Source organism: Macaca fascicularis, chromosome 17 (assembly GCF_037993035.2).
Source record: "Macaca fascicularis isolate 582-1 chromosome 17, T2T-MFA8v1.1".
Lineage (NCBI taxonomy): Eukaryota > Metazoa > Chordata > Mammalia > Primates > Cercopithecidae > Macaca > Macaca fascicularis.
In genome coordinates, this window is record NC_088391.1 from 12484389 (window position 1) to 13439454 (window position 955066).

A 955066-nucleotide genomic window follows, 5' to 3' on the forward strand; every position below is an offset into this window, starting at 1 on the left:
AGACTCTGTCTTTAAAAAAAAAAAAAGTATTTTTCAGTTCTAGAATGTCCAGTTAATAATATTTTATAGATTTCAGTTCTCTGTTGAAAGTCTCTTTTTACTCATCTTTTCCTCTTTTCTCTTAATTTTATAGTCCAAATCTGTGCGAATTAACTACAACATCTCAGTCCTTTGTGGATCTCGTTCTTTTAACTGTTTTTTCTATTGAACATCAATAAAAATTTTCCTGGTCACATTTTTTCCTTCCTCTTATGGATCTTGTAACTTTTTTCTTATTTGAGGACATTGAATTAAAAGTACTAAAGGATTGAAGTTGATGTGATTTTTCTCCCAAGAGATTTTCCCTTTTTTCTTTTAGGCATTATAGAGATTGATCACCTCAAGAGTTGAGCCTGGGTTGCAACTTTAGTTAGATTCAATCTGGTTGTTTCAAATGTCTTAATGGTAAGATGTGCATTATGTGACAGACTAGCACAGCAAACCTGCAGGAGATTTCGTTCAAGCTATTCCGCCCAGCTTCTCAGCAGGAATGCTGTTTGACACAGGGTAGTCAAAGGCGGCTTCTTTGAGAAGGTGACATCTGAGCATGGATTTCAATTAAGTGAGGCAGCAAGCCTTATGAATATCTGAAAGAAGAGTATTCCAGGCATAGGGAAGAGTAAGTACAAAAGTCCTTAGTCAAGGATGAACTTTGTGCATCAAGGATTTCAAGAAGGCTGATGTTTCTGGAGTTGAATTGAACAAAAGATGAAGGGGTAGACCTGTGATGTCTCTTGGCAATTTTGTTCAAAGGTTGATGAGAATCCATTGTAGGCTTTGAGTAGGAGAGTGGCAGGATTTCTTTGTTTTAATTTTTAAAAATGCTACTCTGGCTATTGTTGAGAATGGCTAATAGAGTGTAAGAATAGAAGCCCCCCAGTTTTATTAAGTTATATTAGTAGTCTAGACAGTTTGTTCATTCATTTCACAATGAGAGTGATAGAAATTGTGAGAAGTACTTGGATTCGTGAGGTATTTTGAAGTTACAGTTAGTAGCCCTTGCTGACGGATATGGAAGTGTGAGGGAGATGAATCAAAGATGACTCCTAAGCTTTGAGCTAGAGAAACTGAGTGAGTGGTGTCATTTACTGATATGAGGGAAGCTGGGTGGGACATATTCTTCAGGATAAAATATTTGGTGTCAGGGTTCATCAGTTTCAGCATGTGATTTATTAGTATTTACATAGTCTTTGGGTGCTTTGGATATTTGGATTCCAGTCCTTTATGTGAATTTCTGTTTGAAGGTGGAAACAGCTTCTAAAAAAAAAATGTAGGCATTTTACATCATCTGGCATTTCTAAAATCTGAAACCATGTAACTATTAAGAATTTATTATAATACCTCCAATTCAGCATTTCTGAAACTAAATGAATAACCTTTCCTTCACAAATCTGATCGTCTTTGTATGTCTGAAAATGGAATTAGTGTCTAACTAGTAATGCAAATCTATAAATTTGCTTTAATTCCTGTCCCTTACACCTGTATACAGACTGTCATCAAGTCCTGTTGAGTTTACCTCCTGATTATTCCTTGAGTTTTTCTACTTTTTTCCACCAATCTCCTTTAAGTTCTCATCATTTCTTTGCCTCTTTGTTGGTCTCACATTTACTCTTGCCCCGCCTCAAATTCATTTTCATAATGTAGCCAGATTGTGAAGTACCATGATTTCATCTACCCTCCAGCAGCAGCAGCAGCAGCAGCAGCACAGTAGCAAATAATATAAACCTTTTATCCTTTCAATGGGATAAAATTTTAAGACACCACTGATTTTAGGATAATGTGCCTAAATTTATATACTTTTAATATAAATCACTTTTAGGATAATGTGCCCTACAAAGCTCTACATCATGGGTCACTCCTATTTAGCTAATTCTTCCATCATATTTTGTGTTTTATTTCATTGATTTCTTTTTCTAATTTTTATCTTTTGCCTGTACCAATATCTAATTCACTATACCGATAAGTTTTTATATTTGGTCCAAAAATTCTCCAAGTCTTAATTTTAAAAACGTCTTGGTCATTCCTTGGCTATTCTTGTTATTTTTGCTTATTCAGTATTGAGTCTTCCCACTGAGATAGATTTTTTTAAGGCCCTCCTTTCAATACAGTTTTTATTTTCTTCTTAGGAATAGGCTTTGCACCTTTTAAAATGTTTTATGGGTTGTATTATTATTACTTGCTATTTCCATTATTTTCTAATTGGTATAACTGCTATGCTTTTTTTTTTTTTTCTTCTTTTGAGACAGTCTTGCTTTGTGCAATAGAGCAATCTCAGCTCACTGCAACCTCTGCCTCCCAGGCTCAAGCAATTCTTGTGTGTCAGCCTCCCGAGTAGCTGGGACTACAGGCGTGTGCCACCACACCCAGCCAATGTTTTGTACTTTTAGCAGAGATGGGCTTTCACCATATTAGCCAGGCTGGTCTTGAACTTGTGGCCTCAAGCCGATCCACCCACCTTGGCCTCCCAAAGTGCTGGGATTACAGATGTGAGCCACTGAACCCAGCTGCTATTTTGTTTTTAGCTGCTTTGTTGAACTCTAATTCTAACAGCTTTTCAGTTAATTATCTTAGATTTGTTAGATAGATAATACAGTCTGCAAATGGTTTTGTCAGTATTGTTTCATGTTGTTCTGATATGTATACAAAATGTCTTTCTGGTCTAATTAGCATTGGTTGGTTCCTCCAGAGCATTGTTAAATAGAAAGCATTCTGCCTTTTCTAATTTAAGACAGTTTCTATTTCTAATCAGGTTATTAAAAAATAAAATCTGGAATATATGTTTAATTCCATGTTTGTATGGAAGTTTATGTTTTTAAAAATATAATTTAATGAATTATATTAATATACATCATATATAGAATAATCCTCACTTTGGTAGGACTAACTCAGCTTGGTCATGCTACTAGATTCAGTTTGCTAACATTTTACTTAGTATTCTCATGTCCGTCTGAGATTGCTTTATAATTTGTCATACTAGCATTATTCCAGTATTGATGTGAGGAGTTTTTGTTAGCCTTCTAGAATGAGTTGGAAAGTTGTTTGTGTTTTTCCATAAACGTTTATGTAGTGTAGGAGTTATTTGCTTCCTGAAATTTTCATAGAATTTTAAAAAGTTTTATTTGGTGCTTTCTAAAATTTTAAGTAAAAAAGTGTTTCAGACATGCAGGAAATAATACAGCAGACATTGATTATCTCATTAATAGATATTCATGATCTAATTTCCCAAGTTTAAAAGATACTAACGATGCTGTGTTTCAGTTTGCATTAACTTCTCCCCCTCAACACACACACACAGGCGCACACAGATGCACACCCTACCCACATCCTGTGAGTGAGGAATAAGATCTCAGAAACGTTTAGCAAGCTGTGTTTCTTGGGTTTGAAGGATATTCTATAATTGTGTGTGTCACAGACGCTGTGGAGTGATTGATTTGTCTCTGTCCCCTTGGTGGAGAAGATAAGCTCACTTATAACATATAAAAAAGCTGTGCACAAGCTGCAGTCCCTTTTTTGTTTTATCCTAATAATGTGTATCATTTTCATGCATGTGTTCATCTTCATTTTACTTATGTGCATTTAAAATAGCTAGGACTATTTCGTCTTTTTAGATTTTTTTGGAAAAAAGACATCATAGTTATCATTTTGAAACCTGTTTTTCACCCAACACCGTGTCTTTGAAATATAGCCATGTTGACATTCGTTGGTCTCCATTTCTTCACAGTATAACATCTTTTAAAATGGGATGCTTCCTAAATCAGTGGTGTCTTAAAATTGGCAGCATTTGCTTAATGACGGAATAATGCTGTACCTTATAATTGATGTTATCTTGGATTTGATTACATCCAGTAGTTAATTCCTCATAATTACTGTAAAGCATTCTGTTGTTGGAATATACGACAGTTAATCCATTTTTCTATCACAGTTAATCCTTTTTCTTATTGGTAGATAATCAGGTTGTTTGCACTTTCACTTTTATAAGCAGTTCGAAAGTAAACATCTTCCTGTCTCATAAACAATTATTCTGAATGGAAATGTTGAATTTAGTAAATACGGGCATTCTGCTTTCTAGGTATTGTCAAATCGCATTCCTAAGTAGTTATATTACTTTATGCTTCCGCCAACAATGTATAAGAGCTTCTGTTTGCTTTTCATTTTTAGTTTGGTATCAGTTTGAAACTGTATTTGTGTTGTGAGCTAAGGATCTTACTTTCTCTTTTTCAAATGGATAGCCGTTTGCCTCAGTACCATTAGTTATGGAATAGTTTATTCTTTCTACTTGACTTACAATGCTCTGTCTGCCGTATACTAAATGCAGGCAGTTAGAGGTTGAGATCTGTTTCTAGGCTTCCTTTTCTATTGCATTAGCTTATGTATGTAGTATATTTACTGTAGTTTCATAGTAAGGCATTTCTTTATTAATACTCTTCAAAATTGTCCTGGCTATTGTATTTTTATGCCTCTACAAGAATCTTTAGATCATGTTGCCAGATTCTGGGGAAAAAATCTTTAGGATTTTTATTAGAACTACTTTAAAAATACATATTTGGAGAAAATGGCCATCTTTATGATATTGAATCTTCCCATTTATGAATATGGCTGGTTAGTTGGTCAGTCTCTTTGTATCGATCTTGCTTTTTTTTCTATCAATAAAGTTTTACAATTTTCTTCATAACAGTCTTGCACATTGTAACTTTCTTTAAAAGTGGCTTTCTAATTGTTGGTGGTGGATAAGAACACTAGTTTAGTCTCCATATCATCTTACTAAAAACTGTGTGACTCCTTTGGTGCTTAGTAGATTTTTTTAGGAGCTGAAACTTTTATTGCCTTTTAGCTGCTTTTATGATTGGTTAAGCCAGATTGTTCCTTCTACCTGGCTCAATTTTGGTAATCATCTTTTCCTTGGAAATCATGCATTTCTAGGTTTGAAAATTTGTTAGGAAAAGTTTTAACACAGGCTGTTTTGTTTTGTCAACCTCTGCAGCATCTCTCTATATTTTGTTTTCTTGAGTCTAAGTTTTTTGTCAACATTTTTTCCTTTGTCATTGGAATCATTAAAAACTTCCAAGAAGCAGCTTTTAGTTTTATTGTTTGAGCATTTATTTCTATAATTTTTGCAGTGATCTTGGTTTCTTTTTTCAACTTCACTTGCACTTAGTAGTTCTTTTAGTCTCTTGGGTTGAATGCTTAGTTCACTTACATCTTGGTCTTTCTTGTTTTCTAATATATGCATTCCTCTTCTAAGTACTTCTTGATTATATCACATAGGTCTTGTTTGGTGGTGTTCCCCCTTTTGCTCATTACTAAATAATTTGCCATTTTAGTTTTGATTATTAAGCCTAGTGTTTTTTGTTTTTTTATTTGTTTTTGTTTTTTCCTCTCGAAGGAGGAAAAAAATTTGGGGAAAGGCTTGAAGGGAGGGGCGTATTTTTTATTTTATTATCCTTTTGTTATTCTGATATAGCTAAATTTATGGGCCAAGAATGTCACTTGTATAATTTTGTTGTCTGTATTACTGAGAGATTTTTCTGTGGTTTTATGTATGCCAAAAAGAAGGCTTATTCACAGTGCCTTGTATCAGTTTGTGTGTATCTGTATTTTAGATTGAGCTTGTTTATTTAGGTTACTTAAATTTTTATATCTTGTTTTTATTGTCTGTCAAACTTTCTGGTTTAGGTGAGATGGTTTTGTTAATGTCTCCCACAAAGATTATGAATATTTCTCCTTGTATTTGTATCAGTTTTTACTTTATATATTTCAAAGTTTTGATGTGAGGAGTCCTGTGACTGATACTTTATTCTTGATGCATTGTATCATGTCAGCAGTATTAAATACCTGTTTTCTTCTCTTTAATGCTTTTTGATTGAATTGTATAGTCTTAATCTTGCTGTGCTTTTTATTAGTATTTGATTCTCCTTTTTATCAACTTCCCTGTGTCATTTTGTGTTCCATCTGATTAAAAAACAGCATTTAGCTATTTTTATTATTTATTTTTTTCCTCCATTTTCTCTGTTCTTCTTCTGGAGGTCTTAGAGTTTTTGACATTTTAGAGCCAGCTGTCTTCCACATCTCAGCTTTACCCTGGCAACATTTTTTTCCAGCATGTGCTTCAGGCTATAGTTCTTTCTCAGGATATAGTTTTTTCCCCAGAATTTGTCAAGATTTCTACATTTCTTTTTCTCATCATTGCGGATTTATCTAGTATATGTCTGTGTTTTTATATTATCTCCCATCGTTTTATGAGGGAGGGTAGTTGCCAGTAATCATTGTTCTGTCTTGATCCTATGGTGTCCCTCCCTGATTCCAGCACTTAGGTTTTATTCTTACCTGTTTTTTGGGGGGCACAAGAGTTTCATAAACCTGTATTCAATCCATCATCTTTGAGTCTTCCTCAGCTGCTTCTTAAAAGGCTGTTATCTTATAGCGTGTCATTATGCTACTACTGTTCATCTCATAAGTTGGAGTCACTTCAGTTCCTCAGGGCTTCTGCTAGCCACCCCAGTTGGAGAGCGGCTCATTTTTTTGGAGCTATTATTGGAGCATATCAGTGACTATAACCCGTCCTTTTTTTAGGTCCTGTTCATGACTTCTGTATATCCCTTCCTTTTTACTGGCCCCTGTGACACTATTCTAACAGAGTTTTCTTCCTGCCTTTCTCTATCCCCCTTATTTTCACTGGTGGTTTTTCTTCACTTATTACTTAATTGGCATTGCAACTTAATGTAAGAGTCATCAGCTTTTTGTCTTGTTTTTAAAGATAAAAAATACTTGTACTGACTTTTATACAATAGTAGTTGTACTTCTATTATCCCTTGAGAAAATATATATGTATATAGATAACAGACATACTACTTTGGTAGAGCCATATCATTAATATACACTGATTTTAAAAGCACTTGCTTTTAATCATCACAACAACATATATATGCTTGGATAAGTATAAGGCAGATAAATGAAGTAAATCTTGCAAGGAAGCAATAACATTTCATAAATTTACCTATTCTCAAGGGTACTTTTTTTTTTTTTTTTTTGAAATGGACTCTTGCTCTATCACTGCTGGAGTGCTGTGGCGTGATCTCTGCTCACTGCAGCTTCCACCTTTTGCATTCAAGCGATTCTCGTGCCTCAGCCTCCGGAATAGCTGGGACTACAGGCGTGCACCACCATGCCCAGCTAATTTTTGTATATTTAGTAGAGATGGGGTTTCACCATTTTGGCCAGCTGGTCTCGAACTCCTGACCTCAAGTGATCTGCACACCTCGGCCTCCCAAAGTGCGGGGATTACAGGTTTGAGCCCCTGTGCCCGGCCTCAAGGGTACTTTTGACTATACCTAAACTTAGGCAGTAACTTCAGATTTGCCATGCTCTGTAAGTTTTTACTCCTCTCCACGTACATTTGAATGATACTACATTTATGGGGAAAATATTTGACACTTCATATTGGTGTAGATGTGTTTATTACTTGTGTTAACTCCAGGTGTAAAGGAAAGGGTCAATAGCCAATGGAGCCTTCATTCTACTGGCTCTGCAAACGTAATAGATGTGTGATCACAGGCAAGTCATTTTTATCTGTCTCCACTACGGTTTCCTCATCTGTCAAATAGGCAAAAAATAGCTCTTAAAAACTAAAGTGTCATCAATCAAATATGGTGTGTGTGAAAAATCTTTGTAAAGGATAAAGGACACTACAAATAATAGTTAAAATTGTTAGCCTTTAGTTATCAAAGCATATGTCATGAATTCAGTTCACGGGGATCCTTGCCCACTTGTGAATAAGAGGGTAAGAGTTGGTATTTAAAGAAAACAACTGCAGAGATATGATACAGATATGTAGCTATAGATACCTCACTGAGATTTATATGAGTCAGAGCTGGAGAATATCCAAGCCATGTTACCGTCTTCCAGTATCCACTTCTCATGGGCTCTCAAATACCGGACAGTTGCCCATTGCCTGCAGTTCATCTTGCCAACTGGTTTTGTTTTGATTCCTATCATTATGTCTCAGGCTGTAATCTCATCCAAACCTGATTCTGAGACCAAGTTCTGTGTCTTCTTGCCTTACCCTCTGCTTTTGACCTCTTAAACTAGAGCTTATTTTAAATGGCCCAACTTGATTACACTGTAGATAAAACTAAATACTGTGACTCTGAGAAAAAGTAAACTTTATTTGTGCTACAAATTATTGGCAGCTTCAACTCTGATGAGTAATTCCCAGTCTTTGTCCCTTGCTGACTTCTGGACTTTATGATCTCTAATGACTGGTTATTTGTTTTACTTATTTTTATTTTTTAGAGACAGAGTCTTGCTCTGTCACCAAGGCTTGAGTACAGTGGTAAGTGATCATACCTCACTGCGATGTCGAATGCCTAGGTTCAAGCGATCTTCCTGCCTCACCCTCCCGAGTAACTAGAACTGCAGGCGCGTACCACCATGCCCAACTAATTTTTTAAAATATTTTTCATAGAGACAGGGTCTCCCTGTGTTTCCCAGGCAGGTCTCAAACTCCTGGCTTTGAGCCATCCTCCTGCCTCGGCCTCCCAAAATGCGGGGATTACAGACATGAGCCACTGTGCCTGGACTAATTACTGATGATTTGGATTTCCTGTGACTTCATCTTCCTTTTTCTCTTCCCACCACAGCCCTTCTGCCCACCATCGTCATTGTGATATCTCATTTTTTCAATTACCTGGGATATAGAGTGTCAAGGAGTCCTGAGTTTTTCACTTTTTAAACAGAAGACATTTTACTTTCCATGCTGTTGCAACTGTTGAAAACAGGAGGATTTAAATAACTAGGAAACTTCAGTTAAGGGAAAGTTGGGGGAAAGCCTAAGTTTATACCATGAAGTAGGAAGAATATCCACCAGATATTTTTGGACTAAAACCAAAATCAATTGGGGTAGACTTTTCAAGCTCGAGAATGAATTCTCTGAAAGCGTCACCACTCTGAAAAACCCACTCGAAGATTCGCTGGTAGGTGTGACAAAGATGATTAAAGGGCTTCCACTGGGCCCAGGACACATTTTGGACACCCCTGCAGTAACTCAGTTCATTTATCCTAAGTGACAAGGGGTGTGGAATTGATAAATCTCATTGAAACACTGCACTTTCTGCATTCTAGCCTTCGAATATATCTTGAAGTGAGAAATCACCAAGGAAAATACAGCTGCACAACCCACTTGCAGGTGGAGACTGAATTCAGCTGAGAGAAACAACAGATGGGTCTCTAGAGAACACATGACAGGCTTCACTGTCAGCCATGCCTACCTCATGCTCTACGAGGCAAGGCAAAAACTAAGGATGGGATCTGCCCCCTACTCCTCAGAGAGGTGCCATCATGAAACTCAAGTTGAAGCTACCAACTGTTTCAGGTGGCCAATCTCTTACAACGCTATGGATTTTGTAAACAGAGGGCCTGGATAGTACCTGCCCTTCTCAGAAAGTGACTAATGGCAAAAAGGAACCAGCAGGAGAACTATGAATAGTTACCACAATCCAACATCTCTGCCTTCCTACTCACCTCTGTCCCCCTACAAAAGAAAAAAACAATAGCTATCAAAAGGATATCCCAGGAAAGACTTCAGACATTCTCCATACAAGCAAATAAATTAGAGAACTTGAATTCTGAGAAAGAGCTCAAATAACTCATGATGAGATAAAAATGAAAACTGTGCAAAAAGTTACATATCAAAGTGTATAAGGGGTCAAAATAAGGTAGATCTAATAGAGATGTTACATATGGTAATTTTGAAACAATACACCTTTTCAAGAAACTCTGAGTCGTGTATGGAAATTGGCTATCAAGCCAAAAGAATCTCAAATTACAAAATTAAAAATGAATTAAAATGAAATATCTAATTACCTGGAATTTTTAAAAAATATTCTCAGGTCAGGCTGGGCGCAGTGGCTCAAGCCTGTAATCCCAGCACTTTGGGAGGCCGAGACGGGCGGATCACGAGGTCAGGAGATCGAGACCATCCTGGCTAACACGGTGAAACCCCGTCTTTACTAAAAAATACAAAAAATTAGCCGGGCGAGGTGGCGGGCGCCTGTAGTCCCAGCTACGTGGGAGGCTGAGGCAGGAGAATGGCGTGAACCTGGGAGGCGGAGCTTGCAGTGAGCTGAGATCCGGCCACTGCACTCCAGCCTGGGTGACAGAGCGAGACTCTGTCTCAAAAAAAAAAAAAAAAAATTCTCAGGTCAAGGAAAAAAATGACAAATATTTATAAGGTGGCTCTAATAAAAATATGTACTAAAGGCAGAATATTGCTATACTATATATATAGCTGAGACTGGCTTTGCAGCCATACTCGGTTTCATCCTCAGTTTTGCTGCTTACCAGTTGTGTAACCTTGAGCAAGTTGTATAACCTCTCAGAGTCTCAGTTCTGATGGATTTAATAAATGTAAAGAAGTACATGGCACATAGTAAGTGATCAAAAAATATTAGCCATTGCTAGTATTTTCCAAGATGGCGAGTGTGGCTAAATGGAGTAAAGATGGGAGTTTTATATGAAGTCAGGGGCATGGAAGCACAGATGTAGGACCTTGTGGACTATTAGAAGGACTATAAGCAAAAGCCATAGGGCTTTTGAGTGAGATGGGAAGCCACCCGAGGTTTTGAAGAGAGGAGTCATATACTCTGACTTCCATTTTAAAACAATCCTCTGGCTAGTGTGAGAGGGGAGAGCTGAGGCAGAAAGACTAGTTAAGGAAGCGGTTGTGCTAATCTGGGTTATCTGTGACTGGAACGGCCTTGATGGATGAGATGGTAGTAATGGATGCAGTGAAAAGTGCTTGGGTTCTGGATATATACTGAAGGTAGAGCGAACAGAATTTGCTGATATATTGGGTATGAACTGTGAGAGAAAGTATCTGGCCCAAGCACTGGAGAGAGGAGTTACCATTAACTGAGGAATACTTGTTATTACCAAAAAACAAGGCTAAACCATAAGAAGAGAATAAATAGTCTTCCCAAAATATGGTTGGGCTCTGAATTCTCCAAGGAGTTATGAGCTGTACTTAACTCATAGCTGACCTCTGTGGGAGTCAGCCTGCACCCAGATCTGAGTGGGATTGGAGCCTAAGCTGACTCCTGGGGACTTCTGTTCACTTTGTTCATGGGACGATAGCCCCCAGCCTGTGGGAACCTTCGGATGATTGGACAGTGGACAGTCATGCACATCTGGCAGATGGTGCAGGAAGAAACTGCGAAGTGACGCTTTCTCCACTGATAGGAGTATGGGATGAGAACTCTCTCTTGTGAGATCACCATTCAAGTTGGGGAATACTGAGCCTTGCTTCTGGGGATCAGCTGGCTTCCAGCTTTCAAAGAGGGGCTAGGAGCTGTCTTTGGTGAATATGGAGAGGAGCAAACTGAGTAAAGGCAAATGTCGGAGGAAGGAATTTGTCAAATGAAATTATGTTCATTGTGTAATCTCACCTTTTTACTACCTCATTCAAACAATGATATATTTGATGTGATTGGATTTGTTTGGGCATATTGGTGGAGAAACTAGATTTCCTGTACAAATTGACACAAGGCAGAATTGGAGCCACAGAGACACTGGCATTACTGTGTTTGGTATTTAGTGAGTTGCGAAATCACAGGTGACTTTTGATAGAGCAGACTTGGAGCACTATTGGAGTGGGGGAAAAGAAGGCAGAAGCCAGACTGCAGTGGGGTGAGCAAATGTGAGTTCAGGAAGTGGAGATAGTGGAGGCTGATTTGGAGAAGTCTGGATGAGGAGGAACAAGGAGATGCCCTTTTTTTTTTTTTTTTTAAGGATAAACCAGAACATTTTTTCCCATTAAACATACATATATTGGGGTACCTGCCCACAGCCTTTTTAGTCCGCCCTGGCACGTTGCTTCTACTGAGTTGGATGATCTTGTCCTCCATCTGATGCTACCTCACAGGGAAGAGTTGGCTGTCCACAATGGCCTATCTATGCACTGTTGGACTTGTTTGGATTTTCCTGTATGAATTAGAAGACACAGACACAGTTTTCAGTGAGTCATGGACAGTAAATAAAAAATCCATGGGCTACTCTGGGCCATATGGAGAGGAAGTTGAGGGAAAGCCTGCTGCAGGACAAAGGTGGGCGAGCAGATGTGTGGAAAGAAGAAGAGAAGTCCCTAGAGATTCCGTGAGAGAGAGGTGGCCTCGATCTGAATCCACCCCTGCACCTTCTGAGCCCTGTGGCCTTGCAGTAACCACCTCCCCACTTCCTGTTGTTCAAACTGGTTTGAAGGGATTTCACTTTCTGCAGATGAAAGGACCCTGACTGGAGCAGTCTTCTTGGACCTCTTCATCTTCAGCCCCTTTTTGCTCAGATGTGTTGTACAGATAAATACCAGAGTGTGTGAAGGTGCTGTCTTCACCACGTTATTCTTTTCTCTTTTTAGAGACACGTACTTGCTCTGTTGCCCAGGCTGGAGTGCAGAGGCACGATCACAGCTCACTGCAGCCTTGTACTCCTGGGCTTGAGCAGTCCTCCCACCTCCGTCTCCCAAGTAGCTGGGACTACAGGTGTGTGCCACCATACCTGGCTAATTTTTCAGTATATTTTGTAGAGACTGCGTCTCACTATGTTGCTCAGGCTGTTCTCGAACTCCCAGAGTCAAGCAATCCTCCTGCCTCAGCTTCCCAAGTTGTTGGGATTACAGGTGTGAGCCACCCTGCCTGACCTCCATCAAGCTATTGTTCTCCCGCTCACAGCTGTCTACTACACAGTGAAGTGTAAAATCAACAAGCCTTTCACATCCTGCTTCATCCTACTTTCTAAACTTTTTCATCATATTTTCTGTTAACTTTACTTCTGCCAGACTGCCTGTCCCTGGCATTCAACATACTGTATATCTACACCCTTAGGCCTGGCTTACATCATTCTACTTGCCAGTGATCTAGGCCCTTTGTATTCAAAGTGTGGGTCAAGCAGGAGCACGGACATCACCTGGGAGCTTGTTAAGAATGCAGAATCTCAGGGCCCACCCCAGACCTCCTGAGAATCTGCTTTTCAATAAGATCCCTGGATAATTGAAATTCACCTTAAAACTTGAGAAGAATTGGTCTCTGCTGCCGGTGCAAATATCTCTTCTGCTTTAAGTCCTAGCCTAGGGGTTGTTTGTCCCATTATATTTTTTTTCTGACTGTATAGTGATAGTGGTTCGCCTCAACCTGAATTCCTATAGCACGAGAAACGAATAGTAATAGTTTGAGTACTTGCTGTGAACTGATCACTAGAGTAAGCTCTTTGTATGTGTCAATTACTCCTCACAACAATCCTGTGAGGTATGTTTATCACCATTTTATGGATAAAGGAACCAAGACTTGGAGAGTAACTTGCCATGTTCAAACAGCTCGGGTCAGAGCCAGAATTTGGATTTAGATCTTTCTGATTCTTGAGCCCACAAAGCATACATATCTTTATAGTATCAAGACTGAGAAAACCAGTCATACTAGAGCATATGACTCTGAATGAATACCTCAGAGTATTAACTGTAATGACTTGTCATTATCATCTTGCTAACTTACAGCTGTGAAATTATCTGTAGAGGAAATTAACAATCCATTAAAGAAACTGATTACTTTATGGCCAACCCATGCATAGCTTCTGCCACTTCTTAATTTTAGTGTTTTCACCATTTTGAGGTGGAACATCGTACAATTTGTCGTCTGTGCTTCTATAAAACAGAGACTTTTAAACGTTTAAAAAATACTACATAAAACTGCCACAGTGCGTTGCACATAATAAACATGTAACAAATATGTACTGAATTCATTTGATTCTCACAATTAATTGTCTCATAATCATCCCTGATTCAATCTCTAATAACACATCCAAAACTGAATTCCTGGGCTTTCCACCCATGCCTACCTCTAAACCCAGTCCAGCCTCAGCTTTCCCCAGCTCTGTCTGTAGCAATTTCATTCTTTTAGTTATTCATGCCCAAACCCTGAAGTCGACTCCGTTTCCCTCACACATCCTTTCTAGTCTGTCAGGAAATCCCATTGACTCTTCTTGCAAAATATATCCAGGATCTAATCACTTCCACTGCTACTTCCATCCAAGCCACTATTGTATCTTACCTGGTTTATCAGTTTGCTAGGGCTGCCATTAAAACTACTACAAACTGGGTATCTTAACAGAAATTTATTATCTCACAATTCTGGAAGCCAGAAATTCTGGAGACCAAAATTAAGGTGTTGGTAGGGTTGGTTCCTTCTGAGGGTTTATTCCAGGTTTTTCTCTGGCTTGTAGATGGCTGTTTCCTCCATGTGTCTGCTTATATCATCTTATGTATGTATCTGTTGTTTAAATTTCCCCATTTTATAAGGACATCAGTCATATTGGATTAGGCCCACCCTAATGACCTCGTCTTAAAACCTCTGTAAAGACTAAATACGTACAAAAAAGTCACATTCTGAGGTAGTGGGGGTTAAAACTTCAATATATCAATTTGAGTGGGTAGGGGCACATTCAGCCCATAACATCAGGACTGTTGCGGAAGCTTCTTACCTGGTTTCTCTGCTGCTTCTCTTGTCTCCCAGAGCCCATTCTCCACACAGCAGCCAGAGTTACCCTTTTAAAATGGAATTCAGGTCATATGTCTCTTTTGCTTAAAATTCCCCAATGCATCAACATTGGAGTGAAAGCCAAGGTCCTTACAATGGCCTCACAGGCCCTATGACCTCGTCCCTGTCACATATCTGACTTTATCACCTCCTGCTCTCCCCTCACAGGCTGTGCTTCAGCCCCCAGGCTTCCTTGCTGCCCCTCTAATGTACCAGGCAAGTTTCCTTCCATGTCATAGCACTTGTATGTTGTATTTCCTCTTCCTGGAATATTCGTCACCCAGGTATAGGTGAGTCTTGTTCTCATCTCCATCAAATCTACTCAGATGTTTCTGACTCAACACAGCCTTCCTGACTTCCTAATTTAAAATGTCATCCCCTGCCCCAACCCTCCTTACTACTCTCTTATGCTTTACTTTTCTGCATGGCACTCACCCCCTTCTGGTGTATTGTAATAGACGCTCACATTTTGCTTATTGTCTGCCCCTTCCGTTAGAATATGGCTCAGCGGGGCTTGCTCTCTGTTGCAATCCCAGGGTCCAGCACACTGTCAACTAGCAGACAGTCAATACATGGGCTAAATAAAAGAATCCTGTTTTAGAAATGTTGGAACTGGAGGACAGAGAAGTTAGGCATTTTTCCAGGTTACACAATAAGTTAGTGACAGAGCTTGGAGTAGAACCTTGGAGGCCTCTTGGTTCAAAGCTCTTTGTGTCATAACCAGACCATAAATATTTTCTTTGCTATAATGACATCAATATATATGCTAATTAAAGCTTAAAATACAGGTTTTAATTTTTATTTTAAAGTCTGTCTCCTGCTTGCAAGCTGTTTCTTTTATTCTTTGAAACGGTGTGTCGCTCTTGTTACCCAGCCTGGAGTGCAGTGGCATGATCTCGGCTCACCACAACCTCTGCCTCCTGAGTTCAAGTGATTCTCCTGCCTCAGCCTCCCGAGTAGCTGGGATTAGGCACGTGCCACCAGGCCAGGCTAATTTTTTGTGTTTTTAAAATAGAAATGGGGTTTCTCCATGTTGGTCAGGCTGGTCTCGAACTCCCGACCTCAGGTGATCCGCCTGCCTCGGCCTCCTAAAGTGCTGGGATTACAGGTATGAGCCACGCGCCTGGCCTGTTTCTATCTTAATAGCCAATTTAGATCATTGCATCATCACTCTAATTAGTCTAACCCTAACCCGCATTGCAAGTATCGTTAACAAGGCTCCCAAATACAAAGCCTTTCTCTGTTGACTCAGTGGCTGCATCTGGACTGTTAAGTGACACCAATAGTGTTCTTTTATTAAGATAATTATAATTTGTATAAAGTAATACATAAACATGATTGAAAAAATAAAACATGGAAAGTCCTGTAATGAAATGTCCCAAACTCTCAAGGATAGTATATTCTTGAATCCTTACCCCCACCCCAACCCCGCCCATGCTTTTCCCTGAACCTGGCTCTCTGGAGCTTTCTGTCTTTCTGTTCCAGGACCGATGCACAGCTCTCATTCTGTGACCTTCCTTCTTTTGGGTAGATTCTACTGTTTGTTTCCTAGATCTCACATCTTCCTCTTAGATTATTTCCTTATTTTGCTGGAGCTCATCCTCAAGGAAGTTCTTGAGAAAGGGTTATGGGAAGTAAATTTTGTGAGTACTTGAATGTTTGAAAATAAATTTATTCTACATTGATGCTTGATTGTCATTTGCCTGGGAGCACAGACCCCACCTCTCTAAGAAGTGCCAGTGGCAGTGGTGTGGCTCCCTGGAGGACTCAGTCGGCCACAGGTGAGTGACTGGAAATAGATGGGCTTGCCTCCTTCAGCTGCATGTCCCTCCTTCCCTGCCTGACCTCTGATTCCTCACTCCCTCTGTCCTGTGTGCTCTCCGTAGCCTTTGGAAATGTTGGCCTTTCTTTCTTTCTTTCTTTTTTTTTTTTTTTTTTAAGATGGAGTCTTGCTCTGTCACCCAGGCTGTAGTGCAGTGGCACGATCTCGGCTCACTGCAAGCTCTGCCTCCCGGGTTCACGCCATTCTCCTGCCTCAGCTTCCCAAGTAACTGGGACTACAGGCGCCCGCCACCACGCCCGGCTGATTTTTTGTATTTTTAGTGGAGATGGGGTTTCACCATGTTAGCCAAGATGGTCTCCATCTCCTGACCTCATGATCTGCCCACCTTGGCCTCCCAAAGTGCTAGGATTACAGGCGTGAGCCACTGCGCCTGGCCTGGAAATGACAGCCTTTCTGACCCCTGACTCTTGGCTTCTGTCCCATCCCAGTGGCAGCTGTCTTCCCTGTGGCTTTCTTTCTTGAACTTCACTGCTACCCTCAGTTCAGTTCATGCGTCACGGACACTTTAATACACTCAAAGATCTTAGGAAGGAAAAGTGTTGCTGCAATTACAATTTAATAAAAAGGAAAGTACAACAGAAGTAATTAATCCCTCTGCCTGTAAAGTTGTCTACAGGCAGACAACTTTCCCCTGCTACTGCTCAAAAAAAAATTTAAAGCTGGAGAATTCTAATACAAAGCGCAATGAACTTAAGTGGAAATGGTTTGCATTTGAAGAGATTTATTTAGTTGGCAGAAGGATTATTTCAAATAAGGGGCTTCCTCCATAGATTTATGTGTTTAGAGGTGAGTGCGTGAGTGAGTGAGTGGCAGAGCTGTTAAGAGCTCAAGGAGGTGGAGCCACAGCCAGCAGAAGACGAAATGAAAGGCAGATCACCCAAACATGGTATGATTGTGCATGGGAAAGTGTGAATGGGTTTGAGAACTGGTTAGAGAAGATATGAGGGATCTTCCATATAAGGGAAGATGTAAAGTAGCTGACTGTATGGAGGGAGAGAGGATATATTGGAAAAATGCTGTGCTGTGAGCCCCCCACTGCCCCTGCGTAATGTGCTGAGCGTCCTGCTGCCGGCCTATCTAGCAAGATCTGAGGGGTCAGGGGAGAGGAGCGGGGGGTGGGGTGGGCGTGAAGGTGGAGGGAGAGCAGCCGGTCTGGGCAGTGCCTGGGAAGCACTCCCCTCCCCTCTGCTGGCCTGGCTGGTCTACAGTCCAGGATCCTGGGCAGTGGATGTAGAATATGGGTAAGCGGAAGGCCTGGGGTCACTGAAAAGAGATTTTGTCCAAGAGGGTGGCCTAAGATGAGGACTGCTCAGAATTGTGGGGGATTCCAAAATTAAGAGGGAATTCTAGAGTGGGTGACTGAAGGAGAGCCACCCTGAAGGGGCGTGGGGGGTAGGTGGCTCAGCAGGAAGAAAAAAAAGCGTAAGAGGGAAAGAATCTGCCAGAAGCATCTGCCCAGCCCAGAGAGCTTGCCCACCACCAAGAAACAAGTAGGAGCTTGCTTTCCCTGATCTCTATTCCTTCCTTGTCGCACCCTCTGGATTTGCCATGTAGCCTTCAGAAATGGCTTTCAGCCATTGTGGACGTGGGCAGGAAGGGAGAAAAACAGCACATCTTCCCCGCAAAGCAGGCCACCCACCTGCCAGCCTTAGCTTGATAGAGGAGGGCAGAGGGAAGGGAGGTGAGTGAAGAATTCATTAATATATTGGACCAAACATTTCAAGTTTGAACTGAAGATGAATGGTTTCAAGTAACCATAGAGTTTTGTATATTTAGTAGTGGTGAGAAAGGGCGTGGGCTTGCTCTCATTCTGAGGTTATGAATAACTCCCCCTCCCCATTCTGAGGTTATGAATAACTCCCCCCGCCCCGCCACTGTCTAGGTTATAAGGCAGAGTGGAAAACAGAAGAAGAAGAAACATGGAGTTTGAGTGCACCTCAGTGATTATGCCACATCAATGTACTTGTAACAAGAGCTTTGGCAAGATTCTTTTATGGCTACACCCAAAGCCTTGGGCTCCTCCAGCCCCACTTCCCATAGTTCTCAGGAAAGACTCAATGAAGCTGGAGAGAAGCAGAGGGAAGGGCAGTCCAGTGCTCTGCGCGGTGGTGGGCCAGGGCCAACAGGGGAGAGGGCAGACTGATAGGGGCCATGTGGGTTAGAAAGAAAATATTCATTAGCACTTCCGGAAAGTTCTATGATGAATACACTACACAACACATTATTTTAGATCTCATTAAATGACATATGTTCTAGTTAGAAACCATAAAAATTTAGAACAACCTAAATGTATAGAACAGAGAATAGAACTGAGTAAATCGGAGTTTATTCATATGACAGATTAATTAAAAGGGAAATGGTTTGAGGCCAGGCAGGGTGACTCACGCCTGTAATCCCAGCACTTTGGGAGGCCAAGGTGGGCGGATCACCTGAGGTCAGGAGTTTGAGACCAGCCTGGCCAACATGGTGAAACCCCATCTCTATTAAAAATACAAAAATTAGCTGGGTGTGGTGGCGCATGCCTGTAATCTCAGCTACTCGGGAGGCTGAGGCAGGAGAATTGCTTGAACCCAGGAGGCAGAGATTGTGATGAGCCGAGATTGTGCCACTACACTCCAGCCTGGGTAACAGAGTGAGACTCTGTCTCAAAAAAAAAAAAAGAAAAAAGAAAAAAATGGTTTGTACTTGGCAGAAGGGTTTCAAATAGGGAACTTCCTTCATAGATGTATGTATGTGTTTAAAGATCAGTCAATGAGTAGTAGAGCTGTTTTGAGCTCAAGAACATGGAGCCACAGCTAGGAGAAGATTAAATGAAAAAAATTCTCAAAAAAGAAAAGAAAAAGGAAAATACCCCACCAAGATCTCAGTCACATTCCAAATCAAGATCCCTCACACATCTCGCTCGCTTTCTCATCTTCAACTTAGATGGCGCCAGAGATCCCAATCAAGATCCTATCTAGAAGGCAGAAATCTCCAGGAAGAACTCCACCAAGACGAATGCCTGCTCTACCCAGGCCTAGGAGAAATAGCTGTGCAGTGGGAGGACGAACGCATCCATCAGCATTCTTGTCCAGGAGTAGCTCATCATCCTGTCCTGTCATTTCTGGTCACCACCAAAGAAGGCTCCCAAAAGGACATCTAGTTTCTAGTTAAGGCGATTAACTAGTGAATACACTAAATGCCATTGAATTGCACACTAAATGGGTGAATTGTATGGTATAGGAATTATACATCAACAAAGCTGTATATATACTCTGTGTGTGTGTGTGTTTATATATACACACAACAGAAATTCTAAGGAACCAAGCAATCAATCTAAGAAAAATTGCCAAATAATGGAGAAAATAATATGGTTCATTTAAAAACACTTAAAAGGTAAGCTAGAAATATGCCATATTAATAGATAGGAAGAATCATGTAACAAAAAATGTCAGTTGTCCTCAAATTCAAAACAATTTGAATACAAATCTCATTTGTATTTTCAGGAAACTTGACAATTCTAAGATTTAGGTAGAAAAAATAGAAATAACCAAGACAATCTAGAAGAAGAAAAAGATGGGAATGATTCCCCTATCAAGACTTAGGATGAAACTTTGCTAATTAAGACAATATGTTGTAGTGCAGGGATAGAAAGTTGACTAATGGAACAGATTAATGAGCCTAGAAATGGACCTGTCAATCTTCGGAAATTTGATTTATGGTAGAGAGGACAATGCAGATCAGTGGTGGAGAAGGAACTGTTCAGTAAGTGGTGCTGGGGCAATTGTCTATCCACTTAGAAAAATATGAAATTGTATCTCTGTTTCACACTATATATCAATATAGATACCCAATGGATTAAGGGTTTAAGTGTGAAAATAAATATTTTAAAACTTTCAGCCTGGGCAAACACTGTGAGAGCGTGTCTCTCCACAAAAAAAAAAATTAAACAATTAGCCAGCTGGTGTGCGCCTGTAGTCACAGCTACATGGGAGGCTGGGGTGAGAGGGTTGCTTGAGCCCAGGAGGTCAGGGCTGCAGTGAGCTGTGATTGTGTCACTGCACTCCAGCCTGGGTGACAGAGCAAGATCCTGTCTCAAAAAAGAAAAGAAAAAATTTTTAGAAGAAAATGGAGGGCAATATCTTTATTACCTTGTCATAGACAAGGATTTCTTAACTAAGACATAAAGGAAAATATTAAATTTGACTACATTAATGTTGAAAATTTTCTGTTTATTAAAGGACATCATAAAGAAAGGGAAGAATCAAGCCCCAATCTGGGATACAACTGCAACACATATAACTGACAAAATATTAACATCCAGAGTTAGCAAGAACTTCTGTACAGCAAAGACAAGACAAGCCGGTATAAGAACAGGCAAAACACTTGCGCAGACTTTTCACAAAGAGGAAACACAGATGGTAAATAATCACGCTCAACCTCATCACTAATCAGGGAAATCTAGCTCTCAACTAGAAATCATTTTATACCCAGCAGATTGGAAAAATTAAGAAGTTTGCCAATCTGAGTTTCGGAAATGATGTAAATGAAAGAAACTCGCACGACCAGTAAGAATATAAATTGGTACATTGGAAAACAACTTGACATCATTTTGTAAAGCTGTACGTTTGTATATCCTATGACAGAACAGTTCGACTCCTAGTATATTCTCTAGAGAAGCTCTTGTACATGAGCGTCATGAAACGTAAAAGAATGTTTAGTACAACCCTGTTGATGAAATAGTGAAAATGAGTGAGCATGGATGAGTCTTAGTACCAGAATGTTGAGTGAGAAAAGCTAATCTCAGAAGACTACATACCTAATGAGACATTTTTATGAAGTTCAACAAGCAAAATGAAACCCTATGTTGTTTAGTGATACATATGTTATGAAACTATATATACAAGTGTATATGTATATGACTCTGTATCTGTATATATAAAAAGGTAAGGAAATGATAAAACCTAACATTCAAGAAAGAGGTTATATCTGGTGAGATCACAAGGTTGGGATATAAAAGGAGTACATAGATAGAAGCAACGGTAGTGTTTCTGTTCTGCTGCTTAAATTTCATGGCTTAATAATGGACACTTCATTTATTATTATGCTGTGTGACACATTACATATATTCTTCTTTATATATTAAATGCATTAGATAAGATACACATGACAAATGCTTGCTTTAATTCTGGACTCAGATATTACTGTGCACATCAGGTGGCTTTGGTGGGTAGAACGGGGAGGGCAGCCTACAAGAGCTCATCAGTACATGAGGGCCTGAGGCCCCTCCACCCAAAGAAGGAGCCAGCTCCTCCACCCCCACATCAGGGTCTAGGATTCCTAAAGCAAAGAGGCATTTTCAGTAAGGCTTGTAGTTTTTCTCTCACTTGATCTGCTCTTAGGCCATGTCTGTGTCCTAAAGAGAGAGAGGCCTGTAAGTAAACAGAAAAAGGTCCGTTATCAAAAACCTCACAAGTCTCTGGGGTAAAATCTGCCCTGATTTGGAACACCTGTAACTGAATAGCGTGTAAAAAGGAAAGGCAGCCATTTCTCCCTCTTTGCAGAGCTCCAAGTGCACTGTGAGGTGTCCGAGGTGAAAGTGATGGCCCAGGATGCCTTCTCAGGAGAGTGCAGGTCTGGGGAAGTGGCCCTCATGCCTCTTTCATGTGACAGTGCCCCTAGGACACTTTAGGTGCCAACAGGACTCTGCTGGGTAGAGGCTCAATGCCCAGGGAGTGTCATGTGAGACCAGATCCTGTGTATCCACAAGAGCAAGTAAGAGAATGTTAGCCAAAGCAGTCTGGAGCAAGAAAAACAAAACTAGCGGCATCACTTTCTGATTTTAAAGCTACACTAATCAAAACAGTGTGATACTGGCATAAAAAACAGACATGTAGACCATTGGAACAGAGTAGAGAGCCCTGAAATAAACTCACTTATATATGCCCAACTGATCTTTGACAAGGGTGCCAAGAACACACGATGGAGAAAGGACAGTCTCTTCAATAAATGGTGCTAGGAAAACCATATATTCACATGCAGAAGAATGAAATTGGGTCCTTATCTTGCAGCACATAAAAGTATCAATTCAAATGGATTAAAGATGTAAACATAAGACCTGAAACTAAACTACTAGAAGAAAACATACGAATAAACATTCTTGATATTGACCTGGGCAGTGATTTTTTGGATGTGACACCAAAAGCATGGGCAACACAGGCAAAAATAAGCAAGTGGGACAACATCAAACTAAAAAGCTTCTGCACAGGAAAGAGAATAACCAACAAAACAAAAAGGCAACCTAGGTAATGGGAGAAAATATTTGTAAACCATAGAGCTGATAAGGGGTCAATATTCAAAATATATAAGAAACTTAAAACTACTCAGTAGCAAAAACAAACAAACAAAACGAACAAACCAAATAACCCAACTAAAAAAATGGGTAAAGACCTGATTAGACATTTATCTGAAGAAGACATACAAATAGCCAACAGGTGTATTAAAAGGTTCTCAACATCACTATTCATCAGGGAATGCAAATCAAAACCACAATGAGCCAGCACCTTCCACCTGTTAGAATGCCTGTTATCAAAAGGACAAACAATAACAGGTGTTGGTGAGGATGTGTAGCAAAGGGAATACACACTGTTGGTCGGAATGTAAATTAGCACAGCCACTGTGGAAAACAGTATAAAGGTTTCTCAAAAAATTAAAAACAGACCCAGCATATAATCCAGCAATTCCACTTCTGGGCATATATTCAAAGGAGATGAAATCAGTGTGATTTCTCAAAGTGATATCTGTACTCCCATTGCAGCACTATTCACAACCATCAAGATATGGAAACAACCCAAGTGTCTGTTGATGGATGAATGGATAAAGAAAATGTGAGATATATACACACACACATATATATATATGCAATTAATACTCTATTGTGTGTGTATATATGTATATATTATTCATAATATATATGTGCATATATACACATCAGCCACAAAAGAGAAAGAAATCCTGCCATTTGCAACAACATGGATGAAGCTGGAGGACATCATGTTAAATGAAATAAGCCAGACCCAGAAAAAAAATACTGTATGATCTCACTTATATGTGGAATCTAGGAGGTCAAACTGAGAGAAGCAGAGAGTAGAATGATGGTTGCCAGGGGATGGGTGAGAGGGGAGTAGGGAGACGCTGGTCAAAGGGTACAGTTTCAGTTATGTGGGATGGATACCTTCGAAAGAGCTATTGTACAGCATGGTGACTACAGTTAATAATACTGTGTTATTATATATACTGAAATTTGCTAAGAGAGCAGAGATGAAGTGTCACCACACACACACGAGTAACAAGGTGAGGTGTGGATATGTTAGCTTGATGGTGGCAACCATTTCACAATATATACATATATCAAAATATCACATTGTACACTTCAAATGTATACATTTTTATTTGTCAAGTATACCTCAATAAAGCTGGAGAAAAAAATAATAAAAAAGAGAAAGACCCTTGGAAATGCCTTGAGGTACTTGGTGACGGTCAATCTTCTGACCTCGTCTGTATCCACAACCCAGGTTACATTTCTGTTTAAGAGAATGAGGTTGTATTTTTGTTTACTGGATTATACAGTGTCAGCATTGGTCATAACTTTCTCTCTCTCTCTCTCTCTCTCTCTCTCTGTATCTAGCTCTGCTTCCCTCTCTTCCCATCTCCCTCCATCCTTTAAGTAGGAATGTTGTGCTGGTCTTGGTTTCCACGCTCTCTCTCTCCCCTATGGCTCCCTCACTCTGCCTTGGCCTGAGCGAGCGTGAATCACTTCTGCTGGGGTGTGCTGAACTGCTTTTGTTCTCAGAGCTGTGATGTGAATGTGACTGCTTTAGTGTTTTAATTTTGCCCTTTCTCTGGTATTGTGCTTCTGAACTCAATATATTCTAAACAAATCTCTTAAGAATTTCTACACAATTGTTAGTGTTTTATGTGTAAATGCCAAGGTTAACAAACTGCTCTGAGAAATTTAATCATAAACTGAGTAAGCTTATTTGAAAATTGAAAGTGGTATTTTATTTGCTCCTAAATATATTTACACATAAAGAGAACATAATGTGATGCCAGACCCCAAGAGAGATTGAGCACATATTAATTGATGCTGATGGCAAGAGCTTAAGTGTATCATTTCATTCAAACTAGGCAGATCCAATTTAATTCAATAATGCAAATCTCTACACAGCTAATGGTTGACAAGCCTTAACAATAGTCACTTAGGTCAGACAATAATCTAAATATGAAAGTTTTGAAGCACTTCTTAGAGATCATTGCAATCAGTTGTCCTATAATGTAAGGATGTACTACTGTTCTTCAACAGGCAACATGGCCTTTCAGAGTTCAGTTTTCTTAGATCAGTTTGAAATGAGATTGTCAGATCAATACATTGAAACTCTGAAATGGTAATCTCACCATTCAAACGATTATAGCTGGCTGTTTAAAACTTGCATTTTGTAAGGTAAACTTTTTACCACGGGAAGTCTGGAGACATCCTTAGATTTTAGCAGAAAGCAACAGCTTGGTTAATTACATGAACTCTGTTGGGCTACTTATTAGAATCCTATTAGGTTTGTGTCAACATGATATAAACATTGATTGCTATCTAATCTCTGTGGATCTGGAGAATTAATGTTCTGATTACAAATAGTACATGTGTGGTAAGAACAACCCTGCTGTTAATAGGAATAATTGCTGTGAATATTTTTGATGGTAAAACTGGTTTTGAACCTTCAAGATCAGTTTTAAAGACCTCAACATGAAAGGATAGCAAAGAGAATACACATTTCTTTCTAGTTAGAGCTTTTGTTAGGTTTAGCTGCCTTGTGTTTACTTATCAGGTTTTTATTCTTTGCTCTATTGCTGAACAAAAAAAAAAGAAAGAAAGAAAGAAAGAAGAAAGAAAGAAAAAGAAGAAAAGGAAGGAAGGAAGGAGAAAGAAAAAAGAAAGAAGATCTGGAACCAAACCAATTCCCAGTGGTTTAGAAGTAGACTTGTTAGCATATTTGAATATAAAATTAGAATTCAAATTCAAAATATCAAGAAGATGAATTGTTGGCAAAACAAGTAAAAGTATGTTTATTGGGAACAAGATTATATTTCAGTGGCAAGCCTAAGGGAGTGAAAAGAGCCATGGATTAAGAGCGAAAAGATGCCATCCTGGCTAACACCGTGAAACCCCGTCTCGACTAAAAATACAAAAAACTAGCCGGGCGTGGTGGCGGGTGCCTGTGGTCCCAGCTACTCGGGAGGCTGAGGCAGGAGAATGGCGTGAACCCGGGAGGTGGAGCTTGCAGTGAGCTGAGATCGCGCCACTGCACTCCAGCCTGGGCAACAGAGCGAGACTCCGTCTCAACAACAACAACAACAACAACAACAACAACAACAACAACAAAGAGTGAAAAGATGTAGGTTCTAGCACTGGCTTGAGATCCTGAAAAATTCACTAAACCTTTCTTGGCCTCAGTTTCCTTATGTGTGAAATGGCTGAGACCTGGTAGTCTGTAATGTATCTTCCCAGCAAGAAAAAATATATTTCCCTGAAACAAAACTGAGAAGGGATTCATTACATACAAATACAGAAGAATTGCTAGGGTTCCTAGTGGTAGATGAGATGACCATGTCATATAAAAGAAGATTGTTCTTGTGCTGAGAGGCAGCCCTACGGCATCTCTCTTCATTAGACGCCCACTTGTGTCCCTCTGAATCACTCTCTGCTCTTCAACCCTGTGGATGAAAAACGACATAGGTCAATGTCTCCAACTGCTGCTGAGCACGTCTGCATTTCAGCGTCTTACCATTCATTGGGCACTCAGCATGCAGTCAACTATTTTGAGGAGTGCAATAGTTATACTATGTAGGAACCTCAGGCTTTGGGCTGTACCAAATGCTGTCATGCATTACAGAAGTGCAGCTTCATGTCACCCATGACCCCGGCACAGGTTGAAGTGCTATATGTTTCTGAACATGCCTCTCCAGAGCATGACTTCTCTCATCAGAACTTTTCCTCTAACCATGACCCTTGGGATCATTTGTTAGTTCACCTTTCCTCTTCCCTGTTCCCTGGAGATGCTGGGAATCTTTTCTACCTGGATCCAGGGGCTGTCTTTTGGGCCACAGTATTGTAACACCATATATGTACCCTGAAGCATGCTCTCCTTTTAAGTCTATATCTATATCCATATCTATCTTTTGTAAAATCTCCAAGAGCATGTATAAATGTCCAGGACACTTTATATTATTGGTACTGTTTACCTGGTTTGCATGCTCTGAGCACCAGAATCTTGAGGGTAATAGAATAGTTACTGGGGTCTTTAATAGAAAGTCTGGTTTGGTTGCAAGAAAAAGAAAACTCCCAACTCAATTGGCTTAAACGAAAAGAAGATGTACCACATGTAACAAGAAGTCTGACTCCAGTGTTGACTGACTCATGAGCTAAACACATCATTGAGAACCTGGGGTAGGTAAAGTAATAATCCAAGTTCAAACCTCTCAGCATCCTCGCTTGTCCTCATCGTTGCAAAATGGCTGCAGCAGCTCAGTCATCACATGTCATTGTGATCATGTCAGCAGAAGGAAGGGGATTTTCCTGTGTGTGTGTGTTTCTTGCTGTTAAAAAAAAAATACCCTTTTTGTATTGCCCTCCCCAACCACCAGATTTTTATTAGTATTTCAATGACCAGAGTTGTATGCCCATGCCCTCACCAGTTACTGGTAAGAGGAATAAAACTATCGTGACTCCTATTTATTTTTTATTTTTTAATTTTTTTTTATCGTGGCTCCTATTTAATTGCTGTCTTGTTTTATTTCACAAGTTTATTCATATAGGCATAATAAGAGGTGTTAAATAACACATAAATACCTTTTTTGGGGTATGGCTAACAAAGCTAGAGCCATATGATATTGAAGCTTTAGAATGAACTTTTTTTCTGGAGGCTTCGCACAGTCCCTAGAGGGGTAAATTTCTTATATGTGTGAGAAGAATTTTTATCATTGTTATTAGCACTATTTTCTCTGAGATACTCATATTTGTTAATATTTCTGGCCTGCTAGGAAGTGAATTTACTGTCTGTGAGGCCTAATGTCACAAGTCATCTAGTAGATGAATTTCCTAGGAAGACTTTGTAGATGTCTTTCCCACATGTAAAATATAGTCTTTGTTCTTTAATAGTGAGCTTATCATATCTAATTAAAAGGAACTGTTGGCATAGGCAATACCCAATTATATTCTGGTAAGAAAGGGAAATGATCATAAGTATTCCCTCCAGTGGTGAATAAGCTATATCAATTTCTTTAGTTATTTTAAAAAATTTAGGAAATAGAAAATTTCATTGTGAAAAATAAAGAAATTATAAAGTCCACTATCCACATTATTTAATCTTTGTTATTGTTTTGTTGACGAGGCCAATTTGCATGTACTACTCTACAAAATTGTTATTTTAAAATTGTCTTGATGACATATTAGCTTATAATTTATATCTCATGGGAGAAGATCGCTCATGGGATTTTTTTCTTTTGAATTTTGACAGTTCCTTTGGGACAAAATACCAGGTAAAGACTGCTTTATTCTAGTGTGTGAGTAGGTATAATCTGTTAAACTAAGGGTGAAGGATAGATTAAAAATAACTTTTTCTAATGTAGATTCAAATAAAATATTAATCATAATGCAAACAGTTCATTTAGTCCAATAAGTCCTAGGTAATTTTTGTTATGCTGAGCTTGAGCTTTTGATTTTTTAATAGCCGTTTAATACCATGAAGTTCAGCTTTTTAAAAATGTACAGTTCAGTGGATTTTAGTATATTCACCAAATGCTGCATTAATCACCACAGTTTTATTTCAAAACATTTTTATCACCTCTAGAAGAAACCTCTACTCACTTTTCCCTTCCCTCAGCCCGTGGCAAGTACTAATTTACTTTCTGTCTCTATGTATTTGCCTATTCCGAATATAGCACATAAACAGAATCATAAAATACATGTCTTTTTGTGCCTGTCTTCTCTCACTTAGCACAATACTTTTAAGATTCATCTGTATTGTATAGCCTTTATCAATACTTCCATTGTATGGATGTGCCACTGAATTAGTTTCCCATGGCTGCTATGACAAATTACCACAAAATCGGTTGCTTAAAACAACACACATTTATTGTTTTACAGTTCTGGAGGTAGAAGTCTGAAATCAATTTCTCTTGGCTGAGATCAAGGGTCAGTACGGCCATACTTCATCTACAGACTCGGGGAGAGTCCATTTCTTCACCTTTTTCAGCTCCTGGTGACTGCTGGCATTCCTTGGCTTACGGCTCCTTCCTCTGTCCTCCAAGCCAGCATGTAGCATTTTGCTTCAGTTGTCACATTGCCTTCTGTTCTGTAGTCAAATCCTCCTCTACCTCCGTCATATGGGGACCCTTTGGATTACATTGGGTCCACCTGGATAATTCAGAATCTGCTCCCTATTTTAAGGTCCTTAAGGTAGCCAGGCATGGTGGCTCATGCCTGTAATCCCAGAACTTTGGGAGGCTGTGGCAGGGGGGTCGCTTGAGCCCAGGAATTCAAGACCAGACTGGGAAACATCTCTACAAGGGAAAAAAAAAAAAATAGCCAGGTGTGGTGGCATGCAACTGTAGTCCCAGCAACTTGGGAGGCCAAGGTGGAAGGATTGCTTGAGCCCAAGAGGTTGAGGCTGCAGTGAGCCAAGATGGTGCCACTACACTCCAGCCTTGGGTGGCAGAATAAGACCTTGCCTGAAAAAAAATTCTTAACGTGATCACATTTGCAGAGTGCTTTTGCCATATAAGATAAGAACCACAGGGATTAGGGCCACTGGAGGCCACTATTCAGTCTATCAGAACCACGGTTTGTTTATCCATCATCAATTAACGAGCATGTGGTTTGTCTACATTGTTGCTGTTATGAAAAAGGCTGCTCTAAACATTCATTTACAAGCTTTGTGTGGACAAGTGTCTTCAGTTATCTTGGGTGTATACCTAAGAGTAGAAATGTTGTGTCACATGGAAACTTTATGTTTAACTTTTTGAGGAATTGCCAAACTATTTATTTATTTATCTATTTAGACAGAGTCTAGCTCTGTTGCCCAGGCTGGAGTGCACTGGCGCAATCTCGGCTCACTGCAACCTCCGGCTCCGGGTTCATGCCATTCTCCTGCCTCAGCCTCCCGAGTAGCTGGGACTACAGGCACCCGCCACCACGCCCGGCTAATTTTTTGTATTTTTTAGTAGAGACAGGGTTTCACCATGTTGGCCAGGATAGTCTCGGTCTCTTGACCTCGTGATCCACCCACCTCGGCCTCCCAAAATGCTGGCTGCACCATTTTCCATTTCCACTATCAATGTAAGAGGGTTTCAATTTTTCCACATCCTTACCAACATTTGTTATTGTCTGTCTTTTTGATTATAGCTATTTCAGTGGACATGAAGTGATGTCTCGGTGTGGCTTTGATTTGCATTTCCCTGATGACTAACGATGTTGAGCATCTTTTCATTGGCTCATTTATCTGTCTTTCAAGAAATATCTATTCAGGTCCTCTGCCTATTCTAAAATTAGGTTATTTTGTTGAGTTGTAACAGTTCTTTCTATATTCTAGTTAGAAGTCCCTTATTAGATATAGCATCTTCAGATATTTTCTACTGTTTTGTACATTGTGTTTTCAATTTCTTCATGTTGTCCTTTGAAGCACAAAAGTTGTTAGTTTTAATGAAATTTACCTATCATTTGTGCTTTTGGCATCCTATCTAGTACCATGGTGACCTACTATGGTTCAGACCAATGGGAACCACCCCTTTTGACACATATAGCTGTGTGGGTTATCTTAGAAAAGCAGGGCTAGAACAGGCGTGGTGGGTTACGCCTGTAATCCCAGCACTTTGGGAGGCTAGGGCCGTCAGATCATGAGGTCGAGAGATCAAGACCATCCTGGCCAACATGGTAAAACCCCATCTCTACTAAAAATACAAAAACTTAGCTGGGTGTGGTGGCGTGCACCTGTAGTCCCAGCTTCTCAGGAGGCTGAGGCAGGATGATTGCTTGAACCTGGAAGGTGGAGGTTGCAGTGAGCCAAGATCGTGCCACTGCACTCCAACCTGGAGACAGAGCGAGACTCTGTCTCAAAAAAACAAACAAACAAACAAAAACATGGCTGGCCATCACCAGGGTCCCCTGCAGGTCCCCCAGGTCAGGCAGTTCTTTATTGCAGTACTTGGATGGCTTTTAACCTCAGAACTCTATAAAATCACAGAAAAATTACTTCAATATGACAGAACCCAAACTAGGAAATAAGATCTCTTTGCAGTTTATGTTACACACACACAGGTACTCTCTCAACCATAATTAGACACAGCAAACCATAAATAAGACACAGCGGGGCTCGCATGTCACCTTCCGTCTCTCTCATGAGGGAGCTGGAGGGCGCCTTCGTCAGTGTGGCTGGGCATGGTTTCTGGTTGGATCCTGTCCAGCCTGCTCCTCTGCCAGCTCCCTGACTTGGGAGCAGTCCTGTTCTGTACTGATCTCACCCAGCAAGTTGCTTCCTCCTTTTGAGCCTTTGTTGTCATGTGTATTAAAGTCTTGGCCTCCACTTACTCTCAATCTGTGTTCACTGAATCAACTGCCCAGGGCTGTTGCTAGTGTCACATAACCTGGGAATGGCTTTACAAACAAAACAACACCCGTTCCTGGGACCTGTGGTTCGTTTCTAGTCTCTGACCTGCATTCAGCTGCCTCTCCATTGCATCCCTGCTTTAGCCACAGGAAGGGTGCTTTCTATTCAGCATCTTTTTTCTTTAATTCAACAAAAACAAAAACTTCCAAATTGGATCTTCTCTTGTAGGGAAACGCAATGTCTGTCATTCCTGGGGGCACCCCAGTGGGCATCTCTGCAGCTCCTGTACCTCGCGGTGCTCACTCATTGTGGTATGTCTACTGTGCACAGGTGGGACGAGGACCCCACAGGGCCTAAGAGTCACGTAGTAGGTCTTCAGCAAAGGCTGACTGAATGAGTACAGGTTCATGATGGAAACTGAGATCCTTAGAAATGGAGTAACTCTCTCTAGTGGCAGAGGACGAACTAAGTGGCCTTTTCTAAGTGAGTACTCATCAACCTTTGGGGGAACAGATAGCCAGTTTCATTACAATTCACTTTGCAATTGATTGGAAATACTGAATTTATTATTCAGTTTACTGATGAAATGGAAGCAACAGTCCCCTGCAGCGTGTGTGTGTGCACGTGTGTGTGTGTATGTGTGCGCGCGTATGTGTGTATGTGTGTGTGTGTGTGTGTGTGTGTCTACGTTTGCTGAAGGAGGTGGCAATGTATTTAATGGTAACTTTCAGTATCCAGAGCAGACATTTTCTGCTATTGGTTTTGATTTTCTTTTATGTTACTAGATACATTCTTAACAGGATCTTAATGTAGTTAAGTCAGCTTATAACGGCTACGGGAGAAAATAGGCTGCTAGACAGCACATTATAATTCCCCTTCTGAGAAAGGAATTACAGCAAAAGCTGGACCCAGTTGTAAGAACATTAAACTTATAAAAGCAGGAAATTGCTTCATAGGGTGTACATGAATTAACATCCTCTTTGTACTGGTGGTTTTTCCATATAGTACATCACTCAGGCTCAACAACACACAAGTATGCTTTTGTAGCAGCGAAGATTGCATTGCAAAGCTGTATCATCTACTGAAAAAAAAAAAAAGAAAAGAACAGAAAAAGAAATACCCAAAATAGTTTGGGCTGGTCCAGGAACAAAGGACGCTTTAAAGATCGCCTTTCTCCTGAACTCCTACCCTGCCCTCTGCCCTTTCTTGTGGACTGATGGCCTCTCGTGAGTTGGCAGGACTTACCTATCTTGATCTTCTGGTCCCATGTACGACTCGTGTTCTTACACCCAGAGGATCAGAGTCAGCCTAGACAGCCCAACACCATGCAGACAACCATGTCACGGACACTTCAACTCAACTGCAGTGTCGATTTGTTTGCATAGAGGAGCCAGCACTGTAAACGCCAAGCAACATCGCTCTGTGCAGCACAGTCAACCGTCTTCGAACTCACCAGAAAGTACCTGCGAGACTTGCGGACTTTTGAGCATATTGCATTGATCATGTTGAAAGGTAGAGGCAAAAAGAACCTGTTCCTGCCGGTGTAGCAGTTTTTATTCTTTTGATTTTGAATAAGAGTAACATTTTTTGGCCAGCACTTTGAAAATGGCCCTCTCTGAAGAATGGTTCTCTGGCATACTTATAAATGGGCGGTAATATTTTTACTTTGGAATGACCTGCAAGGAGCTCCATCTTCCAGAACAGGTGGAAAGGGCATTGGCTCTGGAATCAGAAAAAACAGGTTTAGCTGCAGGCTCTTGACACAGGTGGCCATACTAATCTCCGTACTGTTCCAGTTTTAGTTCGTGTACTGCCAAGGCAAGCACAGCCATAGCCTTTTAATGTGTTTCCTGGCTTTACTAATAAATCCACAGAAATGGGGAAGATTGAAAAGATTTAATATTTTTAAAATGCAGATCTGATTCTGTCACTGTCACCCCCACCCTGATTTCCTCAGTGGCGTCCCACTGCACTTGGAATAAATTCACACTCTTTGCCATGGCCTAACGGCCCTGCGCAACCTGGCACTTTCTACTCTCAGACCTCACTTGATACCTCCTTTCCCTGGCCCCCAGCTCCAGTTATAGTCTCTCTCTTTCCTAGAACACCCCAGGCTTGCTCTGCCTCGGGGCCATTGCACTTGTGATTCCCTTTGCTCGGAACTCTCTTTCCCTAGAGCTTCAGCTCTTCATTTGCCTGCCTCTCACCCTTCAGATATCAGCTCAGCTGGGTGCAGTGGCTCACACTGGAATCCCAGTGTCCCTGTGTGTTGGGAGGCCAAGGCAAGAGGATTGCTTGAGACCAGGAGTTTGAGACCAGCCTGGACAACATAAGGAGCACCCCCCTCACTACAAAATTATCTGGGTATGGTGGCGTGCACCTGTGGTCCTAGCTTCTTGGGAGGCTGAGATAGGAGGATCACTTGAGCCTGGGAGGTCGAGGCAGCAGTGAGCCACTGCACACCAGCCAGGGTGACAGAGCAAGACTCTCAGAAAAACAAACAAACAAACCAAAAAAACCAATCCCATTCCCTCACCAAAATTCAAATATCTAGCTCACATGAAAGTAGCACCTTTTCAGAGGTGATACTTTTTTTTTTTTTTAAGTCAACTTTTATTTTAGGTTCAGGGCATACATGTGCAGGTTTGTTACCTGTGTATATTGCATGATGCTGATGTTTGGGGTTCATAATTGACTCTATCCCCCAAGTAGTGAGCATAGTCCCCAATAATTAGTTTTACAACCACTGTCCTTCTTCTCCCTCCCCCTGTATTAGTCCCCAGTGTCAATTGTTGCCATCTTTCTGTCTGTGAGTACCCAATACTTAGCTCCTACTCATAAGTGAGAATATGTGGTATTTGTTTTTTTGCTCCTGCATTGATAATGGCCTCCAGCTGCATCCATGTTGCTGCAAAGGACATGAATTCATTCTTTTGATGGCTGCATAGTATTCCCTGGTGTATATGTACTTCATTTTCGTCATCCAGTCCACCGCTGATGGGCACCCAGGTTGATTCCGTGTCTTCGCTATTGTGAATAGTGCAGCAATGAACATAACAAGCGCATGTGTCTTTTTGGTAGAACAATTTATTTATTTTTGGATATATACCCAGTCATGGGCTTGGTCTAAGTTCCTTGAGAAATCTCTACACTGCTTTACACATTGGCTGAAGTAATTCATGTTCCCAGCAACAGTGTATTAGCATTCTCTTTTCTCCACAGCCTTACCAGCAGCTGTTGTTTTTTGACTTTTTAGTAATAGCCATTCTGACTGGTATGAGATGGTGTCTCTTTGTGGTTTTGATTTGCGTTTCTCAGAAGTCATTGTTGACCACCCTATTTAATGTGGGCCCACACCCCCAGTTGCAGTCACTCTCTACCATATTTTCCTTTTATTTACATCTTATCTCTTGTTACAATCAGAAGTTCTCTGAGCTATTTGTTTACATATTTGTTTTCTGTTTCCCTCCCCAAGAAGTAAACTCAGTGAGGCCAGGCATCTTGCCTGTCTTGCTTTCATGTCTTCAGTGCCTTGGGAAGTCTTGACATGTGGTCAGTGTTCAACAAATATTAGTTGAAAAATTAAATAGGAGGTGATATCAGGAAGATGGTGGAGTAGGCAATACTAGCCTTTGTCCTCCAACAAGAATTAGAGAGCTATCCTTGAACAAAAATAGCACCAGCAGGGCTCAAGAGTCCAATTAAAAACCTGCAGCAACATAGTGGAGCAAAAAATGGAGAATAACCACACAGAAAAGATTGCTGGGGAGATCAATATGCTGGAGACAGCTGGAGATTACGAGGGACAAAGAAGAAGGGCAGGGGCTATGGGTATCAGCTCCCCCGTGGGTGCCACTGTGGTCTCATGCTTTGTGCTCTGTGGAGGACACTGACAGCTTTCGCCACTGCGAACCTCAACAGCCCCTGCAGCAGCTGTGAATACCCTAAAGTTTTCCCAGCAGAGGGAAAGTGCTTGTTGCATAGATCCCAGCAGCCTGCTTTGAAGAGGACACCGACAGCTTTTGCCACTGAAGTAGCCCAACAGCCGTTGGTACAGTGGACCACCCCCTACTCCAAAAGAGGAAAAGAAACTGGTGTTGGACCATCCCCCCAAAGAAACTGGTGTTGCACCCTCCTGAACTGGGGCTGCTCCCCCACCAAACCCGATGCATGCCCTGGGTCCCACCCAGAGTTTTGGGCGCTTTATGTGTTCCTGTGCTTCAGACAACAGAACTGCTGTCATAGTGGGCTATAGACTGCATTCCAGACCCTGGAGCTCCTGTAGCCCATGCCCCGGACCCTGGCTCCCCAGCTGCTGTACTAACACCCACTCCTGGCACACCATCGCCAGCACTGCAGTGGAGAGGGAGGGCGGTGCCTGCATCCCAGGCACCAGGGCTGCTGCTGTCTCAAACCCAGGGGTCATGGGTCTTCCACAAGTACCTGAATTCCCAACGCCTGCTCTGTGGCTACCTCGCGGTTGCTGCACACCAGACAGTAGTGCCACTGCCACCATGAACACGCCTGAGAGCTGGATCTGGCTTCAAGAGGGATCTGTTACAACTTCACCTGTGGGAGAAGAAGAGATCAGGAAGACTCCAGCATCCTTCACCACCCCATAAGCCCTTGCTGTCTTTGTAGACCCTTGCAGCCTTGGCCACTGAGGACCCCCGCCTCTGTGCAGTTCTGTCAGCTGAGGCGAACATTAGTGAAGATTATAGGGAAGGTCCTGGCCAAAGGGATCTCCTGGCACAATAAAAGGCAATAGTTAGTTCTTGCCTATCAATAATTACTTTAAATGTGAAAGGATTAAATTCTCTAATCAGTAGACATAGGATTTAAAAAATAGGATCCAACAATATGCTGTCTACAAGAGTTTCATCTTAGCTTTAAGGATAGAAATAGGCTGAAAAAGATCTTCTCTGCAACTGGAAAGCAAGAGAGGGAAGAGGTAGTTATATCAGACAAAACAGACTTTTAGTCAATAACTGTAAGAGGAGACAAAAATGTCAATATGTAATGACAAAAGGTCAATTTATAAAGAAGACATAATAATTATAAACATATATACACCCAACACTGGAGCACCTAAATATATAAAGTGAATATTAAGAGATCTGCAGGGAGAAATGGAGAGCAATGAAATAATGGTAGATGACTTTAATACACCACTTTCAACAGTGGATAGATCATCTAGGCAGAATACTAATAAGGACACATTGGACTTGAACTACGCTTTAGACCAGGGGTGTCCAATCTTTTGGCTTTCCTGGGCCACATTGGAAAAAGAAGAATTGTGTTGGGCCACACATAAAATACACTAACACTAATGATAACTGATGAGTTAAAAAAAAAAATCACACAAAAAAATCTCATAATGTTTTAAGAAAGTTTGTGAATTTCTGTTGGGCCACATTCAGAGCCGTCCTGGGCTACATGTGGCCTGCAGGCTGTGGGTTGGACAAGCTTGCTTTAGAACAAATGTACTTAACAGATACATGTAGAACATGCCATTCAAAAACAGCAGAATACCCATTCTTCTCAAGCTCGCATGGAATTTTCCTAGTATAGATCATATGTTTTATCAAATATCTTTTCTGACCACAATGCTATAAAACTAAAAATCAACAACAGGAAGAAAATTTGAAAATTCACAAATACATGGAAAGTAAAAACACTTCTGAATAACCAATGGGTCAAAGAAGAAATCAAAAGGGAAATTAAAAAAAATTTTTGAAATAAATAAAAATGAAAATACAACACACCAAAACATATGAAATACAGCAAAACAGTTCTACAAAGGAAGTTTATAGTGACAAATGCCTACGTTACAAAAAAAGAAAAACCTCAAACAAACAATTTAACTTTACGTTTCAAGAAACTAGAAATAGAAGAGAAAAAGAAGCCCGAAGTCAGCAGAAGGAAGGAAATAATAAAGACCTGAATACAAATACATGAAATAGAGGCTAGAAAAACAATAAAAAAGATCAAGGAAACCAAGGGTGGGGCTTTTGAAAAGATGAAATTGACAAAACTTTAGCTAGACTAAGAAAGAAAGAGAAGACTCAAATAAATAAAATCAGAAATGGAAAAGGCGACATTACAACTGGCACCACAGAAATACAGAAGATTATAAGAGACTACTCTGAGCAATTATATGCCAACAAATTTGATAACCTAGAAGAAATGGATAGATTTCTTCAGGTATATTTCTATATGTACCCACATAGGTACATATAACATACAGAAATCTGAAGAAATAAAAAATCTGAACAGACCAATAACAAGTGATGAGATCAACTAGTAATAGACAGTAATAAAAAGACTCCATCAAAAAACTGTTAAACTAGTAAACAAATTCAGTAAAGTTGCAGGATACAAAAATCAACATATAAAAATCAGTGGTGTTTCTGTACACTAACAAGAAAGTATCCAACAAGGAAATTAAGAAAACAATCCCATTCATGATAACATTAAAACGAGTAAAATAATTAGGAGTAAATTTAATGAAAGAGGCAAAAGATCTGTACACTGAGAACTATAAAACATTGATGAAGGAAATTGAAGAAGATACAAATAAATGGAAAGATATCATGTTCATGGATTGAAATAATTAATATTGTTAAAATGGCCATACTACTGAAAGCTATCTACAGATTCAATGCAATTTCCATCAAAATTCCAATGACATTTTTCATAGGAATAGAAAAAAAATTCTTAAATTGATACAGAACCACAAAAAATCCCAAATAACCAAAACAAATTTGACAAAAAGAACAAAACTAGATTTTAAATTATATTATGAAGCTATAGTAATCAAGACAATATGCTACTGCTACACCCCCCAAAAAACCTCAGACATATAGACCAGTAGAACAGAGAGCCCAGAAACAAACCCATAAATATGCAGTAAAGTAATTATCAATAAAGGCACAAAGAATACACAATGAGGAGAGGATAATCTCTTCCATAAATTTTGGTGCTGGGAAAATGGAATATCCACATTCAAAAAGAATGAAATCAAACCTTTTTTTTTTTTTTTTTTTTTTTTTTTTTTGGAGACAGTCTCTCTCTGTCGCCAGGCTAGAGTGCAGTGGCACCTCTGCCTGGTGGGTTCAAGCGTTTCTCCTGCCTCAGCCTCCCGAGTTGCTGGAGCTACAGGCATGTACCACCACGCCCAGCTAATTTTTGTATTTTTAGTAGAAATGGGGTTTCACCATGTTGGCCAGGATGGTCTTGATCTCGTGACCTTGTGATCCGCCTGCCTCGGCCTCCCAAAGTGCTGGGATTACAGGTGTGAGCCGCTGAGCCCAGGCAAGCCCTTATCTTATACCACACCCAAAAATCAACTCAAAATGGAATAAGGATTTGAAGGTAAGAACTGAAACTGTAAAACTCCGGGAAGAAAACATATGGGAACAGTTCCTTGACAATAGTCTCAGTAATGAATTTTTTTGATTTGACACCAAAAGCGCAGGCAACAAAAGCAAAACTAAACAGATAGAACTACATTAAACTAAACAGATAGAACTACATTAAACTAAACAGAGAGAACTACATTAAACTACGAAGTCACAAAGGGCATATAAAGCACAGCAAAGGAAGCAATCAACAAAATGAAAAGCAGCCTATAGAATGGGAAAAATATTTGCAAACCATGTTTCCAATAAGGAATTAATATCTTAAGATCCATGAAGACTCATACAACTCAGCAGTAACAAAAGCCAGATCACCCAATAAAAAAATGTGCAAAGGACCCAAGTAGACATTTTTCCAAAGAAGACATATAAATAGCAAAGAGGTATATGTAAAGATGTCATTAATCATCAGGGAAATAGAAATCAAAACCACAACGACATGTCACTTCATACCTGTAGGGTGGCTATTACAAAAACGTTAAAAGTTAAGTGTTGGTGAGGACGTGGAAGAAAACGATCACTTATACACTGTTGGTGGGAACGTAAATTGGTGCAGCCATTATGAAAAACAGCATGGAGATATTGCAGAAACTTAAAAATAGAGCTACCCTGGCCAGGCGCTGTGGCTCACGCCTGTAATCCCAGCACTTTGGGAGGCCGGGGCAGGTGGATCAAAAGGTCACGAGTTCGAGGCCAGCCTGGCCAACATGGTGAAACCTCGTCTCTACTGAAAATACAAAAATTAGCTGGGTGTGGTAGTGGGTGCCTGTAATCCCAGCTACTCGGGAGGCTGAGGCAGGAGAATCGCTTGAACCCGGGAGGTGGAGGTTGCAGTGAGCTGAGATCATGCCACTGCACACCAGCCTGGGCAACAAGAGCAAGACTCCATTAAAAAAAAAAAAAAAAAAAAGAACTACTCTGTGATCCAACAATCTCAAGTCTGAGTATATATCCAAAGGAAATGAAATTACTATCTTGAAGAAATATCTGCACCCTCGTGTTCATCTCAGCATTATTCACAGAGGCCAAGATTTGGAAACAACATAAATATTAGTGGATGAATGGATAAAGAAAATGTAGTATGTGTGTGTGTATGTGTGTGTGTATATATGTATTTCATTTTATATATACACATACATTGTATATAAAATGAAATATTGTTCAGCCAACAAAAAGCTACCCTGACATTTGTGACAACATGAGGATGTTATGTTAAGTGAAATAAGTCAGACCCAGAAGACAAATATTGCAGGATTTCACTTACATGTGAAGTTTAGAAAAAAAAAAATTGAACTCATGGTAACAGAGACTAGAATGGTGGTTGCCGGGGCTGGGTGGTTACCAGGTAGGGTAGGGATAAAGGGTACAAACTTTGTGTCCTAAGAGGAATCAGCTCTGGATACCTGAACCACAGCACAATGACTATAGCTAACAACAGTGTATTGTACACTTGAAATTCTCTCAGGGAGTAACCTTGTGTTACCAGGCACACACAAAAAGGACACTATGTGAAGTGATGGATTTATTTTATTTTAGTTTATTTATTTTTTATTTTTTTTCTGAGACAGAGTTTTGCTCATGTTACCCAGGCTAGAGTGCAACGATGGCATGATCTCGGCTCACTGCAACTTCCGCCTCCCAGGTTCAAGCGATTCTGCTGCCTCAGTCTTCTGAGTAGCTGAGATGACAGGCGCCAGCCACCACGCCTAGCTAATTTTTGCGTTTTTAGTAGAGATAGGGTTTCACAATGTTGCTCAGGCTGGTCTGGAACTCCCGACCTCAAGTGATCCACCTGCCTCTGCTCCCAAAGTGCTGGGATTACAGGTGTGAGCCACCACACTCAGCCAGAAATGATGGATTTGACTGTGGCCATCATCTTACCATGTATACATATATCAGAACATCACATTGTACGCCGTAAATACACACAATGTTTCTCAATCATAATTCAATAAAGCTGGCAAAAAAGAATCAATTCAATTCTATCATCTCTCTTCTTTTTAAAATTTTCACTGACTCTCCTGCCCTCGTACACACATTTGTACAACTAGACACTTCCTAGCACATGTAGATACGTTTCTTAAGACTCTCATTCAATCCTCACTCATTGATTTACTACGTTATTCATTCATCCATTCACAAACCTATCTGCCTACTTCTTTCTTCTATGGGCTCCTTGAGGACAGAGTGAATGCGTTTTATCTTTGTGTTCCAAGCACATAGTGGGGATGTAATACATCTTTCTTTAATGAATGAATGAATGAATGAATGAATGTTTTCTCCAGAGAGCAGAAGTGAGCAGAGAGTTGGCAAGTGAATTGGGAGGAGAGAAAAATATTTTTAAAATATTTAAAAAATCTAATATGATGTTCTGTGGCATTACATGTGCTTCCTTGTATAATTACTGATTTGATCCTCACAAAATCCCACAAATGGGAGCAGATAATACTATTTCCCTCCAGAAATGAAGGGCCAGAGGCCTCGTGAGTTTGAGTCTGGACTGACAAAGTTAGCAGGTAGTGAATCTAAGACAAAAGCCAGGTTATTGGATTCCAAGGGCAGTGCCTTTTGCATCCATCTACGGTGTGTGTGTTTCTGATACAACGAAATGAGATGGATGTTCTCTTTTTTTTTTTTTTTTTGAGACAGAGTTTCACTCTTGTTGCCCAGGCTGGAGTACAATGGCGTGGTCTCAGCTCACTGCAACCTCCGCCTCCCAGGTTTAAGAGATTCTCCTGCCTCAGCCTCCCAAGTAGCTGGGATTACAGGCACCTGCCACCACACTGGCTAATTTTTGTATTTTTAGTAGAGACGGGGTTTTGCCACGTTGGCCAGGCTGGTCTCGAACTCCTGACCTCAGGTGATCCACTCACCTTGGCCTCCCAGAGTGCTGGGATTGAGGGTGTGAGCCACTGCGCCCGGCAGAGATGCATGTTTTTTTTGTGGCTGATGCACATTTGAAGGCGAATCCACAGAGGACAGCTGACATTGCTTTAGGCAAGTGCAGCATCACTGGAATAACAGCGTCACTGCAAAAGGGCTGGGGGGAAGACCCACTTAGGTGTACAAAGACATGGGATTTTTGGCTCATTTGTTTTGAATCAAGATTCTCAGCCAGGCGCGGTGACTCACGCCTGTAATCCCAGCACTTTGGGAGGCTGAGGTGGGCGGATCATGAGGTCAGGAGTTCAAGACCAGCCTGGCTAACATGGTGAAACCTCATCTCTACTAAAAACACAAAAATTAGCCAGGTGCGGTGGCGAATGCCTTTAATCCCAGCTACTCAGGAGGCTGAGGCAGGAGAATTGCTTGAACCCAGGAGGTGTGTTGCAGTGAGCTGAGATTGTGCCACTGCACCCCAGCCTGGGCAACAAGAGCAAAACTCCGTCTCAAAAAAAAAAAAAAAAGAATCTCAATTTCATTCCTTGACTAAAACAGGAGCTGAGAAACAAATGAAGCATGGGTCAGGATTGGGGGTAGTGTAGGGAAAAGAGTGGCAAGAGTGGGGCATGGTGGGCTAAATGAAGCCAGCAACCTTGAGGACTAGAGAAAGCTGGGTGCTACTTAAAGGGACAATGAAACTTTGGTGGCAGGAAAGTGGCCAGAGTGCCTTGTGCCAAGGTGAAGGATAAAGTGAATGCCCCAAGGCAGGCACTGGGAGCCGGTGTGCCAATACCAGACATTCTCCACATCCACAGCAGTGTCCTGATCTCGGGAAGCCTCTGCAGGGAGCCCTCAAAGCATGGCTGTATGTGTTTCCTATGGGCTCTTTTACTCTCTCTGTACCTCAAGCTTTGTCTTTGAACAAGCTGGACTATTGTCTACACTGGATCCTGAGAGCAAAATGCCGTGAAGTTGCAACTTCATTCTTTTCTTCCTTCATCCTTCGGGCAGGGCGCTCTCGCTGTGTCTTTGTGTCCTCTCTGGGTGGTGGAGGCACGGGGATGAGGACCGGCCAAGGAGTCTCCCTGGAGCCCTTGAGGGAGCTTGGAACATAGACAAGTTCCCCTGGCTGTTCGAGGCCATTTCACCTTCGCCAGCGGTTCGTCCCTGGGGGCTCGGCAGCAACCTTGCTCCGTGTTGGTTGCCTATTCCGAGCACTGGCCGCTGCTGTGGCTGGTAAAGGCGTTTTTGGAAGTCCATATTACACCCACCAGCTTCACCTGTCCCTAAAATTTTGAGCCCTAAAATTTTCCTCACTTCTTCAAACAACCCCCAAATGTTGCTGCTTTTCGTAATCGGGGATTTTTCCTAACTCTCCCTCTCCTTCTTTCTTTTGCAGCACAAAATGCCCATGGGAATCACACCCCTGACATCCGTCACCACCCTTTCAACAGTGGCCCTCAAACCTGTCTGGAAAACGATGACATCTGAACTATATCATTTATAAATCATTTATGTAATACCAAAGTGCTGGGATTACAGGCGTGAGTGGGGGCAATTTTAAATTAAGAAAATTCTATCAATGAACGTAGTCCCCCCTCCCCAAATGGAGATGGAGGAATGATGAAATCCTGACAATGGAGCCCCTCGGGCTGCTGTTGGGAGGAGGCAATATCTTAAGGAAGAAGTAGAAAGAGAGTGAGAATAACATGGATTGAGCACCTGCTATTGGCCAAGGCTGGGGCCTTACAGTTTTCACCCAGGAGTCATTGCAGGTGGGCCCAGAGGACTGCAGAGAGTCAGAAATGGAACCTCCATTTCTAACTAATAGGAACCTCCATTTTTATGCTCTAGAGGAGAGCTGAGAAGAAGCTGGAAAATATTGTAAGAGCTAACACTTATAATACTGCTTCTGTTACACCAAGCACTGTTTTAGGTGCTTACATATATTAATTTGTGGAATCCTTGCAACACCGTGCCAGTAGGTGTATTTGAATTATCTCCATTTTACAGACAGGAAAACTGAGGCACAAAGAGTTAGTTGCCCAAGGTTACCTAGTAAAGGTGGGATTTACACAAATTATGCTTTTTCACTGCTGCCTTACACCATCTTGCTGAGAACTTCTCCACATACCACCAGTATGCTGGTTCATTAAGTCGTGTGTTTGTGTGTGTGAGGGTATGAGTGTGTGTGTGCATATGAGTGTGTGAGCCAGGGGTGAGCTCTAAGTGCCGGTGGTGCTGAGACTGTTTTGCTCACTTCTTTGTCCTCAGCACCTAGCACAGTGCTCAGGAAATGTTTGTGGAATCGATGCAGGAATAAATACACTTAGATTTTTCTAAGTACAGGCTCCTGTAGCTCCTTTGTTAGGAGTTATTTTGTGGCTGTCATTATGGCCCAATTTTCTTTTTGCATTTGGGTGAAAAATGATTTTGGCATTTAAACAGCATGACTTCATTATTGATTTAAAAAAAAAAAATCTGTCCCTACTATCAAATTCCCCTCTTGGCATTTTGTTACTCTGGATATATTTAGAAGCATCTTTGTAGTGTTCTCCTTCTTTCTTTTGTATCTAGGATGCATTTTAACAAGGAGTATTCTATGTATGCAAAATTGTTGTCTTTTTATTTTTGTTTATCTCCTGCACTCCATAATCAAGGTTAAGAGTATGCCATTTTGATAACAAAGAACTTTCTTACTATCTTTTCGATTGACTGAATAGGCAAAGGAAACACCATAATTGTGTGAAATGGTCTGATTTAGAAACCAATTATAAGGAATGTAATTATCTACTAATGAAATATGCATGTAAGTCCTTGCTTTGCTGCTTCTAATGTCACTGTAGACAAATGTGTAGCCAGGAGAAAATTCACATAAAGTAAATTGAAAATCACCCATTTCTAGATTATGACTAAAAATCTCATGACACCTAACAACTCAGAATCAAAAAGAATACCTGTTTTTCACCTGCAAGTGTCTCACTGTGTGTATGTGTGTGTATGTGTATGTAATATGTATGTTTACATGTGTGTGCAAGTATGTGTTTGTGTGTATATGCGATATGTATATGTTTACATGTGTATTTGCATGTGACATGTATTGTGTACATGTATGTATATGTATGTGTATGTGTGGGTGGGTGAATGTGTATGTGTATGTATGTGTATGTGCGTATGTGAGTTTGTATGTGAGTGTGTGTGTGCGTATGTGTGTGTGGGGGTGAGTCTGTATGTGTATGTGTGTGTGTTTCGGGTGTGTATGTGGGTGTGTGGGTGTGTGTATGTGTGTGTGTATGTGTGTGTGTATGTGTCTGTGTGTATGGGAGTGGGTGGGTGAGCTTGTATGTGTGTATGTTACGTGTATGTATATGTGTGTGTTGGGGGGAGGTGAGTGGGGCAGTGGGGGCTCAGACAGGGTTTTTTCTGGTTAAACCTTAAGGTCCACAGCTCCCCCTTTCTGTCTACTGATAATTCTTGATGATTTAATCTATACGTTTCTCTGGGCTACAAAGCCGGAACTCTAAGGTCCTTTTTTAAATTATAAGAACGAAAATAGAAGAAAGCCCCTTTGGTTCTCTTAGGAAATGCATGATTGAGGAACGGCCCGTTGTCCTCGTCAGTTTTCGTAAGCCGTGCACAGCGAGACAAGGGCGCAGAGGCCTGGGAGCCGGCGCGCTCCGGCGGCCTGGGCTGTCGGCTCCGGGGGAAGCAGCAGACTGTGCTTCGGAGCGTTCGCCCTCTCCCTCCTCGGCAGAGCGCTTGTGAAACGTTTGCTACAGCTGGGGCAGGGGGGAGAAGGCAGGGTCAAGCTGCACAGCCCCAGGGCAGCGGCGCCATTCTCCGTGGCGCCAACAGACTGTGAGTGGGATGCTGAAATGTTTGGGTCGCATTTCCCACAGACGCTTGCCTCGCCCATGCCTGTGATATCAGACCACGTTCTCCTTATCCTAAGCCAACCAAGCTTGCCTTATTAAAATATCCTTCATGCCTTCTTGTCCCCACTGCAGTGCTCCAGTCTCTTCACTTCCTGAATTTTGTCAATTCTAAGACACGTTTTGGGTACATTTGAGCATCTTTGACATGGGGATGCCTCTTACAGTCAATGCTGGTCATAGTTTAATTGGTAGCGTGGGAAATAACATAATGGTATACTTTATAATCTGCGGTGCCCTAGGTTTGATGAACTATGACAGCATCTCTATGGGCTTTGCAAAACTGCCTCCCTTTCCAGCCTTGTCATATGCTACTGCTTCACACAAACCCTGTCCCGAAGGATGTTTTGTGCTGACTTATGTCCCTGGAACGCACTTTCTTCCCGGGCGATCTTTGCTCTAGTTTTTCTCTGCCTCTGACGCTTTCTATTATAGCTTCGTCTCTGCCTATGGAAATCCGTCTTCTTCAGGGCCAGCTCAAAGGCTTATCACCACCTGGAGCCTCCCCCGATGATCCCATCCGGAAATCATCCCTTCCTGCCCTCAAATCTTACAGGGATTTGCTCGTGCTTCCTCGTGGCATTTAGAGGCCTTTTAAAAACTAATAATCAAATTATTTCTCTTTCTTAATAAATTCTTATTCTTATCTTTCTTGGTATTTGGAAGCAAAGATACATTTTTATTCTCAAACAGTTGATTTTTCGTGGGCAATGTGGTAAGGAATGTTGGGCAAAACTCAACTCCAATTCAGATGAAATATCTGCAGTCAATTTTATGCAAAACCTTTCTATTTTTTTAAAACACTTTTTGAGGTATGATTGAGATATAAAAACCTGTACATACTTAATGTATACAATTGGATGAGTTTGGAGATGAGTACCATCAGCCTTCCAGATCTACAGTTTCTGCATCTGGGGATTTAACTAACTCGAATCAAAAATATTTGGAAAAAAATATACAAATAATACAAATAAAAACAATGCTGTATAGTAACTACATAGCATTTGGTATTATAAGCAATCTAGAGATGATTTAAAGAGTATAGGAGGATGTGCTTAGGTTATATGCAAATACTATATCATTTTATATCAGGGACTTGAGCATCTACAGGTTTTGGTATCTCTGGGGGTCTTGGAACCAATCCCCCCTCAGATATTGAGGGACGACTGAAACTGCCTTTGCAAAAATTATAACTAAGGAAATTATGACAGTGAAAGAGATCAGACCTAACTGACTCCGTCTTGTTCTAACCTTTAAGCTGTCCTTGTTCATTGCTGGGCATAGGCTGAATTGACTTTGGGAAGGAGTTCAGTTTATGGATTCCTTAACTGCTTTTGTTCTGAAACAAAATGGATAATACCCCCCCCTTTTTTTTTTTGAGGCACAGTCTTGCTCTGTCCCCCAGGCTGGAGTGCAGTGGTGTGATCTCGGCTCACTGCAAGCTCCGCCTCCCAGGTTCACACCATTCTCCTGGCTCAGCCTCACAAGTAGCTGGGACTATAGGCACTGGCCACCTGGCCAGGCTAATTTTTTTTTTTTTTGTATTTTTAGTAGAAACGGGGTTTCACTGTGGCCTCGATTTCCTGACCTTGTGATCTGCCCACCTTGGCCTCTCAAAGTGCTGGGATTACAGGCGTGAGCCACCACGCCTGGATAATCGCCTTTTCTTGAAAAGACCTCTTTCCGGCCTGGGGACCAGTTTGCCTTTGCAGGACTAACAAATCAGCTACAAGATTAGAAATTACAGTTTAGGAGTCATGCAGCCTCTGGTTCCAAGAGTCTGAACATCCCCAACTTGCTCCTGGGGATAACATCATTACTGTCAAACCTAAGAGCAATGCTTGAGATATTTTGCAGCCCCTGCACTGGATGGATTAGCTGACACCATCAAGACCAGTAATTTGGCTCAACCAAGTTCTGCGACCCCACTCAGGAACAGAAGACAGCAAGAAAACCTCACTTCGACCCCTCCCCGCCAAATTATTTTTTAAAACCCTACACGAGGCCCGGTGGCTCATGCCTGTAATCTCAGCACTTTGGGAGGCCGAAGTGGGTGGATCATTTGAGGTCAGGAGTTCAAGACCAGCCTGGCCAATATGACGAAACCCCATCTCTGCTAAAAACACAAAAGTTAGCCAAGTGTGGTGGTGCATGCCTGTAGTCTCAGCTACTCAGGGGGCTGAGACACAAGACTTGCTTGAACCTGGGAGGTGGAGGTTGCAGTGAGCTGTGATTGAGCCACTGCCCTGCAGCCTGGGTGACAGAGGGAGACTTTGTCTCAAGAAAACAAAAAACAAAAAAGAAAAAACTCTGGTCCCTCCCCAAATGCTCAGGGAGACTGAGTTGAGTAATAATAAAACTCTGGTCTCCCACACAGCCGGCTCTGTGTGAATTACTATTTCTTCATTGAAATTCCCCTGTCTTGATAAATTAGCTCTGTCTAGGCAGCGGGCAAGGTGAACCCATTGGGTGGTTACACATTTGGGGGCTTTCCTGGGATTGCCCTTGTGGTTACCTGACCATGGTTTGGTAGCCCCCCTCTGGCAATAGATCCAGAGGCCAGCCCAAGTGGCTGCCTAGTTCTCTTGGACTGGGGGCTGACTCTATTACCATCTCTACCCATGGCGCACTGCCGACCCAATGTATATGGATTTAATTGCAATGGAGAAATAGTCCTGGGGAAACATCCCATAACTGTAGCCCTATCACAGGGTGTGTCTGTCTGTAGCCCCATTGCAGGGTGTCTGTCTGTAGCTCCATTGCAGGTGTCTGTCTGTAGCCCCATGGTGGGGTGTCTGTCTGTAGCCCCATGGTGGGGTGTCTGTCTGTAGCCCCATTGCAGGTGTCTGTCTGTAGCCCCATGGTGGGGTGTCTGTCTGTAGCTCCATTGCAGGTGTCTGTCTGTAGCCCCATGGTGGGGTGTCTGTCTGTAGCCCCATGGTGGGGTGTCTGTCTGTAGCCCCATTGCAGGGTGTGTCTGTCTGTAGCCCCATTGCAGGGTGTCTGTCTGTAGCCCCATTGCAGGTGTCTGTCTGTAGCCCCATGGTGGGGTGTCTGTCTGTAGCCCCATTGCAGGGTGTCTGTCTGTAGCCCTATCACAGGGTGTGTCTGTCTGTAGCCCCATGGTGGGGTGTCTGTCTGTAGCCCCATTGCAGGGTGTCTATCTGTAGCCCTATCACAGGTGTGTCTGTCTGTAGCCCCATTGCAGGGTGTTTGTCTGTAGCCCCATGGTGGGGTGTCTGTCTGTAGCCCCATTGCAGGGTGTGTCTGTCTGTGGGCCCATGGTGGGGTGTCTGATTTGGTGAGTATTGTAGGTGCTGTCCACAGCCCCTTTCTTCTCCCGATGTTGGCCTCTCTGGAGGTGCTGTTTTTTCTTGGTAGCCTCTTGGGGTGTCTGTCTGCAGCCCCATCATGAGGTGTCTATTCGTAGTCCCATTACAGATGTCCATAGCTGTAGCCCTGTTACAGGTGTCTAATTGGATGGAGAATAGGGGACTTGTTTGGAGGAACCCTCTTGGTTTGAAACTGGGGCTGGAATCTGTGTCTTGAAGGCCTTCTGTTCCTTTTACTTGTGTGTGTGCGTGCGCGTGCGTGTACGTGCGTGCGCGTGCGTGCGTGTATGTGCGGAGGGGAACCTTGAAGGAATTGCTGACGAACGAACGCCCGGCAGGCCTAACTCAGGGTGACTGCTCTTCCATTGTGCCTATGGGAGGTTCTCTCTCCCCACTGTGAGTGGATTAAAGACAACGGGGACCAACAGGAGAAGGTTTGAGCCTTGCCAGGTCGATATTGGGTGCTGAACCAGGTGACGACTGTCTGGTTGACTTGTATTTTGCCTCGGCTGGGATGAAAAATGTTAATTCCGTTCCCCATGCAACCTGCTGGGCAGCATCTTGCAAAAATAAGAATCTCTTGCCTGTGGTTCCGTAAAACAGAAAAGGGTGATTTTCTTTTGTAAAGTGGCTTGACCCCCACAGCCATGGCACAGGGAGCTGGGTCATCAAAAGCCACTTCGTTCTTCTGGAAGCTGCAGAGAAAGGGAACCTGGAAACCTAGTATGCCAGCAAAAAGGGTAAGAATTTCTTACCGGACAAGTTTCTGGTATTTCTCTTTCTCTCTCTCTCTCTCAGCCTCTCTGTCTCTCTATGTGTGTGTGTGTGCTTGAGTGCGAACAGTAAACAACACTGTTTGTCTCCTCTGCAAATGCAGACTGGTCCCCAGGCAAGAAGGGAGCCTTTTTGGGAAAGGGTTATTATCAATTTTGTTTCAGAGTCAAACCATGAACTGAATTTCTTCCCAAAGTTAGTTCAGTCTATGCCCGGGAATGAACAAGGACAGCTTAAAGGTTAGAAGCAAGATGGAGTCCGTTAGGTCTGATCTCTTTCACTGTCATAATTTCCTCAGTTACAATTTTTGCAAAGGCAGTATACCATATATCTGTGAAACCATCGCCACAGCCAATGCTATAAACCTCCTTCAAAAGTTGCCTCTTACTCTATTGTTATTTTAATGTGAATCTTTCCATTTAAGGCTCAATTGGAAGATATGAAAATATAAGTAATTCAGAATATTTTACCCTAAATATCTTATTAATTTTTCTAAAAATTCCAGATATATTTTTTCAAGTTAAAAAATTTCGGGGAAAGTACAGAAATTAAAAGATTTTAGGCCAGGCGCAGTGACTCATGGCTGTAATCCCAGCACTTTGGGAGGCTGAGATGGGCAGATCACCTGAGGTCAGGAGTTTGAGACCAGCCTGGTCAACATGGTAAAACCCCTTCTCTACTAAAAATACAAAAATTAGCCGGGTGTGGTGGCAGGCACCTGTAATCCCAGCTACTGGGGAGTTCAAGTTCAATCACTTGAACCCGGGAGGTGGAGGTTGTGGTTGCCAAGATCACGCCATTGCACTCCAGCCTGGGTGACAAGAGTGAAACTCTGTCTAAAACAAAACAAAACAAAAAATGGTTTTAATCTGAATTTTTTGTTCTTCCTTCTCCAGTTCTAAGCCTTTCATTTTTGGCATTGATGGGGCTAGGGAACTAGCCCATATTCTGGGGGATTTGCCTTAAATGCCAGGATGAATGTTTGGGTTCAATTCTCCTTAGCTCTGAGAAGCCATGGAAGGTTTTGAAGTGAGGGAGGTGGCTGAGAGTGACACCAGTTGGGTGGTGACTGTATTTTTCCCTGTCATGGCCACAGGAAGATGAGCATGGCAGCAAGGTCCTCCACACCCAGTCAGCCCACAGTTAGCGCTTTGACTGTGTGTCAGAGAGAGAAGGAACGCACGTGTTTGTGCGGAATGCATAGCTGGCACTGGGCTTTCCATACTGTATGTAAAAATGAGTAAAGCTTTTGACATGCCCTAGGTTAAAAGTGTCAAATGTTGAGTCTGAATGAACCGAAGGATGGGAACACAGTAAAAGTAGATAAATAAGATAGAGACATGGGCTGGGCGTGGTGGCTCAAGCCTGTAATCCCAGCACTTTGGGAGGCCGAGGCGGGCGGATCACAAGGTCAGGAGATTGAGACCACAGTGAAACCCCGTCTCTACTAAAAATACAAAAAATTAGCCGGGCGCGGTGGCGGGCGCCTGTAGTCCTAGCTACTCAGGAGGCTGAGGCAGGAGAATGGCGTGAACCCAGGAGGCGGAGCTTGCAGTGAGCCGAGATCGCACCACTGCACTCCAGCCTGGGCAACAGCGTGAGACTCCGTCTCAAAAAAAAAAAAAAAAAAAGATAGAGACATGATTTTAAGAGACTAAATGAGGAGTTCAGTTAGGCTCCCCAAGGAAATCTGTACTGTCTTGTGAACCCCAAAATATCTGAGTCAGGTCTCAATCAATTTAGAAAGTTTATCCTCAGGAGGTCCTGACAACATGTACCCTTGGTGGTCGGGGTACAGCTTTGCTTTTATACATTTTAGGGAGACATGAGACATCAGTCAATACGTGTAAGATGTACATTGGTTCGATCCGATCTGGAAGTGTGGGACAACTCGAGGTTGGCAGGGAAGAGTTATTATCAGTAGAAAGGAATGTCTGGGTTATGGCAAGGGGTTGTGGAGACCAAGGTTTTATCATGCAGATGAAGCCTCTAGGTCGCAGGCTCTAGAGAAACTAGATCATAAATGTTTCCCATCAGACCTAAGGTCTGTGTTGATGTTAACGCTGGGGGGTATCTAATGAGGCATGTCCACCCCCCTCTTTCATCATGGCCTGAGCTAGATTTTCAGGTTAACTCTGGAATGCCCTTGGCCAGGAAGAGGGGTCCATTCAGCTAACTGGGCCCCTTAGAATTTTACTTTTGGTTTACAGTCTCAGCCTTAGATGAAAAACTTCTTAAAGTTGTTATCAGCGTGTCCGCCTCAGTGTGAATGAGTTTCAGTTTCCACAGAGTAGGTTTTAGAACAGCAGGGGTGAGGAGCTCTCTGCATCACTGGTGTAGGGAAAGGGTGGCTGGGGAGGAGGCTCCTTCCCCATGAGCCCAAAGCTGTCCTGGAGGAAGAGTCAGGGGCCAGGCCTGCTCCTATTTTCCTCTGGGCAAGGGCTGTGCTTGCCGGGTGACCTGCAGGTCCCTGAGAAGCTGAGTTCCATCTCCAGCACCTCCCTTGGAGGACATGCAGTGAATCAGCCACTGTCAGCCTCTGCTGGGTCTGAACGCGCTAATAAGGTGGCCTTTGCAGCACACGCCTTGCACGCACCTTCATCAGCCCTCTTTCCACAAGTCTTATTTATACCTGTGATGCAGCACATAAAGAAAGCTGGGTGAGTCACTAAGCGCTGTGGTGAGAAATGGACTTTCTGTCATTTCTCCTGGAGACACCGAGAGTTAATATTGCACGGGCGGTGAGGCAGCCGATGTCATCCGGCAAATAAGTATTCCAGTGTGTTCTCACTCCCCCATCACTCAAGATTCTTCCCTGCAGGAAACTCGCAGCCAAACAAAAGGGTTGTTTTCTTACTCCCTTAGGTGACAGCAATATTGAATCATTGCATTGATCTGTCTTCTTAGGGCTGGCTTTGTGTCTTTTAAGTGAGAAGGGGATACACAGTCTAACCGCACATTTTAAGAGCTTTGCCTTGTTTTTCAGAGCACTGCATGGCAATGGTAACAAGCATATACTGTCCACAGAAGGCCTTGTGGTCTCCCCACGGAACGGTTTATTGGCAATGCAATTTTCTTAATTCAGCTCCAAAGCAATTAAACATATTGAGCATCTGTTATGGGTAGTCACGGGGCGGGGCGGGGTGGGGGGAGTGCAATAATGAATAAGAAACCATGGTTCACTGTGAGTTTCATTCATTTCTTTATTCAACAAATCCCTGTTCTAGGCACTGGTGACACCACAGGGAATAAAATAGAAAATGTTCCCGCCTACAATGTTGTTTTAGTATAGCAGGGGCAGGAATCAGTCTCATAGCAGGTAGTGATACGTCACAGGAAGCAGGGTGGCCCAAAAGACTTCTCTGAAGAGGCGGCATTTGGGTACAATTTTGAACACATCAGTGAGTGAGTGTGGGTTACCTGGGGGAGGAAGCCCCTAAGTGAGGGCAGAGGCCCTGAGGTGGGAACCTGTCTGTTGTGTCTGAGGAACAATGAGGAGGCAGTGTCGCCAAGCTTAGGGAGCAAGGGGGGCTCTGCCGGCCGTGAAGGTCAGAGAGCCAGGCCAGAGGGTGCAAGGGTTAGGGGCCACTTCTGGACCTGGATTTTATGTCGTTTCATTTTAAATTTTGCATTTGGGTTTTTTATTCTTTTTTTAGCATATGGGACTTCGAAAAGTAAAGCATTTTACTGAAGCATAACCAACACACAAACATACAAAATCCTCAATGCATAGACACAGCACTTGTGTCTCTGTTATACTTGTGTAATCAGTACTCAGTGAGAAATCGAATTTCACCACTGCTCCCACCCTAGTGGCCTGTCTCAGTCACCCTCCCCTCCCCACGGAGAGCCACTACCTGATTTCTAGAAAGATAGACTGAGTCTGAACTTTATGTAAGTGGAATCATACAGTATGTACTCTTTTATATTTGGTTTCATTCATTCAGTGTTATGGTTGTGAGATTCTTTCATGTTGTGGGTTATAACTGTTCATTCTTGTTGCTATTTTCTATTGTATGAACATTCCGCAGTTTATTTGTCTATCCATTAGGGTTGTTTCCAATTTTGGGCTATTACAAACACAGCTGCTAGGAGCATTCATCTATGTGTCTTTTGGTTAATATATATATATGTGTGTTTCTGTCAAGTACAATAAACCTAGAAGTGGAATTGCTGGTTGGTGGGCCATATATGTGTTCAACTTAGTAAATATTGCCAAATATTTCCATAGCGCTTGTATCAGTTCACTCCCATAAACATTAAATAAAAGTTCCCGTTGCTCCATATTCTTGTCACCACTTGGAATAATTCGTATCGTTTTAGCCATTTTGATGTATATGTAGTGGTATCGCATTGTGATCTGAATTTGCATTTCCCTGATAACTCATGAAGTTAAGCACCTTTTCATATGTTTGTAGGCCATAATTAGGAAATCTACTTTTGTGAAGTACCTGTTCAAATCTTTTGCTCAGGTTTATTTCTGTTAATTGACTGTCTTTTAAAAAACAGTTTATAGGAATTCTTTGTGTATGCTGGACACAAGTCCTTGACTGGATATTCATATTTCAAGGAACTTCTCCCACTCTGTGGTTTGCATTTTCATCTCTTAACGATATCTTTTAGGGGAAACTTCTTTGATTTTAACATAGCACATAGGTTTTGATGATAGGCCTCATAAGTAAGTTACAGGGTAATACTGGCCTCATAAGTGAGTTGGGAAGTATTCCCTCATCTTCTATGTTTTTTTTTGTTTTTTTTTTTTGAGATGGAATCTTACTCTATTGCCCAGGCTGGAGTGCAGTGGCTCAATCTCGGTTCACTGCAACCTCCATCTCCCGGGTTCAAGCGATCCTCCCTCCACAGCCTCCTGAGCAGCTGAGACTAAAGGTGTGTACCACCACGCTTGGCTAATTTTTGTATTTTTTAGTAGAGACGGGGTTTAGCCATGTTGGCCAGGCTGGTCTCACACTCCTGACCTCAAGTGATCCACCTGCCTTAGCCTCTCAAAGTGCTGGGATTATAGGCGTGAGCCACTGCACTCTGCTCTGTTTTTTAAGAGTTTGTTAAGAATTGGTTTGAATTCTTCAAATGTTTGGTATAATTTCAGTGGTGAGGCCATCTAAGTTTGAGCTTTTTTTCTTTGTGTATAGTTTATTGATTACTAATTTAATCTATTCACTTCTTATAGATCTATTCAGATTTTGTATTTCTTTTCAAGTCAATTATAGTAGTTTGTGTCTTTCTAGGAATTTGTCCATTTTATCATCTAAGTTATCCAATTTATTGGCATACAATTATTTGTAGTATTCCTTTATAATCCTTTTTATTTCTGTAAGACTGCTAGTCTTACAGAAATAATGTAAGAAAATGTAAGAAAATAATGTAAGAAAGAATGTAAGAAAAATGTCCCCTCTTTTATTTCTGATTCTAGTAAATGGAGTCTTCTGTCTCTTTTTTTCTTGATCAATATAGCTAAAGGTTTATCAATTTATTTGATGTTTTTGAAGAACCAGGTTTTGGTTTCATTAATTTTGTCTTATTTTTCTATTATTTTCTTTCATTAATTTCTGCTCTGATCTTTATTATGTCCTTACTTTTGCTTGATTTTGGTATATTTCGTTTCTTTTTCTGTGTCTTTAGATAGAGGTTTAGGTTAGGTTATTGATTTTAGATTCTTTTTCTTTCTTAATATAGGCATTTAGAGTTAAAAATTTCCTCAAATCACTGCCTTCACTCCATCCCATGAGTTTTGGTATGTTGTGTCTTCATTTTCATTTAGCTCAAAATATTTTCTAATTTGTTTTGATTTCTTATTTGATCCTTTTTTAATTGAGAAGTGTATTATATTATTTCTACATATTTGTGAATTTCCTGAATTTCTTTCTGTTACTGATTTCTAATTTCATTGAATCATGGTCAGATAATATACCTTATATTATTTTTATTCATTTAAATGTATTAAGATTTAATTCATGGTCTAGTATACGGTGTATACAGGAGAATGTTCCTTGTGAACAATGTATATTCCATTGTTTTTGGGTATAGGATTCTATAGATGTCTGTTGGACCTAACTGATTTATAGTGTTGTCCAAATTTCTATCTCTTTTCTCATTTGTTTCCTAGTTGTTGTATCTAGGAAATAGATATAACACTATCTATTGAAAACGAGGTGTTGAACACTCCCACTATTATTGTTGAATTGTCTATTTTTTCTTTCATTTCTGACAGTTTTTGCTTCATATATTTTGGTGCTGTGATATTAGGTACGTATGTATTTATAATTGTTATATCTACCTGATGGATGAAACTTTTTATCGTTATAAAATATTCATGTCTGTTTTGTCTGATATTGGCATAGTCATTCTAGTTTTCTTGTGGTTTCTGTTTGTATGATATATCGTTTTCCATCTTTTTACTTTCAATCTATTTGTATATTTTAATCTAAAATATGTCTCAGGTACGTAGCTAACACATAGTAGGATTTTTAAAAATCCAATCTGACAATCTCTGCCTTTTGATTATATTGTTTAATTCATTCACATTTAATGTTTCTAGTTGGATTCACATCTGCCATTGTACTTTTTTTCTATGTGTCTCATGTCTTTTGTTCTTCAATTCCTTCTTTACTGCTTTCTTTTGCATTATTTAAATATTGTCCAGTGATATATTTAAGTTTCTTTAATTATGTTTTCACTATGTTTAAAAAATTTCTTTACAGTGGTATCTCTAACACTTACCATATTCACCTTGGTTTATCAGAATCTACTTCTGATTTACACTAGCCAATTCTAGTGAGATATAGAAGCATTACTTCTGTATAGATTTATTCTCTTCCCCTTCTTTTGTGGTACTATTATTATACATGTTACATTTATTCATGTTAGAAACCCAACAATACATTGCTATAAAAACTTTGTCATTTGTAATCATTTTTATACAGCTTTGCTTCCACCCACCTCCTTTTTTCTATCTTTGACAAATATGTTACACAGAAATACATTACATTATGGAGATTTAATGTAGATATCACATTTCTGTATGTTATGGGTTCAATAATATGAGGAGTCTTCACAAAGTTCATGGAAAATGAATATTATGAAAAACTCTATAGATTTCAAACCTTTTTTGTAGCAAAATAAACTTGTACTAATGTTTTATTAATGTCTGAATAGTATGTAGTTTGAGTTGATGTTGAAGATGGAGACCATGGTGCAGACTATCCACATCAATTTTTGGTGTCCTGATTAATGTACCAATTGAAGAGAACTAACAATAATACTACAAATAATGCCAACGCCACAGACCTCTCAATTGGTTCAGCTTACACAATTCTGAAGAATTGATGTTGAGCAAAGTTTCCCATTGGTGGGTGCCAAAACTGTTGTGCCCACATCAGCTGCAGACAACAGAGCTTTCGATGGAAATTTTAAGCAAGAGGTATCAAGATCCTGAAGCATTTCTTTGAAGAATTGTAATAGGAGATGGAACATGGCTTTGCCAGTACTATCCTGAAGACAAAGCACAATCAAAGCAATGGCTACCAAGAGTTGGAAGTGACCTAGTTAAAGTAAAAGCAGACCAATCAAGAGCAAAGGTCATGGCAACAGTTTTTTGAAATGCTCAAGATATTTTGCTTGTTGACTTTCTGAAGGGCTAAAGAACAATAACACCTGCTTGTTGTGAGAATGGTTTGAGAAAGCTAGCCAAAGTTTTAGCAGAAAAGTGCCCAGGAAGCTTCACCAGAGTCCTGCTCAACTACTATGAATGCTTTTGTTCATTCCTCTCATAACACAAGGGCAGTCTGGGGAGAGAGTTTTGATGGGAAGTCATAAGGCAGCTCCACCTTACAGTTCTGATTTGGCTTCTTCTGATTTCTTTTTGTTTCCTAATCTTAAAAAAAATCTTTAAAGGGCAACTATTTTTCTTCAGCTATAGTGTAAAAAAGTGGCTCCTAAGTGGGGACATGTTTAACTAACCAGGGACTACAGTTCTTTAGGGTTGGACTAAATGATTTGTGTCATCACTTACAAAGGTATCTTGAGCTCGATGGAGCATATGTTGAAAGGTAAAGTTTATACTTTTCATTTTTATCTTTTAATTACATTTTTCCACAAACTTTCTGAAGGTCCTTTGTATATTATATACATATTATTTTATACAATTGCTTTTAAAATCAGTGAAGAGAAGAAAGGAGAAAAAAATTGTTAAACTGTCTTTTATAATGGCATAATTATCTTCACTGTTGCTCTTTGTTATTTTCTTGCAGATTTGAATTACTGCCTCGGGTCACTTGCTTTCAGCCCAAATCTGTCCACTTTTTTTTTTTTTAAGTATCTTTCACTGGTTGATTCTCCTCTGCCCACCCAGAGTTCATGTTCTCTAGGATTTAGTCTTTGACTTTCTTCACTGCCTTTGAGCAAAAATTTGTTTTCTCATGGCTTCAATTTCCACGTAGTTGACAAGGACCAAATTTGTGTATTAATCTTCAGTCTTTATTTCTCTTTTGATCCCCATATCCATCAACTTACTATATAGCTCCTCCTACATATCCCTCCCCATAGGGTACCTAACACAAAATGTCAAACCAAATTCATTACCTTTCCTAATTTTAAAATTTATGCCATGGGATTCCCCCATCCATCCCAGACTACATATCTACACATATTCCTTTATTGCTTTTCTTCCTTGTCTTCCCTAGACCCAGTGCTCACTGTGTTCTTCACAACATCTCTGTGAGGCTCCTGTCCCTCCTTTCATACTCACCTCTCCATCTTGATTCTCTTCCTCTGCTTTTATAGCCATTTGTGTAAACTTTTACTACAGTGGCTCTCAACTGGGGACATTTGGCAATGTCTGAAGATTTTGGTTGTCACAACTGGCAAGGGGGTAGGGGAAAGTACTACTGGCATTTAGTGGGTAGAGGCCAATGATGCTACTAAACATCCTACAATGCATAGGGCAGCCCCCACAGCAAAGAATTATCCAACTCCAAATGTCAACAGTGGCAAGACTGAGAATTCCTGTTTTAATGCAAAAAGGAACAAGTTCAGATTTTGTAGCAGCTGAACAAATATAATTTGGGGGGCCTCTTTAAGCAAAAATATAAAATCACAAATAGAAAAGTGGCTAGATTTTTTTTTTTTTTTTTTTTTTTTTTTTTTTTTTTTTTTTTGAGATGGATTCTCACTCTGTCCCAGGCTGGAGTGCAGTAGTGTAATCTCAGCTCTCTGCAACCTCCGCCTCCCGGGTTCAAGCAATCCTCCTGCCTCAGCCTCCTGAGTAGCTGGGACTACAGGCACGTGACACCACACCTGGCTAATTTTTGTATTTTTAGTTGAGATGGGGTTTCACTATGTTGGCCATGCTGGTCTCAAACTCCTGACCTCAAGTGATCCACCCGCCTCGGCCTCCCAAAGTGCTGGGATTACAGGCATGAGCTTCAGCGCCCAGCTGAAAATTGACCAGATTCTTTGTTTGGGCTGCTATAACAAATGACCACAAACTGTGCGGCTTATAAACAAACAAACAAAAAAATTATCTCTCATAGTTCTGGAGGCTGGGGAGTCTGAGATGGAGGTGCTGGCAGCTTTGGTGTCTGGTGTTGGGGGTCTGCTTCCTGGTTCATAAATGGCTGTCTCTTCACCGTGTCCCCACAGGTGGAAGGGACAAGAGAGCTCTCTGGGGTCTCTTTTTATAAGGGTAATAATCCTATTTGTGAGGGCTCAGCCTTCATGATCTAACCACCTCCCAAAGTCCCCATCTCCAAGTACCATTACTTTGGGGATTAGATTTCACCATATGAATGTGACGTGTGGAGGACTGGGGTACAGACATTCACACATAGCAGCTAGGAATGCAAATGTTTATCTAGCATAAGAAAAGAAATCACAACAAACTACTGGAGTTTTAGATATCCAGGTCTCATTCTTTAGAGATATTTTTAGGGACATTTTCAGAAATGCCTCCTGTTTGCAACCTGACTTCCACTCCCCACATAGACCACCCCAGGAACCAGTCTAGTGCAAGTAAAGAGCCCAGTTGCTTAAGCTTCATTATCTTCAGGATAAATCTGCTTCTGACTGTATCATTTGTCATATTTGCATTGCAATTGTCTATAGCAGGAAGGGAAAGACTAGAAACCTAACACAATTTGCTTCCTCCTTCTAGAAGATGTTCATATGCATGAGTGCGTGTGTGTGTATGAGTGTGAGTGTGTATGTATGTAGGTGTTTATGTATCTGTGTATGTAAGTGCATGTGTAAATGAGTGTATGAAGATGTGTGAGTGTGCATGCACATGTGTGTCATGAGTCAAAGCATAAATGAGATAAATCTCAACTGCATCTTTCTGCTCAGAGGTGCTATTAAGAGAGGGAGGGGCCTGAGAATCTGATCCCATTAAAAGACTGTAATTTGCACTGCCAACACCTGGAGTCTTCTACTAGATGGCTCTTGGTTAGCAGTTAACCCAGTGAGCCTTCTCATTTATAAGGCAAGATCTGGAGAGGTACGTGGGCAGGGAAAGAACTTTTCATGACAAAGTCGGAGAGAATCAGGTTTCTCTGCCAGGGAGAGAGGGGAAGCTGGGTGCTCTGCTGGAATGACCCCAGCAGAGTGGTTTCTAGAGTGAGATCCAGGATGCAGGCCAGAGCGGTTTGTAAAAGTGACAAGGCCAGGTGAGCTATGGAGGAGGGAATTTGGAAGGTGCAGAAACTAAGAACCAAAGATGAGTAGGCGATGGGAGGGTGTTGAGCTCAGAAAGGCTGTTTTTATTAAAATATTACAAAATGTAACTTCCCAGTATTGGTGACATTGTGAACACCTAGGCAGCCTGATTTGTTCCTGTTACTGTCTCCCAACATGGGAAGTGAACTCTGGAAAAGAAAAGGGCCTTCATTTGAGCACATCTAAAACATCTGACATCCAGCACAGCAGGGGGCTTGGCTTTTGAATTAATCAATCAATGACTGAGGGATGAATAAGGATGGGAGAGAATCAAGAGAGAATAGAGAGACTAGGTGTGCTAGAGCAGGCCAAACAAGCCAGAGTAATCAAGGCCGGGATTAGACATGAAATCCACAAGATCAAATGCAGCTGGGCTGAGATGTGCAGCAGCCACGTTTTCCTGGGCAGAGAGGTGAGAGCCCTGCAGGGTCCAATCCAGCTGGGCTGTGAGGACGCAGAGGAGGATCTTTGTTCCGGCTGGGGACTCTATTTCCAGGCTTTTTTTTTTTTTTTTTAAGGCAGCCACTGACCACTTGCCTTGATTATAAGAAATATTGCTTGAGTGACTTTGCTTTGCTTGGACAACACTCAGTGAAGCGATGATGTATGACAACCAATGAGAGCAGTTGTAAACCCATCCCCGGGCCAGCAAGATAATATTGCTGTGTTCTCCAGAAGGTTCCTCTCCAGAGTTTACTATCCTTCTTGTGGCTATAGTTGAATAAACTTACATTTGACTTAAAGGAAGGTGTTTATCTAAGCTGTCTTCCTTTTAGGAAAAATAATGGATACAATGATGTGCAAATCCACTGAGCACCTCGGATGTCAGAACCAGAGGGTCACGTGCCCCTGAGATTTTTTTTTTTTTTTTGAGACGGAGTCTCACTCTGTCACCCAGGCTGGAGTGCAGTGGCGCGATCTCGGCTCACTGCAAGCTCCGCCTCCCGGGTTCACGCCATTCTCCCGCCTCAGCCTCCGAGTAGCTGGGACTACTGGCGCCCGCCACCGCGCCCGGCTAGTTTTTTGTATTTTTAGTAGAGACGGGGTTTCACCATGTTAGCCAGGATGGTCTCGATCTCCTGACCTCGTGATCCACCCGCCTCGGCCTCCCAAAGTGCTGGGATTACAGGCTTGAGCCACCGCGCCCGGCCTGCCCCTGAGATTGAGTGGACTATTGGGGGATGGGAAAAGTGGGGGTGGGGTGAAAGCCGGCAGTTATGTTCAGATAGCACAGCCCTGGAAATGGATCTTAATTCATTTCACATGCAATTCCAGTGTGCTACAGCAGCTGAGCCCTGTCTGCATTTGCTTGTTTATTTAGCAAAGGGAAATGTCCCTAGCCTAGCAGACTGCACGAACTGTTTGCCTAGAGACAGTCACAATAATTGAGCCAACCTGGAAGGCAGGAAATAGGGCTCTAAGAGTAGGTTTTGGTTTCTTTATTTAAAGAGGTATTTAAAAAAATGGCTATGCAATTTTCCATCTCCCCAAAGTGAACCATTTTTTAAGACTTTCTCTGTTTTGTAGCTCTTATTTTCTCAGTGTCACATAAAAGGCCCTCAAATAAATATTGCTTCAATACATTTGGTTTGTTTCCAGTGTTTGCCTTTTTTTGTTTTGAGACGGAGTCTCACCCTGTTCCCCAGGCTAGGGTACAGTGGTGCCATCTTGGCTCACTGCAACCTCTACCTCCTGGGTTCAAGCCATTCTCCTGCCTTGGCCTCCTGAGTAGCTGAGACTACAAGTGTGTTCTATAATGCCTGGTTAATTTTTATATTTTTAGTAGAGATGGCATTTCTCCATGTTGGCCAGCCTGGTCTTGAACTCCCAGCCTCAACTGATCCACCGCCTTGGTCTCCTTAAATGCTGGGATTATAGGCATGAGCCATCAGGCTTGGCCAAAGTTTTTGTCTTTTTAAGCAATGATGCATTCAGCCCATGGGTACCTGCAAGGTGTGCATGCATCTGATTACTTCCTTGGGATAAATTCATTTATTCCTACAAATAAATGAGAGCACCTTAGGGTGTGTATAAATCACTTGGTGGGGTGGGTCTTATTTCAACACAGGATCTGATTCCACAGGTCTGGGATGGGGCCTGAAAGTCTGCCTTTTTAACAAGCTTCGTAGGCATGCCAGTGCTGCTGGTCTGGAGACCACACTTCGAGATCCACCCCCTTTCACAGTCCCACCTTCCCCCACTGCCTCTTCTACCCTGTAGGGTGCTCTCCTCACCACTCACACATGTGCCTCATTGATGCCGACATTTAGGTCTCTGCTCACCTGGGTGTGGTCGCTCATGCCTGTCGTCAGCATTTTGAGAGGCTGTGGCAATAGGATTGCTTGAGGCCAGGAGTTTGAGACCAACCTGGGAAACATAGCAAGACCTCATCTCTGCAAAAACATTTAAAAATAAAAAAAATAGCCAGGTGTGGTGGTGGGCACCTGTAGTCCCAGATACTAAAGAGACTGAGGCAGGAGAATTGCTTGAACTCAGAAGTTTAAGGCTGCAGTGAGCTATGATTTTGCCACTGCAATCCAGCCTGGATGATAGAGTGAGACCCTATCTTTAAAAATAAAAAAAATAGATGTTTGTTCATGTTGAAATCTCACCTGAGGGGATACAAATCCTATACTTTCTTGGAAGCCCAGCTCAAGCTCCATCACCTGTGCTCAGTGGCAGAGCTCACTGGAGCACCTGCTGTGTGCAGGCTCTGTGCTGAGGGTCTGAAATTCAGTGATGAGCAAAACGGATGTATCCCAGTCCAGCAGGAAGAGAGAGAAAGTAGCAAATACACAAAGCAAATCAACACTGCAAACTGTGTCAAAGTCTCTGGGGGAAAAGACTCAATAGAAGATCAGAAAAGGCACCTTGAGGAAGCAGGCAGTGAAAGCAACCCCTGAGGAGGATAAGAGTTAACTAGATGAAGAGATGGGAAAAGCATGCCAGGCAAAGGGAACAGCACATGCGAAGACTCTGAAGCATAAGTGAGTGAGTCTCTCACTTCTCTCCATCTCCTCTGATTCCCCACAAACAATCAACTCTGTGCGGCAACACTTAGCAATTAGCCTCATGTCTTTCTCTCTCTGACATTTCATGGATTAGCCTTGTCTTCCCAATTAAACTGGAAGCTGCAACCATATCTCATCATTATTTTTTCTTTAGGGCCCTGAAGCACAATGAGAAGGACGGAGTGGATTAAAATAAAAAGGCATCAGCTGCTTGGCCTGAGGCCCAATGGTGCATGTCCCCTGGAGCTCCCAGTGTGGGTCTTAATTCGGTGATGGGGTTGAAGAGCCACTGCGTGTGGGCGCCAGCCAGCTGCAGGCGGACGTCCAAATACACAGAACAGACCATTTCTACCTTCACGAGTGAGCTACCCCACTGGGGTGCAGGTGGGGAACCTTCAGTTTTGGCCCACGTGATTCTGTGAGGCCCTCCTGTGCAGCAGGCTTGTTCCCACTCACGGAACAGTGTGTATCAAGCAGATATGACCTTGCTGACAATCTGACTCTTTTTGTAATTCCATCGCCGAACTGTTGATTCACAGTTTCCTTGCAGCCTTTTGCTGAGTGTGACTTAAATCGTCTGTGACATTGATTCAATGACAGGAGGCTCACGGCTCAGGGGGAAATGTGCTGTGGCATCAGAGTGGGCAGAAAATGTCCACCTCCTCCTGTTTGTGCAAACATTTCAGATCCAAATTCAAGGTGCTCTCACCTTTGGCTCTGCCTGACTCATGAACTAATTAGTCATATTTGCAGCGAACCAAGCAGCGCTGTAGGAACGACCTGATTTATTTCCTCTTTCAAGAATTTGTTAGCAGCCTGAGCCAGAAATATCTGTGGAGCACTTACCATAGACACACATCTGGGAGGGCTGAGATTTAAAAATGAAGGGGAAAGTGGGCAGGGGTGATTTTTTTGTCATTAAACTTAACTTCTCAGGTATGGACAGGCAGGTCTCCGGGGAACAAGAGACACATGTTACCTTCTGTTCCACGGCAAGAGTGACCTCAGCTCTGCTGTATTCCATGCTTCTGGCTTTTCACAGGCAAACTAGAGCTCAGTGGGGTGCCCTACGGGGAGACCATGAGGCAGGAGCAGAAGCAGAAGCCTTCTAGAAGAGCCTAGCATATTGGAGACCAGGAGAAAGCAGGAGAATAACATTTTATAGCATTGTATTCTGTGCATATTTCACCATGCAAATAAGAGTGTGACAATTAGGTGAGGGCAATAGGGAAGGATAAGACCACATTTATGTTGTCAGTAGTGTTTGGAGAGAGGAACACCAGGACACTAAGAAGAAACAGGTCCTCAGGGCTTCATAACTCCAGCTCCATAGGCAGATCAGGCTTTGATTAAGGACTGTACTCCTGGAATAAGTACAATCTTCCTTCATCTTCTTCTGCCTCTTCACTTCACCGAGTTTTTATTTATTTATTTTTTGAGATGGAGTCTCGCTCTGTTGCCAGGCTGGAGTGCAGTGGAGCGATCGCGGCTCACTGAAACCTCCGCCTTCTGGATTCAAGCAATTCTCCTGCCTCAGCCTCCCGAGCGCAGCTGGGACTACAGGCACGTGCCACCACGTCCAGCTAATTTTTGTATTTTTAGTACAGATGGGGTTTCACCATGTTGGTCAGATGCTCTCTATCTCTTGACCTTGTGATCTGCCTGCCTTGGCCTCCCAAAATGCTGGGATTACAGGTGTGAGTCACTGGGCCTGGCCACTGTTATTCTTAATTCTGGTGCTGCTCAGTGCTTGGACACCAGGACGGAGTTTGCCAGGCAAGTGTCCTTGTGTAATGTGCGCATAATGTAATCATTGCTTAACTTGCAGGGTTTACTTTGACAAATGATTTGCTCTCCATAGTGCCTCTTTCGCCTGATTTTTATTTATTTTTATTTTCTATTTATTTATTTTTATTTTACTTTAAGTTCTAGGGTACATGTGCACAACGTGCAAGTTTGTTACCTGTGTATACATGTGCCATGTTGGTGTGCTGCACCCATTAACTCATCATTTACATTAGGTATTTCTCCTAATGTATCCCTCCCCCCTCCCCCTACCCCACGACAGGCCCCAGTGTGTGCTGTTCCCCTTCCTGTGTCCAAGTGTCCACATTGTTCAATTCCCACCTATGAGTGAGAACATGCGGTATTTGGTTTTCTGTCCTTGCGATAGTTTGCTCAGAATGATGGTTTCCAACTTCATGCATGTCCCTACAAAAGACATGAACTCATCCTTTTTTATGGCTGCATAGTATTCCATGGTGTATATGTGCCACATTTCCTTAATCCAATCTATCACTGATGGACATTTGGGTTGGTTTCAAGTATTTGCTATTGTGAATAGTGCCCCAATAAACATACGTGTGCATGTGTCTTTATAGCAGCGTGATTTATAATCCTTTGGGTATATACCCAGTAATAGGATCTCTGAGTCAAATGGTATTTCTAGTTCTAGATCCTTGAGGAATCACCACACTGTCTTTCACAATGGTTGAACTAGTTTACAGTCCCACCAACAGTGTAAAAGTCTTCCTATTTCTCCACATCCTCTCCAGCACCTGCTTATGCCTGCTTTTTTTAAAAAAAACTTCTGGTAGCTCTTCCAGTTAAAAGACTATAGTCTTGTCTGTGACGGGGTGTGTGTGTGCGCATGCACGTGCAAAGGAGGGAGCGGGAGAGATTAACGTTGAGTCCATTTGTTTAGAACGTTTTGGACTTGACTATCACCAGAACTAACAGCCTACTCTTCAAAAGGAGCCTAATTCTTTATTTATTTATTTATTTATTTATTTATTTATTTGAGATGGAGTCTCTCTGTCACCCAGGCTGGAGTGCAATGACGCGATCTTGGCTCACTGCAACCTCTGCCTCACCGGTTCAAACGATTCTCGTGCCTCAGCCACCTGAGTAGCTGGGATTACAGGCACCCAGCACCAAGTCGGCTAACTTTTTTTGTGTTTTTAGTAGAGACAGGGTTTCACCATGTTGGCCAGGCTGGTTTTAAACTCCTGACCTCAGCTGATCCACCTGCCTTGGCCTCCCAAAATGCTGGGATTACAGGCGTGAGCCACCACGTCTGGCCCCTAATTCTTTTACAAACCAAACAGGAGCAGTCTCTGTCCCTTTGCAGTGCCAACAGTAGCAGAGGCTGTTTATAAAACGTGGGCACTCTGGGCACCATTTGAGCCGCGGAGCTTCTAACTCTGAGATAACTTGGTGATAAAGGGTTAGCACATCAAGGGAAATGGGTGTTCCAGTTTCTGTTCCCATCTTTGACCATTTTTCCTAACAACCTGTTTTTAATTCACTGTATTCTCTAAAACCTACCAAAAAGACTGCAGGATTCTGCTTGTAGCAGAATTCTAGAGTCCCAACTACCAGTAAGTAAAGAAAAAACAGCAGCTGGAACACAAAGCACAGGGAAGACCAGTTTTCAGATGCGAGTGAGTCTGGCTGGGGTTAGAAACTCTGTTACAGCAGGGCTGAGTGGCCTATAGGCCGGCTGCACACAGCTTACTCCGCAGTCTGGGGAGAAATGACAGGAAAGTGAGAAAGCCAAGTCTGTGGTGTCATTCCTCAAACTGGCCCAGATATGCACTTTGTGTGTAGGTACGTGTGGCAGAAAAATGATGACGATTTCTTCCTGGGCATTCCTCTAATTAATAAAGCAGATACAGGCTGGGCGCAGTGGTTCAAGCCTGTAATTCCAGCACTTTGGGAGGCTGAGGCGGGTGGATCACTTGAGATCAGGAGTTTCAGACCAGCCTGGCCAATGTGGTGAAAGCTCGTCTCTACCAAAAATATAAAAAATTACCTGGGTGTGGTGGTGGATGCCTGTAATCCCAGCTACTCGGGAGGTTGAGGCAGGAGAATTGCTTGAACCCAGGAGGTGGCGGTTGCAGTGAGCTGAGATCGTGCCACTGCACTACAGCCTGGGCAACAGAGTGAGATTCCGTCTAAAAAAAAAAAGCAGATACGTCTAAGATGTTCAGCCCTAAATTGGTCCTTACACAAAACTCTTGCTCTACTCAGCTGTGAGACCCTGCTCACCCCAGAGTTTGCTTTCTAGGAACCTTCCAGATCCCCTAGATTTGAATTTCAAAGAGCTTTCTCAAGGGCCTAGAAGTCTATCAGTGAGCCTAGAAATATTTAAAACAGGATGGAACATGAAGATGATTTGTCTCATCTGTGAAAACAATTTCTGAAATATCTCTGGTGGGTCAGGGTCATGGCCAAGGTGGGAAAAGCAATGGCTGCCCAAAACACAGGCTTAGACGATCCCATAGGAGCACATGCTCATCAAACCCTTGATTCAGAGTCTTGGGAGGAAGATGTGCAGAGGTGGAAGAAGCCTGGGACCCAGGGAACAGTGTGGAAAGCAGGACCAGGAGAAGAGTGGGGAGAGGAGAGACAGTGACTCATGGGGTCACCTCCACTGTTGTCTCCAGACCTTTTGCTACTGAGCACCTTGAATGTCCTGGGCGATGTGCTGGTTCCGTGGGGTCCAACGATGCTGTGACTCAGCCCCTCCCACCTGCTTCTCAGAGTCTAGTGGAGGAGTGGAGTGAGGACTGCAACTCTTTTGAGTGCATGGAACACTGTATTATGATAGAGGTTTCATAAGCGCTCTGGGAACCCGCAGGAAGGAGAGAGTCATTGTATCTCGGGCCAGAGGGAAAGCCTTCGTGGAGAAGGAAGCTGAGTTCTTGCAGGAGACTGTTACCTAAGCCTGGGTTCTCCTCTCGGATGAAAAGCCGGGGGAGACCGGGAGGAACAGAATTCTTTTTGGAATACTACAGGGACTTGAAATAAACTCAGGATACTATTGGCATATGGAGACTGTCACCAACTATAAATAGAGACCAGAAAATGTATTCCGAATGTAGAGGAAATCTATAATCTTTGGCAGCATCGAGGCATGTTCCACTCAAGCTGGAGCACTTGGCAGGATCCATTGACCGATCGCTTTCCTTCCACAGGGAGGCTGATAAGCTGCGGAGCCTGGGAGTCTGACATGGTGCTCAGTACTCAGTGCTTGATGCTGAGTATTCAGTGCTCGGGGCTCAGTGTTCAGCACTCCATAGTCATATGGAGGACAGAAGACACTCTGGGACGTTAATGGTTTAATGGAATTCATAGGCTTCTCAATAGCTTTAAGTATATATGACAATTATAACTTCCACTCTTCTTGTAGGGAAATCCAAAGAAAACAATTCTTTGGGCTGTAAGTGCTTTCGGCATTTTTCAGAAAAAGCAATCCTGGAATGAAAGAAGCAGATGACGGTTCTGATCCTACTTCCTCTCTGGCCTCAGTTTCCTCATCTGTACCAAGAGGAGGTGGGACCAATGAGGCACAGATATTCCTTTCTGCGGTGACATTTTCTCAGTCTGAGCTCTATGCAACCCAGCAGCTGTTTGCAATTACTTAGCCAGGCAGGGTATGTTCTCTCCCCGCCATACTTCCGCATCTGCCAAACTGAGTTCTTTTTTGGGGTAACATCTGCTTTTATTTCCCATGCGAAGTTGTCTCAGTCGACCACAGAAATGATTACATACTTATTCTGAAGCAATCAGTTCATCCCAAACCTTTTCAACAGGATAGCAAATTTCCCTGGGAAAGGTGACATCTCAGGAACAGAGTTACTCTGGGGTACCATAAATCAGGGAGCTTACCAGTGAGTGTCCTTGACTTTGGTGGGGGTGTGGAGGAAAGGCGGAGATGACCCTGCCATTTGAGCCATGCTAGACCTGAAAATCAGCCTCCTTTTCCTCCCCACTCTTCTCTCCTTTAGAGCTGAGCCGTGGGAGTGGGGTGTGGGAGGTGACTCAGACGGAGAGCCAACTCTAATATAAAGTTTATGGTCGCGTAGGCAAAAGGAGCAAGAGATTTTATTACAGCCAAGAGTAACAAAATTAAATACATTCTATTTCCTTTGATATGTACCTAAAATTCATAAAGTAAGAAAGTAGTAAAATGAATAAACAGTATGCTTGCAACGATATCACGTCTTTTTGAGCTCTTTTACATAACGTGACTAGGGAGGTAGGGTCCAGGGGTGGTGTAGGATGATAGGAGATGCATAATAATTACGGGGAAGTGACTAAGGGTCTGTATAGCAGAAGACAGTACTGGAAAGATAGACTAGCTGTTAGATCTTGGATGACCTTGAATGACAGGCTGAGGCTTTGTAGTCATTCTTATGGTAATTCATCGCAGGGCTTTGAACACTCGGTTGAGTCGGATTTCATGTCTTTCTTATCTCAGGCTGTCCACTGTGAGGGAGAGGGAGCACAATGTATCATCTACCCCGGGGGTGTAGTGTTCTGAGCTCTGAATACTACCTTCTTTTCCCCCATATGATGGTTTGGCATAAACGTTTTCCAGGGAACGGGAGTTTTCCTGTGTCTGGGGGTATTGTTAAACTTTTTAAAGGCAATCATTATGGAACTGATTTGTATTTATTTGGTTAACTAATGTATGAAACACCTGCTGTGGGTCAGATACTATGTTAGCTTCAGGGATACGACAAGTAAATTATGGTCCCAGACCTCAAGTACCTTACAGTGAGGAGAGAACCACTAAGAGATCATTATATTATAATATAGTAAGTGAGATAGGAAAACCACCAGGATTTGTGGGATGATAGAGGTTCAAAGGAAAGGCTTCTTAGAGAAGATGAAATAGGCCCTGTGGGTTAAAGGATAGCTAAGAATTCAGTAAACAGGTCAAGAGGGGTACAAGTGCTTTTCAGACCGGGAGATCAGTTTGGCGTGTATGGTTTGGTGTTATTAGAACGGAGTGCTTCAGAGAGAGCAAAGCCAAAGACAGATTGTCACACTTGGGAACTGAAAGGAACGGGAAGAAGTGGAGGCAGGGAGTGAACAGGCCTGTTTCAATAAACATGCTGGTTCTACAACTACGTAGAGCTAGAAAATCTCAAATCCTTCTGCAAATACCCAGAAATTCTGGAAAAAATATAGCAAATAATCCTTGTTTTTTGAATGACTAGCTAGCTTTTTGTGAAAGAGAAGAAATCTCTTGGTTTTAGAAACAGAGAAGACTGAAAACCAGAATGGTAAGCTCTTGTTTATTACCTGGGTTAGGAAAGCGGAGGGCAAAGAAGGCCGTCAGTCTCTGTAGTCCAGGAACTTGGATTTTAATGTCCATTTGGCGACAGGACTTGAGGCCATGAGCTGATGAAAAAGAGCTTCAAATGAGCCAAACCCTTCCTTTAATCCAGATGCTTAAATGGCTACACCCTCAGCAAAAGGTTTGAGTAGGAAAATCTGTGCACTGGCACAGAAAGATAAAGGAAGCTAGTTTGTCTTTGAGTAGAGAAAAAGAGACCCTGCTTCCCCCACATCCATAACCACAAGACCACGTTTCATCCAAGTTTTGGGTAGTGAATTGACACTACCCATGTAGTCTAAACCAAACTACCACTACCCAGCAGCCAAACCAATTTTTTTTTTCCATAAAATCTGGTCCTAGATTGGAGATATAGCTAGGACTCTGCAGGAATGAATGCAAAAATGTCCTGGAGGGAACTTGTGCATGCAGGAAAGAGCTGCTGTGTATAATTTTAAATATTATCTAAATATTTTAAATATTAAATTAATTAATTAATAACATTTAAAAAATTCAAACATGACCAGGTTACTCTATTGCTCAAAATGCTTTCTTGACTCTGTGTGTGATTCACCAGCAAACAGTAGGACTCTGTTTCTCCACTTCGGTAACAGATTGTTCTGCATTGTCTTCCCAACGTTAAGAGCAAACCAGTGCATTTATATTTGTTGTTTTATAGTTACACAAAGTGCTATTACTCAGGTTCTCTCTTTTTACAGATTTATTTCTGGAATTGCACAAATATTTACTAAACACTTTCCCATCAGTGCCTTGATTCCACATTCATTCCAACTGCTTCTCTTTCTTTACAGAGAAACTTGAAAGTTTCTTAAAAGCCAAACTTTTTCAAAGAAAGACTTACACTGAAATCTCCATTTTCTTACCTGTTATTCATGAGCCAGTCCTCTTTAATCAACCTGAACAGCTCTCATTAAGATCACCGCATCATTAAATCCAACAGAACTTCTTTATTTTCATCTTACTGGCTTTCAATAGCGTTCAACCCAGTTGACACCCCCACTTCTTCAACAACCTCTTCCCTGGGCTTCCATGAAATCATTCTCTCTCCTCTCATATGTAATTCATTATCCAGCCTGTTAACTTGCTTTCTTGGTTGTCTCTTAATTCTTTTACTACACTTCAAGCTACCTTACCTCTTGCATGGATTACTACAGTGGCTTCCTAATTGATTTCTCCTCTTTCCTCATTCACTCAAATTAGTTCTCCACCCTCCAGACAGAATAATATTTAAAAAATTCAAATGTGATCAGGTTACGCTAGTGCTCAAAAGTATGTAATGGTTCACGATTGCTCTTAATATAATGATCGAATGTCCTAAAATGGCTTAGGAGACCCCACAAGCTCTGTTGCCTAGGACTCCAGCCTCATTTTTACATACCACTCTTTGCTTCTTGCATGGCAGCACACTGGTCTTTTTCCCCAGTCTTTCAAATTCACCATTTTTCTCTTGCAAGTGCATTAGCGTTTGCATATGCATCACTTCTTGACCATCTACTTGGTCAAGGCCTACCCATCTTTAATTTTTTTTTTTTTTTTTAAAGAGATGGAGTCTTGCCATGTCGCCCAGGCTGTTTTCAAACTCCTGGGCTTACATAATACTCTCTTCCCAGCCTCCTGAGTAGCTGGGACTGCAGGCACATGTCACCTACTGATCTTTTAGCTTTTACCTCAGAGTTTACTTCCTAGAAGAGGACCAGCTAATGATATATGAATAATTGAATTAATTCTAAGGAATGATAGAATTAGTCAAAGACCATTCTGCAACTGCTGATATAGTAGTCATTGATTCAACCCATGGATCCTCAATGGATGCTGAAACCATTGCGGGGGAAAGGTTATTGAGAAACATATATATATATTGGGGGAAACATATATATATATATAAACATATATAACATATATATATATGGGGAAAGGTTACTGAGAAAAAAAAATATATATATATCCCTGTTTGTAAGTTTTCAAAATAAAAAATTACGGAAAAATAGGGAAGGCAAGAAGGGTTTCTGTGGTATAGGATTATAGTTGGAGTCATAATTATGAATTCATATATATACACACACACATATATACAACGCTATACATTGTCTGCAGGTATCTCCCCACAGACCATCTCATATTACCAGAGAAAGATATGTTGCTACATGGAGAGGCTTGGTAGACACCAACTTAACCAAGTGATTTCATTTAGCCTTCCTAATAGAGACAGCCTGATATGGTGTGCCTCCCATTGAGATGAATAAGAAGGACATAACTTCACCAATGAAGTCCTCTTGCCAAAAATGTTTAACCTGAATTGAATAATAATGAAATATTAGGTAAATCTAGGATATGAGATTTTTTTACAAGATAACTGGCTGAACTCTTCAAAAGAGTCAATGTTATGAAAAATAAAGTAACAACAACAAAAAAGACGGGAGACTAAAGACTCAAGTGATTAAAAGAGATTAAAATGATTTAACCCAATGCAAATGTGCACTCGCATTGGATTATAAAACAAACAAACAAAATCCAAGGAGATACAAAATATTTAGGACAATCGGAAATTTGAACATGAACTCTATATCCTCATATAAGTATATGAGTATCTCAGATATGAGTATAACAAATAAAAATATTTAGGAAAATTGGGGAGATTTGAATATGAACTTTATAGTAGATGATATTATAGAATGATTGCTGATTTTCTCAGGGATGTTAGTGGAATAGAGGTTATGTAGGAGAGTGCGTTTGTTCTTATTAAATACATGCTGAAGTGTTAAGGGTAAACCGTCATGGGATCTACAACTTATTTTCAAATATTTCAGCCAAAAGAAAAAAAATTCTCTCTTTTAGCAAACCAAACATAGGAAAATAGTTGATGAATCTAGGTGAATAGTATATCCTATATTCTTCCTGTTCATTGTACTATTTTTTCGACTTCTCTGTAGGCTTGTAATTTTTAAAATAAAAAGTTAGGGAAACATAGGGAAGGCTAGAAGGATTTTTGTGGTGTAGGATTAGAGTTAGAGACACAATTATAAACTCATGTTTAGCTTAATATAGGTACAAATGGATACATATAGAAATAGTTATAGTTGTGTGTATAAGCAAGGGTTATTATGAACACACGCATCCCCCGCTTGCTGTGTCATCTGGGAAGACCTAGAAACAATGACACCCCAGTAGCAATGAGCATAGCTAGCCTCCGGTCTTGGTTCGTTCCTTCCTTCCTTCCTTCCTTCCTTCCTTCCTTCCTTCCTTCCTTCCTTCCTTCCTCCCTCCCTCCCTCCCTCCCTCCCTCCCTCCCTCCCTCCCTCCCTTCTTCCCTTCCTCCCTTCCTCCCTTCCTCCCTTCCCTCCTTCCCTCCTTCCCTCCTTCCCTCCCTCCCTTCCTTCTTTCTTTCTTTTTCTTCCCCCTTTTCCAAATGTCATCATTTAATTGAAATCTAAAACAACTTCAACATTTTTCCTCTTTTGGTTATAAAATCTTTCATGGAGTTTGAAGTTATTATTCATTTTCATATCTTTCTAAGTGACCTACGCATACTTTTATGTACAAAACCATCTATTTTAATTGACTACATTAAGATCTGAAACTTCCAGACTAGTATAGGAGGTTCATTTTCATAGTTTCACTGTTCTTTCCAACTAAATAAGTAGCTTCTAAAATTATCAAAAAGATGTTTATTCTTCTCATCAAGGGAAAAAAACAAGTAAAATAAATTTCATAGTCAATTAGGCAGTTATGCTAAAGGACAGTAATGTATGTGTAGCTGAATCCATAGTATGAACAGAAGGAACGATGCAGTGAAGGACTGCAGTCCAGGTCTTGGTTTCCACTAGCATTCACCAGTAAAAGAACCAGGGTTCTTTGGAGAAACAGTTGATTCTGTGACTGGGGTAGAAAGTAAAGAAAAAAAAAAGGAATTTCCCAATGGTGGGTGGGTGAAGGTGTCAAGGTACTACAGGAGGTGACTGAAAGAGTTCCCAATAACCAAAGCTGGGACAACTTGAGCAACAAAATCAATGTATAACCCAAAGCATAAAATAGATATCCATGAGTCCATAGTGAATAAATATTTATATAGTTAAATGCTGACGAGAGAGAACAGATATATCTCCCGTGCAGACAACTTCCAAGTAATTTGTGTAGCTATTTCACCCTCAAGAAGGTGGAGTGTAACTCCTCACACTCTTTAAGTTTTTAAGTGTGGGATTCCCAGAGTGACCTCCTTCCAAAAAATACAGTTTGGAAAGGTGGGGAAAGAGTAACTTTACAGTGAAGGAGGCTGATGGACACTACCTCAACCAGCTGATGAGGTCAACATCAACAGTCATGACTCATGTTGCCATTACATGGCCTCAATATGATGTAGTAGAGCATGAACTTTAGCTAGTTAATGATGTATCAATATGTTTTATTGATTATAATAAATGTATAAGTTAATGGTAGCAATAGAGATACTGGGTGTGGGGTGTATGGGAACCCTCTATTATGATCTTTGTATCTTTTAAAATAAATCTAAAACTATTCTAAAATAAAAGTTATTTTAAAATGTCAAAAAAAAAAAAAAAAAAAAAAAAAAACAGGCTGGGGGCAGATAGGAAGATGCTTACTTCTCCAGGGAAGCCTTTCCTGACTCCTGAGGGAGTCAGATTCTCATTAGGTGCTCTTGTGGCACTGGGCTTTTTCCTTTATGAACCAGCAGGCACATTTACATCCTTCTAGAACATAAGCTCTGAGGGCAGAGGTTTGGTTTTCTTCTCCACTGTGTCTTCAGTGACTGGAATCGTGCCCGGCACAGGGTAGATTCTGGGTAATATCTGTTGGGTAAATGTGTGAGAGCACATGGGTTTTTTATTAATGACTCTCTAATAGTCTGTAAGCTTCAGGAGGCAGGGGCTTGGCTTTGTTCACCCTCAGGGCCTGGCCAGAGTTGGTGCTCAGGAGTGCGAGATGCATGAATAAGTGAACACCAGGTGTGTGTTGGGCACGTGGATATGATAAGCAAGACTCAACCTGGTCTACGCTTGGCTTTGTAGGACAGAATTGGCCAAGCTGGAAAGCTGGGAAAGCCATTGTTCATAGGGGAGGAGATCTTCCTCTTGCGTGATGTCTACACAGGCTTACACACTCTCCCTGGCCAAGGAGTGAGGGGACTAGCTGTTTCTCCTCTGGGCTGGGGAAGTGGTTGGTGTAGACCGCTCAGGCCCGTCAGACCTGCAGGAAATAACAATGAGTGAGAGGCCAGTTGGACGCCATGGTCAGGGCAGCCAAGACGAGGAGCAGTCATGGCCAGTGAGGAGTTACAGGCCACATCAGGGCAGGGCCCACATTTGTCTCTGTCATGGTTGTAACCTCAGGTCTAGCACAGTATCTGGTGTGGTAAATGCTTATTATGGGCATGTCTCCCCCTAAATTCACATATGGAAGCCTCAACCCTCAGTACCTCAGAATGTAACTGTATTTGGAGATAGGGCCTTAAAGAGGTGATGAAGTTAAAATGAGGCTCTTAGTGGGGTCCTTGATCCAGTCTGACTGGTTTCCTGATGAAGAGATTTGGACACACAGAGACACCATAGGTGCATGCCCAGAGGAAAGCCCAGGTGAATGGTAGCCAGAGGAGGCCGCCACAAGCTAAGGGGCGGAGTCTCAGAAGAAAGCAATCCTGCTGCAGCTTGCTCTTGGACTTCCAGCCTCCAGAGCCATCAGAAAATACATTCCTATTGTTGAAGCCGCCCAGTCTGTGGTATTTGCTCACGGCAGCCTGAGCTGAGGAAGGCAGTGCCCTGTAGACACCAAGGAAGTGACCCAATGCTGAGGCTGTGGACCTGTGCCCCGGAGGTCGAGGGCAGCCTTCCTAAAGTACTTCTTCTTGCACTTTGAATGGCTGCAGACCACCTGGGGCTCTTGTTAGAAGTGGGATTTCTGGTTTTCAAGGTCTGGGATGGTACCTGAGCTGTTGGATGTCTAATGAAGTCCCAGGGGAAGCATCAGGTCTGTGGGCCACAATTTGAGCAGCAGTGTTTGGGAGCACTAGCTTAGGAGTCCTGGAGTCTCGAGGTTTGTCTTTGAATTGGACCATCTTTGGTGACTTTAGAAGAAAATGGTGGAACTTATTCAAATTCAATTCAGCAATTACTTTGAGCAATTTTTCACATCAGACTCTGTGCCAGCCTGTGTGCCCCTCCAGAACACGGGGAGGGGTGGCAAGACAAGGGTCTGCCCACACCCCAGGCTGTCTTTTGTCGAGGAGAGCCAATTTTATTCCGCTGCAGGTATAAAGGATGAGGTTTGCCCATCAGTCATGCAGAGCTGCTAGGGAGACAACTTTTTCATCAAAGCTTAAGAAAAACTAGATGAGATTTTGAAAAGAGTGGGAGGCAGCTGGGAGTTATTTGTTGATGTCGGTGACCTTGGTAATTCCAAATGAGATTCTCTTTCATTTTTGTGCCCTTGGGTCGGGCTCCTTCTGCCGAGGCATCATTCTCCTCCCGTACCTTGCCTGTGAGGGTGCCGTGCTGACCGTCAGGGGTCAAAGTCAAGCGTGTCCCCCCCACGGCCATTTTAATACACCTTTCTCTCTGCAGAAGCAATCAAGACTCCTTGAGGAACAATGGCATGAACAGTTTCTAGCGTTCACGTGAATCAATAACCCAGTCTTCATGTGACTCATTTTCCAAAGCTCCAGGAAAACAATTTGTGATGAAAATTAGGCTGGGCGCAGTGGCTCACGCCTGTAATCCAAGCACTTTGGGAGGCCGAGGTGGGCGGATCACCTTAGGTCAGGAGTTCGAGACCAGCCTGGCCAACATGGCAAAACCCCGTCTCTACTAAAAATACAAAAATTAGCTGGGCATGCTACTGCATACCTGTAATCCAGCTACTAGGGAGGCTGAGGCAGGAGAATCGCTTGAACCTGGGAGGTGGAGGTTGCGGTGAGCCAAATTGTGCCATTGCACTCCAGCCTGGGCGGCAGAGCGACACTCTGTCTCAGAAAAAAGAAAGAAAGAAAGAAAGAAAATTAGGCCTGAGCCATTGCTGAGAATTACAAGACAGTGGCATTTTTGTTATTTTTCACTAATAAATCTATAATAACTTTTAAAAAAAGCCCAAGTGACTTGGTTGTCCCATGAAGGCAGACACTGGGCTCCTCTGGATTGCCCTAGTGAGCTGGGTCAGGCTGGCAGAGCAGAGCTTTGAAAGGTGTGGGCCAGGCCTGGGGAGAGGCCTGCAGCAGATTCTGCAGGAAGGGGGCCCTCTCTGTGGGACGTCTTGGGTAGAAGCTAGGATTTCTGTAAGGAGTTATTTATAGAGGGCGCTGGGCCCATTGAGTTTTTGTTTGTGTTTTTCAATAGAAAGGACCCACAACCACAGTATCTGCTCTTTAGAGTAGAGCCAGCCCTTGGCCCCTAGGAGGGTGCCCCTGGCACTGTGGGCCTGGGAGCAGAAATGCCCTTCAGCGACTCTGCTCTAAACACAGCCTGCAGCTTCTTCCCAGGGCACAGGGAGAATCCCGAGACCCACCCCTTGCTTGTCACTGCCCCTCAGCGGGATTCTGATCAGAGAAGGGTCATTAGAACAAATTCGGGGTTCTGAGACCTGGCCTTCCTCATTTAAAAAAGCCTGACAGCTTTCACCCTTTTTCCCGGCTCATAGTGACATGCCAATTTAGGTGTCAGGCAGGTGCAGTTTCATCCAGAGACTGGGTTCAGCATGTAAGGTTCTGCCCAAATTATACCTCAGCGACTCGTGGAAAGGGCAAATCAATCACTAGAAACACCAACTGAGAGCAACTAATTTAACTGTATATTTAATGTATAATCTGGACATTACCAAATAGACTCTCACTGCTGCGGCTCCTCTGCCTTTTTGTCGTTGCTGTTATGATCACTATTATTATTATCATGCCTCCTCTTCCTGGCTTATCAAATGAAAGCTGTCTCTCCTACCAGCCAAGGCTAGTTACTCCACCTGTGGTTCAGACCGCCCTGCCCTCATCCATCATCTCCTGGAGCGTGATCCTCTCCTGTATCTTCAGCTCCTTCCTCCTAGACAGGCTGCCTCGTCTCTTTGTCATCGCTAAACCGAGTTCTTTCCTCGCTTTTTAGTGGTTGAAAAGAAAGAACATCCGATTCGGAAAATAAGGCAAGCAGGATTTATTCTCTGGCTAGAGAAGGAGGAGTGAGCACTCGCTCCCAAGACACCTCCCCCTCCCGGAGCTGTGGGGAGCTGGGGAATTTTAAGGAGTTTTGTACGTGCGGGGAGGAACTTTAGACGCGCAGGCGCAGATCATGAGCATGATTCTCCTTAGGGCGCATTTTCAGGAAATGGCGGCCATGTTCTTCTGGACGTGGGGGTTTTAATATGATAATGACCTGTTAATGATCTGAAGGTCACAGGAGTCGCTGGTTCTGGGTTGCTCTGGTTTTGAGCAGTCCTTCTCTTCCTCTGAGAATGGTGAAGGGTCCTGAAGCTCCTCGTCCATCTGGAGTCTTTGTAAATGAGCATAGCTAAAGATTAAGGGACTAAAACAGACTGTTTAAGAAACAATACTGAGCCTTCTCAGCTACCTACTGCTTAAGAAAATAATGAGCTTTTTCAGCTGTGTTGCCTTCTCAGCTATTTCTCCAGGACTGCCCTGATAACATCTGGAAAAGCCTCTGTGCTGGTGACAGTCAGGGACAGGAAGGCTGAGTTTCTGGTGCCTGGTGGTTAATGGTGACCTTGATGGTGGTTTCCTCAGCAGGCTAATTCTGCAGAATGGTTTGGGTATTGTTCTAGAAGCAGCCTTGAGTCTATTTCTCCAACTCATCTTCCAGCAGATTCCATTATTTCAGTGAATGAACACTTGCCTTTATCGGAGACTTCTGCCCCTCATCATATAATCAGGCACACCTCTCAACTGTCCTGAACATTTCCTCAGTCGTATACCTCCTTCCAACTAGCCTTCATTGCAGTCAAGCATCTTAAAAGCTTCAGTTCTTGTTTCTGCTACCTTATCCTCTACCTGATTTACCCATCCTGCAACAGTTGAGATCTTGCCTTCACCAATCTATGGAAATCACTGTCACTGACCACTTTGTCACTGACCACTTTGTCATCAAATTCAGTAGGGGCTTCTGGGATTTCCCAGTTCTTGTCATACTGGACTCTCATGGCATAGAGAGAATAGCATAGATTTCCTCCTTCCTTCCAGCATTCCACTTTGCTGTGTCCATCAGAAGGCAGTGCAAGCTGTAGAAACCTACTTCTATAGTTACTCTTCTTCAGAAATACCATCTAGTAGTTTTGCCTCTCCACTGGATAAGTGAAACCACCTCCTAAAACCTTTTCACCTGAATGACCACCTCACTTTCTAGGTGGCTTTCTTGCCTCAAGTTGTCTGTCATAGATATACAGGGAACCATGTGCTTGCAAAGCCACTGGGAGAGCTGCAGGACCAGAAGTAGGGCTACCACTGCCAGGATAGAGCTTCAGAGTTACCACTGCAGGTGCAATCAGAGCAAGAAAATTGCTGCTGTCATCACTGCCACCTTCACAGACACCCAGGCCTGCAAAGCCAGTACCTAGACAGGAGAATCTGGCCTCTGCCACACTGGCATATATTAGAGCTTGTCTGTTGGCCAGCTTCAGGCCTGAAAGAAGGCCTTTGTCTCCCATCCACCTGCCAGGTATATCTTATTGGTAGAACCTAAGTTACATAGAATCTAGCTGCAAGGGAGTCTGAAAGTACAGCTTTTAGTCTTTCAGCCTCTGTAATACAGAATAACATAGCATGGAGTGAGATGCTAAGGGCCAGTTGATTAAACCCAGTATTACTTTGGTTCTGTGATTCCTTTCTCTTTCTTGGATCACCTCTTAACAATTTGATTATTCCTTCTCTGCCTACTTTATGTACTCTTATTCCTCAGCTTATTTCTTAAACTCAGTGTTGGCCAGGGATCTCCCTGCATATCACTTTCCTTTTCATCCCACTTATTCTCCTGATTGAATTATCATAGTTATGCCTATAATCCCAGAGCTTTGTGCATATTGGCAACTCCCAATGCACATCTCCAGCTCTTACACTATCGTGGGCTTCTGACCTGCACTCCTGTCTACTGGGCATATCCACATGGTGATCGCACAGAAACCTCAGACTCCACATGTTCGAAACCAAACTTACTAGCTTCTCCAAGCCTGTCTGCTTTGTGTTTGCTCCCTTGATTAGTGACATATGCCCAGTCATCCAAGTTAGAAGCCTAGTGTCAACCTTGCCTCCTCTCTTTTACCCCCTACTTCCAAGTCAGTTACCAGGTTAGTTGGTTTGGCTTCTTTTGTACCTCTCATATCCTTCGTTCCTCTCTGACTCCATTATCACTGTTCTCATACAGCACTTTTTCCTCTCTGCTGCATAAGTGAAACCACCTCCTAAAACTTTTTCACCTGAATGACCACCTCATCTTTTAGGTGGTTCTCTTGCCTCAAGTCTATCACCCTCCCCTTCCATCCGTCTTGCTCATTCACATCATTGTGGTCTTTCTAATGGGAAAATCTAAATAGGCATATTAATCTCCTATGGAAAACCTCTTCCATTTCCCTACACTTGTGGAATTAAGTCTAAATTTCTTAACAGAGTGTTATGGGTTAAATTGTGCCCCCAAAAAGATAAGCTGAAGACCTAATGCCCAGTATCTGCAAATGAGACCTTATTTAGAAATAGTCTTTGCAGATTTAATCAAATGAAAACAAGGTCATAGAGGATTAGAGTGGGCTTTAGTCCAACAATTGTTGTCCTGATAAGAAAAGGGAGGCTGGGCATGGTGGTTCATATCTGTAATCCCAGCACTTTGAGAGGCTGAGGTGAGAGGATCACTTTAGCTCAGGAGTTTGGGACTAGTTGGGCAATGTAGTGAGACCCAGTCTCTATAAAAAATAAATCAGAGGCATATACCTGTAATTCCAGTTCCATGGGAGGCTGAGGTGGGAGAATTACTTGAGCCCAGGAGTTTGAGGCTGCAGTGAGCTATGATCGCACCACTGCACTCCAGTCTGAGCAACAGAGTGAGCTACTGTCTCTGAGAAACAAACAGTAACAAACAAAGAGAAATTTGGACAGAGACAGACATACAGGAAAGAAGGCAACGTGGAGACAAAGGGAGAGATTGGAGTGGTACGTCTACAAGCCAAGGAAGGCCAAGAATCGCTGACAATCATCAGAAACTAAGAAGAGGCAAGGAAGGAATCACTCCTGGAGCCCTCCAAGAAATTATGATCCTGCCGACACTTTGATCTTGAATTTCTAGCTTCCAGACTGTGAGACAACACATTTCTGTTACTTAAGCCACTCTGTTTATGGTACTTCATCGCAGCAACCCTAGAAGATCAATACACATGGCTTCATTATCTTCATCTACCTGCTTATCTCATCTCTTGCCTTCCTCTCAAGTAAATCAGTCAAAGGAAAGCCTCTCCCTGCTTCCAGCCTCTGGATCCTCTCCTTTGCCTCTGAGCTTTTGCTCTGGAAAGGGTCCCTGCTTTGCGTGCAGACTCCTGCTCTCACCTTCCGAGGTAACGTCTATCCCATCCTCTGCAGGCTTCCATCATTCACACAGATTAACCATTCTCTCCTTGTGAGCTCTTGGCATGCACCAGCAGCATAATATGGATAACACTGGGTGATAATTATGTTTGTAGATTTGTTTCCCGCCCTAGGCCAGGAGCTCTTTGAGGGCAGCAATAAGCAGATCTTTCCATCTTTCATATTCAGGGTAGAACCTGGAAGTTAGTTGGTGACCACTTGCTGAGTGATGGTCCTTTGATCCCAGGTCACTGGATCATATTTCTGAGAGGGTGCCTTCTAGAGTTGGTGAAATGTGATACTAAGTGTACAGGTGGGTACTGGCAAAATGTGAAGTGGAACAGTTAGCAATCCTTGTTCTTGAAGGGGACTGGTGGGTCCCCAAGCAAGTGCCTGCTGTTCTTCCAGCACTCCTGCATTCCAGAGTGTGCTCTGTGCCAGAGGCTCAGGACTGGCCATGCGGGGCATTATGCAGAGTGTGGATATATAGTATTTATATTTTATGGACTGTCACTGAGAAAATGGATTTTCCACTCAGACTGCAATCTGGTATTTCTGGGCCGTAGGAGAGGAGAGTGAATGTCAGGTTGCTGGATGGTTCCTTTTAGCCTGCACAAGCAGCACTGTGTCAAGTTCAAGTTCATGTGCAGATCATTTGAGCTCCACTGGAAATTGGGTGTAAGTGAAGGGGTGAGTCTTGACATCTTGCCTTGCCTAAGCAGGCTACTATCAGAACAATTGGTAATGCCTTCCTGAGAATTCTCCATTTTTCTATTCTGTCTCCTCTCTGGTCAATTCTGTCTGCTGCTGTTATATTTCAATCATGTCACTCTCTGTCCCCAAATTGTGAAAAACTCCACATGTCACACAGGATAAAGTTCAAGCCTCCACATACTCTTCACGTCTCTCTTCTCTCTGGCCTCAGTCTGTTACCGGGCTCACTGGTGGCTCCCCTCCCTTCTCTCCTGTTCTTTGTGGTAGGCCTTCCACTTAAATGCAGCTGTTGAATTGCTGTTCATTCTTCAAGGTTGAATGAGATGGTACTTCTTCCCTGAAGTCTTTTTGGTTTCCTGATAGAAGCCATTGCTTCCACTTTAGGACTCAGAGAATTTTGTTGATATAGTCTATCCTGCTGTACACTGGTTTCTTTTATGTGAATTTCTTCAAGTGTTACTGGAAGTAGGAAGTAATTTCAGTGTAACTGAGAAATTGTGATAGTTCCCTGTGACTTTTCTCAGTATGTTAATGTTTTCCAGAAATGAAGAGCATGCCTTCTCATAATTAGAGAGCAATATATGAAGACATTAAGGAAACAGTCAAAAATCTATAGAAGTGCCTTGATTTAGTGCAACTAGTGGCTAGTTTGGTGTATTAGTCTGTTCTAATGCTGCCAATAAAGACATGCCCAATGCTGGGTAATTTATAAAGGAAAGAGGCTTAATTGACTCACAGTTCAGCATGGCTGAGGAGGCCTCAGGAAACTTACAATCATGGTAGAAGGGGAAGCAAACATGTCCTTCTTCACATAGTGGCAGGGGATAGAAAAATCAGTGCCCAGCGAAGGAGAAAGTCCCTTACAAAACCATTAAATCTTGTGAGAACTAACTCACTATCATGAGAACAGAATGGGGGAACTGCCCATTCAGTTATCTCCATCTGATCAGTCCCAGGATGTGTGGGGATTATGGGAACTACAATTCAAGATGAGATTTGGGTGGAGACACAGCCAAACCTTATCATTTGGTGACCTCAGTCACCACTATTCTTTCTACCTTTAGGTGTTCAGTGAAGCTGTGTTGATGAAGAAGTTGCAAAGACATTTACCCATGTGTTAAGACAATGGGTTGTTAAAGAAAGCCACAGTCCAGATCAGATGTTTAACTATAAAAAACAAGATTTCTGTAAGAAGCAAATGGCATCCAGAATCTACATCTTGAAGGAGATCATGGTATCCCAGGGTTGAACACTGCACAGGATTAACTGGCTAATTCTGGGCGCAAATGCTGGGAGGGTCTTAACTATGCTCCTAATTTTGTTAGAATGTTTACTCTTTTTGTAAGTGGTGTAGATGCAAAGTTATATACTTCTTGAATGATTTTCACCCAACCCTCTCCCCCCAGGGTCTGTTATTTCTAGTGTGTACTTGTGCAGAACCCCAGGTTTTTCAGAAGCACAGATATGGTGTAATAGTGGAGACTGCTGTAACGTACATCTGTCATACATCTTTTTGTTGCTTGTCTACTGATGTCTCACTTTTTCAATCATAAAAGCAGAAACCAGGCCTTATTTTTTAAAATATATTTTCCACAATGGTGAAGGGGATATTTTCATAGCTTTTGACAGTTGTAATGGTTAGTACTGAGTGTCAACTTGATTGGATTGAAGGATACAAAGTATTGATCCTGGGTGTGTCTGGGTGGGTGTTGCCAAAAGAGATTAACATTAGAGTCAGTGGACTGGGGAAGGCAGATACACCCTTATTCTGGTGGGCATAATCTAATCAGCCACCGGCGAATATAAAGCAGGAAGAAAAATGTGAAAATGTGAGACTGGCGTAGCCTCCCAGCCTACATCTTTCTCCCATGTTGGATGCTTCCTGCCCTCGAACATTGGACTCCAAGTTCTTCAGTTTTGAGACTTAGACTGGCTCTCCTTCTCCTCAGCTTGCAGACAGCCTACTGTGGGACCGTGTAAGTTAATAATAAACTCCCCTATATATATACCTTATTAGTTCTGTCCCTCTAGATAACCCTGATACAACAGGTGTCTAGGTGAAGACACATCATGTTCTCTTTGAAATTGATTGAGCTGATTTCTTGTCTAACTTGGTGTTCTCAACAGAGCAGCCATATTTTCAATATAAGAGTAAATGTTCAGGCAAGGGGGTTCTTCCTGATAATTTTGCATAGGGGTTGACTCAACCTTGAAGATATATTAGGATCTCCTAGAGGGCTTTTAAAATGTGATTAGTATTGGGGCCATGCCCCTAGAGATTCTGATTTAATTTGTCCGGAGTAAGACCCATGAATGAGGGCTTTAGGAAACTCCTTATATTAGTCTAACGTGCAGTAGGATTGAAAACCACTGGTGTAGACCATATGTGCTATAGAAAGAATAATAGGCCAGGCATGGTTGCTCATGTCTGCAATCCCAACACTTTGGGAGTCTGAGGCAGATGAAGTGCTTGAGGCCAGAAGATGGAGACAAGCCTGTGCAACATAGTGAGACCCCCATCTCTAAAACAAAACAAAACAAAACAAAACAAGAAAACACTCCAGCGTGGTAGTTAATGCCTGTACACCCAGCTACTCAGGGGGCTGAGGCAGGAGAATGCCTCGAGGAGCCCAGGAGTTTGAGGCTGCAGTATGCCATGATCACACCACTGTACTCCAGCCAAGGTGATAGAGTAAGACTCTGTCTCTGAAAAAAAAAAAAAAAAAAGAAAGAAAGAATAATACATTAATTCAGCCCTGACCAAGATGGTTTGGCTTTGGGATGCAAGGAGGAGTCCTATCACCACAAGGGGGTGATGGTTCTTTTGCTGCAGAGATCACAACTGAAGGCCCTCGTACCCTTCTCAAAGACCTTCAGCCTCTGGCTCTGCTGGACTTGTGGTCACAGCTTCACTAAGGCTAACAATCCAGCTGCCTTCACTTTATTGACCCTTCTAGAATTCTCTCTCACTTCCCTTTGTACTTTCCTACTCCTCCTCTGGGATTCCAATTTTATTTCATTCATCTTTCTCCGTGTACTTTTAGGGTTCCCATCTGAGTTCGCTTCCTGCTCATCATCTCTCAACTTTGGATCTTTTACATTCCAGCCATTACCCTCGCTTTAACAGTTTAACTATCAGCCAAAAATGCTTTGGGAATTCCCCATGGAAGCTCTCTGATATTTCTATTCGTCCCACAGGAAGCTGTTGCTGCTTTAAAATAACTTATTTATATCTGACCCTTTATAGTAAACTGTTTCTCTTTAAAAATAAATTCTAATTACCTAAGGGAAAATTCGTGAAGACCTGAGCATGAAGAATAAAGACAGATCTTCACATTCTTCTAAAAGGAAGTGTAAACACCACTACTTCATCAGGGCCTTACCAAGAAATTTGATATAGTGGTAAATCCAAGGCTTTGGCCATCAGAGAGATCTAGAGTTAAATTATGACTCTACCACTTATTAGTTGTGTGATCTGGGACAAGTTATTTGTGATTTATGATAACCAATTTTCTCATCTGTAAAGTAAGTATGATAATATCCATTTCATCATACTGTAAATATTTAAAAATTAAATACATGCAAAACAGGAGATTTGATTTTCTTGTCACACAGAGTAATTTGTATGAGACTTATTCTTCACCATAAACAGTGATAAAACTAGACAAAATATACAAGGCAATTACCTCCAGGCACTGGACAAAGGTAAAGAGTGATCCCTGAGAGTAGGGGAATACATGTGGTGAGCCCTACATTCATCCTAGTTCTCTAACTGGGAGCACTTTCCATACTATGCTTCAGGGAGGTAGAACCCAAGCACAGCAGCAGTCTTTCTGACCAGGGTGGCAGATACTGGAATTGGTTTTTAAAGCAGCTGAAATTGGTGACTAGGGTACCAACAAAGGGAAGTGTGTAGGGTGGAAACTTTGAAATTCTGTGTGGAATTCACTATAGGTCTGTGGCTAAGAGCTGGTATATAACACACATAGCAAGACTCCACAAGTCAAATTGAGAGCTACTGTATATCTGAGAGAGAGAGAGAGAGAGAGAGAGATACTCAATGTGCTACAGTGTTGGGAGGCATGGAAACTCTAGCTAAGCCAGAGAGGGGAGGCAATACTGAGTGTCTCAGGCAATAAGTGGAGACTCAAGAGAGGCCACACATTGATTAAGAACCATACCCTAACGTAAGATTATGACTTAGGACTAAGGGTAAAACCAAGCTAGACCTATCCTGTTATAGACTAAACATTTGTGTTCCCTCTCCCACCCAAATTCATATGTTGAAATCCTACCCCCAGTGTGATCGTATTAGGAGGTGGGGACTTTAGGAGGTAATTAACTCATAAAGGTAGGGCCCACATGAATGGGAGTAGTGCCTTATAGAAAGAAACATGAGAAAGAGAATCTCTATCTTGGCCATGTGAGTGTACAAATAAGATGGCTGTCTGAAAACCAGAAAGAGTGCCCTCATCAGTCACTGGACCTGCTGGTGCCCTGGTTTTGCATATCGCATCCTCCAGAACCATGAGAAATAAATGTTTGCTATTGAAGCCACTCAGACTATGGTGATTTTTTACAGCAGCCTGAATTGCCTAAGGTACAACTTAACAGAATTAAACTGAACCTGACAAGATAAAAGAAGCCAACAGTTATTTAACTTCATACCAGAAAAAAATTCACCACCTTTTAACAGAAAATGACATAATACAGATTCCATATAATATTCTATTACAGTGTCTAGTTTACAATAAAAATTACTGAACATGTGAATAAACAGGAAGATGTAACCCATAGTCAAGAAATGAAAATAGTTCATTTAAACATATTGTTGAGATAACATAGATGTTGAAATGAACAGACAAGGACTTTAAAGCAGCTATTATAGCTCTCTTCAAGGATTAAAGGAAAAGATAGTTGTAATAACTGAACAGATGGAGAATCTTTGTAGAGGAATGGAAACCAAAAGAAAGATCTTATAGTATTATAAGAAAAATATCTGAAATAAAAATTAACTGTGTGGGATCAATAGCTGACTGGAGACTGCAGAATAAAGTGTTGGTATATTTAAAGATGTATCCATAAAAATTATTTAATCTTAAGAACATAAAGAAAAGGGATTGAAAGGAAGACACAGAGTCTCAGTGAATCAGGAGATAATATTAAGTGATCTAACATGCATGTAATGGGGGCTCCAGGAGTAGAAAAGAGAGAAAATGGGTAAGAAAAAAATATTTGAGGAATATTTGAAGAATTAATGGCTGAAAAGTTCTAAAATTTAGTGAAAAACTCAACCTATAGATCCAAGAAGCTTAGTAGACCCCAATTGGGATTTTTTTTTTTAAAACCATGCCAAATTTAAGTATGTTAGAGTATAACTGAAATTAAAAAAAACTGTCAGCATGGACTTTTATACCTAATGACAATATTTTAAAAATATTATGTGAAAAGCAGTTCAAGTAAAAGCTGAGAGAATTCATCTCCAGCATACGTGCATAAGAAATGTTACAGGAAGGTTTGCAGACTGAAGTAAAGTGCAATCAGAGAGGAATTTGGATTTATGGGAAGGAATGAAGAAAACCTAAACTGGAAATTACATGTGGGAATATGAAGACTATTTTTTTCTCTTAAATTTTTAAAAAGACAACTCAGCGTTTAAAACAAAAAGGATATTATATTATGCAGTTTATAAAATATGTAGAAGTAAAACATATAAAAATAATAGCACAAAGAATGGGAGTATATGGGGACTGTCTTCCTACTTGTAAGTTGTAAATTTTTACATTTCCATGTGAAATGGTAAAATTTTAACTCTAAACTGAGCTAAATTAAGGATGAATATTATAATCTCCAGAGCAATCAAAAGGTGTATCTAAAAAAAAGAGGAATTAAAATGAAATACTAAAAATAGGCAATTAACCTATGATAAAATATGAAAGAAAGATCAGAGGAACAAAAACCACACAGCCAAAGAAGAAACAAAGAGCAAGATCATGGACTCAAAACCAACCCTATCAATAATTATATTAAATGTAAATAGCCAGTCATTTCAGTTAAGGAAAGATATTGTCAGACTATATTAAAAATAAGGTTCAAATATATGCTATCTACAAAAGATGCACTTTAAATATAAAGACACAGAGATTGAATGTAAAGGGATGGAAAAAGATATACCACACAATGGTAAGCATAAAATTAAAATTAGAGTGGATTTGAAGGTAAGAAGTATCATCAGAGATGAAGAGACATTGCATAATGATAAATATATATTCATTCAGAAATAGGAATGAAAGAGGCAATATTATCTCAGATCCTATAGACATTAAAGAATATTAAGGGAAATGTTATGAAACTCTATGCAATAAACATGATAACTTAAAAAGAACTGGACAAATTCCATGAGAAACACAATTTATCAGAAATGTAGAGGCCAGGTGTGGGGGCTCATGCCTGTAATTCTAGCATTTTGGGAGGCTGAGGCAGGTGGATCACGAGGTCAGGAGTTCGAGAGCAGCCTGGCCAACATGGTGAAACCCCATCTCTAATAAAATACAAAAATTAGCTCAGTGTGATGGTGGGCGCCTGTAATCTCAGCTACTCAGGAGGCTTAGGCAGGAGTATCACTTGAACCTGGGAGGCAGAGGTTGCAGTGAGCCAAGATCGCGCCATTGCACTCTGGCCTGGGCAACAGAGCAAGACATTCTATTGAAAAAAAAAAAAAAAGACATTCTAAAGACATGCATGTCTCCTGTGAGAATAGTGAATTCCACATCTCCCTGAACTTTCTGGGCCTGTAGAAGTAGCCCACTCAACCGTGATAAAGGCTAGCACCTTTCTTGCTTAAACATAGTGAAGAGGCCTCTGCTTTGCAATACAACATATACTTCTCTCAGGATCTATTTCCATCTCCTCTCCAGGCTGTCAGATGAATAATGGGTTCAAGTGTCAAGCCAATCTGGCTACATAAGAATTGGTTCTGTTTAGGGAGGAAAGGCACTCACTGAAGGAGCCACAGGTTCTCCACATTTACTGGCAGGAGCTGAGAAAGTCTATGTGGCACTAGATTCTGAGGAATGGTTCAAGGGTAGCAGAACACACCCTTGGAAAGGGAAAATTTATTGGTATGTTAGCATTCTCTAGGGATAAGGACTTAACACCCTGACATGGTACTAGTATGGCTCGTGGTGGAAGCTTGGAAAAAGCGATGGCGCAAACAAAGTGAAGTAGAAATGTCAGAATTGCTGTGGCAGACCGTGGAAGAAGTCCTAAAAGGTGTAGAAAAGTGGGCAGGATACAGTTAAGACTAAAAGGTGTAGAAAAGTGGGCAGGATACAGTTAACATGCTACACAAGGGTGAAAAACCCACCAGCCAATCCCAGAGGACACCATGTTTACCAAAGAGACAGGTAATGCATGGGTGAGGGCCACCGCCCAGGCTGATGGTAGGCAACTCTATTAAATAACTGGTCTCCTTGATGGTAATGTGGATAAGACCCTGAATAACAGAGGCCAGATGGCACTACGTTCTTAATGAGCATCAAAGTTGAAAGCTGCCTTGTGGGCATGAGATGCTGAGCTATAGAGATGAGTAATGGAACATGGTGTCCTATGGGCAAGAGAGATGGGCTGCCAACAAGGGTATTGTTCAACTGAAGCAAGTTAAAGAAATCAAGGATAAATTACCATGAGGCTAAAGGCAGCTGCCCCAATAAATTAGCGTAATCCCTTGCCCTATTTCCTCATTGGAACCAGTTTTCAGGCCTAGAGCCCACTGACTGAAGGAGACACTGGGTCTCCAGGAGGAGGAAGAACCCTGCCACACCACAGCAAGTATATATGATGAGTCTCTCGCTCCTTCCCCCAGGGACCTATGGCCATTTACTTGGGTAATTGTACACCATGGAAAGGTGAATAACCAGCTGTTTCAAGGACTGTTGGACACAGGTTTTGAGTCACTGGTACCTGCAACTGAAGCATCATTGTGGACACCCTGTGAGACTGGGGACCCATGGAGGCCGGATAGTGGCTCAGATTTGTTTCACGGCTCTCTTATCAAACCCAAGCTCCCTCCTGGTGGTCACTTCTCTGGTTTCTGGACACATATTTGAATGTGTGTCCACATTCAAACATGGTAGTATGGTAGTATGTCAACTACCACATACTTGGTCATTTAAAGAATTCCCACACTTGAGCCCAGAACTATGCTATAAAAGCTAATATAGGCCAGGCATGGTGGCTCACGCCTGTAATCCCAGCACTTTGGGAGGCTGAGGAGGGTGGATCACCTGAGGTCAGGAGTTCGAGACCAGCCAGGGCAACATGGTAAAACTTGTCTCTACTAAAAATACAAAAATTAGCCAAGCATGGTGGCAGGCACCTGTAGTGCCACCTACTCAGGAGGCTGAGGCAGGAGAATTGCTTGAACCAGGGAGGCAGAGGTTGCAGGGAGCTGAGATCGCACCATTGCACTCCAGCCTGGATGACAAGAGCAAAACTCCGTCTCAAAGCAAAAGCTAATATAGTGGGGAAGACCCAGTGGAAACTACTGAATCTTCACTCTGTCCCCAAAGATAGTAAAACAAAAATCATATTGTATCCAGGGTTGAATGGTAGAGATAGTGCCACTCTTAAAGATCTAAGGGCAGGGCCTCGTGGCTCACACCTGTAATCCCAGCATGTTGGGAGACCGAGGTGAGAGGATCACTTGAGGCCAGGAGATTGAATCCAGCCTAGGCAACATGGTGAACTACAAAAAAAGTTAAAAAATTAGCTGGGCATGGTGGCAGGTTACCTGTAGTACCAGCTACTCAGGAGACTAAGGTAGAAGATCACTTGAGTCCAGGAGTTCAAGGCTGCAGCAAGCTATGATCACATCACTGTACTCCAGCCTGGGCAGCAGAGTGAGACCCTGTCTCTAAAACAAGTACATAAATAAATTAGTTAAAAAAAAAAAAAAAAAACTAAAGGATGCACAAGTCATTATCCCCTCATGTGTACATGTTGCTCACTTGACTGTCTCCTACAATCCCATATGGATCCCAGGAGTGGGCTCCCACCAATTCAACTAGGTCGAAGCCCTAATTACAGCTACTGGGCTAGATGTAGTATCATTACCATGGTAGATGAACATGGCCTCTGGCTCATGGCATATGGCCATTCGTCTAGCAAATGTGTTGTCTTCTCTCCCTTTCAGGAGAGAATACCAGAAGCAGTTTGCATTAATGTGTGACAAACAACAGTATGGATTTACAGTCTTTCTCTAGGTTTTATGCTAACTCATGCCCTCTGTCATAATATAGTCCCATGGGACCCAGCTGTCTGGACATTCTAGAAAACATTATATTGGTCTAGTATGCTGAGGAATTATGTTAATTGAACTGACGAGCAAGAAGTGGCAAGTATGTAGGAGGCCTTGATAAGACACATGCATTCCAGAGGGTAAAAGATAAACCCAGTAAGGTTTCAGAGGCCACCTTGACAATGAAATGTTAGTGGTCTGAGGTCCATCCAGTGGTCTGAGGCATGCCGGGATATTCCTCCAAAATAAAGAACGAATTATTTCTTCTTGTACCTTCCACTAGCAGAAAGGAAGCACGATGCCTGACTGGCCTTTTGGGTGTGTGGAGAAAGCATAGTCCGCACTTGGGCGTAATGCTCAGACCCATTGACTGAAGGATGTGGAAAGCTTCTGGCTTTGAGTGGGATCCACAGGAGAAAGGGCTCTGGGGCCTGGATTTGGCAGACTTTGCCCAATTTGATAGTAATTGGATAAGGACAGTGGCAAGAGGCCATGGCCTGAGAAGGCATGGTGACTAGGACTCAGATCTCTTAGGAAGGAAGTTCTGGCTCACTCCACCAGGCAAGTCACTAGAACAGCAGACATGCTAGTCTAGGGTGAGGGAAAGGTAGAATGGGTGGTAGAGGAAGGAAATCATGAATGTCACTTGTGGTCTGAGACCACCTGCAGCAGCTGGGGCTGTAGTTTGTCCTGTTAGCATTCAGAATCCTGAAGGAGCTATTCCCAGAGTGGGTAAACTTACTATACAAATCAAGTGAATACAAGCAGTACAAGGGCTGCACTATAGTGGAGTCTGTGCTGGTCACCCAGATGCCCCCTCTGGGATGGAAGGGCTTATTTTCCTAGCTGCTAGGGGTGCTGGCTGCTGGCTGACCCCTACCCTGGGTGAAGTGAAGCCCACAGTTAATCTTGGGTCAAGGTGATGTTTCAAAGGCTAGACCATGTGGCCTCAATTGGTGACATCTGTGAAAGACCCTCCCAGTTTCAGAGCTCTCTGTGGTGTCTGCTGAGGCCTCTCTTGCAATTGTTTTATGGTTCAACTTCTTTCCTTGCCCAGGTCTGCTCTCTAATTCCCTGATAGGTGTTGTTTCCAAGATCATGCCCCAATATGCTTCCTGTACATGAGGGGTTTTCTCAAATATTTTCCCTGGGAGCAGACCCACAACACTAGGAAATCCAGTATGTCATAGCCCCATCCACCTTCCCCTGGCCATCAGATTTGAAGCATTTGGAAGTCCATTGATTGATAGAGTTCAAGCCCATGTCACAACTGGTCCAGAGTCTACTGACCCACCTGTGGTCATTTCGCTGGTCTTTAGGTATATAATGTAAATAGATATATTAGTAGATAGAAGCCTCAAATTGGTTATTCTACTTGTGATTCTCTGACCCATAGGAAAGGCCACGTGGAGGTCTCTGAGATGGCCCTCACCCTTTCCCGCATCTCCAGCTAAGATAATAAGTCAAAAACAAAATCTGATTTTGGTGGGATGGCAGAAATTAGTATCCCCCACAGCCCCAACCCCTGCCCCAGAGATTTGCAGGGATGGTTGTCTTGACTTTATCCCCATGCAAGTCATCTGCCTGACAATGGGCTACTGTGAATTTAATCAAGTGGTAGCTCCAAATTATAGTTGTGTATATATTGTATCTTTACTTGAACAAATTAGCCCAGTCTGTGTCACTTAATATGTAGCTTAATATGTAGCTATCAATCTGGCAAATGCGTGCTTTTCAATTCCTATCAAGAGGAAGGATCTGAAGCAGTTTGCATTTACTTGTAATGGACAGCAGGATACATTCCTTATCATGTCTCAGACCTATGCTTTTGCTATTGTCTGAATATTTGTACCAACTTGAAATCCATATATTGAAATCCTAACCCCCAAGGTGATGATATAAGGAGGTGGGGCCTTTGGGAGGTGATTATGTCATGAGGGCAGGTCTTCATGATTGAAATTAGTACCTTTCTGGAAGAGACCCCAGAGAACTAGCTAGCCCCTTCCACCAGGTGAGGATGCAATGAGAATGTGCTGTCTATGAGGGATGAACCCTAACCAGACACCAAATCTACTGGTGTTTCGATCTTGGACATGTTGATTTCAATCTGGAGGAGCAGGCGGCAAATACTTTGGATGCCCTGTTAGGACACCTATATATCAGAAAATAGGAAATAACTCTCACAAATCCAAGGGCCTCTCAGATTAGTGAAATTATAGTGATCCAGTTGCCTGGGGCAAACTGATGCTCTATGATGTAGCTGTGGCATACCAGAATGTTTTATGGTGTCTTTGACAAATATCACTGGGAGGGCTGCAGGGCAGAATCCTAGGGTTCTAGAGCAAGACCTTGCCATCTGTATCACGGAACTATTCAGCACTCGAGGAGCAGTTTTTGGCTTGCTACTGGGCCTTGGTATAGACTGAACAACTGACCATGCGACAGCAGGTGGCTGGAGTCTTCCATCATGTCTTGGGTATTTTTAGACTTACCACATCAGACAGGTGCAGCAGCAACCCATCAAACCATGGAAATACTACCTTTGGGACCTGGGCATCTCTGGAAAACACAAGTTATAAGAATAAATGGTCCATATCTGTGTACACCTATCTCTTTTGCACCAGTGTCTGCACTATGGTCTCATTGGTGCTTCCCTAAGACCAGCTGATGAAGGAGGAAAAGTCTTGGACCTTGTTCACGAGTGGGTCAGCTCAGTGAATCTTGGACCTTGTTCACGGGTGGGTCAGCTCAATGAATTGGTACAATTGATATGTTGCTACATTATAGCTCTGCTCAGTGATGGCTCTGAAAGACAGTGGTATGGGAAATTCTCCCAGTGGGCAGAGCTTAGAATAACATGCCTGGCAATCAATTTTGTGTGGAGGGAGAAGTCTGAGGTAAGGAAACACTCAGATTAATAAGCAGCATTGAATGACTTAGCTGTTCAGCCAGAGGCTTAGGATAGGCAAGATTGGAAGCTCAGAAACAAAATGTCTAAAAAAGACATGTGTGATACATCTAGGGGAGTGTGAGGACCTTTCTATTCTCATCAGTGCCAACGAGAAGCATCCTCTGCACAGGAGGCACAGAACAACCAAAGGAATAGGACGATGCATTCAGTGGAAATCAGTGCAGACCCTTTCCTTGGTCACCCTAGCTCTTGCGTAATGAGGCTGTGGACATTTTAGTAATGGAGGTGGAGACAGAGGCTATGCATGGGCCCAAGAACATGGGATTCATTGCAAGGCTGATCTAGCTTCTATCCTTGCTGACCGTTTGAACTGTCAGCAGCCAAGACTGGTGCTGACAGTCAGCAAGGATAATAGCTAGATTCCTTGATATGGAATCACCTGCTAGGAGACCAACCGGCTACCTGGTTGCAGGTTGATTACGTTAGGACTCTTCCATCCTGGAAGGCATGCTGAGTCATCCTACTGGGATGATTTCAAACTCTAGGTATGGGTTTCCTTTCCTGCCTTCAGTGTTTCAGCTAGCATGATTTTATAAAAGTTCTCAGTCTTTTTGATTTGTCATCATGGGATCCCACACTATACCACCTCAGACTAAATGACCTACTTTACAGTGAAGGAATGTGACAATGGACACATGACTTTGCCCTCCACTGGTGCTACTGTATTCCACATCATTCAGAAGTTGCTGGCCTGATAGAATGTTGGGATGGCTTCTTAAACATGCAGATTACTTGTTAACTTGGAGATGATACCCAGAGAGGATGGGATACCATTCTTCAAGATGGCATAAATATTTTAAACCAGTAACTAGTATACATTTTTCTCATAGGTAGAATACACAGGTCTGGGAACCTGGTGTTGAAGCAGGACCCCGTGACCTTGCCTTAAAAAAAAAAAGTGGCACAAGTGGATCTGAGTGGTACAAGGGCTGGACTGTGACAGCCTCTCTTAGTGCCCTGCTCACATATCTGGGATCCTAGCATTTCATTGCATTCTGGATGACTTTCAACTCCCAGTATCTACTTCATTGCACTGGAGAACTTTTCCTGCAAGTGCAGAAAGCTGCTCTGCCTGCTTGCCCAGCAAGCTGGAAACACTGGGGAGTTAACAGCTCTCTGGAAGCAGCCCTCAGCCAAAGGCAGACAGAAGTGAATACCCCAGGTCCTTCATCAGTCGAGCAGGATAGCTTTGAGGCATGCAATTTGCAGTTTCTTAGAGTTTTCCTGTGAGATTACTCTGTAGCTGCCCATTGTTTCAGCTGGTTTAATATGCACACTTTATTTGCTGCTTTTTCCTCTCTCTATCACTTTTCTACTTCTCTGCAATTTTTGCTTGTGACTTCCAAACAAAATACTTACGCTCAAATCCTTGTCTCAGAGTCTGTGTCTGGGAGAATCTAGCTGAGATAGTTTCCTACAATGTTTCTACCTTTATTCTCCACTTGCGCGGGTTTCTTACTCATATGTGCCATTCTGTTTTATCATATGTCATCTTTTGAATTATGTTTCCCAGGCAATAGACCCCTACAGTTCATTTCCTTCACTGAAGGCAGTCTAGTCCAGAACAAGTAGACAAATATCACCTGGGGCTAACTGAAAAATGGAACTCAAGTATCTAAGGCAGTTTAACAAAAGCCACATGCAATTAGTAGTAGAACTGGGCATAGATATGCCTTTTCAAAGACAACAGAGCTGGCATAAGTTTCACCAGGTTGGGAATACAAATAATAACCTTAGGCCGCCCTCTTGCCCGCAAGATCTTAACATCCCTCAAAGATGATACCAATTATTTCTGAGTGATTGAGTCCAAGTTGGCATTCCAGAATTTGGGTTCTTTCTCTCCCTTTCTGGCTCCCTTTCTAGTCAACATCCACGGCTCTGGAACTGGCTGGTGTGTTCTTGGTGATAATGCCAGTGACTTTGCCTAGGGGATTGTCTCTCAAGGCTGTGGCTCCTTTGGTTCATGACACAGTCCAGGAAGCTGTTGAGCGTCCCTGTCAGCCGTCATGATGACGTCTCTGGTGAGAACACCCATGTCCTCACCAGGGGTCTCTCTCTGAAGCTCTCAGAGCTGCCATTCCTGGGGTCCAGGAATAGTCCAACCAGACCCGCAGAGCGTGGCCCCCTTCCAGACTTCTGAAGCTGCACGATTGGTGCTTGAGTTTTCATTTCACTCCTCAAGAGTATCTCCTTTAGCTTCTGAGCCTCATCCCCAATTCCCTGACAGCCACCGATTAAGCAAAGCATGCATATCACCCCAAGAACAAACAGCAATTTTCCTGCATAAAAATGACTGAACCCATTCTTAAAATATAAAATGAAGTAAAATTTCCCCAAAGGCAACTCAATGTATGGAGTAGAAAGTGTACTTTACATGCAGACAATATTTTTTTGTGAGCACAAAGAGCTTTTCAGTCTCAAGAACCACAGCTGTGTCTCAAAAGCCTCTTCTCCAATTATGGTCCTGGCTTGATATTTACATACCCAAATGGCCCATTTGAGCGGTTTTCCAGAAACAAAGCGTCCTCCAATGTCTTCCTCTCTTTCCAACCCAAATTACTTAGAAATGGCAATGCTTCGCCTCCAGCTTCCCTTCCACTCCACACAGATTTCCTTCATTTCTATAATTTTTTTCAGTGATTTTAGGGCCAAGTTTTAAGAGACCAGCAGTATGTTCAAGGGATCATCTCAGGCAAATGTCTTAAAAATGGACCGTTTCCCCTGCAGTGAGGGAGGGAGGTGGAAAGTCCTGTAGCCTTCCTGGACAGACGAGACCATGGATGCTGACCAACCCAGAGCCATAGGCCTGGGCCATTCTCCAGTACATTCATGCAACTAAAGTCAGCTTTTAAGCACAGCCTCATGTCAGAGACACTGTCCAGGCTGATGACAAATGGTCTTTCTGACTCTAAGTGCAAGACCATTCTCTGATGCCTTTTAGAAAAGATGCTGGAATTTTGAGGATGGCAGGGCCACTTCCATGAGTGTCCCTGTGGGGACCAGCTCTGGACAGCAATTGCCAACCACCCCAGTAGGAAAGTGACCATTACAAACTTTCTGCAGGTGAGACAGACCTGCTAATCATTACAGAATGGCTGAACCATGTGCGGATGGCTAGGAAAAAGCAGTCATTTTCAATGTGAGTTTTAAAGCCTTCACCAAGTCCCTTGCCAACCCAGCTAATAGAAGGGAGGCTTGGGAAAGCTTACTCATCCTGCTTAGACCAACTTTGTTCTGCCTCCTACTCAGTCATAAATTGCTGCACAGGCTGTGCTGGCTAAATTGACATTAAGAGTTATTAAAGGAATGAGTCTACAGTTCAGGAAATGTACATTCATGGTAGGCTTCTGCAGTCTTAGGAAGAGCCAGGGCAGGGCAGGGGAAGCTGAGAGTTGCAGGGGTGGGGACTCACAGCTTGGAAAGCTGGAAGAAATCCTGGTGCTCCTGGAGGCCCGGTGTCTCCCATGAAGGAGACACAGCCATAAAGGAACCCGATGGTGACTCATGCAGCCTTGTATGTGATACTGACTGATGGTCTGTGGGTTTATGTCTGGTTTCCACACACAGGTTTGTGTATGCATGTCTTCCTCCAAAAATCATCATTTTAATTTTTTGGCGGCCTGGTGGTATTCACCTTGGAGGGTGGGTGGAGGTTCCTCCTGTCTGTATATTGGCAGCTGTAGCTTCCTGTCTACCATGGCCCATGGGTCTCCCTACACCCAGAAGCAACACTTGTTCCTCTGTGTGGCTTGGTTAACATGGATCACACCCAATCTGCTGTTTCTCTTGCACCTGCTACTTTAACTCTTGTGGTGTCACCTATGCGTTTGTGTATAACTCGTTTTCCCTACCAGATTGTGACCTCCTGGAGTATGGAAAATATCTGGTCTTCTCACTGTGCTATGGAGACAGTAGGTGTTCCACAAAATTAGTTTGCATGAGTAATTATGGAGCTGCTTCTGGGGCTGGCATCTGGAGGAAGACAATTACCTGTTACTTTAATTTTCTGTACAGGGAGAGCAGATATACTTGTTAGAATTTATTGTAAAACAAGATGAAGCTTGTCTATGACTTAAGGAGCCAAGATGTGGTGCCCAGGTTTTGTTAAAAGGTTTACTTTGGCACTTTTCCAGATAACTGTGTTTGCCAGATGAGTGACCACTGGATAGTAGTAGTGAAGGTTTAATGACATCTTTGCTGTATGCCAGAGAACTTTCTGCAGGTTGTATGTGCATTAACATGTTTAATTCTCACAACAGTTTGAGCTAAGTTCCCCATCACACCTATTTTACAGATGAAGAAACTGAGATAGGCCAGGCATGGTGGCTCACGCCTGTAATCCCAGCACTTTGGGAGGCCGAGGCAGGTAGATCACGAGGTCAGGAGTTTGAGACCATCCTGGCCAACATGGTGAAACCCTGTCTCTACTAAAAATACAAAAATTAGCTGAGTGTGGTGGTGCGTGCTTGTAATTCCAGCTACTTGGGAGGCTGAGGCATGAGAATCGCTTGAAGCCGGGAGATGTGGGTTGCAGTGAGCTGATATTGCACCACTGAACTCCAGCCTGGCGACAGAGCAAGACTCCGTCTCAAAAAAAAAAAAAAAAAAAAAAAGAAAGAAAAGAAAAGAAAAGGAAAAGAAAAAAGAAACTGGGATATGTAGAGATTAAGTACCCCACCCAAGATCACATAACCAGAAAATTATGGAGCTGGGATTTAAGCTCAGGCATTCTGACTTGAGAAACTGTGCTCTTAACCAGTATGCTATAGGACCTCTCAAAAAACTTTAAACACACTGACCCACCCACCCATCCATCCTCTTATCCATCAAATGTTTAAGCCCCTTTGAAATAAATAGCTTATATATAATGACTGTATCTTTAAATCTGCTACTCCACACCTCTTCTCAATGCCTTTCTTAGCTCTCAGACTTGGTAGAGGGCATCCACAGCGAATAAAACCTCTGGCTAGGCTTTTGGAAGCAATAAAGAACACTGGAAAGGATGACAGTAAGTTGGAGTCCGCTAAGTTTATCCTGGAGAAATCAAGAGAAGGACTTGCTGGAAATTATATGATTTGGGATACATTTGAAAATTCTAGGAATGATTTTCTCTGGCAGCATTCACACTGGGTAATGTCTGGGAGGAGTCTTTCTATGTTTTCTTTATTATGTTCCATATGTTGGTTTGTATTTTTCTATTTCATTCTTCCAAAAGTTATAAAGGATATTTTTGCCCATTAGTTCTTTATTAATAGAGTATCTGCCTCCTCTACTATGATTTGAATAGTGTACCTTTGGTCTAACTGAACCATCCAGGGCTGCTTAAAATGGGAAAAGGGGAGATCTGGGTCTGGTACAGTGCTAATCTCACCGGGACGGTTTCCTCACTTGTAAAGTAGTGGAAATAAATGAGATGCCCTCTAAGTTCTGTCTCAGTTCTGAGTCTGGTCCTGAGTATTTTTAGCCACATTTCTGGAAGGCTCACCTTCCTACACATTTTTCTTAACGTGCATATCGGAACTTTTCGTCCTTGGCACTGGGTTTTTGGCATAACAACATCTTCAGTCCATCCTTCCTATCTTGGAAAATAACATTCAGGAAAAGGGGTGATTTAATTTTTCATTTTAGACCAGTTGAAGGTTCTTCTGGTCTTACAAGTCTTCTCTTTATTCCTTTCCCTAACTATTGAGTGGGCAGATTGTCCCAGTCAGCATATAACCTTTAAATGCAGAGGACTCACCCGCAGCTGCTTCCAGAGGCTGCTTGCAGGCATCACTTTGTAGATGAACAAGTCTTTTAATAGGAATAAAATGCTGGTGCTGCCTGCTGGTCTGTTGGCACATGTCCCGGAATTCTGCTAATGTTGCTTTCATATTCAGGATTTGGATTTTTTTGTCCTCATTACCTTAACACCTCTTTGCTATTAAAAAAAAAATTCAATGTCAGTCAAAGATGAAAACAACCAGAGTCAAGGCAGTAACAGCTTAGTGATTCCAGTAATAATGTGCTAACATCTGCTGGATACTTACTATTTGTCAGGCACTGTTTTAAGTGCTTTGTGTTCATCAGCTTGTTTGATTTTCTATGAGGTAGACATGATTATTCTTTTACAGTTCCTCAACAAAGGCACAGAGAAGTTAAGTAACTTGATTACGGTCACACAGCTAATGGTAGTTTTCTGAACTTTGGCTCTTAATACTGGAGATGGGGTGGGGGTAGGCATGATCCTGCTAAAGAATAAAATGCATCTCAATAGACTTGGAAGACTGTATTTGGTGGAAGATTTGCCCAACTGTATTCTAATAGCTTTAAATCAGCACTTACTGGGGAGAAAAGGAAAATATTTCTAATCCTGGATGCTACAGAATGGTGGGTATATATAATATTTTCACTGCAAAAATATTTATGCAGTATCTGCTATATATCAGGAATGCTGCTAGGTGATTTAGAAGACTAAAAAGAGAGGAGTTACGTGTGCTTCCAGAAAAAAGAAAAAAAAGCCAAATGATTGGAAAAAACATTTCTGGTTTCTGATGATTTTATACAAATGCACAGAGTATGGAAAATAATAAAACCTTGCAGATTTAGAAACACCTAGACAATGGCCCAGCACGGTTGGTCACGCCTGTAATCCCAGCACTTTGGGAAACCAAGGAGGCGGATCACTTGTGGTCACAAGTTAAAAACCAGCCTGGCCAACATGGCAAAACCCTGTCTCTACTAAAAATACAAAAATTGCCGGGCGTGGTGGCGGGCATCTGTAATTCCAGCTGCTCAGGAGGCTGAGACGTGAAAATTCCTTGACCCTGGGAGGTGGAGGTTGCAGTGAGTCGAGACTGTGCCATTGCACTCCAGCCTGGGTGACAAAGTGAGACTGTCTCAAAAAAAATCCAAACTAACCAACAAACAAAAAAACACCCAGACAAATATCATCTTTCCTATATGACCAAGATGGAATGGGGTAGGACTGACAAATAGAATGGATGGGCTCCAAAGAAACAGATCTGGTAGGAGGCAAGTGACATTTGTCAGACCAGGAGATGTGACACACTGGAGAGAGAAAAAAGCTGGACATGTTGGTCAAGGACATTAGCTGTCAGGAAACCATCTTTCACAGAATACAGAATGGGAGCCTATGGCCAGAGATGTCAGAAGGAAGAGCTGTCGATTGAAGGAAGGCTTTAATAAATTAAATAAAGGCAATCAGACCCTAAGAACCCACAACCAAGAGACTGGTGGACAGGTAAAGACATGGTGGGATGGCCCAGGGAGCTCAGTTCATTTCGAATATCTTGACTGGGTTTTATAAAGGCCAAGTTGGGTGACAGAAGCTAATATGAATGCCCATCAGCTAAAACCCAGAAAGACCTGAATGAAAATGGATAGCAAACACCACATTCTAACTGTAATTGTAACAAGAAGAAAATGAAGGAAAAGTGGTTTCCATTGCTTTCAGCAGGTGATAAAATAGAAACATTACAGTCTAACTAACTGGTAGAATCCTTGCTTGTTATTGAAAAAATTAATTTTAAAAAATTTATAATTGACACAATAATAACATATTTATGGGGTACAGTGTGATGTTTCAATGCATGTGTAATTGTATACATCAAATCAGGGTAATTACCATATGCACACTTTAAACATTATCATTTCTTTGTAGTGGTAGCATTCAAAATCTCTTTTAGCTATCTTGAAAGAATCCTGGCTCTTTGATTAACTGAAGCAGGATTGACCAATGGATTCACTGAAAAACAGAGGGAGAGCTTAAAACATTCTTGGCCCTACCTTATTCAACATTTAAACTTTTAATTTTAAAGACAAAATATAAAATATGCATTAAAGAGGAAAGAATAGCCCTAATATTAATTACATTTTAATATTATATCATATTAGTTATGTTATATGAATATAATAATCACAAATGTAATCAATGATATCAGTTGTTACATTATGCATAGAGTAATATGCATACTCTATGCATATTAATAGTATAATAAGTTTCCATCTACCCAACACCCAGATTCTAGACTTAGCATGATTGTGCTATACTTGCTTCATTTGTCCATCACGTGTTCTCTGTTGAGGTATTTTAGAGCAAATCTCAGAAAGCATGTTATATCATCACCATATAATTCAGCAGAAATTCATGAAAACAAAACATTTTAAAAAATAACACAATGATTGCATGAAAAGTAACAGTAATTCCTGGTACCTTCTGACATCTTGATTGTCTCAAAATGGCTTTTTAGTGTTGATTATTTAAACTGGGATCTAAATAAGATCCTCTTATTATATTTGGTAATTGGATCTACTCTCTTTAACCCAAGAGCAGTTTCCCTGTTTCCCCTGCTGCATATGTTTTCTTTTTTTTCTTTTTTTCTTTTTTTTAAATTCCAGTTACTTGTTTAAGAAACCAAGATAGTTTTCCCATGGAATGCCCATATTCTAGAATTGTTTGTTTGCTTTCTTGTGGTGTCATTTAAGTTGTCCATCACATTTCCTGGAAGTGCCAGGGAGGTTGATTAGATTCAGATTTTTTTTAATTTTTAGCAGTAAAGCTTTGTAGGTGGGACTTCACATTTCGTATTACAGCACACAGGAGGCACATGATGTATGCCTGTTCCAACTTTAGTGTTGCTAGTGTTAAGGGTGACAGTCAGTCTTTCCAGTATAAATTCCCCCTTTGATAGGGTGACTATAGCAGTTTTCATGGATCTGTCCCAGTTTGTGCCTATTCTGCTGGTGGCCTGCTCAGTGTAATCATTTGTTCTAGATTTTTAATTTTTAAACAAACTTATTATTAATAATTGCACTAACCTCAACCAAGATGATTTCCACTTCATATTTCCAGCTTCCACCACACCCTCATCTAGAAGTGTGGGATACACATACGCACTGAGCAGAATTCTTACTTTATCATGTGGTTAATGTGGAAGGCAACCAGTGATAACCCACTTCCAGATGGAATGTTCTCTTTCAAGGACCATGCAGGGTGTTTGTTGATAAAAAAAGGTGTGCTAAGATACAACTAGCTGGAGATGGCTAACTCCATCCAATTTCAGATGGTGGTGGAAGATAGATTCAATGTTACTGCCCTCATCAGACACTTGGTTGACCACACAGTTGGACAATGGCCTGTGCTGTGGCCACCAGGCTGCTGGTCACCGTGGTCATTGAGAAATGTGGGATTATAAGATAGGTGTACAGTAAATGTGTATAGAAGTAGAGGCTATGCTATTCTGCCATGGAGAATAGGAAAAGTAGCCTGAATACTCTGGCATTATCATTTATTTTATGGTTAAATGACTACAGCTATTTATTTATTAAGATAGGGTCTTGCTCTGTCACCCAGGCTGGAATACAGTGGTGCAATTATATCTCATTGCAACCTCTGCCTCCCAGGCTCAAGCAGTCCTCCTCCCTCACCCTCCTGAGTAGCTGGGACTACAGGCATGCACCATCATACTTGGCTAATTTTTTGTAGAGACAGGATCTCCCTGTCTTGCCCAGGCTCTCCCTATCTTGTCCAGCTTGTCTCTAGCTCTTGGACTTGAGCAATCTGCCTGCTTTGGCCTCCCAAAGTGTTAGGATTACAGACACGAGCCACCGTGCCTGGCTTATTTATTTGTTTTTGATGAACTCATTGGTAGCAAAAACCTACAAAAATGGTGATCTATGTTTAATGAAAACTTAAGTAATACATTTTTTTACTTCTTAAAAAAGTTGATAATGAATGTGTAACTTGCCACCAATGTTTGTCAATATTTACCACCCATCAGCGGACCCATGATATTACTGACTGTTACTGGTGGAGGGTCTTGACTAGGAGTTGTATGGGTTTTTGGTGTGTTCATCAAAGAATTGGACAAAATGCACAAACCAGGCAATGGAAGGCAAAAGCATAGATTTATTGAAGTGAAAGTACACTCCACAGAGCAGGAGCTGGCTGGAGCAAGAGGCTCAAGAGCCCTAGTTGCAAATTTTCTGGGGTTTAAGTAGCCTTTAGAGATTTCCTCTTGGTTACTCCCTGTTTAAAAGAAAACTTGGCCTGCCACCAGTTGGAGGCTGAAGTGAAGGCTTGGCCCGGGACCAATAGAGGCTGAAGTGAAGTTATACTCTATGCAAATGAAGACTTGGCCCATGACCAATTGGAGGTTGAAGTGAAGTTACCCCCTCTACAAACAAAGACTGGGCTGATGACCAATCAAAGGCTGAAGTGCTCCCTGTCTCCAGATCCTATTCTGCCTCACTGACCACATAAGAAGCAGAAGACAAAAATCTCATGAAGAAACTTCAGCATGTGCTTCAAAAATTGGTGATTATTTTAATAAGACTGTGCCTAAAGATGACAATTTAGCACCTGCAGTTGCAGAAGGTGCTTTTACACATTACTTGGTTAATCATTACTTTTCATTTAGATCAAATAACTAGTCTTCTAAACTAATCTTGCTCATTTGAAATTCCAAATTTTCTTTTCTTTTTTTTTTTTTTTTTTTTTTTGAGACGGAGTCTCGCTCTGCTGCCCAGGCTGGAGTGCAGTGGCCGGATCTCAGCTCACTGCAAGCTCCGCCTCCCGGGTTCACGCCATTCTCCTGCCTCAGCCTCCTGAGTAGCTGGGACTACAGGCGCCGCCACCTCGCCCAGCTAGTTTTTTGTATTTTTAAAGTAGAGACGGGGTTTCACCGTGTCAGCCAGGATGGTCTCGATCTCCTGACCTCGTGATCCGTCCGTCTCGGCCTCCCAAAGTGCTGGGATTACAGGCTTGAGCCACCGCGCCCGGCCTGAAATTCCAAATTTTCTCATTCATTTATAGAAAGTGAAATGATAGCTATTTATATTTTCATGACATTAGCAGAACTTTGTAAACAGGTAAATGAAGATTGATTCAGATCATTGTCCTTAGAGTCTTCAAATTGAAGTTAGTTAATCCCAATAATGTTTGTGTTTTTCATCTGCTTCATGGAATCAAAATAAAGCTTTTGGAAGTTCACTCTTTGAAGGGAACATTATTGTAATAAAGTTATTGTAAATAAAGTTTGATATTAGAGATATTTATAGTTTTAAAGTTAGTTGTATTTATGGTGATAATGACAAAAACAAAATTTGGTAGGAACAAGTATTGTGGTCAAAGAATGTTTTTACTAAAATAAGAGCCTGTGAGGCATAAGTCTGTTACACACACATGATTATAATTTTATTCAAACAAGCTAAAACATTTTACTAACCAAAACAGAAGCTGTCATTATCAAAATTTACAAATACTTGCACTTTATCACGGTTGCAGTATTTGAGCTACAACATTTTCTTTTGTATCTTTTTTTGTAAAAAGATGATGCTTTCTCTCTTCACTGCCAGCTATGGGCCAGAGTTGAGTTATGCTTGAGGCTTTGAAGAATGACTTTGTAAACTAACCTTTGTGTTCCACAAGGGCATTGAATTTTCTATTTATGTTTCTGATAAATTTGGGTTATAGTTTGTTTAAAATCAACTGGAAGTTTTTAATTATCGTATTCAAAGGATGACACATGAAAATCTTCAGCTTTTAAAGTTTTTGGTGAATTGTAATTATTGAGAGAAAAGCTTGCCTGGGAAGGCATTAGAATTCACCTTTATAAAAAGTGAGAGAAAAACAGAACAAAGTAAACAATGAGAATTCAAACTATATTTAAAATTTGATTTTGAGTTACTATAATTGCACCTTGGACTATATTGAATTGCAGGAAGAACTTTTTGATGAAGTTTTTACTTTAACTGTAAATCTATATTCTGTATTGAAAGAAGGTCTTTGATTTGCAACTCCTACCTTTGGTGAAACCTTGAAAATAATCATAGAGACAATGTATTTAATGAGTTTTACCTTGTAGAAATAGTTGTTGAAAAATAGAGGCAAATAACAAGTCTTTAAAAAATACTAGGGTTGAAATATTTACACACTTAAAAATGGACAACGCATTCCTTTTTTTTTTTTTTTTTTTTTTTTTTTTTTTTTTCTGTTGTCTGTTGCCCACGCTGGAGTGCAGTGGTGCCATCTTGGCTCAGTGCAACCTTTGGCTCCCTGGTTCAAGCGATTCTCCTGCCTCAGCCTCCCAAGTAGCTGGGATTACAAGCATATGCCTGGCTGACAAAACATTCTTTACATCTAAGAACAGGGTGTCAGTGGAAGTGCTGAGAGGGGAGGTAAATTCACATTTTTAATGTATCTCATGTGAGGACAAAATATTATCCTTTCCCCAAGGCACTGACTGTTTTTTCCAGGGGATCCTGCCATACTGGGGACTCAGTGTTAGCCTCTGAGTTTGGGGGGTTGGGTACCCTGGAGTCGTGGTGGCCAGATCAGACATGGTGAAGGAAGATCATGCTGTTGAGCGTGCACAGCCTCCACGGAGCAGGCCCTGGAGTGGCTGACTGACAGGCTTTGAATGGGCTTTCTTTTCCACCTGGCTACTAGGACACTCCTTTGTCAGGAGTGTCTCTGGCCAATATATACATAAGCCATAAACATCTTTGGGTTCCATGCTCATTTTAAAAGAACCACCTATGTGTCTCTATCCCAGACGTCCTTGTCACTAATTTTTCAATTCTTTCCAAGTCTGTGAGCAAGCAGCCAAGCCATTAGCTGTTGCCTGCGAGTCATTACAGATTTGTATCCCAGGCCATTTCTCCTTCTGCATGAAGAGGAAGACTAGATGTACCACTTGAAGTTCTGCCCACCAGGATAATTTGCCTTCATCACTGCCTTTCAGGGCCATCTTTAAAAGTGTAGTGCTAAAGGCATCCACATCTGGCTCACGCCTGCACACCATGAGGATTCATTTGTAGACAAGGCCTGTTGTTTATCTTTTCCTGCTAACTGGATATAGGGCACTCGCCCTGAGGTCACTGGTGTGGGTAAGGGTGAGGTGGTGGAGCAGTGGCTGCTGGAGTCGGGGCAGTGAGAGGCAGCTGTTGGTGCAGTTTGTGCATGCTTTCTGGATCTTCTATATACCACTTCCAATTTGTCATGGAATGTTGCTGTACATGTCTGACTTGGTGGTTTGGTGAATTTAATTCATACTGGACAGTTGGGTTGCACTGTCAAGTTGGTATCCCCTGGTGAAGCGTAAAGCCTCTATCAGGTCCCAGTAGCCAGACATCAGCTGCTTTTAGTATGGAGAATAGTTGTCAGCAGAGGAGAGCATTTGGGGCTTGTCAGCCACCCCAGTGGAGCTCCGCAGACACTCTCCATACCATTGGGTCTGTTGGTAATAAGGTTTAAGTGGCAGGGCAGCTTGCACCACAGTATCAACCTGCTGAAGAATCCTCTTTTGATTTCTGCTAAACTCTAAACTGTCAGCCTTATGGTTTTCCTGGCAAATGAACCGTAATCACACATACTCATACTTGCCATATATTGCTTCCCCAAACAAAAGAGGGCCACCAAGCATCGTGCCTTCTTTGTGGAAGTTAGTGCAAAGTGCAGCAACCTGGCTCTTACTTTAGAGGGAAGTCCTGCCACACCGCACTCCACTGGACCCCTAGAAACTTCACTATTACAGGCCCACGTGAAGTTCCACAGGGATTATCTCCTGACCTCTGGCATGCACATGTCTCCTTAGGCATCTAGGATCCTTAATATGATCTGATCATAAGACCAATTAGTATAATGTTGACAATATAATGGACCAGCATGATGCTCTGTGAGGTATCAAGTTCATCACACTCTCTCCAAGCTGTGTAGATATAAAAGCTGATTTAGTCCTGAGGATCAGGGGTCAGGTAATAGTAAATGTTGGCCCTGACAGTAAAGATGCTACAAATTAAACTGCAGCTTTGATTGTCATTATCATCATCAGATTTTGTTTTTGATAATCTGTGGTCATTCTTTATAACCCAACTGACCTTTGTTTTAGGCAAAACTGTGATAAATTAGGGATGTGATGGGAACCACCATTGCTTTGTCTCTCGGGGTTTTGATGGTGGCACTAATCTCTCAGTCCCTCCAGATATGTATTTTGCCTTTGCTTTTCTACCTTGGCTGAGAGTGAGCACTGGGGAGAGGAGGATAGTTGCTGGGGTTTCCACTTGATTCTTCCTACTGTAATTTAGCCTTCACTCAACAGGTTAGGAAATGAGTGTAGAGATTTTGCTAGTTACTCTGTTATACCTATTTCTGCTGCACAATACATCTGGATTTGGGGATGGAGCTACCAGATAGGTCCACAGCCCCATTGGTCCTACAGTTACATGGATCTGGGTCACAGTTGTTTCCAACACTGACTTTCATTAGGCCCTGCTCTAACAGGTGCCCTACACTGGGATTTTAGATTTCTGTGTAGCCAATGTGTATATAACCAGTGAAATCTAAATAAGGTTTATGGATCGTACCAATGTTGATTTCTTGACTACACTATCGTACTACAGTGGTGTAAGATTTCAGCATTGGGAGCAGGGGAGTTGTGGGCAGAGCTTCCCTGTAGGTTTCTCTGTAATCTTGTGAATCTACAATTATTTAAAAGAAAAGAAAAGGTTAACAGGTGTAAAAGTGTTTATTTTGCTAGGCTGTTGAGAGGATTAGAGTAAAATGCATGTAGTATTATAATGTCTAGCACAGAGTAGGTTTTTAATCCATTATATTCACACAAACACAGACACACACACACCTCTGAATGCTTGACATTCCCAGCCTCCTACCAGCGAGGCACGAGCTTTGAGTTGTTTGTGCATTGGCTGTATTGTACATGCCTCACACTGTATTCTTATTTTCCCTTTTGAACCAGGGCACCACTGGTAAAGCAGCTGTCTGAGATAATGCCTACATCGTTGGTCTCTGGCCCAGGGAGCTCCCTGGCTACTCTGGGGTGTGCTAGTAGCCACAGACTCACTCCACAGTACCTGGGCTGAGTGAGATCCAGCTGGTCAGCCTCACCCATGGTGGTGAGGGTGGTGGTAGAGGTGACAGTGGAAAGAGTCAGGTTTAGAAATAGAGGCTCCTGAGATGAGGATGCTGAGAAGAAGGCCAGGGGGCGATTGGAAACTCCACCCTGGCCGCACCTCACGGAACTGTGGCTCTGGCCACTCATGGGCAGTTCTGCTGCAAAAGATGGGCCGCTGCTCATCTTCCTACTGACGCTTGTTGAAGAGCTTGGGCACAATGTCTAAATATGTAATTAAAGTTAATCTTGTTACCATTACCTTATTCATTACAGTGATTTTCTGGTGGCTTTTATGGATCATTGTAAAACTGGTTTTGAATGAAATATGTCTCCTCACTTTTTCCGTCTTAATTTTTAAGACTGCCTATGTTCTTTGGTTGCTAAGTAACATGCCTATAATGTGTTATCACAGTGGCTCTATCTGAATAATTTCAGTAATCGCTTAGGAGATTGCTTTAATAGTATATCATCTTACATGGGAAGAAATGACTAATTCTAGGCTGTTTGGAGAAAACTAACTGAAGCATTTCCTCAAAGACAGGAGGTTTGTCAGCCAAGGAACTTAAAGACAGAGCACATAACCTCTAACTCAGGGCAGTTCTTTTTCAGAAGTTTCCCCCCTGCCTCAGTGTCTCCAGATAGAACACACCTGCTCCAGGGACTTCGAAAGTTTTAAAGAACCAAAGGACCCAGAAGAGGAGATTTTAAACAAGGAATATTTGAGAATATTAAGGAACATTTTGTTGTCATGACTGGGAAAATTGCATTTATTACAACCCCATAAATACAGATGTGAAATGCAGAAGTAAGGCAGTGTTGGTCTTGTGAAAGCTGGGCAGAAACACGAGCAGAATTAACTATGGAGCTATCATTACGGTTAACCCATGGGAGCCCCTGGATCTGAGAGCAATCAGCGACACTGCAGATGCAGCTCTCTGAAGCTGAGTTTTCTTCTTCCTCCTAGATGAGCATCCTGGAAGAGGAAGCCAGGAGCTCAGAAATGTGTTCATCTCAGCTGGAGACCAACAGGACTAAGACTGTGAATTTGAGCCCCAAACGGAGGCAAAGTGAGTGTTGTTCTCATGTCCAGACCCTACTCCAACCCTGACCATGTCATGGAAGTCTACAGTCTGGTTCGGGTGTACAAATGGCACGAGACACATTCAGATTTCTCTTATTCTGCAGAAATGTCTCCCTCAGTCTTCTCTTCTCACTTCTTGACTGGCTGTTTTCCCTACTTTAGCACCAAACTTTCACTGTCTCCACGGTCTCACCTCTCATTCTCTTTTCATCCAGTTGTCATCTGGATCACCACCCTCCTTCCCAACTAATGACTAAACTGCTCTTCTTAACGTCAATCTGATGTCCCTAATGCCAGCTTCCCCCGCCTACCTTCAACCCTCCACCTGATGGGTATCTCTGCTGCACCTGCTGTGGGGCACTGGCCTGCCCCTGCTTCTTCTCTCTTGGTCTTTCTGCAACTCCATTTCCTACTTCTCCTCCTATTTCTCTCCATGTTTCTTCTTGGTCTCCTTTGCTGCCTCCTCTTTGTCTTTCTACTCTGTGATTATTGGTGTTCTGAAGGATTCATTCCTTAGCCCTTCCTCTCTTTGCCTCTGTCCTGGTCACTCTTCCCTGACAAATCCAGAACCATCTTATTTGTGGTACTTTGTGCCACATGCCATACAGAGATGAATAAAACATGATTCCTGACCTCACAGCACACACTAGATCTACAGGGAAAGACAGGCAATGAAATAAGGAAAAGTAATAAAATGTTAGTGATTCCATGGTACAAGTTTGGATGATATGATGGGGGCAAAAATTCATTCTACATGAAGACAAAGAACAGGCAGAACAATGCCCTACTAGAGAACTTACCGTGTAGCATAATAGAAGTGAAGGGTTTTCAGGTCTAAGGCATGCATAATAATGCACACAGAAAATGAATAAACACAAGTGTGTGTGTGTGTGTGTGTGTGCATTTCTGGGCGGAGGATGGAGTGTGCAAGGAGGGCTTGGGGTAGCTGAGGCAGAATGGAGGAGACATCTAAGTGTCTTGGGGCAGTGCTATTTCCCAATTACATAAAAATATTTCTTTATTTTAATATCCTGTACAGCCATACAGGAACATTGCTGCCTTCCTCCTTGGACTGGGAATTCCATGAGGACAGACTACATCTTAATCATTTCTGTGATCCTAGCTCTTAGTATAGTACTCTGTTTATAGTGAGTGACTGATGTTTTGTGAACTAAATAGAGTGCAATTAACGGCTTAGTAAAACCCTTCACCTCTATTCAGAAAAGCAACTCAACTCACAAGAGTACATTGGCAAATGAGTCATGTAGAATAGGTTTGGCTGTGATAACAAATAATCCCAAATCTTAGTGGTTTATTACACAGAGGCTTATTTCCCACACATATGACTTGTCCATCGCAAGACATCTGGGGGCTCTGCTACATATCTCCTCTCTCAGGGACCCAGGCTGATGAAATAACCACCATCTGAAACAGGTGGTCAACACTGCAGAGGAAAAAAAGAGAATGTGACAAATTGTGCGCTAACTCTTAAAGCATATGCTGGAAAATGAAATGTCACTTTGCTTACATTTCATTGACCAAAGCAAGCCTTATTTGATGCCACATTTTCTTTTATGAAAGACAGTCTTCATAGGTGCAACATGATTGCTAGCTGTGGGCCCCATGCTTTGCTAGGATCTGTCGGGGAAACAGGGATAAGGGAGTGCCCCTGCTCTTTGGAGGATCACACTATAGTGAGGAAGATGGGTATATAAACAGATGTACTGTAATAGGTCTTACAGGGGGAATGAGCTTTTAATGGACTGTAAAAAGATTTCTCTCTCTCTTTCTTTCCCCTTCCTTCCTTCCTTCCTTCCTTCCTTCCTTCCTTCCTTCCTTCCTTCCTTCCTTCCTTCCTTCCTTCCCCTCCTTCTGATTCTTCTTCTTTTTCTTCCTTCTCCTTCCCCTCCTCCTCCTCCTCCTCCTCCTCCTCCTCCTCCTTCTTCTTCGAGGCTGATCAGAGCTGATTGCCACCTCTAGGTTAACTCCTGGGCTCAAGTCATCTTCCCGCATCAGCCTCTTGAGTAGCTAGGATCACAGGTGGATGCCACCATGCCTAGTTAATTTTAAAATATTTTATTATTATTTAGAGAGGATCTTGTTATGTAGGCCAGGCTGGTCTTGAACTCCTGGGCTCAAGTGATCCTCCCTCCTTCGCCTCCCCAAGTGCTAGGATTACAGATGTGAGTAGCCACACCCTGCCAAAGAGGGAGTTTCTGCCATAAACTCCACGGGGGTTCAATTTCATGCCAGCTTACCAGCCCCTCATATGGATAGCATACAGGCTTGAGATCTGTGAACCTCTATATCCAACATATATTTTTACATTTGTACTATCAAGCATTGTTGGGACTATCTGTTATGTCTCAGTGTCTCCTCTCACCCTCCAGCTAGAGAACAAGGACACCAGGACAAACAGACACAATTCCATTAGGTAGCACTGGTCTCTGTCACCTCAGTGCCTAGCAGTGGTGGTAGAAGGTGGTACTTAATATGAGGACGTACTTGGCACATAATGAATGAATGAGCAGATGAATGAATGAATAAATGAATGGCCATTCTTATATTAAGTACCATTCTTGTAGCTTCTCATTTCTTGTTCTTCCAGGAGTCTTCACTCAGTTCCTGGGTACACACCTCTCAGTTTGGACATAGATTTCATTGCCTGTTTTCTCGCTTTTCCTCTGCCTTTGTTCTTAGCACATGGCTTCTGACAAATGGCATTACGGTGACCCTTGTCATTGCAGCTTCTGTTTGTCTTCCAGGGTTTCTCCACCTCTCACACTCTCTCGCCCCCTCTGAATTGAGGCCTGATTCACGCTGCAGTGTTCATTCTAAGGAGCAAGAAGCAGCTGGAAAATCCACACTGTTTTCTATGTTTGCTGTGGGTACTGAGTGGAATAGCACTCCCCCAAAATTCATGCCTAGCCAGGATCTCAGAATGTGACCTGATTTGGGGATTTGAAATCAGAATGTCAAAGAGACATCTGCGCTCCCATGCTTTTTGCAGCCCTCTTCACAATAGCCAAGACGTGAAATCAATCTAAGTGTCCGTCAATGGATGAATGGATAAAGAAAATATGGTGTATAGACATAGTAGAATGATAGTCTTAAAGAAGAGGGAAATTCTGTCACTTGTCACAACATAGATGGACTTGGAGGACCTTATGCTAAATGAAATAAACCAGGTAGAGAACAACAAATGCTGCATGTTCTTACTTATTTATGGAATCTAAAACGGTTGAGCTTATAGAAGCAGAGGGTAGAATGGTGGTTCCCAGAGACTGCAGGTTGTTCAGGAGAGTGTGGAGATGCTGATCAAAGGCTACAAAGTTTTGGCTAGAGAGGAGGAATAAGTTTAAGAGGTATATTGGTCTGCGTGGTGGCTCACGCCTATAATCCCAGTACTTTGGAAGGCCGAGGTGGGCGGATCACGAGGTCAGGAGATCGAGACCATCCTGGCTAACACAGTGAAACCCCGTCTCTACTAAAAATGCAAAAAATTAGCCAGGCGTGGCGGCGGGCGCCTGTAGTCCCAGCTACTCGGGAGGCTGAGGCAGGAGAATGGCATGAACCCGGGAGGCGGAGCTTGCAGTGAGCCGAGATCACACCACTGCACTCCAGCCTGGGCGACAGAGCGAGACTCCATCTCAAAAAAAAAAGGTCTATTGCACAGCATTGTGGCTGTAGTTAATAATAATGTATATTTCAAACTTGCTAAAAGTAAATTTCAAATGTTCTCACTACAAAAAATGAATATCTGAGGTTATGAATATGTGAACTGCTTGACTTAATCATTCCACATTGTATACCAGTATTATAACATCATATTGTACTCCATTAGTATATTATAAAATTATAATTTGTCAATTTACAAGGACTAAAAAAGAAATGTGACCTTATTTGGAAATGGGGTCTTTGTAGGTCAGATGTAATGAGTTAAGACAAAGTCATACTACAGGAGGATAGACTGTAATTCAATGACTGGTGTCCTTATAGGAAGATAAAACAGGAACACAGACACACAGACAGACAGACACACACACACACACCCCACCCCATCACCACCAGCAACCATCAGAAGTAGGAAGGGGAATGGAAGCTGTCCTTAGAGCCATTAGGGAGAGCCTGGCCTCTGGAATGTGAGAGGGCACATTTCTGTGGTTTTAAGCCACTCAGTTTGTGGTAATTTGTTAAAGCAGGCCCAGGAGGCGAAGCCATGTTGCTCTTGTCTGGTTTTGCACTGGTAAATGAAGAAGCAGCTTCTTTTCCCCATCGGTCTTCCCAGTCCCGGCACCTGGGCAGGTGCTCCAGCCTCTGAGCTTTTGCAAACTGAGAGGGCGAGGCAAGCGGCTTTGCGGTAGTCTTCCCAAAGGTCCTCAATCCAAACACCCATTCCCTGTGGGCTCTGCTTCCTCATAATGGCCAAGTTGTCTTCGTGGTGCTCAGGTATGATCGGATGAGAGCTAAAGGAAAGGCAAGGAAGAAATCTCCCTAGGTCTTTAGAGGTGGAGGCCAAGAAGGAAGGGTCAAATGGGAACTCTGTCTTCCAGCCTTGCTCTCTGGGGCCCTGAGAAGGTGGTTAGTGAAATGGTCAAGGAAGTCATAATAAATGTCCTTGTCCTACAAGTTCTGTCATTCTCACGGCTCAGGTCTTCTTTCTTGTTCTCTACCACCCCCACCCCTCTCCCAGCTACCACAACTCCCCAAATGTAGAATTAGTTCACTCCTATAAACTAATGCCAGTGGCTCATAGGAGGATGAGTGGCAGGAGTAATGCCAATAGCTAATACTTATTATGAAGTACTTACTATGTATCATGCAGCCTATTTAGTGATTTACAAATAGTAACCCCTTTTATCCTCACAACACCCCTATGGGGTAGGTGATATTATTATCCACACTTTATAGACGAGGAAACCAAGACCCAGAGAAGTCACACAACTTGCCCAAGATCACGCAGCTAGCAAGTGGCAGAGGAAGGATTTGAACCTGGCTAGTCAGACTACAAAGCCCCTGTAACCTGATGACTACTATTCATTCCAATTCAACAGACCTTCGACTGTGGCCATAAACATTTCTAAGATATGACTATTTTTAATCTACAAAATGGCAATTTCATATAGTTCAAACCACACATACCAAGAATCCTGAGCTAAATTCTGTACGTAACAAGCACAACAAGATGGCTGGGATAATGTAATTCATTTTCTTCTTTTTCTTAGCATAGCACCTTCAAACATTAGGTATCATACGATGAGAATTGATTGTGGAGTAGGACAAACTTTGATTCAGATCTGGGCTCTGTTACTTACTGACCATGTGATTTTATGTACAAGTTATTTCTCTTCTTTGAACTTCAGTTGAACTTCTTCTCTGTTATCTATAAAATATGGGATATTACTTCTTACATCACAAGGTGGCTGTAAGGATAAAATGAAATAATGTGTTCAAAAGTATCTAGAGCACAATACATATTATGGATAGGAAAGGGAGACACACTGCACCCAACATCCAGTAACTTACAGTCAGGAGGAAGGAACAAAGTTATTTGTAAATAATTCTTACACGATGCACAGCTGGCCAACCGGAAGATGGCCCACCAGAAATTAAATTTGGGTTCTTCTCTCACTTGACAGAAGTTGCCAGCTGCTTCTGGTGTGTGCGTCAGTGGACAAATGCACGGAAACAGACCTCCCGGGAAGAACTGATGGAGGTGCTAGTGGAGGGTGAGTGGTCCCCTCATCCCAGGAGAAGTGTGTAAAATAAGCCTTTATTTCCTGAGTGACTGAGGCAAAACCACCTCAGCTCTAGGTATAACCGGTAGCCTAAGGAGTCCAGGGTTTCCTGGGAGGGAAAGCAGTGATATTCCAATCAGAAACATTAGTAAACCGAGGGTAGCACTGCAATTCAATTGATGTATATCAAGAAAGGCAGGGTCAGCAGGCTAGAGAGGAAAAACGATGGCAGTCTGGTGGGTCCAAAACATTTCTCCTTAAATTATGCTATAATACTATATAAACAAAAATTGCTACAAGTAAGATTTGCCCTCAAAATTATCCTCAGAAAAGAGTCACTTATAAGAAAAGTTTCTTATATTTCAGGGCATATACTCAATTACGTAATTGTGAACAACAACCTTTTCTCCTCTTTGTTGAAAAGAGCATTAGCCTGATATAACCTCCATTAATTCTAGTTTTAGGCACATATGAGTCATCTGATGGAATGAGAGCTGGAGGGAGATTAAATAAAATTTACCAATTGATCCAGGGAGGAATGGCTTCATAATAGCATGTCTTCAGTATTGTTTCAAGTAAGCCTTTGAAAGATCACTTAGAGGCCCGGCACAGTGGCTCACGCCCGTAATTTCAGCACTTTGGGAGGCCGAGGCAGGCAGATCACTTGAGGTCAGGAGTTTGAGACTAGCCTGGCCAACATGGCAAAACCCTGCCTCTATCAAAAATACAAAAATTAGTTGGGCTTGGTGGCGTACACTTGTAGTCCCAGCTACTTGGGAGGCTGAGGCAGGAGAATTGCTTAAACCTGAGAGGTGGAGGCTGCAGTGAGCCCAAATCACACCACTGCCCTCCAGCCTGGGTGACAGAGCAGGACTCTATCTCAAAAAAAAAAAAAAAAAATTACTTAGTAGAGTGATACAGAATGTGGTTCCACCGTGAAAATCAAGAATATCAAGATTATGCATTGTGTTACTCTATGATCAAGATTATGCATTGTGTTACTCTATGATCAAGATTATGCATTGTGTTACTCTTTTTTCATGGTTGTTGTAACAAATTACTTCAAATGCAATGGCTTAAAACAACTCTGACTTATTAGCCCCCCAGTTCTGGAGCTTAGAAGTCCAAAAAGCGTCTCACTGGGCTAAAATCAAGGTGTCCAGAGGGCGGTGTTCCCTCTGAAGTTTCTATGGAAGAATCCCTTATCTTGCCTTTTCCAGCTCCTGCAGGCTGCACGCCTGACTCACGGCTGTCTCTTCCATCTTGAGAGTAGGTTGGGTCATTCTCGTATCACATTACTGTGACCTACCCTTCTGCAGTCTCTTCCACATTTAAGAACCCCTGTGATTATATTAGATGTTCCTGGATGATCCAGGATAATCTCCATATTTTAGGGTCAGCTGATTAGCAATCTTAATTCCGTCTGCCACCTTAATTCCCCTATGCTATGTAACCTAACATATTCACAGGTTCTGGGGATTAGCACGTGGACATCTTTGGGGGTTCATTATTTTTCCTACCACGTGCACCTATAAGATTAAAAAAATAAAAATGAAAGGACCTCTCCTAACATAATGAGAATGGCTAGTTGAGGTCTGGGATAAATACCCTCTGACAATGCAATGTGTCAAGCAACACATATTACCAGGAAGTTAATCTACTTGGAAAATTCTTAGATGACTCAAAAGTCATTTGTTAGAAATTGACTCTGATGATCAAGAAATATAAAAATTTGGATAAAATTGTTGCATAAATGAGAGCTGAGAAAAAGCAATATTTAAAAAACAGTATGAGTAGTTCATTAAATATGTTAAGCAGATATTTGACTATTTTTGCTATACCCCTAAGGGTTATATATTTGAGTTAGTCAAAACACTTATTTTTTAGGTATTTTTATTTAAAAGCAGGATCCTCTGGTATTGGGATCACCTTATATTTGAGCATATGATAAACATTTATTTATTATAAAATTAATATAAGATCTAAATAAAAATTCAAATGGTCAGGGGGTACATAGCTCCTTCTTGTCTTTCAGGCATCAGCTCAAAACCTCTTCTTCAGTGAGACTTTTCCTATGCCCATGTACTCTCTATCAAATAATGTCAGCTCAGGCTGCCATAACAAAATACCACAGCCTTATGGCTTACCCAACAGGAACTTATTTTCTAACAGTTCTGGAGGCTGCAAAGTCCAAGATCAAGGTGCTGGCTAACTGGGATCCTTGGTGAAGGTTCTCGTCCTGGCTTGTAGATGACTGCCTTTTTGTGGTGTCCTTAAAAGCCAGAGAAAAAGAGCAAGCTCTTTGTGTCTCTTCTTATAAGGGCACTAATCCCATCACAAGGGCCCTCATCTAACTCTGATCACCTCCCAAAGGCCCAGTCTCCAAATATCATCACAGTGGGGATTAGGGCTTCAACATAGAACCTTGGGGGGCTACAGTTCAGTCTCTTGGGCTTGGTGCACTGTTCCAGTTCTCATAAACTTATTACTTAAACTATTACTGAATATGTAGTATTACATAAACTTATTACTAGTTGAAATTAGCATCTATTTAATTGCTTGCTAATGGCACACATCCCACTATTAGAACATAAACTCCACCAGAGAAGACCATGTCAGTCTTTCTCAATAGCCCCGGTCTTTGAGCCTCTATGAGCTGTCCCAGAATGGCACCAGCCCTTGAAACAAACTAGTGATTGATTTTACTGACCTATTTGCCAAGAAGACTATCTCACAATGTCTTGACTACTTATAGACTTTGCCGTGCTTTCTCCACAACAGAGTAGAAGGAATTATACCAGGATTGATTAGATGTGGAGAGGACCCAATGATGGATACATTCAAGGACCAGCAGTGCTCTTCAGAGCTGCGTTGCTCAACTTTACAAAGTGAAGACATTTATGTGGCTTATGCCTCAAGGCACTGCTCATCTGGCCAGTCAAGTGAAAAATGAATGGTGAGGATCTTTCCCTGGCTGCAAGCCCGTATGTTGATGATGAAACAAAGGCTCCGAGAGGATGAGTGACGAGCTTGAGATCTCAGCTCTAGGGACAGAAGGAATTGGGGTTAGAATCCAGGTTCCCTGGCTCCCACTGAAGAGCATCCTCATGACAGCCCCACTGCCTCTTCCCGTTTTAGTTGAAAAGCCATCTAAAGCCAGCCTCTGCTCAGATGCAGGCTCCAGTAGTTTGGTGTCAAAGGCCATCCTTTGCCATTTGCCCAGAGGGAAATGGAACAGAAAAAAGTTCCAAATGTGTTCCCTAGTGTGCTGTGTCTACTCATCGCCTGCGTGGCTTGGCAGAGGCAGCCTGTGTTTGGGGCTGAGAAGACCTTGTTCCCTTTAGTAGTTGTGAACATGAGGTTATGGCAAGAAAAACCTAACCAAGGAAGGAGGAGAGGAGTGACTAGAACTAGGATCATCAATCCAGCTGGTTCATAGGGTTCATTGGGAATCCACCCTCACTCTGAAGGTCTTCTTCAATCAATTTCCACCATTTCTGTTGAAAACACAGACACACTACTAATGTATTCATTAGAGAATACACTTTATAAAATTGGCAAGTAAGCAAATGGTGAGCAGGCTGCATTCAGTATCAATTTGTTTTCAGAGAGTAAAGCAGGCGAAAGACAACTTCCTCATGAGCGCTCTTCTCACTTGAAATGCACACTGAGAAAGGAATGAAGCGCGGATTTAATCCAAGGCTTGGGTCATGTGTCGGGGCTCTGGGACGGCAGCACTGCCAAAGTGCCTTCAGATAAACAGAGACTGTGTCTGAAAAGCCTCCGTGGCCTTTTGCAGTCAGGCACAGTCATGTAAGATTCCTGAGGCCTCTGGCAGGCTCCATGGTGGAAACACCAGCAGGATTGGCTCAAGCCTGAGTCTGGGAAGAGCCGGGCATTGAGGTCACACTCCTCCTACTGTCCCTGCACATGTGGGGAGGCAGAGCTCCCCTGCTGGGTGAGAACACTGCTCCTGGCTGCAGGGGCCATGGAGCACCCCACTTAGTGCTGACAGCACCCTACATCCCACATCCACTCACTCTCCACCAAGGACTTCCACGGCCACCCCACTGTGTACAGAGATATAAGAAAAAAATGGTGATACCAGTTGGAATGGTGATCATTAAAAAGTCAGGAAACAGGTTCTGGAGAGGATGTGGAGAAATAGGAACACTTTTACACTGTTGGTGGGACTGTAAACTAGTTCAACCATTGTGGAAGACAGTGTGGCAATTCCTCAAGGATCTAGAACTAGAAATACCATTTGACCCAGCCATCCCATTACTGGGGATATACCCAAAGGATTATAAATCATGCTGCTATAAAGATACATGCACACGTATGTTTATTGCGGCACTATTCACAATAGCAAAGACTTGGAACCAACCCAAATGTCCATCAATGATAGACTGGATTAAGAAAATGTGGCACATATACACCATGGAATACTATGCAGCCATAAAAAAGGATGAGTTCATGTCCTTTGTAGAGACATGGATGAAGCTGGAAACCATCATTCTAAGCAAACTGTCACAAGAACAGAAAACCAAATACCGCATGTTCTCACTCATAGGTGGGAATTGAACAATGAGAACACTTGGACACAGGGTGGGGAACATCACACACCTTTGCCTGTCATGGGTTGGGGGATTATGGAAGGGATAGCATTAGGAGAAATACCTAATGTAAATAATGAGTTAATGGATGCAGCAAACCAACATGGCACATGTATACATATGTAACAAACCTGTACGTTGTACACATGTACCCTAGAACTTAAAGTATAATTAAAAGAAAAGAAAAGAAAAGAAAAAAAGGTGATAGAGGTGGTGGAGGAGAGTAGAGAAGGAAGCAAAAGGAAAGCACAGTGAGTGCGTTTGGGGAGGGAGATTGGGAGTGAATGCAAAAAAGTGGAGCACATGGCATTGGTTGCTTAGTGAGCCAGATTGCATCATTGGCCCCACATCGTTACTTTTCTTTTTGTTTTCTTTGAGAGACAGAGTCTCACTGTGTCACCCAAGCTAGAGTGTAGAGATGATCATAGCTCACTGCAGCCTCCACTTCCTGGGCTCAGGCGATCCTCCCACTTCAGCCTCCTGAGTAGCCTGGACTAGGAGAGTACACCACCACATCCAGATACTTTTCCTATTTTTTGTAGAGACAGGGTTTCACCGTGTAGCTCAGGCTAGTCTCAAACTTCTGGGCTCAAGCAATCCTTCTGCCTTGGGCTCCCAAAGTGTTGGGAATACAGGCATGAGCCACTATGCGGGGCCACATCCTCACTTTTCCTTGGACCCACACTCTGTGCCAGGTGACTTTGCAGCTCCTTCCACTACTAGGTTTCTCCAGCCCTGACTTCAGGTTTGGCCATATGACTAGCTTTGGCTGATAGAATGAGACAGCAGGTGACAGTGTCCTGGTCATCAGTCTAGACGGTAGGAGGCCCTGCATGATCCTGCTTGCATTCCTGTGTCTGGGCCTTTGCTATGAGAAGAGCATTCCTCAGTAGCCTGCTGGTCCAGAAGGAGGAGGGACTCGTGGAGCAGAGCCTAGCTCCGTGTGGACGTCCTGGTGATCTATAGTTTCTGAACAAACTCAACTGAGAGCAGCAGAACCATCTGATGAGCTCAGTGGGATCAGCTGACCTCTATGTCCCAGAGAAACAATAAATGGGTGCTGTTTTAAACCACTGAATTTTGGAGGTTTGTTGCATGTTGATAGTGTGAGAGTTGCAGATAGTAGGATGAAATCACTTTTGTCAGACTCAGGCAAAATAGAGCTGGGAAGGCCAGACGGAGAGGAGGCTCATGCTTATGTGTCCGGGGTAAGAACTACTTCCAGGGACTTTCTAAAAACCTCTGGAGTCCTTCATGCATCTCCTGCTTTGATAAGGTTCATCATCAGACCTTCTTTAGAACTGCGCTAATTCACATAACATGTTCTTGAAAGAACAGTTGCCTGGTGATGACATCTCCACCAACGAACTGACAAGAACTCTGGCTTCAAACCTCTGGAACCGATGAACTCTGTTTCCAAGCAGCTTGAGTAAATCTGTTGTTTGCTAATAAAAGTCCCCTTACCCTTCCCTCACTGAATGCATTGGTGGCTTGCCATTTCATGCATTCCAGATTATAATCTTATTTCTATTCCTGAGTTAACCCAGCATATTTAGAGATAATTTTTTCTGGTGTCTTTTTTGTGTAGTTAACTGATATACTTGCCTAACAGCCATACACCTTTCGTCCTTGTTACATAATCCTGCTCTTTTAATGATGGCAGTGTTACCATTTGCCACATAATTTCTCTTTTAGGCTTTTTTTTTTTTTTTTCCAGCTAGGGATGACCACAGGATCTAGTTTTGGCCAAGCAGACGTAAAAGGAAATCTTATTTCTGGAAAAGATTTTCCAGAATTTTTTTTTGTATAGTTAACTGATATACTTGCCTAACAGCCACACACCTTTCTTCCTTGTGACATAATCCTGTTTTTTTAATGATGGCAACGTTACCATTTGCCGGATAATTTCTCTCTCGGGCTTTCTTGCAGCTAGGGATGACCACAGGATCTGGTTTTGGCCAAGGAGACATAAAAGGAAATCTTATTTCTGGAAAAGATTTTCCTCCCTGGTCCAATAGCAAAGTCCTTTTCTGTCTGTCCCTTTCTTTTCTGCTTGGGCATTGGCGTGACTACATAATGCCTGGAACTGCGGAAGCCATCCGGTCACCATGAAGTCACAGGCTCAAGGATGAAGGATTTGCACACTGCGGGTGCCCAGACAGAAGGATGAGAAAAGCCTGGGTTCTTGATCACATCGCTGAGCAGCAGACAAACCCTGGGGCCACCTACATCCAGCCTCTCATGTGGGAAACAGGAATTATCTTTATGGTTTTAACCACTGTCTGTTAGATTTTCTGTTGTGGCAGAAAAAGGAATTCTTCAGTGGCAAGGGACATGATGAAGGTGGAGGAGAGAGTGTGGGTGATAAGTTAGGATGTGTGTCATAGGGCAGTGAAATGAACGTTGTACTAAGAATTAGGAGACCTTTTCCTATTTAGTAGAGTGACCCTGAGTAATTCGCACAACTCTCTTGGCTGCAACGTCCTCTTCTGAGAGAAGAAGGCATGTACCTGGATGATCTCTAAGGTTTTTACAGTTCTAACATTGATTCTGAACCTACTACAGCAAGGGCTCCGGGTGCCATAGCTGGGCAAACATTCACAGAGGATTTTGGAGAACTATTAATTATGTTCAAGGAAAAGATTGAGAATAGTGGTTTTACAGCAAATGCTTAGCTCTGGGCTTGCAGATAATGAGTTTCTTTTTCATTTTTGACTTTGTGCCTCATGTAAGTGTTACCTGCTCTAGGGTACTTCCATGAGAGTGCTCATTAGAGGCTTCATTTACAAAAAACGATTTGCATGCAAGGGGCAAATGCTTCCTCTTCAGCAGCAGGTGTTGTGGGATGGAGAGAAACATGCTGGCTAATGCCTTGTCATTCAAATTCACAGAAATTTCTGGTATCCTGGGCAGGTTGAATACCATTCTAGGGAGAGAACGAAGGGAACACATCTGAATAAATTAGTCTATTTAGTTTTTGGTTCTGCAGAATAGAGCCTTGGCAGGATCCCAGAGAAGCATCAGCAGGGGGAAAAATCACGTTATTTTCTGTTCTAGCCAACAGCATTTTCCTGCCCGGACTGTGCAAAATGAACTTGCTTAGCTTTGCAGCCTTCTCCAGCTGCTGTTGTTTCTCTCTGGCCTTCTGGTCACATAAGGCCCTGGCTCAGTTAGGTTTATTCCATGCTATCATTTTTCTCCCACACCATTTTTCTTTCATCTCTCTTTGCACTTCACCACAATGATATTCATTAAGCTCTTTTTCTTCCCTTTCCTCCTACCTTCTATTCTCTCTTCTTTATCATCCCCCGCCCCTTCTCCATCATCTGCTATGTTGTGAAAGCATTCTTTGACATTTCCACATCAATATTCCTAAAATCTACCAAGAATTCTGGGGAACACAATTGCTCAGAGGGGATCACAATTGTCTAATGTAGTCATACAAAAGTATTTTTTACCAGCTACTATTTGCTGTTCAAAGAGAAGTCCAAAGCTAGGATCCTGGCATGTTGCATAAAAGTAGAGTTTGGAAGAAGGGCTAATTCTAGAGTAGAACCAGGGCAGGGCAGTGGAGACCCCTTGAACATGTGAACTGCATTCATTCGTAGACACGTTTTACATTTGCCAAAGATGACTGCAAAATTCTCGAACACTGAGCTTAAGACTATAAAGGGAGACAAATCACCAAATGCACCCCTTGTCATAGATGGAGCTTTTTTTTTTTTTTTTTTTGAGACAGAGTTTCACTCTTGTTGTCCAGGCTGGAGTGCAATGGCATGATCTTGGCTCACTGCAACCTCCGCCTCCTGGGTTCAAGCAATTCTCGTGCCTCAGCCTCCCAAGTAGCTGGGATTACAGGCACGCGCCACCATGCCTGGCTATTTTTGTATTTTTAGTAGAGACAGGGTTTCACAATGTTGGCCAGGCTGGTCTCAAACTCCTGACCTCAGGGGATCCACCTGCCTTGGCTTCCCAAAGTGTTGATTACAGACATGAGCCACTGCACCCGGCCCCAGATGGAGCTTTCATAGAGGAGGAGCAGATGGAGTTGTCAAAGCAAAAATGTCCACTTTCAGCCACATTTGCCCTAGCAGGTATCAAAATCAACGTTGTGTCTCTGCCTAACCAATTCTAAGCAACTGAAATGGACCCAAACACCAAACCCCTATGCGCCCAACCAAAGACTCTTTCTTGACCAGTGAATGACTGGATTTGTTTGAGTTAATTGGGTTCAGGCCTATGGATTCACTGGGGCCACCTGCAGTGCTGGTGTTCAAACCTTAATCTGTGAGCCGTCACTTTCTAGACTGAAAAATCTCTAACTTTCTCCCTCTCTGCTAACTATTCAGTGTATTTCTTTGCTAGTGTGTGCTTCCTTGCCTGGAAAGTTAATAAACTTGGTTTGGTGGTTTTTATTTATTTTATACCTCTGGTGGCCTAAGTTTTATTATTTTTCAGAATGCAGGCTGTCAGGGAGCCAACTATCACTTAATATCTGGCAGTGACACAGAAAAAATTCTGAGCATTAAGACCAACTGAAAGAAACTCCCAAACCAAACCAAACCAAACCAAGCCAAACCAAACCAAACCAAACCAAACCAAACCAAACCAACCAAACCAAACCAAACCAAACAAAAAATATAAACCAGTAACAGCAGCAGCAACAACATAATAAGAACAAATCTCACTCATCAGACCACCTTGCTGGGAAATGCTACCCAGAATAATTTCCTGACTCAAGCCGTTTAAACTTGGAGTTGATTTCAACTGGACTAAGCCAATTTCAATAGTGGTCTAGATTTGAATACTGCTTCTAGATGTTTGTGTGACCTCCTTGTTTGGTATAGCATTCAAAGTCTAGTAGACTGGTAAGGAACCAAGGCCATAGGGCCAGGTGCTGTGGCTCCTGCCTGTAATCCCAGCACTTTGGGAGGCCCAAGTTCAGGAGTTTGTGACCAGCCTGCCCAACATGGTGGAACCCCGTCTCTACTAAAAATACAAAAAATTAGCCGGGCATGGTGGCAGGTGCCTGTAATCCCAGCTACTTGGGAGGCTGAGGCAGGAGAACCACTTGAACTCAGGAGGTGGAGGTTGCAATGAGCCAAGATCACACCACTGTACTCCAGCCTGGGAGACAAGAGCAAAACTCTGTCTCAACAAACAAACAAACCCCCAAGAAAACAAAACAAAAAAAATGAACCAAGGCCATAAGGTTAACAAAAATCACTTGTCTGTTACTTTTGAATTATTCACCATGTGTGCAGCACAATCTGGTGAATTTAGGTGGAAGCTGTGCATGTTTGACTTTTGTTCTGTGAAACATGGATTTGCTCAGAAGAATCCTTCCAAAATTTTAGTTCATTTTGTTTTGTGGTATTATTAAAGGAACCCAGGAGATTTTCAGTTCTAACTGGTGCTTCTACAGCACAACTTTCAAACCCTGGGTATTTTCTGAATCCTGTACATAGTTCCTCACTGAAGGAAACATCTGGCACTTTCCCCATAAGTGTACTTTCCTCTTACAACAAGATGCTGTTATGATGTGCTTTCCCCCTCATGGCAAATTACTAATGTGCTTCATATTTGAGAAGAGAGTTTGCTGAAAATGTAGCAGAATTTATTTGATGTACATCTTGCGGTAGCCTTAAAATATTACAACCCAATCTTGTTTCTGCCTCTGGCTGTTCCGATCTTTAAAAGATTTTGGTTTTTAAGACCAAGTACATGATGCTTTGCATGTCCTGAATAAGATTGTGATCCAATGTCTTTGATGGTGGCCTTCCCTCTTATTGCTATCTTCAAGTAAAGTTTATTCAGTGCCTACTGTTCGGGGCTTTATCTTGGGAATACACGAAATAATGTTTGAGTATCTTGCCTCTGCCTTCTGGGAGTTCAGCTTAAGCCATCTTCCTTCTTCCCTCCCTCAAACATTTGTTAACAGGCAGAAAAATGAACATAAGAGGAATTCTTCAATAATTTAAGAGACAGGCCAGAACAAAGGCTCCTCCAAAGAATGAATGTTTAATGGCATGTTTCCAGAATGTAGGCTGCAGGAGAATGTGCACCCGGGGTGGGAGTAGATCAAAGGAAGGAGGTTAAATTATGGTTTATTTCTGATCCTTTTGTAGAATTCTTTCTGCAAGACATAGTTTCTTGGAGGATGTATCAGTTATCAATCGCTGTATAACAAGCCACCCTAAAACTGAGTGGCTTAAAAAGCACAATGATTTATTATCTCTAATGATCCTGAGGGCTGGTAATCTGGCTGGTTCTGTTACTTGTCTTGCCTGGACTCACTTACTTGGCTGTCGTCACCTGGGAGTTTGGGGCTGAGGGTCTAAGATGGTATCACTTACTGTCAGCAGATGGTGCTGACTGTGGGATGGGGTATCTCTGTTCTTTTTTACACAGTCTGTTATCTTCCAACAGACCAGAACGGACTTCTTCACAGCATGGTGGTCTCAGGATCCTAAGACCTAACCTCCAGAACTTGCACGATGCTACTTCTGCTACATTCTATTGGTCCAAGTGGGTTTCAAGGACCTTCCAGATTCAAGAGGTGCAAAAATAGACTCCATCTTTTAATGGAAGAACCAAAGGGACATAGACCCAGAAAGCCATGATTCACTGTCATTATTATAACAATGTGTCACAACAGAACTGGGGTCAGATGAAAGGGCATGAGGGGAGGGCTAGAAGATGCGGGGAGAATAATCTAAGAATTGAAGACGAAGACTTTCTTTAGAATCTTTGTTCCTGTCTGTAATTATAGGATTCTCATGTGTCAGCAAAGCGTAGGTTGTCCCCAGTTATTTGTTGCTGGGGAAACAGGCTCAAAGGGATGTGTTAGTGAAGGAAAAGTAATCAATGCTAGCAATTTTATTAATGTTTGGCACTTAGGGGAAAATATGTAAAATGGAAAAGCAGAACAAATAAGAATACCAAAGAGATATGGGGAGGTTATGTACCCAGATGTAAGTACACTAAAACAGAAGATTTTATCAGGAAATTATATATACATTCTATGCTATATGTATGTATTTTAGCATGCACATGAAATTCTTCTGTAAGATAAAGTCAACTTAGGGTTGAAACTTTTAAAGGTGGTTTTCCTTTTTATAGCCCTGCAATTTAGGCAGGCCATCACAGGGCAAAAGACATGCGGGTCCTTTTATTCAAGTCTCTCAGAGTCACAATCATGAATTTCTTATACATAGTCAGGAAACATGTAACTCTTTATTAAAGGAATTTCACCTAAAATCCATTATAAACTCATTTTTTTAAAACATGAATTTTAGAAAAAATTCTCATAGCACATTTTATCCCTTTCTCATCAATCTTTAACTTTTCCTTATTCATTTTCTCTGAATCTAAAATCAACAGTTTTTCCAAGTAGTTTCTGTCTTAGCAGTTACTATCATTCGTCTGTCGATGCCACAAGAACACTTCAGACTTTCTTCCGAGGTTAGTGTACTTAATTAAAGAAACGGCTTTAGTTTTCTTTCCAGCATGCCATGTCTCTATTTTCTTTATCATGGAGAAGTGAAAAAATGTCAGATAAAAGAGGAAAGAGTCACAGAGATCATAGTTGTGTTTTTATCCACTGCTAGTTGACCCTTGAATTTATTTTTGCAGAACTTCCTCTTTTCCTCCTTTTAGTTGACTTCTCTAACCAGAGCTAGTCTGAGTCTGAATGAAACACAGGCAGCTTACACTTTCTCCATCCGTCATAATCAATAACCACGCCCTTATAAGCTGTGGTAACTTCAGGCTTCTATGGCAACTTTCATGGTGGACCTACAAGAATTTTTAACAGTTTGAAAACCAATCTTAAAGGTTTGAAAGGGTGACTCACACCACTTTTATTACATAAATGCCTTCTTTATTCCTTGAGACAGGACAACTCAAGTAAATAAGGAAATAAACAAGAAAACAAAAATCACTCATTTGGAGATGATTACTCTTAAGTATATGTCTTAACTATGCCCCATGCTGAGACATCTTTTTGAGAAGTGTTCTAGTAAGTTCTAAATGAGCTTACCTAATTCTCTTCCCTCGACAGCCCTCAAATAACACAAACAACGGCCCTCTTCACTCACCAACTCAAGCAATGGTGCGTCTCCACCTGGTGTTGTGGCATGGCGGGTCTCTGTGGCAAGGGCTTTGTCTCCGTACTCTCTGTGAAGGTGTTGAAGATGATCCTGAGGTCCCAGTTCTCTGGAAGGAGTCTTGGGGGTAGTTAGCCTCTGCTGAATCTCGGTATAGCAGTGCAAGGTCAAAACCCCAAATGCACTCAATCTTGAGTTATTGAAGTTGGATGAGAAGTGAAGTCATTATTGGGCACAACATCTGGTGTTTCAGTCCCAAGGCCACAAGCAGAATGTTACAACCTCTGACACGTAATGATTTTGCATTTCATATAGCAGCTTAAGTTTTTCACAGCCTGAACTCAATTAATTTTCACCGCCCACTGTGGAGGTGGAGAGGGAAGTGCCATATATTTTTGCAGTAGATGTGATAGCCTGTCATTGATCACTCATTTGATTAACACCAAAACTTGGCCTGTACTTCAGGAGGACAAAGAAGCCTCCTCAGTGTCTGGTCTGTGGATCAGGTGCCTCAGGTCCTCTGCTCTCAACTATCAATCTTTTCAGCTGGCCATTCGGAAGGCATTACAGGGCAAACCATACGTAGTTGAGACCAATGGCCTGTGCCCATGGGCCTGTCTGTTGATGGGCAGAAAGGACAGCTCTAGATAACAAGCATGTGAACGACACCCCCTGGTGTTGGTGAGGATGGATCTACCGGCACAGACATAAACTACTGTCAGGGCTGTAACAGGAGCAACCTTTCCTACCGACAGTGCTCAGGCAACAGAGTATCAGTGTGGTAATATATCATTATTCTAATTGGCTGTTTGGGCTTCATTGTATGGATATGCTATAATTTATTTAATCAATGTTTAAGTTGTTTCCAATTTTTCACCATTACAAAAATGTTTAATGACCATCCTTGTATATCTTTCTCTGTCACCTTGACCCATTATGGCCTTGGGGGGAAAAAAAAATCCCATGAATGAAATTGTTGATTCAAACTTTAAAATACTAATACATAGGGTCAAGTGACCATCTAAAAAGTTGTGTGCTAAAATTATAAATCAATTACCTATGCTTTATTTTAGTATTTTAATTAAAATGTACATTTTTATGTCTAGATATTTGCTCCTTCTGAAATTTATTTAGGTAGAAATCAAGGTCAACCTCTAAAACAGGCTTTTTCTTGGAAAAATGGAAACTAGTAATTTACCCCATGAATCGTATTTTTAAAAATTAAATTCTACTTCAATAGTAAGAGGTGATAGAAGATGCTATTGTATTTCCTTTTTTGCTTCTTTGTTAAAGAATCAGGATTGAGGCCAGCTGTGCGTGTAGTAGAAAGAGTCAGCAGAATCTCTTTCTATTCCTTCCCTAATCATACCCCTTGAGAAAACTAGTTGCTGTTCCTTTCTTGTTTCTTGATCTTTTCCCAGACCTCTGCAATATTACTTTTTTCTCTCTGGCTTCTTATTGCCTGTCTTCATTCATTCTTACTCCTTGTCTACCACCCATTGCCAGGAGACGGTCCTGTGTCCCAAGAGCCTACCCTGGTTCCCGATGTTTAGTAGCCTTCCCCGCACAACATAGCCCAGTGGCCCGAGCTCTCACACGCTGCTCTGCCTTTGCTTGGGTTGTTCTCATTGCCTGGCATGTATTTCCCTCATTTTTCTACTTAAAAAACTTACTGCCCATGACTGGCTCAACTGTCCCGTCCTTGGAGAATATTCATTGACCACTCTCTGCCTCCCCCAGGAAGAACTGAATCTTCCCAAGGCTGTTCCCATAATACTATGAGCAGACTGCAGTGCAGGAGATCAGAATATGCCAGTCTTGAAGATGCCACTTTGGCTCAAGAATTATTTTGAGCTGAAGGTGATTGAGAAGCAACAAATGGAGGAAAAGCTTTCTATCCTCCCTTTTTCTATCTGAAGGCAGAATATAAATTTCCCTTGCTGGTGTTGTTCCCCTTTCCTTTTCCCATATCCAGAGTTGAAAAATAACAATTATCACTAGAGACAAAAAGGGCACCAGGTTGGGTCTGCACAAACAAATGTTAATGAAATAACTCTTATCATTCATTAATTTTTCCCGTATATTTACCGTTCCACAATTTACCACCCCTAGAAGTCCCAATCCCTTTTTGCTTGCTTTGTCATTTCTCCACAAATTTATTGCCTTTTGTTAAGATGGTATATAAACTCCACATTCTAACATTCCATTGAGTTACTCATCGCTGTTCTCCAATGAGTACATCTATTGCATATATAGATAAATTCTGTTTTTTCCTCATGTTAATCTTTTATCAGCTTGATGTGTGAGTCCCAGCCACTCAGTCAAAGAGGATAGATCGGGAGCTTCTTTCCTCCCTTATAGCAGGTACTGAGCTTACCTCAAAGTCATTGTGACTTCATGTCTCTTTCTTTTATTAGACTATGCACTTTTGCATTTTTAGTATTTAACGCAATACTTGGTGCAGAGTAGGTGCCCAGCCCATGGTTGCTGAATAAATGAATGAATGATTCACAGTGAGGCAAAATTCATAATTTTGCCAGAAGTTTGTCATCCTGACTATAAAGAGTCACATGCATGTCACCTCCCCACCCAGTTACCACTCTGACTATCCTTCCAAGTCTACATAGAAGATGGCTCCAGAATTTTAAAACTGACAAAATTCCTGTTCTTGATTCTATTTCTGACTCACTCTATCCCTTTACATTATTCACTTCCTGTCTACAATGGTGTTTGTTGGCTTCCAAAGCAAGGTGACCCTTGAGGGACGATAACAACTAAGGGCTTACAGATGATTTCAGAATACCATGAACTGTGAAAATGTAAATGCTGTTATGAATCAATAAAGTGGGTGAGGGAATCGAAACTGCTCAGCCCTCCCTTGAATTGCTAACTGCTTTATCTGCCAAATTAAAAAAGCACTAAAACCATCCCAAGGGGAGAGTCTTGGTATTCACTCTTCCTCAGGAGTAATTTTTTAGTAAGAATAACAAATAATACAAGAAGCCAGAATTCCAGACAGGCGGGTTGGGTGGGGGTGTGGGGGTGGGAGGTTAGGGGGCTTGGGGCTGTCTCTCTTGCTCTAATTCCCACTTTTGGTGTGTTTATTTAAGCATGTGTTTGCAAAGAGAATGATGCATAAATTATTAGTACCCAAAGGCAGTTCCTGTGAAGGGAAGAGGCTTGATAAATGTTGCAGCAACTTTTTTTCCATGGGGTGCTGAGGGGTCCTGAAGGGATCAAGAGCTGTTGTGGATGTTTCTCCCTTTATGTCCCCTGCTATGAGAAGAGGTTTCCTGGATATGCCCTAAGGGTTTGGGAAGCCCTCTCGTTTTCTCCTCTAGTCAAGCCACGGTCGACATCAGGTGCTGCTGGACCCCTGGCCTACCCACAATGGGTAGCTTATGATGGGAAATAATTAGCTGATTCAGTCCATGGCTGGAGGAGGGAGGCCATGCTAAACACGAACTAGTCTGGCGTGAGAACATGTGGCTTCCCAGCAGTCAGGCCTCAGTTACTACCAAGTCTAAACAAGGACAAGCAGTCTCTCAGGGAATGAAGGTCTCCTTTTAGAGGATGATTGGCTTTAGGACTAAAAGTGAAGACCCAGGTGTGCTGGCTTGTCTCATGTGCTTTGTAACCACGGCCTGCATGCCACCCTATATTATCGGATGCAGACGGTGGCTATGTCCTGAACTCCACTTCCCCACTTCCCGTCGAGGTGCCAGGGGTCCTCTTTTGACTTAGGAGTGTCCTGAGGGCCCTGTGGGGATGAGGAAGGGCCCATGGGGGTGGCAGCCACGGTGGTGCTCAGGGGCCTGGCGCTCATTTTGCAGATGTCACTGGGAGAGGGAAGAACAATTCCACCTGTGTGAAGACTGAATGGCTGCAGGTTTCGGACTCTGGTCATGTGCAGTTTTCAAGGAAGAGGTTTGCATCCCACCCTGGGGAGGGCCAGCCTTACCCTCAGGCTGAGCCCAATGCCCCTTTCCAATGCCAAAAATAAGACCAAAAAGCTGTGCTCTGACATTTTTAAAAAGCTCAAATATTCATATACAGCCACATGCATATATAAAATATGAAAACATAGTGTATAATTGTTTACAATAATCATGGGTGTGTTAGTGTGTATTTTGTATGCATATGTGTAATATATGTGTGTGTACATTCTCATATTCTGAAGATAATACATACAGCCCCTTCTCTAATCACATTTTTTCCTGGAAAACTTGGGAATCATCCCCTTTGTTTCTAGTTTCAAAGACTCAAATAGGAAGGAAGAAATTCTTTTCAAGTTAAAGCAACACACATGAGGTTAAAACTGGAAAAGGCCCATTGAGATTTTTATTCAATTTATGCCTCATTTTAAAAACATGAGAAGTATTTTGGAAAGCACTTAGAATCTATTGGGTCGGGAGACCCTGAGTGGGCACTGGCTTGTCTGTTTGGGACGTGTTTACTGATGTATGAAGTGGATTGGGGAGTGGGGACAATCAGATCCTAATGGACTCCAGGAGGCTCCCTGACCCTTTTGTATCCATTCCAGGGTCAAAGGCTGATATATTTGTAGATTTCATTTTTGTGACTAGATCCCGGAACATACTGTTGAGTTAAACCACCCCTGCCCTGGAAAGGTATTACACACTTTAAAGAAACAGCAACCGAAATAACAAACTGAAGCTTGATGAAGCACTACAGAAAGACTGAAATCAATCCCTTTCAGAACATTGAGGGACCTCTGTGATTGGCAGCCTGGCCACACTGCCAGTTTGTTTACATTCTGTGTTCTATGGGTATGACCGCAGAAGGTTGACCCTAAAATGTAATCTGTTCTCCTATTTTAGAGGGCAACTCTTTGCTATGACAAAATAAGGATGGGCCTCTTAGCTTCTCGGATATTCCATCCAAGATGACAATGGTTTCCTTGTTGATAAACCTTAGGCCTGAGCTCCTCAGCTAAGTATTTCACAGGACAAGTATGATGGTTGGCCATGGCTATTTTTTCATAAACACATCACATTTTGAATAACCTTGTGAACAAATATGTTAGGAGTTGTGTACAATTATGGTGGTTGTGGACTCTGTCTTAGAGTCAGTAGACAGTGATCAGCTACGGACTGGGCTGAGGGTCACAATAGAGGCCCCTGGTAATGGATATTTCTATAGAACTTTTTCGTAAGTACTGATGGGTTAGCTGGATCATCTTCTGATAAGTCAGATTAAAAAATTATTTTTTAAGAGACAAGATCTTTCTCTGTCACCCAGGCTGCAGTGCAGTGTTGCTATCACGGCTCACTGCAGCGTCGGCCTCCTGGGCTGAAGCGATTCGCCCTCTTCAGCTTCTTGGGTAGCTAAGACTACAAGTGAATACCACCACACTTGGCTTATTTTTAATTTGTTTTGTAGAGATGGGATCTTACTATGTTGTTCAGGCTGTTCTTGAACTCCTGGCCTCAATTAATCCTCCAGTCTCAGCCTTCCAAAGTGCTGGGATTACAGGTCTGAGCCACTGCGCCCAGCCTCAGGTCACAAGTTCTAGTGAGGTAAGATGGATGTATTCTCATGTCTCTCTTTTAAAGTTTATAGTTTAATGATTTAAAAAGACACATACACATGCACAAGTGTATCAGGGATGGCAAATAGGTGTCTCTTTCATGGAAATGCCAGTTGAGTGCTGAATACCACCCTGAGTTCCGTATTGAGAAGAATTACGAACCTGTGGGAAGGTCCTATGGGAAAAAATTGTAACAGTTGATTAGAGACATCCCCTAAGGGAATGAACATTCTTGGGGGTTGAGGGCGATTTTCTCTGCAAATATGAGGGCTTTTCTTATAGGGGGATGCTGAAGTAGTGTGGAAGAATGAAATGTCACATTGACGTGGGTTTCCAACCTGTCAGGTGCATTCTTATTTGATTCCACTTGTTAAAATAACTGCAGGGCTCATTCAATACATAGTAACAGCTTCCTCAAAACATAAAAAGTTCAACTAGAATTTGTGTAGTAAGTACAAAACAAACAACTGAAGACAGGAAAAGGGAAAGAAAAATAGTGAGTTCATTTTAAGCTAGTTATATAAACAACAATTAACATTAAGTTAAATTCCTATGTTATCCCTAAACTTACATTCGCCATGTTTCCTGATTTCCCACTATGAACTCAAACATTGTTTCACAAACTTTGACCTCCATAAACACAGGAAGCATACATTTTAATAGGGTAAAGATGGGCTTTGTAGTAAAATAATTTTGTAAAACGGCCCTTATCTCTTTGCATTTGATAGCAGGGAAGGAACCTGTGACTTATGAAGGAGGAAAGAGAAGAGTCAAATTTATGTGACTTGAGCCCTTTGCCTCAATCTGATTAGTTAGCAAATCATTTTTTCAAATTGTTTAGTTCACTAAGCCATTAATTCAGCTTCCTTATCAGCACAGAGCAAGGCATTTTATAGCATAGCACCGGAATAAACAAAAGCACTTTAGCTCCAAGTGATTTGCTTCATCGTTTCACTAAAGCTGACTCTGTTGAAATTGTGTCTGATTTCATATTTTCCTCTCTTAAAGAAGGGCTTATGTTATTTTATTTGCCCATAAGTTAAAAAAGAAAAACAAAAATGATGTTTTCAGACACTGATTGCATCTTTTAGATATTGCATTCAGCTACTAGTCACAGATACCCAACGAGAGTCGCTTAAGCAAATTAGAAGCATATTTTTTTCTGCCGTATGAGAAGGATCGATGATGGCATGAGCCCAGTGGCGCTGTGCAGTGCCAAGGACCCAGGCTTCTTGAGACTTCTTGCTCTTCATCTTTGGTCGCTGGCTTTAATCCTCAAACTCACCTCATGGTGCAATGGAAGGAGCTTCAGCAGCCATCATGTCTCCATTCCAGGGAGAAAGCAGGAGGAAGAGGGGCTGGTCTTCTTTTAAAAAAACTTTCCATAAGTTACACCCCACCACTGGCCATGTTCCAGACAACTCTCATTGGCCTCTTGTTGACCTCACCCACCTCTGTGGCCCTTGGCCACTCAGTCACTCCTGCATGGACTCTGATCTGGCCCGACAGCACCTTGCCTCCTGCCTGCGTCCTGCATATCTTGTTCCAAGGCTTCCCCATTGCTGCTGAGACCTGAGGAGCCACAGAGTCCACGTGATACCCATGCAAGCATGATCCAGAAATGCAGATGAGTTATTGCTTCACAGGCGGAGCTTTGGCCAAGGGGAGTTGAGAGCAGTCAGCGTGAATCAGATAAGCTCTTCTCCCCTCCAGTCCCCACTTCCAGTAGTTCATTTGCCTTTTGGGACAGGGCCCCGTGAAATTAAGTAGTCAGTTACACTGTCTATCTTGGTAACATATCCTCATATAGGCTCCCTCTCCACCCCTGCCTTACTTCCCCTGTCCCTCATCTCTGCTTTCCTGGGATTGCATTCCCTAACAAATTAGTGGCACATACAGTTTTATGTCAGGTTCTGTTTTCTTGGGAACCCAGGCTGAGGCAGGGCAGAGCTTGGTGAGATGGCCATATTCCATTGCTAAGGGGGCCGAACAATGTAGTATTTTAGCTGGTAGTATTGACATCTCTAACAGGATCAGATTTATGTTGCTAAGGAAGGGTGGTAGAAGCCTCTGCTATGTTGACACACGGTATACAGAAAAGTAAACCCAGTGATGGCAGACAGTAAGCAGGAGCAGGGCTACATCAAGGACTGTGTCTACAACTGGCTCAGTCTCAACTGCAGTCCAAGTCGACATTGAAAAATTCCATCGGCTGCATTTTTGCTAAGCTGGAGATGCTGGTGCCTTTGGGAATGCAGCACAGGGACAAAATCAAAGTGAGACAAATTGCACCAGCTGAGATTGTTTTTTCCTCTTGAGTCTAGAAGAGTCCCACTATCTAGATGCAGCCTGCAGCTACAGTCCCCAATGGCATGGTGTAATTCAAGCTAAGCTGCTTCTAGAGAAGATGGTCTTAGGAGATCTTGGCTTCTGTGCCAATAAAGTGACTCAGGAGGCTGCTCAGCTGCCCCCAGAGGTCTATTATTTTTTATCAGGACTGTGGAAAGTGGGAGTTAGTATGTGCCAGTGGAAGTGAAGTAAGGTGGGGAGACTAGATGAAAATAGAAGTTCAAGATTTAAAAAGATTTAAGAAGCCTTACTCTCATGGGGCAGGGCCATTGGCACCAAGAAAGCAGCTGGTTAAGATGCAAGTGAGTTGGGCATGGTGGCTCACGCTGTAATCCCAGCACTTTGAGGGGCTGAGGCAGGAGGATGACCTGAGTCCAGGAATTCAACACCAGCCAGGCCAGGATAGCAAGACCAAGTCTCCAAAATAATAATAATTTTTAAAAAATTAGCTGGGCATGATGGTATGTACCTGTAGTCCCACCTATTTGGGAGGCTGAGGCAGGAAGATCACTTGAACCCAGGAGTTCGAGGCTGTACTGAGCTATCATGGTACCACTGCACTCCAGCTTGGGTGACAGAGTGAGACCCTGTCTCTAAAAGAAAAAAAATTAAACTGAAGAAACCAAAATAGTTGAAGTTGGAGAAACAAAATGGGGTTACCCAGAGACCTTTAAGGATGGAAGATGAGAACAAGGCCTAAGGAGTTTGATCTGTGTGGACGTTTTTCTTGGTTGCGCATACAGGGGCTGGCACCTTAGGCTTGATTCTTTTGGGTTCAGTTCTTTTCTTCTTTCTAATTTTGGACATTACTTGCAAAACACAAAATATCTGGAAACCTTCACACCTTAAACATATTATTGATCAGTGAAAACCTAAATAGGGATTAGTTGGTAAATCCTGACAGCATAGGACCCTTGGTTGTGGGGTGTGGGGACGTGGGGCTGGAATGTGGAAGAGAGCACCTGGGGCCTGAAGCAGACAAAAGGACACAGTCACCAGTAAAGAGCTGGCTGAAGTCCATAGCATTTGATTTCCTTCCGTAAGCAGCTCATCAAAGCTCCAGAATGTTAGAAATACCAGGAAGAGTACAAACAGTGCCAATGATATCACAAAATCACAGTGCAACCCAGATTGTCTTAATAAATGAGCAAAGCTAGGATAAACTTCACATCCTAATTTTATGAGGTGTTTCTCAAAGTGCAGAGAGAAAGGACGAAACCAGATAGGATGCTTTAGGCTGCAAGTATCAGAAAATCCAGACACAGTGCTCTTAAATAATATAGCCAGTTGCAGAGTTGGTTATTCAGAAGTTCAGCAGCATCTTCAGATGCCCAGTATTTTCTTTCTGTCCTTCTGTGTGGTTCTGCCATCCTCAGCATGCCAGCTGGGATCTCCTCTTGGTCCCAAGGTGGCTGCCATTGACCCAGACATGGAGCAGGAATGCACAAATGTTTGGTTCTCCAAGTATTTCTTCTCAAGTTCTGATTGCATCAGCAAGAAAACTTCTCCAGAATCCCTTCAGCCAACTTCCTGTCATGTCTCATTGGACAGAACTGCCCCTGCCCAAGCCTTACCCTGGAAGGGAAAAGGAGCTACCACAATTGGCTTAAACTTATCTTGATACACCGCTTAGGGCTGGAGCTGGGGCCCATTTTTCCCTAAAGCACTTAGCCATGTGGAGGAGGCTGGACACCTGGTGGAAATCTTAATCTTTCTGAGACTCAGTTCATCTGTGAGACTGAACTAATAGTTGTGTGTACTTCACAGACTGGTTGTGTTGAATAAATAAGATAATGGGTGCGAAGTGTGAACCACACAGCAAACGCTCAGCTAGTGGTTGCTATGATTACAGGAGTTTCAGCTCTAGAATGTGAATCACTCCTGTCACAGAAAAAAGATCACAGCAAGGGGAGAATCACAGTTGCAGTGCCTGTGGCACTTAGAGAAAACGTTCTTTCTGTTTGATGCTGACGCACTAGTCCTCACGCTTGTGTCTAAACAGTAGTCTTTCTATCTCCCCACAAGAATTCAGGGACATTTCATGATGCTGGCATTACAATTGTCTTGTCAGCTTTTGCTGCGACAGATGAGACACAGGCTGCAGAATTTGGACAGTAAGTTAATGGAAGATTAAGCACATACATTCCCTGTGTACTGCTCAAGGGAAAACAAATATTCTTTGAGGTTTCCATCTCTGGGGTCTCAATAAGCTGCCTGGCAGATAAGGACTGCATTCCTTACATTCTGACTGCATTCAAGGCAGGCCCTCAGGCTATAGGCCTGAGGCTCCCCAAGGCCTGTCCTGTTACCACTCTGGCTTCCCCAAACCGGGGGACAGACAGTGAAACAGGCATATGCATCAGACACACCGACCTGCATTTGAACACTGGCTCAGCCTACCAGCTGTGTGATTGTGTGCAAGTCAATGAACATCTCTGCAGCTCAGCTTATTATATTTTATTTTTTCATCTGGAAAGTAGGTTTAATACCTATCTTGTAAAGCTGTGAGGTTACAGATAATGCATGTGAAGTAGCTATCATCTAACATACATTCAATAAGTGATAGCCACTATTATTACTAATTGGGTACATTTTTGTGAATATACACATATTTTATTTATTTTTAACACCTTTATTATATTTGTTATGTTATATGAGGTATAATTTACATACAGTAAAATTTGTTTATTTTAAGTGTACGGTCTAAGAAGCTTTGGCTAATGTATATCCATGTAACCACCATCATAATCGACATATGGAACATTTCTATCACCCTAACATTGTAGGCAACCCTGACCTCCCTCTCTGGCCTCAGACAATCACTGATTTGCTTTCTGTCACAGGTTTTTTGCCTTTTATTGAGTTACGTAAAAATAGACTCATATTGTGTACAGCCTTTTGTGTCTGGCTTATTTCCCTTTGCATAATGTTTTTGAGATTTATTTAGTATCATATGTATATTAGTAGTTTGTTCCTTTATATTTCTGAATAGAATTTCATTTGCCAGTTGATAGACATTTGAATTGTTTTCAGCTTGGAGCTATAATTAATAGTGATGCTATAAACATTCACGTACAGTGTGTGCACATATGCTTTTATTTCTCTTGGGTAAATACCTTGAAATGGAATTTCTAGGTCATATGGTATGTTTAATTTTACAGGAAGCTATCAGCTGTCTGCCAAAGTGGCTGTAGCATTTTGCTCTTCCAGCAACAGTGCATGAAATTTACAGTTGCTTTAAATCCTCCCCAGTACTTGATATTGCCATTTATTTTAATTTTAGCTATTCTAATGTGTGACTGGAGGTGTCTTATGGTTTAAATTTTCACATCTGATAGCTAGTGATGCTGAGCATCTTTTCATGTACTCATTGGACATTAGTCTGACTTGTTTTTGTGAAGTCTCTATTCAATCTTTAGTTCAATTTTTAATTGAGTTGTTCATCTACTTATTGTCATGTTGTAGAATTCTTGAGATATTCCGAGTTCGAATGCTTTACTGATATGTTTTACAAAAATGTCCTCCCATTTTGTGACTTGCATTTTCATTTTCTTAATGATACCATTTAATAAGCCCAAGTGTTTTATTTTGGTGAAGTCCAGAGTATTCAGTTTTTCTTCTATGGTTTGTATTTTTGTGTGCATGTTATATCTAAGTAATCATTGCCCACCTTAAGGTAACAAAGCTTGCCTGGCCCGGATGTGGTGGCTCATGCCTATAATTCCAGCACTTTGGGAGGCCGAGTTGGAAGGATCGCTTGAGGCCAGGAGTTCAAGATAAACCTGGACAACACAGCAAGCCTCTGTCTCTAGAAAAAGTAAAAATATTAGCTGATGTGGTGGCATGCACCTGTAGTCCTACTTTGGAGTATGAGGCAGGAGGATTGCTTGACCCTAGGAGTTCGAGGCTAGAGTGACATATTGCACTACTGCGTTCCATCCAGGGCAACAGAGTGAGTCCCTGTCTCTAAAATAAACAAGTTAAAAATTAACAACAACAACAAAACAAAAACAAAGATTATCTCCTACTTTAGCTTTTATGTTTAGGTTTACAATCCAGTTCAAATTAATTTTTATGCATGGTGTGAGGTAAGAGTCAAGGTGCATTTTTTCCCCATATGGATATCCAATTTTTTGGCATCACAGATTAAAAAGACTACCCTTTCCCTATTGAGTTACCCTAGCATCTTTGTAAAGAAATTGATCATGTAAGTGTGGATCTATTTCTGGACTCTATTTTTGTCCCATTGATTCATATGTCTACCTTTATGCCAATACCACATTGTCCTGATTAAAGTAGCTTTATAGAAAGTTTGAGATCAGTACTTTCCTTTGTTCCTTTTCAAAATATTCTGGTTATTCTAGAATACATTTTAGAATCTCAAATACATTTTAGAATCAACTTGTGACTTTCTATAAATAAGTCTGCTGGGATTTTGATTAGGGTTACATTGAATCTATAGGTCAATTTGAGGAGAAATAGCTTCTTAACAAGACTGAATTTTCTAGACAACAGAGATGGTGTATTTATCCATTTATTTATGTCTTCTTTAATTTGTCTCAGTAATATTTCATAGTTATTAATGTAAAGATATTGCATATGTTTGATCCAATTCGTTCCTAAGAGCTTTTTTTGTTATTATAAATGAATCTTAAAATTTTTTTTTCTAGTTGTTTCTGGTATATAGAAATGTAATTGATTTTTTTTTCTTTGAGACAGAGACTCACTCTGTCACCCAGGCTAGAGTGCCGTGGCATCATCTTGGCTCACTGTAGCCTTAACCTCTCAGGCTCAAGCTATCCTCTCACCTCAGCCCCTCAAGTTGGTATGACTACAGGTGTGTGCTACCACGCCCGGCTAATTTTTGTATTTTTTGTAGAGACGGAGTTTCACCATATTGCCCAGGCTGGTCTTGAACTCCCGAGCTCAAGGGATCCACCCGCCTCCCAAAGTACTGGAATTCCAGGTGTGAGCCACAGTGTCTGACCAGAAATGTATTGATTTTTGCATAGTCACCTGATTCCTGTGACCTTACTAAATTCACTTATTAGTTCTGGTAGCATTTTTTATGTTCTTTGGGATCTTATACATACATATTAATAATAGGTTATTTAAGAATATAGACAGATGAATTTCTTCCTTTCCAAACTACATGCCTTTATTTCCCTTTCTTGCCAATTGCATTGACTAGGATGTTGAGTAAAATGCGGCATAGAAGCAGGGGGAGCAAAAATCCTTGCCTGGTTACTGATCTTAAGTAGAAAACATACAGTGTTTCACCGTTAAGTATGATATCAGTTGTAGGATCTTTACAAATTCTGTTTATCAAATTAGAGAACTTTCCCTCTCTTTCTAGTTTGATTAGAATTTTTTATCATGAATGACTGTTCAATTTTGTTAAATACAATTTTTTGCATCTATTGAGATGATCGTAGCTTTTCCTACTTTACTGTATTAGTATGATGAATTACATTGATTTTCAAATGTTAAATCAACCATTCCTGACATAAAAATCAAATTTAATGTATTATTCTTTGCATATGTTGCAGAATTTGATTTGCTAACATATTTTAAGAATTTTTGTATCAATATTTATGAGTGATACTGTTTTCTTTTGATAGTTTTGAATGTTTTTGGTATTGGAACACTGGGTTTATAAAATAAGTTGGGAAGTGTTGTGAGCTAAATAATAGCCCCAAAGATTTATGGATGCCCCAAGTCCCCATAATCTCTAAATATTACTTTTATTGATAAAACATTTTGCAGATATGATTAAGTTAATGTTCTTGATATAAGATTATCTTGAATTATCAAGGTTGTCTGTAAACACAATCACAAGTGTCTTTGTAAATTGGAGGCAGAGGGAGATTTCACACAGACAGCAGAGGAGAAGGCACACAGAAGAGAAGGCAATGTGATCAAGGAGGCATAGTTTGTATTAATGAGACCAGAAGCAGAGGAATGCCAGCAACCACCAGCAGCTGGAAGAGGCAAGAGAAGACTTCTTCCCCAGACTTGTTAGAGGGAACGTGGCTCTGCCCACATCTTGATTTTGGCCCAGTGATGTTGATTTTGGACTTCAGAACTTCAGAACTGTGAGGGAATACATTTCCATTTTTTTAAGCCACCCAGTTTGTGGTATTTTATTACAGCAGCCTCAGAAAACTGATAGACAAAGTATTCCTTTCTCTGAAAGGGATATTCTGAAAGGGTTTGTGTAAGATTGGCATTATTTCTTTTTTAAAATATTTCTTAGAATTCATTTGTGAGGCACTCTGGGCATGCATTTTTTAATGCAAAAGTTTTAGAATGACAATTTCAAGTTTTAAAAATTAATATAGGGCTAGTCAGGTTTTCCATTTTGTCCTGAGTCAGTTTTGGTTATTTGTGTCTTCCAAAGACTTTGTCCATTTCATTGGTATAGTTGTGTTTATTGGCATAAAGTAGTTCATGATAATTTGCCTGTTCTCTTTTTAATGTCCATAGGATCTGTGGTAATGTCCTCTCCTTCATTCCTGATGTTGGTTATTTGTGTGTTTTCTCTTTTGTTCTTAATCAGTATAGCTAGATATGTATCACTTTTATTGATCTTTTTAAAGAGCTACTTTTAGTTTCATTAATTTTCTCTATCATTTGTCTAATTTTTATTTTACTTATTTTTGATCCTTTTGCTTTTACTTATTTTGAACTTAATTGGTTTCTTTTGTAGCTTCTTGAAGGAAAATCATAATTGATTTTAAGTCTTTTTTCATTTCTAATATAAGAATTTGAAACTATATATTTTCCTCTCACCATTGCTTTAGCTAACTAACATAAATTTTAATTTATAGCATTTTCATTGTCATTTAGTTAGAAATACCTTCTGAGTTGTTTTGTCATTTCTTTCTCTGACCCATGGATTATTTAAAAATGTAATAATTTCCAAATATCTGGGAATTAAAAAATTTTCTGTTATTGCACTCTAATTTTATTCTGTTGTGGGTCAATAAACGTGTGCTGTATGAATTCATTTTTAAAGATTTTATTGTGATTTACTTTTTGGCTTGGTATATAGTTTATCTTGATGAAAGCTGCATGTGCACTTGACAATCCTACTGTTGTTAGGTAGAATGTCAATACATGCCAATTTGATCAAGTTGGTTAGTAGTTTTATTCAAGTTTTCTATAGTTTTACTGATTTACTGTCTACTTGTTCTATCTATTACTGAAAGAGGACTGTGAGACTCTTAAACTGTTGTCTATTTCAGTTTCATTAGCTTTTGCTTTATATATTGTGGAGTTCTGTTATTAGGTGTATATAAAGTTATAATTGTTATATCTTAAAATTTTCCTGTCTCTAGAAAGCTTTCTTGTGTTAAAGTCTATTTTGTCTGATAATAATAGAGCCTCTTCATCTTTCTTATTCTTACTGTTTACATGCTATGTCTTTTTCATTATTTTACTTACTTTCTTTTTTTTCTTTTATACTTTAAGTTCTGTGATACATGTGCAGAATGTGGAGGTTTGTTATATAGGTACACAAGTGCCATGGTGGTTTGCTCCACTCATCAACCCGTCATCTACATTAGGTATTTCTCCTAATGTTATTTCTCCTGTAGCCCCCCACCCCCCAGCAGGCCTCAGTGTGTGATGTTCCCTTCCCTATGACCATGTGTTCTCATTGTTCAACTCCCACTTATGAATGAGAACATGTGGTGTTTGGCTTTCTGTTCCTGTGTTAGTTTGCTGAGAATGATAGTTTCCAGCTTAATCCATGTCCTTGCAAAGTATATAAGTTCATCCTTTTTTATGGCTGCATAGTATTCCATGGTGTATATGTGCCACACTTTCTTTATCCAGTCTATCATTGATGGGCTTTTGGGTTGTGTCCAAGTCTTTGCTATAGTGAACAGTGCCACAACCAACATATGTGTGCAAGGGTCTTTAAGAAGAAGTACTTATAATTCTTTGGGTATATACCCAGTAATGGGATTGCTGGGTCAAATGGTATTTCTGGTTCTGGATCCTGGAGGAATCGCCACACTGTCTTCCACAATGGTTGAACTAATTTACCTCTCATCAATGGTGTAAAAGCATTCCTATTTGTCCACATCCTCTCCAGCATCTGTTGTTTTCTGACTTTTTAATGATCACCATTCTAACTGGCATGAGATGGTATCTCACTGTGGTTTCAATTTGCATTCCTCTAATGACCAGTGATGATGAGCTTTTTAAAATATATTTGTTGACCGCATAAATGTTTTCTTTTGAGAAATGTCTGTTCATATCCCTTGCCCACTTTTTGATGGGGTTGTTTGTTTTTTTCTTGTAAATTTGTTTAAGTTCCTTGTAGATTCTGGATATTAGCACTTTGTCAGATGGATAGATTGCAAAATTTTTCTCCCATTCTGTAGGTGGCCTGTCACTCTGATGATAGTTTCTTTTGCTATGCAGAAGCTCTTTAGTTTAATTAGATCCCATTTGTCAATTTTGGCTTTCGTTGCCATTGTTTTTGGTGTTTTAGTCATGAAGTCTTTGCCCATCCCTATGTCCTGAATGGTATTGCCTATGTTTTCTTCTAGGGTTTTTATGGTTTTAAGTCTTACATTTAAGTCTTTAATCCATCTTGAGTTAATTTTTGTATAAGGTGTAAGGAAGGGGTCCAGTTTCAGTTTTCTGTGTATGTGTAGCCAGTTTTCCCAACACCATTTATTACATAGGGAATCCTTTCTCCATTGCTTGTTTTTGTCAGGTTTGTCAAATACCAGATGGTTGTAGATGTGTGGCATTATTTCTGAGGCCTCCGTTCTGTCCATTGGTCTACATACCTGTTTTGGTACCAGTACCATGCAGTTTTGGTTACTGTAGCCTTGCAGTATAGTTTGAAGTCAGATAGCATGATGACTCCAGCTTTGTTCTTTTTGCTTAGAATTGTCTTGGCTATACAGTCTCTTTTTGGTTCCATATGAAATTTAAAGTAGTTTTTTTTTCTAATTCTGTGAAGAAAGTCAATGGTAGCTTGACGGGGATAACATTGGCTCTATAAATTACTTTGGACAGTGTGGTCATTTTCACAATATTGATTCTTCCTATCAATGAGTATGGAATGTTTTTCTAGTTGTTTGTGTCCTCTCTTATTTCCTTATATGTGAACTTACTGTTAAAAGCTGAGGTATTTGCCAAGAGAAAATTTGAGAAGGTAATTAGAACAAGGAGGGGCCATGTGATAGGACATCATGCATGCAGACTTACAAAAGGCAGAGGAGGTTCAGAGAGGTGGTGGCTATTGGAGAATGAGAGAGAGGAATGTTGTCACTGAAAGTATGACAGATCCAAGGTTCAACTCATGAGTTAAAGCTCATAAAAGACATGTGGCTTTTGAAAGATAAAGAGAATTGGGGGTAGGAGGGTGGGTAAGATTAGGAAACTTAGTTGAGGCACTTTTTAACTAAAAAATCTACAAAAATTGTGCTAATACGAAAAATGTATATTTTACTGCAACTTTGACTATTTTATACCTAAGGGTAAGCTGAGTTAGAGAAAATCTAACAGTGAAAATGTTTAGAGACATTTATAGAAAGAAATAGAATGAAATGAAATAAATATCCAAAAAAGAATGACTGGAACTGGAATGTTGCCATAACTAAGAAACTATTAACTCCACTTTATAGATGAGGAAAGGACTTTACATTTTTACATAATCTATAAGTTTAGGGTGAATCAACACATTCTTGTTGTGTGATAAAAATTTTTTTTTTCTCCCTGTAAAACAGTAGCAAGTGAAATGTGCTCTGGGTTTATTATGTTTGTTCCTAAGGAAAGTCTTAAGTATTGCACTCATTCTGCTACTCAAAAAGCACCTTTAATTACCTGGCAGATGTGTCAGTGGCAAAGGAAAATGTGAAGTCCTGAGCAGCTCATTAGATGAGCCCTAAGATAGAATTGGTTACATTTAATTTCAAAGTTCTCTCACATTTCTCTGTAAAGGGCTTGTTGCAATACAGAATTATGAACCGGGAGGTTGTCTTATCTTGGGAAAATCTAATATTTCATCTTGTCCTTTAATGTGCTTGCCAAGGTATTTAAAGAGCTGAGTAAAAATTAGGGTGACTGGGATTAGAATGATGAAAAATGCTTTAAGCACTGTAAACCACTGGGTGTAAATTCAGGAAGATAAGGTTAAGAAGCCCAGGTATGCTGCCACATGGTAATGTCAAGGTTGAAATGTACATGGTGACATTCCACAGTGCAGTGACTGACAACTGAGTGCAATTAGCTACCTCGTGTAGCCAGATCTTGCAAGACCCATCAGTGGCACTGTTGGGGGTCATATCAGCACCGATAGATCAGCTCGTGCCCTCACCTACTGACAGCACCTCCTGCCTTGGCAAAGTTCCCTCAAGGCTGGTTTCAGTGTTCCTAGGGTTTCATGTGTGTACTCCTGAGTGATAACTCCCCTAATAGCTTTGCCATGTCTCCCTTCTCTTCCATGTTGGAGCCTGAGTAAGAGGTGTGGGGAAGGGTGAAAATATCTCCATCTAGTTCGTCTTTGGCTCTGTGAGCCGTGGGAAATGCAGGCTGCTTGTGTTCTTGATGATAGAGGCTGCAAGGAAGCCTCTCTCCTCTGCTCTTTGTAGCCTTGCTGTTCCCTGGGATGCAGTTCATGAAGATGGACATGGAATAGTCCATAGGACAAACACTGCCAGACTCAAAATAGCTGTTCTCCTCTGGTTCTGGGGTCTGATTGCCTGGCCAAGTGGATGATTCTGTTGTCTTGGTTCCTTAAGGGGGATTTTCTACAGTTAGGCTTTCTGTTCTGTGAAGGCAGAGGTCATACTGGTCTTGTTTAGCTCTATATCACTGCAGAGTGTGCAAACAATAAACACTTGTTATCTCTCTGCCTGGGACTCTCAAGTCTTTTGGAAAATAGGTTCTCCTGGGGCTGGCCCCACAAGTTTGTTGGGATTGGCTATGTTCCATCTTGGGCTGAAACTGGAACCCCTCACTGAATTTAAAATGTCTCACAATATATCTTCTGGTAGTTACTTTATGCTTAATTGTTTTATTGCTAGAGAACTTCAAAATTGTGATAACCTTTATTGCCCAGGCTGTTATCATTTCAACTCATGTTTTTCCTGACCTCCACTGGTTAGTTTTTTGTTTAAATGTAGACTAACATGAGCAGGTCAACATTTTAATCATGATGAAAAAATTGCCCCTTGCCTTGCCACTAACAAATCATATGACCTTGGGCTAGGGTTGCTAGAGAAAACACTGACCACCCATTCAGTGTGAATTTCTGGTAAGTAATGAATAATTTTTGGTATAATTATGTCCCGTGCCATTGGTGGTGGAGCATAGTGCCAGACTTATGCTAAAAATTCTTTTTGGTTTGAAATTCAAATTCAGTGGGTTTTCCTGTTTTACTTTTTTTTTTTTTCCTGGACAAATCATTTTTCTTTTCTGTGTTTCTGCTTCTTCATCTACCAAATGAAGTATCAACCTTGTGTACCTTGTTAATCTAAAGCTCAAATGACATTAAGTACATTAATATTTGTTCGTAAGAATTTCCAATAAAAATGTGAGACATTGTTAGTCATACAATAATGTTTATTGGGTATCTGTACTTGCTCTGGCCGATGTTAGCCACATTTGCTCTAGTGAATTAAAAACAAGTAGAAGACAGGTTTTGCTTTTAGGAGCTTTGTAGATAGCTAAGAAGATAAGCTCTATGGCCTTTCAGATGCTACAGAAGATAAGCAAACACAATGTAAGGTAGTAAGAACTGTAGTGTAATGCTAGGTGAGACTGGACAGGCAACACTCGAGGAGAATTCTGAGGACTGAGTCCTGAGTTGGACCTGAAGGACTTAATGGATCCTGGACTCCTTGCTGGGAATCCTCAGCAATCCTGTGTGTGCTCCTCTGTAGAATGACAGAAACAGGGAACATTATAAAGTCTAGAAGCAAGGCTGAAAAACAGTGAGGAAATTTGCCTCTGGAGCATAATTTCACATCCATCTTCCAAGTTCCAAAGTGAGTTAATTTGTTCCCATTTTTATTTTCAGCTTGGAAAACAAGCTAACATAATGTTCTTTACAAATGAGAAAATCCTCCAGTCCCCCGTGTAATCCATCTCTTAAGTAAGGACTCAGAATGGAAGATTATGCTGTTTTTTTTATTCATTAATTCATTCTTCATTTAATAAATGTGTATTGAGCACCCACTATGTACCACACAGGTGCTAGGTCTATAGGGTTTTAAAAATTATTATTTCAATAGGTTTTGGGGGAACAGGTGGTGTTTGGTTACATGAATAAGTTCTTCAGTGATGATTTCTGAGATTTTGGTGCACCCATCACCAAAGCAGAACCCAATGTGCAGTCTTTTTCTTTTATCCCTCTCCCCCTCCCATCTTTTCTCCCAAGTCCTCAAAGTCCATTTTATCACTCTTATGCCTTTACATCCTCATAGCTTAGCTCCCACTTACAAGTGAGAACATACGGTGTTTGGTTTTCCATTCCTGAGTTACTTCATTTAGAATAATGGTCTCCAATTCCATCAAGGTTGCTGCAATGCTATTATTTCATTCCTTTTTTATGGCTAAAAGTATTCCATTATATATATATATATATATATATATATGTATCTTTTTCATATAATGACTTCAAATATAATCAGCTATCAAGTGATAGTTGTACTTTTAGTTCTTTAGGGAATCTCCACGCTGTTTTCCATAGTGGTTATACTAGTTTACATTTCCACCAGCAGTGTAAAAGTGTTCTGTATAGGGTATTTAAAGATAAAAATGGGACAACTTCATTGAGGACCTCACTTCATAAGCTTTTATAAATGGATCTTGAGGTCTTGTGTAGAGATTCTAGTAGGACAGCTAAGCTTTGAGTGTGCCCTTGACCTGGAAACCCTCTTTCTTTCTCTGGGAGGAATTACCTTTCCCAGTGAACTTGATATTTGGGTAGGATCACATGATCTAACCAGTTGATCAACTCTGGCCTTTAAGAAAGTGCAGTTCACTCCAGCCTGGGCAACAGATGGAGATGCCGTCTCTTAAAAAAAAAAAAAAAAAAAAAAAAAAAAGGTGACTGATGTTATAGTCAGATAACCATCATTTTTGAAAAACAAAACAAAGTCTGATGCAGAAGACAGGCATGTCATAAACATAGCTAATACTGTAGGATAAAGGGATTGTGCAGATGCGATAGAAGCAGAGGAGAGAGTGCTGTGAGGGATTTCGGGTTGGCTTCTCAGAGTAGGTGGCCCTGGGCTTTAAAAGAGCAGGGAGCTCACTAGGGTGTGAACGTGGGAAAACATTCCTGGCAGGATGAACATCTTGTGCCTCTGAATAGCATTTCTCGTATTCTGCCTCATGGCTTTCTGCCTTCTTTCCACAGTTCCACCACCAAACTGTGAGCTCTTCCAGGCCCAACAGTGCTGTGTCTTAATTGTTTTTGCATCCTCATCATCTAGCATAGTGTCATTCAAGTTGCAATTTTCACTCAATGGACTAAAATTGCATTGATAACCTTTTTGAATAGAATTCATAGTGGCAAGGTGGTATATGCAGAATATGTTCTATTTGTTATTAACAGGCATTGTGAAATCAAAGATTTTGGTTCAGACATTGGCTGGCTGCTCACTGGGTTGTATAGTCTTCAGCAAGATACCCTCCCTGAAACTTTTCTTTAGAAGAAAAATGAGAAAAATAATATCTACTTTGTATGTTGAAGACTGAATGAAATTGTGTGTAAAATGTGACTGGCATAATTGCTGGCATCTTATTTAATATTAATTTCCCATACCCTCCCATAATATACTCCTTAAGCTGACTTAGAATTTAGTTGTTACATTTATTGTTGGGAAAACTTAAGGACCTGAAATATAGCCCACTACAGAATAAAAATTCTGCTCGTGGGAAATGTAACTATGTTTACAGCTTCTTACACATTGTTATGTACCCACATATTGCAAATAAATCATGTTTAGACGATTCCCCTGGCAGGGATGCTTTGGTTGGCGGATGGTTATGCATGCATCCCAGATGTGTTCTGCTGAGGCCGCATCTGGAAATCAGGAGGACATTTGCAAGACATCATGAACATCTGAAATGTCAAATTTAAAAAGTATTGAATATACATTTTGATGCAGAATCATTATAGATAAAGAATAATAATTCATGAGAAGTGTTTAAGAAAATGATTTTGGGGAAAGAAAACTATTCCCTCTACAAACCTCTGTGAATCAGGAAGAGCTGGTCATTATTTGATTTAGGGACATGGGCAGGGATTAGAGGTGTCTCAGGGCACCTACATTCCTCAGCAGCAGGGTTTGAGTCTCTGCTTTGTTAGATGAAGCAGTTTCAGTGGAAACTGGTTTCTAAACATTTTCAACAGTTCAAAACTGGTGTGCTTCCAAATATAGACCCCACCTTGTGAAAGGTGGGCTATTTTGGGGAATGCTCAATTTCTGGAAGACTAACTGAAGACTTAGTTTAAGCATTTGGATAATATTAGAGGATGTAAAAGGCCCTTGCCTATCTACCAAATCCAGTATCACTTTTGAGAAGGGGAATCATTCTATATCCAGGTTCCCAATCTTCTATGTTCTCCAGTTGCCTGTTCTCTACCAGGGATGAAGCGACGAAGCTGAGATTCAGGAGGGCTGTGTTTGATAGACAGTGTTGTCTACTTTCTATCCTGGTTCAGCAGGATGCAAGAGTAAACCTCAGATTGGGTTGAAAGATAGGGGAATGTCTTTATTATCTCTCATGAGTGCAATGCCCAGGGTTTAAGTGGCTTGATCTGTGGAGACAGTTAACATTCCTGGGAAACACCTTCTAAGTAAGGAGGCGGTTAGGGGTGTAGGTCCTATGAAACTGAAGACAGCCTTGCCCCTCTGAAGAATATCACAGCCTAACTCCCAACTTCTCCAGCTGCATCTCCTAGCACATCCTCTGTCTCTCAACACATCCAATATGCCAGCCGCATTGAGCTGATAACGATGGTATCATGACTCCAGGAGGATTTCACAGAGTTGCAGAAGGGAAGGATGCTCCAAACACTGTTTATCCCTGCACATGCTATTCATTTTGCTTGGAATACACTTCACCCCATTATTGACTGGAAGGCTCCTATTCATCCTTCAAGACCTTCAGCAAATGTCACCTGTTCTGTAAAATTTCCTTCAGCACCCCAAGACAGTTAGTCAATTCTTTGGGCTCTTATGGCACATCTGCTATCTCAATTATAGCACCTTTTGCACTATTTTGCAAGTCACCTGCTTATGTATCTGCTTCCTGCTGCATACATTGTTAGCTGCCTATTAAAAACCTTTCCCTTTCTCCACCCCCTTTTTCTTTTTTTTTCAGATTGGACAGAGATGTTATTAGATTATTTGAAACCAGTAAGCTTCTAGCAGCTGTTGAGGGGCTCTGTGTGCATGTTAGGGCAGGCCTTTATTGCTCAGCTAGGCAGTTTATACTTCTGTCTTAGATTTCACTTCCTGGTTATGCAAAACCCCAGAGTCAAACAGAAGTGTGAGAGCTTAGGTCCTTCTTAGGTCTCAGAACACAGCCCTTGGCATATGCACAGCATTACACATGCACATGACCTTCCAGGAATCTATCAGAGTTTTTTAAAGCCTCCTGTGGGCATCTAATTCTCCAGTTTTTCCTGTTAAGCTTTTTGCTTAGCCTGCTGGTTGCTCTCCTAAGATCCATTGCCTCAAGAAGCCAAGATATTTAACAGTTTCCTCTAATTGTTTTAAACAACTTCCCAGGGAAAACGCTATTCTGTGCTAGGTGAGCTCTGAGTGAGATAAAAAAAGACAGCCTTAGGCGTGGTCTTCCAGGGAACCACCGGACAGATCAAACAATGATAGTTTTCTGGCAATGATGGTTTGAAGTAGCTCCATCCAACCCCATTTTGTCCCCTCCCTTGGCTGCCAGGCTGCTGCTTTTCAAGACTAATGCACCTTCTTTCTTACCAATGGAATCTTGATGTTGTTCAGGTAACCAGCTTCAAGGAAGGCTGGGCCTTCATTTCAGCTCCTGGGGGATGTATCTTGATGAGCCCCAGCCAGTCATGGCAATTCTGGTTTGCCTGCCGGTAACTGATTTCAGGTTGAGAGTGTGAGGCATTTCTGGCTGATTATGAGTTGCCTGGGAATCTGGGACAAGGCAGATTGCGATTGTGTAAGTCTAGGGTGGGCCTGAGTGTCTGGATGTCTCCCCAGGGGAGGCAGAACCAGATGCTTCCCATGTGAAGTCCACACTTTCAGGAAGCTAGATGATTTCTAGGTTAAGTCTCCCCTTCCTTTTAAAAAAAAAAAAAGATACAAGAGGCCGGGCATGGTGGCTCACACCTGTAATCCCAGCACTTTGGGAGGCTGAGGTGGGCGGATCACAAGGTCAGGAAATTGAGACCATCCTGAGCAACATGGTGAAACCCTGTTTCTACCAAAAATACAAAAAATTAGCCAGCTGTGGTGGTGCACACATGTAATCCCAGCTACTTGGAAGGCTGAGGCAGGAGAATCGCTTGAACCTGGGAGACGGAGGTTGCAGTGAGCTAAGATCATGCTGTTGCACTCCAGCCCAGGAGACAGTGCGAGACTCCATCTCAAAAAAAAAAAAAAAAAAAAAAAAAGGTATACAAGAGAAGAACAGGTCCTTTAAATGTCTCTGATGTTGGCTCTGTGAAGTGTATTACCTGGAGTTGCAGCATTTTGTGGCCACTTAGGAAGTAGCCAACATGCTGGGATGGCAGAATGGAAGGATGCAGAAAGCCCCGGCCAAGAGCTGATGCTGTTAAATTGTTGAATGCAGCAACCCTGGAACTGCCAATCTTCAGTACATTTTACTGCGTGAGATGATTAATGTCCTTATGGTTTCAATCATTTTGATGTGAGTCTTCTGTTGCTTGCAGCCAGAAGTATCTGAAGCATCCCTTGTGGGATGTGGACTCTTTAAACTCAGGCATCCTGTATTGCTAATCTCGGAGTTCCCAGCACCAAGTACAGAGAACCTGGCACACAGTAGATGCTCCATACATGTTTACTGAATGAATGAATGATTAGAGGCCTCGTGGGGTCAAGGAGCTTGTCATTAATAGCTTGGTCCACAGGCCCTGAATTAATAGCGCAAGCCCTAAGATTTACCTATCTGGATTTGAGGACTGTTGAATGTCGAATCCCACTTCTACAACATATTCCATGTGAGATTTGGGTGATATTGATTAGCCTAAGTCCTGTGAAATGTTAAATGTTGTTTGTATTCCATCTCCCAGAAAGCCCGACACCTCCTTTAGGTGGATTTAGGTTAGTGTTTTTCAAACTGTGGATTGTAACCCCGTGGTGCCTTGCGAAACTAATTTAATGGGTTGCAACCAGCGTTTTAAATCAACAGAATGGACCAGGAAAGAAAGTATCAGAGTGCATCCTATGTATTAAGGATAAGGCATTGTTTTATGAAATGTTTCTTTCCATTAGGTATGTGTATTTATCTACTGAGTCATGATGTAAAATATATTTCTTACTCTGGGTAATGGTCATAAATGTTGGAAAAACACCAGCCTGGACCAAAGGGCCAGTGTCCCTCTGAGGAATTATGCAAGTGCCACAATCCCACAGGGGGGCTCATAGCCACTCCTCCCATTCCTTCCCTCTGCAGTCTCTAAGCCCCATGCTGAGTTGCTCGGAGGAGGAACTGTCCCTTTTTTGAACTTTGCTGACTCTCTGAGGAAACAGCACTTTGCGGTCTCTTCTTTCACTCTTCATTCAACTGTTTCCTATATTTGGCACTGAGGCTTTTGAGAGGCTGTCTGTATCCCCGTGAGTGGATCAGCCTCTTGCCGGCTGGCTGGCTCCAGGCCAGACCACACAGATCACAACCAGGGACTGCTTGGCCCCTGGGCCCAGCTGTCTGTGCTCTGCCCCAGCAGAGACCTTGGCCAGAGCCAGCATTTGGGGATCAAGGGGCTTTAACTAGTTAGTGGCCTGCAATTCTGAGGCACATCTTGCTTTGCCTGCTTCTGGTTTGGGGCTAGATCTTGCTTTGTTTGCTTCTAGTTTTAGGCTAGATCTTGCTTTGCCTGCTTCCGGTAGTCCTGAGGAAGAGACACATCTAAGGACATTGAAGGTCCAGAGTTTGAGACATCACTCTGTAGACTGTTGTGGAGACCCAACAGCCATGCTTACCCTTTAGGGAGAGGATATAGAAACCCAGCCCCCATCTCTTTCCTTCCCTATATATCCCAAGTCTTACTTAAAATCCCATTCTCCCCTGGGTCTGCAAATCAGCAGATGTTGGAGGTGCTGGGGAGGGGCATTCATACCTCTCCTTCTTCCTATACAGTTTCCGTCTGCATACAAACCATGTTTCAGCCAAAGCCAATCTTCTGCAATTTCCCACCTCTGGGCACTTTCCTAGGCTGTGTTCTTCATCTGAAATTGCTGCTCCTCATCCAGCTTCTACATGTGGAAATCCCATCCATTTGCCAAGGTAGAGCTCCCATGCCACCATGCTTCAAAAACTCCTCACATCTTCCTTGCTGGGTTTAACTGTGCTTCCCTCTGGCTCCCCAAGAGTTTTGTTTGTGCTCATATCACATTCTGCCTCACACTGTGGTTATTCAGGTTCCTGTCTGGGCTCCTCTGTGTGATTCTGAGCTCCTTGCAACTGTATTTTCTTCATCTTTTCTTAGCAAACTGCTAGGAACATAGCAGGTACTATACACATTGTAGGAGTGATGTACTGTTATTTCAGGGTTAAATATGGTCAGTGACATATACGATCCATTAATTTTCAAAAAGCATGCTAAGACCATTCAATGAGGGAAAGGATGGTCTTTTCAGCAAATGGTGTTGGGAAAATGAATCTCCACATGCAAAATAATGAAGCTGGATCCTTACATTATAACATGTACAAAATTACCTCAAAATAAATCCAAGGTCTAAACATAAGAGCTGAAACTGTAGAAAATATAGGAGGGAAAAAGCTTCATGACATTGAATTTGGTGATGGTTTTTTGGATATGACACCAAAGACACAGGCAGAAAAAGAGAAAACAGATAAATTGGACTTCACCAAAATCAAAACCTTTGTACATCAAAGAACACTACCAAGAGAGTAAAACGACAACCCACAGAAGAGGAGAAAATATTTCCAAATCATGTATCTGATAAGGAGTTAATATATGGGATACATAAGGAACTCCTACAACTCAAACAAAAATACAAACAACCCACTTCAAAAATGGGGAAAGGACTTGAATAGACGTTTCTCCAAAGAAGATAAACAAATGGCCAAGTAATCACATCTGTTCACAATCTGTTCAAAATCACTAATCAGGCCGGATGCGGTCGCTCACACCTGTAATCTCAGCACTTTGGGAGGCTGAGGCCGGTGGATCACCTGAGGTCAGGAGTTCAAGACCAGCCTGGCCAACATGGTGAAACCGTGTTTCTACTGAAAACACAAAAATTAGCATGGTGGCAGGTGCCTGTAGTCCCAGCTACTTGGGAGGCTGAGGCTGGAGAATAGCTTGAACCCTGGAGGTGGAGGTTGCAGGAGCCGAGATCGTGCACTCCAGCGTGGGCGACGAGCAAAACTCCATCCTGGGGAAAAAAAAAAAGTCACTAATCATCAGAGAAATTCAAATCAAAACCTCAGTGTGATGCCACCTCATACCCATTAGGATGGCTGGTATATAAAAAACCCAGAAATAACAAGTATTGTTGGGAATATGGAGAAATTAGAACCCTTGTGCACTGTTGGTGATAATGTAAAATGGTACAGCTGCTATTTTTAATTTTTCAAAGAAGCTCTATACTGTTTTCCATAGAAAAATTAAAAATAAAATTCTCATATGATCCAGCAATTCCACTTTTGGGTATAAAAAGAATTGAACACAGGATCTCAAGGAGTTATTTGTACACCTATATTCATAGCAGCATTATTCACAGGAGCCAAAAAAAAAAAAAAAGCAACAATCCAAGTGTCCATCAACAGATGAAATGGATAAACAAATATGGTCTATACATGCAACAGAACATTATTTGGTCTTAAAAAGAATACAATTCTGACTCATGATGAACCTTGAAGACATTGTGTTAAGTGAAATTAGCTGGACAAAAGGACAAATACTGTCTGATCCCACTGATATGAGATACTTAGAACAGGCAAATCTATAGGGAAAGAAAGTAGAACAGAAGTCAGCAGAGGCTAGGGGAGGGGAGAATGGGCAGTTACTTAATGTGTACAGAGTTTCAGTTCCACATGATGAAAAAGCTCTGGAAATGGATACTAGTGATGGGTACACAACAATGTGAATGTGCTTAATGCCACTGAATTGTATTCTTAAAAAGGATTAAAATGGTAAATTTATGTTATGTATGTTTCACTACCATAAAGCAAAGCAAAACAAAAAGCTCAGTGAATTGCTAGCCTAGATGAGTAGGGAGGATGGTCTCTCTTCTCCCGAATGGAGAGTGATCATGGCATTCCCAAGTGCTCAGGACCCTGGGGGACCGTGAGAGGCCTAAAACCTGCCCCACTTCCATCTCCACCCTCAAAGTCTCCAGCGTCTCCGCAGAGGTGCAGTAGGTTGCTAAGTCCCCTAGTTGTTCTCTAAGCTTGTGGTTCTAGAGGGTCCTGGGGCTCCCAAACTTCTCAGATATCACAGTCAGGGGAGAGACCAGTGCTCCATAATGTCTGCTTTTGGCAGACATTGATAGCCAGTCAAAGGAGGAGTCTGGAACCTCTGTTAGTTTGAACATGAGATTGTGGGCTACTTGGGCCGATGTGAGGAGCTCCGGGGTACTACCGTATTGGAGGAGACAGTGCGTCAAGGCAAGAGCTTCCCACGGGGTGTCTGCTATTCCCCGAGGCCTGTGTCCCAGGAAAAGTAGGCTGATGGGGACAGCCTGAGAAATGGTGGAAGGGCCAGCTCTCCTGAGAGCAGCCCGGAGCCCATGGTCTGTGAGCTGCTGGCCCTTCTTGAGCAAAGACCTGGCTCTGGATCCCAGTCCTTGAACCAGTTAGAGGATCTCAAGTATTGAAAAAACAACTACCTTTCCCTTTGAAATAGGAATTTAGTTTAGCCTAAATGCAATGAGTTTCTGGTTGCTGTTCTTGTTTTTAGCCCATGGCTTCTTGTTGAGCAGTGGTTTCCTACATTGCCTTCACCTAGCTCTCTTATTCTTAACTTGGGCTCCCCTCTTCACCCCTGTCCTGGGCACAATGCAACTTCATACAGATTCCTTTATCTTTCAAAAGTCCTTCCAAGATCTCAAGACCCTCTTCCATGGGTTGTGCCCTAATGTGATGGCTGTCACACACCTACGGTGTCAGGCTGACCATTTGGGAGTGTGTTAAAACCAGAGACTTTGGGAGGCCAAGGCGGGTAGATCACCTGAGGTCAAGAGTTTGAGACCAGCCTGACCAACACAGTGAAACCCTGTCTCTACTAAAAATACAAAAATTAGCTGGGCTTGTGGCAGGCATCTGTAGACCAGCTACTCGAGAGGCTGAGGCAGGAAAATTGCTTGAACCCAGAAGGTGGACGTTGCAGTGAGCAGAGATAATGCCATTGCACTCCAGCCTGGGTGACAGAGCATGACTCCATCTCAACAACAACAACAACAACAACAATAACAGAGATTTCTAGGCCCCATCACCCCTCATCCTGGGGTAGGACCCAGAGTACTATATATATATATATATATATATATATATATATATATATATATAAACAGCCCTAGTGAAGTAAAAGTCACATGGGAGCTCTCTTTTTAATAGCATCTCTGGCGATTCTGATGAGAAACCAGGTTTGGGGGCCACTGGCTTAAGGGGGAAGTCAACCAGACCAGGCATAGTTTCAGGGGATACGGAGGGAACAAGTTCAACCACAAAACAACCCCATGCTCATTAAGTCTACATTCTATACAGGGATATGATAGTCTATTTAGTAGATAAACAAGCTCATTTCAGGTGCTGAAAGGTGCTATAGATAAAACAGGGCCATGTGAAGTTGACTGACTAGGGAGAATGCTTTAGCTGGAATCCAGGAAGATTCTCTGAGCAAGTAGAGAGCTGAATGATCAGAAGAAACAGCCATGGGAGGGGACAGGAAGAGGGTTCCAGGCAGAGGGAATTTCCGATGCTAAGGCCCTGGAGGAGAGTGAAGCTGGCAGGTTCGACGAATGAAAGCTGGCCAGGTGGCTGGAGCTTAGTGTGTGGGTGGGAGCTGGAGGCAGGTGAATTACAGAGGAGGCAGCAGGCTGGTCATGCAGGCCCTCTAGGTCTAGGTTGGGGTAAGACAGTTTGAATTTTATGATAACTGTAATTATCATGTTAAGCAGAGAAGTGACATGATCTTATTTATAAAGATCATGTGGCTGGTATGTGAAGATAGACTAGGGGCACGTGGAGCCAGGGGCTGTTGCAGAAATCCAGTTGCAAGATAATGAAGATTGGGTTAGGATCATGCCCTTGGAGATGGGGAGAAATGGGATCTTTTATCATCTTTGGGATCTACTTTACAGATAGAGCTGATGAGCCTATTAATGGATCGGATATTGAGCATGAGGAAAAGAGAGGAATCAGGGATGATGCCTAGGTTTTTGGACTGATCAGCTAGAGAGTGGTGCCATTTCTCAAGATAGATAAGGCTTGGGGTGGGGAGAAATGGCAGATGTAGGGGAGAAAATGAATATGTTTTAGTCATATTCATTTTGAGATGCTTATTGGACTTCCTAAGGCAATATGTTAAGTAGGCAGTTGGGTGTAAAGTCATATTCATTTTGAGATGCTTATTGGACTTCCTAAGGCAATATGTTAAGTAGGCAGTTGGATCTGATGGAGGAGTTCAGGGCTGGAGACACATACTTAGGAGTCAACGGAGTGTATGATCACTTGTGGGAAGAATATGGATTGAGATGAAGACCAAGACCAGAAAGCTGGGGTCAGTGGGACATTTAGAGGTTTGGCGTAGGAGGGTGTGATAACACAGGAGATGGAGAAGGATATGTGGGAGGTGGGAGAGAAGCAGATGAATGTGCAGCCTAGAGAAGGTGGCATTCAAGAAAGAGACAGTGGTTGACCTTGCTGAATGCCACTGAGAGAGCAAGTAAGAATGGACAGTGAATTGAATGATGGCTTTAGCAAGATGTAGGCCTTAATGGGTCTTAATAAGAGTTGTTTTAGTGGTAAGGACAAAAGCATAACAGGAATAGAATGAAAGGAGAGTCCTTGTTCTAGTTCTTGGAGGACAGCTCCTTTTCCCCACTCCAAGAGCTTGACTTGCAAAACCGAAACTGTGTACCCGTTAAACAACAATTCTCCATTCCCTCCTCCCCTAGCCCTTGGCAACCACCATCCTACTTTCTGTTTCTATGACTTTGTCTACTCCAGATACTTCATATCAGGGGAATCATATGGTATTTATGTTTTTGTGGTTGCCTTATTTCACTTAGCATAGTATCCTCAGAGTTCATCCATGTTGTAGCATGTGTCAGGATTTGCTTCCTTTATAAGGCTGAATATATTTATTAGACTTTTAATGTATGCTTTATGTTCTGTTTCCCTCTCTGCTACCCCACAGTTATAAACAGATAGTTGTACCTTTCGTTATTTCTCCTTATCTCAGGGATTTCTGCAGGACTAAAAAGAAGAACCAGTTGAAAACAATTGCTTCTGCCTTTTTTTAAAAAAAATTTAAGCCACTGAAGACATAACTCAAGATTGGTGGAGGGAAGGCATAGTGGGGACAGAAAGGATAGATGACACCTCCAGGACAGGAGGGGACACATGAGAGGGTGGAGGAGTGGTATGGTCCTCAGAGGAAATGGCTCGTGGGTGCTCAAGGCTTATGGGCTCCATGACGCAGATTCTCTCCCTCTCCTGTTGCATGAAAAAGCATGAGCTTCAAGGGATCACATGAGCTGAGATCAGAGAATACAGTAGCAGCGCTATGGACTGGAGGTAAAGGACCCTTTCTCCATTTCACAGGCATTTCCTAAGCCTCTTGCATCTAAGACTGTCATGAGTGATACTGAATTTTCTTCCAAACCATTGGGATGAGGCCTCAATTCAGAATTAGCTGCTCTAAATAGAGTACTATGTCCTTTACACCTGAGTTTGTGGAGTAAAATTCATTCCCACTATGCTCTGCAGTTTCCTTCTAAAGCATTGTAATCAACTTCCATGCATCATAGCATAGAGGTTTATAGAACAGTAGGATAATGGATGTGAAAACACTTCGAAAGGTTATAAACACCAAATAAATGGAAGGGGAGAAATAGCAATGCCGCACTCAGAATGAAAATCACCATCCCATTAACCCAGAAAGCTCCAATACACCAGAGACTTGGCTAAACTAGAGAAAGTCACTCCTTTTAATAGTGTATGATCAACAATATTAGCTTGAATATGTTAACATCTTTTGTCATCAGAAGTTCCAGGAGAGTCAGAACCAGTATGAGATGAGCGCAGCTAAATATTAAATATTATTAGTAGATTGCCACTTTTTTGTTACAGTTTATGTTAAACAGAGAGGAAATGAGGAAAGAAAGGAGGAAGAAACATTTTTTTTTCTCTACCTCCTTCCTGAAATTCTACCTTGCATCCTAATAACGTAAATACTGCTGGAAAGGGTAGGCTAGGGTAAGAGTAAGCTATTATCAGTCATTCGTATTTACACTTGGCTCTTTCACAGGAGCTGAGCAGATTTGCTGGAAAGTGTGGTAAACCTGTGAGCAGTTAGAGAAAGCTCCCTGCTAGGGAAAAACACTTTCCCTCTCCCTCAAATTATTTAGGGCGATAAGAATAAACTTGAGTGACTTTGGCATTTGGTCCAGGGCACTCCAATCAGTACCAGACCAATCCGCCTTTGACGCAGATGGTAATTTGATAATTTCTACAAGAAATGGTTCAGATTCCTGCCCTACACTCCGCGGTTCAGACTTCAATCTCGATGTAGTTTAATCTTTAAAGGAGCATTTGTTTTTTGCCACAAGGCATTCTTTAAGTAGACAGCCAGGCTCACTTGGGCACAGGCAAACCTGCACGTCGCAGCACCCAATCCAAATGGAAAAAAAGTCCAGAGGAAACATTAATCAGGTGTGAATCTTACAGATGAGAAAATTGTGAGGGGCAGTAAGATAGCAGAGGAAAAGCATCTGTCTGGTGTTTGTTGGATCACCAAGCCCAGGAGGATGGGTTGCCTAGCAACTCCCAGTCACTTCAGACCAGTGCTAGGCAACAAGATGCAATCTGTCAGCCACATCTGATCGGTGTTTTCTCCTGGCTTTTAGAAGACATGTAGGTATTTCAGAAGCATCTAATTATCTTGATTTCATTCACTTCACTGTCTGCATCGGGTATCTGGTCTCCCCCCATCCCTCCCTCCCTGTAATGTTCAAATGCGCTTCTCACACAGGAAGGAAACTAAACCTTGGAGGGAAATTTCATCCATTTCAGGGAAGAGGAATATGAAAATGTGTCATTTTTGTTACATTAGGCATTTCCCACTTTTCATTAAGTCAGCTCTCTAGGATCATTTTTTCAGGGTTCCTTACAGACAAATTGTTAGAGGCACAAAGAGAAATCACCTGACAAATGCCTAGGAAACCAGGACCTATATTTCATGCTGATGGTGGCCCTTCTACTGCCTTCTTGCTTCCCCATGGGAGGAGAGATGAGCACGTGGTGAAAAGGGCTCATTTGATTTCTGTGGTCCAGCAATCAATGGTGTTTATTGAGCCCATTGAGCACTTTCTGTGCATTCACCGTTTTTTTTTTTTTTCTTTTTAAATTCTCACAGTAACCCTATTGCTAGTTCAATTTCACAATTGAGGAAAATGTCTCAGGAAGCCCAAGTCTCTAAGACACACAGTTCATTAATGGCTGTAGGTGTCCTTTGGTGTCTTTCCAAAAGTATATGTGACATGGTCTGGGCTCATGGTCTGTGCTAGTTGGGAAACTGGTAACGATTTTGAATTATTGGATTTTTTTAGAAATTCAAGACAATATGGAATTTAGGGGGATTCAGAATAGGGGAAGTCTATAGTTGTCATCTTGCAAGGAATGAGCCTGTAACAAGGCTTAAAGAAATTGAGGAGAGGATTCCATGCTCCCCTGAATATTCTTTCAGTAAAACCACTAAAAAGCAGTGGCATCTTTTGGGTCTTCAGGCCAGTCTTTAACTTTCAGAGGGCAGTGCAAAAAGTGGAAACAAAAGTGAACCTAGACCGTACTCTGCCCCTGGTTTTGGTTGAACTTCAGACTGATAGTTTTACAAACCCCTATACGCACGGGTCTCCAGGCACCCCACCACTTCATATGGGTCCTGGCTGCCATGTAAACATCCACCTATTCAGAGACTGGGTTGAAAATGAGATAAATATTAATCTTTCTTGGCATGGCAGTGCGTAATTTTCCAAGTAGGAACTAGAAAACAAATGGAAAGTCAAGTTGCCCAGAGAACAGAAAAGGGCGGGGGTGGGGGGAATGAATCAAGAGGATTGGTTCAAGGTCAAAGTGAATAAGGCAATAACTTACCAGCATGTGAGCTATCTCTTTATTTTTAGAAGAGCTCTTTCTAAGGTTTATCACTTTTGGAAAGAAGTTTTAGGATATTATTGTATTTGAATGTTGTAATGCCTAGGTATCATCCCCTACACACACATACACACATACACACACACACACACACACACACACACACACACACACACACACCCCATGGCTTTGTTAAGCTATTGAGTCTCAGATCACTTGTAAAGAGTTTTAAGTAGGGCAATGATTCTTAAACTTTAATGAACATATAAATCATCGTGCCAGAAAGCAGATCCTCAGGTGGGGTGAAGCTCAAGATTCTGTCTTCCTAACAGACTTCTGATTCAGAAATCATATTTTGAGCAGCAAGGCTTTAGAGGCTGACTGATTAGAATCAGAAATTGGGTTAGAGGACCCCACAGGTCCTTCCACTTTTTAAGATATTATTCGTGATTAGAGTGTTGTTTAAACTCATACCATCAAAGGTAGCAAAAATTGGCAGACTCACTGAATCTCAGCATTGGAGATCACTCTATTCTCTGGAAAACTCCCTGCTGATGTAACCTATTCTTTTTCCCCAGCAGCAGTGAGGTTTGAAGTGATGCTTGACACCACGGTATAGAACCTCTTGGAATCCTTGCCACAATTCTTGGAAGTAACTGTTATTACTTTTATTTTCAAAGTGAGGAAATGGATAGGAATGGCCATGAAGCATGAGCATGAACTGAAGAGAGGTAAACAATGATTAACAGCAATGTCTGCTGGGCTGCTCCAGGGATCTTTATTGCATTTTATCTAACAGCCTCATTAATGGTCTAGAAGAGGTAGATGCTAACAGAACTTTAATTAAATTCATGGTGGATATTAAATTGGAAGTGATTGTGAGTCTCAGGAAAGGCAGAAAGGCAACTTCAGAGTACATGATGAGTAGAAGATAAAATGAAATCCAGCATTAATAGGTGAAGAGAAATGCCTTCTGCACATGGCTTGCATGGAAATGATAAGAGTTTCAGAGATTGGCTTACTGTGTGCCAGACATTGTCCTGGGTGCTTTGGAGACATTGACTTTTTTGTTCCTTCCAATAACATGATGGGGTGGACGCTATTGTAATTCTAACTTTAGGCACATAAGGAGATTGAGTCTGGGAGAGGTGAAGGGGCTGACAAGGTACGCTGGTGGCAAGTGGTCTAGACATTTAACAAAATAAATCCTCCCGTGTCTTTTGGTCTTACAGTTATTTTCCCATACAGTTACAAAAGAGTCGTAAAACTATGCTTTAAAAATGTTTCTGGTTATTTAGTTTAAGTGGAAATGAGTATTCTTTGTGTATTGGCCTCAGGACAACCTATTTCAAGAAATGCTTTTTGAAAGAGATGTTTATAGCATCCATTTCATGACTGCCGTGACTTGGGCACCCAGAAAGGGGCCCTGGCTGTCAGAAAGCAGCACACACTGTGGGGGTAGAGACTTGATCTGTTGGTTTACTCTACATCTCCAGTTTCTAGAAAAGTGCCCCGCACATGGTAGACATTCAAGAAAGAATTATTAAATGTGTGTCAATTAGTCCACGTTGGTTTAGCATCAATAGCTTTAACCTGGTGTTCAGAAAGCATTAGGTAGTGGGTTTAATGGCAGAGGCAAAGGCTGTGGGTGTTGGGTGGTGACACATTTCTGCTCCAGGGACTTAGAAGTTTGACCTTGGCCCTACTGCTATTTCTAATGTGTAGCCTGGGCAAGGAATTCATCAAGGTTTTCTTGCCCCTAAGAAGGAATCATGGTTGTGCCCTTCCTTGCCTTCACAGGTTGGGAGAATCAAATAAGAAGAAGGTTGAGAAGGCATGCTGTCAACTGAAAGCCACAATAATAATGTTTGTTATTATCATACAATTAGAACCTCGCACTGTGTTTATCAAATTTGATATCCCTAGGCTAATATTTAGGAAACAATTAAGCTAGTTTAACCAGTCGAATAAATTCACTGTAACACTAACCCAGTCCAAGAGAGTATGGCTCATCACTTCAGAGCAGATGGCAACAGACTACATTTTCTTTGCTGGGTGAACTTCAGAATCTTTGGAGACTAGGCCCATGAATGTTGCTATGAAAAACTCCTCCATATGATTGTGATGCCAGGTTTCAGAATAATGACAAGGTGAAGAGAAAACTTGCTTCCTAAGGAGAAAGGGGAGGGCTGGGAGAACAAATGGCTGGAAGGCAAGTAAGTGGTCAAAGGATGTCAAAGGGTGGGGAGTGCTGGGCAACCTTGACTTTGGGCAGGAAAGAGGTAATAGGAAACAGTTTCAAAGTCAGTATCACAGGCTGTGCCTCGCGTGGGTAATGCAGGGGCTCCCATCACCCAGCTCAGGGTGGAGTGCTCAGTGTCTGTACCAGGAGAGGGAGCAGAGTCAGTATTTGCTAGTTCTGGTAATTGACGATCATTTCGCAAACAGGTATTTCTAATGTTGGCTTTCATGCCAATGACTGAGCTCCCTCCTTCACGCAGAGTTGCAATAGTTTCTCCTTTCTTCGTACCTTTTGACCCATGCATTTTGCCATGTCCAGCAGTGGGTGTAAATTGCAGTCATTCATTGATTCAACAATTATTGGTTGAATGCTCGCTCTTTGCTGGCCTCTATGAGAGGCCCTGAGAACTCTATTCCCAGGAAACAAAACGGACAAGTCCATGCCCTCTTAGAGACCATGATGAAATGGGGAGACAGACATGAATGAAATAAATAAATGCACACAAAAGTTTTAAAAACCCCAAAACCCTGTGCATACCATGAAGGAAATGTGCGGGGCTGATGAGAGCTTACAGTAGAAAGGTGTGCTGCAGTGAAGGTGTCCAGAATGGTGTTCCTGAAGGAGTGGCGGTTGTGCTGGTACCCAAGGGTGGTGGAAGCTGACTAGGTGAGGGGAGTGGAGGCAGGAGTAATTCACAGTGCTCGGGGGTGAGGGATCTGTCATAGGAAGACAGGCGTGGCTGGAGGACAGAGATGGTGGCCTGACAGGTGTCTGGGTTGGGGCCTCTGTCTTAAGGGAAATGGGAGACCTGGAATTTTCTAAGGAAGAGTCGTAGTGCACATAGGAGGTATATGAGGAAGAAAGATATATGTGTGTGTGTGTGTGTGTGTGTGTGTAGAGAGAGAGAGAGAGAGAGAGAGAGAGAGTATATGAGGAAGAAAGAGACAGAAAGAGTGAGAGAGAGAGTCTGTACTAGTTTGCTCTGGCTGCCATAATAAAATACTATAGACTGGGTGGCTTAAAAGTGAGGAGCCTGGAAGTCCAAGATCCAGGTATTGGCACTGTGGGCTCTCCCAAGGCCTCTCTCCTTGGCTGTTTTCTCTCTGCCTGGCGCTCTCTCGATGTGGTTCCTGTGTGCATGCACCCCCCGAGCGTCTCTTTTTGTAAGACATCTATCAGACTGGATTAAGGCCCACCCTAATGCCCTTATTTTAATTTAACCACCTCTTTCAAGGCCTTAATTTTCAAATGCACTCATACTCTGAGGTACTAGACTACAACATACACATTTTTCTTTTTTTGGTGGGGTTGGGGGTGCGGGGGGACACAGTTTGGCCCACATTAGGGGTGTAGGCAGATTTATGTTTTTTTTTCTTTTTTAAAAATTTGTTATTTGCATAGGTTATTGGGGAACAGGTGGTGTTTGGTTACATAAATAAGTTCTTTAGTGGAGATTTGTGAGATTTTGGTGCACCCATCACACGAGCAGTATATACTACATCCAGTTTGTAGTCTTTTATCCCTCACTCCCTTCCCACCCTTTACCCCTGAGTCCCCAAAGTCTGGCTTCTCTGGCCCCGAGTGGAGAACGAATGGAAGCAAGCATCTAGCTGAAGCTCCCACAGTGGCCTGGGCTCAGTTCATGCCACGTGCTCTGGAATATGCTCTATTCAGGCAGTGTTTCGACCCTACATCCTGTCTCCTACGATAACTATTCCCTTTACGTGCAGAACATTCTAGTGCTGTGAAAATCTGGACACTGCTTTACAAGCTATGCTTTATTTATTTATTTATTTATTTATTTTTACTTTCAGTTGGAAGTTTTTTATTATTCTTATTATTCTTATTATTTTTTTATTTTATTTTTTTTTTTTTTGAGGCGGAGTTTCGCTCTGTCTCCCAGGCTGGAGTGCAGTGGCCGGATGTCAGCTCACTGCAAGCTCCGCCTCCCGGGTTTACGCCATTCTCCTGCCTCAGCCTCCCGAGTAGCTGGGACTACAGGCGCCCGCCACCTCGCCCGGCTAGTTTTTTTTGTATTTTTTTTAGTAGAGACGGGGTTTCACCATGTTAGCCAGGATGGTCTCGATCTCCTGACCTCGTGATCCGCCCGTCTTTTTTATTATTATACTTTAAGTTCTAGGGCACATGTGCACAATGTGCAGGTTTGTTACATATGTATACATGTGCCATGTTGGTGTGCTGCACTCATTAACTCATTATTTACATTAGATATATCTCCTAATGCTATCCCTCTCCCCTCCCCCCACCCCACGACAGACCCTGCTGTGTAATGTTCCCCTTCCTGTGTCCAAGTGTTCTCATTGTTCAATTCTCACCTATGAGTGAGAACACGTGGTGTTTGGTTTTCTGTTCTTGTAATAGTTTGCTCAGAATGATGGTTTCCAGCTTCATCCATGTCCCTACAAAGGACATGAATTCATCCTTTTCTATGGCTGCATAGTATTCCATAGTGTATATGTGCCACATTTTCTTTATCCAGTCTGTCATTGATGGACATTTGGGCTGGTTCCAAGTCTTTGCTATTGTGAATAGTGCATATGTGTGCATGTATCTTTATAGCAGCACGATTTATAATCCTTTGGGTATATACCCAATAAGGGTATATGGGATGGCTGGGTCAAATGTATTTCTAGTTATAGATCCTTGAGGAATTGCCACACTGTCTTCCATAATGGTTTAACTAGTTTACAGTCCCAAAAACAGTGTAAAAGTGTTCCTGTTTCTCCACATCCTCTCCAGCACCTGTTGTTTCCTGATTTTTTAATGATTGCCATTCTAACTGGTGTGATATGGTATCTCATTGTGGTTTTGATTTGCATTTCTCTGATGGCCAGTGATGATGAGCATTTTTTCATGTGTCTGTTGGCTGCATAAATGCCTTCTTTTGAGAAGTGTCTGTTCATATCCTTTGCCCACTTTTTGATGGGGTTGTTTGTTTTTTTCTTGTAAATTTGAGTTCTTTGTAGGTTCTGGATATCAGCCCTTTGTCAGATGAGTAGATTGCAAACATTTTCTCCCATTCTGTAGGTTGCCTGTTCACTTGGATGGTAGTTTCTTTTGCTGTGCAGAAACCCTTTAGTTTAATTAGTTCCCATTTGTCAATTTTGGCTTTTGTTGCCGTTGCTTTTGGTGTTTTAGACATGAAGTCCTTGTGCATGCCTATGTCCTTAATGGTATTGCCTAGGTTTTATTCTAGGGCTTTTACGGTATTACATCTAACATTTAAGTCTCTAATCCTTCTTGAATTAATTTTTGTATCAGGTGTAAGGAAGGGATCCAGTTTCAGCTTTCTACATATGGCTAGCCAGTTTTCCCAGTACCTTTTATTAAATAGGGAATCCTTTCCCCATTTCTTGTGTTTGTCAGGTTTGTCAAAGATCAGATGGTTGTAGATGTGTGGTATTATTTCTGAGGGCTCTGTTCTCTTCCATTGGTCTATATCTCTGTTTTGGTACCAGTACCATACTGTTTTGGTTACTGTAGCCTTGTAGTATAGTTTGAAGTCAGGTAGTATGATGCCTCCAGCTTTGTTCTTTTGGCTTAAGACTGTCTTGGCAATGCAAGCTCTTTTTTGGTTCCATATGAACTTTAAAGTAGTTGTTTCCAATTCTGTGAAGAAAGTCATTGGTAGCTTAATAGGGATGGCATTGAATCTATAAATTACCTTGGGCAGTATGGCCGTTTTCATGATATTGATTCTTCCTATCCATGAGCATGGAATATTCTTCCATTTGTTTGTGTCCTCATTTATTTCATTAAGCAGTGGTTTGTAGTTCTCCTTGAAGAGGTCCTTCACATCCCTTGTAAGTTGAATTCCTAGGTATTTTATTCTATTTGAAGCAATTGTGAATGGGGGGTTCACTCATGGTTTGGCTCTCTGTTTGCCTGTTATTGGTGTATAGGAATGCTTGTGATTTTTGCACATTGATTTTGTATCCTGAGATTTTGCTGAAGTTGCCTATCACCTTAAGGAGATTTTGGGCTGTGATGATGGGGTTTTGTAAATATACAATCATGTCATCTGCAAACAGGGACAATTTGACTTCCTCTTTTCCTAATTTAATACCCTTTGTTTCTTTCTTCTCCCTGATTGCCCTGGCCAGAACTTCCAACACTATGTTGAATAGGAGTGGTGAGAGAGGGCATCCTTGTCTTGTGCCAGTTTTCAAAGGAATTGTTTCCAGTTTTTGCCCATTCAGTATGATATTGGCTGTGGATTTGTCATAAATAGCTCTTATTATTTTGAGATATGTTCCATCAATACTGAATTTATTGAGAGTTTTTAGCATGAAGGGCTGTTGAATTTTGTCAAATGCCTTTTCTGCATCTATTGAGATAATCATGTGGTTTTTGTCTTTGGTTCTGTTTATATGCTGGATTACTTTTATTGATTTGCGTATGTTGAACCAGCCTTGCATCCCAGGGATGAAGCCCACTTGATCGTGGTGGATAAGCTTTTTGATGTGCTGCTGGATTCGGTTTGCCAGTATTTTATTGAGGATTTTTGCATCAATGTTCCTCAGGGTTATTGGTCTAAAATTCTCTTTTTTGTGTGTGTGTTTCTGCCAGGCTTTGGTATCAGGATGATGCTGGCTTCATAAAATGAGTTAGGGAGGATTCCCTCTTTTTCTATTGATTGGAATAATTTTAGAAGGAATGGTACCAGCTCCTCCTTGTACCTCTGGTAGAATTCAGCTGTGAATCCGTCTGGTCCTGGACTTTTTTAGCTGGTAGGCTATTAATTATTGCCTCAATTTCAGAGCCTGTTTTTGGTCTATTCAGGGATTCTTCCTGGTTTAGTCTTGGGAGAGTGTAAGTGTCCAGGAATTTATCCATTTCTTCTAGGTTTTCTTTTTTTTTTTTTTTTTTTGAGATGGAGTCTCACCCTGCCACCCAGGCTGGAGTGCAGTGGCCGGATCTCAGCTCACTGCAAGCTCCGCCTCCTGGGTTCATGCCATTCTCCTGCCTCAGCCTCCCGAGTACCTGGGACTACAGGCGCCCGCCACTGCGCCCGGCTAGTTTTTTGTATTTTTTAGCAGAGACAGGGTTTCACCGTGTTAGCCAGGATGGTCTCGATCTCCTGACCTCGTGATCCGCCCGTCTCGGCCTCCCAAAGTGCTGGGATTACAGGCTTGAGCCACTGCGCCCGGCCTTCTTCTAGGTTTTCTAGTTTATTTGCGTAGAGGTGTTTATGGTATTCTCTGATGGTAGTTTGTATTTCTGTGAGCTTGGTGGTGATATCTCCTTTATCATTTTTTATTGCTTCTATTTGATTCTTCTCTCTTTTCTTCTTTGTTAGTCTTGCTAGCAGTCTGTCAATTTTGTTGATCTTTTCAAAAAACCAGCTCTTGGATTCACTGATTTTTTTGAAGGGTTTTCTGTGTCTCTATCTCCTTCAGTTCTGCTCAGATCTTAGTTATTTCTTACCTTCTGCTAGCTTTTCTGTTTGCTCTTGCTTCTCTGGTTCTTTTAATTGTGATGTTAGGGTGTCAATTTTAGATCTTTCCTGCTTTCTCTTGTGGGCATTTAGTGCGCAAATTTCCCTCTACACACTGCTTTAAATGTGTCCCAGAGATTCTGGTATGTTGTATCTTTGTTCTCATTGGTTTCAAAGAACATCTTTATTTCTGCCTTCACTTCGTTATGTACCCAGTGGTCATTCAGGAGCAGGTTGTTCAGTTTCCATGTAGTTGGGTGGTTTTGAGTGAGTTTCTTAATACTGAGTTCTAATTTGATTGCACTGTGGTCTGAGAGACAGTTTGTTATAATTTCTGTTCTTTTACATTTGCTGAGAAGTGCTTTACTTCCAACTATGTGGTCAATTTTGCAGTAAGTGCGATGTGGTGCTGAGAAGAATGTATATTCTGTTGATTTGGGGTGGAGAGTTCTGTAGACGTCTATTAGGTCTGCTTGGTGCAGAGTTGAGTTCAATTCCTGGATATCCTTGTTATCTTTCTGTCTCATTGATCTGTCTAATGTTGACAGTGGGGTGTTAAAGTCTCCCATTATTATTGTATGGGAGTCTAAGTCTCTTTGTAAGTCTATAAAGACTTGCTTTATGAATCTGGGTGCTCCTGTATTGGGTGCATATATATTTAGGATAGTTAGTTCTTCTTATTGAATTGATCCCTTTACCATTATGTAATGGCCTTCTTTGTCTCTTTTTATCTTTGTTGGTTTAAAGTCTATTTTATCAGAGACTAGGATCGCAACCCCTGCCTTTTTTGTTTTCCATTTGCTTCATAGATCTTCTTGCATCCCTTTATTTTGAGCCTATGTGTGTCTCTGCACATGAGATGGGTCTCCTGAATATAGCACACTGATGGGTCTTGACTCTTTATCCAATTTGCCAGTCTGTGTCTTTTAATTGAAGCTTTTAGCCCATTTACATTTAAGGTTAATATTGTTATGTGTGAATTTGGTCCTGTCATTATGATATTAGCTGGTTATTTTGCTCATTAGTTGATGCAGTTTCTTCCTAGCATTGATGGTCTTTACATTTTGGCATGTTTTTCCAGTGGCTGGTACCAGTTGTTCCTTTCCATGTTTGGTGCTTCCTTCAGGTAGGGCAGGCCTGGTGGTGACAAAATCTCTCAGCATTTGCTTGTCTGTAAAGGATTTTATTTCTCCTTCACTTATGAAACTTAGTTTGGCTGGATATGAAATTCTGGGTTAAAAATTATTTTCTTTAAGAATGTTGAATATTGGCCCCCACTCTCTTCTGGCTTGTAGAGTTTCTGCCGAGAGATCTGCTGTTAGTCTGATGGGCTTCCCTTTGTGGGTAACCCAACCTTTGTCTCTGGCTGCCCTTAACATTTTTTCCTTCATTTCAACTTTGGTGAATCTGACAATTATGTGTCTTGGAGTTGCTCTTCTTGAGGAGTATCTTTCTGGTGTTCTCTGTATTTCCTGAATTTGAATGTTGGCCTGCCTTGCTAGGTTGGGGAAGTTCACCTGGATAATATTGTGCAGAGTGTTTTCCAACTTAGTTCCATTCTCCCTGTCACTTTCAGGTACACCAATCAGATGTAGATTTGGTCTTTTCACATAGTCCCATGTTTCTTGGAGGCTTTGTTCATTTCTTTTTACTCCTTTTTCTCTATACTTCTCTTCTCGCTTTATTTCACTCATTTGATCTTCAATCACTGATACCCTTTCTTCCAGTTGATCGAATCAGTTACTGAAGCTTGTGCATTTGCCATGTAGTTCTCGTGCCATGGTTTTCAGCTCTATGAGGTCATTTAAGGACTTCTCTGCATTGGTTATTCTAGTTAGTCATTCGTCTAATCTTTTTTCAAGGTTTTAGCTTCTTTGAGATGGGTTTGAACTTCCTCCTTTAGCTGGGAGAAGTTTGATCATCTGAAGGCTTCTTCTCTCAACTCGTCAAAGTCATTCTCCATCCAGCTTTGTTCTGTTGCTGGTGAGGAGCTGCATTCCTTTGGACGGGGAGAGGCACTCAGATTTTTAGAATTTTCAGCTTTTCTGCTCTGTTTTTTTCCCCATCTTTGTGGTTTTATGTACCGTTCATCTTTGATGATGGTGATATACAGATGGGGTTTTGGTGTGGATGTCCTTTCTGTTTGTTTGTTTTCCTTCTAACAGTCAGGACCCTCAGCTGCAGGTCTGTTGGAGTTTGCTGGAGGTTCACTCCAGACCCTGTTTGCCTGGGTATCAGCCGTGGAGGCTGCAGAAGAGTGAATATTGCTGAACAGCAAATGTTGCTGCCTGATCGTTCCTCTGGAAGCTTCATCTCAGAGGTGTGCCCAGGCGTGTGAGGTGTCAGTCTGCTCTTACTAGGGGGTGCCTCCCAGTTAGGCTACTTGGGGGTCAGGGACCCACTTGAGGAGGCAGTCTGTTCGTTCTCAGATCTCAAACTCCATGCTGGGAGAACCACTACTCTCTTCAAAGCTGTCAGACAGGGACATTTAAATCTGCAGAGGCTTCTGCTGCCTTTTGTTTGTCTATGCCCTGTCCCCAGAGGTGGAGTCTACAGAGGCAGGCAGGCCTCCTTGAGCTGTGGTGGGCTCCCCCCAGTTCAAGCTTCCAGGCGGCTTTGTTTACCTACTCAAGCTCAGCAATAGTGGGCACCCCTCCCCCAGTCTTGCTGCCACCTTGCAGTTAGATCTCAGACTGCCGTGCTAGCAATGAGGGAGACTCCGTGGGCATGGGACCCTCTTGAGCCAGGCGCGGGATATAATCTCCTGGTGTGCCATTTGCTAAGACCCTTGGTAAAGCACAGTATTAGGGTGGGAGTGACCCGATTTTCCAGGTGCTGTGTGTCACAGTTTCCCTTGGCTAGGAAAGGGAATTCCCTTACCCCTTGCGCTTCCCATGTGAGGCGATGCCTCACCCTGCTTTGGCTGTCGTTCAGTGGGCTGCACCCGCTGTCCTGCACCCACTGTCCTACACGCCCCAGTGAGATGAACCCAGTAGCTCAGTTGGAAATGCAGAAATCACCAATCTTCTGTGTCACTCATGCTGGGAGCTGAAGCCTGGAGCTGTTCCTATTTGGCCACCTTGGAACCACCCTCTGGAGGTCATTTTTAATATTTAAGTACAAAAAGTGAGCACCGGCTTTGTTATTATTATTATTATTATTTACACACACAGGTCTAATACACAAAATGTGCAGAGGAAATGAGCTCCTGTTCCTATCCTTCACAGCCCTCACCCTGTGGCTAAAGCTGCAGCCAGCCTCCCTCCTGTCCAACATACATAAGGACTCACAGTGGCTGCTTTAAGCTACTATTATAATGCATTTTGTGTGTTTCATAGTGTATACATGCTCTTTTCTCTCTCTCTGTCTTTTTAAAGCAGTTGTTAATGGTCAGGGGTACCACCATTCCAAGAGCATCAGTTGCTACCTCACAATCAGATAGTGAGGAAATCTTCCAGTTAGGAGCAATTGATTGAAAGGAGTTGGGGGGTGGGGAGGTGGTGGCAAGGGCTGGAATAACCACTGCATGGCTGCACTCTGGCATCAGAATGAGGACAGAAGTAAGTCAGGAGAACGTGGAGGGCCCAGTTGCGAGTTAAGGTCTCTTTGTGAGACAATGTGAGGAGAATTCTCTCCACCAGGTTTAGATAAATCCATGTACCAAAGTTAAAAAAAATCAAAATAATCAGGAATTCAACCACTATTGAATTTAAAATTCTTCCACCAAGACAGCTCAAATATAGCAGTCACCATCTAGATCTTTCCAGGAAGTGAAGGAGGGCCCCTGGCATTCCTCTGGACAGCTGTGTGGACCTGGAGACATATCCGCTGCGGCTGCTGCTGCGGTTGCCCCATTTGCAACTTCTGTGTCTCAAAGATGACAGCAAGAACCAGAATCATGAAGAAAGGGGTTCCAATCCACAAGACTGCCCTGGAAAATGAGTACATTTTTTGAGCCATGTAGAGGGGAGAAATGGAAAGTGGCTCTGCCCTCGGAGCGGACTAGCCCCTCCAGAACATCTCCCTCAGGCCCCACAGCCTCTCCAACAGGGTCTCATCTGGCTCCTTGTGGTCACCCTCATCCAACTCCTCCTCAGTCTTTTGGGAGCAATTTATCCACAGACAGGGGTTCCCCAGCGCTGGTGTGGGAGCTATGGTGTGGGCTGTGACAAGCTAGACTTTAAAATATAAGCAAATTGGCCCGGGGCTGTGGCTTACGCCTGTAATCCCAACACTTTGGGAGGCCGAGGTGGGCGGATCACCTGAGGTCAGGAGTTTGAGACTAGCCTCTCCAACACCACAAAACCCCATTTCTACTAAAAATACAAAAATAAACTACTTGGGAGGCTGAGGCAGGAGAATCTCTTGAACCCGGGAGGCAGAGGTTGCAGTGAGCCGAGATCATGCCACTGCACTCCAGCCTGGGCGACAAGAGCAAAATTCCATCTCAAAATTAAATAAATAAATAAATAAGGAATTTTTTTGCTAGAAAATTTTGCATTGGAACAGTACTTCCAAATTTGAGTTTTCAAATAAACAACAAAAGAACCCAAAACAAATAAAAAGCCAGTCACCTAAAGGCAACAGGGAACCCTTTTCATAACTTAATTCTGAAAACACCCAATAAATAAAATAATTTTATTTTATTGCATTTTTGTTTTGCTGAAGCACCACTTAAAATAAAATAAGCGAACACCTATTAGCTGTCCTTTAAAATGTTCTTCTCTGACTTGTCAGTATGTTTTAGAGAATGAAAAATGAGAGAAAGTTATATTACTTAGCCATTGAAAGTTCATTTAATATTTCTAGTTCTTGACAGTATAAGAAAAATGAGGAGAGCAAATCAGAGTAAATAAAAATCATCTACCCATTCAAATATTCAGCATGATCAACAATTCATTGTAAGGAAATGCTTTTTATTGTTGTTGTTTTATGAGACGGAGTCTTGCTCTGTCTCCCAGGCTGGAGTGCAGTGGCGTGATCTCAGCTCACTGCAAGCTCCGCCTCTCGGGTTCATGCCATTCTCCTGCCTCAACCTCCTGAGCAGCCGGGACTACAGGCGCCCGCCACCACGCCGGCTGATTTTTGTAGTTTTAGTAGAGACGGGGTTTCATCGTGTTAGCCAGGATGGTCTCCATCTCCTGACCTCGTGATCCGCCTGCCTCGGCCTCCCAAAGCGCTGGGATTACAGGCGTGAGTCACCGCGCCTGGCCAGGAAATGCTTTCTAAAGCTTTAACAGATGGCACTATTGAAGATCCTCATTCAGACAATAAGCTGTGGCCTACAATGGGAGGAAAGAGGGGTATCGGAATCATTGGTAGTCATTCAGTGTGTATTTTGTACCCGCTGTGCACAATAACATTTCTCAAATATGGTTGGTGGACCATCTTGCATTCGAATCACCTGGGAAATGTGTTACACATGCACATTCTAGGGCCCGATTCTAGACCAAATCCAAATACCTGGGCAAGTGATTCAGAAATCAGCAGCTACAACCCATCTCAAATCACCGCAGGTGATTTTTAAATCCAGCTATGTTTGAGGACCACTGTCATTGACAAATGTGTTCTGTTACATGAGGGGAAAAGGGAAATCACTTCCATGTGTCTGCCCGGAAGGATTTATGATTGGCTTAGGAAGCTTACATGGAAATATGAAACTATAAGGAAACACATCACAGCCTAGAATTGCTGACTTCAAGAGACCACCGTGGTGATTTAGCTTAATCCTTTCATTTTAAAAGTGAGCAACGTACACCAAGAAGGCTGACTCAGGTTACACACTTAGGGTGAGTGCGGGGGTTTGAATCCAGCCTCTATTTCAGCATTTGGTCTCCTCTATGGTGACACATAAGCCACTACCCTTGCATTGCTTCAAATCCATCCAGGTGCAGTTCATAGTTCTTACAATGAGGACCAGTCCAGCTTTCTACTGAAGAAGCTTGACTTTTGTTTTTAAGAGATCACATTATCTTCTGTCTTTTTCAAGTTTGAAATAAAACCATGCAAGCATTCTGCAAAGCATGGACCTGGGAAAAGCTCATCATCTGTGGTGTTTGTTGACTAGAACATCAACTAGGAAAAAAGAAAAAAAAAAACAACTAAGGTCATCCAGTTTGGGCATGTGATCTGCTGAGCTTCACTGGTTCCTGGAATTCTAAAGTAGTCTCCTGTAATTAATTTTTAACTTATCTAGGTCTGTTTGTTAAAATAAAATTTTCTTCTTGAGGAGGAAAAGAAATGAAGAGATAGGAGATTATTTTATCCTGAAAGGTTGAGGGAGTTTAATGTCATTAGGAATGCAAAGTATTTTATGTAACTTAGAGCCAGAGAAGAAACAAGTTCACTAGCTCATGAGGGATTTGGGCGCTAAAGAATGAAACACTTCCAGAAGCTGAGGGTTGTGACACATCAGAAACTGCTGCCAAGAGAAGAGCATTACCATCTCCTCATCCAGGGCATTTTGGAAGATAAATGGGCTATCGACTGTCTTGCAATTCTCTTGGGTTTTCTTGTCCAGGACTATGGTTTCCACCATCCCCTATGTTAGAAAGTCCTTCAGATCCTAATCCTCAGTCTTTACCATGCTGATGATCCTACTCTTGCCTCCTGGTCTCTTGGCATAAGGAGTCCCCAGTGCCTGGGTGGCAGCTGTCAGAGGAAGTTCAGTGGGAGTCTTGCTGTGTGCAGCAGTAGAAGTATCCCCCTTTGAGAGTCAGAAACTGTGACCCTACAGAGCTCAAAAGTGCAGGGCCTGGAGGCAAACTACCACGTGATGTTTTTAAATTTCCAATTGCCTTGTAGATATCTTCACTTGGATATCCCCCATCATTTCAGCCTTAGCTGGTCCAAAATCCAAAATCAAGCCCATCTTTTCTCCCAATCCACTTTTCTCCTTTTAATTGGACCATCATGGTTAAAAGCATTGCTCATCCATGACACCACCAACACTGGAAGTTCCTGAATCATCTTCCACAATGTCCTCTCTGCTCACATCTTATTTGTTAACAATCCTTTTAAACTTATCAATATGAATATCTTTCAAACAGAATGCCCAGTGGATGTTAGTGTTAGTTAAAGTCTTCTGGAGTTAGTATCACAGGCGCCTGAATGCTGCCTTTACTCGTCTGGGCTAGGCTGAAGTGTGCAGAGTAGTGCAGGTTGGCTCAGCTTGCAGCTGGCCCACCTGGGGCTGGGGGTACCATTGCAGGTTGGGTTCCCCCTGGGAAGCAGATCCTGAAATGGAGATGTGTGTGCAGGAAAAGGATTCAGGAGCATTCTTAGGATGGATGTCTGTGGGGAAAGGCAAGGAAGCAGGATCAGGAAGAGGGAGAATTGGGGCAGCAATGAAGTCACAAGATCTCAGCCCACCTCACAGGGAGCACTAATGTTGGGATGGCCTTTCTGAGTTGTCCCCCAGGTGGATGTGTCATTGAACGCAGGCTTCCCTGGGTCTGATCTTGGGTGAGGCAGCTCTCTTTAGCCAAAGTCATTCTTGAAGATGGTGACAGCTAAGAGCTATTATCAGACAATCTTCCTAACAGCTGGGTGAATGAATCCTTCATCCTCAGGCAGGGGCCCTTGGTAGGCAGCACAGTCTCCACCACAGCTCACATTTTGCCCCTCTTGGAGCCTTTTCCTCCATCTGGGTCCTGGAAAGAAGTCCTTCAGCTCTCTAGTGCATCTCTTCTCCTGGGGAAAACTTAGAACAGGAATGTTGGTGGAGGGAGCCACAGTCGCCACTGCTGTAGTTTGACTTGAGGCTACAACTGCCTCATCATCTCCCTCCTCTATTTCTCATTCTGGATTCCCCCCTGCTTGTGCTTACTCAGTGGAGAGACCCAGACACTCATCCCTAAGCTATGCAAGCACTTGTTTGCATTCACTTCTAAGGCCATGGCTGTTGCACTTGTCCATGTACTGTACGATTGACCAGGACTGGGGAGACCCAGTAGATTCACCTGGGTACCAAACATATTTCTTCTTGCTCCTATTTGTAACAGCAACTCGACTTCCTCCTGATGATCAAGGTCTATTGTTTCTGTCAGAATGGAGATCTTCTTCTTGTCTGCTGGTCCCTTGGCATAAGGAGCCTGAGTGCCCAGTGGCAGCCATAGCTGAAAGTTCAGTGGGCTTCCTGCTGTGTCCATCAGCAGTTGTGTCCCCCTTTGACAGCCAGAAACTATTAACTATGGAGCTTAGAGGTACAGGGACCAGAGGCAAAACTTTTCTGCAAGATGATAAGTTGGGCCATTCCTGCTCCCACCTGTTGTTTCCTGGACCCACGTGCTATATGCTGCTCATTGGCTTAGCATGCAAACTGTGTGTTGCAGGGTGCACCCTGTCCGTGCAGGGCATCACATCCTCATTGGCTCCTCATTTGTGCTTTGGAAGATATTTCTGTCCATCTGTTAAGCCAGCAGCTTCAGGGCCGGAGGGATGTGAGATACCAGTGGGTCTCATGGTCATGGGGCTGCTATCTCACCTCCTGTGCTAGAAAGCAAGGCTCTTGATGCTATGTGGGTGCAACGTTACATGGGATGTAAGAATGTGGATCAAACACTCTGGAGTCTTCAGGTAGTAGTGCCGGCTAGGGCGCTGCAAGCAAGAAAGGCAAATCCATATCAGAATGTCGTCAGTTCTACTGAAATGAATTGCCACCACTTCCAGCATAAAAGGGGCCCCATATGGCCATTTTGCTACCAAGCGCCTCATTGGTTTCCTTGAGGGAAGTTGCCGTTTTGGAGCCTGGTGTTGATTTGTGTTGATTTGGGTTTCCTTCAGCACGGGCAGTAGCCACATCCGTCTTGGTGAGAGGGAGGCCGTGCTGTTGAGGCCATGCCTGACCTCTATCCCTGCCCTTTGGCTACCTCATTCATGTGACTATTGGGTTAGCACAATAAATAAATACTTACAACTTTCCTCAGTTTAAATTTCAAATATGGTAAATATTTATAAATATAATTCACATGGTCAAAAACTCTTGAGTCCACATTTTTTTTTAAGAGTAAAAAGGGGTCCTGAGACTAAAATATTAGAGAAGCACTGTCCTAGGCCAGTCACTGTGCTTCTGGTTGGTCAGAACTACCGGGCGTTGTGTCCATCCCTCACCGTGGGCTGGGGATGGGGAAAGGGCAGGCCTCTTTGAAACTCTATAGCCTATGAACAGGGGACAAGTGGCTCACAAAAGAAAACCCAGGAGCTACTGTCAGCAAAGCGGGGATCCATACTACAACAAAAAGACAAAGAAACCAAAAAATCAAACAACAGGTGTCTACCACATTAAGGGGCTTAGTTTCATTGTTTCTTGAACCCCCAGGGCTTGGTATCATGTAGAATAAATACTATTTGTTTAATAACTGAATGAATGACTGACTGAATGAATGAATGAATGAATGAACACATAAACAAAGGCTGGGAGATGACTCAGATAACTGCTTGAGTTCCTTCTAACCCCATATTCTGAAGGGCGTACATGCATGTGTGTGTGTGTGTGTGTGTGTGTGTGTGTGTGTGTGTGTGTGTGTCTGTGTGTGGACATTAAATAGGTAGGTAATCATGACTACAGGGTTGGCATTTTTGAAGCCCCCACGGCCAAAGGGTCAGACCAGAGCCCAACCAGGAATCTAGAACAACCTGGCCAGTGGAGGCGGCAGGAGTGGCCACAGTTCACACCCCCCTGCCCTAGGAGGATACTGGGAAACCAGGTGGAGCTCTGAAGAGGTGGCCCACAAGTTCAGAGGTAAGAGGCAATTGATTATGCTATTTAGAAATGACATGGCAAGTTCACGGACAGTGAGCTACCAGTATGCATGTTTGGAAGCAGTTGTCATTTGGAAGTGACCAGGTATGCCGTCTGTGTATCTGAATATGAGAGATACCCATTTAAGGATGAATTTAGAGAGACTCAGAAAAGAGTGCAACTAATAGAGCTATGCAGGTCTGGGTGGCTGCCAAACAGCTATGGGGGACTGGGGGAGTGACAGAAGTACTTTTAACAAATAATTATGGCTGGGTGCAGGGGCTCACGCCTGTAATCCCAGCACTTTGGGAGACTGAGGTGGGAGGATCACCTGAGGTCAGGAGTTTGAGACCAGCCTGGCCAATGTGCTGAAACCCCGTCTCTACTAAAAATACAAAAATTAGACAGGCGTGGTGGTGCGCGCCTGTAGTCCCAGCTACTACTAGGGAGGCTGAAGCAGGAGAATTGCTTGAACTTGAGAGGCGGAGGTTGTAGTGAGCCAAGATTGCACCACTGTACTCCAGCCTCGGCGACAGAGCAAGACACCCTCTCAAAAAACAAACAAATCTAGCACTGTGGGTGCCCAGGACAGAGAGACTGCTGAAGAGAGTCAGAGCATTCTGCTGGGCCAGGAAGGCTGACATGGGATTGCTGCTCACATCCCAGACAGGGTGCCCCATGCTGCCTGGCTTGCTGGTGCTGCTGCTGAAACTCCCAGCAGGCCCAGCACAACCTGCGCTCATATCCTCCTTCTTTCTGTGAGAGAAGATCGCATGACTTTGGGGTTTCCAGGTATCTAAAGTTGAAGTGTGTGAAATTGAGTATCGCTAGCAGCCCAACAAGATGTGAAATTCTAGTAGGGATTTCCCTGCCCAATAGAGATGGACCAACTCCGCTCACGTGTAGGGATGGCCCATGTTATAGCTGAACCCAGGAGAGGGCAGGAGGCGAGGTGTCCTGGGCTGCTGTGTGATGGAATGTGATGTCTGCATTCTGCACGGCTTCCCAATCTGGGGAGGAGCGGAGCTGGATAACTGGCAGGTGCAGCAAGGTGAAGATGAGATTTCTCACCTTGATCTGTCCTCAGAGAACAAGCGTTTATCAGTTGAGATGATGAGGGCATACATACAGATACACGGGCTCACAAAGGGAAACTATCCAGGAGACGAGCACCTCGGTGAGAGGGATAACTGCTTGGGAGACAAGGTCTTTACACTAGAATTTAGATTAGAAATATTTCCTCTATATGCTGAAGTTATCTGCCCAGGGAAAGAACGTCTTTCTTTAGAACGAGTGGACAGCTTTTTGCTTGGGGGTGGGGAGGGTACATCTGCTTATTTTAAAAGGTAGTAAAAGTTCACAATCTATAGCACAGATGTTTAGGGATGAGGAAAGTGGATACCAATGGAACAGAATTACATGAACACAAGGCTGATGGCAGGAGTGGCACAGCAACAGGACACGGAAGGAGACAGAGACTGAGCAAAAAAAATCAGATGTAGGCTGTCAGGCGTGCACTCGTTAGCTGTACCAGGATGGAACAGACATCAGGGTGTGGAGAGGGTAATGGGTTAAGTAATCGAAACAGGGCTGTGTGGCATGTGAAGAAATAAATGAGCAGCAATTGATGACAGAGACAATAGTTGATATGGCCAATGGCCTCCTCTGGACGGATGAGTCTTTTGTGACCTCACATTTGATTCCTCCTCGTGAATGCGTGTGAGAGTGCTCTGTGAACAGCTTTTTACAGTCACTGGGAAGCAAAAGAGAGCTGCCAGGGCCCCTGGGGTGTTGCTGGTTGGGGCCTTACTCTATTTGTGGGCATTTTCAGCCCACAAGCACTCATTCTGCCATTAAAATCTAGTTAAGGGAGTGCAGACACAGGTAAGAAGATAACTGCAATATAAGGCAGGAAGTGGTAGATGCCAAATGAGAGGTCTAAGTGATGGATTCTGACGGATTCCGTGGTGGGAAGAGACCATTGTGGGCAATTCAGCTCAACACAGGAATCCAAAATTGGCTTCCAGATGCAGAGGGAAATTGCACAAAAAGATACCTCAGAAGACAGATCTGGTTGCATATTAAAACATGAATGAAGGGAGGAGAGACTAGAAATTGAGAGGTGCTTGCAAAATGCCTGACAGAAGGCGGAGAGGGCCTGTCTTCTAGTGGTAACTGTGGGGTTGCAAACTAGGAAACAGATGGAAGAGTCCACAGAACTTGGTGGCTGATGGCATATGGAGATCAGGAAAGAAGGAGGAATCAAAGATGACTGTAAGCCTAGGAGACAGAGAGGGAAATATGTTTCTTGGCAGGAATAGATGCTGGCTTTGAAAATAAAGCAATGAACTTGAGATGTGGCAAGTTCAAGATGACAGGAGGTATTCCATGAGGAACATCTGGCAGGCATTTGGTGGTGGGTTCTGGTGACATTTCAGAGCTGAGTGGTTGACTTGGGAGTCCTCAACACAGCAGCCATTGTCATTGGAAATTGAGAGCTGATGTGTTCCCTGTGGGAGGTGGTGTGTAGAGAGACATGGCTAGGAACATTCGAGGGGCATGCATAAAGCAAGTCTCAAATCAAGAAATAAAGACAAAGAAGGCACACAAAAAGAGCGAGGCAGAGAAATGGAATAGTATGTTACAAAAAACCAAGGCAGGAGAGTTTCAAGCAGGAATGGGTGGGCAATGTAGTGAATTGCTACAAATAGAGTCAAGAGAACCAGGACAAAATAGTTCTTAACTTTCCAGGTGCAGCATTTACTCTATTTTTCATTTATGTGTTATTTTTAGAGCAGTTGTGGGTTCACAGTAAAATTGAGAGGAAGGCATAGAGATATCTCATGTACCTGCACACCTGCCCCACACCTGCACAGCCTTCACATTATCAACATTCCCCCCACCATCATTCATCCCAACTGATGAACTTACATTGGCACATCATCACCCAAAGTCCATAGTTTACATTTGGATCCACTCTTGTACATTGTATGTTTTTTTGTTTCGTTTTGTTTTGTTTTTTGACAGGGTCTTTGTTGCCCAGGCTGGAGTGCAGTGGTGCGATCGCAGCTCACTGTAACCTCAAACTCCTGGGTTCAAGAGATCTTCCTCTCTCAGCCTCCTGAGAGTAGGTAGGACTGCAGGCATGCGCCACCATGCCTGGAAAATGTTTTAAAAATGTTTTGTAGAGATAGGGTCTTGCTGTGTTGCCCAGGCTGGCCTTGAACTCCTGGCATTAAGCAATCCTCCTGCTGAGGATTACAGGTGTGAGCCACTGTGCCCGGCCATTTTATGGTTTTTTGACAAATGCATAATGACATACATTCACCATTATAGTATCATACACCGTAATTTCCCTGCCTTCCAGATCCTCTGTGCTTTACCTATTTATCCACCACTCCCCGTTAATCCTTGGAAACCAATGTTTTTTTTTTTTGTTTTGTTTTTTGTTTTTTTACTGTATTCATAGTTTTGCCTTTCCCGGAATGTCATATGGTTGGAATATGTAGCCTTTTCAGACTGGCTTCTTTCATTTAGTAATATGTATGAAATTTAAGGTTTCTCCATGTATTTTCTTGGCTTGATAGTTCATTTCTTTTTAGTACTGAATAATATCCCATTGTCTGAATGGACCACAGCTTATGTATCCATTCACTGGCTGAAAGACATGCTGGTTGCCTTCCAAGAATATTATGAATAAAGCTGCTATAAATATCCATGTGCAGGTTAAAATTTTCTTATTGAGGTAAAATGCACATAACGTAAAATTTACCATTTTAACCATTTTTAAGTATACAGTTCAGTGGTATTAAATACATTCTTGTTGTGCAAAGATCACTGCCATCAGTCTCCAGAACGCTTTTCATTTTGTAAAACTGAAACTCTGTATCTATTAAACAATAATTCCCCATTCCCTACTCCTAGTCCCTGGAAACTACCATTCTTCCTCCCCCCCCCTTCTTCTCCTCCTCCTCCTCCTCCTCCTCCTCCTCCTCCTTCTCCTCCTTCTCCTTCTCCTTCTTCTCCTCTCTTTAGCATGACTTATTCCTTGACAAGAGACTCTGCTTTCAATCCTTTGGATGTATTTACCTACAACTGAAATGGCTGGATCACATGGTATTCCATGTGCAGGTTTTTGTGTGGACACAAGTTTTGAACTCATTTGGAAAAATACCACTGAGCACAACTGCTCGATCATGTGTTGAGTATATTTTGCAGTAAGCAACTGCCCAACTGTGTTCTGAAGTGGCTGTACCATTTTGCAGTGCCACCAATGAACGAGAGTTGTTGTTGTCCCACGTCCTCACCGGCATTTGTTGTTGTCAGTGGTTTGGATTTTCACCATTTTAACAGTTGTGTAGTGTATCTTGTTGTTTTAATTTGCAATTCCCTAATGGCATAAGATGTTGAGCATCTTTTCAAATGATTATTTGCCATCTGTACAGCTTTGGTGAGATGTCTGTTCAGATCTTTTGCCCATTTTTAAGTTAGATTGTTTTGTTATTGTCAGAATTTTAAGAGTTCTTATATTTTGGATGATGGTTCTTTATCATATAAGCCTTTTGCAAATATTTTCTCTTAGTCTATCACTTGTCTTCTCATTCTTTTGACAGTGTCTTTCACAGGACAGAAGATCTTAATTTTAATGAAGTCCAGATCATTTGTTATTTCTTTCATAGAACATACCTTTGGTGTTGTATCTGAAGAGTTATTGCCATATTCGAAGCCATCTACATTTTCTCCTATGTTATCTTCAGACGTTTTATAGTTTTAAATTTTACATTTATGTCTGTGATCCATTTTGAGTTAATTATGGTGAAGAGTATAAGGTCTGTGTCTAGATTTATTTTTGCATGTGGATGTCCAGTTATTCCAGTACTATTACTCGAAAAGACTATGTTTACTCCATTGTATGGCCTTTACTCCTTTGTGAAAGATTGGTTAACTCTCTTTGTGTAAGTATATTTCTGGGATCTCTATTCTTTTCAATGAATATATTTGTCTGTTCTTTTGCCAACACAACACTTTCTTGATTACCGTCATGATTACGTTACAGAAAGTACTAAAGTCAGGTAGTGTCAGTCCTCTGAATTTGTTCTACTGTTTTAATATTGTGTTGGCTATTCTGGGTCTTTTTCTTTTCCATATAAACTTTAGAATTAATTTGTCAATATCCACAAAATAACTTGCTGGGATATTGATTGGTATTACATTGAATCTATAGATCAATTTGGGAAAAAACTGACATCTTGACGATATGGTGCCTTCTTATCCATCCATATGGAATATTTCTCCATTTATTTAGTTGTTTGATTTCTTTCATTAGCATTTTGTAAGTTTTCTCATATAGATCTTGAACATATTTAGATTTATACCTAAGTATTTCAGTATATATTTTATTTTTGTGGGTGCTGATGTAAACGGTATTGCACTTTAAATATCAAATTCTACTATTTTATTGTATTTTAATTTCAATTTCCACTTTGTAGGAAAGCAATTGACTTGTATAATAACCTTGTATCCTGCAACCTTGCTGTAAGTGTTTATTATTTTGTATTATTTCAGATTTTCTACATAGGTAATCATGTCATCTGTGAACAAAGATAGTTTTATTTCTTCCTTTACAAGCAGTATACCTTTTATTTGCTTAGTATGGTGTTGAAAAGGAATGATGAGAAGAGACATTCTTGCCTTGCTTCTGATTTTAGCACTAGTTTGTCATAATTGAGTATGAGGTTGACTGCAGGTTTTTTTGTGAATGCCCTTAATCAGGTTGAGAGAGTTCCCCTGTATTCCTAGTTTTCTTAGAGTTTTAATCATGAGTGGATGTTGGATTTTTTCAAATGCTTTTTCTGCATCTATTGATATAAAGTATGAAATATATATGTATACGTACTTATTACTATAACAATATTTTACTGATATAACAACCATATGATTCGTCTTTTTTAGCTTGTTGATTTGGTGGATTACATTAATTTTCAAATGTTGAACCAGTCTTGCATACTTGGAATAAATCCCATTTGGTCATGATGTATAATTTTTTTAATGCATTGTTGGAATTCAATTTGCCAGTAATTTGTTGAGGATTTCTGCATCTATGTTCATGAGAGATAATAGTCTGTAGTTTTCTTTCCTTATAATGTCTTTGTCTGGTTTCGGTATTGGGGTAATTCCGGCTTCACAGAATGAGTTAGAAAGTACTGCGTGTGCTTTTGTATTCTGAAAGACATTGCAGAGAACTGAAATACTTTTTTCCTTAAATGTTTGATAGAATTTATCAGTGAGCCTATCTGGGCCTGGAGCTGCCTATTTTAGAAGATTATTAATTACTGATTCAATTTCTTTAGTAGATATTGGTTTATCCAGATTGTCTATTTCTTCTTGTGTGAATTTTGATGAATTGTCTTTTAGGAATTGGTTCATTTCATCTAGGTTACCAAATTTGTGGGCATAGAGCTGTTCATAATATTCCTTTTCTATCCTTTTAATGTCCATGGAGTCTGTAATGATGCTCCTATTTCATTTCTGATGGTAGTAATTTGTATCCTCTTTCTCTTTTTTTTAAATTAGTCTGGCCAAAGCCTTATCCATTTTACAGATCTTTTCAAAGAATCAGCTTTTGGTTTTGTTTATTTTCTCTATTGATTTTCTGTTTTCAATTTCATTGATTTCTGCTTTAGTTTTATTATTATTTTTCCTTGTGCTTGCTTTAGATTTCATTTGCTCTTCTTTTTTTTTGTTTCTTGTGGTGGCAGCTTATATTATTGATGTCAGATATTTCTTCTTCATTTTTTTTTAATTTCTTCTTTTTTAATGTATGTGTTCAATGCTATAAATTTCTTACTGGGCACTACTTTTCCTCCATCTTATACATTTTGAAAAGTTGTATTTTTATTTGAATTTAGTTCAAATATTTTAGGCTGGGTATGGTGGCTCACGCCTGTAATCCAGCATTTGGGAGGCTGGGGTGGGCGGATCACTTGAAGCCAGGAGTTCAAGACCAGCCTGGCCAACATGGTGAAACCCCAAATCTACTAAAAACACAAAAAATTAGCCGGCTGTGGTGGCTTGCACCTGTAGTCCCAGCTATTTGGGAGGCTGAGGCATGAGAATCACTTGAACCCAGGAGGTGGAGATTGCAGTGAGCAGAGATCATACCACCGTGCTCCAGCCTGGGCAACAGAGTGAGACTATGTCCACAAACATATATATATATAAATAAATGAATAAACAAAATATTTTAAACCTAATCTTGAGATTTCTTCTTTAATTCATGTGTTTTTAAGAAGTGTGTTATTTACTGTCCAAGTATTTGGAGATTTACTAGCTATCTTTTATTGATTTCTAGTTTGATTTTCACTGTGGTCTGAGAACACACATTATATCATTTCTAATTTTTAAATTTGTTAAAGTGTTCTTTATGGCCTAGAATGTGGTCATATAGATTTTCCTTGACATGAGAATCTGTTGTTTAGTGTAACCACTTTCACACATTATCTTAGCTAGATCTTCTGGATAACTTGTTTCGGCTTCTACACCAGCACTTGCTGATCCACCTTCCACTTTTTTCCATGCTTTTAATTTTTTTTTCAGAAAAGGTTCTTGAAGAAAGTGAAAAGTGCTACTCCACTGAACACACACAAATAAGGAAGTACAACAGCCGTATTGCTGATATGGAGAAAGTTTGAGTGGTCTGCGTAGAGGATGAAACCAGCCACGACATTCCCCTAAGCCAAGACCTAATCTAGAGCAAGGTCCCAACTCTTCAGTTCTGTGAAGGTTGAGAGAAGGGGAGAAGCTGCAGAAGAAAAGTTGGAAGCTAGCAGAGGTTGGTTCATGAGGCTTTGGGAAGTAAACCATCTCCATAACATAAAAGTGCAAGGTTGTCTGGGTGTGGTGGCTTGTGCCTGTAATCCCAGCTTGTGCCTGTAATCCCAGGGTCTGAGGTGGGAGGATCACTTGAGCCAGCAGTTTGAGACCAGCTTAGGCAACATAATGAGACCCTATCTCTAAATTTTTTTTTTTAGTTAGCCAGAAATGTTGGTGCACACCTGTAGTCCCAGTTACTCAGGAGGCTAAGGCAGGAGGATAGCTTTGAGCCTAGGAGCGATGGCGATGAGCAGGTGGAAATTAGTAAGTTCTGGAAGAAGACTACAGATTCCCCACCCATTTGTCTGGGTGGTGTTCCCTGCCCTAAACCCTGGGCAGAAGACACAAAAGAAAGAAAGGAACAGTGGAAGGAAGATAAAGCAAAGGTCTTAAGAAATGCTGACAGCAAAAAATGGTGTCTTACCAAATGGCCTGTTCACAGTGAGCTAGGACTAATAAGAGAAGCATTTTTTTAAACCAACATTTTTTTCCTTATTGTAACAAAATCGGTTACATAGGAACATTGAGAGGTTATTTCTCTGTATAGGAAACTTTGGATAATATCTACCAGTGCTCAAAGTCAGGCATTACACTTTTAAAATTTGGGTATGTAAGTATTATTCTACAGGTTGCTGTCAAAGGACAAAATGATCACAAATTTAGAGATTTCAACTGGCTTCACTGCAATTCTACAATCAGGCAATACTTCATCCCATAAAATAGAATGAGTTCTGATGAGCTGAGCAGAGATTGACTTTATTGACAGAGGAGAGCTGAAGAAAGCAGAAGCAAAGAACAAAGAATAAAAGAATATTAGTCCTTTCAAAGTGATTTTTCTTGGAAGGCAGGGAACAGAGACACAGAAGAATAGAAAAGTAACTGATTAGTTAACCTCAGGCTACTTCAGGCTACCTTTTTTGTATAAGGATTAAAGCAGAGAAACTTCATAATCATGCTGATTGAAGCTGTAAACTGGTCTGTTTGGGATATTCTCTCTGTCTCTCTCTTTCTCTGTCTTGCTCTCACATTCGCTTCCTCAGAAGGTCAGGAAGATCAGTTAGTTTGGGTTTGGTGACATGGAACTTTCGCCAAGGTGACTTCATTTTGATGGAGTCTAGTCTACTGGGGCCTAGTGCTGGAGTTTAGCCTGAAACAGTGGCCTCCTGCAATTTTTATTTAGCATTGCAAATATAGATAATGCAGACTGTTTGGTATATTCTGATGCATGGACAGTAATTTAAGCTTTAGGTTTACGAAATAATCATGATATTTTATGGAAATAGAGGAATGGTATCACATGTTGCAGTTTTTCCCAAATGGGAGTCAGAGTTCTCCAGGAAAGGGGTCGGAGACTGCCCTTCTGAGCAGGACAAAGCTTCGCGCCCAGCTCCCCGCAAGAGCCCTCCCAGCGCATTCTCAGTGTCTGAGCCTTCTTCCCATGGTCTCAGGCAGCTGCCGCTTGCTCTTCCTGATAGCCGGTCCGTAGCCATCTTTCCAGGGAGCTTTGGGGGAGGGATAACGGTGGTGAGAAAGGCATGTCAGCATTGTATGCCAGACGAGGCGGACTCTCTGTGGCTACCATGAGCCTCTCGAGGAGAAATTAAGTGGCCACAGCTGGGAGAAGGGTTTGGTCACATACTCCCACCTTGTTAACTACCACGAGGTTTGTTAACTGCCGTAAGACTTTCTTCCTACTGTTAGGCAGAAACTCCTTTTTTTCTCTCTCTCTCTCTTTTTTTTGAGATGGAATCTGGCTCTGTCGCCCAGGCTGGAGTGCAGTGGGACGATCTCAGTTCGCTGCAACCTCTGCCTTCTGGGTTCAAGCGATTTCCTGCTTCAGCCTCCCGAGTAGTTGGAATTACAGGTGTGCCACCACACCTGGCTAATTTTTTGTATTTTTGGGGTTTCACCATGTTGGCCAGGCTGGTCTCGAACTGCTGGCCTCAAGTGATCTGCCGGCCTCAGCCTCCGAAAGTGTTGGGATTACAGGCGTGAGCCACTGGGCCTGGTCCCTACAGCTAGGCGGAAACCCCTTCTAGGAAAACATTGCCTAACTGACACCCCTACCTTAGGCGTCCTGCCAGCAGCACCGATTGGGCAGGAGAACGCTCTTACAAATATTCTTTCCTGTAAGCAGCTATAGACCCTAAGCTGGTTCCAGCCAGCTTACAGACTGCGTCAAGGGTCTTTGCATACTGTAGTTCACCTTCTGACATAAATGAGCAGAATTCCTCCTCATTTTAATATTAAAAGCCTGCCCCCAAGTGAACATGAAATATATGATACATACATGTTAACTCACTGTGCATGCTTTACTTTCTCCATAAATATTCATAGGCATTTCCCAAACCTGATAAATATGCATGTAAGACAGACCCTGGAAGGCTGAAATGCCACTGTTTTCTTCTCTTTGGAGAAGTGTTTTTGATTTTCCTGGAAGCTACGTTTCCCTAATCTGCAGGCTGTGACTCAGAAAATACATTTTTTTCTTTTTTCCTTCCTCCATTGATCTCATGGTCATTTGTTAACAGGTAGATGTAGTGGCTGAGAGTGTGAGCTCCTGTTCTCCTAGTTAAAATGAACCATTCCCCTTTGTTCTTTTCTTGTGTTTTGTGATCTTGATTACACTATTTACGGTCTGTATTTCCCTATCTCCTTAGGTGGTGAGGTTTCGGAGTGCAAAGTTCTGTCTAATTGGTCTTTCCATCTCCTACAGGCTCAGCACATACCTATTATAGATTGGGTGCTCCACAAGCATTTGATGGAATTGAATCAAATGAAATAATGATGCTAAAAAGAAATGAGTGTTCAATGTGTGAGGCAGCACTGAATAATGGTTAAGAACTTAGGCTTTCCGGTAAGACCAGCGCAGTCTCCAGAATTTCCACACTGCATGGGTTTAGGAGGGGCTGTCTATGTGGGAGGGAGAACAAAGGCATTTGTCGTAAAGCTTCATTTGCATAGAAATCCTTTGTTTTGACTAAATCCAACAGCCTCCTGAAAGTAATTCTTAACACTATCTTTGCTACAGACGGCTAAGGATTAAAATAACCTCTCCAGGCCGGGCGCGGTGGCTCAAGCCTGTAATCCCAGCACTTTGGGAGGCCGAGGCGGGCGGATCACGAGGTCAGGAGATCGAGACCATCCTGGCTAACATGATGAAACCCCGTCTCTACTAAAAATACAAAAAACTAGCCGGGCGTGGTGGCGGGCGCCTGTAGTCCCAGCTACTCGGAGGCTGAGGCGGGAGAATGGCGTAAACCCGGGAGGTGGAGCTTGCAGTGAGCCGATATCGCGCCACTGCACTCCAGCCTGGGCGACAGAGCGAGACTCCGTCTCAAAAAAAAAAAAAAAAAAAAAAAAAAAAAAAAAAAAAAAAAAACCTCTCCAACTTAAGTTTCCACATACGCAAAATAGATAATAGTAAAGTAATAATACGGACCCCATTCAGGTGTTGTGAGGATCACTGGGATAGTGTGTGTTAAGTATTCTTTGGTCTACCACACTAAGTATTCAATAAAAAACTATTGTTATTATTACTGTGATATTTTAAGTTGGTTGTATTCATAACATGTTAGAATGTTAGAAGGGAACTCAGAAACAGCAAAAACACAGGCTTTGGAGTCCACAGACCTAAGTGGGAATCCTGTCTCCACCCCTTCCTAGCAGGGTGACTCTGGGTACATTGCTCATCCAGTAACACCTTGGTATGTGAGAACCACCTGGACTTGCTAAAATCGTATTCCAGGGCCCCACCCTAGATATTCTGATTGAGCTGTTTTATGGTGAGGCCCAGAGAACTGCATTTTACGAGTTTTCCAGGTGATTCGGATTCATGAACTCTATGAACCATAGTTTGTGAAATGTTGACTTAATCTCTTGAAGTCTCAGAGTTTTATTTTTTCCCCCCATAAAATGGAGCAGCGATACCTGCTTCATGGTTTTGGATGGAAAATACCTGGCCCCAAATCTGGCTTATTGCAGGGAATCTGGCTTCCTGTGCTTAGAAGCTTTGGCTGTCTTCCTTCTAGATATGGTCTCTTCAACTATTTCATTCAACCATGTGCAGCCAGCGTCACAGAAGAGACCAAAGTCTGTGTTAGAAGTTGATAGAATTCAGGCAGCAAGTCAAAGACCAGCAAATATTAAAGAGTAAAAAGTGTTTGTGAAATAGATCAGATGTATTTTGCATAATATACCTCCGTAATAGAATGGGTTCCCCCTGCCCCCTGCAAATCAGCCATGTATGGAAATAAAATAATTCCACTCTGATGAGCACATTTCCCTGCTTTCAAATGCCAGAAACCATGTGAACAGTGAACAAGGAAGGCCTGTACCGTCACCATCACCATACAACAGTTTCATAATGAACTCTACAAATTTGACTTCTTGCCTGCCTCTGATTCTTTAATGGAATATTAGGAGAAAATTAACAGAGTCTGATGACCTCAGAGGACTTTTGAGGGGAAGGCTAAGTCCATGCTGGACTGAGTCAGCTACGTAGAAAATGAAACTTCAGTTTGCCCACACCCTGCTGCTTTTAAGATTCTTATTTGCTACATGTGTGCTTGATCCACCCATCCCTCTTAGCTGATGTTTGCTGCTGCTGTTGCTACAGAATGGGAGCTTTGAAGACCTGCTTCCTATAATAAGCTAGATGAGCTCATTTGTTAATGTTTTTCCTTCCTGTTATACTTTTCAGTATGTTAGGCTGCTATTTAACATTGAATTGTCACAATCTGTGGCATTATATAATGATATAATTTCTTTGCTGTGTAATTGGTAAAGAACTTTGTGATGATTCTGATGGGAGGTAGATAAAAACTATCAAGAAACATAAGGCTGTGAGTATATAAATGCAAAAATAGCCAATTCCATCAACTCTTCCCAGAATGAGTCGGGCAAAAAACATTAAGTTTCCTTTTTGGCTTTTTTTCTTCTGTGCAAGGAAAATATTTTAAACTGAATTTTCTCCCTTTTCATCCATTGTTTGTGGACACAGGATATAGACCAGCAGGGGAGAAGCCAAAAAATCTGCTGAAAGCTGGTTCTGTTTAACAGATTAGATTCAAATTTGTTTTTAAGAAGAACGAATTTGTAATATTTTATTCAGGCACAGCAAAGGCAATATAATCAGAGTGAAATCTGCCTTGAAGAAAGAATTTTTGTAATTATAAACTCCCAAATAAAGATTTGAAACAGAATCTGATTTGCCTATTGATGGGTAGCTTTTCTTAGTTTTAATTTATCTGTACGCTCACTCATTCATTCAACAAACACTGGCTGCTGCCCTCTGCGCTAGACACTGGGAAAAGGGAGGTAAAATAATTTGTGCCCTCCGAAAGGAGTGCTCCGATACTCCTCTTAGTAGCTCCCATGAAATCCCCAGTGTGCTCCATCAAAACACGTTTTCTATTTGATTGAAACTACTTATTCAACAAACGTTTATTTATTTATTTTTTATTTCAGTAGCTTTAGGGGTACAAGTGATTTTTAATTACATGGATGAATTGCATAGTGGTGAAGTCTGAAAGTTTAGTGCACCCATCACAGGAGTAGTGTATATTGCATCCAATATGTAGCTTTTTATCCCTCTCTGCTCTGAGTCTCAATGCCCATTATACTACTCTGTATGCCTTTGCATACCCAGAGCTTAGCTCCCACGTATAAGTGAGAACATACAGTGTTCCAACAAATATTTGTCAAGCAATTCCTCTGTGTGAAGCACAGGACTACATGGTCCCCGCCTACCCCGTAGGGCTGTTGTGGGATTAAGGAATAAGGATCAAAGTGCTTGACACCACACCTGGGCCTAGAAGGTATTTAAGAGGTGTCTGATGAATGACTGCATAGCCAGTAGGAAACTGTTGCTAGGAAGAGATTGCTAGTGACCCTGTGATCGTGAACTTCAGTAGGAGGAGGTGGTGGAGAAGGACCAAAGCTTCCAGCATCTTCTGGCAGCAGTAATTCTGCACCTTTCCTGTAGTCACACTTTTTGAACTTCTGGTCTACCTACTTTTGCTTAGGTTTCTCTTTTTGGCCTCAGCCACTTTGTGACTCCCTTCTTTCCTTCATCCCTCCCTCCTTTCTCTTTCTTTCTATCATTTTCATTCTGCACAGACTGTGTTCATAAAACTTGAGCAATATTTTATCCCACCAAATGTGTTCAAGGTGATAGAAGATTTGGCTGCTCAGGGGGACCCATCAGGAGTGCCAAATCATTGACCTGTATGAGCCAGGACAGTGGGCCAGGCTCAGTCCGTACAGGTTGGGCCAACCTGAGGATGATAAGAATGGCGTCTTTATTATAATTTGAAGTATATAGGTACACACACATGCCTTGCTGTACATTTCTACACATAAATCTTATTCAAAGGAGGTTTTGATATTTCAAATTATGGAACAAAAATGCTGATTCTTCTGATAGGAATCCCAGAATATAGAATGAGTGAATGGAATATGTGGAGTGAAAGAAATGACAGGTTACTGATTCTTAGAAGAAAAATACATTGCTCAGCACTCATTAGGATATTTTAATTATATAGGATTATGGATGAAAGATATGATATATCTTCTGCAACTTAACAAAACTGTAAAAAGGAAAGGGCCTTGTTTATTGTTTTTTAAAGAATTAATCCTTAAGCACATCTTTTGTCCTTGGCCTGAGGGCAGTGTCTCTCACAGGTCTGAGGACCATGTTGGCTTTTGCTCTCCATAAACCCTCACGGCCTCATCCAGTGCCTGGTGCCCAAAAAGTAACCAATATCCATCTGTGGATGTAAAATACTCAGGAGTGTAGAAGTTACTTTGAAATACGGCATTCTGTAGCTCAAATTCTCTAAATAGAATTCTTGACCAAATGATAAAATAAAAAGTCAAAAGAACACATAGATAGCAAACCAGAACATGCATTAAGACATAACTTCCCAAATGAGATTTTAAACCATTAATATGAATGACAATAGTATATTTTGGTTTTAAGTAATAATTGTTTGAGGAATTCAGAATTGACAGGGTGACACTCCTAGGGGCTCAGGGCTGGCTGCTATTATGATGATCTAGAACAAGCTCATCCAACTCATGGTCCGTGAGCTGCCTGCAGCCCAGGATGGCTTCCAATGCGATCCAACACAAATTCATAACTGTTTTTAAACATTATGAGATTTTTTTTGTTTGTTTGTTTGAGACGGAATCTCACTCTGTTGCCTAGGCTGGAGTGCAGTGGCATGATCTCAGCTTACTGCAACCTCCGCCTCCCAGGTTCAGGCGATCCTCCTGCCTCAGCCTCCCAAGTAGCTGGGATTACAGGCACCCACCACCACGCTCAGCTAATTTTTGTATTTTTAGTAGAGATGGGGTTTTCCACATTAACCAGGCTAGTCTTGAAATCCTGACCTCAGGTGATCCACCTGCCTCAGCCTCCCAAAGTGCTGAGATTACAGGCATGAGCCACCATGCCCAGCCAGCATTATGAGATTTTCTTATGATTTCTTTTTTTTTTAGCTCATCTGCTATCATTAGTGTTAGTGTATTTTATGTATGGCCCAACAAAATTCTTCTTCCATTGTGGCCCAGGGATGCCAAAAGATTGGACACCCCTGGTCTAGACATTCACTGTAATAAGTGGATTCGGCCTTTTGACTGGGAAATTGGAAAAAATAATTTGTAAGGGAGCTATGAGAAAAACAAAATAAAACAATATAAACCCTGACTTCGGCTTACTGAGAACAATTTTCTATTCTTAGCATCAGCAAATTAAATTATCATACTCAAGCCATTTGAGTAATCCCTGGATATATGGAATCCAAATAGGTGAACTCAGCAGCGTTAGTTTACGAAGGAACTCGAATCACTATCTAGGTCTGATTGATTAGATGACAATCAAATCTTAAATCAGATCAAATTATGCATGAATGAAAAAGAAGTTGATTGAATAGCTCACCTAAAGGCATAGTCACATTCTAGGGACCAGAAATAAATTTAATTAAGCCTAAAGGAAATCAGAATATGAAAAAATTTTCTTTTGAATTTTTTTTTTTTTTTTTGAGCCGGAGTCTCACTCTATTGCCCAGGCTGGAGTGCAGTGGCATGATCTCGGCTCACTGCAACCTCTGTCTCCCAAGTTCAAGCAATTCTCCTGCCTCAACCTCCTGAGTAGCTGGGACTACAGGCACCCACCACCATGCTCAACTAATTTTTGTATTTTTAGTAAAGACAAGGTTTCACCATGTCGGCCAGGCTGGTCTCGAACTCCTGACCTTAGCTGAAATGGAAAATAAAAATCTCGGTCAGTGATTTATTGGATTCCATCCATAAACTGTTGATAAAAGCTAACATGAATTTTGTCTGATTGGGTTTTCTTTCTACCTACTACATAGCATTTTTCATAATATTATGCTATAATATTATTTTTCATAATATTATGCTATTAATAGAGGATTCCTAACCAGTAGTTTCTTGTGTTGAGGATCCTGACTTCAGATAGCAGGGAAGTTTGTCTTAGGGAACTGCTCTGTAAACCATTAATATGAATGACAATAGCATATTTTGGTTTTAGGTAATAATCATTTGAGGAATTCAGGGAAGTGTATCTGTAGGCAGGCGGCTGAATTAGACACAACTGAAAGATGTGGTTCTCGAATTTGCTATGGCTAATTACAATAGTTTTTGGAACACAAGGACAATTATTTCTTGGCGTCTGGTGCTTGCATCGTTGTGTAAACAGGCCACCTAGAGACCAACCAAATCTTTTCTTTGCATCTATTGAAGCATGCATGCATGCACATGGCTATTGTCTCTGGTGCCAGTGGACCCAAACACAAGAATATTCCTCCTGAATCTTGCCAAGATTTTTAATGGAACTACAGTACTTACAAAATAAGACTATATAAGGCAGCTGTGCCTTATGTTGTGTTAACTTTTAAAAATTTAGTGTCAATCTCTAGTGTTTTCCTTTGGGGCTAGTTACTGTTGAAATGTATAGTACTCATGGACAGAGGTAAATGTGTCCAGGGCATCTTTCTCTAGAGGGTACAACTCTGGACTGTCAAACTTGAGTCCAGAGTCTTGAGTGCAACAGTCATCACGATTGACCTGTCCTCATCTCTTCCCCTAACCGTGCTGGGAGAGTCTCTGCTTGAGATTTCACGAGGACAACAATAGAATTCATTGAGGATCATTAAAATCATGTTATAGATTAGAATGAACACTATACGGTTGTTTTACAGATAACTCTAGTATGCTTATGTGAAATATAGTCCCTCAATGTGGGGGCCTTATAGAGCCCAGTTTCAAAATTTTTAGATTTTTAACTTTTGGGGGATAATAGAGCTAGCAGCTTCTCTGTGTGGGCAAGAATGGGGGTTCCCTTGGAGAGTATCTTTTTAAAAAATTCTACTAAAATAGACATAAAATAAAAGTTATCATTTTAACCATTGTTGAATGCACAATTTAGTGGCGTTAAGTGCATTCATCATGTTGTGCCACCATCACCACCATCCATTCCCAGAACTTTCATCATTCCAAATCAAAGCTCTGTACTTATTAAATGCTAATGTCCCATTTCCTATCCTCTGCCCCCAGGCCCTGGTAACCACCATTCTATTTTCTGCCTTTATGAATTTGACTACTCTAGGTACTTCATGTAATAGAATTATATAATATTTACCCTTTTGTGTCTCATTTATTTCACATAGCATAATGTCCTCAAGGTTCAGCTTCATCCATGTTACAACATGTGTCAAAATTCCCTTCTCTTTAAGGCAGGAATAACAGTTGCATAGTGAGTATATGCCAAATCCTGTGTTCCATTAATCCATTGATGGACACTTGGATCGCTTCTGCCTCTTGGCTATTGTGAATATAATGCTGCTGGAAACATGGGTGGACAAGTATCTCTTTGAGACCCTGCTTTCAATTCCTTTGTGTATATACCTAGAAGTGGAATGACTGGATCATAGGTAATTCTATGTTTAATTTTTTGAGGATGTGCCGTACTGTTTCTACAGTGCCTGTGGCATTGTATATTTGGAGCATATCTTTTTTTTTTTTTTTTTTTTTGAGATGGAGCTTTGCTCTGTCACCCAGGCTGGCGTGCAGTGGCACAGTCTCAGCTCACTGCAACCTCCTCCTCCTGGGTTCAAGTGATTCTCGTGCCTCAGCCTCCCAAGTAACTGGGATTATAGGAGTGCGCCACCACACCCGGTTAATTTTTTGTATTTTTAAGACAGGGTTTCACCCTGTTGATCAGGCTGCTCTTGAACTCCTGACCTCAGATGATCCGCCTGCCTTGGCCTCCCAAAGTGCTGGGATTATAGGCATGAGTGACTGCGCCCAGCCTGTAGTATATCTTTTGTGATGCAACCTCTTTTTTGTTATAAAACTGTGAGGCAAGCAGGCCTTCTGCCCTGGGGAGAAGTCACTGGACATTTCATTGATCTCAGCAGTGCCTTTTCTCTGGTTTTCAGTCCAGGGATGAATTGCCATGGGAAGTTCAGGCTTCGTCAACGTGAAGGGGTCTATATCTCAGTCCCTGTCAAGTTGGTAACACATCAGTGCATTGCTATTTGTGTTATCCATTGGTGTTTTCACAAACAGTTTGTCGCCCCACTGGAGAGAAGGGGGAACATCACGACACTGCCTGCTCTACCCCATGAAACCCCCTCTGCGGCCATGGAGCCCCAGAGAGTAACTGTTAGATGTTCCTGCCTCTCTTCCTGTGGGTATAAAAGAGCTGGCATAATAAACATAAACATAATAAACAATTTCTTAATAGAAAATAGTACGCCAACATCAATTCCATTTCAGCGGAAGAAATGCTTTGCCACTCATGACAGCAATGCTTTGGCTATGGAAAATAATAGGATGCCTCACACTGTATTCAGAATCCTGTTAAAACAAAGGATGCCACTGTGGAGAAAACATTAGGGAAGGGATTTCTATTCATATGTAGATCTTCTTTTAAAATTGAGAGCCATTTTATCTCTCTTAAATGAAGTTTCCCATCACCCACCAACCCTTGCACAGCCCCTGGAGTCCCATAATGTAGTTTTCTACATGAGTGATTAGTTTCTTTGTCTATGCAGATTTTGGGGAATTGTCATTTTCTGCCTAAGAAATAAAAGAAAATTTGACTCAGAAGATTAAAAACACATTCTTGCCTCTTTAATTACAAAGATTAAAAGCACTGGGCCTCATCCGAACAATAAACTTAGAGTATAAAATACATGTTTGTTCTGATGGTTAGTGAGGTTGAGAGAGCACATTTCATCTGCCCCAAACCTCACTGAAGAGAGCCTTGCAGGGGCTGGGCACTGACACCCACACATGCCACATGCCCTGTGTTGTCTACTGCGTGTGCAGGGACAATGACGCTTAACTCCAGAGCCAGCCACTCATAAACGTCAAGAGGCACTTGGCTTGAGCTATTTAAGGGATACAAATATAGAACAGTAAACCTATTTTTTGGTGTTTGTGTTTGTGTTTCATTGTCCTCAGATGAACAAGAAAACACTTCTTTTCCACAGGTCTTGGCAAATGAAATGATCAAGAAGGAAAATGTGTCCCCCATGTGATCAAAAGCAGAGGAAACTGCTAGCTAACTTTAAGATGCTATATAGCGTAACAACACTAAAAATAGTTCTTTATCAGTCCAATTGCCCTGGATCATTGAGGATCTCTGTATAGTTATTGAATTATCTAGGTTCTGGAGACGGTTAATTTTATGTGTCGCCTTAGAGGGTACTTTTGAATGAGATTATCATTTAATTCAGTGACCTTTAGGTCCAGCAGATTGCCCTCCATAGTGGGGGTGGGCCTCATTCAACCAGCTACAGTCCTGAATAGAACAAGACCTGCCTCTCCCAGAGAGAGGGACTTCTCCAGCAGGCTGCCTTTGGACTCCATGTGCACCGCAGCTCTCCTGGGTCTCCAGTGCTGCTGCCCACACTGCAGATGGTGGGCTTGTCAGCTCCCACAATTACATGAGCCAGTTCCTTGTAATAAATTTCTCTCTCTCTGGCTTACTCTGTGTGTGTGTGTGTGTGTGTGTGTGTGTGTGTTGTGTGTTTCTGTTAATGTGTGTGTTATGTGTGTGTGCATGTGTGTGTGTGTTTCTGTGTGTGTTTGTGTGTGGTGTGTGTGTATCTGTGTGTTGTGTGTGTATGTGTGTGTCTGTGTGTGTTGTGTATGTGTGTGTTTGTGTGTGTTGTATATGTGTGTACGGTATGTGTATCTGTGTGTTGTGTGTGTTTCTGTGAGTGTGTGTTGTGTGTGTGTATGTGTGTGTTTGTGTGTACGGTGTGTGTATCTGTATGTGTTATGTGTGTTTCTGTGAGTGTGTGTTGTGTGTGTGCGTATGTGTGTGTCTGTGTGCGTTTCTGTGTGTGTGTGTGCTGTGTGTGTATGGGTGTGTATGCACACACATATACATCCTCTTGGTTCTGTTTCTCTGGAGACTTGTGACTAATAGAGCTCCTTTCCTAGATTTACATTTCCTTTCTTTGCTGAATTCATACATTTTGTAAGGTGAACTCAGATTACTGTTTTGCTTTCTTTTTTCTTTAGTGGGAAATTAAGACAATTTATTCTATATAGCTATTAAAAAATAGATGTCATCTTCTATTTCAGTTGGGCTTCCAGCAAGAAAGGGAATTCTACTCAAAAGAGTTTAACCCAAAAGTGACTATTTACAGAAGTGTAGGCAGAGTGAAGGGAATTCACCAGGCAAGATCCTCAAGGAACTAGCACCAACAGGAAGCTGTTACCACCTGGAGGCCTGAAGCAGCGAGGAGAAAAAACCATTTGATCAGCGCCCAGGAGGGCTGGAGTCCTGGAGGGACCACCCGGCAGGGGCTGTCACTGAAGAAGGAGGTAACCATAGTCAGCATATGCCTGAAACAAGGAGCAGTGGGAGAAACAGCCTGATCGTGTTCTCATCCCATGCTCTGACCTCCCATTGGCTGAACCCAACCAGATGTCATGGCCAAGAGCGGGAAGTTGCCGGGCAGAGAGGCCAGCCTCCTGGGCACACAGTAGGCCAGAAGGACTGGATCTGTGTATGATAACACAATAGCCGGTACTCATGAGAGAAGCCCCAGAGATTTTGCTAGGCACTAAGAATAGTCACCCTTCACCTCCAATGAACCTCCCCAGCTTTGAAGACTGTGTGGACACAGAGCCTGGATGACACTTGCTGCCCTGCCCATGTGACTGACACGGCTTCCTCTTGCTCCATCACCACTGCCAAGCAGCAGACGAACAGCGCCAGACTGACCACGACCTCTTAGGCCATCACAGCCCTGTGACTACTGGACATCTTTTTATCTGTCATTTTATTTCTAGGTGGTGACACATATAGCCATGTGGAAGCTGAATGAAAACCTCTCTGAAGTGATTTTGAAGGATGCAAAAATTGATAAAAATCAGTCAACTTTTCGTAAAGCTTTTAGGAAGAATGCATGTAAGTAAAAATTCCAGTATTCTAGTCAAACAATGAAGCTCACTTTATTTGTCAAAAGAGTCTCCCACAGTAGCCATCTAGTGTTTTTAGAATGATTTGTATCAGGGTGGCCCACTAGGTCTACAACTGGATGACCTGGAAAACCAGTTTTATAAGAACAGAACAGATACGAGAGGCAGGAAGAAGAAAAGGTGGTGAGGCCACAGGGTGAGGGAAGTGAGGGGCCTTGGCCCACATTTAAGGAGGCGCTCGCTTTCAGGGTTGTGCAAGTGTAGAGCTGACACTGAGAGTCCGTGCCTCCTTAAATTTTGCACCCTAGGTGCGGATACCTCCCCTGCCTCTCCCTGATCCTGCCCCTGCTGATTTGTCCTCTTTTAAAGAAAGCACCACCCAGCACTGTACACCAGTGCATCCTTTCTCAATCCTGGAAGGTTGCCCTTTTAGAGAGGCTTCGATGTGATTTCACTCACCGATGTAAAATAAACTCTTAAAAAGAAATGAGTTTTCTAGAACAGCCACGGGTGATGAGATGGGATAGACAGGCATCCGGCCTGTTGGCAGAGCATGGGGGAAGAGCTAGAAAAGGCGTCCAAAACTTGAGTCTGATCCTGAGGCACCAGGCATTTAACTGCGAACAAAGCAAGCAGCCAGGGCGAGCAAGTGCAAGGGAGCGAAATCCTGATTCTTTACAAAGAAACACCACTATTAGAAATGCTTCCATTCACGCATTCTTTTGGGTAAAAGCATCTCATTTTCTAAAAAAAGACACTCCTTACGTTGCAGAAGGGTGGATGGCACAGTTAAACTGTTAACTTTATCTGATGAGTTAGTTGTTGAGGTCATTTTCTGTAAAAGAGGAGGTGGGAACTGATGAAGCTACACTTCATGGTCTTCACAATATTTTTTCCCTAAGTCAAGCCCTGAATTCCAGTGGCCCCAACTATGAGCTTGTGGATTGAGGGCGAGATAGATCTGGTTGGCCTAGCTCATTGCTTAACGTAGGATTCCATTTGTAGAGCTCAGAGAGCCTGAAGAAACCGTGAAGGAATATTGAGATGAAACAATGCTGAATGTATCTATTCAGTCTCATGGTTATTCCCAGTCACATAGTACAAATAATGTACTGGAAAGATGTTTGCAAAGACATTCTAAGACAGTTGCTAAATGTTGGCTTTCTGACTTCAGTCTTTTGATCCATTCTTACAGATTTTTAAGTAGTTGGTCTTGCACACGTGATGGTTAGATGGATTGCTCCTTCACTTACACAGAAATACGTGGTCCTCACAGTTGGGCAACAGATGGCTGAAGTTGACAAAACCACTAAGAAAATATAATCAATGTGTTAAAACAAAGTTCACTGCTAACGTTGAACGCTTTCTTTCATGTTTTGATTCATAAGGTAACAGTGCTCTAATCTGGAAAAAGAAAACACTGAAAATCATTTAAAAAGCACTAATGCCCCATTTAGCTGTTCAGAGCAGTTTCTGTTTTTGGATTAAAAGGAGGTAAGTCATGCTTACTTCTGAGGAAGTGGTTACACGTGCAACCTTGAGGAAAAAAAAGTCACCAATGTGAATGGCATCGCACCACATCACTGTGAAGAAAATATAATTGTTTTAATAAAGTCTTGTGGTTAAAAATTTGTTAGACAAAATGGTATTAATGAAGAGTGTGGAAAAGAATTGAGAAGTAACTATGTTTTACATGAAAATTATTCAGTTACTTAGGCAAGCAAATCTCTCAACTTCCATATGACATTCTCCAAATGTAAAGGGAAAATTTACATTCGTATGTCTGCTGACATTATATATGTGTGCGTGTGTGTGTGTGTCTGTGTCTGTCTGTGTATATAAGGAAGCAGCATGGAGAAGAAAACAGTTCTGGGTAAATGAAATGATTAATACAAAATTATATATATATATACACATACATATCAGATACCACTTCCCTGCTGAATTACAATGTCTCAGGAATTATAGAAATAGGAAATCTAGGTAGAAAATCTAGGTACAAAATAATTTCCTGACATTGACATCACTGCCAATTCATTTGCTTATTTACATTTAATTAACTGAAGTAAGTCTTTGAAAAAAGTTTTTTAAAAAGCCCTTTGTTCTGTGCCCACATCCATTTGAGTCTGCAGTGGGATGGTCAGGAGGCCCCGGGTGAGATGACCCTGCTGCGGTTCACAGAAGCACACACGCATGTCTGTCATCATCTCTGTTCGATAGCTTCCCCGGCTCCCCTATGACTGCAAGTGTTTCTGTCATGATAGAGAAGGTGCAGAGCAGGGCATGTTACGACCTGGGAGTCCTGACTGCGAGGCACGGGGCAGCACTAGCAATGCCTGCGGGAAGAGCTGCCTCTAGGTACCTCAGGCCTGCGTGGCGGGCTGTGTTTTCAGAAATTGAATTGTGACAGCATTTACCTGGGAATTCCAAGGGAGGAAAGGATCACGTCACCTCTGAGTTCCTTAACATGAAAGTGACTCTCACCGTCCAGAGTAAGGAAATAGAAGGCCACCATAAAGTGACACAGAAGTGTGACAATGAGGGAGAGGAAAGCAATGAAAATAATTCCAGAGAAACCGAAATTCTTCCGTACGGCATCCAGTCTTTCTAAAAGTGTAAAGATCCTGTAATTTCAGTGTCATCTGTAAATAACCCTCAGGTTCTCAAAGATCATACACGAGTCAGTGTCGTGAACCATGGTCCATGTTTCTCTTATTTTTGCTTGTCTTCTAATAATAGTATTAAGTAACTCTGAAACATCTTTACTGAGAAGGAGAGCACAGTGACCTTAATTTGAATCATTTAGGTATATCATAAGGCAGCTATGCTATTTAGGTTATATGAGATAATTTCCTATGATACAGCAATGATAACAGTGACATGCATTGAATGCTTAATCTATGTCAGACAGTCTTATGTGCACCAATTATGTTAACTAGTTTAATTAAAGAGAAGGAACAAGCATCACAGAAAATACAAGTTTTACTGTTGGCAAAGTTTATGTTTATCTTATTAGATTTAATAATTCCAGAGGCCGGGCATGGTGGCTTACACCTGTAATCCCAGCACTTTGGGAGGCGAAGGTGGGCGGATCACGAGGTCAGAAGTTTGAGATCATCCTGGTTAACATGGTAAAACCCCGTCTCTACCAAAATACAAAAATTAGCCTGGCGTGGTGGCCGGTGCCTGTAGTCCCAGCTACTCGGGAGGCTGAGACAGGAAAATGGCGTGAACCCGGGAGGCGGAGCTTGCAGTGAGCCAAGATTGTGCCGCTGCACTCCAGCCTGGGTGACAGAGTGAGACTCCATTTCAAAAAAAAAAAAAAAAAATTCCAGATAAAATAATAAAGTAAACATAAACTATTTGTAGTCCCATAGATCACAGGTGACACAAAGGAGTAAGATATTTGTAATGTCTAAACCTGACCAGAGATTAATATCTGGAATATACTAAGAAGCTTGCTGTCGCATATCAACAACAACAAGATACCCCACCAGAAAAATGGTCAATGTAAAGGAGAGGCAGTTTACAGAAAACACTCTGTGTGAATAAACATATGAAGAGATGCTCAAAAGCATTATTAATAAGAGCAGTGCAATTCAGTGATGAAATATCCCTTCGTACCCATTAACTTGGTCATAGTCAGAGAGCTGGCTGATGCCTCCTGTTGGAAAGGGTGTGAGGTTTGGCACCCTTTTGCCTGCTGGTGAGAGAGTAGACTGGGACAGACAGCTGGGAGGTAGTGACACCACTCAGTCCAGCTAAGTGGAGCCATTCCACCCTAGGGTGCTCCTTGGGATATTCTCACTATAGGCTTATAAGGGAACATGTGCAAGGGTGTTGGCTGCAAGCTATCGGTGGCAACAGGTTGTGGAGGCAATCTGATGTCCACCATCGGGTTGGGTAGAAGGTGAGGGGTGAGCAACCATGGAAAACCAAGCCATGGTTAGAAGTAATAGATTCAATTTCCATATAGCAACATGGATCGACCTTAAAATTATAGTGCTGCCTCAAAAGCAGTAAGAAGCAGTTTGAGATATGTATCGTATTTCCATTTATATAAATTAAAAATAAATCTACACAAAACAACAAATGCACATTTCAAAGGAATTCATGCCCAGAATTTTTTAAAGCACACTGGAATGTGTGATGAGGGGAGGGGAAAGGGACTGGTTGCAAGGATAAAAAGGAATAAACAAGTAGGTAAAACAAAAGGGAAAAATACCTGTGGCGTCTCAACTCAATTCCATTCAATAAACATTTCTTAAGGCTCCACTATTTCCAGACACTTTATTTGAATATGTTCTTTCTGGTGGTATATGAGTCCAATTTGATTTATAAACACAAGATAATGACACTTTATAACTTTAGATAGAAAATTGCATGTGCCACAAGAACAGAGAGAAAAATAAAAATTAATTGCTGGAGAAAAGTATTTTCTAAGTGCTTAGATGATAGGATAAACTGATATATAATAAATGAGATTCTATCTTCAATGTAGCTTTTATCTCATGGGATGCTGGAAACCATTAAAAACCAAGAAATATAATTAAAAATAAGCTGTAACATAAAATAATGTGATGGATTTGGAGAAGATTAAATGTTATTTATTTGTACAGTTAACCTTCTATGGAAAATAAAACTTTAGAGGTATCCTTAGATATTTCTGTTTATTAGTCCCTAGTTACTATGAACTCCACACGTTCTAATAAAACTAATTATTAGGCCCTCCCCTGCCCAAATCACTCATTAAACAAATATTTATTAAACCCCTACCATGTGCCAGATACTGGGCCTTAATGACGATTTTACACCATAGCTTCCAAATTCATATCTTTACCTGGGACTTCTTTGAATTCCAAACTCATAGCACAGTTATTACTGTTTGACTGTCTCAAAGGTATCACAAACCCAACACCTTCAAAACCAAATTCATGATTCATCCCCTATAACTACTGTTCTTCTTTCCGTTGTTTTCTCTGACAATTCATTCATCTACTTGGCACAAGTCAGACACTAAGTGGTCATCTTTGGCGTCTCTCTCTGCCACTTCTATTAGCCAGTCACTTCCCAAACTCTTGTTGGTTTTTTTTTTTATATATATATTTCTTACATTTATCACTTTCTCCTATCTTCAGCCACCATCCCACTTGGAGCTACTGTCATTATCTCTTCTTTCTTTCTCTCTCTTTTTTTTTTTTTTTTTGAGACAGTCTTGCTCTGTCGCCCAGACTGGAGTGCAGTGGCATGATCTCGGCTCACTGCAACCTCCACCTCCCAGGCTCAAGTGAGCCTCATGCCTCAGCCTCCTGAGTAGCTGGGATTACAGGTGCGTGCCACCATGCCTGGCTGATTCTTTTGTATTTTTAGTAGAGATGGAGTTTCACCATGATGGTCAGGCCGGTATTGAACTTCTGACCTCAAGCAATTCACCTGCCTCGGGCTCTGAAAGTGCTGGAATAATAGGCATGAGCCACTGTGCCCCACCATCTATTTCTTTCTTTTTTTTTTTTTTTTGAGACAGAATCTCGCTCTGTTGCCCAGGCTGGGGTGCAGTGGCCGGATCTCAGCTCACTGCAAGCTCCGCCTCCCGGGTTTAGGCCATTCTCCTGCCTCAGCCTCCCGAGTAGCTGGGACTACAGGCGCCCACCACCTCGCCCGGCTAGTTTTTTGTATTTTTTTAGTAGAGACGGGGTTTCACCGTGTTAGCTAGGATGGTCTCGATCTCCTGACCTCGTGATCCGCCCGTCTCGGCCTCCCAAAGTGCTGGGATTACAGGCTTGAGCCACCGCGCCCGGCCGTTCTTGACAGGACTGTCTGGTTTGCCCAGCTCTCCTCCTCATTCTCTATACTGAAATCAACTCTGTTCATGCCATTCCTTGTTCCTCTTCCCCCCATTAAAAATCAATGTCTCTTAAGTTGAAGAAAAATATCTTTAAGGTGACCAGTGATGCATCCATGGTGTGCTCCTCCCCATCTTCCTAGCATAATCTCGTGCCACTCTCTCTCTTATTCTCTTTGCCCTTCCACACTGGCCTGTGAGTCTCCTGTATGTATCATACTGCCTCCTGCCACAGGATCTTTGCATATGCTATTTTCCTAGCATCATCAGGATGCTCTCTCTCTCTCCTGCCTTTTTTCCTCTCTCTTTTTTTTTTTTTTTTTGTATTGTTAATCCATTTGCTCATAAATATTTACTGAGGACCTACTACATGCCAGGCACTGATGTAGGTGCTAGAGATTCAGTGATGAAATAAACTCTCTTCATTCTTGAAGGTTTCACTTGATCTTAGACTCTGGTGGATTAACTCGGATTCAGCTCAACATTCCAGTTTCGGGGGAGTTCGATCCCCCAAACTAGATCAGATGTCCTTGTTCCAAGTTCTCAGACCCCATGTGCTCCTTCCTAGTACTTATCACAGCTTGAACTTACTCATTTACTTGAGGGTTGATCTGAATGTCTGACTCACCCTTGGTTGGTAGGATTCGCTAGGGCACAGGCACTTCTGGGTTTCCTCATCACAGTATCCTCGGGCCTGTCACGGTGCCAGGTGCATAGATGTTTGATACAGTAAATATTTACGGATTGAATGAAATGTAAATAGAAAAATGGCCACTGCCCTGAGGCTATCCAGGGAAGATGACGGATGGATACACAAATGGCACGTCAGAGGAATGATGCTCAGAAGTGCTGTGTGCACGAAAGCTGGAACAACACGTAAGGTCCCTGGTTTCTTTCTTTGTTTTTTGAAACAGGAAGACAAGTACATTTATATGCCGAGAGTGAACAACCAGTGGAGAGACAAAACAGATACAAGAGGGAAAGACGGTGCTGGGGGCAGCTTCCCTGGAGAGAGGGCGAGGAAGAGGTCTAGGGCCCTGTGGAGGGACAGCTGTGTGGCTGGCAATGGGCAAGGAGCTCTGCCTGGTGGCTTTGATGCCTTTGTGGAGTCTCAGGCTAGATCTTTACTGCCCAGTATGGTAGCTGCTCACCATATGTGACTACTGAGCACAAATGTGGCCAGTTGGCAGGAGACGTGCTCTAGGTGCAAAATGCACATCATGTTTTAAAGACTTGTACAAAGATGTCATATGTCGCATTAATAATTGTATGTATTAGTTACTTGTTGAAGTGATGATGCAATCTGTTTTCATTTTTCCAGGCAGTGAATTATGTTCTATCAAGTTACCATGAACACTGAATTAGTGAATACTTACCCATCACTCCAAGAGGAAATACAAGGCTAGGTTCCTACAGCAAGCCTCTGTCACAACATTTTCATCAACTGATCAATATGTAACCTTGTTTTTCATGTTTCTGTTTAAAGACCCTTATTTAATCTATCTTGTTGATTTATTAACATTGAACTTACAACCAACAGTACTATAACTCATGCCAGAATGAAGCTTCTCCAACACATGTATTTTCTCCACAAGGTACATCACAGCCTTCTTGTGCTTACGAACCTTCACAGCTTAGGAATCCCGGACAGCACTTCAGCACTATGCTCAGAGACTAAAAAGGAGCACAAAAATGTGGAAAACATGGCACTACCTAGACTCTAAAAAGGACGCTTGCTTACAGCATGAGAGTTGAAACAAGAAGCAGAGTGCCGCCTTGCTGGACCTCGGCTGGGAGCATGCACGTTGGGTGACTCAAGCTTTTCACCACTGTGCATGTCAGCAAATGAACACAAAAATGATGCAGATATTGATTTTGGGGTTACAAATTCATTGAGTGGATGAATTTGCAAATACAGAATCAGTGGACAATGAATATTGACTGTACCTTGGGTTAAATAGAACATATTATAAGAAGTAATTTCATCTGTTTCTTTTTACATTTTAAAAATTAAGTTACTAGTAAATTTAAAGTTATATATGTGGCTCACTTTCTACTCCTACTGGACTGCCCTGGTCTAGATTATTATTGAGAGAGAGAATCAGAAATGGGTCAGACAGTCTTAAAGGGAATGAGGAGGGTAGTACTCCCTTAGACCGGAACACGCAAGTGCTTGCTTGGACCTGGCAACACTTCAATGCCCTTTGAAGCAACTTCCTAAAAAATGTCTAAGGCCACCCTTCTGGTGCCTGGGAACAGCCGAGGCTGCAGTGTTCTCTGGGTGGGGCTCGTTGAGACCTGATTGGACTCTTGCAGGTTCCATGGTTCTCCCCTTTGGGGCACTCTCCAAAACTCAATCCCATTCCGCACACAAGGGATTTGCCAGATGACCAAGGAACTCGGAGACTCACACCCGTGGGGCTATACTGGGGTACTACAGGAGAGCAGCCCCTCAGGTGAATCTCCTCTGCTGTCTGCCATGATATTTTTTTCTTGTATCATGTGGGATTGGGCCACCAGAATGATGCTAATTTGAGGTGACTCACTCACATTGGACCCAGGATCATGACTCCTCACAAGTACTGATTGGACGAGAAATGAGTACAAATAAATAAGTGCCTTTTCTCTACCCATTGTTCTAAGTCTTCACTGATAAATCACTATACCTCACGTGAGCCCATGCATTTTATAATACATGAAAAATCACATTGTTTATATAGACAGGCTCCCTGAAAAAAAAATTGTTGTCTGCTAGGCAGCCTTGGGGGAAGATGTGGAACAGCCATGGTGGGGGATAGAGGTGACTGGTCTGATAAGCACAAAAGGGCTGCAAGCAAGGTGGATGGGTTAGAGACAGAAACTGGGGCTCTGGCTGGATGTACAGAACTTTAGAACATTCAAGAATTAGGGAAGTCAGGGAAAACGTATTCTTATCCTACAAACTATCCTCTAAACTTCAAGTCAATTAATAACTGACTCCCAAGTCTAGCTCATTGACCTGGGCCAAGGTCATTCCAGCTTTGTTCCTAGAATCCTTCTGGATACTTCTGGAGTGAGAAGAGGCTGGGGTCTGTGCTCTGCCCATTCCTTCAGGTGTATTTCAGTGGTTCAGGAATTAATAGATAAGGTTCCTTTTGAGAAAAAAGAGTCTTTACCTAAAATCAAGTCTGAAAGGCATTGCCCTTGATCCCGTAAATAAAAATTGAGGAGGCTGAGGAGAGAAGGATTCCCAGGAGGGCTAGGGCTGGAGGTAGCAGTGGAGTTGTGTTGAGCTCAGCAAGATGCCTCTTCTGGGGCATGCTGGCCCAGATTTAGAATGATCTCTGAATTAGGTGACTATCTCAAGTGTTTCCTACATGGGAAAGCACTTTAGGTTTAAAGTGTTCTAGATTCTCACTCACATTAAATTCTTGGAGATTCCCTCTTAATGTTGCTAGATGAATATTTTGTAGATGTGAGACTGCTGTATGCAGGAGATGGTATTTATATCAGATTTGATGAGCAAAAAAGAAAATTAAAATATGAAATTATCTGTTTTCCTTAGATGGCTACTTTAAAATGCAGATCAATATGTTCTTCCAATTTCTCGAGATTATTTCTTCTCTTGGACACATCTGTTCTTTCTTGCCTCATTCCTTTTTTGTTTTGCAATATAACACAATTTAAGGCAATGCACTTGGAATCTAAGCTGCTAGAATTTTTGTACATAAAGAGTAATCATCTTCATAGTTTTTATTCTATTTTTGGGTGTTTGTAGAAAAATATTTTTATTAAAATGAGTTTTAAATTTCTTTATATTTTTATTTCAGTAAGTGGCTTTCCATAACAATTGCCCAAATAGTGAATGTGACAGAGTATATACTGTAAAAAATGTTTTATTTCTTATCAGGTTTAAAGTAAGTATCTCTATTGTCTTATCAGGTACAATTATGTTCTTTCTTATACTACAGGAAATTCCTCTCTCTACTGCACATAATTTTATGTACATGCATCTTTGGAAACTGTCATTCTATACCTTTTAAAGCAAACTCACTTATCCTTGCTGAATTATTATTATTTAATATATACATCACAGCCTTGATTTCTTGGTGCCTGTTTTCTAGGGAGACATAAAACAAATGTGACTCATACTCACCTTATTTGAACACATTATCTTTAAAAGTCACATTAAAATTAGTTTTGCCCCTTTTTTCATGAACTATGATTATTCTAAAATTCAACTTGCCTCCTCTTGCCTTTGATGCTTCAGCCACTCCTGTTGATAGAATGCTCCCACCAAATGCAGTAAGAATAAGTTGCTCATTAATGCACACAACACTATCAGTTTTTTTTCCATACTGATACTCTATATTCTCTTTGTAACACGGTCTGATGTCTGATTGAGTTTCTGGTCAACTTTCTCTATTCAGCAGACATTTTCATTAGGCTGCCTGTGATGATTCCTATGGCTTTCCCTAAGAGGTTTTGGTTAATTCCAAAGCTATTGGTATACATAAATGGCTTACATTTTTTTTTTTTTTACCCTGAAATAAACTTTCTTGACTTTGTGAATCTTGAATCTCATCAGGCAACATGCCAGTCAAGAGTCAGTTTCAATTTGTGTTCTCCACTCTTAATGATCTAAAACAACGATGCGGCTCTGGCAGATTCTGGTACTTCCTAGAACTTACCTGAGATGTCTGGCAGCATTTTATGTGTATCAACTTTGCAGTGCAATGACCACCACCTTCACCCTATGATTTTTTTCATTCTGTTCTCTGACTTCTTCTGCAGCTGTTCACAACAGCAGCTTCTTGGCTATCTTGCAAACTTGTTGCAGATGTTTTCACTTCCTTTTTTTTTTTTGAGATGATAAAACAAATAATCTAGAAAATTTGGAAAATATCAAAAGAACGAAGAAAAAATTAAAATAACTAATAATCTTACCACACGGAGAAAAGTACTTTGGTTTCAGGGATGGAGCCCACTGAGGGCGGACATTGGCATCTCCCTGCTGGGCATTAGCAGTCCTTCACATGCCTTCACCAGCAGTGGGCAAGGTCTGGGAAGCAGGAACAGGGGAACATGCCTGGAACACTGGAAGCCGTGCAGTGACTACACCCAAGAGATGTGAGCACATGTGCAGATCCCTTTTGGAAGGACTCTTAAAGGGGAGTCGCAGATTCTGCATCTGCAGGTTGGAAGCAAGAACAGAAACTTTGGCATAGAAATGCCAGTGTGACAGCACAACTGTAGACTGGTAACATCTGCAATGTTCCAGTTACATATTTCTTCATCTCTTTCATATGTTCTTTATTAAAATTTGGATGTATTTTATGTATGCTACTTTGTAACCTTTTCTTTTTCAATTAATAGTAATATTCTCTCATACTACTTGGTACCTTATTTTAAAAGGCTTAAGTTTATAAAGAAATTTTCAGAAAAAGGGAGTCCATCCTGTCAGTAGCCTCTCTGGACATAAATGACTTTGCATCACTAAAATTTGGTATACAGGGAAGATAAAACAGGAAGAGGAGAGGATATCTGCATACCTCTTTATCTGAAAGTAATTGACATTCATAATGAATGAACACACAGCGACTGAGTTCCCATTCCTTAGACAGTGATGTAGGAAATGCAAAACATTTAACAACAGATTTTGCCTTAAGAAACTACAAATCTAGTTTGGGATACAAGATTAGAATTTATAAAAAATTAAATAATGCAAGAGTTAAGTTGTACTAAATAGTAGCATAAAAATATTTCCATGGAAAATGCATGCTAATGAGTACTGCAGGCAGGAGTGAGTCACGAAATAATCACTGCTGGAAAGAACCTTTGGAATCATGTTGCCCAAACTTCTCATTTGCACCCCTAGGTTGGCACACATGACATTTGATTATTGTTTGCTGTCTCTCCTCCCCCATCCATGACCACCAGTACCCCCAACCCCTTGAGGGTAAGGGCTTGGCCTGGGCATTGCCGCAGGTCGGGGAAAAACTCATTTTAAGCACTCAGTAAAGTGTGTGGAAGTCACTATTTATCAATTCAACTAATGTCGTCAGGAAAGTCCTATGATACTTTGAAGGTGTTTTCAGCTTGGATAACTGTGGGGATAGAAGTCACAAGAATGGACCTAGGGAAGCCAGAGGATAAACTGGTTTTGGAGTAAAATCATGACTGGCATCTTTATTAGTTCCCGGGGCCACCATAACAAAGTACCACAAATCGGGTGGCTGAAACAACAGAAGTTTATGCTCTCACAGTTCTAGAGGCTGGAATTCTGAAATCAAGGTGTCAGCAGGGCCTGCTCCCTCTGAGGTTCGGGGTAGACTCCTTTGTTGCCTTTGCCTGGCATCCGATGGCTCTTGGAAATCATTGGCGGTCCTCGGCTTGCAGCTGCACGGCTCCAATCTCTGCTTCCATCATCACATGGTCTTTTTCTCTGTGTGTCTGTCTCTTCTTCTCTCCTTTTAAGGACAGCAGTCATATTGGATGAAGGGCCTAACTACTCCAGTATGACCTCATCTTAACAAATTACAACTGCAATGATCCTGTTTCCAAATAATGGTCACATTCTGAGGTACTAAGGGTTAGGACTTCAACCTATCGTTTGGAGAACAAAATCCGATCCATTACTATATTTTATCTTTCATCGTCTTTAAATCTCCCAACAATAGAGTATCCTGTTGAATTTTCCCTTCAGCCCTGTAAGGTTGCTATTACTATCTCCATTTTGCAGTTGAGACTCAGAGAGGTTGAGTAACTTTCTAGGGTTACACAGGTAGTTAAGCGATCGAGCCAGGAAGCAAAGCAGTCCACCAAGCACACGAGATCCTCATAACACACACTGGTCCATTTATTCAGTAGCTACCATGTCTCAGGCACCCTACAAGGGGTAGGAAAGGAAACAGAAAAATTCCTGCCTTCATGGAATATACATTCCCGTGAGGAAGACCATCACTAAACAAGATGAGTCGATTTGTGGCATGTGGACATTGATAAGTGCAATGGATAAAAATAAGGCAGGAAAGAGCAACAGAAAGTATTGGAGTGAGAGATTGCAATTTTAGGTTGGGAATGCCGCTCCCTCTCCCCTGAGAAGGTTAGGAACAGATTGCCTGAGGGCAAAGGCAGAGCGGGAAGACCAGTGAGGAGGGACAGCACTGCAGTGACCAGCAGAGAGGGCGTGGTGGCTTGGACCAGGGTATTGGCAGGGGAGGTGGTGATAAGTGCTTGGATTCTGGATATTTTTTGAATGTAGAGTCAAAAAGATTTCATGAGTGATTGCATATGTGGTCTGAGAAGTAAAAAGGCAAGGATGACTGGGAGACTTTTGGCCTAAGCTACTGGAAGAAGGGAATGGCTACCATCTGGGTTGGAGATAAAATGGGTTTTGAAGGAACTCTCAGGAGCTCAGTTGGGGACATGTAAAAATGGAGATGGGAGAGAGGAATCAAGCACATCCATCCATGTGGCCAGGCTGCGTTCTGTTACTTCAGAGAGGCTCATAGAGGTGAAACTATCGGCAGTGGAGAAGGTTGCCTAGCTGCCCTTGGGAGGCTAAGTTGGTGTTGAAGAAGAAGATGGGGTTGTCATTTGCCTCACTGGTAGAGCTTATACTTTGGGCTTCACTTTATTTGTCTCCGTCTAACACCTTTCTCAGTTGCCAGACACGTAACAGGTATTTCATAAATATTTGCTGAATGAATGATGGGTTTTACAGAAAGAGAACTAAAAGATGTAACATAGGGAGACCCCATTTCCACAAAAATGAAAACAAAAATAAAATGCAAAAAATTAGCCTGGTGTGGTGGCATACACCTGTAGTTCCAGCTACCCAGGAGGCTGAGGCAGGAGAATATCTTGAGCTGAGGAATTCAAGGTTATAGTGAACTAGGACTGGGCTGCTGCACTCAGCCTGGGCAACTAAGCAAGACCGAGTCTCTAAAAATAATAATAATGATAATGATAATTGGCCAGGTGTGGTGGCAAGTTCCTGTGGTCCCAGTTACTCCATACCACTACAGCCCAGGTGACAGCTTTGGCTGCATTTAGAACTGCTCACATAGTTGTGTTAACAGTCAGTAGCAAACTTTATAATTTTAAATTATCATATAGTTTTTCATGCTGGGCACACCTCACACTCATCCAATTTAGCAAATATTTATTAAGACTAATTAGTTTCTTTTTTCATATACATTTTATTTCTGCTATGTTCATTTAGGTATTTAAAGTCACTTTCAAAAACCTGTTAATTTACTAATTAGATTCCAAGTGGGATCCATATCAGAGACTAGAAAATCTAGGCTAAAAAATTCTGGCAATAAGTGTGAGTCATCTGGATTTGACATAGTGGAGAAAATGTAGGTATATGGAAATGTCATGTTGGAAAATGAGCATGTTGGGTAGTTTCTTTTAAAGCAAAGTTGCCAAACACAGGGGTGGTAATTATATAGTAACAAACATCTGGAAAAAAAGTTGAGCCAAATATGAAAATTTTACAAATAACCGGTTTTAATATAAGGTAGGCAAAATCAATTAAAAGACTCTGAGGGCCGTTTGGAATCAAATTGTGAAACAGTGATGGCGAATCTAAGTGGAGGTGTTTATAGAAAACCTTTGTCATCAAAATCCAGGCCATTAACTAACTTTTTATATTTTTTTGGTAAATTTTTGAGGGCTTTTAGTAATTATTAAGTGCATCTTAAAATAAATTATTTAGCTTTTTAAAAGTGTGCACTCAATTCTCTAATCAATCCACTTTGTTCCCTCAGTTCTGATTTGATTTCCTTATAACCAGGCAGAGTGAATGACTAGCCTGTGTGGTCACTATGACCCTCAGCGAGGGCAGGTAGACACTCTGGCCTGTAATCCTGAACATGACCCTCTCTTACTTTTGTTTCCACAATTTTCCTTTCCCCACCACTTTCTTCTGGGGGAAATTCTGCATCTAGACACTTTCCCTGGGTCATAAACTTACGTACTTTCAGGACTGGCTTCTCACAAGTGAAGCTTCTGGAACAGGGCCATCCCGTTCTTCTATTGCCCACTAGCTTTTCATTCCCTCTGTCTCTGTTGCAGTGCATGTTATATTAGTACAGGCTCGCTTGTGTTTTGTTCTTGTCTTTCTTTAGAGAGAGGGTCTTGCTCTGTCGCCTGGGATGGAGGGTAGTGGCGTGGAGTACCTGGGACCACAAATGCCGTCACGCCTGGCCAATTATTATTATTATTATTATCATTTTAGAGACAGGGTCTTGCTTTGTTGCCCAGGCTGGAGTGTAGCAGCCCAATTATAGCTCACTGTAACATCAAACTCCTGGGCTCAAACAATTCTCCTACCTCAGCCTCCCAGGTAGCTGAGACTACAGGTGCATGCCATCGTGCCAGGCTAATTTTTAAATATTATTTTGGTTTTTATTGTTGTTAGAAATGGGGTCTCCCTTTGTTACTCAGGCTGGTCTCGAACTCCTGGCTTCATGTGATCTTCCCACCCTGGCCTCCCAAAGTGTTGGGATTCCAGGTGTGAGCCACCATGCATGGCCTGCTTGTGTTTTCTGTCTTGCTGAGGACATACTTTGTTCCCTCAATCAGATGATAAGCTGTCCGTGCTTTTGATTTGTGAACATCTTTTCTAGTCCTCACAGAGCACAGTGGAGCACTGTAAGGAGCTCCCTTGCTGGACAATATGGGATGTTACCACCAGCTTGGCCGTCCCTGTGGCAAATGGAGAGAAAGGAGAAGCCCATCAGGGTCTATTGGCCAAGCTTTGTCTGAGGGGGCTTTTGTAGCTAAAGCAACAGTTCAGCTAATGGAAGCGGTCCCCCTTCCTCATGATGTACATGACCCAGGAAAGGCTGCAGCTGACAAAAAGACCAAGAACAATAGGATCTAGTAGCTGCTGTGGAGAAAGTCTGCTCAGCAATGCAGTGGAGAAAGTCTGCTCAGTGCAATGCCCTGCTCTCAATTCCCGCCAGTATTCAACTCTGGAGGAAATACAATATTAAGTTTCTTGAGATATTCCTCATTTTTATCAAGTTTCTGAAAAATAATTTTAAGAAGCCGTTGGAATCTTTTTTTGTTTTGTTTTAAGATTTTACACTCTTGAAAATGAACAGAACTTTTAAGGAAGGAAGGGTTTAGCGTGCCCTATCTTCCAGGTTCCTCTCAGAGGGGGCCCAGCAGCTTATCGGTGTAGGTCTAGCACCAACCCTTGGCCCCAGCATGGGCACAGCTGGCACGTTTGGTCAGCGGTGGACTGATGCTCAGCAGTCCATTCATTGCCTTGCAACTCTTCTCCAATCACTGCCCTAACTTCGTAAGAAAGTTGTGAACCCTGGGAGAGACAAAACTCAGACCCAGAATGAAAGGCCATTGCTTTGCCCCAGACCCCACACTTAACTGAATTTTTTAGTGGATGCATAATAAATGCACATAATTGCAGGGTATGTGTGATAATTGAATACATTCATATAATTTGTAAAGATCAAATCAGTGTACTTGGGATATTTGTCTGTCCTTCCTTCCTTCCTTCCTTCCTTCCTTCCTTCCTTCCTTCCTTTCCTCCCTCCCTCCCTCCCTCCTTTCTTTCTCTTTCTTTCTCTTTCTTTCTTTTCTTTTCTTTCTTTCATGGAATTTCGCTCCTGTCGCCTAAGCTGGTGTGCAATGGCGCAATCTCGGCTCACTGCAACCTCCGCCTCCTGGGTTCAAGAAATTCTCCTGCCTCAGCCTCTTGAGTAGCTGGGATTACAGGCATGCACCACCATGCCTGACAGGTTTTTTTGTATTTTTTGGTAGAGATGGGTTTTCACCATGTTGACCAGGCTGGTCTTGACCATCTAACCTCAGGTGATCTGCTGGGATTACAGGCATGAGCCACCATGCCTGGCCAAGTATTTGTCTGTTCTTTATACTAGAACCATTTGAATTCTTTTCTTCTAGCTATTTTGAAATGTGCAATAGGTTATTGTAGACTATAGTCACCCTACTGATCTAACAGTAGGTCTTATTTCTTCTGGGGAACCATGTATTTGTACCCATCAATCAACTTCCCATCTCCCCTCCTGTACCAAAAGGCCATTGTTTTATCAGCAGCTCACAATACTGTATTCTTCGCTTATTATGTGCTATCCTCTTAATTCCATTAGGACTTTCTTTGAACATGTAATTTTATACCACTCATTGACAACTATCCATATCTTTATACACTTCCTTAAAATCTGGTGTCTCACAAGTAGTGATGGTCTACTTGCAGAAATATGGTGAGACATTTACAGGTAGGACTTGGGTAGTCATCAGGATCTTTGGTTGTGTTGGCACAGAGATTTGTTCTGGTTTCCCAAGTCATTCATTCTATAAATATTTAGGTGCCTATTATGTGCCAAGCACCACCGGCGAAGAAACAGGACTCAGCACTGAGCATTTCAGTGTCTCTCATGGAACCTAGATTCTGTCAGGATGAGACAGACAACACACAAAGAAACAAATGAATGTACACTGAGTCCTCAACATTGTTGAAAGGTTCTTGGAAACCGCTACTTTAAGAGAAATGATGACATAAATCGAAACCAATTTTACCACAGGCTAATTGATATAAGCAAGAATTAAGTTTCTGTGGCACATTTCTGATCACAAATTTCTAAATAAATGTCAGAACACTTCTATATTACACATTGAAATGAATGTGAGCCTTACATATATTTAAGGAAGATTAACAAATACAAATAGGATATTTACCCCACTTGAAATGAATCAGTGAGTGATGGCGGTTGGAGTGGTGATAGATTAAATCAAGGAATAAATGTTTGCAAACTGAAAATTATGAGAAGCACCTTGTGCCACCACACAGTTCAAAAGTGGTCACAGATCTGGTGGGCTCACGGAGCACCTTTGTACTGTACCATTTATTCTTGTGCATTTTATGATTGCTGGAGACCTTGCAAATTTTTATTTGACAATAAGTTTCAATTTATTCACTTATTTTCCAAACTGTTTATTCCATTTCGGAGTTGCCAATGACCAAAGCCTTTCCTGGCAGCTCAGGGTGCAAGACAGGACCCAGCTCTGGACAGGATGCCATCCCATTCATTGCAGGGCACACTCACTTACACGGACCATTTAGCCACAGTTATTAATCTCATGTAACATCTTAGAGATGTGGGAGGAACCCAGAGTACCCAAAGAAAATGCATGTAGACATGGAGAACATGGAAACTCCATGCAAACAGTGGCCCTGGCTGAGAATCCATGTTTTTGTTTTTCTCATCAACATTATTACAAAATGACATTGAAAGAAATGACATTACTTGAAGACATGCTGTATAATATAATGGCAGGTATAACACAAGATAAAGAAAACCAAGTCACCGCAAGTGGGTAGATAGTGATGAGGTGAGGGATGCTATTTGAGGTTTTGTGGCCAGGGAAGGACTCTTTTTGTGGTGACACTTAAGATTTGAATGTAGTGAAGAAACAATCTGTGTAGATATTTACAGATGAGCATTTTTGGGCAGAGGGTTAGCGATTACAAATGACCTTGCCTGGGTCAAGGGCATGCCTGATCTGCTTCAGGAAGATTCTGGGGGTTCATATGGCATGAAAGAGGAACGACAGGAGATTAAGAGGATGGCAAGGTCTAGATCTTATCGGATATTGGAGGTCCCATCAAGGATTCAGAATTTCTCTATGATGGAAAGCCATTGGGGGATACTGAACAGGAAAATAATGAATTTGACATTTTGAAAGGATCATTCTGGGTGGTGCTTGAGGAATCAAGGATCCAGAACGGAAGTAGAGAGGTCAATGAGGTGGTTGCGTAGTCTAGAACATAGCTAAGGGCAGCTGGAAGGAGGGTGATGTGGTGAGTGTGGTGAGCGCCATCAGATTTGGGAATGCATTGTGAAAGCAGAGCCAACAGGATTTGCAGATGGATTGGAGGATTAGGGATGCAAAGGGGAGAAAATCACTGATGATTTCAGGGATTTTGGCTTCAAATATGTTTTTCATAAAGAAGGAGAGAGCTGTAAGCTATGTTAAATGCTACTGGCAGATTAATTAAATTGAAGACTCAGAATTAACCACTGGATTTAGTACATACAGATTCATGATCTCCACAGTGGTGACTTTAGGGTGTTGACTAAAAGCATGATTGGGATGGTTTCAAGAGAGAATGAGGTTGCCTCTTTGGGAGATAGCCCGATTAGATAAAGGAGGAACTCATGGGGGAAAGTGAAGCCATTGGTAGTCTTTCTGTTCTTAGTTTGAGTGATAGGGTCTCATGCATTCATTGGATTAGTATGTGTTACATCTTATATATATAATTAACATACTGTTGACCCTTGAACAACATGGGTCTATTAACATGCAAATTTTTTTCTGCCTCTACCACCCCGAGACAGTGAGACCCAACCTCCTTTTCCTCCTCCTCCTCAGCCTACTCAATGTGAAGATGACAAGGATGAAGAGCTTTATGATGATCCACTTCTACTTCATGAATAGTCAATCTATTTCCTCTTCCTTATGGTTTTTAAAAATAACATTTTTTTTCTCTAGCTTACTTTACCGTAAAAATGCAGTATTTAATACATATGACATACCAAATACATGTTAATCCACCACTGTTTATAGTATCGGTAAGGCTTCTGGTCAACAGCAGGCTATTAGTAATTCAATTTTTAAGGAGTTAAAAATTAAATGTGGACTTTTGACTGCACACAGGGTTGGTGCCCCTAGTCCCTACATTGTTCAAGGGTCAATTGTATTCCTTTCCACAAATCAAATTTTGCATATAAAGGTATTTTAAATTTAATAGAGAAAAAGAACAGAAAGAGGACATAGATCATTTTGTCAGGGAGATTCACTGCTAAGAGAGTGGCAGCTGGAGGTGATGTAGGGGATGTGATGTCACTCCCACATAGCACCCCCCAAGTTCGTATGTGTGTATACTGATGGAAATGATCTTCCAGCAGAGCGGGAAAGAATGATGATGGAACAGAGAGGTCATTTCAAGAGGAGAGCTCTTGATTATCAAAAGGGAATGGGATGGAGAATCTAGCAATAAGAGGGTTGACCCTAGATAGGGGCAGGGCAGTTTCTTAAGATGAAAGGCAGACTACAGAAACACTGCTGCATGAAGGCGGGTAGATTTATGGTGGGAGGTTGTGGAATTTATTTTCCAACACTTTTGTCTTCTCAATGAAGTGTGCAGCCAGGTCAGCATCTGAGAGCAGGGATGGGAGAGGAAGGACTGAAGTTTGAGAAAAGAGAAGGTGTGATTAGGAAGTGGGAGAGAGGACACAGGAATGTGCAGGGTGGCTTGGGTTGTGCTGATGGCCCATCTGTGACTTGTGGTAATGAATTTAAGTGAGACCATCAGCATAGTGGTGTTGTCTCTAGCCCTATCCAGATGTTCCGGGGTAGAAGAGGAGTAGGTAGAGTTGAATTGAACCAGGACTGGGGTTTTGCCAGGCTAGTATTTGGAAGGCAGAGGGGTAAGTTCACTGAGAATAAATGCAAGACAGCGATTGTAATGGTAGATAAAGGAATCTAAGCTTTTAAAGGATGGAATGGGGCCATGAGCAGGGTTGGGATGATGGACAGTGGCAAAGTAGTAGGGGTTATCAGTCCTAGCGAGGTTGGAGAAGTGTTTCCAGGAAGTGCTAGAGGGAATACAATGGAAAAGTGGCAGCTGGTGATTAGACAGTAGAATGCTGGAAGCTGAGATTCTAGAAGCAATGCAGTTACTGATGATGACAAAGTCCAGGTATGACATGGGAGTGTGGAAAAAGCAGACTGGAGGCCAGGATCATTAGAGATGAATTGAGGGGCCAGATTGCTGGAGACAGAGTTTGCATGAATATTGAGATCATCACACGAGTGACAGAAGTAGTCGGAGAGGTAAGGGCCATGCCAGGTGCTAGAGTTTTCAGTGACTGAGGAAGAGTTTATGTGGTTGTAAGAGCGGGGAGCAGCAGATGCTACCATTCTTTAAAATCCTGGGGGTTGCTGGGAAGATGGAGAAATCACTGCCTGGAAGAGGCAATGAGAAACAAGGAGGACTCTTGCCTGACCTCTGCTTTCCTATTTTTTTATTTTTTACTTTCAAGACACAGTCTCACTCTATTACCCAGGCTGAAGTGCAGGGGCACAATCTCGCTCACTGCAGCCTCTGCCTCCCTGGTTCAAGCAACTCTCCTGCCTCAGCCTCCTGAGTAGCTGGGATTACAGACATGTGCCACCATGCCTGGCTAATTTTTGTATTTTTAATGGAGATGGGGTTTTGCCATGTTAGCCAGGCTGGTCTTGAACTCGTGGCCTCAAGTGTTCGGCCCACTTTGGCCTCCCAAAGTGTAGGGATTACAGGTGTGAGCCAGCACACCCGGCCCTGACCTCTGCTTTCCTTTAGTGTTCCTTGTACATTTTCCTTTTCATTTCTCTGCTTGAGTGCCTACTTTCACATTTTGCTATTATGCTTTGAGATATGTTTATTCTTTGAAACTCTACTTCTGCCCTTGGAGAAGTGACTAAATGAGTCATATATGAGTAAAAGTGTTCTCCTTATCCTAATTCTCCATTCATGACCTAGGAAGTGGCCTTCTGCTGCTGGGGAAGATTTCTCAGTGGAGCTGGGAGTGAAGATGTCTGAGAAGTTGCTTCTCTCCTCACTCTTGGGACAGCAGATTGGGCCAGATGGAACAGGGGCCTCAATGCTGAGATAAAGAGCTTGGACTCTCGCCTTTATGTAAGGAAGTTCTTTAAGGCCTTTTCAAGCAGGATCGCAAACAAGGTTTCAGAGGTTCACCAGAAGACTGGAGTGGGGCAAGAATGAAGGCAGGAAAGCCATGTGGGAGGCTCTGGCAATAGTTAGAGAGCTTGAACCCGAGAGTAGAGGTGTGCAAGGAAGGAAGGGACAAATATAAGAGGTGTCACACGAAAAGAACCAGCATGATCTGATCATTGCATATGGCGGGACGGGAGCAGAGGAATGAAAGATGACGCCCTGGTGTTAGGCTTGGAGATGGGAGAATATTAGCACCACCGTAAGAAAGAGGGAGATGAACAGGAAAGCTAAATTTGAAGGCAAATTTAGTAATTTTTAAATATTTTAATAAATTTAAATATTTTTAATACTTTCAAATAATTTATTAAAGATTTTAATTTTGAATAATTTTTAATATTTTAAATATCAATATGAAAATATTCACTTTATTAATATTTTAATATTTTTCATTTTTGAAAAAATATTCTTTATTCATAAAAGCAACACACAGTCATTGTGTTCTTGCATTAGAAAATATAGGGAAATAAGACAAAAAATCATTAGAGGTAAAATCTTGGTATCTGTATTTCTAACTATGTATGGGGGGGGTGTGTGTGTGTACTAAAGCATAAATTGGATAACTTTTTTACTTAAAATTGCATGATCTGCTTTTTTTAAAAAACACTTACTATGTTGTAAATCTTCTTTGTCATTCATAGTCTACTACCATGCCATTTTGAACAACCACAGAGTAGTTTATCGTGTTCATAATTTGATATACTGACCTTCCCTCGTTGGAGATTTAGGTTGTTTTGGTTCTTTTTCTCCATTCAATTATTTTGCAATTGCTAGTTTTGTAGCTAAATGTTCACATTCATGATTTTTTCTGTTTTTTAAATTGAACTTTTGATTTTGAGGTAATTATAGATATACACACAGTTGTAAGAGATGAAAGAAAGATCTCTGGTTCCCTCTGCCCAGTTCGTCCTGACGGTAATATCTTGCACGATTGTTGTACATCGCAACCCAGATGCTGACATTGGAACAGTCAAGACACGGCATTTCCACATGATTATTTCTTTAGGTTAATTAGAAATGAAACTGTGATTTAATATTTTAAGATTTTCAACCCATATTGCCTAGTTGCTCTTGAGATACGCTGCACCAGGTGTCCTCCCAGGAATGTCCCTGGGGAGGCTGCTGACTCCACCACACCCATCCTCCCCCTTTCCTCAGGTGATAGCACCTGCAAACGGATCTGCCACCCCAAGGAAAGGGGAGCTGGGCCCTGAGCTGGCCCTCACTTCTCCGTTAATTTCCCAGCCTCTCTCATGGCCTTGTGTGACCACGTGACTTTGTGTTGGCTCACCGGGTGCGTGGGAGGGGATGTGTGCTGCTTCTAGGTCCTTCTCTTACGGAGATTACTCTGGCCATTCTCTTTCCCCTGGTTGCTGCCTGAGAAATGACCACAGCTGGAGGGGCCTTGGAAACATGCTGGGGGTGGCAGAACAACCACAAACCTTGGGTTGCCCTTCCCTGAACCACTGTGTGAGTGAGAAATAAACTTTGACATTATTTAGGTCCCTGGATTGTTGCTGCTATTAACATAAGCAGCGTAAGAGTATCTTTTCCTTTAAACTTTGACTGACACTTTGCCGATTTGAGGCCTGCTGGGGACTAAATGTTTGTGTGTCCCCTCCTCACTCTGCTGCCGCCTTCCAAATTCATGTGTTGAAACCCTAATCCCCGATATGATGTTATTTGGAGGTGGGGCATTTGGGAGGTAATGAGGTCTGAGGGTGGAACCTCATAATGGGATTGATGCCCTAATCAGAGGACACAGGAAAGAGCCATTTCTCTCTCTCTCTCTGTGTCTCTCTCTGTCATGTGAAGACACAGGAGAAGCCAGCGATCTGTAAGATCAAAAATGTTCTCTTTTATGTTTTTTGAATGGCAAAAAAAGATATCTTATTTTATTTACATGTTTAATGGTTGTGGAAGTACCCTGAACTTTTTCAGTGGGACATTAACAATCAGCTCTATGTTACACTTTCTGGCTTAACCCTACGCTCCTAATTGAACTCGGGAGTCATCCTTTACTCCTCTTTCTCACCCCCACATCTAATCTATCACAAACTCCTTTGGTTCTACTTTCCAAATAATCCAGAATTGAGCCCCTTCTCACCACTTCCATGGCTACTGCCCTGTTCCCCACCCCCACCTCCCATCTTTACAACACAGTGGACAAAGGAATCCTTTAGAAAGGACCTGAGCTCTTGTAGTGAGCTGAGACTGCACTGCTGCACTCTAGCCTGGGTGACAGAGTGAGACTCTGTCTCAAAAAAAAAAAAAAAAAAAAAAAGGGAAAAAAAAAAAAGAAAAGAAAAAAGAAAGGACTTGAGCTCAGGGTGCTCCTCTGTGCAGCCCTCCAGTGGCTTCCCATTGCACCCAGTGAGAGCCCACGTTCTCTTCTAGCCTCCACAGCCTCCTGGTCCATCCTCGAGGTGTCAGGCAACTCTGAATGGAGGCCCCGTGCATTTGCTGCCCTTCTGTCTAGTGTATGTCTTCATGGTTCACTCTCTCACCTCCTTAAGGTCTCTGCTGAAATGCTCTCTTCTCAATGAAGCTCATGCTGGCCGCCCTGGTTAAAAGTGCACCTGCTCCCTCTTAGCCCTCAATAGTCCTCTCTGTCCTGGCTCCATTTTCCCCTATAGCACATATCACCTCCAACATACTAAATATTAAATAAATGAGTTAATATGCCCATTGTTTATTTTTGTCTCCTTTTCACTAGAATGTAAATGACATGAGGGTAGGAACTTTGTTTATTTCGTTCACTGCTCTATGCCAAATGTTCAGTACTATGCCTGGCACACAGCAGATGTAATGAGTTTCCTCTAAGCACTATAACATTTACCAGGAACTTAGTGTCCAAAACAACACGAATCTGTTATCTTACATCCTAGAGGTCAGAAACCTGAAACTCAGCTTCACTGGGCTAAAATCCCTGGGCATGGCTGTGTTTCTTCTTGAAGCTCTCAGGAAAAGTTGGTCGTCTTGCTTTTTCCACCTCTTGAGTCTGCCCGCATTCCTTGGCTGGTGGCTGCACATCACTGCGACCTCTGCTACCATGATCACGTCTTTGTCTCTAGCTCTGACTCTCCTGCCCCGTTCTTTCTAAGGACCCCTGTGATTACCCTGGACTCATTCAGATAATGAAGAACAATCTCCCTTTCTCCGGATCCTTAATTCAATCCATCTGCAAAGTCCCTTTCTACCTTTTGCCATATCCACAGATTCCAGAGGGTGGACATCTTTTGGGAGATAATAGGGCATTCGTCTGCCCACTACAATAGGTGATCAGTAAATATTTGTTGAATGAATGAATGAACAAACCCTTTGCTTCTACCCATTGGAATAGTAAATAAATTTGAGGCTTTGTCCTGATTGCTGCAAATTTAATTCTTGTTCAGGCCAGACTGTTTTCACACCCGGCATTCTAGCGGTTAATGTTCCCAGAGGATCTGGGTTGTACAGCACCCTCCACCCCAATCTGATGACACAGCTCCAGGTCAGCTCTTTTACACTGTTCCTTGTAACCTCTCCCTCCATGGGGCTTCCATCAGCTTGCTGTACAGCATGAGCTAATAACAGCTCCCACTGCACTCCCTATTTCTGCTTTTCAGGTGTCTCAAATTTCAAAACACCTTGCAGCCCTTGCCACTATATTACCCTCTTGGCACTGATTGTTAAAATCCACTAACACCATCTCCAGGGGCAACCTTCCCCAAGGGTGCTGTGCAGACCTCTAGATCCCTGCAGCCCTGGAGAGCAGGGCTGGGTGTCAGTACTTCAGGATTCCTAAGTTGGAGGAGGGGAATTGGAAGAATGGGTTTTATAAGAAGGTGCAGTTACAAACTCAATCATATCATAGTTGCTACAGCACCTAAGGGGAGATGACACACATTCATTTATGTATTCTTCCAATATACACTGAGCACTTTTCAGAGCGAGGGACTGACACGTGCTTCTTTCAAACCACATGAAATACCCCTCTGAGCTAGATGCTTGCTATGGCTCCTGGGGACAGAACTAAGACCTTCTAGTGGGTGGTACCATGAAGCAAATTCTATAGAAGGAATCATGTTTGATCTGTTGTAACTGTCCAACAATGGTATGGACTCTTTACCAGGCAGTGGTGTCCCCGTTATGGGAAATGTTCAGGCAGAGGGCTAAGGGCTTTAGAGAAGACTCCTACATGGGTGGGAGTTCCGATCATACGACTCCTAAGCTTTCTTCTAGGTCTGAAATGCTGTTTTCTATTAAGTTGGGGTACCAGGCTGGATAGAACCATATGGTCAGTATATTGGTCACTGTTAGACACAAACGAAAGAACCCACTCTGGCTGCCCTAGCAGAAAAGGGATTTGTTTATTAATTTATATTAGGTTTCTCGTAGAACTGTTGGGATGCTTTTCAAAACACAGTGGGGGCTGAGCTTCCAGGAACAGGAAGCCACTCCCTCTTGTTGCCTCCAAGTGCTGGATGCCATCGTTACCAAGAGGGACTGGATGTGCACTGGAAATGTTTACTGAAACCTGGCTTCTCTTTCCCCTTCCTTCCCTGGCTCTGTGACTTGCATCTACTCCTTAACTCTATTTTTTCTTTTTTGACATTGCCTTTATAAGACTATGGGCTCCAGTTTGGAATTTCCCTACATATTACACTAAATACTTCCTCTGGGAGACAGAGCTGGAAAAGAAAAGTTAGTGAGACCAGTGATTGTTTTCATGCAGATAGCATCAATCTTTGTTGACATCTGCCCCCTCTGGGACTACAAAACTGAGTTAATCCCAATGTGATTATTTGGCCCACATTTTTCTTTCTATTTCTTTTTTTTTTTTCTCCTTAGGGGTAAGGGACGAGGAGTTAGTATTTATAAAGTAAAAATTAAAGGAAGAGGAAGCAAAGTCTCCCCTCTATTTCCATGCCTCAGAGATAAGCTTTTGCTATATTTCAACTAGGAGATTTTTTTGGGGAAAAGCTAAATTTGTAACATAATTTATTGAATTTTTCCCCTATTGATAGACATTGGAGATTTCCCTGTTGTTTGTTATTACAAACAATGATACAGTGGGCATTTGTGCACAAATATCCTTAGACATTTGCTACGACTGTTGTAGAACAGTCCTTGAAGTAGAATTTCTGAAACATAATGCATGGGTATGTATATTTTCTCCAGATAATGATGAATTACTCTCCATCAAAGTTGTCAGGTTAACATTTTCACCACTATTATATAAAGGCACATTTTTTGGTACTCTAACACTAAGTGTTAAAAATTTTTCCATTTTTGGATAAAAAAATGTTATCTCTCTCTTTAAAATTTTTTCTTTTGTTCTTTATCAGTTGGGTAGTTCTTTTTTGCTTGTGTCTGTTGGACATTTTTGTTTTTTTCTTTGTGACTTGCCTGTTGGTATCTTTTGATGATTTTCACAGACTGTGGATTGTGTTTTATCTTTTAATTACAGGAACTCTTTATAGGTTTTACATACTAGCCCTTCACAAATATTTTCTTCCCTGTCTGTCACTTGTGTTTAATTCTATTAATAGTATCTTTAATTACAGTTAACATTGTCAGCCTTTTCCTTTATGTTATCTGGTTTTGCTTCATGCTGGGAGAGGCTTTCTTTACTGTAAGATTATAAAAATATTCTCCTGCATTTTTCTAGTATTTAATGCATTTAAACATTTTTGTTACTTATTAGAAATATGTTGTTAGTATGATGTGAATTTGGAATTTAACTTTCTTTTTTTCTGAAGGAATGACCATTTTCCCCAGTCTTAAAAGAAAAATCAGCCTTTCCCTACATTTTAGCTTATGCTAAATTACCATATGTATCTCGAGTTGTTTTTGTACATTCTAATATATTTTACTGCTTTTTCATTATTCTTATTTCAGGAATAGATTGCTTTGATATATCGGTATACTCTCCTCCTTCATTTTTCTTTCCACTATTTTCTGAACTACTGTTGCACAATTTTCATTTCTTTTATCACTAATGGTGCTGAATATTTTTCATATTTATACTTTGTCTGATTGTTCTCATGTTAATTCTTTGATGGTGTGCTTTGCCACCATCTAAATGTATAGACTTTGAGATGCAGCCTTGAAATTTACCAGCAGAGACACCAGGCAGGCACTGAAGGTGTGAGATGAGGTCGTGCCTGGAAAGATTTAAATGTATGCATCACTCTCACAGTTGAAACCAGGAGTAGTTGAGTTCTCAGAAGAAGGATGTCAGCAGAGAAATGAATGAAGGGCCAAGGTTTAGGAGATGAGGATAGCCGACAAGAGGCAGAAGAAACTCTTCACCAAGCCAGAATCAACAAGATCCACACGTTAGGAAGGAAATTATAAAGATTGAAACGCTGGGCCACATAGGAGGTTCTTGCTGAAAAAATAAGATCTTCAGCGTCTCTCTTTAGGGAGAGATGACAAAAATGGCACAGGCACAATATCAATACCATAGGGGTGAGGATTTGTAGGCAGCTCTGCTGATGCTTGGTCAGGGGTTCAGACCCTAACACCCAAGTTTTATTAGTCACATTTGCAAAGGGATGTGTTTTGTGCTATTTTCTATGCTAGTGATACAGTCCAACTAATTAATTCACACACTCTTCCAACCAGTGACCCTGATGACTCAGGACACCAATTTCAAGCCTGGGGTCAGCAAGAATGGCTATCTGTGAGAATGAGCTGAACAGATGCTAATTGGGCCATCCAAATTCTGAACCGTTGACCTTAGTCCTTAATCAACAAAAGAGACTGACCATATTCAAAGAAACAGCAAATTTACCTTTGTATTATATGAAAGAAAAGTACAGCTGTTCTGTTATCTGAGTTAGAAATAGGTCCCAAAATTGTGGGTTTTAAACGCCAGCACATAGACAACTTGAAATATTGCTTAAAGTATTTGAAATAAATATGGTTTATATAGACAGTTACTTCAACAAGGCATGCTGTGCAGCTTCAATCCTGCTGTTCAGTGATGCTTCAATACCCTTTTGTTGACTATTCAGGAAATTCACTATAGGCTCTTTTGCTTTCTTCATACTCACTCAGCTTGCTTACTTTCAGCAGTTGACTTAATCTTTTATTCTACGAGAAAATATAAACCATTAGTTTTAAGTTTCCTGTCATTTGCCTCAACCCCAGTCAGGCTCTCACCTCAAAATCTATTTGCCTATACCTTTATCTCTGCTGCTGAATCTGTCTGTGGCTCTTCCCACCTCTCTTCCTTTCTCCTTTTACGAAAATATAATCCTTTTGCACTTTGAACTAAGACTTATTGACATGTACTTCCTTTAACTTACACCCAAGTTAAAAAGTCAAACAATGTTGAAAGGTTAATTCAAAAATAATCACTCCTTTGGTTTTAACCCTTTCAACTCTTTTAGCTATTTTTTTTCATTCATTTGACATTTCACCTTCACGTTTTAAAATAGAATGCATGCATCATGTTCTCTTGAATCATTCATGCAACTGCCCAATAGAGTTATAATCAGAAGTGTCTATTACATTCATATTAAGCATAAGTATGTAGATTTCATTCACAGCTGAGCCAAGTAGTGTGTTATACTAACATTTCCTTTATCACACAACTTATTCTTCCCCTGGAGAAGTGCTTACCTACTTTTTTTAAAAAAAAAAACAACGTATTTTTGAGTCTGGTTCTGATGCTTGCATTGTCTCTTCACACTGAATTACTTCTTTTTTTTTTTTTTGGCCTTTTAGTATGCTTTGTAATTTTTGGCTAAAGGTTGGATATGATGTATCAGATAAAAAGAACAAAGTAGACAAGCCTAAAACTGTGAGGCTTTACGTTTATCTGGCTAGGAGTTAGGCTGTATTTGCTTATTATAGCTATGGAATCAGATGCTAAAACTGCCTTTAGGGTCCTTATTTTTGTCTCTCCTATTGTTTTTGGGCTTCCCTAGAGACTTCTTCTTAAATAGGATCTGAAGTTTTAGCTGTATTTCCCTGTTGTTATATAGAAGCCCTACTGATGTGGTGGTTGGGTGAGGAGTGATAAGGTGTGGGGAAATGGGAATCATTCTGTAGTCCTATGATTGGAACTCAGTCTTTTAGTGAGTCTGAATTTGACATTTCTCTTTCTCCGTATTGGAGACTTGGGTATTTACTTTGCCCAACTTCTATTTTTAAGGCCGCCATCTCTTCCTTTCTTGTCTTAGTATCTCAGATCTTGATTCTTTCTGGAGGGATATCAGGTAAATCATCTTGCTTCTCATTCATATGTTCCTCAGCTAACTCACTTACCAGCAATTCATATTCATTTCCTTTCCATATGCTAACCCCTCTCAGTTTCATTGAAAATAGATTTATCTGTTATTCTCCTCATTGTATTTGGGGAAATTTTTGAGAGACAAAGGGAATAGAAACATCTTGACTCCAGTAATTCAATGGCCCATGTCCCTGATGAGCCTATTCCCAGCATCTAGAGAGAAGCCTTGTATCAGGGCATGTTTAGTTAGTGTCCAAATCAGCATCAGGCTATGGAGGCAGAGGTATTACTTAGGAAGACATGGCAGGTGATGGCGAGTGCAGGATCCAAGCTCTTGGCTTCCTGCTCCACTTGGAACAGATGCAGCCACCCAGGAACAATCAGATTTCCCAGATTGCAGAAGCAACAAGAATTGAATCTAGTGGCTCCACAGTCTACTTTAGCTACAGGGAGCTCTGCAGAACTGTATCTTCCTGAGAACCTATTTGCAGTTGTCTTAATGTCTTTTTGGACCTCCTTTTTGTGACCTTTTTAGTAGCTTCTTGTCCACCATCCCTGATGCACTGGCTTATATTTCCTTCTGCACCATGACAGCATTCCAGCTGCATCCTCTTGTTTTTCTGGTCTTCTTACTGGTTCCAGGTTTAATATCTTGGGACACTAAAAGTTTACAATCAGCTACTTTAGATCACAGCTGGTGCTAGTTAGGCTATTTTGCTTCATCTTCCCCTTGAAACTCCCAATTCTCATTTTCCTTAACCTTTCCTTCTCAGCACAAAAGTATGTGCAGAGTTCCCCATCTTGAAAAAATTTTCTCTGAACTCTGCTAACCCCGCAAGTGACATTCTTTCTCACTCCTTCCACTGGCAAACTTCTCAGAAAAGTGTACATCTGTGGCCTTTGTTTTCTTGCCACCCACAGACTCTCATTAATGACTTACATTGTAATCTGGCTTCAGTCCCCATTACAACTAAAAATCTGTCTCCAAAGTCACCAAATGAACTAACTTCTAGGTCAGTTGTCTTTTCTCAACAAGTTTCATCATCTCCTCTTTTAAAAATACTCATCTCCTAAGTTTGAAAAACACTTCATCCTGTGACTTCTGGAACTCCTCTGTGGGCTCACTTTGTTTGGACTCCTTTCTTCCTCTACCCCACCCATCTAACTCAATGGAGACATATGCCAAGGCTCAGCCCTTGGCTTTTAGTTGTTTCTTTTTTAATACCCTCATCTTATCCGCTAGCCTCGTATCAATGTTTCTGGTCCAAATTCCCAGACTGTAACTGCCTCCTGGCTTCAATTCTATTGTTCTATTATACAGTTAATATTTTCACTTGTAATGAGTGACACTCAAATTCAACATATTTAACAGTGAATTTATCTGTTGCTCAAATTAGTTATACTTCTGAATGTACTTAAATATATATATATAGTCTTATTTTTATTTTTGATTAAGCTCAAAACATTAAAATCACCTTTTAGTCTTTCATCTGCTCTTCTCTCTCATGTTCAATTAGTCTTTTTTTGAATTGCCTTACATCTTTCCCTTCCTTTTCTTTACAATTTTCACCATGCTAGGTATAAGCCTTTCTTAACTTATATTATCCAGGTACTGTAGTTGCTTTCAAAGTAGTCTTTCAGGTTCTAGCATCTCCTCTTTTAATTAATCCTGCCTGTCACTGCCAAATCAATAGATTCGTTAATTAATATTGGCTCTGTCTTAAAACAAGTTGAGGCATACTACAATTTGACATTGTAACTTCACTACTTAAAAGCCCTCAGTGGCTCCTGAGTTGAGTTGGGCTCTTACAGGTTTGGACTTCAAATCTTGGAATGTAAATCACTTCCACATTTCTCTTGCTTGCAAATAAGAAGAATGAGGATACCAGTAGGTGGAAGTGGCTCCCTGATGCCTCCCTAGTCCTTCACAAAGGTGTGCCTGGTATTTGATAGTTCTGGAAATCTCTGTGGAATGAGGAATTTGCTAGATCAGAGAAGCTCAGAACTCCAGTGTTAATCCCTCTTAATCCTTTTGGGCTTATTAGAGGTATACTGGGAGAAGTGGGGAATGTTGGCAAGTAAGCTATTCCATAGTTACATAGTTTTGTGTTCTGCTTATTGTTGTAACATCAGTTCTTCCTGAAGTTTTTCAGTAGAGTAGGCTCAGGCCATGGCCTACCGTAGTTCCATGTAGGATGTCAAATATGGTGTTGTGACCACTTTCCCTTTCTGTGCTCAGAGCAGACATTACTAATCAATCACAGGCTCTTTTCCTAAGCCAGGTTGTGGCTTTAGAATCCTCAACATTTTGTTTTGGCCCTGAGGTAGAGCAATCCATTCCCTACCAATGGGTTCATTCATCCATTCCTTCATTCCACAAATACGTATAGAGCACCTACAGTGGATGGGTACCATCTCTTAGGTACTGGAGATCTCTCAAATAAAAGGCCATGTGTCCATTATTATGGAGTTTACGTTCTTATGGGGGATAAAGGAAATAAACAAGTAAATGAACAAGATAATTTGAGACAGTCATAAGCTCTATGAGAAAACTAAACAGGGTACTGTAGTTGAGAAGAACTAGGGTAACTAATTTGGACAGAGAGATCAGAGAAGGTTAAGGATATGCTTTTTGTCTGGGAGCAGACTGAGGAGAGACAAATGGTTCCACGAAGAGCATTCCAGAGATGGGGCAGGGCAAGTCAAAGGTGCCAAAGCTAGGAATAAGTTTGGCTTGTTCCAAGGACAACTAGGAGGCCAGTGTGGCTGTAGCAGAGTAACAAGCAGGGAGATAGGTAGAAGAGGAGGAAAAGCACAGCCAAGGAAAAGTCAATAGATTGGAGAGACAGCCTACAGAATTGCAAACCATACATCTGATAAGGGGTTTAATATCCAAAATATATAAGTAACTCAAACAACTCAATAGCAAGAAAGCAAAGAACCCAATTAAAGTATGGGCAAAGGATCTGAGTAGATATTTCCCAAAAGGAGAAATGGCCAAATCTGTGAAGACAATGCTCAACATCACTAGTCATCAGGGGAATGCATATTAAAACCACAATGAGATATCACCTCACCCTAATTACAATGGTTATTATATAAAAAAAAGAAAGATAACAGGTGTTGACAAGATAGAAAAAAAGAGAAAATCCTTGTATGCCATTGGTGGGAATGTAAATTAATTTAGCCATTACAAAAAACAATATAGAGGTTCATCCAAAAATTTAAAAATAGAACCACTATGGTAGGGCATGGTGGCTCATGCCTGTAATCCCAGCACTTTGGGAAGTCAAGGTGGACAGATTGCTTGAGCGCAGGAGTTTGAGATCAGCCCAGGCAACATGGCAAAACCTCATCTCTACAAAAAATAGAAAAAATAGCCAGGCATGGTGGTACATGCCTGTAGTCCCAGCTACTTGGGGAGACTGAGGTGGGAGGATTGCTAGAGCCCCAGGGACTTGAGACTGCAGTGATTCGAGATTGTGCCATTGCACTCCAGCCTGGGGGACAGAGTGTTATCATGTCTTTAAAAAAAAAAAAAAAAAAGAATCACCATATGACTCAGCATTCCTAATTCCTATTATGGGTATATATCCAAAGGAAATGAAATCAGTATGCCTAAGGAATATGTGCATTGCTGTGTTTACTGTATCACCATTCACAATAGCCAAGATAATGATTCAATCTAAGTATCCATGAACAAACAAATGGATAAAGAAAATGTGGCATATATCTACTATGGAATAGTCAGCCTTACAAAAAAAGGAAATTCTGTCACTTGTGATGACATAGATGAACCTGGAGGACATTATGTTAAGTGAAATAAGCCAGGCTGTTGCGGGAAGTCAGGGACCCTGAACAGAGGGACCGGCTGAAGCCATGGCAGAAGAACATAAATTGTGAAGATTTCATGGATTTTATTAGTTCCCCAAATTAATACTTTTATAATTTCTTACGCCTGTCTTCACTGCAATCTCTGAACATAAATTGTGAAGATTTCATGGACACTTATCACTTCCCCAATCAATACCCTTGTGATTTCCTCTGCCTGTCTTTACTTTAATCTCTTAATCCCATCATCTTCATAAGCTGAGGAGGATGTATGTCGCCTCAGGACCTTTTGATGATTGCGTTAACTGCACAAATTGTTTGTAGAGCATGTGTGCTTGAACAATATGAAATCTGGGCACCTTGAAAACGGAACAGGATAACAACAATGTTCAGGGAACAAGGGAGATAACCTTAAACTCTGACTGCCAGTGAGCCGGGCAGAACAGAGCCATATTTCTCTTCTTTCAAAAGCAAATAGGAGAAATATCGCTGAATTCTTTTTCTCAGCAAGGAACATCCCTGAGAAAGAGAATGGCCCCTGAGGGTAGGCCTCTGAAATGGCCCCTTTGGGGGCTGCTGTCTTTTACAGTCGAAGATGAAGGGATGAAATAAGCCCCCGTCTCCTGTAGCACTTCCAGGCTTATTAGGATGAGGAAATTCCCACCTGATAAATTTTGGTCAGACAGGTTGTCTGCTCTCAAACCCTGTCTCCTGATAAGATGTTATCAATGACAATGCGTGCCCAAAACTTCATTAGCAATTTTAATTTCGCCCTGTCCTGTGGCCCTGTGATCTCGCCCTGCCTCCATTTGCTTTGTGATAGTTTATTACCTTGTGAAGCATGTGATCTCTGTGACCCACACCCTATTCGTACACTCCTTCCCTTTTTGAAAATTTCTAATAAAAACTTGCTGGTTTTATGGCTCAGGGAGCATCATGGAACCTGCTGACATGTGATGTCTCCCCCAGACACCCAGCTTTAAAATTTCTCTCTTTTGTATTCTTTCCCTTTATTTCTCAGACCAGCTGCCACTTAGGGAAATAGAAAAGAACCCACGTTGAATGTCAGGGGTGGGGGTTTTCCCCGATACAGGCACAGAAAGACAAATACTGCATGATCTCAGTTATATGTGAAATCTGAAAAAGTTGAACTCACGGAAGCAGAGAAGAGAATGATGGTTGCCAAAAGATGAGATGTGGGAGTGGAGGGCTGGGGAGATATTGCTTGAAGGATGCAAAATTTCAATTAGATGGAGGAATAAGCCAAGAGATCTATAGTGCCACATGGTGACTGTAGTTAATAACAATATGTTGTATTTTTGAAAATCTCTAATAGAGTCGATTTTAAGTATTCTTTTTTTCTCTCTTTCTTTCTTTCTTTCTTTCTTTCTTTCTTTCTTTCTTTCTTTCTTTCTTTCTTTCTTTCTTCCTTCCTTCCTTCCTTCCTTCCTTCCTTCCTTCTTCCTTCTTCCTCCCCTCCCCTCCCCTCTCCCCCTCCCCTCTCCCCCTCCCTTCCCCTTCCCTTTCCCCCCTCCCCTCCCCTCTCCTGTCCTCTGCTCTCCTCTCCTTTCCTTTCCTTTCCTTTTTTTGAAACATAATCTTGCTCTGTTGCCCAAGCTGGAGTACAGTGGCATGATCTTGGCTCACTGCAACCTCTGCCTCCTGGGTTCAAGCGATTCTCCTGCCTCAGCCTCCTGGGTAGCTGGGATTACAGGTACCCACCACCATGTCGGTTAATTTTTGTATTTTTAGTAGAGACGGGGTTTCACCATGTTGGTCAGGCTGGTCTTGAACTCCTGACCTTAGGTGATCCGCCTGCCTTGGCCTCCGAAAGTACTGGGATTACAGGTGTGAGCCACTGCATGTGGCCAGATTTTAAGTCTTCTTACCACAAAAAAGATATGTATGTGAGGTAATACATATGTTTATTAGCTCGATTTAGCCACTCTACAAATGTGTACATATTTTAAAGCAACATGCTGTACATGAAAATATATATAATTTTTTGTCAGTTAAAAATTAATTAATTAGTTTTAAAAAGAGGAGGTCAGGGAATACTTGTGTATTTTGTTAACTGGACAAATGAAACTCTACTTTCATTTACTCATTAAACAAACACTTGTTTTGTGCTCAGCATGATTCTAGGTGCTGGGACTACCACATTTCAGTCCATTATTTCCTTGCACACAAAAACCGTTTCTTTTCACCACAAATACACTGTGAACATTTTTTTTTTCTTCAGTGTTTACATCTCTTGATTCTTTCCCTCCAGGTCTTTGTGTGAGTTTTACTCTTTAAACCCCAGATATTGTCATTTTTTTCTCTGTAAAACTTTTCCAAGCAACTCAAAGTAATTTCTTCTTCTGAATTTCTCTAACAATTATTCTATGGGTCATTTATTAACACAGCATAATCAAATAACTTATTTGTTTTCATCTTTCTTTATCTTTTCTTTAATTGGATGTTGTCTTTGAGCTCAGAGGTTGTCCTCTATGTTTTGAAGTCTCCACACAGCTCATTGTTACCTTGCCCATAGTTGTAGCTCTGCGAAATAAAACTCTGCCTGTAGAAGGTGAATGTCTGTGACCGGTGAGCTGAGAGCTTGTGGGATTGGTGTTCTGTTTGGGTGCATGTGAATCAGTGCATCTCCTTCTGTTCCACTGGTGTTAAAAGGCTCCCATAGTTGTGGGAACACGATAGGAAAGAGAACAGGTGTGAAGGCACGGGATGAAGGAATGTGGAGAATGGAGGAAAAGTTGATCAGATTGACCACTTTTAGTGTTGAAATCATCACCAAAATGAAAGCCAGTAAATAAATTTACAATGTCCTTTTCTTTGATGCATCAATAACTTCACCTTCATGTTCAAAGCACAGCAAGTAATTAATCTCTTATTTGCATTTGAAACCCAAGTTTCAGATGTTTGAAGGTGGTTGTAAAAAATAAAAACCAAAGTAAAGCCAAAATAAATAAAAAGCAGCACTAGGCCGGGCCTGGTGGCTCATGCCTGTAATCCTAGCATTTTGGGAGGCTGAGGCAGGTGGATCACAGGAGGTCAGGAGTTCGAGACCAGCCTGGCCAGCATGGTGAAACCCTGTCTCTACTAAAAATACAAAATTTAGCCAGGTGTGGTGGCACGCCCCTATAATCCCAGCTACCTGGGGGGACTGAGACAGGAGAATTGCTTGAACCCAGGAGGTGGAGGTTGCAGTGAGCAGAGATCACACCACTGCACTCCAGCCTGGGCGACAGAGTGAGACTCTGTCTCAAAAAAAAAAAAAAAAAAAAAAAAAAAAAAAAAAAGCAGCACTAACTGTTATTCACACTTGTGGAACCCAGAACTTAATAACCATGAACAGAACTCTAATAAACAGAAAGTTCTGGAAATAAAGTTTAATCATCATATAATCTTTATTGTTGGGTTAAATGAATAATCATCTGGGAACATGTCTTTGAATGCTTAAAGCTATGAGATGCATGTGCCTATGTGATAGACAAATTTCAGATGTGAAACGTTTAGTTGACTTGGTCCTGCTTTTTAATCACTGCTTTAAAATTAAAAAAAAATGCTGCTGGTCAAGTAAAAATAGCAATAGATAAAATCTGCCCTGAGCAAACAGACCATACATCAATAAATAAATACTTAGCTTAAGCGATTTTCCATGAGACCCATGAAGCATTTCTAATTGAAACTTAACAAGCTACAACCCAACAAACACTCCAATTTTCAGTTCTAGAAGGGAAATGTGAACTCCATGTAGATGTAGCTTTTAAAATCTAGCTGGAAGAGAGTGTGACAATGAAGTTGTGTGCTGTAATTTTTGAAAATTGCTGAAGTGTCATGGTTTGCTATTTCGTATTTATTGAAAAAATGTAAATGCCACATTTAACAAAATGGCAGTAAGTCTGTTTCAATCTGAAGGCTTAATCTTACTAATCATGATAATATATGCTAGCTGGAGTTGGGAATATTTCATAAAATACTGGAATACATTTGTGCTTATATTTCAGGGGAGTTAATAAAAGCACCTTCATCTGCAACATTTAAAATTTTATTGCCTTTAAATTTGTATGAAATAATGCGGGGAACATAGATCACTGGGAGAATGGATGCACCTCTGTAAGGATCTTAGTCATTCAACACACGTGTAGGGATGAGGAAACTGAGGCACGACTTACTGGATAGGAAGGTAGAGATATTAGCAAGAGCCTTCCCTTGTCTGGGCTTTCTTTCTATCTTTGAGTCACCTTTGCGCAGTTTTTCATTGCACTTCACAAGCCTCTGAGGCGGCAGGGCAGACAGGACACCCCTATTTTATAGACGAAGAAACTTAGGCTTACAGAGGTTTCCTGCCCAAAATCATAAAGGTGGAGCCTAGACCTTCTCAGTCTCCACCAACTGTATCTCGGTTATTCACAATCCTTTCTACCCACATCCAAATGGACACCGTGGCTCTGCAATTTCTGTCAAAAGGGCTCTTTGGCAACAGGAAAAACGTCATGGCTCCATTGTATTGTAGAGGATGGGAATGGGTGTTCCGGCTAAATCCCCCCTCCCCTTTCCCTCCACAGCTCAGATGGCAAATGTGGGACCCAGGGACCTCCCTCTCCAGCAGGGCTGTGCGCACAACTTTGCACAGATTACCTGCTAAGTCAGAGCCGAAAGCTAACACAGGTGCCAAAGGATAATAAAGGTGAATGAGATTTACTCAAAATTGGAAACTTGGTGTTTGGTTTTTCAGGAGAACAATCAACAACTGTGATTTGAAGTTCACCAGGGAATTCTGATAGATCTAATCAAAGACAGAGTGCTGGTTTGAAATGATTAAAAGGTAACAGTAAAAGGGAGAGTAAAACCCCAGTCCCAACGCAACCCATAAATCTACTTTGTCTTCCTCGAAAGAGGGGTGCGCGTGGGCTAGTCTCCCGGCGATCATCTCACCTAAGCGGGGAATCCCTTTCTCTCAGCACACGGTGAAGTTCCCCCTTGGCTGTCCCACCTGGCCGTCCCTCTAGGATTTCGGCCAGTCCCTAATTGGCTCCAGCAATGTCCAGCCGGAGCTTCTCTGGGCCTCCGAGTGGGAGAAAAGTGAGAGCAGGTGCTTCCCCAACCGCGCGCTCCTCCAGGGCCCGGCAGGATCCCGCGCCCAAGTCGGGGCTAGTTGGTCGGCGCCTTTTCTCCCAGACGAAGCCGCTCCAGGGCTGATCTCGGAGGACGCGCGGCCGGCAAAGAGAATGAACCTGAGCGTCCCCGAAACGTCCTGCGCGGCTCCCGGGAGATGGGAGAAACAGGTGCCTTTCTCCGACGTCCGCTAGCGACGCCTCTAGCACCTTGCCCACTGCCGCGCCCCTCCCGGGGACCTCTGGCCCTCCGCGCCCCCGCCCCCGGTGACAGGGCGGAGGCAGGCCCGGCTCAGGTAATTATTGCCAGCGGAGCCAGCCGGGGAGCGGGGGTGGGCGCGCCGGCGGGGGGCGGGCGGCGCGGCAGGGCGCGGGCATAAAGGGGCGCGGCGCGGGGCCCCGGCGCCTGGCTCCAGCGCAGCATGCCCGCCAGCGCCCCGCCGCGCCGCCTGCGGCCGTCGCCGCCGTCGCTGTCGCTGTCGCTGTTGCTGGTGCTGCTGGCACTGGGCGGCCGCCGCCTGCGCGCGGAGCCGGGCGACGGCGCGCAGACCTGGGCCCGTTTCGCGCGCCCTCCCGCCCCCGAGGCCGCGGGCCTCTTCCAGGGCACCTTCCCCGACGGCTTCCTCTGGGCCGTGGGCAGCGCCGCCTACCAGACCGAGGGCGGCTGGCAGCAGCACGGCAAGGGTGCGTCCATCTGGGACACGTTCACCCACCACCCCTTGGCACCCCCGGGAGACTCCCGGATCGCCAATGTGCCGTCGGGCGCGCCGTCGCCGCTGCAGCCCGCCACCGGGGACGTGGCCAGCGACAGCTACAACAACGTCTTCCGCGACACGGAGGCGCTGCGCGAGCTCGGGGTCACCCACTACCGCTTCTCCATCTCGTGGGCACGGGTGCTCCCCAATGGCAGCGCGGGCGTCCCCAACCGCGAGGGGCTCCGCTACTACCGGCGCCTGCTGGAGCGGCTGCGGGAGCTGGGCGTGCAGCCGGTGGTCACCCTGTACCACTGGGACCTGCCCCAGCGCCTGCAGGACGCCTACGGCGGCTGGGCCAACCGCGCCCTGGCCGACCACTTCAGGGATTACGCGGAGCTCTGCTTCCGCCACTTCGGCGGCCAGGTCAAGTACTGGATCACCATCGACAACCCCTACGTCGTGGCCTGGCACGGCTACGCCACCGGGCGCCTGGCCCCCGGCATCCGGGGCAGCCCGCGGCTTGGGTACCTGGTGGCGCACAACCTCCTCCTGGTGAGTGCGAGGGGCCAGGCGGAGGGCCACGCGGGGGAGACAGAGGGCCCCAGGTGGGGCCAGGGGGAAGTGTGGGAACTGAGATTCCCCCAGACGAGGCTTCACTTGGACACGTGTATGTGGTCACCAGGGGGAAACTGAGCAGCTCTGACTTCCGTTGGAAAGTGAGGAATTAGGAGATAAATCCCTCAGTGGGCACACGAGTGAGTGCCCCTTGGAGCCCATCTGTGGAAAGGAAGTGGGAATCGATTTCAGCAGTGAGGAAAGGAACTCCTTTCTCTGGGTGTAGAGGAATTCCTAGAGGTGATGGCGGGGTGGATTTGCTAGGGGAAACTACAGGAGAGAATGAGCAGGGTGGATGAAGGAAACACGTTTGTTCTTAAGCTGCACAAGAGAGAATTACTGTCTGTGGAGATGTCACGAGTTCAGTGTTAATCCAATAAGATCTGTCTTGCTTGTGGCACAAATTCACACTGTTGTGAAAATGTCAAAACACAGCTCCCCGAGAGTCAGCTTTAAACTGTGTTTGGAGGTCCCTTCTGCGGTAGGGTAGGGAACTCTGCTTCCACCAAACTTATTCACCAGGGGTGTGAAGACCACTTTATACAATCTCAAACAAAGCTAGTCATAGAAAAACAGAAACAACTGCAGGGTGATATAGATTGTTCTACCACACCTGTATTTCTACAGTGCTCTCTACAGTTGAAAGGGTTCCTCACTTATGACATTGTTAGCCTGATAAAATTAATTGTAACACCCCTGCGCAAAAGATTTTATTAATTTTGACAGCAAGAAATATTTATTATGCCATGGTAAAGTTGTCTCAAGTATTTCTTCCTCCTTTTTTCTCCTTAGTGTTCAAATTTAGGTACCATTGTTTTCTCCTTAGTGTTCAAATTTAGGTACCATTGTTTTCTCCTTAGTGTTCAAATTTAGGTGCCATTGTTTTGGGGATTCATTTATAATCATGTCAGTTGTTAGTACACTTTGTACAGAATTTTGTGTCACAATAAAATATTTTATGTACATATATAAACATTTTAATAAAAGTGTTTAAATGTACAGCTTTTGGTACCCAATTTTGATGTCTTGTGGGCCTACTGGAAGACCTATTTTTAAATTTAGAATTCAGCCACATATTCTGAACAAAGTCAGTATGAAAACCATTTCTAAACACTTTTAATTAAAGTCATAGATAATATGGGCAGAGCACTACTGGGATATTGAGGTAACTTAGTGCTCTGAGCTGCTGGTAATGTTGTAATAATGGCTAAATTAGATTTTATGTCAGTTCCACAAAACCTGTTTGCTGCTACTGGCCAGAAAAGAATGTTGGATTTGTTTGGAAACACATTGTGATTTTTGTGATTTCATACTTATGTATGTCTTTTCATAAGGGTACTTTAGAGCAGTGATTCTTACACTCTTTCAATCCTTTTATGGAACTGAAAAACCCTAAAGACCACCAGTGTATGGTTGGTGATAGAAAAACTATGGGAAGAATGGTCTCACTTTTTGAAGAAAACATAAGCAAGTTATCAGTTCATACTGGAAGCAAATAAATGGATCAGCTGGAGGATCTAATAGATCATGCCCGTAAAATCTTTACTTTAGATTTAAATCCTACAAGTTCTATTTTTAGAGTCCCTAGGATAAACTCGTGTATACAAAGTAGTCAGTTGTTATTATAGTGACTTATAGGATCATTTTATTATAAGATAAAGACTTGCATGCTCTCTGGAGCTCTGGTGTTTTAAATAATCAACATGTTTTAGATCTTTGTGCCTACTCGTGGTCCTCTGATTAACTTCTCAGTTATATTTTTCAACACTTAACACAAAAAACTTGCCAAACACTAACCATCCTTCCTAGAAATGCAGTGGACTTTGTATTTAGAGGAAATTAGTAACAGGTGAATGCTTGATTTTGCTGATGCTGCAAACAAACTGCTAGTTGGTGTAAAATATTAATTTTGCTTTCAAATTTCTTTCAGTTTGGTGTTTAGTCATTCCTGTATCTTATTTAGAATTGAGTTCCCATTGTCAAAGACAGTATCTTGAATGAATTTTGTTGTATGAGATACTTTCATTCTGTTTTCAATGACATTTCTTGGTGTGTATGTGGGGGTCGGGGGAAGGGAGGATAGAAACATTTGAGCTTACCTGAAAAAGATAAAACATATTCTGCCGATTTTGATAACAGGGCATTTTAGCTGGGACTGAGACATTGCTGCTGCACAGACTTAGGGGCCAGTTTTGTTCCGGAATCTGATGTTGGCGAAGGATAAAGACAGGCTAGCACCCTTCCCTCACTCCCTCTGTGTTTCCACTAATTTACAAATGGGCTAAGGAGATCCCGTGGGATGATGGGAAGCTTGACCCCCACCAGAGAGTCGAGAATCATTGATGGCCTGGAGGACATGAGGCAGAACAAACAAATGGCAGGACAAATAATGGAGGCCCTGCTCAGAATGGAGGTCTTGGTGTTCTTTGTGGGTTCCTCATACTGGAGTGAGCCTTGGCAAAAATGGGGTGTGTGTGTGTGTGTGAGAGAGAGAGCGAGGAGAGAGAGAAAGTGAGAGAGAGAGGTCTCCTACAGAGAGCTTGGAGCTCAGGCTGCTTTGCTCATTTGAGTGTAATCCAGGAGGACACACCTTTTCTCTTGGACTTGAAGACCAACTGCTCAGCCTTCACAGCTCTTGAAAGAAAGTTCTTAATGTCCCCCGAAATCAGCACTAGGGACTGAAGTTGGGGAGTTCAGCGCCAGCAGTGCCTCTGAGTCTTTGTTCTGTATATGGGTTCTAAGAGGATTAGAATCAAGTTGGAAATACACGTGTTTCCATTCTCCACCGTTGGCTCCCCTCACCGCCTGAGATTCTTGCAGACATTTGTGCAAGGAACCTGTGAAAAAGACAGCTTCTTTCACATAAGGAAGTAGGGCTAGGAGATATTAATCTGGGCACTGTTGAGCATTAGCGTCAGTGCACAGGTCTCCGCCCATCTGTCTGCAGCGTTTGTTGAAGCCTTCACTTCTTCTCTCTTGAACATTTCCTCAATTTGGCTTTCAGGCCCTGGCTCTCCCTTGCTTCTCCTCTCAGCGCCCTGACAATTCCCTTTTACTCTCCTTTGCTTGTTCTTCCTCACCTTGCCTATAAATAGTGGAGGGCCCAGGGCTCTGTCTAGATTCACTCTAGGCCATTGCTTTGAATACCGCCGCATCCTGATGACTGGATTTTGAGTCTCCACCCAGGTTTCCCTGACCGTCAGACTTGCATAGACAACTGCCTTCTCTACGTGGACATCTAATGGGCATGTCACATCGAACACATCCCATACCAAACTCCTGCTTCCCCTTCTCTGTTATGGTGACTTTACTCTGCCAGTTGTTGGACCCCGAATCTTAACTACTCCCCTTTTTCATATCTTGTTTCTAATCCATCAACAAATCCTGCAGCTCTACCTACCTTCAGAATGTGTCCAGAATCAAACCACTTCTCCCCTTGTCTATGACTATGATGGAGCTGCAAGACACCATCCAACCTTGCCTGGGTAATGGGAAGAGCCTCACTGCTGGGGTTCTTACTTCTGCCTTGCCCCCTGCAGTGTGCCATGATGGATACTCTACAGGGTGACATTATGGGTGGACAGGACAGAGTCCTTGCTTATTCAGATTCCACTTGTTCTTCCAGAGCCAGCTCACACGCTGCCTTGGGCCCCATGCCTGAATGCCATCTCTTGCTTCTATGGCATCCCACGCAGGACTTCACTTTGCTCGGATGCCTCCTCCTACACTCTTCCCTTTAATTAACCATTTGTCTCCCTTTTACCCCTTCGCTAGCTGGGGTAATCCTGTTCACTTCATCTGTATCTCTGAAAGTGGCATCTTGCCCTCCCTTGGTGCTCAGCAAGTGGCTTCTGGTTTACTGAATAGCCCAATTTCACCTTTATAAATTCATGGTACTAGAATTTTCTCTCCTTGTCAGTCTTTCTAGCCACTTTCCAATGGAACAGAGAATACCAAATCCTAATCCGATAAGAAAAAATAGGTAAACATAATGTGGCAGACTCTGATATCTGCAGTGAAAATGTAAGGTTCATCATCAAATGTATGATTCCATTGTGAAAATGTCCAGTTAAAAGCTATCTGTAGTCACCATGCAGTATTAAGAAGTTTTCAGAATAAGGCCAGGTGGTAAAGTCTCCTGGCCAGCTTCAGGAGTATATATTGGAAGGGGCTTTGTTAGCTGGTTGAATTTTTATTCCCCAACTAATTAGTGTGAACGATTTGTCTATATATGCTCAAGTCATATATACTATGCACTTTTGAGAAATACTTTAGAAGTTTTCCTTTCTTTAAAATGTATTTGGGGTTGGGCACAGTGGCTCACACCTGTAATCCCAGCACTTTGGGAGGGGGAGGGGGAGGGTGAGGCGGGTGGATCACCTGAGATCAGGAGTTCAAGACCAGCCTGGCCAACATGGTGAAACCCCGTCTCTACTAAAAGTACAAAAAATTCACCAGGCGTGGTGGCAGGTGCCTGTAATCCCAGCTACTTGGGAGGCTGAGGCAGGAGAATCATTTGAATATGGGAGGCAGAGGTTGCAGTGAGCTGAGATCGCACCATTGCACTCCATCCTGAACAAGAGCGAAACTCCATCTCAAAAAAATGTATTTTGTACATAACTAGAATAATCAACTAGATTGAAAGTTAATATAAATTTTAGAATACTACTGAATTCAATAGTGCATTTAGTCAGAAATAGTTAAAATATCTCCCAAACAGCTTGAATCACTCCTTTTTGAAACACATTGTTTTTTGAAGGTTATGGTCAAGTCCAAGAAAAAATTTAAAAATAGGAAAAGAATTAACAAAATCATTTCAAAATCATAGCAGTGTTTTAACAATGCCAGTTATTTTGAGTTGAAGAAAAGAAGGAAAACGTAAACTACTGAGCATTCAAATAATGTCAATGTGCACTTCTCAGGTGCAAAATGAATGAACACTCAACTGTGCCAGCTGAATATGTAGTAGTCATGGCTTTTGTACATAGAAGCCTTCTGAATTATCTTATATTCTCAAAAATATCATTGCTCTAAACTAGAATTTTATTATAATTAATTTGTGCAAAAGTTATCTTTCAATGAATATTTTCTTTTTAAGGCATAAAGGAAATTTTAGCTGTAGGAGGAGAATAGAATACATGCTTACTGGGAGGACAAGTAATAATAGGTGATTAAAAACACACAGCTTATTGAATTGTCCGAGATCCACGTTTTCTCCAGAAATGCAAAGTTATACTTGAAGTCTATATTTAAACAGATAAGCAGAATGTGACTTTTGTATGCTCTATTTTGCTATATTCTGAGTACGAAGATAACCTGAAGGATGCCTTTTTCCCCGCTTTATCTTGGGGTAAACTCTTACTTACCCTTCAGAGACTTGACTCAAATGTTTTCATTTTGCAATAACCACAGGTAGAATGGATCATTTACTCAGTTGTGGCTCTCTGAGAGCACAGACTACCTATCATATTTATTTTAAAATTTGTAGCGCTTATCTCAGTGCTTGGCACAGAGGAAAGAAATACAATTTTTAATAAAGGCATAAGTGGAGAGGTGAAATACATGTTTCTGGTTTCAACGTGTCCATTTTCTTTCTTGTAAATGGAATATTGCACTTGCAGTGTGCTCTCACACAGTATCTGGGAAGGAATTTTAAAGAGTGAGGAAGAACAGTGAAGATTTTGCTAGGCAGATATGTATGTGACCTTTGTTGATTTCCAGAGCACATATCCCAGTTTCATCCAGTGGACAGGGAAAGAGAGGAAGAGAGAAAAGGTGGCCTCTCAAGTGCCTGACCTGGAAGCTGCACCTATCACTGTCCCTTGAGCAGAACTCAGTCGCGTGGTCAAAAGGAGTCTGCAAATAATTGTCCCCTGAGGAGCTGTGTGCTCAGTGAATGATTCTATTATGTTGAAATCAGATGGGAACAGATCATTTAGGAGAACCAGCAGGCTCTACCACATTGCCTAACTCCCAGGCATATTGTGAGAATTAAAAGCACCTTATATATGTCAACATGTTTTGAAAAAATACAAAAAGCTCTACAAAAGTGAGTTATAAATTTATCAATAATAATAGCAAATACTTGAGAAATGGTCCTCTTGACCACTTCAGAGGGAATTAAACAAATGCATTAGACACGGTAGCCACACTTAACTACTTAATCTGCCTCTTCTTTGAAATTATTTCAATAGCATTTGACCAAAAACTATCAAATCGTTTTTGAAATAACCTATTTTACATGAAACATATTATCAAGTATCTTTCTGGATCTAGCTTGGTGGTTAAAGATACATACTAAAGTATATGACTGATATAACTTGATATATTGACTAAACCAAAGATGAATATTGATTGAATTTTTGTGGCCCCAATTTCAATAGATTTTTTATTAACATTTTTTGTTTGAAGTACAGATGTCACATCATCCATGAACCGGTATCATTATAGCTCGATAAAATACTCAAACTGAAAGCAGTGATGTACATTAATTTTAAAAATAATGGTTAAGCAAATGTTATTTCCATGTCTATAAGTGCACTTTTATTTGATAATTAGAATGTTAGAATCAGAAGGAATCTGGAAAATCCCAGGTTACACTTCTCCCCGGGACGAACTCCTTACAGTGGCTCTCCTGGGGTCAGTTAGCCTTTGCTTGACCCTTTGAAGCAGGAGGAACTCAGTTCTTCTCAAGTTGCCCACTTGATCTTGTCTTTCATATTGAACCTGCTGCTGCACAGGACTCCTCCCTGACTGTCTCTCTGCCTTCCTAAATTTCAAAGGTTAAAGCAAGTCACTTTTTGACAAGACATCGTTCACATATTTGAAAAGACCAGTGTGTTTCGTTCTTCCTAGATTTTTCTCCTTCATGCTAATGTCTGCTCCAAGAAGACTTGGAGGGGCCTGGACATTTAGTAACATTTCTTGAGAGCTTACCCCGTGGCAGGCAGGTGCGGTGTTGAATTCTGAGAATACAAAGGTAACCTTTGAACAGGTGCCTCTGTCTTCTGACGTTTGAGGATAAGGTGGATGAGAGGAGAGGGGAAAGTCGACATATCTCCCCAGTGAGGAGGGTTTAGGGTTATCTGTGGGACCTGCCTCTGTCTCGTCATCCATCACCATTGTCCTGCTGATGGGTGTAGAGGACTGAGGACGAGGGGTTGGAGTTCTCCCTGCGCCGGACCCTGTAGGGAGTCCAGAGTCCTGGCTCCCGAGGTGGGAGTATTTGTAGGGCTCTTTTCGTGAGGGTCTAGAGGACGGCTGCAAAGCTGCAGGGGAGGATGGGGGTATGGGAGGCAAGCCTGCTGCCTCTAAGCCCTGTCAGAGCCTCTTGGGGATGCTGCTCCTCCTCCCTGCCTGTCCTCTCTTCTCTTTGGATTTCTCATCATGTGGTCCTCTGTCCTCTGCCTTTTCTTCTATTCAGTGTCCCAAGTTCTTCCACAGTGACCTGTATCCCCTTGTTCCCCTCAGGCCTGTATGCCAGCCCTGCACAGGTGCGGGGACAGTGGTAGGGGCCTCTCACTTCGGGCTCAGCTACATTCTCCCTGAAATTGTCTGCGGTCAAACACAACTCATAGCGTGGACATTTCTCACCAAAAGTACACTGCTTGGGCTGCACGAGAGGTTCAGCTTCCTCCTATCTACCTAGCATGGGCTGTGAGGGGGCTGCTCACCTGGGCGGCCTTTTTACTCCTTCCTGGCCGGAGCTGCCATTTCCAAGTCTCTGCACTGTCAGAGGACAAAGGCTTCTCTCTGATTCTGCAGAGTTGCCCCTTTTGCTCTAGGAGAATGGCTGGGGTTTAGGGTGGTAGGTCTCAGGTTGCCACAAAAAGAGGGATGAGGTAAGACTCTTGCCCTCATGTCACAGATTAGTAGGGGAGAGGTAGTTGTCAAATAATTACAGTAAGAGAAATAAGTACCTGCTTAGGTACCTATTTCAAGAAAGGAGAGATAGGTTAGCATTTGGGGGAGGTAGTAAGGGAGCAGTCAGGGAAAGCAATACTTGTAAGATCAGAGGCTGGCAAACTTTTTCTCTAGAGGGCTAAGTTTTAGACTTTGCAGCTCCTACAGTGTCTGTTGCAACTAGTACACAGTTCTGTAGTTGTAGCATGAATGCAACCATGGGCAATGTGTTAATGAATGGGCACAGCTGTGTTTCAATAAAACTTTATTTATAAAAATAGGTAGTGGGCCCTGCTGCTGGGCTTGGCTTGCTGGGCACACAAAGTGAGAAGGGCATTGTGCCCTTCTAGGAAACATCCCTTGCAAAGTCAGTGCAGGTGAGACAGTGTGGCCATTCCCACCACAGCACAAGATCCTTTGGAATGCCTGAAGCGTCAGGTGGGAAAGGATGAGGAGCTGGAGAAGAAAGCCGGGGAATTTCCAAGGCCTCTCTTAACATTTGCTGTGCAGAACCAAGCAGTGCCCCAGGTGTTCAGAGGAGACTTCGGTGATTACATTTCTTGTTAGGCACTGAATTTTGTTCATGCCATCCAAGATTGCATTAACAATTTTGACTGTCCCCTTACCACGGACTCAAATGAGTTTGCAGCCAGCTAAAACCTCTCAGGTTTCCCCCCCCCCGCCCACCTTGTGAATTGCTGTGAAGCCAGACATCCCTGTCATCTTTTGTAGTTTATTTTCAAACTTTAAATCTTATTAAATTTCATCTTCAATGTGCAAAGATAAGAGGAAGTTTACCACAGATGGTGGTTTATTCTTTAAAACTGGAGGTCACCTAAATGTGTTAAGGTAATCAGAGGAATATTGGTACACTTAGGCAGTGGAATACTAACTGGTTATTAAAATGTTAAAGTATGGTTATTAAAAGGCAGCCCATGGTATGTCTCTGCTGTATGAATAAGTATGTAAAGATTACTGTATAGTTCATGGGCAGGACTGGGCTCTCTCTAGCCTCTGTCCTTCCGTCTCCCCCCAGTGCCTTCTCCCTTGCAGTGTTCCTTCCCTAGCTGCATCCTCAAGACTGGATCTGCCCAGCCAAGCCCCATTAACTCACAGAAGCAAGAGGAAAAAAATAAATTCTTATTAGTTCAATTCCCTAAATTGGGGGCGGCCTATTTCACAGCAATAGGTAACTGACATAGAAGGAAAGGAAATCATGAAATAATTCCAGAAAATTTCCTACAGCTGGAGGATATGCATTTTCATATTGAATGGGAAGAACTGGGGGAGTCAAACCTCTGTGTATTGCAGGGTCTTGCCTCCCAGGGACCTGGGCACCTCTTCAGTAAGTGAGTTATAGCTTGGAAAATTGGCTAAGTCGGGGAACTGTACAAGGGGTCATCACTTTTTATGTAGCCATGCTCTATGAACCATCTTTACAACTCCCTGGCTTCTGGCAGTTAAGCAGCACTCACTGGCCTCTATAACTTCAAGATCTGACCATCCCTGTGGGCAGCAACAAGCCCAGCTCTGTGACACCTCTGCTACCAGCAGACCTGGCCTGGAGAGCGGTGCCCGCACTGAATGTCTCGGTGAGATTGGCACCCCCATGAGCATATTCCTGGTGGTGCAGTGAATGCTCTGTCTCCCTACTTGGGACTTCTGGGAAACACTGTCCTCTGGTGGGTTGTTTGACCTCACATAATACACTGGTTCTTGCATGCCAGCTTCTCTCTGCTTCTTGATTCTTTTATCAGCTGTTAGGGCAACAATGTCAGGCATTTCCGCCTGCTCAGCATTGGGCATTCCTTTTTACAGGCTTCTCAGAGCCACCCTAGCAGCAGCAACTTTACCGTGTCTCCTGGGGTCCTTGCTGTATTGTGAAAACATACTTCTGGAGAAAGTGTTCCCTAGATAATGAATTCTTTCTTGTCCTGTGTTAAGTTCCAGTTCCTTGGTCAAGGACCCCAGTGCTGCTACTCAGGATGGACAGTGCATGCTCCATCTTGAAGCAATATTGGGATATAATATCTTTTCTCCTCTATGAGTCCCAGCTGTCTCCAGGTGGGTGAAGCTGGGACTTAATCGTAGTGAGTGCGCGGTCAGCTCCTGAGGGTGCACCTGTGGCTTTTTAGGGGGGAGAGGCCTCTTCAGCATAAGGAAGTGCCATCTCTTACCAGGGAAGGATGGGCCACCTCTGTAAGCTCCAGATATTCCAAGGTTTCCCCAACCAGGGCCTTGACCTTGGCATAACTGATCTGCCTTGGCTGAGCATTTAAACATCCCTAAATCTCTGCTAGTCTATCAGGTCCTAGGCCTGCTGCTAAGTTTCTCTACTCTTCCACTGCAGGAGAGAAGGCTCTGGTTCTTATATTGAGCCTTTAACTGTTTGTTATTGGCCCTCAGTTTCTCATTATCTCTCTGTAGAGTCTCAATACAATATACCAGAAAGTATCCAATTCCATCTCCTTGGAGGCAGGGAATGCCTAAATCATTGCATCTACAATGGCATTCTCCGCCAGGATATTTCCCCAGGTTACTGCGTTGAAATATTTAGCAATTGAGGCACCGTTTATGCAAAGGGACTATCTGCCCCTACACAACACTTAGAATGGCATTCTCTTTGCCTTCCACAAAGTGAATGAGCTGGTTCTCTAACCCCTCTTGTGTTAGTTTGAGTCCCAAAAGAAGTAAATATCAGGATAGGATTAGATGTACAAGAAATTTATTGAGGAAAGAATTGTAAAGGATAAAGGGGAAGGAGCTAGGGGAGGCAGTGAACCTTTGGATAATGATGTGTGTCCAACAACTATGAAGGAGAGTGGGCAGGAAGAAGGATGGGCTGAGAAGAGTTTCAGTTGGCACTGTGGGTCTCAGAACAACCCAGGCAGGCTGATGGGGACTCCTTGAACAAATGCTGCCCATTGGCGGAGTCCACGTCTTGCTGAAATGGGCCTGCATTAGTTCCCCTGCCATGTTTAGTCATCTAGGAGTAGCCGATGAGAAACATGATCTCAGGATCAACTGCAATGGTAGATCCAAAGGGGTAGCAACTCATGGCTTCAGTCAACTGTGCTCCTTCTAGCAGGAACACTGAGCAGTGCATTTCTAGCGCATCACAAAGACTAGTGAGGACTGCCCTTCAGGGAAGGGAATGAAAATTATTTCCAGCCTAGAATTTGATACTTATCTAAACTGCCAATCATTCATGAGAGTCAAAGTCCCAAAAAATAAATCTTCCATAAACCCTTTCTCGGGAAATTATTGGAGGGTAACCGCCACATACATGATGAAGACAAGGAGGAAGACATGGGACCTATGAAAGAGCAGGTCTAACCCAGGAAAAGGATGATGAACTGTAGACCCATGATGTCAGATGTGCAGCAGACTAAGATCAGCCAGTGCAGAACAGGGGAGATTCCAGAAGTGGGTCCCCCAAAAATACTGGAGGCTAATGTGACTTCCCTGGGGAAGTTTCTGCTGAGAGTCTATTGGAAATTGAGGGAAGAATTATCCACAGTCTCAAAGAAAACAGAGCAAATGAAAAAGCAATGCATCATGAACTTCAAAGAAAACAAAAGTAAGAAGGAAAACATAGTCTTATTTACTACATTACAATGTCCAGCTGTGAATGATATTCATGTTGGTGGAATAATGTCAATACCGAATGTCAGTTAAACCAAAAACTGTTGTATAACTAAATTGGCTGTGTAAGAGAGCTAAACCCTCATCTAGTATAATAGGAAGTCAGTGGATACTTTCGGAAGTGTGGATGTGTGGAGATGTAAATTCCAAAAGAAAAAGGTTTAAGGTCAAAAGTGGTTGCCTCTAGAGAGGAGAACTGGGGGAACTGGGGCAGTGTAGGACAGGGAACTGTGATTTTTCTTGTAAGTTGTAAGTTGTTTTGACATTTTAAACCATGAACATATATTACTTGTAGTTTTAATTTAAAAAAGACAAATATTTTTTCCATCACTTTAAATATTAATTTTGTTAGTTATAGCACATATTTATAGCATTCCAATCTGTAGAACTCTTTTGGATTCAAGTTCTGGAGGATTTCCAAAGTTTTAGATTAATGCCTTTGTGTGTTTTCATCCCTTTGATGATAACAAGTTAAAAAGAAATAGGGTTATGAATAAACCTTGTGGGATATTGTTAGTCACCTTCTCTCAAGTCAATCTGTCCCATGAATCAATGTTTCAAACATTGACCCATATCTGACACTTAATAAGCAACCAGTAAGTTTTTGTTGAACCAATGAATACTCTTAAAATATATTTTTTGAGTGGCAACAGTACTATCTTATTTGCACTCTACTTTCTTCTTGACCCTAAGAATGTCACAAAACTGTTTAGCAACTGTCAAAATTATTACGTACAGAGGTGACTATTGTGTTCCCAGATATGCTATGTCTTAGTTCATTTTGTATAGCTATAAGAGTAGTTGAGACTAGATAATTTATTTTTTTTAAAAAAGGAATTTATTTCCTCACGCTTCTGTTGGTTGGGAAGTCCAAGAGCAAGGCTCTGACATCTGGTGAGGGACTTCTTGCTGCCTTCTCTCATGGTGGAAGGTGAGAGGGCAAGAGAGAGACAAAAGGAGGCTGAACTCATCCTTTTATAAGGAACCCATTCCTGAGATACATAACCCACTTCTGTGATAACAGAATTAGTTCATTGATGAGGACAGAGACCTCATGGCCTAATTGGCCTAAAGTGAGATCTTTAAAAGATCTTTTAAAGATCTTTTAAAGATCTCACTTAATTCTATTACAATGGCAATTAAATTTCAACATGAGTTTTGGAGGGGCAAGCGTTCAAATCATAGCACTACATAATACAATAAAAATTATCTGAGGTAAGTTTGGTAAATTTATTCTAGGAATCCATGTTGCCTCCTAGTTATCTTCCCTTCCATAGTACTGATGCATTTTTGTTAACCATTACCTAATTTTGCTCGAGTCTATTATTTCTGAAATTCACAGTATCTTCCCTTTTAAAGTTGAGAAAATTTTCATTCTTCAAGCACCCGATTTCCTAAAATCTCTGGAAGTAACTGATGGCCGTTCCATGATCATAAGTGCAAATTATTTTGCTAGACCACACTTGGAGATGATGAATTTGGAATGGCATGCAGACTCCCCACATCAGGAGTCTTATCTCCTGCAATAATCAGGAACCCAGCCTTAAGAAGGAGCAGGTACAATAGAAGGGCAAGGGGCAAGAATCAAAACTGCTGGCGAAAGACATTTGAGGAAAGTTATCAACATGAAACAGAATAAAATAAACAGAAAAGCAAACTAGGGAAAATAAATTATGCAGGAAATTAAACACATACATAAACTGAAACAGGAACAATCAGAAAATTCTTTAACATCAATAACACAATAGTTGAAATAAAATATTTAGTAAAATGTTTGAAAAGTAAGGTAAAAGCAATGCCATAATAATAGTACAAGATGATAAAGAAATAGAAAATATTTTCAAAAGGGAAAAAGATTTAAAGGATATTCATAAAGATCCAACATCAGACTAATAGAAGTTCTGGAAAGAGAGAATAAGGAAATAGAGGTCAGGAAATTAGTAAAGACATAATACAATAAAATGCCCCAGAACTGAAGAACATGAGTTTTTAACTTTAAAGAGCCTACTGAGTTCCTATTTCAATGAATGTACAGACATGTAAGGATATTGAAAGCTCACCTTCAATGTCATGTTTCCTAAGAAGCTAATGGAAGATATGCACCAGCTAAATTGTAGTAAATACATAGGAAGAAATAGGATATAGAAAAAGTATGGTTTCAATCAATAAGAAATAAAGGAAACTCCTAGGATGAGAGCAGCTCTTGACAGCATCTAGTCCAGACTGGACTTGGAGGCTGGAAGGTTCTAGCAGGGAACGAAGAGCTCTGGGTGAAAAAGTAGACTCAACAGAATAGATACTATGGTAGAAAACATGATAGAGAATCATTAACACATTAAAAAATCACATATGGAATATTACACAAGCTTAATAATGAGGTCATTATTTATTCAAGGGAAAATTAAAAGCTGTTCAGAAAAGGGAAATGTTATAGTGTCCTACTTGACTCTAAAATGAACATTTATATAGGAACCTTCATGTAAATACTAACAATGATTTAAATAAGAACAGACATTTGGGAAAATAAGGGAAGAAAATGGGGCATGTAAAAGAGCTAACACCTCATTATCCTAATGAATTATTAAATTTCACAATAGCATAGTATTTAGAAATACGATGGGCATTACGAGAAGAAAGAGCTAAAAGGTTGCCAGTGGGGAGCAGGAGTCGGTGTTAGAGATGGGGTTGGGGGAGATGTTTACTGTTTTCATGATAAGCCTTTGGTACTATTTGATTTTGAACTATGTAAATGAATTTATTAATTTAAAGTAATTAAAAAACCCATACAACTGGATAATGCTTGATAATTTCTAGAGTGCTTTTTTTTGTATTTGGGGGCAGGTAAATTCATTGAGAGGCCGGAAGAGTTTAGCTGACTTTCCTGTGGGTAACAAGGGTCAGAGCTGGGGTCAAAACTCAGGTTTTCTGAACCCCTGTTCCCAGTGTACATTCCATGACTCCAGGCTGCCTCCTGCACTGCACAGGTTACATCTGGGGGTGTGCTAGCAGATGCCTAGACTATCCTCGTCCACATCAGCATCTGAAATAGAGAAGAATGTTACTCGTGACTTGCCACTAACGTCTTTAACCTTCATTAACATCGGAGAGGGTCATCATTAGATAATTACAAAAACACTAACCCAGATACATCTGTTCCCATTACTATTTCTGTGTAATACCCCCAGACTTAATGGCTTTAAATAACCATTTTATTTAGTTTACAAACGTATGGGTCAGGATTAGGGAAGGGCTCACCCACGCAGTTTTCCTCTGGTCCGCAGTCATCTGAAGCTTGAACGGGGTGGGGCATGCAAGACAGCTCACACATGTGATTGGCGGTTGAGGCTGGCTGTGGACCAGAGCATCTCTGTTGACCTCGCTTACACAAGTGGTCTCAGATTAGTAGCCTCTGTACATGGAAGCTAGCTTCCCTCCCGGCAAGCATCCCAAGAGAACTAGGAGGAAGTGGTATGGACTTCTTTTTCCTTTTTCTTCTTTGTTTTACTTCTTCTTGATATCAGGTAGCTTCATTTTTATCAGAGCAGTCACATGCCCACCGATTCAAGGGGGATGGTCCACAGATCCGCCAATGAGAGGAATGGCCAGGTTATATTGTAAAAGATCATGGAGCATGGGAGATATCCATCTATTTTCTGTAGAAAATACTTTTTGCCACAGTATCACTGGCTTTCCAGCTCACAGTGATCTGCCTGGAATGCCATTTTCCGACTCTCCAGGATCTATATCTTTCAATATAAGGTTTAGAAACCACCTCGTACAGGAAGACTTCCTTGATTTCCCCTCAGCAAGAAAGAATCTTTCCTTCCTCTGAATCGCCATTGCGTTAAAAAAAAAAATCCGTCTTCTGGCGTTTTCACTTTGAGAATTATACTGTAATTATTCCGTGTACCTATGATTTGACCCCTCAATTTGCCTACTGAGTAAATATTTGCTTAATGAAGTAATTATTACATGATAGCTCAAATAGCAGTCCTGAAAAAGTGCATTTCAATTCAGATCTCTCTTTGTTCTTCCTTCACAATTTTCATTTCCGAAAAATGAAAGAAACCAGAGGATCCCTTATGAGGAGTTACAGTATAACTTATGCGTGGCCGTTTCCTGTGTTTACTGCTACTCAGTGAGAAATATGGGAGATGGGAAAGTGAAAAACCATGTCATTTACAATTTGATTAAAAAGCTTTTTTTTTTCCTTTTCCTTTCACGTTTAAGCCTTGCCGTTTTAAAAATTTCCCTTTCGTCATAGGAGATCAAGCAGCAGTTAACGCTGCAGTTCCCTGTTCTGGAAACACTCTCGCAGGTGTTTCAACACATGTTGTCTCAACTCTGACTCCTGCCCCGCTGCCCCACGCCATCCAGCCACACTGAAGATCTTGCATTTGTACCTTGGGGCATTATTTTTTCTTACTCTTCTCCCTGCCTGGAAGGTTCTTCCCAACCTGCCCTACACCCATAGCCACAGAACTAACTCCCATTTTCTTTATATCTATGGTCACAAGCTCCTTTCTCAAAGGAGGCACAGCCCTAACCACCCCCATTTGGTGACTTCCTGTCTCCTGGAGGCCCCCGGAACTAGTCTTCTCTACTTCCTGCAACCCACTTTACGAGCAGCGGAGAAGACTACTTCTGGGGGCCTCCAGGAGACAGGAAGTCACCAAATTTACAGGTACTGTGCATGAAACTGTGTGATAATGAATTTATTGGGCTTGTTTTTTTAGCTTCTGAATAGAAGAACCAATAAGAGCATTTTTTTAAAAGATAAAAACAGACAAACACAAACCCTCTAGTATAAAAGCAATGTTTTTTTAAAAAGATAAACACACACCCTCAGATTGCCTTCTTTTGAAAAGGCAATCTGAGATTCCTTATGAAATCCCCAGACAGAAGCTGTTTCTTTGGATTTAATATGTTCTACACTGTAGAGCCAAGAGGCTTATAGAGTGTTAATTAACACCCCTTGACAAACATTTGTAAATGAATCTGGCTAAAGCTCAAGGAAACCAGGTTTTTCCGTGTGATAAAATATAATCTTTGGAGATTATTTATGATCACAAAGGGAGACTGCACAGATAATTTTCCTAGACTTGGAAATGAGGCAGGATTATTGGTGTCCATCTGGGCTGAGGCCTCAGGCAGACCTGCCTAGTTAATCCCATTCTCCTATCCTGATTCTCTGGGGGTGCAGAAGGCAGTGCACCTTTGTTCAGTTTGCTACTTACCATGGATTAAGGCATTTAAAATTCTGTAAGGGTAGTTTTTAACTTGTAGAAAACTGATAGCGATGGGAAGGATTCTTGCCTAATAGGGACACAAATGGATTTTGCTGTGTAGAGATGTAAATGAAAAGATGAAAATCACAACACATTTAATGAAAGGAAAATAAAGACTCTTGTGAGTGCCACCAAAAAAATAAAATAAAATATATCTCCTCTCCGTGGCACCCTAGGCCTCCCTTATCTCTATTTTCTCCATAGCACTTATTGCCTTAGAACATTCTTTATAATTTATATTTATTATGTTTGTTGTTGGCTATCGCTCCTCCTGCTAAAATGGAATCTCCGTGAGGGCAGAGGTTTTTCTTTGATTTGTTCCCTGTTGTACCCCAAAGTGCTAGAATCATGCCAGGCACACAATAGGTTCTCAATAAATACTTCTGGAATGAAAATCTCCCTCCACTTAGACCATTGACTTTCAAACTTTTTTGATCTTGACCTATAGTAAGAAAGGCATTTTCCATGTTGTATATACACCATTGAAACAAAATTTTCACGGAAAAAACTTACCATTATTACATGCAGTGCACTCTGATATTTCCTAATCTCTTCTATTTTGATTTTCAAAATTGCTGAGGCTGCTCATAGGTTGATTCCACAAGTGGAATTTATATTATGAAAAACTTTGACTTAAGACTATGTAGAACCTGCTACCACAAAAAGGCAAATGGAAAAGAAGGGGGAAAGAGCAGGCCGATGACTTTCTGCTGTCCACCACTCCATAAAGCATATTTCGTTTTGCTGTAATTGTATCCTGTTCAATGATGTAGAAATCCTCACACACTCACATGCCCCTTTTTCTTTGGGTGAAAAGTGTTCTCTACTGCAAGACGAATTGAGTTATTTCAAAAGCAAAGAGCTATAAATGAGCCTGTTAAAGAAAGTCTCAAGGAGAGTCTGTTGGCATCTGCTGTTGATAACTTAAAGCAGGAGAAGTAGATAAGGAGGCAGAGGTAGAATGTTTAGAAAATAAAAGTGACCATTATGGAAGAAAAATGCTTGTCTCAGTTTTGTTGATATTGGAGAGTAGCTGTTTCATGAGGGTATTGTGGAATTATTGGCAATTATACTAACAGATGTTTACTGAAAAGATCCTATTTGACTGATGAACCATGGGATACTTTTGCTGACCTTGTGGAAACATCACTTATCTGAGTTCCTTATCTTCTTGTCTCTTTTTCTCATCTGGCCTATGCCTCTCTACCTGGTTCTCATTTTGTCGCTATGAGAAAAACAGAGATACAAAAACCAGGAATTGGAACCCCTCTGTGTCTCAGTAATAATTCTGTGATTAATGGGTTAGATGAATTCTGGTCACAAGCTGGATATTTTGTTAACAACCTAGCATCAATGACTTGGAATGATTTTCACGGCAGCATGATTTAGTATTGAATAGAATGATTTAACTAATGTTGATTAGTTCTGTACAGATAAATTAAGCAAGAAGCTCAATCTCTGATGTATTGATGTATTTACCCAGGGTGAGTTATGGAATCTTTTTTATTTCATTTGAAGGAAGTTTTTATTTAAATACAAATAAATAAGCCCTTTATTGTCACCTACTTTGGAAAAATCTAGAGAAAACAATCTTAAGTAACAAAACTTCAAAATTACAACACGATTTTCAAAAACCACCTTGGCCTTTATCTTGCCTGGTTGTTAGAGTGTACCTTTAATAAGTGGATTCTTGTAGAATCTCCAGTTTTATTATATTTGTATTAAGGAACTCTATATTTATATTTGACCAACCCTAACTAAAACTGGCTTAAGGAAGAAAAGGAACTTTTATGACAAGGACGAAGAATTGAGGAAGAACTCCAGGGACTTTAGATTTTAACAATTGTATTTGACTTGAAAGTAACCATTTTGTCAAGGAGGGTTCTCTTTCTCCCTCACTAAGCACATGCACGCACACCACACACACATACACATACCACATACATACCACACACGTGCACATGAACCACACACACACCACACCACACCACACACACACACAGACATACACACATGCACTTATGCTTGGGTCAGTTTGGCTTTTTTCATCCCAGAGAGTCTCTTCCCGTGTCAGCAACTCCAAATTCACTTCCTCTCCAGATATAGGAGAGTCACATGCCTCTATTCCAGCAAAACAATCTCAGGGAAGGTATCTCATTGGCCTAGCTTGGGTCATTCAACTTGAAGTACAAGAAGAGAAAACAGTATTCTTTTATTTTTATAGATTTCATGTAAAATCAGTGGATAATGGTAAAAATTTCATGACAGCAGGTGTTTTACCTTATTTACGTTTAGTATCTCTAGAACCTAGTATGATAGTTCATAATGGATGCTTACTAAAACAATTATCAAATTGTACACTTAAAAATTAAAAGAGTGAAGTTAGGTTGTGTATGTTTTACCACAAACAAAATAAAGTAAACCTATTATTGATCTTACTGTCTATTTCTCAAAAGTAGCATACGTCATAATTTCATGTGATTTCTAAAGGCGATCTAATCTCAAACTTAGTTCTTTAGGACAGAGTAATAAAAGGTTTAGCAATCATATACAGCAGGAGACTTTTTTACCTTGAAGATTTAACAAAGGTTTGAAAGCAAAATGCTATGATACTGAATATACTAATGTTTGGGGGTTTGTGAAACGGTCTTAATGTAGGAATCATGTATCTTCTTTTAGATTGTGTCTCGGGGAACATTGGGGGTCAGTTTTTCTATCAGTGTTAGTATGTAGTAAGTCATGGCATACATCTAAGCTTGAGATTTTGCTCATTTCTGTATTCTTAGCATGTATATATCCAACATATAGTAGGTGTTGGATAATATTTGTTGAATAAATGACTAAATAAATGTCTTGGCATGAGAACTATGCCATCTACCAAATTAGTCACCTTTCAAAAACCAACAAAGATTTTTGAAACTGTAGATCCAGCCAGAAAGCAACAAATATCTTCACCTTTCCAGACTGACTCATTTTTTGGTCTAGCTGTGTACTACGCATGAGCCGTCAACTTTAATACTTTATTTTTTAATGCCTAGGTCTAGTCAGTTACAACGTGATATGGACTGATTGAATTAAAGACCCCAATGTTGTCCTCTCTTCATTGTATCCATGCCATTTGTCATGTAACTTTGCAGTGTCCTCTACTCTAGGTGTCCATTCAGCTTCTCCTTTGACTCTGGGCTTATCCGTGTGACTTGCTTTAGCCAACGATCATAATGCTGGCAAACATTGAGAAAGTGCTTATTAGTTTCTGCTTAGTCTGTTGCTTCCCTGCAATTGCTATGAGAAAATGCCCAAGTTAGTCCACTGGAGAATGAGACATGTGGGGCAGAACCCACCTGTCCCATTTGTCCCAGCCAGCGCCATCCTAGATCAGCCAGATGAGACCAGAGTGGAAGAAATGTTTAGTGGCGCCCAATCCAGCTCACGAATAATATTTCTTCATGAGCATGTGAGTAACGTGTAACTAATGCACCATGCTCTTCTTCTGTACTTCCAAACATTTCTCAGATTGCCCTGTTGTTTTGCTTTTCAGTAGTCACCACCTTTGTCCAGAACCTTAATTGTATCTGCATTTTGGCAGTATCATGCCAATTTTCCACATCCAGCTGTTCACATTTTAATGTATTCTGCAATGGATGATTTTGAGTATATGACTGATCATCACTGTCTCAGAAATTTATGCTAATCTATTATGACCTATTCTGTCAAATCCAAATAACTTTACATTCAAAACTTTTCATATTCTGGCCCTATACTGTCTATTGTAATCTTATGTTCTAAAAGCCACAAACTATTAATCCTGTAGCCTAATTAGGTTGATACCATCATTTTCACAACATCATTTTATCACTTGGGTAAATTCTTATATCTGTTCCTTTAATCATCGTTTCCATGCTTAGACACTCCATTGCCCTCCCTAAGCCCCGGCCAGATTCCACTATGGGGGATATTTTAAAGGCTCTTTTCCCCTAACCCATCTGCCCTGGAGGTGGCACAGGCTAAAAAAGACAGTCCAATTGTTTGGCTGAATTATTTGGATCTTACAGTTTTTTTGGGAGAGTTCCAGATGATTTGATGAAATGCAACATGGTCAAAAACATTTTGGTGGAGAATCATTTAATCAACTAGACCATTTGGTAAAAAATAAATCCCAGTTATTAGACTTCCCAATATTGATAATTTTGACATGCTAGGAATTTTTAAAACATTTCTAACAATTTTTTCAGAAATTGGAATGACTGAAAGGTATAACAATAGGAGATTAGGAATTCAATAAATCATCATGGAGAAGTGAATGACTGAATTAGTTGCAGCAATCTATGCCATCCATCCTGTGGGGGAAAAAATGAAAACATAGCTAAACAAGCAGAGCAGACATCATCAACTTAGAAAAACAATATAGTAAATAATTTGAACTAGAAAATTTTCCAAACTTGAAAATTCCAGTTTTAAAACATTTATGTTTTCTTATTTAAAAAGCAATACATATTTTGTTTTACGTAAAAGTCAGAAAATCAGAGAAGCAGAAGAACATAATAAATGCCCATAGTCCTACTCAATAGAGACTATAACTGCTCTTTCTGTACAAATGCTTTAAAATCCTGTCTTATGTATGTTTATTTATTTATTTATTTATTTATTTATTTATTTTTTTGAGACGGAGTCTCACTCTGTCGCCCAGGCTGGAGTGCAGTGGCGCCATCTCAGCTCACTGCAAGCTGCGCCTCCCGGGTTCATGCCATTCTCCTGCCTCAGTCTCCCAAGTAGCTGGGACTACAGGCGCCCGCCACCGTGCCCAGCTAATTTTTTTGTATTTTTAGTAGAGACAGGGGTTTCACCATGTTAGCCAGGATGGTCTCGATCTCCTGACATCATGATCCGCCCACCTTACCCTCCCAAACTGCTGAGATTACAGGTGTGAGCCACCGCGCCCAGCATGTATATTTGTTTTACATCTGTACGTATGATTCCAAAATTAGGTAATACTGTACATGGTCTATAGGTAACTATAATCTATCATTTAATAAGCTATATTTGTCAATGGTGATCATTTATTGCTCATAAAATTAATAAACTATAATTTATCAACACTGATCATTAGTTGCTAATAATTTATTTCATTTAGTGTGTTATTCCTGGGTTATTTTAACTAATCTCTATTTTTTTTTTTTTTGGACACATCAATAATTATTTTCTTTTTTTTTTTTAATTTATTTATTATTATTATACTTTAAGTTCTAGGGTACATGTGCATACCGTGCAGGTTTGTTACATATGTATACTTGTGCCATGTTGGTGTGCTGCACCCATCAACTCGTCATTTACATCAGGTATAACTCCCAATGCAATCCCTCCCCCCTCCCCCCTCCCCATGATAGGCCCTGGTGTGTGATGTTCCCCTTCCTGAGTCCAAGTGATCTCATTGTTCAGTTCCCACCTATGAGTGAGAACATGTGGTGTTTGGTTTTCTGTTCTTGTGATAGTTTGCTAAGAATGATGGTTTCCAGCTGCATCCATGTCCCTACAAAGGACACAAACTCATCCTTTTTTATGGCTGCATAGTATTCCATGGTGTATATGTGCCACATTTTCTTAATCCAATCTGTCACTGATGGACATTTGGGTTGATTCCAAGTCTTTGCTATTGTGAATAGTGCTGCAATAAACATACGTGTGCATGTGTCTTTATAGCAGCATAATTTATAATCCTTTGGGTATATACCCAGTAATGGGATGGCTGGGTCATATGGTACCATAAGGTACCATATGACCATAAGGATCTAGTTATGGTACCATAAGGATCTAGTTCTAGATTCTTGAGGAATCGCCATACTGTTTTCCATAATGGTTGAACTAGTTTACAATCCCACCAACAGTGTAAAAGCGTTCCTATTTCTCCACATCCTCTCCAGCACCTGTTGTTTCCTGACTTTTTAATGATCGCCATTCTAACTGGTGTGAGATGGTATCTCATTGTGGTTTTGATTTGCATTTCTCTGATGGCCAGTGATGATGAGCATTTTTTCATGTGTCTGTTGGCTGTATGAATGTCTTCTTTTGAGAAATGTCTGTTCATATCCTTTGCCCACTTTTTGATGGGGTTGTTTGTTTTTTTCTTGTAAATTTGTTTGAGTTCTTTGTAGGTTCTGGATATTAGCTCTTTGTCAGATGAGTAGATTGCAAAAATTTTCTCCCATTCTGTAGGTTGCCTGTTCACTCTGATGGTAGTTTCTTTTGCTGTGCAGAAGCTCTTTAGTTTAATGAGATCCCATTTGTCAATTTTGGCTTTTGCTGCTGTTGCTTTTGGTGTTTTAGACATGAAGTCTTTGCCCATGCCTATGTCCTGAATGGTACTACCTAGGTTTTCCTCTAGGATTTTTATGGTATTAGGTCTAACATGTAAGTCTCTAATCCATCTTGAATTAATTTTCGTATAAGGAGTAAGGAAAGGATCCAGTTTCAGCTTTCTACTTATGGCTAGCCAATTTTCCCAGCACCATTTATTAAATAGGGAATCCTTTCCCCATTGCTTGTTTCTCTCAGGTTTGTCAAAGATCAGATGGCTGTAGATGTGTGGTATTATTTCTGAGGACTCTGTTCTGTTCCATTGGTCTATATCTCTGTTTTGGTACCAGTACCATGCTGTTTTGGTTACTGTAGCCTTGTAGTATAGTTTGAAGTCAGGTAGCGTGATGCCTCCAGCTTTGTTCTTTTGACTTAGGATTGTCTTGGAGATGCGGGCTCTTTTTTGGTTCCATATGAACTTTAAAGCAGTTTTTTCCAATTCTGTGAAGAAACTCATTGGTAGCTTGATGGGGATGGCATTGAATCTATAAATTACCTTGGGCAGTATGGCCATTTTCACGATATTGATTCTTCCTATCCATGAGCATGGTATGTTCTTCCATTTGTTTGTGTCCTCTTTGATTTCACTGAGCAGTGGTTTGTAGTTCTCCTTGAAGAGGTCCTTTACATCCCTTGTAAGTTGGATTCCTATGTATTTGATTCTCTTTGAAGCAGTTGTGAATGGAAGTTCATTCCTGATTTGGCTCTCTGTTTGTCTGTTACAGGTGTATAAGAATGCTTGTGATTTTTGCACATTAATTTTGTATCCTGAGACTTTGCTGAAGTTGCTTATCAGCTTAAGGAGATTTTGGGCTGAGACAATGGGGTTTTCTAAATATACAATCATGTCATCTGCAAACAGGGACAATTTGACTTCTTCTTTTCCTAACTGAATACCCTTGATTTCTTTCTCTTGCCTAATTGCCCTAGCCAGAACTTCCAACACTATGTTGAATAGGAGTGGTGAGAGAGGGCATCCCTGTCTTGTGCCAGTTTTCAAAGGGAATTTTTCCAGTTTTTGCCCATTCAGTATGATATTGGCTGTGGGTTTGTCATAAATAGCTCTTATTATTTTGAAGTACGTTCCATCAATACCGAATTTATTGAGCATTTTTAGCATGAAGGGCTGTTGAATTGTGTCAAAAGCCTTTTCTGCATCTATTGAGATAATCATGTGGTTCTTGTCTTTGGTTCTGTTTATATGCTGGATTATGTTTATTGATTTGCGAATGTTGAACCAGCCTTGCATCCCAGGGATGAAGCCCACTTGATCATGGTGAATAAGCTTTTTGATGTGTTGCTGAATCCGGTTTGCCAGTATTTTATTGAGGATTTTTGCATCGATGTTCATCAGGGATATTGGTCTAAAATTCTCTTTCTTAGTTGTGTCTCTGCCAGGCTTTGGTATCAGGATGATGTTGGCCTCATAAAATGAGTTAGGGAGGATTCCCTCTTTTTCTATTGATTGGAATAGTTTCAGAAGGAATGGTACCAACTCCTCCTTGTACCTCTGGTAGAATTCAGCTGTGAATCCATCTGGTCCTGGACTTTTTTTGGTTGGTAGGCTATTAATTATTGCCTCAATTTCAGAGCCTGCTATTGGTCTATTCAGGGATTCAACTTCTTCCTGGTTTAGTCTTGGAAGAGTGTAAGTGTCCAGGAAATTATCCATTTCTTCTAGATTTTCCAGTTTATTTGCGTAGAGGTGTTTATAGTATTCTCTGATGGTAGTTTGTATTTCTGTGGGGTCGGTGGTGATATCCCCTTTATCATTTTTAATTGCGTCGATTTGATTCTTCTCTCTTTTCTTCTTCATTAGTCTTGCTAGTGGTCTGTCAATTTTGTTGATCTTTTCAAAAAACCAACTCCTGGATTCATTGATTTTTTGGAGGGTTTTTTGTGTCTCTATCTCCTTCAGTTCTGCTCTGATCTTAGTTATTTCTTACCTTCTGCTAGCTTTCGAATGTGTTTGCTCTTGCTTCTCTAGTTCTTTTAATTGCGATGTTAGAGTGTCAATTTTAGATCTTTCCTGCTTTCTCTTGTGGGCATTTAGTGCTATAAATTTCCCTCTACACACTGCTTTAAATGTGTCCCAGAGATTCTGGTATGTTGTATCTTTGTTCTCATTGGTTTCAAAGAACATCTTTATTTCTGCCTTCATTTCGTTATGTACCCAGTAGTCATTCAGGAGCAGGTTGTTCAGTTTCCATGTAGTTGAGCGGTTTTGATTGAGTTTCTTAGTCCTGAGTTCTAGTTTGATTGCACTGTGGTCTGAGAGACAGTTTGTTATAATTTCTGTTCTTGTACATTTGCTGAGGAGTGCTTTACTTCCAATTACGTGGTCAATTTTGGAGTAAGTACGATGTGGTGCTGAGAAGAATGTATATTCTGTTGATTTGGGGTGGAGAGTTCTATAGATGTCTATTAGGTCTGCTTGCTGCAGAGATGAGTTCAATTCCTGGATATCCTTGTTAACTTTCTGTCTCATTGATGTGTCTAATGTTGACAGTGGAGTGTTGAAGTCTCCCATTATTATTGTATGGGAGTCTAAGTCTCTTTGTAAGTCTCTAAGGACTTGCTTTATGAATCTGGGTGCTCCTGTATTGGGTGCATATATATTTAGGATAGTTAGCTCTTCCTGTTGAATTGATCCCTTTACCATTATGTAATGGCCTTCTTTGTCTCTTTTGATCTTTGATGGTTTAAAGTCTGTTTTATCAGAGACTAGTATTGCAACCCCTGCTTTTTTTTTGTTCTCCATTTGCTTGGTAAATCTTCCTCCATCCCTTTATTTTGAGCCTATGTATGTCTCTGCGTGTGAGATGGGTCTCCTGAATAGAGCAGACTGATGGGTCTTGACTCTTGATCCAGTTTGCCAGTCTGTGTCTTTTAATTGGAGCATTTAGTCCATTTACATTTAAGGTTAAGATTGTTATGTGTGAACTTGATCCTGCCATTATGATATTAACTGGTTATTTTGCTCGTTAGTTGATGCAGTTTCTTCCTAGCCTCGATGGTCTTTACATTTTGGCATGTTTTTGCAATGGCTGGTACCGGTTGTTCCTTTCCATGTTTAGTGCTTCCTTCAGGGTCTCTTGTGAGGCAGGCCTAGTGGTGACAAAATCTCTAAGCATTTGCTTATCTGTAAAGGATTTTATTTCTCCTTCACTTATGAAACTTAGTTTGGCTGGATATGAAATTCTGGGTTGAAAATTCTTTTCTTTAAGAATGTTGAATATTGGCCCCCACTCTCTTCTGGCTTGTAGAGTTTCTGCCAAGAGATCTGCTGTTAGTCTGATGGGCTTCCCTTTGTGGGTAACCCGACCTTTCTCTCTGGCTGCCCTTAAGATTTTTTCCTTCATTTCAACTTTGGTGAATCTGGCAATTATGTGTCTTGGAGTTGCTCTTCTCGAGGAGTATCTTTGTGGCGTTCTCTGTATTTCCTGGATTTGAATGTTGGCCTGCCCTACTAGGTTGGGGAAGTTCTCCTGGATGATATCCTGAAGAGTGTTTTCCAACTTGGTTCCATTTTCCCCCTCACTTTCAGGCACCCCAATCAGACGTAGATTTGGTCTTTTTACATAATCCCATACTTCTTGCAGGCTTTGTTCATTTCTTTTTCTTGTTTTTTCTTTTGGTTTCTCTTCTCGCTTCATTTCATTCATTTGATCCTCAATCGCTGATACTCTTTCTTCCAGTTGATCGAGTCGGTTACTGAAGCTTGTGCATTTGTCACGTATTTCTCGTGTCACGGTTTTCATCTCTTTCATTTCGTTTATGACCTTCTCTGCATTAATTACTCTAGCCATCAATTCTTCCACTTTTTTTTCAAGATTTTTAGTTTCTTTACGCTGGGTACGTAATTCCTCCTTTAGCTCTGAGAAATTTGATGGACTGAAGCCTTCTTCTCTCATCTCGTCAAAGTCATTCTCCGTCCAGCTTTGATCCGTTGCTGGCGATGAGCTGCGCTCCTTTGCCGGGGGAGATGCGCTCTTATTTTTTGAATTTCCAGCTTTTCTGCCCTGCTTTTTCCCCATCTTTGTGGTTTTATCTGCCTCTGGTCTTTGATGATGGTGATGTACTGATGGGGTTTTGGTGTAGGTGTCCTTCCTGTTTGATAGTTTTCCTTCTAACAGTCAGGACCCTCAGCTGTAGGTCTGTTGGAGATTGCTTGAGGTCCACTCCAGACCCTGTTTGCCTGGGTATCAGCAGCAGAGGCTCAGTTGAAAATGCAGAAATCACCGGTCTTCTGTGTCGCTCGCGCTGGGAGTTGGAGACTGGAGCTGTTCCTATTCGGCCATCTTGCTCCGCCCCAACTAATACTAATCTCTATTGTTAACCCTTTAGGTTGTTTCAACTAATTTAAGAATTACAACTGGCCCATAGTAGTTACTTAATAAATATTTGAGTGAAAGGATAAATGAATGAATAATTCTACATTATTGGATGTTCAAGTTGTTTCCATTCAACTTTATTGTCATGGGAGAGTATAAGACAATCTTGGTGAAGAGCCACCAACTTAGGAAGAACTGTGAAGAAGCATGGTATTTACTCCTGCTTGTGGGTGGGGCGCATTGGGAAGGGAATGCCTGATGCATCTGGGGAGCCAAACAAGACTTCACAGGGGAGATGGGAATTGAGCCAAATTTGGAGGAAGTGAGAATTTTCAGTTAATTATTGGGGAAGATAGTACTAAGAGTAAGTGGGGTTCATTAGGAACTACTTCTTAGAAGAGACAAGACCAAAACAGAAGGCAGAAAGGGATATGGATAATGAAGGAAAAGTAGAATGCAGCTTCAGGGTTAGTAGGTTGGCATCCAATGTAGGTACAGCCCTGGATGAGGAGTAATGAGAAACTGACCTGGCTGTAGCAAAACAACTGGGCTGGGAAGTGATGCTGTTTACATTTATATGAGATTCTATCGGTCTTCCTGTTACTTTGGAGAAGGCTGTAAGGCTTGGTACCCAGAGCTAGAAATGCAACTTATTTGATTTGCTAAGAAGTCCCAAGCAGGTAGGGGTGCCAAGCTGCTGCCTGTTCACATATATTTATCTAACTGGGTGTCAGGGAAGGCAAATATGAGCCCCCTTGCATAGGCTAAATCCTGAGCAACTTTTAAGGAACTGCACAAAAGGAACTTTTAAGGCTATTTTTTGTGGATAAAGTTGTAGACAGTTATTTTTGGGAAATTATTTATGTGTTCCATTAGGTGGTTGTTTTGTGGGAAGCTGTTTAAAATTCTGTCTTAAGGAACTGCAGCTTATCAACCATAGTGCCGATAGAAATAAGAGGAATAATTTGGTCTATGGACACAAACATCAGGCTAGTTGGCATGCTTATGTAAACACCACATAGTAGCAGTGACTTTTAAGGAAGTCCTCAGACATGTTATCCCAATACTCTTCTTGAAGTTGAGGTAATAGGGTGCCAGAAAGAAAAGGAAAATAAATATCTAGTGCATTCTAAAATTTTTTCAATCCTTTGACCTGTTTGAAAGCATGCACCTTTAATTCAGAACTAAAGTAACATCTGGAGGGCCCTTTTCTTGGGTAAGGAGAAGACATAAATGAGCTATTTGAATTATTTTCTGTTTATGGGCTGCATTTCATTTCTTCCACCATTGGTCTCAGTCCATTTAATTAAGTTTATTTGTAGGATTAAATTAATCCTTTAAGAATTATTCCATTTCAATTTTTAAAAAATCTAAGGAATGATAGATAACAAAAAGCAGTCCGTTCAGTATTACTCCTGAAACATATTTGGGTGATTGGTGATACCATCCATGTCTTCTCCAACTTCAGCTTCATATACTCAGCTGTGTACCACGCATCTTCATTGGAAGTCAGACCTGTGACCTAAACAGAACTGGATCCCTTCCCTTCCCCACCTCCTTATTTTTTGTTTTCTTTGAGTTCCTTGATTCCTTTTCCCCGCCTCACATGCCACATGTAACATCCAAGTCATCAACAAGTTCTACAGATTCTGCCTTCAATGATAGCCTAAATCTAGCCACTTGTTACTATCTCTTTTGGTCCAAACCACCATGATCTTTTGCCTGGACCATTGCAATAGCTGTCTAGCTGGTCTCCTTGCTCCCCTTTTGTCCTCCTAGATCCTATTCTTCATGTAGTAGCCACTGATTTTTGGAAACTTATTAATAATTAGCCAGACACAAAGAGTATATTTACATAGTTGTTTGATTCCATTTACATAAAATCCCAAAATCAGTCTAGGGTGATGGGAATCACAACAGTGATTCAGGGGCTTACTTTGTCACCCAGGCTGGAGCGCAGTGGCGTGATCACTGCAGCCTTGAACTCCTGGGCTCAAGGGATCCTCTTGCCTCAGCCTCCCAAGTAGCTGGGACTATATGCACTGCTCCTGGCCAAATGCAGCTGATTTTTGTATTGACATTATATTCTGCCAATTTGCTAAATTCACTTATTCATTTTAATAGTTTTTCTGTTTTTTTTTTTTAATCCCTTAGGATTTCTACATAGACAATCATGTTTTTAATGAACAACAAAGTTGTTTTTTTTTTTCCCCCTTTTCAATCAACATGCCTTTTTTGTTTTTATTTGCCTTACTGAGCTGGCTAGGACCTCCAGTACAATGTAAGTAGAAATGGTGAGAGTGTTTAAATGTACTCCTATGTATATTTGATTCTTTTGGAATTTATTATAAATGGAATTGTTTTCTTAATTTACTTTTTGGACTGTTCATTGCTGTTGTACAAAAATACAACTGACTTTTGTGTGTTGATCTTGTACCTTGCAGTTTTGCTGAAATTGTTTATTTTCTGCAATAGATTTTTGTGGATTCTTTAGGACTTTCCATATGTAGAATCATGTTATCTGTGAATAGGGATAGTTTTACTTCTTTTCTAACTTGGATAGTTTTTTTCCTTCATTTTTTCTTTTTTCTTTTTTTTCTTTCTTTCTTTTTTTTTTTTTTTTTTGAGACGCAGTATCGCTCTGTCGCCCAGGCTGGAGTGCAGTGGCATGATCTTGGCTCACTGCAAGCTCCGCCTCAGCTCAGGCCATTCTTCTGCCTCAGCCTCCCAAGTAGCTGGGACTACAGGCGTCCACCACCACGTCAGGCTAACTTTTTGTATGTTTTTTAGTAGATACGGGGTTTCACCATGTTAGCCAGGATGGTCTCAATCTCCTGACCTCGTGATCTGCCCGCCTTGGCCTCCCAAAGTGCTGGGATTACAGGCGTGAGCCACCGCGCCTGGCCAGTTTTGTCCTTCCTAAATGCTCTGGCAAGAACTTCTAGTACAATGTTACAGAGCAATGAAAGCAGGCATCTTCGTTTTGATCCTGATCTTAGGGGGAAAGCTCTCAGCTGTTCACTGTAATGTTGGCTGTAGATTTTCATAATTTTTGTTTGTTTGTTTTTTGTTTGAGACGGAGTTTCGCTCTTGTTGCCCAGGCTGGAGAGCAATGGCGCAATCTCGGCTCACCACAACCTCCACCTCCTAGGTTCAAGCGATTCTCCAGCCTCAGCTTCCTGAGTAGCTGGGATTACAGGTGCCCGCCACCACACTGGCTAATTTTGTATTTTTAGTAGAGACAGGGTTTCTCCATGTCGGTCAGGCGTGAGCCACCGCGCCTGGCCAATAAATGTTTTTCTTCATCATGTTAAGGAAGTTCCTTTCTAGTCCTAGTTCTCTGAGTGTTTTTATTATGAAAGACTTTCAGATTTTTGTGAAATACTTTTCCTGCATTAATTGAGATGATCATATGGGTTTTCTCCCCCTTTACTCTACTCTATTGATGTGATGCATTACAATGATTGATTTTTTTTGTTTACCCATCTTTGCATTCCTGGAATAAATACTAGTTGATTGTGCCATATAATTCTTAAAATATGCTGCTTGATTTGTTTTGTTAGTATTTGGTTGCATTCTTTTGCATCTATATTCATAAGGGATATTGATCTATGACTATTATTTTCTTGTGATGGCTTTATCTGGCTTTGGTATCAAAATAATGCTGGCCACATAGGCTAAGTTAGAAAATGTTTTTTCTTCTCCTATTGTTTGAAGAGGTTGAAAAGAGTCGTGTTAATTCTTTAAATATTTGGTACAATTCACTATTAAAGCCACTAGTCCTGAGCTTTTCTTAGTTTGAAAGTTTTTGATTACTGATTCAATCTCTTTTACACCTAGATTAGATTTTATATTTTTTCTTTAGCCGCTTTTGGTAATACGTGTGCTTCCAGGAATTTGTCCAGGTCATCTTTTTTATCTAATTTGTTGGTGTCCAAATGTTTATGAATTTTCTAGTTTTCCTTTTGTTACTGATTTCCAGTTTCATTTCACTGTGGTAAGAAACAACACTTTTTATGATCTCAATAGTTTAAAATTTATTAAGACTTATTTTCTGGCCTAACATATGATCTATCCTGGAAAATGTATCATGTGCACTTGAGAAAAAATGTACATTCTGCTTTTTTTAGGTGGGTGGCATGTTCTATTAATATATATGTCTGTTAGCTCTAGTTGAATTATAGTGATGTTTATAGCCTCCATTTTGTTATCAATAAAGCCATGTCAGCTTTTTAATGCTGTCTATTTGCCTAATATGTCTCTTTCCATTCTTTTTCTTTTGCACGATCACTTTATATTTATAGTATATTTCTTGCATGCAGAATGTAATTGAAGCTTACTTTTCTAAAATCTACTTTCTTTCTTTTTTTTTTTTTTTGAGATGGTGTCTCACTCTGTCACCCAGGCTGGAGTGCAGTGGCATGATCTCAGCTCACTGCAACCTCCACCTCCCGGGTTCAAGCAATTCTCCTGTCCTAGCCTCCCAAGTAGCTAGGATTAGACGTGCCTGCCACCATACCCAGCTAATTTTTGTATTTTTAGTAGAGACGGGTTTCACCATATTGGTCAGGCTGGTCTTGAACTCCTGACCTCGTGATCCACCTGCCTCGGCCTCCCAAAGTGCTGGATTACAGGCATGAGCCACCTCGCCCAGCCCCTAAAATCTTCTTTCATAGCATCTATCTTGTACTTGGAACATTTAGTCCATGTGTATTTGAATATTTATTGAGATGATTGGGTTTGTGTTTACAATCCTGCTGTTTGTTTTCTTTTTGTTCCATTTGTTTTTCATTCTTTATTTCTGCATCTTTTGGAAAAATCAGATATTTTGGTAATTCATTTTTCTTATTTTATTGGCTTTTTAGAGAAACCTTTTAATATTTTTGTGAGTTTTAGGGATTACATTATTTATTCTTATTATATGGTCCATTTAGAATTAATATTGTTAATCCCATTCAAAAATTTGTTTATTTGTTTTGCTTTTCAGTTCTAGAATTTTCATGTTTTCTTTGGTTGTTGTTCTCTGTTGTTATTCTCCATTTGTTCATTGTATCTATCTTTTCTTTGAAATCCTTGAAAATATTTATAGTAGCTATTTTAAAGTCCTCTGCTAATCCCAATATCTGGGACATCTTGGCTTCTGTTGATTTTGAATACTTCTTTATTTTCCCCTTAAGGGTTTCATTTTTCTGCTTTTTCACATATCTGGTAGATTTTTATTATGCTCTATATGCTATGAATGAGACATTATAGGGAGCCTGGTCAATACTGTCTCTTTTTAAAGGGTGTTGTGTTTAGTTCTGCCAAGAAGTTAAATTACCAGATTTACTTGATGTGGATTTAGTCTTTGTTAGAGCTGGTCTATTCCAGCTTTGTTCTTACTTTTCAGGTAATGACCTTCCTGAGTTTCAGCTGGATGCCTGAAGTGCTCAGCTGCATTTTTCTTCTCTGGCTATTCTGAAATGCAGTATTTTCCAGCCCTACCCAACCTTTGGTATTCATCTCCCAGGCCTGTGGCTGCTTCTCTTTACTGAGCCTCACAAAATCTTTCCTGTGCATGGACAGCCAAGGATCTTTGGGAAATCTCATGTAGACTTCTGGGTCCTTCCTCTGTGTAGATTTCTTCTCTCCAGGCTGTTGACCTGCTTCAGGGTCCTCATCATTGCTTTCTGCCTTTTGAGCTCAGCGATACTGCTGTGTATTGCGTGGGATTCATTTTCCTCAGCCATACCTAGAACACGACCCAAGGCAGAAAGCTGGAGTGGACCTGAGGTTCATCACCTGTTTCCTTCCACCCACCATTTAAAAGCAGCTTATTTGTGTGAAACTTTGTGTTGAGTTCTGTGAGGGATAGTAATAGGCAAGTAACAGGGAGCTTATAATTTAACCAAAGAGAAAATGTCTATATGTTCTGTGGAATTCAGAGTATTTTCCTTGACTTCCAAAATTATTTTCCTCAACTTCCAAAATTTAGGGCTACTAGCTAGTTGGTAAGAAGGAATTTCAGATACATTTTTCTTCTAGATTTTTTTTCAGACTCCATGTTTCAAAATCTAAATGGAAGGTAAGAAGGAAGCAAGAGGGCATCACATACCAGAGAGATTTATACCCCAAAGTGGATCATGAGCACATTAGGAGATAATACGGTATTATTCTCAGAGGCCTGCCATATAAAATTCCTTCTAATTTTTTTTTTTTAATGGTATGTGCCTGAAAGTTCTCTTTTATGGTTTTGGAAGCAAAATAAGAACCAGAGTAGCTTATGAGAGAGTTTTCCGGGTTCAGCCCAGAAAAATGTTGCTTCTGTCCTAGACCCTTTGATCTGGTTCTTAATGCCAGCCTTCATTCCTCTAGATCTGTTTAATGAATACTGGCTGTGTTGCAGAGACTTTGCTAGAATCTGAGGACAGAGAGATAAAAGACACAATGCCTTCAAAACACCTACAATGCAGACACTTAAATAAATGCAATAAAATATGGTTAAGGTCTTGGATAGAGGACAGTCATGGAAACACATAGAACAGACATTTAATCAGTGCTAGGGAGAGGGAAGATATCAAGGAATGCTTCCTGGAGGTGGCGACATCTAAGCCGAGTTTTAAAGTGGGGATGAGGGTGAAGGAACTGGGAATAGGTAAAACATACCTTAGAGAGCTGCACCTACAAAAACATGGAAGCCTAGAGAATCTTAGAACTTCAAGTGGGGTTCAGTGTGCCTGGGAGTTGGATTTCAGGCAGAGACCGTAGGGTAAGTTGGAGAACAGGTAGGCAGGGTTAGACGAAGCAGAGACTTTTAATAACCATCAAGCGGGCCTGCCATCCAACTGCTATGAGCCATTTTCCCTTTTTGAATTTATTTTTTTAATCTCTAGAGCAATACATGTTTATGTTAAGAAATGAAAAAAATACATAGATAGGTAAAATGAAGTGAATTATACCACCCACAATCCTGCCACAAAACAGGTTTTAACAAGTTATAAATCCCTCCAGATCAAAATGCTACTGAACTCTACTTGCTGTTTTATAACTTTTTTTTTTGTTCAGTTAGTATTTTAGAAACGTTTTTACATGTTAATAGATATTCTTTTGCATTATCCTGAATACTGGTATTTCTTTAGTCATACTATCATGTATTAAAACATTAATACATTGTAAATACATTTGAATATTAGACATTTCAATTGTTTTCAATGTTTGGCTATTAAAAATAGTATTTAGATGAATGTTCTTGGCCATATAGGTAATAACTTCACTGGGTCCTTGTCAATAACTTTATTAAATCTCAATCTTAAGACAACAAGCCTGTAAGATTAACATACCAGGAATAATTAGAAAGCATTGCAAGACCATATGTAACCATCTCCCTATTAATCATCCTTAGTTGTTGCAACATCCTCAATAGTGACCTTCCCACACTCCGCCTCATAATATTTAGTCTGTCAAATCTACCATCTGCAAAGGGAGTGAACTGGCTCGTCAAGAGGTGGTGAAGCTGGTTCAATTCAGTGTAACAGACAATGGGGGCCTCCGTGTGCCAGGGAGGGAGTGAGGGAACTCCACAGGGAGCTCAGTCTGGGGAGGGATGCGCCTCATTATCTGCAGTAAATGATGTGAGAGAAGTATGTGTGAGACGCTTGGTGCCCAGAAGAGGGGCATGCAGCACAGTGTGGGGGTCCATGGGGTTGCAGCGATTTCTTAGAGATGGTGCCATGCCGGGGCTGACCACCAAGTTGGGACTCTGTAAAGAGTAATCAAATAAGATTCAACAGGGTTTTGGCATGAGGTGAGCAGTTAATCCAAATGATATCTAAAATGCTTTCTAATGTTGCAAATTTATTCCCTTGTAAAATAATCAACTACTTAAAACTACAGACACTGTCACTTGCATTATGTCATTTAATCTTCACAATGTCCCTATAGGACAATAGATGTCATTCCCACTTGTACAGAGCAGTAAGTGAGGCTCACAGTAGTCGTAGCTAGAGGAGTAGGGAATCTAAACCTAAGTCTCTTCTACTCCAAACCCCAAGTTTTATCAGTATATCACATCACTACTATGGGCTGAATTCCTTAGCAGGGGTTGTTTCCTTTACCTGTAATATTCTTCCTTTTGGTTTGTTCATCCTCTAGAGAGAGAAGGGATGGAGATCCTTCTGTTGCAAACTCTGCATTAGGAGTTTTACATAAGTTGTCTCATTCAATCCTCACAACAGTCCTGTGAGGCACAGGAAAGTTATGTTTACCTGCCCAGATTAAGGAATGTGGCCAACTCAGGAATGACGAAGGCCAGGTGCGGTGGCTCATGCCTATAATCTCAGCACTTTGGGAGGCTGAGGTGGGAGGCTGAGGATCACTTGAGCCCAGGAGTTCAAGACCAGCCAAGGCAACACAGCAAGATCTCGTCTCTACCAAAAATAAAAAAATTAGCCAGGTGCCTGTCGTCCCAGTTACTTGGGAGGTTGAAGTGGGAGGATTGCTTGACTCTGGGAGGTAGAGGCTGCAGTGAGCTGTGATCACACCACTTCACTCCAGCTGGGGTGACAGAGTGAGACCCAGTCTTAAAACAAAACAAAACAAAAGAGGGACTGAGCAGGAACTTTATCTGCCATCAGAGACCATATGTCTTTCCCGATGGCCCAGGCCATTTATCATGTCCTTGCTAAACCTCCTCCTCTGAGCCTTGTTGAAGTCCTCAGGGTTAGAAGAGTGGTCTATAATTATAAAAATTCCATTGTATGACTTCAGCCCCTGCAAAACTGACCGAGATTAAAACATTCTTTGTTTGCTTTCACTCTTGCACTCTCTGTTCAGCACTTATTCTACAGCAAGGTGCCTGGTAGATTTAGGACATGACTGTTCATAGGCCTCAAATGGGGTCAAATTAGGAAAGTCCCTTGGTTTTTGGTCTCAAGAGGTTAATTGCTGATTACTAACCTGGACTGCTTGATGGATTTTATGTTTAACTGTTGTGTTTATTTGTTTGTTTGTTTCTGTTTTATGAGACAGTATCTTTCTCTGTCACCTGGGCTGGAGTCCAGTGGTGTGAACACAACTCACTTTAGCCTCAATATCCTGGGCTCAAGTGATCCTCCTGCCTCTGCCTCCCTAGTAGCTGGGACTACAGGCACACGCCACCATGCCTGGTTAAGTTTTTGATTTTTGGTAGAACTGGGGTCTCACTATTTGCACAGGCTAGTTGTGAACTCCTGGTATCAAGGGATTCTCCCAATGTGCTGGGATTTCGGCCTCCCAAAGTGCTGGGATTACAGGCATGAGCCATCATGCCCAGCCTCTGTTTAACTGTTAACATCATGAGGTTTCCTTTCAATGAGGAAGGGAGGCCTGGGGAGGTGTGATGGGGAAGATGGAGAAGCATAGGAGACATCACAAAGCTAGCAGAAGTGTGGCACGATTAAGACCCTGGTTTCTTAGATCACATAAGCAAGTGCCAGTATTCTTTTGATCAACATTTGATTCTCCGTTTCCTTCTTAGCATATAGATAGCTGCTTCAGGTCGTGAAAAAATACATTTAGTGAAATGAAACATAGCAGATATGTTCACCACGAAACTAAAAAGAAAAGTTAGCCATAAACTATCTTATTCCATTGAAATGTTAGGCTGAACCCCTAAGAATGTTGATGAGGCCATTCTTGGGTGCCTGTACTGAATTGAACCAAGAGAGGAATATTTAGGATATGTTGAAGAGGCTATTTGGCTCAATGAACAAAGGAGTTTCTGCAGGCCCAGGGAGTGGAATGAAAATTGGCATGATCATTCTGGAGAATATATGGAGTCAAACAGAGAATGAGAATGGAGTTTTCAAAGAGGATATGTTAGGGGAATAAAGGCTGATAAACAACACTTGTCTTTGTAGGAAAATAGGGAGAGTAAATCAAGGAATTCAAAGGGAAAGAGAAACTCACTTCAAGTAGGGGAGAAAAAACTCCTATAATTTTCACTCTTCTTTGTAGATAAAAAGGAAACAAATGAAAATAAGATATTAGAAGTCAGTAAGAATTTATGGGAGTATAAAGTTGGTTTTATGGATGCAAAGCCCTTTTCATTGCTGTACGAAACTCCTGGCTGCATGCAAACAATGGACATCTGATCTCCTTGCAGCTGTATTTTGCTGTTTTTTGCTCTTGGCTTGTACCTTGCACCCTGGGTCTGTGGGAAACCAGAACTGTCCCAGAGTTCTGGAGGGTAGGCCAAGGTTAGATACTGGAGTGGGTTCTTTAATTTATTGTACTGATTCTTCTTAGGGAAGAATGAAGATTGCTTGTTAGAATTTTAGCTATGAGAGATGACTCTGAAACAGTAAATTAACTCCAATGACCTGAGTCATTTTGAAAACTCCCAGTTTCAGGATAAAAAATATAATCCTATTTAGAAATTCCTGGTGTGATCACAGATGTAGCATTGGTTCTTTTCACAAAACCCGTAAATTAAAAAGTACATAATCCAAAGTCAATTAAATAGTAAGATATTATAACAAATTCTTTTATTTCATTAGCTTTTCAAAATGTGGATAACACACACTCAACCCAAGGAATTTACATTTTTCCACTGACTGCTAAAAATCAATGGAAATAACTCTAGTCCTGGTAGCACCTCACTGTGGGGTGACCTACCTTTGAAATAATTTATTGGTTCCAGCTGATTTTTACATTGTTAGTCATTAAGTTAGGCTTGATGAGAAACATATAATTTGAGTTGGGGATTCAAGTATTATATTGCATTTCTCTTCACAACTAGAGATAAATTCGTCATGGTTTTTCTTTTCATAGGCTCATGCCAAAGTCTGGCATCTCTACAATACTTCTTTCCGTCCCACTCAGGGAGGCCAGGTGTCCATCGCCCTAAGCTCTCACTGGATCAATCCTCGAAGAATGACCGACCATAGCATCAAAGAATGTCAAAAATCTCTGGACTTTGTACTAGGCTGGTTTGCCAAACCCATATTTATTGATGGTGACTATCCCGAGAGCATGAAGAATAACCTTTCGTCTCTTCTGCCTGATTTTACTGAATCTGAGAAAAAGTTCATCAAAGGAACTGCTGACTTTTTTGCTCTTTCCTTTGGTCCAACCTTGAGTTTTCAACTTTTGGACCCTCACATGAAATTCCGCCAATTAGAATCTCCCAGCCTGAGACAACTGCTTTCCTGGATTGACCTTGAATATAACCATCCTCAAATATTTATTGTGGAAAATGGCTGGTTTGTCTCAGGGACCACTAAGAGAGATGATGCCAAATATATGTATTACCTCAAAAAGTTCATCATGGAAACCTTAAAAGGTATGATTTTGGGTAAAGTTCTCATTTCCTGCCAAAGTCTTCTAGAAAAAAATCTCCAAGATTATCTAACATGAACTATGTGAATTTATATTTTTAAATCCTAATGGAGACATTCAATTTGGCAATAGTAGGAATGCATTCGTGTAACACCTTTCTCATTTGGGGTCTTGAGGAACTTGAAGTAATTTTTAAAAACCCATTTGTAAATGAGAAACTGGGTTATAATATTTGTAATTACTTAACTTTCAGAGTTACTAATCTAGATTTTTAGATTAAATTGAACATAAATCCCAGGATATCTAGCTCTCTGCACATGTTTTTCAGTTCTTGTTATTTTGGTTGAGTAAAACACTTTAAAGGAAAAGGAATGTCCATGTTTCCTAGAGAAAACAGTATAAATAGATCATGCTTTTAAAGCCTTCATTTATTTATTTATTGCATCAGACACAATGCTGGGTGTCTAGGATGGAAAGTGGTACAAGACATCTTTCCAGCCCTGTAGAACATCTATTATAAATAAGGAATTATTCTGTCGAGGTGCTCAGAAATCCAAAAAAACATATTGATAGGCCTATTTTGAGGGCATTTATTTGTAGAGTTATATAGGTTTGATTAGAGTCTTTTGTGAAGAAGAGAAATCATTGGCTTACCAAACAAGAAGCATTACACTTTATTTAAGTAGGAGAACGCTCAGATGCTCTTGAATCATGATGCAAGTGCCCAGCGAAGGGTCGTGTTGCTCTTGTCCCCTCTTCCCTTTGCAGCCATCAAGCTGGATGGGGTAGATGTCATCGGGTACACCGCGTGGTCCCTCATGGACGGTTTCGAGTGGCACAGAGGTTACAGCATCAGGCGTGGACTCTTCTATGTCGACTTTCTAAGCCAGGAAAAGACGTTGTTGCCAAAGTCTTCAGCCTTGTTCTACCAAAAGCTGATAGAGAAAAATGGCTTCCCTCCTTTACCTGAAAATCAGCCCCTAGAAGGGACATTTCCCTGTGACTTTGCTTGGGGAATTGTTGACAACTACATTCAAGTAAGTCAGCTGGCAAAACCTATCAGCAGTCTCACCAAGCCCTATCACTAGTAAGTAGTGCTTCCTTCCTAGGCTGATTGTCACGGCACATTGTCCGTTCTTAGAGCCAAAACCAATTCCTTATGAGCACACTAAGGATACAGTTTGGAATGTTGCACCCTGCTCTCCAGAAATCTTCCTATCTTCATCTTGTTTAAGTTAGATGCAAAGAGAAATAAATTTAAAACATATCAATATTTAAGATCCGATTAAGACAGTGAAAAGATAAAACACTCTCTTTTCACATTGTGGTTTTTGATCCTTTTTAAGGCAGTTGAGTTTTTTCACGAACAGGATCTAACACAAAACTCCAAAGCCTCCGAGTTTCAGTGGTGGGGCTGAGACAGAGGCAGGAACATGAGGCGGACTCCTCCAGAGGCACAACTGTGGGCTCCACAAATGTGCAGAGATACCCTAAGAAAGTAAACCCTAGATCCAGTGATTCACTGGTCAGAATGTCTTTTTTAGCAATAGTCTTTGAAATGATATGAAATTTCTTCAAAATGATCAACCAATATTTATTGAGCATCTTCTCAGTAGTAAGCCCTTAACATTCTTTTAAATTTCCCAAATTTTGAAGGGACTTGTTTTCCAGCATTTGATTGGATACTCTAGTAAGCACTTATTGGATGTCTAGTGTCTCCAAAGCCTTGTGTTAGTTGCTCGGGTCGCTTGGTTAAGCGGAATGCAGGTAGAGGGTACACTGAGATGCGTAAGGGCAACCTTTGCATTCAAAGGAGCAAAGGAATCTACTGAGAGAAAACAATGTATGCACAAATGATGCAATGGAGTGAAGCGGGCATGGTGGTAAGTAACAAGGGTGGGGCTGGGGGATTGCTGCTGATAGAGTCCAAGTGTGATAGAGTCTCAAGACAGGGACAGAGTTCAGTGTCCATAGACAAGCAGTTGGCTTTGACATGTTTGGGTTATAGTAGCCAATTCATTGGTTCTGCAAATCACAGCTTGAAAGGAAACGCTTGGAAGAATGTGAAATGGGTTGCTGTTTTCTTGTAAATATCAAATTGAAATCTTTTATTTATAAGGAAATAAATTAACACTATCCTTAATACATTTTTTGCTGGTTGGGATTATTCTTCTTTTTCAGACCATCCAGTTCATTTTACAGGCAGTCTCAGACTTAAACCCTCACCTTCCATTTAAAAGATGACTGGCTCACACCTGTAATCCCAGCACTTTGGGAGGCCGAGGCGGGTAGGTCACGAGGTCAGGAGATCGAGACCATCCTTGCTAGTATGGTGAAACTCCGTCTCTACTAAAAATACAAAAAATTAGCCAGTTGTGGTGGCGGGTGCCTGTAGTCCCAGCTACTTGGGAGGCTGAGGCAGGAGAATGGTGTGAACCCGGGAGGCGGAGCTTTCAGTGAGCCGAGATCGTACCACTGCACTCCGGCCTGGGTGACAGAGCCAGACTTCGTTGCTGGAAAAAAAAAAAAAAAAGACTGGATGTGTCATCTTTTATGCCAGGATATGTGAGCCCAGGAGAAAGGTTCTGAGCTCCCTCCTGTTGAGTGTGCAATTTTCTGCCCTGCTCCGACTCTCTCCTTCTCTCCAAGCCCCCTGCTATTTGAAATCTTATCCTAATTTCCCTCCTCAGAGTAGATTCCACTGTGGGGTTCAGAGAGGATCTGAGGTGGGAGAAGTGAGGTTGGTGAGGAAGAAGGGGGGAAGGAGAAAGGGAAGAAGACCTCCGCAGTCCTCCTTCCTCCCCCTCTTTACTGGGACTGGGGATAGATCGGATGGTCCCTGGTCCTTGTGCTATCTCTTGCCTGCTCTCTGCTGAGCATGGATCTCTGATAGCAGCCTGAGTCTGGCAGATTCAGTCCTTTGTAGGCGGCACAATCTCCCAGCCAGCATTGCTGTGCAGACCGTGGGAACGAATGCAGAACAAGAGTGGGGGTGTCGGAGGGAGCCCTACTTCTCCTGCTTTTTTCCTCATCCGGGGGCTGTGTGCTGGCTTTGGGAATTGGTAAGTAGTGAGAAAGTCTTAAGGGTACATCCTGTTTGCTTGAGGGATGAGAGAAACGCTGGTCAGAAGCAGTAAGTGTAGCAGTGAATAGCAAGGGAGATGGGAGATAATTCCTTTTCCTACTGCACTCTAGAAGCTATTGTTTTAGAATCTGACCTAAGGTCAGCCACTAATTGGCCCCAGTGGTCTCTCTCTCAGATCACACTGTCCTTTTTTCCTCATCAACTTGGGGACCGCACCCCTGCTGCTGGCAGAGTCTCCTCCTGTGCAGAACTCAACAAACACAAAATTAAGTCACTCTCAACCCCACAGCAGACGGACGCTTCTCTGGAAGCTCCCTGGTGGGGAAAGGCTGCAACTGCTGTTTTCTTCTTCTGGTTTTCATCTCAGGCTCTGTGTTCCATTGACAGGACCCTTCTCAAGCTAACTGGACTCAGGTTGACTATGTCAACCTAACTGACACAGTCAAAATAAGTTCTTTGTGTGCCAGTTCTGAGGTGTGTGTGTTTTCACTTACAAACAGTACTCTACAGCTTTAAGACATTATATTAAAATCCTGAGAAGTGATTTTTAAACCACTGAACTTCATCTTTTCCCTCCTGGCGAGTATTTGGAACTTTCAGTGTTTGAGGCATGCATTTCGCCTGAACGACTTGAAAAATAATGTCCTAAGAAGCACACAACCCTGACCTTAGGCTCATTCACGTGGATTGTCACTTTACTTGGACCTACTTTCTCGGCTGAGAGGTTTGTTTTCCCATAACCACGGATGCTCATAGTTAATATAAATATCGAACTCACTATGTACTGAGGACATAGAGCCTCTTTAACATTGGTCCCTGTGAGGAGAAAGTTTCTCCCATAACATACTAAATACATGTTTTAATAGCCATTCCTTCTGAAAGGTCCAACTTCACTATTTTATTTTTTAGTAAAACTTAAGTTAACAAATTAATGGAGGTTAGGTGGAATTTTGCCTCAAATGTCCTGTATTTTCTTTTTCTTTCTTTCTTTTTTTTTGAGACAGACTCTGTCGCCCAGGCTGGAGTGCAGTGGCGCGATCTCAGCTCACTGCAAGCTCCGCCTCCTGAAGTCACGCCATTCTCCTGCCTCAGCCTCCTGAGTAGCTGGGACTATAGGTGACCGCCACCACGCCCGGCTAATTTTTTGTATTTTTAGTAGAGACAGGGTTTCACCGTGTTAGCCAGGATGGTCTCGATCTCCTGATCTCGTGATCCACCTGCCTCGGCCTCCCAAAGTGTTGGGATTATAGGCGTGAGCCACCACGCCCGGCCTGTTCTGTATTTTCAAGAAACATTTTTTTTTCCTCCAGAAATGATACCGTAGACTTTCATATTTGTTTTCAGATGGACTGAATAAAAGCTGTTGTTTTGGAACAATCACGGTAAAAAAAAGTTATGAGTTTAGTCAACTCAGAGCTCTATAAAAATAATCCAAAAAATTCCTTCAAACTCTGAACACTTCAAAAGAGAGTGCAAATATTCTCTCCTTCAAAGCTGAGGAAACATGATTTGTGGGGTGCATCACAGTGGAAAAATACTTCTGACAGCATTCCCACAGCATTAGGGGAAGTTCATGCGTGAGTGTTCTGCAAGGGACGGTTCTCCAGAAAAGGCAGTTTCCCTTTGACATGCTGTTTTTAATGACTTTTCTTTGTAAACACATTTACCTCTCCAGAGAAATAGCAGTGCATTTGCAACAGGCCCGTAAAATGCAACAAAAACTCTGCTACGGTTTGTGACCCTTGCTTTTATACAGAGCATCAGACCAAGGAACCTGTTCTGACGGGATTATTTCAGAGGGGAACACGGGCTTAGGGTGCAGTTCTTCCAGATGGATTTTTCAGTTTGCGTTCCCTCCACAGCGGACACGTGAAGGAATGATTTTGTGATTTTGATTTGATAATTTGCCAACCTTTCCTAAATACGTATTTTTATTTGGGAGGATTTTATAACATATGATTGAGAACTATAATTGGCATCATTGTTACAGAAGAATAATTTAGAAAAATTTTTTAACTATGTTAAAAATTCCACTATGGGTGGATGACAATATTGTTCTTTCCTTCCACGTTCTCCCTCGGACTTTCTGTTCTTTCCTTCCTTTCTTCCTTTCTTCCTTCCTTCCTTCCCTCCCTCCCTCCCTCCCTCCTTCCTCCTTCCTTCCTTTCTCTTTCTTTTTTTTTTTTTGAGATGGAGTCTCGTTCTGTCACCCAGGCTGGAATGCAGTGGCATGATCCCAGCTCACTGCAACCTCTGCCTCCTGGGTTCAAGTGATTCTCCTGCCTCAACCTCCTGAGTAGCTGGGATTACAGGTGTGCACCACCATGCCCAGCTACTTTTTGTATTTTTTGTAGAGATGGGGTTTCACTGTGTTGGTCAGGCTGGTCTCAAACTCCTGACCTCGTGATCTGCCCGCCTCAGCCCTGCAAAGTGCTGGGATTACAGGCATGAGCCACCGCACCTGGCTTTCTCTTGGACTTTCTACCATCAGTCAGATTGAATTTATTAGATTCTGTCATTGACCCTAAACCCAACAAAAGGCAAGAGTTATGTTTATTTAGCACTTCCTCTCCCTATAGCAAACCTCAATTTAGAGTGTAATTTTAAGCACAATTTAATTATAAGTATCTTTTCATTTTCTTACTTTACTTACTCAGTTTTTTAAATTTGATTTTTTTTTTTTTTTTTTTTGAGAGAAGGTCTTGCTCCATCACTAAGGCTGGTATAGAGTGATGTGATCATGACTTACTGCGGTCCTGACCTCCCAGGCTTAGGTTATCCTCCCACCTCAACCTCCTGAGTAACTAGGACTGCAGGCCCGTGCCACCATGCCAGTCTAAGATGGGATTTTGACATGTTGCCCCAGCTGGTCTCCAACTCCTGGCCTCAAGTGATCCTCCCACCTCGGCTTCCCAAAGTGCTGGGATTATAGGCATGAGCCACTGCACCTGGCTAACTCACTCACATTTTAAACTTTTTCTTTTTTTCATCTAGTTTTTTTTTTTTATTTGAAAGTCTCATGCCATTAGTGATTTCTTATATTAAAAGAAAAACACCCAAAAATACTCTGCTTACATAATACCGACCAGCAGTGTGCAAGACTCATTAGCATTTGTCATCTGAAGTGACCAAATCCAGACTTTTGGGGGTAACATTAGAGAAACAGTTTAAGAGTTAGAACTGCGGGTAAAGCGAGTGTGCATATGAGAAAGTGGAATATTGTCTTCCTCAGGAGCTGACAATTGATGAAAACAGGTCACATTTTCAGCTAGAAAGGCTTCTATTTTTGCTGATATTCCTGGCTAGTTTTGCCAAAATAATTGCATTGAGTTACTTCCTCAGGACTGTCCAGGTGATGCTCATGTTGACTCTGCCCTCTGCAGGTAGATACCACTCTGTCTCAGTTCACCGACCTGAATGTTTACCTGTGGGATGTCCACCACAGTAAAAGGCTTATTAAAGTGGATGGGGTTGTGACCAAGAAGAGAAAATCCTACTGTGTTGATTTTGCCGCCATCCAGCCCCAGATCACTTTACTCCAGGAAATGCACGTTACGCATTTTCGCTTCTCCCTGGACTGGGCCCTGATTCTCCCTCTGGGTAACCAGTCCCAGGTAAACCACACCATCCTGCAGTACTATCGCTGCATGGTCAGCGAGCTTGTCCGTGTCAACATCACCCCAGTGGTGGCCCTGTGGCAGCCTGTGGCCCCGAACCAAGGACTGCCGCGCCTCCTGGCCAGGCAGGGTGCCTGGGAGAACCCCTACACTGCCCTGGCCTTTGCGGAGTATGCCCGACTGTGCTTTCAAGAGCTCGGCCATCACGTCAAGCTTTGGATAACGATGAATGAGCCGTATACAAGGAACATGACATACAGTGCCGGTCACAACCTCCTGAAGGCCCATGCCCTGGCTTGGCATGTGTATAATGAAAAGTTTAGGCATGCTCAGAATGGGAAAATATCCATAGCCTTGCAGGCCGATTGGATAGAACCTGCCTGCCCTTTCTCCCAAAAGGACAAAGAAGTGGCCGAGAGAGTTTTGGAATTTGACATTGGCTGGCTGGCTGAACCCATTTTCGGCTCTGGAGATTATCCATGGGTGATGAGGGACTGGCTGAACCAAAGAAACAATTTTCTTCTTCCTTATTTCACTGAAGATGAAAAGAAGCTAATCCAGGGTACCTTTGACTTTTTGGCTTTAAGCCATTATACCACCATCCTTGTAGACTCAGAAAAAGAAGATCCAATAAAATACAATGATTACCTAGAAGTGCAAGAAATGACTGACATCACGTGGCTCAACTCCCCCAGTCAGGTGGCAGTGGTGCCCTGGGGGTTGCGCAAAGTACTGAACTGGCTGAAGTTCAAGTACGGAGACCTCCCCATGTACATAATATCCAACGGAATCGACGATGGGCTGCATGCTGAGGATGACCAGCTGAGGGTGTATTATATGCAGAATTACATAAACGAAGCTCTCAAAGGTAAGGAGTCCCAGCTGAGGCAATCTCCTGAAGGTTATGTCACCAGAGGGCGTGACACTTGATTAAATCTCCAACGTCAACACACACTGTTACCCTTGGAATGGAGGGCTATCCATTTCGTGCCTCACTGAAACAGTCCAAGAGATATCTAGCATTTTCCCAAGGATAAAGGAGTGTAGCTAAAAGTGGAAGACCAGAAATCCCTAGCCCCTACTCTGGATCTATGCAAGCATAGATTCTCGTTTTCCATCTTGGGTGGCTCCACGGCAGTCTTAACTGGTTCATGTACATAAAGGAGTACATAAAGATTTAACCTTACAGGGCATGGTGGCTCACACCTGTAATCCCAGCATTTTGGGAGGCCAAGGCGGGAGGATTGCTTGAGCCTAGAAGTTTGAGACCAGCCTGGGCAACATAGTGAGACCTTGTCTCTACTAAAAATCACAAAAATTAGCTGGGTATGGTGGTATACGCCTGCAGTTCCAGCTACTCGAGACACTGAGGCAGGAGGATTACTTGAGCTTGGAGGTCCAGCTCCAGTGAGTCATGATCACACCACTGCACTTTGGCCTGGGAGACAGAGCAAGACATTATTTCAAAAAAAAAAAAAAAAAAAAAGGCAGGGCATGGTGGCTCACGCCTGTAATCCCAGCACTTTGGGAGGATGAGGCAGGCAGATCATCTGAAGTCAGGAGTTCAAGACCAGCCTGACCAACATGGTGAAACCCTGTCTCTATTAAAAATACAAAAATTAGCCAAGTGTAGTGGTGCACACCTGTAATCTCAGCTACTCAGGAGGCTGAGGCAGAAGAATCACTTGAACTCGGGAGGTGAAGGCTGCAGTGAGCCAAGATGGTGCCACTGCACTCCAGCCTGGTGACAGAGCAACACTTCATCTCAAAAAGAAAAAGTGATGTGCGCAACATAAGTAATAACTACTCTTCTGTCTTTTTGTTTTTCCAGCCCACATACTGGATGGTATCAATCTTTGCGGATACTTTGCTTATTCGTTTAATGATCGCACAGCTCCCAGGTTTGGCCTCTATCGCTTTGCTGCAGATCAGTTTGAGCCCAAGCCATCCATGAAACATTACAGGAAAATTATTGACAGCAATGGTTTCCCGGGCCCAGAAACTCTGGAAAAATTTTGTCCAGAAGAATTCACCGTGTGTACTGAGTGCAGTTTTTTCCACACCCGAAAGCCTTTAGTGGCTTTCATAGCTTTTCTATTTTTTGCTTTTATTGTTTCTCTCTCCCTTATATTTTACTACTCGAAGAAAGGCAGAAGACGTTACAAATAGTTCTGAACATTTTCCTATTCATTCGTTTTGAAATAATTATGCAGACACATCAGCTGTTAACCATTTGCACCTCTAAGTGTTGTGAAACTGTAAATTTCATACATCTGACTTCTAGAAAACGTTTTTGTAGCTTATGACAGAGGTTTTGAAATGGGCATAGGTGATCGTAAAATATTGAATAATGTGAATAGTGCCTGAATTTGTTCTCCTTTTTGGGTGATTAAAAACTGACAGGCACTATAATTTCTGTAACACACTAACAAAAGCATGAAAAACAGGGATGCAACATTTGTGCAGAAATTCGAATGACAAGATTAGGAATATTTTCATCGGCACCCACTTCTAAATTTAATGTTTTTCTGGAAGTAATAATTGCAAGAGTTCGAATAGAAAGTGACGTACCAAGTAACCATTTCTCAGCTGCCATAATAATGCCTAGTGGCTTCCCCTCTGTCAAATCTAGTTTCCTATGAAAAAGAAGATGGCAGATACAGGAGAGATGACAGAGGGCCCTAGGCTGGAATGTTCCTTTCGAAAGCAATGCTTCTATCAAATACTAGTATTAATTTATGTATCTGGTTAATGACAAACTTAGAGAGCAAATTATGGAAATGTATATTTTATATGATTTTTGAGGCCCTCTCTAAACCCTGGGTCCCTGAGGGATTTATCTCACTGGTACCTTGTTGGAGGCCTTGCACATAGGAAACTTTTGATAAGTATCTGCAGAAAAATAAACATGCATCCTGTGATATTGGGCTCTTCAGGACACATAAGGCAATTGTGAAATACAGTATACCGCAGTGACTTTAGGTGGAGGAAAGGAAGAAAAAGTGCTTATTATGTGCAACATTATGATTAATTTGATTATACACCATTTTTTAGTAGACCTTGGGATGAATGACATGACCTTTCCCTAGAGAATAAGGATGAAATAATCACTTATTCTATGAAGAGTGATACTACTTTCTATTCTTTAGCTGTACTGTAATTCATTGAATTGATAGTTTGACAGATGCTTAATAAGTTCAAAAGCAATCTGGTCTGAATAACACTGGATTTGTTTTTGTGATCTCTGAGGTCTATTTTGTGTTTTTGCTGTTACTTCTGTGAAAGTGGCTTTGAACTAGTTTCACTTTGAACTTTTACACTGAAACATGCTAGTGATATCTGGAAAGGGCTAATTAGGTCTCATCCTTTAATGCCCCTTAAATAAGTCTTGCTGATTTTCAGACAGGGAAGTCTGTGTATTACACTGGAGTTGTTTTATAGATAAGTCAATATTGTATCAGGCAAGATAAACCAATGTCATAACAGGCATCACTAACCTCACTGACACAGGGTCATAGTGTATAATAATATACTGTACTGTATCATATATCATCTTTAGAGGTGGTATTTTTTTCATGAACGATAAGCTTTTGGTGATATTCATTTTAAACTGGACTTATTAAAATTGGATGCTAGAGAATCAAGTTTATTTTATGTATATATTTTTCTGATTATAAGAGTAATATATGTTCATTGTAAAAACTTTTAAAACACAGAAACTATATGCAAAGAAAAACTAAAATTATCTATAATCTCAGAACCCAGAAATAGCCACTATTAACATTTCCTATGTATTTTATTTTACATAGATCATATTGTATATAGTTAGTATCTTTATTAATTTTTATTGTGAAACTTTCTTTTGTCATTATTAGTCTTCAAAAGCATGATTTTTAATAGTTGTTGAGTATCCCACCAGAGGAATGTATCACAACTTATTTAACCATTCCTGTTTGTTAGTTTCTTATTAATGTTGATGAATGTTGTTTAAAAATAATTGTGTTGCACATTTACTTTAATTTCCTTGACTGTAAAGAGAAGTAATTCTGCTGTTTGATAAAGTATTATATTAATAATAAATCTGCCTGCAACTTTTTGCCTTCTCATATGAGTGGTTGCTAGCTAATTATTTTTTTAATGAAAAAAACTTGAGTTGACTAAGCCACATAAGATGTGATGCGAGCAGTGGAGAAATGGATGTGACTGCAAGAGACCTGACCCAGGCGGCTGGAAGATGGTAGGGGCGGGAGGTTGACCCAGGCTAGGCCACGTGTGGAGCAGAGAGAATTTCAGAGATGAAACAGCGAAATACACAAGAGCTGAAAAGGACAAAACAGAAGCCAAAGCAGCGAGAGAAGCGACCTCTGAGAACCATCCAGCTACCTTCTAATACCCGTCTCATGCTGACTCTGAGTCGGGTACAACTTCGCAGGTGGCTCGGGGTGAACTAGAGGAGGGAGGGCACCTCTGGGATCAGCCCCGGGACCGCTAGGCGGCGGCGCTGGAGGCGGGGACTTCCTGGCCCCGCGGGGCGAAGTGCACTCCTTCCTCCACCGCGTCTCAGGGCGCCGCGTTCTTTCCACTCTAGTCTTCTTCTCTGACGCTTTCCTCTGATGAATTCTGGTGTACATATAATACAGAAACCATTCTCCAGAATGCCTACACCTCTTCTTCCATTGTGGACCAATTCTACAGGGGCGCTAAGAGGCCAACTTGTGGTTCCCCGAGGTGAACTGTTTCCCGCACACTTGTATTCGCCCTGCATTTGCAGCATTCCTTTGACTCCAGGTGGGCCTTTATGCCCCATTCATTTTGCCCTGGTTTGGAAGGACGGTTTTCCAGTTTCATTAGGGACACATCATTTTATCTTTGACTTCCACAGTCAGCAATTAGAATCCAGCTGGGTCCTCTTGGCTCATGCCTGTAATCCCCACACTTTAGGAGGCCAAGGCAGGAGGATCACTGGAGGCTAGAAATTTGAGACCAGCCTAGGCAACATACTGAGACCCGTCCCTACAAAAACTTCTAGAAATTAGGCAGGTGTGGCGATGTGCACCTGTAGTCCCAGCTACTCGGGAGGTTGAGGTGGGAGGATCGCTTGAACCCAGGAGGTCGAGGCTGCAGTGAACTATGTTCATGCCATTGCACTCCAACTTGGGCAACAGAATGAGACCTGTCTCTGAAATAATAACAAGAAGAATCTATTTAGAGCCTTGGAAGTTTTCCTTTAAATTATTTATAACAGTGCTGTTCAACAGATACAATACAAGCAAACCATGTATTTCATTTTAAATTTTCTAGTAGTCATATTAAAAAATAAAAAGGCATAGAAGAGATAAATTTTAATAATATATTTTATTCTTTCCAGTATATCCAAGATATTATATTTTCAACATGTAATTGATATAAACATTATTGAGATATTTTACAGTTTTTTTGTACTAAGTAATTTTGGTACTAAGTAATTAGATTGTTCTATAACATCTCCATTTAATATTTAATATTGAGCAATGCTGCTGGAAATTTGCACTTGGAAAGGAACATGTTAATTTGGAGGATGTTAGCCATCCTGGACAGGAGGACCTCGGTTCTAGAGGGGAAGGCAGAGACCACGTCTTGTCTGGTATATATTTTTTTACAGTGTTTGGCACAGTATCTCTTACATAATATTGTTCAACAAATGTTGATTAATTTAATACATGTAGGAATGAATGACGGAAAATAAGCAGAATTAGCTCACTGCCATCACCTGTGCCCAGAGACTGGTTTAATAGAGATCAACTGTCAGCCAGCAATGGCGATGTGTTAGATGACACACAGCTCCATCCTATATATTCAGAGGAAGAAATGATAACCTGTCTTACTAGGTAGAGAGGCAGTAAAACTTACTGCTGTCCTAAGTTATCGCCTCCAGACAAATCACTAAGTGAAAGGTTGTAACTTTTTGTCTTCCCTATTCACATGTCTTTCAACTAGTCAGTAATCTTTCTGTCTCAGGCTGAGTTCTTTATCTGTAAACAGAAACAGTATTTTAGAGGAACCCTTTATGTCATCTCCAAATACTGTTTCCTAGAATGTGTAGCTTTTCCCCTCAGACCCATTGCATTTTTCCATTTTTATAACCACTAAATATTGTTGGAGTTTTGTTGGTTGCAAGACATTTCCTGGAACGTTTTTGTTTCATATCTTTGTGGTTAAACACCCATTGTCTGATATGAAGGAGAAAGAGGTCAAGAAAACCCACAGGGAACCTTGAGCAAAGGGTGGAAATGCCACTAATAATGGCAACAGGACACCTACAATATGGTGAAATCTTGTTTTGCATGATTTCTGCACACCAGAAAAGACTTGGTGACTAATCCTCAAGTCCCACGAACTCTGACTTTTTTTTTTTTTTTTTTAACCTACTGGGTTAGAGAGGAAAACAATTTCAACATACATATTATGGAGATAAAAAAGGCAGAGAAAAAAAAAAGAACAAGACCAGGCTCAAAATGACCTTACAGTTGGGTAGTTTTGGGTAACGCAATCCTTGGTGAACCTCAGTTTCCTCATCTTTGAAATGGGAATGTCTATCTTAGCACAGTGCTGAACATAGAAAATATTCAATACTTTGCGTATCTACCCCAGACATTTATTTCTTTTCCTAGACTCATACAACTTACTCTTAATGTGCATGTGATTTCTTGTTAATCAGATAGTTAAAGCTCAATAATGTAAAACTAGGGACTATTACAGTCAAAATGATTCATCCTGAAGTCTTCTAGTTATTTTATTTGTGACTTTGAATATACATTTTCATAGAATACCCTTGGTAAAACTAAATTTAGAAAAATGAAGTCACACATTTACTTAATAATACCAAATTATCTTCTTGGATTCAAATTTTACAAATGTTGGATTGATAGAATTCTGAAGATAATTTGGCAGAAGATATTTCTGTATCAATATGTTGTGCCATCTGCTCTTTTGAAATAATCTAATGACACAGACAAAACATTAAAATGTGTATATTTGTTATTTGGTTGGTAAATAATTGAAGGCTCATTAACTAATTTTTATGAGATTCAAAAATCTCTGGTAGACTTTCTGATTTTAGTGTAATTTTTCAATATATTTATTTTATGGTAAAATGAATTAATGTTAAGTGACCTAATTTATTTTGTATACATTATCTTCAATAGAAACATTATCCCTTAATAAACTGCTGGAATAGACTGACCTTTTTTTCTGTTTAAAATCTCAATTGATCAGTTTGTAAAATTCAGTTTCCTTTCCATATCATACCAGTTGTTGTCTAATTATGGCCATGACCATAAATTTTGCCTAAGGCATTTCAGTTGGTTTTTCATGTGAATCAAAGCTTTGGATAATTTATATCCAAGATATTAGATGGCAAATTCTATAGTGTTCCAAGGTCACAGTATTGCGTTTAAGACATATTGGTTTTATAACCATATTTTTCCCCTTTAAATTATGAGTACTGTGAGTCTCTGGTAAGTAGTTCCAAGGCTTCAAAATATAACATTTCAGTCAACAGGGGGCAGTAGTGGTAAGCCAGAGAGGACGCAAGAGAGACATAATTAGAGGAAGATGGATGGGTCAGATAGAGATATTTTATTAGTAAAAGATGAGATTGAACCAACTTTTATTCCAAATTGGTACCATTTTAAATGTTCTTATTTTAACTGTGTCTGTTATGGGCCTAATCACCAAAATAAACACAGTGTGGGGTTACTATGACCATCAGGTTGACAGAATGAGCTGCAGTGTTGGCAACATGGCTGCAATTGGTTCACTCAGACAGAGGGGAGGAGATGAGGGAAACCAGAAATTAGGTAATGGGCTTGCAGCCCTGGGGAGAGCCCCAGCTGTGCTGTGTAAATGCGGATGACCAGGTCTTTTCCCCTCCCAGCCCACACTTTGGAAAGTGCCTATGGGAGAAGATGGCGGCAGCACCCATGGCTTGGCAAGGAATCACTCCCGAGTGATTCTGACACCCTGTTCTTGGAGAACCAGGGGGCTATGTAGAAGGGTGTAGTCAAGGGCAGATCCAGTGAATATAAGAAGGCGAGAAAGACCAGCGCACAGGCAGTTGAACTAGAAACAGGAAGGTCGGAATTGCAGGGCGTAGGAGTGAAGCATTTCCAGCTTGCGTCAAGAGGACTGTTGAAGGAGAAGCCAGCCGCTGGAGGGGAAGCTCGGGGAGCGTTCCTCCAGGATACGAGGAAGGTAGTGTACAAAGACGCTGAAAAGGCTGGGGATGGTTTCGGGGCTTGTGGGAGTGGGCCCAGTGGAGGAGGGGAGGAAAGCAAAGGACAGAGGAGAACTGTAGGCAAGGAATTAAAGTGTGTCCAGAAAGTCAGAACATGCCTGGGTTGAGAAAGTGGAATAGAAGGGCAAGGCGGGGATATGCCAGCTTCCAAGAACAACAACAGAGGCCCCGGGCCCAGGTTTTGGGAGGAGCAGGCTCTTATATTGTGGAGGAAGCCTTAAACCAGATAGAGATCCTCCATTTTCTAGTTCTACTTGCAAATTTGCTTTATAACCCAGAGCAAGTCACCTAACCCACTGGGCCTCATTGTTTTCTTGTCTATAAAAAGAGGGAGTTAATCAGGACCAGTGCTTTTCTACCTTGGTTACACATCAGAATCACCTGGGATTTAAAAAATTCCTCAGACTAATGAAACCAGTTTTTCTGGGGGGCGGTGGGGCTAGCTCCCAGGTGATTGCAGTGGGAAGCTGAAATTGAGAACCAGTGATCTAATCAGTGCGTCGCTGACTTTAACATACATATGAGTCACCTGGGGATCTTGGTCAAATGCCAATTCTGATTCTGGAGGTCTAGGATGGGCCCAAGGGTTTGCATTTCTAACAACCTCCCAAGAGTGCCCATGATGCTTCTGTTCTGTGGACCAGTTTGAGGAGCAAGGGGCTAAGGGCCTTCTGTGGTTGGTTGAGGGATATAATTTGTTCTAATAGGGGTAACAAGAGACACAGAGAGAAAAGAACTGTTAGTCTGTTGTTATTGAGATGGTATCATAGAAAGTGTCAGAATGCAGCAAGCGCCATGGATGACAAAGAGGTACTGATTTAAGGCTGACACAATTAAAACATTAAGACACGATATCCTAACAAACAAATTCTCACTTGAAATGCATAACCATTGTTTGAAACAGACCTATTTTTTCTTTAACTTTTATTTAGTATTTTAAGTTCCGGGGTACACATGCAGGATGTGCACGTTTGTTACATATGTAAATGTATGCCATGTTGATTTGCTGCACAGATCAACCCATCACCTAGGTATTAAGCCCAGCCTCCATTAGCTATTCTTCCTAATGCTCTCCCTCCTTGCCCCACCCCTGACAGGCCCCAGTGTGTGTTGCTCCCCTAATGTGTCCATGTGTTCTCATCATTCAGCTCCCACTTAGAAGTGAGAACGTGCAGTTGTTCGGTTTTCTGTGAAATAGACATTTTAGGTGCAGATGACTACAATTAAAAAATTTTAAAACAGACTTCAAAGTCCAAATGACCACACTTTTTAAAATTGGAAATAACTTTAATATAAAAAACACGAAAAAAGGACAAAATTATCTGCTTTTTTTTCTTATTTTAACATGTTGGAAGAGTAACTAAATCAAGAGCCTTATGCTGGAAACATCCTATATGCTCAAGCATCTTCTGGTGATGTGCATTCAATATGAGATAGCAAAAATAAAAAATAGCAGATCTGTATGATAATGCGCATAATATTATGTACATGTTTACTGATAACATAGATAAGATGTGAATTAGGAGACAAATGTTTTAAATTTATTGGAACTTTTATCATTAAAAATGTATTTTAAAATATATGTTGAATGAAGACAGAACGAAGCGTCTTGAAGGGAGATTGCGGGGTTGGGCAGGTTGAAGTCTGAAAAAAAATAATAGTTCTGGAACAAACTGTCTGAGCCTGTGATAGACCTGCTCTTTCTCACCTGGAGACATTCTGAGACCTAGGTTTAATTGCCATTTCTTTTCTGTGTTTGGTGCGTCCATTTGTCATGCACCCACCTTCCAGGGCTATTCGAAAGCTTCAGGGTGTTAATGTCGTAGGAGAAAGTAGTTTGTCAATGTAAAAGCATTGTCCAGATGTAAATTATTATCATCTGGCTCTCTCTCACACTGAATCCACTTCTGCGACCTCTAAAGAGATAGAGAAAAAAGAAGAATCAGTGAAATGTTATCATGCTTATGAAGCAAACTGTGGGACTCTTACCAACCCAATTGCAGTAGAAATGCAAAATAGACTCTCTATTGTCTGTTGTCTCTCCAGCCCTTGACAGCAAAGCACACATCTACACTGTGCCCAGCCAGGCCCATCGCTCACATCACAGGGTGGCCACTGCGTCTAGTTTTCTTCAGCATAGACCTAAAAGCCTGGATGACATCATCATCGCTGTTGTGATTTTTTTGTGAAAGTGAAGTGGAAATTGTACATGTTTGATGTACATACAGGTGACTTGCGCTGCTGTTTTTGAAGGCCTTTAAGGATATTGTGTTAACCAAGAAATTCATATTTCTGTTCAAAATATTTTGGAATATGAGTGACACAAGTGTTTTGTTTTTGCATACAGGTTACACAGTATCATAGTAAAACTACTTTGTAAACTGTGAATTGTTCAGTGCATTCCTGGTGGATGTCTCTTGTTGGATGTCTATTCAGCCTTCAGCCAGATAGATCTGAAAGGCAATATTCATTATCTTTCCCTTCTAATTGGCTCTTCATTTCTGTTTCCCTAATTTACCCCAGTAAACCCTTGGAGACATTCAGGCGTGAAATGCTATGGATTCTTTTCACTGTGGTATTTGCAGCATCCACCGTTCAGCTGGGTACTTGCTGCAATTGTCCTCTTTGCACTTTTTGCATAGACTTTTCCAATAATCCCTAACTGGTTTTCTGGTTTGAAAAAAATGACAAAATTATCTGCTTTTTTCTTATTTTTAACATGTTAGAAGAGTAACCGAATCAAGAGCCTTACAGCAAGCACCATTTTGATTAGGTCACTTGCTTCTTCCGTGAGTATCTTTGCATCCTCCTCCCAACTGGTATTTGTTCTCAGACCTCTCCTCTCATGTCCCCTGGCCTGGTCATCCCCAAACCTCACTCAACATTAGAATTAGCACCTACCACCTCCTATGGGACTTGTGTGATTGTTTAATCCCTTCCATTTGATTATAAAGTGCTCTGAGGCAACGACTTTATTTGCCTTGTTACTCCCCAGGACACATATTAACTGCCTAATAAACATTTCTTGTATGAATAAATGCCTAGTGAAAAGGGCATAGGAGTTTATTACAGGTGGTTCTTTAAAAGGAGTTAACTGTTTTTCCAGTTACCTGGGGCTCCATTGATCTCTATTATCTGGCATTTTGCCAATCACACTTCTCTTTAACAATATTCATGATGATAATTGGTGTTCATGGTGATTACCCCAGGGCTGTACAAAATCTTAAAAGGCCTTCTCAGTCATTTTTTTAAAAAGACCATATGAAGATGTTTGTTTCTCGTTAAAGGATTCATTATATGTATTATCATAGATTATCAATTTTCAAGGAATTAAAACACAATAAAAATCACAGTAATATCACATTGTACATGAATCTTCCTTTGATGATTAGTTCATTCGACAAATAATTAGCACACACTTAATATGTGCAAGTTAATAGAGTTATTAAGCAGGATATTCTACTCCAGTCAATTTATATATATTCAAAATGACTTTTTCATTGATTGTGCTAGATAATACTGGTTTACTGTAAATGGCATACAGTGTTACATTTAATCACTTTTTTCCAATATACATTAAGCAAAATTATGGCTCTTTAAAATAGTTTTTTTATAGAGCAATTACTAAGAAGTATACTTATTTCTTCATCAGTATAGAACTTATGAAGAAAAGTTCTATAAATCAAATCTGGTTCTTGGTTCTTTCTTCAAAGATACCTGAGAACGGTTGGCTTTCTGATCTATTGGTGCATTTAGTCCCTGCTTCTGGACCTTGAGTGACAGCATGGCCACAGCTCTTCTCCCCATGTCTGCTCAGTCTGGGACGGAGTCGATCTGGCAATGCAGATTCTGCCTAGGCACTCGAAGCAGCGGCTCTCAATCTTGACTGCACTTTGGAATCACTTGGGGAATTTTAAAAACCACTGATGGCAGGGATTCCAATTTAACTGGTCTGAGATGTGGCGCTGAATCTTTTTCATGTATCCAGTCTCACTGGAGCCTCTCCCAGGCGACCCTGACTCCTGGGAGCCCAGTAACACATCCTCTGTCCTCTGTCATCCTATAGCCCAGGGGAAGTAGTAGCTTTCTACTGTTTGCTACTCTTAGTGTTTCCTTATCATCCCTGGTTGGCTTCTCAGCAATTCCATTACCCACCGCATAACCAATTCTGTGTATAACATTCCCTCTGTGGTTTGAATCCCAACATGGTTTCTCTTTTCCTTGTTCAGCTTTTCATCAGATCTTAATACAGCTGGTGGAGAAGGCAATAAAAAGTGGGATAAGCACTCTATGGGGCGACCTTGGACAGCCAGGCCTCATCCTGGGTGGGGGACAGAACAGGCTTAGGCCCGTGGAGACAGGGGAATGGGTAGGACACCAGTTTCATGACCATTTCTAGAGGCCACTCCTTTAGAGCCAGAGACACCTGCAGATACTCTGTAACACAAATCTCATGGGAGAATTTAACCAAATATTACAACTTCAGCATTTTTGAGAATTTGATTTCCTTGTAACAGGTCACACATATATTTTATAAAGTCCGTCAGGAAGAAATTAATTTTTAACATGCCTTTCTATTGGCATCTAGAGTTGATGAATTAACCTGAATTAACCTTTTAGTCCATACTAGCAAAGCTGATGAAACTTCAATGTGAATTTCTTTTTAAATTCTAATTCCTTTTTACAGAACCTTGTTGTTGGCTTCTACTTCAAATCCATGACCAAATATTATGTAAGGTAGGTTTGAAAAGCCTCATCTCACTTAAAACAAAACAAAACACTCAAAAAATGTCTGCTCTTTATCTTGTGTGGGTAAGAGGAGGTGCTGTGTTCTGTATTACTTATCTGTGTTGTCTCACTGGAGCTCTGCTGACAACTGACAGGTAAACAAGAGGAAGCAATTCCAGTTATCAAATGAAAGCTGCACGTATTTGTTGGTGATATATACAGGGACACTCAGGGCCTTCTTTCACGTAAGCACAGGGTAGATGATACGCAGACCCAGAGCCTTTTCTTCACACACACACACACACACACACACACACACACACACACACACACACACACACACACACACACACCCTCAGCTGATTCTGCAGCAGCCTTCACCCAGCTGTACTATTTCTGCTGTTTTGCAGACCCCTTCAGAAAGCAATAGTAAACATGCTCTACATCTAATAGAAAGAGTTATGCAAGTCAAAGCTAGCATTTTTGTCTTCTTAGGAACATCACCGCTGTAAGCTAAGAGACTGAACCCCATTTATTTAGAACTGGAGTGTAACAAACACTTATCAAGCCTTATGTTTGAAGATATTCTATTATCTTCATTTTAAAGACAAGAAAACAGGTATACAGAGGTGAATAACATGCTGTTTTAGTCTGTGCTGCTATAACACAAGACCACAGACTGAGTAATTTAAGAACAGAAATGTATTTCTCCCAGTAATGGAGGCTGGAAGTCTAAGATCAAGGTGGCAGGATCTGATGAGGGCCTTCTTGCTGCATACTCACATGGTAGAAGGTAGAGGGCAAAGAAAGTGAACTAGCAGAATGCTATGTGAAGCCTCTTTTATAAAGACCTTAATCCCATTAATGAGGAAGAAGCTCTTATGGTCTAATCACCTATTAAAGGCCCCACTTCTTAATACTATCATATTGGCAACACCTGAATTTTGGAGGGGCTCTATTCAAACCACAGCTTATGCCAAAGGCTTCCAGTAGGAAAGGTGAAGTAGGAATAGGATTTGAATAGGCAGAATTGCTCCAGAATTTGCACTCTGAATTACACTATGAACTGCATTTATGGCCATGGTGATTTCAAGGGCTAGATAAGTCTGGTGTTTCTCTATGCCTGAGCTAATAACTCCTGGAGAAAATTAAGGACTCAGAAAGACCCAGCAACTAATTTAAGTCATTAGTGACTATTCAAAGCTCTGTTCACATTGGTTTCCTAGGAAAGACAGCCAACTTGTTTAGAAAGAGGAGAGACAATTGCTGGCTTAGAAAGCTGTACAAAGCCTTTATTGTTTCTAGGAGGAGAGACTGTAACCGAAGATTGATAAGACAAATTACTTACTAGCTTGGCAATACAAAGTGCATTAAACACTTCAATTCAAACCACTAGTGACTAGAGGCTGGGAAAGTGGAAATTACCATTGCTCTATGCCCGGGCTTCCAGACAGGGCTGGCTTCATGGCAGTGTCACCTGTGTAATTGCATGGCTTAATGTTCTTCTGTGACCGTCTTGACATTCTTAGTATGACTTCCTCTTTGGACTTGTGTTTTGTGATGATGTCTGTGGGCCAGTGTAGCCTGCGCATAGGCAGAGGGCATATGCCAGGCAGCAGTGCACACATGGATGAGTGTGGTGAGCAGCAGCCCAGGGCAGGTGGGCGGGGTGCATACACAGCGGTTGGCCGGGTCTCCTGTGCGCGCCTCGGGGAAGTCCAAGCTACAGTGGTTTCTGAGGGGGTGGCCAGCCCAGCATCTGTAACAGCAGTAGCAGCAGAGGTGGCAATGGTAGCTCCACAAGTTATAGGAAATTTCAGAGGCAACGTTAAAATAACATTATATAATATTGTATTGACCAGACACGGTGGCTCACACCTGTAATCCCAGCACTTTGGGAGCCAAGGCGGGCAGATCACTTGAGGCCAGAAGTTCAAGACCAGCCTGGCCAACATGGTGAAACCTCCTCTCTACTAAAAATACAAAAATTAGCCAGGCATGATGGCACATGTCTATAATCCCAGCTACTTAGAAGGGTGAGGCAGGAGAATCGTTTGAACCTGGGAGGTGGAGGTTGTGGTAAGCCGAGATCATACCACTGCACACCAGCCTGGGCAACAGAATGAGACCTTGGCCCAAAACAACAAAACAGAAAACAACAACAAAAAAGAACATTATATAACACAGTATAAATTCACATTTAAACTTAACTTCAGACTTACATAAAACTGATTCGGACAGAGATAAATCTTTTAGAAAAATTGTTCTGCAAGAATCTAGATGTAAAAAAATTTACATTTTGATGTAATGCATCAGAAAGTTATCCCAATGTACTATCCTGAAATAATCCCAGTAATGTTTTCACAACCAATAACATACTCTTAATAGCTCCAGTAACAGTTACATACCTAGGAAGATACTTCTTAAAATTAAAAGTTATCCAAAAATTGTTTGTAATCTTGCATTTGCAAAAGTGACTGATATTGCTTTTAATTATATGCATGTATTAAAAATAAAGTTGCTAAATGTATAGATGTTGACAATCTAATATATTTCTAGACAAGTAAGCTAGAAAAATCTCACAGTCAAATCAAGATACCACATTAATAGAATACAATCACTTATTACATAAGATTGTAACACCAAAATATTATTTTGCAAATATACATGTTTATATTGCTATTCATGTACCACTATTACTTTTTTTGGAACAAGAGTCTTTTCTTTTTTGAAATGGAGTCTCACTCTGTAGCTCAGGCTGGAGTACAATGGCACAATCTCGGCTCACTGCAACCCCTGCCTCCCAGGTTCAGGTGATTCTCCTGCCTCAGGCTCCCGAGTAGCTGGGGTTACAGGCGCCCACCACACCCGGCTAATTTTTGTATTTTTAGTAGAGGCAGGGTTTCGCCATATTGGCCAGGCTGGTCTTGAACTTCTGACCTCAGGTGATCCCCTCGCCTCAGCCTCCCAAAGTGCTCAGATTACAGGTGTGAGCCGCCGCACCCAGCCTGGAACAAGATATTTTTAAAGGAAAATTTCTTATATTTTATTACCTTTTATAGCACTTTCTTTCTGTTTTTTTTTTTTTTTTTTTTTTTTACAAGAGGTCTTCATTTTCTTTTTGCATTGGGTCCTGCAAATTGTTTATCCAGCCCTGCTCCCAGAAGGAAATTATATTACTAGAAGAAAGGAGACTGTGGTTCTCTAGCCAGAGTTCATCCTTCCTTCACCCTGATGAAGTACACAGGCATGCAACAGAGAAAACAGGCAGCTCAGGGTCAGGTTGAGCATGTGTCCTGAATCAGGCATCAGGCATTGCCTCCCGGCATCGGTCCAGGCCATGCCCAGGTTTAGGAACAATCTGAGCTTGTTTTTCGGTTGCCAAAGCAGCACATGAGGTGTTGGATGACATTGAAGATGAAGGAAAGCTGAGGAGTATTTTTTTTTCTTTTTCTCGGTCCTTACTCTTGTAAAAAGTACCGGTATGTTTTATGAGTGTTTTTCGTTCCATCTTCTTGTCTGTCTCCAGAATTGGAGCTGGTCTGTTAGGGAGAGGGAGGTGACAGCACAGGATCCGCCGTGCTGGAGGTGACCGCAGAGTTGCCTTTTATTACCATGACCTTTACAAACGACTCAAGTCTTCCATTCTTCACTTTCTCAAGATATGGCTGTGAAGCGCACAATGACAGCTGATGCGTTTATGTGACACTGCTTTGATTCATGCTAAGGAACCAGCAGTTTTACCTACCACTGCTTTTGTGTATTGAGGCAAATGTCAACACTGTGGAAAAGGCAAGTAACATGCTAGTATTATTATGAAGGTTGTTTTGATCTTCCAGATGCCCTGGAAGTGTCCCAGGGACCTCCAGGGATCTGCAGACCACATTTGAGAAGCACCATTCCATGGCATCATCTGAGGGATTCCCAGAGCGAGACCTGGGCCCCAGAGCTCAGGGGGGAAAAACAAATAGAACACACTAGGCAAACCTTTAAATGAATGGATTGAAACCTAAACACGTAAGAGTGCCAGTTACATTTTTAAAAGACTCTTCTGCACAAGTGTTGAGCTGAAAATGCTAGTAAATGAATTGAAGAAGAGTAGCAGTCACTGTGGAGACTTGCAATTACAGCCTAGAAGTTGAACTGGAGCTAATACTTAAAAACACAGAGCAGGCTGGGCGTGGTGGATCATGTCTGTAATCCCAGCACTTTAGGAGGCTGAGGTGGTCAGATCACAAGGTCAGGAGATCAAGACCATCCTGGCTAACATGGTGAAATCCCGTCTCTACTAAAGATACAAAAACAAAATTAGCCAGGCGTGGTGGCATATGCCTGTAGTCCCAGCTACTCAGGAGGCTGAGGCAGGAGAATCGCTTGAACCCAGGAGGTGGAGTTGCCCTGAGCTAAGATTGTGCCACTGCACTCCAGCCTGGGCTACAGAGCAAGGCTCCGTCTCAAAAAAAAAAAGAAAAAAAAAAAAAGAAAAAAAGCACAGAGCAAAAGTACAAGCAGGAGACCATCATGTGAGAAAATAATAGGGTTTTGGAGAATATCTCTTGGACAAACTAACATGTGAATAAAAGAAGATCCAGAGAGAAAAGCTACAGTTGGAGAAGAGGCAATTGTTAAACTCATAAAAGAAGAAAATGTCTGAGATTAAGAACAACCTGAATGTGCACATTGAAACTATTCAAGTTCCAAGCAGAAGGGATGAGAAAAAACAACAACAACAATAACAACAACAAAAACCCAGTCACTGAAGGTGATCTGGCAAATTCTTAAATTTCAAGAATAAAGAGAAAATATGATAAACTTCTAGACAGAAATAACCAGTGACTTAGAGAATCAGAGTGTCATTCAATGTTTCATGTGCAACACCTTACATGAAATGGGGGAGTGGCACCTGACTACTGAGAGAAAAGGACTGCAACCTGAGATCCTTAGACCCACTCAGGATGCCATTGGCCTTTTGGGGAGGAGGAAGGCATGTGTGTGCTGAGTTTCAGAGTAGGTTCTGAGTAGGTTGCCTATGCAGCTGGGTTAGAGGAAACTGCTAGAGGAAGACTGTAAGCAAACAGTACCACAGTACCACCCTCCTCCCAGTACCAGCAACCCCACCAACAAAGACAGGAGCACATGAGGCAGAAAATAAACAGTTGTCAGCAGTGCACATATAATTAAATCCAATGACAGTAGTAGACCCTAAATGAGAATTCTGAAACTAGAAAAGGCAATTCTCTTGTTTTCTTTTTTCTTTTTTTGTTTTTGAGACAGGGTCTCACTCCATCACCCAGGCAGGAGCGCAATGGTGCAATCACGGCTCATTGCAGCCTTAACTTCTTGGGCTCAAACTAACCTCCCGCCTCATTTTTTGTTGTTTCTTTTTTAGAGATGGGGGTCTCTCTATGTTGTCCCAATTCCTGAGCTGAAGTGATACTCCTGCCTCGACCTCCCAAAGTGCTGAGGTTACAAGAGTGAGCCACCACTGTGCCTGGCCAAGCAATTCTGGTAATCTGGAATGAAATACTAAGCTACTTTAGAAAAATGTAGAAGTTAGGGGTGAAGGAAGAATACAGTGAAATGAAGCAAAGTACTTACAGTATTTTATTCTGATCTGGATAAAGGTAGAGTGGAGCAGAATAGAGAAGTGAAAATATTCTAAAAGACTCACCTTATTGGGATAGATGAACTTGGTGAAGGAAATAAGTTACATATTGTTTAGTTAAATTATAAAACAGGAATATCTGCTTTCCTATGAGTTTCTAGAGAGACAGAAGACATTTATAGAATAGGAAATTATAGTAGAATAACAATATTTTCAAAAGGAAAATGTTAATAACAAGAAACTTTTGAAAACTAGTTAAAAAACAAAAGGAAGTAGAAGAGACAACAAAGTAAACCAAAGTGAACACAAAGTAAACATAAAATTAGAATAAAATAAGGTACCTAAATATGATGAGGTCATCAAAAACAAGGAGAGTCCAAGAAACTGTCAGAGCCAAGAAAAGCCCAAGAGATATGATGATTAAATGTTATGTGATATCCCTGATGGGATCCTGAAATGGAAAAGAAGCATTAGACAAAACTAAAGAAATCTATTGTTTTTAGCTTTAACGAAAAGTGGAGTTCTAAGGCTACATCAGGTCTGACAAAACTGTGGAATGCGATGTAATTGGGCTTCTGATTTAAGCTTGTAGTGGAGATTGATATAGTCTTATGAGCCAGGAAATTGTGTTTTCTTCCATGTCTCAGCTCAGCTTTTTCTTGCTTGTCTGTTTCAGCAGTCTTTGATGCGGTAGGCTGACTTTCCAACCACGTGGTGGAAAATTGTCAGTGACAGTTTCCAAATTTATATTTCCTCTGATTAACAGACCATTTGGTCGTTCGTTCATCAATCATTCATATAAGAAACATTTTTGCTTGCCTACTATGTGACAGGTACACTACCATGTTTACTATGTTTTGAGGTTAAGATAAACCTGACATTATTCCATCCTTGGAGTTTACTAGGTAATAGGAGAGAAAGACATTACTCTATTACTTAAACAGATAACTGTATTACTACGAATGAGACAAGTGCCACGAAGAAAAAGTTCTGTGCATGATACCACTGTTCCCCAGCCTAGTCTAGGATATTAAGGAGGATTTCCTGAAGGAAGTGGCATGAAATTGAGACCTAGGCATAAATAGGAGTTACCCAGCCAATAGGGACAGGAGTTACATACTCAACAGAGACAGATGTGGTAAATGCCATTATTCAAGAGTTTGGTGATGGGCCAAGGGAGACAGGGAGAAAGTTGACCTATTTATCCTGAGCCCATCCTGAATATCTAGTACAAAGTGGATTCAATATGTTTCTATTTATTTAATACAATTTATTCATTTGTGACTACTAAAGAACATGCAGTTTTTAAATGTCCATGTAATATTTACAAAAATAGTTGATTGTGTACTTGACCACATATGAAAACTTTAATCTCAACCAGATACCTTGGAAACATAGACAACATTGATATTTCCTAGGAAAATACAAATTATTAAAATCGAGTGAAGCAGTAGAAAAAATGAATAGACTGAACACTCAAGAAGAGACTAGGAAAGTGATTAAAATGTATTAGTGAAAAAGTTAACAGGATTGGATAATTTGATAGCTGAACACTATTTAACCTTAAAGAATAAGCAATTCTGATGTGATTTAAACTATTTAAGACTATAGAAGAAGATAGGCAAGTTCTCATTGTATTTGTAACGCCAAGCTTATTACTAAAACTCTATGAGGATTCTGCAAAAAAGATCAATGCCATCTATTAGATGCAAAAATACTCTAAATGTGATTTGAGCTTGAGTAATCTCAAAATGGATTAACAGACCAATACGCTATGGCCAAGTAGAGTTTACTGCAAAAATGCAAGGTTATATGGGTTTCAGGAAATCCAGCAATATAATTCATTAAATCAACATATTAGAGCAGAAAAATAAACGTATCAATCGATGCTAGAAAGTCATTTTGATAAAAATCCAGTACCTGTTCTTAACAACTTTATGAAAATATGTACATGAGGAGCCTTTTAAACTATGGGCCGGGCACAGTGCTCACGCTTGTAATCCCAGCGCTGTGGGAGGCCGGGGTGGGCGGATCACCTGAGGTCAGGAGTCTGAGACCAGCCTGGCCAACATGGTGAAATCCTGTCTCTACTAAAAATACAAACATTAGCCAGGCATGGTGGTGTGCGCCTGTAATCCCAGCTACTCGGGAGGATGGGGTGGGAGGATCACTTGAACCCAGGAGCCGAGATCGAGCCGTTGCATTCCAGCCAGGGCAACAGAGCATGACTCCATCTCAAAAACAAAAACAAAAAACTGTGACAAAAACTACAAAAATAAGCAAATGTTGTTTTAAACAACAAAACACTAAAATCATTTCAATTGTTATCAGGAATCAGATAAGAATGCTTGATCTTACCATTACTATTGTCTTAGAGGTTCTAGCAAATGCAGTGGGAAAAGGCAGTAAAATAATTTGTCAATGCCAGGTATGGAGGGGCATGCCTGCCTATAGTCCCTGCTACTCAGAAGGCTGAGGTGGGAGGATCCTGTGAGCCGAGAAGTTTGAGTCCCAACTGGGCAACACAGCAAGACCCCATCTCTAAAATAAAATTTTAAAAATAACGATTTATGTAAACATTGGAAAAGAAAGATTAAAACTCTATTTTTGTTGATAATATTATTATATTCCTGAAAAACCCAACAGACTTAAGAAAAACAGTATTTGAGTTGATGAGATAATTTGATAAAATGGGGACATATAAAATATACACATGTGATAATCAACAGCAAAAGTCATCTAACATGGAAATGGAAAAAATTAATTCACAGCTGCAATACAATGCAAAGAAATCCTGTGTGAAGAAAACTATAAAGTCCTAAGAATAAAACTCAAACAAATGGAACAGCATACTAAGTTCTAGAGGTAAACTAAGTTTTTAGATCTGTAGACTGAAAATAATTTAAATGTTAGATCTCCCCAAATTCATTATATACATCAATATGTATATAACATAGGTAATATTGAGATATGTTATTATGCAATATATTGCAATTCCAATTAGAATCACACCATTTGCAAATAATATTAAGTAATCTTAAAGTTTACATAGAAAATTAAATGCCCAGGAATAAAACGTGTGAAAAGAATAGTGAGTGCAGATATTAAAACACACTGCAAAGTCACTATAATCAAATATATAAGTCACTTATGGTTTTTGAAATAAACAAGTTAGAGTGATTGAATAGCAAATCTTCCAACTAGCTTCCAAAATATATGCAACTTTAATATATTATGAAGTTGCTATTTCCATTCAGACTGAGAAGGAAGGTGTTGACTCTCCATCCAGGAGAAAATAGAAATGAGCACTTTTCTCTCAGAATATAGACAAATAAATTCCAGGGAACTGAAGACTTCGGTGTAAAAATAAATAAATGAATAGATAAATGAATGAATGAATTTGCAGAAGAAAGTCTAGGAGTCTATACATACAATTTAGGGTTTGTAGAGACCTCTTAACCAAGACAAGAAACCAAAATCTGAAGGAGATTGAAACAAGGTCAGTGAGAAATTGTAGAGTTAAAAATCCATTTACATCACAGATGATAGATAAAAGTTAACATCTTTAAACACCAAGAGTTCTTGCTAATAAGCAACAAATAATAGAAAATAGACATAAATGGATAATTCACCCAAAAGTATATACAATGGCCATAAACATATAGATGTCAAAATTATTAGTGCTTAAGGGAATGCAAATTTGTGTCCCTTTATAGCTATGTAATTATATATGTAATTATAACGAAATATATATGTAATTAACAAAAAAATAATAGAATGACAGCACTATCCCTCCCTTTAAAGGTAAGAATGCAGAGAGGAAAAGGCGGTGTCATCCTTTGCAAATGAAATGTGAATTGTTAAAGCCATTTTTAAATTGTAGTATGACTATATATTCATTTTTAAAAATAAAAATTCACTACACTTGTGTGAACCAGTTTCACTCCTGGAAAGCTATTCTAAATAATAGAAATACATAATATAATTTCATAAGAATATATATATACAATGTTCATTATAGCATTATTCATACAATTAACATTCTGAAATAAGGTGAATCCTCATAAATGGGGGATGTTTTAATCCATCTTTATCATAAAATATTATGCAACCCTTAAAAACAATAAATCACCACAAAACTAGTTCAGTTGGTTAGGATTTCCTTGATGTATTACTGAGAAAAATGTAGGTGCAGAAAAATGTAAAATGCTGCATTTCTGTGAATAATATTAAACAATGACAAAACTATGTATATACATAGGTATTTGTATATGTATATTAGTGGGTGTATGTGTTTATCTACAACATTAGGTTGTCAACATGGAGTACTTAGTATGGTTAGAAGGAAGGAGGGAAGAAGGGAGGGAAAGAAGAATGGGAGGAAGGAAGAAAAGAGAAGAGTTAGAGTTATAGAGTTAAAGGAAAGAAGCAAGGAGGAAAAGGAAAGAAGGAAGAGAAGGAAGAAAAGGAGAGAGAAAGGAAGGAGGAAGGGAGGGAAGAAGGAAGGAAGGAAACAAAAGAAAGAAGAGGGAGGGAGGGAACGGGAATTATTTTAAAAACCAGCATGTATGCTAAGGTCCCCTTTTATGTTCTCTTTGTGGAATATAAAAACCAAAAAGAATGTTGGGCTGGCGCTAGGGGAGCTTTCAGCTCACTTTTTCATCAGGCCTGGCTTTCTACCTTTTTGTTCCTGTAGCTACTATCTCCTGCCAGCAATCATTTTCCACTGGGCACACTGGGAGAATTTTTTTCATCTTTCTAGCCTGTTAAATAAACACAGGAGCTCCATGTTCTTGAGGGCGCCGTTTGTCAGGTTGTGTTTGTGCCACAGAAACGAAGAGACTGCTGTACAGCCATTTTGCCAGGCAGTTTAATATATCTGCCAATTATTATACCAGCTTCATCATGTTGAAGTTCTTTAATGAATCAAAAAAGAGCAAATCTATACAATTGAACTTCTGAATTGCTATGTTTCCCTTAATTCCTGGAGTTTTAGCACATTAAGAAGGGAAGCAGGATCTGTGCCTGTAAAAGACTTTATGTGATCACTTGATACAGAGAATGCCAATAAAACCCTAAAACCAAACCTTCCAGACTTTTAGCAGCTCATGTAACTCACTTGGGAACTAATGAGAGGCTGCAGGGAGAGCTGCTACTTCTCCAGGCTACTTTACCTCCAGTCAACCCTCTTCCCCCGGTTTTCTCCCTCCTGTTGGGCCATTATCTGCTAGGATTCTTTGACAAAGTCTTAGGATCTTTGAAGACCATCTCTCCTCACCGATACATCACATGATTGGTTTAAATCCACTGTTACATTAACTAACCATTAAAGCAAGTGTAGCTTTTAAATGACCCTTGATAGAGACCTTTGAGTGCAAACTCAGTGCTCTCCAAGCTAATGGGAGGCTAGGAGAGGTCTTAGGGCTCATTCCTTTCTCTTCACGCGGAGTGCTGCAGTCTTTTCTTCAATAAATGCTGTCATATCTAACTCCCTCCTTGCTTGCCTTTACGCTGAGATGAACTTACTTTTGGTATTGGGAACAGAAAATGATTCACTGAATCACTTTGATACTCACCTAATGTGTAAGAGTGGAGGTTCCAGATGGAACGCTTTAGAAGAAACCTTTCATAATTTGTCCTCTAAAACAAAAACAGTCTTTTTGAGGTTTTGGGCTTCTCAGAAACTGCGCTTAGCATGCTGCTCAGAACAGCTCTGTTCCTGTAGAGATGGGTGATTATGGGAAAGTAATTTCTGGGAGAATGGCCACATGAAACAGTAACAGCAATAGACTCCCTGGTGAATTTGCCACTTTGTGTGAACCCCTTTTTCATCTAAATTTCAGAGATGTTAATGCACCAATAAGAATAACGGCTACCACAATTTTAATTTGCATGATGATGCTCTGAGCACAAGTTCTTTGCAAATAGCTGGATTTTGAGGTTGTGAAAATAGCTGGATTTTGAGCATCCGTGTTCACGAGTCCCTCTGCTGGAGCTTCGCGTGTGCCCTCGGATGTCTATTCTTGAGGACTCTGCCTTCCTTATGGGCTCCTTTTTCTGAGAAAGTCCAATCATGCAAATGTTCAATATGGTTGGAAAGAGACATTCTTTAAAACTACTTTTGGCCTGGCTAAGGTATTGCCTGATGACTCGGAGGGAGGCACTGGGGTGGAGGCGGGGCTGGAAGAATGCTTTCTGTGACCTGGAAGCCCCATCTATGGAGGCCCTGGTTTTGTTCATCTGTCTACCGTGCAATGCCCTCTGCCCCACCTATACCTGCTGCTCTGCTCTGAGATCCAGAAACAGTTTCCGAGCCTGCATGCACATTTTCTCTCTATGAGCCTCCCAGTGTGGGGGCAAAATCATAATCAGACAGTTGCCCAGTGAGCACAGAACAGAATTAAATGGGGCAAGGGTGAGACGCCTGTGGCCTCTGTATCCCCAGAATGCTGCACAGACAGGGAACCAGGTCTGGAAGCCCATGGCCCAGGCAGACCTCAGGTGGGCATTTCCAGCTTTCACCTCTTGTCCTTTCCTGCGGTTCCAAGACTGACCATCTGCCCCTGTGGCAGAACATTCTTTGTGGTTTTATGGAACCAACTTCCTGTCATTCTGAACTGGGAGTCATCCTGTCCTTTCGAGGTAACTGCACTTTTTTGCTCATTTCCCGTGTGTGCCTCTCAAAGGTTTACTGCCTTTGCATGCTTCAGTATGAGGGGTGCCCTAGTGTCCCTAGTGTCCCTGACCCCTACCCCAGTCAGCATGGGAATGCGTTCACTTCTCTTTTCTTCTCTTTGGTTAAGTCTATTGATGATCAGATCACATTGAAGGTGTGTTCATTTAGCACATTCTCTTCTGCATTCACAGGGGAATCTATAAAAACAAGATAGAGCACAAATAAGGATAAGCCCAGGACGAAGTGGGGAGCGAAATCATAATCAGACGGTTGCCCAGTGAGCACAGAACAGAATTAAATGAATTTCAGAAGAGGGTCTAGGAGGCAAGAGCAGGAAGATGCTCTCCATCTCCCCTCATTGCTTTATAAGAAACCACTTGCCAAATGGCCAGTGTCCCTTGGCAATTTATAAAGGTGATAATTAAACCATTGCAATTCTTCTGGTTTAAAATATATACCAGACAGCAAGAAGCCACAGCTTTCCCACATGCTCACAGCTTCCTCCAGGGGTGAGGGGATGGTCCTCGGCTGGGGTACCACAAAGCGGGTGGGAGCATCTGCCTGGGGCATGAGCAGGAAGGGTTCATTATTGCATCACCTGAGATCATTTAAAACCGTAAGAACACCAACTAAACTTTGAACCGCCTTTTATCATCACTATGAGCTGGCAATGCTAAATAATTTAGTGATAAATTATTCTTCCCCAGTAAAATAGTTTATTGTCCTAAGTTGTAATGAATTGCTGCAGTTGTGATAGAGTCACTGCTGACTTGTGATAGAATACATGTAAACTTCAAATTAGCATATTTTATTATCAATTATTTAACAACATTTCAAAAGACAACAAGGAGGTTAATTTAGAGAACCTCCTCTTCATAGTCCTTGACACAAGCAGACTCAGCGACATGGGTTTGTTTCAAGAGTAAGTAAGACTAAGTCAGAGTTTGGAATTATTCTGTGTTGCTGTGGGCATAATTCAATTCCAGTTTCCAATCCCTGTGATTTTTTAAAACTGTCAATTTGAAACAAACAGGGACAACATAGTGATTGTGTAAAGAGGAAGAACCAGAACTTGAGTTAATTGAATTCTATCATTTAATGTGATCACTTGGAACTTTTATTTTTGCTTAAAGTTTAGAACTGTGAAGGATATTGAGAAGGCACTTCACACCCACCGAAAGGCTCTAATCCAGAAGACTGACAATAACACGAGTTGGGGTGGATTTGGAGAAAGTTGAATCCTCACACATTGCTGGAGGGGGTGTAAAATAATGCAGCCACTTTGAAAAATAGTTTGGCGGTTCTTTAAAAAGTTAAGCAAAAATGTACCATATGGTCCAGCCATTCCACTCCTAGGTATCCACCCAAGAGAAATGAAAACCTACCCTTGGAATCACTCTCAGTTATTTCTGCCATATTCTATTGTTAAAGCAAGTCACTAAATAAAGCCCACACTTAAGGGAAGGAAAATTAAGCCCCACCTCTTGAAGAGAGGAGCATCAAATAATTTTTGGACACATTTTTAAAACACCACATCCTTTTAACCGTTTTTTTCTACATTTTTTTTTAGGAGGGGAGATTTTTATGGCTGGAAAGATGAGAATGCTATAATTAAGAAATAATTTTCCCTTCCTTTTATCTTCTATTGACATTATATCATGTCAAGTAGAAGCATATTCCTTCCTTCTGTTTATTCTTGCATAAATACGGCTTTTAAAAGTCTAATTTTATTATTTAAAAAGTGTTTTGCATCCTCAGAATGTCTCTGAAAAACCTCAATGCATTTTTGGGCTTCAGGCATCCTGATGTCACTCAGAGAGGCTATGCCCATCTTTTGCATTTGTACTTGGTATTCTGCCCAATTTTCAAGAAAGAAGACATAATTTAGTGCCATTAGATATTACTGTCAGGGACCCCAAAATGCTGAAATCTTGATCACCTCTTTTCAGTCCTTCCCACTAGGCTCTGAAGAATCTCTGTGCACGGGAACAATAGCAGAATGGAGTGAAAAGACATCTCTATTAATAGCTGCGCAAATGTCAGAGAACTGCAGTAAAGGGCAAGTAGTGTTTTACTCCCAGCTTGCCATGGGCCAGAGGGCTGGGATGGTAGATTCATCTGTACATGAGGCTTTACTCACTGGCCCAGCTGTGTGCCCACAGGAGCTATACTACGTGTGCCACCTGGCAATGCTGTGCTAACAATGTGCTGTGCAAACAATGCCATGAACCCCAGTGAATGACTTTAGCATTTCCTCTCTCCCAGTGGGGTGCTGGGGAGGGCAGAAGTTGCACGGCTGGAGAAGAAGTGGAAGATGTCCCCGCAAATGTGCCCCATCACCTTTTTAAGGCCAGTGCTCATCAGAAGTCATGCTGTGCAGGCTCCTGGCCCTTAGTGTTTTCTTCACGATGGAGATTCTTTGCAATTATATTCCTCATTTCACTCTCTAGAAGATTCATTCAGCCTAATTCTGCCCTGGGTCTTCCTGAGTTCCACTCTGGATGGTTTATCTCATTGTCCTGCCATAGAGGAGCCCTCCTCACTAAAGTCAGCAACAGAGCAAATATCACATTGCCTGGAGTTCAGTCCCAGTTGGGTGATGGTTTCAGGGAAATCTCTTATCCTTTCTGTGCCTCAATTTACTCTTTTAAAAAATACAAGTAGTATGGAGGTGTGAGGACTGATACATAAATTATATATAATATCAAATTATATGGGTATATATGTGTGTATATATGTGTGTACATACACATCTGTGTGCACATATACATCTGTGTGCCGAGACCAGCTGGGTCAGGGAGACCCTAACCCAGCAGCGCTAGAGGAATTAAAGACACACACACAGAAATATAGAGGTGTAAAGTGGGAAATCAGGGGTCTCACAGCCTTCAGAGCTGACAGCCCCGAACAGAGAATTACCCATGTATTTATTAACAGCAAGTCAGTCATTAGCATTGTTTCTATAGATATTAAATTAACTAAAAGTATCCCTTATGGGAAACGAAGGGATGGGCTGAATTAAAGGAGTAAATTGGGCTAGTTAATTGGAGCAGGAGCATGTCCTTAAGGCACAGATCGCTCATGCTGTTGTCTGTGGTTTATGAATGCCTTTAAGCGGTTTTCCGCCCTGGGCAGGCCGGGTGTTCCTTGCCCTCATTCCAGTAAATCCACAACCTTCCAGCGTGGGCGTTATGGCCATCATGAACATGTCACAGTGCTGCAGATTTTGTTTATGGCCAATTTTGGGGCCAGTTTATGGCCAGATTTTGGGGGGCTTATTCCCAACATGTGTGTACGTATGTGTCTATATATAGATATGAAAATTCCCTGGTATATAGCAGGTATTAGTTCTCATACTGCTAATAAAGACATAACCAAGACTGGGTAATTTATAAAGGAAAGAGGTTTAATTGACTCACAGTTCAGCAGGGTTAGGGAGGCCTCAGGAAACTTACAATCATAGTAAATCAAATGGTGGCAGGAAGGAGAAGAATGAAGAATGAAAAAAAGTGCAGAGAAAATGTGGGCAAAAGCCCTTCAGAAAACCATCAGATCTCCTGAGAACTCACTCCCTATCACGAGAACAGCACAGGGGAACCACCCCCATGATTCAGTCATCTCCCACGAGGTCCCTCCCCCAACACATGGGAATTACAATTGCAATTACAATTCAAGATGAGATTTGGGTGGGGACACAGAGCCAGACCATATCAGCATGGAATCGTTGCCGTCATTCACTTTTTCCCTAATGGAGATTTTGTTCCATGTATGGTAGTTAATGATCTGAGGCAAGAAGACGAAGAGCAGATAGCATTCAGGGCCTCAAAAGACTCCCCTAATGTGTACAAACATACTAGATCTGAAGTTCTGGTTCACCATGGTTCTCCTTCATTGAGCCAGAAATTTCCACTTGAAAAATTCATTGGTAAAGTGCCATGCCTTCTTGCTGCTGGTGGGATTTTCTTATTGTCCAGCAGTATGCAAGTATTCAGCCCTGGGTTTCTCAGAAGAGGGGTCTGAATTCTCTTGTTCTGGGGTCATGACCTTAACCTTGCCTGAGATTTATAGCCCCAGAGAGGCCCTCTGCCTGATTTACACAGCTCCTGATGTCACTTTGAGCAGTGTAGTTCCAATCTCGGCAGAACATCTTGACTATGGAATGTGGGAACACGACGAGCTGTTTGTTTTATACTCCCAAATCCTTGAACAAAAATTACAGAGTGTTTTTCTATCTTCTCAGAGGAAGAAGGCCCCTCTCCCATTCCCATTCAGTTCTACCAAGCAGCAGCTGTTGCTTTGTGTACTAGTGTTTAAAATCCCTTCATTTTATGCAGAAGTATCCTGCTTGATGCCTGCTTTGCAATAATCTGAACTCTGAACAATAATCTAGTTATGAGGACTAGAGGACTTTAAAATATGAGCTTTGAGATTTATAGGGAAGATCAGGACAGCCACAAGCCTTCTGAAAAGTGAACAATGCAGTCAAACAATGGCTGCATTTTATTTGAAATGCTGCATAGCTACTTTGATGTTTGCATTGGGTTGGCTTGTCTCTTTTGTGTTGTGTGCATACCCTAATGGGCTTATACTGGAATCCCTGAAAAGTGGCAGAACACTAAATAGAAATGTGCCCTCCTTTGCCATTTCCAATTTCTTTTGAGTTGAGCTTTCTGTTTTATGTGGTTCTAGAAGAGAAACACGGTTCTGGAGCCTGTGTTTCTTTTGTGTGCCACCCCAGGCTCAGCCTCACAGACAGAGGCTCCAGCAGGGCCCAATGATGGATGATGGTGTTTCCTGTCAGTGGCTGCTCTTTAGAGAACATGTTTAATTTCAGATGACTGGATAGTGTATTTCTCCAAGTAATTTTGAATTGCCCATCTTCAGGGAAGACAGGACTCTTTATCTGTGGCTTCTAACTACTCATTGTAGGATTGGTTGTTAGGCCTGTTTCTTTTTATTTTAAAATGTAGATGAGGTAGCAACAGAGAAATTGGAGGGCCACAAGGAAAACCAAGCAATAGCACAGAAATCCAGTTGTTCCATATTTTTGTCCAGTGCACCCTGGTTGGGTGCTTCCTCATACAACATCTTAAACTTGTGTCTGTTTAGAGATTTGCTCCCTTCTCCCTGGGCTCTCACCTCTGGCAGGTGATGTGGGCATTCTCTGAGGTCTTCCTTGGGCAGGAAGTTTCTGACAAAGCTGTGCATTACAGTATTCACTCAAAGTGGATACCACACACAATCTTGGGCATTTCTTCAGTAAATGCTTGATGGACTTGGAAATCTGAAACACAGAGGCATTGGGGATTTTTCCACAAGAAAAGGTGGGATTTGGGCAGCTTTAAGGGAATACGAGAAGAGGAACAAGGTGAAGGAAGGGTCATGTCAGCAAGGCTGCCAGGAAGAGCTCTTCTGAATTCAAGACAAATCTCTCCTCCCCAGACTGTCCTGGAAATGTGCAGCTCCCCACCCTCCCAGGAGAAGAAGGGACATGTGCAGGCAGAAACCCTGCTGCCCAGCCTGATCGTCTTAGAAGACAAGGTCAGGTCGACTCTCAGGTTTAGGCTTTTGTATGTGGTCTTATAATTTCAGGCTCTTCATTGTTCCAAAAATAGCTCCCACCTTCCTGCTGATGCCTGAAATCCATGTAACAGGAGACAAAGCCTCTGATTCCCAATAAAGAGATAAAGGCTTAATTATGCAAATATGTAGTGGAATAGTTCTGTCTGAAACTCATTCATATTAAAATGTCATCAGTCAGCGTTTCCGCAGGTGGGATGACTGATACACACAGAGACCGGCGGTGTTCTGGAACAGGGTGGTAATAAAAAGAAACTTGCTCCACCTTGCTGGGAGGATAAGGTCCCAGAAAGGGAAGGTGGTGAAGCCACAAGCACTACCCACTGTTGCAGGGCTGCTGGCGGCTGGCTTTCCAACTATGCCTGTAGGAAACCACGGGGTGGTGTTTCCTATGAGATAACTGGATTTAGGGAAATGAATCAATGCAAGTCCATTGTGTGATTATCTTCTGGAATCAGAGGGTCCAGCCACACCCTAGAGAAAAGTAGATGCAAGTAGCTCTTCTCCCAAGGTGAATTGATACATTTTTCCTGCCATCACATTCTATATTTCTCACCTTAAAAAGACGTGGGGGGACTCCGCCTTAGAATAAGGTGGGCTTGGGATCATTGGGGCCCTTGCTTCAAGGTGAAGATAGATGCTCACTCCTTCCCAGCGTGGAGGATGAGCTGATAGAAGGGATGGCAGGGCAGACTGGATAGGTAAGAGCCTCCAAGGCCAGGTTTGGGTGAATGGGCTTAAAGAGAGACCGCCTTTATTAGCAGATTTAAGTTATGCTGCACTTCTACTTCACCCTAGTGTGTTAGTTGAGTCTTATTACCAGTGACAGCCTAGTCTCAGGTGTGCTGTGGTGATTTAACACACCTACCTACTCAGACCAGCTCCACAGAGAGATGACAAGGGGAGAACCAGATCTCCTCTCAAAGCCTGGTGGGTGTTGAGATTGTAGAAGGGAGATATGGCCAGCAGGCAGGGAGATGACAAGGTCATTGGCTGCAGGGGCAGTGGTGATGGGGTAGGTGATGAGAACAACAAAGCTGATCCACAGGGCCTGCTCCTGGGTGCGTGAGAAATGCTCATCTTGAGAACTCTGAAGTATCTGGTGGCCATTGGGACATGCTAATTTCTGGAAATCAGGGCAACCAAGGACTTGCCCCGTTATCATTAGGCGCATTAACAATTAAATGGAGTGGCCTGGGACATGTGGCGTTCTCACATCTGTGCATCCCTTGCTGCCCCTGCTTTCTGACTGCCTAGGAAGATGTGGCAGTCCTTTGTCAGCAAGGACGGTTCTCAGAGGATGCATGTGTCTAAGTTGCTGAACTTCTTTTTCTTCACAAGACATAGGTGATCAGCAAATTGATTGATGGATAATTCCCACCAGTGTAGTTTTAGCAATTTGAGTGGAGTGGAAGGAAATGAAACCCCTGACAGGGTGTTGGTTTGAATGGGATCTCTGTAGATCTCTCTGTTTCCTCACCATCTTACCCAAAACTGCAAATCTCCCACTGCCCATCTCTTTCCTTTTGTTTTTGTTGTCCTATAGAACTTACCTCATCAATTATTTATTTAGTTTTTTTTTTTTTTTGGCTGCTTTCTCCACTAGATCATAAGCTCCATGAGGACAGGGGATTTTGTCTGTTTTATTCACTGATTTTATTCATCTTTTTATTCACTGAATGCCTAAGATAAGTATCTAGCACATAATGAGTGCTTCATACATATTTATTGAATGCATGAAGGAAGCAAATCTTCCTGTTTGTTGTAAACAGGTGTTCAGAATGTGCTAGTTTCAGAAACAATCACAGTTAACTTTTTAGAAGACCAGCTATTTGTTAGTCCCTTCTTGTGTTGCCATAAAGAAATAACTGAGGGTAATTTCTAAAGAAAACGAGTCAGATTGGCTCATGGTTCTTCAGGCTATACAGGAAGTATGGAGCTGACATCTGCTCAGCTTTTGGTGAGGGCCACAGGAAGTGTCCAATCATGGAAGAAAGTACAGGGTGAGCCGTGTATCACATGGCAAGAGTGGAAGCAAGGAGAGGGAGAAAGGCAGAAAGACGGGGAGGTGCCACACACTTGTAAACAACCAGATCTCATGTGAACTCAGAGTGAGGGCTCACTCGTTACTGTGAGGAGGGCACCAAGCCAAACACTTATCCCCAGGCCCTGCTTCCAACCCTGGGGATTACATTTCAACATGAGATTTGGAGGAGATGGACAAATATTTAAACCATATCAAGCTATTTCTCCATCTTCTGTACAATGGGGAGGGTCAAAGTAGTCAAAATCCAAAACAGAAGTGATTTTGTTAGCTTTAGAGTACTCTTCACAGTGTCCCTGGCTTACGGCTTCCTTTCTATGACTTCTATCATTTTAAAACAATTTTTTATTGGTGCATAAAAATTGTACCTATTTATGGGGTGTATGTGATTTTTGTTTTATTTTGTTTTGTTTTTGGGATGGAGTCTTGCTCTGTTGCTCAGCCTGGAGTGCAGTGGTGCAATCTTGGCTTACTGCAACTTCTGCCTCCTGGGTTCAAGCAATTCTCCTGTCTCAGGCTCCCGAGTAGCTGAGATTACAGGTGCCTGCCACCATACCCAGCTAATTTTTGTATTTTTAGTAGAGACAGGGTTTCACCGTATTGACCAGGCTGATCTCGAACTCCTGACCTCAAGTGATCTGCCCACCTCGGCCTCCCACACTGCTGGGATTACAGGCATGAACCACCACGCCCGGCCTATATGTGATATTTTAAAACCTGTATACAATGTGTAATGATCAAATAAGGATAATAAGCATATCCATCACCTCAAACATTTATCACTTCTTTGTGTTAGAGACATTCCAAATAATCTCTTCCAGCTATTTTGAAATATACTATAAAATCTTGTTAACTACAGTCACTCTACTGTGCAATTGAACACTAGAACTTATTCTATCTAACTGTGTTTTTTTTACCCATTAACCAATCTCTCCCTCCCTCCACACCCTTCCCAGCCTCTGGCAACCACCGTTCTACTCTCTGCCTCCATGAGATCCACTGTTGAGCTCCCACATATGAGTGAGGACATACGATATTTGACTTCCCATCATCAGGGAAATGCAAATCAAAACCACAATGAGATATCATCTCATCCAAGTGAAAATGGCTATTATCAAAAAGAAAATAACAAATGCTGTCAAGGATGCCGAGAAAGAGGAATGCTCATACACTGTTAGTAGGGGTGTAAATTAGTTCAGCAACCATCGCAAACAATATGAAGGTTCCTCAAAAAACTAAAAATATACCTACCATATGATCTATCAATAGTTGGGTATATATCCGAAGGAAATAAAATCAGCATATTGAGGAGACATCTGCACCCCCATGTTTATTTCAGCACTATTCACAATATTCAAAATATGGAATCAACCTAAGTGTCTGTCAGTGGATGACTAGATAAAGAAAATGTATATATAGGCAAAGAATCCTATTCAGGCACAAAAAGAATGAAATCCTGACATTTGCAACTTCTATCATTGTTATGTCCTGTTTAACAAACTGGTTCATTTTAACAAACACTTATGGAATGATGCAGCAGAAAGTGTCCTAACACATGAAGTTTCCAAGTTAATTAAGGCATGATCCATGCCCTTAAAAGGCTATAGCCTAGTGGCAGAGTTAGGCTATCAATGACCTATGACCTGCCAGATAGGGAGGTCAATGTAGTCACTGGGGACATGACGGAGTGGCTGGGCATCACTGGATCATTAAGTACATGGTCAGGAATGGCACCACTTAAGTGAATAAAGTGACATACCCCCAGCCTTGGGCACTGATCATTCCCTTGGGTTTCAGACCTTATATTAGTTAGGGTTCTCTAGAGAAACAGAACAAATAGGAGATGTATGTGGAGACTTATTATGAGGAATTAGCTGACATGATTATGGAGATGGAGAGGTCCAATGACCTGCTGTCACCAAGCTGGAGACCCAAGAAAGCTGGGGTTGTAATTTGGTGTGAGTCTGGAAGCCCGAAGAAAGCCAGTGATGTAGATCCCAGTCTGAGGCAGGAGAAGATGACATAAGACATCCAAGCTCAAGTAGTGAGTGAGAAAAAGTGGGCAAATTTCTCCTTCCTCTGCCTTTGTTTTATTAGGGCCCTCAGTGGTTTGCAAGTTGCCTAACCATAGTTTACAGTTGGCCCTTCAACAATGTGGAAGTTGGAGGCATCCACACCCCTGCACAGTTGAAGATTTGCATGTAGACTCCTCCAAAACTGAACTACTAACAGCCTACCATTGACTGGAAGCTTTACCAATAACATAGACAATCAACACCTATTTTGTATTATATGTATTACATACTGTATTCTTAAAGTAAGCTAGAGAAAAGAAAATGTTAAGAAAATCTTAAGGAAGAGAAAATATATCTAGTATCATTTAGTGGTAATGGATAGTCATAAAGGTCTTCATCCTCACCATCTTTACATTGAATAGACTGAGGAGGAGGAGGGGTTGGTCTTGCTGTCTCAGGGGTGGCAGAGGTGGAAGAAGGGTAGAAGGTGGAAGAGGAGGTAAGAGAGACTGGCACACTCAGTGTAACTTTATGAAAACACATAATTTCTATTTGATTTTTTTTTTTTTTTTTTTTTGCTTTTTTATGTCTCTAAAAATGTTTCTGTATGGTATCAATCCTTCTTCCACCGTTTGCTTTGGTTTTAGTGACCATTTCACAGAAGGGTCCATCTTGTAAAAGAAGTCAAAAGCAGTCTTAAACAAGCAGAACTCTCTGCTAGATTGTCCGTATGAATTTGTTTTCTGTTGCGGCTTCTATGTCTCCTTCCTCATCGGCTGCTTGGAAGCATTCATCTCCGTCAAGTCATCTTCTGTTAATTCCTTTCGGGTGGTGTCTGTTAGCTCTTGAACTAATCCAAGATTTTGAAACCCTTCACCCCCAACCTTTTTTTTTTTTTTTGCAATATTCTCAATCTCTTTCGTGATTTCCTTGATTGGCTCTGTCATAAATCCTGTGAAGTCATACACAACATCTGGACACAGTTTTCTCCAACAGGAATTTATTGAATTTATTGTTTTGAGCTTGATGTATTTCATGGCTTTTTCTGGAAAAACAAAGACATCTTAAATGGTGTAATACATCCAGATTTTCTTGATGTTCTCTCTAGAGGGATTTTCTTATATAGCATTGATGATCCTTTCCATATAGTACCAGGTTTAATGAGCCTTAAGGGTCCTTATGAGACCCTGATCTAGAGGCTGAATTAGAGACATTGTGTTTGGGGGCACATAGACAAAGTTTGATGCCTTCAGTGTTGAACTCATGTGGTTCTGGGTGGCTGGGGGCATTGTTTAATATCAAAAGAACTTTAAATGGCAATCCCTTACTGGCAAGTTACTTCTGACTTCAGGACAAAGCATTAGTGGTACCAATCCAGTAAAAGGGTTCTTCTTGACTAGGCCTTGTTTACAACCAAAATGTTGGCAGCTAATGTTTATCATTTCTCTTCAAGGCTTGAAGTTAGCAGCTTTATAGATATGGGGAATCCTGGTCATAAACCCAAGTGCATTTGTGAAAACAATAGGGTTAGCCTATCCCTTCCTGCATTAAATTCTGGTGCTTATTTGTCTTTCTTAATAATGTTAATAAATATCTTTGCATTATTTTTCTCCTTAATAGAGCACTTTCATCTGCATTAAAAACCTGTTCGGGCAGATATCCTTTCTTCTCAATGATTTTCTTAATGACATCTGGGAACTCATCTGCTGCAACTTGGTCAGCAGAAGCTGCTTATCTTGTTATCATGACATTTTCTAAGCCAAACTTTTTTCTAAAATTATCAAACCATCCTTTGCTGTCATTAAATTCTCCAGGTTTAGATCCTTTGCCTTCATTTTGTTTTAAGTTATCATATAATAACTTTGCTTTTCCTCAAATTATATTAAAGCCTCTAGGTATGTCTTTCTTGTAGCAATCCTGCACACACATAAAAGCTACATTTTCAGTACATGATTAAAAGATATTTCACTAAAAGTGCTAAGGTTTTCATGTCTGCTGGTATAGCTGCAGCCACAACTTCATGAATTCCTTTTTCTTTTTTTTTTCTTTTTACAATGGTCCTTTTGCTGGATTCATTTATCTTCAAATGATGGGTAACTGCAGCTGCAGATCTTAATTTATCCTCCCTAATAATAAATTCAACTTTTTCTTGTAATGTCATGACTTTTCTCTGCTTCTTAGAAGCACTTCCAGCATAACTAGTGGTACTTCCTATGGGTTCCCTGGTGTGAATCAAGGTTTACAATATTGCACAGTGAAAAACACTTAAGAACTGCAAGAGATTACTTTTTATTGTGATATGCAATTTACTGGAGAGACAAACTACTCACATGGAGATGATGAGCATCACATGGAACTTTAAGCAGTTACTTGCAACACTTGAGTTCACTGAAATAGCAACAAGAGGTGGCTATGAAATTATTATAGTAGGACAGTATGTACTACAGTTAATTTTATGCAGTTGTGATTTAATATTGCATCTTTACATTTCTGTCAACGGGGAATGACACCATGTAAGTCTGTGTTTGTGTGCATGTTTTGATAAATTTTAACCTTTAATAATGTATTGGTATATATTTTATGTTAGAAAATAACATACACTAGTATCTACACATATTTTATGCATTCATGAATACCTAACTTTTTAAATATTTCTAGCCTACATGGTTTATCTGTGAGTTTTTTCAAATTGTTACAAATCTTCAAAAATTTTTACGATATACTTGTTGAAAAAAATCCACATATAAGTGAACCCATACAGTTCAAACCTGTGCTGTTCAAGGATCAATTCTACTTTACTGACTCTGTCTACTCAAATGCTAATCTCATCTGGAAACACCCTCACAGATATACCCAGAAACCATGTATAATCTGGGCACCCTATAATCTACTAAAGTTGACACAAAATTAACCATTACAGACCTATATGCCCAGATGCTGCTGGGCATCTCCACCTGGACGGTTCATAGTCACCACAAGCATTGTGTGATCAGAGCTCATTTGGCCATCCTTTCTAACCTAGCTCTCTCCCTGCCCTGCTGCCCAACTGAATCTGCTTCTCCTCTTCTTTGTCCCTATATCAGTTAAATAATTTACCACAAAGTTTTTCCAAGCTAGAAGATCCAGAGTCATTTTGAGATCATTCCTTTTCCCCACCCTTTCAAAACAAGCTAGTATATAGATCTTATTAGTTCTATTATAGCTCTGAAATACGTTTTAAAAACTATCCACTTCTTTGCCCACAAGCATTTTTCACCTAGACTGTTACAACAGTCTTTTAAGTAGATTCATGGATCACTCTGCCCTTTATCATGCCAGTCCATCCTCAGCAAAACCACTAGTCAATTCAGGCTACCAACCCAAAGCATCTCCTTTGCACCTTCAGGGGCCCACGCTAGCCAGGAAAGGACAGACTTGTCTGGCCTATGGGAAGGATTTTAGTTCCATGTCTTGGCCATGCTGGAGTTTGGGCAGAGGCAAACTGACAGCTCAAACTTAGCTCATGCAGATTAAAGACTTCCTCTGGCAGTGAGGAGTGGTTCAGGCTTAGCACTCGCTCAGCAGTGGGATAAGCCTACCTCCTGTGACAAGCAGTGGGCATGTAGGTATGAGCCTGGCAACCCAACCTTTCCTGCTGATTTGGGGTTTGTCCATGGGGATCTTACCAGTAATCTTGTCTTATCAGCTCTTGGCATCTTAGGATCGTGTAACACCTAGACTGATCTGGTTCTCTCTGGGTCATGTGTGGCATCAAAGGTGTTATTTTGGGTTTAAAAGTATCTTGTCTGAGGTTAATCAGATGAATGCCAAGTTTTCCTAAATATTCTACATTAAATAGAGGAAAGGAGTGGGTTATAAAATGAAAAGAAAGGCAAGTTATCATGGATTAGTTTCAGCTCAGGAAGGGCAGGTGGTGAGACACCTCTAACATCTAATGTGGAAACAAAAGGGGTGAAGAACACTGGCAAAGACGGGTGTAACTTTACAAACCTGCTCCCATGCCTAGTAATGCTCCAAGTCTGTCTTAAGTCCAAGTCTGTTTTACTGTTAATACTCCAAGTCTGTTTTAATGGACTCCAAGTCCATTTTAAATCTCTTTCAGCAAAACCAGTGAGAGTTCACTTCTGTGCCTCTTGGCTCTAGTTTGCTCAACAGATAAAGTTCAAGCTCTTCCAGCTCAGGTGAGACATCCTGTCCTTTGACTCCCCTGGGCTCTTGTAGAATTCACAGAAACCTGCCACTGGGTGTTGTATATATAGACCCTTCTCATCATTTGTCGATTCTACATTTGTGAATTCATCTACTCACTAACATTTATTTGTAACCCTCGGATCAATACTTGCAGTGATTTCATGGTGATTTTTGGACATTTTCAGAGTGTGACAAATGGGAGTCACTGATGTGACGCACATTCCCAACTAAGGTCAGTGTGCTCACTCCCTTCTTGTTTCGGCTCATATACTATAAACATGCCCTTTGTATAGTCTATTAATTGCCTTTTTTTCCCAAATTTTTGTGCTTTTGGGTGGTAATTTCACTTTCAAATGGCCCCCAGATGTTGCAGTAAAGTGCTGTCTAATGTTCCTAAGTACAAGAAGACTGGGGGTATGCCTGATGGAGAAAATATGTGTGTTAGATGAGCTTCATTCATGCTTGGGTTATAGGGCTATTGGTGTGAGTTCAATGTTAATAAATCAACAATATAGTACATCCAGAAAAGGAAGTACATATACCAGTATGTACATGAGGCTGTTCTGGAAAATGCTGAAGTGACATTTGTAGTTCTTGAAGAAGCTATGGAAAAGATGGAAAAACAGCTAAATTTATGGATTTGTAAAATGACAACTGATTTTTAAAGTGTAGTAAAAAGAGTACTGTTGAGAAGTTGAAAGCCCAATAAATTTACAGTTATGTTACCCAGCACTGGGGAAATGTTAAATCCTTCTCTGCTAAGGTTTTATTATAAAGAAATAGTACAGATGACTAACTTGTAAGAAATATATATTAAATTAGGTGTCTTAAACAGAAACACAATAAAACAAGGTTATGTAGTGATGGGTTGATGAAAATGTTGTGACCTGAGGCTCACAGGAACCTAACCGTGTATTTCTCCTAGGAGCAATGGTTCAGTATTCACTAATTCAGTGTTCACAACAACTTTATAGAAAGGAACTACCACAAACAATGAAAATTGACTGTATATCACAGTTTCTGCTCCACATTATGTCTTCTTTGTATTAACACCTCTGCCTACTTGTGTTCCACTCCTATTCACTGGTGAATAAATGTGTGCTGAGTGAATAAAAGTCTTATGCAAGCAAGTTTTCTGCGAGGATACAATATTACTGGGAATTTTGAGCCTCAGCTGTGCATCAGAAATATATAAGCTAGGTGACATCTAGGAGGCTGATGAATGGGATTATTAGAATGAAAGTAAACACTGTCTTTAAGAAAACCTACAAAGGATATAGTCTGCCTATGGAATGTCAAAAATTGTACTTCATCAGTTGTTCAAACTTCATGACTTTGCAGCATTCCAATGTTGCAAGGTCAGGTGTTTATTCACTCCTTGTGCAGTCAGCACACATTGATTTTGCCTTTGTGTCAGAATGTGACACTCCATTTGGTTGGGGTCTGTTTTATGCCTTTACATTTATCTTCCTGAGAAGGAACCATATGGCCAGTTTTTCTGTAACCAAATATCAAAAGACACAGGTGGAACAGTTTTATGTCTAAGAATTTCATGAAGAGTGTTTGGAATAATGTAAAAAAATTTTTTCCTTTTCAAATTTTTTTTAGTTGACAAATAATAATTGTACATATTTGTGGGGTACATAGTCATTGCATGTTTTGATACATATATAGTGATGAGATCAGGGTAACTGGCAGGAATCACCTTTGAATTCATATGATCCATATTCTCAGGACATCTGTAGCCTGGGGCTGCTAGAACGGCCATCACATTCTTTTCTTTCATGTAGAAGAGAAAGAGCGCCATTGAATTCCCCTTTTGCCTACTGTGAAAGCAAAACTTGCAAGTGACAGGGGAAAGTACATGAGATAAGGAGAGAGCAGAGTTGGGACAACTTTTGTAGGGGCATACGGTCTCCTGGGCTTCTGTGGCTTTGGAAGCCTGTGCCTGAGAATGTTTGAGAGCCTCTGCTTTCTTAAGGGCTCTCTTTGCTGATACTTAGAAGTGAAGCTCAGATTTCAAGGGTAGAAGGGAAGAGATTCAGAGTCGTTTGTGGCTACTTTTCATGGTCTAGTAGTGCAGCTGTAAGTCATTTCATCAAATCTTGATTTCTCGTTCACTTAACAAAAATGTAGCTAAAGAGTTTACTAAACCTTTGATAAAAATATTATGAATGTGTTTTTATAACTTCCAGATTTAAGGACAATTAAATTTAAGAAAAAAAATCCCCACTCATCAATTTAATCCCTTAGACCCAGGTTAAGGCACCCAGCCTGATAATGAATGTCTGTTGACAACAACTTCCTTGTATTTGAAGACAGTAGTGACTAGACGGTACCAAGGAGTCAAGGTCATGGCAGGCTATCTTGGGAGAAATCTCCCTCATGAAGCAAGTTTTCCATGTAAAGATGAAGCATGAAAATCAACATCTATTTTATAGAAAATAGGAAATATTTAATATATATAAATTTATTTGCCTTGGCAATTATTTATTTACAATTGATGATTGATACCAACAATTGAGGTAAAAATATACATGAGGTATAAATATAATATTTAAATGCAATAGCGTACTTTATTTCCATTGGCAAGATAACAATGAATAAAATACTGTGGTATTTGACAAACAAGCTTGATGCATCGTTTTTTCTCTTTTTTCCCTTTTCCAAAAAAGATGCACCGTGTTGTTATGTAGCGGTGATATGATTACTATGTGCACAAAAACAAAAAAGTCAGATAATTCGAAGAGAGGGAGAGTCAGAAATACAATCACATTTGTTTTTATTCTGTTTTAGGGATCTTCTAGGTCCTCGTTTCTGAGTGTGATTTTAGGCCAGCAGCATACGCATCCCTGAGACTCCTGAGAAATGCAGAATCTCAGGCCCAGCCCAGATTACTTGGAGCAGAGTCTGCAGTTTCACAAGATCCCCAGGTAATTCATGTGTATGTGAAATCTGGACAAGCCCCCCTCTGGGCGATACAAAGCCACTCACCCTCGTGTGCCTATCATGTTTTGCAAACACGTAGGATCCCATCTCAGGAGCAGGACCAGTGTTTAGCTGGACTAAACTTCACTAGCGATCTTGCTGATGCACATAAAGTAATCTGGCATATATGGTTAAATTAAAGATATTATGGCAGAAGGGACTTTGTTTTGCTCACAAAGCATTGCCCAAAAGGAAAATTATGGATTTGCTGCTACCTTCTTAGGTAGACATGGGAATGAAACATTTCTAGGTCATAATTCAAACTGTATGATTTTCCTTGCACCATATCAAACTCATAGAAAGCTTTTTTATTCCTCTCAATAAAATAATTGCACATTGCTGATAACAGAAACATTATATAAATGCATATAATACAAAAAAACCTGAAAACACTCATTTGCTTTTCTTTTTTTCTCCAACACCATTGCTAAATCATATCAATCTCTATTATGAATGACTAAAGAAAATCTCTCTCCCTGAAATCAAACACACAATAAGTTATCTTTCTCTCCATTGCTGTTGAATTACAATAAAAAGCACATTCGATCCATTAGCAGTTGGCTAAAGGGAGTCAATTTGCTTAGTCTGTACAATAATAAATAAGGTTGGGTCAAATGCATAGGTAGGTTGGATTGGCTAGTGAAGAAACACAGAAGAATTAATAAACCTGACCATATTTTCTAAAACTAATCAAAGAACATAGTTTTGGTCTTATGTTAGTTAAAAACCCTGTCTTTCAGATTGTAAAAGGTTAATGAATTACATTTTAAGAGTATCCTACACATAGCAAAATATGAATTCCCTGAAGCTGTTATGATCTAGGGTTTGAACGGAATGGTCACCATCTCCCTTTGTGTGGTGTCTGAAGTTAAATTCAGTGCAATAAGGAAACACCAATTAACTGTGACCAAATAGGCCACTGGTCAAATAGAATGACATTTAACAACATTATGAAATGTATTTATAAAAACTTGAGACAACACAGGGGCTTCCTTTGGCTGTGAATAAGTAAAGGCTATGGTATTCATCTCGACTTGGGGTCTGTAGTGGTGGGCATGGGAGTGAGAGGTATAGCTTCTGTTTCAGTCACTCGCACGGACTCCAGTGGTCCGTATCTCATGGAAATTCCATCGTACTGGGCCCAGTGGCAACTCCTCATCTAGCCTTAAATTTGGTAATGACTTCTCACCCTCCGCTTTGCTTTAAGGAGGAGTAATTATTCTTTCCCTGCTTTATCCCAGAACTCCTCTCTCAGTTTTTGAATAACAGAAACAAAATGACACATAAGTCTCCTTTAACGTTCTTTTCCTTTGGTTAACTAATCTTTGGTTAGGCATCAGGGCATGTTCACACCTTGGTGTTAGCAGCAGGTTCTGCACAGCTTACAGGACAGTGGAGAGATGGGGCCCAGAGCCACTTGGAAAGAACTATGTGAGGAAGGGACTCACTGAGTCAGACACCGTCCTTTTCAAAACACACAATTCTATATAAAATTGGTATTTTACATATATACAGTAAAGATGGAGATATACACACATATGTACATATGCTATACATACATTTATTTACAGTTAAGTATATACGCTTCTTAGAAGCCTTTAAATAGCAAATTAGGCAATGCACAAGGAATAATCCATTTAATTTTAAGTAATATAGATAAATGTTCTCATTTTAAAATTATATTAGTAGGGATATAGCCATCTCCAGGAAGGCTAAGAAAGTTCTTGGAAATTCTTGCATCTCCAACATTCCAACTTCTTAACGTTTCCATTTTTAGGCATTAACCACGTCCATCAGTTCCTCTTTCTCTCGCTTTCTCACGTGCACACTCTCTGCCATACGCGTTACTTTAGTTTCCTCTTCCCTGAGTTTGATGTCACACTGGGGAAAACTCAGATTTTAGTTTCTGGGCCCTCAGCAATGAGGGGCTGGAAAGAGTTTCTAATCCTGGCAACTTCGGCCGCACACAGATGTCCAAAGCCTTTGCTGTACCATTCTGGGGAGTGACCTCTGTGGGGAAAGAAATCAGAAAGGAAGTGGGAAAGGTGTTTTTTTCAAATCACAGCAATTAGTCATGGTGGACAGGGCTGCCCTTGGGCCCCGATGACCAGTGCACCTGCACACAGTTCGGGCTGCTGTGTCAAGGGGCTCAGGACCTCATTCTGCCATCAGGGGCCTTGAAAACGTCCTGGCTGCTAAGTGTTCATGCTCTCATTTCAGTATTCATCACGTGCTTTCAAATGATACCAACACCTCAGGGTAAAATGAAAAGATTCAGATGAAATCCAGAATTTACTGTGAAAACTCCGTTTTGTCTCCCCATACCAAGAACTGGGTTTAGCACCATGAATGCCTTGGAGGGGTTGGATTTATTTTCTTCTCAAAGAACTACCAGAGGGAGCAGCAAAAGCGGGCAGGCATAAAAGAAATACACGGTCGGGCACGGTGGCTCATGTCTGTAGTCCCAGCACTTTGGGAGGCTGAGGTGGACAAATCACCTGAGGTTGGGAGTTCGAGACCAGCTTGGCCAACATGGTGAGGCCCTGTCTCTACAAAAACATATAAAAATTAGCTGAGTGTGGTGGTGGGCAGCTGTAGTCCCAGCTACTGGGGAGGCTGAAGAGGGAGGATCACGTGAGCCCGGGAGGTGGAGGTTGCAGTGAGCCCTGATGGTGCCACTGTACTCCAGCCTGGGCAACACAGCGAGAACTTGTCTCAAAACGAAACACAAGAGAAGGGAACTCTGATTTACTGAGTACCTACTATGTGTCAGGCTCTGTTGTTGGTGTGTGTTTCATGGGAGAAAGACAGAAATATAAGTGGGCATAAAACAGAAAATAAAAAAAGGCAAAGAGGTGCAGAATTTCAGGAAAGGGGGGAAGACAGAGGGGAGGCATACGTAGCCACCTAGGAAAGCACGCTAATGGCAATGAGGAAACAAATACCGTGAAATAAGAAATCAAGTTGACATCCCTGCTGGATGTACTGTACAAGCTGAGACTCCCAAGATCTGAGCCTGCCATGAGGGGAGTCAGCACTTACTTCAGGTCTATCCTGCAGATGTGAGTCAGTCTCGACTTGCCAGAGCCACACGGTTCTATCAAGTACTGCGAGTCCATCACCACTGCTCGCACGCCACCCAGGAGCTGGGCTTCCTCGTGCTCCACAGAGAGCGACACCAGGGTACACATTCCTTTGGGCAAATCAGTCTTCCAGGTCCTGTAGCAAAACAATCCACACATCAGAGTCATGATGGAGGGAGGAAGAAGAACCTGAACACAGAGCTAAGGTTTGTGTTTATATTTTTCTGCCAACAACCTGGGCTGAGACTCCAATGCTAGTGACTGACTTAGATTAAGCTAATGGCTTTCATAAGCTTGTGTAAAGTTTATACAGAGAATTTCAAAGCAAGGATCTCAGTCTGGGACTTTGAGGCCAGAAACGGTCTTGCAGCTTTCAGATCTGCATTTGGAACTGCCAGCTCTGCTTGGCCGTGGAGGCTCCTGCCCATTCTCATAGCGGTGGTTTTACAGTTTAGGAATTAGAATTCACCCATTCGATTCATTCGGCAGACATCAATTAAGCACCTAGATATGCCAGGCTCTGAGAAGACACCAAGCACATAAAGATAGACACAGTCCAGGAGGAAAAACTGACACTCTAACCAGAATTCTAAAAGCACCGAGGTAAATGCACTGATAAGGTTATGCATGGAGGGCTCTGGGATCACACGGAGGGGGCTACGGGAGGAATATGGAGAAGGCTTCCTGGAGGAGGGGATGCTCAAGGAGAAGTGAACTGGTACGCTTAGCTTGAAGGAAAGGAAACATATGTGGGCCTGCTTATTGTCTTCATATACTTGAGAGGCTCTTGAGTGGGAGAAGAAGTGAATATGGTTGATTTGACTCCAGCAGGCAGAGATAGGCACATTTCTGTGCAGGAGAGAAGCACTGTCTAACAATGTGCACTGTTCAGAAATGAAATGGGCTGCCCTGGGAGGCAGTGAGTTCCCTGTTCCTGGAGCTATTCAAGCAGAGGTGGCTACCCCTTGAAAAAAGGTTGTGAATGGGAGTCAGGAGCTATGCGAACATCTGTGTAACCACTTCTAACTTACCTTTCTGCCCCAGGGATCTATAGTAATAGATCGTATTATTAGAATTCCCATGATTTACTCCGCAAATTCTATTCCCTTACTAAGCTATCTCCTCCATGATTTCAGCCTGTCCTCCTACACCAGGAAGAGAAATGGTGATATGTGCTTGACAAGAACTTGGGAATAACCAAGCCCCACACAAACGCTCAGCGACTTCCATGCTGTGACTCCTCTTTTCACGAACGACGATGTGATAAATCGTGACGACTGAAAGTTGTAAAGGTTTGTCAGAATAAATGGGAGAATCTCCAGCATCTCTCAGCGGAAGCTCCCAAGGAGCTAGCAACGGGTGTGACGTGAGAGACAAATGCAGCAATCCTGAAAGGTGACCAGCCTCATACGTGCTAGACTAGACTGGAAGATGCTCTGAAGACAGGAGGCATCTCAGCCCTGTGCCTCCTCACCACACTCGTCACTTTCCACCTCCTTGTATCCTACACATAAGGAATTCCTGTTGTTAGGAACCAGATCTGGTTCATTGTTAGCCCGTGGAGGACTGTATCTCTTCTCCTTCAGGGCCTCACGGTCCACTCCACTTCTTCAAGTCTTGGATAAAAATCAGTGCAGCGAGACCCCGCCCTGACCATTCTAATTAAAATTCCATCCCTTACTATCTCCCTATCTCATACCTCCCAGGATAAGTCAGCCCATCTCCCTTTCTTATTTTTTATGGCCTTTCCCCAGTGAACTACAAACCCCAAGGGAGCAGGAGAGTGGCTTTCTGCATTCACCTGGCATACCCAGAGCCTATCACAGTGCCTGGCACGTGGTCGTGACGGAATGAAGCACTGATAAATAGCAGGCTGGTGGGGTTGCTGGATGGATGGAAGGAGGGAGGTTCCACACACAGACTCAGGCCCTCAGCCTCCTCTGGAGGGAGGGAGGAGGCACGCTATGGCATGGCCCCATTCCTGTGGCAGCCATCCTGAAACAGCTATTCAGCTTTCCCCTTGTGGAGTGAAAGCATGAAGTTGAATTCTACCAGATGACTCATGTCCTAATAACTTTGGTACTATGCCACCCTTATAAACTGCCAGCATTCTCCACCAGGATCCCAAGGAAGCAGAGATAAATCCATGTATTATTTGGGGAAAACTGACCTTTAAAAGTCAAGGTTCCAAGGGCCAATTCCAAAGTCATAAAGAGCTCATGTGAAAAGTAACCTTTAGTTTGCCATCAAAACTGGTTTCATAAAGTGTTTTAAATATACATTTGGGAGTTTCACAATAGGTTCTTTTTACATTGCTGATCTGTGACATGAGACAGAGTTTGCCAAGATTTTCAATAAAAAAGGATATATTGATCTAATTACCTTTTATTCAGGTTCTTTAGTACCCTCGATTTCTGTTCTGGCTGATGCAATGCTGCATCTCTACTGTGCAAACTTTCTATGATTGGTTGAGCATCCCCTTCCAAACTCCGAGAGCAGGGGTCTGGAACTCAACCCTTACCTCAATCAGAAGCAATATTTCCTTGGCAGACACAGAATCAGCAAGCCTTTTCTGGACCTCCAGGGCAATGCCAAGGTTTCTGAGCGTGGCAACTAGCTATGAGCATCTGAAGTTAAAAAGATGATGGGTTCTGAAGTCATGCCTACCCCAGCCGTGAGAGTTACACACTTTCCCAGGGGAGAAAAACAAAATCAGAAGAAAAGCCAGTCAGATCCATTTGCATAATTTGGCAGAAAGTGCAACTGGACAAACAGCAGCTTTTCTGGGCCGTCTGCTCTGAGGAAATGAATAATATTTATGGCCTAATAAACTGTGTGCTCCACGAGGAGAGGGGCAATCAGAGAGCCCAGGCAGAGCTGTAGACTGGGTGAAAAGACACAGGAAGTCAGGCATCAACACAGAAAACTCAGATGTCACTGAGGGAAACAAGAGCCGGCTTAGTGTTCCCCATGGAGGCTGGACTTCGGTGGGAGCCACCAGGAAGTGCTCACATCTACAGCTCGTGTCCTGCCTTTGGAACAGAACATCATAAACCCTAGAGTCAGGCTCACCTGAGAACCACGAAGTCTCTGGAAGGATGGGGGGCCATGCTGTTCAGCACGTACTGGTAGATCTCTGTTTGCCTATCTAGAGTCTCCACAACCTTCCACTGCACAAAGTCCTCGTCCCACAGGTGGCGCTCTCTCAGCACGCGGTTCAGGACCACCGAAGGGGGCGCTTCCACCTCCACAGAAGCCTTCCACAGCTTCAGGGGGTTCCCGTCGCCCACCTTGGGAAACACAACATCAGAAGCTGAAGAGGCTGTCTGGGAAATGGGTCCAACATTTTTTGTTTGGGCTTTTAGTTTTTCTGTCATACTTTGCTGGGTGTTCAAAAACCATCACTGATTCTGTAAATTGAGAGAGATGCTACATACCTCAGGTTTAACATTTTAGTCCTTAAGCTTAAAAGAATAATAATGATGATAAAAATAATCATCACCAGCACACCCGGTGGTTACTGTGTGCCAGGCACTATTCTAAGCCATTTGGTTTTAAAATCAGCCTTCCTCTGACAGTGGTCCTCTTACAATGCCCATTTTACAGACGGGAAAACGGAGGCACAGAGAGGTGTGTGACTTGCCCAACATCACACAGCTAAGGGGTAGAGCCAGGACCGGGATCCAGCTGTCTGGCTCCATGGTTTACTCTCTGATTATACGCAACAGATCTCTGGACTGAGTCTTTGAGTGGTTCATGTGCCTCAACTGTCCATGTGTGTGCCAAGCCCTGTGGACACAGCAGCTGTTTTCAGTGCAAAAACACATGTCTGATGGTTAGCTGTGGCTTTCTGGGGTGATCTTTTTCCATCCTCTGAGATTACCTTTTTGAAAGCAAGATCTGTATTGTCTGTGCTGGAGCACGTGACCCATCCCTTGAACTTCTCCTTGGCTTCTTTCTGGAGGCCCTGGATGAGATGATTCAGGTAAGTGTGGGAAGTTGCCCCGCTCTCCTCCAGCTGCGTCCCCAGTTCTTCCAGGGTGGGCACGTGGAGCTCAGCCTCCACATACGAGTTACGAGACTGGGCCACCAACTCGTGTGGAACCTAGACCAACGGATGCACGAAAGGGCAACACACTGAGCCAAAGAAACGCTGAGACTCAGAAAGCAAAGCCATTTCACCCACAACCCGGCTCTGAGCCACGGGCCGAGGGCCACACGGCCGGAGATGTTTTCCTAAGATCACTGCCAAGGACGGGAGGGGCCTTCCTAAAGTCAGGAAATACAAATATGTTTCTGAGGCTGTATTTATTATTCAAAACATTGCAATGACTTCCCCTTTATTCTTTCCATTTCCCTTTTATTTTACCTTTAATGTCTTTTTATTCAGTTCGGCAAAATGTGGGCTCAGACAGCTTTACCCACCGTGAATAAGACTTAAAACAGATAGACTTGTGAAGGGAAACATCAAACAGGACTTGGGAATAGCTTTACTTTTTTAGCACACTTTTCCCATTGACAAATGCCAATTCTATCACAAAAGTATGCCACAAGTCTGGTTCACTTACTTCTTTTACATATCTGTGGCTGTATTCATAAGCTGTCATTGGTTCTTAGCAACAAAGATCCCTCAGTATTACACACACACACACACAGATGTTTAACCTAATCAAGTCCCAAGGTAAAATCAAATAGCACATAATTGGCTGACTGGCCTTGAACCTGACAATGGCAGGTGATGCAACTGTTTGCATGAAAACCATCAGGTCTTCATACCAAGGGTATGAGTTCCTGATCAAAGCCTCAATTGTCTAGCTAGCTCCTCAGCTTTCTTGTAAGCAAACACCAGAGCTATAGCATATGCGATTGTCATTGTAAAATCAGGAACAAACAGATAGAAACCATCAATGTAGCAACAATCCCAAGTGTCTTATCTAGTTCCAAGAGCGACTAGGGAGGCGGAGGTTCGAGCCTTTTGCTCACCTCAAAAAGTCTGTCGCATTCCATGATCATGTGCGCGAGCCCCTGAGCTGCTGCCAGATTCTCGTTGAGGTCCTTTTGATCTGGCTTCCCGGTGGCGTATTTCTTCTGTATGACTCTGTAATTGAATGTGAGTATGCTAAGCAGATCCCACACCAAATAGCTTGTCACAATACCAAACTCATCCCTTTTGTTTTCTGTTTATACCCAGATGCTGTCCAGATCCCAGGCTTTTGTGTTTCCAAATAAAAACAATGATCACATATCTTAGATATTCTGAATCAGGCTAACAGTCTGACAGTTCACAAGGAAACATCTTGGAAAACTAAAAGGGCAGGAAGAACAGCGGGGGATGAAATTAATCTATTTTTCCAAAGTTTCAAGCCCCTTAACTGCAAGCTCCTGTGCTTTGGTCTTAAATATAGCCTTCTAAAGATTGTAAAATACTACTGTGTGTATATTTTTCTCCTCACTCACACAGACAACACAAAACTCAAGCTTTCTGCATCACAGCTGGCATTCTTCAATGCTAGCTCAATAATTCTATGAATCTGAGCCCCGTGAATTAGGGTGCCTCACAAGATTTTCTGATTATGAAAAGAGTGTTGACAAATCCTGAAGTTGAAATGTAGCATGGAGACATGTTTTATCTATCTGTAATCTATTATCTATCTTTCTCTATTATGTACCTATCAATCCTCTCTTTATCATCTATCATCTATTTATCATCTATCTATTTAGCTGTCATCTATTATCTAATTTATCAATCTATCGTCGATCTATCTACCTACCTATCTATAATCTGTCTCTCTATCAATATATCCATTCATATCTATCTATCCATCCATCCATCCATCCATCCATCCATCCATCCATCCATCCAGTCTTATAAACTGTGGGAATGCCTGCTTTGGGATTACTGTTGTTACTGAGGAAAAAACCCACCGTGGAGAGCTTTCTTTCTTCAATAAATTAAGATGAAAGAGGGAGGGGGCCAGACACACTGCCAGGTTCATGGGCGTCATCTGATTCTCTTCCACCAAGTTGACGACGTCATTCAGGAAACACAAGAGCGTCTGCAGGACCTCCCTGTTCTCGTCGGCCAGTAGCAGGATGGCAGCCTGCACGGCCTGCAGCCGCTGCTCTTTGGAGACATCTGAGGAAAAGTGGATGCCAGGTCATTGGAGGAGCAGACACAGAAAGAGCCAGCTGGGAGGCATTGTGTAAGCTCCACCTCCCTGGTGCGAACGTACACCCAGAGTCATCACCACCAACAACAACCAGAGCAGCAGGAAAGGCACAAAGAAGTCAGTAATTGCTGAGGCCTTGCAGCTCATGGGAGGCAGAGCTGAGTCCCAACCCTTGCAACTGAACTCTGGATCCCGCAGTCTCAATGGCCAAGCAGGGTTTAGAAAGGGGCACCACCATCCTGGCTTTCTGTATTCTGAGCAATGAACCCACTCACCTGCTTTCAGAGGGCTTCTGGGTGAAGTTGGTGATTAGGACTCTGTCAACCTGGCATCCCTCTTGCCCATCCTCCCTGACAAACAGTTTGGGAAGCCCCTTTCAGGATGCCCAGGGCTCCGTGGGACATGGTTTGAAAACCACTGGGTTAGGGAACAGGAGCCTTGCCTTGCCTTTCTCCACCCCTGCCAGCCAGGCCATGATGGCAGTGCTGCACGATTCACCGGGAGTGGTGTTGAGCTGCTGCGACCTCTGACCTCATTCCTAGAGGGTCAGCTTCTCGAAGGGAAGCCTGTACCTCTTCCTTTTTCCTACAAATCTCCCAGGCTTGCTTTGCAGGATGCCTGCTATTGACTTCATGTGGAGACCCAGCGTCACCTGTTCCATAATCTTGGGGTTTATGGAAATTGAGGCTGTGCTTGGAGAAGAAAAACCAGGCTGCCTAAGGTTATGGGGGATATCTGGCCCTTCTCAGTCCCATCATCCTTGAAGGTGGTCCTCATGGTGGTGGTTGCCGGTTATGCAGGCTTACCAGGGAATTGGTTCCAACAATATGAGGTGAACTAAGTGGAAAACCACACCAAATGAGTGATAGGTGCTGTCTTTTGCTGCTCCCATCCGTGGCTGTGTTTATTTAGTGATCAGTTTAGTCCTCTCACTGCGAAAGACACTGTCGTGAGCTTGCTTCTGTCGACACTGTTGTCTTTCTTAAAATGCCATGTTCTGGTACGGGGGCCTCCACACTAGGGTGTCTGCACTCTCCAGGGGTGGGGAGGTGTGCTCCTGACAGTCTCTTGAGGTGTGAGAAGAAATCATTAGCACTCCCATGTGTGTTTATCTTTTCTCTTACCCATTAAAAATACTGATCGGGGGTGCTTTATAATGTGCATAGTACATTATGGTATATCCAGTATATTTATATTACTAAACATAAATACACATTCAGATATTTGCTACTGGCAGGAGCGCATGATAAAAACAAACTCAGAGCTGGCTGTTCTAGAAGGGCTGAGGTGTGACCTTCTGTGGGGATCCTGGCTGGCCCCAGGCTTTGTGGTCCCAGGGGGCTATGGATGCTGGATTCGCCTACATTCCCATGCCAGAGGCGTGACGTCACATCCCAAGGCTGACCACACTCTGGCCCTGATTAGCAAATCCAAGTTCCTGGAAAAGCCTGAGCATGCCTTCAGCGGTCTGAAACCTGTCCCCACTCCTCCCAGCATGTCCGCTGTGTACTGGCATGAGATATACCTGGGGTTCACAGAGAAGAGCCATTTCGTTAAAATTATAGCAAACCAATTTTCTTACTCTCGCTTGGGGTGGAGCAGAAACAGATGGTACTAATGATCTCAAGCTTGTGAGAGGTGCTTGAGCCGCTGAATTGTTTTAAATATGCTGCTCCAGGTAAGGTGTCCAGTGTGTATACATTGTTTAACTTTACTAAGCTGCTTTTCCATGCCAACATTTTTTTCCCAGCCATCATTTTTGAAGAGTTGCCTGTCATCTCTATTTGTTTTCTCAGTTTCCTTTCTATTCACTTATTCTTTTATCCCTCCGAAAATACTTCCTGTCCATTATTGTTATTATTATTATTATTTACTAAAAATGCTTGAAATACCTAAATTCAGCATTTGTTTTGGATCCTATGCTCTTTCAGCTTTCTGTTACATACCACGTGGCTGACTCTCAGGGGATGATTCTAGGTTTGAATTTTTAAGTGTGGATAATTTGCAATCATATGGGAGATCCTGGCACCTCAAATTCAGAATCCTGTGGATTCTGAACCCTTCTGCTCTCCAATTTCCACTTCTTTCAATCATGAGGCCTTAAAGCCTTATGGTTGTCTTTGACTCCTCCATCCTTCTCCCTCCTCCAGATGGGTAGGACTCAAATATTTTCATTACCCATCGAACACTCCAATGTACTTCATCATTTGACAAAAGCCCAAGAAGTGGCATAGCTGAAAACAGAACTTCTCTGGAGGACTGGAGGAGGAACCGTTCCTCTCTGCCACAGTAGCAGTTTGGAAACTTTGACTCTAGAGTCTATGCATGGAATGTCTTCTCTTCAGTCTCACTGCTGGAAGTCCCTGCAGGCAATTCAGAACCTTGATTAGTATGCTGACTCCCTGAGCCTCCATGCTCGTCCAGTTCAGTGCCTCTTGTGCACCACTTCCAGATTCCTGGGTCAATCACACGGTGCTGATGGACTTTCTCCCTGTGGCAGATACAAGGCTGGCCACTTACTCAATTCCCATTCTTCTCTTCTTCCTCATTAAGAAAGCACATGTTCTGCTCAGGTGTGAGCTGCAATATACTCAGGGAAATGGGTCCCTCCCTCAGACCCAAACCTGCCCTAAACCAAAACTGGTATCCCAGGTCTTCTTTTTCAGTGTTTGGTTTAAGAAGTAAGCCACTTCTGCCTGAGGGGACCAAGAAAAATGCTAAGAGCTTCTGTAAGACGTATGTCCTTGATAAAAAGAGATACATGGCCAAGGAGAAGTGCAGTCACTCTCTTCTTGCCTTGGAATGTGATTTTGTGAAGACCTGATAAATATAAGTTGTGACAATTATACTGTGACCTTAAAGGGAAAGTCAAGAGAGGCTGACTTTAGCCCTGGCATCACTGAGCTGTGGGATACCCAACTCTGGAATTATGTGAGATAATAAAATGTACTTATTGTTTAAACGACTGTTCGTTGGATATCTGGTTCCGTCTTTACAGCTGAGAACATTGTAACTGTAAAGTAATATGAATTACTTTCTTTTTTATTCTTAAAGTTTGGAATGTCTAGAAAATAAGTCCCTCAACAACACCCGACAGTTCCCCGATGCTTAATGAATCAAGCATACACTCCTTGCCCTAATATTCAATGTCCTTCCTTTATGGCCCCAGTGTCGTTTTCAGTGTCATTTGGTGTCACTCTGTACATCTGCCATACATGCAAGCCAGATGAATACCCTGGGCTCTCTTGACATCAGTTTATGCTATCTGCAGAGCAGGTACCCAAAATGTGTTCCTCACATATGTCAGCCTTCAGTTGTCACTTCCTCCGTGAAGCCCTCATTCTTTATCTCTCTCTCCTTGGACTTTTCTGTAACCTTTCTATGGAACTTCTCCAACTTTGTAGTGTTGGAGTTATTTATGTTCATGCCTCATCTCCCTTATTGTAAGATCCTTAAGATCAGAGAGTGAGTCTCATCCATCCATATGCTCTGCCATGCTCAGCACGGTGCCCGGTACAGAAGCCACACTCTGTAAATGTTTGCTTAGCTAAAATAAAGCCTGCTTTGATCTGGCTGCTTGCTTGTGACTCAGAAAGGGCCAAAGACATTTATTTCTTTCAAGTAATGTGGCTTTAGCCTTAGACTAGTGTCAACTTTAGCCCAAGAACTGATTAAATGTAAAGATTCGTATCTGATACTTCCAAACCATAAGGGAGGCTTAATTGAAAAATGCAGTTCAACCTCTCACAGCAACAACATCAAGAACTCCCTGTTTGGGCTCTAGCAACTTGTGTCACTAATTTGACTTAACCTACTTACTTTGAAAAACTAATGTTTACTTAGTGGGTTGCCACCTTAATCTGTTTTCACAAGTGGTTCTGATTATAATCCTTCCTGAGTTTGCAGTATCATGGACTCCTTAAACACATTTTATACAGAATTCTCTATAGCACGGATATTCTTCAGATTGGATCAAGTCCATGTCAAGGTCCATTTCAGGCATATTTTGCTGAAAACTCAAAACTCAAAGTCCATGGGCCAAATGGCTTTTTTTCCCCCATGAATTGGGATCTGGGCCATCAAAATAATTCATAATGTTAACATTGTCATATCTAGCAAAGAGTCACAAGTTTAATTTCCTTCTTTTTTTTTCTTAGACGGAGTTTCGCTCTGTCACCCAGGCTGGAGTTCAGTGGCCCGATCTTCACTCACTGCAACCTCTGCCTCCCGGGTTCAAGCAATTCTCCTGCCTCAGCCTCCCAAATAGCTGGGATTTTAGGCACTGGCCACCATGCCTAGCTAATTTTTGTATTTTTAGTAGAGATGTGGTTTCACCATGTTGGCCAGGCTGGTCTTGAACTCCTGACCTCAGACAATCCAACCACCTCGACCTCCCAAAGTGCTAGGATTACAGGTGTGAGCCACCATGCCCAGCCCACGTGTTTATTTCTAATAACCCTATTGCAACCACTTATAGTAGGATATGCTGCTTAATCAATAATTGTTATTTTCAGGGATTATTTTAATTATACAGGCTTTGCTGACAACATCATTAAAAAAAATCCAAGTGAAAATACAAATAAGTTCATTTAAGCTTAATGAAAAGTGTGCTTACTTTTCACCAATGAAGATGCATTGTACTAAAATACATTTGTTTTTATTTGCTGTCATTTTAATTCATGTCACTTTGAATTTCCTATATCCCAAAGAAATGCTTACTTTTTTAAAAAATTGAAGAAGTTTTAATAAATACCTATATATAAAACAACTTCTATTGTGTCACTTTTCATTTTAAATTTTTGTAAATGTATTGGAAGTTTGTTTTAGATCGTACACAAAACTCTCTTGAGAAGGAATATTTTGATGTCAAAAAGGTATTTTCAAATGCATAAACAAATGGCCTGTGGATTTCCATACCAAACTTTGAGCAAAAGTTACTTCTGTAGAGGAGAACAGGATTACATTCATCTTTATGGATTGATGTGTTATTCGTATAATTAAAACTCAATCTATAGGGAATTATTTTCGTTACAGTGGAAGGATGCCCACGAGAACACCAATCTCATTATTTCCACTTACACTGATAGATGTGGAGGAAGGTCTCGCTGAGCTTGTTGGTGAAAAGAGGCTCAGGGAGGTCCCGGAAGAACTGTTTCACCATATCCGCCACGTCATAAGCAGACTGGTCTTCATAGTTGACGTTCTCAGGGAAGTTCTCATTCATTTGGCGTAGGGCATGGATTCGAGACTTCACTCCTGACTTGCGAAAAAGACCCACCTGAAACGAAGCCATAGGGATGTGTCAGCCAGGCCACACTTAGTTGTAAGGAGGAGGAGGAAGCATGGGATGGGAACTGGATGAGCTGGAATTGCCTCCCAATTAGTACATGCTGAACTGTTAGTATAGCTACTTTAGGCAGTAGCCGAACACTGTCTTCTTCTCCTATGAAATGAAGATGAGAATAAAACCCTACCGCACAGGATTACTGTGGAGAGTAAGTGAGGAAATAGATGTGCATGTGCTCTGCGACCTATTACATCTTATCACACTGCAGATGTTATTATTATTTTATTCATTTATTCAACAAGTAGTGATTAAGTAACCACTGTGTACAGGCATGCTTAGAGTTCCTAGGTGTCATTAGTGAGCAGAGCAGATAAAATTCCCTGCCCTCTAGGGTTTACATTGCCATGGGGGTTTTGAGAAAGTTTGGTCAATGGGAGGTTTGGTGAAAACTATGTGGGTGGTGGATGAAAGAATCCCAGATAAACAGTCATATCCAGTGCCCTGCAGGGGAGTTTTACGGGGAATATGTTCGTGAAACAGAATAATATCCTAAGTACATATTTTGATTTAAGGGATTTATTTACTTTTTCTTCTTTGGAATTCTTGGCACTTACTTTTCTACCTGTTTGTTTTTATGCTATAAGCTATGGCTCTAGTGAGAATGAGTCCTGCGTGGCTTTTTCTTCAAACCTCGAGATAATGTCATATCATGCCTTTTTCATCTTAGAGCCCAGGCTCCTCCCTTACTTGATAAATAAATGGAACATTCAGGCATCAAGGACAGAGTGGCCCTAATGAGAATGACTGAGGCAGAGCAGAGCCCGGCAAGAATGAAGACCCTGCAATGGTTGGGCAGGTTAAGCTCTAGGCCCTCTAGAGGAACTTCCTGTGCTGGACTTAGCCTGCATCCAAAAAGGAACTGAACTTTTCTGCGCGCCCTGGCTTATAGGGAAAAACATGTCTGCTATTTTTTAAATGCCTATAGGGAGTTGATTTGCTTCAACCCTCAATTTCCACAGCTGTCATTCCCCAGTGGCTCAAGGGTTGGCCCACTTGTGCAAAGCAAGGTAGAACCTTCCTGAGTTGCTCGTCAGGTAGACGGTGGACGCTAGTGTCAGTCACTGATCTGCCTCCCTATGCCTGCAGGAATGTCTAACATAGGCCATCTTACTGACCACGCTGTGTGCCAGGCCGGCCTCCACCCGAGTTTGGTATCTGACAAAGGCTGTCCTGATTGCTGCAACAAATGGAGAAGAGCCCTCATTTTTTTTAAAATTGTGGTAACAGCAAGGGAAGGATTCCAAGCCATTAGAGCATACTCAGGTTTTTGTATATGTCAGCTGAATGGATCACAGAGGAAATTATACACTGCTACTTTTTGTGGCCATAAAAACAGAATTCTTAGTAATATTTCTTTGCATTCCAAGGCTTATTGCTCTAATCCCACACATCAGGATATTCAGCCTGATAATATCATCACTTAAAATATGAACTACTTTCTTTTTTATTCTTAAAGTTTGGAATGTCTAGAAAATGCCCAATTTTGCCATACTTAGATGACTCGCCACAAAGAATCTAGACAATATTTATCTTCCTTCAACTGGCAATGACTCCAAATTTCATCAAAGGGCATGGAAAGAAAGCATGTACTGTCAAAAGAGAAAAAAATTCAAGATGTCAGGTGAGTGATTATTGGGGTGAGATCCATCTCCGACTTGTTTACATCTTCTGCTTTTCTGATTTTGGAAGGAGGCCCAGGACTGTGCACACCACAGGGCTGGTTGTGCTGCACGAGTTCTCAGAATTGAGATGCCCTGAAGGTAAATACTTCGGTGTGACTCACAAATATTTATCCTCATATGAGCGGGTATTATTCCATTTGAGAAGAATTCCTATTTTTTAACCGCAGAGAAATATTGATCAGGATCTATAAAAAGAAGAAAGCAGACAGTGTTTCTGTTTAAATTGTCGGGCACGTTCCTCTTTTGTCCACCATGTCTTGCGGGCTGTTTCTGGGCACACACTCTTGTGCGTGCACACACACATCCAGAGATGCTATCTTTGTATTGTTCGGTTTCCAAGTTTCTTTCTCGTTTCAGCAAATATTGTTATTTTAATTATTTTGGACATGTCTGGAGCTCTCCAGCTGCGGGCTCTGAACTGCTTGTTCTGACTGAGATCTTAGGATGTCCAGAGGGTTGTCAGGGATTTATTTGTGCTGCTTCAAATTCTGACAATAACCTTCCTGCCCTGCCCTTGTCTTCTAGGGCACACGGGAAATACAGACATATGTATATATTTTGGTTTCTGTGGATTTTTGTTGGAAGTACAGCAGGAAAATTTTCTTTCGTAAACCTAATAAAGAAAAGGTGGTCTCAAATCAGATTCCAGTTGTAGTAGCTGCAGATGGCAAAAGGGAAAGATGGAAAGAACCTCTCTTCAAAGCTAATGATGAACTGATGATTGAGCTAACCCCGGAACTATTCTATTTCCGGACTTTTTTTTTTTTTTTTTGAGATGGAGTCTGGCTCTGATACCCAGGCTGGAGTGTGGTGGTGCATTTAAGTGATTCTCCTGCCTCAGCCTGCTAAGTAGCTGGGATTACAGGTGCCCGCCATCACACCCAGCTAATTTTTGTATTTTTTAGTAGAGACAGGGTTTCACCACGTTGGCTAGGCTGGTCTCGAACTCCTGACCTCAAGTGATTCACCCACCTCGGCCTCCCAAAGTGCTGGCATCACAGGTGTGAGCCACCATGCCTGGCCTATTTCCTGACTTTTCATTTGTGTTTTGTGAGACCATGAATTTCCTGTCATTTAAGCCATTTTGGGATGGGGCTTCTAGTGGTCGCTGTGGAAAGCCGCTGGGCACAGTGAGTAGAAGATGGTCTTTCTAAGGCATAGAGAGATCCTGAGACCAGAGGAAGAGCTTCCCCTTTCCATCCTCATAGAAAAACACAGTGATGGCAACGAATGGTTTCCAATAATCATTTCTTCTTCAGAAAGTTTTGGCCGAGCACGGCGGCTCACGCCTGTAATCCCAGCACTTTGGGAGGCCGAGGTGGTTGGATTGTCTGAAGTCAGGAGTTTGAGACCAGCCTGGCCAACATGGTGAAACCCCGTCTCTACTAAAAATATAAACATTAGCTGGGTGTGGTGGTGGGTGCCTGTAATCCCAGCTACTCGGGAGGCTGAGGTGGGAGAATCTCCTGAACCTGGGAGGCAGAGGTTGCAGTGAGCTGAGATTGCGCCACTGCGCTCCAGCCTGGCAACAGAGCCAGACTCCATCTCAAAAAAAAAAAAAAAAAAAAAAAGTTTCCAAAGCAAGGATTTGATCTGAATTTTTCACAAGAGATAGTTTTCCACATAAAAAATGGAGAACCTAAGAAATTCTTTTTCTTTTTTTTTTTTTTGAGATAGAGTCTCACTCTATCTACCAAAGCTAGAGTGCAGTGGCATGATCTCAGCTCACCACAACCTCCATCTCCTGGGTTCAAAGTGATTCTCCTGCCACAGCCTCCCAAGTAGCTAGGATTATAGGTGTGCACCACACCCAGCTTTTTTTTTTTTTTTTTTTTTTTTGAGACGAAGTCTCGCTCTTGTCCCCCAGGCTGCAGTGTGATGGCGTGATCTCAGCTTACTGCAACCTCTGCTTCCCAGGTTCAAGCAATTCTCCTGCCTCAGTCCCCTGAGTAGCTGGGATTACAGGCACCCACCACCACACCTGGCTAATTTTTGTATTTTTAGTAGAGACAGATTTTTACCATGTTGGTCAGGCTGGTCTAGAACTCTTGACCTCAGGTGATTCACCCGCCTCGGCCTCCCAAAGTACTGGGATTACAGGTGTGAGCTGCCACGCCTGGCCTACTTATTGTATTTTTTAGCAGAGATGGTGTTTCACCATGTTGGCCAGGCTGGTCTCAAACTCCTGACCTCAGGTGATCTGCCCGCCTCAGCCTCCCAAAATGTTGGGATTATAAGTGTGAGCCACCGTGCCTTCCCTGTTGCTCATCCTTCTGACCAGAGTGGGTGGCAGGCAACAGCCCCAGCTCCCTCGGCTTCGTTATGAGGAAGATCCCAGGAGGGTATAATGTTTTTCCTTCACTTTTGTGTGTCACCCATAGGCAGGCAGCCTGAGCTGTCACACAGAGTCTCACACACTGAGTTTAACGCTCTGCTGTCTTGGTTTTGAAATTCTCAATGATTTATGAACAAGCGATCCCACATTTTCTCTTTTCACTGGTCCCACAAATGGTATAACAGGTCCTGCTGTCATCTACTGTTAAAGCTCAGCCCAGCCACCCTCTTGAGAAAGGGGAGAGTGGCCGTCAGCAATGCAGAGTTCATTGTATAAGCATCTCTCCTGCATGTGATCTCTCGCTCCTTTTGAAGATAAAAGCGGAGTGATGAGTGTCCCCTTGGTCTAGTTTTCCTGTCCTCTCTCTTTTGTTTTTCACCTAAAAACCTAGCTATGAGAAAGCAAGGACTCAGCTGGGCACGGTAGCTCACGCCTGTAATCCCAGCACTTAGTGGGGGCCTAGGCATGTGCATCACCTGAGGTCAGGAGTTCGAGACCAGCCTGGCCAACATGGTGAAACCCTATCTCTATTAAAAATACAAAAATTAGTTGGGTATGGTGGTGCGTGCCTGTAAATCCCAGCTACTAGGGAGGCTGAGGCAGGAGAATCACTTGAACCCGGGAGGTGGAGTTGCAGTGAGCTGAGATTGTGCTACTGCACTCCAGCCTGGGTGCCAGAGCGAGACTCTATCTCAAAAAAGAAAAAAAAAAAAAAAGTGAGGACTCAAGGGTAATTTCACTGGATAGCCCCAGAGCACTGCTTACTTTATCTGAGGCAGGCAACAGGCAAAGTGACAAACAGGCAGTGGGGCCAGGGACACTTGTACTGAGTACCAAGTCTTCCCAGCATGATTAGGCTTTTAAAACTTACTGCTCTATTAGGAGGAGAGGCTGAGCATGAGTGGTGCATTAGAATTCAAATTCCATCTGAATAATATTAAATCTCCCTCTTGGCATCCTGTTTATGCTAATCTTTTTCGGGACTTAATGATGTTTATCAGGACTTCCATTTCCTCTTCTTTAGAAATGTGCTCCGCTAATGAAGGAAGGTTGGTTTTCTTCAGAAAGAGAAAGATTCGTAAGAAGAGTATGCGGCAGATTCTTATTTTGAGCATTGCAGGTTCAGCCTCTCACTGCAGTGACTTCGTATTCATCAGGAATAGGTATAACTATCCTGTGCACAGTTGATTTAGGGCAGAAATAAAAGCTCAGACAACACAGCAAGGCTCCTCTCACACATTACTATGTCTGAATACAAATGGTTCATAATTGAAGGCTAAACTTCCTCATCTCACCCACAGCCAGCTGCAAGGGCAAACATGAACACTCTGTTGCATCATGTAGGAACTGCTGTGCACGCGGGAGTGTGGAAAGCGAAGGGCTGGCAATGTTTCAGGCTCTGTGGGGCAGGGTCACCTGCAATGAGTACTTATATGCGAGGAGAGTGCTTAGCACGGGGAGAAGCGGCCAACGCGCTGCAGGGAGCCTCCTCCCTGAGACTCAGGGCAATGCCCTGGGAGAGTATGGGGCGGTGCTTCCTATTAAAACGTGGCGTACAAGGGGGATATTTGTGGATGTTCCCATCTTCTGCAGCTTTGAGGCTGGGTTCTCCAGGCCTTGGGCAGACTGGAATCTTTTCAATTCCGCGGAGGTGCTGTTGGCAAAGCAAGAACATTTTGTTTGGTGTCGCTCTCCTTCCTTTTCACTCTTTCCCCTCGCTTTTCTGATTGATTCGCTTTTATTAGCTCTTGCTTGCTCTGAAATCTCCGGAACAGCCAGGTTTTGATTCCTTAGTTTCTCTATTTCTCCCCTTTTCCTTCCTATTACCACCTTCCTTTTTCACTGGAGCCAGAGGGGTGGTCTCTGCGTGCTTCCCACACCACATGACAAGGAAAGGGACGGACATGCCGCGGCTGGAAGCCCTGCCAGGACTGGGCGCATTATCAGGTGCTGACTGGTTGTGGTGAAAGTCCCTTCGATGTCCTACGGATTCTCCCATGTGACTGACGCAAGAGATGCGTGGCTCTATTCATTTTAATTACATTTTGACCCACTATCCATGTCTTGAAACGAGTCTTCTTCCTCCAAGGTTTTGCCGGCACCCTGTTTTTCATCTTGGCATTCTCCCAGATTTAAAACATGGACCTGAGATGGACACAGGGGTGGAAGAGGTTTTGGTGCCCTGTGCCTTTCTCTCTACTGATAAGACTTTTGCTTCCAAAGAGAGACTGGCCCCACTAACAGCAGTGATACTGGCACTACACATTATTCAGAAGCTACAGGGGGCAGGAATGGTTTATTGCCTACACTAAAGACTCAGCGCTGAATGGAATAGTGGAATTACATTTCATTTATTTATAGCCACTCTTGTTCAAGAAAAAATTTAAGGGGGCTTACAGTAATCTATAAAATATAATAAGATACAATTAAATTAAAGATAAAACATAAGAAAATTACAGCAAAAGGAAAATAAAGACAGAAAAGGGTGGATGAAACTAGGAATAAGATTGCTGCATAAAATTAATGCCAAAAATTACATAGATTTTACTATAGACAGAACACATATTTGGCTCCAGGCTTTCTAGCAGCCAATACAGTGAGGAAAACACACCCAATGAATGAGTGTGGTGTCCACAGTATTAAAAAACAGGCCAGTTGTCCAAAAGAAACACAATGCTTTCAGATGCTGCAGCCAGAGGAAAAAGTTTTTTCTCCCCTTCTCACAGAAAGCACATTACGTGACTTCACGACCAACATCGACTACAAAATCTTGACAGTGAATTCATTCATCAATGAGTTGTACAGGGTTACTCCTCAATGCTAGAGATGGCATCACCCCGAAGTCCACGGGGGAAAAGCCGTTATAATAAGCAGCCGCAGAGTGCAGTGGTTAGGAACTTGCACTCTGGAGTCAGACTTGCAAGCAAGTGTTGGTTCCACCATAATGAACCCGGGATAACACCATTCAAGGGTGGATGTGGGACTAAATGAGGCAATTAATGCAAAACACATAATAAAATTGCTTGAAACATGCCAGGCACTCAAGAGTGGTTATTTTTATTGAACTAGTGACACAGATAGGTTGCACTTCCTTTGGGCATTCCTGAACACTGTTTTCTCTTAACGGAGCTTTTGTTGATAAGCATTAGCTGGCCATGCTCTTGGAGCAAAATATTCTCTGTGTTTGGAAAAGGGCAAAGCCACAGTCTCTAAGAGCACCAAGAGGGAGGTGAGTTCGATACATACCCTTACAGAAAGTGAGATGCTTGGAAAAACATGTGTCTTAACAAAATACCATCTTGGGTCTATACCCACAAACCAACAACAAATGTACAATTGAGGCCACCAAGTTCTATGCCAAATGACAAGGTTGCAATGCTTTTAGCATTGGAATAGAGACCAGAGTGGGCTTTCCCAAATATTCACCAGAGCCCACCTCTTTAAAAACTTCTCTCAGTAAAACACCTTTAGGACATTAACTGTGAATAATGTGTATTCTTAGTAAAACCTCTAAGATTAAAAATAAATTAAAATGTATGCTTAAGTGACCAGATTAATTGGCTGACTCTATTGGGACGTGATTCACAAGTCAATTCATGTTGGGGCATCTGCCAAAGAAGAGGACCCTAGCAAAGGAGCTTGTCACCCTTATTGCTGGGGAATAAGAGGCAAGCTATTAAGGCCATTTCTCAAAACTAAACGGCCATCATCGCAACAACGACAGCAGCCATCCCACCCTCCACGATGACATCCAAATACGGAAAAATATTATGTGCAGATTTTCTAAATGAAAAGTGAGGAGGGACAAAGAGCATCACACATTCAGTTCAGTCAAAGACAACTTCAAATGAAGAAGTTAATTCTATTTTTCTGTAGTGAAAATTGATTTCTGGTTTACCACGAGACCGGCCTGATTCTAAGTGTGGTCTCAGTATTGGAGTCTCTACAAGCATCACTAGCCAGGATCTTTGAGTTCATGTAGCTGAGCTCATTCCTGCCCACTGAGCCCAAGGTCCAGGGTAAATCAGTAAAAAGTACAATCATCTTAGGTTGGTACAGATTCTCTGCATGGCAACAAAAAGTATGATGAACAGAGACTATTACAGAATAGCTGCCTGAAAATATACCCACTATTCAGGGTTGCAATTTACCAATTAACAACACAACTTTTATTTTGGACAGAATGTCTACAAAGCTAATGGGTGTTAATTTGGAGAAGCAAAGGCTTGTTTTGTAAACTACAGGACGGACTGCACTCTGGATTTAATCACAGTCCACCATTATGGTGGGCCCCAGTAGTCCCGGAGGCAGAAAATGATCTTTGAATATTTTGTTTAGCTTGAGCTTTGAATTAACTCTATAAAATGAGGGGATATTTGACTTAGTTGATACTTTTGTTCATATTTTACTTGCACATTTTTAAAATATGTAAATAAATCTGTCTTTCAGTTTTCCTGGTCATGATGCTGCTTCAAAGGAATAAAAAGAAGAATTAATACAAGGAGGCATGAAAAACCTAATTCTTTTTCAAAAATAATATAACAGGGATAAAAGAACACTGTGAAATCAATGGTGGCACTGAAATAATAGTTACAAAGGAAATGCAGTACATAGCTTAACTCCAGTTTTTAAGGATTGCACATTAGACATCACAGGAACAAACTATTAACATCAACTTTCCGCAGTCACTCCAGGTCATCATTTAAGTTGCCAATGAGGAAACATCCTCAAATAGGATGTGGCTTGTTCAAATTCAATATTACCACATAAAGGTCACAATGCCTTTTATTTTTGGAGAGGCATGTCTTGCCTGATACTGGGCAGATCTGACTCAGTCTGACATCCCATCAATCTAATCCCATGGTTGGGGGTGGTGGGGCAGGAGCAGGGGGGTTACAGCCCTACCTGATCGAGGCAGTTGTTGCGTAGATATCTCAGTGCTTGCTGAATACTTTGAGGCAGGGGCTGTCCCGTTCTTTGGACGTGGACTATGAGAGGAACGCCAAAGACAGCCTTGTCTTTGTAGTCGGGAACTTTCATCCTCTTCATGAACTTTGGAACTGACCTAGAATTTACAGAAACCAGGTCATGCAAGCCTCCTGGGGCACACTGTGGGGAGAGGCTCTGGAAGCAAGCATGAGGGAAGCCAAGCTTTTGTTGGAATACCCAACAGACGCCGGGCGAATTCAGCATTCTCTCTGCATTAATCACAGGACACAGCCGTGCTCTGTGTGGCCCTTGCCTGCATGCTATCTCTAACTACTAAACAGCATGAGTCACGTTCAGAATGTATTTGTAGCTCTGTTTTCAGGTCAAGTGGACAACTTTCCAATTTAATTGTGATAGACTCATCTCTCAAGTACTGCACACTTAAAAGTCCCCAACAAAACAAAACAAATTTAAAAATTACAAGAGGAAGAAGAAATATGGCTGGGGCTGGAGGAAAAGGAAGGGAGAAAAGAAGAACAATATTTCTTGGCTCTATCCTTACTTTTCTAGAGCCAGCTGCAGTTTTTAAAGGACATTTTAATACACAAGCATATATTGATTTGGCCATGAATTTATAACCTTCTAACATATTTTATAAACACACCATTGATTTTTTTAATATGCATATTATAAAACATAGAACAATTACTGATACATTTTGTATTTTTTCAAATCCACCAAATCATCTATAATAGGCCCACATTCAAGTTCTAACATATGCTTCTGTCAATTCCTTATTACAAGGTTTACTGCATATTCTTGTTTTTATTTGCCAATGAAATAAAAGCAGAAATGTATTTGAAGAATTAAATGCTCTTTGAATGAATCAAGGCTCTAAGTGGTGAGCTTTGCATCAGGCCAGAAGGTACAAGTGACAGCTGTTTCTGTGCAAACTGCCAGGATTATTTTATGGCAAGTTTATTTTTATTTCCTCTGTTCACAATTAATCACCCTTTACTTGTCTTTTTTTCCTTTCTTGGAGCCTGACTGCCTTCCCTGGAAACCAACTGAGAGCTACAAATAGAGCAACGTTTCCTGTGGGCTCTGTCACATGGAGGCTACGGCAGAGCTCATGCCTTACGTCCAGGAGATCATCAGTGAAGGCAATGAATGGGTTCTTCAGAATTCACAAAGTAAACGTAGAAGCTTTTGCAATCACCCACTTAGCTCTGGAGCCAAGGATCCCCTCCTAGGTGAATGTGCTACGCACCATGTCCAGCCGTGCTTGTTGGACATGGAGTGCTTCTCCATGATGGCCGTGAGGCGAAGCAGTGAGAAGCGCTGGAGCAGGCTCAGCTGGCTGGCCGTCTGGCTGCTGATGTGGGGCGATGCTGGGGCTGGCCGGGGCTGGTGAGACAGCTGGAAACTGTTCCATCGGAGTCGCCTTTACCAGAGAGACCATCACAGAAGCCAGTCACAAAGTGGACTTGGTAGCGGGAAACACGGGACATCACCAATGTACATGAAGCTAATCAAGATAGCGTCCGAGCGAAGAGAATCGCAATGCAAATGGAACAGAAGACACAAGCGTGCAGAACAAACACAGGACATGATTTGTCCAATTCGGATAAGTCTGGAAAAAGTCTTATTATCTGTTTTATTAGGGGGTTTAAACAAGTGATAGAGGAAATACTAGGTTTCTTATTCCAAATTTGTTCATGTTGAGAGCAGCTGAGACAGTGTGTGTGTGTGTGTCTGTGTGTGTGTGTGTGTGTGTGTGTGTGTGTGTGAAAGAGAAAGAGAGAGAAACAGAAAGAGAGGAAAGAGATGGAGACAGGGAGATATAGACAGAAGCAGAGACAGCAGACAGAGAGAGAGAAAAGACAGAGACAGACATAGATGGAGAGATGGAGAGATGAGACAGAAAAAGAGAGAGAGAGACAGAGGCAGAGGATGAGAGACAGACAGAGATAGAAAGATATAGACAGAGAGAGAGAGCAAGAGATAGAGAGACAGAGAGAGGGAAGACAGACGGTGCAATATAGACAGAGAGGACAGACAGGTAGAGCGATATAGACAAAAAGAGAAATAGAGAGAGATATATAGACAGGGAGCAAGAAACAGAGAGAGAGAGAGCGAGCGAGGGAAAGAGACAGAGAGAGAGAGAGCGAGAGAGCGAGCGAGGGAAAGAGACAGAGAGAGAGCGAGAGAGAGCGAGGGAAAGAGACAGAGAGAGAGAGAGCGAGAGAGAGCGAGGGAAAGAGACAGAGAGAGAGAGAGCGAGAGAGAGCGAGGGAAAGAGACAGAGAGAGAGAGAGCGAGAGAGAGCGAGAGAGAGCGAGGGAAAGAGACAGAGAGAGAGAGAGCGAGAGAGAGCGAGGGAAAGAGACAGAGAGAGAGAGAGCGAGAGAGAGCGAGGGAAAGAGACAGAGAGAGAGCGAGAGAGAGAGCGAGGGAAAGAGACAGAGAGAGAGCGAGAGAGAGCGAGGGAAAGAGACAGAGAGAGAGCGAGAGAGAGCGAGGGAAAGAGACAGAGAGAGAGAGCGAGGGAAAGAGACAGAGAGAGAGAGAGCGAGAGAGAGCGAGGGAAAGAGACAGAGAGAGAGCGAGGGAAAGAGACAGAGAGTGAGAGAGAGCGAGGGAAAGAGACAGAGAGAGAGAGAGCGAGGGAAAGAGACAGAGAGAGCGAGAGAGAGCGAGGGAAAGAGACAGAGAGAGAGAGAACGAGAGAGAGCGAGGGAAAGAGACAGAGAGCGAGAGAGAGCGAGGGAAAGAGACAGAGAGAGAGAGCGAGAGAGAGCGAGGGAAAGAGACAGAGAGCGAGAGAGAGCGAGGGAAAGAGAGAGAGAGAGAGCGAGAGAGAGCGAGGGAAAGAGACAGAGAGAGAGCGAGAGAGAGCGAGGGAAAGAGACAGAGAGAGAGAGAGCGAGAGAGAGCGAGGGAAAGAGACAGAGAGAGAGCGAGAGAGAGCGAGGGAAAGAGACAGAGAGAGAGAGAGCGAGAGAGAGCGAGGGAAAGAGACAGAGAGAGAGCGAGAGCGAGAGAGAGCGAGGGAAAGAGACAGAGAGTGAGAGAGAGCGAGGGAAAGAGACAGAGAGAGAGAGAGCGAGAGAGAGAGCGAGAGCGAGAGAGAGCGAGGGAAAGAGACAGAGAGAGAGCGAGGGAAAGAGACAGAGAGAGAGAGAGAGCGAGGGAAAGAGACAGAGAGAGAGAGAGCGAGGGAGAGAGACAGAGACAGAGAGAGCTGTCGAATGTCTAGGGCTGCAGAAAATTCTCTCCTTGTCTTCCATGTGTCTACACTCTAACTCTTGCTCAGTATTGAGATGGAGCCTGAAGATGAGAGGTAAAGATGGTGACACATCGCTGAGCCCCAAGATACACCCCTGTCTCAACCAGAAACCCAGCAGCACACACAGTGCTCTTGTTTCTACCAGTTTGGACCTCCCAGGGCCATTTTTCTAGGGTGCTTCTGAAACGGTCTTTGTAAGTCAGCTTTTACGTACTTTGTAATTGGCACTTTCAAGCAAAAACAGACTTACAGAGTACACATCTTAGACCTCAGAAATTCCTTATAGGAGCAAAAAAAGTGTAAAATTTGGGGAAGTGACATTTTGATGAATGCATCACAGGAAGGTCAGGGGAAGTCGGTGCCTAGGAACTAGGTCTTGGTTATCCAGGATTCCCTGCATGTGGTGCCCGGTATAATGCTTTGCATATAAGAAGCTCAAAATATTTTTGGATAAAACTAAGATCAAAATAAAAGATAAACACAAATAAATATGAGTTAACACGGATTCAATCACCATGACACCTGTGCAGAAGTCATACTTCTGTTCAAAGAATTCCTAATCACATACATCACTTAGAACATAGTCAGGCATTTAGTAAGTACTCTGCATACATTTGTTAAAGAAATAAACAGAACACAATTACTATGAAATGGACAAAAAATCATTTCACAAATGCATGCCACCTACCTGTTTGGCCTGGTCAGAGAGGCCCCCACACCAGAATCCCTCCTGTCTCTGACCCCGGGAGGCTCAGATTCATTAAGAGACGTTACATCTCTTTCCACATCACTGGGTGTCGTCCGACCTTCTGAGACAGAGTTACCTTCAAAATCTAAGGTGATCTGATTAGGAGACGGAAAGGGGGATAAGCCAGGCTCCCCAACCAACGTATCGTGAGTTTGCAGTTCAGGTAAGACATCTTTGGACCAGTCATCCACTACCTCCTGGAGCCCATTGACATGCTGCAGAATGTCATCCAAGTGAGGGAAAAGGTCATCTTTCTCCAAGTCCAAAAGATCTCCTGTGCTGGCATACAGATGAGAGCCAGGGACATTGTCATAGATACTGACTCGGCTGGCTCTGTGGCAGGACGCCATGAGCCGGGGCTCCCTGGCACCAGGGACCTGCTCTCCGCCCAGGGAGATGCTACCGGTCCTCCAGTTAACCCCATTGCTACTATCTGTGGGAGAAAGGCTTTCAATAGAAAGTGCCTTGGGGAATGTTCCTGGTTTGTGATCCTTGGGAATATGCACCACCAAATTCTCTTGGGAGTGAAACTCATGCATACGGCTTTGGTCCCCTGCATCCTGCAGTGCTGTCCCTGCCAGCACATCCAGGTCCTCCAAGTACATGCCCCCACGCTTGTTGGCCTCGTGGCACTTGCGTTCCTTCAGGCAGGGTGTGCTGACACCGCTGCTGCTGTGCTCCGATGGGCTGCTCTCGCCACTCGACCTGCCGGAGCATGGGAGCCCTCTTCTGCAGCCAGGTGGTGGAGAATTCTGGAGATCTCCATTTGCTATTTGGATGCACTGCATGGCCTTAAAGGACTCTGGCTCCTGCTGCAACATGGGCCCGCTGATCACCAGGCCACCTGTCCGCCCTGACCCCTTGTGCCTCCCGTGGGCTCCCTTCCCTCGGAGTGTTTCCATGCGTTTCAAAAATGATTTGGCCCTAGCCCTTGTGGGCTTCTCATTCTTGGGGTGGAAGGGGTGGTTGAGGACGTCTCTGGGGGACTGCGGGAGGCTGCTGCTGACCAGTGGGGCATCCAGCATGACCGGGCCGTCTGCACAGCACTGGCCCGGCTGGCTGCGGCTGTCACTGCCTCCGCTGCTTTCGCTGTGAATAGAACAGACCTCAGGCTCGCTCAGGTCTGTGAGGACGCTCTCACTGCTGGTCGTGTTCCTCATCCCCGTGCCTCCCGGTGACCCACTTCTGTCTCCTCGAGGGAGCAGCGTGTAGAGGTCGTCCACACGAGACCACCTGCGACTGGTTCTTTGGAAAGTCCATTTGTTGCTGATACAAAGATCTTCCTCATCGGAGTCGTCACCCTGCAGAACACCAAGGAAAATGCTCATTAGCAGACAGTGTGGCGGAGGCAGGAACTCTGGGTGCGCTGAGGGCAGCCCTGTGCGGTCCTCCACCTCCCTTCCCTCTGTACTCCCAGCACAGGGGTGAGCTTCTTGGGCACCTCTAAGCTGTCCTTCCACCACTTGCACTGTCTTGTACATACCCTTCCTCCCAGTGGCCAGAGGATTCTTCTCAACTTGCCAAGCTTTCTTCCTTCCCATTTTCAAAGAGGTTTTGAATGCTTCCTTCCTTCCTCTCTAAGAAGTTTTCCCTGACTGATTATAAAGAGGTATAATTACCTCAGACTAGACAGTCTAAATATAAAGCACCTGCAGTCTTTTTCACAAAGGAACTCAACTCTGCCATAAAAGGCACTTACTTCTTTCCAGAAACCTCTTCACTGAGCCCCAGGGACCGTATTTCCAGCTTGCCTCTTCTGAATCTCAACGTCAGTATATCTCAAAGCTAACACTCCTTATTTTAGTCCTCTGCACTTGATTCTTATCGTGTATTCCCTGGATAAGGTAACAGCAAAATGACCCACTGAATTTCTTTAAGTAGGGATGAGGGAGCCATTCTGGAGATCACTATTTGTGATCCAATCCGGCTGCTCTGCGTGAGCAGTCTTTTTCTGTTGAAGCAACTCTGAGTCAGAATGCCGTGGGCAGGACGCACACCTCTGTGGTGTGGCTGCAATGGGTCCCCGCAGCTTGGCACTGTCTTACACTCTGTGCCTCACACATTGACTCTAGGTGTCTGGTTTCAGCCTGAATTTGTAGTCCCTGAGAGAGGAGCATCTGCATTCCCTGAGGCCAGAGATGGCCTAGTTTAGCTCTGCATAGCCTTGGGCCCAGCACAGACCTTGAACTCAGGCTTACCACCTCCTTTTGAAATACACTGAATCATCGGATCCTGCTTCATCCTCACCAAGCACATCACCAAGACCTAATTCTGAACTGATTTTCAAATTTGTTCCCTCATGCGTAATTTCACTCTCATTCTCTCAGCGTAGGCCTTTGCCACCTCTCTCTGGATCTGTTACAGTAAAAATGTGGGAGAAGCCCGGTCTCCAGCATCTTTCCCATCTAAATAGCTTTCCACAGTGTAGTCCAAATTGAATCATATGATTTTTTTTTTTTAAGCTTAGAAGCCTTCTGCTTGAGAGCCTCCACTCTCAGTTGTTACAGGTAAAGTCATCAAGAGCCAGGCCCGCTGCAGCGAGCTGTGATGGCACCACTGCACCACAACATCAGCAACAAAGTGAGACCCTATCTCAAAAAAAAAAAAAAAAAAAGCAGGACCTGTGTTTCTCTGTTTCATTATTCATATAAACATATTTATTCATATGTATAGCCCCTCCAATGCCAAGGACATAATAATTGCTTATTTTTTTGTGAACTGAATTAAATTTATTTTATTCTACTTGGGTGTTCAGTTTTAAGACCTGGTTCCAAGTGTCAGAGCTAGGTGACTGTCCACAAGCTACTTTCCCTCTCTAAAGTAAGTTTCTGCTACTTATGAGATTGAAGTGGGTCTTGCCTCATAGGTTTGCTGAAGATTGCTGAAGGGATTAAAGAAGGTAGTGCATTCAGCAGTCCTTCACTGAGAGGTATTCACTTAAAGTAAGTTTCTGCCACTTATAATATGAGACTGAAGTGGGTCTTGCCTCATAGGTTTGCTGAAGGGATTAAGGAAGGTAGTGCATTCAGCAGTCCCTCACTGAGAGGTATTTGCTTATTTGTATCTTTCAATGTTAGTTCAACTGCTTGTCAATCTTTTTACGTATCTGGCGTCCACCTTAACTCCCTTTAACCTTGCAGTGTGTTGTTTTTAAGAAAACCTAAGCAGATGCACAGTTAATCATTGTGGGGATCTTCCTGTTTTTGTTTATTCCTTCAAAATCTAGTTTCTGTGTAGGTTTCACTAAATGGCAAACTTGAATATTCAAGTTTAAAGTGAAAGCAAGTACAAAGCCAAGGTACCGAAAAAAATTCTATGGCTTAGAAGTCAGGTGCGGTGGCTGATATGGTTTGGTCGTGTTCCCACCAAAATCTAATCTTGAGTTGTAGCTCCCATAATTCCCATGTGTTGATGTGTTGTGGGAGGGACTTGGTGGGAGATAATTGAATCGTGGGGGTGGTTTCCCCCATACTGCTCTTGTGGTGGTGAATAAGTTTCATGAGATCTGATGGTTTTATAAGGGGAAACCCCTTTTGCTCAGCTCTCATTCTCTAGTGTCTGCTGCCATGTAAGATGTACCGTTCGCCTTCCACCATGATTGTGAGGCCTGCCTGTGTGAACCTGTGAGTCCATTAAACCTCTTTTTACTTATAAATTGCCCAGTCTCAGGTATGTCTTCATCAGCAGTGTGAAAAATGGACTAATACAGTGGCTCACGCCTGTCATCTCAGCTACTTGGGAGGCTGAGGTGGAAGGGTCTTTTGAGTCCAGGAGTTTGAGTCCAGCCTGGGCAACATATCAAGACTCTGTCTCTTAAGAAAAGGAAACAAAAAGAAACAGAAAAGAATTCTACAGCATTGAGATCACAGTGAAAAATTAGCTTTGAGTTTTAAAAACTTGTATAAAGCTCTGATGAAAGAGTTGAGAAAGTTGTAATTGTACAAGTGGAAAAAGGGCAAGACTCCAGAATGATGACTCAAAATATATTTTCCTACTAGTACTTTCTACTCCCTCTATTCCTGTGATTGATATAATAAAAACTGGCATATGAGGGTCATTTATACACAAAGTACCATGATAGGCTGAATGTTGAACTTACTGGATTTCTGTACTGCATTTTAGGAAGCTAGTGAGAAGTTGATATTAAATAAGGACTGTGAAAAAGCCCTTTTAGGCTGGGCGCGGTGGCTCAAGCCTGTAATCCCAGCACTTTGGGAGGCCAAGACGGGCGGATCACGAGGTCGGGAGATCAAGACCATCCTGGCTAACACGGTGAAACCCCGTCTCTACTGAAAAAAAAAATACAAAAAAAGTAGCCAGGAGAGGTGGCTGGCGCCTGTAGTCCCAGCTACTCGGGAGGCTGAGGCAGGAGAATGGCCTGAACCCGGGAGGCGGAGCTTGCAGTGAGCTGAGATCCAGCCACTGCACTCCAGCCTGGGCGACAGAGCAAGACTCCATCTCAAAAAAAAAAAAAAAAAAAAAGAAATGAAAAGAAAAAGCCCTTTTAGCAGACAGTTTTTTAGAAGACAAAAAAAAAAAAAAAAAAAAGGATATGACTTTAAAGAAAATATAGATATTTTAAAACAGTAACTACAACATTTAGTGTTGGCCCCAACTACCTCTCTCAAATCTGGTTATGATGCCAGCACACCACATACTAGTTGGATAGGGACTCCTTTATTTAGGTTAAGAACACATGCCAAGCTGGGCACTGTGGCCTGGGAAGGGTAAGCCTGGCCCTGTTTGCTGGTCTCTAAGAGCTTATTATACTCACTTTGGCCAAAAGGAAAATATTTACAGCCCAACTAAGGCATGTGAAAAAGTGGCAAACTCCTGGGAAAAAGGCAAAACAGCTCAGGGAAATTTTGCAGCATTCAGGTTGTTTGAACCAAAGCAAACAAACAAAAACAAAAGCAATAGAAAACAAAATGCGACAAAGAAAAAAACGACCATTCTTCTTCAGCACCCTGTGCCCACAATGACCATGGTATGTCCCCAAGGGTATTGAAATGGCTGTGTCTGTGTCTTCCACTAATGATGGATATTTCAAACTATTTGATAGTGACACACAACAAAAAATGTATTTCCCATCACAACTCAGGGCACGCATACAGACTATATTAAAGCACAAAAAAAGTTATACTTAAGTAATTATCCTTGTTTGTTTGTATTCGGATACTTTTTAGTCTAGTTTAGTCTGTTTTATTTTTTTAAATGTTGTTTGTGATCCACCAAATTCACTTGACAACCTCCCAAGGGGCCATGATCTGCAGTATGAAAAACACACACTGCAGTAGAGTTTAAGGGTTTTTTTTTTAACACACTCAGGACCCAGCAGAGCATCAGGCACATTTCAGACTCTCCAATGGTATTTATGGAAGTATACTGATTGTTTAAAAGAGATTATCAGATTTCATCTGTTCGATAATTTTTTTGAGGTTAACAATGAATAGCTTGTGATTATTTAGAAACACAAAATGGAAATCTCTAGGAGTCAGATGTGTTTGTAAAGAAAAGGATACATCAAACTAACTTAATTCTCCTGTCTCAGAAACCATGGACGTACCAGGGACATGGAACATCAGAATTTCAGCAAGACAACTACAAAAAGGTTCTCATGTTGTGGACAATATGGCTCACTAGCTAGATGCTACACAGGGGTGTCCAATCTTTTGGCTTCCTTGGGCCATATTGGAAGAAGAATTGTCTTGGGCCACACATAAAACACACTAACACTAATGATAGCTGATGAGCTTAAACAAATGGCAAAAAAAAACACCTCATAATGTTTTAAGAAAGTTTATGAATTTGTGTTGGGGCACATCCAAAGCCGTCCTGGGCCGCAAATAGCCCACGAGCCATGGGTTGGATGAGCTTGCTACAGAGAGTTTTGTTAGTAACTGGTTGAGTAACTCCTCCACAGCGTGTGACTAAAAGACTGTAAATAACTGAAGGAAGCATGTCTCAAGGTTATGACCATTTTAAGAGTAACTTGAATGGGCCGGAACTCATGTTGTTAAACTGTAAAGATGGTATAAGGCTATTTGCTAAGGGTTCTTTGAGACTCAGTTTTCTGTTATAAAATGAAAACAATAATGATGCACGTCTAGCATGATTTGTCAACAGAACCAAATGGGACTATATGTGAAAACACCATATAAACCCTAAAGTGATAGATGAAATTAGTTATTATTGTTAGAGAATAGCAATATTGAGAAGTGTATAGAGCTTAACAAGTGAAGGATGACCTGTTAATAAGATATAATTTCATAAAAGTCAAATAAAATGACTCTAACTTCAAAAATCAACTACAGGATGTGCAGGATAAAAAGAACATAGTTCAACAGCCCTTCCTGTTATTAATAGACTTGAGAGCTCTGGCAGATGTAAGCTTAATGTGACTTAACCATGTAATATGGCTACTGAACAAAGACACCAACCCTAGGATGCATGACCAGAGCACAGATCCCAAGTTTCAAAAGGTCAGTGCCCACTGCATTCTGCACTGGTCACATATATCAGGAACAATGGGTTCTTTTTAAGCACCCCACATTTTAAGGGGTACGTTTCTAGAGAAGAGTAATCAGAATGGCCAAGGATCTAAGAACCACAATCTCCTGGGTTGGACAATTGAAAGAACTAATAGCTTGATTTAGAAATGAGGAACTCTAGACAGTGCTACTCAGAGTGTGGTCAGGGGGCTGCCGGTCCCCAAACTTGGTCTTTAATGAGGTAGACACAGAAATTTAGAGTAAGCATTAAAACCATTTGCCACTATTTGAACAGTCTGTGCTATCTGAGCTAACAATCAGTGGATTTGTCTTAGTAAACAGGGTAGAGACCAGTTTGGGTGTAGTAAAATTCAAACGGTGAGTCCTATGAGTGACAGCTGCATGCTACTGGTGTGTGGTTGATCCAATTTACAGTGCCAATTCAAGGTTAGTGTGCTTACCATAACCCAAAGTATATAATATACAGAATCCATTGTTTCACAGGTAATTTACATTTATAACTTTATAAGAATTGGCTAGAGATGAAGAACTGAAGATGAATTTTGGAAATACAGCATCACTTACATCATTTTGAATGAAAGCTGAATAGAATACCCTAAAGTTGTAAGTGAAAAGGAATACCCTAAACTTTTAACTTGCCTTAAAAAAACCTTTCTTCACTGGTTTCCCTACGATGACTGGTACCCAAACAAAAGAATTTTAGATATATATTATTACCCATGAGTAGCATTGTTATCAATCCCACTTAACTTAGACAACAAAGAAGAAACTTGCTGTCATATTAAAAATTTTATGGCCAGGCGCGGTGGCTCACGCCTGTCATCCCAGCACTTTGGAAGGCCGAGGTGAGCGGATCACCTGAGATCAGGAGTTTGAGACCAGCCTGACCAACATGGTGAAACCTGTCACTACTAAAAATACAGAAATTAGCCTGGTATGGTGGTGCATACCTGTAGTAACAGCTACTAGGGAGGCTGATGCAGGAGATCACTTGAACCCCGGAGGCAGAGGTTGCAGTGAGCTGAGTTCACACCACTGCACTCTAGCCTGGGTGATGGAGTGAGACTCTACCTCAAAAAAAAAATTATATATATCTTATACATTTGCAGTCAAAGTGTTTCTTCAAAGTGTGCATACAGACATTTAATTTGAGGGATTTCTGTTTTAAAGTAAACTTTTTGTTCGGTTATGACAGATGAACAACAAAAATGGTATAAGCACAATTGTGATTCTTTGTATTAATCACATATACGCACACTTTCAATAAAAATCTGAACAGTTTTTGTAATTCTTTTCTATTGATAGCAGCAGGAGGCAGTCAAATGCCTAGGCAAATAGGGGCAGCTTCCTGGTGAAACCCCATCTTTGACCTCAAGTCAAAGACAGTTTGAAGGCTGAAAGTCAAGCTACAAATCCACAGACTGGATTGAGAACCTTTCTTCCCATTTGGCATGCTTTCCTCTGATTGATCCTCACCCTTCATCTATTTTACATATACCTACCTTTCCCGAATTGGTTTTTTACACTGTCATGCCCACCTTTGATTGGTGTCTTTCTTTTAGCTTTTTTGCATACTCACAAACCAATCAGCAGGCACTCGCCCATTCTGAGCCTATAAAAGCCCAGACCCAGCCACACTAGGGGAGAAAACCACCTGACTTCGGGACCACTCTTGCATCCCCTCTCCACTGAGAGCTGCTGTGTCGCTCAATACAATTCTTCTCCACCCTCCTCACTCTTTAATTGTCAGCATAACCTCATTCTTCTTTGATGTGGGACAAGAACCTGAGACCCACTGAAAGTGGGGTCGAAAGCGGCTGTAAGCGGTAGCCTTCCTGTCGCTGGTGCCAAGAAGCAGCGGCAGGGCTGGGTCAGCCAGGGAGCCACAGGCCACAGAGCGGGGTGACAGGAACAAAGAAGTAGAGGCCCCTGCCAGGCACAGAAGTTTCTGGCTGGCGAAGTGGGGCTGAGAAAAATCCTGCATCATTATTTCTTGTTATATTTGTTTTGATTATATTTATCGGTATGCACCTTTGTATCAGTTGAGCCTAACAATAAAACATTAAGACTGTATTTTCTATAATTTGTTAAAACTGATATTTCTAATAATTCATTTGTATTGAATTTTACAAAAGTATCTTGGTCTGTGGCAGACTGGAAAAAATAAAATAAGAAAACCAGTCATTGACCACTGACAGTTGAGAAACTGTTCTAGATTGAGCAAGGGTCTGAAAACATTTTCTGCATAGGGCCATATCATAAATATTTTAGGTATACGTATGGGCCACAAGGTCTCTCTCTCTCACTTACTCAGCTCTGCCATTGTTGTGAAATGATGGGCATAGCTATTGATCCAATAAAACTTTATTTATGAAAGCAGGAGCAGCAGTGTGCTGATTCCTGTTCTGGAGGTCAGAGCTAAAGGGCTACTGAGTGAATGAGGAAATCCATATCTGTGCTTCACCAGGGAAAAAGGCTAGGATCAGATGGGCCAGTTTAGAAGGAATCAGCTCCTAGCTTATCATATGGAAGGCCTTTCTAGTCTGTAGAATAAAATAAATTGCCTTGCCATGTGAAGAGCTCATCATGTTGAGAAGCTTATAATAAACAGTGGCTCAGCAAATTGTGAGGGAGAGGGATGCTCTAAGAAGCAAATCGCAGTGAGTGAGTGGGAGGTTAGAAAATAAGACCAAAGATCCTTCCAACTCAAAGACCCTACAGTTTTAGGACATTCGCATGGAATTATCTGCAATTCAAGGCTGTTAATACTCTCCAGCCAAGTGAATGATGGACTTTCTCTCATCTGACTACTCTTTGGAGTTGCCAGGAGGTGTCTCATTTGGTAGGAGATGCAGGGGTGTGCAAGGGAGTGGGAAATATGGGGGTGGGGGCCGGGCCCCTTGTCAACAGCTGCAGTGCCTCTGAAATGGCGATGGCATCCAGGCCAGGAGGTGCTGGCTGCAAGGTGGCAATTAGTCATGTTTTCTGTGTTGCTTTCCACCTTTGGTCATGACTTCGGAGAGCCTTATTAAAACTATAACTTCAACCAGAACCTTCTCTGGAACCTACTCTTTCTCTCTTGAGACATATTCCTAGGTAAGAGGAAAGGTAAGAGTCCCATGTGGATACGTGTCCTTCTCTTTCCTCATTTAATAAACAGCCTAATTGGAGTCTTCAGTCTCTGGCTTTTACTTTGAATAGAAGCCGAATCACAGAAACACTTTAATCAGGGGATTTCAATGTCATCATGGAGCAAGCGCGAATTTTGTAGGTAATAATGGGGAAGAAACATTTTCCTGAGAAAAGCTACTTTGTGTGTGCCTTGGTGTTTTTAATTTAGATGAGTCTCCGCTGTTTGGCTTTTGTTTTTTTCTAAAAATGAGAACATTCTTCAGTGAAATTATATATTCCTCAGAGACAGATGCCAACCAGACATTCCAGAAAAAAGGGCTTTTTTAAAAAGATGGAGTTTGGCCATATCTTTACAATGGAAACAGGAACCCACATGAATCCACAGCTGCAAAACGCAACTCATCCATAGTCACATAGAAATTTAGATGTTAACTGGAGCTACGTGGCCGGGCCTGCCTGTTTGGAAGCAGGAATGGGCCGCTGGGAATGCCGCGGGAGTGGAGAGCCAGAGCCGCGGGCGGCAGAAGTGCTGGTGTCCTTTCTCCTGAAATGCTCTTGGGGCTGGGTTGTTAGTCTTCCAGTGAGGTGTGCAGCTAAAATCGAGAATACTCCTCCACCTGACTCTCACAGAGGCAGGGAAGGTCATCTCGAATCCTTAAAGGATCCCTTTTCTCTTCTGCAAAACAGTTAGAAACTGTATTGTGGGAGGGTAGGGGTGACGCCCTTTCTCCCGGTGCTTTGGAAGTGGCATTTCATGTATGAGAAAGGTGTATGGCTAACCAGGCATGAAAAAGCCTTCATCGTCATCACCTACTTGTGGACTTTTCGCTTTCTTCCTTGTGTCAGCCCACCAAAATCTACAAGATTAAACACAATTGCCATGAAGACAATAAATAAATTGTGGACTTTAGTACAGATGGCAAGAACCATGCCTCTTATAAAAACAATCCACACAGTGAACTGAATGTATTGCTGAGGAAACATGAGATCCTTGCAGGTCTCAGGCCAAGGGCTAGAGGCTCACCCAGGCTCCAGGTTGTCTCTGAATATCTCTGAAGGGTGAGGAGGGGCAGTCAGGTGCCAGATTACCTGGATTCAAGTCCTGCCTCTGCTACTTCTGTGTGGCTTTGGGCAAGCGCCAAGCCCTTCAGTTTCTGTATCTGTGACACGGACTTAAGGACAAGGAATAGTGCCTGGCGGGGAGGAAGCCCCGTGTCAGCTTTTGCTAACCCCACAAACTGCTGAGCCAGCACCTGCAACCCTTTCATAGGTCCGGCAGCCCCAAGGGAGAATGACTGTGACTCCAGACAGTTTAGCTACTTGGGGATGACTTTCTGCAGAATTATATAAGTCTGGGACTCTGCAGATTGGAGGTGGGGATTCTATTTCTGTTTCTTGGATGGCTTAACATGGGGACATACCTAGAGGAAATGCTGCTGTCTTATTTTTCTTCCAAATAAATAAATTCTGAAGTTGGCTGAAGCTCTTCACAGGGTGCTCGATTCTCAAGTTTCCTTTTCTATTTGTGATCATCTGGCCTAGTCTTAGCTCCTATTCATTTTTTTTTTTTTTTCACAGTAACATAAAGGATTAAATAAAGCCTATGGCTTGTGTAAGAGGAAGATCACAGAAACGGGTGTCACAATACAGCGTCTCCTGAGTGGCTGCTTCAATCTGGCCCCGGATTCTGGTCATTACTGAGATTCATAAGTAGGTGGAGACCACATGTCAGCATTATTTATTTGAAAATTCAGGCCATGACTCTCTAATTTACAATGTGAAAAGCAATATTTTATTCAAGTGCTTGCATTCTGAGGCCTATAGCTAAGTAGGGGCTTTAAGGGTGTGTGCCACCAGATCCAATATAAAGACGACATTAAGGTCAGAATACCAAAGTGACCAATTTACAGAGGAGCTTTTGTGAAGGTAACGCACAAAGAGCCAAACAAATGTTATTCAAGCCCATCTCGCCTGTGGGTTTTGAAAAGCTGGTGACAGGGTAAAAATCCAATCACTGCACTGTGTGGAAAACAACTCATGTCATTAGTTGTTGGCATTTTCTTTTGTGATGCAGTGCAGCTAATGGTCGGTATAGGCAGCTGTATAGACCAGCCATTTGAGGACCCACACTTTAGATACACAGGCATGGCTGTGTTCAGTTTAATAGGAACCATGTGTTCCAATCCAAACAACATCTGACCCTCATGCTTCAAATAGTATGTATGCTTCTCAAGGGGTCTATTCAGTCAGACAGCTGTTGGGAGGTTTATTCCCACATTTTTAATTTGTCTTTGGCCTGGACAAACTGCTCATATTTTAATATTTCTGTGGATATTGTTTTTCACTGTTTTACCTCCTTAGCTTAAATCTTTGGTTCCCAGCTCGAATCCCAAATTGTTTTTAAGGTGAGGTCCACCAAAATTCATTTGATTTTTTTTTTTTTTTTTGGTGTTATTTTAGAGCACAAATTCAGATTAAAGTTATTTTTAAAGATTAGGTTACTAAGGAGTAACTTAAAATCCTTCGGCTTTAATAATTTCTCTGTGTAGAGCAGGATAAAAACTTCTTTCTTTCTCTCTTTCTTTCTTTCTTAATTTTTTTTTTTTTTTTGAGGCGGAGTCTCTGTCTGTCGCCCAGGCTGGAGTGCAGTGGCATGATCTCAGCTCACTGCAACCTCCGCTTTGCAGGTTCCAGTGATTCTCCTGCCTCAGCCTCCCGAGTAGCAGGGACTACAAGCACGTGCCACTACACCCAGCTAATTTTTGTATTTTTAGTAGAGACGGTGTTTCACCTTGTTGGTCAGGCTGGTCTCGAACTCCTGACCTCAGATGATCCACCTGCCTTGGCCTCCCAAAGTGCTGGGATTACAGGTGTGAGCCACCACGACTGGCCAAGAACACTTTCTTTTAATTCAAAGATGTTTTCTCTGATCCTTCAAAATATACGGAGGCTTGAGTTGCTACACAGAGGAGATGTTAAATGAAAAAAGTAGTGAAGGATCTTAATTCTGAATTTCCTAAAAAGAATCAATTCAGTGAAAAAGAGAGGCTGTGCAGCACGGTGGCTAGAAGCCTTGGTTTTGGAGTCAGACATCCCCGAGGTAGAAACCCTGCTCCGCCGCTAGCTGCAAGACCATGGGCAATGACCCAGCCTGTTCAAGATTTACCTTCCTAATGTAGAAAACAGAGAAGCCCCATCTCGACGGATTAAATGAGATAATGTGTGGTAAGCACATAATCTAGCTCCTAGAAAACAGTACATATTCAATAGAGTACAGCTTTATTTCAAAACTCAAATCTCTAGTCTTATCCATAAAGAGGAAGCAGCACATGGCAAGTCTTGTGATGGGGAGGAAGCTTAGTGACTTTTCGAACTGAACCGAATTCTTTGTGGCTAGAGAAAAGTGCATGGTGGGGAGAACAATGAAAGATGAGCCAGGGCTCAGGATCTTGTCACACTGTCCCCAGGCCCCCTCATACATTACCAACTGACTCTGCCTGATAGTGGACGCATCTTGACATGTGCATGAAATAAAACACAACTGGAAAAAATGAGCCAGAAGTCACTGGCCATGGACCCCCAGATCCTTTCCGAACTTTTAATCTACTCTTTGCTGTGAAGCATTTGAGTCTAATAAGGGGTTGACATTTACAACAGACATTTCTGAAAGATCACCATAAAGCATTGGGATATTTTACATCTTTACGCAAACCCTCTAATAAAAAAAAGAAAGTAAAACGAAATGGTAAAACAAATAGATTTCGGCCTTAGTTTATAATAGACTTATTTAGGTGGTTATGATGAAATAGGATATGGAGAATACACATGGATGGTCAGGCATTTCAAAATTTTGCTTAGGTTGGTGTTGCTTTTTAGTTTTTGGAGACAGGGTCTCACTCTGTCACCCAGGCTGAAGTGCAGTGGCACGATCATGGCTCACTGCAGCCTCAACCTTCTGGGTTCAAGCAATGCCCCCAACTCAGCCTCTCGATAGCTGGGACTACAGGCACAAGCCACTGTGCCCAGCTAATTTATTATTATCTTTTTTTTGTAGACACAGGGGTCTCACTATGTTGCTCAGATTGGTCTCAAACTCCTGGTATTCACTGGCATAGCCACATTAAGGTGTGGGCACCTACCTTTTTCCTTTGGAAGTTCACATCAAGTTTCATTGAGGCACACTTGTTCAACGTATTTAGTCTTCTAAAATGAAAGAAAAATGTGATGATTACTTTCACTAACGAATTTAAATCTCTCCAATTTCATAAACCTCCTTTATTTCCAGTAAAGTTGAAATTGCAGGAACAACCAATTATGTCCCACGACAGTACTGCACCCACAGAAGATACGTTGTAAAATAGTTCCCATTTGTGCTGCAGCCTCCTGACCTGCGAGGACTCTACCACCAAGCCTACCAATGCCTGCCTTTTCTCTAATCTAAACCCAGCCCTTTTCTGGCTTCTCTTTCCACTGTTACTGGAATCCATGGCCAATCATTTTAGCCATACTTTCACTATCCCCTCAAATCGTTTGCCACCTTGACCTTGCATCAAGTCTATCCTGTTAACCTCCAAATATGGATCAACCCAACCATGTATCTTCTCTCCTGATCTCAGGTGGTTGGGTATAGGTGGAAAATATCTCACATACACATGCTACAGGCTAACTAGGCCGCTCCAAAACATGTATGTTGAAGCCCTCCATTCACATATGTGAATGCCCAACGTGATTGATTTGGAGTAAAGAAGTGATTAAGGGTACAGGAGGTCACCAGGGAGGAGCTCTGATCCCAGAGGATTAGTGTCCTTATAAGAAGAGATACCAGAGAGCTCCCTCTCTCTGTGTGCATGTGAGGACACAGTGAGAAGGCAGACATCTACAGGTCACAGGACCCTTACCAGGAGCCAAACCCTGCCAGTACCTTGATCTTGAACTTTTCAGCCTCCAGAACCGTGAGAAAATACATTTCTGTTGTTTAAGCCACTCGGTCAAGGTGTTCCATCATGGCAGCCTGTGCTAATACATACATTTTGATTTTCACCCTCAGCTGGACTCTAGAAGATGTTACCCAGGATTTCTTTCATTTTTTTCTCCTCTGGTTGTTCCCAATCTCAGACCACCAAAAAGACTCAGTCTCTCAACAGATGACATAGCCACCATTGCCAGTGAGAAAATATAAGCAATTAGATATATATTCTTTTAATAATTTTTTTCTTCTTTCCTTCCTTCCTTCCTTCCTTCCTTCCTTCCTTCCTTCCTTTCTTTTTCTTTCTTTCTTTTTTTCTTCCTTTCCTTTCTGCCTCCCCTTCCTTATCTTTTTTACACTTTCTTTCTGTCTCTCTACTTCTTTCTTTTTTAGAGTAGGATCTCACTCTGTTGCCCAGGTTGGAGTGCACTGGCATGATCATAGCTCACTGCAGCCTCAAACTCCTGGGCTCAAGGGAAACTCCTGCCTGAGCTTCCTGAGTAGCTAGGACTACAGGTGCCTGCTACCATGCCCTTCTAATTTATATATATATTGTTTTTTTTTTTTTTTGTAGAGACAGGGTCATGCTATGTTGCCTAGGCTGGTCTCAAACTCCTGGCCTCAAGTGATCCTCCTGCCTCAATCTCCCAAAGCACTTGGGATTATAGGCATGAGCCCCTGTGCCCAGCCTCTCTTTCTGACTTCTATCATCCATAGATTAGTTTTGCTTCTTCTTGGTCATTGTATAAGTAGAATCATATAGCATGTATTTTTTGAGTGGCTGTTTTTTCATTCAACACCATGTTTGTGAGATTGACTCATGTTTTGCATAAACCATTCAGCTTAGTTGCTGAGTAGTATTCCATGGTATGAAGATACACAATTGGGTTACCTATTCTCTTGTTGATGGACATTTGGGCTGTTCCAGTTGTTTCTTTGTTTTTTGTTTTTCTTTTTTCAGACGGAGTCTCACTCTGTTGCCCAGGCTGGAGTGCAGTGGTGTGATCTCAGCTCACTGCAACCTCTGCCTCCCAGGCTCAAGCAATTCTCCTGCCTCAGCCTCTTGAGTAGCTGGGACTACAGGTGCCCACCACCACACCAGCTAATTTTTGTATATTTAATAGAGATTGGGTTTCACCATGTTGGCCAGAATGGTCTAGATCTCCTGACCTCGTGATCCACCTGCCTCGGCCTCCCAAAGTGCTGGGATTACAGGCGTGAGCCACCGTGCCAGGCTTGTTTCCAGTTTTGACCAATGAATTTCTAACCATGAAATTCAATGGCTTCTTTCTAGCAAAGACCTATTAATAGCAATTGTCACTAATTACTACCCATCATTCCTTGAAATTCTTTTCATCCTTGACATTCAAGATTATGAATTATCTCATCTCTCTGGACACTAACTCCTTCCTGCCACCAACCAGTACTTGCCCCTTACCTATTAATTTTTTTTGTTAGAATTCAGACTGAGGTCCATCCTTTTTTACTCTCCATGGCCTTACTGAAGAATCTTAACATAAATTAGACTCAAATGATCCCAGTCCTCTGTCTCCAGCCCAGGCATCTCATCTGAGGCCCAGAGTCACATTTTGCATTCTTTTCAAAACCTGTTTCTCCTACTTACTGTCTTGTCTTGACTAAGAGCATCACCAATCCGCCACCCAAACTAGAAAATAACGTCATCTTGAGGCTCTACTCCTTCACAATCTATATTCATTGGTCATCAAATCCTGTCAATTATACCTCTATGATGTCTTTGAAGTCTTGCCTCTCCTTTGGCCCTAGTTCAGTCTCTTTTCGTTGTTTACTGAGAGTCAGGCATCAGCCTCCTACCTGGTTTCACTACCACTTCTAAAGCTTTACATTGAAGCCAATTCTATTTCTCAACTTTTTCTCACGTCGCTCACTGGCTGAAATATGTTTAATGACTCTCCTCATTTTCAACCATCTCCTATGTACCCTTTGACTACACATTCATTAGTGTCAGATACACCAGGCAATGCTGAGTTAGAAGCTGATCATCTCGTCTGAGACCATCTTTGGCAGGTTCTCAGCCTGTCTCTTTGGTCCATTCCACATGTGTTATCATGTCTACCTAAGAGCGGGTGTGAAGTGAAAAAAAAAAAAAAGGTTGATATTGCACATTTGGCGGCTCTGTAACAGGTTTGTTTAGGGAAGGATTGACTGTTACTTATAAAATGAACTTATCTAGTGAACTTGTTCTTCCATTATGGTTTGGAAGCACAAACAAAACACTCCATTCTGCTTTTCTGTGGAAAAGCTTTTGATCTATGACATACACAAAAGACATCAAAGGAATCATCTTCTATATACCACAGACTCGAATATGCTTTATACTTTCTAACACATGCAGGAAGTTTATTTATTACTTTCTAAAGCTGAAGACTCTAAGTAGATTTGACTTTGTAGTTCTGGGTCCTTTTATTGCCTCTAAACTCAGATGTTTGCCTGTACCTTTCAAATTCCTTCTCTACTTGGAGAAAGTAGTTGCAAAACATGTATTTCATAAAGGAATCATATACAGAACACCTAAAGAACTCTGAAACTCAGTAACAAGTCAAATAACCTGATTTTTCAAATGGGCAGAATATTCGAACAGATACTTCCAAGAGAAGATATACAAGTGACAAATATGCACATGAAAAGATGTTCAATATCATTAGTCATGAAAGAAATGCAAATTAAAATCATAACGAGACACCACTACACAACAGAATGCCTAAAGTAAAAACGCTGACAACATTAAGTATTAGCAAGGATTCAGAACTACTGAAACTTCCAAAGGGGTACAGTCTCTTTGGAAAACCGTTTGGCAGTCTCTTATAAAATTAGGTATATTTTTAGCACTTGATCTAGCAATTCCACTCTTAGCTACTTATGCAAGATAAAAGAAATCATATGTCCACAAAAAGATTTATACTTCATATATATATATATATATGTGTGTATATATATATATAGCTGTAAAAAGGCTTGTACTTGAATGTTCATAGCAGCTTTAATCATAAGATAGCCACAAAGTAGAAACGGTCCAAATGTCCACCAGCTGGTAAAGGTATATAAAAATTGTGGTATATCCATACAATGGAATACTCAACAATTCAAGCACTAACTATTGATATACGACACTACGCATGAATCTCAGAGTCAGTATGCTAAGTAAAAGAACCCGGACACAAAGAACACACACTACAGGATTCCACTCATCAAAAAAATTTCAGGCAAGACAAAACTGTGACAGAAAACAGACGAGTGGTTGCCATTGCCAGCACTGGGGGACTTTTTGAGGTCACAAAAATGCTGTGTCATGGCTGGGCATGGTGGCTCATGCCTGTCATCCCAGAACTTTGGGAGGCCGAGGTGGGCAGACTGCTTGAGCCCAGGAGTTCGAGACCAGCCTGGGCAACATGGAGAGGCCCTGTCTCTACAAAAAAATATATATAAAAATTAAGCCGGGCACGATGGCTCACACCTGTAATCCCGGCACTTTGGGGGGCCGAGGCGGGCAGATCACCTGAGGTCTGGAGTTTGAGACCAGCCTGACCAACATGGTGAAATCCCATCTCTACTAAAAATACAAAATTAGTCAGGTATGGTGGCACATGCCTGTAATCCCAGCTACTCAGGAGGCTGAGGCAGGAGAATTGCTTGAACCTGGGAGGCGGAGGTTGCAGTGAGCTGAGATTGCACCATTGCACTCCACCCTGGGCGACAGAGTGAAACTCCGTCTCAAAAAAAAAATAAAAAATAGCTGGGTGTGGTGGCACATGCCTGTAGTCCTAGCTACATGGGAGGCTGAGTAAGAGAATCACTTGAGCCTAGGAGATCAAGGCTGCAATGAGCTGAGACCGTGCCATTGCACTTAGCCTGGGTGACATAGTAGGACCCTGTAGCTGAAAAAAAAAAGTTTAATGTCATGATTGTGGTGATAGTTACATAACTATACATTTGAAAAAAATAATCAAATTATATACTTTGGTGATTTCTTGGAATACAAATTATATCTAAATAAAGCTGAATAAAAAATGCAAGTGAGTGACATCAGTGAAAAAGATTAAGTAAAAACCTCCAAACTACTGCTTCTTCATAAAATCAATAAGAGTACTGGCAAATATTGTCAAAATCAACTTTTTAAGAAAACTGTAAATTGAAATGGGCTTTCAATAAACTAAGTAACACTAAGTGTCTATTTAAGAAAAATGGTTAAACATATGTAAGGACAGTGAGCTTTGTGACATTCCAACCCACTCTATTCCTATGCCCTTTTCCCCAGCTGTTCAGGAGCTTTGAAAATCAACAGCATCACCATCAGAGTAGCTGTGAAAACTAGTAGCCTTGCAGCCACTGGAGAGGGAAGAACGTGTTTGAGCTTCTCCAAAACTCCATTACCAAAAAATTGTCATTATCTGAGGTGTCTGGGAATTCCCTGAAAACACCCATTCATAGGGCTTATCTTTATTTAACCTGACTCAAATCATCACTAAAACTAGCTTATACCCAGGGTGTTTGTCAAAGACAGTCTGTAGTAACTAGTGAACACGGCAGTTGCCTGAAATGATAATAACAGTTGAGCCAAACAAGTTGCTAACCAAAAAGTTGAAAAAGAATAGCTGGGAGAATGAGATGTCCATAGGGGACTCAGAAAAGTTCCAATGTATTCCTAGGAATCTAGAAGGTCAAGTACATGTGCAGAACTGTGTGTATACCCAGGAAAGACCTGATCTGGTCCTAATCTTCCACCTTTAGCTGACCTTGATGATCTGCACAAGCAGGAAATCAAGGCTAAAGCAGAGCTATCAATTCCCTGCTGGAGCATTGAAGTCATATTGTAACACGCACAAAAAGCCCCTCAGCAAAGACTGGGAGATGGATTTGTTGAAGGTATCTAAGAAAATCTCTGTCCAATCATTTGCTGATTACTAAATTAACTGAGTAGATACTTCAGTGGATACAATAAGGGATACAGACTTTAGAGAATTAATTCAGGATATTCATTAAACAGATAGCAATAATAACAACTCTGGGAAGAGAAGATCTGATTTCAAGAGGTACCATATCACCATATTTAAAATGTCCAGTTTTAAACAAACAAACAAATAAACAAAAAACCAAGACAGTGGATATCAGCGAATTATTCTAAAGTTTATATAAACGAGCAAAAGACTCAGAATCACCAACATAATAATGAAGGAGCAAAACTAGAAGACTGACAGTATCCAAATTCAAGACTTCCTGTGATGCCACAGTAATCACGATAGTGTGATATTGGTGAAAGAATGGACAAAGAGATAAATGGAACCGAATGAGGAACCCAAAACAGATTCACACAAATAGAGTCAACTTACATTTATAAAGGAGCCAAGGCAATACAATGGATAAAAGATAGTCCTTCAACAAATGGTGTTGCAACAAGTGGATATTCACATGCAAAAAAAATTAGTCTAGACACAGACCTTATACAGTCACAAAAACTAATTCAAAATGAATCATAGACCTAAGTGTAAACACAAAACTATACAACTCCAAAAAGATAACATAGGAGAAAATCTAGATGGCTTTGAATAAAGTGATGACCTTTTAGATTCAACACCACAGGCATGGTCCATGAAAGAAATAATTGATAAACCAGACTTCATTAAAATTCAATACTTCTGATCAGAGAAAGACACTTTCAAGATAAAGAGAAGACAAGCTATATATGGGAAGAGCATATTTGCAAAAGATATCTCTGATAAAGGACTGTTAGCTAAAATTACGAAGAACCCTTAAAACTCAACAATAAGGAAACAAACAGCCCAATTAATAAATGGGCAAAACATCTGAACAGAAACCTCGCTAAAGGAGATGAACATATGGCAAACAAGCCTTTAAAAGGGTGCTCAACATCACATGTCATTAGGGAATTGCAAGGTAAAACATCCATGAGATACTATCACATATCTAAGGTAAAAATCTAAAACACTGACAACACTAAATGCTGGTGGGAATGTGGAGCAACAGAAACTCTCATTCATTGCTGGTGGGAATGAAAAATGGTATGGCCACTTTGGAAGACAGTGGGCAGCTTCTTACTGCCAAACACACTTTTATCATATACTGGAGCAATTGCACTTCTAGGCATTTACTCAAATGAATGGAAAACTTACATCCACATGAAAGCCTGCACATAGGTGTTTACAGTAGCTTTTTCATAATCTTCAAAACTTGAAAACAACCGAGATGTCAGGTGAATGGATGAACTGTGGTCCATGTGGGCAACAGAATGTTATTCATCAGTAAAAAGATGTGAGCTGTCAAGCCATGAAAAGACATGGAAGAAACTTAAGTGCATCTTACTAAGTGAAAGAAGCCAATATGAGAAGGCTATATCCTTTACAGTTTCAACTATATGGCATTCTAGAAGAGGCAAAACTATGGAGATAGTGAAGAGCTCAGGGGTTGCCAGGGGTTGGAGAGAGGAGGAGTGGAAAGGTGGAACACAGAGGATTTTTAGGGCAATGCAGGTACTCGTTATGATACTACAACAGTGGACGCATTTGTCAAAAGCACAGAATATGTAACACTAACTGTGAACCCTAATGTATACTATGGAGAATTTGGGTGATAATGATATGTCAATGTAGGTTCATCAATTCTAGAAAATGTACCAGTCTGGCGGGGGATGTTGATAGTGAGTGGATGGGGGGCTGTGCGTGTGTGGGAACAGGCTATATATGAAAACTGTCTATAGTTTCTGCTCAGTTTTGTTGTGAACCTAAAACTTCTCTAAGAAACAAAGTCAATTTTTAAAAATGAAGTCTTTTTTTATTCATTTAAAACAATTTCATTTTTTGGACTTTGAAATTACTAATGTAAAATTATCTCTATGTCTTCTGTTCTTGGTCTACTTGCTCATTAGTTGCCATTCCTACTCACAAAGTCATCATCATTGAAGACATCTTAGACATTTTAGGTAGATTTCAAACAACCATCCAAATCTTCCTTCTGAATCCTGCCATAAGCCAAAGGGGAAAATAGTCTATGGTTGTCTGAAACTAGGTACATATTACCAGCATGGTATAGCATTGGCCTATGATTTAGCTTACACAAGGTAAAATAAACAATGGCTAGATTCGGTAAGAATACAAATTGGATGAAACATAACCCTGACAGATGTAAACACCTCTTTAAGATCTGGCTGCCTCAAGTAAAAGAATATGTCACAGTGGAAGCATTCATCACACTTTATCAAAACCACTGCAAAATTCTCGTGTGAGTGAAGCCAATCTGCATTTAGGACAAATATTTAGCCCGAGTATTTGCTTCCCTTTAACTTAATCATAAGTAATATAAAATCCTTCAGATAATCTGAGTTGGTCTAATACTGGTTGCTTGCAAAACTGTTCCTGCATGGATGAAAATTTCAATTATAGAACGTATTTGCAGCATGAATAGTGCGTCCTCCATTGGATTAGAGCCTTGATTGAAACAAGGACCATAATTTATTCTTCTTCTAATTCCCATAAATCCTAGAAGGAAGTTTTATACATGATAGGCTCGGTAGGCTTTTCTTTTTGAACTGAGCATGTTTTGTTTATATAGGTCCAATCAGTGATTGACTTTAAGTAGTTACAATAGACCTTGGATAGTCAGAATAGCAGAAGTATTCTCCACCACTGAGTATGACAGGCTATGAGTTGCATCTTATTTGCATTCTTAATGCCTGGTACAGGCCGTGGCTCAGAGCCAATGCATTCAGTAAATGTTTGCTAAGGAAACATTAGATCCTGGACAATGCTAGGGACCACTTGGACTGATGCTTTTATTTTCAGATGGGAAGATAAAGTCTCTGAGGGGAACATATGCTCAAGGCAGCCACCTATTAGTGAGCAGCCAAGCTAGAACTTCTTTCTGCCCAGTGATTTATCTGCTCCTGTCTACTTAAGAAAAATTTTAGGAGGGCCTGGGAAATGAGAGCTTATGTCATGTACCCAGAACAGGCTGTTCAATAAATGGTTATTTCTATCCCCTCTCTATTTTCTCCATGGGAAGAGAAAACCCATAGCACATGATGAAGCCTGTCCTCTTCATGTTTTGAGCAAACTGGATTCATGTGTTAACCTAAACACAGCACTTTGACCCTTTCAGAAGACAATAATACTGCTGCCACAACCTGTTAATTTTTACTGGTGTCTTCAGAATGCTTGAGAAGGGCTAGTATGTTAGCATATGGGAAATAGTCCGTAGGCTCATTTTAAGAGTGAAACTTGAGGTTCTAATGGGAAAGTCAACAAGAAGAGAAGAAGCCAAGATTCGTTCATCCGACAGTGTGCTGTGTACCAGAAATAGGTTAGGTGCTGGGAATACAGTATTTAAAAAGATATGGTCTCTGTCCTTGATAATCTCATGGTCCCATGTGGGATAGAAACATGATTAAAAAGAGAAGAAGCTACTCATTTTCTGAGAGCATAGGGACACCACCTCCCAGAGGAGGTAACATTGGAGCATACGTATGATAGATTAAGAGAAATTTGCTGCCTAGGCAAGGAGAATTACAGGCAAAAAAAAAAAAAGGCACAAAATAACAGGTTATAATCCAGGAATTGCAAATACATGAAAAGGGGTAATAGTCTGTTTTCATTGCTATTAAGGAATACCTGAGACTGGGTTAATTTATAAAGAAAAGACATTTAATTTGGGTCATGGTTCTGTAGGCTGTACAAGAAGCACGGTGTTGGCCTCTGCCTCTGGTGAAGCCTCAGGAATCTTACCATCACAGCAGAAGGTGAAGAGGGAGCATGCATACCACACGGTGAGAGCAGGGGGGAGAGATAGAAAAGGGAAGGTTCCAGGCTCTTTTAAATAACTAGATCTCACGTGAACTAACTGAGGGAGAATTCCACACCAGGAAGATGACACTAAATCTTTCATAAGGGATCTGCCTCCATGAGCCAACACCTCCCACCAGGCCCCAAATTCAACACTGGGAATTGTATTCCAATGTGAGATTTGGAGGGGACAGACATTCAAACCATTATCGAGGGATAAGCCTGGAGAAGCAGACAGGGGCTAGATCACAAAGGATTCAAATGAAGATGTTAGGAGCAATTCGGTGCAATGAGGAGCTACTGAAGGATTTAGACAGGAACGTAACATAGATTTGCATGTTAGAAATGTAACTGGCAGCAGGATGGAGAAGGAACTAAAGAGAAACAATTAGAAGATGGTTCTAATAGTCCAGGGGAGAGATGGCAGAGAGATGCAGAAAGGGAGTGAGAGTGGGATGTCTGGGTGAAGACGGAGACTCGGCCATTGGTTGATGTGGAAGCTGCAGAGAGGCAGAAACAGAAGATGACTCCCAGATTTCAGACTTTCCTGAACATGCCATTAAACATAGAAAACAAGGAAATAGGGAATTCGACAGGGAGTTAGAATATGGGGGAGATCGTGAGCTCATGTTCGGTTATGTTAAATTTTAGGGGCCCTGTCACATTCAGACCCACTTGGGAATGATCCATATAAGGATGACACACACAGAAGATACATAATAATTAAAGCCAATCATCCAGGGGAAATTCAGAACTCTGGAGAATTCCAGTGGTTAAGGCACAGGCCAAGGAAGGGAGCCAGGTTCAGGGAAGGCACAGTCAGAGATGTAGAAGTTGACAATAACTAGCTGAAGATGGTATCCTAGGAACCTGGAATTGAGATAGAATGGGAGTGGTGAGAGGCTCCTCCTTCACATATTTTTTTCATTTTTTTCTTCTTCTCTTCTCAAAACCCATGCTACTACTTTGCTGACACTATACCTGCTAACCCTGAGGCTTTAGTCGTACAAAAGAAAAAAAAAAAAAAAAAAAGGCCATTCTTCTGCACTCTTATAAAGTCTTACCCTGCCTTTTGCTTAAAGAATTCCAGGAACTGGCCTTAGGAAACCAAACACTGAACCAAGGTTGCAGTGTCCCACCTCAGAAAGGAATGCTGAACAACTAACGTACAGCCTTGTTGCCTCCAGCCAGACCTCAAGGTGGCCCATCACTCAAGATAACCATCATGATCGTGACCTACCCATCCCCTACCTATCATGGGCTTTGCCCAGCCCAGCCCACATACCTCCTCCGATGTCGATTCTCTGCCTAATAAAAAATCCCTCCCAGCTATTTTTGGGGAACTAACTGGAGGATCCTTGGGCCTCTGCTGTCTCCCTTGTGCTCAAGCACAAGCCTTGAAATAAAAGCCTAGCCTGGCCCTGTGTGAACTCCCATATTACGTGGGGAGCCGCAGAGCCGGTGGCCTGTAACAGAATGAGCTTTAAAAAAAGGAGACAGTAATTGGGTAGCTGAATCAAATCTTTAAGAAAGAGTAAGTGATAAAGCCTAGAAACGCTTTTTGGATTGAGCAGTTCATGAGGGCAGTATTAGGAAAGACACGGACATTCTTTTAAAATGTCTAGCTAAGAAGGAGGGTGATTTAGGTTATTTTGAGGAGAAAGTGAAGAATTTATCACCACATAGTCTTCTCTAACATGAAGATGCAATAAAGTAATTTAAGAACTGACAGGCTGTTTTTTTCCAGGTTCCAGTTCAATTTAACAAATGTTTCTTGAAGTCCTGCTCAGTTCAAGGCCATGTGACACTAAGCACCCACAATATACCACTGACTAAGATGCCCTCCCCACTATTGAGCACTTGGAAACTGGTAGAAAGTCCCTTGCATGGTCAGCAGACCATAATGGAAGTAAGGCGGTGGTCAGCAGAAAATCGAGCTGTGCATGGACTGCCTGAGCACACAGGAGAAATAGCCAGAGACGGATGCCCAGGGCCTGGGAGGACGGCCAGGAGTGCAGGAATGGAGGGACCAGGAAGAGGGACTGGAGAAACGTCAGGCAACTGTGTGCCGGGAGGGATGTTAAGTGGCCTATGTGCCCTGAGTATTGCAGGGTGGCTGGGAGGTGCCCAGACCCAGACCCGCAGGGACCTTTAACTCATGCTGAAACAGAAGCCTGGGGAGACACCCAGCGGCACTCTGCCTACAGATGTATAGGAAAACAATAGGACTCTCTCCTTCCTTGTAGTTTAGATTCCTATTTGACATCTAAACTGCCAGACTTCAGACTGGTCATGAAGTCTCTTGTGCTGATTTAATGACTAGTTTCCTGTGATACTTCTAATATTCCTGCCAAAGGCTGGGGAGAAATAACAACCAGGGGCATGTTGAGTTCATCTCTTACAGACAATTCTGATTAAAGCCTAGTAGCCTGAACTTCTCACCCAGGCTCCTATGTATGTCCTAGCCCTGCCTGTTGGGGAGTGTTACGGGCGGGGCCCTCCAAGGCTTTCAGGAACCTAAGTCACTGAGGATGTGTTCCTAACCCTGGGATCAAAGGCAAGTCAGGGAGCAGCTCCTCCTCCTCGGGCTGTAGCTGCAGGGCATGGGAAAGGTCTCCATGCTGGCGGACTTTTGGAAAACGCAGATTCTGGAGAGCAGAGGTGGATACGCCAATGCCAAAGAGATGATTCTGGTATGTAACTCCATGAGGGTAGGGCCGTTCAACAATCACAGGCCATCCACAGGGAGGGTGTCGGGCACAGTGGGGGCAGGGGGCAGGAAAAAGAAAGAGGACAGTCAGAAGTCAGAAGTCAGCAGGTGGTGTCACCGTGCCACCATGCAGCCAGGGAAGGCCACACCTCTGCTCAGCTTTTCCCTGTGATGTTCTGCCGAGTGGTCAGGCTGCAGCAGGAATACTGGCCTCTGTTCCAGCCCATAAACTCCAAAACAGCTGCCCCTGGACACTAGTTGAGGTGCAGGAGAAAAGCAGTTAAACACTAAGGGTTCTAGCAATACAAAGAAAATTAAGTATATGTATGTTGTCCAGGGATACGATATCTGTATGGAACTGTGTGAATTTCGTTTAGCTTGTGCAAGAAAATAAATGTAAATAGCTATGTGCTTTAATCATCAGGACTTCAAGGAAGAGCATAGGCTGTCTTGGCTATTCAATAAAAAATGATGGCCAAAGTGGCCCAGGGGAAAGAACTTTAAAAAAAAAAAAAAAAATCCAGGTTTTCTTGGACTTCTTTTGTTTGTGGAATTTCAGACCAATTTTATATTCACATGTGCCTGTACTGGAAAATTGAGCGGGGTGTCCTTAGCTTTTTATTATAACTGTTTATAACAATTGCATCGGATCCAGATAATTTTTCTAGTGAGAACTGGTCCGGGTTCAAGTGAGGGTCATGACTAGAGATTTCTGGAGAGGGTCAAGAACTGAAGGCTGGGCAAAGCAGTCTGGCGGGAACTGGGTGCTCAGGAGCCCACCCCTCACTGACCCTGAGGGGGTTTCTTTCCTTCCCCTTCCCCTGCCTGCCCGTAGAGAGGATTCCCCCGGCATCCACTCTTAGTCCTCCCCTGACTGGCCCAGCTGTCCCCGAGTGACCTCATGTACTCTCAGGGCCTTCCTCCTCACACGCTGGTGACTTCACGTCTCCATCCCCAGCTCCAGGCCAGGCATCCTACTGCTCACTGGACATTGGCACCTCATCCACCCAACACCTCAGCCCACCCTGTCTTCCCTCCTGACTTGCTCCTCCCTCATGGCTGTTCCCCACCTCAGGGAAGGGCATCTCTACCACCCAACTGCTCAAACCAGGAGGACTCTGCTCATCCTCAATTCTGAACACCTGTTATTCATAGGCTGTTATGAAAATTAAGTGAGATCAACATAAAGAGCTTAGCACACAACTTCATGCATAATGAACACTCACTAAATGTTAGCCATTAGCATCTGGCAAGGCAAGGCATTTTTTAAAACATTGCTAATGTTTTTAATAATGCAATACAAACACCTAAAATATATATAGACAAGTGAATAACAAGAATATAAAGTCTCTCTCTTCCCCTCAATCTCCTCCCTGATTTTGGACCTTCTCGCACATTCTTCCTAAAAGCTTAGGCATATAAAAGTCATCCTGAGTACCTGGTTGAAAAAGGTCACAAAAGAGGCCATTAAAAAATATACAAAATCATTTTTATACAAAGTAATATATACTAGCAAAATCCCCTATATTTGAACCTATTGTGTCTGTTCCTGACTATACCTCAAGTGTGTCTCCAAACTCTATAGACTAGTGAGGCAGGCAGCTAGCCAGGGAACAGATATGATTACTTGCAGGAAGCTAAAAGCAATACAAATAGGGCCAGACAGGTTAGTACAAGAACCCACTTCCTAGTGGAAAGGAATGGTTACAACACGCTGTACCAATACAGACAGACAGCAGCCATCCTGCTTTAGGCACAGATAAGAATGTAACAAAGAAGAAACTGGCCACAATGGGTTAAATCCAAGATATACATGCTACAATTAATTAGTATATATTTAAAAACACAAATTAGGCAAATGAACGACTGCCAACCCTTGGCTGCATTACACCCCCATTACCATAAAATTTCCACGGGGAAGGGCATCCCACTTCCATCACGTACCTAATGCTATGGCGGTTCCAGATTAACCATATTTAGTCAATAAAAGGGTGGCACTCCAATTCCGAAAACTGCCCATCAATTTCCTGGAAAACCCATTCCCTTAGTATAGAATATCCCATGCCTTCATTAAGCCTATTCATCTAGTGCGTCAGCCCTGGCCATGTTGGGCATGGCTCCTTGTTTTCAGCATGTACCCGTTCCTCCCTTGAGTATGTTCTTGCTTTTGCTCTGCAATAAATCTGCTACATTTTCACTTTGGTCTTGCTTTCAAATTATTTCGTGTGACAAAGACAAGAGCCTGAAATGGCTCCACTGGCAACACTAGGATTGCCGTGGGGTCCATGGTGTGGGGTGGGGAAGGGGGAAGATGCCTTTTCTGCGCATTTAGTTTTTTTAAAAAAACTAAAAGTTCAAACGAGCCCATCTAAATGTCACGTGTTCTTGTCTGGGTAATTCCTACTACCATTTATTAGCTGTGAGTGAGCACATTATTTTACCCCTCTGTTTCTCAGTTTCCTCCTCTGTAAAGGGGAAGTAATGTTAAGAGCCCATCTTTATAGACAAGAATGCTGAAGAACTTAAAATAAAAAGGAGCCTATCTTATAGTGCTACCATGAGAATTTAATGAGTAAATATTTGTAATATGCTTCAATGCAGTGCCTGGTATGTAATGAGCACTTTGTAAGCTTTTTAAATAAATAAAATAACTGTTTATTGGGATCTGTATTTATTTATAGACTCAAGATTTTAAAGATGGAAGTGACTATGGTGATCATGTAACCCCCATATCCTTTTCCCAGTGACTTGCCCAAGGGCTCAGTTAATTGTCACTTATTATTTATTATATGATATAATAATCTGAAATGTAATACTGTACATTATCTGTGATAAGGATTCTAAAAGGAAAATTATTTAAAATATATTATCAATATTCATACTTTAATATTATTTATGTTATTTAACATACCCAAATCAAGTATGGGCCTTTGTGTGTATAGATAAATTATAGATACCATTTTTGTCAACACGACCTTCCAATCCCCACCCCTGTCCCGTGTGAAAATCATTATTCATTATCCTTTTAAATACTAAGGGCAATGATAGGTATACTGTATAATCCTAACCAATTCCTTAGCTCTAGCAAACAAGGTGAATGCCCTTGTTTTGCATGTGCCATAATTAATTAGTATTTATTAAAAAACACAAATTATGCAAATGGATTACTGGCTTAACCTTAAATTAGAAATTCAGAGATGGCCAGGCATGGTGGCTCATGCCTGTAATCCTAACATTTTGTGAGGCTGAGGCGGACGAATCACTTCAGGTCACAAGTTCGAAACCAGCCTGGCCAACATGGTGAAACCCCATCTCTAATAAAAATACAAAAAATTTAGCCGGGTGTGGTGGTGGGTGCCTGTAATCCCAGATAGTTGGGAGGCTGAGGCAGTAGAATTGCTTGTACCTGTGAGGTGGAGGTTGCAGTGAGCTGAGATTGTACCACTGCACTCCAGCCTGGGTGACAGAGTGAGACTCTGTCTAAAAATAAACGAACAAAAAAAAAGAAATTCAGAGATCATCTTGAGCATCAAGGCTGTATGTCAGCTGCCTGAGCAAATACTGCAAACCAAAATGTGAATTTAACATAGTACTTCTCCTTTAAAATAGTTCATTCAGGAGCTTTGGTTTACTGCAATTTATACTAAAGGTTACAAACTCTGTAAACTATTTTAACACCTTGACTATCCCTACATTCTGATAAAGTTACTGTTTCAATGAGCTCACCTAGGTACTTAGATTTGCAAGTAGCTTCTCATGACTCACAGGAGAAAATGTTTTTCAGTTAAGAATTCAACAAAAAACATCAGAATACAATTACAATTGTGGTTGTCACAATAATAAAAAATGCACTTTCCTGACTTGCAGGGACAAACATTTATAGAGTGTCTACTATGCAGCCTTGCTGGAGCGACAGTGAGACATGGTTGTCATTCTGGAGGTCACACCTTCTGCAAAAGACAGCAAACCTGTCTCATTTCTGGGGCCTAAAATGAGGGCTAGAGAGAAAGAGATAGAGAGAGAGAGAGCAAGAGAAAGCTACACATTTACATATTCAGAGCCTCAGAGCCAGGCCTTGGTCCTCCCTGCCAGACACATCCTTAGTACAATATCTATTTCCAAACCAATCAAAAAGGTAACACTGTTTAAAAACTCTTCAAGAGCACATTGGGACCTAGGGCATTCACTGTCTACACAGGAGAGATGCTTGCAGAAAACCAAAGGTGAGTGAAATTCTTGTCATGGCTAACACTTGCGGGAGCTCTTTGACTCTCTCGTCTTCATCTGTCTACCTGGCAGAAGCTGCCTGCCCTCCGGCTGTGGTTCGGTTTATGATCTGCATTAGCTCAGCATTTCAAATACGTACATGAAACACAGAGCCCAAAAAGCTTTAAAAACAAAACAAGAGACCAGCTCCATCTCTGTGTCTTCGGTGCACAAGGAAGAAAACAAAGAAAATCACAACCCCTTACTGCTGTCTTGGCATCCATCATGACTTACCATGTGAGTGGCTGAGGGTCTAATTAACCACTCATCAATCTCAAAGTTTTAAAAGCGCTGCTATGCCCCTGGGACTGGAGATCTTCCTTCTGCCTGCTTTCTGCTATTTGCAAAGCTGGAAATCTGTGTCTTGGTGGATCTCAAGAGGAAGGGAAAGAAACTCCACACTTGTTTGTAGCCAAGCCACCTCCATCTGTCTACCTCCTCTGCTTCTTCCTTTGATCCACCCCGGGTATGACTACTCCTTTGGCCTCTGTTCTACCCACAGCTCCTACGCCCCGAGAATCTCAGTTCGCACACCTCCAGCCAAATGTTTTTCTTGCTTCATAATATTTTTGGAGACATAGCTGCCATAGGAATTATTCCAGTTATAACAACTTCCTGCCACTCTAACCATTTTTACACAAGCCGGGCCCTTATCAGGAGCGCTGTGGTGTCTAGCATTGCAGCCCTATTCCACGGTGATGTGGTAATGCCTTTGGGGGTATGTAAGCATGAATCCTGCTACGGGCTATATCATGACAGGTCATGTGCTCTACAAGAGAAGACTTCCTGATTTTTCTAGATGACACTAGTAGTATTATTCTGAAGTTTATATCTCTAAATGATTTCACATTAACTGTACTTGCTCATCCCTATGATATGTCTGAAAGACATTTTCTGTTGTTAAAGCATAGACTTTGATGAAAAGCCCATAATGTAGTCAAGCATCTCAGATCACATGCAGCAGTGAGTGGATAAGGATCCATCACCCACATGTTTGAGATTCAAAGCTTGACCCGCTAAGCCACCTATATCATCCTGTAAATAGAACTGCATAATCAGAGACAATCTTTGTCCTTGCAATCCTGATTTTAAAATATGTAATAGAATTTTCATTCTTGGTTTAAAATGTAATTTTTCGTTAACATTTTAGACATAAAATCTTCAGGAAACTACTACAAAGCTACTAGAACTCATGAGTGAGTTTTAGAAAGATTGCAGGATACGAAGACAATATACAAAAAATTGTATACTATCAATGGGCAACGAAGACAAACATTAAAACGCTATCATTTACATTAACACCATGAACATGAAATTCTTAGATACTATCAATGTGAACCACTCATATGCTTGAAACTACAAATCACTCTTGAAAAAATCAAAGGAGACCAAACAGAGACATATACTGTGTTTATTAACACAAAGACTAAATATTGTTGAAATATCAGTTCTCCACAAACTGATACAGAGATTCCACAAATCCAAATCAAAACCCTTTTAGGATTTTTAAAATAAATATCGATAAACTGTTTGTAAAAGTTATACAGAAAGTCAGAGGCACTAGAATAGCCAAAGCAGAAAAAGAAGAACAAAGTTAAAGAACTCAGACTATTGCATTCCAGGACTTAACCTAAGTAATCAAGGCAGTGTCACACTGATGAAAGAACAGACACATAGATAAATGGAGGCAGAATAGAGAGTCTAGAAATACACTTACACATACATGGTCAAAGGCAATTCAGTAAAGACAGTATAGTTTTTTCAATATTGATCTGAAATGATTGGACATTGATATGCAAAAAGTAAATCTTGGCTCATATCTTGTACTTTCTACAAAAATGAACTAAAAATGGGTCATAGACCTAAATATAAAACATAAACCTATGAAATTTCCAGAAGAAAACATAGGGTAAATAGTTGTGACCTTATGTTAGCTAAAGATTTCTTAGATATGACATTAAAAGCATAAATAAAAATAGGTAAAATTGGATTTCAGAAAAATGAAAAACTTTTGTTCTGTGAAAGACACTGTTAAGTAACTGAAAATGCAAGCTACGGCCTGGCAGAAAATATTTACAAAACACCTTTCTCACAAAGGACTTATATCTAGGACATATCCAAACTCTCAAAACTCAAATAATAAGAAAAACAATACAATTAAAAATGGTCAAAAGAGTTGAATACATATTTTATAAAAGAAGAGGTATGGATGGTAAATAAGCACATGTTCAATGTTATTAGTCATTAAGAAAGTACAAATGAGTTAATACCAGACACCTATTAAAATGTCTAAAAGCAAAACAAAAACTGACAATACGAAGCTGTGGAACAGTAAGGACTCTCATACACTGTCAGTGGGAATACAAGATGTATTTCATTTTGGAAAAATTTGGTGGTTCATTAAAAAGTTAAAATAAACTTATCATATAGACTCCATGATCCCATTCCTAGGATTTCACATCAAAGAAATGAAAACTTAAATGCTCATACAAAAACCTGAATATGAACATTTAGAGTAGGTTTATAATCACCCAAACTGGCAACAACCCAAATGTTCTTCAACCGGCAAATGGATAAACAAATGTAGGACATCCATACAATGGAAGACTATTCAGAAATAGAAAGCAATGAACTATTAAAACACATAGCAACATAAATGACTTTTTATTATGTTATAACAAGTGAAAAAAGCCATACTAAAAAGGCTACATGCTGTTTGATTTCATTTGTATGATATTTTGGCAAACTATAGGTACAAAAAACAAATCAGTCGTCGCCAGAATTTGGGAGTAGGAGTAGAAGCTGCTAACAAGAGGAATGGGGGAATTTTGGGAGTGATGAAAGTATTTTATATCTTTTTTTTTCTTTTTTCTTTTTTGAGACAGAGTCCTGCTCTATTACCTAGGCTGGAGTGCAATGGCACAACCTTGGCTCACTGCAACCTCTGCCTCTTGGGCTCAAGCAATCCTCCCATCCCAGCCTCCCAAGTAGCTGCAACTACAGATGTGTGCCACCATGCCCAGCTAATGTTTGTATTTTTGGTAGGGATGGTGTATCACCATGTTGCCCAGGCTGGTCTCAAACTCCTGGGCCCAAGAGATCCACCCACCTCAGCCTCCCACAGTGTTGGGATTACAGGCATGAGCCACAACACCGGGTCTGCTCTATATCTTGAGTGTGGTGGTGGTTATAACAACTTGGAGGCATTTGTCAAAGCTCAAAGACCTATTCACTGAAAATAGTCAATTTTACTTTATATATATATATATATTAGTCCATTTTCACACTGCTCATAAAGGCAAAGCCGAGACTGGGAAGAAAAAGAGGTTTAATTGGACCTACAGTTCCACACGGCTGGGGAGGCCTCAGGATCATGGTGGGAAGAAAAAGACCCTTCTTACATGGTGGTGACAAGAGAAAATGAGGAAGATGCAAAAGTGGAAACCCCTGACAAAACCATCAGATCTTGTGAGACTTATTCACTACCACAAGAACAGTATGGGGGAAACCACTCCCATGATTCAAATTATCTCCCACCAGCTCCCTCCTATAACACGTGGGAATTATGGGAATACAATTCAATTCAAAATGAGATTTGGGTGGGGACAGAGGGCCAAACCATATCATTTCACCTCTTGCCCCTCCAAATCTCATGTCCTCACATTTCAAAATCAATCATGCCTTCCCAACAGTCCCCCAAAGTCTTAAGTCATTTCAGCATTAACCCAAAAGTCAATAGTCCAAAGTCTCATATGACACAAGGCAAGTCTCTTCTGCCTATGAGCCTATAAAATCAAAAGCAAGCCAGTTACTTCCTAGATACAATGGGAGTACAGGTATTGGGTAAATACACCCATTTCAAATGGGAGAAATTGGTCAAAACAAAGGGGTTACAGGAACCATGCAAGTCCAAAATCCAGTGGGGTAGTCAAATTCTAAAGCTCCAAAATGATCTCCTTTGACTACATGTCTCACATCCAGGTCACACTGATGCAAGAAGTAGGCTCTCATAGTCTGAGACAGCTCCACCCCTATAGCTTTAGGGGTATAGCCCCCTTCCTGGCTGCTTTCATGGGCTGGCATTGAGTGTCTGACTTTTCCAGTTGCACAGTGCAAGCTGTCGGTGGATCTACTCTTCTGGGGTCTGGAGGATGGTGGCCCTCTTCTCACAGCTCCATTAGGCAGTGCCCCAGTAGGGACTCTTTGGGGGCTCTAACCCCACACTTCCCTTCTGTATTGCTCTAGCAGAGGTCTTCCAGGAGGGCCCCATCCCTGCAGCAAACTTTTGCCTGGACATCCAGGTGTTTCCATACATCTTCTGCAATCTAGGGGGAGGTTCCCAAACCTTAACTCTTGACTTCTGTGCACCCGCAGGCTCAACACCATGTGGAAGCTGCCAAGGTTTGGGGCTTGCACCCTCTGAAACCACAGGACAAGCTGTACCTTGGCCCCTTCCTTTTAGCAACAGCTGGAGCAGCCAAGACACAGGGCAGCAAGTTTCTAGGCTGCAAACAGATGAGGACCCTTGGCCTGGCCCGTGAAACCAGTTTCTCCTCCTAGGCTTCCAGGTCTATGATGGGAGGGGCTGCAGTGAAGACCTATGACATGTCCTGGAGACATTTTCCCCATTGTCTTAGGGATTGCCATTTGGCTCCTTGTTACTTATGCAAATATCTTCAGCCAGCTTGAATTTCTCCTCAAAAAATGTGTTTTTCTTTTCTACTGCATTGTCAGGCTGCAAATTTTCTGAACTTTTATGCTCTGTTTCCTTTTTAAAATGGAATGCCTTTAACAGCACCCAAGTCACCTCTTGAATGCTTTCTTTGCTGCTTAGAAATTTCTTCTGCCAGATACCCTAAATCATCTCTCTCAAGTTCAAAGTTCCACAAATCTCTAGGGCAGGGGCAAAATGCCACCAGTCTCTTTGCTAAAACATAACAAGAGTCACCTTTGCTCCTGTTCCCAACAAGTTCCTCGTCTCCATCTGAGACCACCTCAACCTGGACCTTATTGTTCATATAACTATCGGCATCTTTTTCAAAGTCATTCAACAAGTTTCTAGGAGATGCCAAACTTTCCCACATTTTCCTGTCTTCTTCTGAGCCTTCCATACTGTTCCAACCTCTGCCTGATACCCAGTTCCAAAGTTGCTTCCACATTTTCAGGTATCTTTTTAGAAACACCCCACTCCTAGTACCAAGTTACTGTATTAGTCCATTTTCACACTGCTGATAAAGACATAACTGAGACTGGGAAGAAAGAGGTTTAATTGGACTTACAGTTCCACATGGCTGGGTAGGTCTCAGAATCATGGCAGTAGGCAAAAGGCCCTTCTTACATGGTGGTGGTAAGAGAAAATGAGGAAGATGCAAAAGCAGAAAGACCTGATAAAACCATCAGATCGCGTGAAACATATTCACTACCATGAGAACAGTATGGTGGAAACTGCCCCCATGATTCAAAGTATCTCCCACGGGGTCCCTCCCATAACACGTGGGAATTATGGGAATACAATTCAAGATAAGATTTGGGTGGGGACACAGAGCCAAACCATATCAATATGTTATACCTCAGCTGGTCTCTGTGGCTCACACCTATAATCTCAGCACTTTGGGAGGCTGAGGTGAGTGGATCACTTGAGGCCAGGAGGAGTTTGAGTCCAGCCTGGCCAATGTGGTGACACCACGTCTCTACTAAAAATACAAAAATTAGCCAGGTGTGGTGGCATGTGCCTGTAGTCCCAGCTACTCCACAGGCTGTGGCAGGAACCATTTGAACCCAGGAGACCAAGTTTGCAGTGAACTGAGATTGCACTACTGCACTGCAGCCTGGGCGACACAGTAAGACTCTGTCTCAAAAAAAAAAAAAAAAAAAAAAAAAGTTATACCTCAACTTAATGAAAATATAAATTTCAAAAATTCAATAGGAAAAAGATAAGTAATATATAATTTTTCAAATATTAAAAGAAGCTAACTAGCAAAAAAATACATGGTTAAAACTGAGAGGGAAAACTCAGGACGAAGTGCTGGCTGCAAGGCTGAGTAGAGTGAATGCTTATGAGAAGGAATCTGCTCTTGCTCGGTGTGTACCTTAGACATGCAGAAGATGAAACACTGCTTTTCCAATTCATTACCTTTACAGAATCACAACCAGATCATCCATTCACTTCGTAAGCTCCCATAAATGGCATATTGAGTTTGTTTGTTTTCTCATCTAAATAGCTTGGTCCTGTCATTTATGATTTGAAGAGTTCTTTGCTCTTCCACCCCCGTAAGCAAACCCATAGTATTATTTTCTTGAACATTTAGAGATCATTTCTTAACACAAATCTATTTTCTCTTCATATAGAAAACAAAGAGTGACTGGTTTGTGACACAAAAATATATATGTATATATATGTCTGAAGATTCAGCAAGCCTAGGATTAGGTAATTTACACACTATTTAATGTGCGCTGATCTCTCCTGTCTTCATAAGTTTTGCTAACCATTACTTTCCCTTCAAACTACTACCTTACCTATGTCAAACGCAGAACATACTAGAAAGAGCACTAGATTTAGCATTAGGAGTACTGTTTTAAGGTCATTTTGGCCCTAAACTAGCTGTATGGCCTTGGTAAAATGACTCATCTCCCATAACTAATCCTTATCTTCAGCTCTGACCTCTCTTCAGGGCTTTAGTTATGAAACTTCAAATTCCTACAGACACATACCACCTCTCAGGCAGCATTTAATTCTTCAGGAATATAGATAGCTTCTCCTGGATCTTTTATTATTACCCAAATTATAATTGTTATTTGTTCAGGTACTCATACCTGAATTTCTTCAACTGAGTGTCTTCAACAAGATTATACGTTGTTTTAAGGGGAAGAAATTATCCATATATACATCTTTGTCTCCTTACACTATCGATCATAAAATAGTAGCTTAAATAGGCCAGTTTGTTGCTACAATTACTTGAGTTTACACATACCAGTTTGAGGAGATAATCACTTGACTTAGCAAAAAATACAGCCAAGTTTGACATATTCAGAGTTTTTCAGAGTCTTCCCTGACCACACATGCTGAGGCTGCTCATGCTGCTTCCCTCCACTGACCCATCCACGCCCCCCAATCATTGTCTACATCCCCATGTTGTTTTAGCTTATCCACGGCATTTACACTCTCTGAAATAACATTTCCCCCTCCTTCTTTCTTCCTCTCACTCTCTCTCTCTCCTTTCTCTGTCTTTTTCCTAATCTATTGTCCAAAGGCCACTACTAGGATTTAAGCTCCATGAAAACACAAACTGATCATGCTCATTAAAAGTAGTACATTTAGAACCTGCACCCAGGTCAGGCACACGGTAGGCACTCAATGAATACCTGCCGAATAGCTGAACTCGTCCTTTAGTATAGTGATGCCTGTTGTAGACTGAAGAGTGGAAAGAAACAAAAATACTTCACATGGTTTACCTGCAAAGAGGTTCTACAAGGTCCTTTTCAAGAAAATCATGATCATTCTTGACAGCCACAATGTTGATAGGAAATTGTGAATCTGTGAGAGAGAAAGAGAGGCAAAGAAGTTGATGTACTTTGTTTTATCCGAATGAGCACCAACATATTCAGACCTTCAAGGTCTGTAAAAGCCACTGATTTTAATAGCAGTGACTGCCCATCGTCATTGTTGGGAATGTTTAAGAGAGCAAACAATTGCTATCACTGTAAATGCTTTTAGGAGTACAATATAAGTGCAAAATATGAGGATAGTCAAGTGCTTGACCTTGGATGGGATTGAACACTAAGTGCCTGCATTTTTCTAGCTCATCCTTATCACAGTCATAGGCGGACGTGGCCTCAGAGAAGAGCTTTTGCACTTTCACCATCCACCTAACATGTAGGTTACTCGCATCTGTCTTGATGGTTTCATGAAATACTTAATTTGGCAGATTGTTTTTCCTTCAAAAAGGAAATTTCCAAAAATACCCAAAGTTCTATCATCTGAAATTTTTTTTTAGTAGCAAAATCTTTATCACTCTGGAGTATCAGCAAAATACTCAACTTGATTCTATCCAAAAAGAATAATTCGAACACTACTTCTCTCCAATAGACAATTCATGCCAGCTTTGAAGGTCACAGGCAATATTTAGAACATAGTGGTAATTCTGGGTACCTCGTTCATGGAGGTAGCAATCTGCAGCTCATTGGAATAGAGGGCATAGCCAAGTCTAACAATGCTGGGTCACTATCATTGTCTTGCCACTTTTTCCTTTATCTCATCTTATATTTTGCGCTGTCTACACCTTGCCAATCATGATAAATCTAAGGGTATCTAAATCTTAGCGTGAGTTGGAAACAGAAATAATTCCCCGTCTGGTGAAAAAAGTCATGTGAGTGACTTGCAGATGGTTCCAGAATGAAGCTGTCTTGCTCGGCTAGTGAGGGAGGGAGGGAGACACTTGTGATTTTTTTCACGGAAGGCTGCCTCTTGCCAGCTGTGCTCCTTCCTGGGGTCTGGTTTGAGGCTCCTCTCTCCTCCTGGGCTCTGGCACTCTCTTCCGTGGCCTGTCCCTTTGGGATCACGGTAGTGACAGCTGTGCCACTACAAGCCCTGGGCTCTTGCACTGTGCACTGTTCCTCACGGCCACCCCCTGTCCTGCCTGCACCTTTGTAATGAGCACTGTTAGAAATAAATCCTCTGCCAATGACCTTGAGCCTGCCATCTGCTCACTGTTGGGGTCCCGACTAGTTCACTACTAGATAAGGACAATCCGAGAAGTAGTTAAAGTTTTGGTTATAATTTTAGATATAAGGAACATGAGTATGTCTGTTAACTCAATTAAAGAATCAATGAAAAGGCTGGGCGGTGGCTCATGCCTGTAATCTCAGCACTTTGGGAGGCCAAGGTGGGCAAATCACTTGAGGTCAGCAGTTCGAGACCAGCCTGACCAACATGGTGAAACCCCATCTCTACTAAAAATACAAAAATTAGCCAGGCGTGGTGGTGCGTGCCTGTAATCTCAACTACTTGGGAGGCTGAACCAGGAAATTGCAGGAGGCAGAGGTTGCAGCAAGTGGAGATTGCACCACTGCACTCTAGCCTGGGTGGCAGAGGCAGATTCTATCTCAAAAAAAAAAAAAAAGAATCAATGAAAGGAAGTATAATGCTAGCAATAAAACACCTTACCTAAAACTCAGAAGAATAACATCTGATTCATGTTATATCTTCACATTTTTCGTATAAACAGAATTAAAGAGAAATCTCAGGACAGTTAATTTTGTGACTTCTAGGAAGTTTATCATCAGTGAATTCATTGTGATTTCAAGAAAAGTGAGAGTAGTAAAGGAAAAACAAGGAGAAAAAGAAGAAAGTGCAGAAAAGCTGCTGATGGCAGAATGCTGGAAAGAAAACACTGAGTTGGGGTTTGTGGTAAAGAGATGGGAATTAGTAGTGGGAAGCAGAAAGTAAAGTGGGCCTGAGAAGTGATACTCATTTCTAAATCGGTATCAGGATAACCCCTGGGCATAGCAAAAAGGCTGAGGGAAAAATAAAGCGAAACAAAATGGGCAAGAAAAAAATCTGGAAGTCAAAACACACCACAGGATACGTGTGGTTCATTTCAGATTTATTCTCTGTAGAAGAGCGAAGGGAAGGGCTGACGTACCCTCATATAACTGCGCGTATTGCGGGAACCCGGCAGCACGGAGCCAGTCACAGGCTTCTTTCGCCTCAATTTCTGAAAAACACAAGAGAGAGAAAATTGAGTCCCACAGCCGCACCCTAGTACTCTGTCTTCTTAATCATGGATACACTGGTGAGCTTTGTGCAAGTTATTACAAAGCAAAATTATTCCAGGTAAGTCTGCATAAGTAGGCTTACCCAGGAGTGGGTGGAAAATGAGCGAGTAATACAAAGGTCCTTGTTATGTGTCTACTAAGATAATCTTCCATGTAGATCCATAAGTACGTGGATAATGACAAAACCACAGATAACAGAACACAACAGTCTCAGGCAGGGAAAAATGTCTTATTTATACACCAGGGAACCAGGGCACTAGGAGAAAAGAGGACATTCTTCTTTACAATTCTTTTTTTTGTTTTTTAAATGGATTTTTTTTTTTTAGTTCCAAAGATTAGGCTAAAAATGTTTATTCAATATTCCTTTATTCTTTCACTCTTGGGATAATTTTAAGAAAGACTACAACTGGATTGCCTATGAAAATGTATTTTCTCATGAAAAAAGGTATTACAAAAATCCAATGTATTATTGTTTTAAAAATTTCACTAATAGCCTTAATTCCCCATGCATTATAACAAGATGTTCATTAATCAAGCACATTGGAATGATTTCAAGCTGCAGAGTGCAACATAGAAGAGGAAAGTTGATTATTTGGAATTGAGACTTCAGTTTGATGGGCCTTCCAGAACCTCTGAGGGCCAAGCCCGAGAGGTTGATATGTCCCTTGGGCGACCATTTTTGGTGTGGATGCACCAACAGCCCACCAGACCACCTGCCTGGGGAAGCTGCGGAGTGAGATGGGAGGAGTCTACAGTATGTGAACCAGGTCACTTTTTGACCTTGTGAATCCTGGATCATTTCCCAACCACAACTCTCCTAGACAAATATGAATCCAAGGGGAAAGAAGTTCATCTGTTGAAAGTCCAGTTTGTCCAAACAAAATTAAACAGCCTATTATCACAAGTCTTTACCAAGGCCCTTTCCTCCGCTGTTAGGATGGGTCCCTGTCAGGTCGTTGTATTTCCATTTACCATGATGTTAATTTTTCCCTGTAGCCAAAGCTGGAGTCTACAGGCTGTTCTTGGGATCACTGCACAGAAATGATCTACACTAACATCACCCTGGGCCTGCGATTGTACCTCAACATTGAAAGCTTGGTGTCTGTGCAGTAAGATGTTTGATGTGCCAGAGCTATTTGGTATATGTTAGGAAAATAGACCAAAGGCCAGATCTTAGTCAGGCATCACCAGGAAGAGCAAAACCCTACCGCCTAGTCCCACAGATCTGCTTAAATCTAGATTGAACTTTGTCATTAAATCCAGGGAAACAGAGCCTGTGGCAGTTCCTACCCCGGAATGCCTGCCTCTTTTGACATCCCCTAATCTACTGTTACTCCAGGGACTGACGATTTCAAAAGCTTGAGATTTGTCTCTGGTGTGAGGATTTTCCACTTAAGTGTGACCAGCATGTTCCTACCGTGTACCCATTCCTGCCATGGACACATGGTTCAGAAGCATCCAGGGAACCAAGCTGGAAAGAAAAGCTATTGAAAGCATTTCTATCAGAAAGGGAGTCTCTGAGATCCACAACTGCTGTTCAAAACAGAGCTCCACTGAATTGTGCTGCATGGGCTAACGTGGGCTTTCCTCTGGGAAGGTACAAAAGGCAATTATTGCATTGCTCAAAAGTTCTATTTAGTACCCAACTGAGAGTCTGTATGTGAAGGTTTCTACTTTGATAACCACACAAATATTTCAGAGGAAATAGGAAAACACACTTTCTATCTGTAACGTGTGGAAAATGTGGTGAGTTGCTACTGAGTCATGGATAAAGTGCTGCCTAATAGGTTTTCAAGCTTCAGATTTGCTTCCCGCTTCCATATAATACAGTGGGTAGTAACGAGAAAACACCTAATTTCTAGACATGCTCTAAACCTAATTATGAGTCAGCAAGTCTTGGAGAGAAGCACAGAATACTGTATTTTCTCTTGGCACTACATGAATCTTATGTCTTTTTATGTTTCATTATTACCTCTACTACAATCAAAATGTAGTGTTCATCAAGAGAGTCCCAGAGAGCCAGGCCATGAAGAACAAATGGGGAAGACCCGCAAGACAGGGGCTCTGCAGCCTAGAAAGCTCAAAGACAGGCAGTGGGAAGTGATCTATGAAAGAGTTTGCACCACTCCAGTCCAGGGAATGTGGTGAGCTCAGACCCTGAAGATGAAAAGGATAACTTGGAGAAGAAGTGGGCAGCCAGGAATCCTTCTAGAAAACTCCCTTTGGAACATCATGTGTTTTCACTAATTTGTGGGATCTAAAAATCAAAATAATTGAACCCATGGACATAGAGAGTAGAAGAATGGTTACCAGAGGCTGGGAAGGATAGTGGGGGCTGGGGGGAGGTGGGGATGGTTAATGGGTACAAAAAAAATTAGAAAGAATGAGTAAGACCTACTATATGATAGCATAACAGGGTGACTACAGTCAATAATAACTTATTTGTACCTTTTTAAACAACTAAAAGAGTATAATTGGATTGTTTATAACAAAAAAAACAAATGCCCAAGGGGATGAATACCCCATTCTCTATGACGTAATAAGTTCACATTGCATGCCAGTATCAAAATATCTCATGTACCCCATAAATATATACGTACACCTACTATGTCCCCACAAAAATTAAAAATTTTTAAATTTTAAAAACAACACTCCTTTTGGAACTTAAAATTCTGGTTGGACAGTGGGATGGGGCTGAAGCTAGCCAGGGAAATTTTATTTAAAAGGCTCCTCAGATAATAACTGCATTTGGTTTTTTATGACAGCAACATGGATAATGAACTGAAATCCTATCCAGATACAAACATGAATAACCAAATTTTAACCAGAACCCAGATAAATCAATCATTCAAATAAGCTGATTTTTTTTTTTTTTTTTTTTTTTTTTTTACTGGGCCGGCACTTAAGCTTTTAGGCCTCGGGGTCAAATGACAACAAAACTGCAGCGAGTAAATATCATAAATTAGAAGCAGCCCCGTGCCAGCCATGGTGGGTGGCTCCTCCTGTAGCATCACTTCCTATACCCAACTTCCCATTCTATTTGCCCAAATGTCTCAAACGCATACCCTCATTTCATATTCCCCCACCCTAGGTGGAGTCCCAACATCTTGAGACCTCAATTTAAGAACAAAGCCAACTCTCATTTACCAGCTAGTAACAAAACAAACAAAATAATCTGGCATAATTCACTGCTATCAAATCTGAGTTTGCCCATCCAATTGAGGTGGGGGGGATAAAAAAAAGTCTTACAATTTTCATTAATTCTCCATGGTCCCTACTAATACCAACCAGCCAAATACTAACGCTTTTTCCCCAGGCCCTTCCAGTGGCCAAATGACTGTGAGAATTAAAAAGGAATCATTATTGCCAGTGCCATCATTTCATAAAGATCTACCTAATGAGATTTCAATGACATTTGAGGAGAAAAGTGTGAAAATCTCTTTTTTTATGGTGTTCGTGCTAGCCAGCATAATATTATGTAAAAGCATGAAGGGCTATTAAAATCACATTTTGACAGTTTTATTTGTTAACAATTTGCTACCCTTACCTGCTCCTGTAGCAGCTCCAGGGCTGCAAGGCAAAGCATCAGCTCACTGCAACTCTCATGGAAAACCTGAGTGTGGAGTGAAACCAGAGAGTGGCCCTGGACACAAGGGCCCACCGATCTCTATGGAGGTTACTGTGCTACTTTGCTGGTGAAAATCCAATCCATTCAACTTGGTATTATGAAAGGATTTCAATGGAATTTTTCTAACAATTCTATGTAATAATTATTTCATTTTATTCTCTAGCAGGTATCTATTTTTGCCTGTCCAACATCCTTCTCTACATCTTCTGATAACGGAATCTCTTTCTGCAAGGAGCCTCTTCTATATGGTTTATGCAGGGCTGATGCCTCTTGCCTCCAATTACACACCCTAGTCCTGTCACCACCACCCACATAAGGTGACCTGATTCTTAAGAGCACCTCATCCCTGTTAGTCTAAGGACACTGAGGAGCTTTGGTACCTTAAACCAATAGTCATTGGTGGGGTGCTGAAATCAACTGGTTGAAAAGGGAGATATCCAGTGTTTCCACTGGTAGCCTGGTCTAGCAAACCTTTTCACTGGTTTACTCAGTAAGTTCAGTGGATGGTGTGGTGCTATGTGTGCTCTTCAGTCATATATCTGCAATTCCACTTAAGGCAAAGCCACTGGCTTTGCTTCAGTTGCCTTATACATGCTTAGAGCATGATGTGACCACTATCCTCAGACAGACCCAGCAGAGGGAAGCTCTCGCTAGCACCTGGGGGGCACCCACTGCCATGGGTATGAGAACAAAGGCACCGTGAAAACAAACCATGGCTGACGTGGGTTTTCACAACATATTATTATGCTTCTTAATTATACATGCTCAATGTTGAAAACGTACTAATAGAGAAAGTCACAATGAATGAAAAAAGTCAACTCTTGCTCCATTATGAACACCTAATTTTATATGTTATCTGTCAAAACAGTACTATGGTAATATCTTTGGTTGACTGCTTTTTTCACATAAGAATACATTGCGAATATTTTCTCATATAATGATATTATTTGTAAAAAATGGGAAATTTACTTTGTTTCGAGAATGATGCTTATTTTGTAAAGATTTGATTTTTGAATACTGCCAATTGCATTTCCCTGTAGGGAGATTATAACATCAAGGTAGTCAAGAGAAAATAGTTCAATAGGACCTCACCAATGTAGACGGATGGTGGAGAAGGCTGGAAGCCTATGGGAGTTAAAAGAGATTTACAAGCTGTTTATTTAACGTAGTCTCCTAGCTACAGACAGTCTATGGACAAGGCTCTGTAGGACTTCAGTCAAGTCAGGAAACATAGTGAGCACAGCAAATTTGCTGTCCAGGTTTGCAGGCCTCATCTCACGTTACAACCTCATTGTATTTTTAAGCTGGTGTGTCTAGCGTGCTTCTAGGGTGCTTGGGAACAGTGTGTTCTCTTAGCTAAGCATTTTAAGAATGTACACTTTGTTTTACGTTTTTCTCAGCATAGCAAATACTTTTTCCATAGCTCACTGACAGGTATTTGGTATCCTTTTTAAATGACCAAAAATTCAAATTAGGGCCAAATTAAAATTAATTATAATCAGAAAGGTAGCTGGCTAGAAAGAATCTACTTGGAAAGTTTATTTCTATTGTGGAAAGTTTTTGAAATCATTACATACGAGTACATGTATTTATGCTGTTCCTACAAATCTCCTTGAATTTCTATGGACAAACTGGCTCCAATTTAAGTAGGTGTTCTTTTTCAGATGCTCATTCAAAGTACTTAAGAGAAGTAGGGAAAAGAAAGAGTGTGATCGTCATGGGATTTAAGAAAGTAGGCTTGAGAAGAGTGTTTTGTCTTTTCCTTTAAATTGGCCTATTTGGTGGGCACCCTGTTTCTAAAAGACTACGGGTACCAGCATAGCAGGATGACTCAACCACCGCAAGATGCCAGCAGTGGCTGCAATTATCACTATTAAAGTATATCAAAGGTGTTAACATTTCAACGGGCTTGTGGTTGTTGGCTTAGAATAATTTATATGGCTAAGGTAGTTTCATTAGGAACTTTACTACTTCAGGAGAATGACTCCTTTGTCTTCAGACAGAATTTCTCTAGTGAAGTCCCTATTTATTGAAGGTGCATTTCTTTGGCAATACATTAAGCCAGTTTTGTTAAAATCAATGCCAGGGTATCCATCCCATCTATATATGGATACAAATGATGCAATCATTAATATTACATAGAACCATACACTACCACCATAATCCTGCCAGGAGGGCTTTATTAACCTTAATCACAGATACAGGAAGGAATGTCAGATTTTTTAGTAGTAACAGACTTGATTTACATCCCACGGCATGGCATCAGGATATATGTTTTTGCACTGCTAGAATTAAGTTATTTTGATATGTAAAAGACCTTAAATTATACCAAATATACTTTTTTTCCTAATATTCCTAACATTTTCTTTCCATGATTTTCTAAGTTACTAAGAGGAACTAAAATACAGGTTATTTGGAATGAATTTGAGATTATTAATCAATGAACATTCAAAATAGTGGATCAACTTATAAACACCCACTTTATCTATCCATAATTCGAGGCAATCTTTTCCTTGATGTGCAATAAAATATCTGACTGTCAGCAAGTATCTAACAATAGGAAGAGGAAACCTGAAAGACCTGTATAGAGTGGTGACACCTACCTACTCAGTCAAGACAGAGACTCTCAGCTCTGTTTACATGGACTTCTTTTCCAAACTCAAGAATGAGAGACATGTTGAGACATAAAATTCCTTCACCAATTCTACACATAAGCCTTGTTTCCTAGGCCTTGAAATATCTTCTGGAAGCTGGATTCGTAGTAAATCTAGTCACTTAATTCCTATTAGAGTAAAAGAAGATCGAGCAAATTCTCTACCTAAGTAGAGAATAAACCTAAGTAGGTTTATTCCTAGTCACACAAGGGTTATTTTTAATCAGTCTTTTTCAGCCTGGTTGGGGAAACCATAGATATTATGACATATGACATATATGTAAATCAAATACATGATACATATTTACTGTTTATTTTTAATTAGCCTTAAATGTATAATTAACACATATATAGTATATACTCACATGCACTTATGCATTTTTTTCTTTGTATGCTCACAGTGACCCCCTGCCCTTTCCAGCTGCCATGTGCAGTGCTCCCGCAACTAGGAGGCATACCCTTCCCACCTCACTGATGTCATGCTCGGCCATATGACCCACTTTGGCCAATTAAATGTGAACAGACATAACCTGTGCTAGTTTCAGAAAAACACCTCGAGAGCCATCCCCTAATCCAGCCGGCTTTCCTGCTCTTTTCCCTTTACCATGAGGCTAAGGGATATTCCTTCAGCCTAGGTGTTGGAATGACGACACTGGGGACAGAGACACAGCAGACCAGCTGCTGACATGTAATATAAGCAATAAATACATTTGTTTTATGCCACTACAACTTGAGGGGCAATTTGTTCAAGTGGCATAATCTAGCATAAGCTAATATAACACAGCTGCCAGCTATTCATTCTATAGATGAGGCATATGGAAGGCACTATGGACCTTTATCTCAACCTGAAACTGTTGCTGGATGTCTGTAGTCGTGGTGTAGAGATGAACACAGTCTCAGTAATCATTTCTGCACCGAATTCTGCTTCTTGGCCTACAGTGCATGATCTACATGAATTCCAAAAAATGTCATAAACAATCCTCACATGCATCCACGTGTGTGAATGTGTGCTCATATACACATTTGCACCACAGAAAATCAAAAGTTCAGTTGCAAGTGAATGAGGAAACTCATCAGAAATATATTTTCCATGCCTGTATTCCCCATAGTATTTAAAAAGCAAAAAAACGTTTACAATCCCCAAACCCCAGTCAATCTCAGAGAAAAAGAAAGCAGAAAATAGATGCTCTCCCAGCCAAATAGTTTCTGACCAGATTGTTTTGACTCAAGTTTTCCATGAAGCAGAGTAGTTCTTTATTCTCCTCTTTCATTTGGTACAGATTGTTCCAATCAGGCGCTTGTGGTATTTCTCAGGGAGGCTGCATGCATACATCCCCAGCTTTTTGAAGTTGTGGAGCCACTGCCTACCACTAAATCCCAAGAGATTCTTCAAGATGGAGTCAGTTAAGCAACTGAAATGCAAGCAGGGAACACAGAGTTGGCCAGACAATTAGAGAGAGCGTCATCACTTGCAAGCATTGGCCAAAACACCTCCATGTTGACCCACCAAGCCAGTAGAGTCTTCAGTAATCCTTCTTGGGGCAAGTGCATGAGATTCTGCAGATTGTCTCTCTCTCTAATTCAGTTTCTTCAGCTTCTGTAGGAAAGGTGGTGAACAAGAGTCCAGGTTGCCGTCTTGATATTGGCTCTCAGAGCAGAGCTCCATCTTCCACAAAGTTGGCCAAATGACCAGTATCAGAAGGGCCTGTGGGTACTCACTCTATGTCGTGCTGATGATTTCTTGTGTGGGGAAGAGCAATTGCTTTGGACACATCCCACCACCACTAGGAAGTCAGATTTCTTAGCTTTTGACAGGTACTCTTCCACCCTACATTGCTTTAAGATTTTTCTTTTTTAAATGTTAAAAAAATGCATGTTTTTAGGGATGCAAACTCCAGCTGTATCTGTTTTCAGACATTTCTGAACGTCTATGCTTGTAAGAGGTTATCTGCTGTTTGATTGGCTCAACTCTTTTTTAGCTCTTGGTACTCCAATTACCCAAGAAGATTTCACCATACCAGGGAAAAACTTGCCATGTAGGCGAAAGAAGGAGCACAGATTCTGTTAGGATAAAGTCACTCCAAGACTCCTGCGGGCCCTTTTCAATTCCTTTGCTCCTTTTGGGGTTGACATGGCAAGATAGATACAGCTTGGCCAAAGCTTCTGACTCCCTTTGCAAGGCTTTCTGCGTGTAACTTCTCAGCAACTGTCATTTCTGGATCAATCAAAACTAGTTTTTGCTTAATTTAATTCCAGGAAAAGATTACCACAGCTCAAGTATAATCCTATTATCTGAGTATACATGAAAACTTGATATTGTATGTATTTTCTTAAAAAATTCCTTGGCACTGGCTCAGAGTGTAAATAAAATATTTACTGGGATTTTTCAACATGTCTTTGCCAGTTTTCTGGAACCCTTTCTACTTGTCTGCTGAACGTAGGCAACGGCATTGGCGGTGTGAATGATTTTCTAAACATGCATCACTCATTCCAGGAATAAGGATTACATTCAAGAAATGAAATTGTTACTAGGTTTACAGCTATCAATTGATTCATTTTTCCCTATGCTCTTCAAGGCCAAAGATACTGCTGAGCTTAAAAGTTTGCTCTCTAAGGGATTTTTATTTGCAGTTCATTAATAGATACTGACAGCATATATTCCTTACAGAAGGAAATTTAAAATGAGTTCAGGTATTTGAAATAGCTTTACTTGATTTGGGATGGAAGAGACGAAGCTCTTCACTGAAGACTTAAGAAACTTAATTCCTATGCCGCAACTCCCTTTTCTCATCAGGCACAGTGATGCATCAATGACTTGTATCATGCTACAATCTAAACACACGGCATACTGAGATTAAAGTTAATTGAGGCATCCCATAAACATGCCACAAATGTCAAAAGGTTAAAAGAGTTACATCAACTATAAAAATGTTTTAAAGTTTAATATAATAGAAGTTTTAAAATTCCAGAATATTTAAAATTGTGTAGCAGATAACTTCAAATTTTAAAGAACTCTTTGGGCCTTCATAATTATCATCACAAAATCTTAATTGAGGATCTTCATATTTTGATGTTTTAACAAAGTTGGAAACAGCAGAAGTACATGCTGTGTAAAGATACATCTATTTCTAAATGGAGGTGCAGGTGGCTACCTTGTCTAATATGAATAGAATTTAATTCCCTGGCTAGCTTTGGGGAATATGACAACTTTTGCTAATACAGTCAGTATGACGGTCTTGGCTAATCTGCCTGACAAATACTCACTGAATTCAGGTATAAAAAAGATCATTTTCCGTAAGAACAGATTTGAATAAGAGATAAAAGCGGCTTAAAATTCCTACTTAAGTGAAATCTGATTGTAAGAGTAGCAAAATCTAAACCTAAGATTTGAAAAACTTACACACACCCACTCAAATCAAGGCTAATGCACTGATAGAACGAAAAAATGCGAACCAAATCAGCCATTTAAAAATGCTACCAATCCTTTCATGACTAAAGTACCAGCAAATGGGCTCTATTGTAAGATTTTGGTGATGCTCCTTACACAATTCTGGCATACTGCAAGGCTGGCAAATCTGTCAAAGTCAACTCAAGGACCAGCTGAGCTAGGGATATCACTGGATTTTAGCAGCATTCATGTCAAACCATATGTTAAGCAAGAAGGCTGTCAAATGAAGGTACTATGCTTATTATTTGAAAATCAAATAAATGATTTCAATTTTCTGTTACTAAGCAAAAATATAAGCAAAAAGAAAACGAAAGTAATGGAGGAAGGGAGGAAGGAGGAAGAAAGGGGGGAAGGGAGGAAGAAAGGAAAAATGGAAGGAAAAAATGAAGGAAGGAAGGAAGGAAGGAAGGAAGGAAGGAAGGAAGGAAGGAAGGAAAATATTGCCATAATTCTACCACCTAGAGATTGATCAATATTTTGTTGGAACATCTCTTGTTCTTTTATTATGAAGATGTGTTCATGTATCTAGGCTAAGTATACTATCTATTTTACATAATCTTTAAATAAAATTGGAATCTGCTTTTGCACTCGACAATGCATTTTGAACATCTTTTTATGTCAACAGATGTCCTTCTCAAACATTCTAGGTGGCTTGAATAACATTTCTACTGACATTACTTTAAAAAGCATCTTCTTTTATCAGTTCAGGCTTCCATAATCATGGGTTAAAAATAATAACTCCAGTTCTCTGGAGGCTTTCATTCTAAATAAAGAATTTCGCCAGAACGTGCATCCTGGTGAACGTATTTCAGGGACTACTTCTGGGTTGACATTTCTCATGTTATTTCACATTCTGGATTAAGACACATCTCATATGGTTTTGATTTATATTCTCAGCAGACTTCAAAAAGGAAATTCCAAATGGAAGTTTATTCATGTACCAGAACTATGTTTAAATGATGCTGCAGGGATATCTTAAACTAACAGGAGCCAGGAAATTCAAAACTAAGGTCCTGAACCATATTCCCACCTCTTCCTTCTTGAATGTCTTAGGTATCTGCAAAGTGGAGATTTTATGTAACAGCTGTTTCACTTGTCTTTGACGTTCTGCATATGGCTTTAGACAATTTCAAAGATACATTTTACTTTATGTAATAACTTGGTATTTCCTGGTTGCAGAAGTTTCAAGGTTGTACTCAAAAAAAAAAAAAACAAACTAGACCAAATAAAGAAAATCTCCACATCTTATTTTAATGACTAAATGAATATCTGGAGTCTATGTGACTCCCAAAATTCTTCAAATAATCAAAAGCAAAACATGATCCAAATTTGTAAAACTAGCAAATTTACCAAAAGAGCAACTCTTTAAGACAACACTATTTTTGTACAGGGTTCATATTATTGCTTTAAAGAGAGTTTACAATGAAGATACATTCTAATTTCATTTTGTTCTTAACCAATGGCATATCTATTTCTGGAATAAAGCTCAAGTTTCTACTCTTATTGAATACATATACTTAGTTTTACAGATGAACTTTTTAAAAAGAACCTGTCAATGTTTTTGGAAAATACTCCTTTATTTGAGGGTAAAATTGAACTAAATGGGTGCAAGAGGGGTAAACATGGCATCGGGCAGTTAGAAGTGAGTCCAAAATTCTGGATTCACCTCTCATTACCTGTGTGACCCTGGCCTGGGTAGGTTAACTCTAGCATGCCTCAGTTTCTTCATCTATAGAATGGGAATAAACAAGAGTACCTACCTCAGAGGGTTACTGTAAAGATTAAATGATTGCATTTCTGTAAAGTATCTGGAGACAGTATTTGCTACTATTACTAGGGCAGAGGTGCTTATGTTACTTTCCCATATTAGAAAATAGTGGTTCTGATGGATGGTCTCTGATTCTCTTTTCTCGGCTCTCTTCCTTTGGCATTCAGAAGTGGAAGGCATTTGTCTTTACTTATTTATTCAACAGACACCTGCTGGGTGCCCCTGTTGTGAAAGACTGCTGGTAGGTGCTGCAGGTGAATGCAAGGCTGGGGGCAGTGGGTCCTACCCTGTAGGTCTTTAAGCCAAGCAGGGATAGACAAAGACCCATCCAGGCACTACTACAACCAAAGAAAGCAAAAGCCGTGCAGAACAGGACACTATCCTCTGGGTCTCAGAGCAGGAGGGGCATTTTGGATAAGGTGACCAGGAAAAGTCTTGCAGTTGAGGTGAGATTCAGAAGAAGGCAGAAGAAGGTTAGCCACACGTTTCTGCCATAAACAACCCATATTCTCCCCGCAGATGAATCTGGAGCTGAGATTCATGTGAACTCACAGCCTTCTTGGAAGTAGATTCCCATGCTCCTCCCTCTGTGCCTGCAGGAGGGCCCTGGGGTCACATGCCACCCATCAACCTGCCTGGAGATTCTTCCCATGACAGGTATCTAACATGCAATTCATTTTCTGCAATGCACAGAATATTTCATGATACTCTTTCTGTTAAATGAAGCTGTATCTCAGGAAGCCATGCTTCACACAATGCAGTGGTCTTTAACAACACGTAATGAGAGTCATAAATGAGATGTGTCACTTTGGATATGTGACATTTGGACACATTCAGAAATATGACACCTTAGGATAATGGCAGTAAGAGCCTTCTCCTAAGAGGCTGTTACTTTTAGGATATAAACACCAGGCTGGGGAAGACAGTCTTGCCATTATGGTTCACAATGTGCTTACCAGTTAATAAGTAAAATATTAGCAATCACATGCCTGATATGTGGGGATCTCAAGGGCAAAGATGTGTTAAAACATAACCAAACACGCCAGGACCTTGGGAAAGAAATCTGTATCAGACATGTGGGCTTCATTAAGGGAAATGCCTTCAGAAGATTATTTTTCCATGTTATGAGAAAAAATCTGAACAAGTAAGTAAATTGTGAGCAAGGGATATGGGCTTCCTGTGGACTAATGACTGGGAGAAGTTGTGGGTTAATGTGGAGTCCAAGGTCATTGATCTCAAGAGGTCGTGAATCTCCCAGGTCGGCTTCCCAAGGTCATTCTCACTATGAAAAACATGCTAGGTGTGTATTCAGGGATCTGCTTTGTGAGGAGGTGACAGGGAAAGTAATTCAAATATCTTTCAAATACGTAAATACATTTACATTTAAAAACAAAGAAAATGTTGCTCTTATGCATATAATGATTATAATTAATGCTCCATGACTGCTTGAATTATCCCTAGTGCCAAACGGAAAATTTAGAAAGCCGTCCTTGAACCTTTTGTTTCTCCAAAATAAGGAACAAGTAAATGTCAACATATAATTTTTTTTTAAATTGAGATGAAGTCTATCTTGCTCAGTTTAATGCATAAACTGAAAGCTCTTTATCTGGGGTTTTTAGATATAACTGAGAGGCCTGGGAAACGCTTTGTATGCAAACATTGTTGTATGTTTTTTGTTTTTCCTGAGGTTACATATCTTTCATCAAATGTGTGTATTTATTCTACCTCTAAGGTGTTCTCCTTTAGTCCAAGAAGAAGATAGCACTATGCCCCTTGGAGGCCAAAAGAGTATCAGCTTTGTCCTGCTCTGTTCCCTGTGGGCTATCAATTTGTGACTTTGAAATTTGGAGACATAAATATTTTATCTCTCTGTCTTCCCCCACCCCCCCCACACACGTATATTCATGCACATGCATTCTGTAAATATGTCCTAGGTAAAGCTGCAAACATCCTTAAATAAATATGTGGATTTTGTATCCTTTTAAATTTTGACATTGCAGGTACACATTACCAGATTGGAAACCAGATTGCATCTTTACATCTCATGTTCTTAGCCTCGAGTCTTGCAAATGGCTATCATTTAGTACGTTGACTGAATGCATGAATGACTATAAGAGGAAAACATTTATAGATCTGAAGGCCAATAAACACCCAAAACATCTCTCAGATATTCAGGTTCCTCCAAACTCACCAGGATGTTGTACATATGGGAAAATGTATTGTGAAAGTCCTTGCAGACTGTAAGCCCCATATAAAAATAAGGTAACATTATTCTTCTAGTTCTGATTCTGCCTCTGAGGGACATGGCTATTCGTGGGCAGCGATGTCTGGGTATCTCGATATTGCTACTGTTTTCTGAAGGGTGGGGCATTTGACATTGTCCTGGCACTGACTGGGATTGTTGCTTCTGCTGGCTCCAATCTTTCCCTTTCTCTCTGGATGGAATCCTTAGGAGTTCCAAGTGCACAGAGTAATGGGAGATTTGGTCTTGGAAGAAGAGTAGTGAGAACAGATTTCCCTGTTTTCCCACAAAAGAATCGGTCTCCCTTTTTAAGATCATCTTAACCTGACTGAGGCATAGTCATATCTGAGAATAATTAATCACAACCATAGAAAAAGAATATCCCAGGACTTTCAAATATTTTGATCACAATCTTTAGTAAGAAATAAATTTCACATAGTTGTGAACATGCACACACCCACACATGTACACACATCATACACACACAGACTGAAGCAAAGTTTCACAAAACAATAGCTGCACTTTATGTATGCAAGGAGATCTGGCATTTTTCTGTTCTATGCTTTCCTATTCAGAATTACTAGTCATATCCACTGACTTCATCACCCGTCAGTTTAAAAACACTGTCTAGATAACACTCAGTTATATGAGATGCATCTGGTAAAATATATTAATGTAAAAATGGAACACAGTTCTACGAGTCTGACACTTGAGGGTCTTCTTAGATTCATCCTCTCTCTTCCAGTCCCCCCATATTCTCACCACACAACCCCAGGACCTGCTGAATTTGACTCAAATATATTTCTTAAACTTCTACCTTCCTCCCCACCTCTGTCTCCTGGCCTTGGTTTACCAGAAGTATCCAATCTTTTGGCTTCCGTGGACCACATTGGAACAAGAATTGTCTTGGGCCACACATAAAATACACTAACACTAATCATAGCTGATGAGCTAAAAAAAAAAAAAAAGAAAAAAAAAATTACATAAGAAATCTCAAAATGTTTTAAGAAAATTTACAAATTTGTATTGGGCCACTTTCAAAGCCATCCTGCGCCGCAAGCGGCCTGGGGCCATGGGCTGGATGAGCTTACACAAAGAAAATAAACAGATACTTCCAATGGATTTATTTCCTCCTATATGTAGTTGGAATATAACATGCCCATACTTCTTTCAATGCAACAAAGCTTTCCTTCAAATTTGAGGAAAGTCTATGCTCCAAGAAAATGTACTGTCCTGTAGCTTCTAAACACTCTTGGCCATGCTGCCTTGTTGAAGAGGCTCAGGTATAAATTTAAAAGAGAAATCTCATTTTCAGAGAGATGATCTATTTATTTTCAACAACAGCCTCCATGCATGCCGGAAAATGTGGGGTTCAGGTAAATTCTGACTTCACTCTAGACATTTATGGTGCTTGGTTTAGACCCTCATTTTGTCTAAACCAGGACTTTTGCAACGGAACCCAATAGCTCCCCCTGCTTCAGTTCTTGCCTTCCTTGAATCTCTAATGTGAAACTATGTTCATTCTCCTTCAAACTCCTTCATGTCTCCCTGTCACCTGCAGAATAAAGTGCCAGCCCATCACCATGGCCCACAGTGCCTCCTGGCCCGGCCTCTGTGTGCTTCTGGAGTTCATGAGAAGTCATGTGAAGCTGCCTGGAGATCCCCAGTCCCAGGCCGCTGTTGCATATTCCAGACTTGTGCTTACACTGTTTCCTCTCCATCTGTCACATTCCTCTCCCTTTTTACCTCCTGACTTGCTCACATTTATCTCTATCAAGATTTAGCGAAGACATCATCTCCTGTATCCCGGGTTAGCTCGGCTCTTCTCTGGACTTTCACACATTCATTATGGTCCTTAGATTATACTGAAATGTTCTTGTTACACATCTCTCTCCCCCATTAGACCACAGCTCTTCGAGGGTAGAGGTTGCCTTTTTTTTTTTTTTTATACTTTAAGTTCTAGGGTACATGTGCACAACGTGCAGGTTCGTTACATATGTATACATGTGCCATGTTGGTGTGCTGCACCCATTAACTCGTCATTTACATTAGGTTGCCTTATTTACTGTTTGTATCACTGGTGCCGAGCAGAGTGCTTGGGGCTCAGCATGTGCTTGAGACATGCTGAATTAAGGAGAAGCTGAGAGTGACTTTCTTGCTCTGCATAAATCTCAAGGCAGAGTGGACCGCAGAACGTTGGTTTATTCCCTGCAAAGGACTTGCACATTGCTGCTGGTCAAAGATCTTTTGCAAAGGAAACTTCTGCCCCCTGAAAAAGCTCTCCTGTTCTCTTTTTTCTCTCCTGGTCTGATGTAAAGAGGCCAAAGGGCACATGCCAGGCTTTCATAGCTTTCTGTTCCATTCTATTTGAGAAGCCTGATGCTACTGTTGCTGGGGCTGTGGTTGGACTGTGTGCCAGACCCCAGCCTTAATCAATAACAAGGAATCTCATGAAGCTTGGAGGTCTTCCAAATGTGGGTTTGGAATAGTGCTGGGAAGTCAGATTTCATGAGGGGAGTCATCTCCAATCTGGAGGAACTTGGGAGAAGGAGGGCAGTTCCGGTGATGAGCAAAGGATTAGGTCACCTTATGAGCAGGAATGAGGCCTGATGCAGTCAGGACCATGCAAAATCTCCCTGAATATGCCCTGGAGGAAACCCAGTTCCCCCAGGCTACCCCATTCACACCTCCAAGGGAATCATCCAGCCAGTCCAAGATGGCATTCCTGGGGAACAGGAGATGTGGGGGTGTTTTTAACTACAGTTCAGTAATGCCTCCCTTCCCATGAAATGTAACCACATTCAGCTATGATTATTCTGGTTCTCGGGAGCAGAGGAAATATGTGTGATGTAACGGGATGAGTTTTGGGGGTCACTGAACTAGTCAGGCCTGCCTATAAGGCCTTTCTCTCTACTTTTAACTTCTCCCTCCTGAAGGTGTAGCCTGTTGGACACCTCCTCCAACAAACCTTTCCTGAACCTTTTGATACTTATAGCCACCTCCACTGTATGATCTCTGGCCATCTTGAATTCTTACTTGTCCTGTTAGATATAACTGTGACTGCTGTCTCTTTTAGAGTTATAGCGTGAGCTCAGTGAATCTGAAAACAGCAGGGACAGTTCTGTGGTGGTTGGGGTTGCTGTGGCTGTTGTTAAGAAGGAAGATACAAACAAGTTTGTATATGGGCATGGCTGCTGCTGCTGCTGATGGTTGATGGCCATTGTTGATTTTCAGAGAAAGAAAACTAGGCAGATCTAGGGGAAAGAAATAGATGTCCCTAGTGAAGAAAGTAAAGGTGGGAACAGATAAGGGGAAAGAGACAGTAAGTTGGAATTTTAAAAAATCTTTCAGCGAGGAAGGTGGCCATGGGGAGCTGGCTGAGTGTGAGTTTATGCGTCCCTGAGCAAGTCTCATTGCATCTCAAAGCCTCAGTTTCCTCATTGCAAAATGTGCACAACATTATATATACTCTTCAGAGTCATTGTAAGGATGTGAGAAACTCCAGAACAAGGAAGAGCATTTAGTTTACTGCTGAAATCCTGGTCTCTGTCACCGGGATTTGAACTTGATGTTATGTTCACATTTTGTTAAACAAAATGAATTATGTAATTTGACACAGAGCAGGCACTTAAAAATTGGAGCTATTATTATGAACCGAAATGAATACTTTTCACAATTTCCACTGATGAACCCAATGGCAGAAGAAAATAAACAGATACTTCCAATGGATTTATTTATTACCTCTTATATGTAGTTGGAATATAACATGCCCATACTTCTTTCAATGCAACGAAGTTTTCCTTCAAATTTGAGGAAAATCTATGCTCCAAGAAAATGCACTGTTCTGCAGCTTCTAAACACTCTTGACCATGCTGCCTTGTTGAAGAGGCTCAGGTATAAATTTAAAAGAGAAATCTCATTTTCAGAGAGATGATCTATTTATTTTCAACAACGGCCTCCATGCATGCCGGAAAATGTGGGGTTCAGGTAAATTCTGACTCCACTCTAGACATTTATGGTGAACCCAGGTATCAGCCCTTAAAGAACTGAGACACACACACACAGGCCACCAGTGGCTGATGTTGGCTAAGCTTAAGATCACAGGATGAAGGAAGAATCTCTGCTCAGCAACATAAAGTGCTTGAAAATAAAGACTTTCTTGACTATATTTCTATGAAATAGCAGGACATCTTTTGTTCTGAAGGCAATTTACGCATTTTTTAGGAGTGCTACCAACATCATGCAAAGATAACTTCAGAGACAAAACCCAAGTCTGATCACTCTCTCCTTTGCTTACAGTTCTCCATGGTTCTCAAATCTCTCCAAAGAAAAATCCAAATTTCTGAGGACACTATGAAATTCTTGAGCTCAGCATGGGTCCCTGACATATACTTCTGTGTCTCAACTGCCCACATCCCTGATAGTAGTTGGCAATGGAGCTAAACAACTCCTAAAACCGACCTTCCAACCGACTTAGTTTCCTAAAACCGACCTTCCAACTCCCATCCTCTGTTCCCTATAGGCATTTTTCCCTCTGTCTAGAATGACATTCTTCTGCTTTACGTGACTAGCCAATTCTTTTCCTCTCTGCCTCTCTGATTCCCAGCTCCAGTTCTATCTTCTCCGCCGTGTCCTTCCAGACCACCTGACCACTGCGACTGAGGCCATGCAAGGCTAAGTAAAAAGTTCACAAAGGTCTATCTTTTGTACCCACATGCCCTTCTGATCCAGCACTTACCCCGGCGCTGGAATTTCTGGTTCACTCTGCCTTTCTGTTTCCCACCACAGACAGTGTCTTTGCATTCTCCGCACCAGCACAGCACCAAGCACCACAAAGGAGCTTGGTTAACGTTTGCATGGAGAACTGAGGACGGTTCCAGCATGAGGTTCAAAGAAATTCAGAGCACGGAGCAGATGATAGTCCTCTCTCATGTTTCCGGTTGCTAACAGTGGAGAGGAACCTCACTGCTCCCCAGTGACCTGCGAAGCCTCAGCTGAGATTCCAAGCCTCCACACTTCCTTTCCTCATTGTTTTCATTCCCATTAAAAAGGAACACCAAGGATTTGTATCACAGTCTCAAAATAAAGTCCTAGAGAAAAGGATTCTGTTTGGAACAGAAAGAACCACACACTTTCTAATGAATCAAACCCCTAAAGAAGACTAAAATGTAAGGTGGGGTATGTTCCACTCATTCACATTCTCAACAGAGTCTTTTAGTAGTGAACAGAACTCCCCTCTTATAAAGAAACAGTGCGATTTATATCATAATTCCAGTGGTTAATCTTTTGCTTGAAATTTCCAAATCTTTCCTTAGATGCCCTTTAAGACCATAAATACAGTTTTAAAACATTCCACAGTTGACTAAAAGTAGCAAAGATGATGATTCTAAGAGACTTCCTTCCTTTTCCTTGGTACAAAAACGACCCTCATTGTATAATGCAGGTACTAAGGTTCGTGACCTCTTTTAAGCTTTTTGGTACTTCTTTTCTCTGTGGAGTGCAGTTTTTATTTACATCCTAAAGAGTATATCATTAATTACTCACTTCATTATCTCACTTATGTCCTAACACAATAATGAAATCAGCAAATTTAGAGTATTTGAGATTAATAGTCTCAAAACAGCAAAAAAAAAAAAAAAAAAAAAAAAAAACCACCTCCAGTTTACTAAATTCCAGGTTTTTAAATTCTCTTTGGTATAATGGCTTCTATTAGCACACTAGACACCACCAAACTACCCATTAAATCTGCCAGAAAGTCCCACGTTCCTAGGCATGCCAAGAAAATAGGTGGGAAGTAGTTCATAGCAATGTTCTTAAATGCTTGTGTAGGAGAGTGGAGGAGTATCACTAATGCTGATGTCATTGTCATCTCTGAAATTCCAGCCCTGATCACCCTCCCATCTGGGCTACTTTTCTAATCTGGAATTCTCTCTCCCTTCTTTCTCTCACTACCCACACACCTGACCCTCAGGGAGTCATTGAGTCACTGCTTGTCCTCTAACCTTGTGGCTTAACTTCCGTTTCTGTTTAAGAGCCTTGACCTGGGGGATGTGAAGAGAATGACAGAGGGAGAGGGCTGCTGCGAAGGCAGGGAAAGAGAGGGAAGGGTCCTGCTCTATCAGGGTCAGACAAGGAGTTGCTGAGAACTGCCCACTTCTGATTTTTTTGAGATAATCATTGCTGTCACAGTCGTGATCTGAGCTGTGCATTAGTTAATACTTGATTTACCTCCAGAATCTGCTTATGGACTTTCTACTGCTTATTTGCAACTTCAGAAAGAGTGGAGAGTGAAAGAAATAAAAAGCAAATTCATCAATCTTACATTTATGAAAAGTCTGATTGGGCAAACCTGAGACCTGTTCAAAAGAAAGGGCTTGGATGGGCATGCATTTTACTGAGACTTCTATCTTTATTTGTCACTAACCATTCATTAATTAAATGTAGTGCACGAGTCTTAGCTTTCCAGGTCAGTTTTTAATAAAAGGATATTTTAACTATGGTAAAAAAAAAATTAAATGAAGCATCATTTTTTAAAATTATTTATTTATTTATTTATTTAGTTAGTTAGTTTGTGAGATAGTCTTGATCTGTCACCCAGGCTGGAGTGCAGTGGCATGATCTCAGCTCAGTGTAACCTCCACCTCCCAGGTTCAAGTGATTCTTGTGCCTCAGCCTCTCAAGTCGCTGGGATTACAGGCGTGTGCCACCACACCCGGCTAATTTTTGTATTTTTTAGTAGAGATGGGGTTTCGCTATGTTGGCCAGCCTGGTCTCAAACTCCTGACTTCAAGTGATCTGTCCACCTCGGCCCTCCCAAAGTGCTGGGATTATAGACACGAGCCACCGCGCCCAACCTAAACGAAGCATCTTTAAGTAACGTTGTGGCAAAACCCAGCTGACTATGGGATAGACCTTTGAGTGGACTCTGATTCTAGCTTTCCTGGTTGTTGGGCCATGGGAAAGAGCACTGGCCAAAGGCAGGTGGGTGAATCTGCCATGTGACCTGCCACCAGCTCTCCTCTAGCCACAGCAGATGTTCCAGTGCCCAGGTGACCTAGAAGCTTCATGTGGAGGTGACGGAACTTCAGTAGGCCTGGAAGTGAAGCAGTACTTCTGCCCCCAATGTGAGTAGGAAACAAACTTTTAGTTGGTTACCATGATAAACACTTTAGGGACAGGAACCTCAGCCTTCTTTAACCCCCAATGGCCACATATGCCTGGAAAAGAGTAGGTGTACGGCCAATATTTATGGGAATAGTGAATATTGAATGAGGCATACAAAAAAGAAATGAACACAGAGAGTTAATTCTGAGAAAAATTTCTGATTATGATCTGCTGCTACACATACACACCCACCCACACACACATATTCAACTTCACTCTAAATATCACTCACAAACTCTTTTGTCCTTTATGTCCATTTTTTGTTTTCATGGAAACCATCCAACTTTCAATACCACACTAAGATAGTGAAACAGCTTCTTTTGAAAAGGATTCCATTTTCTCCCTGAAATAACTATTTCAATTGACTGAATAGGTTTGTTTCACTGCTCGTCACTTTTAGAAAAGCAAATGCATTTAAAAAGCAGTTTGGGGTGATCTGGTCTTTAATGGCAGATCCTCTGAGCAGGTACTGACCAGGTGGGGACAATTTTCTGGCTCTGTGCTTTCTTCATAAAGAATCTGCCAGATTAGTTGATGAAAATGACAAATGAAAAGACACTTTGCCTTAGTAACAAAACCCACGGAATCCTTAGAATTTTGTAACTATTTTCTGGCTAACTTTGCTTTCTAGGCTTAAGCTGTGAAGTGACGTTTGGTGTTTCCTTTTTAAACTAATTGTTATTGTTTATTAGGGCAGACACTTAGTGTCTGTCAGGTATAAGTCAATGACTCTCATGCCTTGTATTTATGCTTTTCCTTTGTCATTTAGAAATGTTTTATTTTATTTCTTTTAATTGCTTAAAAGTAATATCATGAATAGCTTGATGCTTCACATAAAGCCATAAGGAAGAACTACAAAGATTTTTTTAATTACTTTAGTATTTTTTGAGAGGTGATAGAAAGGATGTTTATAATTTGGTTGGAATCTCCAAAGCGGCTGTATCTTTTAAAACTAGTATTTAATGGCTAGATATAACCAACTTCTAGTTATAAGAAAAAAGGAAAGGAGGAAATGAGAATGGCAGGAAGGAGGTCAGGAAAAAAGCAGGAGGGCAGGAAGAGAGAAAAGGAGGAAGGAGGGAAAGCAGGAGGAAAGGGAAGGGACTCTATGGTATGTCATCCTTTCAAAGTTCCTAAACAAATCCAGTCCTTCTGATGGCACTTTCATAGTCTAGCAGGAGCACTTCCGGACACTTCTAGCTGGTCATCCTGCTGCTGTATGTGAACCTCCCTTCCACAAAGAGGGAACCTGTTTGTGTGCCCTTCCTGTTCTATATGGGGGCCCTTGTTGTGGGACAGAGCCCAGTTCACAGCTATTTCTCTAATCAGAAACTTCAACACCTTTCTCAAGTTCATCTAAGTACAGTTTCCTGCTTGGCTCAGTTACTCTCCCATGTACAAAATGGTCCTCTATCCCCTGTCCTCCCCGTGTTCGTCCTCGCCTGGGTGATCCCAGTTTCTAGCAGGAGTTCAGCAGAAGTCACTGACTGAAATGTACCACCTGAAACAGCATCTTCCTTTCAACCGCAGCCCACCCTAAGCCATTTTATATACTATTGTAAAAATGATGATCCCAAACTTAACTCTAGATTTATGTGATTTTAAAATTTAGCTTCCTGATCCCCTTTGGGACAAAACAACCTTCTCATTACACTAGATACCCTAAAATCACCCAGGAAGTTCACATTAATTGATGACTAAATATTTGGCTAAAGGTCTATCATGGCTAGTGAATACCAATTTGGGCTTTATTTTATCCTAAATCTGGTTTAGTTAAAAACGTTTTAAGGACAGGCCGGGTGTGATGGCTCACGCCTGTAATCCCAGCACTTTGGAAGGCCAGTGAGACAGGGATCACTGGAGCCCAGGAGTTCAAGACCAGCCTGGGCAACACAATGAAACTCTGTCTCTACCAAAAAAAAAAAAGAAAAAAATTTAGCCCGGATGTGGCTTTAGTTACTCGGGAGGCTGAAGTGGGAGGATTGTTTGAGCCTGGGAGGTAGAAGATGCAGTAAGCTATGATCCCATCACTGTACTCCAGCCAGGGTCACAGAGCAAGACCCTGTCTCAAAAAAAATAATAAAATATATTTTAAGGATTTACTGAGACAGTCATGAAAACAAAACCCCAAGGGTTTTTAAGCATGTCGTTCTTAGCACCACCACCACGAGAGATGAAAAATAAATGATATACTATTGGAATACTGCACCCATTTCTTTTTCTTTTCCTTTTTTTCTTTCTTTCTTTCTTTTTTTTTTTTTTTTTGAGACCAAATCTCACTCTATTACCCAGGCTGGAGTGCAATGGCACAATCTTGGCTCACTGCAACCTCTGCCTCCCGGGTTCAAGCGATTCTCCTGCCTCAGCCTCCTGAGTAGCTGGGATGACAGGCACACACCACCACACCTGGCTAATTTTTGTATTTTAGTAGAGATGGAGTTTCATCATGTTGGCTAGGCTGGTCTCGAACTCCTGACCTTGTGATCCGCCGGCCTCGGCCTCCCAAAGTGCTGGGATTACAGGTGTAAGCCATGGTGCCCAGCCACTACACCCGTTTATTAAAGTACTCAATATAAATTACACAGTCTTAAAAATACCAGCATTCAAAAAAACCCCAAAATATCAGCATTCAAAAACATAAAAACAAAATACCAAGTATTACTACAATGCCTCATTATACTTGTTTCCAAAAAGGTGTTGGGATTTTGTAAACAATTCACAAGGTATGTTCATTTTAATAAGTTACGACATAAACAATTACTAAAGTAAGGTCATGTCAAAAACTATACACACGCTTTTCAGCTTTTTAAGTGTATTTTTCTTTGGGCAGCTTTTATGATCGGCCCACTATGGATTATTAGATGGTAAGTTAAGTAACTTCTGAATGCTTTTTATTTAATTTAAAAAAATCGATTTAATACTTGGTTGGTCACAGCCCCTACCTATTGTTATTACCGAAAGGTTTATTAACAATGTGGCTAGTTAGTTGTATAACCTTGGGCACAAAACTTTACCCTATCTGATTTTAATTTTCTCACCAGTAAAATGAGGGCTCTTTTAGAGTCTGGTAATGCTTTTAATGCTCTACAATCCTGTGATTTCTAAGATGAAACGTTGTGTTGAAGTCAGCGACATTAATGTCTCTTCGGAACAATGTCATAGGACTCCAGAGAAGGTCAACCACACACCAATGTCCTGGCTATGTGATTATAGACAAAAGCCACATCCATGCTAACTGAATCCAAACAAATCCACATGAACATTGTAGGAAAGTTCAGATTGCCCTCACACTTTGTTGCTAGGAAAGCATGGTGGATGAGCTCTAGTCCGAATGGTTTATAAATTTCATACTGTGGTCTCTGACACAGTTAGCTAAACATCTAAGACCACAGCCTCAGCAATGTCTTTGTCCCTGACATCAGCCTCAACGGATTATTCATTTTCAATTTTATTCTTAAATGTAACGTGGTGATTTCTCCCTGTTTTGTAATCCAATTCTAATAAAAATGAGAAGGCAGGCAGGATTCTGATACTGGGAGATAAATAAAGCTGCATTTTGCAAGGCAGTCAGTTATTGTAAGACAGTTATTAAAATGGCTGGAGAAATGGCTTCAGACTGCAGTCAGCCTCAAATCAGCCAGGCAATCTGGCCCTTGGTGCACATGGCCTTGGATAGCTTTCTCTGAAATCAGGTTACAGGAGTCTGTGAGCTGGAGTCTGTTTTTCGACAGTTCCCACAGCACTTGACCCGGTGTTAGGCACACAGTGGCATGGTAAAACTTGTTGGCAACTCATGAAATAGCTACTACTGAAAAGACAAAAAAAAAAAAAAAAATTTCTAGAGCTTTTTGCATTTTATAGTTTGGAGATAAACACTGGCTCTAATTGCAGTACTTACTAAACAGGGAATATGCTACTTAGAAGCTAAAACAGTACATCGACAATTTTCCTTCTTTTATTCCTTAATTAGTTAATCACAATCATCCACAGTTGTTATTGGAATTTGTTGAATTTGTGGAATTTGTGAGAATGTTGCAGGTTTTTAAATGCATATTCAGGAGTATTTGCCCTGATATAAGTTGTATGAGGAAAGTTTATAGGACCCATGAAAGCCATTCAATCCTTTTTCTAATTCTCATAGGCATATGCCATTCAAATATTCTGCTTAAAGGTATCTGCATTGTTATTGTTGATATTAGGTGTCAGGTGTGATGCTAAATGCTTTATGTGCAACGGCTCACTTGATCCTCACAAGAGCTTTTAAAAAGGTATTACCATTCCCAGTGGGGCACAGTGGCTCATGCCTGTAATCTCAGCACTTTGGGAGGCTGAGGTGGGCGGATCACCTGAGGTTGGGAGTTCAAGACCAGCCTGACTAAAATGGAGAAACCCCATCTCTACTAAAACTACAAAATTAGCTGGGTGTGGTGGCGCATGCCTGTCATCCCAGCTGCTTGGGAGGCTGAGGCAGGACAATCGCTTGAACCCAGGAGGCGGAGGTTGCAGTGAGCCAAGATTGTACCATTGAACTCCAGCCTGGGGGACAAGAGTGAAACTCTGTCTCAAAAAAAAAAAAAAAAAAAAAAAAAAGGTTTTACCATTCCCATCTTATGGAGGAAGAAACTAGGATCAGGGAGGTTCAATGAGGTGCCCAAGGTCACAGATGGGATGCTGTAACTCAAACCACGCCTTTTGCTCCAATTCTAGCCCCCATTCATAACTAAATGGGAATGAGGGGATAAGAAAATGGCAAAGCTTTTAAAACATCTTTTTAAAAGAAGGAGGGTATAAATCATAAACAAAAATGCAACTGAGGAAAGGACAAACAATTCCTCACATAATTTCTTCATTTATTTATTCATACTTTAATCAGCCACTAAACACACATGTTCACCACTGCACCATGTAGTATGAGGATAAAAAAGGAGCTCATCCATACAGCGGGGCTTAATGAAAATGAAAATTGTTAATGATTAGAAGGAGAAGGAAAAGTTGAACCATCAAACATCTTGACTCCTTGCAGAAGGTTCTAGGTGGGAACACTATTTCCAGTCAGAATGGTCTTTAAGAGCTTTTTAAGAGGTGAGAAACAGTAACAATGACAACATGACATAATGGTTTGTTGTTGGACAAACACCCAGACAGAGCACAGCTCGAGGCTCTTCACTGTATTATCTCTCACCCTCATGACACTCAGGGAGACATTACCGTTGCCATTTTGGAGATGAGCAACTGGACGCTTAGAACAAAACCAGCGACAAAACAGTCGGAAGGCGTGAACGCAACCAGCGACAGTGTCAGGATTCAAATCCAGACACAGAGAAGCCCAGTGCCTCCCACCTTTCCTCAAAGCCATGCTGCTCAGAGCTGCCTTGCTATAGTGTTTTTGTTGGCTGTGACATGGTATTTGCAGCAGGAAAACAAAACAAAACAAAAAAGATCTTAACTTGGAGGACAGGAGAAAGTGTAGAGATCAGTAAAATAAATGAGGAGGTGTATCCAGTCATCCGTACTATGAATTGAATTTAGCTCTCTATCAGCTAAGCGGCACACGGCTCCATGGTGATTATCAAGGCAGTCAGGATTTCAAGTGGCGCTGATAACTAAGTGTAATAGGATTATGCATTTTTTTTCTTTTAGAGCTGAAGCAAAAGAAGAAAAGGCCCTTTAAGCTGAGGTGTTCACGTTGTTTTTTTCCTGTTACAAACTAGTCTAGAATGATCCCAGAGACCTCAAGGAGTGTTAGAGCTTATTTCACTTACATAGGGAAAAAGAAAGACAGAGTATTTGCTAGGTAGATGCATACTCTTCTAGCCCTTCTTGCCTCAATCTGGACTTAGATTCAATGGACTAAACTTAGCAGAAAAGTCACGCGGAGAAGGCAATGAACACAGCCCATGCCTAATACCACATTTTCATTTGATGATATTTGAACCATAAATATACTTCACTTCAAAAACACCTTTAAAACTGTGTATTAAATGAATTTTGGTAAATAATTTAAGGAGAGATGATTAATATTCATTAGGAAACATTGTGCTATGAAATTCAGTTTACTAAGGGGACTAATGTTTTCATTAAAAAAGTTTTGACTGAATCTTAAAAAAAAAATCCCTGATTTACATATGTTGTAAATGTAGATTCTTTCATGGTAAGAATATTTTAAAAAGGTTAATCAGCATTTGTTTTTGACTTAAAAGTAAGTTTATACTTAAACATCATATTTTAAGGTATTTAGCACAGAATGAAATTGCTTTAATATAAACTAGATATAATTTGTCATGTTTTTTAATAGAAAACTTTTCAATGCTATAATGCTTTGCTTGTATTTGGCAGAATATAAAACAAATTCAAAATAGTGAAGAATTAAGACGAAAAGAAACATGATTCTCAACCCTCAGATATGGGCTTCTTTGGAGAAAGTGAAAATGGATTTTTAAAAAATCAGAAATGAACAACTCACTGTTTTATTGAAAGGAGATTATATATGCTGTTAGTCATTTTTTAAAATGACCACAGCTACCATAGAGATTTTGATTTACATTTTCCTGGGGCTGCAGCCCCCTCTTGTATAAACATATACACATACCAATATGTTATGTGAACAGCAATCTTCCAGTGACTTCAAGTAAAAACTTGTTTTTGTAAAAGAACTCATATTTTCCCATGCTACTTCACTTCTTGTGCAAGAACTTTTATGAGGTTCTAGTGAACTGTGTTTTATTTATTTTCCTTTGTTTTTTCCCTCTTACTGGAAGAAAACATTATCTGGATGTAATCATGTTCAATGAGAATACATTCTGACTCAGGAGATGATTTAAATCAATGACCAACAATTAAAATGCCTAATCTGCCACTATTTTGGATATGGCAATTTAATTTGACTAGGTCAACACATTCATTTATTTTAATGCAATATATTCCTTCCCCCACAGGAAGGAACGCTATTTCAGTAATCCCCTGTTATTGACATCTTTGCAGATTTAGCCACTCTGTCTGTAACTCAACGGACTAAAGTTGAAGTTTTGTAGCGGGAAAAATACAAAGTGAACATCTCTAGCCTACTTCATCAAAGTCCCCGGGGACCACATTTTTCTCTCAGGAGAGTATCCTGTAATTCACTGAATCATTGCTTGTGTTCTCACTATCAGTAAGCCTGTGTGGTGTTCCAGCCACCTGGAGCTGACGAATATTTTTCTATGTGAAGGATACCATAGCAACCAGATTTGCCGCATGGACAGAAAGCAGTCATAACGATGCTGCAATTTTAGCCAGGAAGCCGACACGTAGCACCCACGACAGTATTATCGTAAAGCGTGTCTTGAGATCTGAAAATTCATTATTTTCCAGGACTTAGTTCTTTAGACACGAGAACGGAAATTACCCCAAGCCCTAAGAGAAGGAAGGCAGTAGTTAAGATGGAAAAGATCATATGTTTCAAATCTGTCTCTCTTTCTTACAAGCAATGCCAACCTGGACAAGTTAATAAACCCTCTGAGCCTCAGTTTTTTCATCTGTAAAATGGAGACAATCATTCTCCCTCAAAGGGTGGCTGTGAGGATGAAATGAGGTGATCTGAACTGTGGTTGGCAGATGGGACACACATAACAACTAAAAGCTTTCTCCATTTGTTTAAGAAGGGAGGTAATAGACACTTAGAGGACACAAGAACAATGGTCTCCAAAATAGGGTTCAGATGATTAGATGAGAAATGTTATCTGTGTTTAAAATATTGAATTAAAATATTCTAAAATATTTTTGAAGAATTAGGCTGGGCATGATGGCTCACGCCTGTAATCCCAGCACTTTGGGAGGCTGAGGTGGGTGGATCACTTGAGGTCAGGAGTTCAAGAGCAGCCTGGCCAACATGGCGAAACCCCAACTCTACTAAGACAACAAAAATTAGCCGGGTGTGGTGACGCATGCCTGTAATCCCAGCTACTCAGGAGGCTGAGGCACAAGAATCCCTGAAACCTGGGAGACAAAGTGAGCTGAGGTTGTGCCACCACTCTCCAGCCCGGGCAATGAAGCGAGACTCCATCTCAAAAATCATAATAAATAAATAAATAAATAAAAACAAAATAAATATTTTTAAAGAAATAAATTGTCATGACAGTATGGAATGTCAGGATATGATAGGAGGTGCCCTCACTGGAGCTGCCAGTCTGCTGGTGGTTTCTGGGAGGGAGGATGGAGATTATACAGTAGAGAAGATTGACCCCAGCAATCTTACCTCCACGCTTCCTTTCAGTACTGCCCTACATCATGATGTGCAGCAGTCGACATGGACTCGATTGACAGACCATTGACAGACTATGACAGACTATGAGCTACACTGCTTATCTTTAGCCAAACTAATCCCCACAAAATGGAGAGGTAACTTAAAAAGATTCTTGCAGAGGAACCACAAAGAGAAAATATTAATTACCAGCAATGAGTAGCCAGCAAGAAAGAGACGAAGCTGAAATTTCCCTACTCCTATTACTGGCCCTGTTAACAGTCACATCTACAAGGCAACAATGATGAACATAGATTTAGACCAGACAAGAAGCCAACTGAACTAGTGTAAAATTGTCTGGAAGACAATTTGAAATAGAGATTTACATAATTATTAATGTTGGCCTTTATGACTTCAGATATTAATGATAGTAGAACTGCCTATAACTTATAAAATACATAAAGATATATTGGGAGTACTGCTCAAGATTTTGCTACTGATATGAGTGTATATTCAAAAAAGGCTGGGGTCACTGTGCTGGGGAAATGAATACAGAGTAGCCACACTGCCTGCTTCCCAGCCTTTTTCACACATGGCATACATGTTGTGTTTGTACTGCATGCTGGGATAAGCTACTAGGCTACGGGAAGCCCAAGCCTTTGGTCGCCCCAGGTCCTGCTCAGCCAGCCCAAGATTGAGGAGGTCAATATTTTCAGCACACCTATTACCAATTCAGAGCACACTCATCCCACGTGAGGTACCCTGTAAGCACACAGGTTGAAAACTCAGTTCTACAGACAGATTTAGGTGGGGTTAATTATTGAAGAATAGAGCTGTTGGTGCTGAGTTATCTCTATAGACAAAGGAAGAGAGTTGTGTGTGTGTGTGTGTGTGTGTGTGTGTGTGTGTATGTTTTTAATGGACCTTTTAAGAGTCAGCCCAATAAAACTTGTTTGTATCACAAGTGGGTTTATTGTCAGAGTTAAATATTTATGCTATCTCATTCTCTCAGACCTGATGAAAGAACAAACTTTATATATTTGTAAATATTCTCTTTCCTCTCCATCAGCGAGCCGATTCGACTTCGGTCCGCCTAGCATTCGACACAATGCTGCTGCTGACGCAGTAAGTGCTAATGTATGCTTGCCTGACGGATCAGCAAGCCACGATACAGCTGACACCCTGCTCATCAGTCCTTATATTTGTATCTAGTTAGATCCTTTTCCTGTTCCTCCCAGGAGCTAATCCAAAACGTTGCCACTGAATTCCAATCCCCAGCCCTAATCCCTGGCTGTTGACTCTTAGCTGACTTCCCCTCTTCCTTGATGAGGTCACCAAGACCATCTTACAAAAGCTGTTTCAGGCCGGGTGCGATGGCTCACGCCTGTAATCCCAGCACTTTGGGAGGTCGAGGTGGGCGGATCATGAGGTCAGGAGATCAAGACCTTCTAATATGGTGAAACCCTGTCTCTACTAAAAATACAAAAAAATTAGCCGGGCATGGTGGCACATGCCTGTAGTCCCAGCTACTTGGCAGGCTGAGGCAGGAGAATCCCTTGAACCCAGGAGGTGTAGGTTGTAGTGAGCTGAGATCACGCCACTGCACTCCAGCCTGGGCGACAGAGTGAGACTCCATCTCAAAACACAAAACAGAAGAAAAGCTGTTTCAACACCAAATATGTCAACCTAAGCCATCCAGGAAAAAAACCTAAGTCGTCTCTGACTTGTTCTTTATTAACCAAGCCCACAGTCACTAAGGGTGCTTCGTTTCTCTTCTTTTCCCTCTTCTGCCCACACCGCCTAACTTACCAGTCAACCTGTGAGCATCCCAGGCTCACCCAGCATCAGAGCCCTGGCCCTACCCATCTTTCTCCTCTGCTTGACACAGGCTTACTCCAGACATTTAGAGACCCTGCCTGAAGCCTCCTTCCTTCACGTCTTCCCTCAAGTTCCTTCTCCAAGAGGCCTTCCTTAATGACCTTGAATATATATTGCAAAATGTACAGAAATTAACCCTTCTCCTGCACCTCCACACCCCCTTTCCCTATTTTATTCCTTCTCTTTATCAGTTATCACTAAAATAAACATAGTCCATTTATTTATGCTATTCACTCTCTGTCTTCCCCACTAGAGCATAAGCTCCAAGAGTCAGGAAACTTTGTTTTCCTGTTTTGCTCATTCCTCTGTCTAGTCTAAAACCGGGCCTAGCACACAGTAGATGTCTAATGAATGTAGACTTAATAAATGGAGAGTTGGTTTACTGCAATGGACTTATAAATGGTGCTACTGCATCTTCTCTGATGCACTTTCTACCAAAATATTCATCCTAAATTACAAGTCGAAAATCGCCACCCGATTCCTCAAGGATCTAGAACTAGATGTACCATACGACCCAGCCATCCCATTACTGGGTATATACCCAAAGGATTATAAATTATGCTGCCATAAAGACACATGCACACGTATGTTTATTGCAGCACTATTCACAATAGCAAAGACTTGGAATCAACCCAAATGTCCATCAGTGACAGATTGGATTAAGAAAATGTGGCACATATACACCATGGAATACTATGCAGCCATTAAAAAGGATGAGTTTGCGTCCTTTGTAGGGACATGGATGCAGCTGGAAACCATCATTCTTAGCAAACTATCACAAGAACAGAAAACCAAACACCGCATGTTCTCACTCATAGGTGGGAACTGAACAATGAGATCACTTGGACTCAGGAAGGGGAACATCACACACCGGGGCCTATCATGGGGAGAGGGGAGGGGGGAGGGATTGCATTGGGAGTTATACCTGATGTAAATGATGAGTTGATGGGTGCAGCACACCAACATGGCACAAGTATACATATGTAACAAACCTGCACGTTATGCACATGTACCCTACAACTTAAAGTGTAATAATAATAAATAAATTAAAAAAAAAAAAAAGAAAATCGCCACCTTCCTCATAATTTGTCAGTAACTACATGTGATTTATTAAATAGCCTCTAAGACCCTTAAAAACTTCTAGCCCCCGTCTCCCTTTCCAGTCGCGTTTCCCAGTGCAGAAGATCTCTCCATCCATCCCTAAGGTATAGTCACGCTGAGGAACCCATTGAACACTTTAAAGTCTTTGTGTTTTCAAACATACGTCCTTTGATCTTGAGCATGTTTCCTACTTTACCTTCTAGTGAAATCTGTTGATGTTTCCAGGCCACGCTTCGTATCACGCATGAAGCTTTTCCATTCTTCGAATTGGATTTAAATATGTGCTCCGTAGTACATGGCCTTAAGCCTCTGGTTACAAAAAAAAAAAATCATCCTTCCTTGAATTGTGTTCATATCTGTCCCCAAGACACGACTCTAATATTCTTGAGAAGACATTATAGGCCTGTCTCCTTTTCATAGTTCCTTACACATAGTAGTTGCTCAATAAATGTTGGTTGACATTAAGTATACAGTGTGACTAGCTGTGCATTTTGGAGGAGGAGAATTGTAGAGAGATAAGCATTTAGGTCCTTTGTAGAAATAATACACCAACACCAAAGTGTGTGTCAGCACAACTGAAAAGAAACATAAAGCTCTAGTTTAAGCCAGCATGAAGCAGAAGACTTTATAAGAAACTCTAAAGATAAAGATAACTTCTTCTGCTCTGCTGGAATGCCTGGCACAGAGAGCTCACTTATTTTGGAGCTTGATCCTCAGCTAAAAATAAACAGCTTTTATTGAATCTGAGTTCCCGATATTGTTGTTTAACTATTTTGTGGTTTCATTCAGGTACTTGCAAGGCCGAAAGAACACTAATCAGGATACCTCAGTGTTACATAAGGGTTCTTTTCATGGAGTAATTTACGGTTAGTTTAAGAAATTGTATCTCATCTGCTTGCTGGGTTTCTCCTCCTTAGGCATGTCTCATAATGTATATATGGCCAGTCATCGGCTGGGCCCAGTACCAATGGCCCAGGATGCAGGATAATAAGCACGTGTGGGAAGAACAGCGGTTCTCAGGAGACTGTTTTAAATCACTGTTTTCTTCTGGGGAGTAGAGAACCAATAATTCCAAGAAGCTTTTATGGCGTAATCTTTGCTGAGGCAGTAGAGCATGTTTGAAATCGGGGCCCACGAGCAACAAATTCAGACAGGATCCTCTTGCCCTTTGCTGAGTGCAGAATAAACAGGTCTCTGGAGAGGCCCCGCAGAGGCTGAAGGTAACCGTACACACCCCTTTCTAGCCCTGTGGTCTGCTGAGAGAGCTCATGCCCTTCCCTGCCATCCCCCAGGAGCTCCTGGGGCTGGAGGATAATGAAGCTTTCTTCAGCCAGCAGCTTGCTCTCTCATTCACCTGTAGGTCCCCTAACCAGCCTGGCTCAGCTCAAGCTCAGGTAAACGACCTATTCATCCCTGTGCCACCCACCATCTGTATGTGGAAGCCCTTGGCAAGGCGGGAGCCACCGTGCCAGCCCCGTGAAGGCTGCTTCAGTCTTCCAAAGCGTCACCAGCAACGAGACCACTTCAAGGTGCTCTCCTGGTCACTGACACTTAAGTTCCCTGTAGTGAATTTCTCAGGACTCCACTTTCGCCTGCTCCCTCTACCCCTAACCTGCCGCCACTGACATTGCATGTGTGCTTGGCTGTTGCCCTACTGGGGGACTTACCTGTATATGTATTACTGTGTTTCTACTCACTTTGGAAGTTGGCGCTCCTTCACCTTTTAAACAGTGAACTCTCTGAAGCAGAGGACTTGCACCCACTTACTCAGTTGTTGCACATGGAACACAACCAAACAGGACCATTTAGAAACACGCTTAAAGAAGCAATGTGCTTCTCTGCACTTTGGGGATGAGATGGAAATGTTCCTACCCACTAGCGATCCTTAGCTCTGACCCCTGTACTGAGAGCTTCAGGGGGGGCCGCTATTAGTGGGGATGCACTTTAAGTATTAGTCCAAGAACTGGAAACAGAAACCCTCCCACACTGAGCCCAGACATGGTGATGGACGGTGTATCTCAGCGGCATGGCCCCATCAAATCCCGTGTTCCATTGACTACACGAACCCATTTTGGTCAGTGATTATTTCTGGTACTCCTGTGGTTTATCCCGATATAACACGCAGAAACTACTATGATAACATGGTTTTACCTCTGCCAGTTATTCCATGTAAAAAGAGATTAAATGAGAGATTACCAAAAAACTTCCGAATTCACATACTTTTCTTCATAGTCTTTGAACAAATAGACTCAAGTTTTCTTTTTAACTTATTTTTTTTTTTTTTTTTTTTTTTTGAGACGGAGTCTCGCTCTGTGGCACAGGCTGGAGTGCAGTGGCGCGATCTCAGCTCACTGCAAACTCCGCCTCCTCCTGGGTTCACGCCATTCTCCTGCCTCAGCCTCCCACGTAGCTGGGACTACAGGCGCCCACAACCACGCTCGGCTAAATTTTTTGTATTTTTAGTAGAGACGGGGTTTCACCGTGTTAGCCAGGATGGTCTCGATCTCCTGACCTCGTGATCTGCCCACCTCGGCCTCCCAAAGTGCTGGGATTACAGGCATGAGCTACCACTCTCAGCCTTTTTTTAACTGTTTTAAACCTCAGCTCAAGAGCAAAGTTAAACCAGTTTGAATCTCCAGCTCTCCATGCAGTCAATTTTTGAATGAAAATGGTTGAAGCAGGCCTTCTAGGCCCCTTCTGATGCTCAGATTATTCTGTCAAAGAATTTTCAAATTCTGACCTCAAAGGTTACCTTATTTTCAACATTTTTCTAAATTTAAAGAGAAGGGAGAGTAGTAAAATTGGAAGCATGGTAACAAGTTGCTCAACTTGATTGTTCCAAGTATATCCTTGATTCTGTGTAAAGAACCTAAAAACGGAGGCCTTATGGTCAACATAATTAGTACATAATCTGTCAAGCAACCTTTGGATTCTTAAGAATTTTAATTTGATTATAAAAGTAATACTGGTCACTTATTTGCCATTTTTCATATTATTTATAAATAATATCATGCTGAACATCTTTGTTCGGAAAGCTTTGTCTACATTTTTATGAAACCATTTCGTTAGGATAATTTCCTAGGAGAATTATTGGATCAGAGGATCTTGACAAATGCTGCCAAACTGCCTTTCAAAAAGATGGTCAGATTTTCTTTTTAAAACACTGCTAGTCACAAATATGCCAAGGCTCGCTCAGAATAGAGATAGTTAGATGATAGTTTTAATGTTTAGTTACCTAACTATGATTAGTAGGATTCAGATAGGACTAGTAGGTTAATAGTTAATCTGCTGGTGATTAGATGCAGGGTTTTGGGTTGTTGGAACCTCAGGTTCCCAGCTGAAAACAGTCTATATGCTGTTATGCCGTAAGGGACAATTTATTCCAGACACACAAATGGGTACCAGGGTTCTGTCCCAGAAAGTGTGTAATGACAGGACCCCACAAAGAAGTGATATGGAAAGACTGACTTCCTCATTCATTCAACAAACATTACTTGAACACCAACCAGACATGAGAAACTACAGCAAGCACCAGGGAGTCAAAGCAGCATGGCACCTGGCCTGTCTTTGAAGAGCCTAGGGAGGAAGGAACATGTGTAAATAAAGAAAGAAGTAGAACAAGATAAAGCCTTGATTAGAAGTTTGGAACCATGAATGAAGAAGGCTCTAGCTCTGTGGAGGACTGGTGGTGGGGAAGGTTTCAAAGGCAAGTGATATTTAAGGTAGCTTTGGAGGAGGAGGATGTTGGCAAGTGGTAGAGAAAATATTTAGTGGAGCGCAGGGACAGAACTGGGCAGAGTGTGGACGTGTGAAAACACGGGGTGTAATAGTGAAGTCATCTGGTGGGTGAGGCGGGAGGGACATGGGTGGCAAAATTCACTAGCTTCCTCTTTCTGGGAGGGACTCTGGGGGCTCCAAAGAAACACCTTTGAGGAAATCAAAAAAGATTAAGGGAGCCTTTGAATGATGGGCAGAACTTATTAAGAAAGGGAAGAAAGGAATATTCCAGGAACAAAGAAGTTGTCAAAGTTCAATTAGCGACTTTAAATGGCCTGAAAGTTTTCAAAGCATTTTCATGCGCATCATGTCATATGAACCTCCCAAACACCGCCTGCGGTAAGGCACACATTCTGATTCCCACGCTGCAGCAGAAGAGCACAGTTGAATGGCGTGGCTCCCAAGGCTGCCACGCTTCGAGATTCTAGGGGCTACCACGCACCTGTGTGCACAGAACAGGGTGTGTGGTGGCCCTTAGAATCTCTGCACTGGCAGCTGAGACTGCAGGTCTGGCTTCTGATGTCCCTTGCACTACACTAAGCTGAGATCATGTTCATCATGTAAAATGAAAAGGATTTAAAATGAAAACACATTAATCACTCCTATCTTTTAATATCTTACATGCTGCTATGCTATCACTTTTACTGGATTATTTTGAAAGATGAAGTGCATGTGTGTGTATATACATATGAAGATTAGCATATATTTATTTTTATGGTATATCTATGTATCTATAAAATGTGAGAAAATACTATGTACCTTAATCTGTACTATTATCCATTTTCTTTACATTAGGAAGTTTAAAAAATACATATATTCAATCATACTAAATCAAAGCAGCATCACACCAATTTTAGCCCGATTTTTAAAACTTCAACCTGTTTGAGGAAATGACCAGTCTTACACAATGCTGAGAATCTTGATGAGAAAATCAAATAACTATTCCACAAAGAGAAAACAATAGATGCAAATACCTTCAAGAGCAGCCTCCAAAAAACGAAAGTACTACTACATAAGATTATAGAATTTTGTTTTTAATTTTGTTTTAACTTTAAAAGGCTAAAGTTTTTAGCTTTTTCAGTGTAACGCAGAAGTTCTGTCTAAGAGAGTGGAGGCAATTTCATTAATGGCATACGTACCAAAAGCTAATAGTACAAGATGCATTATAAATGTCTTACTGACATTTGAAATATCTCTGGGAGACAAAAATGGCTATAATTATTCACTATATTTGTAAGCAGTGAAATGGATTTATCAAAAGGTTAATTATCTTCCTCAAGGTCACAAAATTAGGCAGCATAAGGGTAGTGTCTGAAATCCAAGGCTTCTGACTGTTACCTTGGTCTTTGAAATCAATTAAAAACGTCTCCAGAAGGTCTGACGTGGGTACTGTCAGAGGCTGGCAAAATTCTTTTACACGTTAGAAAAACAGGCCCGGATGCTACCTTGTCACATGTCAGCATGTGTCAGCACATGTGAGTTTAGCTCATGCAGAACATACTGGTTGGCATGGATGATGCCTTCACAGGCAGATATGAATCTACACATCAACAACAGTATGTCCCAGTATTGCACAAAGAGTAGCAGGCACACGTCTGTAAATGACTACATAGGTTGCACGGAGTGTACAAAGAACTCTGTCTACTGATATTTCCTTCCTCTCATTTTTCACATTCAGACTGTAGGAAACAGACTAAGCTAATGAAAAGACAGTACGACAAAACCTTCCACTTTCAGTTTCTGATTTCCCCAATAAGAAAAGACATAAATGTGGCATTTCTTATGAGACGCGTGGAAAGAACCCCGTAGAAACCATATGGTTGTCAGTAACGGCATAATCTCATTCAAAGGTGCTAAGAACACTAATGAGACCAGGATGTCAGGAAAAGCAGAAATAGATCAATATTTCTCTCCCATTTTTAGTTGTCCTCACCATTAGTCTCTGCACCAGCTCTATGTAAATGAAATCAATCAGCAAGGATTTCTGTAAAATGCATAAAACAGTTGTCCTCTAGGCTCTACCGGAAGATAAATGATTCCAGACGTTGGCCTGTGGCCATTTTCCCACACATGCTCCAGAGCTCTGACATCCATATTGGGCCATAACACTGAGTGGTTTCTACTTTGGCGAGTTTACAGCCAGCGCTTCCACTTCTGGTTTGGACTAGACAGCCTGCTAACGCAGATGCAAAATAAATCCCTTTCCGCCTGTGTAAATTGTAAGAGAACTGACTTTTTCCAATAAAGGAGCTCCTGTGAGCCCCCTGAGAACTTTCTGCTATCGCTCATAGAATCTGATTCTCAATCACTGCTTTAGATCCCCTTGGAATTAGACAAATCCTGGTCTAATAAAACATGCGACATATGACATCGAACGCAAACCACTTAGATGTAACATACAATTACGAACAGCCCAAGTCCAACTTTGAAAACGAAGCCGTTGGAAAATGTATAAAACATAAATAGCAGGATTGTTTCATATGGTAGCTTATGTTCTGAAAGAGGGGAACAGACTTTTTGAGAAAGATAAACTACAGAAGATCCAGAAGCAGCTTCCTTTAAAAATGATGTCAACACCAATAACATTATTTGGAAGGCTCGTAGGAAGTCCAGGTCATATTCATAGCTATTTAAGTAACGTAGCCCATGGAATTAAGCATCCTAATACAAAGTATTTACTGCCAACCTCGTCAATCTGAAGGGTGGGTCACTTTCTTAATAAACTGCCTTTGAGGAAAGATACAAATAATTTTGCCCATTGTTATAAATAGAGAGAGAAGGAAGGAAGGAAGGAAGGAAGGCCTTATCCATATCTGTAGTCTGAGATAAAACAATTCTCTCTGAGATTAAATAAACGTTAAATAAATCTAACTGTAACTTGCAAATGTTTCTAGAGTGAGTAGCCAAAATGACAGTCACTGCTTTTTAATTTTAAATCAAGTTCGTGTTAAGAGAATGTTGTAAATATCAAGTCCACTACAAAGAAAACTTTTTATATCAATGACAAAACTCACAATCTACATAGGAAGTAACTGTTGTCTTTCCCACCACCACGACCTCTTTTTCTATGGAACACAAACTTACTTTGTTTAAAATTGTCCTTAGGCTCTGCTGTACCTTTCAAACAAAACCCCTCTCTTCTTCAATTCATTTTCAGCTTTCTTGAAAACTGCTCCTCAGAAACTGACAGATGGTGCATCTGTCAGCGAATGTTTTCTCTTCGTTATCTCTGCCAGCTAATATTTCCTCTGAGCTTGGCTGTTGTCTGTGAGACTGGTCCACATCATTCTAGCCTGATCAATGGTGTGCCTGGTTTGAGGTTGGTTTTGGCCCCGCCTCCAGCTCTAAGAGAAAAAAATGAAAACTCACAGCTGGATTTCCTATAAATCCTCTTTTTAAAACTGGCTCTGCCGCTCTGGCACATACCAGAGGAAACGCTGCCAGTCTATCACAAACCAAGGGGGGTGCTCCTTCTCCTAGGCACCCCCACCGCTAGTGTCAGGTGCCTTCCTTATATAACACATCCCATTTTAAGTTAGCCTAAAACTTCACAGGAAGGGAGCAAGTGTTTTAAACCAAGCTTAGGTTTTTCCATGCCTAATAAGACTCGAAAGAAGATGCCTATGACTGAAACACACACACACACACACACACACACACACACACACACACACCCATGACTAAATAATTTTTAATCTGTTAAAATTGTGCAAACCAATTCCAAGGAGAAAACGGAAAAGGAGAAAATGTCAAAATAGGACATAACAAAATTAGCGCACATTTAATTTTGTAGCCTTAAAAAACTCAGGTCATCCTTCACATTTGGATGACATTACAGATGACATTACACCCTCAGCTGGCAACAGGATTTGCTGGTATTTACATTGCCAATGAACTTGGTGAATCAGGAGAATGCATGGGATGCATTTCAGGTTCCAGATGAGAGGCGATTGCTTCTCGGGGTTAACTGCTACCAAGTGGGGTTGAACAGGTGACTGTGGAACAATCAGTCTGCTCTGTAAGTGAGCACGACAAACAATGCACTGTAGACTTTCGTATTCTGCATGCTCAGTGGTAATCCCACCTTATCAGTGAGTGGACGCCACACGCTTACTATGAATAGAGAAAGTAAGTGTTCCTAAACTAAGACTAAATATTGGAATACTGTACTAGGATTCAGAGTCAGAGGATCTGCATTCAAGCCTGTTTTATTTCTCGACAGTGTCCACGAACATGAAAAGCACAGAGTATGCTCTGGAGACCCCACAGATGACAGCAGATCAGATGAAGATGATAAAGAACTTTGTTGTTATTATGCAACATTCGCATTGTTCTTTTCAACAACAGAGAGAATATTAAATAAATATATATGTTTAATCTGGCAGAGGATGATACCAAACTACCACTGCCTGCGATAAGGACAGCCAAAGATAAAAGGATTCCAGGAATAAGGTGCAGAGTATACAGTGCATGCTGAGGATAACGGTCACTCAGATTTTAAATGTTTGAGCTCCACAGTGAGGGAGAATACAAAGGAAGCATAGGGCAGAGTGGGGCTGAGTAGTAAAAGTTTGAGACCTTAGTTCTCCTTCCACTCTCACTCAATAGAACCCTAGAATTGGCATCTGCCATTAGTCAGCGAGCTCCTTAAAGGCAAGAACACACACAATTGGTGTCTGTCAAATAAGAGAACGAATGAGACCTTGAACTAGATAAGAGGTACTCACTCTAAGAGATGGAATATAGAGTATTGTGAGAAGCCTGAGTTTGAAGTTGTAAAATCTGATACTTCAAGGTTGAGAGTGCCTGCGTGTCTCAACCTTGTAGGGATTTGTAGGGAGAGAGGCTTTCTGAGTCACTGAAAAGGAACATGAGAGAGTTTGTTCAGGGTCCTCTGATTTCGTCCAGTTTTCTACACTCACCCCCCAATTCCACCCCTTTCCCACTTCCTCCATGAGAACGTCATTCGGTGACAATGAACTTGAGTCAAGAACCAGGATGTCTGTAAACATCCCTTTAATGAAAGCACATGGATTGTTAGGGTAAATTCTTCCCACATGGTGTTGCAAGTCCTTGCTTGCTGTAGCTGGTCAGAAGTCAGCTTTCCAATCCAGCAGGCCCTGCTTGATGCAGGCTGTGTGACAGGCATCTGTGACCTGCCTGCCCAGGAAACGCAGATGATATGGGCTGCTCCTGCTCCTGCCCTTCCTGCAACCTCACTGCCAATGAACTTGTGTGCTCTTGACTAAATATATTGGGAAATTCACTACTTTCATAATAGTTTCGTGTGTGTGATCTCTTCTCCCCAGGTTAAAGGATTATGCCAATTTTGGGTAAGAGAATTTGTCAACTGCAAAGATCTTATCTAATAAATCCTTTAAAAAAAAAAAAAACCTCCTAAAATGTGCAAGACATTCTGTGCTAGCCACTTCAGAGGATGCATGCTGCCAGCTGTCTCTGAGCAGGTGGTCTGCAAGGGGACATGATATGAAATTATAACCAAAAGCAGGATATGAGGACGGGGGAAGTGGAAGGAGTCTAGGTTGTGGAGTGGGAGTGGGAGAATCTAGAAAACAGGACGGGCTGGTAGCATGAGGGTATACAGGCAGAGACGAGGGAGGACCCTGGAGAGAGAAGGACACTTCCAAGTAGGGAGTGAGCTCTGAGGCACCCAAAGAAACAGGAGGCAAGGCAAGCTCGGGGACTCAGGAGCCTTCTGGTGCTGCTGAAGCACAGGCAACACGTGGGGGAAATCAAGCAAATGAGTCACCAAAGATGCGGCGGAACCATATATGGGATGGCCTTGGATGCTGGGAGAGGGTACAGGGAGTTCATACCAGCTCAGGCAGCAATTGTGAACCCTTGGGGGTTTTAGAGCACAGGTGTAACACAATCTGAGCAGTGAGATCTAGAAACCGTGTTATGGATGGATTCTAAAGGGAAGTGTAGGCAGATGGCTCCACTCAGGAGGCTATGGCAATGATTTCAGCAAGAGGTCATGAAGGCTGAAGTAGGAGGACAGGGTTAAAAACAGGAAGAGTGCTAGAGGCAACTAGAAAAACATGCGAGTCGAGGGAGGTATGTCTTAGGAAATCCCATCTTGAGGAATTTTTCCTAGAGGTATTTGCAGACAGGTGTACACACATATTCAAGTTCTAATTTCAGCATTTGTCATTGTAAAAGACTGCAGATTACCTCAGTGCTCACCAATAGGGAACTGACAAATAAATTATGCTACAGCCACATAGTGAAATATTTTTGCAGCCATTTAAAATACATACACAGCTACAAGACAACTGTTGTAGCATGTTGGTGATAGGCACCAGATTGCTAGTGGTCAGGAAGTGTGTCTAGAAGAGAAGTTTTAGACGGGGATTCAATTTCTGGAAAAGGAAGGAAAATATTGGGGAGTGGAATGAGCATGGGTGGGGACCTCAGGACTTGTGTGGTACCCACATATTGGCACCTGCGTTCCCCAGGACCAGGACAACCTAGAGCTGTGCAATGTACAACCTACTCAAATGTATATGGTCTCTCTGGCCACAACCACTGACTCAAAGGCGCCAGAAATCGCCCTCATCCACCCTTGATCAATTTCATAATCAAAAGCCCAGAACCTGTGTGCCTGAGCCTGTCAGCATTGGAAAGGAACAAACAGCAGCACTACCCTTATTGGGGACCTAAAAATGCCTTTAAGAATTATAGCAGATGGCAAAGCAAAAAGCATGATGTCTGAATCTTCTCTCTCTCTCTCTCTTTTTTCCCCCAAATTCCAGGGCCTAAGAAGCCAATTAACCATTCCAAGCAATATCTAGGTGTAAGTGCAGTACAAGTTCATAAACTGAGCACAGCAACAATCATTAGGACAGATCTGCTGGTCCTCAGTCATGCCATCCTTAAGTGAGGGACCGATATTTCAATCATCATTCCCTTTCTTTTCAATGACAGGACATCTTAAATGACCATATACAAGAGGCGGAGTCCAAGACCAACCGTAGTGGCTCATGCCTGTACTCCCAGCACTTTGGGAGGCCAAGCTGGGAGGATCACTTGAGCCCAGGAGTTCAAGACCAGCCTAGGCAACACAGAGACACCCTGTCTCTACAAAAAAAAATTAAAAATTAGCCAGGCGTGGCGGCATGCACCTGGAGTTTTAGCTATTGGGGAGGCTGAGGTGGGAGGATCACTTGAGCCTAGGAGGTGAAGGCTGCAGTGAGCTGTGATCATGCCACTGCACTCCAGCCCAGTGATAGAGCAAGATCCTGTCAAAAAAACAAAAAACAAAAAACAAAAACAAAAAGAACACAGAGTCCAGCTTCATGCACAGAGTGGGTGGGCAGCTTCAACAGCAAACGCCCACAGTGTTCTTTGAAGGGGCAAAGTAGGAAGGATCCTAGAGGCAATGAATATGGCTCCTTGGGGAGTTTGCTTTCTTTTTTGCAAAGAGCCAGGTCTGACTATGAAACATCAGCTCTGCAGAGACGAGAGCACACTGAGCACACTGAGGAAGCAGAACTTACTGCACATCAAGGGAGGAGCCCTTACAAAGTAACAGGTGCAGACAATTTGCAAATTCCCGCAAGAGTAAATGAAGAACACAGTATTTCACAGCCAGTGAGGGCAGTATGACTTCATGGGTAACAGTGGGCTCCCTTTAGAGTCCAATAAAAAAACTGCACTTAATGTCCCAAATGCCTGAATTCTAATCTTGGCTCTGATGGTACAAGCTGTGTGAGTGTGAACAAGTTGCTTGCAGTCTCTCATTGTCGAATAGGTAATAAGGGTACACATCTTAGGATTGTTGTACAGATTTAGTGCGTGAATGTACGTAAAATGCTTGCCACAGAGCTTAGCATAAGCATTCAATACATGCTATCATTCCTTAGTTAGAATGGAATAAAATACAGGTGATTTAAAATATAGGTGATTATGACTACACTTAAAAGATTGACTTTGATTAACCACAAATCAAGAAATTGAGAATTCTCTGTAAGAACTGCTAATTGTATTAATGCCTGCAATTTGAAATACTTGAGCAAATAGGGTGCGATATCGTGTGCATTATTTAACACTTAGGTTAAACTATCCCGCAGATGCTGCTAGCATCTAATCAACCATTCAAAATCTGGGAGACCAACAGTGTACCTGGCATTCTAAAGAGGGCACCTCCACATCAGAATCGGCCGTTTCAGGCCCTGTTGTTACCATTTCTCCACCAACAACCTCCAGTTAGCATTTGGAATGTCAGAAATGGGTTTCAATTGGTGGGAATTGTGACCGTTGACTAGTGTGCTTGGTGGAATTAAGGTATTTGAGAAATATGGACTGGCTAAAAGTATTTCAGTGTAAAAATCCAGGAAAACCTTTACCTGTTTCTCTGGTGATAACGCCCTAGTCTAAATCCCTAAGTGACCCCACGTCCAGCCATGAGCTCTGGAGGGCTCTGTTTGCCCCATGCTGCCTGCAGGGCAACAGAATCTACCCTTCCAATCCTGATGTTTGCCTCAAGCCTCAGGTGAACCTTTCAAGTAAGATACGACTGTGGTTGAAGCATCTGAAAGGCAAGTGAAGAGCTAAGGCTTCCTCAAGTCTGCGCGCGCACACACACACACACACACACACACACACACACACACACCTCTCTATCCATGGGTTCCAAATCTATAGATTCAACTGTGAATTGAAAATATGTATTTTAATATGTTTGCTTGTTAAACGACATTTGGAGATCAGACAGAATTTGAGCCTATATTTGGTAATCAATATGATTTTATTGTGAGGTTTTGCTTATCTTCTTTTGCCTTACAACTTTTTCTTTAGCTACCATTATTTGCCAAAAAGAAACTAAGAGTAGTGCATGGCTAATTTGATCCCTTTAGTTCACTAATAAAGACAATATGGGGCATGGAACCCAGAGGACATTTAAGAAAATCAGTTAAGAGTTCCAAAGTTTGTTTACGCAGAACGAGTATGTTTCTTTTGGTCATATATTTTGGTTTAGATCTTGGATACTAAGAAATTCACCAATTTCTTGACATAAAGGAATGAGAAAATAAAAACCCATTGGAAATGTACTATACATTATTTGCATTATGCTATGAATATCATTATAAATATGAAAATATAGTTATTGTATAGGACAGGATCATTCGTTTTTAGTAAATTACTTTTATATTCACAGAGTGAAATCAAGTGAAATCAAAGAATATCTAACACACTCTAGTAGCTAATAAAAAAACTTTAATATATTATTTAAAAAAATATTTTAAAATAAAATATATAAAACATGAAAGATATTAAAATAAAATTATTTAAAATATCTTCTTAAAGTATTTTAATGATATCAAATAATGCTCATTGAAAATATTTAAACAATGCAGAAGCATAGCCTCAAAAAGTAAAACCCCGTTTTTATTCCCAACTTCTAATTTCACTTGCCCCCTTGGAAGTAGTCACTATTAACAATTTGGTGTGTATCCTTCCAAACTTGTTATGCATATATAACACACTTGTTATATATGTGGGTTTTGATATCTGTGATATCAGACACCAAGGGGGATTGGTTTCAGGATCCCCACAGATATCAAAATCCACAGATTCTCAAGTCCCTGATACAAAGTGGGATAGTACTTGCATTTAACCTACATACATCCTCCTGTATACCTTAAATCATCACTAAATTACTTATAATACCTAGCACAACATGTAAATGCTATGTACCCAGTTGTTCTACTGTGTATTGTTGAGGGAATAATGACAAGGAAAAAAGTCTGTACGTGTTCAATATAGATACAATTTTTAAAATACGTATTTTCAATTCACGGTTGAATCTACAGATTTGGAACCCATGGATAGAGAGAGCTGACTCTGTGTGTGCGTGTGTGTGTGTGTGTATGTATGCCACATATTCATACACATATCTTATGTATGTAAAATATACACATATGTCTATATATACTTGTACATATATATCCATGTTATATACCCATAAGAATTGTTTTTCACTGAAACAGAATCATAATATATGTATTATTCTCAGACTTACTCTGTTCATTGAACAATATGTCTTGGAGATTTTCAAATAAACAAAAAAGAGAGGTAACAACAGATTAGCTCAGTGGAACCCCAGTGACTACTGTAGTCAAAAGTGTGGTTTCAGGGGACCAGACCAAGGAACCAGCACCACTCCAGAATAGTGTCAGAAGCATGCCTTTTTGGGTGGCTGTCCCCCTGTCCCCCTGAAACTCACAGATTTGTCCCTCTGTACCTCTCTAGTAGCTTTACATCCCAAGCAGTGTGGTAGAAAAGATGGGTGAGTGAACCCACACTAACTCATAAATGAAAACATTTATTAAGTAGAATTTAAGTCTCTTACTTCATGACCAACTGTTCTTTAGCATGTGCACAGATATCTAGAGCATGCCTGCCTTGTTTTCTACTCCCATTTTGAGCAGAAAATAAAGCCACTTTCTACTGTTGAATTATTCTTATTTACAGCAATAGAAATGTCAACCTTTCAGATTTGGACACTGAGTCGCTTGGGCACACGGGCACCTAGAGCCTACACGAGCAGCAACATGTATTAATCCTCAGGGGTCCTGCAGGCAGGTGCAGGCAGATGCAGATGTGCATGAGGAGGGCTCCGGGACTTTCCATTCTCTAGGGTCATGGAGCCTATTTCCAAGTCGCAACTTGCAGTTCTTAGGTTCTCAGGCTACTACATATGCCTCCAACTCAATTTCACTTGCAAGCCTTTCAGGTAATGTGGAGAACCAAACAAACTCATGTTTATAGTGTGTTTGAAAAACAATCTCTTCACAAATCTCTTTCCAGAATTTTACATTCCTAAACAGGTATGACAATCTGTCCTCTAATTTCTGCTATTATTAAACTGCCTTTCTTTTTCTGAGAAAAAAGTTACCTTTCCTTATAAAATGACACATTTTCACCTTTTTGTTTGCAAGTGTTGATTAAAAAGGAAAGTTTTGTCAAATTATCATGTGTTTAGATCAAGGCAATGTGCTTGCTAGTTGAGTTACTGACCCTGATTTTTTGAACTCCCTTTATCCAAAAAGATTCCATAAGAAGAATCAGACAGCACATCTGTGACATGAGGGCTCTGACAATGAACTGTAAGAGTAATGCCAGCTGGGTACATAAAATTCCAATGCTCAGAATTTCATTCCCCATCAGGTACAGTTTGAAAATGTCAGCAATGCCTTATCTCTGTGGACATTTCACTGCACATCCAGGATTCCTATTTCAATATTTGTAAAATTCTAAGAGTTATACACTCTGGCTTATATTACCCAAAAGGAGAGGGAGAGAAAGGGGTGGGAAAAATATATCTTGTAGGGAAAGAGTCAACCGTACATTGGGGAGTCGTACTGAAAACAGAGAAAACAAAATCATGTGGTACAAAATTAACTATGTTCACAAGAGAGGCTCAGAAGGACATAAGGGATAAATAATATCTCCATCACATCAGCATCTTTCCTACAAGTCTGATGTTCCAGAGAGTCTGCTCTTTGTTTCTGTTGCCAAGGAATGGCACCTACTCTGGCTCTCTCGAGGTAGAGAAAGTATGTGAAGTTCTGGCATTCAACAGCCGCAGACCAGGGAAAGTCAACAGTGAGGCAGAAAGCATAAACTACCTGCTGGGGCAAGCCAATTTCATGCATTGTGCTCATGGCAAGACGACAAGATTGGATTTGCCTCTTGCAACTGGCACTGCTGTTCTTCGGGATTGATTACCCTAATTCTGTGCTTATCTTGTTCTTTCACCCCAACTGTCTACTAACCCTTGACCTGTATATCAAACCCTGTACTTTAAATTTTCAATGGTGGTATCTTTAATCCTGGGCAGAGAAATCCAGAAATCCTTGGTATAATGCTTAGCACAGGGCCTGCTTTAATTAAGATGTTAATGGGCATCAAAAAGGAAGCTGCAGTTTGGTAAGCACAAAGCCCCAGGTCACGTGGCAAGCCAGGCTGATCGCTTTCTAAGCTGGATTTCTTACACTGTTTTGAAGATTACTTCACCTCCCCCGGCCTCACCCAAATCGTATATACACCAGAGTTTTCACTTTCATTCGGGGTTAGCACCACAAACGCCTGTGCGATGAAATATTTTAAAAATCTAGCATCTCTTTTAAAGTTCACTTTGGAATTTAAGGAGAAAGCAGACTTAAAGAGGATTCTGAAAGTGTAATGAACGTCATCTTTTTAAACCTCACAAACAAAAAGCACATTCTTCATTTTTTGGTTTTATATCCGACTGCTTTCTAACAATAACTTTAATTGATTGGGTTGAAATAACCTTAAAAACCAAACTTGGAGGCATACTTATCTAAAAGGTCTAGGAATCCTAAGCTCCTGAGACAGACTTCTCATCTTGCTGCAACGCGTGGGTGGCCGCAACATTCCTGGCAGCTATAAGGCATTTGCTAACGTATTTGACTTTTAAAGTTGTTAATCACACTTATCAACACAGCCAAGCAGCACTGGCCACAAAAGATTAGTTGCTCTACCATAATGCTCCCAGTAATCCAAAGGCAGGAACATCCGCGCCGAGTGATAAGTGCATCTGCCAGCTCCACAGCCCTTCAGTGACTTCAGAACTTATTAAAGACCTTAGCTTTTACTAAATCCCAGATTTTCTTTTCCATCATCTTACACACTCACACACACACACAGATACACACACACGTGCACATACATACACACGCACACACACACACATTCCCTGTAATGGTAGCTAAAACCAAATATTCCCAGTGCTGTGCAGTGTAGGAGTTTTTAAAACAACCAGGATGTGCTTCAAAACACCCAAGACATTCTGAGTTTCAAGGGCGCCATCACTGACAAGAGATTCAGATGCTACTGATCTCCTTTCACAGGTGCTCCTACAAAAAAAATGTGTACAAACAGCAGGAAAGGATTTGGTTTCCAGGGAAACAGAACCTTGTTTAAGTCCTTTGGAAGCATTAGGTTCTACTCTCGTTTTTCCCCTCAGACACCCAGACTGTTGCTCCTTGCAAAAGAATTTATTTAGAGAACAAGAAAATGCTTTGCCTAGCTTAGAGGTAAGTGCATCAGAAAATTCAGGAATAGAATAAGTATTGGAGCGGGGGGGATGGGCACCTCTCACTGAGCCTGCTAGTCTCTGACTGGTGGGATCTTGCTTTCACGTAAGGATTCTTCCTTAAAAGACCTGAGGTTTCATCTGCAGACATGTTTCTGCCTTGTTGGAGTCATGCTGAAGTCCCCATGCTTACAGCTTGGGCTCTGCTCTGCCCAGCTGGTCTTAACCCCACAAGGCTAACAAGTGCTTTACTTCTACAAAACAAAGCAAAAACAGTGAAGATCTATCTCCTACTTCAACCTCTGGCAACTCTCCAAACAGCATCCCCTCATAACCTATAAGCATTCTTTCACTTTGTAATATAGCAAATGACTTATTTTTTACACTAAAAACGTTTTTACTCTGTTCTTTTGATTATGATGTAGTTCAGAGTTTGGATCCAGGATGCTTGGACATAATAATGCTCATCATATTTAAGGTCACTTCTATCACCTGGAGATGTGGCTGCCTCATGGCTTAAATGTGATTTAAGTTACTGGAGTGGGGACTAGAACAAGCAGAGAAATCTCATTTTCTAGGTATCTTAAAAGGAAGGCAGAGTATCATTTCCCTAAAGTATTTGAGTACAGGCCATTCTAAAACCATAGCTAGAACAGGAAGTTTTTGTGATAAAAAATATGGTTGGTATCAGAGTGGAAGAAAATCTTCAAAATCTATACATCTGACAAAGGGCTAATATCCAGAATCTACAACAAACTCAAACAAATTAGCAAGAAAAAATAAACAATCCCACCAAAAAGTGGGCTATAGACATGAATAGACAATTCTCAAAAGAAGATATACAAATGGCCAACAAAGATATAAAAAGTGCTCAACATCACTAATGATCGGGGAATGCAAATCAAAACCACAACGTGATTCCACCTTACTCTTGCAAGAATAGCCAAATTAAAAAAAAAAAAAAGATGTTGGAGTGGATGCGATGAAAAGGGAACACTTCTACACTACCGGTGGGAATGTAAACTAGTACAACCACTATGGAAAACAGTGTGGAGAGTCCCTAAAGAACTAAAGTAGAACTACCATTTGATCCAGCTATCCCACTACTGGGTATCTACCCAGAGGAAAAGAAGTCATTATATGAAAAAAAATACTTGCATGCATGTTTATAGCAGCATAATTCACAATTGCAAAAATGTGGAATCAGCCCAAATGCCCATCAATCAATGAGTGGATAAACTGCGATATATATATATAATATACTCATCCATAAAAGGAATGAATTAATGGCATTCACAGCAACCTGGGTGGTACTGGAGACTATTATTCTAAGTGAATAACTCAGGAACGGAAAACCAAACATCATATATTCTTACTTATAAGTGGGAGCTAAGCTATGAGGATGCAAAGGCATAAGAATGACACAATGGACTTTGGGGACTCAGGGGAAAAGGGTGGGAAGGAGGCGAGGAATGAAAGACTGCAAATTGGGTTTAGTGTATACTGCTAGGTGATGGGTGCACCAAAATCTGACAAACCACCACTAAAGAACTTACTCATGTAACCAAACACTGCCTGTTCTCCAAAAACCTACGGCAATAAAAAATTTAAATAAATATATGGTTGGTAGTATTTGACCATATGTATAGGAGAGGCACCTGACCACCATAACTGAAGCATGCCCCGAGAATGACCCTATGGTCTCAGAAGAATGTGTGTTTGGAGTCCCAAGCTAAGGAATTTGAGAGTGGCCAACCTGGAGTTGCACTACTTATCCATGAGGGTCATTCAAATTCCTGGCCCATCCCTTGGAACACAGGCCATACAGGGAATCAAGGCCCTTGGTTGTGGGTTAAATGGAGGTTGCTAGGTGGAGGGTGCTAAGTAAAAATGCTATATAAACTGCATGCTTTTTATAAACAGTAGTGGTCTTCCTGTGTAGTCTGCTATCACTGGACTGCCCCAGATGTAAGTCCCCCCAATAAACCCTACGTCTCATTGGCTGGCTCCAGGTCTCTTCTTTGGCCTCTGGACATGGTACTATCCCTACTGGAGTCAACAGGGGTCTGGCATGACACCATACGACACCTATCAAAGCCCACAAGACATGAAATTTGAAAGACACTTCTACTCTTTCAGCTTATTGTTTTTGATGGCATGTGCCACCTAAGTACTGACATGTCACTTGGGGAGGAGTGAGGAGGCTGCCCCACCCTTGTGACTCCATGGTGTGAGCACTTCCTGCCTCCTGCCTCTCACCTCCACTGCTTGGCCTCTTCAAAACCCTCTCTATCAAACCTGCTCCTATCAAATATGCCTCTTGTCAGGCTGAGTGATGTCAGACTGAGAACATTTATTTTATGGGCAAGAAGCCAGAGTGGCTGCCGCGATGTATGACTGCACGTGTGGTGCAAGCACATACAGGAAGGGGGCCTCAGATCCTCTCAGGTCAAGGAGGACCGTGCGGCCTGGCCTTCTCCACTTAGTGCTGCATGAACTCACTGGGCTGGCATCAGAAAGTCCCTCCAAAACAAGAAGATTCCAGATAAAACCTCCAAGAGAGCGAGGGAGGAGAGTGATGCCCCTCCCGGGAAGAATGCACCAAGCTGAAATAAACACCTGCATGAGAAATATTGTAAAAGTTAAGCTTAAATTTGTTTTTAAATGCAGCTTTACTGAAAAAATTACAAGCCCAGGGTCTCTGCCGGGGCAAGGATAAACAAAGCACGGTTCTTTCCAACAGGAAGCCCTCTGTCTAGCAGGACAGGGAAATCAGGCAAGTGATTTATTTTAAAAGAGAAAGACAAGGGAAATTAATATTTACTGAGTGTCTACTTAATGGCAAAGCTTGGAGCAGACTATATTGCACACACACACACACACATTCACACACATCTCATTTTATTCCACTTTACAGAGGAGGAAACTAAAGCTCATAGATTTCAGTGGTGTCAAAAGCTACACAGAAGTAGCCAACTTTGTACTGTATGGCAGACATACCTGACAGCAACAGCTTAACTGGACCAACACCCTGAGAGTTACCCTATGGTCTAAGAGGAATGTGTGTTCAGAGTTCCAAGCTAAGGAATCCAGGAGTGGCCAACCAGAGATTCATTCTTTATCTATGAGGAACATCTGAGCCCATGGCCTGTCCCATGGAATGTGGGCTGTCCTGGGGAGTCAGGCCCTTTGTTTCGGGTTAAGTGAAGGTTTCCAGGTGAAGGATAAGTGAAAATGCTACATAAACTGCATGTTTTCCGAAGACGGTCTCAGTTCTCCTGTCCAGCCTGCCACCACTGGAGCGCTCTGTATGTAAGTTCCCCTCAATAAACCCTATGTCTCATTTGCTGTCTCTCCTTCAGCCTCTTGAACCTGGTGCCATCTCTACAGAAGTGAATAGGGGTCTGGTACGACAGTATTCAAATCTAGTTCTCACTCCAAAGCATGTAATTCCAAAGCCCACACTATTCCTACATCATAATGCCTATTTCACTTCATTTGTCTGACTCATAGGAACCCGTTCAACCTCTTTGTTAAATAAAACATTGTAAGAAATGCTGCCATACCTTAACACAGCAAGAGTACTATATAAATTCAACATGGCATTATTGTAACATATCTTTCATTCAGTTGTCTGTGAAGAACAGAGAGTAGTTTATATATTCGTGAAACTCAGCATTAAGATTTTGATATTAAAAAGACAGGGAAGGACACCTTGTGATAAATAGGAATTAGGTCACACCATTCTACGCTTGGTTATGCTGAACAACATGTCGCTGAAAAAAACCGAGAATACCTGTAATATTATTTCTTCTAAAGGAGAACCTACAGCTAAACCTAGAACTTGGATGACTCTACAAATAAGGGCCCTGGAAATCTACAGGGTATCTTCTCTTATTAATTTTAAAAATGTAACAATCGTGTTTACTATATCTATTGTGAAATACAATTACAGAGTACTATGTAAGATGCTAAGGGGTGGATAAATCTCAGAATAAATAAATAAAAGTAACTTTCCAAGGAGTGAGGGAGATGGTCACCATGCAGTATGCCACAGTTCCAGGGCATGACTGCAGAGTAGGGAAAAGTACTGCAAACACACCAGCCTTTCTTTGATGTGTGTCCCTTTCTTCCCTTTGAGTTGGGTTCCTGCTGATCCTGAGGGAACCCCTCTTCCTGCTCCTCTGCTTGGCCATCTCAACTCCTCCTTAGAGTTCCAGCTGACTCTCATCCTGCTCCCCAATGCAGGACATGATCTGTGGATCCCAGTGCAAAATGAAACAAGTATAAAAATAGGTCAGGTGCAGTGGCTCACACCTGTTATCTAACACTTTGGGATGCAGAGGCAGGAGGATCACTTGACGCCAGGAGTTTGAGTCCAGCACGGACAACATAGCAAGACCCCTGGGCATGGTGGTGCATGCCTGTAGTCCTAGCTACTTGGGAGGCTGAGGCAGGAGGATCTTGAGCTCAGGAGTTTGAGGTTGCAGTGAGCTATGATCATGCCACTGTACTCCACCATGGGTGACAAAACAAGATCCTGTCTCTAAAAACAAACAAACAAAAAAAAAAAAACAAAAAACAAAAAAAAAAAAAAAGAAAGAAGAAAAGAGAAGAAAAGTATACAAATAGACAACTGCAGTTTCCAGACTGAAATGCTGATGGGCAGAGGAACTGCTTTTCCATGAGATTCCCAAAGCACCTTATGAACAAGTTACAATCAGATGCCACTTCCTGCTTTAATTTTTTTCTTCCAAAGCACATTTCACCTTCACACTGGTTGCTCACTTTTTGGCTTTAATGCCTGTCTTTTCCCGGATTAAAAACTTGATGAGGCAGGGATGTTTTTCTGTTTTGAACATTGATATATCTTCAGTGGCTAGAACACTGCTGACACATAACAGGCATTCAAATGTAAAACACCTGAATCATACAACTGGTGAACACACGTGAAAACTAGCCGATACAGCAAACTGAATGGCTAGCAAACTTTACAAAATAATAAGTGAACGAATTTCCTCAGGGTCATGAAACACATTTATCTGAAATTCATGGAATAAAACTCTAATTATTTATTATTTTAGATTTTAGAGAATGAGTATCAGCTGGTTGTAGACAATGAATATTAGCTATAAGGGTAAAGATGATCCCTTATAAAAATGACTGCATTTAGGCCAGGCATGGTGGCTCACGCCTATAATCCCAGCACTTTGGGAGGCCAAGGCAGGCGAATCACGAGGTCAGGAGTTCGAGACCAGCCCAGCCAACACAGTGAAACCTCGTCTCTACTAAAAATACAAAAAATTAGCCGGGTGTGGTGGTGGGCGCCTGTAGTCCCAGCTACTTGGGAGGCTGAGGCAGAAGAATTGCTTGAACCCAGGAGGTGGAGGTTACAGTGAGTCGAGATTGTGTCACTGCACTCCAGCCTGGGCGACAGAGCAAGATTCCATCTCAACAAATAATAATAATAATATTAATAATAAATAAGGCTGCATTTAATATTTTTTATCTCTAGAAAACAGATGACTGAAAGTCATCCAGGTTCTGATTCTAATGGATTACACTATGTCATTAATTGTTCCTACAATTAAGAACAACAAAAGAATAGCTTCATATGAACAGAAAATGTTCGCCCTCTATGAAATGAATGAAGGGATACAAAGTTATAGAGAACTGCAAGAACAGAGGAGAGATTTATTGAAATCCTTGGAGCAGTTAGAGGAGTTCACAATAGTCGTCACATTCATTACAATAGTTAACTTTCCCCCATATCCATATAGATAAGCCCTGGAAGAGTATTCAATAGTAGATGGACTACTGAAATGAAAACACTTGTCATCAACTCAAAAAAAAATTGTGCTGAAATAAACGTAACAAAAATTTTACCAAGTTAACAATTTTTAAGTGTACATTTCAGTAGCATTAAGTATATTCACTTCCTTATGCAACCAATCTCCAGAACTTTTTCATCTTGCAAAACTGAAACTCTGTATCCACTGAACAACTCCCCTTTCCCCATTCCTCAGCCCCTGGCAACCACTGTTGGACTTTGTGTCTCTATGAGTTTGACTTCTCTAGGTGCCTCATGTGTTTGTCCATTTGTGATTGGCTTATTTCACTTAGTATAATGTCCTCAAGGTTCACTCATGTTGTAGCACGGTAAACATTTCCTTGCTTTTTAAGGCAGACTGATATCATCACAAACTTTAGCAACGTATGCGAACTGGACACTGACAGCAGCACAAAGGCGTCTGTCTCTCATTAACACACATCCCCCTCTTCCCTCTGAGTTGGGTTCCTACTGATCATCTGAGTGGATCCCTCCTCCTGTTCCTCTGTTCGGCCAACTCAGCAACCCCTTGGGTCTCCAGCTCACTCTCATCTCATTCCTCTCTGCAGGACTGGCTATAAAACTTGTGGATCCCAGTGCAAAATGAAAACACAGGCCTCCTGCCAAAAAATTATTGATAACTTCTGTCTCAAAGAGATATTTGTACACTTGCATTCATAGCAGCATTATTCATAACACCCAAAAGGTAGAAGCAACCCAAGTACCCATCAGATGCATGGATTAAAAAATGTGGTATACATATACAATGAAATACGATTCAGCTTTAAGAAACAAAGGCATGGCTGGGCGCGGTGGCTCACGCCTGTAATCCCAACACTTTGGGAGGCCAAGACGGGCGGATCACGAGGTCAGGAGATTGAGATCACCCTGGCTAACACGGTGAAACCCTGTCTCTACTAAAAATACAAAAAATTAGCTGAGCGTGGTGGCAGGTGCCTGTAGTCCCAGCTACTCGGGAGGCTGAGGCAGGAGAACGGCATGAACCTGGGAGGTGGGGCTTGCAGCGAGCCGAGATCATGCCACTGCACTCCAGCCTGGGTGACAGGGTGAGACTCCGTCTCAAAAAAAAAGAAAGAAAAAGAAAAAAAAAAAAGAAAGCAAGGGCATTAGGCTGGGCACGGTGGCTCCTGCCTGTAATCCCAGCACTTTGGGAGGCCGAGGCAGGCAGATCACAAGGTCAAGAGATCGAGACCATCCTGGCCAACATGGTGAAACCTGGTCTATACTAAAATTACAAATATAAGGTGGGCATGATGATGAACACCTGTAGTCCTAGCTACTCAGGAGGCTTAGGTGGGAGAATCACCTGAACCCAGGAGGCAGAGGTTGCAGTGAGCCAAGATTGCACCACTGCACTCCAGCCTGGCGACAGAGCAAGACTCCATCTCAAAAAACAAAAAACGAAAAACAAACAAAAAAAGCAAGGGAATTCTGACCTATGCTACGAGTGAAGCTTGAGGACATTAGGCTAAGTGAAAAAAAGCCAGTCACAAAAAGACACACACTGTATGAGGTACCTAGGGAAGTCAAACTCATTGAAACAGAAAGTCAGATGGTGGATGCCAGGGGCTGGGGAATGGAGATTGGAGAGTTGTTGTTTGATGGGCACAGAGTTTCAGTTTTGCAAGATGAAAAAAGTTCTGGAGATTGATTGCAAAAAATGTGAATAGATTTAATACTATTGCACTGTACACTTAAAAATGATGGAGACGGCAAACTTCATGTTATGTGTATTTTGCTACAATTTTATAAATTATTAATAATTTCAAGAAAGCAACAGCAGAACATTAAACCAAGCTCTGGGGCCTTCTGAATTCCAGAACCTGTGCAATCTACATAAGCATCCAATGTATAATATTAGCAGATAGAGAACATTTCCCAAAGCACCTTCTCTTGCCTTTTCCTACAACACACATCATGTCTACTTCTCCAGCGTTTCCATTTTTCTTTTTCTTCACAGTTCTCTATGTTAGAGATGAAGAAGAAATAAGATACCTATATTTTCTATCCACATAACATGTAAATGCAAGGTCCTAAAGATTCTCAGCCATTTGAAATGTTCAGCAACCAGCAAAATGTTCAAAATTCCTTTTTGTAACAAATAATGTCACAGAGAGAACAGAAGAAACATGTCCCTGTGACTAACTGCTGTAATTCTTATTTGTTCCCAGACTGACTTTTCCAATGACTGGATTAATTTCGTGTTGGATCACTGGCCTGTGAAGTGCTGATAAATTAAGTGATTGGTAAATACAATAACTTTCAAAGGAAAACAGGGGTTAGGAATCCATTTGCTACTTCAGGATCACTACAGAATTTCATTTCTGAAAACAGACCACCTATTAATTTAGTTAAGATCTGATAGTCAGCTGAACAATTTTGGTGGAAGTCATCCAACTTGTCTTAGATTACCCAGCCTGTGCTGGCAGGTCTGAGAGTCTGGAGAAAGATGTAAACGAGTTATCTGAGGACAACAGCTCAGGCAATACACAGCTATAGAGATGTCCCACTTTGGTCCTTCAAGAATGATGTTTTTATACTGCTATCATAAAACAAAACCGAAAGCAACCTGGAGACATTTTAGCTCATATGTAAGACACTTCTGGTTGTATAGGCGAAATACACTTAAAAAATATAATTATGGCCAGGCACGGTGGCTCATGCCTGTAATCCAAGCACTTTGGGAGGCTGAGGTGGGTGGATCACCTGAGGTCAGGAATTCAAGACCAGTCTGGCCAACATGGTGAAACCCCATCTCTACTAAAAATACAAAAATTATCCGAGTGAGGTGGTGGGTGCCTATAATCCCAGCTACTCGGGAGGCTGAGGCAGGACAATCGCTTGAACCTGGGAGGTGGAGGTTACAGTGAGTCGAGATCGTGTCACTGCACTCCAGCCCGGGCAAAAAGAGCGAAGCTTCATCTCAAATATATATATATATATATATATATATATATATATATATATCTACATATAGAAGTTAAAAGTTTGGCTCTGGAGCCACACTGCCTTGTGTTCAAATCCTGCCTCTGCCACTTTTGTAAGTATGCCCTGAGCAATTTACTTAGTTTCTCTGTGCCTCAGTTTATACATTTATAAAATGAGAATAATAATAACACCTATGTCATATGGTGGTTGCCAGAGCAAATGAGTTCACACATGTAAGCACTTAGAACACAACAGTGCCTAGTGCATATTAAACGGTCGCTAAATATTAACCATTATTCTCCCTAGCTTTAGGAATTCCCTAGATCACAGGTTTGCTGAGTGATGGACACAGCTGATTACAATAGGGGAGGACACCCAATCCAAGAGGCCCTAATATAGGCTTCATTGAGCCAATAGATTCCTACTCTGGGGAAACTGAATTGGCTGACTCAAAACAGTTTGAATCCTTGGTAGGGAGAAAAGAGAGCAGTTACACTTGATAATGTGCAGGGTGAGGAAGCAGCTTGACTAGTTAAGAGTAATCCACAATATATAGAGAGAAACAAAGGCAGGAAACACCATATAGCCATAGGTTGGAGATAATGCTCTCATCTTTTTAGGGTTTCATTTCAGTTGCCACAAACCCCAGCTGTATTTTCTTTCCTAGTCTTAGATTTGGGGAGTAGTCCTGTATCTTTACAGTAAACTCTGTATTAGTCAGGATAGGCTACGTTATGCTTCAGTAACAAATAGCTCCCAAGTCTCAGCAGCTTGACACAACACAAGGGTACTTATCCCTCTTCGTGGCCACTAAGGGTTGGCAGTGGGGCTCAGCCCATCTTACTCCCTCAAGGACACAGGTTGATGGAGATTTCATCTCAACAGTCTTACCACAGTTACAGGAGGAACATGGCAGTCACACACTGGCTTTTAAAGCTTCTACCTGGATGTGACTCATGTCACTTTTACTCACATTTCAGCAGCCAAAGCAAGTCACTTGACCATGCCTCTTATCAAAGAGGAAATATAATCTCATCACATGCCAAAAAGAGTTACATTAGAGGCAGTTCCAAGATGGCTGAATAGGAACAACTCCAGTCTACAGTTCCCAGAGTGAGCAACTCAGAAGACGGGTGATTTCTGCATTTCCAACTAACTGAGGTACTGGGTTCATCTCACTGGGGCTTGTTGGACAGTGGGTGCAGGGCAGTGGGTGCAGCACACTGAGTGTGAGCCGAAGTAAGGCGAGGCATTGCCTCACCCAGGAAGCACGAGGGATCAGGGAATTCCCTTTCCTAGCCAAGCAAAGCAGTGACAGATGGCACCTGGAACATCGGGTCACTCCCACCCTAAGACTGCACTTTTCCAATGGTCTTAGCAAATGGCACACCAGGAAATTATATCCCACGCCTGGCTCAGAGGGTACCACGCCCATGGAGCCTCGCTCATTGCTAGCACAGCAGTCTGAGATCGAACTGCAAGGCAGCAAGGCTGGGGGAGGGGCGCCCACCATTGCTGAGGCTTGTGTAGGTAAACAAAGCTGCCAGGAAGCTCAAACTGGGTGGAGTCCACTGCAGCTCAAGGAGGCCTGCCTGCCTCTGTAGACTCCACCTCTGGGACAGGGCATAGCTGAACAAAAGGCAGCAGAAACCTCTGCAGACTTAAATGTCCCTGTCTGACAGCTTTGAAGAGAGTAGTGGTTCTCCCAGCATGGACCTTGAGATCTGAGAATTGACAGACTGCCTCCTCAAGTGGGTCCCAGACCCCTAAGTAGCCTAACTGGGAGGCACCCCCCAGTAGGGGCAGACTAACACTTCACACGGCTGGGTACCCCTCTGAGGAAAAACTTCCAGAGGAACAATCAGGCAGCAACATTTTCTGTTCAGCAATATTCGCTGTTCTGCAGCCTCTGCTGCTAATACCCAGGAAAACAGGAGAAGTGGACATCCAGCAAACTCAAACAGACCTGCAGCTGAGGGTCCTGACTGTTAGAAGGAAAACTAACAAACAGAAAGGACATCCACACCAAAACCCCACCTGTGTGTCACCAACATCAAAGACCAAAGGTAGATAAAACCATAAAGATGGGGGAAAAACAGAGCAGAAAAACTGAAAATTCTAAAAATCAGAGTGCCCCTCCTCCTCCAAAGGAACGCAGCTCCTCAACAGCAACTAAACAAAGCTGAACGGAGAATGACTTTGATGAGTTGCGAGAAGAAGACTTCACACGATGAAAGTTCTCCGAGCTAAAGGAGAAAGTTTGAACCCATTGCAAAGAAGTTAAAAATTTTGAAAAAAGATTAGATGAATGGCTAACTAGAATAACCAATGCAGAGAAGTCCTTAAAGGACCTGATGGAGCTGAAAACCATGGCACAAGAACTACGTGATGAATGCACAAGCTTCAGTAGCCGATTCAATCATACTGGAAGAAAGGGTATCAGAGATGGAAGATCAAATGAATGAAATGAAGTGAGAAGAGAAGTTTAGAGATTAAAGAATAAAAAGAAACAAACAAAGTCTGCAAGAAATATGGTACTATGTGAAAAGATCAAATCTACGTCTGATTGGTGTACCTGAAAGTGATGGGGAGAATGGAACCAAGTTGGAAAACACTCTGCAGGATATTATCCAGGAGAACTTCCCCAACCTAGAAAGGCAGGCCAACATTCAAATTCAGGAAATACAGAGAAAGTCACAAAGATACTCCTTGAGAAGAGCAACTCCAAGACACATAATTGCCAGATTCACCAAGGTTGAAATGAAGGAAAAAATGTTAAGGGCAGCCAGAGAGAAAGGTTGGGTTACCCACAAAGGGAAGCCTATCAGACTAACAGCTGATCTCTCGGCAGAAACTGTACAAGCCAGAGGAGAGTGGGGGCCAATATTCAACATTCTTAAAGAAAAAATTTTTCAACCCAGAATTTCATATCCAGCCAAACTAAGCTTCATAAGTGAAGGAGAAATAAACTCCTTTACAGACAAGCAAATGCTGAAAGATTTTGTCACTACCAGGTCTGCCCTACAAGAGCTCCTGAAGGAAGCATTAAACATGGAAAGGAACAACCAGTACCAGCCACTGCAAAAACATGCCAAATTGTAAAGACCGTTGATGCTAGAAAGAAACTGCATCAACTAATGAGCAAAATAACCAGCTAACATCATAATGTCAGGATTAAATTCACACATAACAATATTAACCTTAAATGTAAATGGGCTAAATGCTCAATTAAAAGACACAGACTGGCAAATTGGATAAAGAGTCAAGACCCAGCAGTGTGCTGTATTCAGGAGACTCATCTCACATGCAGAGACACACATAGGCTCAAAATGAAGGAATGGAGGAAGGTCTACCAAGCAAATGGAAAACAAAAAAAGGCAGGGTTTGCAATCCTAGTCTCTGATAAAACAGACTTTTTTTTTTTTTTTTTTTTTGAGACGGAGTCTCGCTCTGTCACCCAGGCTGGAGTGCTGTGGCCGGATCTCAGCTCACTGCAAGCTCCGCCTCCCAGGTTCACGCCATTCTCCTGCCTCAGCCTCCTGAGTAGCTGGGACTACAGGCGCCCGCCACCTCACCCGGCTAGTTTTTTTGTATTTTTTAGTAGAGACAGGGTTTCACCGTGTTAGCCAGGATGGTCTCGATCTCCTGACCTCGTGATCCGCCCGTCTCAGCCTCCCAAAGTGCTGGGATTACAGGCTTGAGCCACCGTGCCCGGCCAAAACAGACTTTAAACCAACAAAGATCAAAAGAGACAAAGAAGGCCATTACATAATGGTAAAGAGATCAATTCAATAAGAAGAACTAACTATCCTAAATATATATGCACCCAATACAGGAGCACCCAGATTCATAAAGCAAGTCCTTAGAGACTTACAAAGAGACTGAGACTCCCACACAATAATAATGGGAGACCTTAACACCCCAATGTCAACATTAGACAGATCAATGAGACAGAAAGTTAACAAGGATATCCAGGAATTGAACTCAGCTCTGCGCCACGTGGACCTAATAGACATCTACAGAACTCTCCACCCCAAATCAACAGAATATACATTCTTCTCAGCACCACACCACAGTTATTCCAAAATTGACCACATAGTTGGAAGTAAAGCATTCTTCAGCAAATGTAAAAGAACACAAATTTTCACCAATTGTCTCTCAGACCACAGTGCAATCAAACTAGAACTCAGGATTAAGAGACTCACTCAAAACCGCTCAACTACATGGAAACTGAACAACCTGCTCCTGAATGACTCCTGGGTAAATAACGAAATGAAGGCAGAAATAAAGATGTTCTTTGAAACCAACGAGAACAAAGACACAACATACCAGAATCTCTGGGACACATTTAAAGCAGTATGTAAAGGGAAATTTATAATACTAAATGCCCAGAAGAGAAAGCAGGAAAGATCTAAAATTGACACCCTAACATCACAATTAAAAGAACTAGAGAAGCAAGAGCAAACACATTCAAAAGCTAGCAGAAAGCAAGAAATAACTAAGATCAGAACCGAACTGAAGGAGATAGAGATACAAAAAACCCTCCAAAAAAATCAATGAATCCAGGAGCTGGTTTTTTTTAAAAGATCAACAAAATTGATAGACCACTAGCAAGACTAATAAAGAAGAAAAGAGAGAAGAATCAAACACACACTATAAAAAATGATAAAGGGGATATCACCACTGATCCCACAGAAATACAAACTACCATCAGAGAATACTATAAACACCTCTACACAAATAAACTAGAAAATCTAGAAGAAATGAATAAATTCCTGGATACATACACCCTCCCAAGACTAATCCAGGAAGAAGTTGAATCTCTGAATATACCAATAACAGGCTCTGAAATTGAGGCAATAATTAATAGCCTATCAACCAAAAAAAGTACAGGACCAGATGGATTCACAGCTGAATTCTACCAGAGGTACGAGGAGCTGGTACCATTCCTTCTGAAACTATTCCAATCAATAGAAAAAGGGAATCCTCCCTAACTCATTTTATGAGGCCAGCATCATCCTGATACCAAAGCCTGGCAGAGACACAACAAAAAAAGAGAATTTTAGACCAATGTCCCTAATGAACTTCGATGCAAAAATCCTCAATAAAATACTGGCAAACTGAATCCAGCAACACATTAAAAAGCTTATCCACCATGATCAAGTGGGCTTCATCTCTGGGATGCAACGCTGGTTCAACATACACAAATCAATAAATGTAATCCAGCATATAAACAGAACCAAAGACAAAAACCACATGATTATCTCAATAGATGCAGAAAACGCCTTTGACAAAATTCAACAGCCCTTCATGCTAAAAAGTCTCAATAAATTCGGTATTGATGGGACGTATCTCAAAATAGCAAGAGCTATTTATGACAAACCCACAGCCAATATCATACTGAATGGGCAAAAACTGGAAGCATTCCCCTTGAAAACTGGCATATGACAGGGATGCCCTCGCTCACCACTCGTATGCCAACATAGTGTTGGAAGTTCTGGCCAGGGCAATCAGGCAAGAGAAAGAAATAAAAGGTATTCAGTTAGGCAAAGAGGAAATCAAACTGTCCCTGTTTGCAGATGACATGATTGTATATTTAGAAAACGCCATTGTCTCAGCCCCAAATCTCCTTAAGCTGATAGGCAACTTCAGCAAAGCTCAGAATACAAAATTAATGTGCAAAAATCACAAGCATTCTTATACACCAATAACAGACAGACAGAGAGCCAAATCATGAGTGAACTCCCATTCACAATTGCTTCAAAGAGAATAAAATACCTAGGAATCCAACCTACAAGGGTGTGAAGGACCTCTTCAAGGAGAACTACAAACCACTGCTCAAAGAAATAAAAGAGGACACAAACAAATGGAAGAACATTCTACGCTCATGGATAGGAAGAATCAATATCGTGAAAATGGCCATACTGCCCAAGGTAATTTATAGATTCAATGCCATCCCCGTCAAGCTACCAATGACTTTCTTCACAGAATTGGAAACAACTACTTTAAAGTTCATATGGAACCAAAAAAGAGCCCGCATTGCCAAGTCAATCCTAAGCCAAAAGAACAAAGCTGGAGGCATCAAGCTACCTGACTTCAAACTATACTACAAGGCTACAGTAACCAAAACAGCATGGTACTGGTACCAAAACAGAGATATAGACCAATGGAACAGAACAGAGTCCTCAGAAATAATACCACACATCTACAACTATCATATCGTTGACAAACCTGACAAAAACAAGAAATGGAGAAAGGATTCCCTATTTAATAAATGGTGCTGGGAAAACTGGCTAGCCATATGTAGAAAGCTGAAACGGGATCCTTTCCTTACACCTTATACAAAAATTAATTCAAGATGGATTAAAGACTTAAATGTTAGACCTAGAACCATAAAAACCCTAGAAGAAAACCTAGGCAATACCATTCAGGACATAGGCATGGGCAAGGACTTCACATATAAAACAACATAAGCAATGGCAACAAAACCAAAAATTGACAAATGGGATCTAATTAAACTAAAGAGCTTCTGCACAGCAAAAGAAACTACCATCAGAGTGAACAGGAAACCTACAGAATGGGAGAAAATTTTTGCAATCTACTCATCTGAAAAAGGGCTAATATCCAGAATCTACAAAGAACTCAAACAAATTTACAAGAAAAAAATGAAACAACCCCATCAAAAAGTGGGCAAAGGATATGAACAGACACTTCTCAAAAGAAGACATTTATGCAGCCAACAGACACATGAAAAAATGCTCATCATCACTGACCATCAAAGAAATGCAAATCAAAACCACAATGAGATACCATCTCACACCAGTTAGAATGGTGATCATTAAAAAGTCAGGAAACAACAGGTGCTGGAGAGGATGTAGAGAAATAGGAACACTTTTACACTGTTGGTGGGACTGTAAACTAGTTCAACCATTGTGGAAGACAGTGTGGTGACTCCTCAGGGATCTAGAACTAGAAATACCATTTGACCCAGCCATCCCATTACTGGGTATATACTCAAAGGATTATAAATCATGCTGCTGTAAAGACACATGCACATGTATGTTTATTGCGGCACTATTCACAATAGCAAAGACTTGGAACCAACCCAAATCTCCAACGACGATAGACTGGATTAAGAAAATGTGGCGCATATACACCATGGAATACTATGCAGCCATAAAAAAGGATGAATTTGTGTCCTTTGTAGCTGCATCCATGGATGCAGCTGGAAACCATCATTCTTAGCAAACTATCACAAGGACAAAAAACCAAACACCGCATGTTTTCACTCATAGTAGGAATTGAACAATGAGAACACTTGGACACAGGAAGGGGATCATCACACACCAGGTCCTATTGTGGGGGTTGGTGGGGAGGGATAGCATTAGGAGATATATCTAATGTAAATGACGGGTTAATGGGTGCAGCACACCAACATGGCACATGTATACATATGTAACAAACCTGCACGTTGTGCACATGTACCCTAGAACTTAAAGTATAATAAAAAAATATAAAAAAAGACAAAAAAAAGAGTTACATTAGAATATTTTGTCAATAGCTAATTGACTACTACATCCACCATTAATACTTCAGCCAGTTTGAATGGGTCTCTCTTCCTTCAGAAAACAACATCAGCAATATTGACTAGAACACATATGAGAAGTAAAACATCACCATCTTTGTACATTTTCCTCTCAAAACCATGCTTTTCTAAGCATAACCAAGTCTTCTCCACTGTGTAGATATGTGGCTTACCTGACCTTTGATTCAGCAGCTGGACAGTTGCCTACGTCATTCCATTCTTTTCAGGAACAAATGACAGTAAAGTCTGAATATTTCAGGAATGAGGTATGTCAGGATAACAGGGTTTTGTGTGTGTGTGTACCTACAAATTTAACATTAGAGTATCTGAACTTAAAAACACTAACTTTTTTGGATTACAATATTTTAAAAATAGATACATTTCTTTCTTTCTAAACAGAATAATACATATATAATTTAATATATTCTTAATCACTGAAGATCAACATTATGAATATCAGACACTATGCTGTGATGTCCTTGGTACCAAATAAAACATTCATTCATTCAACAAACATATACCAAATGCTATGCCAGAAACTGGGAAATACGTGGGAAATAGAGCCATTCCTGACCTCAGGCAGCTGTGCAGGGTCTTTGAGCCAGATTGGTTTTTTATGGTTATTTTCTTCTCCTCCATTGCTATCAACTAGTCAGGCACCATTTCTGTCTGCCATCTGTACATCTGCAGTCCTCCTCTTCCTTCTAACTTTTACTTTTTCATTCTCTAAAGTCCTGGAAATAAAGCTTGTTAGAACTATATGTAAAATAAGAGTAAATAAACCAAGTTGTAAAGATGTCAGGAACTGTCCTATGAATAAAACAGAAGAGCTTTGGTACATAATATTTATGCTGCTTGTTTTTAGGTCTTTTCTGTATAGCTCATGCTACCACAGAGCTGAATTTTGGGTAAGCGAAGTATCACTGTATCATAAATGTAGAGGTATTAAACACCTAGCTTTCTCATTTCCTTGGCACAATTATCTTTGATATATTTTTTATGTTTTATAAAATACTGCCTTGTGTTCTTTAAATCTTTTCCTTAATTAAAAAAACTCTTCATATTAATATGTGATTTTTCTTCTAGTGGTAACATTTAATTACAAATTTAGAAAACTACATAACTGGGCCAGGTGCGGTGGCTCAAGCCTGTAATCCCAGCACTTTGGGAGGCCGAGGCGGGTGGATCACAAGGTCAGGAAATCGAGACCATCCTGGCTAATGCGGTGAAACCCCGTCTCTACTAAAAAAAATACAAAAAACTAGCCGGGTGAGGTGGCAGGCGCCTGTAGTCCCAGCTACTCCGGAGGCTGAGGCAGGAGAATGGCGTGAACCCGGGAGGCGGAGCTTGCAGTGAGCTGAGATCTGGCCACTGCACTCCAGCCTGGGCGACAGAGTGAGACTCCGTCTCAAAAAAAAAATAAATAAAATAAAAAAGAAAACTACATAACTGAAGTAACACTTGCACAAAATGGGTTAAGCTCTGATATGGACTGAAGTGTGTCTCCCCACCAAATTCATATGCTAAAGCCTTAATCCTCAGTGTGAATGCATCCTTAAAGATGAGATCTTTTGGAGGGAATTAGGGTTAGCTGAGGGAGGGCCCTCATGATGGGGTTGATTAAGTCCTTATAAGAAGAGACACCAGAGAGCTTGCCCTCCCTCCACCATGTGAGGACACAGCAAGAAGGCAGCCGTCTGCAAGCCAGGGAGAGAGCCCTCACCAGAACCCAACCATGCTGGCATGCTGATATCAGATTTCCATCCTCCAGAACTGTGAGAAAACAAATACCTGCTGTTTAAACCATTCAGTCTATGACATTTTGTTATGGCAGCCTGAGCAAACTAATGCAAGCTCCAAGCAGCTTCTCGTTAGAGACAAACTTTATTTGTGCTCTTTCTTTTTTTTTTTTTTTTTTTTTGAGACGGAGTCTCACGCTGTTGCCCAGGCTGGAGTGCAGTGGCGCGATCTCGGCTCACTGCAAGCTCCGCCTCCCGGGTTCCCGCCATTCTCCTGCCTCAGCCTCCTGAGTAGCTGGGACTACAGGCTCCCGCCACCGCGCCCGGCTAATTTTTTGTATTTTTAGTAGAGACGGGGTTTCACTGTGGTCTCGATCTCCTGACCTTGTGATCCGCCCGCCTCGGCCTCCCAAAGTGCTGGGATTACAGGCTTGAGCCACCGCGCCCGGCCCTATTTGTGCTCTTTCATTCTTTTATAAATAAGTTGTTCTTTTGCCCCAACAAATTATTCCAATTCCTTCATTTTTGCCTCATAAAAGTATGGGAAGTCTTTAGTAAAAGTCTACTGCCAGCTATTGCCATAAGTGTTAGGATATTTGAAAAATAGCTTTCAAATGTAGTTTTTTTTTTTTTTAAGATGAATCTCATTTTGTTGCCCAGGTTGGAGTACAGTGGCACAATATCGGCTCACTGCAACCTCCACCTCCCAGGTTCAAGCGATTCTCCTGCCTCGGCCTCCCAAGTATCTGGGATTATAGGCACGCACCACCATGCCTGGCTAATTTTTTTATTTTTAGTAGAGAGAGGGTTTCACCATGTTGGTCAGGCTGGTCTTGAACTCTTGACCTCAGGTGATCTGCCCACCTTGACCTCCCAAAGTGCTGGGATTACAGGTGTGGGCCACCGTGCCCGGCCTCAAATCTAGTTCTATTATTCAGATAAGAACATTTCATAAGCAGGCAATTGGACAATATATGAAAATGTAATATTCAGGCTAGTCCAAGCAATGTTTAGGTAGAAGTCTAGTAACTTGATTCGTACTATAAAACATCTACCTTTCTCTTAAAACAGTACTTCTTAACTGTTTTTAAAAATTTTTAGGGATCTTAACAAATTTCTCTCCATTAAACATATGGCATATGTATATTCATTTGTTCTTATATAATTTCTGAAGTTTTGCAGAGAAGTCACCAGACTAAGAACCTCTGCCTCAAAGAAAACTAAGCAAAACCAAACTGAGTGTTTGCAGCAAATCAAGCTTCATTCCTAACCTTTAAATGGCCGTTAGAAAATGCCTCAGTCATCGGTTGCTTTGAATTGCTCTCATCTACAACCTGCAAGCTTTGCTCAGCCCTCTAATGTGAAGTAACATCAGATCTCTAGCCATAAAGCCATTCCCTTGAAAGTTCCATCTTTAGTCTTTTCTATCTTAGTTCAAGGTCTGCTGGCAGTGACGGACTCATCAGAATCTCGTTGTCCTCATAGATAGCTAAAACACGATCCCAGGTAGTTCAACCCTATGTGAATTTAAACGGATAGCTAAATTGTTTCAGAACTACTTTCCATGTCAATACCTTGAAAATACTTGTAAGTTAAATCCAAAAGGAGGCATGGAAGCTCCCTCTACAAAGAGTGAAGCTAGTCCAATTCTTAGGGAGAAGAGACAGCCATTACTCTATATTTAGAGCTAGGCATTCCGTTCCCCCAAATAACTCTCTCACCAGCCTAATTGCTTGAAGTTCCTGTTCTTGTTTAACACTAGGGCAAAACAGTTCATTTTAAATTTGAGATAAGGTTTATAGTCCAAATATCCTGAAAAAGGTAATTTAGGGTATTAGGACCACTTTAACTTGGACATGACTATGGAGGGAGAACAATAGGGAGGCAAGATGCTGGATGCAAACCTAGATACCAAAGACAAAATGAGGCAGACTTCCCTCACTCTCATTTTTTCCTAGGACAAGCAACATAAGGAGTATCAGTTAATTGAAAAAGTCTTTACGAGATGCCAGGAGCTGTGTTAGCTACTGAGGATAAAGCGATGATGAGAATATTGCGAAGCACACCACCATCCTAACAACATATGAGAAGCTCAAAGCCCATCAGCAGAAAGAGAGGCCCTTTACAAATGAACATAATGATAGATTGAATGTGCGATAGTAAAACAAAACAACGCAGAGCAGTTTTTAACGGTTGTGTGGTGGGGGAAAGGAGATGCAAATAAAACAGAACATTTGACTTGGATTTGTAAGGATATGAAGAATTTTGCCAGGTGGGGAAGTGGTGGAAGGGAGGAGTTATTTCAGGCAAAGGCAACATAAAAGCACGGCACAGAAGCATGAAGAGTACATGGAGTGCTCATGGAAAATCACTGACGGCTGGGAGGGAGCCCCAATGGATTCTGGTGGATTGCAGCCTCTGGCAAAGGCTGAGGTTGCCTCTGGACCACATTACTCCCTTATGTATTTCCTTATAGAGACATACTATTTTCAACTCTTTTGAGAAGAAACATTTAAACTGATTGTTTCTTATTTAAACTATGAATCTACTAAAATATCAGGCATTCTTCATAAAAATTATTGATAAAAATGAATTAAGAGTACAGTTCATTTACAATTTTTTTTTTTGGAAGTTGAAATTGAGCTCCTGTTATAAAACAGAGACTGCGTGGACTCCTTAGTCAAAGAAACTCAGTTCAGAGGACAACAGGCAACAGTGGACAACCTGGTCATATGCTGTAGTTCGTCAATCAAGAGTTTGATTTCACCAGTATCCCTATCTTCCTTGCTTCCACGCATACTATTTATCTTTAAATTAAATACTAAATGAATAACATGCTTGTGATTGCTAATTTGGACATGGGCCACACCAACAGTTCTACACGCTTGAAAACAAGATTTCTGCAGTTCCACTACATGTCCACTAGAGGCCTGTGAAGAGCTTTTTTCCCCCGTCACATAGAGTCTGATAACCAAAAAGGCCAGAATTAAAACAAGTAAGAAATATTGATTAGACACGAGTAAGACAAGGATCTAATTGGTATGTAACCTCACAGTAAGTATCATAATTGTGGATAAAACAATCAAAATGCAACACTGTTTCAAAACTCCAAGATACCAAATTGCAAAACTTACGAAACGACTCATATGTAACCACAAAAGCAAAGTTAAAAGAAGTAGGGTTTTGAAGACTTCAGCAACCATTCCAAAAGGCCATCAGACTCTGGCGGGCTTTGACTAGGTGGAAGACTGCACCAAGTGGTGAAGCAGCCTGAATAAAAATTGCCAGCAGCCTGTATGGGCTTCTAAGGAAAGGGGCTTCTAGATCTTCAAATGCATACTCAATCTGAAAGACAGGCAACCAACAGAGGGAAGCCTCCTTGGTGGGAAAATAAACAATGCAGTGATTTAAGGCAGATGGGCTGAGAAGGGACTTCCTAAATAGTGACTCCATGGAAGTAAACAGGGGAAAACGGGTGAGATACGGTCAGGACAGTGAGATGACACAGACCAAAACAGATCCTATGGTGAAGACTGTGGTAACTCTCAACTTAAGAGGACAGAGGGCAACTTAAAGCAAAACACTTAACATACTCAAGTTGCCAGGACAACTGCAAGACTGCGTGAGTACTGGAAAAATTACCAGAAGGACAAGATGCCCTGTAACACCCCTTTATCTCTTGTCGAACTCAAAACAGACTTTCATTCATTTCATGGCCTGCTTGAACAAACACAAACAAAAACGAAAAATATTAAAAGTCACATCACCCGTGCCAGGCATGGACACGCGAGTACACGTGTGCACACACACCACACGCACATACTACTTCTAGTCTATTTACAGAAACGGCCTGTTTTTCACTAGCTTTGGTTAATTAGCAATCAGGAGAGAGTTGTATGGGGTTGGAAGAAAGAACTCTTTGTTTGGAAAACCTGTGAAAATACTCCCTCAGAAGCTTGTAACTTTCCCTACGCATCACCCTGGCCCTGAGGACAAGCCCCTGTGCCAGACGCCTCAGTGAGGCACACAGAGCTCACATTCAAAGGCAGTTCTCTTTGTTGTCCCCCAAGAGTTAAACCTTAAATGGGTTTACGATTTGCAGGCTTTTTTGGAGAGTGGCTTAGTGGTGGTTGCCTGCTGCCAAAAATGGAGCAGAGACAAACCCTAGTGAATCCCACAGCTGTTGTGGCTGCTCCGTTGGACAGAAGAGCAGTTGCCTGAGGCATTTCAAAGACAAGCAAGAACACAGGGAGACTTTATGAGGCCTGGAAGTGAATTTGCAATTATTGGGAGCAGATGGTCAGTTCACATGGGGAAGAAGGAGATTGGAGCCATCGTTCTCCAGTGAAGACCATGGCAAATGGTAATTCACTGAGCCTTAGGTCCCCAGATAAATCCCGTATTGGAAAAGTATTCAGCTACAACATAAGATCATCATCTGCGGCTAGTTAGCTTTACTGTCACGCTCTTGACTTCTAAACCTAAACAGTCACAACTTGGACAGGAAAAAGCCGGTACATGCACATCTTACCTTGGTTAGAAAGAAGAAGAGGCGTGGCTGCTCTGGTAGAAATAGGGAGCATACTCATCCTGGTACCCTGGGTTTCCCGGAGGTGGCCTGCCTGAACACCACCTCCAACATTACTTTGCCCAGCCCTTTATTTCAGAAAAATCTTCATTTTAAACAAACATCCATGAATGCTGGGACACTGTTGAACGATTTTGAGAGTGGAGCTTTCATAATCTTCTTTTGTAAGCTATATCCACTTTTTTCCATCACCCTTTCCGGTCAAGGGCTGCTTTCTGATGCACAAGAATTCTCTTTTGCTGAAATCTCAGCCTATTTCCTGTTATCCTCATGTTGATTCATCTGAGAATCACATTATCTCTTCTAAGACACTGTTTACTTAGTCCATTATGACGCGTAAGGTCGGTCTTTACTCATTTTATGTTTGAATGATTAATTTGTTCAATGTACGCAAAGTACTCTTAAGTACCCCTGATGTGCAAAGTGCCAGTGAGGCACTGAGGAGGATGGAAGAACCACAACTGCAAGATGCTAAGAACCTGGTGAAAGAAGCGGAAACACTTGGGAAAGAACTGTAATACCTGCAAAGTGCCAAGATACGAGCATAGTCAGAATGTCGTGGGCACATAAAGAAGGGAGAAAATAATACTTATTTCCAACTGGAGAGACTGGGACACTAGCTTAGAAGGAGATAGAGTTTCAGTTGGGCCATATATAGGATGACCTACCATCCCAGTTTTAAAACTTCAAGTCCTGCATCTCAGGACACTCCTCAGTTGGCAGGCCTAGTGATAAAGGACAGTTATAACTTCGAATTTATCTCAAGGGTGAGACACAGTGAAGACAATGGGTTGGGAGTGGAGACGAGGGGTTGATCGGCCCTCAAGCTGCTGACTCGGCAGCCATTGGTGCATAAGGCCCTGGACAGGGTGAAGATTTTCAGGAAAGCAGGGCCAGGTTCTCACTGTGCCACACATTGCACAAGGCACCAGGGAGATGAGGCTCAGGCCTGGCACACGGGTGGTGGCTGAGTGGCTGTCTTTGTAGACAGGGTATGAGCTCTGGTGCTTTGTAATCCTGGGACTCCTCTAACACACATGAGGGCTTACTCAGGCCGGCCTCACTGCCCTGCAGGCTAGGGCATTAGAGAACCCTACATTATGAATGAGGGACCGGAGGAGGGGCAGATTTGGGGGAGTTGTGGTCTAGGCTGTGCGCATCATCTTGAGTTGAAGGGAACATAATAAAAACTTGTGGCATACCTTCACATTTACCACCTCCCTTTGGAGCTCTATTTAGACCTACATCTTAGAAAACTGACTGTTAAAGAATGGCCTTGGTCACATGGCCAGCAGGAGAAAGCTGGAGTGCAAACTGCAGACTCTCTTTCTGACTGCAGGCCCGGGGCATTCCCATAGCGTTTCCCGATGACTGAGGCTTACCTGAAACTTTAAAGATTTTAATAGCTTTATGATTCAGTGTCATTTTAGTATATAGTCATCCCTTAGTATCCACAGGGGATTGGTTCCATGCCCCCCTCACCTATACTAAAATCTGTAGATGCTCAAGTCCCTGATATAAAATGGCATAGTATTTGCATGTAACCCAGTACATCCCCCATATATTTTAAATCATCCTTAGATTACATATAATACCTACTGTAATGTAAATGCTATGTAAAAAGGCTGGGCATGGTGGCTCATGCCTGTAATCCAAGCACTTTGGGAGGCCAAGATGGGTGGATTGCCTGAGGTCAGGAGTTCGAGACCAGCCTGGCCAACATGGTAAAACCCCGTCTCTACTAAAAATACAAAAAGTAGCCAAGCATGGTGGCGTGTGCCTGTAATCCCAGCTACTCGAGGGGCTGAGGCAGGAGGATCACTTGAACCTGGGAGGTGGAGGTTGCAGTGAGCCAAGATCACACCACTGCACTCCAGCCTGGGTGACAGAGCAAGACTCTGTCTCCAAAACTAAATAAATACGCTATGTAAATGGTTCTTGTATTGCACTTTAAATTTTATATTTTTATTGTTGTACTGTTATTCTTTTATTTTTAAATTTTTTTTCAAATATTTTTATCTGGGATTTGTTGACTCACAAGTGGGGAAGAACCCTCAGATGCAGAGGGACTACTGTACTCTGTTTAGTCATCTAGATCACTGGTTAGTGTGTTAAATCTTATCTATTCCAGGACAGGTGAAAACACAATAACTCAATTTATAATCTCTCATCTCTTCTCTTTTCCTCCAGAATCTTGCAATCATGCTCCAAAAACTTTGACGATGTGTATCTGAAACCAGCTCAATTGTCCCAAAGAAATGATATTTGCAGGTTTTTCAATAAACATAGAAATTGACCCTTTGAATTAAAACTAGAAACTTACATTTGTCTGTTCTGAGTGCCTTCCTCAGGAAATCAACCCTCAGGCAGGGGAATGAAACTCACTCAATCACTACATCCAGACGATGAGACATAAGACCCCTCATCCATCATGATTGCTTCCTTGTTCTTCCTAGTTCCCTGTTTTCCTGCATAAACTTCCTAATTTTAGTCCATTGTTGAGATGGATTTGAGACTAAGTCTCCCATTCTGCTTTGCTGCAGCACCTGATTAAAGCCTTCTTCTCTGGCAATACTTGTCTCAGTGATTGACATTCTGTGCTGAGAGCAGCAAGACCTAGACCAAACCCCTGACATTTTAGTAACATATCAAGCACTGCTCAATGTGATAGCGTCAGGAGGCAGCCAAATGCCTCAGCATATAGGGGAGGTACCCAGTGAAACCCCACCTCCAAGCCAAAGAGAGTTTAAAGCCTGAAAGTCAAAGCTACAGGTTAAATCCTAGGATTGGATTGAGAGCTTGTCTTCCTGTTTGGTGTGCTTTCCTCTGATGGATCCCCACCCTTTATCTATTTTCCATATACCTACCCTTTCCTAATTGGGTTTCTATTCTGTCAGGCCCACATTTGAGTTGTATCTTCACTTTAACCTTTTTTGCATACTCACAAACCAGTCAGCATGCACACCCCATCCTGTGCTTATAAAGACCCCAGACTCAGTCATTAGAGGAGATGACAGCCTGACTGCAGGGAAGAGACAACCTGACTTCAGGGAAGATGACCTGCCCTTTCTGTCCCCTCTCCAGCTCCCCTCTCCACTGAGAGCCATTTTCATCACTTAATAAAATTCTCTGCCTTCACCATCCTTCAATTGTCCATGTGATCTCATTCGTCTTGGATGCTGGATGAGAGCTCAGGACCCACCAAGTGTGGGTACCCAGAAAGGCTGTCACAGCAGCCCTTTGCCCTTGCTGGTGGAGCAGCCACCCCACACGATGAGGCAAGGGGCCAACTGAGCTGTTGACACAAGTCTGCAGATGGCAGAACTAAAGGAGCACTGTAACACCCCCTCTGGGGCTTTGGGGTTGCAGTCATCCTTACCTGGGTGTTGCTGCATTCCCCTCAAGGTGACATGCCTGGTCTGGATGCAGGCCCTGCACAGAAGTTGCTCCTGTGTCAGCAGCCAGAGCAGCCAGTCGGATCCTGCACTTGCTTGCTCACGTGCTCCCTCCTGCAAGGGGTTGAGCATGGCAGACCGAATAGGTGGGGTGCCCCTTCTATGAGTCCATTGAAAGGGCCAAGAAGAATCCTGCATTAAATGCACCAGGCCCTCACTGTCCCAGGTACTGCAGATGAGCCAAAGATATGTATGACCGTATTTGTGAACATATGTGGCTTATAAGCATGTGTACAAATAGAAAAATATGCTAGGCTGGCTGTGTCTGAATAGACTCTCTTGAACCTCTTGGTTCCAGCCTCCAAAGAAGTAATGATTTCATCAAACAGATGCAGAACCTCCACCCCTTGAGATGGAGAACTACTGACTGCTACCCGCTTTTCTGGTCATAAGCTCAGTTTTCTGCCCCTTTGTCCTCAAGTGGCTTTGAATTTTGTTCTTTTGAGAAAATGCTCCTGAGGATACAGGAACAGAGTCCCAGCTATTTTCAAAGGTAAAAACCAGCCTTCCTCTCCCTGTACTCTGTGTCTTCACATTCATCATGTCATCTTCTCTCTTCCACTCATGGGCTCTCTCAAATGCTTCACTGATATTCCCCTCGCACAAGGCCACAACTGGCCATGGAGTTCTCATTAATAAAATGGTGCTACTTGATGTTCAGTCACCTTACATGATTTTTGTGAAAATTAACTATGAAGTTTGAGGGACTTTTCTTAATGATATGAAATGATAGTCCCGTTTCTTATAACTTTTTGTTGATGAAAGTAAAAATACTGTGATTTTAGCATTCTGTCTCCAACAAATCTACCTCTCTTTGGCCTGAGGCAAGTCACCTAATCTTATATATCAGTCTCCTGTGTGTAAAGCATGGAAAACAATTGTTACCTGGCTCACTGGGATTGCCAGGTTTAATGAGTTATGACTTTAAAAGGTTATAAAAATTGCTTTGTAAATTATTCATAACAATGATAGTATACAACTCCTTTTGATATCTTTATTCCTTCTCTGATTTCTTCCATATCTGGTTCTTCTGCTATAGAAATAAAAAGTCGTTAGTGCTGAATTTGTATATATTTATCTGCATTTCTTCCTTTTCAATATTTTAAGGATCTTACGTAATATCACAGAAAATGTAAAAATGTTCAGAGAACTCCTTCCTCTGGTCTCTTGAAGCCATTAGTACAGTGGTTTTCAAAGCGGCATCTTCAAACTAGCATCAGGAATGCCTGAGTTGCCAGTTCCCAAAAGCTGCACCAGGGCACTCTGGGGCACTGTCGCAAACTCACACAGGAGCCTTGGGATATTTTTTAAATTCTTGAGAGACTCACAAGCAACACGGGACATGTGTCAGACATTCAGCAAACTACTAGTCCAAAGTAGTTCACGCTTTCAACATGAGATTCTGTCAACAACATTCCTTTCCATGAGTCCATATCTAGCTGGATTTTTGGCAGATGCTGTGATAAAAAGCAGGTGCTATGTGAAAATCAATATGGAACAGAAAATAAGGCTGGCAATAGCCCATCTGATTCCCAGGTTCGAGAAACTGTGCAGTGTCCAGCCAGTGCAGACATCTCATTATTAAGTAATTGTGGTTATTATTAAAATATTATTTTTCTTTCAATTTAAGGGTGTTTTTAAAAACAGCTGCTAAGTTGTTAGGACACAAATACTTCTTCAGGTGTTTCAGTCTATGTACTTAATAAATGCAACTGTGAGGTATTTCTTTTGGCCTAGAAACAGAGTTATCAGAAAAGTCTGGTGGCCCTGTTGAAGGACACTGTGCAAAAACTACTGAGGCCTTGAGGACACCAGGAGCCAAGGAAGTCTGGAAACCTCTGACATGAGAACTTGCTCCAGATGCAAATTCTTGGGTCCACTCCAGACTTCCCGAATCAGAAACTCTCTGGGTGGGGCACAGTGATCTGTGCTTTGGCCAGGCCTCCAGGTGATTCTAATGCATGCGCATGTTTAAGAAACATTGCATTAGCAGCTCATGTCCTAAGAGCAGCAGGTGTGCTTGGGCGGGTAGATGTTCTGTTGTTAAATTAACATCAGGCTAATCTCACAGTTTGAATGAGAAAGTACATAAATGACCCAACTGGGGGCAAGAAAACCATCCCCAAATCAGTGTACATAAATACATAATGCATATATCTTGCTGTCTTAAAGCTCATTCCAGCCTCTTAAAATTATGAAAACGTACTGTTTTCATTACAAAGTGTGAGTAATTTGTGCTTTCTCTTTGGCATTTTGGGGAACCCGAAGTGCCTTTTGATTTTTTAAGACTGAATCACTCTATTATTGAATGCTTCAGACTGGTGAGAATGAATCATATCATTCCTTTCAGAAGACAGAATTTATGGCTGGCCAGTAAGGCATGATCCAAAATCTTTGGCAGGAATCTGATTTGTATTCTCTTCTGACTTGGTGGCAAGCAGGACTCTCCTCATACACCTTGTTAGTGTTTCTGTGGCGAGGAATAAGGAAGAATGAGGTGCAAGGAGGCCCCTGGGTTCAGTGGAAACGCATGGCTGTGTGAGTGTTAGAGATTTTGAGGAAAATCTCTTGTGCTGAATAGCAGACCTCAGTTTTTCATCCTGGTTAATCCCCTTAAGCCTTTGTACATATGCAGAGATTTCCAAACTTTGGAGTGCTAAATCAGAAGCTTTCAGCAACAATCTTCCTTGGCATCCCCTGTTTCCTTAGCAATATGGTGGTCTACAGCTGAGCATAAGGAAGCCAGTCAGGAAAGTGCATCTATGTAGATACAGGGGAAGAGCAATCTTTATTATCTTGAGTCCTCTGATACTGGAATGGTTTCAGTGCTTGACCTTGAGGTGACAGCAGGAATCAACTGGTCCTCAATCCCTTGAGGACAGTGAGGACAATGCATTACAACCACTCTGGCTCACAACAGCTACTCAATAGCTTTCCTCAATGTTTTTGCATTACTGAATGTTATTACTTTTAGAAATTAAATTACAGCCATCTTCTGAGATTGGTATAAATTCATTCCTTTCTCTTAAAAATTTCAGTCTCTTCTTCAGAGTTTGATACTTTTTGACCACTGATTCCTTCCTGAAATTCTTTCTTCCCTTGGATATATACCCTTATGGAATTGCTTTTGGTTTTCACTACTCAATTTTCTTCTTTCTTCCTTTTCTTATCTATACATGCTTTCCCCAAAGATCTACACATTAACCTTTTCTCTTTTCTTCTTAAACCAGTCCTCGACAATCTCATCCATGTCAAGGAATTCAGCTTTCTCCTAGTCATATCCTAATCTCTTTCTGCTCTCTGTACCTCTCCTGGAACTTCACTCTTGTCCTCTTTCAAAGTCCCAGTTCCAGATTTCTAAATTCTTAAAGGAGTCACCACTCTCAGCTAACTAGGAAAAAAAGTTAAATAATGAAGTCATGTTGTAATCCCTGTTTTTCTTTGGCCTCACTTTCAATTGGTTCCTAAATTCATAAAACATCTATAGATTGAGTCCTTGCCAGCAAGAAGGCATTGTGTTAGTACTGCAGATGTAAGACTTGGGCCCTGCCTTCAAGAACATAAACAAGCCTCAATTTGTAACATCTTATTCCTCCTTTTTGTTTCTGCCATTGACCTGTTTTGCAGTAGCCTCACTTCCCACACGAACTATTGCAATGAACTATTTTTCTGGTCTTCCTGCCTCCAGCATCTTGCTTCTCCAGTTAATCCTAACTTTGGTGCTAGAAAAGACATTTCTGGATCACAGCACTTACCAGTGTGATCCCTTGATTAAAAACTTCCCATCTCCCCCCTCACCACCATCCCCTACACCCATTTGACTACACTTGTCAAAAAATTTTAAGGAAAAGCTTGACACAATCTCTACTGATGCTCTTAGAAACACCATATTTCCTTTGAAACGATTTTTGCTTTTAAACTATACCAATTGGGTTGAAAAGAGTCTTTATGGCTTAGAATGAAATGAAACATTTTACCTGGTGACAAAAACCAAGAGTATGTTAGATTCAAAGAACTGTTTCATCACTGTCTACAGAAATGTTTCATTAGTGTCTTCATAAAAAGAGACAGACAAAATTATGTCTTTGAAGAACACATCTTATGTAAACCACACAGAGTAACTGATCAGCATCACTTATGAGTGAGGTAGTATTAAGCAGAAATATGTTTTGAGACTAGCTCTTCCACTGAGTAGTTATGGCTGACCTTGGATTACTTTCCAGCTCAAGATAATCTAAGACTCTCTTTTAGATAGCACTTTTACTTACTCATCCATTAATATAGCACCACATAAAGCCCTGAGAATTCAACATTGAACACAACAGACATAATCCTCACTCCCTTGGGATTTTTCTTTGTTGGTCCAACTCCCTGGCTAGTTTCAATGGCAAAGCCAGATTTCAAGACTAAAAATTTATTTAATAGTTAAAACCTAAAGATCTGCTTGTCCTAAGGCACTATAATGGACGAAGAAGGGCTGCCCAAGATATTGGAATAAGAATGGGGTCAAATAAAGTGAAAGATTTGGGGAAAATTAATATATATCCCCCAAAAGGTAAAATGAGTGATAAAAAAGTTTACATTAGAAAAACAGCATAGCCTTAAAAGTAGAACATCTATTTTATGTGTATGCTTAGTAAGAAACAGACTAGTGATTTTGAAATATCGGTTGGGGATCCCAGGGTGTAAATTTTTGCCATATGGAAGAAAGTTTCAGTTTCAGGAAGCAAGGAACAGTCGAAAATCTATGAGCTCTAGAGTGAGAAAACCTGACTTGATGGTCCAGTGCTGCCATTTAGTAGTTGTGGAACCTTGAGCAAGTCACTTATCATCCTTAGGCTTGGGTTGATTAATTTGTAGCAATAATAATAGCTAATGTGGAAGTGCATATAATGAGTCAAGTGCTTTATATACATTATCTCTATAATCCTATGATATCCCCATGAGGTAGCATTTTTTTTATTGTGGTAAGAAAACACAACATAAATATACCATCTTAACCATTTTTAAGGGATAAAAAATAACTTCTGAATGTGTTAAGAGGTAACATATTAGTGTTTTCTCTATGTACATTGCTGTGTAATGGGTCTCCAGGTCTTTTTCATCTTGCAAAACTGAAATTTTATACCAATTAAGCAACAACCTCCCCCATTTCCCCCTCACCCGAGCCACTGACAATCATCATTCTCCTTTCTGTGTCTATGAGTTTAACTTCTTTGGAATCCTCATAGAAGTGGAATCAAGCCGAATTGGTCTTTTTGTGATTAGCTTATTTCACTTAGCATAATGACCTCAAGGCTCACACACGTTGTAGCATATAACAAGATTTCCTTCTTTTTTAAGGCTAAATAATATTCTACTTTATATATGTACCACATTTCTTCATGTTTTCACTCATCATCAATGGACATTTAGGTTGCTTTTACCTCTAGGCTAGTGTGACTAACACAACAATGAACTTGGGGTGCAAATCTCTTTGAACTCTTGGCTTTAATCCTTTTAGAGATATACTAAGAAGTAGAATTGCTGGATCATATGACAATTCTATTTATAATCTTTTAGGAACCTCCATTCTGTTTTCCGTAGCAGCTGCACTGTTTTATATTCCCATCAACAATACACAAGTGTTCCAATTTCTCCACATCATTGCCAAGACTTCTTATTTTGTTGTTTGTTTGTTTTTGATAATTACCATCTCTAGGAGTATGAGGTAATATCTCATTGTGGTTTTCATTTGCATTTTCCTGATGATTAGTGATACCAAGCATCTTTTCATATGCTTCTTGGGCATTTGTGTATCTTCTTTGAAGAAATATCTATTCAAGTCTTTTGCCCATGTTTTTAAATCAGGCAATTTGTTTGTGGTGTTGTTGTTAAGTTGTAGAAGTTCTTATATATTCTAGATGTTAACCATTTATCTGATGTATGGTTTGCATATATTTTCTTCCATTGCATAGGTTGCTTTTTCACTCTTGACTGTTTCCTTTGCTGTGCAAAAGTTTTTAAGTTTGATGTAGTCCCATTTGTCTATTTTTGCTTTTGCTGCCTGTGTTTTTCATGTCATATCAAATAAATTTTTGCAAATCCAATATCATTCATTAAGCTTTTCTCCCATTTCCTTCTAGAAATGTTATAGTTTTCAAGTCTTACATTCAGATATTTTATCCATTCTGAGTTATTTTTATATGTGGCATAAGGCAAGGATCCAACTTTATTCATTGGTATGTAAATATTCAGTTTTCCCATTTATTGAGGAGACTGTCATTTTCTCATTATGTAGTCTTGATGAGTTCGTTGAAGATCATTTGACAGTTTACACGAGGGTTTGTTTCTTGGCTCTCTATACTGTTTCATAGGTCCATATGTCTATCTTTATGCCAGTAACATACTGTTTTGATTACTGAAACTTAGTAATATGTTTGAAATCAGGAAGTATGAAGCCTCCAACTTTGTTCTTCTTTTTAAAGATTGTTTTGGCTATTCAGGATCCATCGAGACCCATCAATTTTAGAATTTTTTTCTACTTCTGCAAAATAAAAAATCCCACTGGGATTTTGATAGGTATTGCATTGAATCTCTAGATCACTTTGAGTAGTATAAACATTTTAACAATATTGTCTTCTAATCCATGGTATGAGATGTCCTTCCATTTACTTGTATCTTTAATTTCTTTCAGCAATGTCTGCAGTTTTCAATGTACAAGTCTTTTGCCTCTTTGGTTAAGTTTATCCTTAAGTATTCTATCCTTAAGGAGCCTCAAGTTTATCCTTAGGTATCCTTATTTCCTTTTGATAGTATTATAAGTGGTATTGTTTTCTTAATTTCATTTTCAGATTGTTAATTGTTCATGTATAGCAATGCAACTGACGTTTGCATGTTGGTTTTGTATCATGCAGCTTTGCTGAATTTTCTCATTAGTTCTAACCATTTTTTGGTGGAGTCTTTATGGTTTTCCACATATAAGATCATGTCATCTGCAAACAGAGATACTTTCATTTATCACTTCCCAAGTTGGATGTCTTGTGTAGGGTGCCGTTATTAAGACTGTATTATAAATGAGTAAACTGTGTTTTGTCATATTTCTGAATTTGTTGTGAGGATTCCATGAGCTTATGGGTATGAAATTGTTTTGTAAACTATTTTAGGGCCATTGATTTCTACAATCAATTAAGTGTCAAAACAGACCTCTATTCATAGAAAGTAGATCTAAGTTAATTCTTAGCACTAATGGAGGTCAATAAAGATAGAAACAATGGCATGAGTAAAAGGAACCTAGTGAATGTTTAAAATCTAGCTAAGAAATAACTTGGGTATTCAACACAATAGAATAAAACCATAATCGTTATTAATGCAGTTTTTTATTAATAAAAACTGTATTTTTATTAATGTTAAACTACAACAAAAGCTATGATAAAACATTTTGAGTTCTGAATCAAAGGTATTTTTCTAGGCAATTTCAGTCATACGTATAAATGGAAAATAAAATTTAATTAAATAGTATGGAGTTAATAGTTTTATAGTTAAAACTATTTTCAAAACATCTTTACTATATATTGAGTCTGATATATTTGGAGGTTTAGCTGGTGTGTCTTTGTCTGTTTTTCTGTTCTTAGAGCTTCCTAGTAATTCCTCCAAGTTAGCAGGTATATATTACTTCTCACTGTACAACAAAAATAGTCCCAGTCTTTTCCAAACTGCTGGCTCCTGCAAGCATGTATTCAGCCTCAGAAAACACCTCTCCATCACAACTCTCCTTCCTGGATGATGTGGCTACAGGAATTCCTATTCCAATTCTATTGCTGTTTTGCCAAGGAAGGCCCCCTTATTCTATCCCTAGTGCCCACTCCATAGCACAATGTACCTCCTCTTCTTCCTCATGGTACTCTTTGGTAGATACAACCATACTCAGCTACCCCTCGATACCACAAACATTCATTCAACATTTATTGAGCACTTACATGTTCTACAGTTCTAAAATACAAAAGTAAATAGAAATGTTGGAGTGTGGAAGGGGGGATGGTAGGCATCAAAGAGAGGCATTTCAGAGTAAAGACTTTCCCAAAGGGAAGGCACAGATTCTTGCCAGTGTATGACCAATCCCATGACCTGTGAGGAGTGTAGCTCCTCAGGGTGAAGAGTACCTTTGTGTGTGTGGGAAGAGCTACACCACAGCCAAGAGTGAAGGGCCTCTCATGCCACCTTAAGGAGTTCAGATTTTAATCCTCTGGGTCATAGGGATTTTCAAGTATGGAATTATTTTTTTCTCGAAAACAATACCTGTAGCAAGTGTGAAGGATGAACCATAAAGGACAGAGAATCCGTGTAACTGACACACTTGTGACCGGCCAGGGATAATGGTGGCCTGGATTCAGCGGGGTGCTGTGAATATCGGTGGGCAAAAACAGGGTCCCTGGGGCCCTTACTGCTTCTCACAACATTTGTTTCCTTCACAGAACTTGGAGATTCTCATATTATCAGTGGAGTGCAAGTTCCTTGGAACCATGTCAGCCTTGTTTACCTGTTAAGCCCAGGTCTGGCACCTGTAAGGTATTTAAGCACTGGTTTAAAGGTGGAAAGCAGGAACCAATGGCTAAGAGTGAGATGAGAGTAAGGGAGTGTATGGTTCCCAGGTCCCTAACTTGGGCACTTATTTGGATGGGAATAGAGGTTGAGTATCCCTTACCTGAAATGCTTGGGACCAGAAATGTTTTCGGTTCTGGCTCTTTTTCATTTTTTAAAAATATTTGCATTATCCAAAACGCTCCAAAATCTGAAAGATTTTGAGTGCCAACATGATGCTCAAAGGAAATGCTCACTGGAGCATTTCAGAATTTGGAGTTTTGGATTAGGGATGGTCAACTTGTACCTTAATCTGGGAATGCCAATACCATGAAAGCTGCAAATCAGGATGGGGGAGGTGAAGGAGGAGAGTTAGTAAGTTCTCTGCGGATGAGGAATTAGTCTCAAGAGATAGCAAACTAAAGCTTGGATAGGATAGTAGTTTTTCCAAGGTCACATCACTGGGAAACAGTAGAGTGACACTGGAATCCAGATCCTCTGAATCTCAAAGTTATCAGTCACCCTCTTACCCCTTTCACCACTTGTCACCTCTCACCACTCACCCCACCAGTCCTCTAGCAGACTTTTTACATAGACTGCTGCTGTGATAATTCCTCACATCCCGTATCTCTTTGAAATTGAGCCTTGCTGCTCCTCTTATCAGGAAGAGCCCTCAAATCTGGGTTTGGCCATGCAACTTGTTTTGACCAACAAATCAAGCAGAAGTGATACGCAACTTATGAGCCCTAGGCTCATAAGTTGAAGAGGTCTTTCAGCTTTTATGCTCACCCTCTTGGAACTCTGAGACAAGAAGCCCAGGCTAGCCTCCTTGAGGATAAGGGACCACATGTAGAGAAAGGCCTAGCTGACAGCTGAAACCAACCATGAGGCATATAAGGGAGACACCATTAGGCCACAAAACTCCATCAAGTTGCCAATGAACTGTCACTGCACAAGAAAGGAGAGACCAGCAGAAGAACTCACCAGCTGAGCCCTGCCCAAATTGCCAACATACAGAACTGTGAACCAATAAATGATTGTTGTTTTCAGCCATTGAGTTTGGATTGGTTTGCCATATAGCAATAGATAACTGACACATCCCTACATCCAAATACAACACATTAAGCTGTCTCTGAAGTGAGGAAGAAAGAATCTCCTTATCACTGGCAAGGAGGAAAAAACTGTCAAATGTCAGGGACAGTCCCAGACATGTCAAATTATTAGAAACATAGGCTCCTTTGCTCTCAGAAATAAAAGAAAACTATTAAAACCACAGAGCTGAGTTTCACTGTGAGTTAAATAAGTCATTGTGGGCAACCAGGAAACTCACCATCCTTTACTATTGGTTCTATGGGAAAATGTTTCTCATTTGAATAAAATAATTTATAAACTCACTTGCTGGCAAACTGAGGATAATTTGTCCTAAGACATAACACTGCATTTTATAAAGTCAGAGTAAACAGAAAAAAGACAGCAAGGAGAAGACAGAACACAATCTTCATCTGCACTTACATCCTTGCAGGAATGTTTACGAAGGAAAAAATATCCTGTGAATGCAAAAGACTTGTGCTTTGGGAAGAGAACAACTTCTAGCTGTAATTGAATCATTTGGGGCCACATTTTGTGGGTACCCTAAGGTGATTATGCTCAAAATGGAGGCTTTCAGAATGTCATTTAGCAAAAGAAAACATGGCTGGATACCAGTAATAAACTAATGCCCTTGAGCTACTCATTTTTTATGGCAAACTAATTGAAACATACAAATTGTATAATGTTCCCTGCTTGTGAGAACGGGCAGGACTGAAATGCAGATGATTGATTCTGAAATGGAGCCACTAAGATAAGGTTTCTTCTTCAACAGAAAATATGTTACTGATCTAATTTCTGTGCAGCCAAGATAAGTGGAACTGCCATTCCGTCCTATTGGAAAGATCCTTTGTCTTCCATGAGCAAACAAAGCTGCACAGATACATTTTTGTTTCTAAAATAGATTTTCTTTTCTTTCATTCTCCCCCAAGCTTTTTTTTTTTAAGGTAATTTATAGAGAGTTGATTAAATTAACCAGTAAACTCAAGAGGCCAGATTCTACTTTTAAATGGATGCTCTTGGTTACTGTGAGCAGAAGAATGATATAGCCTAAGGAGAACAATTACATTTTATTCACTGTACAGTAAGGATATTTGAAGGGTGCAGGAAGGGATGGGGTGGGCCTGTTATCCAGAGAAACACTGTAATGAATAAGCTCAAGCTTAGCAAATTTTTAATTCATTTTTTAGTGTGTGGGTAGAAGGGCAACTGCACCGTGTTCATAGACATAAATCCTTTGTCTGTCTCTTGAAGCAAAGATAATAAATCCTAGGGTTACAAATTAAGACGTGTATCAAAGAGAGATAAGGAGAAGTGACTTAAGATGAGTAAGTGGCTGTGTTGCTTCACAGAAGAGGAAAGCGCTACCGTCATTAAGTCAGGGTTGGCTAGAACGTTACCTATTCATTCACTTTCTATGCACCTAAATTACCCCAGACATGCACACACATCTCTAGTCCATCTGAGCTTCTCATGGCTGTATCTTGGTCTAAGTCTCTGTGTAGGGGAACAGAAAAGCATCTCCTAAAACTAGCCATTTGTTTCAACAATCACAGCTACTTAAATTTAAGTTTTGTATTTCAATGGGTTTTATATCCCATCAACATCTTTTTAAAAGTTATATTAATTCTATTGAATAAATATTTGTTGAGCACTTTCTGTGCAAAACACTGGGCTAGGAAGGTCCAATAGAGGATCCAAAGATATAGAAGATAGCCTAAACTTTCACTCAGCTTATTAGACAAATAAAATAATAAAAATATTGATGTCCATAAAACAAAAAACAGAAAAACTAAGAGAGAGAGAGAGGAGAGAATAAAACGCTATGAGGTGGGATTTCAAAAGCAAAAAGAATTATCTGTTGGCAAGAGAATTAAGATTGCTTCTTGAAAGAAGACCTTGAAGGATGGATAAAATTTCAATAGACAATGACAATGGTGTGGTTATGGAGAGAGTTCTAGATTGGTCTAGTTTAAAGGAATGGCTGGGCTGGATGCGGTGGCTTATGCTTTGGGAGGCCGAGGTGGGTGGATCGCCTGAGGTCAGGAGTTTGAGACCAGCCTGGCCAACATGGTGAAATCTCATCTCTGCTAAAAACACAAAAATTAGCCAAGTGTGGTGACACATGCCTGTAGTCCCAGCTACTTGGGAGGCTGAGGTAGGAGAATGGCCTGAACAGAGGAGGCGGAGGTTGCAGTAAGCCAAGACTACACCACTGCACTCCAGCCTGGATGACAGAGTGAGACTCTGTATCTGATAGATAGATAGACAGATAGATAGATAGATAGATAGATAGATAGATAGATAGATAGACAGACAGACAGACAGACAGACAGACAGATAGATAGATAGATAGATAAATAAATAAAGGAATGGCTGGAAAAAGGTCCAGATAGATAGATAGATAGATAGATAGATAGATAGATAGATAGATAGATAGATAAATAAAGGAATGGCTAGAAAAAGGTCCAGAAGAGAAAGTGCAGCTTGGTTTGTCTGGAGCCAAGATACCAGGCAGCAGAGAGTCAGAATGGAGGGACACTCGGAGTGGGGACCTAGTACTCAATTCAGCAGGTGATAGGGGCAACATGATGAGCACTGAGCTCAGATGATGGTCAAGCAGACACAAATTCAACATGAGGTCTCCGCAACACCACCACCAGGACAACTGCTCCACATGACCAGTGTCCTCTCATTTTTTGGAGCTAGTCTTTTCATAACATGTTTCAGAGGGCCTAATATACATTATATTAGATATAATATATATTTCTATCATCTATTTTCACAATTTGCTGTATATGTAACAGACACCAAATATAATATCAAGTACAATATCAAATATATTACATATCTATTGCATATGCAGCTTTTCAATTTGCTATATAATAGATATCCCAGTTATATAGGTGTATGAATGGCCCTCACTAGTAAGTGCCGCAACCATGATTCACTCAGTCTACTGCTATCGCCCAAAAGGCACAATTCTCACTGGCTGAACTTCCCATCGCCCGAGGTGCTTACAGAATAACGGGTGCTGAGACCTCAATTCAGACCACTCTCAGTTGAGGTGCCCAGACACCCCAGGTTTTCATGACTGGCCAGGTGATTGTGACGTGCTAACAAGGTTGGGGACCACTGACAAAAAGGGTTTTTTCTTTTTTTTTCTTTTTTTTTTTTTTGAGACGGAGTCTTGCTCTGTCACCCAGGCTGGAGTGCAGTGGCCGGATCTCAGCTCACTGCAAGCTCCGCCTCCCGGGTTTATGCCATTCTCCTGCCTCAGCATCCCGAGTAGCTGGGACTACAGGCGCCCGCCACCTCGCCCGGCTATTTTTTTGTATTTTTTAGTAGAGACGGGGTTTCACCGTGTTAGCCGGGATCGTCTCTCGATCTCCTGACCTCGTGATCCGCCCATCTCGGCCTCCCAAAGTGCTGGGATTACAGGCTTGAGCCACCGCGCCCGGCCAAAAAGGGTTTTTTCATGTAGGTGATTTACATCATCTTCTGGGGGGTCCTTATATTATTGCACTTTAAGACCCAATGAGGCTAAAAATATTAATTTTGAATAAATGGGCATATAACATTTTAAACTTACATTTCTATTACGGTCTTGACTTTTGAATGAGTCAGGGCTATCATTAAGAAGAAGAAGAAGACTGGGCATGTTGGCTCATGCCTGTAATCCTAGCACTTTGGGGGGCCAAGACGGGAGGATTGCTTGAGTCCAGGAGTTCAAGACCAATCTGGGCAACATAGTGAGACCTCATTTCTACAAAAAAAAAAAAAAAAAAAAAAAAAAAATTAGCTGGGTGTGGTGGCAACCAGCTGTGGTGAGCTATAATCATGCCACTGCACACCAGCCTGGGTGACAGAACTTCTCTCTTAAAAAAAAAGAAGATAAAAAAGGAAGAATAAAGGAATGTAACTTAATAGATTTTTAATGACAAAGGAATGTTTAGTCACTACTTAAAACTGGAAGTCTGTGGCGATCCTGGGCACGTGAGAACATTAAGAGATTTGTGAGCTATAGCTTCTGGCATTATCTACCAGTTGGGGTCCAGACTTGAATGGTGGGTGGGGAAGGAGCAAAAGGGTCTCTGGCCTTAGGTATAGTGACCCCCACTCCACACTGGCCCCCTCATCCCTCTATGCCTCTTCCCTGTTTTTTGTCTTTCTTTTCTCCTTCATTTATCTTCTTTTTTTGGTATTCCTCCTATTTCTTTCCCCTTTTGTTTCCCACATTTTGATTTTTCTTCTTCCTCCACTTCTCCAATCACTTTGTTTCTTTCTCACCATTATCCGATCCCTTATTCAGTGTTTGGGTGTTCCCAAAACACCTGGATTATACAATATTTTAAATTATTAGTTGTATTTATTGAATGAGCTTGATGCTCCCCGGTCTTAGATTTTAGGGCAGCAAGTTAAACATATCATCTAGTTTTCTTTAAAACAATACATTTTAAATAAGTTACTTTTCACTAATAAGTTGGGAAATCATTTCTATTAAAGAAGAGAAAAGAAAACAAAACTCCTTGTCCCCTTGCCAGATATTTCTGATAAAGGGAGATAAATGAGTACTATATTTTAAAGGCAACCATTGCAAATGTGCTTCATGAAAAATAGGTGACATGCTACACGACATTGAAATGACTGCTAGCTTTGTACATTAAAATGAGAAAAAAGAACTTGGGAACACCATAACATCATTTTCTAAATAGTAGGAGGATTTCAAAGCAGCGAAATCAACAGACACACAGAGGTTATCACTGACCACAAACAGTTGTCAATAAATTCCAATCCCAAGAGGACACACTAACGCATGATGACTCAGTTGACCAAAAAGAAAACACAATAGCATCTATAAAAGGCCTTGACTTTACTTCTTCATTTTGTCACTTTTTCTTCTGTCTGTAATGGGTTTCTTAATATTCAGTCAGTCTACGTCTGTGATTTCTTAAGTATGAATCTAAAAAAGCATTTCTTCCAAGAATTCATCTTTAACTCCCAAGGTTTCCTTAGCCACCTACAATGCGCCAGGCTCTTTGGTCATGAATTTGCTGATATTATTTCTAATCACTGCAACAATCTTACAATGCAGATATTTGTATACCATTTTGCAATTAAGGAAACTAAGCCTCAGAGAATGTTAAGTAACCTGTCTGTATCAACTAATACAGGTATTGTTGGTATTCAAATCTGTATGTTTAATTCCAATGACAGTGTCCTTTCCACTTCATCAAACTGTCTCCCTTGCGTTTCTTCCTAATGACATCATACACCAATTATCTGTTATTTTATTTATTTAGTTAGTTAGTTAGAGACAGGGTCTTACTCTGTCACCCAGGCTAGAGTGCAGTGGCGCCATCTCAGCTCACTGCAACTAGACCTCCCAGGCTTAAACAATAGTCCCACCTCAGCCTCCTGGGTAGCTGGGACTACAGGCATTTGCCACCACGCTTGCCTAATTTTATTGATTTTTTATAGAGATCGGGTCTCACTATGTTGCTCAGGCTGGTCTTGGACTCCCGGGCTTAAGTGATCCTCCTATTTCAGCCTCCCAAGTGTTGGGATTACAGGCGTGAGCCACTGTGCCCAGCCCCCATCATAAACTAATTATGTTCTTTTTCAGCAGCTTTACCCACCCTTATTTTGTTTCCTCAATCAAACTAAAATAGGAACAACAACAAAAAATCTGGAGAATAATTCCCTGAAAATTCTGAGCAGTAGAGATTGCTAGGTATTGTTAAGGAAAGTCAGCTGCTTTGGGGGGCCAATTATCTCCTCCTAGTTCATATCTACCAAGCCAAAAGTTCCCTATAGGAAAGCTCATTAGGGGAGAGGAATGAATAAGAATTAAGTGTGTGTCTCTCACCTTCTACCAAGGGAAATATATAATTTGGAGAATTTTATTCTCTCAAAAACAGTATTCACTGTCTTGTAACCAATATCTCCCTTAAAACAAAAAAGCCCTGCAGAGAGTTGCAGATGTGACATGAAATTACAAGCACCCTCATTTTGGAACCCATGCTGGTACAGATATAGCCTAAGACTGCATCCTTTTTAAGGCATTATTTCATATTGCTGAGGCTTTAAACATCACCTGGAACCCTATGAAGTCATGTGGTCCCAGTTCTATATTTATATAATATGAAATGGCAGATTTACATTTATTCCTGTGTAATTTCAACCAGTGATTTTGCCCCATTGACCCATCATGTTGAAATCTTCAAATATTCTCAGTCTGTCTGTCAACCAATACACTTGCTATCTTCCTATGAAGCATCCCTTCCAGATGTGTTGCCCCGCCTCCCATGTTCCTTAGTCTCTATTTGAACACACATCTGTTCTTGTTGGCTAGACCATAAACTGTATGAGGACAAGACTTATGTCTGTCTTGTTCACTACTGGATCCCGGCATTTATCATAAGGCATGGCATGGTGTAGAAGCTCAATACACTTTGAATAAGTGAAAGCACAGATGGAGGGGGGAAATGGGAATAGGACAAGGAAGGGAAGGGAAGGGAAAGGAAGGGAAGGGAAGGGAAGGGAAGGGAAGGGAAGGGAAGGGAAGGGAAGGGAAGGGAAGGGAAGGGAAGGGAAGGGAAGGGAAGGGAAGGGAAGGGAAGGGAAGGGAAGGGAAGGGAAGGGAAGGGAAGGGAGACATTATAGGTAGAGGAAGGAGAGAGAACAAGATAAGATCAAGGAATAGCAACACATACAGTGTAGAATCTATGATGCTTGAGTTGTTACTTATTTAACTTCTCTGAGCCTCATGTTTTTATTTATAAAATATCATAACATCAACCTCACAGGATTGTTGTGAGCATGAGGGGAGATGCTGCTACACAAACATCTGGTCTACAGGAGGTAGGACCCACTGAGGTTGACAGGCCGCCTGGGATTCTTTCACTCTCAAGGCTGCCAGGATGATCAAATGACAAGATTCTGTGGCTCTGAGCCATTTCGGGCTGCTGAAGGAAGTATCTGGGCCTTACGCTCGCTGCATTGCCCCTCTTTCCAAATGAATCACTTCATTAAAATGAAAGGTTTACTAAAACAGTCTGCCAGGTTAGGATGATTCATCCACCCCAGCTGTGGCCGTCACCAGGAAACCATGTGCATTCAGTGCAGTTATCAAGCCTGAATAGCCACTAATTTGCAGAGCTTTTGGTCTCAGTGCCATTTATTTTTGTATTTTAAAAGAGGAAGTGCATAAGACATCATTATGTCCGTCCCACATAAGAGGCTGGTAGACTCTTAGTAAGTGGATGCACATGTTTGCATTTCCAAAAGCTTCTCTTTTCAGCACAAGAAAATACACATGTCGAATTGGCTGTTTGTGTAAAGTATGGGCATATCTATACGTTGGGTTAGTCCTTCCCTTGACGGTAAGCCGTAATGAAATACATTTTTAATGTTAGATGGAATTTTAAAAGTCTACTCTCTGCAAACCTCAGATTTACCACCCTATTTAGCTTGTCAAGTAAGGGTGCTACTTGCATTAAACGAGTCACATCTAATCCTGAACACAGTTTCAAAGTAAATTCCCTTCCTTTTCAAAACAGACAAACTAGCAAAACCTGACTTCTTCAGAGTTCTGGTAAAGCCTGAAAATCAAAACGATAAGCTTTATTCATCCTGAAAGGCTAGAGATATAAAAATAATCACATATTAAATTAGGTATTCCTATCATTACTACATTAAGTATTTCCTACATGATAAAGGGCCCTCTGGCACTCAAAAGGAAACATCATCATCTTCTAATTCAATTTATTCTGGTTATATATATGATGTATCCAAAATTGTGAGTAGCCTTTATAGCTCAGAGGCTGCCCTTTATTTGGAACTCCTTGCCTTTAATCCCTCTCCGGTTGCCACACTCCTACATCCTGCCTATTTTTAACAACGTGGAGAGGAGAACATGGTGAGGCTGGGATGGCCCAAGGGCCTCAAGAGGCTGCCCTGGGAGCAGTGGTAACAGAGTGCTAGACGTTCCATTTATAATACTGAAATAGCTGCACAACAGCCCTCTGTCATTTGTTTTTAACCACAGTGAGGGACAGAGAAGATTTTCACTCTATGGGCCGTATTCAGGTCCCTCCCTTCCGCATATTTTCAAATGGACTAAACAACCAGTTTCAGCTCTGAACAGTTCTCACTTTATAAATCTCGATCTTTAAGATCTACACATGCAGGGCTTCCAACATAATGTTGAAACTGTCAGAAGGAAACCAATTTTGTCACTATCAGTAGTATTGACCCAGCAGGTGTGTGTTTCACTTGAATTACGGAAGAATTGCTCGAAATCACACAATGGAAGACTGCATCCAGGAGAACGTTTGCTTAGACATTTTTCTAACTTTTCCCACATCAAATCATTTAGCAAGATTTGTATCTGAAAGTACTTTTCAAATAAAACTGGATTCGATGCAAGTTGCAGAAGTTTTACAGCGCCAGTAGGTGGGATGATGAGGGTTGTAAAGGATGAAAATGTGTTGCCTTTGCCTGAGAATGTTAGAGAGCTGGTGGGTTAAAGAAGACAGTGAGCACATCATTCATCAAGCGAGCTTCCCTAAGGTACCGACCCTGGGCCCACGTCACAAATGATCTGACCCAGTCCTTTTCCATGTTTTGATTATTTTAGGGACATATAAAAAGGTCACCACCAAACAATTTTCCCATGACACCTAGATCCTGGTATCATGTGGTATTTCCATGAACCAGAAAAGAGTCCTCCCTTCGTGCCTCCAGAACACCATGTGTGTTCTTTGCCTACCATCGTTGTAGTCCTGCTAAAAGGATAGTTTTTATGGTCTTAAGGCAATAACTATGGACAGCTGGACCTCCTAAAAGACTTCTTAGACCTTTGTAGAAAGACAGCTGCTGGTATTCCTCTTTCCAACATGGATTTATGGTGTGATGTTCACTACTCTTGCCCTTGAGCTCAAATTCTGGCAATTAAGAATAGATGTTAACACAGAGACCGTTTTAAAAACTATATTAAGCCAATGGACAGCGTAAACATGCCTGGAAAGAATATATGCAGTGCATGTTTCATCCAGGAAAAGCACAATTACCCCAAAGAACACAATTATCCATACAGAACTTAAGTTGAGCACTAAATGACGACTCCACCTACAACAAGGGCCACAGCATGTATTTATAAGATGAAGCATGCTGTTGGGCTCTAGCTGCAGCACTGCTGGCCAAGGGGGACCTCCTTGTGAAGGCCAAGGCTGCTGGTCAGTGACAAGGGCAGGGCTGCCTTCTCGGCCACCTCTGCTGACAGCTATACAGCTGTGTCTGCTTCATGTAGCCCCGGAGACCACGGTGACCCCCTTCAATGTATGAGGTTGATTCTACTGATTTATGTCAAGGGTGGCTCTGATTTATAAGCATATCATCAAAGCCTAAAATTGAACTTTCAAAATAGTATGATCTAAAGATGATGCTTAGACTGAATGGGATAAAAATAAAGGCCTCTCTTGAATGGAAACAAATTTGATGAGCAAGGAACAAAACATAAATGAAGGTTTTTCAACAGGCCTGCCACAGACCGTGGAGGAACACCCTCTCCAAGTGTGCTGTCAATTGGTGATCAAATTGTAAAATGCATTAGTGCTGCAATTGAATATACGCACTATTGGGATGCATAGTCTGTCACACACAGGGTGACCAGCCATCCCGCTTGGCCTGGAATGGTCCTTATTTTCACATTGAAAGTCTAATATCTCTGGAAACCACTGAATCTCAGACAAAGTGCGCTGGTTGGTCCCCAGCAGATGGGACACTAGGCTGATAGGGGAGTAGGTGGCAAAGCAGACTGAGGTCAGAGGCACAGCATGAGGTCAGGTCAGCGGCAAAGAGGATAATTTGTACACCTGACATGCTAGACACCTGAACAGAGTGGACATGCCAAGGGGTAGTCAGGACATTAGGTTTAACAGTGTTAGAGAGAGAACACATGCATGTGACACAGGTGAGCAGCTTTACAGGCGCTATGAGGCAGTGTCACTGTGCTGAGGTGTCATTACTGCTGATTTGTTGAGTATTGTTTTAGGTATCTCAATGCCTTCACAGCTGTTGCCTATATTCTAGTATTTGAAAGTATTCTGTTGATATGGACAGGAGGCAGGGAAACACTGGATACTAGCGGGTGATTATCCGACAAAGGCCCTACCATCAAGCCTGAAGACCCACAGCCCTAAGTGGAAACAGCATTTCTGTTTTCACGTCCTTTTGGCCTGCCATGCCCCCCATTCTCTACCCATATAAATCCCGAACCCCAGGCTCCACAGGCAGACGAGTAGGTGAGGAGACAAGCAGATGAACTGTGGAAGGACATGGCAGAGGAAGACAGAAGAGGAGGGATGTCTGAATGCTGAGATGAGTTTGGCTGGGGTGGTCAGAGAGGAGTTTGGCCGCTGGATGGCCAGGCTTCAGGGGAAGATCATGTTACTACTCCATCCCCCTTTGCCTCCCCATCCATCCCACCGAGAGCCACCTCCACCACTCAGTAGAACTCCCACATTCATCCTTCACGTCTGTGTGTGACTGGATTCTTCCAGGACGCTGGACAGGAGCTCAGGATACAGAAAGCTGTCACACTGGCTTCCGACCTTGTGAAAAGGCAGAGGGGCCACTGAGCTGGATAACACTCACACCATCTGCGGACAGCAGGGCTAGAAGGGCCCACTGTAACACATGCCCACTTGGGCTCCTATACCTTCCATCTATGTGCTCCCCCTCCCCTCAGAGGTTCGATCAGCCTCAGGGACCGAACAGGTGAGCCACACCCTTGTTGCCAGTCCTACGAGGGGGGACCAGGGAACTCTCCCATTTCACTGTGAATACAACAAAGTTGAAAGCCTCATACAGATGTGTAGGCTGATGTGTGTAGCATTCATACTCCTCAGAGGGACCCCAGTGTCACAACTCTTCTTGTTATGATAAGAGACGGATCAATCCTCACCTTTAGGATGCTGAGAGGGACTTTCACTATTATTATCAAAGCTAAGAAAAATATTTATCCAGCACCCTCCCTAAAGAGAACCACCCACAACTGGGCCAAACTCCATCCTCCAGGGCCTGCACACCCTGTTGCCATCAACCATACCCCTGTCCACCCTCCCCCAGCCTAGTAGATATGGCGGTGAATGGGAAGGGAGGGTGTTCATAGTATGGTGTGCCTTGATGGTAAGTTTTTTTACAGAGATGAGTTGTCTCTTCTTATTACAAAGGCCGCACCTTCTGAGGTTGCTAGAGACAGAAAAAAATCAGACTGAACCAAAGTGAGCCCCCAAATACCTGTTCCTCCCCAACACGTAAGGGTTGTGCATAAAGAGATCTCCATCCTTAACTTCCTTTCTGCCACACTCCCTCCAGGGCAGGGAGGGGAGGGCTCATGGCAAAGACACAAACCCTTGCTTGCAACTGTGCAGGGGAGAGACCTCCAGGAGTTCTATCTACTCCGAATTGAGGAGCTAACAGTAATTTCTGGCCCTTCTGTTTATGTTTCCCCAAACTGACACATATCATGATGGTCTACAGGTAGTATAGGACTCTTCATAAGCACCAGAGAAACAGCACATGTATGCAGGTCAATTTTTATACCAAGTATAAATAAAAACATAAATATACACACATAAGTTGATTACCTTCATCTGACCACTTTCCAAATGTGTTCATTAACTAAGCCTACTGAAATACTAAAGGAGCCAAGTATACACTCAGCAATAAAAAAAGGATTTACCTTCAAAATGAATTTTCAATTTTGGCTTCGTGGCATCCCAAATTCTGAACGTGCCTTGAACCTGTCACAAGCCCTGGGCTGTGACCACTCTGATGTGCAGATTTTTACAAGCATGGGACCTAAGAAACGATCCCAGGTCAATGATGTGCATTTCATTACTGCACCCTCACTGGTTCAGCCTTCCTGAGAGGGCTCCTGCTGGCCCTGGTGGCTAAGAGGCTGCTCCTCCAGCTCTACAGTCAGCAGTGTCGCCATTGTGTCCACCTCGCTTCCTCCCCTCCTGCAAATGATCGCCAGGTACCCAGGCCCCACACTTGTCACTTGTTCTATAATTCACTCCTGTTCCTTCAGAACCCGTCAGCACATTGACAGTTCAGCAGCTAGCAAACTATTCATCCCAAGTCCACAATGCAGCACATTTTCTTCTCTCTAAAATTTTTTTTTGAAACATCTGCTTTTGTTTCCATGGTAATCATAGAGGTATTTTTTTCTTAATAGAACTTTGAACTGCTTTTACATTCTGAATGGTTACTGCTTTGCATTTAACAAACCAGAATCAGTTCAAAATGACTGCAAAAACCCTTCCTAGTCAAGCTTAAACAAGACAAGCATGTTAACAAACAAGATGGCAGAAACAAAAATGTTGACTCATTGCTGCTAACCCCATCCGTAGGTGATGAGCAGGACTGATGAAGATTTCAATAAAGTATAATTTGTTTGCATATTAAATTTTTAAAGTTGAAAGTAAATAGACAAGTTTCTGTATTTGAACCACAATATTTGCAGTGGAAATAAAGAATAATTTAATCCTTATGCCAGATCTCAAAGGTAGTCCTTAGAGACTCACTACATACAGATACAAAAGTTCCAAAATAACACTAAGTTTCTTATCAAGAAGATAGGCAGAGCAAATGAAGCTCTAACCAAAATAGGAAAAGTTTCCAGACATAAAATTAACATATTCAGTTGTTAAACTTGTTGATTGGAAGTGATCATGACTATAAAATTAAAGAAGTTCAATCAAGGCCACTTGACATATAGAACTGGATAAAAGGCACAAAGTCTGACCTGCAGTTGTAGATCTGGGACCTATTTACTATCCATGTAAATTTGGTAATAAGACCGTGAATGGGAACTAAATCTTGGGAAACACAGAGCTGGGCAGAGGAATAAGAGCTGCTACCAAAGACATCAGTAGAAGAGTCAAGAGAAGCAGAGAAATGAGATACCAGCAAGGTCAAGGCAAGAAGACAAGTAGGAGGGGCAGGCAACTTTGAAAGACTTTTTCTCATTTCATCTCCCATGTACTGAATGCTAAGCATGGTATATAAACGTGTATCTATATCTATACCTGTATCTTTACTTATCTATCTAGGGAATATAGAAGGCATATGAAAGACACCACAGCAGCTGTCTTGGAGCCCTGGAGCCCAAAGACATTTGAGATGCATACACCTAAGGAGAGGTGAAGAAGGTGGCAGGCAGATTTGAAAAAAATGTGGATTACCATTAAAAAAGGATTTGTAAGCAATTTCAGAAATATAATCTATGAGCCTCAGGAATTATTTTACCCTTACTTTTTAAGAATTGGGATTATTATACTCATAATGAGAGTCATAAATTATGAACAAGAAGGAGGTTGGTTATTATATTTGTTTAGTATTACCAGCCTTTTCAATTCCACACAAGAGGGTAACAGAAACAAAGCCGTGAGGCTACCTTGCAGTTTGAACATTTCTGGGAATTTGCATTTAACAAGAAAAGATCATCACTGTAAATATATTTTCCAATTTGTAACAGCTGAGACTCATAAATGGAGATTATATGACACATAACAAGTGACAGGTTATCAGCATGTGTTGGCAAGAGCCCTTTGGCTATTAAAAGATAATTAAAACTCATGATAATCTTCCAGCTGCTTCATTTAGTCATTTTGTTTTATATGAATGTGATAAGGCTCTGATGCATTTTAAATGGACAGCTCCCCTTTATCAGCTTCTTGGGTTAAGCCAGTGAGTCCCCTCATTTGCAAATCTCCTTCTAGCTACACAATTTACACAAAGCATCTTCCTCTGGCTCTATCGTCAATGATTCTGGTTGCCATGGAGAATTGGGGGTCATCTTTTATCTGGCATAGTTAAAGCAAGCAATTGCCCACCCGCGTTATGTGATTGGAGTGAATGCTTCCATAACCATTTTCCTAAAAAAAAAAAAAAAAAGATGTGCTAGAGAGCAGTTGTTCTGTGTTCTCAATAGAGAGAGAGCGAAAAAGAACAGGTTTCAATTGGATTTCGATTCAACTTAGAAATAGTTTAACGGTTATGAAGACCAGAAACACACAAGACACCATGCAGTCATCAACACTGGAGATTAGGAAGAAACAAACAAACAAAAAGAATGGCCTTTTCAGTGTGTATTGTTTACACGCTCTCTAGCTGGAAGGCATGCGGATGGATTACAAAACATTTCAGGCTATTTCTAAATGCAGAGTAGTGGAATATTTCTGAGAACCACTCTTGCAATTATTTTCAATTAAATCTTTATGTGTAGTTTTTCTTACACAAGGACTAAATAGAGCCACACACCCTTTTATGGTCAGGCTGATTTGGAGAAGGATGACAGGGATCGGTGCAATGGAATTCTGCAATGCATGGTCAACTCTGGAGCCACAGTGACCTATCCAGGCCTTTGCTTCCAAACAGAAAACAAGGTTTCTCCTTAATTTGCTCTTCCTAGAACAGACCATGCTCTCTCACTCTGCTTGACTACAGCATGTGAGATATTTCTCCTCTAAGTGTCTTTCGTTCTCCGAGTATTGTGCCATATTGTTGGAAAACAATATCTTTCTGTTCTGTCTTTGCGGGGCTGTCTCCTTTAGAAGTCAGCAGGAACACTGCCTAATCTTGGAAGCCTTCACTAAACATTTAGTGTGGGTTTTGGAGCTCCCCTTGGATCCTGCACTGATGCCTACCCTTGTACTTCTGTCCCTTACTGTCATTACCTCTCTACCTCCCTCCCTTTCTCCCCTGCCCCCACTAGAATGGAAGCTCCTGGAGGGCGGGGCCCACATCTTGTCTTGCCCAGCATCTAACAGGTGCTGAATAAATGTTGAATGAATAAATGCAGGAATGGATGAGAAAAATTACCTTTTGAGAAACAAACTGGTAAGATTTTTATGGTCCTTGTTTTCATAGGGACTGACAGTATCTTCTTTCTGAGATTTTGGTAGAAATTAAAAATTAATAGAGAAGCATATATCAATAAGGAGGATATTGGGCAAGAATGTGCACAGGAATAAAAAGGACCTCTTCAAAATGGGACTCTCAGCAATGCCTCCACTCTTAAACTCCACACTGGCTTTGGTGTCAGTTCCCACGATCTGATGCAATCTCAACCCTGGGTAGGGGATGCTTCCTTTCTTTTGCCAGACTCCATCACATCTACATAGTTGCCATGCAAAGAGAGCGCTGAAAGTGGTCTGTGCATTCTTATTAGGTCTCAAAAGATCAAGGGCAAAGGAATCCTCTGTTTATGGTTCAGTTGGGCCTAGGAAATCGCCAAAAAGTGATAATACACTTGCTTGAGTTTAAAAATCATTACCAATATTCCAAATTTAACCTGAACTGAAAGCAAATTAAAGGCTTGATTTATATCTATTTATGCAGGCCCTTCCTAGGCAATGATGACCTTCCAGAATAATATGGTTTTGCTGTATCCCCACTCAAATTTCATCTTGAACTGTAGCTCCTATAATTCCCACGTGTCATGGAAGGGACCTGTCGGTGGAGGTAATTGAATCACGGGGTGGGTCTTCCCCCATACTGTTCTCATGGTAGTGAATAAGTCTTGCGGTAGTGAGTAAGTCTCACAAGACCTGATGGTTTTATAAATAAGAGTTCCCCTGCACAAGCTCTCTCTTGCCTGCTGCCATGTAAGACATGTCTTGCTTCCCCTTCCCCTTCCACCATGATTGTGAGGCCTCCCCAGCCATGTGGAACTGTGAGTTAATCAAACCTCTTTCCTTTATAAATTACCCAGTCTTGTGTACGTCTTTATTAGCAGCGAGAGACCGGACTAATACACAAATATCCCCGTCTCCAATCCCAGCTTCTCTAAAAGTTCATCGTAAATGCATCAGCTCTTTATCCCAGTAAATGCTACCCCAGCCTCACTAATTCTGGCTTTATTCTAAAGAACTTCCAAAGGCTTCTTAGCATTAGAAGGAAAGTCAACAGTTTTTGATCTTTGGTTTTAAGAAACACAGTTACTCTGTGGACCTATAGCACTTCCCAGCTTCGCACCTTTCTATCTTTAAAACAATAGCTTTCAGTCGTAAAGTCGTGGGCACACCACTCTGAAGTGTGCGGCAAGCAATGTGTTACTAACAATACTGCCGCACCCTGTTCACCAAACACTTAGAAATTAGGCAGTTCTAGGCCAGGTGCAATAGCTCACACCTGTAATCCTAGCACACTGGGAGGCCCAGGCGGGCAGATCACTTGAGGTCAGGAGTTCAAGACCAGCCTGGCCAACATGGAGAAACCTTGTCTCCACTAAAAATAGCCGGGCATGGTAATGAGTGCCTGTAATCCCAGTTACTCAGGATGCTAAGACAGGAGAATTGTTTGAACTCAGGAGGTGGAGGTTGCGGTAAGCCAAGATCGTGCCACTGCATTCTAGCCTGGGTGACAAAGTGAGATTCCATCTCAAAAAAAAAAAAAAAATATGACAGTTAAAATATCTCCTATAATTATCTCATAACAATCCTTTGAGGTGGGAAGTATTAGTCTAATTTCTACAAAGAACCTGAGGCAGCATGGGGTTAGATAACTGGGTCCATGGTCAAACATCTAGGCCTGGTAGAGCCTGGGTTTTAACCCAGGTCTTTCTAACTTTCCAGCCAGTGTTCTTCATGATTACATCACACTGCCTCCCACATAGTTAAAACATACAAACGATTTCAAATATACATTTGCCACAGATTCAAAACCTTATCATAGCACCTTTCACGCTTATTTGCGATGAAAGAGAATGGGGTAGATTTCCAGCTGGTGGTCTGGGAGATGTGCTCGCTGCAGCGCACAGTGGGCAGCCACTGCCAATGCTGCTTCAACAGCGGAGGCAGGTCTATCTCTGTTTCATCTTACTGCCCTCCACATTTTATGGAGAGGTCATCAAATCTGAAGCCCCAGGAAGTGTAAACATCCACTTTTGTCTGTTACTGTGAACAAAGGTTCAAAATTGTGACTTCAAAGCATGGCAGACACTTTCCTAAGACAGATCCTGGACACTGTCCAAGCTCAGGGCTCACTCAGCCCTTTGAACCCCTATTACCCAATCCATTCATTCAGATCCTTTCATGTATATGTTTTGTACATCAACTCATATCTAGATATTGGGACTTCTTTTGTCTACATTAGAAACCAAAATTTACCTTACCAAAACATTTACATAAAAGAATTCATAAGTTTGACTTTGAAACTCTCTGTAGTGTAATATCTTAATAAACAGGATTTTTTCCCTTGAAAACATAAGTGCTTCCTGAATAAATGGAAAATCAGAATGTTCAGGAAGTCTGATAACTTGAAGAAGAGTTAAGTCTTCTTCCTCTGAACTCCTAAGCCACGTCCTTCCCATCTTCATTAGAGGGCATTCCTGGTATAATTATTTAGATTCATGCCTGCCTTCTCTCCAAGTCCCTATAGGGCAATAACTATGATCTAGTCATCTCTCAATTTATAAGCTCCAAGACTCTGGTACACAGAAGGCATGTAAGAGACATTTGTTAAAAGATTGAACAAAGGAATGAATTCATTTGTATCTATCTAGGGATCCTGATTTTTATCTAGATCAATGGTTCTCAATTGGAGGGATTTTTGCTCCCCTGAGAACACAGGGCAATGTCTGGAGGCATGTTTGGTTTTCACAACTTGTGGGGTTGGGTCTCTTCTGGTATCCAGAGGTAAAAACTATGGATTCCTCTTAGCATCCGAGAACGCACAGGACAGCCCCCACAAAAAGAATTACCTGGCCCCCAAATGTCCATAGTAGGGAGACTAAGAACCCCAATTTAGACAGAGAGTATCTACAAAAGTTCCATACACAGACAAGAGATCTCAGAAATAAGCCAGCTCTCCTTTTAGAAAAAATGCAGTGGGCACCCACTCATATCATTTATAGAAACTATTTCACGGAAACATAAACCAAATTGGAGATCCCAGGTGGTCATTTTCATCTCACAGCTCATTTTTGTTCTCCCGGCCTAAGCCTCAACTAGATAACATCTTTGGACTTTCAGAGGTCAGCATTTATACGCTGACCCCATAGCCCAGAATAACCCAAAGAACGAGACTTTCATTCAATAACAGGGGCATTATTTTTTATTGCGGGTCATGGCTCATAATATGCAATTCAGCTAAAAGAGAAAGATACAAAACATTTGAGATGACTGGCAGGGGAAAACTCTAAAAATTCTCCAGCACAAAAGGGGATTAAAATGTCACAGGAAATTTTTTTCTTCAAAATGGAGGGACTTATGAATGCTTCTTTCTTTCCAGAACAGTTAAAACACTGTATGTGAGGGTTGCTTGGGTTCGGAAGGCAGGGCAGCCCGTTCCTTTTGTTCTGTTGCTCAACCCTAGAAGGCTTTCCCTGGCGAACTCGGGCCCACTAGCAGTGAGAAGTTAGGGGGAGGAAGATGCTTCTTCTAAGTGAGCAATCTGGATTGTATTCATCCTCCCTCTTAGAAGTGAAGAGAGACTGCCTTAAGCTGAGAAGCAAAACAGACTGAGCGGGCACAGCCAAGTCTTTCACTGGAGATAACATTTGCCTGACATTTTAACTGTCATCTATTACCTGAAGACTCATTTATCCAAGGCCGAATGAAGCCAGCTCTTGCACTGACGTGGAATTCAAAGTGATGAATGGGTCTATCAGAAAGGATGACTCTCAGTGAGACATTCTGCATCAGGTGGCATGAATCAGGTGTCAGTGGGAAGCTGGGTCCGGTCTGCCTGCCTGGGGCCTGCCTCTGCTAGAGGGTCCCTCCTGTGACTCTCCAGCCACCAGCGAGTGGGGGGACCTCGCACAGAGGTGGCAGCCCTGTGCTGCAGCTGCACTTTTCAGCCTGCCTGTTAGATATGATGGGGGCTCTAAGGGGATAATGAGTGTTTCTTTCCTGACAATCTGCAGATGATTTGAACTTTCTGGGGTTAAATTAATTTCCTATTTGGCATGTTTGCAGGAAGAGAAAACAATTATCTCCAAAATTACAAGTAATTAGCTGTTTGCTTATTGTTGTGGGATAAGATCTTACTTCCCTCCCACACCACACCCAGACCACACACACACACACACACACACACACAACACACACCCACACCCACACCCACACACACACTATGCTTTAGTTTTTCAGTTGTTATTTACAATTCTCAGTCTGGGAGGTTAGAGTCCACTTCCCACCCAGGCCTTACCGAAATCTTCACTCTGCTCAGGTAAGCCCTGCCCCTGCCTCCTAATGAGTAAAGAAAACTACAGGAGCACAATGTCCATCCCAGTGACTTCTGCTCATTAGATGGGTGCGGTGAACGCCCAGAATTCCAGGAAAGCAAGAAAACCCGCTCCCCACTCCAAGTCCTCGCTCTACAGGCAGGTGGCAAGGCCAGCTCAAGTACCACAGGAAATAAAGACATGAGACCGAGGATCTCAAGATGAGAGTCTACATTCTGGCTCATCACTTACTAGCTGTAGAATCTTAAGCAAGTCACTCAGCTTCTCTGAACCCCAGTTTCCTCATTTTATTAGAAGGACTATCAAACCCCCTGTAAAGTAGCATTTCTCAACAGTAGCACTATTTTGGGCCACATCATTCTTTGGTATGGGCAGGCATCCTGTACATTACAGGAAGTGAAGCAGCATCACTGGCCTCTGCCCACTAGATGCCAGCAGCACCCACCCCCTAGTTGTGATCATCGAAAGTATCTCCAGATATTACCAAATGTTCCCTGGAGGGCAAAAGTGCACCTGCTTGCAAGCCTCTGCTGTGAAGGAGCCCCCCTCTCCTTTAAATGTTTAATAAAACATCACCCAGAAACTTTCATTCTACCCCCAAGGATTCAGGAGCAGCAAAGCAAACAGCTATAAGTGAAATGAGAGAACTTCTGGTGGAAAACCAGGTTTGGGGTAAAACGGAGTACCAGCTGGCCTTACTGAGAGATCCTGGATTTTGTTTTAATCTTGGGAAGGGAGAAGGAGCATGTTCTTCTTTCCTGTTTCACAGGGTTGTGGGGGCTGAAATGAGCTAACGTATTTGAAACTGCACAGAATGATGCCTGCAACTATTCACACAGTCACAATCAAAGAATTAGTGCAATGCGGCTGGCATACATGGAATGTCACCCGGGCACTCTCTTCATGTTGGGGACAAAAGAACAACGCGTGATGATTCTAGTTGGAGCATTCAGTCAAATGAATCAGTTACGTGCCAGCCACATGCCAGAAACAATGACAGGAACCCAGCATCACCGAATGTGTCAAACATACATATTTTTATATCTGCAAATTCTTTGACACTCCTCCCATCGAATAATGGGTCTGCTCTTCTTGAATCTGAGCAGAACTTTATGGCTATGTTGACTCATAGAATACAGAAAAAGTGACAAGAGGCAACTTCCAAGGCTAGATCATAAAAAGTCACACACTTTGCCTGGCTCACTCTTGGGATGCAGTCTCCATGTGGGGAAGAAGGAAGCCTGGGCAACCACACGAACAAATGTAGATGCACCAGCTGCCAGTCTCACTGAGGTCCTGACCGAGAGGCAGCATCCACTGCCGGTCACGCAAGTGCCAGAGGCTTCGGATGTTCCCGGAACCCAGTCACTGAGCCAGGCATAGCCTGCAGGTCTTGCCAGCCCATGTCACAGTCATCAAAGAACAGAGACAAGCCATCTCCACTGTGTCTTTTCCAAACTCCTGACCCACAGAATCCATGAGCATAATAACATGGTTGTTGAATACCACTAAGTTTGGGGCAGTTTGTTACATAGCAACAGTCATGGAACACGCTTCCATGGAGTTCAACCACTAATTGTCCAAACAATGTGCTCCCTGGGGCATTTGGGTCCTGTTGGTTTAGCTTAGCTGGTAGTAATGTCAGAAACAGCCAGGGAATGAGTCTGCCATTGGCATGGAGAGGCGATCAGGGTCACGTATTTCATCAGCAGAGTCTAGAGGTCTTTCTTGACACACAGAAGGGTTGCAGAGGTTGTGCCCTCTTCCATGCCACCATGAACAGAAAGGCTTGATAGCAGGAAAGAGAGAATTGCATTTACATATAAATATGGGACAAGAACACTAAGTGGGAGCCTTCAAAGAAGAAGGCTCCTTTGAGAAGCTGGAAACTTCCAGAGCTGGTTACTCGGTCAGGAGCAGCCTGTTCTAGAGAACAACCTGGCATTGACTCAGAGGCTGGGCAGTGACCTCTAGTTCTTGCATATTGGGAGAAGTCACAGGAATGGCTGTGACCATGACCTGCCAAGTAGAGAGTCTCTGCTGACTCAACATAACCTCTGCCCATCTTGACTCCTAGAGACAACCTGTCCTGATGAAGAAAAATAGAAGCGGTCTGGATTTGAGGGAAATGGTGAAACACTGCTTTCCAAACGGGAGTTAAGAGACTAGAGTGTGCTGAGAGAACAGTAGAATGTGTGCAGGGGCGCTAATGAGCACAGAGATCATTCAGGATCATTCGTGCATTTTCAGAGTGAGCCAGTTCTCCAAGCTGGCTTCTTCCTCCTTGAAGCACACAAACTGTTTCCTGAAGCTTCCTTACTCATCTCATTTAATTTGGATTTAACCTGCAGCTAGATTCAGAATCTGAACTACAATTCAGGTAGAGAAGTTAAACTCTATATTAATAGCTCTTATAAAATACTCTAATATATGAGTATTTTTTATTCAGTATCAGTAGGGCAGCTGCCTGAGGCAAATACGTGCAATTTCCTACTTCATTAAATATTTAAACCTCTTTACTTCTGGAAGAGTTCACATTTGAAAATCTCCTTCTCGATAAGGTGCTGACTGACCACTTAGGAATTTGGTATAAACAATATGAACAGGTGTCCTATAGGGACATTTGTTTATTGAGTTTCTTTACAAATTAATCTTGGGGTTCACAACTACTTCAGACAACATGTACCAATTTAACTAGTGTTTTGGTTTATTTACATTTCTAAAATCAGGCACTCAATTATGTTGTATTTGGGCAAATTTTACTCTAAGAATTATAAAATATGAAATAGTTCAAGCTAACTATAATGTTAGCAGTTTAAAATTCAAATCCCCTTACCATCATGTTAAATTCATTCAATGTTAGTAGTTGATTATATTTATTCCTTTTCAATACATTTTTAGTCATGCCAAAGGCAGGAAGAAAATGTATGCAGTTCCAGTGAAATTTCTGTTGTAAGGTGACCCAGACTTTGCTGAGTAAGAGTTACTGATGACACAAATCACTGAAGAGGTGTCTTGAAGTAGAATAAAAATCTCAAGCAGAAGGTACAGTAATAAATTCAAATTAATGGGTTCTTATCATGGGGAGTGGGGAAAGAACATGAAGAGATATGTTAGGAATTGTAAACATAAAAGTTTTATAAGGCATATAAACATTTTCCATCCTGAAAAGTTATGGAGCTATCTCTTGTATTTATAATTTCGTTATCACCATAGTTAAGATCCTGATCCCTCATGGTATTTTTCTGAGTACTTACTGCAACTGCAGCAGCAGCAGAAGCAACAACCACTCCAAGGAGAAGCCTGGAGCTGTGGAAGAACACAGACAGCAACAGACAGCCTTGGGGTCACTTCCTGGCTCTGCTAGTTATTTGGGTTTAACTGGAACAAGTGACTTTAACTTCTCTGGGTTTCCATTTCTTAATCTTTAAAATGGCAACATCAATGGTACTTCCTCTTCTGAGGATTATATGACATAATTATTGATCATGTTTAGGGAGGGCCTGCACAAAATACATGCTCAACCACGATGACTACCTCTCTACATTCAGTCTGGCCACTTCAAACCCATGTTTATTTATTCATCTTTCTAGGCTGCTCTTTGTATCCTATTACTGGTCTACTTAAAAGCCTTCAGGAGCTTCCTATTACCTATCAAATAAATTTCAAATTCACTGCAGTCTGGCCTCAAACTTTTTTTCCAACCTTATCATCTGTATTTCCTATAACCGCCACATGTCACTGAATGTGGACTATATTCTTAATTGCTCAAGTCATACTCTTCAACTCATTCTGTTGCCCTGCTTAGGACAACTCTCTGTGATTTTTGCCTGGTGGAAACACAGCTTCTTCCCACGGCTCAGGCCCAGTGGTCTTCCCTCTTTACTTTACCACTCTGTTGCCTACACATACTTCTGAGTGCCCGTTTTGATAGCCTGTTAGTCACTAAGCCATATGTTCCCTTGATTTGTCAACATTTATGACAGTTCATATGTCTTATCACACTTACTTATAATCTCCTTGAAGGCAGTGATCATGTTTTATATAATTTTTGCATCATACGCAATCCCAGAAAAGATCTTGCACACAATTGGCTTTGAACAAATATTTGTTGAGATACTGACTAGGCTAGGTTCTCCAATAGAAGAGCTGATGCAGAAAAAGCGGTCTCTGTTTCTGAAATGTAGTCTCTCTTAAATATTTGTGATAAGTTACTGCTACGTTGCTAAAGTTGAATTCATGAGAAATTGACCACTATCTTATCGTAATCCTTCCAGGTGGAACACAAAGTTGAGCGCAGCAGTGTCAGCAGACAGCTAACGTCTCTGTAGAGGGTGGGTCCTGGTTTTTCAAGGACAGTACACTTTCACAGAAGGGAGAGGGTTCCATGTTCCCAGACTGGAACACACCTACTCAAATTCGAAGGAAGACACATAAAAGGGCAAAAACTGATGAAGTCATAACCTCATGATTACCCAGACAGCTAACAAGAAATCCTCGCTCAACCCACCAGTAATGACAGGCATGGACACTCTCTGACAAAGGGATAGAAGCTGAAGCAATGGAACAATAAACCCTAAACCAACAACAACAACAACCCAACAGCTATCGTGAGAACTGAAACCCTTCCACTGTGCCTCCACTCTCCCTACACAGACATCCATCCCCACACCGGACATTCCTTGGAGCCTGTTTAAGGTTCACCCATCAAACTCTGCTGTGATTGTATTTGAATGCGTTGTTATATCCCAAGGACCTAAGAGCACCTGACACAGAGTAGCTATTTTACGAACAATCTTGTGAGTGAGCGATTGAGTGAATGAATGACTAGGTTCCCCTGTACAGAAATAGAAACACAATAAATGCACTTCATTTTCTGTAAGCCAGTGGGGTTACAACAAATTCAAGATCCAATGGCGGGCGGATCACAAGGTCAGGAGATCGAGACCATCCTGGCTGACACGGTGAAACCCCGTCTCTACTAAAAAATACAAAAAACTAGCCGGGCGAGGTGGTGGGCGCCTGTAGTCCCAGCTACTGGGGAGGCTGAGGCAGGAGAATGGCGGGAACCCGGGAGGCGGAGCTTGCAGTGAGCTGAGATCCGGCCACTGCACTCCAGCCTGGGCGGCAGAGCGAGACTCCGTCTCAAAAAAAAAAAAAAAAAAAGATCCAATGTTTTGAGTTTGGCAAAACGTAGTTGGATCAGAAGACTTAAAAGGCTGTCTTTGACAAGAAGCCGAGGAGATTCTGGCCATGGAAGATACATTGTCTCTGCTACTGGGCCATCTCTTTCCTTCTCAGGAGCAGGCTGCGAACTAGAGGGTGGGGTGAAGGGTGCTGTCCCAGGCTTCTTCTGGGCTTATCTCACCACACCTTGTGAGAGGAGTTGGGACCACATATTATTAGTTCCCTGTTAGCTGTACTGCTAAGGCAAATGTCTGAAAGAGTCTATGCTTCATTTTGGGAAGTCGGACTTGAAATATTAAGAGTAGACAACTTCTGTCAACTTCATGCTAGAGACGAAGTTCAAACCGGCGGTTGGTCTCATTTGTTTAAGGACAAAACATATTATCTATCCTACCAAGAGTTCGATAGGTATCTGCTTTCACAGGTAAATACCCTGGCTCAGAAAACTCCCTGCTAAAATTGCACAGTTTCTGAGCTACCCTTGTCATACTTTTTCTTCCTCTGAGGATACTTTAAACACTCATTTCAGGTCCAGTAGGATTGTGGCTGTTCTTTAGCTTCAACTTTATGTATTTATCTAAGCTTGGGTATTTTCATCTTCCCCATAAGTAGTTCATCCATAGCAGAACTGGCTGTGTGGCTGACTGTTAATGTCCTTTTTTTGTTTTCCCTTTAGAGTAACACACATTGAGCCCTGAGTAAGAGCCGGGCTCTGTGATAAGCACTTTGCAGGCGTGAGAACACTTATTCTTAAATCAACTGTAGACAGAAGATGTTGTTGTTATTATTATTATTCCCATGTTAGATGAGGAAATAGGCTTATAGAGTTCATGGAACTTACTCAAGGTCACACAGCGCATCAGTGTGGAACTAAGATTTGAACCTAGGTCCAGCTAATGCCAAAGCCATGCTTTAGAGCAACGAACATGGCCTCTACGACTACAAGTTTCAGAAAATGTACAGCTTCTCAGAGCCCAACAAAAGAAACGTCTGAAAGATTCTTTCTCTAATAAATCAAGGATCTGAAGTCTTAATAACTCCACGTCAAACTATTAGCATCAATCACAAAACACGGTAATTTATTTAAGTAGTTGTTCACTGAGCAGAGCCAGCTATAAATGAGAAATGTGTTCTGCTAACCCAAAGGCTGCTGGGAAGTTTGGAGGCATGAGACGTTAGTCTTACCCTCTTGCGTAAGAAAGAAGTCAACGTAGAGTCTAAGTTTTTGTTGCAGCCAAAAATTTTGACAAGCCATTCCATGAGCTGGGTACTCCTCTGCCACATAAGTGCCTTCTCTCCTCATTCACATTCCCCTCGAGCTCCACTCAGGAGATTAAAAAAAAACGTCAGGATACCCAGACTTTCCAAATCATGACCAAATGGGTAGGGTGTTTACCAATTTTTGAAGACTGTCACATAAGTATCAGGTTAGTAACTACCCTTTTCCCTAAAAACTACTATAATCAGCGTACTCAAATACATAAAGCAAACAAAATAATGCTGATATCAAAACTATCAAACAAAACTCAAACACATTAAGGAATATGTTTATAAAGTGTGTGTTTCCGGCAACTTTCACCCTACTTTTCTAAGACTTTCCAGCTTATGCTGTGCTAGGTAGGATGTCAGGGGAGCACCTGGCATCCCTCATCAGGCAATGTGGGATGTGTAACATCAGGGTCCTTAAGTCTCTTCAGAGTCTGACAGCCCACTGAGACCACAATAAGTACTTGGAAGCCTCCAGCTAGCCACCCACACCAGGCTCTTCTGCCTAGGAATAGCCGGCCACACAAAATCATGGCCTTAGGCAGAAAGCCCAACTGACATTTGGAAATTCATAACTTTGAAAGCTGTGACTTACGACACTTGGACTTGTCAGAGTCCCTCAGTCTATGACACAGTATCTTTCACTTTAAAAGGTTTTATTCTCCTCCTGCTGATGGGAAATTATTAAAGGTGAAACAAAATTTATTAGCTGAGTAAAAATACAAAATATAATTCTTGACACCTCAGAATGAAGGTGAAAAATGAGAAGAAAGAAAAATGAGAGGGAAAACTAGAGTTTAAAATGACCCTAATTAATTATATACATTCGCTCACAGTGCATCAAATACATAAAAAGAAGATTTAAAGTGAAGCTGAGAATTAGTCAAGTAGATGTTGCCTGTTTGTGAACCGAATAAAAACAAAACAAGGCTGGACACAGTGGCTCACGCCTGTAATCCCAGCACTTTGGGAGGCCGAGGTGGGTGGATCATCTGAGGTCAGGAGTTTGAGATCAGCCTGCCCAACCTGGTGAAAACCCATCTCTACTAAAAATACAAAAATTAGCTGGGTATGGTGGCAGGTGCCTGTAATCCCAGCTACTTGGGAGGCTGAGGCAGGAGAATTGCTTGAACCTGGGAGGCAGAGGTTGCGGTGACCTGAGATCACGCCATTGCACTCTAGCCTGGGCAACAGAGCAAGACTCAGTGTCAAACAAAACAAAACAAAAAACCACAGAGTGGCACATTATTCCCATATCCTTGAGGAGTGATATGAATTATTATTCAAGGAAGAGAAGCAAATATGGTTATATTTTGATGCAACTGAGGACAGCAAAGAGCTGGGTCTGGCTTTATATGGCACCTGTAGGCAGGCAAGCTTAGTGACCCCTAACAGATGCCAGTGTCCCTCAGGCCCTCCAGAACTGAGCACCATGCTTTCCATTTGAATTGATTTCACATTGATTACTTTTTCCTCAATTATATTACAGAATAGCAGGAGCTAATATTATTCCCATTTCATAGATTCAAAAACTGAGACATGAGAGGTTAATAAAAATATCGACGATTACGTTAGGACAATCGTGCTCGAGAACCCAGGCCTCCTGTACCCAGATTTCCCGAGCTTGCCATACAAATTAGGTCTCTCCCTCTACTGGGAACACAAGTGTTCCACTTAAGGCTCATATTATTCCTTATTCCTTTGTTTTCAAGGTTCATTTTCTTTCCCTGTGGAAGTTTTATAGCTGCATGTAATTCATATGTCAGGTTGTCTTATCCATAGTTTAGTCTGCTTATAATGGAGAAGCAACACTATCTATAGTAAAAGTTGTCTCTGGAAACCCAATTAGTGAAGAAAACCTCAAATCACACGCAACCAAGGACCCCAAAATTAACCTTTTCTCCTTAAAAATTCCCTTCCCCGCACACTCCCACAAGCACAGTCAGTTCATCAATCTCTTTATGTAAATAGCAGTCAAGAAGCCAGGGAGGACGTCTGTTTGTTATTTTTGATCCTGTTTTGCTTCTGGCAAAATTTCACAAACACCAGGAGTTGGCAGAGCATGATACTTTTTTCTGACTGGCTACTGTTAGCTAGCAACAAGTGCAGAGTACAACTGCAACTATTCTGGTCTACAGGCCTCAGCTGTGACTGAGGACAGACTTGTAAAATCCAGAAGAAAAAAATCTCCACCCAAGACTTCTCTCTGAAAATGTGGACCCTCCTTTAATACACACTTTTCTTGCACTGGAGGACGGCTGAGTTCCAGATCCGCTGTCTAGAGAACAACACAGGTCTCACCCAATTCCCACCTCACTCCTTGTACTCCCTAGTGTCAGAAAAGTCCACTGTGAAGTCACAAGAGCCCCTGAGCTCTGTGGGCCCCGGGAGCCCTGGGAAAACTTGGGGGAGAATGGGCATCCTACCCCAGCACTTTCTAGGAAGAAGGGCAGCAGTTTGAAGGGTTGGAAGTAGAGAAAGGAGGTTGCAGGAAGAAGACTCCATACTTTCGGTGATGCCTATTCCTTAGGTAGAACTTAGGAACCTCAGGTAAGTTAGGCACCATGCTGGATCCTGCCCTTGGGAATCCTGATGCCTTGGACATTTACTTTGGAAGCAGAGTTCTTGATAAAGAGCAGCCAGCCCTCAAGAGGGGAGTGGGAGGGTAGTTAGTATGGGATGAGCACGCGGCTTTGCTGCTGGTGGCACACTGAGGTCCTCCGACAACATGAGGGGTTGGTGAGGAAGGGAGAACCAACCAGGTCTATAATGATGAAAAAAAAAAAAAAACCCATAAAACATACAAATTAAAAAAAACAAAAAAACACTTCTTGGTTCCAAGTAAACACTGCTACCTATAATTATGAAGAAGACAGGGTTGCACAGTTAAGAATAACGTGGGCTCCCAGATCGTCCAGACTTGAGTACAAAGCCCTGCTCCACCTCCCACTCACTGTGTGACTTTGGGAAAGTTTACTGAACTCCTGGAGAATGTGTTTACTCATCTGTTAGTTCTTACTATGTTTATTTTCCAGATGAGTAAACTTAACTCTCAGGTCTTTATGAAAATTAAATGAAATAATAATATAGGTAGTGCTGAAAATAGTTCTTGGTACATCATAGTAGGTCCTCAACAAAAGTAGCTACAGGTTTAGTAGACCTTATCTGAAATGCTTGGCACCAGAAGTGTTTCAGATTTGAGATTTCTAAAAATGTTGGAATATTTGCATTATACTGGTTAAGCATCCTTAATCACCAAATCCGAAATTCAAAATAATCCAATGGGCATTTCCTTTGAGTGTCATGTCAGTGCTCAAGAAGTTTCAGATTCTGAAGTGTTTCAGACTTTGAATTTTCTGATTAGGGATATTCAACCTGCATAAGTATATTGTTACTACTTTTTAAAATGTAAATATTTCAAAGGCCCAATATTGTGGTGAGAGATATAAAAGTCAAATGACCAATCCAGACCCAAACATTTCATCTAAGTACATCTTAAAGGTTAACAAACTCTGCTGACAACCTGCCTGTCCATGACAAACCCTGAGTCTTTTCACGGGTAATTCAGTGGAAATATTCTCCCATAGCCAGAGGCATGGCCTGGGCCTCTGGGTACAGCTGCACAGATTCAAGCAGCCTGAAGGAAAGGTGACTGACAGTTAATGATCTGAAAAGAACTTGTCTCAACTCAACGTCATTCCTGGCATTATCTAACAAAGCAATAAACCTCACAGAATGGAAGCTACAGTGTCCAGGGCCAGCTCTGCTAAGGTAACCAAACATAGAGAAGGAGGCAAAAGTGACAGAAGAAAACCACGGGAAACCAGCAGAAATCTAATGACTTTGGCAGAAATGCAATTATCAATTGGGAGGTGAGGAAGTAATTTTACTCTAAATGGGGGTTGGGGAGGAGGAAAAACTGGACTCTGAAACAATCGCTCTTTTACCAGTTAATGTTTTACAATTGCAGCTGCATGCTGCCAAGTTTCCTTATTGTATCAAGTCAGTCTCCACTTATTGATAGCGCCCTCTTGGATAAATGTGTTTTTCCATACAACAAAACTCGGTTCCAAAGGAATAATTCAGGAAAATGAAATCAGAAACATGTCAAAGTAGGAAAACTTGCCTATGCATTTTTCAGTTCTCTGAGAGATTTCAAAGGACAGAGATTCCTAATACACGACTATAATTTCATTGGACACATCTTCAAAATGACAATGCATGTGGAATTGCTCCACAAAGTGTTATGCAGTACACTGGTGAAGGAATTAATACGACAAATCGCTTTTCAGGGTTTCTGAGATACCATATGCAGACAACCAATATTTCATCCTACAAAACAAGGTTTTTGCAAGGCTCAAAATTAACATGTAACTTATGATGTACAAAACTGTACTAAAGGATGTTTCTATTCTTTCTGGAAGAATTTCTAAATAGAGGAAGACTTAAGAGTATACATATTCCATAAAATAAATAAAGGAAAAGAATCCACAATGTTTAACTGTTAAGATTTTAGTCCATTAAACTCTAAGAATAAATTTCAACAAATTGATAGTGATCAGATTTGTAGGCAGTCTTTCATAGCTGAAGAATTCAACAGATATGAAGCATATTCCTCAATCAAAAGGAATGAAATCCTTAGAGGAAATGGGCAATTAAAGTTTCTTGAATAATTTGTTTGAATTAGTACGAGAGCTTAGTTTTGAAGTTGTCAAGTGGGCATTAGAAAATTTACATGCATTGTACAGCACTTTTTCTCTATTTCTCTCCACAAAGACATGTAAAGCTGGAAAGGTTTACAAAATTAACAAAGATCTCAAAGTTAACCTCAGTTTAGAAAAATCACAAGAATTTGAGAGAGGAGTTCAGATTTTGTTAAAGATATATTCTTATTCTTTCATTCATTTTCTTTCAGCTTTTGATGAACGTTTTCTCAGTATCCTATGCTGAAAACAGGTAGATACTAATATCGATCTTCAAGGGAGGGCTGTTATGAGTGTTGAATAAGACAAAAACAAGGAAGCGACCAGCACAATGCTGGTAAGCAGAGGCATATCATAAACATCAGTCTCCCCCTTTTTTTTTTTTGATGTAACAAATAAAATTGGGAAATATTTGATTCATGTAATGGATGAACTGCATCTCCCTATAATTCATGTGTTGAAGTCCTTGCTTGCAATACCTTAGAGTGTGAGTATATTTGAAGATAGGGCCCTTATAGAGGTCATTAAGATAAAATTAGATCATATGGGTGGGCCCCAATCCAGTATGACTGGTGTCTTTACAAGAGGAGATGAAGACACAGACACACACGGAAGGAAGACCAGGTGAAGACTGCAAGAAGGCAGCTGTCAGCAAGTCCAGGAGAGAGGCCTCCAAAGGAACCAATCCTGCCAACACGTTGTTCTCAACTTCCAACCTCCAGAATTGTGAAGCATATTTTTGGGATTAAGTCACCCAGTCTCCGGTACTTTATTACTGCAGCCCCAGCAAACTAAGACAGTCATTCAAAGCATTAGCATGTTTTATAATTTTTAAGTTGCTTTCCATGACGAATGTAGCACTAGCCTTTGTGCAAATTGGCTTTCCAGAACCTCAGTTACAGACTGATCCATTCATCTCTCATATGGAAGAGAAAACGTAGATCTGGAAGACTTAGGTGACTTATCCAAGATCACCCCACCCTGGGTTTGGTGGCCTCCCGCTGCCATCACTGGAGGAACAAAAATAGATATCGGATTGCTTTGAAAAGATGGCTGTTAAACAGATATCTGAGTTCTAAGGAATACAGTTTTAAGCCCAAATGTCCCATCTATTAGCAATTAATGATGTTTGCCTCAGACTTCGTTCCCACTCCCTTAGCCCCACCAAGAACCTCCCAGCCCTTCAGTTTAATGTGAGGCACAGCCCCTTTCCTCCAGCACTCCTGCCCTCTCAGCTTAGCCTTTACCACCAAGTGATTCCGAGAGCTAGGAACACTTTCTGCCAAGAACTGTCTTTCACTGCTACAAGGTAAAGTTCAACGCGCTTTACTATTTATCTGTAGGACCTGAAGACTGGCCTAAACCCACCATTTCAGGCCAGTTCAGGGCAACTTGAGAGAGAGCAATTGCTATCCATAGGAAACCACAATTGGAAAAGGCAATGGTTTTCATTACGGTTTAAGAAAAAAAAAAACCTCTTTTGTTTCAAATTTTCTGGAAGACCTTGTTGAGGACACACACAAAAAATGTGGCATTATGTATGTCTGTCATAGTAAACATGATACAGAGTGTGTAACTTACTCAAACATAATTCACTCTTCAGTTGATGATTCAGCAGTTTGAAGGGTCATATGTACATGGATGTTTAATAATCATTTTGTCTTAAATTGAGCACTTAGTATGTGCCAGACACTGTGATCTGTGTTTGATTATAGTCTCTCGTTTAATCCTTTCAATAACTGAGATAGTTGCTCTTATTAATGCCATTTTACCCACAGGGGAACAAAAGCTAAGAAGCATTAAGTGACTCGTCCAAGGTCACTCTATGGGGATGATGTAGAGCTAGAGTTCAAATTCAAGTGTACACGACTCCAAAGCCCTCTAAATTAGAGTTATAGAAAGTTTGGAGTTTGGATTGATGGACAACATCCCTGAGACATTCTTGATTCCACAGGAATCAAAGCTATTTGTAATCACAGGGCTATTTGTAAAAGAGAAGAAAAGGTGTCTTGAAATTCAACCAACATGTTTCAATTATTTGCTCCTAAGAACGACAGAAGTTTCAACATTCTGCCAACAGAGTAACTCCTGGAAGACTGGCACAAAAGAAGGCACAAGGCAAATACCCACCTCTGTATACCCCGTGCTACTGTGTCACGTACTGCTCCAGGCAACGCCAATGGATTGGCCACCCTGGCCAATGATAACACATAAAAATTCCACTCAGTATGGGGACCAATAGATAATGAACACAGTCAGTGGAATTCCCTTGCAGGTCTCTTCAAGATATTCTTCAAGACTGATTTCCCTTCTTCTTGCCAAGATTTTTTCCTCCTTCTTCTAGGAAGTCAGTGATAAAAATATTTAAGCAGTTTTGTCTGCCTTAGACCTTCCACCTAAAAGTACAGCAAGTGGGATGGAATGCTAACATGAGGATCCAAATTTTCAGGGAAGGAGGTCAGTAGACTTTCCTATCTGAAAGAGACCAGTGGTAAAAATGAAGGTGGTTTGATGATTAAGAACCTGTTAAACATAATGCATGGGTTTACAGAAGTCCAGACAGTAAGGGCCTTGCGATGGACTTCATGCTCTATTTTGAGAAATGCATGTAGTGGGAAACGTGTTGTGTCCCTCAAAGCATCTGGAGAATATTCTTTAATTTTCTCAAATAAGAACTCCAGTCTATTTGAGTGAGAATGGTTGGAATATCATTACTGCAGGATTTGTCAATCATTCTTATTTCTTATAGTAATTTTAAATATTATACATAATTTCAGGGTAGTATAACTCTCAGAGGAAAATGTGATTTTATGACTATACATACTTTTTGAATCCAGTGTGTCATTTGGTGAATATAAATGTATAGGAAATGCTACCGTTTGCTCATAGAGATTGAATACTAATCAAACGTTCCCGCCATCCATATGTATGATTTTCAGAATGAAGCAGGAAGGGGAGAGTTGGAATGCAGGAAGAGAATGCCTACTTCAGCTCGAAATCCTGACATGTAAATTAGGTACTTGGTGACTGCCAAGTTCCTTTCCAATCTCTCTGCATTGTTTCGCCCTTGTGTTTTATCCAACTGTTAGGAGGCAAAGCAACACAAATCATTGGTATTTTAGTCAGCTCTGCCTCTGTCAGACCTTTAAAATTCTCAGGATTCCTATGCTGTGTGAGGGAAATCATTTGACAGTCTAGCCAGACACTAGATCTATTTCTATTGATTTTCTTTTGCTAACAGCATTAGCATTTTCTGTAATTTTGAAGTTATTTTCCAAGTTCTCCATTTAGATTATTATAGAACTTAACCTTCTGGAAAAAAAAAGAGAGAGAGAGAGAGAGAATTCATGTCTTTTCAAACGTTAGTATATAAATTTTCAGGGTACTCGGTCCTGCCCTAGACTGTACCAGTCCAGAATGACCACCATGGTCTTGTGTGAATTCACAGTGTGGTGGTTTGGGCTAGCCAGTATGGTAATTTCCTATGCATTCTCTTGGAGCTTTTGGATATTGTGTGAATTTCTCTCCAGAAGCATCATTCATAATGTGAATGCTAATGCGTATCTCTTTGCCAACAGGAGGAAAAACATCTTAAGAATATATTTGTGGACTTCCTGGAAATTGATAAGTTGCCGCTATAACTAAAGCAAGCAGATTTTACTAATTAGAATTATCTACATAATTTTACTTCATTCACTTCTTTTTGTCATACTAGGAGAGCTTTTATACAACCAAAGATATTTTTTGGACCATGAATTCAGCAATTCTCGGAGCCACTCATCAGTGCCTGAGCTTCAGTGAGTCCATATCCCATGTCACCTATGGCAAAGGAGAATGTGAGACTTCTGAAGAGTTTTTTGCTTCTTTCCTGTGGGGCATGATTCCACTTCCTAGCAGTAATGGAAAATCCTGAATTAGCTACAGTAATGTTAGAACCATTTGGACCTCACCAAGGACTTCAACTATATCATGGTAAGACAAAGCCAGAGCTAGAAGGCAGTAATTTCTTCCTTCTGGCTCAACAGTACCTATCTTGTAGAGTTATTTGAGGAATGGTTGTATTCTTGATGTTATAATTATTAACTCTGCCTGTATACTGACTCAGCTTTCTGTTCTGCCTACCCAAAACAGAATCTTTATGTGGTTGTTAATTTTCATAAAAAGATGGTCATCTTGCCTTTACTCAGTTGACTTTTAAAGTATTTGTGGCTGGCCTTTTTGGAAAACATAGAATACTTGCGATGTTACTCTCCAAAACACAACTTCAAAGTATCTACTGCCAAATCTATGCAAGAAGTATATTCAGAGAAAATTATCTGAAGGAAGCATAGGCCACGTACTCTCCTAGATCAGCATTTCCAAAATGTGTTCCCCAGGGAAAGCTGGTTTTGCAATATGTGACTTCCCAGTATCCTGTGAAAAGTGTTTTCAAGATGAAATATACCAGTTTAAACACAGTTAAACTACTTTGTGCCAGATTTTCCTGAGCCTTTCATAAGTCTGAATTTCCAGGGGAAAGGGAAAGTAGCGTTTCCCAAAATGACTTAACCACAGAAATGTTTTCTCCCTTGAATATCTGTCTAATGGGCCTAGTGTTCTGCGAAGCAGACTAATAGAAATTGCCTGTGGATAATCTCCATGCTATTTCTAGGTTAAGACAGAGAATCCGAAGACTGCATACCTGACCTCTTGTTTTTACCCACCCACCCACACCCAAATATTTCTATTTCTACTGGACTACAATTTATTGTGATGCCCCCACTTTCACTGCAGGATGTTATAAGAAACGAGACTCACTACTGAATTCACAGTAGGAGTGGTTGAAGGCACCATTCACTATAGCTTGCAGTGTTACCTTTATGAGATTTGTATAAGAAATTCCTCTCATAGGTCAAGTTCTTGGGAGAAAATTCTCCCAAAGAGCAATTTCCAGGAAAAGCTTGGCTAGTAAGTTCTTACCTTATGAACAGGGAAAAACTTCCCTTGGTTTTGTTTTCCTCTTTGCTTAGATCAGGGAAGCTCAAGCCAAATTTGCAGCTCATTTTTGCTAATTATTCAAAGCCTTACATTTTATATTTCCATGTAATATATCTTCCTAGTTTTACCTCATTAATTGGCCAACATTTCTCTTTTCATCAGATTTATCTTTTTGCAATCTTTAGTTATATATTCTTCTATAAATGACATCAAATCCTCTAGGTTATGAGGTGGAATGTAAATTAATATGTAGTATCTTTCCCCATACCAAAATCATATTTCAATTGCTCCTAGGGAGACAGCAAATACTTTTTATATGATCTTTAGTTCATTCAAATATCTAGCATGCAATTCATGGTCAGGTTCTCTTATCTTCTTGATCTTCTTGATTGCCTCACTACCCTGTTGTCATAGCTAATGAAACACAGAGCAAGTGTATATTCTTGTTAATGACATGTCTCTACTAAATCTCCATCTATTTATGTCCCTTTATATAAGAGTTTTGCCAAAACTCACTTATCATTTGTTCTCTTTTTAAATTTGTTTTGGGTCATCAATTGATACTGCTAAGACCACTAGTAGTGACTGTTTTTTCTAACTTGTGTTTCTATCTGTGTCCTTGATTAATTTGCTAATGAAATGAGGAATTCTGCATTATAAGAGCTGACCATTATCCAAAATTTCCTAAGAACTAATGCACTGATGATTGGGGAAGGTGGGAGAGAGAAAGACATTTAAAAAAATGAATCTTTATTCACTTAAGCTAAAGTTACAGAATCCAAATTTGGTAACTGCCTGCATCTGAGCAACAGAAGTTTCAACATTCTGCCAACAGAGGAACTCCTGGAAGACTGGCACAGAAGAAGGCACAAGGCAAATACCCATCTCTGTACACCCCGTGCTACTGTGTCATGTGCTGCTCCAGGCAACTCCAATGGATTGGCCACCCTGGCCAATGTATGAGTTATAAAGCAATGATGTGTAGCTATTGAACCTACAACTTGGTTAAAGTTAAACTCTCAAGTTTTATATGTTTACAAGCATATTGTCCTTTTGTTAATTTCCTCCCAGTACTCATTTCTTGACTTCTTACAGTTTTACTATGTAGTAATTTTTAAAATGTTATTCAAAGTTAGTTCATTTAATTCACTTAGCAGATTTTCCTGTAATTTTGGTTAAACAGTATCCTTTCTGTACAGGCCCTCCAAACACCAACACAGAGTAGAAAGAGGCTCTGATTCATGAAATGTGAATTTATGACAGTTGCCACTCTTTAAAAAAAAAACAGACAGAACTTGAGCAATACATGACTGATGCATTCTCAGGCTGCTTCCTGTGTTCCATCTGTCTTTCTGCCAGCGCATTCATCCTCCAGGTTTGAAAGCAGTCGGGTAAGAAAGTACTAAACATAGAGAAAGGGCAATTCCAAAAGAACAAATGATTGTTTAATTTAGGCTGACATTACCCAGTTGCTGGGGGTATAGGCCATGGGGATGGGCCATGTTCACCACTTAGGTTGGGCAAATTCCCAAGATGCCTTCTGACATAGTAATGAGGGGGAATACATCACTCATGCCCACTGGCATTCCCTGAGGAAATTTTTAAAAGGCAGTATATCCCATTCTAGTTGAGTTCAAATCAGGTGCTATATCTACTTAAAAATAGCCTCAGATAGAATGGCAACTCAAATGAGAGTCTAACTTTCACTAGTTTCCCAGTAGTGAAACTGTCTTTTTTTTTTTTTTTTTTTTTTGAGACGGAGTCTCGCTCTGTCGCCCAGGCTGGAGGGCAGTGGCCGGATCTCGGCTCACTGCAAGCTCCGCCTCCCGGGTTCACGCCATTCTCCTGCCTCAGCCTCCCGAGTAGCTGGGACTACAGGCGACCGCCACCATGCCCGGCTAGTTTTTTTGTATTTTTTAGTAGAGACGGGGTTTCACCGTGTTAGCCAGGATGGTCTCGATCTCCTGACCTCGTGATCCGCCCGTCTTGGCCTCCCAAAGTGCTGGGATTACAGGCTTGAGCCACCGCGCCCGGCCCAGTAGTGAAACTTTCTACTTTCCACATTTTCTATCAAGAAAAGAAAGCGGTTGTATTGTGAGGTAAGAGGCACACACACGGACTTTCTTCAGTCCCTGCAATCCTTGCTATAGGTCAGGCATCAAGATAACTCCACTTTACAGGCCTGGATTTTGGAGAAAGAAGGGTGTTTACAAGTTTCTGTATAAGTATAGTTATACCGACATTTAAATAGTCCACAAGACCGAACTTCCTAACATTCCTATTACATCGATATTAATGAAAGCATTACATAGGTTACAAGGAAGCATGTCCAGGTATATGCTGAATGATGTAATAAGGAAAATGTAAATAAGCATTGCCTTAGTCTTAAGGTAGCTCCTGCGATTGCAGAATCCTAGAATTGTAGAGATGATGGGGACTTCAGAGACTCTTTAATCCAAATCCTTTATTTAATGGAAGAAGGGAAAGAGGTCTAGAGAAGCTGTGACTTCTCTCAGATCACACAATAAATTAGTGGCGAAGGTAGAACAAAAACCTAATTTCTGCTTTACCATTTTCTTAAGAAATTGTAGAACAATTGTAAGCCACTGATACATTCCACATAATAAAGCCGCTCTGTTGCCTTTTTAGGTTCTAGTATGTTAGGTTTATGTTCCCCTGCTTTCTACAATCCTGTTCAAAGAGTTGCTGACTTAACCACAGAGAGAATTCCAGAACATGAGACACAGAATAAACATGAGCAATCATAGTCCATCCACTTCACTTTCTCATCGAAAACCAAAGGTCCAGTAAAGCTCTGGAACTCAACACTGTAAAGGAGCGAAGGAGCATCTATACAGAGCCTGGGTCCCTGTCTCCTTATCCTACTTCAGCGGACTTGACTGCAATCCGGATTATGCTGTTTCCTAAGCATTTAAAATAAAATAAAAAGTGTAATAGTGTGATAAGTTATTTCACAAAGCAAGTAATCACATTTATGTTTCTGCTTACATTTGGGTTTTCCAAATATGTGTGTGTGTGTGTGTGTGTGTGTGTGTAGACTTTAAACATGGTGCATCCGTCATGTTGCACTAAATCAAAACCACCAAATAATGACATAGAACCAATAAATCAAAACCATCAAATAATGACATAGAAATCCAATTCTCCCACCTCACACCCATTAAGAGGTCTACTAACAAAAAAACAGAAAGTGAAATGTAGTATATATATACAATGGAATATTATCCAGCCTTAAAAAGGAAGGCAATCCTGCCATGTGCTATAACATGGATGAACCTCAAAGACATTGTACAAAGTGAAATAAGCCAGTCACACAAAGTCAATCATTGTATGATTTCACTTACATGAGGTACTTAAAGTAGTCAGATTCATAGAGACAGAAAGTTGAATGGTGGTTGCCAAAGGCCGAGAGGAGGGAGGAATGAGGAATTCTTGTTTAACGGGTATGGAGTTTCAGTTTTGCAAGATGAAAAGAGTTCTGTAGATGGCTGGTGGTGATGGTTGGACATTACGAATTATGAACGTATTTAATACCACTGAACCATACATTTAAAAATGGTTAAGATGGCAAAATTAATGTATTGTGTATTTTACCAAAATAAAAAAAAAAATAGAAAAAAATCCAATCCTTCCTTTCCTTGGCCTAACACAGTCTTTCACCACCCCCAGCATCCTCTCTCATATCCACTCCCAAGCGCCAGTTAGTGAGGCAAATAAGGACCATTATTATTTCCATTCTCTCTCTCTACAACAATTTCCCTATTGATTCAAGCAAGAATGTGGGGTATGGATTATGGGCAGTATGACTTACGATAAACTTTCACTCTTCAAAACAACACTCTCTTTTAAACATCTCCTCTCTCTTGAAATGAATTTGTAACCCCAGAACTAAAAAACAGGCCAGAGAAATGATGCATGTATGTTTTGATGTGTAGCCGAAGATGAGCAAGTTGAGATTCATCCTGAGTTTGGGTAATGAATTCTGATTCTATGCATCATCAAAGATTCCTTTATTTCTCTTCCTTGTTTTTCCTCCCCATGAGTGTATCTGCTATTGAATCATGTGCACGCCATTCAATGATTATCTCACTATAATGAGGTCAGTGGGGAGCAACTTACTCGTTTCCACTGTTCCCAACAACCATGAGAAATTATAAGTAATGACGTCTTAAATAAAATTAACATAATGCTAAATCTTAAAGATCTAAAGCAGAATAATGCAAACAATTCTAGTGATGTGGCTGTCACTTTAAGATACTAACCTGTCAACTACAGAAAATAATGCTGCCATTAATTTATTTGCATGTGATTAATGGAATGATTAAAAGCTGTTAGTGGCACGGCACAATGGCTCACATCTGTAATCCCTGCACTTTGCGAGGCTGAGGTGGGAGGATCACTTGAGCCCAGGAGTTCGAGACCAGCCTGTGCAATATAGTGAGACCCTGTCTCTACAAAAAAAATTTAAAAAATTAGCCAGGCATGGTGTCACACACCTGTAAGTCTCAGCTACTGAAGAGGCTGAGATAGAAGGATCGCTTGAGCCCAGGAGGTCAAGGCTGCAGTGAACTATGATCGCACCACTGCACCCCAGCCTGGGTGACGGAGTAAGACTCTGTCTCAAAAACACAAAGAAAACAAAGCTGTTAGTAAAAATAACTTGACATCCTGTGTTATTGGGTAGTAACTGTTTAAAGAGAATAAAACATTTAGCACTTTGCTTGCACTAGAGAAATACAACCTGACACGAAATTTCATAATGAGTGACCAATTCTGATCCTATAATATAGTGTATTGCTGTATCCTGAGTAGAAAAGTCTAAAAAGTCTCTAGTATACTATATAATCCAAAACTCAATCATAGGTTCAGTACTTTAGCACTCATTATAAAAACTGAAAAATAGTCTAGCGTATTGCAGAGCATGAACTGTCAAGCTGTATTCAAGTACCAGTTCTTACTGGGTGACCTTGGATAAGATACTTGAACTCTGTGTGCCTCTGTTTTCTCATCTGTAAAATGGGCATAATAAAAAAAATTATCTATAATGATTTTGGTATGCTGTAACTGTTTAATCCACATTCTCTGCTATTACAGTAAACCAATCTTCTAATTCAGTAAACTCAATAAAATTGTTTTGCATTGCTTTCTCATTGTCTTACTAAAGAGCTGTATGATGTTAACACATAATGATTTCTGAATCACTAGACTGTTGGAAATCTTTGTTGCTTCCCTGTGATCTTTACTGTCAGTTTTAAGTGTTAGGCATTCATTGACTTCAAACACTCCATTGCCCAGTATAGAAAAGACGGAATCCTCAAATCATCTAATTAGACAAAAATGAAACATAAACTGAGGGTGCCCGTATGTCTGTGTGACAGGGCACGTTCAATGACAATGCATGTGTTCATAACTTCAAATCTTGAATGGAAAAATAACCCTCATTCCAAAAAGAACATAATATTTAAATAAAATCAAATATTGTAAATACATCTAAGGAGGTTTGCAAAGCAATTTCAGCTAGTTCTACGCAATATTTCTAATATGATACGCATGCTGAAGAACATTTATATCTTGTAGATGATAGAGCATCATTAAGCCTCGGTGTACATAAAGATGATGGCATTTGGAAAAGCACCATGATCAGAAATTTCTACAACCAAAGTGGAGCTGGTTTTTATTCTAAGCCCAAAGTATTTTTAAATCAAGCCACAGGGAAATAATTACTTTTGTTTCTATTCAATCAAGACCTGCACACAGAGTTTATGGAATGACATAATATCCTTCCTGAAATCAGACCAGCATGTAGGAAGGACCAGCATCCTTCACACATAACTAGTTCCTGAACCTTTACAAACAAATCCTAATTTCCAAGGAAACAATCTCATCAAATGCTGCCCACTAGAATACATATTGTTCTTTTTGGAAACATTACAATAAGATTTTCATGATTACAAACCCCAACTTCCTCTCTAATATTCAATATAATCTTAAACTCATTTATTTAAGTGGAAACTGTATTTTTATAATGGCTCTAAAAATTCCTGGTTAACTTATTTAGCACCAATATAATAATTTCTTTTTGTAGTCTAGAAGGAGGGTGATCATTAACTGATTGTAAACATATGTGTTAGGGGCTTCTCAGGAATGTTCATCTTTCTGCTTTCTACTGATACACCTTATAAGGAGCATGTTTAAAAAAAAAATTTTTTTTTAGACTGCTAAATTTTAGTAATGTCCAGACTTCTAGACTGGTATTTTGGGGGGCTGAGAATAAAAAGAATATCAAGCAGCCTATACTCAATATTCTCTTCTCTTTGCAATAGGAAGCTGGAGTTTTGCGTGCAGGTTACGGGATTTTGTTTTGAGATCAACAAACACCTTAATTCTTTACCAGAAAAACAATATTAACATGTCTGTGGCAACTGCTGACATAAACATACAAACAGGAAGAGAATGCGATTCTAGTGCTTAGCCTGATGGCCTTTAGAAGAGAATTCTTGCTTTCCTCCTCTTCACTAAGGATGTTCGAAATACTCCGGGCAGGGTGGACATTAGTCCCCCGCCCCTCTCAAATGAAATAAACAAGTGTCCACATTCTAAATGTGACACAGTGTGAGGAAACTGCAGAAAAGCTCCTAAGATACACACTGAGTAACAGTTCTCATCTGTTCTGTAGACACATGTAAGTTTTGGAATTTATGATTCACTGTCCCACCGTGAAGTCTTTTGGGCACTTTATGTTGAGCTATGTGGCAGCTAAGGACTGTCCTGTTTGCTGAAAACTGCAGCCTGAAGTTATTTTTCAAAGTTACGGGTAGTGTGGCATAGAAATCCATATGTTATAAAGTGAAAACAAAACCAAAAAACTGGGTTAGCATGAAATAGAGCCAACAGAAATCAGAATGAGCAACAGCCTTCCACTGCCGGCCACTCACCTTGTTGAATTTTAGTCACTAGCTGATGGCGTGCTAGAATCCGGCTCATCCTGTAAGGAGAGCGTCTTGTAGTCTGATCAAATCGCAAGTACATCTCCTGGCCCTCAGGTGTCATGGAATTTAGGTAGTAGCAGCCTGAGGCTGGGGTCCTGGGCACCTGACTGAACATCTCAGCAGATTTCCTATTGTCACCTCAGTCTGCCTGTGGCTGTTCCCGTCTGTCTCCAGTCTCAGTCAAAGAGCAAGGCACCCAGCCCAGGACAGCTCAACAGACCCAGCGATTTTTAAAAAGAAAAAGGAGTGCCAAAGCCACAACTCAGAATTCCAACCCCCGGGGCCCTCACGTGACCTCGGGAACCAATGAGAGGAAGAGGGGAAAATGGGAACGTTCGCAGTCAGCCCTAAGCCCCGAGCAGAGGCAGTTCCAGCCGCCAGGGTCCCTCACACAATGCTGAAAGCGAAATACACGTATTTGACGTGCCTCAGAGCTGACGAAGCACCCAAAAGCAGCCCTCACTAAAAGAGTTAAAAGAAAAAGAGAGAGGGACGGGCAAAACAGTAGAAGACAAACAAGTTCAGGGCTCAGGAAACTTTTCAGGCTGTCAAAAATTAGAGAAAGCTCCTTCGCTTTCTACAGGGCAGCTGCAGCCAGGTAAAAGATGGAACTGGTAAATCTCTTAAATTAAAAAAAAAAAAAAAAAAACCTACTTCAAACAAGGATCAACAGCTGAGCGTAAACCACCACGCTTCATTATCAAGAAACAACTCAAATAAAATCTTTCCCAGTGAAAAACAAACTTCAAGGGCTTTCACACCAGGAGTGAATATACCACAGATCCTGACCCTCACGTGATGGGAATTGGAGGCTCTTACAGATAAGACGCAGAGAGGCGAAGTACACACGTGTTAGGTATTAAGCATCCGTTCCTCTTTGATTTCTCTACTTCCCCAATTTTTAATCACCTACAGGTAAAATACTTAGAAAGTGCCTATCACATTTAAGACACTGAATCATTTAAGACAAGAATCACTGCAGAAGTTGCAAAGATACTTCAAAGATACTGTCATCAACCTGATAAGGATCCACTGAGAAGTTATACAAAAGCTTCTAACATGAGGCCATATATATGTCTCAAAAAGGACGCAAACACAATGCTAGGTGAGCAATATTATTTTTGACTGGGGCGATGATTGCAAGCCAGATGGAGAAAGAGACATTTGGATAGGCTTTTGAAAATGGGGAGAATTCTGATAGGCAGAGGCTGGGGAGGGCTTTGCAAGAGACTCTAGGTGCCCATGTATGCAGATCCAGAACCAGAGTGTATGGTTTAAGCAAACTGCTAGTAATTCAGTTTGGCCATATCTGAGTGTGTGTGTATATATATATATATACACACATATATATATGTCATTATGATTTTTCCCTGTTTTTCTTCTTTAACATTGTTTGATGTGAAGAGAAAAAGTCCACAGAAAACATGTTATCGAATTCTGAGCCTGGGGCCGAATGAATAAAGTTCTCTGATAAAAAAAAAAAAAAAAAAAAGTATATGACCAAGTTGCTTCGACATTGGCTGACTCAAACTGAAACATAGCCTGGCTGGGAATTTATAGTCTAATAATGAGAAATTATTTCTAAATTATTTCCAAATTAAAAGTTTAAGAGAATTTAAATTAGGGCTTCGATTCTTCTTACGCTGGCTCTCTGAGGCCCATAAGCCTTAACAACTTTCCCTGAGGGAATTGTTGCTAGCCTGATTCTGAGAAGCAGCTCCTCTTGTGTAATTGTCCCACTATGTAAATAAACAAGTTAAGAAAGATCTCTGGGGCCCAGCATGTGACAGTTGCCTCCTATGTCAGGTAGTTGGTAATTGTCAGCCTCTTTGGATGGTTGCACAACATTTGGTCTTCTGTATGCATATACAGGGCCCCTAAAGTTTTATTTCATGGTTCAAGTAGTATCTATAAATTCATGCACCTGCTTACCATGTTTTTGTCATTTTGTGTTTCTAGGGTACTATATTTAAAGCAAATATGTAACATTATTTTCTCATTAGCATGTCATTAGTACCTTGTTTTATGCTAATGTATTGCCATTGCTATGAAACTTATACTTTTTAAATAAATTCTTTTTTGTGATCACTTAGTCCCCATACCACTGGAGTGGACAGGTCTCTTGTATTAGAATCAAGAAATAGCTAATTCTCTCTCTGGCTTGTCCTTTACAGGCAACTGAAAGAGCTGGTCCTCTTCCCCAGTGAGTGCATGAAGTCCTGTGGAATCAAAGAGGGAGAGAGTGCCCAAATCACAAGCATCTTCCAAGACTGACACCATATCTCTTCCTCTCTAATTCCCTTAAAAATGAAGAAGACAGATGGCACTTGTGTTCAGTTTTCACCTACTTTTCTTCCCTCCTAATCTGGTCATCAATTGTGATCTTCAGTCAGACTATTTCAGGAATGAGATAAACAGATGGTTACTGGGAATCAAAGACAGCAAAAGAGAAGGGAAAGGAAAGAGGAGAGAAGGGAATAGCATTGAGCACCTACTATGTGCCGGGCCTGAAGCCTTCATGGCTTCACATTTTATGTTTTTTAACATTAATCTCCACAGCTGTCACTGGAGGTATCTGATTGGATGGAAAGGAGGCTAAAATTCACAGAAGTCACATAGCAAGCAAGTGCAGAGCCTGTGTGCATCTCCAAGCTGATGCTATTTTCACTTTTTCCACTATTGTGGGGAAAAGAGAGATCAGCCTGTTACTGTGTCTATATAGAAAGAAGTAGACATAAGAGACTCCATTTTGTTCTGTATTTGTGATGCTGTTAATCTGTGACCCTACCCCCAACCTTGTCCTTTGCAAGAGACATGTGTTGCGGTGACTCAAGGTTTAATGGATTTTGGGCTATGCAGGATGTGTCTTTGTTAAACAAATGCCTGAAGGTAGCTTGCTGGTTAAAAGTTATCACCATTCTCTTAATTTCAACTACCCAGAGACACGTACACGGCCAAAGGTCGCAGGGACCTCTGCCTAGGAAAGCTAGATATTGTCTAAGGTTTCTCCCCATGTGATAGACTAAAAGTATGCTGCTAAAAGGTTTATGGAGATGTTTGCATATGCATCTCAAGGCACAGCATTTTCCTTTGAACTTATTCATGTCACAGAGGTGTTTGTTCATATGTCTTACTGCCGATTTCCTCTTTTTTCTTTGATCCTATTGTCCTGCCACTCCCCTGTCTTTAAGATGGTAAAGATAATTATCAATAAATACTAAGGGAACTCAGAGACCGGGGCCGGCGTGGGTCCTCTGTAAGCTGAGCGCCGGTCCCCTGGGCCCCGCTTTTCTTTCTCTATACTTTGTCTCTGTGTCTTATTTCTTTTCTCAAGTCTCTCGTTCCACCTTACGAGAAACACCCACAGGTGTGGAGGGGCAGGCCACCCCTTCAACTATTACACACGAGAGACAGGGAAGGAAAAACACGGCACCGAAAAGGCACTGTGGAAGTTGGAAAGGGGAGAGCATGTTGGAGGAAGAGCCTGAAAATCATCCTAATCCTATTTAACTGCCTGCGATACTGGAATGCCTACATGGAAATAGGGGTATGGGGCGGCTAAAATCCTGTGATGATTGAGAGATGGTGTCTTCAAGTAAGAAGTACGGAGCCCAGACCCCTTAATCAACCAATAGGAGCCACAAGCCCTCTTAGGAGTAACCCATAGGTGAGGACTAGAGACTCACCCCAGCCCCCAACCCTCAAATGAATAAGCAGCTCAGCTTGACCCTCTTTGCCAATTCTTTCCAGGGTAGCTTGTTTATTCTCTGCATTCTGTCCGTCCTCAAGGCTAATGCTGCATATGTCTTGAGTTTCTCATAGCATTCACTGTCAATGAAAACACTCCAAATACAGTCAAAACTCTGAAATTTGACCTCTAAGCGAAACTTTTGGTATTTGGAATTTTCAAGTATTTTGATAGATGATCCCAGATTAGCACTCAATGGAATCTTGTATACACAGGGCAGAACGCTAAGGAGTGCTTTACAGAAGCCAGGAATGGCTCACTGTCTGCTGCCCTTTCTACTCCTTCACACACATTCCAGCCTCCTCGTCAGTCTGTTCAGAGGGAGCCAAGGTGGTTCTGCCAACTGGGAAAATGTTTGAGACACAAGTGGCAGGCGGAAAAATGCAGGGCTGATTTGGAAGGCTGCTTTCGAAATTACATGAACCCAAAGGTTGTGGGTTGATGTCAAAGCCTTCCTGTGGGCTCTGGAGGCCAGCGTTTGAGGATTTTCACCAATTGATTTCTGATGTGTGTGCCCAACTCTGTGCCAATTAACCTTCTCACTCTGCATGCACCCCATGTCCCATGCCCAGTGCAGACAAGCTGGTGACACTCACACTGGCAGCTGTGACCAGGACCCCGTGAAAGAGCTTGGCCCAGATCAGCTTTCCTAGCTCCAGACCATGGCTCTCATCTGGAGTCCAGATCCTGCCGCAAACACTTGTAGGTGGTAATAGATTTCCTTTACTTTGTCCCGCAGCCCTCCCTACTGTCTGGTGAATTCCCATCTATGGGCCTCCAGGAGCATGTGCTCTCCCTTTATGGCATTCCCTGGAGATGCAACCATCAGCTCCAACCCATATGACAGCAACCTGGTCTGTCCTGTCCTGAGACCATTACTACACCCACCCACTCCAGCCAAACCAGAATTCTTGCATTTTCTCAGTTGTTTCACAGATCTGGAATTGTGTGATTCCCTTCTCTTCCACCCATGAGGCTCAGTTAAAACCTATTGCCTCCAGAAACACTTTCATGACTAACACAAAGCTCTTTAGTCTTACCAGTCATGTTAATACCTGTAAACCACTGTTATGTGGCACATTAATTAGATTGGCTTGTTACATGTTCATATGGAATCCATTTGTTCGTTGCAACTACTACAGGCATAAAGTTTTAACATCTTGAATTTAGAAGGAATATTAAACATTTTCTAATCCAACCACTCAACTACCGCAGTAGTTGAGCTGATTATCTACCTGCATATACAGAGTGTATTATCTCACAGAGGGCCCCAAGCTATTGAAGAATGTTCTTCCTTTTAATTTCCATACACTAGCTCTGATTCTGCCATTTTGGAATCAGACAGGACAAATCTATGCTTTTTTCCACAAGACTGTCCTTCAGATGTTTGTCAAAAGCCCTTACAAGAATTTTTTTGGTGTAGTCTCACATTTTTTTCCATCTAACCACATGACTTTCATCCATTCATCCAGCTGACTGCTCTTTTTTGGATCTGCTCCAGTCTGTCAGTATCCCTTTAAAAATATGCGGGCATCTACTCTAAGCTTAGAGCTCTAGACTTGGCCCAGCACAACAGTATATGGTACATTGTGTGCCTATTCCCTGCATTCAGGGCATTGTACTTTTGCTGATGCAGTCTGAGATTATGGGAGGCTTTATTTTCTGTAATCTATATTACTCATTCATAAATTTAACATTGGATGCCTGAAAAAACAGCGTAAGTATAGTAGGTACAAATGTGAGTATGATGTGGTCTCTGCTCTCAAGGGACTGCGAGGGAAGACAGAAAAGAAACTTACCACTATACCACATGTTAAGTGAAGTGTGGGAGGCTGGAGGCCATCTCTATTGCCTCATGCTGTTTTTTATATATGATCTGTTTTAGATCATATATATGCACATATATTAGATCATATATATCCAAGTGCATACATTGCTGGGTGCTATTTTTGTATTTTTGTAAAATCTGCTGTTACGTGACTGTTCTCTATTCTTTACTTACCAAATGATCTTTGGAACTGAAGAATAGGTCTTTAAATTTATTGCCGTAGTTGAGTTTTGTTCAATTACTGACTTTCTCCTCCAGCTATTTGTTTTTGCCTTGTTATTTCTGGTAGCTAACAACCCCCCACCCCAAAATTATAAAAGTAAAAAATAAACAACTAATTGAATTTGGGGGAAAGGTAAAGTAAGGGCAGGAAAATAATAAAGCCAGGGGTAAAATCCATTCACAGATATGCAAGCCACGAAGTCTCGCACATTTGCTGGAAGTGGGTGAGAATGTGGCTTAAGATGCTTCTCTGACAAAGCAAAACGGAAACAAGACCAATTACAAAATTCAGCAGATCCGTGAGATGAAAAACAAAACAGTGGTCAAGATAAATACAGATCACTAGGTATGGTGACTCCAGGGAAGATTTTCCCAGGTCCTCAGAAAGAATCAGCACACCTGGAATCAGCACTTTGGGAGGCCAAGGTGGGTGGATCACTTGAGCTCAGGAGTTCGAGACCAGCCTGGGCAACAGGGCAAAAGCCCATCTCTAAAAAAAAAAATAAAATAAAATTACAAAAGTTAGCCAGGCATGCTTGTGAGGGTCTGTAGTCCCATATACTCAGAAGGCTGAGGTGGGAGAATCACTTGAGCCTGGGAGGTCAAGGCTGCAGTAAGCCATGAGTGTGCCACTGCATTCCAGCCTGGGCAACAAAGCAAGACCCTGTTTCAAAAAAAAAAAAAAAAAAAAAAATCAGCACCCTCAAAAATATTGGATAAGGTAGCAAAATGTAGCTCACGGTTTCTTAACTGTATCCTTCACTGTCAACAATAATATAACAAGCATTATTTAGGAAAAGTAATTTCTGTGAGGGTCTTTGAAAACCATGGTTCAAGTATTCTATTGTCTGTGATCTTTTAAACCATGTCACAGACCATATCAGCACTTTCCGGCTTAAAATATTGGAGAGTTTTCCATTGCACTGAGAACAAAAATCAAACTCCTTATTTGGCCCACCAGGTCCCGCACAATCCAGTCCCTGCCAACCCCTCCCCCATCAACTCCAGCTCCCTGCTAGCATCATCCACGTTGCCGCCTCAGTTGCCTTTCTGCACACGCTTCTCCTCAGCTGTAATGTTGCATGGAGCTTTCCTGTGGCTGACTCTTTCTCAGCCTCCAAGTATCAGCTTAACTGATGCATCCTCAGGCAAGCCATCCCTGCTGACTTCCTCTAAGTGAAGGCAGTATTGGTATCCCCTTAGAGGTTCCTATGGCCTCTCTCCCAATTTATAATTACATATGTATTTGCTCATGGACCTCTGTGTTGCTCATTCTTCCCAGTAGACTGCTTTGGGTGGTCTGTGTCTATTTCATTCACATTCTATACTTGATGCCTACTGTAAGGCCTGTCACAGAGTAGGAGGATATCAGTAGGATTGGTTGAACAAATGATTGAATCAGTAATTGAATAAATGATTATATGAATTTCCCCAAAGATAAAATTTAGACTGTCTAGAGGAATAGATGCATATTTTTTAAGGCAATCATTACAAGTATTATTCTTGTTGCTGATGATACAACTTGGATTGAGTAAGGATTGGACAGCAGATAATTCTAGGTTTTATTCTCTGCGAAGAGCTTAAATACTGTGATGGTTAATACTGAGCATCAATTTGATTAGATTGAAGGATACAAAGTATTGATCCTGGGTGTGTCTGCAAGGGTGTTGCCAAAGGAGATTAACATTTGGTTTAGTGAGCTGGAAGGCAGACCCACCCTTAATCTGGGTGTGCACCATCTAATCAGCTGCCAGCTCGGATAGAATATAAAGCAGGCAGAAAAATGTGAAAGGTGAGACTGGCCTAGCCTCCCATGCTGAATGCTTCCTGCCCTCAAACATTGGACTCCAAGTTCGTCAGTTTTGGGCCTCAGACTGGCTCTCTTTGCTCCTCAGCTTGCAGACATCCAATTATGGTACCCTGTGATCGAGTGAGTTAATACTTAATAAATTCCCCTTTATATCTACCTATCCTATTAATTCTTTCCCTCTAGAGAACCCTGACTAATGCGAATACATGTATTTCACTTTGTTGGCTAGTGACAAAAGTATATGCTTTGACCGTTAAACAGCGCAGTTTAAGGTCCCTTGTGAAAATTAGGGATCCTGGAAGGATGGGCAAACCTCTTGCTCCATAAAGACCGGCTAAAGGGCATAAGAAAATTTGAGTAATATCTACCTTATCTTTGTATCAGCTACAAATTGTATAGGCATGCTTGCCGTGCCTTTAACCAAACAGCACAGCAGCACTGAGCCAGCTACATTCAGCTGACCCTACAGATACCTCTTCTGAGAGACTTCAGTCCACTGGTCTGTGTTTTGTGGGAAGAACTATCAACTAGATGTAGTGCTCCAAGCTACCTTCTTTTCTAGCCCATATTATTCCATAGGGATACGATGGCAGAATCTTCTGAGTTGATCACCCACCAACTGTGTCTATGACCTTCCTCTGATGGGCCAGTCTTGCTACCTTACCAAAGTGGGAGACTGTGTTCATGTAGCTTCATTTGCTCTTCGTGGACTCAAACTGCATCTGGGTTATCAACCGTCTCTGTTTCTTCATGCTTATACATATCTCTTTAAAAATTCATTTTACTGGAGATTTTAACAAATTTACTATCTAGTATTTTCTAGAACCTACTTATTTTTGTCCTCAATGAAAATAAAAGCAATTGCTTATTTTTATTTTCAATGAATTGCTTAGATTACTAGAAGGGAATTTTTAGTCTTTTAGGTAGAATTTGTCTGCACTTACAGGCTTACCTTCACTTACTTTAGGTAGGATTCTACAACCTCCTCCCATCTTGAACAACAGTGAATGTATTTTCTTAATGTTGACTCAAATTATAATTTGAATATGAAATGAACACTTGCTCATTGAAGAAATCCGATGATGAATCCTTTGGATAATCTTCTGATCATCTGTTTTGTAAATATTTGGGATTACCCAGTGAGAGGCACACCATTATTACGATTGTCTGCTGACCTGTTGCCCTGTATTCTGTCTCCATTCTTATATACAATCCCTTTCTTCATGGTGTCAAGCAGCAGTTGGGAATTGAGTACAGCCCACGACTGTGGAGGAATAAAGGCACGGAAGGAATAATGCAATTGCAATTCTTAGATATGCCTTCTTGGATAAATGCAGCTCAGTATACCAAAAAAATATGATAGAATGCTTTCCTTCCGTATTCCTAATATAAGACTGTCAATCTGTACTTGAAAGTGGTGCAGAGAAGAGTAGCAACATTTTTAAAATCCTGTGAAGAGAAGAGCACTATAAATTTGAAAGAGTAGCAAAATATCCCTCAAGAGGTCTAGATTTAGGCGTCATGTAGCTCTGAAGTGACTGGAAGACACATTTTAGGGTAATGGCAGGACAGCAAGGGGAGGCTTCTCTTTTGAGTTAAGAGAAATAATTTAACCAAAAGTGATCCTGGGGTAATAAAAAGATTTTTTTTTCTGGCATCTCATTTGTCATCAACAGAGACAAAGTCACTAACTCATCTTACCATTTCTTTTACCCTTTCTTATTCAAATATTTCTAATGTATTCTTCATGCCAGGCACAGGGCTAGACTCTGATGGTACAGAGAAGAAGAAGACACTCTCTCTCTTCTCAACAATAATTTATCATGGCAAAACAGAAGGACAGTGACAATTACAGGACTGCGTCGCTGGTGCTACAAGAGAGGTGTGCAGAGGAGAGATGACTACGTCAGAACAGAATAGAGGCATTCTACATGGCAGAAAGGTGGTGCAGGTGCCTGGAGGGATGCATACCTGGGTGAGAAAGCTGGGAAGCTGATATGGGGGAAAAGATGCCCATGAAGAGAAAAAAAAAAATGCGTAAATACTTTCCTATGTGATACCCCTTCTTCAATTAATAAGATAGATTAGTATTCAAATCACCATGACAGGCTGGGCACAGTGGCTCACGCATGTAATACCAGCACTTTGGGATGCCAAGGTGGGCGGATCACCTGAGGTCAGGAAAGTCAGGAGTTCGAGACCAGCCGGGCATGGTGGTGCGTGCCTGTAATCTCAGCTACTCAGGAGGTTGAGGCACAAGAATCGCTTGAACCCAGGAGACAGAGTTTGCCGTGAGCTGAGATGGTGCCACTGCACTCCAGCCTGGGTGACAGAGTAAGACTTCATCTCAAAAAAAGAAAAAAAAACACCATGACATAGGGGATCTCAGGGACAGCATGCATGGTGATGGGTGTGTAATTCCACTGCGGGAATCATCACACAATGCATCCCTATCTCAAATTATCTTGCATACCTTGAAGATATACAATCTTTATCGGTCAATTAAATATTTTAAAATTTAAAAGTCATCATGATACAACACCTCACATAGTGACGTGTGTGTGTGTGTGTGTGTGTGTGTGTGTGTGTCTATGTGGTGACAGTTGAGATCTACTCCCTCATCAAATATTCAATAGTCTTATTAATTACAGTCACCATGCTGTACATTAAATCCCCAGAACTTATTTATCTTTTAATGGAAAGTTTATACCCTTTGACCCGCATCTCCCCATTCCATATCCCCTGTCACTGGGCCCAGCTTCTGGCAACCACCATTCTACTCTCTGCTTCTGTGAGTTCAACTTTTTTTTTTTTTTTTTGAGACGGAGTTTTGCTGTTGTCATCCAGGTTGGAGTGCAATGGCGTAATCTCGGCTCACTGCAACCTCCGCCTCCCAGGTTCAAGCGGTTCTCCTGCCTCAGTCTCCTGAGTATCTGGGATTACAGGAGCCCACCACCACGCCCAGCTAATTTTTGTATTTTTCGTAGAGATGGGGCTTCACCATGTTGGCCAGGCTGATCTCGAACTCCTGACCTCAGGTGATCCACCTGCCTCGGCCTCCCAAAGTGCTGGGATTACAGATGTGAGTCACTGCGCCTGGCCGAGTTCAACTTTTCAAAATTCCACATGTAAATGAGATCATGCGGCATTGGTCTTTCTGTGTCTGGCTGATTGCACTTAGCATAATGTCCTCCAGGTTCATTTATTTTTGTGTCTGTTTGGTACAGACGTTTCGGAGGCGTTCTTTCCCATTAGAGAATATGTGTGCATGCATGAAGATGCAGAGACTCCTGAGATTTTTCAACCATTTATCTTTACAGCGTGATGCTTATCACAGCACGCAGTGGCCTCTGGCCCATCTCCCAGAGCACCACCATAATCACTGTGTGTCTTCTGGTTCAGACCTCTTTAAACAGATCTGGTATAACGCAGATAGCCAGGCATGGTTACCTACTCCTTAATGGCCCCACCAAAATGACTCAACATTGATCAATCACAAGAGAATATTTACTGAGCACCAAAAATGTATTTGCTGCACAGAAAGATAGAACATATCAAAAGCTACTCACAATCTTCAATGACCTTAAAACCCTCTCTTTCCTTCCCTGACTTTGGGAGTCTCAAGGGCTGTCCTTGGCCTTGGCTTGTTTCTTAATATGGCTTGCCTTGGAAAAATCCATTCCCAGCACTCTGTTAATCAGCCAGTGCATTGTTGTATGTGAAAAAAATGTAAGACCAAAACTGTGTGGTATATACTATGATTATAATGTTTTGAAAATTTAAAAAAAAAAAGGCATATTTGAAAAAAAAAAAAAGCTTAGAAGAAACTGCACTAAAAAGACAATCATGACCATTTTTAGGATGGTGAAATGATGGGTGATAATTCTTGAATCTCAATTTTTTAAATATTCTGTTGTACGACTAGGGGATCAGGCCTAACCGATGATTTATGACAGGGGTATGGAGAAGAAACCTCCGTCTTAGCTTATTTCCAGTTGCCTCTATGTATTGCAGACGGAAGACAGAGAGACAAGAAAAATCTGCACAACGATGATAGATACGGTCTTACACGGCTTGAACTCCCCATTGTGTAACGCAGTTATGCAAAACTCCGGTGTTCAAAATAATTTCATCTAAGAAAGAGAAAACAAAAAAAAGTTTACTGATTCCTCTTTCAAAATGCCTCTCACATCCATTCCTTATTACATGATGTGTCCTGCACACAGGGACCTGCCCTCCTGCCTGGAGCACACTGACAGTTTTACAGTTTTACTTGGATCTCTGTGTCTAGTCTGGCCCCATCCCATCTACACTTTTTTTTTTTTTTTTTTTTTGAGACAGAGTCTCATTTTATCACCTAGGCTGGAGTGCAGTGGCACCATCTCAGCTCACTGCAACGTCTGCCTCCCAGGTTCAAGCAATTCTCCTGCCTTAGCCTCCCAAGTAGCTGGGACCACAGGCATATGCCACCATGCTCAGCTAATTTTTTTTTTTTTTTTTTTTTGGTATTTTTAATAGAGACAGGGTTTCACCATGTTGGTCAGGCTGGTCTAGAACTCCTGACCTCAAATGATCCGCCCACCTCGGCCTTCCAAAGTGCTGGGATTACAGACGTGAGCCACTGTGCCCAACCCCCATCTACACTTAATGCCACAGTTTAGCTTCTCAGGAGACCACTGCAGTCATACCACCCTCCTGCCACAAAACACCAAATAACGCACCACCTTTACCACTTACAATGTAAATCATTTAGCTTCTTAGGGGCTCTCTTTCCATATCTTAAAAAAATGGTTTATAAGTATATGAGCATATACACACATCTCATATGAATATATATAAACAGACCAAGTCTATATGATTATCAATTCTTTTTCCATTATTTGAGTCAACTAGATCAGAATCTAAGCCAAGCAAAAGCAAACGAGTTGAAAAAAGGATTTTGTATCCTATCTTGCATGTAACCTTTTGGAGAAAGATTGAATGGGCATGGCAAGAGCTGTCCACTGCACAGACCCAATCTCCAGATGTAGAAAACTCTCTTTATAGCTATTCCTGGTTTTAAAACCGGAGATAAATTCCATAGAACAGCCTTACAATATTTTCTTAAGAGCTGATATTTACTTCAGCTTTGCAAATACAGTCTTACACCACATAACAATGTTTTGTTTAATGACCGTGGTCCCATAAGGTTACAATAGCATATGTTTACTGTACTTTTTCTATGCTTAGATATGTTTAGATACATAAGTGCTTACCATTGTGTTACAATTGCCTGCAGAATTCAGTACAGTAACATGCTGTGCAGGTTTGTGCCTAGGAGCAATAGACCACCCCATGTAGCCTAGGTGTGTTGTAGGATTTGTGTGAGTACATTCTATAATGTTCACACAACAATGAAATCACCAAATAATGAATTTCTCAGAACATGTCCCCATCATTAAGCAATGCATGACTATACACATCGGCATATTAAAGCTCCAGTCTCACAACAATGAGCCAAATCTATTTAAATAACACAGTGGTGACGCTAGGAACCATTTGCCTAAAGCAGTCTAAACACTTTTTATCCAAACACTACCAAGGAAATTACCCAGAAGTGCTATTTCTACTAATGCACCTCAAATTCAAATTTTAAAAGGAACTCTTAAAGACATTATCCTTTTCTCAGGATGGAGGAAGAGGAAGTGACTTTAAAGGAAAACAGCAAAACAAAATGAAAGAAAACAAAACAAAATGTGGCCCGTAATTTCTCAAACCTGGGCCTGGGAGGTCCCTTGAGGTCCTGTGTGGTCAGAGTTGGGAAGTTATCCTGTGGTTTTGTTGAATTCTGCACAGAGGCACCCCATCTGCGCTGTCCTTTTACCATCGTGTCCTAAGGAGCTAGGTGAATGGGCCCAGGCATTTGGAATCACTTTCATTTAATCATGATTTCATGAACGCCTACTCTGTGCCAGGCAAAGTTCTTGGTGCTTGGAATGCATCAGTGCATAAAACAGACATCATCTCTGTCGTAATAAAGCTTAAGATTTAACCAAAGAACATAGTAACGTGAAAGTTATTAACTTGGGATGGATGGGTCACTGGAACCCTCCAACTGCGTGCAACATGTTGGGTGTATATTCACTTTTCTAGAGCACGAGGCTTTTAGATTTCATCACATCTTCAAAGGATGCTGGAACACTCAAAATATTTTTTAAATGGCTCTAAAGTATGGTTCAAGAACACCTAGAAATGTGGCTTTGGAGTCTAGTTAACTTTTATCCAAAGTCAGGCTCTGTTATTTATTTATTAACTACATAAGCTTGGACACATCAAATTAGTTCATTTTTCCGCACCTCAGTTTTCTGAGGCCTGCAGGTCCCTAATTGGTTTTGCTCCTCCTTCCTCTTACAGCCTCAAATTCACAGCCTCCTTCTTGGTCTCTGTATTCCAGGGACAGTGGTCTCTCTCTTCCAGAGGCTTTGAACATGCACTTCTCTCATGCTGAGCTAAAATGCTAACCGTCCCTGCAGTGGCATAATGAACACTGCTCAACACTTATTTCCTAAAGGATGCTTTCCATCTTCATCTTCAGCACCCTGTACATCTCCATCGTAGTCTCTGTCACACTTGCACTGTGATGTTTGGGGGACACGATTATTTGATTAATATCTATTTCCCTAGCTTGTACAATCCATGAAGGTAGGGACCATGTGTCTTTCTGCTCATCACAGCATTTAGTCCAGTGTCTGGTACAAAGGAATGGACAATAAACTTCGATAGAATGAAATGCTGGGGGAAAGACAGGTAGGAAGGATGGTATTTCCACTCGGCATGTGTGAATTGCACAAGGCGTCTATTACTCAGCACAGATGGAGCATGAGGACCGGCGTCCTGACGGTTACTTTATTCCTCTTCCCCCGTGCTGCCTCCTGTCTTCTCTCTCTTCTTCTGGATATGACTTTATGCTCTAATTAATGGCGTCTAATATGCCTTTTACTTCATTATGTTAAGTCTTTGTGTATAGAGGGGCTGACCTGTGAAGACTCAGAGCTGCTGATGTATAGCAAATGCCATTCCCAATCAAGTTCTTCTGCAGGAAATTTCCACCTTGAGTTTCTTTTTCTTAGAAAGCCTGGACTCGCCCATTTCTTCTTAAATTGTTCTCAGAATTCTAGCCCTTCCTTCATATACTTGTGCCTACGGGCAGGAAGCATGCTCAGAAAGGCTTCTCGTGTGATAATTGGAGTAGAATTAAAGGAGGCAGGACTGACACAAGCACAGAGGCAACATTAAGGCAAAGGAAAGTGATTGTACCCCCTGATGATAATTAAAGTCAGAGAAAAGATGAAACAAATTCACATCTACCAGGAGAAAGAATGCAAGAGTGAAATAATGATGACAACAGCAATACTACCTGATGCCGAATATCTTCCACGGCCTGGAACTGAGAAACTAAGAGACTCTAAAAGGAAGAACTGACAATAACATGTGTTAAATGTAAATAAATACAGAATTTGGGCTCATTCACCCTCATGACTAGAGTGCTGAAGTAATGATAGCTCACGTTTTTGAACACGTTATGTGGCAGGCACTATTCTAAGGGCTTTACATACATTTTTCTCACCTAATTACTTTCTTTCAAATTTTTACATTTAATTTAATTTTTTTTTTTTTTTTTTTTGAGACAAGGTCTCACTCTGTTGCTCAGACTGGAGTGCAGTGGTGTGATCATGGCTCACTGGAGCCTTGACCTCCCAGGGCTCAGGTGATCTTCCCACCTCAGCCTCCCCAGTAGCTAGGATCACAGGCATGTGCCACCCCCACCATACCCAGCTAATGTTTGTATTTTTGGCCATGTTGCCCACTCTGGTCTTGAACTTCTACATTCAAGCAATCCTCCCACCTCAGCCTCCCAAAATGTTGGAATTACAGGCATGAGTTGCTGTGCCTGGCTTTATCTCATCTAATTCTACAAGCAAACCGATGAGGTAGTTACTGTTTTTTCTTCAATGTACAGATGAGGAAACTAACCTCCTGTCTTCCTGCTCTAGTTGTTTGCATATATAGCTGTCAGATTAATCTCCTAAAGTATAGTTCTGATATATTGTCCCTTCTACAATATCATTCTGATATATTATTTTAGAATATCAAGAGCTTCCCCCACTGGTAAAAGGACAACGTCCAGATTCTTCAGTCTGGCATTAAAGGCCCATCATGGTAGCTTTTCCTGTTGTCACCTTAAAAACCTTTAAAATCATGCATGGTTGGAGGGAAAGTCCACCCTGCTCTCACAGCCTATGAGGCTCTCTCCTCACTCCTTCAGTTCCCACTCATTTTTCAAGACCTGACTCCGAAGCCCCCTTTTCTAGGACACCTTCCCAGGCCCCTCCTGTGTGTACCACCTCCTCTTTACAAGACTTATTTCTGGCATAGTCATTGGCCCTTCACTCTGCGTTGTTTTTTTGTCATCTCTTATTGCTCTTGTATGAAAAACTTCTTGAAACCCACAATATCCCATGCACATCTTTGAACCTCTTTCTTGATTCAGCCTAGTGTCTCCCTCAGAGAGGTGGTGTGGTATAGCAGAAGGACCAAAGCTTGGGCACCAGTGAGACTATGATTCAAAACCTGGCTCCTCTTAATGACTGGGTGACCCTAGACTTTATCCATCTTAGATTCAGTGTCTTCATCTGCAAAATAAATGGTAGTGACACACACCTTGCATCATACGGAGAGCCTCTGACATATAGTAGGGTTCAGTAAATTATCAGAAGTTTTGATTGACAGATGATGTAATAACTACTAACCAGGTTCCTCAAAGAGCCTGAAGTCACACAAGGCATATTCTGTTATATATATACTGGAATTTAAACACCATTATATTCTGGCACTTAAACAGGGGGAGATGAAGGGAGTATGCTGTACGCCAAAGACAATCGGGGAGATTATTGCTTCAAGCTGAAGTGCTAAAGGAATGAAAAGCACTGTGCACACTCAGTGAGAAGGTCTTATAGACACCTTCTGTAGTTGAACCATCATCCCAGTTGACGTCTGATGACAAGGTCTTCATACTAGAACCCTGGAAACCTTACCTAGGACGCTGGGGCAGCAGGACTCTTAGGAGACTTCAAATTCTATATTACTCAAGGTGAGGTCAAGCACCAGCAGTATGACATCACCAGGAGCTTGCTGGAGATGCAGAATCTCAGGCCCCACCCCAGACCTACTCAATCAGAGCCTACATTTTTAAAAGATTTGCAGATGACTTGGCACAATGAGAGGCAATTTTCTGATGTAGCTCATTTTTTCATCAACAAGGAAAAGGACTGTGTGGACTTTCTCATGTTGTGAAATCCACTGACTGCAGACACAGCACAGGCCGAAGGCCCTTACTGAGGTTTTAGATCTTGTTACTGAGCCATAGATGTCTACATGGTTAGCAAATGTTTTAGGAATTGCTCTGATAGTTTCTATTTTATTTACATTATATATTCAATATAATTTATTGTTAGAAGTAAAATTATTTTTCTTAAAGATTTTATTCATTTAGATGGCTTTTAGTTCCGAAAAGACACAAGGTCTATTTTCAGATACCAAAACACTTTAAACTCTTGTAGGAATGTGTTTTTGTGCTTTACATTAATTTCATATAATTAAATTTTGAAGCCCTTCCCTTCTAAATCTTGAAAAGAAACATCTGTCAACATTCCATGTAATAAAAACCCTTTAAAATACTGGATTTTCCCTGTGGACATAAAGATAAGACTTCTATGTAATTTTTAAACTCCACATCTCTGAATCAAAGAATTCCATAACTTTAATGTGTGAGTTTTAAAAATATATAAGTAAATGTCCTTCCAGACAGCTATACCTTCTGAAATACTGTCTAAGATCTACCCTAAATAATATAAAAATTGCTACATTTTATTTATAAGTGTATTGTACCCTCACAAGACATTGCCTTACCCACAAGTGAACCCCCTAAAACATTTTGTTTTACTTCTCTTTAACTCTTTATTTTCCATCATAGCTATTTGTTTACTTTTAGCATCTCCTCTATATAGGCTAAAAAGGAAACATTAACAACGTCATTCATCTGACAAAGATTTACTGATCATCTAGTATGTGTTTGAGGCTGAGAATGCAATGGTGAACAAAATCCATATAGTTAGTACCTGCTTCAGGGATCTTACACTGCAGTTAAATATTAAGAGTGTTGAACACAACTGGCTGAGGAAAGAGCCTGCAAGAGGTTGGAGGATTTCATTCATACAGTGAGAGCTATTAGCCCCAAGCTTTTTTTGTTATTGTTGTAGAGATGAGGTCTCACTATGTTGCCCAGGCTGGTCTTGAATACCTGGCTTCAAGTGATCTTCTTGCCCCAGCCTCCCAAAGTACTGGGATTATAGGCATGAGCCACAGCAGTCCCAAGCTTTTGATGTCAAATTAACCAAGACTGCCAGGTAGGTACATTTCTCCATTCCTTCATAATATGTTTAATGAGCACCTACTTTACCGCAGTCACTAAACACACAAATAATTAACAGATAAAGATTCAGAATGAGTTAAGCAGAAGTGTTCCATATAAGCCCGGAGATAAATCTTAGATTAGGGAGAGTCTCATATCTTTTACATCTCTGTGTCCTCCACAGTAACTAGCAGGACACTTTACACAGAATAAGCGTATACCTTCTGAATCAAGAAGGCAAAATTTACCTTGTAGAGTAGATAGCGAATCAGCAATAAATGTCCCCACTGATAAAACATATCCACGCTGACTACACGTTTTATCAATTAATTCCACAAGTATTTGTTCATTATTAGCAAGTACCTACTATGTGCTATCCACTATACTAAATACAGAGCATAAAGAAACAAAGGGCATAGATTCTTCTTCCATGGAGTAGACAAGAAATAATGGCAATTATGATACCCTCTGTAAGCCTTAAGACATATTAAAGCACAGGGCTTTATGGAAACCTGCAGACAGGCCTTGCCACCATGTGGAGGATTAGCAGTAAGGTATTTGGGGAGGCTTATGATCCAGTTTAAAAGCCGGCACACATTCTCTCTATGTGCATCTTGGAGGTAGATCCTATATCTACTAAAGTCTGAGATATGCATTAAAATCACAGATTTTATATTAATCTTTCTGTGCTTATACCCATCACTTCTTCCTTTGGGAAGCACACATAAAAATGATAATCTTCTAATCAATATTGTGAAAATGGCCATACTGCTTAAAGTAATTTATAGATTCAATGCTATTCCCATTAAACTACCATTGACATTCTTCACAGAATTATGAAAAAAACACTTTAAAATTTGTATGGACCCAAAAAAAGAGCATGTATAGTGAAGACAATCCTAAGCAGAAAGAACAAAGCTGGAGACATCAAGCTACCTGACTTCAAACTATACTACAAGGCTACAGTAACCAAAACAGCATGACAGTGGTACAAAAACAGATACATAGACCAATGGAACAGAATAAAAATCCCAGAAATAAGACTGCACATCTACAACCATCTGATCTTCAACAAAGCTGACAAAAACAAGCAATAGGGAAAGGATTCCTTATTTAATAAATGATACTGGGAAAACTGGCTAGCCATATGCAGAAAATTAAAACTGAACCCCTTCCTTACACCTTATACAAAAATTAACTCAATATGAATTAAACACTTAAATGTAAAATCCAAAACTATAAAAACTCTAGAAAAAAATCTAGGCAATTCAAGACATAGCCATGGACAAAGATTTCATGACAAAAACATCAAAAGCAATTGCGACAAAAGTGAAAATTAACAAATGGTATCTAATTAAACTAAAGAGCTTCTGCACAGCAAAATAAACTATCATCAAAGTGACCAGACAAACTACAGAATGGGAGAAAACTTTTGCAATCTATCCATCTGACAAAGATCTAATATCCAGAATCTACAAGGAACTTAAACAAATTTACAAGAAAAAAACAAACAACCCCATTAAAAAGTGAGCAAAGGGCTGGGTGTGGTGGCTTACACCTGTAATCCCAGCATTTTGGGAGGCTGAAGTGGGTGGATCACTTAAGGTCAGGAGTTCGAGACCAGCCTGGCCAACATGGTGAAACTCCACCTCTACAAAAATATAAAAATTAGCCAGGCGTGGTGGTACATGCCTGTCTGTAGTCCCAGCTACTTGGGAGGCTAAGGCAAGAGAATCACTCAAACCCAGGAGGTGGAGGTTGTAGTGTGCCAAGATTGTGCCACTGCACTCCAGCCTATGTGACAGAGTGAGACTCCTTCTCAAAAAAGAAAAAGAAAGAAAGGAAAAAAAAAGTGGGCAAAGGACATGAACAGACATTTCTCAAAAGAAGACATTTATGCTGCCAGCAAACATAAAAAAAAGCTCAACATCACTGATCCTTAAAGAAATGCAAATCAAAACCACAATGAGATACCATCTCATGCCACTCAGAATAGCAATCATTAAAAAGTCAAGAAACAACAGATTTTGGTGAGGCTGCAGAGAAAAAGAAATGCCTTTACACTGTTGGTGGGGATGCAAATTAGTTCAACCATTGTGAAAGACAGTGTGGCAATTCCTCAATGACCTAGAAGCAGAAATACCATTTGACCAAGCAATTCCATTACTAGGTATATATATATACACACACACCCAAAGGAGTATGAATCATTCTGTTATAAAGATACATGCACGTGTATGTTCACTGCAGCACTGTTCACAATAGCAAAGACATGGAATCAACCCAAATGCCCATCAGTGATACACTGGATAAAGAAAATGTGGTACATATGCACCATGGAATACTATGCAGCCATAAAAAGAAATGAGATCATGTCCTTTGTAGGGACATGGATGGAGCTCGAAGCCATTATCCTCAGCAAACTAATGCAGGAACAGGAAACCAAACACATGTTCTCACTTATAAGTGGGAGCTGGACGATGAGAACACATGGACACAGGAAGGGAAACAACACACACTGGGGCCTGTCAGGGTATAGGGGAAGGGAGAGCATCAGGATAAATAGCTAATGCATGTGGGGCTTAATACCTAGGTGATGGGTTCATAGGTGCAGCAAACCTCCATGATACACATTTACCTATATAACAAACCTGCATATCCTATACATGTATCCCAGAACTCAAAATAAAATAAAATTAACTTTAAAAAATAAATGAGAATCGTCTTGGTCACAGACTACTATTTATTGTTCATTTATAATTAAATATCTTAAACAATTACTGGTAAAAGAGCAATTGTGGTTTCCTTACTACTCAATTTTTATCAAAGGGATCATTATTTACAAAAGTTTCTGGGCAGAATTCCATTGTTTCATTCCATCATTGGATTTCTTGGCCTTCAACACAAAGGGGCTATATTTGGAGAGACAGGAGTCCTGCTCCACGTGGAGCTTTGTAGTAGCATTTGCTTCAGGACACCTGGCAAAACACTCCACTGGTAGTTTCTGGAAAAAGAACAATTAAATCACAGCCATCTCCTCTGAAAATGATCATCATCATGGTTTTAGAATGTCTGTTTCCCAATTAGCTGTTGCTTATTTCTTCCTTTGACTATTTCTTCTAACTAAAATGTTCTTTTACATATAAGTGGTATACAGAGAGTGCATGGCAAAAATAGAGCTGAAGACTGTGTTGAGGCCAGTATGCCTGAAACAGACACAAGTATAGGATTTATAGTATATATATAGATGTATTTTTTAAGTGTTGGAAAAGCATCTATCAATATGCGTATCTACATTTCTTCCATGAGCTAAACTTGAACCCCACTAATTACTTGTTTATTTTATTTTTCTAATTTCTTTTCCTTTTTCTTTATTTTATTTTATTTTTTATTTTGAGTTGGAGATTCCCTCTGGTGTGATCTCAGCTCACTGCAATGCTTACCTCCTGGGTTCAAGTGATTCTCCTGCCTCAGCCTCCAAAGTAGCTAGAATTACAGGTATCCGCCACCACGTTCAGCTAATTTTTGTACTTTTAGTAGAGATGGGGTTTCACCATGTTGGACAGGCTGGTCTCAAACTCCTGACCTCAGGTGATCTACCCACCTCAGCCTCCCAAAGTGCTGGGATTATAGGTGTGAGCCACTGCGCCCAGCCTATTTTCTAATTTCTAGTCAAACGTCTTGGCAAAGTGTGATTTGTCTCATGGGAATACCCATTTCCTTCCATAGCATACCTGATCATTGTATGCCCACAGTAAGTGCAAGCTATGAGCCTCTTCCAAGCTCTGAGGTCAGTAAGAGCCCCAATGAACCTGATGGGCACTTTGCCTCTTAGCAGGCTCTCTCATAAACTACACTATTCTGTGATTCTCTAACACACACAGCTTTCTGTGGACTTCATACTGACCTCAGACGAGCAATTCAGATTTAATGAGAAACACTGGATGTGTACAAGGCATGACACTAAATTCCAATAACTCAATACATTTTTTTGAATATAAAAGCTCTAGCCAGGTTTTGATAGGAAAAAACCTAACATGACAGCTCCAGCCCCGCCTCCTCCATGAGCCCTCCTGGGATGATACACCCACTCTTCCTTCTCTGAACTCGTAATGAGTTTGAAGTGAAATTAGAGAGTTGTGGATGCAAGCAATATATCCAGGGCCCAGGGAAAGCAGCAGAGCTGGAGGCAGGGAAGTTAGAGTCTTCACAATCAAGGTGATAATGAAAAGTGGGGTGGTGGGTCAGCTCTCAGCTGTATGCAAGGAGACACCTGACCAATTAATGTCTCAGGATGAGGGTCAAGACCAAGAGAAGGCAGGAGAGAGAAGCTGGTGCAATGATAACACTTTCAAAGCACAGAATGAGCCATTGAAGCAGAAGGTTTGCAAAGAGGAGAGAGCAGAGAGAACAGCCGTATTCAACTACTGTTTCATTCAAACACTGTACACTGAATGAGAACCCTATAAAGCACTGATAATCTGTAACAACTGCCCTGTGTTCAGGATTTCCTAGTCCCACTCAGGACATTTGCCACAGTTTTGTAGAATTTGCAATGTTTCTTAGACTGCACATAATATTAGAGCAGAAAACACAGCAGGAAATACTGATATTCTCCAGTGGGAATGAATGGATGGTACAGTGTCTTCTGAGTCCCTCCAACAGAGGGATTGGGGATGGGGAAAATACATATTCTTAAGCTCTGACTTACCTGTTCCTGTGTGTTCTTCCTTCATGTGGAATAACATTTCTTGATCTAGCTCTGTGAATGATCTATCTTTGATTCATTTTTTACAACTACTATGTAGGGTCTATTGACATCATGCTCTCCTGAGAGGAGAAAGTGGATGGATATAGAGAGAACAATGACTTGGCAAAGGCTTTCTTCTTCCCAGTGTGTGGACAGTTAGAATACAGGGCCACACTGAGTTCTTTTCAACTGCAAGTTAGACAGCAGCAGGCAGCTATTGTACACTTGGTTCTTGGGAGACCATGTTGCTGACACCCTCCTGGATGCACTGATGGCCCTAATTCCCCCTTTGCTAGCAAAGGTTCTGGTGGTTCTTCCAGCTATCAATGAGTTTAAGACAAGACTGCAGGAAAAGAAATAATTACGGGATTGCAAAAGGGAAACATATTTTACAAAATATTTTCGTAGGATTACAATAGAATATTTTGCACCCTCCAGCCTCCTTCTTTATAAGTGAAAGTTACACAACTCTAGGCTGTAATTCAGGAAAACTGCACAGACTGATAAATAGCAGTAATTATATCATTGAAGGCAACTGAGCAGGAAGGTTAATAAAATACTGTCGACTCTCTTGCGATATAAAACTTGCATTGCTGGTTCTTCTTTTATTATAAAAAAATAACAAACCACATGAATGTGAGCATTCATGAAATATCATTAATATTCTGAACTTTTTGAAAAGAGACTGCTTTCTTATTCACCTTGAATAAAATTCAATATGTATATTGAATTTTAATATATAATCTTTTCACCTTCTACTCATTGTGTATAATACTTCTCAGAGGCAGCAGGATGTAGTAGAAAGTAGTCATGCATCACTTAATGATGAGGACATGTTCTGAGAAATGTGTCCTTAGGCAATTTCATCATTGTGCAAGCATCACAGTTTGCAGACAAACCTGGATGGTAGAACCTACGACACACCCAGGCTATCTGGTATGGCCTAGTGCTCCTAGGCTACCAACCTGCACAGCCATGTTACTGTACTGAATACTGTAGGCAACTGTAACCCAATGGTAAGTATTTGCGTATCTAAGTCCATCTAGACATAGAAAAGGTAGAGTAAAAATACAGTATAAAAGATAGGCTGGGTGAGGTGGCTCACCCCTTTGATCCCAGCACTTTGGAAGGTCAGGGCAAGAGGATCACTTAAGCCCAGAAGTTTGAGACCAGCCTGGGCAACATAGTAAGACACCATTTCTTTAAAAAAAAAAAAAAAAAAAAAAAGCTGGGTGTGGTGGCATGCACCTGTGGTCCCAGCTACTCAGGAGACTGAGGTGGAATGATCTCTTGAGCCAGAGAGGTCAAGGCTGCTGTGAGTCATGATTACACCACTGCACTTCAGCCTGGGCAACAAAGTGAGACCCTGTCTCAAAAAAATAAAAATAGGCCTGGCGCGTGGCTCACGCCTGTAATCCCAGCACTTTGGGAGCCCGAAGTGGGCAGGTCACGAGGTCAGGAGATCGAGACCATCCTGGCCAACACAGTGAAACCCCATCACTACTAAAAAAAAATACAAAAAATTAGCTGGGTGTGGTGGCGGGCGCCTGTAGTCCCAGCTACTCGGGAGGCTGAGGCAGGAGAATGGCGTGAATCCAGGAGGTGGAGCTTGCAGTGAGCACCACTGCACTCCAGCTTGGGCGACAGAGCGAGACTCTGTCTCAAAATAAATAAATAAATAAATATAATTTAAAAAATAAAGATAAAAAAAGTACACCTATATAGGACAGATCCATTATAATCTTATGGAAATACTATCATATATGTGGTCCATTGTTGACCAAACATCATTTTATGGCACATGACATGGATTTTTAGGAAAGAACTGGGTTCAAATCCCAACTCACCAACTTCATCAGCTGTGCTCTTGGGCAGCCTACTTAATCTCTCTGAGCTTCTGTTTCTTTATTTGTACAATGCAGATAGAAGATGTTTACCTTATACCATGATTTTGAGTATAAATCAGATCATTAAAAGTGCTTTGTAAACTATACATTTTAGTAGTAATCTTATTTACATGTGTCATCACTTGTAGTCTGAAGTTATCCATCGCTGTTCATTGAGTCAGAAAAAGCATTTAGTGGACTTGTTTTAGGCTCTGGGATACAGAGATGAAAGCACAAAGGCTGAGATGTTCAAGAGCACATGGCTCAGAGGAGGCAGGCAGCCGTGAGAGGAGATAAGGCCAAGGGCAGGGCCAAGTCCTGTTCTGAACATAGGTGGGAAGCACCTTGGTAGGCAAGAGATGCTTTTCTTGCATGTGAATTATCGGGTAAGTTCTATGTTAAAGGGGAGAAAAAAAGTGTAATTCTTTCAATTCCTGAAAAACACTTAATGCTGTTTCTGTAAGAAAAAAAAAAAATAATGCTACAGGATTTGTCTCCTATTGGATATGCAGTTTGTGTCAGAACAAATGGTTGTTTTTTCTTAGAAAGTTGTGCTTGAAGCATTTCATGAAATATCCATGTTGTGTTTTACACAATATACATAAAAACTGCAATAACATGTAATCAACAAACATTTTTACTGTTTATCTTAGGGTTTCAATGGCTTTGACTATAAAACAAAGGGTTCCATATTTAAACCTATGCATTTATTAAAGAGAAACAAGTCATCGTGTCCTAGGGACAAAACGTTATGTTCCTGTTCCTCTTTTTTTCTTTTTCCTTTTCTCTGAATGGCAATCCTGGGTTCTAGATGCCACCTAGCTGGGGAAGATAGTCTTTCAAGTTGAAATTCCCTTGTCGGGGTGTTTTGCGTCTATATTCCTATCTAGAGAAACTAAGGCATGCCTTTCCTGCTCCTCCCCTTTTCTCCTGCCTTTTCTGCCCTCACCACCCCATCCTCTCATTTTGCATGACTCTGCATTTCCACATTTGTGCTTGACTTGGGATGCAGGTAAAAGTCAAAAGATGGTATCATTAAAACAAGGAGAAAAAGGAGACATTTGTTCATTCTCAATGTGTTTGGCATGAATACTTTCTAATATATGTTATACTTTTTGCTTTGTGGATTTGTTCCTTCTAAATGAGTCAGTGTAGATGGTGGTGGTAATTTATTTGAGTAGACATGTGGCAACACGGCTTTCCTCTGCAAATCAAAACAAACAGAAATTCTGCTGATTGAGTCTGCCAGGACCTGTTGTTGGACACAGAGACAAATTTTATTTCAGAACATCTTATTCAGATCAAAGCAACAACAACATTTGTAATAATAAACAACAAAAATTCCATGAAGCAGGGTCCATTTGTTGAGCCAGATTTTCCAGGGTTTTACTTGAAGTCTTTTCCTAAGTGATAACATTCTTGCTAGGTAATAACAATTCTAAGCCAACTGTGATGAGTTCCAAAACATTTAGACCCTAGTTAGTGGAACTGAAGTTCTGAATCCAAGCTCATAATTTGCTTTTAATCCCTTCAGAAAATGGCCAATTTTGCTATTGGATATGAAACACTGTAGATTGTCGGGGATGCACACAAATAGAAATTGTATAAGCATCCAGAAAAAGTAAATATTATTTAAATTTTTTAAAAATTTATCATGAGTGCATCGCTGTAGATACCTGCTTTTAGTAAACAGGGTGTTTGGAATGAAAAAAATGTGTTATCCAAGGGGAAATTTTTATTACAATGTAGCATGAATAAATGCTTGCTTTATTAATTAAAAATTAACAGGAACTCAATAAGCAGAAGCCAGCAATCCCACTGAATATTCCCATTTGTATGTCCTTCAGACACCCTGATTTGGGATCCATGGTCCTAGTTCTTTCTCTTCCAACTTGCTAATCTTTCATGCCTGAAAGTTCGCATATGATGCTGACCCTTCCCAGGGCATCTTCCCTTTTCTCCATTCTCTGGTGAATTTCTATTTAGATTTAAACATTCTCTTGAGAATCCTCTTTTCTGGAGAGCATTCCACAATCCACTTGTCTGAATTCCACCTTCTCTAATTTGTTGGCTCCCACAGAACCCCACGCTGATGTTTTTCAGCTGCATATAGCACAATTCCACTCCTTCACTCTATTGTATGAGTAATAAAACTGATATTGAGAGACTAGAAATGACCAAGATCATAATGATAATAAGTAGCAGAGCCAATACACTAATCCAAGTCTTCTCACTCTAGGGCAATCATTAAACTCTCCTTAGTTGACTGACTTCGTAGCTACCTGACCTTTTTTGAAACCTCTTACTTTTGCCTAGCAAAACAACTCATCATCGTCTTTTCCCACGCATTTACAGATACCACAATGCATTCCCTTAAAATACTCTCTGACCTTCTTTGGGCCAATCTCCATCTTTTCTATAATTATATTTTTGATATGATAGTTAGGTAGTTTCATCCTTTTCCATGTATCTCCATCACGCACGTGGCTGTGGTCATATGCCTTCTGTAACTGCCATCAGTAAGTCAGCCCTGCCATCAGTGCGTGAATCCTTAGAGTTAGATGTGGTGTAGTTAACTGTGACATTAGGAGGAATACCGGTAAGGACCGGCACCTGGAGAGAGACCCCTCTCCAAGGAATGAGATAAGAACAAATCTAAGTATGGTAGACGTCAGGCCAAGCCCAAGCTGAGGGATAAGAACTGGATAGGTACCCAAAGTCCAGCATAGATAGTGGCATCAGAGAAACTCCATAGCGGGCAAAACCCAGTGCTGGCTAACTCAAGGGCAACAGACAAAGCAGGCAAGAGTCAACAGTTACTCCTGGGCACCAATAGTGATTTGGAGCAGGACTACAGCCACGGTGGTAGGAATGTCATGGGCAGTGGAGAAATGCTTAGATGTGTTATCAAGATAAGGACTTTGGCATAAGGGATTATAGCAGAAGGCCAGTTATCTGAATCAAGACATGGAAGAAAAGCCAAAATAATTGCAACTGCGATTAAATACCATATTCTAGGCTCTTTGTTAAGTATTTTTGTTTATGCATATAGCAGACATTTCATAAATATTTGATAAGTGAATTAAACCAATGTCTCATTTAATTCTTATAACAATCAATAATACAACCGAGAACCTAATGAGATCAGTGTTATTATTTATCCCTATGCTACAGACAAAGAAAAGACCAGAAAACTAAGTGGTAGAGCCAGAATTCAAACCCATGTCTGTTAGAACACCACAGCTGGGTCCCTTCCCCAGTACTAGCTTGCATTGGTGCTTTATTCCACCTATTTAATACCTAGCAATCAAGTTCTTAAGACTGGAAGTGATGTATTTCCTAATCTCTGTACCTGTTAATATAATCTATGGAGAGTATATGTGGTTGACTAAGAATTATTTAGGTTATAGAATGAGACAAAGCCAAAACAAATGACACACAAACACTTTTTTTTTTTTTTTAAAGTTAGGAAGTGTGCACTTTTTCGTTGAAAGTTATAATGTATGTAAGATCTGGATGACGTGTGACCTCTGTAACATCCTTGGAGAGAAACAACAGAAAACACTTTCCAAAATATTTTGTCAAGGGACAGACAGATGTTCATCTTCAGTGATGTAAACTAAAATGAGTTTACTCTCATTAAAACAGAGTTCCCCTCAGATACCTGTCTTTGTAGAACAAATGTGAAGTAAAAACTACAGAAATTTGATTTAGCACATGAAAGCTCCTGGCAAAATCTCACTCTTCCACTTCATCAAATTCATCAAATCCTTCTACTGAAGAGAGAAAGATTAGCAGGAATATTCAGCATGCTCTGATCTGAGCATCTGGTCAATCTCCTTCAACAGAGGTTGGGATTCAAAATTAAAGAGCACAGCTGTGAATTTACTTACATATACCAGACCTTACATTTTTGTGCATATATAGAAACTTTCTTTAGGGACATTTGAATGGCTGCCTCCAGAGTGAGAAGACCCTTAAGATCCTTAATTGGCAGAGTTAGCACCCACTGACAGCAATGGTAAATAGAAACTCTTTGTGACACCTTCTTCATTGAGTGAACCCATATTTACAGACATCAGGTTTCATGTACCTTAAGACAGAAGATCCCAGACTTTAGGATTTTACCGATGAAAATAATTTCAAAAGAAAGTTCAAGAGTAACACTAGAGTTTAACTACCTTTTAATTTTGCTAGGTCAAAGCATTCAACATCACCACCGTCATTTCATTAAAACAAATGACATTTTAAACATCAAAAAGTGAAAAGGTCAAAATCTCACAATAAACAAAAATGTCTGTTGGAAATCCTACACAATATTTTTTTCCTGTGTAATCATGAGTTTTATCTGACTGCTATCCAGGAACCAGCATTTGGGGAGCAATTGTAAATTTATCTTTAAGGTGCACACAGGGGTTATTGTTTCGTCATGCATTCTACTTACCAAATGGTTCTTCCAGCTGGTAAGTGTGGCTGCTCTAAAACTCAGACCTATGGAAGCATTGAGTTCTGGTAATAAAATGGAAATTACTGTCGTGATGTACAATTTATCTTTTAAAGATTATATAAAGATCACATTTACTTTAGCATGGTTTATAAGGGTCTTCACACTCTACCTTCTGCCTTCCTCTCCAACCTCATCTTCTCTAATTCCCTTCAGGCAGCCTTCTGACACACCTGCTATCTCTCACACGTGGTTTCCCCTATCAGAAATATGCCTTCACCTCTTCTTTACCGAGAAAGCTTCCATTCAGCCTTCAAAACACAGAAATGACTCCTCCTGTTTTGTGAAGTATTCCCAGTCATCTGGTTACCAAGCCTATGGATTGGTCTATTATAAGCAATGTAGAAATAAGTACTCTTGGTTCTGATTGGTAAATAAATAAAATTAGTAATATAAGATTTCCACTTTGTAGTGTGACTGTCACATGCCAGAAGCTGTCCTAGGACGGGTTATTCGTTATCTCTAATCTTCACGGCAATGTTGTGTGATTGGTATTATAATCTCTATTTTATAAATGTGGGAAAATCAAGCAGCAAGTAGGTGATATTGCTGGGAGCTGAACTCAAAGCTTGTGCTCTTTCCAAGCTATTGTGCTGCCTCTGAATTAGATCTCCAATTATATGCTTTAATGATATTTCTTGAGCATCTACTACAGCACCTTGCTAGGACTTATCCACTGCATTCATTTCTTCATCTCCCTCTCTATCCTGAACTACCTCCATCAGGCCTTTGTTCCCACCACTCCTGTGCAACCACATTCATCAAGGGTGCCAGTGACATCTGTCTTGACAAACTCATGATAATTTCTTGGCCCTTTTCTTTCTTGACATCTCAGAAGTTTTTGACACTTGTGATCAGTCTCTCCTTCCTGAAATTTTGTCTTCAGTTGTCTTCTGGGACATCAGGCTTTCCTGATTTTCCTGCCACCTCAGTCTCCATTGAGACATTCTTCCCTTGCTGACCTCTGAGGTGGTGGTGCCTCAGGGCTCATTCCTTGTCCTCCTCTCTTCTCTGTATACACTCATTTACTAGGCAATCTCATCCATTCCTGACTTTAAACACTAAATATATCCTGATGATTCTAAAAATCCCATCTGTCATCTGAACTCCAGACTTGTATCTTAGTGGCTTGTGATCTCTGCCTGAATCTCTAATATGTCCTGAAGAGAACTCTGTGCCCACCCAACCCAACATGCTCTTCCCCAGGCTTCTCCAACTCGTTGAATAGCGTCTTCATTCACCCAGTTTCTTAAACTAAATCTTGAAGAGTCATCCAACAATGAAGCATCCTACAAACAACACCTGATGGTCTTCCCTTCCAATGCACTCCAATCAGACCATGTCTCATTACTTCCTGTTTCAAGCACTATTCTCTCACCTACTGACTACTGCATCATCCCTGCTTTCATTCTTGCCCTCTACTGTCAATTCTCTACATTCTCTTTGTCTGGAACACTTATTCCCCTCATCTAAGAGGCTAATTACCTCCTTTCATCTAGATCTCTCCTCAAATATCACCATCCTTGAGAAGTCTTCCTCAATATCTTATCTATAAAAACCCTACATTCACTTTCTATTTTGTAAAATCTGCTTGATTTTTCTTCTCATATACTTATCTCTACTTGACACTATATTATATATTTATTGATTTATTTGCTTATTGTCTGTGTCCCCAGTACAAAGTAAACTCTATGAGAGCAGGGACTTTGTCTATTTAATTTATTTTAGCATTTTATAAGCACTCAACAAGATCTTCCAGAATGGATGGATGGATGGATGGATGGATGGATAAATGAATGAATAAATTGGAGTGATTTTGTTAAATATTTTTATACATTATCCTATTCAATCCTCACAATAAACCAATTCCCAAGTAAAGAACTAACTTGCTCAATGTCATGCAATTAGTAAGTAATGGAGTCAAGATTTGGATCTACGTTGGTCAGACTCAAAAGGCTTTCAACCACATTGGCATCAATTAGAGGTTTACAATTAAGGCTAGTGTCCAGTCTTTTGGGAGGTAATATGATCTAGTCTTCTGCCTTCAGCAAGATATTTTATACCTTAAATGATCTTACTAAAAAGTAGTATCACCCTCAGTTTATAGATGAAACAACTGAGACATTTTTATGATCCACTCCATTTTAAAAGCAATACAACAAACTTACAATTGACTCACTCATTCTGACTCACAGAGAATAGGTATTTATTTTAATGTAAGAATGAATGTGTCAACAGGATACCAAGAAAATTCAGGGAAGAAAGAATAGTCTTTTCAGCAAATGGTTTTGGGGCAATTAGATATCCACATGCAAAAGAATGAAGTTAAAGCCCTACCTTACACCATATACACAAATTAACTCAAAATGAATCAAAGCCCTAAGTGTAAGAATGAATGTGTCAACAGGATACCAAGAAAATTCAGGGAAGAAAGAATAGTCTTTTCAGCAAATGGTTTTGGGGCAATTAGATATCCACATGCAAAAGAATGAAGTTAAAGCCCTACCTTACACCATATACACAAATTAACTCAAAATGAATCAAAGCCCTAAGTGTAAGAATGAATGTGTCAACAGGATACCAAGAAAATTCAATGAAGAAAGAATAGTCTTTTCAGCAAATGGTTTTGGGGCAATTAGATATCCACATGCAAAAGAATGAAGTTAAACCCCTACCTTATACCATATACACAAATTAACTCAAAATGAATCAAAGCCCTAAGTGTAAGAGTTAAAACTATAAAGCTCTTAGAAGACAACATTCATGACCTTAGATTAGATGTCATTTTTTAGAAATGACATGTAAAGCAATAAGCAATCAAAGAAAAAATAGATTAATTGGAATTCATTAAAATTAAAAACTTGAACTATAAAGAACACTATCAAGAAACCAAAGAGACAACCCACAGAATGGGAAAAAATACTTGCAAACCATGTATCTGATAAGAGTCTAATATCCAGAAATAAAAAGAACTCTTACAAATCAATGACGAATAGGCGAGAAAAATTAAGAAAGGTCAGAGGATTTGAATACACATCTTCCCAAAGAAGATATACGAATGCACATGAAAAGATGTTCAATATCATTAGTCATTAAGCGTATGCAAGTCAAAACCACGATGAGATACCATTTCACAACCACTAGGATAATTACAATAAAAAAGTTGGACAATAACAAGTGTTGATTAGGAGTAGAGAAATTTGAACCTGTTGCTGGCAGGAATGTAAAATGGTGCAACCACTTTGGAAAACAATTTGGCAGTTCCTCAAGAAGTTAGACATAGAGTTACCAATGACCAAGCAATCCCACTTATAGATTTATACCCAAGAAAATTAAAACATATGTTTATAGAAAAATTGTATGTGAATGCTCACAGCAGCATTATTAATCATAGCTAAAATGTGGAGACAACCCAAATGTCCATCTACTGATAAACAGATAAAATGTAGCATATCCATACAATGGAATATCATTCAGTAATAAAAAGGAATGAAGTACTGATGCATGTTACAGTATGGATGGACCTTGAAAACATGCTAAGTGAAAGATGCCAGACACAAAAGGCCACCTATTTTATGATTCTATGTACATGAAATGTGCAGCAGAGATGAATTCACAGAGACAAAAAGTTGCTAAGCGTTGGAGGGAGGGGAAATACAGTGTAATTGCTAACAGGCATGGGTTGCTTTTTGTGGTGATAAAAATATTCTGGAATTAGATAGTGGTGATGGTTGCACAAATTTGTGAATATACTAAAAACCACTGAAGTGTGCATTTTATGAGGGTGAATTTTATCTAAATTGTTTAAAAACAAATGTGATTTTAACAATAAGTTAAATTATCTCCTGTAAAGCTAGAGAAGTTACACAGTGGAATGGGACAAGCACTGAATCAAGAGACCTGCCACATTCCTGTTACCAAGATCTCTGTCTTAGTGTGGGTCAATCATTTATCCTGTCCAGCCCTTCGTGAGGACTTGCAAAATAAGGAGTTGGACTCGTATATGATCTCTAAGGCCCCTTTAGTTTCATAGCTCAGTATTTATAAGCCTGGACAAGAACTTAATACTTGGACAAAACCCTAAAAGGAATCAGATGCATATTTGTATACTCCTTGCTGTATTTTGGATACAGATGAGGCTCTATAGCGTGATATGGAACCATACCATCCAAGTTCAAGCCTTGCTTGGCTGCTTGCTAAATGCCTGCTCTTAGACAAGTTATTTCACCTCACTCCATCTCAACATCCTCCTGTAAAACTGGATAATAGGATTGCCTACTGTTGTAAACGTTAAGTGAGCTTGTATATTGAAAGCACTAATTATAGAGTACACTCATAAAGGATGAAAAGAAGGCAACAGTGATCACAGCCTTTGGCTACTGCTAGAATGAATGTCTAGATTGCAGACACTGTGTTTTGTCACTTTTGCAAATGTTATTTCTCCTGGTCCTTACAGAAAGCCTAAAGGCAGCTATTTTACAGGAGAACACAGAGTTGGAACTATGGAGTGACTTGAGCCAGGAGCTGAGGGCTGTCCAGCTCAAACTCCAGTGCTCTTTTCTTCCTTCCCAGAGACCACACTCCAGGATTCCAGGGGACTGTGTTGACATCCAGGCACTGCAGGGTCTCTAGGAGTAGGACGTGGAGGGATTAGCTAACTAGTATGAGAAAATGGCTTGGAAATTTGATGGGATTAGCTATGTAGTATGCATTATGTGGAGGGATTAGCTAGCTAGCTAACTAGCATGGAAAATGGCATTTGAAATTCTTCTGAAGATGACCCCTGTGTTTTCAGTCCTCCTCTCAGGTGTACTCAGATGATTTTTTCAGAACCTCGAATTTTCAAAATATGCTTAGATTATCTACTTTATGTATATTTCTCTAAATCACATTTCCACCCACAGATAGTTTTTAAATGAATAAAAAATTATTGGCCAGGTATGGTGTCTTGCACTGGTACTCCCAGCTACACTGGAGACTGACGGGGGAGGACTGCTTGAGGCCAGGAATCTGAGACCAGCCTGGGCAACACAGGGAGACCCCATTTCTAGAAAACAAAAGAAAATCAACTTCCCATATGTACCATTCTAAATGGAAAACTGTATTGACACATTTTCAGTAGAAGTTGTCACACCCTCCCTCCTCTATGCAAGTAAACACAAGCTCATTCTTTCACTATAAACATATCACTGAAGGTTAGCCATGAGTTCTGGATGTATATAAATAATTTCTAGATTTCAGAGACTATTAAAAGTCACACAGTCAACTTTATGGAGGTCATTCAATATTGTGTGTTTAAAATAACATTGAATGTATTGTATTTGCTAGAAATAACATTACTGTTGCTTAAAACTGACTGAATATTTCTGAGACAGATTTGTCGTCCCCTTTGTTCTTTTGTAGACAGCATTCCCTCTACCTAATAACCCTGATTTCTGTAATTTCTATTAATGAATAATAATAATAAATAGGCCAGGTGTGGTGGCTCACCTGAGGTAACCCCGAGGCCAGCAGATCGCCTGAGGTCAGGAGTTTGAGACCTGCCTGGCCAACATGGTGAAATCCCATTTCTACTGAAAATACAAAAATTAGCCGGACATGGTGGCGGGCACCTGTAATCCCAGCTACTCTGAGGCACGAGAATCGCTTGAACCTGGGAGATGGAGGTTGCAGTGAGCCGGGATCACACCACTGCACTCCAGCCTGAGCTACAGAGAGAGACTCTGTCTCAGAAAATAATAATAATAATAATGATAATAAAAGCCAACATTTTAAGCACTGACTCTGTGCAATCACTGTTCTCTTACATATATTATCTTATTTAATACTCATTCAAAAATGATTATTAGCTCCATTTTACAGATGAGATAACGGAAGTCGAGTGGTGAAGTATCTTGCCTAAAGCCACACAGCTAGGAGGTGGTAGCATCAAAGAACTTGGCTTTCCCGCTCTCTGGACCTCATTGCTGAACATCAATCCACATTGCTTATTTCTCTCTCCACCCAAGCCCAAATTCATCTCCTCTGAGAAGAGTTCTGTAAGTGATCCTTGCTCATAGGAGTTTGTTTTTTCTCTATTCTTTCAGAACTTATACACTCAGTTTGTAGAGCATTCGTTCACAATTTTTGGAAAATTTTGTTACTTTTTCAGTGTTATCAAGAATGCATAATCTGTGCATCAGGCTAAACTACTATTTAATACAAAGAAAAGTCTGCGTCCTCTAATTTTTTTGAATTCTTCTGCTATGACTTGTGAGTGAAACAATGTTCTGAATAAAGCAGTGTTCAGCAGATACTATCAATTCACAGCTCATTAATCACAGTGTTGAGATTCGCATATATGTAACTGCTAACAAGTATTATAGCTCATTTCCAAATCGATTCCATTTACCAATGTTATATACTATAACAACTCACCCTTGTATCTAATACCTTCACTTATATAACTTTTCAAATCTGATGATGACAATCAACAAGAATGGCTTGCATTTCCTCAGAATGTACACGATGTACAAATAAACAGCCCAAAGTCTTAGTAACATGAGCCTTCCAAACAATGTGATCAGTAAATCTTGTCCTACAGGCTCAAGGAGCTCTCCGTTTTCACTGTCGTTTGTACCGTTCTCCACGCAGTTTAGCTGAGAAGTTAAATCCAGCGTAAGTACATTAAAAAATGTATCTGATATTTTCATTTCCTAACAAATGAACCAGAAATTATATTTTGCAAGTAGGAAAGGCATGTTTTCTCCAAATGAAACTTGAAATCTTACATCTGCTCATAAAAATGTTGAACATCTGAAAATATGAACAAATGCTGGAGTTGCAGGAATGACCTAACAGCTGTCGCACGCGCAGATGTGACGTAAAAAGCTGCAGACGCATTATTCAGCTATTCAGAAATAGGATCTGGAAAGCCTTCTATTTTGGTACACAGTGAAAATTTATTTTTCTCTTGATAAGCCAAGGCTTCAGAAGTTAAAAAGAAGAGACTGCTATCTTTAAAAACCTAAGTCGGTATTTGCTACCATCATGCAATCTAGTTATCCTTTCTCCTAATTTAAACTAATATTCCAGTTTTTGAAAGATATACAACCTAAACAATGTCCCTGTGGATGCTGAATTAATTAAAATTGGCAGGGCATTATGAACAAGCAGTAGTACAATTTTCTTAGGAGAAATTTTTAAAAACATTTTTTTCTTCTTTTTTATAGACATCTAGACATGGAGATAGAGACCCAGGTAAGAACTGTAACAGAATAAGAGAAGAAATTTGATGTCCCAATATTTTTTCCTCTGCCCAGAAAATGAGTAGCACCAACCAGAGCCACCATGTTGGGCAGCACAGGATGTAATGTGATGAGGCCCCTACCAGGGTTGCGTCACACTGTGTTAACAGTGCCTGCCAGCCTCGCTCCCACTGATTCTCCGAACTCCAGCCGTATCAGATGCCTCCAATCCCTGCTCCGGCCCAAGTACTTGCCTGATTCTGAGCCTTTGCATATGCTGTTCCCACTGCCTTGTACGCCCTTCCTAACCCTTTCTCCCACGGAATTTACACTACCCTCCAGAACTCAGCTCAAACGCTATTCCTCAGGGAAGCATTCTCTAACCTACAGATGCTGTTAGCCTCCCTGCTGTACTCTGATTGCACCCTTCTCCCACTCAGCCTTTCCCACAACTGTAATTAAATAATTACATGGGCAATTTGTCGCACAAGTGTGATCTACCCCCTAGACGGCAGGCAAGTTTTATGAGAGTTGTTTTTCAGCTGAATTCCCAGCACCCAGCAAAGTGCCTTGCCCAGAAAAGACACTCAGTGTAATAGTACATATATGGTACTTACGCTCTCATTTTACTACCTTAAACAAACAAAGCACTATCTCTGATCTTCTGCTTTCCCATTTTCCTATACTTTAAACTTGCTTCTCTGGCGTTCAATTAACTTAATGCCAGAAGAAAATGGATTCTGGCAAAAAAAAAAAAAAAAAAAACAGCCAGAAATATGCATCAGACTCATCAAAGACCACTGGGCTCCACAAAATGGCTCAGGTAAGAAACGCCATCTTGCTCCTTGGTCCCATCTTATTTCTATTCTGGTGTTATTCCCTTTTGGTCTGGTTTCACAGTCTCTGCTAAGGGAAACAAACAAATGAAAAAAAAAAAAAAAAAAAACAACGAAAGACCTCATCAGGACCTTGCATTCCTCTTGGGGATTTCATAAGGCTATTTCCGCAGCCGATGATCACTCTGACTTTGGGCAGGGAGAGGTTAAGAAAAAAAGTGCAATATTCTGCAACAGCTGAAATAATTTTCTGCCAAAGCCCAGTTTTAAATTCAAAGTATGTTTTCTCTGTATGTAGAAGGGAGTAAAAGGTCTAAAGTTATAATGTGACATATAAATTTAGCACTCTAAGATGCAAAAACAGAGCAGATATTTTTATACACTACTCATAATAATAATTACTATTGACTCTAAAGTAAGCAAATCCATATTTGTTTTCAAGTTAAGTGTGTTACTTGAGAATATTCGAAAACATTTGCTAAGGGGTGTGAACGGTGCAGACTCTCATCAAAATCCATCTGTCTGAATCTATTAACTGGCATTTCCCCAGCTGAGGCATTCCTCAAGTCCTACATAACAAAAGCTCCTTATGCGAGGAGTGAGGGCTGATACTGAACTTAGAAACTGGATTTATTTTATCCAGAATTAAGAGTTCTAAATGGATTTTGCAAATGTGTATCTTTATGACCCAGCTCTATCACACAAAACCAACAGCGGATGTCAAATAGAAAATTAGAGCTTGAGCTTCAAAGTCAAGGTAGTTATGACTGCTTTTCTATTTTAAAAAACAATTTGAAAATATTCATGTAAATTTTTCAGGGTAAGGTGTGTTTAGTGTTTCATGTCTTTTATATCCCCCCATGGACTTCACTGCTTTCTGTTTTACACTCAATGTTAATGAAGAGATGCTATCTTCAATTTTTAGAATTTGTATGTTTTTGAAGGACTACAGTATTTAGATTATCCCAAATCACGAAAACTCTACTTTCATCATCTATAAAAAGACTGCGTGTTTTCTGAGCACATGGAAGGCCGTAACAAATGCCTGCAGATTGATTGTGATATGTTGGTCTTCTACATCCTTGTCAAGTTTATTCCTAACGTCTTCCTTTCTGAAAATGGGTGCTGCTCCTCCAGACTATACCGGAAATGTCATTTCTATTGCCCTGTGTTTACAAACCCTGGAATCTCTATTTTACTGCCACTCATCTTTTCTCTTTCATGTATATCAAAAGTACATATGCTATATTGGGCATGTGTGCATATATGTATATATATCTTTTGAGGAAGTAAACTGAAAAGCTTCAGAACCTACACATCAAAAAGTTTGCCACAGTTTGCTTGCGTATCACAGGCAGCTTATCATTTTCCCCCCAAAACCTCACTGGCACAACGGTGCTTTTAGTGTAGCCAACACTACTTCCTACTGATGCTGAGTAAGTGAAGGTTCAGTTTAACTCTTCTCTAGCCTTCATCAAATCCTAAAATGGCCGGTATGTGAGGCCTCAGTAGCTCCAAAAGGAAACAGGATGAGGGCCTTTCTCAGATACTCTGCTTCCTGTTATCAACCAACAGTTCTGCCCACCAATACCTCCTGATTATTCTATATACAGAGAGGAAAAAAAATGAATAAAGAAAATTCAAAATGAACATGAAGTACTGGTATAACCTAGGATTTTGAGTCCTTTTCTTCACAAAACCTTTTTATCTCAGGCACTTTAAAGAATTTTTAAAATCTCCTTCCCTTGGTCCTATTATAGGCTGAATAAAACGATCCAAATGTTTCACTCCAAAGGTGAAGAAGAGACTTTTTTTAAAAAAGAGTTAAAAAATGCATACACTGCATCCCCAAATCACCTTAGAAAGTCATCTTGAGTCCTGTGAAGCCCAACATTGTCTCTGTTACTAACAAGCAGAAAAGTGGCCGGGCGCGGTGGCTCACGCCTGTAATCCCAGCACTTTGGGACGCCAAGGCGGGAGGATCACGAGGTCAGGAGTTCGAAACCATCCTGGCTAACACGGTGAAACCCACAAAAAAATTAGCCTGGTGTGGTGGCAGGCGCCTGTAGTCCCAGCTACTGGGGAGGCTGAGGCAGGAGAATGGCGTGAACCCGGGAGGCGGAGCTTGCAGTGAGCTGAGATCCGGCCACTGCACTCCAGACTGGGCGACAGAGTGAGACTCCGTTTCAAAAAACAAAAAAGAAGCAGAAAAATGAAGCTGAAAGAATATATAATTCATAACCGGTAAAACGTGCAAAGGTGATCTCTCCCCATCTCCCTCTCTCTCTCTCCTCCAGAAACACAAGCACTGCACTTCAATGGAGTTACAAACCAGCGCTTCCTTTCAGAACAACTGTAAAAATCACAGGATGTCGAGAATCATTTTAAATAGGTAACACAAATAAACAGGAAATCCCCTCTTCCCCACCTGGCCTTCCTCACCCACTCCCTATGCTGGGAAAGCCCTAAAGAGATTTATCAGCCAGAGAGTTCTGCTAGAGCTGTTTTCACTTAGTTAAACACCACTTTTGTACACTAGAGTTTTACAAAGAGGCCATCAAGGTAAGAAGCTAAATTTGAAATGAAATTTTCTTTTAGTGTATGTCAATAAAGTAATGTAAACCAAACACAATATGTACAAAATTCCCCGTTTTAAACTATTGTCTTTGGTTTCTTCCTGTCCTCTGACACTGAGGGGGGAAAAAGGAAACTGCGTTCAGAGCATCTGCTGTGTGATATAACGGTGTTTTCAAAGTGGGGTTCACACAGCAACAGCCTCACAATTCCCTGAAATGGTTCTTTAAAATGCAGGTTCCTGGACCCCCATCTGTTCAATCTGATTTTCTGACAGGTGGACCCCAAATTATGTATACTGAAAAACACCTCAAAGTGATTCTTTTGTACTAAAACTTGGGAATTAATAAAATGACTGCTTCTAAATGCTTTCACGTAGGTTATCTTATTTATTAGGTGAAGAATATATCTCACCTCAGTTCTAGTAATCCATTCACACTCAAGTGGTGCTCTTATAATTTGTTCTAGATGTCTATCCCCCTTTAAGCAGAAATAACCATGCTGTTCTTCCATCTTGGACACTTCATGGTCACATGCCTGAGCCATGTGACTTTGTTCAAGTTCCTAAACCTGCATGAACTGTGGCTGTATGCTATGAGACATGAGCATAATACTGACCTTCTAGGACTGTTTTATGTATTAATTTCAATAACAAGTGTGCCTGGCACATGGTTAGCACTCAAAAAGTTGTAGGTATTTTAATTTTTCTTGATAAAAAAGGTGCACCAAAGAAATAGTTGTATATTTATTCACAATTAGTGCTTCAATCTTAGAACACCACACTAGAAATGTGATGAGAAACCAATGCTACCATTTAAAATATACATGTAATACCTACATATCTTCTGTCTCCATTAAATAAGTTCCCTTGAGAGACGATATTTATTTTTTAAATAGTGGCCAGCTTGAAATATTTCCCAAATGCTATTCTGAGTACACTTTAGAGGTATGTGATGATTATATTTGGTAATTTTTATTTTACATTTACATTTGCTTTTTTTTTTTTTTTTAATTTTTGGAAACAGGGCCTTTCTGTCACCCAGGCTGGAGTGCGGTGGCACAATCGTAGCTCACTGCAGCCTTGAACTCCTGGGTTGAAGCGATCTTTCTGCCTCAGCTTCCCAAGTAGCTGGGACTACAGGCACAGGCCACTACATCTGGCTAATTTCTTAATTTTTTTTTAGAGATGGGGTCTTGCTATGTTGTCAAGGTTGGTCTTGAACTCCCAGCCTCAAGGGATCCTCTGGCCTCCGCCTCCCATAGCACTGGGATTACAGGCATGAGCCATTGTGGTGGTCCCTTTGGTGGTTTTTATAATCAACATTTTTTAAATCACTGTAAGTAAATAAATATAATTTAAAAGGAGGTGAAATCTGTCCTTCCAAATACACGGTAAAGGTGCTACATTTATGCACTTTGAAAATGGATTTGCTCTTTAAAATAGTTAAGTTTTTCATGGTCAAACCCGATGAAAAGAAGGTGATTGATCTTCAGGGATCCAAAAGTGAAACCTGAACAAAGCGGAGACTTGTTTTCTTGCGCAGTTCAAGAGTTGACAGTTCCCAAGAAGAGCTTCAAGTGTTGCTGAGATAGGGTGGTAGGCCACTAATATCATTTGGATGTAAATATTTCAGTCTATGTATATTTTTAAAGTCTTATTTTGGCTTAATCATACCTAAAACATCATATGTCATTTGTGTTTTGTATACTGTCTCTCCATAGGGTTCTTGAATTAATATACTTGAGTGTGAAAATTGTTTTTCCAACAATAACGATTTCCATCTATGGCTTCTAGATTAAGCAGGATCCAGGTATAATGGTGATAGAGACTGTAATATGAAGTAGTTTATTCTAAACCAATCTGTTCAGAGGTTTGAGGGCTCTGGAAACAGATCATGTGGTTCTTAATGTTTACTTCGGATTACTCCTTAGCTTTGAGAACCCAGGCCAAGAATCACCTAACATTTTAGAGTCAAAATGTCCTTATTATAAAATTATAAAACATACTAGTATGTTAATAGTACTAACCCTATGGGCCACTAGAATGAAATAAAATAATGCATGGGAAGTGCTTAGCACAGACTCTGTGCTAAAACATAGCAAGGACTCCATCAGTGCTAACTATTGTCAGTTTTTCTAGACTCTCCATGATGGCAAGCAACAATTTCAACCAGAGTGGGGGAAATGCATTATTCTTTTTGAAAGATCGACCAAGAAAGGGAAAGAGGGATGGGGTCATGGGATACATGGGAGTTTCTCTCTAAGCAGCACAACCATCTCTCTAATTTAGCTCATAATTCCCTTGTGGTCTTATAAAGACAGTATTAATATTTCCCACATGCCAAGTAGGGGCCCTTGAGTCACAACAAGAGTTCTAATGGTGCCAGTGAGTTATCAGTGGAGGTAGGCATCAAATTCAGCATTGTTTTCAGCTGGGTTCTCGAACAGTTCACTGCCTTTCATATGCAGATGATCTGTTATGCAATAATTTAATTCAATGCTTTTCATAAAGAATGCCACAGAGGGCCTGCTTCATATGTGTTACTTTGTTGTTGCCCTGGTGACATTTGAAGAGCCCTCAGGCAACTACAGATATCCGAGGATTCCAGAGGGCAACTTCATATGAACAAAAACGCTAAGTGTTACGGTGCAGCTGTTCAATGCAGATTCTCAAGTTCTGCCCATGAATTAATACTTTTCTTCTGGCTTCTTATTTTCTTGCCTCTAGTCAGTATGTTAAATAAATTCAGCTTTCCATGAGAGGTTGAACTTATACATAATCAAATAACTCAAAAATTTTTAATGAAAATTTGTGAAACCTTTTAAACTATGTACCTAAAATCATTCTGTAAATATACTAAAGTCATGGAATTACAGGATTTTTTTGGTCTTTCAAATTCTTTATTTTGTGACAATTTAATTTTTATGACATATAAAAAAAGTATATATTTAAGGTATACAACTGGATGTTTTCATATACATTGTGAAATGACTATCACATTCCAACTAATTAACATATTCATTATCTGTATATAATTATCATTTTGGCACCCTTTGACCAACATCACTCCATTTTCCCCTCTTCCCTGCTCCAGGCAACCACCATCCTACTTTCTACTTCTATAGTTCGACTAGTTTAGATTCTACATACAAGACAGATCATGCAGTGTTTCTCTTTCTGCGTCTTGTCTACTATTTTGCTTAGCATAACTTCCTCTAGCTTCATCCAACTTGTCACAAATGGCACGATTTTCTTCTTTTTTAAACCTGAATAATATTCCATTGTGTATGTGTGTGAGTGTATAAAATCACTTTTTTTTGTTTTGAGACAGAGTCTGGCTCTGTCGCCCAGGCTATAGTGCAGTGATGCAATCTCGGCTCACTGCAACCTCCACCTCCTGCGTTCCAGTGATTCTCCTGCCTCAGCCTCCCGAGTAGCTGGGATTAGAGGTGCCTGCCACCATGCCCAGCTAAGTTTTGTATTTTTAGTGGAGACATGGTTTCACCATGTTGGTCAGGCTGGTCTTGAACTCCTAACCTCAAGTGATCCACCCCCCTCAGCCTCCCAAAGTGCTGGGATTACAGGCGTGAACCACCGCACTTGACCCAAATCACGTTTTCTTTATCTGTTCACTGCAGGACATTTAGGTTGTTTCCATATCTTGATTATTGTGCAAACTGCTGCAGTGAACATGGGAGTGCAGAGAGCTCTTTACTATCCTGTAGGACTGCTTGATTATATGTTCCATTTGTAATTTGGGGGAAACCTTCCTACTTTTTCCATAATGGCTGTATAAAATTATATTCCTAACAACAGTGAACAAGGGTTCTACTTTCTCCACATCTTTGCCAACATTTTTAATCTTTTATCTTCCTTATAATAGTCACCCTAAAAGGTATGAAGTGATATCTCATTACGGTTTTGACTTGCATTTACCTGATAATTACAGATGTCGAGCACCTTTTCATATGTTTATTGGCATTCTGAATTTCCTTTTTTGAGAAGTGTCTATCTTGGTCCTTTGCCCATTTTTTAATCCAGTTATTTGTATTTTGGGTATTGATCTGTATGAGTTCCTTATATAATTTGGATATTAAGAGTTTTAAGTAGTCATTAATAGTTGTGAACTCTTTGAAATCTTGCATAAAGCAGGTCACTAAGAAATGCTATGAACAAATAAATATAGGCATTGACGTCCATTTCAGATTTCTTTTCAAGAGGGTGCTTCTAAAGTAACTATTGCGCAAAAGTCCTCTGAAAAAATAGGTCAAGAAGTGATATTAGTTCCACTATGGAAATCATTGGCTCCAAAGTCTCTGTAATCACCACATGTACTTCTGACACTTACTTTAACTCTAAATTTGCAAATCCATGTTAAGGGCACCAAGGCTTGGAGCGAAGATGTCCCCAGAGACTGGCAGAATTTCCAGGAGCTCTGGTAGGTTCTGCTAATTCAACAAAAGCCATCTTTAAAAGCCATGGAGGACCTCATGCGCTTTGCAACATCCATGCAAGAAAAGAGGCTCTCATGATTATGCTATAAAGTTGTAGAGCAAAGTAATTTAGACAGAATGGATATAAAAATAAACAGGGCCTTGTGATTCTCATGATAGGGAAAAGAAAATGGATTCACATATTCTTATCATCCTGGAGTCAGAAAAGAATTTGCAGACTATCCAATAGAGCACCAAAGCATGAGGTATGCAAGCTCCTCATCTGGCTCTACCCCCGACCTTGTTAGTCTTCTCTTCACTGGCTCTTTTTCTTGCACCTGAGGTCCCAGCAACATCAAATAATTCCTCATGCCGCTCCGTGCATCTCTGCTTCTTTGCCTGTGCTCTGTACTTCCTTCTCCTTCCAGTGTAATTTCTCTCCTTTAAGGTTCAACTCAGAGACCTCCTCTGTGACAAGCCACTCTACCCTCTGATCTCTCCCTACATCTTCATTCTTGTTTTCTGTTTTTTTTGTTTTGTTTTAAGGCGGAGTTTTGCTCTTTGTTGCCCAGCCTGGAGTGCAATCTTGGCTCACTGCAATCCCTGCCTCCTGGGTTCAAGTGATTCTCCTGCCTCAACCTCCCAAGTAGCTGGGATTACAGGTATGCATCACCATGCCCGGCTGATTTCTTTTTTTTTTTTTTCAGTAGAGACAGGGTTTCGCCCTGTTGGTCAGGCTGGTCTCGAACTCCTGACCTTAGGTGATCCACCTGCCTCAGGCTCCCAAAGTGCTGGGATTACAGGCGGGAGCCACTGCACCTAGCCTCTTCATTCTTCTACTACCATACTTGTCCTAAGTTCCTTGAGTGTTAGTTAGAATTAGGGTCTTTTTCATCTTTTTTCTCAGTGCAGAGCACAGCAGAGTGTCTGACATGTGATGTTCACTCAATAAATGTTTTTCATGGATGAATGAATGTAGCTAATTTCTCCTATTTGCATAAAAAAAACCAAGGGCCAGCGGTTATTTGCTCCTTCCTCTTAATTATGTGATGGCCTTTATGTAATTAGCAACTAAGTATTTTTTGTATAATTGAGACATTAACTAAATTTGAATCATCAAGGAGACTGGTAAAAGGTCTTACTGCTTCCACTCTTGGCCTGTCTTGTCTTTTCCTTCCACATTTTACATCAAAAACCAGGTGAATTGCTCTCAGCAAATCATACCCCAAGGCATATCCAGACTCTCTCCCAGGCATAAGGCTGCAGAGGATCTGACTACCTGTCGACCCCATTCCCTAAACCTCTCCCTGTCGCTCACTGCATTCCAGCCCCACCTACCTCCTGCCTAGAACATTCTTTCTCCCAGATCTCTGAATGTCCCTGCTTCAACACCACTTCTCCAGAGAGCTCTTTTGCAATGAACTGAATGTCTGTGTCCCCCCAAATTTCATATGTTGAAGTCCCATCCCCCAATTTGATGGTATTGGGAGGTGGGGATTTTAGGAGGTAATTAGGTCATGAGAGCAGAGCTCTGGTGAACGGGATTAGTGCCCTTATAAAAGGGACCACAGAGAGATTTCTCACTCTCTTTCTGCCACGTGGGGATACAACCAGAAAACGGTAGTCTGCACCCTGGAAAACGGTCCTTTTTAGAATCCAACCATGCTGGCACTCTGATCTTGGACTTCCAGCCTCCAGAACTGTGAGAAATAAATGTCTGCGGTTTAAGCCACCAGTCCATGATATTCTGTCAGGGCAGCCCACACTACCTAAGACACTCTTTCTGTTCATTGTATCCAAAATAGCACCCCCTTTCATTCTCCAGCTTCTCTACATTTTTTGTTTTTTCTTCATAATACATTAATCACAGCACTTACATATAATTATTACTGTCTCCACCACTTGAATCGAAGCTCAGTAAGGCTGCGGATTTCGTCGGTTGTATTCAACACTGAATCCCCAGTACTGTGAGTGTTTAGCATAGTAGATCCTTAAGAAATATTTGCTGAATAAATTAAGTGAATGAGAACCTTGCAGTCTTTGTAAAAATCAAATCACATAATTTGGGAAATTACTCAAGAAATTCATTATTTTTTCTCAAGTTTTATAATAGTAATAATAATAATAATAATTTTAAGTGGCCAAAAGGGACATTTCCATTTTAAACACATGACAAATATATTTTTAAATTTCAACTATGCTGGCTGGGCGCGGTGGCTCATGCTTGTAATCCCAGCACTTTGGGAGGCCAAGACGGGCAGATCCCTTGAGCTCAGGAGTTCGAGATCAGCCTCGCCAACATGGTGAAACCCCGTCTCTACTAAAAATATAAAAATTAGCCGGGCTTGGTGACGGGCACCAAATCCCAGCTACTCAGGAGGCTGAGGCATGACAATAGCTTGAACCTGGGAAGCAGAGGTTGCAGTGAGCCAAGATCGTGCCACTGCACTCCAGCCTGGGCAATAGAGTGACACTCAGTCTCAAAAAATAAAATAAAAAATAAAAAATAAATTTCAACTATGCCTTCTCCATTTCCTTCCTCCCTCCTACATGCAATAACAACAGCAGTATTAGGTTCCTTTAGCTGTAAAATGAAAATTTCCAGTTGCACCTTAGAAGGATGCTGGAGGGTAGGAGTTTATCTGGCACAAATCTACAAAGCTGACAGGTGCACCAAACACCTGGGGGTGGGATCATGGCAGAACAGGTGTGGTTTGGGGTCATCAGAGGTAAACTGAGGAGGAACTCATTTAGGAGGGAGCAAGTCAATGCCTTTCATGTCCTTCAGTCTTTCCTTTAATCAGTCGCTGAGTCAGTTAGGCTGCCAAGAAACACTTATAAAACACAGGAAAGCCTTTGCTCTTGAAGGTAAGTAAAGTACCATATTTTCTCTTGAAAAGTTGGTACTCTAGAGACTAATTTCAGAAACAGACATCTTGCTCAGGAATGAGTGGCCAAGTATGATTTCACTTATAATTACAAGAGTCAGTGTGACTTGAAGTTGGGCTGTAATCTCAAACTTGTCACTAAGGAGATAGGTGACCTGCAACAGGTGAATTTAACCTCTCTGAAGTTCCACCAGCTCTTCTAAAATGAATGACTTGGACAAGACCATCTATAAGATGTCTGTGTGTTCTAATACTTCATGACTCAGAAAACAAAGAATAGGTAAAAATATTGGCTGGAATTCCGCTGTCATATTAAAAAGCTTGAAAAAAAATCGTATAATCTATCAACAACAATTCACTTTTTAGAAGTTTGCTAGGCACTGATTTCCAAGAGAAGTAAGAGACGGCATCCATTCTTGTATTTCCTCAACAATTAGGTTATTTTACTATGTGGATTACACAGCAGAGGGTGAAAGACTTTTTTAATGCAAGACAAAATTTCTCTATTCTAGTACAAAAGAAATCTTGCTGGTGAGACAAGGACCAGATTGAAATAGTCAGCAGAGTGGATGGAAAAGGGGGAAACTTGAAGCCAGATGAGACCCCAGTCTGCACCTTACTACCTGCACTGAACTTGGCATGAACTTGGCCAAGTTCCTTCACTTACCTCATCTTTAAAATAATGATCGGGACCTCAGTGTCATGGAAGGATGACATATGGAAAAACCCTGAACCGGGGCCTGACACAGAGTGGACCCTCACCAGGGCTGGTCCTCCTGCCCTCTCGCCCCCAAGACATAAAAGGAGAGACCCTCAAGAGGTGGCAGTGGGCATCACCAGAATGGAATTGGCAAGGAAATCATGACGGGCTTCAGCCAGCTCTTAAAAAATGGGCAGGATCTAGGTAGGCAGAGAGAGAGAGAGAGAGAAAGGTATCTGACCTGGAAGATATTCCATGGCACAAGGTGTGAGCCTGAAATAGTCATGAGAGTTTAGAGCCATTTCCAATAACTGGTGGGAGGACAGTGCCAGGCAGGTGGTGAACAAACACCTGGAAAGCTTGTTATGAAATAAATACACACACACACTCCTATACCCCCCACCTCCTAGCCACAGCGCACACACACACCGCACACTCACACATTTTAAAATACAACCTGTATTTTAAAAAGCTTTTCTGGTGGTTCCGATGCTCCCTGAGGTTTGGGTGTCACCGGCTGGGTGGAGGTAACAGCAGCTGACTGACCCGGACAGGGCAGAGCTCGCAGTGGGCTGGAGGAAAGTGACGGGAAAGGTCATCACTGGAGTAGGAGCCTGGACCCAAATCCCCCCTGCCACGCCCCTGCCATGGAGCCCTGGAAGCCACATGATGTTTCCTGTCCTCATTTGTCTCGTTAATGCAAAATAGAGATCACGGCACCAGCTTTGTCTCCTGCGAGGGACTTTTGTTACAATCTGTTGATTTTAAACCACTGTTATATTACATTCATAGACTAACACTTAGCTGTAAATCGCTACAGAAAAATTCAGGGTCACCATGAATCCCCACCATTATCGTGGAGACTCTGGGATGCCGGAACACCACAACCAGCTCCGTCTGTGACGCCCTGTGTGAGGCAACAGTGGGGCAGGACTCTGAAAATGGTTCCATGCTGTCACTACGACACCCATGAACTGAGCTGTGGTGCTTCCTAAGTGCTAGACTGTGATTAGGGTGGGGGTCCTGGAGTCATTGGGGTCTCATAAGTCATGAAAGTCAGGTCGCTCTCTCAAACCTACACAGCTACAAGTAGTGGGTACGTGCCTTGCATACGCCACTTAACCTCTCCTAGCCTTGAAGGTTTCGTCAACTTACTAAGTAAGGTACTTCTACTTACTAAGTAGGTTAGTAATAGTAAGCATAGTCACCACGTACCGTTTATGTAGTCTGTGCCATACACACAGCAAGCAACCAATGAGGTGTATGGAGGCTGAAATTCAGCCCCGGGTACATTCGCCGAGCCACACAACTATGGGGCTGTCCCAGAAGAGGCATCTTTTTCTAATTCATCATCCCAGAGAGGACCGATGTGAATTTTCTAAATCACAGCAAGGTGCTGTTTGTGCTAACAGTGACCCTGGCAGTACCTGCTGAGAAGCCTGGGCATTAAGTAAGAACATGCATGAAGTCCTTAGCACAGTGCCAGAAATACAATAGAGTCCAATACTGGGTAGCCGTTAATGTTAAAATATCATTCATCAATTCATTCAACAAGCATCCATCATGCATCTCCTGTATACCAGCTACATGCTAGGACAGCTGGCATGTCTGCAATGAATAAGACGTTACTTTCCCTGGAAGAACTTGTGGTTTAAGGGTAAACAGAGACACACATGTAAATCATTATATCCAAGTATGGATACAGGAGGGCTTCTCCAGAGTGATCGTATAGCTTAAATTACTGAATACTAATGACTGTGCTATTAAGGTTTAATTTATTTATACAAATTCAGCATTTCATATCTGGAAAGGAAAACTTATTATGACTCTTTGATAAAGCTGCTTACACATCTCATACTTCCTTGTGTTCAGATTAGACACAAAAAACAGGGTAATCAAGCCACTGTTACGGGATCACCACCTGTGTCCACTTGGATGCCAGGACCCTGCTGTCAAAGACAGGTCCACCTCTTACAACATGGCCTAAAATCGGCTGATTATAAACTGCCTGCTGGCCATGTTTGGTGGCTCACACCTATAATCCCAACATTTGGGGAAGCCGAGGTGGAAAGATTGCTTGAGCCGGAGAATTTGAGGTCAGCCTGGGCAACATGGTGAGACTGTGTCTGTACAAAAAAAAAAAAAAAAAAAAATAGCTGGGTGTTGTGGCATGTATCTGTAGTCCCAGATACTCAGGAGGCTGAGGTGGGAGGATGGCTTGAGCCACAGAAGTTGAGGCTGCAGTGAACCAAGATCGCACCACTGCACTCCAGCCTGGATGACAAAGTAAGACCCTGTATCAGGAAAAAAAAAAAAAAAAAAAATCTCCTTACTTGTGTTCCTATTCAGAACAACTCAAATGTATTATTGGATGAAGTAGCCTAAGAACAAGTGAAAACGCATGCATACACTCTGATTTTCAATTGCCCGGAAATATCAGGTTGGTGCAAAAGTAATTGCGGTTTTTGTCATTGAAAGTAATGGCAAAGACCGCAATTACTTTTGCACCAACATAATAGTTCATATTAAATAATAACTTTTAAACAAAAGAAATATATATATACATATATATTTTTTACTTTGTTAAATGGAGTTCTATGGATATCCTGTATTAGCAAAAAGGAGGATTTAACCTGTACAGTTTTGTAAGACTAGACCCAGTCAGCGTTAGTGTTCTTCCCAGAGACAAATGGGAATAATGACAAAATAAAATGTTAGCAGATATAAAATCCCTGATGATAAATGACAGGCTTTATTACTACCTCTCCTAATTTCCTTTTCTGAGTAAGTACCCTAGGTGAAACCTACACAAGAAATAGCTTTAATGATTTTAATAGAAGTGGTTTAATGAACTAATCTATTATGAGTGTTGTAAATATTTAATTAAGAAACAGCTTAATTAAGAAATTTTAAAAACAAAGATCTGCAAGTCTATCATATCAAGAGTTTTACCTTGTCCCAATTTCCTATTATTCCTCAGCACCACAATACTTTTTAAAAAACTAATTAAAATATTTGCTTCAATATATGTAATAAGGAAATACAATCACTATATCAATAACACTGCAAATATCAGGGGTCATATTATTGCCTTACTTTATAATGCTGTTGTCAGAATCAATAAACCATAAAATAAAACAAACACACTTTCTTTTTGGGGAGTTCGCCTTCCCCAAAAGCAAGGGGCACAGACGATGTGGATTGTAGACGGTAGATGCTCAAGGGACGACTTCCACGGACCCTTCAGTGATTTACACATGGCCATTATCTTACCTATATAACACCAAGTCACCAACAAAGGTGAATTCACAAAGTCATGGTTCTATAAGGAACTGGCTTTCCCTGAGTGCAGGACCAGCTACATCATTTGCAGGGTCCAGGATGAAATGAAAATGTGGGTCCTCCATTCAATAATTATTAAGAATTTCAAGATGGTAACAGCAGAACATTAAACCAAATGCGGGGCCCTTCTATGCATGGGGCCCTGTATGACTGCACAGGTCACATGTCCCTGCAGTCAGTCCTGCCAGAGTGTGGTGCAAAGACTGTTGAGATTTTAGAGGAGTTTGCAGGCTCTGGACTCCTGGCTTGTCCCCTCTTGTCCTTTCTTCAATTCTGGTAGATGTAGTTCCAATAGCAGAAGGTACCAGTTATAAGTTGCTGGTATCCAAAGCTTCATGGGAGTGACATTGGTGGGTTTCCTAGAGTACACTTAGGGGCTTCTGCCCTTTCTCTCAACTAGCAGACCAACACATGAAATCCAGATAGAAAAAGTGCTAAAGGACTTACGACATTAAGGCTCTTTTAGACTCATGGTCTGGTTTTATGGATTCATTGATCTTTTAAAGTTAAATGGGACCTTAGAGATTATCTAGTCTGATTTCTCTCATTTTAATTAGGTCTCCAGCAAATTCCATGTAGGCCAAAAGCATGCAGATGAATTCTCATTTGCATAGCTCTACAGCTGTTGGTGATTTTGATGATGAAATCATAGTTGACAGTCTTTCAGAAAGACAAAATGTTAGTATAATGAATGATTCATCTATAACACTAATGGATCGATATGAGATGCTGCCAGCCATGCTAACAATATATTTAGCATTTGATTTTTTTTTTTAAATCCCCATCAGAGCAAGGAGAGTGAGCTGCATGTCTTAGTACTTGGAAATCTCTGGATATGGGATCTAGAATGGGTTTATAAGATCCAGGAAATCAAGACCATCCTGTCTAACATGGTGAAAACCCGTCTGTACTAAAAATGCAGAAAATTAGCCAGGCATGGTGGCACCTGCCTGTAGTCCCAGCTACTCGGGAGGCTGAGGCAGGAGAATGGCTTGAACCCGGGAGGCGGAGGTTGCAGTGAACCGAGATTGCACCACTGCACTCCAGTCCGGGCCACAGAGTGAGACTCTACCTTAAAAACAAAACAAAACAAAACAAAACAAAAATACAGGAACAAAGCATATGAATCTAGAAGTGAAGGAAATGGGTGGTTTTGGGTGGGGGTTAAAGGATCTCCTTTATCAAGAATACATGTCTCTGCTCCTCTCTTCCCTACTTATATGTATGTTGTCTTCAATAATCCCTTACATAGGTTTTACTATGGGCCAGACGCTGTGCTACGTTCTTTGCAAATATTAACTCATTTAATCCTCATAAAAACCCTCTAAGGTAAGTACTATGCTAATCCTCCTCTTTAAAGATGAAGAAACTGAGAAACATTGAGATTAGTTATCTTGTCCAAGGGCCCACTGGTTTAACTGGTGGAGGCAGGATTCAAACTCATGTAGCTGTGACTCCAGTAGCTGCTCTTAACCACTAGATTGTGATGCTGTTCTTTTGTATATCTACTGCTTAGGAAATCTTTCCTTAGCACTAAAAGAAAGACAATGGCCGGGTGTGGTGGCTCATGCCTGTAATCCCAGCACTTTGGGAGGCCAAGGCAGGTGGATCACGAGGTCAGGAGTTCAAGACCAGTGAGACTCCATCTCAAAAAAAAAAAAAAAAAGAAAAAGGAAACTACAATTTATTTCCAAGACTATGAGGACAACACCTTGTGGCCAAGAAAGGTGCAATCCATCATTGTTTTCTAATTGGTTTTTAAGAGTTCTGTGATGAATACAACTTAACATCAGGTAAGGGAGGCAACCACTATCTTGCCATCTTTGTGGTGTCATTGTGACAACATGTATCCCCCCACAAAGGGGTAGATTAGCATAACTTTTTATGCTTTTTATGATATTCAAACATTCATACTTTCAGATTGTTCTTCTAATAAATATTAATTTTCAGTAGAAAAACACCTTTTTTTTTGAGATAGGTTATCACACTGTCACCCAAGTTGGAGTGCAGTGGCGCAATCTTGGCTCACTGCAGCCTTGACTTCCAGGGCTCAAGCAATCCTCCCATCTCAGCCTCTCAAGTAGGAGTAGCTAGACAGGCATGTGACACAATGCTCAGCTAATTTTCTTTATTTTTTGTAGAGACTGTGTCTCTCTCTGTTTCCCAGTCTGGAAAAACACTTTCAAAGACCCTTCAAGAAATTTGAAAATGTTTCCATTTTATCCAGATGCAGAGAGAATGAGAAGCATAAGACTTTCCAGTTTAATATCATTGCAAGTAAATGTATGAATTTTTATGGATTGCATAATTGTCTCTCTTGTTCATTGCATTTCCTATATAGGAAGGAGAAAGCAGTATTCAACAAACACAATATGCCATGATGCACTATAGATAATATAGCCTCTATTGTACAAGAAAACAGAAACATAAGATTCTGAACATTTTATTTTGGATAAAAATATTACTAAAGAAAGATACTGCCGGAGAATGTAAGATGTCTTGACACAGCAGATTTGCAAATAAAATATTGTGTAGTCATGGTATATTCTATACTGTTCTTGTGCAATTTCTGGAAGCTTGCTTCATTTCTGGTCAGATAGATGAGTTAAGTGATTTGGGCAGCATAGTGAAATTTATGTGCCTCGCCAAGATACAACCACGGTACTGAATTAATATCCTGCACTACCATCCCAACATGCTTTGACAAGGATGCTATCTCATGGCTCAATAAATACTTATGGACTAACTACAAACACGACAAAAATGTTTGTCCTTCAACTTAACTGTTTCAGGACTACACATTCAAGGACTCTGAAAAAAGCCCAGTAAAGTTGTAAGACTTTTAAAACTACTTTTATTTGCATTTTGCAAGCTCACTAAACTTGCAAAAGGACAGAATAGAAATATACTGTTGGATAAACACCTAGGAAACTTTATAAAGTCTTAAAGCAAAATTTTCTCCATAAGCTGCTTTGTTCAGCATAAGATGTAAAAAGCACAAAGGAAAAGTAGATACGAATTTCATTAAACATGCTCTATGTCTAAATGATCAAGTTGGTGCCTTACAAAAGACCATGTTCCGTGGTCCTCTCAAGAAATTTCAGTGAATGGCCTGGCACAGTGGCTCAAGCCTGTAATCTCAGCACTTTGGCAGGCCAAGGCGAGTGGATCACAAGGCCAGGAGATCAAGACCATCCTGGCTAACATGGTGAAATCCCGTCTCTACTAAAAATACAAAAAATTAGCCGGGTGTGGTGGCGGGTGCCTGTAGTCCCAGCTACTCGGGAGGCTGAGGCAGGAGAATCGCTTGAACTCGGGAGGCGGAGGTTGCAGTGAGCCAAGATTGTGCCATGCACTCCAGCCTGGATGACAGAGCGAGATTACATCTCAAAAAAAAGAAATTTCAGCAAACTAGCTGGGCTTGTGCCTCTTATTCAGAGCAACCACCAGCATTAATGAACATGGTCTTTCTTTATTCTAATTCAAGGAGGACACTGTATTGCCCCCCAGGGTGATCCAGCATATTGCAGATAGGTTAGGCCAAAGTTAAGTTACACTCTTTACAAATGCAAACTTCTTTTTTTTGAGATGGAAGCTCTGTGGCCCAGGCTGGAGTGCAGTGGTGCAATCTCTGCTCATGGCAACCTCCTCCTCCTGGGTTCAAGTGATTCCCGTGCCTCAGCCTCCCGAGTAGCTGGAATTACAGGCATGCACTCCACCACACCCAGCTAATTTTTGTATTTTCAGTAGCGACGAGGTTTCACCATGTTGGCCAGCCTGGTCTTAAACTCTTGACCTCAAGTGATCTGCCTGCCACGGCTTCCCTAAGTGCTGGGATTACAGGCATGAGCCACCGTGCTGGGCCAGATACAAATGTTTAAGACATTGGTTATCTATTTTCCTCTGAAAATTTTTACCTTAACCAGTGGTGTCTTGGGCAAAGCATAACCCTTAAAGGTCAGTAAGTGGATGCTATATTGGAAAAATCAATATACAGAACCTTTCCTACGAGCTAAGCTAAGCCTTGTTTGATCAGACTATTCCTGGATATCAGGACACTGGCCAAGTCCTGCCAAATGTAAAGCTCTTATCCCATTATATGTAGGCCCAACCAGTTATAATAACCAGAGAAGTGCTTATGCTAAAACCATTTTTTATTTAATAAATTGTGTTTTTTTTGTGTGTGCATATGCAGGCAACCTGAGAAGTGTTTCCTTAAAAAAAAGTTTGTTTGCTTTTTTACTTTGCAATATAATTTTTAAATTAAAAAGGCATTTGATTAGTGAGGTTTGTTTTTGAGAGACGGGGTATCTCTGTGTCACCCAGGCTGAAGGGCAGCGGCATGACATAGCTCACTGCATCTTTGAATTCCTGGACAAGCTATCTTCCTGCCTCAGCCTCCTGAGTAGCTGGGAGTACAGAGGCATGAACCACTACGCCCAGCAATGATTATTTTTGTTCATCAACAGTTCTAGGACCAAATGTGTAAATCTATCACAAAAGATTATTCAATATAGCAGTACTATTGTGATAGAAGAATGTTGAATTTAGAAATAATGTTGCTCTCTATTTTCCTGAAAATTTAGTACATGCATATGTACTAATAGTACATGTATATGGACACATTTATGTCCAAATATTGCACTCTAACCAAAGAGCCCCCCAGGACTTGGCCCTTGACCCCTTCCCCTTATCTGCAATCTCTTCCAAGTAGCTCCACCCAGTTCCAAAGTTTTATAAAGTAGTCATATGCCAATAATTCCCACATTATATCTCTGGCTCTGACTTTCCTACAAAGCCGATACTCATGCATCCAATTCTTTGACTTTTACTTTTGGATGTCTAGCAGGCATTCCAAAACTAATGGAGCCAACAGAGAACCTTTCAGTCCTTTTTCTCTCCCATGCAAATCCAGTTATCCTCATCTCGGCCAACATTGCTACACTCCACTTAGCTGCTCAGATCAAAAATCTGGCTGGGCTCGGTATCTCAAGCCTGTCATCCCAGCACCTTGGGAGGCGGAGGTGGGAACACTGCTTGAGCCCAGGAGTTTGAGACCAGACTGACCTGGGCAACATGGAGGAACCCCATCTCTACAAAGATGCAAAAATTAGCCAGGAGTGGTGACGCAAACCTGTCGTCCCAGTTACTCGGAAGGCTGATGTGGGAGGATGCTTGAGCCTCCAAGGTTGAGGCTGCGGTAAGCCATGATTCCACCACAGTACTCCAGACTGGGCAACAGAATGAGACCCTGTCTTAAAAAAAAAAGCTCCCTAGCTTCCAACAACCAACCTGTTATTGTCTCTATTTCAAGACATACTCCAAATCTGTTCCTTTCTCTCCATTTCTATCACTATCACCCTAGTCCCTGTCACTGTTTATCTCTCACCTAGACCATCACTGGTAGTAATTTATTCAGGTCTTGTCACTCCTTTGCTTAATGCCCTTTGTTCTTATCTCCTGTAGAACTAAATCAAAACTTCTTGCCCTAGCAACAAAGCCTAACCTTATCTTATAAATTGACCCTCTGTCTACACTTCTGACATCCACTCTTACCACCTATTTCTTTATTCTCCAGGCACCACTGATCTTTTTTTCTGTCCCTGTGAGATGACAAGTTCTTTCTGACCTCAATTAAGCAAAACTTTTCTTAGGGCTTAGAATATAACCCTGTATTAGCCCCAGAATTCTGCAAGTTATTATGTGGGAATTAAGGTAAGTCAGTGGTTCTCAACCTGGATTGCAGAGTGAAATCTTCTGCAGGGCTTTTAAAAATACGAATACCCAGACGCCATCTGAATTGAATCAGAATCTCTGGGAGGAGGCCAGAGAGTTAGTACTTCTGAAAGGCTCCTAATGAGTCTATGTGGCTAAAGTTGACAACCCTGATATAAGTGATGTGCTCTTCCTTTTTAATTTTAATTGTATATTTTCTTGACTTAGATGTTTTTTTGTTATTGTTAATATAAATAGCATCTAAACATAGTATCATCTCAAAAGATGTTTAAAAAACAAACAAACAAAAAATGCTGACAGAATAGAATGGTCAATTCTTCACAGAAAAGTGATGATAAAACGGATATAAAATACATGAAAAGAGTCGGCTAGTATCATCCTGTACTTTTGATATTATAGAACACATTTAGATTTTAATGAGGAAGTTTTTGTGGCTCATGTTTTATTCTTGATCTTGCTTTGCATTGAAGTCCCAATCTTGTGTTTATATCACTTCACAGGATGCTACTGTTGACTCTGAGAATGAATGAGCCTGTTTTAACATGACAAGAACTCACGGAAATTTGGTGGAATTAATGTTTCTAACAAAACTTGAACTTTTCACTGTTTTGAGTCAGAATATTTTTGGCAGCAATATAACTTCCTGTGTCTATGATAAATGATTTAAAATGAGACTATAAAAAAGATCAAAAGACTTAGACATCAATTAGCTCACAGGCTACCTAAATATTGTTATATGAGTATAATGGAATCAAACATATGGATTACGTTTCCATTAAAATAGAGTAGGGTTTTAAAGCAGACGAGCAGAAAGCTTTAGAAAAGTCATTTGAATGTTCTTAGACTTTAACAGCTAAAAAGTAATTCAGGCTGCTTACAAACACCACAAGCTAACGGGTATGCTTCTTCCTAAAGAATTGAATGATGCCATAAAAGTTTAGAATTGTCACCAGTAGTGGTTGATTAGGGAACTGGGGAAGCCAAAATAACCTGTCACTCTCCCACCTTGAAGAAACCTGCTGTGCTTGTAGGGTTTACAGCAGCATCTCATTCTTGTAGCTCTTCCAATGGTTGTGGGCAGAATGAACCACAGAGGGGCCCTGACAAGTTAGATGTATGGCTGTTCGTTTGTTTCAAAGCCCTATAAGCCCATTCACTAAAGAGTCCAATGGCATGATTAGGGGACAAGCCACTTTAGGTGCACAGGGCTATCCTCGTTACTCCAGGAGGAAAGAAAGAGTACTTTTCTAGTTCTTTTTGTTATTCTTTTGTAATTGAACTGCAAGTGACAGAGGGTCTTAGAAAGGATTTGGGGGTCCACAGCCCTCCACAAAGTCCAGGGAGGAGGCCATGTGGTACAGTAGGAAATAGGCACAGATGGCTTGTGACTTCTGATGACCTGAATTTGAATCCTGCTTTGAACACTAACAACTAAACAATTATGGATACTGAGATGACAGTGAGAAAAACTTGCTGGGCTCCATGAGGAGCATAATTTTAGAAAATTAAGAAGTATGCATTGACAACAGTTCCACAATCTAGTGGAAATTTAGCAACTGCCACAGAACTGGAAAATCCAGTAAGAGCTCCCAATGTAAGTTCTTCTTTAATAATAACTCCTTTTCGTATTTTTGCAATGAAATGAACATATTTGAACATCATTCATATCTTATCCTTCCATTGGTTTCATTATTTGTGTCACTGTGACCTACATTAAGAAATGATTTTTCCAGGCTATTTGTTCAAATGAAAAAAAAAAAAGTTTTGCTTTGGGGTTTCCTTGTTAGGAAGATTTCAGATTTGACCTGGCATTTGCTAAGGACAACCTTAAATGCTTTTGTACCTGTGGTACCCAGCCTCCAGGTTGGCCCCCAATCATCCCCACCTCCTGGTAGCCACTTCTTACGTAGTCAGTTCCCTCCCACATGATACGTCACTTCTGAGATCAGGTTACAAACACTGCAATTTCTGTCTTGAGTGCATGCTCTCTTCTCTCAGATCTCTGCCATATTGTGTATCAGGCACACAGGGCAAGAAATTGAAGCTTCCAGCCAACAGCCAGAGAGAACCAAGGCCTGCCAGCACCTAAGGTGAGCGAGCTTGGAAGCAGATCCACCAGCTTCAATCAAGCCTTCAGATGACTGTCACCCCAGCTGACAGATTGAAGGCCATATTATAAGAGACCCTGAGACAGAACCACCCAGCTAACCTCCCTAGGACCCCAGAAACTCTAGAATAGTAATTGTTTGTTTGTTTGTTTTTTTAAAGAAATGCATTTTTCAAATATGTATGATCCCCTCCGTCCTAAATATGGTCCCATGGCACAGAAACACATAGGCTTTAATATGCTTAAACAGCTCTACTTCTTTTTGTCTTTCTGTTCAGTTGACAAGACAGCTTTTTATGAAAAGAAATAAGAGTGAGTTAGAAAAAGGATTTCCTTCCTTGGGATGGAAAAAAGCAAAAGGAAGAATCAAATACCTTCAGAATGCCCTAGATAGCAAATACAGGTTTATTTATTTATCTTTTATTTTTATATGTTTTATTTATTTATTTTATATATTATTTTTTTGAGACAGAGTCTTGCTCTGTCACCTAGGCTGGGGTGCAGTGGTGCAATATCAGCTCACTGCAACCTCCGCCTCCCAGGTTCAAGCGATTCTCCTGCCTCAACCTCCTGGGACTGATGCATGCCACCACAGCAGGCTAATTTTGTTGTTGTTGTTGTTGTTGTTGTTTTGGTAGAGATAGGGTTTCACTATGTTGGCCAGGCTGTCTTGAACTTCTGACCTCAGGTGATCCACCTGCCTCAGCCTCCCAAAGTAGTAGGATAATAGGCATGAGCCACTGCACCTGGCTGCAAATACAAGTTAATTATGAAGCACTTTGAACACTGTTCCATTGACTAAGTATAGTAAGAAGAAAATTTTAGCCAAGTTAAAGAAGTTCCAGCACTAAACTTACTTGATAAAAAAAAGATATAAAAGCAAGACCAAAAAAAGCCAATAGCCTAATCTCATCTGTTGACAGAACAGATACCCTCTTGGGATATATTCATATACAGTTATACACCACACAACAACGTTTCAGTCAATGACGAACTGGACTACATGTACGACAGTGGTCCCATAAGCTAACAATGCCATGTTTTTAGTGTACCCTTTCTTTTTTCTGTTTTTGAGACAGAGTCTTGCTCTATTACCTAGGTTGGAGTACAGTGGCACAATCTTGGCTCACTGTAACCTCTGCCTCCTGGGTTCAAATGATTCTCATGCCTGTCTCCCATGTAGCTTGGATTACACATGTGTGCCACCACACCTGCCTGATTTTTTTGTTTGTTTATTTTAGTAGAGATGGGGTTTCACTATGTTGGCCAGGCTGGTCTCGAACTCTTGTCCTCCAGTGATCTGCCCACCTTGGCCTCCCAAAGTGCTGAGATTACAGGCATGCGCCACCATGCCTGACTACTGTACCCTTTCTTTTTAGATGTGTTTAGAGACAAAAATACTTGCCATTGTGTTACCATTGCCCACAGTATTTAGTATAGTAATATGCTCTACAGGTTTGTAATCTAGGAGAAATAGGCCACACCATATAGCCTAGGTGTGTAGCAGGCTATACCAACCAAGTTTGTGTAAATACATTCTATGATTTACACTTGATTCACTCAACCAATGAAATCACCTAACAATGCATTTCTTAGACTATATCTTCATCGTAAAGTGATACATGACTATGGTTGATTATTCTGGTATTGTGAACTGAACCATATAAAGAACACTTTTACAAATGAAGAACATTTTCACCTAGAATTGATGCCAACATTAATAACTTAAGTATTTCAGTGTCTCATGGCCAAAGTTCCATATTTTAGCCACCTTAGCAAGAAAACCCCAGAAAATCAATTTGCATCTAAAAGTGCCTTTACGGAGTTGGCCTGGTTTTGTGGCAGGCATCCCACCTTGTTTAGAGAAGCAGAAGCTAAAGTTGGCCTCACAGAGGATTGTTTGGTCCCAGCTGAATAACCTGCTGGCATCCACTGTGAGCAGAGTGGTAAGCAGATTATGGGTAAGCAGATATTAGTATTCTGATTAAACATTTTCAAACCTCATACCGCTATTTTAAAAAATAATTGCACTACTCTTGAGAGCACTCTTATATTTCCTATTCTGAAACCACTTTTAGCCCTCTATATATTCATGATCTTAAAGTCTCTATCTACAGTTTATTTCCAAGGATTAAAACTTTTTCCCGGCTGGGCGCGGTGGCTCATGCCTGTAATCCCAGCACTTTGGGAGGCCGAGGTGGGCAGATCATGAGGTCAGGAGATTGAGACCATCCTGACTAACATGGTGAAACCCCGTCTCTACTAAAAATACAAAAAATTAGCTGGGCGTAGTGGTGGGCGCCAGTAGTCCCAGCTACTCGGGAGGCTGAGGCAGGAGAATGGCGTGAACCCGGGAGGCAGAGCTTGCAGTGAGCCAAGATCACACCACTGCACTCCAGCCTGGGCGGCAGAGCAAGACTCTGTCTCAAAAAAAACCTTTTTCCCTTCACCACCTTAACTGCAATGTAAAATTCATGTGAATATGACTTTCTTGGACAATCTTAATAGTTCTAAGTCTTTACATGACACTCTCTTCCTTCCCAGATCGCTTCTTGAAAGAGACAGCTGCAGTCATCTTTGGTCTCAGGTTCTATAAAAACCCAGCACAGCCTTGGCAGGCCTCCTGGAATGACTTCTTGTTTCCTGAGGACCCACTGATTTAACAAACTTAACAAACGTAAATAACAGAAGCTATGAAAGAGACATTTGCAGTAAGCATTCTGAAGTTATGAAGCAACAAAAGTTTACTAGACCACAAAAATTTCTCTAAAACCATCCATCATGTAGAATATACAATTTAGCATGATAATAGGGAAAGTTATTAATTGTTATTAATTGAGGTCTACAGTGCATGTACAGGTTTTTAAACATCAACAGTCAAAACTGCTGGGTTACCACAATTTATTTCTGGGTCCAAACCAAAAAAGTCTGTTTATTTCTTGGGTGCACACTAAATGTGGCCACTGTGTTGGAGAGAAAATGTGGAATCAACATCGTATGCTTACAACATCAAGTGTTGGAATCATCCATAATCTCCACTTTTAATTTAGCTTGCTAGCGACCTTCTCTCAAGGTGCTATAGATTCTGGGCATCTTCCCCAGAATGCTTTCAGGTGGATGAGGGATGTGGGTGCATGAGTTTAAGGGCAGAATATCTAGCAAACCACTTGCTTTACAGTTCAAATAAGGAAAAAAGGGAGGAGTTCAAAGAAGGTTAGATCTCCCACTTCACCAGTGGCATCCTTTCCTTCTGCCTAGGCATCAGACCTTCTTCTCTAGAACTTTCTTCTGCCCCATGTGGTGGTCACTGCCCAGCTCAAGAGATAGCCCTGGAGAGGACACAGAGGCAACAAGGTCCAGAGACTTGCCTCGGGGTCACCTCAGGGGCCATTCCAATCATGCTTCCCCCAGTCCCTGAAGCATCTTCCAGCAGCTAACATGTTGGCGAAGGGGCCCTAAACCCTGCACTGCCCAGGAACTGTGCTGTGGAGTCTGGCCACTTTCTCTTATTGGGGCAGGCATGAGGCAGTGACTAAAGGGTCCTAAAGTTGCCAGTGAAAGCTCTGAGGTGGCTGGACCACCCACTGCATCCTTGGCCCTACAGAAAGAGGGTCCCATGGAGCATGCACAGAAGCAGCAAGGGGCAGTGTGACACTGGGGGAGGTACTAAGGATGGGGCGGCCTTCTGATCCAAGCAAGGATTCTTAAGGACCTCCTGGCTCAAAACAATCACTTCCTCTCTTGCTCTGATTCGTGGGCAATGGAGTCCCAAAGGGAGGCCCTTGCTTGCAACCTCAAAGGGAGGAAAGCCTGCTTTCACAGCTGGCAGGGCCTGCGGACAGCCAGCCAGCTACCTGCACCAACTACCGTCCACCTGTATCCCTTCACGTCTCCCCCTCTACCCCTGAGCAGCTGGTCTGCGGCGCTTTGGACGTGCTCCTTGCCTTGCATACACTCTCCCTCCCGCGCACTCAGTGGATGTGTCCCACGTGGAGAAGGCAAAGTTGGGAGGGGGCAGCCTTTGCGAAGGGCCACTTGGTCTGGGCACTTATTCACTGGGGTGGAATGGGATGGCAGCGGAGTAGGGGGCAGCCCCTCCAGGTAACCCCTGTCCCGCGGCCCGCCAGCATGGAGCACCAGGCCGGGCTGTCAGCGCGCGTCCGGCACGGAGCCCACACCCACCCACCGGGAGGTGCGGCGGGCGGGCGCTCGGGGCCCGGCCCAGGGAGGGTGGTGCCCGCAGCCCGCTCGCCCGGGCCTTGGGCTCTGAAACTCATGCCCGGGAGCCCAGGGCAGAGGAGGGCGGCGGGCCCGGGAGAGCTACGCGGTCAGCGCCTCCCCAGCCCCACTGGGTCCCGGCGTCTCCGGGGCACTGACCTGCCAGCCGCCTCTCCCGGACGTTCTTCCACAGCAGATCCCAGGCTCTGGCCGTGGAGTCCCGCAACTGCTCACTGATGGATCTCCTGAGCCGCGTTTGGCAAGGTTTCCGTTTGCTGGTCATGTTAGATCCCTCCTCATAACGACCGGCGGGCTCGGCACCGCCACTCCCGCGTGGCCCGCGACTCAGACTCCCGGCGACTGGGGAGGACGGACGCGGCACTCCCGCCGGGGTCCCGGGACCCAATGCGGGCGCGACATGGGTCAGTCCGGCGCCGGGAGGCTGCGCCACGCGCGAGGACCGGGATGCCTGGCCACCAGGAGCGCCACGCTAGGTCAATCTCTGCGCTCGCCAACTCCTCTACTCCTTTCCCACTTTCCTTCTCCTCCCCTCCTCCCCTCCGTTGGGCGCTCCTCCACTCCCCTCCCTCCCCTGCCCTCCCCCTGGCTGCCTCGCGCCCCACGCCTTCCAGGAGCGCGCTTCCCCTTCCCTCCCTCGCCCAACCTGACAGCCTGGTCCCCACGGCCCCCCACTCAAGAAGCTTCCAGCTTTCTTCCAGTTTTACCCAGAAATCAGGGGCTGGACCATATTCCTCCTATTTCTTGATACTTTCCTTTATTTTTCAGTTTCAGAAACTACCATCTTCACAACTACAACAACAACAAAAATTTATATATGCCACAGTGAGAGCATAACTCATCCCAGTTTCCCTGAATTCAAGTCACTTGAAGTCAGCTACTCGGTTTGGCTGACATTCTTTTGATGTTCAATATTGGTAAACTGAACATTATGTTAATCCTTCCTGATTTCTTCAATGAAATAATTATCTGGCTGCAAACTACAATCAAATTAATATGGTTTGAAGTGTCAAAATATTATTTCCATTGCATAGCCATTATGAGGAGGAAAATAACTTTAAAATATTAAGGTCAAACCATGAGGAACCTACCTAAAAGAGATTTACATAGTTTGAGAAAGCATTACAATCTGTATGCAGTTAAAGAAGTAGGTATTATGAAGAAGTGAAATACAAAAATAGAAGAATTTTAAGGTATTTTAGCCAAAAATGTAAAGTAGGCTTGTAGTTAGAAATTAACTCTGATTCCTGAAGGAAAGAGGGAAGTGTATTGGCTCTTTAAGAAGTACATCATCACTGAAGTCCAAGTCCACTTCCTGGGCTTCAACTCATTCATAAGGAGAAGACAATACTATCTCAGGCCTCAGGGTGTCCTGCATTTCACAAAGTGTCGTTTCTGAAGTGCTTTGAGGTCTTCCAAGAAAGTAACTGTGACAACATTTAACTAATTCAGAGATGTGGTTAATGCCTTACACCTCAGGTTTGGGGAGAGGAACACATTTTTCAAAAGGAATTTCTGAATTCTTGAATCTGCAAAATTGCTTGAATCTCATTTCTTTTTAAATGTCTTTGTACCAGGCTGCCAAATAAGAACCAAAATTTAATCAGATATTCATTTTAATTTCAGGTGCTCTACAGGAAGTTTGAAAATTAGAAGTATTCAGTCCTTCCTCTATTATATAAATTGCTACTGCCTTAGGGGGTGGAAACTAACCTCTAGCTAAAGTATTCCCTCTACACTTCTGCTACACTTCTAGCAAATATTCCCTCCATCAGTTTATCTTGTTGGTAGAAAATGGGAATGACAGGGACAATGGTAAGAAATAGTCTTTATTGTCTTATTTTGTTACTTTAAATATTTTAAAATGTTAACTAGTGAAACATACCTCAGAATGAGCTAGAAAGTAATGAGATCTTTTTTTTTTTTTTTTTTTTTTTTTTTGTAGCATCCTGGTAAATATTTGAAATAGTCAGTTATGAAGCAATAAGTCATGGATCAGAAATGGACTTGAAACTGTGACAGCCAGTTATATAGACTAATCCAGATTGCTTTCTGGACCCAAGCCAAATACCCTTTTGATTCCATCCTCTGCTTTGTATGCATGTAGAGGTAACAAAATGCTCTGCAAAGAACAAGACTCCTGTTATCTTAAAGTGGCTGCTATACAGTGTAACAACAAAATGTTTAACAATTACATTCCCAGGAAAGCTGTGTATTTGACTTATAGAAGGGACCCCTTATTGAATCAAACAGAGGCAGTAGTTTTAACATTATACACGCGGGAACAGAACATAACCATTCTAGCTATTTTAGTGATCATTTAGCTCTCAAGAGCATGGGCCCCTACTACTTTCTATTCTAGCACGTATTTTATATTCAGATGCCATTGATTAGGGGTTTTCCTTAAATGACTAATGTGAAGACTAAATTCTGGCATTGCACATTTGTTTAGTTCTGGCTGTCGGATGGCCCATGAATTGAGGACTGTCCAAGAGAAGCCCAGATGAAAGACGGAAATGATCTGCCTGGAACAGGTGCCGGCTGAGCAGTGTGTGCCACCCAGCATGGCCCAGCTCTCTGCCAGCCCCGGCTGCTGGCCCTGTTGGAAGAAACCACACAGCTGTGCAGATGGAGCTGCCACAAATGCCAAGTGTTCCAACCTCAATAGGAACCTCAGGGCTACTTGCAGTCATTTGTACAGCATCCACTCTCATTCTCCTCAAGATCTGTTTTAAAGCTGAACCTTAGGTAGAATCCCCTCTGGGGCCTTCACCAGATGAAAATATCACCTACTTCAGAGAAAAGAACTCAGGTAACCCCCTAGCCCTACCTCCCTTCTTGCTTAGAATCTTCCCTTCCATCTCAGTGGAAGAGGTATTGTTCTTCCAGCCCGAGACCACGCCCCTCACATGTGTTGGGCTTTCTTTCCCTTCTTATCCCAACAGGGACTTTGCTACATGGGTTATTTCCTCTCCTTCACAGACCCTCAATCTCTCGCTCTCCATAGGCTCAACCCTCCAGTCTCACCCTGCTTTTAAACAAACCAAAACTAAAACAACAGCAGCCATTCTAAAGCCCACTGCCTTTACCCTGTGTCCCTGGGAAGAGAAGTCTTTCCTTGTCAACACTGCAATCTGGGCTTCCTCCCTTCCTCAATGAACATGATCTTGCCAAGGTCACCAATAATCATCTGGTTGCTAAATCTAACGACGTGTTCCAGTTATTGTTGTCCTTTCCAGGGTGCATGGACCATTGGACACTGCAGCCCATTTCCTTCCTCTGACACAGGCTTGTCTCGTGGCTGTCAGGCGACACCCTCCCCTGGGTTCCTCCTTTTCACAGACGGCCTCACATGGTCCTTCTTAAGGCCTGACGGGCTATAGATAGACAGTATATGTGGTTAAGAATGTGGCTAAAGGCAGCGTCCCGTTTGATTCTGCATATGTTTCTGCCTCTCAATAGTACCTCCCTAGACGATTGCAGTATGGATTAAATGAAATAATCCATTTGGCACACAGAAAGGACCTAGCCTATGCTCCCAACAACAATACTATCATAATTACATTACTGTCCTAGCCCAAATCCATCCGGAGCCCTTTCAAGAAGCCATGCCTGACACCCAACCGAAATAGCTCCTTCTCACGACATCTAGTTTAGTTTTCCTGATAGCACTTCCACTTCCAGACATTATGTTTGTTTGTTTGTGGTCGGTCTCCCAGGCAGACTGTGAGCTCCCTGAGAACTGAGGCCCTGTCTGTCTTACTTGCTTGTGCATCCTCAGTACCTAAAACAGTCGCGGACAGTTATGGTCAGTAAATACTTATAGAATAAATGAATGATTCTACTCTAGGGCCATGTATTGTTTAACTTCCTGATGGGTATCTCCAGAACTTTCCTTCCAAACCTGCTTTTCATCTCTATTTCCTATGTGAGCCAACTGGCGCTACCACCCATCTAGTGACTGAGAGAGAAATCTAGAAGACATCTGAAACTCCTCCATACATCCTATATTGCTTCAATCTTTCCCCACCTCTCTATCTCCTGAGTAACCAATTCAGTTCAAGTTTTCTCTTTCCCTTCCCTGAATTTCAGCATAAAAAGAGTCCCATTTGAAAGCTCTTGCTTGCACCGCACTCTATGTCTTTATATATCAGCTGTGCTTGAATGCCCTTACTCTAATTTTTTTCGTCTTCACTCATCCTTCGAGATTCAACTCAGATGCACTCACATATCACCTTCTCCTTGATCCTTCTACAAATCCCAGTGGCTGGATGGGTTCCTCTTCCACTGTGTTTCTGCTGTGCTTTGGGGATACTGCCAGAGGAGCACTTATCAAAGAGCTAGAGCTAAGTGTCCTTACCTGTTTCTTCTCAGTTGTCCCTGCAGTCCTGAGTTCCTCCAACTAGGACTAGTACAGGACTTTTATTTCTCAACCCCTTGTACCTTTTTCAGTGAACAGCACATAGTAGGAGTAGGATCATTTACTGACTGAATGACTATTCCTATAGTTTTAAATGACTGGTTACCACTAGGATCCTCCTTAGGATAAGTGAAAATTTTAGGAATGCTTATGCTGATATTGCTTCATTCTCATTAATTATCACTCTCTTCTTATATAATGTTTATTAATTTTAAACATAGAGGTAATACATACTGATAATTATAGTTTTTTAAACACATAAAAATTATAATAGAAACATTAAAAGTACCTGTAATATTACCAAAAAGAGAGCTGACAACATTTGAAAATTGGCCTTTTTAGTTTTTTCCTTGCATATTAAAAAAACTTGGAAGAGTTTTTATACCAAGTTTTTCATTTTTTTCACTAAGCAGTAGATTGTGAGCATTTTTCCAATGTATTTTCTTTTAAAATATAGTTTTTAATGAATATCTAAAATTCTGTGGGATAAACACACTATAATTTATTTTAAAGCTTTCACAATTTTGGACATTTTTCTCCAAATTTCTAAAATTACAAATAATCCTGTGATAAATAACTTTGACAAATGAAAAAAATACATATATTTTTCTCCTTCCCTTACTGCTATGTAATAAGAACCATCACCATTGCCTTTCACAACCACAGGCAATAAGCAGGACTTGCCGCCCACCACCTACACATCTGAATGCCAACAACTCTGCAATTCCATTACATTTTTATCCCTTCCACTTCCCTCCCATGTTCAACTCTGATTCTGTGCCATCACCCCCTACAGAAGAGTGGAGAAGCACATTCCACGGTCTGCTTGCTGTGGTATTTTTTTTGCTGGAAGCCTTTGCTTGAGAATAGAGCCCAATTTCTAACTGTACCAGGCCAGGAATCCTTCACCAAGAACCCATAGTCATAGTGCATTATTTCATGTTGCTTGCAGCTTTGCTGTGGGGAAATACCTTTCTTGAGGAGACCCATTTTCCTTTGCTGCAGGGTAGAAGGGTGAAGAGCTCTTGCAACTCTTTCCCTGCATGTTCCCTTCCCAGGAGAGATGGGGTGTAGCAACTCTTCCTTTGATGTATCCTTCAGGCTCCATTTCAGGGACATGTTGTTGGAGATTGTGAAATGCAATCTCATATTATTTATTTCCTCATTTTAAAAGTGTTGCTGAAAGTTCTGGAGAAGCTGACTTTTCAAGCTGGGTCCTTGGATGACAGTCACCAATCTGTGCCTGCCCTGATTGGTCTATCTGTGTATCCCATTGCCATGCTCTGAATCTGCCAGTCTTTGAATGCTAACAATTTTGATTGCATTTTGGGTTTTGTTCTGTTAATTAAAAAAGCATCAGGCTCTACACTTTCTTGGAAGCAAAATTTAGTGTTAGCTGTAAACTCTGCATTGCCAATTAATAACTTTGGCTGTGTTTCACATTTCCCTGATGTAGACTGGTGAATGCTTTGAATCTTCAGGCTGAATGTCATATCATAGTCATCAACTTTACAAATATCACAATTCCTTTCTATATTTTCATGTACACTTTGGGGAACCATGATTACCATATGGGAGACCTTGGGGAAGTGTCTTACAAATTTCTGATGGCATTCACAGGCCATTGGATTGAAGACGTTTCCAGTGATTGAAATCATCTTGACATCACTTGTGCCATCCTTCAGCCTGTCTGTTTTATAAAGGTTGAGTAAGTAGCTTAGCTTAGCACACAACCTCGCATTAGCATATCGATTTAGGTAATTTGTTATGACTGTCTTAGTATACATAGAGTAGTTTGAGACCTCAAACATACACTGTGAAGCATTCTTCCATTGTTACTGAGCTTCTTAAGGTCAATGAACACATCATCTGAAGAGCACTGAAAGCCAGTCCCCAGTTCCCACAGGCAGTACAGGGAAGTGACTGATGGCACAGACAGAGGAGGTAGCCAACTAGGTTCATACCACGGCTCTGCACCTACTAGCTGTGTAATCTCCGTAAGTTACCCATTTTCTGAGTTCCTCAGCCTCAGCATCTATAAAATGGGGATTATAATAATGCTTACCTCATAGGGTTTTTGGCAAGGATCAAATGCAATAGTACATGCAAAATATTTAGAATGGTGCCTGGCATATAATGAGCATTCATTAAATTTTAATTGCTATTGTTGTTGTTGTTTGCCTAAACCATTTCTGCAATTCTCATGAGATTCCAGTCCAGCCAAATTCTGAATAGCCTCATGCTAAACAGCAAGAAGTCACTAATGAGTATTATAAACTAGCACGGGATGTGGGAGGTACGAGAATAGGATTCACATCTCAGCTCTGGGAATGATAAGGTGTAGGAGAGATAGAAGCTATTTAATCTCCCTAAACATAGGTTTCCTTATCTGTCAAATGCAGCAAAGAACTCTTTGTTCTACCTAGCCTGCTCATAGTTAAACCATATATGAGAGTGTTTTATAATTAAAGTGTCATCAAAATGAAAGGTATTGTAAATAATAGGAAAGTTTAGGGAAAATCCACATATGGAGCAAGTACATTTCCTACTTGCATGCATAAAAATATATTTATTCAACAAAGATCTTTATTCCTAGAGTGACACAGGTCTCTCCTGGTGGCCCTAATTGTGTTCCAACTGCTGACATAAATCAAGGCTGATTAAGTATGTTTACTGGTGTGGACAGTTGGAAGGGGCTGGGACCCTTGTCGCCTTCCATGGGGTAACCCTCCACTCCAATTATGTTTATTCCACAAATACATATTGAACAAACCTTTGGCATCTCTAAAGGCAGGCAGCATTTGTTCCACATTCTAGAGGAAAGTCTTTTGGAGCTATCTCAGTACTACCTCCCACCTTGTTAATTAATCTGTGTAGGTATGGCATTTTATTTAGGAATTTCATCTTTAATAAGACCTTGCTCTAGTTTAACACTACCCAGGATAATGCGTCTTGTAAGCGTTATTTAATATAACTAGCACATGAGGTCAACTGCTACTCCTTAGAAAAACAAAACAAAAGTGGCAGGAAAACAATTTCAGAAAATTTAAATGATTTGATCAAAATCATCAGCTAATAAGTTGCAGAACCAAGACTCAAATGTTTACCATCCATCTTTAAATCCAGTCTTTGGGAGGCCAAGGTGGGTGGATCACTTAGGTTAGGAGTTCAACTTTTTAAAACTTTAAGTGTCTTCCTGTTAGTGCCTTGTGATAACATGGTTAATAAATGAGAGTTATTAGTTTTAAGAGTATCTGGGGCAATGGAAATTACTTTTATTGTTTAATATACGTTTTCCTTCTGTCTACACAGAAGGACACATAGTTGATCCTTGAACAATATAGGCTTGAACAGCATGGGTCCACTTACATGTGGATTTTTTTTTTCAAAAAACGCTACACTGAGTGTGCCTGCCTCCCTTTCCACCTTCTCTACTTCTTCTGCCTCTGCCACCTCCGAGACAGCAAGACCAACCCTCTTTTCTTCTTCCTGCTCATCAGCTTACTCAACGTGAAGACAATGAGAATGAAGACCTTTGTGACGGTCCACTTGCACTTAATGAATAGTGAATATATTTTCTTTAACTTGCTTTAATGAAAGAATATAATATATAATACATGCAAAATAACAAAACATGTGTTAACCAACAGTTTATATTATTGATAAGGCTTCCAGTTAACAGTAAGCTATTAGTAGTTAAATTTCTGGGGAGTCAAAAGTTATACTTGGATTTTTGACTATAGGTCGGGGGAGCAGGAGGACCTGGTCCCCCTAACTCCTGCGTTGTTCAAGAACTACCCGAGACTGGCTAATTTATAAAGAGAAGAGGTTTAATTGACTCACAGTTCCACAGACTGTACAGGAAACATGGCTGGGAGTCCTCAGGAAACTTACACAATTATGGCAAGAGGCAAAGGAGAAGCAAGCACGTCTTACCATGGTGGAGAGGAGAAAGATAGTGAAGGGGGAAGTGCTACACACTTTTAAACAACTAGATCTCATGAGAACTCACTCACTACCATGAGAACAGCAAGGGGGAAATCCACACCCATGATTCAATCACCTCCCACGAGGTCCCCCCCAACACTGGGAATTACAATTCAACATGAGATTTGGGTGGGGACGCAGAGCCAAACTATATCAAAGGGTCAACTGCATTTACCTTCCATATGAGAAAATACTATATTTTCTATATCACTTCAGTAGTGGTCATTCATTGCTAATAATATATTTGTTGTAATTATTTTTATACATTATTTTGCAAGTACCATTTAAAATAAAAATGTTTGATATTACTTAATGTGTTAGGCCACTTTGTGTCACTATAAAGAAATACCTGAAGCTGGGTAATTTATAAAGAAAATAGATTTAATTGGTACATTGTTCTGCAGGCTGTACAAGTGTGGCACCAACATCTGCTTGGCTTTTGGTGAGGGCCTCAGGAAGCTTACAATCATGGCAGAAGCGGGAGCGGGCAGGAGGATCACATGGCAAGAGCAAGAGCAACGGTGAGGGACAACCAGCTCTTGTGTGGACTAACTGAGTGAGAACTCATTCATCACCAAGGGGATGGTGCTAAACTATTCATGAGTTATCCATCCTTATGATCCAATCACCTCCCACCAGGCTCCACCTCCAACACTGGGAATCACATTTGCACATGAGATTTGGAGGGGACAAACATCCAAACCATATCAATAAGGGAAAAACTACAAATCCAAATCCATCTTTGGAGTCCTGGGAAATCTTTTGGATTTAATGGATTTTATCGATAGCTCTATTTTATTTGTGTAACCCTGGACCTCTATTTTATTTCTCTTTGCATCCTCTGTTCCTAGAACACTGCCCGGCACATGGTGAACTCAACAACAACAATGACAACCACCACAACAACATAGGTTGTTGAATTTGATTTTCTTAACTTTTAGGTCTTAGCATAGCTGTCCCCTCTTTGGAAGCCTTTCCTGACCATTTTATGATCAAACTTCACTAAACTCTGACCAGAACATATGTCCACATAATATTTTGTGATTATTTTTTATTCCTTGCTTGACTTGCCCCTTCACTAGATTGTAAATCCCATAAGAGCAAGGACCTTGTCTTTCTTTCCAGACACTGATTGCCGGCACCTAGCGCAGTGTTTGACGCACACTAGATGCTCAAGGAATCACACGTCATTTACCAAGAAAGCTAGTGCCATCAGCGGAAATTATCAATCCTAGAAGAGTCTGTCCTGCATCACCTGGAGAGCTTAAATATTTCAACTCACAACTCCAGGACATTTGTCTCCACTCCACTTCACCCCACCTACTCCCAGGGACGCACCCCGGGCCAAGTCACTACCACTGTGCTTCCAGAATCTTGAAGCTTTATCTTAGCTTCTATATGGTACTTGTATCCTTTTAGCATTCCTCATCTTGTCTTGTGATCTTTGCGTTTGCCTTTCCTTTACTTAATCAGTCCTTTTCCTTGACATCATGCCCTCCTAGACTTGGGTTAAGCTCTATGAACCAAACTTTCAAACACTTTCTCAGTACACACACACATGCACACAAAGAGCTATTTTATTTCTTAGTTATTCCGTGCCTGTTTGGCAAAACCCCTCTATCTAGTCTTATGTGCAGGCCACCACACACAGTCAATGAAGTTCCAGACTGCACAGACTGATGACATGATGCCAATGGGGTGAGAATTATCAGCAAAATCTTTGCCTTGTCTCTAGCAGAGTCTAGTTCCTGTTCTCCAGGAACAGTCACAGTGGTTAGCTTAAATCTTCATCACTGTCCTCGAGGCCCTGGTATGCTTTCTTCCTCTTACCCTCAACACCAACACTTGTCAGATACTCACAGGGGAAAGAGAGGAACTGGCAGTTCCTTGAATGCACCACACTCTCTGCCTCAGTGCCTTTGCACATGTTCCTCCTGCCTGGAGCACACTGACTCTTCTTTTCTAAAGTTACGCCTAAGCCCCACAAAGTAACGGTTTTCTTACTAGATTGGATTATAACCCTCCTGAGGGTAGGAAGTGGATTTTTAATGTCTGCATCCCTAGTGGTGAATGCAGTGCTAATAACATAATAAATGCTCAATATATATTGACCGAATGAATTAAGAATTGAAAACTGGGGCTGTAGAGTGGGCTAGAGAAGTTAGGTATACCAATGCATTATCCTTCCAAATGTTGAAATATTTAGCATTAATTCATTAAAAACATAGAAAATGCACATACAAACACATAACTATTAAGTCGCAATTGATTAGCCATGAATGACAGGAAATTTCACAATAGCCATGCATTATGGGTGAATGTGATGAACAGTGTTTTGGAATATTTGATCAAGCTGATTAATTTAAAACATTACTTAAGGTCCTCCCCCCTCAAATCTACATTTTACACTTGATTAAACTAATGCTATCATAAATTAACCCCCTCCCTCAGCCAGGAACAGTGACTCAAGCCTGTAATCATAGCATTTTGGGAGGCCAAGAGTTCAAGACCAATCTAAGCAACATATGAGACTCCATCTCAACAAAAAATAAAATTTAAAAACATAGTAAAATAAACTCTTGACTCCACTCACACCAAAGTTGGAGTTTGAAGTGTTCTTTGTTAAAAGATAAATGCACAGTCATCAGTATTTTAAAAATATAATAAAAATGAATTGGTTACTCTTAATATTTAAGAGTTTATCATGAATTTAATGTGCAAGTTCGTTGTGTGTCTGAATGGGAATACAATTTTTTTTAAAATGTTGTAAAATTTAAGGGGAAAATTTAGGGGAAAATATAACTTCCTTGTGGGCAATGTGTGTGTGGTTTTAAAGGAGAATAGAATAACGATTAAGAAAGAGGAGCAAAAACTACAGGATATGGATGAGAAAAGAAAGGTAGCAGTTACATGAAACCAGGAGAACAGAGAGGGGCTCCAATACAACATATAAAAGGGCTGGAGCAGGAACAGAAACTGCGGGAATTCACTCTGGACAGAGGTGACTGCAAGAGGTAAAAACTCTGGAGACGAATCAGCTGGGCACCTTCCACACTGATGTGAGATGACCACAAAATGAACGGACTGAGGCTCATCTGAGCCTCAAGCAGTAAAGGTCCCGGGTTCCTAAGAGATGAGGGTAAGAAACGGAGGCTGAAGGGAATGGTGGCGTCTATGGGGAAGCGTGGGAAGAGGTGGACCAAACAAACATCCACAGCCTTGAGGCTCCTGATAGAGAAATCTAGAAAGTAACAGGAATTGGTAACAGGAGATGCTGGAAGGAGATGTTTTTAGAGGCTTTAATAGAGCAAAGGGAACTAGGCAAAATAAAGGTAGGCTTCTCATGTGCATCAACAGTACACAGCTGGTGCCTCTGCATTCAGTGCACAGTTATAAGGTTAAACTGTGCATCTGAACACCTCGGGATGCTGGATGGTGACAGTCGGGGCTGGAGGAGGGAGCCCTGCCAAGGAAGATAAGGCAGGTAGCAAGACTTGAGATTTCCCTCCTTGACCCTTAGGTAGTAGCAGCCAAGAGTGAACATAAGATTATCTAGCAGATAAAATGCCATGATTTCATCAAAGGGGCTTTGTAGATGAATAGTGAGAGAGTTAAATACTAAATGCAATTCTTCAGGTTTCAATACCATGAAGAATAAATCATGCTCACTGTAACCCTCACCCATGAACTATAAATTCATTGCAGGTCAGGTGTTGGACCAGTAAAACATTTTGCTTTGATTGTCTTCTCTCTACTTAGCATGGTTTTCTTGGTATAATTATAAAACATAATAGTTTTCACTCAAGCCATTAATTGCTGCTGCTGACAAATCCCTTTCTGTTATTTTCCTAATTTCTTTTCAATGCTTTTATTTTATTTTTGGTGCCACCCTCATGTTTTAAAATATTTTTATTAAGGTATTATCAGCATACTGAAAATACATCCATCGATAGTTTTCTTTTTAAAATTTTAGGCAAGTATTTTCTTAAAAATGCTGGTTGGAGACTTTTATCACAGGGTTATATAGAATTTTTTTCTAGGTATAGTATCATAGACACAGAATGGCTTATGCTTGCTCAGTATGTCAATGAATATATCACTTATATGTATAGATCACTGGACTACTATTGTCAAAAATGCTTGCAAATAATACTTCTTGCCATTCTATTACAGCTAGCTTAAGAAAGACAGGATCAAGGATAGAACTCTGTCACAGACCCTGGAGGGATTTAACAAATATTTCAGAGGCTGATAGCCAGTATGTTTGTTTTTAGATAACTGAATTCCCTGTAATCTGGACACTGTAAATTTTCAGAATGAGGTTATCTCCAAAACTTTCACTTTATTATTCTAAAAAAGATTATTTAGAAAGAAATAACTTCATCTTCCTGTTTCTAACCGTAGCTCTTTTATTATTTCTAATAAGGCCATAAAAACTTAATCAGGTACCTGCTTTGGATTTTAGATTTCTATTTTCCCTTTTAAATTTTCTAAACACCTGCCTAACCAACTAACTGAGATTTGCTTCCTTCCCTACCATTCATTCCTGCCATGTGGTGCTGGGAAATTTCCCCCTTAGTTCACTAAGCTCTTTAAACACCTGCAGCTCAGTAACAAGGATAGTATTGTCCGGCTATTTTCCTTAGCAATGAGTTGATTCACCTGTCAAGATAAACTTCACTGTACATATTATTGGACCTCTGGATTAATGCCTTATAAAATAGCACGTTTGTACAGTCCTATGAGTTTCATAAACATCAAACACTGATTTCATTTGATAGGCCGGATATTATATCAACATTTAGTGAAAGGAGCTTATTGCTGGGGGTTCAAAGATGAACTCTTATGAAAGCTAACCTTTTGGATTCAAGCTAAAAGTTTATTTTCCATGAGGGATTTTGAGTCATAGGACAGAAGGTTACCCATGGCCTGTGAGAGAATACCACTTAAGTATCTGGTAGTCTATGTCTGCCTTAAAAATACATTGAAATCAGTATATAGCCAAGTGATTAATGGCAGCATTAACAGCATGCACATTCATGATTCTTCTGTCGCTATGAGATAATATATCAAGAACAAGGGAAAAGCACATTTTTTATCAGGTCAGAGATGAGCTTTATCATAGTCCAAATGACTTAATTTTTGACTGCTTTTCTCTTACAAAATGTATGTTAGACATAAAAAAAGAATGTTTCCAGCTGTTTCCAGATCTTCTTTCAATTTATTTCTAATAAAGCACACATTTGGGTAAAAACTTCAAGCTGAGTTTTGAAACCTGCAGACAGTTCTCTGCCTTAAACAGTTAATCAATGACACATACAAGCTGGCTTCAATTAAATTCAGTCTATGATATCTGCAATCCAGTTAACTGCAGTAAGGAGAAAAAAGATTAAAACTATCACTTCCCAAAGGCGAGTAGCTCTCAAAAAAAAAAAAAAAAAAAAAAGGACAAATAGTAAAAACAACAATAAAACATACCTCATGTATTAGAACCCCCAGCAGTAAGTTCCTTACGGTTTCACAGCCATTTGTTTAATTCTTGAGCGTCCCATTGTTAGGTTTGCTTTAAGCTGGTCCATTTCTGCTTTCATCCTCGTGAGAAAAGCATCCCAAAGTAAGATGGCATCAGGTTGCCTATCTAGCATGCCTTCATCTTATTATATAATGTAAATCAATTAGAGGCAATTTTGGGGAAAACTCAGTTCTCACTGAAAGTATTTTTTTCCTGCCTGTATCCAATGTTGTAGTGAAGTGTGATAAAGATTTCTTTTTTTTTTTTTTTGAGACGGAATCTTGCTCTGTCACCCAGGCTGGAGTGCAGTGGCCGGATCCCAGCTCACTGCAAGCTCCTCCTCTCGGGTTCACGCCATTCTCCTGCCTCAGCCTCCCGAGTAGCTGGGACTACAGGCACCCGCCACTTCGCCCGGCTAGTTTTTTTTCTTTGTACTTTTTAGTAGAGACGGGGTTTCACCGTATTAGCCAGGATGGTCTCGATCTCCTGACCTCATGATCCGCCCGTCTCGGCCTCCCAAAGTGCTGGGATTACAGGCTTGAGCCACCGCGCCCGGCCTCATTGAACTACATTTAAGAAAGTGTGTTGTTTTAGGTGAATCTAAGGATTTAGTAATCTCTCACAATTAGTGCATATTAATTTACATCTGTCACGGCCAGATATGTGGCCATTTGGAAAAAAGTGTTCCAAGGGCCCAGTAACTATAAGAACTCTCCCTAGCTTCCTGATAATGTGGTTTGGGGTTTCCTTCCTCTTTCTTTTTCTTATTACTGCTGTTTGGTACTGCTTTTACCCCAGTCTCTCCCCCTTACTTCAAACACTTCTTATCTCAGGGGAGTAAACCCCATGACTCATATCTGCCTCCACTTCCTCCTTGAAACCCCCACCAACTCTTCTCAATGTGTCCCGAGCTAGGTCACATCTAACCAGCCTCCCTCCTCGATCCTGGCCCGGTGCCTATAACACAGGAAAACTCTTTCAGTGAAATGGTACTCCTGAGAATCGTAGATAGATCTATGCCAGCCCTCTTTATACTCAAATGTCATAATTAACATTCACTCACTCAACAAATATTTGTTGGGTACGTTCTGTGTCCCAGACACTGTGTTGGACACATAGTATAAAGGCATTATATGCATGCAGCTCTGTCTTTCACTATGGGCTTTCAAAAATTAAGAAAAATAATGGATGACCAGGATGGAACAATTTATCCCTGTTTCCTCCTTGCTGTTTTTAGCAAGAAACAGCAGCAGCAACAGCACCACCACCTTTGAAAACATCAAGTTCAGGAAACATTTACTGGACATCTACTATGTCCTGGGCTCTGTGCTTGGTGCTAGAGATAGCAATATAGGAACAAAAGGGCCTGTGCTGTGAAGGGTCTTAAACAAGAGTATAGAGTAGGAAAGCTTTGAGAATGACAGTCTGGACAGAAACAAGGTGGTGGCTGCGGATATGAGGCAAGCCAACTAACCCTCCTCCAACCAGCACTCAGAGAAGCCGGCCCAACATTTAGTGTGCCTCCCATGGGGTTAGGCCGGCAGGAATTTCCAGCCTCCAGGAAACTGTTCTGGAAGGCCCTCCGTACATTCCTCGTTAGAGATTCCAGCACAATCCATATATATCCCCTACTGGCATCTCTGACCAAGACCATGGGAGCCACCAGTAGCTTGGAGCCCGGGTGAGCTGCAGACTTGGGAAGTGAATGGGGCTACCAGATTTAGCAAATAGACACACAGGATGCCTAGTTCAATTTGAATTTCAAGTGAACAAACAAATAATTTTTCCCTATATGTCCCATAAAATGCATTGGTGTCTGTATTGTTCTGCATTTTATCCCGCCACTCTACAAGCGGGGTAACATCTTTACTTCTATTTAGCCTCATCGGGCATCCTAGACCAATTCAGAAGTAGCCTCCTCCCAGCCTTGTCAGCTTCTGAAACAATTGAGACATTTGGCAGGTGCCTCTGTTGTTTCCTTTTACTGCTGACACAGATGAAACCTTACCTGCTCCTTGATCTCCACTGCCAAATTAAATCTGGCCTTTTGCAGTGAAAATGCATACCACTCTTGCTGAGGCTTTCTCCCTTCAAATACCTTGAAAAATCACCATCTTTATTCCATTTCAGTGCACTTGACGTTAGTTACCAAAAAAATAATGCCCACTTCAAAAAAGCTTACATTTAACTTAAGAACGTTTTCTAATGGATCCTTATTTGTCTGTCCTGAGCAAAGTTAATGGTGTGGAAACAGATCTAGTAGTTCAAGGCAAATGGAAATCAACTTGAGAACATACTTTTCTTCTAATCGAATGTCACTTGTTTTAGGCTTGTACAAAGGATCTGAAAGCTCACTTTCTATTTGTTTTAAAATGTGTATATATGTTCATACATGCACATATACGTGCATTACATATATTTTTTACATACAGTTTTTTTTTTTTTTTTTTTGAAGGCAGTTGGAAGAAATTTCCCTTGCTTTGAGAGAAACTTATCATTAATGGAAAAGAAAATCCCTGGGCTTGGCTCACAGTTGCCCCTCAATAAACATCTGTTAAGTGATTCAAGAAATATTGATCGAGTCATAAGCTTTAAATTTTTTAAACTTAATTTCTCCAGATGTTTCTAGCGTTACATTCAAAAGACAAATTATCATGATAGCTCTAAATATTAGAAATAGATGGAAGCTGCATGATAAAGTACATAAGCATATTGTTCATGGCCTTTATCCTAGATGTTTTCCAGTTGAGCTCTGCTATTTGCTGGAACAAGTTATAGCTTCTCTCGTGTTTCTGCTTTCTTATCTGTAAAATGGGGACAATAATTTTCCCCGCCTCATAGGACAGTTGCAAAGATTAAATAAGATATTTGTAAAGTACTTAGAACGGCCTGGCACGTAAAACCATCAATCACTGGGAGCTTTTTTAAGTGAATCTATTGTAAACAGCTCTACTAACCACCTTTGATCCTTTTAGAATCAAATAAATGATTTGAATCAAATGAATTCCTAGAATGAATTAATTTTGATATTTATGGGTCACTTTTGCTGAATTTCCATACATCTCTCACTCTCAGCAGGGTCGGGAGAATAGGGAACAATGGTTTTCATGGTACAATTAGTTTCAGAAGAAGAAATACATGTACAACACTGCTAGTAGCATTTAAAAAATATCCTAGGATTTATTTGGTGCTTGGTTATAATTTAATCAGTATCCTGGTATTTTGCAGCATTCTTACGTAAAACAAAATTATATTTTCTGAAAGTCACTCTGTTTTCCTTTGACATATTTTCTTTTCTTGTTCTTTTTTTTTTTTTTTTTTTTGAGACAGAATCTCATTCTGTCGCCCAGGCTGGAGTGTAGTGGCATGATCTTGGCTCACTGCAACTCCACCTCCCGGGTTCAAGCGATTCTCATGCCTCGGCTAGTGTTACAGGCACCCACCACCATGCTGGGCTAAGTTTTGTATTTTTGGTAGAGATGGGTTTCACCATGTTGGCCAGGCTGGTCTTTAACTCCTGACCTCAGGTGATCCTCCCGTCTCGGCCTCCCAAAGTGCTGAGATTACAGGTGTGAGCAACCGCTCCCAGTCACTTTGACATTTTCTTTAAGTATAGAAAAAATAATTTCAAAGAAATAATTAGTTTTGTCTAAAAATCTGTCTCACAATCAAGATCAATCCACTTCATCTCTAAATAAACTGGTATGAAATATGCTCCCAGAAATTTTACATGGGCTCCTCCTCAATAAAAGAAAGGATTTCATTATCTTTCCTCCTTCAATGTCAATGCTTCTACCATCTGAGCAAAGAGATACTCTGAAATGCTATCCTAGTCTTGTCTATTCTCACCCTTACTAACATCTGAAAGTATGCTATAGAAAAGGTCAGCTTTTTTTGTTTGTTTGTTTCCATATCTTCTCTGGTTAAACCTGTTAGACACTATGTCCTTTCTGAAAAACCTCTGAGAAAGTGGACCCTCTTTGGGTCTGTGTATGAAGTTGTCAACCACTATGAATTTTAGACTGATGCCATTAAGGATTTCCTACCTACCAGAGAGCATTTTGTCACCTTGTCAAAAATATTTGCTATTTTAAGCATTATTTTTATATAAGCATTATTTTTTCATGGTGAAGGTTAAGAAAAATTTCAACATATAATAAAGAAACAATCTTTTGATTTCATCTTTGCACAGGGTTTGTCTGATTAAAAAGGCAAGAATTGATTAGTATGCTGCTTCTGAAAAGGACTCACTGAAGGAAGGTGCTATGCAATAGTAAAAAGGACACTGCACTGAGTTCCCTTCTGCTCCCTGAATTCTCATCCTTGCTCTGTCATTGATGAGCTAGAGAACGTTTGGTTGGTCCCTTAAACTCACCAGCTCTCATTTGCTTTCTCATTTGTAAAGTGAGAAATAAAATGGAGATCCTCTGAGGTCTCTTTTCTAAAATTATATAATGACAGGTACACGTTTTATACCTAATGCATGAACTCCTCATTTTCAATGCTGGGTTTTTATACAATACCATATCTCTTCTATTTCAGAACTGAAATTAGGAAAATGTCATCATGAAATTTACTTCTGTTTGAATTCCAATTAAAGTTCAGACAAAGAAACTTGAAAGAATTGGTTGCATCTCAGAAACACCTGCCACATTTTCGACTTAACAAGCAACCAATCAGAAAGAAGTGAGAGGGCCTATGGATTCCCCACTCTGACTCTCTATTCATGTTTAACCCCTTTTAATGTAAGCAATCAGACAAATCACTTCAAAACAAAGGTTAGTGAAAGAGTCTACAAAAGCCAGAAAAAAGTTGAAAGTATTAGACGTAAGCAGTCAGGGCGACATATGTAACCTCTATATATCTGAAAGGGCACAAAAAGTTCATTCCAAATGAATCATTCATCATAAAGTCAGGAGTTGAGTAAATAGGGAGTCATAATGAAGGGCTAAGAATGACGCTGGCTAATGTCCTCACACATACCCTTTGAATACACCTACATATGTGCATGAATGCACCATTATTAGCTCTCATTTATGTTAATCCAGTGAAGATGTTGTCACTGAACTACAGTTACTCAATAGTAATGTTTTGTATCAAAAAATACTAAGAGATTGACTCATGTCTTTGAAGTTGTTTCATAATTCAGAATGAAAATGACCCCAGGAAAGCAATCTTGTATGCCTTCTAAATGACTTTCTCTTGTCTGACCTTTCATGGGAAAAAAATCAACTAACCCTTTGTTGGGATGCTGTGCTAATTATTCAAAGAAGTTTTATGTAATCCTTTCAAACATGAACCGACTGAATTTCCATTAAACTATCCCACAGAAGGCACATGGTTATAGCCATATACAACCAATGTGACTCTATGGCCTAATGAGAGTTTGTGGTAGGAAGTTCTTGAGCTAAAAATAAATCACAAAGCAGAAAGGCCAGAGTGTGAGAAAGTAAAACTGAGACAGGATTGTTTTGGCTATTATTAGTAGTTTTCTTGGCCTATACATTAGCCAAATAATACAATTCAGAAAAAACAAATAACTATCCTTTTGTTTTCATTACCCCACAAATGCCCACTAGCTTTTCTCATTTGCTACTGCCATATCAATGATGAATTTGATTACATTAAGACCAACAGAGGTCATGCTTCAGGCTACATGCTGAATTTTTATAAACATCCTTACTTCTCTGCAAGTTTATTTCTTTCAGAGCTACTTTCTATTTTTCATTTGACTTTTATTATGCTACAACCCCTAACCAAACACAGGAATTTAAACGTTCCTCCAATTGTACTACAAATAATTTCTAATCTTTCTTGCCATACACTAGCAAGTAATATTCAAAGCCTCCCTGTGTAAGTGTTAAGATTTTAAATCTAAGGACAATGATGGGACATGGTCAGTCTATGTTTTGAAGCTTCCTTTGTGCACCCCAAACAGAGCTCAAGCCTGAAAATGTTCACAATTATATTTGGCATTCCCCGATCTCATTGGATTTGACCAAAATAATTTTAAAGCAAAGTTAATTTTAGTCAGGTTTCATCATAAATTTAAGCACAGTGATAAATCATTAATTAAGCGTCGTTTAACAGTTCAAATTAAAAATATAAATATAGATTAGACACCATTTGAAAGCACTATCGTTAGGTTCATTTGTTCTTTGAACAGTTCCTATAATAAAGGACGCTGCAGACAGAGAAAAAAAGCCCATATGGTAGGAAATATTTGCAAGTTACAGATCTAAGAAGGGTTAATATTCAGCACATATAAAGAATTCCTAAAACTCAACAACAGCAAGGAACCCAATTAAAAAGTGGGCAAAGAATTTGAATAGATATTTCTGCCAATAAGATATACAGATGGCCAACAAGCACATGAAAAGATGCTCAATATCTTCAATCAGTAGGGAAATGTGAATCAAAACTACAATGAGATACCATCTCAGACCTATACCATTAGGAGGCTGTTATTAAAAACACACACATACACACACACACACACACACAGAAAATAAGTGTTAGTGAGAATGTAGAGAAATTGGAATCTTCAGGCTGCTGGTAGGAATGTAGAATGGCAAAGCCACTATGGAAAACAGTATAAAGGTTACTCAAATAATTAAAAATAGAATTTCCATGTGATCCAGCAATTCCATTGCTGAATATATACCCCACGTAATTGAAATCAGGAATTTGAACAGATATTTACACCCATATCCATAACTGCATTATGCACAAGAACCAAAATGTGGAAGAAACCCAAATGTTCATCAATAGATGAATGATTAAGCAAACTGTGGTATATACCTACAGTAAAATATTATTCAACCTTTAAAAGGAAGGAAATTCTGGTGCATGTTACAACATTGATAAACCTTGAAGACATTATGCTAAGTGAAATAAGCTAGTCATAAAAGGAAAATAATACATGATTCCACTTGTATGAGTTGTCAAATTCATACAGACAAAAAGTAGAAATGGTGGTTTCCAGGGGCTGGGGAATGGGAATTTGATGTTTAATGAGTACAAGTTTTAGTCTGGGATAATTAAAAAGTTCTGGAGATGGATAGTGGTGATAGTTATATAACAATATAAATGTGCTTAATGCCAAAGAACTATATACTTAAAATGGTTTAAATGGTAAATTTTATGTTATGTATATTTTATCACAATAAAAAAAGTTACTACCCATATTGTGCTAACAATGTAAGGAGGAGATGAGTGTGTGTATAAAATTAGTGCCAGAATATCTATAATTCAAGGTAAGAGAGATAGTGACAAGCCACTAGAAATTAAATACTATGGTGTTCAGAGAATGCAAAGATAGTATTTAGTAGTTACAGGAAAGTTTTTCATGGAGTATATAGTTGCTGGAGTTCATCTTTGGAAGATTAATGCAATTTTACTAAATAGAGATGTTGGGGGCAGGTATCCTACAAAAAGTGACCCACACAAATAAAGCATGGAAGCTAAAATCTTGGGGGCATTTTAGAGCTGTGATTTCTCCTTGTTAGATTACAGTGTAGAAGAGTGCTTGTTAAACTTTAATGTTTATACAGATCACTGGGGAATCTTGCTAAATTGTAGACTCTGATTCTATAGGTCTAATACGCAATTCAAAATTCTTTATTTCTAATAGGCCCCCATTAGAAATGGTGATGCCAATGCCGCTCTTAGTACTCATGTCTTGAGTATCCATACCTACAAATAAGACTGGCCCAAGATTGAAGGTTTTAAAAGCCGCAAGTTTGTATGGATTTCAGAATTAATGAAGAACCAGTGAAACTCTTCTGGGTAGAGAAATTGTATTACTGGTGCTATCCCTTAGGAAAATTAATCCAGCAGCCATGTGTAGGTGGGAATAGAATGGGCAGAGACAGACACTGGGGAGACTGGTTAGGCTCAGGGGGACCAGTCAAGAGGCTGTTAATAGAAACCAGTCTAGATGTGCCAAAGCCTGAACAGGCAAGTGGGGGAGAGAATGCAAAGGGAAGACTAAGTGAGAGGACGGTGCAAAGGCAGATGTGTGTCTCGGCAGCTGGCAATGCAAGGGAATAGATGAGGAAGAAAATTAAAAAATACTAATGATTAGGATAAGCATACAATCAGGTTAAGTTTATGCCTGTCATCCCAGCATAATTATTCACAGTGCCCCTGTATTGGTGCATTCTCACCCTGCTAATAAAATCATACCTGAGACTGGGTAATTTATAAAGGCAAGAGGTTTAATTGACTCACAGTTCAACAGGGCTGGGGGAGGCCTCAGCAAACTTAGAACCATGGCAGAAGGGGAAGTAAACATGTCCTTCTTCACATGGCAGCAGCAAGGAGAAGTGCTGAGCAAAGAGCAGGAAAAGCCCCTTAAAAACCGTCAGATTCCGTGAGAACTCACTATCATGAGAACAGCATGGAGGTAACCACTCCCGAGAGTCAATTACCTCCCACTGGATCTCTCCCATGACACGTGGAGATTGTGGGAACTACAATTCAGAATGAATTCCCCAGTCTCAGGTATGTTTTTATTAGCAGGGTGGGGACACAGTCAACCATATCAGCCCCCTTTCAAACCAAAAAATGCCCCAGTTTGGCTGAGTAAGTAATATGACTGGATTTGATCATATTACTTAATATGAAGCATATTAAGTAATATGGTAAAACCATACTTAATAGAAGAGAAATATGGTTTGACCATACTATTTAACTATGGTTTTACCATATTACTTAAACTATATGACTTAATATGGTTTTGACCATATTACTTAATATAAGCTTAATGTATAAAGCTACACCCTAGCTTTAAGCACAGGTGATGAACAGGACATAAAGATGAGTTAGGCTGGTTTGCAGCGGGTAGAGATGAAGTGATGTTCATTCATTCACTCAGTATTTTCCAAATGTCAATTATGTGCCAGGTACTGTTCTAAAGTGCTAAGGATACCTAAGTTTAAATAAAAATGACAACAAAGAGCCTTGACCTCCTGGAGTTTATGACTTAGTGGGTACTCACACATTCTGGAAGTCGTGCGGAGGAGGAAATGGGAAGGCAGCAGGGTGAAGGTGCAAGAATTCCAGCTGGGGCAGTCTCAAGCACAGAATCAAGAATGAAGGATTAGCCAGGCACCTAATAGTCCCAACTAATCAGGAGGCTGAGGTTGGAGCATCGCTTGAGCCTGGAAGTTCATGGCTGTAGTGAGCTGTGATTGCACCTGTGAATATCCACCACACTCTATCCTGACCAACATAGCGAGACCCCATCTCTAAAAAAAAAAAAAAAAAGGATTAGAATTTGAAAGGAGGAAGCTGACAATTTAGATACCGATATGGATCTTTATGGAATGACGAAGCTTTGGGATTGGGTGAGAGATCTCCCTGACAGAGACCAAAGAAAGAAGAGACCTTGGGCAGTGCCTAGGCTTAGGGGACAGAATGAGGAGCCAATAAGCCTGAGAAGGAGAAGTTAGGGAGGTGAAAGAAGCACCAGGACACTGCTCTATGATAGCCAAGGAAGCAGGGAGGTCAAGGGCCCTCCAGGTAACAATATCAAAGGCTGCTGAGAGTTCTAGGAGACAGGCCTGGGGCCACTGTGGGAAAGAGGAGGGTTGGCTTTGGGAAGGAATGCAACATGTACTAGGGGGTTGGTCAGTAAGACGTTACATGGTATTCAGCAAGTAAGAAAAACTTACTGAGACTCTTAAGGTGTCTGATTTATTCTTAGATAGTTTTATGTATTTTATGCTATTTTGTTTCTATTGTTAGTAAAAACAACCATTTTGTTGTTATTGCTCCTAGAGGCTTGGAACAAAATTAAGCAAAAGCTGTAAGCATCTCCTTTTCCATCAATAATGAGTACATATTTTTTCTCACAGGATTATCCTGAGGATGGGTTATAGATAACGCCTGTGAGCCTTAAAAATCTGAAGTAGCAAACAAGAGCCATGTTCTGGTAAAAAAAACAAAAACAAAAACAAAAACAAAACACTTAATTTTACTTCCTGTCTTCTTTCAAATGTGAAGAGACATCTGGGAAAAAGACTGAAGGTAGTAAGAGGCATGTGTGACCTTAATGATACTGAATGGAAAAAATACTGGATTTTCTCTGGAAGGTCAAAGCTCTTTTATCTATCCAGAATTGTCAGTACTACGACTGTTATTATTCTTATTAGTTCTATTGCTCTTTGCATGATGATAGAAAAATGTTATCGTAGACTCATGGGACCAAAAGAAATCGTAGCAGAGCATTTACATTATTCTCCCCCACCCCTGCTTATAGTCTCATCTCCCCCAGGACACACACGCACAAACATGACCATGCAAGCTCCACTCAGGAGGATGACAATGCATCCTATTTTTAATGCTTTTAGGGAAGATGATATAATATTCCAGGATAATCCATATCATAATAGAAAAGCCTACACTGAGAGCAGGAAGGTGTGTGATCACCTTCTGGGTTATAATGTAGTCCTTTTTCGTTTTTTCCTTGTCCGAAACCCAGAGGTTGGGGCTGGGAGCAGATTTTTCACCCACCAGAGGAAAACAGGAATTGATTGAATGGGTAAATCAGTAATAACCTATGTAAAAACCAAATAAACAAGGTCCTGTTGTTAAAGCCATTCACAGTAGCCAATACAATTCTGGTAGGAATGTTTGGTAATTTCTCAGTGGCTGGATGGCTACTTTTACAGCCCTGGGACAATGCTGGCATGAGTCACTATTTGTCCAATGAAGCAACTGAGCCAAGTTTATTTTAAAGGGGGGTCTCCAGACTTTCCTTGGTTATCATACTTGTAATTCATGCAGCACGTTAGCCAGTGGTGTTCTCAGGGAAGTGGGTGGTTAAACTTAAAACTGGCAAAGCAAGCAAGCCTTGGCATTTCAGCACCCCCACTCCCTACTGAGACCGGCCGACTCCACTCCCAAGGCCAGGCCGAACCTCCACTGTGCCACACAGGGAGCTGTCACCCCAAACATACCAAATGCATTCCACCCTCTGCACCTTTGCTCTCTCTGTTCTCATGTCCTTTCTCCTCTTCCCACCTGCATTAGTCTTATCTTCCAAGGCCCACCTGGAGCTGCATCTCCTCCACTATACCTTGACTTGCTGTGATTCTCAGGAATAATTCCATTCTCTGTAAACCCGCACTTTTTATGAGAATCATAGGCCGGGCGTGGTGGGTCACATCTGTAATCCTAGGACTTTGGGAGACTGAGGCAAGCAGATCGTTTGAGCCCAGGAGTTCAAGACCAGCCTGGGCAACATGGTGGAGCCCTGTCTCTACCAAAACTACAAAAATTAGCCAGGTGTGATGGTGCTTGCCTGTGGTCCCAGCTACCAGGGAGGCTGAGGTGGGAGGATCCCTTGAGCCTGAGAAGTTGAGGCTGCAGTGAGCCGAGATCACGCCACTGCACTCCAGCCTGGGCAACACAGTAAGACCCTATCTCAAAACAAAAAAACAAGAAACACGATTTGACATGTAGTGTACTTGATCTCAACTGTCATTTATTTGTACCATCACCTCAAATGGACTATAAAACTGGATCTGATTTTCCTTAGAGAACTCTTATGACAATTGACTATGATATCCTATCACATGTTTGAAAGCACCTTGTAAAACAGTCACATTAAAAACACACCCTATAGTATTTTTTTTCCTGACATTTGCAGAATTTTTCATAAAAGCCATATAACAATATTTAAAGGGTTAGAAATCAGATCCCTTTACAATGGAGGTTTTAATTGGAAGGATTACAATGCATAATGTAAATTTTACTTTCATGTTTGCTCAGGTAACTGCTTTATTGACATGACCCCATCTCTGATTTGACATTTAATAGGACTTAGAAGGGTAGGAGGTTTTCTGTTTGTATATCACAACATTTAATTGCCTGTCCTCTCACTGGGAAGGCATGAGAAAGACACTTTGTATAATTAAAATAAATAGATAATACTGATGTAGAAATGGATGTAAATATAGATAAGTTTAATCTTCACAACAGGCCCAGGAGGTGGACAATATTCACATCCTCTTTTACAGATAAGGACACAGAGAACCAAACAGTTCAGTAACTTCCCCAAGGTCACACAGTGGGTGACGAGCTGGGATTCACACCCAGCGTTCTGATCCCAGGGTTCACATGCTTGCTTAGTCACTTTACTGTGACAAGGCAGCAAAGAGCTGAGCAAGATTTGATTCCATTTAATTTGAGCATCATTTATTGGACATTTACTAACTGCCAAGCTCTATGCTAAGTGCTAGGGATGAAAAATGAATATGATAAGGTCCCTGCACTCAAGGACAATGTTCTCAGACATGACTCATAAAAACACATAATTTTAATACTCTGATAAGGGCGATAAAATAAATGCATGCAAGACAGAGAAGTGCGATAAAATAAATGCATCAGACAGATGTTTTATAGTTTGACTTATTTATTTTACATAAAATGTGGAGGCTGGGTGCGGTGGCTGATGCCTGTAATCCCAGCACTTTGGGAAGCTGAGGCGGGCAGATTACCTGAGGAGAAGAGTTCAAGACTAGCCTGGCCAACATGGTGAAACCCCGTCTCTACTAAAAATACAAAAATTAGCCGGGCGTGGTGGCGGGTACCTGTAGTCCCAGCTACTCAGGAGGCTGAGGCAGGAGAATGGCTGGAGCCCGGGAGTTGGAGGTTGCAGTGAGCTGAGATTGTGCCACTGCACTCCAGCCTGCGCAACTGAGCGGGATTCTGTCTCAAAAAAAAAAAAAAACAGTGGAGAATACCCCTATCATATCTCACACACACACACACACATACACACACACACACACACTCACATAAATTCAAGTTCATCCAGTTGGCATAGCCATTTCCTCTGCGTGCTCTCTTAGGTAAGACTGTATGCAAAGGAGAGAACTGTCTCTGCCCTGGCCCTGAAGCAAGAAATTAGTCAAAGGGGGAGGCAGGAAAGGATCAGGTAAATAGATGCAAGAGATACAGTGGTGTCAATGTTGTCACAGAAGAAAGAACAAAGTTCCCAGAGAAGCTATTTGAACTAGACCTTAAAGAAACAGGCAACTGACAAGCCAAAGTGGGGCTGGGGCAGAGAGAGATGGAGAGCAGGCCGGGCCTTTCCAACCAGAGGGTACCTGTGCCAGGTTCAGGTGGGGAAGGGACGTGTGTTCAGGGTGATTACCATCCAATAATTTCCCACAGCTGCCCCCTCTAGGGCTTGTCCTTTAAGTTTCCTACAGAGACAGAACTGACTTGTCCATGGCCACAAAGGATGGGCATGGTCACATCAACTCCATAAGCTGAAGATCTTCTTGGCTCCCGGTGCAAACGCACAGACCAGGAGACCACGCTACGCTACGGTCATAAACGGAGCATGGCAAACCTTGCAGGCACTGAGTCATGGGGAATCGAATGTTCTTAGTGGAATTATCTGAAGTTCTGTGTTCTGTTGGGTAACTTCAGGTCACTTGCCCCGAATTTTAATTATCTCTTCTGAGCAAATTACATTTCAAGTTAAGTCAATCCAGTTATAGAAGTTGTGCCCATGCTCCCTGGCACCCAGGGCTTTTGCGGTGCTGTGCCCTGTCCCCTCACCACAGGTAACTCCTACTCTCCAGTGTTCTCAGCTGAAATGCCACTTCTCCTAAGCCCTCCCTACACTGGGCAGGTCACTGATATCAACTCTCAGGATACCATGTATCTTTTCCTCCTTAGCATTGATATCAACTGTAATTTTAAGTTTATTTATGTGGTTATTTCTTTACTGTTGGTCCTTTCAGTAAACTCTGAAATCCATGAAGGCAGGGACCCTGATTCTGCTCCATATTGTATTGTAGCAAACCGGCACACAAATGCTAAGTAAACAAATAAACCTGGATTCAAGAACTCTAAAAGGCCATAATTTAAGAGAGTAGAAATTGTGAGACTCTGCATATATTGGCTATAGCCTAGGCCTCATTTGAAATTATAGAAAAATGTGATTACACTGGTAAGAAATAGGCTATCTCATGTTTGAAATTACCAAAAAACATGATTACATTGGTAAATAAATGCTCTTCCATTGATAAGCATTATAGAAAAATGGTATTCCTTTGATTTAGCTATTCCATTGGTAGCTAAATAAATATTAGCTATTACTATTATAATTAGTGAACAACATAAACATAGTTGCCTTTAGTATTATTTCATGATATCTAGCTTCCAGGCAGTACTTTATTTATATACGCAACATAATTGGCATTTACATACTTTAAATATGTTTGGCTTAGTGGGTCTGGGCGGGTCTGGGATGGTGGGTAACATCTAGTTAGAGCTTCCATTATAAATTGAAAAATAAAATCAGGGAAATCAAACTTTCAAAATTTATTTAGATTCTCTCATAAGACATTTTGTATTTCTCCCACTATTTCCCTTTCTTTGTCTCACAGACATGCCACATGGGTAGCGTATGCTTCCTTTGAGGCACAGAAATACGACACACAGAGAAGAATCTGGCATTAAGGCTGGCCACAGTGGCTCACGCCTGTAATCTCAGCACTTTGGGAGGTCCAGGCAGGAGAATTGCTTGAGGCTAGGAGGTTGAGGCTGTAGTGAACTCCCGCCTGGACAACAGAGTGAGACCCTGTCTCAAAAAGAAGGTCTGCCAACGGCTTCTGCAGGGACCAGTGTAACTGGCACACAGTCAGTGTTTGATTCGAAACACAAAGCTGCGGCCGGGTGCAGTGGCTCACACCTGTAATCCCAGCACTTTGGGAGGCCGAGGCAAGTGGATCACCTGAGGTCAGGAGTTTGAGACGAGGCTGGCCAACATGGCGAAACTCCATCTCTACTAAAAATAGCAAAAAAAAAAAAAAAAAAAAAAATTTGCTGGGCATGGTGGCATGCACCTGTAATCCCAGCTACTTGGGAGACTGAGGCAAGAGAATTGCTTGAACCTGGGAGGCAGAGGTTGCAGTGAGCTGAAATCGCGCCATTACACTCCAGCCTGGAAAACCGAGTGAGACTCTGTCTCAAAAAAAAATAAATAAATAAAGAAGAAACACAAAGCTGCACATTCCCTTTCTAGTCATCCCCATGTCTCATGCACCTGGTACTTTGTGAGTTTGTTTTTCTACCAGAAGTTTTCATCCATGAGGAGGTGGAGTGTTAGGGGAGGGGAAGTGGTTTGGCCAGCTAAATGTATACAACAGGGAGCTCGTTCAAGGGCACCAAGTTCGATTATTAATTTGGCCTGACCAACCAAGGCAGCACAAGGCTGGAATTCAAACTTTGATTGCATGGTTCCATTTAATGTGTCATCTGCAAGATAAATTACCCCTGGGAGAGAAACTTGGTTAGCTAGCCCAGCTCTAACGCAAAGATAATGAAGGTGTAAGGACAGTGTCTTGTACAATGAGGTCTGATCACAGGCTGTACTCAGATAAAAGGAACAGTGAGATTGCTTTGAATCTGACAACCAATAATAACAACTAGGTAGCTTCTTCCCTTAGCTGTAACCCTGCTGTTTACTACTTGGTGACTGTTGAAGGGAAATCCTTCTCTTCAGTTTCTAAAGCAATGGTTACAGCACTGTCACGTTGCCAGCCAAGCTAAGAGTCCGGGAAGCTGACTATTAAATCACAAAAACCACTCAATAAGGTTTGTTAAACACTGACCAATCCATATTTTAATGCATCTTAAGAGTACTCTGTGTTCACTGGCCCGAGAAAGCAAATGCTTTCAAATCATGTCATTTAATATTAATAAGCTGCAATGAACTTTAAAATGTGACAGTTATGTACTGTAGCACAAAAGTAAATAATCCTGGAAGTAGAGTAGTACAACAGTGAATTAGCATAAAAATAGAATGTACTAATTTGAATTGTAGAATAAGGACTCAAAGTACAGAGTACGGAAACTACTCTGATGGTTAGTTAATTACACCCACCATGTTCTACAGAAATGTAGTCCTCAAATTCTTTGATCTCTTCATCCACTGTGGTACTCATATCCTGCCCATCTCCTTAATCCTTACTCCACCCACCTCTACCCTCAAAAGAGACTGCATGCTGAGCAAGGGGGGACTTAGTTAAATGTGCCCAGGGCTCCATGGGAAGACCACGGGTGGTAAACTAGCAGAGAGCAGATGACCTTCATATGGAACCAAAATGATGGCAGAGAATAGAAGGAGACTCCAAAGAATATACATAACCTTTTTCCTGAATCATATCTGAGTTGACAATAGTTTCAGTCCCTCTGGGTCCCAAGTGTTCAATACACCTTGGAAATCCGGATTTTTAGTTTGGAAGAAAGGTATGGAATATTAAAAAAAAAAAACAGAAAGGGAAATTGCTCTTAGCTGCACCCACAGAGTGTCAAAGTAAGAAAGTTTTCAAAATGAAAAAAGGAAAAGTGCCTGTTTGGTAGAGCTGTCCTAAACTGTGAGCACAGAAAAAAAGTAAAATTGCTCAGAAAAATATGAAGTCAGAAGCCAGAGGAACTGGTAACTGAGGAAAAGAGTATTTGCCCAGAATGGTTAAAAAAAAAAAAAAAAAAAAAAAAAATGCCCAGAATTTTTACCTGTTTAAGAGCAGAGATAAAGGGGAACGAGAAGGGTAAACCAGATAACTAGATTTTAAAAGCTTAACTTGGCTGGGTGCGGTGGCTCACGCCTGTAATCCCAGCACTTTGGGAGGCAGAGGAAGGCGGATCACCTGAGGTCAGGAGCTCCTCACCAGCCTGGCCAACATGGTGAAAACCTGTCTGTACTAAAAATACAAAAATTAGCCGGGCTTGGTGGCACATGCTTGTAGTCCCAGCTACTTGGGAGGCTGAGGCAGGAGAATCACTTGAGTCCAGGAGGCAGAGGTTGCAGTGAGCCAAGATTGTGCCACCGCACTCCAGCCTGGGCAGCAGAGCAAGATTCTGTCTCAAAAAAAAAAAAAAAAAATTAAAATTAAATAAAAATAAATCAAATTTAAAAAGCTTAACTTATACTAATGTGTGAGTCAAACTGAGTAATAAGAGTAATAATACTAAATTTGCAATTATTTCCTTGTTTGCGTTTATTCATTTGCTCATCGATTCATTATTTATTCATCAGCCACGTTGATATCAGCTGAATTCAACTGCATGCAAACAGAAAGCAGCTTCACTCTTTTCAACATTTTATCTTGAAACCCTCCCTGTGAACCATTTGTTCCTCACCGTGAATGAAAACCCAAGCGCCACGGTTGTTTGGATCACATAGCTAATTAAAAGTAACCTGGTCACATTTGGTCCTAAGAACAACCTCATTTTCGTAACTGAAATATCCAGTCTACTGTAATTATAAAAAGCTTCACATTTGATCCAAGATTCCAGGTTTTCTTGCTCTTCGGTTTTCCCTTATTCCCCTGCCCTGCTCTTGTGAGATCACCCTGGCTTCCTCAGGAGCTGCAGAAAGACAAAATGTCTTAGATGCTGAGCTAGCGGGTCACATGAGCTCCATATGGGCGCCCTCCAGGTACGGTAAATTCCCAATGCTGATTCTTCTCCAGGAGGGCACATTGCTGGCCTTCTTTCTCAGTCCTGGGTATATGGTGGCCTCCTCCATCCAGATCCCAACAGGCAGCTCTCAAGGTGACCTCCTCTTGGGCCGTCCATGTGCAGCTTGGAACTAAGGGACCTGTGCCCACTACCATCAGCAGCAGTATCTCTTTCTGTTCTCTCATCACGGGAGGTAGACCAAGGCACAGCCTTTTGCCTTTATGTTCCCAGAAGGGAATTAGGCACCACTTCCGGGGGCCTCCAAAGTCCAGAAAATATATGCCAAGTTCTCTGGTTCTCTTGTGGCACTGGAGTCCTGAGGACCTCTTATCTGGCTTGGGGTGACAGGAAGCCCAGCATATTGACTGCTCCACCAAGAACAGACCTGCCCTCCTCACTCTTCTACCTTAATTTAACCTTTTTTAAAATTTCAAGGTGGCTGATGGGCTGAGAACGGACAGAGATTTTTACAACCTTCTTTGTCATTTCTGCATAGGGCTGCTAATATCTTGGTTTGGTTGGGTCGACAGGTGGAGGAACATGTCACCTAATTTTTTTTTCTTTAGAGATGGGGTCTCTGTTGCCCAGGCTGAAGTGCAGTGGTGCAACTACAGCTCACTGCAGCCTTGAACTCCTGGGCTCAAGTGAGCCTCCCACTTCAGCCTCTCCAGTAACTGGGACTACAGGTATGCATCACTATGCCTAGCTAATTTATTTTTATTTTTAGAGATTAGATCTTGCTATATTGCCCAGGCTGGTCTTGAACTTCTGGCCTCACACAATCCTCCCACTTCAGCTCCTGAGTTGCTGGGATTACAGGAGTGCGCTACCGAGACCAGCTGTGCATGATGTTTTCATCTCAATAGTAGGGAATCTCATGTGAAACTGACTAAAATGGTTGTGCTTTATCATGGGGTTATAATGAACAGAAACATTCTAGTCTGTGCCCATTTTTGCTGGCCCTGTGCTAAGTGCTGGGGATTCAAAACAAAACACGAAAAACCATGGTGACTGGTCTCAAGGAGCCCACGGTCAAGGGTGCACTCCCCTCTACTCCCCACTCTGTGTTTAAGTGGTTGTTATGCTGGACCCCTATTGACTCCGATAAGGATGGCACAAGTCTGAGAGGTTGAAGAAGAGACCTGGAGAGAGTGAACAAGATATAAGGTTTATTGGGGAACTTACAGACAGGGACAGTGCAGTGACAACAGACTGGACAGGAGAACCACTACTGATGGTAAAAAGCCTGATGTTGGTATAACATTTTCACTTAGCACCTTCCACCTAGCAACCTCCATTTAACCCAGCACCAAGGGCCTCTATCCCCTGTATAGCCTCTGTTTCAAAGGATGGGCCTTGGGTCCAGATGTCCTTCATGGATAAGGAGTGAAACTCCAGATTGGCTGCTCCCAGATTCTTTAGCTTGGGACTCCAAACACACACTCTCCTTAGACCACAGGGTCATTCTCCGGCTACGCCTCAGTTAAGTTATTGCTTTCAGGTGCATCTGCCATATGGTGGTCTTTGTTCTGTAAGCACATGAGTGTCCTGGGCTATGAAGCTGGGAAGGGGAAAAGGACAAGGGTGAAGGGTATGAGGGGGAGCTAGAGTTCAATAGTGCCTTTCTATAAGGTGGGGACTGCAACACAGAGTTTCTCTTCTCCAAGCACCAGAGGCGTTAAAATTAGGAGGTGAACGAGTCAACAGGAGTTGAAAGCTATGGTCCACGAAGCCTCAGAGAAATCTGATGGCTTGGTGAATGGTAGGAACTGAAAACAGACATCAAGACTGAGGTTCTGAGAACTAAAGGAAAACTGAGCAAAAATGACCAGGTTTAGAGCAAATGGGCAGAGATCAAGAGGGACTGCCTAGAAGAGGCCAGTTTGTGCTTGCCTTTATCCACCGGCAGAAGCTTAATATCTCAGTGGATGGGCAGAGTTAAGGGGCCAGGGCACTGCAGTCATGCACAGGTCTAACCACAGGGCCGCACCCTGCAGAGGCAGCTGTGTGGATTTGGAGGAGCTCTTTAGCTGCTGGGATTGTTGCTCAAAGCCTATAGAAGTTGGGGCCCAAGCTGAGTACATACCCACAAAGGAGGAAGCTGTCTTCAGAATTCAGCTAAGTCACACCTTTTCTAGAATGTTGTCGTCCATTTGGAAGTCAGTAAGCTGCTGCCCTGCATTGCTAATTCCCCTTTGTAGACACACCCTATCCTCTGACTTGCACAAGCCTATGGACCTGAAATTACCTACTTGATTCTCTGCCCTGCAGCCTGGCAGCCACACCAACGTTACTCAGATTGGCAGGCTGAGATCTGTCCCAGACTCTGAGATCAAACCTAATTTCAATAGCCTTATATGGCAGGCATCGAGCATTCTGTCAGTGTTGCTGCTGGTGCCTTGTGACTTTGGTGTCCAGAGCTCCTAGTACCTCGTCGACTTTTTACATTTTTGCCTCATCAGTCCTTCAATCCTTGAGGTTAGGGGTCCTCCTTTTTTTTTTTTTTTTTTTCCGAGATGAAGTTTCATTCTTGCTGCCCAGGCTGGAGTGCTATGGTACAACCTTGGCTCACTGCAACCTCCACCTCCTAGGTTCAAGCAGTTCTTCTGCCTCAGCCTCCCAAGTAGCTGGGATTACAGGTGCCCACCACCACGTCTGGCTAATTTTGTTTGTATTTTTAGTAGAGGCGGGATTTCGGCATGTTGGCCATTCTGGTCTCGAACTCCTGACCTCAGGTGATCCGCCCTCCTCGGCCTCCCAAAGTGCTGGGATTACAGGCCTGAGCCACCACGCCCAGCCCTTTGAGGTTAGTGGTCTTCCTAAGACAACACCCAGTACATAAGTTATATGAAACTGGTATGTAAGGAAGAATGAACCCACTGATGGAACAGTTTGAGGAGGGAAAGGGGTCCTTTCTCTCATCATTTGAGAGAGCTATGGTGGGAGGAACTGTGGTGGAGGAAAGCAGAGAAGCCTTCTGGTGGAGGAGCGAGGGAGTGAGCTGGGCCAGGCCAGGTGCGAATTGCTTCTCACTGCATCCTCTCCATCACCTACCGTTTTCAGTTATTTATTTGCCTATTATACTGTAATAATATGGACTTACAATCTTTTTTCTATTGTAAACTACAGAGAACATTTTTAAAACACCCTTGATTAATTCACTTGAGAAATTAATTATTCTCTTATAGTCACATCGTACATTCATATTTAATTAATTCTAAGAGCATAAAATTTAAAAGTTTACTTCCATTAAATTTATATTACATGGTCATATAATCTAATAATTATACCAATTGCAATTAAAATGAATTTACTATATTAATTTCATCTCATTTATCTTCATTTATTATGTTTGAGTATAAGGTAATCTGTAATTATGCTTAGGAAGCAAGAATATCCTGTAATTTTGACCTCAGTATCTTCACAAGCCTGGAAGTAATTCAAAGGGTTTTTAAAGCTACACTGCTAGAAGTCTGACTTATTTTCTAGTCTTATTTTAAAATATCAGTTGAAGAAACAGAAATGAGAATGATCCACCCTTCTTTTGTGCAAGGATAAAAGAGAGACATGGAAGCCATTTTCAGCAGCAAAATTTCATACTGTCATTGGTGCCTGTGGAATCTAGATTAGACGGAAAGATGCTAGGGTCTGGAAAAGGTAAAACACCCAGGAAATTCAATTAAAAGTATGTCTTTGGTACTTACTTTATGAACAAAGGTATGCAAGCTATTAATAAATACAAGAAAAAAAAGGTAGTATTCTCATCTTTGATAATTTTATAAATGCTAGAATTGTTGAGATTCTAGCTTCAGTTTTGAAATCTGAACCAAAGAGCGTTCGCTGGCTTTTGTGTTGCTTTGCCCAAGAGTGACATGGGTCAACTGCCTTATGATACGTTTACCATCAACCCTGTGTTTCAATAGAACTTGAGTTTTGCTTCCCAATTCCCTGGAACACCTGACTTTGTTAGAACAAGTTACTGGGAATTCCAACAGCACCAGCTCTATCTTGTTTTGCAGCTCAAGCTTTGTTCTACTTGAGAATGACAGAGGGCACTGGAAGCTCCAACCTGTTCATAAATTTGTATCATTTGTTACAAAGAAGAAATAAGAGGGCAAAAATAAATGAATGCAAATCTATCATCACTACTGGAAATATAACTTAGGACACACACTTTGTGTCAGGAATGCTATGGTCAAGTATGAAGAGAGTGTTGGTATTCCTGGTCCAGGAAGAGAGGGAGCTCCCATTCTAGCTCCTTTAGAGAATAATGCAGGTTTTATCCCTGGTGAATATCATATTGGTGGCTAGAAAACCCTATCTGTCATTAAGATACAAGAGTTCTTTACATTTTGCACACTGGGCCAGAAGGAAAACTACTCCAGATGCATCATTGAAAATCTCTGTGTCCCTTTTCTCCTCTAGATGAGTTTATATATCTTATTTTCAGGTGCACTTTCGTGGACTGGTTCCTACTTCTGTCTTTCTTTTCCAGGACATACTGATTTTATCAGGCAGCACTTAAATTCTCGTAATAACTCAGCTGGTTACTTGTTAAAGTATGTGTGTCACAGAAAGGATTTTCCCTTCTTAGTGACTAGAAAACATCAGAGTCTGGGTTATCACAAAAATATAACAAGAAAACATCATTAATTATTGTTAAGAAAATTCACCAAGAATACACGACTTCATTTTATTTCAAAACAAATGACTGCATTGTAAGAAATGGAAAACAGTTTAGGTGAGGTTTAACATTGAGATTGTGTGCTCTAGGTAGCGAAAAGCATAGCTGACAATATTGACAATCAGCAAGATGAAACCCTCCAAAATAAGCAGGTCACCTGTTATGTGTTTTGTCTTTTAACATTCACTGCATTTACCAAAATCATGGCTGATTGAAATGTGTGCGATTTGTTTTAAAATTGGATTCAAGGTGTTTTGTTTTGCAAGTAGGAACATTACCGTAAATCCACGTTGCAAGAGCAGTGTTGCTTTAGTGAGATAAATGTCCCCAGTATACACAAGGCTGATATACAAGGCAATCACACCACATATTACTTTAACACATAATTTGGAAACGTTTCTTAAGAGTCTTAATACATCTAGGCAGCTTATCATGGATGTGACAGAATCAGTTATAAATGACCCTTAGGTGGGCTTCACAAATGATGGAACATGGAGTGTTTTGGCAAAGACACTTAGGACAGCTCAGGAAATCAGCTGGGGAGCAGAGGCCATATGTTGTCAGCTTTGGGTCAAAATGTGCTCACCACGTCATTACTGGTGACTCTTCTCTGCATGGGACTATGATCTCTCGAAATCTTTCAGTGGGACTGCTGGTGGCCTTCAGAGTTTGCCCTGCTTCAGAGGAAACGCCTTCCTGCCGCATGGAAGAAGCCTCTTGATGGGATACCAAAGAAAGATCTATAATACTTATGATTTTCTGGAAAGAACTCAGAGAAGAGTAAAAGGACTACCTTTTGGAAAAGCTTCATGATATAATATCCTAGAATATTATTGCTGCAGGGGGTTTTAGCAGCACCATTACTTGATTCTGTGGTGTAAATTCTTCCCTTAACTTCTTCGTTTTGCAGGTGGTGAAACAGACAGAGAAGTTGAGTTGCTTAGGATTGTATAGACATCCTGCAGATTCAAAATCTAGCTCACAATTATCAATCAGAAGTTAAAATGCACAGAGGGCCGCTAGGTTCCTATACTATGCTTTGCTTCTCCACTCTGTTTTTCTTGCAACCTTGTTGTGTTTGCCCATGTGAGTTCTTTGCTAAGTGTTCATGCCTAGTGACCCCATGCCCAGCAGGCGGGATGTGTGGATGGGAAAATATTACAGAGGATGAAGACACTCATATTGCCTTTGGATATGAAGGATGCCATGTTGATTGGGCCATATCTTCATATTTGATCTGATGAGGTGGAATGAATGTGGTCATCAACTTCTTTTTTTTTGAAACAGAGTCTCACTCCGTCTCCCAGGCTGGAGTGCAGTGGCGCTATCTCAGCTCACTGCAACCTCCGTCTCCTGGATTCAAGTGATTCTTCTGCCTCAGTCTCCCAAGTAGCTGGGACTAGAGGCGCGTGCCACCACGCCCAGCTAATTTTTGTTCTTTTAGTGGAGAAGGGGTTTCACCATGTTGGCCGGGATGGTTTTGAATTCCTGACCTCAGGTGATCTGCTCGCCTCAGCCTCCCAAAGAGCTGGGATTACAGGCATGAGCCACTGTGCCCGGCCTGGTCATTAAGTTCTGCATTTATTCTACCACATCATTGTATGCTGCCTAATTAAGAAGAGAAATATCTTCTTAATATCCCCTAATATGCACTGGCAGAAACACTTTTTTGAGTATGGACTGGTAGTCTAATTCTCTAAGCCTCATGTGGGCCACCTTTCAACTAACTTCCATTTAAGTATTGCTGGCATGAAAAATACAGGATAGAGTCTTGAGTAAACAAAATGCAGAATTGCGCTTTGTTTAATTACTCCAAAGCCCTTTGTCTCTTACTTGTAAGGTACAATACGGCAAAGACTCTTGGCAGGTGCCTAAGAACTTTTATAACTGATGTCAAGATCGACTGAAACAAAGACGCATTTGTTGAACTCCAGATTTAAATGCTGGCCTGGCTTTTCAGAGATAAATCTTAAGTGTTTGCTCTTGGCTATGGATAAGAGTAGTTTGAAAAATTTATTTGCCAATGGTTACACAAGCCACTACTGCATATTATGAAGCATTACTCACCTAACACATAAGAAAAATTAAAAACAAAGTGCGTGTGGCTGGGAAGAGAGGCAACTCTAGGGGAGGGCATTCCTGGGAAGCAGGAATGGTTGCAAAAACCCAAGTTAGATTAAGCATTTGGAGATGAAGAAAGTGAATGGACTAGCATAGCTAAAAAGGCAGCAAGCTGATTACCAAAAGCAATGTCAGCATGGTGTAGTGGGCTGTGTATGGGTTATGGCATCGGTAGACAGCTTCAATCACTTGGTACTTGGTAAGTTTCTTAAAGTCTCACAACCTCTGTTTTCTTTTATAAAGTGGGATTACCTGCCTGCTTTTGAGGGCTGCACAGAGGGTCAAATGAGATTATGTTCTGAAAGTACTTTGTCAACTAAGATTCTCTATCAATCAGAATACTAATAAAATGATAATATAATAATCATGATCAGAGGAATACTCATTTGATAGTAATACTATCAAATAACATTTACATATTTTATTTGGTGCCAGACACTAAGCTAAAGGTTTCATGTAAATTCTCTTACTGGGGTGCATACTATTTGACAAAACAGTAAGTTGTGAAACTTAGATTAAATAACTTAACCAAGGTCTATTGGACACCCACATTGTGCTTTAACTTCCACACTGAATTACCTTCCTTATTATAATGATAACAAAAGCTAACAATTCATTCAGGCAGGATTTCTGTTTTCACATATTCCTCTAAAATGATCTTCTTGTCTAGCATTTTACCGAGGAGTTCAACCACAAGCTCACTATAATTTAATGCATGTTCTCTCCTTGAAAGACACATATAAAGGCATAAGAAAATTATTATATAAAATTAAGACTCTTGTTTTAGAGCAACAGAACTTGCATAGTAAAGAAAGGCTATAGAGCCTTTAAAATACAATATGAACACCCTGAAAGATTAGAAAAAGAAAATAATTCTCACAATCATATTACTCTGTTAGTCCTTTAATTTTTATGACTCGTTGTCTCCTTTCATTATTATTCCTTTTATTCCTTTTTTTTTCCTATCAACTATCCCTGGGATAATAGTCCTGTGAATTGGTCTATAGGCCTATGAAACTTCCAGAATTGCACTGTTCAGTGTGGTAACCACTGGTCACATGTAGCTACTTAAAGTATATTTAGACTAAAAAAAAAAAATTAAAAATTCAGTTCTTCCATCACACTAGCTATACTTCAAACACTCAATGGCCCTATGTGGCCTGTGGCTGTCATACTTGACAGTGTAGAAGAATTCCCATCATTGCAGCAAGTTGTATTGGACAGCCCTGCTCCAGAACATCAAATCACGACCCTCTCTCTGCCGGGGTCTGCTAGGGCCTAGGGGACATTCACGTGATCTATGTAATCACACCAGAGGATTTACAAGCATGTTTAGAGTAGAAATTCAGGGAATGAGATTGGACTTATTATTGAACAGCAGATTAAAGCATCACATTTGGAGAATTTTCTTAACCAGACTCTCTTGTACCAGCTGGTTAAAACACAGAACATGCCAGGGATGTGTTCCGAGTACATTCCACTGGCACAGAGGTGTGAAAGATGTGAGAAGGAAAAACCACACAGTGCTGGCCAGAGCAGGCAGAGTTATTCAGAGGGGGGTTGTAGACAGATGCAATGGCCTGAGAGCAGGCATGGAATTGTGAAAAGCCCTTCTGACCTGATAAAGCGATTTCAGAGTAATAGAGTTCTAAGGTGAGACAACAGCAGAGAATGGTGTTGAAGGTTAGAACTAGGTTGAAATTGTAGTGGGCCTTGTGTTCTCTAAAATGTTTTAGTTTATCCATCAGGGCTCAGGGAACCATCAGAAGTCTTCAAGCTGTGGAGTGACATGGCTGGATTAGCTTCATTTTTTCAGGAAGGTAATTAACACATGGGTGGGCAGAGTAGCTTAGGTTAGAGGTTGAGAAACAACTTCCGGATTTTCCTTTGGTAGAGTTATTGTGCTCTATTTGTCAGTCATAATACTTTATAGTTCAAAATAAGGATGATTTTTTAAATCTCTATTAATTTTCTGACATTAACTGACAATGATACTAAAAGGACAATTTATAGTAGTGTTCTGTTAACTATGGTAAAATGGACTATTAGAGTGGTCTGAAAAATTTAGTCATCTAGTGAATGAATAACAAAGACCTTTGTATCAGCTTAAATCCATTTTGGGTGAATATATTTATAACAGTTATAATTCTATTAATTGGTTTTATAAGATCATAGAATGTAAACATTTAAATGACGCACCATTGTTGTAGTGGAAATAAAAGAGGAAGATGCATGAAATACTAAAGATGAGAAGAGGTGGGAAATGAGCCATGCCACCCTAACTACGCTGGCATTTGGTTGATTTTTGGAAAAAAGACTTGGTAAAATGAATGACAGACCCTTCCCTTGATTTTTCCCACTCTACTAATTGTGTCCTAAGTTAACTGTCAAAATAAGTGAGACTATGCTATAAACCAACCATTAACTTTTTTTTTACTTTGTTAACTATTAATACCTTTCTTAACTATTTATTAATAAGTTTATTTATTGGCCGGGCATGGTGGCTCACACCTGTAATCCCAGCACTTTGGGAGACCAAGGCAGGCGGATCACAAGGTCAGGAGATCAAGACCATCCTGGCTAACACGGTGAAACTCCATCTCTACTAAAAATACACAAAATTAGCCAGGTGTGGTGGCGGGCGCCTGTAGTCCCAGCTACTTGGGAGGCTGAGGCGGGAGAATGGCATGAACCTGGGAGGCAGAGCTTGCAGTGAGCCGAGATGGCACCACTGCACTCCAGCCTGGGCGACAGGGTGAGACTCCGTCTCAAAACAACAACAACAACAAAAAAGTTTATTTATTAACTATTTTTATAGTTAATAAAGATGGAAAGTCCTGACTTAGGAAGAAATACATACTCCTTTTAAAATTTTATTTATTTATTTATTTGTATTTTAAAGATGGGGTTTCACTCTGTCACCTAGGCTGGAGTGTAGCGGTGCCATCATGGTTCACTGCAGCCTCGAATCCCTGTGCTCAAGTGATCCTCCTGCCTCAGCCTCCTGAGTAGCTGAGACTACAGGTGCTCACCACCATGCCTGGCTAATTTTTTATTTTTAAAATTTTTTTGATAGAGGTGAGGTCTCCCTATGCTGACCAGGATTGGTTTTGAGCTCCTGGGTTCAAGTGATGCTCGAGCTTCAGCCTCCTGAGTAGGTGGGACTATAGGTGTGTGCCACCATGTCAGCTAATTTTTTAGTTTTAAAATTTCTTTTGCAGAGATGGAGTGCCATGATGTTGACAAGGTTGGTTTTGAACTCCTGGGCTCAAGTGATCCTCCTGCCTCAGCCTCCGCAAGTGCGGAGATTATAGGCATGAGCCACGGTGTCCAACCAAGACATTCTTCTCCTCAAGACCAAAACGTTTACTAAGAAGTAGATGAACACATCAAAGAAGTCAATCTGACATTTCCTCAAAGGTTTAAAAATGAGTTGTATTTTCAAAGAAGGGCTTCCGTGATGCTTTTCTAGTGACTCTTCATTCACCTTACTGGCTTCGGTGCAGACAGACTGACCCAGTTCGCTCCCCGAAGCGCACCTTTCGACTGCAGTCTGTTACACAAAAGCACATAGAAAGGGAAGCATTTTTGCTTCAGTGTAATTGTTGTATTATTCTACCCCATTTTAGGTATGTCATTAATTTTAGTTTTGTGTCTACACAACTTAAAGCCTAATGATTTTTAACAACTGCTCCCAAAATTTCTGAAAAACAAACAAAAGGCGATATCTGATTCTACCATGTTGGGGTAGAATTGGTAATTGTATAATTGATATTGGACTCATAATCTCACTGTAAACAATAAAAAAGCAGACAACATTTGTGAGCTATCTGTTTGGTTTTCAGACAGTATAGGAGGTAGCACAGAAACAGGATCCCTGAGGGATGGAAATAGATAAGGTTAGCCCTATAATCACCCCCAGCTTTCTGCCTGGAAGCACTTTCTGAATTGAGGGCCCGTGAGGAGGAACTCCAGCAAAAGCACAGAAATCATATTAAATTGAGAAGATGGAGACAAGAATTCAGGGGGAAGCTGAAATGACTGAAATTTTCAGACCAGAAAATTGGAGAGTAGGGATCTGTGCAGACAAGAAGCTACAGAGATCTGTAGAGGATCTCCGTGAGTCCACTGGGGTTCATAGAAAGAAACTCCATGAGGCCAGGAAAGAACAACATGGGGAGCTGTGAGTACTGAGCAACAATTTTCCATTTTTCTCCTACATTTCCAGACGACTTATAAACAGACATTGATTGCGTTTATTTTGGACTTTTTTTTTTCACAGATGTTTGCATAGCCAACAGCCGTGGCAGATAGAGCTAGTGCCTCTCTCAGGAGCAAGAGGCAGGCACACTTACTGCCCATTATAAAAACTCCAGTTTCATTAAACTCAGGACTCTCTCTTGTACCACAGTGCACTACATGTGCCAGTATTGTTCTGTGGGAATTGGGGCTCAGGGAGACAATGCAGATGTCAATACTGTGACTGCTGCTATCGCCATGAGTAATAAAGTCCTTTGTCTCTGATCCAGGAGACTCATATCTTCTGCCAACATTCTTGAAGCTGTGGCAGGCTAATATGTTAGTTTGCAAGGAGGGTAAAATTTCAGGCCTTCACAGAGTTCGACAGTTTTAGTGATGAGTATGGGATGCTGACAGAGATGTAGCTTTCTGGAAAATGAAGGACAAGGGCCTCATGGGACAAATAATGGGTTTTGAGAGAAATTCATAGGAATTGGTAGCTGTGTTAGTCTGCTGGGACTGCTATAATAAAATACCATACACTGGGTGGCTTATAAATAACAGAAATGCATTTCTAACAATCTGGAAGCTGGGCAATCTAAGATCAAGATAATGGCAGATTCATGACTGACCCACTTCCTCACAGACAGCATTCTCAATTTAACCTCTGGTGGAAAGGAGGAGAGGTCTCTCTCTGGCCTCTTATGAGAGCTCAGCCCCCATGAGCTAAACACGTCCCAAAGATCCTATCTCCTAACGCTATTATCTTGGGGATAAGGATTTCAGTATTTGAATTTTGGGGCAATATAAACATTAGATGACAGAAGCAGCAAACATAGCAAATATATTGACCAAATTGTATGGTCAACTGGGCAATAAATGATCTTCTCCTTTACTGCCTGTTATTGAAGAGGAACTGGGGAGGTGGGTACAGGTTCAAAGGCAGGTGCCCTGGTTTTTGCTAACTTTTCTTTAACGAGACAGAGGCTATTCCTCACAAGTCTCGCAATCAGCCTTAGGTCTGTCCTGTTGTAATAATTAGAGCTAATATTAATCCCAGAATAATTGGATATCTATATGGGAAAAAAATCATTCTTGACACTACCTTACAACATTCACGAAATGAACAAAAGTATCATTTAAACTTTAAAAGTTTTAGAAAACAACATTGGATAAAATCATCAAGATTTTGAGGGTAGGAAAAGAATTCTTAAGACACAAAAACATGAACAATATGGAAATTGATCAACTGAACTTCATCATCAAAATGGAATTCTTCTATTCTTTGAAAGACATTGTTAAAAAAGTAGAAAACCAAGCCACTGAGTGGAACAATATTTGTAATACATATATCTGAAGATATAGATCCAGAATATATAAAAAAAATTCAACTAAATTTGAAAGAAGACAAGGAAAAGGGACAAAAAAGAGATGTGAACAGACACTTCAAAACAGAAGATATACAAATAATGAGTAAGCACATTAAAGATTCCCAATATCATCAGTAGCAGGAAAATGTAAATTAAAACCACAATGAGATACCACTGCACACCAGTGTTTGTGAGGATGTACCACAACTGGAACCCTCATACATTGTTAGAGAAAATCTAAAATGACACAAGTTCTCTATGAAGTAGTCTGGTAGTTTTCTTACATAATTACTATATAACTCACAATTCCATCCCTTGGTATTTATTCAAGAGAAATGAAGACATACATCCATACAGAGGCCTTCATCATGTGAACGTTCATAGCAGATTTAAATAGCCTTAAGTTAGAAACAACTCAAAAGTCCATCAACAGGTGAAAAAATAAACAAATTATAATCTATCCATAGAAAAAAAGTATTTCCCAAGCAATAAAAAGGAGCAAGCACACGATGTCTTTATATGTGTTGCTTATTTCATTTAGAATAACGTCCTCCAAGTTGATCTATGTTGTGACAAATGGCAAGATTTCTTTCTTTTTTATGTCTGAATAATACTCCATTGTGTGAATATATATATATATATATATATATATATATATATATATATATATATATGCCACGTTTTCTTTATCCATTTATACTTTGATGGACATTTAGGTTGTTTCCATATCTTGCCTGTGGTGAATAATGCTGCAATGAATATGGGGGTGCAGATATTTACTTCAATGGCTATTCTTAACTATGATGTGGGAGATATAGTTGTTGAAACTCATCAAGCTTTACACTTAAAATGGGTGCATTTCAGTACATGTAAATAATACTTCGATAAAATTGGTTTTTAAAAAAATATCTACAAACTAAAAACAAAGATTAATGAGGTATGTCAAAATGACTCAGGAGCCAACCTTAACAGGGCTCCCACTGGCAAAAGTTGGCAGTTTGAACATCAAAAAGAGAATGACTGTAGATAGATCCTTGAAATAAAAGAAATGTGAAACAATCATTATTCCCTAGTAATATATGTGCATGACACCCCTCCACCCTTGGGACACCCCTCCATCAAAGAATGGAATTTCGTTCTTTGTCTTAAAACTCTTCTCAGTGAACGGTAACTGTTTTGAAACCAGAAATCCTAAAACAGGATTGCATTTTTAGGATCTCAGATTTATATAGTTTTGAATTATTTATTTAAACTTTTTTTTTCTGAAATATTTTCTAAGCAAAACTAGGATGGAGTTTTGAAAAGCCAAATTACATAGGCACTGGCTCCTGTGTATCTTGAGAATGCACCTTGCAGACTTTCAACTACTTGACTATCGACCCCAGCTGCCACACTCTGAAATCCATTGTTTCATTTGTACCCATAAAACTGGGGCAGAGAGCCAAGTCTCCCAACAGCCACTTGTAGACAATGATCCAGTGCCACAGGCTTCTTAAGGCAGCCTATCACTGAGAGCCTGAGAACTCGTTCAACTTTAGGCCAACTTTGGCTTAAAGACACCAGCGGCCTGGCTGGACTTACTAGACTTCATGATAGTCCAGGGTGCTTTTACCCAGCTTTCCTTCCTGTCTCTCCTCACTAGGAATCAGATTTGCATCAAGGCTGGATCACTCGCCCATCTCTTCCCAGCTCCCTCTCCATTTTCTCTCTTAGACATTTTCCCCAATAAAATCCTTGCAAATTTACTTTCATCTCAACGTCAACTTCTTGGAGGACCTGAACAAATATGCAGTCCAATATTTGATTATCTTTCATGGCCAAGAAGGCTCACAGATGACTCTTATGCTCTTATATTTTTTTCCCATTAAACTTCATCTTTGTGGGTTTAAGGCCATTTTTTCCAACACACCAAAGTATTTTTGAATCTTACTCCACTATCTTTTACATCTGTTGTCTTTCCCATCTTTATGACATCCCAAGATGTGACAAGTAGTTATTACATGTATTCTACAAATTGTGAATAAAAGCATTAAACTGTAGCTGCCAAATGACAGGCCCTTTTGGAAACGCAATCAAGACCTATAATAAGCCTGACAGTACAAAGAAATTTGTTTTCATAAAGTGAATAAATATTGGATAATTATGAAAATATTAAATTATATGTAGAGAGATGGATACTGCCCTTATATTCACATTGTACATCTCCCACAATATTTTGCACACAGACGGTGTTTATAATCACTGTCACCAAGATAGCAATGACACCAGAAAAATGTAGACAAGAATATTTGAAAGAAGTAATCCTTTGTAGTTTTAGAAACAAGCTGTGTAGTTCTTCTGTTCTTGATAAAATTAGGGTTAGAGCACAGCATAAAAATTTCAGCTCTTACAGCAACAAGAACTACTCAGTATATGAAATAACCTTCAGAAACAATGTAAGTAGATTCTCTTAAAAAGGATTTGGTGATGAATGGATAGGAGATGGAAACACTGGCTAGAAGAGGGCAGTTCCCTGGCAAAGGCCCCACCCTCAAGCCTGGAGGAGACCTCTAGCCCTAAGTAGGAACAGGCATTTCTGTTTCTGTGCCCAAAAAGTTGCCTTTTGGCCTGCCATATCCCCCTATCCTGTATGCATATAAATCCCAGACCCCAGGCTGCAGAAGCAGATGAGCAGATGAGCAGCCGAGCAGATAAAGAGATGAGGAGAAAAGCAGGTGAACAGTGGAACAACATGGCAGAGAAAGAGAGAAGAGAAGGAATTTCTGAACACTGAGAGGAGTTCAGCTAGGGGCGGCCAGAGGGCAGTTCAGCTGCTGAATGGCCAAACTCCAGGGGAAGATCATCTTCCCACTCCATGCCCCCTTCCGGCTCCCCATCCATCCCACTGAGAGCCACTTCCACCACTCAATAAAACCCCACATTCATCCTTCAAGCCCGTGTGTGACCCGATTCTTCTGGGACACTGGGCAAGAGTTCGGGATACAGAAAGCTGTCACACTGGCCCGCTGCCCTTGCAAAAAGGCAGAGGGTCCATTTTGCTGGTTAATATTAAGTCATCTGAGGATGGCAAGGCTGAAAGAGCATTGTAACAGTGGGGCCGCAGGCACCCACCCCTAGACACTACTGCAGGGGTGGAGCCCAAAGTACTTGCCCCAGCTCCTGCACCTGCCCATCTGCGTGTTCCCCCTCCTGTCAGGAGTTTTGAGCAACAAGGATGACCAAACAGGCAAGCCATGCCCCTGCTGCACATCCTGCAAGGGGTATCAGGGAACCCTCCTGTTTCAGTGGCTTGCTTCTTTGTGTGCTGTGAGAGTTCAAAACATTTGGTGTAGTAATAATGACACAGCTTGTTTGTGTTTACACTTAGGAATGATTGTGTGGGAGTTACGGGTTTTCTAAACTAGTTGTTTTTAGGTTAATTTGAGCAGAGGCCAAGGGTATGGCAAATAAGCAAGTGAAAAAATCATCCCAAAAACTGTTCTATATCATGGATAGCCATGCTAATATTAAAAATAATTTTGATACTTCAGAGGACTCATTTTTCATTAACTTACAGACAACATGGTATTTTTTTGAAAAGAAATATAATAGGCTGGAAATAAATACTTCACAATAAATTTTGTCACTAATAAGAGGTGAAACCTAGACATGACTTTAAGTACGCATCCCAACATGACATCATCACAAAGCACTATCCTTGTATAAATAGTCACCTTGTCTAAGATCAAGGTCCCTTAATAAATCTGCAGTCCATTTGGGTGCCAAGTTATAGAAAACAGAGTATTATTTTGCATTTTTCCCTCCTAAAACTCATGAACATAGAAAATATTCCACAATGGCAATCAAAACACCCAGAACCTTCACTTGCTGTATGGGTTTAAAAAAATCAATTGCAGTTCAGCAGTTCACTCTCCTATATAAATTCTCGTCAAACTTTTATCCTTTTTCTCCTCTAGATTGTTCCATTACTCTAGATGCTATAAATAGAGCTGTTCTATTACATGTTTCTCTTCAGACCTCTTGAGTCATACGCAACCTTTCATCATTAGTTTAATAGCTAGTGTTATTGATGAGTAGTAATACGCAGAAGAGGCTGATAATCGTTGGTTTTGCGTAGCTTAAATAGATAATAACGAGATAAGTTTTTCATGGGTAGTGGGAAAGACGTCTTAACAGCTCCTAGAATACAGATGAAGGAACTATATGGTATTACAAAGGACATCTTGATAAGAAGCAGTTTCAAAGAGGTCAAAACAGCAACTGGATTTCTGCTGGCATAAATCTCTTCTCAGCTGTATTATTGCCTTTTAAAGTCTTTTTTTAAACAGGAAAGACTCCAAAGAGGATGTGTTTTCCCACAAGAAAAAGCAAAGTAAAATGCTCTTTTGTTATTTAAGTTGGGGGGGAGAGAGAGAGAGAGAGAGAGAGACTGACTAATGGAAGAATTCGAAGGCCTTAAACAGAAATGGCAGCATGTTTTTATAGAGGAGTATTCCTGCTGTTTAGAATGCACGGCTGGCGACTTGGAATAGGTCGTGTTCCAGAGAGTGAATCTAAGATATGTCCCTGAAGCTACTTAAAGGCATGACTAAGAACAAGTCATTCTAAACAATAAAGTAAGATCTTGGGGTAGAAAAACACCACATGTGGGCATTGAATTAGAACTAAACATTTTGTGAAATGACAAGGAACATGTAAGTTTCTCCCTCACCAGACAGTAATGTGAGAAGGAATTGTCACACCCTGCCAAAGGGAGTGGTGAGGGAGGATGTCAGAATCACCTCTGGGACTTTTTTTTTTTTTTTTTTTTTTAGACAGAGTCTCACTCTGTTGCCCAGGCAGGAGTGCAGTGACACTATCTCAGCTCACTGCAACCTCTGTCTCCCAGGTTCAAGTGATTCTCCTGCCTCAGTCTCTCGAGGAACTGGGATTACAGGCACGCGCCATCACGCACAGCTAATTTTTGTATTTTTGGTAGAGACTGGGTTTCGCCATGTTGGCCAGGCTGGTCTCTAACTCCTGGCCTCAAGTGATCCGCCCCCGACAGACTCCCAAAGTACTGGGATTACAGGCATGAGCCATGGCACCCAGCCTTCTGAGACTCTTTCAAGCTATATTTGCTTCAAAGAAATTCTGACGCCCCTGTCCCCACCCCACTACACACAATCCCCGCCTCCTCCTTAAGAATTAATGCCCATCTGAGTCACTGGTACTGATCAGTATGTTATCATATCCCTTGGGAAGGGTGGGTCAGAAAGCAGGCTGAGAACCTGAGAACCACTGCTTTAGTGAGTTTATTTTCCTCCACACTTCGCGTGCCCCACTGTGCCGCTAAGCGTGCATCAGGTTCTGCTGGGTGGGGCTGAGTGTGTAGCCCCTCACAGCTCCTCACTTGTGGGTCCTCACACACACAGGGCCTGCAGGCAGAAGCCAGGAACCATTCCTTGTGCTCACATGGCTCAGAACACTAATTCGAGAAGTCCAAGAGGACACAGCAACATGATCTCTGCTTTGAGAATCGCTGAAGTCTGTAGTTTCCACTTCAGAGAACTTATCTAAATATGGTCTGCAGGTAGATTGACCCGGGTCTAACTCGATGGATTTCGAAAATTAACACAAGTGTTACTAAGTAATATAGCAGCCTTCCATTCCAAAGTTCTGTGTGCTAACAAATATCTGTTGAACGAATGATGTCTACACAGATATGGGCATAGCCCACCCTAGCAAGGTTTATAAACAGAAAAGGATTCAAAATTTCTCATTTTATGTCATCATACTGTGCTTCCTTCATTTCCTCAAGTATCCCAACCACAAACTTCACATGGAACAGTTCAGAGTCAAGTTTCCTCCAAATCTGACGTTGTATCGGACTCAGAAAACAGTAATAATAATAGCTAACATGTAGTGAGCACTGCTATGTACCAGGAAGTGTGTTTACTAATTTTTGTGTGTCATCTTGTTTAAGACTTACAGAAGTCCTACAAGATGGGAACTACTGTTATTCCCTTTTATCTGCATGAGAAAAGTCGAGCTTCAGGCAACCGAAATAACTTGTCCATCTAGCAAGTAGCACGAAGACGACATTCACAGAACCATCAAGAGGAAGAACCCAAATCTATCTAATGACAAAACCCATACTCTTAACTACTCCTCTATATTGTTACCAAACAGATTTGAAATACTATCTAAGGCTAACAAAGGCTTTCCAAGCTGTGATTTAATACATATAAACATGTTTGACCATTGACGTAGCCGAGGAACAATATTTTGCAGGAAAAAACCCCTCTTGTTTTAGATACTATACTTGTTTTACTAATTAGGTAGCATAAATGTTTCTCGGAGTTTTCAAAATATGTCAGTTCTTACCATGCTCTATACTACGTGATTACGTTCTATAAATTTGCTGTGGACACTGAATTAGAGAATACAGAGCTCTTGCTCTTAGGGGAAATACAGAGTTAGGTTCCTGCATGCTTCTAGTCAACTAACTGATCAACACGTAACTTTGTTTTTTGTGTGTTTCTGTTTAAGGATGCCTCGTTTAATCTGGATTATTGATTCTTTAATGTTGAACTCACGGTCAACAGCACTGTAACTCATGCCTAAACAAAACTTCCATTTTCTCTGTAAAACTTACCTTTGCTCTGTAAGGCACGTCCAAGCCTTCTCGCACTCAGAAATGCTGGACAGCACTTCAGCACTCTGGTTGGGAGCCATTTTAAACAGTGAAATAACCAACAAAAGCACAAAAATGCAAAACTGTGGTTCTAAATAGACCCATAAAGGACCCTTGTTGATAGTAGAGAGCTGAAACAGGAAGGCAGAGCGTCGCCTTGTGGGACCTCAGCCAGGCACGGGTGCATCACTGCTCTGGGCGTGTCCACAAATGACTGTAAAAGCACACTGAGTATTGATTTGGGGTTTACAGATAAATTTTAGCAAGTAGATGAATTCACAAATACTGAATCTGTGAATGCGGAGGATTGACTATACACAGCAATTCACTTAAAGGAAATTTGGCAGTTAAACTGAGTGGAAGTAATGATGTACTCGTTCGTTCTTTGAGGCAGCAGCTCAGAATATGGGTTCTCAATGTAAAAGTTTAGCCAGTTTAACCCACTGTCCAGCAACACACATGTAAAATAATCTGTTATGCTCTGGCTACAAAGACTAAAGGCATGTGGTCTCTGAATCTGTATATTCTAACTCAGACGGGCCGCGGGGTGGTCTCCAAAATGCAGGCCTCCTTCCAGTCTGCTGTGAAGGTTTGTCACTAGCTCCTTTTCTGACCTGGCCATCTTTGCAATCATTGTCTCCTCAGCATGGAAGGCCTAGGTGTTCCAACTTGCAGTTTGTGGCTGAATGAAACTGTAGTCAGATAGGTAAAGGGCTTCGGGTACCATGAGGGTAGAATACCCACCAAAATGGAATGCATGCACAGTACTGCTCCTGCTTTTTGCATTTTGGGTTTTTTTTTTTTTTTATTTTGCCATTTCTTCCTATTTTTTCTGGGTAATACTAGGTAGAAGCAGCTTAATTAATCACAATTGTAGGGCCGGGCGCGGTGGCTGAAGCCTGTAATCCCAGCACTTTGGGAGGCTGAGACGGGCGGATCACGAGGTCAGGAGATGGAGACCATCCTGGCTAACATGGTGAAACCCCGTCTCTACTAAAAAAATACAAAAAACTAGCCGGGCGCGGTGGCGGGCGCCTGTAGTCCCAGCTACTCGAGAGGCTGAGGCAGGAGAATGGCGTAAACCCCAGAGGCGGAGCTTGCAGTGAGCTGAGATCCGGCCACTGCACTCTAGCCTGGGCGACAGAGCGAGACTCTGTCTCAAAAAAACAAAAAAACAAAAACAAAAACAAAATTAATCATAATTGTAAAAAATACTATTCGAAAGTGTTATTTTAGATGCAAATTATATTTTTTTTGTCACGGCAGGTATTTTTTAAAGCATATAATCTACACACATAATCTCAGAGGGTCTTCAGCCTCCTTATTTTTGAACTTAAATGAATCTTTTTACTTTCTCCATTCATGTCCAAGTCACAGCCAGGAGCTGCTTAGAAGAGCTTGGACTGGGAGTTAGAACATTGCCTTAAATGCCTGGGTGGCGGTGGCAATTCTTCTTGCAAAACAAACTCAGGGATATTGGTGGTAGCGGGGAACCATTGTCAGAAAGCCATCAAAGCTACGGTAAAGTCAATGCAACTTCATCTTACCTCTATTCTCACAGAGGCTGGATTTGGGAATAATTGTAGGAATGTACTTCATGAGTTGATTGAGTAATTTGCATTTACTAATCTCAATGTGAAATGAAAGCCAGCCTCAAGAATGGGAGTTGTCCCTGGCTGTCGTTTCGTGTGGTCTCTTTCTCTGTGGTACACCCTCAGAGCAGAAATTCTCTACCCATTGCCTGTGCCTTACTCCTGTGTGTTAGTAGTATGGAGGTGAATCCGTGTGTGATAGCTTTATTTTTTTGCATTTCTAATTGCGGTAAATACGCATAACATAAAATTGACTGTCGTAACCACTTCAAGTGTACTGTTCAGTGGTGTTAAGTATACTCACATTGTTGTGTAATCAATCTCCAGTGATGGTTCGCTTTCTAAAAGCGAGATTCTATATTCATTAAACAATAACTTCCCACTTTCCTCTCTTCTCCAGCCCTTGGCAACCACCATTCTACTTTCTGCTTTTATGAATCTGACTTTTCTAGATACCTCCTGTGAGTGGAATCATACAGTATTCACCTTTTTGTAAATGGTTCATTTCATTTAACATAATCTCCTGAAGGATCATCCACATTGTAGTATGTGGCAGAATTTCTTCCTTTTTAAGGCTGAATATTCCATTGTTTGTATACACCACATTTTGCTTATTCATTTGTCTGCGGATGGATGCTTGGGTTACTTCTACTTAATGCCTTTGTTTTAAAGTAACTAAAATCTTGGGACACAAAGGTACAACAATGTATATCCTTGGAAAAAAGCTGATTATTATGCTCTCTTTAAACTAAAGAATTAAGCCTATTTCCTGGACATAAAAGATCTGGCCATGGCTGATGTCATCCCAACCCATTTCCTCTCTCTCCTCCTGTCCCCACTCCCTCACCTCTCTCTGGCTGTTTTTGCTCTTCAACTAAAAGGCCAGGCTTACTCTTACCTCGAGGCCTTTGCCAGTGATATTCCCTCTGTTTCGAATGTTCTTTTTCCTGAGATATCTGGGTAGCTTTCTCCCTCCTTCCTTCACATCTCTGCTCAAATGTTACCTTATCCAAAAGACCTTCTCTGACCAGCCTACACCAAGAGAACCCAGCCCTCACTTTGTACCCCGTTCTCTCTGCCTCTCTTTTGCTTGATATTTCCATGACAGCCATCACCCTAACTCATATTATATATTTTCTTGTTTTTATCACCTAGTTTCCCCACTAGAAAGAAAGCTCTGTGAAGTCAAGACTTTGTTTTATTTACACTGTATATATCTCCCATACCTAGAACTGTGTCTGGTAAATAAAAGGCCCTCAAAAACATTTTTGTATGATTTAATATCACTTACTATGTGCCAGCTATTGTTCTCAGTGCTTTACAAATGTTAACTCATTTCATCTATATAAAATTCTGAGACCCAGCTACTATCATTATCTCTATTTTACAGATAAGAAAACGGAGGGTGTAGAGATGTCAAGTAACATGGGGGAGCTACAGTACACACTGAAACAATCTGGTGCTAGCAGCTGTGCTTTGAGCACTGTACCATGAGTGAATGAATAAATAAAAGGGACCTTCAGTTACTAAATCAGAGAGAAGAGGTTGCAGATTCTCTCCTCATTATGCATCATAACGTTCTTGCTTGGTGAAAATTTGTGCTATGCATTAGAGATTCGACAGGGCCCAGAATGTAACAAGTACGTTTTTCTACTGCCTTTTCCATTCTGTTGGCAGAGAAAATCCCTGGCATGTGAGGGTACATTTCTCCCCACTTTGGATATTATGTTCAGAGCTTGGTTACGGGCAGTGGAAGTTAGCCTAGTACCTGCCTGACTAAATAGTGGAAAATACATTTCAGAACATGACAGGTCAGGACATACTAACATCCTTCTGGGAATAAGCTTTCTTCATTTATATTTACCAGTCTTAACTGGAAGTGCAAATACCTTACCAAGAAAGGAAGACACTGTGGTATTTCAACTTCCCTTTATGTTATACACAAATGTCAACCTTTAGAGTCACAGCTTTTCCCAGCACATTCTCCTTCCAGTTTAATTTTTCCTGTCTTTGTTCTTTAGCAATCTCTTCATCCTCCCTTCCCTGGTCTGTGTTGCACACCATGTACTGTATATTTGGTAGAGCATGTCAGAATTCCTCGTATCTGCCACTTCAGCTGAACTTGGAAAACACTGGGGTGATTACTAATTTATTGCTGTCTTCTGCTAAGTGCTTAATGCAAGCTTAATAAAAATCAGTGGCTGTGTGTGCCTTTCCTTTGTAGGAATATACTTCTGATAGATGACTAGGTTAGGTCATTCTCAGATGATTTATGGAAAATCTTCTAGGATAATCTACCACCACCATTTTATGGGTGTCATGAAAGATGCTAATGGTCATATAAGTGGAAGTAGAAGCAGAAAAATGTAGGTGCCGTACACCCTCTCTTCAAAAGGCTCATTGTGAGCAAAGAGGTTAATAGTTAATGGAATGGGGACATCTTGCTTGATCACAGTAACATCCTAAGAGAATTAAAGTTAGGATGCTAAATGCATTTCTAACCAGGAGGCCAATGTTTACAGGTTCTCAGCCATCAGGCTTTATCTCCTCATTCTGGGTAACAAAGAAGTACTTGTCATTTGTCTCGCCATCCACAGGCCCCACCCAGAGTGCCTGACCTCCCGCCCCTTCCCTGTGGGAGAAGGCCCTTCTCCTACAAAAGGAAACCACTTGTGAGGGTTGGTTAAACCATCTGTCTGCACTAAGAGAGAACTAGACCCTTTCAACACAATAATTTCATCTTTCTCTTTTAAGCTCTCCTCACACAGTATGGCATCACGAAATCACAAAGTGCCCCGAGTTCATCTTTTTCTGGAACCACACAGAATGTTTCTGTCCTCTGGCAGACAATCTCTGCAGTCTCTGTTCAATGTCAGGGTGTGCAAGAGATGGCCTCTCCCAGCCTCAACCCAAGCATCAGCACGACAGTCAGTCATCAGCTAAAGGAAGGATGTGGTTCACTTCATTATAACTTCTAGAAATTTGACATTTCTTCCTAATCATGGCTTTCCCATTTCAACTACTCAAAATTTCCATGCTAACTTTTAGGCTTTAAAGCAGTTTTTTAAAAGACGCTGTTTAATTTGTTAATTCTACTGTTACAGTGCCTATGGTTTCATCTATTTTACGGCAACATTTCTGACTTGTCATATTTGACTTCTTCAAAATATTGGGACATAGCAAGATTTACTATATCATTTATTTCATTATACATAACTTAATAGACATCTTCAGCCTTTTAAATTAAATTTAGAAAATTCCTTAGCAGAGTAAGCTCCTGTCAGGGAAAATAAGTGCCATTTGCCATAATAAAATGCGTGCATGGGACAGATAATAGGTAGAAACTGTTTCCACCCTTGCTGTTGTACTTTTTCCCATTTCCTTTTTTACTTGTCAGAAGTAGACTTCAGAATCCATGTTTTTAACTGGGATTTCATCTGATTGTCCACGCTCTAGAGACAGCATAGCCTGCTCAAATGCACTTCTGCTATTGACTTTCCATTGGATCTTTATAAGATCCAGTCATCCAGGCAGGCTGCTCCGTGGGCAGCACTACAGCAATGATGAGGCTGCTGTTCCCAAGAAACAAAGGGAAGGTGGGAAGAGGCTCCCACTGAGAAACAAGTTAAGACAGCTCTTGATTTTGGCAAGCATGGGAAAAACATGTTAACCAAAAATATGGGTAAATATGATAAGACTTTCATTCTCTTCTTGTGTCTTCCACATTCCGTTGATGGTTGAAACAAAACTTATGCCACTGTCTAATGTGGTTCTCAATGTAAACTGAGAAAATATTTAAGTTCTAAATGTAAATTGAGAAAAGACTTTACCTTCCATAATAAAAATGGAGGAGAGAAAAGGGAAGTACAGGAAGATAAGGGTTCTATACTTCACACACTGGCAAAATGACACCAGTAAACTGCAATGTCATAGAAATATGGTGTATGCCTAGAGCAACCACTAAAATAGCTATGCAAAGAGATACCCTCAAAAACACTATAGAAAGAGCAAAATGAATTCCAAAATATTTTCAAGTAACACACAAGAATGTAGGAAAAAGAAAACAGAGAAAAACAGAGTAAGTGGAAAACAAAAATTATAATGGCACAATTAAGCTCTAATATATCAATAATTGCATTGAACATCGTGATCTAAATATACTAATTAAAAGACAGTAAGTGAAAGAATTGTTTTTACAAAAGAACCACTTTATGCTGTCTATAAGAAAAATACTTAAAATATAACGATACAGGCAGGTTGAAAGCAAAATAATGAAAGAATATACCATACAAACATTAATTGAAAGAAAAAAACTATAGTAATATGAAACTGAGTTGGATACAGTGACAAAAAAATGATCAGAGTCATAGAGGGACACTATGTAAAGAGGGTAAATTCACCAAGAGGACACAGTAATCTTAAATGCATATATGTCAAAAACCAGAGCTTCAAAATATGTGAAGCAAACATTGATAGAACAAAAAGGAAAAATAGACAAATCTATAATTATAACTGGAGTTAAACACTTTCTCAACAACTGATGGAACAAGAGGACAGAAAATAAGCATGGATATAGAAGAACTCAACAGCACTATCAACTAACAGCATATAATTAACATTTATAGAACACTTCACTCAACAACAGCAGAATAGACCTCATCCTGGGCTCTAAAACAAACCATGGCAAATTTAAAACAATTGAAATAATACAAAATGTTTTCTCTGACCACAATGGAATTAAACTAGAAATTAATAGTGGATAGGTAATGGTAAAATCTCCAAACACTTGGAAACTAAACAACATACTTCTAAATATTCTATGGCTCAAAGGGAAGGCTCAGGAAAAGTTTTAAAACATACATTAAATAGAATGAGAAAAAATACAACATATCAAAATTTGTGGGACATAGGTAAAGCCATGAGGGAAACTTGTAAACACTAAATGCATACATTAGAAATGAGGAAAAGTCTCAAATCAATAATCTAAGATCCCACCTCAAGGATCTAGGGAAAAAAAGCAAAATACACTGGAGGAAAGCAGAAAGAAGGAAATAACAAAGATGAGAGCAGAAGTTGATGGAATTAAAAATAGAAAACCAGTAAAGAAAATGAATGAAACAAAGAGTTGGTTCTTTAAAATTGACAAACATTAAAATTAAAAACTTTTGCTCTGTGAACCTCATGTGAAAAGATGGAAAGCTACAGAGAGGGAGGCCGTATTTCCAAACCACATAGCCAACAAAGGACTGGTTTCTAGAGAATAACAGAACCCAAAACTCAAAAGTAAAAATACACAAACAAACAAACAAACAAACAAACAAACAAACAAACAAAAACCCCTACAATCCAGTTAGAAAACAGGCAAAAGAAATAAACAGACATTTCACTGAAGACGATGTACAGACAGAAAATAAGCACATGAGGCCAGGTTCGGTGGCTCATGCCTGTAATCCCAGCGCTTTGGGAGGTCGAGGCAGGTGGATCACCTGAGGACAGAAGTTCAAGACCAGCCTGCCTAATATGGTGAAACACCCGTATCTACCAAAAATACAATAATTAGCTGAACATAGTGGCGCATACCTGTAATCCCAGCTACTCGGGAGGCTGAGGCAGGAGAATCACTTGAACCCAGGAGGCAGAGGTTGCAGTGAGCCAGGACTGAACCACTACACTCCAGTCTGGGGGACAGAGTGAGATTCCCTCTCAAAAAAAAAAAAGAAAGAAAGAAAGAAGAAGAAGCACATGAGAAGATGCTCAATAGCATTGTCCATTAGGGAAAGGCATATTAAAACCAAAATGAGATATTATAACCCACCTATTAAAATGGCTAAAGTTTAAAAATACTGAAAACACTAAATTCTGGCTAAGATGTAGAGAAACTATATCCCTCTGACATTGCTAGTAGGAATGTAAAATGGTACAGTCAATCTGGTAAACACTTCAGAAATTTCTTCCAGCAATCGTTTTCCTGTGCATTTATCACACAGAAAAACTTACGTTCACACAAAAACCTCTACATGAATATTTATAGAAGCTTTACTGATGATACTCCCACTGGAAACAACTTGGATGTCCTTCAGTGGGTGAATGGTTGAGCAAACTGTGGTGAATCCACATGACAGAATACTATCCAGCTATAAAAGAAAATGAGCTAGTGATACAGGTAACAACCTAGACAAACCTCTGGAGAATTCGGCTGAAGCGAAAAAGCCAATCTTAAAATGTTACGTATTATATGTTTCATTTATATATCGTTTTTGAAAAGACAAAATTATAGAAAGAAAATAATTAGTAGTTATTATTACTACTAGTTACTACTACTAGTAGTAGTTATTACTACTACTAGTGGGAGGGAAATGGATGTAACTACAGAAAACAAAACAGGAGGATCCTTGTGGTGATGGAAATGTTCACTATCTTGACTGTGTCAATGTCAATATCCTAGTTGCAATAGTGTACTATAGTTCTGCAAAACCTTACCACTGGGAGAAAATGGCCAAAGGGATATAGAATTATTAGGATCAGTATTGTTAACCCTGTTTTATTAGAAAACATTTTATAGTGATATATATATAGCATGCTTCCATTTCATCAAGAGCAAACAACAAAGCAACCAACCTCTAGACAGAAATCGTTGGGGTAGAATGTCCATAAAGGTGGTTGCCAGTAAGCCCCGCTTCCCTCTTTTCCTGTAATTTGTTACATGGCAATAGATATCTGAGACATATTTGTACATATATCAATGTTTATAAAATAGATGACTGTGTATAAAAACATACCTGTCAAGCGTGGTTGCTGGGCACTGGCAGTAGAAGTAAGAGGGAAATGATTAACTTACACTTTATATATCTTTATATTGTTTTACTGGTTTCTACAAGTATATATTATTCCATAATTCATAGGACATCAATTAAAGAAAAATTTTACGAGGAAATGAAGATGTTCTCTTTTTGTTAAACTCGGGCTTTGAAAAAGTGTGTTCCTCTCATTTCATTTTTATCTCTGTCTTTTGCTGTAGCACTCCGCAGACCTCAATTTCAGATCGTTGTGTATAATGTTGGTTTCATAAACACCTTTATAAATCAGTTTTAAAAATAAAGGCCAAAAGCTTATACATTCAAAGTGCCTCTGGATTTGTAACTAAAACATCCTTAATCTTCTTTAAATAAGCTATAAAAACTAAGCGAGAGATAGTCATTAAGAAAATTGATTTAAAAATATTCTTACTAACGCAATCTGTAAGATAGATTAGAAAAGTGCATTAGCTCACATAACATTTTATCAGCCTGTAAAATTTTCACTAGCTTTCTCTGCTCTTAACAGTGCTATAGCAATGATAAATCTCCAGGAAATTTATCAGAAGAATAAGAAAATGATCATGTTTTTGCTGTGAGTTGCAGTTTTCATTTGTATTACCTTTCATATTTATTGAATGCTTGATTTTTTAAAGATCTTTCTGAATTTCTTATAGGCCCTGAAACTCCTGGCCAAGGCCATTTTCATTAAATCAGTTCAACAGATTTATATCCATAGTGTGTACTAAGCGCTAGATACTATGCCAGGTGTTTGAAGAAAGAAAATCGGAAAATTAAAAAGAAAAGAAAAAGCAGAGGAATGATCAATCACTGGATATCAATCTAGTAAGAAAAGTAAGTAAAACATTTTCAAAAGCTATATAATGTGCTGGTGGTAAAGCCACAAAGACTAGACAAAGTAGATTCCTTTTGAGCTAGTTGTAAGGGTGGTAAGATTGAGTAGGAGTTTGGCAGGCAAATGAGATAAGGAACTGTATTCCACATAGACTGGAAGTGTGCAGAATAACAAGGAAGTATAGAAGAGCGTAATGTGATTGAGGAAGAAAATGTAGTTGGTGAGGATGTAGTCTGTAGTTTCTGAGGGACAAGGATTGGAAATGACAAGAACACAGGCTATTTTAAAATTTAAAACACAGGTTCTTTTTCAACAAGAGTGTCATTTCAATAGGGGGAAAATGGTATTTTCAAGTAATGCTGGAACTAGATCTTCACATGCAAAAGATTACTGAGATTCCTTCTCTAGACTGTACACAAAAATTAATTCCAAGTGGACTGCAGACCTAAATGTAAGTGCTAAAACTACAAGACTCTTACAAGAAAACATAGGAATAAATCTCTATGATCTTGGGGTTAGTTAGGCAAAGCCTTCTCAGACATGATCTAAAAAATATAAGCAACAAGAGAAAAAAATAGATAAATTGGAATTTATGAGCATTTAAAAAATTTGTAATCCAAAGGAAATCATCAAGAAAGTTAAAAGACAACACTAAGAATGGAAGAAAATATTTGCAAATCATAGTGTATCTGATAGGGAATTGTATACAAGACTGTATAAAGAATTGCTATACTTCAACATTTTTAAAAGACAACCCAATTTTAAAATGGGCTTTTAAAAGTGACCATAAACAAGGAATTGAACAGATATTTCTTCAAGGAAGATACACAAGTGACCAACAGGCACACAAAAAGATGCTTGACATCATTAGTCATTAGAAAAATGCCAGTCAAAACCACAATGAAATAATAATTTCATATCCACTGGGATGGCTATAATAAAAAAGACAAATAATAATAAGTGTTGGTGAGGATGTCAAGAAATTGGAACCCATATACATTGCTGGTGGGAATTTAAACTGGTGCAGCCCCTTTGGAAATAGTTTGGCTTCCCCTTCAAAAGGTTAAACACAAAATTACCATCATGCCCAGCATTCCAAGTATATACCCACAAGAAATAGAAACATGTCCACACAAAAACCAGTGGATGAATGTTCATAGTGGCATTATTCACAGTAGTCAAAAAGTAGGAACAGTCCAAATGTCCACAAACTGATGAACAAATAATCTCAGTGTAGTATGTGCATATAATGCAATATTATCCCAGAATAAAAAGAAATAAAGTATGGATTCATGCTGCAACATGAATGAGCCTTGAAAATGTTATGCTGAGAGAGTAGCCAGTTGAAAAGACCACATACTGTAAGATCCTGTTTATACAAAATGTCCAGAATAGGCAAATATGTAGAGATACAAAGTATATCAGTGGTTTTCAGGGACTAGGTGGTAAGATTGAGGGGGAAATGGGCATTGACTGCTAATGGGTGAGGGATTTCCTTTTCGTCCTGCTGAAAATGTTCTAATATTGATTATGGCGATAGCAGCAAAACTCTGTGAATATACTAAAAATTATTGATTTATACATTTTAAATGGGTGAATTATAAACTATATCGCAACAAGGCTGTTTAAAAAAACCTGTTGTAGATCTTCGTCCAAGATGGCCGAATAGGAACACTTCCAGTCTGCAGTCCCCAGCATATTCTACACAGAAGACAGGTGATTTCTGCATCTCCAACTGAGGTACCTGGTTCATCTCATTGGGATTGGTTGGACAGTGGGTGCAGCCCACGGAGGGCAAGCCGAAGCAGGGCGGGCCATCACCTCACCCGGGAAGTGCAAGGGTTGGAGGATTTCCCTTTCCTAGCCAATGGAAGCTGTGACAGACTGTACCTGGAAAAATGGGACACATCTGCCCAAATAATGTGCTTTTCCCATGGTCTTAGCAACCAGCAGATCAGGATATTCTCTCCCATGCCTGGCTCGGCTGGTCCCATGCCTGGCTCGGCTGGTCCCACGCCCACGGAGCCTTGCTCACTGCTAGCGCAGCAGTCTGAGATTGACCTATGAGGCTGCAGCTGGGGGTGGGGAGGGGCATCTGCCATTGCTGAGGCTTGAGTAGGTAAACAAAGCAGCTGGGAAGCTCGAACTGGGCAGAGCCCACTGCAGCTCAGCAAGGCCTACTGCCTCTATAGACTTCACCTCTGTGGGCAGTGCATAGCTGAACAAAAGGCAGCAGAAAATTCTGCAGACTTAAACGTCTCTGTCTGACAGCTCTGAAGAGAGCAGTGGTTCTCCCAGCATAGTGTTTGAGCTCTGAGAAAGGACAGACTGCCTCCTCAAGTGGATCCCTGACCCCCATGTAGCCTAACTGGGAGACACCTCCCAGTAGGGGCCAACAGATACTTCATACAGGTGGATGCCCCTCTGGAATGAAGCTTCCAGGGGAAGGATTAGGCAGCAATATTTGCTGCTCTGCAATATTTGCTGCTCTGCAATATTTGCTGTTCTGTAGCCTCCACTGATGATACCTAGGCAAACAGGGTCTGGAGTGAACCTCCAGCAAACTCCAACATACCTGCTGCTGAGGGACTTGATTGTTAAAAGGAAAACTAACAAACAGAAAGGAATAGCATCAACATCAACCAAAAGGACATCCATACCAAAACCTCATCTGTAGATCACCAACATCAAAGACCAAAAGTAGATAAAACCACAAAGATGGGGAGAAACCAGAGCAGAAAAGCTAAAAATTCTAAAATCCAGAGAGCCTCTTCTCCTTCAAAGGAATGCAACTCCTCGCCAGCAATGGAACAAAGCTGGATGGAGAATGACTTTGACGAGTTGACAGAAGTAGGCTTCAGAAAGTTGATAATAACAAACTTCTCCGAGCTAAAGAAAAATGTTCTAACCCATTGCAAGGGAGTTAAAAACCTTGAAAAAAGGTTAGACCAATGGGTAATTAGAATAAACAGTGTAGAGAAGACCTCAAGTGATCTGATGGAGCTGAAAACCATGGCACAAGAACTTCGTGATGCATGCACAAGCTTCAATAGCCAATTTGATCAAGTGGAAGAAAGGATATCAGTGATTGAAGATCAAATTAATGAAATAAAGCAAGAAGACAAGTTTAAAGAAAAAAGAGTTAAAAGAAACAAACAAAGCCTCCAAGAAATATGGGACTATATGAAAAGACCAAATCTGCATTTGATTGGTGTACCTGAAGTGATGGGGAGAATGGATCCAGGTTGGAAAACACTCTTCAGGATATTATCCAGGAGAACTTCCCCAACCTAGCAAGGCAGGCCAACATTCAAATTCAGGAAATACAGAGACCACCACAAAGATACTCCTCGAGAAGAGCAACCCCAAGACACATAATTGTCAGATTCCCCAAGGTGGAAATGAAGGAAAAAGTGTTAAGAGCAGCCAAAGAAAAAGGTCGGGTTACCCACAAAGGGAAGCCCATCAGACTAACAGCGGATCTCGCAGCAGAAGCCCTACAAGCCAGAAGAAATTGGGGACCAATATTCAACGTTCTTAAAGAAAAGAATTTTCAACCCAGAATTTCATATCCAGCCAAACTAAGCTTCATAAGTGAAGGAGAAATAAAATCCTTTACAGACAAGCAAATGTTAGAGATTTTGTCACCACCAGGCCTGCCTTACAAGAGCTCCTGAAGGAAGCACTAAATTTGGAAAGGAACAAAGAGTACCAGCCACTGCAAAAACATGCCAAATGGTAAAGACCATTGCTGCTCTGAAGAGACTGCATCAATTAACAGGCAAAATAACTGGCTAACATCATAATGACAGGATCAAATTCACACATAACAATATTAACCTTAAATGTAAATGGGTTAAATGCCCCAGTTAAAAGACACAGACTGGCAAATTGGATAAAGAGTCAAGACCCATCAGTGTGCTGTATTCAGGAGACCCATCTCATGTGCAGAGACACACATAGGCTCAAAATGAAGGGATGGAGGAAGAGCTAACAAGCAAATGGAAGCAAAAAAAAGCAGGGGGCGCAATCCTAGTCTCTGATAAAGCAGACTTTAAACCAACAAAGATCAAAAGAGACAAAGATGGCCATTACATAATGGTAAAGGGATCAATTCAAAAAGAGCTAACTATCCTAAATATATATGCACCCAATACAGGAGCACCCAGGTTTACAAAGCAAGTCCTTAGAGACCTACAAAGAGACTTAGACTCCCACGCAATAACAACGGGAGACTTTAACACCCCACTGTCAATATCAGACAGATCAACAAGACAGAAGGTTAACAAAGATATCCAGGACTTGAACTCAGCTCTGCACCAAATGGACCTAATAGACATCGACAGTACTCACCATCCCAAATCAACAGAATATACATTCTTCTCGCATCACATTGCACTTATTCCAAAATTGACCACATAGTTGAAAGTAAAGCACTCCTCAGCAAATGTAAAAGAACAGAAATCACAACAAACTGTCTCTCAGACCACAGTGCAATCAAATTAGAAGTCAGGATTAAGAAACTCACTGAAAACCACACAACTACATGTAAACTGAACAACCTGCTCCTGAATGACTACTGAGTACATAACGAAATGAAGGCAGAAATAAAGATGTTCTTTGAGACCAATGAGAACAAAGACACAACATACCAGAATCTCTGGGACACATTTAAAGCAGTGTGTAAAGGGAAATTTATAGCACTAAATGCCCACAAGAGAAAGCAGGAAAGATCTAAAATTGACACCCTAACACCACAATTAAAAGAACTAGAGAAGCAAGAGGAAACACATTCAAAAGCTAGAAGATGGCAAGAAATAACTAAGATCAGAGCAGAACTGAAGGAAATAGAGACACAAAAAACCTTTCAAAAAATCAATGAATCCAGGAGATCGATTTTTGAAAAGATCAACAAAATGATAGATTGCTAGCAAGACTAATAAAGAAGAAAAGAGAGAAGAATCAAATAGATGCAATAAAAAATGATAAAGGGATATCACCACTGATCCCACAGAAATACAAACTACCATCAGATATTACTATAAACACCTCTATGCAAATAAACCAGAAAATCCAGAAGAAATGGATAAATTCCTGGACACATACACCCTACCAAGACTAAACCAGGAAGAAGTTGAATCCTTGAATAGACCAATAACAGGTTCTGAAATTGAGGCAATAATTAATAGCTTACCAGCCAAAAAAAGTCCAGGACCAGATGGATTCTCAGCCGAATTCTACCAGAGGTACAAAGAGGAACTGGTACCATTCCTTCTGAAACTATTTCAATCAATAGAAAAAGAGGGAATCCTCCCTAACTCACTTTATGAGGCCAGCATCATCCTGATACGAAACCCTAGCAGAGACACAACAAAAAAAGAATTTTAGACCAATATCCCTGATGAACATCAATGCGAAAATACTCAGTAAAATACTGGAAAACCGAATTCAGCAGCACATCAAAAAGCTTATCCACCACGATCAAGTGGGCTTCATCTCCGGGATGCAAGGCTGGTTCAACATACACAAATCAATAAATGTAATCCATCACATAAACAGATCCAACCACAAAAAACACATGATTATCTCAATAGATGCAGAAAAGGCCTTCGACAAAATTCAATATCCCTTCATGCTAAAACTCTCAATAAACTAGGTATTGATGGAACGTATCTGAAAATAATAAGAACTATTTATGACAAACTCACAGCTGCTATCATACTGAATGGGCAAAAACTGGAAGCATTCCCTTTGAAAGCTGGCACGAGACAAGGATGTCCTGTCTCACCACTCATACTCAACATAGTGTTGGAAGTTCTGGCCAGGGCAATCAGGCAAGAGAAGGAAATAGAGGGTATTCAATTAGAAAAAGTAGAAGTCAGACTGTCCCTGTTTGCTGATGACATGATTGTATAATTAGAAAACCCCATCGTCTTAGCCCCAAACCTCCTTAAGCTGATAAGCAACTTCAGCAAAGTCTCAGTATACAAAATCAATGTGCAAAAATCACAAGCATTCCTATACACCAATAACAGACAAACAGAGAGCCAAATCATGAGTGTACTCCCATTCACAATTACTACAAAGAGAATAAAATACCTAGGAATCCAATTTACAAGGGATGTGAAGGATCTTTTCAAGGAGAACTACAAACCACTGCTCACTGAAATAAAAGAGTGAGCAAATGGAAGAACATTCCATGCTCATGGATAGGAAGACTCAATATCATGAAAATGGCCATACTGCCCAAGGTAACTTATAGATTCAATGCCATCCCCGTCAAACTACCAATGACTTTCTTCACAGAATTGGAAACAACTACTTTAAAGTTCATATGGAACCAAAAAAGAGCCCATATTGCCAAGACAATCCTAAGCAAAAAGAACAAAGCTGGAGGCATCATGCCACCTGACTTCAAACGATACTACAAGGCTACAGTAACCAAAACAGCATGGTACTGGTACCCAAACAGAGATATAGACTAATGGAACAGAACAGAGGTCTCAGAAATAACACCACACATCTACAACAATCTGATCTTTGACAAACCTGACAAAAACTAGAAATGGGGAAAGGATTCCCTATTTAATAAATGATGTTGGGAAAACTGGCTAGCCATATGTAGAAAGCTGAAACTGGATCCCTTCCTTACATCTTATACAAAAATTAATTCAATATGGATTAAAGACTTAAATGTTAGACCTAAAAACATAAAAAACCCTAGAAGAAAACCTAGGCAATACCATTCAGGACATAGGCATGAGCAAACACTTCATGACTAAAACACCAAAAGCAATGGCAACAAAACCAAAAATAGACAAATGGGATCTAATTAAACTAAAGAGCTTCTGCACAGCAAACAACAACAATAACAACAAAAACAAAAACAAACAAACAAACGAAAAACTACCATCAGAGTGAACAGGCAACCTACAAAATGGGAGAAAATGCTTGCAATGTATCCATCTGAGAAAGGGCTAATATCCAGAATCTACAAAGAACTTAAACAAATTACAAGAAAAAAAAACAACCCCATCAAAAAGTGGGCAAAGGATATGAAAAGACACTTCTCAAAAGAAGACATTTATGCAGCCAACAAACACATGAAAAAATGCTCATCATCACTGGTCATCAGAGAAATGCAAATCAAAACCACAATGAGACACCATCTCACACCAGTTAGAATGGCAATCATTAAAAAGTCAGGACAAAACAGATGCTGGAGAGGATGTGGAGAAATAGGAACGCTTTTACACTGTTAGTGGGAATGTAAATTAGTTCAACATCGTGGAAGACAGCGTGGCGATTCCTCAAGGATCTAGAACTAGAAATACCATTTGACCCAGCCATCCCATTACTGGGTGTATACCCAAAGGATTATAAATCATGCTGCTATAAAGACACATGCACATGTACGTTTATTGTGGCACTATTCATAATAGCAAAGACTTGGAACCAACCCAGATGTCCATCAATGATAGACTGGATTAAGAAAATGTGGCACATATATACCATGGAATACTACGCAGCCATAAAAAAGGATGAGTTCATGTCCTTTGTAGGGACATGGATGCAGCTGGAGACCATCATTCTTAGCAAACTATCGGAAGGACAGAAAACCAAACACCGCATGTTCTCACTCATAGGTGGGAACTGAACAATGAGAACACTTGGACACAGGGTGGGGAACATCACACACTGGCACTGGGGCCTGTCGGAGGGGTGGGGACCTGGGGGAGTATCCATTAGGAGAAATACCTAATGTAAATGAGGAGTTGATGGGTGTAGCATACCAATATGGCACATGTATACCTATGTAACAAACCTGTACGTTGTGCACGTGTATGCTAGAACTTAAAGTATAATAATAAAAATAAATAAATAAAAATTTTTAACAAAAAAAAAATCTGTCATACCAAAAAAAACAACAAAACAAAAAACAAAAACCCCAGACTCAGAGCCAGACTACCTAAGTTGAAATTGTGCTCTTTCATTACCCCTTATGAAATTCTGAGCTACTTAACCTCTCTCACCAGTATCTCCATCTAATAAATGAATGATTGCTTCCAGCTGAAATCTTCAGGGAAATTTTTACAGAATTGGAATTTGGGCTGGTCTCAGAGACAGTGCTTTTCAGGATTGTGAGATGAAGACCTTAAAGGCAGGAGAAACGAACTAGTACTTTTAAAACAACTATTGTGCACCAGGATCTGTGCTAAGCATTCTGCGCACATTATTGCCCTCAGCTTTGTAGTTATGAAGAAACGAATCCTGAAAGTGAGATCACTTAAAGTGACCAAGTAGGGGTTCAATTGCAAGCCTGGGGTCTCCTGTGTCTGGCCTAAGCAACACCTGTGAGAAGGGAAGCTCAGGCAGCTGGTGGAGGAAGCAAGGTAAGGTTCCTCTGGCAGCATCCGGGGGCTGTGAGTGGCAATTAGATTTTTTAGAATCTTTAATGGCCAGACAAATTTTCTGGATTTCATCCTGTGGGTAATGAGGAGCCATGGAATTGCTCATCAAAAAAAGGACATAGAGTAGTGGTAGGCCTGTATTTTTACACGTAGAAGTCCAATTCATCGTGTACCTTATTAGGCAGCTCAACTCTACTTTTAAGAAAACTTGCAATGTTACTCAAAATAGACATAGTCTGTCAAGCTGGCCTTTGGTAAATTTTCCAGCAGAGAAAGTGGTTTGCTTCCACAGTTAACAGATGACTTTAAAAAGTGAATTAAAACTTTCAGTGTCTGAAAGTTTGTTAATTTGAGCTGCTGATTGTTACTGAATGACGGACTGATTTTGATGTGAATGTTGGTGCTAAGAATAGATACCAGAAGACTTTAAATCTAATTGAAACTCTGAGAGGATGAACAAAAATTGTAGTCTCACTCTACACAAGAACTTAGTGAAAAGGGAAGCCATTCAAATGGTGTATATGCATTTATTTCATGGTGCCTTCTTTCACAAGTTGAGGAGGCATCAGGAATGCTTTGCCTCTGCCTCCTATTTGGAAAGAGTTTCTTTCAAAGCCACCAACAAGCGTAGTGTCCAGCAAGCATTTGAAGTGCCTAGGAACTGTCAGACCTGGCATGCCGAGGTAGGCACCACATAGTTGAAGGAACAGGTAGCAAATGTGTGCTCAGCCCAATCCCAGGAGGGACCGCAATCTTAAGTCATGCTGCTACATTGGTGCCTTGAAGGGCCAGGGTGCTCTTTCTCTCTAAGCCAATGATTTTCAAGGGAGATGCTATGCCTTCTAGAATGCGTGCATTTGGGAAAAAATGAGGAGGTATATTTTTGTTTATTGTAATGATTGGTATCTTCCACTAGAACTTAGTGGCCAGTTGTCATATGCTGACAATCCTGAAAACCAGGACTGGATAGTGAAGACTTGCCCTGCGTTCTACATGATTGCCAGATCTACTGCCACATTAGTTATTATCTGAGCTTCTCTGAGACTAGACCCTTATTCTATTTTACATACAGACAGAAAGCAGCTTTTACATGGTTTTAATATATACTCAATTTTCCAGCAATGACAGTACCATGGAAATGGTGGAAAAACTGTGAAGTTTGCTCATAACTTTGTGAAGAGCTGTTCACCATCACAGGACATGTCACCAAGGATGATGTCATTCATGGTATTGCGACCACCAGTTTAAGACATCAGAAGTAACCTGCATTTGTAATTACTGTAATTGTTGTTTTTATTGTGTCCAAATATATATACATATATTCTCATTTAGCCATTATTTTAGAAAGTTGACTCTGATAGTCTATGTTTAAACCATTTATTTATTTTTGGGTTATCTAGGCTTTTCAATACTACTTCCATAAACTGTACAATTTCTCTACAGCTTCTTGTAGTAAAGCTTCCTTTTCCTAATCCATCCTTATTTTTCTGTGGCCTGTGGAAGAAAATGATCTCTAATGTCTTTACATATGAGACTAACTGTATGCACTGACATGTGGAATTTCAAGAATGCATATATATTTTTGGTGATGCTTTGTTTCTACCCTGTCCTATTTTATAACATGAAATTAATTATTGACATCATACATAAATAAAGCCCCGCTCATTTGCAAGAATATCAGACTTTCTCATTTTCTCCACGTTGACAGTGACAACTTGTCTTAGCATCTAATCTTGACTTTAATTAAGGTTATGTTCTTCTGCCTTCTATCACACACTTACATGTCTGCCTGTTATTACTCATCTCAACCCTGGTTTCATTCTAATTCCACCCCTATCTCCACTCTTTCACTTACCTATAACTCTCCTGCCAAATCACTTCTCATATTCTCACTTTTTTTTAATCCAAAACTACTCATTATAAGCACTGGGCTATTTCATTATATCTTCTAATGTGGTCAAGCTGAGCATTATAGACTCAATACATTATCATTTAATTATAAATTATTTTTCTTTTATTACACTTGAGGCATCATATTGGTTTTTGAAAATATTTATATTTGCTATCTGTCAATTTCCTTTCAGAAGACTAAATTGAGTGTACTCATTTGTTTTAAAACTCTTCATGAAATATGTGTTGTATTAAGGGGTCACAGTACTCCTATTATTATGACAAAACATTCTTCATATTTTCTATCTGAGACAATGGAATGTGTCTTACTCAAGATTACATATAAAGAGTGAGTTTTGACATTTTAGATAAAGTTAGAACACCTTGGCTTCTCCTTCTATTCTCAGTTTATGAACTTGTATTCACCACTAAAATGCTTTATCATGAATGATTTGGGTACTCAGTAAATATAACATTTAGGTAGAGGTGGTTATGAGAGCTCTGTATAGAACTAATTATCATCAATAATAACAACGCAAGTAATAGCTATTATGTATTGATCATGTGCAGGCATCAAAATTAAAAGTTTCTGCTTATTATTATCTCATTTAACACTAATAATTATTATGCCCAATCGTTATGTTGTTATCCATATTAATAGATGAGGAAAATGAGACTTACACAGACAGGTGCCTTGCTCTTAATCACAAGGCTAATTAAGTAACAGGAACCTAGACTCAAACTCAGGCCTCTCTATCCCTAATGCCTATATTTTCTGCCTCCAAAAAGAGTGTTAATCAGTTTTGTATTAACAAATAAAAAACATAAAAATAATATTTTGGATTACAGAGGACGGTAGGAGTGCTTTCAATAAATCCATTAAGGAAACCAATAATCCCTGCAAATATTTTAAGTCAAGAGGATTTAAGGAGGGAAAGATAACATAACCCACACTGGTGGCACACCAGTTTTCATGAGCCATGCCACAAAGATATTCCCTTGTTTTCCACTTGAAATTAATTCACCCAATACTGTTTTTCACAAGGGTCAAATCAAACAACAACTTGTGTTGTTCATAATGGTAGCCAGTAGTTATACATAGGTATTGAGCATTAGAAATGTGGCTAGTCTGTAACATAAAAATAGACACATAGACCAATGGAACAGAATAGAGAACTCAGACATAAATCCATACATTTATAGCCAGCTCTGCTTTGACAAAGGCACTAGGAACATACAATGGGGAAAGAGAGCCTCTTCAGTGAATGGTTCTCGGAAAACCGGATATACACATGCGGAAGAATAAAACTAGACTGTTATCTATCATTATATACACAAAATGACTTAATATGGATTAAAGACTTACATGTAAGACCCCAGAACAACAAAACCACTAAATGAAAACATAGGGAAAATCTTCATGTCATTGGTCTATGCAAGGATTTTTTTTGATAAAACCTCAAAAGTGTGGGCAACAAAACAAATATAGAAATTAGATTACACCAAACTAAAAAGTTTGTGCACGGTAAAGGAAACCGCAGAGCAAAAAGACAACACACAGAATTAGAGAATACATTGGCAAACTATGCATCTGATAAGATGTTAATATTAAAAATAAAAAGGAACTCAAAAAACTCAACAACAATGAAAACCCCAATTAAAAAATGGACAAAAGACGTGAACAGATATTTCTCAAAAGAAGACATACAAATGGGCAACAGACATATGAAAAAATGCTTAACATCGCTAACCATTAGAGAGGTGAAAATGAAAAACACAAGAAGAGATCATCTCATCCCAATTACAATTTTTTTTATCAAAAAAACAGGCAACACATCAGTTAAAAAGCTTCTGCACAGCAAAGGATACACTTAACAAAGTGAAGAGACAACCTACAGAATGGGAGAAAATATTTGCAAACTATCCCTCTGATAAGGGATTAATAACCAGAATAGATAATTATTAGAAGCTTATTAGGAGCCCAAACAACTCTATAGGAAAAAATTGAATAATCTGATCAAAAAACGGGCAAAAGATTTGAACAGACATTTCGCAAAAAGAGACATGCAAACGGCAAGCAGGTATATGAAAAGGTGCTCAACCTCATTGCTCATCAGAGAAATGCAAATCAAAACTACAAAGAGATATCATCTGACCCGAGTTAAAATGGCTTATATCCAAAAGACAGGCAATAACAAATGCTGGCGTGAATGTGGAGCAAAGAGAACCCTTGTGCACTGTTGATGGGAATGTAAACTAGTACAACAGCTATGGAAAAGAGTTTGGAAGTTTCTCAAAAAACTAAAAATTGAGCTACCAGGTGATCCAGCAATCCCACTGCTGGATATAAACCCAAAAGAAAGGAAATCAGTGTATCAAAGAGATATACACACTCCTGTGTTTGTCACAGCACTGTTTACAATAGCTAAAATTTGGAAGCAACCTAAGTGTCCATCTACAGATGGATAGATAAAGAAAATGTGGTACAGGGCTGGGCGCGGTGGCTCACGCCTATACTTCCAGCACTTTGGGAGGCCAAGGCGAGCAGATCACGAGGTCAGGAGATCAAGACCATCCTGGCTAACACTGTGAAACCCTGTCTCTACTAAAAATACAAAAAATTAGCCGGCCATGGTGGCAGTGAGCCGACATTGTGCCACTGCACTCCAGCCTGGGTGACAGAGCAAGACTCTGTCTCGAAAAAAAAAAAAAGAAAGAAAATGTGCTACATACACACAATGGAGAACTATTTAGTCATAAAAAATAATGAGATCTTGCCATTTGCAGCAACATGGATGGAACGGGAGATCATTATGTTAAGTGAAATAAGCCAGGTACACAAAGACAAACGTTCCATGTTCTCACTTATTTGTGGGATCTAAAACTCAAAACAATTGAACTCATGGACATAGGCAGTAGAAGGATGGTTACCAGAGGCTGGCAAGGGTAGCAGGGTGCTGGCAGGGGAGGAAATGAGGATGATAAATGGATACAAAAAAATAGGAAGAATGAATGAGCGCTACTATTTGATAGCGCCACAGGGTGTGCCATAATAACTTAACTGTATATTTGTAGTCAATACTAACTTAATTGTACATTTTAAAATGAAAAGTAATTTGATTGTTTGTAACTCAAAGGATAAATTCTTGAGGGGATGGACACCCCATTCTCCATGATGTGCTTATTTCACATTGCATGCCTGTATCAAAATATCTCATGTACCTCATAAATATATACACATACTATATACCCTGAAAAATTAAAATACGTTTTTAAAAGACAGGCAACAATAACAGATGCTGGCAAGGATGTGGAGAAAGTAGAATTTGTGTATAAGGTTGGAAATGTAAGTTAGTACACTATGGGGAACAGCATGGAGGTTCCTCAAAAACCTAAAAATAGAGCTACCATATGATCCATCAATTCCACCACTGGATGTATATCCAAAAGAATGGAAATCAATATGTTGACAAGATATCTGCACTCCCATGTTTATTACAGCACTATTCACATAGCCAAAATATGGAATCAACCTAAGTGCCCTTCAATGGATAAATGGATAAAGAAATGTGGCACATATACACAATGGAATATAATTTAGTCATAAAAAAAAATCCTGTCATTTGCAGTAACATAGGTGGAACTGGAGGTCACTTAAACTATTAGTTTAAGTTTTATTAATGAAACTATTAGTTTAAGTGAAAAAACCCAAGCACAGAAAGACAAATATTGAATGTTCTCACTCATGTGGGAGCTAAAAAAGTGGATTTCATGAAGACAGAGAATAGACTGGTGATTATCAGAGGCCACGAAGGATAGAAGGGAGGTGGAGATGAAAAGAAGTTGATTAGCTGGGTGCAGTGGCTCACGCCTGTAATCCCAGCACTTTGGGAGGCTGAGGTGGGCAAATCACGAGGTTAAGAGATCAAGACCATCCTGGCCAACATGTTGAAACCCCGTCTCTACTAAAAATACAAAAATTAACCGGGCGTGGTGGCATGCACCTGTAGTCCCAGCTCCTCGGGAGGCTGAGGCAGGAGAATCGCTTGAACCCAGGAGGCGGAGGTTGCAATGAGCTGAGATCATGCCACTGCACTCCAGCCTGGTGACAGAACAAGAATCCATCAAAAAAAAAAAAAAAAAAGAAAAGAAAAGAAAAGAAGTTGGTTAATGGGTACAAATACAGAGTTAGATAGAAGAAATAAATAAGACCTACTATTCTAGATTAGTAGGGTGGCTATAGTTTACAATAAACTATTCTATATTTCAAAATAGCTAGAAGAGAATAATTTGGATATTTCTAGCATAGAGACAAGACAAATAATTAAGGTCATGGATATTCCAATTATTCTATTTGTTCTTTACAAATTATACTAATGCATTAAATTATCACATGTATATAACACGGAACTGTGTATTATCTATTATGCATCAATAAAACATTGTTTAATAAAAAATGTGGCTAGTCTGAATTAAGATGTGCTGTAAGTGTAAAATACATGCCAGATTTTTAATAATTATTATAAAAAAGAATACAAAATCTCAATAATTTTTATTTCAATTACATGTTAAAAAGATATTTTAGGGATACTGGGCTAAATAAAATGTTATTAAAATTATTTTCACCTTTATTAATGAAACATATGGATAATTTTAAATTACATATTTGGCTCACATTCGTAGCTCACATTATATTTCTATTAGATGGCATTGTTGTGGAATATATGTCTTTGAAAATAACTATGATTAAAATTAAATCATGGGAAATATTTAATCAATATCAATACCCAATACTAGAGTGCTAGAAAATGTATTTTATTAAAGTTTTGGTCTTAGTTTTTGCCTACCAGTTAATAGATGTGCAAAATTTGACACGCCATTTAAAATCTATTAACCTCAGTTTCTGTAAAATGAAGATAATGGTTATATTGCTTACCTCACAGCGTTGTCATAAATATAAATAATTATTTCATTCATTCAAAAAAATATATCAAAGGTCTAAGAGGTGGTGGGCCAGGGATACTGAGAACATAAGCTGTTGTACCTTCCCCCATGGGGCTTACAATCGAAATTACAGAATGTTACAGGGGCAATGACGGAACTGTCACAAAGTATCCTGTGACTGGCACTCTGCTTAGGGATCAAGGGAAAGTTCAGCAGAGGACTTGGCGTCTGATCCGGCCCCGTGAACCTGAATCAGAGTAAACCAGGTAGAGAAGTCAAGGAACACCTTGTCTTCAAGTCTCTAAGGTATAAAAGAGCAGGATACGCTCAAGGAAAAATAGGGGTGGTTAAGGTATTGGGAAGTAAAGGAGGAGAGGTAGTACCTTGTCTGCAGTATGGATGGCTCTGGTTAGAAGGTTCTGATGCCGGGAGAGAGAGGAGAAAAGAGGACCCACAGTCACTCACGAGTTGTTGCTGATGGTGTCTATATTCTAATATAATTTTGGAATCTTTCTTTTCTTCTTAGATAAAAGATGTTAGGAAAAGTTAGAAATACAAATTAATAGGATTTAACTGAATAGTATTCAATAATTAATTTCTAGAAAAATTATGTGGAGTGATTTTTTTTTAACATCTGTTCAGCTCTTTAGGTTAGACCAGTGCCTCACAAAAGGGTCCACATTCTCAACAGGACAATTGCACGGTTGCCTGGGGGAAGGGGCAGCTTCACAAAACAACCTAAGCCAATAAGAAGTCGTTTAAATCTACCAGTATTTCCAAAGACTGAATTAGTTGCCAGAGATTAATGTATTTCAAAGTTTTCTGTAGCAATACTGCAGTCAGTATGATAGGTGATTTAAAATTTTCTATGGTACTATATTTATTTATATGAAAATCACAATGAAGATAATGGGGTATGAATAGTACTTTCAAGATTATATGTTTGCACATAACATACTTATAAAAGGCATTTTCAGAAGCAAAAATTATGGCTGCTTTTTAATGTTTGTATTTTCTTTAATGCACTTTTTACAGAGATTGCTGTTTCAAGAACAATAAAAATAAACATTAACTAATCTCAAAACAATTTAGAAGATGTGGGCATACTATAGAATCTAAAAAATGAAATAATGCTTTATTTTCACGATTACATTTATATTACTTAATAAAACAATATGCCATAAATAAAAGTAGAGAGACCCATTTTTTTAAACCTCAAACAGTAAGATAAAACCATGCTATTGAATAGACAATTTTTATTGTTTTCCTTTCAAATCATGGAACAAATGAGAAGATTAAAAGGATATTTTTCAGCAAAAGTCTAGTATTTACAACAAATGGCTTTGAACAACAAAATACATTGATACTTCCGTGCTTCTGATTGAAGAAATTATTGATGATACTAAGGAAGGATTCTTTTAACAAGATAATATTCTTTCTCTGTTGCCAACAAAGTTCCTACTAAGTATTGTAATTACTTTCTGCTTTTCTGCTTTCTGGTCATAATCTCATTTTTTCAAGGTCCCCCATCCGCTAGAAGAACTGCTCCTATCCCCCGGAAGACCTCAAAAAGGAGAAACCAGGAACTGCTTTGTCTTTAGTTAGAATTTGTTCAAGTCTAGCTTCCTTCAAATACTCTCTAGAAGCAACAGCAGCAACAATCTCATTACATAGGGTTCCAGACGAAAATGTGAATCAGGCAGTTTTAAAACACAAGAAAGAATCACCACGAATCACCTCGCAAGAGTCAACAGTGGGCCAGGGCCACATCCTCCTGTTACGTAACGTTCTGCTTTCTATCTGCGTATATGGAGGGGCTGCTTCAGTATGATTACCATATTATGTCTCTGCTAAAACAGAGATCACACCTCTTGTATTCTTTAGTTTTGTTTTTCAGAGGTTATTCTCTTGTAAACACTGAATATTTACAAGGAACATTCAAAGGAGGGTTCATTAACTATAATCATAAAAATAATGTTTCCTTGATTTTAAAAACATGGCCTGTGTCCCTGTCATGCTGACCCTCTGAGTAACAGGAGAAATATCATAGAAAATGGCTGTGTGTTTGCCCCCTCTGTGTATTTCCTTATTCTCTTCCCCCATTTGTGATGAGTTCCTTCAGAGAAGGCACTGTTTTTCTTTTATGCATTCTTTGTAATGAATCACAGTGCCCACTCAATAAATTTACGAATCCAGTACACACAGTAGTAGAAGTTGGTGGATGGACAAGCAGTAGCAACTTAGTCAATAGTCAGCCCTCCATGATATTCTTTGGAGAGTATTTGTTTAGTGAAAGGTACACAGTCTTAGAAATCAAATAAGAGGCCAGGCACAGTGGTTCACGCCTGCAATCCCAACACTTTAGGAGGCCAGGAGTTCACTTGAGGTCAGGAGTTCAAGACCAGCCTGGCCAACATGGCGAAACCCCATCTCTACTAAAAGTTCAAAAATTATCCAGGCATGGTGGCGTGTACCTGTAATCCCAGCTACTTGGGAGGCTGAGGTAGGGGAATTGCTTGAACCCGGGAGGCTGAGGTTGCAGTGAACCTAGATAACGGCACTGCACTCCAGCCTGGATGATAGAGCAAGACTCCGTCTCAAAAAAAAAAAAAAAGTAAAAGTAAAGAAATCAAACAGAACCAGATTTAAGTTCCAACTTAAGACAATCATTGAGCAATTTAATTTTGACCCTTACTGTTTTATACACATAAAGTGAGGACAATACTTCCAATGATATAGTGTTGTTTTGAGGACTGATTTAATGAATATACTTAAAGAATGTCAATGTCTCATAATGCTTTCTTGGCTCATGAAAGCTCTCAGTCAATATGGATCTGTATTCCTCTAATATCTTGGACTTAATTCTCTTTAAACTGGGGTATTCGGCAATGTGCAAAGAGGGCCGCAAAGCCACCAGATAAACATGAGATCTTCCTGCTGCATATACTTTTCTTGGTGGCACTTAACTTTATTATATAAAATCTATTGTTTAGGGGTTCATTTAGTCAGCAAATGTTTTTCAGCACCTGTTGTATGGCAGCAGTCTATTGGAAGCAAGGGATAAAATAGTGAACAAGACATGGACCTTCTAGCCTATTGGAAAGGAAGAAAGGAAGGGAGGGAAGAAAGGAAGAAAGGAAGAAAGGAAGAAAGGAAGGAAGGAAGGAAGGAAGGAGGGAAGGAGGGAGGGAGGGAGGGAGGGAAGGAGGGAAGGAGGGAAGGAAGGAAGGAAGGAAGGAAGGAAGGAAGGAAGGAAGGAAGGAAGGAAGGAAGGAAGGAAGGAAGGAAACTATAAGTTCTGACAAGTGCTCTGAAGAAACGGAGATTGCAGCCATAGAAACTAGTTGGGGAAGGAGTCAACCTCTTTAGCTAGAGTGAGCAGAGAAGGATTTTTAAAACAGGTGGCATTTAGGCTTTAAGAGAAGGAGACAGCCAAGCTGAGTTAGGGGACAGCAATGCAAAAGTCACCTGAAATCTTAAGGCCAAACATAAATTTCATATTTGTTAGTTGGGCAGCTTCCTTGACTTCCCTGCTACTCAAGGCTCTTCAGCAGATGTTTGGGGCACTTTGCCCAGGAGAAGTCCATGGATTCCACTGTGAGAGGTAGGAATGGTAGATAGAAAACACTCTCCTTTTCCCTATCTGTATTTAAGTTGGCAGCTTGCAAGGGCTATAACTAAGTACTCAGAATAACTTTCAAGGGAATAAGCTGATACATCTCAAATATGGAGGGAAAGATTGTATTTTAACTAGATTTATAAAGCTCCTAAGCTTTATGTGGCACTTGCATCAAGATAGAGATTCCCACTAATTAAAATCAAATAAAACTAAGGTTCTTCTTGGCACACTTTGATGCTTTCTTTTTGCCTCATGTGGTTGTATTACTACAGAATGGTAATTGTCTGTATGTATAGTCATAGGAAATCACAATTTAAAAATCTTACTAAATTACTGTAAATTTCACGAAATAGTTATAAATTTACTTTTTTAAAGGCTCTGGTTTCACCGGAAAAATCTCGAAAGAGAATTTAATTTAGTCAAGCTTCTTGAAGGAGGGATAATTTTATCTCACTTTATCTTTGTATTGCTAATGCCTTGCACAGTGCAAGGAACATAGTAATGTTCAACAGATACTTAATTAACTAAATTGAAGTTATAATTTCATATTGGAATAGATAAAGGGTACCAAAAATCTGTTGGGCTCAGATATTTGTCACTACAATTAAATTCTAGTGAAACAGAAAAATAGGTACACTCCATATATTATGTGATTTTCTTCATAATAATTGGATTTGGCTAGTACTTTTGATTTCCTACATACTCTATACTTCTAACTCTTGTGAAATTCTGTTCCTGACAGATCCTTCATATTCTTGATAATGTGCCTAACAAAACGCCATAACACAATGAAGCTGAGAAGGCGAGAAGTAATTATAGCTCTTGGAGGAAGGATGAATAGCTATGTCCATGAAGCCTCTTTTGAAACTGTTCTAAGAAGAATTGTCCCTATTGCCCTAATGAAATTACTCAGAGGAAAAAAAATGTGATTTCTTCAGATGTGATTTTATTTTCCTTAGGTTTTAAAATTGTTTTCTAAACCAAAGAAATTTTTTTTACAATCTTTAAATGAACAGTATGTTGCACACATAGAATGATACATCAATGTGAGATTCAAATATTCTTGACAGTGAACAACACTGTAATTTGGCTTTAGTCTCCTATTTACACATTTAAAGAAATGATAACACATACAATGAGAAGAGCAATTAAAAAACAAATTAAGTCAACCACCACTACTTGGGTTAATTTTATAGTATGTGTATATTTATGTATATATTTACTCTTCAAAAATAAATTAACTTTTCATTCCATTAAGCAAACTATATTACAATATATAACATTCATTTCTATTGCGAATTTTTATCTAATAAAGACCACAGCATACTAGGCATAAACTGGGAGGAAATATTCCACTGTTGCTGTAGTAGATGTTTCTTTCATCACTAGGCTGAGATCTTTTCGTCCCAGTGGACAGCTTAAACTGCTTAGAAAAGAGTGGCATTCTCTTTTGATCTGTGGTGAAAGCAATAACGACTGGCCTTTAAACCACCTTATTGTGCCTGTGCTTTTCTGCTGGAATCTCTTTTACTTTGGGTTTCACATTTACCCCGATCAGTGACTGAGACCAGAGGAAAATGTGAATCAGGCAGTTTTAAAACACAAGAAAGAATCACCAGGAATCACCTCGCAAGGGTCAATAGTGGGTCAGGGTGACATCCTCCTGCTACGTCACATTCCACCTTCCATCTTTATATATGGAAGGGCCGCTTCAGTCTGACTACCATATTCTATTTCTGCTAAAATAGAGCAAAGCTCTTGGACACTCCAATTAAGAAGCAATGATGGAAAGTCAAATTAGGAACGAAGGCAGCTGACTTTACGATTTACAAACAGCAGGAAGGAATGAGCATCAAAAGTTTAAATTATTAATAATTTAATTTGAAAGATGAAGTTTAAAAAGGCGGGACTGTAATGAAAAAACACAGACTTATGGACTGTTTTGTATCTGCAGGGAAATTGGAATTAGGCTTCTGTAATTCTCCTTTGATTTACGTGTTCAGAAAAATTGTTCTCAGATATCCTTCACCAATATTTCCTTCTCCCCAAGTGCTTTCCATAAATATTTATGTGAAAATTGATTTGACTCTTCTAGATTTTCTGGCCTGCTTGCCTGTTCGATTTTTTTCCCCCGCCAAAATGAAACACTGAACGACAGAGTGGTTAAACAGCTACATATTCAGGCTGTAGTAGACTGAACTCTCATGCACGATACCTGAAGACCCACAGGTAAGCTCCACGTCCAATCTAGGACTATGATACCACTTCAGAGCCTCCATGGCTGAACTTCCTCACAGAGATTTAATTTGTTAGAAATGTACTTGTCATTTCCACCCAGAAGTTAACTATGGTTATTTCTTACTTTCTTGATTGTAGCTTTTACATGGTGAAAAAATATTCCTTTGCTATAATAAGTTGAATGTGCTTATGAAATGAAGAAAATAGACCTATCATTCTAGTTATCAAATCTCCAGGGGAAATACTTTGTCTAAAAGCTGCTCATTAGTGTAAATCCCTTTTTTGGTCATTTCTGGAGTGAAGCACATTCTTTGCTGATGTAAATGCAGTGTCAACTCCTTGAATTCAAGTTGGAATTTCAACAAGAGAGACGAAGCACAGAGATTCTACTTATGTCATAATTTACTATTTGGACACATTCATATGATTTTAAAAGAGGTCTGTGCTTATTTCCCACTTAGCTGCCAGGTGGTTCAGGGTTATATATAGTGAAGTCCCAAATATAAAAGTGGTAATGGACAACAATTATACACATTTGATGCTACATTTCTCAGAATGGCTAGAACAAATTCTGCTTCGTTGTTTGGTTGGACAGCTGATAGGCCCGGCACACTCATTAAAGACATTTTCCTGACAAAATTCTAGCCAGTCATTCTTGCCAGAAGGCCCAGTGTAAAGGCCTCCTTGCAAATCTCCCCAAGAGTTGGAAGAACAGCAGATGACTATATCCCAGAGATCCAATGCTCATCCTAAGCACAAATGAAGCTGAGATCTTGGGTGTCTGAATAATGAACTGAAACTGGTTCTCAACAGATTATAGAAAAGTGAGTATATAAAAATGGAAATAATGCTGGCAACAATGCAGATAAGGGTAGCATCACACTATTGCCTTTAGAGGCATTATTTGACAAGAGACTTCAAAATCGGGCTTGAAAGATGTAAACTCAGAGAAAAGTGTTAGCTTTCAAGTCCAGCAATACACTATCTACAGGATATGAAGAATACACACAGTGGAATCACACAAAGGGCTTTGAAGGGGTTCCTTTCTATGTATAAGTATGTAAATGACCGTATGAAGTGAGGACTGATATGGAGATGTCAGAATGTCGTATCCATAATGACTGTTCAAATGAAAAGTACAACAACAGCTGCTAAAGAGTTGGTAAGATGTGGTGATTCAAGAGTGGTTAGCTGTTAGTTTACATAGTCATTAAAATAAGAAATTCCACAAATAAAGCTGTCAAGTATTCAGATTTATACAGAACATTTCCAAATACAAAAGCTATACAAATAAATCACTACCCTCATATATGCCTTATTTTCGAGAGGCCTTACCTTCTAAGCAGATGTGTCAGTAAAGGTGCAATCTTTTACTTAATTCCTGCTTAACTTATAAGATACATTTCAAGATAAAGACTGGTTATGCAAAGCAATTTCTTTCTGTCTAAGACCAACCTTACAAAATGGAGATAAACTCGGCAGCATGGCTGCATGAGGACTAGAGAAAACCCCACGAACTTTTCCAATTTTCAAAATGCAGGTCATATTCTGATTTAACATCGTACTGTATCCATCAGCTTTGCATCCATGATTCAACGACACTTATGGCATGTTTAAATTTATAGGGATGAGGCAAAGCTCTCCAAACAACTTTTATACATAAACAGGAAAACATTTTCTCAGGGAGACTTACCCGCTCTTTCTTTGGGTCTCTTATCGGAGAGCACCTGTTAAAAAAAAAAAAAAAACAGTATCACTCTTAATATCTCAAAATTATACCACTTTTGTCAAGAATATTGAGTTTGAGACAAAAAATAAGATTGTAAAATTAGAACCAAATGGCCTCCAGAAATGAAAATAAAATGCCAACTGAGGCATGAAGATTGAATGATTTTAGGAACCACACAAATCATCAGGAATCATAAAAGTCATCAAAATACTCATTCATGGGGAAGATGCATTACATTTATTTTTCTCTGACTTAAGTAAAGATTTATACAATACAGGCCTTGTGCAGTGGCTCATGTCTGTAATCCCAGCAATTCGCAGGCCTAGGTGGAAGTTCCAGGCTTAAGCTGAGTTCGAGACCAGACTGGGCAACAGAGCGAGACACCCTGCTCTACAAAAAATTTTTAAAATTAGCCGAGCATGGTGGCATGTGCCTGCAGTCGCAGCTACTTGAAAGGCTGAGGTGGGAGGATCTCTTGAGCCTGGGAGACAGAGGTTGCAGTGAACCGTGATTGTGTCACTGCACTCCAGCCTGGGCGACAGAACGAGGGAAAAAAAAAAGATTTACATGATACCATGTGTCTATTTAGTAACTGAGAAGGAGACTAAAGTCTAGTTTTTATCCACTGCTCCAGGGCCCTGGTGCCACCAACAGTCTCCTCAGTGCTAAACCCAGGCCCTGCCTCACTGTGTCTCTCAGTGACATCACAGGCCCTGTGATGACTACTCCTCTCTTCTGAAACTTTATCCTTCTAGCCTTCTGAATCCCATGCTGTCCTTGCTGTCTTTTCTACCCCTCTGCTTGTTCCTTATCATTTTCATGGTAGACACTGCTTTTGTCATATGCTTGTCTTATATGTTGATTTCATTTACTTTAGTTTTAGTTTGTTTTGTTAGGGATGGGTCCTGGCCCTTCTTCTCTTCTCACTTTGTACCTGCTTCCAGGGTGATCTCATCTACTTTCCATCCATATTCTGATAACCTTCAGATTTAGATCTCCAACTTAGGGGTCTTTCCTTAAGCTCCAGGAAAACAGAGCAAATTTTTTTTTTTTTTTTTTTTTTTTTAAGATAGAGTCTCACTCTGTCACCCAGGGCCAGGCTGGTCTCGAACTCCTGACCTCAAGTGATCCGCCCACCTCGGCCTCTCAAAGTGCTGGGATTATAGGCATGAGCCACAGTGACTGACCATGAGCAAACTGTTGATTGCACATTTGCATTTGGACATTTCACATCAGATACCTCAAACTCCGTGTCCAAAACTCAACATCCTCTCCTCCCCTCCCACCTCCTCCTCCACCTCCTTGTCCACACACACATACAGATCCCCTTTCTGTGTTCCCTCTGTCTTGGTGAATAGTGTTTCCATCTACCTGTTTGTTCAAATCAGAAACTCACAGATCACCCTTGACTCGTTCCTGTCCTCACTGAATCCTGCTGAAGTCTACTTCCAAATGTTGCTTGAATCCATCTGCTGCTTTTCATCCCTGCTGCCACCTCCTGGGCAACATTCAGGTAATACCTAGAAAACTGCAAGAGTTTCTTAACTTCTTAGTCCAATTCTAGTCTTATTTCTCTCCAACCTATTCTCAGCCAGTGTGATTGCTTCAAAAACAATGTGATCACTTCCATCTTCTTAAAATCCTTCAATGATTCACCATTACTCTAAGAATACATACAGTTGTGTGGTTAAGATCATATGTTTAGCAATCAGAAAGACAGTTGCTAGCTGTAGACCTTAAAAAAGTGATCACATTTCTCTAAGCCTCATTTCCTCATCAGTAAAATGGGGTTGCTTTGAGGAGTAAGTACAAAAATTCAGGGGATGTCCTGAGCCCCACGTGTAGCAGAGAAAAGGTATACAATACATATTGGTTGATTATTCTGAAGGAAATTCTGAAAAACAGATGCTTATGTTTATTAACTTTTCCAAAGTATCAGGTAAACAGTACTCTACGAGGGTCAGTCAGGAAAGAGGCAAAATGATGACGCAGTTAAAGCTTTGTCCTTGATACTGCAGTTCCTTCCCATCCCATTGTTTGTGTCTCTCCCTATATTCTATGCCTGTGCTTATACTTGCCCCAGGAAAAAGCAAATCCACAAAAGAGTTGATGAGTGACAATAAGATCCACTTTTCCCAAGGATATTCACATATTAAAGGGACATCATTTGACAATAAACACCAATAAATGAACCTGTAATGGTGCAACTTCAGACATCTGTGACACACAGAGGGGAAAAGATCCCTCCATATTTTTAAACTAGTATCAGTGGTTCTGACTTGGTCTAGAAGCAAATATATTTAATGACTATTTGACCTGGAATGAGAAATAAACTTAGAAAGTAGAGTAGGTTGTATTACTTGAACACAATAAAATATTAAGCATTATTTTCTAAACACAATAATGTTCTGACAATCATATAAATTAGAAATAACCCAGTAGAATTCTTCCAGTTCAACCTTTTAAAAATTCTCACTTATGAGCTAAGAGCAATTGCTGCCGAAAAATTTAAGCCTCAGGGCTTGAAAAGGAAACAAAACACAGAAGTATGCTTTCTCAACCACATCTTGAGATGGAGTGCTAACAGAGCTACTCATACATTAATAATAATAATAAAAAATAATCCTTGGAACAAGAACTGAAAGTCAGATTACTTGATTCCAAAATAAATCAACGCAACCCAACTGAAATAGGAATTCCAGAGAGAATATTTGACAAAAGTATGGCCAAGCATTATTTTGTCCTAAATGTAGACTATTTAAAAGGTACACAGAGTGTGAATTTGATAAACATGTATATGTGTACAGAATATGAACATCTATCTCAAGGGTGAGGTATCATGATGAGCAAAAAGGAGAAACTAATGATCTGAAATTAAAGCGACAAAAGTTAGTGTTTTGAAAAATGAAAAATACTTGAAAAACAGTACTGAAGTTCAAAGATGTTAGAGATATTTAAAAATGAGCCCCTCATGTATCTACCATTTTAGTAGTACATAAAACATCACAAGCAGAGACATAGGGGCCCTCATTTCCCAGGAAAATTGATGAGGCAAAAAATAAATACATAACACCCATTTTCTGTAATACGTTAATTGTAAAACATTCATAAATATAATGGTGAACATATTCTTCTTTCTGGATTATATAGCAATATTTTAACATAATATTTTTCATTTAAAATCACAGGATGCCAGGGGCTAGGGGAAGAAGGAATAGGGAGTTATTGATTAATTGGTACAGGGTTCAGTTTTACAAGATGAAGAGTTCTGGAGATGGACAGTGGTGATGGTCGCATAGCAATCTGAATGTTCTTAATACCACTGAACTGTACACTCAAAAATGGTTAGGATGATAAATTTTATGTTACATGAATTCATAACAATTAATAAAAAGGTTCCCCCGCCCAAAAAAAATACACTAGAAGCACACACTCTATTGCAACCCAGTATGTTGAACCTCCTGCTGCTTTCTACTTCAAACCCCTCTGTTTGGAAATCCAAATAGAAACTCTTTAGAACTTAGCAATATAACACATTAAGAGGATATCTCAGCCGTGCGCGGTGGATCACGCATGTAATCCCAGCACTTTCTGAAGCCAAGGCGGGTGGATCACTAGGTCAGGAGTTCAAGACCAGCCTGGCCAACATGATGAAACCCCGTCTCTACTGAAAATACAAAAATTAGCTGGGCATGTGATGTGCGCCTGTAATCCCAGATACTTGGGAGGCTGAGGCAGGAGAATCATTTGAACCAAGGAGGTGGAGGCTGCAGCGAGTCGAGCTGAGATTGTGCCACCGCACTCCAGCCTGGGAGACAGAGCAAGACTCAGTCTCAAAAAAAAAAAAAGAAAAAAAAAAAGAGGATATCTCTAAGATCCAAAATGCAACTTATGGATAGACAATTTTAGAAAACTGCTACTATTGGGGGGATAGTTATTCATACTAACCTAATAATCCTGAGATTATAGCTAGCTCTATAAACATGAAGGAAGGGTACACTTTGGAGCAGATGTGAAATGATGTCACTTATTCACTGATGTCAGTATAGTTAGATTACGTGTCTCTCGACCACCAGTGGGTTTTCTCTGGGTATTTTATTCACTAAACATTTGCCGAGTGCTTAGTCAGTATATAGATAAACACATTTCTAGCACTATGGTAGGTGCTTAACCCTTTCTGTTGTATAGGTGGCTTGGAGCAGGTAAGTGGTCTATATTAGAGATTCAGGAACTCTATGGATAACTATTAGAATTATCTCATGGATAATTCTCATGGAAAAAACATGACTGTAGTCTTGCCACTTATCACAGACCACAGATAGCATAAACCACATTTGGGTGGCTTCATTTCCTTCTCAATTAGCTGTAAATTCCTTTGAGGTACATTTAATGGTAATTTGCAGGCCAGATGCAGTTGCTCACACCTGTAATCCCAGTACTTTGGGAGGCCAAGATGGGAGGATTACTTGAGGCAGGGAGTTTGGAATCAGCCTGGGAAACAGGAGATCCTGTCTCTACAAAAAAAAAAAAAAAAAGAAAAGAAAGAAAAAGAAAGAAAAAATTAGCCAGTGTGATGGCTCACATCTGTAATCCCAGCCACTAGAGAGACTGAGGCAGGAGGATCACTTGAACCCAGGAAGTTGAGGCTGCAGTGAGCCAGTGTTCGCACCCCTGCACTCCAGCCTGCATGGCAGAGTGAGATCCTGTCCCTAAAAATAATAATATAACAGTAAAAACTTTTAAAAAGTCATTTGCCTCATTTGCTGAGATCCCCCAGAAAGTGTTAATTTTGTAATACCTCCAAAGCCATAGTAATTATAAATCCATGTTCATGCAGACAGTCTAAAAACATCTTAGATATTTATTTTATGATAAGGCTGGATATAAAATGCAATCGCTTTTTGAAACAAATGTACCCAGTAATGTATCCTTTGTCCACATAGCCAAATATGACAGATTAAAATACAGAACTGCACTAGGTAACCATAAAAACATCCAGATAATTTTTGGGGGGGAGAGGCTATGTCCCTTAGGGCTTGTAATGATCAATCAAGTCAATGAATACATTAACTACTATTGTACTAGTCAAACTAGAGAGCAGTTTCAACACCTGCTGTTCCTGAAAAACAAAGGGCCCATTTGTTCCTAATGTCCTCATGTTAACCTTTAAAAGCAAGAGCAGTAGATAAAAATCCTAGAGTAAATAAATCATCATGTAAACATGGAAGCTATTTTATTATCTGCCCTTTACTTTATTCAGAACCCACCTGCTGGTTTCAAACTCAATAGATTATGTTCAGTAGTAACCTTGATTTGAATATTCTGGATAATGTCTAAGTAACAATGAGTAGAAAAGGTTAATCACTAGATTACCACTAGAAAGTTAGTTTCCTTGGACAAGTGTATGGGATGTATCACACACTGAGTTTGGCCCAAATAATTTATGGCTGACTTTGTTATAGGTGAATTATATCTCAGATAACCTTTTCCTAAATCACCCTTGTCTTAGTTCATTTGTGTGTTGCTAGAAAGAAATACCTGAGGCTATATATATGTTTATTTGGCTCACAGTTCTGGTATCTCGAAAAGTTCAAAACTGGGCAAGGGCCTCAGGCTGTTTCCACTCCTGGCTGAAGGTGAAGGGGAGTTTGTATAGAGAGAGATCACAGGGAGAGAGGAAGGAGAAGAGGGGCCAGGTGCCAGGCTCTTTTTAACCACCAGCTTTCACAAGAACTAATAAAGTGAGAACTCACTCACCCCCCAACCCCAGTGAGGGCTTTAATCTATTCATGAGGGATCGGTCTCTGCGACCCAGACACCTCCCATTAGACACCCACCTCCAACATTGAAATTAAATTTCAACATGAGTTTTGAGGGATCAAACATCCGAACTATAGCACTCCTCATGTTAGCTACCCAATGGATCATGTGCAAATTATGCATAAAAAGTATAGGATTTAAAAAAAGAAAATAAAATATTTCAAAGCATCATAATCTGTAATTCCAGAGTCATTTTGACAAGACAGGCTTAAAGAAGAGGTTAACCAAACTATCAGTTGATGAAGAAGTAAAATGAAAATGTAATGTTCCTTATTTACCATACTAAATTCTCACTATTCCCTTTAAATTTGAATTCAAAATATTCCAAGCACAGCCTTGCAGGAAAGTTCCCAAAACTTTCTATTTCTGCAAACATTCTATGTAGTGATTTCTGTCTAATTATCAAAGCGATTCTTTCCCTGACTCAGGCTGAGAAAAGGCTGTACTAACTCTTAGCTGGAAGGAAGGAAGAGACGGGGATGATTGCAATTTCCTCACATATAGCTATGTGATGAAAGCAAAAAAGAAAAAAAAAATAAAAGCCAAAATCACTTAAAAAGATAGATTATATAGTTTTAAATATCCTTTTTATTTTTGTTTAATCTTCCCTGATTTCCTATAGACCTGAGATATGTAATGCTTATTTTCATTGCTATATAAAAATCTCAATAAACTTTATACATAAAAGTCAAATGAAAATCCACTTTTGTGGACTGAAAAATATTTCAGTGTTGCCTATGATACATAAATCTGTTTCTAAATATAAATTTTGGTATATGTATATTAGCATTCATATATTTGAAATAGAAGGAGTAATACAGAATTGTAGACATTTAATCTAATGCAAAAACACGAGTCTTTACTAGTTCAGTGAGTCTAAAATGATGTTATTTAATAAACCATAGCATTTTAATAAGCATTCTTGACATCTGGTGCTAATAAAAAGGACTTTATGTTTTACAGTTAACATTTAAGGAAAAAACATGACTGTAGTTTTGCTATTTATCATAGATCACAGATGGCATAGCCCACATTTGGGTGGCTTCATTTCCTTCTTGATTAGTTTACATAAAGAGGCTACTTGTTCTCTCTCTTTGTGTGTATATTTTATATAGGATTTGGGCCAAATCCCAGACATTAATACATGAACAAAGAAAGGAATTCATTAAATTTAATGTGAAGTTTTTGAATAACAAAACTGGATCCAGTTTAGTTAATAGATTTTTCTGGATCCAGTTTAGTTAATAGATTCATTCTAAAACAAGGATCCAAGGAATTTTGCATTTGGAAAAATATTTGAAGTAAGATTTCTGGAAATGCAAGACACCACAAGGACCTAAAAACTTCCGTCTCTTGTACAACTATATGCCCTAGGCAAATACTAACCAGTCCTTCTATCCAGGGCAGCTTCTTCCAGGAGCCTGTGTGCAAGCCAGCAGCTGGGCGTGATGCTGCTGCAACACCTAGACAGGGATGGAGGCTTCCAGGTGCTCTCCTTGCCTCTGGCTAGCCCTTTTCCAACCATGAAACTGACATATGGGCTTCCCTTTTCCTACTTGCTCAGACTTTTTGTGTTCTTCCCTTTGGATCCTTTGCTGAGTGTCCTGCTCCAACTTGGACATTAGACTTGAGTTGTACTCTGACTCTCATTAACCCCGACTTACCATTTCCTTACACTTTCCTCTGGAAAATGTCATGCTTATCTGGAAGCATCAGTGCAAGAGTATAAAACGTATGTTATATGACTTTTCACTAGATTTTGTTAGAATGATTGAAAATTAATTATTACATTTACCAGGTAGTAATAACAGAAATAGTATGCTGTAAGATGCTCACTAAGACACACAGAAGCTCAGACTGAAAACCCAATGGATTAATTTGTGAGAAATGCAGAGACAGGAGTGTTAATTAGCTCAAAATCAAACAAGTTTTATTCTCAGAATTCTTTAATTCTGAAAATAAGAGAGAAATAAGATATAGATATATATGTAAACACCACTAGAAAGCAATTAAATGCAGAATTTTTGCAATACAGAATTAACTGATTGAGATAATAGGCACAATTAATTTTTAGAATACCTTAAAGTTAGGGAAAGAGGTTGGGTATGCTATTGAAAATCTGACTAGATTAGAATAAAATTGAATTCTTTTTTAAACTAAATTATTGTTATTATTAAATTTTTACTGATACATAATAATTGTACATACTTATGGGATATGTGATGTGTCAATATGTGTTCATTGTGTTATGAGCAAATCAGATTACAATAGCATATCCAGCACCTTAAATATTTATCATTTCTTTTTACTGTATACATTCAAAACCCTCTCTTCTAGGTTTTTCGAAGTATGATATATTATTGTTAACTCTCCTATTCTCCCTCCTCACTACACTTCCCATCCTCTGGTAACCACTATTCTACTATTATGAGAACAACTTTTTTAGATTTCATATAAGTGACATCATGAAGTATTTATCTTTCTGTTCCTGACTTATTTCACTCAATGTAATTTAACAGGTTCATCCATGTTGCCACAAGTGACAAAATATTCTTTTTTTATGGCTGAATAGTATTCTATTGTGTATATATACTATATTTTTAAGTTCATTCAACCACTGAGGGGATTTAGGTTCTTTACTTACCTAGGCTGTTGTGAATTGTACTGCGATAAACACAGGAGTGCATTTATCTCTTTGACATATTGACATCATTTCCTTTGGATATATACCCAGTAGTGGGATTGCTGGAGTGTAGGGTAGTTCTATTTCTAATTTTTTTTGAGGAACCGCCATACTGTTTTCCATAATGGCTGAACTAATTTACATTTCTCCTACCAATGTGTAAGTGTTCCCTTTTCTCCACATCTTCACCAACAATTGTTACTGTTTGTCTTTTTGATAATAGTCATCCTAACCAGAATGAAGTGGTATCTACTCACATTTCCCTGATGATTAAAAATGTTGAGCATTTTTTCATATATTTCTTGGCCATTTGTATGCCTTCTTTTAAGAAATGTAAAGTCAGGTCTTTTGCTCATATTTTAATTGAATTTTGTTGTTGAGTTGTTTCAGTTCCCTATATATTTTGGATATTAACCTCTCATCAGATGCATAGTTTGCAAATATATTCTCTCACTCTGCATCCTGTCTCTTTGCTTTGTTGATTGTTCTACTGTTCTGAAATGCTGTGCTTAAAAAAAAAAAAAAAAAAAAAAAAAGGTTGATGTTAATCCCATTTGTCTATTCTTGCATTTGTTGTTATGCTTTTGACATTTTTATCCAAAAAAATCCTGGTGTAGGATATTTTTCATGGACATTTTCTCCTGTATTTTCTCTTTTAGCAGCTTTGTAGTTTTGGGTCTTAATTTAAGTTTTTAATTCATCTTGAGTTGATGTTTGTCTATGGTGAGAGATAAGGATCTAGTTTCATTCTTCTGCAAGTGTTTAACCAGTTTTCCTAACATTATTTATTGAAGAGACATTCGTTTCCCCATTTTGTATTTTTGGCACCTTTGTCAAAAGTTAGTCGGCTGTAGATCCATGGATTTATTTCATGGACTTTCGATTCTGTTCCATCAGTCTATTGAGGTCTCAATATGCATGCCAGTACCATGTTGTTTTGGTTACCAACACTTGGTAGCATATTTTGAAGTCAGGTAGTCTAATGTCACCAGCTTTATTCTTTTTGCACAATATTTCTTTGGCTATTCAGGATCTTTTGTGGTTTCATGCAAATTGTAGAATTATTTTTCTATTTTTGTGAAGAATGTCACTGGTAATTTGTTAGCAATTGCATTGAAACTGTAGACTGCTGTGAGTAGTATGGACATTTTAACAATATAAATTCTTGCAGTTCATGAACACAGGATAACTTTCTATTTTTAGTGTCTTCCTCAATTTTTTTGTAGTTTTAATTGTAGATACCTTTTGTTTCGTTAGTTAAATTTATTCCTAGGTAATTTTTTGTAGCTATTGAAAATGGTATTGCCTTCTTGATTTCTTTTTCAGGTTCTTCACTGTTGGCATATAGAAATAAAACTGATTTTGTATGTTGATTTTGTATCCTACAACTTTACTTAATTTATTTATCAGTTCTAATAGTTTTTCTGTGTGTGTGTGTGTGAAATATGGCATTTTCTATATGTAAAGATCATGCTATCTGCAAACAGGGACAGCTTGATTTCTACTCTTCCCACTTGGATTCCCTTTATTTCTTTCTTCTATCTGATTACTCTAGCTAGGACTTCCAGGACTGTGTTCAATAAAAGTGGTGAAAGTGGGCACTTTCTATTGTTTCAGATCTTAGAGAGAAAGCTTTCAGCTTTTCCCCTTTCAGAACGATGTTGCCTGTGAGCTTGTTATGTATGGCCTTTATTATGCTGAGGAATGTTCCTTCTATACCTAATTTGTTGAGAGTTTTTATTATGAAGAGATGTTAAATTTTATCAAATACTTCTATTGAGATAGTATGATTTTTGTCCTTCATTCTGTTAACATAATATATCATGTTTATTGATCTTCCTGTGTTGAACCATCCTTGCATCCCTAAAATGAATTCCACTTGATGATGGTGAATGACATTTTTAATGTGCTGCTGAATTTGGTTTGCTTATATTTTGTTGAGGATTTTTGTATGTTCATTACAGATATTAACCTGTAGTTTTCCTTTTTTGTTGTGTTATTGAAATTTAGTTTTGTACCCTGAATGAGGTCACAGTCTAGGCTAGAAGACAGCTCTATATCAAAAAATTTGCAAACTTATAGTCCTGTATGATCGTAACTTTTTTGTTTAGATATACAAGACATAATGGTTGCACAAGAGTCAGGAGTAGTGGACATCATGTAGAGAATCAGGGGAGGTTTACAGAGAGTAATATTTAAGATGGCTGTTGAAGAATATGCTCATTGGGAAAACACAGGGAGAGGGGAATTCCAGGGAGAAGAAACAATATGTACAAAGAAAGGAGCAGAAGAAAGCATGGTTGTTTGGGGAAATGCAGGTGAGGTTTGTTTTTTGTTTTTGTTTGATTTTTAAAAAAGAGACAGGGTCATGCTCTGTCCCCCAGGTTGGAGTGCAGTGGTGCAATCATGTCTCACTGCAGTGTAGGCCTCCTGTGCTCAAGGAATCCTTCCACCTCAGCCTCCTGAGTAGCTGAGACCTCAGACACATGCCACCAGGCCTGGCTAATTTTTTAATTTTTTGTAGATGAGGTCTCAATATGTTGCCTAGGCCAGTCTTGAACTCCTGGGCTCAAGCAATCCTTCCACCTCTGTCTCCTAAAGTGCTGGAATTATAGGTGTGAGCCCCCGTGCCTGGCTGAAATGCAGGTATTTTGGTATTGCTGAAATATCAGTTATAGAAAAGAGTGGAAAGTGACAGGGTTTAAAAGACAGAAGTAGGCTAGATAATAAAATACTTTACTACGTTAATGAGTTAAGAATGATTTCTGTGGTGATGAGGACTCTAAAAATGTAAGTTTGATAATCTAGAAGCAACATGAGGGATGGACTGGGGGTGGAGAGGAAGAGATCGGACACAAGTCAGGGGACTGTTGCCATAAACCATGACTAGGTGAAACATAGGGCCTGGACTAGAGTATGTATACAGAGAGGATGTCTTGGATGGTTTTCAGGTTTTGGGGTGAGCACCTGGTTCATGCTGACAAACAGAGTAACAGGGGAGGTGTTCAGGGCTTTGGAGCATAAGAAAAGGAGTTTTACTTTTATACACATTGAATTTGAAGTGACTATGAGATGCTCAATTGGGTCTGCATAGAGAAGCTGGAGCTCAGGAATGTGGAATATCTGTGATGATTCAGCTGTAAAAGACACTGAGATTGTTTAAAAAAAAAGTGTGGTTATACCGAAAATAAGAGAGGTAAAAGCAAAAATCTTGGTATGATAGTATTTGTGAAGTTGAAGTAATGATTGAAGAACAGCAGCCAGAGAAGAAAGTGATATGGTATATGACAAAAAAAGGAAGACTTAACCAGCAGGAATAGGTTAATAGAAAAGGACTGAAAATTGATACCTCTGAAGTCATTAAAAGTTGGTAATTATGTAGTGACCTTGGCAAGAACCAGAGGATAGAAATTAGAATAAAATAAATTAAGGAACAAGTGGGAAATAATTTAACTTCAAGAAACTCAATCAGAAAGGTTGAAGGAAGCAAAAGTGCTGGCCTTAGGAGGCAGTTTGATGGAGGGCTTTTGTAATTTAGAGGAGATCAGGAGATCCCAGTACGTTCAGGGCCTAAGGAGAAGGAGCTAGTCAAGAACACAGGTGCAAATACAAGGGAACAGGGTTTCTGGAATGGACCCAGGGGCACGGGGTCTGCTGGAGAAGGAGATGAGGAGGGTGTGGATAATGACAGTCTGGCCATGGTGGGCAGCTGATAGTTGCAGGGCACACATGGGAGGAACTCTCAGTTCTCTGGGGTATGAAGGCCAGATAAGGAAGGGCTGGAACTGGGGGCGGTTGTGGGGTGGGTGTCAGGGGAAACCTATTTTCCATCTGAGAGGCAACACAGCGTTTTCCTCTGCTGTACTGTTGTGTACTCAGACTATAGCTTCATGCTTAAACACTGCCTCCAACTAGTCCCTAGTTATTTCACAAACCTGTCTTCTGTCCTCATGCAAATGTGAGTAATATTAGAGATAATATTAGAGTAATATTAGAGGTAATATTAGAAATTGATATTTCTCCCTCTCTATTTTCCTTAAGGCATGATCGTATATTAGAAAGACTTGAGTTTCTGATTTAGATACACTGGGTTTCAGTCTTGAATCCAGCTTTTACTAGCTTAGGCAACTCTTCTCCATTGTCTGAAATTAAGATTCCTTACATACGAAATGGAGGTAGTGATACAGATCTCATAAGAATGTAAAGATTAAACTAAAAACTTGTATACCATCTCTCATCCATAACATGGAGGCCTAGACTGGGCACCTGATATGCTTAAACTATGCACAATAAACAAATGAGTAACCTGGAACACCAAAGTATATCAACATGAAAATGTCTTTTCAACTATTATATTCAGTTTCATCTCTAACTTTAAAATATATTGCCTAACATTAAAGAAACTATGAGAAAGGGTCATTCTATAACATTCTAATTTTGTCCTTCAGTAATCACAGCCACCACCTCACTTTTAGGCGTGCATAGCAAGAAATCCAAATCAAGAGCTTGGGTTGGCTATGGCCATATGGCAGGCCTCCTTGGGCAACATCCCACTGGGTTTGAGTATTTCATAGGCATATTTGCCTTGGCCTTTAGTCTTGTTTTCATAGCTCGATACCGCCAGCTTTCAAGAATATACAAGATTATAGTGACATATTTTATTTAATGCTTCATTTTCTTTATAAGAGTAGTTTTTGGCTAAAAACAAAGCAAACAAAAACAACAACAAAACATGCCATGCTTCATAAGCCTCACGCCTCTTGGGCCCTGGCTTGTTCAGCTGAATATAGGCCAATAGAGAATAACTGGGTCACCAAGTTCTGGACACATCGCCCTGGAAAATGTCAGATGTTGGATGGTCTATTCCTTTCTCTGGAACCTGCTCAAGTAACTTCATGAATAAATCCTAAGTGCTTTAAGAAATAAAAATGACTCTTAAGAACATGTTTTCTTTCAACTATAGAGAAAACACTGGTGATGTTGGCTTTTTTTCTTTAGCATCTTTTTTCATTTTGAATTTGAAAGCCACAGAAAAGCCAGCTGTTTAAGGAAATTCCAATAAGAGATGAAGTATATGAGATGTTAATAATAATACAGTGCCACTCTTTTATCTGTGTAAATGGAGGTCTAGGCCTTCAAAACTGTTACTGACCAAAACATAGTTTAACATCATTTTTTTTTTCTTTTTTCTTTTGAGACGGAGTCTTGCTCTGTCACCCAGGCTGGAGTGCAGTGGCCAGATCTCAGCTTACTGCAAGCTCCGCCTCCTGGGTTCACGCCATTCTCCTGCCTCAGCCTCTCGAGTAGGAGTAGCCGGGACTACAGGCGGCCGCCACCGCGCCCGGCTAGTTTTTTGTATTTTTTAGTAGAGATGGGGTTTCACCGTGTTAGCCAGGCTGGTCTCGATCTCCTGACCTCGTGATCCGCCCGTCTCGGCCTCCCAAAGTGCTGGGATTACAGGCTTGAGCCACCGTGCCCGGCCAACATCATTTTTAGACAAAACACATTGCTGCATGCTACCATTTTAAAAAGAAGATAAAAACATTCTCCAAACATGAAAAGCTTTTTTAAAAAGAGTGTGTAACAGGGAGGATTGGGGGCCCTGCTAATTCAACATTTGAAAAGAAGGGTCTGAGTTGTTGCTTCTCTATTCTTGCAACTTCTGCACAAAGGTGCTGATGAGTAGCGAAGGGATAAAAGGCATGTAGCAGAAAGAAAGGCTTAAAAAGTACAACTCATAGTTCATGGTGTGAGACCCACAAGCAAATCAGACAGTCCTTGAATAATGGAAAGATGAGTTTTGTGTGTGTGCGTTTACTTAATGTCTCATCTCCTCACAACTCAAAGGGCTTTCTACTTGTGGAGGCTATGAGAATGCACTGTTCAGATATTTTGCTACAGGGTGCTTCTGCCCCTGTCAATCCATCATCCTCCTGATGTGAAGAGCACACTGCCTGCAAGCTGCTCCTGCCCAGCGAATTAACTTGGCAGGAGGACTAAAGCAGACTGTTTCCAGTGAGAGGTGGGACACTTCCTATAGGTGGGTTTGGCTCTGGGCCTCTCCACTTATTAGGCTAAACTTTCTTAGAATCGCATCAGGGTCTGAAAACCCTCCTTCTCTCTCTCCTTCCATGGGTGTCAGGCATCCACTGCAGTCTGGAGGCTCTTCCCAACTTTCCTTTCTATCTTCCATGAGAAATCTCTTGCACATCTAACCCTATCTTCGTATCTGCACTTGGAAAACAGGAACTAACATATTCATCCACTATTTTATTTTTGCTTTATCACCACAGGCATTTACTTATAGACAGAAAAATTGAGGCAAAAAAGGTTTAATAAATTGCCAAAGAAGATACGATAACTCAGTGACCTATCTCAGCTCTTTCTTATGACTTGAGGCTTCTGAGTTGGCTCTAGAGCTTATCCTAAGAATACAGAGCTCCTATGGAAAGGTTCTATGCAAGACAGTGGCATGTTCAGATTTGTAATATAATCAGATCATGTTGCTAAAAATAGAAAATGAATGAAGGGGAGCAAGGCCAGATTAGAGGAGGCCAGTGTGGAGGCTGTTGCAGACATTCAGGGAAGAGATGATGGCAGCACGTGTGAGAGTAGAAGAGGCAAGGAAATGTTTAATAAGGAAGATTGAGAAGATTGGTGACTCGGTAGCTATTTACTCTGCACCAGGCCCTGGCCTACACTCTGGGAAGGCAGAGAATAAAAGACACATTCCTAACTGTCCAGAAGGATTTGGCTGGCTTTTGTTCAAAGATATGTAAGTAAAGGAACTTTTAATTCACCCCAGTTGCTCAAAGCCCTGGGACATAATGGAAAACAGGAGGAAAAAACCCAAGTTTCCAACAACAATAAAACCAGAATATGGCCAAAAGCCTAAACCACAGACTATGACACACAGAAGCCATTTATGGTGGAAAGGTCTGCCAACAGGAGGATGCTGAGGGCAGACACAAGCCTCCGACTCTGAACAGGATGCAACCATCTCCAAAAGTAATTGTTACATTAGTGGAAAGTCTATCCATAAATCCTTTGACCAGGAAAACCAGTACTAAGAGAATCTGAGAGAGGCAGGGAGTCCCCTTATGTGCAGTTCTCTAACATGAAAGGAAGTCAGGGGAGGTGAGATTAAGACAGGCTGATGCCCCATATTACCTTTTACACCCAGAAGTGAAGCCAGGCTGAAGTACAGAAGGGAATAATCAAGTATCAGATCTTGAGACAAAGCCTTGTGATTTACCGGGCTTTAGTATGAATCAAACTGCCTTCTAGAACAAGAGTTACAACAAGAGCCTGCCAGCCAAATCTGGCCCATTGCTTATTTTTGTTCTGTTGTGAGCTGGGAATGATTTTTACATTTTAAATAGTTAAAACAACAACAACAACAACAAAACAAAGCAAAAAACGACCAGGCACCGTGGCTCACACCTATAATCCCAGTACTGTGGAAGGCTAAGGTGGGTGGATCACAAGGTCAGATCGAGATCATCCTGGCCAACATGTGAAACTCGGTCTCTACTAAAAAAAAAAAATACAAAAAATTAGCTGGGCATGGTGGCATGCACCTGTAGCCCCAGCTACTCAGGAGGCTGAGGCAGGGGAATCACTTGAACCTGGGAGGCAGAGGTTGCAGTGAGCCAAGATTGCACCAATGCACTCTAGCCTGGTGACACAGCAAGACTCTGTCTCAAAAAAATAAATAAATAAAATGAATGAATAAATAAATAAATAAATAAAAACAACAAATATTTCATGACAAGAAAGTCATATGATATCCACATTTCAACATCCATGAATAAAGTTTTATTGGAATACAGCCATGAGCATTTGTTTATATATTGTCTGTGGCTGCTTTCAAGCTATATATATATATCAGTGTGCTAGGGCTGCCATAACAAAATATCACAGACTGGGTGGCTTAAACAACAGAATTTTCTTTTCTTTTCTTTTCTTCTTTTTGAGACAGAGTCTCACTCTGTTGCCCAGGCTGGAGTGCAATAGCATGATCTTGGCTCACTGCAACCTCTGCCTCCCAGGTTCAAGCAATTCTCCTGCCTCAGCCTCCCAAGTGGCTGGGATTATACGCATGAGCCACCACGCCCAGCTAAATTTTGTATTTTTACTGGAGATGGGGTTTCACCATGTTGGTCAGACTGGTCTCGAACTCCTGGCCTCAAGAGATCTGCCCCCCTTGGCCTCACAAGGTGCTGGGATTACAGGTGTGAACCACCACACCTGGCCAGAAATTAATTTTCTTACATTTCTGGAGGCTGGGAAGTCCAAGGAATCAGCCGTACTGGTTTCTCCTGAGGCCTCTTTCCTTGGCTAGCAGATGACCACCTTTTTGCTGTGTCCTCACATAGCCTTTTCTCCTTGTTAGTGTTCATTCCTGTGTTATTCTCTGTTTCTAAGGACACCAGTCCGTGTGGCACAGCCCTTATGAATGGGATCAGTGCTTTTGTAAAAGAAACACCAGAAAGTTACCTTGTCCCTTCCACTATGTGGGAACACAGGGACAAGGTGCCATCTATGAACCAGAAAGCGGGCACCAAATTTGCTGATACCTTGATCTTGGACTTCCCAGACTCCAGAATTGTGAGAATGGACTAAGATGACGGAAATGATTCAGTTCGTAACAGGCTACAATGACAGAGATGAGTAGCTGAAGCAGAAACTGTAAGGTTCTCAAAGCCTATAAAGCATTTACTATCTGGCTCTCCACCAAAGAACTTCCCCAAGGATGCCCAAAAGTGAGAGAAGACTTGCCCCCAGGGCAAAGGAACCAAAAGCCTTGGTGACAGAGTGTTTGTGACAAGAAAACAAATTGCTCCAGTGAGTTTCCACCCAAGCCTTAGGCTCATGTTATTCCTCAGCAAACAGGACATCAAATGATTGTGGCAAAGAGGATGGATCTGGAAGAAGAAAATCCAACATACAGAAAATTGGCTTTCCTGAAGAAGCAATTGACAATAAGAACACAAAGATAATTCAGTCGGTAATGGAACGTTTATGAAATAAACAACTACTTTATTTGTTGCTTGATGGGTCCCGCTGTCCTCCAGAAAATCTAATACAAGCAATGTCAAGTTTCAGTGGCATTACTGCTATTCCTCTCTAAAGGATGAATCATATAGGCATGTAGATGAAAATCCTCAAAGCCAGAAAAGAGAACTTTCATTTACAAAGATTTGGGGGAAATAGAATTGGAATTTAAAACTGTCTGCCCATTTAAGTTATTCTATAAGCCCGAAAACAACAGATAGACGATGTTAGGAGTGTAAGAATTCAGGAAACATCCAATACTCCTGACTTAGTCCATTCAGGCTGCGATACTAAACTACCATAGTCTGGGTGGCTCATAAACAAACTTCTGTCTCACAATCCTGGAGGCTGGAAAGTCCAAGATCAAGGTGCCGGCAGAATTGGTGTCTGTTGAGTGCCCATTTCCTGGTTTATCTTTTTGCTATGTTCTAACAAGGCAGAAGGGGCAGGGATATTTTTGGGGCCTCTTTTACAAGAATATTGATCCCATCATAAGGGTTTCATTCTCATGATTTAATCACGTCCTAAAGCTCCCACCTCCTAATACCGTCATATTGGGGGTTAGATTTCAACATATGAATTCTGAGGGTGACATAAACATTTGGTATATAGCAGTAACTCCTTAAAAATACAAAGATTTTGATAATAAAAACTACTAAAGTGAAGATAAAAAATGAAAACTTAACTAAGACATGGAGAAGCCATGATACAAGAACAGGTGGTGAGCATCAAACTCATTTAAATATAGAATCACAGCATTTCCATCATCTTACCTGGTTATAGTTTCTGTAATTATCATTCACACAGTTATTTAGGTTTTTATTCTGACAATGTCAAAATAATTGTATAAAAACAAAAGTCAAAAAGTGCGAAGAAGGGGATGTTGGAGAAGGTGTTAATGTGCTCATTTCCTTACCTTTTATAAGAGGGAGTTAAAAGGTATCACATAAAGTTGAAATACATAGGTTTTGTTTTTTTGTTTTTGTTTTTATTTTTGTTTTGAGATGGAGTCTCGCTCTGTCGCCCAGGCTGGAGTGCAGTGACGAGATCTCCACTCACTGCAAGCTCCGCCTCCCGGGTTCACGCCATTCTCCTGCCTCAGCCTCCTGAGAAATATGTAGTTTATAAAAACATAACAAACTCAACTGTTTAGTGTTTTTCATGTTTTCAGCAAGGAATCTTTTATGATCTGGTCTCCCTGGGTTGAGAAACTTTTAAGTTTAGCAATTCTTTTAGTCTCACTAGGTTCTTCTTATCTCCAAATAAAATTAAAATATAATACATTATGATGGTGATAACATGTAGATTCAGCAAGGCTGCTGCTAACACAGACAGGGTCTTTATGTAAATTAGAATCCAGCAATTCCTGTTGGGAAACAAATTATGTATTCTCTCTACCTCTCTCTCTCTCTCTCTCTACCTCTCTCTCTCTCTCTCTCGGTAGCTGGATTACAAAAGGCCATCTTCTTGCTACTGACAAAAGTGTCTGGATTTCAGACCCCTTCTTCCTATGGGCACTTCTGAGTGAGGAACAATCTGCACAACAAGTTTATTATTTTATTATTACTATTTTTTTGGAGATGGAGTCTCGCTCTGTTGTCCAGGCTGGAGTGCAGTGGCACAATCTTGGCTTACTCCAACCTCGACCTCCCAGATTCAAGTAATTCTCCTGCCTCAGTCTCCTGAGTAGCTGGGATGACAGGCACACACCACCACGCCCGGCTAATTTTTGTATTTTTAGTAGAGACAAGTTTTCGCCATGTTAGTCAGGCTGGTCTCAAACTCCTGACCTTGTGATCCACCCACCTCGGCCTCCCAAAGTGCTGGGATTACAGGCCTGGGCCACGGCGCCTGGCCTATTATTATTATTTTAATCTTGCTGTCTTTTTTTTTCTTTTTTTACAGCCTATTGAGGTACAAATGACGTAAGATAAATTGCACAGGTATAGTGTATAATTTGATACGTTTTGATGTACTATATCCATGAAACTATCACCACAATCAAGGTAATAAACATCTCTTCCCTCCAAAAGTTTCCTCATGCCATTTTCCCACCTCTCCCATTCTTTCTTTCCCTCCCACCTCCAGCACCCAAATGACTAAGCATGTGCCTTCTCTTGCTATAGATCAATTTGCATTCTTTAAAATTTGTATAAATAAAATCATACAGTGCTTATTCTATTTTTCCTGGCTTCTTTCATTTAGCATAATGCATTTGACATTCATTCATATTATTGCATGTATAATTAGTTTGTTCTTCTTTATTATTGAGTAGTGTTCTATTATTTAGAGTTAGCACAATCTATCTACTCATTTGTCTGCTGATGGACCTTAGGTTGTTTCTAGGTTTTTGCTATTACACAAAAGCTTCCATGAACATTTGTGTACAATTCCTTGTCTGGATATTTTCTTATTTTTCTCATGGAAGTGGGAAGGTGAAATTGTATGATAGGTGTGTTTACTTTTTAAGAACTGCCAAGTTGTGCAGATTCATGCTTCCATATTATACCATGTTCCTTTTGCCTAAAGGGCTTCCTTTAACATTTGTTGTAGAACAAGTCTTCTGGTGTTAAATTTTTTATTATTTTGTATGTGTAAACTAATTATTATTATTATTATTTGTTTACTTATTTTTTGAGACGGAGTCTTGCTCTGTCACCCAGGCTGGAGTGCAGTGGTGCGATATGGGCTCACTGCAAGCTCTGCCTCCCAGGTTCACGCCATTCTCCTGCCACAGCCTCCTGAGTAGCTGGGACTACAGGCGCCCGCCACCACGCCTGGCTAATTTTTATTTTTTGTGTGTTTCTAAGTAGAGACAGGGTTTCACTGTGTTAGCCAGGATGGTCTCGATCTCCTGACCTCATGATCTGCCCACCTCAGCCTCCCAAAGTGCTGGGATTACAGGTGTGAGCCACCGCGCCTGGCCAAATTAGTTATTATTTCACCTTTATTTGAAATATATTTTTCTGGGTCTAGAATTCTAGCTTGACGTTTCTTTTTCAGGGCGTAGACTTATTGCTCCAATGGCTTGCATTGTTTCCAAAGAAAAATGTGATGCCATTCTTGTCTTTGTGCCTCTGTATGTAATATGTCTGTTTTCTTCTGGCTGAACTAAGATGATCTCTTTATTATTAGTGTCAAGTAATTCCTTTATAATGTGCTTTATAGTGTAATTTTCAAATTTCTTACACTTGGAGTTCATTGAGCTTTCTAGTTCTGTGGGTTTAATGTTTTCAACCAATTTATAAAATTTAGTCCATTATGTCTGCAACTATTTTTTTCTGTTTTCCCCTTTCTTTATTCCTTTGAAGATTCTAATTATGGGATGAAGGTCAACGGCAACAAGAAAGATTGGGCCGGGTGCGATGGCTCACGCCTGTAATCTCAGCACTTTGGGAGGCCGAGGATCATGAGATGAGGAGATCGAGACCATCCTGGCCAACATGGTGAAACCCTGTCTGTACTAAAATACCAAAAAAAAAAAAAAAAAAAAAAAATTGCCGGGCATGGTGGCAGGCGCCTGTGGTCCTAGGTACTTGGGAGGCTGAGGCAGGGGAATCTCTTGAACCTGGGAGGCAGAGGTTGCACTGAGCTGTGATAGCGGCACTGCACTCCAGCCTGGTGACAGAGCAAGACTCCATCTCAAAAAAATAAAAAATAAAAATAAAAAAAGAAAGATTGTTTCTGGGTTATGGAATTGGGCTGATATTTTACTTCCTCCTTTGTCTTGTACGTATTTCTTAAATTTTAAATATTGACAATGTTTCCCGATTATTTTAAAAAATAACTGACAACTATTTCTTGAATAGAGAAATTCTTATCCCAAATTAAAATTTAAAAGTCATCAATATGCTACATTTTTTCTAGATTTCTAAAGCATCATGCAGAATCAACTCAAAAAACAAAGTGACCAAAATGAACATCATCTTTCTTGCACTCAACTAAAATTGCCAGTTCTGTATTTTAAAACTATGTCACCGTTTTTGAAATTCTGGCAACTTTTAGCCTGCTTAAAGACATAACTGTGTGTGCTGTTCATACAGTGAGATACTACTCCATAATAAAAAGAAATGAATTATTGATATAAGCAACAACATACATGAATCTCGAAATAATTAGGCTAAGCGAAATAAACAAGACAAAAAGAGCACATATTGTTTAATTCCATATTTGTAAAATTCTAGAAAATGCAAACTAATGTGCTGTGACAGAAAGCTGGTCCATGGTTGCCTGGGGATGAGAGTTGTGAAGAAGGACAGAGCACCAAGATGTGTGAGGAAACTGTTGCTGTGTTGGACACGGCCATTATCTTAGTTATGTGATGGTGTCCTGGGTGCTGGCATGTGTTAAAACTTATCAAATTGTACACTTTAAATACGTGCAGTTTATTGTATGTTAATTATACCTCAACAAAGTTGATTTAAAAATTCATTTTACGTTAAACACAATAACGCCTGTGATATATATCTCTTGTAAAATCATAAATGGGAGAAAATTAGGATCTACTGAGCACCTTCTCTGTCCTAGGCAATGCTAAGTGCTTGTGCTAAGTTTTGTCATCTAATCCTCATATCAGCCACATAAAGTAGGCATTATTAGCACTCCATTTAACAAAGGAGGAAACCTAGGCTCAGAGAGATAAGGGTTCCTCAGTGGGGATTCAGCCTTGTATTAGGTCTTATTTCAGATCTGTGCCTTTTCCATAGTAGTAGAGGCTTCTCTTGAGGTATTTTTGCCTGCTAGGAATCCTAAATATTATTTATACTTGTTAGTTTGTGACAATATTCTTGCTTATTATGGTTTTTTGCTTAAAAATAGGTTATAGTTTAGGCTTTTTATCTCGGAGTGATTTTTTACAGGGGATTCAAGATGGAGATGAAATATATGAATTTGTAATACTGGTTTTTCTTTGTTTCTGATTGTCATGATCTGCATATTTATGCAAAATTTAAAACTTGGAATAGATACACTTTGTAGAATGGCAAGTAGAACCAGAAACAAACAAATAAAAAATCTATCCTCTAAAGAACATAACTTGCCCATACACTCTTAAAAGTCCAGAATAGTTTAGTTAGCAGCAATCTCCACATAGTTCATTTTGCCAAAAATTGGAACTATATGATTTTCCCTCCAATTTTTAAATTATAAACAGGCAACCACAATGAAGAAGAAACAACTTTGAATGTTTCTTCTCTCCATATTAACACTTTCCAGGCTCCCTCCCACCTCTCTCTCACAAACCCTGCACTCCGCCCCATCTGTTCTATTCTAGCAACCATTTCTCTCTACAGATATTTGTTTATTCTGCCATTTGCTTCTGAACTTGCACTTACGTTACTCTGTCTTCCTGGGAATGAAGTCCACCTTGAAAATGTCAACATTCTTTAAAGATTGGTTTCAATCATCCCCCTGCTATGGTGTCTTTCTTGTTCATCCTGACCGAAAACAAACAGCCCACTTTCCCCAGTCTTCGAAATATTTACTTTCTCTACCATTCACTTATCCTTTACAGATCATGTACCACATTATTAGTCTGTATGCTGCTTTTACTCTTTAATATTTGTGTTAGTCAGGGTTCTCTAGAGGGACAGAACTAATAGGATATGTGTATATATGCAGGGGAGTTTGTTAAGGAGTATTGACTCACACAATCACAAGGTCAAGTCCCATGATAGGCCATCTGCAAGCTGAAGGGCAAGGAAGCCAGTCCAAGTCCCAAAATCTCAAAAGTAGGGAAGCTGACAGCACAGCCTTCAGTCTGCAGCTGAAAGCCTGAGAGCCCCTGGTAAACAACTGGTATAAATCCAAGAGCCCAAAAGATGAAGGACTTGGAGTCTGACGTTCAAGGATGGGAAGCGTCCAGCAAGGGAGAAAGATGAAGGCAGGAAGACTCAGGAAGTCACCTCCTTCCACCTTCTTCTGCCTGCCTTATCCTAGTCATGCTGGCAGCTGATTAGATGGTACCCACCCAGATTGAGGGTGGGTCCACCTCTCCTACTCCATTGACTCAAATGTTAATCTCCTTTGGCAACGCCCTCACGGACACACCCAGGAACAACACTTAGCATCATTCACTCCAATCAAGTTGACACCCACTCACTCAATACCAACTGCTACAATATTTTAAATTGGTTGGAGGGTTAGAGTCCCATCATATACCTCTGTACCTCTCAAAATGCCTACTTCAGTGCTTTCCATTTAAATGGTCAATACATATTTGGTGTCTAACTGAATAAGTAAATAGTTTGCAAATCTCTGAAAGTGATGCACGAGCCTCCAAATTGGGTCTTAGCTTGGGAAGCTTCTTGATTTTGCCCAGGAAAGAATTCAAGGGTGAGCCTGTGGTGTTAAGACAGCAACTTTTATTGAAGTGGCAGAGCACAGCAACAACAGGGATACTGGACTTTGTGGAGCAGGGTTACTCCGTAGACGGTGTGCCCAGAGGAACAGCTCAGAGGCATTTCTGCAGTCAGATTTATACCCACTTTTAATTATACACAAATTAAGGAAGAGATTAAGCAGAAATTTCTAGAAAAAGTTGATGACTTCCAGGTTGCCCAGCTGTTACCATGGAAAGGGTCCCTAGCCTCCAGGTGCTACCATGGTAATGGTAAACTGACATTGCCCACTGGTGGATGTATATTTTGGAAACTTGCTTCTGCCCTGTCCCTACTTTAGCTTGTTCTCAATTTGGTACAGTGTCCAAGCCCTGTCTCCAGAGTCGAGTCCTGCCTCCTACCTCAGAAGTGCCAAGAAATGTTAGAGAAAGCAGAGACCAGCTGTATAGAACTCACTAGGGTAACATAGTTGGAGGTCTGGAGTGTGCTAACCCCACTTCATGTAATCTGGTGGGAACTAGTACGTTATCCTTTTTAGGTGTCAAAATATATGCATAGGCTGGGCACAGTGGCTCATGCCTGTACTGTAATCCCAGCACTTTGAGAGGCAGAGATGGGTGGATCATGAGGTCACGAGTTCGAGACCAGTCTGGCCAACATGGCAAAACCCCGTCTCTACTAAAAATACAAAAATTAGCCAGGCGTGGTGGCGGGCGCTTGTAATCCCAGCTACTCAGGAGGCTGAGGCCAGAGAATCGCTTGAACCCGGGAGGCGGACGTTGCAGTGAGCAGAGATCATGCCATTGCACTCCAACCTGGGCGATAAAATCAAGACTCCATTTCTATATATATATATATATATATACACTTTTTTTTTTTGCACATATGTATATGTGCATAGCATCAAAACATTAGAAGGTCAATGGTGACTGAACTGTATATTCATCAACTAGAGTGAAGTCTGGGATTTTTACTTCAAAGTAAGCCAGTAGGGGGCTGAGAGAGAATTTTGATGAAACAAAACTAGTCATGTGTTGATATTCATTGAAATGGGAGAAGGATACAGGGTATTTATTATACTAGTCTCCATGGTTTGGTCTTTATTTGAATGTTTCAATAATATTTTAAAAAGATTTTTCATTAAAGCATTAAGATATGTACAATGAAGAACAAAATATGTATTCCTATCATTCATCTTCAAAATACATCAGATAATGTTCCTCCCTATTGCCTAAAAGTCTGACAGGTTCCCACTGCATTCAAGATGGGACATATGGGATTTTTCCTCTGTTATCCGAACTCACGTCACTCTCCTCATTTGCTCCACTACAGACTGACTTACCTAGAAAAATGACACGCACTATGCTAAGAAGCATTCCAGATTGGCTAGGAAAATACATCTGCCGATTACACTGTATGTTACATATTATCTTTCTAAGGAAATATACCAGTACATGTAATGATAATGTCTACTACACTAATGAGATATATGCACTGGTATATTTCCTTAGAAATATGCTATCTTGTTAATGTAATAGACATTATCAAAAAAGTGAAAATTATATATATATATATGAATAAAGATAATAATATGATGTGATGGGACTCTAACCCTCCAATCATTTATTGTATGATTCCAGAGTCCCCACTGAGGAACGCTTCTCTTTCTGAACCTAGGTTTTCTCATTTGTTAAATGCAGTGCTAATAATGCCTACTTCATGTGGCTGGTATGAGGATTAGTTGACAAAACTTACCACAAGCACTTAGCATTGTTTAGTTCAGAGCGGTCTTATACAGTGCTCAGTATATCATAATTTTCTCTCATTTATGATTTTACAAGACATACATATTACAGGTTTTATTTTCTAATGTAAAATGAATGTTTTAAATCAACTTTGCTGAGGTATAATTAACATACAATATGGTTATGATGGGACTCTAACTCTCCAGTAATTTAAAATAGTAAAGAGTAAAACTTGAAACATTCAAATGCAGACAAAACTGTAGAGACTAGTATAATAAAATACCCTGCATCCATCTCCTATTTCAATAAATATCAACATATGACTAGTTTAGTTTCAATATTCTCTCTCAGCCCCCTACTGGCTTATTTTGAGGTAAATCCCAGACTTCACACTATTTGATGGACATATAGTTCAGTAACCATTGACCTTCTAATATTTTAATGCTAAGCTCCTAGACAGTAATTAGAAAGTATTTCGGACTTACAGCCTCAATATTACACCTACGAAATGATGAAATGAATATGCTTACTATTTATTTGTATTTCATTGTATCTTACTCAACTTTAATGTATTTGTATACTAACATCCATAAAAGTATAAAGATTGAATAGAAGTTAAAAAAAAAACAGTAAATATAGACTAAAACCCAAGAAAACAACTAACCTAGAAAAATACTATAGCTTTATGTTATCAGTTGCTATTTATAAATTGCTTTCCAAGCACAAAAAGCAACATGAATACAAAGCACTTTGAGTCAGAATAGGGCTTCTGTGAAATCAAAAGTCCTTACAGCCCCAAAGAAATTTAAGACAATCCCAATCCAGAAGGGAAACACATACTTGGCATTCTTCCTGACCAGTGGTCTACATAATATCAAATAAAAATCAATATTTTCTCAAGGATATGAGTTGTGTGTGGAAGGCAGTTTTTCCACTGACTGGGACTGGGGTGGGGGGCGGGGATTAAGGGGGTAGGGATGATTTGGGGAGGATTCAAAAACATTACATTTATTGTTAACTTTATTTCTGTTATTATTACATCCTAAAAATAGGATGTAATACGTCTCTCTCATTGTAATATATAATAAAATAATTATACAACTCACCATAATGTAGAACCAATGGGAGACTTAAGTTTGTTTCCCTGCAACTAGATGGTCCCATCTGGGCGTGACAGGAAACAGTGACACGTCATCAGGCATTAGATTCTCATAAGGAGGGCACAACCTAGAAATCCTTGCATGCAGAATTCAGAGTAGGGTTTGCACTCCTATGAGAATCTAATGCTGTAGCTGATCTGACAGGAAGCAGAGCTCAGGTGGTAATACAAGAGATGGGGAGTGGCTGTAAATACGGATGAAACTTTGCTCACTTGCCCACCATTCACCTCCTGCTGTGCGATGCAGTTCCTAACAGGCCGTGGACTGGTATTGGTCCATGGCCCAGGGGTTGGGGACCTCTGATCTAAGCACAGCACTAAGTCTCTTCTCAGAGTGAAATGAGGACACTTATTAAATCTTTTTCAGGTTGGTTGTCTTTGGGCTGCATATTTAGGATAAGGGCATAATAATAATGGCGTGGTGACCATTTGGAAATGGGTCTACAGGATGAGAGAGCTACCATGTGCCAGGCACTTAGACACTTTACCTGTACCACCTATCTTAATCTTCACAATTTTATGATGTCAATATTATCTCCACTTTATAGATGGTATATACATTTGATATTATGTCTTATCCCCAGGCTTGCTTTAAGGACATTTTTTGAATCTCTGTTCAAGGAAAAGAACAGAAGAAAGAACAGAAGGTTGCTGTTTTCTTTAGGCCCAGTCACATTTTGGAAAATTCTAATGAGTAATTACAGTTTTGTTACTTAAGCAAACTTCATGGCAAAGGTGCCAGGAATAAGGCAAGATAAAACCGATGTATCATCTTTTAGCAATTGCGTTTAGTCACAGGATATAACCATTAGTTTTATGTGAATGGCTCCCACAGAAGTTACTACCACCCTGAACTCCCCAGGACCCTGGTTCTAATCCTACCTTTCCAAATGCCCAGAAGCCTCTCCCAAGGAGATATTCTTGTGGACATCTAATTCAATATTCTAAATCAGAATTTATACATTTTTCTTTCCATTTTACTTATCCCCCTGCGTACCTGATGATGATTAAAGAAATTGATATCTCTACAGGCCCCTGATGTGAAACATTTTATCTTTAGCTTTTACCTCTTACTGCTCCTTTCATCTAATTAATTTACTGACAATCCTTGTAGTAGCAACTGCTATGGCTTGAATGTGTCCCCCAAAGTTCATGAGTCAGTCAGAAACTCTACCTGAAATGTGGAGGTGTTGGGAGGTGAGGCTTAATGGAAGTGTTTGGGTCACGGGAACATTTCTCTCTTGAGTGGATGAATGCCATTATCATGGTAGTGAGTTTGTTATCAAAGACTGGCTTCCTTATAAAAGGACAAGTTCAGCCATCATTGTCCCCCTACCCTCTCACTCACTCTCTCTCTCACCCTCTCTTTGCTTTTCTACCTCCTGCCATGGGATGGCACAGCAAGAAGACTCCCACCAGATGCTAATGTCTTGATCTAGCCCAGATCAAGTTTCCAGCATACAGAACTTTGAGAAATAAATTTCTATTCATTATAAATTACCCAGTTCCAGGTATTCTTTTCTAGAAGCACAGCATGGACTAAGATAGTAACCTTCTGTTCTTTCTTCTCCATATGAGTATTTCTCATCAACAGAGTGAGAGCAGAAAGTGACATGGCAACTTCCCTGCTAAGGCCTTTTCTGCCTTCTCCTTCCTGTTCCACTGGCTAGATCCATGGGACAACAGGGCCCTAGATGAAGGCAGCACCATTAGAAAAAAGGAACTTACCTTCCTGAATATTGCACAAAAGCGAGCCACCTACTAACCAAGAACATATACTTCAAACTATTGTAGTTGTGTTATTGTTTATTTGGGGGGCCTACTTGTTGCCACAGCTAGCCTACCATAATATACATGCTTAGTATGCATCAAGCACTGGACTAAGCACTTTATATAAACACTCTCATTTTCCCCTAAGAAGAAGACTATAAGGAAGATATTATTACTATTCCTCTTTTACACAAAACAAAACTGGAGTCTACATAGTTCAGGAAACTTATGCAATGTCACAGGTAAGTTTCAGAACAAGCATCCAAACCAGGATTACCTGATTCCAAATTCCCATTCTTAACTCACGCTAGGCGGCCACTTCCCATTATAACAAATGAACTCCAGTAATTTTAAGAATTAAAGTTGAGGTGCTATGGTTTCTCTGCCTTTAGAATCGCTTGAGAGAGGTATTCAACATTTTGGCTTTTTAAGTCACTGCAAGTCTAGTTTACATGGAATCCCCCTCACTCTGAGTATTGGCAGAAATAATTATAAAGCTGAAATAATTTACATTTCACGGAACAAATATTTAAGGAATTATATTTACCAGGTACTCCCAAAGACATTGGGTACATAAGTGTGAAATAGAGACACTGGCAAAGAGATAATATTAGAGTAGAGCGATAGGAAAATTTAAAAAGGTATTAATTGCTCATAAAAATTCTGTGAAATGATGAGAGTAGGCATTATTATCCCATTTAATTAAGGGGAAATTGACACATTTTATTTAAGATTAGTCCAATCTCATACACAGACTAATGATAGAACCAGAAGTAAGATCCTGGTCACCTGATCACATACATCCCAAATAATCTACTCCAAGCAGGGTAGGGACAAGGGAAAGGATGTTCATGAGACATGAGCTGTATAGTTTTTGTTTGTTTGTTTGTTTTTTGAATTTAAATTTTTTAATTATACTTTAAGTTCTGGGGTACATGTGCAAAATGTGCAGGTTTAGTATAGGTACACATGTGCCATGGTGGTTTACTGCACCCATCAACCCATCATCTACATTAGGTATTTCTCCTAATGCTATCCCTCCCTGCCACCCCCGACAGGCCCCAGTGTGTGATGTTCCCCTCTCTGTGTCCATGTGTTCTCATTGTTCAACTTTCACTTACGAGTGAGAACATTCGGTGTTTGGTTTTCTGTTCCTGTGTTAGTTTGCTGAGAATGACGGTTTCCAGCTTCATCCATGTCCCTGCAAAGGACATGAACTCATCCTTTTTTATGGCTGCACAGTATTCCGTGGTGTATATGTGCCACATTTTCTTTATCCAGTCTACCATTGATGGGCATTTGGGTTGGTTCCAAGTCTTTGCTATTGTGAACAGTGCCGCAATAAACATACGTGTGCATGTGCCTTTATAGTAGCATGATTTATAATCCTTTGGGTATATATCCAGTAATGGGATGGCTGGGTCAAATGGTATTTCTGTTTCTAGGTCCTTGAGGAATCACAACACTGTCTTCCACAATGGTTGAACTAGTTTACAGTCCCACCAACCGTGTAAAAATGTTCCTATTTCTCCATATCCTCTCCAGCATCTGTTTTTTCCTGACTTTTTAATGATCATCATTCTAATGGGTGTGAGATGGTATCTCGTTGTGATTTTGATTTGCATTTCTCTGATGACCAGTGATAATGAGCCTTTTTTCATATGTTTGTTGGCTGCATAAATGTCTTCTTTTGAGAAGTGTCCGTTCATATCCTTTGCCCACTTTTTGATGGGGTTGTTTTTTTCTTGTAAATTTGTTAATTTCTTTGTAGATTCTGGATACTAGCCTTTTGTCAGACGTATAGATTGCAAAAATTTTCTCCCATTCTGTAGGTGGCCTGTTCACTCATGATAGTTTCTTTTGCTGTGCAGAAGCTCTTTAGTTTAATTAGATCCCATTTGTCTATTTTGGCTTTTGTTGCCATTGCTTTTGATGTTTTAGTCATGAAGTCTTTGACCATGCCTATGTCCTGAACGGTATTGCCTTGGTTTTCTTCTAGGATTTTTATGGTTTTAGGTCTTACATTTAAGTCTTTAATCCATCTTGAGTTAATTTTTGTATAAGGTGTAAGGAAGGGATCCAGTTTCAGCTTTCTGCATATTGCTAGCCAGAGCTGTGCAGGTTTTAAGGAACTACTGCTGGAATGATATTAAAGATATGTATAAGATTTTCAGCCAAACACTTCCATGTTTTCATAGGAAAAGACAAAGAGTATGAAATTGCCCTCACCATGTAGTCACATCGAGAGTAGCAGAGATCTGCTGTGAGTTGTGCTGTAAAGGTCTTTCTGCATAATGTAAAACCAGCCTTGCAGGTTGCAGCAGCGGGTTCCTGCAAATGCATTACAGCATGGCTGATTCACGATGTTTAATCCTCAGCTTCTAAGCACACAGATCTATTTAAATAAACTCCCAAATCTTTTTTATTTGCTACATTTACAATGCGAGTTTTACTTCCAGAATGGGAAGGAATATCTAATACTCCCTCAGAGGGCTCTTTCCATTCTAAAACATAAGACTTGCATAGCTGTGTTTCAGAAGTAATTGATTACCAGAGTAGATACATTCAGAATTCAGTTATATTGGTTCACTGGTTTTTTGGCTCCTTGGGGGAAAAAAGTCACGTGACCAACTGATTTCATGCCCATCCGCAATGCAGACAAACATATTTTTATTTTTTACAGCAAAACAAAATGGCCTTCCTGAGAAACGTTTAACGATCCTTTCAAAATGGACACAGATATTTGCAGAATTAAATTTCCAAGCTGCATTACAGATACTTCCAAACTAAATTCACTATTTCCCTAGATAGCTGAAATAGGACATCAGGAGAAATATGTAGAAAGAATATTATTTCTTTATAAGTACTTTGTATAAAGCCAATTATGCAAAGACAGATATAGTATCTAAATATATGTATTCACTCATTAATAGAAAATAAAAGCCTGGTGAGTGAAATGATATAGTATACTCCCCTTGCCTTGCATCAAATTTTCAAACAGATGGTGTCTTCCTTTTCTATGTGTAATTTGCTCAAGTGTCAAGTTAACCATTTTAAAAATTTGCTTTTCATAACAAGTCTTTTTTATTTAGAACTTTGTCATCAGTTTATAATTATTTTTCTTTTTAAAAATCTTTTTATTTTTAATTTTTGAGGTTACCTAGTGTTTATATGTTTATGGGGTACATGAGATGCTTTGATACAGGCATGCAGTGCTTTTGTTTTTTCTTTTTTATTATTTAAATTTTTAATTTTTAATTTTTGAGGGTATATCGTAGGTATAATTATTTTTTCAAAATTCAATCATAAAAAGAAATACATATACTGTGGCTTCTCAGTGTTAACACTATTGACATTTGGGGCTGAAAAAATTTATCATAGTGGTGGAGGGAGCTGTCTCATCATGCATTGTGGGGCAATTAGCAACATTAGAGAGCTCTACCAACTAGGTTCCAGTAGTACCCTCCCCTCAGTTGTGAGCTGTCACAAGTCAAAATATCTCCAGACAGTGCCAGTTGTTCCCTAGAGCAGGTAGAGGGCAGGAAGCAAAATTGCTGTGTTAAGGAATCACTAACATACACCTATGTCAGCTATGGAGCTCAATGCAGTTTTCTTGTTCACCACTGAAATCAAAACATGCGGCAATTTATCATGCAGCAAAAATGCACCCAAGAAATACAATGGCTCAGGTCTAACATTGAAAAGAATATGCACAAATTCTTTTTCATTATTTCACAAATTAATATTCATCCGTGTGTCTCCATAGGGCCTGAGGTCCAATTTAGTCTCAGTCATGACCCAAAGGAATCCGAAAATTTCTAGATTTTAGAATATCTTTGGCTCCTTCCTGATTCAAAGGTATTGGAGAGACTTAATTACCCTCCCCTCAGACAGTTTAGGTATTCTTTGAAAGGGCCTCACATGGCCTCAGGAACTCTATCAGGAGTAATGCCTCATAAACATAGACTGAAATAAAACTATAGGTTATAAGAAAAATTGGACATAAAATATTTAAGATTCTGAGTTGTCCTTGAACTTGCTAGCTGGCTTGTTGATTCATCATTTATTAAGCGGGTGCATCCCATGTGCCAGGCATGGTGTTAGACACAGGAGATACAAAAAAGGAGTAAGATACTATCCTGCTTCAGAGTGATGAATCTGGTGTCTGGAAAATAAGAAGCCCTATCATCTATGAAGGCCCTATAATGGGGCTTGATGTAATACTCACAAAATCCAGAATAGTAAATATCATCCATATTCTTAAAAACAAGGAACTAACATTCAAAGCTGTCAAGTAATTTACACAGTTTTACAGAGCTAGTGTCAGAAGTCACATTTGAAGCCATATATGTGCTACTGAAACACCAGAAATTTGGTGTATGTCCAGTTGCATGCTGCACAGAAACCCAATCACTGAGACAATGAGTATTGCCAGGAAAGAGTATTGTTGCCGGCCTTCAGCACCTGAATAAAAAGCCTTCTTCCCTAGCAACAGTCATCTCAGTGATTGGCTTTCTGTGCATGTAGGAAATGAACCCAGACCAAACCCCTGCTGTTTCAATAACAGATTTTGGTTCCTGGATCAGTAATGCATTGCTTATGGTTCACTGTCACAGGCCAGGAGAGTCTCATAAGCCTTTCTAAGCAGCTCTCTGCCCATTTTTAGCTGGAGGTGAATTTCAGTCTCTCTCTGGGCCTGACACTGCCCAGAATATTTTTTTACGTTATGTATTTTTTAACATTGATATTAAAAATGTTTGAACATGCACTTAAATGTCAGAAAGGATATAAATTCCAGTGTATTATAAATATGATATTTTAATAAAACTGATATTAATTTTTTTTCAGTGTGTCCAATGTGATCCAAATTTCATCCATCTTGATTTCTACCATCACCCACTTAAAAAAGTAAAGTGAAGTAAAAAGTCAGGCTGGGCATGGTGGCTCATGGCTATAATCCAGGCACTTTGGGAGGTCAAGGCAGGAGGGTCACTTGAGCCCAGGAGTTTGAGACCAGCCTGGACAGCATGGCAAAACCCCATCTCTACAAAAAATAGAAAAATTATCCAGGTATGGTGGCATGCACCTGTAGCCCCAGCTATTCAGGAGGCTGAGGTGGGAGGATTGATTAAGCTCTGGAGGTCAAGGCTACAGTGAGATGTAACCATGCCACTATACTCCAGCCTGGGTGACAGAGGAAGACCCTGTCTCAAATAATAATAACAATAAAGTAAAAGGTCAAATTACAAATTGGGAAAGAATATTTGTTAAATATATCTCATTCAAAAAATTAATATCCTAATATATAAAGAGATTTTAAAAGTAGGGAAAAATCCAACAGCTCTATTGGAAAATGGGCTATAGAAATGAACATAATGATTCACAGAAAAGTGGATCACAATGCAAATGGCATTTAAACATAGGAAAAGATTATCAATCTTGCTCATAAATGCATATTAAAACTAAACAGAGATTCCATTTCTCATCTATTAGATGAGCAAAATGCCAAAACTTTAATACCATTTTCTTTTAGCAAGAGGAAAGAGGCATTTCATGCACTGCTGGTGGGAATGCAAATATGGTATAACCCCTATGAAGGGGAATTTGATAATATCTGGCAGAGCTCGCTGTGTATTAATCCCTAGATCCAGAAATGCATTCATTTCACATTCTCAAAAATGCAGAGACAAAAAACACAAAAAGACAGATGCAGACTACATTGTGGCATTATTTGTAAAAACAAAAGACCTGAAAGAGTCAAATGTATGTCAGCAAAGGACTTCTTGGATAAACTGTGGCATATACATGCCATGGAGTGCTAAGGTGTTTGAACAAATAAACATTCCTCAACAAAGAAATAAAGATTATCTCTATGTACTGCTATGGAATTGACTCAGATGTATTGTTGATATAGTTTGGATATGTGTCCTCACCCAGATCTCATGATGAATTATAGTCCCCAGTGTTGGAGGTGGCATCTGGCAGGAGGTGACTGGATCGTGGGGGTGGATTTCTCATGGATAGTTTAGCATCATTCTCTTGGCGCTGTTCTCATGATAGTGAGTTCTCGTGAGATCTGGTTGTTTAAAAGTGTGTAGTACCTCCCTTCTTCCTGTTCCTGCACTCGCTATGTGAGATGTCTGCTCCCCCTTCTCCTTCTGCCATAATTGTAAGTCTCCTGAGGTCTCCCCAGAAGCCAAGCCAATGCCAGCAGCATGCTTTCTGTATAGCTGCCTGTGGAACTATGAGCCAATTAAACCTCTTTTCTTTATAAATTACCCAGTCTTAGGTATTTCTTCATAGCAATGTGAGAACGAACTAATACAATTCTTAAATGAAAAGATCAAGAGGGAGAGAAGGAATGTATAGTGTACTATAGTTTAGGACAGAAGGAATACTCACATGTGTATGCATATATATAACACACATATGTATATATATGATTTTAAAACAACAATGGAAGTATAGTCTAGAATTTGTTTTCAATGGCTATCTATTGAAAGAGCAAGGAAATGGGGTGGAAGGAATAGAGATAGAAGCTGGGACTCTTTTTGTATTACATATTTGAGTTTAGAACCATTAATATCTCACAGAATTACAGAACAATATTAAATTTTTTAAAAATCCATAAAAAATAAAAGTGAACTAAATAAAGCTAAATATGTATCCAGTTGGTGGTATAACCATACAGAGAGGAAGTTGATGTGATTTGCAAAAATGAATATTAACTGTTTCTAGTACTTATGTTAGGTAGTAATAGTGTTGGTTTTACCATTCTGAAACCCACGTGCATATATTATGGCATGAAACAATGACTATTATATGATATTCTACCAACCCTAGTGTTTTTTGAGAACGAGGGTTATCGCTATGGGAAAAGACAGATATATGATTACAGCAGAGAAATACACTGTAGTACTAAATTTAAATTGAAATAATGAATATAAACTCATGATTATTTTGTTTTAAAAATGCATTCATACACACATGTACATTTCTTGTATCTATCCACTGAGAAGGCTCAGAAACAATGACTAGTCTAGTAGCAATGAAAACCCCAATTGTGGTTTCAAAATTCCATTTTGACTAAAAGGAAAGAGAACTCCTTGGAGAAATGACTAATTTCAGGAATAGAAAATGTTTATGATGATCCTGAAAGGTCTTATCATACGTAAAATCCGGGAAGCTATTAATAATTACTGGGGTCATGTAATTTTTTATTAGAGTCAGGATCCAACTTCAAGAGGTTCTTATTGACCAAAGATGGGAAACTTTAAGAAAAAGAACCATATTACCAGTAATGGTTTAAAGCATATCAAATATGTTTAAATCCATTAGTTTCTGTGACACTAAAAGCAATAATAACTAATAATTCACCACTAGAGGATCTCAGTAGACAAGGTCACTATTTTGAAAAATGGTAAATGAAAAGAATCAAGCATGAATCCTACCTTTCCAATATGAATTGTACCAAGACATAACCAAATAGTAGGTGGGAGAAGTTAATAAATGTAGAATCATTGATTAGAATATACTAACGATTAATTCAAATATACTGCACTAATTCTACATTTACCACTTGCACTTCCTGAGGAAATAATGGTTCTAGGCATCGATCGGCTCCAGCTGCTAACACCACAAAAAAGAAATAACCAGATATTAGACGTTTCTTAATGAAAGAAGGCAGCACCACCATTTATGAAACAGTTTTACCTAAAGCTATTGAATCACAATCTATTTGTGCTTTTAGATGCAACTACCAATTTATAGAAAACAGAGGACAAAGCAATATGTTAAATGCAGTCATCAAAGTCCAGTCTGTGTGAAATTTTAGAGAAAACACAATTCAATTTCTTCAACAAATAATTTTAGTAAGGAAAAATAATTAAAAGAGAGAGATAATTTGAGATTGTGTGTGAATGTGAGAGAAGGAGGGGTAGGTGGAAACAGAGAAATAGTCAAACCCATAAATTAAAAGACTTTAGAGCCATATAACTAATTTTTATGTGTGGACTTTATTTGAACTCTGATTTAAACAAACTTTAAAAATCTGGGTTAGAAATATAAGCACTCTCCTGGCTAACATGGAGAAACCCTGTCTCTACTAAAAATACAAAAAATTAGCCAGATGAAGTGCCAGGTGCCTGTAGTCCCAGCTACTGGGGAGGCTGAGGCAGGAGAATGGCATGAACCTGGGAGGTGGAGCTTGCAGTGAGCGGAGATAATGACACTGCACTCCAGCCTGGGTGACAGAGCAGGACTCGATCTCAAAAAAGAAAAAAAAAAAGAAGAAAAAAGGAAAAGAAAAAGAAATAAAAGCACTGACTGGATATTTGATGATACTAAAAATTTTTGATAATTTTAGGTATCATAATGATATTGTGGCTATGTTTTTAAAATGTCCTTATCTTTTAGAGATATATACTACAATTTTACTGATGAATTGACACAGTGACTGGAATTTGTTTCAAAATAATGTAGGTTAGGCAGATGTAGCTGGAAGTGTAGATCAAACAGTATTGACATGAGTCAATAACTGTGGCAGCTAGATAATGGGTATGTGAGGGTTCATGGCTACTCTTCTATCTAGTCTTGCTTATGTTTAAAAATTTTCACAATAAAAAGATAAAAGGATCCACTAACAAGCTTGTTTTTAACAGTTTTAACAGTTTTTAACAGGTGCCTTTTCTTACAATCCATTCCTGTTGTCCATCAGTATTTTATCCTAATGTAATGAAAATCAATAAAAAGCATTTTGTTGATCACCAATTTATATTTCTACAACAAAAATAAGTATATAAAAATACATTTTTAATCTTTAAAATTTTCATGCTGTGATGAGGTTCTAAGTGTTTCTTTTGGGTTTAACAATTACAATTATCGATTGTAATTATTGATTACTGATAATATATAATTGATTAGAATTTTAAAAATAAACATGACATTTGTTGATAAATAATTATCAAAGATAAAAGTTTTTAAAATGCACCTTTTAATGTGATGAGTAAGGAAAGATTAGGGAAACCTGATTAACGGAGGCTTTATGTTTTTAACGGTTCTTTTGTTTGATACGCTAGGCCAATATATAAAATGTAATTAGAATCCAACTTGAAGTTTGAAATCTAGCCATAATCTAACAAAGAAAGTTTTCAGGAAAAATCCTCAGATTAGTTTGTATTTTAAATTTTGTCTTTATCTTTTCTTAAAAATTAAGCAGATAGGAGAGAAGCAGAAAATCAGGTAGGAGGGAAGAGAATAATAGCACTGACTAAAGGATTTGCACTGATTTGGGGACACCCTGGACCACCCTCCTGATTACAGTCTGGATTTGAATTCAATAAAACGTTCAGTATGCATTTCCCTATAGAACTTCACCTGGCAAGGAAGTCATAGAATTCTAAAGTGACTCAAGGTTGCCAAATCCTTGGGAGTTGGAGGGCACAGAATCAACAAGAACCCACCTAGAGAACTTTAAGATAATAAAATCTGGAATAAATTTTAACTGAGGATAAAAATCTAGAACAGCTGTGGATCTCCTAAGACCATGTGGTCCAAACTTATAGTTGTAAGTAGCTTCAGAAGTCAATTAAAATTAGAACATAACAGATCTATTTAATGTCAGAGCCAAATAAATAAATGAGCAATTAGTAAAGAAGTTGGAAGAAAATTCTAATTTGAAAATAATTGATAATCAATTTTCACCATATCTCAGGAAGTTTAAGAATTTCCAAAAATTGAAATCGGCCCAATTTCCCCATAGAAATGATATGTACAGGTTTTTTAAATACACGTAGAAAAAGACCTTCCCAGTCTTAAAACTTGAAACTTACATTCGTCTCATCTGAGATTCTTTCTAAGGAAAGCAACCCTCAGGCAAGGGATGGAAACTCACCGGATCAGCCCGCCTGAGCCCTTATTCATCATGATTGCTTCCTTATAGCTGCCTAATTGTGGTTTTCCCACACTCGTAGTTACATTTCTTCCCCCAATAAATAAACCCCCCAATTTTAGTTGATCAGAGAGATGGATTTGAGACTGATCTCTCTTGTTCCTCCACTGATGTCACTCGAATAAAAAGCCCTCTTCCCCGGCAATACTCAAACTCTCTGTGTTTGGCTTTCTGGGCTGCAAGCAATGGGACCTAGACCAAACCACTGGTATTTCAGCCACAAAATCATGACTATAAAGTACATGATCTTCCTTAGAAAAACAAAATGAAATGAGACATTTGCCCTAATAAAAGTCACTTAGTATTTTAGACTTATATAAAGTGTAAAAATTATTATTAAAAAATTCCAATATGATGGGTTCAATAACTCGCACAAAATTAGGATGCAGTTGAAACCACTTTTGCAGAAATTATAACAGTGAGAAAATTAAGACAGTGGAAGAGACCCAATCAAACCAACTCCATCTTGCCTTTAACCTCCAAACTGCTGTTGGTCATTCCTGGGTGTGGGCCAAGCCAACTTTGGGAAAAATTTGGTTTACGGTTTAAATGATAATACCCCTTCCCAAAACTAAACTGTCTTTATAAAGCTAAAACATGGCCACAGGTTAGAATTACGAAAGGGGCCTGAATTCTGCTAAGATGTAGGCATAGTTAAATGATTGCCAGCCATTGTTCTGGAGGTTGCATGATTTGTAACTTCCCCAATTACTCCTATGAATAACGTGACTATTGTAGAACCTAAAATTGACCTTTTGAGATGTCTTTTCAGACTTTTGCATTTCTGAAGACCATATGAATACACCTGGACATATGACTCATGACCCAAATGGTCCTGTAGCCCCCAAACAGAAGCAAACTCAGTGCAGGAAAATCATTTTCCACAACTGACTGCATCCCCAACCAATCAGCAGCACCCATTCTCTAGCCCTGACCTGCCTAACTACATTTAAAAAACCATAGTTCCAAATTCTGCAGGAGGCTGATTTGAGTAGCAATAAAACTCCAGTTTCCCATTTAGCTGGCTCTATATGTATTAAACTCTTTCTCGATTATAGCTCTCCTGTCTTGATAAATTGGCCCTATCTGAGCAGTGAGCAAGATGAATCAGTTGCTCAGGTGATTACATAGTCATTTCCAAGTATGGGGGTAAAAGTTAGGGAAGATAAAGCAAGAAATAGAGGTAAGGTAATTTCATAAGATGATACTTTTAAGTATCTAAATTTATGCTCAATTACAAAGTCTTAGATCACTTAAATTTCAAAAATCAATTTAAGGAGACTCTTCATCCAACCATTCATAACCTTTAAAACTACCAGCTAATATTTGAAACAACTAGAATAAGTAAACCACTGCAATACAAGAAGAAGAAAATAGCAGATTCACATACTGAGAAACTGATCTCTATTATTTAAAATCAATTATTTTGACAGATTCGTAAATTAAGCCTAGGAATATTTTCTTTCAAACTCCTACTTGGTAAATTGCAAATGCAATTAATGGAAATGCATTCAGATTGACTCGAATTAAGTGAATGTCAAAAATAAGTAGACAGTTAATAGTTTTATTACTGTCTAGTTCTTCTGAAACTCAAAGGCATTTTTAATTACCAAAGTGAAATGGTCCATGATGTTACAAAAATCTTTGAAGTGAGACCAGTTTAAAATATAAAACATTTGTTTGTAATATTTCTGACTTTCAAAAAACTCCCCAAGAAATTAGTAAATTATGTCAATATGTAAAACATATCCACAATATTTAGCCCTCAAACTAAAAAAAATGCTTTGTTGGCATAAACTCATTAGAAAAGAAATAAGACTTAATGTTTTAAAGAAGAACAACATAGATTATAAAGTAATTTCCAGCCCTGAAAATTTTCTTGTGCTACATGAAGATATTGTGGAAATGGCTGGGGCTTGCTAATTTCCTGAAAAAGAGCTGAGAATCTGATCCTCCAGGGAGATAGAATCCCCGTTATCACTTGAAATTGAGATTAAATGAGGTGATAGATATGCGATCCCTTTGCATTGTATTAATGTCTATACAAATATAAGGTACCATCATTGATAGTACTGGAAGTCAAATTACCAAAAGCATTTGTTTTTAAAATATTTTTAACTTTCAAAAAACGCTCCAAGAAATTAGAAAATTATACAACCTTTCAATTTCAAATTATTTCAAGGCCAAAGAAGGTCCATGCAGAGATGCAAGAAGAAAATAAGAATGAGACTGGGCTAAAACAAAATGAATTAATTATCAGGTATACTTTGGTGAATTGAAGATAATCAAAATGTGAAATGCAGAAAGTGTGCAATTCAGAGTGCTGAAGATGGGAACCATTCACTATAGACCCTTGACTGAACTGCTTATAAATCATGGTCAGAGTGCTCCTAACTGATTTCACCTGCACTTTGAGATCAACCCTGACCTAGAGTGACCCTAGGGAAAGAAGTAGATTGGAGTTATTTCTTGGGATTTGGACCCAGAGACTCCTAAAGTACCCTCAAGGGCCACTAATAGAATGTGAATGGGTTTCTCAGTGTCCATACACTTGCCAAGTAATAAAAGTAAAGGGGCTAAAGTGGGACCCAGAAGAGGGCAGCTGCAGAGTTGGAAGCCTCAAATTCTTTCTTTCCTACATAATGATACATTTGAGGCATCCCAGTGGATGCCCGAAATTGTGCATAGTACCAACCCCTATATAAACTATGTTTTTTCCTATATGTACCTACCTATGATAAAATTAACTTATAAATTGGGCACAGTAGGAGATTAACAACAATATCTAATGATAAAATAGAACAATTATAACAATGTACTGTAATAAAAATTAAGTGAATGTGGTCTCTGAAAATATCTTATTGTACTGTACCACTGTAAACTCAAACCCTGGAGAGTGAAACCTCAGAAAAGTGGGCACTACTGTCCTCTTTCCATCTTTCCTTATTGATGCTTTTTTTCCAGTACGTGCTTTGCATGGCTTATGTCTCCCACAATTCTGTTTACTGACACACTTCTTTGCCTCATCACGGCCACTCCTCTCCCCTAACAACTCCTCTTCCAAAACACAAGCTCTTGCACTTCAACACTGCCTGCCTTTTGCCTGCAGAAAGAAAAGCAGTGCGTTCAAAATAGTACCTCCACAGTGACCTGTTAGGACTTTTATGACATAGGGAGAGCAGTTCCTCTTTGACCTTTAAAAAGTTTCCTCCACAGTAAATTGTGCCACCTGCCATATTGCATCATTGAAAATATGACATTTTCTACTGGAGAACCAGTTACTCAAGCCAAACCATTTTTCTAAACTCACCGTAGCCTGGAATAACCATTTATTATTAAAACAATGACCTTTTAGAAAGTATGGTTGTTGGTCTCTGTCATATTTTTTGAGCATTCCCAAGCTCTATGACCTTGGGCAACTTAACCTCCTTGAGCCTTGGTTTCTTCATCTAGAAAATGTAGACATTAATAGAGCCTGCATCGCAAAGTTGTTGTGCAGATCAAATGAAATCATCCATGTAAAGCTCTTAGCACTCTTTTAGCACAAAGTAAGGAAAATCATAGTAGCTGCTGATGCTGTTGCTGTAGTTGTATTTATTGTTGTTGATTTTGTTACTATTATTATATGTGTAACAGATATGCGTTTTTCATTTTCCCTGGGCTCTAGTTAGTCCAGTTTTCACAATTATCATCTCACACATAGACAAGGAAAAGAATCCAAAAGTTAAAAATATACAAAATTACTTTGGCTACATGCCTTATAAATGAGGAGACATTAGTATATTCTAAATAGTCTGTGAAAAGAAAAGAAAGGGAAAAAAGTTTCAGAATGTGGATGTAGGATAAAGGCTCTAAAAGGGGGAGAGACGTTCCCAAGACTCTGGGCTAGGGATGGAAGCATATTATGAGAGTTTCATGAGATCCCGGTGCACTCACATCATTAGAATGCTTTTAATTTGGGCACCTTCATAATATTTCCTTGTTCAAAAGTGTTAACCTTCCTCTGTTGCAATGCCCTTACTCTCCTTAATTCACACGATCTTTCTCAATGAATTGCTTACCTTGCCCTCCAAAGCCATGTTCCTCAATCTTACTTTCTCTTTTAGTTATCATCCACAAACTTCACTAAGCTTATACTTTTGCTGTGATGCGTGATCCATCTGACAGTAACTTCTTCACCTTTTTCAATCTGGCATACAGCCCATCACTCTATGAAAAATATTCTCTCTGTGACCTCTCGCTCAGCTATGTCCTTGTATTTTTGAGCTCCAATGGTCTGTTCTCTCAGTGCTGGTCTTCCAGGACAGCTTCAAAGAATCTAATCCTCCTTCCCTTGGTGATACCACTCTTCCTTGGCTTCTATGATACTGCCCTCTCCTGGTTCTTCTGTGTGTGTCTCTGGTCACTGAGCCTTCTCCCCTAGTTCCTCTTCCTCTTCCTCTCCCTCAAGTGTATATATATATTCCCTAAGGTGCTGTCCTTAGTCCTCCTCTTTCTCATTACTCCTTCCTCTAACTACAGTTACCTTGATTTTGAAGACCCAGACTGCCAAATTTCCATCTCCACTAGCACAATTCCAGAACTTCATCCAGATGGCCACCTTAGAGGTCTACCATGCCTCAGCTCAAGAGTCCCCCGATCCAGATGCGCTTGTCCTTGGTGCTTTATTTCTTAATTAACTGCACCTTCATTAACTCTACCCTTCTGATTTAGAAGCTTCAGTATTATCTTTGATTTGTATTTCTGTGACAATCACAAATAAAATCAACAATTAAATGTAATTACTTCTGTCTGCAACATCTTATTTCCAATATCTGGTTCTTTCCTCCTCAAAAATCTTCAGTGGATCCCAATTGCCCCTTGAGAATAGAATGAAGATTTTCAAGAATGAGATCAAAAGATTACTAGGCAACGATCTTCCTTTTGGGCATGAATCCTCATTATCTTCATGAATTCTATGCTTTTTCTTCTACCTGACATTTCCTGATCATACAAACACTTTCAAGCTTTTGAATCTTGGCACGTGAAATTGCTCTAAACTGGAATATCCTTTCTTCTTTCCAACTACTGGAATCCTATCTTTCAAGTTCAAATACCAACTTCTCTCTGTAGCTTTCTTTGATATTCACAGAATTCATCCCTCTTTATGCTGTGATCATATACAACTTTGTGTTAACACACTTAAAGCATTTAGGTCATGCTTATTAACACCTTCTCTTTACCTGAATTTCAGACTCATATGTAATTCCCCAACAATCATCTCCACTGGGTTAACCCTCAAGTCCCTCAAATTCATTACACTCAAGTTGAACATGCCCTGCTTACTGGATTTGGTCTATCCTACTGTGTGCTCTCTGCTGGGAGTCACCCTTCATTCTTACATCTAATCTCACACCCTTCCTAAATGATTCTAGCTTCTAAATATCTTTCTAAGGTATTCACATCTCTTCCCCCACTATTAATAAACTAGTTCATACCAGCATATTTTATTATTAGCTTTCTTCCTCTGGTCAATGATTAATCAATTGATTAGAATTGCTAATAAAAAAAGATCAAGTCTCAGTTCAGGAAAATAAACATCAAGTTATATCATCTAAATTTAGTCATATAGCCTTTATAGTTTTCTGTCTTCTCTTTTAACTTCCATAAGGCAACTCACTATAGTAAAGCTTTTTGTGTTATTAAAAGCTATCTCTTGGTAAACCAAGTTAAACATTAATTTGGTGGTCCAGTATTCAGATATTTTTCTATTTAGTTATAATAAAAGCTAAGAAGCCATCATATTATTCTTCACTTTCTTTCTCTGACCAATGTCTAATAAATGAGTTAGAGAAATTAAATGTTACTTTTATGTGGGTCAAGTCCAATCAACTAATAAAAAAACAGGATATAGACATCTGAAAACAATATATCTAGTAAAACTTCCTTTTGTATTTTCTTTTTAAAGTGTTTAAATTAGAGTTTAGTTGAAAGTATGAAGTAATTTACTTATTCAGCTTCTACAGCCGAAATGGAATGTGCTAATTTTATTAATCCAAACAATGGTGCCTTTGCATTTGAAAAGCTCAAGAAACAGCCACGCACCATGGGGCTAATCACTTTAAGTTTTCTTTTCTTTATCTCTGCCCATTTTGCTAGTTCTCATTATTTGCATGAAGATTCTCAGAGAATTACCAGACCAGAAATGTAATCCGTTATATTCCTTCTTCTAAAAGGGGTAGAAATCATCTCTGAGATCATTTTCTTTTTTTTTTTTTTTTTTTTTTTTTTGAGGCCGAGTCTCGCTCTGTCGCCCAGGCTGGAGTGCAGTGGCGCGATCTCGGCTCACTGCAAGCTCCGCCTCCCGGGTTCCCGCCATTCTCCTGCCTCAGCCTCCCGAGTAGCTGGGACTACAGGCGCTGCCACCACGCCCGGCTAATTTTTTTGTATTTTTAGTAGAGACGGGGTTTCATTGTGTTAGCCAGGATGGTCTCGATCTCCTGACCTCGTGATCCGCCCGTCTCGGCCTCCCAAAGTGCTGGGATTACAGGCTTGAGCCACCGCGCCCGGCGAGATCATTTTCAATATTGGAACATTGCTGAAAGGAAAATCACCAAATGGATCGATAACCTTGAGCTTAAGGAAGAACTGTATGTTAAGCGATGGTTGTGACATAAAGTAATAATATTACTCATTAAATAAACCGTTTTTAAACTTTCACAGAAGTTTAAAATAACCATGAAAAAATTTTATCTGATACAATTATAAATGGAATTAATGACAATAGTTTACAACCTTATTTCAAAAATTTGTTTTTTATTTGTTTTAAGGAATTCCACATGCTTCTTTTGCTCTGGGGAATTCATTTGAAACAGCAAATTGAAGGATTCTAGTAGGTATGTACTATACTGACACGGACTGGAGACAGGGAAATACTGGGTAGAAGGCGGCGGTTCCCCGGCAAAGGCCCCACCCTCAAGCCTGGATACTCATGGCCCTAAATGAGAACAAGTATTCCTGTTTTCGCACTCCTTTTTGGTTCGCCACACCCACTATCCTGCACCCATATAAACCCCGAACCCCAAGCTCCAGAGTAGACCAGCAGGCGAGGAGACAGGAGGCAAGCAGACATAGTGTGGAACAACGCGGCAGAGAAAGAGAAAAGAGTAGGAACGTCTGGATGCTGAGAGGAGTTTGGCTGTGGGTGGTGCAAGAGCAGTCTTGCCTCTGGCCACTGGGCAGCCCAACTCCAGGGGAAGATACCTTCCCACTCCATCTCCCCAGCCCCTGCCCTTCCAGCTTCCCATCCATCCTCCTGAAAGCCACCTCCACCATTCAATAAAACCTCACATTCATCATTCCAGTCCGTCTGTGACCCAATTTTTCTGGGACACTGGACAAGAGCTTGGGATACAGGAAGCTGTCACACTGACCCTCTGCCCTCGCGAAAAGGCAAAGGGTCCACTGAGCTGATTAACACTCCAGCCTTCTGCAGGTGACCGAGCTGAAAGAGTTTTGTAACACTGAGGTTGCGGGCACCCACCACTAGACACTACCATGGGGCCAGAGCCCAAAGTGCTTGCCCTGGCCTCTGCACCTGCCCATCTGCGTGCTCCTCCTCTCACAAAGGGTTTGAGCAGCGGGCAGCCAAACAGGTGAGCCATACCCCTGTCGCATATCCTGCAAGGGGAATCAGAGAAGTCTCCCGTTTCAATACTTTGTGGCCATGTGACATGCTTATGACATGCTAGATAATTTGCCAGTGGTAGATGGGCAGGCTGTTTGTAATGAAAATTAAAATGCAAGTTCTATGCTGAGCTCAACTGTTGAAAGGGTAACAGACCTTGGAAAAACGCCAAGTATAAAACAGAAAACACTTCTCCATGGTATTCCTGGTACCGGGCACCATGGTAGACACTCAACAAATAGTTTTGAATAGATGAACGCGAGGGCTGAGTTAGCTTAGGAGACATTAATATAAAATTGAAAACATTGATGATTTGATTGTCTGAGATCGGAGGAGTCCATTAAGAAAAGAAATCCCAAATCATGTATTAGAAGATAACATGTTCTAATCTGGAAAATTTCAAGATTATTGTTTTGTTCATTTCTTTGATTTTTTCTTTTTAAAATCCAAGGAAAGGATTTAGCAAAAATTCCAGAGTCTATATGGCACATTTCATTAGTGATCTGTGAGACCTTGGAGGTTAAAAGAAAGTACCAGAACTTAGCCTCACTCTGTTGTAGACTTTATAAAATACAATCAAGGATCGCTGTCTGAAACCACTTCTCATTAAAAAATGGTTTATAAACTTTATTTGCACATTACAACCTTAGAGATAAATATTAAAATGTAAATCTAACGTCCAGCCTAGTCTGTTTCTCCATTAAACCTCACACAATGTGTGAGGAGCTGTAGAGTTCTGAGGAATAAGGTTTGAGACCTATTGTCCCAGAGGATTCTTTTGAGGAAGCTAAAAGCAAGAACTTCTGGTAGGGAAATGGTGAGAGTTAGATATTGTAATAATACAGTTATCATTTACTGAATGTCTACTAGATCTAGGTACTTTGTAGAACTTCATTTCATTGATTCTGAATTAAGTCTTATGTCAGAGGTGTGTGAACCAGAGCAACTGCATCTTGAATAGGGGCTGGATAAAATGAGGTTGAAACCTACTGGGTTGAATTCCAAGACGGTTAAGGCATTCTAAGTTACAGAATGAGATAGGGAGGCGGCACAAGATATAGGTCATAAAGACTTTGCTGATAAAACAGCTTGCAGTAAAGATGCCGGCCAAAACCTACCAAAACCAAGATGACAGTAAGAGTCACCTCTGGTCATCCTCACTGCTACACTCCCATCAGGGCCATGACATTTTACAGATGCCATGGCAATATCAGGAAGTTACTCTATATGATCTAAAAAGGGGAGGCATGAATAATCCACCCCTTGTTTAGCATATAATCAAGACATAACCATAAAAATGTGTGACCAGCAGACCTTGGGGCTGCTCTGTCTATGGAGCAGCCATTCTTCTATTTCTCACTTTCCTAATAAACTTGCTTTCATTTTACTCTATGGACTCAACCTGAATTCTTTCTTGTGCAAGATCCAGGAACTCTCTCTTGGGGTCTGGATCAGGACCCCTTTCCGGTAATAATTATATCTGTTTTTAATGAGAAAGCTGAGTTTTGCAGAGGTTAAATTGCCAAAGTCACTCAAATGCTAAGTGCACTTTTGACTACTCAACTGCTTCAAATATGACGCAACAAAAGAACAGGCATCTCCCATTGCATAGATTTTCCGAAGTATCCTCCTTCTGTTGAACAAGGTTCTGTGGTGCTGGGAGATGTATGGACTTCCAAGCAGGTTAAATTTTCCAGAGGGAATCAGCATTGTGTGTGCTTAGGGGTGGAAGAGCTAAAAAGTTTGCCATGATCACCTGACTTTTAGGAACCGTAAACTCATTATCACAACAGAGCCTCCTTGTGGAACCAAGGCTCAGACACTGACACAACCCCTACTTTAGATTCAGGGATCTTGTCTGGGGCCTGATCTATCACAGTCAACTATCCCAACCCCTCCAAAGTCCCAGAATGAACACAGAGGTGATCTCACGTGATCAGTAAAGCTGCTTACACATTTGTCAAAACCTGTAGAACTATGCAACACAGCGAACACTAATGTAAACAATGGCTTTACTTCATAATAATGTATCATATTGATTCATCAATCATAGCAAATGTAGATAATAGGGCATACTAACATCTAAATAATAGGGAATATTAATAATAATAAATAATACAGAATATTAACATCTAAGGAAAGATGTTATTAATAGAGAAAACCGGGGGTGGGGAGTATTTCGGAATGCTGTACTTTCTGCTTAATTTTTTCTGTAAACTTAAAATTGCTCTAAATATTAAAGTTTATTAATTTTTTAAAAGTTAGCTATTTTCTGGAACATCTGTATAAAACAATGCATATCTAAAAGAAGACAAATATTAAAGTTAAGAAAATTCAAATCTAGGATCTACTCAGCATCCAACTCTTTAGCCCCACACTTAAACTTGTACATTCACAGAATGTGGCCAGTGGTTGGCTGCATTCAAGGTCAAAGGTAGGGCTGAGTGGGAAACAGCTATGAAAAAAATCCACAGGTTGGTGCCAGGTTAATGACCTTTCTGATGAGACCCTAAATGACTTGGTGCAGGTTTCTCATCAGACAGAGTAGTAAACCCGAAAGGGCAAAACTACTTTGGGAACCCTGTGTTCATCAAGATATCTGACTACCCAGGGTTAGCTGCTCACTTCCAAGTTCCCTTTAAAACTGGGACAGAAAGCACTCCAATTCTTTCTGAACTCCAGGTCTAGTGTAGAAGCAGAGCAGATGCTTCCTTCCCATTTGACTTAAATGCCACCTTCTCAGTGCAACATGCACCAAAGAACTACTTTAGAACCGCAAACCTTCACTCTGGCCACCCAGTATCCCCTTTCTGACGGTATTTCCACCCCATCCTGACCTGGGACACTCATTGCCATTAATAAGCACACTACACATTTTACTTACTTTGTTTACTGTTTCCTTACCTGACTAGTCTAAATTCCAGGAGAGCCGCGATTTTATTATTGTGTCCTCAGCCGCTAAATGCAGTACCTTGCATTTGGCATGCTTCCCATAAATATTTATTGATTTGAATGAATAAACCACCACTTGGAAGACGGAATGGGCGTGAAAAGGAATTATAATCAGAACAATCAGAGTTTAAGGCCCTCCTGCTCTACCTCCCCCACCCTTTCTGCATGGGCTTTCCCAGCTTATTTTTGACACACTGCATTGGGTCATTGTCTACTACTGGTGAGAAGATTGCTATAGATAAAACAGTGGTCAACAGGATTGACTGTTAAGATTATAATCCAGATGCAACTGGATGGAGGTTTCAGGAAAATACTGAAAATGAGATAGGGAGGCGGCACAAGATATAGGTCATAAAGACTTTGCTGATAAAACAGCTTGCAGTAAAGATGCCGGCCAAAACCTACCAAAACCAAGATGACAGTAAGAGTCACCTCTGGTCATCCTCACTGCTACACTCCCATCAGGGCCATGACATTTTACAGATACCATGGCAATATCAGGAAGTTACTCTATATGATCTAAAAAGGGGAGGCATGAATAATCCACCCCTTGTTTAGCATATAATCAAGACATAACCATAAAAATGTGTGACCAGTAGTCCTTTACTTTTTGACCAAAAAAGCAGTACTTTTTTTTTTTTTTTTTTTTTTTCACTGTAGCTAGCACAATGAGAATGACCAGTTGGCCACTTAGGACAATTGCCAAACGGAGAGATTATATGATACACTCTATAGAGATCACCATGTCACGGTTTTCTTTGCTGCTGCACCAAAAAAAGAAATAACTAGTCTAAACCACTTAAACACAGTAGAAAACATAAAAACAAATGCACCCCCAAAGGGCTCTACTTAGGGTTCCCACGACAAGTCTTCCAAAATCAACAGTGCGGTCTCTCTGAATGTTATCAATGCTCACTAACCATGCATTCCCATGACATGACTCAGTGACTCCATTTCCTGCCTGCACTTCCGCTAGCTCTGGGCCTTACCATGAGCTTGGCTGTCAAGTGTAGTAATGCCAGATACTTCTAGCTCCTACACGTAGATCATAAAAATACTTCAGAAAATACACAACACATGAGAATAATATCAGAAACCAATTTACTTCCCAGTTTCATCCATTCTTTCAATTGTACCTGTCAATCAAAAACCTATTCAGAACTCTATCACATTAGGTTTTCTTGGACATCATTTAAACCAATTACCATCTCAAGCATTTTAAGTGGACAGTTCATTCGAAAGGTGGAATTTTGAACTTTCTTTTATATCAGAGACTTGTTAAGAAAATGCTAACTTATCAAATAATAGGAGCTCCTCTATACATCGTACTCTTCGAGAAAGCCTTGAAGATAAATGATGAACATTTACAAGGGGCAGCATGAACTAAAGTTAAAGGATAGGAAAGCTTGAACACTTTCTTCATGTGGATTACTTATTTTCTTGTAGTTTTGAGTAAAATATTTAAATATTTGTGTCTCAGACTTCCAATCTTCTAAACAGGATGGAAATATTTGCCAAATACTTGCCATGTATATATTTTCTTTGAATAAAGCTAGTAAGGAGTAAAAGGAGCATGGTTTTGGGTTGTTTTGTATTACTCGCTGTTTTCCATACCTCTTTTATAATGGATGATTTAAATCAATTTTCATCTTGAGCTAATAATCTTTCCACATTTAATATAATTTATTTTTTATTCAGACAAGTATTATAATAAAATAATCATTATATTAGTATTATATAATTAACATTATATAATTGTAATGTACTAATTATATATTATACAATTATATGATTACATATAATTATATAATTATTATAATTATATACAGTTATATTATATTATTATATTATATATAGTTATATATTATATATAATTATATTATTTGATTATATATAGTTAATATATCATTATTATAATATATAGTGAATATAAATTATTATAATTATATATAGTTAATATAATTATAATTATATATATAATTATTTAAATAATTTTATTTTTATAATATATTTATAATCATTTTAATTTATGATTTTATAATTTCTACTTATTAATATGATTTATAATATACTTATATAATTTATAATATAAACATAATTTATAATATAAATTTTATAATTTACATATGCATTATAGAATTTACATATGAATTAAAACTTTATTCTTTTATAAATTAAAAGTAAACTCAGTTTATTTTATTAAAAAATAAAAAGTATTTACAATAACAAATACATTTGCAGCTAACATTGCCTCATTATTATTGTTACTATTATTGTTATTAATTTATTTAGAATAATCAGTTTCCATAATATCCTCATGGTAAAAACTTTCTCGTGGTATCATTTTTAATATACAAATCTCTCCCTAACTTATCATTCCACTTGATTATGCAATTTCTCTTCTTATACATGTTATAAATATTCATTTAGGTCAGACATTTGTGTAATATCAATTCCTCTGAATCACCTGTATACGTAGTCACATACAGTATGTTTTTAAGTGTCAAGCATCCAAATGGCTTCCATGTTTAACTCTTTTTCTATAACACTCGAACCCCTTTTTCTATAAACACTCACATACAGAAGAGTACTTTTAAATTTCATGATGATGATTATGATGGTCATGATACAGTTTATACATACTCATTGCTGTTTTTAAACAAAGAAGAAATGTATGCCATTTTGTCTCGACATCAAATGATAAATTTTCAAATTCTATCAGATCTTTGAGTTTTGAAAATCTTTATATAGTTTCATTTCCAGATAAATTTTGGCTATGTGATACGCTGCTCTCTGTTTTGTTGCTATTACCCTACAGGTACCGTTTTTCTCAACTGAACTTCAAGTATATAACAAACAGATAATTTTGTAAGAGAAATCTGTTTTGTCTTATTTTCACAGCTTTGTGGTTATTCTTTATGGCAAGGAAAACAGACCTTGGGTATCCTCCCAAATTTTGAGAAGAATACAAGACAGGCTTAGCTTCATTAGCACGACCTTGGATGAGTCCCATCACATCCCAAGACCTTTAAGCTTCCCAAATCATTAATCTAATTACCATCCTGAAAAAAATGATCTGCTGTGCTCCTCCATGCACAGATGTATGTTGTTGATGTTATGTGCTAAATATTAAGATGTAACCAAAAATATGCAGTCTACTTCCTTTCCATGAAGACTGAATGTGTATTTTGTTCTCTGAGTAATATCAGTCATCTAAAGGACTGTGTGTAAGGGTGTTCTCAGCCCAAAATTTCACTTCCTCTATCAGCAAACAGAGTTGAAGCTATGATTATGTCAACCTTGGGAAGTCTCTATCTTGATAAAGAAGCGAGAAAGGTTTTCCAGCATCATACAAATATTTAGTAAACAGGTGGTAGTATGAGCCTTTAGTTCTAAATCACAGCTAAATCACGAAGTCACTCCTAGTTATCTTGATACTGCTCTACTTATTTCTCTCTCCTCTTCAATATACAAACCTGCCAAGTTCATTTGGCAGCCAAATTAGCTGAGTTATTTATTCTATCTACTATCTGCTTTAAAAATCACTATTAGTCTTTGCCTGTCTGTTTAGAGCTAATTACTGTAGTTTCAACATCCACCAAGTGTCAAGTACCATTGTGTCTTCTCATAGGTCTAGTGAACCCTACTCATTGTGGAGAGTATCAGGTTTGGTGAAGGTGGAGTTAAACGTGTGACAGTGTCCTGGTGTATACAATCCTTGCAACTCTGAAATGATAATGATTTGGAAAATATGTAATTACTTTTGTGGTTCTACTATGTTGCTTTAGTATCATGGGGATTGATAAATACAGACATACAAAACTCTGTAATATGAAATGAGTTCCTTCACCATGTGCATCAATAACAACTAGCTTTTTACTAGCATAACATAATCTAAGACATTACAATAGTGGCTAATAAAAAAGAGCTGTCATAACAAGAACTGATTTCAAAGAGACAAACTAGCAGCCACTGATACTTCCTTGTGTCTAAATTGAAGTTTTAAAAGCATCTAGTTCTTTGCAAACAGAGAAAAATAACACATTTACTCTTGAGTCTTAAGTCAATATGAAAGTTACAAGTACAGAATGACAACTGATAACCTTCAATTATAAGAACTTGGAATTCTCCTCTGCTAAGTGCACACTCTGGGTCAAAGTGTTACCCAATGTTGATGAAAAAGGTTTTAATGGAAATGATATGAGTAAGAGTTAAATAGATCAAAATTCAAGTTCCTCTAATGAATTTACATTAGGGATTGTTAGAGCCTCTTTATTTCAGAATATTGCTGTGGGTCATGAATTCGACATTTTAAAATATTTGCATTTTTGTAATAGGCAAGAGATAAGGCCATAGGACCTCTACTAATATAATGAAAAAAACGTAAGATTAGCTTTAGGTAGAAAAAATAATCAATGAGATTGAATGAGTTTAAATGCTTTCTATTATTAAATGGGCCCAAATTATGCATATTAAATGACAATTTCAAATAACATCTTTGCAAGGTAAAATACAAATATTTCTTGTATTAAATAAAAAATTCTAAAATGGTACAGAAAAAGATAATAATGAGTCAAAAGTAAAGATTACATTCAGCTATGATCCAAGTTATAAAATAGTAAAGAAGGCATACATTGTACCTCCTTCATATTTCCAGTATTGCTTATTTGCATATGCAATGCTTCAGAAATACTGAGAGAGGAATCTTGAAATAGTCTCAAATTCTTCCTACCACAAGAAAACTATTTTGAGTACACTGCAGCACTTTGGGAGGCCGAGGCAGGCAGATCACCTGAGGTCAAAAGTTCAAGACCAGCCTGGCCAATATGGTGAAACCCCATCTCTTCTAAAAATACAAAAATTAGACAGGTGTGGTGGCATGCACCTGTAATCCCAGCTACTCGGGAGGCTGAGGAAGGAGGATCACTTGAACCCAGGAGGCAGAAGCAGCAGTGAGCTGAGATCACACTACTGCACTCCAGCCTGGGCAGCAGAGTGAGACTCTGTCTCAAAAAACAAAGAAAAACAAAAGCAAATTTTAGCACAGAGTGAACCTCAGAAATTATTTAATCTGATAATCTTATTTTTATAAATGACAAAACTGAGGTTGAAAGAAATTGAGTGGGTTGAACAAGTATATTAGTCAACTTAAGCTGCCATGACAAAATGCTATAGACTGGTTGGTTAAATAACAGAAATTTATTTCTTATAGTTTCAGAGGCTAGAAGTCCAACATCAAGGTGCCAATGTGGTTGGCCTCTGGTGAGAGCTCTCCTTGGGTTGCAGATGGCCACTTTGTTGCCATATTCTCACATGGCAGAAAGAAAAGGAGCTCCAGTCTCCTTCTCCTTCTCCTTCTTTTTAAGAGACAAAGTCTTGCTCTATTCCCCAGGCTAGAGTGCAGTAGCACAATCATAGCTCACTGCAGCCTCAAACTCCTGGGCTGAAGCAATACTCCAGCCTCAGCCTCCCAAGTCGCTGGGACTATAGGCACCTGCTGCTACGCCTGGCAATTTTTGTTTGTTTGTTTGTTTGTTTGCTGTGCTGCCTAGGTTGGTCTTGAATTCGTGACCTAAAGCAATCCTCCCACCTTGGCCTCCCAAACTGCTGGGATTACAGGCTTGTGCCACTGTGCCTGGCCACTCTTCCTCTTCTTATAAAAATACTAATCCTATCGTGAGAGTCCTACCCTCAAGACTCTACCTTAATTACCTCCCAAAAGCCCCACCTCCAAATATCATCACATTGTGCCACATATGTGGCTTCAACATATAAATTTGGGAAGGAGGGACACAAACACTCAGTCCATAACAATGGATTGAGAAAAATTTAGAGTGAAAGTAAGGACTAGAACCTAGGCCTGCTGAAACCCTGGCCAACCATCTCTTCAAATCAAATTATTGGTTGATTCTAACTTACATTATTTAACTTTAATTGTGCAATTTTTAAAAACATAGTTGAAATAATGCTAAGGATTAGAAAACCAGCAGAGAAGGAAAATGAGATTGACAATTTCCTACAGTTCTGTATCATTATACGTATAAAAGTTTTTCTATGCCATTTGGTGCCTGTCTCATATCATTTCATTATGTTCCTTTTTAATAATCAGCTTTAATGCACCTGAACAGAATGTATTAAAGATGTTCAATGAAAAATTTTTCTTGCTGCTAAATAAATCCATTTCGGGTGCTCTTTGGGTTGTTATTTCTTCAGACACAATCAATTGAGTGTTTGATGAAATCCTTTCTGCCTCAGACTGTGATGACTTCTAACATTTTGTTTATATATTTAGCAGCAAAAGGAACCAAGAGCTGCCAAGTATTATTAAAGTGGAACCAACTACAGCAGGAATTCTATCATGAGGGCAGCATCACTAATGAAGTAAAGCAGTGAGATAGAAAATTCTAACCATAACTCCAGTTTCTCACTGCTCATGACATGAAGACATTCTCTTACTGTTTTTCAATTTAAACAACATAGATAACCGACTTGTATTAAGGATTCTCAAATAATGCTTCAGTATGCATATAATAATTATAAAATGCTTGCTTTTTAAGTAAAAACAGTATTAACTATTAGAAAAAATATTCATGGTCTTAAAAAAAAAAAAACCAACCTAAAAAAATAACAAAAAACCCTGACACATCACCTTTCTTTCCTCTTCTCTCTCTCTCTCTTTTTTTTTTTTTTTTTTTTGAGACAGAGTTTTGCTCTGTTGCTCAGGCTGGAGTGCAGTGGCACAACCTCAGGTCAGTCTGCCTCCCAGGTTCAAGCAATTCTCCTACCTCAACCTACCGAATAACTGGGATTACAGGCACCAACTACCACACCCGACTAGCTTTTGTCTTGTTCTACAAAAATAAAAATTTACCATGTTGGCCAGACTGGTCTTGAACTTGTGGCCTCAAGAGAACCACCTGCCTTGGCCTCCCTGTTCACTCTGATGGTAGTTTCTTTTGCTCTGCAGAAGCTCTTTAGTTTAATTAGATCCCATTTGTCAATTTTGGTTTTTGTTGCCATTGCCTTTGGTGTTTTAGTCATTAAGTCCTTGCCCACACCTATGTCCTGAGTGGTATTGCCTAGGTTTTCTTCTAGGGTTTTTAAGGTTTTAGGTCTAACATTTAAGTCTTTAATCCATCTTGAATTAATTTTAGTATAAGTGTAAGGAAGGGATCCAGTTTCAGCTTTCTACATATGAGTAGCCAGTTTTCCCAACACCATTTATTAAATAGGGAATCCCTTTCTCGTTTCTTGTTTTTGTCAGGTTTGTCAAAGATCAGATGGTTGTAGATGTGTGGTATTATTTCTGAGGGCTCTGTTCTCTTCCATTGGTCTATATCTCTGTTTTGGTACCAGTACCATGCTGTTTTGGTTACCGTAGCCTTGTCATATAGTTTGAAGTCAGGTAGCCTGATGCCTCCAGCTTTGTTCTTTTGGCTTAGGATTGTTTTGGCAATGCAGGCTCTTTTTTGCTTCCATATGAACTTTAAAGTAGTTGTTTCCAATTCTGTGAAGAAAGTCATTGGTAGCTTGATGGGAATGGCATTGAATCTATAAATTACCTTGGACAGTATGGCCATTTTCACGATATTGATTCTTCCTATCCATGAGCATGGAATGTTCTTCCATTTGTTTGTGTCCTCTTTTATTTCATTGAGCAGTGGTTTGTAGTTCTCCTTGAAGAGGTCTTTCACATCCCTTGTAAGTTGGATTCCTAGGTATTTTATTCTCTTTGAAGCAATTGTGAATGGGAGTTCACTCATGATTTGGCTCTCTGTTTGTCTGTTATTGGTGTATAGGAATGCTTGTGATTTTTGCACATTGATTTTGTATACTGAGACTTTGCTGAAGTTGCTTCTCAGCTTAAGGAGATTTTGGGCTGAAACAATGGGGTTTTCTAAATATATAATCATGTCATCTGCAAACAGGGACAATTTGACTCCGTCTTTTCCTAATTGAATACCCTTTATTTCTTTCTCTTGCCTGATTGCCCTGGCCAGAACTTCCAACACTATGTTGAATAGGAGAAGTGAGAGAGGGCATCCCTGTCTTGTGCCAGTTTTCAAAGGGAATGCTTCCAGTATTTTGCTCGTTCAGTATGATATTGTCTGTGAGTTTGTCATAAATAGCTCTTATTATTTTGAGATATGTCCCATCAATACCTAGTTTGTTGAGAGTTTTTAGCATGAAGGGCTGTTGAATTTTGTCAAAGGAGTTTTCTGCATCTATGGAGATAATCATGTGGTTTTTATCTTTGGTTCTCTTTATATGACAGATTACGTTTATTCATTTGCATATGTTGAACCAGCCTTATATCCCAGGGATAAAGCCAACTTGATCATGGTGGATAAGCTTTTTGATGTGCTGCTGGATTCGGTTTGCCAGTATTTTATTGAGGATTTTTGCACTGATGTTCATCAGGGATATTGGTATGAAATTCTCTTTTTTGTGTTTGTCTCTGCCAGACTTTGGTATCAGGATGATGCTGGCCTCATAAAATGAGTTAGGGAGGATTTCCTCTTTTTCTATTGATTGCAATAGTTTCAGAAGGAATGGTACCAGCTCTTCTTTGTACTGCTGATAGAATTCAGCTGTGAATCCATCTGTTCCTGAACTCTTTTTGGTTGGTAGGCTATTAATTATTGCCTCAATTTCAGAACCTGTTATTGGTCTATTCAGGGATTCAACTTCCTCCTGGTTTAGTCTTGGTAGGGTGTATGTGTCCAGGAATTTATCCATTTCTTCTAGATTTTCTAGTTTATTTGCATAGAGGTGTTTATAGTAATATCTGATGGTAGTTTGTATTTCTGTGGGATCAGTGGTGATATCCCCTTTATCATTTTTTATTGCGTCTATTTGATTCTTCTCTCTTTTCTTCTTTGTTAGTCTTGCTAGCGGTCTATCACTTTTGTTGATCTTTTCCAAAAACCAGGTCCTGGATTCACTGATTTTTTTGAAGGGTTTTTTTGTGTCTCTATCTCCTTCATTTCTGCTCTGATCTTAGTTATTTCTTGCCTTCTGCTAGCTTTTGAATGTTTGCTCTCGCTTCTCTAGTTCTTTTAATTGTGATGTTAGGGTGTCAATTTTAGATCTTTCCTCCTTTTTCTTGTGGGCATTTAGTGCTGTAAATTTCCCTCTACATACTGCTTTAAATGTGTCCCAGAGATTCTGGTATGTTGTGTCATTGTTCTCATTGGCTTCAAAGAACATCTTTATTGCTGCCTTCATTTCATTATGTACCCAGTAGTCATTCAAGAGCAGGTTGTTCAATTTCCACGTAGTTGAGCAATTCTGAGTGAGTTTCTTAGTCCTGAGTTCTAATTTGATTGCGCTGTGGTCTGAGAGACAGTTTGTTATAATTTCTGTTCTTTTACATTTGCTGAGGAGTGCTTTACTTCCATCGGGGTGAACAGGCAAACTACAGAATGGGAGAAAATTTTCACAATCTACCCATCTGACAAAGGGCTAATATCCAGAATTTACAAAGAACTTAAACAAATTTACAAGAAAAAATCAAACAATCCCATTAAAAAGTGGGTAAAGGATATGAACAGACATTTCTCAAAAGAAGATATTTATGCAGCCAACAGACACATGAAAAAATGCTCATCGTCACAGGCCATCAGAAATGCAAATCACAACTGCAATGAGACACCATCTCACACCAGTTAGAATGGCAATCATTAAAAAGTCAGGAAACAACAGATGCTGGAGAGGATGTGGAGAAATAGGAATATTTTTACACTGTTGGTGGGACTGTAAACTAGTTCAACCATTGTGGAAGACAGTGTTGGGATTCCTCAAGGACCTAGAACTAGAAATACCATTTGACCCAGCCATCCCATTACTGGGGATATATCCAAAGGTTTATAAATCATGCTGCTATAAAGACACACGCACAAGTATGTTTATTGCGGCATCATTCACAATAGCAAAGACTTGGAACCAACCCAAATGTCCATCAGTGATAGACTGGATTAAGAAAATGTGGCACACATACACCATGGAATACTATGCAGCCAAAAAAAGGATAAGTTCATGACCTACGTAGGGACATGGATGAAGTTGGAAAACATCATTCTGAGCAAACTATCGCAAGGACAGAAAACCAAACACGTCATGTTCTCATTCATAGGTGGGAATTGAACAATGAGAACACTGGGATACAGGGTGGGGAACATCACACACTGGGGCCTCTCGTGGGTGTGGGGAGGGGGGAGGGATAGCATTAGGAGATATACCTAATGTAAATGACAAATTAACGGGTGCAGCACACCAACATGGCACATGTATACCTATGTAACAAACCTGCACGTTGTGCACATTTACCCTAGAACTTAAAGTAAAATAAATAAATAAATAAATAAATAAATAAATAAGAACCACCTGCCTCAGCCTCCCAATGTGCAGGGATTACATGCCTGAGCCACTGTGCCCTGCCTCATATCTTCTTATAAAAAAAAAAAAAAACTACACCATAAAGATGGCCGCAATAGTTGCTCTATTTGAGACATTGCTAGAAAGTTCTTACTTCTGTAGAAAAGTCCTTCAGCAACAGCCTGAATATTATTCTGCCTGAAAGAAAGCCTGCTTCCCAAGTACAACTCATAGCATCTTGGGTGTTCAGTGAGAACTGAATAAAGGAGCCCAACACTCCCTGTCCTAACGCTGTGAGTTTACAATACAGTGCCTGTTGCTCTTGTAAGCAGAGACTGGGAATAGTAAGTTGATGGCAGAAAGAAAATAAATATTTATTGAGTGTCCTCCATGTGGTCAGCAAAGCACTAAGTTTCACATTTATTATACCATTACACCATTCTTAGAAAAATGTTCCAAATGTTCTACAAATAAGGAAACTGAGGATAGGGGAGGTAAAAATTGAAGATTCATTAGTTGGTAATTGGTATGGCTGGAATCCATCCTCAGGTTTCTCTAGTACTAAAAAATAATTCAGTATATAATACAATAAGTAATTAAAACTTCATATAGAATTAACTCACATTTAAAAAAAAGTCATTTCACAAAAATGAATCTTTATATATAGTAGGGCATTAAATAGTGTGAGCAAGAAAAATTACATATGGTTTTGCACAGATATCAAATATAATACCAAAACATTAATATTATCCTTTTAAATAATTCTTAAACAACAAAACATCTTTTGAAACAAAAGACAATTTTCAAATTTGTCTGGCAAACAAGTCTGCCAAAGAGCAAGGTCTTCTGATTTAACTACATCTTTTGTTAAATTTTTTATCCCCAACTTTCATGAAAATTTAGAACAAAGTATTTCAAAGTCTAGTTTGATATGCATTGTTACAATGACCAAAATGACAGATAAAAAACAGTGGCCAAGCAAAAATAACACCTCACGCTCATGGGTCCTTTTATGGTGGGTCCTCCCCAAATGTATTTATTTCAATTCTTACAATATGTAGCTATGGTTGTCATAGTGTGGTCTGCAGAGTCCTGGGCATCTCTGAGACCCTTTCTGGGGGTTTGTGAGGTCAAAATTATTTTCTTTATACTACGAGATGTCATTTGCCTTTTTCACCATGTGGAAATATTTACCATTGTACAGAAACAAGGCTGGGTAAAACTGTTGGTGTCATAGCACAAGTAAAGCAGTGGCCCCCAACTGAACCCATAGTCACTGTACTCTTCAGTGACATGCACTTGTAAGGGAAAAATACAGTGCAAATTTCACTTAAGTAGGTTATTGATGAAGCAGTAAAAATTTGTTTTCTTAAATCTCAATGCCTAAGTACATATTTTTAATATTCTGTGTGACAACATGGGAAAGAAGCGTTAAAGTACTTTCCTTGAATTTTGCAAGGAAAATGCTTGAGGAAAATCATGTGTGATTGAGTTGCAAGCTGAATCAGGTACTTTTTTTGTGAATGACTATTTTTACTTGAATGAACAACTAGCAAACTATACATACTTATTCAGATGTGGGTGCTTGGCAGACATTTTCTCAAAAATTAATAAAGTGAGCCTATCACTGACAATTTTTCTTGTCAACAATATAATTCCAGCTTTCAAGAGAAAATTAGAAGCTTAGAAAATTTGTATTCACCACTATGAGCTTGACAGCTTCCAAAGACTTAGAGACCTTTCTGAAAATGGTGTTGATGCAAATGGATGTGATATTTTTGATGTCATATAATGAAATGTGTCACAAGTGGAAGATCTGCATAACTCAGTGTACCAATATTTTCCAAACAACCAAGGCATACCGAAACAATATAATCCATAGGTAAAAGATACATGCGAAGGGCAAATTTGACCAATGGATTTTAATGTAAAAGGATATGAAAAGTTCATTGGTATGGTTTTAGATTCTACATATGTAGAAATTACCACTTGTTGAGTTTTGGTATAGTATAAAAGAATACATACAATTATCTAAAAAGGCTATTAAAATATTTATTGGCCAGGTTTGGTGGCTCTCACCTGTAATTCTAACAGTTTGAGAGGTCAAGGTGGGAGGATACCTTGAACCGAGGAGTTTGAGACCCATCTGTGCAACATAGTGAGACCCTGTCTCTACAAATTAGCCAGTTGTGGTGGTATGTGCCTGTAGTCCCAGCTACTTAGGAGACTCAGGTGAGAGGATCACTTGAACTTGGAGGTCAAGGCTGCAGAAGGCCATGATCATGTCACTGCACTCCAGCCTGGGCAACAGAGTGAGACTGTCTCATAAAATAGAATAGAATAGAATAACATAAAATAAAATAAAATAAAATACTTCTCCTTTTTCCAACTACATAACTGTAATGCCAGATTTTCTTCCACCCAAAACAAACAACATAGTTATGAATTAAAGCAGAAGCAGATATAACAATTCAGTTGCTGTCTATTAAGTCAGATATTACAGGAATTTGCAAAAGTGTAAAAAATAGTAATGAAGCAACTGGTTTTTTTTTAAATGTAAAACTCTTCTCAATAATTATTTGTTTTGAAAATATAGTAATGTTTCACTAAAATATTCCAATTACATTAACTTTTTGGGACTATTCTTATTTTAAATAAAATTATGAAAAATAATTTTAAAACTTCTGATTCAATGTTCAATAAAGTAAACATTAACAGTTTAAAATTTATTAAGGACTCACAAAATCAATAGCTCTTTGAGGTCCTTAATACATTTTAAGGGTTAAAAGGACTCTTGAGGCCAAAGTGTATGAGAGTCACTGTGCTATAGAAAGAATGTGTGTTCAGTAATTACAATTGACCCTTGAACAAGGCAGATGTTAGGGGTGTCGACCCCCAACACTGTCAAAAATCCAAGTATAACTTCTGAGTCCCCAAGAAAACTTAACTGCTAACAGAGCCTACTGTTGACTGCATTCCTTACTAATAACATAAATAGCTGACAAGCACATATTTTATATGTCGTATGTATTATATACTGTATTCTCACAATAAAGTAAGCTAGGGAAATTTTTTTGAGGAAAATCGTAAGGAAGAGAAAATATATTTATTATTGATTAAGTGGAAGCGGATCATCACAAAATCTTCATCCTCATTGTCTTTTTGTTGAGCAAGCTGAGGAGAAGGAAGAGGAGGGGTTGGTCTTGCTGTCTCAGGGGTGGCAGAGGTGGAGGCAAACCCACATGTAAGTGGGCCTGTGCAGTTCAAGTCCGTGTTGTGCAAGGGTCAATTGTATGTGATAATATGTGACTAAGATTAAATTGTGCTCAGGTATCTGCCTACCATCTTTAAAGTCACTTGCCTAAGGTAGGGCATACAGGCTTTTTGATTTAGCATCTTCTTCAGGAAAACCACTCCTCTGCCATTCTCAGTGCAAGTGGCTGATCCTACTCCCTGGATCCAGAGGAGGTTGGCATGTGTTGCAGAACTTACTGAGCATAGTTCTACATTCCTAAAAAACTGGTCCGGTGGCCCAGACAGGCCAACAAAGGAATATTTGTATTTACAATTTTGGCTGTGTTGCTAACTCTGCGGATGCAGCCTGGAGATGCTGGTGGCTGTCTTTGCTAACAAGTGGAAAAACAATTACAGCGTAGCCAACATAGATAGTAGGGACAAGTGAAAAAAATGTGTACTGATAATACTGAACTCTGTAATTAACATGTTTGAAGACAACTGCAACTTTGGCCTTTCTAGTTAGGGAAGCCAAGAAATTCCTCCTATTTAAACTTTTATAAGGGGAATTTATATTATTTGCACTGAAGTGAACCCTAACCAATACAGTATTTGATAGCTGGAAGGGGAGTGTTGCAAATGACAGACCTTAAAATGTGACACTGGATAAGCTGAGGTGAGAGGGGGAACTCCCCCATTCCAGGGAAAAAGGCAAATGCTGTTACTTGACAGCAAAGCAGCCAGTTAAAAGATGCTTAATGTGTATCGGAATTCAAATCATATACAGTCATGTGTTGCTTAACAGCAGGAACAAGTTCTGAGTAATGCATCATTAGGCAATTTTGTCATTGTGGGGATATACAAACCTAGATGGTCTAGCCTATCACACACCTAAGCTATATGGTCTAGCCTATTGCTCCTAGGCTGCTAACCTGTACAGCATGGTATTGCACTGAATACTGTAGGTACCTGTAACACATTGGTTAAGTATTTGTGTATGTAAACATGTCTAAACATAGAAAAGGTACTGTAAAAATACGTTATTATAATCTTATGGGACCCCCACCGTATATGCAATCTGTTGTTGACTGAAACATCATTATGCAATGAATGCATGACTTGACTGTAAATGTCAAGTTTTATGGAATCACAGAAAAGATGCCAGAATTTTGGAGGGTGTTGGCTAATTCTTTTAGCCTTCAGTAAGACCATACAGGAAAGGAACGGCCTTCAGTCTAATCTGGCAGTTGCAGAAGGAAAGAGGAAAAGGGACTCTTCCTAAGAGTCATCCTTTCTGCCTGCTCCGGGCACTCCAAAAAGGCCAACAGCAGATAACCATTGGCCTTTAGGATGTGTAAATATCTGCCCCATGCTAAATTTAGTACAAGCGGGAAACATAATGAGAAAAGAGATTGGAATCCTGGTCAGCCAGGGATCTGGTTTCCAAATGCCTGCTGCTATACATTCAAAGAGACGAGGTACAACTCTGCTCCAAAAGCCATTCCTAGAAATACCACCACTGAGGGGTTAGGATCTGTGTGATTTCAGCCCATTGCCTCCAAGTGTGAGGCCCAAATGGCTAGGGAGAGGTGTAGAGCATGAAGGCTGATTGCTAAGAGGAAGAATCAGTGAGGTTTGGAACCAGGCTGATAGGCCATGACTCCACAAAAGCTCTGGCTTTGTTACCATTGTAGGGAGTATCCAAGAAATTAACAGAGCAACAGTCAACAGATCTGTCAGGAGAGGCTGTGGCATTGCCAGTGAAATGCCAAGGCTCACCAAACAGACCAGAGAATGCCTAACTCGTAGGGCAAATTTTCAGCACCCAAACCCACACCCACAGGAAGGAGGAACTGAAATGTTCTAGCTTTTAGAACAGGAACTTCCCAGTGTCCATCGGACACGTGGCTGTTCAGGACAATAGGAAAGGGAGTTCCTCCCAGAAAGCAGTGAAGGGCCAGCCAGATCCTGAACAAAGAACTCCCTCCACTGCCAGGTCAGAGAGTCCTTGCTCTCTTTGCCCAGCAGCATGAGATCATTGTGACGAACTTGAGATCAGTCTTTAGTGGCTGCCCTTCTCTCCTTTTCCAAATGGAAGTTTTATTGCAGTGATGGCGTTTTCTCTCTACCACTGTGAAGTGGCAGTGCTAAATTTATCCTTTAGCCAGAGGCTGCCAAGCCGTGATGAGCTACATTTAGACCCAACCAAAAAAATGTCATAACTTAGAGATTCTGGAATCGAAGTTGAAAGCAGTAACTGGATGAGCCTAAGCATAGTCTCCCTTTAGAGTGAAGGTAGGGAAATTTTTCCGGTAGAGGTATATTTGCATTATATTGGCAAGGGCCACTTTGAGAATTTTATAAATGGAAAGAAGGTTCATATGGATACTGGGCAGCCAAGGGATGGAGACATAATGAGAGACATAGTTAACCTGTGTTTTGTTTAGCCCAGAATCTCTTTAGGAGCTTTTTCCCATTCTGAGTCCGAGTGCTTTAGGCGGGGCTCTAAGACTGCCACCATGGAAACCTGGTCAATCAAGTACTGGATTTCTTCATTCATAGTGATTACGTCCAGGGATGATCACATGACCAAAGCCTGGCCAATAAAAGCTCTCCCTGGGTCTTCTGCTGGAGCTATTGAAAAATTAACTTTTTATTTTTATTTTTACTAGAAATTCCAGCTGCCAGTACAATGTAAACTCAGAACTACTGCTGGTCATTTTTGCCACATTGTGGGGAGAACCTGCCCAATAATGCAGCCAACACTGAGTTTAGTAAGCAGAGAAAATTATTTTGAACTTCTAAATCTAGTCATATCTAAAGCTGGACTGATAAACCCTGGTTTTCCAAATTATTTGAGTCAATAAATACACATTTGTACTGAAACGAAACTGAGTTGGGTTTCTGTCACTTTCACAAGCCAAATAATCCTAACAGCTAATTAAAATAATTTCTATTTCATTTTAATTCTGTCAAAGAGAAATAATAGAGCTGACACCTAATTTTTTTTTCCTGTTTAAAAACTGATGTTGTCCGGGTGCAGTGGCTCATGCCCGTAATCCCAGCACTTTGGGAGGCTGAGGAGGGCGGATGACTTGATGCCAAGAGTTGGAGGCTAGCCTGGCCAACATGGCAAAGCTCCTTCTCTACTCAAAATACAAAAAATTAGCCAGGTATGGTGGCACACGCCTGTAATCCCAGCTACTCGCGAGGCTGAGGCAGAAGAATTGCTTCAACCCAGGGGGCGGAGGTTGCAGTGAGCCGAGATCATGCCACTGCACTCCGGCCTGGACAACACAGCAAGACTCCATCTCAAAAAAAAAAAAAAAAAAAAAAGCTGCTGTATTTCTGCAGTCCAAGATGTATTTATTTCTTTAACAAACATAACATTTCAGTACAGGAATTATTGATTTAAAAATCTGTGGGGAAAACAAAAAATCACTGTAAACTGAGGTGGCATTAAAAGGTAGCTAAGGTCACAAAGATCTGCATTAGAGGGTAATTCCTCTGGAAAAAGTGATGATGAGAACCAACCATTTACTATTTATTATTTGTATCCTACTTATGTTTAAAAAATGTTTGTGTCTCTTTGCAATAAAAGGCACTATGTAATAAAACCACTAAAGCAAATTAAAAGCTAAAAGATCCAAATAATAAAGTGAAGGAAGAAGAAGTCATATTGCAAATCCTAGGCTGAGTCTCCCCACTAGAGACAAGTACAAAACTGGTCTCTGAGCTTCTGAAAAGGCAAAGCAAAATGGACATCAAAAAGTTCCGTACCAGGGCTATCTTCATTGAAGGAAACATTTCACTAGAAGAGATTACTTGTTTCTATCACTAAAGTTTAAAAATAACTAATTACCTAACTCTTTATACACTAGCCCCATGTAATAAAATTGAGTCTTTAACAGAAGCTTCATAAAAGATGCAGAAATGCTCTTTTCACATCTCTTATAGAAAAAAAAAAAAAAGGCCATTAATTAAAGCTCAGAGGCACTTGTTTAATTGTAAATCCATGAAGACAATTTGGATGCAGACTTGGAAATAAAGAAGCAGACACAGGCTGTTTTTAGTAATGTGGCTTGATATGTGAGCAGATTTTGGAGAATGTATTCCAGAAGAAAGTGTGATGGGGGTGGCATGTCCCTTAAGACCACTCTTCCCAATCAACAGTTGTCTCATAAAATCTTGTAAATAAAGGTTACACAGCAAACCACTGGAAACTAAAGACTAAGATCGATCTTAGGAAATTAAGTCCCAAAAGAGGACTGCTGATTAAAGTGATATCTACATGCACTAAAAATCCCATTATATGTGAGCAAAATTTTACAGTGCAGATCAGTCTTGCTTGCTTTTCTTACAAGATGAGGAGTATAAATACTGTTAAAATGCATAACTAAAAACTCTCAAGATTAAGAGAGTCTTAGAGAAGTGTTAGAGTCCTTAGAGCAAAGACAGGTGCTTTTTAAATTTGATATGTTTTTTCACTCATTTTTTGCTCTTGTCGCCCAGGCTGGAGAGCAGTGGCATGATCTCAGCTCACTGCAACCTCCACCTCCCGGGTTCAAGAGATTCTCCTGCCTCAGCCTCCTGAGTAGCTGGGATTATAGGTGCCCACCATCACGCTTGGCTAATTTTTTGTATTTTTAGTAGAGATGGGGTTTCACTGTGTCGGGCAGGCTGGTATTGAACTCCTGACCTCAGGTGATCCACCTGCCTCGGACTCCCAAAGTGCTGGGATTACAGGCATGAGCCACTGCACTCGGCCGTTTTTTCAATCTTTAACCATAACTTCAGCCCAGGTTCTTGTAACCTGATTGCCGCAAACCACTAGAAGCTACCGGAGAGTCCTAGAACAGATTCTCCCTCCCAGTCCTCAGAAGAAACCAACCCTGTGCATATCTTGATCTCAGGCTTCTAGTTCCAGAACTGTAAGACAATAAATTTCTATTGGTTAAGCCACCCAATGTGTGGTACTTTGTTATAGCAACCCTAGTAAAATAATAACAACAGCCACATTCACTTGTTTATATATTGTCTACAGCTGCTCTCGTGCAACAACGGCAGAGTTGAGTGGTTGGAACCAAAACCACATAGCCTCAAAGCCTAAAATATTTACTATCTGGTCCTTTACAGAAAATGTGCTGACTGTTGACTTATCTGATGAGTGAGGTAGGGTAAAGGGTCACCAGGCATATGAGGTTTATTCTCTTTGTCTTTCTCCTTTGAGAAGTGTCTGATGATCCTTGCTCAGCCCCTCTGTCTTCCACAGAGGCTGACTCACCTGGGATCACTGAGTTCTATTTGGGATAAAAGTAGAAGAAAATAAGAAGACACTTTGGGTCTGAGGCGTGGTCTCCAATTTAGCTTTATCAGCAATAAAATGTTTATTTTCTCTCTTCCTGATAGCTATACATATTTCTCAATTGAATTAAAATCTGGGAGGAGAGACATATGTGATTCATTGGCTTCCATGAACCTCAACTTCTTCCTCCTCATAGTATGAAGGTGTTGGAAATCTTATTTCCCTCTTGAAGTTTTTCCAAAAAGGAAGTGAGTGCTGATTTGTTTTTAACCTGGCCATATCCTCTCTGAAGATGCAATTCTCATGACTAATTTTTAAATTCTGTATCACATAAAACTATTATACTTGCAACTCATGCTCACAAAGGTTAGATTTTTTTTTCATGCTATGTCATTATGTATTTATGAGTCTCTGTGTATGCTTCTGTAGAATAAATCTAAATTACTATAACCTTTCTTAGATTATGAGCTTCTGAGCAGATTTTTGTTCAACTTGCATTCTGGCGTTTTTAATAGCAACACAGTGCTATGCTGTTAATATGTTTCCTCCATTAATAATGAAGGCCCCACTAATCCACTGCTAACAACTTTATTCATATAATGTAACAAGGAAGAGAATTTTCAAGATGAAAAAGACACTGATAATAAATAACAGCTTTGCAGATTGAGAGAAAAATATTTTAACCTCTAATAAAATATATCTAGAAATATGCCTGAGAAAGTCAGCCTCTAATCTGTCACCTGCAATTTGTAATTCACTAAGTTAACCCATTGATATTTATGGAAAATACCCATTACACACGTGATTCTCTCTCACATCCGTAGATGGAGGGGCATGGAAGATAATAAGATTAAATAAACAGTTGGGAGAAGACCTTGACATTCAGGCAGAAAAATCTGGCTGTGATTCAGTGGATGTTCACAAAGCGTAATGGAGAAAATGGACACAGTGTTTGGGAGGAATTGCAGAGGTCTTAGCTTAATGATCTAAATGAGAGATGTGTCTGGCTTGTGGGAAGGAGGAGCAGGGTAGGCCCAGCAGGGTCTGTTTGCTTGAGGGATCTAAAGATACTCAGGGAAATAACTCATCCAAAGGAAGGACAACCATGGGGTGCTGCTGGAGGGACTGTTGGGCTTGTTACCTAGTTATCTAGTTACCAGTTGCATCTCGCTCAGCCTCCGTGTACTGCTCAGGGAGAGAGGGTGGTGGTCAAAAGTGAGTAAAAGTCAAAAGAGCCGTTTCCTTAAAGACTCTGTTGAGGGCAGCGTTTAACAGTAGGTGCCACAATGGAGGTTGGAGGGTAGGCCGGGGCCAAGGGCACGTTCCTACTGGGCAGTTACCTTTGCAGCTGCATGCTGGAACAGCCTCTGGCTGGACTAGGCAAGTGAGAGAGCAAAACACACAGGCAGTGTCAGGATCTTTGGAGGGCTTCAGCTGCACCACAGTATGGACTCTGACAGATGATACCGTCGATTCCAAACAGTCATAACAAACAAACAAGGAGCCTGCCATGATGCAGCCTACAAATCCAAGTTTTAGACATATGCGGACCTCTCCCCGGACACCCCATTCCCACCGAGATTCCTAGGGAGAAAAAGAGCCCAAGGCTTCTAGAACTGGTGGGCAGAAATTGTAGATGGAGTTGAATAAATGGGAGTGGAGCCTTGGAAAGTGTGTGGTTTTACAATTACTGCTTCCAGGTGATGTGGCCTGGAAAACACCACTTACAAAGATGTAGAAGAGGAGGTGATGTAAAGGCCAAAGTAGTAGATGCTGGATGTGTTAACTATCAGCTGTGTGACCTTGGCCAAATCGTTCAAATGTTCTGGCTTCAGTTCCTGTATCAAAAAAGTGGAATCTTTCAAATGCCCTCACAAGGTTGTGGTAAAGCTCAGATGTGTGAGAAAACCCTTTACTTTAATGAAGAGTTATTATTATAATTACATGGAGTATTGCAGAGCAGGCTATTTATAAAAGGTTCTGAGTGCACCGATTTACAAGATATGCTGCCAAATAATTCAACTGTCTTCTGGTGTAAAAATGTTTTTGTGTCTTCCTAAGCCATTTCCCAAGAAAGTAATTTTTCTCACATAAACAATTGTCTCAGCAAAACCTAGAGCCTCTTGAAATGACTGATTTTAGGAGCAACCGCGTTTGTCTGCGTCCTCCAAGGAGACACAACAGGGAAAGTGCAGAGAGAGCCGGCACAGGAGAAATGAAGGACAGGAAAGCCTTTGGGGCACTAGAAAGTGGGGACCATAAAAATCTTGGCCTTATTTTAACATTTCTCAGAATATAGAAGAGTCAGTGTATGAGCTTGTTGGTAGTGATGGTTCTACTGGGAAATCTTAACTTTAAATTACCTGCCAATCTTTATTTTGCGTGTCCAAGAAGAACCATTTATCACTTTTATGAAGCCACTGAAAGCCCACGGTGAGGGAAAAAACTAATTATTGAGCAGTACATGTCCTCACACTAAATACATAATGAGAGTAATGGGCTGAAGGCTGTAGAGATGGGTAGTAAATGTTTTGATAAAACAAATCTAAGATGCTTCTGACAGAAAGACAGCCCTTCCTCATCTCCACTAATTCTCAAGTTACTGACAATTCGCGATGCTCTGTGATGATGGATTTTATCTGATAGCTCATCTCCACAGTACAGCCTTTCGTTAGCCAACGACAGTAACCCAGGTATGCATGACTTTCACTCTTAGCAAAGCACTTTTTATATCTATATATACACATATATACACACACACACAAACATATATGTTAACTTTGTATATGTAACACTCTAAGTGATATATAATGTATATATAATATATAATGTATAATTCATATATATGAATGTATATATTTATATGTCATAATGTATATTAATAATCTATAATTCATTATAATTCATAATATAATGAATTATATGTAATTTCATATATAGTTGAAATTTCATATATAGTTGGGGTATTACTGAAACCCAGGGCAGTAATTAAGCATATCAGTTTCAGCTGTTTTTCTTACTTACCTTAAGAACACCAAGAACATTTTTGAATGAATTCCACCATCATATTTTAATTCAAAGTAAAAAAACGTATCCCCTTACATGCACCTGAAGCCTACCAAGTAAACTCTATCCTGGTCAAATAAATCTTCCTTTGCCAGGCTATTTCTTGGGATTCCGTATCCAAAGTTAATTTGCTTAATTTTTTCTCATTATTCTTTTTAATGCTCTCTGACTTAAATTCTATAAGATTATCTATTTATTGGTTTAAAAAATAACAAATGGCTTTGATCATCATAAAGTCCTTCCTCTTGGGTTACCACCTAGAGCTTCTCTGTCCACGGCCCACAAATGCCTCCTGAGCTCTTGGGATGTGGCTAGTCCAAATTGAGATGTGCCATAAGTGTAAAATACAAATCAGATTTTGAGGACTTAGAACCCCCCAAAGAAAGTTATATATCGGGCCAGGCATGGTGCCTCACTCCTGTAATCCCAGCACTTTGGGAGGCAGAGGGGCAAGGATCACTTGAGCCCAGCAGTTCAAGGTTGTAGTGAGCTGTGATTGCAACACTGTACTCCAGCCTGCGCAATAGAGCAAGACCTTGTCTCAGAAAAAAAAAAAAAAAAAGAGGAAGAAGGAAAAAAAAGTAATATGTTAGTAATTTTTGTGTGCTGATTACATGTCAAAAATGGTAAGATTTAGGATATGCTGTTTTCAATAAAATATACTATTAAAATTAATTATACCTGTTCCTTTTACTTTTTTTTAAGTGGCTGCTAAAATATTTTCAATTACCTATGGGGCTCAGTTTGATGGGCAATGCTGAGCTTTCAACTTTGCATCCTAGGTCTTTATCACAATGCTCCTCCCACCCTATTCAAGCTCATCCTGCCCTCTTTTTTTGTCCCACGTGCATTAACATCACCACTGAACAGCTAAAACCCAATTCCTTTTGCCTACCTCTACCTCAACCAAAGAAGAGTTCCTTGGCCCTCATTTGTTGGAGGATAGATGTAAGAACTTGATGCTACTCATATAGCAAGTATGCTGGTGCTGAAGTTATTCCATTAGAAATTTTAAAAAATTGTTTTCCTTATTCCTAAAATGATGTCTGAAGACTTAAACCAAAGTTGGCAGAACAGGGGCAGAATATTCACAGATGTTCCTACTTGCCCTGAAGGCAGAACTGATTTTCTGGAAAAATTACATTCAGTAAGACAGTTCTATATGGAGTGAAACAAATTTAATCCTGATATTCAAGGGAGTGCATAAAGGTTCCTCCAACAAGGTGGAGTTAATAAAAATGGATGGCCAAACCGAGTGTGTTTTTCTTGAAGGAAGTTCATAGGTAGTATCAATCCAGCCCAAGGCAGCAATGGCTGGATATTTTCCAAGCATTTGCCATCAACAGCTGGACTTACTCTCTCAATTGTGCTTTGCCATTCTTTTTACACTTCTGATATTTTTCGGACAAATAAATCCATACACAGACACATTGATAACAAACCATTGTCAATCCATGATGTATACACACCTGCCTCACAATAACCAGACTGTACAGAGAACCGCCTGCCCTGTCTGTGTCCTGTCTACCTACTGGCTGCTCCCTGCCGCACTCTGTCTCCATCCTCTACATCTGCTTCTGGGACTCATTATTTAAAAACAACAACAACAACAAACAACAACAACAACAATCTTGAAGCTTTTAGAGAATCAATGAGACTAGAAGTTGGGGGGCAGGAAAAGGCTCTCAAAAAGCAGAAACAATCTCCAGGAGCACAAGAGTTCTAGACAGGGCTAGTTGGCCTGTGTTGTGCCTGTTTCTGAAACAGCTTCTTGTGCATTACTTGGTTTGCTTTTATTTCACTGTCACACTGCCAAAATTACCCCCATCCCAGATTTATTTGGGCTAAGAGAGGATCTTTTAAAAATACAGATACTTCTGAGAGTGTTAAAGTATAAATTTATCCATCGAACTGCCCTTCTGCTTTGGACTCACTGCTTGTCTTCCTCAACAGTAAGGACAGTAATCTAATTTCAACATGAAGGGTTACAAAGCCGTCTACCTGTGGCTACTCCTGAAATCCATCAAGATAACATTTTAGCAGCTCAAAAAGCTGTGCCAAACTGCTTCTCAAGTTTACTCCAGCAAAATGACTTGAAAACTAAAAAGATTCAGGAGACTTCATTTTTGTTATGCCAATGTGGGAGGTGAGGTGGGACACCAATTTATGGTCCTGTGGTCTTAACTATGGAGAAGGAAATTTCCCAAGAGGTGACAGCTGTTTGGGGAGGGTGGGGAGGATGATAGTGCTGAGTAGAGGCAAGTGGCAGAGTTTGCTAACTCACCTGTCACACTCACTCTCCAGGAACAGCTGTGTAATCACTAAAGAACCTGAACTTCAAGACGCTGATATTTATGGCCAGAATTCACAGAAACTTCTGCACTTTGCATATCTTGATAGAGACTTTTCTGGATATTTAAAGTCTGTAGGACACTGCTATTTGTGTATGAACCAAATCTATTTCTACCGCCTGGTCAGATCCTCCTGCCCATGAGCTGGGCCATTCCAATGGGTCCTGTCTTCCATGAGTCATGTAAAGTCAAGGCACATGATGACAAAGATTCTCTACTTGACCAAACATCTAAACCTTCTCCTAGGCCCATCTGAGCACTTTAGCAAGAACCCTGCTAAGTCACCCGAACAAGCCTGCATACCTGATGCCCCTCAATATCTGATGAGGTTCATCATGTATCACCAGCCCCTAGGTGATGATGTCTGATTACCCTGCCCTGTCTTCAGCAAGAATCCTCTTAGGTGGGTTTAGGCAGATTCCCACTCCTATTGATGCTATTTCCTCTTGGTAATTTTTTTCCTTTTCCCTCCCTCCCTCCCTCCCACCCTTCCTTCCTTCCTTTTTTCTTTCCTTTTCTTTCTTTTTTTTTTTTTTTAAAGATGGAGTTTCACCATGTTGGTCAGGCTGGTCTTGAACTCCTGACCTCAAGTGATCCACCCACCTCAGCCTCCCAAAGTGCTGAGATTACAGGTGTATGCCCAGCTGGTAATTTTTTTTATCCACTGGCCTCCACCCTCCTCCTTGGCTATAAATTCCAACTTGCTCATGCTGCATTTAGAGTTGAACCCAATCTCTTCCCCACTGCAAAATCTCCTTACTGTGATTCCTATACCTATCTTGAAGTGCTTTAACAAGTGTCATTAAATAATTTTATAAGCAATGAACAACTTTAAAAGCCACAGAAAACATCCCTGATGGTTAATCCCTTAATCTCTGTTTCAACTCCATAACACAGAAAATCAACAGTGGAGAGACCTTGAAACATTAGGAAATCATTATTTCTCCCATCTTTTTCTAAGAGATGAGGTATTTGTAATATTTCCAAACCCCGCATAGAGCCAACTCAACACAAAAACAGCAATTCTTGAAGGACTACACAGAGAAGGCACTCCATAAATATTTGCAGGCCGACTTGTTCAAATGTGTTTTTAGAGCACTGCAAAATGTATGAATCCTGCTTTACTTGTAAATGTGTATTTTCTCTAAATAGCCTTTTCTCATAGATACCCAATCATTTTCAGTTGCCATCTGGTGCATAACTTCTGGCACAGTTGTGGGCTGCCCAGGTCTGTAGAGTGGAGAATTTATTACAAGAGTCAATGCTGCTATCCATTCAAGACAGAGGAAACGTGTGATCAGTAAAGGCTATAAAACAAACCAGAACGAAAGCCTTGAATTTTTCAGAAATGCCATGTTTGAAAGTACTTCTTTAATAATTCAGAGGAGAAATATGTCTGGCTGGTAGCTGGGGTGATTTCATGGGTGGATATATCTAGTCAGGGCCTAAAGAATGCAGTGGCCACATGCAGTTGTGACTGCATATTTTCACCCACACAACTGGGCTGTGTTCCTGAGACAGATGCTGTTTTACACAGACATGGCTTAGTAGGTATTAGTTCTGGCAGATAGTCCCCAAAGCTGCAGAAGACGTAGGGACCTAAATAGCCTAGAATAGTTGATCATAATTTAATCATAAACACAGTATAAAGTACTGTGTTTTATTCTCCAAGATGTTACTTTTCTTTTTAAACAATAATGGCCAGTCTGTCTTCCATCTGCTGGACCACTGTGTACATTCAGTTTGCCCCTCTGGTAGTGCTGCCTCAGCCTGGTGGTCAAAGTCATTCTGCCTTCCCCACAGCTGCTGCCGTGAGGATTTGCTTCACATACACTTCTGATCCCTTTGTTCCTACAAAAATCCTTGGAACTTCCCCACTGTGCATCCCAAGCAGGGATCCATGTGATTGTCATGCAGGAAATAATGGAGAGGAAGAAGCAACATAAGGCAGGAGACCCCCCACAACCCCACCACCCAAGGCTTCTCTTCTCCCGTATTTCCATAGCTACCTCTTTTCCAGCTAAAGGACAGGCTCATCTGCCAAATCTCTAGCCCCTGCACTGTCTCAACTCTTACAAAGCCTCCAGATATTCCTTCAGTCTTACTTAGTTTCTCTAATTAGATTCTAGGAAGTTCACTGAACATAGGTGGCCTCTAAAGGATAGATAAGCATTACTCAGGACCCATCACCTACCCGTCTCATCTCCAACCAACGCACAGTCCTAGCCCCATGGGAACACTGACTCGAGCTGGGAGAGCCCATGCCCTCAGTATTTGCCAGGAACAGAGAGTTACTTGTTTGGCAGTCAGGCCTAGATTCAGAAATGAGCACATGTTCCTCAGACACGTTCTACAGGGCAGTGAATTTTACACATCAGGTAATTTATGGCTGAAATAGGGTTATGCACGAAACTAAGAAAATAATGTCATATAAATGAAGGTACACTGTATTGAAGAATTTGTTTTCTATTTTGACAGAAATTCAGCCAGCCGCAAGTGTTCTCTGTGGAAGCTTCTGAGTTCATGATAGTTGAAAGAATTAGAAGTGAATTGACTCTTTAGAAGTTGTTCTCTAGAATAGGAAAACAGCAAGGGAAACAATCTATTGTCCATCTCCTTAAAGACTCACAGCTAGAACAGCATCAAATGGGTTCCTCTGCCACACGGGCCCCAGCTTACACGCTGCCTGTTTACAAGTTACCATCTTGGAAGGAATGCCTGTGACAGTGGTAGTGAAAGCAGATAATAGAAAAAGATGTTCAGAGGATAGGTAGATGTCAGTATTAACACCTGAGGATATATATTTCTCCTCTCCACTCTCTGTGCCACTAAGAATTGATAGATTATGATTTTGTGAATGGACCAGAAAATTAAATATTCCCTATTTTTTTTTACACAATAATTTACAAAGTTATTCTGTCCCTATCATGAATGAGCTAATTTGGAAATAAATTATCTGCCCAAGGATAATTAAGAGCTTACTATAAAAAAAAAGAAACAAGATGAAAAAAAAAATACTCTTAGGAAAGCAGCTAAGGCAAGTCCCAAATGCCTCTTTAATAAATTACGCTCCCTTCAGAGGCAATAGGCAATGAATTATAGCATTAAACTAAAGATAATGGCTTTCTCCTTTCTAACTTTCATTGTTAATTTTTAAGAAAATCAATAAATATCTAATAAATACTTTATTCTTGGGCTGAGGAATGTTCCAAGTAGGAAGTCTTGTGTAGAAGTTTAATACTATTTATCAGGCATTATTTACCAAAAAGATACAAAATGTGGATCACAGTAAATATAATTAAGATGTGCTATATTTTTCTTTTTTTAATTGAAAGCAATGTTTTTAAAAAATATAAACTTCACTTTTTAGAGCAGTTTTAGGTTCACAGCAAAATTAAGAGCAAGGTATGGACATTTCCCATATGGCACCTGCTCCACACATGCACAGCACCCCCATCATTAACATGGCCCATCGTACTCTGGAGTGGTACATTTGTTACAAATGAGGAACCTCTACTGACATATCATTATTACACAAAGCCCATAGTGTACAATAGGGTTCACTGTTGGTGTTGTATATTCTATTGTAATTCATTTTGACAAATATAGAATGACATGTAGTCACCATTATAGTATCATACACAGTAGTTTCATTCCCCCAAAAATCTTCCATGTTCTGCCTATTTCTCCTTCTTTCCACCTAACACCAGCACCCTCGGATTTTTTACTGTCTTCTTAATTTTGCCTTTTTCATGTATTAATAGTTGAAATTATACAGTATGTAGCCTTATTTCACTTGGTAATGTGCATTACCTTTTTATGAAGGCATTACAAAAGCTCCCTTGTATATTGGTAGTGACAGACAGCATGGAGACCCGGACTTGAGTACTGGTTTTGCCCCCTTGGGCAAATCACCTACCTTTGCTAGGCCTTGGTCTTCTCATTTGTAAATTCAGCATAACATGAATAGCTACCTGGGTAACTTTGCCATGTTGTGAAGATCAGGTTTCTTCTCTAGAAAATTAAGGTAGTAATGCCTTGTAGGGCTGTTGTAAGGATGAAATAGGCAATGTGCGTGAAGAGCTTAGCATTGTGCGTGGAACATATTCCATGTTCAATCACGGCAGTTAACAATGTTATTTTATTATCACGTGTGCTGAATATTTTCCATTTGACCATCTGAAACTACTCTCTGCTTTTTTCCACCTTTTCCTATGGGGCACAGTTTCTAAAGAATGGACCAGCTGAGCTCCTTTCCTCTTGACTTCTCTATGGATTCAGCCAGCAGGAGGTCTCAGGAGGAGGTTAGAAGATGGGAGGAGGAAGAAATTGGGTATTTATTCCCTGAGCCTCTTCCCTGCAGGCAGAAGTTTGGCTGTGGCTGTATTTCTCTGTGAAGGTCAAAGATCTTGCTGAGCCACCAACACTTTAGAATTGTTGATTTACCTTAACCCTGCCCATATCTTGCTGAGTAATTTCTTAAATTATCCCTTTCTAGGTAATTTTAAAAGTTTCTCTTGTTTACTGTCAGGATGACACATGATGTTTGCCTTTCATATTTATTTGTAAAATTATTATCCCTTCTTTTTTTTTTTTTTGAGATAGAGTAGGCTGGAGTGCAGTGGCACAATCTCAGCTCACTGCAAGCTCTGCCTCCTGGGTTCACGCCATTCTCCTGCCTCAGCCTCCCGAGGAGCTGGGACTACAGGTGCCCGCCACCACGCCCGGCAAATTTTTATATTTTTAGTAGAGACAGGGTTTCACTGCGTTAGCCAGGATGGTCTCGATCTTCTGACCTCGTGGTCTGCCCGCCTCAGCCTCCCAGTGTCCTGGGATTACAGGTGTGAGCCACTGTGCCCGGCCCTATTACTACTTTTTTCCATTGTAAAGCAGGCAAGGCATCATAAAATCAAGAACTATAAGCTAGTGTATACAATCTTGCAAATTATTACTTAAAAATCCTTCTATATCTAACACTGGTCAGGACTTATGAAGGTCTACTTTCAGATTCAATTTTTAAAAAGTGAAAAAAAATTTAAAAGATTCAAAAAAGTTATTAATATAATGAAAAGTTGTGAAATGTCTATAGAAAACGTTGGTCAACTTTTTCTTCATTAAAACTATACCTCAAAATGCAACAACAATAACAACAAAGCTCTATATTATTTTCAACTTGGTAGAACAAAGGCAATTTTCTAAACAAAATGAATTGAATGTTAGTAGCTAATGTTTTCTAGATGTGATTCCCACTCTTAGACCTCTTTTCTGGATCTCCGAACAGTGGGAGACAGACTAACCCAACAGGGAGACTTTTTAAACATAGTTCAAGGAAATTTGCATTTGCAGCATAAACTTTTACTAAAAATGAAGAGATGAATTGAAGTGTGTACAATCCACTGCCATGGTTACAATGGACTAAGGGTTTTACCTTCAGCAAAAGCATTTTTTTCTAATTTTATAAATATTAACAACTATATATGTTCTCATTACAAATTTTCTCCTGTTGCAGTGAAACACTAGTTTACGCTAATGTTAAGTTTGAAAAACAAACAAGAAAAATAGATAATTTGTGAACATGGTGCTGTTTTTACCTTGGTGAATTACACTGTATGAACAGAGCAGGACACTCACACCAGGGGCACATGTAAGAAAACTAAAACTTACTTTAGTTTTTGGTTGAGTTCCAGTTGACATTTGGCTTGGCACACCATCAAGATTCTGGATGTTTGCAGTTTTAGTTCTACAAATTCCTTTCTCCTGATGATTTTTCTTAGGATTACTCTCCAGGTTTATAGAATCCTGTAAAAAAATTTTTTAAAGAGGTTTTTTTCCCTGTATAAAGGACTATCCTTAGGCAATAGTTCAAGTAAATTAATGACTTACATCAATAAAAAAATTTTTTAAACTACAACCATTTTGAAAATTGACGTAAAATGTAAGAATATTCTTAAATATTAATAATTTTTCCAAGACATTTTTGGTTAGTGAGATCAGTCTCAGTAAAGCCTAAGGGCTTGACAATGTAAGGTTATAAACTAAAAGTGATTGTAAACTCTCAAGATAAAGTATAGAACTATATTGGCATTTTCTAAAACTTTAAAAACAAAATCAGAGGTATTTTATGTATTTATTATAAACATTTATTTTTTAATTGACAAATTAAAATTGTATATATTTGTGGTGTACAATATGATGTTTTAAAATATGTGTACATTGTAAAATGGTTAAATCAAGCTAATTAACATATGCATGACCTCAAATACTTATTTCTGTGTGTGTGGTGAGAGCACTTAAAATCTACTCTTGGCAATTTTCAAGTATGCAATATATTAGTATTGATTGTAGTCACTATGTTGTGCAGTACATCTCCTGAATTTATTCCTTCTGCCTAACCAAAATTTTGTATCCTTTGATCACCAAAGGTGTTTTTAGTTTAATTTCATAATCATTTTCTTAGAGACAGGATCTCGCTCTGTCACCCAGGCTGGAGTGCAATGGCATGATCATAGCTCACTGAAGCCTTAAATTCCCAGGCTAAAGCAATCCTCCTGCTTCAGCCTCCCCAGTAGCTGGGATTACACGCACTTGCCACTACACCTGGCTAAATTCTTTTAGTTTTTGTAGAGACAGGATTTCGCTATGTTGACCAGGCTGGTCTTGAACTCCTGGCCTCAAGTAATCGTCCTGCTTTGGCCTCCCAAAGGACTGAAATTATAGGAGTGAGTCACCCTGCCTGCCTCCAAATGTGTTTTTAAAATGGAAATAATAAATATTGAAAAATTGAAATAATAAAATGATGTCCATAGAGCCACAATGGTCTTTTAAGCCTTATGATTTCAGACCATATGTTGTAACAGTGGAGAACAATTTATAAGATTATATTTCTGAAGATTAACTATGCAATAAAATTATTTTAAAGTATTAATATATTAGTATGAAGAGAACCCTAAAGTTTCTAAAAAGTTCTTTTTAAGAAAGTTGGATAAATTTCTATCAAACTGAAGTAATAAGTTTGTCTTTACTAATTCCTCCCATTGCTTGGAAGTCTTCTGCGTCTCTCTATGTCCAAGTTATCTAGAAGCTTCTATTGCAATGTTCTGTCTTGGCATATTCTGTCTGGAGAAAGTATCAGATCTGCAGAAGCAGGAAAGGCTGGAGATGTAAATCTTTTATTTAACTAATTTTACTCATAGATTATCAGAGGTTGTTTTGGTGGGAGGGGGAATCTACAATAAACCGACTTGTACATGAATCTAGCACTGCCAAATACTAGCTACCTAACACTGGACCCAATTTCCTCAAATCTTAATTCACCTGTAAAACAATACGTTTTGACATTTATTCAACACTTCCTTGTGCCTGGCAGATTTGGCATCTGCCAGAATGTGAGTACGCAGGAGTATGCCAAGTCTGATGAGAATTTTTAAATGTGCTGTTTAAAAATTATGTTTCTCTTGCTTATGATGATAATAAGATGGTGATGATTATAGTAGCTAATATTTTCTGATAGTTACTGCTGTGTACTTGATATATTTACCTCTTTTTGAAAGAATGTCCCGATTTTTCTTTTTTATAGAAATTTCCTAGCTCAAAAATGTATCTGGAAAGACTCCGAAGGACATTAAAGAGTATATACACACGCCAGCCTTTGAGAAAACACCATGAGGAATCTAATGGGGCCATGTCTTATTTCACGTACGCAATGACTTTAAAAGGTATGAAAGTTCTTAGATTTGAGAAAAAAATAGCAACAAATGAGACTACCTTGAACGGGCAGCCAGGAGAGTTGACGATTAGCAGTTGGCCGTTGGATTACCTAATTAGTACTGCACTCTTCCGATTACTACTACTGCCTATTTCTGCCAGCTAGTGTAGACACAGTTTGATAGGTGCCTAAAGGAACACCTGCTGTGGTCTCATTTGTAAAATGAGGGTGATGTTGGTACCTAGTTCAGTAGGTTGTCCTGTACTACATGAAAGTCCCATAAGTATGGCTCTTGTTGCTGTTGTCACAGTACAGCAGCTCAGGGATTGTCTGCCTTTTCTTTGGGAAGTTAGGGACTGTATCTTATTCAGGAAAACCTAACATTCAATGAAAGGATATTAACTTGAGATCCTGTGTATGATACCTTCATGTATATTACTAAACTTTTTTTCTTCCCAGCAACATTGTGAGGTGAGTTGTGTCAGTCTAATTTTATAAAATAATTCCTAAAGAGGGCAAGTTGACTAGAATCCCATAGCAAATGAGAGCTAACATCTCTTGATTCTTCTCAGTGATTTCTCTACTCCATCATATTTCTCTTTATATACTGGCCCAGGCCTACTTCCACGAGGGAGAAGACTGTCTAACTCCCAGTAAGGGTGGGTTCCATAGTAGACCCTTGTTCAGCTGGTTAATGGGCTTGGGATCCTGTTAACCTTGTAGATGATGGATACCTGTGGAGACTGGAAAACGAAATTGCCTCTGCAGGAAGGACTTGACTGCTATGACCCGCAAGCTTTCTAGAGCTCTCGTGGTGCAGACACAACCCCTCACAGCACTTATTAAATGCATGTTAAGGCACCTTACATATATGTGTGTGTGTGTGTGTGTGTGTATATATATATATATATATATATAATTTTTTTTTTTTTTTTTGAGACAGAGTTTGACTCTTGTTGACCAGGCTGGAGTACAATGGCGTGATCTCAGCTCACTACAACCTCTGCCTCCTGGGTTCAAGCAATTCTCTTGCCTCAGCCTCCTGAATAGCTGGGATTACAGGTATATGCTACCATGCCTGGCTAATTTTGTATTTTTAGTAGAGATGGGGTCTCTCCATGTTGGTGAGCCTGATCTCAAACTCCTGACCTCAGGTGATCCACCCCGCCTCGGCCTCCCAAAGTGCTGGGATTACAGGTGTGAGCCATGGTGCCTGGCAATAATTATTACAATTATTAAACCATCCTTAACCTTGTGAGATCAACTGTGCTTGGTTGTGACATGCAATTCCTTTCAATTCTATTGAATTTGGTTAGCTGGTGTTTTCTTTGGTATTTTTGCAGCCACATTCATTTATGTTCTGTTAATTTTTCTATCAAGAAGATATTAGTTTCATAAACTAAATATGGAAGCTATGAATCCTTACAGATAAGTTATATTTGTAATATGTAGCTAAGCACTTAGCACAGTAACTGAAACAGGGTGAATACTCAATATATATTTGTTAAATGAAGTCCGAATTTCTTATTTCCATGGCTTTCTCTGCGTGCTTCTTCCCTAGGACCGTAAGTTATGGTTGACTTTTATAGCCACCATACCAAGAGAGCGAAAAAATAGTTAGGAATGCCAGCGGTGGAGCTAGAGCTCTAGGTTCAAAGCCAGGCTCTGACACTTAAGCTACAGACTACAGACTAGTTACTTTTTCTCTCTGTAACTAAGTTCCCTCCTCTGTGAAACTGGAAGTGGTAATGCTTTGCACTCTCTGGACTGTAAGGAGTTTATAAGGGTAAAGCACTTTTAAAAGTGTCTGGCACATACTAAGTGATGAGTTAATATTAGCTATTATTATGTTAATACATGACAGGTAAATTGATAAAAGAATAATGAAAATGTAAAGACAGAGAAAGGGAAGACAATACTGCCTGTGTCTGAGCTATCCTGAGGATCATGTGATGTGAATTTTAAATAATGACAGTGGTTTGTTGTTTTTAGAACCATTACACATGGGGAGCCCCAGGGATCAAAAGAACTGTTTTCTTCTTTGACAAAAAAGTGACACAGCTAGAAAAATATTTTATTAAGTTTTGTTCCTTAGAATTTTTCTTTTATATTTTAGCCTCTTCTATATTATTTTAAATACATAGTTTTAAGGGTTTAATTTAATGTCTTTGGACTGCAAAATAAGTGAACGAGAATTTTCTGTCAAATTTCATTGCTTCTTGGAATATAATCCCCGATTTTTCAAACTTTTTTCCATGGGTCTTTATCCATTACTTACTTTTTGTAGTTCATATATTACTCAAACAATACCTTTTCCTTTGTTCCTTTTCCAGACCCCTTCCCCCATAAAAAAAGATTTTTTTTTAAATGCTATCCTTATAGTCATTCTGTAAGGTTGCTATGAATAGGTAATAGTCTACTACAGTCAACTTTACTGATGTAATAGACATCACTGAATAGTTTCTACTATATGCAATTGAGCAATGAAAGGAAATCAATTATGAATTACAGAAAACCAACAATAAAGTACTCTTCCTAATCTTTGCCCAAATTTCATATAAAGAGAACTTAGGAAAAAATTTCTGAGTTAAGATATTCATATGGATGCAAATACAGCAAAGAATCAGGTGGCAGACTGTCCAAGCCAGGAGAAATAAAGAGTTGATTCCTTTATTCATCCTGTTCTTTTCAGAATAAAAGAAAAAAATAAAAATACAGATAGGTAACCCCTTTGTTTAAAAAATTCTAGGACAGTTCTGAAATAATTATACAAATTTTAATTTTATATAATATTTAAAATTTAGCATGCCATTTTAAAATTTCCTGATTTGCAAAAGAAGAATCTTACTCAGATGATATGAAAACTAAAGACCATCATGTTTAATTTTCTAGAGGAAGGCACATTTATAAAGAAATATCTGTATTTTAAAATATTTGGAATACTATTAATAATCCGTTAACTGACCATTAATATCTAAAAGCCATAAGTAATGTAACATTAGTTTTTGGTCCCAAATATAAATGAAATTGGCTGAATGTCAGAGCCTAGCATAGACTGAAAGTTGTCTTTTACATTTATTCTTCAGATAGATTTGTCCTATATCTCAAAAAAGAAGTTTGTATAATGAACCTCTAGAGAACATTCAAAACATGATGAAGTTTAAACACATATCAAAGTTTTCCTCAGCTAAGCTAATATTATATATATATACACACAATATCCATATCCATATCCATGTGTGTGTGTGTATATATATACATATATATATACATACATATATATATACATATATATATATACACACACGAGTAGAGGCATGTGTGTGTGTGTGTATATATATATATACTTTTTTTTTTTTTTTAGATATGGTCACCTCTGTCACTCAGGCTGGAGTACAGTGACACAATCGTAGCTCACTGCAACCTCAAACTCCTGGGCTCCAGCTTCAGTCTCCCAAGTAGCTGAGACCATAGGGTGTGCCACCATGACTGGCCAACTTTTTTTTCTTTATTTTTGTAGAGATGAGGTCTTGCTGTGTTACACAGGCTGATCTCAAATGCCTGGCCTCAAGGGATCTCTTGTCCTAGCCTCTAAAGTCCTGGGTTTACAGGCATGAGTCACCACACCCAGCCCTGAGCTAACATAATTTGTATTGAATTTATCTTTAAAAATGTTTCTAATCTCAGATCTTCCTATAAGTGAGACTAATTTATTTCTCCTGCTAAATTAGCAAGAAAGACACCACTGATTCCACATCTGAGAAATAAGAGGCCTTCCAGTTTTTCACACTTCCTAGTGCTGGTCACAAGATTTCTCTTTTTCGTCACAGTAACGATCATCTCTTTAGTGCTTATATTTAGTGTAGTGAAAGTGGGCTGCTGCCTAAGTTCACATTATGATTCCTCTGCTTGCTGTACAGGAAGCCAGTAACAAAATTATCATTCTAATTTTTGCCAAAATTTCATGTAAAGAGGGTAACTTGTGACTTCGGCCAATTACTTAACCTCCCAATGCCTCTGCCATCTCATTGGAATAAATGGGGATACTAATAGGATTTATTCATAGGGTTTTATTACTTCCTGTTGTATTTTTTGGGTCATATTTTACACAAGATATTGACAGAGCTTCAGGAAGCCAGAGATCTAACTGTGTTATACACTTTATGAGAGCCATGACTATGCTCTTTCTGATGGGTTGAATACTGCAGAAAAAGGAACCAGAGACCGAACATAACAGACTAAGAAGAAAGTTAGTGCCATGTTGATTGAATAACCCAAATATCTCTTCCAAATCCCATGATGTGATCTGTTGAAGATGCACAGAAACTAACGGAATAAAGCATGAGATGTGAGAACACAGAAGAGTCATGTTGATGTCCAGTTCTACTTAAAAATTACATATGGAACAAGTTTTTATAGTTTCATGCCTTTATTTTTCACTAGTACATAGTTGATTTAGAAACTTGCATCTTGTTCCTGAACCCAGTGGTGTTACAACAAAGTATATCTTTGGAGCCCTCAATTTCTGTCTCTTCTCATTCATTCATTTATTCATTCATCCAGCCATTCATTCATTCATTCATTCATTCATTCATTCATATGCCAAGTGTTGTCCCAGGACTGAGGAAATAAAAATAAATATAACATATTTTCCTAAAGACCTCTAAACTAAGGAGAAAGGGTCATATAGACAGATCTATCGAAAGGATTTAAGCCAAAGTATGTACAAAACGATATGGGAAAACAGACAAAAAAAGCAAATAATTCTGCCTAGGGGAAAAGGAAGTGTTCATAGAGGTTGTAACCTTTAAACTAAATTTAGCAGGAAGAATAGCAGTATTTCAGGGGATGGGAATCCCAAAGGCATGAAAGCACAAAAAGATACAGCATGCTCAAAGAATAGTGAGGATTTTATCTGAGTCCATCTGATGGTGCCTAGGGGGTACTGGCAGCAAATGATCTGTAGAAGGTAAATGGGGAGCCCCAGATAAGAAACTACATATTAAGGAGTTTGAAATCTTGCTGTAGGTAATGGGAGCCCTGTGAAATTTTTTTTATTGATGTGTTTTACAATTGTGAAAATTAGAAAAGATAAGGAGCCTACATAAATATCAAAGAGTTAACATGCATAATAATTGCTGGTATCCTAACATTTTAAATTTGAACTTAATTCTCCCTTGCCTCTACTCGTGTTTTTTTGTTTTTGTTTTGGTGAATGCTTCTTCAACATCTTATTTTTATTGTGAAATAAAGGAAATAAAGGGGAAATACAGAAAAGCACACAAAACAGATGCATGACTTCATAAAGTAAGGTGTACAACCTTTTAACCACAACCACATCAAGAAGTCAAACTGTGCAAGAACTCCCCGACCCAAACCGCTCCAAATATCCCATACCAATTGCAATTCCTTTTCCCCCCGCCAAGTAACTATTATTCTGGCTTTTACAGTAATTATTTCCTTGCATTTTTCATTATCACTGAGATGCATCTTTATGTGTTCATGTGCATCCTTAGGTGTTAAAGTGTAGTCTTGCCCCTTTATACATTTTTTGATGTCTTTTGTGTTTTCATCTATAACCTATTTTTGTTATAGTTTATCTGTTGAAAAATCCAAGAATTTTCCCAATCTAAATTTTGCAAATTGCATGTTCAATTGCACACTTCAACTTGTTCGTGTCTTCTGTTTTTCTGAAAACCAGGAGCTAATTAAGATTTGAGTTTAATCCCTTTGACATGACTATAGGTAGTGTTGTGTGCTTCCATCAAGAGGTATATAATGTCTGGCTGTCTTTTTAATGATATTAGCAGCTAGTCATGCAAAATACCTGTATGTATTCATTCATTAGGGGCTGCAACACAGTGATATGTTAATTTTTTTTTCATCTATGAGCTGGAATATGTTTATACAGTGATATTTTCCCTCATTTACTATTTGACTACCTAGCATTACAGTTCATATAGGATACCAGAATACTTCATCCTTTCACTTTATTAGTTTTCAAGATAATGAATTGGTTCCCTATTGATATGGTTTGGCCGTGTCCCCCCCCAAATCTCATCTTGAATTGTAGCTCCCACAATTCCACGTGTTGTGGGAGGGAATGGGTGGGAGGTAATGGAATCATGAGGGCAGGTCTTTCCTGTACTATTCCCATAGTAGTGAATAAGTCTTATGAGATCTGATGGTTTTATAAAGGGGAGTTTCCCTGCACAAGCTCTCTTCTCTTGTCTGCCATGTAAGATGTGCCTTTCACCTTCCACCATAATTGTGAGGCCTCCCCACTCATGGAACTGTAAGCCCATTAAACCTTTTTCTTTTGTAAATTGTCGTCTTGGGTGTGTCTTTATCAGCAGTGTTGAAAACAGACTAACACACTTATGCTCTAAAGGCGATCAGCTACTTTTTAAAAAGTATCATTATGAACCATGGATTTAAATATATTTGATAAGTTTCAATTCACTGTAATTATTCTTGTGAATGGCATTCAAATTATTCTGTCCTTAGCTAGTGGGTGCCTTGTCAATTTGGTTTCTGAGACCCTGGTAGTGTTTGATAGCTACCTTGCCATGGTATGACAAGCTGTTCTAGGTTCATCTTACACATTTCCTTCCTTAAGCCTAGAAATGGAAGTTTCTCCTAGAAACCCTGGTTTCTTTAAATAAGGAATTATTTCAAGAACACAATCCAAACAATAGGGACAGTCATTACCACTGGGTTGGTCATTGTTTCTAGGTGTTTTCAATAGACATAGAGACAGAAAGGAAGAGAGTGGTGAGAGAGAGAAAACTCATGAGTTCATATCCAATACTTCCAGTTTGAATATAAGACTACAGGACTTTTACTTAGTCTTTAATCTATTACATCTGTATCTCTTTTCTTCTAAACTGAGAATCTTGGTTCTCAAGGACACAGATTATGACAGAATCAGAATATTCCATAATTACTCATTTGTTTTTTATCTCATATTATACACTTAATAGTCTCAAAATAACAATCCTAATGCTACCACCAACAGAAGTACTGAAAACACTATAAAAGGTTTTGCATGTGCTGTCCCCCCTCTATCCCCATCTTTTTAGCGATTATATACTATTTTCTCTTTCTCTTAGCCTTCATTTACTCTTAGTTCTCCTATGAAGTCTCTATTGCAGCTCAGCAAAGTCTGTAAGCTGTCAGTCTGCTCACCTGTTACCTGAAGCTCATTTTCTAGCAGGCTCTTCAGAAAGATCTCATGAGTCCTCATGCCCTTTTTGCTAGAACGTAAGTTTTTCCAGACACAAAATGCTTGGCACATACTTTTTTCCCCTTGAGAATCTTAATTATGTTACCTTATTTTCTTTTAGCCTAACGTATTGCTATTGAAAAAAGTTAAAGGTTATCTAATTATAATCTCTTATAAATCATGTGCTCTTTTCCCCTCTAAATATTCAAAGGATTTTTAAAAATCAAAACCCTTAATTGTGGTAGAATGTCTTGATGTTATAATTCTGGGTTGATCTTTTTAGGTGTATGGTGAACTCTTTCAATATGTAACTTCTAATCTTTTTTCCTTCTTGAATAATAATTTTTAGCATTTCTTCTGGTCCCTTGATTTAGTTTTCTTTTTTTATGGCTGTGCTTGTAAGAAATTTTTCTATCTTGTAGTCTAAAAGCATTGTTTATTTTTGTCAAAGTTGTAATGCTTTGACTTTTACTTGTATGCTATTAATACACCTGGGATAGTGTGGGCACAAAATTCCTTTCATGAAAACAGGAGAGAAATTTATGTCATATGGGTATAAAAATCTTGTACTTCCGAGCAATTGTTTATTTGTATCTCATGTCATTATGAACTAATCTGATTCCTGTCTGGTGTCTGCTTCAGACATGAGGAATCTAAAGCGCATCAGTGGTCCTGTAAGACAATTACTGTATTTCCACACAAAACTGGGTCAAGGAAGTACAAGTGATTCTTGTGGACCAGATAGGCACCTTCCAGGTGACGAAATCAGCCAAGAAAATTTCTCCAAAGGGGCTGGGGCAATGGGACCCCAACAGAAAGAACCTGGGTGAGGTGAATATATCAGTCGCCCATGGCTAAATGTTGGCTGAAGTCCTAAGTGGCCAGTGGGAAAAAGGCCAATCTGAGAATTGTGTCACTGGAGATTCCAGACAAGGGAACATAAAGACGTACTTTTAGAATCAGACAAAGCCCCAAGAATGCCAGTTCCAGATTGTTAGAGTAGTGACCATGTAAACCTGGGTCTTTTCCCCCAGTCCTTTCTACCTGGTAAGAACCTGGAGGATGAGACACTGCAGGTAGCAGACTGGGTGAGGAGCAATAGAGCAAGATAGGAAAGCAAAAGAGAAGCCAACTGCCATAGGCCTCTCTGCCCATAGCAGGCCTCAGCAGTGGGAAGCAGCTTTAAATTAGGTAAGATTATGAAGCTATGTGAAAATAAACGGTCTGAAAATTCTGAATATTTAAATGAAACTGTTCTTGTGCCAAAAGGTAACCAGAGAATGTTTTATTTCAAAATGATTGGAAATGCTATGGCACCCACCTGAGAAATCATTCAAAGTAGAGAAGAAATATTCCTTGCACATATTTGAAGGAACAACAGAAAGAAAAAACAAAGCTCTTTTTTTTTGTTGTTGTTTACCTATCAAGTTGTTTACATTCAATAAAGTTATTAATCTGGTAAATAAGATTTATGCTTATATAAACTGAAAAGGCTAGGAAGTACATGGCAAGATCATATGCAAATTTAAACCAAAGCCTTTGCTTACAATTTCTTTGTATTTGGTGTCAATAAAACTTTCAAACACCTGAGCACCTCTTCCATGGAGACTTCCCCAGCCACCCTGATCATGACTGTGAAGACTGGATATAAAGCTCTACGCACATGTTCAGCTCTTAACAAATGCTGAATGTTGTTATGCTCTTCTCTGCTCTCATAGCACACTTCATCATAAGGTGTTTCCCATTACATGAATGTGCCTCTTTTCTTCAATTACTCTCAAAGTTCCTAGAAAGGAAGGACATCTCTTATACTTACTTTATGTTCATCAGAATACTGGTCAGAACTTTGTGCTTAGGATTTTTCAAAAGTAACTGACACCTAACCAATAAATAGAGGTAAGTGGAGTGATGATATCACAACAGGAATGCTCTGGGGCAAGCAAGGAAAGTCTATTAGCAACCCTGAAATCACTCTTTTTGTTAGCTGGGTGTACTTTTCACTCTTTCTATAGTCTCAGATTTCTCATCAATAGAATGTCTATTTTATGTCCTACAGTCTCCTACCATAAAATATTAGGCCTTTACAAATTATATTATTTTGAGTTATCAGACCTTTAGAGTATCTTCTTTGGCATGGTGTTCAAGCTCAGTGACAGCCACATGAACTAACTGGATGATGCACTGCTCTGTGTCAAGTTTCCTCTAAGCAGTTTAAGAATGTTATGCACCAGACAGGGAAAATAGTTGATGAAGTAGGACAGAAAGAAGTGTGTATCTTCTGTCTGGTTTTAAATGTAATTCAACAGGTAGCCATTGGAATTCAACATTTTTAAAAAGGTTTTTTGTTTATCAAATATTTAATTTAGTCACGTAATCCTTGTTTTAAAGATATTTGAAACCACAGGCTGTTTTTTCATACATGTATTTTGTGATCATGTACAATATTAAGCAGGAGAAAAGGAACCTTTTCTAATGTATTTTTATATATAGAATACACTGTGGAAACACTATTAAAATTATTATAGAACATTTCAGTGGCCTTTGGATATATTTACCTTCTTCTTAAGTGTCTAGTATAAGCACTATGAGATTAAGGATTGTGCCTGTTTTAACATTATTTTATAAAAACGTATTTTCCTTTTATTAGTCAAGTTATGGTTATCTACCGTCCAAACTATTCATGACAAATGAAACATTAACCCCAAAGATGAAAAGTAGAACAAATTAAAATGTACCGTTTTCTTGATGAAAGAAGATGTTATGTCCAAATTCTGGACATAATAAAAGGAGAACTGGGCTGGGTGCAGTGGCTCACGCCTGTAATCCCAGCACTTTGGGAGGCCAAGGCAAGCAGATCACCTGAGGTCAGGAGTTCGAGACCAGCCTGGCCAATATGGTGAAACCCCATCTCTATTAAAAATACAAAAATTAGCCTGGTGTGGTTGTGTGTGCCTGTAATCCCAGCTACTCAGGAGGCTGAGGCTGGAGAATCGCTTGAACCCAGGAGACAGAGGCTGCAGTGAGCTGAGATCATACCATTGTGCTCCAGTCTGGGTGACAAGAGCAAAACTCCGTCTCAAAAAGAAAAAAAAAGGAGAACCAAAAGGGGTTTTCTTCATTACATAAATCTGAATACGACTAGCCAAAAATAAAAACAAAAGTGAAAAAAGCACTCACTGGAAATTTTAGCCCCAAGTCTTCATTTAAACTTAATATTGATGATTTCAAAGAAGTTTAGAAGAGTTACATACAAATATTCTTAAACTATAACAATTTCAGATATATACAAGTAAGTAAAAGATATTTTGTATTTTAAGTTTTATCACAGAGAATCAAAGGCAATCAATTAAATATAAAATTGTATTTTAGTAACTTAAAAACACAACTTCCAGGAACAGATGAGAAAGAAAAACATCAATTAATTATTTTGATTTTCAAAATAACTTAATTATATTAATTAGAGATATAACAAAGGCCTGCTTCAAAGGAGGAGAAAGTTCTTAAAACATATTGGTTGTTTTGCACCAAGGTCAACTTTATTTTGAACATAAAAAACTTACATTCTTTCTCTTATCACAAAAGCTGAAGTAAATATGTTCTAGTCCTCAAATGTGACTATTTGTGTTTTGGGGATAAAGGGAAATTTGCACCCTTATTTATGGCTTCTTGTTTCTTTACAATAACCCCATTCAGGGAAATAAAAGGCACATTTGTTTTACTGATTCCATCTAAGCACATTATAAAAGGCGAGATGACAGTCCAAAAATCTATACTTAAGTTTTTGGAATGGAAGAGGACTGAGTGATCCCTTATAGAACACACAGATGTCAGACTTAACACCCCAGCTAGTCCTCATCATGATCTGGAAGAAGAGCATCGGTGATTTTGCGGACATGAATAGAGCTGGGTTACGGGAAAGCTACTCTAGATGTGACATTTCATTTTCTGTGTGTGCATGTAAATAAATTAAATATATAGGATTGTTAATCCTCAGTGATACAGTTAAGAGTACTGAAGATTCAAAGGTGGAAGATAAAACGGTAAGATGGTGAAGCAAAACAGAAATGGAAAATAAGACAACTAAATAGTATTGGCCGTTATTTAACATGCTATTACATCATATGTATTTTTAAAGCCAGGAATTTATGAAATTTAGTGTAACATAATTTGGATTGTTTTATCATCAATAACTAAGAAACTTTTTAACTGTTCCAAGCTGCATTTGTTTATTCTATAAGTTAGGAAAATGAAAATGAATAAAAAATAATAAAGAAAATGAAACTCAGGAAATAAGAGTATTTGATTCTGAAATATATTTTCCTATCATGGGAGAGTCTCCTGAATCTGAGATGTTGTAATATTACTCAGTCCATATTTACTGCATAATGATTATACTCTCTTGGTAGGATAAAAATTAGACAAACATTAGAGATGCATATGAGAGTTGATATAATAAAAACTGAAGCCAATGTCCTATATTCAAGGGGTTTACAACTCTCTCTGGGCTAGCACAATCTGAAAAGCAGGATTAAAAGGGAAAAACTAGTAGATACCTCTTTTAATGAACACTCAACTATAAAACGCGGTTTTCCTCTTTAAAGAAAGAAGAAATTGCTTCTGCCAGCTTATGGAACAGAACTTCCCTGTGATGTCTGATGACAGCCTACCCTCCAATCTCTGTAAAAGTCACACTAATTATTAATACACTGGAGCAGAGTTCAGGTTCCATTTTGTCATACAGTCTTAGCGAAACTGCCTCATTATATTGTTCTATTGGTTAGTAACAAAATTCCCTTGCTATTCATATTAGAGCTGCTTTATATTAAATTTTATTCCACATTAAATAAACTTTTTAATCAGATTTTCTTTTAGGTTATCATATCATAAAATTTTATTTTAGGTTATAAAAACAATTTCAGGATTCATTAAATAGCAGCCAGAGAGTAAATACCACGACTTGAACACTACAGATGAGAAAACTTTCAGAACAGTTCTGATCATGGCTTTCAATAAAATGAATAAGTTGTTTACATAGCTGTGAGACAGGTTATTGTTTCACTGGTTTTGCATCCTAGTGCAGCGTTCAGCATTTAGTGGGAGTCCAGTCAATGTTTACTGAATAAAACAAACTAAGTGATGAGCAGAAATCTGGAAATGTTGTGGCTTCCTAAATACTGCTGCTATGCAGACAAGTTATGACTAACATTGCCCCTTGAAGTTAAAACTGTTTTTTTGTATAATTTTAAAAACAGTAAAGAACCCATTATGTATCAGACATTTTACAAACAAACTTTTTAAAACCCAATCTTGGCAAGTAGATATCTTATTTGACACTTTAGGGAAACTGAGGCTCAGAAAAGTTAAATAACTTGCTCAATTACACCCATGTAGAAAGTGAGGGGTCTTGGATTAAATCCTGATCATTCGATCTTTCTACAGTACACTCACAGACCTGTGGGCAATGTTTTATATAATCATTCCTTGAAATTATGGTAAAAAATCAAATCCACTCTCGGGCCGGGAAGTATGTATTTCTTTACTGGCACCAAAAAAAAAAAAAAAAAAAGGAAAAGAAAAGAAAAGATGTATTTCTTCTTGTCTGACTGGAACATATGCTTGTATTTTAAGAGCACCAAAGGTGACAGACTGAATTTACAGCTACAGCATAGTCATGTTTGGCTTGCCTGGAAACAGAACTATCCTGATCTCTCAGCAAAAGGAACAGAGGGTGCTTCCCCATACAGAAGAGTCAGGCCAACTCTAAAGAGAACTAGGGCATTGCCTAGGAACCCATCTGTGGCAAGGGGCTATCACCACCAGGAGGTCCCACAAACACCTCCAAGTAAGACGGAAAGTCACTTCCATGTCTTCTGTGTTGTTTCTGATGTTTAGAAACAAAAACTAGTGACACTAGTTCAGAAAAAAAGAGCCTATCTTTCTTATCATCAAGACTCTCAGATGATGAGGGTTTTTTAAAAAAATAGACCCCACCTCTGAACTGCGCAGAACTAGGGAAATCTGAGTAAAATACAAAAAGGATCTTGAGAGGGCAAGATCCTAAAGAAGGGGGCAGAGAAGTCTGCCCATATTTGACTCTTTTCCCCTTACCGTATTCAACAATTTGGAAGTTGTTTCAAAGGCTGAGAAGTTACACAGATAATGGCAACTAAGAAGCAGACAAGCTGAGAAGAGCTTCCTTTCAGGAGTCCACGAGCCGAGAAAATAAAAATGGGAGTTCAGGGCCCACCAAAGAGGGAAGGCCTGACACCTCGGCTTTCAGCTGGGACACAGAAAGGACCACCCCCAAGAGTAAGAACGAACCTGAAATAGGCCAGACCTAACAAAGTCTGAAAACCAGTTTGAAATAATCTCCCTTCCATATTAGATTAAGTTAGATTAAGGTGCTCTGTCCTTAGCCTAGCTTCCTAACAGAGGCAAAAGTAAATCTTTTATAGAAGAAAAAACACCACTCAGAGCCCAGTTTTTTTTGTTTTTGTTTTTGTTTTTCCATAAACAAAGACAACATTTCATAAAGAATTTCTGGGCATATCAGGAAACAGAAGCAAAAGATAATGGAAACAAGATCCACAGATGATCCAAATATTGGAGTTAACGGGCACAAACTATTGAATTTCCTTTTTTTTTTTTTTTTTTTTGAGACGGAGACTCACTCTGTTGCCCAGGCTGGAGTGCAGTGTTACAATCTCAGCTCACTGCAAGCTCCGCCTCCTGGGTTCACGCCATTCTCCTGCCTCAGTCTCCCGAGTAGCTGGGACTACAGGTGCCCACCACCATGGTGGGCTAATTTTTTGTATTTTTAGTGGAGACGGGGTTTCACCATGTTAGCCAGGATGGTCTCGATCTCCTGACCTTGTGATCTGCCCGCCTCAGCCTCCCAAAGTGCTAGGATTATAGGCATAAGCCACTGCGTCTGGCCTTGAATTTATTAATACTAGAGATGCAGAATCTATACATAAGAAAATTGTAGAACTGAAATAAAATGATTCAACAAACTTAAACTAAAAAAATACACTTAGAATAAAAACCACGAAATGTGTAGGAAGAAACTTAACCATGTATGTGCAATACCTGTATGCTGAAAATTACAAACAGAAATTAAAGATCAAAATAAAAGTAGACATATGCCATGTTCATAGATTGGAAAACTCAGTATTTTTAAGATGTCAATTCTCTCCAAGTTGATGAATAAATTTAACAGAATCCCATTCAAAATCCCAGCAGACGTTTTTAGAAATTGAAATGACAATTTAAAAATTTATATTAAAATGCAAAGGACTTAGAATGGCCAAAGTAATTTTGAGGAAAAAAATACTTTCACTATCTGATTTCGAGACGTATAAAGCTACAGTAATCAATACCGTGTGGGACTGGGTTAAGAACAGATATATTTATCCACGGAATTGAATAGAATAGAAATTCAGAAGATCGGTAGATTTTTAATAAAGGTGCCAAGGTAATTCAATGAAGAAAATGATATTTTTAACGAATGCTACTAGAATAACAGGATTTCCATTTTGAAAAATATGACTATCAACCATTATTGTGCCATACTAAAAATTAAGTGGATCATAAACATAAATAAGATATATTGTGAATCTTAGAAATGAGAGGATTTTATGAACAGCTTTATGCTAACGAATATTTGGATATGTACAAATCCCTAGAAAAATACAACTTACAAACAAAAGTTGCTCTTTAAAAGATACTATTAAGAACATGAAAAAGCAGGCCACAGACTGGTAGAAAAATATTCACGACGTATACTTCTGACAAAAAAGGCATACGCATAGTATGTAAATAACTTCTACAACTCAATTACAAACAACTTAGTTTTAAAATACGCAAAAGTTTTGAAAATATACCCACTTAATGACTAAAACTAAAGACTAAAAGTAGCAAGTGTTGGCATTTGATAAAAAGACCTGTCACCCTTTTAAACTATAGTAGTTCCCCCTTAGCCTCAGGGGTATGTTCCGAGAACCTAGTGGATGCCTGAAACTTCAGAGAATACCCTACCCTAAATATATTATGCACGAATTTCTTTTTATTTCTTCATAATTTCACAGATAGAAGACTGATTCTTACCAACCACTTGGTTCCTAGTGACCTTAGGAGATTCTTTAAGGCGAGAACTTTCACCTTTCCAGTTAAAAGAAGCACTTTAAGGCTTCTTTTGGCATATCGAAATTGCCAATATCACTACTATTGGGCCTTGGAGACATTAAGAAAAATAAAGGTTACTTGAATCCAAGCTCATTGATATGGTGAGAGGTGATAACCGTGATAGTGGATGCTGAACAAAGGGAGCACACACGTTCTGGGAGGCACAGAGAGGGGCAGCATGAGATTTCATCACACTACTTACAACTTCTAGCAATTCAAAATTTATATTTCTCAAATTTTCCATTGAATATTTTTGGACCTCGGTTGACAGTGGGTAACTGAAACTATGGAAAGCAAAACCATGTATAAAGGGGACTACTATACAAGGATGTTTGATGAGTGCAGACACAAATACATTTGATGGTGGGAATAAACGAAAATTCTTGGCTTATGCTCACAATTCTTTTTTCAATAAAGTGTGAGGCAAAGTCATTAGTTGAGGAGGAAGTTGATAATTTGAGGAGGAAAAAGAATGAGATATTTGGATTACAGAAGGAAAGGGTAAAGTCAGTACAGCAAAGGAGTAGGACAGCTAATCAATATGCAGAGCCAATTTAGGTGTGAGATCACACTAGTCTCCCCAACAGTTACCAGGCTGGGCCCAAGCTCAGAAAAGACAAACGCACGCAGGGGTTCATCCATGGTTTGAGTTTTGCCGGGCAAGTGCTAAAAGTGAGGGGTAAGAGTTGAACATATTTGCAAAGGAGTCAATGCCACTATTTCTGAATATATGTGTATTCTTTAAACTGTGAAGAGCTATGTTAGTGTAACTTAACAGTATAATGGTAGCAAAATGAAGCAATCCCTCAATTTAAGGTTGTTTATATACAATATAGACAAAGATGGGAAAGTCGAAAAAAAAGTAAGCAACTCAATGGGGTATAGCCAAAGCTGAAGTATGCTATGATGAAATAAACTGATTCTTTATTCCCTACATTTGATTTTAGGGTCTAAAAGCTGTTTTGCAATCTTCCAGATCACTCTTCCAAGATTACAGCTTCAGCTCTGACCTCTTTCACGTTTTCTAGTATCTTCCAACATTTTCCCCTTTTACTTCCCCTTTGGGTATCTTGCCGCCTCCTTGCCCTATTTCTGACCAATCTTTAATGATATTGCAATATCCCCTTAGCTTTTACATAAACAGATGCCATGGTACTCCTCACGTCACAGCAGTGTTCTTTCCACTACCAACTACCAAGGCTATCTAAAGGTTTTAGCAAAAAATAATGAAATACACTTATTTGGCAATTTCGGACAATCTTTCTTGTATCATCCGGTCCACTGCTGTTTCTTTCAAAACATCTACTTGAATGCCTGTATTCCTTTCCCTCTGACTTTTACAAGTACTGTTTTTATATAGGCCATGGACTGCAAAGAGCTCTGAAATCCAGATAAAAGTGTTTACCAAGGCTGAAGAAATTTTCCAGGAGAACTGAGCACTTTGCACAGCTGACATTTTTAGAATTAGTTTAAAATTAAACAGGGCGGATGCAGACTCATCCAGATTTTAATTCTGCAACACACTTGGTTGTTTCCTTGCAGCATCTAAAAACAAAGCCAACGCACTTTCAGAAACTACTATGGTCGTCTAAAATTTAAAAGCGAAAAAGTGACAAAATTTTCCTTTGGAACACATCTGCACAAGAGGCTTTCCTTTAGTTAAATGTGATGAAAGACCAAGGCCACACCACAAAACACAGAATATAAAACTGTGTATTGACAAAAATTAAAAACTGACACAACTCCCTAAGAAAATCGTTTGCTAAAAAAGTTTAAAAAACACGAAGGCATGCTTTCTTAAATAATTTTAAAATCTTTTTGGTTCCACACGAATAGTCTATTTGTCTGTGTGCCCTTTTTATTCCTTTTGACACCCCTACCTTCTCGGAATAAACACTTAAAGATGAACAGACCGGGGAATCAAGCCGGTTCACTAAGATTTAGAGGGGAAGGCTGGTCCATCTTAGTACTGAGACCGCACCCAGACTGCACTTGGATCGCTAAGGACTAAGAAAAAAGTACAGATCCAGTTTTGCCTCTTATACCATTAACTTTCCACAAAGCCTTCCAGAAACCTGACGCACAGCCAGAACCCAAACCCCGTGGGCGGGATTAAAAACAAAACCCATTACGCCACCATTGCAGCTCTACCCGCCTACCAAACGTACAAAGATGGAAAAAGACGTACACGCCCGCGGCACCTACGTCCCCAAAGTGCGCAAGCGCATGGCAAGACCCCGCCCCTCGCGCTCCCGCCAAGACGAGGCGCGCGCACCAGCAACTAGGGCCCGCTGGCGTCGCCCCGGGCTTCCGCTCCGAGGCCCGTCGGTCGCCGTTCGGTTCCGGTTCTGGCCCCGCCCTCACGCGGGAACCCTCCAGAAGTCTTAATATCCGGGACCAGAGGCTAGTTGCGGCGCGCATTTCCGGCAACGAGCGCAAAGGAAGGGATCCGGTGACGCCTCTTCCCGTCTCCCCAGCGGCCCAGGCTCTGGCTCTCGGTGCGGCAGCGCCATCTGGTGCCCAGTCTCCCGCCACCCGCGAGGTGGCACGCGCTCTTCTCTCGGAACCTTCCAGAGAAACCGCGGCCCCTGCTTTCCTTTCTCCCGCCCTGGACGGGGAGGGACCGGAGTCTCCGCCCCGCCGAGTTCCCGCGCGGGAGGGACTTTGCGGCGACTCTGAAGCGGAAGCTGCTTGTAGGAGCAGCTTTACAAACCCAAAATGGAGCGGAAACTGGGTTCTTTCTCTAGTTTTAAGTCCAGAAGAAACGGTTTCCTTTTATTTTTTGCTTCCTTATGCGTTGTTGCTGGGTCATTCCCAGTCTTCCCCTTATCAGTTCTTTAATCTGTGAGGACTGGGACCCTGTATTAATTGCCGAGTAGGAAGATGGCACTAGCTTTGTGGCTTACATTGGCCTCTGCTGTAAAAGCTTTTGTTTCCTTTCGCCTATTAAAGCGCTGTTGTAAACGCCTGCTGTGTATGTGTTAGGAACCCATCGAGAAGCAGAATGTAGTAATTTGCTTTAAAATAGGCCATGGAAGTTTCAGAAAGGTAGCCTCCGAAATGCTCAGACTAAATGTAGTTTCGTTTGCATGTCATGTTTCTTTTAGATAATAAGAGAAAGGAAAAATAATTCCCCCAAAGTTAGCAAAATCAACACATTTTCCTTTAATGAGTTTTTTGTAAACCTAGATTTTCCTGTAAGCTTGGAGTACTAACTGTTACTTTCAGTGTTTCATTGGAATGGTGCTGCGGATGTCAAAATATATAGTGAAACAAATTTCCTTTAGATTTTAGATAGCACATGTTAACTTCGCTCTTTGATTGTGTTTCTCCTATGATAGTGGTTCTCAAACTTGAGCAGGCATCCAGTTTCTCTAGAAGGCTTGTTAAAACAGGTTGCTGGGCCTCAACCCCAGAAGTTATAACTGGGAGGGAAGGTCTGGGGATAGAGCTGGGTAAGTGTAGCTCTAATAAAATCTCAGGTGATTCTGATGCTATTGGTACTAGGACTACACCTGGAATAATTTAGAGTGCAGGATTGCTTTGTCAGTAATGCTTTTTGCTATTGTAGTAGAGAGACGGTACTAAATCATACTGGTGATACTAAGCCTGCACAAGTTAGTAGTCCTTTTGACTCCGTGGATGGGAAGTAGTAAACTAAACCCTAGAACCAGTAGAGAACTACATAAATGAAATTTCACAGATTAAAGCAGCCAGTTCATAGAAATGTATTCTGTATATGATCGTGTGATAGAGGGTGCTGTAATACCAAATATACTAAATATTTCAATTATTATAAACTAATTGTTCTTTAGCTGTTAAATTAGAAATGACTAAAATTAAGGACAAAGTAGTTTAAACAAATATACTAATTTTACCCTTTGGAAGATGCCAGGTTTTTTCAGTCTTTCGCATTTCTTCAAGTTCCCTTGTTTTACAGAATTCTCTACCCCCAGCTCACTCCCTTCCCTACCATATAATTTATAAATGTACACGGTGCTTACATTGTAAAAAATGATCATCTCAGAACTTGTCTCATCTTTTCAGCAGGACTTTTCTCAATTCTGTCAAAATCTGACTGTGCCACTGCCTTTACTGACACAGTAATTAAATCACAGTTATTAAAGTGTGCTGCACACTGTAACTCTTATGCTTGCTACAAATAGAAATACAGATATTGTTAGATAAGTTTATGTTTGTGATAATCAGTTTCTAAAATGTAGAAAGCAGTTGGTTTTCTGGTTCTCAGTTTTATTTAAATCACTGTTACTTTGTTTACTGGACTTAAGTTTCCCCCACTCTGCCCCCTACCCTGAATGAGCCTTCATGGAAAGAAGAAAAAAAGATTGATAACAATTGTTTTAAAACCATGGCATTTCCCTAATAGGCTAGTACCATGTATTTGGATAATTACTGATGAATCCTTTAAATCAAGGAAAGGTGCATGGTTTTGTTTCGTTTTGGGGTTTTTTTTTTGGTGGTGGTTTTTTCTGTTTTATTTTTTTGAGATGGAGTGTTGCTCTGTCGCCCAGGCTGGAGTGCAGTGACCCGATCTCGGCTCACTGCAACCTCTGCCTCCCGGGTTTAAGCAGTTCTCCTGCCTCAGCCTCCCTAGTAGCTGGGACTACAGGCGTGTGCCACCACACCCAGCTAATTTTTTGTATTATTTATTTTTTGAGACGGGGTTCTGCTCTTGTTGCCCAGGCTGGAGTGCAATGGCGTGATCTCGGCTCACCACAACCTCCGCCTCCCGAGTTCAAGTGATTCTCCTGCCTCAGTCTTCCTGAATAGCTGGGATTACAGGCATGTGCCACCACTGCTGGCTAAAATTTCGTATGTTTTTTTTTTAGTAGAGATGGTGTTTCTCCATGGTCATCAGGCTGGTCTTGAACTCCCGACCTCAGGTGATCCACCTGCCTTGGCCTCCCAAAGTGCTGGAATTACAGGTGTGAGCCACCGCACTCCGTCTAATTTTTTATATTTTTAGTAGAGACGGGGTTTCACGGTGTTAGCCAGGATGGTCTTGATCTCCTGACCTCGTGATTCGCCTGCCTCAGCCTCCCAAAGTGCTGAGATTACAGGCGTGAGACACTGTGCCTGGCCCGAAAGGTGCATGTTCTTTGCCTCATTTTAAACCTGTCTTATAATAAAGTCACTAACGAAGCAGGCAGATAAGATGTACAGCACACTTCATTAGTAATGCTACATTTCATATACCTGCTGTGTTTTGGGAGCATTATTGCTATCATTTGGTTTGTTGGATCCCTCCAAATCTCATGTTGAAATTTGATCCCTAGTGTTGGAGGTGGGGCTTAGTGGGAGATGTTTCAGGCATAGGGGTGGATCCCTGACACATGGGTTGGGTGCCCACCTAGTAATGATGAGTGAGTTCTCTGTTAGTTCCTGCCAGAGCTGGTTAAGAGCCTGGCACCTCCCTCCTATCGATTTTCTTGCTTCTCTGTCTTGCTTCCTCGCTTACCATGTGATCTCTTCACATGCAGGTTCCCCTTCCCCTTCACCTACGAGTGGAAACAGCCTGAGGCCCTCACCAGAAGCAGCTGCTGATACCATGCTTCCTGTACAGCCTGTAGAGCTTTGAGCCAAGTAAACCTCTTTTCTTCCTGAATTACCCAGCCTTAGGTGTTCCTTTATAAAAAAAAATAAATGGACTAAGACAATTATTAAACAACCTTATTCTGTTGACTAAAATAAGTATTTTATGACATTTATTTATCATGGCTGTTAACATTACAATTCATCCTGGCTAATTTCATCAGTAAACACTCTTATGAAATGATACTCTAGTTTACTTTCAACTGAGAATTGGTTGAATTTGATACAGTAATTAGATTAGGATTGCCACATCAGATTTTCTTTCAAAAATATTTCCTATTATTATGTGAAAGTCTCCTTTTCTGATTTTATTCTCTTATTTTCTAAGAACATAGTATGTAAGTGGATGTATAATGAATATTTGTGGCAAAAAGCATTTGTCTAAGAAGAAATAAGAAATAAGTTGATTCAGCTGTTAAAGGTGTCTTAGAGCTTTTTGGCAGTATATTTGCTATAATGGATAGACTTATTAATACTTTTAATTTTAGCCTAATAGTACTAATAGTCACATTTTGACTAAGTATTGGACCAATTTTTCTTTTCTTTGTCATTCATTGGTATTTGAATCTCTGTAGCCTTTATACTGCCCTATTTTTGAGTTAACAGTTCTCAGACTTTCAAATCTTTTCATTTGCCACATTTTAAATCTCAAACTACCTATAGTTTATACTAAGTTATTCTTTGGAAATACGTTTGACTATTCTGCTAAACTCATTTTAATGACCATGCTGTTTTGTGATGAGCTAAATTTATTATGTTGTCAGATTAAGTATTATTATTATTATTTTTTGACGCAGTCTCACTGTGTCACCCAGGCTGCAGTGCAGTGGCACAGTCTCCACTTTCTGCATCCTCCACCTCCTGGGCTCAAGTGGTTCTCCTGCCTCAGCCTCCTGAGTAGCTGGGATTACAGGCAAGATTAATATTTTTTATTTGTAATCAATTTAAGTCTAATACATGTTCTAATGATAATTTTTATATTTCATATATGAATAAATTATAATTCTTTTAAAGTGAGAGTATTGATGTAGATAATACATTTTTTAGAATAGCTCATTTTAAGCCCCTGATGCTTGATATGGATAAAATATTTTAAATGTTTAATAAAATGTTGAAATATATTTAAGTTTACTAATTTGAGCCCTGCCCAATAATACTTTAGAAAATATAAAAATATAATAATACATTTATATGGCTTTTAAGTATTCACAAAAATAGTCATTTCCCAGCAGATGTTTTTCAGCTCTTATGATATAGTGTTTACTTATTCTTTTGGCCATGTATTGGTCAGAATTAGTCATTAACTTTACTAAACAAGTGGATTTAGTTTGTCAGCCTTGATGGTTGGGTTACACAGATGTATCTATTGTGTCAACCCCACTGTTTTAAATATGTTCCTATGCCAGATGAAATTTCTATTAAACACTTTGTGTCAGTTTCAGTTTTGTCTCCCCAATAAACATTCCTACTGTACAAAATTTTACATATGTGTATTTACATATTTGTACTTTTTTCACAAATGTGGGAATTTAGGCTACTATGTTTGTAAAAATATGGGTAATTTTTCTTCAAGATAATTTTAAAAATTACAACAAAACAGGGCCCTGAGAAGAGGAGGTAAAATATATGGAAAAGCAAGTATATGTAGATAATTTTGTAATGTAACCTTGAGAGAAATATAGAAAACTGAGACAAAACAAGCCAAAGGAAAGCAATTGGAATGTGAAAGCTTTAGGGTAGAGCAGTGTTCTGCTGTGGTCATTTATGCCTTGGCATTAAGTTGTTTTGAATGAAAACAATGCATTTAGTCCGGCCAGGCGCAATGGCTCACGCCTGTAATCCCAGCACTTTGGGAGGCCGAGGTGGGTGGATCATGAGGTCAGGAGATCGAGACCATCCTGGCTAACACGGTGAAATCCCGTCTCTACTTAAAATACAAAAAATGAGCTGGGCGTGGTAGCGGGCACTTGTAGTACCAGCTACTTGGGAGGCTGAGGCAGGAGAATGGCGTGAACCCGGGAGGCGGAGCTTGCAGTGAGCCGAGATCATGCCACTGCACTCTAGCCTGGGCAACAGAGTGAGATTCCATCTCAAAAAAAAAGAAAAAAAGAAAAATAAATAAATGCAACAATGCATTTGGAAGGATTTTAAGAATATATCACAGTGCACTGGCATTTCTTCTTCAATTTTGCTAAGCTAAATAAGGTAACTGACTAATAAAACCTAAAAGCACTGTTCATTTCATGAGGATCCAAGAAAAAAATATTTCTTAACAATTTTTATTTATAAGAAGCAAAAACATATTCACAAGAATCTTATGTGATTAGTAGGTTAAGGAAATAAAAAGTTTGTTAGGAAGAAGGAATACTAGTTATTGAACAATGCCAATTTTTTCTATTTAAAAATACTTAAAATGCCATTAGTTGATTTATTTAATGAACCATCAGCCTTTGTTTTAGATTCACTATAACTCTGATCTCCTAAACCTGCTTTTCCTGTCAGGTCTTCAATATTTCATCCCTGCTTTCTTTTACAATATAGTTTTTGGGAATATAACTATCATGTTGATAAGTAATGCTAGGTGAAGGTAAAATTTAAAACAACTCCAATACCAGCCGGTGATATACCATAGAAAAATAAATGAGCCAAAAGTAGGGGAAGTAATTTTTTTTGGAGGAAGAAAACAGAAATGAGAACAAGAGGACATGGCAAACTCCTCAAAAACTGACCAAGTTCCTCTTCAGTCTTCTAACAGAATTTGGAAGATGTTCTTAGCATGCAACCATTGGTTGAAAAAAAACCCAAATGTACAAGGGCCATCAGTTCTTAAAAGTGGAATAGTGCATAGAAAGCTTATTGACACAACATAGCAGTTTGATGAAATGGACTGAAGCCATTTCTGTGGAGTGGACTCATGCAGAATATGTGATGCCTGATTCACATGGATGAATTAATGATGTCACAGGGTGAAATATATGACCTAAACATTTTTGATGACAATTTCTGCTGGATGATGAGCAGAATCCTTATCAAGCAGTACCAAAATGTTGCAGTCATTAATCATTCAGTCTAGATTCCCTGCAGCAAGTAGAGCCACTAGTACCAAATGTTTGTGAAACCAATCAGAAAAGATATCCCTGATGCTCTATGCCTTTTTATTAGCATAATAATTTACTGGTAAGAAATTTACTCCTTGAAAACAACAAGGATGTAAGCTTTTGTCTGTCATAGCAAGGTTACCTTTACACATGCCTGCTGCATTAGCACATCCTGGAACAGTTATTCCGTCCTTAGCATCCTTAATTCCTATTGAAGCTGTCTCACCAACTGTAGTCAGTGTTTTTCTGGTGCAATAATGCCAAAACGGTAATGTTTCATCAGCATTACAGAGCTGTCCCGGTATCAGAGTTTCATCCGTGATGACCTTGGTAACCTCATCAGTGAATTTCTACCTTACTTCATGATCAGGAGATGGTTTATTACTACAAACCTTTAAAACCTTAATGTTGTGCTTTTTCTTAAATTTCTGCAACTAGCCTGTTGAATATTCACAGTTACCTTCCATTTTCAGTTCATCGTGATAGATATTTGCAAGTTTCATGTTCAGCATACCATGAAGTGGCATGTATTCACAGTGACACTGATGGTTCCATTCTTTCAATACACATTCAAGTACTTCATATTTCACTCCATGCATTGCTTTCCTATTTTTCATTAACTTCTGTTCATCACTTTTAGCACAGAACTTCAACAATGTATCCTTCTCTTTCTTCAGGTCATATATGGTGGTCACTCCAACACTATACTCTTCTGTAAGACATTTTCCACTTATACCACCACCATCCAGTTTCTTCAATAGCTTGACTTTCTGTGCTATAGATAAGTATAAATGCTGCTTCTTTTCTTTACTACTGTTACTCATAAGGGTATCTGCAGATCTTTTTACATTCTCAACAATATACCACAGAGAAGAGAATAAGCAAAACAAAACAACATCATGAGTAAGACATGTAGGTCTTGGCCTCATGTAGGGCATCATGGGTAACCTGCCATTGGTGTGTCTTGCCTGACATGTGCCATTTTATTACCCTTTGTGGATGCACCTGCATGAGGAAATCTGGGGCATATGTGGAGAAGATATTTCACAGCTGAAGGGGGCTGGGAGGGTCTCTTTGGAGACATTAAGTAAACTGTGTGTTATGTATCTGCATTTTGACTGTGATCCATCACATGAGGTCAGGTGTGGAATTTTCAACTTGTGACTTCATGTCAGCACTCAAAAAGTTTTGGACTTGGGGGAATTTCAATTTTGGATTTTCAGATGAGGACGCTTAAAATGTAATTTCATTACGAGTAAATAGATTAAATACTCCAACCAAAAGCCAAAGATTGTCAGGCTGGATTTAGAAAAGCAAACAAGATCCAACTATCTACTGTCTACAAGAGACAAACTTTTTCTATTTTTTTGAGGTAGAGTCTCACTCTGTCGGCCAGACTGGAGTACAGTGGTAGGAGCTTGGCTCAAAGTTTCCTTCTCTGTGCATCAGAACGTTCTCAAGGGCAATGACAGAGAAGCACAAGGGAGTAAGCTGCCATGTAATTTAAACTAATAAACTATTTCATGAGAATAAAAACCATTTAAGATTGTAAAAAGCCAAATGTAAAAAGTCGTTTTGTAATAAAGGTGGAAATGCAATCTCATTTATAGAACAGAAACAAAGTAATACTTTAAGAGGAAAAAAATAGTTTCCAATGTCTCCCAAGGTTTCACTCATTATCTTCCTTTCCATCACTTGCTCGTTCTGTGACTGTGAGCAAGCTACCTGCAAGGTACATACCTCTCTATGCCTCAGTTTCCTTATCTATAAATTGGGGATGATCTAATAGTAATATCTGCCTCACAGATTGTTAAGGTTAAATAAGTCAATATTTTAAAAACAGAAGAGTACCTGGAAAGTATTAGGTACAATAAATGCTTGTTAAATGAAATTTAAAAATAAATTACTAAAGCACATTTATATACTTTCTTTTAAAATATGGCCCTGTTGGTAAGATATTTTTCCCAGCTTGCTTTGAACTATTTGTACTTAGTTTTTGAAATTAAAAAAATACCAGCCTATCTGTACGGTAGAGAGAAAGAAGGAAATAAAGAACGATACAGAAAAAACGAAGGAAAGAAGTGTAAGAAATAGAAAGGAATTACTAAGTTTTCTTTAGGAAAAGGAGCAAAAATTTTGACACTGCTCAGAAGCAATGTTACACTGATTCTTCTCACTTTCTACTTTCTGTTATGCTATCCTAGGCCCTGAAAATGGTTATAAATACATTAAGACGTGACTCCCATATAATTCTAAATGTTTATTCTGACAAATTAATAAAGTGATTATAGTGGTACTCTGTCTGCTAATATAAGGCTACTGCTGATATGAAGCACAGAATTCTCCCAATATTAAATCTTCATTTTTTTGCTATCAGTAATCCTCAGATTCAGTGTCATCCCTTTCTAATCAAGTCACTCATCTGGAAATTAGTACATATCCTAAGAATTGAAGACAATACAGTGCTAAAAGTAATAGTTGACTCTTCGATTTCATGTTTTTAAGCATATTATAGGCAGGTTTATATTACAATTTTTAACAAATCTGTCATTTAAATTATCTATTTTCCCAAAAAACTTTTCAAATGATTAGCAAAGACTGTTCAGTTTGTTCATTTGCCCTCTCTGTGTCAAAAAATTAGAGGAAATCTTTTGAAGACGAATACTTTTATGTAATTGTGTTCTAAACTATATTAACCTGCTACGTTTATTTCTAATGAGTTTTTAATAATGTTATCTTTTCCCAAAAGTATCCCCTATTTTATTCAACTAAAAGTTCTATTTATATGTAATACATAAAATTCAGATATACCTTAGACTTGAAAGAATTGGAATACAGTAAAGTTGGAGAATAAATAAATTAAGGGAACTTCAAACTTTGTATACTTGGTATTAAATATTGGTATCTTTCCAAAATTCATATATAGAAGCCCTAACTCCCAATGTGATGATATTAGGAATTGGGGTCTTTGGGAGGTGATGAGGCTTAGATGAAGTTGTGAGGGTAGAGCCCCCATGATGAGATTAGTGTCCTTATAAGAAAAGGAAGAGGCCAGACTCGGTGGCTCACGCCTGTAATCCTAGCACTTTGGGAGGCCAAGACCAGCCTGGCCAACATAGTGAAACCCCATCTCTACTAAAAATACAAAAAGTTAGCTGGGCGTGGTGGTATGTGCCTGTAGTCCTGGCTACTTGGGAGGTGGAGGCAAGAGAATCTGTTGAACCTAGGAGGTGGACGTTGCAGTGAGCCAAGATCACACCACTGTACTCCAGCCTGGGCGACAGAGTGAGACTCCATCTCAAAAAAGGAAAAGAGACACTAGAGGTTCTTCTCTGCCATGTGAAGATACAGCAAGAAGTAGTCTGCAAGGCAGGAAGGGAGCCCTCACCAAGAACTAAGTGTGCTAGCACCTTGATCTTGGACTTCCCAGCCTCTAGAACTATGAGATATATGCCTGTTATTTAAGCCATCTAGTCTGTGGTTTTTTGTAAAACCAAATGCTAAGACATTTGGATTTTCAGGTTCTGAGAGCTTAATGTGAAATAAAAAACTGTTGCTGATATGGTAGGTAATGTTTTAAGGATAGTTTGTATTTTTTTCCCTATGGCTGTCCACATAGCTACCCCACACTATTGTCTTATACTTACAAGTGGGATATTAAATATTAGTGCAACATTAGTTCTTACCTTTAAATGATTGTTTTTCTCTAGTGGAACTTCAAATTGGTCTGAAAACTTAAATACATAGGTCTTAAGTTTAAACTTTTTAAAAAGTGAAACTGTCCTTATATGGACTGCTGCAAAGCATAATATCCTAAGAAAACTAAGTAAATTATTTTAAAGGGAAAGGGATTAGTCTTCAAAATGGGAAAAACTTGGGTTCATTTTTTTCCCCTTTTCAACAGAATCTAGGATGGCAAAGTGACATGGGAAATGCCACCTCAAAATCTAGACAGAGTGTACATAATCAGTCTTGCGTACCATGGGTTACAATAAAGGAGCCATTTTAGCATCATAAACATTGTTGCCAAATGAATTTGAATGGGTTTTGGCAGCAACAGATCAGAGAAAATAACCACCTTTTAGAATATATAACTTAAAAATTCATTTATAAGCACACAAGCTATCCATCATTTTTACATTCTTAAAACATCTCATTGCCCATCTTTAATTTAAAAATATTTCAAAGTCAGTAATATTTTCAGGTAAGTTTCAGGTATTTGTTGTTATGCTTTGGTTAAACTGAAAGGATTTGCAGGCGCACAAAATCAGAGCCCTTCAAATAATGCCTCACATAATTAAATGCAATCTTGTGTTTGGTTTGAGTTATTTCCATCTCTCTTTATTCTGCAATCTGTTGACAATAGCCAGCCAACTTACATTCTTTGGACTGATGACATATTTTTAAAATGCCGTCAGTGTGGGCATTACTAAGCTTTATAAAGCTGTTATATCTCTCAGAGGCCACTGTTGCCAGCATTGCAGTAAAAATGTGTAAGAATCTTGTCTATGCTACCTCTTTAACCTTTTCATTTCTTTTAGTTTGGTACAAAAATTCATAAACTTGTAAAATTATTAATCCAGATAACTTGGAATGATTTTTATTTTTATTCTGGATTTCTAACAGATAGATGTTAGCCTTGCATGAAGAGGAAATCCAGAACGTTGTTGATTTTGGTTAAAAAAAGGAAAACACAAGTCTATACGATTTATTCTAGGGCTTAAAATCTTTGTAAAAAACATAGACTCTTTATAGCCACACTAATAAAAATTATTTGCTTGAATTTTTATTATTTTCATTCTGCAACTGTTTACTTCCAAACTGAAGATGTTTTTCCCTGACAGACTCTGTGATCTCTGTGATCACTTTTAGAAATATTCTATCTTCTTACTTTCTAATTGTGTTACTTAGAAATGTTTCGTTTCCTCTATTGCATTTCTTGTCTTTTTTAAAAATGTCTTTGTGAGTGTCTTTGGATATGTATTACAAATTGGATTTTAAAGATCTATGCCAGTATACCTGCCTGAAATTCTTTACTGCCTCTGCCAGTGTATAAAGTTTAATACCATGAGCCGCCGTGAATAACTTCAGTCTGCTCTTCATTTTAACTCTTCCTAAATTAGTTGCTTTGTAAAGCTATTGCTAATCCTTTGCAATCCAGAGATATAAAAAATATTATACTCTAACACTTACTTAGTACAGCATAGAGATAATTTACAGCACTAGTCAAAGAATTCCAAAGATGTCATCATTTATAATGACCCCACCCTAGGGCCATTATTTTACTACATAATGTGACTAATGTGCTGTCATTTCTTTCTGCTTAAACTGTAGCTGCAAGTTAAAAAGTAACATATTTTGGCCTTCAGTTTTCTTAGCCTGAAAGAACTGGTTATCTTTTTAAAAATTCAGCGGCTTATTTCACTTCAGGTTTTTCAAAATATTCCTATCTGAGATAACATCTCCATTGCTGAGGATAGTGAATGAGTTATATTCTTGAATGTTACTTGATTCTGAATGTCATTTAAATGCTCCCTTTTTCATAGGAGATACAGATCCAGTATAAATATTGTTTGAATGTATCTGATGTTGTAATATTTGAAGATACGGGATCAAAATTTACAAGATCCAAAGTCAAATCTTCACATTTATTTTAGCTGTTTACTGCCTTTAAAAAAGCTAGAAAAGTTTGTTTCTATCATCCATAATTTTCTTTATGGCCATGTCCTCGAAGGACTTAACTTCTGTTGATTCTCTAATCTGGCTGTCTACATCTTTTTACCTATATGACTTTCCTCAACATTTTTCTCTTTGCCTAGAATAACTTCCATTCCCACATGTTCAATGTCTATCTAACACTTAAGCGCAGGTCATATGATACTTCCTTCAGGAAACCTTCCTGGACTCCCCCACAAACAATAATAAGTCTGTTTTTTTGTCTGAAATTATATGGTAATTTATATATATTTTTAACTTTGCATATTTTCTAAATAGGTTCAAATAAATAATGTACATACCATTAAATATTCTGAAGTCTAGGGGTCCTGTCATATTCATCTTCATATACCCTAGAGTACCCAAGTAGGTCCTCAATCTATGTTTGTTGAATAAATAGTGTATACAGCAAAATGGTGTTCATTTTGGGGGAAAAGAATAACCTTACCTAAATTGGTTGATTAAAAACATTTTTACAAATATGCTGTATAAAATGATAAAATATCAATTAATACTTAAAAACAAAATTATATAACAGATAACTTCCTAGCATTAGTTGAGGGGAAAAAGAAAACAGCCAAATAACCAAAGAAGCCCTTGCCACCAAGGTAAAATTATGTTTAGCATAAGCTGTTGGAGGATCTAAGAATGGATGTAGTAAGATATTGCTAAGGTAATTTTTACTAAGGTTTGATTTTTAAAAATTAGATTTGTTGCTTTTGGTCACAAATGATGTAAGTTACCTAGGAATCAATTGAATCAAAGATGTGAAAGATCTCTACAGGGAAAACTATAAAACACTGATGAACGAAATTGAAGAGGGCACAAAAAAATGAAAAGATATTCCATGCTTATGAGTTTGAAGAATTAATATTGTTATGACAAGCAGTTCACAGATTCAATTCAATCCCTATCAAAATACCAATGATATTCTTCACAGAAATAGAAAAAATATTATAAAATATATATGGAACCCCCAAAGACCCTATATAGCCAAAGCAATTCTGAGCAAAAAGAACAATGCTGGAGGCAGCCCACTACCTTGACTTCAAAATAGACTATAAAGCCATAGTAACCAAATCAGCATGGTACTGGTATAAAAACAGATACATAGACCAATGTAAGAGAATAGAGGACCCAGCTTTAAATCCACGCATTTAGAGCCAACTCATTTTCAACAAAAGCACCAAAACATACAATGGGGAAAGGACAGTCTCGTCAGTAAATTGTGCTGGGAAAACTGGATAACCATATACAGAATAATGAAGCTACAGCCCATCTTTCACCATATACCAATATCAAATAAAAATGTATAAAAGACTCAAGTATAAGCCTGATGCTATGAAACTCCTGAAAGAAAACTTTGGGGAAATGCTTCAGGACATTGGTCTGGGCAAAACATTTTTGTATGAGACATGAAAAGCACAGGCAACAACAGCAAACATAGGCAAATGGGATTACATCCAGCCCAAAAGCTTTTGCACAGCAAAGGGAAAGAATCAAAGTGAAGAGACAACCTACAGAGTGAGAGAAAATATTTGCAAACTATCCACCAACAAGGGATAGGTAACCAGAATATATAAGGAGCCCAAACAACTTAGTAGCACATACACAAAAAATCTGATTTAAAAAGGGCACAGTTGGGCACTGTGGTTCACGCCTGTAATCCCAGCACTTTGGGAGACCGAGGCAGGCAGATCACCTGAGATCAGGAGTTCAAGACCAGCCAGGCCAACATGGTGAAATCCCATCTCTACAAAAATACAAAAATTACCCAGGTGTGGTGGCGTGCGCCTGTAATCCCAGTTACTTGGGAGGCTGAGGCAGAAGAATCACTTAAACCCGGGAATCACTTGAACCCGGGAGGCAGACGTTGCAGTGAGCAGAGATCATGCCATTGCACTCCAGCCTGGGCAACAGAGTGAGACTCCATCTCAAAATAAATAAATAAAATGAATCAAAATAAGGAATACAAATGGCCAACAGGTATATTTAAAAATGCCCAGCATCACTAATCATCAGAGAAATGCTAATCAAAAACAATGAGATATATTATCCCAGTTTAGATGGCTTTATCAAAAAGACAGGGAAAAATGGATGCTGGTGAGGTATGGAGAAAGGGGAACCATGTGTACTGTTGGTGGGAGTGTAAATTAGTAGAGTCACTATGAAAAGACAATGGAGGTTTATCCAAAAGCTAAAAATAGAACTACCATATGTAGTTTCACTACTGGATGTGTATCCAAAAGAAAAATCAGCTTATCAAAGAGATACCCACACTCCATGTTTACTCCAGCACTAGTCACAACAGCCAAAATATGGAATCAACCTAAGTGTCCATCAATGAATGAATGGATAAAGAAAATGTATACCTACAAATGGAACATTATTCAGTCTTAAAAAGAATGAAATCCAACCGGGCTCGGTGGCTCACGCCAGTAATTCCAGCACTTTGGGAGGCTGAGGTGGGCAGATCACGAGGTCAGGAGATTGAGACCATCCTGGCTAACATGGTGAAACCCCGTCTCTACTAAAAATACAAAAAATTAGCCGGGTGTGGTGGCACACGCCTGTAGTCCCACCTTCTCTGAAGGCTGAGGCAGGAGAATTGCTTGAACCTGGGAGGTAGAGGTTGCAGTGAGCCGAGGTCACGCCACTGCACTCCAGCCTGGCTGACAGAGAGAGACTCTGTCTCAAAAAAAAAAAAAAGAAAAAGAAAAAAAAAGAAATCCTGTCATTTTCAGCACCATGAATGGAACCAGAAGTCGTTATGTTTAGTGAAATTAGGCACAGAAAGATGACTGTTGCAGGTTCTTATACTTATATATGGGAGCTTAAAAAATGTGGGTTTTGTGAAGATAGTGATTGGAGCTTACCAGAGGCCAGGAAGTGTAGGGGGAAGGGGAAGAATGAAGATTAATTGATTAATGGGCACAAATAGTACAGTGACTACAGTTAATATTAATCAATTATACATTTCTAAAGAGCTAGGAGAGAACAATTTGAATGTCTCTAGAGTAAAGAAAAGACATATTTAAGGTGATAAGTATCTCCATTACCTAAATTTGATTATATGAATGTATCAAATTATCACATACCCTGCAAAAACATGTACAACTGTGTGTTAATAAAATATAAATCAATTTAAAAAGAAAAGGTATGTATTTTGATAAAATGTGTAATGTATTTGGCAACTTTAAATAGAAGGCTACACTGGTAAACCTGAAGGAAAGTAAATCTACCATGGATTTTGTGACCTTTGCATACCATTTTGGTGGATAATTTGGGCCTTCTGATCCAGAAGTTGAGAGAAGAACATCAATTACCTACAGGCTCACACAGATCACTCACCTTGCCCAGGACTCTGCCTCTAAACAGGTAAGAAACATATATCACAGAAGGGTGTGATTACTGGCATTAACATTAGCCAATGGCCAGGAACTTGATCCAACATATCCTGGCTATTCTCTTCCTACTCTAATGAACACCTTCCTACTTATTCATCCTTTAAGGTTGAAATCAGTTTCACCTTTTTTGGAAAGCTTTCCCAAGCCTAATTAATTACTTTCTCCTTTATGTTTTTAAAGCACTTTTACCTATACCTGTAAAATAACTTAATCCAGTAGTTTTCCCCTTTTCTGTAGTTTCACTGTCCACAGTGTCAGTTACCTGTGGTCAATCATTGTTCAAAAATATTAAATGAGGAATTCCAGAAAATATGTATGTATTCAAGCATTTATCCATACATTTCTGAAATGAAAGGGAAAAGACATTAAATGAGGTGAAAGTGAGCGGAAAGAAATCTTCTGCATATAGAGGTAACATGGCAAACAGAAGAAAGAAGGTTAAAAGAGAGACCCACATCAGTTAGGAAGTGGTAATTATACTAATATTTCATTACTAATTTAAATTGTAATTGATTGACTTTTTTGACTTATTATGATGAAATGGCAACAGGGTAGATTATTAACTAAACTTTCAGACAGAAATATTTTCCCTTTGATCAATAGCTTAAGATATAGGTAAAATAAAATGAATAAGGAGAATTACACTTGTTCGTGTTAAAAATTTACTAACCAGCAAAGGCATGAGAATGATATAATGGGCTCTGGGGACTTTGGGAGAAGGGTGGGAGGGGATGAGGGTTAAAAGACTACATATTGGGTACAGTGTCACACTGCTTGGGTGACAGGTACGCTAAAATCTCAGAAATTACCACTGAAGAACGTATTATCCATGTAACCAAAAACCACCTGTACCACAAAAACTATTGAAATACAAACAAAATTTTATGATCCAAAGGGAAGTATCAGCATGTGGCTATATTCTAAGTTCATCTAGTTTAAAGTAATGAATATCGTGTCTCATCTGACCCGTTTAAAGCTAGACTTCGCTGTGCCACTGTGTATCAATAAAGGCATCTATGAAAGAGCATGGGGGAGGAAGTCAGAATCTCTAAAAACTAGCTATTCATTCTCATATGCAAGTTAGATTATTTGGGGATTTGATTTTTCTATCAGTTGCATAGTCATACCATTGATGCTTTGGATATTAATAAGCAAAACTTTGGACACACCAGGACACTCATAGATGATTTAAACTTTGTAATTTATGTTACCAATTTGACCCTCATTCAAAGACTCACTATTGAATTTTTAACCCTTACTTTTCTTGGCAAGAGCATTATATTTAAACTGGAAATGTATACGAATCATCATTGGAACATTTATAAGCATCATTCCTACTGTAATTAGCTGACACCTCACTACTAGGTAGATTGCTTTTTGTTCAGTTTTGCTCTTTCCTGGTTTATTTCCAACCTGTTTACTGAGACTGCCTTGGTAATGCAAATCTTTCTTCTTTGTTAGTCCACCGACAGTTTGCTCATTTCGGAAGAAAGCTCCTGACTGAGGTTCCTTTAGATGTGTTTAATGAAGGGGCAGCTGTGCAAAAGCACCACTGTTTCACTTTTCTCCAGACTGATCAAATGAAGTGTCTGTCACATAGTTCTCTACCAACAGCAAAGGCTATTTAGTCAAGCTTAGAAAAAAATATTGTGTTGGATTTTTGCTTATGATACATTTTGGATTTTTCTTTGAAACTCTGATTTGAAAGATATACAGAAGGATATGGCTTGAAGGAGGAAGTACGAATATTATCCTCAACTACTCATATGTTCATATCATCAGGTATCCTGAGAGTTGGAGGCATCACACTGCACCTTGGGTATCCTTTAGGAGAAATCCTTTGGTAGAGACTCTAGTCTCTATGGATTGGCAGAAATTCCAGTCTGGTGTCTGACAGCTCCTCCTGTGCACATTTTGAATTTACTGGGCACATGTCAGAGGGGAAGACGTGAGGGGAAGACATCTCCTGCTCTCCAAAGAACTGAGGTTCCATCACAATGAATTTCATTTGTTTGAGGATGACAAGTAAAATTTTCTTTATTTTAAGTTGACTTGGCAATTATAATTCATGCTGTGCCCTGTCACAATTTTCAAAGTGAGGAACTCCTCACAAAGTAAACCAAGTCTTTCAATCCATAAAATCAGTATCTCAATTCAGCTTATTTGGAGTTTATTTATTTTGCTTTTGAGAACAAAATATCTAGTGTGTAGATAGTTTAAAATTAAATGCAGTAGCTATTTATAATGCCTGTATTTTTCTGCATATCTTATGCTATGTATTAGTTACATAACTCCAATACTCAAGTCTAAGAGTCAGAGTGATGGAAGGGACTTGGTCCATACTTCTGAGTCTTCTGAGCCAGCAAGGCCACACTCTTTCCCCATCATTGCCTTGCCAGCAGTTATTCTATATGAAAGTTCATCAGATGAAGAAACTTGAACAGTTTCTAATGAAGGAGAGCAGGCTCCATATCCTGTCCCTCTTTCCAAGAGGTGAGTGTGCTATGCAGGGTCGAGGAATGAGATGTAGCCTGCTCTGTACCAGGTGCCTGCCACTCACAGAAATAACTGCTTGCTGTTTGACTGTATGTATAACTGGATGCTATGAGGGGGAGAATATTTAAGAGGACCTGGAACCATGTCTCTTCTGGAACTTAAGAGTGCATGGGCTTCTGAGAGCAGAGGAGGTACCGAGAAAACCCCATTGCAAGGATAGCTGTGAAAGAAAATAACCAGGGAATTTGCTAGGCCAATGTCCTGAGGACCTTAAGTTAGCAGTCTGTGGGAAACAACAAAGCCCGGTAAATATTAATTAAGTTGAACACCAGAAACAGAGATAAAGAATTATATGTTTGCTTCCATAAGCAAGCACCTGCAAGATTTCTTAGTGTTCTGCCTGTATAGTAGCATCCTAATCTTTAACCATCAATTGTCCCTAGTCTCCCTTTCCAGGTACCAGATTTTCTTTCTTATAATGCGTTAAATCAAGTTTAACCTAGAGCTGCTGCTTTACATATTTTGAGTTCAACCTAAACTTTTCTCTGTACATTGTGAATTATAACAAGTGGAGATGTTAACAGACTGTAGCCTACACTTGTGCCAATCACTGAGTTTTGGCCAATCAAATGTAGCCAACTGTTCGAACCATGTTCAAATAAGGCAAACACCAAGCTGTAACCAATCCAGCTGTTTCTGTATCTCACTTTCATTTTCTGTAAGTCACTTTTTCTGTCCATAAATCTTCTTCCACCACATGACTGCGCTGGAGTCTCTGAGTCTACTCTGGCTTGGAGGCTGCCCAATTCATGACTTGTTCTTTGCTCAAACTCTTTTCATTTGTCTGAAGTGTTTCTTTTATCAAATGCAACTTACGTTTTCAAATTGCATTAGATTACAAATATTTTTTTTCAAATATCTTTTATACTGTGTTCTAAATGCAGTCAGCCCTCTGTGTATCCAAGAGATTCCACCTCTATGGATTCAACCAACTGCAGAATGAAAATGTTCAAAAAAATAGTTCCACAAAGTTACAAAAAGCAAAAACGGAACTGGATACACACCAAATATTATGTTGAATCCGCAAGAATGAAGTGATGTATAGGCATTATATTAGATATTATAAATAACCTAGAGATGATTTAAAGTATATGGAAGGATGCACATGGGTTAAATGAAAATACTAGGCCATTTAATGTAAGGGACTTGAGTATTTTGTATCTGTAGGGGATCCTGAAACCAGCTCCCCACGGACATTGAGGGACAACTTTAATGCACAAGATGACCCAGGATATACCTCTTATTTCTACTTTATTATAACAGTTAAGAAATCATGGCTTGGTGGCCTCTGATCTCTTTCACAAGTTAAAATGTGATCCTTTAGGGACCTACGTGAAAGGTGAAGGTGATGTGGTTTCCTTCCCTAATTATAGGAACAGTCGAGACTACTATAGCCCCCAGACAACTACTGAGATGTCTAAATAATGCATTTACCTAAGAAAACATCTCAGCTCATAAACTATAAGCATTAAAAATATAAATTATAATTGATATCTATATAGAAAAGATGTTACCATTTGGATTCACATAAAAATTAGAAGTCCATGGAAAACGTGTGCTCTAGTTAAATATCTGGTATCAAACATGCCAACCTATCTATTTAAAGATCTCAGACAAAAGTATGAGGCCCATGCACCATTGTATTGATGCTGTATATATGCAAAATATGAAAGTATTTATTCCATTATAAAATATGTAACAATATTATTAAAGTCTCCATAAGGCTAGGGATCCTGGTGGACTAGACAGAGAACACAAATTATGTGGCTAAAAAGCTGGCTTCACTTGGGTGTACAAAAACACCTGGTTTCCTAAAAATCCACTGCACATTTCTGATAACAATCAAACTATTATTATGGTGACATATATTAAGGTTTTGTTGGTACATGTTTTAAAGTAAATAGGTATTCAGGCAGAGAATGTTCCAGGGAGTATAAGCAGCAAATCTATAAATCATCTCATAATAATGTTAAGTTTTATAAAGAAACCAATTATTTCTTCCTTTGTTCAACTGGGGAAACTGGATTCAAGAAGTATCTAGATTCATGGGACCATCTCGCTAAGTGTTGCCTTTATCTTACCACCAGTATCCTGTGACCCTGTCTTCAGGCATTTAATTCCCAAAACATATTGTGTACACTGGTGAACATGAACAAAAATTTTACAGGTATTTTTATAATATATTCAAAAATAGCACATAAAACTGTGATTTCAATTAGCTGAAGAAATAGTTAAAAAGAAAGCTTGAAGCTAGTCCTTTAAAAATGAAGAAGAGTGTAAATGATACAGGAGTGTGACAAAAATCATGAACCTTGCCTAAAATAATGACAGAAGTTTGGAAAGCAATGGAAGAGAGGTGTACAGGGGCGCTGAGTGTGGGGAGATGCGGATGTGTCTTGCTTCATTGTATGCTGCAGAAATCTATAATTAGTGTGAAGCACGTTAAAAAGCAAGTACATCTTCAGTAGTAAATGTTATTCTTCCTAAATTGCCATCAAGTTTGTTATATTGATGTGGAATATAAAAATTGACAAACTTTTTAACACATGAGAGAACACAGTAAGTGAAAGTATGGATCGTCTCACGGGGAGGATTTTGACATCAATTAGACCATTTCTAGTATTTATTAGATTATAGGTACTTTCAAATTAGATTGACTGAAAAAAGTTTTTCCCACTGTATTTAGAAATATGAGAAAATAGGCCAGGCTTATGCCTGTAATCCTAATACTTTGGGAGGCCCAGGTGGGAGGATTACTTGAGCCCAGGAGTTCGAGACCAGTCTGAGGTACATACTGGGACCCTGTCACTACAAAAAAGTAAATACAATTAGCCAGGTGTGGTGGCAGGCTCCTGTAGTCCCAGCTACTTGGGAGGCTGAGGAGGGAGAATCACTACAGTCTGGGATGTTGATGCTGCAGTGAGCAATGATCATGTCACTGCACTCTAGTCTGGGTAACAGAACAAGATCATATCTTGGGGAAAAAAAAGAAATATGGGAAAATAAATGAAAAAGAGACAAAATATAGTTGAAATGTGTTCCCCAACTTGCTTGAATTGTTTACTTACTAGGGATGCAGACTTAAATAGCATAATTTGTTGTTACACTCTCAACCTAAAATCAGTTTCACAGTGATGATATATATATATACCTACTTTTTTTTTTTTTTTTTTTTTTTTTTTTTAAGACAAAGTCTCACTCTTCTGCCCAGCTGGAGTGCAGTGGTGCAACCTCGACTCACTGCAACCTCTGCCTCCAGGGTTCACGTGATTCTCCTGCCCCAGCCTCCTGAGGAGCTGGGATTACAGGCACGCACCATTATACCTGGCTAATTTTTGTGTTTTTAGTAGAGACAGGGTTTCACCATGTTGGTCAGACTGGTCTCAAACTCCTGACCTCGTGATCTGCCTGCCTCAGCCTCCCAAAGTGCTGGGATTACAGGCCTGAGCCACCGTGCCCAGCCATACTTACATATTTTATATATTTTCATATATGTCTATAATATGTAAAAATGAACCCCAAAGATCCTGATGTAATTTGTCTGAAATATAATTGTCTAAAATATAATTTGGACAAATTATTTTTCCATGTAAATGACTTCATCAGTTTTCAGATATCCTGCCCACATTGGCCAAATTCTGCATTTTGTGGGGAAAGGGAAAGGAAGAAATAGACATAGAGATGGCCAAATGCTATGGTTTGGATATGGTTGTTTTCACCAAAACTCATGTTGAAACTTGATCTCTGATGTGGCGATGTTGGGAGGTGGAGCCTACTGGGAGGTGTTTAGGTTGTATGGTCAGATCCCCCATGAATGACTTGCTGCTGTTCTTGCAGTAGTGAATGAGTTTTCACTCTTGTGAGACTGGATTAGTTCTTAGGGAATCAATGAGTTTCCTTGAGAGTGAGCTGCTGTAAAGCCAGGACACTACTCAGGTATCCCATTCTTTGCTCCTGTGTGCTTCCCCTTTGTTCTCTGCCATGTTGTGGCACCACACAAAAGGCCTTAAGATAAACCAGGGCTATGCCACTGAACTCAGCCTGCAGAACCGTGAGCTAAATAAACCTCTTTTTCTTTATAAATTACCCAGTCTGAGGTATTTTTGTTATAGCAACCCAAAACAGACTAATGTACAAGAAATTTGCAATGCCCCTCTCCCTCTGTGTCAGATACTTACCTAATGTTTAGGAATTATATGTAATGTATACAAGCTGTAGTAAAAACAAAAAAAAATCTGTATGAGACTCATCTCTGTAACTGCAAAGGCCTTGAGATGATGCATCTTTTTCAGTATATTTTGATTTTACTACAACAAGTAGCCCAGAGGGAGCTTTGTAGGGAGCAAGATTACTCAGTAACTCTTGGTTGAATGAATTAATGAACTAGTAAGTGGATTAACAAAATTAGGCCAGTTAAGGAAACACACTGTTTCTACACCAATTAGCTATTTTGGGTTTAAATATTTTTTAAATTACTGTTGGTTCTGCTCTTTTTTTTTTTTCTTTTTGAAACAAGGTCTTGCTCTGTCACCCAGGCTGGAGGGCAGTCGCCCCATCAATCATAGCTCACTGCAGCCTTGAACTCCTGGGCTCAAGCAGTCGTTCTGCCTTGGCCTCCTGAGTAGCTGGGACTACAAGAACGTGCCACCATGCCCAGCTATTTTTTAGTTTTTTTTTTTAAAATAGAAACAAGGTCTTGCTACATTGCCCAGGCTGGTCTCACAATTCTGGGCTCAAGCAATCTTCCTGTCTCAGCCTCCCAAAGTGTTGGGATTACAGGCATGATCCACCATGCCCAGCTTGATGCTTCTCTCTTGAAGGTTGATAACTAATAAATTAATCTGCATTTGATTGGCTACTTTTCTCAGTAAGAAAAACAAAAACCACATGTCAGTCATCCCCATGCCCATCTCAGTAATTTATTCCCCAAATATTCTTCTTCTCATTTACAAAATTTGAGAGGAAACTTAGTTTTTTCACCAAAGATAGGTAGGATAAAAAATAATATAGTGTGAGAGATTTTAATTAGACATATTACAACATTTAATTAGACATTTTAAAACCATATAATAAGGTATGTTTGTAGTAACAAACCTCAATACAATGTGATAAAATTTTGTAAAATTCTCTTCTTTGGAAGTCATTATAAAAGCATTCTTAGTGATTTTAATGACTTAATGCTTTAGTTTCTGGTTGAAAGCCACCAGCTGTCTGATGGCAGCCAAATGCACTGATCTTTAAAAAACTTCCTTCAAGTTTTATGATTCAATAAACACAAGACCTAACATTTATTTAGGATTTCACATTTCACAAAAGCCCTTTTAAAAACATTTTTATCATTTAATCATTACCACAACCCTAATTAGTATGCCTAATTATTTTCATGTCTTTACTGCAGAAACTTCTTCTTGATTCCGTGATTTTCATAAGGTACTACAGATTTGTGCAGCACAGACCTTGGATTCAAACTAAATTTAGTCAAATCCAACTACATCATGTTTTATCGTGTTGCTGATAATAATCATTGCAACCACCTCTACTCTACAGAGAAATAAGTTCACTTTAAGACAACCTTTCACTTTTTAAAAGATTTTCCCTCAGCTATAAATAACATAGTATAAAATTCCATTCTTTCACATTGTTGCACTTAAAAAATAAGTCTTATCTGGTATTCAAAAGGGAAGGGATCTGCCTTTTCTTGTATGTAAATTTTATCTGAAAAGATTAACAGAGTTATTAATAACCAATAATGCTATGAAGCAAAAGCTAGTATATAATAGGAGTTATTACTAACAAAATGAACTCTGGAATAAGAGAACCCAGAAATAGACCCACACAGATATAGTCAACTGATCTTTGACAGTAGTGAAGGCAATTCAATGGAGGAAGGACAGTCTTTTCAACAAGTGATGCTGGACATCTGCATGCAAAATAATGAATCTAGACACAGACCTTACATCTTTCACGAAAATTAATCTAAAAAGGATTGTAGCCCTCAATGAAAAATGCAAAACCATAAAACTCCTAGAAAATAACATAGGAGAAAATCTGGGTAACCTTGGGTTTGATGATGACTTTTTAGATAAAAAGCCAAAGCAAAATCCATGAAGAAAAATTGGTAGTTGAACTTCATTAAAAATTCAAAACTTCCATTTTGTGAAAGATGCTGTTAAGATAATGAAAAGACAAGCCAAAAAAATCTTTGAAAAACCTATAAAGGTCTCTACAAGGAGAACTACAAAACACTGCTAAAATAAATCACAGATGACACAAACAAATGGAAATACATCCCATGCTCAAGAATTGGAAGAATCAATGTCATAAAAACGAACATACTTCCCAAAGCACTCTAAGATTCAGTACTATTCCTATTAAAATACCAACATCATTTTTCTTTTTTTTTTTGAGACAGAGTCTGGCTCTGTCGCCCAGGCTGGAGTGCAGTGGCCGGATCTCAGCTCACTGCAAGCTCCGCCTCCCAGGTTCACGCCATTCTCCTGCCTCAGCCTCCCGAGTAGCTGGGACTACAGGCACCCACCACCTCGCCCGGCAAGTTTTTTTTTTTTTTTTTTTTTTTTTTTTTTTAGTAGAGACGGGGTTTCACTGTGTTAGCCAGGATGGTCTCGATCTCCTGACCTCATGATCCACCCATCTTGGCCTCCCAAAGTGCTGGGATTACAGGCTTGAGCCACCACGCCCGGCCCCCAACATAATTTTTCACAGAAGAAAATAATCCTAAAATTCATATGGAATAGAAAAAGAGCTTCAATAGCCTGAGCAATCCTAAGCAAAAATAACAAATCTGGAGGCATCACATTACCAGACTTCAAATTATACTACAAGGCTACAGTAACTAAAATGGCATGGCATTGATATAAAAGTAGATACATAGATCAATGGAATAGAATATAGAATACAGAAATAAAGTCAAATATACCCAACTGATCTTTGACAAAGTATATGAACACATAAATTAGGGAAGGGACACCCTATTCAATAAATGGTGCTGAGAAAACTGGATAGCCACATGTTGAAGAATGAAACTGGATCCTCTCTCTCACCATATTACAAAAGTCAACTCAAGATGGATTAAAGACTTAAATTGAAGACGTGAAACCATAAAAATTCTGTAAGAAAACCTAGAAAAAACTCTTTTGGACATTGGCCTAGGTGAAGAATTTATTATTAAGACCCCAAAATCAAATCAATGAAAGCAAAAGTAAGGAAATAGGACCTAATTAAACTAAAAAGCTTCTGCACAGCAAAAGAAATAATCATCAGAGTAAACAGACAACCCAGAATGAGAGAAAATATTTGCAAACTATGCACCTGACAAAGGACTAATATCCAGAATCTACAAGGAACTCTCACAAATCAGCAAGGAAAAACAAATAATCTCATCAAAAAGGTGGGCAAATGACATGACTAAACAATTCTTGAAAGAAGATATATACATAGCCAAAAAAATGAAAAACTGCTCAGCATCACCAATCATCAGGGAAATGCAAATTAAAACCACAATGAGATACCACCTTACTCCAGCCAGAATGGTCATTATTAAAAAGCACCCCTGCCCCCTTCCCCCCAAATAGATGTTGGTATGGATGTGGTGAAGAGGGAATGCTTATAAACTGCTGGTGGGAGTGTAAATGAGTACAACCTCTCCAGAAAATAGTATGGAGATTTCTCAAAGAACTAAAAGTAGTTCTACCATTCAACCCAGCAGTCCCACTACTGAGTATCTACTCAAAGGAAAATAAATCATTATGTCAAAAAGACAGCTGCATGCATATTTATTGCAGTACAGTTCACAATTGCAAAGATGTGAAACCAACCTAAGTGCCCATCAGTCAATACGTGGATAAAGAAAATGTGGTATATATACACATGGAATACTACTCAGCCACAAAAAAGAACAAAATAATATCTTCTGTAGCAACTTGGATGAAGCTGGAGGCCATTATTCTAAGTGAAGTGACTCAGGAATGCAAAAGTAAATACTGTATGTTCTCACGTATAAGTGGGAGCTAAGCTATAGATACACAAAACCATGCAGGGTGGTATAATGGACATTGGACACTCAGAAGGAGGGTGATGGATAAAAAACTATGTATCGAGTACAATGTACACAACTAGGGTGACAGGTACACTAAAATCTCAGATTTCACCACTATATAATTCGCCTATGTAACCAAAATCCACTTGTACTCAAAAAACTATTGAAATGTCATATATATAATGTGTATGTTATATATAAACATGATAAAGGACTGGTATACAAAATATAAAAAAAAAACAAAAACCCTTAAAGCTCAACAATAAGAAAACAAACAACTCAATTTAAAATAGGAAAAAATCTGAACAAACACCTCATTAAAGAAGACATGCAGATGGCCAGTAAATACATGAGAAATTGCCAACATCATTTATCTTTAGAAAACTGCAAGTTAAAACAACAGTGAAATACCACTGTGCATCTATTAGTATGACTAAAATCACAAACACTGACACCACCAAATGTGACAAGGATGTAGAGTAACAAGTGGTCTCATTCATTGCTGATAGAAATGCAAAAGGGTATATAGCTGCTTGGGAATACAGTTTAGAATACATAACTAAACATACTCTTAATATAAGATCCTGCAATTTCACTCCTTGGCATTAACCCAAATGATTTGAAGACTTATATTTACACAAAAACTGCATGTGAGTATTTATAGCAGATTTATTCAGAATTATCAAAACTTGGAAGCAACTAAGATGTCCTTTAGTTGGTGAATTAATAAACTATGGTACATTCACACAATGGAATATTATTCAATGATTATCAATCCACAAAAAATCATGGAGGAACCTTAAATACATACTGCTGAGTGAAAAAAAAAGGCGATCTGGAAAGGCTACACACCGTATGATTCCAATTATATAACATTCTGAAAAAGGCAAAATTACGGAGATAATAAAAAGATCAGTGGTTGCTGTGGGCTTAGTGGGGAGGGAAGAAGGGATGAATAAGTAAATGGAGAGAGCATTTTTTAGGAAGGTGAAACTATTCTGTACAATACCACAATGGTGGGTACAAAATATATTTGTCAAAACCTGCAGAACGCAGAACACACAACACAGGGCGTGAATCTTAATATGAACTGTGGACTTATAGTTAATAAATTATGTATCAATATTGGCTCATCAATTTTAATAAATGTACCACACTAATAAAAGATGTTAATAATAGAGGAAATGAACAGTATTGTGGAGGGCAGCAGAAAGAGAAGGGTATGTAGGAACTCTGTATTTTCCACTTACTTTTTCTGTAAACTTGAAACTGTTCTAAAAAATAAAATCTACTCAAAAATCTACATGATTCAAGGCCAGGTTAGCAAACATTTTATCGCTATTTATAAGCAAGATAGACTCAGTATAGTGTGATTATTCAGAATTAGAAAACATACATACATGTATACTTGTTTCTCTCTCCCAGGAAAATACAAAAAAGTATCAAAAGTATAAGAATTAAATGACTACTTCTTAAGAAACCCAACCCATAAAGATTTAGAATATTTTACAAAATTATAGTTTCAGTTGTCTTGAAGACATTATATTTATGTTCTTCTGTTTAATTCAGTATTTGCTAATCCAGTTTAGGAGAATTTGATTTATTAAATATGTCCTAATGAGAATATGACCACAATGAGAAAATTTTCTGGACAATTAATTTTAAAATTAACCTTTTTCTCATGCTTATTTTATCCATAATTTAGCTTTTGAGAACAGAGGATGATTGTCAGAACATTTCAGTAATCAGTATTTATCAATCCTTTATTAGAACTCTGGTCCTAAAATATAACAGTTATAGAAGAAAATCCGTGTACACAATCACCCAAGACTTTTCCCACCATACTTATATAGTAGTACTGTAAAATTCTAAATAAAAATGTTTAAAGAATTTCAAATCAATGTATTTTTTGTTAGGGTGGAATGAGTTCCCAATGGGCCCAAGATAAACTCTGTAATTTGTCTTGGTAGTTAATTATTAAATAGACTAACCGTATTACATTCTATATAAAAATAAGACTTGGGCCAGGCGCAGTGGCTCATGCCTGTAATCCCAGCACTTTGGGAGGCCAAGGCGGGCAGGTCATGAGGTCAGGAGATCGTGACCATCCTGGCTAACATGGTGAAACCTCGTCTCTACTAAAAATACACAAAATTAGCCAGGCATGGTGGCGGGTGCCTATAGTCCCAGCTACTCGGGAGGCTGAGGCAGGAGAATGGCATGAACCCGGGAGGTGCAGCTTGCAGTGAGCCGAGATCGTGCCACTGCATTCTAGCCTGGGCGACAGAGTGAGACTCTGTCTCAAAAAATTAATAATAAAATAAAAAATAAATAAATAAGACTTGACCAGCAACATTCATTTGAATTTATTAATCCTCAATGGGATTTTATTTCTGTTGCATTGTAAAACTGGTGTTTCTATTTATGTACTTTTCATCTATTTACATAGACTCTACATACTTAATGTTAAGCTATGAATATTATAAATATTATAAATACCAGGTAACTTATTTATGTTCCAGAACAACTCGGGAAGAATTACTATTTTTTTGTGTCAAAGTACTCCAAGGCAAAGGTGATAACAAATATCGAAAACAAATGATTTGATGACGAGCTATGTTTCATTATAACAGTGCTTGACATGTGTATATTAACAGGTATTTGTAGAATGAAAGACTGGGTTAATATATACTCCCAAACTTAACAAAACAATAAAGGAAGGTTACTAACATTTATTGAACATCTACTATGCACTAGGCACTCTGCGCCTTATCATGAAACAGCACAGCAAACTATCATTATACAAACAAAGATGAAAAAGGCTAAGTAATTTGCCCAAGTTTACAAAGTTGTTAAGTGGCAGAGTTGGAATGCAAACTGGGAATGTTTCTGATCCCTGTTCTTTCTTTTATTCATTCTGCATTGCCTAATAGAGAAAAGTACTAAGATCTGAACATTTGAAATCTTAACATCCTCAAATATGGGTAAAAAACCCTTTCTTCTCCAAGTTTTGGGATGTAGTCTGTGTCAACAGAAGAAGGTAAAATTAAGAGCATGCTAACAGTCCTTAAAATACTGCGGTGAGTATATCTACAAATACCCGTTAATATGTACATGCCAAGCACAGTTGTAATCAAACATAGCTCTTCATCAAATCATTTATTTTTGATATTTGTTATCACCTTTGCCTTGGAGTACTTTGACACAAAAAAATAGTAATTCCTCCCAAGTTGTTCTGGAACATAAATCGTATTTTGACTTTTCTTTGGTACAACACAGCAGATAGGGTATAATGTCCAGAGGATCCCAAGATGGGCTATCAACCTAACTTCTTTCACAACATTTTCAACTAAGCTATGGGAAATATTTTTACTTTCAAAGAGTTTTGTTAACATGCATCTATTTCTCATTGACATAAAACAGAGGTGAGATTTTGACAAAAAGTGGAATCACATTTGTCATATGACTTGCCCAATTTCAGCTTTCACCAATTCACCAAATTTCTCCTGAAAGTCAAGACAGTAGGGATGAGCATGAGCACTTTTCTCCACCTCATCTCCTCCAATCCACTGTCCTAATCCCAAAGGTTCTCTGTGAACTGCGTGTTTAGAAGGCTGTTCAAAACTAATTTTATCGACCTAATGACACTAGGAAAATGGTTACAGTTGCTGTGAGTTTTCTTTTGCTACGTAGAACTGATATGAGCTGTAGAAGTCAGTGGACTTACTTTACAGACACTGTCAATGTTAGTCACCTTTACTAATTCACAAACTCAGTGATAGTCACAGATTTATCATAATCCAAAGAGGGAACATAGAAACAAACACTATTAATGGTTTGAACCTTTGAACTCTGATTAACTCATCTGCCTGAGACTTGAAATTTTATGCCAAGCAAGGATGATTATCCTACCGAAGTAAGTCTGACTGACATACTCATTTAGGACCAAAATATGCCTATCATTTCCCACTTTTTAGCCCCTGGGGACTTCAGCGTCTTCCCAGTCTTTGCAAAACTCCATCTTAGACCTTTGTTTTGGTGGCTCTAATATTTTAGTCTACACTTTCCCTGCATTTTGACTAACAGGTTTTTCTCTGTCCTTGTAGCCTGGCCTCAGTCAGCTGCTGGCAGTCTTAAGTTATTACCTTGGTAATAACCTTCCTTATTTCCATTCCTGATATTTAGGGTAAGGCACAATTAGTCCTAGAAGCCACAAAACATCAGCCAATGCATGAATTCTCCAATTCAGGAACCATTGCAGTGAATTGTAGAAACTCATATCTCCAAACCACATGCCACTGTATCCAAACAGAAAGAATCTATCCGTAGTCCATGACCAATACTAATCATCATAACAATTTTTAATTTTTATTTTTTGAGATGGAGTCTCGTTCTGTCACCCAGGCTGGAGTGCAGTGGTGCCATCTCAGCTCACTGCAACCTCCACCTCCTGGGTTCAAGCAATTCTCCTGCCTCAGCCTCCCAAGTAGCTAAGACTACAGATGCGTGCCACCACACCCAGCTAACTTTTTGTTTTAGTCGAGATGGAGTTTCACTGTGTTAGTCAGGATGGTCTCAATCTCTTGAATTTGTGATCCGCTTGGCTTAGCCTCCAAAAGTGTTGGGATTACAGGCATGAGCCACCGTGCCTGGCCCATCATAATGAATGTTAATACAATGGAACTTTTGCCACAACGGTGGGTAAGATGCCAAGGGATATGAGGAATAGGGACAGCCTCTGAAGGTACATGTGAACTGTGCCCAGTCTGCTAATTTGATACAATTCCTATTGCTCAAATTCAGCATTTAAAATCAAATAACATCATCGACATTTGTAACCAACAGGGAAATGCAAATCAAACCACAATGAGATATCACTTTACCCCCAAATCCCATGTGGAAATGAAATCCTCAGTGTTGGAGGTGGGGCCTGATGGGAGGTGATTGGATCATGGGAGGGGATTCTCATGAATGGTTTAGTACTATCCCCTTGGTGCTGTCTTCATGATAGGGAGTGAATCATCATGAGATTCAGCTGTTTTAAAGTGTGTGGCGTCCTCTCTCTTTCTTGCTCCTGCTCTGGCTGTGGCACCTCCTTTGCCTTCCACCATGATTGTAAGTTTCCTGAGGCCTCCCCAGAAGCCAAGCAGATGCCAGGATCATGCTTCCTGTACAGCCTGCAGAACCATGACCCGATTAAACCTCTTTTCTTCATAATTTATAAATTATCCAATCTCAGGTATTTCTTTATAGCAATGTAAGAATGAACTGGCTGGGCGCGGTGGCTCAAGCCTGTAATCCCAGCACTTTGGGAGGCCGAGACGGGTGGATCACGAGGCCAGGAGATCGAGAGACGATCCCGGCTAACATGGTGAAACCCCATCTCTACTAAAAAATACAAAAAAACTAGCCGGGCGAGGTGGCGGGCGCCTGTAGTCCCAGCTACTCGGGAGGCTGAGGCAGGAGAACGGTGTAAACCTGGGAGGCGGAGCTTGCAGTGAGCTGAGATCCGGCCACTGCACTCCAGCCTGGGTGACAGAGCAAAACTCCGTCTCAAAAAAAAAAAAAAAAAAAAAAAAAAAGAATGAACTAATACAGAGGGCTACTATCAAAAAGGAAAAGAAGACAAAATAACAAGTGTTGGCAAAGATATGGAGAAATTGAACCCTTGCGCACTGCTTGTGGGAATGTAAAATGGTACAATCACTATGGAAAATAGTATGGCAGTTCCTCAAAAACTTACAGATAGAATTACGATTTGATCTAGCAATTCCACTTCTGGGCATATACCCTAAAAAACTGAAGGCAAGGACACAGACAGGTATCTGTACATCCATGCTCATAACATCATTATTCATAATAACTGAAAGATGGAAATAACTCAAGTGTCTATTGACAAATGAATGAAAAAGAAAGTATTTTAGGCCAGGCATGGTGGCTCATGTCTGTAATTTCAGCACTTTGGGAGGCCAAGGCAGGTAGACTGCTTGAGCTCAGGAGTTCAAGACTAGCCTGGGCAACATGGTGAAACTCAGACTCTACAAAAAAACAAAAATCAGCCAGGTGTGGTGATACATGCCTGTAGTCCCAGCTACTCGGCACACTGAGGTGGGAGGATCACTTGAGCCAAGGAAGCAGAGGTTACTGTGAGTTGAGATTGTGCCACTGTGCTCTAGCCTGGATGACAAAGTCAGATTCTGTCTCAAAAAAAAAAAATAGTAGTATACATATATACATACAATGGAATATTATTTAGCCTTCAAAAGGAGAGAAATTCAAATTCTGACACATGCGACATCATGGATGAACTTTGAAGATATTATGCTAAGTTACATAGCCAGATATAAAAGGAAAATACTGTATGATTTCACTCATATGAAGTACTTAAAGTAGGCAACTTTATATACAGAGAGAGGAGCATGGCAGTTTCCAGGAACAGGGGGCAGAGGGAATGGAAAGTTACTGTTTGATGGGTATGAAGTTTTAGTATGGGCAGATGAGACATTCTGGAAACCGGTGATGGTAATGGATGCACAACATTGTGAATGTATTTAATGCCACTTAAGAATGACTAAAAAGGTAAAATTTATGATATATGTTTTACTGCAATAAGAATATTATAAAATTTTAAAAATAAAAATACAACTGGAAATGACCCAAGAGATTCACATATCAACGCTCCTTGAGTTTTGCATATGCAGAAGCTGAGGCCACAAGAGATTAAACTTCTGAGTTAAGAAAACACATCTAGTTAGTATGGCAGAGCTAAAACAAGAACCCCATGATCTTGAGAGTCCAAACCCGGGATATTTCCATTATCCCAGGGTTATCTCCCTTTCCTGCTAAGTTGCTTATTTCACTTAGCCACTTTGATTTCTAGCCTTCTCACAAAGCTCTGGTGTGTCCCCAGGCATGACTCTACATAACTACAGCCTCTTTTTGGTGATGGCTGACATTCTTGATACATGGCCCTTTCTAGAAGAAGGGAAGGATCGCTAATCTTCCAACAGAAATACTAGTGGATTTCCAATTCTCAATACTGCATTACTTATGGCTGGATACTATTCTGAGACAGGCTAGCATAGTTTGACATCTGGTAAGGTGTCTTAACCAGCATGCCAACTTAGTGAAAGAGCCAGGTGTTAAATAAGCACAAGGACCAGTGATCTGATCTTTTCCTGTCTTGTTAATTTGTTGTTAAACTAGATGACCAAAGTCTTGCAACATATTTTGATGAGGGGTGATCACAGCAAGCTTATGACCCTGATAGGCGAATCCTAGCACGTGCATTCATCCCTGTAAAACTCCCCTGCCCCATCCTAGCTAGGGTGAACCTGTTCTGACATTGGTTCTCATCGGAGACTCCTGCCAATCATACAAAATACTGGTATGTGACAGCAGTCATATTCATGAGTACCTCGATTCAATTTTCTCTTAGTTGACCGTGCGCGATGGCTCACGCCTGTAATCCCAGCACTTTGGGAGGTCAAGGCAGGTGGATCACCTGAGGTCAGGAGTTAGGGATCAGCCTGACCAACATGTTGAAACCCTGTCTTACTACTAAAAATACAAAAACTAGCTGGGCGTGGTGGCCGGCGCCTGTAATCCCAGTTACTCAGGAGGCTGAGGCAGAAGAATTGCTTGAACCCGGGAGGCGGAGGTTGCAGTGAGCCAAGATTGCGCTATTGCATTCCAACCAGGGTAACAGAGCGAGACTTTGTCTCAAAAAAAAAAAAAAAAAAAAAAAAAATTCTCTTAGATTCAGGCACTTCCCTTGTAGTTAAAATCTTGCAACACTAGAGTCTTCATCTGACTATGGCCCATCAGTAGCGGAATTATATAAAGCCCCACGTCTAGGAGCCAGACATCGAGGAGCTTTCTTTATCTCTACTCCTAAGATCAGTCCTGCAAGCTTAGTCTCATTTTGAAGATTGAGAAACAGAGAGTCAGATTTAATAAGTTTTATCAAATTCCTTATAAACAATCAATAAGCCCTTAAGTTCTAACCTCTCACACATTCTAATCATGGCTGGCCCATAAGCGTTCCTTCAGCATTCCTAACTCCAGATGGTCATTCACACCTTTTCCTTGTCCAGACCAGTGCTTCTCAAGCTTTAATGTGCATGGGAATCACCTGAATATCTTGATAATATGCAGACTTTGATTCATTAGGTCTGAGATGGAGCATAAGATTCTGCATTTCTAACATTTTTCCAGCCAATGCGTCTGAATCCAGATAATAAATTGAGAAGCAAAGCTCTAGAATTGTGCTTCCCAACAAGGTAGTCTTCAGCCACAAATTGTGATTACGCCCTTGAAATGTTCTAGTCTGAACTGAGATGTGCTTTCAGTGTAAAAGACACACCAGATTTTGAAGACGTAGTATAAAAAGAAGTGTATAAAGATCTCACAATTTTTATATTGATCACATAGTGAAATAATATTTTGAATATATTGGGTTAAATAAAAAGTATAATTAAAATCATCATCTCCTTTTTTACCTTTTTAAATTGAATATTAGAAAATGTAAATTGACATATATGTTTCATGTTATATTTCTATTGGACAGTCTGCTCTAGAGAATTCTCCTAAATCTTCTCTACCCAATTATCATTTAGCACATACTGCTTTGTGTTGATAAAAGTCACATATGCACATCTTGCTGGCTATGCAGTGAGTTCTTGAAATTCCAGGCTTATATCTCATTCCTCATTGTGTAAGACTATATCTTACTCCTTCTTGGATCTATAGCCCCCAAAAAAGTACCCACCTTCTTTTTTTTTTTTTTTATTGTGCTTAACTTTTATTTTCTTTCTTTTTTTATATTCTACTTTAAGTTCTAAGGTACATGTCCACAACGTGCAGGTTTGTTACATATGTATACGTGTGCCACGTTGGTGTGCTGCACCCATTAACTTATCATTTACATCAGGTATATCTCCTAATGCTATCCCTCCCCCCTTCTCCCACCCCATAACAGGCCCCGGTGTGTGATGTTCCCCTTCCTGTGTCCAAGTGTTCTCATTGTTTAATTCCCACCTATGAGTGAGAACATGTGGTGTTTGCTTTTTTGTGCTTGTGATAGTTTGCTGAGAATGATGGTTTCCAGCTTCATCCATGTCCCTACAAAGTGAACTCATCCTTTTTTATGACTGCATAGTATTCCATGGCATATATGTGCCACATTTTCTTAATCCAGTGTGTTATTGATGGACATCTGGGTTGGTTCCAAGTCTTTGCTATTGTGAATGGTACCGCAATAAACATACATGTGCATGCGTCTTTTTAGCAGCATGATTTATAATCCTTTGGGTATATACCCAGTAAAGGGATGGCTGGGTCAAATGGTATTTCTAGTTCTAGATCCTTGAGGAATCGCCACGCTGTCTTCCACAATGGTTGAACTAGTTTATAGTCCCACTGTCAGTGTAAACATGTTCCTGTTTCTCCACATCCTCTCCAGCACTTGTTGTTTCCTGACTTTTTAATGATCGCCATTCTAACTGGTGTGAGATGGTATCTCATTTTGGTTTTGATTTGCATTTCTCTGATGGCCAGTGATGATGAGTATTTTTTCATGTGTATGTTGGCTGCATAAATGTCTTCTTTTGAGAAGTGTCTGTTCATATCCTTTGCCCACTTTTTGATGGGGTTGTTTTTTTCTTGTAAATTTGTTTGAGTTCTTTGTAGATTCTGGATATTAGCCCTTTGTCAGATGAGTAGATTGCAAAAATTTGAACCCTTTTGAAATTGTGCAGTGCTTAACACAATGCATTTCTAATAGAAGGTCCTAGATTGAGGCATGGTTCAGTTCCAGCCAATTTCAGTGCTTTACTCACAGTATTTATGGATTGCCTGATCTGCTATCCTCACTGCTAAGGAAATTGTCTATAACTGTAATATAAACCTAATCAAAACATAATTAGAAGGCAAACTACTGTAAAAAAGCCATCATCTAATGCATTCCTAAAAGAGATTTGGGGATTATCTGCACCACTAGTTTCCTCCTTCAGGATAATTAAAAGTTGATTGAAAGAGAACTGCTTAAAAATAGAGAAGGTGACTCTTTCTTTTTCAGTACCATTGTCATGATTGAAATGCACAACTTGAGAAGGCACTTGGCTAGAAGTAAGGGGCATATGGCAAATGTTATGTCAAATAGAATTTAAGAAATATTTACTCATCTTCAATTTGAGGTTCAAGGGTCACTTCCTCCTAGAGTTAAATGTACTTCCTGGTACATTTTCATTCATTCGTTATTCACTCATTCATTCACTCACTCACTTGCTTACTATTTATTCACCCCCTCACTCACAGGCTCATTCTTTCAACAAGCAATTTTCTGGGCACTACCATAAACCAAGTGCTGGTGATTTCAGCACTCATAAGCTAGTCTAGTGTAAGAGACAGACACATATAATTTCTTAAGTAAAAGGAAGTTTCCAGACCATCCTCTTTGCTTACCAATCTCCAAACTAAATCTGGTAGTTTGCTCTACTTTTCTGACCAATCATTTATACGTTAGTATCATCATATAAAGAATTTAAAAGGTTTTTTTTCTTTTAACATATTTAACCTTGAAGACTTTGAGAATTTGAACTTCTTTACCTTATTTATCATGTAAAAAAAGGATGAAATGCTAGTTTGGAAACTCATTTTCAATAAAAATGTGTATTTGCATGTGTTATATGCATGTATCAGCATATCTTGATGGGATCATGTATCCCCTGCCACAATATAAGTTCTTGTCTTTTTCAGCATTGTACTCCCCAGATTATGCATGAGAAAGTATTATAAACTGAAATGGAATCTATGACCACATAAGCTAGGCATGACAGAAGGAAGAGACATTTTATTTCTAAGTCTCATTTCATCACTACATCACAACAAATTTAACATTCCTTATTTTCTGAGAAAAATAATCTATTTGATATCTCAGTGTAATCATATCCTTGGAGAAAAGGGATTCTGCTCATTTTTCTGGAGCCACACATGGCTGTACATTTGGGGCGCTCCCTGCAGCTAGGCTTTACAAAGACAGTCATTGGTCTAGTGGTGACATTGGAACAGGACAAAATTAATTTATTGCCTTGAGAAATATGGAAGGAAAAGAAAAGAAACATAAAAATCTATTATTTGGACAGCTTTAAGCTTTGACCTACTCAACAAAGCTAATGCAATAGTGATGTTCACTCATTAATTAAAATTCTTCTAGTATGAATTTTATATTAATTATGTATTTTATATTCATATTATGCATTACCTATTAGAGGCTTGTATGCCCACAGCACTAATGCTAGTAATTAAAGATCTGTTGGCAGTCTGCTTTTTAGCAACATGGTTTTGAATCATAGGAAGCTGAAATCTGGCACACAATTTGTCATTCATGCCGAAGTAGGTTTTTTCCTCCAAAACTCAATTAGAATTAGTTCATGTCATTTTAGTTTAAAAGCAACAAAGGCAAATGGTTTGTTGCTTTACATTGGCTTTGGGACCAGTGGATAGATTTTAAAATTCTGCCTTAAAATATACATTTTTGGTTTTCCATGAATATGAATCAAATCCCCTTTGGTATTCAAAGAATAAAAATTATTCTTTAGTTTGTATCAGTTTTCAAGCTACTATATTGTATCATATGTTTATTTGTTTTAGCCATTAAAAAAATAGGCCCAATGGGTTATTTCAGACCTGAGATCTGGAGGGTCTGGAGTCCTAACATGATCAGAAGGAGAGAGTGTATTGCTTAGGAGGTCAGCAGTGGGAGAGAATTCTAGGGCTTCATGCCCTTGCCAGGGGTCAGCTGTTTACAGGAGAATGAGAGACTCCAGAGATCAGAGATATAGTTGTGATCCTGACCTAAGATATAGTCTTACACAATGAGGAATGAGATACAAGCCTGGAAAGTCCTCTTTTGAGGACTTTTAAAAAATTCTTTTATAAGGAGTGCAACAAAGAGGTTAAATACTTGCTTAAGATCATAGGGCTTAGTAAGAACTAACTCCTGATTCCTTCCCAGTCCAATTTTCTGACACCAGCATACACTGAGAATTTGAGTAGCTTAATGAGTTGAAATAGTTTTAAATTGATGTGAAAGTTTTCAATGTAATTTAGCAAATGCTTACTGAGTACCTTCTACAGAGTGAGGGTGATGTAGGCCTAAAGCCCAAGCTCCCTCAAATAGTTCTGGAAAACAGGCTGGACTAGATTAGAAAGAAGACAGGAGAGCTAGGTTGGGGACATCAGAGCCCAACATATCATAGGGAGAGGCTGAAGACCACTGGGATGCAGGAATGAAGGTGGGCGCCTAGGAGAGGGGTGGGAAGAGCTCCAGAGATGCTCAATGGGTGCAATAGGTGAATATGCCAGAGCTGAGGATCTGATACATGTGTGTCTATGAGCCAAGGCTGACAATTATGTCAATTCAACCAGATTATGGAGTAGAAGATGTGGAAGATGTTTACTTTTATTTTTTTATTTTTATTTATTTATTTATTTATTTATTTATTTATTTATTTATTTGATACAGAGTCTTGCTCTGTCACCCAGGCTGGAGTGCAGTGGCAGGATCTCTGCTCACTGCAACCTCTGCCTCCCCGGTTCAAGTGATTCTCCTGCCTCAGCCTCCAGAGTAGCTGGGATTACAGGCGCCTGCCACCACACCCAGCTAATTTTTTATTTTTAGTAGAGATGAGGTTTCACCATGTTGTCCAGGCTGGTCTCAAACTCCTGACCTCAGGTGATCCAACCGCCTTAGCCTCCCAAAGTGCTGGGATTACAGGCGTGGGCCACCGCACCCTGCCAGATGTTTACTTTTAAACTGTCAGAACTTAATATGAGCTTTTTCACTCATAACCTCGAGACACTCTTCTCTGGAATAATGGAGACCCACAGGACATATATGCGCAGATTCAGCCCCATGCCAGTCTTGCCTTAGTTAAGGAAAAATTAAGAGGCCTTGCTCAATCCTAAGAAAACACATTCTTTGACCAGGGTATTAAATACCAGTAACAGTTTCTCCTTGTTCCTGAGATCAATCCCTCCCAAATTGCTGCATCCCTACACATGCCCCAATATCTACATTGGATTTCTGTGTCAGGATTCACCTGACAGGACATCTCTTCTCTCTAGAGATGGGATCAGTCCCCATCTCTCTTACCCAGGGCTGACATAGTCCCCTGGTGGCAGTTGCCTAAGCTCTTCCAATAGCACCTACTACTTTTTTTTTTCTTTTTTTTTTGAGATAGAGTCTTGCTCTGTCGCCCAGGCTGGAGTGCAGTGGCGCAGTCTTGACTCACTACAAGCTCCGCCTCCCGGGTTTACGCCATTCTCCTGCCTCAGCCTCCTGAGTAGCTGGGACTACAGGCGCCCGCTACCACGCCCAGCTAATTTTTTGTATTTTTAGTAGAGACAGGGTTTCACCATGTTAGCCAGGATGGTCTCGATCTCCTGACCTTGTGATCCTCCTGCCTCGGCCTCCCAAAGTGCTGGGATTACAGGTGTGCCAATGAATAGCATTATTTTATTGCCTTGAGAAATATAGAAGGAAAAGAAAATCCCCATGGTGTTATTCCATCTAGTCATGAAGACACCCACTACGCCTGAGACTTGCTGAAAGATTATAGGCTTTGGATTCAGCCAGACCTGCCAACTAAATGCCACCAGAGGTCTTGTTCAGAGGAACAGCTCTGCCAAGGCTCTTTCTACCATAATGAATCATCTCATTTCTGGTTGCATCACAGGATCTCGCAAAAGCTTTAGGAGGATGATCTACTAAAACTGTCAACTTTGACGTTTGTTAGACCTTATTAAAATATTTGGGTTACTTTTAAAAATTATTTATTTTCTAAAAATTGTGGTAAAATATACATTAAAAAATTTATCATTGTAATGATTTTAAAGTGTGCAGTTCAGGGGCATTAAGTACATTAATGTTGTTGTGCAATCATCACCATCATCCATATCCAGAACTTTTTACCTTCTCACAACAAAACCCTACCCATTAAACACTAATTCCCCATTCCTGCCTCTCCCCAACACGGGCAACCACCAATCTACTTTCTGTCTATAAATTTGCCTACTCTAAGTACCTTATATGAACAGAATTATGCAGCACTTGTCCTCTGTGACTGGTTCACTGAGCAGAATATCTTTAAGTTTCATCCATGTTATGGCATATGTCTGAACTTCCTCCCTTTTTAAGGCTGAATAATATTCCACTGTATGTGTGTACTGCATTTCTTTATGCATGTCTCTGTCTATGGACGCTTGGATTGCTTCTACCTTTTGGCTACTGTGAATAATGCTGCTGTGAACATAGGTGCACAAATATCTGTTTGTATCCCTGCTTTTGTTTCTTTGGGATATGTATCAAGAAGTGGAATTGCTGGATCATATGGCAATTTCAGTTTTAATTTTCTGAGAAACTTCCAAACTGTTTTAGGATTACCTTTTAGACCTGACATTGAACAAAAACATTTTACCATTCCCACTTCTTCACATAGATGTCCTTCAGAGGTAACAGTAAAATGATTTTGGATGCATGCATGCTATTGGGGTTATGAGAGAAGGTTATTTCATTATATTTAAAAGAGAGCTTATGTGTGTTGAAGTTTGGGCAAATAAAAGTAGGTTAGAGACTATCAGAAAGTAAAAACAAGACAAAACAAAACCAAAAACTCTATCAACTAAGACCTAACTGTGTGGATCATCTAGAGAACATGTCAGCTAGAGCAATCCACATTGTCTCACTGGCGTAATATGATGTTTTTTAGATAAGGACAGTAGGAGTTGAAAATTAAATGGATCACTAGGCTTAAACGCTTTTTTAAAAGAGAAAATTTAAGTTATAATGAGAACAGAGTTTATAAGATTATAAAATTTGTTAATATAGAAAAAGATACCCTTACTTAAATTATACCTAAGTCTTTCCAATAATAAAGTGAAAATCTTCAATCTAAGATACATGGGTTGTGCACATATAGATGAAATCTACTTTTACAAAATGACTTACTGTGTACCTGAAGAACGGATTCACTCAGGGGAACTAAATACCAAGTTATGGTTTATTGCAGAATAATAAATCAGCATTTGGAAAAGTCTTGTGTCAGCATGGCATGGTGTTTAGCAATTATGAAATGGCTAGGTTTTAACTCGTGACTTAATCACGTATTAAAATACTCTCCTAAAAAGTGTTGCAAGATAGCTCCATTAAAACACACACACAAAGAGCCACAGCTTCTAACTGGATTTCTGCTAATTGTCCTGAAGCTTACCATCAGAAGATCCCATTCTTTATTTCTGTGCTGTTTACTGTTTAAATTGTATTGGATCTTGGGGATTTGTAGCCTCAGTTTGAAATCAGATGCTCTTCCAGATATGAACCAACTAACTAAAGTCCAGGAGATATCAGTGAATCATTAGCCAATATGTGATGTCATAGTTTGTTCTCAGCTGTGATTTATTAAGCTGGTGGCTATTGTCATTAAGGATTGCTTGTGTATGGTAATAGTATACATTCAGCATAGATAATTGAAAAGTTGTATTTGCTTCATTTTGTTTCAAAGGCTAATTGTTGGTGTTTTCATCATTTCTATGATGGGCAAAATGCCCCAAGTGAAAGGGTTAAATCATCAAATTATATTTTTATCCTTATAAAAAGTGCTAAATACTTATTCTAATACACTGCATTATGTCATGGTTTAAGTCTCGTACCTACAATATATATGGTATAGTTGAAATGTCATCAATACACACACACACACACACTCACACGCTTTATATATATTTAGTGATTCATAATGATTATACATATTTATGGGGTACATGTGATATTTTGATAGATGCATACAATGCTTAATGATCAAATCAGGCCTTTTAGGACATTTATCACCTCAAACATTTATCATTTCTTTGTGTTGGGAACATTTCAAATCTTCTGCCAAATTTGAAACATATAATAAATTATTGTTAACTACAGTTACTCTACTGTGCTACCAAATACTAGAATTATTCCTTCTATCAATATGTTTTATCCATTAACCAACCTCTCTTCATTCCCTGACCCTTCCCTTTCTCTGATAACCATAATTCTGCCGTCTACCTCCATGAGACTAACTTTTTAAGCTCCCACATATGAGTGAGAACATGCAATATTTGTCTTTCTGTGCCTGGCATATTTCACCTAACATAATGACCTACAGTTCCAACCATGTTCCTGCAATGATAAGATTTCATTCTTTTTTTGTGGCTGAATAGTATGCCATTGTGTATAGATATCTCATTTTCTTTATCTATTCATCCATTGATGAACACTTTGGTTGGTTCTACATCTTGGCTATTGTGAATAGTGCTGCAATAACTATAGGGGTTCAGGTATCTGTTGATACTCTGATTTCCTTTCCTTTCAATAAATACCCAGTGGTGGGATTGCTGCATAGTACTGCTGTTCTATTTTTAGTTTTTTGAGAAGACTCCATGATTTTTTCCATAATGGCTGTACTATTATAATTTACATTCCCAACAGTGTATGAGTATCTTTTTCTCTGCATCCTTGTCAGCATTTGTTATTTCCTGTCTTTTTGACAATAGCCATTCTAACTGGGGCAAGATGCTATCTTGTGGTTTTGATTAGCATTTTCCTGATGATTAGTGACACTGAACATTTTTTTCATATACCTGTTGGTCATTTGTATGTTTTCTTTTGAGAAATGTCTATTCAAATCCTTTGCCCATTTTAAATGGAACTGTTTGGGTTTCTCTTTTTTTTTCTTTGCTGTTCAACATCTATATTATTACAAACCATTACTCTAATGTGTTTCTACATTCTTGGTTAAGAGAATTATCAAGACTTTTCTCATTTCATCATACAACCTTTATTCTACTTGTGTTGAGTAGAGCAGTGGGTGCTGGTGAAATATAGATAAATAAGATTGCGACGGGGCACGGTGGCTTATGCCTCTAATCCCAGCACTTTGGGAGGCCAAGGCAGGCAGATCACCTGAGGTTGGGAGTCCCAGACCAGCCTGACCAACACGGAGAAACCCCATCTCTTCTTAAAAAAAAAAAAAAAAAAAAAATTAGCCAGGCGTGGTGGTACATGCATGTAATATCAGCTACTCAGAAGGCTGAGGCAGGTGAATCACTTGAATCTGGGAGGCAGAGGTTGCAGTGAGCTAAGATCGCACCACTGCACTCTAGTCTGGGCAACAAGAGCGAAACTCCATCTACTTTTATCTTCAAGACACTCAACATCTAATTAGGCAGAAGTTGGATAAATGTTGATGGCTATTCTTTGATAGATTTGAACTATGATATATTGTACTCACAGAAAAATGAGTGCCTGAATGATGCTATTTGTTCTACAAATTTTCTTCAAGAGCTTATTAATCATGTCATATTTGCCACCTGACCCCAGCCTTTAGGACATTCCTGAGACAGCCATCAAGGTGTTCATGGTCTCTTCTACCCTAATGTCAATGTTTTTTTTTGCTAAGCCAGTAATCTCACTGTTTCTTGACTTCTAGAGATTTGGTATCCTATAACCTACTCATATGGCTCCCTTTGAACTTAGTACTCCCTCGTATTGCACAGTAAGAGATGAGTCTGGTTTGATGGTTGTGAATGTTCTCCAGAACATTCAATTTGAAGATAAAAAGAAGTATCAAATTCTGAATCAAACTGTTCTCAACTGTCTCTGAAGGGAAGATCTCATGGTTGTGCTCTTACGCTGTAACTCAAATGAATGATTTTAGCCTTATTTGGGTACTAAATGACTCTTTCTAAATTAATCTATCCCATTAACACTATATTTTATTATAATTATTTGTTTATGCATCTCTCATTCCTATTTAGACCAAGATTTGCAAGTGTAGAAACAGTGTTGGTATAATACAATATGGAAGAAAAAGTTTTAGCATTTTCATAATTTCCATCAGTAACTCTCCACTGCCATTTTAATATTAATAGTAACACAACTGATATTTTTTCAGTTTTATGCAAAATATGAGCAAAGACATCTTCATAAAACTTTGCTAATTTTTAAATTAATCTATAACATATAATCTTCTTAAAACTAACTTCACTTGAAATGCAAACACAGCTTCATGACAAATCCCTTAGCTCCTCAATTAACATCCCTAAACTTCTAAACAGAAATTCTGGAGATGCCATGGGGCGGGAGCTGGGCATTTTTCATCTTTGGATCACTAACTTGTAAATTCATGCCAAGAAGGCAGTAGGCTCTCCTTAAATGTTTCCTAAAAAATTTATGTTCAAGAGAAATCTGCATATCAAGAGCTTTCATTCCTTTATAACGCTAAAGAAATATTCATGGTTTGTCATGATGAAAGAAACTTTTGGGAGTGATATCTACAAGGAGGGAATTTCAATTGTGAGAGCTTCAATTAAAAAAAAAAATTCATCCAGCAGTTGGTTTCTCTTCCAAACTTCCTTGAGAAACAGCCTCAACCATATCATATTGTGCCGGGTTTTATTTTAGGCATCCTAACCCAAACCAAAGTTATTTCTCCCCTCACTAGTTTACTTGAAAAGCAGTAAGTAAAGAAATCTTACATCCCAGCCTTAAAATTTTTCACGTGTTCCATGAACTCCCTTTGCACTAATTATACTTACAACACTGGAACTAGATTATTTCCTTTATAGAACTCAGAGGCTTCCAGAGAATATCTGAAACTCTTAACCAGAAATCAACTGAGCAGTTTGAGGATCTTAGTAACACCTTAAAAACAATCTCTACCCTTTTATTTCTTTTATTAACACTTTTCTTAGTTCTCAGTTTCATCAGTTACTTAATAACCTTGTTTATCAATTTCCTTATTAATAAAATAAAACTTCATTCCTAGGAGCTTACATGAAGTGAATTGCCTCTATCCTCCTCCTCATTAAGCTTTTGGAAGGCACCTTGGACAAATAAGCCTAAATTACCGTGCCTGCCAACAGCAAATATTTTTCACAAGAAGGCCTTTTTAAGGAGAAATTTAGGTGAAAAGCAGCAAAATTTAAAGAGTTTACAGTGACTGCTGAACTAGCGCTATGAGAGACAGAGTGAGAGGGAGAGACAGAGAAAGATTTCTTTATGAACATAATGCCAACTAATGTGGAATGAATTGATATAACTAAAACAAAATTCCCATTTTATACTTCTCAATATGAATAAATGATTAAGGCAAGATTGAGATCAGTGATGGATTACAACCGTTAGCTGAAATGTTGTTCTGAAACTGAGTGTTCACATGGTCACAAAGTTTCTCAATGCATATTACTTACGAATTACAAATGGAAAACACCCCTTTATACCAAAGAGATCCAGCGTGCCCCATCTTAAAACTACATGATCAAACTTGCTCTCACGCACAGGAAACCCATCTGACTTTATTTGCCACCTGATGGGATGCAACTAGTACTCAATATCACCTATGTAGTTTTCTTGCTAAAAACCAGAGCCTGCAACAAATTATGAAGAAATAATCATACACATCTAGAATGTGGAACATTCTTCAAGGCACTGATCTGGATTCAAAAAAAGTGAATGTCATGAGAAACAGAATAGGGAGAGTACTGCTCCTGATAAAGTGATCAAACAGACCAACACCAACAACAAAAAGCGAAGTGCAAATCTTGATTTGACCCAAGATTTTTTTAATCTATAAAAGATAGTGTGAAGACAATCAAAAAATTTAAATATAGCCCGTGTAAAATGGTAATCAGTGTATTTAATTCTTATGAATAGTTAATGGTATTTTGGTTATATACAAGAAAGTGTTAACTCTTAAGTAACTACACAGTTCAGCATAAACATGCATATCTGTCTGTTTTAGATCCATGTGTATGTATACACAGAAACACATACATATGTATACAAAGAAAGAAAGCAAATGGGTGAAATGTTAACTTGTGAATCTTGGTGAAAGGTATATGGTATTCCTAGTCCATTTGTTAATATTTCTGCAGGCTTAAATTTTTTCAAAGTAAAAAGTAGGGGAAAAATAAGAAAACAGATATACACTTTTTACCAGAAACACTGTATTGCTCTCAATACCTTCATAAAAATCATAAGTCAGCTTTTTAAAAAAAGTCTTATTTCTCCTGTCTCTGCCATTTCATATGTGTGTGACCATAGATGGGCTATTAAGTTCTGAATAAATTTTTCTAGTCTGTAAAATGAGGAGATAATGCCCATTTTAAAGAAGAATAAAGAGGCCAAGAAGATCCTAAAACTTGTGTTTGCATATCTTCTCCTATGTACTATGGTATGAAAGGGAAAAGTGCTCACATTACTTCTCTCCTCTCATCCTTTTCCTTTCTCAAGCAAAACTTGGATCAAACAATGGAAAATGTTATTTTTAATTTTCAATAAGATGGGAATTCTACTATGCTTGTCTTTTGGTGGGTGATGGCATGCGCAGCTCACAGGGTGGAAGATTTGAGGTGGAAGGACTAAAACATGGTTGCCCTATGATCATTTATATTGTTGCATCACAATAGAGGATGAGGGTTAATTTCAAATCATTTTTTTCCCAGGTTTCAAAAAATGTTTTTTTTTTTGTTTTGTTTTGTTTCGTTTTTTTCTGCTGTGGCCAGCAGACCTTGATTTCTGTTGCTAGGAAACCTGGAAGGTACTTTCTAGTCCTCATAGAAACCATGTTTTAATGCAATCACTTTCAGTGACTCTTTATTGGCTGTTTTGCTTGATGCCAACTTAAAGAAGGTTCACATTAAACCCTTGCAAGGTGAACCTGATAGTGTCAAACTGTGCTAGCCCTGGGGGCTTTGTGGAAGTGCCTCAGGGGTTTCATGGGGGTAGGAGAGGGTGGGAGCCAGGGGGCAATACACCTCCCCGCTTCAAGCAGAGCAATTCTACTTTGATCTGCTTTAATGTTAGGCTTTCTTTGAAGAAAATGCTTTATGGGAGGGAGTATTTGAAAAGCCTTGACCTAATCTAACACAAAAGAAAGCTGAATTTCTGTGAAGTGACTTGCCCAAAGTTCCCCAGTTCTCAAACACCAAGACTGGATTAAACTTGAGTGTTCTGATTCCAGATCTCTTTCCATTACCCCACACTTCCTGCCGTTCCTCCCCATGCCTACCTGGTCCTTCCTTTCACCATGTTCTAGAGATCCCTGGCCTTACTCTGTGCCCAGACCTGTGAGGGACAGCAGACCCTGGAGGGCAGTGTTGCAGTGGGCCCAAAACTGTTGGCCCCTGGATACTTTCCTGAGGATGCTGTGATCTCTAGTTAACTACTGACAGCGCTTTCCCCAAGTTCCATTCAGAGAGAATGGATTTCTTTAAGCAGTCATATGGAAAAACATTTTTTTTCTACTGTGGCTGTGAGTGTTTGGGAACTTGTTCCTGAGAATAGGAGGACCTGGCTCAGCAATACTGGGGACGATATAATCTGAACCACCTCCTGTGACAAACACCTAGTAATCTTTTTTTTTTTTTTTTTTTTGAGACAGAGTTTTGCTCTTGTCACCCAGGCTGGAGTGCAGTGACAAGATCTTGGCTCACTGCAACCTCTGCCTCCCAGGTTCAAGCGATTCTCCCGCCTCAGCCTCCTGAATAGCTGGGACTAAAGGTGCGTGCAACCACACCCAGCCAATTTTTTGTATTTTTAGTAAAGACAGGGTTTCACTGTGTTAGCCAGGGTTGTCTCGATCTCCTGACCGTGATCCACCTGCCTCGGCCTCCCAAAATGCTGGGATTACAGGCACGAGCCACCAGAACACCTAGTAATGTTTTTAAGCATTTTAAAAATGCCTAGCAGAGCTCAGAAGATTGAAAGAGAAAGGTTCAAAAGTAAAGCAGGAAAAGAAAGCCAAAGCACATAGATATGACCTGATTTTGCTACTTTAAGGTGGGAGGCAGTTTATTAACCCAATTCAGGTGTCAATGTCAATTTAAGGGCAGCAGTTGAGATATGTTCAAGATGGAGGTGAAGCCAACCCAATAGTCCCATAGACTGGGGGTCCCCAAATCCAGGACCATGGACTGGTCTGTGGCCTGTTATTAGGAACCAGGCGGCACAGCAGGAGGTGAGCAACAGGTAAGCAAGCATTACTACTTGAGCTCCACCTCCTGTCACAGCAGCGATGGCATTAGATTCTCATAGGAGCATGAACCCTATTGTGAACTGTGCATCTGGGGGATCTAGGTTGTGTGCTCCTTATGAGAATCTAACTAATGCCTGATGAGGTGAAACAATTTCATCCTGAAACCATCCCCTTGGTCCCCCAACCCCTGGCTGTAGAAAAATTGTCTTCCATGAAACTAGTCCCTGTTGCCAAAAAGGTTAGGGACCACTGCCATAGACAGTTGTTTGGGGATAAACATAGAAATTGATCCTTCTGGTCTTAAAGTTTGAAATTTATATTTGCTTTATGAGTTCCTTCCTCAGGAAAGGATCCCTCGGGCCTCTCAAAGTATCAAACAAGCAAAACTCACCAGCTCACCACATCCAGACAATGAGATACTGGACCCATTTACTCATCATGATTGCTTTCTTACCCCTCCCTAGTTCTTGTTTTCTTACACATTGTTGCATTTCTTCCCTGCTATATAAACCCTAAGTTTTAGTGGTCAGGGAGATGGATTTGAGACTGTTCTCCCATTTCCTCCATTGCAGCAGACGATTAAAACCTTCTTCCTTGGCAATACTCGTCTCAGGCATTGGCTATCTGTGTGGCGAGCAGCAGGACCTAAACCAAGCCCCTGGTGTTTTGGTAACAGAAGGCTGGAACTGAACAAGCTCCTAACCCCTAACATACATAATGCTGGGACTTGTGAGGGCTACATACACAACAAAAGGGTAAGCCAGAAAAACTTAGCACAGGGTGAAGACAAGGAGATTGCTCTCTTCGTGGCTAGGCTTCAGGTAGAAGCATGAAAATTCTACTTTGAGAATTCATTAGTATGGGCCTTACGGATTTAGAGTACAAACTGATGCTTTCTAAATATCAGGAACTCCCCTAACACGGTCAATTAAAAAAAATTAATCTCAGCCAAGTGATAAATCTAAAAGAGTACATTTTGGAAGCAGAAGTAAACACATTTTTGAAAAACCTTAAAAATTTTTTCGCTGGATTCCCATAGTTACAATCTCACAGAAGTTGTTTTAGACTCAGACCTGTGTGTGCTGTGTGATCTCACAATCCCAATTTTAAAAACTTTAGGAAGAAAAAAATCCACAAGTATAAAAAGAAGACAAAGCAATACCACATTTAGAGTTCCTAAAATTCCAGACAACGTAACATTCTGGCAGATGAGAAAATAATTTTTAAAAGGATTAAAAGTACAAAAAAAACCCCACAAAGAAATAAGACACTCTTACAATTAAGTAGATTAAAGTAGGTAGATAAAAAGCCAAGTAAAATTTTGAGAAATAAAAAGGAATCATTATATTAAACATTAAATCGACAGATTAAATAACAAAGTCAGAACTGAAGCAGGAATTTGTGAATGTCAAAATAGGTCTGAGGATATTATGCAGAATGGACTACCAAGAAACAAAGTGGTTAAAAAATGTGGAGGGTAGAATGAAAATCAGCAATATATGTCTAACAGAAATGTCAGAAATTACAGGAATCTGAGATGCAGAAATTTCTAAAATTTTTGAAATTCATAAATCCTCAGATTCATGTAGTACAATTAATGCCAAGCATAATAAAAAGAAGTTTGCATCTAGACACATGATAGTGAAATTATAGAACACCAAAGACAAGGAGAAGATCTTAGGAGAAACCAGAAAGCAAAAGAACAAACATTTTATCAATAGCAAACTTCTCCAAAGCAATATTGGAGGCTAGAAAAGAACAGAATAACTTAAGAATGCTAAAAGAGGCCAGGTGCAGTGGCTCATGCCTGTAATTCCAGCACTTTGGGAGGCCAAGGCGGGCAGATCACCTGAGGTCAGGAGTTTGAGACCAGCCAGGCCAACGTAGCAAAACCCCATCTTTACTAAAAATACACAAATTAGCCGGGTGTGGTGGTGTGTGCCTGTAATCTCACTATGCAGGAGGCTGAGGCAGGAAAATTGCTTGAATCTGGGAGACAGAGGTTGCAGTGAGCTGAGATTGTGCCACTGCACTACAGCCTGAGGGACAGAGCAAGACCTTGTCTTAAAAAAAAAAAAAAGAGAATGCTAAAAGAAAATGTCTAAAAAGCTAGATCTCTGTATTTAACTAAACAATAACTATGAGTGCGATTGAAATATAGACATGTCCAGACAAAAACAGAGTTTTCTACTCACACATCTTTGCCCAAAGACATACCAAATTTGGCTGTGTGCTGTGGCTCTCACCTGTAATCCTAGCACTTTGGGAGGCCAAGGGAGGATTGCTTGAGTCCAGGATTTTGAGACAAGCCTGGGCAACACAGTGAGACCCTATCTCTACCAAACATTAAAAGATTAGCTGGGTGTGGCGATGTGAGCCTGTAGTCCCAGCTACTTGGGAGCCTGAGGTGGAAGGATGGCTTGAGGTCAGAAGTTTGAAGTTGCAGTGAGCCATGACAGTACCACTGCACTCCAGACTGGGTGACAGAGCCAGATCCTGTTTCAGAAAATAAAAGAAAAAAAAAAGAAATTTTATCCAGACAGAATGTTGCTCAGGCTGCTGTCAAACTCCCAGGCTCAAGTGATCCTCCTGCCTCAACCTCCCAACATGTTGGAACTACAGGAGTAAGTCACCGCATCCAGGCTTGTTTTATTTTTTATTTACGGTTTCTTCTTGAGTCAGTTTTAAGTTATAGTTTTCTAAGACAGAGCTTCTAAATTTATCAAAGACCAACACTTTTGTAAAATGCAAAATTATGTGCTTGGATGCTGCAGCAGGGTAACAAAAAAAATGGTTTAACAGGTTTGAAACACTTACTCTCAATTTCTCTATTTACTTCAAGGCAGAGTGGCAAGAAATAATTTGTTGATCAGTCAGCTGACCACACTTTGAATAGCGCTGTTCTAGGAAAACATCTGGTTGTCAAAGTTTTCAAATCTCTTAATAGAGTACTGTGCATAATATTTTCATATCAAACGTTGCTACTGATATGTAGTTATGTTGTTTTACCAATCCTAATATTGTTTATTTCCACTGTTTTTGTAGCTATATCAGGCCATAGTTCTATTTCAGTAGTCTCTTGAAAGAAACAATTTTGGGATGTTGATTCTCTTTATTGCATTTTTGTTTAGTTAGATGACTAATGTGCCTGTTAAGGACATGGACTCTACTGGTGTATGGGCTTGAGCCCCAATTTCTCTACTTACTAGCTGAGCAAGTTACTTAATCTCTTCATGCCTCAGATACTTCAACTGAAAAAAGGCAAGAGGCCAAGTGCGGTGGCTCATGCTTGTAATCCCAGCACTTTGGGAAGCCTAGGTGGGTGGATCACCTGAGGTCAGGAGTTCAAAACCAGCCTGGCCAACATGGTGAAACCCCGTCTCTACTAAAAATACAAAAATTAGCCAGGCTTAGTGGTGGGCACCTGTAATCCTAGCTACTCAGGAGGCTGAGACAGGAGAATCGCTTGGACACCGGAGGTGAAGGTTGCAGTGAGCCGAGATCACACCATTGCACTCCAGCCTGGGCAGCAAGAGCAAAACTCCGTCTCAAAAAAGAAAAAAAGAAAAAAGGCAATAATGATACCTATAATACCTATATATAAGGTTATTGTAAGAAAGAAAAGGGTCAATATGTGTAAAACATTTAGAATATTTCTCAGGATATTATAAGTTCTTAAAAATAATAGCTTTGGCCGGGCATGGTGGCTCAAGCCTGTAATCCCAGCACTTTGGGAGGCCGAGACGGGCGGATCACGAGGTCAGAAGATCGAGACCATCTTGGCTAACACGGTGAAACCCCGTCTCTACTAAAAAATACAAAAAACTAGCCGGGCGAGGTGGCGGCACCTGTAGTCCCAGCTACTCGGGAGGCTGAGGCAGGAGAATGGCGTAAACCCGGGAGGCGGAGCTTGCAGTGAGCTGAGATCTGGCCACTGCACTCCAGCCTGGGCGACAGAGCGAGACTCCGTCTCAAAAAAAAAAAAAAAAAAAAATTCCTAGCTTTATTTTCACTATTGCATTAATTTCTGCTTTCCTTTTAATGATTTTTCTTCCATTTTTTGTATTTACTCTGTTATTAATCTAACTTCTTGGGTTGTATACTTTATTATCTGAATGTTTTTTCAATATGGGCATTTTAAGGCTGTCTACTTTCTATAATTACTGCCTTAACAGAATCTCAAAAGCTTTGTTTTGATATGTAACATTATTATTTCATATAGTTTTTAATTTCCACTGGTGTATTAGTTTTCTTTTGCTGCTGTAAAAAAATTACCACAAATTTAGTGGCTTAAAATAACACAAATGTGTTATAGTTCTACAGATCAAAGGTCTAACACTGGTGTTATTGGGCTGAAATCCAGGCGATGGCAGAGCTGTGCTCTTTCTGGAGGCTCCGGGGAGAATTCACTTCCTTAACATTTGAAGCTTCTTGAGGCCCTCTGCACTCCCTGGTACACTGCATCATTCAGACCGCTGCTTCTGCCTCCTTCCCAGGCATTTTAGGACCCTTTTGTTTACACTGGGTGCACCTGGATAATCCAGTTTAATCTCTTTATTTAAGGTCAGCTCATTAGCAGCCTTAATTCCATCTCCTTCCTTAATTCCTTTTATCACGTGACCTAGCATTTCCCAGGTCCCAGGGATTACAGAGTGGATATTTGGGGGACTATTTTTTTTTTTTTTTGCCTACAGCAACTGATTTATACATTTTTAAGTGTCCCAATATAGGTGAAATTTTTGGTTGATTTTGATTCTTAATTTTAAAGCACTGAAGTTACAGAATGCGCTAATAATAAAAATAACAAAAATAAAAAAAACATGGTCTTTAAAATCATGAGTGGGTTAGTTTGTCAGCTATCATGGTTTCTGTTTTTTTGAAACAGAGCCTCGCTCTATCACCCAGACTGGAGTGCAGTGGTATGATCTCAGCTCACTGCAACCTCTGCCTCCTGGGTTCAAGTGATTCTCCTTCCTCAACCTCCCGAGTATCTCGGAATACAGGTGCGTGCCACCACGCCTGGCTAATTTTTTTGTATTTTTAGTAGAGATGGGGTTTCACTGTCTTAGCCAGGATGGTCTGGATCTCCTGACCTGGTGATCCGCCTGCCTCGGCCTCCCAAAGTGCTGGGATTACAGGCGTGAGCCACTGCGCCCGGCCCATTAGTTTCTTTTCTAATGGTGCAGATTGCAGCAGGAGAGGTTAAAAAGTTAAACTGATTAGAAAGGAAGAAAAAAAATTCATTCTTGATATTATTTTCCACACCGTTAATCCTAGAATTTATGCAAACTGTTAGGACAAATAAAAAATGTTGGATTGTATTTAGATACAAGATATAATATAAAATATTATTTGCATTACAATTACTAAGCAACAAATAATCAGACAACAGAATTTTAAAAGACAATTTGTGTTAATAATAAAATCTAAAAGCTGACCAGAAAAAAAAGTAATGAAAATGTCCAATATCTCTAAAGAAAACTTTTTTTTAGAGATAGAGTCTCACTTTGTTACCCAGGCTGGAGTACAATGGCACAATCCTAGCCTTTGGCAGCCTCAAACTCCTGGGCTCAAGTGATCCTCCCACCTCAGCCTTTGTAATAGCTGGGACTACAGGCGTGTGCCACCATGCCCTTTACTTTTTTTATTTTTTGTAGAGATAGGGTCTCGCTATGTTGCTCAGACTGGTTTGGAACTACAGGCCTCAAGGTATCTTTCTGCCTTGGCTTCCCAAAGTACTGGGATTACAGGTACAAGCCACTGTGCGCAGCCCATGAAAACATTTTAAAAGACATGCAAGAAGAACTTACTGAGAGATGCATTGTTTTCACAATGAAAAGACTCAATATCATAAAGATGTCAATTCTCCCAAAATTATTTTATAAATTTAATATAATTGCAGTCATAGTCTCAATACGAATTTTTAGGGATCTGGACAAGCTAATTCTGAAATATTATGAAAGAGTAAATGGCCAACAAGTGCCAAGAAAATCTAGAAGAAAGAAAAATAGGAAGAGGGAAAAAGAGGGAAAAAATCCATATTTTATTATAATAAGACTTTATAAAATTTTGTAATTTTAAAAGTATAGAACGGATTCAGAGATAGGTAAATCAATGAGCAAACCTAGAAATCAGCACACAAAATAGGGAAACAGAATATGACAGGTAGTATCCTAAATCAATGGTGATAAGGTAGACTCTTTAACAGATAGTGTAGAACAGTTCATTACATACGTGAAAAAATTAAATCCCTATTTCATGATATACAAATTCACATTCCCAAATTCAGGCTTAAAGATTGAAATAAAAAAAAAAGTCTTAGAGTGAAGCACGGAAAAATCTTTATAGAACTAAAAAAAGATGAAAGATTGATACATTTAACTACATTGGAAAGTAATTATTAACTGTATTAAAATTTAAAAGACACCATAAACAAAGTAAAAAGGAAAATCATATACTGGAAAACTTATAGAAACCACATATAAATTGCAAATTTATTTTAAAAACTCCACAGTAACACAATAGAAATGTCGCAAAGTATGTAAATACACAGCTTAAAAAGCAAAAAGCTCAAATGGACAACAGCCTATGAAAATATGCTCAACTTCACTAGTTCTCAGGGAATTGAAAAGTCAAGTGGCTAGGTACTACTTGAAACCGTCATGTCAGCAAATACGATTAATCGGGTGCACCAAGTTTTGGTGAAAATCTTGAACATTGCTGGTGAGCTTGAAAATTAACATAGCCCTCTTGGACAGCAATTTGTCAATATTTGGCAATGTTGAAACTGACCTATGACCCAGGAATTCTACCTCTTTTTTTTTTTTTTTTTTTAGATAGAGTCTCGCTCTATTGCCCAGGCTGGAGTGCAGTGGCACGATCTCAGCTCACTGCAAACTCCATCTACCGGGTTTACGCCATCCTCCTGCCTCAGCCTCCCAAGTAGCTGGGATTACAGGCGCCTGCCACCACACCCGACTAATTTTTTGTATTTTTAGTAGGGACAGGGTTTCACTGTGTTAGCCAGGATGGTCTCGATCTCCTGACCTCGTGATATGCCCGCCTTGGCCTCCCAAAGTGCTAGGATTACAGGCATGAGCCACTGTGCCCGGCCTCTACTTCTACTTTCTTTAGGGTCTACTCCCATAAACACTAAGCATGTGTGCTAGTGTAAATGTACAAACATGCTAATTGTATGCTTTGTAATTTTAAAAAGTGGGGAAAAAAGTCATGCACCTGAATAGAATGAATTTAAAAAATAATTGTTTTTATTGAAAAGTTTATTAAACATTCTTAAAGCTAGATTTACTAACATTCACAATGATAAATTCCTAAAGTGGTGGGTTAAGTGCAAAATGGAAATTGTAAAAAGATATTTAAAGGATATCTTTTACATAAATTTAAAAACCATGCAAGATCATATTTAAATAAAACTATGCATGGAAAAAGTAAGAAAAACCACGTAGGAACAATAGACAAATTTAAGGAGGTTCACTCTGGGGAAGGGAGGGATGAAGGCGGGGCATTACTGTATCTTCCAAGTCTTACTTCTTCAAGGAGAAAAAAAAGCAAGATGTTCCCAGTAATAGTAACATCTAAACATCTTGGTGATGATGTATTTGTTACTTTTATTGTTAAAAATAAAATGCCTCATTTTATTTTGCATTTTGAAAAAGGAGACAGGAGAGAAGGATCAGAGACTCCCTGCGCACAGCAACGCAGGTGGCTTTGCCAGTTCTCCCAGCCCCGTGCTGCGCGTGCGCCTGCGCTGAGCCCCTGCGTGTCCCCAGAGCCTGGGTATCACCAGCAGTGGGCCAGGCCACTTTGCCTTCAACTCCCAACAGTGACCTTGCAGAGGTCAGCCTGGGGCCACCAGGAGGAGAGTCAGTAAGAGCTTATCCCGTGGGGGCACTCACTGGGGCTGGTGGCCGGGAAATCCCAGGAGTTTTGTTGGTTTGAGTTTTGTTTTGTTTTTATTTTTCTTCCCCTGAGATCAGGACTGAAGCAGGGACGCAGTGCTCAGCACGCCCAGCCCACCGCGGGCCACTGCGCGGAGAGTCTCTGCCAGAGCCGCTGCTCACGCCCCCGAATCCGCTCCTGGCGCGCGTTCCTATCCTCCTCCTGCTGTGACTAGCGTGCATGGAAGGGCACAGTGGTGGCAGAAAGACTCGTGGCAAGATATCAAGATCCACAGGAAGTCATAAGAGAAAAAGCATTTTGTTTGAACTCCACCCACTGACCTTTTGTGGGTGAGCTTTCGGTGAAACAGCAACATCCTCAGAGCTCTTAGAGAGATGGCTTTGTAACCCGGGGGAAAGACACCGCTTCCAAATATAATTGACGTGGCTTTCCTGCCTTAATTCGGGGTATCCTTTTTCCACCACATAATCTTCCCTTTGTCCGCGCTGATTCCTGTTTAGTTTGGCAGGGCCAGCTGCTGGCAGGCGCCCCCAGTGCTGAATGCTCCGAGCTCCACTGTGCTGGGCCTGCTGAAATGGCAGAGAGCACTCCCTCTCCCCCAGAATCAGGAGCCAAATGCCACACCGATTGTGCAACTTGTCTCTGGTTACCAGGAAAACGTAAAGAAATGCCAATGAAGCAGAAAGATTGACAAAATTCTTTCCAACGCTTGAACAAAAAAGGTATTTTTAGGGCCCTAGATTTATGGAAGTCAATTCTACTCCTCGCCAGACTTTCAAACCTCCTATTCTTTGCACTGCATTATTTGAATAAACCGTAAATACCCTTAGTTGCTCTAATAGCAGGTCCATATTGTGCAAGGCGGCCATGGTCTGAAGACCTTGTTGAATTTGAAAGACAGAAGTTCCATTTCTGGCACATAAACTTGAAACAGGGCTATAGTTAACAGTGCCAGTGAGGTCCACATTTTGACAGCTAGACAAGCAGGTCATTTATTCAAAAGGACTTTGAATCCATGCCCAGAGTCAAATGCAGTCCTTTGTAAAGCCCAGCAGGCTTGAAATAAAAACTTCTTAACTGACTTGATCAGTGTCCTGCATTTTAGGGGTCAGGAAAGTATGATAAGCTGGAAATGGAGACAGGGCAGGAAAATCTGGGCCTGGAAGGATGGCTTCCTCACCGGGGACCACACCACCATATATTCTAATTTGTGTCTTGAGGGAAAGTTTATATTTTTTGCTGAAAATATTATCTCCTTGTGACAAAACCACAAGTCTGGGAAGAGAACACAAAAGGAATAAAGAACAAATGAGATCTGTGATGCCTCCTGGATAAAACTTTAAAAACCCATAGACATCTATCAATCCAATTTACTGAATACATGTGTACCAGGTGCTGTGTTAGGTTCTAAAGGGCTAAAATAACTAAGATACTGAACTAAAGTAGAACTATTGGCCTCATAATGTCATAGTTCTTTCCACTATAGACAGCCCTCTTCTTCCAAGGGTCCCTGCCAGGGCTTCCCCTAAACAGTGCATTGGCAAAAATTAGGAAAGTCACCCCTTCCTTAAGACACTTGACTTTCCAACAGTGCCTTGGTAAGAATTAGGCAAGTCCTTAAGACACTTGACTTTCCTCTGGCAGAAAATTGCAAAGAAAGTGTGCATAAACCTACCATGTGATGCCTTCCTATGTATGTGTGACTTTGTTTAGGGCACAACCTGACCTGTCTGATCATCAGACACGGTGAACTACACTCAAGATGGGAAATAAAGCCAGGGGCACAGCCTCCTGGAAGCCCCTACTCCCTGCCTCATCCACACCTTGTTGCAAAAACCACACCATCCTTTGAGACTTCTCCATGAAGCATCACTTCAGGGAGCCTGTTTTCTTTTCCTCTTGCCTATCCCCCTTCAGGGAATATACCCATTCACCCTGGCCACCAGACAGACCTGTACATGTCAACCCAAGGTCTCACTCAAGCTCTCTCTCAAATTGTTCCTGGGCCCCATGCAAATTTAGAATGGAGTAGACTCTGTTTAATGTGTTGCAGAAAATATCAGAGAATGGCAAACTCCTGTGGCCTCGACTGCTCAGAGTATACAAAAGACCGAAGACTGTTCTAACTTCACAGATGTCCTGTCAAAGGCTCATGTGGCCCCCCAAATAATCTGTGATGCAAGTAAAAACAGTTAATAAGTCGCCTAAAGGTTCGTCTTCCAGTCATTTTTTCCTTGTTAGAGCTGAAAGAACCCTTTTGAGCAACTTCAAAGTTCAAATTGTGGTATTAAGTTTGAGTTGGAAAGAGTCCTTTCTCTTTTTCTCAGAATTATACTGAAATGAATGTGCTCTGCTAGATCCTGGCATGCACTGGAGATGGGGGTTAGGTCAAAAATGAATAGGATGGTTCCTGCCTTCAAGCAGCCAATAGGAATAAAAATACTTTGCATGTGTAGTTTCCAAATTGTTTTCATATATGTCACAACACCCACAGCAGCTTTGAGAGGGAGATGTTATTACATATATTTTATAGGTAAAGTGGATGAGTCTCAGAAAGGGTGTGTCTAAGCTTACACAGTAGTGAGTTGAAGTGACACCCGAAACTCTGCTCTAAATTGTATCTTTCCCCACGAGTACAGGCTGAAGCTATAGTCCACAGAGCAAAGTAGTGTGATTAGTGTCACCTTAGTAGTGCAAACAAAGTTGTGGGCACAGAATTAGAGGGAGAAGTTCTTCCTGAGGATGCATTAAGGTGGTATGAGGAATGGGGAAATGGAAGGGAGAAGAGGTAGGGTTGCAACTGGTGAGTCCCAGAGGAAGGGTGAATGGCAGCAGGAATGGCCTGGCTTAGCGAAGCACCCAGAAAGGAGAAGGTCAGGCCTTGGTGAATGTTGAGTGAATAACCAAGCACCATTGGTCTGCAAGCTTGCAGGCTATTCTGGAGGCTTGCAGACTGTCAAGCTCTTGAAGGAGTGAAATAATGAAGATCCTGACAGGACTGGCTTTGAGCATAACGTGATTTCAGTGGACATGGAAGCCACTCAGGGAGTGACAAGCTCAGATTTGTGCTTGGTGGAGAAATGTTAATTTAGCAGCAGGGTGAGGAAGGGATTATCAGAAGGGATGGGAAAGGACACAAAAGACCTTCTAGGTCCTCTTAGGGCCAAAAGTGTGGGTGTGGGGATCTCAACCCAGGCAGCAACAGTGGGAGCAGAAGGCAGGGGAGAAGCATGAGATTACAAAGAAACACCTCGGCTCTGTTTTAGGATGTTCAGAGGGGGACTTCTAAGTGTACATGAACATGGTCAGTTGTATTCTTTTTCAGTGGAGGGGTCCTAGCTTTCAGACATCCGCTTTTGTGGGAGCCAGTTATATGTTTTAAAATTAAAGCAGATTAAAGCAGAGCTGCTCTGGCTGAAGAGGGGCATTTGGATGCCTGGTGCTCCAGCTTCCTGAGGTGGAGCCCTTGGCAACCAGCTTAGCTTGAAAATCAGAGCTCCAGTGCTCCAGCAGGACCCAAAGGCTGCCTAAATGGACCGTATCTCTATGGATCCATTCTCCATTTGTGTGTGTGTGTGTGTGTGTGTGTGTGTGTTTCTTGGAAAAATGGAATCAGAGTCTTTCCCACTGTCTGTGATTGATTGCAGCCAAATATTGCTATGTAAAAGTTTCAGAATCTCAGGACCCAGAAAAGTACCTGGTCCCTTAGAGACCAGTGTTGACCCTGCTTGCATTTCCAGCCAGCTGGTGGGCCACAGGTGTTCACTGAGTGTGGATTCTGTGTTCACGCTTCCGCATGTCAGGGGTGCTGCACTGACTGGCAAAGTCTTGGAGCTCAAGGAGCTTCTGTGTTAGTGGGGGACACAGGCAACACATACACATCAGCAAATAATAATTTTAAATATAATCAAGTGTCATGAAAAAAAAAACAGGGTAATGTGATTGAGAGCCAAGAAGGCCAATCTGATGAGGTGGTGTTTGACCTGTGATTTTCAAGAAGTAGAGGCTGCCAAGTAGATCTGGGAGATGTACATTTCAAACAGCAAGGCCAGCAAGCATCAAGCACGTGAGCCTGGTGCTCATTCAGTGTGCTAGAGGGTCAAAGACAAGGCTATGGGGCTGGGGAGGGGTGAGTGAGTGCAAGAGGGTAAGAAGATAGGGTTCTCGTTAGGCAGGCACCCATCATACGGGGCCTTATGGCTGGACCAACCAGTAAGATTTCGTTCTAAATGTTTTCGGAAACTGTCAGGGGAATGAAAGGATCCGGTTGACATGGTAGGGCTCACCCAAGCTGCCAGGTGCATAAGGGACTTTAAAGGACGAGAATAGAAGGAAAGAGGCCAGTTAGGAGAGGGAGGATGCTGACTTGGACAACAACTGAATCGACAAGAGAATACGGTTAGAGATATATTCTGGAGGTAGAGTCAACAGAAGTTATTAATGAATTTAAGTGGGATGTCAGGGAAGAAAAGCAATCCGCAGATACCCCTGTGTTTTTGTCTGGAGCAATTTAGTGAGTGATGGTGTCATTTAAAGAGATGGGGGGACTTGAGGGTAGGAGTCAATTTGGCCTAAGGCAAGGGTTGGGGATTGGGGGCAGAAGCCATGGTTCTGCTTTGGCTCCTAAGTAGCAGAGGTACAGGAGGAGATGCTGAGTGTGGACAGCTGGTTGCTGATACTCAGAGGAAAATTGGGCTGGACATATGGATTTTTAAACTTAAAGATCCATAAGCATTATCTTTGAGTGCTTACTATGTGCTTGGCACCACTGATTTACAAAAAAAGTATTTTCCATTGTTGGAAAAGCGCTTCTCTGCTGAGAACTGGCTCCCAGAATAGCACAGAGCTAAGACAGAACTGGGTTGTGCCTTGGGCTGGATAGTGAGATGGAACAGCCCACCTGTTACAGAGAAGAAACTTTCCAGGGTAACCATCTGGCATCCTCTGCAGCATGCCAGATCTTTGGCACAAATCTGTCTTTAAAACAACAACACAATTAAGCTTCTGCAAAGCATGGTGCTGTGCAAATCCAGTGTTAGAGGTATCATCGTGACATCCAGGTTCCTTTCCAATAGCATTGCTCTGCACCCAAACAAAGAAGCCTTTCAGTGTGGTTTGTGTTTAACCTCAGATGGAAATAACTATGTGGGAAAATAAATTACTCAAGGGCTCAAAGTACTATTCAGACCAATTAATACTAATTGCGTACCTACAGTATCGCCAAGTGTTAAATTTCTTTGGAATAATGCTTGATGTTGCCAGTCCTTAAATGAAATCAGCTTGATGTTGACAATGTCATACCATCATTATTTGTATCATTTGTATTATTTATGTTGTTATATTATTTAACATTTGCTAGTTCTGTCGAGGAAGCCAGGCAAAGCATATTAAAGACACATTTCTTGACAGAAATAGATTTGCTTAAAAAAGAAAAAGGAAAAGAAGGAAGACAGGGAAAAAAGAGAGAGAGAAAAAGGAGAGAAGGGAAGAGGAGGAGGGGAGGGGAAAGGAGGGGAGAGGGAAGGGAAAAAGGGAGGGGAAGGGAATGGGAAGAAGGGAATGGGGAGAAGGGAAGAAGGGAAGGGAAGAAGGGAAGGGGAACAGAGAAGGGAAGGGAAGAGAAGGGAAAAACTAAAGCAAGAAAGAAAAGAAGAAAGAAAGACACTTTCTAGCACCCTCAGCTGAAGTGAGATCTCTAGGGACAGTAGTGTGCTGGTGGTTTTAGTAGTCAGCAGGAAGAGGAAAATAAACAACAGAGACTTTCTGCTGTTCCGTATATTTTTCATTCTTTGAATGTGAATCTCAGAAACCTAGACTGGAAGAGTTTTGAGAATTATCCATCTGTCCTTCTACCCATCCATGTATTCAGTCACCAAGGAAAAAATATTTTCAGCCATGGCGGGGACAAGGCATGGGGAAAGTCTATGCTATCCATGGTGAACACTGTCTTAGGCACTGGGGTATTTGTTCATTCTCTTTAAGTATTTATATTGTGCCTACCACAAGCCATACATGGTTAGGCTCTGAAGATACACTTCTGAAAAAGATAGATATAGCCTCTGCCCTTAAATTTGTTTATGCTGTAGTAATTAAGTAATTACCTGGGTATTAATAAATCATAAAACACATAACTAGAAAAATAGTCTTTATTTTAATTGAATCAGAATCCATAACAAGGGGACCTCACATGGGTCTGGGAGAAAGGACAGGTCGGAAAAAGTTTCCTTGAGGAAATAATGGTTTTTTTGAGATAAGTAAAATGGATAAGTAAAATGGACCAGGCAAAGGGACTTGGGTAGGGAGTAAGTGTCCCTAAGGAACTGTGAATCCAGATGTGAAGATAGGGCACATCTGTCAGTAGGTGGAACAGCACCCTATGTTATTAGTACCATTAGCATGGTTTAAAATAGAACTATAAGCATTGAGTGCTTTTATTCTTAGTTTATCCTCCTTTTTCTGGGTTTTTGTTTTGATTTGGTTTTGCTTTTTAAAAATAATTTAAACTGCCTGGGGCTGAATCATAGTTTGATTACTTTAGTTTGTGACCATGGGCTGACTCAATAACACTGTAAGGTGGTTGTGATGACTAAATGAGTTAATAGTGCCTGGCACCATGTACAGTGTGTATCAGGCATTCAATAGGTTTGGTTCCCTCCTCCTGCACATAAGCGATCAGTGCTTGTAAACTGCACAGCAAAGAGGTAATATCTGAGACTGCCTAATAGTTGAAGAGGCATTTGACGTAGCCTTTATCTATATTACTATCAGGGGCACAGGAACAGAATGTTATATTCGGGAAACATTACACTTACACTGTACTACAATAAATCCTTCTTGTATTTTGAATCTTTTTTACTTTCTCTTGTGCTGCCAGAGAAAATTATCTGCTTTGAAATGACTCAAATAATTACGGTCAGCTCACCCATATCATCTTTTTTTCTTTAACCCAATTGATTAGTAACCTTAATTACATCTTCAAAGAACCTTTGAAATGTTGGATAACATAATCATGGTAATGTGAGAGCAGGTGGTAGAGATAATGGGGCCATCTTAGAATTCTGCCTATGATTAGAAAGATTTTTTGAGTGTCTACTGAGGACCAGGCACTGGGGTAGGGGCTGGGCTTTACCTTGAAGAGCCCCCATGAAATTCCAGCTTTCACAGAGCTTGTCACCTGGGAAGGCACATAAGATGATGAATATGTAAACATAAAACAGACAGGGATATGTTCTCTCGAGAAATTAAAGCATAGTGTTATGATAGAAACTTGGCATAGGTGGTCCTGTTTTAGATCGGGAAGACCTCTCTGAAATGGAGACATTGGAGTTGCATTTTGAATGATATGAGGAACCATCCATGCAAAAAGCGAAGATGCAGCAGCAAAGTTTCTAAGGCAGGAGAAAGCTTCGCATATGTAAATGATGAACAGAAAAAGGATTAGTGTTGCTGAAATGAGCATTCTAGTTGTTAATCAAAATGATAGGATACTCTAAAATGACGCTCCCATAAAAGTATGAACTATCCATTGATGGATTTTATACTTGCTAGACTTTATTTCATTATCATATTTCTGTAATAGTATGCTAGATCATCCTGAAAAATACATCAATCAACTCTAACAACAAATATTTATTGAGCAACTTTTTATGCCAGTCATTGAATAAATCAGTGAAAACAAAATGTCATGTCCTCATGGAACTTGCATTTTAGTGGGAGTGAAACACAAAACAAAATTTAAAATGGGTAAAATATAAAGTATGTTACACTGTGAAAAGTGCTAAGGAGACAAAATAATGCTGACAAAAGACTTAACAAATTTATTCTACCCATCCCTTCCCTAATGCAAATGTACATACATCCATTCATACATGCCCCATATATCTTACATTGATGACTCGCTTACTATGAGCCAGATATTGAGGACACAAATTAAATAAATTGTGAGACTTCCTCTTGTAGCTATGATACAGTTATTGCTGCCAGATTTGCTCTCTGGCATATCATAAAACTGGAGAGAAAAAAACTGAATCTTTCCACCATTGCACAGCAGGGGAACTGAGGTAAGGAAACGTCAGATGAGCCCCATATTTGTCCTAGCTTCTTGCTGGGGGCATGTTTTGAACTGCAGTGCAGGGAGATAGAGCCCAAGCAGTGCACAGTGCTTTTGCTGAGCTGAGAAGGCTAAGATCAGACTTCAAGATAACAGAAGCATCTGGAACTCTCAGGGCAGGGTACTGAAAAGGAGGGTTCTGAGGAGAGCTGGGACCCTAAGAATCTGTGCATGTGTGTTTTGTGGATTAATGGCCAAGGGATATACTGTGTATTCAGAGGAAAAAATTCCATGAGTCCTAAAAGAAAGTAAGAAAGTGATTGCTTCAGGGCTGAGAGCAGACCATGAAATATTAGAAGCCATGTAAAGTTAAAAGACAGATTTCTGGAACAGTCAGCATGGCAAGCATCTCTGAGAACCTTGGGCATTTCATTCAGACCCCAAAAGCACTACAACCTATAAGCAAAGACCACACCTCAGATAAGAGCTGAAACTTAGAACTAAAGACAAAACTATACTCAAACAGCCCTAACCAAGAACCAAACCGAGCTTGACAGAACAGAGAAGATTCCAAGTAGTTTACTTGTTTGCCAGACAAAATAATACTCTCTTTAATAAAAGACACTGCAAACTAGACTGGCTCTGTTCTCTAGCACACTGTAAAACTGGAGAAAAAAATATGAAATTTTCCATCATTGAACAGCAGGGAAAATTGAGATAAGGAAACATGTTTGAGCCCTATGTTTGTCCTAGCTTAAGTAAAGTAGTATAATAATTTATTTTACTTTTAATGAACCTAATTTAATTTTATATTAATAATTTTTTTGATAAGACTACATTATTGTAATTCTTAGAACATCCACTAAAAAGTTAGCTAGCTGAAAATATAGGTGTAGATAAAAAGCCAATAGAGAATTTTAAAAGAATACTCAAAATTTTTGATTTTACAAAAAAGGTAGTGAAAAAAGGGTAAGAAGAGTAAAAAACAAAATAGATGGGACAAATGTAAAACTAATTAATAAGAAGATAGATTTGAGCCAAACCATATCAATAATAATATTAGATGTAAATATGTTAGAGGCCGTTTGCAGTGGCTCATGCCTGTAATCCAGCACTTTGGGAGGCTGAGGTCGGCCAATCACTTCAGGTCAGGAGTTTGAGACCAGCCTGGGCAACATGGTGAAACCTCATCTCTACTAAAAAATACAAAAATTAGCTTGGCGTGGTGGTGCGCACCTCACCTACTCAAGAGGCTGAGGTGGGAAAATCTCTTGAAACAGTGAGCCAGAGGTTGCAGTGAGCCAAGATCGTGCCACTACACTCCAGCCTGGGCGACAAGAGCAAAACTGTCTTTAAAAAAACAAACAAACAAAAAAAGAGTGGGTGGTATGTTCTTCATCAAATCCATGACCATAAATTGGAGATTTTAACACCCCTCTTTCTGTTATTTATACGACACTATTTAACAAAAACAGTAAAGAATATAGCAAATTTGAAAAATGCTATCAACCCGCAAGACCTAATTGACATTGAAAAAACAGTATACCCAACAATGCAGAATATGCATTCTTTTTTTTTGAGACAAAGTCTCACTCTGTCCTCCAGGCTGGAGTGCAGTGGCCCTATCTCAGCTCACTGAAACCTCCGCCTCACGGGTTCAAGCGATTCTCCTGCCTCAACCTCTCGAGTAGCAAGGATTACAGGCACCCGTCACCATGGCTGGCTAATTTCTGTATTTTTTTTTTTTTTTTTTTGAGACGGAGTCTCGCTCTGTAGCCCAGGCTGGAGTGCAGTGGCCAGATCTCAGCTCACTGCAAGCTCCGCCTGCCGGGTTTACGCCATTCTCCTGCCTCAGCCTCCCGAATAGCTGGGACTACAGGCGCCCGCCACCTCGCCCGGCTAGTTTTTTTTTGTATATTTTTGGTAGAGATGGGGTTTCACCGTGTTAGCCAGGATGGTCTCGATCTCCTGACCTCGTGATCCACCCGTCTCGGCCTCCCAAAGTGCTGGGATTACAGGCTTGAGCCACCGCGCCCGGCCAATTTCTGTATTTTTAATAGAGACGGGGTTTCACCCTGTTGGTCAGGCTAGTCTCAAACTCCTGACCTCAGGTGATCCACCCGCCTCGGGCTCCAAAAGTGCTGAGATTACAGGCATGAGCCACTGTCCCCGGCCACAATATGCATTCTTTTCAAGTACACATGCTGCATTCACCAATATAAACCTTGTCTTAACATATTTCACACACTTAAAATCTTACAGAGTAATATTAAATTAAAAATAAATGACAAAATATATAAATAATACATCTAGAAATAAAAAGAAAATATAGAAATAACAGTTATATGTTATATAACATATATAACAGCATATACAAATATTTGTATAGACAAAATATAATAAAAATAAGATATATAGAAATGCCACAAATAGTTGGATATTTAAAAACACATTATATAACCTATGGATCAAAGAATAAATCCAAAGGAAAATATTAGAAATCTTAAAACATATTTTGAATCAAATAATAATGAAAACACACAGTATGCTAAAAGTTGTGAGCTGCAGTTAAAGAAGTGTTTAGGGGCCAGGCGTGGTGGCTCACGCCTGTAATCCCAGCACTTTGGGAGGCAAGGGCGGGTGGATCATTTGAGGTCAGGAGTTCGAGACCACCTTGGCCAACATGTCGAAGCCCCATCTCTACAAAAAATACAAAAAAAATTAGCCGGGCGTGCTGGCGGGTGCCTGTAGTCCCAGCTACTCGGGAGGCTGAGGCAGGAGAATGGCGTGAACACGGGAGGCGGAGCTTGCAGTGAGCCGAGATTGTGCCACTGCACTCCAGCCTGGGCCACAGAGCAAGATTACATCTCAAAAAAAAAAAAAAAAAAAAAAAAAAAAAAAATCCGGGTGCGGTGGCTCATGCCTGTAATCCCAGCACTTTGGGAGGCTGAGGCAGGCAGATCACGAGGTCAGGAGATCGAGACCATCCTGGCCAACATGGTGAAACCCCATCTTTACTAAAAATACAAAAATTAGCTGGGTGTGGTGTCCCATGCTTGTAGTCCCAGCTACTCGGGAGATTGAGGCAGGAGAATCCCTTGAACCAGGGAGCTGGAGGTTGCAGTGAGCCAAGATCATGCCACAGCACTCTAGCCTGGGGACAGAGCGAGACTCCGTCAAAAAAAAAAAAAAAAAAAAAAAAAAGTCTGGGCGCGGTGGCTCACGTCTGTAATCCCAGCACATTGGGAGGCCGAGGCGGGCGGATCGTGAGGTCAGGACATCGAGACCATCCTGGCTAACACAGTGAAACCCCATCTCTACTGAAAAATACAAAAAATTAGCCGGGCGCGGTGGCAGGCGCCTGTAGTCCCAGCTATTCGGGAGGCTGAGGCAGGAGAATGGCGTGAACCCGGGAGGCGGAGCTTGCAATGAGCCAAGATTGTGCCATTGCACTCCTGGGCCACAGAGCCAGACTCCGTCTCAAAAAAAAAAAAAAAAAAAGAGAAAAAGAAAATACAAAGATCAGCTGGGTATGTGGCACAAGCCTGTAGTCCTAGCGACTCAGGAGGCTGAGGCAGGAGAGTTGCTTGAATCTGGGAGGCAGAGGTTGCAGTGAGCCAAGATTGTGCCATTGCACTCCAGCGTAGGCAACACAGGGAGGCAAAAGTAAAATAAAATAAAAATAAATTGACCAAATGGGTTTTATCTCAGAAATGCAATCAATCAGATAATTTACCACATTTAAAGAATAATATTGCAGCAGAAACATCTTGAAAATGAAATATAAAATGAATGTTTTAGTGCCATTTTCAATGTCACAACATCTACAAACATTATTTCCAGACCCCGGCATAAAACTTAAAACCATACATTTTGTAGAAAAATAATACAAAATATTTTTGCAACTTTGAAGTGAATGAAATTTGCCTAGAAAAGACACAAAAAGCCCTAAACATAAAACAATGATAAATTGAACTTCATTAAAATAAAAAAAAAAAAGTCTGCTTCTGAAAAGGCAAGTCACAGACAAGAAAATATTTGTTTTCTCTGTATGTATATACATATATACACATATTTAATTATCTACATCTACCTGTCTATATACTAAAACGACAACCAAACCAACAAAAAATAAACAAAAGGTGTAAAAAAACAGTTTACAATAGAAGCTATAAGAAGACCTAGTAAACTCATGAAAAGATGCTCAACACCATTCATTATCAGAGAAATGCTATTAAAGACACCGAGATAGCCTTTTACATGAACTAGAATGGCAGAATATTGAAGAGATTGATAAAACAGTACTCCCAGTATCAGGCAGCTGTAGAATAACTGGAGCTGTCATGTGTTGTTAAAGAATGTAAAATAAATTACAGCCATTTTGGCAAAGTTTGGCAGTGTTTTTGTAAAACTAACATGCATAGTACACCTTCCAGCAAATCTGGTCCTAGAAATTAGTGTGTATGCCTACAAAAAGGCTTGCTTATTCAAGAGTATCCATAGCTACTTTATTCATAATAGTTATGAGCTGGAAAAAAACTCAGGCAACCCAAACTAGTAACAACCCAAATGTCCTCCAAAAAGAGAACAGATAAACAAATTGTGGTATATTCATACAAGGCAGTACTAATCAGCAATAAAAACAAATGAACTACTAATGCATGGATTGCAAAGATACTGACTAAATGTCTGCAAGGGTGATCTTGGACACCCGTGGGCCCTGCTGCAGGCAGAGTGAGGCACTGCCTCCGTGCTGTTCAGTGGTCAAATCCCACCTGTGCTCATCACCATCATGGTGCTGAAAACAGCACTGTCAGCATTTATTTATTTATTTTTCCCATCTCCTTAGACCAAGAGTTCCTTGAAGTTAGCAATGGTCTTCCCCACATCCTTAATTACCCAATGTCCTGCCCGGCATTGGAGATCTAGCACAGACTCAACCAACACTCAGATGCAGCTTTTATTTCCTTTGAGCCTCGTAAGGCCAGTACAATAGCCATTCAACAATGTCTGTTAAATAGCAAGTGAGAGTCATTATTTGGATGTAGGTAATTGGAGGGCTGGATAAAGTTTCTATCTTGCCAGCAGTTCATCTAGATTAGTTATAGATAACTTAATCCAAGGCAGCTTGCCCAAGGCCACCCAGCTGGTCAGGTATCAGGTGTGGGTGACTGACTAGTTGTTCTTCCCACCTCACTGCAGCTGCCTCCCCTCATAATATGCTCAAGGAGTCCGTGCCTAAAAGTGTTACTTCCTTCCGTGCAGAGCAACTGCGAGCTGTCAGAATCTGTACAAGGAGGATGGCATCCTGTTTGGCTGGGGCACCTCGGAAGCAGTGGGAGGAGGAGTCCCTCCCACATGCCATCCTGAGGGCAGCAGTGGCAGTTCTTTTGCTTCCCGTCCCTTCTGAGGGGCAGAGCAGAGCCTTTTCTGAGAATCAGGTCGGAGCAAGGCTGGGCACAAGAGTGAGCGGAGGAGGGGTAGGGTCAGAGACACTTTAGCCTCTTCATGCTTGAGAAACAAATGAGAACTCATCTTCTCAGAGACAAGGGCAGAGGTAGAAGCCCAGCCTGTCCTGAACCACAAGGATGACCTTGGCAGTACTCTAAGAAGTAGTCAAGGCCAGGTGTGGTGGCTCACACCTGTAATCCCAGCACTTTGGGAGGTCGAGGTGGGCAGATCACGAGGTCAGGAGATTGAGACCATCCTGCCAACATAGTGAAATCTGGTCTCTACTAAAAATACAAAAATTAGCTGGGTGTGGTGGCGCATGCTTGTAGTCCCAGCTACTTGGGAGGCTGAGGCAGGAGAATCGCTTGAACTCGGGAGGCGGAGGTTGCAGTAAGCTGAGATTGCACCACCGCATTCCAGCCTGGTGACAGAGCAAGACTCTGTCTCAAAAAAAAAAAAAAAGGAGTAGTCAAAAACCTGTGTATCTGGCCTTCCACAGAAAATCGACAATAGTGTCTAAGAGCACATTTAGACATTAGGTTAATTCTCTTGGTTAGAAAGTAACTTCATTTACCTAGTGGTACCTTTATTTTATTTTTATTTTTATCTTTTTTGAGAAGGAGTCTCGCTCTGTCACCAGACTAGAGTGCAGTGACGCGATCTCATCTCACTGCAACCTCCACCTCCTGGCTTCAAGCAATTCTCCTGCCTCAGCCTCCTGAGTAGCTGGGACTACAGGGGCATGCCACCATACCCAGCTAATTTTTGTATTTTTAGTAGAGATGAGGTTTCACCATGTTGGCTAGGATGGTCTCGATCTCCTGACCTAATGATCCGAGTGCCTCGGCCTCCTAACAAAAGAATTCTTAAATGTATATTTCTTTCAGAGTCACTAAGAAAATCCAATTTAAAGTTATTCTGTTCTGACTTGGCCTTTTATTCTGCCTCTCATGAATGTAAATATAAAACTTTTGTATGAGAGACTCTTGGCATTGTCTATGGATTGACCATAGCTACATCAGAAACACACACACACACACACACCCCTGCACACGTGCATATATACACACACAGAGTAGCTATTTCAGAAATAGTTGTGACCACTCCAAAGACAGAGGAGGAGAAAGGGAGGAATGGGAGATTAAGGACAAAGTCAAACTATCTAATCTTTTCATCCTCTCAGATAAACATATCTTGTTTTCCTTCAGTACCTCACACTTGACCCCCATCTCTCAAACCATTCTATTATTTCTACCTTACATTTAGCTATACATGAATCTAATCATAGAAAAGACAATGATGCATAATGACCAATGCATGGGCTGAACTTCCAATATTTAAGAAAATAGTTGGTGAAATCTTCACCTACCTTATCTCTCTAATCCATCTATCTAATAAAATGAAAACCAAATCAATAAAAATAAGCAAAATAAAGAAAATAAAGCTGTTATTACATGCATCTCCAGAGAAAGCTGTTACTGCAAGTGACTTTCTCATTTTAGAAAGTATAGGAAAGTATTTTTCTGTGAGTGGGATTATATAATCTTTACCTACTCTAGGAAGCCAAACTAAGAAACATGTCATCCACTCCCCTTCCTCATCTTTGCCAGTGGTGCTATATGACAGCTGGCTGAGCATTGTCATTACTGTAAGAAAGAGTATGAATTAATCTAACACATATCCCAAATTGAGAATCACAAATCTGGAATATGGAGGCTCACCTGTCTGTGGGTCCATGTTGAGAAGTCTACAGTTTTGATTATGTTTGCCTATTTGTAAATGACAAGATTTGTCCTGTCCTAGCAAAAAAAAAAAAAAAAAAATTAAAATAAAATAAAATTATGGCCATCAGGACTAACAAATCAATAAAACTTTGAATAGTATAGTTACAAAATTGGTTCTGATAAAGGAAATAGAATAAACTTGCTTCAACCTTCATCAATCCTTGTTCCCTTTATCATTTTCAGATCATTAAACCAACTTTTAATCACAAACACTAACATTTTATTGTATATTTTCTGCCTAAATCTAGACAGTGTTAGCTTGGCATTGACTTTTCCAAGTAGCAGAATTGGTGATATTTTGAATGATAAAGGGCATTTATTTATTCTTTCGTTAGCAAACATTATGTAAGTATTTACTATGTATGTAGCATAGTACTGTATTGTAAGGTAACTGTCTTCAACATCCAGGTAGGATTAGTCTCTCCACTTGTAGATAGGTACATCTATGCTATAACATATGTATTATGTCCTTGGCTGGGCGCGGTGACTCACGTCTGTAATCCCAGCACTTCGCGAGGCTGAGGTGGGTGGATCACCAGGTCAGGAGTTCAAGAACAACCTGACCAAGATGGTGAAACCCCGTCTCTACTGAAAATAGAAAAATTGGCCAGGCACGGTGGCGGGCACCTGTAAGTTCAACTACTCAGGAGGCTGAGCCAGGAGAATCGCTTGAACCTGGGAGATGGAGGTTGCAGTGAGCTGAGATCGTGTCACTACATTCTAGCCTGGGTGACAGAGCTAGACTCCATCTCAAAAAAAATATATATATAGTCTTTTCTGCCTCAAGATAGGTTGAGATTGTCTTTCATGTCCATGGACATGGTCCAAAAGGTGGAGAGGCCACAGTGGTCCTTTCTGAATGTGAGCACCCAAGCCTGCCCATTGGCCTAGCCCTTAATTTATGTACATGTGTCATTTATGGCCCATCCTCCAGGGCTGCACCATGGGGCTCCTGCCTTTTCTGACGTACACCAACCACAGTAGTGAGATGAACATGGAAGCTATTGGACAAAGTCCCACTACTATAGTGTAAATCAGCCTAGATTTATTTTACATAATTTTAGGCTTTTTTTTTTTTTTTTTTGGAGATGGAGTCTTGCTCTGTCACCAGGCTGGAGTGCAGTGGCGCGATCTTGGCTCACTGCAACCTAATTTTAGGCTATTTCTAAGACAGTCATCTTTCAGTTCAGCAAGGTAATGAGTTTGGATAAATATATCTTTTCTCGTTCCTGGATTCTCTCTCTTGTAAAACACACACACACATACCACATGCATCATGAACACATATACTTGTAATATTTTTCTTTTATTTATCCCAGAAATTGAACTAGGGATGCCCATGTCTCTATTCTTTCTTCTCTGTACCTGGTACTAATTAATTTATTCATTAGTATTAATAACTAGCCTAGTCACTTTTCATCCAGTCATGTCTGTTCCCTCCAGATCAGAAAGAACTCTTGCGACCAACATCAAAATTCAAGTTGGGGTATGGGTACGAGTCAGAATGGGTCCTTCTTTTTCTTAGAATTACATTGTAAGGAACCTATTCTAATAGGCATTAAAGTAACTAGCTTTGGCTTCGCTCAGTAGGAATCTCACATAATCAGAATTGAATTTGACAAAACTCAATCCATTCTGTATAAACAAAAGACACCTTAGAGAAATCAAATCTTTTTGAAGGACTGAAGTAGGAAGGCTAAGAAGAAGGTACACCTGATAAACTCTTTCTTTCACTATAACAGGCACCTGAACCTCCATGGCACAGCAGATGGGAATGACTGAGGTGGCTGAGCATTCATCTGCCCCAGGGAGGCACTGCATTGTAGGGGATGAACAGAGACTTTTCAATCAGATAGACCTGCATTCAAATCCCAGATCAGCTTCCTACTGGCTTTTGATCTTGGGAAAGTTGCATCACTCTTCACCAGAGTTCCAACCCTGAGTTTCATTCTCTGTCAACTGGAAATGGAAATAGCTATGATGGTAGTGAGGGTTATATGAGATGATATTTGCTCAGTGCCAATGGTCAGTAGCAGATGGCAGTTATGTGATTACTATTACTGTGGGATCTTTTTTAAAAGAGGGTCCCCAGCAGCTTCTTAGCCATGTTGAGCTTGATTGTCTGTGAAGGCAGAGGCCTGGGTGTTAGCTGCATAAATACACAGCTCTACTTCTTGTATGTCCTGGGTTGTAGGCCAGGTCCCCAGTTCAACTCCTCTTCTACATGAGGCTACCCCAAACTCCACGGGCCAAACACCATAGGAGAGCAGAAATTATGTTTAGAAGTCCTGATTTCACTTTTAACTATACTTCATTGGTAAGACAACAACAATGTCAGCTCATTAGTAAATCAACAAATAGCACTTTAACTGGAAATTACTAGACACTATTACTTAGACTGTTCTAGAAGAGGGCTCTAGGTGTGTCTCCATTTCAACTAATAATAAAATTACCAAGAGCTTCTCTTATGTGTTGTCTTCTTTAGAAGTGAATACAATGCTGCCAGCCAGATGTCTTTTAGATTCTAGCTTGTTTGTTGGAGATTTCTAGATAGAGCCAAATTTGTGGCTTGGCCTTAACATAAATATTCAAATGATTCATAAGGATTTTTTACTGGGCTTTCACTTTGTCTAGAAACTAATATGCATGTGTTCTAGAAAAAACACTAAGTTTTGAGATTAAATCTATTTTAAATTAAGTAAGAGAGAAATGTGAGAATTATGCATGAATATGGCATTCCTTGTTATAAGCATATAACCTATAAGCTGGTGTCTTTAGATGTGTAAGAATATAAAGCAAACAGAAAAGAAATACTGCTGAATTTTAACATCGTTTTTTGAACTGTCAAGAGCCAAGGAATTGTTGGGCAAAAAATCAATACTGTCTCATTGCCTCTTTCCCTGACCCCTTTCTATCTGAAACACTATCTCAGGTTGTAAATGTTTAATTTACTTCTAATGTGGCAAAAATCTCAGGTTTGCAGTTTTCTAGATGAGTAATACAAGCTCAATATCATTTGGTTTATGAATATAAAAAAATAAAATGCACGTCAAAGGCAAATGAAAGCCTTTTATTGAATCTGATATAATTTACATAATATGTTCCGATAGTCCTTGTTATTCTTGCACATTTACTAATTTTTGTATATTTACAAAAGTCTTCAAGCTTGCTTTTATGGTCTGTTTCTCACAGTCGCCCTATGAAGTAAGCAAAGTGCCAGAGGAATAGAAAAATGCAGTGTTTCCCAGGGCGACTCAGCAAAGCAGCTGCTGATCCAGATTGCAAATTCCTGGTCCCTGCGTCCCTCCCTCATTAGCCACCAGGTCCCAGCTACTCTCATTTTTTTGCATCTTCAGACACTCCTTTCCCTCTGCCTGTTTTAATGAGGCCCCTGAGACCCTCTTTTGGCCAGCTTTCCTACCTCTTCACCACTTTCCTAGCCCCTAGGAAAGCTTTTCTTGAAAGCCTAGGGAAAAGTTAATTTGCTGATACTTCTTCCAAATTGGCCTGCTGCCACCACCACATACTGATTTTCCCTTCAGAGGTGTAGATTACATACCTTGCTTGCAGAGATTCAACGTAGCCACTCTCCAAGATGCAATATTAGGCTCTGAACCACATTTCACCAAGTCCCTAGTGACCTATACCCACTTTGACTTGCTAATATTGTTTTATCCAAGAGTTATGGGTAGGAAAAGTTAAACGAAGAGGAAGAATTTTTGTAAAGACCCAAGTCTGTGGAATTGTATCTTCCTCTTCGTAGTGCTGGATATGCGCTAGCCAGTAGAGCTACCTACTGAAACACAAGTTTTCTTGTAGACCTTCAGTACTGAGAGTCAGTGAGTCCCACCATCCTAATCCTCCTTCACCTTCCCTCATCACCTCCTTGGCCATTATGTGGTAGATGTAAGAAAGACATTTATTTCTCCTCTAACACGTTTCCCATCCTTGTCTTACTGGTATAGTTACTGAGGTAGAAAGATTCAGATCTTCTTAAGCAGTAATTAACTCATTGGCATTCATTATGAATCCCTTTGAGATATGAGCCTGCATTTAAAAAAAAAAAAAAAACTCAGTCTTTGTAAATTAGATCCCAAGTTCTGCTGTCAGCCCAGTGTGTATTATATATTGGTGGAAATAATCAGTGCTCTGTCCAGCCCTGGAAACTGTTAAATAAATCACACTGTTTTATGAGCTTACAACAAGACTTACTTGGTAGCCTCTTTCTTACACAATAATCTTTGACTAATAAAAGAACTAAGGATTTATAACACTACATGTACTTTTAGTGATCTTCCAAAATATGTTCCCCTCCTTCCTTCTGAAGAAATGGCAGGTTGACACCCATCTATCTAAAACCATTTATCCAGTTCTCAAAATAATCAGGCATTGTTCTGAATTAAAACCAAACTTGTCTGGAGTATTTATAAAATCAGGTAGATATTTAAGAGTATGATTTCCATTTTCTCTTTTAAAAGCACTTAGGATAGCCTCTTCATGTTCTTACATTGGTAAATCATGTATAAGAGATATGGTTTCATCTTGGTGATTACGGGAGTACTGAGTATTCCAGGTTGTAATACTGATGCCTATACCTCATAGTACAAGACATGTGAATGCAGGTATGAGCTTTGGGCTCAAAAGCGCTGAAACTAGGGAATAACCTAGAAGATTTGTGTTTATTTTAATCAGATGTCTATGATAGTTATACTTGTTGAATTTGATTAATTGAAATTTTAGATTTCTGGAGTACAACAACAAGATGTTATTAATATATGCTATGATTTTTTACTTTCTTTCTTAAAATATCTATGTAAATACAAAAGCTTCCAGTGTTCAAAATACCATATTCAGAGATCAGGTTAAAATGTTTTCATGATATCTGGTGAGCACATAAAAGTAATTTGTGTTAAAAATTCTGGTTACAATAGTGGGAAGAAAGAATGCTTCATGGTAACACACTTCCACTAAATTTGAAATAATAAGAAAATCACCCATCATAAAAATTTAAATAGAGTTTATTAGGTAATGGTCACAATAAAAATTCCTGATTGTAGTGTTGTGGAAGGAAGCCAGTTTTTGCCATTTAATGGAATCATTACTTTGTATTTACTAGCTTTATTTAGCAAATGGTGCTCAATGATACAAGTTGATAATGATACTATATCTGTAGTTAATTCATATACTCAACACACTGTAGGCAACTTACTTAAAGCCAAAGAACACATATGAATAATTGAGGATAGGCTAAGACATGAACTCTTGAGGTCTCATAAAATCACGTTTCCTGAGCCATTCCTCTTGCTTGCTCCCTATGGAAAATGTTCCGGTATATTCTAGCCTAGTGAGTCAATTCATCACCAATATTCAGCACTACTTTGACCAGATATTTTATGTAGAACCTTGTGAATGAGTCTATGGTATTCTTCCAGAACTACATAATTATAGTTTGATATAAATTATAAAGTGACCATGAATCATATTCAGAAAATCATTGGTAAGCCAGCTTCCTGTCCACTATGTCTATATTGTACCTACATGTCTTTATATCAGCTTGGGTGTATTCAAGGGATTTTGCTACAAAGTATCCTTTAAGTTCAGAAAATGGGTTGGAATCAAAGTGGGAACAAAAGCTTTTGGTGTTTTTGTAGAAAAAAGATATTCACAAAATTATCACCAAACTTGACCATTTCTCTTCACTGGTATATATTTTATTTTCTAACCTTCTTATTTGTGGGTTTTACTCTGCTAGAAAAATGTATTTCAGAGGGAAATAAATCGATTGGCTACCTACTTTCCTATAAGGATAAAGTCTCATTGTTTTTCTACAGATTGATCACTATGTCATGACGTTCTATATTCTTTTTTTTTCCTCATTTATATTTAAGAGGCAATAAGCAAGACATAACTTCTTTCAAGAGCAAAGTGATCATTCATGGAACTGAATAATGATCAATGAAATGATAACCCAGTACCTGAATAAACATAGCATTAGTGCTAGAAAATGTCAGTGCTATCACTTCAAAAGGGCACAAGTGTCACTAGACCAGGCTGTTATTTTTCATTTTGTGCAATGGACTTATCTTGAAATTCTCCAAAAATTTAATTCGTACTAAGAGGTGTATGTTGTAAATAACAATGATGATAAAAAGTGCTTGATAATATTGGCTAGTATTCAGCATGCCACTTACTGCATTTGACCCTTATGGGCACTTAGAAAGTCCTCCCCTTCTAAATTCCTCTTGTCATCCAAATGCTGCCTAGTGCTAAGAAAAGATTTGATGGTTTCCTTTATTCACTTGATATCCTCTTTTTTATGGTACATAAGTGGAAGTTCTAGATGAATGCTAGAGTCTCATATTAGATTCTTGTAAATGGAATCGTAGATCATCTCCCCTCTGCCTTAGTCACAAGATTGACTCCAGGTGTACCTAACACAAAGAAACAACATATACTGGCCTCTAAAGATATACATATATACTTAATCATTATCCAGTTGAGTGGATATTAAATTGCAGGAAAAAAGTGGAAGAAAATGCACATTTGCTGCTAAATGTCCTTCATAGATTGCATCTGCAGCTTCCTTTTTTGTGTTTAGCTCTACATGAATGATTGGCATAACTCTTAAAATGTAATCAGTGTACATAACAACTAGGTTATATTTGATTGCATCGTCTGAATAATGTTTAAAAAGTAAAAGGCAGATGTTATTATGTACTTTCCTCTCAGGCTCGTTCCAAGTTTTTTTATTCAACAATTTTATGTGAAAGGCAATTGCAGAATAGAAGAATTTAGCATGGTTTCTAAGGTCACAGGGAGAGGGTGATGTGAATCTGCAAACAGCACCCCCAGTCTTGCCTGTCTGCCCAGGGCGGTGTTATTAAATGAGTAGGCATAGTGGAGGGCTCATTTTCCCTCCTGACCACCCTCCTAGGTCTCCCGGTGTGACCTCTGTACACTGGGCCTTCAGAAGGCCACAGAGATGACAATAAGACCACATTTGTTTTTATCTTTCAGTCCAGTGGATTCTTTAGAGTCTAAACACTACTCTTTTGTCTATGAGAGGACAGAACTACATTTGATGACTCAATGATCATTTTTAATGTATTGAAAAGAATTTTTGTTAAAAGATGGCCATCATATAAACATGGATTGTTTAAATAATCTCATTTTTCTCTTACCTTATAACAGAAAGAGATTTCTTACGTGCCTTATTCATGCTACAACCTGATTTATATCCCTGAGCTAAGAATTCTGAGTGGCATCCATCCATAGCATCTGAAAGCTTTTGCCAAAGGCATGTCAGAACGCCTTTAAGGAACAGATCACCCCATGAATTATTGACTTACCCAGCCTCAGTTACCTCACAGTTAAAGTATGCCTTCATGATCCAATAGGAGAAGATGTTCAGTAAATGCATAGAATATTTCTCATTGTCATCAGTGGGTGCTTACCAGAACTTCGGAACCGTTTCTAAACCCATAGACCCAGGGTGTTTTCAAAGTTTGATTTACAAAATAAATAGACATCTAAAAGAGTTTTTATTTCCAAGCTATTTTTTTTCTTTTTGCAGAAGTTATTAGATTTGAATCGATACCTCAAAGTCATTTTTTGTCATCAAAATTCTTCTTTCTTACATCCAAAATCCTGAAAGGAGCCTTGAGAGGTCACCACACTGCTTCTATGTTGTACCAGAACTGAATTATTTAAATTACTGTTGCTTTTTGATAAACACCGCACTCCCCCGCCGCCACACACACACAGACACACACACACACACACACACTTTTCTTCTCCTATTTCTCTCTCGCTTGGTTGAATTACCCCACTGACAGAAAAACAACATTCATTGGCCTCCAGGGAAAGTGGTGTTGCTGCAAATAAAGGGTAGATAGAGGTGGCGAACCAGAGGACATGCTCTGTGTTGGCTGCAAAGGCTCTGGCTCTGTCATTTCCCCAGAATGTCCCCTGCAGATGCCTGGCAGTGGGAGATCAGCAGTGAAGGGCAGGGAAGAGGCAGCTGTGCACCAGCTCTTCTTTGGAGATACTACCAAAGGGGAACATTTGAGACTCATTCAGGTCTTTTTAAAAGCATTTTTAAACCATATATCAAAGAACCAAACAAAGTGGATATGGATCACTTACGAAGTAAACCCAGTTCTTGCCTTTGCTTTAGAAAATGCTTCCCTAGGCTCAGAGGAACCTTTTAAAGTGCCCACTCTGTGGACCCTCCACTTCATGTACAGGATGTTCAAAAGAACAGCACAGCAGAGCAGCACACTGACCACAGCACCAGACTGCCCGGGCTTAACATCCTGGTTTCTACCATGTACTGCTCTATATCCTTGATTTAGTTTCCCTAATAAATGGAAACTAAATACCTACCTCACAGAGTTGTGAGAAAATGGATATAAAAACACTTAGCAGGTTGGGCATGGTGGCTCACGCCTATAATCCCAGCACTTTGGGAGGCCAAGGCTGGCAGATCACGAGGTCAGGAGATTGAGGCCATCCTGGCTGACACGGCGAAACCCATCTCTACTAAAAATAAAAAGTAGCCGGGCATGCTGGCGGGTGCCTGTAGTCCCAGTTAGTTGGGAGGCTGAGGCAGGAGAATGGCATGAACCCAGGAGGCAGAGCTTGCAGTGAGCCAAGATTGTACCACTGCACTCCAGCCTGGGCGACAGAGCGAGACTCCATCTCAAAAAAAGAAAAAGAAAAAAAAAAAAAAGCACTTAGCAGAACTTAGCAGAGATCATCACTCACAGTAAATATAGTAAATGCTCAGTATATGGTAGTAAGGCTGATTGTGATGATTTTTGTAGCCCCTGACACTTGCTTTCTCTTTAGTCCTCTATTTTAAAGAACACAAGAAACAGGTTTTGTCCCTGCTCTCCTAGAAAGGAGAAACATGGAGGCTCAGCAGCTTTTCTCACCATGACTCTTGCTGTAATTGCATTTTGAGTAGGGAACATGTAAAATTCATTATCCAAACCCGGATACTTTGGAGAGTGAAATGGAGTGTGAATGCGATGGGACACCAGGGCAATAGGCGTAAACTGTGACTCTCCCAGGAACACTGGGAGTTTGGTTACCCTAATTATGGGACTATTCAAGAAATTGAAATTCTAAACCTTCTTCATGTTTCGAAGTCTGAAGCTCAACTGGAGGCTAAGGTGATAATTTTCTCAAAAGTCTATTCCTGTATCTCCAGAAGAATAGGAGATAATTGCACTTGCTATTTTATCTTATACTTGCTATTTTACCCAGAAACTATTTTTAAAAAATGAGTCACAGCAAGAAACCATTATTGCTACTTTTATATTCCTTTGTCAAAAACCTTGGCTGGGTCATCAGGAGCCTGGATCCATTGCCCTGCTTGGATTATCACAGTCTTGGTCCCAGTTATGCCACTTACACAACCAGGGAGCTGGTTCCAGGGACCTCTGAGAGCTCTAAGGGTTTAGATTTGTTTTTAATCGCCTGGAGTATTATTATGTAACAATATCAGTGGTGTTATCTTTTCTAAACTCCGATTTTGCCTCCTTTTGGAAGTAGAGTTCAATCTAGGTTGTGAGCAACACGCTACTCCTGAAAGTACCATGAAGGAATGAATAGTACCCTTACTCATCTTTATTTGGAGTATTTTACGTGCCAGACACTATAATTTCATGTAATCCCCACAGCAAACCTCTGTGGTAGGTACTGTCATCATCTGGAAAGAGGGGTCACTGAGACATAGAGAGAAGGTAAATGACTAATCAAGGTCTTACGACTAGTAAGCTGAAGCATGGCTTTAAATGGAGAAAGCAGGACTTCTCTGGCCATGTTCTTAACTCTTAGCCATTCAACAAAGTCAGATGGTCTGAAGGAGGGAAAGAGGCCTCCACATTGCCACCACCACATTATAGGAAAAAAAAGTAATTTTGATCTTAGAAGCTGGAAGAGTCATTTCCATGGCCCATACCCTTAAAGTGCTACCTTCTGGCCTTGGGGATAAATGAGAGCAAAGCTTGTCCACTTGTCCTAAGAAGGATAAACAGCCACAGGGTATATTTTAACACATAGCCTTCTGACAAATGCTGTTTCCATTGTGTAACTGGAAAGATCTGGAATATCAATATTATTTTGATTTCTCTCTGTGCTCATTGGGAACTCATTTCAAGGGCTCACCAATCTGTGTTGCAGACCAACATGTGATCCAACTTTCAACTAACATGGCATTTCTATTGATTTCAGGTCTTTAGATAATAACTCTTTCAACCAATTGCCAATAAGACACCTGGAAGGAGGGGAGCCTTCCAGGTCATGGGCAGATTCAAAGATTTTCTTATTGGCAATTGGTTGAAAGAGTTATTATCTAAAGACCTGAAGTCAATAGAAAAGAGTGTCTGGGTTAAGATAAGGGATTGTAGAGACCAAGGTTCTTATTATGCAGATGAAGCCTCCAGGTAGCAGGCTTCAGAGAGAATAGATTATAAATGTTTCTTTTCAGACTTAAAAAGTCTGTTCTATCAGTCTTGAGTTCTGTTTTAATGTTAGTGCTGGTCATCTGTGCCTGAATTCTAAAAGGAGGAAGGTATAATGAGGCATGTCTGACCCCCACTTCCCAGTATGTCCTGAATTAGTTTTTTGGATTAACTTTGGAATGCCCTTGGCTGAGGGGAGGGCCTGTCTGTCACTTAGGGGTCTTAGAATTTTATTTTTGGTTTATAATTTTTTTGTTTAAAGCTGTTAGTTTTAAACTTCCAACCAAACTTGTGGTTACATTTTATTTATTCATTCATTCTCTTATGTACATTTTTTAGCTAACCATTTTTTTTTTTGGCATCTAATGACCTCAATTTATAAATTCATTCTTTCAGCAGATATTTGTGAACCAGACATTTTTCTAGGGGCTGGAGATAAAGTAGTGAATAAAAGTGAAGTTTTCTGCTCTCAAGTAGTTTGCAGTGTAAGGGAAAAGAAAGGAAGAAATAAGAAACAAATGGACAAATAAGATACTGCCAGATGATGACCAATGCTGCAAATCCATAACAAGAGTGAGATGATGAAGAGCTGGAGAGTAACAGGAGGAGGTCGCTTAAGTTCGAATGGTCTGAAAGGCCTCTCTGAAGAAGAATTAGGGTGGAATTCAGTCATGAGAATACTTTTACCAAGGCCATGTGGGGCTGAGGGAGGAGCAGATCCCAGGCCTTGAGCATCTGCTATCTGCCAGGGCTGTCTAGGAGACAGATGATTCAAAGTTACACAAGAACAGCTGTGGTCTTTGCCCTTGAGAAGTTTATTGTCTGCAGGAAAATAAAGTCCTGCCTCCAAGGAAGTCCTGATTGGTTGAGAAAATAGATATGTAAGTAAGTCATTGTAATATAGAAAAATTCTCCTAGTAGGTACCACCACGGAAGCAGAAAGAAGGGAATGATCCAGTCTCCCTGATGTTAAATTATGTTTAGCCCAAAGCTGCCTCCTTACATATTTGAAGTTCAGATTAATGGTTTCTCTGTATGTAGTGAACTGTAACCTAACTGGATGTGTAAACAGACTGTCACTTACTCCTGGGCCAGTCACCAACTTTTGGCCCAAAGGCAGCCAACTGTTCAAAATGCGTTCAAATAAGGCAAAAGCCAAACTATAATGAATCCAGCTGTTCTGTACCTCACTTTCGTTTTCTGTACATCACTTTCCTTTTTCTGTTCATAAATCCTTTCCAACCACATGGCCACATGGAGTCTCTCTGAATCTGTTAGTTGGGGGGTGGTGGGGACTACCTGATTCATGAATCATTCTTTGCCCAATGAAACTTTGTTAAATTGTACTTGTCAACAGGTTTTTCTCTTGACATTGGGTAGAGCAATGGGTGAGAGGAGACCTTCTAGGGGAATTTGCCTGGGGGTGGTGGGTCACATTGCTGGCTTCGTAAAGCAGGTGTACAATCTACCATGAGTTGCTCTTTTCGGTCATAGAGAAAGATATTCTCCTTGTGCTTCTGCCTAGTTTTCCCTTAACAGGCCCACAAGGGTGTCAGTGATTTATATGTCTTAGGCACCATTTCTCACTGTGATCTCTACACAGCAGGTTGCGGTGTGCCCAGAGCTTCTGCAAGTTGCCCATATCTGCAAGCTGCCCGTATCTTTGTCCTTAAACCAAAATCCTTTCTTGAAAATGAATGAGCTTTCCCTAAACCCTGTAATTAGAATACAAATGCAATATTCAAATAGCTTATAATTAAAATATAAATAACTTCCAATAGGCCATATAAATGAGGGTGTTAATGTATTATGAATCAGCTAAGGAAAATAGCAAGGACTGCAGTTTCTTCCCTCTTCAGTCTCCTTCCAGCCTGGAGTTCCATTCAGCGAGTGTTTCACTGAAAACATACCACCCGCTTCCTTCCCTCACTAAGCACAGGAGACCCAGAGCCCCTGCCATTTAATCATGAATTTGGCAGATGGTTTTGTTATTTGTCAAATAAATCTCATTCTATCAATTACTTGTGAGACTCTTCAGACAGGAGATCCTTCAGTTCCATGCAGGCTTGTAAATGTCCCTGCTCAGAAATACAAATTGAGGAAAGCTCTTAAGGCACCAAGAGGAAGTGAGTACATGAGAATCTCCTGGTTGGGACTGATCCCAATTTCAGATCAAGGAGTGAAGGGAGGGAAAAACACTGATAGTAAATGGAGAATAGGAATTTTCTTTTTTACTCCTTTTCTAATATAAGGGAAGCAGGGAGGGATCTCTTGGCCTCCCTGAGGTTCAAAGGTCACTGACATGAGGCACACGAATAGGAGAAAAGGCATACACATTTAATGTGTATACACAGGAACCTTCAGAATGAAGACCCAAAGACACAGGGGGAATTGTTCATTTTTAGGCTTAGGTTCAACGAAGTATGCAGAGCCATGTAGAAATAGGATTAGACACAAAGGGTATGATCTAATGATGATAGACTGAGTGGGGAAACCCAGCAAGGCCTGTGTGTCTAGATCCTGCTTGGCCTCTATGAGCACACATTCCTTCCTTCTGCGTATGGGGGCAGGACTCTCTCTAGCAATAGAGTTCTTATGGCCTACAGTCAAACAACGTAAGTCAGGTAATTTCTTTTCTTTTCTTCTTTTTCTTAAACAGAGACAGGGTCTCACCATGTTGTCCATGCTGCTTTCAAACTCCTGAGCTCAAATGATCCTCCCACCTTTGCCTCCCAAAGAGTGCTGGGATTATGAGTGTGAGCCACCACACACAGCCCAGGTAATTTATTTATGGCCAGTTTTTACACAGAAAGGTGGAAGGAAACTTAGAGTCATATTTTAGGTTTTATGGCTAGCTTTGGGAATGAGGGTTTCTATGACCCACCTTGGGGAAGAGTGATTCTAGTTTCTATGGCTAGCTTTGGGAAAGAATGGGATTGAGAGACAGGAGGGCAGAAGGTCAGAGAAAAAGTTTTGCTTCTGAGACTACTTCTGAGGTCTTCATTTTGGGATATTGTTTTCTGAGCCCCAACAAGCCTATATTTTATTGAGTGTCTGCTGTACTCCTGGAACCATGCTGGATGGCTGTTTTCTCACATTTAATTTTCAGAAGAAGCCTGTGATATAGTGATGCTTATTCTCATTTGTTCGAGATCAGGAAACTGAATTCCGGAAAATCGAGCAGCTGGATCGTGTAACTTTTGGTAGCAAAAATTTTGGTCTGCCCTGTCCCATACAAACCACTGGAATAGAAATGAACAGGATTGTGATATTTTTGTCATGCTAATGTAAAAAGAAAAAAGAAATACTGACTCAGTGTTAATTTTAAGCTATAACTATTGCATAACAATGATAGATACAACTATTATCTACCAATGGTGGTGCTCATTCTACACTCTAGGCTCTTTGAAAATAGTATGTCTTTTTCATCTTTGTGCCTTCCCTTCTTTTCTTTCCCATCACCCTACTGAAAAACGTTGTATTGATACAGGGTACTGGCAAGAGGGTAGTTGGATGAATGACTAAATTAATGGATTGATACGGGTGATTGACACAATCTTTTCTGACGTTTACCTAGGAGAGAAGGATAACAGTCCAGAGGGTAAAGCTTGGGAGGCAGGGAATGTGAATAAATTGAGCTCAAAAAATAAACACGTGGATTTAACAAATGCTGAAGTGAGGGAGGTGTGATTAGCAATGCAGAGAAAAGGCTGCATTCAGCAGCCAATTTAAGAAAGATGATTGAGAAGTTCCGTGAGTCGGTGGGCCTGGAGCAAAGCTCCGGCCAGGGAGAGGAGTCTGTGGCAGGAACAGGGGATGGCTGCGGGTCTGCGGGTCAGGTCACTCAAAAGGATCAGGTACTTCCTGTGCTCCAGGCCCCCTGCAGAAACTTGTCTCTTCTTGAACCCTTGCAAACATTCCAAGGGGTGACTCCCAGCAGCCCCGTTTACAAGTTAATCAGCTGAAGCTTACAAGATCCAGCTGCTCAATTTTCTGGAATTCAGTTTCCTGATCTCAAACGTCCAAGAGCCCTTAAATAACCTGTCCTGATTCACCCAGCCAGTAAGTGGCGCAGATGGGATTTAGTAACATCTGGCTGACTCCAGCGTCTCCTGCTCTGTCTACCGCCCTGTGTTTCCTCAAAGGCCGGATGACAGTGGGAGCTGTGAGATCCCCAGATACTGCAGAGGAATGCTGGGAACATTTAAAAAAAAAAAAAAACAAAAAAAAAACCTCCCTACTTGCTTCAGAACAAATAAAGCTGAGATCAAGGAAGCCAGGTTTGGACTGAGGCAAGAGGTCAGGGTGAACTCACACTCAAGGACAGAGTTATTGCACAACAAATATTTATTAAGCAATTACCCTGCACTGAAGGCCTGTGAGAGACGGATCACTGCTTCCAGCTGCTCGGCAAAGGAGAGCCATACAGCTTTCTCACAAATACACATGCTTGTATAACACAAAATGCATTGCTGTACCTTGAGATTCTCTTAATACCAGTGAAATGAGTTGGGTACTTTACATAGTGCGTACACACACACACACACACACTCACACACTCACACAGATGGAGGAGGACTTTTAGAAAGAGCTTGACTGTCTTCTCTGGGTCCTCCTGCAGAAATCTTCAGCAGTCCCTGATGCCGAAAAGAACATTGCCTATTTGCCTGTTTTACTTCCATAAGGGAAATGTCCTGCCCACCACGCCTTCAAAAGGAATGACCTTCAGGCCTTGTCCTTGGTTCCATTTGACCCTGTCCTCGTCACAGCCAGCTGGACTAGGGGTGGGCACTCAGCACCAGCAGCCAAGGCAACAGCTGGCTGGAGACTCATAGTGTGCCCCAGAATAAAGTCAGGGCTGAGTCAACCAGACTCTATCTTGGGAATGTGAATTGAGAAATAGACTTGAGATCAGTTTGTTCATGAGATACAATAAAGGAAATTAGCTTTGGAGAAAGTTCTTTGTCAGGAACTCTCCTGTTGCACACCCGGTTCAGTTTGGTTTTGCAGGTCAGCATACTTACAGCTGGTGAAGGGGTGCCAGTATGCCATGGAGCAGGCATCCTCACTTCCCCCGGCACCTCTCTCACCTGATCTAAGCGGCTGGTGAGCAGCTCACACTGCACACTTCTTACACTTCCCCAACAACTCTCCTAACTCAGACTACTGTCTTGCATCAGTGAACTCTCCATGCCCTCCTTGCTTCCCCCAGGAGATTTTAGACATCTGATGAGAGAGGCTGGATGAGGAGATGGGCTATGCTTCAAAACTCCAGTTTGAACACCTTTTAGCAAGGGCTGCAGTTAGGAGATATATGGCTGCTCCTCCAGGTTCTCCTTAAAAAAATTGAGGACTCTTCCTACTTGTTAGCTTCAGTTTTGAGGATTTAACTAAAATTATGAAACAGCAGGGAAATTCCCAATTGGCAACCTTTTACAAAAGGATGGGAGCTGAACCTGCACAGTCGAGAAGCTTTAAGGACAAGAATGGACCACCCATGTGCAAAACAAGGCAGTGTGGGAGAATCAGAGAGGGTTAAAAGTATGAGATCCAGAGGCCCACAGTACTGGATTCAGGCCTGGTCTGGCCATTTCTTGGGTGTGTTCAGGCCTGGTCTGGCCATTTCTTGGGTGTGTGACTTGGGACAACATTAACATCTTTCTAGCCTAATTTCTTCATCTGTAAAATGGAGAAAATAATAGTTCATTCAGATAATTATTACAAAGTTAGTCCAAGTAAGCAAAAGCTACCTACAACAGGAAGAGCCCTGGCCCTTGTGGGTGACTTCACATAGGCAGAGATGTGAATGGTGCCTGATCCCCGAATGCCAGGAAAATGAGTTGGGTACTTTGCACAGTGCACACACGGAGGCACACAACACTCACATACACATACAGAGATGACAGAAGTTTGGAAAGAGCTTGTTGGTAGAGAGGAGACAGAGAAAAACAGATTATCATGAGAGGCAGAGAGAGTTGAAGAGGTGTCATGGGGCCATGAAAGAGGGAGGGAGGTCAGTTCCTAGAGCTGACAGCTTTCTACTTCCAGCTGTTCTTCCACTCCAAGCCTATAATTGACTAAACAAAACAAAACAAAAACCCACTAGCAACTACTTGTGGGTGAGTCTCTGTTCCAAAAAAGCATAACTAAACCAAAGAGCAATCTCCTGAAATGCTCCACTCCCTCCCCTGGGAGTCTCTCTGGACAGATCTTAAATACGGGCTTTTCTAGGAATAATGACACTCAAATGTTGACATGGCTCCAATATAACAATATGCATGTGATAGAGTTGCATCTGCATCATTAGAGCACAAAACTTTCAAGTCAGAAATAGTAAGTTAAAACACATGGAAATTTTCTTTCTGGGCAGAATCTTGCCGTGGCTTTATTACAAATACTTTGGTAGTAGTTCTCTGTGGTAGATTGCTTCCAAAGATGGATGCAAGAGTCTCTTGCAATGTGACCTTGCCATTCCTTCCACTAAGAGGGGGGGTCTCTTTCCCTTCCCCTTGACCTTTGGCTGGCATTGTGACTTACATTGACTGATAGGATGTGGCAGAAGTGAAGGTGGGCCATCTACAAGCTTCCATTACAAGATGTCTTGCAGCATTCATTTTGGCCCTCCTGCAGGCCCTGAGACCTCCATGTACAAAGGCCTCACTTAGCCTTCTTGAGAACTGGAAAACACAGGCGGAGAAAGGCCTCACTAACAGCCGGCACCAGCTGTCATCAGTGAGGCCATCTTAGACAATTCACAGACAGCCAAGCTACCAGATGATGTGTCTATAGGTGGGTTCATCCAGCTGAGCTCAGCCTGAGTCACTTGCCTACAGAACTGTGAGTAAATAGTGTCTTCAAGCCACTAAAGTGAGGGGTGTTCTGTTACACAGAAACAGATCATGGACTCAAGGATGTACCACTTTCTTCATTGTAAGCAGGTGCTCTTTTAACTATGGAGTAGGAAAGAGGGCAGCACATTCACAAAACCAACCCATTGTGGAATTTCGGCAGCCAAAGTCTAAAGGAATTATTGTGTTAGGAACTTATTAAAAAAATTATTGTTTAGCCATGTGAACAGCAAGAGTTGGCCCCCAGTTCCATCTCTTAAAGATAGAAGCAAGTGGCTTTAGAGTGGGGTGGCAGAACTTGCTCTTGGGGCTGTTTGCTTTGTGCGAAAGCTTGCCCACAGGAATGCCCATGGGGGTCAACTTCTCCTTAAGCCAGAGTGTCACTTAGGATGGATCTTATTTGCATGTATCAGCAGCAACATCACCAAGGGAATTTCCCTTTTCTTTCCCTTCTGACAACTATTGCAACTAATTGAGAATTCTGTGACATTTTAGCTGGAGAATATGACCCAGAAAACACATCTGAGTAATAAGGGACACAGGCTGTTGTCACAGAGATGGTGATGTTTTTAACATGGACAAAAAGCTTATCAAAGCAAATGCAAAATCAGTTAATCCAGTTAAGTCCAATTTCTAGAGTAAAGCCTGTGATGGCTGCACATACTCAGAGAGCGTGTCCCAGGTGCGTGCTTTTGACTGTCAAATAGGTTCCATTCTTTTTCATTAAATAATTACACTGGACTAGAACTAGTCCTTACCCAACTCATTTTCCTTTTTGGCCAAGGAAAATAATCTCCATGGTATTCATATAAGATCTTAAAACGCGACATGGTAAAATAAATACCCTGTTGCTCTTTTTGTTTGTTTGAACCTTTCTATCGGTCCCCTAAAAGGGAAAAACATTCTGCCTCAGGATATACACAGGTAAGTGGGGGAGAGGACACTAAGCACTCATGGGTTCAGTATAAGGGAATCCAAGGACTCTGGGAAGTTCTGCGAATTCCCACACATCATGGCTGTGGGCTTCTCGGCACTTGCCTAGGTTCTATTAGACCTCAGCAATAGGAAAAGTGAGGCGTGGTGTCTCTGGGGATGAAGCTGTTCTTGGCTAATTTGTGATGTCACACAGAGGATTTTGCTTTGCCATAGGGATGAGACATAGGCATCAAAGTCATCATTTTGCAGCTTTGAAATCACACACAAGTTTGTTTTTAAATGAAATTTAGGTCAACTGTAACTATTCTAAAACTCTGGCCAAAGGGTGGGAGGAGAGTGTTAAGATATTACATTCTTGCAAAATTCAAATCAATGAAATGTTACGTGCAAATTCTTTTAAAAAGTGAAAGGTGTCATATAATACAATATTTTATTTGTTTGCTAGCTTTTAAATAAATCTTTTTGAAAGAGTATATAAGAAATTTTAAAATTCATTGGTACAAAAATTAATGATAAAATTACTTCATACACAGTGGGTTCTCCTTTTGTACCTAACAATTACATAGAGAAGTATGCAGCCCACCTAAAATATAAAATAAAAAATACAAAAGAAAATGTTCCTTTGAGGAAGTCTTCCAGCAGTTCCAAAAATTAACTTAAAATGTATCTGCATTTTCCTAACGTTGGACTAGTTCCTCCTTAACTTTGATGTCTACGGTTTAAAAGGGCCCTGCCTGTAGCTGCCTTAGAAGGGTTTGATGGCATGTCAAAGGATTTTATCTCCTTGGAAGAAAGGTAGAATCATACAGAAATTCAAAATATGTTTTTCTTTACATCCACATCCCATGGGACTCCAAAAAATTTTATCTCCCAAAACATTTATCTCAACCATACTAGTAATTTCTGTAATTCACTTCATTGTAGAAAAAGCATGTATTTAATATTTAGGGCTAAGAAACAGCTTTCACTGTGCCTTTTTCCCAGCTGCACACTGTCCTGGATGACTGTCTGGTAGTTCAGGCCAACAGAGGTCATTCAGCAGCCCCTTCCCCTCCCTGCCTCCTCCCTATCTCAAATAAAATATTTAAACTGATTCATGTAGTTTGGCTCCATAAATTGATCAAATTCTTCAAATACTCACCTAAACCCTATTTTCTTAATACTAACAATGACAGTCCCATTAGTTTGAAACTATCTTGAAGGACTTTGAGCAAAGAGTTTGACATATCTAGGTTGTTGAATCCCTGTTCATAATGTGATTATGTATTCAAGACACAGTAAGTGGGAAAGATCTAGCAAAGGTTTTGGTCCCATTGAATTCTGCCTTAGTGTTTGGCAGAATAGGTTCTAAAAACTTTTTCTGACATATGTGAAAAATAAGCTGACGCTTCTCTTTATTATTTTCATTCCTCAATATTTACATTGTAGTGTATAAATATACAATCAATATATAATCAAATAATATACAATTAAATAATGAGGTATTCAGTGAATGAATATACTCATTTTTAATATAGTCTCATCTCCTATAGGGCAATGATACATGCTCTGTTCTAGGATATGGGAGACTTAAGGTCTGCTTCTATGTGCTGTGCATCCTTGGAGAAATGAAATAAAAGCATATTTATAAGCTGAGTTTTATTTTAATCTTTCCAACAGCCTCATGACAAACAAGCCTACATGACAAACAAGTACTTCATAAACGCTAAAAAGCCATATTATATTAAATGTCTCTAACAAAATTCACAAGATGACATTATGGAAAGTAACTAAGGAAGGTAAGAGGTAGACAATATGATCTCTAATTTCCAGTGTGGAAACTGAGTCTCAGAGAAATTAATTGACTTGCTGAGGCTCACTAGCTGGATGAGCAGAGGCTTTGAATCCATGTCTCTCAGACTCTGCAGTCCAAGCTCTTATCTACTACTTTGGGTTCTAGTACAGTGGTTTCAGCAGGTCTGGCGTCAAATCGTAGCTCTGCCACTTACCAGCTATGCAGACTGAGTAAGTTACTTTACTTTTTTTCATGTTTGGAATACAGGAATACTGCTATTTAGTCCTGAATATTGGAAGGATGAAATGCGGCATAATATGGAAAGGATTCTCATGTAGTAGTTTCTAAGTCGATGTTAGCTCCTTAATTTTCCTCCTTGCCTAGGCCTCAGTTTCCTTCTCTGTGTATTAAGGAGGTCCTTGGGGCTTTTGAAATATCAAAGAACAGCTGGTTCAATGTTGTCAATTTATAATTTAAGAGAGAAGTGGCTTGCCCCAAATCACAGCTAGTTACCAAGGAGTTTACGTTGTCTTAGCAATCGTTTTTATGATGCTTTTTTTTTCTTTTTCTTTTCTTTTTTTTTTTTTTTTGAAATGGAGTATCACTCTTGTTGCCCAGGCTGGAGTACAATGGTGCAATCCTGGCTCACCGCAACCTCCACCTCCCAGGTTCAAGTGATTCTCCTGCCTCAGCCTTCCTCAGTAGCTAGGATTACAAGCATGCACCACCATGCCTGGCTAATTTTGTATTTTTTTTAGTAGAGATGGGGTTTCTCCATATTGGTCAGGCTGGTCTTGAACTCCCAACCTCAGGTGATCACCTGCTTCCCAAAGTGCTGGGATTATAAGCGTGAGCCTCCGCGCCCGGCCTATGATGCTCTTAAAATGAGACTTGGACCTAATTTGAACAAATTATCTAGGATCCTGATACTCTAAGTCCAGATAATTAGCAAAATTGTAGTTACTGTATTTTGTTTGTTTGGGGGTTTGGCCGAGGTTAACTAACACACATTTATTGCATATTTACTGCTAGGTGAAAGGCCCTTCGTAGTTGTTTTCTCAGTCTGAAATGCATTTCTCTCGACTTTTCTTGGCTTTCCATTTCTCATTTTTCAGGTCTAAGCTCAAATATGATCTTTTTGAGAGGCCTTCTCTGCTAGTCTTAATCACCTTCTACCTCCCACCTTCCCCAGTTACTTTCCATAACGTCATCTTGTGTATTTCATTAGAGACACTTAATGTAATATGCCTTTTTATTGTTTATAATTTACTTGTTTGTCATTTCTCTGGCTACACCGAATATAAAAATCATAAAGGGATCTCGTCAGCATGTTTTCATTGTAATACCTCCTGCCCTAAGCCAGAGCATGTCACATGATAGGTTCAAAATAAATATTAGTTTAATGACTATCTCCATCCATTACCTTTCCTCAAAACACTTGATGTCAAAACACTTTAAAATAGAGATGAGGGCTTGGTAATTTAACTTTTGAATTAAAAGAAAAAAAATTGACCTTGGTAGTTAGGGTAAAGAGGTAACAAAATCTTTTTCTCAGGCAAATAGAAAGAAGCCAGCACATTCCAACGCCATGAGTGACTCTGACTTTAAAGATAGTTGGAAGCAATAAAAATAAAACCAAAACCAGCCCAATTAATAAAAATTAAAAATTAATAGTCATTGTAAGTATAGTTTGTCTAAAGTTTTATTCTTAGTACTTGTCATACCTTCTAAACATTTGGCCAGGGAAATTTCATATTCCCTTCTTTTTCTGGCTCACAGGAATTACTTTCAGCCACTTGAGCGCCAAATCCAGACACTCACACAAAACTGCAGCCTCAACTGCTTCTGACTGGGGATGAAGGGTGACAAACACTTTTTTATTTGGCAGTAGAGCCTATTTGGTCCCACACCGGAATGTGACATGACTCCAGTTTTTAAAACATTACCTTTTAAGGTCACATGCCTTTTGGCCCTTTAACTTAGAGGGATCTGAGAATTGAATTCTTAAACTTTACTCAAAGAAGAACTTGTGTAAAAGTCAAATTCAGTAATTGGTCCCGGAGGGATAAAACAGAAGTAGTACCACAGATGAAGGTGTGCATGCTATGATTTGAATGTGTGTGTCCCTCCAAAATTAATATGTTGAAACTTAACTCCCAAAGAGATGATGTTAATAAGTGGGCCTATTAGGAGGTGATTACGCCGCAAGGGCTCTGCCCTTGTGAATGCAGGAAGTCCTCTTATAAAAAGCTTAGTGTGAGCTCCAGAGCCCCTTTTCTGCCTTTCCACCATGTGGGGACACAGTGTCAATCCCCTCTGGGGGAAGCCCTTCTTAAAAGCAGAGAGTGGCCTTCACCAGACACTGATCTTACTGGCACCTTGATCTTGGAATTCCTGGCCTCGAGAACTGTGAAAAATAAATTTCTGTTGTTTCTAAATGACCCAGTCTTGGGTGGTTTGTTACAGCAACACTCATGGACTAAGACAAGGTGGATAATATCAAGGATAATTCTGAGCTTGTTCATGTCCAAAAACATTGGCTTTTATCACAAAGCTTTACTAAGCAACTTCCTTATTGTGTTTTAAAAAGTTAGGAGTGTAGCAAATAACATAGTATTTTAGATATGAGATCCGTTCTTCTTAATAAAAAATTGTGATTTTAAAAAATTAACTACTTTTGATTCCCACAGGTGTCTCACAGTTATTGTCTCGAATTATTCCCCGACCCACTTTCATTAATGTAATCTCTATCAAATTCCGAGACGTGTGCTTTGCAAAAATTGAGAGGCAGATCCTAAAATTCACAGGGAAATTCAAGTGATACAGAATAGCCAAAATACTCTTGAGGAAGACGAACGAAGTTACAAGACTCAAACTTCCCTATTCTCAAACTTATTATATAAACTTGCAGTAATCAAACAGTGTGGTAGTGGCAGTACGGATATACATATAGACTAATGGAATAGGACTCAGAATCCAAAAATAAACCCATACCTCTATGGTCAATTGATTTTTGACAAGAATGCCAACGCCATTCAATGAGGGAAAGAATAGCCTTTTCAACAAATGATGCTGAGACAACTGAATATCCATTTGCAGAAGAATGAAGTCGGAAAACTAGTTTATATTATATACAAACATTAACTCGAAATGGACCAAATACCTAAATGTAGGAAATAAAATTATAACGCTCTTAGAACAAAATATAGAGGAATAAATCTTTGTGGCCAATGAGGCACTAGTTTCTTAGATATGACACCAAAAGTACAAGCAGCAAAACAGAAAAAAAGATCAATTGGACTTTATAAAAATTAAAAGTTTTGTGATGCAGAGGACACTATCAAGAAAGTGAAAAGATAAACCACAAAATTGAGGAAGATATTTGTAAGGCACTTATCTGATAAGGGATTAACATCCAGAATATGCAAATAACTCTTACAACTCTACAATAAAGGGACAAATAACCCAGTTTTTAAAAATGAGCAAATGATTTAAATAGACATCTCCCTAAATAACATACACAAATGGCCACCCCACACATGAAAAGATTTCCGACAGCATTAATCATTAAGGAAATGCAAATCAAAACTACAATGAGATACCACATCACAGCAACTAGAATGGTTGTCATAAAAAAGACAGACAATAACGAGCGTTAGTGAACATGAGGAAAAATGGAATCCTCATACATCGCTAGTGAGAATGTAAAATGGTGCTGCCGCTTTGGGGAAAGTTCCTCAAAAAGTTAAACATAGTTACCATAGGACCCAGCAATTCCATTCCTAAGTATGTACACAAGACAAATGAAAACATGTGCCAGTATGTTTATAATAACCCAAAGAGTAAACAACCCAATATCCATCATCCATGATGAATTGACAAGTAGAATAAAAGTATTACTCAAACATAAAAAAGCATGAAGTACTGATACATGCTACTACATGGATGAAAGTTGAAAATATTATGCTCTGTGAAGAAGCCAAACACAAAAGGGTACATACTATATGATTTCATTGATATGAAATGTGAAAAATAGGCAAGTCTATAGAGACAGAAAGTAGATTAGTGGTTGCCAGGGCCTGGGGAAGGGGAGAATGGGGGCTGACTGCTAATGGGGGCTGGCATCTTCTTGGGGATAATGAAAATGCTCTGGCCGGGCGCAGTGGCTCACACCTGTAATCCCAGCATTTTGGGAGGCTGAGATGGGAGGATCATGAGGTCAGGAGATTGAGACCATCCTGGCTAACACAGTGAAACCCCGTCTCTACTAAAAATACAAAAAAAAAAATAGCCAGGCGTGGTGGTGGGCACCTGTAGTCCCAGCTACTTGGGAGGCTGAGGCAGGAGAATGGCGTGAACCTGGGAGGCGGAGCTTGCAGTGAGCCGAGATCATGCTACTGCACTCCAGCCTGGGTGACAGAGCGAGACTCCGTCTCAAAATAAATAAATAAATAAATAAATAAATAAATAAATAAATAAATAAAATAGAAAAAGAAAATGCTCTGGAATTTGTTAGTGGTGGTGATTTAACAATGTTGGGAATATACTGAAACTACTGAATTGTACACTTTTTTAAAAGAGTGAATTTTATATAACGTGAATCACATCTCAAAAACTCAAATGGAGTAAGATAAAGAGTGTTAAAATATAATCTATTAAAAAGTAAAACAGGTACATTTCTGTGAACTCTTCTGCCATGGCGCAGAAGCTGTTAGGCTAATTCATGATTTTACCTTGGTTAGTCAGATATGGAAAGATTTGAAAATACTTCTATCTGATCTTCTCACAGCACTGGGTCTTCTGTAGCTGACTGAATGGAAGGAGGCTTTGATAGAAAGAATAATACTCCAGCCTCAGACTTAGCTGCTTCTTGTCTCTCCAGTGCCTGGCCCCGTGGCCCTTGACAAGCCACACCTCATGATGTGACTCATTTCTCTCTTTTGAGTCTGCTTGTCCCATCCTTCATCCCTGGAGGTGTGCTAAGAACTAGATACACAAAATAACTGCATGGCATTTTACAAATCTGAATGCTTTAGAAACACAAGCTAAGAATCCTTCTTTCTTTTAATTGACTTTAATGGGACAAGCAGACCTAATCCCTAATGTCTTTCTAAATTCAGAAGTAATTATTAGTGAGAGGTTAACTCTAATGTAAATGTTACTCTTTAGTGGATGGGCATAAACAACAATAATAAACTTTTCTTTTGAATTGCATGGACTAAAATTCTGGCTTAATATTATGCAACTGAAATGAGAGCTGAGACAATGAATAGTTCCTTCAGAGGAAAAATATAATTATTGCCAAGAATTGATGGTATTTTTCTATGACCAGCTCCAATACATCAATCCAGGAGGCCAATGTACTACAATCAAAATTTAATGACAGGCAAGTCCATAAAAAATGGTGACTTTGTGGATCACAGTGATGCTCTCAAATTAATGCATTCTTAGTTTTAGTCTCTCCCCTCCCAGTCCATTCCAGTCCTAATCTCTCCAGGTATGAGTGATCACTCCCTCATTTAATTCCCTTTGTATATGTTTTTATTGAACCGGAGACACTTTATTTCACCTATTTATGATAATTTTTGTTCCTTAGTACTAAATGTAAGCCCTTTGGAAAACAGAGGCTGTGTCTTTTCCATCTTTGACTCCGAAGAATTCTATATAGTAACGGGGACATAGTAGATATTTAATAAATGCATCAATGAATGAATTCACAAATGCAAATTGTTGGCAAAGTTTTATATGAGCACAGGATAGCAACAGCCAGAAGGACCTTCTGGAATTGGTTCCCAGAACTGTTGCTGTCATTGCAGGTTTGAAATCCTTGGGGAAATACTGCAGCTGACCCCAGAGAAACTTGCAAGAATACACTTGAAAATGGGAAACATATTAGAAGCAGAGGTTCTTAGTGGCAAAGAATTTAAATAAGCTAACAATGCCACAACTCTGGTCCACACCAGCCACATGCCTTTGCACCTGCTGTCCTCCCCACCTTTCTACTTAAGTGGGCAACATCTCCCCTGCTCCTTATCCCACTTTCTGGCTTCATTTTTCTCCATAACAATTATCACTATGTATTCTAATGATTTTTATATTTATTATTACCTGTCTCCCTCCTACCTCAACAGAATCTACACTCTGATTTGATATAGTCTGGTTTTCTCTGCTCTATACACAGTGCTAGAAATATTCATTGGACATAGTAGCTTCTCAATAAATATTTATGGATGGAAGAAAGGGAAAGAGGGTAGAAGGGAGGAGGGAAAGAGAAGATGGAATGGAAGAAGAATGAAAGGAAAGAAAGGGAAGATCAATCTAAGAAATATCTAAAGGACTTGAAAGCTTTTTATAATGTTTAATATATTCAGGTAAGCTTCTGGTTCACAGATTTAATTTTTTTGTTTGCCTTACAAATATTGTAAAAAATTAAAAATCTGGACACTTCCCATAAAAATTGATTCTCCCAATCAAGGCTGGTTAAACTAGGTCTAGCTCTCATTCCTCATTGGTCATGTAGACATTAGTGGCAGCTTTAGTAGGGACATAGGTCAGAGTGACCTAACTTGCCAGATAATCTTAAACCACAAATGGAAATTGGGATCATTCCTGGACTTTCTGACTTGCCAGGAGAATCTTATCATGGATATGTAACACAGGAAGTCCTCAGAATAATTTAATTTCTATGGAAACTCATATTCCCAAGGGGGTGAACTTCTAATGAGAAGAGAATCCTCAGATCCTTAAATCCTAGTTCATCTAAACCAGAGGACAATTGTGGAACTTACCTGCAAGGGACAATTGTGGCTGGACAAAGTCTTTCCTGAGCCCGCTTCCCCAGGTACTGTCTGTAGAGCACCCTGAATCCTGCAGCTCTTGAGAGGCTCTTGAGCGTACAGATGGTAGAACATGTCCACCACTGGACTGATAGAATCACAAAGCCTATGTGCTCTAACATGTTCTTTAAATGGGATTCCACCGTTTGTCCCCCGACACCTGATTCATTCAGCAAATACTTATTGAGCATCTAGTAAGTGGCAGGCCCTGTTCTGGGCAGTGTGTATTCAGTGTTGAAGGAGTCAACAGGATCCCTGTCCTTACAGACCTTACAAAATCATTAGGGAACACTGGAAGCACAGGAGGTATTACAGGCAGCAGAGGACTTAACTTAGTCTGGTCTCTGGAACTGCAGATTTAAAGTTCAAAGTGTAGAAAATATGCAAGCATACTAAGCTTTTTCCTGAACTTGGGGACATGTTTGGGATGAACTATAGAGAAATAGATGCAGTTCTTTAACTTACTCTTATAACATAGGTGTATAAACTTCCTTTGGCATCATTAACATCCTTCGAAATGTTTAGATGTAACTATCCAAAGGCCATCTTGCCTCCTCACTTTATAAGGCAGTGAGTAGTTGCATTTACTCTTCTACATAAACTCAATCAATATGAAGGCTTTTTTCAACCTACCCATTCATAGTACTACTTACACTAGTAAATCTACCATTACTTCTGATGATTATGGGTGTTTTTCTATAAAGTAGATTTTCTATTTTATGGTGTATAGTGTATTTTTTGACTGTGGCAAAATATACATTACATAAAATACACTATTTTAACTATCTTTAAGTGTACAGTTTAGTGGCTTTAAGTACACTTGCATTGTTGTGCAACCAGCACCATCAGCCATCTCCAGAACTTTTTCATGATCCCAAACTGTACCTGTTAAATAATACTTCCCCATGCCCCTTCCTCCAATCCCTGGTAACTACCATACTACTTCCTGTCTCTCTAAACTGGATGACTCTAGGTACCTCGTTTAAGTGGAATCCTACAAATTTGGTCCTATTGTGTCTGGCTTATTTCACTTAGCATAATGTCCTCGAGGTTCAGCCATGTTGTAGCATTTGTCAGAATTTTCTTCCTCTTGAAGGCTGAAGAGCATTCCATTGTATGTAGATACCACAATTTATCCATTCATCCACTGATAGACACTTGAGTTGCTTACACATTTTTGCTATTGTGAATAATGCTGCCATGAACACGGGTGGGTACAAATATGATTGTTTTGTTTATGTGGTGCTTTTAACTTTGCAAAGTGTTTTTGTTTCTATAATATCATAACCCCTCTGAGAGAGATTAGTTAGTATTTTCCTCTTGTGGCAAATAAGAAATTCAAATTTTAAAAAGTGAAATCACTTGTCAATTTAGGGACAGTTTCTGACTCTTAGCCTGGAGTATCTTTTTCTCAACATACCTTTCACTTTTCATCCCAATGATCCTTCACCAGCTGAAGATACCAGGGACTGTCATATTGCAAAATATATATTTGGTCTTTGTCCCCGTTTCCTGGAAACAACTCCTAAAATTCTTAGAATCTTCAAAGTGATGTCTTTTAGTATGCTAAGCCCGTGGCTAGCAGCTCCTAAGTAGTTTCAGGATGGGGGCTGGTCGCCAGAAAGACTAAGGCATGATTAGAGAGAGGATTGGGACTTTCACTTCCACTCCCCAATCTCTGGGAAGAGGAGAGGTGCTCGAGGTTAAATTGATTACCAGTGGGCGGTGATTTAATCAATCTGCCTATGTAATGAAGCTGCCATTACAACGCACAGAGGACAGGGTTTGGAGAGCCTCCTGATAGCCGAACACGTGGAGGCTCCTGGAGGGTGGCAAGCCCAGGGAGCACATGGAAGCTTTTTGCCCCTTACCTCATATCCCTATGCATCTGTTCATCTGCGTCCTTTTGTAATATCCTTTATAATAAACTGGTAAAAGCATTTCCCTGAGTTCTGTGATCCACTGTAGCAAATTAATGTAACACAAAAAGGTGGGTATGTGAACTCCAATTTATAGCCTGTTGGTCAGAAGCACACGCCATAACCTATTTTTTTTGTTTTGTTTTGTTTTTTTTAGAATCTTGCTCTGTTGCCCAGGCTGGAGTGCAGTGGCACCATCTCGGCTCACTGCAAGCTCCGCCTACCGGGTTCAAGCAACTCTCCTGCCTCAGCTTCCTGAGTAGCTGGGACTACAGGCATACACCATCACACCCCGCTAATTTTTGTATTTTTAGTAGAGATGGAGTTTCACCATGTTGGCCAGGATGGTCTTGATCTCCTGACCTTGTGATCTACCCGCCTTGGCCTCCCAAAGTGCTGGGATTACAGGTGTGAGCCACCGTGCCCAGCCAACCTGGGACTTTTGATTGGCATTGGCAGTCAGAGCAGTTGTGGGCCTGAGCCCCAAACCTATGGGACCTAACACTGTCTCCAGACAGATAGCACCAGAACTGAATTGAGTTGAAAGACACCCAGCTGGTATCTGCTACAGAATTGCTTGCTCGCTTGCTTGCTTGGTGCGTGGGGAAAACCCATGCTAAATGAAGTCAGTAGGTTCCTATTTTGGGGGAAAACTGTTTTAAAATTTACCTTTCGGGCATCAGTTGCAGCTGTTTTTCCTCCAAGAAAATGACATTCTGAGCTAAGCCAGACTGTCTCTCCCTTACCTCCGAACTATGCCATTTATGAGAAAATTCAAACTTTGTCTAATGCTACAAGCTGGGAAACTACGTCTACAACCAAAATAAGGCATTTAAATCTTGATTACTCATGGGCTTAATCATACCTGATATGTTTCACATGCTATTCTTTGATAACACTCTTCATGAAATTACAGAGATGCCAATGCCATGTTTGAATAGAGTTTGAAAAGTTGAGAGGTTCTTAGAGAAACATTGAGGGAGGAGAGAAAAGGCCAGGTAGGCAGGCGTGGCCAGGCCAGCTACGCTCTGCTCACGAGGGCTTTCCCAACAACACCCCAGCCCAAGCAGAACCATGGTTTTTATTTTTACTGATTTGTACTTGTGCGGGTTTTCTTAGCTGAATTCATGTTTTGTTATGTCAATAACAGTGAGATTGTTTTTCTGAAATAGTGCTGTTACCTGTGCTAGTTCTCATAGTTTTTCACTATTTAAAAAGATATTTCTATCAGTTAGAACTTCTCTAAATGTTAACATTTCTCCAATTGTTAAAACCTCTCTAACTACAATAATTCCACGTCAGTAGGAAAGTTGCCAAATCTTACGTTTTTTTCTGACTTATTTGCTTTTGACCTTCCCTTGTTGGTACTGATCAGGTGTAGACCGTTGGTGAAGTACAGTTGTTTCCTTTGATCGTAACATTTGGCAGTGATTCTCTCTGTACTGTCAGGGAGGTAGGACACTAAGTAACTATTTGATTTGTGCTGTGGTTTGTTTGTTTGTTTTTCAAGAGAAAAGATCTTGCTCTGTTGCCCAGGCTGGAGTGAATTGGTGCAATTATAGCTCACTGCAGACTTGAACTCCTGGGCTCAAGTCATCCTCCCACCTCAGTCTCCTGAGTAGCTGGAAATAGAGGTGAGAGCCGCCATGTCTCCCTACATTCTTTATTTTATTTTCTGTAGAGACAAAGTCTCACTATTTTGCACAGGCTGGTCTTGAACTCCTATTTAAGTGATCCTCCTGCCTTGGCCTCCCAATGTACTGGGATTATAGGTGTGAACCCTTGTGCCTGGCCTGTGCTGTTAGATTCCCAATGGCTTCACTTTCTTGGTGGGGTTGTCAAATATAGCAAAGAAAAATAATAGGACATACATATAAAGTTAAATTTCAGATAAACAACAAATAACTTTTTGTAAATAGATTCCATGTGACATTTGGAGCATACTTATACTGAAATATTATTTGTTATTTATCTGGAAATTCACATTTAATTGGGTGGCTTATATTATATCTGGCAACACTATTCCTTAGATTTCTTCCATGAACGTTACTCAAAGAATAGGATCTCATAGTGTCATCAACAAATGCCACTTATGATAGGGGCTGAACTTGGTGATATGGAATGACCTAAACTGGAGGATAAACTGTAATGTCAGGAATACAGAACAAGAGATAATGAGGATTTGCCTCTCACTGTGGTTCTCCTTTGGAAGCAAAGGCAGACATCAGTAGTTTACCGTCCCCGGTGGTTAACCTGAAATGCAGGATTTGTGAGACCAGCCAACGGAAGAGGAAGTAAGAAAGCAAGTCTAGATCTGACACATACTCAATTTTGTTAGTCCTAAAAACTGTAGTGCGTGTAGGTACTCTACATGTATGAGTCCGTTCTCACGCTGCTATAAAGAGCTGCCCAAAACTGGGTAATTAAGAAAAGAGATTTAACTGACTCACAGTTCTGCAGGGTTGGGCAGGCCTCAGGAAACTTACAATCACGGCGGAAGGCACCTCTTCACAGGGTGGCAGGAGAATGAATGCCTGCTGGGGAAATGCCACGCGCTTATAAAACCATCAGATCTCGTGAGAACTCACTGATTATCAAGAGAACAGCATGGGAGAAACCGCCTCCATGATCGAATTACCTCCACCTGGTCCTGCCCTTGACACATGGGGATTGTTACAATTCAAGGTGAGATTTGGGTGGGGATGCAGCCAAACCATATCAACTGGGTAGTATACATTTGTGTGTATCTATGTATGGAGGGGCAAGGGAGAAGGAGGGGAAGAACCAGCAATATGATCTCCTGGCAAAAAAGAAAATTATGATTATATTCTAATATACATATAGGTTCACAAATATGTCATCATTAAAGTAATTTATTTCAGCCGGGTGCGGTGGCTCATGCCTGTAATCCCAGCACTCTGGGAGGCTGAGGTGGGTGGATCACGAGGTCAGGAGATCAAGACCATCCTGGCTAACACGGTGAAACCCCATCTCTACTAAAAAATACAAAAAATCAGCCGGGCATGTTGGCAGGCGCCTGTAGTCCCAGCTACTCAGGAGGCTGAGGCAGGAGAATGGCGTGAACCTGCGAGGCGGAACTTGCAGTGAGCTGAGATCATGCCACTGCACTCCAGCCTGGGGGACACAGCGAGACTCCGTCTCAAAAAAAAAAAAAAAAAAAAGTTATTTATTTCTTGCCCAACCACCAAACTATCTATTTGGCTTTCCCAATCAGTTTAGAGTCATTACACTTTTGTTAATGTGATTGTATACAGACAATTTACAGGTTGTATAAAAATGAAGTAAATATTTGCTTTGTTTTGAAAATGCTATAATGGAAGGACCACTGGAAAGGAGGCCCAAACAGCCTTGTTGGAGGCCCAGGTGAAGTGTGTGCCTGGTGAAGGTGCAAGTTACATCTGATTTTCTCTGTGACTCTCCACAAATCAAACACCTGCGCGTTAACTTCATGTTCTGCCGTTTTCATGCCATGGTCACAAGCCAGTCTAGTTCTATGGGAACAAAACCTCCCTCTCTTTATCAGACTGCAGGCGACAAAGAAAAATCTGTGGGAGCAGGCAGTACACCATGCTCTGTACCCCCTCTCTATTTGCCATGAGATAAAAGGTCACACAAGGTTAAAAAGAATTTTTAAAGCTGACACTCATTAGTTTGAAAGCTGTAACAACCCCATTGGTCAAATAGGTAAGGAGACATACAGTTTTCCCAAGGAAGAAATATAAAAAGCTAATGAATACCCTCTCCCCCCCAAAATTTGGTTTCAGTAATGCAGGTAAACAATAATGCAAGTTAAAATGAGACACTGTTTTCTCTATAAACTTAGCAAAGTCTTGAGAACATATACAATTCAGTGTTTGTGAGAGTGAGGTGAGGTATTTATCCCCATTCACTGCTAACAGTAGTTTGAATTGATGCAACCTTTCTAGAAAATTTTCTATTATCAAACAGTATTACTTTCTCTTGTTTTTGGGAGATAGGGTCTCATTCTGTCAACCAGGCTGGAGTGTAGTGTGCAGTGGTGAGAACATGGCTTACTGCAACCTCAACCTCCTGGGCTTAAGTGATCCTCCTACCTCGGCCTCCCAAAGTGCTGGGATTACAGGCTTGAGCCACCGTGCCTGGCCAACCATATTCTTTCAATGATAGAAATCTTAAAACTATTTTAAATTTTAAAGATACCTTAAAAGATCCAAGATACTTTATAGACAAAAAATAATATCAGCATTTTGAAAAATAAAAATTCTGCAAGAAAATGAAATGTTTAGCTGCTAGGGTATAGTTTATTACATTTTGTACATGAAAAAGTTGAAATAGTAATAGTATGCAACCAATAAAAACAATGTTTATGATGAATTTTTAAAATATGAGGAAATGCCTTTGTCATATATTTAGCTAATAAGGAGTAGTGCAAATTATATTTCGTTTGGGATCAATTATGTTACAATAGTAGGAGAAGAATTACAAAGACATACAAACAGAGGTTATCTAATAAGGGAGTATGACTACAAGGGAATTTTACTTGTGTTTTATTGTTTTCTACATTGCCCAAGTGTTCTGTGACAGAAAAAAACAGACACTGAGTGGTCAGGTGGATAGCAGAGCAGGAGGGAGCAAGTCAGAAAGGCTCTCTCAGATCGACTTTGGACACTCTCAAAGTTTAGAGTTTCTCCAACAGGAAAACAAGAAACTCCGGGTTCCAAACGCCTCTTAATGAGTTCAGCTTCTGTCTTACTTGCCTGAACCTGAAGCTGTGGCACCGTTCCTCCGACACTTTCCCTAATGATCAGTTCTGCCCTCACCTCTCTGAAGAGAGGCTGGCAACTTCCAACGGGAAGGGAAGCGTCCACATGCTTCCTCTGCGGGGAGGAAGGAACGCAAGCCGGGTTGTACAAACGGGGGAGGGTATTCATTTCTGCTTTGTCTTAGTCCTATCAGAGATAAAACAGAATTTTCCTAGATCCAAGTAACCACGAATCCTTTCCAGTTTCCACTCAGGATCTGAGGGGGAAAACGTAGGAATGCTGAAGAGATACTCATTTCTCAACTCGCATATCCACTCCATCCAGCGAACCTGCTCGGGGAGGCTCTTTTCACTCTTTCCATTTCTTTTTTGTGGTCCACTATCACATACAACACTACACTAAATAAGGGTTTAGTAGCAGACGCACTTACTTTGTTTTTACAATTGTTGAGTTTCTGGTGTCACAACTTGACAGAACACATTGGCAGCAGGGGTTCTGCATCAATAGTACTTTTCACTTGAGGGTTTTCTCTGTGAAAACTGACAGAACTGTGTTGTCTTTGGGCTTGGTGAAAACGCCTTTTAACGCATCCACAGTTTGCTGCATGTGATGAAATTTAGCAATGCTCTTTCTCACCTTGAAGAAATCTCACGGATTTCAATTTCACTCTTGGCTTCATTTCTTGTTCTTGTTGAAATTCACACAAGTCAGTTGCCTGCTTTGAACTTCAGTTACCAAACTTAAAAAAACTATTGACTCTTTTATTTATTTATTTATTTATCTATCTGTTTTTTGAGATGGAGTCTCGCTCTGTTACCCAGGCTGGAATGCAGTGGCCGGATCTCGGCTCACTGCAACCTCCACCTCCTGGGTTCACGCCATTCTCCTGCTTCAGCCTCCTGAGTAGCTGGGACTACAGGCGCCTGCCACCACGTCCAGCTAATTTTTTTGTATTTTTAGTAGAGACGGGCTTTCACCGTGTTAGCCAGTATGGTCTTGATCCCCTGACTTCGTGATCCGCCCGCCTCAGCCTCCCAAAGTGCTGGGATTACAGGTGTGAGCCACCACGCCCGGCCAAAAACTATTGACTCTTTTACTTACGTTGCTCATCCTGACGGAAAAGATAAAATAAGATCGTCTGTGAGAAACGTTTTGTAAACTGTGTTGCAAACGTCACAATGATGAGAATGAATGAGGGACACAGGAAGTGGAGACCCTGTTACTGTGGAGAACATTTCAGGGTCAGGGGCCTATCAAGGAAGCATCCAACAACAGGATCCAGATTCCTCAAAGGTAAAGTCCTGCTTCTTATTTAAGGGAATTTCTTGATCATGTTTTATCTAATGCTCCCTTGTTGAGTGGTGACTGAACTTGGAGAAAACGAGAATCCCTTGATGTTTTATGCAATTTGTACAATACATTTTCAAAGGAGTGGCTCTGTGGCATTTTTCATATTCTGAAGGAGCATACAATTTAAAAAACCCAAATAAGCTTTTGACCAAATGCAGCAAGACAAGCAGGAGGCTGTCTGCATGAGGACAGAACATAAGAAAAAACAATACAGAAATATTTAATCTTGTTATAGTCAAGAATTAATGGTTACTCTTGTACCTTTAATTAAGAAGTAAGACCATTTAAGTTATCTCTTTTGACGAGCAGCTAAATGACAGCAATATTTTCTTTCACAAGCTCCCTTCTCCTGCCTGTTGCTTTGTGCTGGTTAGTTTTGATGGAAAGACAATGCCTAATGGGATTATTTCAGACAATGGAGGAATTACTAACAAGGATAATTTCTTCTCTTATAGGAGAACATGCATCTTTATTTTGACTTTCCTATTTTTCTTCCAATAATGAGGTGAACTAATGCTGTTTAATCAACTGAAAGCTTTCTGGCTTTCAGAGGCAGCCATTCAGAAAAGGCTGATCTTAAACGAGAGGAGAGGGAAGCAGTAAGCTAAAAATAAAATGAACTCCAAGCTCTGACTGTCTCCTGGGGTCTCCTCGGCGCCATAATTTTTGGTTAATGAGAGTCTCAAGGGGGAAGGTCCTAAGTCAATGTCATTCAGCGGGCTCAGTGTAAATTCTTGGGCTGCACATGTCAGTAGAATCCATGCTTGACCACAGGGACCTGGAATGAACCAAGGCACAAAATGACCTCTGACTTGTCCCTGAAGAAAGAGAAGCTGCTGCTAACATGAGACTAGGTCATGTGGTAAGGTCTACACGTTCCTTTGACCCCAGCCTTCTTACAGAATCTCTGGGAATGCTGTGACATGCTTCCTAATCTACAAATGGAGGAAAATTTCCAGATCACCTCCATGGATCTCAGGAGAAATAGCCAACATTTCTCTGAATTCATTTTGCATTGCTGTTTTAATGTTACTAATACATTGATTAGAACTTATCATATAAAATTACATTTATAGCCTAGAAATGAATTTTTTTTTTTTTTTTTTGAGACAGAGTCTCGCTCTGTCGCCCAGACTGGAGTGCAGTGGCGTGATCTCGGCTTGCTGCAAGCTCCGCCTCCCGGGTTCACGCCATTCTCCTGCCTCAGCCTCCGGAATAGGTGGAACTACAGGCAAGTGCCACCACACCGGGCTAATTTTTTTTGTATTTTTAGTAGAGATGGGGTTTCACCATGTTAGCCAGGATGGTCTCGATCTCCTGACCTCATGATCTGCCCACCTCAGCCTCCGAAAGTGCTGGGATTACAGGCGTGAGCCACTGCACCCAGCCTATTTATTTATTTTTGGAGACAGAGTCGCGCTCTGTCACCCAGGCTGTGGAATGCAGTGGTGCAATCTCGGCTCACTGCAACCTCCGCCTCCCTGGTTCAAGTGATTCTACTGCCTCAGCCTCCCAAGTAGCTGGGATTACAGGCACCTACCACCACACCTGGCTAATTTTTTGTATTTTTAGTAGAGACAGGGTTTCACCATGTTGGCCAGGCTGGTCTCAAACCACTGACCTCATGTGATCCACCTGACTCAGCCTCCCAAACTGCTGGGATTACAGGCACGAGCCACCACGCCCGGCCTAAAATGTATTATTAACCACATATATTTAAAAAGTGGATGGATGAATAGATGGATAAAGTTTAGGTCCCAAACTCTGGGACAAATGCTGTGAAGACAATTTACTTCCATTAACCACAAATAACCCAAGAATGTTCACCAAACATGTAGACTGAATAGATGTTTCCCTTATATATAACTTAGCACTTTTTAAAATGTAGTATTAACCACATGTATTTTCCTGTCTGACCACATTGCTCATTCTTGCCATTTCTGTTACCTCCTTTTAAGAAGCTTCTGAAAGATATGATGATAAGTTCAGACAACAGCGATTATATGAATAGGAGAGTTTGACTATGGAGATGTTATTGAGGGACAAGCAGCATTATCTTGAGAATCTCAAGCTTTACCCTCCATGGTAGGGATGTTGCTGTACCTGTTGGAAGAGAATAGAATGCCTGTGTGGTTTTTATCTCTTTGTTGGAATAGTATACCTATATGGTTTTTATCTGTTATTTTTTTTTCAGAAAAATGTTCAAAAATATCTACTTTGCTCTCTCAGAACTCATGTACTCATTTTACTTTAAATTTACGTTCATTTTCTAGTTCATATAGATGCATATGTAGGCAATTAAGCAAGTAGTTTTAGGTACATTTGTGTGCATGTGTGAATGTGTCCATTTACCTTCTCAACCATTGCATCTCTTCACTTCTAAGACACCATCCTCTGTGAGATGCACCATTAGATAATGTATCACTAAGAAAGAAAAGTAACACTGTCAATTAAACTATCACTTGCTATCAGTTGTAAAATGCATCCCAATTTCAGAGATGCAAAAATGTGAAAAGATCCTGAATATTCTTCATTGGTAGCAGTGTTTTTCATGTGGTCTATTACAGAAACATCCCTTTTAATGGATGCTGAAGAGTCACATTAAATGAGGGTTAGCCTAAAGCTGCCTCCTTACATATTTTAAGTTCAGCCTAAAGGTTCCTCTGTACATCATGATCCATAACATGTGAAGGTATAAACAGACGCAGGCCATAGCCTTGTGCCAGTCACTGAGTTTTGGCCAATCAAATGTAGCCAACTGTTTGAACCCTGTTCAAATAAGGCAGACACTGAGCTGTAAACAATCCGGTTGTTTCTGTCCCTCACTTCCATTTTCTTTACATCACTTTCCTTTTTCTGTTCGTAGATTTTCTTCCACCAGATGGCTGTGCTGGAGTCTCTGAGCCTACTCTGGCTCAAGAGGCTGCCCAATTCGGGGATCATTCATTGCTCAATTAAACTCTTCTAAATTTAATTCAGCTGAAGTTTTTCTTTTATCAGTTGTTGAACTGGAACACTTTGCACGTACCTAATTGTTTCAAATATCTATTAAAAAATGGCAAATATCTATTAAAAATGGACGCCTAGGAAAAATTGAACTGCTAAAACCTGGGCCTTTTATTAGACATACAAACTTGAATATTTATATAAATGAAATGATGATGTCTTAGTTTCACTTCACCAGCAACCTAGTGGTGGACATTGTGGGAGAATATGGGTGAGGGTGGCTATGAGTTGACAATTGGTCAAGCTGGATTGCAAGCACATGGGTGCTTATGATAGTATTCACTTAAAATTCCAAGAAAAGAAGAGTTTCTGTCTGTGTAGCAGTGACAGAACAGGAACAGGATTGTGCTCCCATGTGCCCAAGAGGTAATCTCTATGCCCAAGGTAGTAGATTACAGATGGAGACTAAAGAGAACGTGTTTCCTGGAACCGTGAGTGAGGAGACGAGTGAAATATGACACTCACCACTAGTCCTTCACTTAATTTTGTTGAAGCTGACTGGGTCGTACCTTTTGTTACAGGGATGGTTGGCTAGTCCTCATAATTGCATCTAGCCCTGAAGATCATGTGCTACTTTATATTGGTGTTTGCTCGGCTTCAAGGAGTGAAGAAAGCTGGCATAGAGGCCAACTAAAAACAGCAACAATAGCAATTAAAATTTTCATTGAATTGTTGAGCTGCTGTGCTAAGTAGTTTACCACATATTGTTTTACTTAATTGTCTTAACAACCCTGACAGGTGATACTATTATTACCTCTATTTTTACCCGTGCGGAAACAGAGAGAGAAAAGTTAAATGCATTTCCCAAAACTGGCAAGTGTCAGGTCCCGGATCACAATCTGAACTTGTGCTCTAAGTCACAGCCATGTATTGCCTTATTTTCTGTTGCACCAGGATACGAGCAATGGAAATCACATCCTGCTGAGAATGGCTTGCAGAATAGGACTAAAGACTCAGCCTTCAGCCAATAATCAGTGGGAGCAGATGGGTGTAAAGGAACACAGACACAGGAATGACCCTCATAGAAACAAATAAAAAGGGAATGCAGAAACCTCTACTAAGCAGATAAATGTAGTCCTGTCCAGGACAGAAGAGGCAACTCCTCTGATTTTCATTCCCTCCTGAGTCTTTAAACCTTATCAGAGTATGCCCATGCTTTCTGCAGCCTCTCGTGCCTGGGTTCTTTGGTGTGTAGCACACCATCTCCTGGAATGCCAGTGGTCCTTCGGACTTCCACCGCTTGCTCCCCTCCATCTGGAATCTTACCCGTGCTCACTAACTGCTATGATAAAAAGACGATGTTCTTCTTATTATATTCTTGTATGTCTCTCGAGAGCCCTATCCGTCCAAACATACTTCATTACAAAATCTAATCATTATTCTTAATACTTGTGCAGATTTGAAGATTGTTCCTGCCCTGGCAGGCCAACTACTACCACCTTCTCTATATTTACCCACAAATGTCTGAGTAACATTTAAATAAACAGAACTTTTGGAGTGGGAAGTGTTGGAATCACCATCTGGATTGGCTGATCATTTGGGCAGCAGGATCCTGAGGGTAGCTCAAGGATTACATATGTATTCAAAAGCAAGGAAAGCCACATGGGGATGGGACTATGATACAGGCTATGGTTTGCACAGGGCTTGGCATGTAGTATGCCAAGTATCTTATATTCCTTCTCTGTGTTTCTAATAATGTCACTAAAGATCACATTGAACTTCAGTGGGGCATTTTGTAAATCCTTCATGGTATCATTGCAGATGAGATTAAGAATATGGGCTGAACTAATGCAACTAGGCAGATTAATAACTCATTGAACAAACATAATTGGAGAATGTCAACAAAGATCACATTGCATTTTTTTGTCTATAACATATGGAATTTACTATCAACTAAAATCCTAAAGTCTTATTTCACAAGTACAAGTTCTTCCAGTGAGTGTGCACTTATGATTATGATCCAAAATAAATAATCTTATGTTTGTCACTGTTACTTAGGTCTAGGTAGCTTGAGCTCATTATTCCAACCTGTTAAGATCTGTTTTCGTTTTGATGCTGTCATCACATAAGTGCATTCTTCCTTTTGGCTTTACATTTAGTAGTGTTTACATTACTAAACATGCATTTATCCAAGACACTGATAGAAATGCTTATCAGGACAGGACCAAGAACAACGTTTTTAATAAGTCACCAGACATCCCCTCACCCGAGTTGCTAATAAGCACCCTCTTCGTATGTTCATTCAGCCAATTATTAATCTGCCTAATTGCATTAGCTAGGCCCATATTTCTTCATCTTGTCTCCCATGATACCATGAAGGATTTACAAAAATGCCACACTGAAGTTCAAGTGTATTTTGTCTGTTGCATTTCCTTGAACTATTGTTCCCATTAATTTGTCCAAATTCAATTTGCCTAAAAGCAATCTGACAAAAAGCAATTTGGTTAAAAAGATAATTTTTTCAAAACAACGGTCTAGTTAAAAGGGAATAATGCTGATAGGTATTTTTTCAAAATTGCTCTGAGTTGCCACCCATTTTGCACCTTATATATTTTTATGCATATATTGCTTTTCCTCAATAGTTTGATTTTTTAATTTCTAATTATTTTCTAGCTGATTATTCCTGTTAGGCATTGCTTATAATGTAGAATAATTGAAACAATCTAACTGTTCAGCAATTAATTAAAAGAATGCAAATGTCCAACAGTTGATGGATTGCTCTAAAATTATGACAGTTTCCAATTACCATATGGTAGTTAAAAGACAATATGTAGTCATAGGGAAAGCATATGGAAGCCTACCATGCACTAATGTGTAGTTATTGGCTAGCCCCTCTTGAATAGGATTATGTTTAACATTGGTTTTCTGGTTTGCATTCATTATTTTCCAGTAAAATACATGTTATTTTAAATTCCTAAAATAGGATGGTTGTGGTCACACCTGTAATCCCAACACTGAGAGTCTGAGGCAGGAGGAACAGTTGAGGTCAGGAGTTCAAGACCAGCCTGGGCAACATAGCATGACCTCCTGTCTACAAAAAATACAAAAATTATCTGGGCGTGGTGGTGGATACTTTTATTCCCAGCTACTTTGGAGGCTGAGGCAAGAGGATCACTTGAGTCTAGGAATTTCAGGTTACAGTGGGCTATGACTGGGCCACTGCTCTTCAGCCTGGGAAACAGATCAAGACCTTGTCTCTAAATAAATAAAGACATTTAAATTTAACAAATGAATTAAAAGCCTAAAATAGTACATGTCACAATCATAGTTTGTTGTTCAACCACCCTATCAATTTCAAATAATTTACTCCTATTATTAAATCCTTAGTTGTCCCTTTTACACTGTTGGTGGGAGTATAAATTAGTTCAACCATTGTGGAAGACAGTGTGGCAATTCCTCAAGGATCTAGAACCAGAAATACCATTTGGCCTGGCAATCCCATTACTGGGTATATACCCAAAGGATTATAAATCATTCTACTATAAAGACACATGCATACGTATGTTTATTGCAGCACTGTTCACAATAGCAAAGACTTGGAACCAACCCAAATGCCCGTCAATGATAAGACTGGATAAAGAAAATGTGGCACATATACCATGAAATACTATGCAGCCATAAAAAAGAACGAGTTCATGTCCTTTATAGGGACATGCATACAGCTAGAAACCAACATTCTCAGCAAACTAACACAGGAACAGAAAACCAACCACCACATGTTCTCACTCATAAGTGGGAGTTGAACAATGAGAACACATGGACACAGGGAAGGGAACATCACACATTGTGGCCTGTCATGGGGTGGGGGCAAGGGGAGGCATAGCATGAGGAGAAATACCTAATGCATGTGGGGCTTAAAACCTAGAAAATGGGTTGATAGGTGCAGCAAACCGCCATGGCACATGTATACCTATGTGAAAAACCTGCACATTCTGCACATGTATCCCAGAACTTAAAATAAATAAAATAAATAACCAAATAAAATTTTAAAAACCTTAACTTATCCTCTAAGCAATTCCTTAGTTGTTCAGACTTTTCCCAATACAAAGTAATTACGTGAAGATGAATTCATTACACATAATGACAAAAATAAAGGTTCTGAAAACTATGAAACAACATTTAAAGATACTTACAGTGTTATAAAGCTGTCCCATGTTTGATCACCCATACTTGAATATATAATGATGGGAAATAATTATTTGCAACCAATTTATCACATTGACCAATTTGCTTTGATGAAATTACTTTTGACTAAATAACAGGCTATCCATCTACAGGTTAGTAACATAAGAACAAAACAATATGACTATATGGATTATTTCCTTTTTAGTGAATCTGTTCTGAATTCTAGGATCCATTAGCATCTCTTTTGGATGTCTTACAAGCTATTCCTTTAATAATCTATTTTAGAATACTGCCAATTTAAGACGATTTAAGCGTATGCATAAGTTCCTCTTAGAGCAATTCAAAGACCCCAATGGGGGACAGCCTCCTACTTGAACTAAGTGCTGACACATGAAGCTAGGACGCTATCCATGCATTTTATTCCAAGTGTTTCGTGCTGATTGATTCTCAAGGAAATGGCTTGACTTCTCCATCCTCTGGCATTTCTATAGAATCAATTCAAGAATATTACATGAGTTTAATATTCTTATGTTCTTATTTTCTTACTCCATCCTTAGAGATTTCCCAATGTTATTTCCCTTTGACCCATTTTACTATTATTTAAAAATCAGTGTGATTCCACGGCTATGAGTGCTGCTTGGCTGTGCTTATGACCTACATTTGTGACCATCTGAGAGGACAGGTGCATAAGAATTGCAAAAAGCTCCTAGAAATTGCCAATAAATTCTTTGTGAGTCCTCTAAGTGTTGACACCAGGCGTATAGGCAATAAGTTAACACTTTACATGATTTTGCCTAGTATACCGCATTAGATAAGACAGAATATATACATTAGTTTTTGTCTTGTCTATAGATGAATGAAGTCAGAATTTTTAACTCTCTCTCTTTTTTTTTTTTTTTTCTTTGAGACAGAGTCTCACTCTGTCGCCAGGCTGGAGTGCAGTGGTGCAATCTCGGCTCACTGCAACCTCCAACTCCCTGGTTCAAGAGATTCTCCTGCCTCAGCCTCCCAAGTAGCTGGGACTACAGGGACGCACCACTACGCCCAGCTAACTTTTGTATTTTTAGTAGAGTCGGGGTTTCGCCACGTTAGCCAGGATGGTCTCCATCTCCTGACCTCATGATCTGCCTGCCTCGGCCTCCCAAAGTCCTAGAATTACAGGCATGAGCCACTGAGTCAGGCCCAGAATTATTAACTCCTTTACTCTTTTTTTTTTTTTTCTGAGACAGAGTCTTGCTCTGTCTCCCAGGCTGGAGTGCAGTGGTGCCATCTCAGCTCACGGCAACCTCCACCTCCCGGGTTCAAGCAGTTCTCCTGCCTCAGCCTCCTGAGTAGCTGGAATTACAGGCATGCACCACCATGCCCAGCTAAATTTTTTGTTTTTAGTAGAGATAGGGTTTCACCATGTTGATCAGGCTGGTCTCAAACTCCTGACCTCAGGTGATTTGCCCACATCGGCTTCCCAGAGTGCTAGGATTACAGGTGTGAGCCACCGTGCCAGACCAGAATTACTCTTTTACCTCACTGTCTTAGGGTTTGTTTAAAATAAAATGGTCTAATTTCATCTCTTCGTGTTTGTTCATGTAGAGTTGCATTCCCACCCAGTCTTAGTGAAAATTTCTACAATGAAATATTCTTCAAATGGGACATGAAATCATAATAGTTAATTTCAGCTATTTCTTCAGCCAGCCTTTCATTCATTCAATAAAAAATGAAAAGTAAAACTAATAAAAACAAAGGAAACTATTAGCTCTACAGACAAATGACATATTCTTTAAATGTGAGCTCTGTAATGGTGTGGTTTCATCGGGATTTGGTTCTTAGCATAGACCAATGAATAGGAATAACTCTTAGCATAGACCAATGAATAGGAATAGCAGTAAGACCAATGAAGAGGAGTAATCTTATTCCTCGAGTTTATAATTCCAGAGCCTTTGTCTACCTTTTGGGGACTGTCCCCAAAGCATTCCTCTGCTAAGAAATCAGGGTCTGAGTGCAGCCACAAGGGAAAGGCCCCAGACTGTCAAAGATGAAAACCACTGGAACCTGAGTGAATCTTTCAATAAAGGAAGTGTCACCTTTAGTAAACGAAACAGAGAAATCTTGAAATTTTTTTCTGGCAATTTTTTTCTACATTGACACAAGTAACATATTTTAGTTTCCCCCCTATTATTCCTTTTCATTTTATTAAAACAAGAAAAGAAATTGCTGAGAATGGCTCTTATGTCATGTCTGGTTAATGAAACTAACACATTGCTTAAATATTTATTCTCACATACATTGTATTTGGATTGCAGATGTGCAGAAATGTTGTCAAGTTAAAAATAACTCTTTCAGTAAGGCGACGGCACACTGGAATGCTAATCCAAGCCCACTGCTATACCTCACGCCTACATCCTGGGTGTCCTGGCTGCAGGAAGTAAACAGCGCTAGCTTCCCTTCCTTAGGAACCTTCACCTTTTGGCTAGAGCCGTTTTTAAAATGTGTGCCAAGATTAGCAAGAAACAGAGTGACAGGAGAAAGGGAAAAATCCTCAAGAGAGCCACTCTCAGTTCCAGAGACCCTGGAACAGTGCTTATGGCATTCCCGTTGGGGAAATTTTCTTCCTTCCAGGACAAAGGTAGCTTCAACATTCTAATCCTTACAGTGAATGAGTACCTACCCTAATCTGTGCGCAGCTAATCAGTCATGTGGTTCAAAGCGTAAAGCCATGAGAATACCTAAAGTCAGGTGAGGCCACTTCGTTCTGGAAAGGAAAATGTCTGGAGGAGAGAATTTTCAGGCCAGTACTCCACTACTGCTGCACCCTCAGATTTTAGGTAGGATGTCCTTTGGGGTTCACCTCAGTATGTGGGTAGGAGGGAGCCTGTGTCATGGGAATATGCCCTGGGGACTTACATGGAAGTATAAGCCCCTATCAAGGATGAGAAAGCATATGGGGCAAGAATACGATTTGCTTTTCGTGGAGGGAAGTATGGATGCAGATTGGTGCTCTCTGTGAAAAGGGTACAGTAAGGGTTTGGAGATCTCAGGGGAAGTAACAATTAACTTAGTCCCTGTATATCTGATAAAAGCAAAGGAGGAGAGTAGGAACGTGTGGGCAAAGATTTAAGAAAATAGATGCAGTTTGATTATCATCTACATCTTCTCTTTTAAGTTCTCTAGGGCACAGAAAGAAGATTCAACATCTTATTTTCCCCAGTGAGAGAGAAATATTATACAGTGATGCCCTCTTAGAAACAGGTCAATGAGCTAGCTAAAAGCATTGAGTATTCCACCTTTGGAGGCCGATCAAACTTGAGCAAAAACATTAGAAGGTCCTGTACATTTCTACTGGAAGACTGGATTTTGTTAACAACATTAGACAAATAATTGCCTTCTGTATTGTTGAACTTGTTCTACCTCCTTTTATGTTTGATAAATCCCTGGCTCCTAGTCTGTACTATAATTACTTTCAGCTTTCCAATTTAATTTGCCACAATCACAGGAAACTGGCCTGTACACACTAACACCTGATCCCAACAGATTTTTCACATCTTACAGAGCAGTGCCAATAGAGTTGCAGCAGCAGAGTTTAATCCCCTCCCATGCCTAAGCAAGCACCAAGCGACATTCAGGATAAAGACCTGCAGATCTGGACTGACATTTGGTTACAATTGCACTGGTGTTTTCTCTCTATGGGATTGGACCTGCACCCAGACCCACTTTCAACTGGCAAGGATGATTTGATCCCATTTGTAAGCATACTGATTTACAGAGAGCAGAGAGAAACCCCAGTCTATCCTGGATACTTCCACACATGTGTAAAAGTACAACATATCTTTATGACTGTTTCATTATGGAAGACTTTTCATTTTTTAAACAGTGGTGAGTTTTTTCCTTTTAAGTCAGAGCTGTGCGTGCACGTTTGACAGTGAGCTGTTATTCCTAAAGGCAGGAGGTTAGGCAGCGTGCTACAGTTTCATATTAAACAACAAAGAGGTTTAAGGAGCGACCTCAAATTACACTCACAGTTTCAAAGTTCAAGAATTGTGGCTGAGCACTCCTTACCTTACAGTTTCGGATCCAAAGAGGTCTTTAAGTTTAAAGCAGTATATCAAATGTGCAGGATTTATTTTCTTGCATGAAAGTCTCATCTGTCATAGCACCCCACTCCCTGGGAGGAGCCCAGCCTCCTCTTCCCAAACACCAATGAGGAAACCAGAAGAGCACATGGGGGAAGTGGCTTCCCTGAAAGCCTGTCAGAGTCTGCACATGCTCTTTGTGACAGAGGAGCCAAATTAACCTTGGCATGAGGTTCACAATGCACCTCATTGTGAGGTCCTGGGCACCTCTTAGGGGAAGAAAAATATTATAAAATGTCCAAGCCAGTTGAAAGTTTTCACGCTTTTGCTGAGATGTGCCTCTTATTAATTAAAAATAAAAGAGACAATTTTTTCCCGTTAATTAGCTTCCTGAGGTAAGAGTAAGATTATGAACAGCCCACCAACATATTGAGATAAGAGGGAAGGCTATCTTTTGGAATTCTACTACTGTTTCAGGCTAGTGAGAAGAAATAATTCATAAAGCTTCATCTCATCACCTAGAAAAGTGCCTAAGCTGACGGGAGGTTTTATTGGAATGAAGTTCATGATTATCAGTGTAAAATGTAAAATAATGTTTGGTAACCATGCTCCACCAGGACCAAGGGTGAAATGAAAATCTACTGCATCTATCTTATAAAATCAATCTGTGATTTTGACATAACATTTCGAGTGGTATTTCCAGTTACTATTGAGGTAACTAAAAGTCATTGTGAGGAGGAAGTCCACACCTTCCTACGGACACAGACATAAATGACCAGGAAAACATCTGCCTGTTGCTTTGTCACCTGTGTGTTGACCCACCGATTACAATGTGACACAGAAAAGGAGTATTGGATAGGAAAAAATATATAACCAAGTCAAAATAATTAAACCTCTTAAAATCAAAACGTTAAGACTTAAGTCCTGATTACTGTTTGCATAGAGCTTGATGCTGTTCATTCTACCCTCCTTGCCGGGACGAGAGCCTGAAGCAGTTCACCATGGTGAGCAGTTAGTCACAGATGTGAAGAAGAGAGGAAGACAGCACCTGGAAGTAAAAGTGCTGCAAAGAGACCTATGTTTGTTCAAGATCTGGTTTTGGTTGTACAAATAATAAACTCTCAGCCCAGGGAGCTCTTAGTGTATTTCTGGGTCTCAGTCAGTTTCTTTCCTTTTTTTTTTTTTTTTTTTTCTGAGATGGAGTCTCACTCTGTTGCCCAGGCTGGAGTGCAGTGGCGCAATCAAGACTCACTGCAACCTCTGCCTCCCGGGTTCAAGCAATTCTCCTGCCTCGGTCTCCTGAGTAGCTGGGATTACAGGCGGAGGCCACCATACCCGGCTAATTTTTTGTGTTTTAAGTAGAGATGGGGTTTCACCGTGTTGCCCATGCTGGTCTTGAATTCCTGAGCTCAGGCAATCCACCCTCCTTGACCTCCCAAAGTGCTAGGATTATAGGCGTGAGGCACCGCGCCCAGCCCTGGGTCTCAGTTGCTTTTTCTGTCGAGTGAGGGAATTGAACTAATTTAGGGATGGCAAATTGATTACCTACAAGGGCTCGGAGTGCAGAGTGCAGTTCGCTGGGTGGGTGCTAAGGGGAGATGGAGACCATATGCTCGCGTGTCCGAGCATGGCTGTCACTCTGTGATGGCAGATTTGCAGTTGGAATGGGGGTTGCATTATGTCCCATCCTCTGTTGTTTTAGAAGCTAGAATTTCAGATTTTTATGTGAAATCTCCTAGATTTTATACGTGGGTAACTTACTCAAAATATTTGAAAACATTGTGAATGCCAAATGAAATCTATCTGCCCATCAAATTTGTCCTGCTGGCCATCATTTTTTGACTTTTGGACTACATTATTTTGAGTTTCGTCCTAGTGGAAAATAATCCTAGGAGATTAGTCTCTAAAAGAAACTGTCTCAAGCCTGTAGTCCCAGCACTTTGGGAGGTCGAGGCAGGCAGATCACTTGAGGTCAGGAGTTTGAGAGCAGCCTGGCCAACATGGTGAAACCCCATCTCTACTAACAATTTTTAAAAATTAGCTGGTGTGATGGTGCGCACCTGTAATCCCAGCTACTCGGAGACTGAGGCATGAGAATCGCTTGAGCCGGGGAGGCAGAGGTTCCAGTGAGCTGAGATTGTGCCACTCCACTCCAGCCGGGGTGGCAGAGCAAGACTCTCAAAAAAAGAAACTGTCCTTTGCGATGCTAAGAGGCCAAGGTAGGACTTCATGAAAAAGCTGTACCCAATACCTTTGTAGTGAAATTGAGGACCCTCGTTTCTCTTCTTCATGGTGATGACCTTATGACTGATGACCTCACGTGGAAGGGGTGGTATGGAACCCATGGCATCATTAACATTCTAAAATATGATAAATGAAAAACAGGCATGAGAAAGGCCCACTGGAGAAAAGGAAATACTGTTTCAGTCATAGGAAAACTACTGCAGTGCTGCTACCTTATCTCAAGACAACCATGGAGAGTAAGAGCAGAAGGTACAACAGGGCTATGATAAGGAGCTGCATTCGGGAACTGAGGGGAAGGAAGGTTTATTGACTTGCTGAATACAGGAGAGAAGTCCCAGCAGGGGTGGAGATCTATGCAAAACAAGGCAACTACATGAGTCTCTTCTACGTCAAAATGCAGAACTAAAATTAGAAAAACTGTGGTTTGAACAGCCTGACTAGTGCAGTTCTTCCTGAGCCACTGCATGAGCTTCGGCTGGGCGGGAAATCCCACGTTGTGAGTGGGGGATTCACCCTTACTGAGTTAACAGAGTGCTGACTCACTGAGAACCCAGGCCAGAGACCTGCAAACAATGCTCAATCAATATTTGCCCTGGCCGGTGAACCCAGCAGAGGCTGTGCACAGAAGCCCAGAGCATGGTAGGCCTGGCCTCGGATCTCTCACAACGTGGCTTCAATCTGAATCTTTCATGCAGGAAATTTCCCTTAGCCTCTCACACTACCTTTCTCACAGAGTACCCTTTATTTCTTATTTTGCTCTATCTTACTATAATATTTCAACTGCATTTTGATTTCTTATCTACTTGTCTGTCTACCTCACTAAACTGTAAATTGCTTCAGGTATTCTGAAATTCTCTCTGTCTCTCATTTATTTCTAGCACAGTCCATGCTTGGCACTTGTAAAGAACTTAGGAAATGTAGGTTGGATAAATTAGTAAATAGTCAGAAAGCTAATAACTGAGAGAGGTACAATGTCCATTATATATGGAGTAAATTAGTGTGTTCATAAGGCTAGCTTTTGGGAAAAAATTAGATTTAGATATAGTGCTTTTTCCTATGAGGATTATGTTTTCTCAAAGGCATAGTTAATTTTTTTTCAATTTTATGCTATTGTGGATTTTTAGTTTGTAAGTGCTCACCATAACTTTCCTCATTGCAATATTTACTGACCATGCCACAATCTGAGCTATCGAGGCATTCTTATTATGTTTCCTATGGCCATCTGTGGGGATGTTTTGGTCAATAATTAGCATACAGCTGAGAGTTAACATAAATTGGCCCCCTTCACATCTCATGTTGCTCTCCCAAGTGCAACAGAGGGAGTGAAGGGAATCCGTTTAGCTGTGAACAGTTACATGGCAGCCCGTGACCACAGCAGCACACACTGCTGGGAAGGCTTTGGGAGCCCCAAAACAAGAGTGGGTAGAAATCACTAGAGACAGCCACCACCACAGATTTTAAAATGAAATTTAAAAATAAAAATAAGCAAGATTTCTACTGAATTACATTTATTTCAAACACAAAATTCTATAACTACTTGAGAAATTGGCGAATACAGGGAAATAAAGAAATGAAGGCAAAGCAGTGCAGATGATTGTTTCTGTTATCCATTGGTGAATCGTAAACTAGCCCAAATTTTGTAGCTTAAAACATCTGTTTTATTATCTCAGCAGTTCTTTAGGTGGATTGGGCCCACGTGAATGATCCTCCTGCTCCATGTACTGTCTACTAACATTGTAGGCAGCTGGGGACTGATGCGCTGGAACGTTGAAGAAGGTTCACTGGCATGTCCTTGCCTTGGCAGGGATGGCAGGAAAATGGGCTCAACTGGGCTCAGCTGGGATACTGAGACAACTAGGCCTCTCTTTCTCTTTCTGTGGCTCTCTTTCTCTTAAGGTCTCTCCCTCTCCTCCTCCCTTTCCCTGTCACTCTCCCTCTCCATATGGCCTCTCTGTCATAATAGTCAGACTTCTCACATGGCAGATCAAGTTTCCCCAAAGTACTAAACAAATTGCCAGGTCATCTTGAGGCTTAGGTCTGGAATTGTCACAACATCACTTCTGCCACTTTCTGTTGGTTAAAGTGGTCACAAGGCTATCCCAGATTCAAGGTGGAAGGGGACTACTCAGTATGGGAGGTGTGGGGCATTGGGGCCATTTTTGGGGAAGAGCTAATCCAGCAGTGTTCTCACCATCACAATGTTGCCATTCAGCCATCTCACCATCTCCTTTGTTGAGAAAGAACAGATGTTGCAGTTGTTCTTTTTTACTCTTCAATGGGTAATGTGTGGTGACTTATTTTATTCTGTTGTCTATTTTGATTTCTTTTTGGTATATGGATGGGAATTGTAAAAAAAAATGCCTCCTACATTAGAAAGTCTAAGAGACAGGCTTAAAAAAATGGGCCATCTGGAGGGGGGTGGCGCCAACATGGCCGAATAGGAAGAGCTCCAGTCTGCAGCTCCCAGTGTGAAGGATGCAGAAGATGGGTGCTTTCTGCACTTCCAAATGTGGTACCGGGTTCATCTCACTGGGGCTTTCCAGACAAGTGGGTGCAGCCCATGGAGCAGGACAGGGCATCACCTCACCCAGGAAGTGCAAGGGGTCAGGGAATTCCCTTTCCTAACAAAGGGAGCCCATGACAGGCGGCACCTGGAAAATCAGGACACTCCCAACCTAAGACTGCGCTTTTCCAACGATCTTAGCAAATGGCACACCAGGAGATTATATCCCACGCCTGGCTCAGAGGGTCCCACGCCCACAGAGCCTCACTCCCTGCTAGCACAGCAGTGTGAGATGGAACTGCAAGGTGGCAGCGAGGCTGGGGGAGGAGCAACCACCATTGCTGAGGCTTGAGGAGGTAAACAAAGCGGCCTGAAACTCGAACTGGGTGGAGCCCACCCCAGTTCAAGGAGGCCTGCCTGCCTCGGTAGACTCCACCTCTAGGGGCAGGGCATAGCTGAACAAAAGGCAGTGAAACTTCTGCAGACTTAAACGTCCCTGTCTGACAGCTTTGAAGAGAGTAGTGGTTCTCCCAGCACGGAGTTTGAGATCTGAGAATGGAAAGACTGCCTTCTCAAGTGGCACCCTGACCCTCAAGTAGCCTAACTGGGAGGCACCTCCCAGCAGGGGGATGACTGACACCTCATAAGGCTGGGTGCCCCTCTGAGACGAAGCTTCCAGAGGAAGGATTAGACAGCAACATTTGCTGATCTGCAGCCTCCAATGGTGATACCCAGGCAAACAGGGTCTGAAGTGGACCTCTAGCAAACTCCAACAGACCTGCAGCTGAGGGTCCTGACTGTTAGAAGGAAAACTAACAAACAGAAAGGACATCCACACCAAAACCCCATCTGTACATCACCATCATCAAAGACCAAAGGTAGATAAAACCACAAAGATGGGGAGAAACCAGAGCAGAAGAGCTGAAAATTGTAAAAACCAGAGTGCCTCTTCTCTTCCAAAGGAATGGAGCTCCTCACTGGCAACAGAACAAAGCTGGATGGAGAATGACTTTGATGAGTCAAGAGAAGAAGTTTTCAGACGATTGGTAATAACGAACTTCTCTGAGCTAAATGAAGATGTTTGAACCCATTGCAAAGAAGCTAAAAACCTTGAAAAAAGAGTAGATAAATGGCTAACTAGAATAAAGAGGGTAGAGAAGTCCTTAGGTGACCTGATGGAGCTGAAAACCATGGCATGAGAACTATGTGACACATGCACAAGCTTCAGTAGCCGATTGTATCAAATGGAAGAAAGGGTATCAGTGATTGAAGATCAAATGAATGAAATGAAGCAAGAAGAGAAGTTTAGAGAAAAAAGAGTAAAAAGAAATGAACAAAGCCTCCAAGAAATATGGGACTATGTGAAAAGAACAAATCTACTTCTGATTAGTGTACCTGAAAGTGACGGGGAAAATGGAACCAAGTTGGAAAACACTCTTCAGGATATCATCCAGGAGAACTTCCCCAACCTAGCGAGGCTGGCCAACATTCAAATTCAGGAAATACAGAGAATGCCACAGAAATACTCCTTGAGAAGAGCAACTCCAAGACACATAATTGTCAGATTCACCAAAGTTGAAATGAAGGAAAAAATGCTTAAGGGCAGCGAAAGAGAAAGATTGGGTTACCCACAAAGGGAAGCCTATCAGACTAACAGTGGATCTCTCAGCAGAAACTCTACAAGCCAGAAGAGAGTGGGAGCCAATATTCAACATTCTTAAGGAAAAGAATTTTCAACCCAGAATTTCATATCCAGCCAATTAAGCTTCATAAGTGATGGAGAAATAAAATACTTTACAGACAAACAAATGCTAAGAGATTTTGTTACCACCAGGCCTGCCTTATAAGAGCTCCTGAAGGAAGCACTGAACATAGAAAGGAACAACCAGTACCAGCCACTGCAAAAACATGCCAAATTTTAAAGACCATCAATACTAGGAAGAAACTGTGTCAACTAATGGGCAAAATAACCAGCTAACATCACAATAACAGAATAAAATTCACACATAACAATATTAACCTTAAATGTAAACAGGCTAAATGCTCCAATTAAAAGACACAGACTGGCAAATTGGATAAAGAGTCAAGACCCATCAGTGTGCTGTATTCAGGAGACCCATCTCACATAGACTCAAAATAAAAAGATGGAGGAAGATGTGCCAAGCAAATGGAAAACAAAACAAAACAACAACAACAACAACAAAAACAGGGGTTGCAATCCTAGTCTCTGATAAAACAGACTTTAAACCGATAAAGATCAAAAGAGACAAGGCCATTACATAATGGTAAAGGGATCAATTCAGGAAGAAGAGCTAACTATCCTAAATATTTATGTACCCAATACAGGAGCACCCAGATTCATAAAGCAAGTCCTGAGACACCTACAAAGAGACTTAGACTCCCACACAATAATAATGGGAGATTTTAACACCCCACTGTCAATATTAGACAGATCCACGAGACAGAAAGTTAACAAGGATATCCAGGAATTGAACTCAGCTCAACACCAGGCAGACCTAATAGACATCTACAGAACTCTCCACCCCAAAACAACAGAATATACATTCTTCTCAGCACCACATCACACTTATTCCAAAATTGACCACATAGTTGAAAGGAAAGCACTCCTCAGCAAACGTAAAAGAACAGATATTATAACAAACTCTCTCTCAGACCACAGGGCAATCAAACTAGAACTCAGGATTAAGAAACTCACTCAAAACCGCTCAACTATGTGTAAACTGAACAACCTGCTCCTGAATGACTACTGGGTACATAATGAAATGAAGGCAGAAATAAGGATGTTCTCTGAAACCAATGAGAACAAAGATACAATATACCACAATCTGGGACACATTTAAAGCAGTGTGTAGAGGGAAATTTGTAACACTAAATGTCCACAAGAGAAAGCAGGAAAGATCTAAAATTGACACCCTAACATCACAATTAAAAGAACTAGAGAAGCAAGAGCAAACATATTCAAAAGCTAGCAGAAGGCAAGAAATAACTAAGATCAGAGCAGAACTGAAGGAGATAGAAACAAACAAACAAACAAACAAAAAACTCTTCAAATAATCAGTGAATCCAGGAGTTGGTTTTTTGAAAAGATCAACAAAATTGATAGACCACTAGCAAGACTAATAAAGAAGAAAAGAGAGAAGAATCAAACAGATGCAATAAAAAATGATAAAAGGGATATCACCATGGATCCCACAGAAATACAAACTACCATCAGAGAATACTATAAACACCTCTTTGCACATAAACTAGAAAATCTAGAAGAAATGGATAATTTCCTGGACACATACCCCCTCCCAAGACTAAACCAGGAAGAAGTTGAATCCCTGAATAGACCAATAACATGTTCTGAAATTGAGGCAATAATTAATAGCCTACCAACCAAAAAAAGTCCAGGACCAGACAGATTCACAGCCAAATCTACTGGAGATACAAAGAGGAGCTGGTTCCATTCCTTCTGAAACTATTCCAATCAATAGAAAAAGAGGAAATCCTCCCTAACTCATTTTATGAGGCCAACATCATCCTGATACCAAAGCCTGGCAGAGACACAACAAAAAGAGAATTTTAGACCAATATCCTTGATGAACATCGATGCAAAAATCCTCAATAAAATACTGGCAAGTCGAATCCACGGCTTATCCACCATGATCAAGGGGGCTTCATCCCTGGGATGCAAAGCTGGTTCAACATATGCAAATCAATAAACATAATCCATCATATAAACAGAACCAAAGACAAAAGCCACATGATTATCTCCATAGATGCAGAAAAGTCCTTTGACAAAATTCAACAGCCCTTCATGCTAAAAACTCTCAATTAACTAGGTATTGATGGAACGTATCTCAAAGTAATAAGAGCTATTTAGGACAAACCCACAGCCAATATCATACTGAATGGGCAAAAACTGGAAGCATTCCCTTTGAAAACTGGCACAAGACAGGGATGCCCTCTCTCACCACTCCTATGCAACATAGTGTTGGAAGTTCTGGCCAGGGCAATCAGGCAAGAGAAAGAAATAAAGGGCATTCAATTAGGAGAAGAGGAAGTCAAATTGTCCCTGTTTGCAGATGACATGATTGTATATTTAGAAAACCCCATCATCTCAGCCCAAAATCTCCTTAAGCTGGTAAATAACTTCAGCAAAGTCTCAGGATACAAAATCAATGTGCAAAAATCACGAGCATTCTTTTACACCAATAACAAACAGAGAGCCAAATCATGAGTGAACTCCCATTCACAATAGCTTCAAAGAGAATAAAATATCTAGGAATCCAACTTACAAGGGATGTAAAGGACCTCTTCAAGGAGAACGACAAACCACTGCTCAGTGAAATAAAAGAGGACACAAACAAATGGAAGAACATACCATGCTCATGGATAGGAAGAATCAATATCGTGAAAATGGCCATACTGTCCAAGGTAATTTATAGATTCAGTATCATCCCCATGAAGTTACCAATGACTTTCTTCACAGAATTGCAAACAACTACTTTAAAGTTCATATGGAACCAAAAAAGAGCCCGCATTGCCAAGGCAATCCTAAGCTGGAAGAACAAAGCTAGAGGCATCACACTACCTGACTTCAAACTATACTACAAGGCTACAGTAACCAAAACAGCATAGTACTGGTACCAAAACAGAGATATAGACCAATGGAACAGAATAGAACCCTCGGAAATAATACCACACATCTACAACCATCTGATCTTTGACGAACCTGACAAAAACAAGAAATGGGGAAAGGATTCCCTATTTAATAAATGGTGCTGGGTAAACTGGCTAGCCATATGTAGAAAGCTGAAAATGGATCCTTTCCTTACACCTTATACAACAATCAATTGAAGATGGATTAAAGACTTAAATGTTAGACCTAAAACCATAAAAACCCTAGAAGAAAACCTAGGCGATACCATTCAGGACATAGGCATGGGCAAGGACTTCATGACTAAAACACCAAAAGCAATGGCAACAAAAGCCAAAATTGAGAAATGGGATCTAATTAAACTAAAGAGCTTCTGCACAGCAAAAGAAACTACCATCAGAGTGAACAGGAAACCTACAGAACGGGAGAAAATTTTTACAATCTACCCATCTGACAAAAGGCTAATATCCAGAATCTACAAAGAACTTAAACAAATTTACAAGAAAAAAGTCAAACAACCTCATCAAAAAGTGGGCAAAGGATATGAAAAGACGCTTCTCAGAAGAAGACATTTATGCAGCCAACAGACACATGAAAAAATGCTCATCTTCACTGGCCATCAGAGAAATGCAAATCAAAACCACAAATGAGATACCATCTCACACCAGTTAGAATGGCAATCATTAAAAAGTCAGGAAACAACAGGTGCTGGAGAGAATGTGGAGAAATAGGAACACTTTTACACTGTTGGTGGGACTGTAAAGTAGTTCAACCATTGTGGAAGACAGTGTGGCAATTCCTCAAGGATCTAGAACTAGAAATACCATTTGACCTAGCCATCCCATTACTGGGCATATACCCAAAGGATTATAAATCATGCTGCTATAAAGATACATGCACACGTATGTTTATTGTAGCACTATTCACAATAGCAAAGACTTGGAACCAACCCAAATGTCCATCAATGATAGATTAGATTAAGAAAATGTGGCACATATACACCATGGAATACTATGCAGCCATAAAAAAGGATGAGTTCATGTCCTTTGTAGGGACATGGATGAAGCTGGAAACCATCATCCTGAACAAACTGTCACAAGGACAGAAAACCAAACACTGCATGTTCTCACTCATAGGTGGGAATTGAACAATGAGAACACATGGACACAGGTTGGGGAACATCACACACCAGGGCCTGCTGGGGGCTAGGGGGAGTGGAGAAGGATAGCATTAGGAGATATACCTAATGTAAATGACTAGTTAACAGGTGCAGCACACCAACATGGCACGTGTATACGTATGTAACAAACCTGCACCTTGTGTACATGTACCCTAGAACTTAAAGTAAAAAAAAAAAAAAAAAAAAAGGGCCATCTGTTAGTTTCTTAAAAAGCTAAATACAACCTTACCATAGGAGCCAGCAATCATTCTCCTTGGTATTTACTCAAATGAATTGAAAACTTACAGGCACACAAATGTTTATAGTAGCTTTATTCACAATTGCCTAAACTTGGAAGCAACCAATATGTCCATCAGTAGGTGAATAGATAAGTAGACTATGGTTCATCTATACAATGGAATATTATTCAGCTATAAAAAGAAATGAGCTGTCAAGCTATGAGAAGATGTGGAGGAAACTTAAATGCATACTGCTGAGTGAAAGAAGCAAGTCTGAAAAGACTACAGTAAATACATATGATTCCACCTATACGACATTCTAGAAAAGGTAAAACTATAGATACAGTAAAAAATATTAATGGTTGCCAGGGGTTCAGTGGGAGAGAGGGAGGGGTGAATAGGTGGAGCACAGAGATTTTTAGCGGGGTGAAACTATTCTGTGTGATACTGTGATAGTGGATGCATGTCATCGTGCATTTATCAAAACCCATAGAGTGTACAGCTCAAAGAACAACCTTATTGCAAACTATGGACTTGAGTTAGTAATAATGTTTCAGCACTGGTTCATCAGTTGTGACAAACGTAGCACACCAATGCAAGATGTTAATGGAAAACCTGGGGTGGGGAGGGGAGAAGGTGAGGGAGGTGGGCATATGGGAACTGTGCTTTCTGCTGGACTTTTTTGGAAACTTAAAACTACTCTAAAAATAAATTCCCTTAATGTTTTTAAACAATGGATTCAAGAGCAGATGTTAGAATACCGTTCTTTGTGAACTAACTGTTTTCTTGGAAGATTTCATATAATTTGCTTTTGTTTTTAAAAAAATCAAATCAGGACTGGACATGGTGGCTCACGCCTGTAATCCTAGCATTTTGGGAAGCCAAGGAGGGCATATTGCTTGAGCTCAGGAGTTTGAGAACAGCCTAGGCAACATGGTGAATCCCTGTCTCTGCCAAAAATACAAAAAATCAGCCAGGCATGGTGGTGCCCGCCTGTAGTCCTAGCTACTTGGGGGGCTGAGGCAGGAGGATTGCTTGAGCCAAGGAGGTGGAGGCTGCAGTGAGCCAAGATCACGCCACTGAACTCCAGCCTGGGTGACAGAGTGAGACCTTGTCTTAAAAAAAGAAAAAAACGTCAAATCATACTTTCAGTTTATTAAAGAAACTTGCTATGTAGAAAAAGTCCATGGTGAATCTCTTTGTGATTAAAACCATTATCTCTTGTCCTTTCATCAGTGAATCTTTTTATTGATCAGATTTACATAAAGAAGCACACAGCTGCATATTAGTTAGGGGAAAAATCTCCAGTCATATGTTGAGTCCAATTTAGAAAAGTAGTTATTTGCTATCAGTTGAAGAATGCTATTCAGGACAGGTGTGTAAGGTTTTGAGACCTGTCTGACTTTTGCTTTCTTCCAAAAACATAAAATCTTTTTTAAAACACAGAGTATACATTAAAAGGTGATCAGCGACTTTTATTTTTCTACTGATTGTCTTAGAAATTGGCAGTAAAACCCCCCTACCCCGCCCCCAAGAAACAATATTGAGGCAGGAGAATAGGATCTGGAGGTAGGGAACATAAGGCCAATGCACACTGACCTCCTAGAACTAAATCAAATGGAAACACTTCAGCTATGACAGGAAATATCCTCACCATTTACATAAGGCGTACACCAAGTAAATGACTTTGTAACTTTACTTCATCCTCTTCATTTACATAGGACATACATCAAGTAACCCATAAACCTCTAGAGGGTATTTAAACCCCAGAAAATTCTGTAACGGGGCTCGAGTCCCTAGGCTCAGCCCATTCCCACCCTGTGGGGCGTACATCCACTTTCCATAAATCTCTGCTTGCATTACTTCTTTCTTTCCTTGCTCTGTTTATCCATTTTGCCCAATTCTTTGCTCAAGTTGTCAAGAACCTGGACACCCTCCACCGGTAACAATATGAACAATTAGTTAAACTGTTTAAGGAGGAACTCCTCCCCCTCCCCCACCACTGCCCCTTCCACAACCTTCCCCTGTTGTCCTGGAATCTCTTCCCCATGGTGCTCAGTGCCTTAAGTTACTCCTTGATCACTCAGGGCCTCTGTTGAATAATAGTGCATTTGGGTTTTCTGTTGACTCAACTCCGAGCCTCAGAACATACCTGCCATACACCCATCCCATTTTGGTCCTGCTTAGGGCTGCAAAATCTCTCCTTTTCCATCACAATTTCTCCATTTTCTCTGAAATAGCTTAGTTACTTCGAGAGGATGAAGGTGGTGGTGGTTGTATCTGGGTCTCCCCAAATTTCAGGTGGTATGTTCTATATGACCCCAAAGAATCCACATTTCCAGTATAATTGGAAATGGCGCTGCGTGGTCTTGGGATGGGTTGGTAGTTAACAAACAAACACAATCAAGACCTACTATGCATGATACTTTTTTTATTTATGTTTTAAAGTGATGATTCCCAAACTTGGGGTGGAGTGTGTGCATTGAGGGATGGGTCAGCAGAAAGAGAGTGGGGAAGTTGGATGAGCAGTGGGTCATTATTACTTCAGAAGCATTTCTAAAATAAACATGTCTAGGATCTATGTGTAACTGGCTAAACCTACTGTTTGGGTAGGGGCGGATAGGAAGGAGGAAAATGAGGGAGATGCCTTTCGACAAGAGCTTTCTAGTTAATAGGATTCTGATATGTTCTCCAGTTGAGTTTAGAGTTCCAAAAGAGATAAAAGAATAAAACTCACTTTTAAAACTTTTTAAAATTATAAAGCAAAAATAAGCCAAATGGAAACATAAACAGGTATATATGAAAAAGAAGTAATTAGAAATTCTTGAAACAAATAAAAAAAGGTCTTAACTCTGAGATCTAGTTAAAAGGAGAATTAGTAAATTATTGAAATGAGAATAGAATTGGCAGATAAGCAGTTCTAGCTAGGAGAGATATAATTGTTTCTTAAAAGTCTAATCTTCCCTGTTAAAGTCCAAGACACACCAGACACAGAAAAGCCAGTTTGCTCACTCCTTTCTCTCTCCAGAGTGATGACCCCGAAAAAGCTCCCTCTGAAGATGTCATGAGCTGCACTGGAAGTTGAACACTTGGAGTGTCTTCTTGAAATTGACCCAGTAATCCTATAGATCAGGGATTGGTGGCCTTTTAGGACCCAGACCACAACGGAGGTGGTGAGCTGTGGATGGGCAAGGATTACCGCCTGAACTCCACCTTTTGTCAGATCAGCAGCAGCATTAGATTCTCACAGGAGCACAAATCCCACTGTGAAATGCACATGTGAGGGATCTAGGTTATGTGCTCCTTATGAGAATCTAATGCCTGAGGATCTGAGGTGGAACAGTTTCATCCTGAAACCATCCCCCTTACAAACCTCCCACTCCACCCCGGGACCATGGAAAAATTGTTTTCCATGAAACTAATCCCTGGCACCAAAAACATTGGGGACCATTGCCATAGATAGGTTTGTTTTTGTTTGTTTGTTTGATAAACATACAAATTGACCCTCTGGTCTTAAAGCTTGAAACTTACATTTGTTTTATCTGAGTTCCTACCTCAGGAAACAACCTTCAGGTCTCTCAGAAAAAGTGCCAAATAACTAAAACTCACTAGGTCAGGCATCTCATGTCTGACCCCCATTTATTATGGTTGCTTCCTTGCCCCTCCCTACTTCCTATCTTCTTACACATTGTTACATCCTTTCCTTGCTACATAAACCCCTAGTTTTAGTCGGTAAGGGAGATGGATTTGAGACTGAGCTCCCATCTCCATAGCTGTAGCACCCGATTAAAGCCTTCGCCCTTGGCTCTTACAAATCTAGAAGTATCTGTATGGTTTTCTCTGATCAAATTCTACCTGTTGCCATGTTTGATAACAGTGATCATAAATCTTTTATAGTTCAAGAACCTTTAATCTTAGAATCCCTAGATCAAAGAGATTCACTCTTGGTATTTTGATTTTCAGTACTTCTAGAACCCTGTCAGAGTTTCTTGTATTGTTCTGAACAATATTTAATTGCAAACAATTTGAAGAAATTCTTTTTAAAGTCTAACAAAGATGTATTTGTCATATGTAGAGAGAGTGTGTCCTTTTTTGCACTGGCTGTTTCAAATATCTGAATAAGAGATGATTTAGTTGAAACTGTTTATTGTTAAGATAACAATCTGATGATTCCAAAATGAAGTCAACGGTGGAATAGTGTTTGTTTTCATGATCAGAAACTCAGTCTGTGTGGAGATGTGATTGTCATAGTTTGCTTTGAAGGTTTTTAAAATTACTTTTGATTTTTCTTCTGGAAGCTTTGCAGAGGCCTTCTGGCCCAGAGTGAAGGATCTGACTATAACATTTTAGGATGTGGAAAGATTGCAGTTGCTGTCCTTGTGGATGCAAAGTAACCTTGTTCCCTGCTCAGAGGGATTTGAAAGATTATTAAAAATTCACCAGATTTTTCTGAAATCCCTTGTATTTTGCTCCCACATTTTGAATGCCTTCCTTTCAGAGAGAACAAATTCACCTGACTTCATAAGAAAAAGAATCCTATCCCTGATCTGATACATTATTGCCATCCTTGTATTTTCTGCCATATTATCGTTTCCTTGGAGGCTTCAAGCTACAGGCATGAAGGTGTAGATTTGGGTACAAAAAAGGGTTAAAGCCACTTGTTAAACATGACACCTTCCAGCTAGGAAAAGAAAAAAAATCCAGTTACACACACACTCAGGTTTGTTTATTTTCTAGGAAAAAAAAATTCCTCTCCTCGGTGGCTTAGGAAGTGCTGTGTGTATCTTTACTGTGCCAAGTGTATAATCTGTCGCCTCAGAAAAGCTAGAAAACAATTTTTTAGCAGGAAAACACAAATTTTTAACAGGATAGAGGTCAAAAAGGAAGATCCCTTTCACAGAATGACAGAGAACACGGAAGTCCATCCAATTAGGTTCCAGCATAAGCACAAGCCCTCTCTATATTTGGAGCATACACTTCCTGTCTTTTCCAAATGTATGTATTTGATGTTTGCGTGTGTGTGTGTTGGAGGTTGGGTGGGAGAAAGGTGGATGGGGAGGAGTACCCTTCTGGCCATTAGCTTTCCTGGGCTGTTTATGATCCATGAGAATTTTTCCAGTGGGGGCTTTTCTATTTCTGGGTCTTACATACTTGGAAACATACATATCAAAAGGTTCACAAACTCGTTGTAGCAACTTGCAGCAAGAAGTCTCCCTTAAATTGAAGCTCTTCACCTCTGACACCAGAAACTGTTAAATCCCATGCAGCTGCGGACATGTAATGGAATATTCCATTCTGTCCTGGCTCCCTGAGTGATAACAGATAGCATCTGCACTCAGCTCTAGCTTTACCAAGAAAACAGTCATTCAGGTTTCCCCCTTCTCATAAAGAACCCATAAAGCTGCCTTGGCCACACAACAAAGGGATTTTTAAAGGGCAGGAAAGGGCTGGGTGCGATGGCTCACGCCTGTAATCCTGGCACTTTGGGAGGCCAAGGAGGGTGGATCACCTGAGGTCAGCTGGCCAACGTGGCGAAACCCCGTCTCTACTAAAAATACAAAAATTAGCCGGATGTGTTGGCACGTGCCTGTAATCCCAGCTACTTGGGAGGCTGAGGCAGGAGAATCTCTTGACCCCAGGGCGGGGAGAGGAGATGGGGGGCGGAGGTTGTGGTGAGCCGAGGTCGTGCCACTGCACTGCAGCCTGAGCAACAAGAGAGAAACTCCATCTCAAAAAAAAAAAAAAAAAAGGAAAAAAACAATACTAAAATTACATTTCTGGAATTTTTTTTCTGCAGTTTTTCAGGCGTCTTCTCAACGCCCACCACCCAGAGCTATTTTTTTCCTGAATTATTTCAATTAAGAATGCTTTGTCCTGGCTTTTAACATTTTTCATCAAAAAGGGAACATTTTCAAAAATGGGAATAGTAAATACTCTACTTGGCATAAGATAGGCACTTCTAAAAAGTAAAAGACACCTGAGTTTCACATAGTGGTTTGCCCCATATTGTAGAATCCTTTGTGATGTAAATTGTTCCAGGGATGGTGGCTGCATTTCTACACCAACAGATCAATGGCATTGAAGGAACAAGGAAGGGCAAGATTCCTTGCCTTGGAGACCTACTTCTGAGACCATTCTTGTGAAAAATTGCCTTTTCTTTGCTTTCAGAGAACCATAGAATTTTATTAGGCCCCACAACATTTTCTTGTCCAGTGCTTTTGAAGTTTTATAGTTTTTGATAGTGTGTGTATAAAATATGTATGTGCATGTGTAATTGGCTGTGAACTTAAAAGTATCTGAGAAAGTGTGTCTGGAATTGGTTCCTTCCAGAGGTTCTTGATCTCGTTGACTTCAAGAATGAAGCCGCAGACCCTTGCAGTGAGTGTTACAGTGATGATGTGTCTGGAGTTTATTCCTTCAGCTGTTCAGATGTGTTCAGAGTTTCTTCCTTCTGGTGGGTTCCTGGTCTTGCTGACTTCAGGAGTGAAGCCGCAGACCTTGCAGTGAGTGTTACAGCTCTTAAAGGTGGCAGCGTCCTCCCGGTGGGTTCGCGGTTTCACTGACTTCAGGACTGATGCCACAGACCCTTGCCGTGAGTGTTACAGCTCATAAAACTAGTATACACCCAAAGAGTGAGCAGTAGCAAGATTTACTGTTCAGAGTGAAAAAACTAAGCTTCTACATCATGGAACAGCACCCTATGGGGGTTGCTGCTCCTGGCTGGGGTGGCCAGCTTTTATTCCCTTATTTGGCCCCACCCACATCATGCTGATTGGTTCACTTTACAGAGCGCTGATTGGTCCATTTTACAGAGTGCTGATTGGTCCATTTCACAGAGTGCTGATTGGTCCATTTACAGAGTGCTAATTGGTGCATTTACAAACATTACCATTTTTTGTGGTGATGCCTGAGAAGCAGTGCTTATTGGGTGAGGGAGAAACATTATCTTTCCCCAAGAGTCCTTGTGTAGAATTTCTTTTTCAGCTGGTGCTTTTGACAGGGCTCAATCTCTGAGCACACTGAACTTACACTATTCTTTCTTCGTATACCAGACGCGACCCAGAATCTAGTGATGCAATCAAGATATTGACCTGGTTTTCTAAGATTATGGCAGAATAAGAATTCTGACCTTATTGTTATGACATAGCTAAAGCTGTTACACTTTGACTTTAGTTGGTTTTTTCGGGATGGAATGGGTTTTCTATTGCTTTCTTTGGTCTAGCAGGTATCAGGCAGCTTTGGGCAGTGTCTACATGAGTGTTCAGGAAGAAAGGGCACCCCCATCCCTTCAGTTAGATCATCTGGATCAGCCATGCCAGTCAATAGGATGGCAGAGATTGCAGGTCCACCATCAAATCATGATATGCTGCCCCAAGGAGAAGGCTGGATTTCCCTTGCCTGGGTGGTAAGTGGTAGATAACGTGGTCCTTAACTTTGGTCTGAATAGACTCTACAGAGGGGGATTCAGAACATTTCATCCAAAAATGTGTGGTAACTCTTAGATTTCAGACCTAGAGCCCTTATGCAGTTTTCTACCATGGGGAAGTAACGTCTTAGAAATAAAATACAGTTTGCCAAGAATCTCTCATAATACATGTTCTCATTAGTATAAAGCTCTCGAATTGGGTTTTTTCCCTTCATTCTGAATTTGGTTTGCAGCCATACTCACACGCACTAGGGTGCATCCATAAAGAAGGTAAAATCAAGCTGAGCTTCACTACATGGATTCCAGGAACACGGTTCTTTCCCCCGACTCCAGGCCAGGGCAGAGAGTTCCTGTGAAGATGTTGGAGTGAACTGAAGCAGTGTGGGATAGTGACAAATAACCAAATTGTACTGTTGTTTGGAGTTTTTTAAACATGAAATATCTAGGCATCTTTGCTATTATCAAAGAATGACAACCTCATTTCCATAAAGCAGTTTTCCCCACAGCGGTCTCCAAGAGCTTCTTCTCCACAAACCACCTCATCTCTGCACAGCAGGGCGCGAACAGCCAGAGGAGCCACCATCACATTCACATGCGTGGATTCCACTTTGATTCTCCTTAAATAAAATGCCCAGACTCTTGAGCGACAGGAAAAACCCCATGTCCCAAAGACCTCAGCTCCAATTTCAGTCTTGAACATCAAACGTGCTATCTTTGCTCTTCATCTGAACACTTTTCCCCCCAAAAAATTAAACTTTAGATCTGGGAATTCCCTGCCCTCTTTACCTTTACAGGCTTGTAATCCACTCAGTTTAAATCTGTTATGGGCCTCAACAATCAAAACTAATAGTGAAAATGAAAAAAAAATACATCTAAAATACTTGTAATAGTGCGCTTCCAAAATATCTCATAAGCTGCAGGCAACCTTCAGCAGTCACCAGCTGTAGTTCAAAATCTGAATCACCTCATCATCATATATGTAATATTTTATCTACAACTGTGACAACTAAGAGTTGCTAAAACTCTTTTTCTGCTACACCACCACATGTATTGTTACCAATTATACAAAATCCATGAATACCATTAAATGCTTCTTTATTTTCCCTCTATTTTAATAGAATTTTATTTTCTGATTAAGAGGAACCAAAACATGAAAAGTCTAGTTTACTCAAATCCAAATGCAACATGTAAGCAAATTTAATAAACGTATCCATGTATACGGACACTCTTTCTACACATGACAAACAATAGGTTGAAACATATTCGTGCAAACACAATTCAGTTGTTTTCCATTTGGAATACACATTTGGCCCAGCATATAAAAGCTACATTAAAAGACTTAGATGTGGTAAATAACTTGAACAAAAGAAACTTTGCCTATTACTAATACAGCTAGAAAGGAGACAGGCTCAAGGTTGAGTGAGATTTGTAGTCTCTCTGCAACATGGCAACATTTCAAACAAGATAATGCCATTTCTTCCCCTTGGATAAACAACATGAGTCACTCTGTAAGCGTTGAACAACTGGGCTCATAAATACCATATACCATCTGTCACCCAAATTAATGAAATCTTTGCTAATGTCACTTCCGGACTAAAAATTTCTACCTCAGTTTTTTTTTCGTTCCCTGGAATATAACTAAAAAGGTAACATGCTTGCAGAGACTTGTAGAATTTTGTAACAAGGACAAAAATAAACAAAAACATCTTTGTGATTCATCATTCTCAGCAATGTATTAATAACGTTTTCTGATTAAGTACAATGACTATGTTTCTCCAAAGGAAAAACTCAATAAATCATTTTTAGCCCTAATTTAACCATAATTATTCTCTATCTGAAACAAGTCCAGGTGATTCACTTAGAATTACCTATAGAAGGCCAGTCATGGTGGCTCACGCCTGTAATCCTAGCACTTTGGGAGGCCAAGGTGGGCGGACCACCTGAGGTCAGGAGTTCGTGACCAGCCTGGCCAACATAATGAAACTCTATCTCTACTAAAATACAAAAATTAGCCAGGGGTGATGGCGGGTGCTTGTAATCCCAGCTACTCCAGAGGCTGAGACAGGAGAATTGCATGAACCACCGAGACGGTTGCAGTGAGCCAAGATTACGCCACTGCCCTCCAGCCTGAACAGCTGAGCAAGACTCCGTCTCAAAAAAAAAAAAAAAAAGAAAGAAAAGAAAAGAATTACCTACAGATGTTATATGTAAGTGTGTGTGTGTGTGTGTGTGTGAAATATGTAGTTATATATTATATATAACATATATATGTTTTCAGAAATCTCACAGATTTTTTATTAACAGCATTTTGTTTGATCACAAACAAACACTTTTAATTGTGGTTCCAGGCCCACATAATCAAGTAATGTTGTCTTTAAAAGCAAGTAAGTACATTGGAATTTTTTTCCATATTTGTATTAAGGTACAATTTACATACAGTGAAAGTCACGTATTTTTTCTGTGAGTTTTGAGAAACGTATACAGCCATGTCACCATCACCACAATCAAGATGTGGAATGGTTCTATCATTGCCCCTAGTGTCTTTTGTACTTAACCCCTCTTCCCATCCTAACCCCTAGCCAGTGCTGATATGTTTTCTGTCCCTGTAGTTTTGTATTTAAAAGATTCTTATATGAGTGGTATCTTATATAAGTATGTAACCCTTTTAGTCTGACTTCTTTCACTTAGAAAAATGGATTTAAGATTCATCCACCTTGTTGCAGGAATCCTTTCGTTATTTTTTACTGGTGAATAGTATCACATGGTACAAATGTACAGCTTGTTTATCTTTTCCTCAACTGAGGGATCTTTTCCTCAACTGAGGGATATTTGTTTCCAGTTTGGGGTGATTACAAATAAGGCCTCTAAAAAATTCACATACAAGTTATCGTATGAATATATGTTTTAATTTCTCTGAGGTAAGTACTTAGAGATAGGGCTGCTGGGTTATGCATTAAGTGTATGCATAAGTTCATAAAAAAAGGCCCAACTGGTTTCCTAAGAGGCCGAACCATTTTTCACTCCCACCTGCAAAGTATGAGAATTCCAGTTATTCCAAAGCCTCACCAACACTTGCCATTATCTGTATGATTCTATACCTTTAATAAATTATCCATGACTTCTTATGCAGCTAATTCAATGTCTTTGATTTCGAATGAATGTGATTTTTATTTGCAAGGGAAAAAATCAAATCACAGAAGAAATGAACTTTATCTCCCCCCAAGTTGAGCATTTTCCCTTGAGTGGATTGACTTTCTTAGTTTCTGGGGTTCACCTTGACTTGAAACACGATCTCGTCCAAGTCCAGAGTAAAACCTGCTGCAGGTTTGTTTCTTCATGTCTTCTGTAAGCACTGCCCAGTTTCCCTGGAAACAGGGAACAGGATCCTTTTTTCTTATGCTTTGGATGCATTAGATTAATCCAGTGGAGGAACACAGAGCATGAAAACAGCATTCTAAAAAAAAAAAAAGAGAGAGAAAAAAAAATCTCAGTAAAGATTCTACGACCTGCAGAGAATTTGATCACATCTTCTTTGTCATTCCTGCTTCCCTGCTTCCCAGCCACCCAAACTGGACTCTTTATTCACAACTTGTAAAAATAATGACTTTATTATAAGTCACATAACAAAATACTCATCATTTTAAAGATTACAATTTAGTGTGTATTAACAGGGTTTTGCATCTGTCATCGCTAATTTTAGAACGTTTTCATCACCCAAAAAGAAACCCCATGTCCATTAGCAGCCTTGCCCCACACCTCCCTCCATCCAGCCCCTGAAATCACCAATGTGCTTTCTGTGTTTATGAACTTGCCTATTCCAGACATTTCATATAAATGGAATCATACAATACATGAACTTTTGTGTTGGCTTCTTTCACTTAGCGTAATGTTTTCAAGGTTCGTCATGTTGTAACATGTATCACATTACTTTGTAGGGCCAAATAAAATTTCACTGCACAGCTGTAATCCACAAACAAATTTCCTTACTATTTATTTATGTACCCTCCAACTGATGATTATGTGAGTGTTTCCACTTTCTGGCTATTGTGAATATGATGTTATGAATATTCAGGGAAAGGTTATGAATATTCATGGATGGATGTATGTTTTAAATTCTTTCGAGTTTTTACTGAGCAGAGAGTTGCTGGGTCATGTAATAACTCTATGTGAAACAGTTTGAGAAACTTCAAAACTGTTTTTCCAAAACAGCTGTGCCATTTCACTTTCCCCCCAGCAATATGTGAAGTTTCCAATTTCTCCACATCCTTTCCAACACTTGTTAGCTGTCTGTCTTTTTAATTTAGCCACCTTAGTGTGAAGTTTTGTTTCATTGTTGCTGTGAATGGTATCTCATTGCATTGCATTTCCCTAATGAATAATGATGGTAAGCATCTTTTCATGAGTTTGGTGGCCATTTGTGTATCTTCTCTGGAGAAATGTCTATTCAAATCCTTTGCCCATTTTTAAGATAGGTTATTTGTGGTTTTATTGCTGAGTTTAAGAGTTCTTTGCATAGTTTGGATACAAGTCTTTTATTGTATATAAAACTTACAAATATTTTCACCCATTCTGTGGTTTTTTCACTTTCTTGATGATTTGAAGCACAAAATATTTTGATTTTGATGAAGTCCAATTTACTCATTTGTTTATTACTTTTGCCACTTTTGGTAGCATAGCTAAGAAACCTTTGCCTAACACAAAGTCAGGAAGATTTGCTCCTAGGTTTTCTTCCAAAAGGTTTATAATTTTAGTTCTCACATTTATGCCTATGACTGGTACCTTGTTCACCCATATTTACTTATTTAGAAAGCAAACTACACATATATTGTTTCCACAATTCTCCTTATCTAAATTGCAGTTTACTGATTGGGACGGTCAAACACACCTGTTTAATGATGCCATGTGATTAAGTTCACTGTCACTTTACTTCTGCTTCTACAATATTATCTATCCTGTCAGTTCCATAGAGAAAAGCAAGCTAGAGATGAGAACTCCCAAATAAATGTTTGTTCTTTTCACAAAACACTCTTTCAAGCAAAGCACTATTCTGCCTGTTCTTTTTCTTCCAGAGTTTGGAAATAGGTAAATTTATATATGGTTATAAACACCACCACTGATTTTATTTCCATCCTACAGTAGCTTAAGGATCTCTGGAAATTGAAATGTGGAGTTATAAAAATGTGGTGCTCAATCTTCTAATCCTTTTGTGTCTCTATCTCTAAAACTAAAATAGAGATTGCAAATACGTAGTACTGAAACATTCCCATATTATTCAAGACATCAAATGGTTTTGTACTAATTACCTTGAAAATTTCCCCTTTATCTTTTTTTTTTCTGCCTTTTGCTTCAGCAAACAGAGATCTAGCTAATACATTACTTTTCCCTGTCCAGTTTCCCTGTTGAAAAAAAGGACACTAGTACTTATTTCCTCCTCATCTCAAGGGATTAATGCTGTGTTTGAGAAGTGTAAGCATGTTTTGCCTCAGAACTTCTAAAAAGTAAAAGTATGGAGAGCCCAGAGTGTCACTGGCACAGAGAAGCATCTCCACAGTGTTGTGTGGTATATGTTCTGATGAATAAACAACAGACTAAATTTTTTAGCGCAAGAAGAATTTTGTGGAGAATAGTAGATGGTTGGAACCTATTGTTGGAATCTTCATTTGTATAGCCTTGAAAAATTTTGAGAACACTATGCCAGAAATAGGGGTGTTCATCAGTTTCTGTATCTTACCTGTCAAAAGAGAGTCTGCTTAGAACTAAGCATTTAGAATCATCTCAAAATCTTATCTTTTATGTGAGCACTGTAAATTGTCAGATGATTGCATGATGCTTTGGCTCCTCTTTGCCCTACTCCTGAGGAAATGATCTTACAGCATAGTGATCCAAAAAATACTTATTTGTATTTTTTATTAATATATTATAGTAGTGCATATTTGGGGGTACATGTAATGTTTTGATGCATGTGTATAATATGTAATAATCAAATTAGGGTAATTAGGGTAGCCATTAACTCAAATATTATTATTTTTTGTATTGGGAACATTACAGTTCTTTTCTTCTAGCTATTTTGAAATGTACAATATATTACTATTGACTAAAATTTCCTACTGTACTATTAAATATTAGAATTTATTCCTTCTATGTAATTGTATTTTTGTACCCATTAACCAGTTTCTCTTTGTTTTTCCCCTTCTGTCTTACATTCACTGCTTCTGGTAACCACCATTCTACTTTCTATCTCCATGAGGTTTGCTTTTTTGACTCCCGCATATGAGGGAGAACATGCAATATTTGTCTTTCCAGGCCTGACTTATTTCACTTGACATAGTGGCCTCCACTTCTATCCATGTTGCTGCAAATGATAGGATTTCATTTTATTTTCTTTTCCGTTGTGCATTAATACCACATTTTCTTTTTTCATCCACTGATGGACTCTTAGGTTGACTTCATATCTTGGCTATTATAAATAGTGCTGTAATAAACGCAGAAGTGTAGTTAACTCTTTGGTGTACTGATTTCTTTTCTTTTGGATATATACCCATCTGTGAGATTGCTGGATCATATGGTAGTTCAATTTTTAGTTTTTTGAGGAACCTCCATACTGTTTCCCATGATAGCTGTACTACTTTACATTTCTCCCAACAGTATATGAGTGTTCCCTTTTCTTGGCATCCTCACCAGCATTTGTTATTTTTTGTCTTTTTGATAATAACCATTCTAACTGGTGTAAGATGATGTATCACCACAGTTTTGATTTACATTTGCCTGATGATTAGTAATGTTGAGCATTTTATAATGTACCTGTTAGTTATTTGTGTGTCTTTTTTTGAGAAATGTCCATTCAGATATTTTGCCCATTTTTAAATCAGATTACTTGTGTGTTTGTTGTTGTTCAGTTGTTTTGAGTTCCTTGTATATTCTGGTTATTAATCTCTTATGGAATGGATAGCTTACAAATATTTTCTCACATTCTGTGAGTCATCTCTTTATTGATTGTCTCCTTTGCTGTGCAGAAGCTTTTAAGCTTGATGTAATCCCATTTGTCTAGATTTGCTTTTGTTGCCTGTGCTTTGGAGGTCTTACACAAAATATCTTTGCCCAGACCGATGTCCTGGAGCATTTCCCCAAGGTTTTCTTCTAGTACTTTTATAGTTTCAAGTCTTACATGTAAGACTGTAATCCATTTTGAGTTGGTTTTTTGTATATGGTGAAGGATGGAGATCTAGTTTGATTCTTCTGCATGTGAATATCCAGTTTCCTAGCACTATTTATTAAAGAGACTGTCCTTTTCCAAATGTATGTTCTTTGTGCCTCTGTTGAAAATTGTTTGGCTGTAAGGGTATGGATTTATTTCTGGGTTCTCTATTCTGTTCCATTGATTTATGTGTCTGTTTTAATGTCAGCACCATGCTATTATGCCTCTAGCTTTGTTCTTTTTTTTTTTTTTTTTCTTGGTATTGCCTTAGCTTTTGTGGTTCCATACAAATTTTAAGATTGTTTTTCCTATTTCTGTGAAGAATGTCATTGGAATTTTGATAAGGATTGCACTGAATCTGTAGATCACTTTGGGCAGTACAGACATTTTAACAACATTAATTCTTCCAATCCATGAGCATGAAATACCTTTCCATTTTTGTATGTTTTTATTTCTTTGATTAATGTTTTATAGTTTTCCTTGTAGAGATCTTACTTCTTTGATTAAATTTATTTCTACATATATTTTTTGTAAAGTTGGAAAGAGAATTGCTTTCTTGATTTCTTTTTCAGATTGATTGCTATTAGCATATAGAAATGCTACTGACTTTTGTATCCTGCAACTTTAGTAAAGTTGTGTACCAGTTCTAAGAGGTCTTTGGTGGAGTCTGCAAACAAGGATAATTTGATTTCTTCCTTTTTAATTCTGATGTTATTTATTTCTTTTTCTTGCCTAATTGCTCTGGCTAGAACTTCCAGTACTATGTTGAATAAAAGTAGTGGCAATGGGCATCCTTGCTTTGTTCCATACATTAGCAGAAAGGATTTTAGTTTTTACTTATTCAGTGTGGTATTTAGCTGTGGGTTTGTCATATATCGTCTTTATCATGTTGACTTTCTAAACCCAATTTCTTCAGGTTTTATCATGGAGGGACGTTTAATTTTATTGAAGCCTTTTTCAGCATCTGTTGAAATGACCATATGGGTTTTGACCTTCATTCTGTTGACACAATGTATCATATTAATTGATTTGTGTATGTTGAACCATTCTTGCATCCCTAGGATGAATCCCACTTGATCATAGCAAAGGAACTTCTTAATGTGTTGTTGCATTCTGTTTGCTAATATGTACTGTTGGGGATTTTTGTATCTATGTTTTTTAGGGATATTGGTCTGTATTTTTCGTTTGTGTGTGTGTGTCCTTGTCTGGTTTTGGTATCAGGTGGCTAATATGATGAGTTTGGGAATATTACCTCCTATTACACTTTTGAAATAGTTTGAGTAGAATTGATATTAGTTCTTCTTTAAATGTTTGGTAGAATTCATCAATGGATCCATCATTTCCTGGGCTTTTCATTGGTGGTAAACTTTTTGTTACTGCTTAGATTTTGTTACTCATTATTGGTCTGTTTGGGTTTTCCATTTCTTCATGGGTCAAACTTGATGGATTGTATGTATTAATATCAGGACTTTACCCATTTCCTCTAGGTTGTCCAAAGATTTGTTGCATTTCTGTAGTTTCAGTGGCAATGTTTCCTTTATCATCTCTGATTTTATTTACTTGAATCCTCTCTCTTTCTTCTGTGGTTAGTCAAGCTAAATATTTGTCAATTTTATATTTTAAAAAACTTTTTCTTTTGTCAATCTTCTGTACTTTTTTTAAAGTCTCAATTTTATTTACTTATGCCCTAATCTGTATTATTTACTTCCTTCTACCAATTTTGATTTGCTTTGTTCTTGATTTTCTAGTTCCTCTAGGTGCATTGTTAGGTTGATTATTTGGAGTCTTTCTGTTTTTTGATGTAAGCATTTATTGCTATAGACTTCCCTCTTAGTACCATTTTTGCTGTATCCCGTAGGTTCTGGAATGTAGTGTTTCCTTTGTTTCAAGAAAATTTTAAAATTTCTTTTTATTTATTTACCCATTGGTCATTCAGGAGCATGTTATTTTCTTTTAATGTATTAGTACAATTTTCAAAATTCTTCATGTTATTGATTCTTAGTTTTATTCTGTTGTGGTTTTAAAATATGTTAAATAGATTTTGACTTTTTTGAATTTTTTGAGACTTGTTTTGTGGCTCTGCATATAGTCTGTCCTGGAGAATGTTTCATGTGTTGATAAGAAAAATGTGTATTCTGTAGCAGTTGAATGATCTGTTTTGTAAATGTTTGTTAGGTCCGTTTGTTTGAGAGTATAGTTTAATTGTAATTTTTCTTGTTGATTTTCTGCAGGATGATCTGTCCATTGCTGAAAGTGGGTGTTGAAGTCTCCTGCTATTATTGTACTGCAGTGTATCTCTCCCTTTAGATCTGTTAAGATGTGCTTTATATATCTGGGTGCTCTGGTGTTGGGTGCACATATGTTTATTACTGTTAAACGTTTTGCTGAGTTGACTCCTTTATCATTATGTAATGACTATTTATGTCTCTTTTTACAGTTCTGACTCAAAGTTCATTTTCTCAGATATAAGTATAGCTACTTTTGCCCCTTTTTGGATTTCCTTTTGCATGCAATGCCTTTTTCCATTCCTTCACTTTCAGCCTATATGTTTATTCATAGATGAAGTGAGTTTCATGTAGGTGTCACATAATTGAGTCCTGTTTTTTAATTGATTTGTTACTCTATGTTTTTTAATTGGAGAATTTAGTCCAATTACATTCAATATTATTATTAACAGGTAAGGACTTACTACTGCCTATTTGTTACTTATTTTCCTTTTGTTTTGTAACTCCTCTCTTCCTTTCTTCCAGTGTTCCTTTTTGGTTAAGTGACTTTCCTTTGTAGTATATGTTTTAATTTGTTAGGTTTTATTTTTACACTATCTATTATAGGTTTTTGCTTTGTGGTTATCATAACCTTACTAAAACATTCTGTAGTTATAACAAGTATTTAATACTGATACCAACTTAACTTTGATTGCAAGAAGAAAATAAAGAAACCTCAAAATGCAAACCTGTACACATTACCTCCATTCTCCCACGTTTTGAATTTAATTTTCATTGTCACAATTTACATTTTTTATACTGCCCACCTCTTAAGTTGTAGTTATTATTTTTAATAGCTTTGTATTTGAGTCTTTTTAGACTGAAGATATAGGCAATCTAAACACTAAGAGTACAGTATTACGATAACAATCATGTTAGGATCCTTTTGTTTCATTTTTAATAACTCCCTTTAGCATATCTTGTTGGACAGGCCCGGTAGCTATAAATTCCCTCAGCTTTTGTTCATTTGGAAAAGTCTTTGTTACTCCATTTCTAAAGGTTAACTTTGCTGTGTACAGTATTTTTGGTTGACAATTTGTTTTCTTTTTTTTTTCTTTTAGCACTCTGAATATATTGTTCCACTTTCTCCTTGTCTGTAGGGTTTCTGCTGAGAAATCTGTGTCCAGTCATAGTAGATCTCCCTTGTATGTTATTGGTTTATTTTCTCTCACTGCTTTCAGGATCCTCTCTTTGACTTTGACTTTTGTGGGTTTAATTATATCTTAGGGTATTCTTATTTGGGTTAAATTTGATTGTTGACATTTGACCTTCCTGTACCTGGATATTTATTCTTCTTCAGATTTGGAAAGTTTTCTGTTATTGTTTATTTGAATAAGCTTTCTACCCCTTTTCTTCTTCAGTTCCTTCTTTAACTCCAACAACCCAAATATTTGCCCTCTTGATATTGTCCCATAGATCCTGTAAGCTTTGTTCTTTCCTTTTTATTTTTCTTCTCCTCTGACTGTGTATTTTTAAATACTCTGTCTTCTACCTTGCTGATTTTTTTTGTTTGATCAATTCTGCTTTGATGCTCTCTGTTGCATTTTTAAGTTTCATGCATTGCATTTTTCAGCTTCAGAATTTTTCAAAAAACATTTTATCTCTCTATTAATTTTTTTTGATAAATTTCTGAATTTAGTTTTGTGTGTTCTTGAAGTTTGTTGAGCTTCCCTAATACAGCTATTCTTTTGAGTTCTTTGTCTCAGAGATCCCACATTTTTATCTTTATCATTTTAGGGCTAGTCTCTGACACTTTTTTTTTTTTTTGAGACAGGGCTTTACTCTCTCACTCAGGATGGAGTAAATGTGGCTTGATCTCAGCTCACTGCGGCCTTGAACTCCCAGGCTCAGGCAATCCTCCTGACTCAGCTTCCCAACTAGCTGGGACCACAGTATATGCCAGCACACCCGAGATGGGGTCTCATTATGTTGCCCAGGCTGGTCTCAAACTCCTGGGCTCAAGCAATTCTCCTGTTTTGGCCTCCCAAAGTGCTGATATTACAGGTATGAGCCACCACACCCGGCCTTCTGGCACCCTTATTTTATCTGTTTGGTGAGGTCATATTTCCCTGAATATTCTTCATGCTTGTGAAAGTCTGCACATTGAGGGATCAGGTATTTATTTTAGTCTTTGTAATCTAGCTTTGTTTCTGTCTGTCCTTCAGAGGGCCTTCGAGGGACTGTAGGGCAACTGACTGTTTTGTTCCCTGAGCCTTTAACCACTGCAGCTGTCTCAGCACTAGAGATATTCTAAGTCCAGGCTTGTTGCAAGTCTCACAGGGGCTCCAAGATTGATGTAGCTTTCTGGCCCACGTGGACCTGACAAAGGCCCAGGGAAGTACTGGAGCTGTGTGGGAGTGCTGGCCAGGGATCTGAGTCAGGAAGACTGTCCTGGTGACCTAGACATGTGCCCCTCCCAGCAGGTCTCAGCAGAGAGAAAATGGGTCCCTTACTTCAGTGAACAGGACTGGAGTTGAGACTGGGCCACATTCATATCTGCTGTTTGACAGAGGCTAGAGAGCCTTGTTTTGTCTCAAAGGGGTATGCATCACCCAGCAAGTTCTCACACAGATAGGATAGTTCCCCAACTGCAGCAGAAGTGCCCAGAGCTGACTATACCACTTCAGGATCTCTTCTGGATGGAGGATGGCATGCTTGTTACATTGGCTTAGACAAAGATGCATCTTCCAACAATTCTCTGAACATATGGTATAATTCCCTGATTTCATCAGGAGGGGCTGAAGCTGAACTGGGCCCCTCAATATTTCCTGTGAAACAGAGGCTGGAAAATCTGTCTTGTTTGCCCGTACAGGTACATGTTTTCCAGCAGGTCTCAGCACAGATAAGATTATTCCCCAACTTCAGTGAGAATGGCAAGAGCTGAGACTGGGCCCCTTCAAGATCTGCTGTGAGACTGAGGCCAGAGAGCCCAGTCTTGTTGTCCCACAGGGGCACCTGTCTCCTAGCAGGACGCTGCACAGACAGGATAGTTACCTGACTGCGCAGCAGGAAGGGCCAGAACTGAGACTGGGCCCTCAGGATCTGCTGTAGGACAGAGACTGGAGAGCCCATGTCATTGGTGCAGGTAGTTACGTATCTCCTAGCAGATTTCAGCACAGATGGGATAGTTCCCTCCCTGCAGTGAGAGAGGCTGGAGCTGACACTGGGTCCCCTTGAGATCTACTGTGGGTTAGAGGTTGGTGAGCCCATCAGGGAGGCTCAAGCACTGAGGCAGAGAGAAATCCCATGAGTTCCTCTGGGGAAAAGTTGCTGTGAACCACACAAAGCAGAATTTTCTTCTGACATCAGGTGTATTATATAGTCACAAGATATATAAACAGAACAAAAAATAAAAATACAAATATTCTGATGAAAAAGTTTCACGTAGGTCCAGAAGATTGCTTAATGCAAAATTGTGTTTGGAAAATAAGGAGGATTGTTAAGTCTATTCTTTCTCCGTTCTCTAAAAATCAGTGGGCTTGCTTTGCAAACTATAATCTTTATAGGTAATTATGAGGACTTGAATTTATTTTTGGTTCTAACTGCTGAGATATATTACTGGGATTTAAGTTCTAAATCTTTTGACTATTTAAAAATATTTATTTATTTTAATAAATGTTTAATCTATTTAGAATCTATCTTGTTTAATGGCAAAATATTCATTGCATTTTGGTTTTAGTGTTACCGTGTTGAGATCTGTCATCCTTTGGTGCCACGGTTCCTTCTCTCTGAGATGCTAATTTGTGTGTCAGAGAAAACTGGAGTTGTATATCTCCAAGTACAAAAACAGATATTGTTATTGTCCTTTCAGCCTCTTTGGCTTCATTTTTGTTATTCGTGGAACAAGCCATCAAAAATTAATGTTGAGAGATGACAAGTATCTTGGCTATTCCAGTCAGTAGCAAAAATAATAATTTTTTATGGACTTCGTACTTCCATAAGCGTGAATTATTCATGAAGTGCCAGTTTAGGTAAAAGTCAGCTCAATGATAGATTTGAGCCAGCACCAGAAAGTTTGCTAAGGAAAATTACAATATACTACAGCCTTAGTCAAGCAGTTAAAAAAAAAAGTATCTGCTAGAATTCAAATTCTTAAAGTTTGCAAGTTAAAATTTCAATGAGAACCATATTTTCTAATCTGGAATTGACCCTTCACATTAAATTATTAAAGACAGTGGCCTTTAGGATCTGCCAAGAAAAAAGAATGGCATTTTGCCTGAGAATTAGTTAACTTTTATTTTCCGTGTCCTAAGCAGGGAGTCAGACAGAAATCAAAGAGCAATCACCCACTCAGTTCCCCCAAGATGTGCATTTAACCACACGCTTAGAAAACAGTCCACAGTTGGTGTGTTCATTTGGCTTCAGGGAACAAAGAGGTGACAACCACACATGCTGTCATCTAGGGGATCCTCTCCACCTAGTATACCCTCATTTGTCTCAAAGTAGCAAACTTCCTACATAAGCCTGACTTTGCCTTTGTCTCAAGCCTTTGAAAGAAAAGGACATCAATGACATTGGGTCCGAGAAAGGGGGCTGCCATTTAAAGTCACACAACTTGTTTATTTTTTCCAAGTCAGTTTTTAGAGATAGGTTGAATCTCTGTTCCGACTCCAGCAAACGACCTTTCAGCAGTCCAGAATTAAAATGATGGGAAACTAGTGGAAAAGGAATTCAGTAAGGCAGTTAGCTATAAGCAATGCTTATTGAATGGTGAAAATGAGACAGTGCAATCAGAAACACAAAAAGGAAAATTCAAGCAGATGAAAGGGGGGAACTAGTGGGAGGAAGTCAGTTATAGATTTTCAGTTCTGGAGCCACAATTGATGGATGTGAAGAAACAGCCTGGAAAAACCTGTGTGGTTTAACAAATGGGCTGGGAGTGGGGATTGTCGTAAAACATTTCAAAATACAGGAATGTCCAGCATTAAATGCATTGTGAAAGCCAAGTTCAAGTCATTGAGCTGGCGTCTCTTTTGTCAGTGTCCCTTATCTTAGTGTTTATTTTCCCTTATTATTTTTGGGATTTGAAATGAGATTTTCCAAATTGTCACATTACGACCTTCCTAGTCATGCTTGAGGACAAATCTCAAAGAAAAGTGAAAATAGATAAGCTATTCTAATGCCTAGTTTATCTTTCATTTTATTTATATCCCTTTCTGGAAATAAAAATATGTGGCTCAATCAAGGGACTTGGCTTTTATTTTGTGTGTGCACATCAAAGAAGTTAAAGACAAGTTGGGCATCACTAGAAAAGTAATATAAATTAAACATGTTTCCATTTATGTGAAAAACATGACTCTATGTACTTGCATGTCAAGCAAGATCCAGGAAAGGCCCAAAAAAGGACACTTATAGCAAGAGACAGGAGAGAAAGCCATATGGCCATAAACCAAACCTAAACATTCTGGCATAGCTGTATGAAGGATGTGATTTGAGGAGCAGGGACATTCTTACTGCTGAAATTTACATCAAGGAGGACCACCTCACTAGAGCCCAGCCCCTTAGCACAGCTTTCCAAATCCTTTGTCATTTGGCTTCTACTTTCCCCTTCAGCCTCAACTTCTCACCTATTGTCCCCTCCCTCTTCCCACCATTCCTAAGTTCTAGCTATCCTGTACTTCTTTCAGTACTCCAAAGGTGCTATGCCCCTCCCCCACCAGGATTTTGATAATATTATCTCTACCCAGCCTCAGTTAATTGCCATTTCCTCTAGGATAATATCCCTGAATCCCCTAATCATTATAAGGCATCCTTGAAAAGAGACCTAATTTGAGGTGTTCTCTTAGCCCGCATGGGTGCAAAACTTAAGGAGGCCAGTCTGCTTCTCTCCTGGGAATTTGATTTGGAAACTAAAATAATAATACATTTTAAATTAGTATTAAAAATTGGAAGAGAGGTAAACTCAGTTGGAGTGCCGTTGTGGAGAATGGAGAATTAATAATCATAAACCTAAAAACCAGGATAAAGAGAATGAAAAAAAAATTGCCCAGAATGAAGAAAATGTGCAAGATCATGTATCCTCAGGAATATAAATAACAAAAACCAGGCGCCATACTTCCCGATGGCTCCACTTCCTAATCTTTGGGTTTTGTGAGAATTACCTGTACCATATGTTAAATTACCAATTTCTGCTACTGTTAGCAGTTTCTGTTACTTGCATCCTAATGATTCCTGAGTAAGACATTGCTGTTCATGTTTATAGCACTCTGTCCTTCCTTGAGCATCACACTTTCCATTGCCTTGCAGTTACTTACTTATTGAACAGAATTCTTCTCTGGGCTGTGCCTCCATTAGGACAAAAACTATATGTATTAGGTCACAGCACATAGAATGGTGCATGGAACATGTAAGAAAATTTATTGAATTAGTGAATGATTTCTTACAAAACTCCTTTTTTTTTTTTTTTTTTTTTTTTGAGACAGAGTCTTGCTCTGTCGCCCAGGCTGGAGTGCAGTGGCCGGATCTCAGCTCACTGCAAGCTCCGCCTCCCGGGTTTACGCCATTCTCCTGCCTCAGCCTCCCGAGTAGCTGGGACTACAGGCGTCCGCCACCTCGACCGGCTAGTTTTTTGTATTTTTTAGTAGAGATGGGGTTTCACCGGGTTAGCCAGGATGATCTCGATCTCCTGACCTCGTGATCCACTTGTCTCGGCCACAAAACTCCTTTTAATACTACTCGGCTTGGGTGGATGATGGGACATTCTCTCCTCTGTGGCTGTCAAATGTTTCAGTTCATAACCCTTGATTCTATACAACTGTGCAGGGTACAACAAGAGAAAAAAGTTCTTCAAATGGGAAGTATTATCCTATTTTTAATGAATTTGTGTAACATCAACTAATATCACATTGGAGACCTAGGAAGGCCTTCAGGGTCTTCTTCTTCCTTCTTCTTCCTTCTTCCTCCTCCTCCTCCTTCTTCTTCTTCTTCCTCTTCCTCTTCTTCTCCTTCTTCTCTTCTCTCCTCCTCCTCCTCCTTCTTCCCACTTTAAGGTAGTAAAAATAGAGACCCATTGTCAATACATAAATTGAGAACAAGAAGGTTTTGAAAGAAACTCAAATATTTTGTTCTGTAGCTGGACTTTGATTTCTTAGTTGACTGAAGAGCAGAATTACCTGGAGAAGTTTGTAAAAATGCAGATTCCTAGATGCCAACCACAATTTCTTTCTTTTTTTTTTTTTTTGAGGCAGAGTCTCACTCTGTCATTCAGGCTGGAGTGTAGTGGTGAGATCTCAGCTCACTGCAACCTCCACCTCCTAGGTTCAAGTGATTCTCCTGTCTCAGCCTCCCGAGTAGCTGGCATTACAGGTGTGCATCACCATATCACCATGCCCGGTTAATTTTTTAATTTTTAGTAGAGACAGGGTTTCACTATGTTGGTCAGGATGGTCTCAAACTCCTGAGGTCAGGCAATCCGCCCGCCTTGACTTCCCAAAGTGCTGGGACTACAAGCCTGAACCACCACACCTGGCCTGCCAACACAATTTCAATGTTAGCTTCTATTAAGCTCTTTGAATAATTCTGAGCTCCAGGGAAGTTTCTTCATCATACTCCCTTGAGTTGCTCTTAGATCAGGTTTAAAAAACATCTTTAGGAGTTATAGATATCCATAATGTAAAAATACATATATCTGATCTTAGGCTACTTGCTATCATCATTCAGGGCACCAATTTATTCCATCCACAAATAACTTATTACTTATTGTATGTGCTTTGGGAGTCTTTTCAGGAGCAGGCCTGAAGTGGGTCTTGGTTTTGGGGATCTATCTAGAAACAGCATGCTTATAAGAAAACAATAGCAATACTCAGACAATCTTCTTGATTCCATTTAATCATAAAATTTCTGCAGTGAATACTTGCCTAAATATGAAACTGCAATACTGGCATTTAGAATATAAAGAGATATCTCTGTGTCTAATCTAACCCAAATGACATTCTGAATTCTCTCTGCGCCACTCTAAACAATGTTATAATCTAGGACTTTGTATATTATTCCTGACTATTCAGTGGGGATTGTGAAAAATGCTGTTTTGTTAAAAAGGAGATGCTTGTATATGCTAACATGTAATCAGTGATGAAAAAGAAAAAAAATGAGTCTGTTCTGTCTTACAACAGAAGTACTGAGTAGGGTCACGAGAAAGGATCATAACTTACAAGTGGGTGACAAGTAACAAAAAGCTGGGAGACAGGACTGGGCAGGGGCATAAGAACCATAAAATAATGGACTGAAGGAAGGTCATTGTCAGAAAATACCACCAGAAAGGAATGAAGTCAATAAATTTCCTTGACTGATTTTGATATAAAAAGCATGAGGTAGTTTGGAAAAGGGCTGTTGACTGAGCAAGGGGTAGAAGTATAGTACATCAAGAAAAAGATAAAGATAAGTCTGTGAATTTAATATTTTTCATCTGCTAATGAAGAAGTTTGAATAGATAATCTCTTTTCTCTTTACTTGTCTGGTTGTTTGCTTTGCAATCAGAGTTAAGTTGTCATCAGTTTGAAGTAATGTGTTATACAATGTTATGTTTAAGCCTCATGGTAATCTCACATCAAAAGTCCTACAACAGATACACAAAAATAGAAAGCAAGAAATTGAAACATACCATGAGAGAAAAACACTTTTTAAAAAGGAAATATAGGAAGGGAGGAAGGAGTGAAGGAAGGAAGAAAAGAACTAGGAACAACCAGAAAACAAATAAAATGGCAGTAACAGTCCTTACTTATCAACAATAACATTGAATGTAAATGGACTAAATTCTCCAATCAAAAGATGTAGCATCATTGAATGGATAGAATATAAAAGCAAGACCCAATTCTCTGTTGTCTACAAGATATACACTTCCCCTGTAGAGACACATATAGACTAAAATAAAAGAATAGAAAAAGATATTCCATGCCAATGGAAATCCAAAAAAAGAGTAGGAGTAGCTACACTTATATAAGACAAAATAGATTTCAAGACAAAAACTATAAAATAGACTAAAAATGTCGTTGTATGATGACAAAGGGGTCAAAGGGGTCAATTCAGCAAGAGAATATAACAATTGTAAATATATATGCAGCCAACACTGAAGCACCTATATATATATATATATATATATATATATATATATATATAAAATTTATATATATATAAAGTAAATATTATTAGAGCTAAAGAGAGAGATAGACTCCATTACAATAATAGCTGGAGACTTCAACAGCAGCATTGAACAGATCATCTGACAGAAAATCAACAAGGAAACATTGGACTTAATCTGCACTTTAGAACAAATGGACCTAATAGATATTTACAGAACATTTCATCCAGTGGCTACAGAATACACATTCTTCTCTTCAGTACATAGTTTATTCTCAAGTATAGACCATATATTATGCCATAAAACAAGTCTTACTAAGTTCAAAACAATTGAAATAGTCTTCTGTATCTTCTTTGTCCTCAATGAAATAAAACTAGAAATCAATAACAAGAGAAATTTTGAAAACTATACAAAAACATGGAAATTAAACAATATGCTCCTGAATGACTGATTGGTCAATGAAAAAATTAAGAAGAAAACTTTTAAAATTCTTTAAACAAATGGAAATGGAGACACAACATACCAAAGCCTATGGGATACAGCAAAAGCACTACTAAGAGGAAAGTTTATAGCAACAAGTGCCTACATGAAAAAAGTAGAACTTCAAATAAACAATTTAATGATGCATCTTAAAGAGTGAGAAAACCCAAATAGTAGAGGAAAAGAAATAGTAAAGATCAGAGCACAAAAAAATAAAATTGAAATTAAAAAATACAAAAGATCAATGAAACAAAAAGTTGGATGTTTGAAAAGATAAATGAAATGAACAAACCTTTAGCCAGACTTAATCAGAAAAAAAGCCAGAAAAAAAGAGAGAAGAGACAAATAAATAAAATTGGAGCTGATAAAAGAGACATTACAACTGTTACCATGGAAATTCAAAGGATCTTTAGAGACTTCTGTGAGCAACTATATGCCAATAAATTGGAAAGCCTAGGATAAATGGATGAATTTCTAGAAGCATACAACCTACCAAGACTGAACCATGGAGAAATCCAAAACTTAAACAGACCAATAACAAGCGACAAAACCAAAGCCGTAATGAAAATCTCCCAGAAAAATAAAAAAGCCCAAGACCCAATAGCTTCAATGCTGAATTTTACTGAACATTAGAGAATAACTAATACTGATCCTACTCAAACTATTCTGAACAACAGAGGAGAAAATATTTCTAAACTTATTCTTTGATGACAATATTACCCTGATACCAAAACCAGACAAAAACACATCAGAAAAAGAGAAGGCTAAAGGCCAGTATCTCTGATGAACATAGATGCAAAAATCCTCAACAAAATACTAGCAAACCAAATCCAACAACACATTTAAATAATCATTTATCATGACCAAAAGGGATTTATCATAACCAGGGGTGCAAGGATGACTCAACATATGCAAATGTGATACAGCATATCAACAGAATAAAGGACAAAAACATATGATCATCTCAACTGATGCTGAAAAACATTTGATAAAATTCAAGATCCCTTCATGATAAAAACTCTCAAAAAACTGAGTGTAGAAGGAACATACTTGAACAATATAAAAGCCATATATGACAGAACCACAGCTAGTATCATAGTGAATGGGGAAAAACTGAAAGCCTTTCCTCCGAGATCTGGAACATGACAAGGATGCCCACTTTCACCACTGCTATTGGACATAGTACTGGAAGTCCTAGCTAGAGCCATCAGACAAGAAAAAGAAATAAAGAGCATCCAAATTGGAATGGAAGAAGTCAAATTGTCTTTGTTTGCAGATGATATGCTCTTACATTTAGAAAAACCTAAGGACTCTACCAAAAGGTATTAGAATTGATGAATTCAGTAAAGTTGCAGGACACAAAATCAACATATAAAAATCAGTAGTGTTGGGGCCGGGTGCGGTGGCTCATGCCTGTAATCCCAGCACTTTGGGAGGCCAAGGTGGGCAGATCACGAGGTCAGGAGATACAGACCATCCTGGCTAACACGGTGAAACTCTGTCTCTACTTAAAAAAATACAAAAAATTAGCCAGGCGTGGTGGCAGGTGCCTTTGATTCCAGCTACTCGGCAGGCTGAGGCAGGAGAATGGCCTGAACTCGGGAGGTGGAGCTTGCAGTGAGCCGAGATTGTGCCACTGCACTCCAGCCTGGGCCACAGAGTGAGACTCTGTCTTAAAAAATAATAATTACAATTTAAAAAATCAGTAGTGTTTCTGCATGCCAACACTGAATAATCTAAAACGGAAATCAAGAAAGTGATCCCATTTACAATAGCTACAAATAAAATAAAATACCCAGGAATAAACATAACCAAAGAAGTAAAAGATTTCTACAATGAAAACATACACTGCTGGTGGCTATGTAAAATGACACAGATACTCTGGAAAATGGTTTGACAGTTTCCCCTTATGGAACTGAAAATGTCCTTGCCATATGACTCAGCAATAGCACTCCTGAATATTTATCCTAGAGAAATAAAGAAGCGTATGTTCACATAAAACCATGTGCAAGAGTATTCATAGCATCTTTATTCACACTAGCCCTAAACTGGAGAAAACTGAAATGTTCTTCAGTGGGTAAATGGATGAACAAATTGTTCTACATCCATGCCATGGCATGCTACTGAACAACAACAAAAAAGAAACAAACTATGGATACATGCAATGTGGTAGACAGAATAATGCTCCCATCTCCCCACAAAAGATGTATACTCTCTATCCCTATTACATGGCAAAAGGGTCTTTGCCGATTATTCTGGGCTTTTCTGGTTGATTCAGTCTAATCATAGAAACTCTTAAAAGCAAAAAATTTTCTGTGGTTAGAGTCGGGGAGAGATGAAGCAGAAGTCAGAGAGATCCCACGCATGAGGGGTACCCGATCTGCCATTGCTGGAGGTGCACCACGTTAAGTATAAAAAGGATGTAGACAAGCACTAGGAGCAAAGATTAGTTCCCAGCTGACTGCCAGCAAGGAAATAGGGACCTCTGTTCTACAGCTGCAAGACACTGAACTTGTCCAACAACCTGAATGAGCATGGAAGTGGATTCATCCCAAGTCTCTAGAAGGGAACACAGGGCTTGTTTTAGGCTTTATGAGATTCTAAGGAGAGGGCTGCATTGAGCCACACTGTTCCCAGACTTTTGACTTTGAGAACAATAAAAAAGAGAAGAAATGTGTGAGACAATAAATGTGGGTTGTTTTAAGTAGATAAATTTGTGGTGATTTGGAACAGTAAGAGTAAAAAGCAAACATGTGCAACAACTTTGATGGATCCCAAGAGAGGTATGCGGAGTGAATAAAGCCAGTCTCAAAAGGTTTCACCCTGAATGATTCCATTTGTATAGTGTTTTTGAAATGATAAAGTTATAGACATGGAAAACCGATTATTGGTTGCTAAAGTTTGGGGGGGAAAGAGAGGAGGTGGATTTGACTGTAAATGGGTAGAATGAAGGATCCTTGTGCTCATGGAATTATTGTGTAACTTGGCTAGCTACACAATCTATACTTGTGCTAAAATTGCATGGAGCTTGATATGGTCTGTCTCTGTGTCCCCACACAAATCTCATCTCGAATTGTAATCCCCACTTGTTGAAGGAGGGACCTGTAATCCCTACATGTCAAGGGAGGGAGGAGATTGGATCATGAGGGTCGTTCACCCTGCTGTTCTCGTGATAGTGAACGTGTTCTCATGAGATCTGGTGGTTTTATAAGGCAGTTTCCCCTGCTCTTGCTGGCTCTCTCTTGCCTGCTGCAATGTAAGCCTTGCCTGCTTCCCCTTCCACCATGATTGTAAGTTTCCTGAAGCCTCCCCAGCCATGTGGAACTAAGAGTCAATTAAACCTATTTCCTTCATAAATTACGCAGTCTATGGACTAACACAGAGCTCAATACATACACACATATACATACATGGGTGCAAATAAGTGGATACAATCTGAATAATGTCAATATCACTGTCACTATCTCTTTTGTGATATTGCACTATAGTTATGCAAGACATTACAATTGGGAGAAAGTGGGTTAAAGGTACAGGAATTTCTTTATTATTTCTTAGAACTAGATGTGAGTCTATAATTATCGCTAAATAAAAAAGTTAATTTAACAAAGACTTAATAGATATAAAAAACAGATTTTAAAGTATTATTTATTATTTTAAATTTATATATTTATGATACAAAAACCATTGTCCTCATTTAAACAATGGAACTAAATATATCAGATCATCATCCCTGTGACCTCAAAATGAGCTGAGATGTAAGGTGAAGTTCACGCCACTGTTTCTTGTTGTTCACTTGTGCTTGCATTATTACAACTGTCTTCCAGCCACAGTTTTCCTATAGTGATCTCTCTAAGACACTTCCCAATTTTATGACTGTTAGTTAAAACTAGATAATAGAATTCATGCATCCACCTAACAGGATATATCATTTTTCTATCACTGTTATAACAAATTATAGCAGAGTTAGTGGCTTAAGATAACACAAATTTGTTATCTTACCATTCTAGAGGTCACAAGCCCAAAATGGATCTCAGGGGACTAAACTCAAAGTGTCAGTAGGGCTGTGTTTTTCTGGAGGCTCTAGGGAGAATCTGTTTCCTTGCCTGCTCCAGTTTCCAGAGGTTGCCTGCATTCCTTGGCTTGTGGCCCCTTTCAAGGCCCCCTCCAAGAATCACATTACTCTGACTCTGCTTCAATCTCCACATCTCTTTCTTTGACTGTGACCCTCCTTCCTCCAACACTGGTAGTTACATTGGGCTACCTGGATAACCTCCCTATATCAAGATCCTTTACTTAATCATATCTGCACTATTCATTTTGCCATGTAAGGTAACATATTCACAGGTTCTGATGGTTAGGACATCTTTTGGGTGGGGCGGTGAGGGAAGCGTTATTCTGCTTGTCAACAGTACATACACATACTGTAGCATATTGCCATATGCAGAATGTGTACAGATGTGTGAGGATACCACTGTCACTCTATTGTGTAGTACTATAATATTTCTGGTACACTGCTCTCAGGATATCTCAGGTACCAATTCCATGACCATTTCCTGTGCACAGTTAGAAAGGCATCGGATTTAATTCATTTATTAAATATCAGTAGGGCTTAATGTCTTTTTGGAGTTTCTGTTTGTTTGAACACAATTACGCATAGGAGTTCTAATACTCTCTTTCCATGCCTCAATGTATTGCTTTTGTACCTCTTAGATTGGGTGCTCCCAGTTGGAGGTCACTGCTCTAAACAACCAGTATTTAACAACTTCTTACATCTGTATAGCAGTGTACAATTTACAGACTGTTTTCAGAAAGAGTGTCTCAGTTCATTCTGATTGCTATAGCAAAAATACCTTGGAATAGGTGGCTTAAACAACAAACATATATATTTCTCACAGTTCTGAAGGCTGAGAAGTCCAAGATCAAGGCACCACTTCTTGATTCATAGACCACTATACTCTTGCTCTGTATTTACATGGTGGAACGAGGATGAGGGAGCTCTTCTGGAACCCTTTCATAAACGTGCTAATCCCATTAGGAGAGCTCCACTCTCATGACCTGATTACTTCCCAAAGACCCCACCTCCTAATACCTTTGGGCTTAGGATTTCCACATATGAATTTGTTGGGGGGAGGATAAAAACATTTAGTCCATAGCAAAGATTGCTTTATCTCTTGAATCATTAATTCCATGCAAGCAACACTTGCAAGCAATTTCCATTTTATCAATGAGGTATCTGAAGCTCAGAGAAGTTCAGTACCTTGACTAAGGACAAAACTAAAACAGAGCCGACTGAAGAATTGCAATCTTTCATTGTAGTCCACAGTTCAATAACAACACTGAATAGGGGTTGTGGGTAAATAAGGAGTGAAATTTTCTGTCTCCAGGGAGAAGATATTCTGAGTCTTTGGGAGACACCAGTAGTAATGGCAATGAAAGCAGATAAACCTTGTTCAAAACAGGTTTATCTGATTATCAAAGCACCAACTACTGAGACATCAACTGATTTCCTCATGTTCAAAGCCTGTACACGACAAGAACCAAGTTCAGTACCAAAAATTTGTGTGGCTCAAAGAAGAAGTGGGGAGTATACAATAAAGAAAAGCTGTATTGTTCTAAGTAAATTTTCTTTTGCATTTCATGAGGTCACAAATAGTTCTAGCGTTTTTTCCCCCTTGGCTTTCTTTTGGAGAGGACATTACAAATGATAGTGATTCGATGACAGACGTTCTTTTTCCCCAAGTGGTTCAGAGCATTCCAAAGGAGACAAGGCTATTTTGATTCACTGGGGCTTGGGAGTCTTGGTAGGAAAAGAACTGCAGTGCTTTGCTGTCCTTCTGATAAAAGGAACAAATGTGTTCTTGAACAATCTTGAAAGGATGACACAGCTCATGGAAAATCCAGGAAATGCAGATGTTATTACTATACAAGAATCATAAGACATGATCTCAGAGATAATTTAGTACAGCATGATTGAGCAGCAGAGGAATATGGAAATTTGTAACTGATAAATAATGGTAGCTGGGTCAGATTTTGAGAGGTGGTTGGAAAGGTTTAACAGACAGATTCCTAAAGCCATTTAATGGATTTTAGCTCCAACACTGACTTATTTTAGTAAACTAAATGCTAATTTAGGCCTCATGCATTCTTTTATATATTCAATTCATGTGGCTGGAAACATTGATCTTTATATGGTTGAGAAACAATTTAATTAAACCTGTAAATAGCTCTTAAAGTACAAATAATAAGAACCAAATATTTGAAAGTGACTTCAAGACTGGCTTGCAAAGAGTGCATAAGTTTCTATTTGCTGGTGTAATTACCCATTTGCAAGAGTTGCACACACAGGCCAAATCTTCTAATTGATTTACTTAGTAACACCGAGGTCACATTACATTAGCAAGGGGAAATGGAAGGCAGAATTATTTACCTTGATACTATCAACAAGAATAAACAAATGATACTTCAGTTATCTGATTTTTTAAAGTGAGACATCTGAGGTATAATAATCTGAATTGCATTGTTACTGAATTTCACATTGATGCTAGATAGGCTCAGAGTCAGAAAGCCAATGTTTTTCACAGAGACTTTAGAGACTTTTTTGTGTATGTAAGTGACTTTTATACAGCTCAATTTGCCAGTATGTCACTTACCTATTTATACATGGGCCAAGTACTTGATTCGTTTTTTAACTTTCCAGTTTTATAAAAATGAAAGTGAGAGTCAAAATCCTATTTTCATAACTGTCAACTAATTCATAGTTAACAGTAACTGGAAAATAGAACAGTGTGTAGGCATCGGACTGAACACAATGACTTTATTGGATTTTCTTTACTATAATAATATTTCTGGACTTCCCAATTTCATGGGTTTGAAAAATTTAGAAAACATCTTGCTATAAATCCATATTACAGATTACTCAAAGGGTTGGGAATACAATTCAAGAGGAAATTCTTTAGATCTGGGATAATTCACTTTTATTTTTCAAGGGCTTTTGTTTTAAGGACACCTGAAAAATCATAAAATCAGATGGGATTTAAGAGTTATTTAATCTAGTGGTACCTATACACCAGTCATTAGATCTGTGCTGGGTTGCCTGCCTACACATTTTTAGCTAATTTCCATGTCTTCAGACAAGAAAAATGTTTTCCAAGGAAAACAGTCTTTTGGATTTTTTTTTAAGTGCAATTTCTGGGCCCTGCCCTAGATTTTCTGACTGAGCAAATTTATAGGTGAGGCCCTGGAATCTGTATTTTTTTTAAAAGCTTCCCAGGTGATTTTGAGATCCAACCATTTGTGGAAACCACTGATGTTAGTCCAATCTCTTTGCTTTTCAGATGCAAAATCTGAGACCTGCTTTATCCTAGATAAGCAAGTGAAGGAGAGGAATCCAGAACCCTGAGTTGTAATTCATTTTTTTGTGCTTCTCACTCACTCGGCACATCTGCTGATCAAATCTTTCCCGTTCCCTCTGAACTCAGAACAGGAGGAGGTTCACATATGTCCACAACAATTTCCCAACACTAGGGAGTGTTGATTTGCTGGGGGAGCAAGTGGCATCTCCTTCCTTGGAAAATTTTAAAATCAAAAGAAAACGTTTAACTGGCTGATAATTTATAAATGAAATCCTGTCTGAAGACAGGGAGATGGGCTAGATAATATTTTATCTCTTCTAGCCCTAAGTTTCCATGCTCCTATAATTTAGTAAAAAAAGGAACCCATTTGTACTGTCATGCACTTTCTTTTCTTTTTAAGATAGTTTCTCCAGAAACTTCCATGTGTGGAGAAACTTACTGTCTTCCTCCTTCCTCTATTTAACTTTTCTTATCTGAAAGAAGGACTACACTATAAACACTTACATATGCAAAACCCATGACTTTGGCACACACCTACCACTTTCAGATCAAACCGATAGCCTAAGTGGGCAGGCTGGCAGCTGGTTTAGCATAAATACAACAGCACCACCTTGTGTTGCGTTTCTGGGAGAATTTACCACTTCAGCAGGACAAAGACTTGGGCCAGTAGGGGTGGCTTAGGATACAGCAACTATTCCTTTACTTCCCTCCTGTGAGCAAATGCTAGCCATTTCGAGAAGCCTTTCTGTGTGTTATCAGCCTAAAATTTTCTTCTATAAATTATGTAATTTTTAAAATATATTTTAAAAATGATATATGTATTTTTAAATATATTTTTAAAAAGATATGTATTTTTAAAATATAAAAGGTAGCTGAGAAATGGAAATGCAGAAATAAACATATATTAATAAAAGCCTGGGCAAGCACAGTGATTTGGTAAATATCATAGAAGAAAAAGTTAATGTCAACTTTTATTGCAAAAGACTTGATGGTAAATGTACATTTAATGCTATTGTGATTTAACACTTTCTCTAAAGAGTCTCCCATATTTGGGGAGGTAGCTTTTAAACTATGTATTTGCCTATTAAGGGAAGAAAAGAATGTTTCACTTTCTCATAATCATTCTAAGTGAGCCTGGATACAATCTTTGTTTTCCCCAAGTATAGTTGTAGATTCACATATATAAATATATAGATATGAACATATATAATATTCATATTATATCTTGTTTTCCCCAAGTATGGCTGTAGATTCATATACTATATGTGTACATTAATAATACACATATGCACATATATATTTACATCTTCACTATGGAGCAAGCTAAAAATTTAATTTGTGAATATCAACATGGGACTGAAAGACCATATTTTAAAGACCGGAAAATTGAAATATTTGCTAAACAAGTATGTCAAATGTCCGATATTTTCAACAGAAAGAACATGACTAAGAAAGATTGTTTTCAGTTGTAATTTGAAATGTCAAGATTAGTGTAACAAATCATCAATTCTTTGTCTCTGAAATCATCTGGAAAATTGAGCTGAGGTCTTACAAGCTACACATTATTACAGGAAGAGAAGTTACAGGATTAGAAATTAGCAAACCGGGCATTCGGGCCCTTGCTGGGGCTGGCCATGCAGAAAAACTTACCCAGAAATTCCTGCAGAAAGCTCAGTAACGTTACTTTTAGTTGTAAAAGAGGATTTGGTCTTCAAAGTTTATTTGCCATTGTTCACCCAGTCTTTAGTGCGTATGTTTACTGTGCTGAGTTAATAACTTTGAATTAGACTCTACAAATAAGAAGAAAAAATTATTTCTTAGTTCCTCATATTCTTTCTTATGAAAGACCAGACAAGTAGTACATTTGAGTAGGCAATATTTCTAATTTTTGGATAATTTTTTTGATATTGTATGATCCAATTAAATTATAATCTACTTATAAAAATACTAAATGTGTAGTTATAAAGGGGGCACTACAGTTTTAAAGACCTGTGGAATGTTCAGGTGTGAATCATGAACTTGGTGGGCTTCCAGTAAATACCAGTTGGCAAATACAGTGTTTGTCATATCAATATGAAGAAAATGTTCTTCTTTTCTTCAAACAAAGGCAATCTCAAAAACTCCTAAGGGCTATTCCATTTGTGTACTTGTCAGTCACTTGACTTCTTTCCTAATCACTGTTTTCTAGTCCCAGTTCTGTGCACAAAGGAAAGTTCCACCCTTTTCCCCAGCCCTGCACTCAGGATCACTCCCCATCAAATGGCACCTACCTGGAGCAGAATGTTGATTTCACACTTGCTCCAAAGGTTCTTCTCCCTTCCATTAGACTTTCACTTAAAATTTATTTTTTGGTAGAATTTGAGTTCCAGAGAGGGTATGGACTTAATTTCTAGTGGCTCTTAATTCTGTACTGCCAGCCAGATGACTTCCAGCTACATGGCTTTTTTGTCACAGGATGAAGCAATGACTGTGGATAATGGAAAAATAATAACTTTCTAGAATGGTGGAATAATTTTAGAAAGTGTTAGTGTTTACTAATTGAGTTGTGTATTCTGCTTGGGCTGCCACAGCAAAATACCCCAGACTGGGAGGCTTAAAGAACGAAAGTTTAGGCCAGGCACGATGGCTCACACCTGTAATCCCAATCATTTGGGAGGTCAAGGCAGGTGGATCACCTGAGGTCAGAAGTTCGAGACCAGCCTGACCAACATGGTGAAACCGCATGTCTACTAATAATACAAAAAAATTAGCCAGGCATGGTGGCTTACACCTGTAATCCCAGCTACTTGGGAGGCTGAGGCAGGAGAATCGCTTGAACTCGGGAGGCGGAGGTTGCAGTGAACTGAGATTGTGCCATTGCACTTCAGCCTGGTGACAGAGTGAGATCCTCAAAAAAAAAAAAGAAAGAAAGAAAGAAAGAAAGAACAGAACAGAACATAACAGAAGTTTATTTTCTACAGGTTCTGCAGGATACAAATCCAAGATCCAGGTGCCAGCAGGGTTGGTTTCTGGTTGCAAATGGTCACGGTCTGGCTGTGTCCTTACATGGTCTTTTCTCTGTAAGCATGGAGAGACAGAGAGAACGCTGGTGTCTCTTCCTCTATTATAAGGGCACTAGTCTTATCAGATTAGGACCCCACCCTTATTATTTCATTTAACCTTAATTACTTCTTTGGAAAGCTTATGTCCATATATAGTCACTCTAGGGTTAGGGCTCCAACACATAGAATTTTAGGAGTGGACACAATTTAGTCCTAATAGATGGTAACATAACTTGAACCTGGGAGATGGGGGTTGCAGTAAGCCGAGATTGCACTACTGCACTCCAGCCTGAAATAAAAATCACTGAAGCTGAATATCCATAAAATGGACATAATAACACAGCCATGTCCTAACTTGGTTCTGACAGTGTCACATAGGAAAAACGTTTTAGAGTTAGAATTGCAACCTCTTGCTTCCAAGTGTCTATTTTATATTAACTACTATGTTTTATTTTCCCAAATCTTCAACATTATGCATCTAGAGGCAATTTTCAGAACTAGTTTTTTTTTTCTTATTTGTATGCTGAAGTGTTATCTATGTGATAAACAAGAAGACAAAATGACAGAAATGAATTAAAGTCAATAAAATCACCCCTGTTAAGCCGTTATGTGTTTCCATTAGAGCTTTACATACTAGCTCCATAGTTTCAGTTATTTCACTTCTCTGAGACCTGGCTTTTCCCTTGAAAAGACATGATTAATACTCCCCATCTTAAACAGTTGACCTGAGGAGTAAATGAAAATACACTTACATATAAAAGATTCCATGAGGACACAGCAGGAAGGTTGCCATTTGCAAGGTTTTAGAACATAGCAGACTTCTAACAGAAACAATGTTACCCTCTGTCTTACTAAGTTTTATAGTATAATTTTCCATTGCCTGAAATCTCTAATTCTGTAAACTATCCAATCTATAAAGTAAAGTAGTTCACGTGTGCATTTTGATAAAGAGTTGATGTTTGCTGCTTCTATTTTGAGGAGGAACATGCCACCACTCTTGGGTGAAGTGGCGATTTAATAAATAACTATAACACAGATGTCTGACTCAACAACTGGCTGGAGTTCTGAAAGTAAAACCATGCAAATCAAGGAGACGGTAGCAAGCCTTAAATTCTCCATTGCCTCATAGTAAATTTATCTACAACATCCTTTGGAATGCTCAGATTGCTTCTAATTATATCAAGATCATCAGTAAGTCTGCCCAAGAAAAGCCAACCTCCTCTTTCTTGGTCCAAAGGTGGATTTAAACTTTTTAAATTTCAGTATCTAAAGGCAATTTTAAAAAAGTTTTCAGTGTTTTTGAAAGATTGAACTTTCCTGATTTAAATATTTTTTTTCATAATCTTAACCAAGTTGTAAAGTTCTGAGCCTGTGGAGGAGTTGGGGGTTGAAAGATAGAGTTTGCATATACCCATATGAAATGCACACACATAATCACATGCCGGAAATCACCACAATCACTCTTAGAGCTATGCAGTGTGACCTTGACAGGTACAGGCCCTGCCGGCACAGGAGCTTACAGATTGATGGGGTAGAAAAACATTAAAAACTACACAAATGGCCAGATGGATACAAATATGATAAGAGCCATGAAGGAAAGCATTTAGTTGAAAGCACTGCAATACAAGTGAGTCTAATATATGTCAAGTACAACACAAAGCATCTTCTTTGCACGGGCCTTACTACTTTCTAGCACACTCTTGCAGCGCTCTTAGGCAGGCAGAAATGCTGTAAGACACAGTGAGGTGAAAGTTAGGAGAAAGTAGTGATAGGATATTTTTCCTCTTAATGTAAATTGTGAAGGAAAAAATTCCTCTACAAAAATTCCCGTAGTGTAAACTCCACATTTTCAAAAGTCCTTAGATACATGGCAAGTTTCCATGGGGCACAGATTGAACTCTCTCATGTAGAAGAATAACCTACTTGTTTTCAGAAGAAAGGCGGGAAAAGTGCCTGAAACCACACCCACTAATGATATCAACAGTTTCCAGAAGGAAGGCTCGCCCATAAGAATGGTGCCAGCTTGGCTGGACAGAGAAAGCATGATGGTGGCCCCACCCATGATGTCAGCCCTGGGCCCTGACCGTACAGAACCTTCACACTGGGTTTTTTAAGGACCAGTTGCAATCTTGTCTCCTCCCTCCCCACAGCCCAATCTCAAATGCTAACTTTGACCTTCCTTCCTGCCCCTGCTGTGTCGGTTGGCATGCCTCAGCACTGTAGCAAAAGAAAGCTGGATTTTTTCCAGGAATAGCTTCAGTCTTGCTCAGATGAAAGGCAGGATGCCAGGGTGAAGCGATTTTGTTATTAATCAGCCTTGATTTGCAGGAGATGACACAGTTGCCAGGTCTGTGCTTTAAGTATCCTTTCAGCAGTGTTGATAGTCAAATATTATTCAGCTAGGTTCTAAGCAGGCACTTTAAATCATGCTAAAGGCTGTGCCATTTCAGTGCTAGAGACAGGAACTGAAAACGAGTAATATGCTATTGGGAAACTGCGGTGAACTCTGTCATTTTGAACCCTGAGCACCTGTTTGTGCTTATAAAGCTGCGAGTTCATGTTGAGGGAGCATGGAGATATTGGAGTATAGCAGGACCGAGTCTGTCCAACTTGACTTCAAGGGCATTTAAGTGAAAATTTGCTTTAGACAGTCGATGCTGAGGAGAGAAGAGACTCTGGAAATCTATAATCTAATTCCTTGGGGAACATTTCTAGTTTAATAAGTGGTAGAATAGAATACATTGCCCATCTTAGACAATCACCTGCAAAAAATGTCCTGACCAAAATCCTGCTAGGCCATTCAAGTACTCCTAGCGTTCAATGTCGGCTCAGTGAGTGCACACTTTGACTTTTTTAATGGTGCACCATTTTTCTGGACCCATGATAAGAGTCAAGCCTACCCTTTTATAAATTGATTTTGTTTTGTTTTCTAATGAAAAGTTTTAAACAATCTATATAAATGGCATATTGTCTAAATTGTAAAGTGTCGAGATGACATTTCATTTGTTTTTTGTTCCATTGAGAAATGGAAAGTTTAAGGGCTTCAGTGTCAAATGGATCAAGATTCAGACTCCAGTTTGGATACTTATGAGCTGTGCAATTCTGAGCAGTTTGCATAACCTCTTAAAATTTCAGGTTTCAACCAGGTGTAGTGGCTCATGCCTGTAATCCCAGCACTTTGGGAGGCTGAGGCGGGTGGATCACAAGGTCAAGACATTGAGACCATCCTGGCCAACATGGTGAAACCCATCTCTACTAAAAATGCAAACATTAGCCGGGCGTGGTGACAGGCTCCTGTAGTCCCAGCTACTCCGGAGGCTGAGGAAGGAGAATCACTTGAACCAGAGAGGCGGAGGTTGCAGTGAGCCAAGATTGCGCCACTTCATACCAGCCTGGCAACAGAGTGAGACGCCTTCTCAAAAACAAAACAAAGCAAAAACTTCAGTTTTCCTCATTTGTAAAATGGAATCATTATAACAATACCTTGCACAATCTAAAAACTTTTCAGTCACATATGCTAGAGGCCTAGCCCAGGGTATCTAAGGTGCTCCATAAATGGTGGAGAGCTGCAGAAGTAGTGGGAATAGAAGCAGCAAGAATGTTATGAACAGTATGTTGTCTTTCTGAAAGAGACTGCTCTTGACAAAAAGAATCATATCATACACTTCTATGGAATCTCTCAGCATTTCTAGCATGGGGTGCAGGCAACAATCAGTGCTAGTTGAAATGTGCTGACATGAATGAGTTGGGCATCAATACATTTTCCTAGCTAGGATAATGGAGCAGAGAGGCAAGGTCACCAACTATTTTCAAGAAAGAGGCATGTCAACACACAGAGTGCTTCACTAGAAACATAGAAATAAGAACTTCCTCTGTCACAAAAGGTGTGAGATACTTGAGAGTGAAGAGGGGAGCAGCTGGGGGTAGAAGGTGGGGAAGGAAATGATGCAGAACCATTACAACATGGGCCAAAGAACAAGTTAGAGGGAAAGAAAAGAAGGGAACTCATATTTGCTGAGCATGATATGTCAGCACTTTATACAAAATCCTCACTCTACCCTGAAATTTAAGTCCTTTTAGCCTCAGAGAGCTTAAATAAACCAGCCCAAGGTCCCACAGTCCATAAACGGTAGAACTAAAAATTGTACTTAGGGCTCTCTGCCTTCAAATGCAGGTTCACTCACAGCTCCATGCTGCCACCCTGCCATATCAGAGTGCTCAGGATTTGTATGCCATACCAATTTCTCCTCCAGCTGCCTCCCTTTCCTTACCCTTCATATAGATGACGCATAATTTATCGTTCGAACCAAGCCACTTTGGAGACTGGAAGAGGGAGCTGTTTCTCCAGGACAACAGGCCAAACTAGCACTATCTTGGGCAACACTGGACAGTTAGTCACTCCACTCAAAAGAGTTGTCTACACTCTGAACTTCCTCAGCCCTCAAAAGCACTAATAACTCTATGCTTATGCTATTCACTCTAAATGCTCTGGATAAGGTCACCAAGGACCTCCATGTCCCTAAATCACAAAGATGTTTCTAGTCCTTTTTTATTTGACATATTAGACTATTCCTTTCTTCTTCTTCTTCTTCTTCTTCTTCTTCTTCTTCTTCTTCTTCTTCTTCTTCTTCTTCTTCTTCTTCTTCTTCTTCTTCTTCTTCTTCTTCCTCTTCTTCCTCTTCTTCCTCTTCCTCTTCCTCTTCCTTTTCCTCTTCTTCTTCTTCTTCACCGAGTCTCACTCTGTCACCCAGGCTGGTGTGCAGTGGCATGATCTCTGCTAATTGCAACCTTCGCCTCCCAGGTTCAAGCGATTCTACTGCCTCAGTTTCCAGAGTAGCTGGGACTACAGGTGTGCGCCACCATGCTCAGCTAATTTTTTTGTACTTTTAGTAGAGACAGGGTTTCATCACGTTGGCCAGGCTGGTGTTGAACTTCTGAGCTCAAGTGATCCACCTGCCTTGGCCTCCCAAAGTGCTGGGATTACAGGTGTGAGCCACCACCCTGTGCTGACTTGTTAGACTATTCTGATGACTTCTTTTGTTTGCTACTCTGCATCTCCTTGGTTTTTGGGATACAGTAGCACACTAGTTATCCTTCAAAACTATTTATAGTTTTTCTAACACGTGATCTTCTACTCAACTTTTAAGTACTAGAGCCCCTTAAGGCTTGCCCAGAGACCCTCTTTATTTAAAAAAAAAAAAAAGTACTTCTTTCTGTATGCTCTCATTAGGGAAGGTCATCTCTCCTGATGGCTTCACATAAGGTCTTTAAATTAATTACCATAAAATTTACATTCCCACTCCAGATCTTGGATCTGAGCCCCAGGCCAGTGGTTTACTCAACATCGCTGCTTGGATGCTTCACAGGAATATCAATTTCACTAAGCCTGTAAAACTCATCTCCTCCTCCCATCCCCAGCAACTCCATTTTCTCCTAATGACCACTAGCACGGTAAGCGGTTCTACCCTCCACCCAAGGGTGTAGGTCAGAAATGTGAGAAACACGCTCATCCATCTAAACCCAAGGAATGGACTTAGACATATAGAGAATAGCAGAGACTTTTAATGACAGTCTTACAAGATCGGGTGTCTGATGGGCAGGCACACCCAGTACAGCTACCACAAGCAATTTATCCCCTAGTGCACAAGTCTCTTCCCCTGTTCCTCATAGACTGAGTACTATGGGGTTACAATCTTCCTGGACATTGCCTGTTGGTCATTGGGTTGGGGCTTTTAGGTGTTTTTTGGGGGTTTGTCTTACTGCATTTTGTTGCAGCCCATAATGCGTTGCAATGATGGTCAGCTCTGGGACTTTACAAGTACTTGACTTATGACCCAGGTAGTCAGGCAAGCTGATAAGAATAAATAAAGCAGCTATTTTGCAGGCTAGTACACTTTCATTCTAGACTAAACTTGTTGGTTTGCATGAGGGTAACTAAGGGGGCCATGACAAACAGGCACTGGCTATTAAAGCAGGGGCCTAGTGTATCCTGTTTTTCCATAGTTTGCAGGCCCAAGCCTATTTAAAGTACTTTATCTTGAAAATGGACCACCATAGACGTTATTTCCTACAATAATGTAGGAAACAAATGCCTCTTCCTCACCTACCATATACAATTGATCATCAAACAGTGTTATGTGTACTTCTAAATGTCCATCTCTCTTTTCTTCTGCCAGCATCCTAGTCCAAGCCAACATCATTTCCACCCCAATTATTATAACAGCCTCGAAACTCTCTCTTCACTTTTACTCTTGCCACTCCCTAATTGTCACGTGCCACATCTTTCCTCTCTTGCTTAAGATCAATGTTCTTTCCCCCTCTCTCTTCATCCCTATTAGTCTATTAGTTCCTCTTTCCATTTTTCTTCTTGCTTTAGAAGCTTAACATGTTCTTTTTCTTCATACTGGGTGACTCATATATCCTCTAGGTCTGAGATTGGATGTCCTGTACTCAGAGAAGCTTTTGAGACCCCCTAAAGTAGTTTGAGTTTTCCTGTCTGTCATAGCTCCCTATAATCTTCTTTCGAGGCATTAAAATTGTTGTCCCAATGTTGCTTTGTAGCACAACATGATTTCATTAGATATTGACATTATTTGAATATAATCATTCTATAGCGTCACTTAAAGCCATCATTAACATCCAGTGGCCAGGATGGACCACAGGTCCATGAGCTTGTAATTTTGCTGGTTCACTCGTTTTGAACTTAATGGTCACACAAAAGTTTGCAGTGGGGAAGTTTGATGAGCCTGATGGGGCCAAAGCAAGAGACAGATTCTGTGAAAGGCCCCATAGATTTTAACCTTAAGCTGTTGATCTGGTCAGGTGAAACAGAGGTAGACAGGTTGCTGGTAAGGTGATAAACAAATTAGAAAAAGCATGCTCTGTACTGAGTAAAGTCAAGAGATCTGTGAACGGCAATGTCTTGTACAATAATGGGTGAGGAAGTGTATGAAATGACAAAGGTGTCTACAGATCCCAAATCTTTGTGACACACACCTACATGATCCCACACCATGTGTAATGATAGCATTAAATATAAAAGGTGGCAATGTGCCTATATAAGATTCAACTTTAAAGTCACAGGACAGGCTTTATGCACAGTTTACGGAGTTTTGTCTTAATACTACCGTTATTCTTTATTTAATTGTTGACATTTGAATTAAGTGTTAGTTTTCACAGCATAATTCATCTAATCACTTACATTTTATATTCTTGATACTTCTAAGTACTTTAAAATCTCATTTGTGGGCAATTAAGATACACTTTTATATTTCTAAATTACATATTCTATTAAAAAGCACTTTCATTTAAATGTAGTGTTATGCCATAAAATATTCTATCTGTGTGTCAGGTTTATAGCTATCAAAAATTGCTATGGTGTATAAATTGAGCTTTATACTTGAATATCCAGTAGTATTAGAGGGTTTCTGCCAAAACTATGCTGACATTCTCTCTTAGAGAGTCTTTAGCGCTGGAGGTGGGAGTGAGACCGAAGTGAATGCTTCCAGTGGTAGAGCTGCACTTCTTAGCAGATGGAGAAAAGTAGGGTTGGCCTGGTAAAAGGTAATATGAAGATGGGTTTCAGGAGGAGGTGCTCGCAGGTGATCATGGCAGATGCAGTGTGGGGATAATTCCCTGAGTTGTATCTACACAAAACTAGGTGCCCCGTGAAGGGGAAAGAACTATTAGTTGCTTTATCAGTTTCAAACCTAACTAAACAGACAACCAACCTAGTAAATAAGGCAAAGAGATCTTGGAGAAAACGGAAACCCTTCTCCAAAGAGTTAAAGAAACCAATGACTAACAGAAATTCTTGAGTTTGCAGGATAGCAGTTAAAAAAGAAACAACTTGCTGAAACACTGAAACTCCCTCTGCTTCTGAGGTAAAAGAACTGGCTGGAATCGCTTGGAACCAATATGGCCGAATGGAGTCTGTGCAGAACCAGCTTGCTGATGTCACAATTTGAATTTCCACCACATATGTTATCCTAATTCTCCCTGAATTTGCACACGTGACCCATGAGATAGCATGAAGAGATGACTGTGTGTGACCAAGGGCCTTCCAGACCTCCCTTCCCTTCCACCAATCACCTATTAATGTCAGAATCCACACCCTGAAACTTTCCACTGAAAATACTGCTTTGAAGCCAGCATGGAGAGACAGATTTGAGCTTGACACTCCTGTCTTCTTGCGAGTCAACTTGCAATATAAAGCTTTTCTTTTCTCAAAAATCCTCTGCCATAGCATTGGCTTCCAGCACATCGGGCAGTGAATTCCTTTTGCTCAATAACAAAACTACAATTCCTTTTCTAATGGCTCTGCTGGAAATAACTGTAGCAGCCATTTTGTTCTCCTTTTCTTAGACTGCATATTTAAAAACTAGAGGCTGGGCATGGTGGCTCACGCCTGTAATCCCAGCACTTTGGAAGGCTGAGGAGAGTGGATCACTTGAGGTCGAAAGTTCGAGACTAGCTTGACAAACATGGAGAAACCCTGTCTCTACTAAAAATACAAAATTAGCCAGGTGTGGTGGCACACGCCTATAATCCCAGCTACTCCAGAGGCTGAGGCAGGAGAATCACTTGAACCCAGGAGGGGAAGGTTGCAGTGAGCCGAGATAGCACCATTGCACTCCAACCTGGGCAACAAGAGTGAAACTGTCTCAAAAATAAATTAAATTAAATTAAATTAAATTAAAGTAAAGTAAAGTAAACTAAAAACTAGAACCTAAGGGTATGGAATTATTTTGGCTCTTGCCTGATACCACAGAGAAATGATTTTCAGGAGATGCTCAATAACAACTAAAACACGCAATGAAATGAACTGATGTTATTTATATTGGCAAAGAGAAAGCTGAGAGATAATTTCATCACAATTAAAATGATAATAATGACACATGTAATAAATAACATGTAACTATTTTATCAAACAAGCTAGATTTAAGAGGGTACAAAAGCACTGTTATTCTTTATCACCATTCTCTGTTGAAGAGCTCTTTTGCTACCCCTAAATGAAACCTTAGGGAATTACCATAGTTCTTCTAGTCCAGGCCAGTCTCATGTCATAATCACCACATTACAGACTCTCCCCTAAAGTACGTTTTCCCATCCTCCAGCTCATGTTGGCATAGGTTACTTATTCTCCTTTTTCTTTCACCACCTCTCCAGGACTGGCAGAGGCAGGGGAGTGTTAGGTAGATAAGGCATAAAATGATCTAGCTTGGCTTCCATGGGGCTCAGAACACACTGCCCCAAAAGACATACTGAGTATTTAAAGCTGAAGGAATTTGAGAAAACAACAGAAATAAGAAAGTCACTCTGAGCTTTCCCTACCCTACTTCCCTGAGGCAGATCATAAAACCTAGGAAGGATTTTCAGACCTTTCCCTGAAGTAGGTTATAAGACCCTTATGTGAGAGGTGTCCTCACTATACCTGGGGAGAAAGGAACATCCTATGATCTGAAGACAGAGGGAAACGGGGAGGAATCTGCAGACACAAGTCTTGCTAAGTTTACCGTTTATTACCCTTCACTCACACCTTTTTGCCCTATCATATTTCTACATGACTCTGTACTCATCCAACTTAGCATAAAAACACTTAATTGTTTTTATGACCTTTTTCTTTAGGCCTTCATTTCTTTATGAAGGCTCTGGTGTCATGTAAAACTTATATTAAATAAATTTGTATGTTTTTCTCCTGTTAATCTGTCTTTTGTTTATAAGAGCATCAGTCATGAACCTAAGATGGAAGAGAAAGATATTTTTTCTCCCCTTTAGCTGATATGGCTGTGATCTGGTATTGGTGTTTTCTGAATGTGGCAGTGTCCAAATTCTAATTATTTGTGGGCTGCTTGGGGGTTCTCTGGAGACCGTCTCCCCAACGATGGGAGATCGTTCCTCTATATTCCCCCCCTCTGGCTGGCTTCTGATACTTTTTACCCTCAATCACCTGCTTCCTCTGCTAGGCCTTCTCATCCCTTTTAGAAGGTGATCTTGGGCATAGACCCTTTCAAAAAGACCCAAGACTGGTTCTGTCCCATAGGTTTACCATCAGCTATAGAGAAAAACAAAGCATCTTTCCTTGCTTCATGAAACTCTGGAGTGGTCTATTCCTTTACACAGCTATGGCACTTTCCCTCTCCACTAGGCCAGGGGAGCCTCACATCCTTGACTCTTGAGGCCTGCATCAGATATCTGTTCTGCTTTCCTCAAATTCTAGGGAATAAATGTCAAGCTCTCTGAGTGGCTGTCTTGAAACCACATTCCCTCAGCTTCAGGTAGAAGGAAGCGTACTTCATCGTTTTGAGAGGTGACACCAGCTGGACTTCCTGGGTCAAGTGCAGACTTGGAGAACTTTTTTGTCTTACGAGAGGATTGTAAAACACATCAATCAGCACTCTGTAGCTAGGATTGTAAAATGCACCAATCAGTGCTCTGTAGCTAGAAAGGGGATTATAAAATGTATCCATCAGCGCTCTGTAAAACGCACCAATCAGCACTCTGTAAAATGCACCAATCAGCAGGATCCCAAAAGTAGCCAGTCGCAGGGAGGATTGAAAAAAGGGCATTCTGACAGGACAGAAACAGAACATTGGAGGGGATAAATAAGGGAATAAAAGCTGGCCACCCCAGCCAGCAGTGGCAACCCGCTTGGGTTCTGTTCCATGCTGTGGAAGCTTTGTCCTTTTGCTCTTCACAACAAACCTTGCTACTCCTCACTCTTTGGGTCTGTGCCATCTTTAAGAGCTGTAACACTCACTGTGAAGATCTGCAGCTCCGTTCTTGCAGTCAGCGAGACCACGAACCCACTGGCAGGAACCAACTCTGGACACACCTTCATTGGGCATGCTAATATACTCAGCCTACAAAGCACACTGACAACGCCCTCTCAAACAGTCCTCACTACCTGTGAATTCGAGGCTCATTGTACTGGAATGAGTGATGGACTAATGCTGACTAAATCTATCTTGTAATATTTAACATGTGTCCAACAAATCATGTAGGTTTACTGACACCTACTGTTTTGTTCTCAATTTTTGAGGCCTTTGTTGATACTCTAAGATAGCAGAAGAATTGGTTTAACAACCTGTTAATGCAAGTTGACCCAAGGCCATGCCTCCCTTATATTCTATATAGCAGCAGATTCTAAATTATCTCTGAAAGACCATGGTTATTCAATCGAACACTAATCTAGGTACTGCTTCAAAGGCATGTTGCTGATGTAATTAAGGTTACTAATCAGCTGACCTTAAAATAGGGATATTATCCTCCATTATCCAGGTATGACCATTGTAATCACCTAAACCCTTAAAGGCAGTGAGAAAAGCAAAAATCATCTGGTGACCATCGAACAGGCCCCAGAGACAAAAACTTCTTACCCGAGCAATTTAGAAGTGAGCGAAGACTACCTGGTGACCATCAAACAGGACACCTGGAGGCAAAACTCCTTATCTGGAAATTTAGAAGTAATCAAACTTCACTCGTATCTAAAGTCAGCATCTGATTCCAGGCCTCTTTCAACTTTTATATGTAGCTAAATTTCTATGTATCTCTGGAATGCCATGCTGAAACTAACTTTACAACCCTAAGCTCCTGCCTTAGGTCCGTAAGTGCTCCTAAGGAAAATCCACCATGGGGCGCTCAGTCCTCTCGCTGAGGCATCCCACTGCACCCTATTGCAACATTCTTCCTAATGCACTTTCCTTTTTCAAACCTATACTGTTGTTGGTAAATTCCTTTTAGTAACCTGTGCGTCGACCACTTCCCGGTGCCAGGTCTCTGACACCTCACCCCGGAAGCAGAAGAAAAAGGTGGAATAGTCAGTCAAGGAGATGCAGCAGAAGAGGAAAGCAATACAGGAAGTTGAAAGAGAGAGTCAAAGAGATTGGAAGCATCAAATCTCCAGAGAGATAATCCAAACCTCTTTCCTGCAACCAGGTGAGACTCAGTTCTGCCAGCAACCTGAATGGGCCTGGAAACAGACTCTGCCCCAGAGCTTTTGAATTAAAAGCCTAACTTGCTGACACTTTGGTTTTCTCCTTGTGTAACTCAAAGCAAAGAAAACAACCAAGTAAATGTGGATTTCTAACCCCACAACTGAGAGATAATAATTGTGTGTTTTTCAGCTGCTGAAGTTGTGATCATTTGTTCTATCAGCAATAGGAAACAGATGCACCTCAATGTTGCTGGCCATGTGCTTTCAGGATCTCTGACCCTCTTCCTCCTCCTTAGCTTATGAAGGTCCAGAGACAAGTGTGAGACTTATTTTATTGGCTCTGCTTGGGAGGAGTGAAGAGGGGACATTGAAACCCACAGTTGCGTGCAGCAGTGACAGTACCTTGTCTGTAGTTCTTCAACTTAAAAATAACTCACTGATGCAGTGGCTTATGCCTGTAGTCCCAGCAATTTGGGAGGCTGAGACAGGCGGATCACTTGAGGTCAGGAGTTTGAGACCAGCCTGGCCATCATGGTGAAACCCTATCTCTACTAAAAATACAAAAATTAGCCAGGCGTGGTGGCAGGCACCTGTAATCCCAGCTACTCGGAGACTGACTCAGGAGAATTGCTGGAACCCGGGAGACAGAGGTTGCAGTGAGCCGAGAATGTGCCACTGCACTCCAGCCTGGGTGACAGAGTGACACTCTGCCTCAAAATAAATAAATAAATAAATAAATAAATAAATAAATAAATAAATACAACTCTCCGCAGCCTCTTGAGTTCTTAAGACAAAACAACAACAAAACGAACAAACAAAAAAACTTGTGTGCTCAAAATTTTCTCTTTTCCTGTTCATTTTGCTTACTGAGGACTGTGGCCTCCCTCATGCCCTCTATCTGATGAATCTCTGTATTTTTGTATTCGGGGGCAAGCAAAGGATGAAAAGGACTTTCTTTGCTGGAAATTTCACTGATGGACTCAGGATTTTAAAGAAGAAAAGAACTAGGATTTATGGAAAGGTCAACGGATTGTGGAAAGTCTTCCCAGAAAAGAAGTTTACCTGAGAAATGATTTCTTGCCTCAACTGTTGTGTATACAGTGCTATATCATCTGAAACCCTTAAACCAAGCACTAGTTGTATTCTAGGCAGAAATAACCATTTGAATATGAGAGCCACAGGATGTGGCTTTTTTGGAGATACCACAGCAGGCCTATGTGCCTTGTGAGTCCTGTGCTTCTGCGATGGACCTAAGAAAAATAAAGACAGGCTCCATTTGAGTTTCCATGCTCTATAAGCCTTGGTCCCCTCTGATGGGACCAGTTTCTACCTTCTCCTTGGTGCAGGCTGTTTTGGCTTGATCAGACATCAATGAATATTTGATGAAAAGCCAATTTGGCTAGGAGAGGACAGCCTTTTCAAAGCTTTCTCATGCATCGCTTTGTGCTAATTAGCAACCCTAGGGTTGGCTCTGACCTCCAATCCAGTAAGACACTTGAGAGTGCAGAAATAGATTAGGAAGCAATTTAAAAGTTGCCAGGAAACTAAAACTCAATTCTTAAACACAAAATGTAGGCATTTCAAAATAAAATATGTGAGGATAATCTTGCTGCTAATTTCCTGCTAACAATGTAAAGTGATACTTAACTAAAACACATGGGAACTGGGCAAATGCTCTTGGCAGTTTGCACCTGAAAGCCTACTTTCTATGGTGACACTGAAAAATGTGTGAACCTGGACTGTCTGTAGCTTCTGTATCTTAATTAACACTCCTGCAGTTTAAGCACAAAGACAATAACAGAAAACTTTGCAAAATGATTAACTGCAAATACTAAGTAGAAAAATGTCCAGTGGATAAGGTTGGCAAATAAAAGTCAGAAATAGGAGTAGAAGGAACAATCATGACATTTTGATTCATCTTCCACTGTATGATTCAATGGTTGTAATTTGGCCACCCATGTCGTGAAGTCTCCACAAGGAGCTTTTATAGAAAATGAAGATAGAAACAATGAAGTCATCCTGCCCTGCCTGCTTGCCTTTATTGTTTAAGATTGCTCCCCGAAGTGTATTATTGAATGCCCTGTCCAGCAAAATAGCTTCTGATTCAAACTATGGGATTATTACCACATTCTCTGGAAAGTTCTTTGCACAATAGTAGCCTTTACTATTTGGAATCCATTTTTGAAGGTCAGCCAAATTTTCTTATTGTTCATCTGAATTCAAGAGTTTGGCTATAATTTTACTGACCACCCTCGGACAAGGGCATCTTTTTTCTTTTTTCTTTTTTTTTTTTTTGAGATGGAGTCTCGCTCTGTCACCCAGGCTGGAGTGCAGTGGTGTGATCTTGGCTCACTGCAACCTCTGCCTCCCGGCTTCAAGCAAGTCCCCTGCCTCAGCCTTCTGGGTAGCTGGGACTACAGGCATGCGCCCACCATGCCCGGCTAAGTTTTGTATTTTTAGTAGAGATGGGGTTTCACCATATTGGTCAAGCTGGTCTTGAACTCCTGACCTCTTGATCCATCCGCCTTGGCCTCCCAAAGTGCTGGGATTACAGGCATGAGCCACCACGCCCAGCCTCTCTTTTTCATATATGTGGATAATACTTCAAGTTTCATCCAGCACTTGAAAGAGTGTAGATCCCAAAGACAGAGTGCTTGCGTGAATATCTCTAGACAAATGGATGGAGGAATAGATGAGTTATTCTCTACTCTGCGCCTTTGATTTCTCAAACTTTCTGAAGGTCTTTGGTAGGCACAGGTTTTCGGGGGCGGGGGTGGTAAAGGAGTTGAAGAAAGGTATCTCCAGCCTGTCCCTTGTTCTTTAGCATAGAACCTGTGGGGAGTCATGGCGTGGAGAAATGAGAGTGTATTCATTTGAACTACGGATGTTGTAACAAAGTACCCCAACTGAATGACTCACAAAACAGACATGTGTTGTCTCTTAGCTTTGGAGGCTTCCAGAAATCAAGGTGTTGGCCAGGTTGTGTCCTTCTGAGGCCTGTTAGAACTACTCCAGGCCTTTCCCCCAGTTTCTAGGGGATTGCTGGCAATCTTCTGGCGTTCTTTGGCTTGCAAAGATTACTGCTATCTCTGCTTTCACCTTCATGTGTGTGTGTTGGGGGGTGTTCTCCCTGTCTGCATGTCTGTGCTCTGATTTCCCCTTCATAAGAGTACCTGCCATACCAGGTTAGGAGCCCCGCATACTCCAGGATAATCTCATCTTGGTTTCACTAATTACATCTGCAACAACCTTGTTTCCAAATAAGGGCACATTTTGATGTGGATTAGAACCCTAATACATTAATTTGGAGAGGCCATATAATTCAACTCATAACAGATAGGAAGCATTCCTGATACCTCCTTCTTCCCTGCTCTCTCAGGTCTGGTCACCAACACAGCCTATTTTACCTCTGAATCACTTTCGGAATCTACCGTGTTTCTCCCTCTATGCCATCACTTCAGTAGTCCAGACTATCATGATATCTTGTCTTAATTACTTCAATAGCCTCCTAATTGGTCTTCCTGTTTCCAATTTTACCATATTCCAATCTCTCCTCCACACTACATAAAAACAGATGTGTGAGGCTTGTGTGGGTCCTCCCAGCTTCATCAGCTTCATTTCCTGTCTTACTCCTTCTCTTCAGCTAGGCACACAGGCTGTTCTCTCACTTTCTCCAATAAACTAAATTCAAAGCCACCCCAGGGCCCTCGTGTGTGCTGCTTCCCTCTTGGAAGGCTCCTCTCTTCTTCCTAAGTTGGATAACTCCTTCTCCCCCTTTTGACTTTGGCTTAGATGTCACTTCCTCAGGGAAACCATTCTGGCATCCCACAACACATTGAATTGCCATTATTTAATTTCATGGCACATGGTTAGCCATCTTTTTTAGTACTTATCAAAAACTTAATTAATTTCCTAGTGTTGTTTTAGTTAATGCTGTAGTTTGGATATTTGACCCTTCAAACCTCAGGTTGAAATGTAATCCTCAATGTTGGAGGTGAGGCCTAATGGGAAGTTTTTGTGTCATGAGGTCCGATCCCTCATGAATGGCTTCGTGCCATCTTTAAGGTAATGAGTGAGTTTCTGCTCTATTAATTCCTGTGAGAGCTTGTTATTAAAAAGAGCCTGCCTTCTTCTTGTCCCTCTGTTTCCTCTCTCACCAGGTGATCTCTGCACTCACTTCCCACCTTAAGTGGAGGCAGCCTGAGGCCCTCACCAGATGCAGATACTGGCTCTATGCTTCTTGTACAGCCTGCAGAACCATGAGACAAATAAACCTCTTTTCATTGCAAATTACCCAGTCTCAGGTATTGCTTTATAGAAACACATGCAGACTAAGACAATCTCATTAAACTGGTTAGTTGGAGATAAAGTAAAATCAGTGGCTGGACTAGCTTAGCATGTGTGCTGATTGGATTGTTCTGTAATTGATCACATGTGTAAATCCAAATCTCTTAGTGGACTTATGTTTTTTAATATAGCCTGACAGCATTTCCAAGTTAGTTAATTCACACAATTATTCAACATATGTTTATCAATCCCCTGCTTTGTGAAAGCACTGTCCTGGGCATTGAAGACAAAACAGTGATTAGGGATAGACCCCTGCCCTCATGAAGCTTACATTCTAGTGGGTATGATAGACAAACAATAAATGGGTATAGAATAGAATCAGGTAGAGATAAATACTGTGAGATATATTTTTGAAAAGCAAGGGACGAGGACAAGGGGGACAGGGAGTGTTATCTTAGACAGTGGTGGTCAGAAAGGGACTCTGAAGAGGTGAGATCTGAATTGGATTCTAAATCCAACCAAGAACATCTAGAGGGAAGAGGAACTGGACAAAGAAAATGAGATGGGAGTGCTTGAAGGCAGCAAGGACCCAAAGTGGCTGAGCGGGAGACAGAAGAGTGTTAGGAGATGGGATGGAGGCTGAGGGCCAAGTAACTCAGGCCCCTGTGGTACAAGTTAAAGCTGGATTTTATTCTAACTGTGGTGAGAAGCCCATGGAAGTATTGAGAAGGGCTTGGTGTATTTCTAGGCTATGTTGGCTGCCCTGTAGCAAAGAGACTGACAGGGAGCAAGTGTGGAAACCAGCCAGCTAGTTAAACGATTTTACAGGTCAAATATGAGGGGTGAGAGTGGCTGTCCATCTTTTTGCAGGCTAACAAATCAGAAGTCCCAGGGCTGACCCTTCTCTGCAATTTGTTCTGCATACTGCTGGTCACCCAAGTTTTACCCACAAATGCCACCAGCCACCTAGGCTGAAATGGCTCCTCTCCAGCTTCTAGCGTTCCTAGGTGGCTCAGCCCAGTAACTCACTCAGGACACCCCATCCCCTTCCCCTGTAGGTGTTCCCGCCCCACATAGTCTCCACATCGACAGTGAACTCAGCCTCCACCCACTCATCAGTGTGTGTAGAGTCCCAGGCAAGGCCCTAGGATGCTTGAGACTTGCAATGGCTCAGCTCAACCAGGAAGAAGAAAGCTGGAGAACCCGTTATATTGCGAGCTCTCCGTGGGAAGAGAAGGGGGAAAGGGAGAGATAGAGATGTTGCTTTATTTCACTCTGTAAACTCAGCCTCCAGCAGAGTAATGACTCCATAAATGTTTGCTTAGTGGGTAAAACAAGAAATGATGAACCTGTGCAGGGTCCAAACAAGCCATATAGAAAATTTGGGGCTTCATTGTGAAACAGGGTGGTTTAGAGAAGAAGGAGGATATGTGAACGAACGGTACTGCTCTCGCACACTGACATCACCAAGGCACGTATGTTTTGATGATTATGGATCTGATCTTTCACAATCAACAGACTTTCTGTCACCTCAGACTTTATAAACAATGAGAATAAGCTAACATGTAACTGGAAGCTCTTCGTGAGAACTGAAAGAGACAACTGGAGCTGTGATGACAGAGTGGAGCGAGTTGGTTGGGAGGGGAGAAGCTCACTCAGCCTCCCTCACTCCCCTGGCTTTCCAGGCAGAAGCTTCTTCCACCCTGCGGCAGAGGTTATTGCTAAGAGTCCTACAACTTGCCCCTGACTGGTTCCTAGAGAAACTTCTTCCTGCAGATTCAGGTGCAGAGTGAGCCGTGGCCTCTCAGTTCTCTGCATGTGCACTCAGGGTGCCTGGGGCATTCTTCAGAAAAGATGGGACCTTGGAAAGTCACTGATTCTTGCTGAGGTGCTACTTCCTCATCTATGTAGAGGAGAAAATGTAATATCTTTTCTTTATCCCTCACAGTTCATGGCTGAGGTCCATATAACAAAATACAGATTAGCAAGAGAAAAGCCTAACACATTTATTTAATGCAAGTTTTAAGTGACATAGGCACCTTCAGTAATGAAGACGTGAAGACCCAGGGAAAAGTGTGTAGTTTTATGGACAGTCATGCAGAAGTATGACTGGAGACAAAAGGATATGATCAAATGGTAATAAGCAGGGGGTACTTGGCAAGGCCTGCTTATTCATATTCCTCTTGGCCTGTCTGTGTGACATTCCTTCCCTCCAGCTATAGGACAAGACACCTGTCACATGAGAATCTTCAGGGGAGGAGGGTGGGAGTAGGTCAAAGAGTAACCTTCCTAGGTTTTATGACCCACTTCGGGGGAGAGAGGGACAAGAGGAATTTCAGTTTCTACGTCCCACTGTAGTGGAGAAGGGGTAGGAGAAGGTCGGAAAGACCGTCCTGCTTCTGAGGTTTTCTCGGTTTCCTTCACCGTGCTTCACTCAGTATGTCAAAGTGCCACATTTTGGGGTGGCAAGTTTTTGCACCTCATCTTCTGTAATGGGGCCTTTCCTCCACATTTATTTACTTTGCAGGATGATGAACATAGTCAGCGGAGGTGATGTGAACCGTCGTTACTGTGCTGCTTAGCAAGAGGAAGTGGGGTAGAAGGTGGAAGGAGCTTCAGGAGGATTCCAGGCAGGAAGCATATGGGATTAGATGAGCTGAGTGGAGCAGGGAAGTCCTCCAGGACAGGGGAGGTGCTACCACCTGCAACCTCCAGTCAGAAAGGCACAGTACAGAATGGATTAGTTCCAGATTTTTCTACTTGTAATTTTTTTTAACGAGTACAAAGCATTGCATTCCTGTAAAACTTTAATTTTGTTTAAAGAACAAACGGTGCCTACATTCCAGATACTGGTTCGTTCTTCCAGGAGAACACTTGAAACAGATCTTTTCATGAACAAGTGTGTTTGTGGTCACTGCCCCTGTTGGCAAGGCTGTTGAATTAAAAACCCTTAATTTTTTTTTTTTTTTTTATTTGGACTCTGTATGTTTACTGAATTACAGAAAGGTACATTCAGAACTTTTGTCTTCTTTCCCAGGGGGTTTCTCAGGAGTCGGCAGCTGCATGAATACACACACAGTTCAGTTAACTGCCATTGGGGATTAATGGTGTGTGCTACGCGTGCATTTTTAATCTTGCAAAAAAAAAGCATTAAGTGCAACTACAGAGGATTATGATGAGCCACACACCTGCAGGGAACATGGTGACCTGATGACAAAAATGAGCATGTCTGCTCTGTTGCACCACCACAGGCCGGTGGCCTCCACGGGAGGAGAGCGTTTCAAAGATGCCGATGGGAGAGAGTCCGTTGTTATCATTTCACATAAAGGACAGTGGTAACTGAACATTAGGAAAGAAAAATTGCTGCTCCATCGTTCCTTTATGCAGAAATGAACAATTTATGACAAATGTAACCAGCCTCACTGCCAGCCTTCTCAGCAGTGCCAAGTGATATGAAACAGCAGCAGCAGCAGCCCACAGCATACATTTGAATACACATGGTCCTGTGGCTCACCACATGTTTTGCACTCACTTTCTTCAAAACACCTTCTCCTTAAACCCCCACCACTTCATCCTTGGGTACTTAATGCCTTTAGCTTAAGCTAAAGCTTCCTGGAGGCAGTGACCACATCACATCCACCTGCATATCCAACATGTAGCACAGGTTTGCCCCACGACCGGCGCACATTTGGAGGAGCAAGTACTCATTAAATGCTCCATTGAGTAAGAGG

General features: G+C 40.5%; 2 protein-coding genes and 4 long non-coding RNA genes across 15 annotated transcripts; 4 read left to right on the forward strand and 2 right to left on the reverse strand.

The window, feature by feature from the left end:
- Positions 1–28596: 28596 nt before the first annotated feature.
- Positions 28597–130115, reverse strand: LOC135967987 (uncharacterized). The gene is made up of 5 exons (XR_010582400.1): positions 129291–130115; positions 128905–128988; positions 125155–125278; positions 94363–94429; positions 28597–29046 (listed from the first exon to the last, which is right to left on the reverse strand). It is a non-coding gene; the product is annotated as an uncharacterized lncRNA (long non-coding RNA).
- Positions 130116–188790: 58675 nt separating this feature from the next.
- LOC107127893 (uncharacterized) lies at positions 188791–211892 on the forward strand. Its single transcript, XR_001486229.4, has 3 exons — positions 188791–189025; positions 201694–202525; positions 209700–211892. It is a non-coding gene; the product is annotated as an uncharacterized lncRNA (long non-coding RNA).
- Positions 211893–241774: 29882 nt separating this feature from the next.
- On the forward strand, positions 241775–292303 carry KL (klotho). Of its 2 annotated transcripts, none has more exons than XR_012426809.1 (5): positions 241775–242617; positions 280989–281499; positions 282264–282582; positions 287964–289065; positions 290029–292303. XR_012426809.1 is itself a non-coding variant. In XM_005585962.5 (5 exons), exons 1-5 carry the CDS (start codon positions 241793–241795, stop codon positions 290364–290366), a joined length of 3045 nt encoding a protein of 1014 aa, XP_005586019.3. In that variant the 5' UTR covers positions 241775–241792; the 3' UTR covers positions 290367–292303. The 2 variants fall into 2 exon arrangements, 1 of the variants encoding a protein (XP_005586019.3); XM_005585962.5 differs by having other exon boundaries at positions 282264–282532.
- A 37441-nt stretch (positions 292304–329744) lies between these two features.
- On the reverse strand, positions 329745–887600 carry STARD13 (StAR related lipid transfer domain containing 13). Of its 7 annotated transcripts, XM_005585617.5 has the most exons (16): positions 887458–887600; positions 750212–750346; positions 671040–671073; positions 397938–398009; positions 395749–395830; positions 371666–371729; positions 357823–359183; positions 355116–355289; positions 353822–353981; positions 344632–344830; positions 339308–339518; positions 338366–338480; positions 337266–337487; positions 336455–336672; positions 333342–333518; positions 329745–332309 (listed from the first exon to the last, which is right to left on the reverse strand). In XM_005585617.5, exons 2-16 carry the CDS (start codon positions 750239–750241, stop codon positions 332192–332194), a joined length of 3237 nt encoding a protein of 1078 aa, XP_005585674.3. In that variant the 5' UTR covers positions 750242–750346; positions 887458–887600; the 3' UTR covers positions 329745–332191. The 7 variants fall into 7 exon arrangements, with proteins under 7 accessions (XP_005585674.3, XP_073877935.1, XP_073877934.1 ...); XM_074021834.1 differs by lacking the exons at positions 671040–671073; positions 750212–750346; positions 887458–887600 and adding exons at positions 437032–437291; positions 525173–525451 and having other exon boundaries at positions 337266–337349; XM_074021833.1 differs by lacking the exons at positions 671040–671073; positions 750212–750346; positions 887458–887600 and adding exons at positions 437032–437291; positions 525173–525451.
- LOC141408963 (uncharacterized) lies at positions 769901–774752 on the forward strand. Of its 3 annotated transcripts, none has more exons than XR_012426811.1 (3): positions 769901–770159; positions 773163–773265; positions 774072–774752. It is a non-coding gene; the product is annotated as an uncharacterized lncRNA (long non-coding RNA). The 3 variants fall into 3 exon arrangements; XR_012426812.1 differs by lacking the exon at positions 774072–774752 and adding an exon at positions 772512–772607 and having other exon boundaries at positions 773163–773373; XR_012426810.1 differs by lacking the exon at positions 774072–774752 and having other exon boundaries at positions 773163–773373.
- LOC123569758 (uncharacterized) lies at positions 886140–951339 on the forward strand. Its single transcript, XR_006693550.2, has 3 exons — positions 886140–886226; positions 946856–947050; positions 951209–951339. It is a non-coding gene; the product is annotated as an uncharacterized lncRNA (long non-coding RNA).
- Positions 951340–955066: the final 3727 nt, after the last annotated feature.

Coding starts and splice junctions, on each gene's coding strand:
- STARD13 (XM_005585614.5), bottom strand. CDS start 525,341: ATGTTCAGTCAGGTGCCCAGGACCCCAGCCTCAGGCTGCTACTACCTA. Junction 371,730..395,748: donor CTTGTAGAACCTCTTTGCAG/GTAAACCATGTG, acceptor CTTTCATTTTAG/AAGACTAAATACGTTGAACA. Junction 336,673..337,265: donor CAGATCTTGCTTTCAAAAAG/GTAATCTCAGAG, acceptor GTGTTTCCCAAG/GTGGGCGACGGGAACCCCCT.
- KL (XM_005585962.5), top strand. CDS start 241,793: ATGCCCGCCAGCGCCCCGCCGCGCCGCCTGCGGCCGTCGCCGCCGTCG. Junction 281,500..282,263: donor CATCATGGAAACCTTAAAAG/GTATGATTTTGG, acceptor TTCCCTTTGCAG/CCATCAAGCTGGATGGGGTA. Junction 289,066..290,028: donor CATAAACGAAGCTCTCAAAG/GTAAGGAGTCCC, acceptor TTGTTTTTCCAG/CCCACATACTGGATGGTATC.